Source organism: Drosophila teissieri, chromosome 2R, assembly GCF_016746235.2.
Source record: "Drosophila teissieri strain GT53w chromosome 2R, Prin_Dtei_1.1, whole genome shotgun sequence".
Taxonomy (NCBI): domain Eukaryota; kingdom Metazoa; phylum Arthropoda; class Insecta; order Diptera; family Drosophilidae; genus Drosophila; species Drosophila teissieri.
Window position 1 is genome coordinate 12,639,920 of NC_053030.1, and position 1,092,478 is coordinate 13,732,397.

Below are 1,092,478 nucleotides of genomic sequence, written 5' to 3' on the forward strand. Positions count from 1 at the left end.
TATCATCTTCCATTCCCGCTTTTTGAAAAACACGCCAATTGGTCATGACTCCGACCTCCGTGGGGCCACAGAGATGTGTGTACGTCAATATATACTCGTATGTATGCAGTGTATCTGTGGATTGCAGTGCGTGTGTGTTTGTGTGCCTATTATTCGATTAACTCGAATCCCCCTGCAGCGGCAATATAACCTCTATACGAGTCACGGAGCTACGCCCTGCACCACGCACCAGGGCATCCTATCCCGACCAAAACGACCAGAAACCAGACCCAGCAGCAACTGGGTTCGGGCTAAAACCCGAAGTTCCGCACGGAAGGCAAAAGTTCAGCGAATGTGGCCAAAGAGGAGCGCAATCGGCGGCAGACAGGTGCAGGCTCCCACACAAACTCACAGATACCAAATACACACACACACTCGCACACACATTCAGGGGCATCCACTACAAACAACGAGCTCTGATTGAAACACCTTCCGTTTACCTCATCTCGTCAGCCGTCATCAACGCCACAGGAGATGCGATGACAGAAGGATTGGGAGCTGCAAACTGAATACAGACTACGGGAAACAGAAAGCAGAGCACGGGGATCTGCAACCGGAAGCTATGGTACTGTGTTTTGTACTTTCATGATTGTAATATATCATCTCTGTTTGTCTTAAGAGTAGTAACTAACTATTAAGTTAACTGAAAACCTTCAGTATACTTGTGCTTATCCGAAGATGCTACTTTAAAGGCAATAGTAAACATTTCTGATATTTTTTCGTTATTTATGCTTCTGAATAACATAACTTAACTATAAAATCTATGTTTAAAAACTGTATTTTTGTAGTAGTGCTATCGCTGATGTTTATTAGGATGAATAAAAAGTCCTAAGTGGAGCTAGACAAAGTTGTATTATTTGAAAACTACATAATGTATGAGCGATTCAACACTTACAAATGTTCCATAGTTGAATTAACATGTTTAATATGCCTTTTTTGTATGCGAGTAATACAGTATATAAACTGTCAAAGAAGATATCCTCTGATTAAACAATTTGCATTAATACCTCATTAATAATTACTTTAATTATTGTTTTCTATAAGCCATGATGAGCTGATTCCATGTGAAACTACGAGTAAACAGAGGGATTTGCTGAGTTCATAGCGGTCACCTCATGTATTGACGCACCAAAAACAAAAGGCGAAACTCCCCTTTTCGGATGGTTCATGGCTGAAAAGTCGGAACTCTGGAAAATTTGGAGAGCCGAAAATGCCACGTTCCAACCCCGTTGACCCCCGTCCCACGCAGCCAAGTCGCCGCCTTTGGCATCCAATGAAGCCGCAAAACTGCGGTTCGGCCTCCTCGCTCGGCTTTGTACCCTGTTTTCCCAACGCCAACCCTCTGCACCCCTCTAACCCCTCGCTACCCCTACGTAGCTACGTAGCGTGTCTGCCCTTTCGTAATGCCTGGTAACCCCTCTTAACCCCCCGCGCTGGAAGCCCCTAGTTCCCAACCCTCGGCGCTGCGCTTCGATGTGTTCAAAATGGCAAATTGCCACGCTAGGCGAGGGGGGATCGCAACGCTTGGGATCGGCGAGAGGGGAGGGGAGGGAATGGTTGGTTAGCTTCACGGACTGAACTGAACAACTGATGCAGCGAAATCAAATTCGTTTTGCGTGTTTCGCATAACGTCTGAGCTCCCCCTTCCCCCCCTTCTACCCCCCGATACACACCTTGGTGGAAGGAAATCGAAGCACCCTCCCCTCCTTGGGGCCACCGCCCCAAGTCTCCACAGCCACGTAACTCCTGGCCTCGTGTAAGTTCCAAAACGTGCCGAGGATTCGCTTGGTTAACGCTCATTTTGTTGTTCCCCAGCCTTATATGCACACCTATCGCTGTCCCTTTCGCTCGGGGGCCCTGCATCTCGCCTGCTTGGCTCTTCATTAATTTTAATGGGTATACACGACGCATAATACCTTCTTCGGATCGGGGATCAAAGTTGAGTTGAGACTGGCGTTCCTCCTCTTATTTTCGGCACTTATCGCCGCCACCGATCTCGCTCGAAAGTCGCCTCGAAAATTGCCAGCGTTTTGCCAGATTAGATTCGGACAATCCGGCTTTTATGGACACCCCAAAACTAATACGTTCTTAATTGGGAGTGATTTACGGCTAACGAGATTGGCACAATGCCAACAATTGGTGCTATAAAGCAGTGGAAACTTAAAAATTATAACACTTCTGGTGCATTTCAAAAGCATGGCTACATATTATGATGGATATTACACGAGATAATCCAAGAATCGGAAATATCTGAAAGTTTCGAATACTGAAACGAACTGAACAACAGATAATCTATTTTTAAGGTTTATATCTGAATAGTGTAACTAGTACCACAGCTAACAAATCTAAGTATACCAAATAATCTAAATATATATATAAATAATAATATCACTGATATAGGAAAGTATCAACACTCCATTGTTCTTTAAATCGACATTACGCATCGGCATACGGCATTTAGAATAGGTTTAGATCAACAAAAGCTTTAGAATTTAGTTTGCGTTTGGAATCTGAATGAAATATTCAAAATATGCCAATTAGCAACAAGTTATGGATCGATTATATGGCCCTACCCACCCGGCACTAATTGCATATGCATACGAGTATAATGAGTGCAATCCATTAGCATTAATAATTGTGCGCGACAAATTGAAAGCAGAGCTGCAAAAGTGCTGCAAAAATGCTACACACAGATACTATCAGTTACGTAAGCTAAGTAAGTGGAGTATAAAACACGTGATTAATTAGCATGTTTGTATTCGCGACAGCAAGGCAAATATTTGCGAAATTTGATAGCAAACTCAAGTTAAGCCACGTTTTCATTCCAAAGGTGCCAGCATTCAAAACAATACCAACAATACGCATTTAGAAACAATGGAATAGTTTTGGGCATTAGCCGTCTGCCGCGAAATTCGTCAACGACTTTGGGGTATTAACGTTTTGAGGTACTTATCGGGAAGATTGTGTGTCACTGGCGATAGACATTTGATTAATTGGTTTTTAATGCCAATGCACTTGAGAAAAATATGTTATAGCTATGAATTTTCTTTATGAAATGTGTTACTGTGCTGCATAGATCTTGAGATCTATAAATTTCTTGTATAGTGCAATCATCAAAAGCAAATACATTCAGTTTTAAAAACATTTTAAGCAGTTCTTGTAAACTTCCAGTTCGCTCTTTTAAGGAAAAGTAATATTATATTAAAGATTCTTCGGTTAATATCCAAGTTATAAGCATATAAGCAATGCTAGCCTGATCGTAAAAAAACCTAAAAACTACTGAAAATATTAGGAAAATGTTTCGAATTTGAGATTGCCAATATTTCGAAACTAGTGTTATTTATTTTGTAAGCTTTTACTTTAAATACTTCAAAAACATATGCAGCAAGAAGCCTTTTCTAAACAGGGGAAAGTATCTCTCGCCACATTTACAATTACGTTGGCCGTTAATTGAGTTGGCTAGCCAGGTGAGCCGGCAATAAAATGTTAGTTATTATTATAGTGTGTCAGCGAATCAGTTACATCAGCAGCGAGTGGGCAAATCAAACAGATAATAAATCATAGCGGCTAAGTGTTTTCAATTACCCAATTTACCAATCGCGAATCGCAAAGCCGGCACGTTCCCTCCAAAACAGTCACAAAGCAGCCACTACGAGTAATACTTAAATGCCACTTATCAGCGTGCCTTGTGCCGCGCACTAGTGCCTTTCCCGGGGGGTGGTGGGGGGTTGTGGGTGGTGGGTGGTCGAGGGGGCGGCACATGCCAAGGGCAGCGGTATGGGGCGATGCGAAAAGCTTTCAGGCAGTGGTAATGGCAACAGCAACAGCAACAAATACACTCTAAAGCTGATAAGTCTGTTTTCGCTAACGACGGCGAAAAGTCAAAAGTCCCGCTCCACCCCCTTTTCCCTCCGCTTTTCCCGGGGGTGCGCAGTAAAGTGCGACATTTTGCTGCTGATTAAGTGCCGTTCGTTTTTAATAAAAGTCCGACAAGCAAATAAAACAACACGTTGCCCGCAGAAGCGATGACAGCGTGTCAGCAAACCGCAAGAAACGTGAGTGCAGCAACATAACTCCAAAGGCTGCAAACTCCATTTTGTAAGGGGATAATGCTGTGGGTTTATAGATATTAAATATTTATTGTTGAGCTATAATGTTTGTAAATGAAAATCTTCGTAGATGCTCAAGTTAATTACAATATGTAACCTTCATAATCCCCAAATTCAACTTCAACTGCGGCATCCAATTTTCATCATGGTTTCCTAATGGACCAAAAGTAAGTTTCCTTAGTGGTTAGAGATAGCTTATAAACTTTTTACAAGCTTATCCTTATCACGCTGCCATCGCTGATCCCAATTCGCTGCTGCCGTTGGCTGGTGCACCTCACACACACACACACACACACTCACGGAATACACGCAGAGAAAAGAAGAAGCTCATAAGCTGGCGCTTACTGAGGCTTCCGCCTTCGGCTCGCCTTCGTCCTTGTGCACGTCCTCGTGAATCCTTGGCTTCGGCGGCAGTCGCCCTTGCAGAAGGTTACGCCGCTGGGCTGGAGCGAATGGGTGGAGCGGGGGTGGGTGGTTGTGTGGCACGTGTCCCGTTGTGTGGCAGCAACTGCGGCAGGACTCTGCGGCTTTGTGGGGGAGTCAGTGAGCACACTCGCGAAAAACTTATCTGTTCGATTGTTTCACATATATATAATTGGCAAAAGTGCGAATTGCAATCATATAAAATGCTTGGTTAACTTTATTTCATTTTTTAAGTATTTTTAAAAGTCAATCTTAATCTTAAAACAAAATCAAATCAACTTGCTATCTTCTAAATAAGCTAAGAACAAATGAAAGTACTTTTCAGTACAGATGCACATCTACTGCCCGTGTTTTTGGAAACCCTGTTTGATACTTCAAGTGTTTCAGTTCATTACTTGAAACCTTCGAACTGCTTAGTCCCGATTGTTCGCAGTGCAGCGCACAGTAGCGGCGACGAAGGGCTTTGGTTTAGCGTGCTGCCATATGTTTCCGGCAAGTGGTCGCCCACCGCCGCCCACTCCTTTATGGGCCATGAAAAGCGTTGAAATCCGCAATGCCAACAAGTAAACTGCGGGCCAAGCGGGGTTGGCAAGGCATCGGTGATTTGTGGACCCCAAGGCCGAGGATGGGGGAACTCACGAGGATGAGGGGCAGGACAGCACGATGCCACGATGCCACAATGGAACGATGGCTCTGTAATTCGAGCCGACTTCCTTGCAACGGGGGCGACACCTTCCTTCGACGTCAACGGCAAGCGCCCTGATTTATCCACAGCCCATAAAAAATATAAAGCCACACTCGCATTTGTTATACACTGTGTTCCATTTTTCATGTTTTTATTGTTTTCGAAAATCAGCTAATTTAACTTAGTGTGTGAGGGGTGTGTGTGTGTGTTTTTGTGTGTTTGTGTTTGGTTTTTGGATTACATTTCGAGGGTTTTGTCTAACAGTATTACATACAGATGTGCATACAATCAGATTTCTAAACATATATATGCGTTATATTTAAGTATTCATAGGTTTAATTAGTTAAGGTGTTCGAACAGTACAATATCCGCTTAAATAAGTCGAGCCTTTCGATCAAGGTGCTCGCTCGCATTTACAACTAGATATATATATAGTGTACATATATAATTCAATAATAGGAATAAATAAATATACAACAATCAGGAGTCGAGCCAAAGTGGTTATTGGAATAGCTGGAGGTCGGCTCGTGTCGATCCGAGGCCTTCAATTTGTTTTATTGCCTGGAAATTATGTTAATTTCTCGCCGATCATGAGGGATGCCGCCAACGGCGAACAGGGGTTGCAAACTATAGATACGGATAAACAATGGGGTGGATCTGCCACCAATGTACTTATTCTAGAAATCCAGCTATTCCTCCAAGAAACTCATATGATTCCGGGTTTCTGAGCTCCCCTTATAAACTTTATAATTCTTTCTTTGCTTAAAATATGTACAGACCATATACAAGATAACAAAAAACAAAAAATATCAGCTAAGAGCAAGTGGAGAATTAATGTACGAAAATCTAAAGCCTTTTTCGAGTGTACGAATATCGTAAATATAAGAAGAAGTTGTTTATCAATATTTGCATAATGCGTGTGTGTTTTGTGTCTGTGTGTATATATTACTAAATATTTCATTTGGTCGAAGCTCTAAAAAAATTAAAATTCATTTCCAAGTGCTGGGTGCTGTGTGCTTTTGCTTTTGCTTTTGCCTGGCTTCGATTTTGAAATTTATGTACAAAATTCGTGCTGCAATTAAACGTAACTCGCTTAAACAACTAATGCGACAGAGTATCTACAAGATATATATATCTATATATATATGTGTATATATTTATTTGGGGGTATATGTATAGAAATATACGCACTGTGGCAGTGCGAGTTTGTTGTTTTCATTATTCCGCTTTGTTTGCTTTTGTTTATTGTATATGCCCAAGTATTGTTTTGTATCTTTATGCCTGACACGCTCGCTCAAAGCGGCGCAAAATCGTTAAAATTTTATCGCCCCGATGAGGAACGTGAGTGTGTGCGAGTATATCGGGTCGGGTATCGGGCATCGGGCTGTATCTTTCGCTATACGCGAGTGTGTTCCTTTCGAAAAATCTAGCAGCTAGCCCAACACCAACACCAACACCACTACCATTACTATCACCACACCAACAGTACCACCACCGAATTTTCACACTTCGTGGCAGTTTTTCCGAAGGGTGTGGGCCAAGCACTTTCGGCACTGAGTGTTCTGTGTGTGTAATCAAATATTCCTGATGCGATTTCCGTTTTCGTATCAGTTTGTGGTTTTTCCTCTCCTCTTGCTTTTACTCGAAAACCGTTTTACTATCGCGCATTTAAAAATAATTCCGCTATTTATTAGTAGGTTTTATTTCATCGTTATTTCGTTCGTTCGGACTTTCCCCAAAAAGCAAAAGGCCAAACGAAGATCTATCTATTAAAGGCATGTGTTTGTGTTTGTGTTTTTGTTTTTGTGTTCGTGTGACCTTATCGCGGTTTAACACATATTTGCTGTTGATATTTTATAATTAATTTTGTTGTTGCTGTTTTGTCTGCCTTCGAAAATGCCAGCGAACGCCAGCGCTTTTGATTATTATTCTCCAATTCTCCGCCTCGCTTCTCTCTTTCTCTCGGCTGGGTTATTTATTAATGAATTTTGTTGCTGGCATTTTTGAAATTTGCTTGGATTATTTATTTAGTCGCGTACTAATTCGATTGCAAATGTTTGCATATATACTCGTACGTATGCAAATGATGCGGTTTTCGCATCCAACAGATACATTCCGCTGTGTAGATATTGCTTCGAGTTGTTCGGTTTAGTTCTAAGGCTTACGATCCATTCTACTGGTTGGTTGATTAAATTGCACTTCTTCTTCGGGAGCGAGGTTGGAACATTTTGTGCTACAGGAGTAGTTTGTTTATACGGTTGTTTTTCATCACCTCAGTTGTTGTCGGTATTTCGCAGATTCTCCAGCGGCGCCACAAGATACATTTGCGTTCCGCACAGCCAAAGAAACGCTGCAAAAGATACGAGAAGAGGAAGAGAACGAATGAAAATGTTATTCGCCTTTCTATGGGTGAAAATACAAAATGATGTAATGACCCTACTCGGCCGATGTTCATTAAAAGGCCAACCAAAACAGAAAAAACAACTAAAACCAAAACAAAATCAAAAAGCGAAAATTAAAACAAGAATGTTTGTCAAAGTCCAACGATACGACTACAAGATACTCAGTGTTTGTTGTCTAGGGTTTTCTCCATTGGAACAATTAGTTACAGGTAATTCACACATATTTCAAGTAAAACCTAAAGCATTTGTCATTTGAGTTTTGTGAAACTTAAAGACGGAATAGAAAATAAAATGCAGATGCTCAAACGGACGGACAGCGTTACGGACAGACATTCATTTCTGTCACACTGAAAACGTTTACACGAGCTCAAAATACCTTTAGTGCTCTACGACAAACGGGTATACAAAAAAACACAGAGAAGTCAAAACTCAGTGTAGTAACGTCTAAAATAAAAGCAAAGCGTCGTATGAATGACCGACCAAGACCGCTGTCGAGTGACGAACGACAAACAGAGCGAGATGGAGATGGGTGGCTGGTGGGGAAGAGAGAGAGATAGAGAAGGAGAGAGAGAGAAAGAGAGAGAGAGGGGGCGAGAGAGTAGTACGTGGAAGAAGATACATTATTTGTGTATAATGACTACTTGAGAAAAGCCAAAGCAGAAAAGGAACAACACAAACAACAAAAACAACATCGGCCAGAAAATCGAGGCAAAGAAAACGCAAAACACGAAATGTAATTTGTATAATTTGAGACTCAATTCCATCGAGTGTGGGAAATGCGCCAAAAAGAAAACCCATACAGCCAACTCATAAGGGAAGTGAAAAGCACAGCAGAACTAGCCATGTTCACGGGTTCAAGACAACTGGCTCTAAACGAAGAGTTTGTTTTGTTAATGTAGCGTGGAGTTGAAGAGGTCACAATGTATCGCTAAGCAGAAAAGCAATCAAAGGAGTAAACTTGGGCATTAGATCGACTGAACTAGGAGGTAAACAAATCACCTCAACTACTGACTGACCACCAAACATCTCACATTCCAGAAAACCCATTAAGAATCTAAGAATATAATATGTACATATAATGCAAAGAATAAAAAGCAATACTATGAAGTTTTGAAGAACTAAACTTAAGTTATTCACCAACCGATTCAACTAATTCAACTTATTTTTGGAATGTTGATGACTCTATATTCCGTGACACCAAAAATCCTTATTCTATAGAAATGCAGTGCAACACTCACCTTGTGACTAAGCGGAACTCGCCACCGGAGCATTGGCAATCTGTACGGGTGGCTTGGCCATGGATTCCGGAACGGCGGACACACTGGACACCGCGGATGGGATGGTCAGCAGGGTGCTGGCCGCCGAAACAGTGATGGGCGTCTCCTTGGGCTCTGGCCGCGACGCCACCGTGGTTGTGGTCGTTTTGGCCAACTCCGGGGACTTGGCCGCATTGGAACTGAGAACGGGCGGTGCCTCCTCGGCGAGAGCGGCGGCCTTGGCCTCGGCGCGAATATTCAAATTGGCCGCCACTTGATCGATGGTCGTGGGCTTCTTGGTCATGGCCCGCGGCGACGTGGCTGCACTGCATCCAGAGCTGCTGCTTGAGCTGCTGCTGCTGCTGCTGGTGTTGGGACTCAGTGATCCCGGATTGCTGGTGGACACCTTCAGCTTCTCATCGGCGCGAACCGTCAAGGGTTTGCTGATGCTGGCTGCTGTGCTGGCCGCTGCCGGCTGATTGCGGAAGGCCAAAGCCGATGGATTGGGTATGCTCCTGACCGAGGCATTCTGTGGCCTCACCACAGCATTGGCATTCTTGGGTTTGGCGCTACCACTTGGACTACCACTGCTGCTTCCACTGCCCGCTGCCTTGATGGAGATCTTCTCCCGGGCCGTGGCCGATTCCGAGAGCATATGCAGATTCTGGAGATCGTCGCCGTTGGTGGTGCCGTTCGAGTTGCCACCGCCGGCAGTGGTCGATGGGCCACCATTGCTGTTCGCCGATATATTCTGCTTGATTTTGTTTAAGGCTGCCTCCAAGCTGTTGCTTGTGCTGTTGTTGTTGTTATTATTATTGTTATTATTGTTGTTGTTATTATTATTATTGTTGTGGCCAGCGGGCGGTGAGCTGGGCGCCAATTTGGCGTTGTTGTTGCTCCTGCCCGGGTTAGCTGATAAATCAAGTATATCGGCATCCTTGGCTAATGCCGTTCCTGTTCCTGCTCCAGCTCCAGCTCCTGCTCCTGCTCCTCCCGCTGCACTGGTGGCCGATGTGGTGGCCGTGGCTGTTAGAGCCGCTTGCACTGCTGGCCGAAACTCGCGCAAACTCGTTTTGGACTTGTCCAGTGCGGCGGTGCCATTGGTTTTGCCTGGGCAGCCAGCTGCTGGCGGGGATTTCTTTGAATTGGCTTCCACCTTTGGGCTCGACTTTGATGGAAACGAGTGGAGCGGCTGTGGAGCGGCTGTGTTGCGCAGATTTATTAATGCAGGCGGTGATGTGCGATAAGCATTCGAGTTCGAGTTGGAGTTTGCGTTCGAGGAGCTGCCCTTGTTGTTCCGCTGGCCACTGAGCGCAACTGACAGCGGCGGCGACTTGACAATCGCCGGAATCGTGGTCATCGGCATGGGCAGCGGCAACGGCATTGGCATTGTCGGCATCTGGCAGCTCCGCTTGGCCGCGCCATGTCCGCCAGCCTGTTTGGGCAGAGCCGCTGGTGGTCCCATCAGGCGGGCACTGGACGATGCCGGCGGGCTTAGCGGTGGCATCGTTAGACCCTTGCCTCCTGCACTCTGCTTGTTCACCGGCAATCGCACTATTTCCAGCGCAGGCACATGGCTATTGGGCTCCGAGAAGGAATACACCGACGGTGTGGCTCTGGGCCGCGGCGTAATCGTCACTTGGCCCGTGCTGTTGGCCGGGCACAGCAGTGGCAGCGTTGGCTTGGCGCCCAGCTCGGGCAGGCCATAGGATCGCATCTGGGGATTGGGCAGAAAGGCGGCCGCCTGACTCTTGGCCTGGTTGCTCGTCTGCATGTGCAGCTTGGCCGCATAACTGCTGGCCATCGCCTGGGCCTGGCTCAATCTCGCCTGCTTGGCCGGATGCGATTCGTCCAGGGACAGGGATCGCTTGGGCATCTTGTTGGCCGCACTGGCAATCGAACTGGGTGTGGACTGGTAGCGTTGCATGTGGTACATGTTCCGGTGGCTTGGAGCCTGTGGCACCGCAAAGTGTCCGCTGTTCGGCTTGCGATTGTTGTTGCTGCTCAGCGGCGGTTTGGCGGGATTCGTTTTAGCCAGGCTCTGCTGTAGTACAGTCTGATGCGGTTGCTGTGGCACTTGCTGTTGCTGTTGCTTGGTCTTTCCGGGCACAGTTGAGCCCAGTGGAGCAGTTGGCGTTGTGCTGGGTGTATAGGCTTTGAATAAACTGGGCGGCAGAGGTGGCGATGTGGGCAAGGTTAGCTCCTTCATTTTTGGCAGCACCACAAACTGCTGCTGCTGTTGCTGCTGCTGCTGCTGTTGTTGTTGCTGCTGCTGTTGCTGCAGTTCTGGTTCGGCGGTGGGCGTGGGCGGTGGCGTGGGTGCTCCACCCACCACCAGGCTGTTGATACTCCGCGCCTCCTCGCCCAGTGTGCGATTTAGAGCCTCTGAAGTGCTGGTGCTGTCCAGTTTGAGCTTCTGCAGATCCAACTCTCCGCTGGCCAGCGAATGGGAGCGCTTGAAATCCAACTTATGATTGGGTTTGGCCGTAATCTTCACCTTCATTTTGCCATCGGTCTGCGAGCTGATCTCGGCGTGCAACTTCTTTCGCTTGCCATTCGCGTCCTTTGGCTCCTTGGAGTGCTTCTTCTTGCGCTTGCGATGGGAACTGGACGTGCTGGTCGATGTGCTGGCATCGGCGGTGCCCAGACTGCCGCTGGAACCATTGGTCGAACTGGAGCACGAGGACATGGGCGAGGCATTGGGACTGTATTTGCTATCGGGATTGGCTGCGCTGTGCGGCAAAGGCTGCTCGATGGGCTTGAGGCCAATGTTCTTGGCATAGGTCTCCAGATCGAGCTGTTGAGCTGATGAGGATGATGAGGAGCAGGAGGTATCCTCCAGTCGCGGACCCGCCGACAATGGCATACTCAGCTTGCTCTTCATGCTGTTCAGTTCGATCTTCAATTTGGGCAAATGGCCCACTCCCACTCCCTTGCGATTTGCCGTCTTCAGCTCGAAGTTCTCGGCATCCACGTAGGATTTGCCGAGTTGCGAGGGTGGAATGCTAACCACTATGTTGGTGTTGGCCTCCAGAGGCTGTTGTTCCCGTTCCCTCGGCAGCAGGAACTGCTCCTGTTCCGGTTCACTTTTAACTTTGGACACGGCGTAGTCACTGTACCGCATGTCGTTGCTTCGCAGACTTTTGAAGTTGCTCACCGGACTTTCTGGTTCCGCTTCCCGTTTGCTCGTCGTCAATCGTTTGTTTTTCGACGAGGGAGAAACTTTTGGCGGAGTCTTGCACCGCACCTTGGAACGCGGAGAGCCGGAGTCCATTTCCGATTCCAGGTCCTCGGCAAAGGTCACCGATTTGGCCGACTTGGAGCGACGCACCGAACGCTCCGGTTCAATGTCCTGGTTAATCCTGGATAGGTTGTTCTCATCGTTTTTTGCTTGCTCGCTGTCGTAAAGCAGAATCCGGTAGCAGAAGGCCATGGGCGATTCCTAAATACGGATGCGGATGCGGCGAGGGGAGAGATAGAAGGGAAAAAGGGCAGGTTGACAAGGGTGGAAAATTGAAAGTGGACATTGAACGCTAAACTGCCGGCACAATTGGATTGGGTTGCCCCCTTCCGCAAATCTATTGGATTATTGGGATGAACCGCAAAAAGGGACAATACACCACCGCCCCAAAACAGACGAAAAAAGGGCGTATTTAACACTTAAAACTGACCGATAATGATAAGATGGATATGTTTTCATAGTCTAACTTGGCAGTGGGATAACCGCAGATCGAGTCACAATTTTCAACCCTGTTTTCTCCCCTTACTGTTACGTAGTTTATGTGTTTTACTGAATCAAACAATTATCTATCTGAAAGATACATTTTAATGCACTAACTGACTAATGAAATTTAGCTTAACCCTCTTTCTAAAAGTGAATTTAAGGTTTTTAACTGTTTAACCCATTATCAATTGAAAAGTGCACTAAAGTTTCTCAAGATAGTTCTATTAGTACCCTAGCAGCATTTTTCTGATTGTGAGGGCATAATATTGAGTAAAACATCACTTACCCGGCTCCAGTTGTAGCAGTAGGCCACGTCCATCAGCGTGAAATTGGAGGGCAGTACCTCATCCTTGTAGGTCACCTCCACCTCCACCAAACTGTTGTCCGCCTCAATGTTGTACTTGGAGCAGAGGAACCTTTTCAGTAGCTCCACAGGTAATCCGGCGGCGCATTGCAGGTAAATAGTGGGAGGCACCTCGCCAGGACCACACTGGTGCAGCATGGCGGGATGGTATTCCAGGGACAAGCTGTTGAATATAGATACAAAATGAGGCAAGAAGTGGATTAGTTTCACCATTGTAACCATTGCATCCCTTTGGCTGAAACATACCTTATGAGTTCCGTGGTGGTGAAGAACTCCTGCTCATCAGTCGTCGGTTCATCCACCAAATCCTCGTGCTGCTCCTTGAAATCAGCCAGCTCCTTGCACTCCCTTTGATAGAGTCCCGGCACCAGCTTATAGATCAGTGATCGCAGCGTATCGTCCGATTTCAGATTCAATTCATTGATTTCCTTGCCTCCGCTGGCTTTGCAATCCGGACAGTAAACCGCTCGCAGCAGGTGCTTTAGTATGCAACTCCGGCAATCTGTTCAGAAATGATTGTATTTTGGGTTAGGAACTAGCCAAACTTATGCCTCCATGCCACCATTCTTAAGTAATACAAAAGATCTGCTCAGATACTTAACTTAAATGTACACAAATGTAAAATAATAGTAAAAAGTAAGTCGGTAAACGCTGTATGACAAAATCAGTTACTTATCCATTAAATTAAGATGAAAGTACATGCAGTTAAAGCAAGCTTTGTTTCTATATGTATATTACAGGTAGTCTATTGAAACTAAGACAACTTACAGGTGTGATAGCAGTAATCCACTGTGGTTGGTTCGATCATGTAGCCGCGACAAAGTCGGCACGTTATCAGATCATGGAACTGCCGGACATCCCGGGATGCTGGAGATGCCGGAGATGCCGGGGTTGTGGACTCCATAGCGACGTGTGGTTCCACTGGTTTCACTGCGTTGTGCGTGTTTTGCAGGTGCATCTTCCTGCCAATTGTCTGCCTCAATCCTTACTCTTAGCAGCCTCTCTCAATGGGGTCCTGGAAGGGGGACAAGGATCGGGGTTAGGACTCGACATATCCATGTTTGGCATGTGCTCAACAAGTGACACAAGTGTGACAACTGACGATGGCTAATCAACTATGTTGGGGTCTCTCTATAATTATGACGAGGGCACGAAGGGAACGGGGTAACAATGGCCAAGCGAAAAGTAGCAAAAAGACACCACAACTGTGAGAACCAACAGCCAGCACACAGTCCCATCAGCAGCAACATCACCATCACCATCATCGTCATCGTCATCATAATCATCATTGTTGTCGACATTTGTGGTTGTCGCTCGTCAACAAAAAAGCCACAGAGCCAGAGATATATCAACCGTGTATCTGTATCTTGTCCCAAAAGATACGGCAACGTCAGCACACTCGCACAATACAGAAAACTTTAGACTAGTAAGGCAGCCATCCATATCCATGAATCGGAACAATGTGCTTGCAGCTCACAAAAATATGAATAAAAAAAAAATGGAATAGTATAAAAAGCAAAACAGAACAGAACACAAAAGTAGCAACTTTGTGGGCGGGCGAAAAGTAAAGAGGGGGGGGTGGGGTCTTTGGTCTTTCGTACGCCCTTCGTGCCACAGAGGGCACCTACCGAGAGAAGCCGAGGAGAGCCGAGAGAAGCGCACAGAAAGCGATGTGCACTCGACGGTGTACTTGAAGCTAGTTTTAGCTTGGCGCCCCACCACCCCCCCCCCTCCGCCCCCTTCTCTGCCCCATCGCCTCGCACCCCTCAAAACTTGCCCATAAAACTACGAAAATTACGCTTTTGTGCCCTGCGCCACCAGTGGAAACTGAATTTTCATCATTATGGCGATGCCCTGACGATGATTGCGAGTTGATGGCAGGCAGCCGAGAGTTCAGGGCAAAGTTCAGGGCATAGTGGATCAGCAGGTTGTTCGGTTGCCTCCTAGGAAACAGGCAACTGGGAAAACTTCAAGATACTCTTGGGTCTATTGTGGAACACCTTGGGTTAGATACACATAGTATGTAACATGGAATAAGTAAGTCCAACTTTTGATAAGTTCCATAAAACTGTAAAACTCTATAACATATTTCGTTTAAATGTATATATTTCCATATATTTTTGACAAAAGGTGATTTACCAATGATGGTACTACCAACATAAAGAATAATAAACAATCCTTAAATGGATCGAACAAGACCTTCTTTACAAAACGTAAAACTTTCTCAAGTCATAAGACAATTGTAGAATACATTTTATTATGATACAACTGTTAGTCTCTAGAAAGTACAGCAAGACAATCTAATTATCATCAGTATGATAACTAATTGTGCGCACAGCAATTTGTTTTAGCTGAAAGCTTATTCTTAATTTGCATTAGAGATCCACGCATTTGCATAATTAAAAGCAAAATTGCGTGTAAACGATAATTTGTTCATCTTTATTCGCCTCAGTTCACTTAGTACGGCATGTAAGTTGAAGATTGTTAAATTGTGACTGAATTCGGCACTGCATAATTCATTATTCAACTAAGTATTCTTCGAATTGAAGCACTTCCTAATCCACAGCCACCCCAGCAAAGCCACCCATCGCATAGCGCAACCAAAAGTCGCATCGTTTCGCCCATTTTTTGTCTCCGTCGTTGCCTTTTGATTATTTTCGTTTGCCGCTCACGCGAAAATGGCACGCAAAGAGGAGGGTGCAATGGTGGGGCGCGGGGGAGGCAGAAGAACGGAGGCTGTGCTAGCAAAACAAAAATGCAAACAAAACAAAAACAAAAGGCCGAACGGCTTGAACTAAAGTTGGGCAGAAAAGTGGGTGGTTGGCGTTCGTGTGCCTACGCCCACTCAGCTGGAAAATGACAGTCCAATGTTTGATGACGCTGTTAAATTGATGACGTCGCTGGCGAGCGCTTTTCTTGATTTTTTGATTTTCCTTTGCACGCTTTCTGTTTATACGCCGCAATTTCGTAAAAGGCGCGCACTCACACCAACACACACACCTACACCCACACACACACATGGTCGCAGCTTGAAAGTGTCGGCAATGCAATAACAACAATAACAGTTAGACCGGCACGGGCGCCCGCAGGGTGGCTACACACATACATTCTGCCCATTTCTCTCCCACTCTCTATCTCAACATCGCTCAAACACACACACACACACACACGCAACAAGCTGGCTGTCCGAAAAATGAACTCACAAAAAAAGTCGAAAACATGGACGAAAATCTACGTAAAATCGCAACAACACTGGGGATACGATTTTTCCGCGGCCGCGTCCAGAGTTCAACTGAAATCCAATTCGAGAAATCCCGACTGCCACTTGCGCGCTCAATTCGCCGTTAAGCGAGAGCGCACGACACACACAAAATTGTATCTATTCGCCGCGGCGAGAGAGACGACAAACAAACTTTCTACTTTTGCGCGGGCGCATTTTCGCCGACAGACGACGTTTTCGCCGCACGACGAAAATTCCAATACGCGGCGAGAATAACACGCACGCACACCAGAGCATTTGTGTTTACAAAATTTTCACCCATACATGTGAGAGGGAAAATTTCATGTTCCCTTTTCTTTTTGGTTTTTATTTCCCGCATACGTACTCAAAGCAATTGCGTTGTTACTTGAAGAGTTTTCCTCTGTAGCATTTTCTGTTTGGATTTTCCATTAAACTAAATCCATTCGCCGACACCGACACACACGCGCTTTCGATTACTCCACTGCCTTCACGTCTTCTTCTTCTGTCACTTCAGCTGCTGTTATCGATTTCTCGTACACGCACAGATTTTCGCTGCCTCTTTGTCGCACACTCTCGCGCTCTCTCCCTCTCGCACTCGTTTGAGCTCGCGCCACGACAAAAATATATTCTCCGTTCCGTTTCACAAAGTGCACGGCACGAAAAGTTTCCACAGACTGATTCTGATTAGACCTGCTGGCGCTGTCGCTGCCCAAAATCGCTCTGCTTTTACGTTTACGCGAAAGAGCAAGAGAGAAGCGAAACGAGAGATTCACGAGAGAGCCGCACGAGTGAAACACGAGAGAACAAGAACAACAACCACTGGCCTACCGCATCGCTGCGCGAGCGAGATGACAAGTGAGGGGCGCTCGGCAACAGCAGGCTATCTGCGTCGCACTCGCACAAATTGAGCTTACGCTGTGACTGTGTGGGTGGCGTCGTTTCTAATTGAATCCAACTGTCAAATGAGAGAGATTAACGCACATATTCGTATGTATGTGCGTGCAGTGTGCCCGTGTATTGGCCTTGGCGTTTATAATTAACACAAAAATGCCCGTTTTCGCAGATTTTTTCTCCTTTTTTTTTTGTTGGTCTGCCGTTCGCATTTCATTTTGTTGAAATCCGCGACGAACCTGTTTTTGGCCATATGCAAAGTGCGTTTCTCTCGCATCATTTGCCGCCTCTTGATTTCCGATGCAAAAAAGGGGGAAAACGGTAAAACAAAATACAAAAATTTGCATCTCAAAGGATTTAGGCATTGTCCTTTCACAGAAAGTGTTTTTATGCACGACTCTAGCTTAGAGCAAAAAGGGGATAGAAAAAAGTATCGCGAGTTTTAATGACAATTCCGCAAATACACCCCATTTTTCACGCATCCTACAAGCTTAACGCCTTCTATATCTTGTAATTTTATTACGGTCTATACATACATATAGACATACATATGTACATATGTATAAACTGGTGTGTTTTACTACGCCTAAATGCAATCGCAATGGAATCAGTACTGGTAGCAGGGATCAGATATTTTGCAGGTTGTTTCAGCAATTATTACGATCCTTTGAAAATAGGAGCTAGGCCACATTTGCCACAGAAAGAGCTGGTCTTATCAATTTAAAAATCCGATGGGCACTGGACCATTAGATACTCGATACTCAAGTAGAGAAAGTGAGGCGTGAAGCAGATATGCAAGTAAAAAAGTAAACCAGCTCCATATTGGGTCAATTTTTGTGCCATTTATCTCATCTTTCAAAACAATTTCATACATTTGAAGTTAACTTGTTAGTACGTTAATGAGAAAATGTGGAAAACACATTGGAAATCTAAAAGGAAAAAGGTACACTAGATTCGGTGAAAAGTATGTTATAGGTAGAGCCAAGCGCAAATGGATTTAGAAATAGACCTACTTGATGTAGTTTTTGGTCATGTTGGTCCTGTAAATTTCTATCTTTATGTCAAAAACATTTTGGCCACGCCCATGCTAACGCCCACAAGCCGCAAATTGCAGTCTCTTCCATAATTTTATTATTTCTTTTACTTTTTTATCTATTGATATGCTTTGTAATGATTCATAATAGGTATCTGCTAGTTGAGGAATTCAATTTAGCGTTATCTGGTGTGCTTTTAATAGCATTATTAACGGGATGTCCATGAATTCATTGCATGCAAATGCAAATGAATTTACCATTGATTGTACTGATCCATGAAATTAACCAAAACTTACACGCATCAAATGTTTATTGCAGAGAAAAGGCTTATAAGAGATAACTGATTAGAATTACAAAGGCTTTAAAATTCGTACTTCATATTCGCTACTTCCTAAAACAACGCTTTTATAAATACATATGTTATAAGAAACAGTTATTTACTAGAGGTATAACATAGCAATATTTATTTAATGATCTTATCCACCTTGTCAAAAAGAGTGCATAAATATATTTCATTTGTTAAATTGCAGCGTTAAAACACCCATCGTTTTGTAGTTTGGAGACAACGTTCTACGAATAAAATGTTTGTGATAAATAGTAGTCATAATTACATAATTATCATTTGAACTTAAACTCATTTGAACTACGCTTAAATACGTCTCAGTGTAGATATTACCGATTTTAAACCGTTCCGGTCTGTAAATTTCGAATGTTTATACGAATCCAATACTTGGACTGTAATTTATTTCCATTTAAGTAATTTGCCGATAAGATCATTGCTTTTTTGGGAACCCCTGTGCGATTCTGTTGATTTCTCTCTGTGTACACGTACATCGGGATTTTGGGTTTTAGGAGAGTGTAAAATATAGTCGAGTTATAGCTCGGTTAATGTCATACGCGATCCAGTTCATTTGAACCATATATTTCCCTTCAGGAAAAGGTAGAATTTTGGTGATTTGATGATTCAGGTACTCTGTTGATAGCTTTTCCATCACTATGTCATGCTGAAAAGGAAAACACAACTAAATCAGAAGCGAAATTCACAGGTTTTTTCGCTTTACGTACATCGTAAGGGCAGGTATGGTTCATATTGGAAGAGTCTTTGAAAACACCGTAAATGAACTTAGTAACGGGATTGGAGTTCTGATTTTTAAGAAATTTGCAGCCATCTACAGTTACGTTGTAGAGAAACGGCTTATAGCCACTCAAGCGATTGTAAAGGCCCGAATTCACCTGTGTACATAGAACGTAGAATGTTAATGAGTTAAGAAGTATGTGTTGTACAGCATACCTTGACTGAGGTCACCGGGGTTTTTAAGAGATTAACTTTAATGGAAATGTATTTGTACGTCCGGTTCACGGATTTTATGTGACAGTACTCGATATTGCAAAAGCTTCTATCCAATGACTCACACTCAAAGTTCGTAAATTCAACTAGAGAATGAACCTGCAATGTAGAAGCTGCAGTCATCATTTTGGAACAGTTTTATTGATGTTTTACCCCTCCAATCAGATACATAATCACTGGGAACGCAGCGGAAAAATTCATTTTTATACGCACTTTAAAGCGGGGAGGTATATCGACAACTGAGCGACACTTTAAAACTTAGCTTTAAAGTTTAAACTAATTGCTATCAAGCTATAAACATCAAAAAAAATTACACAATTATTCGGCAATTGCCTAAAAGAGCAATTAACCATTGGAAACTGATTACCGATTAAATGGTGTAGATTTATATGTTCAGCTATAAGAATATGTAATTACTTTACTTTTACCTTTAGTTACTTGATATATGTACGTATGAGGTACAATTCGCTATGTATGTATGGATTTATACAACGACTTACATCCGAATGAAGGAAAAAGCATCGTCGCAAATTTATAAACATACATGAACATAAAGTAACAGTAGAGTTTCTATAATCTAAACTACTAGCCACCGTTATTGGCTTTAAATCGAAACAAAATAGGTTGTGCGAAAAATGATTTAATTGTGCAAGGAAATCAAAGCCTGTTGATAAGAAAAAACGTGTATACAGTAAAAAATCATACTAATACTACCGAGTCGGACAATTTTAAAGTGGTCAACAGCAATGAGTTCTGCGTATGAAATAAATTAGGCGTTTCCGACCTTTTTTTAAGTCCATTTGACACTGCTTGACCCCTCCACACTGCAGACTGTATCATAATTTTGGTAAACCCAGTTAAGCACCCCACTGCAATGTGTGTGTGTGGCAAGTGATTATGTATGCTGTCCCAAAAATGTGAGCTGCACTTGCACCTAGCCATGTGGAAGGACGGGCACACAATGTTGCTGCGGGTGAATCCCTTAGAATCCTCTGGCAAAATGAATAATTAATGTTGCAACTGCTCTGTGGTTTTGTACGTGCGGTTAGCACAAGTACAAACGCAGCAAATACACTGAAGTTTGGTGGGTGGGCATCGGGTGGCCAGGGCCTAATTACATTTACGCTTGCATGGGCCCTAAAAAGGGGGGTTTTTGGGTGCTACATACGTTGACCTTGCGGGAGCTTAGAAAGTAATTTACAATCGGAAATAAACACCGAATGGGTTTTCATCGAGTCCTGATACTCTGGTAATTGAGTAAAGTGTGTCGGACAGCGGCCAGTTCATAAATATGCCGGTGAGATAGGCTATTTGTTTGGCGAATGAGTAACGACGTGAATGAAATGCACAACGAATAGGCAGACATAATGAATATTATACACATATTCATTTTGTGCTTTTAAGTTACATTCCATTTCGGATGACGAAGTTAATTTTTGGTATTTAAATGCTAAATTTTAAAACAATAACTTAAACTTCCAGAAAAAACGCAACCGACACCCCTGATAATGAAGTTCTTAGGATAGTGATCTATTGATCTATTGAACTAGTCTATTTCCAAGGTCGAAAAGCTTGTGATTTTTCAGAGCTAACCCGACCAAAGAGAGTGCCATCCCGGAAAATGCGACCTATTGCATTTCCACGGCGTGCAGAATCACCACACATAACCCATGTTGCGAACGAAATAATTTTGACAGGTGTACTTATTACGCAGCTCTATGGCAATTACTTTCTGCCCGCCCACTTGGCCACCCACCCTGCCGCAATTAGTCGGCAAATGTATGCTCAAAGTGACATTTATGAAAAAAAAATAAAAAGGGAGCATAATTTATGCGACCGCTCATGTGTGCGAGCGGGAGAGAGAACGAGAGCAAGCGAAACTGAAGCCGAAAAAAGGGGATTCCGTTAAGGGTATGAAAGATGAAAGATCTGAATTGCTAGCAAATCTGTGAAGCGAACTCAAATATATATTTTTCGTATTAACCCTCGAAAAAACGCGCAAAGCTCTTCCTCTCTTCTCCACCGCTTCTTTTCTTCTCTCCTCTCCTCCCCTCACCACTCCTCTCGCCGTGCATTCGTAATGAGCACTTGCGGCACGGTACACGATAATGCGGGGTATAGTATAGTGCTTGTGCCTATTCCGATTTCGAATCCGAGTCTCGACGCTCGAGTGCAAGATACCGAAAGGCAGCCACAACAGCCGTCGCTCACACAGATACTCACTCGCACTCTCGCACACACACACAAGCACACAGACACAACAGACACACACGCAAACGTCACACTGTTCGGTGTGTTTGCTGTTTTTGTTGCTTTGCCCTGGCTCTTGCCGCCCGTTCATCGTTCCATTTACGACTACGACGCCAGCATGCCATCCACACAGCACAGCACAGCCGCAGCATAGCACAAGCACAGCACAAGCACAAAGTGCCCCGTGTCCAATTTGGTGGTGGGATAGTTCAGAAACGCTTATGTGCGTTGTTGCTCCAGGTACAAGCTGAAAATTAATTAAATAAATAATATCAATCAATCATAACAATCTTTTATGGATCTATACTTAGTTATTATTGTTTTCAGTGATTACTTTTTACTTTATTTTTAATAAGAAAAATATATAACAATAATATTTTTTAATTCATTACAACTAATTTATTAGAAGTAACAAGCAATTTTTTTATACAGCGAAATTTAACCTTTTTTTGGTCTATGAATTTAATACATAACTTAGTTGCTAAAGAACGAATAAGAAAATATAATTTTTTTTCTTAAAATAAACAAAATTGTTACCTTAGGTGTTATGGAAAATAAATTGTCAACTTACCTCTGCCATTTCCAACCGGGTACTTTGTTTTCCTCATTTCGCCTTGCGTGACTCGACGCTGGGTTCGAGCGGGTGACGGGGGGATGGGATGGGTGTTGTATGCTAGAGGGGCGGGGGGCATGGCTTTGGTATTGGCATATTTTCTGCCGACGTCGGCAGAGGCGTCGCGTCGTGCGCAAACATGGCGTTGCTTTTGCTGTTGCTTCTTCTGTTTTTTGCATTTGCCTGGCCAAAAGTGCGCTTCCACACACACACGAACACACAATCACTCACACAGAGGCGCACACGAACAATATTTACTTTCGGATTGCAGGCCGGCCAACCCCCTCGCCCAGTCCCCCCGCATCCCCTGCATCCACACGGCGAGCGAGCAACTGTCGGGAAATATTTACATTTTGATTGGGAAACTGCTGAGGCTCATTTTACGGCTACACTTGTGTGTGCGTGGGTGTAGTTTAGCATTCAGCTCTTGTCGTTGTCGTTGTTTTTTTCTTGTTCTCCTTTTCCGTTTCGATTCGTTTCGTTCACGTGTGTCTGTGGCCCGCTTGTGTGTGTGTGTGTGCGAGCGCTATCCGCTTTTGTCCAATTATAATTTGTTTCGATTTATCACACGATGTTTTATTGAGACACGCCAGCAACAACAAAGAGAGCAACGAGATGCCCGGCGAATGATTAATTAATCGGCGAGAGCCAAAAAATGCGATAATCTTATGACAATCGGCCATCTATTTATTATATCGAATTGAGCTATTCCAAATATTTTCCAAGTGGATAAGCCGCTTTGGGGCAAATGGAGCTTACGTAACCATTCAAACTTGTGGTGGCATTTCTCATCTTTCTATGCTCTTTTAATGGCCTTTGCAATCACTTTTTTAAATGTATCTACATACAGCTGCAGTCAAAATAATAGTAGTGCCCACAGAGGTTTTCAAACAATCCAAAAAAACACCTTTGAAAACGTGTTCAGAAATTTTTTTTAAATTTTCAATGAAAGTTAACTCATAGTAGGTGATAATAATGAAAATTGACTTTGAAAAATGCATAAGACTTTTCAGAAAGAAATGAAAATGTTAAAATGGACCTAAATTTGATCGGTCAAAATAATAGTAGTGCATTTTTTCAAACAGCATCACAGCCAAATAAAACATTTTAAGTTTAAATGATAAAAACTATGTAATAGCCCTATATTTAATGTTTATTTTAGTATTTTGTTGAATAGCCTTTGTTGGCTATAACAGACGCACAGCGCTTATGCCTGGAATCAACTAAATTCTGGCATCTTTGCACAGGAACAGAGTCCCATGACCTTTGTACAGCTTTCCAGAGTTTAAAGCTATTACTCGGTTTTATTTCTGAGATTGCTCTCTTAACGTCACACCACAAATTCTCACTTGGATTGAGATCGGGTGACTCTGCGGGCCACTGTATGACTTCGACTTGATGGGCTGCGAACCACTCTTTGGCGAGTTTACTTGTATGTATTGGATCAATGTCCTGTTGAAAAGTCCAAACAAGTGGCATGTCCTCGAAGGCATATAGGAGCATCATCTCGTTTAAAATTTTTACATATAAATAACGATCCATGATGTATTTTACCCAATACACTGGCCCAACTCCATAATACGAAAAACTCGCCCAAATCATAATCGCTGAACCACCGTGCTTAACCGTTTTTAATGTATATTTCGGGAAAAAGTCAGATAAGGGTGGTCGTCTAACAAACTCCCGAGAGCCATGGCCTCCAAACAAAACTATCTTGGACTCATCCGACCACAAAATATTCCTCCACTTCTCCAAAGGCCAATTCAAGTGCTTTCTTGCAAACTTCAAACGGAATGTTGCATAACTTGCTGCATGTTTTTTTGTTAGTAACGGCACTTTTCGTGGACTTCTTGAAATGAGGTTTTCATCTCCGAGACATCTTATTGTTTCCAAACTAAAATTAATTTTACAAGATTTTTTTTAGGGCTGCAGTGGACCCGAAAGGATTGCTTCTTGCCTGTCTTGTTAAGCGATCTACTGACCTTTTGGTCAATAACTTGAACCGACCACGAGTTTCATTTGTTGGTTCATATTTGATTGCATTTCTAATCATTGTAGAAGAGCATCCGATAATATTTTGCACCCTGACATAAGTCTTTCCAGAAAAAATCAGTTTTTTAATGAGTTACCGCCTCTCGGCATTACAGTGTTTGCCACGCCCCATATATTCTGTACCTAATTTCAAAGAAGAGTCTAAAAATGATAGAAACTGTTAAAAAACACGCAAGAGTATTGTAAAATACCACAAACCTGGCTAAAAAGCGAATCAATTTAATTTTTCTTGTCAATTTAGCTGGCACTACTATTATTTTGACTGGGTCAAACAAGTGCATCCTTGCAATTAAAGCCGAAAAAGAATGTAAAACGAAGAGAGAACCGAAAATAACTTTACGTTCTTAGAGAGCAAAGAATTAACGTCACTTGTGTGAAAAAATTATTTGAATATGTGAAGGCATAGAGGAAATAATGAGAAATAACGTGTTGCTTCACCGGCACTACTATTATTTTGACCGCAACTGTATGTTCATGTTTCACTTTCTAATAAGTGCTTTGAATGGCATTATGCGACTTTAGGTTATTTACCCTTTTCAGTTTTAGACTAAAATATTAGCATGTATTAAAAACGCATTGCTATTTTGTGTTAGGATCTTTTAGCTTCACAGCTTACTTTCAAACCTCCAAAGGATATTAGAAAAAACTTGAACCTGTCAACGAGTTTTGTTACAAGAAATAACAAAGCAAACCCCTTTAAATGGATCCTTGTTTAATGTTATTGTGGCATAAACTAAATATTTTAATGAAGATGTTTCTATTTTTACCATAACTACATATACATAAGTATTATTCTTTTTAATGAATTGAATATAAAAACTTTGTAAACATTGCTTTCCCCATCTTGTTTACAAATTCGATAACATATAGTTAAAGGTTTTTTGACCTTTCAAAGTATCTTATGGTGTATAAGCCTATATTTTTATTTATATTTGACGAATGCCAGATGGCTAACTACTTAAACGGAAAGCTTTAACAGTTGACCAACCAACCATCAGAAATAAACGTTTATTTCATTTTCTCCGTCGTCCGACATCTGCCAATCTTAATTTGAAAAACACTCTTGTTAATCGTGAGGCTTAAACCTTTTTTCGAAGCATCCTAAAATTGAATAGAAGCACCCCGAAATCCCGCAAATTTTTAAAAGAACAAATACCCTACTTAAAGTGCTTATTTGTTATAATTTAACTAAGAAAATGTCCTTCAAGGCAATGGCTCTTGTTCCAACCATTATCAGACTGAACTTGTAGATCCGTGTAATAACAAAGCAATTTTTCATAATCATTGTGTAATGTAACTCGGTTCGCCTTTGACAACCTGCGGGATTTGTCACACCCCTTAACCAGGCCCAAGAACCAGTCGCGACTTTTGAAATTATGTCACTAATTAGTTTATGCCAGCGATGTGCGGAAGAATTTTAAAGAGGGTTTGGCGGGTGGAAATTGAAATATGCCGCCAAGGACGAGGCAGGACGAGAAGGAGCGACACGCCGGCTTCTCCACCCACCATTTTACTGGACCCTTTGCTTTCCCCGGGGATATTGCGAAATTTGCAATTTAAGGGCTTAAATTGTTGTTTGTTGCTGCAGCTTAATCTCTGACGCTGTTAACTTTAAAATTCCAATTAAAGTGGATTTAAATTGCTCGAGGACCAGGCCTTCTGTCGGGCTTTTTGCCAATACCCGTCGTCGCAAATTTGCATAATTATGGCCCAAAACTTTCAATATAAAATGCCCAGTGACTCGGTTTTCTGCCTTGATCAGCATTCAGCTTCGGTCCAAAGTGGCTTTTCGCCAGCTAATGATAAGTTTGCAAAGTGGGTGCGGCTCACGGACTTGTTTTCATATAATGGCGCACATAAAACCATTCCTTACGAATAAAGTGGAGTTTTCTGATAGTTTAAAACAACTGAACACCATTAAGTCGCAACGGTTGAACATGGTATGTTTATTTTGACTTTTACGTTCAGTTTTCTTGAATATTTAAACCCGTTTCTCGTATACTATACTCGATTAAAAGGAAGCCTTTCCGAGTTTATAAAGTATATATATATATTATTGATCAAGACCACTAGCCTAATCGATCTTGCCATGTCCGTTTGTCCGTCCGTATAAACGCTGTGATCTCAGTAAGCTAATAAATTGCCTTCATTTCTATCGATAGGCCAAGAACATTTTGCTAACGCTCAGAATCCGGTAAACGCGGTCACGCCCACAATTTTTTAAAATGGTCTCATTTTTTGTAATTTGCCTTGAATGAATTTCCCGCCCTTCGTCAAAAATGTTTTAAATGTTTTGGGAGAAGAAATACTTATTTAATTTTCCTTTTTGTCAGTTGTAAATTAGTATTTAGTTTTAGACGGATGCGAACATACAAATTTTGCTTAAAAACCTTGGAAACCTTTAGTTCTACATATTAATGGAATGGTAATGAGAAATATAGCATCGTTTTACTGTAATACCAAAAGTTAAAAAACGTTTTTTTTTTTATATTTAGAGTGCACAGTACCTCCACTCAATTGCTTATCATTTATTAATGAACGTTCTGAATTTTTGGCAGATTAAGATAAATGTAGATAAATATTGATAAGCGAAGCACAATCTCATTTACAATGTGACACATTTGAGTTTAAAAATTTGACGTGATTTTAGTATACGAGTAGATAATGGCAAAATAAATAAATTCCAATTAAAAAATTTAAATTTCTTTTTAAAAAGTGAGAACTTGACAATCGTTGCTAATGGGCATTGTAATCTGTTAAATCAAACTTGCGCGGTTTGAGCGTAACTTAATCGCAACTTTTAGCATTCAAAGTTTACCGACGGACGGACAGACAGTCGGACAGTCAAACGGACAGATAGACGGACAGATAGACAAATAGATAGACGTACTGATAGACGGGCACAGAGCCGGATAGTTAGTAGATCGGACAGATAGACGGACATGACTAGATCGATTCGGCTAGTGAGCCTTATCCAAAATATATTTATTTTAAAGCGTCGGAAACTCTATCTCCTTTCTAATTGTTATTTAAAAAAAACTATACATTTTAATCTACGAGCAACAACTATATAAGTTTAACCTAGTTGCGATAGTATAATCCAAGTAAATTATATCTCAAAACGCCATATAAGCGTATTTCGCACTGAAATTGGAAAAAAGTGTATTGGTGCATTTCTATATGAATTATTATGCAAACATACAAAATTATACATTCATTCATCATTGACTCAAAAGGGTTCATTTTGAAAAGTTTGCGCTCGGTCTTGAATGGTTTGAAGAATTGGCATTTGTATTTGAAATGCTCTAACAACCCTCTTTCCCAAAACTCCCTGAAATTCAATGTGTAACCCCAAGGCAAATATTCAAAGCATGTAATTGAAATAATCCTCTTATTTTCCAAGTCTTTCGGATCTGGTTTAGAACGGAAATCTGTAGTTGTCAGAGAGTTTGATTAACCAACTCGGGTTTATTTTCATTGTCTGAATGAAGTTGTCTTTTATCTATCAGAGGTATTTATAAAATCAAGCGTAAAAAGATTTTTTAGGTGAATTTTGCAAACAATAAAACAAAAACGGTATGTTTTCAAAAATAAACTGAAATCGCGAAACTATTTTACTTTCAATGTGTTGATGTGTTGATTATTGAACTTGAATACTTTTCAGTAAGCAAAAATTGGCAGAAATAACAAACAGAAACAGTTAATGGATGGTAAACAAAAACCATGAATATGGACAAATCGAAAATACAAACAAGCAAATGACAAACGATGTTAGTGTTTAACCGGATATCTTTTAAATGCTACCCCCCTAAGTCTTTCGAAATCCGACTGAAGTAGCATCGCTTCGATTTGTTTATTCCGATACACTATACACTCGCTTTGATGTTGCAGCCCGCATGAACATGTGAATCCATCGCAGGAAGTATTACCTGTAATTCAATAAGCTTTTGGCCGGGATGTTCTGCATCGGGCTCTTATTCCTTGTCGAGATTTCGATTTAAGTTCCCGAGAAGGTTAACATGCCGCTGTCAAATCCGGCAAATTGATTTTGCATCTTTAAGTGCGTTCAAATCCGCTTTCAACTGTGAAATGGGCTGATTCTACTTCGGCTGCCAGCCAGCCTGCCATCTTCGAACTTTTGAGACCGGGACCCGTTCTCATTGATCCGCTGCCGGATTTCCCTTACGTGTTGCGTCGTATCCCCGAATCCCAACTCCCTACTTGCCCCCTCGAGCCGTTTCCTTTTGGGGCAAAGACATCGCATAAAATCGGCGTGAACATAAAAAAGTTGCACGACTTGGAGTGAACTTTGGCTCTGCTTGTTCAAGTTTTTAGGCAACTTTTTCTGTTCAACTTTTGCGACTTATAAATGGTGAGGCATGGAATGGGAGCTTATGGTCGGAGCAGGGTAAATACAGTGGAACTTCTTCATGTCTGTAAAAGTAATCAAGTTGATTTGTTCCAATCATATTTTGAAGTATAATTCCATACTGAGGAGGAGCTAATTTTTAAGATAGTCATACAGGAGCTGCAAAGCATTGTTTCTTACAAATTTATAGTATATATTATAAATAAGCTGTTTTCTATAGGAGCAATCGCCAATATCAGAAACATTCAGTCGCAAAATTAAGCAAAAATAACATGCTTTTAAAAACTCTCTAATAAATTCATTAATTTGGATAGAGGTTTATCAGGACTTCCATGAAACCGCAAAGACTTAAAAAAATACAAATACAGTTTTGTTATTGAAAACTTTATTGTTTTAAATTATTTTAGCAAAGATAATACTCAAAATAATACGTATGTATGTATATATTTCCCTTTATTTTTGGTTATTGACTCCAATTTTTTCAAAACAGGTTTCAAATATATCGTTCTCATAAAATCAAATTAAATAGTATTGTAAGACAATGTCCTTAAATTACCGTTAAAACCGTAACAAATGTTTATATTTACAGCAAACGAGTCTACACAAATATTTTTCATCAAATGATGAAACATATATGGAAAGTATATAATATAACACACATATTCCAATAGAAATTCATCCATTTTATCTGATGGATATTCATTACATCAATTTGGACTCTAAAATCTACCTGTGGGAGTGCAAACTGTATGCTTTGACTTCTGTAATGAAAAATGTAAAGGTAAGAGGACAGCTGGAATGAATGGAACTCGGTGGCAGTTAATCAAATAATTAAATATGAACCTAAATATTTTTGATTAATTGAGAGCCGGGACGGCCGACAACAACAAAACAAGCGGCGGCGGCTACCTTTTGTTTTCACGCTGCGCTCAGCATGGGAACGTCGCTGCCGCTGGCGGCGTCGCAGTCGGCGTCGCTGCTGGCGTTACCCAACCTTTTGGCCTCCCAGTTTTCTCGAATGTTTGTGTCTTATGTATCGGCAGCTCCGCTTTGTGCTCGTTTCCGCTTTGCTGCCCGCATTCGTTGCTGCTCTCCCTCTCCGCTCTTGCGCTCTCTCCCTCTTCCACTCTTCGCAGGCGCCAGCGACATACATACATTTATTTCGGAGTTCTGCTTTGCTTGCTTTTGCTCGCCTTTTGCCTTATGCTTGGTTTTGCTCCCTCTCTCTTCGCCTCTCTCTCGTTCGCATATGGCTTCGCTCTGCCGGCGTTATTTTGCCCTTCTCCATTCCACTCATCTTCGTGCCCTCGCTGGCAACCAGTTTGCTATTGTACGTAAGTATGTACATATGTATGTTCGTGGTGTGTGTATGTACTGGATGTGGCTTGTTCCGTTTGGCCGTTTGTATTTCTATCTGGCATCTCTGGCAAGCTCGCTTTATAATTTTCAACATTATTTCGCATTATGCTGTCCCAATTCCTTCTTCCCTTCTGCTTATTACACCCATGCATTACCATGCCTTACCATGCCATCCCATCCCATCTCATCCTATCCCATCCCCCGTTTTCCGACCGGGAAAACTCGGTGTGCGTGGAAAGTGGTGGCAAAGCGGAGGCGAGAAAACTCATTATTATGCTCGCTGCGACGAAAGCAGCAGAAATTCTGACTCGACTGTTGGCCTGTGTGCGCGTAGATAAAAGCAGAGCGAGGCAATAACAAATTTCAGAGTTGTCGAGGGGCACGAATAATTGTTATCTATAAAATAAACAATTTTTAAATAAATTATGAATTCTTATTATAATTACTAAAATATAATTTTAAAATCAATTTAAGTTATTTAAATAATTTTCAATAAAAAATGTATATGTTCCCATTCAGTTGGAAACCTACTTTTCTACATTAACCTCTAGCGAGCTGACAACCCTGTTCGCACTATTTGCTGCTTGCTAGCACACACAGTTGCACCTTTTCACACACATACTCTCTGAAACACACACACACGCGCACTCTACCGTTGGCACATAAACATCTGCTGTTGCGTTGCTATTGCTTTTGTGGCGATTGCGATGCGATGATGAACATGGTGATTATGACGATGCTGTTGCTGTTGCTCCTGCTGTTGATGCTCGTGACGTCAGAGCAGTGCGTATTGGGAAAACTCAACTGGCACATACAGATGCATGTATATTTGGATGTATGTATGTACTTTGTTGCTTTTGCTTTCGGCATGCGCCCTGAATGCACGACAACAACAACGAATACGAATCTCAAATGCTTGTGGGGATTGGGATTTCTGCTATGTGCGCTTCGTTTAAGAAAGAGGAGGGAAGGAGGACCTAAAGCAGAGAGAGGGAGTGAGCGTGAGTGAGAGAGAGGGAAACGAACGAGTGGCGACGTCGGCGGCACACAAATTAAACTTAAATGCCCCCCATTCACTTGGGATGCTGCTACCGGAGTTACTGTTGTTGCCCCAATCCTATTGTTGTTGTAGTCTCTCTTGCATTCGCTACGTTTAAGTTGTTGTTGTTGCCGCTGCGGACACGACTTTGGCTTGGCTCCATCGTCTTTTCACTGAGCGGCTCAAGACTACAGTGTTGCCTCGATAGGTCCACACCAATGGATCTTAGGAGCTAAATCGATTTCAAAGCGAAAGAATGCCACACAACAGGTTTTTATTTGCTATTTTGGACTCTAAGCTTCAATCCGCCTTTTTACAATAGAACTCCTTTTATTACGTAATTATGAATGGTGATTACGGTGGACAGGGATGTCATCACTTTTCTGGAGAAGAATTGAATATTAATTTGGCCATGTAGTAACAAAAACATTTAAAGGATATCAAACTGCGCATATCTACATGTAAAGATATATCTCTACATAATTTCATAATTTCCGAAATTACAGACATATGATCCATGTTTATATATGTATGTATGTAGAAATCGTACGAGGGATGTGAATAATTAGTTATGAAAACTTACTCTTCTTTGGAAAATACATACCTTACCTGTTTTAGAGGCAGATTTTTTATTATTGGTTAAATCCTTTTTTATTCCTAGCATGGTTATGATTTTAGCTAAGAGGTCGACTTCTTTGAAAAGGGTTAAAGCCATTAAATATTTCGTATAAAACCCCTAGCATATCCCCCAGTGGCTTGAGAACAGAGGCTTGTATTTCTGATTTGCATAACCTTTCTCTTGCGGGCTTCGAGCAGTTTGCCACTTGTGAGCTGGACTGTAGTTTCTCTTTCCCTAGCTGCCACGACTTCGACTCCAAGTCGGAATCCGAGTGCAAGTCCGTCGCTTTATCGCATTTATTGCTTCATGGGGTCTCAATTAAGCTGTTAAAACCAGTTGGGGCAATCTATTGCCGGGCATTAAAGCCAATCAATAATTTACGTCCCTGCCTGCTGGAGTGGCGGAGACCAGTGTCCAGCGGACAGGATGAGCTCAATCAGCCGCCGATGACGGCCGACTTAAGATGGCGTCCGTATGGGAGGCCAATCTACTCTGGGTATCCCCAGTGCTCGCTCGGATATGCTTATACCCATAGTGGCCCGATGTCCGGCACACGCTGGAAGATTTCAACCAGGGATTAGCGTCAGTTCGAGTGGTTCTAATTGCCCAGAGAGACGGGCAGTCGCCGGCGAATGGAATTGATACTCCATGCTCCTGATGCGGATGGAAACGGAGAAATTGGGCAAAAACGCGGGTTATTCAATACACGTAATAAAAATCAACGGGGAGTCCGAGTGCTTCACCCTCCCAGTGCTAAAGGATCGCCTAATTGGATTTAACGACCACTGTTGGAGGAAAAAGTACATTTTAATTATATAATATCGATCCTAGATTGGATATTGCATGCTTTTAGCTAGCACAAATTGTGATTGCAAGTAAATTCCTAATTATACCTAAAAGGAACAGTAATCTGTCCACAACTAAAACATTATTATATATCGGGAAAAACCAGAGTTTTTATTATAGAGATATGGTCTCTAGACCAAACATGGACAACAAGTTTAATGTCTGAATCAGTTGGTTTAGGACCTGAAATCTTAACTCATCTCAATTAGGTGTCGTATTTGATAATTCACAAATATTTATTATATCTTTATAATGACATATTTAGTAATAGTCATTCCTTTTTCGGGTTTTGCACGTGCATTTTATCTTCCAAAAGTATTACTCATCCAATAACAATATTTCACTTTTTCTGATTCATAGGCTTGGCAACTTATCGCTTGTGATTACTCATACAAAAAAATCAAAGCTCCTGGAAAGGAACTTTTTTGGTTTTTTTCTAGATAATGTTTAATATATGTATATACCCAACAAAAATGTGAACAGTGTATTAAATTATTTACTGAAAGGTAAATGGTTGACGGAGTTTGATTGAAACCTTTATTTCGTAGAACAAACATAGGTATATCAAAATTAACGCTAGAGGTTAAAGCCGCTAATGAATATTTAGTAATATAAAACTTAATAAATACTATAATGAATCAAAAGCCTTTGGGGGTTTTGGTAACTCTGGAAAAAACCTATACCTAAGTAAAATTATGTATATAACAAATAAGTATTATTTATGTATTCATGATAACAAATTTAAGCAGAATTTCACAAAAACATTTTACTCGAATCTTTAAACCGACGGAATAGTTTTAAAATTATTTTATTTTAGCGGTGATAACAGTGTGATTAGTAGAGCGATTACTATATATTGTGATTGTTTCATCACTTGGGTCCAGCATATAGTGCAATAAGTGGTAAAACCAAGTGGATTTATATACATATGTACATATAAATGTATATTCGTACATACATATATACAAGTTGGGAAAAACAACTATCTCCAATATGTGTAGATCTGTACATTATAACTGACTTTACTAAAAAATGAATCTACTAAATTGCTGTGTAACACCATACTTAAAACCTAGCAACACCAATAAAATATACAAATAAGATAAAATAAAGTGAATAATTTATTGTGTTTTTTTATTTATCTCTACTGTAAAAAATTCTATAACAAATTACTATACTATTATGTTACAGTTATCGTTGGTTGATTCAAGCCCATTCTTTTCTGCATATTTAGTCCGATCGTTTCATCGAAAGGGTTTCAAATATATTATATTCATGTATGTACATATGTACATATGTATATAATAATACAATCATGTTATTCTATAATTCTCAAGCATTAAACAATTCTCAGCCGGTAAAGATTTTATAGTTATGAATACTTGCGTGCTCCTTAAAAAATGTGGAAAAATATCAAGTTAAAAACAAAATATTCATTTGTTGGATAACCAACATAAATCTGCTTTCAATTGTTGGCATAATTTTTGGATGCCTTGGTGATTAAATTAATAAAAAATTGTTTCTTTTGCAAATATATTTACAAAGATAAATCTAGTTTTTTTGCATGCCGTATATTCTACTGAGTAATTATACGGAGTAATTCTACAAATGTAGCTATATGTTTCTATAAAACTTTTACATTTTATATTTCCAAGTGGCTCTAGAGTTTCTAAGAATATAAATTAAACTTAATTCTTGTTTGGGATGAACCTGGTAGAAAAATTTTTTAATATCTTTAAGAGTAGTTGAAGCAGTAGTGGTGTTTGAGATTAAAAAAAAATGGAAATTGGCTTTGTTTGTAACAAAATTACTTTAAAATAGGTTTAAACTCGCCCAATATCTCCGATTTGGTGCCGCGATATGTGTATATTTATATTTATAAATATGGATCCTCTATAACGAATGGATTAGCTTGTTTATGTGGCTTAGACCATAACCAATCATAACCATTAACGATAAGTAGTGGCCTTTTAAAAACAATTCAAGATCTACGTAAGTTTTCCTGCAATAAAACTAAAAGCAAAGCACAATAGACTTTTTATCTGCGAGCCTCAAAGATTTGAGAATAATATTCGGTGCGAACACTACTATTTAGAGGATAGGATCATTACAAATAAAAATATGCATAATGAAAACTTTACTCCCACGGCAATGATAATAAAGGTGTTATTTTGCATGGAAAGTACCGTCATGGTACGGTTCCTTCGTTCGCAAATTATCCGTTAGATCTGCATTGTTACGTTACGTAGAGCAGTCTAACGGTTAATTCGCCAAGACGGAAACGAAGTTGCTGCTTTTATTGTTGTTGGCTGCCACTGATTGGAGAGCTTTTTCGCGCTCTCATTGTGGTTGTTGCTATTGCTGCCGCTTCAGTGGGGGCAAAAAGGAAAAGGCCAAGGGAAAAGAAGCAAAAAGCATTTCCAATTTGGAGGCAATAAAGAGCGTGAGAGCGAGAGGGGTGCAGATATAGACGTACGCCTACGTGCAAATATGCGATTTCTGCTGACGGAAATTGCAAGTTGCGATTACATAGCCACTCATTCTACCTTGATTGCACATGGTCTTATGTATTCCAAAGTGTTTGCAGATGGATAAGAGCCCGTAAGAGTCATAAAACCTCTGCCATTTATGTGCAGCCCTTTGTTCTCTGTCCCCCTCCCTCTTTCATTTTCCGTTTGTACATAAAGCAACGAACAAAGAAACGGCTGGCAAAGCAAAAGAAAAAGAGCCAAATGACAACGTCGCTGTCGGCGTCGACGCAGGCAGCGACAGCGACCGACGATGTGGCGACCGAAAAACAGAGTCAGCCAAGAGCGTTTGCTTCAGTGCAACACCAACATTCAACGAGAGCGGTTCGCCGACGCTTTGCGGAAAGATTTCATAGCGAACGAGAGAGGCCGAGCGAGAGCGACGACGCCCCGCAACGAGAACAACACAAGAGCCGAGTGCGCGTGCGACAGAGATAGCTAACGAGTTGTCCAGTGAGAGGCCGGCTAGAGCGAGACGGCCGATCAGTGTGCGAGCGACGAAAAAGAAAACAAAGATACTCGCCCAGAGCAGTTGGCTACCTGTCTTTGGCCTGGTATATAAGTGTGTGTATGCGAGAGAGAGTAAATAGCGGGCAACGCAGCAGTACATAAACGAAAAGCAGCGTGGTCGTTAGTCGAACAAAAACTCTCAAAGTGAACGGACGTGCGCGGTCGGTTGTTTCGATACTCTTGCTTTATCGCTATCCAAACAGAGTGAAGCGACCACTATAAATAACGAAACAAGAAACATGTGTTTATATTACAACCAGAGCTCAAAGCTCCAGTTACAAAATAATATTTATAATAAATAAGCAATCTGAAGCCAATTTCCTTTGTGTGACAAATGCCGTAGCAGCAATAACAACAAGCACAACTACAACTACGTCTGCTGGCTTATGTACGACGCGCGCGTTTAAGTGTGTGTGTGTGTGTGGGCAGAAAACATAGAGCAAAGCATAATACACAATAAAGGTGCCCGCGAAAGCAGAGCAGCCGAAAGTGCCAGCGCGTGTTGGTGTGGTTTGCCTGTGCAGGCGAAGTAGAAAGAAAATAAAATAAAATAAAAGTGAAGTGGAGTGGAGCATAGTGAAGAAAGAGAAGCAGAAACGCTGACTCAAAACTCAACTGTGGATTATTTACTTGGATTATTCCTTTTGCCATTGGATTATATATGTTTACAAGGCGACCACCGCGATGCCAATTAACTGGCTGGATTATTAGTGGATTAAAGATTGGATACAAAGGTACATGATTGGCGTTAACCAACACTTCTCTCGACCGGCAGCTGTTGCGCTCTACCCCCCACCCAACACAGCCCCTCTCTCTGTTCGCCCTTCTCCTTTATGACCCCCACTCTCTTTCTCTGTTTTTGTGAGAATTTCGATTGGACACACAGCAATTGAAAAAGGGGAGCATGAGAATTCGAGTGTGTGTGACTGATATTTTTTTTACAGCTATTTCGTTTAGCAACGTTTTTGTTTTATGCTTATGTACTTCTTACTTTGAATGAAAGTAATATGAGCGTGTTTGTGTGTGTGTGTGTGTGTTTGTGAAAGAGGAGATAAAGCCGCAGTCTCGGTTCTGCATTCTCCGAATTTTCGCTGGCTTGTTGTTTTTGCTTTTGTTCACTGTCACAGTCTCGCGTTTCCCTTCTTTCAACTTCCCTTCGCATCCCTACCCACACACACACACACTAGCATACGCGAGCATATAAAAACACGCACACCGCACACAAATGAGAAATTCCGCTGCTTTTTTTTTATTATCCTTTTCATGTTGGTACTCACTCACATTTTTTGCGCGCGCGAGAATCCCTGAGACTTTAAACACAGCATTGGAATGGGTTCGAAAAAAGAAAAATAAGAAGGGAAAGGGCCAACAGAAGGGTTCCCTCTTTTGGCATAGCACTTAAAAGTGATGTAAAAAGGATTTAAAGAGGCCTGCTGGCAATTTCTTTGCGCCCTCTCGCATATACAGTCATTCATATTCCATTGCCATATTCTGTGCACAAATATACTTTTCCATATTTTGTGTGCCCCCGGAGTTGAAAAAGTTGTTCCGAAAAGTTGGCCGTACGTACCTTGACTTTTTACTGGCGCGTTGATGCAAAAACAACTTGAAGTTGTTTGAAATATACATGTTGTTCGACGCCCCCACATCACCACAGCCCCCGCCCCCTCCTCCACTTTCGATGTACTTGGCATCTGGTTAAAACTCCACTCGGCACCACTCACTCTCCCCTCCCCCTCTCCACTCTTCCATCCGTAATAAAACAAAGCACCACCCCTGTGCAACTCAGCTCCCCCCCTTTGCTCACCCGAGTGCTGTGCATTTCAATATATTCGACGTAGGCATTCCCATGGCAACTACAACATCCATTATCGAGGGCCCCACATCCATCGACTGATTGCAAATAATAGCTGCCAGATTGCGACTCCTTTCTGTCTACTGCTCAAGTCCCACAAGCTTTAATTCGGGACATCATGTCTGGGCACAAATGCATTTTGATTTCTTTGGGCTTCCTCTAATAAATGAAACTTTCTATGCATACTTCATTAAAAGATACAAATCTGCCAAAGCATTCACAATACTCTACAAGACAAATGATTAATAAGTTGTTTATTTTAGAGATCGAAAGTTCTTTAGTTTAATCATTCATATTGAGTCACTTTAGCGTATTAAATGACAAAAATAAAATATTTTCAAAACAGATCTCTTTCCTATAACGATCATTGTAGAAACTTTATCGCCATACCAACTATGTACATTTGTATATTAAAGCTGATTCACGAAGAATGATGAAAAAAGAGTAGATTGCAGAGAGGAAAAATACAATACGATCCCACCGAGTTCATTAACTCTGCAAGTTTTCCCAGAAAATGTACGAGTGTATTTCCCTTGCTCCATTATTCTTTCGTAAACAGCGAGGGGCGAGTGGAGCTTTAAGCTTCTCCCCCCCCACCAACAAAGCTACAAATATACATATGTATCTAGGTAGCTGCAGCTTATTGCTTTCTGCGGCTCAGCCGCTGATTTATTTATAATCTTCAGCACGCTCTCTTCTCAAGTCGATTTTCATTTTCCATTTGCCATTTTCCATTTACCATTTTCCATTTTCCATGCGCTCCTTTATTCGCATTTAATTTCAACTTCTGGCATTATCTATTTTGCAGATTGACGCTTGTGCGAAAAACAAAAGCGAATTTTTAGCGGCGAGAGTGTAGTATTATTACTATGATGACGCCAGAGTCGAAAGCAATACAGCCGGCAGCAGCAACAACAAAGCAAACAGCGGAGGCAACACCAGAAGCAACAGCAACAACAACCATGGCTCACACACAACAACAAAAGTCGCAGTTGTCAACGTTGGCGAAAACAACAACAACTACAGCAACAACGACGACATCAGCATCGACAACGACAACGAATAAGGCGGCCAAAAGCGTTGTCAGCAATGCAAATAGCAGTGGCAACAATTCAAGCAAAAAGCTGGCTTTGTATCAGTCCCAGAAAACAACAACAACAACATCAACGACGACTACAACAACACCGCCAGTAGTAGCAGCAACAGCACCAGCAGCAGCAGCAGAGGCAACAACTAATGCTGATAAAATGCAAAAGCAACAGCAACTGAAGCAGCAACTTTTTGCCGCCTGCAGCATTAAAGTAAAAAGTGAAAACACATTAGCAACTACTGCAAATGCAGCAGCAGCAGCAGCAACAGCAACAACAGCAGCAACACAACTTGCCACAGGCAAAGCGGCAAAAACAATATTAGAAAACGGCATCAAGAAGGAGTCCACGCCTCCGGCTGTCGAATCCGTTGAGGCCTCCTCCTCATCGTCATCCTCCTCCTCCTCATCATCATCCTCCTCATCGTCGTGGTCGACGACAAGGAGAGCCACTTCAGAGGACGCCAGCAGCAATGGTGGCGCCTCCGCCGAGGAGGAGAAGACGGAGGAGGACCAAACGGGGGCGGTGGCAACTGCGTCTTCAACGGCGACAACGACTTCCGATTTGGCCACAACTTCAAGGCCACGCCCCGTCCTTCTAACGGCCGTCAATCCGCACATCATCTGTCACCTGTGCCAGGGATATCTGATCAATGCCACCACCATCGTCGAGTGTCTGCACTCCTGTAAGTATCCTTCCGCCGATGAAGTTCATCAAATTGTATTCTAGCTGCCACATGGACTTGCACAAGTCAATAACCTTTGAGTGGCCACGAGATACAGAGATCCTGTACAGATATACAATTTTTGCACTTCATTCTGAGCTCCTAATGGTTCTAATTCAAACTACCCTGTTAATGGAATGAATGAATGCGTTCGTTATCCTTAGCCTCGAGTTCATTTCACTTGAGCAGTTCTCAAACGGAAACTTTAAGAACTTTTACAAGATGAACTTTTTGCTCAATGTATACTATTACCAAATTAATCTATCTGTTAGTAAGTTTGATGAAATTTATAAATGATTAAATACGTTTGGACTCACTTTAAATGGTCGCGGACTAATACGAAAATAATTGCTTTTCGTTGAAAGAACATTTTACAAAGTTCCCCAACAAGTTTACATAAATTAAAACGCAACTTTTTTCATCAAGATATTAAAAACGATAGCAACAAGAATATGTAAAGCGATTTGGTTTCGGTACATTTGTCGCTCAGAGTAATTAGAATTTTGGGGTATTTAGATTTTATCCCATAAAACCGACGCCTAATGTCCAGGGATTGGGAAAAGTTGCAGCTAGTAATCGCTGTGCCTTAATTATAATGCCAACTGCCAACTGCCGACTGCCGACTAAGAGCACCATCCCCGCCAAATTCCATTTCCAATACCCATACTCAAATGTCTAGATGTTCTGCAAAATTGCCTAGACGCGATGAGTTATGTTCGCTTCGGGGGGCGGAGGATTACGCCAGGGCGCGGAGCAGGAGCTGCATGGTGTGGCAGCAGCAAGCGAAGGAGGTGGAGAATGAGAAGGAGGAACAGGAGGAGGAGAAGCACGAGGGTTGGGGCAGGAACACAGACGACACGCAGATGTTGCCGGGCGATAAGTTTGTGGGCACATTAATGGTCCCGGCCTCGAAAGTACTTAGCTCGATTGATTGGAGAAACTGTTGAGGCGGTGGGCGAGAGATGATCCCTATCCTATGCTCTGCTATCCAAGAGCTGCGCTGGTAAAAACCCCGGATGCGTTATCAACGACACAGATATTAACACAACATTAGCATTCAGGCGGGGGACTAAACGCCATAAAACTAGCGAATGCGGCCATACATCAACAGCCATTCAGCCATTCAGACATTCAGCCATTCGGTTCTCCGTTCGTTCAGATATTAAAAGTTTTCCCCTTTTTGCAGCGTAAGGTTAATTTCCCATTCAGCCGCTTCATTCTTGTTTTTCTTTTTTCTTTTTGCCGAACTCTGTCCGTCCGTAAATCTGGCAACCAATGTGTTGATAATGGACACTGGATACATTTGGTCAGGCTCATTTAAATCTGTTGGGCCGGCAGGGACGAGCGAACAGATATATGTATGTACATGCTTACGTATGTAGAGCACCCGGGAGTCCCATCTAACTGTCAAACGAACCGAACCAAAACAAACCGGGGCGTAGTGGGGATGCCGGACGCTGGACAGTGGACGGTGGACGGTGGACAGTGCACACTGGACATAGTGGACTGTTTACTGCTGACCGGACCTGGACCTGGTCGTGGCACTGGCACTGGGACCCAGGCAAAAGCAAAAGCAAACCAAGCAACGCCGAAACCAAAAGCAAAGCAAAGGCGACGCAGCGCAAGCAGAGCAAACCAAACCGAAAACCGGACTGTAGTAGCAACAGCTGCCTTCGCAGGGGGCACTGAGAGAAATTGGAAGGAAATGGGAAAAGCAAGCAAAAATTGTAGATTTTGGTAGGACATATGAAACGTTTTCTAACATGATTATTGAACTATTTGAGAAAGGCAAAGATTTAATATATATAAATAATAAAATATTGTTTATAAACCAGTTAGTAGACTCAGAAATTTAAACTCAGCATTTGTTACTCATTATCCTAAACAGTAACTGCTAGAGTATAGAGAGTATAATGTAGTTAGTTGAATATTTAGTTTATGAACTCATTAAGATTTGTTAATGAGCCAAAGTTTTAGTTGGAAGTGTGTTTGCACTTAGTTAGCCTGTGGTATTTCTCTCAGTGCCCCGATGCTGCTGCAACTCTTGCAGAATGCTGGCTGCTGTTGCTCTCCCCATTCGAGGCCATTTGGCGGGCAGTAAAACCATTTTTTTTCTTTTGCTGGCTTGCACACGCCACCGCCCCAAAAGCGCCCAACAGCCGCCCCACTAAACCGCCTGCCCCCTCCTTCTTCTTTTATTTTTTTTTGTATTTTTTTTTGCCAGCTCAGTGCGAATTTTTCCTTGTATTTCGCTCGGTGTGTGCGTGTTTTTTCATTATTATTATTTCGGCATTGGACCAAAACTGACGGACAAGCGTAACAGGCGGCGGGCCAGCTTGGACTGACTGGCTGGCGGTGCTGCGACCCCGGTGGACTGTCCTTCTGTCCTTCGCCGCCTGCTTTATGCAGGACCAGACCCCACCCACTGGGCATCGCCATGGTCTGCTGCTGGGTGACAGTTGTAGCGGGCAGGATATCCAGGGGAAAACTGGGGAAAAGTGGCCAGCAATGTGGCGGGGGACGTGAAGGGGGGCGTGGCGGGGGAGCAACTACGCAGACACGGGGGGAGAGACACTGCCCTGCCATTGACATTAAAGCCAAAACAACTTTTTTGCTGCACGCGGCACTCACTTTGCCTTGAAGGTTGTGTTTCCATGTTTAATGCTCTGCCCCTTGTTTCGTCCTTCGTGCTTCGTCCTTCGTCCTTAGTCTTTCGGCTGTTTGTGTTTTTTTTTTCCCTTCTTTTGGTTTTGATTGCGTTTCCGTTCCATTTTGTGGGGTGGTGGTTGGCTGGGTGGGTGGATAACAGGAATGGTTTTACATCAATCGAATCATCGAAATCTGTTGAGTTTACTTATTTCGCATGCCGTGTGCATCGTTATTTGCCTATTTCGCGTACCAAAGCCCTCTAATTTATACCCGTCTTTTGCGCACTCTTTTCAGTCTGCCACAGTTGCCTCATTAATCACCTGCGAAAGGAGCGCTTCTGCCCGCGCTGCGAGATGGTCATCAACAACGCCAAGCCGAACATCAAGTGAGTATATGCAAGAGGGCTCTTAAGTATCTGTATCTGTAGTAGCTATATGTAGCTACAGCTATGTATCTGTAGCTATGTATCTGAATTTGAATGGATGCTCCTCGCAATCGTCTGTCTTTGACAACAGGCGATTAGATGAGAGATACATAATGCAGGGTCGTGGGCTGCAGGGGGGCAAAGGTGCTTGAGATTGCGATTCGTCGCTGTCTGGCTGAAAGTAAGTGGTAGCTGCTCCAGCCAACCATTCTGACAGGCCCAGATGGATCTTTAATGGGCACAGCAGCGATGGCTGATAAAAGAGGGATAAGTAAATTATTCAAGTTCTTAGCGCGATGGGTCTGCTCAACTGCTCAACTGCTCAATATTTTATGCGTTGCGAAGATGACGATGTCAAAGGACGCAGAAATGGGTTTATGCTACTCTCATTAATCAGTTTGCCTGTTTTATTAGAACTTGTTACATAACCAGTTGACAAAAATGGTAATAAATTCAAGCCGGAAGTACTCACTTAGTTGCGCATTATATGCAGCTAAACTTCGCGAGGTAATTTCACTTCTTTGGCAAATAAAAGAGGAATTAAGCTGGTCCCAAAGTCCACTTAATCCCACTTTTGTGCGGTGTCAAAGGGCCAATTGTGAATGACGTCTTTATTGAGGAGGTTAGGTGTCTCGTCTCTGCGAAAAGCATTGTGTGTGAGATGATGTCTGCTGTGCTGACTAATATAATCAGAAAATCAGTACAAGATTAGTTCCTTTCATTTTCCCGCTTTTCCGCCGCGTCACGGGCTGTGAAGACTCGTTTTAGCTTATAGCAATTTCGCTTTAGTTCGCTGCGAGATTGATTTTCCCCAGGGGGAAAACGGAACTTTTGGACCGGAGTAGTTTCTTCTTAAATGTTTCTTCGTGGACCGCACAACTTTTGGCATTTTCGGCGGGTGAGCGAGCGGTGGCGTACGGTATCAGTGGTTTTCCCCTCCACCAAAATTGCGAGTAAGGGGAAAAACTTGATCAAAAACCTTTGGCCTATGTGCTGGTTGGTGGCTGATTGGGCCAAGAAAATGCCGGCCTGTGCGCTCCTTATTCCACCTTTTTGCCAGTAAACTTTTCGCCTGTGGTTAACTTTATTTGACGCAGCCAGTCCAAAAGCATTTTCGGGAATCTCCAACTGTCTCGTCTGGCACGTTTCAATTCATTCCATTCCATTTCGCTGGGCGTAATGAAAAACACGTTTCATGTTCCGAGCCGCCGAGAGCTGAACCAGCGAATATATCTATTTAAGCCTTGGGGCCCCCGGACAACTTTAATGGGAGTCTGTATAGAAAACCACCCGCTGGCACCCCCCTCGCCCCCCTTTGCCCACACTTCTGGTGTACCCCATCCACAGTTCAAGTGGCACGTTGTAATCGCTGGCACACACAAAGAGATAATGAATACAAATTCAAAGAGCGGCGATATCGTGGGCAGAGGGCTGAGTAAATGAAGAGCAGGTGAATGAATGAATGAACGAACCTTTTTCGGCTGCTGCCACTGCCACTGCTGCCATTGCTGCCATTGCTGCCACTGCTGCCACTTCTTCCACTGCTGGCCAAATGGTGTGAAGTGGTGCCCTATGGATTGGAGCCGGTTACACGGAGACAAAATAATGAGCCATGTACAAAATATAGCCCCGAAACCGAACTTGCATAATAGCCCAAGTAAAGTTGAGGAACAACTTTCCCAAAGCGAAAGATTTGGAATGATTTCTTTCTACCTTTCGTGTCCTGATTAAATCAATATTTTGTATTTTTTCTTCAAAAAAAAGTCGCATTCAATTTGTAATTTATTTCCTCTGCCAAAGTGCCTTTTATGGATCGAAGCTCTTTAAATAGAAGTTAGATAAACAATCGCATGCCGAGAATTATAGGAATCAACAAACTTCGATTTGGGGATTGCGTTTACCTGTTGGCCTTTTGGGGAGATCTTTCCAGTAGGCCACCACTTCTTTCTTGCCGTGTAGATATAGTTGTGAAGATATAGCGGGGATTTCGGTGGGTTCTATAAACAAGTGCCCTTTGTACGCCGCTGGCCATGTTTTCCATGAATTTTTAGTAGGATTGTAGTGGAAGTCTCGAGTCTCCAATTAAATTTATTGCAAAAGTTTATTGTTTAACCCGCCGAATGCGAAGGGGAGTCGAGGGAACAGGAAAGGAGATGTGGAAGGTGGAGGAGGAGGAGAAGGGGAAGGAGATGAGGGCACAGCAGCGGGATCACAAAAGAAAACTGGGCTCAGTTTGTCTTTACAAAGGTAAACACAAACTAAAAGCGCTGCAAAAAAAGAAACCGAAGTAAAAGAAAAACAAAATGAAATGGAAAGAAACGAAATGAAGTCCACTAAACTGAACAGAACTGAAAGTTTCAACAGCTCTTTTGTATGTGTGCCAGGGGCCGGCCGGCCATGTTCTTATTGCTATACTTTACGGCCCCCAAATCTACTGATATATACTACACCATACCCTGCAAAAGCCGGGGAGAGAAGAACAACACGAAACTGCAGCGACACGCAGTTCCAAGAAAACCGAAAACAAATCCAAGTGCGGCCGAGATAATTAACGGGCGTGTCTTGCCTGGCGATGGCTCGAATTTGCCGTCGGCCAAAAGCAACGACGACTGGCAGCAGCTGACAACAACAAAAGGCAACAAAAACAGAAAAAAAAACAGAAAAAACCAGGAACTACCATGATAATAGCAGCTATAACAACAACAACCACTGGGCTGATTGACAGACGCGCGCGAGGGAGAAAGAGCGAATGCCAAACAGTCTGGCTCCTGTTGAAATCCTTTTTCTTACACAGTACTCCTTTTTTTTTTTTTCGTTCCTGCCATCCTTGCATTTGGTAGCCAAAAGTGGCAGCCACGAAACGAAGGTCTACTTAGAATAATCGGATTGTTATAAACAGTGTTTTTAAACAATAAACGGAAACGTGTTCAAGGTGGTTGCCCAATAATTGCTATAAGATAATAGTTTTGAAGTTCTTCATAACTTTATTATCTTTAGTTGCTCATAGAAACGTTCTTTATTAGAAATAGATTCATTCAATACCTTGAGTTAATACAAACATTACTGTAACGTGTGTTGTGATTAACTGACTTTCGTGATATTACCTATCACCTATATCACTAGCACTGCCAGATAACTAATTAACTAGATAATTACGTTTTCGAAACTAGAAGTTACTTGAATTAGGATCCCCTCCTTATCGCTCATCTCCCATTTGATAGTTAAATTAATATGGTTGTGAGAGCATACGCCTGAATAGATCGATTAGAGATAACCCCTTGCCACTCGGCAATGATCGATAAATTTATGGCCCTGGGTTATGTAAATGTGAGCCGGAGCCGTCGTGCCATTTCCAGATCCAGATCCCGAGTCTCCGATGCTCCCCCCTCCGCTAGTGCCCATAGCCTTTCATCTTGCTCGGTTCTATTCAAGACCTTTTTCGGTCTGCGTCTTGCGTTATTTTGGTTGAAATGATTGAAGTGAGCGCCTGGCTGCCCGGGGCCGTAGATGTTTTTAAAGACGTCTTAGGGCCAGAGTTGCTCGGTTCCTGTCTTAGTTGTTTGCTGTCCTAGTGTGTGTGTGTGAGTATCTGGGGGGGAAACCACCACCACAGCACCACCACTATCACTACATCGACCATCTACCATCTACCGTCGTCACCAGCGCATGCCAAGGAATACATAGTCCCGTCCCTTCACTTCACTTCACTTCCCTTATTTTTTTTGTTCGCTTTTTGTGTTTGTTGCGTGCCATTGAAGCAATAGAAAATTGCATCTGCCGCCTAATTTGTACAGACTGCTCTGTCCCTGTCCCTGTTCCTGTTCCTGTCTCTTTTCCTCGTGCGCTTTGTGTGCCTCATTTCCGCGCCAAGGAAGTTGCAAGTCCTGTCCCCGTCCCTGTCCCGACTCTTTGGCTTCTGTGTGTCCTCATCCACGGTGACTTTTCCCATTTCCCGCTCGCCTTTGTCTGCGTTCCATTTCACTGGGCATGCACGCAGCTACCCCAACTCCAACCCCAATCCTTAGTTATATATACACCAAAACCTAATCCGTCGCTCGTCTTCTTCCCTTGCAGATCGGACACCACGCTCCAGGCGATAGTGTACAAGCTCGTGCCGGGCCTTTACGAGCGGGAGCTGATGCGCAAAAGGGCCTTCTACAAGGATCGTCCCGAGGAGGCAGCATTGGCCACGCCCGAGCAGCGGGGCGACGATACGGAGCATCTGATCTTCAGTCCCTCGGATGATATGTCCCTTTCGCTGGAGTACGCCGAATTGGGGTATGTATCTTATGGTTATAAAACACACTTTAAATGTCGAAATGTTCGAAAACGAACCCTGCAAAAGCGCTAGTCACCATTCCTTTGCACCATATTAATCTGAGACTCTTTTCTTTCCACCCTTTGCTCTCTTCCCTAGGGAACTGAAAACCGATTCCGAGTCTGAGTTGGTGGACACATTGCGTCCGCGGTACCTTCAATGTCCGGCCATGTGCCGCGTGAGCCACTTGAAGAAGTTCGTCTACGACAAATTTGAGATTGATGCCCAGCGTTTTAGTATCGACATTATGTACAAAGTCAAGACAATCGTGCTGCTCGACTACTACACGCTTATGGACATTGCCTACATCTACACGTGGAAGCGGGATGCACCCATGCGGTTTTACTACCGCGTTTATGAGTCGCCCCAGCCGCTGGTGAAGCCGGCTCCTCGTCGGGTGCTGCCACTGACACTGGAAAAGCAGGAGAAGGAGACGCCAGAGCAACAGCTGGCAGTGGAAGCCTCTTCTACGACGATGGAACCTATGCCCCTGCCAGTGGACCAAGCAGTTAAAGCTTCCATTAAAGTGGAGGAGCAGGAGAGCAACAAGGAAGTTGTAAAAGAAGTAGTCAAAGATGTGGCAACCGCACCCACGACGGAGACCCTGAAGCTGGTGATCAATCGAAATATGCTGGACAAGCGTGAGAAAAGTCACTCTCCGAAATCGTCCTCGAAGAGTTCTCCCTCCACTCCCGTCTCGTCTCCCTCGGAGCCCAATATCAAGCTGAAGATCGATCTCTCCAAGCAGAACAGCGTCACCATTATCAATATGTCCGATCCTGAGCGCAGAGAGATTGTGAAGCCCCTCAAGCCCGAGAAGGAGTCCAGGTCGAAGAAGAAGGACAAGGACGGAAGTCCCAAGTCCTCCAGCAGCTCCAGTTCCTCTTCCAGTGGAGAGCGCAAGCGCAAGAGTCCCAGCCCGCTGACGGTTCCTCCATTGACCATTCGCACAGAACGCATCATGAGTCCAAGTGGCGTGAGCACCCTGAGTCCAAGAGTGACCAGCGGAGCATTCTCGGAGGATCCCAAGTCGGAGTTCCTCAAGTCGTTTGCCCTGAAACCCATCAAGGTGAAAGTGGAATCACCGGAGAGGACGTTGAACAACAGAGCCATTACCCCGCCTTCGCCTTCAGTGCAACAGTCCCCTTCACCAAAATCCAAGGGTAACTTGGACGACAGCATTCTCATGAAGCCGCCCAGCTGCATGCCTCCCAAATCCATTGCATCCTCGAAGAGAAAGAGCAAGGAACCAGTTAAGGCGGTGTCCAAGAAGCCCAAACTATCGCCGCCCCTTCCAACGGTGGACTTCAAGATACGCCTGCCCGCCACCAATGGCAGCTCTCCAGGCTCAGCGTCTCCCAAGATAGAAAAACCGCTGATGCCACCGCCGGCGAAGCCCCCAATGTTGGCTCCCCGGAAACTCCAGCCCTCCACCCAGCTTGCTCCGCCTCCGTCGCCAATGCATCAACATGCCGGCGTGCAGATGTCAGCTCCTGGTAACCGAACACCCATCGCCAAACGCTATCAGCCCATTTTACCCAAAGCTTCGCGTCCAAATCCCTTTGCCAATATTCCCAACGATGTCAATCGATTGCTCAAAGACGCCGGTACCGAAATCAAGTCGATTGGTGGAGGATCGGTGGAGAACAGCAGTAACTCTGCCCAAAAGCCGCATCTGTATGGCCCCAAGGGAGAAACTAAGATGGGACCACCGGCTTTGCCCGTAACCACCCCAACTCAGGGTAACAAAAACCTTGGAAAGCAGGGCGGCAACATGCCAATGTCAGCGCCCAACAAGGGTAACAGTTCCAACAACTATCTGAATCTGGCGCTGTTCAATTCCAGCAAGTGCAAGGGCAAGGAGGCGCCTCCTGGCTGCCGCACGCCCATGTACACGCCAAATTCGCCCATCTACTCGCCCAGTTCGCCGCAGTATGTGCCCAGCTACAATATTCCCACAATGCCCACCTACAAGTACACACCGAAGCCAGCGGCCAATTCTGGGAGTGGAAACGGAGGCACTGGGAGCTACCTGCAGAATATGTTGAGTGGCGGAAATGGTGGATCGCTTGGCGGATTGTTCCCATCACCGCCCACCAAGTCGGATCAGAATACCAATCCAGCTCATGGCGGCGGATCTCCAGCTCCGCAATCTGGAAGCAATGGCATGGCGAATAACAATATCTATATGCCCAATGAAGATGCACCCGAAAAGCAGCAGGTGAAGGTCAAGTCACTGCTGAACTCGTGCAACATCAATATCCCCTCCTCGCTTTCGATCACCATCTCTCGGGACAACGGAGATTCATCGTCGCCCAGCAATGGCCAGCATCCGAAACACAAAAGTCCGGTCAACAATTACATTGAGATCGTCAAGCTGCCCGATCAGCCACAGGATCAGGTCCAGGCTGCCAAGGAGGCTCAGAAACGGCAGTCACCACCTGCTGCCGGTCCCGGACCTCTGGCCGCAAAGTTGCCACCACCGCCACCATCCAAAGCCATTCCATCGCCGCAGCATTTGGTGTCGCGTATGACGCCGCCACAGTTACCCAAAGTGGCCACTCCTCCGCCCCCAAGTGCTCCTCGTGTGATTACACCGCCAAAAACATCACCTCCTGCCAATGCCGCCAAGGTAACGCCTTTGAAGCCAGTGCTCACGCCTACGCAGGCGGATAAGAAGACGCCCAGCCCGGAGAAGCGAACCGCCGCCCAGATGGGCAGTCATTCACCAACTGCCAGTGAAAACAAATCGCCCAAGGGTGGAGCTGCAGGCGTGGCCAATTCGGTGGGTGGCGCCCAGAATGGAGATCCGGCGGCCAAGAAGTTCCGACCCATACTGCCCCGCCAGAATGGCATGCCTGAGTTGGCACCGAAGCTGCCCACTCTGGCGCCTTTCGTTGGTTTCAATCCACTGCAAAATGCCGCCGCTGGCAAGAAGGTGCCGCCCAGCAAGAAGTCCCCGAACGCCGGAGCCACTGCCCATCAGGCCGGCCAGCAAAAGCTAGCCAATGGTGGACAACAGCAGCAGGCGCAACAGAAAACCAGTCCACCGCAGAAGAATCAACAGCAGGCCAAGAAGGCGGGCAAGAATCCTACGCCACCGCCTCCATCCTTGCCGGCAGTCGGTAAAATGATGCCCCATCCCGTCATGCACAGCCAGAATGCTCCGCTCAGCATCGCCTCCAGCGCCAGTGCTGCGGCAGTCGCCTCGGGACAATTGGACCTGAGCAACTTCCTCAAGGAGAACCTGCGGCGGGTGCATGCAGCACAAGCGGCGCAGGCAGCGCAGGCTGCCCAGGCGGCGGCCGCTGCCAACCAGTCGAATATGATGTACAACCTGGCCCAAATGGGTCACATGACACCAGCGATGTACAACTACCAGCAGGCATATTTCATGGAGCAGTTGTCGCGGATGCAGCGCGCCGGAAACGAGGTATTCAACGATTACCTGCAAAAGTTAAAGACCGCCACTGCTGCAGGTGGAGGTGGTCCGGCAGAAGGGGAGCTAAAACCCATGCTGCCCACCGTCACGTTGCCCAGTCCAGGAGCCACTCCGCCGGCAGCCAGCCCCAAAACATCACCACTGCCCGCCGGAAAGCTTACGGCAGCGGCCACGGCACCCCAAAGCAAGGCAAACAACGGCAGTGGAGCAAATGCACGGCAGCAGACGGCGGCCACCGGCAACAACGGAGCAACAGTCTCCGCCGCCTCCCTGCCACCGGCCACCAAAAGCAAGTGAAGGAAGGAGTCGTCCAAGTTCCAGTCCCTCGTAGCTTGTAGCTTGTAGCTCTAATTAATTTTTAAAGACCTTGTTTTAGTTATTCATTTACGTTACCCGTTTGTTCGTTGGCGCTTTGGCAGAGTCCACGACCAGAACCAATTCCTCGCCCTAATTACGGTGGCACGGAATCCAACCCCTGCTGCACCTGGGGGTGGATTCTCCTCACCAAAAAAACAAAATGTTACACAATCCAGCCGAGTATTAAGCCTATGCTCTGTAAATATATAAAGATATATATATATTACTAGATTTAAGAGTGATTACGAAGAGAAGTTGTATTAAAAATAAACGGAGGATAAGACAGCGATTCAGAATCGATATGTATGCAGATATACGAATACGAATTATATTTATTCATAGCCGTAAGCGAAGCTAATCCTAAGTGTAAATAGCAGCCGTAAGATAGCGTTTGTATAATCTTTTCTATGTAAAATCAAGCGGAAAAATAGAAATCTAATTTATGCCAAAAACGTTGACGTCTTTTAACTGCCACTTCCTAATTCCCAATGACTTTAGCTCACGCACACTTACACACGCACACGGAGCTGGAGATGGACAATGGACTGGTCCAGTCCCAATGCTAATCAACTGGCCAAGGTCAGAGGTCGACCTTCCCCGCAGACCGACCGCTGCGTTTCGAGCGTTTCTAATCTGCCAATTCCCACTGAATGTCTGGGCAACGGAGGAAAAATGTCGAAATGTCTTTAAAATGAAAAATGTCCGAGCATTTTGAACATTCGACCATCGGACGGACGCACAAAGGGAGCAGGGAGTAAAGATTATATTGGGTTTCTCGACGGCACGGATGCGGACACCGTGAAAACGGTAGAGGGCAGAGGGACGGGTGAGGAGGACGTGCTGGCTGGATTTCCTTGTCGCCGTTTCGAAAAATTCAATAAAAACGATTGGAAATTCTGTGGCCTTTGTTGTTGCTTCTCGATTCGCCCTTCGCCTTTTTACCTTTATCTTATTCCTTTCCCGCTCTTTGCCGATTTTTGCAAAAGTTTCTGATTTCAGAAAAAGGCAATTTTCACGAATGTGTCCCAAAAGAAAACCAATCCGACGTCTCGAACCTAATTCGTGTAATGAATGAGATATGATAAGAGGCTTCGGGCTGAAAGGGATGAACTAAAGATATTTTTCGCAGGGGTTGAGATTAGGTGAAAATTGCTCGCCACCATCAGAGATTTATGTTGCACATGCGGTATGTGGTAACTTTGGAAGGCGGACTCCACTTGGCTACGAAAACAATTAACATATGATTCCGAAAGGGAAAGTTATCTGGGGGATCATCATCTGGGCTCCATAATTTATACGATTGTGCGGTTTGAGCCAAAAACTCCAATTACAATAATTAAAGCCCCTTGGCGCAACGTTTACCTTTTCTTGCATCGCAAAAAAGGTGCAAACCGCACGCATGTGCCCCCAATTTTCACCAGCTCCAGTCTCGCTTTTCCGCCTCTGAACGCCTCTGAATATGGGCGGGGCCCATGTGAATACGAGCACCAGCATAATACGCCGGCTTTTAGCGCATTAAATGAGCATTTATAAATCATTTGGGCCCACCAAAGATGCGAAAGTGGGCAGCTCAGTGGCAATTAGACGGGCAGCATTTCCCCCAGGTGGAAAGGAAAGTCCCCCCACGTGGGATTCTACCCATATGCTGTTCAAAACAATAACAATGAATATTACATTTCAAGTGCTCCGTGCAAGTTACAACTTCCTCAACGAGCGGGTGAACAAATAAAACGGACATAACACAATATTTACCAATTTTACGAGATGGTTCCCCGATGTATGATTATTATGCAGCAGTAGGACAATATCTAGCTTAGCACATCATTTTCTTATAAATAATTCAGTACTCGCTTGGAATAAAAACCTTAGCATAAAGACCTTGGATGTCCCACAAAACAATTTTCTCTTCAGTTGAAACTAATAAAATTAGGATGCTGGGCATATAATAGGATATACGGTTTCTTCGGAATATAACAATGCAATTGTTGGTTTAGGTTTTAAGTGTTTATATGGGTGGAATCATTAGGAAATGATTTGGAAAATAAAGTAGCCTCTTATTAATAAAGTTGGTTAAAATGCCATTTACACTTTTATATTGTTTTTATTCTTGGATAAGCCTAAAATGTACTTAGGAAAGTGAAATGTTCTTAAGTGTTCTAAATTGAATCTTCGAGAACCTTTCTCAGAGAAACTTAAGAATCTTTCTCGTGACATCTTTAAGTTCTTATCAAACTTCTGTTAAATGACCATCGAATTATGAGCTCCGTTTGACGATCATCTGCATTTTTCATTCACTGACAACCCCTAAAAACTTAAATCCAAATATATCTCGTGACGTGTCTGGTGTTTGCATTCAAATTCTCGAGTCTCAAAAGCCATTCACATTCTGTCGATTTCCAACCAATTGGCGCTGGAAAAAATGCCATTCATTTGCGATAAATAAAAGCTTTAGAATTAAACGAAGCCAATAAATCTAGCGGACACATGGAAGGCCTCACACCACCGGATTCCACTCCCTTCAACTTTTCAACTTGTTGAAGTTAGCTTGAATCTTGTGCTGGTGTATTTGAATGAATTAATCCAGTTCAGTCGGCTGCATCTAAAGTGTCTCACCGGCAATTTGTCGCTGACATCGAAAAAGTGGCGCAATCCATTGACAGGCTGGCCTTACTTTGTGGTTTCTGAATGCTTTTCCTGGCCCAGGGGCATAATTAAATTTACACTTGGGTAGATTAATAGCATAGGGTACTTTAAGTGGTGGCAGAATATCGATTATGTGCTTAAAGGATATTTCTAACTACTGGGCTGAGGTTATGGGGCAAACTAAATTGCTTAAAATTTTTACCTTTAATACATGCATGTGCAGGTGTCTCCAGATTTGATGTTGTATGTGTAGGTAAAAGTAAGAGTAATACTGTTTATAACTGATTATAGAGAACTGATAAGAAAAGCAGGTAGAACCAACTAAAACTGCATGTTCTGCTTATGAAAACTGAGTATCTTATGAACTTGATTGTGCGCCTTTTAATAGGAATTATTTTAAGATACAAATGGTCGAAGTAAAGATGCTACTCTACCAGCCTCTACCAGCCTTTTGTAAAACTTACAAAGCCGTATAAAATCGTTTGTATACCTTTCTTCAAATCGAATTCACCAAACTTTTGCGTAAAATTGGCAAAAAATACCAGAAACTTGAGCTAAATTCAAATAAAGAGGGTTCATAAAAATGAGTTTGTATATCTGCTCTATTATAGAACTTGACTTAGGAACTCAAACAACTTAGGTCCGTAAAACTGGAAAATATGACCAGAAACTTGGGCTAAATTCAAATAAGTCTCGAAATGAGTTTGTATAACTATAGCTGGTCCACTTAGAACTTGACTTAGGAACTTGGGAACTCAATCAACTTGTGTCCGTAAAATTGGAAAATATTACCAGAAACTTGAGCTAAATTCAAATAAGTCTCGAAATATGTAGAGGGTTCATAGTAATGAGTTTGCATAACTATAGCTGCTCCACTATAGAACTTGACTTGGGAACTCAATCAACTTGTTAAGTGGCACATCGATCATCCATCAGTCACTTGTAGCATTCGCCATGGACGACGGACAGCCGTGTGATTGCTAATTAAATTTCATCTGGCGGGCACTTGAACTTGTCGTTGTTGGTGGGCTAATTTATTGTTATTATGTAACAAATGGTAAGCACGTAAATGGCTGTTTAAGAGCAGCCAAAACAAATTGCCCGAAGGACGTGCCCAGTTTTTCGACCTGCCGGGCTAAACTTCAGCCAAGTCGAAACTTTTGCTCCCAATCAAAGGCAGTTATGGCCAAGTTTTCCCCCTCGGCCTATTTCCATGTGTGCCGCTAAGGGGAAGGGGGGGCAAACTGTTTCGTACAGGTTGTTCCGCGTAATTCAATCTGAATTCATTAATCACTAACAGTTGGCATTGCGGCATTGGCGGAGCATATGCATCTGATCAAAGCAACTGCGGCGAATGGTTAGGAGAATGGGAAAATTATCGGAACGAGTCAATTGTTAGTTTAGATTGGTATTAATTTACGCGACAGTTGGCCGCTTCCGGTCGAGAACTAAGGCGTCGAGAGCACAAAGATATCAATTACCACAACTACAATGTTCCGAACTTCCCTCGTTTTGCATTTCCATTGCCTAAATTCGCAAATTTGTTTAGCAAGTGTCAATGGCGGTAACACTTTTCCCACTTTTCCCGCTTTTCCCGATCTAATTGAATTCATCAGGCATAATTCGGTCGTGTAATCAAATAAAATGCCAGAATTAAGATCCAATTAGTGTGCCATTATGAATATGGATGGCATTCGCACTGCGCATCTCGAGTCTCAAGTTGTCCCGCTTCCCGTTGCCTTATTTTTTGCGTGCCGGGGCAAAAAAAGCGAGTCCCAAAAACTCTCGAAAAAAGTATCAATTTACCAACGGTGGAGGGCAGAAGGAGCGTTGCGTCAAGGAGACGCCGCAGCTCTTCGACGGACTGAAGACCAAGACCAAGACGAGGCGATGCGATGCGAAATCAGCGAGAATCCTGAACCGGAAACAGGAATAATAACTGCGAGAGTGCACTGTGGGAATAGGAAGGCTGCCGAAAACGAAGTTCTTGATTGAGGGATTCATTTTTATGAAACCTTAATCAAAACGGTTGTGCTTCCAGCTCGCACTTTGCATCGTAATAATCTCAATCTGAATAAGTTGTTTACTTCTATTCCTGATTCTCTTTCGGAAGACTTTATGTAGAAGCTTTGCCAACTGTTCCTAATTGTGCTTCACCGGAGGAGAAGATGTCATATCTCCCCCACATTTGCTACATTTTTAATGGTGATTGATAGCTGCACTGTAATAAATGAGCTTAGTGTTTCAAAAAATGTTATATAATGTAAAACCACATAGTCTATATATGCTATAAATCCGAAAGCAAAGGTATTATAAATGGTTAAATATGATGTTTAAAAGGTACATAAGTACTTCATTTTTGATGCTTTTGAGTGCCAAATTCTCGCAGTGTTGCACTTCGGGGAACGGCGAGAGCAATAGGTATTAGTCTTAGTAGAGGGGGTCTACCATCGAGTGGATCTGAGGACTGCGGAGAATTGATTGATTCGAGTGGCAGGGCTACTCAATTGTCTCAAACTGGCGGGGATTTGGCTTTCGCTTTCGCTTTCGTTTGGCAAAATGCTCGGCAAATGCTTAAAAGTCACTTCGCCAAGACAAATGAGTGGGGTTTTTGTCATGGGACTGGGTTGTTGGCTGCTGAGTTGCTGGCTGCTGGCTGCTGAACTGCTGATGAGGCCTAATGGCGCCAGCTTCGGTGGCTGTTGTAATTAGTTGATTACACAACTGAACTGAAGCGAAGCTCCAGCTCCAGCTCCTCTCACCGATGGCTTTTTCTGTTTGCATTGCAAATGAAGTTGCCACCGTTGCGTGGTCCGTAGTCCGTAGTACGTAGTATGTAGTCCGGGTGGCGCTTTCTGTGGGTCGAGGGGTTCTGGGTGGCAGATGGATGGGTGGCTTGTGGTGCGCCTTGTGTTGTGGCATGGTGCGTTGTGGTGCGGTGTGGATCCGTGTGGAGTGGTGCAGAAGCTGATGCTGAGACAGCTGCATGACATTGCTATTTGCAGGCTGCTCAGCCGACTGAACGAGTGAGTTTTTTTCTTTTTTTTTGTTCCCGTTCCCTGGCCATAATGATGTCGAGTGTCGGTTGGGTCGAGAGTCCACACAAGCGCAAGGAATACGCCAAACGACCACACAAAGTACTTGGGCTTTTTCTTGTGGTTATGTTTTACCTTACCATCTATGTATATAACCCGAACTTTATCCGAAGCTAAGGTAGGCTGCACTTCAAAGATTTGGGTTCTGAAGTTGTTCCGTTTTGCAAGTTTTGAAATTCAAATTATAAGAGAAGAAATGCGAAACTTGGTCATTGTCAAACATTTGCTCAGGACGTGCTTTTCATGACTTAATTTATTCCGGCCACAGTCTTACCAATAATAAAAGCTTATGCCTTAAAAGGAACTTAAATCAATGGTCAAAAAAATCTAAAAAATGGTATAGAGTCTAAAAACAATTTGTGAAATTCGAATTGAACCCTGGACAACGCCGTAAATAAACAATCCTTAATCCTTAGAAATGCTTTGAGGCACGCAAATTTCATTTTTTGCCATTTGTACATATATTGTCCTTAATAAGAGAAGGTTTAACAGAACACGTTTTGCTACTTATTGTTCCATTTTTTTAACCTCTTTTTCATATAAAAAAAGCAAAAGCAGGAATGGTCACCCTATGTCAATCCTTTTTTTCTTTAAAAAGTTTTTTCTTGTCTTACATTTTTTTGAGTAACGAAAAGAAGTGAAAAAGGTCCTCATTTTGTAGCCAACTTTGGAGGTAGGACTGTATTTACGCAGGAGCGACTCATCAACTTGAGCCTGAGTTTTTTTTTTTCTCGGGCCCTGTTTATTGAATTATCAGCATGCCGCAGCGTTTTGAAGGGCTGTTTTTGCGGGTTGAAGGGGAGGAGTGAGGGGGTTCTTCATTGACGACTATGTGAACCACTCAGGCGGTGCCTGGCTATGTACTCCGTATGTACAAAAAAGCCAGAAACCGCAGTGACGAAGGCAGTAACGAAAGCAACGCGCAGCCAGTGAGCCGTGCGGTTTACATAGGCGATAAGTACGCTCATGTACACACACACACAGGCGCACACACATACACGCACATTCGCCCGCCCACTTGACGTCCAAGAACAACAACTGGCAGGGGGAAGGGAAATCGCTGAGCAGTTGCACGAAGGGTGCTTTTGGCCACTGGAGCGACTGAAAGTGTAGCAGGCGAGTGGCAGGCAAAGAAGCGGCAGCAGCGGTACTGCCAAAGGCAGCAAATGAACCTAATTTGATAGCGCACACAGCCAGCTGTACCTATACATGTACATATGTATGCATGTGTGTATATACAAACACATGCACACACTTGGAGGCAGCAACAAAGGCCACGAATATATCACGTTGCTCTGGCAACGCGCTCATTAAATACTCTTTCGGCCGCCGATTTCGTTACGTTACGTGCGGACATTGGATGGGAATTTAAATTGGTAATGCGACCGTTGCCGAACTCTGGCTCCTCTTGTTGTTGTTGTTGCAGTTGTAGTTGTTGTAGTTGTTGTAGTTGTTATTGTCGTTGTTGCTGGTATTTTCCAACGTTAACGTCCTCGACACTATCGCCGCACACTTGAGTACATAGCATGCGGAGCGTACATGCAGCCACATATGCACATACATAGCTACCTACCAAATGCTGTACATGGCACTTTGTACATACAAAGTCGCATGTGCCTGTGTATGCACAGCAAACTGCAAGATACAAGATACTCGGCCAGCGGCGCAGTGGCAAGGGGTTCGAGGTTAACAGGGTGCCGGGGGGAGAATCGATATACGAAATAGTATCACTTTCAAATAGGGTTTTTATTGGAATTCGCGGTTTTGCGAATAAATAATATTGTGACGTTATCTAACAGCTAATGTAAACAAGTTTTTTCCTGATTGAAATACTTTTTAATATCTATGTCAAATGAATTATATACACCTAAATTAATAAAAAAGGAGGAATTATTTTATAAAGAGAATTTAATTACTTTGTTTTTGGATAGGGAAATGTATTCAAAATGGGTAGAGCATGGTGAATCATATTTCAAGGGATTAGGAACCCAACCCCCTGAAGTGACCCCTCTGGTCGGCGCCCCTGTGCCGCACTCACTGTCCCTGCCCATGCTTCATGCTGAAATATGTATTTTCGAGGCGCACAAGCTGCGCACATAGTGCCCCCGACCCCCGCTCCCTCGTTCCCCCTTCCCCACAGCCTCTGTGCGTTCCACTCTGCAGCACCAACACCCCCTGCCCCTTGCCATGGCACAGGCACAGGGTATTTGCGTCTGCCTCTCCGCCTCTGCTTTTGCTCTGCTTCTGCTGCTGGCTGTGGCACTGCTGTTGCTCTGCTGGCGTCGTGGCTGCCTCGACCGCTATTTTTATGTACCAGCACAAATACATGCACATAAATTGTTGCCGTGGCAAAGGCAGCAGCAGCAATAGCAGCAGCAGCAAAAGCAGCAGCAGCACAGCACAGGCAACAACAACTTTCTGTTCCTGCCACATCCAGGTTGGAAAAAAAGCAAAGCAGGGTTGCATGCAACATGGAATGGACATGGACATGGATGGTTTTTCTTTCCGTCTTCTCACTCGTTCTCTCCCTGTCTCTCTCTCTTTCTCTCTGTCCCTCTTTTCACGCATATTCCGCTTTGCTCTGGCCTTTCTATTGAGCAAAGACACTTTTCCATCTTCCCTCTTCTCCTCTCTCCGTTGTTTTCCTCCCTCTTTCGCCAGCACTTCCGCTGCAACGCTGCTGCAGATCGGTTTGTTGTTGTTGCCGATTCACACATTCCTAATTGAATTATCACGCAGCAGATGAGAAACATGTACCATGTACCATATCACCCTAACCCTCCCTCATCCCCACACGCACCCGCTGCCCCGCAGATCTACTAAAACCTATTTTTAGACTCCGAAAACTAATTAGAAGAAGCGCAGTCGAAGTCTTCGCTTGGCGTCTACACTCGAATTAGATAACTATTTCATACTTGGATCTTCAATGACCAAGATACATCTTTCATTTTGAGTAGATCACATCACGAAGAAGACAATTTCTGAAAGGATTCGAGATTAATTTTCATAATTGCCTGTGATGCACTGTACAAAATTGCATACACATACTTCCTTGACAATTGTAATTTGAGCCACAATGAGCTGATACACTCGCCAGTTAAAATGAAACAATATTACAAGGGAACATTTTTATTGCTCGCACAACATGCTTTGAATGGGTCGAGCAATTTGTCTGAGTGTACAGTTTTAAGCGCTGCCTGCGCTGGCGTCGCTGCTCGGATCGACGTAGGCGTCGAGTGCCGGGGTTTTAAATTCGAGAAAGGTTTTCGGTTTGGGTTTCGGTGTCGATTTATATACCGAAACGCCCATCGCCGTGCGTTCAACAAAAGCCTCTCATTTCCATTTTATGTACATTTTTCAGTTTTTCGTTTTGCCCCGCTGTCCGCTAACGAAACAGGATGAAGACCCGCACTGCTGGTCCAAAAAGTAATACCTTCCCGGCAGCGACGTCGGCAGAGCAACCCTCCCTTTCACATCGAACACACACACACACACACACACACGCACCCCACACAACACGCAGCACACACAGATATAACGACATCGAATCGCACTTGGGCTTTTCAACTAATTGTATCGCCTTTGTTGTACATAGGAGTTTTCACCTATGTACGTATGTACATAGGTTGGCAGTGCCCGTTTCCAAAACGGCTTCATTCGTTGCCAGCTAACCGCTGTGCCCTGCGAAAAGATACAGATACTGAGATACGGATACACATATACGGATGTGGATACACGCATAGAAGACGAGGCGCAGATACTGTGACAGCCCAGAGGCGAAATTTTGTCATTCCACTCGTCTGTAGAAACTGATAGTCCTCTCGTCCCGTTGCCGTTTGTTATTTGTTATTGTTGCTTGGGCCCCGGAATGTCGAGCATTTTCACAGTTATTCCGAGGGTTGGCGGTAAAAAAGCAAAGGAAGCCTGAGCCTGGGCTTCGCCATCAATGGGATGTGGTCTCCGGTCTCCGATAGCATCGGAGTTGCCTTTTAATATCTCTTCTCCGTTCAGTTCAAATAAATGCGAGATTTCGCATGGCACTGCTGCCGCTGTATGCCCGGATTACGAGTATGTGAGTGCGCTTCCTTTGCAATAGCGAAATTAAATTACAAGAATTTATATTGGCCGAGGGTTATTCGCCAGGGCCAGCACCAGAACCAGGGCCAGGGGGTGGGTCTTCCCATGTCCCACTACCCATGCTCCTTGTATGGCTTTAAAGTTATGACTCCGTCGTTGCGTTGCAGAGTCTGAAATTGACAGTCGCCTGCTTGCAAAGCCGGTGCTTACACTTTGGGGTGTCTGACATTCAAATTAAAAAAAGGGGTTTCGTGAAAGGGGTAATGTATGTACATGGTCAGGTAAAATTATTAAATTGGATTGCTTTGTTTAATCTGCAGAGTTATTTAAGATTTGATCTTTGGGGTTATTGCATTTCTCGTTGCTGTCGTTTATGTTATCTATGGAGATGTTTTGTAAAAGGTGGGATCTGCTGGCACTGATAGCAGAAATGCACTAGAACTTTAAGCTATATAAATATGCATGTTACAATGCAATTAGTCAATGTACTAAAGATTTGCCTTTAAACCTGAAACAAAAATGGATCTTAGGGCGTTTTGGTTATGCTCCAATGGGTTACAGCCCTTAAACACTTGTTTAAACTTTCAAAATATTGGCTATCAAAATAATATTTTTTTAATGGGTTATATAATTTGACATTCTTTGACGTGAAACTCCTTCTTAGATTACGTAGTAATCAAACTGAATTCGCTTTTTAAAATAGTAAATAAATATGGTCCTAACTTATCGCGATATGAACTATAGGAACAAATCCTAATATTTAAGTTGTACAGCTCCATCGCAGCTCCATCATGGTTTGTTTCTTCACTACATGAGATCCCGTCCAGTGTGATTATGATCTATATAAACTATATAGGGTCAACAAAGCAGACTTCCGAGTGCTAAAGCTAAAGTTCTCTACAAATATTCTGCCTATACCGTTTTGTCTTTCGTTGGATTCAGTTTAGACGGAAGTGTGTAAGAAGCGACGGCATTTTGGTGAGTGGCCAACCAAAACCAGTTTGGAGCGTCAAGATTCTTCTTCGAGAATCTTTCATATAAATATCAGTAAAAAAGTATTTTAATATTATATCTAATACACCTTGGACAATAGCGAAATTATACTGTCCTTCAGGCCTCTGAAGGAAAATTAACTGGTAAATGAAAAGCGATAGGAAACGCCCTGTCTTGGCCACTTGCCACTTTCAGTTGGCCACGTCCACAGGCTGAGAATCTTGCCACAGAAGACCAATGGAGTTCGCAGTCGGGAGCGGCTTTATTTCCAGTTAGCCAATGAGAACAGAGCGCTGCCGACGACGGAAACAAACGACCAATGGCAAACAAGCAGCGAGGGCGAGCGCGAGCGAGAGCAAGCGAGTGCGCCTGGGAGGAAAAGAGAATAAGATATTCGACCCTGGGGGTGTATCTCTACATTAAGTCTACACACCATGTAGAGAGTCATTCGAAAGCTCTGGAAAAGCTTGCAAAAACAAAGCATAACTTAAGGTGTAACTAATTTCTGGTTGTATGAGAGCAGTGGTCTTTAATGCCGAGATCCTTTCAGTCGTACTTATAGAAATCAGAAGAGCCTGAATATAACATCTCACTAGATAAATCGAGCTAAAGATAAGCTAAGATTCACGTTAGCCAGCACAACCAACGACATGTCGAAGATCTTGAGACTTTAAAGTTGTCTGCAAACCAGTTTACCGACTCACTCAAAACAGAGCTTAGATACTTGAAACTCGAGCTATTGCTGGAATAAAACATTGATTAGAAACATAATTGGTTTCTACCCCTTACACTGTTGTTAGCTAAGCTCTGCCGTTGGTAGCTCAACCCTTAACTTCCCTTTCTCATTTCTCAATTTCCATGACGATTCCGAGGAGCTTTTGCGAAGGAAGATATTCCAGCAAAATGCGACTCATATTAACAACCACTACGATTGGTCAAATGTCTGAAGATCTTTAAACTGACGTTGAAGCCTAATCATACAATGATCGATCTCAACGATATCTACAATCAGGACAGTCGGTAAGCAGATTCTTCATTGCTGTCATGTGATATATAATGGTCCTGGAATTGGACCAGGACGTATTGTTCGTAACCAGGACGTTCTCTTTTGAATATTGGATTTTGCCGAAATCGGTCGACTGGAAGTCGAAAGACGTAGTGACCTCGGTCCATCATCAACTCACTTGTGGCAGCTGCTGAAGAGTCCTGGTAAGGTCAGACTTTGGCAGCTATGGAAATCAGGGTTGTGGCGTAGGTCAGACGGAAAGAATCTTTGCTTACAAAAAGGACAATAGTGACAAAGCCACAGAGCACTAGCTCAAGAATCGTGAAAATTCTGTAAAAATCGTGGCGCCGCTAGGAAACTGACCAAAACAGGGCCTATCATCGAACCCGTATATGTGGTCATCGATCAAACTCACAAACCCACATTGGGAATTTGCAAATTCGGGAAGACTGGACATGCTGCCCTTGCTGTGGCCATTGTGGCAATGACCCGTAATGCACTCTTGGATGCAAATGCCACTGCGAGATTAGATCCTAAAGACAACAATATTATCCGAAAGACAAAGACAATATTAATTGCTCAAATATGCTTAAGCAAATTACCTGTGCTTACAAAGTAAAAGCGAGAAGCTGTCTTCCCACTTCCCATTAAAATCCCGACAAATTGGTTTAACGGAGGACATTTTTAATGAAACAAGATGAGCTATAAATTAGTAGACAGACGAAGGGGGGGGACTTTGTAGTAGCCGTAGCAGCTTAGCCCTTGACCAGGACCTCGTAGTGGTCGATGCGGACCTCCTCGCCGCCGAATGGAATGTAGAGGCAGTGGTGCGACTGGTGGATCTTGCCGGGAGTGAGGCTGCCGTGGTGGTGGGCACGGCCGATGAACAGGGGCTCTCCGTCGGCAGTGCGGCCGCAGAGAACGGCATTGCCGGGCACATTGCCGTGGCTGTCGTGCACCCATCCGTATCCGTATCCGGCCAGCAGTTCGTAGTCGTGCTTGACCACCTCACCGCCTCCGTAGGGCACATAGGCACAGCCCTTGCTGGGGATCACCTGTAGGGGGGGATAAGTGGAGAAATTTAGTTAAATGCCATACAAGGACTTCAAGCTGGATAGCTATATTTTTTAAAGCACTAGCTATAAAATTAATAGTGCTCACCTTGGCTGGCAGCAAATCGCCTTCGTGGTAGGCGCGACCCACAAAGATCTGGTCGCCATCGGAGTCGTGTCCGCCAACCACTGTTCCGGGAACAATGCCGCGTCCGCAAGAGGCAATCCAAGTCTCCGGCTGGACCAGCACTTCATAGGCCTCCAGACGGTGCTGAAAAGACATGTGAATTCGTTAGGTCACAGATTAAAGTTATGTATTCGGTGCGATTCGTCACTACGTGGACTTCACACGTTATAACTGAGGGGATGAAGGGAATCCATCAACATATGAACAAAGTGAGGGTTAGACCTACCTCCTGTCCGCCGTAGGGGATGTACAGGCACTGGTGCGAGGGATGGATCTTGCCGGGGGTGAGGCTGCCCTGGAAGTAACCACGACCCACGTACAGGGGCTCACCCTCGCCGGTCTGGCCCACTTGGATGGCGAAGGGCGGTACAGATCCGCCGCTGGACGGGATCCAGGAGAAGTGATCACCAACCAAGACCTCGAAGTCGTGCTTGCTGATCTCCTGGCCGCCCCATGGCACATAGGCCTGCTGCTTGCCGGGCACTACCTTCGCCGGCAGCATCTCTCCATTGTGGTAGGCGCGGCCCACATAGATGGGATCCTGGTCGGAATCGTGGCCGGCAATGATGGCTCCTGGGGGCAGGGCTCCGTAAACGTTGGTGCTAATCCAGGTGTAGTCTGCAAGCGAATGGGTTTATATATAGAGTAAGGTCAGAGGCGATAAGTTAACGTTGCTACGAGGGCCAACTGTACCCCATTAATCAGGCACAGTAGACACACACGGTGTTTTTTTGTTTTATCTATCCGTGTGTGAAATCGCCGGATCTATGGAAAGCTACCAAAGCTCCAGGGGATTGCGACTGTCAGGTGCGCGGAGTATCGATGACACTTGGGCACTTGGCCACTTGCCACTACTAATTGCGACACTATGCTTTCGTTTTCGCCGGAATTATCTTAGTCACTAACTTTGCACTTCAGTTCTCACCTCCCATGTTGTGTGTGTGTGAGTTTTGTGTGTTGTTGATTTAGGTCTGGAACGTGGTGCTATATACTCGCTGGCTCCGCTATGTTGGGGCTGACTTCGACGACTGTTCTGTACTCGCACATCGGTTGCGCCTTAAAAGCTGTTGTTCCCTCTTATCAGTCGGCCAAGTTAGCCGGCAGTGATAAGATATCTTAGTCACACTGGCTTGAACTGTTCGATAGTGGTGTGTGTGTTCCACAATTGTATCTCCATGTCACGGAGGGTGTTCGTCATTGCGACCAACTGTCAGGTGTGTCAGAATATTTAACAATGATTTCGAATACCGATTTAAATTTTGTGTTAAACAGGAAGGGCAGCGACAATTACTCAATCGATCTTTTGCATTAGTATGTGTTTTTGTTTTTGTTGCGGGTTTTATCTATAAGCAGCTACCTACGAATCTTATCGCCGGTAGTCAAAAATAAACTTGATCAATAAGTTCGTAAAAGAGTATAGGTACACGTATGTTTGTTTGCTGTCCATGGATCAACTATACGTTCAGGAATGCTTTTCTAGAACAAAAATAATACCTAGCATGTAAGCAGTTACCTCACCTCTTGTGGATTATTTAGATTTCAAAGCCAACAGTTGAGAAACCTTTAGGAAAACCTCATGTAAATGTGTTGTAAAGCTAAAGATGAGTCAATTGTGATATAAATGTATTGATATCGTTACCGCCTAGCTGAGTCACATTTATTTATACTCTTTAACACAGTTATATATATTCTTTACATGAGTCTTTTTTAAATCAGTTTGGTTATTTTTATAAAAGGGTTATTGCCCGTCTGTTCTAAGAAATGCCGTATTAAAAGAGATAATATCAACACATATGTATATAACTTTAAAGGTCAAAAGATATAAACATTTTAAATATTTCCCAATTCGTAGGTAAGGAAAAACAAAAAATGTATGATCCTTTTTCTATTAAAACTGATATTTTTGGGTATGCCTAATCGCCTCTTCAACGGGGGGATTTTTGCAGCATGGGCGCTACTGGCAGCGTCATAATATTTATGGGTTCATTAAATTGGGGTTCCACCTGTTGAGAGGGCCCAACAATATCATTAAAAACAATGTCCACATGCTTCGCTTTTTTTACTCCAAAAAGTACCGCCTGTTCTGGGGCAATGATTCATTCCCGATCGATAAAGGGAATGCTTTTCTGGAAATGGAGCTTTCGAGACTGGAAGTGATATCAATGGTCCCAGTATGATATGCACTTGGTATACCCGTTACTTGTAAAGTAAAAGGCTATACTAGATTCGTTGAAAAGTATATAACAGGCAGAAGGAAGCGTTACCGACCATAAAAATTATATATACTCTTGATTAGTATCAATAGCGGAGTCGATCTGGCCATGTCCGTTTGTCCGTCCGTCCGGGTGTCCGTCCGCATGAACGTTGAGATAAGCATGCAGATTCCAGATAGACACATTTTCAAATATTTTTTCATTTAATTCTTGCTTATCTCTATTTCAATCAATATGCCAGAAAAAATGGGAAAATTTCTCGTTCGCAGTTCCACTAACAGAGTAACGGGTATCTGATAGTCGGGAAACTGGACTATATTATTCTCGCTTGTTGTTATATACTTTTGCGAACTGATAGATAAAAGCTCGCCGATAAGGGGCGGTGACAAATCGGTTTGGTTCGGTTTTTAAACGCCAGGCTACTGCGAACCAATGGTTTAGTGAAAAGACAAACATCACTCTGTTCAGACGCTTTTTGGAGTCAGAAAATCGCAAGAAAACATAAGGTACAACTTTTGGAAGGAATAACTCTTATCATCAAATAACACACAATGGGTAAGTAGAATGAGTAATGGCAGATTATTGTAAAGAAAGTAGTTTCGCAAGGCCATGGTGTTAGGGCGCAAATTGTAATTTGACCTGAAAGACTCGAAACAATTTCGACCTAATCAAAGAAATCAAAAAATATATTGTTGATAGGAGTTAAACTTCAATATATTATTGTTAGATTTCTTTGATTTGATGAATGGTGTGCTATTCATTGCATATTAGATATAGTAATAACAAACTGGTGTGTAGCATATAAATCCCCATTTACGGGCGAAAAAATCCACCAATTCGGTAATTCGCTGATTTGGCATTGTGATTTTTTCTCTGTCCACATTAGCCGGAAAAAAAAGCAAAGAGCATTGAGTGACTTCTTATGGTTCTTTCTTGATTTTTTTACACTGTGTTACATGCCTTACATGCGATTCCATTCGGTTTCGCTCCGGAGCGGCTTGTACTTTCGTTTGCTTTCTTTCCAGGCGCCGTGCAGCCAGGAGGAGTTGTGACCGTTGGTAGGACGAGTGCAGTGAGCCCAGGGTGACAACCCTACGCCTCTGTGAAACCCCCAATCCCACTTGATCCCCGCCCCCAGACCACCAAAGACCACCCAAAACCACAAACCGTACAGCAAGCGAAATACGTACACAGAGAAAAAGCTAAGAGAGTTGAGTGTAGAATGAATCATTCAATTTTATCTGGTAATCATTTTGTATTAAACACCCTATCAATTTGAAGTTGATAATGCAGTTTTATCTTTTACGTTTTTACCTTTTGAAGAAGTATAAAGTAAAATAATCTTAAATTGTTCAATTACATTACAGTTGTGTTGATATAGGTTGACTATCTATTATAAGAATATTAAAATAACAAGTTATGAAAAGTATTCAAATAACATAGTGGTTAGTGATTAAATAGAATAGTTTTATTTTGATCAGAATCTTAAGAAAGTTCAAAGAAAGTATTACGGTGATGCTCTCCAGATTTCGCTCTGTGTACGGATAGGTTATCTTATCGCGAGGTATCGAACTTATCGCCATTCTGCCTCTCTCCTTGCAGACAACACCTGGGTGCACTCGTCTCCACACAGCCCCCTGCCCCCTTACGCGGTAATTGGTGGCCACGACTCGGACCGCACGCCCATCTATGTGGGTCGATCCTTTCACGAGGGCGAGAATCTGCCGGCCAAGGTGATTCCGAGCAAGGGCTGCGCTTATGTGGCCTACGGTGGTGCGGAGCACAGGAAGACGCACTACGAGGTGCTAGTGGGTCAGGGATTCGCCTGGGTGCCCAGTGCCAGTGGCGGTGTGCCACCGAACGCCGTGCGAAGTGGAACGACGCGTACGGGTGAGCCACTCTACGTGGGACGCGGACATCATGCCGGAAGCTTGACGGTGGGCAAGGTACATCCCTCGCACGGCTGCCTGTACATTCCGTTTGGCGACCAGGAGGTGCGCATCAACACCTACGAGGTGCTCATCAAGCAGCAGCACGACGTCTGGGTGCCGGCCTCGCCCAGTTACACTCCTCCGGGTGCCGTGATCGCCGGACACGACTCCGACCGCACGCCGATCTACGCCGGAAGGGCGCTGCACGAGGGCGAGATGCTGCCCGCCAAGGTGGTGCCGAGCAAGGGAACCGCCTACGTCTGCTTCGGCGGCTACGAGTTCCAGAAGCCCGGCTACGAGGTGCTCACCGGCTACGGATATGTGTGGACCAATTGCGGCCACCACATTCCACCCAACGCCGTCACCACGGGTCGTGCCCGCAATGGAGAGCTGCTGTACTTTGGACGCGGACACTACCAGGGCAGCTTGACTCCGGGTCTGATCTCGGCCAGCCAGCGATGCCTCTACATCCCCTACGGCGGACGGGAGATTCGCGTCAACTCCTACGAGGTCCTCTGCAGACAATAAGTTAAAGGAACGGAACCCTACAGATACCACGTGCATTTAGCCCCGATCAAAATGTAATCGCACCCAATAAACTGACTGTTAACACCCAAGGCATTTGTGTTCCTGCTATTTTAACTTCAAATTTACTATAGTTATATGGATTATCAGATCAAAACCTACTTCCAAATGGATTGATGGTTGTATTAGACTGGTTCTACAAAATTTATGAGCTAAGATAGTGGCCAGCTATGAAGGTCATTTCCTTATATCTTTATCAAACTTATTGCATTTCCAGAATTGGCTTTTAGAAAAAAAAAAGAAGGTTAACTGCTTTTAAAAAGTGTGAATATGATAGATTACTAAAAAATATTATAGAAACTTGTATTCAATGATAGAAAAGAAATTTAAATGGGATTTTAAATAATAGCCAATTGATGATCTGGATCACTTCTTTTTTGCAGCCTACAAGTGGGTTCAATCCTCCGCCTACTCCTCCCTGCCCGAGGAGGCAGTGGTGGGCGGCAACGACGAAGACGGCGCCATGATTTACGTGGGCAGGGCGGAGCACGAGGGCGACATGCTGGTCTGCAAGGTGGTGCCCAGCAAGCAGCTGGGATTCATTTCGCAGCGAGGAGAGGCTCTGCCCAAGGACATCTTCGAGGTGCTGTGCGGCCAGAATCTGGTGTGGATCAAGTGCTACGACCATGTGATTCCGGAGAACGCTGTGCTCTGCGGACGCACTTCGCTGGATCAGCCGGTGTACATTGGTCGTGGCCACTACGAGGGTCACCTGATTATCGGCAAAATCTCCTCCGTCCATCGCGCTCTTTTCATCGCATTTCGCGGTGCCGAACGGCGCCTGGACTCCTACGAGATTCTGGTGGAGCAGCGTAGAGTGGTGCCAGGCTGGCAGCTGCCACCACCTCCTCCCCTAGAGGAGCCGGAAAAGTGTCCGCTCACACCGCCGCCACCGCCATCTCCACCGGCAATGGCGCCGCCACTGTCTGCCAAACCATATCCCTATCCGCACTTGGCTGCCATGCCATTTCCTGACAGGCCTCCGGCTTACACACCCACTCCAGATCCACTGCCGCCCGTTGGCGGTGTGGCGGTGCTGCCGAGTCCAACCCCACCGCCGCCAGCGGGAGGAGTGCTGGTCATGCCACGACCACCACCGCCGGCAGGTGGAGTGCTGGTCATGCCACCTCCTCCTCCCTCGTTCACTCCTGCTGAGGTCACTGCGGCGCCACCACCTTCGTTTGTTCCTGCCGAGGTCACTGCAGTGTCCGTTCCCGTGGGAGCATCGTTTACACCCGCCTCCACCTATAATCCCTACGAGGCCGGATGCTCGTCCTACACTCCGGCCGAATGTGCTGCTCCTGCGGCATATGACGCCTACGGCTACGGCAACAACTATGACATTTGGGTGTCCGCCGAACCGGGCTATTATTACTCCCCCGATGCCGTGATCGGAGGTCATGACAGCAACATGGAGCAATTGCTGGTGTGCAGGGCCTACTACCGCGGTGTCCATGTGCCGGGCAAGGCCATTCCCAGCCAGGGATGTGGCTACATAGCCCACGGGGGTCGCGAAATCATTGAGCCCTCATATCAAATGCTGGTGGGCAGGGGCAAGTACCACTGGGTGCCATCCTACGGCGGCAACGTTCCACCCGGAGCAGTAGTGGCCGGCACAACACCTGGCGGAGCACCACTCTACATTGGACGGGGTCACTACCGCGGCAGCTTGACCCCCGGCGTCATCGAGACCTACAACCGATGCCTCCAGATCCCATTCGGTGGCCAGGAGATCCGTCTGAGCAGCTACGAAGTTCTGGTCAGGAGCGATATTTACCACGGACAGCAGGCCATACGCCTGGTTTACTGAAGTCGCGTTCAACCTGAGAAGTCCGAGAGCAGCTAGGCCATGAAAGTCCTATAAAGATTATTTATTTCTGATTATATCCTATACATATCTTTGAGTAATGTTGCACAGTATTTATTTCTATAAAATCATTCATAACTTTGTGTAATGTTTCAAAATATTTATTTCTATAAATTCATACATAACTTTGTGTAATGTGACAAAATATTTATTTCTATAAATCCATGCATGTCTTTGTGCAATGTGGAAAAGTGTGCACTTAACTTTCAGATGCATTTTTATCAACCACATTACTATATTTATACACCCACTGAATATTAAGTGCAACTATATTTGCATATGTGCAAACACTTTAATATGAAACTACCTCTGGAAATACCTTATAAAGATTACCCTATGTGTAAACTGCTTTAGTAAATAAATCTATTGTTTATTTACGGGCTGAGATACTTGTGCACTAATTATATTGACTCACTTTTAAAGTTTGTTTTGAAATAAATGTTTTATTTATTATATGACTTGCGTTTTCCATTATTTGTTTTGGTTTGGATTTGTTATTATGTGCGTTCTACCATGTGTACAGTATTATTCTTGGGTAAGTAATTATGTCATAAAAAAAATCTTTAACTTTTTTCCAAGACGTATATGCAAAATCATAAAGTCCAAACATCTTCCGCCTTAACCCAGAAATTACAATTAGCAGATGATAGCTCAACGATTTGCGGGCACGAGAGTTTAAGGTCAACATAAAATTGTATCACGTAGAATATAAAACTAAGCTTAATGTGCGGAATTAAAAACGCGGTCTTCCCAGCGCAGAACTCCGTATGCTAGAAACCTCCTTGAACCCACATGGGGTTTACGATTAGGCCAAACTGGCATTTCCCACAACTACCCGTTATTGGTCAACACCAGATTTCCTTAAGCGGTTCAGGTTTTTCGACGTCAACTCGGCGCAAGATGAAAGAGAAGAAAGAGAAAGGCGAAACAGGTAAGAGTAAATATGAGCGAATGCGTCATAATCGTACTCTAGAAATGCACTGCAAGAAATGGAAATATTTGCTGACTTTAAAATAATAATTAATAATAATAATTTTTTTGTTGTTGATCCTTTTAAAAAATATAAATTAAATAATACGCATATCTATTATGTATGTCAATATATCATACTTAGATAATTGTACCTATACCGTAATAAAGTATACTAGATCGTTGAAAGTATGTAACACAAAAGATTCGACATATAAGTATATATACTTGATCAGGATCAAAGTTGAGTCGATCTAGCCATGTCCGTCTATCTGTACGTATGAACGTCAGGAACTTTAAAAGCTAGAAAGTTGAGATTCCGCATGCAGACTTCAGAGACATAGACACAGCGCAAGTTTGTTGACCGAAGTTGCCACGCCCACTTTTGAAAAATGTTTTAATATTAACTCATTTTTTTAAATTTTACTTGTAGTTGAAACTGTTGAAATACATTTAGGTTAATCCTTAAATTTTTAAAATCAAATAAATTAATTAAAAACGTAATAAAGCTTATCATTATCATAATAAATGTAATTTTAACAGTAACATATATTTCCAGACGAAAACGCATTGTTGATACGAACAATGAAAGCCAGAAGTCAGATTCAAGATTGAGCAAATAAGCAATTTTCCACTGAGTACATAAACAAGTACTTTCGCCAAGAGTTAATATACACCTTTGTCCAATTTCTTTCCCACGTCTATAAATATGCACGAACTTTTGGAGTACTAATCTGGTTTGCCATAGATAACAAGGGTAATATGGACGCATTGGACTAGGTCCGTAACCAAGAGAACATTTGAATGGAACCGATTTCAATCGCCTGCCAAACTATTTCGCCATCTGATGCCAAGTGGTCGAAAACACCAGACCGGGACGCAATTATCTATTGGAATAGCCTTGTCTAAATTGGCCACAATTCGGCTTATCAGACTTGCTAAAAAACACAGCGCCAGATGTGTTGGTGTTTTGATATTTTATTTTAGTGCGGCTATGGGCCATAGGAGTGCTTACAACTGTCGATAAGATTGCAAACGAGATGCCTTTGGAAATTTTTTGTTTTGCAAATCGTATTGCTTGGAGATACCCTTTGATACCCCTCGAGGCGAGGCAGTTTCCGCTTGGACAAGACCTAAGTGAAATGGTGAAATACGAACCATAAACCAGCAGATTGACGGCGAAAGAATTGGACCATGTGCCATACTGAATCACGATATTATCAGTATTTTTCAGACTAAGTAGTGTTTTATATTTGGATTGGGGAAGTCGCTGGGCAGCGTGAGAATGCCGCTACCACGCTTAAGCATCCAGGTATTTCACTGCACACCTGAGCGCCGGTATGAATCACGGTTTTCGCACGCGATACAGATACAGATACAGATTTCTTCTCGGTTAGTCCCCCGATCTTGCGAATTCAGCTTAAAACCGTTCGAGAGGGGAAAACCATGCGCGCAAGTGGAATACGCTTAGTCTTTTTTGTTTTGGCCCAAACCCGACTGCACTGTCCATAGATTTATGGACACACTGAGGAGTAAACAAATACCGGTTACGAAACTGATAACAGCCCAGCGTAACGCCGTATTGATGGTACCTGCTTAAACTATCTAATCTGCATTGGCTCTATCGGCCATAATGGCGCTGTTTGTGGTTACAGGACAGCGGCCAGGAACCAGTATTGTTCGCTAGATGGAATGGCAAGAAGGGAATGGCAAGTGGCTGCCAGGCGGGGGATTGGAAATCCCGATTAGTTATACGATCGGCTTTATAGCCACCCGAGACCGAAGACCGAACAGCGAACACCGAACACCAAAGACCCGATATCCGAGAACCGAGGAACCAGAGATTCTGGAACCGAGCTGTCGTCGCAAGCATTCGATCTTTGGTTAGTCCAGTTCAGATCGCGCACTCGTCGGCTTCAGACGTCTTCTTGAGCACTTTGCAGTGCCAATAGGGCTCTCTATTACTCGTAGAGGAAATACATATAAAGTCTTTGGGCGATCGCGAGTTTCATCAGTTGGTCAAGTGTCCACGGAAGATCGGCACGTGCTAAGTAAGTGCCATGTAGCAAGTGAATTGATTCAGCTTCGCAATCCATTTGCGACATTAGTGCGTTTCCAAACACAAGTGAATAAGTTTGAATCGAATCTGAGTAGCCAGCCGAGTGCAGCTGAGGAGTGGGCTTTGCCCAGTTCCTTGGATCTTGAGTGCAAGCCGTTGGCAATTGACAATCGCAATCAACACACAAATATCTCGCTTTCCAATTGCGCTTAATTTATTAATTTATGGACGCTTTTTCATTCGCGCAATCGAGCTAATTTCCTTAAATTGACTTGGGAAAATTGTTTTTCGCTGATTAATCAGCCCTTTGCTCCGCGTCTAATAATGTCTACGATATTTTATGTAATACGTAAAGATACATTAATTATCACACACTTAAGCGTGATAATTGCTCCCATTTTTATCAACATTACTTATGTTAATGGTATTATAATTACGTATTTCCAAGATGTTGCGATACATTGATTTCCATTTAATTCAGTGCAAGAAAAGTGCATGTACAAAGAAATCAGTGAAATTAATGAAAGAAGAAAATAGTTTGAAAGGCATAATTTAAGGATAAAGCCAGCTTCTTAAAAATCCGAGCCAGCATTCGTTTTCCATTAAGTTTTAATGGACAAATGGTTGAAATATTTTTAAAAACTCAATCATTCTATTGTAAATGTACCCAGTAACTTTCCTGGGATAACGTGTTTACCTTAAGAGCACTGAACTCTTATTTGCGAATTTGAATCCAAGATAGTAATCAGTCTATAGCTCAGTTTGCAGATAAAAAGCCTCGGCAACTGGGCGTGTTTGAGGTTCGCGTGGTTAAGTTCTTTAATTGATGGAGTCTAAATTATAGCCCCCAATTTAAAGCTTAGATATCAGGGCAGCGCAAAGTGTTCTCAACTGATTGTTAACTTTGTTCTTAGGCTTGATTGCTATAGCGATTATAGAGATACTTTACTGCAGTATCGCCTTATAGACACAATGGCGAAGAAGGAGGACTCACAGTTGCCACAGGCTGGTGACTTTCAGCTTAAGGACGGATCAGTCCCTGATGAGGCACGGAAGTACGGTTACTTTGATCTGGTGAGTGCTGCCTCCTTGTCGGGATCGATACATGTTCTATATCCTTTTTGTTCTCGGCTCCATAGTTCAGATACTCAACCATGTGCGAGCGTTGGCTGTTGATATTCAGCATGCTGGTGGCCACCGCGGCGTCCGCATTCATTCCCTACTTCATGATCATCTACGGGGAGTTCACATCCCTGCTGGTGGACCGAACAGTGGGCGTGGGCACATCCTCTCCTGCCTTTGCTCTGCCCATGTTTGGTGGCGGCAAGCAATTGTAAGTCCTAACTAATAACATAGGTCACCAGGATTACCTTCTAACACCATATGTCCTGCAGAACAAATGCCAGCAAAGAGGAGAACAACCAGGCGATCATTGATGATGCGACGGCCTTTGGAATTGGCAGTCTGGTGGGATCTGTAGCCATGTTCCTGCTCATCACCCTGGCCATCGACTTGGCCAACCGGGTAGCCCTCAACCAGATCGACCGCATCCGAAAGCTCTTCCTGGAGGCCATGCTGCGTCAGGACATCGCCTGGTACGACACCAGTTCGGGCTCCAACTTCGCCAGCAAAATGACAGAGTGAGTTTCAGTTTCGTCTCAACATATAACTAATAACCATATAATCATGATCTTATTACATTGTAATGAATATTCATTAGCTGAACTAGTACATTACGCAATCAAAGTAGCAATCCGACTTACTACCATCAATATGGCTTAAAATGATTGAACCAATTTATTAGTATCGCAATTCCCAGCCAATTTTAGGAAGCCACCTGAGAGTTTTTAAGTTAATTAAATACATCATGCCGATGAATTGGCCAATATATATATTCAATTCATTCAAATTGCTTTCAATTGTAAAATTAAAAACTAAAAACTATTTTTGTTACTCATAGATGTAAACATTTTCTCACCTTTTAAAGCTATTTTGGTAATTGTGATTACATAAACTTCACTATTTTTTTCAATTTGCAGAGACCTGGACAAACTGAAGGAGGGCATTGGCGAGAAAGTGGTGATCGTGGTTTTCCTGATCATGACCTTTGTGATTGGAATAGTGTCCGCCTTTGTCTACGGCTGGAAGCTCACCCTAGTCATACTCAGTTGTGTGCCGTTCATCATCGCAGCCACCAGTGTGGTGGCGCGCCTCCAGGGATCGCTGGCCGAGAAGGAGCTGAAGTCCTACTCCGATGCGGCCAACGTGGTCGAGGAGGTGTTCAGTGGAATTCGCACGGTGTTCGCCTTCAGTGGTCAGGAGAAGGAGAAGGAACGCTTTGGAAAGCTGCTCATTCCCGCAGAGAATACGGGTCGCAAGAAGGGTCTCTACTCGGGCATGGGAAATGCCCTCTCCTGGCTGATCATCTACCTGTGCATGGCCCTTGCCATCTGGTATGGTGTCACGCTCATTCTGGACGAGCGTGATCTTCCCGATCGCGTTTACACTCCTGCCGTGCTGGTCATTGTCCTGTTCGCCGTGATCATGGGTGCCCAGAATCTCGGTTTCGCCTCGCCGCACGTGGAAGCCATTGCGGTGGCCACGGCAGCTGGCCAGACCCTGTTCAACATCATCGATCGTCCGTCGCAGGTGGATCCCATGGACGAGAAGGGAAACAGGCCGGAAAACACCGCTGGACACATTCGTTTCGAGGGCATCCGCTTCCGTTACCCCGCCCGACCAGATGTGGAGATCCTCAAGGGTCTGACCGTCGATGTGCTTCCGGGTCAGACGGTGGCCTTCGTGGGCGCATCTGGGTGTGGCAAGAGCACCCTCATCCAGCTGATGCAGCGGTTCTACGACCCCGAGGCGGGCAGCGTCAAACTGGATGGACGGGATCTTCGCACACTGAATGTGGGCTGGTTGCGATCGCAGATCGGTGTGGTGGGCCAGGAACCGGTTCTCTTCGCCACCACCATTGGCGAGAATATCCGATACGGAAGACCATCGGCCACTCAGGCGGATATAGAGAAGGCGGCGCGAGCGGCCAACTGTCACGACTTCATCACGCGTCTACCCAAAGGCTACGACACCCAGGTGGGCGAGAAGGGCGCCCAGATCTCTGGTGGCCAGAAGCAGCGGATTGCCATTGCCCGCGCTCTGGTTCGACAGCCCCAAGTGCTCCTTCTCGACGAGGCCACCTCTGCCCTGGATCCCACCTCTGAGAAGCGGGTGCAAAGCGCCCTGGAACTGGCCAGTCAGGGACCAACCACTCTGGTCGTGGCCCACCGCCTGTCCACCATCACCAATGCCGACAAGATCGTCTTCCTCAAGGACGGTGTGGTGGCGGAGCAGGGCACGCACGAGGAGCTCATGGAGCGGAAGGGGCTCTACTGCGAGCTGGTGAGCATCACCCAGCGCAAGGAGGCCACTGAGGCGGACGAGGGAGCAGTGGCCGGGCGGCCTCTGCAGAAGTCGCAGAACCTGTCTGACGAGGAAACCGACGACGACGACGAGGATGAGGAGGAGGACGAGGAGCCGGAGCTGCAGACATCGGGCAGCTCCAGGGACAGCGGATTCAGAGCCAGCACGCGACGCAAGCGTAAGTACCAGAAATTGGAGTAAATATTGGTTTTACTAACCAATGTTATAAGTTCTAAGATGATCGTTATATATAGTGTAATTGAATTTTTAAGGAACTAATTCTTAATTAACTAAAAAATCCAATTCAAATGATTTACAGGTCGCTCGCAGCGCCGCAAGAAGAAGAAGGACAAGGAAGTGGTGTCCAAGGTGTCCTTCATGCAGCTGATGAAGCTGAATTCTCCGGAGTGGCGTTTCATAGTGGTCGGAGCCATTGCATCCGTGATGCACGGCGCCACATTCCCGCTTTGGGGTCTTTTCTTCGGCGACTTCTTTGGAATCCTCTCCGACGGCGACGATGACGTTGTGCGCGCCGAGGTCCTGAAGATCTCGATGATCTTCGTTGGCATTGGCCTGATGGCGGGATTGGGCAACATGCTGCAGACCTACATGTTCACAGCGGCCGGCGTGAAGATGACAACGCGATTGCGGAAACGGGCATTTGGAACGATTATTGGTCAGGAGATTGCCTACTTCGATGACGAGCGGAATTCAGTGGGAGCACTGTGCTCCCGCCTGGCCAGCGATTGTGCCAACGTTCAGGGGGTAAGTTGCAAGTCTAAAAGTTAGTTGTCACAGAACCACTAACGTTTTTCTAAATTCCAGGCAACCGGAGCTCGCGTGGGCACCATGCTCCAGGCCGTGGCCACTCTTGTGGTCGGAATGGTCGTCGGTTTCGTTTTCTCCTGGCAACAGACGCTGCTCACACTGGTCACCCTGCCACTGGTCTGTTTGTCCGTCTACTTGGAGGGCCGCTTTATCATGAAGAGCGCCCAAAAGGCTAAGGCATCGATCGAGGAGGCTTCCCAAGTGGCCGTCGAAGCTATTACCAATATCCGAACGGTCAATGGTCTTTGCCTGGAGCGTCAGGTGTTGGATCAGTACGTTCAGCAGATCGATCGTGTGGATGTCGCCTGCAGGCGCAAAGTTCGCTTCCGTGGTCTGGTTTTCGCTCTGGGACAGGCGGCTCCCTTCCTGGCTTACGGCATCTCCATGTACTATGGTGGTGTGCTGGTGGCAGAGGAGCGAATGAACTACGAGGACATCATCAAGGTGGCCGAGGCTCTGATCTTTGGCTCCTGGATGTTGGGACAGGCGCTGGCCTACGCGCCGAATGTAAACGATGCCATTCTGTCCGCTGGACGCCTGATGGATCTCTTCAAGCGCACCTCCACGCAGCCCGATCCGCCACAGAGTCCCTACAACACAGTTGAGGTGAGTCATCTTCCCAGACCAACTCTTGATACATTACCCCAATCGAAACTGAACATTATGTTGGAAACTCAAAATACATTCTTTTCAGAAATCCGAGGGAGACATTGTCTATGAAAACGTGGGCTTCGAGTATCCGACCAGGAAGGGCACTCCCATTCTGCAGGGCCTAAATCTTACCATCAAGAAGTCGACGACGGTGGCTCTTGTGGGTCCATCTGGCTCCGGCAAGTCCACCTGCGTGCAGCTGCTGCTCCGCTACTACGATCCCGTATCGGGATCCGTGAATCTGAGCGGAGTGCCGAGCACGGACTTCCCGTTGGACACACTGCGCTCCAAGCTGGGCCTGGTATCCCAGGAACCTGTGCTCTTCGATCGCACCATAGCAGAGAACATAGCGTATGGCAACAATTTCCGGGACGATGTGTCCATGCAGGAGATCATTGAGGCGGCCAAGAAGTCCAATATCCACAACTTTATTAGCGCTTTGCCCCAAGGCTACGACACCCGGTTGGGCAAGACGTCGCAACTGTCTGGAGGTCAGAAGCAGCGCATCGCCATCGCTCGAGCGTTGGTCAGAAACCCGAAGATACTCATCCTGGACGAGGCCACCTCTGCGCTGGACTTGGAGAGCGAGAAGGTGGTGCAACAGGCGCTGGATGAGGCCAGATCCGGCCGCACATGTCTGACGATCGCGCATCGTCTGACCACCGTGCGCAATGCGGATCTCATCTGTGTGCTTAAACGCGGCGTGGTAGTGGAACACGGCACCCACGAGGAGTTGATGGCGCTGAACAAAATCTACGCCAATCTCTACCTCATGCAACAGGTGGCGGGCTAACACAGCGAGCTGGAGTGATAATTATTTAGGCTTTAATTTAGTATGTACACTAGGCTAATTGAACATGTTGAAGTATTACAAAACAAATAGAAAGATTAGGCCAACTACTGTCGACTACAGTCGACTGTCTACCAGGGGTCCGGGATTGGCCAGGGCGTTACGTCTCTCCTGGATGGCGAAGGTGAGTTTACGGAATGGACCCAGCGGCAAACCAAGTGACTTGAGGTCCGACTCTGTGAGCAGCATCAGCGTCTCCAAATCGATCTCTTGCTTCTGAAATCTGAAATGGTAAAGGAAGATGCAGATGAGTTGAATACACAATGCATTTCTGGCAATTTTAATATTGGTACTCACACTGGCAGGTATTCTTCCAGGGCCCAGACGGCCAGGAATCGCTGCAAGGCACTACCTCCGGCCTCCCGGTCATCGTCGTCATCATCGCTATAGACATCGTGACCGCCGCCCTCCGAGTCCGTATCATCCGAAAGGTTCAGGTACAAGCGACCCTTTCCTCCGCCATTTCGTGACTTTGGAGGATTGCTGCCCGCATTCCGCATCGTGGATGTGGAACTGGTGTCTGTGTGTAGTTGGAGCTGACTCAAAGCCGCGGTTACGGATCGACGGAAGGCAATGCTGCCCAACATGGTGGGTCTGTCAAAGAGTCCAACAGGCCGCTGCAGTGTCACTTCCTCGCCTAGTTCCTGGGTTAACTGACCATCGCCCAGAATATCCGGCTGCGAGAAGGAACGCGCCAAAGCCGAGCTGTAGCCACTGCGGCTATCGCTGTGGTCCAACTCATCGGCCTCCATGCACTCGAAAACATCGCTGATCTTGCCGCGCTTGCCGACACTGTCCTCGTTGGAACTGAATGTGCCCACGTACAGCACTTCGGAGTCCCGCTGCAGACCCGTCAGCGATGTAATGGTCCGCTTTCCATCCGGCTCCACCTCACGCACCTTGAAGCCACCGTCTGTGTCGCTGGGAATCTTGGAGTGTGGACATGTGCTGCTGTGCTGCTTTTGCAGCTGAGATGGTCTCTTTTGCACCGTTCCCGCTCGACTGGCTATCGTGGAGCCTCCGCTGCTGCTGCTGCTGCTACCGCTTCCAACCAGATCGCTGAACTTTGTGGGCGGCGGTGTATCCCTTGTTGTCTTGTTCAGATTGCCCTGGCTGGACCAGATCTTCTGCTTGAGAGTGGACAGCATGTTGCCGGTTTTGCTAGAGCCACTGGGCGGGCTTAGGTCTGAGTACTCCGGATCCTGACGCTGCTGTTGCTGATTCTGCCGTTTCATGTACTCCCGCACACGTTTCTCGCAGTTCTTTTCGGCCAATTCTTTCAGGGCCTTGCATTTTTTTCTGTAAATTAAAGCAGTTTATAAGTATATAAAGAGAAATTAACAGGAATGGTTTGCGAATCATAAAACTTACTTTTCAGTGGACTCAAAGTTGGTGAAGGCCACATCCAAGTAGCGCAGGATCTCGTCCCTGCCATTAATAGCCGCCAGATCCTTGGCGCTGTGCTTATCGATATCCAAGGCATAGATGTTTACGCCAAATTTCACCAGAAAGTCGACGCAATGCAAATGACCCTTGGCGGAGGCCAAGTGCAAGGCTGTGTTTCCGAACTGATCGCATTTGTCGGGGTCGCCACTGAAAAGATTATTGTCAGTTAATAAGAAGCATCAATTAATCGATTACGCACCCCCTGCCGCACAGCAGACGCAGTGCATCCAGCCGGCCCTCGAAGGCTGCCCACATGACCGGCGTCATGGAATCACTGTCCTTGGCATTCGTATCCTTCCGGGTGGCTGCTGCCAGCACATCCAACAGCCCATCTTTGGCGGCTCTAAGCACAAAAGATTGATCCAGAAAGTTAATGAGTCTTGTGCATTCCGTTGGCGATAAGATAGAGCCAAATTAATTGCATGTACTCACTTGTGGAACCGATCCGATGACATACTCGTCTGTGTTATCTTTCAATCAGGTTGGCGCTGGAAATTCTCGAATCGATCTGAAAGGAATCCAAGGCCAGATGAATAGGCTTTTCATTATACATTCTATTCCTTCACATCAGACATCTAAGATTCTCAAAAGTAGGTCACAACTACAACACCAGACACATTCACACACAATTCTTGTTTGCTTCAATTCAAAATGATGACTTTAGAAAAGTTGTCCTCCGAGCTGCAAAAGATGACACTCTCTGACTTTTCAAGCGAAGGATCAACTTGCCATAAATCTGCAATAGAGACAACTTTGGGTTCCTACAGCAAATTCAAAGATTCAGGAATTGTAAAGCAAACAATGAAGCAAAAGGTCCAGCTCCGAAAAGCAAGGATTCAACACCCCTTTAAAGTAAGTCGTGCTGAAGGACTGGATTGGGCTCACAGAATTCTGGACATCGAGGAAGAGGCGGAATCTAACTGGGCAAAGATCTTGACTAGAAAGAAGGCATCTGGTAATACTTACGACCTTAAAGCCATGATGAGCGAGTGCGAAAATATTTGTGGTGCCGGAAATGCCACAGATTTGTCAATCCGAAAAGCGGATATGCCACAGGAACAGTTTAATCCGATCCCAAAGGATCCTAAAACGGCCTCCCCGACCTGTGAATGTGATAAACTAGAGGATATTTTCCCTTATGGAGATGCTCAGACACAGAGCCAGGACGAAGTTAATGTCGACGAGCTGGCCTGCTACTTCGAAAATATGGCCAACATACCCAAGAGTCTATCGCTCAGTGCTGAAATGATGTACACCTAATATTGGTAATGGGAAGTGTAAATTGTTAGATTTGAAGGAATAAAAAACTTGCATATTTTGTACTATATTTTAGAGTCATGAAATTGATTTTTAGGGTAGATGTCCAAAGTAAGGTTTATGTATTTCAATGTTGGGTGATGTTGAGGATCCGTAAGAAGGAATATTGCTTGTATTAAATTTAGACATATATTTCACATACTTCTTTTTACTTTCAGCTTTTTAATGTGTTTATCGTGTGGTTGGCCAATTAAACTGAGCCCGAAGATGATCCAAATTCCCCGCTGAGCAGACTGCCCTTTTTCCCAGCACTTGTACCAACGTTCACACGTTTCGAATTAATAATCCAAAAAAGAAAAGTGTAGAATCACAGGCCCACCACACATACGCACGCACACAGGGAAAACATTACCCATTTACTGCACACGACGGAGTTTGAGTTTGGCTTACATACCAACGGCCAACTACCAAGTTCACTCAACCTTGCTGGCTGGTTTTCGAATTGCCCAAAACAACCGAAAATCGAGGCAGTCAACCATTTACTTATTTACCATGGGTACACACACTCACTTGTTACCAGTTAGTTGTCCCGGTTCAAGACCACTTTTCAAATGCAGGATTTCAAATTGGATTTTCCCACTCGGGCAGCCTGACACTTTTCTTTTTCGTTTTCTTCTGCGATCGGTAGAATATGCACGTTCCGAAAGCCGTTACCCGGAAGCACTTTCTACCGCTCCGACTGCATGTTGTTGAATGAAATTGTTAACTTGGCTCAAACTTCGGCGCTCACATTACGCACAGTGGTCGAGAATGGCGCATATCCACAGCTGAATATAAATGAATGTTAGCAATATTGAAATTTCTTTATAAAAAATAGTGATAAGCTAAGATCAGCATTAATCGATTCTAAATGCTTTTAGAATAATTAGTTATGATTTTTTAAAATTTTAACTACTGTGCCAAATCAACTTTTTTGGCCCATTGTGACTCTCTCTCTAACGATAGGGTGTTGCCAGACCGAAATCGTTACGACTATCGTATACAAGCAACGTAGAGCAGTGCAGCCCTGGTTGACTAGTGCCGCCCTGGTCCGATTGCCAGAAAAAAACAAGACAAGTGAAAAAGCGAGATAAATCAAATTAAAAATATCGTACAAAATTGTAGTTAAACAAGCGCTGGAACACGGCGAACTGAAAATGTGAATGAAAACCATCAGCTAAGAGAGACGAGCGCGATTTGGTGGCACCAAATGCTGCAGTTGCAACCTGCACATGTATGTGTATACGCGTGAGTGTGCGTTTGCGTAGGAGGCACCAAAATAACAACAGCAATCGCAGTGACAACAAAGAATCGGAATCGGAATCGTACTTGTTTGTACTCGTAGAAAACGTACTTGGAATCGGAATTGGAATAGCCACTACCATATGCCAGAGGAGGGAATCGCAGTGCCAATGCATAGTTAATAAATTCCCAAGGAGCTATACGACCAGCAGACCTCAATTGCAATTGCACGCCCTCGACAAATCACAGTGTCTCAGCCAAAACGAAACTGGAAGCCATCAAGCGCTCCTGTTAAGCAAACAAGCGACTGCAGGCGGAGCACGGGGGAGGAGAAGGACCTGGTGGTGCACCAAGCACGCCCGCACTATGGGCAATTGCCTGAAATGCTTCCAGTCTGCCGCCGAACAATCGATGCCAACGAACGCCTCGTCCCCCAATTCACACAATTCCAATTCCAACGCCTGCCAGACGGCCACCAGCATTGCAAATTGCTACGAATCGGTGGGCATTAATCCCAATGCCAACGAGCGCTGCGCCTTAGGTGGGTATTCTAAAGTTAATAACCGCATTGTGATCCAAAGTCTAAGAACTTTCCTTTATTCCGCCCCACGCTCTCTAGAAACCGATGAACTGCTCTCTAGCCGAACTCCACTCAAGCCAGCAAAAGCAAACAATTGTGATACTAAGCGTAATAGTTTTAAGTCTTTAGGTTTGCTTAATGGCAGTGCGCCCACCATGAGCGATATCATAACAACTGGTGAGTCAGCGTTCATCCGAGTGCCTTGGCGGAATACTCATTCGATGTTTTATACTCAAATAGCTGTCAAGGAATCAATGGAGGTATCGCACCAGACGCTGAGCAAACTATTCGACGCGTACAAAGATCCGGACGACGAGGACATGATACTCACAGACGGCATCGAGCGATTGTGCAATGACCTTAACTATCAGCCCGATGAGTTCGCAATTCTCGTCCTGGCCTGGTGCCTGGACGCCTCGCAGATGTGCCGCTTCACCAAGGCGGAGTTCATTGAGGGTCTGCACAAGATGAGGGCGGACACAATAGCCAGCATCCGGGTGCGGCTGGAGCAGACAATCGAGATGCTCAAGGCGGACGCCGAAATGTTCAAGCAGTTGTACCGCTTCACATTCCGGTACGCTGTTCTCACTGCTGACAACATGCAGTATCTAAATAGCATCTCTAATTTCAGCTTTGGTCTGGAGCCCGATCAGCGCGTCCTCTCACTCGAGATGGCTATCGACCTGTGGAAACTCGTGTTCACTGTACAAACACCTGATCTCTTCTCCAACTGGATACACTTCCTCGAAAAGCACCCGAATATTCGCCGCATACCGAAGGATACATGGAACATGTACCTCAATTTTACGGAACAATGTGATATACAAAATTACGATGATACCGAAGCGTGGCCCAGTCTCTTCGACGACTTTGTCGATTACGAGAAAAACCGGGCGCTGGTTTCCTCGGGCATCCACGACGATGACAACAACAACGACGATCCCCTGCAGAGCCACGTGAAAGCCGAGGATCCGGGTCTCGTGTCATAGTAGCCAGTCTCCAGTCTCTTCAGGGCCAAGCAACGTTCAACTCGCCAATAGAAATTAAAGAATGTACATTTTCATCTTCACTGACGACTCGCTCTCTCTTGCTGCTGCTTAAGATCCCCTGTGAAAGAACAACCTTAAAACACCCGTGGCCACTGAAAACGAACGATGCGGTGCTGGCGCTGCTTGAGGACGGACTCTCCAACTGCCATCAATAGCCAGCTCTTATTATGGCTGGCCAACATTCTGGCCGGAGCAACAACGGACGCATTTGTTTATGTAATTAAAGACTTATCGACAAGAATTTTGGAAAAGCTCAATCATCGGAAACCACTTGTGTATATAACTAATTGACTTGAAGGCGGAGCAGAAGGCAGACCGTATAATATTTAGCAATTAATTGATGTATTATTTTAAACAAGATTGCAACATTTTATGGCACTTAACTATTTAAATGCATACAATTACATACTTAACTGTAAGTAGTGGATGTGAATTAAATAAAACCAATTAAAAGAGTAATTAAATAGGCGAATTGCATTTGTTTATTATAGCAAGGCGCATTAGATACACAAGATAGATAATAGTTGGTCAATAATGGGGATGTATTCAAATCAACCGCCAATTGCCTAGCCTATCGATAACCGAATCGGCAGATTAGACCGATAGAAATACTAGCATGCAACCGTGACACTGGTACATTAAATTGCTATTTTGGTTGGCCTGATAAAATTATAAAAATCATCGCGAACGCAGCCAGCTGGCTATGATTAAGTGTTGAGTGCATCGCACCCCCGCACACCCCACTTGACCGAGTCCACGCCAGGTGGAAATGATAGCCGTCTGCAGTGCATTCTCGATCCAGTGATTCACGGCGTTGACATTGAAAAACAAACGCAATGCCAGCACAGTGGGCGTGAGCAGGCGGAAGGGGTGTAATTGCCAGGAAGGGCAAGGATTCAGCGCAAGGACACGGTCGATAGGAGCAGCTGGCCAGTGTCCAACGTCCACGATGCCCTGCGAAAGTTGCGGCGTGGAATTCACGGTGTTCCGTCGCAAGCGCGCTTGCTTCGACTGCAAGTGAGTAATGAATGCCTTGTGCATATGACTGTCTCAGATATCGGGGAATCACCGACATTTTCTAATCCCCCACTAGACGCTACTACTGTGCCAACTGCATTGCATCCAGGCGATGCAAACGATGCTCCGTATTCGCCCAGCGTCCTCTGTCAAGGACAGATCTATTGAAGCTCAAGCCCAAGGACCTGATTTTCTATCTGCAGTCCAAACACATCTCTACTGAAGGCTGTCTAGGTGAGTAATACATCCGGAAGTTCCCCCCTGAATAAAGAAACATCTAGCATAAACCACTTAACACAATTTTTTCCGCAGAAAAAGAGGAGCTTGTGGGACTGGTTCTTACCCACGTGGCCCAGGTTGACAGGAGCCGAGGCTCGAACGCCTCCTCCAACAGTCCGGGTCGCGGACAGGCCAACCCCATCGACAGCCTTAAACAGTCGTGCCAAAACTTCTTCTCCAACCTAAGCGATAACATAAGTGACTCGCTAGCCTCGTTTGATTCCAAAGTTACCACAAAGCCGCCGGAGAGCAGGCAGCCGGAGGTGCCCACCCACATTTTCGAACAGCCGCGAGTATCTACGCGTGAGATTCCCACTTATGCCAGTGCCGTTAACGGCGGACCACAACGCGTGCATGTCCAACAGCAGGCCACAACCAGCAATGGGGGCAGTCAAAGCAGCAGTAGTCCCTCAACTTCCACGCAGGCATCAAATAATCGCGATGCCAGCAGAAGCAGCCAGGCCCAGGTGGCCAATCAGGAAGAGAAACATGAGGAGCAGGAAGACGCGGAAAGCAAGTCCGACTGCGAGTGCTCAGACGAAGAGATTATGGCCACGTTCAGTGAGCGTGTTTCGTTGTCGCTCAAAACTGATACCAGTGGCCGGAGAGCTAATGCTGCCACAGAGCCCAGTCCTGTTGGTCTGGCGACCGGAGAAAACGGACCTACAGGGAACACAGCACCTAGTCCGGGCTGCTCCAAGCCGGGCTCAAGTAGCTCCAAGGCGGATGCCTCATCGCAGTCTAGTTTTGAGGAGCTGGGCGCCATTGGCGGCATCTCCGACGAAAGCAAGGCCACCACGGACACCAACAGCAGTCACCTCGATCAATGGCAGGTGCTGGAGGTAAACCGCATCGAGGCTGTGGAAGAGACGCCGACCACGAGTGCCGCTGAGGAGATTTTAGAGGTGACATTGCGCAGCAGACCAGCGGTCGACGGCGACGATAGTCAGATGGGCGAAAGCACTCAGACACTGAACATTGAACAGCGTCCGGCCAACCCAAGTCCGGCGTTCATTCCCGCCGCACCGCAGCGCACAAAGAAGGTCACTCGAAGACGATCCGATGGTTACTTGAATCGCCGCTACCATTCCAGCGACGACGAGTCACCTGTGACGCCAGGTGGACCTGGCCTAAGCCTGGGGCTATCTACGCTCAGTGAACACCCAGAGCACGGCCTGCATCCGCACTCCCATCGCCAGAGCTGCCAGCGCTGCGGTAAAAACAAGACAAACATTCGTCGACATGTTGAGAGAATGCGACGCCATCTGGAGAACTCGCAAATGTCCGAAGAGGACATCAAACGGGAGCTTCAGGAGTTCCTCACGTACCTGGAGCAGCGCACCAAGTCGGTGGACGTCTCCGATGCGGACAGCCACGCGGTATCACCTCTCAGCGTGGATGCCATCAGTGTGGCTGCTGGTGGAAGGTCACCGGACATGCCCATCACGCCGACAATTGAGTTCTCGCCAACGCAGGACGAGGATATCCGCTGGGATGATGACGAGGGCATTCATGTATACGCCGCTCCCTCGGACTTTGAACCGACAGCCGGCATTGACTCACGATTCGTCAATTTGGAAGACTTTGAGGATTTGTAAGTGCTCTGTTCTGTTAAAAATCTATGCATGATTAATGCCTATATATTAATTTATAGAAAAGACTTGGAGAGTTTGACAGTGAAGCAGTTGAAGGAGGTGCTGATGCTGCACCGCGTCGACTACAAAGGCTGTTGCGAGAAGCAGGAACTTCTCGATCGCGTCAGCAGGCTGTGGAAGACCATGCGCGAATGTCCAGGTGAGCTTTGGACTTTGCACTGTAATTTCGCCCTTATAATCATTCAACCATTTACGCAGCTGTTGAAAAACTCGCCACTGATGAGCTCTGCAAGATCTGCATGGACGCGCCGATTGAGTGCGTTTTTCTAGAGTGCGGACACATGGCCACCTGCACGAGCTGTGGAAAAGTGTTGAACGAGTGCCCAATTTGCCGACAATATATTGTACGAGTTGTAAGATTTTTTAGAGCGTAATGATACGGCTAATGGTAATTGGCCACCACAAGCCGCATCCAGCCCAGGTGTACAAGTGTACAGCAGATCCTGATGATGTGACGACAACGTATATGTTTCCTTAAGTGACGAGAGTGCAACAATAATATTAATTTGATTATTTGGTTCTACTATGTAGTATGTTGCCAGTATATATGCCTATATATAGTGTACACCCTGATATCGCTTTCAAAGTGTATTTATCTATTTCAAATGTGAAATACTTTTGCTATTTATTTTGTTTGTTCTTGTTGTTTGTATAAAAACGAGAGGTTATCTAGATCAACTAACATTCCTATAAACCGCAAAAAGATTAAATCTGTTATTAACAGTTGTGAAAAACTCGTCTAGATGCGCATTTAAACAATAAATATTTTCCAATATGAAGCGCTCTGTGGGTCTAGCCATTCGAAGTGGGGATTTTCCCCCAAACAAAGTTAAAGGTACGTCTGGATCATAAAGTCTTATCAAAGCCGATTAAGATTGGTCATTAGTTTTGTGACGGATCTGTCTGTAACTGGGGATTTTCCAATACCTTGAATTTATCGTTTTTAAAAATTCTTGAAGTAGGGTTATTGCCCAAGATCATGAATATATTAAAGAACTTAGAACTCTCCCAAAGATAACCCCAATGCCAAACTAGAGCAGTTCAATTACAACAGTCTTTAATCACGTTAAATAGTAATCTAGGTGTGGTGACGAGAGCTGGGAAACAGCACAATGACTAGAAGGGGAAGAGAGACGAGAGGCGAACCGATTGGCCAGTTCAGATTCGATGGATGCGCAGGTCCAGCGGTGACTCCACGTCCATCTTAACGAAGAAGTCCTCGCTGTGGAGGTAGCTATGCTGTCTTTCGCTTAGCCAATAGCTGGGCGAGAATTCCGCATCCTGTTTGGGTTTCAGCGAGTAATCGCTGGGCTCATTGTTGGAGTCATCGTAGTAGCGGGCGGAGGAGGATGAGCTGGTGGACTCCACACTGCCGGCAGCGGGAAGACACGTGAACGCTGACTCGCTGCTGGCCTCCAGCAGACAGGGTACGCTGGGCAGGGTAAGCGGCTGGCTGGCGATCAGGTGGATGCTGTGCTTGAAGGTCTTCACGTGCTTTCGCAGCGAGGAGGGATCCGTGTACCGCTTCTGGCAGCCGGCCACCTTGCACATGTACGGCTTCTCCATCGAGTGGGTGCGCGTGTGCTTGAACCGATCCGAGGAGTTCGAGTACGCCTTCTGGCAGCCCTCGAAGCTGCACTTGTAGGGCTTCTCGCCCGAGTGCGACCTGATGTGGATCTTGAGGTTCTCCGCCCGCGAGAAGGACTTCTCGCACAGGTGGCAGCGGTGCGGCTTCTCCTTGGTGTGGGTGCGGGTGTGGACGAGCATCTTGTAGCGGGCATTGAATCCCCGCTCGCTGCGCTGGCATCCCCTCCAGCGGCAGTAGTAGAGTCCGTCTGTGAGGCTGGCGATCGCGTGTCGCTGGGTCACGTGCTGCGCCAGGGCATCCAATGTGTCGAAAACTCTGCAAGGATCAAAGGGATTTCGTTGGTTAGTACACGGATATATAGTGGTTTGATTTCGTATCCAAAATTAATGCAATTGCTGACCATTAATACATTTCATCTCTATCAATTTGACCCAAAATCATATTATCAATACTGCTTGGTTTATCAAAACGTCGAGTCCAACAGTGCGACAAATTCCAGTCTGGTGGGGTTTTTTCTGTCGAATTCGTAATCAGTTTTAATGGTAAAACACAGAAAACTGTGTTTTATATTTTTCTAGAATTTCTCAATGCCTTTTTCCAGCGACTCAAAATTCGAAAGAACTGCGTTGCTGATTGTTCCGGTCTATTTCAACTCTAATTTGAACAACAAATCTGCACGTTACAACTTGACCCTTACTTCAAGTCACTTTTGACTGCCCCTTTAGGAATTTTGTTTCATTTTTCCAGAGTGACTAAGTGGCTCTGTAATGGAGTTGCCTCTTACCTATCGCAATCTGTCCAGTTGCAGACGAAGTCGCTGGCGGTGCCGCACTCGCTGCTGCTGCTGCAGGATTTGCTGTCGTCGGGGAACTCCACTGGACTGCGGCAGAGGTCGTCCTGCTGGCCGCGAGCCTTCATGATCACGGACTGGGTGCGCTGGCGGTATCCGTATCCGGCGATGGGACGCGGCGGTGTGATGGGCGGCGTGGGAAACCTGATGTGCTGCATCTGCTGTTGGTGGTGGTGCTGCTGCTGGTGCTGGTGCTGCTGGTGATGGTGATCCGCCAACCAGCTGCCGGAATCCGAGTAGGCAGCTATGTACGGCGGAGTGTTGTACGGCGTGAAGTAGCCGACGGGCGGCTCGTAGATTCCTCTGGCTGGGCCGCTGTTGAAGATTGACTTTTGTACTATATCCATGTTTGTTGTCTGTGGTGGTGGGTGGGTGCTGATCGGGAAATTGGTTGCTTTCGCTAACGCGCCTGCCGATCGAATGAGCCGCTCGCCTGCAGAGGTTCGGGTAATATGCGAAACTCGGCCGGCGATAAGAGGTCGCCCAGACGGACAGGGTACGCTTATCAGCTCCGAAGGCTGCAGACGGGTCCGGCGGGGGCGTGGCGGCAGAGGGGAGGGCGGCAGACGGAACCAAAACACTGGAGCGCCGAAGAGCAGGTGCGTAGCGGAGCGGTGGGGCAAATGGATCTGGGGCAAAAGCACACACTACGTGAGTGAAACTCCGTGCTGGATGGACTGCGACGTGGTTGGATGGCTGGGGGACGACCAGGGGACGGTCTGGGCCCGCTTATCAACGCACAAGTGGAGAGCCAGCCAGTCAGCCAGTCAGCCAGCGAGCCAGTGAGCCAGTGAAGCAGCCAGCCCCACATATGTACACATGCACATGTGTGCGCCCGATGATCGCTCTTTGGGGGGCAAGCCTTATCGCCCGGTGCCGTCTGCCTGCCTGACTTGCACTTCGTACCGCGTAGCGAATTCCCAGCGGCTACCCCCCACCCTGCGAAGTACTCCCACTACCACTCCCCATCCGAATGCCACCCCTTCACTTGAACAGGTGCGTCAATTCTTGGAGTTGCACTAGTGCACTCAGCGAAAAGCCAATGGACTTATTCGCCTGGAAACCCATCTATGTACCTCTAGTGCCTCAGGATGGCTTGTTCTAGAATCAGCAAGATCGTCTTGCATCACTTCCACAAATAGATGTATTATTTAAAACAAAGCCTAGAAACAAAACTTATAAACTAAATAGTTGTATATATAGTTTTAAGACAAAGAATGGAAAGTTTAAACAAGCAATAAGAGGAATTAGAGGATAAGCTTTTTGAAAACTAGTCCATAAACTTAAAAATGTATCTCATTTTTGTATTATTTTATAACAAAGTTAAAACTAAGCATAAGCTATAAACTATTAACTTTGTGCTTCATAAATATAAACTATTGAAAAACACACTAGAGCGTTCACCATTACACTGCAAATAAAAGTTATATACTCTAGCTTAAGCTTTGCGAAACCCTTCATTCTCGTTTATAATTTTATCACATTTTATCTGAAATAGTAAACCCCCCACACTCGCATGCTAGGTAAGCGTACGATCCCGAACCCAGAAATTCATTCTTGGGTTTGGCCGCCGGTTTCACCTCAGTGTGTGGGCGCTGCGTCTGGGACGGCGATAAGGTGGTTATCTCACGCCAAGTCAACAGACGCCGCCACATGCCGCCATGGTTCCATATCTTATGGCCCGAAACTTGGTGCGCCATGACGCGAATGGTTTGGCACGGGAACGGGAATGGCGGGACGCGGAGTTGCGCTCTGCTGGGTGGTGGCTATGGCTATGGCTATCAGCTATCAGCCAGCTAAAGCTATCGGCGTTATCAGGCGGCGGAGGCACTGTCTGGGCCCGTGAATCACTGGGGGAGCAACCTTCGCTCCAAGCCCCAGCGCTGCGGAGCCCACACCCGGCCGCGCACCACCCACTGCGACCAATCGAGCTGTCGGCCAATCGACCAATCCCCACGACGTAATCCGTCCCTGTGCACGGGCCAACGAGTGGGGTCCGTGGCTTACGTAAAGAGACAGCCTGACATCAGGGACTTTGATAAGCCCTTGCCCTCTATCAGCAGTGCGACAGGTGGAGGCGAACGTGGTTGTGGTCGTGGAACTTCGCAGTTCCCATCCCCATCCCCAGTCCCATTCCAGTCCAGTCCCCCCACCAGATGGCGAATCATGATTTATAAATAGATAGGGGACATAATCGGAGCACAACTGCTCGTCGACCAGTCGAGACGCGGTACAGTCGCGCATGGCGAGGTCAGTTCAGCGGAATCTTCCAAAAGCACGGCCTTGAGCACGGCCGTATCGCCTCCCCAAATCGGAGACAGGCAGGCGATGAAGGACCCCAGGCGCAACCTAATTTTTATGTTCTGCCGACAGCGCTTGCCGGCAATTAAATCCGCGCAGAAAATGAGTACAAAAAAATCCAGATTTTCTGGTCGACAGTGTGAACTTTGTATGGCGCGAGCGGCTGTCGATAAGCCAGCTCCCATTGTCACCCGTACTGCCGCACCAATCCCCCCGAGATTGGATCCCAAATCGTATTTCCCCCCTTGGACATTCCCAAAGTCCAGAGGCTTCTCCGCTCCTCGGCTTCTCCGCTTCTCAGCTTATCAGTGTCAGCATGCTGAAAGGAATCGAGAATACCAACGAACATTTGCGAATTTCCGTTGGGGAGCTGGGAGCTAAGCGTGTGCGCTTATTAATTTTCCGTGGTCCGAATCTCGGCGTAAATAAAAACAAATCCGCACCCAACTAGGCGGATAGACACTCGATCCGGCGATCTGGTTCGATCCGGAATGGCAGGGTGCAGTCCGGCGGGCGCAATGATGTTCAATATTTCTATCAAATTAACAACACTCGACCGATAACCGGCGGGGTCTGGATGGCTGGCAAAGGTGGCCTGGTGGTCCGATAAGCCCTCGCAGCAGATTCGCATTCGATCCGAACCGTACCGTTCCGTGGCGATCCGAGCCGCTCCAGCTTGACCGGTGGGCGTGCGCCTGAACCTACGGGTTTATCAGCCAAGATGCACATTTGCAGCAGCAGCACCAGCAGCCGCCGCAGAGAAGGGTCCACTGGAAGTCCAGCCGGCTTATCGCCGCAGTGGGAACCCACTGGGGGCGCTGATATGACTATGGTAGTCCCGCAGAAGGCTAATTACTTTGTTGCCGCCACCGACAGACTTCCAAAGTCCATGTACCGCCAGCCAGCCAGCCAGCCAGTCAGCCAGTCATCCAAACCAGGGACATGCAACCGAGGCATGGAACCGACATACAACTACTCACATCCCGGGCCAATCCCAAATCGTTTATTACAGATGGCCGCTCGAATTCGGCCGACTGGGATCTATTATTTATAGGGCGCTTATCGCCAGACAGCTCTGATATGGCCAAAAAGGAAAAGTTATTAGGCAACGCCAACTGGGGGAACCAAAGGCATAAAAATCGGGGGGGGGAAAAAATAAAAAAAATAAAAAACATTCCAGACATTCGTGGGAGCCCACAGACCCCGGAGCGCAGACCTTCCGGCTGGAGCTCTATTTTTATACCCGTTCAATGGGTGCTGCTATTTGGGAGCGATATGCTATTGTCGCTGTTACCACCACTGATACGCCTGACAATATCTCGTCTAGACTGGGCATTATTATGAGAGGCGAAATTTGTTGTTCCGTACATTGGTGTTCTTCGTTTTTGTTGCTGTTCCCCCAGTGGGAAGTTTAGCGGAAAAGTTTCAATGGCACCTCCAGGCGGTGTGATCCAACCAACAACCATTGCACAACGCTGCTGGGGGCTGTTCCATTGTACATATGTATATGACTGGCATTCTTGGCGGGGGTAATTCGGTAAGACGTCTTATCAACCGATTCTTATTTACGATTGGCGGGCAGGAAGTGTAGCCAACTTTCAGTCTGAGAATGCCGATAGATAAAGGGCATTATGAAGGTACGAAGTTGGTCCTTCAACTATCTCTACCTTGGCATCACACTTTTCAAGTTGCACACTTTCTGGGACATGGGCATTCTGAAATACGAAATACTGAAATGACTTGGATATTATAGATATCGCAATCATTATAATTGGGAACTCATGCAGGAAGTGACTTCAACTTTTTGTTCCTAAGTAAATAGCAACGATGTGAATTCCCATAGCTTCATTTCAGAAGTAGTCGTCAGAAATATTATTATATTAAAAACTTAACGAACTTTAACAAAGGAAACTATTTATAATCACGCCGACTAAAAATATAATTTCTTTAAATATTGTTGACGAACATTTTTATTCGCCCTTTTTAAAAGCTTATGTTTTGTCGCAGAATTGGGAATTTTTGAATTGATACATCACATTGAGAAGAGTAATCCAGTTTATGTCGAAATATTTGCCCAACAATCCAAATGCGATGACTTTAGCCTTTTCTTGATAAGAATAGCCAAAAATGAGTGTTTTTCAATAATAATTAAGCAATTTAAGACAACATTTAGTGATGGAATCAGGGATCAAACTAAAATGGAACCCACGGACGATTTTCCATTCAACGAGTTAACTTTTCTCTAAACTCAAAACCCATATTCGAAAGGGAAACCGGAACGGGTGTCTCGTGAACGAACCGGCGCAATACGAGAACACGTACATATTCGAATTTGATACGATGGCGGGGAAATCACCTATCAAGCGATCAGTGCAGCCAAACTGACCTTCAAATCATTGGGTGGTGGTGAAGCAGCATGAAGAGCATGCGGGTGGCACGCGATCACTCCCACAGCGGGTGACCTCTTCTTACATTGAGCACTACTATCGCGACACAATTGATAAAGCGTTCGTACGTCTGTAAACTTACTTAGGGCAATAAATTTATTGTACAAAATTCGTTTCACCGATACACGTTTAAAGTTCGCGCTCACTCGGCCGCCGCATGACGTCTGAGCGGAGATCGGGAATCGGAGATCACAGATCCCAGATAGTAAGCTGATGGAGTGCGTGAGTACGTGGAGCTGCGTCCGTGGGGTAGCCGCCGGTCCCCGAAATAGACGTTGACCCCCACGCGGCGCCGTGTCATCGGTATCGCAGGCGAGCCCTGTGTGCACGTGAACCAGAAATAAGTCAGCGATTGAGGTTTAAATTTATGCCACACTAGATTGTCGTACCCACTCAAGCGAAGTGCTCCAGATGGTCTTGCATGTAGGTGACTAGCGACTTCTCGAACAGAGGGCCCACCAAGCGATCCAGTTTGAGATTGAGGCTCACATAGAACTGCCGGCAGTAGCGTTTACTCAACTTGCCGGCCAGAACGGATGAGTCGGTCTGACCATGTCCGCCCAGGATGGTGGAGGATATGGACTCGCTGCTGGCGGAGTTACGAGAGGGCATGCCCACCGCTAGCTCCTCGAAAACCTCCGATTCCTTGGGGTTTATTATGAGCATGGTGCTGCCCTGCATTTTCAGGGCGCGCACGGTGAATTGCGAGGGACCCGCTTCCAAGTGGACGCAATGTGAGGTAAAACCACCGAATTCCTTCGCAGGCAGCACATCAGCGGTCGCACTCTCCATTAAATGCGAATTTTATATATAAACTAGCAATATTTACGAAGAAAGCAATGAAATTGCAAATTTGACCAGCGCAGTGTTGCCAGACAATGAAACGACCATTGCTTTTCAAAATAATCGAAAATATTATCGATAGGCAGCTATAATGAGACAAGGCGCGAAATTTGAATTTGCTCTCCCCCAATAGTCAATGAAAATCAGTTTGATTTCGCCGTTCGCAGTGTTGGTTGCATTTATTAAGGCTCTATTTAATGTGGGCGAGTTTTTAATGTTTACTTTTGTTGAGTTAAATACATATATACGATATTTTGTTCACAATTACATTCAGATTTTGTTTTGCTCTCTTCGGCGCGCGTCGATTGGTTTTTCCTTTTCTATGTTTATGTTGTCGCTTTGATTTGACCTACTTATTTAAATACACAAAAGGGAAATCGTCGAGAGTACCAAAAAAAAAAAAAAGGCAATTGAAATCAACGTTATTCGATTTAAAGATCAGTTCCAGTTGTTATGTTTAAAAAAAAGTAGATGACATTCACTAATTAGTCGTTATGCTTGAAATGTAAATGGTAATTTACTAATTTCGCTTGCAGTTATGATGTATGGATTAAATATCGATTATATTTGACGTCTATTGCGCTTTATTTATTGATAATTGATTGTTAAAGTTCTTTGAATTTGTTGGATATCAAATAATTTTGATTAATTTTTTTTTGTTTTTCTTTTTTACTATAATTTGACTAAGATTTGCAACCGCGATTTCTAACTTCCATCCTGATGGTATTTTCGTTCTTATTTTTGCGTGTTTTGTTAGTTTTGTTGTTTTTCATCATGTAATCATTATCGATTTGTGAATAAATATTGGAAGTGATAAACATATAGCGTTGTTATTATGCGGGACTGGTGCTTCCTAATCCTCATCGTCCTCAGATTCGGCCTCCTGAAGCCAAGTCAGCCAGGCGTTTACTTGGAACAAAGCTGATCCTTTGCCTGGATATTTGTCGGAAATCTCCTCCTTCCACAGGACGAATGCCTCCTCCTCGATTATTTCAGATTCGTAAAGATACTTGAACCAACGGCACAGCATGCCTAACGAAAAAAAAGCAGCAAAAAATGAGTAACTTTAAACAGATTGATTTGAAAATATGAGCACTTACCCTTGGGGAAATTTTCATTGTAGCAGAACGTCTGCAGAGCGTAGAGAGCCATCAACTGAAGCTCGTTCTGTCCCAGGAAAGTTTGTAGCATCTGGCTGTAGTTCTCCAGCAGCTGTTGCTCCTTCTGGGTCACAGATTTCTCTGGGTGCTCCTTAGGGTCGAGGTTGGCCGCCAGCGTCGTCTCCTTGGTCACGTACTTGACCACCACGGTCATTAGGGCTTGGATGAAGCCTGGGTCCTTATAGTACTTGTTGTCAACGTTGGCCTTGATCCACTTGTAGAAGTTATTGGGGTTCGGGTCGCTTTGCAGCTGCTTCAACATCTCGGCCTGCACCTTAAGCAGCGGATAAAGGAAAGACAGCTGGCGATCCTCGAGTATCTCGGCCAGTCGTTCCTTGTTGCGGTCCGCCTCCGGCAGGCTGTTGATAAGATCCACTTTGCTCGCCCGAAATTTCTCCTCCAACGCATCCTTGCCAATGACCTTGACCAGTTGCTGCAGCACGAGCAGGAACAGCGGATAGTGCTGGCCGTTGTCCGTGAAGTTGGCAATATCGGTTAGCTTCAGCAATGCCGGCTCGCAAATTGTCTTTGCCAGCACACTGGCTACAAGACTAGCGATACGGGGATTGAGTGCCTCACGCTCGTTCATCTTGTTGACCAGCTGCTTGAAAACCTCAACCACGATGTTTGGCTTGATATTGGACTGCTTGCGCAATGTTTGCAGAAGTCGCACAGCACGTTCCAGGAAGACATCGTTCACACGGTCCAAGACATCCATCAGAAGATTGATGCACACATCCTTCAGCGCCTTCTCTGGCAGCTTCAGCTCGAGGAATCCATCTACAAGCTCAGCGAATCGATTTGGAGTGGCCACAGGTGAAGCGGCATCTTCCTTTACCTCCGAATCTTCAACTGGAGCAGCATCGGCCTCCTCTGTCTTTGCCTCTTCAATATTCTTGATCTCGGCATCAGTGCTTGCCTCCTCCTCCTCCTCGTCGTAGTAGAACTTATCCTTGAAGTACTGGCTGGCCTTCTTGGACAGTTCCTCCTTGTTGGGACCCTTATCTTTCTTTTGCTGCTTAGCCGAGCCAGTTGCGCCGGCCGGTGTGCTTGGCCTCTCCACGGAGCCATTCTTGCCCTGATCTTTGCCGTCGTGCGAGCCCTTTCTGCCTGCCTGACCGTCTGTATCTAACTTCTCCGCTCCGGATGCAAAGTTCGGCGATGAAGAGGTGGCCTTCAAGCCCCTCTCCTGTTGCACTCCCAGAAGAGTTCGATTATCAGCGTATTCAGCGGAAGGTGTTGACGAGGGACGCGTTGGATTAATCAGATGCGAAGTGGGCGTGCCCAGCATAGGGTAGTGGGAGTTCGAGAGCTGGCCCTGATCCTTGCCCTGCGAGTTGCCTTGGTTGTTATTGCTGCTATTGGGCGGTGTTGACATGGGCAACGTGGCCGGCAACTTCTGGTTCTGGGAGGCCGCTCGGAAGAGCAAGGAGTTGGCTGCCGGGCGCATTTGCAAGTTCTCCACCGCATCTTGGTTCGTGGTGATCAAGTTGCGTTTGAACCTCGGTGCCAATTCCTTACTACCCAGCAGCTGATTGCCCCCATACTGTCCGTCATTGCGATCTCTGTCGCGATCGTTATTCCTACGAGAATCATCCCGGTCTCGGTTGTTGGAGGATCCTCCGCCACTGCCTCCTCCATTCTGGTTGTGCTTGTTGTAGCGATTGCCATAGTTAGCTCCGCCGCTACCGCCTTGGTCGCGATCCCTGTTGCGATCGCCTCGATTGTTGTACTGGCGATTGTCGCGGTCTCGGTCACGATTGCTGGTAGCGAACCTGAAATACAACAAATAAATCATATCAAATTCTGTATTGTATGGCCAAAGTACATAATATAATTTGATTGCTATTCATTTTGTAATTAAATGTTTGTATGTTGGAAAGGCTTCGCAGAAAATCTATACCCGCCTAGACAAAACAAACCCTACTCCCATGTTCTAAATACTTACGGTGAGACAATCGGAGAAGCTCCAGTAACACTCAGTCCGCTAAACATGTCATTGTAGCCGCCTGGCTGGATATTCAGATGGAAACGATTCATCCAGCTGTCCGAGTCGCGATCATTGTTGCGCATATCCCGGTTGCGATTGGGGAACGGTGTGCGTATGATTGAGTCATCGTCCGAGCGTATTTGCTTTATGGGGACGGGGCCTTCGGTGGTGCCCAGCTTGCGCGGCACCCAATTGTTCTGGCGCAGCTCAATGACGTCCTTTAGCATGAAACGTATCCGCGGTGGATATTCAGATGATTTAGACCGACGTTCAAGCGTCTCGAAGTACTGGTTCATCAGCTCTTTGCCCTGTTCATAATCCAGATTCTTGCCGCAAGTCTTGAGCAGTTGAGCCAGGCATTCCATGTCCTCGCACATTTCCTGCGCACCGGCCGTACGCTTCTTCTTCTTGTCCAATAGCTCCATGATGCACTGATGCAGCACGTTCTTCGACAGCATGTCCAGTTTGTTGAGCTCTCCGATGAACTTGACGTTGCCGAGCATGCGCTGTTTGACCAGATGGCGGCGCTCCTCCTCGTCGACCTCATTTTCGGGCGGGGGTCGGTTGTCGTTCTCGTCGCGCTTTAGTCGGTTGTTGAACTTGTCGCGGCAGACCGCGATCAGCAGGCGTAAGAAGGTGCACGAATTGTTCGGTTCCTTGTCGAATGACGGGGCTTCCTCGGAAAGTCGCTTGCAGAGCTGCGCGTACATAGACGAGTACTTCGGCTCGTCCAATGCCTTGTCGAATATCAGATATATCACGCCGTTCAAAATGACAATCGAGTTAAGATCCAGCTTCAGAAGTTCATCGCTCAGTTCCTGGAACTTCTCGGGCGTTAGCTTGTTCAAAATACCCCTCACACGCCGGAAAACGGCGTCGTTCTGTTCGCTTTGGGTAAGTCCATGCTGTGGACGCAACGATGGTGGTATCCAACGTCCGGTGATCGGTGGCGGAGTGCTTGCCTTGCCCGCCTGTGATCGTTCCTGGTGCTGTTGAGAATGAGGAGTGGCTCCTCCTCCTGCCGACGCTGATCCGGAGTTCAGAGAAATGTTCGAAGAATTGGAAGTAGAGCCAGAGATCTGAGCAGACGCATTGCCGTTGCGAAGAGTGGGCGTGCGACTGGATGGGGTTCCACCGTAACGATCTGCCTCAGACCTGCCGTAGCTGCGAGGTCCTCCGCTCGCTCCTGCCCCTGATCCGCCTCCTCCGTTCCGCTCTAGGCTGTTGGTGTTGTTGTAGCGCTGGTGCGATGGTGAATCCTCGTAGCTGTCGCGGTAGTTGCTGCTGTATCCGCTACTCACGCCTCCATCGTTGCCACCGCGAGAAGCCCCATACGACGACTTGCTGTTGGTTGAGCTCGCTGCAGATCCGTTGTAACCGGATGAGGAGTTGGAGTTGCTGCTGTTGCCGTTCCCGTTGCCGCTGCCGTAACGTGGCTGTGGGCCGTTGCTCCCATTGCCGTTCTCGTAGTTGCGGGCGGAGCGATAATTGCTGCCACCGCTTCCAGAGCCGACTGCCCCAGATCCTCCTCCTCCCACGGAGTTTGAGTTTAGTGATCGATTGTAGCTGCCATCGGAGTTTGAGTGATAGTTGTTGCGACTACCACGATGCGCTCCGCTTTGCTGATCCTGCTGCTGGTATCTACCAGAGGAGGAACTGCCGTTGTAGCTGTCGGAGTTGCCGCCTAAGCCTTGACCCAAAATGTCACTATTCTTTGGATAGTAACGCGACGACGACGAGTCACCCTGGTAAGATCGTCGAGGTCTTGGGCTCACCTCACTGTCGTGTTGGCGAATTTTGGCGGAATTCTTGCTATATCCAGTGGAAAAGTGTCCGGTCGGTCCACCAGATGATCGGCTGCCGTTCCTGCCGCCCTCGCTGTTGCCGCTTATGGCCGGAGATCCTCCGTTGCCGCCGGCGCTCTTGTATCCTGAGCCGTTAGAGCCGCCCTTGCGGTAATTGCCGCCCTGAGAATTCGATCCCGACGATGGCGAGGAGCCCTTGTCGATCTTCACCAGATTCTTGAGGTTGTTGAACGTATCGGTCGCTGTGGTGATCGGCAGAAGATTGGGACTGGTGTTGAGCAGGGTTTTGCCGACCGAGGGTGTCGGTGGGGTTTGGCCACCGCAGCTGACGCCGATAACGCCGCCGCCTCCGCCACCACCGCGATTGGTTGGCTGCTCGTAATTGCGCTCGATCTCGCTGGGATTGGCCGTTATTACCAGTCGTAAATCGCTGCCGCCGCCGATGCTCGTCGTATCACCGGTGCTGGTGCCTCCCTCAATGATGATCGCTTTACCGCCCCGGAACTGATCTATGATGACGCCTGCCTGGTGCCCGTTGGTGACTCCGGACCAACGCTGCGGACTGTCGTCGTAAGAGTGCAAAAGGGGAGCGGCGTCGTACGTTGATAGAGGAATGGTGGATGCTTTTCTGAATCGACTCGGGGGCGAAATGGGTGCGTGCTTGGGTGGCACGGAGTGGTCTACACTTGGCGTCTTGGTTGCTTTCCCCGTTTTCTGGGGATCTGGATCCTAGCTAAGGGCCTTAGATCCTTGTCTGCTCTGTGCTTCTGATGATCCTGATGGGGACACTCGACGAAACGCACACAAATCAAACACACACACGCGTACGCACACAGAGACAAGTGGTAATGGGTGGCTGGTTATCCTGTTTAAGGTTGGTCTGCTACTGTTCCTTCCGATTTCGGTTGCTCCTGGTCGGTTCCTTTAGGCTAGAAGTAACAAGTCCTGCGTGGTAACACCTGGGATTGGTCTCTCCGTTTCGTTACGTCACACTGGGTATGGCCTTGCGTTTAGGGAATCCTGGAGAGAAATCGGATGGGGAAACAGGCCAGAACCGTGGCAAGTTAGTAAAAAAAAGTGATAAGAATAGGAAAGACTAAAATATACAGGGTACACGAAAAATGAATCTACGATCAGACGAATCAACTATATTACGTACAATTGTGACAAAAATACAAAAGAAAACTGATGCTAGTGGTGTGCGTGTGGGATTATTTAAATGGACGTAGCTTGCAAATCTCGTACGATTGTTTTTGTTTACACTCGATTTCACTGCGAGCAAGCACAATAACAATAACATCACATGCCAGCCAAACTGGAAAATATGCATTTAATGGAAATAACCTCGGGTGAGCACCTTCAAGTTTATTCCACTTCCACTCTCTCCCGCCAATTGAAACGGCACTGCCGCATTCTCCTCAATTACATGTGTGTAAGTGTTGGTGGCATTGCCATTTGAGCATTAAGTGCTGGGAAGATTCTAATTAATCATAGGTTTATACAATGCCAACCAGCTTTATGCCGTTGCTAAGTTTTATTTTTGCCAAGTTACTTTCGCTTAATTGACGCATTTGTTATAGCCTGCCGTTCTTTGTCCCCGCTTTCTTTGTTTGGCGTTCGTTCTCTCTCTCTCCCCCCGCAAACTCAAACAACACCAACACGAATGCACTGAAAAGAACTAGAAGCTGCGTCCGTGTGTCAGTGTCCTTTCTTTGTGTTGGGGTTTATGGCCTCAGCTTTGGGGATCTCGTCTCTTTCTCCCTCTCCCCGTCTCCCGCTTTCCAGCCAACTGGCCATCCCGCTCGCACACGATGCTGGTCTTCTGCGCCACGGAATTAAAGTCTCTTGACCCCGGGAAATAAACAGTGGCGCAGCAAGCAGGGGGTTGCAATTGCTGATTAGCTGAGTCACTTCTCCATTCCGCTCAATTTGTTTGGTTTAATTGATTGGCCATAGAACGACGACGTTCCAAACAACCCTGCGATTTGTCTTTGTGCGATGTATGTATGTATGTACGAACTTTGGGCCTGCAATAATGTAGTCTTTCGTTTCGGGGAAAGGCTAAGCCAAACTAAACACCCCCAATGCGAAAACCCACCCTCTGCTGCATTGAGGCGTCGACCCCGACCCGAGAAATGAGACCCCCTTTTTTCCGCCCAGACCCAGTTGTGGATGATTTTGACCTCAATTCGAGCGTTCGGTTCGGCTCTTGTGTACAAGTGTTTGTCGCTGTCTGCATATTTAACTGGCCAAGTGGCACACCCACATTGCAAATTGTATTTATTTTACCACTTTTTCGGGGGCTTCAAGAGCAAATATCTTGAGAAAAACCCATGAGAAGGCACTCTTCTTTTCTCCCCCTTGATAGTGACAAAAGCACACACACATGCACGCAGTACAGCAGAGTTTGTGTGCGGGAGATCAGAGAGCAGCTGGAAGGCACACGCCAAAAGTGATGCTGTGGAAATGGAATGGAAGACAAAACTCCAACGCCAAGAGAGGGCTGTCTTCCAGGGGGAGGGAGGGGGCACTGCAGATAACTCAAGCAGCGGCAGCGGCAGCGGGCAACGTCAACACAGCATTTGAGATTTTCCGACGTGCCGCCGCCATTTTGTGGCGTAAATATGTGTACCTACACACACAGTCATATGTACAAAACTTTCTTTGTGTTTTTTTCTCCCGAGGTGATTCATGCGAATTAACGTTTTGATTGACAAATTTTGACCCTCCATGCTCTTGAAAATTATTACCGCCGTCTGAGTGGCGATGGCATCTAGGTTGGTTTCGCACTTTTATTGATTTCATTGCTTGACTTTTCGCCGTGAAGAAACGAGGACGTTCACACAGGCACACACACTTATACACACACAATCGGTTTTCTCTTGCACATCGTGGAAAATTTATAGGCTAAAATGCGGAAAATCCACTTGCAAGTCAGCAGACTTTCCGTTTTCCCTCTAAGGACAGCGAAACAGCCCTTGTAAAGTATACTTTTTAAATTTTTTTTACTAACCTTTTCTTGAGTAATTTCGTATAGCAAATCACGCAAAGGTTCCACGAAATAGAGCTGGAACAAGAATCGATGTTTGTGTGGTACTATCGGTGTAGCCAGAAGTTGGTCATATCGATTTTCCGATTGCATCAATCGATTACATTCATTGCGAATGGTGACAATTCTTGTTGGTATGTAACTTGGCTAGAGAAGGTATTGAATAGCAAGTTCACAATCACTGGTGGGGAACTTGGGAAAATATCGATGACTCGAGAAGCTATCGAACCAGGTCGACTACACATCAGTGCTGTATAAGGATTTTTCAATTGAGTGTTGACAAATGATCGAAGTCCGCCAAATTCAAAACGAATAAAGTTTTATTTAAATACAATTTTTTTGTTAGTGTTTGATTTTAATTGACTTTAAATCGTACAGTAAGTAAGTAATCACATAATAATTCTATGTGAAAAATTTGAAGGACACAAATATTTAAAAAAATCTTCTTATATTCTTTAAGATTTAGTGTCCATAGTCTTTATAATTATTTGTAGCGTATCATAGAGTAAATCATAATTATATTTAAAAAGCCAATACAAATAAAGAAAAAAAACAATTATATAATACTTTTTAACTTGCAGGGGCATTATTAAGAACACATTTATGGTAAAAATGCTACTTCGTTGGTATTACTACTATTTAACAGTTTATCTAATATATTTTGGATTTAAGTAAAATTTGTTTGGTCACGAAAATATTTGACAGGGTTATAGCGCAACTTTACCATATACTATAGAATAATGAGCAACGGTGTATTATAAAATATTGGCGTCGTTCTTATAGATTTCAATGAATTCATTTTATAGTTCCGTAGTGCATTAGACAATATAAAATTCGAGCCCAATGAAACGTTTTTACCTCTTATGTGCAATGCCCGCACATATCCAGAACTGGATCTTGTGAGTAAACATTTGTTAATTATAACTAATTACTAAGCCCACAAACAAGGACATCATTTTGCTTTCTTTAAATTTCAGCGTTTACAGAGGGTATAATTTTATTTAATTGAAATGACCGATCGTTAACAACCAGTGACAGATATAGTTTAAATATTGCGGCACACATCAACATTGTAGTCCGTGCCCTAGGCAGCCGCACTATCGCCCCGTTTGATGTATGTATTTCCCTGGCATTATCAACGCAGCCATCTACAACCCTTTTCCCCCAACTCCTTGCTTGTTTTTCACACACACACGCACACACAGCCGCACTCGCAGGATAACCATGAAGAACTGGGAAACCGAACAGAAGAACAATTTAATTAGTGATGACATGTTGCCATTTAATTTTCTTGTAAAAAGCGTAATTAAAAATGTTCGGCTCGCAGCTGGAGCTGCTGTAAGCGTCAAGGTGGAAGGATAAGGACACGATGGCAAAGGTAAAGGATTCGAAGGTAAACAAGCCAGCAACGATCATACATCGGTAGGTCGGCTATAAATCATATTGCGACTGACTCCGGCGCATATTAGGGCCTCCTAAACGATGAGATAATCTATGGTCGCAGCGACAACAAAATGCGGCCACCGGCAATAAATTTGGAAAATACAAAACATTCTGACAATTTTCCGTGGCACATGTGTGTGTGTGTTAGTGTGTGTGTGTGTAGTAAGTTTGTGAAGACTATCCTGGCTGGCTGCACACATCGAGGACAAAGGCCACAGGACACAGTAGTCACGTCAACACTTTCAACTCTTTGGGCTGCCTTTTGTTTCGCCCTTCGTCGTATCCTTTCGGCAATAAAAATTCCGTTTGCTATTTATCTTGATTGTCCCCAAGTCGCCATCGCCATCGCCATAGCCATCGCTATCGCCATAGCTATATATGTAGACCCATAGTCGGGTTTATGTGCAGGACCTAGTCCAAAGTCCCGCGTCCAAAGTCCCGCGTCCAAAGTCCCGTGTCCAAAGTCCGGACACTTGAATGTTGGTCGCCGTCGCGATGCCTGGACATTTTTTGCTTAATGAAATGTACATAAAACTAAATGAAATTAAGTTTGTGGCGTGCTCGTGCCAAGTCCGTTGGCCCACTCCACTTTGTATTCTAAGCCCTGGCTGCGTGTTTATTACCGCGTCGGGCATAAAATGCAAAGAGCCTTTTCCGCGCTCAAAATGGCCGACAGCGAACCCTTTTCCGGCAAATCGCAATCCCTATCGTCCGTTTCGCACAGAAAATTAAAGCAGCCGATGCAGGGGAAGGGGGAAGGAAGGGGGCGTCGCAAAAGCTCATAAAGTCGAAATTAAATAATTTGTCTTCTTAATTTTCAAATAAATTCTTCATCATACGAGAAAAGGGGGAAAAAACCCGGCCGGGGGGAAAACACAATTGCCAGGCACTAAACAGTTAGCAGTGAGCAGTGAGCAGTGAGCACCCCTCGGCAAAGGAAAAGCCGACAGGATGGCAAGTGAACTCGGCCAGCCAACCAGAAGCGTGGCGAAATCGCAACCAGCACCCAGCATCCTCCCCTCGCATCCGCAGGATAAACACTTGAGGAGCTGAGTTTTATTAAATTCGACCTACGCCACCCCATGAATATCCTTGCTCGCCTCGCCCTCGTCCTCGCGACAGTTTTCGTATTGTATTTTTTAATATGTTTGCTCATCCGACCGACCGAGCGAGCGACCAAGCGACCGTCTGTCTGTCTCTCAGTCACCCGGCACAAATAATCGTGTACACCATTAATCCTTATTTCACGGCATTGTATCGTCCTTCGCCCCGCCATCCCCGCTATCCCCGCGCACGCCCAGCATCCTTGAGCATCCCCTCGCACAAGGACAAGTGGCATGTAAGCGATTATCGCAAGGATATCGCAGCATATCGCTGGATGTCGCAGGGGCTGAGATGCGGGGAAAAACAATAAATGTAAAAATAAATAAAAGGGTGTCAATGACTTTTGATAATAGGAATGATTGTCCAAAATGCTCAGATAATATAATATTCGTTGCGAGTGCACTGCCAGGAAAACCAGTTGGCAGATTGGGTATGCTTTGGGGAAGAATTTTATGGACAGGCATTTATAAACGGAATTTATAGGGAAGTTAAACAGCCAGTTTTTGTAATTAACTGAAAAGTATGTGAGTAAGATTTTAAAACAGATAATTCCTAAGTCGACTGAATGCGCTGTATGAAATATATTTATGCATAATTTAAGATTAGAAATCGAGCAGAAGTAAGATGCGTAGCTTACATGGTATTCCTCTGTTAAAATTAGTTTAAAGATAGTTAAATGACTTTCGTTTTGCAAACGTTTTAAGCCGATTAAATCGATTTACGGGTATATTGTTTCTTATCGATTCTCTTTCGATTATTTCGATAACTATGGTAGACTTAACGATAGCTAAAAATATGTAATTGGAAGTAGAACCATTACAACTTTTCTGGCAGTGCTGATGAAATCTCGTTCCAAAAAACCAATAAAGTCCGAAGACAGCTTTCGGCAATCACAAAACGATTTGGCGTACACGCACAGAGCCGTACCCCCCTACACTCCGTACACCCCTTACCCCCCTACACCCCGCACCCCCGTAACTCCCCCAGAACTCCCAATATTCGCAGAGCTGGCTGCTGACTCTATATATCTCTCTTGTCCTTTTCAATAGTTTCAGCACGCTTTACGCTTGGCCTAATTGCCGGATCCGGATGAAGCTGCCTGTCCTTACCCACACCCCTCCTCCAGGACCACCACCCCCCTCCACCCCAGGGCCACGCACGCTCTGTTTTCCGACTGGAATGTTGGACTTTTCGACATATACAAATTTCGGCAATGCGACTGAGGGACGGGGGCTGTGAGCGAAATGAAAAATGACAACGCAGGGTCGTCTGTCCTTCGTCCTGCGTCCTGCGTCGTTCGTCCTTCGTTCGCCGTCCAAACGTCGAGTGGAGTGAAGACCGCACGCACTTTTGGCAGCAGGAGCGGAATCAGGACTCGTGATCCTTTCACTGCATATCCTTTTGATGCCGAGGGTGCGAAACGTTTGAATGCGAAATTAAATGATAAAAGCGAGCAGTGACACACGCACAACACACTACACACACACAACGTGCACAACAACCCAGTGGCTGAAGGTCGAGCACCTGTTTTATTAAAAAGCAAATAAGAGAATTTCGAGTGGCGGGGGAAGGAAGGAAAAGGACCACCGCAGACAGCAGAGGGCACTGCGTCTGAGGCATTGTTAATAGTCGGCTGATGTGGATGATGGTGATGAGCTTGGGGTGGGGATGCGGATGAGGATGTGCCTGGTGGGAAGGCGGTGGTGGCTGCATGTCCTAGATGAGCTGGATGCCTCACTCCTGCCACCCTCGCTGCTGTGCCGTTCTTGCGGACTGTCAAGTGGTTGGCGTAGCATAATAATTGTGCATATTTGGCTTTTTAATAAAATCTAATCGTCATGGCATCAGGAGCTCATGGACACCCGGCCTCGCAAGGGGTGGCGCACAGTTCAGGGGGCGGCAATGAAATTTTAATTAAATTTACCCAAACAAATCCATCCGATGAAATCCGATGAAATGGGGCGCACTGAGGCGGATCAGCCTCAGTTCAATATTGATTGAGCACCACAAACGTCTGGCGCTTTATGAAATATGGCTGCAATGACCAATTACCTCTGTTTATGGCCAAATAATCTTTGCTTTTAGCGCTTAAGTGAGGCCATCACTGGGGGGATTCAGCAGATGGACAAGTTGGCCAGCGATTTGTCTTAATGGTGCCACAAGGATGTGCAAACTTACAAAGCTCATAAATAGTTATTTATGTATTTAAATAAAGAAAATCCCCATTTAATAACAACAATGGCGCAATTTGATTTCTTCACATTACATAATGCTACTTAAGCAATTTGGACTGCGGTACCAAATGAAATGCCAAACATGAAACTTTGCGAAATGAAATTCAGTTTTTCTTATCGAGGTGGCCCAACAACCAAACAACGAAACAACCCAGCAAACAACAACCACACCGGATACTGAGGCAAACGTGATGATGCATTTAAGATTCTTCCGATTGGTCATTATCGTCTGGCATTTAATGTTGGCCTCGTCTTCGACGGACGGCGTTTTTGATTGATCTACTCATTGACGTCGCTGCCCCAACCTGGTCCGCCCTGCTCCACTCCATCCTGCCACAGCTCCTCGGAGTCCTCCGCGGCCTCCTGCTCTCCTGCCCTGCTGCTCTCCTGGATTTCTGGAGAAGGAAGGGCCCTGAAGACACAGATGGCGGCAGTCGATAAGCGAAGTGGCGAGCGAGCAAAAAGTGCAATGGCGTTGACAAAATGGATGATGGGGCCCAAGGTTGCGCAAGTGCATCTCGTTTTTCTGCAAAGGATCGCGGTTCAAAGGGGCAGCTACCGGCTACCGAACGACTTGATAGAGTTGTACGGCGAATAGATCGCGAGATCTTCTGATTTTATGATTATGGGCGAGGAAATTACTTGTTCAGGGATATTGAAAATCAAGGGTTTATTGCTTAAAGTAAATGTATCTTTTAGCAATGATATTGTACAAGAATTATAAGGTATATGAACCAGTTTTTGTACCCCTACTATTTCAGCATGAAATAAGAAATGTTATATATGTTATATATATGTATATGATATATTATCTTGCAACTCATTTCCGCACTAAACAATTGTTCTCATTAGGTTTAGGAATCTGTCACATCGAAATGGAATGCTAGTGCTTTTCAAGCACTCCCGAATGACCAATTTTCTAATGATTATAAGCATTCTGATTCTCCATCTCTTCCATATTACGTTCCTCTCTCTTTCTTTCAACGCTTCCGTCTCTTTCTCCGAATAGACGAAACTGATCATCAAAAATGCGCGACGTCCAAAGCGTTTTGCAACTTGCCGCAGAAGCATAAGCAGAAGCAGGGGCAACAACAGCGGCATCAGCATCTTGCAGTTGCATACCCCGGCGTACACAGGAGGTACTCCCCCCTTCCCCTCCTTTCCTTTCTTCCCCCACCACACACTTAAAATAATTTGTATATATTTTATAGTAATACATAGATAATAATTAAATATATATTTATTTTATTTGTATTTTATTAGGTTGTTTCGTCTTAAATTGCTTAACTTGATATTTTCCTACTGCCACTATAGTTGATATTTTGGCATAGCATTTTCTTCAGTGCACCCCTTTCCCCTGAGATGTGTCGGGGGGATGTGCCGGGGGGTAAACGATTCCCAGGCCTGGAATCGGGAATCGAAGCGATCGTGCGTCATATGAATGCCTCGTGGTTCCTGCAGCTCCTCGTCCGATGTCAAGAAACAAATTTGGTGGCTACTCGTTCTCGATCTCGTCCGTTCGATCGTTCGATTTGGGAGCAGGATCTGGAGGAGCCTCGATGCGGGGCAGTGGCAGAGGCAGAGGCAGAGACACAACTGCTAACAACTGCATTCGATGCAAGTCGCTGAGCGGCGGAGAGAGAGACAAAAACAACTTAAAAGCATTTTGCAGTTGAGCCGACGCAAGACTTCATCATCTTTGTGGACGCTGGAAAATGGGGAAGGGTGGGGTTAAGAGGATGCGAGGTGGGTTAAACGAGTCCGGGGGGCAACAATTTAATGCTGACGATCGCTGTTGGTTTGCTTGGCTTGCTTGGTTTGCTCCCCGGCTCGTTTGGCCATTTTGCCAGTTTGCCGACGCGAGGAGATAAGAAATTTCGCGATTTGCTTGGCAATTGGGAAAAACTAGAAAAGCAACAATTTGATTAACAACGCTGCAAGAAAAACCTGGCTACCAGCACAGGTGAGCAGCTACTTCATAATTCTATTTAATACATAAGTTCACTAAAGACGCAAAATCTTATCAATCTTACTCTTTTTCTAGTATCTTTGGTCGCATTATTATGATAAGCTGGAACATTATATCATCTTAAGTTTAAGTTTATAAATATATTTTTAAGGAGCAGAAGAATATGAAGAAATGGTTACCATTGTTATCTAGCCTAGCTTGCAGATATAAATAGCTGCTTGAATAGCTACAATTGGAGTTAAGTGTCTGATTGTTTTTCCCAGTGCAGTTGATGCGGCTGATTCGTCCACATGTTCTGGTTCTTCTCGGGAACCCACGGGATAGGAAGCGCGCCTTATCAGTGCACTGGAGTCCGGGCTGTCGCCGCCGGATCGTGTCCGATACGGGGTCTTGGGATTCTCGTCCTGACGCTCCTCCTCCTCCTTCTCCTGCTCCTCCTTCTGCGCCTCGTCCTTGGCTCCCCAAAGATTGGCCATCGGATGGCTTTGTCTTTGTGCCGCCGAAGAAACTTGGAACTTGCAGCTTGGACGCTGCACGGGCTTTGCCGCTGGCGGCGGAGAGCGGCAAAAACGCACCGAATATCAGGGCCAAAGCGGAGACTGCAAAACAGAAGCGCGCCCGGAATGTGAAAAGTTGGTTCCCATGACTCCATCTCCCTGGGACAAGGCGCTGTTCAAAGACACCGAAATTCATCGTCTCCATCTTCGCTCCATGTAGCTCTGTAGCTTTTGTAGCTTTTGCAGCTCTGGCTGCCCCCTTTGCCCCCCTTTGCACCCCTTGCCCCGCTTGCCACTCGTGGGTTTGTCTCTTCCGTCGTCTGTCTCGTTTTGTATTGTATTTGTAGCTCCGGTTTTGGCATCCCCAAGCCCCCAAACTGCCTCCTTTTCCCTTCCCCTCCCCGTGGCAAGCCAACCCCACCCACCGCTGCTCACCTCGCGAGTTGTTCGCTGTTTATCAGCGATTTGGAAGCATTCAACACGCTGTTTGAACTAACATAAAAACATATTGAAACATTTGGCATTGCTGGCGATAAGGAGTGGCGGAAAAGGGGGAGTGGCCCAGGGGCTTACACGTGGAAAAAGGTCCTAAATGTTGATATCAGCATATCAGTGCGTATGAATAGCTAAAATGTTTATTTACCAGCAGTTTTGATATGGTAGCTAATGCTCATTATAAAGATTAGTTTTGCTAAAATATTTGGAGTAAAAGCTTGCAGTACGAAGAAAGCAGATTGAGCAGTGCCACATAATGTTTAAGTGGCATAAGTTCCCTAAACATAAAGAATATAAAAATGAATTCTTCTTTAGTAGATTTTGTATAGTTTTAAGAGTTATAGTTTTTAGAAGAATTGGACTTAACAAAGCATTGTATGTTTAAGCTAGAAAAGCATGATTCACCTTCGATTCCCGTGCCAAATCAGTACATATGTTATTTATATAGACACATTTTCGCGCCGTGCAGGAGCACTCCGTCTTAAGTAGGCACTTCTCACCTCAGGAGTGCCACGAGGATGGGGCAGGAGTCGTCGGTTTGCGGATTTCGGGGCTGGAGTGGGTGGGAGGGCCTAGTAGCTAGCATACTTCTGTGCGCATTCGCGTCTACCTCAAAGCAAATACTTCGAAAACATTTTCATTACTCCAATTTGTCGTCGTCATCTCAGCTGCTTGGCTGCTCCACAGCTCCACAGCTCGACTGCTTGTCTGCCTCGTTGGCTTCGTTGGCTGATTTGATTGTCCCGTCCGCCGTTCATAACTTTCACGGCGGGATGTGGATGAGCGGAAAATCGCAGGCGGCACGCGGCCAGCGGGGGGAGGGGAAGCGGATGAGGCTGAGGATGGGTAAGTTCAGTCAGACCAGTGTTTATCCGGGGTAATGAGCCCCAAATTACCCGTAGTTTCCATGGCATCAGTTCATCATAGCGACGTCCGCCTGCCGCCGGCACCTTTCACCACTTTTTGTGCATTCAATTTGCACGGATGTGCAATCGAAAGTTTGTCAAGCTCTTCGCCTGGCGGGGCATTTGACCTTGCGGCACATGCAAAAAATATAGTGTCACACGGAATGCCACAAATAGGGTTTATTGCTGAAAAATTGATGTTGTTAGCCCCCACACACCCCGCACACCCCACACACACAAGAAGGTCAGGCTAAAAAGCCCGAACAATGCGGCTGGAAAAATGAGAGGGGAAGTGGTTTTCCACCTGCCGCCTGCCATTTATTGAGTGTCATTTTCCCTTGGAATTCGTAAAGTTTATTCAAAGCACCTATTATGACCAGTGGCGTCATCAATAAATCTAATGAAACCAATATAACACTTCTTTTAAAGTGAAATAAAATAGTATTTGTTACGATTTAATTGTGTAAACAAGATATTTTGATAGGCTTAAGCAGTCTGCTCTGTTATTAGGTATTATTAATCATATCATTTGATAAAAGCTACCTTTTAATTCCAAAAAATCATTATAAGCATTTTTAATATAAGAAATAAAAGCCTTAAATAGTTTACTTGTCAAAGAAGCGAATAAAGTGTATTCTCCAGGTCTTAACACGATATATGTACTACAAAGTTTCTTGTTTTGAATTAATTGCGTATTATTACTTACTGGATAATAAAGGCATGTTTTCAAATAGCTGCCATTAATAAGATTCCTTTTACAAAGGCGCCGTTACAGGGGTCACTCGCTAAGTAATAACCCACTGAAGTGCACAACTAAATTGCGGGATAAGAGGATATCCGCCGTACGTGTTGGCCAGCTATCGTGTTCATTATCTTAACATGCCCAGCAAGGACTACTTGCATATTCGACGGCAAATGCCAAACGCGACCAGGCATCAATTTCAACAGCTGCTCCGGGGAATCCCATTCCCGTTCCCATTCCCAAACCCATTCCCATTCCCGTTCCCTTCATCCGTGCACATCCTCCACGTCGGCAGTTCGCCACTTCGACAAACGAGGCGAGTGCTGAAAAATGCAAATCAAGTTTCAAATATTTGAACAATAATATCTGTGGAATGCCACCCAAATTACTCACACAGCTCGAGGGGGAGAAACAGGACGAGAACGAGAACGAGGACGAGGACATCGGGCATCATACATATTTAAAATGTCGCGTGCTGTTAACTTTTGAAATGCCAAAAATTAACGGAATGAAATGGGGACTCAAATGGGGACTCAAACTCATATATACATTCTAATTAATAGCCGCGGGACCAGAATAACCGAGAGCGAGAGAGAGAAAGAGTGAGAGTGAGGGAGAGAAAAGGATGTGTGCGGCACACTCAAAAGGCATTAGAAGCGGTCTAGAATCAGCAGATGCTGAAACGCCGATCGGTGGTCCGCGCATTCGGAGCTGTCAAATGAATGCATTATGCATATGGAATGAGCAGGATGTCCCTCCATTTGGACAGCTTATCGCAGCCGAAACGGCTACCGCTGTCCGTCGTTGTCCGTCGCTGTCCGTCGCTGTCCGTCGCTGTCCGTCGCTGTCCGTCGCTGTCCGTCGCTGTCCGTATGCTTGAGTGCCCCATGCTTCTGCACCTTTCCCGGCCAGCCTTCCACCTTCCAGTCCGCCACCGGCTTACCTGATTTACCTGGCCACCGGGGGCGCCGGCCCGAGTTATCGACGACACATTGACAGGACATAATCGGCACACTTGTAGCGGCTTATCTTAATTGCTACTGACCTGCGCAACGTCCAGAGTGCCCATCTCCCAGTTCCCGGTTCCAGGTTCCCAGCTACCAACTAACAGCTAGCAGCCAACAGCTCCCAGCTCCCAAGGTGCTCCACTTCCATCCACGCGGAGTTTTCTCAGGTCCCGCGAGTTATTTTAAATGCGTTTTTCAAGTGCTTGTCTGCTTAAGAGCGCCCACGGTGCTACACTGACGGAAAATGAGGCACATTAGGCATGCAATTAGATTTATACTTGCTGTAAAAATGGGTAAAAAGGTTAAGCAACAGAAAATAGTGGGAGTTAGACCATTTATAATCATGGATCATGGAACCTAATAACTGTTTCACTCTCAACTCATCAATGCAACACTAAGTACTTAAGTATTTAGAGTCCGATGATCGCTTTCCGCCAACTTTTCGTGGGCTTTCGACTGCCCACTGTTCTCTGTGGAGCACCGCGTGTGTCATAATGGTTTGCATATTTGTTTGTTTGTTAACTGCTGCCGCTGCCACTGCCACTGCCACTGCTGCTTTCTGGTTTTTCACTTGATTTTCTTTTCCACACAGCTGGCATTTTCGCATTGCTCAGCTGGGCGTTTGTGGTCATTGCTAATTAAAGATTATGCGCTGCGCGTGTCCCCGATGCATTCCCTGGATCAAATGGGATTCCCCGGATGGCTGATGGCTGTTGGCTGTTGGCTAAAGTTGATGATGGCCAGGCTTACCTGGTTGGGTGGTAATACGCGATGCAGAACTTCGCTGGCTAGTTGAATGCTTCGCTACTTGTATATCTGGATACTTGGTTAGCTGGATACTGGGATAGCTGGATAGCTGGATACTGGATACCCGTATAAATCGAGTGGCTCTGTAAATGGCTGTGGATTGGCGATTGGCTCGGACTTTGCTTTTGTTTTATTCCGCAGAAGTGTAAATTGCGGCTCAATGTGCGAAATTATCATTACCATATCGGGTTGTCAAGAATTTTAACGGCCATTTCGGTGAGTGTGTGCGAGCTGGCGAGTGTGTGTGCGCGTGTGTGTGAGTGTGTGACAAACGCAAGCTCATGTAAGTGCTCTCATCGAGTGGATTTACGTGGAATTGCAAGTGCCCCCAACTGCCCCCTTCTGTCCCCCCTCCATGCTGATGGATGAAGCTGCCACTCGCCCGCTCGCCGCCTCTCCCTCTCCGCCTCTCCCGCTCTCGCACAGGTGGACACCCAATATGGCTATTGAGTTATTCACTTTGACATGCCGGCAGCGACGACAGTGGCATTCCACTCCATTGTGAGTCCACTGGGCTGAGCCGAAAACTGCAGCTGGAATGCGTATTAGCAATAACAGGGCGCATATTTCGTGCACTTTTCGTTACTCTCTTTTTGCTTTCAGTGCGCTGGACCCCCATTGCCCCCCATTGTCGCCCCCTCCATTTTTTATTTTATTTCTATGTGTGGTTTTTCGGGTGTGTGCCTTATAGGTGGATGAAGAATTATGACAACATGGCATAGTTGGTGAAAGTATTTAGGAGCGACCTGGCGGTTGCATGCCCCACCGACATTACACCCCCACTCCACTCCCCCTTCGGTTTTAATTACGCCCCTTTACGGCAGTACACGCACATATTTTTGGCAGGGTGCGTGTGTGTGTGTGTTGCTGTTTGTTGGTAAGTGGAGGAGGGGGGTTGGAGGGGAGGCAAGCTTAAGGTCAGCTGCGAGTCCTGCGGCAAAAGTCCAACCCTTGGCAAAAGATGTCTGCCGCAGCCACTGTGCTGCTCACTCGCACACAAACGAGCGCACACAGGCACAAACGGACACACGCACAGCGTACACTGTGGAAATAAACCGGTTTCCTGAGAGCAAGGGGTTCAACCTCTTTGCATTATTGGGCGGAGACTTGAGCTTGCTCTAGCTCTTATCTCTCTCTCTCGCCGCCGCCCCTCTCCACCTCTCTCGCACGCTCTCTCTCATGCCTGAAATGAATTGTTTGTGCCTTGTGCGAATTATACATCACGCCAGGTCTGAAGTACACTACAGTTGTCTCGCTCCGACGCAGGCGGCGGAGTGGCGCGCGAGGCGAAGGTGCGAGCGGGAGGGCCGACTTCCTTGACTTTTGCCAAAATGTTGCAATTGTTCATGGGAGTAGTTAGGTGAAGCACGAAAGTGTGGGCGTGGGGGCGTGAGGGCACGGGACATGTGGGGCCTGGATCGCCGCCAACCACCCACCTCGCTCTCTATCGATTCAGCGAAGTGAACTGCATTTGCGGCACTTGCACTTGAATGCATTTTAAAGCGCCCGTAGCAGAGAGCATAGCATATTTTCCCACCAAATTTCAACAATTTCAACAATGCCCCGTCCATTTGCCGTTATGAACTGCATATGTATGGGCCTGCGTGTATGTGTGTGTGTGTATGGGTGTGTGCATATCGCCAGCAATACATATGCACGAATTGCAACGACATGCCTCTGTGTGTGCATTATTAACCAAATATTTTATATTCATCTCTCTGCTGCGCACTCTGCTTCTTGCTTTTTTACCGCATTTTCATGCCGTTTGCCTGTCCTTCACTGTGTGTGTGTGTGTGTATATGAGAGAGGATGTGTGTGTGTGCGAGTGTGGTTGTGAGAATGTGTGTGGGCGGTGCACAGTGGATTCCCTTTTAATTAACTCAATTTCATGGCATTTTCTCCTCTACGCTTCTTTTTTTCCAGCACATATTTCATATCCTTTCCGACGATGTGACGTGATGTGGTAATAAGTTGCATTCTTTTTGTGTATTTGCAATAATTGCCCGGCAAATGTAAATAAAACCACGCATTATCAATAAAAATGAACCCCGCCTGGGGCTTTATCAATTGAGTGTTGAAATGCATATTTCGCATTTCGCATAAGTATAATTGAATTTTCACAAATATCCACGAAAATTAACTATAAAGTTCATTTTCAAGAAGTTGCAGTGTTTACGCTACAAAGAGCACGTATAAAAAAAAATTGAATAAGTAGTACCATCTATTAAAATATTTACTTTTACGAACCCATTACAACCATTTTAATCCAAAGAAAAGCTTGATGTTTGCATGAAATAATAAACAACAGCTTTGAGAAATCAAATTGTAATAAGTTTATATAAAATTGTTTTCATTTCTCTAACCACACTTACCACACTAACAATATTAACTTTTACAAGATATTTCATTTAAATATTTTAATGAGAACGACTTTGCAAGTACTGCTATTTCAATACACATTGTGTTAACTCTTCGTTACGATAAAACTTTATTACGTAGTATTTGCGGGTAAGTAACTCTACACCCACTTAACTAACTGGACTTTCTTCAAGCAAATTAAATTAGATGGCGCGGAATATTCCTAATACAGTTTGTGTTCATCCACCGCCCGCCTCCCCAATCCAATTTCCGTAGGCGGGAGACAGAAGACAGGAGACAGGAGGTCTAACCCGGATCCGGAACCGGAGCATCCTTTGCCAGGTCAAACTAATAAACTTTGCTTGCTTTTTTCCCCGGCTATTCTTGGGCCCGCAGAAACCTCATCTCGTCTGGCTGGGGTCCTTTGTCTTGGGAGTCCTGGGGCCCCGCCTTTAGATATAATTGCTGTTTAAAGGACCGGTGGAGCGAATGGGGGAAACAGTGGAAGTGCAAATGCAGCCGACAACTTCAAGTCGAGCATTTTTGTGAATTATTTTCCCATTATGAGCAGATTAAGTTTATTGTGCGGCCATTGGCAGAGTCCTGAACGAGTCCTGAAAGAGTCCTGAACGAGTCCTGGCAACGCGGGCGGTTTTCCGTTTTCCATCTGCGCTGCGTGGCAGTGGGCGGTGTGCAAAATCAACCCGACATCTTGGCAGCTGCTTTGGAAAATTCACTTCAACACACACACACACTTACAGACATCCTGCTTTGTTTTGAGGTCCTTGGCAGCTGAAGCTGGAGCTTGTGCTGAGATGAAGAGGACAAAAAAAGGGGGGGGAGGGGAAAGAAGAGAGAACGGTCGGTAAGCGGAGGAAAAGTATTTTAACGCGGTCTGAATTTCAAAAGTTTGCCAAGGTAGAACCGCTCGAGGCCAAAACGAGTGGAGGAGGAGTAGGGGGCTATCACTTGACATTCCCGGCGATTCCCTTTGAAGCATTTCGTTTGTATGCAAAATGTTGTTTCATAATTTTCATTCTGTTTGCTTAAACGTGTAAATTAGAAAATACCTCCGAGTGAGGAGGGCAACAAGGCATCAAGGGAGGAGCAAGCAGATATCTCGTACACACATTAATTAGAATATCAATGGAGCATTTGGCTCCATGTCTTTGTCTCCGATACACAGGAAATGTCACCTTGTTCCCGGCCACTTTTGGGACGCAGGACTCTTTCGGTTGGGCACAGACACAGACAAATAAATCACAGTGCAAACGCCACACAAACTGACATGACCGGACCAACCTACCAGCCAGTCAAATGGAAAGGAGGAAAATGGAAAGGAAACCAACCAGATGCACATGCAACCGCAGGCAGCCCGAAATGAACCCGAAAACCATGGGGAAATACGGGAAATCGGGGGGGTGGGGGACATCGGGGAATCCGGATTGCGGGCAGGAAAATGATGTATGGATTTTTTAACGCCGCTGATTGTCTGCGCAATCGCCGGAGCCACATGGAGCCACGTTCTATGTGAACGCATCACATCGAACAGTAGCCCCGCTTTCCGCTTTCCGCTTTTCGGGAGGATGACTCGGCTCCGAAGGATTCCAAATGCGTTGCCTGGCTTCCAGTGCCGTAATCAGCGCCGCATGTGGGGATCATCGGACCCCCAACATGTGCTCAAAATGTGTTGCATCCACAACAGCGTTAATTATAAATTGATTTCTGCTCCCATGCAAACCCACCATTATCTGCATGGCAGCGAAACAATTCGATTTGGCAACATATTTACTTCCAACCATTGCAGTTGATCCAATACAAGTGGTTTATGGGCAACATTGATAGGCGGAGTATCTGTAGTGTTTGGAAGCATCTAAGGTGTTGACCACTTCAGCAAAGCTACAAGTAAGTCAATTGTATAACCTGAACTACTCTGCTTATCGCAACTTAAGTTCATCAACAGAAATATGTTATAAAACCTTTGCTAGAAATGCCACTAAAACATTCCCTGCTATTAATTGTTATTCATACTATCTGATATATACGAACATGCTGCTTTTTCGCAGGATTAAGCAACTTTGTCCTAAGAAGACACCAACCAAACTATTTCCTCAGCTTCTTCAGCTACCTTTCTTTTTCTGACAACCCCCACACCATCCAGCAATTAGCAGCCAATACGATTTGGCCAAATTTACGAGCTGCACCCGCGATGCCGCAGTACGTGCCACCAGGGGTCTTCCATCCATCCATCCATCCGTCGACTCATCCATCCATTTCCACAGCGATTCCTCCAGCGGAGGCGGTGCGATGTCTGCTCCCCAAAGACGCTGGGAAAATGTTTTTATTTATATTTTGCGGCCAGTCACGCACATTCGCTGGTCATAAAGTGTCGCCGAGTGGAGTGGAGTCAAAGTTCCCCTATCGAACCGAACTGTTGCTCCTTCAAATGGGGCCTCCAAAAATATCCACGTGCCACACTTGGCTCTTTTATTATTGTTTTCCCATCTTATTTATTATCCAACTTTGGTTGCGCTCGCCTTTCGTTAACATAACTTAAGCGAATACCAAATTGGAAATTTGTTGGCCTCCCATTCGAGGCTCTTGTTTATCTGGGGTAAAATTAATTTCCATTTAATGTGGCAAACGCTCTTGTTGACACTTGGTCCAATAACCCACGCGGAAATTGGGGTATTCATTCCTTTGGAGGTGTCACTTCTGTGGGATTGATGGAGCTGACTGAACCAAGACCATTACTTCAGATTGCATTGTCGGAAGTCTTGTAATATGTCTAGTAAGTACAGATATTCTGGGATGTATCTATGGAATACTTTTGTAACTTTCAACGAACTTGACAGCATTAGCACCTTACTTTACTTAATCATTTGAATACTTGAACTTAAAGCAATCTTAAGGGCAAGAACTTCGATCTGAAAACTTCTGTACTTCAAGGTACAAGACTACAAAGTACAACTTGTCCCTCTGATGGAAAACATTGAGCTGAACTCATTAACACACAATGCGGCCATAAACAACAACAAATGCTACCGACCAGAGCCAAAAGCTGGCCAAAGGAAGGAAGTAGAGCCGCCAAACGGAACCATCTGTCCTAAATGGTGAAACTTGAGTGACAACGCCAGCAGGATCGGCATTGTTTTGGCCAAAAAGGAAGCGCAGAAGGGCAAAAAAGAGCAAAAAGAGGTGAATTGAATGAGTTGCGGAGGGAAGTTATTAAAAAGCGATAAACCCAGAGCAAAACGCATTTGGCGAATTGTTGAACACCTTGTGGATGGCCTAACTTCCCCTTTCCCTTTCCCTCTCCCTTGAAAAGGGAAGGCAGGTCGCAGTTACCGCGAATTATGGAATTCTTATGCTAAAATAATGGACCCACAAGCGACTGGAGCTGAAGCCACCAGGCTAGTGGTTCATCGATCAGTAATAAATTTGTTGCGTACACCGGGGGTACAGACCAAACAGAAAAAAGAGGAAAATAAGAGGAAAAAAACAGAATATGGAGCGGGAGCATGTCGCGCGTTTGTTTCATTTCTTTAATTCATGAGCAGGATCATATGAGGAGGGGGGTTTCTGGACCAACTGTTCCTGCTCCGGCGATCGAAGGTGAGGTGCGCTGGCCAACTGTGCGTCAAGTCGTTGAAAGTCAATAGTATGAGCTGCCCCTCCCCTTCCCACTCTGCTCTGCCCACTTGCATTGTATAATAGCGCAAAAAGTACAAAAAGCCCGTTCATCCGGTTGCAAAGAGTGAAATGGGGGGAGGGGGGGGAAGTCACTGTTCCCGGCTAAAGTCACGGTTGCAACGGCAGCAGTCACAGGAGCCTGGCGTCTTATTTATGACTTGTGCCACCACTTGGCTACTATCTCAGATTTGTGTTTTCATTAATTATGCAAGATTCCTTTGGGGATTTCATTTCATTCGTTTCATTTGGTTTTTGTTTTGGTTTTGTTTTGATTCGGGTCGTGCTGGGTCGTTTTGGATGATAAATAGCCCGAGATTAATAAGGCGCCTGGCTAAATGGCGTGGAAAGCATTCAAAGTCGACGATTATGAAATTTGGCTGCTTATCTGATTGTGTTTTTGTTTTTTTCATTCGGGCTGAATCGGAATGATATCATTAGCAGAGGGGCACATAAACTAATTAAAGTCTTACCTTTATCGAACCCCTTGAAAGTCCCCTAGAAATGCACACTCAGTTTATTGATTGTATTCAAATTGTGTTTTTCTTTTATTTTATTTATCTTTTTTTATTGGATTTTTGCTTTGCTTTTTTCTCAATTTGATTTTCGTTATCCTAGTTTGTTGAAGTTTGCAAAAATCGAAGTTTAAACAAAATAAATTCTAACTTTGTTGTTGCGTTAAGTGTATGTCAAAGTTCGCGTTAACTATACAAGAAATGTCGATTATTAAACGTTACCAACGCTGATTACGAATACCATTATATATTTATGTGTATATTTATATATATATTTATGTATATATATAGTGTATATAGTCATTATTGTATGTGTCTAAATTGCTGATATGGGATGCTAAACTTACAAAAACAAATTACGCTGAAAAAATGGTCTCGAATGCGCGAAAAATTGTTTGTTTACAAGGTGTTTTAAGCTTACGAATTATATTTTAACGTTAAACATTATGATAAAGTTAAATTAAATTTCAAAATCCTTTGCGTTTGTTATTGTTTTGCTCACACAGAAACACAGACACTGCAGTTTTGCTTAAGAAGCGCTCTCCAAATCCCGACCCAAAGTCGCACATGGTATTCGATCCGGGGTGTCCTTAGACCTTCCAGGACTCGGTTTATACACTCGCCGAAGGATCACCGAAGGAAACTCCATCGCCAGCTGATGCTTAGAACCAGTAAAGGTCCTTCGACGATTCCTGCACTTGCGCCACCTGCGCTTCCAGGCCTGAAATACAAATACAATGGGGTTATCAGAAAACTTGATGTATTGCTTTGAGGTTACTATCCTATTCTTTACTATCCTATACTTTGAGTAAACAAAACCTTTTTTAAAAAGGAATTGCTTGGCGCATTCTAGTATGTAAAGTATTACATACAGTAAGTATTCATGCAGTAGGAAACAGAAAGGATGACAAGTTCCTCTATGTCATCATAAGCACAAGATACTTAGTTGCTTTGGAACTTTCTAATGATTTGACAACTAAGATGTATGTTATACTTATCACCTTTTAGTTTACCTCTTAAAATAAATGCCCTATCAACAGCTGTGGAAACTATTACTATATTATAAGACCCTGCGCATAGGCTCACCTGCCATTGTGGGATAGCTGGAGTACTCCAGGGCGTGGGCCGTCTGCTGGTCGTGGTGCAGCCTGTAAGACACGAGAAGCCGGCAAGAGGTCAGGACGTGCTCCGTGGAAGGCAGCTCGATGAGGAGGGGGTATCGACTCACCTGGAACCGTGGCTGGCGTACTGCTGGGGCAGCCGGAGGAGACTGCCGTACTGGGCCATGTTGTGGTGGTAGGCGTGGGCGTGGGCCGCGTGGGCGTGGGCTGCGTGGGCATAGGAACCATAGTGGGCCGCATGCGGCACCCACGGATCGGTGGCGTAGCCGGTGTCCGTCGCGGTGCCATACAAGTCGCTAACCTGCAAGCAGATGGTAGATATCCGATCGGATTACAACTTATTTAGCATGGATGGGGCAGGAGCACCAGGATCGGAGGCTCCTTGAACTCGTAATTGCCTCACGTTCCGCCAGCAATCGGCAACTGGCCTTTAGCAATTGGCTATTGGCCACTTGGAACTGCTGGCCATGGGTATTGGCTGTGGGCCGTGGGTGCTCACCTGGTGGTGTGTGGGCGCGGGAATGGGGTGCACGTAATTGCTGTTCCAGAACGACGGTGGGAAATTGCGATTCGACATCGGGCTGCTGCTCTCTGCAATCGCAAAATGGGGGAATCGTTGAGGGCATACATACATATGTATAATGATAATGGGTCACAAGTTATTGTTAAACGTGCTAAATTGATCGAGACAATAATGCGAACAAAAGGGAATGAAATGCAATGGCTATCTATACAAGATGGCTATCAGCTTTTAAGCCATCTCGTATAGATAGCCATTGAACTAATAACCCAAAAAGTAAGTAAAATAAAGTAATAAAGTAACATATCAATATGACATCCCTGTCCAATTTCGTTCACATTTACTTTGATACTAAATCAAACTAAATGAAACTGAATCAAATACTAAAACTATATGGTGTGGCACACAACCTGTGCTGTTTAAGTGTTGCAAGTATCTTGAGATACAACTAAGCCCTGATTTTTTTTAAAGATTCTTTGTAACTAGTAAAAGGAAGCATCTTTTGTAAAGAACTTAGATAGCTGTGGAAGTAACCTAGTAATTGGGTTACTTTTTCATTGAATCATCTTTCATAGAGATAAGTAGTTAGCTGTGGAAATAATCTAGTTAATGGGTTACTTTTTCATTGAATTTTCGCCACCAAATATAATCATATAGGGCAATCGCCAGCCAGAAGGAGGTGCCATGCCTCTGCCACTTGGGGCAATTTCCATTCACTTGCAGCAATGATTAACTGGCAGATGAACGAGTCTTGGGGGATTCTGTGCTTCGGTTACGGGATTGGTTGGGGCCGCTCCTCGGAGTTCTCGGAGTTCTCAGAGTCAGCGGAGTGGCAGTCTGAATCTCCGCCTCGGTGGCGGCGCCATGGCCTGTTGCAAATAACTGAGCGGAATGTTTTCGGTTGTCGTGCGTGCTCGTTGTCGCGCTGTTGTTCAGGATCATCACTTGTATTAAATGGTTGTAAATCTACGCGTTTATGAAATCGCGCGACGCCGCCAACAAGATGCAGAAGGAGCAGGAGCAGGAGCAGGAGCTGGTGCAAGAGCGGGAGCCGAGCAAGACATCTCCATTATGTGTAATGGAGCTCCCTCCGGAGACCGGGGCGCCCAAAAATAGCAACTGCAATTGAGCGGCAGGAGATACCAAAAACTTGCATAGGCTTGCATTTGCGTTGACAACATTCCAAACTCGATTCGAGAGAAAAATATCCAACAACTGGAGAGGAGTTTTGAGGATGCGGCTGAGGATGAGGACGAGGACGTGGAGCTGGAGGATGTGGCTGTGGATGTGGATGTGCTTGTGGGGATGTGTAATGTTTGTGCTTGGCTGCCGTCGCGATTCGACAACTTTGGCCGGCACGTTGGCGAGTGTGCCATGCATGCTGATGACGACGAGGATGAGGATGAGGATGCGGCTGATGATGCTGGTGATGGTGGTGGTGATGGTGATGCCGATGGTGCGGCTGGGATACCGAATACTGGATACGGGATGCCATGCCGCGTGCCTTTTTTTCCGAACCAGAAGCCAGAAGGCAGAAGTCGTCATCATCCCATTGCCATTCACTCACTCGCTCAGCTGAGGCCGTGGAATTCCCATTAATGTGCAAACAAGCAGACTGCCAAAGATATTTCCTCTCCATCTACAGCCACAGCTCCTTCAGTTAGCATTTCACTTTCAGGCAGCGGCTTCAAAAGCGAAAGCCGCACTCTACCTGTCCCCACCTTTCACCTTTCGGCCTAATGAAGAGAGCGTGGCGATTTATGACCCGATAAGGTTCAATCGCCGGCGTTGACGCATAGTGCATAGTTCTACACAGAGAAAACTATTTTCTCAGCTAGAATACTTGCATCAAAAAGAATATTTAAAACCAGTAAATAGTTGAAATTTATGAAGTTTTCAAACTAAAATCAAATCAGCAGTTGTTAAGATACTTTCATGTTGCTTATGGAGTGTAAACGACAGTTAGTTTCAATAAGAAAGATAGAGTATTATCATCATAGCAAAAATCATCTGCAATAGCAAAAATCATCTGTATCTTTAGTTATTTCTTTATTATCAAATGTATGATTTTTTTTGGAAACTCTAGACTGTTTTACTCTGTTTCCATTAGAGCATAATATTTTTCCGTGCACTTTCCGTTCCTGCACTTGTATCCGTATCTGCAAACGTATCTTCAAATGTATCTGTATCTCTATCTGTTTCGGTTTCGGTTTCTGTTTCTGCTTTGTATTTCGGAAAGACGGTTCTCCTGCCTGCAGCGGGTGCCAAGGAATTTTAAATCGAATTCTTTGGGCATCTAATTAAATGCTCCTCGCGGCAGCGAAGCAAAATGAAAATAATACGAAAGGCTGCCCTGATGAATCGGGTATTTTCTGATCGAGAAACGCTAACGCAACGGATCGGGAATAGGGGGGAATCGTGGGGAATTGGGGGGAAAACTGAGAAAAGTGCAAGCGTGCCGCTCGTACCGCTGCTATCTATCTCGTCATCTTCTGCGATGCCCTCCTTCGGTTCTTTTTGGTTCGTTTCGATTCGATTCGGTTCGTTTTGTTTGGTTTCACTGTGCGGAGCAGTTAATTGAAATGCATTTTAAAATCGTAATGAGGAATCTATGCGGCATTCGGCATTGCCACCGTCCGACAACAGCAACAACAACTGGCACCCAAAGCAACAACATCAGCATCGACCGCATCGCATTCCGGCGACATTTCATAGCACATTCCAACTAGCGATATATACATACGTACATATATGTACACATATATATATGTATATACATCTGGGCATATAGACACGGCGCATTGCATTACGAAAAAAATGTATATAAATGTTGAATAGTTTTAAGCGCACAAATGCAAATGCTCAACTGTGTGCGCGCTGCTCTCAAATAGACAAATGACCAAAATGAACTTTAAATACCATTAAGCAGACAAAACAAAAAAGAAAACAAAAACGGGGAAAGAAACAAGAGGCGTAAAAGTAAACAAATTTAAACAAATCCCATTCGCATTTTACTTATTGCACACACTGTATTTTAAGGGGCAGTTCTATAATGGGCAATGTGTGCCACTGTGCGGCAGTTGGCGAAAAATGCCAACAACACCCTAATGATAAGAAGCGAAACACCCTGCTGCATTTGGACACAACTTGAATATTTGGTTATTAAACAAATTTATTTAATATAAATTTGGTAGTTTATAACATACTTAATAAGCTATAATAATCGTTTCTTTCCTGTGACAGTATTATGTATCATTTTTAACATTTAAAGACTTAATAAGGAAGCATTTATACACCTGAACCTAAATAAAAATGGATCAATCGAGTCATATTATCAGTTCATATGTATCTGCATTAATAAGAACCCAAGCTAGTTATTTTCGAGTGCCGCTTTGAATGTGCTTATTTGTTGGTAAGTTAATTGCCGCCAGGAAACTTTACTTTGATTTGATTTGAATTTCGGCGAACCAATCACCGTAAATTCGTAGTTAAGCAGCCTGTGGAAATTTCCAATTATCGCATAACGAATGGGGAATTGAATGGCAACTGAATTTTCGCACAAAGTGGTGGCATTTCCTCAAAGCAGACGGGAATTGCGGCAGCCGGAGGGGGAAATTGGAGGCAATGGCAGCCACAGAAACTCAATAAAATCCCAGGTTTTAACTGCAATTGGCGGTGTGGCAAAGGAATACACCGCAAAGTGCTCCAATCGAGGGGGCGGAATCCGGCAAAACACCCAATGGGCGGGGCACGTACGAAACATTAGCATTAAGAGGCATCTACGGCCAACACCTGCTCGGCATTCAAATGCGAGGATAATCAATTGATTGAGCAATGGACACCAGTTAGCTAAGAAGCGAAGATGATCGTAATGAAAATCTTCTTCACTTGACAAGGCTGCACTCGTTATGGCTGGGCAAAACTGCAACAGGGCAATTAAAATTAAAAACGAAATCGAGTGAAGCGCAGAAAATAAACACACATGTTGGGGTATTTTTATTTATATATATGTATACATATATATAGTGTGCAGCAGATAGACGGACAGGCAAAACAGACAGGCATGAACAAACGAAACGTTTATCTTCATTAAAGGAGGTAATTAATTTTGAAATCGAAAGAACAAGCGAGTGGCAAGTGGCAACTTGATTTATTTGTTTTATTGTGCGCCCGTTTTTGGTGTGCGCTTGTGAGTGTACGCATTCGCATTCACATTCACACTCACACTCACAGTCACATTCACAGACATTTCACAAACTTGTGGAGGGGATAAAACAAAGTGCCATCCTAAAGTGTTTTTATCCTATAAACGAATGGCTGACAATGAGTGGCGGAAAAGCGTAAATATTTTGAATGGTTTTCGCACGAAAAGATGGATTTAAGGCGAACATTTCAATGCAATCTATGATTTACAGAACATTTTATTCGATTTAAATAGCAGTATTTTAAACTTTTAAAAGATTTAAAGCATAATAGTTTATCGATTCGTTTTGAAAACTCCTTCATCATGGGAGAAAGGATAAATACTTTCCTAACCATAGCCTCACACTCCCGAAGTTTACACACATTAACCGACATATTCTGCATCGATACAAGGTCGTCAGTTGAGTTTGGAGCAGCACAAGAAGTGCTTCAGACACAAAACCACTTCACACATGGAAAATTGTGTAGTTTTTTCTGTTAGATTTAGCTAGCTCATTCTTTCCCACACACTAATGCATTCCGAAAGGTATAATTTGCCTGTTGTACATTTTCCGAGAACATTTTAATAACTTTGCTGGAACTGCTGGCTCATTTTTCACCTAATTATGCCCCCATTTGGGGGACAAGTGGGGCAGTGCCGCAAATCGAGGCAAACACGCAAACTGACAGCCGGGACAAGTACATGACACGAGCGGTTCTTTGATCACAACTCACTGGAGCCACAAATGAGTCGCAAAAACCGGGAGGGGAGCCTGGCAAACAAGCTGATTATCCTCCTGCACTAGCACAAATACGATTTTTATTTTAAATGCTTCGAAGCCTATATAGATTACGGCAATTTGAAATGACGAATTAACAAATAAATGGTTGTGTGATTAAACTCGCACAGACTTATGCATAGGGAGAGTATGTTACAGTGGCGCCCGCACAGGGACTTTAAGTACATATGTATGCAGTAGACAAACTCTTAAATGGCGCCCAAGCAGGATTCCAATTGATATGTTATCACATTTTGTAGCAGTGCACCTACCTTTAGAGTCCTTGTTGTTGTAGTTGAGGGCGCGGGAGAAGTGCTCGTCCACCTGGCTGGCCGTGTCGCCCGAGTAGTTGGTGAACACAACGCAGGAGGCCGACAGATACTGAGCCTGTCCCTGGCCACTGCCGGCCAATCCTCCTCCTCCGCCGCCGCCTCCGCCCCCACTGCCCATCGGCGCCTCCAGAGCTGGCAGATTCTTGGGTATTGCCCCCGTGCCGCCTCCGTCGCCGCCCCCCGAGCCCGTTCCGCCCGCCGAGGATGGACCGCCCGTCGCTCCGCCGCCGCCACCGTGCAGCGGATGACTGTGCGAGTGGGCGTGGCGCGGGGAGTCCGGACCGGAGGAGCAGGATGATTCATTATGATGCTGATGCTGTTGGGAGCCCACCAGGCGTGCTGGGAAATCAGGCAGAGCGAGAGAAAAGACGAGCGGAAAAACTATTAAATAATCGCAATGTAATGGCGAATTTGCAGCGGGGAAAATATGATATAATTTATTGAATGCTAACTGGTCTGGAATGCGAGTGCTTCGCCAGAAATTTCAAGAATTTTCAAATTAATTAGCTACGAGAGTGTGCGATGACTATCAAGCTTTGCCCCTCACTACGGCTTTTTCACTCGTCTGAATTTTCATTGTGCTGCCAAAAAATAAATGTTATGCAAACTCTGACATTGACAATATCAATGAGCACGCACATGAAAAGTCATAAAACGCAATGTTTTGTAGCGTTTCGAACGAACACGTGCAAATAAAGTATTTAGCTAATGAATTATTAATTATTTCTATAGGGTCTATACTTTCATTTTGCTAGTAAAACTTTAGCTTTTAAGTTCACCTTTGGTGACGAATACTTTATAATGACTAATTGAGACACTAATGTAATAATTAGGAGAACGGATAAATGGGATCGATCTCTAAAGTTAAACGAATCATCACAGCGTTTTAAAAGTTACTATTTTCTGTAGAAGCTTTGTAGTTACTAACTAATGAAGGACTGCCGTGTTTTTAGTAAAACTACAGTTAAAACTGAACAACTTGAAATTGATATTTTCCAATAATAATTTGGTAAATATACCTCATAGTTCTCCGGTATAGAGTTTTAAACATTTGTATAGTTTTTTTTGGGGATCCAGATCGTAGATCATAGGTTGTTTTAGGAATCCTAACTCACCTTCAGCTTCGCTGCGCGGCACGATGAGGTCCTCTTCTTTGGTTTGGTGCGTGTGCGTGTGTGTGTGCGAGTGCGGGTGCGTGTGCGTGTGTGCGTGGGCGAGGGAGTGTGCGTGCGTCCTGTGCGAACTGTGCAGCGAGTGTCCCGCCGCTCCGCTCAGCACCGGACTCATCCCCAGCCCCACGCTCCCGACACTACTGCTCCCGGGCACCACATTGCTGCCCAGCAGTCCGCCCGCCGGTCCGCCGCCCAGTCCACCCAGGCCGCCCAGCCCGCCGCCTCCGATTCCGCCGGAGGAGCTGGCCTGATTCGCGGCGACCGCCACCGCCGCCGCTGCACTGTTGTGGGCCGCCGCCGCCACCGCCGCAGCGGCATTCGCGCTCACCGACGGCGGCAGGATGGGGCTGCAGGGGGAGTGGGAGCTGCCCGAGGCACTCGATGAGGCGGCCAAGTTGACGCCCGACGACGAATACAGGTCCTGGTTGAACTGAAAGTGTAGGAAATTATTAATTTACTTGTTATAATATCATTAGTTTATAAGTCAAGGGAGAGGGACTATGTTCCTGATGATCAAATACATTTCAAGATCTAATCAGCAGAGAATCTGGCTCATTAAATACTAGATTTTATAAAGTTCAAATATTAAACATTTCTATATCACTTTCTAGAAGACTAAACAGATTCTTTGTTATTTATAAGTAAAAGTATTCGAATTATGGAATAAATAGAAAAAGAAGTGCTACAAATATTGGCGGTAATTGACATTCACAACAAAGTATCTATTTGTTTAGTTGAGTAATTTAGTCATGGTCCAATATGATTAAAAAGTTGTTCAGTTATCAATTCTAGGTACAAGTTAATAATAAAATTTTTATTATTAAGCTACGGAACTTGAGTTTGTTTTTTTCTATTATTCAGATTGGCACGGTAACTACAGTTAGCTTTTTATTTTACATGATTTTACTACGTACTGGTAAACTACATACTTTGGCCTCTACAATGTAAAATATTAGTGATTCTAATTGGAGATAGGTTTTTCATTTTGAATTTCATTTTCATTCTAAAATCAACAGTTTTTTCCTTTTAAAAGTTTTTAAACTGAGTTGTAGCTTGAACTGCTTTAACCAGGCTCCCCTTGGAACTATATTTCTGGATTTATAAGTGGATAGATATTCCCGGCAGATTCCGAAAGGCGAGTAATGAGTTATGAGACGCGTTGCAGCAAATTGAAAATGACACAATAAGAAAATTTATGTTGATGGAAAACGCGAGTGAGGCCATTAAATTTACGAGCGTTTGGCGCATATTATCACGGACTCGGGCCAAGGTTGCACCGCTCCAAATGGGTAAATGGGTTGCAGGGAAAAGGGGGAGGTTCGAGGTTGAGGAGGAGGAGCAGGAGGAGGTGAACTGAAACTGAAATAGGAGAGCGGCCAGAAGGCGATAATCACGCCGCAATCTTCTGCTTAGCGGACTGTCAAACATAATGCGGCGCTGGCGACGATTTACGAGCAACACCTTCGACCGTCCCCCCTTCGAGCTCCCCTCCTAATGAGCCCATTAGTGGCTCCCTAGCCGATAACCCCATGGCAATCGGTGCCCTGCCTCTGCCCCTGCCCCTGCTACGCCTGCTATGCCACATTTGCAGCCGAAAATCGTTCCAAATTTAAGCATTTACTTCCAGTCGAGCGAGGCGAAGAGCGCGACCCCTGCTCCATTTCGTAGGCGCATGCCAATTATGATCGTGTCTAAGGGTTAATAATGGGTTAACCGGGCACGAACCATTTCAAGATGAGTGCAACGCGGCCATGGACAGCGGCCCTGATTTACGAGCTGAGTATCGGGAAGATACAACAGCTGCCCCGTTAGGAGGAGGCATGCCACTTAATTAGACGAAAGCGCTGAGTCAGCCGAAAGATACTTGCTAATAGATACAGATACAAATTGATTGAGATACAGCTGCGGCAAAAGCTGCAGCATCACAGGCACTTGCCGCAAATATGTGGCAGATCGAGTATCTCCATCTGTCACCTGGCTTAAGCACATAATCAATGCGCTCCGCCTTATCGGCCAACACTATCAGCGACGACAGTCCAAATTGGAGGCGGTGTCCACCGCGGATCCTCTGCGGATCCCGAATCGCGAATCCCAAAGTGCAGTAGCGTAGGCGAAACAATGCCCAGATACAGATACAACGCACACGCATCGGCAGATGTATCTGCGCGGCAATCGGCACACAGAAAGAAATATCTTACATGTTCACCTATGAAACTTTTAATGAAAGATAAATTCAATTGAAGTGTCAACCGCTGTTAAAACAAGATACACCATGGTGACTGCTTTGCATAATAATTCAATTAAATAAATAAAAAAATGATTAAGTACGAAGTTTTGTAGAGATAATCAGCAAAGATGCGGCAAACGAAGGGAAATTCGCGTAGTAAGATAGATAGTTGCATATAAAGTTCAGAAGTGCGGTAATAATCATATTTAATTCCATTTAATCTATCCGAGCAACGTTGCATACAAGTATTAACCCCAATTCGCTGTCATTTTCCCGGTGTACTTGTATCTGTATCTGCTGCAGTGTTATTAGCTGCAGGCGATATTTCGGTTATGCCGAGCAGTCAGACCTGCGATCACACGGCATAAATCACCCGGAATCGCCAGACGAACCAGCGACAAAATTTCGGAGCCCAGAAAGTTGAACTTTTTCTTTTCTTTAGTTTTTATTTTTTTATTATTTTTTTTTGTTTGAAGTCAGCTCCCTGGTTTATCTGCGATCGGTTGACAAAAGGCCCCAAGGATCGAATCGCTATGGTTATGTTATGGCGTTCGTTGGGAAGGGGAGTAGGAAGCGGGGATTGCGAGATCGGCAAGAACTAATGGCGATACACACAATAAATTAACCGAGCGGACCCAGGTTTTTGTTTGTTTGTTTGTTTTACTTTGGGTTTTTGGGGCTGGCTGGCTAAAGTGTCGATTGTGCGTTTGTGGGACGAAATAAACCGGTCATCCAGCTGAGGAGCCCAAGCTGCTGACTCAATCTGCGATTGGCTTTCCGTGGAGGAGCAGAAAGGAGGAGCAGAGTGGAGCAGAGTGGAGCAGGAGAAGCCCCAATATCCAGGCGGGTTTATCGCGGTCCCTCTTTATGGGCATGCAAAAGCATAGAATCAGAATCGTGTCGTATCGGTTACTTACATAAAAGGCCAATTTCGATTTGGTGCCGCGGCCTTGTATAATTGGAACTTGCGACACAAAGAATTTCTTTGTGCCCCAGCGGCATAAGCAGCAACGGCAACTGCCTCATGGATTTTGGCCGCACTGCCAGCCGCAGCTTTTGACCATGGTCGATCTGAGTGCTGAGTTCTGAGTTCTGGCCCTCGAAACTGGACAGTGGGACTGGGACCCGCGATCGTGAGAACTTTTCTGTACTTGTCACAGAAATCACAGCGAAATCTTCGAAATCAATGTTAGCAAAAAGCGGGAGAGGCGAAACAAAGCCAACATTGAGTTGCGGAATTCCTTGAAATGTTGCCCTTTAGTTTGGCAACTTCGTTTTTGTTTTTTTTTGGTTTTTTACTAGTCGGTTCTTTATTGTTTCGGGTTTCCCAAATCGATTTGCGTTCTGCGTGAATTCTTATGATTTGTTAGAAGCGTCTAATTATTCAGGCTGCGAACCCGAACCCAAACAAATTGACGCAGCCAGCACAGTAGCTTTCGTTGGCCTTGGCCAAAACGACGGAACAGCAGAGGGCCATCAATCAGCGGTGGCCAAGTGACTCATGCCCGGTGCTTTCCCTCCTCAAAGTGCTCCTCCAACTTGTTTTACAGCACCACGCTCCTTTGGCCAAATGGAGACGGACGAACAAGAGGACGAACAAAACGTTTTCTGATTTTCCTTATGGCCACTCTGTGTTTATGCAAAGCAGAGCCACTTTATGCAGGCCAACAGAAAGTTGCACTACACAAATGGGATTCCAGTTTGCAATTGTGCTTTTACAAAGAGTTTTCTTTACTCCAAACTGTATTTTTTGCATTATTTATTACAAAGTGAGCAATAACGCATAAAGTTCAAGTTATAAGTACTTAAAAAACTGTGTTTTCTTTATCTCTTAGTTTAATATATTAGGTAATTTCCTTTCAAAAGATAACTAACAATTTCCCTAAACAGCTTTAACTAATTAAAATTCTGAGCAAGTTATTTGATTGCTGCTGTTTAACATTCTCTTCTTATCATTTCGAGAAATGGTTTTACTAAGAAAACTGGCATGGCAACATTTCCACTACCAATTTGGAGTTACAACCAAAATGTAAGTTCGGAAATTTTTAACACCTATCTACGTGCAGTAACCACAAAAACCACATCGCCTAAAACTCAAAAACCCCCTCTCCAAAAATGTCCAAGCTTCAAATTTGGACACCAACACTTTTGTTGGTCGGTTTCAGCTCATTTCTCTGATATTTTATGAAATTAGTGTGTAATTAGTATTTAATAGATCTAATAAGTTTAATCATCTCAAATTGTTGTGATTTCTGCGAGTCGACCCTTACATACTGTGTTGTTTTATTTAATTAGAATTATATTTAATTATAATTTCAACTTCAAAACATTCAATTTATTACTATTTCAAAAAGAACGTATGATTGCAACTATAGACTTAACGAGATTTTAATTTAAGGAAGTAATGTATAATAAAATAAATAATAATTTTCAAGATAATAAGCTCTTAATAAACCAATAGTTGTTTTTAAGTGAAAAAAAGATTGATTTTGAATTATCGCTCATATGGACCAAATAATGAAATCTTTTTAACGACGAACTATTTTCGAATAACTTTGAATGAGGCCTGAATCATTAAAACTATCTGGCTAATATCCTATATTTTTTGAATTACATAACACTTTCGTATCTGGAGCTTACACATTACCAGAATAAAATTTATAGTTTATAAGCAACCTACATTTAAATGGGTTATATAGTTGGCAATCTGAAGCTAAACAACTATTCTTGCTATTCTTGTAAAAATCTAAATTTTAAACTTGTCAATGACTGCTTGGATTTCAAACCGTCAAATCCAATCTATACAAGATGTTTTCTAAGTATTCTTGCTCTGAAAGCAATGACTGAGCCGAATGCATTTGAGTTGGCTTGATTACGGGGGCAAGTATTAAAAGTTCAAAGTTCAAAAGGGTGGCCATTGACCGATTGGTCGCTTCGAATGGATGGCGGTACTCACCCTCTCATACTGGTAGAACGATCGACTTGGTCCAGCGCGCCCGTACAGATATGGATAGTAGGCACCGTACATAACTTCGGGGCAGGACACTGCCATTGTCGCAGTGGCAAGCGCACTTGCAACTGCAACTGCCACTCACTCACACACTGGCACTGGCACTGGCACTCACACTGGCTCACTGCTATTGCGGTTTGGCGATGGATGGTAGTTAAATTGGTATTGTCACTTGAGCGCGGAATTGTGATACCAATACGCGTGGTTCCAATTGGATTTGTAATCGTATCGGGGACTTGAAATTGAATGCTCTCTTTTTGAAGAGAGAAAGATAGAGAGGTGGAAATAAAGAGAGCGCGGAGCGAGAAGGGGGCTAAACTTGGAGTAATTATAAACCGGCTTTCAAGTCAAGGCGTGTTTTTTTCGTTTTTTTTGTTGTATTTTATGTATTTTTTCCGCAGCAGTTAAAGTATTTATTTCTTTTGTTGGCTGGCGAAATTCCTGGAATGAAAACTCCGCTCGGCTAATTATATTTACATATTGTAAAACACCATCGCGTTTGTATCAGCAGCTATAATTGCTATTCGTCTGTTTTTTTGTTGTTTATGTTTCTGTTGTTTTTCGCAAACTTCTTTCTATGCATTTGCCATTCCCATTTCCATTCCTATTCCCATTCCCGTTCGTGGGTAATTTCCTTTTCTTTGCGACTCCGTTTCCTCCCCGCGTCGCTCTTCGACTTTCTTCACTTGCTTCTTTCTTCTTTGTTTGCTTGTGCAGGCAATTGCAATTATCATTTCCACATTGTTGATTGCTGTTAGTCGTTGTTTTCTATTTTTTCAGTTTTTTTCCCTTCGGCGTTGGAACGTCAATTTCGTTTCTCATCCGCGTTTCCGACGAAGAATTGCCAACTGGAAGGAAAATGGAGAAAAGTGCAGGAGAAGGCATTAACAATTTGCTAATTGTGGCAAGAAATTCAAAGCTGAAGAGCCAATTTCTGGCATTTATGTTAAAACCGACTTTAATGATATCACTATTCGAACCAAAAATGTGTGTTGAAAAGTAATTGCATGTAAACCAACCATCATCAAGTTTGAAAATGGTTATTAAAACTAACAAAGGAAAGTTTTCACAGCTAATAATTATCAAAATTAAAACCAATAATTTGGTATGTATAAATAGCGAGGGATAATAAAAAACGTTTAACAGTAATCCGTCGGAAAACTAGAAATTACTTTAAACTCGATTTAAATCAGGTTTTACAATGGCTCAAATTTTGTGTTTAGTTTAGTTTACTTTTGTTGGTATCATGACTTAAAATCGGATTACTATTTGAATAAGCAACTGTAAATGTTTGGAAGGGAAAAAGAAAAATATACAAATGAAAAATATTTACAACATATTTATCGAAACAAACTCATTTATCAGCCAACAAAATTAGGCCCCTTCATTTTAAATTGTTGACGAAATGCAGAACGTTGAATAAATTTTTGGATTGAATGCAAATATATAAAAATAACATTCTTTTAGGTTCCGACGGCAATATAAATTATACTTAAATTAGAATCCGTCGGGACATAGAAATCAAAGAGTTTAATTTTTTCAACAACAGCTAGCTGCCACCTAAGATAATCTTTATATATTATTACGTTAATTTTTTATTATTTTTATACTTCTAAGCTTTTCCCGTTGTGCTTGAAATCAGTGCACAAATTTACACAACGCAAGACAAAAGTATAAGGAACAATATAGCTAATTAAGTGGCAATAATAATATACAACATAATATGATCAATTATTCCAATTTAAAATCAATTTTACATAAATTTTATACGTTAAGCATAAAACGCATAATAAAAATTAAAACGAATAAAAGCAATAAACAAGTTCAATTATTATAATTATAATGGTTCCAGTAGGAAAATGACTACGATCCAATTGGACTTTTCTTTCGTACAACGAATACTTACCACTTGAAAGTTTTTTGTGTAATCCAATAAGATGTGCAGCGTTATCAACACAATTCTCGTTACAGTGCACTTTCTGGAAGCATACAACAATTTCACAACTCTTGACAAGGCAAAACTTGACTAAATTTTTCGTTTGATCGTTTTGTTGTTGTTGTTAATTTGAATAGTAATTAAAGTGATACGCGCTGGGGAATTCGCACGTGAATTCTTGAGATTTTGGCGCAGGGGTTTCGGCGATTATTTTTAACCGAAAGCGAGCAGCAAACATTTGGTCGGCGCACTCAATGAAAATATTTTCGCTAAATCCACAAAATGCCGAATTCCATAAATTCTTGGCGGCCCGATTGTGCGAGAGCGAGAGAGAGAGGGAGAATGAGGGAGATAGCGGGCGAGCGGAAACGAGATGGAGAACGGCACTATTTTGGCAATTGCAACATCCGCGGAAATCTCTATTTCTATAATTATTATTCTGCTTTGCGATGTGGCACTTGGAAAACAAATGAACTGCACTTGCCGCGATCACTCACTGGTATTTTGGTTTTGTTTCGTTTTAATCTTTCGATATTCGCGTTCACGCTGAAATCGAAAATCCGAAAATCGAAAATCCCGCGCGGCGGTGAGAGAAAAACACGGAGAGCTCCGTCTGCCGCTCAATCGGAAGAGAAAAAACAAACTGGCAAAAGGAGCGGTAAATCCAATGCACTCGCGGGCAGCGCGACGGCAGCGCAGTCGACGCGGCATTGAAAACAAAATGGCAATTTCTTGCATCGGGCCATCTCGCTCGCACGGCAGTCATATGACCGCAGTGGGAGCGAGACAACTGGTGTGCGGCAGTTGCCAAGCACCGCCCACTTGATTGCTGCCGCATTCAGCGTTGTGTTGTTGTTTCCAGGTTTCCAACTAACGATGCCACATCGGTGTGAAAATAAAATGGAGTGCGTCTCAATTGTGTCCTCAAGTAGACGAAACTCCTGCTGTTTCTCTCTGATTTTAAAGTTCGACAAACAGATTGAAAGGAATTCGCATTCATCCGGGGCCTTCTACTTCGTCCTTTCGTTCCTCGCCCTGCCTTTCCGCAATGAAAAGTATGCGCCAACTGTGTCAACAGTGTTTGCAGTGCCCCCGCAATCCTTGTTTTCCACTAGCCGTCCCAACCCCCCAGCACTCCTCAACCGAGAAGTTTCCGTATTGATAATAATCTGATTGCAAATGAATACAATTTATTGTGCTGTTCATTCGCCTTCATTTCGCCGCGGATTGTTTGTTGACAAGGTGTGGATGCGAAATACTGAAAGACGGGTCTACTACATCTTTAATTGTTAGATTTTCGATAGGAACGTGTAAAAAAAGGTGCAAAATCTGTGGTCAACATCACAATAGAATCGTGTTACATTGGAAACAGTTCAAATACGACGCTTAGAGAATCTGAACTAAGCCTTCCATTTTCAAATTTCGGAAAAATCAAAACAAATTTTTTTTGGGACAATCTAAATATTTTGTTTACTAGGTTTTTCGCTTTGTCCTTACTAAATATGGGATCTTTTTAATTTCCAAAAAGTGTTTTACGTTAGCAGGATCTCTTAAAATGTTATGGATAAACTTCTAAGGAAATAATGCCCATTTGGAAGTGTTCTTGAGGAAGAACTTGCCAGAAAAAAGACATGGCCGACGGAACTTAATGAGGTGATTATTTAAGGGATTCTCAAAGTAGTTAATCTAGCCAGCCTTTTAGATGGTCACCAATAAAAATATAAAGGTTAGTGAGCAACTTACATAAATTTATGGAAATAGTTTCATTTCAAGGTCTTAATGCTAAATAATAAGTTGTTTTTAGTACGCCGCTAAAATATAATAGAATCCTTAATCTTGATCCTGATTTCAGGAAACTCATGAGGTGGAAGCCAAACATTACAATTTCATCCATAAAATTATTATTAGGATTATTCTAGGAATTTTTTATTAACCATGCCTAATAAAACGAAGTAACCCAGACTCGACGTATAGTTTTTAATCAAACATATTTGTTTAAAAAATTTATAAATAATTATATATAAATATCCTTGAACTTGGACATATTAATACAAGACTCAAATATTAAGGCTTTTTACAGACCCTAAAACTATGCAACAAAAAAGTATAAATAAAAATTAATATTCCGACTTAACGTTATTCTTTTACATTTTGGCCCATTTCCAAATCACCAACCAAGAGATTAAAAGCCATTATTAAAGTACAAAACATACGCGCAAATATTTATTTTTACGAGTTTCCAAATAAATTTGACTCTAGGCAGTCTTCCCGTACAATTTTCTCGTTGTTTAACAACTTCGCAGCATGTTAGTCTTGAGAAAAAATGATAAAACACACACAAATGGGTTTGGCGTAAAAATAAAAAGAACTGAATGCTTGGAAAGTCACAGGGAAAGTAAAACAATTGTTTCATCGAATTGGATTCAAATCTAAAGAGTAAGTTGCTGGAGTTGGGCGTGTTTAAGGCGTTAATCGTTTGGGGTCGCGTGGGAACATGGAAGTTTTGCGGATGTTGTCCAATCCCAGATACAACATCACCACGCGTTCCATTCCAATACCACCGCCAGCATGTGGAGGACATCCATAGCGGAAGGACTCGATGTACGCCGCAATCTTGGAGGTATCTAGAAAACAAATATATGTCGTTAATTAAGTATTACAATAGCAGACATTTTCTTAGAGTATAAAAGTTGGCACCTTCTTATCTGAAATGTGCCACAGTCCTATATTAGCACTTGAGACATACATATATATTATTTACTTATTGCAGTCTAATCATTGTTAACCGAGAGATCTTGTGACTAAGCTGACCTTAGAAGTTACTCAAGTAAAAACTTTCAGTTACTTATTATATGTAGGGGATACTCACCAATGCCATGGTGCTTGGCTCGCTCCATTAAGTACTCTGGATCGTGGATACGCTGCGCGCCGGACAGGATCTCCTCGCCGCGCATGAACATATCGTAGGAGTTGGAGTAGACAGGATTGTTCGGATCGGGCATCGTGTAGAAGGGCCGTATCGCTAACGGGAACTTGTCAAGGATGTAGAAGTCAGTGTCGTACTTGGCCTTGACCAGGCGACCCAACAGCTTCTCGTTGGGCGTAGACAGATCCTCCTCGTCGCCCGTCTCCACACCAGCCTCGCGCAACATGGCCACGCCATCGGCGAACTGGAGGATAAGTGGTGGCTCCAGGAACTTGAAGGCTTCCACCTTGAACTGCTGGCCTACAGATTCGATCTCCTTAGCGTACTTATCACGCAGTCCCTTAAAAATGGCCGTAAACGTATTGCCAATCGTGTGCAGCACCTCATGGTAGTGGTACTTAAAGGCCATTTCCAGATCCAGGCCTACGAACTCGGTCAAATGCCGATGGGTGTTAGAATCCTCTGCACGGAATACGGCACCTACGGTATAGACCTTGTCGAAATCGGCGGCGATGGCCATCTGCTTGTACAGCTGTGGCGACTGCGCCAGATAGGCTGAATCCTTGAAGTAGCTCACGGTGAACACGTTGGCGCCACCCTCACTGGCCGCCGAAATGATCTTTGGCGTGTGAATCTCGGTGAAGCCCTGTTCGGTGAGAATATCGCGGAACAGACGACATACTCCCGCTTCCAGTCGGAAAATGGCTTGATTTGCCGGAGTCCTCAGGTCAAGCACTCGATTGTCCAAGCGCGTGTCTTGGTTCACGCGAATATTGAGAGCATCCGCATCATCGGCGTTCTCGGGCCGCGAGGCATCCTCGATTTGCAATGGCAACTGAGCCTTGGCCTGGGAAATGACAAATATCTGCTCGACGGACAATTCCAGCGACTGCTCTGTGCAGGATTCAATCTTGCTGGACACCGCCACAGGCTTGGCCTGGATATCGATAATGCTCTCCTTTGGGATACTGAAAAATAAAAGAAGATTTAAGCTTGAGTTGTATTTAAACAATAATGTAAATGTAAAGTATAAGTTCATCATGTCATACACCTTTGATTGATTTCACCATATTATCTTATCAATGTATGATGAAAATATCTATATGACCTGCGCAATTCCAAGTCGATATCGATGTGGTTTTTTGGGATAGGGCTCTCAAGTAAAAATTGATCGTAACTGGGAAAGATGATAACTTACTTGCCCGCAAATTTGACCATCTGCTTGGAGATGACATCACCGACAGCCAGGATGCACTGCACCGTGCTGCTCTGCTGACGCAGGATGAGGAAGCACTGCTTTCCCTTGGCTCGCGACGTGTGGACGCGTCCTCGCACCCAGACGAGTCCTTTGCCCACCTGACCGGTTAGTTCCGAAACCGGGACAAAGTTGCGTTCACTGCGCTTGTCCTTGGATTGGATCATCTCCGAGAGGCCATATTTTCCGGCGGCGTGATCCTCGGCAGAATCTCCACCAGCATTATTAGCCGCCACGGCGGAGGCACTCTCCGCTTTTTGTTCGGCTTTCTGTACAAATAGAGATTAGAGCTGTTATCAGAGGTTCAAAAATAATAACACACCACGTCCCCCAAATCGAAGATTCTCACCTTAGCGGCCTTGGCCAGCTTTTTAGCTCCCTTTTTGGAGACCTGCTCCCCATTGGCCACGTTCTCTTTGTCCTCGACCATCTTGGAATGCACAAAAACGGCTGTAAGGAAGAAGGGTTGTATATTTTACAAGAGGGTCACAAAACTAGAGCGTAAACCGCACAGTTTCGATAAGCGAGCAACAGGCGAAAAAGGAGGAGTACGGTGTGCGTTGCGTCATGGTTTTATAAATAACACTTGGCGGATGAAGTGCCCCATTTGCGAATTTGTGACATTGGCTTCCGGGCTGCAGTTCAGTGACCCAATCTCCTCCTCCAATAGCCATATGTCCACAAATATTTCCGGGGACTGAGGAGACACTCTTTGTCTAGCGGCTCGCACATAACCTAAACTTTGCGGTCTTTTATCCGATCATTTACCGATGGCATTCACTTGATGTCTCTTCCCGTATTGGTTGTTTCAATTGTGCATTCGAGTGCACTCGACTTACCAGCTAGATATTGCCCTTTTAATACACAAACGAATTGATTTCACGAGCGTCGTGTACTATTGCACATGCCAGCAGCGCGGTGCAGTCTAGAGAATTTCTATGGCGCCTATCGATAGATATCGATGGTTGCATGCGTGCTTAGGGTGGCGCATTTATTAAGTACCATTCTGAATTTGTGACGTCACTTGTTTCAACATCCTAAGAGTTATGTTTCGCGTAACTAATCAATACAGAAATTGCTAACATATATGGAGATGATTTATATGTTGCTTAAAATCGCCAAGGAATAAAAGCATGTATTAATCATATATGTTCAACAAATAGTTATAAAAAACTCTTTCTTTGTAAAAAAAAAGTGTGGAACTTTCCAGATTCAAATTTAAACGCAATAAGGTTTAAGCCGAGGTTCATATACTTATAAATTGATCACCTTCTAAAAGAAAAAGTTCCACCCCCATCGATTGTCACAGCTGCGTTTCGATAACAGTCAGCAGGCGCATCTCTGTTAATCTTAGAAAAAAACAAATACTCAGAAAAACAAAATTCATTTGTTTGTTTTGATCAAATTGCAACGTAATCCAGAGGTAATTTGTCATACAAAGAGCATAATTTGAATAATAGCAAAGAAATAGGTCGCCGAAAAGAAAATTGTAATAGTGTGATTTCCCGGTAATTTCGAGAAGCTGGCAATTTCCAAAAGTGAGTCACCACTTTTTCTACACCGAGCTGCTGTGTATGTATTATTTACGTTGGTGGTGCTCCGACTGAACTAATTTAATAGCTGCGACTAGGTTAAAGCGCTTGAGCTCGCGGTTCGACGTGTAGGTAAGGTTCATAAATGGCCCTAGCCATTTCCGGAGTGCCCACACCCGAAAGCTTGAGAGGCACACGTCATGGGGGCCACAACAATTAAAACGGTATCGAAGTTTCTCAGGCAGTACTCTAGTGCAAATTAAATAATAAAATAATTAAAGTTGCAAAGAGTGTGCACATTTCTCAGGCGCTAATTAAATTAGCTAATGATTGCTTACCATCTGTCTTTGCAGGTAAAACAACATCGAAACAATGCAAGGTGAGTGGAATAAGGACAAGCCGTGCTAACACATTCTTTTTTTCGGATTTAAGTTTACTCCACAGCGGTTTCGGAATTAGAAATCCCTAGAGCGAAGTCCCTCGAGAATGTCCTGGCAAAGTGTTCCCCAGTATCCCCAATACCAAGGTTCAATCTTCTTAACTTCTAAGCCAGTGTTAAAGCTTACCCGTTTTCTGATCGCATGCTTTTGTTCGTCCCGGGCTCTTCGACCCGTTGAATGCTCAGTAATTTCCCGGAGCTGATTCATTTCCATTACTTCTCTCTCTTTACATATCGTACTTGTCCCTTCTTATCATGGTTGTATGTACATATTTGCTCGAGATTGTTTCTTGGTTTGCCGCATTTCTTCGTCATGGCGAAGCGTTTCATTTAGATTTTGCAGTTCTTGGTAGAAAGATTACTGTAGCGGAAAGTTGGAAGCTCGTTTTAAAACAACAAACTAAAACGAAATGTCTTATTCCACAGATCCCAACCAGCAGTACAACTATGGCGGTGGTTATCCCCCTCAGGGGGGATATGGTGGATATCCGCCTCAGGGTGGTTATCCACCTCAAGGACCTCCGCAAGGTTACCCACCCTATGCCCAAGGAGGTGCCCAACCCTATCCACAACCCTACGGACAGGGGCCTCCACCAGGAGGTTATGCTCCCCAGCCGGGATTCATTCAACCACCACCATCTGCTGGCGGCTACGGCGTCTACGATGATCCGGAGAGCCAGCCCAAGAACTTCTCATTTGACGACCAAAGCATCCGGCGCGGATTCATACGCAAGGTGTACCTGATTCTGATGGTGAGCTTAGGATACTACTTGACATCCTATCCTCATGCCCCCTAAACCATTATTTCATTTTCTTTAGGGACAACTTCTCGTCACTTTTGGAGCTGTGGCCCTGTTTGTATTTCACGAGGGCACTAAAAGCTTTGCTAGGCGTCACATGTGGCTCTTTTGGGTTGCTCTCGGCGTGATGTTAATAACCATGCTGTCTATGGCTTGCTGCGAAAGTGTTCGCCGCCAAACCCCGACGAACTTTATATTCTTGGGTCTGTTTACAGCAGCTCAGTCGTTCTTAATGGGAGTTTCCGCAACCAAATATGCTCCGGAAGAGGTGAGTACTTTGATTTATGTACGATATGTAGTAAAATAAATCGGAATCTTTTTCCAGGTTCTCATGGCGGTGGGCTTAACAGCAGCGATTTGCCTGGCCCTAACACTCTTCGCCTGGCAAACCAAGTACGACTTTACTATGATGGGCGGTATTTTGATCGCCTGCATGGTGATTTTCCTTATTTTCGGCATCGTGACCATCTTCGTAAAGGGAAAGACCATAACACTAATCTACGCCTCAATCGGAGCGCTGCTCTTCTCCGTTTACCTCATTTACGACACACAGTTAATGATGGGCGGCGAGCACAAATACTCGATCAGTCCCGAGGAGTATATCTTTGCGGCATTAAACCTCTACCTGGATATCATCAATATCTTCATGTACATTCTGACTATAATCGGCGCGTCGCGCGACTAAGAGCAGCTCTATTTCCAAATATTGTTTACTGTTTAGCAGGGTTATTCTGTAACCTAAAAACGAATATTGTTGTCGCGTAATCTCATCGGTGTGCTCCCCCAGTGGAGGTAAATTGCTCAAATACTTACGATCTATCTACTTCGCATTGTGTTTGCCAATTTCCCGTTTCCTTCTAGTTCTAAATGGCAGTTAAAGTTATTTGAACTACTTACTTTTTGTTATGTATGTCTTACTCTTGCTTAAATTGAGCAAACCAAGTGGATGTTTCCAAATTTCCAAAAAAAAACGAAGAAAATTATATATATGTATGTATACCAAATGATATGCCATTCAGATACACAAAACAACAATAAATATTTACGTAAAAACATATTTATGTGAGAATATACGAATAAGCAAGATGGCTTGCAGTTGTTAAAACATAAAACTTAACCGTGTGTAATAACCAAGGAATCCCGATTTTTCAACTATGAATCAAGTACCGAACATTGTAATCCCTGCAGCGACACTGAGTTTAAAGTCAACAATAAAGCGCATCTATTTATTAAAGCCACAGACCCCTGCATTGTGGGGCTTCCCTCAGTGGTTCATCCAGTTCAAGCAGCCAGTCACCACCAGATGCAACTTCAGTCTGCAACGGCATAGTGACGCCGTTGGTTGGATTACTTCTAGACTCCAGAACATTATCGTGTGCCTTTTTGCTTTATCATTGCCTAAGTTTACGTTGTTATCTGCACCACCACAGAAAGAAGTCCAGGTGTTTAAATTTCGGGTTGGCCCCATAGCATGCGTTTGACCCGGCCACCTGTTCAGTAGTTCGTGTGAATTCCAGCAGGGCGTAGCTATAAAATGTATCACTACCAGCAAGGCAAGTACCATCCGGATGGGGCAAACGAAATTGGTGGCGGAAAAGTTTTCTAGATTAGATAATCGATTTGGCTATTGTAAAAAAGCTTATTGACTGCATCGTTTTCTCTCTGCAAGAGGCTACAAAATATATATCTCTCGGCGCATTTTCATCTGATAAGACAGCTGAATAGGTTTCAGTGTGAGCCGAAATATTCTGATTCACGCAATCAAAGGGAGAGTGAACAACTGTGTTTAAATTGTATGGTGGCAATATCAGTTACTCACCGACATCAACATACAAATCTTATCTAGAGCAGAAGTGTGGAGCGTTGATAAGAGTCGGTAACCGGCTAATCTCAACTCATACTGACATATGAGAACACCTAGAAAGGGCGATTCGGTTCCATTAAGCTGAAACACTCGCACGTTGCAGGCAGTCAGCCAAAGAGAGCACCATTACTTTAGTGACTTAAGTTTAGTCATAGCAATTTAGCCATGAGCAGCGACAACCATTATCAGTACGGTTAGTCATTTCATTAACTTTCCTGCTTCCTTGAATTGTCTTCCAACCACACAGGCGACGAATCTGGCGCATATACAGATGCGGAAGCGGACAAGAGCTTCGCCTTCGATGACCAGACCATCCGGAAGGGCTTTATCCGGAAGGTCTACTTGATATTGATGGTAAGTGCTGATACCTATACTAAAAAAGGAGATGTGAAACATCTGCATAAATTAAAATGTCCAAACCATAAACTTATTTGATTCACTACTTGCCTACTTTGCGTCGCTTTTTACTTATTGACTTTCTGCATCTAATCTGTGATATCGTTCTATTTTTAGTGCCAGTTGCTGATCACTTTCGGTTTTGTTAGTGTATTTACTTTCTCGAAAGCTTCGCAGGAATGGGTGCAAAAAAATCCGGCACTGTTTTGGATAGCATTGGTGAGTTTTTACAACTTTAATGTTATAAATTGATTAACATAAACTCCCAATTTTTAAAATCAGGCAGTTCTTATCGTGACCATGATATGCATGGCCTGCTGCGAAAGTGTACGCCGCAAGACGCCTCTCAACTTCATCTTCCTTTTCCTGTTCACCTGTGCAGAGTCGTTCCTTTTGGGAATGGTCGCCGGACAGTATGAGGCGGATGAGGTCCTGATGGCAGTGGGAATTACGGCTGCGGTGGCCCTGGGACTCACCCTGTTTGCCCTGCAGACCAAGTACGATTTTACGATGTGCGGAGGTGTGTTGGTGGCCTGCCTGGTGGTCTTCATCATCTTTGGCATCATCGCTATTTTCATTCCGGGCAAGGTGATCGGACTGGTTTATGCCTCCTTGGGAGCATTGCTCTTCTCCGTTTACTTGGTGTACGATACCCAGTTGATGCTGGGCGGTAATCATAAGTACTCCATCAGTCCCGAGGAATACATCTTCGCCGCTCTTAACCTCTACCTGGACATTATTAACATCTTCATGTACATACTGACCATTATCGGATTGTCTCGCAATTAGTCTGGTCATTATGATCCATAGCTTCTATTCCAGTTTTAGAAATGTAACTTAATTTTATGTGTCCAGTGCCACCTTAGCCGCGAAGAAATACAAGCCGACTAACTAATCCAACGTTGTCGAGTGCTCGCTTTGATTTGGGATTTTGGCTGGGATTGGGGCGCTCAACTAGTTCGAACCTTGTCCACACCGCGGTGTCCAATTAATTAATGCGCACGAGAGGCCGTAATGTAATTATGTCCAATCAGCCCCTGCAGCGCCACCAGTTCCTGGACTGGATTGAATGTGGACAAGGTGATCGGCGCGATCGTCAGTTGCGCGAGCGTCTGGCTAACGGGCGGACATGGATTTCGACGAGGTGCTGCGGGAGGTGGGCTCCTTTGGGCTCTACCAGAAGGTCATCATCTGCTCCGTTCTATTGCCCGCCGCGCTGCCCTGTGCCTTCCACGCCTATAGGTTGGTCATCCTCTTTTGGTTTTCTATAAGTGGTTTTAATAAATAATATTAACAACAAGCAATTACATCAAGCAATTTTCGCCTCTTAAAGGTACTTCATCAGTAAATTTTCGTAGTTACCTAACATGATTATTTTCTAGCCAGTTGTTCATAGCGGCAACACCTCAGCACTTTTGTCGGGTTCCTGAGCTGGAGCCCTGGACACAGGACTACGTGCAGCTAGTTAAGAACCTGAGCATTCCGCGTAATCGCAATGGAGCTTATGCCGAGTGTTCCATGTACGCGAGAAATTACACCGATATAGTGCGCTATCTCGAGTATCGCCCGCCTCCGGATTTGATTCGACAACAGGCAGAGGATTTGCTCAAGTTGCAGCCGGATACGGCGCAGGTGGTGCCATGTCAACATGGCTGGCACTACGATAAATCCATATACTCTAGTACGGTGGTTCAAGAGGTAAAGAAATTGTACATTATATATTTTATATTACCCCGGAGCGCTGGTCATATTAGAATTATTGAATCTTATGTCTTCTAGTGGAATCTGGTGTGCGACCGCAGCTTCCTTGTTACTTTGGCGCTTGTGATCTTCGGTGTTGGCGGTCTGCTGGGTAACTATGTATTTGGATATTTAGTGGATCTGTGGGGCAGGCGGCCTTCCTTCTACGCCTATCTGCTGCTTGAGATCACTGCCTGTGCGGCCAGTGCCTTTGCCTGGAACTATTACACTTGGTTGGGACTGCGCTTTGTGGTGGGACTGACGGTGCCAGCTATTCTGGCGAGTCCCTATGTGCTGGCCATTGAGCTGGTTGGACCGGAGAGGAGAGTTTTTTGCACCATCGTCTCGAATATCGCCTACTCCTTGGGCTTGGTGGTATTAGCAGGAGTTATCTACATCGTCCGGGACTGGCGGGAACTCAGTTTGGCAGTGTCCATGCCCTTGCTGATGCTTTTCTCTTGCTTCTTCGTGCTCCCGGAATCACCACGCTGGTTAATGGCCGTGGGAAAAACCAGGAGGGCCATTAAAATCCTCAAAGTAATAGCGAGAGTGAATGGCGTGCGCGTAAACAGGGATTTTGTCGAAAGGTTGCAGCGAAAACTAGTAAGCACAAAGGCTGCGGAAACGAACTCTTCAATGACCACCCACTATGGCATCCTGGACTTGTTCCGGGGACCCAATATGCGTCGGAAGACGCTGATCATCACCCTTATTTGGTTTGCCAACACAAGTGTCTATGTGGGACTGAGCTACTATGCTCCTGCGCTCGGAGGCGATGAGATCTGGAACTTCTTTCTGGCTGGGGCGGTGGAACTGCCAACATATTTGCTACTCTGGCCGGGATTGAGCTATTTCGGAAGGCGCTGGATCCTTTTCATCTCGATGCTGGTAGGCGGAGTGGCCTGCGTGGCCACATTCCTGTATCCAGACATCACACTGCTGCTCTACTGCGTGGGCAAGATGGGCATAAGCTCGTCCTTCGTCGTCTTGCCGCTCCTGGCATCCGAGCTGTATCCCACGGTGGTGCGGGGACTGGGCATGAGCTTTAGCTCGGTGATAGCCATGGTTGGACCTATAGTGATTCCCATGATCAATCATATGGTGAGTGCGGCTCAGGGGATTACTGTTTACAATAATATTCACCCGTTTCCCGTTGCAGGGTCAGCAAATGCTCGTTCTTCCGCTAATTGTGATGGGAGCTCTGCTGATCTTGGGAGGATTTGCTAGCCTTCTGCTCCCGGAAACCCGAAACCGAAATCTCCCCCAGACTTTGGAAGAGGGTGAGGCAGTGCCACTGAGCTTCCTCCTCTGCTGCTGCGTGGAAAGTGAGCGAAAGCCAAACAATATCCGCGTGAGTCCGCAGAAAAGGATTGTTCCTGAAGGTGGAACACCGGTTTTCCATCGTGTGGACACTCCGGTTTCTGGTAGAGTCCCTTGCAAGGTCGTTTGCAGCATTTGTAAAAAGGAAATGCGCACACTTTAGTCAGTTCAAAGTTGTTTAAATAGAGTAGGTTAAAATAAAGTTTGAAATTGAAAATAATTTGTTTTGATTTTGTGGCGGCATTGTTTCTCTTACATCTGGCAACTCTGTAGCATTTGTACATACTTACATACATATATGGCACTTACAGTGGTGTGAGCTATTAAAATCTTTAGATAATCTTTAAAGCTTGGTTTTTCACTTGCAAACTGTAAAAAGTTTTTAGCATCAATATAATTTATTTATTACAAAAATATTTTAAATAGGTATTCCCGAAACGTTTTATTTTGACATCAAAAATATTTTTAAAAGCTTTTTACATATATATTATTTTAAAGGAATTATTATGAATGCATGTATGTGTATAAAACAAGTTGGCAGGCCAACCGGCAAATTTAAATGGACAAAAAATCAAAGCAATGGGACACCTAATAAACATCAATTAAATTGGCATTTTCCACATTCAAACATGATTTTTTTTTTTACTCTTTATGACCTCGTAGCTGATAAAAATACTAGCATTTGCATTAACCTTAATACGTTATAGGTCGTCGAAATGTGATAAGAAACCGCAATCGTCTGTTTATGCGCATACATGTAGTATACTAAGTAGAAGCTTCAAGAAACATTCCGGTTGAACTGGCCTAATCGCAATTTTAAGCCAATTTAAACATGACTCATTGCGAAGATTTTGGAACCATATATATTTGTTTGTACGTGTACCGCATGCTACGACTTTCCACCTTTAAATTTGGCCAGATTATTCGGATGTTGCAAACGGGTTAAAGTTCCTTAGGAAGGAGGCTTCTTGACCATATGGATTTTAGACTCACTATTCCCAATGTCAACAAGTTTTCGACTGCCGCGTGCTTTGCGCCGCACCTCCCCTTTCCAACCACCTCGAAAACCTCACACAAGAGCGTTGCTATGCATACACACACAGGCCCACTCACACACATGTCGATTATGCAAGCAAGGAAAAAAATAGGCATTAAACTAAAAGAAATGCTGGAAATATGAATGGTCGTATGGTTTTTACAGCTCATTTAATGTAATGCATGTTTGATGGTCTAAAACAAGAGTTTCTAAATAATAAGAAGTGTTTTCAACAATTTTGGTACAATGTTCTCGAATCGAAATCGTGGTCTCGGCTTGTTTACGTTTTCACTTGAGGATTTCTTGAGGGCGGGGTTACATCGAAAAGTCGGAATTTGGGGAAAATCGGTAAGAGCTAGTGCTAAAAATATATTTCTCTGTCCTCGCGACCTGGCAATGAATTCTTCTGGAGTGTCTGCGTTGTTCCCCTAATCACCTCGTCTCAATTCTTCCGAAAACCGTATCATATATATATAGTATATAGTGTATTACGAGAGCGCATATTTCTATAGATACATCTGTGTGTTTTGTTCTTGGGGGAGGGCGGCAAAAATCAGAATGTGTGTGTTGTTTGGACTGTGGTTTTTTGGTTAAGGAAACGTGCTTTAATCGCTTTGGAAAATACATTTGTCGGTTCCAAACTATTACTATTAGATTAAGATTGAAGGGTTCCCTTAGTATGTTAAGTATAGTTATTATGCTTATGTGTTCTGTTCAGCGCTCACTCGGATGCCTTTATTTTTGTATTTTAGTATAGTGTGTAGCATTACCCCCAAAAAAGTGGCTAAAGGGAGCACGAAGGATGGCCCATCCAGGGCAGAAGCGCTGTCCGCAGTCCGGAGTGGATCCGTTTCCGATTTGGAACCGGAATGGGTAAGTGGTAGGTGTAATTCCGGCATCTGGGGCGTGGGTCCCGTCCTGTATGCCTGCCCCTTCGTCTTGCTCCCTGGCCCCGTATGTTTTGTATGTATGTTTTTGTGTTCGGTGTGTGTGGTGTGATTTGCCCAGGTGGGCGGGGTTGGACCTGCCTAAGCGGAGGCCGCCACCTCACCGGACTTCTCCTCCTTTGTGCCGGCGATGGCCACCTCCTCAAAGTTCTCGACCAGATCGGGCACATCATCGTCACCGGCATCGGCGGCGGAAGAGCCGGCTGCGCCACCGGCGCCGGTCTTGTTGGCAATCTCCGTGGCCAGCTTCTTCAGCTGGTTGATGTCCTGGGGTCCCAGTTGCGTCAGGATGCCGGGCACCATCTCGGTGATCGTCTTGTTCTCACCATGGCCCGTGATGGCGAACGTGTTCGTCGGCAGCGAGGCCTGGGCCTTCGGATTGTTGAAGTGGATGACGGTGCCATCGTTCTTGATGATGTTCACCTCCTCGATGCCGGGGATTGTGTTCACCGACAGCTTCTTAAGCGACGACTGCAGCTTCTTGTCGTCGGTGGCGGGCGTGGAGTGGACAATCTTCTTCTTGCGGCGGGGGGTGCCCTTGCCGCCAATGCGCACCTGCGCTTGCAACTTCTTCAGCTTCTCCGGGTTCATCTGTTCAATAGAGTAAACACAATGGTCGCATCAGTAACAAGCCAATCAAATGCCGCACATTCCAATACTCACTTTGATTTTACTATAATTTAGCACAGAGCCTTGCCAGAAAACACGTGCGCCCAGTCGTAGTCAAATGTCAAAAAGAAATCGCCATGATAAAAATGGCAAAAGAGGTATGTATATGTGAGTAGTACTGGTAGGCAGTACTAAACGTGAGTGTTGACTATCGATAGCTCACGAGGTGGCAACCAACTCGCGCCATAGGAATTTAAATGAGTTTTTAATAAGTTATTAAGTTATGTTTTTGTATTATAGCTATTTTTTTGAAAAAGTAGAATATTTTCTACATTTTTAATAGGTTTTTAATTTTGTGTGTATTATATATTTTTATATTTTTAAGGTTATTCAACAATTTAATTTTATTTGAATAAATCGGTGAACCGTTGTTTTGACTGTCCTCTTTTAATTCTGTCATTTGAAACCATACATTTTAGTAGTTAAAAATATGTTACAAAATCTGTTATTTAAAATAAAAATACTTAAAAAGGCCATAAGTTTACTAAATATTTTAAATGTTAATAAACAGAATTATTAGTCAACGGAATGTTTGCAATAAGTTTCAAAATAATTTATACCATTAATCGTATCGTATTAATTTATTAATTATTCAATTACAATAGTATCGATTGCTGTGTTGAGTGTGCTAGCTATCGCCCGCTTCGTATCGATTGCTCACTAAACACAGCCAACGCAGTCAGTGCTGCAAAATGTTTGAAGCATTATTATCATGATAAATTATATTATTCTCAGATTAACGCTGATAAGATATAGCTAATTCCAATCGGGCTTCAATAACGGCCTTCCGATAGAGTAGTTCAGTGATATTTAAGTGAATTATACGTGTGCTGCCAAAAAGCGGATAAATCTGATACTAAGGCAGTGCATTCTGGTGCAATAACTGCAACAAGTGGAATTTTCAACTTTAAATATACTTATAAAGGGGAATAACCGCTAAATCCCTGTCAAACGTAAGTATTTCACGATGACTTATCGTCTACGAATAGTGATTTCTAATTGTATTATGTTCCTCCGCAGTGGAAGTCTTTAATTTGGACGATATAGACGATTTCGCCATGGATTTCTGGGGCATATTCATGTTTTTCCTGCTCACCTTCCTCATCATGAGTTGCTGCGGATATTGTTGCACCACCAGACGCCAGGGTGCCGTTCTATCCAGTGAGTAATTGTATATATATAGAAAGCAAACCTATATTCCATTAATCAAATAAACCCACTGATGAGTCATTCACACGCAAAAGACAAAAAACACGCGGAGTTCAGCTCAAAAGATGAATTTCAGCTGTGGGCCTGTGTGCGTAAGATTATACGAAATACAAATCGTGATAATAATAATACCATTCAGTCGATATACATATATATAAAGAGAGATTTGAATAAGGAAGAGAGAGCTTTTGCAGTTTTTTGGCATTTGCCTCTCCATCGATTCGTAAGCAATAAAAAGTATGCTGTACCATAAACGTAGCTTAGCTTATCAGCAAGGGCTGAAGTAATTATTTATTATTTAATTACGTTTATTTATTTAACCGTATCTTATCTACAACAAGTGGATAGTCTGTCTCTTTCTGGCCAGGATTTTCCCAATTTTTAACCATTTTCCACTATTGAATTCGGTTTACTTTGCGTGCAGATAGCTATAAATTTAGCTTTCTAATATCACATTTTTATTGACTCATCTTCAGTAGCGCTTCGATAAGGAACTGATACATGTTTATTGATAAGCACGACTGACAATTATATCCATACCATAGCTAAGTACCTCATGCAGTATTCCGCGAACTTTTAGACCGAACGGCACGTTAAAAAAAGTATCTTTTGACAATGGTGTACATCTACTTCGATATATGGTTTCCCATTACAATGGTGTTACTAATAGTGATTTTACTACTGGTGCTTCTGCGAGTTCGTCGAGCCCGCCAACTTCGCATGGGCAACGCAACTGTGGTCACCGCCGGTGAGGGCAATCCTTTAAATAGAACCTCTGGGATGATCGATGGTTCTATCTTCGATTCTGGGAATCGCTCCAGACAGTTGAGCTATCGAAATCTAATCGTACCTATACAGTGGCGAGCAAAAGTGAGTGCATGTTCATAACTCTCGACTTTCATCATCTATAAAAACAAAACTAAAGCAGGTAATCCAATAATTTTTTTTATTTTTGTTTACCTATCCTATTTTTAACAAATAGAACAAAAAAAAACCGTAACAATATGTATTCAGCGAAGACTTAGAAAATAAAAACCAAAAAAAGTCGCAAAAACTCACTTTTGCACGTTATAAGAAAATAAAGAAAAAATTAATTTTTAATATATTGTCCATAGAGCCTAATTATGAATTACTTGATTTACTCGAGATGGCATACTCTCTACCAAGTTTTCAATGACTTCCTTGGAAATTCGGTTCCATTCATCTTGTACACGCTCCCAAAGATTGGTCATGTTTGTTGGAGCTGAGTCGTACTGCCCGAGCCTTCGTTTCACGATTGACCAAAGATTTTCAATCGGATTGAGGTCAGGACTTTGTGCTGGCCACTCCATCAACTTGAAATTTTGTTCACCAATCCATTCCTTGACAATTTTCGCTGTGTGCTTCGGATCGCCTTCTTGTTGAAAAAAAATATCTTCTTCCGAATACGCACATTTCTCCATAAAAATGGGAAGATGGGTTTGCAAAATATGCGGATAGTCCTCCTTTCGCATAATGCCATCTATTAAATGCAGGGGGCAGACTTGCCACCATGTGAAGCATCCTCAGACCATTATATTTCCGCCGCCATGTTTAACCGTTTGCTTCACATGGTGTCTTTGAATCCGTTCTCCGGATCTACGCCAGCAGTATTGTTTACCATCTGACTGGAAACGGTTGAACTTGGACTCATCAGACCAGACAACACGTTTCCAATCATCTGTGGTCCAATCTTTGTGCTCTCTCGCAAATTTTAGACGCGCCTTAACATTTTTTTCGGATAATGCAGGTTTGTTTTTTTTAACAGCCGCTGCATATCCAATGTTGCGCAGCGCTCTTCTGGCAGTCCACTCGCTAACGTTTTTGTTTATGGCCAAAGATGCTTCTTTAGGTGTTAGCAGCCTATTTTTCCTCATCTGGGATATTCCTTATTCCTTAGTCGGGCATCTGAGTCCGATAATAATTTTTTGCGACCTTTCTGTTGCGATCTGGATTTCACATTTCGGCGTTTTCGAGCTGCAATCACTGCTTATACCGAGCGAAAATTGTCAAGGAATGGATTGGTGAACAAAATTTCAAGTTGATGGAGTGGCCAGCACAAAGTCCTGACCTCAATCCGATTGAAAATCTTTGGTCAATCGTGAAACGAAGGCTCGGGCAGTACGACTCAGCTCCAACAAACATGACCAATCTTTGGGAGCGTGTACAAGATGAATGGAACCGAATTTCCAAGGAAGTCATTGAAAACTTGGTAGAGAGTATGCCATCTCGAGTAAATCAAGTAATTCATAATATGGCTCTATGGACAATATATTAAAAATTAATTTTTTCTTTATTTTCTTATAACGTGCAAAAGTGAGTTTTTGCGACTTTTTTTGGTTTTTATTTTCTAAGTCTTCGCTGAATACATATTGTTACGGTTTTTTTTGTCCTATTTGTTAAAAATAGGATAGGTAAACAAAAATAAAAAAAATTATTGGATTACCTGCTTTAGTTTTGTTTTTATAGATGATGAAAGTCGAGAGTTATGAACATGCACTCACTTTTGCTCGCCACTGTAAGTGCTTCAAATCCAAGACGCCATTTGCATCATGCGTTGATTATCACTCTAGTTTACAAACCATCAATGCTGTTTATCAATTCGAATCGGACTCGTGTAGCCTTTTAAACATTTTCGACAATCTTATTATCTTATATTTGCAAACGTTTGACGTCAAGTCTTGTTTTTTCTTCTTACCTGCGGCAGAATCGAATCATATTAAATTATATTTAGTGTTGTTCCAATTAGGCGATATGGTGTTGATTAGATGGCCGTAAATAGTTGGGACCATGCTCCCGAAAAAACGCTTTTTTTTAACACGCCCAAATTTGGTGTTTTTTATGGACTTACAAATTTCTATAGAACGTATTTTTGATAACATTTGGACGACAATAGGAATTAAAAATAAACGGGTTTAAAATTAAATAAGTGGAAACCCTTCAAATCTCAATATTCGGCACGTAATTAATGAATATTATAAATATACAAAAACTTTCATATTTTGGTAATAAATAAAACATCTTACACGTTCACAGGAGTACTTGATCTTAATTGACAATACGTAAGCCTCTGTTTTACTGATCTCAACTACCTCAAGAACACCTGCACTTATGGCAAGCTCAGGATAATAAAATAATAACATAAATAAGACACTTATCAGCAGTTTGTCGACCGTAGGATTATTGTCTTTGTACTTGAGACAGACTTTCGGTTTCTTCGTTTGTGCAGAAAAATCTTGGGTCCAACTGTTTGACCGGTGAATTTCCTCAACGGCTGTATTGTTTACCATCTCAGATAATAAGCGTTCGATAAGGGTAATTCAATTATTTGATAACCACTGACGTCAGAAGAGATCAGAGATTTGTGGGAATTGTTCAATTGTAATCGCATCGTGTTGATGATCCCCCAGAAGTAATAAATTTCAGAACCGAAACCTAATTTCTCTTTTGATTGATGTTGACTATTGACGCAGGTTGCAAGCTGTAAATATAATTTCCACTTGAAATTTCGTATGGTTTCCCCCCGATTCTATGCTAACTTTTGCCACCGATATCAGGACTATATGGCCTTCCTAAGCCGATTAAACGGCCAGAGCGTCAATACCGACACTGCGATGGGTGCTAATCTTATCTTTGCCTTTCAAACCACCATTTTAAACTGACTTCGGGTCTGTGGGGATATGCACACCTGGAAACTTACAAAAACCGGCGAGGAATCGAGTCCAGTTCGCAATTATCGTTGAACGTCTGTGCAATGAACACTGCGAACGCATCGCAATTTCGCATTACCGTGGAGTAGTTTCAATACCCATCGAACAATCCTCAAGACTGCCTGCCGATCGAATCTATTAGTTAGTAAACTCTTGTTGTTGAAATAGTTCAAGTAAGATGCCGCATGTTCCGGGCGACAGGGATCTGAAGATCTCCACCATCATTCTGTGCTCCATGTTCGCGGTGATCCTCGTCGGATTCCTGGCGCTGATAATAGGATCGTTGATCCGCAAAAGGAAACAGCGGCTGGCGGACAAGGGCGTGATCGAAGCAAGTTAGTATAGACCGAGGCAGAAGTCCTTTGTTGATGTCCTGTGTCTTTCCGAATGCTCAGATGTCGAAGCTCCGTGTGTAAATTTCCTGCGTGTTGTTTTGTCCAAAATGATGCAGAACAGTCCAATTCATTTTTTTTAACCTATTTTTATTATTCTTTAACATTGCTGTAACACCACAAGATTTCCAAACCAACTGCTTAATAAATTAGATAAAGTTTAAGAAAATGATGCGGATGTAACGTTTTCAATATTATTAGGTATGCTTAAAAAAATATTATTGGTATCTTTTTCAGAGCGTAGCTCTTAAAAAACTAAGTGAATGTTTTCCATTATTTTATTTCCGAAAGATTACTATTTAAGATAAATATGTTGACTCAAACGGTGAATAATCACTATGTTGCTCATTTAGAAACAGCCAGTTGGAAGTTTGGGGGTTTTGTACTATCTGGATTCAAGTATGGCCGATAGCGACAAGTGCGCAGATTTTGAAGCTTGGTTTTATCCAAACTTTCTTTAAAATTTATGAGTTATACATAGCACGATTTTGTTTTTGTATTTATTTTTGAGAATGGTAAAGCAAAAGATTACTATTTTCTATATAACATGTGTATATAATGTGTATGTATACCTACAGTGTAAACCAACATAGAATTTTTCAAAATTTTAGTTTGTTAATTTCTTTCGTTTGGATAACAAGTGATTTTTAAGTACAAAAAAATGTTGTTGAGTGTTGAAGAGCTGGAAATCTGGGCTCTACTCACATGGGTTACTTTGATAGTAATTCTCTTTATTTTATTTCTATCACACTGCATTTTCGATTGCTGTTGTCAAAGCTCTGAGCAGAGTATGTACATATGTATGTACGAGCCCCAACCACTATTAATTCGAACAGCATGTGATTTTTGCAGTGTGCAATGTTCAACACACGATAGTTTCGATACTATTACAGATAGCGTATGTCAATGTATTTTTTCTTAAAGAGAATTTTGTTCTCTTTACGATGATAAAAAAATATTTCTTGTATTTACAACAACAACAAAAATATGAGTACTTTATTCAAAACGTAGACTTAAGAGATAAGAAAAAATTGACCACTATTAATTCGAACGCTGCTTAATATAACAAATTAATATAAATTAAAATTGTGTAACGTCACCTTTGGCCTGTATTACACATTTAATACGTTTTGGCATTGATTTCAACAAATTTTGGCAATGTTCTCGAGAAATCGAGTCCCACATCTCTTGCAATTTTATTTTAAGGTCAGAAATGTTCCTTTGTGGCTCATTGCGAAGCTTTCTTTTCATTAGCCACCAAATATTTTCAATGGGGCTTAGATCAGGACTATTTGCTGGCCAATCTAAAACCTCCATTTGTTTATATTGAAGCCAATTTTTTGTTGTTTTGGCTGTGTGCGATGATGCTCCGTCCTGCTGAAAGGTGAATTCACCACAGTCTGCCAGTTTTGGTATTGATGGCAGCAAACTATCTTCCAAAATATTAATATATTTTGCAGCGTTAACCGTTCCTTCAATAAAATGTAGTTTTCCTAACCCTTGGGCAGACATACATCCCCATACCATAAGGCTTGCAGGAAACTTTACTGTCCTTTTAAGGCAGTCTTTATGATATGCTTCTCCCTTTGTACGGATTACTCGTTTTCTTGTATCGCCGACACTTACATCAAATTTAGCTTCATCGCTAAATATGATGGTGTCCCATTATTGTCTTTGAGTCCAAGACATCCTTTCACGAGCCCATTGCAAACGCTTTTTTTTTGACGAAGCGTAAGCAAGGGTTTTTCCTTGGCCTATGAGTCAGATAAGTTATTGGTTATGATATAAAAAGTATAATAAAACATACTTTATAGAATCCATATCCAATATTTTTTAACTGCTGTCGCGTCCATTCTCGTTTCACAGTTTTTCCAATTTTCTGCGACCACTCTGAAGCCAAATTTCTTAAAGATTGGCGACGATCAGACTTGACAATTTTGGCCAGTTCCCTTTTGTCACGGGGTGTTATTGCTGATGTTCGGCCTCTTTTTGCGATATTACTTTCAATGTTCCCAGTTTTCTTGAACAATTGAATAACCCCATGGACCGACGACTTAGACAAGTTAAGTTGTTTGCTTATATCTGTGATTGTCTTCCCAGATTTATAATAATCCCTAATCAATATTCTGATTTCGGTGCAAATAGGTTTACCACGTGCCATCGTTGCTAAACTTTGACTGATCTGCAGTAATTTAAATTTTTTTGCATTCTGCATTGTGTTATTATTTGCAGATTTTAACTAGATAGTGATTCCGTTAGATTGGTTGCTTTTGTTTTGTTCTTCTTTTGAGATAACGGTAAGCTTGCGCAGCGTTCGAATTAATAGTGGTCAATTTTTTCTTATCTCTTAAGTCTACGTTTTGAATAAAGTACTCATATTATTGTTGTTGTTGTAAATACAAGAAATATTTTTTTATCATCGTAAAGAGAACAAAATTCTCTTTAAGAAAAAATACATTGACATACGCTATCTGTAATAGTATCGAAACTATCGTGTGTTGAACATTGCACACTGAAAAAATCACATGCTGTTCGAATTAATAGTGGTTGGGGCTCGTATTTAATTTAATATTTTTGTTCTATCTTTAAGAAATGAAACGCCAAGAAGTCAAAAAATGTCCATTTATACAATGCATTGGTGCATAAGAATGACATCCAATGAAGTAATTCATTTTTAAGTCCATTTAGAGAATTCTGACTTCTTGGAACTAAATCAAGAGCAAATTTATTTTGTTTATTGAACTAGATACTGGTTTTAGGTTAGAATGTTAATGGTGTCCCATATGAAAGACTCTATAGGTAGACTGATGAATAGAATATACATAGGGCGTTTTATTCATAGCCTAGTTCTTTTTGTTTTGCTAGTCTGTAATAATTTGGTTATTCCTAAAAGTACGCTGCAAAAATGCGCACATTGTTTGTTTAAAAACTTGAATACTGTATGATTAAATTATTACTCTGCTATCTTTAGGCAGCTTAAACAACTATATATACATTGTTATTTTGTCAGATTAAACACAGAGTTTTGCAGTACTTGCTAACTTTTCTTTGAGTGTTCTGTTTTTTTGGAATAGCTTTTTTTAACACAGTTAAACAGTCAATATACCGACAACATGCCCTTCTATATTTATTCTCTTTTTCTTATCATAAGAAAATGGCGTAATGAGTCATAGTAAGCGGATACTCGGGAATTCCATATTATTTACAACGAAAAGCTTTGATTTTTATCAAAGAGTCAGTGTAAAGAGATCTAAGCGTAAGCACAAGTTTTAAATCAGTTCGATCAGTTCATTCACTCAGTTCGTTGCGGTCAAACGTGTTTACTAGATAGAGATACATTTGGTGCATTACAAAATGCCACATAACTTCGATGAAAATGAATCGCTTACCAAAGATATCCCAGTTAGAACTATAAGGGCTATCATAATTGGATTTATGATTTTTTGGATTTTATTCGCGTGCTTCTGGAAATTCTGCTGCAAATGCACTAAGGAAGGTAAGAGAAATTTTTAACTTATCTTCACGATAAGCACTTCTCTTGTTTTTGCACCTATAAACACAGACAAATAATTGCAGTTTCTGATAGCTTTCGCAGTCTGTAAGTCGCGTTCGCTGTGCCATCATGAATTTTCTTTTTGTGAATGTGTTCCAGTCAAATTCATATGAAGAAGACTTAAGTCTGGTCATAGTGTTTGCTGTTTTCACGTTGATCTCGTGTGTTGGAGCCATATGTATATGCCTTTGATTGAGAAGTAAAAAAAAAATTGAAAACTGTGATGGTTCGTAATCCATTATTTAGATATTGTATTGCTTTAAAAAGAGACACCGACTTAATAAACCCGAAAATATGTCTATATAATTAGAAAATTACTCATTTTAACAAGTTTCGTGTAATTAACTATAAGCGTAAAACCCACATTGAGTCACTTTGAATCAACTCTTGGGCAATCGCCACATGTAAATAGAGGTAAATGTCTAATACTGGAGAACGTGTTTGTATAATTAAATCAAGTAAACGATGACGTCTTTCCCAGTTTCTGCGGTGGATTCCCAAGCTGCATCTTAAGAAATATTTCTATCCATTTGTTAAGAACTTTTCGCACCGCCACAATCCAATTTATTTTTTTGAAACTTATTTTTATTATTATTTAACATTATTCAACATTTTAGGTATGCTCAAAAAAATATTATTGGCATCTTTTTCAGAGCGTACATCTGATTTTGTCCATGATTTTATTTAAGCATGGCCGATAACATCAAATGCCCAAATTTTAAAGATCTTTTTTTCGAACTTTATAATTTATGAGTTATACATGGCACGATTTGGTTTTTATATTTTTTTGTGTTGAGAGTAAATGCAAAAGATTATTCTTATCAAATTTTTGGACGAATTTTTCTGTTATAACATTTTCTATATAACTTGCGTATATAGTGTGTATGAGTAATTATTTAAAGTGACTTTGAACTTGTTCAACATTTTAGTTGGTTTATTCCTTTCGCTCGGATAACAAGTGATTTCTAAGTCGAAAAAATGGCAAATAAATATAAAATCTATAAATATAGACCATATAAATATAAAAACTTGATTTTAATAGTTCTCTTGATTTTATTTGTATTATTGTGCATTTACTTTTGCATTCGTCGACGATCTAGGCGGGGTATGTACTTAATTTGCGTAAAGGAATTTTATTGTATCTTTGAGAAGAGAAACGCCAAGAGTCAAAAATGTGCAACTTGTACAATGGTGCAAAAGATCGAAATCCAAGGAAGTAATTCATTTTTTTTTATCCTTTTAAACGATCATTTTTATAAATGGTGAGCCAATGGCAGTTTTAAATGATTAAAATATCTTCATTGTAATATTGTAGTTTCTAGTAGAAGTCATGGCTTTTATGTATTTGTTTCTTTATTTATTTACGCCAATGGATGGATTGAGCTTTATCTGGCTACTTACAGATATATAAAACACTTATACCCTACACAAAAAATTATTTATCAGTTATTTTATTGAGAATTGGAGTGTAATTCTGACTTATTGAGACTAAATCATATATATCAAAATCAGACACAAATTTGATTTGCTGATTGAACAAAGTACTGGTTTTAGGTTGTAAATCTAGTGTTCATTTCCGAACTTTTATGGTGTCCCATATCAAAGACTATAGATAGACGGAAAGACAAACGCGCAGTCTGACTAGAATATATGATAGGGTTTATAGGGTGTTTTTCTTTCGGTTTTGCTAGTTGGGAATATTTCGGTTAAGCCTAAAAGTACGCTGCAAAAATGAGCACATTGTTATTTTTTCAGATTAAAAAAAGAGTTTAGCAGTAATTGCTAACTGTGGAAAGCCAACAGGCTCTTAAGGTTTTCTGTGTTTTTTGATATGGAAAAATTAGCCCCAAAGAAGTGAGCATAATATTGGAAAAAGTTCTTAAAGTCCCAAATATAGAGCGAGTCTTTCTCAATTCTAGGAACCGTTTTTCATAATTTAGGATTGTCGGTAGACTTTACACTACGACACAGTTTTTAGCAGTAATTTTAGAATACCTTAAATAAGGAAATAATTAGCATTAATGGCACATTGAAAATTGTATGTTTTTAGTCTTAGGGCTGTATTTTATCTAGGGAAATTTTCTAAAATGCGGAACATGTTTTTTATGAGTGCAGGGAATTTTATTTCATTTACAACCAAAAGCTTTGATTTTTTCTCAAAAAGTCTAAGGAGATTTGAACTTAGGCACATGTTTTAAATCAGTTCGTTCAGTTAATTTCCTGAGTTCGTTGCAGTCAAACGTGTTTACTAGATAGAGGATACATTTGGTTACAAAGTTACAAAATGCCATATAACTTCGAGGAAAATACTAAATCGCCTAATCCAGAAATAATGTTCAAGGTTTTTTTTGGTTTTATTTTTATACCCGTTACTCGTAGAGTAAAAGGGTATACTAGATTCGTTGAAAAGTATGTAACAGGCAGAAGGAAGCGTTTCCGACCATATAAAGTATATATATTCTTGATCAGGATCAGTAGCCGAGTCGATCTGGCCATGTCCGTCTGTCCGTCCGTCTGTCCGTCTGTCCGTATGAACGTCGAGATCTCAGGAACTACGAAAGCTAGAATTGAGATTAAACATACGGACTCCAGGGACATAGACGCAGCGCAAGTTTGTCGATTCATGTTGCCACGCCCACTCTAACGCCCACAAACCGCCCAAAACTGTCACGTCCACACTTTTGAAAATTGTTTTGATATTTTTTCATTTTTGTATTAGTGTTGTAAATTTCTAACGATTTGCCAAAAAACTTTTTGCCACGCCCACTCTAACGCCCCCAAACCGCCCAAAGCTGCCACGCCCACACTTTTGAAAAATGTTTCGATATTTTTTCATTTTTGTATTAGTCTTGTAAATTTCTAACGATTTGCCAAAAAACTTTTTGCCACGCCCACTGTAACGCCCACAAACCGCCCAAAGCTGCCACGCCCACACTTTTGAAAAATGTTTTGATATTTTTTCATTTTTGTATTAGTCTTGTAATATTCTATCGATTTGCCAAAAAACTTTTTGCCACGCCCACTCTAACGCCCTCAAACCGACAAAAACTGTCAGTGTTGAAGATTCTCCTTCGCGCTTCCACTAGCTGAGTAACGGGTATCAGATAGTCGGGGAACTCGACTATAGCGTTCTCTCTTGTTTTTTATTCGCTTACTGTTGGAGATTGTGTTGCAAAGGTACTAAGGAAGGTAAGAGAAATTTTTAACTTATCTTTACGATAAGCCAACATTATTTATTTCTGCACCTATAAACACACAGAAATCATTGCAGTTTCATATAGCTTTCGTAGTCTGTAGGTCGCGTTCGCTGTGCCATCATGAATTTTCTTTTTCTGAATGTGTTCAAGTCAAATTCATATGAAGAAGACTTCAGTCTGATCATAGTGTTTCCCAATTGAGAACTGAGATGGTTAGTAATCCATTATTAAGACATTGTTCTTATAACTGGTACTTCCTTTTCCTTATTGTCACAATTCAGTGTCAGTAAATTTCCGCTTTATAGGGACACTCACTTAATAAATCGCGAATGTTATTCTATATAGGAAGACATTATCATTTTAACACTTTGTTCACTCTTGGGCAATCGCCACATGTAAATACAGGTAATTCTATAATACTAGGGAACTATTTTTTTAATTTAATCAAGTACTCGATCACGTCATTCCAAGATCCTGCAGTAGATTTCCAATCTGGATCCTGTAAAATTAGAATTATTTTATCATGGGTATTACCCACTGTAAGTGCTTCTGCTTCCTATCTGCACTGCCGATCATATTTATGGCGGAAATATTCAAGTCATTGTCCATTGTCTAAAAGAATTATTAGATTGTGTGCGAATTGCTTCAAGTCATCAACTGGATGTGGAGTCTTTTTTATAGGCAGTCATACTCATTCTGAAGAAATCTTTAAAGAAACAGTGTTTCACTTTCCCTATAAAAACGATTTTGAAACATTCCATATCCAATATCTTAAACTTCAAGAAGACATGTTGTGAAATAGTCTGGCACTCTTGGTAGTCAGAGATTTGGGACTTGGCTTGGAGTGGGTAATGACTATGTGTTATTATTATATTTGTGCAATATATACTGGTGTTCTGATAACAGCGGCAGTGATTCCCTTCTTTTTCGGATCCCATTTCCAAATGTGCTACTAATGGCACGTTTACGGCTAAACGCAAATCAATAATTGGGTATTAGTGGCTAATGGTCACACAAAGGGATTGAGTGTTGACGTACGTAGATCCCGAAATGCTGGGTAATTCAGCAAATGATTATGAAATCCATTTAGTTAGGTCGCAGGTCCTCACGATGAATGCCACCATATTGGATGTGTTTGAGGACATTTCCCAGCGACTCCGCATAAACTGGACATTTCTGGCATTCGAGGCGGGTATCCTCACGGTTTTGGTTGTCCTTGCTGTGATATATGCCTATACTCTTGCTCGAGACCTGGAAGACTTTCAATATCTGAACAATTAGTTAATATATTTTCGAAATGAACAACGAGACGCAGTACAGTTACATGCTGGACTCCGCTGGACGGTCTATTGTATTCATATCCGTTTTGCGAGTAACCTTCAAAATACTCATCTTGGTGTTGATCGGCCTGGTTGCACTATATTGGAAGAGTCGCCGGGCTCTCGGCGATTTAAGTAAGTTATGATAATGTTTGAAAGTGTTGTTATCACTGATACGTGCTATCTTTATGAGTGCGATTGCCCTTTTCTTTGGCCATTACGGGCACATTTTCGATTGCCAATCCGGTGGCTTTAGTTGCACGCTTTTGTTTAGTCTTCGTGCGCCGCTTATTCAGTCAGTATCAAAATCATGGATGATTCGGGCATCTACTGGATACTTTTCTTCACCTTCTCCGTATTTTTCATGACATCCGCGGCGGTATTCCTCACCCGTGGTCGAACACGAAGAGCGGCGCTCACCAAGGGTGCAGGTGTGTTTTTCGGGGATCTCCCTTCGGTGGCGATAACGCGTTGGCCAATCGCTTCCCAATATGTCACATTTACAAAAACCATAATATCATGAGTCAGTTGACATCGAGAACTCCACGCTGTAGCACCAGTTTAGTTTGTATCAAATAATATTCGCGATGAAGCAGTTTGTTATTCCCATCATAGCCTTCTCAGTCTTCATAGTGATTTCCTCGTTGATGTGCCTCTGCTTCTTTTGCATAGTCAAGAAGTTCAGATCCATGGGTAAATAGCTGCGATCTGCGATCGGGTTGAGTTATTTTATTTATGATTTATGTAACTTTGAAGCTGTTTCCTCCTGCCAATAGCAGTGATAAACACAGAAACAGAATGAGAGTACACCACCCGCTTATCGTTTGGGCCATATAATCGGACATTGATTAGACATGGGCCCAGTGAGTGAGTGGGTTTGTCAGACATAAGCTTTGCAGTCTGTTCTGTGTTCGCCCGGAAAGCGATTGTGTTTTTGTTCGAGGAAAATCCCTTGACTTATCGAGAATGTGGGAGTTCTGGGTCGGATTATCAATAGCTTTTACTATATTTTTCGTTACGTCCATCGTGGTTTGCATTAAACGGAAGCAAAAAGCAGCGCGAAATGTTGGCTACACAATTAGCGATAGCGCTGGTAATTACATTGACTGAACAATGAAAATATTGACGGAAACAGCGAATAAAATTGGCAGTGCCAAGATTTTTTTGTTCATGTATTATTTGTCTTTTTAGCTGCTTGTATTATATGTTTTATAAAGGATTCAAAGTGTATACAATCGACATAGACTAGTTATTAACTGTTGCTATAAATAAATCAAGTGGATAAGATTAAAGTGAATGGAGAGCACAAAAACAGCGCATAAGTTTCCCCAATAATAAATTAAATATTCAAAATAAAGTGTACATTAAAAGTGTTGTTGACTTTTAAGACGACTTACATTAACTTTGATTAATAATATATTGAATTTTTTTTCGAGTGCTGAAAGGGGAACTTTTTTTCACACTGATGAGTTTAATCAAAAGTGGGAGCTTATCGAATCTGCGATTCGCTGGCGGCGATGACTCAGAATTCAGAATTATTGGCCCAGCTATTTTCCGTTTCTAATTTCTTTTTTCCGCTCTCGCTCCTTGCAGCGCCCGTGGTGGTGACCTCCGCCACGCACACGGCTCCCGGCGGATATCCGGTCACACAGCTGCCTCCGCCGGGCTATCCGGCGGGCAATGCCTACGTAACTTCTGCCTCGTACCCCGCGCAGACCACCAGGTAAGTACGGACGTAGAGTGGGCCCGGAAACTATTCTAATGTCCCCGTTTTCCCCGCAGCAACGTGACTGTGCAGATGCCCATGCCCATGCCGCACCAGAACCAGCAGCAAATGCCCATGCCGATGCCCGGGTAAGTGGAAACTAGAGCTCCGGCGAAACGCAAATATTAATTGATATGCTTTTGTCCATTGCAGTATGCAAACGCATGGCGTGGCGTATCCTCCGTATCCTGGCGCCGGCGCTGCCAGCATGAATCCTCCGCCGTATGACATGGCCATGGCTAATCCGGGACCCAGTGTTATGCCCGCCGGATATGAGAAGCAGGCTCCCTACAACCCCCACTTTGGCCAGTGAAATCCCACGGTGAACTGAAAGTGAAACTAGTTTTGAGGATCCCCTTACCTACAGTCTCGTTATAGCTTTTTTACTCAGCTGAACACATTACTTTCCATATTTCCTTGCTTTATGTAATTCCCAAGTATGAAAATGCATACTCCTGGGGAAAAAACCAAAGTGAAAGCGATCGCACAACGAGCCATTTTTGTATTCCTTGTGATGTATGTAAAGTGTACATATAACTTAAGAGCAACCTTTTATTTATACATCTACGATAAGCAAATCCAAATAGAAAACCAAACTGAACTACATGAAGTGTTAATTGTAATAAACCAGTGAAGTGCACATCAAATACAACTGCAGCATATTTGTTTCGATGTGCACTTTCACAAATCGCAAAACAAGAAATGCAAACACGTTTTCAATTATTGCTGCACTCCGTTGTTTTTGCCAATGAAGGAGCAGTGGTATAATGGGTTTCTAAAGATTACTTGTGGATTTACAATGCTTTTGCTGCCATGGAGAGATTTTTCAGTTTTTGATTGAGTATGGGGAATTATGTTTGGCCAAATCGATTGTTAGCCAGGCAGTTTTAAAACTGATTTTAGCTAGTCATGCAAAGTTCCAATTTGTTACAGTTTGATATGTTAAATCGTACGTTTGCTTGTCTTTATATCGTGCAATGTAATAAGATTGCCGCTCTTTGGATTCCTGCTTGAATATGACTACTGCAGGAAATATAGGTAGTAATAGCTTTATATGCTGAAGCATTGTCATGCTGCATTCAGGCAGTTAAAATGGATTTTCCGCTGTATAAATAGAAAGGTTTTCTTCAACAAATTTGTTGTATTTTGACTCCACCAATCGGCACCAGATGTTGTACCTTTTGTCAGTCCTTACATTAGTGCTTATCAGTGAGGAGGCGTTATCTACGGACTACTGCAACAAGGATCTGTGTCTGCCGGAGATAACGCACATCGCTTGCCGCAATTACGGGGTAAGTTGGGGTTCCCATTAGGGTGCAAAGTAACTGTCTGAGTCTCGCAGGACTTTGATGAGAGCTGTGGCAGTAGAGCGCTCATCATGAAGTTTCCCATGCACCTGCGTGCCCACCTGTTGGCCGTCCTGAACGATTTCCGGAATACAGTGGCCAAGGGCCAGTATCCGCACTTGCGTCCGGCTGCCCGGATGGCAACACTCCGGTGGCACGAGGAGCTGGCCGGATTGGCCAAGTTTGCATTGAGACGTTGTGACTATATCGACGAGTACTGCAGCAATACGGATGCGTTCAGATATGTGTCGTATATATATGGCAGTACCAAGTGGTTGCACATGGAGAAGGACCCCGTATCCGTTCTGGACTTTGTGCTGCAGTTCTGGATGGACGATGTTAGGGGCTGCACGATGGCACACATCAATGCCGAGAAACCGGCCAAAGATGGGTGAGAGTTAGTTAGTCCACAGTCCCAAGTGGAAGCTGATATAGCTGATCCTTGATTGCAGGCAGTGTCGCGGCTACTTCACCCAGCTGGCCCAAGATTTGACCGCCCACGTCGGCTGTGCGATGATGCTGCGAAGAAGCCACACAAGGGGACTCTATCAGTACGGAGTGCTTTGTCACTTCTCACGCGGAAAGATCGCCAATGAGCTGGTTTACCGGGCCAGTGCTCATCCGGGAAGTCGCTGCTATGCGGGAACCCACTCCATCTATGAGGGGCTCTGCTCCCCCGAGGAGCATGTTAATCCAAATGCCCTGCAATTGGGCGAGCTCAATTGATTCGGCCACGCTGCATTTAATAAATTTAGCTCTTAGGATAGCTGTACACTTTAGTTGAATTGCTTTTGCCACGCTGACTGGTCGAGATGCAGATGTGGTATCTGTGCCTGTTTCTGATAACGCTAACTGGGACCTTGTCCTCCGAAGTTGATCCCCATTGTAGACCCAATCTCTGCATGAATTCGGAAGTCCATGTGGGCTGCTTTCAACCCAAGGTAGAAGCTTCCATTACTCGAGATTGTAGCGAAATAACAACATTTTCTGCAGGCTATAGCCGAGCAATGCGGAAAAAACAATCTGTTCCTGAACGTCAATGGAGCCTTGAAGGAGGGCATCCTCAGCAGGATCAACCTGTTGCGCAACTACGTGGCCAGTGGTGTGGGCAACTATACGGTAGCCGCTCGCATGCCGACGATGGGCTGGGATTTCGAACTGCAGAGGCTGGCCGATCGCCAGGTTCGCCAATGCGATGAGACGGGAAAGTTCTGCGCCAATACGGAGAAGTATCACTATGTGGCCACCACCGAAATCCGCAGCAAAATGAAACGCAACAAAAGCCTGAAACAATTGGTTCTAGATAAACTGCTGCCGGAGTTGTTCCTGGATGTCCTGGGATGCGTGAGAGAGAGTAAGAAAATAGTGCCTCTAAGAGAAGGGTAAGTGACGTAAAGCGCCACCTATATTTCACGAATAGTATTAAGACTTATTTTATAGAAGTCTGCCTTTTAGAAAACATGTTAAAATCTTTGACAAAAGATTGAATAATTTTAATTACTTTTTTCAAATACATGTTAGTGGGCTTAGTCTAAATTTTTTTTTTTAAATAGCTCTATTTACAACTGAGACCATATTGATTTACTACACAAAGAAAGATTTAAGGTAGAGATAATAAGTTCTGGTGGTCTTATTTCAGAACCTGTGTGGGCCACTATTTGCCCCTGATTCAGGATCATGGTTCTCATATGGGATGCGGCCTTCGTGTGAAGGGCAGGACTGAGAAGGAGTCGAATATCATCCTGCTCTGCCACTTTTCGCGGGCCAGCGTGAACAACATGGTGCCGTACGAGGAGGGCCACGTTCCTGGCGAGAAGTGCGTCACTGGACCCAGCCAGATGTACCAGTTCCTCTGCAGCGAGGAAGAGACCGTGGATGCCAACAGCATGCTGGTGACAGCGAAGATGCCGCCCAGCGAAAAAATGGTAGAAGACATGTAAATGTACACTTATAAAAAGGTACTTTGGTACTTAATATTCACATACATACTATTATCAAAATAAAAATCTATAAAACCAATGAAGGATAAATGGGAGAAATAATTCCATAATATTTTATTATTTTAACGGATTTAGGGAAGAGAAAATATGTGAAATACTACAAAAAGTTGATTAGAATATTTTTCTGTGTACAAAAGTGTGGCTAATAGTGGGCGCAACTAATTGTATAACTGATTGGGGGTCAGTAAGTGGTCGTAATTGATAGCTCCGCTTGGCCGATAATCGATTTGGCGCCTGCGAACTCTATAAGAGGCAGCCTCGGGTGGCCGGAGCTGGCTAAACTGGCTGTCCCGTCGAGATGTTGGACACCACCAAGTGGCCGCCGCTGTTGCTGCTGCTGCTGCTGCTGCTCCTGGGCCAGCAGCTCCAGGCCTTCGACTACTGCGATCCGACCCTGTGTCCCGGGCCCGAGAGGCACATAGCCTGCAACAATTTCGGGGTAAGATGCATCGAATGGCCAGCGAGGCACCTCTCTAAAGGATTGATTCCCTTAGGCGCTGGCCGACATCTGCGGGCCGGATGCCCACATTGTGCGGATCACGACGGCTCGTCGCACCATGATCCTCAATGAGCTGAACGAGTACCGCGATCGGATTGCGAGGGGCGATCTGATGGGCTTCAGTCCGGCCACCCGCATGGCCACGTTGCAGTGGGATCAGGAGCTGGCCAGTTTTGCGGAGCTCAATGTGAAACGATGTGCGCTGGTCAACGACCATTGTCGGAACAGCGAGCAGTTCCGCAACGTGGCCCAGGTGGTGGCCGAGGGCGGTTGGCAGGGAGATCCCATGCCGCCGAGCTCTCCCAATGGCAGCCCCAATCCGAATCCGGACGCACCAATTCCGGTGGAGTACCACACGGAAGATGAGGTGATCAAGGCCACGCTGGAGCAGATGTTCGCCGAGTACAAGGAGTGCAGCATGCGGGATATTATCGCTTTCAGTCCGCCCAACAACAGGTAGGTGGAGGCTCCCGGATTTGGTATTGCTCACCTGACCAGAATCCTTCGCTTGCGCGTCAGCAAGTGCATTGCCTACTTCACACAGCTCGTGCGGGACAGCACCACCCACGTGGGCTGCGGCATTCTCCGGCAGACCAGGAACACCACCAACGAGGCCGGCCAGACGCTGTCCAGTGTCCACCAGTACATGACCTGCAACTTTGTCCGCACCAACGATGTGAATGCCCCGGTCTACCAGAGCGGCGATCGTCCGGCCACCGAATGCCGCAGCGGACGGAATCCGGTCTTCATCAACCTGTGCTCCGTCAACGAGATCTACGACTCCTCCAACCTGGCTGGCCTCTTCTGAACTGGCGAGCTCTGCCATTCCCAAGCCAATTACTAAAGTTAATAAAAATGAAAGGACTTACACGCTGCTTGAGTTATATGAGGTGTTCGGTTTTTATTCGCAATAGGAATATGGTAGCAATACAGATTGCTTTAATCTTGGTTCTGTTGAAAAATCGCAAGAGAACAAAAAACTAGTTATATAAATTTTGAGTTAACAAATTGAGTGTGTGGAATGCAAGTAATACTTCTATATACTTCGGGTCTATATCTATATACTTTCGGATCTTTGGATAATATGACTACATAATTCGGATTTTCTCGTGGTAATGTGGGTGAATCGAGAACTGTGCATTTGTTCCGCAAATTGGTGTTTAAGTAGCTCCACTTATTGTCGCATTAGAACTTCCCTTTCCACCTTGCGTCTTTTTGTTTGTATTATTCGTTTTACAACCGAGATTGAAAGTTCAGCCAGTAGAGTCGCACCTTAATTCCATCACCATTATTATAATGAACCCGATTCTCCCCACGCCACTCACCTGCGACGTGGCATTCAAATTGAAATGTGTTTTCCCCGCTCCGTTCTGTCATCTGCCCGCCGCCGAGTTGCCTCCAGGATGCTGCATACTGCATTCTGCATTTCGCATCCTGCAGAATCCCTGTTTTCGCACCTCGCCGACTGCCAGTCAAAGTCAGCGGACGCAAAAAGTTCGTTGACAACTTTAGCAAACAAATTTTTTATCGCGCACAAGCCACACCTTCTCTTCTTTTTTGCATTTGATTTCAGTTATTTTTTTAAATTCGGTTTTCATTGTCGGGGAAGTGAAAAAATGGCGAACGCCGCGTGAAATACGCAGCGACCGCAAATAGTGCTCACTGAAAAAATACAAGAAATAAAATGGGAGTATTCCCAACTAAATACGGAAAACTATTTTTTGTTTTCCCTAATGATTTATTCAATTGTAAAATGTGCTCGATTGTGTCCAGAGTTAATGGTAAATCGTATCGTGAGAGTCTTTGCATGTGCAGTACTCGTATTTAAGCTATTTAATAAAATATTTCTGTTTGGTCCTTGCTCGTTGATCCGTTCATCTGTTCAGCCGTACACTCGCTTGAGAACCGTAAAAAAGGTATAGGTTGTGTTCAGCAGATTTTGGAAAAGCTCCAAAGTAATGGGCCGTATGTTGCCCAGTAGTATCTGCAATTTATAGAGCGCCGAACCATAAAAACGTTTTCAACGAACTCAAAACCATGGTTATTGCGCAGGAAGGATTAATGTAAGCAGGACTTACCGAAGCTGGCCGCTGGGCCCTCATCATCATGAACAGGATGTTTTTGCGCAGTGGAACATCGAAGGTGAACCACTCCGTTTCGTAGGCTGCGGTGGCCACGGCCAGATTCTGTTCCCTCAGCTCATTTGCATACCAATAGAGGGCCAGTATTTGGGCCAGAATCATGTTAATGTACATGCAAACAATTATCAACTGGCTGGTGCCGCTGACCTATGACAAAAGGCACATGCATTAGGTTCCCTTTGTGCCCATCTATCTACTCACGATAATCAGCATAAAGAGCAGCGCACAGAGCAGCGCCGAAAAGGCCATCAGCTCGAAGAGGAACATCATGGTGGTCAGCTCGTTGATGTGATCCATGTACTCGATGATGCTCTGCTGGTATCGGATGCAGGCTATAATCTCCTCCCTCAGCTCACGCGGGTCGCGGTCTCCGTGCGGATGCTTCAGCGCCACCTGTCGGAGGCGATGCTGCAGTGCCTTGCACCTTACAATGCCGAACATAATCAGGCCCACAATCAGGCTGGTGTACGGAATGTACATGCAGCAGCCCATCGGGGTGATGAGCATCTGAAAGACGTACCACATCTCGTAGTACGGACTCTCGTACTCATTCAGACCAGGAATCCTACTGCCAAAGGGCAGCACTTGAAGAAAAAAAAGTAAGTAGCATAATTGGGAATTTAGATTATGTTGAACTCACCTCTTTCGCTCGAGGACAATGGGTACAGACCAAATCCCATGGACGTGAGCATGCCAAAGAACAGATTGCCCCTAGCCATCAACTTGCCCACCTTGTTCACGAATCGAATATATACGAATCGTTCAGATTCAGCAGATCGTAATACGCCTCGGTTAGCTTCTGGATCAAAGCCAGATATCTATCGTGATCGGCCAGCAGGAGATAGGCTCGCAGCACCGTATTGATCCACAGGACGAGCATGTATGAGTTCCGAATTATCCCGGTTAGTCCTTCGTTGGTACTCATCATGTAGACGATTTGGGTGAAGATGTGGAATGAGGCCAGGCCGATGCACACGTAACGCTTCACGTTCTTGTCATACAGCAGGGCCCAGAATCGCAGTATCTTGATGTTCATGTGGATTAGCTGAATGTCTTCAAACATGGCTTACTATATAACTTGAGTGGGCTTCTAATCGAATTTTGAGCCATCCTGGTAGTGCCTCAACCTTTTATAGCATTCTTATGGGAAAAACGCAACGGGTATTTCACTTTTAAGGAGTCTGTTGCGTTCTAAATTAGCATAGCTATCATAACAAAATATATAAATATCATATTTTCATTTCAAACCCTACTCTCTTTTTTTATTATTTTCTAAATCCATATCAAGACATAGTAATTTATTTACCTAGAATCGGATATATGATTTTTTAGGGTATTAAAAAACCTTTTCCTCCTGAAATCGCAATTTTTGAAGGACACGACTTGCATGGACTCCCAGTGCTGGTCTCATTTGTTCGCAATTTCTGCCTAAATTGCCAATGATTTTGCAAAATTTTCGCCATTGAATTGTAGCATTTATTTGCTGCATTTCAATGGCCACATATTGATTTCTTTTTTGAATTATGAGTAAAGGACGTGGAGTGGAGCACTGGACGCCATTTATCCAGATTATGGCACTTCAATTTATTTTTCATTAGGCAAATTTCGAAGCCAACTAATGCGTTCTGCTGATAACTCGACTGCACTTTGGCAGTACACTTAACACAGAAAGGCTAATTAGCATATCAGCTCAATAATGTTTACATATAGATAAGGTTTACTGATTTGAGATAGTAAAAAACCCTATAAGTGATAGACCACCGATAAGCAGAAGTAGCTTTATAAAAAAAGCTTTTTTAAGCTTTGTAGAATGTGCTGCTCATTCTACGTGAAATCAGTTGTGTTTCAGCTCTCGAGATCTGCGGGTCAATTAAGCCTCCACATATGACATCATGGATCAGTGGATGATAGCACTCGCTTTGTCTGTAGTACTGCTCGCTTTGCTCTACAAGTGGTCGGTGGCCAAATATGATGTGTTCCGCGAAAGGGGCGTGGCACATGAAAAGCCATGGCCTCTGATTGGCAACATTCCCATCAAAGGCATGATCGGTGGTATTCCCGTCCTCAAGCAAATGATTGAATTGCATGCGAAACACTCGGGATCCCCGGTATATGGCATCTATGCCCTTCGTGATGCCGTGTTCTTCGTCCGCGACCCGCAGCTCATCAAGCTCATCGGCATCAAGGAGTTCGACCACTTCGTGAACCACAATAGCATGCACCACAACATGCAGGAGTCGATACTCTCGAAGAGTCTGATTGCCTTGCGGGATGGTCGCTGGAGGGAGATGCGCAATATCCTGACACCCGCATTTACGGGGAGCAAAATGCGTATAATGTACGACCTCATCCAGTCGTGCAGCGAGGAGGGAGTCGTTCACATAGAGGAGCAGTTGGAGCTGTCGCAGGATGCGAGCATCGACCTGGAAATGAAGGATTACTTCACGCGATTCGCCAACGATGTGATTGCCACCGTGGCCTTCGGCATCAGCGTCAACTCGTTCAGGCGCAAAGATAACGAGTTCTTCCGCATCGGACAGGCCATGTCCAGGATTAGCGCCTGGTCGGTGGTGAAGGCCATGCTCTACGCCCTCTTCCCGCGACTGATGAAGGTAACTATTGTCCACATTATATTCATTTGTTTATTGGCCTAAGTTCACTTCTGCTTCCCACAGGCTCTCCACGTCCAGGTGCTGGACACCAAGAACATTGATTACTTCAGCAGCCTGGTCACCGCGGCGATGCGCTACCGGCATGAGCACAAAGTGGTCAGACCGGACATGATCCACCTGCTGATGGAGGCCAAGCAGCAGAGGCTGGCCGATCTGAAGGACAAGTCGAAGGATGCGCAATACTATGCCCAGTTCACCGCCGATGACCTGTTGGCCCAGTGCCTGCTGTTCTTCTTTGCCGGCTTTGAGATTATCTCGGCCTCCTTGTGCTTCCTCACCCATGAGCTCTGTCTGAATCCCACGGTGCAGGACAGGTTGTATGAGGAGGTCCTTGCGGTGCACCAGGAGCTGAATGGCCAACCGCTGACCTATGACAAACTGACCAAGATGCAGTACCTGGACATGGTGGTGCTGGAAGCACTGCGCAAGTGGCCACCATCCATTTCCACCGATCGCGAGTGCCGCGAGGACATTGATTTGTGCGATGAAAGTGGTCAGAAGTTGTTCTCCGCGCGAAAGGGCGATGTCGTGCAAATACCCATCTTTTCGCTCCATCACGATCCCGAGAACTACGAGGATCCGGAGCTCTTCAATCCGGAGCGTTTCGCAGAGGGTCAGGCGGCAGAGTCCCGTGTGTATCTGCCCTTTGGAGTGGGTCCTCGCAACTGCATCGGCAATCGCATGGCCCTCATGGAGATCAAGTCCATAGTATACCAGTTGCTCCTAAACTTCAAGCTATTGCCAGCGGACAGGACGCCCCGCGATTTGCTGAACGAGTTGAGGGGTCATGGCCTGAAGCCGAAGCATGGCTTCTGGCTGAAGTTTGAGGCACGTCAATAAGGACTTATGCATCGGAGACAACTAATCGACTGCGGGTTTTCAATTAAAACTCGTATGCAAGCGTTCATTAATCAACTGGCTGGATTTTTTAATTAATTTAAGGAGAGTGTCTTGAGTGAATCGGAAATTGTAAAGAAATCTGCTGCAGAAGTGCTGGTGACAGGCACTGGATGGGAAAACTCGCTCGCTGGTTGTCCGGTCCACTGACGGCGGAAAAACCAAAGACCAAAACTCCGGGAAAATCGGGAAAGCGGGAAATCGGGAGCAGCTGAGGGGCCAAAAGTTTTTGACATTCTCGTTATTTATGTGCTTCGAGGGTATTTAGGCAAAAGTTTTTCGGCCCGCCTAAGCAGTTAATACGATATTGATTTATTCGCAAGTCAACAGCTGTGAGATAATAAATATTATGCAGCTCAAATACATATTTGAAATCTTGCGACTTGTTGTCCAGCAGCAAACTTTCTGTTTTGATTCCCAGATTTGATTTATAAAGCGGCCAGCGATTAAGCTTTGATCCACCCAGACTTTTGGCCAACTTTTATGAGCTTAAAGTTGCTGGCTGGCACATCGCCTAGGGAGAAGTGGCTCCGCGACTTTCCCTCTCGAGGAAAACAACAGAAGTTTGACGGGCGCGGAAAAGTCAAAGTTTTTCCTTTGCGCTTTGCATTTTTGCCGCGCAGGATAATTATTTTCCTTGCCACTGACGTTCGACAATTTGTCCAGCATACAGAGAATAAATTAAATGAGACAACAGCATTTTTATAAGCTTGATGGCACAACCATATGAATTATTACATATTGTTACCGAATGTATTTCGCAGGGAAAACAAACACAAAGGGTGTCAGTTAAATGCAAATACACGTTAATTATCTGGCCATAACTGCTAAAGGGAAAATTTAATTTCACATGTGTTCGAGCTTAATAATTTACTAAAGCAACAATGTTCATGTTTCATTTTATGTTATGTACGCCATCTAATTCTACAAAAAGCACCGAAACACACTAGTGTATCTGCAAAACACAATGTACTACCATCCACATAAATAAATTGCCTGGCTTGTAAGGCTGGTTTCCAAATTTGCCGGGGTCCACCACTTTTTTGAGCCCATAAGACGACAAGACTTCGTGCTCTTGGATGTCCAGTAAGTTGTGTGGAATCTTGCAATTTGCTGGCTTACATGGAAAAGGAAACTTGGTAGGCAGAAGGGGCGGCTGACCGTAAGCCGCTCCATTTGCATAATTATTCATTGCGCAGCATTATGAGCATAAATAAAACGATGCTCCACTGCACACACACACCACTCACACACACACACACACACACTCACACACGAAGGAACATGTGGGGATAATGCCTTGTGGGACATTATAAGCCCTTGTAAGCGCCCCAGAGTATGCAACGCTTTTTCCTTCATATTTATTGTTGGGCATTTTTTAGGGCCCCGACTATTTATGGCCCACATTAGCCACTGATGCACTTGCAACCCGGCTGCAGTTGCCGCTTACTGCAACGGAATACCAATTGAAATAATAGTGCAAGGGTGGATCCAATCAGCCGCACAAAGATTAACAACGCACAAAGTCGAGTGCTTGCAGCATAAAATGTGGTTTAGCTACTGAAGGCAAGTTGCCAGAAATTTAATTCAAAGTTCAACAAAGCCGCAACTATTCTCATAAAACTGACATGCCGCAATCTCTGGGCTCTGGATTCGCGCCGGAGTCTCAGATTGTGTGCCGGTGACAGCCTTAACACCGAAATACTCAATTAAATAAAGTTCAGCCCGAAATTGCATTACATTTATGGACGTGAGTGCGTGGCGTCCTGGCGGCAATGTCAGCCGCGTGTTGCACAAACTTTTGCCACAAAAATGTGCGTATGTGAAATCGCAATCAGTGGCGTGCCAGCCAAATCCATTTCCAGAGCGATAATAATAAAGTTTGCAGCGAAATGCGAAATCTCTTTTAAGTTTGGCTTTAATGTTAGATATTATAAAATATAAATGCTTTTAAGAGGTAACTAGATTCTTATCCGAAACATCCAATAAATATTGCATATGCATATTTTATGTTAAACGCCATGTTATGAGACGATAACCGAAATGATGCTGATTAATACTTTGCCATGCATTTTCGGTCATCATTTTGGGTGACGTCGAATTCCATAGGAAATTTAATTAACATTGAAGCGGCCTAATTGAAATAATTGCATTTAAGGCTTTAAGCCACTTTGAACTCCATGCGGTGGATGCAGCATGTGGGCGGTCACTATTGACAACCTGCAGACAAAGCAATTAATTTAATTCACAAAATTCGGCCTTTGCCTATTCAATGTATTCTATATCTACGTGTATGTGTAAATGCATGTGTATATTTGATATATATTTACAGTAACAGTTTCGCAGATAATATGCAGCCAATTGTTGGCAGTTTGCGGTTTTGCACAGATGCCCGGCTCTCGATGGATTATTTCGCCATGCTGTGTGGCCTTTGCCACTACTTAGCAAAATTGCCCACCGAGAGTCCTGTTCGTGGCATGCCGCATTAAAATTGCACGCAAATAATTTATGTCCTTTTGGGTGGCTCTGAGTGGGAGTAGGAGTGTGGAAGAGGATGATGATTCCCGAGCCCAGTTGATTTAAATTGATGCATGACTTTATTAGGGGATTATAATCGGAGCGATACAAATTGATGGGTTATCACTGGCGACCATTCGTTTTGCAGCTAACGTTCCATGTGGCTCGTAGGAGTTCCACTTGAACCTGAATACAATCGGGTTCGGGATTAGTTTCAGCTCTCTGGGCCATTTTGTCGTTTTATTATTTCCCTTATTTTCCGAAAGACCGGCCATAAATACGCATACTTAAGCGAACACACATCCTGACACACCGACACACGGACATCCCGACATCCTGTGCTTCCGTATTCCGTCCTTTTATGACAGCCCAAAGTGCCTACTTATAAAATCAAAATCATAAAAAATAATGTTAATTTCAATATTGTCTCATTAAATGTGTATAAAACTCCAGCCGGTGAGCATGTGTGTGATGAAAGAATTTTCCTCTGATGGCCGGATGCAGGGTGCGGGGCATTTGTTCATTTAACCTGCCTCAACGTGATGGGCCACTGCACAGTGGGGCAGCATGTGGTTAAAAGGGCACCAAAATTACTTTCAATTAGATTTTTAATTTTTAATTATCTCTTTTTTGTTCTGAATTATATTTTTGATTTTTAATTATTTGAAGTCTCTTATATATGCATTTTTTGGTTATTATATGGTACTATTTGATACATTTAAGCACAATTTGTAAGATATTATATGTACTGTTATCTTCTATCTATAGCACTATATTTGTAGGTGATTACAGTAGATTAATTTTATTGTTCAATTCTTATTAGCCTCGTCCCACAGTGGCTGGATTTCCTTTCGCGGAGTGTGGGTGCGTGAAATTTAAATAAAACGTGCGATTGTCGAGCAGCTGTTGCCGTTTTTCTCCGTGCGGACGTCCTTTGTTGGCCCAGTGCAGGGGCGCAAGGACGAAGAGCGTAGGTCGAAGGACGCAGGATGAGGGACGACAGATCGACGAGACTGACAGTTGAGGGAAACGCACATCCACGCACGCAGGGTGCTACGCACACATGTAAGCATGTGTGTATAAGCGGCATCAGGATGGTGGCACACACACACACACACGGACGCACAGTGGTCGGGAAATGTGACAGGATGTCATTTTGCAACGCATCCGAAACATAAACACACGCTTTTCTTTTGTGCTCGCCCACTCATACATACATATGTGAAAATTATGCTGCTAAGAGGCGGCAAATTCTTGCATTAGTGCCGCTTTTCCGCCATACACTCCCCCCATTCGGGGGTAAGTTTTCGGAAAACAAGCGAAACTAGAAAATTTGCATAAGCGCCGCTCGTTGGCTGGTGCCATTATTATGGGTTTCACTGTGTGTTTGCGCTTAGTTATTTAAAACACACGTAATATTCATAATATGAGGCAAGTGCGTGTCGCATTCGGAAAACTGCAAATGGTGTTTAGTGCCTGGGAAACTTGTTGATTTCGTTCTCACGTTTTCATTGGCAGGTACTCTTTAAACATGTTAACTTTCTATTGAAATTTTAATTAATAATTCATTAACGCAAAGCCAATAATGCTTTAATAAAACCAATGCGAAATTATTTAAATGGAAAGGCATTATTTATAACCATTTAAGTACTTCCACAGAATTGGTTACAATTTCACAATCTAGTTAGCGCTTATTTAACTTATTTAATACATTATGGGTTTCCTTTAAGCCCTTAAGCCGAGCTAACCCAAATTCGCAAATGAAATTCGTAAATTTATAATTAATTTCCACTTTTATTGGATTCAGTCTCCCCGGGGGTTTGGCAACCGAAAAAAAATAACGCTAAATAATAAACAACGAAAGAGTGGATGCTATTACTTATTTTGGCTTTCTGGCTTTTTGGCTTTTTAACTTTTGACCACATATTCAAATATGCGCACAATTAATTTAAATTGTTTTGGTTTGCTGCTCTGTTTGATTGTGTTTGGCAGGTGCAATAATGCAAAATCAGCAAGTTAATTGAATTGGCAAGTGCAAAGGCAGCGCGTTTGCAAATTAGGCTCAAAACTGCATTTACTTTAAATGATAATTATATCATAACATTTTCAATACGCCCAATTATGAATGTATTTATTTACTAACTACTAAACCTTTTTTCTATTATCTTATCTTCTATTTGCATTGGCACAAAAATGTTTGCAAATGCAATACGCCTAATTTAATAAAGCACTTCTAATGACAACATTTATATTATATTTTATGTTTAATTACGAAGCGTGTTTGTGTCAATAAACCATATTGTTATTTCTGATGTCTGCTAGCTGCGATCAATCAACGATGAGGGCGATAAAAGGACACATCCTTCGCACTACGAGTATTCCCTTCATTTGCTGTCCTGGCGTATTTGGAATTTCAATTAACCTAATTTAATTGAAACTATGTCTGCAGTCAATTGTGTCTAATTGTACACAGCAGTCGTAGACACGTGCTTTCGAGGTAACTTAAACAGTTTATTACAAATAAGTATTACAGATTCAGTGATGACAAAGTGACAACTACGGTTGTCAGTTGCTAAAAGGTGAGGTGTAGAAATGCAGTTCATGCTTTCACCTTAAATTTTACCAAGTCGTGTTTGGGGGCAAATCCACTTATCTGGAGACCAGTAACCTCTGACGATAAAGTTCTGCAATTTGTCCGTCCCCCGAGGCTTGCCTGTACTGCCTGCCTGTCTGTCTGCCTGGCACCACTGTGTGGATGTTTAGTTGGCATAATTAAAACAGAAATCAAGCCCGACGACGTCTCTGCAAATACACCCACTGAGCTGAAATTGCACAAATAATGATGGAGTTGGCAAACTTTCGCCTTACCTGGGATTACCACACCCCCACCCCGATCCCCACTGTTTATGGCCCCATATGCACGAGCCTGGAAAAGTCAACAGGGGAGAGCTGTTATTTAAAGGCCTGGGGCTTATTTGCCCCACGTTGCCGGGGCTTGTGTCATTTGGCCTATTGATTTTTGCAGGTGGATAGCCTTAAATTTGCCAACTCAAGTTTGGGGCCAGGGCTTTGCAAAGAGTCTAGGAATCACTCGGGGCAACGTGGCACACGTCAAAGTTTGTCTTTTTGAGGGCAAACAAATTGAATAAGCGCGTTCAAGTTATGCCCAAGTTGGGCCAAGTTGGCCAATTTTATTATGACAGTAAGTGATTTTTCCCTGCCCTTGTTGTGTTTGTCGACTTCTTTTATGCGGCAGCCACGTAATTAACTGGCCCAGGCGTTGCACACTCTTCAGCTGCGTCCGGCCACCGAAAAAGAAAAAAAAAGGGCACAAGGATAAAGAAATAGGTCCTTGCCCCCTTTTTGGCCTGGCTCACCACCATATTTCATTAGCCTTATCGCGCTTGTAGTGGTCCGGCCAGAAGGACTAATTTATGGGGCATTTATGGCCACATTGCAGACCTATTAACAATGTGCAGTCAAATTTAATTTTAGCTACAACCAGCAGTCCCCAAAAAAAAAATGGAAAAACATTCGAATTTATGTGACAGCGTTTGAAATTTATTTGCTGCAACGATTACGTACAACTGGCGATGGCTATGGCAATGGCTATAGCTATGGATATGGCCATGGAGATTGGTGTCTGCAGCTCTCTCTATAAAGCTCCATTGACCCATTTTGGCCCAGTATCTGGGCAGGCCGAGAGCCAAGCTAACACAGATACTCACCACCACCACACCGACAGACAGGCAGACACCGGGAGGGGACTAACCCTTTAGCATGCAAAGTTTTTTGCCAGCCAACCAACAATGCGAATGGGTGAATGGGCGAATGGGCCAATGTTCCCAGGACGAGAACTAGGACCAATGCACAGGCGATTAGTGCGCCATTTGGCTGTCTTTAAGCCAGTGTGTTTATGCGACGACGAAAGTGCAGTCTTATCTGATGGAGAAGGCACTGAAAAGGAGCTGTAGTTCTAGATGAACGTCTTGCGAAATGCAGATACAGGACAACAGTGCGTATGAGTGATGCTGTAGGAGGATCATCCGTTTTAGCTGAGAAAATCCAACATTTTTATTTTATTTATATATGAGGAATACAGGTAAATATAGGACACATGAAAATATGTACAATCTGCAAAATAATCAAAGCCAATGGATTCGAAAGGCATTTAATTCGTTTATATGTTTGTAAATCCCCAATCATATATAGCATTTAATCCAAAGTTTATGATAAAACATTGTGCCTTAAATAAATTGAATGGTTTTCTAATGACTTTTGGTTCCTCTTAGCAATTTTCCATCGCATAAACGTCATTTTATGAGCTTCTCTACGGCACATATACACTCTTGGCCCAAAGAGAGACTGGCATGTGGCTGCTGTTATTTACTGTTATTTGTATAGCTGGGTTCCTGTTTATTTTTGGGCTTATTTGTTGCCATTGTTGGGCGTCATTGTTATGTCCGGGAGTACTGAACGCCGGCCACTGGCTGGCTGGTCGGTTGACCAGTTTGTGCCGTCGCAAAATGAAATATTCAAGTGCGCATTAGGCCCGCATGTCCCAGTTGAAAATGGAGAATTGCCGTTGCAGTTGCACTCTCTGTTGCAGATGCAGCTGCAGTTGCACGAGTCACTGGGGCAGTGGCAGTGGCAGTTGCAGCAGAAATACCCAGTTGCGAAGCATCGGGGGTCTTGGTAATTGCGAAATTACCACAAGTCTGCATGCGGCTGCGTTGCAATTGAAATGGCAATGATTTTTGCCCACTCGCCGCTCACTGGCCATATGTTGATTTCAATTGATTCTTGCTTTGTGGGCTGTCTGCTTTGCTGGTTTCAATTTTGGTTGCACCACCAACCCGTTCTGGGGCACAAAGGCATATTATAAATGCCACACTCATTTCAGGCGTCCTCCGGCTTCGATTGGCTTAAACAGCAGCCATTAAGAGTTTAAGCCATTGTTGTTTGCTCCCGCTTTCACTGGATCCCAGTTTGGGCCACACGGCTTTATCTTGCTGCCTCTGGCCGTGCAACATTTTCAAGTTTTCCCATTTCTTCTGGCAGTTGCAAGTTGAATGCCTTTCAAAGGAAAACGAATGCCCAGACATTCCAACAAACAAGGAATTAAGTCATTCCTGATTTCCATCGATCTGCGAGGGATGGTATACTTAATTTATAAATTTACTAACTGAAATTAAGAAAAATAATATAATAAGTATCTGTTTAGAATTTCATTAACATTTCGTGTGGCTGCTTTCTAATTTATAATTACACTTTATCAGTGAAATTGCACACAATTCACGAAAAGTCTTTAACACTATGAGCAAACTACTACAGTAACTACGTTTTCTATTCCCCCTTTTTTAAACCCCCTTTCACGAGGGTGAAGAGCACAGAACCAACTGTAGTATTTTAAATAATAAATAAATGGAGCTTTGTTCTCTTTCCTGTTCCATGTTGGACAGCTCTCGAAAGTTTTAGCACACAGTGCCAAAAACGAAAGCCAGGCGCAATTACTCGAAAGTAAAGTTCACTTTTTGCACTTTCGTGGGATTGTGTGGTCAGAAAATGTTCGCTTATAATCCGCACAGTTGAGTATACGAAGAACATAAAACATGACAAACTACGAATGCCTTTGGTCAATCAGAAAACAATATGCGGCGACATAACTACCTTGCCTACCGCTTTTCTAACGACGTAGAAGGGGTAAGAGTAAGAGAGGTACAAATTAAACATTCATTAGTACAAATAAACACAATTAAGTTGAAGAAGCTTACAAAGGCTTTTGGCCTGTTAAATGTTTTCCCAGGCAAATTGAAATAGTTGCTGAAAATGTACCAAGTGGCAACATGTAATGGATGTGGGCGGAATGGCTGCAAAAACTCAACTAGATGGGGTATCGCAATGTAAATTTTGGCTGCAAGTTTCTGCAAGGAGGAGGAGGCAACTAACTGACTGCGTGGCACGGAATGCAAAGGGAATATTTCAGTTGTGGCATTTGCTGATGTTTATTAATTGTCTTCAGAATTTAAGCAGGCAAATTACTTGCACCAAAACTCGCTCACTGCTCAGTGAACAGTAGTGAACAGTAGACTCCATGCCACAATCTCCAGGCAGCCAAAAAATATTGGTTTTCTTTGGCTGGGGTCGTAACCCCGCTCCTCGTTCCTCGTTCCGTTTGCGTTTCTGCTCCAGCAGCCACATTATGTGAGGTCGTTGGGTGCTGGTCTGCTTATCGAATCGAATATTTTGTTTAATTGAAGTATTCGACATTCGCCACAGTTGACTGCACAAATCTAACGACGTTGCCTCGACCTCAACAATGGCGAACTGCAGTGTGGATAGTGGGCTAGTGGGATAGTTTGACGGGATACTCTCCTTCTGTAATTGGAAATCACTGGCGGTATGGCATTAAATGTATAAATATTGATGGAATTTCCGTCTTCCATCTCCGGCGCTTATGTAATGAAGCCAGTGCATTCCTACTCGCTTGCCACTTCCCGCTAAGTAGTTTACTCTGCTCTTGGCCATAATTGAAATGCCATTCCCGTAAAGTGTGAAGTGCTTACCAGCAACTTCCTTTCGGCATTTGGCGAGGGTATATTGCGACTGCGACTTGTTGGGAAGACTTTCCTTCACGCTACACACTTTTCCACACAATCAATCATATATTTGACATATTTGGATATTAATGAATTTTTTATATATATGTAGGTACTTGGGATTCAAAACGGTTAAAGACCTGGGACAAGAGACCATTAGAAAGGGAGGATTTATTTATAAATTTGTATATTGTAAATATAGAATAAATATACCTATAGGTATATACATTATGAAGAAACCCAAGAAGCTTCCTTTAATTTACTAAATGTGTTGTTACGGGATACATAATCTTTACTGCTTGTAATTTTGCTAGAAACAATATTTACTTAAAATTTATTATATAGTAATTATTTAAAGTAAAAGCTTATGAAGCAATGCTGCTGCAGATAATTAGCACTATGTTATATTGCTTATTTAATTCCTATAGAGAAAGCTTAAGGAAACTTAGTTAAAAGGTATGCAATAGTCGACCCAAAGGACTGTGCATTTTAGTTGCGCTGGTATATATTCCTAGTAAGAACCCGACTGCATTATAAATTGCATTCATTGTCGCTGCATTTTGTGCGTCTGCTTTCTGGCTCCTCTGTTGGTTTGTCTGCCACCCACCCGCACTTGCTCCCGATTTCTCCCATTTTCCGCCACAATTTCCCCCGCTTTCTTTCTGCTTTTTGTATCGCATTGCAGCTGCATCGAGTAGAAAAACCAATTTGCAGCTATCAAAACGAAGCTGTGAATGCAGCGGGCAAAGTGGCACCGATTGATCGATTTGTTGTGCGCTGATGTTTGCGGAGCATTTGAAGTCGCCGGCTGATGGCCATATAATTGCGTGCCGTAAATAGGAAGCGATAATAGTAGGTGGTGACTGCTCTCCAGATTACTGCTCCAGATCGACTGGCCCGGATTACGGCCACTTCCGTATCGTCGGGCCGCCTGTCCCATTGCGGTCTCTTTGCTGCGAACTTATGACCGCATAAAGCTCAAAGACAAATGCCCAGATGGAAGTCGATAGCACTTGATTAACGTGTGTGATGCCTTAAGTGGATGGGTATTGGGTGGCAGGGTGGTTGAATGGTAGGATTACAGGCCACCCCCTCTTGAAAGCTATGTAAATGAGCGCCCACGCGCAGGGAAAGGTGCTAATGAAGGCGCCGAAGAAACCGCCAACGCCATCGCACAATCACGAAAGCAAATAAGCAAACAAGCCGCCAGGTGAGTCAGCCTTTTCAGGTGTTTCAGGTGGTTCGGGTGTTCGGATGTTCGGATGTTGGGATGTTCAGGTGTTCAGCTGTTCAGCAGTTCCGCGGGGTGAGAGCTTTGTTTGCCATTTAGCTTATCGCTGCTTAGCTTAATTAAAGCGCTTGACGTTTCGCCAATTGCCAATTGCCAGTCGACTTTGATTTTTCGACCACATTACGGTACGTTCACATACGAGAGAAAAGGACATGGAAATGGAATAGAAATAAACTACTTTCCTCAACATTCAAAACACCATTCTGTAAGATCATTAATATTCTTATATATTTTTAAATAGATTTTTGTTTAAGAGTATATATGTACATATACATACAGTCATATGATGCATGATGCCACCTACTATCTCTCACTGATGAACATCAGCTTCGCTAGGTGTTGCGGGCTTAATTAGTTTCGCTAGGATGGAAACTCATGGCTCGGCATGGCATTTATTTGTTTCACATTCATAGCATACTTTGCCGCGCGGCTGTCTATTTTGAAATGGAATTTTCATTCAGATGGCCGGGCATTGTTGATCTGAATGATGGAGCAGGCAGGCAGACGTCCGCCTGGCCTCCTTTCGGGCTTGGCTTTGTAATGCGGCCAGACAAATACGATGTGGCATAGAGAGGATCATTAATAAAAATAATGCCACAAGAAGAATGGGGCTCATACAAAGCGGCAGAGAGGCAGAGAGGCGGAGAGGCAACAAAAACAGCTTTGCCACTGGCTGTGTGGCATAACGTCTCTAATTGAATTTCTTATGGTCCATTAACTGTCAGGGCCGAAATCCCCCGGCCAAAACGACCAGAACCTGGGCCAAGAGAGCCAAGCCAAGGTGAGGCCACTGATGGGCGGAGAACTGAATGAGTAAGCAAAGAAAAGCGTAAACGTGACAGTTTTTAACAATATTTAAGATGTCAGCATGATATATCGTTTAATTTATGTATTGCGGGTGGGCGCGTGGGTGTTTTAAGTGGGTGTATACTTATACTTTCCCCGCTGATGGCTCCTCGTCAATGGAAGAGCAAGTGGAAAATGTAATAAAAACATTTTGCAAGCATTTCTTCGGCTCCCAGGACAGACAGGGCTTAAACATGAAAATCTAATTAGAATGGTGGCAGAGGGGCTTACCAAACCAAAGGATGGGAATGGGAAACAGTTACAGGAACAGAAACAGGAACAGGTCCTTGCGTTCCATAATAATAAATAACATTAATCAGCAGATAAAACAAATAGGGAGGACACACGGACCCCGTTTAGCTTCCGATTTGCATAGTTCCTGCAATATTTCCCATTTTCCAGCCGGCGGAAACTGCAACGAAGGACTTGGCGAAACGAGGACTGCAGAAACAGGAAAAATCGTAGCCAGGTGGACGAGGCCGGTGAGGCGGCGAGGACTTTGGCCAGCACTTCCTTTTCCTGTTTATGCTGACTGAATTATTTATGCAAATATTCAACGGCTTGCGACCTTAAAGGCACTTTAATGCCATACCCCCTCATACCGCTGCCTCACAGTTGCCTTTATCCAATATTTGTGAATGAGCATTGAGTTTTAGCAAGTTGTACGCTCCAATCGCTTCGAATGGCCTGGGAAATGTTGAAGGCATTTTCATTTAAACTGCAGCTGGCCTAATCCTCGCCAGGGCAACCGTGTTTCGTGGTTTGCAGCGCATTTCCATTTTCGTAACCATTTCCAATTCCTATTTCTATTCCCATTCCCATTTTCATTTCCATTTCCATTGATTTTATTTCGTTCCTACTTTTTCCCCACTCGTCGCTGGTCGGCGATAATGAAGTATTATGGCCATTTATGGAGAGGCAATCTGGCTGGCTCCTGGCGCTTTCCATTTACCTGTTTGCCAGCCATTTTCCCCGCAGCCCACACGGCGTATGCGTAATGCAATCGACTCCGCTGTGTCAGACGCCGCATATTTGCAGACATCTTAGCCTGCGTACTGCATAATTAGCTCTTCGCTGCAGGCTCCTTCGCTTCCTCCTCGGACATGGCTCATTGCAAATCCCATCCACCAGTTGCGCCTCCGGCCAGCTTCTATTCCAGGCACGTACTCCCACTGCCCGACTCCTCCGTTTGTTACACAATGTCAAAGTCACATTCCCGACAGTCAGTGATGTTTGCTAAATACATTTAAGGATACTTACTACTAACTACTGCGGAGAGCACTCATAGTAGCTAGTAATCAGCTATTATATATTAATAATATCAAACAAAGTAAGTTTCTATCAAGAAATATTATTATCTTATACTAAACAATATTATATTATATTAAACATTCATCAAAGATTCGCCATAAAATAATACAGTTTTTATATTGTAATAAACTATGGAATTACTTAAAACTAATACAAAATATATTTGTTTTCTTTCAGGACTTTTAGATGCAGTACGACTAATATAATAATATTTTGTAACCATTTAGTTTCATTCTGTATTGGGGTATGGTACTTAATGTGAGCAAAAAATGGGTATACACTTATAAGCCTTTATATATAACGATAATATGAGATAATAAGTTGTATTTTGCTGTCCACCCTTTCCTAGCCAGATGATCATGCCGTGGCGGTGGACAGCTGACCCGCGGGAATGGGAATCCTGCCCTGGGGCTCGGTTAATAATAATTGCTGGGCTGGCACTGAATATGAACCTTCATCAGACGGCGGATTACTTGGGCGTCCTCCGATTGCCGAAAACTGTCACGTCGTCGCCAGTCTAGCGAAATAAATATATAAAGGTGTCACTGGCCCGGTCACTGGCCCGGCCAATAAAGTAGAGTTTTAAAATACAGCTCCCGGCGAGATGAGTTGTTTACCAGCAGCTCGATTTCTAATGAGGATTTGGGGGCGACTACTTGTCCCTCAGACGTTAATAAATGGTTTTTCTGGGGTTATTTTTCCCAAGCGCCAGATGAAAGAGCATAGGGCAAAAGGTTAAATGTGTTGATTGTGCAGAATTGTGTGGGCCAAGTTGGGCTGGAACAAATGCAATTTGGCAGTGGCAATCAGCCATGACTTCAGCGAAAAGCATACGCACTTAATTAATTTCAATTAGCTACTCACACAGCACACAGCAACTCCATCCACAAGTTTCCATCTCATTTTGGCCAACTTCTTACTAGGTATTCTACTATTTTTCGCTGGAGGGAGGAATTAGAGCTTGTTTGTGGGCGAAGCGACTCGGCTCTTTCATATACAAATTCTGCGAAGTGAATGTAATTAGGGATGTAAATAGTTAATAAAGAATTTGAGCACAATGTTTGCTGCCGTTGGTTGGAAACAGAATTGCGGTCTAGTCTCAACATCACGTTTCTTGGAACTCCATAAACTAAGAATACTTTTATTTGGCAAAATGGTTGAGTTACTACAAAGGAGCAACTATGTTCAATATCGGGGTATCGGAAAAAGGTTTCAATCACCCTGGGCCCTGCTTGATTTAGTGAGTGTGTGCTGCTCTTGACTCATAAATTATGAGCAGATATGTTACTTGTTTAATATTTAAACGATTTTTGTTTTCGGTCGAGCAGCAGTATGCATATTTCGGAGAAAGCACTTTTCGTGGAGGCTTGGAAGTGTACATATTTGAATGCCGACATGAATGTGTCTGCTGCTGCCTCGGCTCGATTCTCCCAGGACTTCCAGGACTCGCAGGACTCAGAGGACTGCCAGGACTCTCTGTCCTGGCTTATTTTTATGTGCAAACAAATAACTCTGTGGCTACACACTCAGCCCCCCCACCATCCGGAACCCGAGCCCCACCCTTTCCACTGACTTTCTTCTCCGTTACAAGTGCAATAAACTTGCCACTGACTTTGATTGACAGCCTTGGGGTTTGAACCCTCCAACGGCTCCAAAGACTCCAAAGGCGGCAACAGAAATTGGCATTTTCATTCAATTTAAATGCATTAAATAAATACCAGTATCAGCAGCGCAAGGAATGTGTACTCGAATGCGAATCAAATTTCAATGAACACTGTGAAGCTGGAACTCCATATAGAATACATAAAAGCTGGAGTTATTTTTCGAATTCAATTTAATATTAATAGAAATTTCTTTTTTTGTATTCGAAAAGTGGTTTTGACTTATCATCAACTGAGGAACAAGGGATATAAAGGTTAATAAAGGTCTCTTCATGCAGTTTTGGTTTAATTCACATCACACGCGGAATCATAATCAGTTTGCAACCAGAAATTCTTGCACCAAACCCGAAGTTAATATGCAAATTATAATTAGAACCCCACAAGCGCCCAGAGCCCCACAAATATATCAAAACTCAGGAATAACTGAAACGGAGCTGAAATTGCATGTTTACGTTATGCAAATTGTGCTGTTTAATGCCAAAGCAGCTCCAACTTGCGAGAATAATGTTGCAACAAATGTTGTGTAATTTCCCCTGTTTGCACGTAAATATGGGGAAATATACTGGGACATTGATCAGCTGCAGTGGATGTTTGATTTCATGGCGAAAATATGAAAATGCTGCTCTGAATCCAGTTCAGAGTTCTAATAAAAAGGCATTTTAATTACTCATGTGGTTTATGGAGCGGCAAATTGAATTTCCCATAGTTCATCCCGGGCTCTGCTGTTATCCGATTTAAATAAAGATTAATGGCCAGCTCCTCTGGCTGCGACTGATATTATTTATTGTCGAGTCGGAGAATTTGTGTGAAGTGTGCAGGATTTTGATTAGATGGCTAGCATGGCCAGTTGCCATCTTTTGTCAACTGAGCTGTGGACCAAAATGGGTGAATTCTGGTAGAGATTGTAGTAAATTAATTTATAGTATTACTTTTGTTCAGACAAGTAGGTTGATTAGGTTGTAATCTCTTTATTATGTCATTTCTGCAGATTTAATTAAGATATTAAAATACAAAGAGTTTGCAATCATGCATGCCTTAATCAACTTATGCAGTGTCCTCAAATTTTATGGAAAATTCAGGACATTTGAGTATAAGCTGCTCCATCGAGTTGACACTCTATTAAATTAGCCCAATATTACGGCGAATGTGAGGGGCTGGCGATTGCAGCAATAAATTTGCCAAGTCCGCAGGCCGAGTTCAACTCGAAAACAATTGCAATCGCATCAAGAGTTACTCAAAGTTCGGAAGTTGGTCAAGCGTTTTGCAAATAATTCCCCGCTCCACGCGAATGGCGGCAACTCGGGCCCACGAAGGCCATTCATCTGCGGGCAGGTCGACGGGCTTATTACCTATTCAAGTTATTCAACTTATTCAACTTATTCAAGTTTGGCCCGGACTTTATTCAGGCCCGATGCGCAGAAAAGTTTGCATTAACCGGTCTAGGGCTTGATAAGTGTTCTAATTGTTCAAATGAGAATGTTACAAATTTTTACCATCGCGTTTCCGCCCCTTGGCCGAGTGCTTGAAATGGATTCTTTTCGAGATTTTAGTTGGCCGCAGCTGCAATTAAGAAACGAAAGGTTGAAGGCTATGCCGCAAATAATAACTTAAATAAAATGCAAATGCAAGGATATCTCTTATTATTGCACTTTAGATTCCATCCTGATCGGCAAATGATTTGTATTTAAGAGCATGATTTATATTCAAGGACAATAATTGGGTGATAGACTGAGAGGAAAGGAAAAGTTCATAATTAAATAATATGTGCGGACTTTAAAAGTCAGGGCAATCTATGCGCAGGCGGATTGTAACTTGCGCGGCATTTATTTAATTTATGCAAACAATTAATTATGTAGCTGCACGTTTGCAATTTCATTAAATGCGCGTTTATTAATGCCGAAAACAACAACTGCGATCCGGCAACGTGAGCAACTGGAGAGCGCATAATTAATGCCATAAAATGGGAATAATTTCCAAATCTAGGGGGGGCATCTTGTGGCATCGGGTGGGGGCGCGATTTGGGGCATGGGCGTGGCATGGGCGTGGCAGGGTCGGGTCAGGTGAGTGGGTAATAAATTCCCCAAGGCATATGTAGCTTGTTTTTGTATCCTTGCAGCTGTTTCTGCGTGTGTGTGTGCGAAAGGATTTAAGCTTTAAGCCGCGCTTTATTAATTTCCATATTGCATATTTCAAGGCGTCGCACTTGCCGTCCATAAATCATGCACATTAATAGCTGTTTTTACACCCTTTCACAGGGTATATTGAATTCTACAGTTTTTTAGCCATATAATATCGGTTTAAACTTAAAGAAAATCTGATGACTACAGTAGGTAAGTTTATTGAGTATAATATAAAAGGAATAACAGTTTCGTTGTTTTTGATCATAATGTGCTTGTGAAAGGGTATAAAATCTACGGCTTTCCAAAACTAGTTTCGTTCCATGTTTTACTTCATTTTAATTTATTTAATCGAGTTCAACCATTTGCATTTGTTGCAATCATAAAACACTTTACTGGAATCCAGGAGCAGCTGCAGCAAAATAAATAAATGCTCGCACATATTTGTTTTCCGGCAAGGTCATTAGGAAATGGGGAGAGGAAAAGGGCATTTCCCTGGAAAGCAATAAGATAAACAAAACGGAAATGTGATTGCAAATCATGGCAATAAAAATATTGTTATTAAACTTTAAAGGTTGACAATCCGAAAGTAATTTGGGAAAATTCATAAGTAATTTGCCCTTTTTACGACCTGAAAATGCTTGAGTGTTCTTTGCAAATTGTTTTCGTTAGGTAAGTTTGAGATGCTTTGCAAAATGATATACATAATGATGTATATAAATGATGTATATAACATAAGTAAATATTAATTCGAGTTATCTGGAAATGTAAGAAATATTGTAAAGATACATACAAATAATCAAATAATAACTTTTTATACAAGTTTTCAACTTTTACCTTGACTTATTCAATTAAGCATTAAATCACCGGTGTTGCACACTAAAATTGAATAATTAAAGATAAGAGAGGGTGCGGGTAACCGAGTGTTCAATCAGTGGCGGAAATCAATAGGGGTTATCCACATTCCCCTGCAGACTCATTTGCATGCAGATGAACGATGAACTACTTGCATTTGTACCGGCATTTCGGCATTGAGGTTATAAAAAAAGGCTTTGGCTTGCAATTAAATGCCAACGAGGAAATTCCACACGAGTTCTGAGCATTTCGAGCATTTCATCCAGTTTGCCGGCTGTCAAGTTGACCCGCGGGAACGAGAGGCTGTAGGTCGCAATTTAAATCAAGTTGACCGCAAGATTTCGCAGTGAATTATACCAAAGTTACTGGGGGCACGCCACGCCCCTTCCGCCTTCGGCGGCTTTCGGGCATTCAGCATTAAATTAGTACACCCTGAAGTACACCTTGGACTGTAATAGAGATTTAGAGCAGACAATAAAGCGACTGGCAATGCTCGGCCCATGACATCCAAAGAGATTGCTCCCCAGATACTTTTACAAGGCTAAGCGGATGCTCCTAGCTCCTCCCTTCTTCGCCGGGAAACTCTGGCAGTTGTTCTGGGTGGGGATTTTCCCGGAGATAGCTGGGATAGCTATTCCAGACCCACACTCGCCAGTCCATCAAAGCGACCCATTAAAGTTTGGGCAACATGTGATGGGGCTAATTACGAGAACGCCTAATGAAAAATCCAACACTGAGGGCAAAAAAAAGGAAAAAAAAAACGAAGTGGAAAGAAAATAATAAACTTTCCCTTTTGCATGCGTGCGGCAAGTTTTTAATTAAATAAAGTCGCAGCCATTTTCTGTTGCAGTCTGGCCCGGAAGTTTTGGCCAGCAATGCGTTTGTGCTACCAAAAACTTGCTGCACTTCGTCGTAAAGTCGGCCAAACTTTAAGTTCCCCAGCCTCGACCAGCAGCATTTGCGCCTGAGAAAATGAATCGCAATGTCGTTGCTGGAACTGGATTAACTTTAGTTTACTTCATGGAAATGCAAACATTCCCCGGGGGGTGGGAAACTAATAACAAAACATAAACAATTTGCGGTTGCCTGAATCTCCAATTTTTTGGCATTCAAGGCCCCCGTTTTGGGCTTGAAAAGATAGGTAAACAAAATCACGTTGGGTAAATATTATTTCATTCGCCCCGTTGCCGCCCATGCCCTCCCCCTCCCTGGTGGGATTTTCTGGACTTGTTTTCGTTTTTATTAGAAAACAAATTTAAATTTTAATATTTTCTCTGTCTCCTCCGCTGACTGTTGTCACTTTCTGTCTGGCGCAAAAATAATAATGACACAAACGGCAAAACCTGTGGAATTTTTCACTCTGGCATGGGCACATGCTGAAAGCTGAAATATTGAAAGCGACTTTTTGACAAACAGGGAAAGGAGAGGAGAGGAAAAAGTTGACAATAATATCAGCCAAAAATGTGCATTTCAGCTTGACGAAAATACTTTTATTATTGTACATCTCGAATTGGCCAAATTATTGTAAATTCAGCAATCGCATTTCGTGTGCATAAGCCAGAAATCATAGAAGAGCATTTTTGTGTCATGTCAATATGCTGGCCAAGCACGTTCGGAAAACACCACCCGCATCCCATCCCCAGTTGGTGGCCCAAAAAGCCGCCCGAATCCCTTAACCCCTTCAATTGACAATGCGTAGAACGTACAATATTTTGTCGTATTGTCGATTTTGGCCCGACATCGTGCTCACAAGTATTCCAGTTTCCAAGTCTCCAAGTTTCCGAGTTTCCTACTTTCCGAGTATTCGACTATTCGAGTATTCGAGCATTGGAGCATTCGAGTGCGCATTATGTGGTGGTGTGGCAGCGCAGCAAGGACATCTTACTGTCCAGCCATGAGTTATATTTGGGTATGCCAGCCCGAAGGTCCTGTCAAGCAGCTGTCAGAACGGCTTGTGCGGGTCCTGCCCTGCGACTCCACCGCTCCTGCAGCAGTTTCACTCCGGGACCTGCTGCTGCATTCAATTGTCACTTGGATTTGCAGGCACACGTGTGCTCAACTCGTTCATTCTTCAGTTTTGCTCAGTTTTGTCAGGCAGAAGCGAATATGTTCAGGAATAGCACGAAAGAATGCTGCAAAAACGATTGCTAATGCTGAGGATGATGACTGATTGCCAGACTTAAATGCAAATGTGGGCAACGTGCAGCGTGGGGTTAAAGACCAAGCTGGATTTGCGAAAGTCTTCTAAAGTCATTATTTAGCTCGCTTTGACTTTAAAAATGGAGTGGCATTTATTGCGCTTTAAGCAGGCAATCATTTAGCAAAGAGAAATAGACTCCTTACCTACTTGAAGTTTTAAAGTGATTTGCAGATGCATCAATCAGATAATTCGATACTTCAACGAAAGGAACGCCAATATTATGAAGGATGTGCCATCAGATCCTTCGTTTGTGACTTTTAATGAGATTGAGCTGTATCTAGTTCATCTTCTCTTTTTGGTTCAACTCGTATTTTACTGGTGAGTCGTAACTTGAAGCCACTGTAAAATATTGAGAGTCATAGATGGATGTTTTAAAATGATTCGACAACATTTTACGAACTAAAGTCCGTAATTGCTATGGCATAATCTGCGCACACGGAGAACTTTACCGGATAATCCAAACAAAAGCCCCTCAAAGGCAAGATGTCCTGGCAACTCATGTCAACCCTTGGCCTTGGGTTCGTAGGTTCACCCAGCATTTGGATACGTTATGGTTCGCCGGTCGAAAGCCCAATACACTAAGCGCATTACACATACGCACCGTTGGCGGGTTCACCCCTTGAGAAAAGGTTTGATGCCGCCGCTGGAAAGCATATTCATTTCGGTTTTAGCTCCCCAATGTCAGGACATTCACTTAAATGGGTTTCAGTCGCAAAGCACACTCATACAGAACTAATGCCATGTAAAATGCTTTGAAGCTGTAAATTTCTTTGCAACTGCAACAGCAGCAGAAAACCAGGGCAAGCGGGGAAAAGCAAGGAGGAGAAGTGAGCGGAAAAGCATCTTCTAAGCTGGGGAAAATCCTTGGCGCTTTACTTTCATTTTGATTGCCGTTCAAAATGCCGTTCGCCAAATGAAGTGCCAAACTGTGGAGCTCAACTGAAAATGTTGCCACAATTAAGACAGACAGAAAGTCCCGACTCAACTGAAAACATCTGGCTTGGGTCTTGTAAGCTTGCCTTTGCCTTTGAGCTCCATTTGAAGTCACGCAGCCACCGCCTCCATCCTCCATCCTCTATCCTGCATCCTTCATCCCCATCGCGATCCCCATCCTTTGGCGTCCTTTGGCCTGAGTAATTTAAAACTCGATGGCAGTTGACTGTTAATTTTAGTTCTCTGTGAAGTTTCGCTTAAATATTTTATTCGCTCGGTCGACCAGCGATGGCTCGGCGGTGATGGCTCCTTCATAAATCAGCGCCTGTCTGCCGGCTTGTAGTTCGTGGTGCGCAACAAATTGTCGGTCTGTGCGGCCGCTTGATAAATATGCCCGACCCACTGTGCTGATATGCCTGGTGCTCCGTCCTGCCGTGGATACACGGATCCACGGACTCACGGATCCGTGGGTCATGTGGTGCCTTTATTACGGCAAACTTCCTTCCCGACATCGGGCATCAATTTGGTGCAGGCTCTACTTTTGTCGCTCGAAGTCCGCGAGGAATTCAGGCCATTGCCAATCCGCAACCGTATTCATTCTGATGCTCCACATGCAGAGTAAAACATAAATCTTGGATTGCAAATAACTTTCCCATTTAAATTAAAACGTGGCCAATACTTTCGGCCACCTTCGCATGAGTTTAAAATTAATAAAAGATAATAACAATAAGAGCACACATTAAGCAATTAAGGCGCTTATACATATATATACAAATTTAATCATTGCGGTTCTTAAATCGCTTTCCTTGAATGGCTTAAGCAAATGCTGAAACTTATTTTTCATCTGGCGCACCTCAGAGAGCAGTGCCACTTGGAGTTCTTGGCGAGAGCTTATATCCCAGATTGGGGCGGAAGTCCTGCTCGGCAGTCCTCCGGCAAATACTAATGCAGGCGGAAGTGAACGAGACAGGCGGACAGACAGTTGGCAACATAAATTCGGTCAGGTTCAGCCAGAAATACTATAGTTGCTGGAAAGGAGGCACAGAGTGGAGGAAAGTGGCTGGCAGACAGAGCTTTGAATTAGTGCGAAAATCGTGGAGAAAGTTGAAATGCTCGCCTCGAGGACCATTGTGGCATTTAAAATGATGCCGCGCAGCTGGAAGATGGAGGAAAAATGCAATTTAAATCATTTTGAGGAGCTGCACTTGCGCCCTCCATTCGAGTGCTAATTGCCGGAAATAAAAATGAAAATCGCATCCTGTACTTCGGCGAGCGGAAATGACCGCAACCGCCATTGCCGTCGTTCTTGCAGTGAATGAATTTTCAATGCGTCGCAAAATTTATTCTCATTTTTATCCAGCATATTCCGCTGCTTTTCTTCCATTTATTGTGCAGTTTTCTGCTACGTTTACTGCCACCCCCACCCCCACCCACTTGCATCCACACCACTGGCATAATAAAAACAATAATAATATAAATCCGTGCTATGCTGCGAAAGGGTGGTTGACTCGTATTTATGTCAGCAGTCTGGAAGCAATCATTGCCGCCGCCTAATTTATTTCGCTTGTGCTGAGTTTCCAAGCCCCATTAAGGCTCCTATTTGCCATTTTGCCGGGGAAAAACTGAAACTGCCACAGCAACTGGGATTAATTTAGTTATGCATAGCGAAATTCCAACAACATTATTTGCACACGCATAAATGAATACCGAATAATGGACGTGCATGGTGGAGTCATTCCTCGAATACCCTGGAACAATGATATTGCAGGGAATAGAAAGAAATAGAAAGCTCGACTTTAAGCACGAAGAGCAGATGAAATAAACCTGTAAACCATAAAAAATGAACGAAAATGCTACCATAATTAAATTATACACCATTCGATTCCCACCAGTGTCCATCATACCCCTTGCTACCCTGAGCGTCACCGCAGTGCTCGTATTGCGTATACGACGCGGTGGCAAGCCTTTGGCAATCGACTTCCCTGTTGTGATTGCGTGGGCCAAAGGAGTGAGGACTCGCGTCTGGCATTCGCTCTTTGTTTACTCAATGCCTAATTGCATGAATATTTTTGGCTCATGCACAATTTGTTTATTATTATGGCAGCGGAGTCGGCGTGTTGTTGTGTTGTTGTTATTCCTGTTGATTTTTCGGCAATACACTATTCAAAGGCCAAATGGTAAATTTGAAAGCGCAATTAAGTGAAATATTTACACATCATTTGGCCCCCTGTTTGCCGTCAATTAAATATGGCTGCCATGGCGACCATTCGAGACGAATTCAATGTGATATTTGGCTGTCATCTAAGCTCTTTCAGCGTCTGCTGCAATAACACTGCGGTCAACTCGCTGCGCTAAATCAAAAGGAAAGAAAACCCAATAGGACGAAGACAAAAAGGAAGTTCTCCTTAGGTGCACAGTCCTGTTGACTGGCCTTCAGCTCAAGTCGAGGCGAGTGAACATCTGAGCTGCTGCTGCTGCTGCCGCTGCCAGTTACCAGTTTGCAGTTTACTACTGCTTTCGACAGCTGTGCTTCGTCCTGGCTCCTGGCTGCCAGGATCCACCGCCATCGCCAGCTCCTTGCCATGCTCCCAGTGGAGTGAGACATAAAATGCATTTTCCGCATTAAAAAATTCAACCAGAGGACCCGGCCGACTAACACATGGCCCCCAGTCGACTGAGGGCAACAAATTGCTTCTGATTTCTTATTTGGCTCGCCTCTCGTATGTTTCCATTTATACCCATATACTCTTGTGTGGAATTTCATTAAAATGATTACCATTTAAGTGTTAAGCGCATGTGGAAAAGTCTGGTGCTAAAATTAAAATTACTCGAGAGCGAAAAAGAAACATCAAATTAACAGTGCGTGAGATGATTTCCGACGCAGTAACAACAGATGAGCGAATTCCATGCATTTATTCCTCACGTATTTAAGCTAATTTGCGTGGGCGTGCGAATGGTTTGTAACCTCATTAGAGAGCCATATAAAATTCACTCATTTTTAATGACTGCTTTTTGTGTTGCAAAATTACAGCCCAAATGAAATGATTATGCACGAAACGATGTCGGAATGTGTGTCACCCATCAAGTCCACGAGCCGCGTCATTGTCATTTAATTGTTTTTATCTTTCATATAATTTTCCACTCCGCATCTGATCAGCATTTTCTCTTAATCCCGCCTTGCCCGAGTTTAAAATTTAATAGCATACTTTTTGGGGCACATTTAAAGGCGTTTGACTGGGAAGACTGAGCGATTTCATAGCCTTGTACGATGTGCAGCTGTCTCCATGGCAGAAACGTGCCAGCTATTCTTATATGTGTGTACATACCCGGCCATATACGTAAATCGTTCCAGGACACCCTCATGTCTGAGTCAAGGAAAAGCCATGCATAAAATATACATGTATGTGCGATGGAACAAAAGGAAGTACATACGTCCAATTGTCCAAATGTGCGTGGGAACATTGCAAGTACAAGTGAGTACTCGCATATATGGTTTATTTTTGCTTACCTAATTCATTACCCACATTTTGGCGGAAGAAATTGAATTCATGGCTAAACTGTACAGGTTCCCATTATTCTCCCATTAAAGAATAATATTCTGTAAGCATTTTCAAAGGAGCAAATGAAGTGAGTCTTGTTTGATATCTCATTTAAATGTCCTTTTGCTGGTGGACAACTATTTAAAGCTGTGCCATTAACAGTGGAGCATATATTTCTTACAAAATAAAAGTATAAAATATATAAAGTTTGCGTTACTTTCCGAACAATTTTTCAAAGACCCAAAATACTAAAGAGGTTCCTTCGACTTCGCCGTCTTGCCATCTTCAGCAGTTTTGGCAACAAACAGAGCTTTAAGCCCGAAAGCGATGAAAGTACAGGAAAAACTTTCTATACGTTCAATGTCGGAGCCTAATTGGCCATCTTTGGCTTGCTGTTTGCGAGTTGGCTACACTTTTTCGACTCATTATGCCGGTTAAGTTAACAACAGTGACTCAATTGTTCTGCGCCCCAGCTGACAGCCCCCGAAATGCCCCCCAAAATGGCCCAAAAACACCCCAAAAAGCAAACCCAACTCGGAAGCCAACTAATTAGGCTTCGATTAACTTTGGAACGAGCACACTGAAGCACTGGGAATACGACAAGCCGCAGCAAGCGGAATAAAGCAGCCAAATCATTGCGATCTACCAAAGCGACTGGATTTGGTTATGGCCCCGAGATATTGGCCACGATGAGTGCGGCCTAAACAATTCGAACCGTTTTGTAAATAATCGAAATATGGGAAGCGATTCAAGTGCTTTGGCCCAAACTTTTGCACACCATGCACACGTTGTGGTATTATTTCCGTTGAAACTGTTCCACTATAACTACTATATATACATATATACATATATAGCCGCCAGGGCCCAAAAGTTCAAGATTGTGAAAATTTCAACAATGGAATAAAACTTTTTATGTTAAATGGGAATTAGAGCCGAGCCGGAAGGGATGCACAGAAAAGTGAGATAGAGCAGAAGCCATCAATGTGCGGGAGTTTTGATCAAATATTAAATCGACAATTATGGGCATCCATAAAAATTTAGATTTAGCAACGGCGAAAGTGCCTATTCAAACGGAAGTTACTTAGTCATTGAACTTGGGCAGGTATTCAGAGTTAACTAAAAATAACAACTGATAATACAATATTAAATAAATATGGTTAATTCTTAGTTTTTTCCCTTGGCTTACCAACTGAATTGCTTCAGTTTGTTTAAAAAGTGATGGGCAATTTTTTTGGTTGGCTTTGCATAATGGCGAGTGGGCGCTGGAGTTGTGCACTCTTTTTGCCCACGACACTGATGCCAATTTCAATCAATTCAATTAATGCCTCAATTCATGGTTTTATCCCTCGCCCCGACCCGGTAACACCATACGAAATGGGCCAAAATGGGCAAAAACAAGGCAAAAGAAGGCAAAAGAGAATCGTCGAACGGAAATCCCGAACAAACCGCAATGGCCGGCAGCAGACAATGCAAATTGTTTGAGTGCCGCCCTTCGAATGTGTAGCTGTATCTGTATCTGTAGCCTGTATCTGCATCTGTAGCTGTATCTGTATCTCTGTATATGCAGGGGTTCCGCATCTGTATCTGTAACTGCGGTTTCCGTTTTGGCTTTCTTTTTACGTTTTTATTGCATGTGAAGTATTTGAAGTATTTGCGAACTACGCTCGAGTGTATTCATTCCCCTTTAGTTGCAAAAAACGAGATGCGAGACTTTAATGTACTCGCAGTTCATTTCGTATTCATGCACTTTACAATTTCTTGTTTCCGATGCAGCCCAACAAATGCATGGCCAGACCACAATGCTTTGGCCAGGGGACACAGCCTCCGTTGGAACACAAGGAGCGCAAGGACTCGGAACTCAGCAGGAGCGGAGTCAGCAGGATGTGCTCCTTCGGTTTCGTTTGGGCAATCATCTGCTCCTGAGTGCTTGAGTGGTCTTTAAGTTATCTGCCGCCCGATGATGGATAGAAAATGGCTGCAGCTCCACTTCCTCCTCCAGCTGGGGAATATGATTTATGCCAGCGCCCAGAAACCGCCGAAAGCACTTTGTTCGCTTAGGGAATTTGTTAACCTATGTAAATGCCAAAGAATATATGCAGATTTGTGAAATGCTACACCTTTACGGCTATTTTTAGAGAAAGGCATCATTAATCACCAATCACCAATTGATTAAATCACCTATAAAGCTTACATCATTTTGTTTAATTACCGACTCAAGGTAAATAATAAATTTAAATTTATAAAATAATGATATTAATTTAATTTGGCGTGGTAGCAATATGTATATATACGAATGTGAATAATAACCAGTGCTCTGTTAACCAAGCCAAATTGATAACCATTGGCTTTTGAGGTTTATCGTTCGGAGCCTAACAAATATCATTCTGAAACACCCGAAGCGATAGTGAATTTTAAGGATTCACAACAAGTATTGTTTTTAAATTCACATTTCCGATGCCTGCAATCACAGAGCTCTTTCATGGCCTATTTGGCGGGGCGGTGACTTTAAGCACATTTCCATAGAACAACATGGTAACAATGCAGGACCAACGCAAATATCGAAAGGGAAACACGTGCAGGCGGCTCCCGAATGGCGACAATCATTACAAGGACGATGAGCATAAACAACACAGCGGCAGCATCCTGACAGACGGAAACGCAAACACAGGACTCGCACACTCACACTTGCACTCTCACTCACACACACGCCCACACTCTCACTCACATGCACATTATTTACATGCCGCAGCACGTGCGGCTGTATTTGTGGCACCATTTGTAAAGCAGATACATATACATATGTATATATGTGCGGCACACAAAAAACTCCCACATTATGTCAAATGTTTTGTTTGTCCTTTATGGAAGTGGATATGTCAGCGCCCGTGGTTTTCGTCCTGGCAGCAGTACGTGCCTGTTGAATTGGCATCCCACTCCCGCTCCCGAATAACTCGGATTTAGTTCGCATTTTTACTGGCCAATCGAGCACAAATTAAACCCGGATCAGGAACCTGGCCAAAAGCACTCGTTCAGCAATCGCTGGCTAAGCACTCCGGCGACCGTTTTCAACCTGAAGTTTTGTCCAGCTTAACTTGCAGCCAAAGTTTTTCGTTTTCTCGTAAGAGAGAAGTAAGCACAATTGGGTCAATACACAGCCAAATCGCTTGTGCCTGAGCCAGTGGGATTTGTTGGCAACAGGAAGGGGAAACAGCCAACAGAAATGGCTGCGAGAAAAACTAAGGAAACAGCAAAGGATACCGAGTGACACTACAAGAGCCAAACACAAAATAATTCCCAAGTCCTTGACTTCTTCAAGTTCAATTTCGTTGGGGCTGCAACATTGCGATAATTGATGTCTCGACATGGTTAATTATCTCTGAAGATGTTGATACGTACATAAGATGCTCATTAGCTGCTTGTGCTAGTGCTTTGTGAATTTTATAACTTCACCTGTGACGTCCGATTTCCTGACCGAGCCAACCAAGACGGTTCAATTATACTAATGATATTATTTCGCCATTACGCATACGCAGTGTGTGCGTCCAATGGTTGGCAGCTCGTAAAATGCAGAGCAGGCATTAAGATATTACTTGTGAGTCGAGGCCGAGTGCAATTATTTGCAGGATATCTAGTTCGGTGCGGGGTGCTCTTCCCATTCAGAATATTCACTTTAGCCAAGGGAATCTGAGGGATATATGCTGCTGTATGTGCTGTACACTCGTAATTTATCTAAGCAACAAATTCCCGAGCGAAAATTTAAAGCCACAAAGTGTCAGACTTGACTGGCTGTGGCTGCGGCTGCTGCCGGCAATAAATCTTAAAGTTCATTAAAAAGTTTATTTATATTTCACCTGCTGTGTGCGAGCGACGGAAGTCTGGCAAGTGTCAAAGAAATAAAAGCTCGAATTGCCGACAAATCTTTGTTAAGCTTGACCTTGACTGATGGCCCTTCATAAGAAGTCCTTTGTGAAAAACCTCGAACGCCCTAAAATAAATAACTTTTGTCTCGTTCAGAAGCAGTAATCGAGTTCTTAAGTTGGTACTTCAAATAAATTGTCCAATAAAACACAGTTTTTGAATGGTATATTTGCCATTTTAATTGATGTATTAAAATTACAAAGTTGCAATTCAAATTGATATTTTAATTACTGCCAAAGCAGTCACTTTGTATGTAGAATAAAAATCGTTGCGCATTTCTATCAATGAATGCCATTCTCCACTTCGTTAATTAACACCAAAATAAATAGGGGCGGAGAATCATCATCGTTGCATTTTTTATACGAGTATGCAGCCCAAAATATATGTGTGCATTCACTAGCTTCATTCAACTAAAAAGTGTTTCGCCATTGAAGAGTCAACCAGAACGCCATCAAAAGGAAGCGCTCCAATAAGTTTGAATAGCACAAACACCACAGATGCATCCTACAGATACATCTACGTGCACAAATGTATCTGCATGTGGTGCTGGAGATTGCGCGGCTTCGGCCTTGCTTTTGTAATTGTTAACAATAAAGGAGGTGGTCTCGTGGGGTGGTGTTTTATTCGGCTTTAATTAAGATCCGGCTGCGGGAGTCCATGTATGACATGCATTGGACTGCACGCCAACTGATTGCGAAATAACCAAGCTTATCATATCACAATTCAAACGGGAGTCCCCAACGAAAGGAATAACTTTATATGTGAATCTGCGAGACGATAATCTGGCTTATACGGCAAGCAAATCAAAAATACTTTTACGTACCCAGTATTGATTATCTTCGCCAATGCAGTAAAGTATATAACGATGTAGACTGCAATGATACCCAATAAAAGTGTGATGAAAGTATGATGATGTCGTTCTAGACTGATGTTACGTTGAGAAAGCAAATCTGTAGTTAGTTTTATATAAAATCTAAGTTGGTCACCACTTGAAGTATGTTGATTTCGTAGTTGACGGCATACTTACTCCCGCTAAATGCGAAACAATTGGTTTTGCAGGCAAAGCTGCTGCAAATTAGTTGGAGTTCAATGGCTAATGAATTCCGGCGATGCCGTGGAAGTTTCTGTATCGCCGGGAGCACTCAATCGCAACGGACGTCGTAGGAGGAGCACTCCCCGAAGTCGGACTTCAGGGTGAAGTACATGCCCACACCGATGCCGGCGACCAGGATGAGGACGCCCAGCCAGTAGACGAGGCGCCAGAAGGGCCAGGACGTGGCTGGCTTCTTGTGGGGGCGTTCGGGTCTCACCTCCTCGTCGGGTTCAACTCTTTGTGGTTGGCGGGGCAGCTTGTTTCCCATTTCCCTGGGCCCTTAACTTTCCGTACGAATTTTGCCCCCTTGGGCGATAATTGATTGGATTTTCCCTGGCAACTCGACAGCAGCCGAATGATAACATTTTATTGAAATTACTTGAGCATGTCGTAGGCTGAGATTCATCTCCGATGGCAAAAACTTCTGGCTAATTATTTAAGTTAATTGGCCTTTGTCCGCAAAAGGTCTGCCCAAGCAATGATGATGATGGTGTGATGGGGATTGGCCTGAAATATTTGCTCGGAGGCCACAAAATGTCTCGCAAATTTGTTCAAATTACTTGGAACACAAAACAAGAGTCGTCCGCCACTCTCCGAGATCCTTGCAGGCCGAGCCCAAGTCCTTGCATAAATTTGAGAGTAGGAGTGGGAGGTGGAGGTGCTGGGTGGAATACAAAAGGACTTTGTTTGCGGTCGAGAGATGAAAAGTCATTTCTCTCCATTATTTGCCAACTAATTGGTTGTAGGACTTTCTGCATTTATGTTGCTCAAATGTTTGCCCAAAGAACTCTGGAATTTGGTGAGGTGTCAAGTGGTTCTGCCAACGCCCTGACCTTCTGCTGTCTCCATTAAATGGTCAAATGATCAAATGGCCAAATTGACCAAATGAAGGATGCAACTTAATAATGGCATTCCGTATATGCGCTTATACTCGTAGTACGAGTACATACAAAGGCAGTTAAGCATGCCGTACATCTTATGCTTGCCATGATTTAAGTGCGTTTCGACCGGCTTTTCCAGTTTTCCCCCGTGGCTGTATCCTTTGGAGTGCTGACGCTGGCGATGGCGATGGCGCTGGCGATGCCATTACTGCTTCAATTTCAGTTTCTGTTTGATGTTAATGAAAGTTTCCGTCGGGCAAATAAAGCCAAAAGCATGGAAATCAGTAAAACAAATTGCAATCTGCTTTTTATCGCACGTCGCTGCATGACTGCTGGCAGTCGGCAAAGAAAATTCCTTGCTCCGTCATCGATTGCCTGGCTTTTCCCTCGACTTTTCCCTTTTCCCGTCCGCCCGGCTATTGACTTGCTCATTATGGCCCTGATGATGACTGCTCTTGCCTTTGCTCTTGCCACTGCCACTGCCACTGCCACAGCTACCGTTCGTGTATCTGTATCTGTGTGCTTTGGTTCCGTTCCGTTTCGTATCGCATCGTTTTCCATTTTGCAGCAAAAAGCATAGATCTCTTTATATCGTGGGTTGGCAATCAGCGCGGCATAAATTGTTAATATATCTTAACGGATATTCAATTTCCGTCAACCAAGAAATGCATTGCATTAAATTGGTAACAAAGCTAAGCCGCTTCAACCGAACGATGGCAAAATTGTTAAGCTTCAGCGGGGTATTATTAAAAATTCAAAGTCGTTAGAGAATGGCAAAAACTTTGTGCAGTCCGGGCCAAGACATAATAATAATATAGAGCCCGAGTGGAAGGACTGCAAAATAAAGAATGGCCAGGACAATGGGGAGACAACAGGCCAAACTATGAACTGGGAAACTGGGAAACTGGTAAACTGTGAGGCTGGCAAACTGCGAAACTGGGAAAACTGCGAAGCTGAGATGCTGAGATGCCGAGATGCCGAGAAGCTCAACTATGCCCAAGTTGGCTGTCCGACTGTTTATTTTCACTAGCCTTCCTCTTTCTCTGGGCTTCGGCCTTATTACGCTCGGCGGCCCATCATCTGCATGGCCTTGGGGTGGGCGGTGGTGGGTGGCGATAAGTGGGCGGTGCAGATGGCAGGACGAGCAGGCAAGTTGTCAACTAAGTTTGCAACAATAATCGCCAACTTCACAGGAGCCGGAGTGACAGAGCTGAGGCAGCATCACCAGCAGCAGCAGCAGCAGAGGCAGCTTTCAGATAAAAACCAGAAAACAATAAGACTCTAGGCCGACTTTTATTCAGTCTTTCAAAGTTCTCCACCTCTGCCAGAGATCTGGCACTGCAGCGTTTACCCTCGAAAAAGCAAAGGTCCTCAAAAGGAGCAAACAGCAGCAAATAGGCTGTACTGGCAAGGATCTCTTCAGACTTTCGAGACGTGGCACAAAGGAAAGATTGCTTTTCCTTTTTGTTTGCCTGCCTGCCGAGTGGAGATTAAGCCGGATTCAAAGGGTGTGGAAATATACTACCGGCTTGAAGTGTGCCTGTGGCATAGTTTTTCTTTGAATCGTGTTTTGAAACAAATCATACATATCCATTTTAATCTAATATAAGTGTTGCTCTTAATTGAGAAACATTATAAACGGCTCAGCATGGGTTTATGTGGTGAAACAGAGTTGCAACTCACCTTTAGGCCAAAATCCGTTTGTCAATTATTATCAGTCACTAAATAGTTGCATTTTAATTTGAAACACTGCTAATGACATTTATACACATTTACGATAACCACTGAAGAATAAAAAGCAAAATAATAATGCGCTTATACATATAATTGAAGAATTTAAGTGAAATTGCAGATGAGACAAAAAGTGTTCACATTAAATCAGTTAAATCAGATGTTAATACCCACAGCATAGGTTCGTTTGGGAGTCGCTTTCAAGCATAATCCCATTTAATTAAATAAATCTGTTAGCCAACTTTTTGCTCCACCGAACTATTGAATTAGCCAACTCGCCGGGGGGCGTTGGAAAGCGTCTATCCAAATTCTGGCATTGTCATGCTGGTCCTCAAAAAAGAGCAAACGAGCCAGCAAACTGGCAAACTGGCAGACTGGCGGGATAGTGTGCGTGGCATATGTAAATTAGCATATATTTCCCCTTTCCCCATATACTCGCATATACTTGTATGCGTATGTATGCCATTATCTGGCTGCGCCGCAAGAAGACGTGGAAAACTACGCGCTGAGAGCTGATTAAAAGCGAAAGTAAACAAGCGTTTGCTCTTTGCCCCCGCGTGTGGCCCTGCAACATATGGGTCCCGACCCCACCAACCTGCCCCACCCCCCCAGAAACTGCACCCTCTTTGCCAGGGGGGGGTTCCCAGTGTCATTTCGGCTCCGCATTAGGGTCGTAAAAATTTATTGTAACTTTTTACAGGGCGCCCCGTCTGAGGCCACGGGCTTAAGGCATTATGCCGTTTAATTAAACCGTTGAGTTGTGTGTGTCTGCCATATACTAAAATGGAATGGAATATAAGTTTGCATACATATGCCACATATATGTGTATACAGAGATGTGTGTAATCGCTTAAATTGTTGTTCTCTCAGTGTTTGAGCTGGCTTCGTATTAATTATGATAATTATGTGTAAGCGCTGGCTGGCATTTTAATTGCGCATACGCCATGCTGCACATTCCATAAAAAATGCATCCAAAAGGAAAGCAAAAGGAGGAGCAACCATACAATTTCATAATAAAAATCTTGTAAATCTTGTAAATAACAAAATTAAAAATGGCAAAATCCCGTAGAGCAGCACGCATCAATTCGCAGCTGAGTTCACTTGGCTTGTTTTTCGAGGATGCATTGTCCTCGCCGAAGTCCTTTGTTAATTGCCGGAAATGCAAATGGTTGGCAAGTTGGCAGAGAGTGGAGAGAATGGAGCTCTGTCGAGCATAAACGATTTCCACTTTAAATGCGTGCGAACCGCTGCTCCATTTACCATTTATTTACATTGGAGGTGAGCCAGCTTCCTTTTCGGGCCCCACTTTGGACGCAATTTTCATTTTCATTTCTTTGGCCATCGTTTGTTCCTTTTTTCTCCTCGGGTGGGACAACAATTCGCTTTGGCTTCACACCAAATTTGATTTCATTCGCAAGACGCTCTCAGGTTAAATGGTGCAGAAAGTCCTGTTGACTTCTCGACTGGCTGACCGACCGACCCCAAGTAGGATCTTGGTGGGAAATGAATTTAAAAGCCACTTTTCTGCGCGCTAAAAAGTGTATTTCCCATATTATCAACAGCTTATACAAATATGGTACGGAAGCCTGTTGAGTAGTTTTGAAAGTATTGAAAAAGGGGTTCTGTTTAGAATTCCAGTGCCTTTTATTTATTCGCATCTCCAGAATCGAAGTGAAAAATCAATTGAATCGGATCATCGTATAAATTTCATCTCTTTTTTGTGAGTAAGCAATCGAATGGCCAAATCCCGTTTGTTGTATCTCAATAAATAAATGTCACGAGCTCTACATTCCAATGCCCTCCATTCGCTGTCAATTTGTATGCTTTCTAGCGCATTTGCATAACAAAATTGCCATGCATTTCTCATTCCTTTCCGATTTTGTGCATTTTTTGCCCGATTTTTATTTTTCGGATTTTTTTGTTGGAGTCGGCACTTTGAACTTTCGAACGCAGACCAAGTAGCCGAAAGAGTCAGTTATCCATTTGCAGCTCAGCAAGTTTTGACTGCAGAATGTCAACAAAATAAATGCATAAATAAGGGGATCATCGTGGCAGGGGGAAGGCAGCCACGCCCCACCGCCCCCGCCCCAGAGGAGGTCTCAATATAACGAGATGATGAAAAATGTTTGAGTTTTGCATTATTAAAGTTCCTCGCTGGCAGTTGGCAACTTTTCACGTGCTGATAAATGGCCCCCGGCTCTCGTAGTTGCTGCAAACGAAACGAAACGAAACGAAATAGAACGATAACTATTCCATCTGCACTCCGGGTGCGAACATCTTTCAATTGAAATATATCTCCATTCTCCCCCGGCTACCCACACACACATAGACGTATATAAGTATGTGTGGATGCGTATGTGTTCGTGTGAATGGGAGTGGAATAACTAGTGCATACTTTCTGGCGCTGCCATTTAAAGTCTTCTTCAGCCCGACTTAGTTTGGTCTGGCACTTATAATTAATTAAACATGAATGTCTTGAACATCCCCCCGCAAGTCTATTAAATGATTGCCTTATCCGTTCGGGTTTTTCTTTTCACATCAATCCATTTATTGTAAAATACGCCGGTCTAAGCTTGGCCCAGCTTTCTGGTTTTTTGTTCTTCTTTAGTTAGCTTAACTTACTGGACATAAAATTAATGTATACATAATATAGTTCATAACTTACTGGCTAAATGCATTTTTAGCTCTCATGGTTTTTGCCCTTTGCTCACTTCATTCATTTCATTTTGTTTATGTATTTTTGGTATATGCAAAACTGCAGAAAATAGTTTTCAGTGTCTTGTGTTCGTAAAAACTTGCATATGATCTGTTTCTATTTCTGACTTGATCTCTTTGGCATGCGACTCCATGGGTTGGGTTAGGGAATTCGTTTGGTTTTGGACTGAAGCAGATATTTAGTAAGCAGGAAAACGGATGCGTATACCCTATTATATATAGTACAACAATTACAAGTACATTTACCAACGCTAAACTAATAAATGTATACAGTATACTTCATATGACTGATATGGTGACTTAGGGGCTAGAAAGTTCTCCTCTCCGCGATCCTTTTTGTATATTTATTATTTGTCTGAGATGAGCCTAATCGCGATTAGGCCTCTTACATGTTACAACTAGTTAAGTTTTGTTTCTGGTTTAGTTTTAGTTTTTGGGGGCAGGACGATTATATCTAGACACTAACTCTGCACTCGCTTAAATGATATGCTCTCTCTCTCTCTCTCTAACTATATCTCTGTCTCTTTTGCTCCCGCTTCAGTTTTTTGTTTGCTAACGCGGAACTTAAGCCTCTATGAGATCTTCTTGAAAGACCAAAGAATTGAATATTTATACGGGTGAAACGAGGCTGGCAGATGGCAGATGGCAGCTGCCAACTAAATTACGCATACGCCTAGTGTACTCTAAGGCCAGAGTAAGCTCCATTTGAAAGATTAATGCTACGACTTATGCGCTGAGTATTTACAATGGATGGAGAGGGGAGGGGGGCATTCGACACTCGGTTTTCCGTTTATTTTATACACTTATCTACCGATCTTCGAGATCTTCCAGCTCCCACAGACAAACAGTGGACTCCCAACTATAGTAGGCATGGCTCTGGTGGTTCACTGTAGCGGTTTCCATCCCCTCGCTTCAACGGCGGGATCAGCTCACTTACGCCTGCCCGGCGGCCACGAACTGCACCACAATGTTGTTGGTTTTCGGCGTTGCCGTCGTTACCGTCGCCGGCGCTGCTGTTGCTGTAGCTGTTGCTATTGTTGTTGTTGCTGTACCGCTCGACGGCGCAGCATCAGCAGGCGAACCGGAAACGGAAACGGGCACAAAGGCGTCACTGCCACTGGCAATCGCCTGGCACTCGGCGGCGGGCAGGCGCTTGACCAGCATCCGGCTTGACTTGACCGCTATCCATTCGTTGCGAGCGGCATCGAACCAAGTCAGGCCCAGATTGTATCGCCCATTGAGATTGGCGTGCTGGCAATGAGAGAACCACCAGCCACCCTCATAGTTAGCAGCACAGTGCGTCTGCGAGATGTCCCGATCGTCGTCGATGGCCGAGAACTGCATGCCCTGCTGGTAGTTCAGTGCATCCGAGGCGTTGCCGGCGTACTCGCCAATGTGCAGCCTATAGCCGTCGGATCGCGAGGATATGTAGAATCGCTTGTACTCGGCCACCCAAACGTTGTCGTAGATGTCCTGCATCTGCACCTGCAGCCGACTGCAGTTGTCCAGGGTCAGGTGATGCAGCTGCTCGTTGCCAATCCAGAACTCCCCGCCAGGCGCACCGAATCCCTGGGCATAGTCCGCCCAGGAGCGGTTGAAGTCGGCACTGCCATCGAAGCGCCTTTGCACCGTCGTCCATCCATCGGCGGTGCAGTGCGTCATCAGCGGATGCCGTTGGCCGGCGGGCGCAATCAGATGCAGTCCGTCCGTTTGGGTGTGCACCTCGCTGCAGTCGTGCGGCAGCTTGTTGATGATGGCCTCGTACTGCGTCTCCACGTTCTCCAGCTCGCTGACCAGGGTTTCGGCCAGGACAGAGTCCATGGGGAATTCATCCTGCGGCGTCTGTGGCTGGAGGTTCTGGTGATGCGGTTGCTTGTGGGGCTTGTTCAGGTGGGTGAGCTGTGTGGGAGAGCGCAAATAATTGGAAATTTCGGTTAGCCAGGGGCCAGTCTTAAAGAACTTAAAGTAGGCTTCAACAGTTTTAAGATTCAACAAAGAGTAAAGGTAAATCTACGCTAGATACAAGTTGAATACAAGATTTTACTGATAAATGGCTCGCAAGTTTAGTCATTACTAACCTTGTTCTTCAACTCATCGTTGACCAGCGACTGCAATCGATCCACATTGGTTCTCAGCTGATCCACGTTCGCCGACAACTTGCGCATCCCTTCGCGCTCCTCCTGCAGGACACTCACGCTCACAGCCATGGCCTGCAAGGATCGCGCCGCATTGGTGCCCTCCTCCCTGATCAGGCTCTGCTCGGATGTGATCTGGGCATTGGCGAACTCCAGCTTGGAGATCTCGTGCCGCAGCTCCGGTATGCTCTTGTCCATCTTGGTCTGCAGGCCCTCCACATCCTCCAGCAGCTCCAGCATCGAGGTGTGCAGCTTGTCCAGCGAGGCGATCTGGCTGCTCAGGTTGAAGTTGGCATTGGCGATCCTGTGCTGCTCCACCTCGATGCTGCGAACCCGCTCGTCGATGTGGTGGAACCGCAAGCCGTTCACCTGGCGGCGCAGGTTCCGCTGGGCCAGTTGCAGCTGGTGGATCTGCTCGCTCTGGAAACGGCAGTGGCGGCGCTTGTGATCAGCGGTGGGTTCCAGTTCAGTGTGCTGAAAGAAAAAGAAATTAACATTAGAATGTTATTACATAACGAAATATTCTACTTATGCATACAAACTTATGTATGTCTATATCTAGAAATGTTAGCTAACCGCCTCAATCTATACGTTGATTCAAATGAAAAACTGCAAGTCAAGGCTTTAAGAGTGAGCTTTCTTTTGGGGAAAGCTGACCCCAGCACCATCCACTTTTCATTACATTCGCCAGCATGAGGAAAAACCCATGATAAGGATGATTCGTGGGGAAAGCTGGTAAGCTGACTGAGATTCTGTTGTTGCTGCGCTGGCTGGGATTATGTGCCGGGAATTGAATGCTAAATCCATTTATTATAAATGCATTTCATAACCAGGCTGGCAGAGCGTGCCACAATAATGTCAGCTGCAGCTACGCAGCCAGCTCAAGCTGCAGCTTTTGCCCAAAAGCGTGTAAATCCCCGGAGCTGCTGGTGCCGCGTGGCGTGGGTGGATTTGCATCCTCATCCACATCCGCATGCCCAACCCCATCCGCATCCACATCCACCCAGCCATCGTGCATCTCCTACTTCTCGGGTGGTAAAAGCTGCATAAATTTCCACAAACATACAATATGCATAGAAATAATTTTGCTGAGTGACAGCAGCGAGCAGCTGTAAACCAAGGTAATGCCATTTGGGTCACATTCAGCCGGCGCCGTGAATGAGTGTGTTCCAACGCCGCAGGATCTGCAGGATCTATTCTACATATCCAAGCCCTGCCGCCCCAGGGTATCCTTTCATTTATGTTCGTGGCCATCTGTCATAGAAATGTCCCGGGTAATTGACTAATAAAGGATGCTGCCGGGCACAAAAAGCGGCAGAAAGTGTCCTGGTAATGAATTCAATGAGTGAAAGCGCAACGAAACCATGATGTATAGCATTTTCAGAAAAAGAGGCCAAGAGCCAACAAATAAACGCAATTATGCCCTTTTCTTGAAACCCCTTTGAATGGTAAAATTTACTTTTCTTCTCCGTTCTAATCCCAATTAGTCAACCTTGAATGTGGCACATTTTCCAGTTAAAGAAATGGGGTAAGAGTGGAAAATCGTAAGTCGATTTCAAAGATTCGGTTATTTTTAGAAACCCCCAAATCGATTCGCCATTTGACTTACTCCCAAAGAGTCAAATTCGATGGCGAATTATATTTTCCAAAGTTGTTGACCATTTTCCGCAGCGAATTCAATTATTCTTTGCCAAAAAAAAAAAGAGCCAACAAAAGTCCACCGAAAATATGGAAAACATTCATGAATATTTATGCCAAAGTTGTGTTTGTGCCTCATCGGCATCGAACACTTTGGGCCGCTGTGAAAATGTTTTCATTGGTGCCGCAGCCACTGCTTTTTCCGCTTTTCCCACTTTTCCCGCTTTTCCTTCGCTCCCTTGTTTGCTTTGCCTTCACGCACGTTTCGCTGGTGCAGTGGGTGGTTGGGCGGTGGGCGGTTGAGTGGGTGGCGGTGGTTCAGCCTTGGCGTTGTTTTATGCGAAAGGTCACGAACGCGGCTAATACGACACGTTCGCGTTTTATATGAACTCTGGCCGAGACGGGGAAATGGCCATCAAAACGGAGAAATCCTCAATATATATTCGGGCAAACGTGTTCGCTATAGTGGCGTATATATACTCGTACATATAGATTTCTAAGGCGGAAAGGTGCCGGCACTGGCATATAAATTTCGCCCATCAACGGTATAATTAAATGTGATTTATGTGGCTCAAATTTCCCGCCACGGAGACAAGTGAATTCTTGTTTTTTTGCCATGGCCAATGGACGATGGTCGCGTTAATTGAAATCGAAATTGAAGCATAAATATTTCAAGTGTTTTGCGTGCAAAGTCATAAACAAAGGGATCAGAATGGGAGCATTAGAGCATTAACATCAGCAGCTTCAGGAGCAGGGAACTAATTAATTTTTGGGCTGGCCGGGCTGGCAGCTTCATGGATTAAAAGTGAACATTTTACATGTTGTACTTAAGTGAAAGCTAACAAGGATTTGCTATTAGCGCGACAGCAATTCCAGCAGGGATGAGGATGGGGATGGAGATGGAAAATGGAAAATGGGAACGGGGTTTGGGGATGCAGCGTGCCTTGTGCCGCATGGGGCATAGGAAAAAGAGGAAAAATCTGCTCCTGTTCAGTTGCTGGCATTCTGCACAGCGCATTGTCGTAAAAATTTAATAGGACTTTTGTGCGATGCCTGAAAAAGTTGAGCTCACTGGCAGATAGGCGAAGTGGGCTGGCTGCGTCTGTGCGTCGTTGGGCGCCACAAAATGCCATTAAGTTAATGCGCATTTGGGGGCCAAAAACGCTCGTTGCGGGGACCTCAAAGTCAACGTCAACCTGATCCTCTGGCCGAAATGTGGCAGGCGTGTGCATAATTTGAAACTAAAATGTAGCCCACAAATATGCTGGAAAAGCGTATTTAATTTCCAAGAAAAGCATGGGAAATCTAAGAAAAGGACAATTGTTGCAATAACGACAACTTGACTCCTGAGTCCTGAGAAGTGTATTTTGCCGATACAAGGAGTGGAAACCAGCACGACAACAATCAAACAAATTGCCAGTGGAGAGATGGTGGTTCGTAACATGAAACAAAGGCAAAACAAATATCAACATAAATAAGGTAAAAATGGCAGGCACTGCGGGGAGTTTTGGGAGTTGGGGGTACGAAAACAGACATACGGACATACAGACATACGGACATACGGACATACAGACATACGGACATACAGACATACAAAAGATATCCGAAACCGGATTCTCCGTGTCAGTTTGCCTTGGGGCTGCTGCCATAGCTCCTGCTCCTGCTCCTCCTCCTGCTCCTCCTCGATTCCTTCGTTTCCTGGCTGTCGTTGTGTGCCTGGCATTTGTTTGCCTTGCTAATTTAACAGCCAGTTCCTCATATGTACAATACACTATGCCCTGAACCTGGAACCTGGAACCCCCGACCAAGATATCGTAGCATCAATAACCAATGATAAACATTTGTGTTTTTCCCTCTTTCGGCTCGAATATCTGGCCCAACTGTTGCAAGTGACAGCATTCATCAAAGCGATTTGTTACACAGAATGGCCCAGCACATATGTATGGTATATATGTACGAGAAAGTATGTATATGAGTATTCGGGTTTATATCACGGGGGCATCAATCTGCCGACTGTTTGCAATTAGAGTTGGCAAATTATATTTGGCTTTTCCCCTGTCACCGGCAGATGTTTTGGGTTCAAGTGTTATCACATCTGAGCAGGGAAATAAATACGTAAAGCAATGCTCAGTTATGCCCATTAAATCAAGCTTATTTTGCCTAATTTATCGAGGTGCATTAAATTAGTGTTTGTTTGGCTGAATTATAATGGCCATATGACAATATACAAATCTGCCATTTATACGCCTCAACTTTAAAGCTTAAGCTGCCAAGAGACAAGCCATAAAATGCCATTTAATTCTTAGATAAGGTATAGTATCGCCATGGTAACTTTTACCTACTTGTGTAGCATTTTCATTTGTTATTTTTACTTTTAACATTTCCGCCAGCAATTTTTGCGAGTCCGCTGTCTCTGGTTTTCGTTTAATCCCCCAAGGTTTCCTACGGTTTTTGCATAACTTTACTGCTTTCGCTTTGTACATTTTTCTGGGCTAATCAAATAAAGGAAAGTTGATTAAATTCAACCATCCACTCACAAAAACACACACACAAAGGGAATTATTGTCTATTTTTTGGTATTACTTTTTCGTGGCTGCCACCTGTGCAGTTTTATTGTTGGTATTTGTGTTTACTTTGTTGCTTATTGTTGGTTATCCTTGAGATGGTTCCCTTTTCCCATCTGCCCTTTATATTTTTCGTTCCCCGGCCTTTGTTATCAGCTTTTTGCTCTTTGTTCTAATTTAACCTAATTTCTGCTTTGCTGCGCTTCTATAATAACAATTTTCAAAAATTGCTTTTGGTTTTTGTGCTGAGAAAGTCCAGGAACTGGTTTTCTTGGTCAAAAAGCGACCCGCTGGCTTTTTTTGTTTTTTTTTTATTTTGTGGGAAAGAAACCAGCGAGACAGAGTGAAAAAAGTAATGAAAAGGATCAAATTGTGCCGAAGTGGCGCGATGATGGGGGAGAGGGGTAGGGGAGGGGGGACCGAGGCAGGTGGCAGGGGAACTGATTATCGGAGCACTCGAGAGCATCTGCCGCAGCTCCATCTACCATCTACCACTCGCACTCGACAGCTCCAACTCCCGCTGCTGGCTGCCAAAAGTTGGCAAGTCGGGAGACAAAGGTTGGTCCTCCTGCGCGGTCTGTCCGTCAAGTCAAGTCAAGTCGAGTCAACCTAAGCCAGTTCCCAAAGCAGCTGGCCAGTGAATGGCCATCCTCGCTGTGCCGAAAACAGGGCGATTAAAAGGTGATTTCCTGCTTTTTGTTTTGCAATTTTCAGCAATTTCGCTTTATATTTCGGCAACGGCCTGCCCATTAATGCTGCAGCATATACACAACATACACCCCGGCATCCCTGCGATGCGAGGATATATGGATAACAGTATGTGATGCGAGGTTCGAGGTCCGAGGTCCGGCGAAAGCCGCTTAAGCTGCTTGGCTGAGCACTTAATCCCCTGCTCGTACTTAAGGAGTCTCAAGGGTATGCTGGACCTGCGTGAAGTGGAGGTTGACCATGGTCAATTGATCTCGGGGGAATCGGCTTGAATTACTGCTGCTCTATGGACATCTGAATTAATTGAAATTATCCCTAAGCTGCTGTAGTTTACATTTATAAGTTACATTTATTTATAATTTAAAGTAACGGCTTCAGTTTTAAAGGCAAAACCCAGAGTCGCAACGATGTATTTTTCCCTTTGAATTCCCTTATATATCCTCAAGTTTCTATTTCGCCCTTTGAGACTCGCAAGTAATTGCGTCAGCTCGAGGAAATTTCCCAGCTTTGTGGCCGAACGAAGCACATATACAATTTCCAGCCAAGCAGGCGAATTCGCTGGCAAGAAGTGTACACAATCTGCTTCTAAGCAAGCAAATTTCGCTTAAGCCAAACTTCAAAGTGGAGCGAGTCGACTGAATAACGCTGCAGGAGAGGCAGGAGCGGCAGCCAGCGAGCAACAACCAGTAACCAGATCAAAACAGGTGGCTGCCAAACCAGTTTCAAGGGGGGCAAAAAGGGATGAGGGGCACCAGGGCCCCACTGACATATTTCGTTGCTGGTCGAGCGCATCGACGACGGTTACCGCATTCTCATATTGGAGCGGTCTGACGCATAATCCTTTTAATGAAGCAACCTGGAGCTGGAGCTTGTTACCTGGCTGCCTTTCCTTCGCCATGGCTCCCCCCCTTCCCCCTGCCAGCTGCCTTTGTTTGCGCTCCATTGTTGAGGTTACTGCTGCTGCTGCTGCTGTTGCTGCTGATGCTGCTGCAAGCCCTTTATTGACATTAATTATAATTAAGAAGGCGGAAGGGTGGCGAGTCCTTCCAACCCTGCACTTGGGTTGTGGCAGTGGGAGTGGGAGCATACGAGTTGGAGTCTGGAGTCGGAGTCCCCAAGTCCGAGTCCTTCATATGCAGATCCGATTTCAAGAACTCGCCATCATCATTCACTGTAAGCCTGACATGAGAGCCCCGGCAAGTATGCTGGGATTTTGACGAAAGGATGCCACTGATCATGGCTCCATCATTTGCAGCAATCTCTTTACGAGTCGCCCGGAGGCCCGAGAAGCCCAGGACATTAAGGCATTGAACGTGAGGCCTAAGTGGCTGCCGGGGACGGTCGAGTTGGGCATTAAATATTAAATACGACAACGTCCTGCGGTGCGTATGAGTAATTTGGCCATCATGTGTGTACTTGTGTGTGCTTGTGTGTGTGGCGGGCCGTTAAAATGGCGGGCCAAAAGGCGAATTGCGATTTTTGACCGCCTCGTTAGCACATCGTGCCGCCCAACCGCCCCGCCTACCGCCCACCTCCTATCTGCCACAAGCTTTACCGTTGTTCACCTGGCGGAGGGTTCGGCGTATAAAGTAAGGCATAAAACGGCCAGATAATGGCCCGCCACGTTGGTGGCCGCTTTATGGGACGCACTTAAAGGAGAAACAAAACAAACCAGCGGCTTTCTTTCGGGGCCCATAAAAAGGTACACTGGGAGATACAGTAAGATTATTTGCTCCTCTGTTACAACCAATTTTAGTAACAATAAACGCGCAATCAACGATGAATTTAAATGTTTCTTTTGAATATTTTTTACCTCTTTTTAACCTCCTTTCTAAGTTTCTTAAGCATTTTTTGCCAGTGCTTGACTGTTTCACCTTGGCCCTCGCGTGCTTATCTGATGATTAGCATAAAGCAGGTACTCACCTCCTGGTTGGCTTCCTGGCTGCCACTCTCCTGCTCCACACTGGCGGAGTTTCTGTCATTGCGAGTCCTCTGCTGCAGCTTGACGAGGGCGTGCTGGAAGTCCTGCTCCTGCTGGACCATCTCCTCGCGCAGCTCCTGGACGAAGACCTCCGTCTGCTGCTGGCGCTCGCGCTGGGCGGCCAGATCCAGCTTGAGCTGCTGGTAGTCACTGCGGATGGTGGCCAGGTCCTCGAAGGTGGAGCTGCGCTGCTGGACATCCCGGGCCACGTTGCCGGCGGTCCTCTGCAGATCCACCAGCTGCTTGCGGATCTCGGAGATCGTCTGCTGCAGCCACTCGACGGTCAGGCGCTCCTTGTTGCCACTCTGCGAGGCGCGCAGCGCGGCCAGCTCCTCTCTGGAAGGGAGAAATTTAATAAGTCTATAATTAGCAGGGAACAGGTAACAGGTAAGAGCAAACAGGTAAGGGGTAATGCTTAATTGCTATACTCTGGTCGGGAAATCTAATTTAAATTGACATTTTCAGGCTGTCGGCTAACTTAATTGCCAATGCGGCTGGCGTGCGGTCCACTAATGGGATTTCGAGCTGCACTCAATCATGCTGTAGCCGCACCCCGATGCCGCTAAATTTCCATTGACCATTTAAATTAAGCTCTGCGAGATTATTTCACCAGCCCCGAACATTGTCCGTTCACAAATGGCGATGGCAAACTTTGCCGGAAAACATGCAAAATAAAAAATCAAGTGCGACCAGACCGCAAACAACAAGTGCTGGTGCTGTCTGAAAACGTTGTTTAAATGCTCAGAATGAAAATGAAATGAAAATGAAAATGTTGTAGCACTTGTGGCAGTTGCCAGCAACCAGCAACCAGTTAGCAAATAAGAGCACAACGAGACCAAGACCGAACGAAACGCATTTTTGTGGCATTTCAGACAATTAAAGTAGTCAGTTGGAAGGAAGCGGAAACGGAAGCACAGCCGCAAGAAGCTGAACAAATTCGGAGCGTAGGTAAAAAGTTTTGTTTTTCGAAAGGCAGCAGCAGAGCAGCTGCCGCTGTTCTTTTATTTTTCACTGTCAAAAGAGCAGAGCTACATGAAATTTTCATAAGGAAAAAACCCAACCGGCAACAAGACAAAAATAAAGTGGTCCAAAGAAAAGTTGTGTTCTACTTCTCCTCCTGACTACCACTCCCCGATATATGTATATATATACTCGTACATCACATTCGGTTAAGTTTTTATTCATGCCAGCCTGCGTATACGTAATATTTCAAATTGTTGCATTGTGCGTGGGCGTTTATTGTTAATTTCATGGCTTGCAAAAGTGTTTCTGGCTCCAACCGCCGAACATTCTATGAAAAGTTATGGATTTGTTTGGCTCCCCGTCTTCCGTACAATTACCTAAATATTTAATTAAAACGGGGCGGTGGTCGTTGAAAAGTTGAAGCATCAAACAGCACCGTAACTGACCCATCAACACCGGAAGCACAGAGTAAACATGTATAGCCAAACATTTGGCCTGGCAAATAGCATAAAAATGTGCTATGTGGCATGGGGCTGAAAAAGTTGCATTACCAGCCTTGGAAAAAAGTAACGATTTCTAGCCCTGCCCATTGGCAACTTTTGTAGTAATGCCAAACCAACCGAATTTCCCTTTTCGCCTGGCAATTTTTCGCTTGGCTGACGTACAGCACAAAAAACCTGACTGTCATTCAACGGAAAATTGAAAATGCTGTCAATGACAAGCGAACAAATTGAAAACGCAACATGAACACTGCAAATGCCGAACTTCATCGGACCTGATTTGATGACGTCTGATGGTGTTCGCATCTGGATTTTCAGATTTTTTCCACTTTAATTACCAAATTGGACGCAGCGGTGTAACTTTCGGAAGCGAATCTTGTTATCAAATCAACAGAGTGGACCTGCCCAGCACGCCATTCTGCTCAATCTGATAATGATGTTGTCCGACAGAGCGGAGGCTAAAGCTGATCCAGGTGGGTGGCAAGTGGGTGGCAAGTGGGCGGCAAGTGGGCGGCAGGGGGCGTGGTTGTCGGACGAAGGGTCTGTGGTCCGTTTGGTCGGTGTGCGGGCGGAGATAGTGGATCACATAAACCACAACTGACATGACGTTTGACTGGCGTTTACCTTGGGAGTTGCGAGTTGGGAGCTCCATCTCTTTCGCCACGGACAAGTCCCTTCTGCTAAGCACACTGCTCATATGTATATGGAGTGTATGAACACGAGCGTGTGCTGAATTATTTACGGTGTCACTGACAAAGTTTACGATGTCCACGACAGCAACAACAACGGACTAACCTTGGCTATTTGTTCAGTAAATTAAGAGTGTGCCATTTTTACGTATTTTTTACGCTGCCACAGAAGATGGTATTCGGGGTGGCAGTGGGGGGTGGTGGTGAAACTGATATATGTGTGCGTTCAGCTCGATGAGACAATCATTATTAGTCAGCCCATGACAATGACAACAAAACAAATCACGAATGCTACGCAAACTTGGGCTGGGCCACTGGCTCGTGTCTCTGCTCTGATTAGATGTCTTATCCTGCCGCCGCCTGCGTTGCCCCATCACATATTTGTCTGAATTAGTGGAGCACAATCATGTGCAGCATAGGAATTCTGCTCCTCATTGCACTGGCCTCGCATGAAAAAGTGAAGGAGTCGCAAAATGGGGCAAAAACTGAACTTTGCGCTGTCACAACAGTCGCAAATAATTGCAAGTCTTGTCAAGGGAAGATGGGAAAAAGCAATGATGACATGAGGGAACGCTGGAGTGAAGTGCGACGACTATCAGATACCCAAGTAGGGATACTGAAGTAATGCAAATGGAAATATTCCAGAAGCTGTTTACACAACAGCTCTGGATAGTGCAAATTCCCAACTAAAAATCAAAACATTTTACAAAGGGGAGATGAAGTGTTTGAAAAGAGGTAAAGGGGAAGTTTACTAACTGCTAGTGCCTGGGAATATAATTACTTTGAAGGGTTGGAAACGGTAACGTTTCTAACGATTCTAAATTACCCCTTTAATTAACTTTAATAACTATCTTAGAGCGGAAGGTAATAAATAAAGAGAGTAACAACCTTGTAACTAGAATTTGAATGGACTAAGTACGCCACTTGGACTCTCGAATGGGAAAGCTAAATAATCCCCCCTGTTAGAAACTGTTGCCCGCTTTGGAGGGCCATCAATTTGTGGGCCAAAGTTGGGCGACAAGTTCTACGTGACTGCGGGAAAGTTAGCGCCTAGTTGCGAGGCCCACAAATTGCCAGCGAGACGGTGACCAATGGAGCGGCTCTGTGTCTGTGTCTGTGCGTCGCCAATTACAAATTCAAATTCGATTTAGAGCAGGTGGCCTAAGCCGGGCCAACTCGACTAAGCTTACCTGAGTTGGTTCAGTTCGCTGCGCATGTCGGCGTCCTCGCTGTTCGCAGTGGTGGTGAGCCGCAGGGATTTGCGCAGATTGTGCTCCAGCATCTCGTAATCCTCGCGGCGCCGCAGCATCAGGGCGTTGAGCTGCTTGGTCAGCAGGCGCACCTGGTCGGCCATTTTTTTGCTCTCCATCGTCCTGCCATCGTCCAGCCGCTCAATGGAGCTGATGTCCTCGCTGTCCTCGTCATCGTCGACGAAGCGGAGCAGCTCCACGCTGGATTCCGGCGCATCCGTTTCCTGTTTGGAGTGCAGCACGGGCTTCTCCGAGGTCACCACCTTGGCGTCGCGCAACATGTTGTTCACATCGCTGAGGACTACCCCACCACTGGCCGCTCCGCTCACGGATGCCACGGCAATCTGGAGCACCACCACGGCCAAGAGTATTGGCCGCAAAGCGTTTGAGCCTGCCATTGTTGCAGGGCAATTTAAATGGTCACGCGAAACTGTATTTCTGGTGGGGATCGGGGGGTCCGGGAATGTTTGGCAATCTTTCATTCACACCGCACAAAAAGGGACTCCGAGTTAGATGGGCAATTTATGCAAATAACTGGCACGCATGCCGACACACAAACGATTCTCCTCGACTTTCCGGCGCCGTGACAGTCAAACACCTTATAAAAAGGCAAACAATGCCACAATTATTCCTGGCGTCGCCTCGGGCTTAATCCTTGTTGCTTGTGGCTTAGCTGTGCTTTTGATTCACTTTTGGTCCACGGCAAGTTCGCTCGCAGCACTGGCTGAAGTATATCACTGAGCTCACTACAGGTCCTTCCAAGGGAAGGATGCTTTCAACGCGGCGTTCTTCGAAGGACTGAAGCGGCGCGTCTTCGGCACTTCCTTTTATTCGCTACCACGCCGAATGCTCGTCTTTGCTCGGCAGCCGTCGGCAAACGCGAGAGAGCAGCCGAGTGCGAAGTTTAGGCAAAGGAGTGCGGGGGAGTTGCCGTGGAAGAGTGCCAAAGAGAGCAGTCACCTGCCCGAAGCATGCAACAAGCAAGTAAGAGAGCCACAAAGAGCACTCGCCAAGTTAAGAGAAACGAAAGATGAATGCACTAGGACTAGATGTTGATGTTAGACGCCTGAGGATGTCCTTTGAAACGATTGCTATTACCAAGGATCATGTCTTTAAGGCTGCAGTTGCCATTCGGAGTTGCAGATAGGGAACGAGAGCAACCCAAAATGGCGGTCTAGCTACCAGGTCCTTCTTTTTTGCGCTCATCCTGCTGCTGACACATGGCGCGGTTGCGGTGAGACTACAGCGAAAACAAACTGCAACGAAAACGGCAGATGTTTCGGCCCCACAGGCAGACACACAGACAGACGGACGGACGGACGGACAGACGGACGGACAGACGGACGGACGGACGGAGAAGTGCGAAAACATGCTGATGTGCTAGATACTACATACATATATACTGCAAGGCGAACGAAGGAAAACCAGACGCAGCTATGTGTCCCGAGTGCGGGTAGTTGCAAGGAGCAATGAGAGCCTTCTGTAGGCGCACAAAAGAAACTGCAGCAGGGAAACTACCTATTGTCTTAGGATTTCTCGTAGGCACCTGGAGGAACCAGATTTCCCGGTTTCGTACAATAAGGATGTGCGATGCACATGCCCCGATAGGAAATCAGATACTAATAGCTCAACTATTGCCTACATTCGAGGCTGAAATCCATTTGGAGCTGCTGTTTTTCGGGACATTTGTTTTTAGTGCACAGTTGGTGGCAGCAAATCGCTTTGTACCACCTATCTCTATATAAATCTGCCACGGCCATCCACTCGATTCGCTGATAAAAGCCGGAAAAGGTTTTAAAGTGCAAAGTTGGAATGCAACTGCAAAAGTCACAGGCAAAAAACGAGCAGCCAGGCAATCGAATGAGTCGTATGCCCACTAACTGCCTTGTTGCAACATGGCTCCAAAAGGGGTTGCATCGCAAAAGGGGAAAAAGTGGGGAAAATGTGTGCAAAAAATATGCCAAAAACGCCGCCTTACGCACCGAAAAAAGCGCTGTAAGCTATGCATTTTCCTATTTTTGTTCCACCCATAAATATACTAGGGGTGAGGCGGGAGGGCGGGGTCAGCTGAATGGAATGTGCGCTTGGCTGCGCAAAGGGGGGGAAATTGGTGGCAGAAGGAGGGGGCGGGAGTAACGACTGGAAGGGCGTGCAACAGTCTGCCATTGTTGGCACTTGCCGAAGCGGTGTTGCAATTTGCCATATTTTCATACCCTTGCAAAGGGTTTTATAATCGCAAATGAGCACTTGGTGTTCTAGAACCATTATATGAGTATTGTAAACAAAGTTAACATACTATAACATTCAGTTTAAGGTTCTATTACTAGCAGACTGCTAGTGTAAATGGCCCATCATTGAAATTATTTCCACGGATTGACCTACTTCATTCATTCAAGAATCATAACTCATCATTCTAAGTATGAAGCTGGTATAAAGTGTGTCATAGCAGCTTATATTAGTTCTTAAACGTTTAAAATAGCAATTAATTATCAACCTAAAATGCAGTCACTGTTATTAATAAGGGGCAATACAGGTATCCAAGTGTATTTCCATCTTCGGGTCTCTGAATAGCGCACTTCCTATTATTTCGATGTCGTTCTCGGTTTTACTTTTTAATGTACTGCTGGCGGTGAACGTTGGTCAGAAGGCAGAGGACAAGCCGGAACTGGCGGCCAGCCCCTTTGTGGTGGCCATCATCAATGGATGTGGCTGCATAATCAAGCGGTGGCCACATGCACATCCATGCCACACAACCATGCCACATGCATGGGACATACTACAACTTGCCCTTGCCGTCCGGCCGAACTGTTTGCATATTTTGAGTGGACGCAGTTTAGTTTTTAATTTGATGCCTTTGTTTGTTGTCATTCTGTTCTAGCTTGTTGCACACGGCGAGTGCAGTGGGATGGGGCATTGCACCTGGGAGTGCTGGCTGCCACTGCCGCCATTTGCATGGCATTCCCCCAACTGACCCCGTTACCCTCCTGCCCAAGTCACCACCACCGACACCACCACCACCGCCACCCCACAGAGCATTTGTTTCATTGTCGCCCGTTATATTGTTGGCTTTTATGCAGGGAAATGTGGCTGGAAATGGCAGCGAATGGCTCACGTTATGGTCAGCATATTAAGGTAATGGCCTGGAAAGTCTGTCGGTGCTCTCCAGTTCACTCCCTGAATTGGTATTAAATGTGAGCGTGGCACGACTCGAATGGAGTTCAAATTTCATTTGCACTCATACTCGTACTCATACTCATACTCATACTCGTACTCGTATTCGATGGGGATTTCAACGGGTGCTTCCCAATGAAGGCTCCTTTGAGGTCTCGGGCAGGTGCTAAAAGCAGGTACTCTGTGCGATTTGATGGGCCACTGGCATTGTTCTTTCCAATCGCACTTACAGTAAAAACAAATCACTTTGTGTAATGACCAACTCGGATGTAACACCTCGCTGCTGAAATAAATATAAGGGTAGCACTATAGCTTACGAATTTGTCATAGAATAGTATTAATTACTATAACTCCTTGCACACTAAACTTGTATATACTTTAAATTTTTAACGGTTCAGCAAAGTAAGTGGCATAGGAATTCGAGAAATGCAGCTCTACTATTTAAACTCCTTGTGAGCATATTTATTTTAATGAGCATCTGAAATTGGATTCGACAATCAATGCCGGAATGCGGGAGCAGGTGTCTCTTATCTGTCCATTGACCAGTTCGCGGCCTTTCTTGGCCAGGCAGATGATGAGGGCTCATCGGGTTGGCTTAAGGCATTGTTGACTCTGCCCAGTGTGCATATGCATTCGAGATGAGTGCCTGAGCCGAGGACAGGCTCTGCTTATGAGGCATGCAACCGAGGAGCACGCAACCACGCACGCGATACATTGCCAGCAGAGCACAGGCGACAGTTCTGCGCCTTCGAAAGTATCTGGCCGAAAACAGGCAACGATCAATGCAACAAGAACGCTGCGCAGGCGCAGTTCCAGGCTGAGCACTAATCATCTGAATGACAACGGCTGCAACAGCTGAGGCAAGTTGTTGGTTGGCCGGTCAAGTTGGCAGTCAGGAAGCACTGAAGCACTGAGAGAAGACTTCCAAACCGGCTGCGGCCGCTAACGGCAGGTGCAAAAAATTTACCACTCGAACGAAAATTTCCTACCTGATTTAATCTGCTGCTGCTGTCGCTGTTGTTCCTTTTTCCCTTTTTACTGTTGCAGCGGCTGGTTGTGTGCTGCTGTGCCAAGGCTTCGCTACGTGTTGTTTCATCAACTTTGGGACTTGTAGCCATTGGCGGCGTGGTGTGGCATGTTGCCTGCATGCTCCGCTGATCACGCACACGCACTCACACTCCGGCCACAGCGCACAGATACACACATGAACAGAGCGGCAGGCACACCTACACACACTCACAGACACTTGTGCTATCACTCAAGGCTGTTGCTGCACGGCTGCCTCCGTTTTAGCCATCCACTTCGGTGGCTTTTTCTTGGCAACACCAACGCACCAGCTCACAAACTCACCAGCACTGTTTGTGGTCTCCTCGTCACTGCATTCGCACGCTCTTCGCGGAGAGAGTGAATAGAAAGGAGGGAGAAAGCGGCGGCGAGGATGCAGGGAAAGGCGCACATTGACAGCCCATAAAAACAATCCCTAGAAGCCATCAACCGAATGAGGGCTAATGCTGCCATTGACCAACATAGGGCAATCAAAAAACAGTTGAACTGAGCTGTTGGTGAATGGACTTTGGAATACCCTGAATTGGTCTCATAGAGTCTTTTTGCAATATTTATTTGAGATATCCTATTAGGTTTGGTAAAGTGGAATTTTTTTTTCAAATATTTGTACTATCATGAAGAATAATTCAAATATAAATAAAAGTGAGTCAACCCTTCTAAACCATGAGTACTTCTTACCAGAACAACAAATGCCAGCAAGACGAAGCGGAGAAGCATCGAACCGGCAGCGACAGCGACAGCTGCAGACTCAGATGCAGATACAGATACATCTACATCTGCATCTACCAGATACATCAACATCCCGCAAGCGGAGCTGAACGCAGCACAAGGACACATCGGAGTAGAAGGGAGGGGAGAGGAGAGGAGGGGCGACTTCCTAGAGCCCTTTGTGACTTCACAGCTGTCGTTGCGGGCACCGCTCCCCCGCTTCAATCAACAGATTTCGGTTTTCGGATTTCGGCTTTCAGCCACTTGGCCGAACCATATTAATGGGCAGGCCAAAGGACCTAAGGACCTCGTTGCAACAGTTGCCGCTCCGCGCGTCCCTATGCGTTCCTATGCACCACATCCGATCGCCCAGCCTGCAGGAGGGCAAATAATGACGAAGGACAGGCGAACGCGTTTTTGGTATGCATCGAAGGTGGCAGGACATGCAGCTGGCAGGCTCCTCGGGGCACCCATTGTCCTGCTCATCCTCAGTGCGAGGATGCGCATTTGCCATGCACCCTAATAACGGATCCTGGAGCATGTCAGATTTGCAAGTGATGAACTGTGTTAACTGAAAATCGACAGACGGCCCATTGAGAGCAGGCGGCCTGCCTTTTGTTGCCAATTTTAGGCAAGTATTCAAGGAAATTCAGAGAATTTTCAAGACACCTAATTGCCGGATGGAGGGAGTCACATTTCTGGAGTAATGTGCAATTTTAAAACTCAGCTTCACCCCAAATTTAAGATAATAACGAATGTACATGGAAATTCCATGAAATTGTAGGGAAAATGATGTTTGGGAAGTTATTAAAAATTCTAAAACATGTAAATTTGACATTCTTCATAAATAGCATTTATGTTTAACAGTAAAACAAATCTGATGGGATTGTTGGTCATAATTGGAAAGCTGTTGATATGGTTTTTGTACAATAATTTACAGGTCAGACAACAAGTAAATGAACTATAACGATTGCTTGCACTTTTTGTATCCGATGTCACAAAAACTTGGACAGAGAATAATTTATAAATAACTTTAAAAAGCAGTAAGCTGTGAACGCACTTCAGGAAGTCTGTTTCGTGGGCCACAGTTCAACCTTGTGGAGATTCCCACACACTTTAAAGTTTTCATCGCCATTTATTACCCTGAAATGGAGGTAAATTGGGGACAATGACAGTCAGTCGAGGAGAAAATTTCAGGGAAAAGGACCCACGACGAGGTTTACGGCATTTAAGCTGTTAGCAGTTTTACAGCTCCGAGCATTTAAATCACGGCCCTCAGAAACCAACTGAATGCCAAAAAAAAAAAAAGAAAACAACAGAACAAAAACAGCGAGAAACATTGCGAAAGAGTTAATAACAAGCTGTAAACAATGCCTCAACGCCTCGACCGCCGACTCCTCAATCCCAGCAATTTTCGACGAAATATTGTGAACACAAAAAATTGAGAAGGACAGGCGAGCAAAAAAATCCTCAGCTGTTCAGCTGCTCTCGATGCTGTGTCCACTGCACAGATGTCGCTCAGACTGCGAACTTAATTGCCCCAGTGCAGGATATGAAACCCCAGGCTCAACCCAGGCCAAAACCAAGCCAAAACCAAGCCAAAACCAAGCCAAAACCAAGCCAAAACCAAACCAATCCCAAACCAAACCGAACCAAACCGAAACCCATTCCAAGCCCAAAACACTGCACAATAAAAAGCGGAATTCAGAGGGCAACGTGTGGGCAAAAAATAGCACAGGACTAGCCCAAAACTGCAGGCCAGAAGGAGCGGCAAAACTGGCCAAAATGTCAGGGTCCAGCCCAGCACTGAATGCGAAACATTTCAGTTAAACTCTGCCTTTAAAAAAAAGCCCCGTCTATGTGGGAATGTTGAGTTGGGGCTTTTGCATTTTTAAAGTTTCTGCCTGGACCGGAATCGAAATCAGAATCAGAATCGGGCCAATTGATATGGAGCTGCAGCCGTAATTCCCCTGAAATGTTGCAGTTAATAATTGTGGCTTTTAAGGGGCAGTGATTTCAGTTACATTGTTGGTTTAAAAAGCAAAGTGTTTTAAGCTTCAGTTTTATATTTGCGATTTTTCAGCACGCCTCGCACAAAAGCCCTGCATTTAACCTTATTGCCCGGGCTTATGTTTTGAAACATATCGATTTTTTATTGTAATAAATATAGCCCAATACCCCAAGCGGTTTTCCATCTTCCAGAAGCTTCTTTAACCCGCCTTTAAAGTTCGAGCAATCGTTTGCTCTGCGGTCTATTTGCGGCACTTTTATGGGGTGAAAGCCCCTTCATTGAACCAATTTTCCCCGCAGAAGAAAACACAAGCTGTGCAGGAGTTGCTTTCGGCTTAAAGCCCTTCATGTTGTGGGGGTCTTATCGGCATTTGCGGCCTGCTTCAATGGCTCCTTTGCACTGGCACTCGAACCTGCATTCGGGCTTTGTTTCGGCCACGTAAATCTTTTCAATTTGAATCAACCTAAGCGTTTGTCATTTTGACTAATGGCTTATCAAACAAACGCAAACAAACGGGCCACCAACCGACGGGCCACAAAGACCAAAGAAAAAATGTTTGACAAAATTTATTGTATCGTAAATTACGCATAAGAAAGAAAAAGTTACAGCACTAGAGGAAAAGGAGAGAGCGCCAAGTGAAAGCTGGTAGAAGGCTAAACTTTGCTAGCTTACGGCTCGTAAATTCTTTCCAGAATTTATGCAAACTTTCGTTCCTCATGACGATTGCCCCGCAGGGGAGCCACTGTATCAGTTCCTTAGCTCCTCAGCTTTCCAGCTCCGAAATCCGGAGGTGATTCGCTGCAGGAATGCCCCTAATGACCCCCAGCCAGTGGGGTCATGCACACGTATTTAGTGAACCTTTTTCGGGGCGTCATTATAAATTAACAATGGCACGGCGACCAGGCGCAAATATTTCAGCGTGCAACGACACCAAAAAACAAAAAAGGAAATACCACGACACAAAAATACAACAATACACAAATACAAAAATACAAAAACATACAGAGCGCAAAATGATGGAGCGTTTAGCGCTTCTCGAACAATAAAAGTCGCCGGCTGAGCAAAAGGAAAAGGAGCTGGATCCGAGTGAAAGAAGCTGGTCCAAAGGATGGCAAGGAGCAGGAGCCTGGCCGAAGGATGACAAAAGTTTCCGTTGTTGTTTGCCAACCCACCTTGTTGCTGCATTGTGTCAACTGGTCGCTCCACTTAGTCCTTCTCCGACTGGATTCCTGGCACCCACCCCCTGCCATCCCCCGAATCCTCCCACACACAGAGACACCTCCTCGCCCCCTCCGGTGGGCATATGAAACATTTTCTTTGGGACAAGGAAATATGAATTGCGTGCCAAAGAACAAAAAGCAGCTAAGGACGAAAGAAAAGTTTCGCTCAGCTTTGTTTCGCTCTGTTCTGTTCTGTTCAGTTCTGTTCTTTTTGTGCCTTCTTTTCCAGCTTGTTTTCGGGTGACTCGTGCACTGAGAGAAAGAAGCAGAGCAGTAATGTTTCCACTAGGACATGAGGAGGTATTTGAATCGATCGTAGATAAATATCAATTTCAAATCAACCCTTGAGTATGTGAAAGGAATCTTTAATAGAAAAACAATATACATATACATGAAGAAATACATTTATTAAATATCCTCAGCAGAACATTTAGGTATCCACAAGAAGTTCCCTATCTCAGTTATAGTTGGAAAGACAATCAGTACTTTACAGCAATTCACATACCGATTTCTCCCAGTGCAGTCTCGCTCTTACTGTTTTTCTGCCTTCGTGTGCTATTTTGGAGCTCTGCTGCTGGCTCTGCTTTTTGTTTGTGATTTATTTATTTTGTTGTTTGCCGCTTTGTTGTCACTTTACGCTTTTATTGTGCCACCCAACCCCAAACTCCAAACTCCGCCCGGCGTCCTTGCGGCCCACATGGAGTATACGCCTCGTTGTGTTCCGCTAAGCAAGAAATCATAAAGTTAAACTTTTCTTATTACCCCCAATCAAGGACCTCCGGTGCGGGGGCGTATCATTACAGCCATCCGAGAGCCACTAAGCCGCTGGGATAATGAGTTGTCGCTGGCTGCTCGGCTGTGCCATGAGCTTAACCAGGTAACAAGATAACCCCGAACCGAGCCATCATCCATTGGAAGTCAAATCATAAGCCGGAAATCGTTATACATATCACCTGCTGCCAACTACCACAGGAAGCGAAGGAAACAAATGCCAGGATCAGAGCGAAATGTGAAATGTGTGTATTTGTTTGGGGCATGCCCCCCTGCTCCTTGCCCCCTGCTCCCTGCCACCATATCCGTTCGATTTCGCTAAAAAGCAATGCGGCCGAGGATATAACGACTCTCGGCTCCAGGACTCTGAATTCAGGATTCCGCACTCCCGACAGTCAGCTGCCAGGTTGGTAGCCTGGTAGCTGGGTTGGTTCAGTCAGACCGAGTGAGCATCTTGTTTCCGTTTGCAAATAAAACATATGCTTACCCCTCCCTTTTTTTCCATCCTGGCATTCCCCTTTGCGCTTTCTGCTCCTTTGGTTTGCATTCACTTCGTTTCTGCATATTTCCTGTATTTATTTCAATGGCTTAAGGGCCCGGCAAGGATTCCGCACCTCCATCCAACCATCCATCCGTCCATCCAGCCATCCATCCGTCCATTCAGCCATCCATCCAGCCATCCATCCAGGCATCCTTCCATTCATCCAGAGCTCACTGTCAAGTGGCTTGATTTTTATTTATTTTTAATTATGAAAAATTGTAAGGAAAATATTGCGTGGTGGAAACAAAGGCAGAACGGAATTGACACAGAAATCACTTTTTGTTGACACTGAACTTTTGATTTATGCGTGAGGTGGCTCCTCTGGGGGCGGGGTAGGTGCCCGCCGGGGGTGCGGGGAGACCGCACATGCCACGCCAACTTCATCAGTTGAAATCAGTGTGTGCAAGCTGGCAATATTGCAGATTGTTACCGGACTGAATGCCATTCAGAGATGCGAACAGCGCTTCTGCTCTTAAATAAACAACTTACGTACAACGGGAATAACCAAAGGTACACGATAGGAAAAGGTAACTATACTAGAGATATTAAAGGGTATTGGGAGTTCGGCTTAGAGATAAGTTGTATCATTCCAAAGAAAGGCTTGATTTAAATGTAGTATGTGTATACTTTGGGAAACTAAAGATGTAGTACTTAAGTAGTAGTAGTACTTAAGATGTCCGTACTTTAAGTATCACCGTTCACCTTTAGTATTGTTTATTATATTGAACTTTTTTTCGCACTAGAAGAAGTATTGGGAATCGTATCCTACACCTGGTGTTGCCCCCTGGCATCACTGATGGCAACCCACCACACCGACCGCCCATCCACACGCACTGCTGAGCAGGCAAAGGATGCCAGGAGCGGAAAGCTGGAGGGGAAGGGATGGGAAGGGAGGGGAAGGATGGAAAGTGATGGTAAGGATGGATGGCGGAGGCGGCGAGCCGGCTACCAGGACATGCAGGACCGCATTGTCCTGTCAGCGTCATTGCGAATGAAATATGAACAGGAGCCCTGTGAAAAGTGCGGACACTGAACGCCGGCCAGTTCGTGTTGTTCATTTCCAGGATTGCGGCACACACCTTGCAATGCACCCCCTTATCACCGCCCCCCCCTTCTGACGTCCTTGAGTGCGTGGCGACGGCAGGCGGCAAATTGCATGCGGTGCCAGGCATATGGAATCATTTAAAATGTTTCATCCGAAATGAATCGACTGCGCCGGCGGCCACTCTGCTGTTTCCGCCCCCTCATTTGTTTTGGCAACCGCAATTTAAACGTTGACAGCCCGGACAGGGGGGCGTGGCGATGAAAAGTGGGCGGTGGTGAGTGGGTGGTAGCTGGGTGAGTGGTAAAAAAGGATTGCAGGCGAACGACTGAATTATGGCTGAAGTGGACAGTTTGGACAGCGTGGACAGTGTAAATCGCTATTTAGCCAGCGGCTTCGTCGGGATTGGCTCAATTAGTCGGCCATCCTGGCGCGCTTAATGTCTCTCGTTGTAGATGTAGCCAATTTAGAGAGGGGTTTTCATTTTTCGCTTATTATATTTATACTCTTTTCATACTCTTCATACAGTTTTCGTTGTTTTCTTTCCGCTTTTTATTGCCGTCCGCACGCAAAAAGTTCCACTTCGTTAAGCAAAAAAACGGCCAAGCGGGAATTTTATTGGGGTGCCAAAAGGACTTGACTTGTCATGTTTTTCCAGGGGGACTCCCCCCCATCGGGAGGTTACGCACACAGCAAACACGCAGACAGTGTAAACTCTGCTGGTCTAGCTTTCAGTACAGTCAATTTCTTGTTTGGCTTTCCTCCGTCTTAGTGATTTTCCCCCAGATCCCTGCTTCGCATCCTGAAAATCCTGGCACCCGGTTTGTTGCTGAGTTACTGGGAAAACTGCTCGTGATGTCCATAAAATTGTTACGAAATAAAATCAATATAATGTGCAAGTTATTCTCATCAAATTTAAAGAGCTTGTTATTCAATTTTCGAGTTGACGATGTCCGGATAATGGAATTAATTTAAAATAGAAAAGGAAAATGGAAATGGCAATGTATTCGTGAGGTTTTCTGGGGAAAACGTGTAACTGAATTTCGGGTGCATTAACGTTCTTCATCTTAAAGTAATACAATATTAATATTTCACCAGATTGCTCTTTATTCATGACAAAGAGATTAATATTATTTGGTTCTATAAAATTCATTGAATAAAAATAAGTAACTAAATGTTTTATATTTCATCGGGCTACTGTTAATTAGCGATTAAAAGTGTAACATGTGCACTCAAACCCAAAGCTCACATTGCAAGTTAATGAGCACATCAAATATTTTATCTGCACTTTTCTGCAATACCCATCCAGTATCTGCATTAATATTTATCTTAACTGCCCATAAAAAAGTGTCCCTGACAGACAGCACATTTTAAAACGATTTTTATGCGATAATCACCCCGTTTAATGGACAACCATCTGCCGTGCAAATACTTTCGTCTGCTTTCCAATTTGTATTTTTTGCGGCTAGAGTTTCATGTGGCAGATCCTATCGCCGACTCCAACGGGTGCTTAATTAAAATGGAGAAAAAAGCGGACCCAGGATCCCGACCAACAGGAGCAACCCCTAGCCAGGCGAGGAGCAGCTGCTCCCCGGAGCATTGCTTTTGACTTGCTTGAATCCGTACAAAAGTCCCCCTTTTTGTTTTTTTGGCTTGGACGGGGCAAGCAGATGCGCCTGGTGGCTTCATTAAAATTAACAAAACTTAATTGCAGCTTTCGTGGCACGAAACATGCTGCAAATGCGTGTTCCAATCTGTTTGATGGTCTGCTGCTCTGCTGGTCTGCTGGTCAGCAGAAAGGGGAGCCCTGCACCTGCTGGTGAGGATCGTAGGGGCTGGCTGCCAAACAGTTTGATATATTGCCCCTTGGGGTTGATCCTGATCCCCAGATCCTGACAGATTGCAGCTGCAATCGGGAAAACGCATAAAAAGCCAACCATATATTTGCAGTTTCAGCGACTGCTGCTTAACTAATATAATGCAGTATTATTTACATATCGAGTATTATGGTGTTATTACCAAGGTGTCCTGGAAACTAGAAAGGTGTCCTAGAAACTATTTTTGGCAATGAGATTGGCTTAGCTTGCTGTCCTTGCAACTTCTGTGGAAAAATAGAAATAGCCCGTACTTTGGTGCCTTGTTAACTTGGCCAAAGTCGTTTACCTGTCGATGCCCGTAATTTTAGCTGCAATTTTGAACTTTTGGCATGTCGACATTTGCATGCCACCCCCGATCCCCAAACAATTACCCAAAGTGTAGCCAAAGTTCATGGGGCACCGGCGGAAATTCAATTCCTTCGGCCAACTGACATTTGTCGCCGTTTGGCGGGGGCAGTGGCCAAATGTCGGGCAACTTTTGCTTAACTGCCATCAATTTCGGTGGTCAGCCCGGCAATTAATTGGGGTGCCAATGTAGGTCCCACTTGGGCTTCCCTCGCCCCCCATCCCCACCCGCCTGCGATCCGAAATCATATTCATAAATTGCGGGGTCACAGTTGTGGCCAACTATTAAACATGGCAGCAGGCGGCTCCAGCAGGAGCAGGAGGAGGAGGACGAGCAGGAGTAGGAGCAAGAGCACACTGCCACCTTGTGTGTGGTCAGTGGTCGAGTGTCGATGGTCGGTGGTCTGTGGTATCGATATCCTGCCACCGACAGCAGGAGCAGCAGGACAATGGCAGTTGGTGTGCCATTTGTTTGAAGTGTGCCTCCGATAAGCGACTGTTGTCCAGTTGGCCAGTTGGTCAGCGGCGGTGGGGCGATTCGATACGATGCGATCATAATACGTTCCCATCCCAATGCGATCCGGTTTCAAAACAAAGGTTTATGGTTACCCTTAAAGCTCAACCATGTGGATGATGATTAAATGCTGGCCGTGCAGCGAAGCTACAGCTACTCCACCCCATAAGCAGCAGGAGCGCTCGCATAATTCCCGCATTAATGATGTCGATTTCAATAAAAACAGCCAACATTTTATGCCCCAGCGAGCGCATTTTAATGCGAAACTCAAACATACACGAGATAAAATAAATATATAACTCATACGCCCCGTGTGCACTGGCCGGGAACCTTCGAAGTCGCAGCCAGGAGGCAGCAGGAGGAGCAGAAGCAGAAGCAGTCGGCTGGAGTCCTCCGCCGTCCCAGGGGCAGTAAAAGCAGCAGCTGTCGGCCGATATATCCACTGCGCTCCGCGGCGGAGCAATGCGTGACCAATGCGAAAGGGGTCGCAACTACTGGCCAACTTCCATGCAAAACTGCTGCAGACACTGCACCAAATGCAGTCAGAGAAATAGTGCAGTCAGTTGGTAACGTCATTAGTATTAATACGCTCAGTTGGGATAGAAATGGGTTAGGGAAAGATGATAATAACTCTTAATACACGAATTTTATTACTTTTAATCATAGAAACGATTGAAATGATAAGTTAAGCACATATGGGTTATATTTCATTTGCAGTACTTCCCGGTAATTTCTAGCAGTGCATGCAAACGAAGAGCAGTGCAAAGCGAACTGGCAAAAGTCCGTTGAGTCCATTATATAAATGCTATTTTAATAATAGCTTGGCTGGCGGTAAATGGTGTCGCACTCGCCGTCTCTGTCGCACCGTGTTGCCGTCTCTGTCGCAAGTATTTAAGTATTTGCATTCTGCATAATGTGCACTGACCCAGTGTAATTTAGATAAGCGGATAAGCGCGGTCCAGAGTAAACTAATTAAGGATTACACGTCGGCCATATGCGTTTATGCTTTTTGCACCACTTTTTTTCCTTTTTCCCTTTCCTATAGGATATATCCCTTCCTTTCCGCCGGCCGTCAATCAATCAATCAATGTAGATCACATCAATTAGTGCCATTAATTCGACATTAATCATGGAGAGGCTGCAAAACATTAGCCTTGTTCGCCGCTAGTTTCATCTGCTGGCTGGTTAAATTTCACTGGCGCAAGTTGAAGATACCGCTTTCCGCAAAAGCCGAGAATAAATATTTAATTATTTGCTACTGGCTCATTTTTAAAGTGCATCTTGTTTATTCTCTCCCCCTCTCCTTCCCCCTCCCCCTTGGCCGACTGCACAGAGAATATCCTGGCTTAATTAGGTCATTAATGTGCTGCTTTTAAATCCTCAAAACATCAGGTTGTTAGAAGGGTAAATGAAAAAGGATTAAGAAATAAGTACCAGCTTAAGTTGAGCCATCACAAATATGGAACGGAAATGCCTTTAATTCATTGGTGCTCATACTCATACCCCCCATCGATTTCATGTTGGCGCTGCACACGTGACCAGTTGGTACCCTTTTCCTCTGAGTGTAAATCAAACATTTTCCCCTCCCCGCTTCCCCAGCCCGCCAAACGGAATATCCTGGTCCTTTCGTCTGGTCTTTTGCATAAGCAAATACGCGCGATTCACAAACACGTGACGCTTTTTTCCGCCTGCCCATGCAGCCCACCACGCCCACTGTCCCCAGCGGAGGGGTTTCCCCGCCTCGCCGAGTGAATGACTGGTGACTGGGTGAGTGAGTGGCAGAGTGACAGAGGGGCAGAGTGAGCGCCTGCGAGAGTGAGTGAATGATGGCTGGTGACCAGTTCATGGTTCAATGACAAGCAACTTTCAGTTTGCGTGTGCTCCTCCGCCGCGTCGCTTCCCTTCTGCCTCGTTTCACTCGCTCTGTTTTGCTTTGTTTTGTTTTGTTTTGTGTGTGTGCTAACTGACTGACTGAATCCCCCAGATCTGCACACGCCCCCCGTCCCCTGCCCTGCCCCCTCCACCAACAACCGCCGCCCACTTGGCCAGCGGCTATTTGTCTGCGGTTTTGGCACTGCCCCACCCGAATCGCTGGACTCACCCACCTGACTGGCCATTTTTATTCCGCGCTGTCCTGCTTTCTGGCGGCACAATCGTTTAATTATGTACAACATTTTGGGGCGCTGGCAGGGGGCAGGGGAGCTTATGTACTATGCTCACTCGGTGGGGATTGCCCGCAGGACAATTACTGAATTTGCGACACGATTCGCGTCGGACAAATGTTAAATGTCATATCATACTTGTTGGCTGGAATTTTTGATTTTTCGATTCAACAAACTCATGCTGCGCTTTCCGAGAATGCTACTCGTATACATTACCGCTAATGTGCGATGGCATTAAAAATGTATTCCAAGCGATTTAATTGTGCGACTTCTGTGGCTGGAATTCCTTGGGTCTACCATTACATTTGGCATTTAAATCATTTAATTACTTAAAAACGTGCACCTGCTATTGAAATGCAAACAGAACTTTCCACAGCAAGGTTTATATCTGAGAACTAAGTAGATTGATACTTTGGTATACATTTTCATCAATGATGAGATACAACGTGTGATAATGTTAAATAAAAAAGTATTATACAAAAAGTTTGTGCATTGGCCCTTTGCACTTTTCCAGTAATGACGGCGCTATCAGAACCCTCGATTACTTTGAAAGCAGCGAGTGAATCTAATCTGAAGAGCACTTATGGCCTGTATTGACTCACAAGGGCTCGCACTGTTGTCGATTTACCAGTTCCGCCACATTCAGCTACATTTCTAATTACAATCGTGATATAAGTTGAGCACGACAAGTTTGAAACATCAGCATTGGTTCGATTGGCGTTGGGTTGGAAATCCGAGCTGTGTAATTATCGGAAAAGATATTATGCGAATTGGATCATGTTAACATAACACTACCGATTTATGGTATGTGCCCGGGGCTGCTCGTATAACAAAGCATTTGCATAATGAGTTGGCCGTTTTATGGGCCCTATAACCTTTGCCTCTTGCCTCTTGCCTCTTGCCACTTGCCACGTGACGCAAAAGTGTGTTGGGCAATAAAGGTCGGTCGAGTTTTTCCGGGAAATGCGAAGGAGGAAAGAGGTTGAGATGGTGGCAGTGGCGGGTGGGGGCGAGTTACCCTACGCAGACAAAGTTAATTGAAAATGGCTGAGGTACAGCAAACGAATTCCTCCGACAGCTTTGGCATTTTATTTGCAGGCATATTTGATTACGGGCTTCTTTTCATATCAGGTGTCAAAGGCTTTTCCGGAAGCCATCGCCTCTCGCCCGGAACTTTTTAGCATTTCCATCTCAAAGCATCGCCGGAAAAGCCATTGAGACCCGTTTCGTCGGCTGTAGACATTGCATCACTTTCCCCTCAAATGCATCTTCGAGTGGGGATATCTGGGGGAGTGGCAGGTGGCTGGGTGGCAGGGTGGCAGGGTGAGGAGCAGGAGGCAAGGATAAAAGGCATACTGGCAGGTCGCAGCGCTCTGCGGCGGACACGTGAAACCATCATCAATCTAGGAGCACTGGCAACGACAGTTTTAACGACTTCTTGCGGATTACTTCAAACAAAATAACCACTTTGTAGTAGGAATTTTATGTTGGCCCGGTTGGTGTTGATGGCTTTGGCTTCTGCAGCGAAGGAGCGCAGATATTCCGCTGCATTTGGCCAAAGTTTTGCTGCGTGCCGCAAACTTTACCCATCCCCCACCGGCATCCGAGAGTCCCAAATCCCAACTATCCGCAGGGCAAATTGCAGGACCAGGACCAGGACTCCCGCAAAAGCAACAGCCGCAGGGGACGGGCATATACTCGTACATAAATATTTATTGATACTGCAGCCAGGCGGCATAATTTGCCTAAAACCAAGTGCAGTAATTTTACCCCCCACCACCCAGTGCAGTGCAGTCTTTTGGCTTTTAAAGGGGAAAGTTACTGGCAAACTATTAAATAAGTGCTTGTGTGTTGTTAAAACAATCTTGGGCTGCCTAATTCAATTTCCCACAGGAGAATCTTGTAAAAATGTCTGCTGAAGCAAAATCAATTCAATTAGAACTTTCCTTTATGCTTGCTTATGTTTTAAGCGAAGAGTTTCCAGGGGAAATATACAAATAATTTAATAAAATGGAAATATCTCAGAAGTACATACATATACACACATATCACACCACGATGTCCAAAATATGCAATACGGAATAAACAATCATTCGATGAAAATATTCACTTTCTCAATTAAGTAATTGTAGAAAATATTCCACACTTTACTCTGTAGCGCTTGTGGCAAGACGAATCGGGCGGCAGGCCAGAAAGGCGGTGGCTCCATCTACATGTCGTTCCCGCGTCGAAACAAGGGGCAGACGAAGAAAGTCGGGGGAGAGTTTTAGCATAGGAAGAGGCAACATAGGCAGCTGTCAAATTTCGGCAAATACCGTAGGTTTGGCTGGAGAGAGCGGAGATAGCTTCCCAGCTAGATCAACTCGACGCCAGCTTTCTTTTCCAATTTGGCTGTCCACAAGGTTAGTTCAAAGTTAAACGGAACCAGGAGCAGGCATATACGGGAAAACTGGCGAAAGAATCTTATAAAGGAATACATCTACAGGCAGCGCTGAATCCAGTTTCAGGGTAAGCAAGGCCGTGGAAAAAGCGTGGAGTTTGCGATTGTGCAAGGTGCATTTTTTTTTTATCTAGGTTTGGCGCTAAATATATAGCGCAAGTGCGAGCCAAACGGACGGCTTAAAATCGAGCCAGGTGGCAGACATTTTCCTCGGAGAACGACGGATCGCTCAGCCCAGGGAGAAACGAAACGGCGGCTCGAAACTCCCGTAGCGAGGAGCTGCATTTAGCTGATTACTAATTAATAACCTTTGAATTAGGCCTCTGAATGGCAGAAAAGGGTTGCAAGCAGGCATAGATACGTCCCAATTAGGAATCGCGGCAGCACACAATTTCTTTTCCATTTCGGCGGACTCTTATTTTTGGTTAATTACTCTTAGAGAGCCATCGATGACGTAGAAATCCCCACGTTCCATTTTGTCGCCATGTTCCCCTTGTGCACTTAAAGAAGGGAACGAGATGAGGAGGAACGGAAAGGAGAGGGGAGAATAACCAAGTCCAGCAGTTGCAATCGCGGTTTCTTGTTCGGCGGGCGAGCAAAAGTTTTGTCGCGCGTTCTGGCCGTAATTTGGTGAATCCGACCAGAGGAAAATCCGCTGATCGACGGCGCGGGAAAAACCCCCTTAGTGAGCGAGAAGGCCGGAAAATAGTGGAGAGATTTTTTTTGTATAGTGGAATAAGTTATTATGTAAGTGAAAAGTGGCAGTGCGAAGGAGAGAGGGAAAGATAAGGAAAAGAGTCCATCATTTTTTTTAGTGTCCCTTATGTGCTCCGTCTTCTTCTTCCTTTTTTTTTGTTTCTTTTGTTCAGTTTTAGCAAGCCTATGATTAAGCAATAAGGCACAGTGGGTCCAAGACCAATACAGAGAGTGAAAAAATATTTGAGTTTCCCACAGGTGCGGCAGACTCCAACGGAAGCGCTTTCGTCGGTGGAACTCCGGATTGTTGGTGAGTGATTAAATCACGTAATTGCAATGGCAATGATCAATGAGGTATACATAATTTGGTGAAAAAGAAAGAAAGTAATTACGTCTGAATTTTCGATTCCTTGTCCCACTGTCCGCCGCGAGCGAAATTAGGTCGAAGTTTTAGAGCCTCTGAAGAAAAGGAAGAGGAGGAATGCGAATTCAAGGCCAAGGCCAAGAGTGGAATGTCGGAATTAGAATCTGATTTTTTTTCTGTTTGTCCGTCTCTCTTTGACTCTCGCACATATGTATGTTGTTTTTGCCACCAGAGCAGCAATCGCTCTCTTTATTTGATTTGTTTAATTTTAATATTCTTAAGTTCCATTTGGGTGCCTATGGCACACTCGAAATTAGTGGAGATCTAAATATCGAAATTTTCTCTATTATTCGACTCGCATACAATTCTGATAGTTATTTAAGGTCCCACATTTTTTCTCGCATGCGATTTTTATTCATTTTTGTTTACGTTTTGTTACTGGCGCATGCACTTGTTGCTAGCCTCCATGCTGAATTACCCATTTGTTAGCTGTAAGAAAATTCTCTTAGTGTGTTAAGAATAAAATTTATAATGTGCTAGAAAGCTTTTCGTTTGCCTATGGCTAGGATAACTCCCGTGTGAATATGTGTTAGTGATCTTAAAAGGGGCCGTCCGAGTATATTGTGCAATGCAGATTTTTGGAGAAAGGCGGCCAAGGCAGGGCGGGCATTAGCGACCTCGAGGCCATCAGAGGATCGCAAGGAAGATGGGGAAAAGTAGTTGTCGTCCGATTTTCTGTTTTATGTTGCACTCTTTCAGCCCTCAACCAATTCTTGTCGCTGCACGCGAAGTTATTTGAATATTTAGAGGAAGATCAGGCTGAGGTATAGGGACAAGACCACCACCCCAAATAGCCGACAAGGAGCAGCTGGACCATTGCGCGTGCGTCCCAAATACCTCCCATCACCACCCAAGCCGAGTAGCAATCCGTTACAGTAATAATTATCTTTCTAAATAATCTGGCGCCCAACAATGGAGCTTGAAAGTCGTTTTCACTAGTCGAAAAACATTGGTATCAACACCAAAACACCAACACATGCAGAAAATTCGTCTATTCATCATTTTCTTAAATTTTTGGGAGGACAGTAGGATCACGGTGGGCTGAAACTGGTGTTGACCTTTCAGCCAACGGTTGCCGCGGCACTCACCTCAAATCTATTTCTCGTCTCAGTTTAAGCGCGTTATTAGGTGCATAGGATCTATAGCCTGTTAACTTGTCCGCAAGCTCAGAGCTAGCCACGCCTGATAAAGTGGGTAAAATAGAGACAAATCTTTCTCTTTAATTTCTTTCCGGGATTTGCAGCAAAGATTAATTAGACGCGTTGGACTGACAGGCGATAGAGTTATAAGTAACTCAACTCCTGGCCACGGATAATTAGTCTGAGCTATGGACTCCAATTTGTTTACGGTCGAACGGCGTCGCGTTTGTGAGGTGAATAGGAGTCACAGTTGGTTTTTCTTTTAAAAGAAAGCTACTGGCCACGCTTCACAACGAAAACGATGTACCGATTCGCCAAAGTAGGGTGTATTTCTGCTAATTGAATCTGAGTTTGGCTGGCAATATATTTGTTGTCGTTATCGCAGTTTAGCAAAACATAGCCAATTAACTCTGCATAAGCAGCAAATTTCTAATCTCTTTTCAGCTATCTTTTACCCAATCTTCCGAAAGTTGCTAACATTATTTTTGCGGGGAGCAAACCTATGCCAAAAGGCAAATTTTATTTATGATATATCAAATCTCGTTTTATCGCTCAAAAATCTTTTAAATACTTTATATCTGTTTAATCTTTTAATATTATTAGGGATAAAATATCCAAATTAAAAGCAATCTTTATCTTAGTCTTTATTATAATATTTCTTAAGCCCAAACTAAAGTATTTTTTACTGGAAGCAATGGCCGATTCCGAGGGAGCAGCCGCAACAAGGTGTCCCCTATGTCAAGTTAGTTTAGAAGGTGGAAAAATTTACCGAACCAAATGTGGACACGTGTTCCATCAGTCTTGCATAGCAGCACATTCAAAAAATAAAACTACCTGTCCCACGTGCAACACGGTGTGTTTTGAAAAAGCGGCCACACCATCTCAGAACACCAGAGGTCAGAAAACACAAGTGTTAGTAGCAAGCGAGCAGACTCCGAGTGGCTCTTCAAACTCAGCAGGGTTGGGAAAGGCTCAAACAGAGTTGATCCAAAGCGCGGTGGTCAACGCTGTCCAGTCCATGCAAAACGATTTGCTCGTGCAGTTATCGGAAAAAATGTCCGAATTAATTCAGGCAAATCTATCTGCCCAATTTCAGGCCACTGCGGGCGAGAGTCAAGAAAGGGATTTGAGAAATAATTCTTTTGGGGATATAGTATTGGACCAGTTGGGTGGCCAAGCAGGCTCGAGACGCGAAACGCCAAGGAGCAACCATTCGGACCTCAGCCAAAGGCCAGATAAGGTTGGCCATATCGTAAACAGTTGGAAGCTTCGGTTTAGTGGGAATCCGGAAGGAATTAGTGTCGACAATTTTATTTATCGGGTAGAGGCGCTGACTGGCCAAACTTTGGATGGTAATTTCTCAGTACTAAGCAGCAACGCTAGCCTTTTGTTCGAAGGGAAAGCGCGAGATTTCTACTGGAGATGCCACAAACAAACCCAGAATCTCAGATGGGAATCTTTGTGTATGGCGTTGCGGAAGCAATTCAGAGATGCACGCACTGATCTGGATATCCGTGAAGCTATTCGTGATCGGAAGCAGCGGGATAAGGAAGGCTTCGATTCTTTTTGCAGTGCTATAGAGGATATGGGTGATAGCTTGGATATGCCGTTAACCGAGATGGAAATGGTTGAGATATTAAAAAGAAATTTAAGGCCAGAAATTCGACATGAACTTCTTAATCTCCCCATCCGCACAGTGGAAAAACTGAGGGAAGTATGCCGGCGTAGGGAAAGCTTTTTAGAAGACGTACGGAAATCCCAAGGGTATCAGAAGGCTGTTCCATACCGAAAACAAGTTTGTGAGCTGTTGGAAGAGCAATTGTCCGATAATGCGTCCGAGTTTTCCGAGGCGGAGGGCGAAGCAGAAATTGGAGCTATGGCTTTGCTCTGCTGGAATTGCCACAAGGAGGGTCATCGCTACCACGACTGTGAAGCGAAGCGCAAAATATTTTGTTATGGTTGTGGGAAACCAAATACGTACAAACCTTCGTGCCCTAAATGTCAAAAAAACTCGAAAGGGAACACACAACCGAGGCCATCGTTGTGTGTTCAACGCCAACGCTCGTCGAGCCCAAAATCAAACCCATAGATTGTTCCAATGCAGCTGCACAATCCAGTTCAACGATGGTGTGGCCAAGTTTAGTAGATTTAAGTTCAAATTCCCCAAATATGCAGCCGTATCTAGAGCGTCAAAAGTCTCATTCAAGGAATGCTCAGCGCATGAGAAATTACTGGGCAGCCCTCAAATCAATTAATGCAATCAGGTTCAAAGATAAGGATAAACGCCCATATGCCGAGGTGCGAGTTTTAGATCGCATCGTCTTGGGTTTATTGGATACAGGAGCAGCAGTAAGCGTAATAGGTGGTAGTTTAGCACAGCAGATAATTAGTAATCGAGTATCTTTTAAGCGCGGATTATTTTCGATAAGTACTGCAGATGGGAAAAAGCAGGAAGTGTTAGGACGAATAAATACTCCGGTCCGATATAAAACTCAGGAAAGAAATCTTGAGCTTCACCTAGCACCATCTCTTAGCCAAGATTTAATTTTAGGCATTGACTTTTGGTCTAAATTCGATTTACTGCCGCCAGAGATGCAAGTTTCTGAAATAGAATCTACAACACATGATCTTACTGTTTTGCAGCGCGAGAGTTTACAAAAAGTCATAGGCAAGTTTCCATCTTTTGCTGAAGTCGGTTTAGGTAGAACTTCTATTCTCTCGCATTCAATTGATGTGGGGGATGCCAAGCCGGTAAAGCAACGGCATTTTCCGGTCTCACCGGCTGTAGAAAAACTCATGTACGCAGAGGTGGATCGCATGCTAAAGCTCGGGGTCATTGAGGAGTCCGACAGTGCTTGGTCCTCCCCAGTAGTTTTAGTGCAAAAGCCCGGAAAGGTTCGGCTTTGCCTGGACAGTAGAAAGGTCAATGCGGTGACCAAAAAGGATGCTTATCCGCTCCCGCAGATAGATGGAATTTTGGGTCGACTTCCAAAGGCTATGTACATATCCAGCCTAGACCTTAAAGATGCCTATTGGCAAGTACCGCTCGACCCAGATTCTCGCGAAAAGACGGCATTTACAATACCTGGAAAGCCACTTTATCAATACAAAGTTATGCCCTTCGGACTGACCAATGCTTCGCAAACAATGACGCGACTAATGGACAAAGTCATTCCAGCGGAATTGCGAAATGAGGTTTTTGTCTATTTGGACGATTTATTGATCGTGTCGGACAGCTTTGAATCGCATTTGAAGGTATTAGAGGTTGTTGCAGGGCATGTAAAGGCGGCTGGACTCACGTTGAACGTAGAAAAGAGTAAATTCTGCATGCGCTCCGTGAGGTATCTTGGACATATTGTCGGAGAAGGGGTCATAAAAACCGATCCCGACAAAGTATCAGCCATGACCGATTTCCCTCTGCCAAACTCTCTTAAAAGTCTCCGGAGATTCTTGGGCATGGTCGGCTGGTACAGAAAATTTATCCAGAATTTTGCGTCAGTAGCTTCGCCTCTGACCGATTTGTTGAAGCCAAGACAGAAATTCGTTATGACCGCGGAAGGAAGGCAGGCATTCGAGCAGTTAAAAACAATGTTATGTTCAGCTCCGGTTCTGCGCAGTCCGGATTTCGAAAAACCTTTCTTTGTGCAGTGTGACGCAAGTAAGACTGGTGTCGGCGGAGTCTTGGTGCAGAAAACTTCCGATGGCGACGAATATCCGATAGCGTTCGTATCCAAGAAGCTAAATAAAGCTCAACGCAATTACTCTGTGACAGAGCAGGAGTGTTTGGCGGCGATAGTCTGTATTAACAGGTTCAGGGCTTATGTGGAAGGCCACGAGTTTACGGTCATTACAGACCATGCCTCCCTCAAATGGCTGATGTCTCAGCCGGACTTACACTCGCGGTTGGCTCGTTGGGCTCTGAAGTTGCAGCGGTTTAACTTTAAAATCGAGCATCGCAGTGGCAAACTAAATGTCGTGCCAGATGCACTTTCCAGAGTAAATGAGGAGGTCGAGGCATTGGAAGGTAATAGTGGTTCTCTGGTCGATTTGGACTCAGAGGTGTTTAAGTCAGCAGAATATGTGCATTTTGTAGATCGGCTCAAAGCGAATTTGGATAAATTACCCGATATAAAAGTAGTCGATGGCTTGGCGTATAAGAAAACAGAGCATGCTACGGGGGATTCCCTGAACGATCAGTTCATCTGGAAGTTGTGGATTCCGAAGGATTTGGTCCAGGATGTTTTAAAGAATGCCCACGATCATCCTATGGCTTCACACGGGGGAATTCACAAAACGCTAGAGCGAGTTCGGAGGCATTGTTATTGGCCTGGGTTAATAAAAGACGTAAAATCATATGTTCTAGCTTGTGATACCTGCAAGATGACAAAAGCTCCTAACACAGTTCAGAGACCGCCAATAGGGGTTCCTCCAGAGTCGGAAAGATTCTTCCAAAGATTATATATAGATTTCTTGGGCCCGTATCCCCGCTCTAGAAGCGGGAATATTGGAATTTTCATCGTTTTAGACCATTACTCAAAGTTCGTTTTTCTCAAGGCAGTCAAAAAGCTGTCAGCCGAGGTGGTTATAAAATACCTGCAACAGGAACTATTTCACACGTATGGGGTGCCGGAGACGATTATTTCAGACAACGGTTCACAGTTTAAGTCAGACCTATTCCAGAAGTTTATGCGTGAGTACAGAGTCAGTCATATTCGCACAGCAGTGTATTCCCCGCAATCAAATGCGTCTGAAAGGGTAAACAGATCGGTGATAGCGGCCATAAGATCCTATGTTCGGCCTGATCAAAAAAACTGGGACGAAGAGCTAAGTAGTATTTGTTGTGCTCTACGATCGGCGATTCATTCCAGCTTGGGTACTACGCCCTATTACATGGTGTTCGGCCAGCATTTTGTCGGATCTGGGTCCACCTATAAGTTGTTGAAAGCCTTGGGTTTGCTGCAAGACCATTCGGCAGTGTTCTCAAGGGAAGATTCCTTAGAGTTAGTGCGCAGCAAAGCTATCGAGGTGATGAAGAAGCAGAACGAAAAGAACGAACGAAATTACAATCTTCGGTCCAGAGAAGTTTCCTACAAAGTTGGCCAGGAAGTGTTCTACAAGAACCACAAGCAGAGTAATTTCCAGGCAGGATATAATGCCAAGTTAGGCCCCAGCTACCTCAAAGCCAGGGTGCGGAAAAAGCTAGGTAATGCCTATTACGATATAGAGGATCTGCAGGGACATTTGGTTGGACGATACCATGCCAAGGATCTGAGGCAATAATTAATTGCCCCAAGCTTGGTGTGATCAGCCTTGGGAGTGTCACCCCCAAGTCCGATCTTGTGGAGGGGGCAATTTGTAGCGCTTGTGGCAAGACGAATCGGGCGGCAGGCCAGAAAGGCGGTGGCTCCATCTACATGTCGTTCCCGCGTCGAAACAAGGGGCAGACGAAGAAAGTCGGGGGAGAGTTTTAGCATAGGAAGAGGCAACATAGGCAGCTGTCAAATTTCGGCAAATACCGTAGGTTTGGCTGGAGAGAGCGGAGATAGCTTCCCAGCTAGATCAACTCGACGCCAGCTTTCTTTTCCAATTTGGCTGTCCACAAGGTTAGTTCAAAGTTAAACGGAACCAGGAGCAGGCATATACGGGAAAACTGGCGAAAGAATCTTATAAAGGAATACATCTACAGGCAGCGCTGAATCCAGTTTCAGGGTAAGCAAGGCCGTGGAAAAAGCGTGGAGTTTGCGATTGTGCAAGGTGCATTTTTTTTTTATCTAGGTTTGGCGCTAAATATATAGCGCAAGTGCGAGCCAAACGGACGGCTTAAAATCGAGCCAGGTGGCAGACATTTTCCTCGGAGAACGACGGATCGCTCAGCCCAGGGAGAAACGAAACGGCGGCTCGAAACTCCCGTAGCGAGGAGCTGCATTTAGCTGATTACTAATTAATAACCTTTGAATTAGGCCTCTGAATGGCAGAAAAGGGTTGCAAGCAGGCATAGATACGTCCCAATTAGGAATCGCGGCAGCACACAATTTCTTTTCCATTTCGGCGGACTCTTATTTTTGGTTAATTACTCTTAGAGAGCCATCGATGACGTAGAAATCCCCACGTTCCATTTTGTCGCCATGTTCCCCTTGTGCACTTAAAGAAGGGAACGAGATGAGGAGGAACGGAAAGGAGAGGGGAGAATAACCAAGTCCAGCAGTTGCAATCGCGGTTTCTTGTTCGGCGGGCGAGCAAAAGTTTTGTCGCGCGTTCTGGCCGTAATTTGGTGAATCCGACCAGAGGAAAATCCGCTGATCGACGGCGCGGGAAAAACCCCCTTAGTGAGCGAGAAGGCCGGAAAATAGTGGAGAGATTTTTTTTGTATAGTGGAATAAGTTATTATGTAAGTGAAAAGTGGCAGTGCGAAGGAGAGAGGGAAAGATAAGGAAAAGAGTCCATCATTTTTTTTTAGTGTCCCTTATGTGCTCCGTCTTCTTCTCCCTTTTTTTTGTTTCTTTTGTTCAGTTTTAGCAAGCCTATGATTAAGCAATAAGGCACAGTGGGTCAAAGACCAATACAGAGAGTGAAAAAATATTTGAGTTTCCCACAGGTGCGGCAGACTCCAACGGAAGCGCTTTCGTCGGTGGAACTCCGGATTGTTGGTGAGTGATTAAATCACGTAATTGCAATGGCAATGATCAATGAGGTATACATAATTTGGTGAAAAAGAAAGAAAGTAATTACGTCTGAATTTTCGATTCCTTGTCCCACTGTCCGCCGCGAGCGAAATTAGGTCGAAGTTTTAGAGCCTCTGAAGAAAAGGAAGAGGAGGAATGCGAATTCAAGGCCAAGGCCAAGAGTGGAATGTCGGAATTAGAATCTGATTTTTTTTCTGTTTGTCCGTCTCTCTTTAACTCTCGCACATATGTATGTTGTTTTTGCCACCAGAGCAGCAATCGCTCTCTTTATTTGATTTGTTTAATTTTAATATTCTTAAGTTCCATTTGGGTGCCTATGGCACACTCGAAATTAGTGGAGATCTAAATATCGAAATTTTCTCTATTATTCGACTCGCATACAATTCTGATAGTTATTTAAGGTCCCACATTTTTTCTCGCATGCGATTTTTATTCATTTTTGTTTACGTTTTGTTACTGGCGCATGCACTTGTTGCTAGCCTCCATGCTGAATTACCCATTTGTTAGCTGTAAGAAAATTCTCTTAGTGTGTTAAGAATAAAATTTATAATGTGCTAGAAAGCTTTTCGTTTGCCTATGGCTAGGATAACTCCCGTGTGAATATGTGTTAGTGATCTTAAAAGGGGCCGTCCGAGTATATTGTGCAATGCAGATTTTTGGAGAAAGGCGGCCAAGGCAGGGCGGGCATTAGCGACCTCGAGGCCATCAGAGGATCGCAAGGAAGATGGGGAAAAGTAGTTGTCGTCCGATTTTCTGTTTTATGTTGCACTCTTTCAGCCCTCAACCAATTCTTGTCGCTGCACGCGAAGTTATTTGAATATTTAGAGGAAGATCAGGCTGAGGTATAGGGACAAGACCACCACCCCAAATAGCCGACAAGGAGCAGCTGGACCATTGCGCGTGCGTCCCAAATACCTCCCATCACCACCCAAGCCGAGTAGCAATCCGTTACAACTCAATTAGGTAATTATACAAAATATTCCACACTTTTGTATATACAGCCAAAAGTAACATATATGTATACATATGTACCTCTTTATTTATTAAACATGCTCAACTTATTTATAAATAAAATCATTTTACAAGCCATTTTTGAATGTTCACATTATAAATTGAAAATGATTTATTTATTTTTTCGCAACATCTGCTCTCCAGTGAAAGGGATTAAGCCTTAGTCGAAGATGCCCTCCTCGGCAGCCTTGTTGACCAGAGCCTTCAGACCAGCAGTGACCTCGAGGCCCACCTCGGTGATCTGGTTGGAGGGCAGGAAGAAGCCGAAGGTTCCCTTGTCGCGCAGTTCCACGGTGCAGGTGAATGGGATGTTCTTCACGCCGTAGGCCCAATCCTTGGCAGCTCCCGACACCACATCTGTGGGGGTGCATCACAAGTGTTACTTGGTATAATATACGAGAAATATCTTGGGAAACCTACAGTTCAGCAGACCACTGGCTCCATAGGTGAAGGTGGAACCGTAGACATCAGCGGCAGCATCGGAGAATGCAGCGGCAATGCGCTTCATCTGCTCGTAGTTGGGGGGGAACTCGGTGTTGGAGTGTCCGTAGGGCAGGAGCACGTACTGTCCGTAGGCGTGGTAGGCCATGTACGACCGGATGTAGCCATCCTCGAAGGAGCTCACAAAGTTCTGCAGCGAGATGATCTCCACCTCAGTGTTGGGCTCCTCACCACCGAACCAGTGATCGCAGGGCTCATCGATGTTCCAGCCGGCACCTTTGAGTAATTGATTATTAATAATTACCAAAGTTTAAACTTAAATGTAATGGATAGACTGTACCTCCCCAGTGGTAGTCAAAGTTGCGGTTCATGTCGATGCCGTAGCAATCGCCAGTTTCGTTGCGGTATCCGTTGGGACGACGGTTCTTGCGCCACAAACGCTCCACTTCGTGGGTGTAAACGAAGCCATCCGGGTTCACCATGGGCACCACAATCCAATCGTACTCCTCGCTCAGACGCTGCATTTCCGGATCCTCAGAGTTGATCAGCTGATTCAGCAGGAAGGTGACGGTGGCCGACGAGATCCACTCCATGGCATGGATGTTGCCCTCCAGGAAGATGGCCTTGTTGCCCGACCGCTTCGACAACTTAATGCTCTTGATGTCGCGACCCTCGTACGACTGTCCAATCACCTTGCACTCCAGGTAATCGTGGGCAGCACACTCCTGATCGATCCAATCGTAAATGGTGTCCAGCGAGTGGTAGGTCTCCCATTCCATCTGGGAATCGTCGCCAACTGAGGATTCATCTATCAATCTGCAGGATTCAGATGTAAGTATATATAAGTATACTGCAATAGCTTATCGTAATAATACTCACTTCTGCAGATCGTCGACAATCACTTCGTAAACAATTTCGAGGAACTTAAGAGTCTTCTCGAGGGCTCTGTGGAACAAGGGACCTACAATCACATTGTACTTATGGCCGGCAGCACCCAGTTCGTTGAGGAAGTGCACCTACATATAAATTGGGTCAAATCATGAGATATATGTTTTTCGGAAATGGAAAGTGTAATATGAACTTACGGAGATGTGCTCGTGGATCTTCTTGAGCTCCTCCATCTGCAAGTCAGTATCAATGGTCAGCTGGTAGACACGGAAGTGGTCGTACCGCGCAGCCAAGCGACCAGGAGCGGACTTCGCCGCCACCACGGCCACTAGGGCTATCAGGAGGAGGATTGGTAGTTTCATTTCGGAGGTTGGGTGGGCTGAACGTTGCCGCGTTCACTGTGAGGAGACGGATCCCAGCCAGGGCTTTTATTAGCTGCAGGAGTGGCCACTCCACCGGGGCGTTATCTAATGGCGATAGGGGATCGGTCATCTGGCGTGTGTCTCCTCCGATCTAATCGCCCATCCAACCTACCACAAAGTGGCTCTGGACTTTGGCTTCCGACGGCTAAGTGTTAAAAAGGGCTTCCTACACAAGAAAATTAAATTAAATATATTATAAAATATATGTGAGATATATGGACATTGCCTAATTAACTTATGTCGAAATATGACCATTTAAAGCCAAATTTATTTTAATTTTCAGGCTGTGATAGAGTAAAGAAATAGTATAATGTTTAAGTTTGTAATGTATTAGGTTGTCCTAAGTTAAATTAACATAAAATGCTCAATGTTAAGTTAATGTAAAAATATATATTTTACATCCAAACCCATTTTCTAGATAATAAACTGGTATCCAATTTTTCTCGGTGAACTTTCTCGAACAAAGTCACTGCAGTCAAATTTATAAATGAAATCATGCACCGAGTGCGGAGACACTCGCCTTATCAGGCGTGTTCAATTAATTGAATACTCCTACAGGCGTCTGCGCGTGAATGAGCACTTCGAGAAGCGTTGGTAGAATGCACTAGCAAACTGAAGATCGCCATCTTCAAGTGACAGACTGAGTGGGGAAGACCAGCTTCGTCAAACATTCGATTGTGAAACCATTCATTCTGTCAATTGTACCATTTAAATAGTTAAGTTATTGCAGGTAACCGCAGAAATGAATCGTGCCACTGAGCCAAAACTGCAATGTAACTTTCCTTCTCTTTGAGTGAGCCACTTAAAACGTTGTGGTTTTCTATGTTTCTTTTTATTTAATTGAACTATCAAAACTAAAATATTACGCAAGTAAAAAATCTAAGCACAGGTGACAAGGCGTCGAACTATAACTTCTAAAAAAAGAGTAAAACACAAATAATTTTATCAGAATTGGGACAACATGTAAAAGACTCTTTGCTTTATAAACTAATCCCGTAAATATTGATATTTTTCATTTTTGGAAGTAGACAGTAACAAAAACGGAAAGATAAAACGTAATCTTTATATTGTTAGTACTAATATTTTACATATGAAGAGATTAATTAAGAGTTCATTTTAAAGCTTCCAGAAATTTGAATGTAACGGAATTATAAAATTAAAGTTGCCAGATAGTTTGAATTAGTATATCAGTCAAGCTCTGAACTTGCTTACGGTCACTCTGGCAGCATATATCGATTGCAGTTAGGAACAATCGTTGCTAAGCGCCGGTCACACTTTGCGCCGCCATATTTCTTTTCTTCGTTTCCGGTGAGTGTGTGTACTCCGCGTTTTTCCACTTAGATTCAATTTTTACCGAAATATCCCTGAATTTGCGCCTTGAATTATGTAAAATATCATATATTAGAGTCAAAACTACGTGGGTAGCCAAGTTTCGATTTAAAAATCGACCTTGGAAAAATCAATGAAAATTGACCCCCACCGAGACATCTAGCTGCTCATTTGAACCGGCACCAGATGTTTCACCCTTAGCTGAATTGATACGATTTGCACAGCAATTACCTAACCTCGTGTTGTCCACTTGCTTTCCGACAGATAAAGATGCCCGAACTGACCGAAATCAAGAGCGAGGCTGCGCCCTCCACCTCCGCTGAGGCGAAACCCGAGGACGTGCGCGTCGAGGATGACGGCAGCGACAGCGACTCCGATGGCGGCATGCCCGATCTGGAGGAGGCTGTTGCGGCCACCACACAGCTGGGTGGTGGAGCCACCGGTCTGCCCATCGACCTCGTCTCGAAGGCCAAGCAGTCGCGCGGCGAGAAGAAGGCCAGGAAGATCATGCTGAAGCTGGGACTCAAGCAGATCCAGGGCGTCAACCGGGTGACGATCAGGAAGTCGAAGAACATCCTGTTCGTGATCAACAACCCGGATGTGTACAAGAACCCCCACAGCGACACCTACATCGTGTTCGGTGAGGCCAAGATCGAGGATCTGTCGCAACAGGCCCAGGTGGCTGCCGCCGAGAAGTTCAAGGCCCCGGAGGCCGCCGGCGCTGCCGACAGCGTGGGCGCCACCACATCGGTGGCTCCGATTGCCGAGGAAGACGAGGAGGAGGTCGATGACACCGGCGTGGATGACAAGGACATCGAACTGGTCATCACGCAGGCCAACACGACGCGGGCCAAGGCCATCAAGGCCCTGAAGAACAACAACCATGACATCGTCAACGCCATCATGGAGCTGACTATGCTCTAGAGCGGGCTTCAGCGTTTGCTGCACTCCTGATTTTGTTGTTTACCCGCCTTTCGATAGTACTGACCCAAATGTTGTGTATGCCCCTCAAGGGCAGCATGTTACACCAGTCGAACATTTAATTATATTTCAAAAGATTATTGAGTCTTAATAAAAGTGGATTTCTTTCAAATACCATATAGTGTATTTTTCGACTAGTTTCGGTTTTCCTCTAGGGGTTGTCTTTGAATGCCTTGCTAAATGAATTCAATTAAGTATAGATTGAGGTTCCAGGTTAAGTACTTTAAGATTAGGGACTGGCACATAAGGGACTTCTATTCTGTATTAGCTATTACGTTTAGGTTGCAGCCAGCTTGAGGACGCGAGCCTGACTGCGCGAGGCAAGGCGAATATCCGCTGGACCCTGCATCCAGGGTTCGCCATCCGCCTGCATTGGCACTGTCTCCTTGACTTGTAGCTGAAGAAGATTGTTGGTTAACAGATATTCGGTGACATCACTGCATGGCTTACCCTTATTTGCTTGGCTTGGCCAATTCGCACTGGTTTGCTTATATTGCACTGCAGTTGGGCAATGTGAAAAGAGGAAACAATGCCAAAGACTTCCATCATGCCGTCGGAGATGGAGTTTACAATACGCGTTTCTCCATTGGAGTTGCTTAGCTCGCATAGCTTGCAGCCAGCTCCCCAGGAGTCGATATTTAGGAACACCAATGCCTGCAACTCAGGCAGTTGCACTGGCTTGTTGTCCAGATACAAGGTCAGCTTCTCCTCGATGTGTTCGCAGCCAGGTTGCATCACCTGTTGCGTTCCAAAGGTAAAGTACAGCAGCTGTAGAAAAGGATGTATTAGTTAAGCTTAAGTGAGCACACTAGCTTCTAGCCTACCTTATTGAATATTCGGCTGCTGAGCAGATAGAATCGAGATTCCCGCGTCTTGTGAAAGTTGTAAGTGATGTACGCATCCACACCCACACTGAAATAGTTGTACACATGAATCGTCTTCGTAGGATGCCTTTGAATGGGTAGTCGATAGTGCAGTTTCTCTATTTGCAGGTCATAGCGGTCGAGATTAACGGAGCGGGCTCGCCGTATACTCCTGAGGATCTCCACAGGATCGAGAGCAGAGGGCGGCTCTGCTCCCCAGCCCAGAACTCGCGACAAATCGTTGCCGGTGCCCAGCGGCATGATGGCCACCGAGGGCTGGGGCTTGATATTCAGCGCGTAGATGGTATTGAGCACCCAACCGATGGTGCCATCGCCGCCGGCCACCAGTATGCGACACGGGCGAGGACTGGCTTTGGCGGCCCACTGCAGGGCGTCCTGTGGACCCCTTGAGCCCAGTTCCATCACCTGCAGTGGATGCAGGTAACCGCGCAGCAGGGACAACACATTGGCACCCGTACTGCTGCCCGACTTGGTGTTGGCGATCACAATAAGCGGCTCCCAGTTCTCGATGTCTGGCGGCGTAATGCTGGCCAAGTGGAGCCGCATCGAGTCCCGGGTTCGAGCGGCCACAAAGCTGTAGGGCGGGAAGATCATGTCCTTGAACTCGCCAAAGTCGCAGGCTCCCTTGGTGTCAGCGCGGGTGTAGCAATCGTTATGGTAGCACCGCTGACACCAGGCACATCGCCATCCGTACAATCCCGGATCGGTGCTGACATGGTGATCTACCTCCTCGTTGCAGTCGGCACAATGGACTCCCATGGGCAGATTTCCATGGACCCACAAGTGCCGCACGGAGGACTCGTTGCGCAACCACTTGTCCTTGCACCGGTACTCCCTGTCCGCCCTCCGCTGGCAGGGGGGCGTGGCATGGGTGCACAGGCCGCAGCAGTCGCAAAAGAGTCCTGCGGAGGGGGTTAGCAGGATCTCGCACACGTTGCAGAAGCAGGCCTAGGATGAAGGGCATGTGTTCTATAGCATATCTGGCTGGGCAAGTGTATCCACATACCTGCTCCAAGACTTTTATTGATTTCCAGCTGTGACGTGTTTTGAAGGTGCTCACAAAGTCCTCCGACAGCAAACTGCGGCAGAAGACAAACAGGACACTGAGGGCTAGCAGGGATCCGATCAGCGCCTCTACGCTCAGCTCGATAGTGCCTATGTCCATGGTCCACGCAGAGAAGGCCCAATTACGCTAAATATCCGGGTAATTTGGCATATTCACAAATCGTTTGTTTTCGCCCATCGACCAGTGTGACCTCTTTAAAGACGACAAAAATGGCCTACATTAAAAACCGTTTTCCATAAAAAGTACTAAAGCGTACCAAAGTAATTCTGGAAGTTTCCAACACTGTTTGTCAACTCAACCTAACAAATCAGCTGTAAATTTGGCGTGTGGAAAAGTTTGCCTTAGAACAAATCGGACGTATTTAACAAAAATCTAGCCAACATGAAGGTTATCTACAACACCCTGTTCAAGCGCACCTCCACCTACGCCGTGGCCATCATCGCGTCGGCCTTTTTCTTCGAGCGCGCCATCGATGTCTCGTCGGTTGCGCTTTTCGAGGGCATCAACAAAGGCGTAAGTATAATCCTATTATGTAAGCAAAGTTTCCTGGTTAAATCTCAAGTTTTCCTCTCTTCGCAGAAACTCTGGAAGGACATCAAGGGCAAATACGAATAAATCATTATGATTCGTTGTAATTAGCAATAATAATCAACGTTTATTCTAAACGAAACGAAAACTAAGTGTGGTTTCTTTTGGCTATTTTGATTTGGGGGCTTCCAGCGCTTCTTCCGACACTTCCCAGGGCTTCTCATGCCTCTTTTCATCCCAGGGCTGTGCGTTGGGCAGACGTGAGGGTTCCTGGAAGGACACACCATTATCCTGAAGGGTTTGGAGCAGCTTCTGCAGCTTGCTACCCGGTACCGCCTCCACGTTGCACGTCATTTCCGTGATCCCGGACTGCAGGCAGCGGTGTGCGAGCACTCTCCCGAGATTTACAAACGCCGCGGTGTCGTTGGTCTTGTACAACTGCTGTTTAATGGCCCATTCGGAGGTGCTGGCACTCAGGATGGTTCCATTCTCGAAGTGCTTGACATCGGCGCTGACATAGCGACCACTGGAGTTGATCTCCAAGGTGTGCCAGTAGGATCGTCCAGGTTTCTCCAGGTGATAGCCACCCGGCTTGTAAGCAATGCGTAATCTTTCCAAGTTCCGTGGATTCCGGTTGATCACGCATTCAGTGCTGGTTTGCGGGATGCTTAGCTCCTTGATTTTGTGCAGGACACGGGCGGAGGTGAGGGGGCGAGCGCTGCGAGACATTTTTCCACTGGAAACTTTCGAAAAGCTCGCTTTTAATTGATATTTATGTGGAAATTACAAAACCACGATAAAATATTTTGAGCTGCTGTCAGTGTTACCAGACTGCCAGACATAAGTGTTGGTAAACGCTTCATTGGTGCTGTAAAATGTCCGAACATCAGTTGGACATAAATGGCAAAAACAGCTGTTTTGGCTTGGTTTATCTTCAAATTTCTAGTTTCTTCAGATTCTATTGACCTTGGAACTTTCGCCGCTCCCCAGCACAATACCGACCCCCTTCAGACATGCGCCAAGTGAACTTGGCGCCTCCCGCCCGTACGCCCATGAGTTTGCTGCTGAGATGAAGAAGTGGCGGTTGGGTGAAGAAGCAAGCAGTGCGCGTCCAAAATTGCAAAGTGAATTTTATTCGGCCCACAAAAGCCGGTTATGTAAAGGCCGTATAGGCCAAATAACTGCACACATATCGTACTCGTAAAATTAAGAACTTGTGGAAATGTTGATGGTCGTGTGTTCCAATTTAAGGCGTCCCGGGCACGTGGGCGCCGCATCTGCAGCGCGAAATATAAACTGGCTGATTAGCGGAGGATATACACCGCCGATCCGGGCACTGGCGCGGGTAAGCTTAATTACAGCAACTAACCCTGAAATGTGTCACCTAAATACACGCAATAAATATAAACAAAATCAGGCCATCGCTTTCTCCTAATTTTCACCACGTTCCAGAACTGACCACTTGTTCCATTTCCCCCCCTATGTGGGCGGGAAAATTTAAACGGATCTAAGTATTTAGGCATTGCTAAGAATATTTATGTTCTAATTGATTAGGGGACTTAACACATGAAGAATCATTTTTTATTCTCACTTAACTTCTTAACGGGAACTTTTCACAAAATAATCCGTGAATTGAAGAATTATCATTTCAAATAGTTTGACTCTTTAAATATATGTAAGTGAACTTCACTTTAGAATATTTGGTGATGAGTTTCTACGTTCGTTAGCCTATACCTAACAATGGTAAACAAAAGCACCTATTATCTTGAAAAATAATCCAGATTGAGCAACTGATAAGAACACTTTGTTAGAATTCACCACAGCGCACCAAGCGCGTAGAACCCAAACCCACCACGCTTGGCGCACAAATTTAAATGCTTATCATATCAACCCGAACCAACGTGATCATTATTCACGGAAGCGCTTGGCTAAGCACTTTTGCTAACTGATAAAGATAGTTTCACAATCTCTAGTCGACCACTTGACTGTTGCCTCACTACTCTGGGGCCCTTTCCTTCGCTCGTTCTCGCCTTGTCTCTCTTTGTTTGGGGGCAAACGCCCTCGTTTTATGCGTGCTTTTGCTTTTGAGCTTGTTGCATTTGGCGATTTCAGTGGAGACGAAAATCAGTTACGCTCGAAAGTTCCCGCCGTCCGGATGCGAAAGATTCTCAGGTGGCCAATGTAATGTGTACATCTCGCACCGAGTGAAGGTCGCCTTAGATCTCTGACGACGTGAGTTTTCCTGCATTATTATTCGCGCGAAAACGCAGTGCGGTGTCTCGCAGCAGCAGATTTTCAGTGCGCATGCTGCTAACCTGTGGCACAAAGGCGGCTTTTCCGGGGGTTGTTGGGTTGCTGGTTGTCAAACAGTTGACAAAGGAATTATTCAAATAGAAATCAAAATGCGTAACTCAGAGAGGCGTGTGGTCAGACACAAGCACAAAAGGAAACTATTCTTGGGCCCGATAAGATTAAAGACTATCCATGGTCAGCAGTGGGATTTGTTGTGTGCACTTTGTGAACGTCGGTAATTCAATTTCCGCCCTTATCTCGAACCCACAGCAGTACGTCCAAGCTCCGGAGGCGCGGCCAGTGCCCGATGAGCGCTTTCCGGGCAGCCAACAAGATAGGAAGGATATCGCCACCCAGACCGAGCGGTGCAGCCAGTCCAAGGACCAGCGGCCGCCTTCGCCTTCATCGCCTCCATCGCCTCCCCAGAAGCTGAACTCCTCTACCCTTCCGCCCCCAATGTCCGACCGGGATGCTGATCCCCCTCTGGATGTGGCTACCGGCGTGGCGATGCCCTACAACATAGACTGGATATTCCCTAGGCTGAGGAACCCCTCGAAGTTCTGGTACGTGGTCAGCCAGTGCGTCGTCACCGCCGTTGGAATCTTCAGCAAGGTTGTGCTGAGTGAGTATCTAGACGGCAGAGCCGACCTTACCAAACAACTGGCCCAAAGGCACGTTTATTTTTGGCGAAGAGATTCGGCGTTTGCTCGGAGAGCTAATGCCCCTGACCGTGAATGCGAATACGAATGCGTCAGCGAATCTCTCGATTGATAAACGATGTGTGCGGATGCTGCCGATCTCGTTCAACGAGGTCAAACGTGTGCCGTGTTGTTAATTGGCGCCCCCCGCCACAATTATGCAAATGCTGAACTTTCGCCTCTCTTTTTGTGCTTTACAGTGTTTCTGAATAAGCCCCGCGTCTACAACAAGGAGCGCCTGGTCCAGCTGATTTCCAAGCGCCCCAAGGGCATTCCCCTGGTCACCGTGTCCAACCACTACTCCTGCTTCGATGATCCTGGGCTGTGGGGCTGCCTTCCCATGGGACTCGTCTGCAACACCTATAAAATCCGCTGGTCGATGGCCGCCCACGACATCTGCTTCACCAACAAGCTGCACTCGCTCTTCTTTATGTTTGGTATGTAGTTAATTCCGTTCTTCCGCGTTTGAGGAATCCACAACAAACAGAGCCAACTTTCTATTCGCAGGCAAGTGCATACCTGTGGTGCGTGGCATCGGTGTCTACCAGGATGCCATCAACCTGTGCATCGAGAAGGCCGCACTGGGCCATTGGATCCACGTGTTTCCCGAAGGCAAGGTGAATATGGAGAAGGAGGAGCTGCGACTCAAATGGGGCGTGGGCAGGATCATCTACGAGTCGCCGAAGATTCCCATCATTCTGCCCTTGTGGCACGAGGGCATGGACGAGCTGTTGCCCAATGTGGAGCCCTATGTGTTTCAGCGGCACAAGAAGGTCACCCTGAATGTGGGCCAGCCCTTGGACCTAAACGACTTTATTTTGGACCTAAAAAAGCGGCAAGTGCCGGAGCCAACGGCACGGAAGCTCATTACAGACAAAATCCAGGAAGCCTTTCGGGTAAGATTGAATTTACCATTTATATTGATATATTTGAAAATATCGTTTTTTAACCTGACATTTATTTTACAGGATTTGCGGGCGGAGACGGAGAAATTGCATAGAGAACGCAACTAGGAACTACTCATGGAAGAGCATAGCGGCAGACATTTGTAATAATATTTATTTGTATAGTATTAAGCCTAAAATGAACCCTCGAAGCCCTTAAGATCCATTTATTATAATTATATTTCCGTGTATTGCGGTTAGTTCGTCATGATGTAATTGCTGGATAGGAACTTTAAGTGAATCAGTGTGCATTATTAGTATAAATATATACAATTGAAACTAATTCGATCCGAGGGAATAAATTGTATTATACAATAAAGAGTATATCTAGAAACGATTTTTTTTTCTTAAATTAATTTGGTCTTTGAAAATGTTACGATTAATATCGTTTTGAATAGTGGGGCAACATTATCACTCACCCAGCTGTTCAAGAACTTATCCGTTATAAGACCATGTGGATTTCTTAAAAATTTATTACTCGCCATAGATCGTTTTCAGATGGCTGAAAAATGGGAGACCTTTTATTGAATACTCCGAAGAGAAAGCAATTGCTCAAGGATGGTCCACCCGTACCCACCAGGTGCCAGGTGCTCGGACGTGGAGCCTACGGCATTGTTTTTAAAGCTATTTACAGAGGTAGGCTCTAGAACCTAATCATATGTAGATAATTTTCAATATCTGGACTAGATCGCTCCGTTGCTGTAAAGATAATTCGTGCCCAGGCGGCCTCAACTTTGCACAATGAGTCCCATTTGCTGAACCTGGAGCATCGGAACATTGTACGCCTTTTCAAGCTGGAGTCCGCCGCAGATTTTGGCTTGGTCATCATGGAGTGTCCGAGGGGACAAAGTCTGCAGAGGATCGTTGACACTTTGGCTCTACCTCTGATGCACAGGGTTTTGTACGCAACGTTATCGCCGCTATATGCTTTGTAATTAACCATTATCTTCCTAGAATAACCCTGGATGTGGTTGCTGCTCTGAGGTACTGCCATTCCCAAAACGTATTACATCTGGATGTAAAGCCAACCAATATATTGGTTGCCCTGGGAACAAAGTCTTCGGTAGCCGGCAATTCCTCTAAGGTCAAAGTGAAGCGAAGCTACATCTGCAAGCTCTGCGATTTTGGCTCCTCCATTGAGGTGGGCGAGTTTTGTGCCTGGCAGGAGCCAACCGTGGCCAGAGGAACCCTGAGGTACATGTCTCCAGAAGCGCTGCGATCGGATACTCTTACCGAAGCCTCCGATATCTACTCGCTGGGCATTACAATGTGGCAACTGCAAGCCCGCAGATTGCCCTATCACACGCTCGATTGCAATGAAACCATAGCCTACCAGGTGGTTAAGCACGAACTGCGTCCGGACAACTATCATCAATTAAAGATTCTGGCCATTGACTGCGAGTGGAACTTGGCCAATGAAAGCGCCGCCAACGTGATCTGCAGAAGGGCAAATACCTCGGCGCGGCGTAATCTAAGCCTCGATCCATCTTACACCGCCGGCCGTGAACTGAAAAAGAAGCGCCGCCGGAACCGATTAGCACTCCACTTTGATAGTCCGGCGCCGGAGGGCAGTGCGTGCTCGGAAAGCGCTTACTCCAAACTATACAAAAGCTGCTGGGTCAGCGGCCCGGAATCTCGATTGAGTTCTATTCAGCTGAAGCATGAGCTGGAATTCATTCTTTGTCATAGCACCTAGGTGGTAGTCTAAGTGATCGTATGTGTTTGCATTTTATGTTATTGATTCGTAGTACATACCCGTATTTATGTAAGATTTTACCAACCCGCCGCGATAATCGAATTTCGAGGGCCAGGGCACCTGGTTAGGTCAACAATGCACTTTTTTCTGTAACTTCTTTTTGTTTATTTTGTACTCGCTACGCTAAGAAAATACATTTATAATGTTTATACGAGCTTACGTCTAGGTTCCCTCCTCTCGATCATAGTGCGTTCTGTTCTATATAGTGTATATAGTGTAAGTATATGCTTAGGAATCGGGCTGCTGCGATGAAGTAGTCGGTGGCAGCAGCCCTGAGGAGCTAACTACGGTTGAAGAAGAGCTTGTCATTATCATTATCATTAGCTTTTAGAACGACTGCTATGTACAGTTTATTGTTATGGTTGTCGTGTAATTTTCGCTTAGAAACCGTATATATATATGTATCGTATATATATATAGTATGCATCCTATACTGCATCGTAAACACCTTGAAATATTTCACCCTTAAATGCAAATGTTCAACTGCCGTTGTGTCTGAGGAGTACTAATCCGGATTAGCTTATGTGGCTAACTTTAACCAAGTCCTACAAATACACTCGACTTGTGCGGAAGACTACAGTTTTGGTTCATCTACTCATGACCATAGCTAATAGTGGTTTGAATTCAGTTTGAAGTCATTCAAAATGTCCCATTATACATAGTTAAATAGTTAGTATAACCCGCTGATTTGGATGCTGCAACCGCTGCTCTACAAAATATGTGGTATATGTGGTATAGAGCAGGGCGAGCTGTTCGGTTTGGTTGTTGCGATTTCTCTCATAGGGGGAACAGTTGGCAGTGCCGCTTACAAGGTAAAACATCTTCAAAAAATTTACAATATACATAAATACTCGTATTCGTACGTACAAAACTCGCCTGCTCCTCTGGCCATCTTCTTAATGCTTCTGTATCTCGCGGTTCTGTTTTGTTTTGTTTGAATATATCACAATTTAGTCTTTTTAAATCTTTAAATATTTGTTAGCTTGACGATTATTGATTTGAGATTTAGCAGTGCTGGTCTATCCTAACTGGCGTAGGATCTTCGCACGGGAACTGGTGGAGGAATCTTCGATTTTCGCTGCTGCTGCGGCTGCTGTTGCTGCTGCTGGGGCTGCTGACCCGGTGACCTTTGCTGCGGCGACTGCGACTGCGGCGAGGGGGAGGAGGGCGAGGGCGAGCAGGAGGAGGACATCGAGGAGGACGAGGACACCGATGAATGGATGCTCGTTGGAATTCTGGTGGGCTGCGCCTTGGGCAGGCAACTCTTTGGCGGCTCCGTTGACTTGGCTGCCTTCTGAAAATCGAAATCGAAAGTTATTCATCGCATTCATTCATCATAGGATGTTTGAATCCCTTACCTTCTTCGGCGAGACAGCCGCCGGTGGATGAACCGGTGATGTGACCCTCTTCCAGCCATTGCTCCTGCGCCAGGAGCTGGCCGTCGGAGGCGTGGAGGCCTGCCTGAGCAACATCCTCTCCTTCAACTTGGTTACCATTCCAGGCGCCGGTGGCACCACCTCTTTGGCCAACTTGTTCACCATGGCACAGCTGATGCTATCGCTGCGCACCACGGTGGACTCCAGTTCGCGTCGTTGATTGTGTCTCAGAATGCAACTGGGTTCCTGCTCCTCCAGCACCGATTTGGATTTCACCAGGACGTGAGGCGGTCGACGTAGTTCGCTCTTGATGATCTGAGCGATGCACTGCTGCTCATCCAGTGGCTTCATTGGCGTGCTGCTGACAATCATGGGCACATCCTCGATTTCAATGTCGCTAACCCTCCGCCGGCACTCGTCGATAACCGCGTAGTCCGGCTCCTCGTCCTTCTTTGCCTGGCTGGCGGAGAGTTCGTCCGTTTCGCTGGAGGAGCAGCTGGTCAACTGGGCCCTTCCCGCCTCGCTGGGCGTGGGACTGATTCTGCCAGCGGGACCCACCTGGCTCTCTGAGATACTGGAATCCTCGCCATCATCGTCGTCCTCATCCTCGTCATCCGTCTCACCCTCCAGGTAGGAGTAAAGACTACGCGAGGAGTTCGAACGGATGTTGACCAGCTTGTAGAAGTCGTTGGTGAAGTCCGTACAGGCCACCTCCTCGTCCTCGGAGTAAACAATCTGAAACGTGGGGCAGTGATTAGAAGTGAACCAGAAGCCATGAAGATGTATTCCCTACCTTCTGCTGCAGCAGCTGGGTAATGCCATCGGCCACTGAATCCGTTTCCACTGTGGTGGAGTTGATAAAGTCGCTGGATGGCCACAGCCAGTCGTGATCCCTCTTCCTCCGCTGCTGCTGAAGATGAGGGTGATGCGGATCCCGCTCGTCGTCGAACGTCATCACCGCCAGTTCCTCCTGGGACATGCTCCAGTCCTCCATTTCCGTGGAGCAGGGCTCGGCAGGCAGGAGCCACTGTTCCGGTTCCTCGGGCAGATCTTCCAGATGCCCATTCGACGGCTGCGGCTGCCCACTGCTCATGGTGCAGTAGCCCTCATCCCTGCCCTTCACCGGACTGGCGGACAAGGCGGCATTTTGCGCCTCCAGATCGCGAACGCGGCCCTTCAGCATGCTCACTTCCTCCCGGAGATTGTCCTCTGCCACGATGGCGTCCACCACCTTGCGCATCACGTCATCCAAACAGTGCTCATACTGCCGAATGCGGGTGAGCAGGGATCGATTCTCCTGCTGCATCGATTGGAGCAGGCTCTCCTGGCGGGCAAAGCGAGTCTGCAAGGGAATCAATAGCCAAAAGGATCTTGAGTAATGTAGTTAGGAAACGGTGTTTACCCCGATTATGTATGTATCTCAATTTAATGGTATACAATGTGGTTCTGAGTTATAATCTGTTTGGTTTTCACTTAGATTAAATGGAAATGAAACCTACGTATATAAAGGCTTTTTCTTTATCTATGAATAGGTGTTCGTTTTAGATAAGATGTAAATGTAACCATATGGGCTGTAACACCATTATTATAAAGGAAATGTATATGCCGGAAAATTATAAATCCAGCTTTTAATGGTGCAGTTGTAAAGCCTGAGATTGATAGATAGATAGATGCTGTGACTTTTGGATAAATTTCTTATTCATTCTGGCAATTAGAAGTAAACCAGGAGCAATAGAGATGTAGTACTGGCAATGGCAACTTGAATTGAATATTCCACACAGTTGAGAAAACGATCTATCGAGTGGAAACCTGTGCTGAGAAAGGGCCAACTGATTAGATCGAGTATTTATCAAGTGCTGGGGGCAACCTTCGCCCCATGACAGCTGCCCTGATGAGGGTCACTCGCTGGCACACGGCTCCTCATCCATCAACCGGCTCTTTTTCTCTTTTTCTGTAGCTTTTTGCTGTAAGTGCTAAGTGAGCAGTAGTTACAAGACCCCCTCCATGCCCATACCCATACCCATAGCCGATATCCCACTCCCAGTTGGTAACAAATATCCAATCTCGATCAAAGCCAACTTGTTAACTGGCCCGAAGGTCACATGCTTAGACGTTGGACGTGAAAACCTTGGGCTTCATTAGCGGGGCCTTACAAGATTGGGCGAGATTTTGGCTGGCGGGGGCAAATGAGATTGCCAGAAGTTGGCGACGAAAGGGAAAGCACATTTTCCTCTTTTCCACTACCCCGCCGCCGTCTGCGGAAAATGGTAATGAAAAGCTGCCACTAGGGCGCAGTGAGGCGTCGCTAATGCCGACGCTCAATCAATTCGGGCAAAAAATGTAATGTGCCGGGCCAAAAGCATTCTCCAAACAAAGTCTCGTCGAAGACGACTCCGGTTACTCCGTCCGCCTGTCCGTCCGTCCGTCCGTCCGGATAAGAGACAATTTGTATGCGCCGGAATGGCAGCGAGGGGAGATATTGTTCTTAAAAATGAATTTATGCGTTTATTTATGACTTGACTCGGAGGGAACTCCCTCCTGCTTTCTGCCCGTCTTTCCCCCTTCCCCCTCCCTGGAAACTCGCGCTGTGCAAATTGATTTTCCACATGCTGCGCGGCTCCGTGCGGAAAAGCCCCCTCCTCTCAACCCACCTCCCATTTCCATCCGATACATACCTGCAGTGCCTTGTGATCCCGACATGTCTGCATTTGCTTGCGTTCTTTGGATTTCATAATGCGATTCATGCTGCGGATTGCAAAAGGAAAAGCGAAAAAAAGAGGACAAATATAGAAATGCATAAATGAAAAGGAGTTGCAGAAATCATCGCAAACGCGGGGTGCTTTCAGCAGGGAGTTTCGAGTATTGATTACTTATTTGTGAGCGACTGAATGGCGAATGGCAGAAATGATTCTATTTGGCGTACTATGGGTACGCCCATAACACCAAAATAAACAGCGAACTTGCTGGAAGATAGCAGCAAAGAAAATTTAAAAGTCTGCAAACAAACATTTACGTCTTTAAATGAGTAAACAAAATAATAAGTAAACAAGGTTTGAGGAATGGAAAAATAGTAACATAGTCATATATGAAAGACTGAACAACAATAAACTCATTTACTATTTTGTTGTTTAAACACATATCTTTAATAAATGAACTAGTAGGAGCTGAACTCTGAAATAAGTAATCACCAATCGAAATTCCCTGCCGAATTGTGCTCAAAACGAAACGCTTGCATAACAATCTGCATGGAAATTAGCAGCTAATGGCGGTCATAAAGAAAGAAAGGGCCGAAAGCGGAGTTAAATCTCGGCCTAGACCAGAACTTTGCACCATTTCCAAGTCGCGTAGTCGGTAATTGCGTATTCGGGCCGGCAGAGGGCGCTGCTGAGCGGCTGGTGATTGATGGGTTTCGCGGGTAAGCGCTTCCTGCTCCAGCTCCTCCTCCATCTTCAACGTACTCCTGCGATTCTTGGCAATTTGGAAAATTGCACTCGCCGTGCCGTTAACTTGTTCTGTGCGTAATGGCCAAAAGGGGCCGCAGTGGGCGTGGCCAGTCACGAGTTTTGGCATGAGTTATTTACGTTTGTACGCCTTGCCAAAAGCCGAAAGCCAAAAGTAGCGCGAAAACTACTCTGAAAATTGCCGGCTAGACGAATTAAATAAATATTTGGCCATTTGGCCGGTACTTGGCCATACATACGCTAAATGGAGCTTGACTCAAGTTCGACTAACCAAAACTGGCAAAGTTCTGGCTTTTAGCCTAAAACCCATCGCACTGCCCCTCTTTCTTCATTTCCCACACGATGCGAACGCGTGTTCTTATCGCGTTTAACAATTTAACCTATTTGTCACTTACTTCTCAATTTGTTCGCGCAATTCCTTCTCGAACGTAGGCGACCCGCATTGGCTCTGAGAAAGTGCAATTGACCGGGGCACGGGGGAAAAATGGAAAAGAAAGAAATGGAAAAAAACATTAAATAAAATGCGAAGGAAATTAAACACAATGAATTAGTGCACTCGGCGCTGATTAAGAACGACAATTTAATTGTCCATATCACAGTGCCAATCAGCAGCGTTTTACAAGCTAATGGACAGCGACAAAGGATCCGAATCCGAATCGAATCGGTCGAGGGGTTGGGAATGGGAATGGGAATCCGAGGAGGGACACCATGCCACAGATACATTAGAACGAGAGAGAGCGAGCCAGGAACTTGGATGCATGCAACACCATAAATCACCGGAGTCAACAACCCAGACCCCGGCTTCAATTTTCCACTTTCCACACTTTTCTCCCCCGCGCGTCAACTGTAATCGATAAAGAATTACATCACGACTTTCTCATCTGTGTGACGTGACGATAAAACACAGCCAGCCAGACTCAGACTCAGACTCATACTCATACTCAAACTCAGACAGTTTGTTATAAATTGTTTGCCTTAGTGCTAACAAAATGAATGACAATGCCACAACATTTACGGATTCAAGTGTAAATGAATCGTTGAATATCGCACTATTTGAGTGCCAACACCAGTCCCAGATTACAGCACATACTCGTACAAAGTGTATCTACAAGTGCCCGGTGGAGATATAATCGAAGTAGCCGATATAGATAGCAGTCGATTCTGTTTGCTCAGTCGAGAGTTTTTCCAGCAATTCCAACTTTCTCGTGGCTTGCGAGCTGCATTCTTTGCCGCCCCAGCTATTTATCAAATTAATTATGCAGAGACCTGCCTCAGATTCCCAAAATTCCAGGTAGCAGGAACTCTTCGCTCCACTTGGCTACGAATTCCTGGGCTCCCTGGCTGCCAGTCTTTTGTAGCTCCATAAAATTTACAGACAGCGAAATCGATGTCTCGAAGTGGCCGCTTCTTTAAATATTGTAGAATAGCTATCTTCAAAAAGGGAAATTCTTTAGTATTTTAAAATGTTGTTATTATAGAAAACTTAGTTTTTAATACAATTCTGCACAATTTTAAGCAGGACCCTCTGTTCTGTCATAGTGTTAGTCACATTTTATTTTTTTATTTTATATAAATATAAGTTGTCACATGAGAATTTAATATGTATTAGCCGCATCAAACTCTTTTTATAGGCATTCCTCGGCTGACTTTGGCAAGTTCAGAAGTCAGCAACCATATGATTTAATATAGTTCCAAATTTCTTTGTTGTGTAGTGAAATTTGTGGAAAACGCTTTCATCTGCAACAGCAGCCGAAAAAGGGAGCCATACGAAAAGTAGTAGTGGGAGCAGAGGGAGCGATAAAACGCAGCAGCACGCGCCAATCAAGAAGTCGCCCGGCAACCGACCGCCACCCACCACCCACCACCCCCTCATTACACCCCTTGCCCTAAAAGAGGCAGCTGGAATTACAAATATATGCAATAATTTTTATTAATTCGCCTCCATGCATGAGACGCAGAGAGCGATATGAAAATGCCCCCGTGCAGGATGGCAATAGGAAAATTGTAGGCAACAGCAGGCGGCAGCCGTTGGAAAAGCATGGGGGAAGGGCAGGGGGGGAGGTGGCTGGCGGAAAATGGGGATCCCCAGACTGATTGCCGTCCTCAGGCGCCACTTGTGCCGTCGAATGGCGAGGAATGATGAACGTGTTAATAAAATTAGAGAGCCAAAGCGTTTGGGCCCCAAGATTTTCCCACCCAAGGCGCTATTTCGGGCAACTGGTGCGCCTGTCGACAGCTGTTGGCCACTGCACCACCTCCCAGCCACCCAACCACCCAACAGAGCCCACTCCCTCCTATTCACATTTCCCATTCAAGAGGCGACGCGCATAAATATTCATTGTGAATTTCCCCCATAAAAGTGGGGCGCGGGAAAGGCGAGCGGTGCCGACAGCGGAGCTTATTGATGAAGTTATAAAATCAGACATGAATTCTTTATTAATTAATCGAAACCCACAACTTTTGGCTACCAAGGCAGCCAGAAAAGTTCAAAACCCCAGCGCCGCACAGGTTTCAATTAGCATGCGGCTTGCAACACGACGAGGGTGGCCCAAAAAATGATTTAAGGGGTTGAGCGACGACTACCCAAAACAGAAATTAACAAAACAAATCCCGGCAACATGTTGCACCCGTGTCCTGGGCATAAAAAACAGCCCACCAGCCGGTGGATTGGAAACGAGCAAGGACTTCCGAGGGGTGGCACATCATACGGCCATTTGCACCCGCAAACGCACTTCCGTAAGATGTCCGTACAACCCCACGGACTTAAGCTTTCATTTACACAGGAAAAAGTAAACAACATATATCCTAGCTGACTGAAAGTCGGATTAAAGAGAAAGTTATGCCAATCTATGAATAAATACTTTATACTAGAAGTGGAAGTGAAATACAGAAAGGTCTGCTTTAAATGGAAATAACTCTTTAATTAAACTAGACTTAGCATGACTTTTTTCCACTGTGTATGAATAACAAGATAGCAAATCGTTTAATACTCTTCTGCTCGTAGTAACCCCCTTATCTGTAGTGTCCCATCCCATAAAAATCATCCATTGTCCTGACGGGGAGTTTATTAAAAGGGAAACTCCACGCGTGTTCCTAACGATCGCTGTGTGTTTTTTCGAGTTGGGATTAAGCTGAACCCCCGTTTCGAAGAAAAATGAAAAATATGAACACGCTTATTATTAATTAACATGCAGATTGAACGGTGGGTGGCCTGCATCCATTTTGGAATTTAAAAATCCTCCACAACGGATTCTTACCATCTCTGGACCTCGTTGTTATTACAGTTTATTCCATGCCGAATGAGATTACACTGGTGAATCCTTAAGTTGTTTTCCCTCTGCCGGTGCACAAACTTTGGGGAACTCCAGCGACCGACCACAAAACCGAAACAACAACCGAGTTGGAGTCCGAAAAACTGTCTAACTGGGGAGCGAGGGGGAGGAGGTGGGCTGTCCCCAAAGCGGAATAAATTTGGGCAAAAAGCAAACAACGTAGCTCAAATTAGAAGAAAAATATATAATTTCCAGGAAATGAATAAAAGAAAAATGCTCTAAAAAAACACGCGACCGGTGGCGAACATTTGTGCTGTTCCCGAATGCCGGCGAAACAATGATAAAAAGGACCAAAAGGACCACAAGGAGCAGGGAACTGGGAAAACAACCCTCGTTTGGAAATCCTTTGGAAGTTCACAGAGAAAGAGAAAGCTAAAGAGAGAGAGAGAGCGACTGGCGAATTCGCCGCATTTCACCGAGAGAACAGCTGCTGGAAACCTGCTTGCACCCCCTCCCACCTTCGCCACCCACTCCGATCAGCTGCAACTGCCGGCAAAGCAGCAAAGCAGCAAAACAGCAACCCATCAACCACCCCTCGCTGCTCCTGCCACCGAAATGCGATGTTTTTTGATGTATTACTCCGAATTCAAGTCACTCGAATTGGCCGTTTTTAATTTAATGAACCGCGACGGCGGGAGTGCCGGCGAGATGGGCAAACAATAAAATAAACATTTCGCAGATGCGAGCCAGAAGAACAACCCTATATCTATACCCCATATATTATATATATATACATATGTATATACATATATCCTCGAACTGCTGGTGATCCATTCTGATTGTGAATTTCTCCTCCGCCGCGTTCATCAAATGCAAACACTACAACGTCACTTGAGCAAGACGAAAAGAGAAGTCAACAAAATACACTCAGGCAAAATCAGCACTGCATTGGAGCATTTCGTCAAAAACACACTTTTCCCTACAAATAAGCTGTAATTGGGCGAGGCATCGCTTTATACAGTATTATTTCGTGTAATAAGTGATACATAGTATTATATGTGTGGACTGATGTATCATTTCTGAAGTAGCACCTATTAAAAAACATCAAAGTAAACCCCTTTCTGCCAGTGTAAGTGTGTGAGTGGATGGGGCGCCGCAATTCCCTTCCCATGAGAAAAATTCGCGAAAAATTAATTGCATTGCACTTTTTTGTCAAGGGTTCCGAGGAGTCGACCTCCCCATGTGCCTCATAGTGGTGGTAGTTCCGAAATTCTCGCCGGGCTGAGGGGGCGTATGAATCATCCAGTTGGCCCTGAGCTTAACTAAGCCCTAAAAAACCGAATGTGGAAAAGGGTGGCTTCTATGCATTAATGGGCACTAGTTGTAAGTATGTGCAAGCATATTACGCTGCAGAGTGGCTATGACCTACCCTAAATTTATGGCTATATGTATTCAGTTATGTACATAGCTCTAGTTCCGGACCAGGATCCGCGCCCGGGTGGTTGCCATCGCACTGGGAATGGCCATAGGTGGTGCAGCAGCGCCAAAGTCCGCGGTGGTGCCTTTACTTCCGAGTGAGTAAACCATCAAACGCTTGCGACAGAATTATTAGCAATTCAAAGGCACAAGGAGAAGACTCTGGGCTATGCTGCTGATGATAATGATGATGATGATGAAGATGGTGGGTGGGAGCGAAGCAGGGACACTCCACTGATGTGGATAATAAAAAGTGCCCATGCTGCGACTCCTTCGCTGCCTTCGCCTCCAACGGGCTCCTGGCCCCACTGCTCACCACTTCGCTCCACTTCGATGGCCCTTGTAAGCGAGGCAAGTGCCACTCAAGAGACATCGTCCGAGACCAGGACCACGCCCCCTGCTTGACAGTTGACAGCGACAGTTTTTCTTTGGCCTTCATTGCTTTCGCAGTACAGTGGAGCTTCTGCCAGGGTGCTGGGTGCTCGAGTGCTGAACCGAAGTTGAAGCAGTATTATCTTTACAAATGTATATAAATGGCATAGAAACGGTTGAGAACATCAAACTCACTTTAATGAACTTGTTTGTTTGAAGAACAAAGAAATTCTTTAAATATTGATATTCTTTCTGGTGCCTAACTAGGGATAGCTCACTGTACCGTATACACCCTGCCCCTTCCCCCGTTCCCGACAGTTTCTAAAGCTGAATGCAGCTGAGCTTATTAAAGGCGCTGATTTCAGAGGGCAGAGGACGACGGTGGGTGGAGCAAGTGGGGGCGGTAATGTGGAAAACCGAAAGACTGCAGGAGCTGGTCTTCCATGGCATCAAAAATTAAGAATTGAGCACGTGCTGGTGGCGAAAGTTGTGCATTGTGCATTGTGCATCTTGGCACTCTTTGCCATCCGCAGCTGCTCTTGAATCAACTTTTCATTAGCACATGCCAATCCATTCGGATTTGGCTTGTTGATCTGTCGCCTGATTAAAGGCAAACAAATAAACAAGACTTCCGTTTAGTCATCTGCCTTTTCTGCCTTCTCCGTCTGTTTGCCAGCATTTCGTACAACAAACACAAGCACAAATATTTGAGGGCCCAACGGATTAAATGTCGTGTTGCCATGCGCCCCGTTTTGCCTGTTTTACGGACAAGGGCTCAGCTGTTGTAACAAGAAAGAAATGAGAATGGCTAAAAAACGGCAACTGTCAGCAATTTGGGCAGCAGGAAGATGGAAGACTTGAGAGCCGCAGCCTAGCAACGAAAGTTGAGTCTACGAAACCCTTTGAAGGATGCCTTCCTTATCAATTAGGTGGCCATAATCGCAGGATCTCGTCCTGGGAATCAATTACTCCAAAGTAAGCCCACACTCTGCAGTACTTGCCAGTGAAATGAGAAACTGATGGGAGCGAAGATGAAAGTGGGTCTGGAAATGGAATTGCCAGAATGATGATGATGGGGATAGCATGCCGAATCGGAAGATGGATATTCATTGAATCGTGCCATTTATTGCATGCCACATGGCCAACAAGCTGCCTAAGTCTGCCTTCCACCCGCTGCCACCCGCTTCCTCCCCCAGACCACCCACTTTTGACCTCCGGAACCGAAAAAAGAATTCTGCAACATTCACACTTTTGGTGGCCCGACTTGTCAATGGATTGCCAGCTCCCTTCCCACTACGTACACTGCACTTAAACCCGAGTCATTTCATATAAAGGTTATGAAAGTTTTAGTTAGATTATGAAGGGTATAGTTATATCTAAAATATGTATGTATATATAACCACATTAAGTGTAACATTTAAAATTGTTCTAAAACCTTACAAATTATAATGATTTTTGCAATACTTTAACAAATTAATTGAGAATTGGTATTTAGTATACTGACCTACTAAGATGTCATAAATAGGTAGCTTTGGGAAATCCCATTCTCGTTTAGAATAGGGTAACCATTGTTTCTCTCAGTGCACACCCCTCCCATTTCCATTGAGCCACTGATATGCCAATAACAATAAAGTACACACACACATGCCCATACACACACACACACATACAGCCGCATTGTGGGGGAGGGACTTTGAGTAAGTGAAAACGAAGGACAGTGGCAAGAGCTAGAGGGGAGGGAGAGGGGAAAGGGGAGCAGCGAGCATAGTTAATCGTTATTTACAGACAGATAAAGTGCAGAAATATTGCCAAAGGAGCTGGAAGTTGGGACAGCGCAACGGTAGCTCATGTATCCACTCCGCCCACTGCCCCCCACTCCCGGCAAACTCCTAGTGGTCCAAGAAAAAAAGGAGCAGCATCCGTGTGTGTCCATGCACTGACAAAAAAGACGTGTATAGGATTCCTATTTAGGCAACCCAAAGAAGTATGTAGTAGCTAAACCCATTCCTAAATTTGTTTCAAGTAATTATTCAATTATAATTCATCAATGGTATTCAAAATGTTGGAGATGTCGAAGTAATACAAGTCCTTTTGAAGTATTTAAAGTTTAAGAATGCATATCATATATCCAAAAACAATACAAACTTCCTTTTCGATATTCATTTAGAAAAGTAAAACTATACTATTATTCAAAGAATCCAAGGCATATAAATGTTCATATGTATATATGTGAGATATTGAGTTTGGAGTGTTTGGATAGCACTTTCCTGGACTTTCAAGGTAAGTGATCGCGAAACTTGTTTCTGGCTTAAAGCCGCATTTTTTCCGAGTGCAGTAATCGGATTCCCGTGGTCCACGTTTGCAGCCTGGCGAGATGATAAGGCGGAGAGTGGGGAGTGGGTGGTGGGTGATGGGTGGTTGGGGGCAACTGGCACAGCCGCACTCGTAAATTGTGAGCTGTGAGCTGGGCCGCCTGCCAGAAGCATGGAGAAGCGTAGAAAAGCATAGAAAATCAGGCAATGGCCAGAACGGGCCAAAAACACAGCAGAAAGCACTTTTCCACTTTTCCACTTTTCCTCTCGACGCGCTTTGTCTCCGCCGCTTCCTGTGAAAATCTGGAACAGCAGGCGGCGGCTGGCCATTTGGCTGCGGAAATCGTTGGCCAAAAAATGTGTGTGGGCGTGGAGTGGAGTAGAGTGGATGGTGCTAAGGATGCGGAGGATGCGGAGGCCACACGCTGCTCCTTTTCACACCATAAACTCGCAGCAGTTAACTCGTTTTGGGGGCTCTGGCTCGTTGTGCTCCTTCGGCTCGTTCTGCTCCTTTTTCTCTGTTATCAAATTCAATTACCTAAAGCCGGAAATGCGTATGCCAAGCCAAGCTCCTTCCGCCGGAAAGTTCCGGCCATTAAACTTTCTTTCGGGCCGACAAGGGGGAGGCTGCCCCTCCGGCCATTGCGATGACAGTTTAGATTGTGATTTGCCATTGAGAGGCTTTGATCGAGTGGACCCAAGGTAATAAACAGTCGGAATTTCCTATCCGCACTTTTCCTAAGACGTACTTTCCTATTTTATGTGAGTTTATGTGGGCCAATTTGCATGTTAGTTCAGAACTGATCGATAATCTCACATATCTCACTAACAAGTTTATCTTTCAAAGGGTATATACAGTATTTCAAGTTGATATTATGAAAGTGTAATTTATATAAATGAGTATTCTTCCCTGTTCTGTGCCACTAAAGTAGGGCTTGCCGGAGTAGTCCTATCTCCATGCCTCAATGGCTGTTTTACTCCTGCTGTCGTATAATTTGATGTCGGCACATATGCATGTAATTTAAGCTTGTAACTTTTAATTGCCCGTCCAGGCGACCTTGTTGACCACCCCGACCGCATAAACCGCATAAACCGCACAGAGCGCAAACGACTGGACACGATTAATGACCCCCATGTCCATCTAGACCCGGAAGACCCCCCAACTCCCCCAGCTCCCCCCAACCATCACTCCAAATGAAAATCTCTCACACGCTGACCGCACAGGAAATTAAAATGCTTGGGGAATGGGCCGGATTGGGTCGAAAGCCCAACTCCGACGACATCGAATTCAAAGTTCATTTCGAGAGCAATGTCCGGGCCGGGTAATAACATCTCCGAGTCGCAGGATATGGAGTATAGAGTACGGAGTATGGAGATGATACCATGGCATGTACATAGATGGATGGATACATCTCGGCTGGTGGGAGTACTCACTTTCTGGAACTGCTCCTGCAAACGCAGCAGAGCGCCTTCAACTTCCATCAGCCGCTTCTCCAACACATCCTGCAAGAACAACAAAACAGAAAAACCAAAAACTCAGGAAGCAGCACAAGAAGGCTAAATGCTATGGCTAAGTTCCCACGAACGAAAAGTTAAAGCTAGCTGAATACGAGCATTACGACTATGTGCATGGGTGTATCTCCCCAATTTCCCGTATATACATAATATATGTACATATATATAGCCAGTGATGGAGTTTTCGGTTGTGAGTGGGTGTGTGATTTTTGAAGCGATTTCAGTGCTGCCCAAAAGCATTACTTTCCCGTTTTAAAGGATACTTGCAAACTTAAATGCTGTAATTAATCTTAGCCAAATTTGCAAAACCAATTTAAATTTATGTTCACTATGTTCAGTAGCAGTTTGTTTAAATATAGCAATGAAAGTGGTTAGAGCGCTTAGCCTAATAATAATACAACCAAATAATAATAATAAAACACAACTGGACCGCAACTAATTACAAAGAAATAAGTCTATGAAGAGTGCACTAGTGAACCATTCATCACCTACTATTAGTGAGTACTTTTTTTTAACTATCATCTGCGATGACAACACTTTTAGCAGCAAAGCGATAAAAATAATTGTAACAGCCCAAAAAATGGAAAAGCAATTGAAATTAATTTACGATCTTGTCGCAGCAACAGCAATGAAACAGAAAACAGAAAATCGAAAACAGAAAACAGATTCGAGGTGTAAAAAGCAAATCATTGAACTCTTTTAGACTCGGTCTCGGTCTCGAGTTTCCCAGTGAATGCACATTGCATTCGGAGCAGAGTAAAACACAATGGGTTTCTGCTTAATCCGCACGCGATGAGGAGAAGGTCTCGGGCAGGTGAAAAAGTGGCGGCTAGAGGGGACAAAGGGGGGCAAAGTGGGGACAGGTGGGCCAGTTGCAGGTGTGCATGGCCAATAATTCACGGAGAGCAAGGCTGACATGCCACAGAAGAACGGTGGCACCCAAACTCGCCTTTTCGAGTCGAAATCGATGGGGAAAAGCGCCCGAGAGATCAGTGGACTGCTACTTAGTGGACTATTTACTTGTCTCCATTTATTAGGTACCTTTACATACTGCTCACATGACGGAAAGTCATCGCAGGAGGCGGTGGGCGGTGGGCGTGGGCAGGAAATGGAAATGGAAATGGAAATGGCAATTTCAAAGTTTTCCCCTGCCCAAAAATGGCCAGCAAATGTTTCTTGGCTCGAACCGTCAACAGGCAACAACACACAAAAATCACGAAAAAACAAAAGAACTAATGTGACGCCGCCGCTCGTAAAACAGCAGTTTGCTTTTTTCAATTTTTTTCGTTCTGTGTTTCTTTTTTTTTTGCTGCCTTTCTGTTTTGTTAAACACTTAATATTAGTTGTGGAAGTTGTAAAAATAATTTTTATGGCTTGAGGAAAATGGGTTGTGTTGTTGTGTTGTCTTTCTGAAGCATGGATTTTGTTTGCAGCTCGGCCTTTTTGCGCAATAGACAAATTGATTTTTGTTGTTCTGCCGCAACGAGATAGAATTTATAAAGATTACGATCCGAGTATCCGAGCGTGATTATGAATGGCCAAAAGAGTTGGCCAACTAGGCGAGAATGAATGCCATGATTTGTGGCAGGAAATTATCCAGTCTCGGTCTCGGTCTCGATGTGGAGCTGCCAGTCTTACACAGAGCCAAAAGTCGAAGTTTCTTAGTAAGATCTTCCAAAGGTTTCTAGTTCAATTATTCTATTAATATTAATGGATTTCTGTTTTGTTTTTATGGACATGCTAGTCAAAGCTCAGTTGAAACCAGTTCAAAGAATCCAGCGTACTAAACAGTGGGTGTAAAACACATTTGCTTCTGCAGAAACATACTAAACTACTTGGTTTTCGAGAGTCCCAGCTCCTTTGCCCGCTGATTTCTCGAAAGTATGAAATCCGCACTTTGCTACTTTTTCCGTGTAAACAAATATAGCAGCAGTAGGTACACACATATCCATATGCTACGAGTATATGCTATATGCTAATGCAGGCAATGAAATGGAGACGGCGACAACAATGCCAGTCCATAGACTCCTATTCCAGCTGGCGAAACTGTGCGCATGTGCAGCGCGATCGGAGGATCGGGGAGCTGGAGAATCAGTGCCAGAAGCTGCAGCTCCGGAGGATGGGCAGGGGGGCAGCTGGATGGAGGGGCAAGTCTGGGCAAACACAGCAAATAAATAGCTGGCAGTTCGTTGAACCCGCCTCAATCACTCGTCGCCAGTGCGAAACTGCACAGTTGCAGCAGCAAAGGCAGCACCAACTGCGGCAGCGACTTCAAAAAGCACGGCAGCGAGTTATGGGGAGAGAACGTGACTGGGTTCTGATGACAGCCATGGATGCAGTGCATCGGATCCATTGTGTGTGCGCAAATAATCGAGATGCCATTTGGCAAATTTGCCGCGAGTGGGTGTCTGTCGCTGGGCAGCTCGAGGCAGCTGGGCACTTGGCAGTTGGCAGCTGGATGGACTCGGTGCTTGGTAATCGAGACACGCAGCCTCTGGAGCGGATTCGTGGGTTCAATTAGCGGGAGCCGTGACTTCTGCTTCGGCCTCTCGGTCGGGCTCTCCTCCAGTGGACTCTGCTTCCCAGAAGCATTACCGCGTCAACTGCCATTTACATGGAGCAGTTACCGCGTTCCCGCCTGGCCTGGCTCACCCGGCTCATTTGCAGCCGCTTATGGACCAACCAGGCCCATCCAGGCACATCCAGAGGCAGTAACTACCATAAATCAACTGCGGCGGCTGCGCATGCGCCATACTTAGTGCTATTAAAACGTCACGGAAGTCGGAACGTGAGCAGCAGCGAGAATCCGAGATTCGAATGCCATGCAGCCTATGGGAGCATATGGGAGGGAGCTCCGTGCAATCGATCCATGGGAAAGGCTAGCCCAGTCAGGGCTCGAACGCGATCAATTAGGCCGCGAAATGTGGTGGAGAAATTGTGGCGAAATTGGACAGAAATTGTGGACAGAAGTGGCAAGTGAGCGGAGCAGAAGACTCCAGTGCAGGATGGCGTGACCCCGTTGGGTTGCCGGGATTCCGGAGACTCGCATGTCAAGAGGTCATTTGAGAAGGCCCCTGAGAAGTCCTTCATCAATCTGTGGAACGCCGCTGCGATGTGTCTCGAATGGCACGTTAACCAGTTCAAGTGGCTCCAACTTTAAAGAGCCGAGAAGCCGAGTTCAAAGGTGTTTGCCTCGCCAAGAGGCTCGTTTGCATGCCGCACTTTGGGGAAAATTCCCCACACGCCAACAATGGCAGCGATGGAAAGCGAGCTGCTCTTTTTTGCTTTCCCCACCGCCTTCCCAAAATTGGGTTAACCATTCAAACAAAAAGTAGGAAAAATACAAAAAAACACCAGAGCCGAAGGTTAGTTGATGGCGGGGAAGTAATAGCTACGTATATACGGGGACTATGATTTGATTCGAGCTGATTGTCTGTAATTGGATGGGTCTACAACTATCCCAAAAGCACTACGTGTCTTCCCCCAAAACCCGAATACCAAAAGCCGGGAGTTACCAGTTACCAAGGCGGGGGGCTAATGATGGTGCCACAAACTCACCTTATCACAGCCGCCGGATCCGGAGATCGAGCCTCCATGCCGCTCCAGGGGCAGCGTTCCCGCCTCCGATTCCACGGGCGTCCGCGGCTGGTGGACCAACTGAATCCTGCCCTGCGAGATCTGTATGTAATTCGGCGGTGGTGGCATACTATCCAGCACATCCTCCTTGTCGTCCTCATCGCAGTCCTTCTCGTTTTGCCTGCAAGTACAAAGAACAATGTGAGTAATGTGGTTTTTAAATCTTAGCTTCTAAAACTGATTGCCCTACCAAATCGCCACTAATTATGCACTTTATTGGGACTCGAAGTGGCTGCATAGCTGGCATACTTCGCGTAGATTGCCCCATAAAGAAGTGTCAAAATATTTCCTAGTGCTCACGTCGCTTATCGGAAAACTTCGAAACTCCGAGAAACGAAACAAGAGGCCAAGTTATTGCACAATGCAAATATATGCCGCACCAAGTATAGTAAATATAGGCTAAGCGAAACTGTGGAGGCAGCTCATAAATTGATATGGCCGATAGTTGCACTCAGCAATACACTAAACAAATTAAAGCAAGGCTATAAAATGTATAGGGTTAATAAAATATCACACCGTTCTGAGCTGGCAGTTTGAGTAAGTGTGGAGTAGCCCACTGTAGCTTATTGGTGCTCACTGTACAACTCCAATTGATGGGGGCTACCACCTTGGGGCCATTTCTGACACGACCCAAATAGCCTGCGACAGAGATATCAATTGTGCTGGTGACTCGGGGTGTGCAAAGTGCATGGGGATCACCTGCTGCTCTGGGGGCCTTCGGGGGATATATGGATATAAGAGTATGTGTGCCTGCACTTAGATAGATATACAGATAGATAGAGGCAGAGGTATCCTCAGCATCCCAGTGCTAACGACGAAAAGTCGCTCGTTATTTCCAATTGAATTTGCAGCTAAGTGCAAATAATTCGATAAAATTGCCACTCGGAGGCATTCGAGTGGGCAAACACAGGCTACAGCAACAAAAAGCCCAAACACAAAAAAACACCAAAATCACCATGAGGCCAAAATGCTTTAGGCTTGCCAGCTTGTCTACGTTCACATCTAAGCCAACTCCAGCACTGTAGCACCTCAGCCCCTCGGCATCATGGCTTTTAGCTCTTTTAGCCCGGTCCAGCTGCAATCCAGTTTTACACACTCTAACTATCGAGTTGCCGACTGACTGCCAACTGCCGACTGCCGACTGCAGTTGAATAAATGGCCGCAGAAAGAAAAAAGAGCTGCAAACAATCTTACAAGCTAATCGCACAAAATGTTTCGTTTCGTGTTTGACGTTGACACCGGGACAAGTGGGCAGTGGCCATTGGCCAGCATCCACCATCCAGTGTCCAGTACCGATGGATACACATGTGTATCATATACATATGGCCAACTATATATATGCATGCCCAGCATATCGGTGTCCATATCGCGCGTATCGCTTTTCCAGCACTCGCAGCATTCTGCTGCCCACGTGCCGCGCCGTGGCGCAGAGAATTTCCATCCGTCTTTGATTTATTGGCATCGAATAAAGCAATCAAAATCAATTTAACTGTTATCAAGCTGGCCATTGGCAGTCGGTAATTAAGTGAGACGCCAAGTAGCGCATCGCGTGCAAGTGCGTCAGCCATCTGGAATCCATCCGCCATCCGACTGGCAGCCATCATCCTGCCGCCGCTCTTGCGTTAGATGCAAACCTAATTAGCCGGGTCAAAAGGCCAGCTAATGACATTACAGGGCTTTAATTAACGTAGCCCCACCTCCCTTCCCCCCAATCTCCGCTCCTCGATTTTCCCATCATCATCAATTCCATCGCATCAGCCAGCCGATCAATTGACAGTGAAATAGTGCCGCAGGCGCAAGGTGCAGAGTGCAAACGTTGCACTTTAGGCGCACCAATTTAGCACTGACTCATCCGGCTTATGTGTGCCCAACATGCACTGCGAGAAAAACATGGTGCCAAGGTAAGCACTACGAAAAGTAAGGAATGAGAAAGTGAACTGGGAAGAAGAATTTCGGAGTTATGTATAACGCTAAGTAAGCCATGTAAGGTAGCAATCATATATAAAATATATATATATTATATTTAATGTTGAGCATACATTAATTATATTATAATATTATATCTATCGCCTAAAGATCTGTATCTGTTTCTTATAAAATAGATCTTCTTGTAAAGAAATATAATTCATATTATTAATAATAATCAGTTTTTCCATGAGTTTCTCATATGAGTTTCTACAGTTCATTGATACTGTTTAAAATATACCCAAACTCACTTAGATTTCGTTAATTCAATTACCTGTTACTAAGATAGCCAAGGTAAAACTTGGCAAATATAACAAATAAATTGAATATAACTTGCATACTGTTTCCTTTCTCGCAGTGTGCGCATTCAGTGGCCACAAGTTAGGCACAAGTTTTGCTTGAATTTGCATTTCTATCGAAGTGCTCACCGCCGAGTGTGTGGATGATAGCTCCCCGAGGGGCATTGTTCCGGTATGGAAGCTATAGCTATAGCTTTGCCGATTCCCTATCCAGCGGTCATTCGGCTAAGCCCCCAATCCCCATTCCCAAATCCCCCCATTCTCCATCCCCAACCCCCCATTCTCCAATCGCCAATACTCGCCTTGCTCTTTTTCTGCCTTTGTGGCACATTCGTTTACTGATTATGCGTTTTTATGCGACGACCATAAATTTCCGCTGTCGCGGCTCCCGTCCGCTTCCTCTTTTTCTCTGCTCTCCTTCTCCCCTCCCTCCCCTCACCAGACATATATCCAGAATATATCCCCCTATATAGTGGATACCCCACCCCATCCAGACTCAGTCGCCGGCTGTCCAGCGCTTATCACTCGGCCACTGCAGTTGGCATAAAAATAAATATTGCACAAATGCGTATAAAAAGTAAATAAAGTCCGGCAAGTAGCCCTCCGTTTTATACGACCTACAAATAAGCCGCATAAGGCGCTTACTACCGCTTCCGCCCTCCCACACTCCCCGCACTCCGATTTACTGACCGGGATGCCGTCGGAATCTCGTGCCGACTTTTAAGAGCGATTTGCGGGGCATAATTATGCGCTCAGTGTAATTGAGGGCTGCTCGCTGGAGAGTCGATAAGCCAAGCGGCGTAATTGCGGTCTCGGAATCGCGAGATAAGGAGCCATGAGCTTAAGCGGATTCCTCGCTGATGAGTGACCCACTGAGTGGTCACTTCGGCCCGACACTTACTCCATAAAGTAATACATCATGAATTTCTCAATGTTGTCGATATAGAAAAAAGGTTACTTGCAAAGGCAGCAAAGAACTTTAAAGTTGAGAATAAAGACCTTTTTGTGTAGAGCCATTTTAAAACCAATCACCATAATCTAAAAGCGTGTTTGGTAGATGTTTTTGGCCACGTTTAATAGCCGAGTCATGGACCTACTTAGTTGATCATTTTGCTCTGCCTACTGGCGTCCGCTAAACGCTCAATTTGCATTAAACACACCGAATTATTAAACAACTGCAAAGTGCATGTGGGAATATTTGCACACATGCTGTTATGAATTTTCCAGCGTTTATGTGTGTGTATTGACAATGAGGTCGCCGGAGCAAATAATTTACAGTACTCTGCAGTAATTGCCATAATTTTCGACTGCCATTCGAACACACGGCTATGCCCCAACCCCCCATTCCCCCAACCCCGCCACGAACTCTCCGCCGCCCCCATTCCTGTCATGAATATTGAAAATCGAAGTTAAAGTTGAACCGCCCAACTGTCCAGCTGTCCAGCTGTCCGAGTGCCTGAATGTCCAACTGCCATAGAGTTCCCATGCTCCACTACTCCCATACTCCACTACCACTTGTGGGTGCCCACTGACATGGGCGTGGGCCGGAAAAAAGAAACTATAACTGAAACCGAAGTAGAAACAGAAACAGATACAAAAACAAACACTGGCCACACGCAGATGAAGCTGCAGCCTCCTCCAAACGGGGCCTCGCATACAGTGGAGCCTCTAGCGGACGGATTTGCCATCTGCACTGCTCAGATTGAGTTTCACCATCGAAAGGTGCTCATCAGCATAACTTATTAAAATGGCGTATTAGGACTAGAAGCACTTACTCAAATATATATTAAAACTCTTAATAAAAAGGTAATTCAAATGCAAAGAAAGAAAGTAAGTTTCTGTTTAAAGTATTGTAAATGATGTGTTTTACCAGGACAACAAATATGTACTTCTGTATGATTGAATCTCCCATTTGTATATAAAACAACAAATACACATATGTACTTATGATTGAATCCCCCATTTCATAATCAAAGAAAAGAAACTTTTTGAAATAAGTTTTTCAAAAATAGACCCAAGTTGTTCCAAGCTTTCTGTTCTGCAGCATCAAATGTGAAGTGAAAAGCACTCAGTATTTTAAAATCCAGACCATTTTGTTCCATGCGAGCACTGCTCAAATATCATTTTTAAAGTACTCCCCACTTAATACTTTCCGCCGAGAGATTTTGTTATGTTGCAACCATCTATCGAATGGAATAGTGCAATCTTGCAACTTGTAGAGCAGAGCACTACTGTTTGTCGAAACGCCTTAGTTTTCCGTTCTTCGAGTTGCATAATTTATGAGTCTCGAGATCGATTTTAATCGTTGCCGTTGTATCTCACGGCCTTATATGGCCCGTAGTCGCTGGTACAGAACAATGTGCTAGGGGGCGTGTTGGTGCTGTATGCCTTCACCGTTGCACACACACACATACGCATATGCATACAGATGCAGATACAGGCACTTATGCTCGCTTGTGTACATATGTTCCTGTGTTAATTTATTCATGAGCTGGCGAGCGGACTAAGCTTCCGTTATAAATCCGCGCTTAGTGCACTTTCTGCTCCGCTGCACAGTGGGTGCTGCCTCTCGCTCCCACACTGCACCCTCCCCCCTCTCACTCGCACTCGCAGTGGCACTGGCACGTCTGTTTGCTCGCCAAAGGGCCCTCGTCTTCGCCTCACATGTAACCCATTTCGCAGACTTGAAACAAATCCAAATCCAGCTCAAATAGGCGTGGCAGCTGCCTGTCCTCCTTCCCCCAGAAGTTGCTCCAGAATGGGGTCTTCATTCAGGGCTGTCAACTGCGGAGATTTCCCCGTCGGATCTGGCCACATATCTTGCGCCATTTGCACGGCGGAGATCTTTATTTGGGCGGCAGTTGCTAATGGTGGGTTGTCGTAGATAACACAATAAGTAGTTCTGTTAAGTTTCACTGTAACCTGCTGCAATGGTAATTGTGTTGTTCAGGATCTTAGATTTCCCATTGAAATTACATTAATTATATATCTCCGTTTAGCATAATGCATTATTATAAGACATAGAAGCATGGACTTCAGGTTTTATTACTCCCAACCATATAATTTGGTGTTTAAGCAACCATAAAACGTATTTAAAGGAACATTTGTAAAGTGGTTAGATACTATTAATCTTTTTTACTGCTATTAAACTATTAAACTGCTCATGCAGATACAAAATACCAGTGATATGGCTGTTTTTAAGCTGTTCAAGCTAAATGTTCCCCACACTATCTTTTCTGCCTCTTGAATGTGTATTTTGTCAGTTGACAAAGTATGGCCCAAAGTGTTGGGCAAAGTCAAACAAGAGGCCAAAAGTGGGTGCATCTGCATCTGTGCATGTGCATCTGCATCTGCATCTGTATCTGTATCTGCATCTATGCGTGTGCGTTTGCGTGTTTGTGTGTAAAGGGCTTTTGGGTTCAGCTACTCAGCTAAGTAGTTATGGCATTGTTTCCCAGCGCTGCTCCAAAACTGATCCAAAACTGCTCCAGAGCCGCGTGGGCGTGATGAGAAATGCGAGTAGTTGGCCCTTCTCATTTCAACAGCCTCTTCGCCCGATGTCATCGATGCGCCGAGTTGATGACCCAAATCTGGAGGTGCATGTGTGCATATCGCCTCTCCGTCTCCCATTTTGATCCCCAAGTGATACCGGGCCCACACTGGAAATTTGCATAATTTGACGACAAGTCGCGTTGGGGATTTATTACACACGCTTCATTTGAGCCAAGCCGAACATGGGATATGGAATATGGCTAAAAAGCTAAAAAGCGGGCTGGCGATAAGCATCATATAATTGTGGCGAACAGGAAATTACGACGACATAATTGAGTGCCATGTTGCCGAATCGAAATGAGATCGCTGTAAAGTAGAGTGCCAAATCCACGGGTGCTCCCCTTTTTCAGGGGGAAGGGCATAATGCTGCATTCGAAGCTCCAATGAATGGGAAAGAGGCGCCAGGGTAAGGGCCAAAACCGAAAACCGAAAAGCTAAAAGCCGCAGTCATATATGTACACATCTGCTGGTCTGTGTAAATATTTATGCAAATATAAACAAGGGCCGAATGGCTGCCATGTAAATACAATGCTACTGCTGCCAAATGCAATAGATTAAAGCCATCCAGAGACAGGCCTGTGTCACGTTCCATTCCGGGAACCAGGAGCCCAAGCAGCCAAGGAATCGGGCAACCAAGGAGCCTCCAACACGAAACGGAAGTCAAGTGGACACTTGCTGCCTACCTGGCCAAACACCTGGGACCTCCGCTGATTGAAAGGCGCGAGCCGATGGTGGCCACTGCATTTGCATATCGAGAAAGGCACTCGGAGAATAAAGGCGGTTTGCGAATTGGACTTGAAACTATATACCCCACACATCGACTTAAGCACTTGACTTTACAGTGTATTGAAAACAGTTTTCTAACTCATTACCATTGTGCTCAAAAGAGGCATATGTGATTACTCATAATGATGCTGCTAAACAAGGTTTTCTGAACTGACAAGAAACTAATAACAACAACGTTTAATCACTTACTGCATTAAAAAGTAAGTTTTATTTGAACATTTGCATGTGAGACACGATTTATTTCGCTTTCGAGTGGTTTAGCATTTTAGTTTGTAATGAGTTCATTAAGCGAACAAAGCATTCAGTTGTAAGTTAGCATTTGTTATTGCTTTAGTCAAGTTGTTATTTACTCTGCATTGCTGTATGCACCTCTCTGAACTTCAAGTAATTAAGCCACTAGTGAGTGCGAATTTTCCTCAGTGTAGGCGACGGCTCCATGCCTCCAAAAGGAAGCCGTCTAGGTGCAGCCGTCTGTTTGGAAAGTTATTTGCATGCCACGCTTTAAGCGGAGCCGCTCCTCAACTCTCGGGTGCTTTGCATGCAGATTTTTGATTGGCACTTGGCCAAGCGGAAGCGATCAGTATCGCTCTCACTTCAAGGACAATGGCACGTTAATTGCGGGGAGCAGAAGGAGCAGGAGGAGCAGGAGGAGGAGGAGGACGCCAGCCGATATTGCCGAATTGTTTGCCAGCACACCACCACGCACCCTAATGACCCATAAACACTGGCTCAATAGGCCATATCCGCTGTCGCTGGCCAGATAACGCACCTCGAACCGGGGCCACCTGTCGCCCCAGTGCCCCTTATGGCCCAAACGGGCACATCTATAACGAATGCCTGGCCTGGCCTGGCCGGGCGGGCAATAAACACACGTACCCACACATAAACTCTATTTATCAACAAACATTTTCGCTGGCCCCGCTAACAACAATGGCACCTAGTTGGCTGTAAAACCCCAGGTCGTGTCGGCTGGATTTGGGGCGGGGTTGCGTTCGTTTTGGGGTTCATTTGGGGAGCCCCACCCATCCAACCCATCCACCCATCCATCCCATCCAACCCATCAACCCACCATCAACGACGACCAAACCCAAAAAACTGACTTGCGTTTAAAGCGAACGTTAGGGGCGAACTTTTAATTAGAAAGCAAGTACGGTCAGCTGGAAAATGGCTGGGGAGCAGTGGCAAATACGGAAACTATGCACGGGAATATTTCATTATGTGTATACGTGTGCGAAGTACACATGTACATTGTACATATCGGTGCACAGCGAGAAATGACATGACGCAAAAATGTATGTAATTATAATTAGTGTGCAACAACATGGAAGGAAAGGATAACTTATGAATCAAAGCAAGAGAGAGAAAAGAGTTTTGATCATCTAAAGATAGCTTATAAGCTCATAAGAACTTGCATGATTTATTTGTTATTATCTATACGGTATCCTTTTGTATTCAGCATAGAAGAAACTATTTCTAGTGTTTTTATGAATTTTTTTTGATGCATGCGTGTTGGACTGGTAGCACTGACTTTTGCGACTCTGCATGTTTAGGCCCAATAACGGAATTGAACGAACGCACAATAGTTGGCAATCAAGCGCGTTGAGATGGGGTAGGTTAGGGTCATGCCACGCACCAGGGATTGGCTTGATCCCGATCCGAGTGGCCGCCCCCAAATCCCCGGAACCCCGAGTCACCGAGTCCCCGAATCCCCATTCCCAGATGATAAATCGCGGGCTGACATCTCCATTGCATCTGCATGTGTCAGCCGCTCATTAAAAAGGTATTCATCATTACGGCGACCGCCGTTGCAGTTGTCGCACCCAAAGTGAAAATGCCGCCAAGACTGGCGGCGAGAATCGTATCTCTATATCTGTCGCTATACTACGAGTATCTTTTGCGGCGGCGTGTTTGCTGTCAAAATGCATTCCCACAGGGGGAAATGTGGGGCTGCTCAGCCTCAGATGTTTCCATTAATTTCAATGGGGATAACTTCCATAAGGTGCAGCGACTTTAGGGCCCGAATGATCGATGTTAATGCGATCAGTGTATCTTCGGGATTTTCGCAACCATAGCTTCACGAACTGATGGTTTGGCATTTTGGGATTATAAATCGCTTAACTAATTCAAGGCAGCGATAGTAATCCCGAGTAATGATCGTTAGATTGAGTTCATAAATTATGTTAGGTGCAATGTAGCATTTCCTGGTATTGGTAAAAGGTTATTCCATCACTTCGAAGTCGAATTCGCGACTTGATCGTTTAGCGAATTATTGATGTTTGATTTATGGCCAAATATGGAGGCCAAGGTGGCTAATTGATGGCATAAAATACTATAAAACCAGCTTGCGGCGCAAAACGTGTTGTTATGCAAATCTGTGGAGTGAATTTCTATCGTTTGGATGTAGTATAGTTGTTATAAATAAACGTGATGGCGATCGTATTAAGGTAAATAACATTATGCAGTTTGTACATCTTTTTTCTTGAATATACATTGCATAAATAACCACAACCAGATTGAAAGAACTTAAAACCTTTTAGTAGCTATCAGGTTACTTGTGTTTATTGTGAGAGCATCTCGGTTTCGCTGTGAACTTGGCCACATGCGGCATGTATCGAGGTGCAATTGTAGTTCTCGGGCTTTCTTCTCCCCGTTTTATTTTCGTTATTGTGAAATTGTTCAATAATTTTCCTTTTTCTCCTCCCATCCCTGTTGTCATCTGCGGCCTCTTTTCGAGATGAGATGAGTTGGGATGCGTTATGCGATATGTGCGCCACTTTGGCTTATGATGGAATTGACACTTCAGTTTCTGTGACACACGAAGTGCGGGACGCCCATCAAAAACAGACCCCGGGCTCTGATACATAAGCATAATTCCCCAACCCATCCATCCATCCAGCCATCCATCCATTCATCCAATCCCGAGTAGAAATAGAGAGATGCCAGATAGTGGAGGCAGACGCACTTGAAATGCATAAAATGGCATTTTCCTTTGTGTGGTGTGCAATGAATGCCTGTGCTTTTGCCTCTTTGCTGCGTGTTTTTTCTTCGAGTGGAGTGGGAGTGTGGATTTTTACGGCCAAGTGGAGTTGGAGTTTTTAGATGCATTTGCTAGTGCTAATGGCGCATTTATGACCACAGGGTGGCAATCGCAAAGCTCGGGGTTGTGTGTTTGTGTGCTCTATCAGTCGATCAATTTGTCCTCTCGTCACTTGGCATAATAAACTCTAACCCCCAATCACACACATGGTTACATATATATGTACATATGTGGAGTTTTGTAACAGCTGAGTAAACCCCTGCGTAAATTGTTTTATCATCACGAAAAGTTTCAGTTTGGATTTCCGCTAATTGCCAAAGAGCAGCCCTGAAGTTTGCCTTGGTTTCATTTTCATTTCCATTTCCATTTCCATTTTATGCCTTTTCCTTTGTGTGTAATCTAAGCTGGAAAACGGCGGGGGCACTCTATATAGCCTACATAACTGTAAGTTCCCACTGCCACTGCCTCACGCTTTGTTGCACCACATTTCCTTTAACCCACAAAATCCATAAAAACCAGGCACATGCGCAGCGTCGAGATGTAAAAGATACATCTGATATGGCTGGCAAAAGGCGGAAAACAATGGGAACAGGGCGAAATGCGTTTGAAATGGAGAACGACGAAGAATGAATGAAGAAACTGCCGGCGGATATATCGCTGTAGTTCTTATTGTTCCCAGCGTCAGTTACTCTTCTACATACATATGTAACTCTTGTCGCACGAATCTTCCTCCCGTATCAATCATAATTAGGAGGCCAGTATCTGTAAGTTTTGAGGAGCACTAATGTGTTCCCGACTCTCAAGCGCACACACAGGCATACATAAATCCCAATGACTTTTGGTTTTACGCTCGTGAGAATCCATCATCATCGCATCTTGGGCATACACAGAAAAAAGGAATATTTAAATGTGCTCAATTGTGGAGATTGTAAATAACTTTTGAAGGGAGAACGAATCTAAGACATTTATTAGCTGGAAGCTATAAATTAGCAGATAAGTGGGTGGGTTTTTGAAGAAGAACTTTGGGAAGAACTCAGCACAATAATACATTTGAAATACATAATATACAATATATAAATTTATGCATAATAAAAATTGAGAAATTTTAAAAAGCAATCAAGCTTGTTTATATGTTTAATTGCTGTGAGTAAAGAAATATATACCTAAAAGGTCAAAAGGCAAAATAAAAGTTGAAGAGCAAATCTCGAGAATCTCAACAGAACATCATAATCCCACACAGACAATTTTGAAGACTTCGTTTTAAGACCTCCAAAATAAAAAACGGCATTAGTCTGAATTTTAATCAGGACTTTAATGTGGTTTTTATTTTCTCCGAGTGTTCTGCATGCAGCTGCACTTGCCTCCATCCGACTTTTGGAGCCCACATCCCAGCCATCAAATGTTTAGTGCTTAATAAAGTGTGTTATGTCTTTTGTGTAATTATTTTTAGCTTTAGTCGCGCTTGAATGCCGCGTTAGGAGAGGGGAAGGGGGGGAAGTCGCGGGGGAGGGGCCTTACAGGCGTTTCTAAGCGAACATTATCGTGTGTGGGCCACCAAAACACGGAGATCTCAAAGGTTTGGGGCCAAGCTCCGAAAAAAGCCCCCTTCCACTTGGCTCGATGCTTATGTATCTGCAAGATACATTTCTACATATATATGCTATACATGGTGTAGTATGTAAATGCGAGAGTTCCACCTACAAGGTGCTTTAGGCTTTGGGCTTTAGGTTTGGGCTTTTGGGTTTCTATTTGCACAGGTGTTTTTAGCACCTGGGTTCATGGCTGCCTGATGTGTTTGGGGCATTAGTTATCATCGTCTTCCGCCTCCGGGGGGCGTGTCACCCGGTAAGTGCTAAAAGGCATTCGACTGCACTTTTCTGTAATAATTAGCACATCATGACTTGTAAATAAAGGCCACCACTGCTGGACGTCGTTCTCCGTGGGACGACCTCTAGCTGCTCCACATAAATAGAGATACTCTAGAGTAAGATGAATGTACTCTTACTTGATTCAAAACTGCTCATGTTATTACACAAATTGAGACAATCTTGTAATACAGGATTTCCTGAAGTTAACTTAATTTTAGTCATTTGTGGCCTATGAAAATCCAATATAAACTCAATCATTTAGTTACTTATCCTAGGTTTCAACTATTTCTAGCACAACTTTTTTCAATTTATGCACATTGATTAATTACCCCATTCTGAACATAAACTTTGTCGTTTTGCTATGTTTTTCCAATCTCTATGCTAAAACTTTGATAGTTTGGCGCAAACTTTCGTTGCTTTTCCCATCGCGATTGCTTTTCCCACGAAAATCATTTGGCAGATGGCTTTTTGATTGCTCCGGCTGCTAATTTTTGGAGAGGTAATGGCCCGCAAGGCAATCTCGAAATTCGAATCGCATCGAAGCATAATTCAATTTTCGCTTTAGGCCAAACGAAACCGGTCCACAAGATGCTAGCCATCAGCCAGCAATCAGCTAATAATAAAGATTTTAAACTAATTGGCTCATTTAACGCTGCAAAAAAAATCATTATAATAATAATGTCTGATGACTGATGACCGCTGCTCGCCGATGAGTCGCAAAATCATGGCCTTCGCCGAACTGGAGAGGGAGTGTATCGCAAGTCGCCAGAAATTAATTATACAAAAGTAAGTTTTGCCACTGCAACGTGCCCTCTTCTTGGCTGTCTCTCAGTTACTCGCCCATTTTTGTCAGCGATTTTGCAAATTGAAAAGGTTTCCCCACCGACCCCCTCCCCACAATGACCTCCCCAGCGACCAATGACCTTTATCGCGAAAGTCATTAACGAAGGAATTGGGGCATGGCAAGGCAGCAGTCGAAGTCGCAGGACGACCAAGAAGGACGGCATTGATAAAGTGGAAGGAAACACATAAAAGCTGCTGGACATAATCGTCTCCGGGGGCGAAAGGGGGTGGTCTACACACAGAGAAAAGTGTGAGCTCAAGAAAGGTAATGTAATTCTTAGGTATTTAACAAGGTTGTGTGGAATGTGACCACTAAAATATCAATGAAACTACGAATTTGTGGAATGTGACTACTGAAAAATTCAATGAAATACTGATAAACGTTTAGGAAACTAAATGCCAAACTAAATGAATAATATTTGTTATTCTGTTTAGAACTTTTTTCATATTATGATTTCATTTTGCATAGTCGGATCTGTTTAATTTGAGTAATTCAGAGGTTTTTTTGTATATAAAACTATATATTCTTCTGAGAATGATAATAGGGTAATGGGAAATTATACTTTTGTCTAAATAACCTTTCTATTTATTCTGTGAAAATAGATGAAAGGATTTTTTCAAGTGCCTTGGAGTTTTCTTGGTGACTTACTTGCGTGCCAGGCGTTTCCTTATTCCCGCGAACATTTTCGGTTCTCCGTGGGCCGCTCGCCTTTATCCGCTTTTATGTCCGTACTAATGTTGTATTGTAAATTAAATTGTCGATTTCCGGAGGGTTTCGCCGCTCCAGCGCTATCTGTACCGCTCCCGGCCGAAACAGAAAAAAAAGGGCAACGGAGTACGGCGACACTTAAAATTAATTAAAAAAGCAGCAAAAAGGCGCAAACGCAATTGTCGCGCAGCTTCACTTCATGTACTCCAACTTGTTGGTTTGCAGCTTGTTTTTGTTCACTTGGCAAGTTGTTGTTGCTGCTGTTGTTGCTGTGGCGATTGGCAGCTCTTGGACGCCTCATTGCAAGAGGCGGACGGACACACAAGCCAGCTAGCAACAAACAAATGGGGAAAACAGACACCGAAATGAAAATCAATTAGCCAAAGTAGCTGCGGCAGCTGCAACTGTTCGCCGGAGATTTATTTCTATAGACGCGGACGGATTGTAGATTGTGCAATCCGTAATTCGTAACTCGTAACTCGTAAGGCTTAATTCGTAATTCGTAATTCCGTAATTCGACGGAATCAATAATCCTCAGCTGCGATCGCGATCGAGCACTTCCACTTCCATTTGCCAACGCACTTGGAAACACTTTCAGTGCACCCGAAATATTTTCATTCACATTCACTTATTTCATTCATTTACGCTCCACGTTGACAAACTCCTCTGGTTTTGGTCTTCTTTTTTCTCTGCGTGGCGCTGAAACGAGGAGAAAAGGAGAAATTCACACATTATTTTCAAATTTATATCCCCTTCATGTGTATCAGCATCAACAACAAGCATCCAAATAAAATGAAAGAGGGGCATTTCGGGTGGGTCAAATAAGCGATTTATATAATTGACGTGTCGAGTGACAAATTCGAAGCATTTGCTTCCAACAAGTCGCATCGAATGGGATTTTAGGTTCCCACTTTTGAGGAGTTTCGCAGTTTCAGAGCTACAGAGTTACAGCATCAGCAGAAGTGTCGTAATTCTGCCCGGGCAAAATTTGAAATTGGAATTTACTACACTTATTTGATATGCTACGAAACCACAAGTGGTAAATTAAGGGAATATATATCGTTTGTATGTGTAATGCTGACAGGGTCACGTTTTCGTTTAGTGCCAGATCATGTGCACCATATTACTAGCAACGATTTGGCTTCCAATTATTGCTAAGTGACTTTAAAGCCAATTATTGTGATCAAATCAAATGAAAATATTGCAACGCCAATAAGGGGCTTACTCCACATTTAAAATAGATTTATAAAACTACGATAAAGGTAAAGTATAAGTAAAGTATTTTTAATTAGTATTCAACTAGTGTAGAAATTCCAAATCTGTATTTGCAAATTCCTAATGGTGCATACCTGTAGCAATTAGTGCTTATTAATGAACAGAGCTGATTCTCGGGGTGAAAACCTTTAATGATGTTTCGGGCCTAACGATATTGGCAATTAAATGCCGCAAAAACTTACTTAAACCATTTGGCTGGAGAACAACTGTTACTCTTGCTGTGTGAGAAGGCATTTAGTGGCCGGACCCGCAGAACTGAAGAACTGAAGTGAAGATGTGAAGATTTATGGTCTGTGAATTTGATGGAATCAAGGGAGATTTGCAGCAGAATAAGCATCGGAGTCTGCTGGCGCTGGAGAATGGGAATGTCTGGCATTGCGGATGGATGGCCACTGATAAGGCGGCCGTGCGATCTGCGCCGGAACAGAGTGGGTAACATCAATCATGGCCTCAATCTGCGTGTGACCCCCAACCATTTTGGCCAGAACGGATGCAGATGTAATTATGGCCCAGTGCTCCCCGTTCTTTTGGGCCCCCTTTTCAGCGCTAATGGCGTATTCGGTTACAGTTTCGGCCCTGCACTTGGACCACATACGAGTTTCCAGAGTTTCCAGAGTTCCGAGAGCTTCGAGAGATTCGAGGGTGCAGAAGCGGCAACAGATGGAGCTGCAGCTACTACACTCAGCCATGCGTGGCAAAGAACATGGTTTTTTCCTACGTTTTTCACTGTTTTCCACTGTTTTTCAATGTTTTTCCCGCTTTTCCCGCTTTCCACCAACCAACTTGCCAGCGAGAGCGTGAAAAAAGCAAAACGCACCAACTTGAAGCTTCTCACGCACGCGGTGGCATTTGTATCTGTATCTGAGTCTGTGCATCTGCGAGTCGAGTACTAAATACTGTATCTATTGGAGATTGCAACACGTAGTATCCCGGTTTCTCTCGCCGCACAGCGAGAAAATACTACCCGCTTCAACGACGGTAATTCTATATATTGATAAGATTGAGTAAATATCATAAAACTTCTAATTTGGTATACCTAATATAATGATAAAAAGCGCATTTGTATCTCTCACTTAATGGTTGGATAAACTAGAAAAGATATATAATATTTTGGTAAAACAAACAAGACAAAGAAATAAATGCATTTTCCCTTGTATTTATGTAGATATTCAAATGATTTAAACATTTTTCCCAATATGTTTAGTAATATCAATGTGGAAGGTTGTGATGGCATAATTTCCTCCTGTGTCGCCCTTGTTATGCTTCATATTCCGCACTTGGCTGTGCCGCTATTTTGGGTCGTTCCCCCTTTTTTTACGCTTTTCCCTCTTATCCCCCCTATCCATCGTATCCCGGTTTCCCGCTTTCCCGGCTTCCCGCTTTCCTGCTTTCCCATTTGCCCATTTTCCCCTGAATGAACAACGGAAACCTGCCGCATACGCTACGCCTCAGCGAGCGTGCAATTACCACCGCAAAACAGTTCTTCTGGATCCGAATCCAAATACGAATACGAATCGGAATACGAATCGGAATCCATTCTCCACCATCTAAATATCATAGGTTTCTCAAACTCAAAAACAGTGCAATCTCGCCGGCAAGTGGAACTCTTCTGATTTATGGCCCATTGTATCCGACAGATACAAAACGCTTTTACCAACACTCGAGGCCCACAAGTGGCTGCCGCTGCAGTTTGTGCCCCTTCCCCTACCCCTTCTGCTGCTCCCCCTCCCAAGTGCCCTCGTTCACTGATTACTTTGCACTCTTCAGCAAGTGAAATCCAAGACTCAACGCCCACAGATTGAACAACAAAGAGTTGCTCAAATTTCTGGGGGACTTAAGTGCAGGGGGAAAGTGTCACCCACATGCCACAGTCTCGAGATTAGAGAACAATCCCCGCTCAACTGGCTAAGGAATTCGCCAGATCGCCTTTGTTGACCCAAAGCTAGAGTAATGGAAACGATTTCTTAATAGAACTCATTTAGTTTGGCCCGAGGCACACAGTAGTTATGTGAATGCACATAAGTAACCATTGATGTTCTCTGAACATATCATTTGATTGAGCAAACCAATTTAAGCATGTTTCGAAGTATTATCTAGACCCAAATAAAAAGCTTTCTGCACAGATTTGTTGCCAAATTTAGCTGAGATTTTCTTTATGCGCGGCAGAATCTTTTTTTTTTTTATGATTTTTGCTGGCAGATGAAAAACGAGGCAAGAAAACTGCGACGAGCAAATGTGCGAAATAAAAATTTCATAACGTGAAATTAGCGCACATAACTCGAATGCAAATGCAATTTGGGCACGTCGTGGCTGGTGGACAGCAAAGGGGGCATGGTTATGCATTGGGGGGAGGCTGGTGGGTGGCAGGGAGAGGGGTGAGAAGGGGGGCCAGAAGAACCCTCACCAACAACTGAACCAACTGATGCCGCCGATGACGAGTCGCTGATGGGGAATATGGCTGGCTGAGTGCGGCTCGAGTTGCTTGGCTGCCCATAAACGGAGCAGCAGCTGCATGGCAAAACTCCTTTCCTCCCTTCGCCCCCCCTTTACCCCCTTTACCCCCTTTCCCACCGCTTTTCCGCCTTTGAGAAGATCTTGGGCAACGGGATTTATAATTAAACATAAACCCGCCGGATCCGCAGACTCAGCGACTCGCCAAAGGCACGCAGAGCCAGAGGTCCATTCATGCCAATAAGCAGAAGATGGCAAATGGGAAAGGAAATAAAGTGCTCTCGAGCAGGCCTCCTTTTCATTTGGTTCCACTTTTTTCGCATTCCACTGACAGGGACGACAGGGAAGACAGGGAATGTGTCGCCAAGTTGGCTACCTCACAGCCCCGCGAAAATCGTATCGAGAAATGAGAGCGCAGCATAAACAAATCATAAATCTGTGAAAAATATGTTTTATGGCTGTGTACATGACCGCGACCACCCAAAAATATGCCTGATCTCTGGGCGAATATGAAATCGTATTGCCGCGTATCGGTGCGTATCTCTGTGTATCCCACAGATGCGCAGATACATTTCGCTGTGTGTTTTGAAGTTGTCAGCGTTTTCGAAACTAGATTTTTTGTAGACACTTCCCAGTTCTGTGTGTCCAATTAGAGAGAAAAATGGCTGTGTGAATACATGTTCAACCCCACCACCCCACCCACTCACTTGTTTGTTTTTCACAACCATTTTTGATGGTTAATCGAGTGAAATGCAATCAAATTTACATTCACTGCCAAACTGCCAAGTAAACTACTCGCCCCCTCAAATGCTGGCCATAATAAATGCCAATAAAAGTTCACATTTAACCCATAAAACTCCGATCGGGGAATTGCCGCCTCTTGGTTCTCCTTTTTCTGGCTTCAGCTCAATTTCAACTTTTATTGAAGTGCCAGTGGCAGCAGGTGGGGAAGGTGAGGTAGGAGGTGCAAAAACAACTACGGAAATCCTCTCGATGACAGGTGTAAGGGCGGGAAATACAGGTGTGTTTGCGAATGGGAGCGGAACCAGGAAGCACTTGGATGTGCCTGAATGTGCTAAAACCCATTTTTGCCATTTGCCATCCAATTAAAATGCTGTATTTGCCAATCCACTCGGGATTAGATTGGCATTACTGATGGAAATGCGTTCGGAACGACGTTTAATTACTTGGGATGCCTGGCCGAGCCAAATTCATAGTTCTTTGTCAATATTCCAATCTCTAAGACAATCTCGTTTGGATCAAAAGGGTTTCACTCGCCTTAAGACTGATGTTTAATTAATAGAGATGCCAAAATGCCATTCTAGAATCTGACACAAAAACAATCAGTTTATTTATTCCCAACAAGCCTTATAAATAAAACCCTCGTCTTTGTGTTTTGTCAACCTTTGCAATTACCTTACTTGACTCGAATTCATAGTGCTCCCATTCACCAAATCAGTTGGTATCCTCCACTTTTTATGAGGTTATCGAACCCAATGCTATCTCGACCGAAGCTCCATAGATTTATAGCTGTGCAAAGCACTGTGCGAGTGGGTTTACATATATATATTTGTTCACTATCTGCCGAACGGCGAGCCCAATCAATTGATGGAAAATTGTTCCCGACTAAGCCAAAGTCTCAATTGTAAACCGTCGCGGAAATGTAAACACATTTATGCTAGGCAAACATTTTCCGCGCTTCCTGCTTTCTTGTGACGGGTACAACCACGTACCCGCCACCCACTTTTCCCACCCACTGACCCCGATGTTGTAAATCTCTGGGTGGCTTTATCTTGAGCTCTGCGTTTCCACGGACTGCGGCAGTCAGCAGAAACTATGCCAAGGCGAGGGCCTTTCAATGAACGCATTATATGCGTGGATTCTGGCCAGGCTAATCTAGAGATAAGAGCCCTGCGAAATGGAGAAGGCAGCCATGAAATACATAAAATTTGGAAGCGGAAGCCTCATTATTTGCTTGGGTAATTAGCGTGAATTGGAGCCACATAAGCTGGCTCAAAAGCCTGAGTGAATGGTGGACACAAAGTAATTGTATTAAGTAGCAAATTGAATAATGAAATGAAATAACCAATTAAGAGTCCCAGGAAGTGGCCAAAACCGAAAACAGCAATCGCAAGGCAAACAAAAGCCCATATGACACCATCAGCATTGGCATTTTATTTGGCTTTAGCTTCAGCTTCAGCTTTGCTTTTGGTTTTGGTTTTTAGCTCCATCATTGACTAAAAACGTACGAGTATATACATATAGTATGGTATAGTAAGCCAGTTACCGGTTTCAAAGACGCGCAGGCGACAAAAGTTCTGTTGCCAAAAATTAAGAGCCAATCCGGGGGGAGTTTCGGGGAAGGTGTTGCCAAGTAGGATGTGGCCGCTGTTTGTGTTATGAATCTGAATTTCTGAGTTTCTGAATCAGAACCAGTTCGGCAAGTTGCTGGCTAACACATCGCACTACGGCCCAAACAAAGGCTTAGATGCGAGTGAAAAGATACTACTCGCACCACATTGTGTGGAAAAGATGCAGACAGAGTTGTGGCAGCCGAGTGTTGATTTCAATTGTTGACCGTAAAATGGGCTCGAGAAAAGGTGTCAAGCCAACCTTGTGCCCTGCTTGAAATTCATATAAAACTCAAATTTAAATGCGGAGAAACGACATAAAACGAATCACCATAAAACGCGAAACGTGCCCTAAACCAAACTTTGGAGCAGCACCGAGCCACCGAAAGAGCGGAAAAAATTAGTGCGTGCCTGCTGCAAATGCTTTGCTGCTTTGCCCTGAGATTGGGCCCCCTGGAATTGCGAAGAGTCAACAACTACTGTGCTCCACCAGCACCACAACCAACACCAGCTCCATATCGCTATATCTCCATCACCCAGCTCCTGCTCTGGTTCAAGGAATTTATGATATGAGCCCAAATGAGATATGGTTATGGCTGATGTGTTTGCGTTGCGTTTGTCAACCCGAATAGGCAGACAGTTGGGCAGACTGTGGGACCCTGCCAGAAGTTAGGTAGTTAAGATATACAACTGGGATAGCGCCACCACCACCTACGGGTAACCTCCCACCCCATTAACTTGGCCCAAAGCCCACCCCCTCTTACCTCTCCCCTTAGCCACATGCGTATGCAAATGCCAGCTTATGTGGAGCAGCAACCCTGGCTGTGGCTTATTTATTTGCCAGCGACACGAGAAGTCTCTTTCGACCTCACTATCTACTGTCTCCCTACATTTTAGAAGCTCTTTTTTCGATGAATTCCTGTGGTTCTGTTGACAGCCACGTTTCTGTACTAAAGGCTCCTCTTCCACATACTCTAGTTCGGCCTAATCCCAACCTGGCCAACTCATCCGAGCACTTTTCACAATTTATTTGTTTTCATACATATAATATATTTCATATGACTTTGTGGCAGAACAATTGTTTGGCATGCTTTTGTTTTGTATGCTGAATATTTTCATTCATCCTTTAATTCATTGTTGTCAACGTCAATTTCTGAATTTAATCTTTTTCATTTAACTGAGTTGAAACTAGGGCTGCTTGGCCAGTGTCAATGGCATTAAATCTTTTTCTGCCATCATTTCATTATTTATGGAATAATCTACTGTAACTTCACACCTTTCACACTTATTTGCTGTGGATTTTGCGGCTGGCCGACCGGAAGTAATTGCAGCTTAATTTCATTTGAGTTTAAACTGAATTTTCGCCGAAACTCTTGTCCCCAGCCAGTGCTAGCCGCCTTCATTCATTATGCAAATCAAATAATTTCGTACATGTGTAGCCGTGTTCTCTAAAAAACACGCACACCTTTTCGGACGCAGGCGCACCTTTCTGCTTCCGGTTTTTGTGGCGGCAGCACGTGCGTGAAAATTGCGCCAGTTGGTGGGTTGAGTTTTTCCCCTAAAAGGGAGGAGGACCCAAACCCATTATGATTGTTGTGGCAACAGTCGTAATTAAAATGCTAGAAATTACAGTCGCAGCCACGTCTTTGGTGTTGACTTAAGCGTACTGAGTTTTCTTTATGGCCATCGGCGCCTAGGTTGCATAATTCCAAGGTTGGAGAAGAGTTCTCCCCCTCTTTCAATGAGTTTTTCACTTGTGCTGCTTGTTTTGGGCGAATGCTTGTGCAATGAACCATCAGCATTTCGCTTAGTCGGCTGCGCGTATTCATTAATAATTTCCAGTGAACAAATGCGGTCCTAATCTTATCAGAAATGCGTTTTCCGAACGGATGGGGCTGCCACTTCTCCACTTCTCCACTTTCCATTACTCATTGAGCCATTAGGATTGCGAAATGGCTTTGGAATGGAACCCCGAAGTCGGTGGCAATTCGAGCCACAATACCACGATTCCATTCCCATTGGGATTATTAATTGAATCAATGACAAACCGAATTCAATAAACAATAACCAGGGGAGCCCTTATCGATGGGGCGCCATGTGGCGTATGCGCAATAATATTACGCATACGTTCGCTCCCATAAAGTTGTGCAAGGCATCGAAATGGAAGGGAAGGGAAGGGAAGAGAAGGGAAGGGGAATGAAACCGAAATCAGCAACACTATTTCCTTTCCGCAAGAAGTCCAAAGTGTATGGGCGTATAGCCCGCCAATCGTTATCGTTATCGCCACGGTTATCAGACGGAGATAGCATCGATGACACTGATAATTGACGGCAATCATTGAGCAATTGACAAGTTCATTTAAGGGACAGAGCAAACAAACCCAACAAGAATCTTAGAGCGGCGCCTACAGCTGCTCAAATTAACATATTGGTGGTCGATTGACAAGGGGAAGAGGTGATGGTGTGTCGCTGATAACTACAGTGAAGCTTCTTTAAGACAAATCATCTACTTTCATTGTAAAATCGAAGGGATGCTATAGGGATGACTCAAGTCAAGTAACAATTTGTTTTATTATTGACAGCTTTAGAAATATAGTCATTTAAAATGTATTTTGTTATTGAAACAATAAAACTGTATCATTTTTTACTGAAAATTACACATCTCATATCCTCATATTATATTGTGAAGTGATAGTAATTTTTAAAAGCTGAAAGTACCCTTTTCGCTTGAAGTTTTGTAACAACAAGGCTAAAGTTAAACATCAACATTTGTGTGGTTGAAAAGTATTGATGTAGAGTTACCAAATCGCCTACTTCAAAATCTTGCTAATCTAAGAACAGCAATAAATGATTTTGAAGTCTTTAATTTTGGTACCAAAGTAGGAGGTTGGACTGTGCCTGATGAGTGAAAACGATGGGATGGGGGCAGTGCGAGATAATTATATGTAAATGGGGTTTTGTCGCCTGTTGTTATCGGGCATTTCGGAGGGTTCAAAGGGTGGAACTCATTAAGTCTGGCCGCAGTCATTGAACTTGGGCGATAGGAACTCACTCTTCTGCAGCCTCGGCGGCTCCTGCAGCTGCTGCTTCTTGTGCGAGAGGCTCCTCTGCTCCGTTTGGCCGGAAAATCACGATTCGCTATCCTGCTGCCGCTTTTGCACTGCCATTTGAATTTTCCTCCTTTACTTTATTTTCTTTATTTTCTGGACCAAAAGCACCGACACAAACAAAAACGACGGCGGCAGCAGGTGTGTTGTTGTTTCTTTTGGCTTCTGCTTCGGCTTTGTTTGTTTGATGTTTGTTTTGCCCTGTTGTTTTTGTTGTGTTTTTGTCGGCCTTTGCTTTGCACTTTTCTGCACTCTCTTTTCTCGCTTTTCGCAGCTGTCAACGCACCAAACGCGCAAAATTATGAGCAGAACGCGCACACATGCTCGTATTCGTATTCGTACGTATTTTCTACAGGCCGCACACCCACATATGCATTCGCAAACAACAACAAACGGAGCCGGCGAAAAGTATGAATTGAAAGTGCAACGGACGCGGACCGTAGAACGAAGTGAACCGCGCGCGGCGAAGTTTCGTTAACGACTGAATGGCATTCGGAGTGTGGCTGCCTTATACGCCCACTCTTATACTTGTACAGCGACGCTGCCCTAACAGGCGCTGTTATTAACAGCGCTCCAATTCGCCGCAACAGCTGATTGAGAGCGAGAGAGAAGTTGCCGGCAAAACAAAAAACAATGTATAGGTTGAAACTGGAAAACTGCATTTCACATTTGCTTGTAGAAGACTGTTTAAGAGTGCTTTAGTTTTAGCAGAAAGTATAAGACGGCACTTGCGGCTCAAAAGCAACCACATTCAAGGCAAACAAAGTTTAAGCCATAAGCCCTGATTAGCTACAAAAGATTCGCTATTTCTTCTTTCTAAAAAAATAATTATTTTCCATGCCTGCCTTTCTCCCTAATCCCAGAGCATAATCAAATCATTTAGCCAAAAAACTTATTCAAAACTCACAATAGCTACACGCTCAAATGCCCACAGTTCGTGGCAAAACAGGGGGGTGGGGCGCAAAGGGGGTGGGTGGCTGGGCGCAGGACCCTTGCATTGTTGTACACAATCCATCATTATCGCATAGACTTCCGCTCGCAAAGGAAACGCGGGGAGTGCCCGCAGTGCATTTACATTCGCGCCCGTCTTTTCTTTGCACTCGAAGAATTCGAGAACAAGATGTTTTGGTTTTATATCGATTAAATAATTGTCAAGTAATATGAAACTACTCATGGGCTTTGAAATCGGAAACTGATGTCAATGTAGGGTATTATTTTGGATCAAAAAATGTATTTTTAAAACCAATTCCATTTATTTGTGTACATTCGCCGAGGTTTTAAAATCAAACTTTGAAAATCGTATTATATTCCAATTAAGAAAATTCCCACTAATGATTTCCAAAATTCCTGTAAATTGCAGAAATGTAACCCAAGATCTTTAAGTTTTCCTCACTGTCACTGATTGCTGCGGCCTCACAGTCTAGGTCTCCTTGGATCGTCCTTCTTGCAACACCCACCACACACACACACACACACACGCGCTGACGCACACAATTACAGGCGTCGAACACAGATACACCCAGACACGCAAATTGCAGGGTCGTGAGCACGTGTCTGGCAGCCTTCGCTGGGGATTACGGTCGAGGCAAGTCGAGTCGAGTAGAGAAGAGTGGAGTAGAGTGGAGTAGAGTCGTTCAGTGAAAGTGAGCCGCCAGGATCCACAGGACTCAGTCAGTTGGTCGTCGTCTGGTCTGGCCAACACCACCCCCTTCACCCCTCCTCCGTTTCGCCTCCGAAAAATGTTGCATTCGCCAGCAGTTTTCTATAATTCGTGTTGGCCTTCTTTGGGGGTTGGCTTGACGGTTCTCGGTTTTCGGTTTTTTAGCTTATTTTTGTTGTGGCGGCTGCGGTTTATGCAAATTAGCAAAGTTAACATTTGCCAAATTGTCGAAAATTTCATTTGGCCAGCTCATCCTGAAGGACTATTTGTTTGCTTTTGCAGGGCAGACAGATAAACAAAAGCATATCAGTTACATCAAACATGTGGGATGGATAGCATTTCAAAGGAATTTTTAAATTCGTTGTATATATAATTATATACATATGTGTCTAATATGAGAACTTGAAATATATCAATTGAAAAGTATAACCTTTGTTAAGTCAAATAACCTTTAACAATTTAAGATGGTATAATTGTTTTTTCATTTATTCTGTTCTTTCTCCTTCTACGTCACTTTTTAGAGTTCTTAGGTATGTCTCGTATTATAAAGCATATATATTACACTTTTAAACACTCTAAAATTGAAACATTTTCCAGGAGATTACTTTACTCTAAACAGCGAAATCCACAAGTGGAAGCAGCCTAGCATGCGGAAATGGGAAATGCGAAAAGCCAACAGAGAGAGCTGTGAAATCAAAGCATTTTCGGATTCTTTTGATCAGCAATGTGTTAGGATATAGATGTGACGCCCCTCAAAGTCGCTGCCCCGCCCCCAGAACTCCCTCTTTTTCCTTTTCCGACTTTATTAAGGCAGATCTTCGGCTGCCAGTCCGCCAAGTGACAAAATGCACCTGCACACGAGTTTTTCCCCAAAATGAATGGAGGGGAAATGGGAAGGAAAAGCGGAGGAAAAACGGAGTGGAATGAGTTGGGCGCAGCTATCTATCATAATTAGATTTCGTTCTGTGCTGAAATGTCGTAACGGCAACGAAATGCGTGCACATAAATTAAGTGTGGAGTTTTTCCAGACCGCACTTTTCCCATTTCCCATTTTCCTCCCACAGGCACACACACAAACACACACAGCACACACAGCAAATAGAGCGCCTAATAGGATTTTATTTAATTTCCGCCGCCCAAGGATTTGCCTAATGAGTTTTTTAACCTGCCCAGCGGAGATCTGCATCCTGGTTGGGGACTCGCACAGCGCCCAAGTGAGCAGTATCCAGAATATTTGAATGGAAACGAATCCCTCCCAGCACAAACACGACTTCGGTTTGCTAAACAAGTTTCAGAAAAGGATGCAAAGGCCAGGAATCTGTTTATCCTTTGTCTGGTTGTCTAGGATATTGCCACTCGGCTGCTGGCTGCCTGTCCTTCTGCAGATGCTGCCTTTGGGTTTAGCGAACTTGCTTGGCATTTTCTTTGTGTCTGTCCCTCCATTTTCCCAACTCCCCCCTCCCTTTGAAATATATATCCCCCTTGTTTGGAAAAGTCGGAGACAATGGCTTCGGGCAAGTGAATTGCCCTGGGAGCGCCATTTCTCACTGTATCTTCTGTATTTTCGGTGGGAAATTTATGCTGCACTTGGCTAATTTAATGGCATTTTTCCACAACATAAACGGGAAAGGGCTGCAATTAAATGCAGGAGGAGCTGATATGATTTGTGTCGCCATTTGCATAAATTAGCATACAATGCGTGCAGTTGCTGGCACTAAACCATAATTAGATAAACACACTTATGCTGCCGCCGTTTGTCCAGGTAATTAAATGCATACCGAGACAGGTGTTTTCACATCAACTTATGTGTACTTTACTATATGTATGATACAAAGGCATTCTTCCACTTGTAGCGAAGGAAGGGATCAGATACTCGGATATTATAAAAACTAAACGAGTTTTTCTTTAAGCTCAGTAATAATAGTGGGGGATAATTGCTTTTTAATCGATTTTATGCCAACTTCATTTGATTAAAGTAGTTAGTAACGGCAGCTGGTTAACTGCTCTATTTTATTTAAATTAATACACATTTACTCTTTATTTAAAAACCATTCTGTTCAGAAAATTTAATTCAATAACAGACACGCATTGATTTGCCCATCAATGAAATCGTTCAACTACACAAATGTGTCTGAATGAATACATAAATACACGTACAATATCCATTCATCAGAATTTCCTTTGACATTTAATTATAAATTCCTTTCGTTAAGCAAAAAACTAATAAAACTGTGTAATTTTTACTCAATGCTAAAGGGATTAAATTCCAAAATATGAATACAAACGGAACTAGCCTTTTTTTGCCATTCGAAATCATTCGAATGAATGGCTTTTAGATCCCTAACCAATTTATGGCTTTTAGAAGAGTAACGAATTCTCCACCCCTCACCAACAGCAACTACGCAGTAAATTCAATCAGTGCGCGGCACTCGAATAAATGGCGAATCCTTTCGCTTATATTTAAATATTTGACATTTTTTGGGGGCGAAACGAGCACTTGAATCATCATCCCCCTTTTGCCCCAGAAGTTATCATAATGCGGAGAAGATTATGAATTCATTTATAATAATTTAGTTTGAGTTATGCGCGAAACACTGAAACCCACTCAGCTCGCAATCCCATAATGAGCATATTCTATTAGTCGACTGGGTGTGCCACCCCTAAGTTGCCGGGGTTGCAAATTAACAAAGCCCGAGTCCTGGACACATGTTGCATTCAAATGTCTCCGTCTCCGTCGCCGGAGTCTGGGTAATGCCGTGTTGTGACAAACCCCAAATCGCCCAAACTGACGGACGGGCAATCCCTTTGATGCCGCCAACCATTTGCACCCGCAACCACCGAAAGCGACAAGAACAACAACTGCTATTCCGGGGGCAGGAGTGCTCCACTGCATCACCATCACCATCATCCGACTGACAGACGGACAGACAGCCAGGCATGCGAAAGGATATGCCAGGAAGTTACTTGAACGGGCATCAAAAAGCTTGGCCCAACTCCCCCACTGATTTCCATGGCTTTTCCTTTTCTTTTTCGGGCATTGATAGCTGACACGCAGTGGAAACTGAAAATTCAGGAGATGTATTTGCTTAGCATAATGGATTTGAGGCACTCGGTGTTTCGTCACTCCTTGTTGGGCACTCGTATAATTGAAAATCGAATCAAATCGCGTGAAATTTAATCAACTTAAGAACCCTGGAAACGCGAGAGCCGCCGGATCGGGTTCACAACTCCCCAGGCGAGCGAGGAAATGGAAAAATTAGCACAAATCCATGTGATAAACTGGCTACTATTTGCTTTGAATCGAGTTACTCCCCAGTAGAGAGCTCCCCGAACCAGGAGCTCCACCTCCACGGCAGGAGGATTGGCGAGTGGAGTGGAGTGTTGGAGTGGTGGAGGCCACTAAGCGCACAGGAAGCCCGTCGGAACGGATGCCGCAGCTCCGGCCATCTGAACTCTGGACTCTAATGCACGATTAATGCCCATTCCCAGACGCACTGCCTCCACCTCCATGTGCGATGTGCATTTCCTAGTAACTACAGGTGAGCTTAGCGAGCGCGACAAAAGGAAAACACTGAATGGATATGGAATTCATATACATCTCCCAGAATGTTGAAAATGATATTTAAAGGAGAAAGTGGATGGATTATTCCTTCCTTTAGGAGTATATATGCTTTCCAAACTGAGTCCAAGCTGCCGAAGTCCCACTGTACTTGACTTCAGATGGCGGCGATGTCGTGGGCGAATGTCGATGGCATGTCCATTTTCAGAAATTAAGCCCTATAAGCGGCTTTCATGGGACTTTGCCCACGACTCTCGCCCATCTGGCCACTCGGGCCATGTGGAGCTATGTTTGTCTGTTTGGCCACTGGCAGGGGACACGGAATGGAGCTGGAGTCACTTTCGTTGACGACCCTTTATTTGATACCATCAAAGTCATCACACAATACTGTATACTGTATATAGTATGGTGTGGCGTAAGCAGATTTGTCACTTCTTCACTTGTTGGCGCGACGACGGGAGTTGCCAAAGATGCGCAGGTGCTTGCTCCGGTTGAGCTCCCTGGCTTCCCGTTGGCTCAGCTCGTAGAGCTCCTTCTCCAGCTGCTGGATGTGGGCTGCCATGGCCTCGGGCGGGAGGAGACTGAGTTCTGGAGGAAGTTTTGCGGAGTACTTGTGAACTTATCACCTGGGGAAACCACTCACCATACATCCTGCGCAGATCCTCCTCGCTCTCGTCATCGTGTTCGCCGGCTGCCTCCTGCTCCTTGTCCTTTTGCTCGTCCATCTCGGCGATGATGGAGTCCACTTGCTTGTGATCCTGCTGACCTTCGTCGTCGCTCTCGCCATTGGAACTGCCGCTGCCGCGTTCCAGCTTCTCCAACTCGAACTCGATGGGGTCCTCCTCCAACGTGTACTCCGCATCGCTGGGACTGTCGCCCTTAATGGACTTGGCAACTTTATCCATATTTTCGCTATATCATTAAGTTTTCAATAGGCTTCCTTGATGGCGCGTTGAAGTGAGGTTTGCCAGCGTGAAATCGCCTAATTGAGCTTGCCACCTTGCTAATAGAATATATCACAACAGAAGGGACCCAGGAAATTAGCTTTTGTGCACCACCATTTGCTGGAATGACAGGTTTGAAGTTCAGAATATTAAGCCACCCTCGGCGAAAGTTTCCAAACGCCTAATGAGCTGTGCGAAATTAATTGTCACCGCAGGAGGGTTGCCATCTTCAAAACGAATGCGTAGTATGCAAATTTGCAGCCGTTGCCAGGGTTGCCAAGGTCAACGAAGGAAGCCCTGCAAGATCTGGATACCTGGCATTTGAAAGCGTTATCCAAAGCACTCGGCTTCTTGTAAACAATCCGTCAGCAGGCGTTTTGCATCCCCCAGGAAAAGAATCACCTCTCCAGCCCAAGAAACTTTCCTTACAGGGGCGTAAGATCGAAAATATTTAAAGGGGATCTTAACTGTTATAAGGATGTACTTATGGTATGAGGAAGATAGTAGATTCAGTAACTTACCATTTCATATAGATCTTAGTAATATTAATACTAATTTGATAATATTTCATTATTGGAAGGTCCTTGAACCCCTAGAGCCCCCCTTTGCACTCGCTACCTCACTACGTCCTTGTCCTTTGGGCGCACGTGTCCGCTCGCTTTGGTGGCGGCTTAGCAGCCGAAGGACTGGCACATGGACATGGAGTATGTGTCCTGCTGGTGACAAAGGGACGCGTGCCCGTTGCTCCCCCTGGCCAGCCGTGTATCGGGTATTCCGTTTGCTTTTGTAGCTGCTTTATGGCCAAAGTTTTCGGGCAAAGTATCGTTTATGGCCCGGTCCGCGACTCATGCAAATTGAACAAGTTAAACTTTTGAGGGGTCGCGTTCGCCCCCCATCCCAATCCTCTCCAGAAGCGATTCCCCAGGGTGGCTGGCATGCGTCTGCGTCTCCGTCTGTGTCTGTTTAAACAGTGTTTGCACCGCACAATGGGCCCCATTACGCTGCAGTTTATTTGCAAGGATTCGGCCTCCCAGCCCGTGTTATCATCCATCCATGCGGCACGTGCCACTCGCATCGGGAGAAGGAGGGGATGGGTGGTGGGCACGTCTGCTGCTGACTTTGATTTGTTCAAATCGCTGCCTAATGGATGTTAACATGATGCAAAACAAAAACATTCAGAGTTGTGTATATTCGCTGATCACATATATTTATATATTATATACAAAAGAAGATTTATTTGATTTGCATGTCTTAAAGCCAGAATAGAGTTCATGGGGATATACCCAATTATTTATCTGATTGGTTATTACTTTGCCATAGAACAGGCTATGCTATCAACTAGATAAAGTCATAGTATGTGACTAAAGTTTTCATTGATTTTTAATTTAAGTGCACACTTATTTTCCTCAGTGCTTCTTCAAAGACGCAGTAACAGTAACCACTGTGACAAGAAAGCCGCCTGCGGCCAAAACACGCAAACAAAGAAGCGTTGTAGTAATAGTGGCCAAAACAAACAAGCTGGCCAGAAAGAGAAAGAGAAAGATACACAGAAAGAGAAAGAGGAACAGTAACCCAGACTAGACGATTTGTTGGCGGCAGGACATTGTCCCAAATCCGCAATTGACCCCTGCTAAATCGGAAGGGAGATCCTTTGTGCAGCTGCACCGCTTTGGAATTGGAATTGAATTTGGATGTGATGCCAAGTATTGGCAATTTTAATGATCAGCATTTTCGCAGCATTCAGCCATGCAAATGGCCCATTTAATTGGATTAACGCACATTTCCGCTGCGTCGCTGGCCAATTTATCACAGCTTTATGTGTGTTTATGTTTATTTATGCTGCGATTTAATTATGCGCCACAGTTGGAAGTGTGCCATGCGCAGATACAGATACATTTGTGTAGAGATGCAGTTGGAAATGGAGTTGGAGATGGGGATGGAGTTGGAGATGGAGATGCGGATGTCTGCCCCAATGCAACTGCTCTTTCTTTCTTACTCATTGCAATCCCCTGCAGTCGCTGGCTTTCCTTCCTTTCTCGCCTGGCTGATTTACTGGCTGATCCATTGTGAACGGCTGTCGATGGCAATCGATACGATCCATACGATCCATACCTTGTATATATACTTTTTAGCACCGGCCTCCCGACTCCCCGACTTTCCTGCTCCCCAGAAAACTGACAGCCGCCTGGTGCGAATATCTGATTCGGGATGAATGCGGGTAATTTGAAGTCTTGTTTGCGGTTCGCTAATTTCATTGCTTCAACAGAGGAACGTCGATTGCCGCGATTGTTGTGCATCGATAAGCGAAACGAGACGGGTGAAAGTAGCAGCCCATTTTCGACTAAAAACATATTTTCCAGGCTCGAATATATTTGCCACAGCGTTGCTCTAAAACTACTTAACTATTGGCCGAAACCACATTATTACTGGTCATTGAAGGTCCAACGAAAACTTGTTATGTTTTCAATTGCAGATGTAAGATTATGTATGAATGTGCAGGAGAGCAAATTGTTTATCCACTTAAATAATATAATTTACCAACTAACTATGCTTGGATAATGTAGTATACATATTAAAAGTAAGGAAGTAAGGAAATACAATGAAGACATAACCCAGCATGTGTAATTTGCCGCCCTACTGGGTCTTAGATACATTAATAGATACATTTAACCAACAAAATTGAAATTTGAAAAGGTTGTAGCATAATATTGCATCTTTATTCCTCTTAATATTGATTGGAAGCGAACTTACTAGAGCTGAAGTTAAAAATGGTGAATAGAGCTCAGAAAATAAGATATAGTAGCTGTCCCCAAGCCAGAATGTCCTTAGAAATGGCTCCAAGCCGTCTCAGTGTGTCATTTTCAGAGAGAGATTTCAGTTTTAACGCTACCAAACTGCTTTTCTATTCAGAAAGGAGTTTCCGAATGAAAGTAGCAACAATAGAATGTGTGCAGAGTTACGTTGTTATACAGCAATATCCAGCAATCTGATTACTCGCTCCTGAGCCCCAGGAATTGGGTGGCCTCCCAAAAGCGAATGAAAGGCTGTCAAGTTTGATGCAGATGAGAAATAGCATGGACTAGCATGAATGGAGACATGCCTGGAGGGAGCCAACGACATGGAAAGTGGAAGTGGAAATGGGAAAGGCTTCGGCTTTTATTCCAGTCAATGGAGCCAGCCGTGGACATTCCATTCCGGTCGGACATGGCTTAATGTCGTCTGTGCTCGCCGCCGACATATAGTATGAATATTTATAGTAGATACTTATCTCGCACCCTTTCGCAGGACAGCGCGTCGGACTCCTTGAATTAGCGGTCGCATTGCTGGCTTATTAATTGCCCGCATACACGAACGCGACTCCTGGCCAGAGTCCCTAGTCCCTAGTCCCTAGTCCTTCGTCCTTCGTCCTGGCGGGCAGTGCCTTGTCACTCGCGTCCTTGGCGACCTGTCGCCACCAAATGCAAATGCGAAGTATAAAAGGCATAAATATTAAAAGCCTAATTAATTTCAGGTCGCCGGCACCGGGACTTATATTTTATTACAAAACTGAACGTCAATAATTGCACGTAGGTCGGCCGCAGGTGTGAATTAATCCAGTTCAGCTGCCTTTTTTGTCACAGGAAAGAGGAAAGGGGCAGGTTTGTCACTGGAATATGGAAAATGCTGTAAAAATACCTAAATAATTAAAGCAATTTACAAGGATTTCGGAGGGAACAGCTGCTGCACGAAAAGTTATCATTTTTAATAAAAACAATTTACATTACACTTCCAGAGTCCTTTTTGGTATATTTGCGGAGCAATTAACATTTTAGTAGCTTAAAATTCTTATAGAAAATAATTTAATTTTTGTTATATTTTTTGGATATTTTCTTTTATATGTTTAATAAAAAAATGTTACAGCAATCTATACAACTACGACGCACGTATTTACCTATTTACACGTCTCCCTTTCTTTCTCTTAAAGTAACCACATAAAAACATTAACTGATTTCTTCCAGTGTAGTTACGTTTTGGCGACAAGTGAGAGCAGGAGCTGCAATTAGGAGCATTCCAGCAGCTCGACTTGCCCTTTCGATGGCCTTTGATTGATGAGTGGCGCATTGGACTTCGTCTGCGGGAGAAGCCACCTAAAAATGGAGCTGCCAGGATGTGGAGACCTTTGCCAAAGCGACAACAGGTGGGTCTGGGGCAGTAAAAGTGGAGCTACTTGCCAATCATTTTGCACACACACACACACACATTGATGAAGTGGCCAGAGCCGCCGGCTTGTCGTTCAGCGCTGCAGGTGCATTTCTTGGGAGCATGGAGTCTTGGCCATTCACCGTTTGTGGCTATCAACTATCAGCTATCAGCGATATTGATGGATAACGAGTTTGCGGTGCCGGGAAAGTGGGTGAGTGCCAAGTAGCTGCTAGCTGCTGGCTGGTGGCTTCGTAATTCGCTTTTCCCATTAATTGATATGCGACCGTTCCGTCCAGTTGCATTATTCATATATGAATGAGTGAAAATCTCTTAGCCAAGCAATGCCACGTTACGCCAAGTCCAATCCAATTTCGATTTTCCAGCAGCTCGCCTTTGATCTGCTGGCCGGGTGATCCCGAGTGTCGGAAACGCGAAGAGCAGCAGATCCTTTCAGGCGGCATCCGCTTGACAAACTAGGGCCTTTGAAGTACCCAAGTTTCTGATGCAGCTAATTATGGCCGGTAATTGCGGAAGAGCGGAAAAGTGCAAAACGGGAAAACATTTCCACAGGAAAACACATCTCACACACACATCAACCGTGACTTTCGCAAAGTTGTTAAATTTGATGAGACTCACTGGCGCTCCATGACTTCTGACCCACATCGCTGACTTCTCGACTTCTCGCCTTACCTCGTGGCAAAAAGGCGATGGAGATGCGTCACAGAATCACCAGTGGAGAATGGCTGAATCCAATGCGATTGGAGGATTGGAGGCTGAGACGGAGGCGGAGGATTGGCGACCACCAAGACGATGTCTGCGGCAATCTTTCGGCGGCGCCGCCATTTCGTCTGACCCAGTTTTATACTACATGGCAGACAAATTGTCTGCGCGATATGTGCGCGCCGCAGATTGTTTATGATGCTTTTGAACCCTTCTTTAAAGAAGTCGCAGAAAACACATTGTTGAGTCGCAAAAAGCCCGTAGGTCAGCGGAGTGGCGAACTCCAAATTCAATTATGGCCAATTTGGATGGGGTGAGCGGGCCAACTAATGTAATGGAGCCAGAGATAACCTAACCACAGCATCGCAACACCTTGGCCACTGCCAATTAGTTGGCCTTCTGACTTCCACTGGCCTGGCCTGGCCAAATTTCAATTAACGTCAAGAGCAATCAACGAAACTTTCCACCCAGTTTGTATCTGGCCGGCTGGGGAAAAGTTTGAACCCTGAACTTTGCTGCATTCTGGGCTTTTCAATTATTTAAAAACCGAGAGACCAGCTGCCGCCTGCCAGTTGCATAAGCTATGGTTGGGGTGTATCAGTGCACTGAACATTATATCTACATATTCTGGATCTGTAAATTAACTATTACTTATATATAGTAAGCAGTTCATATAATACTTATGAAAGTATCTCACTTTTTTAAAGTAGAAATACAATCAAGAATCCAGATTGCTTGCAGAAAATAAGTAAAATATATTCCTTCACAAAGGTTTAAGTACCAGTTTAAAATTATTGCCTCTATTTTGTTATCACTTGCTTAATGTTTTAGCTACATGTTATTCAAAACCATTTAATAAATAAACATAATTGTATATGAAAAGGGCATATATTTTATTTGCCGTGTAGCAAGTTGAGTGCGGCTTGCAAAACTTGTTAGCTGCATCGCAATTATGACAGAATTCACTTTTATGCTGCGCCACCGAGGTGACCAACTGTCAGACCGGGCTAATCCGACCCGATCCGCTCTTCATTCCCAATCCCGATCGCCAATCCCCCTGTTCCCAGCCCCCAATCCCCGCCAGACAACCGCAAGGCGGCAAAGGAGCGACACAAACCGCACATAAAGCTGTCAGGGAGTGTGTTGTGGTGTGTCAATGGCCAGCGAGATGTGGATGCCAATCCATGCCAGCACCACCCACGTGCTACACAAATCACTCCGGTGGGTGAATGTGGATGGGTGCATTTGGATGCATACTCGGATATTCGGATATTCGTCCATGTTGTGCCATTGACTTTGCAACTTTGCAACGGCTCTGCTGCTCTGTCTGTTTGTGTGTTTGTCTGTTTGTCTCTTTGCCAATAAAACAAACAAAGAAGTTTGTCCCCAAACCGGCAGTGTGCAGTGCGAAAGATACAAAGATACAAGCTGGGTATCCGTATCTGTGTATCTACATTTGCAACGGAAGTGCAACTCAAACAGCGAGACATCGGACAACTTTTTCCACAGATCCTTTCCATCATCGTTTCCATATTTTCCTTTTGTCTAGAAAGTTTTTCCACACAGCTCCACTCCTGTTTTTATCACTGACAAGTGTCAGAGGCAAAGGAGCCGTGGAAATTAAAGTTCCACTGGCGGAAGCCATCGAGAATCGATGATGGGTGTCATTGGCAAACGGTGAGATACATATTATAGAACCCATTCGACAAGTTAAAAAATCAAGATACCACAGCATCTATGAAAGTTATAGATACATTAGTTGCTCATTAACGCTAATTACATATGCGTAGGAGTTTTCAAAAGTCACATCTCTCTGAAAAGCGCACTTCCAGTGGTAATAATATCAACATTCCAGTGCGCAGACTGTAATAACCAACTGATATTTAGTTTTTTCCCTCCTAAAACTACCATGCACGCTCGTTGGCCGTTATTCAACTGGCTGTACGTGATTACGGCCTGATTGCAGGACTAGATTAAAGCAGCAGACCTCGTAATTATGGCCTCAGATCCTTTTTACGCCGCCATCACTACGCCTCTCGCACTCAATGAAGCGCAATAATTGCAGAGCTTAATGCAAAGTCCTGGCCCAAAAAGGGCAGCCACGCCCCCTTCGCCGACTGGTGGGGGAGGGCGGAGAAAGTGGTGGTCGGTTAATGCAAGCCCGAGCACAGTGTATGCAAATGAGTTTCCAATGACTTGCCACGAAAGCCAAGCAAAACCAAGCAAAACAAAGCAAAACAAAACAGCACGCAGCAAAGCGAAGGATATGACGTTGTGTCGCCTGCTGCACTTGAACTTGGCCATTAACTTGGCCCCATGCGTCTGCCCGCCGTCTGCCAATATCCACTATATACATACATACATATATGCACGTTTATATCTGCAGATACTAGTCCGCTGGTGGAGTGAAAGCGTCATGGCCACTTGTATAATACTTGGCTGAAGGCGTTTTATGCGAAACTTGCGCTTTATTGGGTTCTCGGGGTCCTCCGCTCCTTTGACGTTCAACTTAAAGCGATAAGCGAATTGCGAACTGCAATTTAGGTTCAGTGTCTGCCCTCCATTTCCCCTATCGGTGCACTTAAATGCTGTGCGGGAGTGACACTAAAAGCCTCTCCATGGGGACAGCCAGCAGTCATTGAACACTCACGATAGCAAATCACTTAAGCCCGTTTTTGATTAGCTTTATTGCTGGGAGTATATAAAAACATTCAAGACTTTCTGCAAATTATAGCAAAGGGTTCAATCGCTTAACACGGAATCCTTCCCTATTTAACACGCTGGAAAACTCGTTCTTACATAATAAAGATCCTTTAAAAACTACCAAACATTTGAGCATACATGTTTTTAAAAAGTTACCACTAATAAAGGAATCGTTTAGAAGGGAAACGGCTTTAACAAGAAATACCATTGAGTGAATTTGAATGTCATGAACCGATCTTTCGAAAATTTGCAGTCTTACTTTATACATAAGCAACTTTAAAATAAAAAAATGCTGTTTTATAAAACATTACATACAATACAACAATTAAATAAATGATTGTAGTCATTTAATCCTTAAAACGGCGGTTTCATACCTACCCATACCACTTCGTATCCTGGACCCATATTCTGAAACATAGTTCTTTAGTGCTAAATGGTTTATATCCGTTCTATAACTTAAAAAGTGCGAGTTGGATTTGTAATGGTCATTCAAAACTTAATTTTTCGCGCCTTGCTTAAAGATGAGGTGGCAGCACTCAGCTCAGGAGATATGGCATCCTTCCGCACATCAGCTGGGATTTGTTTACATTACGTTCTGCCGAGTGTCGTAATTCGGGAAAAGTCACTTAATTCGAGCAGCATCTTATGATAATACCAAAAATGTCGAGGCACGCCCTGATAGGTACGTTCAAAGGTGTAAGCCAGCGGGCGCAGCCACCAATAACCAGGAATCTCGCTCAGGTGGCGGCACGGGCTTCATTGGTCGCAACCTGGCCAATCATTTGACTCAAAAGGGATACGATGTGACGGTGATCTCCCGAATGCCAGGAGCCAAGCGCATCACCTGGCACGAACTGGAGAAGAATGGTATTCCCGGATCCGTAAACGCCGTGGTAAATGCCACGGGCCAGAACACATTGGATCCAACGAGACGCTGGACTCCAGGTTTCCAGCAGAATGTGTGGAACTCCCGTATCAACTCCTCCAAAACGCTGGCTCAGGCCATCAAGTCGGCTCCCCAGGTCACGTCTTTCGTAAATCTTTGTGGTGTGAGTCACTATCAGCCTTCGGAGTCCAAGGTTTACACCGAGGAGGACCAGGTGCAAGGATTCGACTACATGTCCAGGTTGTGCTTGGCCTGGGAGGAGGCGGCCCACACTGGTACTGAGCAGGATTGTAAAACCGTAAGTCCATACTTTGTAGCATCCACAAGAGGTAGTAAAACCCCTTATTCCTTTTCAGACCATCCTGCGGTGTGGCGCTGTTGTGGGCCATGGCGGTGGAATGATTCAGTCCATGTGGCTGCCCTTCAAGTTTGGCGTAGGTGGTCCACTGGGCAATGGAAAGCAAATAATGCCTTGGATACACCTGCACGATCTGTGCAGCTTGATACAGTACATCGTGGAAAAACCAGTGCCAGGAGTGGTCAATGCGGTGGCCCCTGAAATAACCAGCAATTTGGAGTTCAGCAAAGTAGAAATTCCCAGCTTTTTACTGCAAAAATTGTAATAACTTATTTTTTTGTCAGGCCTTTGCTAGAGCACTCCACCGTCCGTGCATCTTCAGCGTTCCTGAGTTTGTTGTCCATGCAATCTTTGGACCAGAGCGCGCAGCTTTGGTTTTAAGTGGCGCCAAAGTGAAGCCCCAAAAAGCACTCTCATCCGGATTTAAATTTCAATATCCCAGCGTCAAAGAGGCCGTGACGCAGCTGACCCTCAAAGGATGAACTGAATCGACATTGAATGCTGGTTATACGTACGCTTTATTTAAAAGCGGTCTGTATATTAAATAGATGGTAGTACCAAGCGCAAACTAAAACGAATTTCTGCGATAGGGGGATTTTGAATCACACCCTCCGAAAATAGACCCATTTAATTTGTTTACTCATTAGTCATATCCACCAGTATTTTACCATTTCATCATTTTTTGCAAACACATTAAATGTAATCGTTGACTTAATTCGATTTGTAAACCTTGTATAAATGTGAACTACCTGAAGGGGAATCTTTGGGAAAACAAAATGTAATCGTGTACTTTAAGTTTAATAACACCTTGTACCAACAAGTGGATTTCAAAAGAATTATCCCACGTGTGTGAAAGGTAGATAAAGAGATAACTCCGATCCCTTTTGCTGCGTGACTTGCCAATTAATATAATTGTAGCCAAAGTTAAATTAAAAGGCAAAAAAATTAATTGACTTGCACACGCTGTGAATACGCTATAAAAAACACACATAATCATAATCAAATATCAACGACTGAATTTTTTTTTGACCGCACGATGGGTTCTATAAATTGGGGATCCATTTCGGTGGGAGAATCAGTATCGTTTTGAGCCGCCAAACCAAAAATGCTTTCGAGATCGCCGCTATTATTGCTCGTTGTCGGGTTCTGCCTGGTATGATGATTTGGTATCACGCGACTCTAGCCCGGTTGTAACTAATCTATTAACAGAATGCAGTCGCCTCGGCTGACGTGGACTGCACCAAGCGACCACCGTTTGTCAATCCCAAAACCTGTTGTCCCATGCCTGACTTCGTGACCGCCGAGTTGAAGGAAAAGTGCGCAAAGTTCGACATGACTCCACCGCCGCCGACGGATGGGGATGCCAGTGGATCCTTTGAGGGCAAGCGTCGCCATCATCATCCGCATCCGCCACCAGTGAGTACCACTGAAATATATATATAATATATATCTTGAGCATGATAACTTGATCACCATCCTCCGTTTAGTGCTTGTTCTCCTGCATCTTTAACGAAACTGGCATCTATCAGAACCAGAAGCTGGATGAGGACAAGCTGAAGAGCTACTTGCAGGTGGTTTTCAAGGACAGTACCGAACTGCAGACCACGGCCACCCAGGCCTTCAGCACCTGTGTCACCAAAATCGTGGAGTTCGAGGCCAATTTACCTCCTCGTCCTGGTCCATCTCCACCACCCGGCTTTCCTATGTGTCCTCATGATGCTGGGCATCTAATGGGCTGTGTGTTCCGCAATCTAATGAAGAATTGCCCAGACTCAATTCGCAACGATTCCCAGCAGTGCACTGACATGAAAGAGTTCTTCACCAAGTGCAAGCCACCTCGTGGTCCTCCTCCTTCCGGCGAGGATATGTAAGGCCCCCAAGAATCCATTTTTGTGTGAAAGCCCGCAATGAATTTACCTCTACCCAGCTGAACTTTTAATATCCTTCAATTTAAGCCAATAAACATTTAAAGCTCAATATGGTTTCACTTTCCTTCGCCGATTGGAGCAGCCTTTATGCCACTTATCACCAAGATGCACGTCTGGGTGCGCAATGAGTTAGAAAATTAGGTTTTCCGCGAGGAAATTGCTTTTCGCGCGCATGTGCGTGGCTAGGAAACCGCCTCCTGCCCAGAAGGGATTCATTTATCTCTAGTCTGCCAACGTGTAAGGAACATGGCGGAGGAGGTGAAAGTATTCTTCGAAGAGTGTCGTGAGCAAGGGTTTTCCGCAAAGGAAATGCTGACTGTATGTCAACCTCTGATTTGGAGAATTCACTTGGCTAGAATTAGGAAATGGTGCTTCATTTTACTGCCCCTGGTGGTTATTTCCCTGCTTTGGCTATATAGTGACACCTTTTCTTGGTGGCTAAGTGCCTTGGGTCGATTGGTGCTCATTCAGATCCTTCCACTCTGGGACTGGAGACCCTACTATCATGCCAAGTGCTTGCTACCACGGGATCAAAGTGTCCAACAGCAGCCACCATCGTTGGGTAAAGAGGAGACTCTGTGGCAGAATTGTGCTCTTTGTGAAGCTTTAGGTGAGTTCACTTTTGATTTGTTAATTACCTATTTTATAGTCATTTCATTTCCAGAGGGAATAGCCGCGGCCTCCAATGTAAGCTACTCTACCTTGGAGTCTGAGCATCTAGAACGTGGGCAACCGGTGATTATAACAGACACTGGACTGCAAACGGATGTCCTTAGACTGCTGGAGCATATAGAGAAGAAGTCACCTCAGTGGCTAGGCAGTGAGCCTTGTGATGTTTCCAGCAATCTTCTGCTGAGGAAACTATTCAACCTAGAGGCGGCTCTAGATAAGATTCATTCCTGGCATGGGCAGACATCGAATTCTTGGCACCTCCAACTGAGGAACTGCCAGAAGAAGGCTGTGAAGTCCTCTCGACTTTTTCTGGATCGTCCCTATTACTACCCCCTCCACCTGGCACCGTATTATTCCAGCTGGCTGTTGGCAGTCCATCAGCAAAAGCGAAACCAAGCCGATATATACGTTCGTGGCCTGGTGCTCATCCAGCAACTGAGTGGCCACTTTGAAGTGGTTCTCCATCCCAAGAGTCCCTGCAATAAAGGAATATGTCCAAGCTTGCGGATGCGCCTGAATGCAGGAGAAGGATTGATCTTTACCACGGATATCTGGAGCCTAAGTTATGGTCTGGAGAAACCCCACGGCAAGCAGACCTCTCTGGCTAGCATTTTTGAGATTGACTGGCAGTCGTAGAGTGTTTTAGTTGGCCGAAATTGTATTTACACACACAACTAGATACAAGACGAATAGAAGCCTAAAGGTATGGAAATTTACTGGGAGGGATTGGGATCAGGAACAGATACATCTTAGGCCCGCCGGCACTTGGCCTCCACCAGCTTTTGCAGCGTGGCCGTCAGGCTGTTGATGGCGTCGATCTTCATGCGCTCAATCCGCTCCTGCTGCACAAGCGACATTTTTTGGATCTGCACCTGTTCGCGCTGCAAACTTCGCTGCAGCTCCATCTTCTCCCGCTCCACTTCCAGTTTTCTTTCAAAGTAGTCCTTCCACCAGATGTCATCGGGAATGCCGGAAGCTTGGTGCGAGCCCATGGGTCGTGCCAGATCGTAGAGCTTGCCATTAACTTCCAGATGTTGGCTGCTATCGTTGGTGCGTTCCGCCTCCGGCACTTGCTCGCCATCGTACTCCATCTTGGGTTGACGGACTATCTCCGACATGCTGTTACTATCCTCATCGAACTCATCGTTGGACTTGCTGTCCAGATTCATCTGGGCCTGCAGCAGGACCTGATCCACAGGTGTAATATACGGCTGGCCATCCTTCGCCGAGGTCTGAGTTTGAATTTGCAGCTGCATTTGGGGTGTTCCAGGCTTAAGGCTCACCGGAGTAGGTTGAATCTGTAGAGGTTGCTGGGGAACTCCCGGGGTCGGGTTTTGCCCATTAGCAGATGGTGGAGCTTGTGGGGCAACTGAAGGCTGTTGTGGCAACTGCATATCAAAGTCGGCCTTCTTGCCCTGCAAGTACTTGAACATCTCCTCGAAGAACTCCCAGTGAACATAGCCGGATACGTATTTTTTACTCAGATTCTTGTTGTAGGTGATGAGGATGTTATGCCACTTCTTCTGCACCTTAGCTGCGGAGTAGCGAAATCCCAGACGCTGTAGTTGCCGCGTGCAGTGCAGCCAAAGAGCCGTCCGTTTTTGTCTGCAAAAGATTATCTCTTAGAAGGATGTCGTCACAGTGGAATAATAACCTTGCTCACCTGCCCTCCGTAAAGCTACCCTCCATGGGACCGCGTATGTGGATTAATGCTCTGGTTGCCTCTGTGGTCCAAGCCCGCTCGTAAGGACCGCGCCCCATACTATTGGCTCCTCCGGAGGTATCCGCCTCCTCGAGCAAGCAATCATCATCCAGGTCATCCAAGTCATCGTCACTTATTTGATACGCTAAGGTAATGCGAAAATGTGTTGTTTTTAATTTAATGAATTCACCTATTTCAATTAATTCTTGATATACGAAAATATCCTTTCATACACTACGAAATAAAAAGTATGAATCCTTCAGAATAAGAGAAACAATCCTTTGAGTTACTAACGAATTCGAGATAGTTCTAGCCTAATCTAGATGTTTTGGCTTACGTTTAAAAACTTGTTGCTCTTGGGCAGCAGTGGCAACTCTGGCGCTCTCACAGCATCCTTCTGTCGTTGTCGTTCTGACAATTCTCTCTCTCTGTTATCCTGCTCTCATTCTCGCTCTCCCGTTCAAGTTACCACCCAACGCCAGGCCAAAAAGCATCCTAGCTATGTCAAACATGCTAGCTGCTGCTGACATACACCATTTATGATACATACATACACATATATCCTGAATGTATGTATGTATGTCCTTTCACTAAACCTGTGCACACCAACACCAGTGCACATTCCTGGCAATCACTCAATGTCCTATTCTGATTTCATGTTTGCCAATCGGCAGACTTACGTTCATTATCCTCGACATTATTCCCGTTGCTTGGGGTTTGCCCATTGCCTGCGATGAGCTGAACTTGAGCCATGCCGGTTGTCAGATTTTCCTAGTTAATCTGCTTTTTCTGCCAGCCTATGAGTGAGTTTTAGACCTTTCGCCTGTCAATAGTTTTCTCGTACTAACAGGACAATTTTCGGGCTGCAGCTTCCAGGCGCCGTGAACTTCGTGTGCGCCTACTCTCACCGCGCTCTCTCCGCTCCTCTCTCGCTCGCTCTTAGATCTGGAAAAGATGGGAGGCTGCGGCTAGCCGAGGAGTAGTGGTATTAGTTTCCAAGAAATGGGCCTCTAGAATGGGGTGGTTGGGTGGCTGGGCGGTGCAGTGGGCGGTGGAGTGCAGCATCTGCGCACTTTGCACTCTGACTTCGCAGGTCTGTTAGCCGCAGCCACAGCCACAGCCTCACTGGAATGGCTTTATGTGATTGGAAAGTCTAACCTAAATAGTTCTAGTTCGGCTGGACTGGAAGGCTATATTGGAGAACAGTTAGGAATTATCAAGGTCTGTATACAGTAAACATGTGTCAGGTTATGAATGAATTGTCACAGGCGAACCTCTATATTTCAAACCTCTAACCTTAATTAGTAAATATGTTTATTGGTAGAATGATAAGCCAGGAATAGTAAGCACCTCATGCTTTAGAGTAATTTAGCTTAAGTCGTAATTATTTATTTTTTTAAATACCATCATTTATGAAATCTGATCTAAGCTGTCATCTCTTGATTTAGAAATTAGTTAGCCAAAGACAAATGTAAAAGGTATATTATCATTAAATTTTACTGTAATATAATTAAATTAAAATTCCTTGAGTGCGCACTGTATCGCAATTTTCTAACGGACTTTTTAAAACACGAACTATCGTTTTATCGATACACCTTCGGTGCTACCAGCTGATTGTCCCGGCATTTTATTGTGCTAGGTGGCAACTCCGACGCCGCGAATTTGCGCGTGGAACAGAATATATTTGTTATTAAATAATTTTTAATTGTAGTTGTTAAGAGAGAGCCTAGACAATGCCTGCGGTGGAAAAGAGCGTGATGTAAGTACCGGCAATGCGACAATATTGAATGCCTAAATGTAATCCTATGATTTGCCGTGCAGCACCGATTGGAAGCGCCTGTGGCAGATGGTCTCGGGAATCCACTATGAGACTCCCCAAGACACTGTTCGCGAGGAGCTGATGAACGTGGCCTCCGAATTGCAGGCCGGTGTGCTCCAATTCAAGCCCAAGACTGCCTCCAACCTCGAGCTGAGCACTTTGCTCAAAGAGAAAAAACAGGAAAAACTGCTGCCCTTCACCGAGCGACTGCAGGATCTGTTAGATCTGGAATCCGCCCAATGTTGGGAAATCCTGTGCTACTACCTCACGCAGGAGTACCGTGGATCGGCGAGTCTCCTTACCCAACTGATCTCTACCGAAACGAATATGGCCAAACTGCACGAGGACATTCGGCATTACTATTCCCTGGAACGCATGATTGTTCTTAAGATTGTTAAGAACCTTATCGTCTTCTACCAGGTACCGAATCATCCCTATCACCACGAGTACCGCGCCGTGGTGGAGAAGATAACTATCCCCCGCCTTAGAGATTCATACCTAGACCAACTGGAGAGCTTGATTAGCGAACTGCCACCCAGGAAGCTAATGGCGGGAGAGTGCTTCCACTCTGCGGAACGCTTGGTTGCCTGGTCGGAGCGAAACGCCCGTGAGATCAACGAGGTGCTGCACATCCTTCTCTTGCTAGCGGAACACCTGCCAATGGGATTGGAGCAGACAAAGAGAATATTTGCCGCCTGCAAGCAACACTCTTTCGGAAAGATACAAAATTATCTGGATGACAGCCAACTTTATCATCAGGAGATTATTCGAAGCCTTACCTACTCGGAGCTGATGTTGATTTTAAAGTGTCTGGACTTTGAGAAGCCCGAGGAGCACTCCGATCTAATTGAAAAACTTATAGAGGATCTGCAGGTGGACATTGCCAGCATGTACCACAGACCAGAGCACGGCCCTTTGCTCCTAGCCTGGATGCTGCTTCGCTTGCGAGGCACCAACGATGCCGACGACGCCTCCAGTTTGCTCCGCTGTCGGCAGCTGGGCAAGCGAGCCGTAGATCTTAAGTGCTTTGTCCAACTGCACCTAATTGCCAGGCATTCTATGTACGCCGATGACTCTATGCTGTCACGGATTGTGCGAAAAACCATATACAACCAGGTTGGATATATGTGCAACCTCTTTGATGGCGATGGCAGCTGCGCTCGGTATGAGGGCATTTACGAATTGCTCTGCGAACTTGTCTCATGGCCCCACCTAGCTAAAGACTTTTGCAGTCGCGAAGGTCAATATAATTATTCAAAATAGCTGAATGGGAACATTAGTTTCAAACAAACCACTTTTATTTTCTAGATGACGGTCCGCGTTCGCTGTACAAAACTCTTTTAGAGAACTTCCCCTTAGAACTAACACATCTGTCCAAACTGGCACTATCACTGACAAAAGCGGGACAAGGCAACTACGTAAGCCAGTTCTCATATATTTAAAGACATTAGTTTAATTTATTCCTCCAATGTTTCAGATCAAGAGTCAACTAGAGTCTTTGCCCATATTGGCGCTTCTTTACGATGAAAATCAGCACAAGCTCAGAGAAGTGGACACAAACGAATTCGAGCTCCTAGCCAGCGTGCAACCGTTTCCGCGAATTGATTTTACCATACCCGCAGGATCCAGTTGCACAGCCATTCAACACCCGTCCGGCTGCTTCATGCACTTCCGTATCCCGGTAAACTACTTCGACGCGCTGCACCACGAAATTAACTGTCTGCTACTAGAGACGGGTCACCTGCATGGTAACTTTGAATCCAGCGAGCGCATACGCAATGTAGAAGCTGGTTTGAAGTTTTTGGAAAGTGCCGTGAAGCTCAGTCAATCGATATCCGGCATCAGCGCCGAAATGGTGCATCCCACCGAGATGTGCGTTGATCTGTTGCACAAATTCAAAAGCGTGCAGTGCCCACCTGTTGGACTTCTTTCCAGCTGTCTGAATGTTTGCACTGCGCTGCTGCCGCTGGTAGACGAGGAGATCTTTTCGCGTATAAGCAACCTACACATCCTGCCGACAGTTAGCCAGGGATCTCAGTACGACTTCAAGATGTATGCCAATGCCAGTGGAGTGGGCTTTGAGTCACGGTTTCTAGGCTCCGTCATTGATAATGTGGAAAAGAAAAGCGAGCGCTACGAATTCTTGCTTTCTTACCTCGGGTTCCTGCGAACGTACACCAAGCTGAAACGGAATCGCCAAATCCAGATGGAGATTCCCGGCCTAATATTCCTGCTAAGGGATGTTTTCCCGCACTTACACACATGGCACTTTAGCTCTCAACTGGAGAGAAACAAGATCTATTTCGAGATTCTTAGCTTTATATGCGACATCTTGGACTTGTTTAACACCAGTAAAGAATCTGATTGCAAGCAACGCGAGCTTTTGCTAAAGGTGTGCGTCTATTCGCTTCTGAATCTGGATAATGGACTGATTCTTTTGAGGTAAGAGCTACCGTAACTCCAACCAATAAAAAAAATTAAATAATAATTGTATTTCAGATTTGTGGGTGTGGGCAATGCCTATGTCCAATACACCATGGAGCTGGAGACAAATTGGATGCAGCAGCAACCTCACGGTTTAATGATGTTGGTCCGTCTATCCATGCGTATCCTGATGCAGTTGCTGCGCCTTAAAGAAAAGGTATACGGAAACAGTGAAACCCTCTCCCCGCTGGAGGCGTTGATATACACACAGCCCAAACAGCGCGATACTCTGCGGATCATTCCTACAGTATGCAGTTACATGAGCAACATATTCGATAGATGGCTACCGATCCTGTCTTGCCGCCTGCTAAAAAGAATCGCTCTCCAGTTCAATATGTCTCTATTGGCATGTCTAGACATGGAGGCTGATCAAATCCGATTGACGTTTATGCAAAAGTTGCCTGATGAGCTAGAAAGTGATTCCATAAAGCTAGCCATCCTGGAGCTGGTGGACGCATGCATTGCCAAGCAACCGGGTGTTACCGAGGCGTTTTTCAAGGTTAACTATGCCCACGACAAACGTTCCCGCTCCTTCTTCAGTAAGGAGTGTGTTCCCAATATTGGCGAGAGTATTGTCACTTATATGAGAGAGTTTCTGGATGCTCTTCATGTGGAGCCACTGACCATTCAACAGGCCTTGCCCACTAAGATCATGAACATCTTCCACTCCCTGTGGAAACATAATCTGCAAATGCTGGTGGATGATCTAGTACAGGATAAAACGTTTTGGCGCAAACTCTGTTCGCCGCTCTTTTCCGAGCTTCAGCCAAATTTACGAATCTACACGCAGCTTCTAAATATTATATCTATTGAAGTCTATACGGGAAATGGAACCAACGCTGCTTTGCTGGACGTAATGAATAAGTTTTTTGAACAAAAGAACTTTGGACCTTGGCTAAATTACGTTTTTAACATGCCCAAGGTTCCGGCTGTAAATAATTCGAGTTCTTCCGACGAGCTGCCAGATTGGATATGTTGCCTGCAGGCTTTCAAGGATCTGATCGTAATTTTGCTTAAAAAGCAGCCAAAGTTCATGACCATACCCGAGTCGCAGTTCAAGCTAATGGCGCAGAAGTGTCTTAAAGTCCTTGTTGATCGCTCAAACTATTTGGAGGACATGCGACCGTTTATCATGCTGGCTGAACTGTATGTGTTCATCCTACTCCAATTCAAGCACGCGTACACGAACAGCTTAGAGGAGGAACATGAACTAATGGAGCTACTGTTGCAACTGATGAACCGCATCTGCTCGTGCTATGAGGATCAGCACGTAAGAGCCAAGGAGGCATGCCTGGCCATTGTGACCAAGTGCACACATCTTTACACAGACCTGCTTATCAGGGACTCGTCCATAGCCTTGCGTTTTCTCAACTCAGTCGTAGGCATCATCTGCAGCGAACTGCAGCACATGGAGAACTCGGTGAGCCTGGAAAATTCGCAGAGCCTGAATACTTCGGACAGTTCAGACAGCAAGGCATCCACCAACTCGCTTATACTCTGCCTGAATCTGTTGAAGGCTGTCGCCACCATATTCCACAACGACGGACCCGGTAACTGGGATCTGCCATTTGTGTCGGTGCGTTTGTTTCAACGGCTTGTACGCTGCGTGTCTAGAACGCTTCCATTGTTTAGCAAACAAGTTCTAAGTGTGCAGCTGCTGGATGTGCTCATCGTATTTGCCAAGGGCCATTGTTCCGTTGAGTTTCTGCATTGCGATGTGGGAGAGCACTTGTGGCTGAACCTGTTGCCTCCCAGAGAACTTTTGCAGTCCAAACATGAGTTTACTAAGCCGGCGGCTGCGGATGGGGAACGTTGGACCGTAGAGCAGTGGTGGCCTGTATACGCCAGAGGTATTGAGTTTGTAACCATCATTTACGAGAAGCACAAGAAGTGCTTCCTTCAAGAAGCTTTTCAATTTGTGGGCATTCATGCTGTTTTCCTGGAGGATGCACTGTTGTTGAGCAAACAATCTCTGGAACCGGCAGCTATGCACTTAATTAAGGCTGCTGTTACCTTAGTGGCCAGCTTGACGGAGCACCACAAAGAGTGGAAGCAAGACAACGATCTGTCGCTTGCTAACATAATGGTGGGTTCTGCTTTAGTTCATCATCTAAATAATATTATAATCGCTTATCTGAAACCCACAGCGTGCAGTTCAGAGTTTGCTGTGCCACAGCTCATCTTTGTTTCATCAGCAACGAAACTTGAAGTGTCTTCTGGCTGGTCGACGCTCGCAGCTGGAAATCCTGCGCAGCACAGAAGCTTTAACCATTGACGATGAACTCATCTCCGCCTGCAACGAGTGAGTAATCTTTAATTATGCTGTGATACTAGACTAAATGTTTACATTTTATAACAGCCTCACGGACATAATTATTTTCTGCGTGAAAGCTTTGCTTAGATTCAGTCCGGATTTGGTGGAACTGCTGTGCTGCAGTGTATATGAGCCCTCCAAACACTCAGCCTTACTAGACGTAAAGTTTGGTGCACCTAAGTTGAACGAAGACAACTTGACGCTCACATTTGGCATTGTCCTCAACTTGGTTAACATATATGTGAAGGCCTTAAATATGGTATGTATATGTGGCATCATAACTGGGACCATTCTAGTCTAATACTTTTGAAATCACCAGCAAAATCATGGCTTCAGTGAGGTGCCACTTAACACACTGCCCAACGTGGAGCATTCCGGGGACAACGACGATGCAGACGTGTGTGTAGGCAACCAAACCAACCGCACCTTCTCCAAGTCTCTGTCCACTATCTCCATTTCGACCGGCAGCTGTCCAGCCAGTGAGCTGCTCTCCAACATGGACGGCCAGCTTTGTTTGCTTGCTCTGGAGCATCTGCTCATGCTGGTCGCTTCGCAAGCCATCTGTATAATTCGCTCGCCGAACCTGGAAACGCTCTGGAAGCAAATCGTGCGTCGGGACATCAGCAACGAGCTGGTCATCTTCAACGAGTTCGTGCGCCGCAAGGTGATATTAGACTACAAGGAGAACCGCAGTCCGTGGCTGCGACGAAAACACGGGCTCTATAAACTAAAGTGCGTGGACCCAGCGAGGAGTTCAAGCAGTTCTGCCCGCAGCTCAGACATTGTGCGCCGCAGCAACACAACTAACGAACTGCGGGTTAATGTCGTACGCAGACTGCACCTACAGCAACAGCAGCGCACTCCTCCACCGCACAACTTTGACATGACCAGCGACATGAGTCCCATTGCGCCTATTCAAGGTGCAGCCATGTCGACGAGCTTGGATCCCAGAGATGGCCGAAAGCGTTTGTATCCCGCTCAACAGGCGGGCGAGGCCTTCTTGGAGGACGAACTGGCCGCCATCGACCTGCAGTACTTTCCCCCGCCCGCAGAGCATGGTTATTCCGAATTGTCGCAGGTGCAAATGGTGGAGGAGGACTACCTCCAGTTGATGTCGGCCCTCTTTAATGTCATGCCCCACTGCGACTGAGCTTTTTGCCCTTTGATTGTTAAGTGATTCATGGATTTCGAAATAAAGTGTGTAGACATCGAATAATTCAGGCGGCTTTTATTTATTATCATAGCTGATTTTTAATAGAAAAGCAAATTGAATTGTATTCGAAATAATATATAAGTCTTTTAATCCCAGTGTAGAAAATTCATTTGCACAGTTTTGCTAAAGACGTCACTGTTTCTGACGGGCCCCCAGCAACGTCATCACCCTCTCTTTTGGGAGCGAGAGTTGGAATATTCTCCCCCGCCTGGGAACTCTGCCCACAGAAAGAGAGAGAGAGAGATAGTGGTCTGCTATTTATGCTTACTCACAACCCAAGAAGTAATCACCGCTGCTTTTTCTGCCGCCAACGTTTTTGCGGCAGCGTTGAGCTGATTATGAGCTTTCTGCTTTCGGCATTTTAGTACCCAGCGATTGGTAAAAGAGAACGCATGTGCAGACAACGGAGCGGATACGCAACTTGAACGTGAACGTGAACGCATTGCCCGCAAGACAAGACACCAAGTACGAGCATTAAGGTTTACCCCCTGTTAGGCAGCCGATAATCCGGGAATCAGAGAGACGTCGTCGTTATTAGGGCAACCAATTAGCCAAGTCAGTGATTGTGATAATGCTTAAAGGTGTTCCCACGCTAGCCGGTCGAAACCTTCGTCTTCTGACGACCCAGGCACAGGTGCTGGTCCATCAGCGCGCCAAGGCGTCCGCCGCCGAGCCCGTCGAGGAATTCGACCAGGAGACGGATCTCTTGAAGCGCGCCAAGTTCGGACACACGGGCAAGCATCTGCAGCAGAAAATAATCAATGAGGTGAGTGTTTCGCGGAGTGTTTCAAATGGGGGGATGAGCCGACAAACAGCTGACTGAGTACATTTTTTGGGCCTAAATTTCGCCCGACTATTGATTTTTCATGAGTTGCCCACAAATAAGAACGCGTAATCCGCACAGATGCGCAAATACTCGCAGAAAAGCCAAACAGTTTCCCAAAATAGATCTCGAAACTTAAACAAAGACCAAGATATGGACTCTGGCCTGGAAGTGATTTTGGGCACGTAAGAGCGTATGACTTTCTTTCCAGCCTGACAACGCCGGATTTTTAGCCCAAGACGCCGGGCATTAGTTTAATTAGATAAATGAAAGGCGCAGCGTGACTGACGCAATATCCAGATAACACACCCACTGTCCTGTCTCTTCCCCAAAATGTAAAAAAAAAAGATAATTGAGTTTATCTTATCGCATCTGTGATTGCGGCGACTAGACAGACTACCGGGCGAATTAATTGTGAAATTATCATGACAAATTTGGGGGGCTAGGTGCTAATCAGGTGCAAATCAACTGACACACTCATCCTTAATCCCCCAAATGCCCAAATGCCACATGTGACATGTGGAACTCCCACTTCGCAGTAGTCGCTGTCAACAAGTTCATAATAATGTTTATTATAATGTCGAAAAATCAGACGACGGCGAGACGCTGACCGAGACATTGAAACAATGATTGCGAGATTGGAAACGGGAATGGGAATGGGAGCCGAGATGGTTATAAAAGCCTGCTTATTTATTAATCTTTGGCTCGTGAAACAACAGCGCCAGTCGAAAGAATTTATATTCGAATACACTCAGAAAAAGCCGTGCTATGCATGAGTTTCATGTTCCCACCTTTAGATAGATATATGGTCTATTTCCGGCCAAACGATCCTAATCTTATTCAGTTAAACTAAAATCTTATCACCATGAAATGATAATTTATGTAACTTTGATAGGGTTTACTTGTCTGTGTTATTTTTAAACTTAATTGGACTTTGCTTAAGAAGCTGGTTAAAATTAGACACTTTCTTATCGGTAGCATATTACAATCTTATCCCAAGGGGCAAAAACACGACATAAACATCCCATCCCACCTTATATGAAAAATATTAATTTTATCTAAATCCTATATATGTATAACCTACTCTTTAAAGCGCAGTATAATTTATTTAAAATTTGCTTCTGCATTTTTTTTTTTGCTGTGTATATATGTGATTCACAGAATCTTGCAGTGTTAAAGTCACGCGAAACTGTCACCCGAAAATAAATAGTGTAAACGTGAGCATGGCAACACAAAAAACATATTTATGAACAAATAAAGTCGGAGGTGGCAATTCAAGCGGAAATAATTATGGATCGGAGTAAAGCTGGCGGAGATTTGGCAAAAGTCCATCGCTAGTCGAAATGTTTGCGCTGCTTTTGTTGCCATGGGAGAAATGAAAGAGCACACTCGCACACACTCATAAATATTTAGCATACCGTGCGTATTATTAATATTTAGCTGCCACAACATAGAAACACAGAAACCAAGCCCCTTCACTCCGCAATCGCACATGGCCGCTAGAGAAAAGTAGAGAAGTGGAATATAAGAGAGTTGGCTTGTTCTTAAACAAACAAATTGATATTCGCTGGCTTTTCTCATTAACTGTGCGAATTTGTATTTAATTCTGTAAGGTATTTCGTTGGGAAAAGAAATATGCAGAAATTTCTGGATCAAACATATTTATTTCTGGAAAATATCCCATGAGGAGTAATTGAGTCCGATAAAATAAGAAATATATTTTATAGCTGCGATAAGGCTCTCCCATAAGCCTCATTAAGTCAAGCTCTGTTTTATTTAATTATTGTTAGAGTTCGCAGGTTTTCCCTTAAAAGTTTATGGTCTTATAAGTGACAGTAGTGTTTGCGTACTAAACTATATCTAGAAGATCATAGAACAGTAGTTATTACTCATTAAAATAAGTTCTAATATTACGTTTCTTTTATGTAACCATTATATTAAAACCCGAACTGCGTAGAAAATTAGATCGACTTTTTATCAATAAATTGCTGCATTTCATAACACATTGACATAATCGAACGCTCTGGGAAATTGCATAAAAAATTGATTTTTATGGGGCACAAGATGGGTTCCTCAGGTTCCCCGATTACGTTTCCCCCTGATAATTATAATCCGCATTTCCGCGCGAATTGTGCGTCAATGTTCCGTCAGCTTTTGGTATCCGAATTCGAAAGGTGCCAAAGTCCCACGCGAATGTGACAGGCCCCTTGAACGGAACTTGTTTGCCCAATATTATATTCTTTTTATTTCGATGGTGCTGTTGTTGTTGAGCGAGATGTGCGCCACATGACTTTCTTTCGCTGAAATATAAGTGTTTAATAATATGCAAATAAGCAGCGAGTGCGAAAAACACTTAACAATGAAATTTCAGATTTTGAAGGCCATGATTTACCCTTTTCTGAGAACGAGAAGCAAATTGATGGTATTTCATGGATTTGGGCACGTGCAAACAATTTAAGCGGTTTAATTTCACAAGACTCGCCAAATAAGGCTGTAATGAGAGTTATATAAAGTCGGTGGAATATTTTCAATCAATTATACTGAGTCAAGAAAATTGAATTGGAAAGGAAATGAAATGAAGAAGGAACCGCTGATGTCATGCGGTTAGGTAATCCAATCCAATAGTACTTAGGATCGACGGCAGGACAGGAAGTATCCAGTTGCACTAATGAATGATTACAGTTTCTCCATTAACGCAAATAGAGAAATTAGTAGGCTGGGGCAGATATGTATTCCAAATCAATAATGTGCAAGAAGTTGGCATTGCAGAAATATAAGGGAACAAATATAATAGAGCGCAGAACCAAAGGAGTATGATAGCTATTTCCATCCTTGTAAGCTGCAAAAGTGTTGCCGATTTTCGGGGATCTCATAAATGTTTGGATGGGCCAAGCAACTTCTTTCTATAAAAGCTGCTCGTAATTGGCATATGTCCATTATTTGCACTTCGATCCAGTTGCGGTATACATTGGATATACCTTGAAACTATGCTAGTACGTGCCATAAAGTTCGCGTTTGACATAACTGGGAAAACGTGATGCGAACAGAGAATTTCCGACCTAATCCACCAGCTGTAATACAACGAATATTTTGTTCATTTCAGAAAAAACTGCGCGCTCCACCGCTTATGAACTTGGTGTTTGCCAATCGAAAGTTGTCCTTCTACGATACCAGTTCCACGCCAAAGACCAAAGAGGATAATGCCAAGCTGTGAGTACTTAATCAAAATATTACCCTTAACCCCACTCATTTCCACTGTCAATGTTACATACTACTAGTACACCGCAAACAATTCAGAGCACTTGCACAACTGCATCCAATCGTCCGATTGGGATTACAAAATATTTGTCCACTCATTTGCACCTTTCTCGTCTGTGGCTGTGGCTGTGGCTGCTTCTTGCCCACTATTTCCCACGTGGCCATAACCAAGTGGGTCAACAGCTTAGCTGCTGCCAGGCTGCATTTTAAGTACCAATGATCCATTTTTAGATCCGCTGCAGTTTGCGCTGCTATTCTATTGCTATTCTTAGTTCGGAAACTCAAATATTGTTTTGAAAACAACAACCGAAAACGTTGACACACACAATTAACAATCTCTGCCAAAGTCCAAAGAAATGCGAAAATATTTTGATGGCACTTTTTGGGGTAAACATTTGCGAGCTCCCCCTTTTGTTTCAAGTGGAAGCAGGGAGGAGATTATGGGGCTGGGCGCTCCAAGTGGGAGGTATCTGCCCCGATAGCACGCGCTAATTGCCGGCAATCTCGATCGCATAAAAATAAATTAACATACGGTTATTAAACGAAGATAAAAATCGAATTCGCTCGCTCTTTTCGGGTCTGCTGAATGATTTATACTATGTGTATAAATGTATGTATTGGCTCTGATGTATGATGTTGGCGAACTATAAAACCATTGGCCATTCGCCGACTCGTCTCATTTTGGCGGTGACGGGCCGCAAGTTTGCACAGTGAAAGAGCAGGATACCTTATACCTTATACCTTATCGGAATGATGGGCGATCGTAGTTGGAACCTGCTGCAGTACGCCACCGAGAGGGCGCCACTCCCACTGGACGGCTACACCGCCGAGGAGGCGGCCCAGTACAAGGACAGCATTAGGCAGAAGATCGTGGACGACCTGAAGTCCATGACGGGCGAGGAGCTGATAGAGCTGGTCAAGCAGAATGCCACCAAGGAGGCGGAGGAGCAGAAGGCGGAGATTCCGGCCACGGAACCCCTGTCCGCCACCGAAGAGGGCAAGGAACGAGTGCAGGATGATGCGGATCTCATAGATGCCGGCATCATAGCCGAAATGGTCGCCGGACTCTGCACCAAGAGCCAGAAGGAGACGTTCATCAAGGTGATAACGAAGTATATCAGGTAAATGTGAGTCATCCGGAGACGTGCCCACCCTCTTATCGGAATCGGAATGGGAATCAAAGAAGCGGGGTTCCGCCGCGTGACGTGCTCCTCCTTATCGCTTTCGGTGGTTTTGGTGCCCATGTGAATGTCTGCTCCATAGAGCGCCAGACAATGGCCAGTGTAGCATATAGTGCTATAAATCCAGCCATATCTGCTCCGCGGTTGTGTGTTTGCTCGTGCGGTCTTTGTGTGTAGGGAAAAAGGAGTTAATTAATTTATTTTATTGGCAATAACATGATTTAGAAATTAGCACATTCCGGCCCTGCGCTGCTCTCCGTGGCCGCTCTCCGATCTGCGGTCGTCTATCCGTGTGGCTATCTAAGTGCTCCGTTCGCTGGGAGCAGCAAAAATCACACTTTTCGCTAATGTATAAAATGCCAGCGCGCTTACTGTTGTTCCCATTAAACTTGCAACAGCTCAGCGCTCAAGTCAAGGCGATCCGAGTTCGCCATCCAGTATACAAATCAAATATAAATCAGATACAAATCAGCCAAAAGCCCTCGAATATCACGTATCACGTATACGCCGTGATGGTGCAGCCAACTGAAATGGAGGCGCTGAAGCGCCAGAGCGAGGATGGGGAGACCAAGGAGCGGGAGGAGAACTATAGGCGGGGCAAGGAGCAGGAGACCACGGAGACGGCGGCCATCATTGAGGAGATTATCGAGGGCATCTCGCTGCAGAATCGCCGCGGCACCATAGTGCGTACCATTTCCGCGATAATCAGGTAAAAATAGTGCCGGCATGTGCAGTGCAGCCCAAGCAGACAGTCAGGGACAGGGCCAATATGTAGTATAGGTACATCCATCCAAGGGGATCGTAAAAATAGACTGTGCACATTACACACCCCATATCTATACGACACACCCCCTATATAAGTATATAACCCTATAACTATATGCCAAAACGAAAATTGCGTCGATTGACGCTCGTTACACGCTCATTAATGGCCAATATATGGAAATCGAACTAACAATTGCCGTCTGCTCATCCTGTTTATCACTCTTTTAGCAGTCAGAGACGCCACTATTCGATGCGGCCGTGAGTAATCGATTGAACTGTTCTGCTTTTCTTTTTACACCCCCCAGTAGAATTTTGAATTTGAATCCGTTGCCATGCCACACCACACCATAAACCAAACGATCTCTTAATCAAGCCCAACTCGACTAAATTGGAGTAGATTGTAGTCTGCGCGAACTGATTTCCCAAAATTGACAGTTCCTATAAAATGTCCAATTAATCAAATCGGCCAACCATGGAGGAAGATCTATATTTAGATATTCAGAGAAGTCCAACTGGATTTGTGCAGTTTTTTTGGCCGCGCTGCATTAGATGTCTGTGAGCCAATTAGCACTTGGACTTCAGCGCCAGTTGGCTAAAGACAAACCCCCGCTAAAGTTCCACCCCCCCCACTACACCACTACACCCCTTAGTAGTAGCAGTATTATTTGTGATTTTTGCCTTGCCTTTCCACACACGCATGCTAAAATTCAGTCGGGGATCGCCGCTCAATTAGCAGGTGCCCTAAACCCAATTGCTTTTCTGCGGCTACGAAACTATTTCGCTAATTTGCCAGTACCAACTGGTCGTATTCCTATTCACCAATCTCACCCTATACAACTATCCACCTATTCACAGCCATCGCGAGCAGGAGCAGCGAAATGCGGAGGATGTGCTATTCGACATGTTCGCCAGCGAGGAGACGGGCCTCATCTCCATGGGCAAGTTCCTGGCCGGGCTCAAGACCACCGGCATACGCAGGAACGATCCGCGAGTGCGCGAACTGATGGACAACTTGAAGAAGGTGCACAAGCTGAACAACTACGAGACGGGCTCCTCCGCGGAAACGCAGCATCTCAATCGGGAGACCTTCAAGGCGTAAGTCATAGCCAGCCTTAGTTATGCCAATCCTAGATTATAATCCTTTCTTATCCAGTGTGGTGGCCCCCAATATTGTGCTGATTGCCAAGGCCTTCCGGCAGCAGTTCGTGATCCCCGACTTTACGAGCTTCGTCAAGGACATCGAGGACATCTACAATCGCTGCAAGAGCAACACCCTGGGCAAGTTGGCCGACTACATTCCGCAGCTGGCTCGCTACAATCCCGACTCCTGGGGCCTGAGCATCTGCACCATTGATGGGCAGCGCTTCTCCATCGGCGACGTGGACGTGCCCTTCACACTCCAGAGTTGCAGCAAGCCACTGACCTACGCCATTGCCCTGGAGAAGCTGGGCCCCAAGGTGGTGCACTCGTATGTGGGCCAGGAGCCCAGCGGCAGGATCTTCAACGACCTCGTCCTGGATCAGAACAGTAAGTTGGAAACCAACTATGCCATCCTTGATGTGAATAAATTACAATTATATTATTCCACAGAAAAGCCGCACAATCCGATGATCAACGCTGGGGCCATCCTGACCTGCTCGCTGATGAACGCCTTGGTGAAGCCGGACATGACCTCCGCTGAGATCTTCGACTACACCATGTCCTGGTTCAAGCGGCTGTCCGGCGGAGAGTACATCGGCTTCAATAACGCCGTTTTCCTGTCCGAACGGGAAGCTGCCGATAGGAACTACGCGCTGGGCTTCTACATGCGGGAGAACAAGTGCTTCCCCAAGCGCACCAATCTTAAGGAGGTGATGGACTTCTACTTCCAGTGCTGCTCCATGGAGACCAACTGCGAGGCCATGTCCGTGATCGCCGCCAGTTTGGCCAACGGTGGCATCTGTCCCACCACCGAGGAGAAGGTGTTCCGGCCGGAGGTCATCCGGGATGTGCTCTCGATCATGCACTCCTGCGGCACGTACGACTACTCCGGGCAGTTCGCCTTCAAGGTGGGTCTGCCAGCCAAGTCCGGAGTCAGTGGCGGCATGATGCTAGTCATCCCCAACGTAATGGGCATCTTCGCCTGGTCCCCGCCCTTGGATCACTTGGGCAATACAGTGAGAGGACTACAGTTTTGCGAGGAGCTGGTCTCCATGTTCAACTTCCATCGCTACGACAACCTGAAGCATCTGTCCAACAAAAAGGATCCCAGGAAGCACCGCTACGAGACCAAGGGCCTGTCCATCGTGAATCTGCTCTTCTCAGCTGCCAGCGGAGATGTGACGGCCTTGCGCCGCCATCGTCTCTCCGGAATGGACATCACCCTGGCCGACTACGATGGTCGCACTGCCCTCCACTTGGCTGCCTCCGAGGGACACTTGGAGTGCGTCAAGTTCCTGCTGGAGCAGTGCCATGTACCCCACAACCCCAAGGATCGTTGGGGCAATCTGCCCGTGGATGAGGCCGAGAACTTTGGCCACAGCCACGTGGTGGAGTTCCTGCGCTCCTGGGCCGAGAAGGTTGATCTGTCCAACGAGGAGTGCAACCCCGAGGCGGTGACCAGCAAGACACAAGCGGATGAGGTCAGTTCAAGTTCAAGTCCGTGTTCAAGTCCGAGTCCAAGTTCAAGTCCAGGTTCAAGTCCAAGTTCAAGTCCGTGTTTAAGTCCAGGTTCAAGTCCAGGTTCAAGTTCAAGTCGAAGTCCAAGTTCAAGTCCCTGTTTAAGTCCAGGTTCAAGTCCGTGTTCAAGTCCAGGTTCAAGTTTGAAGACGGGAAACCTCTTGGGGCAAAATCAAAGCATTCCAAATGACAACTTAAAGCTGAACTCCAATCTCACCTTCCAGGAAATCTGCAGCACCAGCGACCTGGAGACCAGTCCGACCACCAGTCCCATTCCCACGCCTGTGGAATCCGGATCCAGGGCAGGATCAGGACGATCCAGCCCGGTGCCATCGGATGCGGGCAGTACGGCGAGCGTCGGAAGCAGCATCGATGACAAAACCAAGCCGGGACTATAAGCGCACAGAGATCCGGGATCCCAGCAGAATCTCTCTGACTAAATTATTCGCACAACCTTTTAGTTTATATATGATGTATTAGATTAAAGTTAAGAGTACCCGAGATACCATCAGTTCACGCTGGCCGGTTAGTCCTATATAATTTGTAGTAGTCATCCCATCGTGCAAGTCGTCGTCCTTCGCGGCGGATCCACTGCACGAGCGGCATTTGTACTTGTACTTGGTAGTGCTTAGATAGCCACAAAAATTCCATGTTATCCTACGAAACAATGACAATAATCCTTACGGATATCTTAACTAACCCACGCAATTTGGGTCTGTGACCCGCGTAAATGTATTGCATTCGTACTTGTCAATTGATATTTGTATGCTTTTGAATGTGTATTAATAATCCCGTTTATAAAGATCAATATATGTCTGTTTAGATATACCTGATAGCGATTGAATATATACACGTTTAGCTGAAAATACACAAATATTTGAATATCGTTACTTAATGGGTCTTTTAAGGTGGCAGACTATACTATACACGATGTTCAATGGTTAAATCCTTTTACCCAAACTTTTAAAATTTGTAATAAAAGACGTGTAACTACAAATTTCTAATAAACAATGGCAATTATACTTTTTAAATCACTAACATCAAATTGTACCTTATATGAACTTTACTTTTGGTTGATGGGCTGTTTACAGCTGTCTGAAGTTTGTAGTTTTGTATGGTGATTGAAAGATGGCTTGGCTTATGCTTGGAACTTACGTTATTTTAAATAAACCTGGAACCTCACGGGTTTTGAAATCATCGTAATAATTCAAACATCCATCACTCAATTGATTCTACATTAAATTTACACAGCTCGTTCCACTCTACAAGCATTTGCTATAAACTTTTTACACGAAGACACCAGACACGAAGCTGGATTATGGCAGCATTATGGCATGTCATCGGTTGGCTTTCCCAGTGCCGCAAGGTTCAGTTCGTTCGCAGCATTCGTGGAGTTCGGACGTGGGTGTTATTGACTGAAAGAACGTGTGTGTTCCGTGCCGGTTTGTTTGCGGACTTGGTGTTTCCATCATCCGTCAGCTCCCTTTCATCTTCCAACTCCGCCGGAGGAGGGATGCACTCCGCTCGCGTTCGGGCAGATGAATTAATTGGGGAAAATTGTTAAATTCCAGCTCGTTGAAGCGGCCACAAATCCAATTAAGCGTATACACCATTTGCCGAGAGTTTTGTGCATAATAGAGTAATTAAGTTTTCATTGAAAAGGGTTTTTGACACCACACCACATCGCACACGCCGCACGCCACACGAACTTGGGGTAGGTTCACATTTTCCCGTAAAGACAGTAAATCGAGAGTGGCCAGAACAACAGGAGCATCGTTTTCGTTTCCGTTTCCGCTTTGCCAGCTGCCTAGCTGGCTTCTCATATAAGAGTGCATAAAACACAGATTTCGCCAGACCCAAATCGGATTATTAAGTCCCCGCCACAAAGGACGTCTATTGTGGGAAGACTAGGCATGGCACAGCCTCTCCATTGCAACCCATTCCGCCTCCTAGAACCCGATTTCTGCATTCCCCCCCAGCATTGACAATCGCTCTGCACAAGTCGCTGCATATCCGGGCCTCGGAATATTTGGAGCCCTTCTTTTGTGAGTGGATTTTTGGCCGCTCGCTTTGTTTGTTTGCTTCATTTGGCGCAGATATGGGCAGCGTCAGCAGCTACGGGATTGCATAATGTCCAGCTTCCTCTCCAGAAAGTAGCCCACGGCGATTGGGGATTGGGAAGTAGGTCTGCCTCTGCCCCCTGGAAACAACGAGATCTTGGATCTAATAGAAATTCTTATTATTAATTTGTGGACAAGTATTTAGGAGGTTTCAAAGACTTTAGCAGCGCAAATTAAACCTTTAATGAGGTAATCTTATTTATTAGTTAATAATGTTGTTCCATATGTTACTGAGGAAATATAGATGGTAGAAATTAGCCCTTGTGTAACATAATAATTTGGATTTTCCGTGCTCCATAATAGAACTTTACTTTGTTCCCCAAAAGAGCAAATCAAATGACTGAGGGCGAGAGACTTTAGTGATTCGAATCGAAACCGAACTGAATGCACCCACAATCCGAACTCCGAACTCCGAACATGTCTCTCCCTCATTTACTAATAATACCCTTAAGTTGGGACCTGTATAATCAGCTTAATCCAGGCGGAGGGAGTGTGTCAATCCCCAATCCCCAATGCCCACCGTCCAGTGCCGTGGGAACTGGACACATGTGTGTGTGGATAGGGACAGTGCTATGGACAGGCTATGCAAACGATTCGCAGGAATTTCGGAACGGAGGGGCGGACTGTGGTCGCCGGTTGAATGGTTGGCTGGTTGGCAAAGGAAGTTGGCTTCGGCATCAGCAAATGCCAGGCATTGATGTGTCCATCAAGTGTCTCTGCATCGGGTTCGACGAACCCCCAAGAACTAGAACGTCCGATAATAATTGATTGGTGGGAAAGTGGGAAAGCAGGAAAAGGGCGCCGAACGGAGCCCACACACATTCTGACTTGGAGTATGAGTATCTGAAGTATCCGGAGTATCCGGAGTATCTTCGACTTGACGGGCGAAGTGAATCGGAAATTGGCGCTCTCTGCAGAACGCATTCGGACGTGTGATGAGCCAATTTCACACATGGCAGAGGCGGCTGCAGAACTACGTGAAATCAGAAAGAAAAAAAAAAAACAAAAACAAACAGAGAGCGAGCCAAGTGCAATGCCCTGGACTTCAGTTGACGCTGCACTTTTGCCACCTTGTGGAGTCGCCAAAAATAAATGCCAAAAGCCATTCCAACTTCCCGCCATGAAAAGCGGCTTCCCCGCTTATTATGTTTGCTTTCCCCCCATTCGAAAGGCCCATATATTCCACAGAACTATATATACATGCATACATATATACAGACATGTAGCGGCGCCGCCATTCATCAGCAGATGAGAGCTACACCCCCTATTATTATGCAGAGTTGCGGATGTGGCATCCGAATCTGAATCGAAATCCTGCTGCTGCACTGTTGTTCTCTCTATTAAAGTGCCACATTTAAATGCCGAGCCTCATAAATGTTTTTCTTCTCGCACTGCAGCCGGCGGAGCAGAGGCATCAAAATTGATTGCTTTCACATGGACACGAACTCGGTGAGTCCCCTCCCGCCGATGGAGGAGGCCATGGACAGGGTCAGCGAGAAGTCGCCCCCGGGAACTCCCAATGGCATCGAGATGCCCCCGCCGCCAGATGAAAAGTGAGTTCACATTACCCATACGCCAAAAATAGACCTTAAATGGGTGTATAGTCGGTTGCTTTAAATATTAAACCAGCTCTTCCATAAGACTAAGTGTAATATAGATAGTCAAAGATTGCCTCCCATCAAAACTCTTAAGAAAAATACTTACACTGCATTTATTGCTTATAACATTCTTGGGCAACTAAGTTATGTTTAAAGTTACACTAGTACAAGGAAAGAAATTTCTATAATACGCATTTGAATATCTATCTTTACTTTATTTAATTTTAAATATATTTATAAGAAAGGTTACATTTTCTCGGTTATAATATCACTACCGCTCGTGCAATCAATCCCCCATTCGCAGCTAATCAACACAATTTAGTCAACAGATTCCCCAACACATTTGTTTATCAATATTTAAGTAAATTGTGTCACTTATGCATGGCAAATTCGAGGCAGGCCCAAGAACATGGAGACCAATTTCCCCGGAGGCCAATTTGCAGCTCTTGTCTAGCCGGCAATTGGCCTTGCCCATCTCCTCCAATGCGATGCTCATCTGCCAGTTGGAAGCTCTTGGGATGAGAGATATGGAAAACAGGGGAAGACTTAGACACTCGGCCATTTGTACGCTGGCTTTAATCGATTTTAATGGCACCACGCGGCGTATGTGTAATATTTACATGAAATAGTGCCCGGGCACGTCAGGAATTGCCCCAAAGACTAATTAACAATGACGGAGAACAGCAATGTCGACGCCTACACACCCTTTCACAAGTAGGAGGAGGAGGAGGAGAAGAACGAGGAGGAGGGGCAGGAGGTCGAGGTTATTTTTACGCGCCAATTTCCTAATTCACGTATCTTTGAAAGTCGTAAATTTTATTTTAATGCGACCTCGTTGCAAATCACACAAAAAGCCGGGACACATCCTTCCTGTAACCCGTACAACCCACGAATTCAACAGTTGATCGCGTGCGCCCAACTCACATAGTAACTTGGCCGTAAACATTCCGCCCCGGAATCCTCCATTCTCCATTCTCCCACGTCCTTTGGCCATGTCCTTGTCCAATTTCTGGCACGAAGCTCGCTAAGCTTCGAGTAATTACTGGTATTTTTCCTGCTATTCCCGGGGACTCAACCTTTTCGCCGCCTCGTTTTCATTTCATTTTCATTTGATTTCCAGTAATTTTTGGGCGCGTTGCCCGCACAATACCCACTTGGCTTATGGGCTCCAAGGAGCCGGAATAATCACCCAAAGTCCCAGGGTGTGTTTGTTGTCCTTACGGGTTAATAGGAGTGGGTATGGGACATAAGGTAGATGAATGTGGAGGTGGTTTCTCCCTATCCCGCTCCACCAGCAATTGCTGACCCAGTATTTCGCTGGGAAATTAGTGGAAGCCCCGCTTCCATAAATATTTGATTGATTCAGGCTGCTGCTGGCAGGTGTTTTGATTGATACTCCTATTTACTCATTTATTTATAGTCACGATTGTATCGTTGACAAACAGGTGTCCACTAATTAGTTTCCGAGTGTAGTTAGCGGACTATTTCTGTCATCTTATGTATAATCTTAGTCTACTTTACTTTAATATTAAAACCTTTTCCTTATCACAGTGCCACTTATTTCTGCCACCAGTTTCCAGTCAGCTGACAAAGTAGTCTATCTTTTATCTTAACTTTATTTACCCCTAATCTCAAGAGATCAAGTAGACCATAGATTGCGCAATACAAGGTCGCGTCGGAAAGAAACCCAGATATAAATCTCGCTAATCAAAAAACGTTAGCCAAATAATTAACACACATCTTGAAATTCAAATTTCTGGCCATGGTTGGTTTCCCTGCTGAAATGCTGGGTTGATGTCTCCGCAATGTTGATCCTCCAATGGTTCACTTCTCTGCTGCTGCCCATAAAAGGTTCTGTCACCTGCTTCAGAGCTTAGGATCAGTTGATGTCTCCGCTAAAGTTGCGCCCATAGGATCTAAAAACGCATCTCGATTTTTTAGCTCCAGAAAGCTGCTAGCAGAAAATTGAAATAAATTTTCAGTTGCCTCTAGCTGATCGCCGCGATCTGATCGTCGTTACACTTCATTTGATAGTGAAATTGAGTGAATTTAATAGAGGATTTTCGTGCGTTTGTTTGTGTTAGTGCGACTGTTAACAAAAGGAGCTATATAAACAAAAGCATCGAGAAATTTACCAAAAAAAAAACACACTTTTTCATTTAAAGTGCTTTGTTTATGCCCAACATTTTTGGGTGCCTTTCTTGTGAATTGGCTACTTTCTTTGACTAAAAAGTACTTATTCGCGTTGTTAGGCGAGAATCAAAATTTGCATCTATCAAATCGCAGCTTGATTAAATTCGTTGTGAACCGCGGCCCCTTACATGAACACATGAATAGATAACGAACCGAATCCGTCACAGTTTTGGGATCGCTTTTCGGCCTCCGTGTGATTGACAAATTAACGCATTCAGCTCGATTAGCATCTGTATTCAAACTGGAAAAGTTCTATAAGCGATTAGCGATTTGCGATCCCATAGCCAGACTTCGGTTCTCAATTGTCTCTCGATTGTGGCATTTTACAGAACCGATATACATAGAAGCCCAATTACGCGGAAAACGCATATATAAACGACCTTTAGTTGGGCCATCCCAGATACATTGAACATACATATATAGAAAACTATATAGAGCCGATCCGTGACGCACCGCCCAGCGATTCTGCGATTCTTGGTCTAGTGGGTGGCGGTGACAGCGTAAGCGGAAAAACCCAACAAATTTCGGCCCAAATAGCAACACTTGGCTAAATGCGAGATCGCCACTTGGCCAAAATGCCGCGTGGAGGAACGACAACATCGTAAGTCCCAAAATCGCACTAAGAAAAACAACTAAGAAAGCCAAACTCCCAGGGCCAGACTTTAGACCTAATATAAGCGAATTGCGTGTTGTTCTCGAGTGTATTTATTTAATTTAAACAATTGCCGCTTGTGGAGGAAAAGCACTTCGATCGAACGCAGGGGGTACACATGTTAAGTGATAGTGTCAGGTTGTTGGCTAGCGCGAATTCGATTGTATCTGCAAGATACAATTTCAATTTGTATGTATTTGTGGGGGCTTGCTTCGGATTATTGGATGGTACCCGCACTCCCTCGCGAGATCGCTTCAATTAAACAAGCCGCGACATCAACGTCGTCTCTAAACAAATGCCAGGCATTGTAAAGTAACCCCCCGGCCACATCGAATCGCATCGGATCGGTTGTTATCTTGGGATCAGACCAGTATATATGCCGTAGTATGCCGTACTCGTACTTCGTCATAATCAACCCGCAGGATACGCAGAAGTGTGTTGTTGCAGTGTTTAAGTTTCAGAGTGATTTTCAGCCATGCGTGCGACAGCAAATGCTTTAATTTGCCTCGATCCGCAGACTTTTAATTGTGCATTCCGCGCCAGCTCGTTACTTGTTACATCTGATGGTTTCTTTAATTGAATTTTGCCCTGGCTTCCTGCTACCATTCCGCTGTCACCAGGCTTTGTCCATATTTTCATCTTTCTAGCAGTAACTAGCAGTAGCATTGCTCCACTTTAGGTACTACACAAGTAAATCGCAAGTTGTAGGCATAATTAGCCCCGTTTTATAGCGGCCTTCGTAGAAGTTCTGGTTTCCCTACTATCTGATCTGATTAGTACACCTTTTTGTAGATCCACTCTCGGTTGGACATCCCGCTGTCACGGTCATCATAATCTCCATCACATGACCGAGATAAGTAGGTAGTTCCACGAGAAGAGTTTGCTTATCTGCAGATAAGAAATGTAAAGGGCTTAGACTTGGTTAAACACTTTATATCTGTAAGATATAATATTATTTTAAACTTGATGCTCGCAGAAGGCAAATCAAATTTGCATATCTTAGATAAAATATTTTGATTTAGAAGTTCGGGGTCAAAAATATATATAACATTTAAAGCCCTAAAATGAAGACATCAAGCTATAATGCTTCAGATGTAGGCTTATCGCACTATTTGCATTGAAGAAAATTAATTGTTACTGTATGCCAAGTCATAAATATTCATTAAATCAATCATCGTGGTTTTCTCGGCATATATTTGCACAAATCATGCATTTATTTGCATTTGTTAAATGACTCTAGGAATTGCCAGATTACGCTGCAAAGTTGATGCGCTTTCTCTGTTTACTCGCCGCCCATTTGCAGTGGGTGCCACCGCCGAGTCAATAGCCTTTCATCCACGATGACCCATTAGCCATGAGTGGCTGCACCTAGGCCAAAAACCCGGCTCAAAAAGTCTGGCTCAGAGTGTGGCTGAAGCTGAGGTTCAGGTTCAGATTCGAATGCATGAAACAGGTGGCGGCCAAGAAACGAGTTTTCCATAAAACGAAAAGCTTTTAGCGAAAATTTCTCAGCGCTGCGAGCAAATGAAAAGTGAAAGAGATACAAATGTGCAGCTAAAGATACAGATACATTTACAGACACACCGCACACACTGGTGGTGTGGGCTTGTTTTCCAACAATCTGCGGCAAGTGAAATGTGTGTTAAACCAAAACAGCCACTGCAGCTAAAGCTGCCCCCCAACCTCACCCCCCTGCAATGTGTTGATAGCTAAATGCCTGCCCCAACCGCACTACCAATCCCAAACCCATACCCAACCCCAACCCCTACCCATACCCATTCCCATTCCCAAACCCAGACGCAGCTGCAGCCGCATCGACATCCACATCCACATTCACGTAAACGGCGGCGGCGGCGGAGGAGTGCAACTTGTGGCAGACACTCGTTCATTGACACCGCCATCGGATGCACAGCAAGAAACGTGATCAGTGATCGCCATTAATCTATTTTAAAGTCTGATTTATGTAGAGGCATTTGCCTGTCAACAAACAGAACGAATTTCTTATCTTCAATTAAAACGATCTTGATATAATCAGAACTTTAATAACTGAAACAATCATTGATCTTAATGTGCGAAATAATATTATTTACCTATTTGTTAGTTATTTTAATCATGAACTCATCATATGATCATAGTGATAGTAATCCCTTGATAACGTCCTTTTTTATTGCATCTGATCAGTAAGAAACTTATTAGTTTTGACTAACTTATATACACATATATAGATACATATATACATATAGAGAACTTTTTTTTAACTCGATCCGGAATTAGAAGATCGCATCTCCGGCAAATAAATTTTAATCTTTTGTGTATACAATACCTTTTAGATTGGGTTAATATCCTATATATTTCATATGAATCCCAGTTGCGTCTCCCCATTTTCTCCGAGTGCTCCGATCTTTACACACTCGGTGCCACACCGATCCCGCTCCGCCGTGTCCGATGCGGCAAGTCCGTTGCAGTTGCACTTCGCGGCTAGTGTCGCATGTAAATTGGAGCAGCAGCATCGGCGGCACCCCATGGCATTATCTTCACAATGCAGTGATGCAAGTGTCGTGAAAGCGAGAGCAATGGCTGCTGGTAATTCGATTCGCTTTTGCTTTCATTATCACAACAGGGGGCTCGCACTATTAATTTAAATAATCGCTTTGTTTACATTCGATACGTTGTTGCGCCAATGCATTTCGGAGTTTCAACTGAAACCAAGGAGCTGCACTTGGCGATGATTAGACGCTTGGTTGGCGGCCAGCAATGCGTCTAATTGCGCCGAGTGCACAATGTTTCTACTCCAGTTTGTCTGCAGGCCGTCAGCTTTCGAAAGATCAGCAGATGGCTTCGGTTTGGCTGCCCATTGAGTTTTTCTGGGACTTCTCCCACTGCCCATGATGATGATGATCTCTGTACCATTCGGGTGGGTGAGATCATTGCGCCCAGCATCAGTCATCGAAATCGTATGTCATACGATCGCACGACAAGTGATGAAATTGATATGACAGACACGCCGCAATTGGGTGGAAACAATACACTTTTGACTCCATTACCCTTTCCCCAGCTGTCAAACTCATGCCATAGGATCAACTTTAATCCAAAAAACATCTACACATAAACACCAAAGAAAGCAAAAATTCCAGGACATAAGTATTTAAATCTTTAATCCATCCACGCATAAGGGCAAATTTGATATTTGCTAGGCAAATTAGATAATTGCGATTTCTCTTAAGCCCACTGTAATTCCACTTGATCCATCCATCCGTCTGTTGTCCATCAATTAGGCCGATTAGCAGCACATTCAACCCACAATTAGCGTAATCTCTTGAGAATCTCTGGTAGAATCTCCATAATTCGAAGGCGGCCCCCGGAACCATCATAAATTGTGTTTAATGAGGGGAAACCTACATACCCCACATTGTAGTTGCACTAGCTCTGTTCTTAATCAGAATCTATGCATATAAAATTCTTGTTATCCCAGAAATTTAAGATATATACTGGTTATGGTATCAAGTACGATTATATAGAAATATGAAACCCATTGACGGACCCTTTATAGATGAACTAAACCGCCTGTTCCTTCATCGACCCAACTTTATGAAAAGTCGGATTAAAAAGTAATTGTTCTAGGCTGCATCATGTGCTCTCATGGATTTCCCTGTGCTCCAATCTCGTTACAGGCGCTATGAGGAGGATCCAGACAATGCCTGGAACTGCTGCTCCTGGTGCGAGTACTTGCTGATCGTCATCCTGTCCACGATCCTGCTGGTGGGCGTCCTGGTGCTGACCCTCTTCTGGGTGATGTTCTACCGCGATGGCTTCGCCTGGTCGGAGAGTCCCAAGCAGCAGTTCAATCTGCATCCCATCCTGATGATCGCTGGCTTCATCACGCTATCCGGATTTTGTAAGGACCATGCCAATTCTGTAGATGTAACCATCTTAATCTTATTTGATATACGCCCAATTAGCCATCTTGATCTACCGGCTGTGCCGCTGCGTGAAGCACATCTATGTGAAGCTGATCCACATGTTCTTCCACGCCGTGGCCATTCCGTGCATCGCCCTGGGTTTCATATCCGTCTTCGCTTCCCACGACGCGTTGCAAAAGGTCAACTTCTACAGCCTCCACTCGTGGCTGGGCTTCGTGACAATGGGCATGTTTGTGCTCCAGTTTGTGATCGGCTTCTTCAGGTGGGTCTCTCTCACCGCATCTCGGTGTCCTAATCCGGCATATTAATCAGCCTTTTTCGACAGCTTTCTGGTGATGCTGTGCTGTGAGAACAAGACCTACAGCTGCCGCTCGGCCATGGTGCCCATTCATGCCAGCTTGGGACTGGCCAACTTCTGGCTGGCCATTGCCTCATCCGTCACGGGACTGATCGAGAAGGAGCGCGAAACCGTCAACGAGGTGGGCGTGAGGTAAGAATAGTTTGGCAATACCCATGGGTAGCTCATAAACAAATATAAGCTTAGATAGCTAAACTACAGATGAATATGAAGCATTTCCATTCCCATTACCAACTAAGTATTAAGCGAAACTGGTTAATTGATTCGGAATGTCTTTACAGCAGTGAGAACAAGCTGGTGGAGCACTACATCACCAGCGCCATCGGCGTCACCCTCGTCACCATCGGCATCATCGTGACCTTCGCGGTGCGGCGTTCCAATGCGCCCGCCTCGGCGAAGGTCTACGTCACGGAGCGCATTTAGACGGGCCGTCCGGCTCGTCGGAGTCTCCGCCGCCGGATTTGGTCCACGGCCAGGAGGGGCAGCGAGTCGCAGCAGGTGTACCCGAGGATCCCGGACCTCGGCGACTTGGACTGGACTTGGGGAAACGGACCAGCGGTGTCCATTCGCCAGGCTTAGCGCACAGAGACCACGCTTCTGCAACTCTATCCGAACCCTTTGTAACCTTTTTATATGCCAAATTAAATCCACTTCATACACTTAGACTACTCCATACCATATGGCTCTAATCAAAATCGTTGCCCACTTTCAATCTCTCAGTAGCTGTGTAGGATTAGGAATCTCAGCAGAAGAGCCGACCAAGCAAGCAAATCTAATCAAAATTGACGTGTTCAGCCGAACTAACTGAAACTGATGCAGCCAGGCACTCGCAAGCTAGATTAGCCAGTTTTTTGGTACTATAGTAGAATTTTGATATACTCGTATAAGCCCATGTAACTAGTACTAGTATGATCGTACCACGTAACGCATTGAATGTACGCACTCGAAATCAAAACTGTCGCATTTGATGTTTGTTTGTAATCGTGCAAGTATTTGTATTTTCATAATGCGCTAAGCAACCTAAGCTGTAAACCAATTTTACAAACAAATAAATACTTTTGCCCTGTCTGAGGGTCTCATAATAAACAAACTGCATTTACATTCCTATTTGTGTGGTATTTTCAAGTCAATTGCCATTTAAAACTGGTAACCTATGAAAGCGGAAATCCTATCTGCATCTATCTATCTATCTATCTATCTATCTATCTATCTATCTATCTATCTATCTATCTATCTATCTATCTATCTATCTATGTATCGTCTATTCCTATTTCAATACATACACCTATGAAAGTGAGATCCTATCTGCATCTATCTATCTATCTATCTATCTATCTATCGTCTATTCCTATTTCAATACTTTTAAGATCTTCCAAGCCAATTCATATCATATCTTTATTCTACACAGTCTTGGCCAACGTTATATCCCCACTAAGAGTATCAACATCGTTATTTTGATAGTCCCCAAAGTTTGTCCACGTGTAGTTCCAGAATCTGGGATCGGCTCGAGGATCAGCGGGCTTATTCGAAGGCGGCACTGCGGTGGCATTGAATCGCTCGAGCTCCGCCATCAATGCGTTTACAACTTCCGGATATCTAAAATATACATATTTAGAAAGAATGCAAACACTTTACAATAAACTTCACAGATTGCAGAACTTACTGCTTGGCCAGATTGTACTGCTCGCAGGGATCATCGCGAATGTGGAACAGGCACGGGGCAGAGAAGGCGGTGGCCTCACAGCTGGTTCCTTGGGAGGATTGTCCCGCGCACGACACCGTGGCAGCTGCTCGTATTCTCTGCTGATCCGCCCGACTTGGTAGCATCTTGAGAGCATCCAGTGCTTTGCCCGCCCTACTCCTGGCCACCAGCTGCCAGTCGTACTGACGTGGATCTCTCTCCCCCGCAGGACCATACCAACCATCCCAACTTCCCCGGTAATTGGTACCCCTGACCAGCTTCCAATCCCCAACGCTGATGGCTGCACTGCCCCATATGTCATCGATATTGTGCAGCACATTCAGGCGTGGGGACGCCTTGTCCTGGACCAATGCCCGCCAAATGCTCTGGCCATCGATTTGCTGGCTGAGATTAGCCACGGCTGTTTGGCCACCAGCTGCCTCCAGGAGCGTGGGCAGCCAGTCGACGATGTGCATGGTCTGGTTGGACACCCGTTGGCTCTTCTTGAGCAGAGGTGACCACATGAGACCCGCCGCTCGAACTCCTCCCTCCCACAGCGTATTCTTGACACCCTTCAGGGGATAGTTGGAGGCGAAGTTGAGGTTAAATCCTTGGGCTGGACCCCCATTATCCGAGGAGAAGATAATGATCGAGTTCTCCAGCATGTTTGACTTGCGCAGCTGATCCACAATCTGACCCACAGAGTCGTCCATTTTGGAAACCATAGCTGAAAAGGTTTTTTGAACATTAATAAAGTTTGGTTTTTTTCCAATTTATGTATGTAAGTAGCAAATGCAACTTACCCGCGAATTTTCGTCGTTTGTAGTGGGAAATGTGCGCCATCTTGAGCACATCGTTGTCCGGAACTGGCAGAGGATTGTACGGATTGCTCGAGTGGCAAGCCGCATGGGCAACGTAGAGGAAGAGGGGACCCTTGGTGGCATCATGGCTGGCAATCACCTTGACCGAGTGATCGGTTATCACGTCCGTGGTGTAGTGGCCATGCAGGTCATAGGCCACTTGCGTGCCATTGCGCATGTCCAGACCCCACTGGTTGTTCTCCACGGCGGTGTGATCGTTGTAGTCCTGGTGACCCGACCAGAAGCCCACGTGGCTACTAAAGCCGCGATAGAGTGGAGTGTACTTCAGCTTCCAATGGCCCAAATGCCACTTGCCGGCTATGTGGGAGGTGTAGCTGGAATTGAAAATTGTGTTTATAGAGTCACTATATCACTACATCACACTGACCTACCCCAACTCATTCAGATACTGGGGTAGTATTTTCTCCTCCAAGGGCAAACCTCTTGGTTCAGCGGCATAAAGAACCGTATGTTGCATTCCTACAAAAGTGGCACTAATAATTATAACAAAATTAAAAGGATGACCTCAACACACCCGTGTGTATGGGATATTTGCCCGTCATAAGGGCAGATCTGGATGGAGTACAAATGGGCGCCACATAGTAACGATTCAGAATGATGCCAGAGTAAGCCAAAGCATCTATGTTGGGCGTGGGAATCTCCGCCGAGCCATGGAAGCCCACATCGTTGAAGCCCTAAAATAGCAAAAATATCAAAACAATAAGAAAGTATGGGTATTAAATTCAAAGTAATCAATAAAACTCACCAGGTCATCCGCCAAAATGAATATAATGTTGGGCTGCGCAGGTTTTTCATCCTCACCTGCGATCAAGTTCGGCAGCAGCAGACAGGTCAGCCATAAAAACCACATTGTGCACCTGGAAAACTGGCAGATTGTGATTTATATTCCATAAAATGCAATTATTTAACTAATTGATGTGCTGCAGAGAAGCGCAGTGACAGTCATTTCGAGAACGAGCTGAACCCAATTGATTGATCTTCCAGCGTTTTGAATAGCATTGAATGGCATTGATCGTCATCTATGTGGGAATTCATTTGCCAGTGCAAATGGAACTGAATCAGCAATTGCACTCAATGTGACCTCAATATGAGTGGGTTGCTCTTCACCTGCGCCGAATCAATTGATTCGCAGTTGCGATTCATTAATCGCAGGGATACCCCTAAGAACGTACGGAATGGGAAACGAGTATACTCATTGGGCCATTGTTCAAAGCGATTCCATGTGGCACCTAATTAGCATGTAAATTGAGTTTGTCGCTGTTTGCACCGTTAATGGGTCAACAAGTACCACTCGCGGCAATCGGAAAGCTCAAATTAAAAAACCAAATTAGATTCGGAAACTTTTGCTGGGCAGATCGCACTGCTTATGCTCTTTCGATTTTACCAAAATAAATGTAATACATATGAATTACTTATAATTAATCACTGACAAACAGGCTAACTGTATACCAACTTTAAAGTTTAAGCACCTAAATATGTGGAATATATTACTCTTTGATTAGCTCAGAAACTGTTAAGTGAGTAAAATAGGTTTTAATAAGTGTTTAAGTTTTAGCAGAATTACAATATCTAATGTTATCAAGTTTGCAGCACTTTACACTTTAAATCAATTGGATATTATTCTATTCTATTCTATTTAACAATATTATATTATGCATTGTCAACCGTTCAAATATTGGTTTCTGTTATTTTAAGATCCCAAAATGTTGGACACAATGTGATCTCTCACTTTGCTATGCAGAAAACTCTTTGTTTAACAAACAATTCTATTGTTTGTCATAGGTCACTAACCCGTTATGAGATTCAAAAGAAGTCTGTTTATGCAAAATCACTCAACTGGCGGTTGTAATACTTTTGTGGCGATTAGTAAAGTTCACGCTCTTTAGCACTCGAAGGTTTATTTGCTTTACTCGATTTTGGAATTAATTAAACGAACAAATAAACCGCAGGCAATGCTCATTTAACACGTTAACTTATTAAGGTTTCTTATGTCTGGGTTTAGTCATCGATTTGATTTTTCAATCTTTTTATTTGTCAAATAACTTCAATACACTGTATATATGCGTATATGCACGGCAGTATTTGCAAATAATTTATGTTCACAGTGGAACATAAATAACACTTTGTAGTTATTTATTCGGCACTAAGCGCACACCTACCGCCAACCGTTTTAATTCACGCGCCAAGTCAGACTGAAAAAATTCCCAAACTGCGAGCCCAGCGCCGCGTACTTTTAACAGTGAAAGCAAAACGCTGTTAAAGATCGAAATCTATTCGCACAGGCGAAGAGCGCTCGTTCGCTGAAATGGCAGCGAAGGGGGAAAAAGGAAAACTCTTGCTTTCGTTGACCTGTGACCCAGGGCACCAGAAAGGGAAAATATTGCACAATGAGCCCATTATTTATAGACACGGGATACTAAGGAATATCTAGGCTCTTTAATTCAACAAACTACTTTAAGAAACAGATATATGCATACCTTCAAACCACTGGGCTCCTGTCAAGCCCGCGGCAATACACTTTTAATGCTTAGCTCTAAATTTACATCTAGAAGTACACAGTGGGAAATAAATATATGCTAGACAGGCAATAATTTCTTATTTTCTTATAGAAAGCAACCAAATCACCCAATGCTTTATGTATTTAACAGTCCTCCAGGCGAATAGAGGGCGTTTAGAGTATTTCCAGGTCCACATGACGTATTTCCGGGAATTGTGTCTGTTCAAAGATGAAGAAAAGTTGAAGAAAAATAACTAGATTATCAGCCATTATAACTAACCCGCAGGTTCATCTCAATGCGATCAATTTCGCCGCCCATCAGGTCCACAATGTTTTCGCCTTGATCCAGCAGAAAGCTCTCCAGATCCTCAACCTTTTGAAAGCCTCGAACAGTCTGCGGGGGTAAACAAAAACCGGTCACTGACAGGCCCAGAAATGGGTCAATACCACATACCGTGAGCAGTTTTGCGAGATCCTGTTTATCCAGATACGAACGCGTCAGCTCACGGCCGTCAAAATCAAGTTCAGCCTGAGGAAATGAACTTTAGTATCATTGAAGCCCTTTAGGAGCAAGGTTTTACCTTATACCGAACCCGAGCGTTGCCAATATCGATTCCCTTGACATCGTAAATCGCTCTGATCATCACATCAGCCTCCAAAGCAGAGTTTATCTTTTCTAGACGCTCGGAAGCAATGGATATCCCCACCAGCGCATTAGCATTTGTATAAATGATAAAAGAGGCCACAGCGCCCAGGAGAGCACCTATAACCAGTGATCCAGCGGCGTCAAAAATGGGGGATCCTGTGTAACTACTCAATCCCATACAAGCTCCAGCCACCATAACGCCAGTTACAGCTGCAGCGTCTTCGCACAGCACCACATTCACGCACGGATCCTTGCCAGAAATCACTGTAAAATAAGCAGTATAATCAAATTGCATATTACACATGAAAAACTCACCATAATCTTTAAAGGTCATATTGTTTTCCTTGGCCGATCGTTTAAGCTCATTGATAGCCACCACCAAAGTGGCTCCCTCAGAAACTAACGATCCCATTAAGATGCAGTACACCCAAAACAGATCTGTTATGGGTTCTGGATGTAGAATGCCATCAATACCGTGGTAGATGGACAGGCCACAGCCTACGCAAAATATGCCAACGCCCGAAATCAGCGAGGACACGTATCGCATGTTCATGTATCCATAAGGATGATCTATGTCCGGACTCTGAGAGGACTTGTAGATGCCAAAGGCTAGAATGAGTTGGTTGATTAGGTCGGCCAAAGAATGGATAACCTCGGCAAACATGCTGTGGGAACCGCTGTACAGCCAGCCTCCTGCCTTGAAAAGCAAATTAGCTGCATTGCTAAAGGGGGACAAATGTTATTTATAAACACACCAGTTTGTGTGTTAAACTTTATAACTCACATAGCGATGGCGGTGGCCACCACTTGCCCGGACTTCTCAGACTCCTTTCTGTTGTCGAGCATAACTTTGGTTCGAGATCCCATCTCTCTGCGGTAGTCGCGCAACCGCCGTTTGACAGTGAATAGATCTGCGGAGTCGTAGACTTTAGCATCCATATTAAAGGTAGAACGGACACAGGACACAAATACACTTACTCTGCTGGTATTGCTTGCGCTCCACCTCCCGCTTGAGTCGTTCCCGCAACAGGTTTTCCTTGGATCCCCACACTTCTACAGCCTTAGCTTCCACATCGCGTCGCCAGTAGACAGTCATAGGGGGCTCCTGCTCGTACGGCGATCTCCGCTTAATCTTGGGCAGAGATTCGAGTTGAGCAGCGGTCAGCAAGAAATCGCTGATGGCTCTGTTGGGGGTCACAAAGTTGCGCTCTAGGGAAGCACGATAATCGAAACGGGGTCGCTTTGGAGGAATCACAGGCGCTGGAGGCGTCACTTCTGCCGGTGGGCATGTTCGACCAACTTCTCCTGCCTTTTCAGCTAGCACAACACCAGCAGAAGCGCTTGCCACTGTTTCAAGAGGATTTATAATGGAACCAGAGCCCCCTCCCAATCCCAGAGCACCAGCTACTACTGCAGTGGGGCTGGAACGTAGATTGATGGCCCCTGCGACCAATGCCGGCTCTTTCACCTTGGTTAGCGGTGGCAGATCGGATTTTTCAAACACAATCTCGTTAATCTTGGAGTCCTCGATGGTGGTGCTGATAGACAGGATGCCCTTTGTTGTCTTCACCTCAAAGTTTTTCGTTTCCTTTTCCTTTGGTTTCGCAACTGGACCAGCGGTGCACTCCTCCTGCAAAGTTGTGTCCTTCTTGGAATCACTGTCATTGGCGCTGCAGCGAAACTGAAGGAACATGCATGGTCGCTTCCACGGTTGTAGTTTGAACGACTCGCCATCGTTCCGCCTCCAGGGATTTCTGGCATCTTGGCGCAAGGAGCACTGGCTGAAAGCCTTTCCAAAGTGCTGGTGTCTTCGCTGCAGGATCTGCACGCCGCGCAACATCATCCTGCACTGTAGAGGAATACATATCAAGCTTATCTCTTTCACACATATGGTACTGCTTACACGGCGCGCTGCGTCACTATCTCACTATAGATTCCAATCGGTTTTCTATTGTTGGGGGTGCTCCGTGGTTTCTCCTCTAGCGCAAAACTACGTCATGCGGGCCAAATAGAACGGGTGGATTACGAATTGCGGCCGCAACTATTCCAGATAGGATCAGTCTGTGGAATGCCCCAATCGTTCGTGGAGCCACAATCCGTGGAGCGTCGAGGGTTTGCTTGGAAATGTACTTTAAATATACATTGGCGAATTTTTATACTGAAAATTTAACCATCACCGGCTGGCGCTTTTTGCCTGTGCTTTGGCCGTTGATGTTGTGGTTTTCTTTCCATGCCAACACAGTTTGGTCACACTCGCAGAGGTTATCAAATGTTCTCACCGAGCAGCATACTGATAAGTAGTGTGCGTAAATAAATGCATAGGTTGCAAGTCTATAAATTATAAATTGGCAACTTCGAAACATTTAAAATAAAATTTAAATAAAATCACATACAGCAACGCATCCCTTCCTTATACATTACTAATTTTATTTTGAATATTATTGTTTAAAGATACGGCGTAAAATGTAAGAGCAGTGTGAACAAGCTTTTTAGCCGCCTTGGCCTCTGTAATACTGTTATCGATAGTGGCCTTAAGCTTTTGTCAGCACTGGCCGCAACAGCTGTTTTCTGCCGGTCGTTTTATAATCACCCAATTGCCTATTTCGCTTTGTTTTATCTGTTTTCAACAATAAAATGTCAATGTTAATGAAGGGAGCGTCTAGATGGGCTCGACAGCTAACACGGCCACTTGTTGCATATCGCAATTTTGCGGCTGCGGCGCCCTATGGCGATGGAAGTGAAGTTCTCGTGGAGCGTTTGGATGGACCTCGGCAGGGGATCTCAGTTATTGGCCTAAACAGACCAGCAGCAAAGAACTCATTCAGCCGGGGAATGGTGGAGACCTTCACCGATGTCCTGGAAGATATCAAGAAGGACAATGGATCGAGGGTGGTTGTATTGAGGAGTCTTAGTCCAGGAATCTTTTGTGCCGGAGCGGACTTGAAAGAGCGCAAAGGTTATGTGTTAAATGTCTGAAATCCCTGTGAAAAAGCTAACTTATCTATTATTTATACCAGGCATGAGTCCCGAAGAAGCCACAGAATTTGTAAAAGAGCTCAGGGGCCTGCTCATTGCCATTGAGCAGCTGCCCATGCCCGTGATCGCCGCTGTGGATGGAGCTGCTCTTGGCGGAGGGCTGGAAATGGCTCTGGCCTGTGACATCCGCACTGCTGCTAGCGACACGAAGATGGGTCTGGTGGAGACAAGGCTAGCCATCATACCAGGAGCCGGTGGCACCCAAAGACTGCCCCGCATTCTGTCCCCTGCTCTAGCCAAAGAACTCATCTTCACGGCACGAGTGTTCAACGGAGCAGAGGCGAAAGATCTGGGCTTGATCAACCATGTGGTGACACAGAACGAAACCAAGGACGCCGCCTATCAGCAGGCACTTAAGTTGGCAGAGGAAATCCTGCCCAACGGGCCAGTGGGCGTGCGAATGGCCAAACTTGCCATTGATAAAGGCATGCAGGTGGACCTGGCCACCGGCTACTCCATCGAGGAGATCTGCTACTCGCAGGTGATACCCACTAAGGATCGTCTGGAAGGACTCGCCGCCTTCGCCGAGAAGCGGAAGCCCGTCTACAAGGGGGAGTAAATAGATAGTGAGCCACTCCCCTAACGTTAAGCTGAAAATTGCATTTATTATTTAACCTGTTACTGTTGTAGAAACACCGAAGCGGCAAAGCCCAGTTGAATTGTTTTTATTAAAAGCATTCGATCCTATCGAGCTGCCAAATAACTTTAATTACGCTAATTGCAGCTAAACAATGTTTTAATACCGGCGATGACGCATCTCTATTTAATCATGGGAATAGTAATTACAGCCATTAAATACGGCCGATCGACTTACACTCCTATTTGCATTGCATGATCACGCCCAGCATAGAACTGCAACTTGGGTGCAAAAATCACCTTGATAGTTCTGTAGTCAAACTATGCGGAAATCGGAATTTCTTGAGAATCGCAGAGTTAGAAACTTTCTATTGTCATGCGAGTTGAGTGTGATTGCATGGCAAATCAGCCTACAAGTAGCAGCTTTTATTGCCAGATGACTGTGCGTTCGTTTGTCATTTGTACAACAGGTAATTTGCATACTGCAAATATGTATATTACAGGGCGTGCTCCGCCACACTTATTGTATTTTTGGGGCCCGCTCAAACAAAGGCGTTCTGTCACCTGGGCCAACAAGAAGCAGAAAAGGCGCTAAATAAGTTCACTTTGTGGAGCCGCCGTTTAAGATTCAACCGGTTAGTCAAGGAAGTTGTCACCCGGATGACTGGGAGCACCCCCACTAGCCCAGATTTTGATTGCGAGTCTACATTGCGTCACCATCTCACTCATTCACCTCCATTCATGATCGAAGTTTGCGACTGTGGCCGTAAATTCAAAATGCGTCGCGGGTGTTTGACATCGGGCAAGGTCAGTGTCGTTGTCAGAAGCTGTGTTTATCCGTATCCGAAATATCGGAATCTAAAACCAAAATCTCAGCCGGCAAGCTGCGCAGTGTGCATATTAATTAATCAGTTAATTAATTACTCAGTGCCCGATGCGTCCATTTCGAACCGAGTTGACCCCAAGACACGGCGAGAAGGCAGATCCGGAAGCCAATTGCGGAAGCAAATCAATTATTTATTGTTTTGACTCGTTATTATGAACGATAATGCACACACAATGTGCTTTGGACGCGAATTTCTCGACGGGAGCACGTTAAATTTCCATTTCCATTTGCTCGAGCTCGATCAGTTGGTCAGATATACGAACGCCAGTGCGATGCGATGCGCATTGTAATGAGGCAGGGAAGCGGAATCCGGTGACAAGAGGCCTTAAGTATCTTTTCAAGGGAGGGGGATTTTTCTGATTTAACTTTTTCCAGGTATTTGCGTTTGTGTTTGAGCTGCCGCTTGAAAATCAATTAGATTGATGAGACGCAGTTCCAAGGCTGCACAATGTATACCAGATGAGTGGGAAATCCCCGCCCGGGAGCCGAAAATATCTTAAGCACTTAAGAGGACCCATCCAGGAGGCTTTCACAATCGTTAATTCTCCAATGGGGCGGTACGACTTTATCAGGCTCAACGAAGATAGTCAATACGGGGACAGCAGCGGTAGTGAATGTTTTCCAAATTCCACATCGATAAGGAATCGTATTGTCAATATTGCAGCGGCTATAGACTAAGTACTTGACCTGCTTCAAAAGGGTTTCAGGTCTCGTTCTTGGCAGAACCTTTTAGCTTATCAGACCATCAGCCTTCCAAGGCTGCCACATGTCGTATACGCAACGTGCAGTTGTCTTGCGTCAATAGAAAACCTTGTTAAACAACACAACACGGCTCGTACATCATGCTTTATCAGCTGGTACTCTGCAATTAAAGATACGGTGTTTACAATATCCATAGCCCAGCAGAACTATATCCAATCAACCCTTGAGTTATCGCATTATCGCAATTCCAGAACTCGCTTGTCTAACCGATACTTAATTACGCCATTGGCCCAATACTGCCTCCAGATTTAATGCCCCCGTAAATCAACGGCAACTGGCAATCGATTTGGCTTAACACTGTTTGAACTCGACGCATTCGAAATGCACATCACGTGGAAAATGCATTTTGTCTACAGCATTTGCCATGCCGCTAAAAATTTTCCACTGTCCCACTGAAGCCACAAACTAACTAAGCACAAGCAAACAAAACCGATCGTTTTTTCATATTTTATGGCCAGACAACAAAACCAGCTAACAAGGGGAGCTGGCTACTTGAAACAAGTCAATCACTAAACTCTGTCTAAAAGAGAAGCCTCCAAGGCAGCACTAAGTGATTGTTGGGAGGGGCGGCATGTAAAATGGGGGACAGGGGGTATTGGCTATGGGGCTCAAAGAGCTGCAAGGTGTCGCGTATTCTCGAGCTGCAAGTTCGCAGCATGCATGTCCAGAGACACTGGAAAAGATATGAGTGCCTATCGGGGTTTTATTTCTTTATTGCCGTTGTAAAATAATAAGGTTGCTAATATTTATATAATTACTATTGCAATGCTTACCTAAATTCCAATAATTATCTTTTGTTTGCAATTTCAGTTGTTTCCATTTCAGTTTTGAAAGTTCTCAGTTTCAATGAAATGATCTTTTCAAATTCATTTGTTTTTATGATGTAAAATTCTTAATAAATCCCTGCTTTAACTTTTTCTGTGTAGTTTTACAGTCTTTTAGCTGTAACAGTAGATTGATAGTTATCATTATCATTGAAGGATACAGGGTGATTTGATTGTCTTCAAAGGTAAGAGTAATCAGTGCAGAGCTATTGGCCCCCAAAAGTATGCCCAAACTCTGGCCTGGGGTCTTGGGAATTTTCCTGAAAGAAATGCGATCAGATAAGCAAAGTGTGTTCATAAGCCAAACAAATCCAATTCGACAAAGTGGCATCCACATACATATATCCACAGATAAGAATCTCCCCTAACAACAACATCTCGCTTGCTCTCTGGGCACCCGGTTATCCTCATCATCATCCGCCACTTGCTCGGAATCCTCCGATCTTGCTACTCCTATCTCCTCCGCCTCCTCCTCTGCGGCCACACGGCGTATGAGTAATGGAGCGAGGCAGACTTGTCTGGCCGTCGAATGCCCAATGCTGCGCGATCTGTAGAAAGCACCCATACCCCCAGCACATATGTATATATGTATCCATACGTATATGCTCACCTTTTTGAGAGAGAGGCCGACTTCGCCCCACCTGCGTCACGGTAACGTTTATTGTCCATTGCGCTAATTGCGCGATCCGAAACCAAAACGCCTTCGTCTCCGAGCTTCGTTGGGATGGGATGTGTGGGGATATACTCATATACTCATGCACATGACATACTCATGTGTATCTGTGTATCTGTGTGTCTGGCCGGGTTTATAGCCGCTCTGGCGACGCCGCCGGAGCAACAAATTAAAGCACAAACATTGGCTTAATATCAGTCACTAAGCGATCGTCCGACAGTTAACAACAAATCGTCAGCGGGATCAAAATCACAAAGAGGAGCGCGCGCGCGAATTTCGTAAATCCTTTCAACACCCAGCAGGTGTTAAAACTCAAAAGTAACAAAGTTAAATAGTGTTGATTGCTTCTGCAAATGCTGGCCTTATAAGCGCACCATCGAGCATATCTGTCATTAACGCGACTGTGTGAAAAAGACACTCTTTTTGGAGTCAATGTCGAGAAGAAGCGATTGGATCAGGCAATTAATATAATTTCTCTATAATTTTGCATCAAAGTTCGCAGCGAACTAAATCGGGCCAAAGGTAATTACTGTTTGCTGTGCTTATTATCGCCTATTTTTTAAGTGCCCTAATTATTTATAATTAATTCCCGCACATCAAATAAGTTATCAGGCATATTTATCGGCTGCATGTGACAATAACAATAACAATAACAAAAAAAGAAAAGTGCCTCAAAAAAGTGCTTGGAAATCTTCGATCCCAGCCCCTTTTACTTTCAATTGGCCCATTGTGAGCCGCACGAGAAGTGGGAAAAATCATTGCGCCCCCTTTTTTTGTTGCGGTGATAAGCGTCGAATTGGATGCCATAAAAGATTATTGGCTCAGTTTTATCTTGACAGCTACCTTACGGTTCCACTACTCACGGTACAATAAACCTGGCGTTTAATTCAGATTCTCGAAATAAAAAAAGTACCCCCCTTTAACAGCCCACACACAGTTGTCACTCAATGTCGGCAAGGTGGCGGTGGCACATTATCTCATCATCGTTTATATATAATATAGTTAATGCCCGAAAGTTGAACAATCAGATATGAGATATGTAGCTGCAAGTTCAGCACTTCAAAGCTGTCGAACTGCCCGATCAATTATGCCACTCAGGCTCATCCGTTTTGCATATCGAAAGTGGGTGCGATAAGGTCGCGAAGCGCCATTCCCAGCCAATCCACCAAGATCGTCTGACACTGGGCTCCTTTTCCAGCCCGCAACTCCCCTTGCACTGAGAGAAATTATCATCAAATTAAAGAAACCTATTACTTACGAAGTTTAGAGGACATATTACATTCTAAATACTGACAAGCTTGGCATTACTTATTATGCTTTACGATATGATACATTTATGTCATAGTATCAACATCGTTAACCAATGTTGTGGTTCAGAAAATGTTTGAAAGGAAATTAGTTTTAAAAAACTTTAATAAGCATTAATACTAAAACCTCAACATGATTATTTCCAACTGTTTGTTTGGTTATCTATTGAACGCATTTTAGATAATACAATTAAACTTTAATTTCATTATAAGTTGCTTGACAAACGTTTCTCTCAGTGTTTTTGGGGCTCAATGAATGATATTGACAGACTGTCAGGACGGTCAACGGTTTTGCTTTCTGCCGCTTTTTGCGGCACGTGAAGCGAACACACAAGCAAAACAAAAGCAGCCAAAAACAAAGCAAAACAAAACTGAAAACCGAACACCGAAAACTGGTAAAAAAAAAAGGCAACAAAAAGCCGTCTTGGCATTAATGGAATGCATTGACCCAAAAGAGATCCCACTCGAAATGCCATTCACAAAAAATCGGCAACCAATTAAAGGTACTTAAGGCGGTGCTCGAGAATTGGCAGGGAGAAATTCCTAAAGCTCCAAAATACCCATCCATTTCAATTGTACGCATTTTTTCGCAGTTTATGCAACAGGTGGGAAGGCCATTCGTGGGGAGGGGAGGCGGGGGAGCTCATGGAAGCAGGTCAGGGTATAATGCAGTTAATACTGGAGAATATGGCTTCGATAAGGCAAAAACCGGAGATAAAGGTCGTTTTTTGTAATCCACACCTTGTGGCGGAAGAATACACTGGGTAATCTGCTCGATCAAAACAGTATCTTCCAAAAATCCTCCACCGAATCCAGGTCAACATCCGAAAAGCCACACCTACCCACCACTTTTATCGTTTGACGTAGTATTTTGCAATTAAGATTTTATAAATCACTATATAATTGTTTGAGCAAACATTTAACTCGGAATCATTCGTGTTCCGTTTCGCTCATTAGGAGAATCCCCAAAACCCAAGAAGTCGGTTGCTGTGCCAGGGCACCAAGGCCTATAGCCAATTAGCATATAGCATATTAGTATATAGCCAAAGACCATATACTGCGATGACGCGATCCTTAATTAGATGACGCGTATAAGCCAAATGGCGGAACTAATTAATGTAATTGGCCATAAAGCGAGTATGCCGCAAGTTTCGGATCGCCAGGGAAACTAATCAATGTCCGAATTTCCCGATACCTGTATGATTGAATATCGAAGGGGTTGTATGGCCGCGTGATGTCGTATAACAAATGGGGCCCCCCCAGTAACTGGAACCCAATTAAAAGTCGATCATAAAGATTTTGCGGTTCCATTTAACGATTTGCCCCATATAGAAGGCAAACAGGCAATTGCTTTGGGTAAACAGCGAATAATGTCCGATCAAAAGATATTTGGGGCTTTCAAAGTGAGAAATCAAGAAATCGACGACTTGCTCTCTTTACATAAGAAGTAAAGCACTGGTACAGTGACTATTACTGACCACTAATCTTATCGGGGCACAGATAATATTGATAATAACAACGCCTTCCACCACGATTAGTGGTCATTAAACGTTATTATTTGATTTTCCAGATCGTAATTAGACATCAAGGGTCTATAGATTCCCATGATAGTAATGGGACATTGGACATTCGAAACGAGCTGACTTAAATCAATGAACAAATCCATCATTGATAGGGAGAGCACTCTTGATTTCAGTTCGTAGTCAGCCAGTCCCTCCTGGTCAGCAAATCAGTTAACTGGATTGAGTTCTAGTCTGCGGATCCGGTGGGTTCGGTTCTTTTCGGCCTGGTTCGGACACGATAGTGTTATCAGTTGATAATTGATTTTAAAGGTAGCTTTGAGTGTTTTATTTTATTAGCTGTGAATGTGGCATGCTGCGGGCATTTGTTGTTTATTGATTGTTGTAGCCTGTCTTGCCTTAAGTCGTTATCATATCTGGACATTATTATTTCGACGCTTTCCGACACTTTTCGCCCCGAGAACCACAACCCTCGCCCATTGGCCTGGCTAACCGATCGTTCAGTTGCTTTTGGCCAGAGGACGCGTTCGGTCCTCCTCCAATCCATCCATCCAATAACTTTCTCGACCGGAATATCCTTGCTGAAATGTAAGTAGCCGGAAACGAGATGTTACGTATATTCACCGCGCCTCCGAAATAAATCAAGGGACTACGAGTTTTTCAAGCAGGCAGAAACAACCTGTTGTTTAATTATAAATACAGTACACTAACTTAAGCGATTCGCCAAAAATGCATCACTAATATAAGAGTGCACTGTATAATTTGTACCAGCTCGCAGTTCCACTTCATTAACATTGCCGGAGAAATCGAAATCGTATCTCAGTTGTGATGAAACTTTTAGGGCAAATACTGGCTCAACTTCGGAAATTTTCCACTCCCTAAGTCTTTATGATCGATCGAAGTAAAGTATGCCATGGAAATGAAGATAGTAATCTCAGTAATATCTTATTTAATTACGAATGCATGAAGCCATACAGAAAACTGTTTAATTTCATGTGATTAAGACTAAGTACACAGTTCAAGTTTGAGCTATTTTAGTTATTATTTACATATATGAAATTTGATTAGCTAAGAACTCAAGCATGTGACCCCTCTATTATTGGTTGTTAAAGAACTCATTGCCAACAAATTTGTTGCCTTCAAACCAATAGAATTTTCATATTGGTACAATAAAGGATTCATAAATTTTAAAGAAGAGGGTGCCCGCCATAAATACAAATAAATCGAAGATTACGCTAATCTGGGTTCAAAGAACATGCCCGCAGTGGATCAGCAGCCGCGAAAGAACTTCAACTATTTCCCACAGAAATGAATCAACCCAATAGGAAAAATGTGTGGTGACTACTATATGGACGCTGATTTAGGGTCCGATTATATGTCCGAATTGCAAGCGCTTTTAGGGCACCATAAACCTGAGTTTTATGAACGAAGTGCTATTGTTGTTTATTTGCTCGACCCCACTCCCAGCTCCATTTTCATTCTTAGCCATTTCCGATAACGATGGGCCAGTGCCAGAAATCTCTCTGCTAAGGCAATTCTAATACTCGAAAGTTTCCAAGAGTCGATAAGATACGCCCGGCTTGTGCCTAGCAACTCTCGAGCGGATTAACCCGAGCCTTAAATGGCCTAAATGGCCAACGAAAGCGAATCTCGTGCTTCCTTTCGTTGATAAAGCCTGCTCGTGTGCGGCCGCTCAATCAAGTGTGCTAATTCCATTAAATACCAATCGATCAACGTTTAATTTCGACTCTTGATTCCAGATGGCAGATAACAAGGGATTTACCCCCGATGGACAGGAATCCCTCCCATCGGCGGCACCAGTTGAGAACCCGCCTCCGTACTCCAACTCAATGGCCACGCTGAATGACTTCAACTCAAAGTGAGTACGCCCAGCTTCTTTCCTAAAAACTTTCAGTATTTAGAAAACTATTCATTCTTCAACTTATACATAGTATCATTGGATAGTTATTATCCCTTTTTTGTATAGTTAATTTCCATGAGCAAAATCAGATTTTATGGCTATGGTCAGCATAGTCTTAAAGTTTACTAAGATTACAATTTTATTACAATGTCCTTACGCTTCCTCATCCTTTCCCACAGAGCCAACTTGACGGAGAAAGAGCTTTCCCTCACGGAGGATCCCTACAGTCCCTTCGAGCACCGCGATCCCAATGGAGCCAGTGCCGGCGGCGCCCTGGCGCACTTGCTCAAGAGTTCGCTGGGCACGGGCATTCTGGCCATGCCCATGGCTTTCCACAATGCCGGTCTGGCATTTGGAATGGCCATGACGCTGATCGTTGGATTCCTCTGCACCCACTGCGTACATATATTGGTAAGCGAAGTGGTCAAGATTTTTTAGCACCTGATTCTGGCTGTTGACTCAAGCAATTTACGACAGACAGCAGCCAGACCAGGTGAGCCGCATAATCCATGGCTGACGTAGTTTTCCGGGGCTTAAGTAGTTCAAGGTGCCCAATCAATACAGCCAATGGAACACCTTGTGCCCAGATAAGCACTGCAACGGGCAGTCCAATCGTTGCACGCGTCAAAGAACCTAGTCCAGACCCACTTGCCCTTATCGGCGAAGATACTACCTGCGATTGCTGGAGTTTTACGACTTCCACTCACGACTTACGATCAAGTATTTCCGATCCTCGCAAATCCAAAGACGTAATTTCCCAGTATTAGGAACACTTCGATGTCCAGACATCAGGAATCGCGTGCCCAAACATTGCATAAATCAACTGATTCAAATGTTTCTTGGAAAGTCCAAATCAACGATCATCTATCGGTCATATATCAAAATGCGAGCATACTCCATAAACTAGCCACTCGAGTCAGCAGATTTATGACCCTTGGATTTGGACAGTCATTTAGAATTTTTCGCGGGCGCCTTTTCGAGTGCTTAGCTGCGATCAATAAGATTTACTATTTTTGGTACTAGTTGTAGTACTTGCTTAATATATTTTCTAAAGTTGTTTCGATTTGATTTACAATTAAGAAATGACGAGGCAATACTTTATAATCGCATTCCCTCTGTGGAATAATAGGCGTCATCCTCTCAAGTCTTAGATTATTTCTAAAGTGGAAGAATGGTTCTAGTCTATCAATATTACATTAGAAATCTAAATTAATATTCAAGTATAACGTGAAATTAAATGATGACCTTAGTATTATATTATTTTGAGTATTCATATGTGGAGTAAAAGGATCTTAAATGTTTGTTTTAATTATATTTTTTGTTGTATTTTTTTGTATTTAATTTAATAGACACAAATTTATCATAAACTCACTACATTACTACTCTATACTTGCAGGTCAAAACTTCGCACAACATTTGCAAGGATGCCAAGGTTTCGGCTCTGGGATTCGCTGAGACGGCGGAGAAGGTCTTCGAGTACGGACCCAAGGGGATGCGACCCTACTCCAATTTCGCCAAGTGAGTAGAGCTTACGGATAATTTGGGAGAAGATCCTCAATGGTAATCCGCATTTATAACTTCAGGCAATTTGTGGATATCGGACTGATGGCCACTTACTATGCGGCGGCATGTGTTTACATCGTATTTATTGCGACATCCTTCCACGATGTCATTAACTATGATTTGGGTATCAACTGGGACGTGCGCATTTACATTGCCCTAACCGTGATACCCTGCCTGCTCATCGGTCAGATCCGTGACCTCAAGTGGCTGGTGCCCTTCTCCATGATGGCCAACATCTTCATTGTGGTTACATTCGCGATCGTTCTGTACTACATGTTCGACGAGCCGCTGGTCTACTCCGACAAGCCGCTGATCGCCAAGGCTGCCAATATTCCACTGTTCTTTGCCACCGTGATCTTTGCCATGGAGGGCATCGGTGTCGTGATGCCCGTGGAGAACTCGATGAAGAAGCCCCAGGCGTTCTTGGGATGCCCCGGCGTTCTTAACATTGCCATGATCACTGTGGTCTCGCTCTATGCCATCATTGGATTCTTCGGATATGTGAGATTTGGCGACCAGGTGCGAGGCAGCATCACGCTGAATCTGCCGGAGGGCGACTGGTTGGGCGATACAGCAAAGCTGCTGATGGCCGTCGCCATCCTGTTCACCTTTGGCCTGCAGTTCTATGTGCCCAACGAGATCCTCTGGCGCAAGATCAATCACAAGTTCAGTCCCGAGAAGCACAACATTACACAGATCCTGCTGCGCAGTGGCATTATCCTGCTGAGCGGTGGTGTGGCTGCCGCCATCCCCAACCTGGAACCCTTCATCAGTCTGGTGGGTGCCGTGTTCTTCTCGCTGCTGGGCATCTTTGTGCCCAGTTTCGTGGAGACCGTCTACCTGTGGCCCGACCGCCTGGGCGTGTGCAAGTGGAAGCTGGTCAAGAACATCTTCCTGGGGGTGTTCTCCATTCTTGCCCTGATTGCTGGTGCCGTCGCCAGCATTAATGAGATCATCGAAATGTACAGCGGCGACGATTAGGGTTTCCATAGGAACGGGTTCAACCTTCAAACGGACACGTAGTATTACACTAGATGCAGGTAGCTCCAACAATGGAAGCGAGACGAAAGACGAGTATGAGTTCAAAAAGCAGGCAAAGCCCACATCCACATCAGACCCAACTTATGGCCATGTTGAACATGGTCAAGCGGCTCGGATGCCAAATTGCCGATGCCGTTGACTGCATGAACAAGATGATATTATGTTTAAGTGCCCTGTTACACAAACTAAGCTGCAATTCATAGAATTTATAAATGTTATTACGTTAAGTTGCTCAGCATTCCAAAACATAAAGCGAACAGTACCAAAACAATTAATATGTCGGCTTTTACTTATCGGGATTCCCTCTCTAAATGCAAAATGAAATAACCAGATTGCTGTGTTGATTTATATAAATATAATGGTTATAGTCTTAGAACAGAATACAATTATTTGGAATAGAATACAGCGGCACGCAATAGTAATATAGTCGGATGTGTAGGCGGGTGTTTAAAAGATATTCTGAATTTGAGGGGGAATTGCTTCCGGCGAGAGTTATGAACTATTTATCTATATTGAGTGAAATATGTTTAAGTAATCGCTTGTCTTAACTATTTAACTGCCTAGTGCTGAGTGTAGAGCCGAATCTCAGGAGAATATCTGGTCGCTTTGTCGCCTTACTTCTTCTTCTTTTTGGAGTTGGAGCTGGTAGCCACTACCTCGCTCTTTCGCTTCTGATTGGCCTTCGGTTGGGGCGCAGGTGCTGGTGTGTTGGAGCTGGTACTTCCACTTGCAGCGGATACGCTGCCCTTCGGACCCTTTTTCTTCTTCTCGGCGCGTTCTTTCTCCTCCAGCTCGATGTTTTCACGTTCGATAAGGGTGATCAACGTGTTGCAGCGACGCTGTAGCTCTAGAGCTGTTCGGGATTTGATGAACCAGTCAAAGCGGAATTGCGGAGAAGCTCTGAGAGAGAATCAAAATGTTAAATGGGTTTACTCGTTAATAGGACATGGTTTCCGCCCACCTTATAGCAGCTCTCAGCTCCTCGTAGACATTCTCCTTGTCAAAGCCCAACTTGTGGAGCATGCAAACCAGAAAGCGATCCTCTATTTCAGTGTAATTCTTGCCCTTATTATTACCATATTGCAGGCGCAACTGATGGAAGGGAGCGCGATAGCGCGCCATCTACAACGAAAATATATTCATATATAATAAAAGATAATCAGAAAGACAAAAAAGAAAACTACCTTTTGATCCAACGCCTTCTTAATAGACAACCGCCGTTGAATCTTGCCCTCTCCACGCTCAATCTGTCCCATGATTCGCTCAATATCCTGCAACTCAGTGCACCGCTCCCAGAACACGGCGTTGTACTCGATAACCTCCTCCGGTGTCTTGCCCTCCACGTCCTTTGCAATGTTGTCGATGTCATCCCGACCGTACTTTTCGTTGGCCTTGATGAACTGGTTGAAATCGCGCTTGGTCCAGGCAGTAAAACCCTGTGAGAGTAGATTCTCCTTCTCCTGGATCTCCTCCTCGGAAAGAGGCTCGGCCTCATCGATCTTGCGCTGCTCCTCCCGCTGCACTTTGGTGGCATCCGAGCCCAGTTCCGTGTTCTTGGGCACCTTGTAACCAACAGTCTTGCGGAAGTAGTAGATTTCCTGGTCGAGCAGCTCAAACAGACGGGGTGGGAAGAACTGGAAGTCCTGAACGATAGGCTGCTTGGGTGGGCGGGGAGCCTTTGGAGCCTTGGGTTCCGAGACACGGAGAGCCTCACGGAAATAGGCATCCACGGCATAGTTTGCTTTGCGTTCACGCTTCGGTGGCTCGATCCAGTTGCCCAGCGCATTTAGCTTTTGCTTTTCGCGCCAATCCTCTCCCTCGAATTGATAGACGGATGAAGTTCCTGCCTCGCCGTTGGTGTCCATTGTGAACGTCCGCAGCGAACTCTCGCCCATACTGTCCAGTGCTGCCTTCTGCTCGGCCGTCTTGGCCTCTCCGCGCTCCAGAATAACATCGATGTCCTCGTCGGTGATGTCTGTCTCCTTAGAGCTAAACACTTGGTTAGCTCCAAAACGGATTATATTAAGCATTTCATCCTTGTTCAACTGATTGGAGCGGTTGTCAACTAATCTGCCACCTTGAATGACCATCTTGTCCAGACGGAGCTTGACCTCTGCTCTCTCCACGATCTTCTCCTCCACTGTACTTTCGGTGATAAGCCGGAAAACGCGCACTTGCTTCTTCTGGCCAATACGATGGGCACGATCCATAGCTTGCAAATCCATTTGAGGATTCCAATCCGAGTCGTAAATGATGACCACATCGGCGGTAGCCAAATTGATACCCAAACCACCGGCTCGGGTGGACAACATGAAGAGAAACTTGGCGCTGTTGTCCATGTTAAATTCCTGAATCTGCCTATTACGATCCTCGTGCGGCGTCTGACCATCCAAGCGGCAGTAGTTGTAGTTGCGCCAATGGCAGTAATCCTCCAGGATATCCAACATCCTCGTCATCTGCGAGAAAATCAGCACACGCGATCCCTGCTCTTGGAGCTTGGGCAGCAGCTTGTCCAGAATAGCCATCTTTCCGGAGTTATACACCAAATGCGTGTCCGTGGTGTATGGTGGACCAGGCTCGGCGCCATCGAACAAATATGGGTGGTTGGTGCACTTGCGCAGCTGCATCAGGATGTTCTGCAGCCGCATCTTCTCCACCTTGCCAGCACCGTTCACTACATCAATGTCCTTAAGCAGTACCTTGGTGTACCAGTCGCGTTGCATCTTGGATAGACCGACAAATATTTTCATCTCCTTCTTGGGCTTCAGACGCTTCTCCACTTCGGCCTTCAGACGACGCAGCAAGAAAGGCTTTAGCACGGCATGTAAGCGCGTAATCAGCGCATCATCACCCAGACAGGTGTTTGTGTTGAACCATTCGTCGAAATCCTCTGACGAATTGAAAACATCGGGCAGCAGGAAATTTAGGAGGGCCCACAGCTCGTGAAGATTATTCTGCAGCGGAGTACCCGTGATAAGTAGACGATTAGCGGTCTTAAACTCTCTCAGAATCTCTGAGAGCTTCGACTTCTCGTTTTTGATACGATGCGCCTCGTCGATGACCAAATAACGCCAGTTGAACTTCTTGAATACGGACTTCTCGCGGATACACATCTCATAGGAGGTCACGCAAACATCCCACTCGCCAGGCATGAGCACATCCCGAATGAAGGTGTTACGGGTGTCCTGGTCACCAATAAGGCAGACGGCTCTGAGGGAAGGACACCACTTTTTAAACTCATTCACCCAGTTCTGCAGCGTTGACTTTGGCACGATGACGATGTGTGGTCCAGCTTGATTTCTGCAGGTAAATATGGTATTTAGAGTTTTCTTTAAAGCACTTAATGTTTGTTAATACCCACTTAAAATGCTTGAGGTAACCCAGCAGGGATATGGTCTGCAGGGTCTTTCCCAGACCCATTTCATCGGCCAGGATTCCATTGATACCATTTTCGTAAAGCGAAATCATCCAGTTGAGACCGCGAATCTGGTAGTCACGCATCTCGCCACTTTTGATATAGGCTGGTGAGGCATCGAAGCGAAAGATCTCCTTGGTGGCCGAATCCTCCGCCAAAAGCTCCTCATCCTCCTCCTGCTCCGTTTTGCGATGCCGATGACTGTTTAATACAAAAATATACCAATAAATAAACGAGCCTTTTGTATGGGCTGTAGAACTCACTCGGCCACATCCTTTTCCTTGTCCTTGTCTTTGATTTTCTTGGGCCTGCCCTTTGGCTTCGTGGGACTCTTAGCGCTGTTGGTCATAAAATGGGTGAAGATCTCCGTCTGCTTGAGCAGGAAATCAAAGCGTCTACTACGATCAGCCTCGATTTTGTTGTCGAACTCCGCCTCCTTTTCACCGGACGAACTGGTGGCCGCATCCGAAGTTGTCTCGTTCTGCAAGAGATCAGCATATATGTATGGTAGTCCGGAGGGAATCCCCGTATTTTAACTTACCGAGTTCTCCTCGGTTGCCTCCACGGCAGCTGTTTCTGTTTTGGACATATTTGCAATGCCGGCGTCTGTCTCTTAGTGAAACAAAATTTTTTCACAAATTTCCCCTCGGCAATCAAGCGTGCTGCACACTGGCGTCGTTTAATTTGCACTGAAAATCGAATGTGCAAACTGTTAGTCACACTTTCAGTACAAACTTAAAAGACAATTGAAACAAAACAATGTTTGTTTCGCTTAAACAAATGGTAAATAATTACATGCGATTTTTTTTTAATGAATGGTGGGAAATCTGCGCGTGCTATCGCAAGATTATGCGATGAATGCGCGAAGTTGGCTGCGGCAGCGAAAGTGGCGGCAAATAGCTCGAGAAAATGAACTATCGATAGTCTTCATAGGCTAGGTTATGTCTGGCAATGATAGCTCTGTTTGTTATGAATTGCAGCACTGGCCGTGTGCCGTTATATTTCTATGCAAACAAAAAAAAGATGGAAACAGGTAATAAATTGAGTTTTGTTTAGTTTAAGTTTAGAAAGTGTATTCGAACAGTTAACTTGCATATTGCCCGAATGGCAATTTCTAGGAGAATATTGAAACTAAATGACAAAATGATTCGTACTTTCTATTGATTTTGAATAGCTGCCCCAAGCTAAAAAAATATATTAAATTTCCAAGAATATTTTAGATAAACTTCATATTGAAGTATTTTTACATAAATCGCAGCAAACATCCGAAAAACTACATTTTAAATTTTCAGTGTGGCCAAGTCAGTAAAAATAGACAACCCCAGCCGGCTGATGGAAAACCTGTTTATACCCGAAGTCCCAAACGGTCACACACCCACTTCATCACCTCGCTTCGTTTGAAAAAAAACCATCCAATATGAGTAAATATGACTCAAAGTACCTCGAGGAGAAGCTCAAAAGGGAACTGCAGACGGAGTACGTGAGTGTTACGGACGAATCGGACGGTTGTGGCGGCAAATTCAGCGCCGTAATCGTGTCGCCAGCCTTCAGCGGCAAGACCCTTCTCCAGAAGCATAGATTAGTCAACTCGACGCTGGCCGAAGAACTGAAAGAAATCCATGCATTCTCACAGAAATCCTACACACCCGAAGAGTGGGAGAAAGTGAAAGCCCAATAGTAGTACCAAAAACAACATCACACACATATATATACGGGCGATACAACACTAGCCGCAAAAACCTGTTGTTCGTTTGCTGGTGGTTGCGCTTTCCGATCGCAGAGGTAACGAACAAGCCGAAAAACGCCAGTCGCACAAAGAAAGTGAAAGGGAAAGCACAGGAATCGGCAGGCAGAGATAGGAGTTACCGAATAAACAACGCAAATGATCCACTAAATGCATAAGTTACATAAAGAAACAGCCGTAAAAGTTTAAGTACTCGTCGCAGGTCGTCCGTTCGAAAGGCATTAGCATTACAATTCGAAATAGCTGATAAACCGATAAAGCCATAGCCAAACGGAACACAGAGCACACACAGCGATCAGCAAGAACAATGCACAAGTTTCAGGTCCACTCTCCGGGCAAGGTCATCCTCCATGGCGAGCACGCCGTTGTTTATCACCGACCCGCCCTCGCTGCCGTAGTGGGTTTGGGCACCACGCTGAGATTTCGACAGCTGGAGGCCAGCCAGGTGGCAAGTTTTCAACTGGAGGCCCTTAACTGCACGCTGGAGATCCAGTTGCCGGAGTTCAACGGCTTCCTGGCTGAATTTAGGAGTAAATACCCATCAGACAGCACTGCCAATCTTTTGGAAGCCGTTCGCGCAGAGGTGTCCAAACAACTTGAACGATCCGGAGGCAATGCACCGAAGCAGCACACGCAACGGGCATTTGTCTCCATATACTATTTGCTGGCCGGCGCTGTACTCTCCGCACCCGGCGACACAAAGCTGACGCTGCAAACCGGTTTCCAGGTGCAGGTAGACAGCCAGCTAACCGTGGGTGCGGGCCTGGGCAGTTCCGCCTCTTTCGGAGCCGCTTTGGCCACGACTTTTCTCATTTTGGCCGGACACTTCGATAGAGACAGTTACTTGGAGGAGGCGAACCAGGCGTTGATCTCGACATGGGCTTTCGAATCGGAGCGTGTTAACCATGGCACGCCCTCGGGTCTGGACAACACAGTGTGCACCTACGGCGGAATGTTGCGGTATGTCAAGGGCCAGGGATTCCAGTCGCTAAAGATCCAGAAACCACTGAACATCCTGCTGGTGGACAGTCGTGTGAGTCGCAGCACCGCGGACATTGTGGCCAAAGTGCGTCATCTGGGAGAGGCCTTTCCGCGGCTCATTGAGGCCATTTGGCATGCTTGCGAGGAGCTCGTTACCGCCGCTGTTCCGCTCTACGAGAGCTTTGGCAATGCCCAAGACGATAGCGCGAAGTTCGAGCAACTCGAACGCCTGTTCCAGATCAATAATGATCTGCTAAAGGCGATCGGAGTGTCGCATCCGAAACTGGAACAGATTTTTACCATCGCTTTCAAGCGTGGCTTCTTTTCGAAGCTGACGGGCGCCGGTGCAGGTGGATATGTCATCGTTCTGCTGCCTGAGAACTACGAGTGCAATGAGGTGTACTGGAAGCTCAAGGAGGAGCTCGAATCGGCGGGCTTTGGTGTTCATGTTACGACCGCCGGAGGCGAGGGATTGCGCGTTAGTTCGCTGGATGACTGATGCGGTTTCGTTTTGTATTGCTATTGTATGTATTCGTGGTTTTGTTATAACTTAAAAATAAAGATTTATACATGTATTTTGTACGGCAATCTGGTTGTTTAGCGTTGACTTCTGTCCCTAGATTTGTAGACAATCCCACGGTTCTTCATGTCACGTAAGGTGGACTGCGGCAGAGTACCGGAAACAGATATGGCATAGATACCACGAGTAAAGCGGGCTGAAAGAGAAATTGAAATCTATCAAGAATACCCTTTGGAACGCAAGTTAATAAGGTCATACCCAGTCTTTGCCACTTGGCCACCCAGGAATCGGTGGGCGTGGTCAGGGCAATAATTCCGTCAAAGTTGTTGCTCGTGTGATCATAGACATTATCCTTGTTGTTCTTCATCCGCAGGAACTCCTCGCAGTTTTCGCAGCCATCAGTCTCAAATTGATCAAAACTCTGCAAGCGGTAAATGGTTTCAATGAAAATGTGTCGGGCCTGGGCTAAACATAACATACTTTCACTAGGGAGCAAACGAGGCAGGCGCGAAGTCCTCGCAGATCCTTGGGTATCGCGTCAAAGGCCATATTTACTTATTAATTATAGTTTTAAAACTAAAAATACAAATTCCGTGCGAAACCAAGCCACGACACTGACAGAGTGACCGTATTCTAAACTTTTCTTTCCTCTAAGTTATCGGCTAGTACCGGGAACAACCGACAAAAATTGTCTGAAACATTTTCACGAATCCAACCTTTGTATTAAAACGTGATTTTAAAACATTATAATTTCTTAGCAAGGTAAAATGTGTACTACATGGTATAGGAATTTTAAACAATGTTCAGCGACTTTGGCAGTGGCCTTTTCTTTTTATTCTTGTAATAATCCTCTAGAATTTCAAAATAGATCAATACCAATCCCAAGTGAATTCCCGGATTGGCTCCTGAAAAGTTAAATGCAATTTTGTAATCCTGAATTGGCAGTATGGGCAGAGAGACCTCGTCCAAACTAAAGTCACGCGCACTCAAATGGCCCTTTAGAAACATAAAAAATTGCATATATATAGAGGAGATTTTAGTTTTATAAGCTTACCCTATAGGGGCAACTGTGGTTTAAATTAGTCCATTCCGTCAAATGACTTATGGCGTATTTTTCCAAAAAATTTCGGTTTGTATTATTCTTCAACAATTGGCAAACATTAAATTTAAATTTAACGGCGAAGGGCTTATACAAACTCAAAGAATCCTTGTAGAATACTTCTACTGTCATCTGAAAGTTGTCAACGTTATTGTAATACTTGAATTAATGATACTTCTCACTTTAATATCAGTTATTACGTCCCGTATGTCGCAGTCCATGTGCATAACCGATCGAGTCCAGTTAATTGGCTTCAAAATGCAAGAGACATTGCTGAAATATACTCCGTTTGCTTTGCACTCAGTTTTTCTGATTTTGAAAAAGTATCCATTGGAATAGAACTAAGAACTAAAATAGTTTTAAAATCTGTACATTATACGGGTTTATTGACGCACAATGTTGTTGGAAAGGCATAATATTACGCCCAAGTATACACAAGAGATATCAATCCACTTTGCCATCGCCAAAACAAATAAACATAACTCCAGTCCAACAACTTAAAGCAAACACTAACTACATTTTAATAACTCTGTACACTTTATAAAATGCATCACGGGTGAGCGAACAAGCAGCTTTTAAATAAATAATCGATACAACACGATACACTTATCTACAATCTAGGCAAAAGATCGGAGAACAATTATTATGCAAAAATAAGTTAAATTGTTTTTGTTCTGACGTCACAGATAACATGTTTTAAAATATTTGTCTCGAAGTGTAAGATCGGTCAAAATGTAAGTTATCTGTTGCATTAATTGATTTCATTTTACATTTTAATATATGTTATGTTGTTATATGTTACTTACACAATGTAAATTGTTTGCTTCCAAATGTAATGTTAGGCAATCGGTTAATCGGTCCCCTGATGAGATAACGGCTACGCCCCTGGCGATCAGCTGTTACGCGGTTGTTTTGGGTGTGGAACAGGGAAGCACAGAAGTACGGACAAGAAAGAAAGGTAATAACAGCTATAACCGAACGCCGTTAAACTTTTACCGCTAGGATCGTTGGAATAGAACTCGCCATGTCCTCCTCCTCGACATCCAGTCCCACGGACAACAGCTCGCACGGATCGGTGGCGCTGTCCTCGGCCCTCAATCCGTCTTTGAACCCGGTCTCCGGCACGAATACCAGCAGCCAGAAGCCTTTTTCCCTTTCCGAGCGTTTGAACTTTGAGATCTACCGTTACTCCAGCTACTCGCCAAACTATCTGCCCGAGTAAGTTCTAGTCTGGAAAAGAAAATGGTTGCCTCGCATTTCGTAATTGTTCTAATTTGCATTCCATTCGATTCGTAGAAACGTCCTGGTGGACTGTCCCAACGACCAAACATCTAGGTGGTCCGCCTACACCAACAGCCCGCCACAATTTCTCACCTTGAAGCTGCGCCGTCCCGCCATTGTGAAGAAAATCAAGTTTGGCAAGTTCGAGAAGTCGCATGTGTGCAACATTAAGAAATTCCGTGTTTACGGCGGCTTGGAGGATGAGCACATGGTATTGCTGCTGGAGGGGTAGGTCCATCAGCTGGTTCTCCGAAATGCGTTCTATAATAAACCTCGTATATATCCTAGTGGCCTGAAAAACGACAACGTACCGGAAGTATTCAATCTGCGCTGCCTGACCGAAGACGGCGCGGAAAACCTACCAATACTGTACCTCAAGATCGTGCCCCTGCTCTCCTGGGGTCCGTCCTTCAACTTCAGCATCTGGTACGTGGAACTGCACGGCCAGGACGACCCCATGTATACCAGTGCTCGCATGAAGAACTACAACTCGCTGCGCGAGGTGGAGATCATCAAGCTGTGTCTTAAGCACTTCCGCCAGCAGGGCTATTTGAGTGCCTTTGGGGCGCTCCAGGAGCAGACGAATGTGCAACTGGAGCACCCGCTGATTAGCGAACTGCATAAGTGTCTGGTAAGTAAGAAATGTCCAGCATATTTCAAAACCTATTTTTAAACCTTTGAAAACATCGTATTAAATTCATAAAAATGTTATTTTTAGGTTTTGCAGGGAGACTTTGAGAAGGCTGAACGCTTTATAGTCGAGTGCATAGACGAGGGTCTCATGGATGAGTATTTGCATAAGCAGGACTACAAGCACAGCTGGCATATGAAGCTCACTGAAAGCGACCTGAAGCCTGGTAACTATTTCCGCCTCCAAACAGAAATCATTAGTTTAACTTCCACTTTTTCAGGCAACCGCGGTGGCCACCAGCTGGTGGTGGATGCCAAAAGGAGACTTATTTATCTCTATGGCGGCTGGGATGGCTACCAGGACTTAAGCGACCTCTGGGTATTCAATATCGAAGATGATCAGTGGACGCTACTGTGCGAAAGGTCAGAGCTTTCCAATGGGCCCACACCGCGATCCTGCCACAAAATGGTCTTTGATCCCATCAGCGAAAATGTATTCATGCTTGGTCGTTACCTGGACAACTCGATTCGAACTTCGGATTATATAAAGAGCGACTTTTACCTCTACGATACGAGGGCCGGCAACTGGATGCAAATATGCGATGACACCAGCCAAGTGGGCGGTCCTCAGCTTGTCTATGATCACCAGATGTGCATGGATACCGATAAGCGTACAATTTACGTTTTCGGAGGCAAAATACTCACGCCTCGCAGTGTCAATGCTACTGGCGCGATAGAACCAGAATATTCGGGGCTGTTCTCCTATCACATAGCAACAAACACCTGGGCTCAGATTCTGGTGGACTGCCACCACGCCAGCGCTTCCCTGGCAGATGTGATGTCCATTAAGTCCAGGATCACACACTGCATGGTTTTCCATAACGTACGTTAAATATACTTAATGAGTATGTAAGCCACATATATGTATTTCTGCCCTACATTAGAAACATCGAAAACTGTACATATATGGCGGACAACGAGGCAAGGAGGATCTTGACGAGTTTCTCAGCTACGACGTAGACACCCAGGCCATATGCGTCCTCAACAAGGAGCATCCCCATCACGGAACCACCGCTGGCAATGAAGCCAAATTCGAACCTTCTTCTGGCTATACATTGCGTGCCACCATTGACTGTGAACGTGATGAAATTTATATTTTTTCTGTGAGTAATTCTGACATTATTCAACCATTCATATATAATTGCTTTATTTTTAGAGCCTAAGTAAAGTTAAGGATCGTCGTGATATACAGCATATTGACGCATCAAACTCATTTTGGGTGTACTCCTTGCGCAGTCATAAGTGGTCAAGGATATATTACTGTCGCCACAGTGGCCAGGATGCGAACTCCATTAACAGCATGAATATTTTGGGCGCCAGCAAGGGGGATGGAACCTTGGAGCCGTGTCCCCGCTATGCCCACCAGCTGGTGTATGATGATGCGACTAATACCCACTATTTGTTTGGAGGAAATCCCGGAATCTGTCAGCAGCAGCAGCTTAGACTTGATGATTTTTGGCTTTTATGCTTGGAAAAGTATATAATTAACTAGCTGAGTGTAGCCCTAGTTAATTTACTTATATTTTAGGCCCAAACGAGAGGAGATCCTTAAGCATTGTAGGTTTTTGGTGCGTAAAATGCGCTACGAGGAGATGACGCGCCAGGATCCCTTCAAGGCAATGCAGTACTTACGACATCATATAGCCGATGTCATTGACCATAGCGATGCGGAGCAGTTAAATAATGTATATCTAAAAAAAATATTGTAACTTTCTTTAATCGCAGTTTAATCTTCCAGTTCCATAAGCTTGCGTCTTTGCTTTTTAAAAACCATGATGGTAACCTCGAAAGAGAATGCACCACACCTGCGTTGTGTGCTGATGCAGATGATCTCGAAACGGACTCCGATGTATCGGCAAAGATTAAAGGTTTTATTAGTCAATGATAATTTCTTCTTGGAATACTGAGCTTTTATCTTTACAGAGGAACTGGCTGATGGACCCGCTACCGAGAATATCTCCCTGGAGTCGAACGAGAGCATGATCTCTTCTGGCATCTCGGAGAATGCCTCTAGTCCGAGCTCCTCCTCATGCACCAAAAGAGCGCGGACGGATTGCACTCCTGAGCTGAAGAATAAACGAGCTTTCCTGTTCAACAAACTGGTGCAACTGATGCCACCGAGCATGGTCCAACCTGAACGTAACCTTAGCGACTTTGTGGTCATGTGAATGTCCAAGTGCCAAAACCGAATCAATATGAGTCCCCATCCAAGATTATATTTAGCTAATTAAGTGTGTGAGAGTTTCATTTTAAACTGTTGATCAATGTGATGTTTAATTCGCTTGTTTGCCAATACAAGGTTCTACGGTTAATGCAAGGCATGACATATATGATTTTATTGTGATAGTTCACGTGTACTGAAACCCCGGCTGAAGACAGCTGGATTCATAGTTAGTGCGCTTAGGTGAATAAGAACTGTATGTAAACCGTGTTATATTTAGTGGATTGTATATGTAAACATAAGCCTGAAATAAAAAAAGTTTTTTTAACGTCCAAAAGCAACAGGCGCCTTTCAGTTAATAATATGCGGCAAATATAACTTACAAATTTTTAAACAAAATCTTTACTGTCTAACATACATTTATTCCTTTTTTATCTTAAAAATTTGTTACATTGCAATTGACACGCAAGCCTCGTTCCTCATCAATATATTTAGAAAACGAGTTTACAGCAAATTAGTTTCCCTCAGATGCGTTTCTAGAATTGTGTCTTTAACAACAGTGAACACAAACCTAATATTGTCGGTATCTAAAAAACAAAAATAAGACTTGACTAGTTATTGTGAAATAAGTTCTTTTGTTGCGTGGACACGGAAATCAATTCGACGAAAAGAATAGGATTTTTCAAATATGAAAATCACTCATCAAAAATAATTCGGACACTGTACATACTCGTAGCAATGGTGAAATGAGGATAGATAATCTTGCAAGGATCAGAAATCGTGTCAATAAACATTTGCAGTATGAATGCTCGGGCTGCCTTGGCATCCATCCTTGGACCTGTTTAATAAGAAGTCGAATAAAATCTTGTTTGGGTGGAATTAACTTTTGTTTGGGAACCTCTTACCATTGTATTCAGGAAAATAGTCTGCCAAATGCGTAGATTTTATTTTCTCCTCAAATAAATCCTCCTTGTTAAGAAACAGAATAGCTGACGATTTTTGAAACCACGGACACAAAATAATCTGTGCAAATAAAGCCTTAGATTCCTCCATCCGGTTCTAAAATAACAATTTGGTTATTCATTGCCAAAAATAGAATTTTCAAAAATACATCATTCTTATCTTCAGCCAAGGATAGATCAAACTCGGATAACGCAACCAAAAACATAATTGATGTCACATTGGAAAAGCAATGAATCCACTTTTGTCTCTCCCCTCGTTGACCAGCTACGTCCACCATTCTGTGTAGTAGTATTTAATTATAGTTATTAATCCACTTTCATTACAACAAATAAATACCTTATCAGAAAACCGTCCAATTTGAATGGATACTCAACGATATCGGTTGTTGGCGCTCGAGCATAAAGAATATCCTGATCAGTTGCCTGGTAATCAGTCTTTTCAATTCGATTTAAGTGCTCCAAAAAGCTAATTGAATGAGAAACGAAAAGATTTATTTGAGTAATTTGTGTTTTGAAGATACGATTTCTTAGGCATAGATCTAGTATTACATATACAAAAATAATGAAACCTCTGTTTTGAACAACAAGATATCTGGTGCGTGCTTCATATATTAGGAAGTATATCAACGGCTAACTCACTATGCAGTTGAATCAGTCAGCTGGTATTCCCTACGACGATTATAGCACTCCTGGATGCCATCATCGGTCCAAAGCGTTTTGATGGCACTCAAATAGGGGGCCTCCAGCCTGGTAACCGTGTGGTAGTCGATGCTCTGCACCAGATCGGCAAGTATCTGTGGATCATAAGCCGTTGTTGGAGTCAAATCACTAAGTATTGGGCTAGGAGTTACTCTTACACTATGCTCCTGCTGACCGTAGGGTATCTTCAGAACATCCATTGCACTGATCATCGACTGCATGGCCATGAATATGTTTTGGAAAATTTTCTTGGTGAACTGCTTCCGTTCCTTGTCCGAAAAACCGTCGCCGTGAATAAGGCGCATTTGTTTGATGAATGTGGTCTTGCCAGATTCGCCTGTGCCTGCAATTGTGGAATTTTTGGATATTTGGATATACATACATATGGGCCATGAAATCAGTTAGGAAGTGTCATAATTGTATGCTCCGGTTTTACTTACCCAGTACCAGCAATTTGAGCTCACGCCGTGCTTTTTTCTTATCCGCTCTCAAGACCTTTTCAATTTCTCTATTGATACGCCTTCCCTCACGAGCCTCTTCCGTCAGGCAGCAGTCCATGCAGCCCATTCGCGCAAGCATGTTGCCCCCAGTGGACTCTGTTCCTTGACTATATAGAGGCGGACGAAGCTTTATATATTGGGTGAAGATCGTCAATAGATCAATATAAATACGCGTGGCAGAGTGAAAGGGTATAAATGATTTGTTGAAAGCATGTAACACGTAGAAGGAAGAGTTCCTGTCCGTCCGTTTGTCCGTATGTCGTGATCTCGGGTCGTGATCTAGCAAGCAGATTCCAGTGACACATGTGTTCATTCTTGTGACGACTCCGAAATGTTAAATCGGCTTTATATGAACACATATCTGAGGCGATTTTCAAATACTGTACCAGTAAGATACTGGCCTTGAACAATGATCATATATTATACTGCGTGTGTAAGGCTTGTTATCCAAATAATATTATCTCCCCTGAGAATGTTTATACATAAACACTCATGACTAAATATTTTATCAAATTCAAAAGAACATTTACTGTAATATTGTAAAGTATTTACAAAATATGTTATATCTAAATTAGGTTTTTAATCTGGTCGTTCGAAATGATTCATTTATATACACAATATCATTATATTCAGAGGGCGTTGCTCCGATAAAAAACTATATAATACCCGACTTACGTGTTTTGCACAATTATTCTTTATATTTTTTATTCAAGATCTCAAATTTATTTCACCGATTTAACAATTTTGGCTTGTGGGGCGTTTTCCTCTTTGTGGTTTTTAGGCTCGCTTTTCAAGTGATGAAACGCACTATTGAAACTTAGTCACCATCACTTCTTTCTAATTTTATATTTTAAAAGTAACATTTGATGCACTTGTTTTACAATTTTATATGTGTTTCTTTTTTGGGTTATACTAAACTTTCTAAGCCGTCGAATAATCGGAATATTTGGAACATATATTCTGAGTTGATGGTTTTTCTAAGACTGATTGTGCGGCGCTCAGCGAATTTATATTATTAACCCCATGTTGCCGGAAATTAACCCAAATTACTCTGAGCAGTTTTAAGAAAATTGTAATCTTATTGAATTCTCTTATACTGACTCCACTGATGTACATATACAGTGTACAATTACTTAATTTTTAATAACAATAACAGCTCTCAGAACTTTTTTTAACCCACGAATACCTAAACTAATACCTAAAATTAATAAAAACTAATTGTTTAATACATATACCTCTTCAATAGATAAAGAGGATTAAATAACGCAAAAGAATAAACAGTAAAAGTAATATAAAAGTATAAAATCTACTTTGGAAAAGTAAAGCGGTGTTCTACATCTAAAATTAAAACAAATTACTTTCTTTTAGGTTGCATTGCAAAACGGCATCCTTAACTGCGGCGAACACAAACGTAATATTTTCCGTATCTAAAAATAAAAATGATCTTATTTACGTTTATAAACGCTTATAACGTTTTATTTAGCTATTTAATAGACTGTGCTGTACTTATACAATAGCAAATTAAATTAAATGTTTGACAAACCATTACTGAAGTACACTTATGAGCGAGCAAAATACACAACTTTCCACCAAACTTCCAAATTATTTCACTCACCTGTAGCACAGGTAAAATGGGAATATATCTTTTTAGGTGTATCTAAACTAACGTCTTCAAACAACTGTAGCACGTATTCTTGGGCAGCATTTGCATCTTGTGGTGGACCTAAAATATTATTCCTATATTGAGTGCACTTAAGGATAAAATATATAATTAAACGATTTTCAGGCCAACCTATATAAATTTAAAATAATAAATAACTTACGCTTTAGAAGGCTTACCATCGTAATCAGGAAAATAGTCTGCCAAATGCGAATACATTATTTTCTCCTCCAACACGTCCTTCTTGTTTAGGAAAAGGATGATTGAAGCGTTTTGAAACCACTCGAATGTTATTATAGTATGAAATAAAGCCTTTGATTCCTCCAACCGATTCTGCAATTATCCGATTTTAAAGTTTTTGTAGAAAGATTATCTGAATGGCTTTTATTTGTACTTCGTTTTCGGATCCCATCATGAACTGATCGTATTCCGATAGTGCTGCCAAAAATATAATTGATGATACATTCGAAAAAAAATGAATCCACTTTCTTCTCTCGGTTCGCTGGCCTGCAACATCCACCATACTGTCCATCAACGAAAAATGTGTTATTGCAATCGGATAAATAAAATTCAATACACATATACCTCAGCATAAGGCCATCCAACTCAAAAGGATAGACCTGAATATTAAATGTCGGCTCTCGGGCACACAGAATATCCTGCTCGGTTGGCAAGTAATCAGCCTGTCCAATTCGACTTATGTCGCTCAAGAAACTAAGTTACAAAAATATTTCAAAATAGGTACTCCATAAGACTTGGACCTAACTCACTATTCAGTTGAATCAGTCAGCTGATATTCCCTACGACGATCATAGCACTCCTGGATGCCAGCATCGTCCCAAAGCGTTTTGATGGCATTCAAGTATGGATCCTCGAACGTGGTAACGGTCTCGTAATCGATGCTCATCACCAGATCGGCCAGTTCCTGTGGATCGTAGGATGGAGTTTGTCGTTTGAGATTAAGTGATTTTGATTAGGCCCATGGTTTACTTACACTATGCTCTCCCTGACCATAGGAAATCTTCAGCATATCCATGGCCTTGATCATTGACTGCATGGCCATGAATATGTTCTGAAACACCAGCTTGATGTACCCCCGCTTGTCCTCGTCCGAGTAACCGCTGCCGTGGATGATACGCATCTGTTTGATGAAAGTGGACTTCCCGGACTCGCCCGCCCCTGAGGATATACACACATTGGATCTTGGATACATCCCGATTACCCATTTCCACGTACCCAGCAGCAGTAGCTTATGTTCACGTTTCGACCTCTGCTTCTCCAGTTGCAACTGTTTGTCGATCTCCCGATTGATACGCTTTTTTTCCCTTGACTCGAAAGATACACAACAGTTCACATCCATGCTGACTTTATGTATGAATCCGTGATCTCTATTAAGGCACCTTTTGACTAATATCCGAACTTGAATGTATCTTTTGCTGTATTCCACCGACCAGTTTAACGTATAGCCAAAGATTGTGTTAAAAGATGAGTTTTTCTCGTAACGCTTTACTCCTTCTTTTTTGTATCCCTAAAACCAGATTTTTCCATTCTTCCGCAGCTCAAAAACACATCTGTACGCCGTCGAGTAATGCCGAAAACTGATTTGCAAACAATTTAGAAAACAAAATTACAAAAGCCATTTAAATTCCCGCGCCATATAAATGGGAATTGTTCTCTTGATAAATCGCACCAGAGCACCCAGTGAAATATCGTTCAGAACATCGCTGGGGATTTTTAAAACACCCAGTTCCCAGTAGGCGGGTATCCATTATTTAATCCAATCCACTGTTGAGTTAGTTTTTGAATCGAACTCAGCTATTTTTGAAATCCGATTTCTGGGATTGCATATCGTATCGTAGTTGCAAGAAAAGAACACAGTGGCGGTCTTTTCAATATACTTTTATTTATATTATATTGGTTTTTTCATTAATATTAAGGTGTACATAGATACTTTTAATTATCTAAAAAATTTGTTTAGTTACAATTGCCACGCATACAATCGCCGTCTGCTCCGTCAATATGATTTGTATGACAAATGTATAGACACCCAGGAAAACCCCGTCCGTCCAATATCAATTCAATCAATTCAAATGCTACAGTTATCAATAGTCGGCCCATGGACACGTTGGACTGTCTCTATCTCCAAATCGGGGAAATCGGGGAAATTGGGGATTCTGTGTGGTTGGTTGCCTTAATCCTAGGCTAAGCATGCAGTTCCAGTGGATGTTTCATTAGCTTCTGATTTACACGTATGTACTCGTATGCTTAGGTGTGCGATGGAGAAACTAGAGTCGAATATTACTATTTCTCCCTAAAGTCGCCCGAACTCACAACTAATATTTCTTACTGCTTAGCCCGATGCTGGGTTTATGTGGTGTTTGTTTTCAACCGAAAACACCGGCTAGCCATTCTTATTATCGATAATGTAGTTTTCTCTTTAACGTCAAGGGCGATTTTCATTTGGGATTCTTTTTAATGGATTTTTTTTTCGTTTTTTTTTTGCTTTTCAAGCTTTCTTATGTGGAATGTGGTCATTCTTTCATTTACATACATAGTTAAAGTAAAAACTAGCCACCGAATGCCATGCCTAAATGGTTGGTTTTCAATTGTCTGAAAATCGTGGCCATACTTATCAGTAAAGTATCATGGCCAAAGGATCAAATTGCATCCTTTCGCTTTCATTCCGCTCTAGATTTACACAATTACATAAATTTCCCATTTAAATTGTTGTCCCTTTTGCTTGCAGTTCTGTTTTGAGTTTGTTGCTTAGAAAATTTCTTTGTTTACTTTGTTACTTTTGTGTTTAATCTTAATTCCTTACAATATTCTGAAATTCCTTTAGCAATCGTCGGATTTGTGTATTATGTACTCGGCTTCTCTATATTGGAAATACATATCTAGTAGATTCTTTTGCGTTACTTTGGTTTTATCATGTAATTATTTTAGTTATTAATCGTAACAATTGTAAGTGTAATCAAAATTATAAATTGTATATAAAAATACAAAATACATACATTAATGGTTTATATCAAATTCTCATTTTATTATTATTATAGTTCACTTTGAGTTTAATGTACACTTACATACACATGCTCGATTATGTGGTATTTCTCAGGAGGCTTTCGCATTCCCCCGAGAGTAATTTGCCAAATATTCAAATATTTACATACAACTGTCTGACTATCGGTGCGTATCATAAAAATAAGGAACCAATCTATCAACCCAAACAATCCACCACAATCTGGCAATACACGTGCAATACATGCTGATAATCTGAATATTTTGGGACATTTAACAGGCTCGACTCGGCTCGGCTCCAGTAGTGGTGAGAAGAATCGGGTTTCGAGTGGCCACTGGAGTCGGGAGTCTGGAGTCTGTGCTATATAATTTATGGGATTCATTATAGTGGAAAGGCACAAAATGCTAGGGAAATCATACCGAAATCGACCAATTTAAAGTGTGCGTATGGTGTGCGTGGCTGCAAAATCGGAACATTTGATCATTGAAACCGCCGAAAAACTCCTGTATTTTGGGATGGCATTTTGGAGAAGAACCAAACCGGAAAGAAAGGATCAAAGTAAATGGGAGACTTTGTCTGCTCGCTGATGCTGATGCAATTCATTGGACGGAAAACTATATATATGTCAGTGTGTGAATGTCTATAATGCATACTGCCGTGGATATAAAAAACGATCGGAGCTACCAAATTGGATGCCAGCTGTGAATTTGTATTCGCATCGAGAACCTAAACCGATTCCATATCCATTCCAATCCAATCCCAATCGGGCATGCATGCTCAAAAAACTCATTGGCATCATGGCTCTGTGTTCTCTGCTACATCATTTAAAATACACATTGACTTATTGAAGCTTTTTAAAAGCTAATCCATTGGGTTAATCATAAAAATGGTTTAATTACTTTACTTTTACTTTCACTTTCACTAGATGTGGTTACGAGGATTAAAGCTTTATACAACACACTGTTGAATCGTACTTAAACTAAGATGCGTCTTGGTTTTTGGTTATTCGCGGTCATAGCTGATGGGTCATGGGTCATGGGTCATAGGATCCTCAATTCTCCACTGCCACATGGCAAAGTATCTATTCCTCTGTGGCCCCGAGTGAACTAAACTCCAAGTGATGAGTTGAGGGAATCTCGGTTGAACAAAATAAGTGTAATAAATTATTGAAATTATGAAAAACATTTTGCTTCATATTTATTTTACATACATGTACGTTTCAATTGTTTTCCATTTTATTTTTATTTTTTGTTTCCACATATGCGTAGAGTAGAATTGTTTTTATTTGGATTTTTACATAAATAATTTGTTGATGGGGTTTTCTATTTATGTGCGTCTCATTTAGTTATCCTTGTATATTAAATTAAACTAAAATTATAAAAACAAAAACAAAACACTGGACCCACTTGGCCGACTTCGCTTGGATTGGATAGCCGCAAAGCGAGTCCCTTGTTGCATACATTAAGATCTATAAAATAAGCAAACAACTAACAAAGTTAATGTAAAAAGTACGAAAATCAAGCTATTTTTGATAACAATGTTTCGACTGAAATTTTGATGGCAACAAAAGTATAGTACGTGAGAGCAAAACTTTCTCTTCTGATAGTTGTGTGTTCTCGACCAGTGGTATATCGCATTTGATTGGATTTAACCTGATGTCTGATTAAATATCAATAAGTTGTATGGATTTTGCTGTTGCATGTAGCATGTTGCATGTTGCATGGGTGGTTATCGACATTTTTACAAACACGTATTTAATGAATGCTCCATGTAAATGTTTCTGGCGTTTCTCATACAAATTTATCTCCTATATCGTTTGTATTGGTTTGCATGCTTTTCATTTCTTTTTTTTTATTCTCATGGTATTAATACGAATTGTAATTTACAATGAATGGAGCTTCCGCAATGCAAATTAATCAATTTTTAAATTGTTACATATGCGTTTATGAATTATTATATCTGCTTTCATGTATAGTTAAATATTCCGGTAAACAATAGTATCAATATTTACGGTTTACGGTTTAGCTTAATAAAAAATACGCTATTATCTGTGATTTCGTTTTCATTCATTTTATCAGCTTATCATTTTCGGTTTATTATTTTTACACGCCTATATGCCCTGAAATTCTAATAAGAAACTTCTTGCATATATAATTCTTTGAATATATATATATATTTCGGGGGATTTTTACGCAAAAGTATGTTTTGTTTTTTTGTTTTTCTGTAGTTATTTAGTAAAATGTTGCTTTATTATGTTATGCTTCAGTACGACAAAGTTGTTTCAGTTTGTTGTTCCTTATCAAGCTTTTGATTAAATTTACGTTTCATATTTTGTGTTTCGGATTTTATTACAAAAGTTACTATAGTAATAAATTTATTTAAATATTACAGCGCGACAACAACTAACTCGGACGATATTTTGTATAAAAACCTTTCAAGGAAATCATGTTTCTTGTGTAGGAAGGAAAAACTCCCATCAGTCTTCCCGACTTAAATCCGAAATAACTGGCGATTTGTGCAAATCTAACCAAAAACTCTATCGATTGGATCCCAATCATTTCTGGCTACTGTCTTTTTGACTTTCAAGAGTTTTCCTTTTCGAAACGCTATTAAAATCACACAACGTTTTCTGAAAACTTTGCCGTTGGAAAGAATACAAATATTGCAATAAAAATTATTGTTTTACGAATCGCCATATTCGTAAGGTAAAGCGAGAAACTCTGCGCCGATTATTTGTTGTCACGCTGTATCAGATTTTGTGTTATATTTCTCTCAAATTAAAATGTATACATCTTTTCCATCATTCTGTTGATGCGGGTTTAGCATCTCAGTTTAGTATTCTATTTATGCTACAATTTTCGGTTCCTGATGTAACAAACGTAAGAAACTTTTTCGGGTCTAATTTATGCCTAATTTTCGGCCACATTCGCTCGCTTCTCAATTCTTCTTTTATATTTAGTAAATATGCGAAAAAGGAATTATATGAATGTGTATGTGTGTTTGTATAAAAATCACAAAAATAGTTTTTCGATCCAAATCCAGTTTAGACCAAATTATATTCCTTAAGGTTCGATTGCAGAATTGTGTCCTTCACAGCTGCAAACACAAACCTTATATTTTCCGTATCTAGACAAAGAGAAGAAGACTTAGTTAGTTGGCTTTGTCAACAAAATCAAAATCGTATGATAGTAAACTGCACACATAACATATTCCATTCACGATATTTAACAGATTTAACAGACTATATTGCTTTTTTATTGAGGGACTTTGAAAAACAAATCATATACATTATAATTAAATAATTCATTTGCATTGCCACATTTCCTGAAATCTCCGCACTGCCCGCATTAGCCCAAATTGAATTCCTTAAGTGCATTTTGCATAATTGTATCTTTGACAGCGCAGAACACAAGTTTGATGTTTTCGGTATCTGTTTACCAAGAGATCGTTGTTTTATTAGAAATCAGTTCGTTAGGTTTACAAATTTGACTAGCGATACACTACGCTCTACTCTAGATCAGCGCGGCAGAAGCAAATGCAAATGTAAATGTTTTTCACACAAAAGTTTTTACCATTTGACCAGTCCCTCCTTTAGGCTGAAAACTAAAATCACATCCACACGCATTTTTTGACCAATCACTGAACTGGTAACTGGTGGAACTTACCTGTAGCACACGTGAAATGAGAATAGATAATTTTTTCGGAATCTGGATTTAAATCTACAAACATTCGCAGTATAAACTCTCGGGCCGTTATTGCATCTCGCTGAGGACCTGTTTCGATAAGAAGGCAAATGAGAGGTTACGTCTAGCGTGGTTCTACAACTAGCAAAATAATGAACTAGCAAATAATCTACAGATGATATTGGCGATTGAGGCAATTGCATAGATCTTAAGTACGGGTGAAAGTAAGGTGAAAGTCCACCTGTGGCCGTTGTGAAATGCGAATAGCATTGACGTTCGGGATCTGGATTGCAGGCCAAGTACTTTTTCAGAACGAACTGTTTGGCCGCAGCGTGATCCTGTTTTGGACCTGGTTCATTGCCGCATAAAATCGTACATAATTATGACCACCATTACCAATCGGAACACTTACCATCGTATTCGGGAAAATAGTCTACCAAATGCGAATACATTATTTTCTCCTCCAACAAGTCCTTCTTATTCAGGAATAGAATAACTGACGAATTTTGAAACCAAGGGTATGTAATTATAGTACGAAATAAAGCTTTAGATTCCTCCATTCGATTCTGTAAAAGCGTATATTTAATTATTTAATGGAAAACATATATTTTCAATTTGAAATCATACCTCATTATCAGATTCAAACAAGATTTGATCGTACTCCGATAGCGCTACCAAAAATATAATTGATGTCACATTCTCAAAGCAATGAATCCACTTTCTTCTCTCGGATCGCTGACCTCCGACGTCCACCATTCTGTTTATTAGGGAAAATATATATTATTGTAAAAAATTTAGGCAACAAATTTACTACATTTAAAGCCAAACATACAAGCATTTAATTCTAGAGCGCAGGCCACCAATCTATAAGTAACTAAAGTATAATACATCGTCTTTCACTAGCTTTACAATAACCATTTACATTTCTAGCCTTGTCAGAAATTACCAATTCATATTTTTAATAGATACCTAAACACAATGCCATCCAAATCGAATGGATACTCAAGAATGCCAGTTGTCGGCACTCGAGCACGTAGAATATCCTGCTCGGTTGGCAGGTAATCAGCCTGTTCAATTCGAGCCAGATCGCTCAAGTAGCTAAATTAGATAAATTAGTACACTTTTAAAACAAAGAACGGAACCAAAAACAGTGGCAGAAGTAGTTTTGCAACCCGTCGCAGTCCACCAACTTCGCTGAAGGCCCTAACTAGGTCCCTAAGTTAAATGCTTGGAAAGACATGCGCTAAAGGAATTCTTAAGTATTTAGATACAAAGTATAAATATATTTGAACCATAACCAAAAAACGGGTAATGCACATGCAATGAAGTAAGGTGAGAAAGATGGAATGTACCTAAATCTGATTTCTTCTAAATCAAAGGGATACTCAATTATCCCTGTTGTCGGCACACGAACTCTTAAAATGTCTTGCTCAGTGGGTAAATATGCAGGTTGAGCCACACGATCGAGATCCTTTAGATAACTATACATAAACAAGATCAATGATTTAGTTTGCACAGTCGTTTTAAGTTCTTTCAGTCTCATCAGTTCGTTTCTCGGACTTAATCCGTTTCCTTTGCATGCCAACGGGTAACTTACTATTTGGCTGAATCAGTCAGCTGATATTCCCTACGACGATCATAGCACTCCTGGATGCCAGCATCGTCCCAAAGCGTTTTGATGGCATTCAAGTATGGATCCTCGAACGTGGTAACGGTCTCGTAATCGATGCTCATCACCAGATCGGCCAGTTCCTGTGGATCGTAGGATGGTGTTTGACGTTTGAGATAAAGTGATTTCGATTAGGTCCATGTACTACTTACACTATGCTCTCCCTGACCATAGGAAATCTTCAGCATATCCATGGCCTTGATCATTGACTGCATGGCCATGAATATGTTCTGAAACACCAGCTTGATGTACCCACGCTTGTCCTCGTCCGAGTAACCGCTGCCGTGGATAATACGCATCTGTTTGATGAATGTGGACTTCCCGGACTCGCCAGTGCCTGGGGTTATAGGATTGGAAAATATATAGCCATAAGCGCCGGGCATACAATGCAATTAGCGAGGCGGCTTCAATTGCATTAACCACATTAAGCCAGGCTAAGTGCAATCAAAATGGGCCATGCTCCACTTACCCAGTAGTAGCAGTTTAAGCTCGCGGCGCGCATCTCTCTTGTCTCGGCGCAACTGCTTCTCGATTTCCTGATTGATGCGCTTTTGTTCCTTGGCCTCCTCCGATAAACAGCACTCCATGCTAACTAGATTTATAGACGCTTTCGCGTGCTGCTGCCACTACGCTCGACAGGCCGTTCCGTATATAAAATGTATGCTGTTTGGATGGTGGGATGGTCTCCTGGACTCCCTTCTCTGGACCCTCTGACACCTAGCTAATTGGTTGTGTGGCGGCGGGCGCTGAATACACCCGTTCCAAGTTACAGATTCTGTTTCAGTTTCGATTGGTGCATTTGTACTTCGGCTTTGCTCGCTCTGCAGACCACCTCCAGCGCGCTTGCGATCCAGGCTCTCTTTGGCTATTGCTATTGCTAGTTACGGGTCTACGCTAAGTTCTTGACCAGATTTCGGTGACTCGGAGGCTGAGAGTGATGGCTACTAATGAACAAAGACCACATCGAACGATCCAAGAACATCTGCAAGGAGACAAAGCTTTGATTTAGTAATTGCGTAACCAAACTGTAGGATCTATGCAACTATGGCTCTTACGGACCACCACAGTTGTTGGCCCAACGAGAGTTCGCCGCGTTGTGTCCCGTGCTGGCAATTAACATTTCATATTTGCTAGCCTGCCCCACTAGCTGGCGACGTCGATGACGACGTCGGATATAGATGGCCCATGGCTGCCCATGACTACCCCTGGACTTCCTCTGACCATGGCATTGGCTTTGGTTCTAGGTTCTAGGTTCTACGTTCTGGGCCAGCTCTCTCTCTCTGCGCAGACCTGGGATCACCCGCTACCAGGTGGCTATGGCCATAGATTGAGGAAGCGTTCGCCCAATGCCCCTCAGCCAAGTTCAATGCAAGAAAGCTGATTTTGGAAAATATATGGCTTCGCTGGCCACAAGTTCGCGAGAGTGTTCTCCAATTGGGTGGACCAAGCAGTCTATGGCTATGAACAATTGACAGTCTACTTTAAAATATAATAGGCCACGCAGCGAAAGATACCTTTAAACAAGTTATGACTTAAGATCATTAAGTCGTATTTTGAACTTATGCTGTATTATTGTTCTATTACCTTACAACCAATTCTAATTTGTAGTTTATCTTTTAAAGATATTAGTCCACCCGAATCCGTAGTTCATTCATGGGTTCAGCATGGGGCATGTCTATAGAATATAGCCTATGACCGACCACTGGTGCTATTTCCTCTCTTTTCCAACCCCCACCCCCCAGTTTATATATCGAGTGATGGCTAATCCAATTTCGTTTGGCGAACACATTGACATGGGTCGAGGTAGGGCTTTCAGCATGACCACTACCAAATATCGATGGAATAGCTAACAATAATTTTGACAAAAGTCTGGCCAGGGGAATTTGGCGCGACCAAGTGGGAGAATATGGAGATCTGGATAGTGGCGGCTAGCCGCATAGAATTCGGGAGGATTAGCGGGCTGCACTCGGAACACATTGCTCGCTGAGCAAAGCCACAAAATCTAATTAGCAGTGGCAGTGGCAGTGGGAAAATTCAGGGGCAGGGACACGCAATTGGCGCAATGAAGCGGTTTTTAGCAATAGTTTGCCATATATATCATGCCACCAAATCTGAGGGAGAGTTACCCACCGCGAACTGGTCTTATCTGCCTTACATTTTGTATTAGCTTATGATAAACCACTCAGAGATAACGTTTGATTTGCCTTCTTAATCTTTGGACGACTACTGCTCTTCTGAAAATCACTTTTCTAATGCAAGCTATTCCGAATACCGATTCTAAGTAGGAAATACGTTCATGTTACTCATGCAGTTCCTTATCGCATCCTCACCCTATTTTCGCTGAAGTATTTATGTGCTGATATTTCAGATACAAAAGTACCCTTTCATTATAAATTACAGCATTTGTATACGATCTTGCAGTTGCGAAAGTATGGCTTTTACACGAAATAAATATACTCGAATGGAGTTGGATGATGTGGAGGACAAGCTTGCCAATTTAACTAGTTCTTGTATTTGGATTTTTGGATTATAATATAAACCAACAAGTGGTCGAGTCGGAAATAAAAGCAGGAAATAACGATTCTTGAATTCATTTCAGCATTACTTACTTAACAACATTACGGAGACACGGGACTAAAGGTATTCAGACGAGATTCTCCAAAAAGATGTTCCGGTTATCGTCTCGATTTGTTTTAGCTACCACTATGTTATAGAAAAAATATTGAATGTCGGGTTTTAGTACGCCGATTGAAGTTCTTCCGGATTGATCGTGTTTTATTTATGTTTTGGTTCCCTGCCGATGTTCGGTCTGTTTTAAATATTTTTAGTTTTAGTTTAATCACGCGATTTGCTTTGCGTTGCGGTGCGTTGGTTGGTCTTACGTTTTTTGTTGTTTTAGTTATCTTAAACTAATTTCAAAAGCATTTCGTTTTTAGTTGGTTTGCGGTTTGGAAAACATTTGTGTTTTAAGGAACGTGTGTAGTTGGTTATATATTTTTACTGGTGCTTTGTAATATAAAAGTTACGATAACGTCTGTTCGGCTTCCTTTTAATGTAAATGTGATACTATTTATATATGTAGATATATATCCATATATATTTATAAATATATATTTATATATATATATATGTATATGTAATTTTCCCTTTTTGCTTCTAGTTTACGGTGTGAATGAGGGCTGTTGTTGTTGGTTTTTAACGTTTCTGCTTGTTGTTGTTTTCAAACACCAGTCTGTAAATGCAACGAAGTTTCAACAAATATTCATTGTAGTGTAATTGAAACGGAAAAGTATGTACGGCGACGACGACGACGACGACGAGCGGTCTTCAAATTGATTTCACACGAAACACTTAGTGGCTCCTTTTGTATTTAATTTTCTGCATATTTTATGCTTCTTGTATTTGTTTATTTTTCTGTATGCAGTGGAACTGCAAGTAAAGAAGAGAGACAGAGAGATAAGGAGAAGAACGATGGGGGGGTGGCATGGGTGGTGGTAAGGTAGGAATATGCATTCCGGAAAATCATCATCATACTGGCTAAGGTAAACACACACGACCCCCAGCTCCCATTTTTGTTTTTGCTTTTTTGGTTAGCCCACCCGTTTAAAGCCCAGAAATATGCACAATCCACTAGGTATTTCCGCGACCCCAACTAAGTTTTCGGTTAGGCGCACCGTTTAGTGGCAAGAGAAACCACATTAAGTTAAACAAACTATTGCTTTTTTAAATTTCGCAACTTTTTTTTCCTATTCGTAGTGTTTTTCTCTGGCAAGCAGTGCGACTTGCTGCGCACTGCTTTACGAACGAATACACACAAATATAAGCGAGGGCGTTAACGAAACGAAAAAATTTTGATAGCAATGCGATTCGAAGATTTCGCGATTCGATTCCTCGTTGGTTTAACAATTATGGAGGGGCCTTGCCCAATGGCCAGCACTGTTTGCCGAAAAAACACACTTTACACTGGCATTTCGGGGAACGTTTTCGGTGCTGCTAAAATTTTTTTGTCGAGGGGGGGATTTTTTCGGGCGGCTGCCAGGCGGCTGCGGAAGGCGACCGCTGGCTGGCGGGGAGTCCGTTTGACGGGGATCTTGCTCGAAACTCACAACATATTCGATTTGGCATCGCTCGCTACTCACAACATATTTAATTTTGCATTTTTCGCTAACGTTGACGCACGACCCGACTTTCGATAGCAGGAGGCGTTATTTGTCCGGACCTATCGGGCCTATCGTTCGTCGATATCGATGGCGGAACCTATCGGATGGCCTTTGAACTAGTGGTGGGCAGACATCGATGTTGGCATCGATGCTTTAAAGTCACAGCCTTCGTCGCATTACTTAGGTTAGACTTGTTAACATTTAATTTGATCGCTTTCTTATAAATAATAACGGTCTTTCTACCCTACAGCAAAATGTAAAAACAAAGTACTTTCGATATTTTTCAGTTGCCATCTAAGTCGCAAGCAGGGCGGGAGCTGCCATCCCGATGTCTACACATGTGTATTAATACACATTCTCAGGGTGGCAGCGCCCGACATCCTTACAAGTTAGGATGGTAGTGGCCTACATCCTTACAAATCAGGATGGCAACGCCCGACAGCTTAAAAAACATAAAAACTAGGGTGATTTTTCAGTATATAATAGCGAATACACTCACCATGGCTATGATCTTTCATATTCGTTGAGCTGCGACCCAAACCTATCACTATTTTCGTAAATTCAATATTTATGCACAATACTTTATTCCCAAAATAAACACATGATAATCTGAATGAAAGGTAAATGTTGTCTTAAATACCCTTTAAAACTTAGAAAAAGCCAATTTAGTAAAGATTCTAAAGGGTCAGAAGACATTGCCCGCCAAATCAAAGAGCTTATATTATTTAATCTATGTTTTATTGGCTTTCTGTAAATTATTATCATTTGTTCAATATGTTCATGCGATAAATAAGTGTTTAAATTAATTAAATAAAATTAAAATAATAACTTTACAGTGTGTGCACAATTTAAACAATTATTTCGGGTTTCGTGTGATTTACAATCGAGTTAAATAAAATAAAAACATCGAATCGATCGGTTAGTGACTATTGGATTGTGTTCGCGTTATAAAGCTGTAGCTAGTTCGAGTCTCTCAAACGAAAATTAAAAACCAAAGTACAAATTAAGATACACGTAATCGCTAAACGTTAATGTTGTTACTTGAAAGAATTTCTAAAACTTAGGGGACCACAGGGGAATTACATCTGGCCATTTTGCATCGCCCCAAAAATACATTCAATTGACTATAAAAAACTCGTACTACATATTTGCAAAATTCACAAATTACAAAAGAGTTCAGGCTATCTCCTCCGACTTTTGATTTGTTTAACAATTACTCCGGCTCTCGAGTGATATGTTTTACATTTGTGGTTTGCCATTAACAAATTACAAATTAGATACGTTTTGTTCGCATTAATTATGAGCACAATAATAGGATTAACAAATAATATATGTATGTATACGTAGGTTTATGCTTTAGGTTTTGTTGAAACTTAGAACTAAAAAATAATGTTTGAAACATTTTCAAAATATTCTCTCTCTCGTTCCTCATCTGCGTGTTCATCTTGTTGTTGTGGTTGTTGTTGTGTTGTGTGGTTCTCGTTAACAATAACAATTTATGGTTGGAAGCACTGCCCGTACAATCGGTATAAATGGATTGCCAGTTCCCGAATACATTTCACAAAACAAGAATTTATTAATTGGACAAAAACAAAAGCAGCGCTCACAAAAGAAAATTTGGCCGAAAGTTTGTATTGGATTTTGGACCTCCGTTCGTAAAGATTTTTATGGTTCATCTGAAGCTGCTGATGGTTCGTTGCTAGCCCAGTTAGTTGCTCCCCAGCTCGTCACTTCAGATGGGACGCGTGAAGTTGGCGGGGAAGAGTCCCTTCTCGTTGGTGCCCTCCTTCTGACCCATCAGCCAGCCCTCCTCCTGTAAGTTGGCAATAAAGAACTGAACTCAATATAGACAGGAAGTGCGGAGATCTGCATTTGGCGCGGAGGGGGAAACTAGCGCGTGCAAAGCTCGAGGATATGTGTATCTCCGGATTCCGAAGTTATACCCTTGCAAGTGATAGTTTACTTTATAGTAATCAAAACATCATCTGCAAGGGTAAGGCATTAGTTTTGCTACAACGACTTTACCTGATCCTCGGGATCGTCGTACTCAATAACGCGAATAAGGTCACCGATCTCGAAGCTCAGTTCATCCACATCCTCCTTGGCGTAGCCATAGGTGGCCTTCACCCGGTAAAGAACTCCGGCCGGCAAGTCAGCAGTGTTGGCATCTGTTCAGAGAAAAAATGGTTTCCAATTTAAGATCTATTACTGCAAGTTCTGGACACCGAAACCCTCAAAGATTCGTACGTCACACAGTGTACATCGAAAGTTGCAAAATCGAGTTTAGTAGACAAAGGCACGCAAAGAACAACGGAAACGCAATCCTGGCCAAAAGGGTTAGTGAGTTTAGCGCTTTCTCAGGCTTTTACATTTTTGGTCTGTTAGTTGGTTGTCGGTGGGGTGAGCAGGTTGGGCAAAAACCAACGGATAAACGACTGAAGCAGCGAACGTGCAAGCAATGTTGGGTTTATGGGTGATTATTTTATAGATAGTTGTACGATAACCTACGTGTTGGAGTCCCGAATTAAGACAACATTAGTCCATACTATAGGTACTAAATGAAAAACGAAGATAGGTGCAGGTGCACAGCCCAGGAAATGAGTTTGAGATCCTGCCATTGTGGATGCCACACGCAGCATGCCACACAATCGATTTACAATACAATACCAATACAGTGATCCTCAATTCGGTTTAGACAACAATCACACACAGGAACTAAAGCTTAGATTACAGAAAATTAGACGTGATCCTTCGGAGGATGAGTAGAGATAGTGTGGAAGATACTACAGAGTGAGACATAGGAAGCGAGCTGGACACCCAGTGGACTCGTTTTTGAGGTTTACTCACCAGCGGGCACCTCGTAGATGCGTTCGTCGTCATCCTCGAACGGATTCTTATTAAGATTATTTACGCTGTGCCTATTAACTACTGGTACTGGTCTACCTTTCTGACTAGTGCCTGTGCTGCTCTTAGTACTTTTATCTGTATCTGATATGGTTACTTTATCTGTATTATCTGTATCTGTTGATGTAACTGGGTTGTGCTGGGTGACTGTTACTGTTTCTGTGGCTGTGGCTGTGCCTGTGGCTGTGACTGTTGTGTCATTACCTAGTTTCTTCTGCTTGTGCTCCTCGATGGAATTGCCGTTGTTGGCCGCCGCCTCGGCAGCAGCTTCTGCATTGGATGTGGTGGATGGCAGCTCCTTGGGCTGTTTGCCACCTTCCTTGGTAATCGAGGGTTCATTGTTGTTGCCATTGATTTGGACAGGTGTCGCTGCTGGTGGGGCAGGTGTCGCAGATGCTGCTACTGCTGCTGCTGCAGGTGGAGCTGCCGCTGCTCCCTCGGTTTCCGATGGCTTCACTGCTTCACTGACCACCGCCTTCTCCTCCGTGGGCGATGTCTGCGTGGTTGTGGTTGCCTTGGCACTCGCATTCAGACCACTGAGCTCGGGACGCTCCAGTGACTTGGTGGTTAGCCCATTCTCCGTGGGACTGGTGGGCGTGGCCGCTACTAGTGCTGCTGCTGGGGATTCCGGGCGTGGTTCTGGTGTTGAAGAAACTGAATCAAATCGAGGCTCTTGCAGCGACGAGCTGGTGGATGTCGCTAATTGTTGTGTCGTTTCGCGTGTGTATTTTATTTTGGATTTCGTTTTATTTTATACGTTGTGATGTTGTTGATTGTCGAATGCATTTGTTTTGTTGCATCATTCAATTTGGTTTCGTTTTGTTTTGTGGTTAGCATCATTCCAAACAAAAGATTAAATAAAATAAAAGAGAAAAACAAATCAAATAAAACTCAGGACATGCAAGTTAGAGCAAAGGAGAAACTCAACTCAATCAGAACTTTCAAAAAGCAACAAGAACATGCAACATTCCATTTGTACGAGCAGCCAGTCGATAGCAACCTGGGATATCTCATTTACATGGCTTTCAATCTCAACTTTTATTGTTTGAATGATAGAAAAGAAGGTTACAATAATCAAAAGATCCCTTATACAGTTAGATTAAAGCTAGCCCAGATCGCCAGACCGCCGCCAACAATTTCGTGTTTATTTACAAACAAATCGTCTACAAATGGAATGTTTTCGCAATGCCAAGGATACTTTTGGTTAAATTTCAAATACGAATAGTTAGGAAAATTAGTTGCCAGAAAATAAATCAAAATAATTTCTTATAAATTGCCAAAAACTTGAGCGAATTCATCATCATAGAGCAATAGTCCATTGAGTATATACAGATTTTATGGTGCGTATATAAATATATTATATTATGTTGTATTTAGTTGTATAAATATTCTAAATGTTGTGAATTATATTCAGCTCTTTTTATACAACACAATAATAATAAATATATATTTAAACTTTAATGGAGTTTTATGAGGTTGTTTGTTTATTATTTGTACAGTTTTGAGCAATTTATAATGATTATTTTTTGTTTGTTTAACCGACCGTTAAAAAACGTAGAAAATCAAGAAAAAGCAAAGAAACATAAGATTGATAAATAACAAAAAATACTTAGGCTTCTTGGGTAAGAGATATAAAGAGCTATATATATGGAGATAGGAAATTAAGCCACATAAAAGAACTTACGGCTGTTTGCCAAACTGGAGCCACCGTTTGTAGTGATCTGATTCTGATAGTTGCTGTTGATGTTGGCATTGTTTAACTTATTCACTGGCGACTGCACTGGGCTCGATGTCTTGATGGGATTGCCTGTTCGGAAGTAGAAACTATAGTTACAGTACTTGCTTTGCCATTACGGGCTGAACTGCCTACTTGTTTGCTTGCGTAGCGTATTGGAGCCGCGCTGCGATTCTGTGGCCAATTTGTCGACGATTGCCTCCAGTTCCGAATAAATCTGTGGTAGCAAAGATGAAAGTGGGATTTGCCATTAGTGGCTATTTAGAAAGTAACAGTGAGTTTGGATTTATAACGAGTTTTAAAATCCCTTCAATCCACTGATTAAATCTTATTTTATTAGCTATAGTATCTTATGGCATTGCTTTGGTCTCAGTTTCAAACCCACCTTGGCCGTTTCGTTGTGGAACACTTGCTCTGTGGCGAAGAGCGTCTGCAAGTTGGTGACCAGGAACAGTATCCTGGAGTCGTATAAGGCGGGCAGCTCGTCGTGCAGTTCCGTGTTCAGGATTTCGTAGGTGCGTCTGGCTTCCTCCAGCTGCTCGCGTCCTTTGGTTAGCTAAAAAGCGTACGAAAATTACTTAAAAAAATCTATTACAATTACCCAGCTAAAGTACTCACTTTGACATCATCTTTGCGCTTGTTGGCATTGGCCTGCAGATTCTGGAAAGAGTGTCGTTGGCCATCGTAGTCAATCAGCTTGCGGTTGCGCTTCTCCACTTTTTTCTGCAAAATATTCAAGACATTGGATGACTGAACTCCACATTCTGGGTCTAATCATAGCCCACCTTCATTTCGGGAAACTGTCCGGTGTATGTGTTGAGCGGTATGAGGACTTGGTCCCCCAATTTGTGCGCAAAGTCCGCCCACAGACTTTCCGAGGCACCCGTCTGTGCTTGCAGGGCATCGTAGCCGCTCCACTGTGGCTCGTAGATCTCGCAAACGGAATCCATCAGAGTCTTGGAGGCGGCTTGTGCGGCTGTCGGAATTTGAGATATACAACACAATAAATTTGGCTTGCATTTGCAGGGAGTTTGATGGGGGGGGGAACTTACCGCGAACACATCTTATGTAGTTATTGAACTCCTTTTGTAATCTGTTGGCACTAGCCTGCTGGCGATTGAAGTTGTTCAGGTGATCGTCGAAGATTTCATCTGCGGTGCGATCGACTTTGCCCAAGTTCTGTAGAATCTGTTGGACAAAAACAAACCGGTGATTAGTAAAAGAAAGGCACTACTAACTAAATTGTAATATATTCAACCAGACACCATTACAGCGAATATACATAGTTTCTGCCCGGATTTCAAATAAAATAGTGTTATTATTTCAAAAGTTTATTTGCAGAACAGTTATTACTTCAATAGTTTATTTGCAAAATAGTTAATTTGCCGCTATGGCACTCCACAGTTGGTGTTGCACTTTTTCGTAGCACATCTGAATGAATTTCGAGTTCGTTTTGTTTGTGTGGGCAGGACAAGGTCGGTCAATAGCAGCATTTCGAATTCAAGTATGTTTGGAATGTGGGCAGCGTTAAACTCGGCTTGAAATCACTCACTCATTCATTCTACTCAACGGAACGGCAAATGGGCCAAAAGTTAGAAATAAAATAGAATTATTTGGCAATTGTTGGCGGTTGGCGGCTGTTTGTTGTTCAGTTTCTCGCTCGTTTCTCGTTTGGTGTCGGAAAATAGAAAAACTCGCTAAATCTGTTGGCACATGCGGATCTCCGCAATCTATCTTATCTTATCCAATGTGTGTTAAAAAGGCCGCTGTCAACGGCATTTGGGTTAAGAACGATGCTATACGTATTATACTTATTTCTTGCCTCCGGTCAATTTGTGGCACTTATCCGTGCCACACTTAATGGCTTTTCGACGACCAATTAAAGAGCAGCGCAAAGAGCACAGAGATGGGGAGCGTGGGGCACAGCACAGGAAATGCTTTGGTGTCTTTGGAGGCTGGGTGCCTTGGAATGTGGCTGTGGTGTTCCAACACGTTGACACGCAGCCTTGTAACAATTTCCATCATCGTCTTTACCGAATGACACCCACGCCCCGAGACTCAGAGTGACTTTCTCGCGGCCATCTGTGCGTATACGCAACGTGCTCGCAGATAGCCGGCGATAAGGGGAGAATATACTCTATTTGCCGAGATTCAACAAATGCTGGCCAAATATTTGCAGCCTTAGCAGTCCCTATCTGAACTGGCCAAAAAAGGAAGATAACAAGGTTGGCTAATTGAATTTTGCGCGCCACTCGGCAGATAAATAATTAGATATACCTGCAGTTATTCCTCAGGTGTTCATTGCCGATTTGAATAGATGCACAGCAAGACACTTGCATAAAACTTATAGTTGATTCATATTTGATTGACTTTTCATATATCATTAGTAAATTATGCGAAGATTCCATGTATTTCTCAAGTCACATTAAAGTAATGTTTAACAGTTAGAACTGTTTTTTTGTGTGTAGCTACATAACGTATTTACCGTGTCGTTCGGAAGTTTTGAATTGGACTTCCTCTGACGGCTCATTTGTGGCGTTTTCAAACCATTTTTTGACCACTGACCACTCGCTTAAGCCCCGTTATGAGCGATTGTCCAATGAGCCACGACATGTGGTACGCATACGGAATTAGCCAAGTCAAAACATCGAAGGCAACGAGCAGCCAGAACATGGAATGCCCTTACACGAGCATATCTTATCTGAGAGTCATACCAGCCAGTTACGAGTGTTTTATGGGCTAGTTCCCTGATGTTATGCTAATACGTCAAGTGCTAGCAATCAGTAGAATTAGATTTATAGGTGGTTAATCTTGTTGTGAGGCTTTGCAGCCAGTCGGAGTTCTGTCTTCGGCCAAGAGTGTGTCGCACACATCAAGCAAGTGCAGCTCCAGCGCTTGAACCATTTAAGGCCAAAACGCAGACACACACACACTCAATACCTCTGGCACAATATGGCCTAAACAACAAACTGGTTGCCCCCTCAAGACGTTATAATGACCATTTTCGTAATTGAAACCAAGCGGTTCGGTTGACACGAGTTAAGGTCTTTGTTTACTTTAGTTCCCTAGTTGGTTCGATCTGGATGGCGGTGTGAGTCAGTCACTAAAGTCGCTTTCGGCTAGAGATTGTCTTATTAAAAGTTATTATCAATTGGGCAGACTGTTAACCGAATAGATATTGGGATTCTTTTTTGTTGCCAAGGCTGGAGTTCTTATCAGTTTTGTGGGGTGAACCCAACAAGGACAGTTGTGGCTGGTCACTTCCGTTTTGGGTTGCTCTTTCTGGCTTTATGTTGGCCATGTGTAATGTCTGTCACAGTTTGCGTCACCAAATTTTGTTCATGGTAATTTTCATTTCATGTGTATATATTTAGAGGCACGCACATATAGTCTTTGTTTGTGTGGAACGTCTGCCTCTGTCTCTGTCTCTGCAGATTTTGTCATTTATTTAAGAACTGACGTCGTTCTGGCCCGCCTTCTATATCTCTGTTTTCTCTCTCTCTCTCTCTCTGTCTCTCGATCTCTTGCCAAAAATCATATTTGTGCGCCTAGACTTGTCTATATATATTTTTGTGTATTCCTATTTGGTCGGCAACCACCCATGCAACATGTGCGTTTAACTTTTCTACGCGGGGGATCCCGACCACAGCCCAAAAATGGGTCAAAAGATCTTCAAGTTGAGGCCAATAAACGTGTAACCACGAAAAGGTTATTTGGCTAATCCATGTTAGTCACAGATTAATACCATATGGTTATACTTCCCACACAGGCAATAAAAGCCGTCTTCACGATCATGAAACCGTGAAATGCAATTGTGTAATTTTAAAGACCAAGAGTTGAAGTTTATTGGTAACTCTTAAATTAAACATTTAATTAGGATTACATTAAATACCTATAAATTTCTAGTAATCACAGTAAAACCCGAATTTCTCCATTGAATTTCTGAGCGATATGTAAACATTTTTGTTAAGTGCACCCATTCAAAACCTGCAGTTAAACGTGGGCTAAACTTTAGGCTAACTTTCGGTTAACCAGTTTGGCTGTCTGGCACAAGAAGTAGAAATAAAGACCAGAAAAAGCAAAGGCAAGAGCAACAGCAACGACCTCCACCGCAGTGGAAAATGTCTCATTTTGGTGTGTTTTATGTGCAGATTTGGGCGTAGGATGTGGGTCGTAGGATGGCTGAAATGGATGACAACATCGCACAGCTGTTCGGGATGTGTTTCGAGCAGGGAATCAACTGCAATCTAATGAAACGAAACGGAACGTTCAGCGAAGTGCAAACAAACAAATGTTAAGTGCACATCGGTGGGGGAAATGTGGGGCATGTTCACTCGCATTTGGCCATAAGCAGACGTTGGCCCAGTTTGCAAGGAATGCGCAGTGGCAGACAGTGGCAGTTGCAAGAGAGACCCACAAAAGCGTGCAACAAGTCTGGTAAACCAATGCGACACTTGTTATGCTCTACAGTCATTACTTCACTTACTTATGGATAGGGAATTTATCTATCACGTTTAATTTGAAGATTTCAAAAGATATTCATGTTTAAAGTTGTTAGACACTTAAAAGCTTTTGAATTATAAATACAAGAACTTGATGCATGAAATATGTTACGTTATCCGTTTTTAAAAAGAATATGATTTTTCAGTTACATACATAGACTGCTTACATATTCTAATCGAACCAAGTTCGTTGCCCCACGTTGGGCGCCAGTTCTGTAACATACACTCGCGCCTATAAACTCTGCCAGCTATGCAGATATTTTTTTGGTGCTTACTCAACGATTTCTCAAAGTTAAAAATGCCCATTTCTACCCTAAGTAAATCACAGACAAGAGAAGGTTTAAAACAAGTAAAAGAGTAGATATACAAGCTATATGCATCCAAGTATCTACAAGTATCTAACCATGTATATATGTACATATCTACATTGTCTACTTATACTGAGAACAAATAACAGACGCAGAACAATTGTGAAAAAACTTGTAGAAATTGGCATGAATAATGCGCCCGCCGGCGAAAAGCTAGAAAAGAGAAAGGGGGATAGCCGGCAGGAGGAGAAAAGGCCAGAGAAATGTGGAAATGTGCCATGACTCGGGTGATTCGGGGAAACGAAAGGGGCGAAGTCTGTGGATCAGTGTGTTCGCAGAAGACTTTTTAGTCGGGCCAACTCGGACTCTGTTGCCTTGTGACGGTGGTGAGGTCGCCCAGTTTAATGACATGCATCACTTATAGAAAGATACATTTTTCAAAAATAACATAAAATAATAGATTGTTAGTAGAGTAAACTTGCATTAAAGTTGCATTCCAGTAAAGTAAATTAAAGCATTTGAGTAAAGTTGCAATCGAAATTTACAATAGTAATACTTAAATTATTTGTTTGATTTTAAAAGGAGTAAAGTATCGTTTTCACTACGTTAAAAAAGTTTGTGTTTCAGTGTACACTCGCATTTGATTCCAGCTATATGTATCTGTGTGTGGGACAAGCCAAAGACCTAACCTATTACCACAAAAGTACATTTTTCTTTGCCCACTTTTTTCTGACTACTTTCTGAGTTTTTTCCAACTTGTTGCCCCGTTTGGTTAGCGGTGCTTATTGAGTCGATGATGACAGCAAAAAATTATTGGTGGGCAGTAACCGGTTTTGGCACCTTGTCCAGACTATCCCCCCTACAAAAAAATAGACACAAACACCACCCCCGAGAGTCATGTGACAGAGAACTGACATATGGTTATGGTAATTGCGATTGATATTGACTCCAAATGGTTATTAGGCTCGCGTTAAGATTGAGATGCAAACGCAAATGGACGGACGTTTTTCATATGCTCATATGTTCATATGCTAAGCGAATTCCGTTGCGCAACATCGATGAACGAAATCAATTCCTTACCCATTCCCATTTTGCATAATCTTTGATTCGAGCTCTCATTTCTTTCATGCCTTTTCCATCGCTTTCTTTGGTCAAATCGGCTCAGGCAAGTGGAAAGTGAAACTCGTTTGTACTCGTAGAAAGTTCGAATCGGCGAAAGAAGGGAGGAATCGGCGCAAGAAGACGAGGCAGCCGTAGAAAACTAATATTTATCCCACATGCATGCACGGATCGGAGAATATGAGATGTTTCCAGCCCGTCTTGTCATGTGATTTATCAATTAGCATTAGCCATTGGCCGGCCACTGGCCATTGGCCACAAAACCGAAGAAAAGCGCTGGCCTGCGCACATTTCGCTGGATTCTAGTCAACTTGGGGAGTTGCTTGCTAATTAGTAGAGAAATCTCTCGCCAAACGAGTTTGGGAGCAACTGGGAATAGTTGGCGGCCAAAAAAAAAGCATAGTTTGGAGCTATATAAATCAACGTTATTATCAAGTTTCCAAAACTGTTTCTCTTTTGTATTTCTCTCAGAGCAATACTTCAATCTAGATCTAGAACGCTAAACTGCAGGCGCAGAAAGTAAGACCTACAAAGTTGTTTCAGTGTACCACCAGCATTCATCTGGGTGATAAAAATATCTCAGCCGTAGCCGCATGTTTCCATGATTCAATCCTCAATATTATTATGAGATCTTTTCCTCAGAGACCTATTCGCAAAGTGAATAGATAATGAACGTTTATGTTAATTTACTTAATTGAGCCCGATTATAGAGACCTTTGTTTTGATCCCGGCACTTTCATTTGGCACGGCATTTGAAATGAAAAGCGTTTTCACTGAACCAAGCCAAACATTTGCACTCGTTGTTATTTCGAAATAAATAGAAAACATGACGGGCTAATTGCAAGTGGAATACGGTATACGGAATACGAATGGGCTAAGTAAGTAAACAGTAGCGGTCAACTGCAATGAAAAGCCAAAAAAAAAACGTTTTACAAAGTCAGCGGATTCCCCGCCATCAAAGTGAAAAGTTTTTACGACCGCATAACGAATATTGGTTAGATTCAATCGAATGCAATTAATACGTGAATAAGTGAATAAGTGAATAAGAGGTGGTCTTAACCGGATATTCGAGCGAGAGCCGGGGAAGTTTCGGTTTTTGGGGGGATTGTCAGGGGACAGGTTTTTATTAAATTTTATTTCATTATCGGTTTTATGCGATTATTAAGAAAGAAAAAGCTTCCGCTGAGCACGCATTTGGCGACAGCTCGTCGTTTAAGCTCGCCTCGGCCTCAGCTGTGTGTATCTCTCAGATACTCAGCTACTCAGATACAATTATAGCTAGACAAAAGCCGCACAATAATTGTCGTTTCAGCAGCTTGCGAGATTATTGCATGGCGACAGGTTTTTGCGAATTGTTTTCAAGTGCTTTCGCTTGGCTGTGTGTGCATTACTATCTGCTTATGTAACGTCGAGAATTTTTCAGCGATTTCGGTGATCACGTCTCGAAAGCTATACAGCACGTGTATATCTTGAGAAGTTTAAACTATAAAGTAAATAAATCATAGTCAGAGACTGCTCTATTCAGAAAATATTTAATTAGTCATATGGTTTCTTCATGAACTACAATATATCTCGATTTATCTTAGCAGTGGTGACTAATTCAGGTTAAAACCGCAGCTAAAGATAACATTTGTGCACTTTAATCGCTCGCTAACATCAAATCACATTGTTCAAAACAGCCAGCTTACTAAACATTTGGTACTGACCTCATCTTTTCACCTTCAACTTTGAGGAGATCTCTTTTCGGTTACAAAATTATTGCCGTATTTGTGATATATCCACAAACATGCTAATCGATCGCAAGATATCGAGAAAACCAAAGACACACATTGAACATATCTCGGACAGCCGCAAATGTTCTCGTAACTCACAAATATTTGTGAATGCGGTCAAATCATGAGCGAATAGTTAGCACTCACCAGTATCTACAAGTATCTCAACCGCATGTAGTTGGTATCTTTATCTCGGAATCATTGTATCTTTTTGCCCGCCTCGTTTAGCATTGAAGCGCAAAGTGAACTCATTGAAGTGCCTGCCATTAGAGATCATTGAGGAAAGACTCCACGTGATTTGCATAGACAAGCCCAAATAAAAATGTAGGTAGTTTATGGCACGTGACGAATTACATGGATGGTGTGGGCAATCTTTAGCCAGATCGTTAGCAAATCGTCGGCAAAATCACTGGGGTATGAAAATGGGGTCAAGAGCAGTAGAAATGGAGTAAAATTCCGATAGAAATCACCATTCAGATTCGAGTTTCGTAAAATTTCCAGCATTTGCTCATTCAACTATAAAGTGCCCACGAGTTAAATCTGATATCAATTTTGCTTGTTGCATAACATTGTCACGGCTAACCCGCACTTTTATAGCTCTATTTCAATAAGTGAATAAACCCCGAAGAATAGACGAACCAAACAAAACCGTTTCGCTGATAAGAAAGTATATGGTATATATGTATATATGGATGGAATTTCTGGAGGGTTGGGGGTGGCAAATTCCAATTCGTTACAGAGCCACTGAAACGAGGGCTTATCAGGGCCCATTAGCTTTTTTCTTTTGGTGCCATAATAGTCAAATCTCTACGATAAGGTTATGAGTTTTCAATTATTTTTGCCACAATCAATTGCGAATATCACGCATACGTCATGTTGAGCAGACTTAAATTTGGAAACATCATAAATGCGTAAGAAATTCATTTATACTGATACGAAACAGATTCGTTGAGGAATTGAACTACAATGATTAGTGGGTAGAAATAGAAATACAGCAAAAGTGGATTGAAAAGTTACCGTACGCACCAGTGACGATTGACAATTTTTCCCAGCTCCCTGTCTCTCAATCTCTCAATCTCCCAATCTTCTCTTCTCCTTGTGCACACCCCTTTATCTGTATGTCTTTACACACGTTTCGCAATTGCAAACTGTGCAAAAGTCAGTGAACTGCTTTTAATTACAAATCCACGCAGCTGGCAGGCAGTACATTATTACGAAGCTATTTACAAAACGCTTAAAAACTGAATTTTCCACTTGACCGAAGACCAAAACCGCTTCGGAAAAAATGCACTCTGCTGATTTCCTATGAACAACAGACGGGTAATAAACATTTTTCTAATACATTTTAATTCCACAAGCACTTTTAATGCAGAAACTTTTCTCACATTACTTTCGGAGATCAAACAAAGCCCACCAAATCACCAAATTGCACATACACTTGCCGTGCCCCAATTCAATATCCATTTCATTTCCATTTCCATTTGCACATTCCGAAAACGTTTGTTTGCTTTCTACAGCAATTTCGTGCCAGCCTTTAATGCATTTTTCAAGAATCCAGTTGAAAATTATACAATTAAAATGATAAACACGAATGAAGCCGCAGAATACCTCTTGTTGCTAAATTATGCAACTGACATTGAAAAAGTCAAATGCATATAAACGCCAGTGCCGCCGTGTAAACCTCATTGAAATTAACTACATCGCCGGACAGAGGCAGGGGCATCCCCCTCGACCACCTGCATCTCTTGATCTCTTGCATTCGGAAATTGCATAAAACGCTTCCAGAGCGCTGGAAAATTGCTCATAACCTCGGCCAGAGCGGCGGGAAATCATCTGCGAGTGCATTTTGCCTAACAATTGTCCCTGATTGGGCAATAGCAAAAAGTACAGGCAATAGCTTTGGCTGCAAAAAATTGAATCAAATGCGAAGGCTTCCAAGCAAGCGGCGCGAATGCGCCCCCTGCTGGCACAAAAATGAAATGCTGCAGGTGCTACAGAGAGAGAAACAACGGCGTTTTCATAAAATACATATAGTCAACTCAACAGTTGTGTGGATAAAACCATAGGAACGTAGATCCTCTAAGTCTAAGCAAGCTAAATTCAAATGCATTGATTACTGAACTAGGAAGATTGGCAATTTCTCTCGGTGCATTCCAGCAAGGGGGAATGTTTGGGGTTCGAAGCCCGATGCAAATTTTGAACTATGCTAATTCCGATGCTAATACCCAAGCACAGACACACCGACATCGGATTCATTTGAGCGTAACAAGCGCGAAAAAAACCAAAAAAAAAAATCCCAAAATGAGAACGAAACAATTAAGCTGAAAAGCAACCAATATTTGCGTAACATATTCACATATTCCCCGGTTTTTGGGCGATAAAAAGAAAGTTTTTTACATCAAAAATGTATGCTGTCGACTGCATTTGCATTTCCATTAATATTTAAATTTATAAACTATATCCCACCGATTGCGTAAGCTGAAACGCAGTTAGGGTTCGCAGCAAACCGGTTTTGCAATCCACCCAAAACAACGGTGGAAAATAAAAACAATTATTGTAACAAGTTAACTAACCGACAACACTTTCGCGGTATGAGAAGTGGGTTCCCATGCCTTGGCATTCGCCTTATTTTTCCCATTTTTGTTCTATTTTTTCTACTTTTTTTACTTTTCTATTTTTTACTGCACCTCTAAGTAGAACAACAGCCACAGCAGCAGCAAATCGCGTGCTCTGTATCTGCGTTGGGATCTGCTTTCCGATCTACTACCTTTTGTTCTAGCACCTTCCCCTGCACCCTCCCCCTTTCCCGTGCCCCCTGGCTTTTCTCATTTTCCCTTCCCATTTCCGCAGGCGAATAGTTGAATTAAATCGGATACTCTTTTTCCCCTGACACAGTCGCACCAGATACGATGCTCATGTATAATGTGCATAGGCATGGGATGCCACATACGTCTTTGCCAGCAGCTTGGAGCCCAGATAGCGCAGCTCCCCAAGTGGGGCTCGAATTTGGAGCAGCAGTTGGGGGTCAGGCAGGTAGACAAACACACACTGCTCTCCGAGATTAGCTCGGTGTCCTTCTCCGCACTGGCTGGCATTTAACTATCAAATGAACAATTAGATAAACTTGGTAAATGAGAAAAGCTGTATACATTGTCTCAGCCATTAGTACTGAAAAAAGGGTTATAATTCTGAGAAGAAGCGAATCTCTAATAAGCACATCAATTCACAAAATAAGAACTCTATAGACTTGTGCTCTTGAGTGGGCAAGGTGAGAGCCGTGCCATTCTGAATATGAAGTCCCAGTTCGATACGATACTCGATTATCAAATCGATGGCGAAGAGTGTGTGCTGAGTGAGTGAGCTAATAAAGAATTACGCATACGACCTGTGGCCGTGTGATTTTCGAGTGCACATGTGTGGGTATGCGTTCGCTCGTTCGTTTGGACTCGAGTGCTGAAATCGACAGTAATTGACCTTGCGTCTTTTCACGCGCCACACATTTTCCAAAAGTTTGTTTTCGTTTTTCTTCTGCTTCTGTTTCTGCTTATGGTTGTTCTTTTTTCTCATTTTTTTGGGTTAAACAACAAACTGCAGCTTTAAATAGAACTTTTTGGGGGTTTGGAAGTTCCATGACTAACACTTGAACTTCACACCCAAAGACATACGTTATCAATCTGCTCGAACTTAGCGATCTGCACAATTGAGTGCATTAATGAGCCAAAGTGAGACGCTGTGAAGTAATTCCAATTGTTATGCAATCAAAAAGTGACACAAAGACTCAGTTACTCCGCCCGTTTCCTTTACTTTCATGCACGATTGTTGGCAATTTCAATAATTGAGCACTCTTTTCTATAATAAGCTGCGGAGTATATAACTTATAACAATCACAATCATCTATCTGTCGCATTATTGTATGAGTATCTTTATTCGGTATCTGCCTCCGACTTGTAGATTGCTCCACGCTCGATTTAATAGAGCTATTGAATTGTAGCTATCTGTGGTCAGTACTTTGGAAAACGCCCCCTTGGATAAAAGGGGCGTAAGGCCAGACTGCAGCACTCGATCACTTAGGGAGCCCATATCTACATACGTACATATAATGTGATATATAATACAACCCCTCGAAAGTCTCAAAGTGCAGTGTCAGTCAGATATTTACGCCACCTATATGTAAACATGGCTTTTTCTGTTGTTATATTCGGCTCTTCAAGTCAGCCGCCAAATGTTTCCACGTATTCGAGAGGGGTTGATATATTCGCTTCGAATTTCGATCTCTTTGGGGTTAATACGAACTTGTTTATTCGCGTAAACCGATAACAAATTGATTGTGTATTGATGGGATCAGCATTAAAATGCTTCATTTTTGTACAATTACTGGAAGGGAAACCAAAGAACTGGTGGGAAGTGCCAACTGCAGCAAAAGTTAATAAAATAATATATTACTTGGGTATATTTTATTTCGTTTTAACCTAAGAACTAACTAAATGTATCCCAATATTATAATCTGCAATATTACGAGGGGCCGAGTAAGCCGCTAAATGAATTCTTTATGCTGTATTTCCCAGGACTTTCAGGCCCAATTGTCTAAATTTATCAGCTAGGAATGCAAGTGATTACAATTAACAGCGAATTTCGCATTGATTTTGAACTGCGGACAAGCGAGGTGTATAAATAAGAACCCAAAAACAGTTGACATTTCAGCAGTCGGCTGTTGGCAGTCGGCAGTCGGCATGCAACAAGAAGTTCAATAAGCAACAGGCAAGTTTGGATCGACTACTGCCAATAAAATGTCAATCGGTGCTGATGCACTGCATCGAGTCGAATCTTGGGGGGCAGATGGTCGAGGGACGAGCACATTTTGGCAGCTGTTGTGCGGTGCCGCATAAAAATAGACAAATAGCCAGGGAGCGAGAAAAGTGGGAAAAGCCAGAAAAGCGAGAAAAGCGGCGCGGGCGAAATGTTGTGTGCTTTCCCTTTCCCCATTGCTCCACCCATTCGGCAATAGAAAACTTAGAAGAAAACTAAAAGCCAACGTGTGCGTAGAGTTATAAAACAAAAGCCCAATATACCCAGCATTCAAAGCACACACATTTAGTAGTACATTCAGTAGATTCGGAAAAGAGCGAGGATCTATTTAAAGATTGACTATGGCCAGGAAGAGCGACGGCGACATTTTCACGCGGCTGACTGGGCCGGGGGAAAATTCAACGCACCTCAAATAAAAATGTATCTAGGCATCCGCAAGATGCTCTGTGTGTGTGCGGATGACAAGTTTTCTCTGCCGCCGAGAAGCTCGATGTGAAAAATCACAAGCAGAAATTTCGAAAATTGAGCACACGCCATGCGAAATAATAAAGCTATGTGAATTCCGCCCAGAGAACGAATTTTGTTAAAAATACATTTCACATTTCTAGAGGGAAAATTATGAAATAAACTAGAACGACCAGAGAGCCGGGCGAAAATCAAGCGAACTCGGAAGTTAACTGGGTCTATATGTGCTACATATGTGCGCCTCAAAGATCTTGCTTCTTAAGAGCAAATAAGCCTTAAATTCTAAAACCGTTCCACAGTGACATTAAGTGGGGGAATTTGTGGTACCAAGTTTAATGACCAACACACGCGAGCGTCAGGTCGCATCCCAACAAGAAACAAAAACCAAAAAAAAAAGAGCTCAAATACCAACGAACTTTAGAAATCGGTCCCAAATGCCAACTCACACGGATGGATATACATAGAAATCAATAGCTCTGGCTGAGATTACAGCACTTTTGGCCGAACCACCTAGCCAGCGAAGCACTCTGGAGATCTCGGAATGCGCCCGACCAACCAAACCAAAGTAAAATCTGAAGTGGAGTGGAGTGAAGTGAAGTGAAGTGAAGGCATCTAAACCCGTTTTGGGTCAGCTTTTACACGTTGTTTGGGCCGCTTCATTGACATTTCGCCGCATCGAACGCAGGAAAAACAACAAAATACAACAAAATACAAATACAACAATAAACAACGACAATAATGTTAATAAGACAACAACACAACTTTCACTTGTACGCATCGGCGGAAAGATGAAACACATTCAAAAATCCAACAGACGCATCTCATGAATGGGAAAGATGAAAAGCATCGGAGGAGGAGGAGCTGGGATTGGCCTAAAGCCGCGACAGGTGTCACACACATTCTCCACATCTTCTGGGTGATTTACTCGAGGGAAATCTTTGTGGAAAGCCCATAATCTAAAGTCCATTTCACAAACTAAGTTATTGCAATTTGTTGAGAGTTTATAATAATTAAAAGAGAGACAGCACAGGTGTAAAGCTTTCAACTGCACAAATGATCATAAATAACTTAAGTCATATAAAACACAAAAAATATATGTTTTTTTTGGATTTTCATTTCTATTTCGGCGCTCCAATTCAGCAATGCTCTTATCATTGCAAAATGTACTACGAACAAGCTGTTTAAGGTTTTAAATATATAAGATTTCATATTTTTTCTGACAGTTGAATTTGGCATTATAGAATCAGATTTTTATGTAAAAAGACTGAAGTAATCCCGTGATAACTGGCCTGGAAATCGAGGGAAATGGGCAAGAGCAGGTGACCCAGCTGGAGAACTAGGACAGGGCCACGACATCGACTGGAAGGGATTGGTTAACGAGGGAGCGGGAGCGGGAGCGCGGGAATGGTGCATTGGTGGTGGGTTGCACGACCTTCCCGTGTGGCGTGGGCGTAGGCGTAGGCGTTGCAAAGTGCATCTGGAGTCGAACTCACCTTCTCCTTGGCACGTCCTGCGTGTTTTTGAACTGATTTGGCCAGCATGATGCCTTTATTTTCGGACATTCAGCGGTGTGTTGAGCGGCGGATTGCTATTTTGATTTAACTTGATGGACCAATAATCTTTGTAGAGATGCACTTTTCCCCTCCTGCTAGTATTGGCACAACTGGAAAAAGCACAGATTTCCGTTTGCGGGAAACTTTAAATGCACGATAAACAACCGAGTGTGTTGTGTTTATGTTTCAAACAAAACTAAACAATATCGCTGCGAAATCGGCCCCCACACACTTGTTAACGATATTATGTATATTTACGGCCCCCGATATTTTTTTTCTTTTGGCAATGCGACTTCAGCGGGCGCGTCGAATTCGCTCGGAATATTCAAAACAAATGGCACAAGTAGTCGACGGACGAACGGAGAAGAAAAGGCGACGAATGTGCGTGGAAGACGACGGCGATAAACGAGAGAACGCGACTTCAGCTGCGGCAGAGCAGTGCAGTGTGGCTGTGCGCCCGAAATACCATACCACTGGGTTCCCTAAAACAGCTAGTACGTGGAAAACTTGACTAGCGCTAGCAGTGTTCCAAACCAAGTCGTCTTTGGAAGTTGTTAAAATTTTAAACAAACTATTATAAGCAACTCCAAATGAACAAAGTGGCTTAATTGTGGCTAAATTGCCTTTTCCAATCCTTGCTTTAAAGAATAATTACACAGGAGGCAGATCTATAACAGCTGCTATTTAGCAACGAACGGTATCCGTAGCACTCTGTAATTTATTTATATATCATACTTCATTATCCATCAAAACCAAATCATTTTACACGTAAATACGTACGTTAAAATACAAAACTACAAAGCTTTAAGCATTTTCCTTTTTCAATATATTATTCTGAGCGCAATTGTATTTGGCACCTTTGCTGCGATGACGCGAAATCGAATGAAATCGAAATAAAATGCCAGCTCTGAAGACCACCCACGTCATATCGATATCAATTGCTCGATAGACGCCGCACACAAATCGAGTTGGGATTTCGTTGTAATTGCTGGTCATTTTTCACGGCTGTGCGACTAATTCAATTTAACAAGAGAGCCTAAATAATTAAGTGTTAAAGACCAGACGCAGCGCGCAGTAATTGAATTCATCTAGAAGATCTCGTCAAACAAAATGTAAATTCCTGGCGTGGGGTTGATCATAACGCATACATATGCATATGTGTACGTGTGTGTTTCATTGTAATCTAAAGCACGAGTGAATTTACGTGCGTTAAATTTAAACAAAAATTAAAGAAAAAAGTTCGAGATATTGCAACAAAGGCAGTATTAAATCGATTTCGGGTGCATGTGCTTGTGTGCAGAGTGTTTGCATGTGTTTGTTGCAAATGTAAGAAGAAGTAGCCACTCACGCGCTACTCTCCTCCTTTCTCTCTCTCCACCCCCTTCCCCCTATTAGCTCCACAAGCAGCTGAAAGTTGTAGCCACAATACATTCAAAAGTTTCCAAAAGTCTGCTTGCTGGCAGTAGTAGAAAATCAAGAAGACTTAAAAACAAAAACATCAGTTATTAATATCAGGTATGTATAGAAAAATTAAAGTGCGCGCCCTTGTATGTATGTGCGAGTGTATGTGTGTGTGAGTGAGTGGGTGACCAGAATGCGTTCGTACCTAACCTCAATTTGCCCCAACTGATTACGCTAGGCGGCAACCACAACTTCCACTTCCAGTGCGATTATTCATTTCAAAATAATACATTTGTGGCTTTTCCCCACTTAAATATTCTCATATAGGGATAAAAGTTTGAGTTTTCAAGCTGGATCTTCGATTCAAGTTCTGCGAATTTATATATTTATGGAAATCGCTCTTATCGCCTTTTTGTATATGTACATAAAAAACAAGGTTCCGCCATCTGTTGGCACGTGTGCATGTGTGGCTGAACATATTTAATTATCTTTGGCTCGATAAAATAAATTTAAAAAAAGAGTGTAGAGCCTCAGAAAATAAATAAAAATAAGAAAGGAAGGTATTGAGAACAGCAACAACAATGACGCAGTCACGCACACCACGAAGGCAATAAAAACAGCTATGTGTGTGGCTGTGTGAAAGAGGCAGAGCGCGTTTGCCGCGCTCACCTTTTGTTATTGTTGCGTTCATTCGCTCTAGAACTGCCAACTTGTTAGGATGTTAAAAGCCTATGCTAGCACAACTCTTTGTACACAAACCCATTTTCAGTTCATTGTAATTTCTAGTTTTCTAAAAAAATTTAAATTTTTTTTAAATTTTATTGAAAAAAAGAAAAAGGTTTATAAAAATGCTACAGTTAAAATAACCATTTAAGCAAATATAAATATAATATAGCGCTTTAAAAATCAGTTGGCAGCTCTGTGTACCCTTTTGGAGCTTGCGTATGTGTGATTGTGCACAAGGTGAGGGAGGCAGCAGTTTCAGCCTTCAATTTGCGGGCTTACGTTGATTCTAATTAAATAATTCGTTGAAATCGGGCTCACTGATTCTGTGAGGTCCAATTGTAATGCACACACACAAGCACATTCTCAGTGCTTTTCTCGTTTTCCTCAAATTTTCTTTGTGAAGCGCCTCAAGTTTCGACTGGCTTTTTAAGTCTGGTTTGGTTTTGGCTGTTTGAAAACTTGAAAAACAAGTTACTTCTGAACTCAAACTCCCCAGTTTTGGCAGTCTCTCCACACTTCTCTCGATCTTTCTCCAGAGAAAAAAAAAACACTTGCCGCGTCGCCAGCCAATTGTTTGCAATTCACAATTGTATTTTTGCCAGAGGCCAACGAACAAGTCTTGAACTTGATGTTCGGAACGAAGTTGAAGTGTATTAGACGTTGAACACTTTTACACAAATTTAGGTGTAACTTCCACATGACTTCGTCATTATATTACTAACACTTTAGTTTAAAGTCAAACTGAATGTTTGCTTATCATATTTTTCCATATTGAAAAGTATAAGGTTGTAATAAGTTCTTAAAAGTTGAAGTATTAATTTAGATTTCTACAGTAAAGCCTTGTAATGTATTGTATCTACCTATTCCCAAAGGTAAAATTATAAGCTTAAATTAACAACTTTCCAATTACTCTTCATTTTGATCCAACGCTTCAATGATTCGAAAAACATTTTGCCTCAATGGCGCAATTGTATAATCTTTTACAAAAAAGAATAGCTTTTAATAATAGACAATTTAATACACGATTTATAAGCAGTTTTGATGAGAGTTAATTTTAAAGGTAAAAAGACCGTTTGTTTCATACTAACATTTTTTCTCAATGTGTAGACAGAATTTATTTTACAGTAAACCAATCAAAAATGGGTCTACCTTTTTATATTGTGTACAAATACAATTTATAGGAGAGACAAACAATAAATTAAAAAATGTATTTTTCACAATAAACATCAGGTGACTCAAAAGAGAATACAAAATATCTGATTATTTGCAGAGCACGTACGAATATCAAACTAATTGGTTTTATATAAAGATCTATCCGTGTGACAGGAAACACTTTACCACATTTCAAATATCACTCGATCAGCTTTGTGTTTAGTAAATATTTCCTAGTGCCGCATTCCATGCTGTCGATCTGAAATTAGCACAGGAATAATTAGAACATGCTAGACCACCTGGCTTATTATCAACAGAAAAAAACATCAATAATACCCAATGGAAGGGCAAACAAACCTTCCTGCGGCGCCTGGAAGTCGGAGAGTTTGGTTTGTGCCATTTTTTTTGGTCCGGGGACTTCGGTGCACCTCGGACATGCGCTGCACCCAGTAGTTAGTTGCATATGAACTTTGAACTTTCGAACTGGAAAGTGGAAGGCGGATTTGCATTTCCTATCGCTGCAGGTGCCTCAGAAAGAGAGAGGCTCTCTCGTATCCGCCGCCCCCGCTGCATTTTTTTTCATTGCGCAATGAGCGAGACGAATCGATAACTGCAAGGTTTCCATGTTTTAGCAGCTCCACTTTTGCTCGTATACAGATTTTTTGCCTGTATTATTTTATTTTTTGAAGGAGCTAGCCGCCGAATTCGCTTCGATTCAAGATGCGAACATGTGTTTTTATGGTTCCGCCATTGTCATGGTGAGATGCACTTGCTTTTTTTGTCTTCATATTTTTTACTTCCTCTCTCCGCACGCACGCGTCTGTGTGTGAGTGTGCTGGCGAGCGAGGTGGTGGAGGAGTACATGAGTGTGTAAAGTGTAGCCGTGGCAGAGTTGTAGCTCGCTAGTGGTCCGTTTGGTTTCTGATTTTCGGTTTCGTCGATTTCATTATGTACTGCAATAGTCGGCTAAAACGCTCTGCCGACGTCGCTATCCGCTGTATACTCGTTGCGTTTGTGTGGGTTGGCTGCTCTCACTGTCGCTCTCTTCGGGACAAACAGGGTGTCTCACCAAGATGCTCTGATCATTGCTTCAACCACATGGCTGGGTGACAACGGTACACCCTGTTTCCCAAACAACTTGTTTTCTCCCTCCACAGCGTTGTTGTTGGTCCTCGCACTTACGTAAGCTTCACGTATTTCTTTTCTTATCCAAATTCTAAGCGCCATTTTGCGACGATTTGCATGCGGTACCGCTCACCGCTAATAAAAATAACCGCTGATTGTGATTATTTGCTAATAGGTAATGGTATATAAAATATTTTTCTAGCTGCCAGCTACCGCAGTGTTTTCAATGCGCGCGACGGAGGATTTTAGTTGTTGCGCCGCTGAGTTGCCACCCTGTTTTAGCTGCAGTAGCAGCAGAAAATGAATTCCAAAGCAACACTGCGCGCGCGCGCTCTCCCGCTCTCTGCTTTTGCCGCGAGCGCACAAGGTCCCGCTCTCCGCTTTACACTCTTGCTCGCTCTCTCTGCTGACTGCGACTGACTGGCCATCGCGTTTTGCCTTTTTAATCGAAAATGTTTGCGGCGGCGTTAAGATGTACGAAAACGTTTTCTCGCCAAAAATTTGTGAATAGAATAGCAGTAGCAATCTACCGAGGAGAAAATGTCTTAAATTCGACCCGTGTGATCTAGTTAAGGAAGGGAGCTAAGTGCAAAGTGATCGAAACAAGCGTAAAACTAAAACTTAACTTGAGAACGGAGCCCCATCTAATAAAAGAAAGGAAAACGGTGAAATTTAGATTTCGGTGTGCCAGTGAGTGCGGAAATAGTAGTTGCAAGTGCAAAATACTGCGTAAAACGTGAAAGTTTCCAATAACACTACAAAACCAACGGCAGTTTTGTAGTAAATATACATACGCGCCCAGTACATATATACATACATTTCGAATATACATACACACAGCCGAATATCAACCGACGAAGCTAACTGCTTATTGCTTATTGCTGATGTAAGTGTAATATGGGCGGTGGGCGGTTGGGAAGGCGTGGAAAGTGCAGAGTAGCATTATCCTTCAAGTGCACTTGGAGCGCGGATTCGGATTCAAACAATATTCTCGTTCGTGCCACTGAAAACTTGTGAAAAATGCAACATTTTTAGGTTAGGTCAATTTCAATTGGTTTATATACACACGCACGCACAAACTCACACACACACAACAATGGCATAGCGAATACATATAGAAGGCGCACAGACAAAAAGTCGTCGCCGAGACGTGGTTGTTGTTTGTGTTGCTGCTGCTGTTTCTGCTCTCCTCACACACACTTGAACGAGGGTGGAGAGGAGAGCCACACACATACACACTCTTTGAACCATTGCTTTTGGTTCGCTTATGAACTGACTGTATTTTTTCAACGTAGTGTCGTTTTATTTTCGTTCGTTGATTCGTTCTTTGCTCAGTTCGTGCGCTTATCTCGACTTTTGCTTTGATGCGCCATTCGCATGTACTGGCGAGAGCAGCCAAGTGTAGTGTGAGTGTGCATTTAAATGGCTCCCCAATGAGAGCATCATTTTGTGGCCCTCTTTATGTTCACATCTTCCTTCTGCTCCTCTACTTCTTGCTCCCCATCCCATCCGTCGTTTGTTGTTCTTGCTCCGCCTGTTTTTTTCATTCGGTTTTGAATTTACACAAAACGTTTGCCGTGCTTCTTCATGCTGAAATAGTATATATGTATGTGAATATATTGTACATATTTCTCTACACATCCATATGTTTTATTTGCAAAATTTATTAATAGCGCAGCGCCACGCTGCGGTTGTGTTAGTGTGCCAGAGTGAGAAAGTAACAAAAAAAACTAAATATTAAATCGCGATGATTCCGATTCGTATTGCAGTTGTTCAAAAATGGAGTGCTAGTGTTCAACAATTTTTGCATATTTTCCGCTGGCTGCCTTTTGTGCTGCGTATTCTGCTGCGCTGTGTATACACATAACAAAACAGATAAGATAACATTATACGTGTGCACGTAATAGAGCGGGCTGAACCAAAAAAAAAAAAAAAATGGAGGGAAAATTTGCCCACATGTCTCCCCAAAGCACACACACGCACACAACGCCCCAATTTGGAGCCTCTCTCGTCAAACACTCACACACACACAAGCAAGCGGGCAAATGTGTTTGGTATGCACTAATGGCGGATCCAAAAAATACAATAACAACAAAGGCAGTTGGGAGAGCTGAAAAGAGCGAACTTGTTTTACCTTCTTTTATTAAAGGATAGTTGGTGGTGGCAGAGACAGGAGAGTGAGAGAGGGCTGAAGCTTTTGTGCGGCTGTACTGAGCTCCAATATTTGTTTACAAATGCTAAAAGGGGGCAGCTGTTGGTTTGATAGGGTGTTTCAATTAGTTGGAGCAGGATGATCCTCTAGGCGGTTTCCATTCACCTAATATTTGCTCACTCTCTGGTCTGCGCAGCATTTTCTCTCTCTATTTCTGTCGCTCTCTCTCCTGAATGCCCGCCAAATGCTTGCTTTGTCCGTGTATGTGTGTGTGTTTGGCCCCAAACGGGTGAAATACCTTTTTGAAAAAAAAATCAGCCATGTACTGCGCCTCAACAACAAATGCGGCTCTCTCCGATTCTCTCTGTGGCTGCACCACCACCACCGATTCAGCACCACCACCTTTGCATTGTTGCGTTTGCTGCTGCTGCTACCTCTGACTCTTCTTATTCTTGTAAGTTGTAGATACAGAATATGTACCAGCAGTACTCACACACCAACCCGCCCGCCCCCTTGGCGGTATCGATATATAAATATGTTCTATGTGTGCGTCTGAATTCTATGCAAGCCGATGTCGTGCATGGGGCATTTGGCACCTTCCACATCCACAAACACTGAAATTTATACACATACACGCAATCGAAGGTGTACACAGAAAGCTCGCTTAGGAAGTTTTTACTGTACCGCTAAAAGCAATAACAAAGCGCGCGCCCAATTCCGGTTGCACGTACACACACTAAAGTGAACTACGCGCTCCTCCTTATGCCTTGCACTCTCCTCCAAGATTTAACTTCCACTCCACGATCTCCTTCCCGTCTATATGTAGCATTCTATGGTCATTGTTGTTGCTCACAGCTCCACCGTTTCATTCCATTCCTATTGTCCCCCATCTCACTCTCCTCCCCCGAATCCAGAACCCCCAATACAGAGAAACCGTTTTCCACTCTTTAGTTTTTGTGATACGGCTAAAAGAAGAAATTCCCCGTGGCTTTTTATTTCACATTTTTTTTCCTTGTTGGAATGTGCAATCTTTTCGAAACCTGTGAACATTTAGACCGTATTGATCAATCAGCTGTGCTATATTAGTGAACCTGTTTTTGGAAAAGCAATGAAGTTCGTAGTCTAGTATATGAAAAAGTATACTCGGAAGAATAAATGTGGAAACAAATATGCCTTTCCCATTGTCAATGTAATGCAAAATTACCAAAACCAGTGACAGTGAACCAATTTTAGTATTAATTTACAAGATTGTTTCAGTAATGCAGAAATAGTTATTCATCATAAAAATATGGTCCTAAACGTATTTATTTGGGGGTTTTTTATGCATTTATTGCCGACATTTTTGTATGACCGTTTCCCTTCTCTTACTTGCAGTGATATTCTGAAAGAACTCCAAAAGCTACGTGGCAGAGGCGAATCACCGGCGCAGCAACACCAGCAGCAGATAACCAGCAGTCAGTCCAATTTCTCTACCCTAGAACTCGAGCGCATTTGCCGCTTGCGGGGCGACCAAATGCATAGACAACATATGTCGCATCCACGAGCAGTCCAAGACCAAGAGTTGCGACCCCGACCGTTTGTTGCATATTACATACGCTCATAGAGGGCGGCCACTCACCTAGAGCAGCCAGAGTCCTTGCACTTGGGCAGGGATCCAGGGAGGAACAAAGTGCTCAGAAAGAAGCAGCAGCACAGGATTATACGCTCCGCCGAGAACAGAGCAACAAAAAAGATGATGAAACGCACCAGCGTAAACGAGGTGCAATTTGGCACACGACCCGGTCCTCCGACATCCGGCGGTGTTGGCGTTGGTGTCGTGGGCGTAGCTGGAGGAGGTCCAACATCCGGCGGCGGTGGCACTGCTACTGTGGGCGTCAATACGACGGGAGTTACCATTGGCACCGTTGTGCCCAGTGCTCATAGCGCCACCATCAGCGGGATCGGTTCCATTCACCATCGCATCCTTACTCCACAGCATGGAGGAGCACAGACCATTGCCTATTTGCCGTCCACCACGCCGACGGCTACGAATTTGAAGACCACAAGCTCGATTGTGGATAGCACTACAGCTGGAGGACCAGTTGGAGCAGGTGCCCAGGTGGCCGTAGGAGTAGGCTCTGCAGCCGGCGGAGGAGGCGTGGTGGTCTCCACAGGGAGCACGGGAACGCAAACACTACAGTATACAACATGTACGTAACATATTTCAAAGTCTAACGAAATGCGTTGCACATTCTAATGCCATTTTTTAATCCTATAGCTTATAGTGTGGCTTCGATACAAGCTGGTGGAACTCTGAAAGCCAACACAGCGGATGGCGCCAACACAGTACAGATTCATGTGACAGGAGGAGGAGCTGCAAACACCCCTGCCAGTGCACAGACTGTATCCAGCAGCTCACAAACGGGCACAATCCGTCAACGTACAATCAGCGGCACCCAGACGGTGGCCACTGCAGTGGGCAATCTAGCCACGATGTCTCAGCAACAGCCAGTTCAACAGTCACCTTTGGGCACGGCCCAAACTCCTCCATCGTCCGTGGTTGCCAACAGTATCCCCGTGGGTGGAACCACCCCACCACAAGGACAATCGGGAAATGCCACGCCTCGCTTAAAAGTGGAGGATGCTTTGAGCTACCTGGACCAAGTAAAATACCAGTATGCGGACCAGCCGCAAATCTACAACAACTTCCTCGACATCATGAAGGAATTTAAGTCGCACTGCATCGACACACCCGGAGTGATTGAGCGAGTCTCCACACTTTTTAAGGGGCACACTGAGCTAATCTACGGCTTCAACATGTTCCTGCCTCCGGGTTACAAGATCGAAATTCATTCTGATGCTCTCGGCTGCTCGGTGCCGGTGGTTTCAATGCCCTCACCACCGGGAGCGCCAACGAGCACCGGAACGGTGCACATGCTCACCGGAAATAGTTCGATGTCAGGTGCCGGACATATCGCCATCAAGACGACCAATGCTGCATCCTTGACACCGGCAACAGGGGCTGGAGCAGCGGCTGCAGCAGCAGCTGTGGCTCAGATTCAATCCGCCGGAGCTGTAAATCTAATGACCCACGGCGGAGCCTCGCTTACCCAGACAACTATTCATGCCTTGCAGCAGGCGACGCCTCCTCAATCACAATCTCCAGGCGGTGGTCATGTCCACGTGAGTGTAACAAACTCCCCGGCGACAAATGCCGTAGTGTCCGGTCAACAGCCAGGCATCTCCGTATCGGCGCACAATGTGCCGCAGAATTACTCGAGAGATCGAGAAAGGGCCACAATAACGCCTACGGGTCAAGTGGCTGGAGCAGCGGCAAACGTGAATGCGTCTGCTAGTATAGTTGTCGGTGGACCTCCAACGCCCAATTCCCTAAGTGAGCTTAGTCCTCATGGAGGAGCAGGAGGTGGGCCAGGTTCAGGAGCGGCGCAGCACAATCTGCATCACATCCAGCAGGCGCATCAATCGATTTTGCTTGGGGAGACTGGACAGCAGAATCAGCCGGTGGAGTTTAATCACGCCATAACCTATGTAAACAAGATCAAGGTAATGTTTGCTCAGCATCTTAAAACCTTGAAAGTTACTTATAATCTCTTTATCTCTCTTACGAACAGAATCGTTTCCAAAACCAGCCGGCCAAGTACAAGAAATTCCTCGAAATTCTGCACGCCTATCAAAAGGAGCAGAAGGTGATGAAGGAGGGCAGCCTAAACCAGGGTAAAATGCTCACCGAACAGGAGGTGTACACTCAGGTGGCTAAGCTTTTTGGCCAGGATGAGGATTTGCTTAGAGAGTTCGGCCAGTTTCTTCCTGACGCCACCAACCATCAGTCCGGGCAGTACATGTCCAAGTCGGCGTCTGTGCACAATGATCATGGCAAGCGCCCCACGGCTACTTTGAGCGGTGGTGCCCATATAACCATGTCGTCTGCATCGCCAGCGCCAAGTGGATCCCCTCTGCATTTGGGTGCAACGACTCTTCCGCAGATCGACAACAGTGCCCATGCAGCGGCCATAGGTAACCTCTCGGCGGTGAACACCAGTGTCAGCATTAAGACGTACAATAATAATCAGCAACAGCAGAATCATGTGATCGGTTCAGGCCTAAGTGCGACGAGAAACGATGTCCTGTTTGAGAAGGATTATCACGCGGGTCTGCAGCAGCAAGCGCATCAGCGGGGAGCTGGAGTTGGAGGCCATCATCATTTGGCCGGAACTGCAGCGGGCGCCAATATCGGGCGGCCGGGAGTGGGAGCCAGCGTGATGGTGGCGTACGATAAGGAGCATCGAAATAATCATCATGTGCAGAAGTACGTTGGCCACGCGCCAAACCAGAATCTAACGCACGGTCATAACGCAAAGAAATCTCCTAGTTATGGCATCCCTTCGGTGATTGGTTCCATGCCGCACATTTCGGACAATTCTCTCGATCGCAGTTCGCCGGGAATAAGCTACGCCACGCCACCATTGCCCTCTGGTCACCACGGACAGCATAACTCTGGTTCAGCTTCGAGGAGACCGGGTGATGACAATTTAGTCGGACACTATGCTAGTGGAGCACCGCCTGCTAAGCGACCGAAGCCTTATTGCCGTGATGTGAGCTTTTCCGAAGCATCGAGCAAGTGCACCATTTCCGACGCTGCGTTCTTTGACAAGGTGCGCAAGTCGTTGAGAAGTCCAGAGGTCTACGACAACTTCCTGCGATGCCTGGCCCTTTTCAACCAGGAAATTGTCTCCAAAACGGAACTTCTTGGTCTGGTATCCCCGTTCTTGATGAAGTTCCCCGAGCTGCTAAGATGGTTCACCGACTTTCTGGGACCGCCCTCTGGTCAACCGGCTGGAGGATTGATTGATGGCATGCCTTTAGCCGCCACGCAACGTCAGGGAGGTGGAAGCAGTAATAGTTCCCATGATCGAGGCAGCAGTCACCAGAGTGCCGCCGAGTACGTTCAGGATGTGGATCTGTCTTCGTGTAAGCGGCTGGGTGCATCTTATTGTGCTTTGCCGCAGTCCACAGTACCCAAGAAGTGCAGCGGACGGACGGCTCTTTGCCGGGAAGTGCTCAACGACAAATGGGTATCTTTCCCGACGTGGGCCAGCGAAGATTCCACTTTTGTAACATCGCGGAAAACGCAGTTTGAAGAGACAATTTACAGGTAAGAAGTATTCTCTTAACCTTTATTCTAACAGTCCACCTAAAATAAGTCACAAGTCATATCGATATTACTTCATTGGTACTTTTGTTTCCTTAAGGTTTTCATTTGAGTTTGATATATGCGGTCAAATTAAAAAAAAAACATTGTTTTTTAACCGAAAAAATATAAATTTATCATTTAATATTAAAGGATAGATTTAGATTTAGTTCCATCTTATTTTTCTTAACCGCATCTATATTTTACTCTCAACTTACACATCTATCGTTTGTTTTGGATCTTCTGTTTCTTTGGCTTTCGTTTATTTCAATTAACCAATGCGCACGCTCTAAACAAAAGGAATATTCACAGAACGGAGGACGAGCGATTCGAGCTGGACCTGGTCATCGAGGTTAACAGTGCCACGATTCGAGTGCTGGAGAACGTACAGAAGAAAATGTCACGAATGTCCACCGAGGAATTGAGCAAATTCCATCTGGACGATCATCTGGGCGGCACATCGCAAACGATACACCAGCGGGCCATTCATCGCATCTACGGCGACAAGTCGGGAGAGATAATCCAGGGAATGAAGAAAAATCCGTTTGTGGCTGTGCCTATTGTACTGAAGCGATTGAAAGTCAAGGAGGAGGAGTGGCGAGAAGCGCAAAAGGTAAGTGAACTCTCTCATCGCTTTACATTTATGTAAATTAAATGAACACTTCTTTTTATAGACCTTCAATAAGCAATGGCGGGAACAGAACGAGAAGTACTACCTCAAGTCTCTCGATCACCAAGCCATCAACTTCAAGCCCAACGACATGAAAGCCCTGCGCTCAAAAAGTCTGTTTAATGAAATCGAGACGCTGTACGATGAGCGGCACGACCAAGAGGACGACGCCATGGAACCGTTTGGGCCGCATCTGGTGCTGCCGTACAAGGACAAAACCATTCTGGACGATGCCGCCAACCTGCTGATTCATCATGTGAAGCGGCAGACCGGCATACAGAAGCAGGAGAAGCAGAAGATTAAGCAGATCATTCGACAATTTGTGCCTGACCTTTTCTTTGCACCGCGACAGCCACTAAGCGACGACGAACGCGATGACGGTAAGTTATCTTGGCCAAACTAAACTTAGACTTACTAAAACCATCTAGTTCCCTTTCAATAAACCTCCTACCTATTCATTATTTTTGTTGCGCTAGCACTATACCTGTAATTTAGTAGCTTCTTTAACTAACTAATATTTCAAAGCGATGTTTAAGCTTTGGCTTAAAACTATTCATATTCCGTACTCATACTAACACTATTCATATTATTTTTTTTTATTAAGGAGCATTGCTTTGTGAATTTGAAACGTTAATTAGTCATGTAAAAATCCACTTTTCCTTAGAAATTTGCTTGACTAATTTTCTTTCAATTTAAAAAGTTTCTCTTTAATAACTTTTGCCCGATTGTATTATTTAACATAGTGAACGTTTTTTGTTTCTTTTTCTTCTTTTTGTTTTTTTTGCAATTAATAATAAAACCAACATAAACAAATAAAAACCAAAATTTTGTAACGTAACCAAAATGCAATTAAATAAAATAAAACAAAAACTGGACTGCAATGCACCAACACCCACACACTGACCCCTGAACTGCATCGAATATCCGAACATATGTGTTGTGCACACCGTTTCTCTATATAGCCTTTCCGTTTTTGGTAGATGACAATACGAAAATGGACGTGGACTCGCCACTGGGTCGCACGGAGTCGTCGACTCGAAATGCCAAGAGTACGCCCAGTGAAAGTGCCTCTCCGGCGCGTAGCAATGCAAGCAGTAGCAGCGGAACGCCGGCGGGGATCAAGAAAGAGACTGATGACTCCAAAGCGACGACTGCATCTTCTGCACCAGCGTCCACATCAACACCGTCTTCAGCGACGCCGTCTTCAGTGGACGATGCAACGCCATCAACATCCTCAGCAGCGGCGGCAGCGTCAGCGGCATCGTCATCAAGTGTATCAGGATCCGAAGGCAAGCCGAAAGATGACCTCATTTCGTCGCACAAAGAAGAAGGAGCCAGTAGCACCACCTCTGGAGTTGTCTCGAGTCCCAGGCAAGGCCAAGACTCTGCAGGAGCGGGCGTCGATTTGGAAATCAAACTGGAACATCCTGCGGACTTTTCCAATCCAAAACTTCTGCCACCGCACGCACACGGGCAACACGAAGTACGTTAAGCAACGCTTTAAATAGAATATGTATTAAAATATGTTTTTGTTATTATAAACAGGACGAATCCTACACGCTGTTCTTCGCCAACAACAATTGGTATTTATTCCTGCGGCTACATGCGATACTTTGCGACCGTCTGCATGTTATGTATGAACGAGCGCGATTGCTGGCCATCGAGGAGGAGCGCTGCAGGGTGAATCGAAGGGAGAGCACAGCCACTGCGCTGCGGCTGAAGCCCAAGCCGGAGATTCAAGTTGAAGACTACTACCCCACCTTCCTTGATATGCTCAAGAACGTTCTAGACGGCAACATGGACTCGAATACGTTTGAGGACACGATGCGAGAAATGTTTGGCATTTATGCATACATCTCTTTCACGCTGGATAAGGTGAGTGTTTAAACGATATTCTAATTAGTATTTCGGATCGATGGATCAAAAACGTTATCTATGTAGATAGAAATACTAAAAACAGAATAATAATTCCCCTCATTTGTTCATCTTCAGGTTGTCTCGAATGCAGTTCGCCAGCTGCAATATTGTGTCACAGAACGAGCCGCACTGGATTGTGTGGAGCTGTTTGCAACCGAGCAAAGGCGAGGCTGCACCGGCGGATTCTGTCGGGATGCTCACAAGACATTTGACAGGGAGATGTCGTATCAGCGGAAGGCGGAGAGCATTCTCAACGACGAAAATTGCTTCAAAGTGTACATTGTAAGCTGAACAAAGTAACACCATTAAGGAAATTTACTAACGACAACTACATTTACAGTACAAAATTGATTGCCGTGTAACCATAGAGCTGCTTGATTCGGAGCCCGAGGAAGTCGATAAGCCGGCTGCGTTGAAGGCCCAGAAGTTCAGCAAGTATGTGGAGCGGCTGGCGAATCCTGCGCTCGGCGGTGGTGGCAATAATGCCGGCTCGAATTCGGCGCTCGGCAACGACGTTGTAGAGGCGTCCGATATCAAGACGGAGGAGGACGAAGATACTGCCGAGGTAAGTGTGCTAAGGCAGCGATGAGATGCTCCGGAGCCAGAGCAGCTTTGTGTGGTGTGTGCTTGAAGAGTGGTTAACCATGTTGTTTGTGTATTTCGTTGTTCATTTCGATTATGTTTACGTTTTTGATTCCCTGTTGTACTCATGATTTGTGTTTTCGGTACTTCCACTGTACATACAAACTTTTCACCTGATTTAGACGATGGACAAGACATCCCACATCCTACCGTACTGTATTCTGTATATATAAATATATATCTCAGTTTTCGGTTATCTATCTGTTGTTACCTATCAACTTTTGCTGCTGCACTTTCTATTATTTATCTCCCCTTCGTTTCGCCAGCTGTAACTTTATTTCCATTATTGTATCTTTTCGTTTGGTATCATTTATCAACATGCCGCCAACTTATTAATCGCCCACATTTCGTATGCATACAAAAGAATACGTTGCTTGCATACGAGCAAAGAAAAAAATACAAAAGGACAAGAAAATATTCACTAATTAATGCTTTTTTGCATTCTTTTCTCTCATTTTTTCCAATTTATTTTTTCGTACCAGGTCAATACCAAGGCTTGAAATAACATAGTTTTGATAATTTCATTGAATAAGAAGAAGAAAAAGTCATATTGCAAAATGAAATAGTAATAAATGAATTTGTTTTTTGATTACCAAAACCGGAATAAGAGAAATTGAAACACCAAACCTTTTCACCCACCACCACAACCACCACTACCACGCTCAACACCCACCACCGCCACCCACTCACACACATTAAATGTAATGCATTATTTGCTCAGAGACACCAAACAATAACCCGCAATAACCAGCGAAGAAACAGAACCCAAAGTACACACTTTAATTAAATGTAGTATTCCACCCACAAACATGCATAAAAACCGACATTATGTAAAATAGTAGATGATGATAATAATAATGTAGGCACGCGCTTGTTGCATTCCCTTCTGATTTCGTTATGCCTTGAGTTACCCAAGAGTTATCTATAGCGATTGAGAGTTTGATATATATCGGGTGATCGAAGATCCGGCACCTGGGATGTGATGATGTGATGTTGTAAGGGTGAAGATGAAGAGATGAAGCAAACAAAGATGGTAATGGTGTGGTTGGGGTGTGGTGTGTGTGTGAGTGGTGCTTCTGATGATAATCAAATTATTGCGTTTAATAACTATAGGCCTAAATTACACCTGACACACATGTATATATTAATTAACGTGTTTTAACTGTACATAACGTAATGCTAATGGTAATCGGTCAATGTATGTATTATTATGTGTAAAACGTGTAGTAGCTAATTTTGTAAAGGAAGCAGCCAAATGTCTTTTAAATTCGGTAAACATTTTTATATCTAGGCATAAGAACACACACACTCCACACACTCAATAATTGTAAATTAAATAGCACACACAATCACAACTGTGGACATTACTGGAGAGTGAAATTGAGAAATATATCTGGAGCAGCCCATTAAAAAGACATGTTCAAAGTTATTAAAACAGAGGGATGGGCTTCAGGGGGTTGGGGTTTTCCTTTTTCCGGGTTAGAGCCACAATCGAACTCAGTAATTGCCACACAAACTTAAGCTTAAGCAAGGTAAGTCATCATCGCATTGTGCAACTCTTTGTTTCACGTAGATTAAGCTTAATATTTGTTTTTGTTCTTGATGGTACTGGTAGTTGTGATTGATTTCGTTGCGTTCCGACTTTCATCCTGTATTTTGTGGACTTTGGTTTTGCGTTTGTCCCCTTGTGCGTGTGAGTCTATGTCTTCGGCTTTGAGTTTGTTGGCCTGGTACCTCCATCCTCTTGGGTTCTTTATATCTTTATAATTCCCTTAATATAATTATCTAACTGTTCAGTAATGCTACAATACACAGCCCACACATCTCAGCATTCCCAGCTTTAAGTATACTCGTAAATTTCTGTGAGCATGTTGAATTGCCGCCGTGTTTCAAGTGCTCTTGGCTGCATTGCCGCCGGCAATTGACGCAATTACACACAATAAAGACTAACTTTTCCATTGCTCTCATTTCAGTTGCGCCACAGAGGAGGTGGAATCGGGGGAGGAGCCCGCAAGGCACGCTTTTTGCTGCGCAACAAGCGGAGATCGAAGCTGCACGAGGAGCAAGTGCGTCAGTTGTTTGAAAATAAGCGGAATCGCAGTGAGCTGCATGGTACTGCGGCTGCAGTTGAATCCATCTCCGTCGACAACATCATTTCAAGCAGCAGCACCTCGGGCGGTGGCAGTAACAATAACAATAATAATAACAACAACAGCTGGGGCGGCAAACGTCTGGAGAGGCTGGGCGCCCCACAGGTGGGCTTGGCCGAGCAATACGCCTTCAACGATCGCGACGAGATCAACACAAATTCCAGCAACGGGCGATGTTTTGTGACCAGTAAGAATCTCAAGCTACTTAAGTACGATGCGGTGCGTCGTGCCAAGAAGGTGAGTTTGCTATTTTGTCGTGGCATTTGGGAAAAACAGCTTTATTAATTGGTTTGTTTCTTTGCAGAATCATTGCCGCGTAACTCAGGCGAAATACGCCCACTTCCAAACGTACGTTAACAAGTGGCTTCAGCAGCATGTCAGCGAGCAACTGCAGCAGAATTGCGTCGACTGGCTGCTGGGCAAGACGGCAGATCAAATCAATGCCAGCGGCTGGGGATCCGCCAGCAAAACCAAGACGGTACTGCAGAAGGATACTTCGAAGACCCCGTATCGCATCTACAACAGATACAGAGTGGTGCAGAGTGCAGGAAGCGGTTTGATGAGTGGCACTGCTCCAACTCCAGATGGGTCAGTTCAGGCGGTCAACTCTGCGCCATCAGGCTCCGTTTCAACGGTGAATAATGTGCAGGGTTCGGCGGCAGTATCCTCGACTTCCCACTCGATGTGCAACAGTAGCATTTTGTCCGCGGACTCGACCACCAGTTCCAATGCGTCACCACAGCAGCAGCATTGCAATAGTGCAGCATCTGCGACAACACCGAATGCAGAGGCACTGCAGCAGGTGCGACCCATGGAGAGCTAACCGGCATGAACGGCAGCAACAACAACAGTGGTCGCTGCATGGCCAGATTCGTTCACATGACGACAAAGAGAAGATGTGGGATGAATTGCCTGCATTAAATTAAATAGTTTTTTAAATGTGATACCAGTTCCTCGACGCGGTCATCGAGATTGCAGCTATACCAACCCGCGATCGACTGTTAAATGTCCGGCATGGCATGGGCTCTGGAAATTGATTGATGAACGAAGGAAAGCTCTTTTTCATTTTGTACAAAAAGTCATTTAATCTTAGGCGAAAGTGCTCCTAAATAAGAATTTTATAGTCTTACGTTGCATAAATTTTAGAATTAATTTTACCACGGCAGCGTCCTGTTTTATTGATGCGCTTTTAGAATTAGGATCTAAAGTCTATAAGTCTAGAGCCACATACACCTTAAACACAATCGCAAGACCACAATTAAAGTCACGGATATTTTTAACGATTTTGCACTAGAAACCGATCGAGACAGTTGTGCTAGTAACTAGGAACCAGAACACGTCTGTTTAGTGTTTTAAGATTTTATAAAATCAAGCTCTTTTACTTTACCATAAATGTAACGTATTTTTAATACAAATCAAACAAAACACCCACATACAAACCTTGTACAATTCCTTGTGAATACTATTGATTATATATTTTACGCGTTTAAGGTTATTAGGTTAAGTTGTAAAAATGTATTGCGCAGATTAAAACAAAAGTTTATCAAAAGTGAATGGAATTATTTCATAGAAAATATTTATTTAAAAATATTTGGAATCAATCTGATTAGACCCACTTTTGGCATTTTATAAATATTCGTAAAATTGCATTGAATGCAGAGTTATTTGTAAATAAAATCCCTTCTCGTTATAATGCCAGCAATGCGATTCTCATTGTTGATAACCAACAAATGACGCAATCCCAAAGCGCGGAAAATCTGAAAAATTCTAGGCACCGAATCGTGCTAAGAATACATTTGATAATTAAACAGTACTTTGGGGAGCTTTAAAAATTTAACATTACTCACCGGATTGACTCGAATGGGTGATGGATTCATAAACATGGATAGGTCCACAGTGTAATTGATTTTATCATCTAACTTGCGAACGCTCTGGAATAGGAAACTTAAAATATTTTCGGTAGGAATATTTAAGCCTGATCAGTGTACCTTGATTGATGGATAGCGCGGATAGACGTCTCTGAAAGTCTGAATAGAGGTTTCTGGCAGCCAGAATTGTTTGTTTTCCATATACAGGGATTTGAGCAAGATAACTATCAGTTGCGAGCGCAAGATGATGCCACAAACGCGACCCTCTGATCGACGATCCTGCACGATTGCAATGTTAAATACCAATATTATGGATATTATTACGAAAAATCTTACGCCGAGCACATCATCGACCACGGGAAATCCGTTATGGTCGCACTTCTTAAGCATCTTGTATATGTAATGAGCGGAATCGCGGAGCTTGATGCAGACCACGGGACTACTCAGAATTTCGCGAGCTGTCAGACCCTTGTACTGTGGTAATGGCTCCCAAGTCAGCATTGGCACATGATTTACTTGGATCTGTGTATCATAGATGCCCTCGTTGAAGTAGTCACCCACCCACTTGGCGCTGATAAGTGCAATGATAAGAGGAAAGAAGAACGAAGTCTCCACGCCAGTGGTTTCCATCAAAATAACCGACAAGCTAATGGTCATCCGAAGCACTCCACCCAAGTTAGCTGCAGCTCCAATTAGAGCATATTTACCCGGATGCAGGAACTCCTAAAAATCATTGCTTAGTTTTATGGTAATGGTATTGCTGGCATTGCTTACCGCCTGTGGAAATACATAGTAAGTTAGCATGGCTAAAAGACGACCCCATGCTGCGCCGACCAGAGCAGTTGGGATGAAGACACCCAAGGAGACATTGAGCCCAAAAGTAGCACAGGATAACACATAGTACACAACTGTGAATAGGGCTAGCGTCAGGATCTTATGGGATCCTAAGAAATAAAACAAAAAATAAATTAAATAATTAAGAGTAAATTCTTCAAAATACCCACCTGGAGGATCGTGGAACAAGGATCTGACTGTAGCCTCTGGCGTTTGAAACCACAGGGCAGCCACGGCATTGTATTCGTTGTCCTCGCAGAAGAGCTGTACAGGATTGTTGGTCGGATCGTTGCCCAGTGGACGACAATCGTTGATAAAGTAGATCATCAGGCAAGCCAAAGTTACGCCCATCATTGCTACTACAACAGCTTCGAGAACCTTTCCGATTTTCCAGGGAATGAAGCGCTTCCGAAATTTATTGATTTTGGTATTTAGAGAGTTCCAGGCGGCTCCAAGTAATCCACCAGTTACTCCCAGTAACATGAAGATGGGCAGCTCGAAGTAGTCGAATTTCAGGGGCGTATCAAACTTGCCCAAATTAAAGAGACCCGTGAACGTGAAATCGTTTAGGCCATGGTAAGCAGATAAGACGATATTCAAGGTGAATACGCTGATAATGGAGGCCACCAAGGTGCGCCAAATGAGATTCTGGTTCCAAAAGCTGGCCGCTTCCTCCAAAGAAAAGAGCATGCCTCCAATGGGAGCTCCAAAAGCAGCTGAAACTCCGGCGGCTCCGCCTCCAAGAACGAAATCTCTTTTCTCGTGATCATCCCGAAAGGCCTTAAATATGCGGAAATCCTTCACAAACGTGGTGCTTTTGCCCTGTGAAATTCCAGCGGCGACCACAGCTCCAGCATGTATCATTGGACCCTCCTTTCCTCCGGCCAAACCACCCACCACTGATGTTATTACTCCGATGGCCTTCACAGCCAGCGTTTTAATCCTTACGATTCGCGGTATTTTGACGCCGTTCAGGTAGCTCTTCACCTGTGGAATACCACTGCCGGCGGTTATGGGCTCAATGTAGGTGACCATGGCTGCTCCAAAGGCCACGGGCAAAATGCTGAAGAGGAGCCAGTAGAGGTACGGAATCAGCAGATCTCCATCGCTCGCATCGCTGAGGGGTACATTTTTCTTAACAGCTGAAAGTAAAACATTTAGTATGCACTACCGAACAAAAGAATGTGAAATAGGTTTAAATTGATTTAAACTAAAATTATCAAAACGACATACAATTGTAGAGAAAGGTGTACTTCCGTTCCGACAGCTCTTCGATTATAATATCTATAGTGCAAGCTATGAGTGCTGTGATAATGCCGATCTGTATAAAAATAATCCATCTGATGATGTCCTTCCGCAGGGAGAAGCGTTCTGTCAGCCTTTTTCGCTGCTCATCCTGAAAGAGCGTGTTCTCGCATACTTCGTAGTCCAAGCTCTGTAAGTGCATAAGATTGCAATAATCGTATCGGTCCGAACTCCGCCCCATATGGGTACTACATATGTATGTACGTAGTACGTACCTCGTAATTGGGAGTGGATGCGGCTGCTGTGCGGGATCTCAGGTGGAAGATGGGATCGCTGCTGTTGATATTCCTATTCGAGCTGCCTGCACTTCCATTAGTGGGCTTGAAAACGCGTAAGGTAATAAAATTAATAAAAGTGTCTAAAGATAAGCCCGCTCAAACACCAAAACGGTGATTCATTCTAATTTATTTAACATTAATTACACGGATACTCACAATATTGGGTGGCACTGAGGGGTTGCCCAATAGCGGCGGCTGATCATCATCCAATAAGAGGTTATTCCCCGAAATATGCGGCGCAACTCTACCTGCGGCGGCACTAGTTGAGGGTTCTTCGCTTTGGTAGCGTCCGAAATCCTGCACAGCTTTGGGAGCTTGACCTGCCTCCTTGTGGAGCAGGATTGGATCTTCGTCAGCACTTGTTTCGCCATCTACGGCAATTAATGCCTTTCTATCGTCCATTATTTAAAACAAAAATAACACAAGTATCCGACAACAAATAATAAAAAGAAACAGAACAAAAGCGAACTGAGTGTAACCAATCGCGGGCATCTGAGAAATACCAAAATCTCTATTGCGCGGACTGCGAGTATTTTTGTTTTATTTACAAATGATTTTGAAAACGAACCTTTAAAGATACTTTATTGAAATGGAAATATAACCGTCTTTAGAGTTGTCCTAATCCGGAAACTTATGTAGAGATTCGTTAGGTTTACAAATATATTTAGAACAGCTTAGTCATTTATCAGTGGAATGGTTGTTTTTAAACGTTTTAGCATTTGGTTTGGATTCAGAATCGGGAAAGCATTTCAGCTGGCCCAGCCAGTTCAATGACCCACTTATAGATTGGGCTCAAACTGAAAATTCGGATTCAGATACTTGAACTTGGCCGCCTCCAACAGCATCCGGTTGTGCTCGATGCGGTTGCGGCAGTGCAACTCCTGGCTTATTTGTGTCATTGAGCGCTCCAGGCGCTGCAGCACATCCCGCTGAGGCTGCTCCAAGAAGTGGGCCATGGACAGCGATTGTGAGAGGGTCTGGGAGCGTGAGTACTCCATGGACACGTCCTCCATCGATGAAGCCAGCGATCCACTAGATTTACTCTCGCCCTGCCCTGGTGGAACCTGGCTCAAATCGATGGCAGCCGGCTGATCAGACAGGAATGGGGAACCACTAACTTGCTCGGGCTTGACGGGACGACCCAGAAGGGAGACACTGGCAGGAGTCGAACCAGTGGGCAGTGTTTCCAGCGAGATGTTTGAAACCTAAAAATATAAATGTGAATTTAAAGATTATAATGTGTACTAAGAAATATCCATGTATATTTAGAAACATAAATCTTCAGCCAGCTAGAGACTGTACTTGTCTGTATTTGGGGTACTTACGTTTTGAACGACCACTCCCAGGTTCTTGGAGATACTTGGTAGATTCGCTTGGACGCCGTTATCTGAAGTGGAATCTCCGGACTGGAAAGAAATAGAGATATCAGCTCACCAATACATGTGCAAACGTTCATTGAGCTATTTCGCCTTCCGAACAGATACAGTATATGTATGAATATGTTCGATTCTAACGGTTAATAGCGAGGTGAGAGATGCGGACATCTCGCTCCTGCCCACGCAAACATACCTTGCGGGTGGCTCCCTCCTGCTCTTGCTTGTGGCGCTGGAACACCGTTTTGATCTTCAGCTCGTGGCTTTCGTTTCCCGCCGGAGGAGAAGCTTGCAAGTCCACAAACACTCCGGAATCGCTCTGCGCAGATGTACTTGCGGTTGCAACCGGGACCGGTGTCTTCTTGCGCGGCTTGTTAAAGCGGCGGTTTTTCATGATCCGATCACGGCGTTCCTCCAGGGCCGCCACCTTCATTTCATGAAGTTTGCCCAGCAAGGAACTGTGACGTCTCTGCGTCCGGAGATTATAAACAAACAAAAAAAACACGTTTAAAGCTTCCAATTACCCAAAGCCAATGCGTGGACTTCCTACCTTGATGTGCATGTGAAAATTCCCGGTGGAGCGGACACTGCCACGATAAATCCGATCCGGCGGACAGTAACAGCACTTGACCGTAACATTGTCGCCCACCTGGTTCTCGATGCGATATAATTCTCCGTTCAGGATGTAGGGCACATGCTGACGTCTTTCCGGATCGTTTTTCAGCTCCATCTTTTCGTCCGAACTGTCCAAGCTCACGGACATTTTTCAGTTTCATAAATGGGAATGAACCTGCTAGCTTTCGAGAACGAAGGCAAAAGGAGGAACGTCAAAGCAGAGGAAGAGATACAGATTCTCTCCTTGCAGGGAATGAAAGGGAAAGAAAGAGAGAACTAGGCAAAAGCAACGGTTCTTGGCGAAACGAAGATAGACAAAAAGAATCGAAAAAGGCCCCTGTGTACGTTTAAGGTTGGCATTATTTGTAGTGTTATAAAATAGGTCACGAAGTATTATTTATCATTCTAATGCTCTAAAGAATGGCTTAAAATAATCAAATGTTGTCCGTTGAATTATATGTTAGAATTGATGGAATATGCAGACTGACGGATAAATTTCGTATTAGAAAAGTTCAACCAATATTTGAAGCCAATAAAATTGTAATGTATCCCTAAGTTAAATTGGTAACAGATTTAAATCATTAAATAAGTTATGTTTAAATCCCTTGCTTTTAAATAATTGTACATATATAGTAATTTTGCGCCAAGGCGTCGATAAAGAATACGCATGCAAACAGTCTGGCAGCTTTAGTCTGGCTCTGAAACATGGTGGCAGCCCTACCAAGTGCACGAAAGAAAGTAAGTTGGCAGCTCGGGTTCTAAAATATAAACAACTTCTGTGCCTCACGTGTTGAACTTTTAAGAAAGCAAAATAAAAGTACTTTTATCTGTTCTAATATATCTAACTGATTACCAAGCGATATGTCGGAACCAGAACCAGATGCCCAGCCCAACATACTAATAACCGGTGGGTTTCAAACATTAATGTTTTTATGTTTTACATTAAAACTAATGTAATTTTAGGAACTCCTGGAGCGGGGAAATCGTATTTATGCGAACGTATAGCCTCCGAACTTAAGTTTGAGTGGCTGGACTGCTCGAAAATCGCGAAGGAGAACAATTTTGTAGAGGAATATGACGAGGAGTACGATTGTCCGATTCTGGATGAAGAAAAAGTATAAAAATGGTTCATTACCCAATACATTTAATCTATATATTGTGTTATTTAGCTGATGGATCACTTGGAGCCCCTGATGGCCAAGGGCGGCAACGTCGTCGAATATCATGGCTGTGATTTCTTTCCGGAGCGCTGGTTTCAAGCCGTCTTCGTGGTCACCTGTCCCAATACAACGCTCTACGATCGTCTGAAGGAGCGCAACTACAACGAAAAGAAACTGACATCCAATATTCAGTGCGAAATCTTTGGAACCATTTTGGAAGAGGCCCGCGATTCCTACAAATCAGATATAGTATTCGAACTGAAGGGCGAGACAAAGGCAGATGCCCATACAAGCTTGAAAACTGTCAAAAACTGGTATCGTATGTGGAAAAGAAAATAAACGGGCGATTGGTAGTTTGTTATAATCTTATGTATAAAAGCTTAAACGTTTGTTTGTAAAGTGCCTATTATTTACAACAGTGTGTATGAAATCGAAATCTTAAGTCTACAAACTAAACGCGTGTCATCTTAAAGCGAAGCGGTCCATCCGGCGCATACATGAAAGTGACTGCGTAATCCAGTGGCTTGTGGTTGTACTCCAGTTTGTAGTTTCGCAGTAGCTTGGCCAGCAGTATTTGCATCTCCAGATCAGCGAATCGACGACCCAAACACATCCGAGCTCCATAGCCGTAGGGCAGCGAGGCGAACGGATGAAGTTTGCCCGGTGTTCCACCATGCTGCGGTTTCAACCATCTTTCGGGCCTGAAAGTGGCTGCGTCCGTGACATACTCCTCCATATTACCGGTGACAATAGTCGGAAAGACCGCCTGCACTCCCTTGGGCACCTGGTAGCCACAGATTACACTGTCTTCCATGAGAGTTCGCCCGTTTCCAATCACCGTGCTGTACATGCGGAACACCTCCTTGATGAAGCCCTTCAGGTGGTGCATCTGATCCAGCAGCGGAATGGTGAGTGGTGTGTTTGGATCCGGTAGCAGACGCTTTAATTCCTCGTGAACCTTCTGCTGCTCCACTGGACGAGTGGCTAGCTGGTACAGCATGGAACAAACTGCCATGGATATCTGCAGAATGCATATCAGTTAGAATTTCTATGTTAATTTCTATTTAGCATATCTGACCGTATCTATTCCGACCAGAATCAAATCAAGCGCCATTATGGTGGCTATTTTTTCGTCCTTCTGCGAGAGGATCACCTTCTCCACCAGCGAGGGCTCGCCGGCACGCAGACTGGGATCTTGGGTCTTCAGTCTTTCGGTGGCACTCTGAATGTACTTCATGCAGACACTGCAGTGGCATAGAAATGATTTATTTGTAGATAAAATGTTTGTAAATTGTATTTACCCCACAAAGAAGTTCATGTTCTTCACATAGCGCGTCCACAATGGCGTGGGAAAGTATCTCCAGTAGGGAGCTTTCAGCTCCAAAGTAGCCACGTTGCGCAGGGCATACTTGGCTGCGTCAATGATTTGCTGGGGCTCCGAATCCGGCTTCAGATTCGATTCCAGGCAGCCCAAGCGAGTGTCCAGGGCCACGCGACCAATGCCTAATGATTAAACAATGGGATTTGTGGGTACATAATTATTTAAATAAATATTCACGAGGAATTATTACATTCCAGGGACCACTTGTGAATCTCATTGTCGAAATCTTCGGGCAGCTCTTGGTTTTCATCCAACAGGTTTTCACAGCGCACGAGGAAGTCCTCGGTGATGACTTCCAGGGGCTGTAGATACCGGCGAATCGTGGACAACTGCAGCACCGGCTTCTGGACACGCGAACGGAACTCCCGCCATGGCTCGCCGTGCCTGAATGGAGGCAGAATAAATTACAAACTGAACAAATGTGGCGATTCCACTTACACTCCGACTACGCCGCCCAGCTCCCCAAAGAAATCCTTGCGCACCACACTCTTGTACTTGACCAAACTGGGCATCGAGGGACGGAACGGGGTGGGGCCCTCGCTTCGATAGCACTGGAAATTCATCAAATTGCTGTAGCTTAATATCCGACAACTGGGCGCAATTTATACGGTGCCAGAAATGTGTGTAATGGCTTGGTGCCTTCGTGGTTCGTTGCTCATGCGGAAAGTCCCAAGCCGCTGGGTTGTCTTAATGCTTACCTTTTCAATTTCGTCGGCATCGTAGATGAACAAAAGATCGGGCCGTCCTATTAGACCTCCAAAACGCACAATTCTGCCATAACGATCGTGCAGCAGCGATGATATTTTGGCCACATCGGAGATGGTGTATTGACCAATTATTGGCATCAGTCTATGGAATAGTCAAGGTTAAACTCTACGACAATGAAAGATGCATTAACTCTTTCCAACGGCGCAAAAATATGATTTGTGAGCCAAATTCGTCAGCATGCAGCCAAATTTCACACGTTATTAGGGCGACCTTGAATTTAGCGTTAATTGAACGCTAATTTACTGGATGACGTGCCATCAAACGGATGGTGGTAACTTAGAGTTTGGGATTGGACAGGTGTAAATTGACGGAATTCCACACGCACATTTAACAAGAATCGTTAGGCAAACTCAAGACTCCCATAAATGTTTAGTTAGCATACATAATTTGTACAAATTGGGATAAAAACTAGTCGGGCTTGCGTGTTTTTTGCACAAAATCCAAGCAAATAAACGAACATCATCATCATGGCTAATTCAATAAGTGTTGAACAAGCTGGCCAAGTTAATTGGGTCAAGTGAAACGGAGAGTGTTTGGTTTTATTGCAATTGCAGTTAGCTTGGAGAAAGCGAGTCAGTTCGTGTCTTGAGTCTTTCGTTTTTTCGATGATGGGTTTTGGTTTTATTACCTCCATGTATTGCCCAGAATGGGGATGGGCTTAGGTCCGGGAATCTGATTGTAGGGCAGAGCGTTTTGCCACTCGGAAGTGGAGTGTATTCGCGGTGCACTGGTCTCCTCCGAATCCGCCAGATGCGGACATGTGGCCACGCCCGTGGAGCTTTCGCGGCTCCCCAAGCGCCGGGAACCTGCTCCTCCGATCTTGGGCGCACATTCTCGTAGACTGGAGCCACAGGAGGCTGTGGATCGCCAAGCTTTCAGCGACAGTTTGTTCATTTAAATTCAAATCAGATTTCACTGGTCGTAAGCCTCGATTTCCAATTGTCTTCTGTTGACGTTGACACACTGATCTCCGCGGGGCAACGAAACTGGCTTCTAGCGGGAGCCGCAATCAAGTTCCACACTGGACGGCTGTCTGACACAAACTACTGGCAGCTCAAGCTCCGACGATCCAAACAAGCTACGTTTACGTTTCGAGCTGATTCTCTTGGCTGTTTTAAAAGAGAAATTGCTCTTGACTATTTGCGGTGGTTCGCTTTAAAAACTGTTCAAATGTAAAGAATTGTTTCATATATTCTGTACAGAATGTTTTAAACGTTCCTTAACAACTTATTATCATATCTTATTGCTTCAAAGTTTTTTTCTTGTGGTTATGTTAAGTAGTCATTGTAAAAAAGTGTTTACTTTAACGAGTCGAATTTTTATACCCGTTACTCGTAGAGTAAAAATTTTGCCGCGCCCACTCTAACGCCCACTATCCGCCCAAAGCTGCCACGCCCACACTTTTGAAAAATGTTTTGATATTTTTTTTATTTTTTGTATTAGCCCTGTAAATTTCTATCGATTTGCCAAAAATCTTTTTGGCACTCCCACTCTAACGCCCACAAACCGCCAAAAACTGTCAGTGTTAAAGACACTCCTGCGCACTTCCAATAGCTGAGTAACGGGTATCAGATAGTCGGGGAACTCGACTATAGCGTTCTCTCTGTTCTTTTTGTAGTTAAATTATTGGAGGGGGTTACTCGCCAGACTTTTCAACGGCATTTCCTGCAGGGGACTGTGTCCGCTGAGGCTGCGTTTCAATATCACGCTGTTGCATAATTAGTTGTTAATTCTGAAATCTTTATTTTGAATAGCTTGACGAACGGAACAGATGCGCGTTGGAGTGGCGAATTACTTGGGATCGTAATAATTTGGGGCTGAAACTCCGCTAAACTGAACATTCGGTGGATGTGAACTCGGCTATAGCGAGCTTGCTTATCAGCGGATTCCCAAGCGGCGATTCAGTGTTTTAACGTTTACCCAACTTAAGAGTTGATTCAGGACTCTCTGGTTTTTGTGTTTCTAATGTAAGGTGCACCTTATTTAAAGCGTCTCGCTTTTTTTTCCAAAAGTTTAATTATATTCGTAGGTTGTGAAGATTCCAAACAAATAAATCTGTTTCCCTTTTATTATCCCAAAGGTATTTATTTTGCCTACACACATTTTGTTTTCTACATCGCAACTCACTAATCATAAATTAATAACATAATTCCGAAACTCTGTCACATCATCCAAAAAAGTTTGCACTTATTCGTTATGAAAATGCCGTTGAACAATTGGTAAGAATGGTAAAAAAAAAGAAAAGTTCCACAAATATAAACCATCGTATGTACCTTCATTTGATTCATAATTAGATTCTTGAAATTCTATGATTCATTTCAGTCGCAACCTACCTTATCGCTTAGATATACATATGTACATGAATGTATATTTATGCAAAAAATGGACGGAAACGGCATGTTTATTCTCAATGCCGACTGTATTTTGGAAATAATTAAATACGTAATTACTGATTGCCAGTTAAATGAGCGACATGTTGAAATTGGGACTCTTGCCTACGATGATTTAATAAACTTTGTTCTGGCCCACGAATTCTTCGTCGAATTGCTTGCGGATCATCAAAAAATCCTTTACAAGGATCTTGAGTTGGTTTTAGCATGCAGGACCGTAAAGCTGCTTATAGACCTTAGAGTGAATAAGCAATCGAACAACGGAGGATTTTTCTGGAGATCCTTTCTGGAATCGTTCAGTGAAGAAAGTCCGTTTGATCTTCAACTGTCTTTTCAAGGCTTATACGTACATATTAAAATAACAGGTAAGTAGCAATACTAAACTCTTAAAGACCCCTAAACTTAAATTAATTGCATTTAAATTGTATTTTAAGGCATCTCATCGGGCCGCACACACCAAGAAACGTTAAAATTTGACTTAACGCTTACTGCAGAAGCATTGGCTGACATTTTCCGCTCGAACCAAAATGTAACCAAGTTGAGCTTTGAAAGCACTGAAGTGCATGGAGGTCTTTCTGATATCATACCCCATTGCGCCAATCTTGAAGAACTGAGTATCACGTTGCATGCAGGAGACGTGGTATCCCAATATGAACCACTAGTGAACTTGCCCAATCTGAAAAACATTTTAGTTACTGGCTTACAAAGAAGCGAGTCGGAATCGCTGTTTTTTAGCAGCTTAAGAAAGTGGCACAGGCCATCGAGTCTTCCAGCTTTGACACTAAAAATTGAAGATGACCTAACTGATATTCATCGACCTGTAACGTTTGCCACTTTCAATTCATTACGATGTTTGCGTGTGAAAGAAACCAAAGATTATTGGGAACACAAATATAAATGGAAATGGAATGCAATTTTGAGGGCTGAGTACGATTTATCTGCAATGGAGGACGAAAGCAATTCAATAGAGGATTCTCTTGCCACCATTACATTGGGTGATGGTGTTAAGATCAAGTTTATAAGGTCTGATGGTAAACTTGAGGTAAAGTTACATGATACGTCTGACATTGGTCAAATGGGATCTTTATCAAAACTGCCCAATCTCACTCGCTTGGTAGTACAAAATAAGACGAATTGTTATGAAAAAAATCCCGAATCACTTGAAAAATTTCTGCGATCAATGGCTCCAAACGGGTCATTTGCTTTAAAGTCATGTAAAATAAATTATGGACAATTACATCAATCTGAGATTGAAGAGCTTACGAAAATAAAGTCACTTCGATTCCTCGCATGCCACTTACACAACGTTCCTGATATCAACTTCAGTCAGATGACTAACTTGCAACACATGAAACTCAATTTCCGCCATTATTGTTATGGCATTATTTCTAATGTAATCCATAATCTGCTAAGCAAATGCCAGGTGCAAGCAACCATATTCAGTGAAGATGTTACAATTACCCTATTGAGGACAGAAAAACGTCTAGAGATTAATCTGCATAATTGTGAAAACACCGATTTTGCTATTCCCCTTGCCAAACTAAAGGATATTAATACCCTCGTGATTTCAGGGTTCCAAGAATTGGAATACCTTAATATGATCTTCGATGCTTTCGCAGCCAATTTAAGTACGATCGAAAAATTGGATTTATACGAATTGAAACCTTACAGGTCCGAATTAGAAAGCGTACGTTTCCAAGATATTTCCAAAGTGACCGAAATTCAAACCATTAGGTCACTTCGATGCTGCGTATCAGATGTGACTGGTGTTCAGAAATTGGCAAATCTAAGCAAATTAGAGAACTTGGAAATATTCCATTCTGGAGATGGCAATCTTATCGAGCTTTTCACAAAACTTGCTAAGAAAAATACAATTAAATGTATAAGTACTGGAAAACTCACCCACGAAGAGGTTATAAAGATAACCCAAATGAGGTCGATGAAAACTTTGGTGTGTCGTTATGATGACGAGGATGATCTTAAATTCTTTGCGGAGCTAGCAAACTCAAGTGTCGAAGAAATATTTTTTTTGGAATATAATTACTCAATATGGGATGCACCCTCTATGCACTCGGAAATTAATTACTCAATATATTACTCAGATGCACCATCTACATTAAGGGGAAGGTTCTTGTCCTATCGACGTCCCTTAATTCCATGGCGAAAAAAACTAAATTTTGTTGAAACCGTTGAAGTTACTAAAATAGCAGGACTGAAAAGATTATGTGCTGGTTTTGTTGATTGGAAGGGTGCGCAAATATTAGATAGACTACCTCACCTAGAGGAGCTAACTATTAACTTTACTAACACAACAAATTTCGAAAATCCGCTAAGGGTTTTAGCACTCAAGTCACCATCGACTCTCAAAAAATTGGAGCTATGCAACTGGATTGGCGGCAGCGAATGTGAATGTTTGACTCAATTCGAAACTTTGGAATCTTTAACATGTTCATTGCGTAATGAGACGGGCATAGATCATTTGGCCAATATACAAAAACTTAAAGAATTACTTATCCACCGTGCTAGCGATTCGCTTACTAATCTTTTCCGTGCCTTTGCCCAAAGAAGTGATTCCAAGTTGGAGAAACTTCAAACTCCAGTCACATGTTCTGATGAGATGCGTGAAATATCACAGATTAAATCACTTAGAACGCTGAATATTGATTTGACACAAATGTGTGATAATTTATCAGACCTCAGTCGATTAAATGAACTAAAATCGTTGAGTATAATTGATATATGTCAATTAAATAGCGATAGCTTTTTGCCAATTTTTCGGTATTGTATAAAGCTCGATCGGGTCGATTTGGGATTATATAAAGGGGCGGCTTTAGACTTAGTCAGCCAGGTAAACAATGTTCTGAAATCTATTAGAGATCCCGCAAATCAGAAACCGCTACAGCTAAGTATTTTTAGTGCAACGCTTTACCCGAATATTCATGTAAGTATCCCAAGGGTAATAGAATTTTCAAAATATTTCAAATGATATTATTGCAGGTGGAAGACATTGATGAGTCAATCTTAAACGTCTCTTATTCGTACGAAAAAAACATGAGTGGTTTCGATTTAGAATTTAATTCTGATAACGAGGATTCGGACGATTCAGATTATTTTGACTATGAATAGTTAAAAACTAATTTTTAAATAATAGACACACAAAATCTAAGAAATAAATCCAGATAGAACGTGTAGTCGAGTTCCCCGACTATCAGATACCCGTTACTCAGCTGGTGAAAGTGCGAATGAAAAACGTCAAAATTTTTCTGACGTTACGATTAAAATTAGAAAAAACTATTCAAACGTAATTTTGTAATACACAATGTTGTGATTATAAATATATATAACTTTTTTGCGAAAAAATAGTTGCCTTTATGCCTCAAATAATGAGAGTATTATCAAAAAATGTATATTTCTTAGCCCATATACATTACACAACCGACATTTCTCGTGCTAAGGCTTACTTCGGCTACATCCAAAAGACTGTTCAAATAGCTTAAAACCGTCGATAGCTCTCTGCACACGTACTTCATATTCCTCGAACTGATCCAACATATCGCTATTGTCGGGATTGGCCCTTTCGCCCACATGATTCGGGATGCCATTTAAAAGTCTGGTATTGGGGCACCAAGAAAAGGGACATAAGAGCTGCGAGCTCGTCTTATAATAATAAAATCTCGAGACATCACAAGAAAGCTATATACATATGTACATACATATATGGTGAAGTTAAAGCTGATAATCCGAGGTCATGGAACAGTAACCGTCGCATTGCTACCCTATTGTTACTTAGCCTTTCAACCTCGATTGGCATCCCACAGGACTGTAATACAAACCTGTAAGAAATATAATTGCTTAGAGAGTTGAATACAAATTAATCACACTAAACATCTTTGTTTAAAGAAAATATACTTTTGCGCTGACTTGTGATACCTAAAAATATTAAATGTCATTAAATCAATATTTAAGCACGATACCAGCTTTCAAAGCGAGTCTTGCCCAAAATCAAACATCCCAAATCAAAAATCTCCATGTTGTAGAAATAACTCCTCACTGGCGATAGCTAGTGGCTACATACATATATGTATGTACATGTACATGTATGTCATATTCAGACACAACACAAGGATGATACTGGCGTTATTATACCCGTTACTCGTAGATTAAAAGGGTATATATAGGGTAGATTCGTTGAAAAGTATGTAACAGGCAGAAGGAAGCGTTTCCGACCATATAAAGTATATATGTATATTCTTGATCAGGATCAATATCCGAGTCGATCTGACCATGTCCGTCTGTCCGTCTGCATGAACGTCGAGATCTCAGGAACTACAAAAGCTAGAAAGTAGAGATTAAGCATACAGACTCCAGAGACATCGACGCAGCGCAAGTTTGTCGATTAATGTTGCCACGCCCACTACGACGCCCACAAACCGCCCAAAACTGCCACGCCCACACTTTTGAAAAATGATTTGATATTTTTTCATTTTTGTATTAGTATTGTAAATTTCTATCGATTTGAAAAAAACTTTTGGCCACGCTCACTCTAACGCCCACAAACCGCCAAAAACTGTCAGTGTGGAAATTTCTCCTTTGCACTTCCACCAGTTGAGTAACGGGTATCAGATAGTCGGGGAACTCGACTATAGCGTTCTCTCTTGTTATATATAGCAAAGTGAGAAACTTATTGTTGCTATATAATTGTGTAACACATAAAAATCACTGTGAAGGGCAGTGCACTTACTGAAAAAGGTTTTTTCGCATTGTTGTGTTCAGAGATGCATAATTTCCTGACCCGCGGGTCAGTAAGATTCCCGCCCGTCGCTCATTGTAAACAATAACTTTGAAATGCGTGTGCGACCTGACACGTGCGAACGAAAATTAAATCAGTCGCTGTTCATAATTTTTTTCAAAGGTTCAAAAAAAGTAATTTTTTTTATTGCATATTATGAAAGTATAGTAACTCAAGATTGTTGTCTGTAAATAGGAAGTCAATCGGAGCAAAACTCACAAAGATATAGCTTTGTAAGTAGGCGGGTCTCGAACGACTACCTGAGCTGTAATCCCTGAGCGGGGAAGACAGCAACAAAAACTTTAAACACGTTTTTCTCAAATCGATGTTTTTTGAGTCGGTGCACTCTGTATCTCAAAATCTATTCAACCGATCGTTCTCAAATTTTTTACAGTATTTCCTTACATAATTTATGAGGTAACCCTGTCGAGATTTTTTCGTTTTTGATTTTTTTTTTTTATTATTATTAACAACAATAGTCATGAACTTTGGCCAAAAATCGGTATTTTCACTTTCAAGTTTTGTAAAAAGTTCAAAAATTATAAAAAAAATTGAAAAACTGGACAGGGATACCTAGCCCCTCTAGGGGCTATTCTATAAAAATTGATGGAAAAACTTTGGGTATTTCATATCAGATTATCCAGTGCTGAGGTATGACGTGCACCGCAAAATGTATTTTTTCTGAGACGCCTGCGAAGAATTGCTGCCATTCGGTCAATTTTCAATATTTTTCAACCAATATTTCACAGAATATAGTTTAATTACTACTCTTTAATGTACAATAATCAGAAATAAATTTACTTTCACCGTGCGCCCAAAAAAAAATCTGTAAAAACCTGTTTTTTTCTCCCTTTAAAACCCTACCCCCCCCCTTAAATGCAACTAATGTAGTGGCTAAGGCTTGAGCTAAGTAATAGCAATACGGGCCTTTTATTCCGAACCCTAAACATAGTTTGTCCAAATGATCAAATGGCAGAGGCAATATTTAAGATAAGCCCAAAAGTATACAGCAAGCTTAACATGAAACGCTTGAATTAATCTGGGAATCAAAATAGAATGAACATTAAAAAGTACCGTTCTCCTTTTGGGTGGAGGAAATCAACTAGTTTCACAAATTATTACACGCTGATTATAATAACATTATTCGAAAACCAAATACGAAATCAATGAGCTATAGCTAATGATTTCAATTACAAATAAACATTAGTTTTGAACCCAAAAAATAGCTGCTTTTGCAACATGTAGTCTACTTGCAATAATGGTGGCACTTGTATCCAGGAGATTGCTTCTAATAACCGCTGCTATTTTATGCAGCTTGAGTTTAAGAATCGAATGCCGGTCGAAGTCCCGATTTACCAATATGCAGTGCGAGTCCTACAATGATACGTATGCAGCTTTTAAGAAATGCAAACTCAATTTACTGGGAAGAGGTCGCGTTGGAGCCGACATATATGTAAAGCTGTCTGAACTGCCTATAGACAACGGTTGGGTGAGTTAATATTGCTTCAAACTCGTCTTATTTTCACTTTTCACATTTTCACATTTCTAATGTACTTGAAAATTGTCCCAGATTAATTGGTCCATTTACCGCCGCTACAATGGATTTCGTCCGTTTTTGTACAATGTCAGCGCAGACCTCTGCCAGCTATTAGGAAATTCGAATGTTTTGTCGTTTCAAGGACTCGTTATGAATGCCATTATGACGCGATCGAATTTAAATCACTCGTGTCCATACAACGTAAGTTAAAGATACACCAAGTGCAGTGAAGATGACTTATTTTCTACACCCACATAGCACGACATTATTGTGGATAACTTGGAGTTTTCAGATGATTTCCTCAAGAATTTGCCTCTACCGCAAGGCGACTATAAAATACAACTTCGATTTGCAACCTACAAAGTTTGGAGGGTACAGGTGACCATGTTTATAGAGAGAGCCGAATAAAATATATCCAACCATTAATAAACAAGCGAAACGAGACTTCTTTTCACATATTCTTTATATATTTAGCAATTTTCTTTTGATTACAAAGTTTACGTTCAATACAATAAAAATTTCACAATTTGCGAATGCCTTTCTTGTGCATTTGCGTTTCTTGAAATGTTTTGCTGAGTTTAATGAGATTGTTGTGCAAAGCAATGTTAGATACAGTGTTTTTGGTGAACAACGCATAAAAACAGTAAACTTTCTTGGCAATAAAAACTTTGAACACATCAAAATCTTTTAAAAAAGTTTTATTACTCCCTATGTGGTAAAACAGACAATGCAATACCACCTTTTAATAATTGTATAGTTTAAATCGTAAATGCTTTGCTGGCTTAGTCTAGACCTTGACTTTATAGCTTAAGTAGTTGTGTTGGATTGGCGTAAAATCATTGAATGGCACGTATCAAACTCATGCGTATGAATGGACAAACAAAATAGAAGAACACTTTTGGGGACAAGTCTAGATAGAATGATTTTGATTGTTTGATTGGGTTATAATAGCATAAAAGTACGTTCTTAGGGTCTTTACTAGTATGAAACTTAGCTAAGATGCTGCTTGCATATGAATATAGAATGGCATATGTATGTAGACTTAGACTATCCGCTCTCGGTTGCGGATTAAATTAAGATGATGCAGATTGATAAATATGAAATGTCGTGTGACAGTTTAGAGACAGAACCGATCCTGCACAATAGACGCTGTTCGTCCAATTTCTTACTCTGTTTTCTGTCCCCTTTTTTACACTCTTCTTATTTGATAATTAACTATTCCTAATTTATATTTATAGGTATGAATGTGTGTATCTAGACTTAAAAATGTATATGGCGGCGTCGTTCGTATTTACAGTTCTTTTCGGTCACTAATATATCGCACATTTGATTAACTTAAACTAAACGGACCTCCCTTGAGGGGAACACAATTCAAGTCGGTTCACTGCAATTCACAAATTCGAGTTAAATTAATTAAATAAAACAGAAACTAAAAAACAATTAACATCCACTGTTTGACGACTAATACTTTCAGCCAGCCGGACATTATTAAGGCGGCTTCAGTGTTAACACTCGAACTCGTTGGCCGTGATTGCGCTCAGATCCTTCATGAGGCCCTCCAGATTGGCCATTTCCTGGTTAAGCTCCTCGGTGGATGTGCTGGGGGCAAGTCTTTGAATCTCATCGGTTGAGTGCACTACCGAGCCACCGCCCTGAAGACGATTGGGCGTGGCAGCCGAGAAAGATGGTTTCTTATAGGGCGATTGGTTTTGTGGACGTATTGTGACGGCGGGAGCTGCAGATGATTGCATTGAGATGAGTTATTGTACTTTGATTGGACTGCTAAAAATACTCACTATGCTTGTTAACGGGGGTGGCTCCACCAGTGGGTGGTGGACCCGGCACACTGAAGCTCTTCAGAGGATGACCACGCTTAGAACTTTCAATGGTGGACACACATCCATTGCCTGCAGCCGCATTTCCCGCGTTGCTGTAAAATATTGGCAAAATAGGATACCATTTAATGGAAGAATTTATATTTATTCAAAACTTTTGGATGCTACTAAACAAAAACCAAGACGGGTTTAAACAACAATGGGACATTGGGGACTCCTCTTGGCCACCGACCGACTGCAGTGGCCCAGAAAGCGCAGCTTCCGCGATTGCTGAATCTGCTGCGCCAGCCGGGCCAACCGGATGTACGGCTGGCGATCGGTGACGGACATCACGTTCCACGTGTAGGTGGCCAACTCGGTGATGGTGGCCGCGGTGCGCATGCTGTAGACGCCCTTGTACTGATGGTTAATCAGGATCTCGTCCAAGCGGAATTTGTTCATAAAATTGAGGAACGGCGAGGGCGAAGCCATTAGCAGGAGCTGCTGCTCGACACGCCGTGGCAGCGTTTTGTTGTCAAGCTTGATTACCCTGCTCGACGGTCCGTGCACCAAGTTGACCTGCAAGCTGGGATCGATCCGCCCCCAACGCGTCCTTGAGCACATTCTCGTATCTTGGCCTTCTTCGCAGCGTAGATCAAAAACTAGGGGAATTTTGTAGAATTTCTATCTCCGAAATGTGTTCACATGCCAATGGGAGAGCCGATAACTAAAAAACCCAACTAAAGCACCGCCCACTTTACTTACCAGAAGTTGGCATCGTAGCCTCCGTAAGGATGCTCCGGGGTCTGCGCCATCGAGTTGCTTTGCGGCTGGGTGAGACTCTGCTGCGAGAGACCAGCCTCCATGGTCATGTGGGATCGATTTTGGTGGCTATATTGGGTGCGCGGGTACTGAGGTCGCTCCATTGTTCCGTTCATTGAAGTGGCTGTTGAAGAAAGGTGGCTTTAATTTTGAGTCATCTTACGAAGAGGTGGCTGTGACTCACTCATATATCCTGGCACATAGGACCGCTTGTCCAGGGAATTGGCATGACCTGGCACTGGCGTCTCCACCTCGTATTCGCTGTGCACCACGGATCGTGGCAGGGTGAGGGCACCACTGCTCGAGGCTCCATCGCTGCAGACGGGTGTCACAGTGTGCAAGCCCTTGTCTATGTTTTTCAGCTCCATTTGATCGTGGTGTATCCATAGATCTGGTGGCTTGGGCACGCCCACATTGTTCTTTTGGTAGCTGCAAATGCATAAAGATTAGTTAGTTAAGCTATGTTGATAATATGGTTTTTAGAAACCCACCTCTTCTTTGTGTGTTCTGGCGAAGATTGTGGCTTACGTCGGCAGAGCAATAGGACGCCCAAGAGCACCACAAGTAACACCACAGCAGTGGCTGCTATAATGATGTACAGCAGCTTCTCGTTGTCGATTCCCTTGGCAATGGTGTCAGGCTCCTGCATGGTGACGGCTGCACTTGTGGTGTATGATACTAGAGCCGAGAAGGGAGCATTATTAGTCCCCTTGGTGGTTCTGGCCTGAACCTTAAAGTAGTACGTGGTGTAAGGTTTCAGATTTGGAAGCATGAGCATAGTTTCTTCGCCGGCAAATGCTTCAACTGCCCAGTCGCGATCTCTCTTCGTGGTGTCGGTGGTGTAGTAGATATTGTACCCGGTTATCTGACCAAGAGTATGCTTTGGAGGGATCCACTGGACGATCACCGTGGGCGGATTCAACTCATCCAAGCGTACAGTAACCTCGCGAGGCGGAGTAACCGGAACATTCTGATATGTACTATTCAATACAGACATCGACCAGGAGGACTCTCTGCGCCCTTTGACCACCTTAACTGCAAACTCGTACTGCGTATTGGGTCGCAGGTCATTTATCATGCAGTTGAGATCCGTGGTGTTGTGGTAGCGATAGCGATTGGATCCCGTGATGCCATAGCTAACCGTATAGTGGCGATTATCGGTTACATGCTGATTTTTGTTCAGCATCGTGTCAATCCAGTAGACCACAATCGAGGAGCTGGACATGGTGATAGCTCGCAGACCGACCGGAACCTCTAGAGGAGTCGGTGCGTCCACAGGCTCCTCGTCGCGTGTCTTGATATTGTCATAAATAGGCGGACCATCGCCCTTAACATTTCTAGCTCTTAGCGACACCACATAATCCATATTTGACTCTAGACTCTTGAGTACATGATAGCGCTCAGTCTCCTTTAGCTCGATGGTGTTCTCATCGGGAATTCCACGGCCCCAGCCCAACACATAGTTGCGTATCTTGATTTCCGGGTGCTGTGGTGGACCCCAATGCAGCGCAATATTGTTGGCACCAGGGTGAATGCTTATCCAAATGGGTTTGCCCGGAACTTGGGTCTCGTCTAGATCGTTCTCCAGGGTGTTGGCACGATACCATTCCGTAAAAGGTCCCGATCCGTTCACAGTCATTGCAGCAATCTTCACCTGGTACTCGGCATTGCGGTCCAAGTTGCTCAACTCGAAGTAACGAATATTGGCAGGAGTACTCTTCACCTGGGGTGCGTCCTTGAACTTGCGATAGCGAATCTTGTAGCCCGTTATCTGGCCATTGCGATCTTCCTCTGCAGGCGGCTCCCAGTGGACGGTTATGGACTATTGTGGTAATATAATTAACGCGTGAAATGTATTTGGACTTCATATCTACTTACACTGGAGCTGGTCACTTCCAGAGTAACATTGTTAGGGGGTTCCGACGGCGTGGAGGAAAACGTCTTCACACGGATCTCTGCGGAGGAGTCACCCATTCCGTTTCGATTAAAAGGCACTACTGAAATCACGTAATCCGTGTGGGGACGCAACTCCGTAAGAATGGCTTCCGAAGCAGTGCTATCGTGATATAAATCAGCACCACTGTCGTTCTGTAAGTAAGATGGTCGGCATGTAAGCATTATGTTTATAGTGCTAGAAGTCTTTTGTATCTCACCTCGGAATAGTAGACTCGATACTTGAGTATCTCTCCATTGGTTACCGTGGGCTCTTCCCATTTGACGAAGATCTCTTTGTGACTACGGGCATATCCTTCAAAGCTGCGTGGTGGACCTGCAATGTTCACCTCCGGTTGGGTACTCACTTCTAGTGGAGCAGAAGATGCGCCGCTGCCGAAATTGGTATTGGCTTCCACTCGGAACTGATAGGTTCTGCCGGGCAGCAGCGATTGAATATTGACTTGCTGATCGTCATGAGACTTGGTAACCATTTTTTGCTCCCTAAAATGGTTTGAAACATTCAATTATTGAATTCCATAATAAAGTTATTACATTCAATTGTTATTATATTCTGAAATATATAATCTTAATTTTGTATAATCCTATTCTTTGTATAATCCTATTTTTCAAAAACGTTAAGTAATTATCAAGAAAAGATATGTCATAAAATATTGTGCTTTTATAGGATAGTTACATATTCTTTGAAGGATTTCGTTTTTCTAAGAGAAATGAATTTCTGCAATCTCATTTGCAATTCTCACTCAAACACCTTGTTTGAGGGCGGGCAGGAAATGGCCACAGGATGGAAGCCAGACAGAAAGCTAGATTCAATCGAAAGCAAAATCATTTCCGCTTCGCTGAGGAGATGAAGCCGTTGGGCGATTGGCTAACTATGCAAACAGGGTTAATCTCTGCTAATTGCTGGCTAATGGAGCGGATGATAATTATGCGGGCAATGCGATGATTTCCCGCCACTCACCTCTCGCTGTTGTTCATCTTGTAGTAGACCGTGTAGTAGACCACGTCGCCGGCGTTTTGGAGTGGTTCCACCCAGCTGAGGGTCACAAATCGGGACTTCACTATCTGGGCCACCAGATCGCGCGGCTGGCTGGGCAATCGGGCCTGGAGTCCGCTGTCCAACGGCTTGGCACCTGGATGCGGAGCACTCGGATCCTGTTCGGGGGAATCTGGGGAAGCAGGGGATTGTTTTTGCTGCTGGGATTTCTTGCTCTTGGCCGGCTGCCAGGAGTCCAGTATTTTCTGTGCGTCCTCGCCCTGTTTGTAGGCCTCCAGCAGAGCCTCCTTAGCTGGATCGTCCTCGTCATAGTCATCGTCATCGTCCTCGTAACTCTTGGATTGGTTCTCCAGCGGCAAAGCACTTCCCGCATTTAGGATATTGAATCTGCGGTCGTTGAGCGGCTGCTCAAATTTGGGAAGCTTTCCGGCAGGCATCCTCAGTCGTGTCGTACCAGCGTCGTCGTCGTCTAGGTCATCGTCCTCGTCCGGAAAGGGAAAACTGCCGCCGGACTTGGTTCGCAGCTGCTCACCCGAATTGAAGGGTTTGCGACGCTTGGTCAGATTGTCAAAGGTCTGGAGGGATTTGGTGGAGTGGCCTTGGGATTTTCGTTTTTTGATTTTCACTTTGGGAGTGGGATTTGTTGGTGGTTGGATGGTTGTGATTGGGGTGATTTGGGTGATATTAAATGGAAATGAGGCGAGGATAAAGGAAATAAAAGAACAAACGAAATAAACAATAAGTTAATAAATTATATTCGAAATTAATAAAATTCATTTCATGTGGTTAAATATTAATAATGTGTAATGAAATCTCTCTTGTGAGCTCAATAAATAATGTATTCACTTCACTTAAGCCGATTGACTGCTTACATTGTTTAAACCTATTAAATGTGTGCAGTTAATCTGCTGAATGGTGAGCAAGTTTAAAACCATTCAAACAAAAGAGATTTCCATATTTGAAGATAAAATAATCTGAGTAATTTAATTTATCACTATACAAACAATACACACATAGACGCATAGGAAATTATTTTACAAAAGCAGGATGAATGAAAGGATATTTGTACAACAAGGTGAGACAGGAGGAGTTGGGCTTTTCGGCTTTGAATTTCAATGGGTCAATTTACAGGCCTACAAGAGGCGCCAATCGTTTAAGCGGCACAAATACTGGACACCGAGCTAGTTCTACTTTGGCTACATCTCCAGAAATTCCACTCACCTCCTTGCGGAACGACCCGCAGACGAGCTGCAGCATGGACACTGCCGGCGGCATTGGTGCCCACGCACTGGAACATGCCAGCATCGGAGTTGAGGAGTCCGAGGATCTTCAGGTTGTGACCATCCACCAGCTGCATGTAGTCATTGGGCGTTATGAGATCTCCGTTCTTGAGCCACCTAATAAGGGGCTTTGGTTTTCCCCAGATATCGCACTTCAGTTCCGGTTCGTCCTTCTCGTGGGCAGTGGTATCCTTGGGCGCCTTGATGAACTTAGGTGGCTCCTGCACCTGCACCGTGGCCTGAGCATCGAGAGAATCCACCGTATTGCTGGCGCGGCACTGGTAGTTCCCTGAATCAATGTCCTCGGCACTGGAGATTTGCAGCGAGCCCGTTCCAACGATGGAGAAGCGCGAGTCCAGGTCGTTAAAGTCCAGATCCATGCCATTTCGCAGCCACTTAATCTGCGGCTTTGGCACTCCGTTGGCCACACAGTCCAGGGTGACGGTGTCGCCCTCCCGCACGGTTTTCGGTGAAGGTCCCACCAGGAACGATGGAGCCACTGAGTTCTCGGCACCCGGCTCACTGGGTTTCTTGATGTTCAAGTTCGTTTTGCTGCTTAGCCGCGAGGAGCTGCCGGAAGTCACGTTGCACTGGTAGGACCCCCGATCCGATGGGCCCACTTCGTCGATCTCTAACGCTCCGTTGGGCAGCACTACCATGCGCAACTTGTCCACGGGCAGTGGCAGGTCATCCTTGAGCCACTGCACCGAGTGCTTAACGCCCTCCTGCCAGTTGGCCTCGCCCAGCATGCAGCGGAAGTAGGCCGTCTGACCCGGCAGCAGGTAGGTCTCCAGGAAGTCCTGATTCAGATCTGGCTGCCGGGCAATGGCCACCAGTGCGGGTCGACTGAGTATGCTGCCCACGCCCTCGGCGGACAACAGGCACTGGTAGGCTCCCGTCAGTCCACGGTTCTCCTCGACGGAGCTGATGTAGAGTGATCCATTCTTCAGTTGCGTGCGAAACGTGTCGCCCACGATGACCAGGTCCTGCCCATCAGGTCCTCGCCACCGGATGCTCACTGAGCTGGGCGAGCTGGCCTTGCCTTTGCCTGCGCGTCCCGTGGATGCAGTGCCCCCACACTGGAGCAGCACCGAGTGGCCCTCGGGCACCACGGCATCCTGCGGCTCCAAGGTGAACGAGAGCGCTGCAAAAAAAGAGTGAACAGAGTGGTTGATATTAATGCACTGCCAGAATAAAGTGCTAGTATATAGTAGAGTATATATAATAAAGGCCAATAAATTAATTCTTTTTTAATATGTTTTTGTTGGTTAACCATTTATTATGGGATTATGTATAGATCCGTTTTATTAACAGATAATGGGAGGATGCCGTCATACAGCTTGTATATGATTCTTTACAATGATACCCAATTCCTTATGGAACTAGATTTTTTTCCGAGTGGCGTGGGCACAGGCGTTTGGGGTTTGTGCTACGGCTCAAGTCGGACGCCCCCAGTTTACCGGAGTGTGCCTCCACTCGAGGAACGGCAGCTTCTGCAATCTGTCAACTTGTAAACATGGCTGAATAATTGAGGCTACAAAGGCCAACTCTCTCTCGAAGGCATGCAGCGGCGAAGGCAGGGGCGGAGTCTGAGTCTGAGGGAATTGCAAAGGGGTCGCCGGAGGCACGCAAATATTTGCATTTCCACTTTGGCTGGGCTCGACGGGATAGAGGACCATCTGAATGCCATGGCACCGGAGCATGAGAGGGTGGCAGGACCTGCCAATGAATAACCCAACATGCCTGAAAGAAAAATCGGGTAATGCAAGGGGCTCCTTGCCTGATATCCTCAAAGGCTTAGATGCCGAGGATAAAGGTGATACAGACGGGCTGCAAGAGCTGGGACTTTTAGCCATTAAAAGCTAAGCTTGATAGCCAATTGTTTTTAATTTATATTGATTATATGACATAATACATACACGAGAGATTTTCAATGCCTAAACTTTACTTTAAAAACATATTTGCGAGCTGTGTAAATATTCGACTTTAATCTCTATTCAAGCTAAATAATACAGCAATGCTAAAAGCCTAGATAGAAATTTTTTTGAGTCATCACTGGACGAAATAAATTATATATAAATGGGAACAACCTTAATTAGACATCGAGCTTCGACGAAGAGAAGCGTGAGTTAAATGCCGCTGGAATGATGACTTAATTTACGAGATTTATTCAGCTGTACAAGCGACTTATGCGTCATGAATTACACATTACATTTCATTGCAATTCAGTGTGCGAGGAGTCAGGAATCAGGACTCAGAACTCCGGACTTGGCATTTAGGATACAGACTGCACCTGCTCTGGACTGCTGGGCTGTTTCCCTGCGGATCAGAATCACATTTCCATATTCCCGCTGACCGTCCGTGAACTTAGGTCTTTTGCCAGGAATTCCACAGAAGTATGCCTGCCATTTATTCGCTTTGTTTCCGCCCTCCACCCCTTTTTCCACCTCCTCCAAGTGGCCTGAAGTTCTGAGCGAAAGTTGGAGCCGAGTTATGCGAACACTGTGCAGGGGGTTTGGGCTTCCATATTAACTCGACTCAATTCTATTAGGCTAAACTACTTACAATCCTCCGCAGCTGGCCGCGTGAGTGTTCCGTGTATTTCTCATTTTATTCGAGTATTTCAGACTCAACGTGTGGCTTTTACGGTTATTGCTTTTGGGGTCTTGGTTTGATGGAGCCGAACCTCAACTCTTTTTTATTCCCTTGCACATTTCACTTGATGAAATTGCGTTTTTTAAAGCATTTTCCCCCCTCTTACCTTCGATATGTCTGCTTTTGTTTATGCCCGGCTTTTAGGAGCTGTTAAGACAAACATGCAGGCATAAAGACAAGAAATGGGCGCGTAATTGATCTATATAATTTACCATATATACCCTGCTATATATGTACATATGACACTTTTAACCCCCGTCAACTGTCAAGGTGAACTGAGCTGCATGAAATCTAGAATTCGAGTGAGTTTACTTTCAGACAGCTGCAGTTCAACTGCTACCTGCACTTTTCACCCCTTTTGTTCTCCATTTTTTTCATGCAACTGCAACTCAATTTCGAGGCACAGACCCGCATTTTGGCCACGGGGTTGCATATATGTACATATATTTGTGGAATTTTTAAAGCTTATTAAACAATTATTCGGGGAGAATGTCTGGTCCTAAATCAAATGGAGACATCTCGCTACTATTCGGGTTTTATGGCTTCTTCGCAGCAGCAGGGAGCTGAATCCAATTAAAAACTTTATTGCTCGAATTGATTTTTATTGTACGCCTCTTTGGCAGCAGATAAATAGAGAAAGGGAGATACAATTTCGAAAGTCGGAGGGGAGAAGAGGCTATCGCTGCTCAAAAAAAAAACCAAAAATTGTGTCAATTGGTTTTATTTCCCTCTTTCGTTTTCAGTTTTTTAGTGCGATGGAAAGTCGTTTCCATCCGTTTTTCCATGTCTCGTTATCTATTGGACGCTTTTAATTATGACAGTGGGGGCGGGGTGGTGCCACGCCCATGCACTCACACACATGCATGGAAAAAAAGCATAATTAATAAATTAAACCAATTATATACAAAAGGCTCGATTTGAAGTGGCATTTCATTAAAACTGTAATTGCAAAGAGATATTGATTTGCGTTTCGGGATGCTGAAAGAGCTCAATTAATTACGGAGTTGCGGATTTTATTATTATAATAATTATTCCGCACTTGCAAAAGATAAAACCTAGACTTTTGTGCAAATGCAAGTTTGGTGCGCCCTTCGAAGCTTAGGAAAGGCGCATTATTATTTCAGAATACACTCCCTATATTAAGAATTTTGTTGTAAACCTTACCTTATGCATTTTTGTCAAACTGTTGTTGGCCTTTGTCTGCTGTAACAAAACAAAAAACGGCTACAGGAAACGAACCCTTTTTGCCTTATTTGAAATACACCCCCAACTCAACGCCTCACCTCAAAGTTTTTACGGGCTTTTTGCATCGTGAAAATCCTTTTTTGCGGCGGGCAAATTAAAATAAATACAAACAAAAAAAAGGGGGAAAAGGCAGCAAGTTAAAGCTGAAAAAAGAGTTGATTTGCTTTAATTGAGCAAACATTTTGTACAAATTTTGCTTTTCAATTGAGTTTGCCATTTCCGTAATTACGCGCGACGCGTTCATTGAATCAAATTAAACAATTATGTATCAGTCAGATTTGTGCGTTCGTTTTCCTAGAAATTCCACTTTAAAAATTGGAGCTCCGCGTCCGAAGATGGAAAAATGGCTTAATTGAGTTTAATTGTTGCACCGGACCTACCAAATCAACTCGACAAGTCACGCAGCAGGCATTTACATAAGATTAACGACAATCAACAAAAAAAGGAGAAAGAGAAAAATTTGAAATTTCAAAATGAATTTGATGCACTTTGCTGGATGCTGTTTGAGTCGAAAAGTGATCCGCATCCGTGGCCACAGAAAGCGAGGGAGTGGGAAGAGGGGAGCGGGTATCGGTACATGAATATTTATGATGCTCCAATGAATTTGCATATTTTACGATTTTCGTTTACAGACGATAAAGCCCAAAGAAGGAGCAGAGCAGGCTTAGATGGCGACAGTTTCCCCCCGGCTCCTTTAAAGTATAAAGTATAAACACAACTCGCTTTTGCCGTATGCAAATTGCAGTATGTTGGTCGATAAAAAATTAGCAGTTCGCTGGCGAGGACTTTGTAAACATTGGACTAGTGAAAAATGCCTGACCAGGAAAGACATGACAGTTTTGTGCGAGGTGAGGAAAAATTAGATGCACTGAAAGAAAACTGCACTTTTCAACGATATATATTAAGAAACAATCATTCCTTAATGTTTGTTTAGTGTTTGTATCATTTTAAACAGCTTTTCTTTTTTAAGACACAAATTCCTTTTCTTCAGAGCGGTAAATATACATACATGAAACCGCAGCAACAGGCCGCTGTTCGCCTGGGAAAAACATCTATTTAAATTTCAGTACACTCACATGATTTCCAATCAAACAGCAGAGCCTGCGGAGCAGCCAATCAAATTAGCATATGGCCAAAAAAGGAGAAAACTCCCTAAAAAGGAGCCAGGAGCCAGCAGCCACACGCAAGAGAGGCGCACAATTAGCCAGAAATTTCCATTTGCCAGTCAGGCGATTCCCCGGGCAAACAGAAAACAGAAAGCAGAAAATATTTTAAGAGACAAACAAAATGAGAAAAATTTCGCATATCAGCGGACCACGATCGCAGAGGGGAGCGCAGATGGGAGGCCATTAGAGCCAGCTAATGGTAGCACCTTTTAAGGTTAAATTGGGCAGGCCGAGGCTCCAAACTGGCCGCCTTATCGCTGGCCAAATTTATGCACAGCTCGCAAACTAAGGGTTAAATGTGCCAATAAGCCAAATGCGGGCGGGTGTATCCGAATGACGCGGCTCACCGGGGCACAGCCACACGAGATGGGACACAGGATAAGGCAGCAGCCTCTCCTAACGAGAAGGTACCCTATGTTCAGTACTTGAAGCAAAAAATATATTAACTAAGAATACCTTTGCGATAACACTAAGGAAATAGCATAAGTCAGCAGTTGGTAACGGAAGAACTTTGATGAATTCGTTACTAGCCAAAAAAGGCTCTAACCATGGCCAAAAAACACAATACCCCTTTCTTCACTTGGAAAATCCAGGGTACACTAAGCCGAAAATCGCCAACTAAAATCTGTTAGCTTCGCAGCAGTTGGCCGCATTTGCATTTTGTGCCCCACTATCGAAATGCGCATCGCACGCTCACGCGACTCGAAAAGGCCCACAGGCTGCACTCGCCACAGCAGCAGCGCCTAAAGTCGCAACTGCAACTGCAGCAGCAGCAGTTGCAGCAGCAGCAGCAACATCGACTTCGGGCGAAGAGCTGGGCATCCGTCCGCCATCGATTGGCTTGCCAATGTTGATTTTCCGTTTGGTTGGTTCACCTCCAAACGCCAGTTCCCCCTCCAAAAGCCAAAAAAAAATAAAGGAAATGCGCCTGCAAAATAAGAAGGAAAACGCAAATGTATGCAGAAAAAAAAACAAGAAGAAAAAAAAGGCCGAAAAGGAAAGAGTAAGGGAAGAAGAAAAATAAATAAAATTGCTGCGAACGGAAACTGCATCGCCAACGACTGCATTGACCCCTTTTCCACCCACGTGCGTGTGAATTCGCCATGGAGGCAGTTGCTCCTTCCTTTCACCCAACCCAACTCCTGCTCCTGCCCCTCACCTGGCCCACTTGGTGGGTCGTTTGCTGCAGGAGTTCCCCCGAAGGAAAAACGAAAGAAAATCGCATTGCTCACGTTGGCCAAAGTGCAAAATGCGCAGGGGAAACGAAAGCAAAAAATTAAACCAAATTGGATGAATATTTAATTGGCTAGCGAGGATCGCGGCGGAAGGAGAAGATTAAAGTGTGTACCACTCGGAATAATAATGCATCCTCAGGCTTTTAAAAGTCATCAGATGGAATGTTAGGGAGGTTTCCACATACAATCGATTTAGTTAAAAGGGTCAAGTGGTAGAATAGGGTCTCAGTTGGCCCGAGTATCCAATGAATTTTAATTTATCTCGAAATGTCCACTAAGTGGACTGAATATTAAGCACCCCGATCTCAAACTTGTTATTTGTAATCAATCTGAAACTATTTCTATATAGCAAGAACGTTCACTTAGATATAATTTATAATACCTTAAACTTTTCATTGTATTGACTTGTAAATTAAGTTTTCATTTGCTGGTAGGTGTACGGATAGACACACAATTTTCTCTTTTGATCATAAACCAATTCGCACTTAAGCACAGTTTTCTGCTCGATTGACTGTCACTTTCTTCGTTTTGATTAACACCTTATGCGACACTTTTCACTCGACCCACTAACTAAGCCACAAAATGGCAAGACCAAAGGGGGATAGAGAAAAAAATTAAGTGAAAATCCGCCCAGTGGCTGGAAACCTTTTATGTTGAGTGGCAGTGTGTAAAACAAGAAATAAAATAATGTCAGAGAGACAGACAGATAGATGAAAAACGTGGGCCGTGACTTTGAAGAGCGACAGCAACAGCGATTCAAATGCAAAAGCTGCAGGACAAAGTCAAAGCCGCAATGCCACCAATGCCGCATCCTGAATCCTGAATCCTGTTTCCCAGGCACCCAGGCACCAGCACCAACACCAACACCGTTGTAGGTCCGAAAAGCTGCACAAATATAATTATAAACGTCTGCTCGGCCATTAGGCTCTGCGTTGGAAGGCCCCTCCCCACCTCCGAGCCACCGAATACCGAAACATCCCCCAGTTTCTGCTCCAATTTGGCTTGGGGCGTGGCACTACCAACCGCCTGTATGGCTGTAGCCACCCACCCACCACCGACCACGTTGCCCATTAGATGGGTCTAAATTTAGACTGGTCTGTCTGGGCAGGTTCATGGAAATTGTCGCATCAAGTGAAAACATCAATGGAGATTTTCAATGGAGTGGGGCCAGAGCAGAGCAGCTTTGATTTTGATTCCATTTTTTATCTGCATGGCGCTTGACATTTCATGCCCTTTCAGTTCAATGGCCAGGCAAAAGGCAATCAAATTGATGACTTTACTTTTGCACCCCAACCCGGTTTCTGTGGCTACATTTCAATTATGCTAATTACAAGCAGCCATCAAACACCTAATGGCAATGGGGCGAGCAGGATTTCAGGATTTATGCAAGTCCAACCCCAATTTATCCCCACCATTCTCCTCCGACTCTATGTCTCTGTGCGCTTTGTCATTGAGCTATTGCGGTTTGGCTGCTAATTTATGGGCTTGCAGTGTGAGCCCAACCCATTCCATGGCCCCTGAGAGCCCAACTCCTCCATCTGTAAATAAAACATAGAGCTCTGGGCCTGGAGTAGAGTAGTTTCTTTCCCTCTGAGGTTGTAAACATGCCGCACACACAAAAGATTCCCACCTTCTCTTTTTTTTCTTGTGCCCCTGAAATTCTGCGCAAAACTATAGAAACGAAAGGAACAGACAGCAGATTTGCTCCTTTTGTCCTGGAAATGAAGTACTCAAATTACATCCACAGTATATGTGTGCATGCCATAAAGCTGTCTGCAGCAATCCGATAATCATCTAAGGGCTTGTGCCACTTCATTTCGGAACAACAAATTTTATTATGCAGAAGAGACTTCTTTTGCTTTCAGGCTCGCATTTTTTCCTACACTGCGTGTGAAGCGCCGCCACAAACTAGGATATGTAGATGGCTAGATATGGTGGCATTAAAAATAAACTATTCCTTATTGTTCCCGCTCCTTGGCAGCCAGAACTGCCGCAGGCTGTGAAAGCCTCCTCACAAAAGACTTGCTCTGCACACAAAAACCAAAAACCAGTGACGATGACAGCAACTCTGTTGCAGATGCCCAAGAAATATGCCTTCTCCCGGCTTTCCCAGAGTCTGCAGCTAATTCGCTGCTGGCTATAATAATGCTTAAGCCAAGTAATAAACGCGGACTTTTTTCCAGCGTTTGGCAAGCAAAATCTTGGCTTGACTTTTGTTTACTTTGGAGGGCAAACAAGGAACCGTTCGCTGCATCTCGATTCATTCCTCAAGTTAATTAAAGTTTTATCAAGCCAAGAGGTAGGCACGCAGACTTCTGGAGGCATTTCCTGGAATGCAGTTTCAGTCATCTCACCCATCTTCGCTACCCCTCAAAACTTCATGTTTTATTCAGTTTCTACTGTTGCTTTTGTTGTTCTCGACTGTGTGTAACTAGCCAAAGTCGACTTGTGAAGTACGAGTGCCATTCGCAAAATGGCTTTCAAATGCATTTCGTCTTAAATGCTGCTGGGAGTTATAGCATCGTCATCATCATTATGGCCATCATGGAATTCAGGTTGTGTCACTCGACGTTTACTCGTTACCGTCTTCGATTTCAATCAATGTGCAGCAGCTTATTGAGATCTTTCCATCTCTCTCCCATTTTCCCATCTCATTTTCCTTTCAGCGCGGCCTTTTGTTTTCCCTAACCTGCGAGTTTTTCCACAGCACCGACTACAACAAAAGGAAATTCATTGAATGGAGAGTACAGAGTTAAGCCTTCAGCAGTTTATGACGCGTCAGATTCAATGAGTTCGTGCCTCAATGGATCCCTTCTTCTCTGATGGCGATGATGATGATGGTGATGATAGCGTTGCAGCAGCTGTCGAGTGGAGATTAAATGGAAAATCGTTTGGAAAATGTATGTGTTTAACTAGCAGGATCAAGTTCACTCGACTGGCAGATTAACTTAGCTTTCCACAGCAATAAACCTAAGGTTTCCTGGTCTTCAAAGAGTTATTCCCACATAAGTGGCAAACTTGAAACTATGTATATATATGACTATTTGGAGAAGTTATTCCAGGTCGAAAGCATATGTCGTTTGATTGCGTACCTGTAAGGAGAAGAGCGAAATACAAACCAATTAGTAATTGATACACATACATAAAATTAATTGGAAATAAATGTAATATGTATGGGCAGCATAACCTCGATTCCTATATGTTAACGACTTCCCCAACCACCCAGTTACATGGAATCGATAAACGGTGTTCGATTACATCCCCGATAAGATATGATATAGCATAGCTATAGAGACCACACAGCACACAGCAGACAGCACTCGGGTAGCTACAAAAGCGGTACAAAAGCTGTGTATTGATAACTCTGCTTCGTTATCGATGTGTGTCAAAGAGCGCGGACTGCCATTGGAAATTATAAATCAATTTCCAGGCATTCAGCGCCGATCGGCCGTGATAAGATTGCCGCCAAGGGAAAAGGTCGGATCAGGGGGCTTTAGCATACTGACGAAACGTGGCAGCCGCAAGGAAAGGGCAACTTAAGCGGCTTACCCAGAGGTTTGACCACGTCTCAAGTTGTCCCCACGAATGGCTGCCTATATGTTGCTTCTACATACTCCTCCCTATACGAGTGTATATGTGATGTTTTAATTAAGGCAACCGACGACGACTGCGACTGCGACTACGACGACTGTCCGGTCGGAGCGTCGCCAGTTAGCAGGCACAACTATCGGTCAATAACTTGGCCCAGGCACGCGCCACATACAGTGGAGCCTAAGTAAACTGAACCTTAGATAACCCTAGATAAAAGTAGGATGGGTTTTTCAATCCATTTATAGTTATAATAGGCGCATTTCACTTCAAGCGTAGTTCATTAGCTAAATGCTTTAAATACCTCTTCTAATTAATGAAAGAAGACTTGTAGCTATGTAATGTTATGAGATTTGACTGAAACGAAGTTGCACTGTACACCGTCGGAGGTCCGACGATGTGTGTGGTGTTTATTTAGGGCTGAGGCAAGAGTCAGCGCATAAAAGAGTTGCTTGATTGCTGGGCAAACGGAGCCGAAATTGAATTTTACTCGCCATCTAACTGGGCGAATGTTCAATTATGCGAGGACAAACGAGTTTTTTGCATGACCATCGCAAAAGGCCGCACAGAAATGGGTAATCTTGGGAGCGGCTGGGCTGCTCCGTTTCCTTCGTTTGCTCGGTCAGCTCATCCATTCCATTTTGCTGGCACATTTAATTGCAGCAATCAAATGGTTTTCGGGGCGGTGGCCACCTGGGAAATTTCCTCTGGCGCATACACACTCGTATATCATTTCATTTGCCTTTAATTTGACACATGACGTGGGGGCATTTCGGGGGCGGGGGCCTCGACTTCTTCCTGTTGCTGCCATTTGCAAAATGGCCGCCCTAACTGTTGTTGTCTAACAAAATGGCCGCCTTACGTCTTCCGCTCAACAGCCTGCACACAAAAAAATAAAGCCCATATACTCCCACACACCCAGCCAGCCAGCGAGCCAGAGAACCTAGAGTTCATTGGTTTCTGAGCGGCATTTTTCACTTGCTCTGGCAAATGACTTTGGCCACATGCTGGGACCCGCTTTTCCCCCACTGACTCCCACATTTTCTCCGGCATTTTCCCCGCCCGTGGCAAGTCGCTAAGCTGGGCTAAGTTAAGCGCTTTTCCGCTGCCGGCGTTGCCTTTTCTTTGTCCTTTGGCATCCAGCGATGTTGCGGGGACGTTCCTTGTTGCGCAGCAAAAACTTTTGCATTATGAAATTGTAAATGTTAGCCGACAGACAATAAGAAAGTAACACTCATCAACCAGGTGGTCGTAATATTTGTCAGCTAACAAAAATCTGAGAATTACTACAGCTCCATAAGAACTGAACTAAGTAGCACTTAAACCTCAAACAAATTTGCAGGAATGTAAAAATATAATTCGTTTTAAACCATTAAGTCATCGTTCTGAATAAAGAACTCTAAGCTGACAGCAAGGTCACACTTTTGACTCTAGTGTTACCAACTGTATTAATGAAACATTCTTATCCAAGCTACCAAACTTTTTAGCTTTCTAATGCTTGAAACTAGTACGTGTTCAACAGTGTAACTACGCACTTCGGTTGCCTCGAGCTGTCCGAACGTTTTAGAAAAATCGTTTGCAGTTTGCCAAGGCGAAAAACAAACTTTTCACCCCTTAAAACGAATTTTCATCTAAATATATTTGGTTTGTGGTGTGAGGAATTAAATTCTTATCTTTTGTACAATGTTTTCGCAAAGCATTTGTTTTATCAACTTATGCTATTTCCATTGCTCGACTTAAGTCGATTTCTCTCTAGCTGAAAACAAACAAATAATTGAAGCTTTTATAGAATCTAATTTTTTATTTAATTTAATTCTGATTGTCCACATTGACGTCGAAATACGTATTAAGGCGCGCTCTCCACACATCGTCGGTGGCCATTTTAATGCTAAACATGTAGCTTCCCATTGGAAGGGGAATTTTCGCGAACATTTGATCGGTCAAGACAAAGTCCTTCACAACTATATCATGCTATCAAAAGTACAGAATAATACAGGATGATAGAATAAATACGATTACAACTTACGTTATAGGGACAAGAATGATTGAAATTACTATAGGGCTTCACAGCGGTGTGAAAGTAATGGACAATATTCATAGGATTGGGATGTTTCATATAGTGACATAAATCAATAGTGACGTTGAACAGAAACGGATGGTAACCCGACAACTTCTTATAGACACCAAAGTTCACAGAGATCTTTTGAACAGGAAGCTTCAAGATTTTGATGTACACGTTCTCTGCGATTATGCCGCGACCCAAAACTTTGAGATTACAAACAGGGAACTCTACGAAGGACTGGTCCAATACTTCACACTTGACGTTTGTATGGCGGGTAATGCTTTCTACGCGGAGCTCCAAAGTCAATAATATAGTGCAAAACACTGTGAACGTTGTAAACCTCATGACTGAATATTTGGCATTACTCACCACCTACTTGTTTTGCGTAACAATACATTTGTTATGAACTCATGCTAAATTGTTTTCTAATTTGTTTCTGATTTGAATGTAATTCTTGTCTGTCATTTAAGTTATCGTAGTGTAAAATCTCTTCACGCTCATGGTAAGTGGTTTTTCAACTGGATTATTCGTTTGTTTAAAACATTTTTGGCACTACATTTTAATTATAATCATAAATTATATGCAAGGAATATTATTATATGGGCTTCAACACATTGAATGAGAGTTTATATAATGAAATGAAAATTGAAAAATATTCCCCTTACAAAAGGTCATCTTACTCAATCTATCAAGATCTCTATCAACATTCGTGCATGAAATTGGCTTTATTACGAAATGTCTGGATTTTGCTATTCATCCCGATTTGGATATATTGTTTCAGTTCCAAGGGGAAAATCAGTTTCCCAGTCGCGAGAGGGTGATTCACTGATGGGATTGCCGGGCGACGGATTAAAATGCATTTTCCGAGACTCATAATGATCCGGGCCCTATGCCAATTTCCCTTTTAAAGGGTAGTTCTCCTTAGGGCACGTGTGCCACAGTAGTTTGTGTAAATATCCCTATATTTTCCTTTTTTTTTGCCTGTTTTCCGTTTCTAGTCTGCTCTATGAACTTATGCATCGCTGCGCTTTGACAAACCATAATCCCCTGGCAGTAAAAATATGGATTTCATTTCGTGTTTCATATTTTATGGGCTCACAGCGAAATGAGAACGATGGAAATGAGAAATAGTTCGCCCCAGTGCTAATGGCCAGTTGTTAAACTTTCAAATTGATCCATGGATTTCACAGTCGGATGCGGCACACATTTTCCTGCCCCGCGTTTGAAGTTTTCTCGAATGCGTATGCGTAAAAAAAAGAAAGAAATACTGAGGGCCGCTCCCCACAGAAAATCGGGTATAAATCGTAGTGTCAAAGAGCGGAGAATATAAATTTATGATTTATCGAAAGCATATGCGCTACCTCCTCCTACAGGAAGTACCCGGCGATACTTTGTAGTGGCGAGTTTTCCCAATTATTATTAGCATTTTACAATCGCTTGGGCATGTTTTGAATAGGTCTTTAGCGCACATCGAAGATGCCACGCCCCCAAGAAAGTCGGGGAAAACACCGACAGATGTCCCAGAGAACAGATGTCCATTCCTGGGGGACCTGCCTGGGAATCAACTTCGGTTTGTCCACGTCCCCAGTTCCATTGACAAGGATGTCAAGTTGAAAGTTTGCCTCAAGAACTAAAGATGTGTGTAGGTAGGGTAGATATATATGTATATTTCCGCAATTGAATCAAAATCAAGCGGAAGTTGGCAGCTGTTGTTGTAGGTGTCGGAAGCACTCTCCAAAAATATCCACAAAACTTAGAAAATGATTCAGAAATAGTGTCCGCCCCTCGTGACACTGAATTATGTGCAGGTTAAGTGCCGCCGACAGATTTTGACACATTGCGCAGCGAAATGCATATCCCAGATTGTGTCGAGTCACCGCAGTTGCTCTGATTAGAGCCAAAATGCAATGTGAAAGCGGATTGGACTCGACTCGATTGAGTTGGCTAAGTTGGAAACGAGCACTTCTTTAATTAACATATGCTGCTGCGTCCTGTTTTTGTTGTTCGTCTTTGTTGTCTTTTCCCAACAGCTGCTGCGGTCTGCAACTTTTCCCAGGCGGTTTTTGTTGTTTCGGTTACCGTTTATGCTGTCGGTGGTTGTCTAACAAATTAATTTCATATTACCGCCGCCCGCTTATGTATGCACAGCAGCGGTCAAAGTACTAGCTACGTTTTTGAAATTGTGCCCTTTATTTATGAGTTACAGTATATTTAGAAACCCACTTTGTGATATAACAGTTTCATTGCAATGACTTACTATATGACAGAAATGATTATTCAGTAAATTATTTTATAAAGCACTTATAATAAGAAATGTTACTCAAAACCACACCTCAAATCAGATACATTTAGTCGTATATATGACATTGACCTCTGCTGTGCGTGAACATAAACTCTGGCATTGCAGTTCATTTGCCACTCGGGTTACATGTGTGCGGGATGGCCGATGGGATGGATCCTATCCTATGCCTATCCAACCCATCGTATCCATTCCCAACCTATCCCTCCTTCGGCAGCAGTTCCAATTGAAATTAATGTTTTATGGTTTCTGCAGCGACCGCACACAGCACAATGACTGTGGATGGGAGAATAGGACAGCTGGACAGTTGGACAGCTGGACATTGGAGAAAGGAGGAGTAATTTCAACAGTTTTCCGCCTTCTGGTATTTCAGCTCGCTTTTCCTAATGCCAATTTGCCATGGAGAGTTTCCTGTAAGTGACAAAAGAAAATGCCAATCCTTGGGCATGGCCAGACTTTCTTTCCCCTTTTCCCTTTTGTCCAGGGTTCTTATTTCTTTCGGCTTGTCGCCGCTTCTTTGTTTCGCTTTTGGCCATGGCAAATTGGACATTCTTCTTCAAATTTCCTGTTTATGCTCCATAAAATCCATCGAAGCGTTTAATATTGGCAACTTACGTTGGATGGAAATAAAGGAAGCAGCAGCGGCAGGAACAACGCGCCAAGTACGTGGTCTGGGACTCAAATGGGTTTGTTGAGGCATCTACTATGTACGAGTATGTAAATAGGGTGCTGGCGTCTGGCATTGAATTTATTTTCCACTGTCTGAGTCAGAAAATACAGCTGCTTGGCTATCCAACTTATCTGCCGTGATTTAAGTGAAATGTGAGCGATTTGAAAGCATTTCAATTTATCTTATGCCAAAGTTGACAGCTCTAATTTGAAGCGACATTTCCCTAATTTTCGACCAACAGGTAGACATCAATAACTCAGACCATTCAGACATTCAGATAAATATTTCATCAGCTAGTGCACAACCTTGACAAGAATGACATTTAGTGAATGATACAGCTATCTAACATGTATGTATCTTCAAAAAGAGGTTCGACTGTAGTTTGCGAATAATAATTTGGACTGAAAAGCCTGTCAGGCAAAAGAGAGAGTTGAGTTACCATCATAATCAAAGCTATTTTTTCTTTTTTAGTTTGCATATCAGTGCAAGTGGGCTTGGTTCACTGGGATTATGCAACTCGTCTGGGGCAGCTGGAAAATGCAGTTGCAAATTTTGGGTTGCAGTTGCAGTGGCATTTGCAGTTGCATCCCACGCACGAATTGGTCGACTGGCAGTGGCGCCTGCCCACGTTTAGGCTGTTAATTGAATTTTTCGCCTAACGATATGAGCTTCATAAATAAGCGTGTACAACAATAACAATAATAACAGCCAGCGGCGAAATCCTATCGAAAAACGTACGCCACAAATGAAACGGGTTTCATTTCGATTTGATCAAATTTATGTCAATTTCAGAAAGTGTTAATTGCACTTGACGTCGATTTATGTGTCGCATAATTTTATCGGGGATAATGACAGCCAACCGCAATAACAAGTGCATACTTAGTGGGGCATAATCGCGCTAAAGGCACCATTTTTAAAGTTTAGCTAACCGAAATGCAAATTTAAATTGGCAAATGCAAATGAAGGGGCGCAAAGTGGGGCGGAATATTTCACAAAAACAGGAGATTACATTTTGTTGATTTATATTTGATGCAACCCGAATTCGAAATAAGTATCTGTCAACCGCTTTGTTATTTATCGTTCGATTGAATAACGCTATTTTTCATGATTTTGATTGGATTTTATGTTTTCGTTTAAATGTTCCATTTTATTGGAATTGAGACATGCAAAGAATTCACTCGAAAGCCATAAAAACTTAAAATAAGAATATTGAACGCACAACTTTTCTTTCATTAGAATTTCTCCATTTGAAACTTACGTGAGCGGGTGAGAAAATGTTGTTTGCCCATTTATCATCATAATTTTCTCATTATTAAATTCATTTTCGTTGCTTTGTGCACTCACCTGCAAACGAGAATGGAGAAGAAGAAGGAAGAGAAATCCAATTAATGAATAATGAGTTTTGTAGTTTTTCAAATAAAGCAAGTTTTAAGCAGCCCATAATTCAACCTGAGTGCGTTCACACCTCCGAGCAGACACACACTTTGGCTAACTTAATTTTAAGGGCATAAAAGTTTTACAAATATTTCCTTTCCCCCACTTTGTTTTGGCCCAAGCACCCACACAAAAAACGGGGGAGTTTTTGATAAGACAGAGCCAGATATTTGTGCGCTCCAGTTGGCAACAAATTATGAAAATGAAAAATGCCATCAAAGCAGCGTAAATCATCTGACTTTGACATTATTATTTACGACCGGGGTCGACCCTAAAACAAAAGAAAAGGGGAAAAGGCATAACTCTTGTCTGTTAAGTACAAATCGAGTGGCCATAAAGGTGTATAAAGCATTTGCGATAAGTGCGATTTTTGTTCAGCTGACAGCGTTTAAATCACATTTAACTGTCTAAATATTGTGTGGCTCTCTGCATTTAAATATGCCCAGCGAATTTCCCCACTACGCATAGTGCGCCCATTATGAATCATCAGCATTCAGCGAAAAGATGAGCAGGAAAAGCGGCAGGAACAGGAGCAGGAAAAACCGAAAGCACTTGCCATTTGACTTCTGTCCCGGGTCCCCGCTTCAGAATTTTATGGCATTTTATTTTAGCTCAACTTCAGCCCAATGCGCCCCACCACCCCACCACACCCGGAAAACCCACTCACTCCACTCCCAGACCCTCTGCCACTTCTCCCGATGTCTCGGCGTTTGGCCCCGTCAAAACAACATTTCTGCGTTGGGCAACCGCAGAGAGTCAAACAAACAACAGATCCAGCGACAACGAATGCACTGGGAGAAAATAGCCATTAAGCCATATGGTTTTGTTCAAGCTACATCCATACGGAAGAAATGAGCATACATACTAGAGGCGTCTAATAACCCATCAATTTATGTTTGGGAGCACAGCGATTCATTGCGTTAATGTTATTATTCCATTCATTTTTCTTATTTTTATTGAAGTAAGTTTAAGGTTAGGCAATCAATAAGAGGAAAGTATCATAAGTCTTGGAAGACTGGAATCTATTTTTTAGGAAGGCAACATTTAAGTAATCTTCCGTTCAACCCGTTAAACACTTTTTATTATTATATCTATCCCATCTAGAAAACAGTGGATTTCAAACCAATAAGACTTTTATCAGCGTAATACATTATTTTCAAATAGATGAATTAGTTTTTCCTGCCCAAATCGCCAGAAATATGTTCTTGTGCACGGAATACACTATGGGATATACATATATAATAAAGTGAAGCTGTTGAGAGCCGCGTTAGATGACGATGACGATGCTCACAACTTGTGCCGAGGGTTGGGGATCTGGATGAAGGACAGGGGATGAGCCGGGTGCCAGAGAAGTGCCACAGAACGAGGGTGCGGGAGGATGGATGGATGGTTGGCGGGAATGCCATCTCTGTGTGGCAAGCGTCTGTTGCAAAATCGAAAAAATATTGTGCGTTAAGAGGGATGCTCTCTGGTGGACTGGGCCAACACACTACCAACTACCAACAGCTGAGAACGGGCCGAGGAGGGGAGGTGGTGGTGGTGGGTGATGGGTGAAAATGCCACTGGAATGAGGGAGGAAAAATCGATAAATGCCTCGAACATATGAATTATGTGTCTGTGCGCACCCCCAATCCACAATCCCCATCCCAAGCCGCCAATCCTTCTCCGATTTCCCACTCCGAGATTCAGCTGCGGTTCCTCATCGGGTTAAGTTCAAGTGGCAGCTCATTGCACTCCGGCCAGAGATACATTTTACAATTTCGCATTTAATTCTCCAGAGCCATTCGCCCGGATTGGGCTTTATGGCCTGGCAGCAATTGGCGCCCACACACGCAGTTGCTGTTGCTGTTGCTGTTGTACTCGCTCTTGCAAAACTGGACAACAGTATCTGGTGCCCTGCCCACGATGGCATGGCGCTGCACTGACCGCATTAGATAGGAAAACCCCTACGGGGCTGCCTGGTCGCCACCAATCCACCACCTCACCACTCCACCACGCTCCCATCCTGTCCAATGAATGTTTTTGGCAACTCATATGCAAATATGTTGCGAATGGCCGGGGCAAACTGGAAACTGGACACTGGGACACTGGACATTGGGCACAGGTCGAGTGCTGCTGGGTAAATCAATGAATGTGTTTGGACAAGTGGCAGCCTTTGTATCTCCCTGAATCCCTTACGCCATTCACCGACAACCCTGGGCATTAATCCGTAAGATACGAGTGCTTATACATTTCGCAAAAGCAGTTTAGACTTTATTTCCAATTCATAGCTGGCCATAGAGATGATCACCGTTTGGTGCCACGAAAGGACCAAAGAATCTATCTTGTACAATTCTCTTCTTATAAATAGTTCAAAAGCGCATTTCATCATCCGAGCTACAGTTTCGTGAGATTTCAAAACACTTTCAAGATGATGTAATGCAGCGTAAATTACTCAGTTAATTGATCTTCATTAAGTTCGCCTCTGCTAACAGATAGGTACATTCAGAGTACATTATGACCATCACTGGTCATCATTTTCGTACTCCCATTTTGCAACCGCAAGCGGCATGATTTATGCTGTAAACAAACCCCAAGACTTAATTAATATTGATTGGTCTAAGTCTGGGGGAAATCGTTATCTCGTTTATAAATTAGGCGGCAGAGAACAGTTGAACTTATAACCCAAAGCTGCTGGAGTTGCCTGGCCACGAAAGCAATTTGGCCCGGCCAACTGGTAACTTTCATAAATAGAAAGCGTTTCTGGGATGCATTGCATATCCAATTGGTAAACGCTGATACGATTGTCTGGATTGTCTGTCGGAGAAAAAAATATAAGACATAACCGAAAACCGAAATAAAAACAAGAAACACACTGAACAATAAATTTTTCATGCTCAACACAAACGCACCATGTACGTACACATATTTATTTATGACAGCACGCAGGTCGCAGCCACGACTCCAAGTTCGAATCGGAATTGACCCCCGAAAAGTTATCTATAGATCGCCGACGTCTGCGGTTTTCCCCCCCGCACTTTTCCTCCATATATGTATGTACATACGTACGTACGTATGAGCTGATAAATGGAAATGGGAAATCTAGCGCAACGTCGCGTCGTCCCAGTCGATTTCGATTCCAAGCCGATCCCAGCCGATCCGATCCGATTCCAAGTTCCAAGTTGCAAGTTGGTTGGATGGTGATAAGGCAATCAATAAGGCAAACATACGGCGCGAGGTTTATTGAACCCCCTCTGGAAAATGAGGGAAACCTCCAAGTGCAATTAAGTCGCTTTTCGGTCTGCACTCGATTGCAGTTTTGTTTATTTCTTGCTTAATGGTGATTTATGTTGCGGTTCATTGGCTTTCGGGAGAGGCTCGCCTTTCGAAGGGTTTGCCTTTCGAAGGGCAAATTGCCAGTCGAATATCTCAAATAAGTTTGTTTAGGAATCAGTTACAAACATATTTAGATATGATAATGTGGTAAATATTTGCGGGCGAATCAGAGGCCCCAGAAAAGTCAGAACCCCAACTCAGTTACCTGAAGGTTGGGTGTTAGGGAGGTTTGGAGATGGATGGGCACACACACACACGCACTCACATGCGACTGGGTGTCAAGGAAAATATTTGTAAGACAATATTTACCCACGACTAATGCCACAGATTCGGGGTGAGGTAGAGATTTGGACAAAAATATTTGTGCGTGTCAACAAGCCACGATGATGGTGCGTCTCCTCGCCTTAAATTGATATTCATTCCACGTTCTCGAGGAGCGTGACCGATCCCGATCTCTATATAAATGATTTGATTGACATCAATAATTGCATGTACATACATTTCCATGCATTTGGCAGATGGCAGATGTCGTAGGTAAGTTGGCTACCGAAAAACCAAATGGGCAATACTCGTGGTAGTCGAATCCGTAACAATTTGCATGTCTCTAGTGACAACGACGGTGTTTGCATGAAAAATAAACAGAGCTCTGCTGAGTGACGTTCAACGTTCCGCCTCCCCAAGCATAATTAAACGCATTTGATGTGGTTGTTCTGTTCTGTTCTGCCGAGGGAATACCTACCATCTAGTTGAAAGGGTATAAAGTATTGGCTTACACAGGGAACAAAGTGCACATTTCCATCAATGAATGTTTACTTAATATCATTAAGTTTAGGTTTAGGTTGGGTAAGTATAGTTTATAGATATCATGTTAGAGATAAGCCTCATAAGTAGCTGGCAGTTTCAACTTTGGTTTCCCGACTATACGGGGTATTAAGAAATCGTAGCTGTGAAAGCCCTATGCAACACTTCTTCCATTTCGTCGGCTGGTTTCTGGCTATTCTCTTTCGGATCTCGTCTCATCAATCACGTTTTGGCAGCTCCACATGCTTTCCATCCAGCTCAGCCCGTACGTATGTACGTCCGTACTTCCCTCTCTATTCCTGTCTACGTGACTTCCGTCACTTGGCTTGCCCATTTGTCCCGCGAGCTTCGAAGTTCCCATCCCATTCCTACACTTCCCTTCCTGGTACCGACTATACCACGATTTCCAACCTCTTTGCTCTGCGGTGCTGGGGGCTTCTCCAGTTGCTCCAGCTTCTTCTTGCAGTTATCTACTTGCCTGTTGTCATGTCAAACACTCGGCACAAAAGTTCAAGTGCGGGTCCTCCCAGCCGCCCTTCCACCCATTTCCCCAATTCTGCCGGCAATTTCACGCTTGTCAGGTTGGCGAAAAAGTTTTGCCTCTTTATTTTTTTAGCGGGCCCTGGCGCTTACCTGCAGCCCACAGCCCCAGGAGTGTGAAACATCAGTAAAGTGTCGCAGGCAACACAAAAGCTCATTTGTTCGGCGAAAGTAAAATCGGCTTAGAGGCCAAACTATGCAGCGGTGAGTGGGCCAAGTTCCAAGAACTTTATGGCTCTGCGCGCACAGACAACTTAATTAGATAAATGCTCTTCGCTGTCAGTTTTCTAATTTTCTAGTTGTAAAGTGATCCGAACGCCCACATACTGCGCCCTATAACTATAGTCAACATTATCGTCATTATCTCCATCATCATTGTGGAGAATACTGAAGAGGGTCTTCCTCCTCCCCTCCCCCTCTTCACCCTCACGACAGCTGACATAATTTTATGCTCGACATTCAATTAGGAGTAGGTGTAGGTGCCATCATCCCCACCGAAACTACGGAACTCTGGCAAATGCAAATTGTGAGCAGACAAAAGCAATTTGTGTCATTGCCAGCAGCCATATACATAACACAATTGCGGTCAGAATAATAGCATCAAGACGTGTAACTTTGTGGAAGTGACAGCAATTTAGTGTGTAATTGTGACACTTTGGTGATGGAAATACATTTACACTTTGATATCTGTTTTTAAGGTAAAAGTATAGGTACTTCAAGCATAAAGTCAGTATGTCTTAGTCAAAGCATATATCATGAAGTAATCAATTTTGTGTAAATCTGATAGTTCATTTGGAAATGCCTCTAGCAATGCTCAAGTTATTAGCTACTTATATTACATTTTTTAAGTAGTTTATTAGTAATATTAATTTGGACGCAACTGTTTTATGGGTAGAACGGGACACAACCGCACGAGGGAGACGGAGCGAGAGAACTGGTATTTTACCACCTCATTACAAGATTTGCATATTTGCATCTGCCATTGTCTGCGACACGAGAACAAGAGCCAAGCACAGACAATGGCTTCAACTCAGCTCAAGGATAGTTTCGCACTCAGAAAACTAGACCTAAATTTAGAAAAGCGGAGGGAAAACAGTGTCTCAGAACAAGACTTCCTGCCACAACTTTCGCGAGTCAAGTGTTTGCCACTTCTGAAGCTAAATCTTAAAAGCCACGGATAACAACTATGTATCTGTTGTTGCAGTTGGTGTTTTTGGGTATTAGGCTCCACTCGCTCGTCAAGTGTACGCAAGTCCTCCATAAAGTCGCTTACCTAATGGCCACAGAGCTGAAACCATCGTCGCTTGGCTGCATTTCACAGGATTTAATGGCAGATGTGCCCCGCCATTCGCTTGGCTCCATTGACAGCTCAATCCAATCCATGCCGCAGAATGTGGAAATAGGAATAGAAACTGTGCGGCGGATAATTGCCATTAATCAGCCGAGTCCACACATGGACGTGGCACGTCATAAGCCGCACAGCACACTACATCCAAACCAGCGTTTGCCATCGGTTCAAAGAACAGAAAAGTCCGGTCTTGGGGTTCAACATCTGGATGGGAATGCAGGAGGACGGGCTGCAAGAGGCGGGGATTGGGATTGGGCCTGGGCACGGGCATGGGCATGGGCATGGCCATCTATGATATATGCAGCACTTAGTACCTACTTAAGTTGCGCGAACGCGGACAAGGTTTCAGATAAGATCACACACAGCTGGCAAGAGCAGAGGCAAAAGCGGATTGTGGCTTAAAGCCACCACAGTGGGGCAAAAACTTAAGCTGGCAACTATATTTTGAAGTGCAATTTAAAAGGGCGCTATATATTTAATCCCCCCTAAAAGGCAATCCACGTAGTGACGATTCGCACCGTAAGTGTGTGCGTGAAAATAAAACACTATGACTTCATTTAATTATCTCGGAAATTGCTTACAAACTACCCAAATAAGTAAAACAAATGGCATGAACAAATAACATTCTATTAAATAGCAAAAAGTACCCAAAACTTCCAAGAATATTGAGTGGCGAATAAAGTGTGAATTGGTGAACTCATAAAATAAACAGTTGCTGGAAAGATATCTGGTAAATCACACACCCAGTTTTAGAAATCTTCGGATCTCGAAATCCCACCCACTGTACCACTCTCCACCACCAAAACTGAAACTGCAACCACACGACTTCGACAACGACGTCGACTACCGTGGCTGCAGACTCGTACTCGTAAGTGGTATAAAGTACGTGCATTTTGTAGATAATAATAAAATAATAGCAACGGCTGCTCATTCAGCGGCAGTCGACTTCGAGCTGGTCGTCTTGGCGCTGGAATCGCAACGGAACGGAGCGGAGCTGAGTTGAGCGGATCGGATCGAATTGATTCGAATCCGATTGGATACCATTGGATACCACTGGATCGGAACAAAGCGAGGCTGGTGACTTGGTCTTGTGGCTGTTGTAACAAATTACTTTTGGCTGGGCCTGTCCACTTCCCTGCTGCTGCTCCCCTGCTTAGATCGCCAGAGTGATCTTGCCCAGACAATGTCGTCGCCATTGTAACTGCTCGTTTTTCATGTTCTATTTTTCTGCGGCAATTGCAGCCAATAGATTAGCTCTCGAGATAATTGCACAGAGGAAATCGCATCGGAAATGATCGGACAACATCGAATGGTTGCTTTTAATATAATCAAGCTTATTAGAGATTTATTTGTGTTAGCATTACGTACTTTTCTTTACTTCGAAGCAAATGCAATGGGTAGTAAACGAAGGTCTTAAGCTCTTAAAAAAAACTTTCATGCGAGACCCAATCGGTAAACTTATTTTTCCAAGTGAAAAGCGGCCAGACAAAAGGAGGGGGGGGGCGAGCCGCAGATGGGGCAGGCGCTTTTCCGTCGCCAATCAAGCGATCGATCTACTTTGAGGCAGCCATGGCCACAGTTTATCGCCGACCGGCGACTGCATTTTGTTGACCGATAAGTCCGAAGGGGGTTAAGCACGAGGAGCCGCATGAGTGGGCAGCAGGGGGTTAAGCATGAGGCGAAGACGGAGTTGGAGGTGGAGGGGCCGTGGTCGTCAAGTAAGTTCCAAAGCCAAGACCAACTTCATTTGCTTGCCAACCAAAGCGAGCGACTTTTTCAATTAATGTAGCCCATGGGCACGCGAAACCTGAAACCAGAAAATGCTTAAAAACAAAAAAAAAAACCAAGAAAAGAAAAGTAATGAGAGCCCGAAGAAGCGAAGATGCAAAGGGGCAGTGGAAAAACAATGCAAAAACTTTGTTTACTTTGCCAGCCTGTCTTATCGCTCGCTCCACTGGCCACAAAATAATTACCGAAGCCAGTTCCAAGCTCCCCAAGTGGAGAAAATCATCCGGTAGAATTGAGTTCTTTTGGGCAGGGCGTGGTGGCCAACCCATATCACAAATCTCGGGGGCCTAGAGAGCTAGAGACTCGGGTATGGCCAATGGGGCTGCAAGCGAGTATGGCCAGCACTTTGGCACTTCGGCTAAATGACTGCATTTAAAAAACTGTTGCCGACTTCCGTTTCGGCCGTTTCACTCCTTTGGCATCTGCTCGAGGTGATTAAGTGCGATTCGAGGCGTGGAGGCAGATAATTTCTGATATTTTATAGCCCCGGTGGTGTGTGGAGCGTGGGGAATGCTAAATGGGCAAATGGAGGAGCCCCCAAGTCCGACCGTTCCACGAGAGGTGTGAGATTTGCGAGCCTGGCCAGGCCAGTTTTGTTTTAACAGCACTTTAAGCCACTCAGCCGAACAAGTTAAGAACGGAAAGATCACTTTTTCTGAAGTAGCTTGAATGCTATTTCTTCGCACTGGAATCTCTAGCCGTGTCCTTCGCTGTAATGCAGTGCCCCACCCACGGAACACCCACGCACCTATGCAAATAGACCTTAATCCCTGGAGAAACGCCCCCGCGGAAAGTACAGTGTGCTAAATGCGGAGCGAGATACATTGTGGCCAAGATGGCTTCATGGTCAGAATGATTTCCTGTAACTGCAGCCAGATTTCTTCGCCTTCTTTCGGATTCTTCACCGAATCTCCCTTTCTTACTTTAGTTGGTCAAATCTGGATTTTGTGGTTGCGTGCATTGAACTCTGCGAACATTTCGGGTTGCAAAATCAGTTTCGGCTCGTTGCTGTTGTTGTTGTTGTTCTTGTTTTGGTGTTTGTGGCGGGTTCAAGTGAATTATTCATCTTGTCATGTCGAATCGGCGGAAGGCGGGTAGGTTCGAGTTCGAAGCTGCAAACGAAATTGCATTCTGCCAACGCAGCAGAGTTACACAGAGAAAAATGCAGCTTAGTTTCATCAGCAACTAGTATGCTTTTTTAATAAGAATAAAGGAATATTCCTTCTCATTCATTAAGATTTGCTGATTCTCTGCTGGTTACTTCCCCAATTATTCAATATAAATTCTTTGTTTAACCTTTTTTTTTCCGTGTCGCAATTCTGCTGACTTTGTGATAGCTTTGTTTTTCAGTTTATTTGGTGTCGAATACGGTTCCTCCTGCTGTTTTCCATAAAAATTCCCGCAACATGAGTTTCCCAAAGTAGATGCAACATCTACACGCTGTTCCTGCCTCTTGCTTGTAAGGAAACAAATATAACACAATATTTTTAATTAAATGGCAAGACCAACTTTTGTTTAACCACACTTCATTGGCGAAACTTTATGTGCTGGAACAGAAGTTGTCATTGTTGGCAGATGAAAAGCCAGGCACAATGCAAATCTCTTGAAAAAGAAACCCAAGAAGACAACTCGCATCGACCATCAATAAGTGCCACAGAAGTGAGATATTTCCGAGTCCTTTGAGCGGCACTTAGTCATGAATACATATATGTACATATAGTATGCATCTTAAGAACCCAGCACCTTCGAAAGACGAACAATTTCCGGCGCTTTGTCAACACTTGAGAGTGACGTCCGCGTTTTAAACACCATTGAGGGACTTTGCATCGGCTCGTAATTAGTCCGCATTCAACGGAGAAGAAGTGACCTCATTCGAGACTTCTAAACACTCTCTCCCCGAACGAATGTTCCATTCTTTTTTCCTCTTTGTCACATTGCGACACAGCACCCCGGGCCATAACCACCATATGGAAATGTTTACTTTGACAAGCGCACCCTCGGAGGAAGCGGAAAAAATGTGTCCAGGAACATGAAAAGGGGTGCGAAATTAGAATAACATGTCACTCATATATTGTATCACGTAATGCGGCTAAATATGCTCCTGGCCACGGGAAAAAGTCAGTGAAGCAGCCAGCAGGGTGAGGCGACTCGCCCAGGACACCAAACAATTGCCACAATTCCCAGGCTAAGAGCGAGGAAATATGGCCAGAAAAGTGAAAACAAAGAGCGCCAGCAAATAAACACGAAAATGGGAACAGGTCCTCGCACGTGAGTTTTTGGTACACGGTATTTGTAGGATCCTTCTGTATAATCAACTAGCTTGATTAGCAACTATAAGAAATGTGCATATATACATAATATATATAATGGTCTTATTATGTTATGGTATGCTTGTACTACCCATTTCAAAGTTATTAATCGAAACTTAACTGATGCATTACTATAGGGTACTATATGGTCGAGAAGCCACGTAAGTCCATTGTCACACATTTTATTCAGCTAGTTACACCCATGTAAGTGAAGTTTTTTTAATTACATACCCACCACATAAAGCTTGAAGTTATGTGAGGGAATGCTTTTAATTAAATCTGGCATTAAGTCCTGCGACTTATGACATGCCATGACCTAAAAATTTGTTCAAAGATTTTTCATTCCATTTGCATATGACATGCCCGACCATTTTTTACGACCAGACTTTTTTGGGGCCTTTTTCTTGGAGCTGGCATTGATAAATTTCGCAGCTGATAAGGCGGCTCCCCGTTTTTCCACGACAATTTTCACTTTTAGGGGTGGCTTTTCTTCCTCGATTTGGAGGGCGAAGGGACGAGATTCAGCGCAGGACATTTAATTTGTTTGCATTATTTGCGCCTTTTGCGGGGATTTCCATTATCCCTCCCTCATTTCCGGCGATTGTTTATTTCTCGAGCCGAAAATTGAAATATGATAAGCCTCTAAACCTCCCCTGGCTTAGTTTTCCAACCAAATCAATCAGACCATGTATTGTGCAGCTGCCTACCGATCCTGTCTAATCTTCATCTGGGACCCTAAACTCGACCTGAAACTGTGGCTGATCCTAAAACCTAATTGCATTTTGGCCTGCACTGGTTCTACCTGCGCTTACCTGATCCCTTAAGATCACTTGTTCCCTGGGTTTGAGCTAATGATAATGACTCGAACGGCTACCATTTTGTCGGGTCGTATTTCTTCGATTTCGGACTTCTTTTTCACAGGAAATCGTGTTTGTTTTGGCTTAAATAATCGTAAACAAGTGCGCAGGTTCTCAATTCATGTTGTGCAGTGTTTAATTTATCTCACTTCAAGCGAAGCTCATTAGTAATGTTCGAGTTTTAAAGCACTATCGACGCAGATAGCCGTTTCGCAACCTTCCCATTTCGAGTTCTTATCTGCAGCTGATATGGTGGGACGCAATTACGCTGAATTACCCCAGGTGATTGGCACATGTGGCTCGAATTGGTAAGGGTTTTCGAAAGATCCTCAAATTTACGAGTGCAAAAAGAGCGCGAGGTGCGAAATATGATTGCATATGACATCACCTTTTGGGGACCCAGTGCCTGTTTTCTGGCACGTCGACCAGACACTCAGACGCCAGAACTGTACTTACATTCATACTTGTTAAAATACAGATATCGAACTTTATGGTCCCGAATACACAACATAGATAGGGAATTGTACAAAGAGTAAAGTCAGATAGGGTCATGAAATACGGCGGATGAGTGGAGTGAACTAAAAATTGCTGGAGGGACAAACCCTTGTCACTGTTACTGGTAATATTTATTGGATTTGCAATCTTACCTTTTTACAACTCCTTAAACATTTCCTGTATATAATCTAGTCTACCGAAAAGTTCAATCAAACATACATAAATATTTGTATACCTTGTATATATTTTTAATAATCTATACCTATAGATAATTTGACAATATATGTATTTCTGTGTAAGCAATTAAGCTTGGAAATTGTAGATTGACACACTAAACAACGAAAGATAGAAACTACCTACATTTTGATAAAGCCCTCTTGCCACATTAGTGCAAAAATTTATCATTTCATATCGAAGTACTTACCTTGACTTGCCCAACTGCTTCCAATCAGCTGGAATATGAGACAACTGCTGACCAGCCAGTTCGAAAAAGTCCTGCTGCTTCTGTTTGTTGTGATGGCCATTTTCAGTTTGATTTTTCGCTGAATTGGCTGGAAACCGTCGTATGCGATCGGAGGTGAGTTGTGTGGCTCAGGTTTATTTGAATTTTTCGATTTGTTTACAACATTTTGGCACTTGATTCTCGCCAATCGCCAATTGCGCCTTCTATTCGTATCCTTTGCACCCACACACGCACACTCACTCACGCGTTGGTACGCGACGCAAACACTTACACGCGACTTTTGCCCACTCCACTTTTGTTATGTATTCTTCGGCGATTATTGCTTTCGATTCTTTTGTTTTACGCTATTCGCATCAATCGCTTACGCGTTTTTGTTTTGCCGGCATTCGCCGCGTAGTTTTGTTGTTTCAGGTCTTGTTGTTGCTGTTGCACGCCTGCAAGCGGAGCATTTTTACAACAACAACAGAAAATACTATCAACAAATTGCACACACACACTCGAGTAAGTAGCGTCGTCTCGCTCTAACCTTCGGCAGGCATCAGGACTTGCAGCTGCAGTTCTTTTTAAATCACATTTTCATTGGGTTTCTGTATTAATTAAGTGATTTTTTGTTTTATTTTCGATTTCGGCTGCGCTTACTTTAATTTTCCACCTATTATCGATGGATTTTACTATTGGCAATCGCGTTTTCTCGCCACTGAATTGTATACATGCGCGCATCGACCTCGGCGACCGAAAAAAAGTCCGAAACTGTCGAAAAAATCCCTAGCTGCGCGGGTGATGCGAAAACACATCCGTTATCGATGTGTATCGATGACCGTACTGCTATCGATATGGGACTATGAATTACTTTTCCCAATACAAATATGCACTGTTTATCTTGCATATTATTTATATATTATAATTTTAGAACTCTTGTTCCATAAGTAATAGAGGAATCGTTGGTAACCTCAATCCTAATAGACTTTGGTGACTATTATCGTCTTTAAAATGCAATCGATGGTGGAGTACACACCACCAAAAACGCGTTAGGAACAATTAGAGAGAGGGCGCAAAATTTGAAAATGATTAGTAGCAAACTATAAATTAAAATGTTAATACTGAGTTGAAATATATTATCGATTGCACTCAGTATAATGCTGGCTTACTTTGGCTAAAGTATTAAAAATTTGCACCTTTGTACATCACATTATTCCTTATAGACATTTTTCTATCTTTTATTCAATATATTTTCATTTCTGCATTATATAACATAAATATACAATATTTATATGGAATCTCGATAGGCGATCATTAACATCTAATTTTCAACTTCCTTCAGAACAATACAAATGTTAATGGTTTACCCAACCAAATTAATGTGCCTCAACTTTTTACCCGACTAATAATATAATATCGTTGTTTTTATATAAATCCTTTGGCCCAAAACTTTATGCCCAAACCAGTGAAAAAATTGCCGGTTTGAAATGCATTCTTTGCAGTTCTTTGATTGCCACCCCCAAGCAACCAACGTGCAGACAGGTTGCGGTCAAAAGTTGTGGCTCTAAAAAAATGCATGTGGCAAAGGAACGCTCATTTAAAAACCGCCGACCAGCAACCAGGAACTTTAAAGGCTGAAAAAAATGAACATATCAGTTTTCGCCTCGGAGAAATGTGAACGCAATAAAAACTCCGTCCAAGGCCGACAATTTGTCGGATGGGCGGGGGGCGTGGCGTGGCGTGGAAATGATAAATTTCACATTAAATGCCAGCGCTTAAACGAAAGCGTCGTAAAAATAAACGACGGGCTGAAAAAGAAGGGGGAGGAAGGAGGCTTTTTTTGGGACTGCCAGGCCGCAAAAATAAGTGAAATGAAATTCCCTTCATTAGCGTATCATCTGTACGCCCGCAAAATGTGGGTCAAGTTTCGAGGACTTATCAAATTACCAGGACCGGAGATTTTTCGCTGCTAATTGCAGGTTTTTAAAAGCGGCACACATTTCCCTGCCAGACGCCACTGCAATTTGCAGTTTTAATTAATTCGAGCTACCCAGCCTGCCTCTATCTACATACATATCTATATCTGTATCTGTATCCGTATCTGCATCCGCATCCCTGTATCTGTTCTGGCAGCTTGAAGTTGGTGGCGACGGACTGGGAAACTTCTGGGCACCCACAAAGCGCGGCGACTGATGGTGATTTGGATTCTGGCTCGGATGTGCTCCGCATTCAAAGCTTTTAGGTGCCGACATGAAAAGGCGCTTAAGTGAATTAAGCCGGTGTGTGGTAATATATAAATTAAGGCATGCACTTCGGACATGGAAATTGCTTAAATATATAAAAGGTTGGCGGGCTCAACCTGCTAAAATCATTGTTTTCGGCGCTAGTTAAAGACAGCATTTAGCTGTCTGTAAAATGTAAAATGGTTAACTTGAATAGAATCAATTCTTTAAGTAATACACATACTTTGATTTTGAAGGAGTTATATATACATACATATATGGAGTTCAAAGTATTGCTGGTTTATTAAAACGTAATTAACGAGGGCTTAGCATTATTTATGTGTATTTCCATCACTTTGATTTTCAGACGGCTAAAGCCGTTGGCCATTTCCCCACTTAATTGGCGGCGACAGGCGGCGCAGGCAGCAACAACAATGCCCACTAATGGCAGGCAGGCCGGTGAGAACAACAACAATGCCCACTAATGGCAGGCAGGCCGGTGAGAACAACAACAAAGTCAGTTAAATTAAGTTAGCGTCTGCAGACAACAAATCTCGGCTTGTGTGCCTGTCCATACGCTCATTGCGCATAAATCAAAATCAACTTGTAAATTTAATATGTCGCTGTGTTTTTCTCGTTTCCACTCCTTTTTTTCACATTTTTTGTGGCGCTTGCCAGAGATCCGCCGATGATTTATGCTGATGTATTTTGAGCGCCAACGAATTGCCGAGAAAATACAACAAAAAAGTGGTGGGGATTACAGAAAAATAATCAATTGAATGTGCAAAAACAAGAGAGAACGCCATGCTCGAGTTGCTCGACTATCAGATACCCGTTAGTCGCCGCTAGTGGGAGAGCCACTTAAGAAAGAAGAAAATACTACTGATAAAATAGCATATATTGTAATTGTAATTACCATCCATATGATTCTGATTATGAATATATATACTTTATAGGGTCGGAAAAACTTTTACCTGATACTTTTCCACAAATCTAATATACCCTTTTAGTCTACGAGTAACGGGTATTAAACGAGTTGTGACTGAAAAATATAATTAAAATCGAGTTTTTAAGAACACTTGCATTTAATGGAAATTGTAAAACAGTGTCAAAAGCAACATCACAGACACTTAAAAGATTTGCCAATAATCAATCATTGTTTAAGCACCATAAACTACTTCTTGTGGTTTTCTGTCTTAATTTCTATAAACTTTTTTCACGTAAGAAAAGCTAATTGATATGCAGGGCGGGAATATCCCAAACAACCGAAAATTTAATTGTCACACTCTAAAATTAATTGGAAATATCTTCGTGAACCTGAAACCGAGTCAATGGATACTGATTTATGCTAATTTTAGGCCCTGGTGACAGTTTGACACTTTGTTTTCGGTGTTTTGATGTGGATCTGTGGCACATGAGTTAGGGATCTGTGGAAAAGGCAGTTCAAGTTTTCCCAAGGAACACACATATTTTGTGTGAGGTGAAAAGCATAAGTGGAATCGAAAGCGAAATTAGGTTGTCTTTAAAAACGAGGGGGGCTTTTTAAGTGAGTTTGGGAGACGTCCAGTGGCATAAAGAGATCCAGATCCACATCCACATCCATGCCAAGTGCAAGTATGATGCATGTGGGGCTGTCGCAGTTTTGAGTGCAGGGAGCAAAATAAATGAGTTTGTCAGCCGGCAGCGACATGATTTGATAATTGGTTTTAAAAGAAATTCGAAAGCTGAAGTTGCAGTTGTGGGGGAAACACAGGAAATGGAAATAGTTTGGCCAGAGTTTTTTGACAGTGAAATGATAAGTTAACTCTTAGCAGCCAATTGAAGAAGGCGATCGGACAAAAACGCGAAACTATTTCAATGCATAATCGATCATCACAATTTAGAAATATGATTTAATGGCAAATGTTTTCCCTTGACACAATTTATTGTCCAAGTATCTTTTATAGCTGCGACCTATACTTGCCACTTCGGTTTATGACCACAAAACTTTTGGCCAATGACACTTGAGCGTTGGTTGGGTTCCGCGAAATTGGCTTAAAGAATAAATGGAAATGACTTGACAGGGTCGAAAGGCTGACTCACAGATGGCGGATCAGAAGTTTGGGCCTTTGGGGTGAGGCTATATGGGGGCACTCACCCAGATTGCGAGTCATTCGCAAAGTTCGATACGGTTATGTAAGACCCCCACCACATTCCAACTCCAAATGACGCATTATTGGGAAAAGGGTAATAAAATCAGCATAATTCCTGACACTCTGGCGGATTGGTAACGAAATTCCCGAACGGTTAATGTGTCACTTAATTGCACGGCATCACAAATTTCATCCTAACTCTCAATGGGCATTCATCCGTCTCTAGGGCGCCCATAATAGACTCATTAACTTGCATTTGGCTGCGTAGGCTGCTGAAATGCAATCCGGCTGTCTCTGCGCTCGTTTTGTGCAGTTTTGTATCTTGTGTGCTGCATGTTGCATGCTGCATGTTGCACGCCGCTCACTGCTCACTCCACACTGCTCACTGCTCATTGTTGTCGTTGGGGCGTGCAGTTGCACTTGTCGGTGGCCATAAATTAAAGTTCTCGGTCCCCTCATGGTGGGAAATATTTGTCGCATGCCAAAAATTGTACAAGCGACAGCATTTTCAACATGTTGGCGGCAGAAATTGCATTTCATGGCCTGTCTGGGCTGCAGGATGCCCGTTCCCAAATTAAATCCTTGCAGCTGTTGCCCAAGGAGCTGGATCGGTGGGCGTCTCGCCAGAAAAGCATATACTCGGCATTGGTCAGTCAAGTTCAAGTCCAGGCTAAGGATAAAAAGAAGCGGATGCAGTGGAGCTCAAAACTGCTGGCAGCAGCTGGCAAATAAGAGCCAGGAAAAACTGAAGAAAACTCCTTTTGGAAACTGCTTACAGCTTATATTTAAACTTAATTTTTAAAAGTATTCGTTTTAAACAAAAATCTAAATATTAATAAAAACGTAAACAATTAAAGAAACTACAATTCAGCTTTAATGTTCCGTCTTTAAAAACAGCAAATATTTGGAGAGTTATTTAAGGCGACCCCAAGCATTTAACTATTTACTGCAAAGTTTTTCCCACTTTCCCCAAATAGCTCATCACATGTTTTTGCTATTAGCTCGGCTGTCGCAAAGGAATTAATTAAGAGGATTCTGCTCCTTTTGGGCAATTGCAGGAAGCCAACTTGGGGCCAATAAATCCTTCAGCCTGTCACAAAATTCCTTGGAGTCCTGCTCCTTTTGACAAGCTGGCAGGTAGGAGATAAGCAGGAAGAAACTCACTTCAAGTGGCGCAACAACTCCCTTCGTGACGTAGACAAATTAGTGCAGTTAAAACAAGAGAGAACGCTATAGTCGAGTTCCCCGACTATCTGATACCCGTTACTCAGATGGTGAAAGTGTGCAGGACACAACACTCACAGTTTTGCGGTTTGTGGCGTTAAAGTGGCGTGGCAAAAAGTTTTTTGGCAAATCGATAGAATTTTACAAGACTAATACAAAAATGAAAAAATATTAAAACATTTTTGAAAAGTGTGGGCGTGGCAGCTTTTGGCGTTTTGTGGGCGTTAGGGTGGGCGTGGCAAATATTTTTTTGGCAAACCGATAGAAATTAAGGAGACTAACACAAAAATGAAAAAATATCGAAACATTTTTCAAAAGTGTGGGCGTGGCAGTTTTGGGCGGTTTGTGGGCGTTAGAGTGGGCGTGGCAACATGAATCGACAAACTTGCGCTGCTTCTATGTCTCTGGAGTCTGCATGCTGAATCTCAACTTTGTAGCTTTTGTAGTTCCTGAGATCTCGACGTTCATACGGACGGACAGACGGACAGACGGACAGACGGACGGACAGACGGACGGACAGACGGACATGGCCAGATCGACTCGGCTATTGATCCTGATCAAGAATATATATACTTTATATGGTCGGAAACGCTTCCTTCTGCCTGTTACATACTTTTCAACGAATCTAGTATACCCTTTTACTCTACGAGTAACGGGTATAATTAGCAGGCGACTAATTTGATTACGAGCTGATGAAAAATATCTCGTCATGTCCCTCAGATTTTAATAGGCGGCAGAGCATTTTCAGGAAAACTGCACTGCAGTTTGCACATAATTAAAACACAACTGGATGGGTGTACAAAAGAAAGCCAAGTTTATGTTCGGCAAATCGAGAGAATATGCCTAATTGCCACTGGAATGTGTCTGCTTTACTTTGCCGACATTTTCGCACAAATATTGACAGTCGCAGACAGAGATTTTGATTGCGAAATGCAAGAGTTTCAATGGTGTCTTTCAGCCACAGGCCAAAAATGTTGAGTAAATATTTAGGCAGCAAACAATAATGACTTGCTCTAAATGGAAAACGAAATGGAGGCGAACGTTGTTGATTCAACTTCTGGCTTAATTAAGTGACAGGGTGAAATGTTCCCAGGAATGATCTACTATTTCGAGAGTGCATTAAAGCGAAAGTGCATTAAAGCTGGCCAAAGATAAACACCAGGAAACTCTAATGACCATATATTCCGTTCACACATAGGTAAGCAATACTTGGCTCATCAATCATCCACTGTGTGAAACTTGTAGCGAAAACGTTGAAACGTGACTTCCGATTTTGGGGTGCAGAATACCTAATACCGAGTACCGAAACCCAAAACCCGAAACCCCCAAGTCCCGAAATCGTGTGTTGATGCTAGCTGGCCACTAAGTGAAATATTTATTACAGCCATGTATTTCTATCTATGCCAGTGCAAGGTGCCAACGCTTGTGGCCATTTCCATTGCGGGATTGGCCCCCAAAAGCGTCTCGTGAACCCGGCATAAATCAATTATTTTGGGATCGCCGTTCAACGGGCCGCCGGCCGCATTCATAAGGTAAGCCGCCTCCTATCTGATGCATTCACATGCTCGCCTGCACTCGTAAATTGCATTGAACCCTTTTAAGCGGACCGAAAATTCGATTTGACCTTTTGGCTGAACTTTTTGCCTCTTTTGCAGCTTCGTTTGCCGGGGTAAACACGTTTGCCAGGGCCTAATTGTCCATAATGGTAGCATGAACACTACGTGGTTTATGATTAAGTTGCGCAAGATAGTTTGATATTTTCAATTACTTAAGCGTTGCATATACACCTGCCAAAAAATAAACTGCTCAAAAAAAATTTTATAAAATAGCCGATTAATTTATATAAATGTTTATTCCTTTAGTGGGTTTTATAAACATAATACAAATAATCTATTCCATAGGATTATGTGGCGTCACCTAGCGGAAACAGTGCTGCCCATCATGAGAACGCAAAAGGCGCCTGTTTCAAATGGAAAATCACTCGAATAAAATAATACTTTTTCAGTAATACTAGTTCAACAATCTTTATCTTCTTGAAATAATGCTGCATATCTTAAGAACGGATACATTTGATACAAAAGTTAGGAGTGTAGGAAACAAGATTTTATCACTTTGGATTGTAATGGTTTCGTTTTTCGTTTATCGGCTGTAGTCTTATTTTAGTGAGTGACCTTGCAGGTTGCTTGGTGGCGTCTCTTATCACGTCGCTGGCACTCCACGCTGCAGTAGGCTGCATTGAAGCAGCAGTTGAAAACGGCCTCATCCAGGCAATGGTAGCACCACTGCTTCCTTTTAACTGCATCCAGCTTCCTTTGCGTGGCGGAAAGTTCTCTCCGGCACTTTAGGAGATCCTCATGCGCCTGCAGTATTTCGGCGGTTAGATTATCATATGCCACGGAGTCGGCAATCCCACGATTGGGCACCGGCGATGGGGTGTCAGAAGTAGTGTTATTGAGCCGTCGCTTCTTCGCAGCGCCGGGCGTGGCTGGAGTCGATGGCCTTCCTCGTTTGCCGGACGCACTCGGTTCCGTGGACTCCGAGCAGTGGGACAGAGCCACCTGTATGAGATTCTCGGCCACGGTGGGCTCGGCATGGAAGCCGAATAACGAGGCGGAATAGTGGGACAACATCATGTGGCACTGCAGTTCTCGCAACGCAGCGCTCAGAGCCCTGGAGTTCCGTGGTTTGATATGCGACTGAATGTCCGACTCTATGGGAGTAATATCACGTTCTGAGATAAGGGCCCGGGAATGAGTGCCACCAAAAAAGCGGACGTCGTACTTGATAGGCGGACGTTTGGAGACGCTCATCACCTGGAAAATAAATATACATATGTAGATATATTATATATATTGTATAATATCTACACACCTTTGCAGGCCATGGTGGTGAGCCCGCCTGCTTTGCTAAAACCAGCTCGTGCCGCTGAAGACATGGCTTGGCGAACCAGAGATCCGACAGGCTGGCCTCGTTGGAATACCTGTAGCAGTCGGGGCATCGACGGATTTCTCGGATGTCGTGCGTTACATCTCTCAGCAGCCACTTGGTGGCATTGTACTCCACGCTCTTGGGCCCAAAGAACAGGGCTATGTTGTGCTGCAGATCGAGCAGATCCACCAGAAACTCCGTTAAGTACGTATACTTCTCTGCCTCAATGTTTCGCTCGATGTCGCCCAGACCCAAAATCTTTGACTTGAAGAGGATCCGCTTAACCAGCGCCTTGTCGCGCTCGGTCCAGTGCTTGGCCATGTACTTGGTCACATCCATGGAGATCCAGGAGTAATGCTTGTCCCAGGAGTACTTCAATAGGCAACCCAGCTCCTGCTTGTCGAGCTGCGGTGGGTTGTGGAGAGCGGCCAGGGCCAGCAACCGGCAGTGGGTGCAGCGCTCCAGATCGCTGCTCTCATCGCTATCCAAGCTGCTCTGAAGTTCGTGCTTGATCCTCGCCAGCTTTCGCTGGCGGGCGCCCTTTTGTTCGCTTACAAAGAAGACGTCGTCGTCCCACTCGGTGTTCTCGTGCTTAAGGAAATCCGGAGTGGCTAGTGAAGTCTGATTGATGTTGCTATTATGATCAAGAAAGGGCGTTGGCGTTGGCGTTCGGGGAGTCTCCAAGTTCTGAGTGTTGTTAGGGGGCTGATTGTCCGATTCGTTGACGGGGAACCGGTAAGGTTGACCCTTGTCCGAGGGCACAGAGTAGTTGGGCTTTTCGGGATCCTGGCGCTGGCAATTATCGTGAAAGGAGCGATCGCAGGATATGCATTTCTTAACGACTCCGGGCAAATGGCACTCAAAGCAGTACGGATCGCTTGACGAGCTGGGCAACCTGCTTACTTTTTGGCAAAAGGTGAGGGCCAGACGCTTGGCCCTTCCGCCACCTGCTCTGGCCACCAGAATGCCTCGCTCCGTGGCATTTTTCACCGACAAACTGGCTGCCTCTGAAGAAGGGCTTCAGATGTTAACGCAATGTTTTGGATTGGATATGCTCTAATTCACTTGCCTGCACTCATCAAATTCAGCAGAGAGCGCTCCAGAACCGTCGCCGGCTGCCCAACGCCCTTCTTCAGCTTGTGCATCCAAATTCGGATGGCTGACGGCGGAAAATCGCTTGCCATTTCATTTGCGTTTTAAAGTTTTCTTGGGAATGGAATCAATTTTTGGCCAACTGGTAGTGTTGCCGGACTGCTGGATTGGGTGAAATCGCGTTGACAACTGTGAGCGACAGGAGCTGCCACCTCAGAGAACTTTAAATTAACATTTTTTCTAGCCTTTACTTAAAAGTAAGTTTGTAGTTACTTCTAGCTTTCCATCCTCAATCATATGTAAAACAGAGCAATCGAGCTTATTTCTGTAACACCATGCTAGGACCTATAGTAATGGTATTCCTCGATGGCATTTTCACGCGGATCAGCGACGGTAACACTGTTGAAAACAAAAAATATACACAACTTATACAATCCGACACGAAAGTGAAGCAAAGGAGCCGTGTCTAGAGCAGCGGAGGACGCGGAGGTGACCCCCAAGTCATGGCCATGCTCACGCGATTGACCAGCAGCGGCACCACCACGGTGGCCGGAGCACCCGGATCACCCAAGGGTCTGCAGCGTTTCCAGAACTACATCTCCGCCTTTTTGTGGCCTGGAACGCAGCGGCAACGGAGGAAGTCCACACAGCTCGACCCCATGGACTGCTTCACCAACGACCTGGTGACCAGGAAGACCCAGAAGTGGGAGGAGCTGCGCGACAGCCTGATCAAGAGACCATCGTCCGGAACCCTGGAGGCGGATGCCAATTGCAATGTGGGAATGCAGCCAAAGGCTGGTAGTACTTCCACCAGCTTTAGCCAGAACGTGGGGCTCATGTCCAAGGGCATGATGAGTGATCTTAAGGCTCTGCGCTCCCCACAACTGGGACTGGATATCAGGTCCTTGTCGCAGGCTCAGCTGGACAACCTGCTGATGGCCACGTTGGAGATCAAGAACAAGCTGGACTTTCTCTACCTGATCCGCCAGTGCATTCGCTGCAACCTGTTGCCCTCCAACGAGGTGTTCGTGTCCTGTTTGAAGTATCTGAGTGCGCAGCGCAAGCTTCAGCAGTTGGAGGCACTGGCGGAGACCTGTCGGCAGCTGGAACATCCCTTCTCACAGACCTACGCGGATCTGGCCCCCTTCCGGGCCATCGCCCTGTGGAACAATGGTAACGCCGACGTGGCCCTGATGACTCTTCACCGCGGCTACGGCGTAAGCATGACTTCGGAGGAGGGTAGGCGGATGGCGCGCACCGCTTTCCGTACCATTTCCGAGGAGACTCTGGCCCAGAAGAGTGAGGCGGTTCTAGTTTCGCTACTGGAGGTAGCGCGTGCCATTCACCGCGAGCACAAGGACATCTTTGTGGTGGCCTGCGTGTGGAAGCAATGCTTCGCTAGCGATTGGTTTTGCGATCAAAAGTCTGCGACGGAATTGTTTGAGCACTACAAGGAGTTGCAAGAGCTGGTGGAGAGGAGGTAAGGCGGTTGAATAAATTTAAACTCACGTTTTAAACACAATGTAATCTTCCTTTCAGAGCCAGCTCTTTGTGCTCTTCATTCCTCGCTCGCAACAATGTGGATGCTGTGCATCGACTAATCGAGGCGTTTTTGCAGCACCAGCAGCGTTCGGCTTGCTCCAGCTGCCTCAGCCTGCTCTTCAACTATCAATGTGAGTCTCTGCATCCCCAGCGAACATTGTATAACTCCCATTTCGTTTTAGATATGCGCAAGGATCTGCGAGCCTGCGCTGAGATTGTGAAATCCTGCAGTGAACTAGAGATGCCGCTAAATGAACTGCAGAACGAACAGTTCCTCAGTCTGTTCCTCGACCAGAGCGATCCTGTGGAGTCTTCGGGAATGGCCAGCAAGTACAAGGCACCCAAGTCCTTCCAGTACAAGTTCTAGTCCCCAGTTTCGAACGTTAAGCCGTTGTCATCGTAGTTTTAGCACAAGTGTTTGCACCATTGAGCAATATTGCAAGCATCCCCATTTAGGCCCCCACAAGGAATGTAGCGTCTCTTCAATAAATGTTATTTAATATTCATGCTCAGGTGGCCCCTTCATCCATCATGTTGCCTTCGGGCAGTTGGCCGGGCAAAATGCCTACGCATTCGTAGCACCGCGATATCAGGTGATTGCCGCACCGATGTTGCAAGCACTGTTGGCACCGCGTCCGGGATTTGGTGCCACGCTTGTTTCGAGCGCACGGCTTGCACCTGCGGTGCTTTTCCCCGTACCGACTAGCCAAGTTAATGCCCACAGGCAGGCTCATCTTGTCGGGTGTTAGCACGCCTACGCTGTGAGTTAGTTTTGCCTCGCCGGTCGCCTCACTAAGAAGCCGCTGACTGGATTGGCCGAGGATCTCGCAAATCTGCAGCCGCATGACGAGCGAAGTGCTTGTTGATCTTCGCTGAAGACGTCGCTGTAATCTCTGCTGAGTGAGGAAGAGTCCCAACTGCCTTTGGAAGTCGCGCTGCTCCATAGCGGCATCTCCCTTGGGCGAAAGTCGTAACAGGATCCATGCATTTACGGCAGCCGCATTAAGCACAAAGTGAAGTAGTTGCATAAAAGGATTGATCTGCTTTCTCAAGGATGCAGGCGTGGCATGGGCTGTGCTGAAGCGCTGAGAGAGTTCGTGAAACTGCTGACAGGCCTCTGTGGTTTGCTCATATGCCTGGACAGCGTCCACTTGGGAGCTAAGACCGCAGCAGTACACCGCTTCGCCATCGAGCGGAATGAGCTTTGAGCTGCCACTAAACAAGTGTGATTCTGTGGGCCACTGTCGCGGCCAATGTGGCGAAGTGACCTCCAGTTTACCCAACGAGCTTATTTGCCGCTGCGCCAACTGTTCGCACTGTGTCAAGTTTAGATACCGTGATCCCAACGTCACATTTCTCCCCGTGGTCTTGAAATCGCAGATCAGTTGCTCTACATCCTTGTCCGGACATCTCTGGTTTCTGCTCACCACAGCATTGGTCATGTACAGCGTCCTGGCATCACAGCAGAGGGTCATCCGTGACTTGGCCACCGAGCAGAATGTCTCATCCACGGCCAACCAACTACTGCAACCGTAGTAGGATCTGCAGTTGATTATAAGTCGCTGCCACAGCTTTTGGCCCTCGGACCAGCCACAATTCCCCGCCAGACACTCGGAAATGCTTTCAAAACGAGCGAGTGACATGGATGCTCGGAATATGGCATTGCCTAGCTCGAGAGTCCACAGCTCATCCAATGGTCCATGGTAGCGGGCATTTCGGAACACTCCACAGAGGTAGCTTAGTCCCAAGAATGCCCGCAGCTCGACAACGTCTAGGGGTCTCTGGACACCTGTGGAAGTTCTTCGCTTCCGCATCTGTTCGTTGACATGGCGCAGTAGAGATCGCAGCATTTCATCATCGAAAAGCAGCATCCAGGCTTCCACCGCATTGGAAACGGTTCGTGCTGGTCCCTTGCCACAAGCCTGTTGACCCAAAAGTGGAAGATCATCCCCAGAAGCATCCGGGTTCCGGGATACGCTCCATAGCTGCCCACATGGGGATGTGTAGTTTCCGGTATTATTAGGTGGACGACCACGTCCTCGCTTTGGGGCAGCTGGCCGGGCGGCATCCTCCTTCTTCAGCACCATGTCAGCCAGTTGGTCCTCGTTCATCAGCACATCGCCGTCCTCGAAAATCCAGGGAAAATTGCAGGCTGTGTCCTGTAGCGGATCGGAATCATCTCCGTTGAAGGATGCACTTTGGGCTGTGGAATCGGCCGGGGGCAACTGCTCCTCCACCGCCATCTTTTCACCATCCTCGTCTTCTTCTTCCTGGTCACTACATTTTATATTGGCCAGCAGCTCCTCGTCCAGAACGCATTCCATTGTTTGTTTATAAACTTGCAACAAAACAAACCTTTTAGGTCGCCGATAGGTTTGGACAATAACATCTCCACATATCGAGAATATGTATTGTTATCGAAAAATGTACAAATTTATATTTACTTCAAATGTTGAACATTTATTTGTTTTATTTTGAAAAACGTTTGTACATTGCATATATTTATTAAATAATACTTTTAACTTAAAAAATAAATTGAATATCCGGGCAACAAGATGAGTTTTGTCGTGTGACAAAAATGTATGTTTAAAAGTTTTGAAGCAGAATGCAAACAAATTTGTAAGATTTATTCTTCGCGCCAATGTTTAAATTTCAACTGCGGCTGCCAACTGAACTAGCTCCCCAATGGAGTCCCATCCCTGACTTATCGCACCTGGGCGGTTATCGGATTTTTTTCGCCACTAATTTGTTGTTGTTTGGCACGCAGGAAGAAAAAGGAATATAACATTTGGAAAACCGTGCGAAAATTGTTTTTCCCCACGGGTCCACTTAGTTATCATAGTCCGCGAAAAGAGTCCGTTGTAATGGCCGCGATCCTACGTTTCTGAGGACTGCCCCGTCACCACGGTTTGCCGAAGGGTAGTCCCGGGTTATAACACTGGAAAATCCAGTGTTTTGTGCAATCAAATGATAGTGGCACATATTCGAACATCGCAGGTGAATCCCCGGGAGCGTAAGACGCCCGTTATTTGGGCGCGCAGTGAATTTGTCAAAATATTTTGGCTAAAGTGTCAATTTGACATGTTATATGTCATGGTCTCTCGTGTGCGGTTGCGATATCTGTGCGATAGTTATCGATGGTTGGCCCCAACTTAATTTTATTTTTAAAAATTTTTAAATTATCCCTTTCTTAATGCTTTACTTTAATACGTTACCTTCATGCGTGATATCTGAAAAATGCTGCGATCAAAAAACTATACAATACAACCGATAAAAGAGAACGTTTTCAAAAAATCGAATTTGAAATTCGTTTTTGAGCCCTAGTTGGCCATGACTTTGGTGTCTGCAGGACTTGCCTGCCCTCGAGAAAAGTTAGTTAAATCTCAAAGTCTGTGGTGACAACACCTAAAGTTTTCAGCCCCTAAAGAAGCTAAAAAGTGAAATTTTTTCTGGTTTTCAAAAATTGTAATTGATGTTTTCTGTTTTTTTGTTGTCTTTCAATAATTTGCATTTAGTTTCTGGTCGTGTTTTAATGAATTTTCTGTTTTCTGAAGCTTAAGCCCGAGCTGCAATGATCTCGCCGGAGCAAGAAGAGGTAAATATGGTCCTGGATCGCCATGTACGGCAGAATATCCAGGACATGATGCACGAGGCTCATGTCCAGGCGAGCCTGCTGGAGAGCGAGGGTGAGTTTCCTAAATCCTGGCCGAGTTCCGATCTATTCATGCCGTTCCTGTCTGTACATGTCAGCTGCAGGACGTGACCGTTTCCACTCGGACTCGAGCTTGGACCAGGATTCTCTTCACGCCGAAGATTCCATGGCTGTGATGGACTCCTTGTCCGCCGATGGCATCGTGGAGGAGGATCTGACCACCGAGCAGGGCGCCAGCCAGGTGCAAAACTACCATGACATGATGGTGGACACTGATCACCACATCGACATCAATGGGTCGCTGCGCAAACGTCGCGGAAATCTGCCCAAGCACTCTGTAAAGATTTTGAAGCGCTGGCTGTATGAGCACCGCTATAACGCCTATCCGAGCGATGCGGAGAAGTTCACCCTGTCCCAGGAGGCCAATCTGACGGTGCTTCAAGTGTGTAACTGGTTCATCAATGCCCGTCGCCGTATTCTACCCGAGATGATCAGGCGCGAGGGCAACGATCCCTTGCACTTCACCATATCGCGACGTGGCAAAAAGGTTAGCCCCAACTGTTCGGGCTCTAGTGCATTGGGCCTAAACTTGACTGGGCCGAATCCCGCACATGGAAGCCCCGCTTCCGAAGTGGTGTGTTGTCTTCTGCGCAATGATTTTACTCCTGAAGTAATCAACTTGCTTGTCTCCAGGTCGTTGGCGCCACAGAGGAGGTGGACGGCGCCGGTGAGATACACGAGGGCATCGCCAATGTGCTGACCAACTTTGAGCAGTATGTGCAGGGCCCCAACGGACAAATGGTGAAGATGGAGCCAGAGTACGAGGACAGCGTCATCTACAGGTACCTAACGGTCTTTCTGACCTGGCTTCTTAGTCGTAGTCACTTCTATCTCCTTTCCCACCTACCCCGATACTCCTTTTCCTCTTCCAAGTTGGCAGCAGGCCATTGCAAACAACCCGATGGGCTTTCAAAGTCTTCACTCCTCGCTTCAAGCAACCATGATCGATAAAATTCAAAACTATCAGATGCGCAAGGCTGCCGCCATTGGGGGTTCGTCTGGCTCCGGTGGTGCTGGTGGTTCGAATTCCAACTCCAATTCAGCCACATCCATACTGCCATACAGCCTTTTTGGCCAGCTGCCGCCAGAGTTCGATGACGAAGAAAAACCAAGTCCTCCGAAGCGCGTAAGAAAGCGGCAGGCTACCGCAAAGACGCCCGGAGAGAAAACCAAGCAAGCAAAGCAAAAGACTGGGAATAAGCAAGAAATCATGTACTGCTATCAAGATGCGTTCGGCGGATTCGTGGTGGCTCCTAGGTACAATTTCTGCACCCGCTGACTGATCTATAGCCTTACCCCTTTCTCAACGGCTACTGGTGGTGCTAAGAATTTATTTTTATCCCCAGGTCCGAGGGCGAAGAGAGTGGACAGGGATACGAGTCCTGTGAGCAGAACAGCGAGGAGGAAGTACGCTTCGAGACCTCCGACGATTGGCAGAGCGTGATGAAGTGAGTAATGTACTGGAGATGCACTGAGAAAATATTGTAATTTATTGTTGCAATTCCAGAACTGTATTTGGTACTGAGGAAGTAAGCACTTCGGCTGGCAATAATCCAAGTACCTCTGGCTCTAAGGAATCTGCTCAGAACACCGCCTTCTGGAATCCCAATCAGCAGACTGCCAAGCGTGACGGTAAGTTGTTTGCAGACTTAGAGCTCTTTCCGTTGTAAATTTCCAGCAATTTTACTCTTACAGTGAACCAACAGTTGACCGACTTCAATAACGAGTTGATACAGGCCTCAGAACTGCAGGCTATCGAACCAACCAGTTCCAATCAACAGGACATCGGCGACAATCTGCAGGCAGACGAGGTGTTCCCCAGTGCCGAAGCAGAAACTGGCCAGAATCAATTATCGGCAATATCCCAGGGTAACATATTATATTCTCCTTTCTGATTGAGTAATCTTTAATAATCTCGCTATAGGCACCAGTCCAGATGAGCGTGACAAGTACAAGTGTCTCTATTATCTAGTGGAAACTGCCATGGCTGTGCGCCAAAACGATGACGTCCAGGACGACGATTTTGTTTACATGGGAGACTAGAGCCCTAAACCAAAAAAAAAAAAACACGCAACAGATCCCGACTTTCCGATGTGCCGAGGCGTGTATATATATATATATATATACATATATATTTAAGTAATTTAATTCAAGAGCAGCCTAAAATTTGGCTCTAACCCCTGTTACTGCGTTAATTGAGTAGGTTACTAACATAATGTACAAATCTATAGATCAATTAGCAATGCAATCGCCCAGTCAAATACCCATATCGACACCAAGTCAATTCGCGAACAAATCGGCTTAGTTTTGGACCTGACTCTTTCAAACTAAACACGATTATGTATACAACTGATACTTGAATAAACCAAAAACCCACGCATTTGCAATACACTTTGCCATACAAATGTTGGTGTATTTTATCTAATGGGCTGATTACGAGGCATTGTATTCTTAGGTATCCAATAATTATGTACATACATAAAAATGAGAGCCTTAGTGGTAAATGATAGAACCCATTAATATTGTAAATATATTGGTATACATTTGATTTGATTAAGTTATTTCGTTTCACTTTCATTACTTTGGTGTTTTCAACTGAATAATCTACTAGTTCGCTTCGCAACTACATTAACATTACAGTAATAAATTTGCGTTTAATTATCGGCTAGTTTTTTTAACATGGTCTTCGTAGTTTGCGTATAAAAGCAAGCAGTTTTTGGTTAAATAGTGTGACTCTTGAAATCCAGCTCTATATAATACCAATGGTAAGTGACTACCTGCGAAAAAGCAACAGTAATAGATTTACTTTTAGATGATGATCGCTGAATTAGGCAGCCCTCTTTACGGTGGCAAGGATGAATGCGCTATTTGTGGTTGTCCCTGGTGCTCATACTACTAAATGGACATCGAAAAAGATTTCAAAAAATTATGTACTTAAATGTAAATCAAAGTTTGTTGCATAAATAAATTTATTTATTAGTAGATCGATAACAACATTAAAATGCATAATTTTGATCTAGAAAGTCTCAAAAAATAAAAACAAATGTTTTGTTACAAAAATAACTGATTTCGTTATTAAATATTGAATTCGAATTTAAATTAACCTTTATGTGACGTCATACTTTGCAATGGTATTTTCTAGCGTACTTATTTCTTTTAGATACTGACACGTCTTCGGTATTTTTAACAAAGGGAATGGTTGTGACGGTATTTCAACGCAATCCTTACACGGTCAGTTGCCGATTTTGTTTTTTGTTGTTTTTTTGCAATAAATGTTTGCCCAGCACGAAATCTAACGACGCCAATGGCAAAAGCGGGCCGTGCAATTGTTTAACTACTGTCCAGCGGCAGACCGTGCCCATACCCAAAATATATTGTATGCCATGCAAGTTCGTTCAAGTGCTGACCGAATTTCCGCACCCGTTGTTCGCCGTCTCGCTCGCACCCACTGCTCCTGTAGTCGTGGGCACTTTGTGTAAATTACATTGCAGCACAAATAAGTCGCTTCTCGAGTCAAAAATGTAACGCCAGTCGCCGCACAGAGTCGCAAAAAGCAATAGGACATACACGCCACACAGGCAGCCAGCCATTCGTGGGCGCACCTGCCAGTTGCACGCTTATCTGAACCGCACCAGCAACACCCTAGAATCGCAGCTAGCTACCCCGCACCCCGACCCCGTCCACGACCCCATTCGGACCGAGCTCAGTTGTCCTGGCGACGGAGGAAATAAGGACATGCAAAGAGCATTTCCGTACGCAGTGTGGGTAAGTCTATAAGTACATGGATGACATGTCTGTGTGTACATTTGTCCGCAGTATCTGCGTGCATGTGTGTGTGCGTGTGCTCGGGCAGAGGCTTACGCAGTGGATTTGGGAGGGGCTCAAGACCCCAAACGTAGTGTTGGCCTGGCTTGCCCCTTCAAAAGTTTCAGGAGCCCGTTCAGAGTTTGCCGTTTCCGCACAATTTGATAAGAATGCTTTTTAAACTCATTTTTGCTGCATATATAATCTATTTACGGATTGAAATACATCTCTTATTCATTTCTGCTGTATTAAAGGCTTGGTAGAGCTTTTAATTGGCATATATGTACACATTTCACATGATAATCCGACAACATGATATTAAATAGTTTACCTAAAAGAAAGTTTGCTGGTTCGCAATACTTCAAGAGTTGTATTCAGTTTAAAGTTCACTCAATCACATATCCTAAGATATAAGATACTTTTCCCTAAAACGCACCCCTTCTGCCAATAAACCCAGCTTACGCCACTGATACTTTGTTAGTACGTGTACTGCAATGTTTTTTGGCTATTCGCTATTTGCACTTTTACTTTCGGATCGCCTCTCTCCTTTGTGGCTTGGCCCCATTGCCTCATGAGTTGCTCAATTTTGGCTGCCGTAGTCTTGTCGCATTTGAGATACTGTGTACATATTAATATCACATATTGTAATGGCCCCACGAGAATTTCAGCTGCCGATCGGGTCAGCGGAAGCGCGATAAATAAAAACGATCGGTGGCTTCTTGCTTGGCAAGAAGCGATAAGCACGAATGGTTCATAAATTTGATAACACATGAACACATTAAGATATTGCAGCTTGAAACAATTTATATCTGTAAACATAAAGAAACCATTCCATTTTTATCTAACATAAAGTGCTGCCCAAGGAATCCAGATATGATAAATATGTTTTGAGCACTAGTACCCTCGTTTTATTATTTAATTAGGAATATGTGCTATATTATGCACTCGTTTTAAACCAACATCACTTCAAGAGCACTTATGATTTGGTCCCCTCTGCGATCTGAATTTTCGGGTCATATCGAATGCCAAATGGTTTATATTTAGTGACCCAATGGAGTCTATTTTTAAGCACGTGCCTGGCACTCCCATGATGATGACGCTGACATCGACGTAAGTGGCTCGAGTAGTTTGGCCCGATGCCCCGGCAGGAACACAAGTTTTTAAGCGGCAATTTGCAGCAATTATACATACGAGAGGCTGTTGGCAGAGTGCTTGTGCCCACACCTCGCAATCCACGCCATCAAGCCAGAAATTTGCCATTCGCCATTCGCCCATTTGGTTCACCCTCTTGTGTGCCTGCTCTGGTGTTATTAATAAATCGAACGGGTTGAAGGGGGGGGCGACGGACTGCGATGGAAAGGGTCAAGCGGTACTGCGCAGTTTGCGATGCCACCTCGAAAGCCCCCAGTTGCGCCCAATCCCGGCCAATCCCGCCCAGTTCCTACCATTCCAAGCACGAGTTCAGCTGGGTTCAGTTTCATGTTCAGCTCTCGTTTGCTCTATTTTGTTTTTGGCCTCCACACATGCACATTAGCTGGCGTCTGGTGCTCTCTTTTCTATCATTTTCCCACCCATTTTCCGCCCTCCCATTTCCCCCACCCATATTCCCCCCTCCATTCCACATCAGCTGCGGTTGCCAATCGACGGCGGCAGCGGCAGCAGCAGCAGCAGCAAAAGCGGCTGCGACTTGTTGTGCCGCCGTCAGCGGCAGACGCATCGCTTTCAGTTGTTTGCAATTACCAACAAAGCGCGCTCCTCTTGGCCGGATCATCGAAATTGTGTTAATACGTGGCCCAGAAATCGCGCTGGCATGGCCATAAATAAACCAAAATTAAGTTATTTCTATTTATTGCCGGTGCTAACGTGAAAAAATTCAATTCAAATGCTGCTGACACGACGGTACGAGTGTTAAACGAAATCATTCTCATTGTTAAACGCCCAAATAAAAAAGGCCAGTGGACTTAAACTAGCATTTGTTCAATGCAAAACAAACCACGTTTGGTAACCTTTGATTGGGGTTGCGTTGGCTTAAATGTGATCTCAAGTGTAACTCACATGCATAATTACGTTCGCCACATTATCCAACCACCCACTTGAGCAATTCAAGGTTGCATAAACGCCGAGAACTTGTTACCCCTGCGACGGCTGTCAAATGAAATTGTGCACAATGATGGGAGCCAAGTGAACAAGTTTCTTGTTACCATTTCCATTGCAATGTGGCACGAGGGCAAAAGAAAAGGTAGCTGCGGCAAAACAAGGGTTCTGCGCCCCCTGTTTCGTTTGCCATCGCTTGACCACACACGAGAACATAATCCACAATTGAAAACGATTTATTTTCTCACATACCCTTGCCGTGCTTCAGTTTCACTTCCAGTTTCGATTCTAAGCGGGCGAACAGTGCGTATACTTGATGCGTTGTGAGGCTGATTGGGTTGATACACCCAATGTATGCTTGATATTTTGAGCTGTTGCAGGGGAAGGAAGTTTTTCACGTGGGCGAACTGTGCGTATGCTTCATATTTGCCGATGCTTGTCGCGTGATATTTGCGCATACTTGACATTCTGCGAACTTTTGGCTCTCAAAAATGCTAAATGCTTAAGTTAGGGAATTACGTAGCCGACCTGGTGACACTTTTCTGCCCTGAATTTCCCCCGCTCTCCTAATGCGAATGATCCAGGCGAAAAGACGGAGACGTAACCCCCTTGTCTGTGGTGGAACAGTGGAGGTGGAAAATGGAAAAGGGATGGGAAAATGGGGTGAGTGCCGAGTGGGTGGTGTTTCTGTTTTCTTGCCGCTTGTTAGCCGTTGTCTTTGGCGAGTTGTTTGCATGCCATTCCTTGCTCTGGTTTCGTTCTTTATCATCTCGTGCGTTTCCCGCCCCCGTTTTTAATACAAAATCAATCGGATTGCGCCCAGCAGAGCATTCTAAACTAAAAACTGTTCGTGTGTAATGAGGCGAAGGTTGCGGATTGAGGTTGCTTATTAAACCGCTTGTTGCGTTCAATTACAACTTTTGATTTTATTGATACGAGTATCGACACGAACATTTACAGGGATATGCACTGGCTTAGCTCTAGACATTTAAACGTTAAAATTATTGTTATCCGTTTTGCTTAAAATGTTATTTCTCTTTACTAAGAGCGTGATATTTTCATCAACTCAAAAACGCTTACTTCAAGTGTGCTATTCTTAGTTTACCGAAGAAAGATCTTTGCCATCTTCTTGGGTGGTTGAGTACCACTGATATAGCTTAAGAACTGAATTTGCCTTGGATTCCTCAGTAATCAAACATGAATTCACCAATCTCAACCCGTCTTAAGCATAGTTAAAGCACGATTGTGGTTTCGGTTTTGGTTTGCAGCCGTACAACTAATGCGAACTCCTCGTTAGGCTCACACATAACCACTGGACTCCAGTTTGATGGCACCCTCGTATGTGGGCAGGCCCGATCCATCGATGATTTTGCTCATGTCCAGGCTGATGATGCCGTTCTCGTTGATGTTGTCCAAGTCCTGCTCTTCCTGCTGCTGCTGCTGCTGCTGCTCCTGCTGACCCGTGGCCAGTTCAACCTCCTCCGAGTGGCTGTGGGATGTGGCTGGTGTGTCGGATGTTGATGGTGTGTCCGATGTTGCTGCGTTGTCATTTTCATCATTTTCAGCGGTTATGGGAAAGAGCACGACATCATTTTGAGGTAGCTCATCGATATTGGGTGCCAGAAAATTGCCATTGGCCTCATCCTGCAGATCGTCCCCAGAAATGTGGTTTCCATTGCCGTTGTCGATGTCGATGTCGCTGGGGCAGGGGCAGATAGACGGCACCTCCTCCCGCCGCCCACCTATATTCAGACCGCTCTCCACGGACAGAGCGGTCAGTGGTTCATCATCAACCTCGCCTTCATAGCGGAACTTGCCGCACAGCGGACAGCCACGCCGGTAGTGGTTTCCACTGTGCTGATGGCTCTGCTGCAGATACCGCCGCCCGAAGGTGTTCAATCTGATGTTCTGCGCCGGCTTACGCACCTGCAGCGTCTCCATTTCCAGGCAATTTCCGCTCCGTGCAGCCACCGCCGCCGCAGCGGCATTCCACATGCTCTCCACCTCGGCCCGCTGCAGCGAGCAGCAGGATTGGGCATTTAGGGCCAGTTGCAACTGCTTGTTGACCAGCAGGCCTCCGGATCCGCCTGGTGCGGCAACACTGCCACTGGCCACCACATCCACACTGCCATCCGGTGTGCCGCGAACGAAGCTCGTTCCCGGCTGGTGTCCGCTGATGTCCAATGAGGATCGGTATCCGGGCGGCGGCGAGACGCGTTGCATCAGCAGCTGCTGCTGTTGCTGCAGTTGCAGCTGCAGTTGTTGCTGCTGCTGCTGCTCCAGCTGCTGCTGGTGGAGCTGCTGTTCGTGCAGCACCACTGCGTCGTACGAGGGCGGTGGTTCGTGGTGCAGGGCGGGCACGGCGGACAGGCCATCGGTGGAGTCGCCCAGGAACAGGCCGGATGTCTCGTAGCACTGAAGGATAGAACGAAGAATTAAACACGATTAGCAGGAGGATAAACAAGAAGGTTGCATGGAATGTAGGGTTTGGTGTTCAAAAAACAATGGAAACAAGTGGAACTATCAAGGTCTGCCCTGAGATGCAGCAACTGGTCTATAACCCTCAAGGTCGTGACTAATTGCCGATCTCCGCTTGGCCGCTTTGTAAATAACTTTCTTAATGGAGACGCGGCGGACAAGTAAAATTTACGCGATCAAATAAAAAGTTTAAATTGCACACATCATAAATTTATTTGTCTCTGCCGCGCAATCTGCAATCCCATTCCCACTTCCACACCCATTTCGCGAGCTAGAAACCCGCCTTCTTCTGTCCACAGTTGACATCTGTGCCTGGCCAGGCTAACGTTGATTTACGTGGAGCCTTTTTGCCGCCACTTTCCCCCCTTTCCCGCCCTTTCCCTCCCTTTCCCAGCGGGCCAACAAACAACAATGAACTGAATGATGGCCTATGGGGTTGGTGGGATGTTGGTGTGTGGTTTGTGGGTGGATTGTGGGAGGCGGCTCGTAACCTAATAAAGAGCAGGGCCAAGTGAGTGCGACTTCTGGGCCACTTGCGCTGGCTATATCGAGAGTATGGCCAACCGCAATTGTCGCGCCCCTTTGGTCAACTGAACCCACTTTCCCTCGGATGTGGCACCTGTTAAATGCGGCGCATAAATATCCATTACAGTCCTGCTGCTCCATCCTCGCCCCCAAACTTCTTTTCCAACTTACTTGCAAACTGTCGCCACGAAATGTGGGCTTACACTTGAAAAAGGACAATTGCGGGCGGATTGTGGGTTGTTTTTGCGCCCGAGTGGCTAAAACATCAGACTGGTGGATATTATTATTTCCATTGTGATTTCAGCCACTAATTGGGAAACTAGGTTGAATTGATTGAAGCTCAAATCGAAAACTAAATGGTTTGCGTGGAAAGTTTGTTGTGTAGTTTGCTTAATGCCATATTTGTTTGCACACTTTTCAGCCAGCACTTAAACTTAATAGTCGCTAATTGATTTTTAGCATTCAAACGATTTGAATTTAGGGGTTTTGCATTCATATCGACTATAGGAAATTGACAAGCCAATCACTGATAAATGGCTTTTCATTGGGTATTTAGCGTGCTTTGAATTTGGTTAATATAAGCCTTGAACTTGTTTAAGGGTTTTCTCCCACTTTTCACACACATTTAGAGTGTGTTTTTGTGTGTCTAACTCCCGTATTCAAATGTTTATTTCCTAAAGTTATTTTTTTGTACCACGAACAAGGGGAAAGTAGTACATACTGCCACTGCCTTTAGTAGATTTGATTAATAAAATTCTGGTTTCCTCTGAACAAGCAGAGATGTCCGTTTCCATTGTGGCCTAACTATCCATTTGGAATGCCGTTGACATCTGTTTGTAACTACGGCTGGTGGACAACAAAGCTCTAGCCTAAAACCCCGGGCACCGTGGACCACCGATGCATGGGAATTGAGGATACATTAGCTCCAACTCACCTGCTCCACGCTGTAGATTTCCATGTTGGGATCGCCCTCGAGCCACTGGTGCTGCTGCTGCCTGTAGGCGGCCTCCGTTCGCTTTTTGATGTTCCGATGGCAACAATAGCAGACCACACACAATATGGTCGTCACCAGGGAAAGCATTGCTCTGCAACAAATTAAATCGAACGGGGATGTCAATGTGAATGTGAATGAGACTGCGAATGTGAATGCAATGTTATTCCAGCGAACATTGGTCGTACATTCATATTTGCCTTGGCTGGCGACACGAAATTGATTGCGGCCCTTCGATAAACGGCCAGTGTGATAATAACGTATTAATGCGCATTCGGTATTTATAAATTTTGCCATACAAATTGCCAGTGCTTGTATGTTTATTTATTTGGGTGCGCTTTGCCTGCATATTGACAGCATAAATTGGCCCCAAAATGTTGACTTCAATACATCGTGTTAGCGGAAATTGCTTTCCTTGACTTTCGGTTTTAATTAGATAATGCAGTTGTGGCTATTTATTTGGCTCCCAATTCATCTTCCAGCCAAACAATGTTCGCAAGTATGAAATGTAGGGCATATTGCCAATTATCTCGAGTTAAATAGGCTGCCACACACACAATCTTCAATGTACTTGGAACTTATGTGTGTGTTAGCCCAATATTCCACATTCTGCCTTTTGTCTAATGAGGTAATATTGGGTTTCTACCGCACTTCTAATAGATATATCAAATTTTAATTGTCAGTCGTTAAGTTGCACAGATTAGGCAGATTATGTCAAGTGATTTCGTTTGTTAAACAAACACAATATCCCTTAAACTTGCTTAAGATATGCCCTATGGCATATGGTATCGGTAAATTCGAAAAGGTGTAGCCACAGCCATTCCTTAATTCGTCAATAAATCCGAAATGACCCCACTATCAACTGGATTGCCAGTTATCAAATTTTTCTTTTAGCGCTGTCGGCCAATTTATGTCGGTTTATTGAAACCCACTGGTTTATTTAGTCGGAAATGGTTTCGTTCCGTGTCGTGTCGTGTCGATTTCGTAGCTCCAGGCATTTCCATGACGTCACTTAATCCACTTTAGAATGCAACATTGTGTTCCACTTGTCTGTCCAGTGTCCTCCACTGCCCCTCGTCCCTCCTTCGATTTTCCTCTCTCTGCGTTTCCTTTTTTTTTTGGCTGTTCACTTTTCCCGGTTCACGCAATTTCTCGCATGTCAACAGTTCATTAGGGCCCCTTTTTTTTGGGCCCAGCTTTTCCGAGGAAAAGAGACAACAGCGATTTCCCCCCCTCCAGTTTTTTATTCGAGCTATTTTCAATGAACTGCCCAAGACAATCGATAAAAAAGTAGTTAAAATAAAGTTTTCGGCTTGTGTGGGCCGCGCGTGATGTTTGCAGACACTAAGAAACCCCATAAAACCGTGTTGACAAAACCTCTTTGTTGCTCTGCGGTTACTCCGAAAAAATGGAATAGATGGAAAAAATGGAATAGCTCGTGTTGCACACGAAAGTAGGTTTTATTAACAAGCAAGTTGGATGCTAGGGTTTCGACGAGGGAAAACCGAAAGTAAAAAGTGCCCCGGCACAATTATAATTATGATTTTCAGCGCGGAAAAGCGGATGCCCGACATCTTCTTCTCTGGCTGTTGATGCTTATTAATTCGCAGCTCCGTGCCATAAATCACTATGATCTATGGGAGTATCTTGTAGTATGCTTCTTGAATGTTGCTACAAAAGCGGCACTTGCTGCAAGCATTTCACTCGAATCTACGAGATGCTGCTCCAATTATTAAACTGCAAACTCACTTGTGGTACTAAACTAAAAGCTACAATGATAACCGCATTTCATGTGAATTATATATATGAACTGATTGCGATATCCCCTCTAAATCCCTGCTAAATTGACGGTTGGAAAAGAGCTTGTTTAAAATGTAAATACTTGAGCAATTCGGCTCTTGTTAGTTTGCGAAGCCAATTGTTTTGGGCGAACTTTCTTGGCAACTCTAATTAATTAATTGCCAAATGACTGAGGGGAGTGCTCAGCTATTTGCCAGAACTTCCAGCCACTCTTTCGCATTTCCCAGCGGGCCAAAAGGTGACTTGGCCCATCTCTTGAACTTGCCAGCAGTCAGTCAGTTCCAACTGGCAGGCGGACTTACCCGCCGAGCAGCAGATTCACATTGCCGTTGACAACATTTGCATATGTCTGGGGTCCACTAGGTCCTCCGCCGCCACCCACGCCCGAGATGACGGATCCGGAGCCACCGCGCTGCTGGTGATATTGCCCCAATCCGCCGGTGTAGTAGGTGGTGTGTGTGACAATCGAGGATGAGGATGAGACATGCTCCTGGGACTGCAGCTGCTCCTCCTCGCTGACGAAACTTCCAAACGCTGACGACGATGATGATGAAGACGGCGATGGTGGTTCCGTTGTGGAAGCCACCGATATTGTTGTGGCCCGGATAGTGTGATTCTGATTCTGATTCTGATTATGGTTCTGATTTTGATTCTGACTTTGACCGAAGGCCAGCAGAGTTGCATAACGCTTGAGAGACATTTCACTGCGAGTGGGAATCGAGCCACTGTGATTGCATAACGATTAGCGCGGCGCACTCATTACATGGCCATTAGCACGCACACTTCAGCCCCAAAAGGAGGTGCATCTAGCCTGGCTAGCAGCGAAGGCCTGGGCTCTAGACCGCAGCAAGGACGAACGGCGACTGCCTCCTGGCAACTAGCCCTCGCAAGCGACGAGCCGAAGGCAACGGCGACTTTAGCACGACAGCAACACCGAGTCAAGCAGAAACTTTGGGCTAAAACTAACACAGGCACTACACGAAAACCAAGTTGAATACTTTTTGATACAAGTTTCTTTGGATTTTCATTTGTTTGTTATTTTATTTAAGAATTTAGTAGGGCTTAGTATATATTTTTTAATATTTTCTTGATAGAAGATCTTAGATAGATATCTTACTAGTTTGCACTTTTTTATACACACACTGTTTGCATAACTCTATGTATTTTAACTTTAAGCCAAGATAGCATGTTTTTCCGCATTTTTTCCGAGTGTAGCTGGTAGAACGATCGATGGCCAAGTCTATTTCCGTAACTCTTAGTTTTGGCCGCGAACCGCGAGTTGTGCGTCTGGGCAAATGCGTTGCGCTGCTGCAACTGAGCTCCGGCTTGACTTGCTGACTAGTTTACTGGCTGGCTGCCTGAATGGTCGTCCTGTCCCGAGGACTTTGGCTTGGCTTATCCTTTTGTTGTGAACCCGACGAAGTTGCCCTGACAACCGAATGGGCCACACTTCGGCTTGGACTCACAGCACTTCGGCTCTTTAGCTGCTGATGGCTGAGGTTACTGGTCTCTGTGTTCTGCTGCTCACTGCTGTTGCTGCTGCTGCTGCTGCTGCTCGCCTGTTACAAGTTGCGTTGCCCATTTTTCTGTGGCTTTCCCTCTCTGGCTTTTCGGGTTTGGGGTGGTACGCCAGTTCAGTGGTGGGTGGAAAAAGGATATGTCGACGACAAAGGACAGGCAGTGCTATTTGTATTGGACTTCCCTTTGTATCCCGCTCATTCGGCCCCAAGTTCCCCTTCTGTTTCTACACGTTTCTCGTCAAATTGAGCGCCAAATGCTTTTGTATGCCCGTATGGGTTGTCATTATTGCTGCTGTTGCGATGTTGCCGCTGTTGCTGCTGTTGTTGTGGCAACCGTGCATGCCATTTGAACAACACTTGTCGCCAACTGACATTTTTCACGGCATGCGGCCATAAATAATAATGCGACTCAGAAGCAACAGTCCATGCCGCGCATATTGAGCATGCAACATGCTGCTGGGCGGCACACGCTGCGTATGCGTGATGCGGCGAAAATGCACTCCACTTATGTTGCTCAATAGTGTTAAATGTTTGCATCTGTGTGAACTTTTAAGAAAGGAAATGGTGGATAAACGAGAATGAATTCATTTAGGAATAATTATCATTAAAATGATAAATTAAATTGAAGCTCAATTATAAAGAGCTTACTTCCTGAAACGTAAAATTTCTACTAAATATCTACAAAATAAAGGTAAACCCATGAAATTCACTTAGCATAATAAATCGTTAAAAACCAAATTCAACCAGAACCATTGTTGTTGTGGCCCATTTATTAAACATCTCAGCGAATGCAAATAGCTTCCCAAAATATTCGCCACAATATTGTTAAAAATGTTGAACCAATTTCCGCATAAATGCCAATGAGATGTATAACATTTGCATATCGGCCGCATTTTCAGGCAAACGAATGCAATCAACATCATAATTGCCCGCCATTAGCAACTAATTGAAATGCACGAATTATTTCGGCAAATTTACTTTTAATTTATGACGCACTCGCCTCGTGCAAACATTCAAATGGCCGGGAGTGCCCAATATTTGGGGCGGCAGTGTGGATAGGTCCTGCTTTACTATAACTATAGGTATAGGTATAGGAATAGGTGTAGGTGTAGATATAGGTACACCCATGCCAGGTGCATACAATCGCAGGCACTGTCGCCCGTCGGATTCAAGAACATATGTAAATAGTTGCACGCCATTTTGGCCGCCCGCTCTTTTAGTTCCATGTTCTCTACTGTGCACTGAGAAAAATATTACCACAGCTCAGGAAAGCGTTGGCCAACACAATTAACAAAAGTTTAGTGAATAGTTGGTTTACCATATTTTATTTGCATAAATGAATGTCTATAGCAAATAATGATGATGTTTTAAATAATATTAAATGAATATAATAATCAAATTAGTTAGTACATAGTCATACACAATGAAAACATTCATTTTGGGCCAGTTTAATATGCTGATTTTAATTTCGCATAGAAAATTCCTTTGAATGGCCGCTGCTTTCTCGCAGTGCACCCAGCCCTCTTCCCTGCGCTGCGAGTGTGTTTTTGGCCGTGCCAACTGTTTGTTGACGGCGTCGTCGGCTTTCGAGCGTCTTGAAATCCGCGCTCCGTCGGCGGCTTTTAGCCATAGTTGGGCCGTAGTTGTTGCCAGCGCCGAGTGTCGAGTGTCGTGCGCGCTCAAGAGCACGTATTTCTGTTGTTTTTCCCTTGCCGTTTGGTTTTCACGACGGCCGTGAACGCCGCACAAAAGTTGCCACCATTTTAGTTTTTCATCTGTGGCATAATTTTAGATTTGTGTGAAAGGAAATTTGTCAATTCAGGACAACCAGCTACATAGCCAGCCAGCCAGTCGGCCACCCAGTTGGCAGCAGGAGAGGAGCAGCGCGAGGAGGCGACAGTCGCCCTTTTGTGTGTCACGCCGCCCCTCAACAGTTGGCAGCTGGCAACGTGACTCATTAGAGCTAGCTGCCTAGCTGGCCAGCTGGTGCGGAGCTAGCGGGGATAGTGTTCCAGGGGCACGGAGCACCGGGCACCCGGCAGGGGGACATGAGGTGGCGCCCACCCACTGGTGGGCCTTCTGATGATGGATAGTTTCGGGCGCTTCTGGTCACTTTCGAACGCCGCTCTGCGCACGCGTTACGGGTAAGCCACGGAAGTCTACTGCTACAACTATCAAAATCTGAAAGCATCAAAATGTTGATTTCCAGAGGGAAACTTTAAATGGAAAGCAATTGGAGGGAAATAAATGTAACTGATACATAACTTTATATCTACTCAACCTTTCCTCCTGAGTTTAACAATGTAAAAACATTTCTGTAATACAACTTAACACTTATTAATAATCTTAATCATTGAAAACAATCCATACAGTTTTTCCCACCTTGAAAATTGGTTTGTTGTTGCTCATAACATTTTTGCTAGGTATTTGTCATTTTAGACGTACAATAAATAGACGTACAATAAATAAGTAAAAAGAAGTGGAATTAGAGCTAGCAGACTATCTTTGTTGCTTGTCGAGCGCAGGCAACAAAAACGCAGCAATGTATGCTACACTTTTCCACAAATATTTTTGACATTCACCTGTATGTGCTGTGTGGCAACTAATGAGGCTGTCACATTCAAGCCATCCTTTGCTCCTTTTTGCACTCCTTGCCTTTTTACCGAGCATTGGCAGCATTAATTATGCATGCCTGTTGATTTATTATGCACGACCATCCAGGTAATGATGGGACCAGGTCACCACTAAGAGCACGTCCATTGCATTGGAGCACCAGCTGCCAAGCTGCCAGCTACCCACCTTCCACCCCCATCGCGTTGCCAGTGGCAACTGGTAGAGGGTCTCGATGTCACCCATGTTGCATGACCTGCGAAAGTATTTCATATTTTCACATGAAGCGTAATGAAAATTTTAAGGTCTCACCCATGCCAGCTTCGATTGTTCCAGTCGCACGCAAAGGTTGCAGGTCCTTTGCTGATTTTGCCACTGCATTACAGGTGTGTACCACCCACTGCCCACCACCCAGCACCAACCACCCACCGAAATCACCCATCACGAGGGAAGCGTCACGATACCCGGCACCAGGTACCGTGCTCCATTTGTGGCAAGGTCTCGCCTTCGTCTATGCAAAGTTTAAAGGGAACACCCCTAAAAATATAAGAAATCAAATTTGGTTTTAGGGATCCCCCACTCATTTGTTAAGTAATCTGATTTGAAATCGATGAGGAAGCATAGAACCTTAAATTATAGGTTACTTTGTAAAGTAGATATGGGTGGGGGAATCCAAAAATATGGTGTTAAGGGTTGACACGAAGGTTTCCCTTCCCGAGTTGAACACGTCGTATAAAGGGAATACGTAAAGTAAATACTGTAACACAAGTTCTGTTGCCCTTTTAACATTAAGCATTATTTTCATAAGATATTGGGATAATATTTGCTGAATTAGTATAATATACTATATAAGTTGTTTTTCCAACAAAACATTAAGTGATAGTTATTACCCTTCTCAATTTAAAAGCGGAATACCAGCATTTGGCGCTTAATTCCTACCAAATGTGTTCAATGTCCCAATAAAGTGGGCAATACTTTTGAACTCAACAAAATTACAAGTTTACAATTTTCAATAAACTATGGGATACGAAAGGCGTGGAAGAAAGGGAGCTACGATGTCGTGGTCCCTAATGTTTTTACATGGCACTGTCTTCGATTTTTCATTATGCTGCCAGCCAGGCGCCACTGGAGACCCAATTCCCAATTCCTGCCTGCGACGAAGGTGGATGTGGATATGGATGTGCCATGTGTGCGTTGGTATTAGCGTGAGGACATCGCGGTCGCCGCGGATAAACAATTGCCACTAAATGGCATGTGGCAGAGCCCGACTCCTCGGGTTTCCTTTGATTTTACGCTCGTCAAGCCCAAGTTGCGAGCATTGATTAAAGTTCGATGTGTCCTTTTCCCCATGACCGGGTGGGCGGAACGCTTTTGGGGGTGTGGCGGTTAGGGGTGTCGATGTGGTGGCCCATTGTCTTGCGACACGACCTGCTATTGTGCATTATTGCTTAACTGCCTCAGTTCCTTAAACTTCCTTAAACCAGCTGCCGGCGGGCAGGCGGCCAAAAGCCAGATTATGTCAACTGGTGGGTGGGACACAAAGGCAAAAACTGGGTTAGATGTTGAACAAGGGAGTTGAGTTCCATTTGGGGGTATTCAGGCTAACAAAATTTGAAATTTAATTAATATTTTCTATACAATTCGGAGAGCTTATATATTGTCATCTATTTTCCAGCCTACGCTATCTCTATAAGATGTCCTTGGCTGTATCGCTGCGCCGAGCTCTGTTGGTGCTGCTCAGCGGCGCCATATTCATCCTGACGGTGCTCTACTGGAACCAAGGAGCCACCAAGGCCCAGGCTTACAACGAGGCGCTGGAACGCCCCCACAGCCATCACGATGCCAGTGGCTTTCCCATGTGAGTGCCACATGCCAATCAGCTTGAATAATCATCCTACTGAAGACTCCCACTAATCACTCTTCGTTCTTCGTTCTTGCAGACCCGTCGAGAAGTCCTGGACGTACAAGTGCGAGAATGACCGATGCATGCGGGTGGGCCACCATGGCAAATCCGCCAAGAGGGTCTCGTTCATCAGCTGCTCGATGACGTGCGGTGACATTAACATTTGGCCGCACCCCACCCAAAAATTCCTGCTCAGCTCCCAGACGCACAGCTTCTCCGTGGAGGATGTGCAGCTGCACGTGGAGACGTCGCATCGCGAGGTACGCAAGCAGCTCCAACTGGCTTTTGACTGGTTCCTCAAGGATCTGAGGCAAATCCAGCGGCTGGACTACGTGGGTAGTTCATCAGAGCCGACGGTAAGCGAATCCTCTTCGAAGTCACGCCACCATGCAGATGTGGAGCCAGCTGCTACGCTCTTTGGAGCCACCTTCGGTGTGAAGAAGCCTGGGGATCTAACTAGCATACAGGTCAAGATCAGCGTGGTCAAGTCCGGAGACCTTAACTTTAGCCTGGACAACGATGAGACCTACCAGCTTAGCTCCCTAAGTGAGTATTCTGATAAAACTATAATAGAACAATTATAACTTGATTTCCCTACTCTTGTGCAGCCGAAGGACGCCGCCTGCAGGTGGAGATAACCGCAAACTCTTACTTCGGAGCCCGGCATGGACTGTCTACGCTGCAGCAACTCATATGGTTTGACGACGAAGATCACCTGTTGCACACGTACGCCAATAGCAAGGTGAAGGATGCCCCCAAGTTCCGGTATCGAGGCCTCATGCTGGACACCTCACGCCACTTCTTCTCTGTAGAGTCCATCAAGCGTACGATTGTGGGCATGGGCCTGGCCAAGATGAACCGCTTCCACTGGCACCTCACTGACGCCCAGAGTTTCCCTTACATTTCGCGCTACTATCCAGAGCTGGCCGAGCATGGAGCGTACTCGGAGAGCGAGACGTACACGGAGCAAGATGTTCGCGAGGTGGCCGAGTTCGCCAAGATCTATGGCGTTCAAGTCATACCCGAGATCGATGCGCCTGCCCATGCGGGCAACGGCTGGGATTGGGGACCCAAGCGCGGAATGGGCGAGCTGGCCATGTGCATTAACCAGCAGCCATGGAGCTTCTACTGCGGCGAACCGCCGTGCGGTCAGCTGAATCCCAAGAATAACCATACCTACCTCATTCTGCAGCGCCTCTACGAGGAGTTGTTGCAACACACAGGCCCCACGGACCTCTTCCACCTGGGCGGTGACGAGGTGAACCTGGATTGCTGGGCGCAATACTTCAACGATACAGATCTTCGCGGGTTGTGGTGCGATTTCATGCTCCAGGCTATGGCCAGGTGCGTAGCAAATATCTCCTTTCCGTATAAGAAATCCCAAATAATGTCATATCTCGTCCCGCAGACTAAAACTGGCTAACAATGGAGTAGCGCCCAAGCACGTGGCTGTCTGGTCGAGCGCCCTGACCAACACCAAGTGTCTTCCAAACAGTCAGTTCACCGTTCAGGTATGGGGCGGGAGCACTTGGCAGGAGAACTACGACTTGCTGGACAACGGCTACAACGTAATCTTCTCGCACGTGGACGCCTGGTATCTGGACTGCGGCTTCGGCAGCTGGCGGGCCACTGGGGATGCCGCCTGTGCTCCGTACCGCACTTGGCAGAATGTCTACAAGCACAGGCCGTGGGAGCGCATGCGATTGGACAAGAAGCGGAGGAAGCAGGTAAGCTGCATCTCAGTGAAATATCTTATGCTCCAAGTATGCTAATAACATGTATCTTTGATTAGGTGCTGGGTGGCGAAGTGTGCATGTGGACCGAGCAGGTGGATGAAAATCAGCTGGACAACCGGCTGTGGCCTCGAACAGCCGCTCTGGCGGAGCGCTTGTGGACCGATCCTAGCGATGATCACGATATGGACATAGTGCCGCCAGATGTATTCCGTAGAATCTCACTGTTTCGAAATCGCCTCGTCGAACTGGGCATCCGGGCTGAAGCGCTGTTTCCAAAATACTGTGCCCAGAATCCCGGCGAATGCATTTGATATTACCTCTAAGCAGTAAAAGTAAAAGTAATCTCCTACAAACCCAATCCCGTGATCCCTCCCAAAATGTGCGTTAGTTAGTTGATAGTCTAATTGTTATTTTATACGAATACCTTGGCTTCGTTTTGCAAAGAAGCAGGCGACTGTTTGAAATGGTTTCTGGCATAAACCACGAATCGAATTTCGTTTTCATAGAACAAACATAAAACCACACCCATTACTAGTACAATCCATCTCGGAATATAGCGCACACAGACATTGCAGTTGAAATAGAGAACGATTGGAAATGACCTAGTAGGGAATCAAGTTGAGGTTGACATGCAGGTGACGTTGGACACTAGAGTTCATAGATATAGTTGTAGATTTCATACGCATCAATTCACAGACACAGACATAGGCTTACGATACATTTATATATTAACAAGTAGCTTTAGACGATAAATCACGATTAAGGAATAACAAATATTTTGATATTTTTAAAAGCTTTATTCGCAGAATATGAATTATTTAGTTTAGAGTGACATCCAATGATCTTTTCCTCTTCTTTTAATTTGATGTTCGTTTAGTTTTCTTTTAATTTCCCGTTGCCTTAAGTTAAAAAATACGTTTAATTACATTTTCAGTGATATAACAATGTGACCTTAAGAATCAGAAAAAATGGAAAACTGCTAAAAGAGTAAAACTTAGAAATAAACTTAATATTTAATCGTTATGAAACATTTTTGCACGCATTGGCACATAACTGACACTTGACTAGTAAATTAGTAGCTAATTTAGAATGTACACCTAAATGGGGGAACAATTGTTGGGGTATTCACAGTTTGTTTCGTTTAATATTTCTACATTTGGAATGATTGATAGGATCCTTAAGCAATTTGTTTTCGTACTTAAGATTTTCAAAGAAAATATCAACAAAACGAAATCCTGAATTCTGAACCAACATTAGTTTAACGATTTCTGCTGTAACTCCAAGTAACTCTTGAAAATAAACTAAAAGTCCAGTCTAAGCAGGTTCCTAATTTTATGACAAATGTTTTGGGTGGCCATAGTTGTCAATATTGTGACACAGAAGCTCTGGAACATACTTAATGAGACGATGCCAGACAATTCAAATGGTGTTCCTCTGTTTGGTGGTAAGTCGTGGTCCACTCTTCTCGAGTACATTCCACCTATGCGGCTTACATTTGGCAGATGAGAGTGCGAGTAAGTCATGAGCGGCCGACGGCGAAAAGGCTGATGGAACAAAGGCTGCAGGCAGACACCATTGACGTGCTCCGGAGAATACCTCGCTCCGATGAACCCGGTCCGGATGCCAAAGGCGATCTGAAGCTGTTGCATGCTCCCTGCGAGTTTGACTTGATAAGATACACATCGATTAACTACTTTCCCAGTTACTGCCAGTCCGTCTACACAAATCGTCACGTGAACGAGGACTGGTATCGCCTTTATAGGACCTACGACACCGAGGGCTTTGTTTTCGGACAGTTCTACGAGCGGCTGCAGCGATACGAGTTGGACTGAATAAATGCCCTTCGGACAGAATAAGATCTAGACAAAATCTGTGATATCGATGCTGTGGTAGCGTTGCAGAGATCCCAATCGCGTGTGTGGCGAAGGACGCAGACAGATAACACATTCCTCCGTGCTGAAAATCAATCATAATTAGTCGTAAGAAACCACTAAGAAATGTAAAAGTGGCCCATTGGTTTATAAAAAATATAATACTTTAATCTGATCTCTTATAAGGTAAACTATCATGCAATACTTAGGTGCGAACGGGTATGCTCTACATGTATGGTGTCGTATACGTATATTGTTGTGTGGTGTTCATTCATAGTGTCCAGTAGGTATAGGACTTGTTGATGTCAGTCTACAAGAAACGATAAACGGAAAAAAAGGAAAAACCCCAATCAGAAACATAGGAAAATAAATAAGAACAAATAGGATATCGAAAGCCAGCCAGCCATGCAGAATGAAACAAAAATTGAGAACTCTTGTATGGGAACACTTTAGTTGGTACAGGTGTGTTAGTATATTTGGGGAATGGGTGCAATTTAACTTCTGAGAGAAGAAAGCATATACATGAGCATTGCGTATACGCACCGTAGACTTTCGGTTCGCGATCTCAGCGAGTAGTCTTTTGAGGCGCGATGCCTGAAATGGAAATTAATTGGTTAAATGACAACAACGACGACAACAGCAAACAACAACAATATCAGCCATAGCCACATCAACAAGGTAGTGCAAATAGTGAAAAGCCAATATGTCGACAGCCAGGGTTATATTCATAATCCAACAACAATAATGTGCTAGAATGCCAAATGAGTGCAGTCGCCAATCAATGATTGGTTATCCCACCTGCGATTCTTCATGGAGCTGTTCCGATGGATATTCCTGCTCTCCCGCCACCGCGTGAATCGGTGCCTCAGCGTCTGGCGCACCTCAGAGTTGAGGAAACAGTAGAACAAAGCCACAAAGAAGCCCTTAAAAATGGATTTTCGAAGTTCAAGGGTTATGGCAAGAGTCTCACTTAATCTGTATACCTGCGTGCTAAGAAGGAAGGCTCTGATGGCCTCGAAGAGATTACGACTGATACCCTGTTCCGGCCCAGTTAGCACCAGCAGATAGGTAATGCCAAACAGGGGTATCAGCACGAGCAGCGCCTTCGAGGCCTTATAATACTGCCGCGTTTCCAGGGTATGAGCGGAACGTAACTTTGTGATGAGTACCTGCACGAGATGATATAATGTATACAATGCTAATTAAGATAGCTTACTTAAGTCAGATGCCAGACACCGAGACTCACCCACATGATGCGTATGAGGAATACTAGATTAACCAGCAAAGCCAGTGATGCAGGTACCTTGAATATCCAGTCAATATGAGATTCACGCATCCACGCACAGTCAATTTCCAGCTTAGAAAGAATTAGAAAGATTATAAAGTTAGAAAGTATCTCTTAGCTGGGCAGCTAGTAGCCTACCCCATTGAAGTGCTCGTTGTCGAGATGTGGGGCAAATGCCTTCGCAATGGACCACACCAAAATGCATACGGCTGGACAGCCCCAGCCGATGAGGGCGTAGATAATAAAGCTAATGTTATCGCTGGAGAATGTTTGCACCACCAGCGTGTACAGATAGAGGCCTGTAAAAGGCAAATGATAAAATAATAAAACCCAGGCCATTCGATTGATACCGCCTTTGAACCCACCCTCCACAAACATCCAGAAAAAGTTGGTTAGGTAAAAGTACTGAAACATGATTACCAGCGTTATGCAGCCAGCCTGACTAGACTCTGTGGTTATCTAAGTGTTTGATTATAATGAATGAATAATTAGTGGAGAGGGATGCACATTTTATTCGGTTAATCTTACCACTTGCAGAAACAATGTGAGTATCCACAGGAGTGCTGATGTGATGTAGGTGAGGAACAGATTGGCATGAATGGTGTTGCGCAGACAGCGTAGATCTCTGAGGATTATTCACTTGAAAATGATGCAGTTAATGCGTGGCATTTCAACTCACTTAAAGCTGAGGAATATGATGAGGGCCACCACCAAGGTGGCAAAGCTGAGGAAATACCCGCAGGCATATATGATGGCCGGCAGTTCGACGTTGGGTGAGAAGTCGGGCACCACTGGTATGGAGCCCGAGTTCTGGTGACAGCGGTCATAGTCCGAGTAGTGATCCCAGGTTCCGTTCGGAAAGCAAAAGCGGGTGGCATTGTCTGTGGATACATTGAGTTTATATTATAACTAGCTTGGTTTGGAATACCCACCTGTGGTGTCGTAGTGCACGCCCTTGAATTCCTCAAAACAGGGCAATACCGCCAGGCTGCCGGCGTTTGTTCGCGGCCAGCAGAGCACCGAATCGAACGAGCTGGGACATTGCAAAATCTGTAAGAATAACAATCGATTTATTAGCAAGAAAAACTTAGTACAGTATAATTAGTGTTTTTCCGAAACACCTGACCTAGCCCAAAACGCATTAAATCAAAGTACACAAGATTTATGCCCTCGGTGTGGATCCTGAGCATTTATAGCATTTATAGCTCTGACGCATGATTTCCTTTAATCAATTGGGCTTCCAAATTTTATGCACATACACAGCGTGGGCCATCTATTGGTGTAGTCGCAAACAAAATCACCAAAAGAATCACCAGCGGCGCGGCTGCCGTTTTATTTATATATTTGCAATGGCGTGCTAAACAATCTCATGCATACGGATACACAAGGTATATATTAATGTTAAGTATACGACCCGGCGATTGTTTACCCAGCCCAGCCCGTACCGTACCGCCAAATTAATCGCGACGGCGGTGGCGATGGCGATGGCGATGGCGATGGTGGCGGTGTTAGAAACGGAGCTCCATTGATATTTTTATTGACCTTATCAGGTGACGCCGACAACCGAGAGCCGGAGAACCGGTGAACCGGAGACTCGTCGAAGAATTCCACAAATTGTCAATTCTAGTATGGCCCTCACTGATAAGCCTAAGCTTTTGCGACATCTGATGGAGATCGGACTTAGCCACGCGACCAGAGGGCTGTCAACGAATAAGCCAAACACGACTGGGAACTCCGGCAATATTTGTCTTTGCTCTTCTGATTTTCACTCATTAGCCTTATTCATTTGGGCACTGTCATGGAATGTATACAGTTTATGACAATTTTACGAAGAATAACGCCCTTGAATTCACGATTCGGGGTAAACAAAAATGGCTAAATGCAGCCTCAAGTGGGTTTCCTTGGGTCTAGTTTTGTTTACAGCCGAGAGGAATACATAAATAAATGGAGGCTGCATTTTCCGGAAATAAAATGCCAAAGTAATTTCAGAAATAATTTAATCCGAAAGCGATCGACAGTTCACTCGCCTGATTTTTCGTATTGTACCCAAAGTGAAAGATTTTCAGCGGCGGATGGATTGAAGGCAATTATTTCGGAACAGAAGATGGATCAATTAGCGGCTACGATTAATTGGGAAATTCCGCAATCGACCAAAAAGATCAATTCATTCGCCCAACAAAGGCTAATTAGAAAATATTTATTGGATGGCTCGCTTTTTATTTGAATGGCCATACAAAACGTTAATGATTCAATTGAGAGTGATAGATTGATATAAACACTGACACAATTGAGGTATCTTCTAAATCAATACTATAGCACACATAGCCATTTTAAGTAAAAGCGGACGAGTGCAAACTATAATCATTTATTAAATAACATGTAATGTATTTGATTGGGTTTTGTGGACAAAACCAGCTCAAACTACTTACCCTATCGATGGGCAATCAAGTACATTACGTGGTTTAGTGGGGCATTAAACAACTGAGTTGTTGGATTGCCGAACATGTCAATTACTAATGAGTACTAAATATTTCACGGACGGAACGACCGAGCTGGTGGAGTGTTCCGGAATTAACGCCCTATCGGAGATGGTGATCCAACCCATCCCCAGTTGGCGAGACTCACCCGCTTGGCACCAGATGTTAGGGCCTCCAGGGACGCCTGCTCCTCCTCCCGCTGCTGCTGCTGCTGGCACTGTTGCGTGCGGTTTTGGAGCTGCCCCCCGCTGATGCCCTGCTGGGCGCCAATTAGGGCGCTGGCCCGCTGCAGCATGTCCACGGAGAAGTTGGCGATGACCTTGGCCAGGTCCTCCTGCGAGGCGTCATCCAGGCTATCGACCAGTGCCCTCAAATCGTCGTCTGCCATCTGTGGGTGGCTGGTGGGTCTGTCCTCTGACTCTGCTCTGTGATGGGTTCTCGGCGAGAACGTTGATTGCAATATGGAAGACGGCAGGAACCTGTCAGCGAGGCGTCTCCGCTCCTGAACTCTGGCACTTCACGGGCACTTTCTCCCTCTCCGCCGTGCGGTGCGCAAATAAACGAATCTGCGCAAATAAGCCAAGAAAGACGTATTCGTTATCAGTTCAAATAAAGAGTCTTCGCCACCGAAAAAGCAGCGAAATCTGATTTCAAGCCCACATCCCCCAGCACCAACCAGCAGCCTCCATTTGCTCATATAGCTATAGAGATATGCTATATATTATAAGGGGCATTTATTAGCGAGCTGGTTAAATATTTTCGGTTGCCGTGACTCAACAAATTATCCAGAAGGCCGAAACCCAAGGGTCCATATTGTGCTGGTTGAAGAGAATAAATAAATCCACATATAGGAATACTAGATATAGTACTGGATTTTTGGAAAAACACTCTTTATTTCGGCGATTAATGGTCTTCGCAATGTATGCTAGTGTATACAAATTATAAAAAAATCTGTATAAATAATACATGCGAATATCACGTGCCCATGTGGATCTCTTTTATGGGAGTGGCTTCAGATTAAATCTAGATAGCCGCGGCACAATCTTTATGGACAGCGTAGTGGGTTTGGCATGGGCAACCAAAGGGCAGGAACGCAGTGAAATACTTTTCCACGGCCAAAATCCACGGAATTGAATCGCTTTATGGCACACGCTTCGACAATCGTTCCAGACCGACTGCCATTGTATTGGGCCGCCACACACCCACGATCAATTACTGGGACTGGGTCGTCCAGCCATTAGATCCCCATTAGCAGTCATAACTCTTTGCCGCTCGATAATGTTTGTCGAAAGCTGTTGCAATGGAGATTGCATGCCAGAGATAAGCATTGCGATTCACACGGGTGGGAATGCGATTGGATGGCTTTCGTGGGATACTTAGTTTGGGATTTAATTGAAGTTGATGGGGCTGATAGTTCTGCTGGTAATCAGGGCAATTAAATCAGGGTTTTAGACGCAGGCCAAGTTTGGCATTCAAAACTTTGACAGTTAATACAAGTTTACAAGTTTATCACTTTGTGAAAGAAATAAAAACTCCCGCCACGCATAATCATTACATGCGACAATTAAGCAGCAAAGTAATTAAACTAGTCCGGCGGCAGTAACTTTATCCGTTAATTGTGGCAGGGCGCCCCTGTGACAGATGTGTAAGCCAGGTGCATGTGCGTTTCCACCTGACAACGGGGATAGAGATGCCCTGCCCCACCCCCGCGCCACTGTGATTAAAACAAAGAGTGTCGCGTTATTTATTAATGAACAAATACCATGGCAACGAGCTGTTCCCCGGGTCGCCGACTCATCACATCCCATCCCCTCCCATCCCATCGCATCGCATCGCATCTCATCTGGGCACGACTCACGCACAGAGCTTTAGCCGCTTTAACAGCCGGAGGCTAATGAGTTGGCCAGGAGCTTTGTCAGTGTCAAGTTGGTAGATATGATAACGCTGGCCCTGACCGGAGATCCATGCACACCGGCACACATGCCGGACCATGTCTGTTCTCTGTGCAGTTGAATGGGCCATCTTGGCCATGTCCGACCGCCTAATTACGCCCTATAAATAGCCTCCAACCACTTTGATCTCCGCCGCGGCAGGTCTGGTAGGAAATACCAGCTGCACCTGCACCTACCATTCCAGCGCGTTGGAGGAATCCGCGGAATCCGCCCGAAAATTTGAGAAGGCGTTCCTTGCTTTCTCTGAAAAAACTTGCTCTTTATGACCTTTAAACCTGGAGAAAAATATGGCATTTAACTTGGAAACAACACATATTCTCAACATAAAATTTGATGTTGATAAAATTATTTTTTTGTATGAAATAAGAACACAGCTTATTATGTATATTCATTTAACATGATTTATGTGTTTAGATCTAAGTATGAAAAGAAAGCAAAATGGTAGTTAAAAATATTGAATTCGATATCAATTGATTTGAGATAATGAAAATAAAACTATTTCTCTAGAACATGCCCTCTTTTTATCCTTTAAATGACATATATAAAAACCTTCATCGGACATTTGCGTTCTGTGTAGGGATTCAATTAAAATGAAAGCAGATCCTGGCAACGACCACCGTTTGCCGCCTCCCCGATTGCTCTAAACCGCTCATCCCACGCCGCCTTTTCAGTAGGCAAATATTTGCCTTCAATCCCGAAATGGCCAAACATCTGGCATAGAAGTCGTCATGCCACAATCTTAAGCTCTCCATCCAAGAAAGAAGCAGCGATTTATTTATGGGCTTGGCAAACAAGCGCATTATTTGGACGAGCGCGTGCTTGTGGTTATCGCCATGATGATGAGCATGATGATCGTAATCATTAGCATCCGTGTCATTTGGAGCCAATGGTGGGGCAACTAATCTGGCCCCAAATGCGCCACAATTAGCTGCCCAGCAGACAAATAAACATTTCGAATGTTTGACCAATGTAAATACAAATAGCGCCCAGTTTCAAATGAATCGTGGGCATCCAGTGCTTGCGGCTGGTGCAACAGGGCGTATGCCTAATATTCACTGGCCACTGCACACTGCACACTGCTCTCCAGCATTCCTGTTGCTGTTCCACTGCTGCTCCGCTGCTCCTGCGATGATTTATGGAGTGTCAAAACAAATGAAAATTAATTGGCAATCGGCATGTGGGCAATGGAAAGGCCAACGAAGACGGACATGCAATCCGTAACATGCGCGCTTGGCCATCAAACGGGGCCGACTAATAGCGAAACTATGGCAATGGAACTGCATTCATAGCAGAATACCAGGAACTTCCCTATGTTTTACACATGAAACAGCGCCCAATGCTTATGCCTTACTAATGAGGTGAATAATTGTCATCCATAAATCAGAATTTGCTCCTCGTCTGCAAGATTGCCGTTCGCATATTTCGTATTTTACTCAATAAATGACTGGAAAAACAATCATTATGTTGATGAAACAAAATTAGCATATTACATATGAAATGTAAATTTCTGAAATACCTCTGGCTGAGGTAAACATTACAGTACATTCGCTTCCTTGACAATCTAAGGCACATACTTTTAAAATATTAATGTAGTAACTCAAGAAGCTTCCTGCTGAAGTAATAACGTTGTCAAATACTTATTGGCATTGGGTTTCAAACATAAATGTTAAAGTTCAATGTTCAATGTTGGGTAATCTTGGCATTATGGACATACCAATGGCTATTCATTTCCAGCCGGTTTTATCAATGAATTTCGCCAAAGCGCAAGTTGTACTATCTTCGCATCAATTAAAAGACATTAAGCCAGCGCCATATGCCAATGTCAATGGCAGAGCGTGATAAAAACCACGTAAATTAAATGTGCTGAAAATGACGAGCGGCAATAAAAACTATGGGCAGCAGGAAGGCAGCAGCTTTATGAATGAACGAGCCCGGCCAGCGAAGCGTGTATGGAAGTCAGAAGTCGACGACAACGTCAGCTGGCGGAAGAATCAAATCCAATCGAATCGAAAAAGAAAAGAAACGATACGAAACGAATCGCATTGAATCGAGGCGAATTAAATCGAAGCCAATGGAATGGCAGACGCAGTCAGGCGGCATCATATCGATATTTATGGTTTTGGCCGTCCGAAGGCAAATAAATAGATGGATGGATGCCGAGCATCGTCATTCGCCTCGTCATCCTTATCCTCTTGACCATCAACCCGTGAGACAAGGTAGTCAACGGCCAAGCAAAACACACAGACACCCACACGGACACGGCGAAAGTTTACAAATTAAAAGAAAATTGAAACGAAACCAAACACGCAGAGGCTGGGGGATGGAGCACATGGAGCACATGGAGCACCGGAGCAGCGGAGCACATGGCGTATGAACAACTGGGAGCGATATCAAGCATACGCCGCGTTGCCAGACGACTTCATTTCACATGCTTACTAATTTTATTGGCTTACAACGGCATAACATATTCTGAAGATGCCTGGAACTCGCAGGAGGCATTGGGTTTTCAGGGGGCAACAGTGTGCAACCGTAAATATGTTTTAAGGCCCTGCCAAAACAGAAAGTTGAATAAAGTCGGCATGAAACAAAAATAACTTCCCTTTTCCTTTGCAATTTTCACACAAGTTTTGGAACAGCTCCGTAGCTGCGGGCATTTTATTGCCCTGTTGCATAGCAGGTGAGTTGGAGTTGGAGTGGGAGTTGGAGTTGGAGTTCAAGGAGCAGGAGCCATGGAGATACCCAAAAGCATGCATAGTAATTCCACCCCGTCATGGACACATGCCCAGATACATAAACATGATGTAATTTTAAAATTTCATGAGTTCATGCAAAGTTTGTTTTATCTGCTTTATGGCAGCAGCGCTCCAGGGTCACTGAATGCAGAAGGGGTACATAGATAAGGACCACCAGCATCATGGAGTTCAAACCAGGAGCAGCTGCTAGGGGAGCAATCAATACCCATTAATATATTCAATTAGCTAAACGCGACAGGCACGAGAACAGAACTCTGTGCAAATAGTGACGAATAGTGAGTGGGGAAATGTAAAGGCAAATATGTGATTAACCATCCATTTGCATACTCAATTAGCAGCCTTTTCGGGTCGCCAGATTAGATAGTTTCTTTGCATTTCAGAATCATCTTTTAATTGGTATTTTCAGCATTTATAATTATAAATAATAAAATGGTCCTTATATGTCGAATCAACTTTCAGTTTTTCAATTTAAAATATCAATGATATAAGTGTGATGGTGTGTATTTACGTTGAAACTCAATATGTGCCTAATTAGTTTTTTCCTATATGAGAAAATATAGAACAAAACAATTTTCCCTTGTGGGAAAGACAAGATTGAAAAAGCAATTATGTGTAACTGCTATTGGCCCCATTTTGTCTCTGTGTAAGAGGATTTGAAGGTTGAAGATCGGGGGTGAGCTCACGGAAAGGGCAATCGAACAAAGTCAGTCACTTCCTCGCACACAACACACAAAATGCATTTAGAGTTAGTAGATCGAACAAAGGCCACTCGAAATGGGCGTACTTACACTCGAAAGCCATTTGCTAATTTTAGCCCCAACCCCCAAAAGTTTTCGCCCACCTACACTGCCGCCTGCTTCGCCTTCTTACAATCGAGTATAATTAAATTTTCGTATTTACTTAACAATTCATATTGAAGAGTCGCAAACAATTTGCGCCCTGCTGAGTCCCGAAGCCAGTCCCGATTTCGTATCCCCTGTTTGCCTTTTGGGGACCCGGCAAAAGTGGGCAAAAGGGGGCCTAATGAATCGGGGAGTGCGAGTGGAGCTGGCGCATATAAAGGGTGAATATTACAAGTGTTTATATTTGCTCAACAACAGCAACATCTCGCGTCTGTGAGAGTGTTTTTGTGTGCATGTGTGTGTGTGGGCGTGGCGCACATCTGAAATATGCATTAAAGCAGTATTTTCAAATGCAGTTCGGAAATAGCTGGAGGATGCCCATCCCGTCGGATAGGAATTAATTAAAAAATCCCACTGCAGGATGCAGGAAGCAGAGAGTGGGAAGTGAAGTGGGGCAGTGGGGAGTGGGGGCTTATAGAGGACATGATGTCCCCAAGCACCTCGAGGCCCTCTTTATCCAGATAATCCGAGTCGTAAATATGCAAATGGAGCAAACACATTTGCATATAAGATATAAAGTCGTGGGGAGGCGAAACTGGCAAACAATTCAATACGATGTGTAGAAAACAATATTTGTAGGAGCTTCCAGAAACTATTTCTATGGCAATTAGTCTTTAACACCATTGAGCTCTCACTTCACATTCACACGTTGATTGCACAGTTTTTCACTATTTATCTATATTAATTTTGTATTTGTTTTCTGCCTCAGCGTATCAATATCAGCTATGATGGCTGTTAGAAACAGAATAAAGTTCGATTTATGCCTTCAAAAAAATCAAAAGACTATTTCACTATGCCAGAAAAGACCATAAAGGACTCTCGCCAAATATACTTTAATATAAGTTAATTAAGTTCATAATATTTGATACGTAAACTGTGTTTTTTTTTGGGTTCATAAAGAGGTGTCCCTCCACGTCACGACCCTCCCCCCTTCACCAAGGAAATTTGTTATTCGCTTTTTGTGATGCTGGCAGCGGATAATCCGACGGCCATTGAGTCTAATCAGACGTTTATTCTTCAATTTAAAGTCTATTTGCGGACTTCTCCATTGTTTGCTAATGGGAGCAAGCTGCTAAGTGATCATCGCCACTTGGAATTTGATTTGGTTGCGAATTTGGACCCCGTGCGCCACCCGTGGCGCTCTTTTGGAATGATTTTGTGGCCCCGGGCAGCTTGGTATTTGCCCAATTTGTTATGCACCGGCCGAGGAATGGATCTTTTGGACTGGATCTGGATGTGGATGTGGATATGGATGTTTGGGATCGTTCTGGGGGTCAGGGTCTCCCGATCTCCCGATCTCACGCCCCGAGAGATCCGAGCTAACTGCCGAATTCGCGAATTAGCGCCCCTCCTTCGCACTCACATGGGGTTTTCTTATTGTTTTTTTGCACCTCTTTTCTTGTGCGAAGCTTTAAACGTTTATCGCCTTTTTATCATTATCATTTATTTGTTTGCATTAGCTAACACACACGCACGATCGCGAAATGACACACATTGCGAACTTGGGAACACGTTTAATTTTAGATGACATCAAATACTTCCCGAATACGGCGAGCGAATCAAAAGAAAAACTGGAATAACACCGAAATTAAGACGGAAAACAGAATTAAGCCTGCGGCGCTCGTGGTGTTGTACGCGGTTGCTGCGCTCTGTGCGAGATGTTGAGATAATCGGAGAAGCACCGGACGGGCCAAGATTACGGGCAGTCGAACAGTCGAGCAGTCGAACGACAGACACGGCGACCTGGCACACGCGTCCAAAGGCGGCCAAAGACAGCGCCAAACTGCGGCCAACGGGGCGGATGAAAATGCGAGCTTTGAGGAAAAGCACACCTACACAGCAATCAGGGCAGCCGCACACACACACACGCACAGGATACAACACCAGTTGAACCGAAACTACCGCAACAAGTTGAAAAGCTCGAGCAGAGAGAGCAGGGAGAGCGGCGAGAGAAAGTGGGAGAGGCAGTGAGCTAAAAGCTCGCGGTGAGACCGGCATTTCTTGCGGTATTTGCATTCAATTGACGATTGCAACGATTGTGATTGTGATTGTGATTGCGATTCCGATGGCCTGTCAGCTGCAATTGACACTCAGACTGAATGGCCCGCCAAATGGGTTTTGTCCACTGCCAACAGGAACAAGCCAGCGAATACCCTGGAACTGGGACATTAGATTAAGAACGATTATTCGACTGTCCAATTTAAATAGCGCAAATACAATCACTACAGGAAGTTATTAAATAGTAAAAAGTCGTTTGTTTGTATGTTTATTTGATTATACCATAGAATTGCATTTATTTTTTCCAGGGTATAGCTGCATACAATGACAGATTCAATTGAAATACAGATATCAATTGTGAGGCAGCCCATTTGATCACAATATATTCCGTGTTACATTTTAGTGTTATGGATGCACATTTCGATTTGAATTAGCCTCCTCCCTTGGGCGCCACATTTCGCAGTTGGTCGAGTGACTCGTTTCGCAATTGAAGTCGTATGCAAATTGACGCAAATTGCCAACGCTCACGTTCACACGCTCATCATCCCGATCGTGGGCGATCACCGGCGGCAGGGATCCGCAGAAGAACTGGGCGTAGCTAAGGTGGAACAGCTGCGGGGCCGTGAACTGTCGCTCAAAGGCATACGGACGGTACTCGAACTTCCGGGAGTCGTGGGCCAAGCCAAAGAAGGAATCGTAGGCCAGTTGCAGGCCATTGAGATCTGCCAAGCGTTCTTTCAGCGAGACGAATGGCTGCTCCTCCGCACACTTGAGGGCATCCCGGAAAGCCGCCGACTCCCGGATCTCCAAGCCCACAGGTGACTCATTTCCGGCGGCATCGAAGAGTATACCTTCCTGTTCGAAGGCGTGGCTCATCTCGTGGCCCAGGACTGCTCCCACAAGACTGTACTGGAAGATGACGTGCTGTCGGTGATCGAACAAAGGCCACTGCAGAAATTCCATGGGCACGGTTATGGTATTCCTTTCGTTCTCATAGAAGGGAGAAGTACGGGCCTTCCGCACGTTGTCGTTGACATAGTAGTGTCGCAGATCCACTCGAGAATTCCCTTCAAGCAGTCCAGCTTTCTGGAGACGGGTTCGTAGGGCCAATGCTTCAAGGAGATTGGCCAGGAAGTTTGTCCTGGTGAAGTTAGCACTCCCATAGTGATTGTTATAGAACTCGGGGGCTTCCTCCTCCGGTAAATTTCCTATTATTATCTGAATACCTTCCAACTTGGCTCTCACATAGGCCAACTGGTTTGACGTAAGCTGCAGGCGATTGGCATCTAAGTATTTCCCGAAAGTTGCCTTTAAGTTGAATAAAATCTCCTCTAGCTGCCGGGTATCCTTCGCCCGATTTTGGTATATAAATCGATCATAGATGTAGTTCCAGCCCAGGGGAAGATAGGCACGCATGTGGTGAATGCAGCTCTTTTTACTCCGCTCCCTAGGCTCCGACTCCTCAACTAAAACATAGTGGCGTGCTCGAATGTACGTGTCTTTCGGCTCACTTGCAAAATCCCGTAGAAAGCGAAAACATTCCCGCAAGTACTCCACATCGCTCACCTCGAAAGTCAGACGATCGAACTTTTGTGTGTAGCTCCCACCCAATAATTCAGTGAAAAAGGAATGTGGAATGGGGATTTGCTGCCTTAATTCGCCGTAACTCCATGTATATACAAACGGATTTTCTGCACGATACTTATCCTGAAGCTGATGCATTTTCTCCACCAGTTCAAACACTCCCCTCGTGTACCACACTTCCTCGTAAAGTCGCATGAGCTGCAAGACCCGCAGATCACTATATCTGGCAGCCGGATCCGGCATCTTAATCTGAATAACCCAGCGCATGGAGTCATTGGCGGCGACATCAACTCGCTCATCAATGAACACACCATTCAAGCCGTCTACGAGGAACTTTTTGGGGTGCAAAGTCCAGTGATTAACCAGTTCTTCTGGACGAGGATCCCCGTGCAGCGTTCGCGTATCCTCCGTGCAGGCCTTGTAGTACAGTCGCATTTGTCCTATCAGTCGGGGTGCCAGTGTATCGTGTTCTCCCACATTGCTCTCCATGAACTCCACCATGGCATTGGGAAGCTTATCCTCGACCCATTCAAAGTTGTCCACATATTCAGAGGCACTGGAGAAGCCACCGCAGGCGAAATTCCAGAAATTCGTGCATGGCGATGCTGTTCTGTTCAGATTACTGTGAATATCGTTCGCCGTGGCAACGTTGATGTCCACTACCGCCTGGGTGGGAATCAATAATGCCACCAGGCCACAGCCCAGCAAAAGTAAACTTCCCATTAAGCTCGCTCGATTCATACTGAACAATTAATGAAACAACAGATTATCGCAGCGCTCAGCTGAGCTTGGACACCTTCGATCCGGCGATCGAGCTTTGTGACTGATAGTGACCACTCGGTCAATACTAGATTCCCATTTGAAATGTAGAGCAATTCACCACCTAATTAAGTGTACATAGCTGCCACCTATGCAATTTATATAAACCCGCTTGCTGACTACATTAATCAGAGCTTAACGTTTATTGAATCTTAATTACACCACTGTTGTAGTTCAATCTTCAATCGTTCGCTAAGACAGTTCGCAATATAAAACAGGTAATCGCATTGGGACTACCCCAACTATATGTCACAAGCTTACAGTCTACTTAACAAAACTGGATCTAAGGTGTTCACTTCTTGAACTTTTGCTTCTTTCCCGCATTCGCTCCCGCCGTGGACTTCTTCAGCTGACCGATCTGTTTGGATTTTTGCTTCAGCTTGTTCTGCTTCTTGATGGGCTTTCCCTCCAGAATGGGCACATCGTCGATATCCACTCGCGGCGCCTTGGCCAGTTTGGCGTCTCCCTTGGCCGGCTGTTTTCCTTTCGCCTGTGGCTTCGTCTTCGGTTCCTTAGCTGCTGGTTTTGTAGGGGACTTTGTGCCATTGACTGTTGGCTTTTTGCCCTCTGTTTTAGCTGGCGAACCGTTTACATTTTCCTTGGGTTGCGCTGCTTGGTTCTTTTTATTGAATGGTTTCGCATCTGAATTGGAAGCCGGGGTTTTGCCGTTGGTTTGTTTTTTTTTAGGTGTAGGTTTGGAAGGTGCCTCGCTTCCATTTGTTTTGTCGACCGGTGCCTGGGTTTTCTTCTCTTTCTTTTCCGCTGGCTGTTCTGGCTTTGGCTTTTTAGGCGCCTTGACAGGCTGCTCAAACACCTTGGCCACATACTTGGTCTTGCTCTCTTCTCGCTTCTTCTTCTTCAGCTCCTGTTCGATTTCGGTGTAACTCGGTTTTCCGGCACGCTTGCCCAGCAGTTTTCGGGGGCCCTTCTCCTTTGACGCTTCCTCCTCACCATCCTCAGGCTCAGCAGCCGCCTCTGTAGTGGCCTCCGCCTCGATGGCCTCGTCCAGCTGTTTCTCATCCTCCTCCTGCTGCTCCTTAGTTATAGGTATGGTGTTGGAGAATTTCTTGAGCTTGGCCACGTAGAATCCGTCCATGTTGTGGGTGTGCGGATAGTAGCGCTTGGTAAGGTTTAAGCTAGGATGAAACCGATGCTGCCGGAACTTGGTAAAGCCCTCAACGCCGAAGTCCAGACCAGTGGGCACAAGTTTGACATTTCGCTTCTTTAATGCATAATCAATGACCCACTCGTTCTCCTCGGGCAACACTGAGCAAGTTGAGTAGACGATGTAGCCGCCAGTTGATGACTTTGCATCCGTACAATCAATGGCCGTCAGCAGCAGCTTCCTCTGCAGGTTGTAGCACCTTTGCACATCTACTTCCGACTTGGTGGTCTTCACACTGGGATCCTTAGAGACGACGCCAGTTCCTGTGCAAGGAGCATCAAGCAGGACGCGATCAAAACCAGTCATAATATTCCGGAACTTAGTGCCGTCTTCGCAGCTGACCACCGCATTCACAATTCCCAGGCGATGGAAATTGGCAACAATGGCCTTGATGCGATCCCTGTTAGAATCGTTGGCGAAGAGCACACCAGTGTTCTTCATGATACTTGCGATGTGGGATCCCTTACCACCTGGGGCGGAGCACATGTCCAGGATGCGTTCGTTCTCCTGCGGAGCGAGTGCCATTACAGGCAGCAGCGAGGAGGCGCCCTGAATCATGTAGTGGCCAGCTAGATACTCTGGAGTTGCACCTAGCGGCACCTGTGAGTTAAAGACAACCAATCCCACTTTCGTCCATTTGCCAAGGGGATCCAAGTTGACGCCACGATTAATCAGAGCTCCGGCCAAATCCCTACGACGAGTTTTTAGAGTATTGGTGCGTATGGTCAGGGGACGAGCAATCTAAAGGAGTACATTTAAAGGATTAATCATGTAACCATCATTTTTAAGCAATACACTAACCTCCGAGGCCTCCAGATATTCCATTAGCTCGGTCAGCGGCAACATGTCCATCAGCTTCTCCATCAAAAACTCGTTGTAGCTGTAATACAAACACAGATCCCTGCGCAGCAAATCGATGTACTCCCCGCGAGACCTATCCGCTTGACGATACTTCTTGAAGTCGGAAAGAACCAAGCTGACGTCCTTTATGCGCTGTTGCACTTCCTGCAGGGTTAGGTCCTTCTCGGTTTCTTCGCCTTCGACGGGTAGCTGGAAAACATCCTGCCTGTCCACGGTCTCCAGCAGTTCGTCGTCGGCCATTTGGGCTTCCTTAGCCTCGCGCTTTTTGAGCTTCTTGTTAGCTCGTTCGATGGGCAACTTGTCATCATCATCATCGTCTTCCTCATCCTCCTCTTCATCACTATCTGCCTGAACACCATCCTCATCGCCAGATATATCAAAGTCATCATCGGAGTTGACATCCTCATCGTCGGAAAGATCGGCCAACTTGCCAACCTGAGCGGTGTCATCATCAGATTCCTCTTCTTCCTCATCGTCCTCCTCTTCCTCTCCTGATTCTTCTTCTTCTGCCTCCAGACCACCTTCGTCGTCAGAGTCGTCCTCCAACTCATCTTGGGAACCATTCTCCTCATCCTCATCCTCTTCCTCGGAATCTGTTTCTGGCTGCTTCTGTTGCTTCTTCTGTTTTTTGGGCTTCAGCCAGGCATCGTTGTCATCTGTAAAGCCCTTGGGAGCTGTGGATTTCTGGCTCTGCGGGGCCGGCACCAGTTGGGGCACCTCCTCATCGGAGGATGCAACCTGTTGTTCCTCTTCATTGTCCTCTGGATCGCTGTCGCTGTTGTAGGCCGTCTTCCGCTTAGCTGGTTGTGGTAGCTTTCCCTTAGCCTTCTTTTCCTGCAGTTTGGCCTTTTGGACAACTTTCTTCTGCTCCCGCTTCACAAATCTTTGCTTCTGTCGGTGGGAGAGCTTCTTGTCCTCCTCTTCCATGGGAGCTGTGAAGTAAAACATTTGAAATGAACACCCGAAAGATAGGGTAATCATGACCAGCACTCACCAAACGATTTTTTGCGAAATACAGGCGCTCCTTGTTTGCGCGCCTTGCGCCCAGGTCCCTTTTTCGGTTTATCGCTGTATTCCGCCTTCCGACCCATATTTTTAACTTAATTTATCCGGTTTTTTGGAGCAAACTTTAAGAAAAACGTGAGCAGTTCAATTTTGCTCCACGTGCGCCGCTCAAAAGACAGCGAGTGTTTTCCAGCACTGGTCAGAGGGAATTGCTTGGGCCAGTCCTGTCGACTTTTTAGCTTATAGCTAGCTAGGAATAATGTTTGCTTTCCAAAATATGGTAATAACTAAATTAGTTCTTATTTAAAATATAATTTTGGTGGATTTTACTTGATTCCGACAGAACTAATTTATAAAGGTTACGTAAATATATATATTTTAGAGACAATTTACGCTATTAATTTAGCTTTTCTAGCTACTCGCACCTCAGCTGTTTAGCAGGGAACATATTTCTCATCACTGAAAGACCAAGACGATAAACTAAAAGAGAAATCCTAAAGTAATTTCAATTCAAGAAATTAGAAAAAATCTACTTTATGAATAAATAGTATGCTTATTGGTGAGCTTTATTGGTATTAAATAATTAGACAATTTGGAAATGTAATTTAATTTAAATAACCGTTATGGGGGTTGCCAACTTGATTCGAATCGCGGTCATCGCACTCATTGGCAACCCTGCCCGATTTGATTGTGTTGGTGAATGCCCGTTTCAAACGACTGCGCCTTTTTTCGAAAAATACAATTAATTGCAATTTATGGCTTACCAGGACAAAATAACCGAGTTTAAGCACTGGGCCACTAGTCTGGGATGCCCGCCCTCGGCCCTGCCCACCGATGATGCACTCCGAAGGTAAGTTACAGCCCTATAAGGAAAATAACCTACTATCCATACTTAAAACACGTCTTTTGCTGCAAAGGATTTTTAAGTCCGGCTCCAGTTTACTCTTGGACCAGCTGCAATCCCGCATCCAGCCGGTGGAATGTGTGCGGGAGGTGCGCGAGAACCTGCTGATTGCCCAAGTGGCTCGCTATAAGGACAAAATGGTGCCGCTGGCTTCTAGGAGTTTTCAGCCACCGGAGTTGCAGAGGTACCAGAAAATACAGGAGCTGAAGAAGCACAAGGAGAAGGCGAATCAACAGCTGACGGAGGCCCGGAAAGAGTTCCAAAAGCTATCCGCCGTCATCAAGACCAAGAGTGGGTATAAAATTAGCATGGACATTACCTAGACATCAATGTAATCCGGTGAATCCCCCACAGACATACAAACCATCAGTGCCGAGAACCGGAAGCAACTGCTTGAATCGAAATGCAATATCCTTGACCTGAAGCTGGAGTCACTGAATAAGAACTACGACCAGGAGTTAAAGAACAAGGTCCAGATCTTGGCCACCACGCCCGTTAAGCTGAGTGCCAAAAATGCCAGCGAGGCGCAGGCTACTAGGGCTGTGGAGCAGGCCCTCAAGCAGCTGGAGACGTTCTACGGAATGTGTGACCAGGGCAATGCGGTAAACAATTTGGGAGATGCCAAGCAGCGCTTGTGGGATGAGATGCGAAGCACCTTCGCGGATATTCCCAACGCCCTGCTTCTGAACGTTGTAATGAAGATCAAAGAGGAGCAGCTGCAGCACATCATGAAGCTGAATGAATCCAAAGGCAAATGCACAAATGCAAAGCCACCGCTGAATAACTACGAGGTCAAGTTACTAAAGACTAAAGCCGATATGCTGGGTCTGGCGGCCAAGTATTTCGGGGCGCAAAAGGAGCTGGAGCAGAAGGAGGAACGCTTTTGCCAGGACTACAGCGTCTTTGTGGACAAACTGCAATCAAAAGTATACGGTTTCAATGGCATTAGTTTGGCCGACGAAGAAAATGCGGATGAACTGATCAGCGACTATTTGGTGCAGTACAACATGCGCAATTTCAATCGCGCCCAGAACGAATTCCTTCGCGAGCAGATTGAGCAACTGCGTGTGGAACTAGAGGCAGGTGCCAAGCAGCTGGAGAACCACGATCTAAAGCTTGGCTCTGTGAAACAAGTGTACGGTGCCATCAATATCAGCATCAACCGTATCCAGCAGGACATGGTGCAGCTGTCGCAGATCAAGGAGAAGATCCTCTTTTCGCGAAATATGATGAAGAACCTGCTGGACGATATGCAGGCGGCCACACAGAAACAAAACGCCAAGTCCCAGCTGATGAGCACCAAGCTAAAAGTCAGCAATATGTCCATGTTGGGAGCGGAGAGTTTCTGTCTGGCCAATGATAGCGTGTTCTCCAGCACCAAGGTGGAGTTCGATGGCAATTGCAGCGCAATAAACTCAACGATGCGTCGCAGCTTTGACAACAAAACGCTTATGCCGGGCGGAGCAGCCTCCACCACACTGATGGCTGCATCCGGAGCCACGGTACCCTCGCATTTGCTGGAATTCAATACCTTTCTGGAAATACCTCTGGAAAAATTCAGCTGTACGCCGCGCGCCTGGTGAGAACATTCCTTCGTTGGATGTGCTATTTCCAATTAATCCCGAGATTATGTTTTTCCCGACAGCTCCTTCCTGTTGTCCGCCAATCCACTCATCGTCGAGGCCCAGGAGTTGGCCTCCACCGTTCAACTGGCACCAGGCTATTTGCTAACACCCCTCGGCGCTCTGCAGGAAGTCCGAAAACGCATTTTGTGGGCGTCAGCAATTGCCGCACACACGTCTGACTTGAAATTGAATTTGCAGCCGTTAATTGGTAAGCTCGATTCCGACATTTTGTCTCATATCCGCCTGATAGGAAACGTATCCCCCTGCTTCCCAGTGGATCCACACGATTTGAGACTGAAGGCGGGTCGTCAGCACGAGGAAATTGACCAATTGCTGGACAACCTGATGGCCATTGGGGTGAAGACCCAGCTACAGCTGGAAAAGGCCGAGCGCATCTACCAGTTTCTGCTCGAGAATCCCTTGCGACGCTACGTTCCACCTAGTAAACGATACAACAATGGCAGCTTTGCGGACTACGAATCCGAGTTCAATCTCTACTATCGCATGGCCACCAATGAGAGTTCGATTCGAACGCCAACTAATTAAGCATGTTATTTATATTGTGAATACTTTAAGCCATTTAAATTTGAAATTACATGAATACCTTGTTAGAATAAAAAGACGAACGTTTTTGATTTTTTAAATATTTTTATTCATTTTTTTTTGTTAATTTTAGTTTTCTGTTTTGTCATTTTTTTGTTACAAAGTCGAAATAGATTTTACTCACACCCACACAAAAATTTGGGTAAAAATGTCTTGTTATTCAAAAGAATTTCTCATTGTGCTTATGAGCTAATAATGTACACAACTTTTGTTGCCTTTTATTCGAATATGGATTTCGATTTGCCTCGATTATGGGGTTGAGATATTTTTTGGGGAATAGTGTGTGTAGTGTGTCGAGTTGTTAGATTTGCGTAACGAAAATACTTTATTATTATTAAATAAAAATAAAATATCTTCTCAATTGTCGAAGCAAAATCGGAATGCTTGTGATGTATCTTGCTTAGATTAAAGTATTTAAAACATATACAGTGCCAGATGAGAAAGCAAAACGGACGGGATCAAGGTGAAATGCATCGTTTACGGCTTGAACGGGTTGAAGTCCAATTTCGAGTTGAGTTCGGCTCTAAGGTGCTAATAAATTATAGTCTAGTTATCGTTGGCCCTTCACTTATCATACTTAACTTAAGACATATTATTGGACGTACAAAAATTGGGCTGGACTATACGGAGATGGAAACGGAAGCAGATACAGAAGCTACAAATGAACTGAGAACTGGATGTGGGTAGGTGTGTCCGAAATCGTTTGAGACATCTATTGCGCGGTTACACGATGTTGGTTTGTTTTCGATATATCTACTTTATATAAGTTTATGCATTCGAGGGCTGGTTGATGGATTGGACCTGAAGCGCTTGAAGTCGGCGGCCGTGGGCCATTGGCTTATCTGGCGAAGAGCAGCGCCGCCAGGATGCCCACCAGAGCGAACGAAGTGGCGGACACATCCTCGGCTCCGGCGATGTACGCCTGTCCACAGGCCGGTGGGCACACGGGGATGATAGTCTCGAAGAGATTGACGCGCGCCTCCGCCTCTCCAAAGCGATTGGTGGCCTTGCACACATAATCTCCGTACTGGCGCTTCTCAACGGTGATCACACGGAGCGTCGAGTCGGTGTACTCGTCGGCGGTGGCGAAGTGCGAGATGCTGTAGTGCTGGTTGTTGGCCAGCTGGATGTCGTCCTTGGTCCACACGATGGCCGGTGGCGGATAGGCCTCGATGTGGCACTCCAAGTCCATGTCGTACTGCAGGGCCTGTCCCAGTCGCGGACGCGGCACGGTGATCACCGGGGCGAACTCCACCTCCACGTTGATGTTGCGCCTGTCGCCCTTGCTCACTCCGTTGTCGGCCACGCAGTAGTAGGTGCCGCGATCCTCCTTCTTCACCGACTTGATGCGCAGCGTGTTGCCCACGTAGGTGGCACTATCTGGAATGGAAATAGGTGTGGATACTCATTAGTCAACTGGGTTATTGCAATTACAAATATTTATGATTTTTGGCTTCCTATTACATTAAAACCCGAATGTATCTTAACATTAACGTTCTATAGAATCGTACTATTGAATGTGAAATGAACCTTTTTGGGTCTTTAAAATGCCTAGTGAGCTTATAATTCACTTGAATACCATTATACTTGGCATCAACATAGACAATTGCCCCTTTGAATGTGGTGTAAGCATTGCCATTATAAGTTTAATCTTATCCGCTGTTTAAATGACGCGCGTTCAAGTGCGAACACATCCACATCCACTGGCCATTAATGGAGCAGCTCTAAACGCTCTCGGTGCTGAATCTATTGTGTTTGTGCAGCGGGGACTGAGTCAAAAATCCGATTTTAATGAGCCAACCCGGGGCACATCCGTTGGCACTTGCGGGTGACCTTTTCCAGTTTTCAGTTTTCAGTTTTCAGTTGCCAGTTTTTCAGTGTCCACGGACATGCTCTGTGGAAGGCGCCTTCGCCAAGCGAAACAATGGCCGCGTTAATGACCTCTAACAAGTAAAGCATTTTGTTTGGGCCTCTGCTCGTTTGCACCGCCAACTAATTTTGAAAAACGGAGTACGCCAGCCACTGCACTTAGCCGTGAGTGCTCTAAAGGATGGGGGCATGTCCATGGGTTCGGGTGTGCGCTGAGCAACTGAACCGTGAACGTGAATGGAAATGGGAACTGGGAATGGGAATAGGAATTGCAGTGCGAATGCCGAATGCCAAATGCGAAAGGTGCTCTGGGTTCATAACCGGAAGTTGGCTTAGCTCAACCAGGAACGAGGGGGGTGGCTAGGGGGTGTATGCACACATAGATATAGTGTAGTATGTGCACGATGCAGTGGCAGCGAGTGCAATGAGCCTAGGGATCTGCTCCCTCCTCCACGCACACAGATGCTGCCGCCGATGTGTGCGTGTCTGTGGCTGCTCTTCAAACATTTGCCAAAACAATTCAGGCTCAAACAATTGACACAAACTACATGGAGCAGAAGAGCACGGCGAAAAATACTTGACACTTTTTAAAATGAATTTTTAGACCAATTTATTTAATTTAAAGTAGTCAAATATCATATATTTCAAGTAGATCCGTAAATAGTTTAATTTCATAGCTTAAATTTATGGAATATCTGTACATTTTCTTTTCCAAGCACTTTCTCTCAGTGCGGAAAAAAGAGTTGGCATCCGATGGGATGTGGAGGAGCCGTAGAAACAGCAGGAGCATTGACCAAAGCTCCGGAATGCCCTGAAAATATGTTTTGTGCGAATTGCACATAAATGCGGGCCACACGCCGAAGGGGGAGAATTCGAGTGCGGCTTGTGCCTGCTCAACTGAAACATTTCAAATTAATTGCGCCTGGGAATCGAAGTAACACATTTCATTAAAATTGGATTGACAGCCCATTCCCCCCCTCCCCTTTTACTCTAAGCCCTAGCCCATCGCAATATGTGATGGCAATGGGTTAAGGCGGTGGCTCAGCAAACAACTGCATCGGTTGACGAACGTGAAATGGCATCATGATGCGGGCATCTGAGAAACCAACTCATTTCAATATTAGAAAAGCACACACCAGCTGAAATAAACTCCCAAGTAATGCATATATCTACAATTGTGCGCATAAATCCAAAGCAGACTCTATAAAGCGGGTGATTGGTGAGGAGCAGGAGGGGATTTGTTTAATTAGTCCAATGGAAGATGATTCACTTCGAATTACAGTGTCGTGACAGAAATACACTTGTGTTTGTACAATTGGACGCTAGCACTGAGTACTTCTATGTGGTTTTCAAGAGTGAAGAATATGGAAGAATCAGGGACACCCACTGCTATCTGCTATCAAAACTATGGAAAATAGCTGGGTAAGCATACAAAACCCCTGCTACCAATATTTTGCCCCGAAACAAAGCCCACTCACATCAATAAAGACGCCAGTAGTTAAAGTTAACTACTACTAACCCTGGCCAGCCAGCAGAATCGGTTGCGTTTGTAATTTCCGAGCGTTTACTGTGACTGCCCAGCGAAAACAGGTTCTTTCTGTATAAGTCTAGCCCAGAAGTCATCTCAGTGGCTGTTTCTGTAGGTTTGTTTCTGTTTCTGTATCGGTTTCTGTCCTATTCTCTACCTTGCAGCGAGCTGCGAATTCAGCAGCCTGGCTGCAGTTCTAGATACTCCATGTAGCGGATAGCAGATAGCCCTTGATCGAGTGCAGTTGCGATGGCTGTGCGTTTATGGTTCACAGGCAGGGCCACTGCCCACGCGAAGTACAAATGCGCAGGCGCAACATGGTGTTAAATGCTACCACAACCTCTTATTTCTTTTTATTTCATTTCAGTTTTTGATGGACTACCGCACACTCGGCCCAGCGGACTGTGAAATGATATGCAAGTCAGGTAGGAAAGAGCCCAGGAATTTCGGAGCTTCGAGCATTTTCCCAAACATTTGTCGCCTGTAAACCGTTTTACCATTTTACCGTTTCGCTGTCGGCATGTGGAAACTATGAAAACCCCTTTTATGTGCAGTGGAGGGGAGTGGAGGGGAGGTCGCGCATGCGCGTAAGTGGGGCGTGTCAGAAAGTGGCGATATTTAATTGCTAATTAGCTATGCGACACAAACAAAGAACAAACGAGGGAAGAGAGCGAACACAGCTGCCAGTTTCTTGAGTACGAGGCATTTCTCATTCTCGACTTGTACTCGTAATTAATGCAGAAAGAATGCCTCGAATTGACTCCAGACGCAGACTCGATGCTTGCGACACTTTCGAGGGTTCAAATTCACGAACTGGAGCATCGAGTCATGTCATTGAAACAGTACACCCCAAATGGAAGATGAATAGCTGGGTTATTTGAATTTGAGATAGTCAAGAGTCGAGGCATCGCACACATTATTGTAGCGGCTTCGAGTTACGAATACCAGACTCATATATCACTCGCAAATCAGCTCAAGGCAAGGGTTCAGCTGGAGGGGATTGGATCTAAATACCTTCGTCGATCTACCAGATGTACGTACTACGTATGTATGTGCTATTTGAACCTTGGTCTTTATCCTCTGTTTGCCACGCAATAATGGGCTGTTTCAATAACTCGTAACCAACCATTACGGATTGACAAATTAAGAGTGAATTTCTGTTCAATCAAACTAATGAGAGCCCGCATCCCAGGGACCCACAAAAGATGCATATTCCATGCAGCATATCCATACAGCATCCAGCGGAAACAGCTCGCTCCTCCGTATCATGCCAGCCATCATCCATCACACGGAATGGAATGGTGTGGAGTAATTTCAGTTACTAATGAGAGAATTAAAAACACTTTGCACCGGGCAGGATGGTGATGATGGTGCGTCCATCTCTGACTCGGCAATCTCTGACAACTAATGAAAGGAAAACAGAAACAGAAACCGAAACAGGAAAGATGGCGAGATGGCAAGATGGAAACTCAAAAGGTAATGAAAACCCCGACTTGGCAGGCGGGCGGGTCCACATTTGTTTTAGGCCCTTCCTTCGGGGAAACCTGTCTGGAAGTCTTCTCGTGTCTCCGTCTCCGCCTGCCATCATGCGAAATGAAAACAACGTTGCTAACGCAACACCCCTTGTTTCTGGAACCCCGACCCCGGAACCTCGAACCTCGAACCTGGACCCTGGATCCCTCTGCTCCCTGGCCAAACAACCAACAAGCAGAGAGATAAATTGTCAGTTGAAGGCAACGAAAAAAGAGCCAAAGAAATGGGAAATTGTGCATAGGCGGAGGTGAGAATTCAGTTTGTTCAGTTGGCTTGGGTTGGGAAAAGGTGGGAAGTGCAGGTAGATAGGTCCTAAAAGGATGCAACGCTGCAGTGAAAACGGAAAATGGAAAATGCACGAAACAGGTGTAGGTGTAGGTGCATGACTATCCGTATGTGAACGGGTTCTGATGCGAAGTTCTGAAAGTCCGGGTCTCCTCGCTTCCTGCTTGGATGACTTTCAATGAGCGCTCGCTCGGAAAATTGGTGACAAGTCGGGAGCGTGGAAAGGGTTGCTGGCTCTGCTACCGTTTCTAATGTCTCATAAACTACTTAAAGCGACAAAATAGAAAATAAAAACCCCGCCGCCGAACGCCATTTTGTGAGGTGGCAGAAACAACCACCCAAAAGGGCTGGAAAAAGGGAAATTGAGTGGCATGCAAAAAATATATCCGCACCAATCACAGAGCCAGACGCTGTTTTTCAAACCCTCTATCTTTTTTTTTTTTTCTGCCCCGTGGAGCGGGAAAACGTGTGACGCGGGCAACAACAGCAACTAACCGAAATAACATTTGACGCAAGGCGCTTTCCCTTTCCCAGGATGTCTAGGCCCGCGGCCATATTTGTTCTTTCCCCATTCAATTTCCTGCAATTTGGCCAGCAACTCCGGCGGAAAGTCTAAGGAAAGTGCAGGAAAATTCAGGCGAGTTCAGGAAAAGCCTGTCTCTCGCTTCTAGGGGGCTCTTCAAATGTCAACTGATTCCATGAACCGAACGTTGCCATGTGGAAATTATGAATGTTAATGCCGCCCGTCAACAATGTGTGACTCATCATAATTTAAAACACGGACTGGCAATGGCAACAGCAACAGCAACAGCAAAGGCCAAATGCCGAAGCGGGTGCGCTTTTAATGACGCTCCGCATTACTTGCGCCTGCTGCACACATCCCAAACCGAAATGAAAAACCCAGTGCCAGGAGCCCAGTCCAACCCAAACCCAGTCCCAATCCCAGTTCCAGTGCCAACCACCCAACATATCATGGCTCCCGGGCATGTCACAGATGGGTCATGCCTGCCATCCAGTTTGGGTTGGCAAAAATCCAATTAAAAGAGTGCACACACTGTTTTGATTCTAACACGATTTTCCTATTTTTTTTAGAGCGCTGCTCGTGTATCAATGGATGCTTCACTTAAACGGGGATTGATTGCATTGTGATGTGTGTGCACTGGAAATGCTTGTGCTCCATCAGCAAATACCGAATTGCAAGCTGCAATTGCAATGGCGTGCGTAAAAGTTGATTTAGATGTGATATGTGTGTTATGTGTGCTCTGTGTTTAGATTTCCTCTTGCAACCGTAAAATACACACATACCAAATTTAAGAGCGAAACCGCTGGTAGCAGTGAAGTTACTTGGGCTAAAAAACCACTTCCTCAACTTTCTTTTATGACTATTTTTCCCTGCGCAACGAAATGAAGTGCTTTCTTGGCCCAGAAGTCAAGTGGTTTGAGTTGATTAAACCCACGAAGAGCTTTAACGCAGCCCTTTGCCTCTTCCCCCGCCGCTGATGGCTTCTTTCATTGATTGCCCAGGAACACCTGGCAAATGCAGTAGCTGCACCCAGAGGCTGCACTGCCTCCCACTCTTCCACTCTTGCACTCTTGTGGAAAAATTGCATGGCTCTGCAAATTTGTCGCCTCTTCCTGTTTTGTCACCCAAACTCATCACGGAACATCAACATCAACATGGTAGTGGCATGGTGTGGAATCGCATGGGATGGCATGGGATGGGATGGAATGGAAGGGCTTCACTTGTTCGGGCTGATGTCGCTGTAGCCGTCGTGCTGCACATACATATCGAGCATATAACAAGCTCTTGAGACATGTGAATGCACCCACTTTGGTGGGCCTTCGCCTTGAAACCGCACCGAGTGACATGGATCCACCCTCTGGTGGTCCGGAGTGCGGAGTCCGTAGTCCGTAGTCCGGACAGCAAACCACCCACAATTCGCAGTGTACAGCCCACAGCCCAGAGCCCGACAGACAAAGCCACAGACGCTGGCTGTGTTGTTGACTTTTGAAAAGTGATTTTCCTCCTCGAGTAGTACATTATAGCTGGCCGAGAGTTATGCCGCCTGGTATGCCATTTATTGGATTACACTCCACTCCACTTCGCTGCACTCCCTTCCCCCATCGCCGCCACAAGGCAGCAGTCAATTGCAGACTGTACTTGCTCCGGCTGGGAATCCGTAACATAAATCAGGAATTGTAAATCAGGGAATTGTAAAGAAAACTATTAAAATAGCAATTATGCCAAAAAGAGAGCTGCAAGAAGGCTGACCGGCGTAAATCCCTTGTGAGCCGAGTGCCTAAACAAATATTGGCTAAGTCGCAGGGCAAACAATTCAGATGGCTGGGGGAGGGAGGTGAGTCGGGTTGGGTTGGGTTGAGTTGGAAAAGCCGCGTGTCCTTTTGTGTGAGAATGCGAGTGTGATAAGGATTAAAAAGCCGGTCTGAAGGTGAAACATGCAGCCAAGAGTGCTAAACAAATAAGGGAATTGCCACACCAGAAATGTATGCAAAGTGAAAGGGATTCTCGCCGGGAAAACGGATCTTGGGCGATTATTTATTCATTTAGAAATACTGCTATCTACGCTGTTTTCATAGATAGGAGGATTCTTATATACACAAAGTTTTCGATGTTAGTTCATGTACATACATAGAAGTAGAACAAAGTGGATACCCTAGTAACACGGGGCTTTAGTAATCCCACACTTGTCATGTAGCAGGAACTTGGGCATATGAGAATAATAACATATTGCTGAAATAGTATGCGACAAACATTAAGATATATATTACATTTGTAAGCAAATACTGTTTAGTATGATTGCTAACAGACAGTGATGATGAGTCCATGAAAAGTGGGTAGGAACATTCAGAGAGACAGAGGGAAAATGGGACGATTTGGTCGTGCACTTCGGCTATTAACTAACAAGTTATTACTTCGAGCTGAGTGAGTGCTGCAAAGGGCTGGCTTCTCTGGCGATTCTCCGCATTTTGCGGCTGACTGAAAGCCGCCAGTTGGCCCCATGAAATGGCCATGTTGACCAAGTGGTCGTTGCCCCAGCAACCAACATTCACAAACAGGTTTTGCCTGCGCCACAACGCTTCTTCTACGTCATCGCCGTTTATCGTTCCATGTTTCATGTTTCATGTTCTCGGACCCGTACTCGTACTCGTTCTCATTCTCGTCCTCGTTTTCGCTTTGCCTTTGACTTTGAGTTGGCCATAAACAATGCAGCCCGTGCAGCAAACAGGAAGAGGAAACGGCAGCAGGACAAATAAAAACAGGGCCACCATCAAAGGATTCGCCCCACTCCCCGAATTCGAGTTACCATTTACCATTTACCACTGCCATACTGCCTCTCCTCTAATTGCGAGTGTGCCAAACCTAATTGCTTGCAAATATTTTGAAACTCAAACACACAGCTGCCGCCGGTGGCCGGTGGCCTGTGGCATCTGAGGAATTTCATTATGCACAGCATACGAATATGCATGATTTCCTTCCATCACCCATTATCCATCAATCCATTCGAGGGGCAACTAATCTCGTGCACGGCCTGTTGAGATCTCGAGTTTAGCATCAATTGCGCATCGAAATGTTTAAGCATAAATATTATTAACATTAACATTGGCACCCTAGCGTTTGATGGCGAAATTGGAGTACTTGATCTCATGCTCACTTGAGTCTAATTCGCAATTTGCCAGCAAACGCAATTTGCATGAAAGTTAATCAAGAATTTTCGCCGAGGGAGAGTTCCCTGTGCCCTTCGATGATCCCATTCCCCATAGAGTTGGTTCAGGTTCAAGTCCAGGTTCAGACACCCCGAAGTGATCTGTGCGAGATTCGAGGCAGCAGCACTGCGTAGTGCTCACACATAATTGAACAATTAAAGTTAATTTAGCATGATCCTCGATCCCTCGACGAGCGATAGGCGATAAGCATCTGAAAGATTCTCCGCTTCCGTTCGGAGCAACAACAATAACCCAAAAACGACGACAGCTGCCAGCGTTTGAAAATTCAGCAAAAAATTCAAAAGCGAATTCATTCAATTTCGTATTGCTTTCTTTGTAGATATCAGCTATGTGCTATCTGCTATGAGCCATCTCTTGTTTTATTCGATGGGCCAAGGTGAGGTTTATTATGGCAGCGGATTTTGCATGGAGCAGCACATCCACATGTGCTTATATGGCAGATTGCCCCTGGTGCGGGGTTTTCAGGTGCCAGGTGCAAACACTGCACATGTCTGTGTTTACTCAATGGCCCAATCTACTGCCAACTTGCTTTGGCCATTCAATGTAACATGGCCATGCATATGATACATAGGTAGAAAAAGTGAAAGAGTGAAAAATAACCAATCGATTTGCATGGCAACGCACAAATTGGCATGGACCCGGGGACCTCAACACCCCGAACACAGAAACAGAACTGCTGAACGAGCGGAAACGCTTGATTAGGGGTTCCTCGCCGGGCACCAGCAGCCTGGGCGGGACGAAATGGGTTTCCCAACCGGCTGATGGGCTCATGGGCTCATGGGCTGATGGGATCAGGGGTGGTTGTTTAGAAGGAGGGGCAGGGAAGGGGAAGGAGTAGGGGAAGGGCTCGAACCGCTCGCGGCTTGTTTGTTTGCATCTCTTACATTGTGATCGCCCCGGGAACCACCGACCTTTGTTTGGGTTACCTTTTTAGCTTGTAATTTATATATATTTTGTATACTTCGATTGTATTTTGCCGGCTATCAAAATAAGAATTATGTAGCCGTGAATTCGAAGGTGGACGGGGGGAAGGGGTGTGCTATCCAGGGCTGTGGGCCTGTGAGTTCTTTTCCAGGGGGCGCAGCCCATTTGCCATGCTCTCAGGATCCCTTTGTTTGCGTATGTTTGCTGTTTACTCGTTCCACCTCAGAGTTTCGTTTTTCAGCTTTTGCATTTTTTTATCCCACCCAAAAGCCCCGACCGTGTCTGATGTGTAAGAAACAGCCCTCTGCCGCCGCACCGTTTTTGCACGGGTTGTTTGTCCGGAGTCGCAGAGTTGCAGAGCCGCAGATGAGGAGACCCGGAGACCATCAAACGGTCCGTGGAACGTTTTCAAGTTGCGGAAGCAATTGCGCGTGCTGAAGTTGTCGAATGCCTCAGCAGCTCGACTGGAAATGGGAATGGGAATGGAAATGCGAAACGTGAAATGTGAAAAGCGGCACAAAGGCTGTGCAGTCGGAGCTCCTCGTCACGCCCACCTCTGGGTACACCTCTATATCCTATGGCCATGGAACTGCACCTCCTACCCCTCCATCCCAATCGTGGGATGGCCCTTGGAAAACATTTGACTCGGCTCGTTGGCGCATTTCAAAGCGCTGCTGGACGTGGAACTGTGCGGTGCTCTTCTGTTTGCCTAAGCGCTTTAAATTAGAGCGTGGAAAAGTGTGAAACTCCTGGCAAATACTGGACCTCAAACCCAGAGCCCTTTGATTTATGGCGGAATGAAGTTAAGCCATTCCTGGCCAGCCGTGCCGTGGAGCGTATCCAACTGGTTGCGGTTGGGCTTTATAGCTTGTAGCGCTGGGCACGCCTGGTTTTTATTTCAATTTTTTGGTTTTACACCAAAGAAGGAGCCACCAATGTCGTGGCAATTAAAGATTGCACAAGCCAGCTGATAGATACAAAGCCGCGGGAATTAAGCTGGCTATCGGATATACTCGTATGTAGTGAGGCCAGGTAGGGTGTGTCCGCGAGTCGGTTCTGGGTAATGAGTAACTGACGGATTAGTTACACTAATTGCTTTCCAAATGACGCTGCAATCTTGTTAAGGACAGCCATTATGTCTGCACGAGGGTCAGAGTTCAGGTAAAGATCGCATCGAGATCACTATGGCACAGCCGCACCTGTATGGGATTAACCTAGCGAGCGGAGAAGAAGAGGAGGTTCTATTGTTCCATCTACCTGGGCACCAAATTACTTTAGTGTTTTATTAGCTTTCCTCTTCCTTTCGAGAATTTCTGGGTGGACAAGCAAACGCAAACAATTCGTAGATAGCATTTGCACTTGTCCGAAACGGAGTTTCCCGAGAAGAATGGACCGATTTCTTGGAATGGGAGGCACATAAAGAAGGTGAAGAAAAATATATACATCATTTCTGGTACATAACCGCCATGTGAGTTTTTTCAAACTCGACAAGTGCACGGCTCAGAAATTTCGTTTGTGCACTGTTTTGCGCAAATGACGATAACACATTTTTCTGATAATCAAAAGAACATGGCAATATTTATAAAAATGACAAATATTTGCATGTTCCATACGCGTGCTAATTCCTTCAAAAGTAATATAATATATAGAAACGAAAAAGTTAGAATTCAATACCATATACTCGTGTAGTATTGTATTCTATCTGAACTAACAATCAAGCCCTTCTTGCCATCTTAATGTATTCTTGAGCTAACAAACTGGCTAAAAATGGGTTTTTCCCTTGTTATTTGGTTAGAACCCTTTGCAAAACAATCTTCAAATGGCCAAACAGGTAAACAAAGGGTAGCAATGTGTACGTTTTCCAACGCCAGAAGGTGGAAAACGGCCTAAAAGGCAGCGTAAAATGAAAAATCAATCTGCTGTTGCGAAACTCAGCCCTCGAAACAGGTGGGGTGTGGGGGTGGCAGGGCTAGACCCCGTTTATAAGAACAGCCCGACCAAGTCGAGTAAACAAAACTGAAAACTAAGGTGACGCCTCAGTGAGTCACGGTCACTCACACTGGCGACCAGAGCCCCCAATCCCAGTTAAAGCCCCCATTCCCAGCCGAGTGCCAAAGCGGGACGGACAGAGCGACCTGCCCAGAGAGCGGGCGCCCATGGAGCGAAGAGAGCAAAGAGAGAGTGAGAGAGCGAGAGAGCTGGAGCTGGAGAACGCGCCCCAACAAACGAAAGCTGACTTAGCCAGCGTACCCAGCGTAACCCAAGATAATCACGAATCACCCACAAATAACTGACTGAAACTCACCAGTTGGCAGAATGGCATTGTTCTCGCGCCTCCAGGTGATGGTGGGTGTGGGATAGCCGCTGGCGTAGCACTCCATCTGGACCTCGCTGCCCTCGCTGGCCACCACCGACTGCGTGGAGTTGTCCGAGATGACCGGGGGACGACGCACCGATAGCTTCACCTCGGCGCTCACCTTGTGGACGGTGGATATCACTACCTGGCAGGTGTAGGTGCCCGCGTCCGTCTCCTGGATGTCCTTGATCTGCAGCTTGTAGGTGGACGAGTTGGGATCGTAGCGCAGCGAGAAGCGCGAATCCTTGATGACCAGCGTGGAGCCCGTGGAGAGGAAGACGGGATCGCTGTCCGTCTTCAGGAACAGCACGTTGTACTCTTTGGCATACTGAACGGAGCAATCGAACTCCACAGTGCCGCCAATATCCTTGATCTGCTCCTGCGTGATGTAGGATATGGTCGGGGTTCGCTGGGCCAGCGCTTGCTGCACGAAAATGGCCAGGAGCAGGGTGCTCCACACGCAGTTCGAGATACTCGGGCGCCACATCTTAGAAACTGACTTTTAGCACCACACCCTGCAAGCGCGCGATTTAATATATGTAGTGTTGCCCAAGAGCTGCGCTCCAAAGATCTCAATCTTCTCCAGAGAGGGCGAGAGCGCGGCGAAGACGTCTCCAAAAAAACCGAAGACAACTATCGCCGTTTCTTTCTTGTGCACACCTAACGCGGATGCTGAACTGCAGTCTCCACACTTGTCTTCTCGCTCTGAGCTTGTTTCAGACTTCTTCTCTCGATCAGTCACGAGTTTTGGCCAAGACGGAGGTAACGCGCCGGAGAGTCAACTTCACAGTTCGAAAGTCGCGAAACGAATGAATCTCAGGCTTTGAAAAGTGCGCCCACAAGAGCGCGAGTCGCCTGGAGATGGGCACTTGAAATGTGCCTAATAAAGGCGGCAGTGTTATCGGTGCGGAACTCTGCTACCCACATAGCGGGGACTCAATCCAGCTATTTATCGTTGAACGATTCAGTGGAGACATACACCCGCAAATCAGGTGGCAACAACAGTGATGAAATGGCATCCTCAAATTAATTCGAAATTTCAAATTTAAATACAAAAATATGCATTTTTTGTGATTGTTTAAAATGCCTTTTTATTTAGTTTTCTCTTCTTTGTAAGTTTATTCAGTAGTTATGTATAAGTTCTATAAATGTCGGATTTTCTCTATGTCGTGCTCTATGCCGTTACGATTATATGGTATAACTTTTCTTGTATGAATGCATATTATAAATGGATAATATATATAAATCGTGTTTAGTTTTTCGTTTTAGTGTTCAACATTGGGTTTCTCTTTCATGTGACTCAAATAGTTGTTGGCTTTATCGTATCTCAAAGTGTATAATGTATATAATGTATAGCATTTAGAATTTGATTTTAGGTTCTCAACAAGTTGCTAGTTATTAAGTACATAATATGTCAATGTCTATATCGTATTTGTATTACGCATTACGTGATTTGATTTTCAATTTGTTAAGTTTCTTGGTAATAAATAACCGCTGACGCGGCGCGGGCGCTTACAAAATCTAAAAGCCAATTACGAAATCGCGGAAACCTAAAATTAAAACACCATACCTCTTATTGCCCTTTAGCAGTACGATCGTAAAAGTTTCAACGAGATTCAATGGTTTTGCGACTTCGAAGAGCAGTGCAACTGCAAGTCTTTTTTATCAGCTATATTCATATCTTTTGCTTCAATAAAATAATCATATAGATGCGTATATCTGTTTACATACAATGTTTCCGTGTAGATACCAATCCGCAAAGTATAAATTATAATGATTAAGGTAGTGTAGGCTACGGCTCAGTAAAGTAATCAATAAATAAATTGCTCTAAGTCAACGTATGAGTTAAGGTAAGGTAGAAAGCTAAGCGAGAATTCGTCTTCATCCGTCCAGCTGCCTCTGGAGATTCCCAGTCCTGCGGTTTCCACTTGTAGCCAGGTCCTAGTTCTTTTGCGAATTAAGACTCCATTGTGCAAACTGCTCCTGCCATTGGCTATTCGCATTTGCCTGTGGAAACATAGAACGCTGCATTAAAATAAGTCATCGAAGCCATCTGAAATATTTTTAATCGTACTCAAGATAAGTAAGTCTTTGGCATGCAAGGCAATTGGAAAGTTGCAACCACTACACTAGCTACAGGATATATAGATATATAGTTGAATTATGTTTGGAATATCGAGTGCATGTACAGAGAGAAAAGATAAGTAAGGATAGACAACGGCAAGGAACAACATCTAGATCAACAGTGAGCAGGATTTCTTGGCGAAATCCTTTACCTTTTCATTCCACTCTTGGTTATACGATTGAGATTCGTCGAAATCTGAAATTGATCAAGGTTGCGGTGAGCATATGTATTATCTGTATCAAGGCTCAAATCAAAATCAGACAATTTATTCGAATCCTTTGAGTCAAGCAGCCAACGTGAATCAAATCTAGAGACTAACTAGGATGAGCTGACTGAGATTGCTATAGAGAGACGGTTGAGAGTGGTGCAGCAATGATGATGAGCTATGCAGTAGAACTATAGAAATAACTATAGATAGAGCCCCGACTTTAAGCTACCTGAGGTCTGAGGTGGAGTGGAAGTTCGTGAGTCGAGCGAGCTAAGATGGTCTACATACTGTAGAGGCAGTAGATTTTGCATATTTTACCTGATCGCAGAGTATATAACCTACGACGAACACTTTATAAATTCAGACTATACTTCATGATATAAGCGTGCATGATCAGCTGCAATTCATCGATTGTCTCACCGATCTCGTGCAGCGCCGGGAAGCCGGCCTGGTCATCGTCAATGAACAGCTCCGGGTGGTTGCGGTAGCCCAGGATGCGGTTCACCTGGGACAGCTCCTCGCCCTGCCCGAAGGTGTAATCAAAATGGTCCTCCTCCGGAATGCCAGTACCCAGTACGGGGTATCTGGTGTATGGATCCCCGAATGGAGCTGCAGCTCCCTCGCACTCGAGATCCTCGTCGGTGCGGAAGACCTCCTCGTACTCCCCGCACTCGCAATCGTTGCACTCGCACTGACTCGAGTCCTCGGACTCGCCACCCTCGATGTGTCGGAATTCTTAATCGGATTTTGTGGGCGATTTTGTTTGTTTTGGTTTGGTTTATTGGATGGGCAGGGTCCCCCGATTTAACATACAGAAGAAATGAGCGAAAATTATAAAGGGCAACTAACCAAACTGGGAGGAGCTCAATATTTCAATATTTGCAGCATTTTTTCTTATGCCGTCTATTGGGGTAATAATCTAAAATCAAACGGTTTGAAAAAACGAAGAAAACAAAACGGAAAATTGGTCGCTTTAGAGAAGTGGGAACCAGCAGGAGTTGGAGGAGCGATTCAGATCGGATCGATGCGGCCCGGGACAACTTACCCAGTGGCATGATGAAGCGAGCCTGCGGCAGGGAGCTCGCCGGCTGGGGACCCTGATGAGCCCTTCCCCGTCCTGGGAAATGGCCAGACCCAAAGACAATACGCACACCGAAAAAGAACACGGATAAGCACAGAGTGAAAACATTCCATTTGGAGCTGGGATTGTGTTTGGTTTGGTGGCTCTAGAAGCGGTGCTACTACGAAATCTACGTGCTGGTGCAGTGCAGACCACCATTCACGGGCAACTCTGGGAAAGCAGGAGCAGGAGCAGGAACAGCAGATGCAGATGCAGATGCAGATGCAAGATGCAATTGCAATTGCAGTTGCAGAGTTGGAAGCGTAAGCGGTTGGTAAGATGGGATCGAGTCCATCGATTTACCTGCGTTCAGGTCGCTGACCATGTGGGAAATGGCCGACGTTAGATGATCGGCAGCCTCATTGAGCTCCGCGTCGGGATTCAGATTCGGATTCTGACTCTGACTCTGATTCTGATTCGAAATCGGATTGAGGCTGGGAATGGCACTGACATTGGCAGTGGCAGTGGCAGTGGTGGTGCGCATTGGCGGTGGCGCTGCGAAGGCGAAGCGATCAAGAAACGAGTGTGTTTTTGGGCGTGAGAGCGTGTGTGTTTGGTTGGGTGTTTGGTCAGGTGATATTCGTTTGGGATATTTTTTGGGTTTTTGGGTGTGTGTTTTGCGTTTTGCCAGTGGCGGTGTTACCGCATTGTTGAGCGGAGTATACGATTAATATCTGTCTGAACCCAGGCCTAAACTTTCGCGTTAACCAATTTCACACAGGGGATTTCAGAATTTTGTCATGAACGAACCTAACCGAGAAGTAACCCAAGGGGCAGACCCGCCAATCCCTACTCACTTGCACTTCCGTTGGCGGCGAAGGCGCTGCGCATATCGCTGCTAATCTGGTTGAGCTGCTCCAGCTGACTCTGGCTGAATGGCCCATGGCCATGAGCCTGCTGCTGCTGTTGCTGTTGGAGGAGTTGCTGCTGGCTGGCTCTGACTCCTCCTGCCATCGGATGTTGCTGCATCTGCTGGGCGTGCAGTGCACTCATGGGGGAGGTGCCCAGGATACCAGCTCCGCCGGGCATTGGTGGGGATTTGCCGGAACGAGGACTCGAGTTGGGCGTGGAGCGAGGCGATGCTGTCTGCTGGTTCTTCAGCATTCGCATCAGTCCCTCCAGTTGCTCCATTAGCTGGCGTCGCGAATCCTGCAAGGCACCCAGGTGGCCCTCTAGTTCTCCTTTCCGCTGCCTTAGAGCACGCAGTTCATTGATTAGCGCCGGATTCTCTGGGGCCATCTGCTCCGTCTCCTGTTGACGCCTCAGGCGCGCTATCTCCCGCATTATCTCCTTGTTCTTCGACTCCAGTTGGGCAATTAGCTCGCGTTGGGCTCGCGAGTTATCTGTGCCAATCGGTGTGGCATTGTCGGGCAAGTTGGATGGCTGTCAATTGCATGGCAATGAAGAAAAGGACTTAAATACTTGATGGTATGGGCTCACTCACCGCTCGGTTTTCCTGGGCCAATCTGGCGGCATAGCGGGCAATCAGGCGGTACTCCTCGTCGTTGGCAGATGCGGCGGCCACGCGAGACATGGTGGTGCCAGCAGTGCCGCTGGCGCTGTCCAGACTGCGGCCTGTGGCCCGCGAGTCCAGCGTGCTGGAGCGATCGAAAAGGCCGTGCTGGCCCGGAAGACCCGGATGTGGGCCGTGGTGGCCATGTACGAGGCCCGAGGGGTCCGAGAAGCCGTTGTGCGAGGGCAGCGGCGAGGGCGGCACGATGTGCGACAGGTTGAGCGTCTTCTCCGGCTGGTCGGGGAAGCGGGGGAGCACCTGCACCGTCTTCTCGGGCACACAGCGGAAGCTCTTGCGCAGCGAGTGACCGATCTGTTTGCTGGGCGACTTGTAGCTCGAGTACTCCTTGACCTCGTGATCGTTCTGGTGGTTCAGCGATGTCTTGCCGTGCCAGAAGCACTCCTGACACAACTGGTAGGCGTGACACCGCTGACAGCGATAACGAAACCCGGTGAAGTTTTCCTTGTGGCAAACAGAGCAGACAGTCGGATGCACAATGGTCTCCACGGTGGCCAGCCGGTGCACCAGCGGCAGCCAGACGAGGCAGGACGGCCCCGGCTCGGACATCAGCGTGGCCATAAAGTCGTTCACCGTCACCTTGTTCTCGGCCGGGAAGATCTCCTCCTCGAGCCCCTCCTTGTAGTGGAATGTGGGCGACTCGTACACGGCCGCCGGCAGGGCCAGCACTTCGCGCAGGAACTCGCCCAGCTTCCAGGCCACCAGCTGTCCAGCGCCATCCGAGATCTGCGAGAATATGTCTGTCCAGGGGAAAGGGAGAAATCTTGTTTACTTGGAAACCACATGGTGTGTATTACTCACATCTTAGTTTGTCCACCAGTTTGCCAGAGCACATGGTGGCCAGGGCCACTTTGATGGAGAAAACGCGAATCTTGCCCGAGTTATCACTAGAGAAGATGAAAGTAGTTTGATATTTATAAGGTTTTTATGTATCGTGTTAAGTGCACGCACCTTGTGTACGCAGCCAAGAGCCAGTTGAGCAGCAGACCCGCCTTCGAGTCCACGGGCACCTGCTGAGCGGTGGGCAGGCGCTTGTTGAGGTTGTGGTAGAGGGAGGAGACCAGGGTTTCCAGCCTGGCCACGCTCACCTCGCTCTGCGGCTCCAGGGTGTTCAGCCCGTTCTCGCGGAAGGCCTCGATCACATTCCATATGTCCACCAAATGCAGATTTGTGGACTTCTGTATGTAGCGCAGCTTGGAGGCGGTGCGGTAGGAGGCGAATCGAATGGAGTCGAAGGTCTGCAGGCGCAGGTCCTGCAGTATGGCCACTCGCGGCTCCAGCTCCATTCCTGGCTACTATGCTGTACCGATTCGCCTGGAATTTAATTAAAGCATATGCATTATGATGAGCATAATCGTAAATAGTTATAGTTATGCAGTAGCTTTCAAGTGGGTGGGTAGGAGGATTAGGAGCAGACCACACCACCTCTGCCCCTGCAGAGGGATTCTCTGTCTGCGTGGGGAATCTATTCATTCCCCTTTTTGCATATTCCATTGTGTTTGTCGTCTGCCTCCGACAGACCGGTTGCCAGTGCACTGCGAAATTTACGTAATTCCGACTAAATATCCTGATTTTAGAATGTTTTTCCTCTCAATCATATAAGCTGATATATTTATATATATCCCAACTTGATCAAGATAATCATTTGGTCTTTAGTTTGCATTCAATTTGCATCAACAAATCAAGAGTAGACATTTCCTTAAGATAGTCATTGTACTGCAATTATCTTGTATAAACCATAAACCTATGATTCATTCAATCGATTTGCGACACTCCATCCTGATTCCAGAATTTTCGCCAGTGTGATGCCATTGTCTGGTGGCTGCTGGTGTGGGTGCCTCCTTGCTTCCTGCTCCCTGCTCCTGGCGGCAGTTGCCGGAAGAGGAAGTGAGCAATCGAGGGTGGCAGATGGCGAATCCCTCGCCGCTGATCCCGCCGCAGCTAGTTAGTGAAACAAAGCGAATTTAATAATCCGCCTACGCGCTAAAAGTTTTTGCTATCGCATAAACCGCTTTGCAAGTCCAATTAATCGAGGAGAATGCCACGCAGCTTCCCTTTCCACCGGCGGAGCATACTCATCATATCCTTGAAGCATAACTCCACGCTAGCAGGGTGTCGACAACTTCAGAAGTTGATGTCGCATCACGCTTCTCGTTCCCAAGTTTCCGCAATTGATTTTCCATCTTTCACGAGAGGGAGCGAAAAAATGTCCTTGGAAAAAAGACGAGCAGACGACTCTGAGTCATCGTACGAGAATAATCAGAGAACTTTTCTGTGTGGATCTGGTTTCCATTTCTGGCTCACAATGCCAGCATACATATGTCCCATCCTGTCCTGCCCGACTGCCCGCCTGCCATGTCCTTTCATCACCCAGAGCCGGCCAATTTAAACAAGCATTCTCATTTAAATGCCGCTTCCTTTTTCCTGCTGCCCTCTGTCAACTAAATGATAGTGTTATTACAAGCTGGGGAAAGTGCGGAGAGCCGGCAAGAGGGCGCCCAACTGAAATTCAATTTGAAACTGCAAACTGCGAATGGAACTGGAGCTGAGATGATGAAGTTGATGACGGGAATGGTCTGTACTGTGAGAAAATCTGTCGTAATTTATATTACAAGCACAGCTTCAATAAAAGATGCTCCAGAAAGTGGAGTTTGGAAATCATTTGAATATAGTATAGTAGAATAGCGAATTACATTTGGGTAGCACACTTTCAGACACTATTTTTCAGTGTTTTGAATATCCGCACGGACTTTAAAATCTTAAGACGTAGGTGGTAGACGTATCGTAATCCGGATGTTTGGGGATTGAGGATGATGAGTAACATGGCAGCGGCGTTCCTCTGGTCTCGCTCCCCCTCGACTTGGTCGCACGTAAATAGAGCAACGTCAGCCATTAGGACATGTATAAATATGCGCACACACCCGGCCACCCACACCCACACTCACTCCCACACTACACCCACATTCATACACTTGTCCTCGCACTAGCACACTCACAAATTCTTGGGGCACGAGGCGAATGCTCTGCAAACATTTGCGCTGGAAAGTATGCAACAAGACCTGGCTGAATAATTTCAGCTCGGCCAGGAGAAGTGGTGGGGGTGGATGTCCAGGGGCAGGATTGGCGGAACGGGGGACCAGGGATGTGGATGGGAATTCCGCATTGCCAGCGGCTGCTGCAGTTTGGATGCTGCCACTTGCCCCGAGCATTGACATCCTGCTGCTCCTCTTCGCATGAGCATCTGCCAAGTGGCCACCCACCGATTATACGCACACGGAAAGAAATTATAACCTCTCGAGAAACTACGCCATGATATAATTTAGATCTCAATGGGATCATGGGAGTTGGACATGCCTAGTTGCCTAAAAAGGATCTTTTGGCGCTGAGTACGTGTACCTATTGAAAACCAACCATGGGAAAGAATCGCTCTAAATGTTATTTTCAGTGGACAAAAAGGGGGCTAAGGAGGTTAAGGGGGCGTGCAGCCCTATTCGTGTCATTCAGATATCTCCGCACTAAGAATTCTCTTTTCGCCCGTGTCGACAGCATATTAAATTCCATTGCAAGTGCCATCCTAGTGCCAAACACCAGCTCGTTCTTTGGGGATTTGCCCAATTGCAACCGCAATTGCTGGCAGCTTTTGCTGTGGTCAGCCAGCAGAGCAGCTCAATGCCTTGTTTCACATATTTCAATTGTCTATTGTTTATATTTTTCCTGCCATTTGTTTAGAAGTTCCTCTCTAAATAACCATCCAGCTGGGCCAACTTTTCCAAACGGATCTTCTGCCTGTGGCACTTTTAGCGACAACTTTGCTCCGAACTTTAAGTTGAAATCATTAAACTCGGTCTTTATGCCAGAAGTTTGCACCTCATTACCGGCGAACTGCCTCAAATGGGAAATGGGTCGAACTGAATGATCCGGAAGGGGAAACGGAAATCCAGACAACATTTATTTTAGCTATAAAGTATTTAAAATGTTTGGCAGCAATCTATAAGGAAGCATTTTATAAGGAAGAAGTTTGGATGGAAAGCATTTCTTGGCAGCTAGATTATCTGGTTAGCACAGAAGTTTCCACATTGCTATTTACATGAAAAAGGAGCATTAAAATGGCCACAGCCGTAAAGCAACAAAAGAATAAATGCATTTAATTAGCATATCAGCAAGAGTGGATAAGTTTTCCCCATGCAGCGAGAACTTTAAATCAGCAGGCCAAATAGCCAGCCTTCCGACCATCCATCACCTGGCTGGGTGACCCCAGGTGAACCCAAAAAGAACTCCGGGGACAGCTAAGTCAGCCGGAGCCACGTTGATGCTCAATTTACTAACTGAGCTGAAAGAAAAAATGAAAAAGCAACAGGGAGCACGGACGGACGTGGAGCAGAGCGGAGAAACCGCATGGATGAAATATGAATAGCAACAAGGACGAGAACGAGGACGAGTACGAGTACGAGTACGATAGCGTGTCCAGGACCTGCATCAAAGTTTCCCCCTCTGCCACCTGCCACGTTTCCCCTTTGCTGTGCGCTTTTCCCGCAAAGCAGAAATTAAACAAGTTTCCAGCTGAAAGTCCTCCGTGTCCTGGGATTCCTCGCCGAGTCCCGTGAGCTCCCGTGAGTCCTGGGTGCTGCTGTTTTATGCCATTTGCGTGCCAGGGAAATCAAAGCCAAACAACTGGCTCCAGCGATGATAACTGGGCACATAATTTGCAATTCCAGATGGCGAGGGGTGGGATGGGATGGGGTGGTGAACAGGATTTATTCCGTGTTAATTCCGACTTTTCCGTTTGTGCAGCTACAGCAGGACAGGAGATTGCATGTCTGCCCGAATTGATCAGCACAAATCGCTGGACGAGGCAATAACCTTTTGTCCACGTCCGAGCCTCGAAAAATGTATCGCCAAAGGCAGAAGGCTGTAGGCAGTAGGCAATGGGTATAGGGCTGGCTGCGAACTACCAGGTAAGTTAATTGAAAAAATCGAGCCAACTGTGGATGTGCATATGCTCCATTTGGCATAATTGATGGGCCTGCCTGCAAAGGTAGTCCCATAACTGGGATGTGCTCATTTGTGCACGGTGAGAAATACTGTGCAGCGCACGTGGAAGTTGGCATCACATCTTAAGTGTTGAAACAACTACAACTATGGGTGAAACTATAAACTTTATGCGTTAGAATTCGATGGTTATTGCACACATTTCATGCTTCAAATCCTCGTTTGCTGCAGTAAATCCTATCAGCAGTAAAAGAGGTTGGAATACCAGATGATAATCAATTTGAAGAGATTTCTTTTTTCACCGTGCTGCAACCATCAAAGGCGAACGAAATTAGTCCATGAGTACAACAAAAGCTGGTCACAAGCCAGAAGGAACACCCGCTCCCGATGGAAGGAAGCGGTGTCCCAGTTAGACGAGGCAACTGTCATCAGCCTCGTCAGAATGCGCAGGCGAAGTAATTACGTGTACAGCTCGCAATGGGGGCAAGCAGGAAGGGAATGGTATGGTATATTAGTGGAGTGGAGAGGCAAGAATGTGGGGCGGTGGCAGGATCTGTGCCACTTACAACCCAGAACTTACAACGGGCGAGGGCGGGAGCGGGAGCGAAGTGCACATTCCACGGCAACACAAAGCGCCATTAGTTGTCGCCGCTCAAGGATTTCCAAAGGGATTGAGCCACCAAGGCACCAGGCAGTTGGATAAAGTGTATACCGAAGAGCTTAAGAAACGGAGCCATTCGCATCGTTTGAAGTTGGAGTGGCAGCTGACGCACTCTGCTGAGTTTACTGTGGCCATAATCCCCAGATCCCGAGGCTTTACCTGTCCGCTCTTTGTTCTCCCGGCCAACCACACCAGCCAGCCCAGCCAGCAGGTGGGCAAGAAAGTGCTGACAGCAATGCAGATGATGTGCCCCCCGGCCCGGATCGTGTTTTCCCACAGCCACCTGCCCAAGGTCATGGTGCAGATAAGGCGCTCTTGATTCACCTGGATGGAGGAAGGCTTGCATTGTCTGGCTTTGATTGCATTTAACTTAAAGTGTCAACGCGATGTGAAATATAAATAACCAGCTGAATCTGAGGCGATTATTCTCACAAGTATACAACAACATGATACGATTAGCTACTAATCCCAATATATACCGAAATAAGATATGTATGGTATTGTTTATAGTATCCTTAAGTAATTAATCCCATGTAAAACCAAAGGGAACCTTAACCAAGCTAAATGTTTAATCAATTTGCTCACTGCTTACTGCAACAATCGAGGCAAATGAGTTGCAGAAGCCGCACGACAAGCCGAAGGGTAAATTAGCATTCCACGGTATGAACTGCATTATTCATTATGCGGAATAGTAACCCCTGAGCGTTACGCACTGGTTGAGTGACCCGCACCTGCAGTCGCCACCCAGCGCCCACAGATTAATGAGCAGCTTCCACCCACGCTTACCAAGAAATTCCTAGCGAAATATGCAAATTCCCGGCTGAGCAATTCGCAACTGATTGCAGCAGTGCAAGTGGAGAACTCAAGCTGTCGACATACGAGTATTGACATATAGATTCCGAACTCGGGTGTGACAACCGTTTGAACACCAGACATGATCCATCGATGACAAGCCCCAGTATAATTAGCACAGATGAGCAAACGATTCGCAGTAAATATTTTCCACTTTATCACCCGAGTCACGCCCTATTTTTGGCGTCTGAACGTGCGCTTATTGCGCTTTGCAGCGGAAAATCGAGTGGGAAACAAAACCTAAGGTCGAAGAATCGCAACGAAAACGAGCATTTGGGAACCAAGCTACCAAGCAAACGTTCTAAATGCCCAGCTAATTGGCCAAGCGAGTCGAGAATCGGCAGACAGAATGTCGCTCCAAGTGGGCCAAAGTGTTTTGCACGAGGCCACTAAAAAGTGGGCGAACTTCGTGGGTGGTGTTATTTCCATTTTCGGCGGTGGTATGTTGTAACCCAATGTGGACTACCCACGCACTTGGAATGTCTTGCGAAATAAAGGACAGCCGCACAGAGACACTGAATTAGGCATTCGGTGTGGGCAGTTTTTCTCATTTCACGATCCATTTGCACTGTGTTCCACTATCTCGGAAGCGTTGATAACGATCTGCAAAGCAAACAGACCGTAGCCGATAAGATATATTCAGCTAAACCGAGCAAGTCTCGTCTGTGAGCTAAAGAATTGTGCAACTTGTACTGTTGCCTCTTTGGATATGTCAACGACAAAAGGCAAGTCAATCAACCGAAACTGCAATCGAATTGGGAGTGGAAATCGGAATTGGAAATCGAATCCCAGCCAAAGAGGGAAAGAGGCCAAGGGGGAACCGGCGACAAAGAAAGCCCCACAAATCAATGCGGACCAGGGCCAAAGTGGTCAGCAGTCGCCTCGCATATGAAAATCGTGGGTCAGTCTGCAAGTCCGCAAGTCCGCAAGTCTGCTGCCTTTCTCCGGGCTTTCCTCCCGCATTTTGCATAAATCTATAATGAGATTTGGAATGCAACTGTCACACATAATGGCATTGCCACGACGACCGACCATCTGACCAATCAATGCAGCTTAGGCAAATGTCACTGCGATGATATAAGCACGTTAGAAGTGCTCAAGGCAGGCTATTTCAAATATTTAATACTCAATTTAATCTTTAGTTACTTCGATTATTGTGCCCCTAATGACTGAAAGACCCACCTAAACTTAAATAAACAGTGCCATACAGAAATACACAGGCCATTTCAGCAAATGCTTTTCAAATATATTAAATAGGCGCAGCGCAGCGTAAACAATATTCGGATTATGCTCCTCATTCGCAAAGCGGAAGTTGGGTGCCCAAATGTTTATTGGCCATGATCACTGTTTACAAACAAAACACGCGCCATATGAAACTACGGCCATATATTAGCCCCCACCCCCACCTACACCCCCACCGCTGTCGATCAGTTGGCTCCATAGAATGCCGTACTTATGGCAGTCTAGTTGGCTTTTCGGCGTTTTATGGGAAATTGGGAAGCAGCTGGTGGAGGCGATTATCGAAATTGTACCGAATAGAGACGCTTGCTGGCCGCGCACAGTGAAGTCCAGAATGTGAGTAGTTGATATCGAATGCCCTCCAATTGATGGACCTCCGATATTAGCCAGAGATCATGTGCAGCTGCAGACGGTTCAATCCGTTCTACATCGGACCCTATCCGGAGCGTGCCTGCGGGGATTGTCCGTATGGCGAGTACTCGGGCTTCACCAGATGCGGATGGAGCGGCGGAAACGGTCCCTTTGGCACCACCTTCTGTGATTCCCGCTACGGTGGAGGAGGTGGAGGAAGGCGATGTGGAAGCGGAGGAGGATGTGGCGGATATGGAGGCGGAGGGAGAGGCAGAGGTGGTTGTGGGCCTTCGTGTGGTCCTCGTGGCGGCGGATCGTCCTGGTGTCCCGGCTTTTCCCCGTACTATCAGTCGCCGTGCGAAGCGGACAGCTGCATGATGTGCTCCAGTGGATTTGGCTGCTGTGGCCAATCCTGTCGCACATCCTGCTACTCCTGCTGCTGAGTGGTCGTTTCGTGGACTCTGGACTTCACTGTGTGCGGTTAATTGGTTTCTTGAGTTTTTTTGAGCAAAATTGATTGTAAAGCAGGAACAATTATGGTTAGCCCTTTGGGTTTATTATGGGTTGGGTCTTAAAATAACCAGATGCTTCACGCTCCAATCGCCAGCAAAAATCCCCTGTAATGGAATGCCCACACATGAGTGCCTCTTGGTTGTGGAACAAAGTTGTCGCCTGCGATATACATCCATACATCAAACGAGGGCACTGCGGGTGTGGAAATCCAGGCCAGAATCGGAGGGGAAAGGAGAGGAAAGGAGGTCGGCGCCGCTAAATGCGATTACAGCATAAACGATTAATTTTATTGCAGTTAGCCGGGACGCTTCTTCCATAAACTAATTAAAGCCCAGTGGACAGAGGACCGTGGACAATGGATACAGTCGCCGCTGACTTCAAAGAAAGGGTTAATTGTGCGCTACTGCCCCGCCCCACGGAATTCGCCCACTTTCATTCCGCTCTCTTGGTTTTTCATTCTTCCTTTGTCTTTTCCGCAGCTTTTTCCGCAGACAACTGGACAGTTTTCTTCGTCTTCTTCGTTTTCTAGGCCGAAATTACTCCATGGCTGGATTTGGTGGGCCCCCAAGTTCTTGTTCTGCTCCTCGCCACTTCTATGGCCATTGTTGTGGCGGCTGTCATGTTGTGGGTGGCCGCACTCGGCACTGTTTGTTTGTTTTCCATGCTGCGCTGGCTGTTTGTCGCTTTGCTCTTGTTTCCCTGCGTTATTTTTTCGTGTCACGCCTCATTTAGCTTTTCACAACATTTCCACATTTCCACCCACCCGCTCGACACATCGCACACACCACAGCACAGCACAGCACACCGCATCGCATCGCATCGCAAGTAGTCTCGGAAATATGTGGGGATCTGGAGCAGTGGTGCCTAGTCCTCTGCACTCTCGGCTCGTAGCACACATTGAAATTAACCGAAATAACCAGTGGGGTGTGTGTGGATGCGTGTGTGCAGTTTGTATCTGTGAACTAGATCGAGCCGTTCCGTCTTCAGATTGGAATGCCCCTCGTAATGAGCCGCAATATGTTCGAGTTAATTGCATCTGATCGAAGTTGCCGCGGGGAAATATCAACAGATAGGCAATAGTCACGGTAGGTTAGCCATTCCCAATATAAAACATATCAGCTTATGATAGATATAATAATTAATAATGAGTTAATGAAAGGCACCAATTTGCGCAAGCTTTTGAGAATAACTATAGTGAAACTACAGCTTAACTAGTTATAAGCTTTGAAACCCGAAGGTAATCGCAATTGATAATACAGCTTCAATAGAGTTGTCTAAGAGAGATGCAGAGAGTTTGACTATTGAGTTATCTATTGATCCATATATTATTATTAGCTATGAAAGCTTGCCTTACATTTCCACACCTCCCATCTCCGCTGATTTATGAAATCGTAAACTTAAAAGATCGTCTTAATGCCTATGAGTCGTAAAAACATGCCATTCAAAGCATCTTAAATTTGTCAAATTTCCAGCGCACTTTTCCAGTTGCGCTGCCATATGTATGGCTTCGATTTATTGCCGTGCTGAAAGCAATGCGCTTTATGTGGGATCGTGTTATATAGTGATTATGCCGATGGCAGTTAGTAGTATTACTAGTAGTATTTTAGTATTTAGTAGTATTACTATAGTATTATAGTATTTAGTAGTGTTATAGTATATAGTAGTATTACTAGTGTCATTATGAGTGGGTGCCTGGAAAGTGAAATTCGCTGATATCGCAAGAGCGTTCGATCCATTTCGTTTGCCGACTTGTAGGTGGGTGTTCGGAATGCCGAATGGCTTCGGGTTTGAGCTTCGCTTTGAACTTCGGCTTGGCGCACCTGCCCCGTGTGCTCGCCCTCTCACTCCCACTCCCACTCCCATTCCCCATCCCAAACCCAAACCCACTCCCGCTCGCAGCCCCCTCCCTGGTGGCCTCTCTTTCGCACCTTCGCGCTTGTTGGTGGGCCGGGTGAGCAGCCGCCGTTTTTCAAATGCTAAAATTGGCGATTAGTCAAAATGATGTCACCGAGTTATTTAGATTGTTTTTTTTTTGTTTTGTGATTATTTGTATGTATTTATTTCGCTTGACTTTGGCATTTTGGCGACATGCTGACCATAAATTCCGTATTATTGTTTTCCCCATCGATATCCCCGATTGCCAAAGGTGAGCTGCGAAATGAAATGCTCTGACCCGTGCATCCATCAAATAGCGTATTGTAAATACTGAGTGTGACTTTTCATTCGCACGGCGTTCAATTATTCGCTGAGCTAATCATTTCACCGATTGCCATATGGCGGTATGTGATCTAATCTCAATGATTAATTAAGAAATGCCGTTCAGTTTGATATGGAATTTTTTCAGCTATGTGAACTTGGGTGTCAACCAGAATTTCATTAACAAAGGGCAGAGATACTAGGTCTTCAAACTTATCTCGTGTAAAGATGTATGTATGTAAGCTTAAGAACATAATTGAATTAAACTCATAATTTCATGAACGACGGAGAATGGGGCGTGGCGTAACCAAAAAGACTTTGCAAACTGAATGCAAATAGTTTAACTACGGATTCTCACATCACAAAAACCACAAAATCCGCACTTTTCGCTCAGCCATCCACAAACATATTTAGTTGTAAACTAAATTCCAGGCGCAACCACAAACAGGCTTGGCCCAAAGGGGGGATCTTTTGGAAAGGGGGCGCCAGGGGGCCAGACGCTTTTTATGAATGAACACTTTGCGCTGCGTCGCCAACGCGTCACTCATCCGAGTTTTCCTATCGCGGAAATCTACTACGCATTTCAACGGGGTTAGGGGGTGGTTGGAAGGGCAATCTTAGCAACATTTTATTGGTATTGTTTATGCCCGGGAATTCGGTAATAGAATCCGCACAGTATTTGTTGTTTACCTTTTGTAATTAGCAACCTTTTAATGCGTCACTTTTTGTTGGGCTGCGCGGAGTTGCTGCTTCTTCTTGCTGCTCTTTCTCCTCCTTCTCCTATTTCTCCGCACTTATCGCGTTTTATTTTCACCTGCTGTTTACACACAATAAACGGTAAACGGAGTTGCAAAACTCGCGTTAGCGAACGAGAGAGCGATATTGCGGAGAGATAAAGAGCGAAGATGCTGCGCCCTTTTGGCCTTTGGTAAAAAATATGGTAACAGGAAAACTTCTTTTTTCGGGCTACGCTTATGGGCTCAAAACACATACACACCGATGGCACAAACGCACACACACACACGCGCGCCCACAGGAATTGAAGCCTGGCTTTAAACCGCAATTGATGCTGAACTTTTTTCTGGCTTGCCAACGGTAAATACGCCGCGCAACTCGCGATTAACTCCGTGCGAATATCTTATCAACGGATTTTGTTTACCCAAAAACCACTTTCAACATTGCGCCGCGACACTGCTTCGACACCCACAAGCCAGCAACAACAAAAACGTCGCACAGTGTTACCAGACGGTGGAGGGTCCCAATTTAATTCGTACTAAAATATACCACAATTCCAACGAGCTTCTAATTTGAAATGGCAGTCATTGAATCGCACACAGATTAACAATAAATAGCATTGTTTAACCTAATTTCGCATAGATTTGCAATTGCAATATGATATTAAGGGATATATGTTTAACATATACAAAACTTTAAATGACAGTAAAAACTGCTTCAATCAAGGTGGCAACAGCTACTGGTTAGATTCTGTGCTTAACAGTGCGGTGTGTGTCTTCGCTAACTACTGTAAAAATTCGACAAAAATACGTTGCTTTTAACTAAACGAAACCCAATAAGAAAATAAAAATCGCTATTAAAGCCATTCCAAATTTAAAACCAAACAGAACATGAAAAATAGCTTACATTTTAAAATTTCTTTAAGTTTGGTTATACTTATTTAAATTTATTTTTAAGCCGAGAACTTTGCAGGAAACTACATCTAGATGGCAGCAAACTCCATTTAAAGCATTCAAATTTCACAGCTCTACTTGTGTTTTTAACTGCATATAATAAGTGCTTAAGTTCTATTCCGCTTTTTCATGTGCTGTGGACTCCGATTCCGCCTTGGTTTGGCGTTCCTTTCGAGCTCGCTCCTTGAGCTGCGCTGTTTTTAGGGTCACCATCAGCTGCGTGGAGTTGTAGAGCCAAGTGCCCTGCAAAAAAGAAGAGATAACTACACATTTCCCGCAGTGAACGAAACACTTTTTCTTACAATCAACAGCATACAGTTTAGCAAAATGGGAATTGAGAAAACTGTCGAGATAAACAGGCCGTTGCTATCGAAGTATTGTTGTCTGGAGAAGGAACTCCAGTTCTGGGCTGCGAACTCATTAATGCTCTCGGTGAAGTAAACCGCCAGCACTGAAGAAGATAAAACACAGGCAAAAATCAGAGCCATTTATCGGGAAATCAACGAAGCCGCAAAGTCCACGTACACAGTACTAGAAAGAGGAAAACCTGGAAGTTGGAGTTGTTCCGGCTGAGAAGCGCAGTTGTGGTGGTCAGGATATGCGCCAAAACAAGGCCAATAAGCCACGGATCCTTCCAATCGATCTGCAACATAGAGGCAACATGCCGGATTCTTTTCTTAACTGAACAAGTAAGTGTCTCACGCTCAGCAGAAATGTCCAATAGCCATTGACCTCGTTGACCTCAATTTGCCCAGGGTGCATTGCGCAGATGTTTGTGAATATAGATGTGTTATCTACAAATGGCTTATTTCACGAAATATTCGAAAGCCGAGTCAAAACAAATATAAATAGCCATTCGCAGCGAGCAGCTGTCGTTCACATGGCAACTCCCTTAGGCGGCCTATGCACGTTCAGGCCTATTCAATTTTGTCTGGATCTGGTAGCTCTTTATGCGGCAATAAACAAACTTTTTTAATAGCTATAAACACATTAATATAAGTATAACACTGTCTATAAATTCTTTTAGTATGTATTACTGAACATAAGCTCATAAATCTGAAATAAATTCAATTCAAATATTTCTGCAGCCTCATTCTCACCCCTTGATGGCTTAATTGTCGTGCAGAATCGCCTGCCCGTCATGCAGTCTGAACGTGTCGATAACGCTTTCACTGACTCAGTTGACAACATTAACAAATCCGAAAAATATCACAAAGAATTCGTTGAAAAACAGTCAAAATTGTAGTTTTTAGGGCGAATCCCATCTATCCGGGTTATTTAGTCGAACGGGCAACGTGTGAGCAAGTAAGCGAAGCTAAAGCCGAGCAGGGTAATCTGAAAAAACGGGCGCCTTAGATGTGGCACGGGCCACCGACCCTTCCGTGCACCACATTCGTCTAGGACTCTGATCTGAAGCGCTGGTGGCGGGGGCGCAGCTTCTGGCCGGGATCGGGCAGGGATCGAGGCGTACTCGAGACCCGTCGAAAGGTCACAGACAATTCGTAACGACGACACGTAACGGAGCGCGGCTCAAGGACACGCGGCTCAGACTCCTCGCTCAGAGTCGCAGGCAGCGAAAAAGCCGCTGTGTTCGGGCGCTAGGCAAGCCCACGCCTCCGCCCATCGGCATCTGGAAGATCCACTCGGCTCTGTGGTCCACAAGCCTTCGTGCCGCCCACGTCCACGCCCACGCCAAGCGAGTGCAACGCGAAATGGCCGTTAAGCAGAACAACAGCGAGGCGGGAGACGCCTCGGATAATGCCGGAGGAGCTGGCAACGGCATCCCGCCCAACACCAAACCAATGTCCTCTAACGGACTTAAGAACGCCGAAGAGAACGGAGGACCTAAGGGCATGGACACGGGATCGCCCGCTGGCGAGAGCCTGAACTCCAACCGACCGGGCAAGCGGGACATCAAGGCCCTGCTGGCATACCTCCAAAGCATCGATATGCCGGAGCAAGGTCACAATGTGATGGCCATCTGCGAGAGGGTGATCGTGGACTTGGCCCGTCTGCAAATCCCACGAGGAGCATCCTGTCCACGCCTAAAGGAAGACGTGTGCCAAGTCGGCGCCTTTTTGGCCACGCGCAACGAGAAGTTCCACCAAATGTTCTACCTGCGTGTCGTCTACGAGCTGATCACCAAGTCCCCGTTCGAGCCACCACCCTCGTGTGCCGTGGCCATTGTGTTCCAGCTGTTCGACTCCACGCAGATCCTGGAGGCTGTACACTCGCTGCTGGAACAGAATGTGCAGGACTCGAGCATTCGGAAGACGGTCAACCTGCTGTGCGATTGGATCACGTACTGCACCTTCTGCAGCACTCTTAACCTGTGGGTGCTGGCGCTTCTCAAGGGTCTGCGGGATCAGGGCAAAATGGCGCTGCTTGACGAGATTGCGCTGGACAACATCGAGAAGCTGTTTCACGTGATGATCTTCCCGGCGCTGAGACAAAAGGCCGCTCCAGTTGTGTTTCACATGCTGTCGACGATTAATCAGACGCCCGAGGTTTTTCACAAAGTAAAGTCCGCTCAAATAGAAGCTTTAAGTTTTTTATTGACATTTGGATGTTACTCTTTTAGATCTTGCCAAGGATCCCCCGAGTCCTGCAGTATGTGAAGAATCAGTCGGCCACCATGGACGAGATTGGCCTGGAAACCAAGAAATGTCTGCAGCAGCTGGTCGACCTCACCAGCGCCCTAATGCTACGCTTCTACGATCAAGATGAGCTCTATGTCGCCGCAAAGAAGGCCCTGCAGACCTATGAGCCCTCTCCGAATTGCGTGGCTCTGGCGCGAGCAATGCACGAGAATGCCCAGCCGTGGGGTCGGCGAAATGCGAGGGTCGGACTCGTTAACCTGGGCAATACCTGCTACATGAATAGCGTACTTCAGGCGCTAGCCATGACCAGCGAGTAAGTGCAGGCTAAATTGAGATCATTGATTTTTTTTGAATTTATTAAAACCTCCGTTTTGCTTTGCATTTACCTCTTATCTTATGATAAATACTCGGCTCCGTATTGTAGGCGCCTTTTGTTTACAAGTTCACTGTTTATAAACTGGTTTTAAATGTCAATTTCGCTTAACGAAAATGATCAGCAAGGCCTTTCATGGGCTTTATTTATATTTCTACAACTGCAGAAAAACTAAGTACACCCCTTTTCCTTTTGCAGTTTTAGCAGGCAAATCCTGCTCATCGAGTGCAATTCAGTGCTGCTAATGAAAGTGCAGCAGCAGATAGCCCTGATGCACCACTCGCTGCGCTACGAACTGACGCCTTCGCGAGTGTTGAACGCCACCCGACCGCCTGGTTTTACGCCCGGCCTTCAACAGGACAGCTCCGAGTTCCTAGGATATCTGCTCGACCTACTGCACGAGCACGAGATCAACAGCTCCTCAGCCACTGCTCACACGGTTGGTCCTCCGAAGACCAGCAAGGAAGTGGACGACGTGCCCGCACTGCTGAGTGAGGATATATTGACAAGCGGCGTAATTCCGTATAACAGCAAGGATCACGAGCTCAGCAGTAGCAGCAGTGACAATTGTCATCACAAGCCCACGCCGACACCTCCCGCGACTCCCACCAAAGGCACAAACGGCTTACAGCAGCAGGGCCAGCAGGTGACCCAAGGAAAGCCACCATCTACCATCGACAAGACGTTCGCTGGCAAGCTTTCCACTACGTACCGATGTCTGAGCTGCGGCTGGGAGAGCCGGAACGAGGACAGCTTCCGCGAACTGCAGCTGTCTTTTCCCGATGATAAGGAAGACTGTGGAGCCACGAACTACTCGGTGCAGGATCTGATCGAGTACTACTGCTCGCCTGAGAAGCTGGACGGTGACAATCAATACTTCTGTCCCCAATGCAAGAAGCTTTGCGATGCGGAACGGCACATCGGGGTCACCCAGGCGCCCAGAAACCTAATTCTCACGCTTAAACAGTTCAAGTACGATCAGAAGTACCACTTCCGCACCAAGCTCATGCACAAGGTGTTCCACGATGAGAGCGTTAGTATTGCAGTGAATTTACTTGTAATATGTTTAGCTAACCATTTCGCACCCTAGGTTACAGTAAAAATGTCTGCAACGGATTCGCTGCAGGAGATGTCTACTGTGCACTATGATCTGTATGCCGGTGTCGTGCACGCCGGCTACAGCATGGATTCCGGCCACTACTTTACGTTCGCGGCGGATCAAGCTAAGAATTGGTACAAGTTCAACGATAACGTGGTTACCCACTCGAAGCCGGAGGAGATGCACAATCTCACTTCGCCCAACACGCCCTACATCCTGTTCTACAAGATGTGCGGCCACTCCAATGAGTCTAATACAGCTGCGGCCAGCTGCAGCACGAGCATGGGAGCGGGCTCGAATGACAAGGTAGTCTCGGTGCCGCTGTCGCCGCCTCTAACGTTGGAGGAATTGCCGCGGCGACTGCGCGACTTCGTAAGAAAGGACAACCATGTCTACAACGAAGAGTTAAAGATGCAGCGCTTTAAGCGTGGCAGCAGCGGCCACGGAAATGGGTTTGTCAGCCGGCACACCTTTGATGGTGATGGTGACGAGGACGATAAGGCGCCGCCGCCGCCCGGAGGATGTGGAGGCAATGGACTGGGCATGAACATCAACCGCTTCGTCTTTTGAGAACGCGGCAGCGAGGCTAGCGAGCACTCCGGAGGCCACTAGAACATATACTTGTCTACTTTATGAAACACGCGCATACTAATCGAAATGTTACATATATATATAGCCAGTTCATAACCAATCGAGATATATACGGCTACGTATATCGAAGTGTATGAGAATCGCTGGCCGCTGCGCTTACCGATCGCTTGTTCGCTACCTCTTTCCGTTGTTGTCCATGTTTTCTAAATTGTTTCCTTGTTTCCTACTTGATCCTTCGGTCCTTTAACCCAAAAATCATTATACTCATCCACTCATACAAACGCAAACTATCAATGTATTTCCATTTACAAAATTGTTATAATTTTTTTGTTTTTGTTAACACAAACCTAGTTGTAGAACGTGCATATATGCGAACACATACATACATAATTATAAAGATTAAAAACATCTGAATTAGCCAGAAATAAGAGCGATATACTCGAAACCGAAGACCACTAACTTCCAAAACACTAAATCAGAAATGTATGCACCCTAGTTTTTAACTCGCAGCTCGTAGTAAAAACATATCTCGAGTTGCAATCGCACTAGCAAGAAGCTACAAAATAAGATCGTCGCGGCATTGACTTGTATAAACAGTTGGCGATAGCGAGATCGAAATCGGGCTATAATCCTCGGATCGTATTATTAGTTTCACTGTTAATTTTTGCAAATTTCAAAAAATTTGCTAATGTGCGACACGAATTTGTAATTGATATATAAATGTATCTCTTTGGATCTGGTGAGCAGAGGTTGCGATGATTTTTGAATGTTATTGCAATTAAATTGGAATAATTTCAAGAAAATTTGTATATGGTGTATGTCTATTGATAACCAAAATCTATACTATGCTATGCTATAAGTGTATCAATAAAGAACAGAACAAGCCCAAAAAAAGTTTAACTACTAGAATGTGATGAACGGGTGTCAGCAGGTAAAGTTATACCATTATGTGAAAGTTATTATATCTAAAAGTTCGATAAAGTAAATTTGGATATATTTTTTCAAATATTAAAGAAAATTTAGAATTAACCCCTAGATGGCATCGTTAAGCTAACCGCCAAATTTCAAATTGAAGGGTACTAACAATCTGATATCGGGACTAAGCCTATCGATAATTTAGTACGCGCGGCAGTGTAACCAAATTTCTCAAGGCAATTCAAGAGTTGTTTTCAGCAGGGAGGAGAGCACATTCACAATCTGGTAACACTGCTAGAAAGCGCCAAAATTTTACGTTTATTAGGATTAAGACTAATTTTACTACAATAAAATAGAGATATACAAATTCGGCCCTTAGGAAAGGCAACCCGAACTCTGCGGCAAAGTATCATCCTTGAGAATTCCGCATCATGTCCTTCTTCGGAGCCAACACGTCGCTGGGAGCAACAAGCACGCCGACCAAAAGTGAGTTTCCGTAAACAAGACCTCATGCCCTTTTCTCCAGGTATTGGTGGGGTCCATTTCCACTTGGCGGAGGCTTCAGCAGCTTCTTGGCGTCCTCCAGGCTGTGGATGCGGATGTCCTTAGGGTCGATGCTGGATGTGGGACGGGTTAATTGGCTGCAGCGTTCTTGAAGCGTGTGGGAAGCCAAAGATGCTCACCCCTTCTTGTGGACCACATAGGCGACGTATCCCACGAAACCGAGCACGAGAATCAGCAATATGAAAACCAGAGCCATTTTCCACGACCAGCAGGCGACCAGTGCTTGAATCAAACTAAGGGCGGATTACAATTTGAAAACCCGAACTCGCAGATAAGAGTCCAAGGCAGAAAGCATAGTTTTCAAAACACTGACCCATTTTTGTTCTTCTTATCTCTTTGCTCAGCAACCGGTGGCCTCTTTGGATCGCCGTTTGGCGGCACCCCAGCAGCCAGCCAGCCAGCACCCGCTTTCGGAACACAGGCTACATCGACTCCGGCTTTTGGCGCCCAACCGGCGGCATCTGCCTTTGGAGCAGGTTCCGCCTTCGGGGCAACCGCTGCAGCCCCGGCTTTTGGTGCCGCCACAGCAACATCTGCCTTCGGCGGCTCCGCCTTTGGCAGTGCTCCGGCCTTTGGAGCGGCGACGACCACAACAGCGGCCACGGGTCTTGGAGGAGGCGGGTTTGGCGGATTTGGAGCAGCTCCGGCTACGAGTCAGCCCAGTCTGTTCGGCGCTCCAGCGACTAGTGCAGCACCACCTGCATTCAGCGGATTCGGCCAACAGGCAGCTGCGAGTACAGCGCCCGCAAGTGGATTTTCAGGCTTTGGAACAACCACCACCTCGGCACCTGCTTTTGGCGGTTTCGGCACCAACCAGTCCACTGGCTTTGGGGGCGGAGCCTTCGGATCCAGTGAGTTAAATAAGCCCATTTGTTTTTCTGTGGTATTCCTAACCTGGTTTACGATTCACAGCCTTTGGAAAACCAGCGAACACAACAGTTACGCCGGGATTCGGTGGATTCGGCGGCACCAGCTTCATGCTTGGACAGCCGCAACAGCAGCCAGCGCCCATTTCGGCCGACGAGGCGTTTGCCCAATCCATTCTAAACGTGTCCATTTTTGGCGATGATCGGGACAAAATAGTGGCTAAATGGAACTACTTGCAGGCTACGTGGGGCACTGGGAAGATGTTTTATTCCCAGAGTGCGGCGCCGGTAGACATTACGCCGGAAAACGTGATGTGCCGGTTCAAGGCCATAGGTTACAGTCGGATGCCGGGCAAGGATAACAAGTTGGGACTGGTGGCTCTTAACTTCTGCAGAGAACTCTCAGCCGTTAAGTAAGTTTTAGTGTTTTTCCACACCATGGTATTAATTCATTTTCTTTTAGGCCACACCAGCAACAAGTGGTTCAAACGCTTCACAGCTTATTTGGCAGCAAGCCCAACATGCTGGTTCACATCGATTCCATTAAGGAGCTAGAGAACAAGAAGTGTCAAATGGTTATCTACGTGGAGGAGAAACTACAGCATGCTCCCAACGAAAGCAAGCGCATATTGGCCACGGAACTCTCCAACTACCTAAATCAGGCATCGCTGAAACCTCAGCTAAATAATCTTGGCGTTGTGGAGGCTTTGGCTCTGGTATTACCCGACGAGGACCAATTAAAGGAGTACCTTGAAAATCCACCCCGAGGCGTGGATCCGCGCATGTGGCGTCAGGCGAATTCCGACAATCCAGATCCTAGTAAATTTATTCCAGTGCCAATGGTGGGCTTTAACGACTTGAAGTGGCGCGTTAAGTGCCAGGAGCAAGAAACAGACACGCATGCATTGTACATTAAAAAGGTGGAGAGTGAGCTGACAGAACTCAGGCAGCGCCACGCCACGGCTACAGCGAAGATTCTTGAACATAAACGGAAACTTGCCGAGCTTGGCCATCGCATACTAAGGGTAGGCCACATAGTTAAATTCCCAGCTTTATGATTTTTTATTTTGAAATTCACATTTTTCTACTCTAGATAATAGTGAAGCAAGAGTGCACCCGCAAGGTAGGCACATCCTTGACGCCCGAGGAGGAGGCCATGCGAACCAAGCTGCAGAACATGCAGGCTGTCGTGTCCGCACCCACCCAATTCAAGGGCCGACTCAGTGAGCTGCTCTCCCAGATGCGCATGCAGCGCAATCAGTTCGCCGCCAACGGAGGGGCCGAGTATGCCCTCGACAAGGAAGCGGAGGACGAGATGAAGACCTTCCTGACCATGCAGCAACGCGCTATGGAAGTGCTGAGCGACACCGTCAATAAGGACCTGAAGGCACTGGATGTTATAATTAAGGGACTGCCCGAGCTGCGACAATCGTGATAGAAAAAGGAATGAGATGATATGTTGAATAAATCCCACATATGTTTAACACAACCCGGTGATTTTCGATGATCGAGTCAACGAACAAGTTGTGGCCGTTACACTTTTGCTATTATGCCGTCGTTTAGCATTTCCTGCAGCTTTGAACTTGCACTTTTACGGGCAATGAGTCGAAACAATCGAAACGGGTTCACACATTCGTCCCCAAAGCTGCGGAAATAATTGTGTGGGTCAATGCACTTGCACCGCACAGCTCACAGCTCTCGGACCGCCCGACTTTTCCCTGGCCACTGCCTCAAATTGGACAATTTCGACGGCTAGGCAGGAGGCAATCGCTCGCTTGGACTCATTATGAGTGGCAAACGGTTCGTCTCTGGCGGTTCCAGTTTGTTCAACTCCAGCATCGGTATCACCATCGCTGTTACATTAACATTATTATGCGCTCTGGCATGTGCATACATGTGCAGTCTAGTTTGGCTCGTTACATATTTATTTCTTGTGTGGGAAACTAGTTTTCTCCCAGCCAACCAGGGTCCGTGCAGGTTTTTTGTTGGCCATTGATGGCGGAGACTTCCGAGCTTCCGTTTCGAGCACGTAGCGCCAGTATAAATGAATTGGCCAGCTCCAAGGAGGCCTCACATCGTTTCAGATCTAAGAAAGTGAAGGTGGTTGAATTGGAGCACTGCCTATGAAGAGCTAAAAGTGATCCGTTCGGAGCTATTGGAATTAAATTGGACATGAACAGTTTACTGGTTGTGAGTTGGGGCTCACCGCTCTGTGAGAAAATCGGACTAAGTTTTCCCATCCTTGCAGTTGTTGTTGTGCGCCTTTTGCTGCAGCGTGATCGCCAAGCCCCCGACAGCTCGGCGGGCACAGCTGCACGACGATGTCCAGCTCATCCATCCACACATCATCACCATAGAGCGTTTGGAGAGCCTACTCCGGCGTGCTGGCGAAATCTTTGGCCCGGCCCTAGAGGAAGATGCCATGGCGGAGGCCAGTAGTCAGGTGCAGGAGCAAGTGCAGCCCCAGCAGCGATTGCTACCGCCAACGGAGCAGCCGTATAACTTCTATTTACCGCTCTACGACTTCGCGGAGCCCAAGCTGGATGCCAAAAGCCGAATGCTGGAGAAGATTACTCCTCCGCCGCAGAAGACGGAACACAACTACTACGCGGAAAAGCCAAAAAAGAAGCCAAAGAAGTTTAACGCAGCCAACAAGCACATCAACCTCAATCTCAAGTGGCTAAACACCTACGAGAGGGCCATGGGAGGACCAACTGCGCCCAAAGCCATGTATCTGGAGCAGGACGAGCGCAACCGCATAAACTTCGACGACTCTTTCTTTGCGGTGGACATGCAGGTAAAGATTCCGGATAACCAACCTCACAAGGAGTCCGCTGTGCCAACAGAGCTCTTGCAGCATGGGGAAGAGCAGGCCGAGGAAGATCTGATGGCGGCTCCTGCGCAGTTAGCCTTTAACTACAAGTCTCCAGTCCAGGATCAACGTCGAGCATAGATTGGTTTTTTTTATAGGTTTTAGTCAGTTATATAAAAATGCTACAATAAATGCACTCAGAGCGAGTAAAGTCCAGGATAAAATTTTGACTAGTTGGCTGACTACTTTTTGCGCAGCTCCTTGCAGAAGGTCTCGGCAGCAGCAGCCTCGCGAGACACGGGCACGGTTTTCTGAGCCTCCTCCTCCTCGAGTTTTTTGACACCCTCACGCACAACCCGTTCAATGTCGTCTAGCAATCCGGAAGCTCCAAAACGGAACCTCTCGGGACGCAACCAGCGGATGCCGAGAGTTTCGTTAACCAGCGTCATCCAGGCGATTGCATCTCGCACAGTCTTTACTCCCCCGGCTGGCTTAAGGCCCACAATCTGGCACGTGCGTCGTTTGAATTCTTGAATGGCAAATATCATGACCAGGCCAACGGGCAGGGTGGCGTTGACCGTCTCCTTGCCAGTGGAGGTTTTTATGAAATCCGCTCCGGCCATCATGCAAACCATTGCTGCTTTGTAGACCTGCAGAAATAAATCGATTTTAAAGGTATTTCTGGTGATTTGGCGACGTTGATCTTACATTCTCCATGGTTCCCAGCTCTCCGATGGCCAGAATAGTTTTAAGATGAGCCCTTTGTCCACAGGCGCTGCGCATTAGGACCACCTCGTTGTACATGGCCTCCCAGTCGCCAACAAGGGCCAACTGGCGATTGATCACAATATCGATCTCTGTGGCACCAGCCAGGATGGCGTGGCTGATCTCCTGCAGGCGGGTCTGCAGGCCATACTGGCCCGTGGGAAAGCCCGTGGCCACCGCTGCAATGGCCACTTTGTCCAGTTTGTCGTACTGCTGTAGAGTTGTATAGGCATCCTTTACCCTGGCCGGGTAAACGCATACGGCGGCAGTGTGCATCTCTGGGATGAGAGCGCGGTCAAAGAACTTGTCGAAGAACTGCGGCTCGAACGGATAGCAGGCGCGTAGGCACAGTCTCCGCACATTGGCCGCCGTATCATCGCCAGCCAAGGTGGTCAGATCCGTCAGCATCAGAGCCCTCAACGCCCAGGCGATTTCGTTGGCTCCGCTGACATGGCACCGCTGGGACACCGTCATGGCGATCTCCTCGACCTGGCGCAGCGAGATGTTCACCTTAAGCAGGGAGGGGTCTGCGAAGTATATACATATGTAACATATTCGTTTACGATATCGTTGTATGTACGATATCGTGGAATGAAGTGATTTCTTACCGAAGGGCAGGGTTTTGTTTACCTCCAGTTCCTTCACATCCATGCTGCCCATTGCTGTTGAATTGTTTATTTAGCCGACTAATTGCACTTGAAGATAAAATCTTTCGATCGCCTCTCCTGACCTCTAATCTTCTCCTCAACCTCAACCGAAAAACATGGGAGAAATCTTATCAATTTGCTTGTTGGACAGCTGATGATGGCGTTGCCAGACCGCGTGTATTAACTGATAATTTCTGAGCTTAAAAAGATCGATGTGGAAAATAAGTTATTTTGTAATCATAACGTACGATGTAAAACTCAACAACTGAGTGTTTTGAGTGTTTGATAAAGGCAATCGCTTGGGTAACTTTGTCTACTTTTATTGCTTTAATACTTGTTAATATTGCATTTTTGATATGAAAGGTGTAAGTACAAGATATTCTGGATTTTAAAAAATTTCGCAACACCGAGGTAGAAAACATATAATTTAATAGCGCTAATTGAACTACTGCTTTGTGACATGGGGCTTCATCGATGTTTGGCCCACTGCTCCCAGTACTCCCGCTTCTGCATTTCGTAGAGCCGAGATAGTGTGCGATCGAAGGCGAACAGCTCTTCCTCGCCGGTGAAGAAACTGGATTTGGATTCGTTCTGTGAACAAAAACGGGTTGTTTTTAATGACACTCAAATGAGTTAGTTAAATATGCGTCACTTACTATTTTCAGGTCGTCCATTAAGGTCCGTTCGGAATCGGATAGACTTTTGGAACCTCCAGAAAAGCTAAACAAATTTTCCAGTGCAACATCGGACGATATCACCACTCGCACTCGGTTATTGTAAAGGGTATCGATGAGCGTAATAAATCGTCGCATCTGAGCCTTCACATCGAGGGTCAGTTGGGGCACATCTCGGATGAGGACGGTGTGAAAGAACTGCGATATTTGTAAAAAATCACTGCCAGCCAAAGGCTAATGTAGGATATGTCGTGAGTAAAGGCCTGATATTATATTGATCCTTTGCTTACGCGATCGCAGAGTTCCGCGAAGGTGCTGTCCAGTACCTGGCCGCACGTGCGATTGAAGGTCAGATCTCGTCCGAAATGAGTCAGGGTCCGCGGTCGGATAATATCGTTTTCTTCGGCGCACAGGATCTTGAACATGCGATTCATACTGCCATCCGCATCCGTTTGGCCTTTGACGAAGTAGTTGGTGTCTCCAGACTGGGCTATCCGTCGGTAGTCAATGGAATCTAATTGGGACACCTTACAGCGACGCTGAAGTAACGCAATGAAGGGCAGAAAGTTCGTGCGCTGCAGTCCGTTTTTGTACAGATCCTCTGGATGCCGATTGCTGGTGGCCACAACCACAATGCCATGGCGGAAAAGGTGAGTAAACAATCGCTTTAACACCATGGCGTCGGCTATGTCCGTCACCTGGAACTCATCGAAGCAAATCAACCAGGACTCGCTGGCGATCAAGTCGGCAACCGGTCTTGTGGGATCAAAGGGTGCTGGCTTCTCAGAGTTGAAGGCCCGGTCAACGGGTCCCTGTTGCTGCTTGGCTTCATGGATGCGGGTGTGCACGCTGTTCATGAACGAAGTGAAATGGACGCGCTGCTTTCGATCGATCTGAAAGTCACACTCATGTGAAAGAGGCTTGAGGAATACTCATTTAGCACTTACCTGGGTGCAGCAATCGAAGAACAGGTCCATCAGCGTGGTCTTGCCCACTCCCACGCTGCCGTACAGGTACAGGCCCTGTGGAGCGTGACTGCCAGCGTTAGGATCATCCTGATCGTCGTCTTCGGGGGAGGATTTCCTACCGAAGAGAGAGCTGAAGAATCCTCCGCCTCCACCGCCGCCCGACCTGTAGCTGGGTTTATACCCCTGAATCTTGTGGTACAGTGCATCCAGCTCCTTCATCGTCTGCAGCTGCCTGTTGTCGGTCATCAGTTGGCCAGAACTAACACGCTTTTCGTATTCCTTCAGCGGACTGAGACCACTCATGTGGCAGGCGGGCGCCCACAGGAACAGCGGCTTCTGCCGCGCGCAGCGGACCACCAGCCCGAGGTGGTATGTGAACATGGCAGAGTGGAACAATTAGCGCTGTACTAGGAGATAATTCCGCGTCACCTAAACATTACATAAAACTAGAGACCTCACTTCCGCGAATTTTGACCGCGAATTTCGGTTGTTGGCCGTGAAATTTTCCCAAACCAGGGCTGGCGACCACAACAGCTGATCTGACAGCTGTTCGCACGGATGCCAGATGGATCCAAGAGCTGCCAGATTATTTGAAAAAACGCATTTTAAAATTTGAAATTGCAAATATTTTATTTGCTGATAAAAAAATTTACAAAGTAAAATTAATATATTATTATTAATATATTAAATTAAAATATTAAAAGTTTTTAATACAAGATTTTCAAACCTATCAAATAGTACACACATCTAGAATAAATCTAGAATTCAGCAGAGCAAAAACACTGTTGAAAATTTTAAAAAATATTTGAAAATAGTTTTCTAATTAGAATAAAATATAAGCAAGAACATGAGAACATATGAGCTCCTACCGTTTTAACAATAAACCCTGAACGACAATCACAAGACTTAAGCTACGTAAACCTCTAATCAGGAATGCGAGGTAACAAAAGGATTAACAACCCGTAAATCTTGTTATGGTGTTTTTTTAAATCTGATGAGTAATAGAAACTGGCACTGATCGAATTATTGTGGCACTTCCTGCACTATTGTTTAGTTTTTGTGATTTGTATCGCAGATACCAGCCAGGTGCTCTACTCTGGCAGATTTTTGCCTATATAACATACATATATATTTGTTGTTTAGTGGTAAGTTGGGATTTTTACTTGCTTCGATTTAGCATTGAACTAGAAAGATTAGATAGGTAAGTTTTTGAATGCCTCTTACATATTTACTCCACTGTTAAGTATTCCCTAATTCCCTATAAATGCAGTTGAGTGGATTAAGTATGTGGTATTAGCGGGAATATCAGTTTAATAGGTGGTTTTAGTCTACTGGTAGGCTATCAAAACAAGGCATCGGATTAATGCATTTAGATTGGCGTTCCTCAAGACTTAGGAGCAGGGTATAAAATAGTCATGGCCAGGGGCGAATCTATTGGTGCACTATCTGCAGCAGGCACAGATAAGATGGTACAGGTGTTAGCCACTTGCAGTGGATCCACTCAAGGTGTCTATCGAGACTGGGATCCCGGAGTTCTGGCTCCTTATAAATAGAACTGCACTCACCTGCGTTCAGCACAGTCCACTGCATTTTCTTCGAGAAAACCACACCATGGCCATGATACCCACCACCTACAACGAAAAGGATAACGTGTGGAGCGGAGCCAAGCGCAACTCCATGTACAACTATGACACCTCCGTGGGCAAGATCATCTTCAACAACATGAAGAACTGGCCCAAGAACGTGTGCCAGGTGAGTGTGTCCGGAAATGATGCCCTATATAATATGGATATATCAACATAAATTGCTCTTCCAGATTTGTGACGTTGATGGCGTTACTGTCACCTTCGAGCAGGGTCTCACCTGGGCCATCCGGATTGCGCAGTATCTTAAGAAGAGGGGTCTTAACCACAAGGATGTCATTGGAATCGCAGCCAAAAACTCAACCTATGTGATGCCCCTTGGAGTGGCCTGTTTGATGAATGGCACTCCATTCCATTCGGTTAATCCGGTGCTAGATGATGGTAAGTACTACACAGTCTTAGGAAAACTGTATAATGAATTTTCTTATAGCTACCTTGTTGCATGTGTTTTCTATCACGAAGCCCACGCTGATATTTTGTGATGGACACGAGTACGACAAAGTTCACAAGGCTACGGTAGGATGGCATCCGGAAATCTTTACCCTCACGGATCATGTTGAAGGAGTCCAGGCCATCGAGACCTTGCTGGATCCCACCACCACAGAAAAGTTCTATCAGTAAGTATAAGAAGTATGAGAAGAAGTATGTCATCAATTTTACAACCTGTGTTTCCTTGTAGACCGGAAGTGTTGAAGGAAGGAGGTGATCAAACCGTAGCCATTCTCTGCTCCTCTGGAACCACTGGATTGCCCAAGGCAGTCTGCATTTCCAACAGCATTCTGATCCAGGACAGCATGTGAGTCTAACCCCATAATGCACCGATTATACCACTTAAGGTCTAAATATCTTATCAGGTTGGTCACCAGTCAGTCGGTTATCTATGTAGGAAGCTGCCTGGACTGGATCACGGGTTTGTGGGCTTTTGTGTTCAGCACCGTATTCGGTTGCACCCGCATTATCAGCAACAAAGCCTTCACTCCGGAGTACTTTGTGGGCCTGGTGAAGAAGTACAAGATCAACTATGCCGTGCTGCCGCCGCGTCACCTATCCGCTCTGATCACCTGTCCGGATGCGAAGTCGGATGCTCTGGCCTCCATCACGCACCTCAACTACGGCGGAGGTTCGATATCGTTGGCCACTTTGCAGCGATCGCAGGAACTCTGCAAGACAGCCATGTTCAACTCGGGATACGGGATGACAGAAGTGGGCGCCATCACGATCAATATCGGAATCAGCAACGTCTCCTCGGCGGGCAGACCTGTGCCGGGCATTAAGATTCGCATCGTGGACGAGGATAGCAAGAGCTTGGGCTACAACCAGGTGGGAGAGATCTATGTGCACACGGGTCAGGCTTGGAACGGCTACTACGGCAATCCAGTGGAGACGCGCCGCATGCAGGACTTCGAGGGTTGGTTCCACACCGGCGATCTGGGCTACTTCGACGAGCAGAACTTCCTGTACATAGTCGATCGCAAGAAGGAGATCCTCAAGTACAATGGCCTGCACTACTGGCCCACGGAGATCGAGAGCGTTATCGCGGAGCTGTCCCAGGTGCAGGATGTGTGCGTAGTGGGTGTCTACGACGAGCGGGAGGGTGATGCGGCCGGGGCACTGGTGGTCAAAAGCAGGGGAGCCACCATTTCGGCCAAGGAGATCGCGGATCACGTGGCCAAGCGATTGCCCGCCACGCAGAAGCAGCTCAGAGCAGGAGTCCAGTTCACCGACAAACTGCCCGCCAATGTCAATGGCAAGACCATGCGAAAGACGGCACGCGACGTGTTTGTCGCCCTGCGCGTATCTGGAAAGTGAGATACAAGTAATACAAGTGATCCACGCGATCGAGTATAGTTTTAATCACAAGTGCTGGGAGATACTTGGGACACTTAAGAACAGAAACGACTCAAGCACCCTGGCTGAGAAGGGCTCTCGACAAAGAGGTGACCTTTGGAACCCAATAAATTGTATAGTACCTGCGAAGGGTTATAATCCACATTTTATTTTTGTTCGTTCGAAAACCGTGAAGAGTGGTTACTATAGATATCAGAAAGATTGCTTTGTGATAAGCGTAGTCACGAGACTTGCTTTTGTTGCACAAGTATAATCAAATACTGTTTAGTATCGATTAGATAGAATTCACATATGATTCATACACGTGCCATTAGCATACGTTCGTTTAATGAATGGATGGTGTTCTTATCTTATCTCGTGGTATTCCCCAGGGTGCCAATCCTTTTATAACAATCCAGTTAGCTTGGAATACACTAAAGCTTGTTAAGATAATGTGTATTTACCCATTAATTCTTTTATAAAGATTGATAAGGTTGAACAAAAATGCTGAGCAAGCGTTAATGTACTGTTTGCTTGTATCAATGATAATTTAGTTTGACAGCAAAGCAATTACTCGTGACACAGCTTATATGTTTCTCATTTATTTGAATAATGTTTTTTTTGCTTACAGCATGGCTGTATTATTAAAAAATATGTAAACGATGTACATTTACACACCATCTTAACACCGACATAAAGTTTGATATTCCCCCCTTGGACTCGTGCGATGGCGTATTGACCAAATTGATAAGGGGAGATAAGGCACCTGGGGCAGTTGATGCAGGTCATCTATTACTGGCAGTTTTTGAAGTTCTAGTCCCCTATAAATACAGTCTTTCCCACCTCCGACGGGCAGAAGTACTTCTGAGTTCGGTCGGAGAGGAACACCACAGCAATGCAAGGATTGCCAACGACTTACGATGCGAGGGATCGCATCTGGAGTGGAGCCAAGCGAGCTAACATCTACACCGATGAGACATCCATTGGTAGTGTGATTTGCAAGGGGATGAGGAACTGGCCCAGAAACGTTTGTCAGGTGAGTCCAGTCGGTGGCAATGGAAAAAGTAACTGCTTTAAAAACACTGACAATCTGCTCAACAGATAAACGATGTGGATGGTGTGGAATTGACCTTTGGACAGGGAATTACTTGGGCCATTCGGATTGCCCAGATCCTCAAGAAGAAAGGACTAAAGCATCCAGATGTAATTGGGATTGCGGCCAGAAACTCCACATACGTAACTCCCGTGGCATTGGCTTGCCTTTTGAATGGAACCGCCTTCCACGCGGTTAATCCCGTGTCGGACGAAGGTTAGTGTTCAAAGGGCATTTGATTTACGTAACCATAATAATCTTCCTGACTTCAGCCACCTTGACACATATTTTCTCGATAACCAATCCAACTGTGATATTCTGCGATGGACAGGACTACGAGAACCTCCGTGCTGCGACTAAAGGATGGCAGCCAGAGATTTTCACGATTACGGACTCCGTTGAAGGAGTGCCCCATATCGATACCCTTCTCGAGCCAACACCCACAGAAATGTTTTACCAGTGAGTGCTCAATGTGATATATACACAAATGGGAAACTAATAATTGCTATCCTAGGCCAGAACCACTGAGGGAAGGAGGTGAACAGACCGTGGCCATCCTCTGCTCTTCAGGAACCACTGGCTTACCCAAGGCTGTCTGCATTTCCAACAGAGCTCTCTTCTTGGACACCCAGTGAGAATTTTTGATACATTATTTTATAGAGTTTCTTCATTGCTTATTTCTCTGACAGTATGATGAACAGCGAATTGGTCTCATTTGCCGCCAGTGGTCTGGATTGGTACAGTGGACTAAGCTTATTCCTCTTGAGCACTGTGGTGGGCTGCACCCGGATTATAACTAACAAACCATTTTCACCCGAATACTTTGTAAAGCTTGTTGAGAAGTACAAGATCAACACAGTTATATTGCCTCCTCGCCATATGTCTACTCTGATCGCATTTCCCGGGGCGACGAAAGAAGCTTTGGCCTCCCTTCGCAGCGTATCCTATGGAGGCGGATTCACGTCCATGACCACATTGAAGAAAATGCAGGAGCTCTGTCCAAATGCAATGTTGTCTTCAGGATACGGATTGACTGAGGTAGGAGGAGTATCCTATAATATCGGACTCGGAAACGTCAACACTGCAGGCAAGCCCCTTCCGGGCATAAAGATTCGGATCGTGGACGATGATGGCAAGAGCCTGGGTTACAACGAGCAGGGAGAGATCTATGTGCACACAGGCCGTCCCTGGAAAGGATACTATGGCAACCCCGTGGAGACTCAACGAACGCAGGACCATAAGGGATGGGTTCATACCGGCGATATAGGCTACTTTGATGACCAGAACCAGCTCTATGTGGTGGACCGCAGGAAGGAGGTGCTCAAATACCAGGGAAACCACTACTGGCCCTCTGAGATCGAGGGCGTCATCTCAGAGTTGCCCAACGTGGAGGAAGTGTGCGTCATTAGCATCTACGATGAGCAGCAGGGCGATGCTGCTGGTGCACTGGTGGTTAAGCGTGGTGGTTCCTCAATTACCGCCAAGGAGATTGCAGATCATGTGGCCAGAAGGCTTCCCTCCATTCAGAAGCAGCTCCATGCTGGCGTCCAGTTTACGGATAAGCTACCAGCCAATCCAAATGGAAAGACACTTCGTCGAGTGGCGCGAGAGGAATTCGTTGCGAGAAAGGGTTCTAGGAAATAAGATTTCAATAACACTCCTGGTAAAATTCAAATATTTTGTTTCATACCGTGTCGTGTGAATTCCAAGTCTTTATATAAGTGAACTTTAGCTGTACAAAATTGTTATAAAATAAAAACAAGTGACAATACTATAATACTATAATGGAATATAATAATCTTGATCATCAAAAAATGGCAATGTCATACCTCGTTGAGTTTGTAATTAAATTCCCAATCGAACTGTGTTTAAATATTGGGATGCTGTTTTTTTTAAATTATTTTGCAAAAATCCAAAAATCATTATCAAAAAAATATAAAAAACAAGAGAAAACGCCATAGTCGAGTTCCCCGACTATCTGATACCCGTTACTCATCTAGTGAAAGTGCGAATGAGTCTTCAGCACTGATTGTTTTTGGCGGTGCGGGGTGCGGGGTGCGGAGTGCGGGGTGCGGGGTGTGTTTACAAAAAAAAAAAATTATTTTATTTTCAAATTTTTTCCAAATTTTGATGATGAGTTTTGGATTTTGGAAAAATTGATTTTCTGTGTTTTTGCGATTTAAATATCAGTATTTTGATCAGAACATTCAAAATATTGGTCCAAATATGGAATGTCATGTCTCGTTGAATTCGTAATTACATTTCCAATCAGTGTTTCCAAAAAAAAAATTTTGTATTGTAAATAATGTAAATATTTGATACCGGCAGCCCGGTAAGCTTAATTCGTTAGTCATTAATTCCGAAAAATATTGTTTTAAGTTCAAAGAAATCGAAGTACTCTGGTTTAGGGGGACCTAAAATTTTGATTTGGGGCATTTTGAAAGCCTCTGTTAAGTTTTATGCTAAAACATATTCTATCCTCTTAAATATAGTTGATGACAAAATATTACCACTCCCTGTATTAATTGGTCGAGACGCACTGAAGGTAATGAACGTTCAATTAGTTCATAAAAAAATTAATAATGATACTTATAAATCTAAAGACTCTTCCCTTTTCACCGCTAAAATGAACAATACAAATAATTTAAGTACAGCTATTCATAATCCCATAAATTTAAGTCATAATCACAACTCTGGTTTAGATAATGAAAATTCTGTAGAAATTTTGGGTACTGACAGTGATGCGCAGAGATTTTTGGCTGACATTGAGCCATCATTAGAGGATTCATTTGAATCATTGAAAAAAACTTTTTGCCACGCCCTCTCTAACACCCACAAACCGCCCAAAGCTGCCACGCACACACTTATGAAAAATGTTTTGATATTTTTTCATTTTTGTATTAGTCTTGTAAATTTCTATCGATTTGCCAAAAAACTTTTTGCCACGCCCACTCTAACGCCCACAAAACCGCCAAGACTCTCCTTCGCACTTCGAATAGCTGAGTAACGGGTATCAGATAGTCGGGGAACTCGACTATAGCGTTCTCTCTTGTTTTGAGCTGGAAACACTAGCGGTAATAAATGCGTTGCGTCGGTTTAGAGTATACCTTGAGCATAGACCGTTTAAGATAATTACGGATTGCAATTCGTTATTGCAAACTCTTAGTAGAAAAGCTATTAATCCTAGGATTGCCAGATGGTCCCTTGAGTTAGAGAATTACGATTATTCGATTATGCATAGACCGGGTGTAAATATGGCCCATGTGGACGCTTTAAGCAGACAGATAGAAGTTGTCAAGTTGTTAAAAGATAGTGAGTTTGGCGATAATGAAGACTTCTTAGAAAACCTTGAGGAAACCCGTAGAGACAGCCGTAGAGACCAACTTCTAGAGAACCGTAGAGACCAACTTGTTGAGACCGTAGAGACATCCGTAGAGACCAACCTTAGAGACAACAGTAGAGATAGCATAATTCAAAGCCTTTTAGAAATCCGTAGAGACAACCTTGTTGACAGGGTGCATCTTGATGACCTTTGTGAAGATCCCTTAGAGAGACTTCGTGTTATTTTGGAAGAAAACCTTCGTGAAGAAGAAGAGCAAGAGAATGGTGGAATAAATTGTGAGAAAGCGGCCAGTTACTACATGAACGGTAGTAAAATGGCCTGGGGAGATGATAAATTGGAGTTTCGTGAGGACGCTTTTCTAAAATCAATACCGTTAGTTGGAGTTGTAGGAGCAACACCTGATGACGTAGACCTAATTCTACAAACGGAGCAAATGAGAGATAAAAATATAGTTCATTTGAGAGAGAAACTAGAGAATGGAAACGTGCGTAACTTTGAGTTAAGGGATGGACTAGTATGTTTGTATCAGTGTGATTTTTGAGGTGGCGTGTTGAAAATACAAAAGTCACACTTATGCAAATCTGTGTGTATGTGATAGTGATGGGAGATCTTGGAGAGAACGCGCTCTATTATTGCTCTCTTTGTTCTCTCTCGTTGTTGCCTCTCACATGCTTATTATAAAGTTATCGTTCTATTCGCTTGGAGACTACTAATGAGTGCGGTTCGGTGGCTTAATAAATGAAGTATCAAACAAGAATAAAATAAATGTGTTTTCACTAATTGGCTGAAGGGCTGGATTATAATAAACATAAACGTGAATTAAAATCATAACTTCAATATATTGTTACAAAAATATGTAAACGATTTACATTTACACACCATCTTAACACCGACATAAAGTTTGATATTCCCCCATTGGACTCGTGCGATGGCGTATTGACCAAATTGATAAGGGGAGATAAGGCACCTGTGGCAGTTGAATCAGGTCATCTATTACTGGCAGTTTTTGAAGTTCTAGTCCCCTATAAATACAGTCTTACCCACCTCCGACGGACAGAAGTACTTCTGAGTTCGATCGGAGAGGAACACCACAGCAATGCAAGGATTGCCAACGACTTACGATGCGAGCTAACATCTACACCGATGAGACATCCATTGGTAGTGTGATGTGTGGGCGTGGCAGTTTTGGGCGGTTTGTGGGCGTTTAAATATTGGGATGCTGTTTTTTTCAATTTTTTTGCAAAAATCCAAAAATTATCATCAAAAAAATAGAAAAAAATATAATTTTCGATTGGGAATTTATGACATTCCATATCGAAGCTAAGCTTTATGGCCATTGGGATTTTTCTAAGGAACGGAGCGTCTAGCACATCCCAGTTATTCTGGGTTATCGTTTGTTGTTTAAATGGTTGGGTTTAATTATCCTTCATGTCCAGTGTCCGTAGTCACTAAATCTTCCGTCTTGCATTATAATCCTGAAATCCATCCTGGAAAGTAGAAAGGAAAAGTATTGTATCAGTTCTCTCCCCGCACCCCGCATCCCGCTCCTCGCAATTTTAACGCATAAATAATTTACCATTTGCACGTAGAATAATGAGTTATTCTAAATTCATTGAAATACATAACAAATATTTCGACCCCAAAAACAATAACACGTGATGTGAATTTTATGTGTTGGCTTAGGTTTAATTTTTAAGTAAGTGTAGTTAGCGAATAGCCCTGAGTTGTGTTAAGGTCAAGTGATACTAAATCTAAATACTAATTTCTGGCCGGAAGCACCAAGCTATGACGAGGAGCACCGCGAGCGTGTCAAGTGATCTTCGCGCGGATCCGGATCCGGTGCTGGAATTACTCGGTAAAGCCGGTTCCGTTGGCTGCGTATCCATATCTGCTTCTGGTATCTCCTGCTCCCTCGTCACCTGTTCCACCTGCGGACGAGCATGACCCGGTCGTATTTCCACCTTGGGAAGGGGAAAGCAGTAGACCCTTTCGACCTCCACCGCCTGGGGCACAATGCTGTCGGAGGAGAGCGAAGTTTCCGAGACGGTGAGGGGCACACATATGGTCGGCTCCTCGGAGGCATTTCGATCCTCGTATGGGATGCCCACCCGGGTAATATTCAGCGGCACGGTCTCTGGAACACTCAGTTCGCTGTGCATCTGGGCGGAGTTCAGGGAGTCCTCGTAGTACTTGTACTCGTCCGCCGGATCAGAGACGCTCTCATCGCGCCGGTCAATGCTCCCCTGAAGGTTCCCATCTATCCTCTCGGTGCTCGCCGTAAGGGAGGTGCTGTCGATGAAATCAGTGGGCCAATTGAGTAGACCCGCAGTGGACCGAGTGGCCTGTGTGGGAGCCGGTGGATGCACCACCGAGGATTGCATAAACCCTGGAACCATGGAGCTTGTTGCCATTGGAGCTGGCATTGTGGTGTCGTAGGGATAGGGAGGGTACGGCAGCGGCAACCAGTTGTCGTCGGCGGAATTCTTGGAATTCCTTCGATTGTCCGTCGTTGTCGCCTCCACGGACTCGTTGAACTGCTTGGAAATGCCCTTCAATATGGGTTCCGAATCGTTGACCCTGGCCAACTCAAACTGTTGTGGCGCCTGCTGAGTGCTGATGCGTCGGCGCCCATATTTCTCTGCCGAACTTTCTCGGCTGGCTGGACGGGAATAGACAGGATTCTGGTAGCCACCAGGCGCAATAGGAGCGGCTTGCTCTTCGCTGGAACTCGAGGGCTTGGCGTCAATAGCTGTGGTATAGAAGTATTTTAGACATGAGCGAGGAATTTCGAAACAGTCACTTCATTAACACTACATGAATATATTATTCAAAAAATGTTTAGCTTTGAATATCATTGTAATTAATATACCACTATCTTAGCAATACGTTTTAATAATTTAGTAAATTGAAAATTGTATTTATTTTTTGAATAAACGACTAAGCAGACTTTAAAGGCATGCCATTTTTTAAGTAAGGTGAATTTGAGTCACGTGCTCTATTTCCAAAAAGTATATGTATAGGCTTTGTAGTTTTATTAACTTCTAGCACGAGCGTTCGCATGCTTTAAATGATGATAAGATTAATGGGAAATTTAGATTTGAAGCTGAAATCTTACCATCTGCCGGCAATCCCATGAGCATGGCTTCCAGGCGTCCGTAGACCCGCTCCCTGGGCTGCGTGTCCGACTCGATGTCCGTGTCCACCTTCTCGGGCCTCTCCGGATGCTCTGGCTTCCAGTTGCCGTACACCACCGCCTCCTGACTGGGCGTGGCCGGCAGGGGGGAGCTCTCCTCGCGCCACAGTGGAATGTGCGTGTGCACAGTGGAACTGATGGGACCCTCAGCCGGCACATTTGGCCAGTTTCCCAAGCCCTGGGCAGGTGCTCCGCCTACTGAAGCGGGATTTTGCATATCCGCAATGCGTATACGCCCCCTGGGACGAGGAGGACCCTGCAGCTGCTGTGGGGCAATTTGCTGGCAGCCACTGAGGGCTATGAGCAACCACAGTAGACACCCTTTCCAATGACTAACCATATTCAAATTGAAAACGTCTTTCTGTTTTGATGATTTACTTCTTCTTTTTTGCAGATGCTGTGCCACTTTTCAAGTTTACAGTTGGTTTTTATAGGTTTATTGATTCATTCTCGTTTTCAGCAGCCACAATAACAATCTATTGTTTGATTTTTTTGTATTTGCTGCTTTTTCTATGACGGAGCTGCGATGTCAATGAAATATTCACATCTATAGCTCTTCACATCTTCACTTTTCTGTCGATCAGCCAACCACTTCACTTCCCCATTTCTTTTCACTGCCCACAAACAAATATTGCTATTGGTACTACCGCTACCAGTTTTCGGTTTAACGCTCTTGCGAATTCGATCTTCAGCTTTCTTATAGATATCGTAGGGGAAGTATCTCTTTTGCTGGCGATTTGCGATCTGCACGCGACGGCTTCTGAACGGCAACTGAGTTGGCCAAATCAATTTCAGCGCCTCGCAAGCCCACAAGAAAGATTCTTTCTAATCACGGGCCATAGAAATTTTCCTTTGTTCGGCTTCGTTATTATATGGTTTTTTTCGTCTTAATTATGCGCAAGAGCGTTGAAACTTAATGGCGAATAAACATTCTTCGGGGCCCCGCTTTTGGGGTCTGCTTCTACGGCGGTGGTGAAAATGCAGCGGATTTGATTTATCTTCGGCGAGAAATAACCGCATAGTATAGTATAGTCTGAGTGTTTACGTTTTATGCAAATAGGTGGCCAAATCGTTTGCCGTTTTGTGGCCCAAAAGGTTATTCGCTTATTTGTTCTTTCAACCTGATGACAGTGGATTTTGGTTTTTGTTAGTCTCTATATTTGCGTAGCTAAGGGCTACTCTTTTCGAAATGCCAAACGGTAAAACGAACCTACGTTAAATAATTGGCAGAACAAAGTGGTTTCTCGGCGGGAATCGAGGCTACGCCAGTAACCCATTCGCGGACCACTTCAACTGGCTTCCTCAGCCTTCCCCCAGGCACTCCCTGCCCCCGAAAACAAGTCGAATGGCACTGGAAAATCTGTCGTAATTATGCAACTGGCAACCAGTCGAGAGACTCCTCTCGCAGAAGAAAATTTCCATGGCGGCGGTGTAGAAATATGGAAAATTGGAAAACCCAACCTGCATGGAATGGGATCAACAAACTAACGTAATTCGATCTGCGAAGTAAACAATAAAGCAACGAGAGATGCGAGATGCGAGATGCACGGGTAAATGGGGAAATACTTTGAGAAAATAATGAGGACCCATAAACGCTTTGTCACGTTTGTCTGCACATCGTGGATATGGTCAGCTGTAAAACGGGAAAAATAATGCTAGAAAATATGGTAAATCCATCATCGAGTCGGTTCGGCATAATGGAAACGTTAGTTTTCTTTTATTGTTTCAAAGCAGCGAAACTTTCACACTCGTTAATAAAATATTATTAATTTGATTGAGCGCCCCTGTCTGTTGGTTTTATGGTACTTAATGGGAAATTAAAAAGTTTATCAAACGATTATCATTCAGAGTGGTTATGCGATTTGGAAGAGCTTGCAGAGTGAAATCACAGTCTTGTTGTTGTTGATATAGAATGCGAAGGAGTCACGTTTCCAGGATCATCGGTTCGGTGCACCGCGGTGGGGGAATGGAATGGGCGGATCTATTGGTTCTATTGCTTCTATGGGATCTATTGGTTCTCCAGCAGACCGATGTACTGGCCATTCTGGTTGGCCACTCGTCGCTCCTCCAGTTTCCTCGCAAAGTCCGGATCCGACTTAGCCCGCTGCTCCAGACGCTCCTGCTGCAGCTTAATGCCGGCATAGATCTGGTCCAATCCCTTCTGTATCTCCTCGGGAATGGCCGGCGGAGTGGGAATGTGATCGCCAGTGGCCCTGAATCCATTCTCGTCGGCCGTGTACTGCACATTCACGAGAGTTCCCTCCGGAGACTGGTAGGAGTACTGGCCATGCTGCACCAACACTCCATTTGGATTGGTGTCGAAGTCCTTGAGGAAACCGGTTTCCTCATGAATGATGCTATTGCCCGTCTCGTATTCCGTCTTGTAGCTGCCATCGTCACTCTGCTCCTTATTGTACTTGATTATGGGTATCCAGGTGCTGGTCTCTCTGAGGTCTTCATGGCGATGATGGTCTGGTTTGTCGTCGCGTGGTATGTTGTTCACATTTTGGTGCTGGTGCTGATGGTGGTGTTGTCCTTGGCAGGAAATGGCCAACAGCGCAAGAAGTATCTGAAAGGATAAGTTCAGCTGAAGCTTACAACCACACGTATATAACTTAATTACAACAAAATGCATTCCCTTATTATTATAAGCACAATTTGCCAAACTTATTTTCAAACAAAATAATCACAAAGTTAAAATCTTTCATAAAATACTTCGCGAAGTATATCCTTTGATGTGATGTAAACTATTTAATTTCATATTTAAGAATACCGAACTTTCGCAATGCTTGCCAATAATTCTTCTGGAATCACTTGACCGAATTTGAAAATCCAACGGGCTTGAATTATTGGTTACACTTACGAGCACTTTCATTTCGCAAGGAGTCTCTGCCGCTTATCCACTGTATTCCACTGATTTGGCCCGCTTTGTCGCCCGTTTGGCTGGCACTGATCGCACTGGCTAGTGAAAGCAGCTCCGTTAGACACTGTGCCAAGCGCGGCCCTATTTGGGCCTTATATAGGCGATTCGCTCTGCTCCGACCCGATCCGATCCTCCTGTTGCACTCGTGTCCATACCCACACAGATGAGCCATGAGCCTCCATGGGAGAGCGTGCATTTGCTATTTCTGATAGAGCTGGAGTTTCTAATGGAGACGGAGTTGCAGATGGAGATGCAGTTGCAGGTGAAGATGGCGATGGGAGTGGAAGTGGAATTTGCCATAGAAGCTCTTACTTTTTTTTAGCTGTCTGATCCGACCGATCGGTAATTGTTGTTTGTAGGCTCGTCGACGCTTAAATGCTAAAATCGTAAAAAAAAACTATTCACTGTCGCTCTCGTTTGAGGCTGTTTCAGAGGCTGAGGCAGTTCGATTTCAGCAGGGATTCCAGAACTATGAAAATCATTAAGATAATGCAATCATTCTATAAGTTTTTTTCTACAATAAATGTTGATGTTTAGTAATTTGTATAATCTTTTTGTAAAATTTGATTAGTTTGCTATTTTGTTGTATTGCCAAATTTGGTTTTAAAGTTCGTTTTCTAAGTCTTTTCCCATAAAATAAAAAAAAAACTTTGCGCGCTGAGTCAATTTCTTTATTATTTATCGTAAAACAAAATCAGCTCTGAAAATATTTATTTTGACCATTTCTGACCTTGTTCTCAGGACCTAGTCCTAGGATCTTCTGATGAAACACCAAGTTCGTTTCCTAAGTCTTTTGTTTTAACACATGAAAATACCAATGAAATGCTATTTTATACATTTCTCAGTAAAAATAGCTAATATAATAAAATGTCAATTAAAGTTTACTCATATATTACATACTTATAACCCTGTTTGCTCTTTTTAAGCCCCTTTATTACCGGCACCCACCTTAACCCGGCTTATTGTCGCTGTTCGTATTTGGCCCGCTCGTAGGCCCGGCTCAAATGTCTGCGAAATGTCCGTCCCCCGTAAGCGCGTCCGGTCGTTCATCTTCGCAATGCCGTTATTTAGAAACAAGCGAGAACGAGTTTTTTTTGCTTTGCTTTCGTTGTTGACTTGGCCAAAAGCGACAGTGGGCTCTCTCACTCTCTCGCGCGACTGAAGTGCATTTGAAGTGCATCCAAGATGCTGCTCCCTCGCGGCTTCGGTTTCGGATTCATTTTCAGATTCGCACTCGGACTCAGATTGGGATTCGCATTCTTGTAATTGCGGCAGTTTGGCGTATCCAATACCAACACCAGCGAAGCGCGAATTGTTGTAACAGCCAAAGTGCCTGGCAGATGAGGCAAGACGATAATTGAGTTCAAAGCGGGCCCGTGTCTTGGCAAATGTTAATTAGTTGCCAAACAATTGGGTTAATCTCCAGCGCGTTTTCGGCCCAAGAGAACAAATAAACAAACATCAGTTGTTTTAAAGAAAAAAAAAAAGAAAAATGCAATCATAGAGGAGGTTCAACCTGCAAGGGACAATATGCAGCGAGTGCAACAACCGACGAAGTGCCGGCAATAAAGCCCGAAATGCTGCCAAACTCCAACGCCTATTGCGACAAACGACTTCTCCTCCCTCTGGGCCAACGTGTTTTGGCCAACTCTTCGTCTTCCGCACCCACGACTGCAAGTCAAACGCCCGCCAAGCCCCCGGTTCGCAATGTTGTGATGCCGTGTGTGGTGATGTTGCCGCTGGTTGCTGGTGATTCATTGCGGGTTGTGCAACGCTTGGAGTTGCAGTTCCACGCACGGGCGAAAATGAAAATAAATAACGAAAGCTGGGCAAGGTTAGCTTTCGAGTGCACCACCACAGACGCGCCGAGCGAGCTAACCATCCCACTACCAACCATACCAACTGTGGCCCACTCACACAGTGACCTGTTGCTGCCGGCACGGGGAAATTGCAGCATCTGCAAATGTCAAACGATTTCACCCTTACATTCTTAGCATTTGTCGAGCTGCTGCCGATGCGACTGATGCGACTGATGCTGCTGCAGATGCTGCTGCTGCTGTTCTTATGAAGAACGTGAACAACATTTGACATTTGGGTTCCGTTCCATTCCGTTCGGATTTGGCTTTATCGCAGCAAGCCAACTTGGCTAACAGAACCACGTTGCTGGCCATAAATATTCAGGCTGCTGCCGTGTCGGTTGTGAAATGAAATGCCTTGTCGATGCGGCCAATCTTGAGCTTGACTCGTAAATAATGCTCTAGTGGCGATTTTGAGGCAATCGTCAGCGGAACTTAGCTTGACATAAAGATCACGTACCGCTGGGGTGACAAGTGGCCCGGCCATAAAGCACTTGATTAATTCTTAAGCGGTACAAATTGGCTTAACGACTCATTCTATCTCGATTTAAGCCGCAGTTGAAACACATTTTATTCACTTTAGTTAATTATGTAGTCTTTGGTTTCCTTTTGATGGGATCAAACAGGAATCCAGTGAGACTGGTATTAAATAAGTGCGCTTCGGTTGTCAGGAAATTCATTTCGATTTTAAAATCGGTCTCTGGCAAGAAGGCTGGTAAATTTTCGGCAATATTGATATTTGGGTACACGTAAAGACCCTGGAAAAACGTATTAGAAAGGCTTTCAATATTAAATGTCAGAATTACCTTGGGATGCGGACACTTCAGCTGAGATCCCTGCTTTCCGAAGGCTTTGACGACAATTGTCATGAATCTGTGACCATGAATTCCTTTGGCAAACTGGCATATGTCCACGTTCACATCAATTACCTTCTGCAAGTTGCGGGAAGGCTTGCGAGGCATAAACAGCTTAAAAGTGGCATTAAATTTGGTAACATCCTTGATGTATTGCAGCTCAGTGGTGATCAGGTACTTCTGAGGCTCTATAATGATGCACTTGTGTTCGGAAATGTAATCCGGATTAGCGACGCAATTGAAAGTTTTCCACATCAGTTTCAGGCGGTCCTTTGTAAATGTCTAAAAATAGTTAATCAGAAGGGTTAGTCTGTATATAATAACCATATAAAAAACCTTGGCTGATTCGCTTTGGCTAGCCAAGAATATGAGCAGAATCAGTAATTGAAACTGAGCCATGATGTAATTGCAGCTCTGATCAATTAATACTGTCGGTTTTAAAAACCAAAAACGCACAATGAGTGAAAATAGTCGCAGATAATTGTTTTCCATAATATACCCCAATAATTGATTATTTTCGTGATTGCATTTTAAGTGGGTTTTTGTACGGCAATCAAGCTCGCAGTTTTAAATTTTAGCGATAATGTCTTCGTTTACGGACGCTAAATACGGTCAGTTCGTTAAAGTGGTCTATACACCATAGAAATATAAATAGTTAGTTTATACCTATTTTTCAGGTATTAATAAAACATGAAAACGGAACCATTTGTTATTTATATATTTGTTATTCAATAATTTCTCCTCTCAGGCTTACGTTCAAGTACAACTGACGGCGAGCGTAAAAATCAACTTGAATAAACAACTGGGAGGAAGGCACAAACATGGGTAAGGCCTCTTCGATGCTTATATTATGGTAGTAAATGGTACCCTGTAATGTTAGCATTAGAACATTGAATAAAATATAAATCAGTGATATAACCTCTTTGACTGGACACTTTCGTGGTTGGTTGCTCGACTTGACGACCGCATTAAACATGTTCGATACCATGGTACCTTGAACCATGTCGGAAATAACACGACAGCCATCGAAGGTAATGTCGAAGAATTTCCGGTACAAAGTGGATGACTTGAATCTCGTTGAGATCTTGATGTAAACCTTAATTTGGTCCAGTTCCGTCAGCAACTTCAGCTCCACATTCAACAGGGAGCGCCGAGTGCCTCCCATTTGGCATGTCATCTGATCAGCATACTGAGGTCCCATCTGACAGTCAAAGCAATCCCATCGCAAACGCCTCTAAAAATGTTGTGATTTATTTACTTGTTTAACTACTCAATTTATTGCCAGTGCTTGGCTTCCTTGGCTTACCTTGGCTTCGGTATAATGGAACACGTGGATGAGTATCAAAATCATCCGTAAGCAGTTTAGCCACAGGTAGAACATTACTGTCGACAGTTGGTGGCAAACTAAATTGGCCTGTTTACTGATAGATTTTAAATCGAAATTGGCGCAATTACCAGCTCGAAACATAATTGCTTATCTGGATAATTTAAATTTCCAATTGAGCGAAACAATTCATTTGAAGGAATTCCTTTGCTATGGTAACAGTTAACTAAATGCAAAACTATATACTATAGTCTTATTTTATGCCCACATATTTATCACTAGCGATTATTTCAAAAAACCTACTGCCACAAAGTATGCAGAAAATAAATTCAAAAGCTGTGTAATAAAGCTGTAAAATGGAAAAATGTAAAAAATATGAGCGAAGAAAAAAAAGGTATATGTGTATATTTTGAAAAAGTATATTCATTTGTTTCTTCTTTTTGATTTATATATATTTATTTGCTTTAAGGGTACCATAAAATTTACAAGTATTTCTTCCTTCGGTGCCTTTCCTTTGCCACCTCATAAAGATGCCCATGCAAGGTGACATTCATGGCAATGGCAACCTTGGGTATAAAGAAGTCCAAGTTCACAAAAAACTCTGATTCGCTTAGCATTGGCGGCAGATCGGTGACCGAAATGTTTTTCGATTCAAACGTACCCTGTAAGGATGGGCTTAAAATTATGACTTTTTTTAAACAAATTAATTACCTTTGGAAACGGGCATCTCCAAACCTTGGCGTTGCTGTTCTTCGCCAAAGTGTTGACCAAAAGATCGATGAGAATCTTCCGCTTGCGTTCCCGCAGAACCTTGCACACGTCGAAGGTGATGTCAAATATCTGGGTTATGACCTTTTTGGAATTGGGTATGGATACTCGAAGGAAACCACTGAAGGCAGTCAACGGTTGCACCATTTTCACAGATGCCTCCATGGTCCGGTTTCTAGGAGTTATGATCCTGCAGTACAGGTCGGCGAAATAGTGGGGATTGCCCACGCAATCCATTTCCTTCATTTCTATATAGAAGCCCATGTTCTGTTGCAAGGAAATGCTATTATTAAGATATTTTCAGATTTTATGGATTAAAAACCCACTGGCATCAGCTTGGCCGTATCTGTAAGTTGTATACGCAGCAGACTGCATACTATAATGCCGAACCACCAGATTATTGGCAACATTCCAGTGTCTCAATGGTCGATCAACTGATCCCACGGTCGGCCCATATTGCCCGCAGAGTAAGTGGCATAATCCACATCTAATGACAGTTTAATCATACCCATTATTGAGTAATTAAACGACTTGCGCGAGTAGGGTATTCTGGTACGGCCCATTGAGTTGGGCACACACACTTGATACCCAATTCCTAGCCGTATCCATATCGGCATCAATGTCATTCGGATCTGGCGGCATTTACCATCGCTGCGCCATCAGTGTAAACAAATCCGGCAGTTGGCTCATGACCACCAGCTCCAGCATCACCATCCCAACCCATCCGATCTCCACTTGGGAATCATCAGTGTTAACCGCAAGCGTGAAGGGCAATTTGGTAATGTAATGTTATAGGCCACGCGAGGCTGAGAAGTGAGTTCAGTTCAGTTGAGTTTAGTTGTCGTTTTCATTATCGTTTTCAATATTTATTTCGGTGTGTGTTTGCTTAAGACTAACTACGGAATGTAGGCATTTCAATTTCGTATGGCATTCAGGCAGTGCATAATACTTTCAAGCCAAATATTACAGGGGCTCTATGGACATATGTTAAACTATTGAGGGGCCACGGGCAGATGGTCGCCCTCCGGCTGGAATCCATTCTCATCGGCCACGTAGCGCAGGGTGATCAGGTTGCCATCGGGATCGCTGTAGCTGTAGGATCCGGTCTGAACCAGCACGAGCTCCTCGTGCTCGTCGATCACCTGGCCGTCGGAGGTCTCCGTCTTGGGAACGATGATCTTCTTCAGGTAGCCAATGTTCTCCACGCGTATTCCGTTCGAGGTCTCGTAGCTATATGGATTGGAAGAGATCGGAGTTACATCCTGATCTGATTACCCATAGGTATATTAGCTCACCTGCTGTTGAAGCTGCCGTCGGCGTTGTTCACATTATCCTGCTTGACAATGGTGGCAGCTGTGGTCGTGGACGTGGGACTGGCCCGCTGATCCTGGGGCCTGGCCAGGACATAGCTGAGCAGCAGGGCGGAGCAGACGAGGAAGACGAACTTGTACATATCGAGTGGGAGTGGGTGTATATCCTGTCACGGAGTGATAAGTGCTAAGTGTGGGCGGTATCCAGCGAGCGACTGTTGACTGTGCAATCGAGAGCCGGGCTTTTTATACTCTGTTCCGTGGCTTCGGCTGCTTACGATTGCCATTACGATGGGCGCACTAGATAAGCTTCGAAGTACTCGCAGAAATTACGAGCGGGCGCTGTGGCTTCTTTTCTTTGCTTTTTTGCTTATTTGGGATTTTGGTTTCGGTTTTATGGCCCCGCGATGAGTAAACATCAGATCGCACCGCCAACAGAGATGAAGATGGAGCGGCGATGTCAACAGGTGACAGTTTACTGCCCTCCACCCCGCGCCACATATCGCCAGATCTGGACAGGCTACGTGATTTGTCTGAGCAGTATATAATTCTTCTGGGAGTCGGCTCACCTGGGTTAGTTCCGCTGAGTTCCACAGATAGTTCCTGGGGATTCCGTTAAGGATTTGAGTTGAAGCAGCGGTGGCACACCTGAAAGTTCTTCCACAATTTGTCAAATTTTTCCAAGTCATATCGAATTCGTGATTTTGCAATCCGATCACGTTTCAATTAGGGAAATATTTGCCGCCGAAAAGCTAACGGTGAACGCAGGTGGAGACAAACAGGCCATAAAAAATGTGGAGTATTGTTGGCCATAAATCGAATTGATAACACTGCGAACTTACATATACCCATATGATGGCTATATGCTGCGAATATTAACCACAATTGTGTCATAGAGCCTAGAAATCTGCGGGAACAAAATGGTCAATGAACTGCGTTTGAATAAACCCAAAAAACAAAAGAGCCAAGCGACCAACATTTCAATTCTTCTTTGATACATATCTGATTAGCTTCGCGGTAAGAGAAATGTTCTCCAACCTTTTCCCGGAATCTCTAACGTTCTTCATTTGTTTGGCTTTGGAATTATCATAATGTTGTAAATTAAAACAAGTTAAACAATTCCGAATCACACTTTCAGTTTCTGGAAGGGCTTGCATAATACATAATACCCATTGATTTTGCCTGGTCGAATTCTCAATCTGAATCTCACTTAAACCGATTTCGGTTACGGCCTTGAGATTTTTGCCTCTCTGCTTGGGCTTCACTTGCTTATTTAACAATTTAGCTTTCAATTAGTAATTGTTTAGCGAGATGGCCGGCAAGCCAAAAACTGCTAAGTAAGGCAAATTTAACACACATTTTGGCACACATGACGCAGTGGCTCTTCGAAGTGGGGATCTCTGCCGAGCTCCATCCCTGACTAACTCGTTCATTGTCGTCGAAACGCATTTGAACTCTTTTGTTTCCGGTTACCCAATATTTCGAGTGGTTGTCTTTAGTTATCTTTTAATATTTCTCTCAGTTCTTTTGGTTCCAATCACATTCTGGCTTAGTTCTAGCGGGGTGCCTAGTGCTTCTTCTCGGGAGCCGTGTACGGATGCAGGCGGATGTACTCCAGAGCCTTCAGGACGGACTCCGGCGTGGGTGGTGGTGTGGGCAGGTGGTCACCCACCGCCTGGTATCCGTTCTCGTCAGCCGTGTAAGACACGACATAGGTCTTGCCATCGTCGGCCACGAATGAGTACTTTCCATTGACCGACTCGCCGTTGTGATCCGCATTCACGGTCTTCAAAACTCCATCCTGAGTGGCCTTTGAGCCGTCTTTGAGCTCATAACTGGGTTAATAAGTGGTGGATTAGTCGCAATAGAGCTTTAATCGCACAATCAACTCACTGATAATGGTATTTGCCATTGTACTCCACATTGGATTCCTGCGAAATCGGGTCGTCGTTGTCCGTCGCCGAAGCAGCGACCACAAACAGGGCAATCAGCATTAGGTACTTCATGTCGGGATCTCTATTCCGCTCTATCGATATCAGTGCAATGCAATCCAATCCAATCCAAACTGGTGTCTCGTTTCGACTGGTGATTCCAGCGGTAAACAAAGACTCTTATATAGGCAACGGATTTGGCGAACTCTTGAAGCCATGCTAGAATTGCTGTACTAAAATATTTAACATGAAATTAAAATGTGACCAATAAATAATATAGAACTTGTTTTGCCCCGTTCCACTCGTCGCCGGCCTTTCGAAAATGGGTGTGAAATTTGGTGCAGACGTTTCCGTTTGGTTCAGACGAAGCTCCGATTCCGGCCTGCCCCCACATTGTTTTTCAAATAAAACTAAATATAAAAATAAATAATAGTAATGCGGTGCCATGGTGCCATCTTCTATAGGCACTCGTCATCGGCATCACTCCTATTCTGGTTCTCGGCGATTCCTAACCAACTTGACCACATTTCAGCCAGCCCGCGTCTGGCCACTTTGCATAAGATGAATCTATCACATCCACGTCTCGCCTTGAGGTGCAAAACAGTATGGGAGACTAAAACAAGATGTTATATTTGGGCAGAGTCTATGAATAGCCTTACGACCCAAAGTCCTATGTAAGCTATACTCTCAATGTGTGTGCATCGCATCTGGCCAACCAGTTCTGTGAATGCATTAATTCCTTTCAGCGTTTGTCATCGCTGCTATTTGAGGAATTGTGTATCCAGATTTATGACCACGACAGAAGCTCCAATCCGCGAGGTATTCAGTGTTAGTGGGAGTGTCATTTTTTAGATGTCAAAGATAGACTACGACTACTAAGGATTATTAGAGGCCGTTGGGTTTCCCGATTCGGGCATATCCACATAAGGAAAACACCTGATTTGTTTACTTTTCGAAAGAATCTTTAATTCTTTATTTGCAGCTAAGGCTAAAGAATATCATCATAGTTCTTTACAAGAGTTTGTATAATTCACGACGCAACGAGGTGACTCCTCGCTGAGGCCTCATCGACATCTTGGCTAAGACTACGTGTAAATGCTTCTAATTTACAGACTATTTACACAAAGTTCGCTGTTGATAATATTCCTGTATATTATTTACGTAATTTCTTGTTTGCGTGTATTTTTTTTTTTACATTTTCTTTGTTGATTTCATTGATAAATCGACGATATCACATGAGTCCGAAAATGGCAGAGTTCCGGCGACTAAAAGATCTGAAGAAATTCGCATAGAGTAGAGTTCGTGGAAGAAAGCAAGAAATCAGACTGGGCTATCAGTTTCATCGGGTCATCGTGTTGTTGTGTGGTTCTCGTGTGGTGTTGTCCATCACATCCGTTTGAGTGTGTGTTCTTCAGTCAGTGGATTTGGCCGACCTTTGACCTCCTAAGTGGAAAGAGAAGTGGGTGGAGGAGGAGGTGGCAGCCCTTGGCTTGTGTCTAATGTGTGATTGTCTAGGAATCGGGATTGGGGCATTGAAGGATTGGCAGCAATCAACATGCAGCATCAGCGCAGCATATACACAACGTAATCGAGGTTGGTCAGAATCGTGGGTCAACATCTAGGGGGTAATCCCCTCCTAACGACGTTTTGCTGGGGGTGCTGGGGGCAGGCTGAGCAGGTAGTCCAGAGCCTTCTGGATCGCTGGTGGGATTGGTGGCGGAGTGGGCAGATGATCGCCCTGCGGCTGGAAGCCGTTCTCGTCATCTGCGGAGTAGTTCAGGGTGATCAGGTTGCCCTCGGGCGAGGTGTAGGACACCGATCCCCTGGCGATGATCACGTCACTGGCGTCCGGCGAGGTGGCCTTCTTCAGGGTGCCTGTCTCCTCAGCTTTGATTCCATTGGCCGTCTCGTAGCTGCAAGTTCCGATTGCAAAGAAAATATATAAAATATATTTTAAATCAAAGGGTCTAAACGAAGTCTCCTTGAGATCTTGCGATAAATATATATTATAAACTTAAAGTCACCTTGCTTTTATGCACCATTCGACTGGCGCCAAGCAAATCGAATTAAAATTCAATCAGTTGTTTAACTTTTAGCATTTCTGCGCGGACTTCTATTTAAATATGGCTCACTAATCCATATTTCGTTAGCTTTATTAGCATATTTCTTCTGATTTTAATGGAAACCAATAGCTGGTTTTGCTAACGGATTAAGGGAAAGTGGCGTTGGGGGACTACTATAAGATTTAGTTTAATCACAATCACAGGTAGATAAACTGAAATTTGTGAGCCACTTTTAGGTGTTTATCGTAAACTAAAGTAGAGATATTTATTCCCCAAAGTATGCTTTAAAGTGTTGGCTTCTTGCAACGGACAGATCTCAATTGCTATATTACTAAGATTGTTCAAGCCCGGCTTTCAACTACGATGAGTTTCAGAGGCTTGAGATAATTAAAGGTTGAAGTTCAATTAACGTGTAAATGGCTCATTAGCACGTATTATAATGAAGGCTTGTTATATATCTCAACAGTGAGTGTGTATATCTCACTTAAGACTCTAGTAAATCGATTAATTATGCTAGTTTTACTATTCGGATTACTCACGCGTAGTTGTAGGATCCATCTGGCTCTATGTTGGACTCCTGGCTGATGATGGCGATGGGCTCCTCCGCTTTTTGGGGGGCAGCCTGGCAGCAGCTCATCAGGGCGGTGGCCAGCAGACAGAGAGCAAACTGTCGAAGGCAAAACGAAATGGAAATGAAAATGGAGATGGAGAGTTCCGCAATGTTAACCGAGCTAATAAACATCTTGAATCGTGCCCGATGCTATGAGTGCCATTATGCAACGTCCCCGAGTGCCGAGATTTATTGCCTCAGCTATCTTCGCTAGTTTATTTGCTGTTCTCACATACCGGGCTTTTTAGACACCGTTTTGAGGTCGGCAAATAGATGCCAATTAAATATTTTCCACATTTCCACACTCACACACCTAATGTCGACTGACTCAATTAACTTTTGCACCAAAGTGCTTGGAAATGGTGGATATGGCGGGGCGTGTTCCACTGTCTCATCGGAGTTAACTTCGGCTGACTTCTTCTTATTTTTTGGCCACTTTTGAGCTCACCCCAGATCAAGACTTGGGCAATTGTCGCTGAGGCGAGCTGAATGGGTTTCGTTTTCCGTCTGGGACTCCAATTTCGTGTCTGAACTTTTCAGTCCGATGGACAGCTGCCAGGTGTTGGTCCGTGGGTCTGACTCTGACCTTTGCGTGGCGAGCAACAGGCTGTCTCGGAATCTGAATCCGCTAATTGCCTTTGGCTTTTAAGCCATTCAAATGGCAAGACGTGTCTGCACCCGGTGGCAAGTGGCAGGGTGCTATATGTTGTTGCACCCGCCTTTACAGCCGGCGAACCTCGTAATTGCGGAAGAATTGGCCAAAAAACCATTTCAAAAGGGCCTTGCTTTTTTCCTGAACCTTAATAAATGCCTCAAAAGCTCAACTGTGGCGATTGATTTACGATGACTTTTACTGCCGGAGCAGGTCTGGTCATATGTCTTATGGGAATTGGTGGAAGATGGGGATTGCCATGGAATTTAATATCTGACATTTTTGTAGAACTCGACTTACTTGCGTAAACTTGAGTGAAACTTACAACACTTTTTATGTGTAAATCTCAGGTGCAGGCTAACAATTGCTTGATTCGTTAAAAGTTCGCCAAAATAAGTTTTATAGGCTCAAAAGTATTAACTAGTCATTCGGAGTATCTTCCAAACTAAACAATGTCTTGAAATGTATTAAGTTAATGTCTTGTTGAGAATCACTGCCTTATTCATTTGCTTCACAAGGGGTTGCATTATTCAGCACAATCTATCCCTAATGTCGGTTTCTCGATCCTATCCTTATTGGCACTTTTTCTATATGTATGTTCCCAAACACACTGTTCTGATCACTCGACTCCTTTGGCACCCACTTACGTTCTTCATCTTGTTAGAAGCTTGGTGGTGGTGTAATCCAAAAGGCAAAGGCAAAAGTATCCTTTCGTCTGGGTCCTCAGCACACTGCAGTTGTTAATTGAACGAACGTTTCTATTTAATGATGCCCAATGCCGGCAGGTGAGTCTATTTATACGAAAATTGCACTGGCGAGGCTGCAAACAATTCAGTTTCAGTTGGCAAAGCGTCGCACACACACACACATACTATTTAGCCAAGATGCAAAGCTGCGACACGAGTACGGCCAAAACCAACAACGAACAACTAACAACCAACAAGCAACTTGGCTAGTAGGGGGATGGGTATGGGTGCACTGGAGGTGGGTGGGTTTGGGTTTGTTGGGTGACGAGGTGGCTGGCTGGCCAAGAGAGGAGAAAAACTAAACTGAAGATTCAACGCCTAAGTCGCCGTCGCAGTCGCAGTCGACGTCGCCGTTTGCAAAGAGCAGCAGAAGCGACGACTGAGGCGGAGGCCCAGTTGTTCTGGGCTGGAAATAAAGAACCACCTCGGTACTAAGTACACGTAATTTATGCAATTGCTTCAGGTTTTTGCAGATCGTCTACACCATTTAAATCTATTGCTTGGTAATTGCATCAGCCGGCGGAAATAGCTACACAGGGATGCAAATCGCTGCAGATATCGATTATAATATCTAAAGAGTAAAAGATAGTAATAGATATTATATAATAAATATATTTGTTAAACCAGTTTGCTACATTTATTTAAAAATGTTTGTATATTTACATAGCGATAAACTTGATAAGAGTAATTAGATCTGTTTTTCATCACACGGTAACTTATTAAAATAAAGTGAATACATTATAATTACAATACAAAATTTAATTGCTAGCTTTCGATTCCAAAGCTATACTATTTATAGATTATTCTGCTTGAGGATTGCTTAGATCTGTTTAGATTGATAATAAGATGTGGATGATGTAACCGTTTTTCAAACGATTTCTAAGGTTTTTAAATATTACTGGAAATTTAATGCACACCAGATATTTGTAAGTTTTAAATATTTTGTTAGTGGAATTTCCTTCAGTGTAGGCAGCCAGCAAGCGACGAAAGAAGAACGGTCGATGGATACGCCCCAGATAAATGATAATTATAATAGCAAAGATGAGATGATACCGATCTCGGCCGCCGGCGTTGCCACCTGACTCGAAATGGGGCAGGCCCATTGATTTTTGGGGGTGAACCGTTGCATTTAAATGCGCTGCCTTAATCGGCCATCGCAATCAAAGTCAGGCAGCCATCGAGCGGCATTACCCGGTACAAACCGAGTATCCAGTACACAAGACCAAACCCAAACCTTTACCCATACCGAATACTGGTATACCCATACCCAAACCGAAACCCAAACTCATGGGCAGACCTCAAACTGAAGCCGTGCACGGGGTCAAAATGCCAGAAATTGCTAAACGCCAAGTTGTTGCCGTCGCTGCCAAAGTGTAGGCGCGTCTAATGAATAGCTTTGGGCCAGCAGATGGGGCCAGACTCTACGACTTTGTCTGCAACACCGGCCCAAAACCCCCCACCCCCTGGCCCCATCTCCATCTGCATCTCCATCCGCTAACTGCAACTGCGACACAGACGGCGACAGAATTTCGTGACAAGATTGTCCCAAAGATTGTGGCCGTATTGTATTGTTTTTGTCTTTGTCTTTGGCAACCGAGAAAAGATCGAAAAAAAGAAGAAAACTCATATAGTTCGAGTACAAACTATTGCCGAACTTACCATTTTTTTTTATTTTTTTGGCTCTCTAAGCAAGTTAAAGGCGAAGTCGTCGAGGTGGAAGTCAAAGTCTGTGGCCATTGCCTTATTATGATTAACCCTTTTTCTTAGCTGTTTGCAATAGTTGTGAAGACATTTGTGTGCATTCATTTTAATATTTTAATGTGCCACCTTAAAATGTGCTAAATATATTTCCACTTAACTGGCTGTCTGATGAGATTTATGTTCTCAGCCAAGCATTTCCCATCTGGCTTATTATTATTATTATTCGGCGGCGGAACCTTGAATTGTTACGCATGGCTTCTGCGATCGGAGAACCCGATGCCACCAAATGTCAGTTGGCTCTATGGATATACATAGTATGTATGGTCTATGGCTTTATGGTCATATTCTGGTTGCCCAACCTGTTCTCGCCCGCTGTCCACTTTGAAGGTCGCAGCGCGTTCTTTACGGCAGACAGCGTAATTTGTTTTAAAGACGTTTTGAGTAAAGTCTGCAATCTGATACCCAGCAAGGGGTCGGGCATGATGGCTACGCTGTAGCGCCGATGCGAGGTGCCAGCTTTTGTCTATGTAGCTATGTAATGCTATATTTAATTTTAATTGTTTGTGTAGTTTACTTGTTCAAAACTTGTAACTAGAAATTTCCATTTAAATTTAAATTAATTAAATATGTAATAATATTAACAATAATACCACTTAACAATAATTTCAGTGCCTCTTTATTGATTTTTAAAATATTCTTTATTTGTATATTTACATATTTCATTCAAATCACTTTTAGCTGCTTTTGGAGGTCAAAATTTTAAGTTTGGCTCGTAATCTTTAGCCAAAGTTCAAGATATTCTTGTGACACATAAACTGACTTAAAGCTTTTAAAATCTTTTTAAGTCCGAAATCCTTTTCGGCTCAAGATCAAATGTTAATAACCAAGAGGCATCTGCCCACCAACCAATTCGTTCGGTTGGCATCGCTGTAAATCGGTTGTCCGCATTGACTTAGCGGTTGCGTAAGAAGCTAGAGCCGCCTTTTGGCCAACTATTGGCCACGTCTGCGGTCCAGCCTGGCATACTTTGCACTGGCTAATGCTAATGTCAATGCAGGCATAAATAAATAATTGCCCACCGCAGCAGAAGCCACCGATGGACGCGGCGGGGAACCAGTTGCTGCGGTTAAATGTCAGTGGTTCTGGTCATGTCGCGATCCCAGCTACTGCACTTTGGTGGTACACGAAGTCTGGGAGCGGGGATTGGTTTTAGTGGCCCATTCATGGTCAAGGATGGTCGTCATAGCTGCTCTGCTTCGGGGCTCTTAACTGGTTCGCGTGGTCAGGAACTGGAGCACACTGGGTGGTGTTGGTATGAATGAGTCACCACCACATGGCCTTTAGCTAATCCGTCTGGGCATTCGAGATAAGCTCTGGGCTCAGTCTATTAATGTGATTTATGCAAATTGACAGCCATCTCAAATGGCAGAGGGATCGATCTGCAGCACGTGGGCGTCGTCGTTTACAGCTCATGGCTAATTAATGCAAATCGCGGCCAAGACATTTAATATGCGGGAGTGGGTATTTAGGAACTCCTCCTCTCTCAGCAAATAGCATATTTAAATTTGTCACGCCAATGTTCTGGCATTAAGCTAAACACCCCTCTTAACCATAAGTCTCAAGAAATTACTACAAATCTTGTTTTATTTCCATAAAGCAGTTAGTTCTAAAATACATTATTGATTGTATTCACAAAGACATCTTAACCGAATCTATAGTTAACAAAGTCGAACATAATCTGCAAGAGCAGATCTACAAAAGAGCACAGCATGGTAAGTACTATGACATCCGTGTACTTCAAAAACGTATTTCGCATTAATTGAATGTTTTCGGATGTTGTAACGCCAAAGAAAATGGCGCATAGAGTGAAATTGATAAGCAGCTTACTGATGAACTCGCAAACTCTCTTGGCTCGAGACATACGCGGATACTTGACGGACTCCCTCCAACTGCCGGTCACTGGTTGCCACAGCGACCAGTTGATCCACAGCATCTCGAAGCTCATCAGAAATCGATTCAGCCAATTGTCGAACAATCGTACATCTCCCTGCCTATAGATCAGCGATGAAGACAGCAACAGTGCTCTTTTCTCCACCCATTGCCGGGCTAGAAACACCTGCGTTTCACCTGTCTGGATGTCGGTGACCTCGATGCGGCGGAGGAACCATTTCGGAAAGCGCCCGGCGTTGTTGTGGGTAACCATAACCGTGGTTGGGATGCGGATATCTCGAGTTCGTACCCAAATGTACAGCGTGGTATTGCACTTAAGAAATATATGCTCAGGATCCTGCATGATTGCAATATGCCGAATAGGTTGAGATTCGCCATGGAAGGACAAGTGCAAGGAAGCTGTGGTTCCCGAATTTATGCGACCTCCGGTCCTTAAGGAGATTAAAACATCATGCAACTCTCCCGTTGACTCGTCGTCCAGTTCGAATTTCGGAAATAGGATGGTCTTACTTGGAAGTCTGTTTCGGTATACATACAGCCATAGAATCCATAGCAGTATAATTGAAAAGAGAGCGACATAGACAAGTATAATTAAAACATTTAGCTTTGCTGCATTGAAAACACCAATGGGCACCTCCACACCGGGAATATAGTGCAAGTAATTAGTATAAGTTCCGAGGACATTGCAGGTGCATCGAATACCCTTCTCCACGCTGAGGTCCATCGTGGGGTAGCACCCATAGTAAGACCACTTCTGATTATCCAAACTCGCGGAGTACCGCCATGTGTCACAGCTGCGAATCTGAAAAACGAAAGCAAATCTCGCCGGTCCGTTCTCTATGGGAGTATCGTCGGTCTTATTTATCGAGGAATGGGCATAAACTCTCAGTGCAATATATGCTCGTTTAGGTTTATGGCAGTTATTTCGCAGAAGAAGCGTTGTATTCGTCGTTGATGCCGGGATGGTGCACTTGGAGTCGGAGATTTCGCGGAAGGAGGGCTTGTGCTTGGTCCTCAGCACCACCTGAAGTTTGTGAGTGGATGTGGTGAAGTGCACAGCCAGCAATGTGTGCTCCATCAGAACCATGCGGTACATCCGGATATCCTTAAGGTTTTCTAGAGTGCCTTCTCTAAGGCAGTTTTCTATCTCGGCCGTGGACACGAGGATCGCTCTTGGGGATATCCCGCGGCGCATAAAACTGTTGCTGTTCTCGGCTGTCAATGCGGGGTCATAGGTTATAAAAGTCTTTGTGTGAATTTGACTCTGATTCAGTGGTATCTGCACCGTGAAATTGTCTTCTCTTTGAAAAATCCGCACTGAAAGCACCAGAGTACTGGGCCTCTTGTAAATCGGGTACCACCAGTTCAGTTTCAGTTTGATAGAAACCAACTTGAGGCATACTCTGCCCTTATCCGTTCCAAGAACTTCCCTCAAAACTGCTCGCCCGAAAAAAACCATATGAATCCTATCACTGGTAAGTAGTCGAACGATTCTCTTGGGAAAAGTGTGGAAACATTGAACATCCAGTGAAACGTTGGACGTTGCCTTCCTCAGGTCACCAATATCGGTTCGTTTGATACCGCGATGATAGTTTAAATGACGATACAGGCGCTCCATTTCCCAAGTGGAGTTCAGCCAGATAATCCACGGAAAATTTGATTTGGCGTTTCCCACTTTCTGGGTCTCATCCACCAATTTTTCAACAAGCGACTGATCCAATTTTCCAGTTGAAAATGCCCGATAGTATTGATTGTAAACTGACCACGGTGGACGAGAAGATCTTTGGCAGAATCTCTTTATTATTTCATAGACCTCTCTGCACGCTAGTCTTAAGTTATCAAATGGCTTTTCCATAATAAACGTTTCTTCCTCGTTCTTGTCTATTTCGTCAAAGTTGTCATTAATCATCTTGACCATCATCGTAAGTAGAGATTCCTTTTGCTGACCTACGAAGTATAAGCGATGTGCCAAAGTTAAGGTGAGGTTAGCCAACCTTGCGAGGGAACTCCGCGACTGGAAAGGAATGTTTGTTAGATTCCCAGTAAGAAATATTCCAGATTCCGGTTTAGTCATGTGCGATGCTGCAGATTGAATGGTTTGCAAATACCGATCCACAAGTCCTTTCTGGAGCAGGTCATGAATATTGTGGGGAACACTTCTCAGGGGCGTGATCTTACCTCTATCCAAGTGGTGCGGCATGCCCATGCTACATCGCATACGAGCACCTTTATGGAACTGGTAACAGGCAAGTAAACCTCGCAGTTACAGTCCGCACAACTTCCGAGCAGAACTGACCCGGCATAGTACCAATACTCCTTGGGACCATTCAAGGACACGAAGTTTTGGCAGCACGGATAGAACGGCGTGATTGCCTCGTATCCTTGGCTTGGATAAACCGAACACAACCCGCCTCTGGGACCCGTATTTCTAACCAGGGTTTTTACCTTCCGGCCATAGATGCCATACTTTGAAAATACAATGAGCTTTATGCGGATTTCTTTAGCTGCAGAGCGTATGTACAATGCTAAGTCTCGACTGGTGACCAACAGCTGACCATCAATATACCATTTGTATCTGACAACTTGACCTCCGCAATTGGCGCAGCTTGATCTTAGATGAATCTTTGCGCTAGGAGTAAAGAAATCGTTTCTACAGTTCCTTACACATTCTATCGTTACTTGTAGTATTTTATGATCTATCACGGTAATACCTTGAGTCATTCGTGATGATACATTGGGATTGCCATCTCTGGAAACTTGCAGACGAAAGGTATATTTGCAGCCACTTTTAAAGGAGTTGGCCGGAATAGAAAACACCGCAACTATTGAGAAAACATAATAATGCACATATCTATCGTTTAAATTAGAATCTCACCCGACGATATGTTCCGATGGCAAAATGGATTGCGAATGTCATCAGCGGAATAGCAGTTCCAATTGTAATGAGAGAACTGGATATCCCCTCTTCTCTTAGAGAAATCGTAGCTCAGGGAGCCGTTCATCCAGATCGTTTCACTTTGTCGGGCCAGTCTATTTGGACCACCAAGAATTACGGCCTCGACATTACCCATAATCGATTTTAGGTAACATCGCGCTGCGATGTGCAAGCCATTCACCTTTTCTTCGACTTGTAAAAGATACAAATTTCGCCAGGGTTCATAGGAAGTGGGAAACCTCATGGTGAATGCCGGAATATTAATGAAAGGACCATCTGTGGCATATGATGCAAACTGTGCTGTGGAATGGATGGATAGAAAAGGTGGTTTGGTACACTGAGCTGCTCACTTAACCCAACGAAATCTCTGAGACTCCAGTGATATGTTGCCTTCATTGTCAGGTTACAGGATTCCAGAAATAGGGCATTGATAAAAAGGCTCCGGGTTATCAGAACTTTTCGTGGTGATTGGGGATCTGAACACCTGAGCACTGTCAATTGCGGAGAACAACGCTGGGGAAGAGTTACTTCAATGGGAACAGATATTTTGACCTCATATATCCTCCTTAATTTTATTCGAGCAAGAAGCGTAAGAACCGAATCACTGACCGACCAAAAAGTTGCGCTTAAATTGGCAAAGAATCCCTGTTCATATTCGGCTTTAGTTTTCGACTTGATTCCATAGGAGGAAAGCTCTTCACTGATTGATGATGTGCTTTTGAAGCTGGGACCCATTTCTTTAGCTACATCTCCCAACTCAAAAAGGGCCAATAGATAGCTGGGAGTACCCAGCCATATAGTTACTTTGTACTTAACAGGAAGACTCTCCATGGCTATGACGATATTAGTGCGCTTTCCGTAGGGCACATATTCACTGCAATACACTTTGATATTCGCTTCTTTTAGTTCATTCGTTTTCGCAATCTGTACCGTCAAATATAGTAGTAGAAGCACATGTATTTTTTTAATTTTCGACATAAAGTCATTTTTAACAAAATTGATAGAAATCTCAGTGATAATGGAATCTCAATTTTAATATCTTAAAGTTAGTTTACTTTTCTACTGTTTGTCGTATAACCGCGAAGAATCGGTATGTGATGGTCATCAGCTACAAACCAATAGCCAAGTGGTTATTAATTCACTCTTACAATGTCATACTCACTATTTTAAAGGAATCGCAGGATATGATAATTATTCCCCTGGCTGAGATCTCCAAAGGCCGTTGAGCCTGTGCCATTAGAATAAGTATTTCCTTTCTGTATCGCAGCGATCCTTCATACCACTTGCTTTCATAGGCAGCCTTGGCTATATTTGTACTCTAAAAGGTATATTTTAGAAGATGTCATATGATTTCACTACATTATACCCACCAAATCTATTAGCATTTGTCCTTGTGAGCTGACCATGTAAAACTGGGCTGCTACACTAACAAAGAGGGCCATATAGGAAACGCCCTCCCAGTTGAAACCCTGTACGACGGTATAGTAGGCTATGCAGCAGAGTAAGCTGGCTGTGGTGAACAAATTAGAAGCCAATAAAAGTCCAAATACATAGTTTACGTCCTTGTGAAGGCTGCAAAATGTATCTTATAATGTTATTGAATAATGTTAACCAACTAAGTAGAGTTACCTGAGAATTAGTTGATGTCTTTTCATGATACCGGCCAGGAAGTAACAATCTTGCTGCTCCGTTTCTGGACTTGGACAGAGCGAGGCCAAAACATTGGCCAGATAGCCCAGGTGCATCGATATTTGACGTGAGATGCACATCATCCAGAGATCCGTGCCCAGGCTCACGTTCACTATGAACTGACTATATGTGAAGTCTATGACGTAGGCCACCACATAGCCCAAAGGTTTTTCGGCGTCGAAAGTGAGGCGCGTGGGAAAAATGCGATTATAGGAAAACTCAGCTTTTCCGAAACCTATTAGGTACATAATGCACGACTGAAGGAGGGGTCCCAGTGCCATTACGACCATTACAAAGTAGTATACGTACAACACGTATCGCGTGGAACGTGATAGGTAATACCTGTTCACCTCGTACTTCCTTTGACTTTGCTCTTTATGAGGATACAACTCCTTCAAGTGATGGCTCAGTTGCAGTAAGCGTTTGCGATTTATCATGAAAGTGACAAACTTTACCAGGGCACTGAACATGTAGAAGAAGTGCAGCCCCTGTCGCATAATCTTGGAGGGACTGCCGGCCAAGGATTCCCACTGAATGATCCGTATCGTCACCATGGAAGCCTCGTAAAAGCTGCTGGCCGTGCACAGGACGAAATAGCCTCGGAGAAGCAGATTGCTGCACCTGGATCTGGGTGTATCGAATAGGTCGTACCCTAGGGTCTTGAACATCACGTTGGCCATGTAGATGAAGTCCTCAAAGGAACGTACTTTCTCCATTTTCAGCTTTTTTACCTGTGCTCACACTTCGGCTCTTAAAATTAACTGGGCTAAGCTTTCGGAAAGTAATACATTTATAAGGACTTCCTTGGTCAATTTCAATAAAGTGTCCATTTAATAATTAATGTTGTAATTGTTTCGTCACTCAGGTGCTAGGGTATTTGTTCTCTTCACCAATTATACATGCCTTCTGTTGTTTCGAGTGCGAGAAGGTGATTAATAATTTAAGGTGCGGTTGCATTTTTCCTACCGCTTGTCAGCGATTGCCTCAACCGAATTAATATGCCCTACAGCCGGTATAATATATTTAAATTACTAAAGTCTAATTCAAACGGAACCCCTTAAATAGTATTGGTCTTACAAGAGAAGTCTGCTGTTTGATAATTTATCAAGTCGCAAGCCACAGTGAAGAAGTTTGGATACTGCCCAAATGAATATTTAAATACAAATGTTAAATAAATTCGAGCCACTTAATTGGTTGACAAATTCTCAGCGGCTCGTTTATGCAAATGAGCCAATAAAGATCTTTTGTCCGATCCATAGGCAGATCTTATTTAACGCATTCCGCAGAGCTGCGACTTCAGAATCGGAACCATAAAATATACGAATGGCCAGTATTTGGACATTTATAGATCCAGATGTGTCCGAAGGCGGGACTGTTTTGAATAGATATCGCATTTGTTTGGGGCATACTCGGATTGCCCATTGATCTCAATTTGTTTTGTCTCAGCTAGCTTGGCCATAAAAATGCTAATTTCAGCGGTTAAATAAATAGTATTCTCGTTTTAAAGGCGCACATAATAGGCACCAATTAATAAAACGAAAACCCGACCCGACTGGCACGTGACTTTTGCTGACTAGTGTAGACACAATTACGCTGCTATTGTTGCACTCGTTGACTGCTGTCAAATCGCACGCGAAATGTGAAGGCCGGCAATGCAATCGAGATGGCTTCCCCCGATCCTCCCTCCTCAGCCATCCTCCTCTCCAATATTCATATCTTCTCCACAGCCAACTCTATGCCAACTTCATTCATATTCATTCATGTGCCCGGGTCTCCGTCGCCCATTCATGCCTTATTCACCTCACTCTCTGATGGAAACAATAAATTATATTCGACACAATTAAGTTGCGGCAAACAGAAATACAAATGTAGTTTCAGAATTGGTAAGCATACTATCGTTCACATATATGAGTACATTTTTAAATGGCAACTACAGCAGTTACGTAGACCTAAGTGTATGGAAATTAAATTAATTTATTCCCTGACTACTCGAATTTCACTAGTTAATGCAAAATATGCTTACAACCGATATTAGCATTTATATCTTCATATGGTTGAACACGAATAAACACTTAGCGCCCCCCAACTGTGATTTTTGATAGTTTGTCGGCTACTTTCAGGCCAGCGCAAAGGTGCTCTTAATTATACCCCTTAATTGTGGAGTAAAAAATTATACTAGATCAGTTGAAAAGTAGTCAGTAGAAGAAATCGTTTCGAACCCTATACAGTAAATAAGTTCTCAATCGGAATCACTACCTTCGTGTCCATCTTTGTGTCTCTCCGTTCGTGTGTCTGTCCGTATGTCTGTCCGTATAAATATCATCCGTGGTGTCCGTAGTCCAGAATGCGTTATAAACAGCATTCGTTTTACTGCTTTAATATCAATAATAATATCAATCTAGCTAGAATCTAGCTGAATATCAATCCATTATCTGAGTAACAGGTATCTAATAGTCGGGCCACTCGACTAAAGCGTTCGCTCTTGTTTTAATTATATAATCAAAAGATACGCGAATTATAATAAAATCCAATCTAAATTCTAAACGGAAACTGTCAAGCTCCCTGGCCCGAAAGTCTTTTGGGCCGAATACAATAAATTTTATGGACCGAAATTTGATGCTTATGCAAAATGGTCTGGTTGCGAATCCCAGTTGGTTATAAAATGATCCGAATGCCACGGAAGCTGTTACAGTTCTGTCGGACAGATCATCGTTGAAAGTTGCCAAAAACCGAAATGTCGTTGAAGCTGGTAAAACCATTTAGTGATATATCCAGCAAGTGTTGTGATCTTATTTTGCGAGTGCTTTCAGTTCTCCTGCCTCTTTGTGCTCACCCTGGCTGCCATCGCCTGTGAGGGACAGTCCCAATACAATCCCTACCTGCGGAACCCCTACTACAGGGATCTGTACTACAGGAACCGCGATCTCTACAATCTTCGCCGTTTCTACGATGGCTTCTACAAGAAGTACAATCCCTACATCGCCGCTGCCCAGGCTAAAATTGTGGAGCAAAACAATGATGCAAACTACGGAGCGGGCTCCTATTCCTACGAGTATGAGACGGAGAATGGCATCCACGGCGAGGAGCGAGGAGTGCCGGTGAGCACTGGCAACCAGCAGCAGGAGGAGCAAGTGGAGGGGGCCTATTCCTTCATCACCCCTGAGGGTCTGCGAGTGGGAGTCAAGTACCTGGCTGATGCCAACGGTTTCCGTCCCGTGATCACCTGTACGTATCCCGACGGTACTCTATATAATGACTCTGATTTATGAAACATTTCTTATAGATGATGGTGTGAACTCCGCTTTTTATGCCGGTCAGCCAGCGCCAGCCAATGTGGTCTATACGAAACACAAAGCTTAAACTATTTCTAACTAGTTGAGTGAAAATGTATGTTCAGCCTTCTTAATTAAATCTACAAATACTAAACTTATTAACGGACGAGTATGTTTTTTCTTAGGAACTATAAAAGCTTATGATTACCATAACGCTCATGAATCCACAAAAGCTATCCACCATTTTGGGAAGTGATATGAGTTTGTTTAGTTTACTATTTTTCTTGTTCTAAAGAAATGTTAAAATATCTTCCAGGTAGTTCTATTAGCTGAGTAGGTGGTATCTGATAGTAGAGGAAATCAATTGTAGCGTTTCGTCTTGTTTTCGTTTTCCATAGATTTTTGTTCATTAACTTTTATTAACTTACGTCTTAAAAGCTCTTTTTAAAAACCGCCAGCGTAAAAGTGTGCTATACAAAAAATTCAATCTATAAAACAATACTTTAAAACTATTATTAAAATCATACGTTATAACTTATAAGTATATTTATTTCCCACAATATTGATATAATTAACGTTTCCTCCTTTAAAAAGAACTTGAAACTTAGTAAATGAAAGCAAGCGGATAAGATCATAAAATTATAATCCTTACTGTACTTCAGCTAGCGGGAGCAAGGTCAGACTTAAAGAAATTGGGTCAATTCCTCCTTATCGGAAATGTTTCTATATATATATGAATTTGTAACAAAAGAAAGATTGCGCCTACCGAGAACAAGTACTTAGATTAAGACTTGTTTTTTTTCGCTCGCCTTAGCGGGTTCAAGAAACCCATTAATTTTTAAACGCTGCCCGTATATTGTGTATTGAAAATGTTCAATATGTGTACATATATTTGGCAAAATGTCAGACACTTTCATTACCAACTGCGTTTCGGCCTTTGAAACCAAAAATGCCATTCAACTCAAGGGCCTTTGGTGGTCTTCGAATTCCTCAACTAAAAATTCTTGGTAATTTATAACAAATATTTAGTAGGTTTTATTTCGATATACGATAATAACAAATTAATTATCTTATGCATAGCAACACCGTCAAATTCGACAGTTCGACAGATAAATAAATACGAAATAACATGGGATCGGACTTATGTGCGAATATTCTCCGGTTGCCACTCGATGCTGACATCTTCACCTTCCTTTTGCTTTTTTTGTGGATTTTTTCGGTATTGCGATGGCTTGTTATAGGGTTTGCCCGTGGATCACTCGGCAAATGCATGGGGAATGGAGTTGGGTGTTGGATTTTGGGTGTTGGGTTTTGAATGGACTAGGACTGTTTCTGGGGGCTTGGGTAGCGGGAACATGTGGCTGTGAATGAGGGTAGCTCTGGGTCTCGGCACTTAGAGGTCTTAGTGGGACTTGGCTTCCTCGCGGAGACGCTCCAAGGCAGCTTGCTCCTCGCGCTCCTCCTCCTCGGCGAGCTCCACCTCGTGCTCCAGCATGTGGATCTGCTCGGTCAGCTCCTTGGGCATCTCCTCCAGATGGATCGCCTTGATCTGCGCCTTGAGATCCTTGGTCATGTGATTGATGCGGAAACCGCGATGATCGAACTGAGCGCCTCCGTTGATCTTGTGCTGCTCCTCCACGTACTTGAGGGCACGGGCAATAGCCTCGGGGATCGGGTGAATGTGGTCGCCCTGGGGCATGAAGCCACCATCGTTGGAGGCGTAGTTGACGCGGTAAAGCTTGCCATCGTCACCGGTGTACTCATAGAAGCCCTTGGCATGGGTTCCTCCGGTGTGGTGAAGCTTGGCCTGCTCCTCTCCATAGATTCCATTCTCGGTCAGGTATCTGTGTGGGAAAATAAATTTAAATGGTTTAAATGGTTAATGGTTAAAATCAAGGACTCTTCTTTTTCATTGGTGCTACCAAAATAAAGACATGAGAGTTATAAGAATCATTCAGAAACTTACGAGTGGTCGTATTTGTCCTGCTTGCGGACCTCTTCCTTGTGCAGGATCTTGTGGCGACCCTCGTCATCGTAGTTGAAGAGAATATTGCGGGGCGTGGTGGTGGTCGTGGTGGTGGAGGTCGTCGTCCTCTTGGTGGTCGTGGTTGGTTTCTTGGTGGTCGTGGTCTGCGAGTGTTGTTGTGGGTGTTGTGATCATTGGCGTTGGCTTGGGTGTTCTGATCGGGCGTGTGTGCATGCGAGTGTGTGGCATGGTGTTTGGTGGCAAAGGATATTGTTGGGGGTCATGCGGGAAACGGGGATACCGAATGTGGGGTGTCATGTAGCGCGGAATGGTCGATTTTGTTGCGGAGCCGAAAAACATTCGCATGTTATGAAAGCAGGGGATTCGGGATTTGTGTGTTGGGGGTAGGTTTCGCTGTGTTGGCCGGATGTTGGAATTCGATGTTTGGGATTCTTGTGGGATCTGGTGGGATCTTAGTACTGTGTGCTCGGTTGGTGATGGGGTTCATGATCGGGGAAGCCGTACTCCAAGGGGATTTCTGGTACGTTAAACTCGGCGTTACTTACTGTGTACAGGTCGTGGCTGAAATGGGCAAAAGCACATGATATAAAACACAATACTCCACCGAAATCAGATGCGTCACTCACTTGTAAGGCCTGTCGTCATGGACATAGGGAATGTTCAAACCAGCATAGGGTCCATAGCCACCATCATAGGGGTTGGGAATGTGATGGTAGATTCCAAGCTCACGCTGATCGCTCACGTGTCTATAAGGGATTGGCATGTGATGATAGCGACCTTTGGGGAAGAAACAAAATCGGAAGTTAGTGGGCAGTCTCGATGATTTAGCTAGGGTTTCTCTGGTGTTCGGGTGAGTGACGTGCGATTACGTTTCGAAACTATTCAAGTTATTAATATCTAACATTAGATATTTACACAGTTAATTAGTTTCTAATTAGGTTTTTGTACAAAAGAGGCAGCTGGGTCTGAATTGGTTGCAATTTGCAGTTAATTTACAGTCGGTAAGCCACAGTGGGTATTCTTTGGAAACTGCTTTTTGTGTGAAATGATTGCTGTTTGTGTGATTGTGAGGCAGATGTATCTTTTTCTCCTTCTTTCAATAGTTTACCTAGACTTTCTTGCGAACCACTCCGGCCTAGAGTATGAGTATAAGAAGTGAATGATTAATATCGGAGTGCTTAAAGTAAAAACGGTTCTTTGGTTAGTGATAGAAGCTCGGCTCAAGGCCTGAATAATCTGAATTTTTTTTACAATATCGCTAATTTCAGACGTCAGCCTTGAGCTTGAACTTATTCGAGAGACAGCGGATTATTCGTGTAGGTGAGTGTGTGTTATCGAAGTCGCCGGCTATATATACGCAGATATACATATGGGGTATAGTATGTATGTTAGTATCTGGGCAAGTCGTTCTTGCTTCTCGATCGATTCACATTTGCTGGGTGTTAGTGGGCGGTTGCAGCGGCATGCAGTCATTGGGCGTGGCAGTAGGCACGATATTTGCTATTTGCTTGGCTCACGAAAATACCTTCGTTCTGCGTATTCCCATGGTACCTTCCATCGTCGCTGGGGCGATACTTGCCATCGCTAGAGGATTGCTGTGGAACCGTATACTTGCCATTATCATCCGGAACGGGACTGCTCTGGCAGACAACGAAGAGGGCCTGCGGAGGAGGAGGATGTGGTTTAATATACCGCTTTGCATAATGCGCTCAAATGTGACAGGAAGTGGCGGTTGAATGTACTCAAACAGTTGAGTTTCGCGATTTATCTGCGGATGGCAGTCATGGTTCAAGGCTTCACACAAGGTGCAGCAGCAAATTAATTGTGCTAAAACTGGCTGACAAACAGTGAAGTGATTTGATTTATATACGCCTTTCCTTAGGCACGTGAGTTAAACTTGGGGGCACAACACTTCGTCACCGAATCAGGACTGTATATCCTTTGGCGCTACTCACCGCAACCAGGCAGAAGCTCAGCATAGAGTTGGTGAACATGTTTGCTTTGAGTATCCTTGGGTATCCTTTTGAGGTGAGATAACTGAGTTGGTAGTCCTGCTCGAAAGGCGACTGCAACAGGAATGTTTGGTTTCCCTTCCAGTACACCGGATTTATATAGAAATGTGCCAGGTTCGCAGTCGCAGCGCTGCTCTCAACGCATCGTCGCGCCTAAAATTCTCAGAGCGGAGATGGAGATTCGTCGGTTCACTTCGGTTCATCAGCTACATTTCTTGAAGAGTTGTACACCGAGCTGCTCCCTTTGGATTTTTAGACAGAAGATGAGCCGAATTCTTCTGGTTCCACCTTTTGTCTGGTTCTCTCCGCCGCTTCCAGCTTAATCGCTCTCCGGAGCACCAACTTTATGGCGTATCAATGTCACAAGTAAACGTAATTTCATTTATTACCAATTAGGCAATTTGTATTTTTTGACAAATGACACTTAATCGAGTTCTCCCTCCAATATGGTTCTTTCTAGAGCGTAGGATATGGGACTTTTACTGACTCACCAGAGTTATTTACTCTAGTTGTGAAGAAGAAATTCCCATGTTTCACAGAATTGTCATCAAAATTCGTCTGAACAATAAGAGCGAATTATTTTGGAAGCAATTTCATTTTGATGATAATCGAAGGTTAGTTCAGGTCGAAGCGGACGTCACCGCGATTAAAGCAATAAACACCATATAGGTAAACTTATTTCGCGTTCTGTTTTTCTGTGTCATCGACGTGGGAAGAACTTTTTGAAGGAATGAAGGGAAAACCAAATCAAAATACACAAACTATTTAGGACAAAATGGTATATTTCAATGTGCCAGTACTATGAAAACTTATGAGAGAATTATTTATATTCCCAAATAAAAACAAGAGAGAACGCTATAGTCGAGTTCCCCGACTATCTGATACCCGTTACTCAGCTAGTGGAAGTGCAAAGGAGAGTTTTTGGCGGTTTGTGGGCGTTAGAGTGGGCGTGGCAAAAAGTTTTTTGGGAAATCGATAAAAATTTACAAGACTAATACAAAAATGAAAAAATATCAAAACATTTTTCAAAAGTTTGGGCGTGGCAGTTTTTGGCGGTTTGTGGGCGTTAGAGTGGGCGTGGCAAAAAGTTTTTTGGCAAATCGATAAAAATTTACAAGACTAATACAAAAATGAAAAAATATCAAAACATTTTTCAAAAGTGTGGGCGTGGCAGTTTTGGGCGGTTTGTGGGCGTTAGAGTGGGCGTGGCAACATGAATCGACAAACTTGCGCTGCGTCTATGTCCCTGGAGTCTGTATGCTTAATCTCAACTTTCTAGCTTTTGTAGTTCCTGAGATCTCGACGTTCATACACCAGACAAGCAGGTCATAAAAATAAAGCGATTAAATTCCTAGAACCAACTGGTCGTATACAAAATCTTTCGCGTTTCCAGAGTCTCTTGACGATTCATTGCAAGGAAGCAACATTCAAAATAAGCCAATATATAACACCAGCAATCCCTGAACGACGTCTGTTAACTTCCCAGCTGGAGTCCGAAGTTAACTAGTCGTGGCAACCGATGACAACATCACATCGCTGGAATCGCTGGCATCGCAGACGCGGATACCTCGGATACCCAACTACCTGGAGGCACTCGGAAGCGCCATAAAAGTGCCGTAATGAAATCATAAATTACGCACCGGCGGAAATACAGCAAAAACTGTGCAAACAATATAAATAAAATAAGAAACAATTCAGACAATGCGCACGCCACTCGCACTGCGAAATGCATTAATATCGGAACTGAAGCTCAAGCTGAAGATCGCATGGAGATCAGATGGAGATGGAGATGCGGATGAGGATGGGCTTTAGGTCTGGGGCTGGGTTTCGGGGCTCGCAGCATATGTATAACCGGAATCGGATGGAACCGGCAGAAGAAAAATGTTGACAAAAACGAATTTAATTGTTTGTAGCAAACGTTGACACCGAGGCGCTGACAGTGACAGCTTGGGGATCGGCTCGGAATGTGTCCTTAACAGTTTAGCGTCTGGAGATGCTGTCGAGATTATGGTTGCTACATAGCGGTGAGAGGTGTGAAGGGGCTGATCCGAGTTTTAAAATATTAAAAAAGATAACTTTCCTTTATTAAGGCCGGTTATTTATTGTGTATTTCTTCGATATGTGCAGCTACTGCTACCATTGGAACTATTTACATCTGTAGTGGGTTGTTGGGCTGTCGACATCTGCTGCTACCATTGGAGATATATTTATGTTGTAAGGTTGATAGCCAGACATTTCGGTAAATATATTATAATCTAGTGCCCCTGTAAAAATAGGTCTAGTTAAGATATGTACTTCCTACAGCATAGTCAGATTTACTGCGCCTTACAGAAATGTTTACGGTGGAAACTCGGCTCGAGCTGCGATTGTTTTCAGTGTATGGCGCCGTGGAGAGTGATTACCAGCGCACATTGCCGGGCATATGCCGATTAATAATAGCAAGCCACATAAACTGTGATTAAAACGCCGCGTCTTGTGAGCGCCGAGTATCGAAGCACCGGACACCGGGCATTGGATGCTGGGTACTGGATACTGGATACTGGATGCTGGATACCGAGTACCGACCGCCGAGCAAAAGTATCGATAATGCGTCACAGTCACTGCACTCCAAAGGTCGTACGCTGAACCCGAAGATCCGGAGACCCAAGACGGGATCCAGTGCAGATCGGCGGGGAGGTGATCACTGATCACTGTCATCCAAGCAGATTGTTGTGTGAATCACGGCGCGTGCTGTTATTGTTATATGTACATATGTGCCGGGGCGTTTCGATTTCGGCCTTTTGCCGATATCTATATGGGGGCGTTCATTAAAGTCACAAATACTTAATAAGTATTTAAATAAAATGACTTTTTAATCAATTACAAGTTCGGTTTGTGATGTTCGGACGCTTGTCACTTGATTTGCATGCCGTTCGCATCAGATATCACATCTTCACGCCGCAGCAGTGCTGCTGGTGTTATTTTATTGGTCCGCCTCAGAATATACATGCATAGTATAATTGGCATTGACCTTGGGTCCCAGACTGGCCAAATGTCGCACTTTCTTCAATGCGTCACATGCGTCCATCTCATCTTATCCCATCCCATCGTATCCGATCGGTCAGAAGTAAATCTGTCAGGTATTTACGATCCATATCCAATGTCAGAACGAGTTTGTTTGGGTTTATTTGGTATCAGTGACTTTATTGACAAGGTTTCACCTTTGAAAACTGTCGCACATAAATCATTAATCTGCTTAAAACTATATTTGTGACCTCGAGAGTTCCGGGCACTGGCAGTTCCTATTCGTACATACATACATATACCCGAGTACACACCCCAAAAAGTGTCGCCGACTAGACGGGAAGAAGGATTTTGCCAAAGGCCAGTGCCAGTAAGATAAGCACGAACGGCAACCGGAAGCTTGATGGCGAATGACTTCCGGAATTGCACAGATGTCCACGGCAGTTGCAGTTCATCTTTCCGTTCTCCCTCTTGCACCCCTCCGGTATGTCCTTCACTCGATACTTCTGCACCCAATGCTTTCCAATATAGACGAAGTACAGGTCAACCTGCTGGGCACAGCCTCTCCTCACCCTGATCCACTCATTTCCATTTATCATCGTGGTCAGCATATTGGTCGAGCACATGGTTGAGTTCGGACATTCCCGCACTCTTCCCGGCGAATTATCAGCAGAGCCGCACGACGTCTCCAGATCGGTGCACTCAAAGCATCGAAGTACCTCGCCAGTCGCCAGACCCGCGGCCAGCCAGACCATGCAGATCCGTAGAGGGAGCTCAGATCCGCTGCCCATGGTATTCCGACGCACACTACCCAGCCAGCTTCTGAAGTTGGAGGTCTGCGAATGCTGAGAAGAGTTTCGTATGTTCGAGTTTTAGTGATAAAGCCGGCGAATGCACAACCGACCACATCCCCAACTGATATGCCAGCGAAATTCGAGTTTATCTCAATACAACAATGTGGTCTCTTACTTTTGGAGAGCGTTTTCTTTCAGTGCTGTGAATTAGATCATTATGCTAGTAAAGCATGCTTTACTCGCCAGCGCCGACCAGTCACTGACGCAATCTCTGTGTCGCTGTAGCCCTGATTCGTTGCTCGTTCTAGCAATCACATAAATTAATCACATAGATTATTCAGTAATAATTCAATTTAAGATTCAGTTATCACTGGTTCACAATGCTTACATATAAGGAGCGTACTCAAGCATTGATAAACGACCACCGAAATGGGAATATTTCTTTAGTTTAGTCTTATATCTTTACATACATAGGAAGTGAGTTATATTGTTTGTTGGTTTCTCATACAAATATGGATGAGCAAGCTAATACTATTTGTCGGATATCCCATTTCCTCCAGTTGCATTTACCTTTATTAGTTGGTATTTTAAACAAACATGATTCTTTTGTCCAAAGTTTTTCTACTCCTAGTTATATCTTAAATATATTTAAAAGTACTTTTTAGCTACCTTCAAATTTCCGCAAGGAGCTTAAGATGCTTTCGAGCAGAGTGCAGTAAGAAGCGGCGTTGTTTTTTCAGCATTCCTGTTTGGGATCTCGAGACCTCTCCGCCCGACTCCGCGTATGATTTACGGGGATCTTCACCTGCTAAATCTGCTGACCGTCCTTAGCATTTGGCGCACAACAATTGAAATCTTTATAGGCTGTGCATTCCTAACAATGCCCATAAATTAGTCTCATTTTCGCGTGGGCTTTCGCACACATTTCGCTGTCAATGCTTCGAGAATCATTTTTCTTCGCTCAGATTGCGTTTTATTTTAATCTCTTTTGCTTTGTTTACTCGGCAATTTCGATGTAGAGATTGCTCACCCGGTTTGGCTGACGGGGGAATTGTTTAATTATCATTTGCTCTCCTTTTGGTTTAATTAGTACACTTTGTGGCAGCGCGATGTCAGCTGCTGTGAGCGAATAAATCAGAATGGCACGTCTATAAATATTGGTAGCAGATGAAGCCAGTTTAGCCACCGAATGCCCAAATAGATGGATCGCTTTTGGTAGCACTCGGCGCATTCACATTTTAATCGGCGCCATTAAATACCAGCGATTTATGCCATTGATTGCCGGCATTTGTTTCGCCGAATCCAACGGATTCATTTACAAAACGCAATTTTGCTGCAATTTAGTTGCCCAAGTGACTCGCCAACTGGAGCAAAGACCCAGAAACAATGAAACAAATTACCAATCACAATGAGTCGTAATTAGATACGGGTTGGCTGAATAAAATCCAAAATTCCAAAACCTGGTACACGACACCTGGGACACTCGGGATTTAGGGCTTCAAATAACCAAACAACCAAATAACCAGAGTGTAAGCGAGTTCAAAGCTCTCGAATTATTGATCAATCCTGCACGGGCATCTCAGCTAAATCTCTTGGAGGTGCTAAATAAAATAAATTTGAAAGCAATTTCAATGCGGCTCTTGTAAGGAGATCATAAAATAAACTTGTATAAAAAGGAAAAGTCGCGTGCAAATAAATTTCCAGGTTGACAAGTGCGAAAAAGAGAAATGTGATGTTATTTCACCAGCGCCCCGATGATCAAGATGAGATCAGCACAATGGAATCTTGATATTTTGCCCAGCGGACTGCGAATTCCACAGAACTCCCTACTATATCCATTATTGCCATTATTGGCAGATAAATCCAGTTGCTTGGACCGCGGAATTGTCGTTAAATATTTTACTGCAGGCGCCGTCTGCTGGCAACAAAGTATGTGGCTAAAATTAATTTATATATGGCCGCATATAGTTGCCAATTGGACTTGTAAGTGGTGATAATTTGCGCACTCGCATAAATTTGCCGCTCGAAGGACGATTTGTACAAAGAGAAATAATGGTTGGCAGGGGAGTATGTGTTCAAACAAGATTAATTAATTACCCGCAAAACACCAAATTACGCACCATATTGCCAGGGGCAGTCTCACCTTATTTATTTCAGATGAATAACTTAAAATACTCGAAACAAACCAGACTCCCCACAAGTTACAATGCGAATTAGAGGGGCGAATAGCGGGGAGAATTGCTAACCTGTTGGCTTATCAACAAGTTGCAATTTTAATAGAATTCTTAATTCCCCGTCGATGATCCATCGATTGTCTGGAATTAATTAATTGAGTGCCCGGGGTTTCTTAACCCCGTGAATCATGGAGCTTCACTCACTTTAGTCACTTCCTTACCATGATCGAATAATCCAAATATGCACAAGGTTCCGCAGGTTCAAGAGTTCAATTCGATAAACCTTGTTTTGGAGGCGTGGCTGCCTTTGATTTCTCACATCGTTTCCATATTCTACAAAACTCGGATCTACAGCGATGTTGTGATAACCGAAATCATCGGCTCCGACAACTGATTAATGAATATCGAATTGGATGAATTGATTGATGGACAGCCATTGTTGTTATTAATGCTCATTAAAACAAAACGGGCGTTTCATTGTTTATGATGCGGCTTAAATTTGATTTAAGCGACACTAATTACCTTTGATCCTATTGGATTTGCTGAAATGTAAACAAATTGAAACTCGTCTGGCCAATCGATCTTCGATGAATGGAGCGGTTGAATGTCTTTTTCGGGTATCATCTCTTCTGGGTTTCGGGAAGCTGATTCACGAATCGTTTAATCCAGAGGTGAATGACTGCCGTGCAACGATTTCGTGCGGGTTTCTAAACAAGAAGCTACCAGAAATTATAGGAATTCGTTGTTTTGCATAGGACTACTCAAACATTTATATTAAGTAAAACTTTTTTGAAATTTCAGTTTTTACAATAGAGTGGGTTTTACAAACATGTTTGCAATCAATCGGAGTATATCTTAATACACAACTAATTATGGTATTTAAATATATATATAGTCATTAAATATTGCCATTTGTCTCCTGCAGATGTCGCCCCCAATTTTGAACCGGCTCGCGCCGACTTGCATCGCAGAAAGGTTAAAGGCGATCCGATCAGGCGCTACAGCCAATGCAAACAAGTTGCCCACTAAGTTGTTTCCAAATGGCTTGTTAGTATGCACAGAATTCTAGACGGATGAGCTGATATCGATTCACCAGCCACCGAATCAGCTCGCGACGCGCCCATACTAAAGCCATCTAAACGATGTCGTCTTGGGCGTAAAGACCGCGATTTATTATCTGAGCAACAATCGTGGCTGGGGACAAAAACTAAAATGGCCAGCGGGTGCATTGGGGTCGAATCAGACGTAATCAAGTAGTCGATATGGACACACGCTTGCTGGCTGCACTGTTGCTGATCGCGGCCTGCAGGGCCGACTCGGCCGAGGATCCAGATCTGGATCAGGATCAGCCGAGGGTCACGTTTAAGCCAGGTCGCTATGTTCCCCAACTGCACGGTGCCACGGGTTGGTATATTCCGGATAACAGTGGCAAGTACCGGCACGATCCCAGGCCCTACGACGGCGGCTACGGAGATCGTGGTGTTCCCTATGATTCCGACTTGAGCGGCATTTTCCGTAATGCCCAGCATCAGCTGGAGGCAAAGGTCCAGGAGGCCGGCGAAGGCCTATCCCTTGGGCCACGAGATCATCTGCGATTCATGATCGACTTTAACTTCAATGGCACCGGCTGGCAGATAATCCAGTTTCAGTGGGTGCGAGATGGCGATGAGGCCCATCCAGATACCAAGGAGTACAGCTACTTGACCGAGAACAAGTTGTGGGACTCGGATCCGGCCTATGAGTACCAGGAACCAGACGATAGCTGTCATGTGAACTGTCAGCCGGAGGCGGAGGAATACCAGGGGCAACCGGAGCCGGAGCCTGTCCAGGAGCCAGTAGTGCCGCCAACTGAGGAGCAGCCGCAGTCAAGAAACAACATCAATTCAGAGCAGGACGTAAGTAGTCAGAAATTAGGTAAAATAGTATAAATATTAAGTAATGTACTACACTCCTTTAGCCTGGCAAGATTCATGACACCATCAACGAGGTCCTGGAGTACATACAACAACGAATCCTGCCTACATTGCCAATCGAAAGGAAATAAAGTGGTTTCACATACATACCGAACATTTAATAAATAATGGAAAAAAAATAAACAGTGTGATTATTAATCTCCAGGTACTGAAATACTTCTGAATATTCTAAAGTCTTGCTCACACCACAATCATATGTCAGATTAAACACCATTATTAAGCCCCATAATGACCCATTATGAATTAGAACTGGTATCATTAATCCAATTATTTGAATGGCAAAATGTAAATAGAAAAAAAAATTGAACCTCTTGATTGAAAAACCTTTAAATTCCTATGGCACAACATTTTATTCACTTTCAACTTTGTACACTTGCAATATCCAAAATTATTTCTTCGTCTTGGCATTTGCTTCCAAAAAGGCCAGCAGCTTTTCCACATAGGGCGGTGGTGGAGGTGCCGTGGGCAGGTGGGCGCCACTGGGCACAAAGCCATTGTCATCCGCCACATAGTCCACGCGGTACAGGATGCCATCGGGTCCGGTGTACTCGTAGAATCCCTTGGAGCGCAGTCCCTCCTCCTCGGCCAGCTTTTCGATGCGTCCACTCTCCTCGCCCAAGATGCCGTTCTCCGTTTCCCAACTATGACGAACGGTTTTAGAAGGTGTCACATTGAAAGTTACACAATACCCACAGATAGTGATAGCCATCGACCTCCACATCGTCTTCCTGGCGGATGATGGCCCATCCGCCGCCACCTTCGCCGGTGCCACGTCCCTTGGGAAGATTGGCGGTGGGATCGATAATCGCTGGCGGCGGTGCAGTGGTGGGTCTTGGTTGAGGCCTGGCTGTGGTTCTCGCCACTACTACGGCCGCACCACCACCACCTGCCCCGGATCCACCACCACCACCACCACCTCCGCCTCCACCACCCCTGTTCTTGTCCCCCACGTAGCGCCCTGCGTCGCCAGAGTAATCCCCACCAGGACGATTGTCATGCTGGTACTTGTTGTCCATGTGCACGTAGCGTCCATCGTTGCCTCCAGAGTATCGCCCATCGCCGCCACCGCGATAGCGTCCATCGTTACCGCCGCGGTAGCTGCCATCTCCGGCACTCGCCCTTGTGGGCGGAGGACGATACCGCCCATCGTTTTGGGCCAGAACAGCAGCCACCAGGGCTATCACTAGAACGATCTGCATAGGAATGCATTTTAAAATACAAAGTATCTACAGGTATCTATCTATACGCAGTGCAACTCACCGTTACGCGCAGCCACATCGTCGAAGACAAGCAATGAAAAGATCTAGCCGTCGGCCCCCAGCTTTATATTCTTCGGATGCACCCCCATACGCCCACATCTCTAGCCGCCCAGCATCCACTCCGAGTGGATTGCTGTGTCTAATTGCAACTGCTCCGACCGGTGACTTGACCAATTAAGCGTCTTGGTTTACGAGGCGATTAATCCATAATTTGTTGGAAGGCTGCTATCCGATCTGATGGCTCAGCGGGTGAAGCGATTCAATGGAGATGTATTGCTGTGTTGTGTCAAGCGATACGATGCCTGGAACAGCCAGTTGTTGAAACTTCTTGGAGGTACTACCACAGCATTCGGACATTGTCCAGTCTTCAGAAGATTATGCATGTGCAACCTACGCTTCATTTACGCAAAATGCCTAAAACTAGGCAACATAATATTGCGTGCCCTGTAATGATCATTAGAGCAGAGTAAATGGATAAAGATACTTTCCCTCTAGAATCTAAACTATGCGTGGGATAGAGTACTCCACTAACTGAGAAATAGATTATTAGAAAATTATCTTACTTATGCATTAAATGTTATTTACTGATATTAGAGGTGATAATATTATACGTCTAAATTAAAAATCTCTGTAAAAGCGACGTAGTCGAACGCATTTCTTTAGTTCACTTATTTTGGGCTGGTGAAACCTCAGACTTTGCAAATCTTATCTAGTAAAATCAGGCTGTTTTACTATCCCCCCATAACGACTAAGTATAAATAAGGTTTTCCCGAACACAAGCGACCAACCCATAAAATCAGAATATTCAGTGCATATTTTATGCACAATGGTAAGGTCATTCACTTGGACCCTGGTGTGTTAAGAAACTTATCTAAATAATGGTAATTTCCAATATTTTTACAACCGAATAAACATCGATCCGTAGACGAATGTAAATGGGACACCAATACGTCATTAGTTCAAATCGCCATACGGCATCGTTTGATTGCAAATCTGCCACTTGATTAAGTTTATTAAAGCCAGTATGAAATTCCACAGCTAAATCATTCGCTAATCATTAAAAATCCACTCTGCGTTTGCTGTTGTATGGCCAGTTTTATTGTTCATTTGCACACGTTTTGAAATTGAGTAGAACCAGGTAATTCGATTGTAGAAGTGGAAGTGTAGGTGGAGATGGAGGTGGAGGTGGACAGCTAACCGCGTCGGTTGTTGAACCCGCTGGGCTGCTCTTCCGGGGGCGGAGGAGCGGTGGCCAAGTAGGCCAATGCCTTCTGGATCGCCGGCGGGATGGGTGGTGGCGTGGGCAGGTGGTCGCCCTGCGGCTGGAAGCCATTCTCGTCCGCCAGATAGGTTATCCGAATCGGAATGCCCTCGGGTGAGGTGTACGAGAAGGAGCCCTGCGCGACCTTTGGAGCGGGAAAAGGGCAAATGCAAGTTAGAGGTAATTCATTTGGCAAAGTTCATTTGGCAGCCAGCAAATGCCAGGCACGATTGTGAAATTCGCCAGAAGTTCCAACTGGAGTACCCACCTGGCCGGCATTGTCGGTGCCTGGGTTCTTGAGGTAGCCCTCCTCCTCGGCGTTGATTCCATTGCCCGTCTCATACAGATACTTGTAGGAGCCGTCGAAGTTGACCTCCTGCTCCTGTCTGATGATGGGAATGGGCTCTCCCAGGGGCTGACCTCTCACTTGGGGCCTGGCCTGGGCCAAGCTGAGCAGCAGGGCGGCTATGAGGAGCAGCTGAAAACATGCGGATGTGATATCAGCATGGAGTATCCACGAGTAGATCCCTTCCACCTTACTGTGTATTGCATGGCGAAACGAACTGTATCCTGTGATCCTGGGTAGTGGTAATGGGTCCTGGTCGTCTGCTCCGAGTCCGTCTCGATCGGTTACTGTGGCCAACAGAGGCAACTCTTTGCATATTTATACCAAACCGCTTGAACTTTTGCACACAGACACTATTGCAGCTGGAGATTTACGAGTGAACGCCTAGCATTTCGGAAGCCTCTTAGGTGATAGGTGGCTCTTGGCGGAGGCCACTACCATCAATACCATCTCCCATGAACGTTTCATGAATCGAATCCTCCCACAAGTACACGACCCATCCGATTTGCTGCAATTTGTCGAATGAGTTGTATACATGACAGTGTGTCGATGCCACAGTGGGGACTCTACTTGTGTGACAATTAAATTAATCATTTTTATGATGCTAAACTTTAAATTACGAAATGTTAGTGCAATTTTAAAACACACAAAAATATAGTTAAACATAAAGTCTCAAAACAGTGTGTTGTTATGTTGGAAGTTATCATCAGCAAAGTGACATCCTGATCCAAAAAGTAGCTCACTTGATACCAGAAACTATTCCCAGTAGCCATCCTCCACTGTGCGCCTGTGTTCTGAGGGGCGTTGGAGGCATTATGATCATCTCGGATCGTGTTGAACATGACCAGCTTGGCATTCATAACTCTTCCTCGACTGCACGAGAGGAACAGGGACAGTCGCATGCATTCCTACATCAATTTGTCAGCCCAGTCATTAGACATTTGACTCAACGGCTTGATCATGATGATCATCATTGTGGGGGATTATGACTGCCACCTGACCATGATCATGTCTGGCCAACTGACTTACTCACCCAACTCATCCAACTGGATGTGGCAAGTGCCGCTTGACCTTTGCGGCAACGGGCAGCTGTTTCTCGAACAGGTCCGTCCACAAGGCGGTAATGACTGGACTGGGGCGTTCCGTTGCCAGTTGAGCAAATGTCAGTTACCACAGAAGTGGAAGTAGAACCCCAACTGCCACAAATGTCCCACTGCCCAATGCTACGTGCGATGGTTCACATCGATTGCGGTATTGTATGAATGCAAGAGAAGGCGCTTGTTTGTTTTGTGTTTTTTTTATTTGGCTATTCAGGTGATGAGGATCGTGTCAAGTGGCAGCATCGTGGATCGGATGGGCGGCTCTATCCGGACTTCTTGTTGAACAGCAGGGACAGGATCTGCTGCTTGATGGGCTTCGTGGTGGTTGTGTCCGTGGTGTAGGTGGAGGTGGGGGAAGGGCTGCTGGGGCTGGTGGTGTAGGTGTACGTCGTGGTCGATGGCGAAGAGGGCGTGCTGGGAGTGGTGGTCGGTGTAGTGGCGGTGGATGCCATTGCGATGGCCAGGACAGCGGAGAAGCAGACGAGGACAGCGAAGAACTTCATGTTGATTGGATTTGGTGGGTGTTTGGTATTGCTGACTAAGGCTTGTCGACGGAAGAGCTGCTGAACTCTGAGTGTGTCTTCTGGTGGTCCAGGCCTCACTATTTATATCCACACTTTGACTGTAGTCGGTATGCACTGCATGCTTTGTTTGCACAAATGGTTCCTTTACCGTTTGCCTCATTGCTTGCTCTTCCCCCACCAATGTTTACCGAGCAGCTCATTGTGAAATGCATCCAATGTTTGATCCCCATCCATTTCCCCAAAAAAGCATTCGTTCTGGGAGTGTCAATGACTTTGTATTCTTATTAGCTAACTATCCTAGAATATATGCCGTTCGTAGCTACTGGGCCACTCCATCGAGAAGGCAAAGTCCGGAAGTGTGGCCAGGAACTCCAGACTCTGTGCGTCTCGCTTGTCATGTGGACTGACGTAGTGCCCAGACACGCCCATTTCGAAGACGGGCTCATCGAAGTTGCCGTCGTCCTTCTGCAAATCAGATGATTAGTATGTTTATCAAAACGACCCATTCACCCATACGCACAGAAAGTTCCACGAAGAATTCGAAGGGAGTTCTATCAATGCCGTATGTTAACATGACCACCAAAGGAGGCGTGTAGGTGGCTGGATTATCCAACATTGCGGGGGCAAACGTCCATCGAAGCAGCTTTACACCGGCCAGTGGCTTGAAGAACAGACCCATATTCGGCGGACCAGTCAGCCGGAACTCATAGCGCACCTGATAGCCACCGGACAGCACAGTCTTGTTGAGGAACTCCAGAACCGTAGCATACGGCAGTTCCACCGGCTCTTCTCGAGCCAGCCAAAGTGCATGCTTGCGGGCACCGCAGAATCGGTAGCAGGGAATCCCGCACATCAACTCGGAGTCGCAATCCTCGCCCAGGCGAACCAGGTTGGTCAGATTCATGTGATCCCGCAGGGGCGCCTCGATGTTTCGATCCCCCAGGTGGAAGTAGTAGCCGGAGTCCTCGAGGCTGATAGAACCATTGTACTCAAAGAATTTGCGATGTACTTGCTGCTCCGACAATAAATCGATCTTAGTCATCTGTATAATGATCTTTATTATTAGTGTCCTACTCACCATGAAGTCGGCACGCATGACATGCGTTTTGGGGCGGTAGGGGAATCCAACATCCGAGAGGGTAATCATGCTGAAAATGAACATGACCAGTGCCAAGCCGCCCAGCATGCAGTTGGGTCGACGGAAGACATTGATCAGGGGAGCCTAGGAGGTGGAGCTGATTGAGTAAACTAGTAAATAAATGAGGGAAACTCTCTTACAGCAAAGGATAACGCCAGAATGGTGCCAAATGCACAAAGTGCGCTGATTAGTAAATCCGGATTGGTGGAGACTCCAAAGCGACCGGCCATCGGAATGAGAATAAGTATGAACATGTGGAACAGGTAGGCGTGGTAAATGAAGGGTACTATCTGGAAAACAATCAGCACCAGTGACCACAGATAGCCTGCAATAATGGCATAAATCATTGGCAGTTCCCACGAATATAAAGATAACTTACCGCGACAGTGGAGACGGGTCAGTAGATTAATGATTAGGGCAGCGACGTAAAAAATGAGTGAGATCAGGAATAGATAAGCACTGCGGTATTTAAGAGCCGTCGTGCCCAAACACAAGATGGCCAAGAGGACGCAGTTGGCGTGCCCCACAATATGCATGTAGTAGGTATGGGGGATCTTATTCTGCAGAAGATAGCTTAATTTAACAAACTAACTCATTATCATGTGATATTGCATTACTTACACACTTCTTGTACGTCAAATAGAGGGTCATTGGCAGGACGAGGCCAATGACCGATGGGCAAATGTACAGGCCAATGACGAGCCAACTGTTGCTGTAGTAGCTTAGCGTTCTATTTCCCCAATCATAGAAGACGGCCATCAGCAGGGGGAAGGCCACGGCGAGCAGCACGCCTGCCAGGGCTAGAAGGAATAGGAGTCCAAAGACGCCGGCATAGGTGCCCATACTCTGGCCAGTTACCCGCGACATCTTCCACAAGGAGAGGCAGACCAGGAAAATGGCACCGAAGGAGAAGGAGAGATTCAGGGCCAAACTAGTCGACTCCTGGTAATGGACAAAGAACAGCCCAATAAAGTCGAAGAACACTGCATGTCCCGCAGCGTGTGCCTGTTGAATAATTACTATGAAAAATGGGCGAAAACCACTGAAAAGGGGAAACCCACCTCTGTGTCGTACATTTCCTCAGCATTTGAGATGCTCCTCACCAGGGCCAGTAAGTTGTCGCCGGAATTCTGCAGGGAGTCGAGACTTACCACCGCGTAGCGATCGAATTTCGTGTGATAAACGAATCCATTGTACACGCCGGCCATGTCCAAGCCTAGAAGGGAAGAGCTCTTAAGTAAAGTGGTCAACAAGGATATCCTCGCGGTTGATTCCCACCTGGCACAACTCCAAAGTCACGGAAGATTCGGAAATCGGTATCCGATGGTATCAGGCCAGCCTCGAACATCTCCTCGGCCGTCGTGGTGGCGAACGGGTGCGGGGCGCTGTTTCTGTAATGCTAAGATAAGGCGGGAGATTAGATTAATTGATCAGCAGCCAGACGGGTGATATGGCCCATATCGAAAATGCGATCAACGATCATTGCCAAACATATGAATCACCAACGGCGTTGCCGACTTTCGGGGGGTTTTTGAGTTCTCAACTAGGGAACTTACCTCCATCAGCCAAGGATGATTGGGACCGCCCTGGAACAGCAGATCACGTCCACCAGCACCAGCGGAATCCAGGTTCAGCAGGGCCCTGAATGGAAAGCGGATTAGAGATTCTGTTGAACTCCGCCTGGGATTCAAACTCACTTGCAGTTGGCAGCCCATCTGTGCTGAGTGATGAAGCCATGTGAGCCCTGCATGGGCTGCTCCTCGGCACCATTGAAAAGGAATATGATCGGATGCAGGAAGGGATCACCTGAAATAGCGACCATGCGCAATACCTCTAGCATCACCACAACCATGGCAGCGTCATCTCCGGCACCTGTGGGTAATAGCTATTGAAGGCATATCCGACGTGCAGTCCACCATGAGACTCACCTGGTGACCCCGGCTTGGTGTCGTAGTGACTGTTGACCAGAAGGTAGGAGGTGCTGTTGGAACTCAGGGTACTCAGTCTAACGATTACATTCTGCACACCTTGATAGTGATTCGTCAGGCTTTTGATCAAGTAGGACCCGGATGCCCGTTGCACCTCCACCTCCATTTTATAGACATCGTCACGCAATACCTGGCGCACTTTCTCGATTTCGTCGAGCAGCAAATTCACGACGGTGACTTCATTATCCACATCACCCACCACACGGGGTCCCATTTGAGTAATATTCAGCAGTATTTCCTGAGCTCTCTCGGCCACGAATTTGCCCGGCTTGTCCGCCTCCTCGGAGATCTTGACTCCGGTGGGCAAGGCCTGGAAGAGTGGGTAGATGACGGCGAAGAAGAGCCCCACCCAGAACAGCAGGTAGGTGGGGGCAAAGTACCAGGAATACTGCTTGCAACGGATCTTGTCCTCGTCGACCTCGATTATCAGGTTCTCAGACCCCGAAAGAGTCTGCTGTCGATAGGAATATTATAAATGATCTCTTTAGTTTATCTTAAGAGGTAATTCAGTCTGAAATTACACACCTTGCCATTACTAGTAGCTCCCATTTTCCACGTTCGAGAGATTCGAGAACCGTCCAAGCAAGAGCACCTTCCTCGACTCCCGACGCACGACTAACTCGCCGGACATCTCCATCCGCAATTTAAAGTTGTGGCTCGGGTTTATGGTGCGATATGGTTGATATCTTCAGCATAGTATAAAGATATTCGATATTTATGGCGTAATGGCGCGTGTTATTCACGCTTTCGTATCAGCATGCGTACATAGCTAGCACAACTTTCGTCTATGCCGTCGATAAATTCGAAACCCAATGGTCTCCTGAGGCCCTCGTGGGGCTAACGACGTGATAACCCAAAGCAAACCAAACCAAACCAAAATCATAACCGCTGACTTTGCCCCATATTGTAATCGCACTTGTGGACTATTGCGGATTTATTCCTTTATTGTCTCGCATCTGGTTGGCAGTGCCAAAAGCTAGGGCTGCAATTTCCGCCTCTTTCAATCAGCCAAGCGAATACCGCACCTCCGTTGCCCCAAAAAATGGAAAATTTAGGTCTACTGAGAAGAACATCCTAATATTTTGGTACAATATCAAGTCCACAAAGGAAGAGAAATGTGATTACTCATGTCAATATCATAAATGTGACTCGAATTTCGCTTTCCAATCAAACTAGGTAGTTGGTAACAGGTTTATTTTTTATCGTAAGCACTTTTATATATCCATAACTTTTTATAACAGCTCATAACATTGCTTGGTAAACTCTATATGTACTCAGAAATGAACCAAATACTTTCCCTAATTAATACTATGTAAGCTGGATCTCAGAATATATATCTTTCGTAGGAACTTGGCCACTCCATGGGATGAGCAAAGTCCGGCAGATCCTCAATGAATTTCTGGGTCGTCGCATCGCGCTTACTTAGATGACTCATATAGTGCCCAGAGATACCCAGCTCCAGCACCGGCCCGTCAAAGTTGCCGTCGTCCTTCTGCAATACAAAAGTAAAAATTACAATATATTTGTGTGTTAAATAATACTAATTATATTGCTACTAACCGTCATTTCCAAATAGAATTCCACAGGCGAGTTGTCGCTGCCATAGCCGAAGAATATGTGATATGGCGGCTTGTAGACCGATGGATTGTCCAGCATTCCTCTGAGGAACGACCAGCTCAGCATCCTCACTCCATCCAGCGGCTGTATGAAGAAACTCATCCTTGGTGGCCCTGATGACACGACGAAGTTGTATCGAACCCTCGGATCAGACGCAGTTCCCAGCACAGTCTTGTTCAGGAACTGCAAAACCGGAGTACCGGGCAAATCGACGGGCTCATCTCTGGGTAACCAACGGGCGTCCTTCACGGCGGAGCACCAACGGTGGTTAAAGCACGGCAAGCCGCAATACATCTCAGTTTCGCAATAGTCATCAACGCGCGTGAGTCCAGTGAGATTGATCTTATCCAGCAAGGGATTCTCCAATCGCCTGTCCTGCAAGTCGAAGTAGTAACCACTGTCCTCCAAGCTAACGGAACCGTCGTACTCGTAAAACTTGCGATGTACCTCCTAAAAACGCACGAAAGCCAGCTATTATAAGAATTTCCTCCTACATTTGACTCACCAAAAAGTGGAGACGCATCACGTTTGTGGTGGGGCGGTATGGAAAGCCCACATCCGAAACAGAAATCATGCAGAAAATGAACATAACTAGTGTCAATCCCCCAATCATGGTCTTTGGTCGCCGGAATAGATTCAGCAGAGGAGCCTAAAACGATGTCTTTGTCAGCACATAATTGCATCTCAAACGAATGGTTGATCCCTACCAGAAACACCATTGCCAGAATGGAGCCCAGGGCGCACTCCAAGGAGATCAACAAGTCGGGATTAGCGTTTGTGCCCTTGCGACTCGTCATCGGAATGGTGAGAACCAGAAGAGCATGGAACAAATAGGTGAAGTACAGATAGGAAAATATCTGGCAAACACAGAGCACCGGAGCCCAAAGATAGCCTAAATAAGACGAAATGAGATGTCATTAACAGCACTTTTATCTCATTCCGACCTTACCTTTATCATGAAGTCGGGTAGCAAGGTTGATGATCAAAGCTCCCAAGTAGAAGAATACACACATCATGAAGAGATATGCAGTGCGAATGCCAACAAGGGTTAGTAGAATGCAAGCCACAGCCATGAGGACACAGTAGGCATGTCCAACGATCTGCAGGTGGTAGGTGTGCGGAATCTTCTCCTAAGAAGAAGAAAGAGAACGTACTCATCTGTAACCTAGTGGAGGAAGTACTGGCCACTTACGCTGGGTCTCAGGGACAAGTAGAGGGTCGAAGGCAAGACGAGGCCAATAATGGAGGGGCAGATGAAGAGGCCAATGATCAACCAGCTGTTGCTGAAGTAGGTCATCGTGCGATCGCCAGCGTCGTAGAACACAGACATCAGCAAGGGAAATCCGAGGGCCAGCAGGAATCCCAGAATGGCGAGGAGGAACTGCACCCCGAAGGCGCGGGCGTAGGTGCCCACTCTCCGATCCGTAACCCTAGCCATGCGCCACAAGGATAGGCAAATAACCAGAATGGCGCCCAACGAGAACGAGATATTCAGGGCTGTGCCCGTAGACTCCGTATAGTAAACGAAGAACAGACCCAGATAGTCGAAGAAAACGGAGTGGCCCTTGGAGTGAGCCTGTGGACATAGAATGAGATGAATTAGGTGTCGAGACCCTCAAATACTTTCCATTTCCCACCTCTGTGTCGTACATTTCCTCGGCATTGGATATACTGCGGACCAAGGAGTACACATTATCGCCAGTGTTTTGCAGGGCACCGCGGGAAATAACCTTGATGCGATCGAACTTGGTGTGATATACGAAGCCATTGTAGCAACCAGCCATGTCTAGACCTGGATCGAGATACAGATATACAGATAAACAGGTGAAGAAACAGGCAGAATGCGCCAAATTGTATAGGATCGCACCTGGCACCGGTCCAAAGTCTCGGAAGATGCGGAAATCTGTGTCGGAGGGTATCAGATTGGCCTGGAAGATTTCCTCGGCCATCGTCGTGGCAAAGGGATGCTTGGCACTCTTTTTGTATTGCTAAATGGAAAAAGAAAGCGATTTTTATTGGATATTTGATCGTAAATAACGATAAGATAGGCGCGACCGTAAATGCGCTTTCATAGCTTTATGGCTCGGTCATTAAGATAAAACTGAAGTGGAATGCGCGATTTAGACTTGCCTTCATTAGCCAGGGATGGTTGGGACCCCCCTGAAAGAGAATTTCACGACCGCCAGCTCCGGCCGAATCCAGGTTGACTAACGCCCTGATTTGGAATTGCCACATTATCAGTTGCCATGGAGGGTCTAATAATAATCCACTCACTTGCAGTTCGCCGACCATCGATGGTTGGATATAAACGAATGGGAACCATGGAAGGGCTGCTCCTCAGCGCCGTTGAACAGGAACACTATTGGGTGCAGAAAAGGCTCCTCGGACGTGGCCATCAGGCGCAGTGTCTCCAGCATGGTAACAATCATGACCTCAGCATCCCCAGTTCCTTCAGAGAACATAACATTAAATCCATATCACTTCAAAGATGACTTGAATAACTTACCCACACTGCTGGGCTTCGAGTCGTAGTGACTGTTGACCAATAGGTAGGAGGTGCTGTTGGAACTCTTCGAACTCAGTTTCACCACCACGTTTTGAATGCCCTGGTACATGTTCACCATTTGCCAGTGGAGAAAAGATCCACTGGAGCGCTGTACGTCCACCTCCATTTCATAGAGGTCAGTCCTCATCTCATCCCGCACCTTGGATATCTCGCCCAGCAAAAACTCAACCATTTCCACCTCCGTCACGTAATCCCCAGCTATCTTGGGCCCCATGAGATCCAGCTGGATGAGTATGCTCTCCGCACGCTGGGCCACAAAGGTGCCCGGTAGGTTGGCCTCCTCCTCTATCTTGACTCCAGTGGGCAGGTAGTTGAACAGTGGATAGCACACTGCGAAGAATAGTCCGACCCAGAAGAGCAAGTATACAGGTGAGTAGTACCATTCCAGTTGCTTGGAGAATCTTTCTGCTTTCTGCTTCGATTCGAGCAGGGTAACATTGCTGCAGCCCTCTTCGGGATCTATGCCTTCAGTAACCAACTGCAGGGTATTTTTCTTGTCCTCCGTATACGATTGTTCAGAGTGCTCCGAAAGCTTATCCTCTTCGAAACCGCCATTGTGCTTCTCCATGTCGCCGGTGCACTGCGTTTATCAGCATCAAATCACAACGAAGAACCGCGCGCGACTGAGCAAAACTCTGGCGTGCTTATCAAATTTAAACCTTTTTAAGGCTGCTTCGGATTGATATCCAACTTGCAGCCCACAAGTCCCACTATATTTATGGTACACTGTTTATAGTCTTCCTGGAGTCAAAGTCTTCAGCAATCTTCATAAAGTGATTTAGTTTTATGCCGCGGCATCTGAAAAGTGCTCCCTAGAGATGTGCATCAGGAATATAGGTCCGTAATAATATCAATACCAAATTACTTTGTTTTGCATTACAGCAAAATTTTTCCAACTAGATTAAGGATAGTTTTCATGGTTCAATGGCAGAATCTCAACATATTTTTACAAGCTATGAGTTACACGATAACGTTTGCATAAATGCCCTTCAAGCATTTTCCAATCATACCAATTATATAGCATGTAAAGGGTCATGAATTTAAAAGTTATTGCTATATAAAGATAGTAAAATAACACCATAAGTTTTGCATCAATTTTAGAAGCCCTAAATCAGAAACGATAAAAACTAATATCAAGATTAGATATACAATCAGCATGAGTTTTGGCTGTCCCACGAATGAAAAGCACGTATTTTTGGAAAGGTTATGGACAAGGGGATTCACTTTACTCATAAAAAGTTTCAAAAATGTCTAGAGACTTAAGAGCTCTTCAGGAAAAACGTTAGAAGACTCTTAATTACATTTTAATGGACAACTGTAAATAAAGAACTATTTTTCAATTTAATTCAAAGTTTCTAAAATATATATCCTTTAAAAATCGACGGCCATTCCATTGCGTGAACATAGTTAGGAAGTTTGGCCAAAAATTCTAGAGCCTGTGCATCTCTTTTAAATTCGTTGCTGACAAAATGTCCAACAACTCCGAGTTCGATGATGGGACCACTAAGATGACCATCGGACTTCTGCAAGAATAAAGGTTTTACAAATATTCACTATGGAAATGGTAAACGCACCGTCACTTCAATAAAGAACTTCAGAGGACTATCGTCTTTCCCATATGAAAAGTATACGAAGTAAGGTGGTTGGTATGAACCCTCCAATAGCTTTCGCTCGAAGGACCAATCCGTGACCCTAGCAACACCCACTGGCTGGATGAACACGTTCATCTGGGGCGGTCCAGTGAGCTTAAACTCAAACCTAGTGATGTTGCCCTCCGGCAGTACCGATTTCTCCAATAGCTGCAAGGTTATATTCCCGGTTATATTCACAGCTCGAGGCAGCCAACCAGCCCTCCTTCGTCCGCCACAAGAGTTGAAGCACGGAGCCCCACACATCACGTACTTATCGCAATCAGGCTCCATTGAGGTTAGTCCAGTCAGGTTGACATGGGAGTCCAGTAGCGGAGTTAGACCGCGTCTATCCTGGTACACGAAGTAATATCCAGAATCATTGTGCGTCACCGCGCCTTCGTAGTCGTAGAATATGCGTTTGGTTTGCTTAAAAGGAAGAGGTTTTCCTTATATCCTTATGAGGCTTTTAGAAAAAAGTTTACCATGAAGTTGACTCGCATGACATTGGTCTCAGCCCGATAGGGGAATCCCACCTCCGAAAAAACAGTAATCATGCAGAAAATAAAGGACACCACTCCCAATACAAGGAGACTGAGATTTGGCCAGCGGAACACATTGATGAATTGCGCCTAGAGTTGAGTTCCATTGTTAAAAGTAATCTTTGTCTCACTTGGCGCAACAACACTTACAACAAATCCCATTGCAAAGTACGTGCAAATGCCACACAAGAGCGCTATAATCAGATCCGGATTGGAGGCTATTCCGTTTCTCCCAGTGATCGGAAAAAATACCACGAGCAACATGTAAAACAAATAGGAAAAGTAACAAAATGGAATCACCTGAAGAGATAACACAGTAATGGACCAGTAGTAGCCTAAAATGTTTTTAGGAAGTTAAAACCAGTTTCTTGAGTAATGATTACCATATCACTTACCGCGGTCATGCAATGTACTTATCAGATTTATCAACACAGCACCTCCATAAAAGATCAATGATATGAGGCACAAGTATTGGGAACGGGTACCCATAGCCGTCAAAATAAGAATTAGCAAGGCCAAAACCACGAACTCCGCGTGCAAACTCATTTGGATGAGATATGGGTGGCTCAGTTTATCCTAAAATTGATCAAATGAGCTGGGTAACGTATATCAGTTGCTCCAACAATTCTCTTACATTGCGCAGCAGGGTGAAGTACAGGGTCAGTGGGAGTACAAGGCCGATGATTGCAGGACACACGTAGAGGCCAAATACCAACCAGTTGCTGGTGAAGTAGGTCAGAGATCGATCTCCAGCATCGAATAGAACGGCCACCAGAAGAGGGAGGCAAATGCACAACAGAAGGCCCACAAAGTGCAGTCCCAGGATAATAAGAAACCGAATCGAAATCTGGACAAGCGACACCTTCTCCGACTGGCGGGACATTCTCCAGAGGGAGCAGCCAACCAAAACCAGACTGAGCACTCCAATCACACAGTTCAGAACGATGCCAGTGGTCTCCGTGTAGTACACCAAGAACAGTCCGAGGAAGTCAAAGAAGACGGCATGGCTATCATCAGTGTTCTGAAAATTGATTTGATAATTTTGATGAAATAAGTATGAACTAATTGTTACCTCTGTCTCGCTTAACTCACTGGCATTCGCGAAAGCCCTCGCAAGTGCAAGAATGTTGTTCCCAGTGTTCTGTATGGAGCGTTCTGAAATTACTTTATAGGTGTCGAAGGCAGTGTGGTAAACATATCCGTTGTCAGCCTGCGCGATGTCCAAGCCTGTTCATTTTAATATTAATACTAATATGTCATTTAAAGTTTAGTTTATTGCAGCGGACGCATACCAGGCACGTGTCCGAAGTCCCGAAATATTCGGAAATCCGTGTCAGATGGTATAATTCCAGCCTGCCAGGTTTCCTCGGCCAGTGTAGTTGCAAAAGGATGTTTCGCATGCTGCCTGTAGTACTACAGATTCCATAGATGCTTGGCATTAGAGATTATATGAAGTTTATTTGCTACTGTGACGTTACCTTCATCAGCCAAGGAGTATTGGGTCCACTCTGGAATAAGAGATCTCGACCACCGCTGCCGCCTGACTCAAGGTTTATAAGGGCTCTATAAGAAACGCACATAACTAATTTGTTTGAAATATTAGACGATCTTCGAATTACCGGCAATTTGGGGCCCATTTGTGTTGCGTTATAAAGCCGTGGGCTCCCTGAAGGGCGTTTTCTTCGGCGCCGTTGAACAGAAAGATAATTCCGTGTTGAAATGGCGTTGCGGATGTGGCCATTTGCCGTAAGACCTCCAACATCACCACCACCATGGTGCCATCATCGCCAGACCCTAGTTATTCTGCACTTAGTGTCTCCTTATGGAACTAGCATTGCTCATACTCACCTGGACTGCCTGGCTTTGAGTCGAAATGGCTGTTGATCAGCAGGTAGGACTCACTTTGCGACTCCTTCGTACTCAACTTAACGATGACGTTCTGGATGCCTTGGTACATGTTCCACATACCGGCAATCAAAAATCCACCGGAGGCCTCCTGGACGTCAACCTCCAGCTCATAGAGATCGCTGCGCAACTGCACTTCAATCCTCTCCACTTCGCCCAGGAGAAACTTAACCGTTTCCACCTCATTCGCTCGACTGCCCACAACTTTGGGTCCAATCCACTCATATTCATGCAGCTGTAGTCCCGCCCTTTCCGCCACGAACTCTCCTCGCTTGGAGGGCTCCTCTGCGATGGACACCCTTTTTGGCAGTCTGTTGTACAGTGGGATCACGATGGCAAAGAAGAGGGCCAGCCAGAGGACCAGAAAGGAAGGGACATAGTACCAAGACAATCTGCGCCTGCCTTTGGAAGCTTCCTCCAGCTCCTAAGACACGCCACATAACTTACAAGTATCCTGTTCTTAAGTTTACTCATACTCACTCTATCAATCCTTTCTCTCATGATAATATCTTGCGAAAGGCGAACTGCTTTGATTGCAATATCATGAGAAACTAAACGTTTGGTCCGCAAAGGCAAGGCATTAAGGTCTCCCATGAGAACAATAAAGTTAAAATTGTACAAAATTACCTTATCACCCAAACTTTTTCCTCATGTACGTTTTTATGTTATTTTATCAGCACACGCTGTAAGTAATGGATAAGGGTTTATTATGAATTGGTCATGACGTGAAAGCTTAAGTTTTTTCTGATATAAAATAAAAATTTGTTATTCCCAAATTTCCAACCCCATGAATTTAAATACATTTTTTTTACATTTCTAAAGCTTTTATGCAATCACTTCTCAAAACGATCAATATAACATAACATTCTCTTAACCGAAATATTTAACACTTTGTATCTAATGGATCCCTTTGGGAGCTGATGGATGGAGTATATTGTACAATTGTAGATGGAAACCTATTGCTATGCAATACCTAAAAAATATATCGCTTAAATATAGATGGCCATTCCATGACGTGGACAAAGTCGGGGAAGGCGGCCACAAAATCTTTAGCCTCTGCATCCCTTTCGTACTCGAAGCTGACCCAGTGTCCCACAGCTGCGAGTTCCAAAGTGGGAGTATCAAAACTACCATCAGGTTTCTCCATATCGATGAAGAACTTCAAAGAGGTATTATCAGTGCCATAGGAATGGAAGATCTGGTACGGCGGCTGGAACTCCTCCGGTTCGTCCAGCATTTTCCTCACAAATGACCAGTCGTCGACTTTGGCGGTTCCCACCGGCTGGATGAACAAATTCATGTGGGCCGGTCCGGCCAACTCGAATTGGTAACGAGCGATTGTTCCCGACTCCAGCACCGTGTATCCCAGAAAGTCCAGGGTCAGTTCGCCGGGTAAGATCACCTCCGATTCGCGAGGCAGCCATCCATCCCACTGGCGCCACTTGCACCAGCTGTAGTAGAAGCACGGAATTCCGCACATCACGTAGTCATCACAGCTGTTGGCCACCGGCTCCAGTCCGGTCAGGTTGAGTGCCGAGTCCTCAAGTGGGGCGAATGCCCGTCTATCCTGGTAGTTGAAGTAGTAACCGGAATCACTGCGACTCACGGAACCGTCGTGCTCGTAGAAGATGCGACGAGTGTGCTGTAAGAAGTAGTCCATTAGATAGTGACCAATCACTATGGAATGGTAACTTACCAAGCAGTTGGCTCGCATCACATTCGTCTTGGCTCGGTAGGGGAATCCCACTTCCGAGACAGCTATCATGCAAAAGATAAAGGTCGTGACTCCCAATCCGAGAAGTATGAGCTTTGGCCAGCGGAACATATTAATCAGTTGAGCCTGTTCAATTGAAGTTATAAAACGTGGTTAAACAATTAAAAAATCAAACTAACCGCATATCCTAGAGCAAAGAAGACGCAAACACCGCACAGTAGGCCAACGATAAGGTCTGGATTGGTACTATAGCCATTCCTTCCCAGCACCGGAATGAAGATCACGAGGAACATGTAGAACAAGTAGCAGAAGTACGAAAACGGCAGCACTTGCAGAAACACCACAATCGGCGCCCAATAGTAGCCTGGAATATAAATCAGTGTCACAAGACCACTTAGACTAATCGCCTTTATAGCTATAGTTCTTACCACGGTCGTGCAGCGTGCTTACTAGGTTAATCAGAAGCGCCCCTCCATAGAAGATCATCGAAATGAGGCACAGGTACTGGGATCGGAGGCCCATGGCGGTCAAAATGATGGCCAACAGGGCCTGTACAACCAGGTGAGCGTGCAAACTGAGCTGCAGCTGGTAAGCGTGGCTTAGTTTTTCCTGTAAGTTTGTCAAAATTAGTATGATCAATGATTACCAAACGAGAAAGTCTTACATTGGGCAGCAGGGTGAAGTAGAGGGTCAATGGCAGAACTAGACCGATGATTGCGGGACACACGTAGAGGCCGAAAAGCAACCACTTGCTAGTGAAGTAGGTCAGAGTTCGATCTCCAGCATCGAAGAGAACCGCCATCAGAAGAGGGAGGCAAATGCACAACAGAAAGCCCACCAAGTGCAGTCCCAATATGCTGAGGAACCAAATCGAAATTTGTGGAAGAGACACCTTATCCGACTGGCGGGACATTCTCCAGAGGGAGCAGCCAACCAAAACCAGACTGAGCACTCCAATCACACAGTTCAGAACAATGCCAGTGGTCTCCGTGTAGTACACGAAGAAGAGTCCGAGGAAGTCAAAGAATACTGCGTGGCTGTCATCATCACTCTACAAAATCCTTATGTGAGTTTGAAATTCGTGTGTTCATATGGGGATAGACTCACCTCAGTGTTATACAACTCACTGGCGTTGCTGTAAGCACGGACGAGAGCAAGGACATTGTTTCCGGAGTTCTGGATGGATCGACCAGGTACGTTCTCGAAGGTGTCGAAGGCTGTGTGGTAAACATATCCGTTCTCAACCTGGGCAATGTCCAGACCTTTGGAATGCCAAATGGTTATCAGTTCCCACACAGAATGCGTGACTCATTTACTCACCAGCTATGTTACCATAATCCCGGAAAATGCGAAAGTCTGAGTCAGAGGGCAAAACCCCACTCTGAAAGATCTCCTCCGCCATTGTGGTCGCGAACGGGTGCTCTGCGTGCTGCCTATAGTACTATAAAGTATACGGTTTAGTATATATCAGCCGTAAAATAAATGACCATAAATTCGGCCATAAAGTGTATCGGGAATGTCTGCCATAAGCTACTTTTTTATAAGAATCAATAATACTCACCTTCATTAGCCAAGGATTATTCGGACCGCTCTGGAACAACAAGTCACGTCCTCCGCTTCCGCCAACTTCGAGGTTGATAAAGGCCCTAAAGTGAATTATCGTTGCAGAAAAGATAAAACATTCCGCAATTTCGCCTTACTTGCACTTTTCCGCCCACTTGTGTTGCGTAATAAAGCCGTGGGAAGCCTGAAGGGGATTTTCCTCAGCTCCGTTGAATAGGAAGACAATAGGATGCTCGAATGGGGTCGACGATATCGCCATTTGGCGCAGGACCTCCAGCATGACCACAACCATTGTGCCATCATCCCCGGAACCTAAAGACCTCGATCAGAACCTGGCCTTTAAATTGAGAACACAAGAGAACTCACCTGGACTTCCCGGCTTGGAGTCGAAATGGCTGTTGAGCAACAGGTAGGACTCACTCTGGGAGCTCTTCGAACTCAGTTTGACGATCACATTGTGAATACCCTGGTACATGTTAACCATGTCGTTGAAAACGTATCCTCCCGTTGGCGACTGGACGTCCACTTCGAGATCGTAGAGGTCACTACGCATCTGTGCACGGATCTTTTCGGTTTCGTTTACGAGAAACTCAACCGTGGTCACCTCGTTCGCATAGCTGCCAGTTACCTTGGGTCCAATGCGGTCGTAAGTGTGCAGATATTGCTGTGCCCGCTCTGCGACGAATTCTCCTGGCCTGCTTGACTCCTGGGATATGGTCACCCTGTCCGGAAGTCTGTTGTAGAGCGGGATCACGATGGCGTAGAAGAGCGCCAGCCAGAGGAGCAGGAAGGAGGGGGCATAGTACCAGGACAATCGCGGCCTGCGGACTTCTACTTTGCGCAGCGAAAGGAACTCGCCGAGTTCGGTGTCGATGGGATTCTCCTGATAAGTACGCTGTAAATCCCATCACCCACATTCGGCTAAATCAAAACTCACTTTATCAGTCTTTTCCTCCATGGTAAGATTGCCGGTTAGTGGGAGCCAAGTCAAACCCTTTCAATGCCCGATCAACGCATAACTGAACGTCTGCACCCCGAGCATATCGACTCGAAGCCTTCCGTCGCACTAGAGACCATAAAGATAAAGCCGTGTGCCGCTTGATACCCACTTGATGCCCCGGTACCCCGGCACCCTGATACCCTGATACCCGGGGGAACTGTTTTGTCTTGAGGCGCACCAGGGCGGCTGGGACTGGCACTGAAGTGAGCCATGGCCATGGCCGTGGTATCTAAATTGGACGGGTTTACGACTTAATATAAATATACATAAGTGGCGATTCCGGCGCACGCGAGGGGCAGCTGCAAATTAAAGCTTATTCATTCACCGATGTCTGGCAGATTAAGGTGACGCTAGATGGGGTTTCAGAGATTAATATTTATTTTTCTATCAGCCGCCGGCTTATCGAGTGCACTATCAATACACTTGAAATTCCCGAAAATATAATGGATGCAAAACGGATTGGGCTTCCGGAAGTTGATCCTAGAAGATATATCGCATAAACAGAGATGGCCATTCCATGGTGTAAACAAAGTCCGGTAGATCAGCTATGAACCCAAGGGTAGTCTCATCCCTCTCGAAGTCCTGGCTTACGTAATGTCCAGCAACGCCCAGCTCGAAAATCGGTCCATCCAATCGTCCATCGGATTTCTGAAAGGTAAATAGTCTGTAATACTCTTCATAATCTTCTGCACTGAAACTTACGGCGAAGTCGATGTGGAATTTGAATGGTGAGCTGTCCACGCCGTAGGAGAAGTATATCTGATAGGGTGGTGAGTACTTCTCTGGCTTGTCCAGCATTGTCCGTATGAAGGACCAATCCTCCACAGCCACTCCATCCAGCGGTCGTATAAACAGACCCATGTGCGGTGGACCAGCCAGCTCAAACTCGAATCTCGCAGAATTTCCCGATTGCGAGAGTGTTTTATTCAGAAGTTTCAGTTCCAGGTTTCCGGGCACAGCCACCGGCTCTTCGCGAGGCAGCCAGGCAGCACTGGAGATCCCCCTACACCAGCTGCTCCAAAAGCAAGGTATGCCACACATTACGTACTTATCGCAGTAAGCATCCACTGGTGCTAGTCCGGTCAGGTTAACGGCGTAGTCCTTGAGTGGACGAAGAGCATGTCTGTCCTGGTAGTCGAAGTAGTAACCCGAATCGTTGACGCTAAGGCTACCATCGTATTCGTAAAACATTCGACGGGTTTGCTTTGAACGAGTTAAGTATGTTAATCCATTTAAAACGAGCTATATACTTACCAGAAAATTTACGCGCATCACACTGGTCTTGGGTCGATAGGGGAAACCGACTTCCGAAACCGAAATCATGCTGAATATGAAGGTCACCACGCCAAGGCCAATCAGTAAAAAGGTGGACCAACGGAACATGTTTATCAGGGGAACCTACTCAGCATGATAAACCATCTGATACAAGTAAATTCCAGCTTTATATTACCACAAAGCCCAGGGCGAAGAAAGTTCCCACGGCACAGATCAGCGCAATAAGCAGGTCGGGATTAGCGGAGTCGCGATTTCGCCCCATCGCCGGAAAGAAAATCACGAGAAATATGTAGAAAAGGTAGCAAAAGTAGACGTACTGAAGCAGCTGGATGATCTGCACGGTTAATGTCCAGTAGTATCCTGTGGGAAGTATAGTAAGTTTAGATAAATGTTGCAACATCAAAATAACATACTCTACTTACCACGATCATGCAGTGTTGTCAATAGGTTAATGAGTAGGGAGCCGACATAAAGGAGCAGAGAAATCATACACATATAAGGAATCCGCAGGCCTATGGCAGTCAAAGCAACTGCCAGAAGAGACAGGACTACGCAATGGGCATGTAAACCGACGTATATCTGGTACGGATGGCTTAATTTACCCTGAAGTAAATGTAAGGTGAGGTACTATATGTTACTCATTCTAAGACATACGCAACTTCACTCACATTTGAGCAGAACGAGTGGTAGAGTGAGGAGGGTAGCACCAGACCAATGATCGCCGGACATATGTAAAGGCCAATCACCAACCAGTTGTTACTATAGTAAGTCATAGTTCGATCGCAGACGTCGTATAACACGGACATTAATAGGGGTAAGCCAATGCACAGAAGACAGCCCGCGAGGTGCAGTCCCAAATGACTGGCAAACAGAATCGAAATCCTTGCTGGTGAAACCTCTGAGACACAGGACATCCTCCACAGCGAACAGCCAACGAGAAGAACACTCATCACGGCAAGGCAATAGTTTAAGATTATGCCAGTGCTTTCCGTGTAGGTCACAAAGAAGAGTCCCAGGAAGTCGAAAAAGACAGCATGTCCTGCGCTGTGCTCCTATAATTTGTACAAATTATTTATTGATACATTTCCTGAAATATACTCACCTCAGTGTTAGCTAGTTCACTGGCATTGGACAGAGCTCGGGCGAGGGACAGAATATTTTCTCCTGTGTTCTGAACCGAACGACCTGGAACAACGTCGAAGCTATCGAAAGCCGTATGGTAGACGTATCCGTTGCTAAACTGCGCTATATCAAGTCCTTTAAAAGCAATCAATTAATATGAGAGTATCAAATAGATGTCAAATCTCTTACCGGGAATGTTTCCGTAGTCCCGAAATATGCGGAAATCTGTGTCAGAGGGCAGTATTCCGAACTGAAAGATCTCTTCCGCCAATGTGGAGGCAAACGGATGCTTCGAGTGCTCCTTATAATACTAAAACAAAACACATGTCAATTAAAGCTATAGCTTGATATCTCATACGTACCTTCACTAGCCAGGGGTTATTTGGACCACTCTGGAATAGGATATCGCGGCCACCATTGCCACCAACTTCCAAATTGATAACTGCCCTTTGGGTAATAGTTTAGACAACACTTTGAGTTAAGATCTTAAACTTACTTGCAGTTCGGTGCCCAATTATGCTGGGTGATAAAGCCGTGGGACGCCTGCAGAGGATTCTCCTCGGCGCCATTGAACAAAAATACTATTGGATGCATAAATGTGCTCCCGGAAATGGACATTTGTCGAAGAACCTCCAGCATGACTACAACCATTGTGCCATCATCTCCAGCACCTGCAAATAGGTACTAGTAGACTAAATAAGCTCCAAGCTTATTTAGGCCAACCCACCTGGACTTCCTGGCTTTGTGTCGAAGTGACTGTTGAGTAGCAGATAGGATGAGCTATTGGAGTTCGCGGTACTCAGCTTCACAACCACATTCTGAATGCCCTGGTAGATGCTGGTCATGGTGCCCACGACATAGGAACCCGTTGGCTGCTGGACGTCCACCTCCAAGTCGAAGAGGTCTCCGCGCATTTCGCGCCGAATCTTTTCCACCTCGTTTAAGAGAAATGCGACCGTCGTCACCTCATTCGCTATGCTACCAACCACTCTGGGCCCGATGCGATCCAGTTCGTAGAGTATCTTCTGCGCTCTCTCGGCCACGAATTGGCCGGGCTTAAGTGGCTCGTCGGCCATGGTTACTCGATCGGGAAGCCGGTAGAAGAGCGGAATCACGATGGCGTAGAACAGCACCACCCAGAGGAGCAGAAAGGAGGGGGCATAGTACCAGGGAAGCCTTCTTTTCAGCTCCTTCTCCTTCGACAAGACATGGTACAGAGCGGTGTCCGAAAAGCTTTCCTTAATAGGTTTATGATAAATGCCCATAGAAAAGGTTTATTTATATGTACTTGCTTTATCGCCGTCAGGCTGAAGTCCCATTTTTCCAGCACAATTTCCCGGAAAGAGAACTGTGTCGATGCCCAGCAGTCTCGCTACTAAATGTTTGTGGGCGATTACTGCGGATCGACACTCGATCGGCACTCTTCAGTTTTTAAAGATAGCCCACAGAGCGCCGTGATAGGAAACCAAGAACAAATAGCAAGGAACGGAAATCTATGATTTAGATGTTTAGATTAGTTATAATTAAAAGTTTCCTCGGTGGTCAGATTGGATCAACGCCACCGAGTATAATCACACAATCTACACACGCGACTGAGCCCAAGCTTTTGATTACCAAGTTTGAATAGTAACAGGGAAAATTCCATTAGTAAAATCATTCCGTTTAATTTAAGACTTAAATCTAGACTTTTAGAGCTAACAGAGGCGTTGTTTGGTGCAAACAAAAGGTAGCTAGATGTGCTAAGATGTGCTAAGTCCACCAACTTAAAATATGTAACGTTCATACAACGTCGGCCATTCCATAACGTGAGCAAAGTCGGGGAAATCGGATATAAACTTCAGGCCAGCAGCATCTCGATTGTAATCGTAGCTAACAAAACTAGCAGCAAATCCCAGCTGGAAGGTTGGAGTGCTGAAGTCACCAGAGGATTTCTATAAAGAAGAGCGTTATTGCAACAAATATATGGATATAGGAAGTGGTTAAACTTACTGCAAAATCAATATGAAACGTTAAGGGAGAATTATCCTTGCCATAGGCGAAGAATATTTGATATGGCGGTGAGTACGTGTCGGGTTCATCCAGCATGTTCCGAATGAACGACCAATCCTCCACCTCAACCCCATCCAGAGGTTGAATATATAGGCTCATGTGCGGTGGCCCCGACATCTCGAACTCAAACCTGGCCACCTTTCCGGAGTCCAAAACGGCCTTGCTTAGCAGCTTCAGTGACGTCGCTCCTGGAACGGCCACCTCCTGCTCCCGAGGCAACCAGTGGCTCTTGGTGCGGGTCTTACACCAACGGTGATTGAAGCAGGGCACTCCACACATCAGGTACTTGTCGCAGTCGGAGGCGGTGCTAGCCAACCCAGTTAGGTTGAGAGAGGTGTCCTCCAGTGGGTAGTAGAGACGACGGTCCTGGAAGTCGAAGTAGTAGCCAGAATCACTGAGACTCACGGAGCCATCGTACTCATAGAAAATGCGCCGAACGTGCTAAAGAATTATGAGTGGTATTTAGAAGGAACCTTGTTGGCAATGAAGCATACGTACCAGGAAGTGAATCCTCATCACGCTGGTCTTGGCCCGATATGGAAAGCCCACTTCGGAGACCGCTATCATGCTGAATATAAACGTGACTACTCCCAATCCGAGCAGTGCCAATTTGGGCCAGCGAAATATATTTATCACAGGAGCCTAAGTGACCATGAATTAGATGTATTTGTAGCTGATGATTAGCCTCATTTCTTACCACAAATCCCAGTGCAAAGAAAGTTCCAATCGCGCAGATCGCAGCGATCAGGAGATCAGGATTGGTGCCGTGTCCAAAGCGTCCCAGCATGGGAAAGAACACCATAAGGAAAGTGTAGAAGAGGTAGCCAAAGTACAGGAAGGGCATTAGTTGCAGGACTTGCACCAACAGCACCCAATAGTATCCTGCAAGTAGATGCTAGTTACCAATCTAAATGGGAGATTTCTTTTGCCGCTAGTTACCTCGATCATGTAGAGTACTTAGAAGATTGATCAGCAGAGCTCCTCCGTAAAACAGCAAGGACATCATGCACAGATAGGGAGTCCTCAGACTTATCGACGTGAGTATAATGGCAATTAATGACAGGAGCACACAGTGCGCATGCAGGCTCATATGTATGTGATTGGGGTGACTGATGTCGTCCTGTAACGGCAGTCACAAAAAGGTAATAGATATGCATATGGAGTATTGCAAGTGCCGGCAACTCACATTTGGTTTTAGGGTGTAGTAAAGAGTCAAGGGCAGAACCTGCCCAATAATTGCTGGAACGATGAACAGCCCAATCACCAGCCAGTTGTTACTATAGTATGTCATGGATCGGTCTCCGGCATCGAACATAACCGCCATCAGCAGAGGCAGTCCAAGACTGAGGAGCATTCCCAGCACATGAAGGCCCAGGATTATGGCGAACCACAGGGACACTCGGCCAATGGAGGCATCCGATTCACGAGCCATCCTCAGGAGGGAGCAGCCCACCAGAACCAAGCTCAGAGAGGCAATGCAACAGTTGAGGACTATGCCAGTGGTTTCAGTGTAGTACACAAAAAATAAGCCCAAATAGTCAAAGAAAACGGCATGTCCTTCGCTGTGATCCTATCAAATGCGAGTAATTAGTATCAATCATTACAGATTGGCGTGGTATTTCCCCAAAACCATAAATGACGCACCTCCGGGTTCCGCATTTCGGAGGCATTGGCAAAAGCCCGCACCAGAGATAAGGCATTTTCTCCAGAACTCTGTAGGGAATTAATGGGCACCGCCTGAACATTATCGAAGACTGTGTGGTATACATAGCCATTGCTGATTTGCGCCATGTCAAGACCTATAAGCGAAACGTGTTTAGCACCGAAACCGGTAAGGCATTCGCGTGACCAACTCACCTGGCAGTTGTCCGTAGTCGCGAAAGATACGGAAATCCGTATCGGATGGTAAAATGCCAGACTGAAATATTTCCTCGGCCATTGTGGTGGCAAACGGATGTTTCGCATTCTGGTAATAGTACTGTGGGGAGTAAATAAAACAAATATGCGTTTGTCCATAAATGCCGCTTTCTTCAAAGGCAATTTCATCCCGCCTTCATCGATTGCCGCCATTAACCATTAGAAATTCGATAAACTAATATGATTTTGAATGTATATACACTGATAACCGTGAGCATGGCAAAAGGCTATCAAAGCGATTTGTCATGGTTGCATGCATTACCTTAATGAGCCAGGGATTATTCGGTCCGCTCTGGAACAACAGGTCACGACCTCCGCTGCCCGCCACTTCCAGGTTTATGAGAGCCCTGCAGAATTATCCTTTAAGTTATATCCGCTAAATTCCAGGGTATACAACCACTCACTTGCAGTTTCCCGCCCACTTATGATCGGTAATAAAGCCGTGTGACGCCTCCAAAGGATTCTCCTCAGCTCCGTTGAACAGAAACACAATGGGATGTTCGAATGGGGTGTCCGAAATGGCCACCTGGCGCAGGACTTCCAGCATGACCACAACCATGGTGCCATCATCGCCGGAACCTATGAGCAGGTACAATTACTACTATTATTTGATCCTTTTTGAATAAAACAGGATGTGAGACTTACCAGGACTGCTGGGTTTGGAATCAAAGTGACTGTTGACCAGCAGAAAGGACGAACTATTGGAGCTACGGCTACTAATCTTAACAATCACATTCGTGACGCCCTGATACATGTTCACCATCTGCCAGTGCATGTAGGCGCCGGAAGCGTGTTGGACATCCAGCTCCAGCTCGTAGAGATCACTGCGCATTGCTGCCCGGATGTTCTCCACCTCCTCCTCGAGAAAGGCCACCGTGGTCACCTCATTCGCCACACTGCCCACCACCTTGGGTCCGATCCTGTCGTACTTGTACAGCAGTCTCTGCGCCCTCTCCGCCACAAATTGGCCAGGCTTACTCGATTCATGCGCTATTAGGACGCTGTCCGGCAGGCGATGGTACAAAGGATACACCACTGCGTAGAATAGAGCCACCCAGAGGAGCAGAAAGGATGGTGTGTAGTACCAGGGCAATCTGTGCCTCCTCTGCTTTTGCTGCGATAAAACATTGACCAGAGCCACGTCCGATTTACTATCCACAGAACCCTGAAAGGCGATTATTGATTAATTAGCGCGTATTGATTTCGTAAATCAAAATTTACATTCTTCTCCCTGGACTTCATGGTGACGATTTGCAGTTTCTGGCCGGTCGCGGAAGTCGAACAGTTCCTTTGGCCAGTCGGGACTGAACTGAAAGTGCCATTGACTTGGGGCACCGAAAGTTGAAGGCGGACGGATATTATCAGCAGTGATTCGCACTTTGAATCCCATAAAGATAAATCGGTTTATGCATGCAATACTCGTATAGCGTTCGATGCTAACGAGAATGTGAGTAACACCGCGGATACTTTTCAGTTGCTTCCCAGTTGGTTTTGCCAGTTTGGTATCTAAATGGCTAGATTTATGGTCTACTATCTTTATATCGCTTTAAACTAGTTGAAAAATTTGTTTTTCGCACGCTTGTTCACCCATTCACTGGCAGTCCCTCGAGCGGAAATCTTATCTTTATGTCCATATGAGGTTGCTGCACATATTCTCTTCCTGGGCTACTTCAGTACCACATCTTATTGAGACCACAAAATGGCTAATAAGCTCCATATTAGGGTAGTTCAATGACAGAGTAATCAGTTATGGGTTCAGATGTTTATTTTCAATATTTAAGGACATGGTGCAAACTTAAAATTCTTACAGGCTTCTTACAACAAAAAGTTACAAATTCTCATTTCACAGTCTAGTTAAACGTCCATTACAAAAATTACATATTATAAAAAAAACAATTCTGTTATAGCTATCCTATCAATTTGTACTTGATCAGTGTGAGTCCGTCCGCGATCATTGTCGCATCGACTCCATCAGCTTCTCCAGCAGTTCGGCGAGATCTTTCGCATAGGGAACGTCTGTGTATTTATTCTTTTTCTGCGAGTAAACCACCGACAGCTCCACTCGGAGGCCAATCAGCAGTTTGAAGAGCTTGGTGCCGCGCAGCATGCCCTTGTATTTGGCACCGAAGCCGAAGAGTTTCCACAGCATGAGGACAGCTAGGCGGTGCTCTTCGAAGGAATTCAACTCTTGTTTATCGGATCCGGGCTCTTTTTGGACTTTCTGTTCCAAAATATCACGTAGCAGGTTGATGAAGTCAGCCAGCTCCACGAGCTGAGGGCGATTGGCGTTGAAGAAGCACATGTTGCGAAGAATACGAAGGCACAGGATCCGCTTCTGGTTCAATGGCGCAGTACGCCGAACGGTGTTTATAAGGGATTGAAGATGGCAAGCTTTGCCTCCAACGTCGTACCGGGAAAACACCTCCCAGTATCCGAGCCATGCCACCAATACAGGTGGTCGCACTTTGGTGGCATGCGTGGAGGATTGACTGGCAGGAAGGATTGTGTCGAACATATCCAGCAAATTCATTTTGGACAAACTCAGTCGTCCCTCGGCGCAGGAACAGCAGTTTCCCATGACTCTCAAAGCGGGCACCATATTCAGACTCGGCTCTTTGTTTGGGTTCTCCTTCTTGGTGGTTTCGAAGTCGGCGACGCGAGCCATTAGATGTAGCAGGGATTGGGCATGTCCTGATTGAAGCAGCGAAATCTGTTTACACATTTCGAAGGAGTGCTCTGTAAGGAACATAATCAGCTGGACGGTAATCTTCTTTAAGTGCTGCGAGTGCGACAACCAGGGCCAAATGCGAATGATGATTCTGACCATTTTCGTAGCCATACTGGACTGGGTGATCACAGAATTCGGCGAACTATGCCAGTGGGATAACATGTTAATCAGTACCAAGAGATTGCTTAGGATACTTTGCGCCTTGTGGGCACCCACTCGCTTCACATAGACGGCGGCGTTTCCGATTTTTTCGTCATTGAGAAAATTGTCCAGAATGTAAACCACGCGGTCCAGCAGCTTCAGTTGTCCGGATGCTTTCAAGGCCCAGGGTGAGACCTTGAGCAGTCCACCGATGGCTTCACAAACCTGCACCTGACCTACTACAGGCGTTTCCAAAAAGTTAAAGCTCTTGGATAGATAATACCGGTCAAAGAGCTGGTCCAAGCGTTGGTAAATTACGACAGCCGCATTGGTGGTCTGGGGCGCATGGTTTGGACTCTGCTTATTACCTTCCGAATAGTCCGAGTCATTCTGCATGCAAGGCGATTTGTTATTCATTTCAAAATCTTCTTCATCAGTAGGTAGATCATTGTATGGCATTTCGAACTGCTCCAACTCTCTTAGCATGCTTTTCTTATCCGCAGGAGTTTGCGCTTTGATGAACACAAGTGCCAAAGTCGAGAGAGTGAAGCGTTGAAATGCCGAATTTACAAGTGCTACGTGCAGTCCAAACAGGAAGAAGTCCATGAATAAGGATGGCTGATTCTTTATCTGGTCGATAAGAAATGAGTTTGAATTCGAGTCCGTACAGAATATCAGAAACATCTTAAACAGTGGAATCACCATATACTCGGGACATTCCAAATTTAGCACATCGTTGATCAGCGTTAGATAATTCTGCAAAAACACGGAGTCCCGACAGATGGTCCTCTGCAGGAATTCAAAGTTATCACTGTAGCACATCGAGTACAACTCACAAATATGTGAGGCACACAGTTCCACCAGGGGTACCGAACTGGGTGCTTCCGACTGGAGTGTTTTCATCACATCACTGAGACCAGTCATGAAGCCGTGCCCGCACAGCGTGGCACACCACTCCGGGTTGAGGGCCACCATCTTGGTGCATATGGCAACATAGCAGCTAATTACTTCGCACGAATGCCGCTCCCCAACTGGCTCCTCGAACATCCACGGAGTTTTGTGAATTGCTGTAAGCGAGTTGTAGGCGGTATTTAGGAAGTCATGGTTTCGCAACAATTCCAAGCTACTTTCAGCACCAATGATCGGCATCAGCATGACAAATACGCGTCCGGCCAACTCTCTGACCAGCATCAGTTCGTGGACATCCATCAACGTGGTTAAACAGCAAGCTGGCAGTCCGCCGGGAAGAAAGTCCAGGCGAGGCAGAATATTTACGACCTCCGAGCCACAGCTGGTAATCCAATTGGCCATCGACACCCAGGACAATGCACGCACTTCACTGTCGCCGTGCCCGCACAGTGTTAGGAAATAACGCAAGACCTTATGTGAAGCTCCGACTTCATTTGTGATACTGGTCTTGCTGGTGGCCTTGGGTTGCTGATAAAGTAGATGCATCTGGAGCTGACAGATGATGTACAGGCAGTCCCGCTGCCACTCTGCCCCGGTTTGCGTTGAGGTCCGCAAATTGCTGGACAACTGGATATAATGCTGAGAGTAGTTCTGCGGTCAAAAATTAAAGGTAAGATATCATTATTTGATGGCGATGATGAAGAACTTCAGGTACTCACCGTCAACTGAAGATCACTAAGTTTCAGATCCCGCTCGCTTAGCAACCGCAGGATGCGAAGCATGCAGCGAACGTGCTGCAGCTGGCGCAGCTCAAAGTGCGTCTTGGCCAAGGCACTCAGCTGCATAAAGAACTTGCCATGCCAGTTCATCGGGGTATCATTGAGCTCGTTGACGAGCAGCTGCACCAGGCACTGGCTGATCAGGTACAGCTTATCGAGCGAAATGAGGCGATCGTGCAGGAGTAAGTGGAAGCTGTGATGATGATCCGTTTCCAGAGCGTAGCTCAGTCCTGACATAACTTGCGGCTGGCAGAGGCGAATGCATGTTACGCACAGGTCCAGCAGGGACTTGTAAAGCTCGCCATCCGCTTCGTTGCCCGGCGCCAAGCGGATGTACTTATGGATTACCTTCCACAAGTTCTCGGCCACCGTCTTACTTATTGAGTTTCGCAGAACCACGAGAAATAGCTGAATGAGAGTCACGATATGTTGCAGATCCTTGTGATTGCTGCAGTTCTCGGCTACTACAAGCTGGTAACCCAGCTGCTCGTCCAAGTTGGAAGCTCTTACTAATGCCAAGTCGGGCATTTTTATCTTAAGCGACTCCCTGATGTCCACAGCTTGCACGGCCGATAAAGTAATTCTGGATGGACCCTGGCAAACGCGATAGGCCGTGTACAGTCGCCAGTGCTGTGCAGCTCTCTCCTTGTCTCCTCCGAAATGGGTGTCCTCAAGTTTTTGCTGCAAGGCCAATCCTTCCGTAGCAGCAGTGGGAATGAATTTGGCTTCCACTTCAAAGGTGACTGGCAAAATCATCGAGCCCAGATCCACCTCCAGCATCAGTTTGTCCTCAGTGGAGGTGATAGAATTGTGGTATAGCATTTGGAACAGGCAAAGACTGACATCCTGGCGCAACTGTGCCTCGTGGGGCAGCGTGAATAAAGCCCTCAGCAGGCACACGTATACTTCAAAGGTGTTCGCGACCTCTTTTCGGAACCCGGCGTTATGGAACAGGAGCTTCATCAGGATACTCACGGTGGGCACCAGAATGTCTGTAGGATTACTTTCGCTATCTTTCTTCAGAGCGTTATGCAGCGTCTCCAAAATCAGTCCATATCCATCATCCTTTGTGGAAAAGTCCTCACAAGCTCTCCAGTTTTGGAGCAAGACATTCAATTGAGTCATGGTGGACTTTCGTATATTCGGCCTTATGTCCTTGGCCTGGAGCAATCGGATCAGGGCATCCAAGCTGCGCTGTCCTTGAAACTCTTCATCAGAGCATTCGATGAAAATGCTTTTATAACTGACTGGGGGCTGAATCAGGCAGAGATCGTTGGGGAGATCCTCAATCGGAACGTCGTTGACGGTGGGCTTATATTTGTTCGTGTAGTCCTGACATTGCAGCACGTAAGCGATTCTAGTGGTGGCCTCGGTCCTAATCTGGGGATACGGGTTGAACATAAAGTAAATGTACCCGCGCAGCATCAATGGTGGATCCAAACGGCTGGTGTCTGGCTCGAACAAATGCCATAATACGTTGTGCAATTGCTTGTGGGTAGCCGACCTGCCGATCAGCAGGGGCAGCACGGGGAGAACAAGCTGGAAAGCGGTGATGAAGTCCTTTGTAGCTAGCATAGAGTTTACCTTGATAATCATTATGGAAAAGTCGATGCACCACTGCCGCATTTGTTCCGGTGCATCTGCCTCCCAACTCTGAAGTATCACCCTGCGTAACAGCTGGGCGGTTACTGGCACGCCGAAGATGTGCTGACGGGCCAGATCCGCATTGTTGCACCCCGTCATATAGACTGTCTTGTTCATAAGGGCATGAAAGTGGGCAATGCCGGATCGCAGCATTATGCGGTATACCAAAGTACGGAGCTTGAGATCAGGCAAATCAATGAGGGTGTAAAGCAACACCTCCGCATCCTTCCTTAACTTTGTATTGTCCGCGTAGAAGGGAATGCACTCCACAACCGCGTTGAAGAGCTGCTTTACCAAGGTCTCACTGCCCAGTTGGGCGATCACAAGGCACACCTGCCTGTGCTTCTGGATTAGCAGCGACCCAGTCACTTTCGTATTCGGGTGGAATTGGTTTAGGGCCACGCTGTAGGCCCGCTTCAGCTTAATCAACTGCTGCTCGTCCGCTGATGGTTCAGAGGACAACGAGGAGATTAGGCTGCTAAGCGACTTCATGCGCTCGGGCATGCAAGAGAGGTAAGCGCTGTCCAAAACAATGGGTTGGATGAGGGATTTGGCGTGACGTCGGTCCAGGTGCGGGTCATAAGTAATATTTAAGGCCATCGTGTCGTGCAGCAGGCCGTTAAAGATCAGCGATTGCAGGCGGGGAATCCTGAGCGAGTTCAGCACCTGGGTCATGTTGCTGCCTTCTACATTGTTACAATACGCCAGCAGCTTCTTAACGATGTCCGCGATGCGCGTAGTGCCCACGGAGGAAACTTTTGAGCTGAGAACATCATAGGTCCGGACCACTTCCACAGTCAGCTCCATAATGTGCCAGTTTTCGCTTGTGCAGCTAAGCAGTTTCGGACTAATCAGAGTGGTGCAATTGTCTAGCAGGATTTCCAAAGCGCTCCCAACCTTCAGTTGCTTAGGGCGTGTAGGAGGATCAAAGCTGGCCGCGTAGCTTAGCGTATTTCGGCGCAGCAAGATGCGTTGCTGCAGCTGCCTCAACCAGGCAACTAGTGTTCGGTTAACCTGTAGCAAGTTGCCGTCCTTCCTCATTTGCAACTGAACCAGGTGCAAGAATATGAACGGCGACTGCAGAAAGTACTCAACTGGGTAGTCGCCCATCCGGATGATCAGATGGGTGAGCTGCACTTGCAGCTCAAGAGCATTGGTGACGCCATTTCGCGGCAAATCGATCATGCTCTTCATGCTGGCCACGTCGTCCGGGCCCGGACGGGACCAGGCGGGCTCGTAATCCTCCGGCTTGAGATTGGCGTACATCTGGTTCGAACTGGTGGCTGCGGAATCAGTGTCCTGACTGGTGATGTCAATGGAACTTAGGCTAGAGACGCTCGGCGTCACCAGGTCTATTTTATACTTCTCGAGGAGCAGCAGGCTCAGATCGTCCAGCAACTCGCAAATCCGCTTGGACTCCAGGTTGCGTAGAACGCGGCGCACCTTCTCCAACTCGGTTTTAAGGCGGTCGTAGGGAATCTTGCGAATCACCGCCTCGGCGTACTCGGACCGGAGCAGTTCCATAATCATGGCCAGCACACGATCGGGGACCAGTGGTGGTGTGTACCCGAACCAGCGGATGAGCTGTTTCAGCAGCAGCACCGGCTTGAACTGAATGGGTTCGCCCAGTTGCAGGCACCGGATGAACCTCGTCTCAATCTGGTCGAGCGCGCGCAGACGAATCTCCTCCGAATCGCTAGTCAGCTTGGTCAGCTGCGCCTCCGCCAGCTGGAGGGCCAGGCTCTGTTTGATACTCATTTCCTTAGACTAATACTACCCGACTTTTAGTTCCTTTTCACTTCTCTTTCCGGCAGCAAATGTTTTAGGATGTCATTTTTGAAAGCGTCAAACTCGAAATTTGGCTGGCGTTGCCACTTCTTCAGTGTGGGTTTCCTGCAAGAGGCTCAGAAAATACTAAACCTCTTTAAACGGTATATCTCCACTTGGCGGCGCATCTGCATCAACGAGCAATATCCCGCATCAATATCTTATTCCGCCGTAGGAATAACTTGTGTTTGAAACTGAAGGACTATAGTTCTAGCACACAGCAGGCCAACAACTTTTATAGAAACTTAAATATGAAGAAGTAGAACTTTTATTCCACAATTTGTGGTATATTTATATTATTCACATACTGATTTTTGGGTTAATAAAAATGATTTATGCCACTTTTTTGGACTGATATTTTTATTTAATCTCTTATTTAATAAAAACAAACAAGGCGCATTAACTATCCCACATTTGTTATCGATAATTTGGCCGCAGCCGATTTGGTGTTTTTCCAGCATTGCGAGCACGGTCACGCTAGACCTGTAGGTTTAAAAAAGTCGCCCATCTGATCGGACTTGAGTTTGTGCTTAGCGGGTAAATAATAGTGTTTGTTTGGCACTGCGTTGGAGAACTGGACTCATCTGTGTGTGTATATCTGCTTATCTCGGGCTTCATATCGCTTTGTTTATGTGCCGCTCCATAGTGTAGCTGTGCTATTGTGAATACACCCCAACCGGTTATTTAATTATTTGCAATTGAACTTGGGCAATGTGCGATTTCTGGCCATATTTATCCTTAAAGAACTTAAGAACATTAAAAAGGCTCTCTCGTGACGTCATCGGTTGAATTGTGTTGTTTCTGTTTTTTTTTGTTTGTTTCCTTTCAAAGCAAACAAACTTTACTCACACATGCAAATGCTCATTGTACGCACATATTGCCAAATGACACTTGATGAATTTGTAGTGCAAACAGAGCATATGCTGGAAATGAAAATGGAAATAGCGAAATGATGTCACTGGCGCACGCCCGGGGAATTCCCTCGCCCCGCCACTTCCCCCACCTGCAAACCAATTCGCCGGTCGCCACCTTCGCTTTTCCACCTTTTGCGTGCACATTCACACATATGTACAAGTATGTATGTATATCACACCATCCAGTTGGAAATCAATGGCCCGCCGACTCTTTTCTAATTAGAAATGGCATGCAACTGGGATTGGCATTCCAATTGGACATCGCTCTGAGAAGCGAGTAATTTGCAATTGAAATTTTGGCTACTGAGCCAAAAGCGAGCTGAGCAACAAGTACGCTATTATTTATGGCTAATCTTATCGGATTGCCCACTTAAAGGCCCGATTAGTTGTCCATTATCGTCCCGCATCTCCGCCCATTGAACTTTGACCGACTGAAGCGAAAGAGATTTATACTGCAGCAGGAAATCTTTCCATTTGATTTGTTGCAAACAAGCAGTTGCAAACTTTTAATGGCTTAAAAAGGCAATATATCCCTCTATAAGTGAAGCATTTCTAATAGATTTCAAGAAATAATCTTAAATATCAAGAGAGAATTCAACTAAATTAAGCACATTAAGGTGTTTGAGGCATTTGTGTATTTAACATGAACAAAAACTTAGTTATTATTATTGAAATTCTACAAACTGCTGCTCGTTTTAAAATTTCTGGCCAAAAAACCAATTTAAATCCAATTCAAAGCACTCATTAAACAGAGCGCTTTGAACTTCATATGGCATGCTTTAAGCAATTTTACCCATTTATTCGTTTGTTATTCAAATCCAAATTCACGGGCAGACAAATTGTCACCCTCCCCTTGAATATTCACCCCACCCGCGATTTGAAAGTGCGAACTTGATCACAATGCACTCTCTGCATTCGAGTGTCTGGCAGTTCAATTAGCAAACTCTTAATAGAATGATCAAATCCAGCAACATATTATTATTATTAATATGTAGATAAGTTCAACCAATCGTTCACGAAGCTTTTCTCGGATTGTGCAAAGCTGTGTATATAGTTAAATAATTGCTCTTTTTATGGTTAACGACTGGCATAAACAAACAGCTGCGACCTGTGACTCACTCTGCTTATCAGTTGGTTTGCTGGCATTGGTACTGGTGTGGATATATGTACATGTAGTTAACGACCTGGCTGCTCAGCGAGCTCGTGGGGATCGGCTTTTGGGCTATTCACTCTCCGTGGTCTGCTGGGGTCTTTATCTGCTCGTGGTTAAGCAGCGAATTAGCTGTCTGAGGCACTCTCCTGATAAGATAAGGAAGTAAATCCCGATTCTGGCCGAGCATATGGCCCTTGAACATTATACTGACCCGATTTCAGCTCCCTATATTAACCATATATCTATTTATTCGTTGCCTTAAAAGTTTTCATTGTTCGTGGCCGTAAACAGCGAAATGTTTACGACTCGAACAGCAAAGTCGTTTGTTTAAACAACCTTTTCCAGAACAGCGAAGTATGGCATTTTCCTCGCCATGGACGTTTTCACGTTTTCCCCAATACATATAAAGTCGTTATTTGCCGACATTTAGCGCACTTTCAGCTGCCTTTGTTTGTTCTGATCGAATGGAAATGATTGCGGTTTCCTTCTCATATGCATGCACTTTGGAGCAAAGCTCCCCAATTCGAATTTTCCATATTTCTGCGCTCCCTCCATCCATGAGTCAGACCCAGGTGTGGAAGTGGACTCGGCCTATCTGGAAATGGGACTCCCAGTTAATTGCCGGGCTATTAAACTATGTATGTGTCGGCACAGACGCCAATAAATCGATTCCCCTCGACAGTGATAAAAGCCAAAATCAATTATTAGTGTAGATAAATAGTCCTAAATAATATTCTACATCATGCTTTTCATCAATAATTAATCAATAATTTTGATTTTCAAGTCACATAGATATATAAATTTTCCGTTTCGATTCATGGAACTTTCGCACAGGTTGCGTAAAACTCAGTATATCCATAAAGGTAATTGCAGCTTAAATGACTGAATTGCCAATCATAAATCCAGAACGTGGTATTTTGACCACTTTTATATTTCAACCGATTTATAAGTGCTCTTTCCTTTTGCTAGATAATGCTTGATAAAAGTGCACAAAAGATCGCTGATAAACCGGTTTAAATTTACTTAGTGCCTCCCTGAGTTAATTTAAGTGTACTTAACATGAATTTTGAATGCATGCATTTCATTTTAGTTCTCGTTTCAACATTCCAGAGCAGTAACACATGGGCCAGAGCAAAGTGCACAGCCACCAGCACCAACACCCACTCTTCCAATTCTGATTCCAAGTAGTTGAGCTTCTTCAGGCGTACATTCCTTAGCTACCGCGAAATGGCCCAAGGCGCATCAGTAGCCCAGGCCATTGGTGGTTACATATTCGGCATTCTGCAGGCCTGCATTCGATTCGTTTTCCGGCTGATCTATGGCCAAAAGGGCGAGAGTGTTCCCCCGATCACGGATGCCATTCTGCTGGAGTCGGCCACATCGTTGGCCAGGAAAATCCGCAGCCAGGAGGTGAGTGCATGCAGTAGTTGGTTCTATAAAACACCTAACACACTCTCATTGTGAGCAGCTAAGCAGCGTTCAGGTCCTGGAGTCTTTCATTCGACGCATCAAGGAGGTGAACCCCATTCTAAATTGTGTCGTGGATGAGCGCTACGACCAAGCTCTCAAGGAAGCAATCGAAGCTGATGCCCTGGTCAAGTCTGGCCAATACAGCACAGAGCAGCTGGCAAAGCAGAAGCCCTTCCTGGGCGTGCCCATCACCACTAAGGACTGCATATCCGTCAAGGGTGCGTAGCTCTCGTGAGCTTCTTGTAACTAGTACCATTGCTTTGCTCAACCATTTATTTGGATTTAGGCATGCTTCACACGGCAGGACTCTTCGAACGTCGGGATGTGCATGCTGCGCAGGATGCGGACGCCATGGCCCTGATGCGCAAAGCAGGAGCCATTCCCATCGCCCTCACAAATGTTTCCGAGGTGTGCATGTGGTGGGAGAGCAACAATACGGTGCACGGCAGGACAAGGAATGCCTACGACACGAACCGCATTGTGGGCGGCTCCAGCGGTGGAGAGGGTTGCATACAGTCGGCGGCTGCCTCCGCCTTTGGCTTGGGCTCCGACATTGGCGGCTCCATTCGCATGCCAGCCTTTTTCAATGGCATCTTTGGCCACAAGCCCAGCAAGCTGGTCGTCTCCAATGTGGGCCAGTTCCCAGCGCCCTTCAGTGCAGAGCAGAACTCCTTCCTCGGCCTGGGGCCCATGTCTCGATTTGCCGAGGACTTGCGTCCCATGCTAAAGATTATGGCGGGCGAGAAGGCTGCCCTGCTTAATCTGGACGAGACTGTGGACCTAGCCAAAATGAAGTTCTTCTACCAGGAGTCCGATGGCGGCGGTCGCTTGATTTCCGCCGTTGATCCTGACTTGAGAGAGGTAAAGTAAACTAGTTTATCCACTATTCAACTCCTCTCATTTATACTCCTTCTTGTTATAGGCCATGAACCGCGTGGCGCAGCACCTGAGGGAAAAGTTCGGCAATCAAAAGGTAGAGCGCATCCAGCTGCCCCACTTCCGCCAGTCGGCGGCCATCTGGTTCGCCAACATGCGCGACGACAGTGGCCATGGATTCGCGTACCAGCTGGGCAACCTGAATCATGACATTAACACGTACCTGGAGCTCTTCAAGTGGTTCTTCGGCGCTTCCAAGCACACATTCATTGGCCTGTCAACAGCCATCATGGATAGTGCGCAGTGCAAGCATGGATCTCCCAAGTACGATCACCTGGTGCGCAAGCGAAATGAGCTGAGGGCAGAGCTGCAAAGCCTGCTGGGCGATAACGGAGTGCTCATCTACCCCACGCATCCCACGGTGGCTCCATATCACAATGAGCCCATCACGCGACCCATTAACTTTGCCTACACTGGCATTGTCAATGTGCTGGGCTTCCCGGCCACCGCTGTGCCGCTGGGCAAACTGGGCAGCGAGGGTCTGCCGCTGGGCGTCCAGATCATCGCCAACTTCAATCAGGATCGACTGTGTTTGGCCGTTGCCGAGGAATTGGAGCGTGCCTTTGGCGGATGGGCCAGGCCCGAAGTTCGTCTCTAAGACCAGTCTCAACTAATTGCATACCTGCAGGTATGCAGCTTAGCTAGCTTTTAGATAGTAGTGGTCAGGTGAACCTCCTGGACTCCCCACCCAATACTAACGCCCCACCCACCCGAGCATTCGCCTGGCGATGAAAGGTATTCCTTGTGTACTCCAGTGCCTCATTGTAATATCAATTTTCGATGTGGATTTATCTATTTTGTATGTGTTTTTAAACGTAATCTAATCAAAGATCCGTGCGGATCCGTTCCCGTTTTGCATTTATAATAAATAATTGCAACCAAAGCTGATTTCTTTGTTTTGCAATCGCTAATTTCACGGGCGACAGGCGCCCCTTGACAAAACAAATCGGGAGATCAGAATGCTGAATTCGAAGCCAACGCGTTTTGTGAGTAAACAAATCTTTATTTGAAAGACCAACCTTAAAGATATGCCGACGCACTGCCTCCATTGCTTTTGGTTTGCTTAGCGCCTGGCACTTATCATCAAATAAACATTCTCATTCTCATTCGGCAAGGAAAACTAAACCAACTAATACTAGCAATATCATGGATATCGTATTCACATATGTAATTCCGATGGCCCTCTCTTCCTGCGGCAAAGAGTTACATTCGTAATTTGGTCACTTAAAAACTAGTCCGCTGTGGGCGGAAGTCCGGGCAATCCCCGCCAGCCTCTAGCCCTTGCCGCCCAGCGACAGGATGAGTTTCAGCAGCTCCGTGCGCTTAGCCTTCACGGTGTCGATGTGCAGCGTGGGCAGTCCGTCAATCACCTCGTACCTGTTCAGGTAATCGGCGATGTGGTCGGTCATGCAGATGACGTGGATTCCGCAATCGTAGCCGTTGGCCTGCTGAAGGCAGCGCATCGGCCGGAATTTGGCCAATCGGGCGCCCAGCAGCTCCTTGATCTTGTTCATCAGTTCCAAGGAGTTGCCCGTGTTGTTGTTCCCGTACGAATCGAAGTGATAGAAGGTCTTCTCCGGCCGCGAGAAGACCAACAGTGACCAGTGGGTGCCACCAGCATCGGTGCTCTCGTTATCGTTCAGCGCAAAGAAGATGAAGGGCTTGCCAGTGGTATTGCTCTGGTCGAGGAGCTGCTTCAGCTCCTGGTCACCCATGTACTTCATGCACTGAGTAATCTCCGGCGCGATGAAGTGCAGATCCGAATTCGTCTTGTACTTCATGTGCGCCAGGTACTCGTAGTAGAAGCTCAGGATCTGGTCGTTCAGCCAGTGGGGTCCGTGGAGCAGCTGGACGTCGGACATCCGCAGGCAGGAGTCGTGGAAGGTCAGCGAGATGGGGTCCGCCTTGGAGTTGCTGCCCATTTTGCTGTGGTAGTTGTGGTTGCTGAACCTGGGGCGCCGAGGATTCGTATTTTGGTTCTGGTTCTGGCGTGTATGTTGCCTGGAATGAAAATGAGTGGCAAGAAATTGCTTTAAATCATGTATTTGCGACTAGATTCGTGTAGTTCCAGCTGGTGACTGTCACCTCAGTATTTTCCTATCGTGGGGCATCATTTTCACTAACAATCTTCGCGAAAATTCGGCTGAAAGAACTTTTTCCGGAGAATAATACAACTCCAGCGTTTCAAAGTCAACGCACGATTGACGTTTTCGGTTTCCTTTTGCTTTCCCTTTCGTTTGCCGGCCGGCAAGTACTGTTGTTATTGTTGTGGTTTCACAGCAATCAGAAATTGGTTATGCACAGCGCTTCTCAAGTGCACTTCAATCGCATTTTAAACCAAAACAAACGTATCGAACGTAAATACATACTTTTCGAAACAAGCTGTTTTCTTATTGTCGTTGACAGCGAAAGGGCGTAGCAAAACAAAAAGGAAGATACTCCGGGGGTGGGGGTGGTGCTTAGTTCCACGCATATATTTTTTCACTCACCAAGCAAAATGGCTTCGCCTCGATTTCGTGACCTCACTTTTAGTCCGTGCTTTGGACACTCCTCGCGTATTACCATTTATTTGGCTGTTTGGGGGCAAATAACTTGAATTTACCAACTGATATTTTCACTGATTTATAAAGTTACACAACACTCTGAACTGTTTTTTCGCTTTTTCCGCTCGAATTATAGTCGCCGAATTCTCTGCTTCTCGTTTCGGGTTCGAGTTGCCACACCGCTCGCTAAATGTCTGGCAGCGCTGACTGGAAAATACCGTGTTGCCTAATGAGGCAAATTTACAGAACAGTAATTTAAATATGTACAAAATATATATTTTTTAATTCGTTGTAGCACATAATTTTTGTAACACCAAGCTTAAGAACCATCTCGAAATGCTGCAATCAACAAATGTTACAGATAACGATAGTTGAATTTATTAAATTCACATTTTTAACATTTCTTGCAGTTTGGCTTAAAATTTTCGGGGCAAACTTCTTTCTCAATTACGTTCAAATTCTCAGCGGGAGTTGGGCATTTAGTTTCTGAAGAAGTCTCGCTGGATTCTGGAAACTGAGCACATCCCTCGGCAGGATTCCAAGTTCCTCCTCGCAACTGCTCGTCCAGCCACTTAAGTTGTTTGTTTATCTAGAAAATGGCATTCCTTTAAGCTTATTTTCAGATATGCACATATGTAAGAAAATCTATTGCCTTTTCTACCATTTCCTGGTCCCTTTCGCTTACAAATAACTTGGCTGCAAATTGGTATATATTCGATGGCCGTGCCTTAATCGCCTCGGCTGTAATGACCCGAATTATGGCTCGAATCTCTGGATGGCGTTGCAAATATGTCCAGTCGTCCTTCCGCATGTTTCTGGAAATATTTCCAATAGTGGCATAGAATTTGGATACGTTTTCGTGTAAGTTCCTAGCATGGTTAGTGTTATTTTCCGTGTTATCCGTTTCCTCGGCGCTTGATGTTTTGGTGACATCCATTTTCACTTTGCCAGAAAAACGTTTATTTTAAAATTTAAAATATTTTGAAGTATTTGGCTCAACGATGCTTAGGGAGTTAAAACTCAATGAGTTCTCAATACACAAAACATTATGCAAAACCTAATAGATTACTCGTATTATTAGAGAGATAAATATATATAAAACAAGGGAGAACTCTAGAATCGATTCATAATTATTCATATGAAATAATTAATATTTATAAAATAAATACAAATCTGTATATGTAAATATGTGTCGTATGTCTAATGATTACACAGCATATTATTATTAATCCTCTTAGATTAATTTCTGATTATTTTTGCTGCGCCTTTAAGTTAAGTTTATGTTTCATGGACTTGTAATGCCTTTGCATACTTCCTACAATTGAAATTCCACACGTTTTGCAGAATTTGAGTTTGAGTCGTTTTTTCAATGTGCCGCTTGTTTTCGACTGGGTTTGTTTGATTTGTTTGTCAACGTTCTTAACCATATGTGTACTTCCGTTTTCAAATGTCTTATCTCTGTTTGTTGACGAACTTGCTTTAAGATCCAGCTTTTCCTCGGTGGCTCGTAAAGTAGTGGAAAAACGCTGGTTGCCATTAGTTACTCTCGTTTTGTCGTCGGACTTCCCGAACTTAAGAAGGTTATCCCTGTGACTTTGGGATTTGCAGTGCCTTAGGTAGTTTCCCTTCGATTTAATGGTCAGATCGCAGACTTCACACTTGATGGTGTGAGTCAGAAGATGCACTGCTTTTCGGTGGGTTTGCATGGTGCCCTGGCTGTAGAAATTCGCTCCGCAGATTTCGCAGGTGAAATTCCTCTTGTTCAAATGTGCCTTGTTCATGTGCTCGTTAAGGAAGAATTTTCTCGTAAACTTCCTATTGCAGATTTCGCAGACTGGCGTGGCTTGTTTCCTGCAGCCGCCCTTCGGAGGTCCTCTTAACGGACGCATTTTATCCCGATACTTTTGCAAGGCCTTATTGCATTCCCTGGTGGTATGAGCTGGACAGCATAGACGGGAGGTTGGTAGTTTGCATATAAGGCAGGGTTTTCTGCGCTCATGGATACGCAGTACATGGGCATCGAGGGCGGACTTCAGTTGGAATCTCCATGTGCAGTGAGTGCACTTGAATGGACGATAGAGTAGCGTGCTGACTGTTCTAACCCGCTTCTGGTGCTTAAGTAGGAACTTCCGGGTGAGAAACGACCTGTTGCAGAAGGAGCAGTGGAAAGGGAAGTTCGTATCCAGCTTCGCCCGTCTATGCTTCACCATATGCAGCTGGTGGCTAAAGGAGAATCCGTAGTTCTGATCGCAGGTTGGACATTTGCTAAGGGTAGAAATCTTTCGTTTTTCGATTGAAAGCTTCGATTCCTCCTTGAAGTACGACTGCAGGTCCTTGGCAACTGGCACCAAAATATCCTCTACTTTGCCAGGTGATAACTCCAGTTCCTTTTGCTCCTGTGACTTCTGATTCTCCAGTAATCGTTTGTATCTCCTATTTTCGTGGAGTTCCTGCGAGCTGGTTGACTTCCTGATTATGTGCGAGGTCAATGAGTGCTGCAGGTAAAATCGCCTATAGCATATCTGGCAGTGAAAGTTGTCTGAGTAGCGATGAGTGCTTTGGTGATCCTCCACGTCCTGCAGCTTTTTCCACGGTAGATTCTCACATTTATTGCAATCGCAGCGTAGTCCTGGTCGGAATGAAGCTGCAATTTTGGGACGTAGGGCTCCTTGTGCTTCTGGGCCTGCCAGTTGGCTAACTGCTCGTCTGTAGCCGGTGCTCACTGTATCCAGAATCGCAGCTAGCTTTTCCAATTGTACGTTTCGGTTTTCGTCTTCAAAGGCATTGAAAATGGCTCGAAAATCCTTTTGTAAATCAGCCTTGAAATACTCATTGGTCCAGAAATTATCTCGTAACTGTGCTGTACGGAGTAAAACCAGCACATCAGAGCTGCGAAATCGCATAATTTTCTGTACGTCTTCGCATAACTGGTTGGAGAAATCAGGTCCAAATATGGTTTCTCCTTCGCCATTGAATGCCACGTATTTCTCCCTGAATCCTCGACAGCACTTGCACTTGCAGCTGCAGGAAGCAGGGCATCCATCTGGCTGCTTGTCAATGCTAAGAACGGGCAAATCGGCGGTAAAGTTTTCGTAGGTAACTAGCAGTTTGCCAGGCCAAGACATTAGTTCACTTTTTTGTTTACAAAATTTGAATCGACAAGTGGTTGTGTGACCAGTCAGTGATAGCACAGAAAAGCCAAATAAAACTGCCAACTATTGAATGGAATTTGTGTCATCTCTGGCTCGCTAAAGTTGCCGGACTGCTGCACTAAACAGCTGTTCGAATTTCGGCGGCATTTCATTTCATTGGTAATTGTAATTTTTTAACGAAAACATGGTAAAAACTAAGGGAAACAAAAAGAAATTCGGCATGCATCCACGTAACGTGTTACGCACGCAGCCCGACTATACCAAACTGGCTATCAAATACAAAGATTTCCGAGCGCAGTGCCAATTGGTAAGTTCAAACTGATTGTACTGCTTAGACAATACTTTTAATAAACTTTTGCTTATTTAGGAGCTCAATGGCAAAGTTTCTGTGAACTTTCGCAATGAAAAGACGCTTCGCGAGTTGACCAAAATGCTGTTAAAGGAATACTACGATTTAGATGTGGATTTTGCACCCGGCAGTTTGGTGCCCACTTTGGCACTCCGTTTGAATTACATTTTGTGGCTGGAGGATCTAATGGAACCTCTAAATTTGCAGGACATTCGGGGTATAGACATAGGTAAGCTAGGTTTGAGTATGCTACAATGATTTACTTAGGAAATCCTTTACAGGTTGCGGTTCCTCCTGCATTTATTCACTTCTGGGAGCCAAGAAAAATGGTTGGCACATGTTGGCTCTGGAATCAAAACCCCAAAACATAGAATACGCCATCGAGAATGTAAAGAAAAATCACCTGGAAAGCCTTGTAGAAGTCTATGCACAACCAGACAAGACGAACATCTTTAAGAGCTATTTTGAGCAGGATCAGCAAAAGTTACAGTATCAGTTTTGCCTGTGCAATCCACCTTTCTTCGACTCAAACTTACCAAATCCCTTTGGCGGCAATACCAGGAATCCCGAGAGACGACCAGCACCCAACAATGCCCGAACTGGAAGCCAGGAGGAACTCACCTGCGTGGGCTGCGAGGTACAGTTTGTGCAACGCATCATAGACGAGAGTCTGGAAAACAAGGAGCGCGTGCGGTGAGTCCTTCTTCATTAGCGGCTGAGATTGAATTAACGTTGGTTTCCTTTGCGGCGCAGAATCTTCACCACGATGCTGGGCGTCAAGGCCAACGTTCCAAGAATACTGGATTACCTGAAGAAGCTGCAGGTGGCGAATGTCACCACCACGGAATTCCATCAGGGACACACGACTCGGTGGGCGGTGGCCTGGAGCTTCCACTCGGAGCCACTAAGGCAGGCTACATCATAAAATTAAGTTACCATAAGCTTTTGCAGAGTATCTTGCAGTTGGTAGGGGCTGTGTGGTTGTACATAAGATTTGTTATAAGATTTCTTCAAAGATTTTAATATAATAGGCATATTATTTAATATATAAGTACGTTTTTAAAGATTTCTTGAAACTCAAGAACTCTGACCTTCACACTGGGCTCATTCCAAAAGTGACTCCATTGCAAGGTACCTAGAAAGCTTTTGCCTTAAATGGAAATTTGCATGTCAACGGTCACTTTGCCACCCAGCTCCACGAACGGAAATTATCGTTTCGCTTTTATCATTGACCACAGCTGACCACACACTTCGACGGAAAAAGGCAAACGGAGTCAGAATGGCAACCGAAATGGAGGCAAACACGCTCACTAAGCACAAGTCAGCATACCGACAATTCCACACCTTTGAGTCGGGGAATTCGGGCGCTTCGCCTGACCACCATGTGGGATAGCAAATAGCGAATTTTAATTGCTGCACGGGCACGCTCCTAGTTAGCTAATTATTCGACATGAAAATACCTTTCAATGCAGATAAGGGTTATTTAAACTGGAATCAAAGTGTGGTGACAGATAGTACCTAAGTTAAAAGTGTACAATACACTCATGTACAAAATAACATAATAATTTACTTAATATAATTACAACACCTATTTCTGAAAAGCATGTTCCACATTATATTTGTTAACTTAGGTATAGTCGGTATTTAAACGGAATTCTTTAAAGGGTATCCACATTTTCAACCCCCTGCTAGTTTTCCTTTGCCATTTGGGGCTTTTTCACTTTTCACGACTTGACTGTTGCTGCCCTTCGTTGGCCGCCTTGCTTTTGTTGTCTTTTATGGCATTTCCACACGTTAAGGTGTAAAGAACAACGTAATTAAAATGCAAGTCGTCGGTTTTTAAGCTCGCATGGATGGGTGCCCGGCTGCGTCATGCGTTTAGGTGCGGTCTAGTTTGTTTTCCATTGTTTCCCCGTTCATGTTGTGGGTTTTGCAGTCGCCCACGCTCCGGAATTAGAAACAGGATTCAGTTGCGGGCGACCCCTCCACTGATTTCAGCTGGGGCGCCCCTTCAATTTACCGGCTATTATCTTAATTTTAGGCACCCAAGGCCCCGAGGTAAGCCACAGAAATCGACACGTGTTTTTGGGCTCGTCCTGATGTGGTAATTGTTAATTAAAAACACCCTCAGGTCACGTCTACGTGAGTGTGTTTTAGGTGCCCTATTGAAGTCGTAAAAAAGCTAGGCATTCCAACCACTGGGTTCGACTCTTTTATTGGCCGTCGTTAAGTGGCTTAGAAAACAAGTTTATGTTGAACCATAACTCCACATTTAATGCTTGTCTATGGAATTGGGTTTGTAATACATTTTTAATGCTACCTTTGAAGGATTTCTGCGGGGGGAAGATAAGTAATTGCTTTGTTTACTGCCATATCATTATTAATTTAAAATACATTTTCTTTCTGTGAAAACAGTATAAGGGCACAAGGGTTGAACTCTTCGAAATTAACCCATTAGGGATGGGGCTGGTTAGCCCGCAAAGTGACCACGGGACCTGAAATCTTTGTCAACTTTTGCAAAATTCGTCCATCAATCAATTGTCCAAAAATCATCCATCAGCCATCCGGCAATCGGAGCGTTGGCTAACCGAAAACACAGGAAGTGCGGTGCCAAAAAGCAGGCAATGACCAGCGCAAAAAAGTGGAGCTTAAATCGAAGCAAACAGGTCTTTAAGAGGCGCCTCCATGGGGCAACTCCGGCTGGGAGTTGGGCGCAAATGGGGGGCCTTTCGTGATGGCACGTAACGAGCTGCCAGACGGCGGCGTCTGTTGCAATTGGCAACTGCATGCCCCCACTGCATACACGGCTATTGTCGTGCCGCATATGCATGCAGATACATTCGCTTAATGCAATGAAAAGCAACCAAAAAGGAACGAATCGAAGGGGTGCCCGTGCCCACAGACAATGCAAATGCTGATATGCGTGTGAGATGAGTGCAGTGGCGTGCACAAGAGGGGTTAGTATCTGCTTAAAGGGTAATTGAAAATCTTTTGAGTGTGAAACCTCTGGAATGCATCCAACTGTATTAGAATAATTTAATAGCTTATTAATACATAGGATTAAATTGTTATGAATATCTAATATATAGCATTAATAAAGTTTACTAAATATATAGAGTATATAAATATATATGACATCATAGTAAATAAACCAATAATTAATAAAATGGTTACTATTAACGTCATATATCTATACTTAGAGATGAACATCGAAAACATTTACACATAATTAACTCCCAAACTGTACCAAGAAGCCGCCTTTTAATACATGCTAATGAATTAATAAGGACACAATTAAATTGATATTTTTCCGAAAAGGCCCAACCCCTACCGAAACTCCCTCCTACGCCACTGTGTGTGTGTGTGCGTGTGTGTGTCTGCGGTCGGAGTCAGACTGTGTCGGTGCTTCAGTTTCTGTGGCGTGTGTGTCATTCATGTAACCTTTCAATAAACATGGCTGTGTGGGTGGGTGTATGGGCGGTGGGTGGTGGAGTTGTGGGTGGGTGTTTTCGACTGGTTAGGTAGGCGTGGCAGGCGGTGCATGCATGCAGCAGGGAGTCGTGTAATTGAACTGCTCCTACAAGTCCGGTTGAGTGTGCGGAGCGAGCTCTTGAATGTGATTTTAAAGTCAACATCGAGCACTCCTGACATCCGAACTGTAATTTTTTGGTTTGCCGCTTGTCTGCCAGACAAACCGATTCGATGCGATCCGCCAGCCCCTCTTGGCCAACTATTGTCTGCTCATATTCCCGGTTAATATTAGCTTGGCATTTGGCCAAGAGCTGAGTTATCGGATATGAATGCTGCTAGCCATGCAATGGGTGTAGCTCCTTTAAAGCTGTGGTCGAATATCCATGCAAACAGTATTTTAAATAATGAAATGCAAAGTTTGAGATAATTTGAGCTTTTTGCTTGCCATTATTTCAATAATAAGAACTCCTGTCCTCAACCTGATCATTAATAACACACAATTAATTGAATCCCACGTACGATGGATATTTCATTTCACCGCCTTTCCAACGTTGCGTATGATTAATTGTCGTCGTCAAGGGAACAACGGGGAATATGTGCGGATACATCATTTCTAGCCTAATTCAATTACCGTTAGCGACTTTCTATGTTGCCACAAATCAACGAGGAAGATGGAAAAAGTGGTGACAAAAGAAACGCTTTTCTCGCCGACATGACATCAGATAGTCAGATGTGGGAAAATCGCGGGAGAAAGGACACGGTCAAGGTGAAAAGTCGAATAAATAATGAGACAGGAATGCGAATAAATTGCCTTGTAGGAAAACTGTCAGCTCGGCAAATAAAAACCAACAAAAGAGCGGAAATGGAGGAGTTAAGCCGCGCAAACGGAATACGGATAAATTACTCGGCGAGTTTCCGCTCTGCTCAAGTACTTATTAAAATCGGATTCTGTTTGCGAGAACCTTAAGCCCAATATCGCAAGAGCACATACGAACGAAACTTCACTTTAAATTTATTTGTTCGCTGTCAGTTTTTCAAGTAGACCTGAAAATTGTTGCGCACCGCTAAACTCCAGACTTGCAAAATGACGGCAAAAAGCATGCGAAGAACTTTCCATTTGCCAGAAGTCCCGAGAGGAAAGCCCAAAACATACCAAAGAAAACACGAGAAAAGCTAAATTCCAGTTCGTCGACTATTAGATACCCGTTACCTAGCTAGTGGGAGCTGCAACACCAACAATCTGCATGTCTAATCTTAGTCTAATCTGGTGATCATGATCAAAATATACATATATGCTTCATAGGGTCCTCCTACCTGTTACATACTTCTCAACGAATCTAGTATACCCCATTACCCTGCGAGTAACGGGTATAATAAATAAAATAAAATAGAAGCAAAGTTAGGAGGCGGCAAATGAGTTGGGAGGAGGCGCAGCAGAGAGCAAAGGGCACGTCTGAGTTTGCAGCCACGCGGCGTATACGTATTTTTCCTATTTTCACTCACAAAGCGAGAAAGGAGATGAAGAAAAATCGAAAAGCCAAACATTTTTATCTGAAAAACAAAGCTATTTATATCTTTTGGGCAACATAATGACCTAGGCATTTCTGCTGGCAAATGATGCGCAAAGTTCTGGGCCCAAGACTCTCGAGCCTAGAGACTCGCGTTGTCAGTCATTTTATCAGGACTTGAAAGGGTTTATGTGTCTCCCTCGTTTCTGGCCTCATGAAGTGGCAGTCAAGTGCCAAGGGACTTTGGAATTCTCGCCCTTGGATTTTCCCACCAACTTTGGGGCTCTTCTTCCGTTTGTCCTGGCATTTTTGGGGTGTGCGAATTCACGCTTTCAAGGCTGTTTTTCCATCAGTGTTTTGGAGCCGCGACAAGTTCTGTCCCATGTCCTGACCCATCCTGTTTTTGTTCGCCAGAGTGCAGCGGCTGAAAAGGGATGCGAGTCCTTCGCACTTAATTGCTAGCCTTTTTGGCATCCAACGTGCTCGAGAGTTTGCAGAACTTTAAAGGGAATTGTGGCAAACTTAAATCTGTGGTTTTGCAACTGCGATTTTGTGTTTCATTTGCTTCTGGCACGATTTTCAATCAATATTCATTTATCTCTGCTCTTTTGGCAGCTCTTATTAAATTTGAATCGCAATTCAGAAAGCCCTGCTGGAATTTATGTCCATTGAAACTCAATTAAATTGTCCAGTTTCCTTTTTTTTGGCTTGACTGAAGCTTTTATCACGGCTGCACCTCTTAATGGACATGTTAATTAAATAGCCTCGCTTTAATTAATAATTTTATTGTGTTTAAAACAGAGCTCTCTGTTATTGGTACATATTTACCCATGCCTTTCAGCCTGTTTCTGCCCCATTTCGGCCTGTTTACTCTGCCCACTTTTGCCGCGTTTGCAATGTGAGTCTAATTTGCATATGCTCAGACATCTGTAATATAATAACATATGTACATACATATGTGGCATTCGTTTTGTGGGCAGGCGAGGGAAGTTTTGATTAAAATTGCCCCAAGGCTTCCGTATCGCCCACTTTACGAGTATTCGTGGCTTGCACTTCAACTAGACTGTGCGCACTTTATCTTTACTATTATGGTGCTATCTCTGAGATAAAAGGTGGCCTACACTTGCACAAAACATTACTGCTTTTCCAATTATCCATTTTAATGTTCAAATTTATTCTTAAATTCCTTTCCTGTTAAATTAGCGTAATTTTCGCATAAGAAGTGAATGTGAATTTTAATATATACATAAAAACTTCCCAAATGAGCTCGGCAAATGAAGTGAAATCGCTGGAATGTGCAGAGAAATTTTCGGATACAATTACTGAGCAAAACACGGAACTAAACCATTTCATTTGTCTCACGCACACCACTGCAGAGTTTCCACTCACACTTAAGGACGCAAGGAGCCAACTCCCAAATTTAAATGCCAGGGCAAAAAGGAAGCCAGATGACAGCTGAGCTGTAGGAGATGTAAAAGCTAGTTGATTTCATGAATTGCTATATATACTCAAGGGAGCGGCCGGTACTCATTGATATTTTTATGGGCCAGGTTTTCAGCTTGGAAGTATTCCTTTTTATTTGCATTCATTTCGGCTGGGCTTTCATTCAGCTGTTTGCGCCCGGTTACACGCAACGTGTGTGTGTGTGAGAGAGTCCTTTGGCCTGCGCTGGTGTGAGTGTGGCCATTCCTTTCTCGATGATGATGCCATTGCCTTTGCCTTTGCCGCTCTTCGGATTCTGGCTGTGCTGCCACCACAAAGCTTTCTGCGGCGCCTCTAAGCCACATTGTTCGCCTGGCTGTGTGCGTGCGTATCTGTGTGTGTGAGTCGGGGATTCGGCAGTCGGTTTGTTTATTTGCGAAAAAGTTTGCAGCCAGCGCTAGCCAGGCTAACAACAACAGAGGCAGCTGCTGCTGCTGCTGTTGCCGCCCGGCTAGAACCACTCTCTTCTTGGGACTCTTTTTTGGTGCCTTGTTAGACAGTGGTATACTTGTACTACTATTTGTATAGAATATATGTATTGATACAAACACATTTTTTTACTTTATTCAATTATGCATTATATTGTAATTTTATTCATTCATAAAACACTAATGCAAATGATTTATTTAATGTCATTAATTTACATATTCATAGTCATTTCCATTTCATTTTAATAACATAAACTACCCATTTCATTTGCCTATTTTTTATGCCACCAATATAAGTGAGCCATTTGTTTTTGCCCACTGTGAGTCCTGCGAGAGCGTGCGAGAGAGAATTCTCTCGCCTCCTATCTCTCCGCGAGGTCCTGGCTCTCTGTTTCCCTGGGCTTTGTGTGCCGTTGGCTGCCGGCTGGCGCGTCGCTGCTTGTTGAGCTCGAAACTCCGGCTCCTGCAGGATATGGGGATATCGGGCATTCGGGCATTCGGGGTCTGTGGCATCCGCAGTGAGGACGCGTCGCCGGCGCCGTTCAGTGTCAAAGTCAGTTGTGCCTGAGCTTGTGCCAGAGACAGTCAGTTTCGCTGCGAGTCTGCCATCCAGCTGGTTTCCGCTTCCGGCTCTGGTTCCGTGCGAGGTCTTTGGCTAGTGAATTGTGGTTGTGCACCTTTTTCTAACGACTTTTGTAAACACCCAAGTTTTTTGAACAACAACAACCAATTTAACAAAGGCACAACGTACATATTTTTGTAAACATTTAATGCGATAAAGGTTTCGGATCGTGAAAGTCAAAGTGCAAATTGGCCCAGAAACAACAAGTATCGTTTATAAACTAGTTTCCAGCTCGCAAGTGTGTGTGTGTGTGCTACTGTGTGTGTGCTGCTGTGTGTGTGTGTGCAATTGATTAAACAAAATAAGGGTAACCTAGGCCAACTGGAAGCGTAGAGACTCCATTGCCACATCCTCGATCCAGTAAGATGGGCTGCAACACCAGCCAGGAGCTGAAGACGAAGGATGGCGCCGCCATCGATGCGGTCAGCAATGGCGAACCGGAGCCCAGTGCTCCTCCCTTGGAGGGCGAGTCCTCCAAGTCATCCGCCAGCAATCATACCAATCACGCCAAATCCAGTTCAATTATCTCCAATGGCGAGGCAAAGGCCGCCAACGGGGGCGGTCCAGCTGGCGGGGGGAGTGGCAGGTCGGAAGCAACAAATGGCATTGACCGACCCTGCGACAAGGCGGCAATCACGGAGCTCAATGACGACGAGGACGAAGGTAAGAGCCGCTCAATCTCCGATAGCCAATACATTCACATTAACGACTGTTCAACATTCGGTGTGCGTGTGTGTGTGTGGTTGCACTTAAAAAAAGAGAAAAGCGTAGCAGAAAAATGTGATGCTTTTATACAACTCAATTATTTTTCTTTATTCTCCACTCCTTATTTTCAAATTACAATTTTCATTGGACATTTTTATTTATATTTTATAACAATTTAAGGAAGCGATGAATAGACACTACTATTTATTCAGTCTACAAATTTAGGGGTATTTTTTTCAGTGTGCTGTGTGTGTGTGGATGAATGGAAATCCTGTGTCCAGGGGTTCCAGTATTATTTACTGTATCAACACGCTGGGCGTACGTCGTTATCGGAGTTGCCTTTTAGCTCGCACTTTTCCATTTTCGCCCAGTTTTCCGGCCTCCCCGCGGCCCTCTGCTTAATGGTGTCGCAAATATGAATTGTTTAAGTGTATACATATATATAAATATGTATAAAAAGAGATGTTTGCTAGGTGTATATACACTGCACTCCATTACACGCCACTACATCCGCAAGCGTTTTTATGCGCCCGATGGCAAATTTGTGTAACTTAACTTTGTTAAGTAGCCGCCTCGTTGTCCCACAGTCCCACAGTCGCCTTGGGCATTCTTTTCTCCCATTGCGCATTAACGTGGGATATTCTCCTGTTTATGGTATCTAATAAGCGTAGTCAGGAGTCACTTTTATGGCCAGCGATATGGGCCACGCCATAATATAAATTCCATAGCTTGCTTTTGGGGCACAAGTTGAGTTTACGATACGTGATAACGATAATAAGGTTTACTTTGCTTCAGGGAAAAAAACTTTAACGAAATTTATAAAAAGGTGTTTATTTTGCTACAATATTTGCTTACAATATATAAACTTATAGTTTATAGTTTACTTGTAAACTTAATTCCTTATAATTGATCTTCCTATTTGACAAAATAAAATTAAGGTTGGAATGATAACTAACATTTTTGGACCACGGAAATAACTTTAAGGGGCTGCCATAATTCACCAGCAATTTAATATACTTTCCTTTTGAAAATACATGCATTTCAAATTATTTTCAATTTACCAAGTTATTCATTTAAATTTTTAACACAATAACTTTTTACTCAGCGCAAATTTGGATGCAAAGTTTGGGGGCTAATTCCATTTAGAAACCTCAAAAACGGAGAAACTTTGTGCGGCTTATTTGCTCTTTTTTGAAATAATAAAAATGTGAAAAACCAACGAGGCGCACAGCGTTTCCAGAGACTGACTCATAAATTACCACAGCCAGCTTTCCCTTGTGGCAGGTGCAGCAGCAGCAGTAGTGGTAGTAACTGTTTGTTTAGCCGTCGTTTTCCCCACGTTTTCCCGCTCGACACCCCCCATCGCCCAATTTTCATTTCCCAGTTTCCCGGAGGGAGTGCTGATAAATTGTGTAGCGACACTTTATCAATGGCTGGTTGCAGCGGAAAAGTTAGCCAGAAAATTTCGTTCCCTGTAAATGCCACAAATTATAATTATTACTTAGCAATTTTCCCGCTGCCAACAGCTTTTAATTTGCTGGTTTATGTGTGCTGTTCACTTGGTTTTCCGCGTAACATTTGCTTTGAAATTAGCTGAGCTAATTGGGGCTTCTTGGAACCTCGGAAATATTCTGTATAATCCTTGAAAGTTGTGGGGGTAGCAGTGGAAATTAAATGAGTTCTTCGCTTCGCCGAAATACTATTCAATATTCAATTTCATTGGGTCTGTAGTGGTTCATAAATATTCGCCAGCTGCCTTATCTTTTTACTTACCATAAAGTTGCTCACTATAAAGTTTAGGCCGCTCCTCAAACTTTTTGATTTTCCTCTGCAGCAGCGTAAAAGAAAAGCGTCATAAAACACACAAATAAACTAACGAAAAGAAGCGAAAACCCAAATCAACCATAAAACTGCCGCCCGGTTACGCCATTTATTCCGCCACCCAAAAACATTTTGTAAAACAAACACGTAGGCTGTATTTCAAATTTATTCCGCTTGCGAGTAAAACGAAATTAAAAACATAAATCCGCAAATGCTTGAGCAGAAACGGGGTACTTTTTTCGCGGTCTGTCAAGTAATTAAGAAATGGCGATGACGAGGTCCATTTCGTTTTATTTCACTTCTCTTCGAGCTTGGACACGCCCAAAGCGGAATTACCTGCGAATTGCGAATGGGCCAGGAAGGACATAAATTGGCAATAAAGATGTTAACTCATGCAAAGTATAAGCCTAAGCAAACAGACACGAGAGGGAAGGCGACGGCACACACTAAGTCCTTGCTAAGCTCCTTTTCAGCTGCCTTGCTTAATGTGAAACGCAAATAAGTGCCACCCAGAGTTGCTTGATCCTGCCGAAGACAAGCAATTAAACTCTACACACACACTAACTGGCTGTAAGGACTTATCCCTACTATAGGATGCTCTCTATGGGAACATTCGGGTTTAAGGTTTAAAGTGGTTATGTTGCTATTAGGCTAAATTATCATGATTTATACTTCAATTTTGTTAAGTGAAGAAATTTGCCAATTGTTGTTATATTAATTATGCACCTAAGTTAGTAAAAAATTGTATATTTATTATTTGATTTCAGTGTTGTAGCATTTATAATGCCTCTTCATAAGCAAAATATGTATGCATCTTTAATCATATTCCATATATCCTGCATAAGAGTATGCAAATCCAATCTCTGACGCACAAAAGCATACATTAGCGGCAGATTAAAAAAAATGCGGTGTCCTTAAAAGACATAAGGCAGGGACACTTACGTTTATTGCGCCAATTTGCATAATTTTAATTAAATTTTCGACAATTCCTGAAGCGTGCCACTTGTGGCTTGGCCTCCGCTTATTCCAGTTGGTTTATTAGGCCGCAATGTCCTGCTAATGTTTAACTAATTGGGAGCTCATATATCGCTCTACTCGCCACCGAGCAGTCAATTTGATTTATTGAGCAAATAGTTTTCTGGGGAACACGTACACGTATTTTGTTTACACTTGCCGCAAGATGGGTGCGGCAATATCCCGATTCGTGGCCAAGAGGCGGCCACGTTGATGATGTGCGTGGCTGTTGGCGGTCTAATTAGCGCAATTCCTGTTCCTGGGTGTGTCCTTTTGATAAGCTGATGGGTGGAGGGGGGAGGGCTGGGCGTTGGCGGGGCCAAGGGGTAAGGAAGAACTTACTAATGCAAACAGAGGAAATTTGAATAATACAAATTACTAAACGAATTATAATAATAATCGGATATCTTGAATAAATATTTATATTGATTCAAATAAACTGTGTAATCTTTAAAAGCGCTTACCATACTTCTGTCAATTTATGCTGCTATGTGTTCCATTAAATAAATATAGATACAAACAAAGCGATGTCATAAATATTTATTTTAACCACTTACTTTTATTGTTCAATCATTTTAAAGGCATAAAAAGGGCACCTTTTCTGCCGCCAATTGACGTTGACAGCCCGAAAATCAATAACTATAAAATATTTTCACGCCAAGATACCGAAAGTCGTTAAATTCAGCAGCCAAAAGCATTAAAATTCAAATTAGGCAGAACGTTCACAGTCCATTTGGTTTTCCTGGGCGCTTGGCAATTCAGCCGTACAAATAACACGTATCCGACGCGTTGGCCCAACGCATTAATTTCAATTTGGCGTCGGGGAGAGCGGATTGTTCGACACGGGTGTCTTGTTCCGACCTAAAAATACACTTTTGGCAATGGCCTTGCCCACAAATATGAATAATATGAGAGAGCTTAGGAAGGATGGGGAGGATGGGAAGGGAGCGGCATATTTACACGAAAGAAATGCATAAAATTGGGCACTGGGGCGGCATTAAAGAGCCGGACAAATGCCAGAAATGCGTGCCCGAATGATATTTAATATCTGTGTCCGACTCCAGGATGGCCACAAACCGAAGACAGTCGGCGCCAAGCCAGCGAGAATTATGCATACCACAATGGGGCAGGGCCAAAAGGGGGATAGGACCATTAGGGCCCATTTCTATGGATGGTGATGTGTGTGGGGTCTAATGTCTGCGTGTTTGCCCTGTTAAAATCCCTTTTAAACGGGCGCGCAAAGCATTTCGTAAGCTCTGCAATTTGCGTCGCCTCGCCAGCGGAAATGATAAATTGACATTTGTTGAGGCTTTCCGCCCACCGCTCACTGACTGGCATATCCGGTATTCACCATCCACCATCCGCCATCCGCCATTTCCATTACCATTGCCATTCCCATCCAGCTTTTAGGTTCAGGTTGGGTCGTTATTATTGTCATTGTTCTGTTTTTATTGAAGCATTTCCGCACTGACTGTTGATGCTCCCTCTGGAATTCCACACTCAGCCACATTCTTGGGCACATTACGTTCCGCGAAAGGATTTCGCTTATTTCTAAATTCCTTTGGGAATCATTGTTTATGAGTTTCTATTGGCAATGTCTTCAAAGATTTGGTATATACAATCCACCTAGTAAAACGGTTCTAAACTTTCCTAATATATACTTACTCAAGATCATCAAGAACAAGCTTATATTATTTTGTTATATTTTGTGAGCACTTAAAGGCATATACTTTTTACATCTATCCTCTATTTTCTCATTTGAATTTACTGTTTAGAACCACTTGCGATTTCCAGTTTAAGAAAGACTAGACATTCCAAGAATTTGCTTGCTCCGACTTTGTGGACTAGCTTATGAATTTCTCATGCAGCAATTGATATGTCCACATTATTTATGATGCTTATCGGTGGAGCTTGACACATCTGCCTTCTTTTGTGCTGGCTTTTGTTACTTGACGCAAATGTATGCGCATATAATTTGTATTTGTGCTGATACACATTTCACGGATATCAGTGCTTTTGAATAATACAAATACCAAAGAACAGTCAGCCTGTTAGCTGTGAATAATTGAAAACGATTATTTGATATCGTTTTGCCAATGAAACTGTGCTATATGGCCTGGAATAAAATGTTTAAAGCCCAATTTATGGTGCTCTCAATTTGCTTCAGTGCCCCCATGACTCATCAATTTCGGTAACAGATATTGTCCTGATAATGTCTTATTTATTCGAGGGAATTTCCATTTCCTAATTAGGGCAAGGCACCCGAAAATAGGCTGGTATTTCTTATTCATACAACTTTTCAAGACAACCCCTAAAAGTATCAAAAATTGGAACACGCACAGCCCAATTGTGGAGCCCAACAAATTGGAAAATATTTCTGTGACTGCTCCACTTCTCGATTAGTTGTGTGTGTGTGTGTCCCAATCAAAAGCCCACTACATACGAGTAGAGGCTAATTGCACAAAGCCAATGCCAGACATTCCCTACCAGCCGCATTCCAACCGAAAACCGAACTGAAGCGGTAAAATGGCCCCGAGCAGCCAAACAGGCGACTAATGAAGTGCCATCCATTGTTATCCTCAAACACGATAATGGATATTACGTACATACATACATATATATCCGGCTGTATAATGGCAAATTTAATTAAAAATTGTCTACTTGCTAGTTAACAAGCTGGCTCCGCTGGCTGGTTGGCTGGCTGGTCTGGGTTCAATGCTGGGTGGGCGGGCAACGTTACGTATACGTCATATTTGAACGATATTGGCAGCTGAGCTGTTGCTTCCGCTTACCAAACAACAACAACAACAGCGATAACAACAGGGGCGCGGAAAATAAGTCAAAGCACTGGGCCACTTTCACGTTCTTTCCCCGCCAAGTTTCCCTGACAAACAAAGCGGAAATTGATTGTATTACCAGGAACCAGCTACCAGCAACGGCAATGGCAAGATACTCGTGCTATTGGGGACACCAAAGTAGCAAAGCATAAAGTAGCAATGGAGCATACAACCCCATGCTACATGATTTCGACGCCAGCGACAATAAACGTGGCGCCGATATACCCCATCAGCTTAGGGTCCTCGTAGGCCCTTAGTGGCATGGTATCCATAGGTTGGGCATACTTTTGCACGCCTGAATATTCACAAATTGATGAAAAATTCGATTGGCAACAAGGCTTGTAATCCCTTGGGATGAGTTTGATGAGCTGATAAGAGTCGCTCAATCCCTGATTGCAGTTTGGCTTATTGGCTAAGCGCATGTTTGTTTAAAATCAGATTATTATTTTTAATATTATTTGAAGAGTTCAATATAAGCGTTTAAGCTGATTAACCATACTAAATTTGTTCTTGAAGGTGAGAACCCTAGCAAAAATTGTCTTAATTATACACGTCATTCGTAGAGTAAAAGGGTATACTACTAGATTCGTTGAAGAGTATGAAACAGACAAAAGGAAGCGACCATATAAAGTATATACATATATTCTTGATTAGGATCAATAGCCGAGTCGATCTGGCCATGTCCGTATGTCTGTCGAGATCTCAGGAACTATAAAAGCTAGCACCCCGCACCCCTAAATTCTTTTTCTTTTAAGGTAATATTCAATGAGTATTAAACAGTCTATCTACATACATAATTCTGTAGCCGAATCCTATGCCTTCTAGAATCCTTTGGCTTTGCATAGCGTACTCTATGCAATTAAGTTGATTATGTTTTTGTAGCTCAGCAAATTCGACAATAATTGTGGGCCCCAAAAGTTTTCTTGCGCTCTTTTTTTGGGGCTGATTAAAAGTTTGGGGTAACAAGTTGGGGCAGGCAGCCGTCTGTGCGATGTCTAACTTGGAGTAGACTTTACTTAGTGCTGTCAGTGCACAAGTGTGTGTGTGTGTCGAGCCTGTGTGTGTGTGAGTGTGTGCATGATTGGGCGTACTTGTGTTGGTGCCTTGTCATTGCCAGCCGGGCTCATAATGCTTTTATGCTTTTGGCCGCCGGCTTGCACAGGGAAATGGGAAATGGGAAATGAAAACTGCTGGAGCCGAGCTAATTCCGTAATGAATTTCCCAAGTCTGGCCGCAAGCAAAACTTGCGCCTATGTGCACGAGTATATAATTTATAAACACATAATCGATATTGTTTCGAAATTTATTGGCTGCCACATCGGGGTAATCGCTTTTGGTTTGCCGACAAACTTTTTCGGAGCTTGAATGGCAACTAAATGGAAAAGTTTGAGTGACCGAGAGAGCGACACCCCAATTCAGGCCTAATCCAATTTGGTAACAACTGAAAAGGGAATTGCTATATTAACTGATTTCAACTCTACATGACAGTTGATTGTGATATATTAACTGATTTCAACACTACATGGCAGTTGATTGCGATATAATTACGATACATATTTGCAAGCATTCAAAAATGTCAGTAAAAGTGCGCATACCCACTTCGCAACTTCGCAGGTATTCAAACTTTTATTGCGTACTCAGGAACGCACTTATCCCAAGTTGAACTTTCGCAACTCCACTCGGCAATTCTTTACTCCCATAACTCCACAGCGAAACGCTATTTCCCATAGATACGCCCCCACAAAGGCATTCGTAGACACAAAGTGTCTTGACTTCAAGAGCTCTTATTTCATTTCGGTAGTTTTCTTTCTTCTTTTGTGCCAGACAAAGTCGCAATAAAGCGAAACTTTTCGATATAACCAACGACTTGCAGTTTATGGCTATTTATATGATTAAAAAGTTGAGTGTGCAGGAAATTAGCTGAAAATTTATGTTATTGCCGGGCGTTGATAGGTGGCTTGGAGATGGAGAAGGAGTTTGGGCAAAAGGCAGCTGTGGAAAATTGTGACAAAGGGCAATTCTAATGCGAATGGACGTCAAGCTGGCGAGGAGTGCGTGTTCCGTTGAAATTGACTTGTATAAACAAATATCACGTATACGCAACGTTTTCATTTGATACATATATGATTGCGTGTGCCATGTCAATGTGAATGTGAATGTGCAACTGTTCTCGACTTTCACTTTGCTTCAATACACATTTAATTCACCCACTTCATTAGCTTATTCGCTGTCTCTCTTTCTGATTGCATAACTTTTCATTAATAGACATAAACAAAATATTTTTCCCTATTATTGATGGCAATTTTAATGGTTTTTCTTCTGTATTTATTCTTAAACACACACACACAAATCTTGATAAATGATTCAAAAAAACTTGTTATAACCAAAAACCGATGAAGAACCGGAGGTGGAGATACTGATACCACATCACCATCATCATCATGGCAGCAAAAAATTCCATCGAAATCCCTTGAAAAATTTGGATCTCGATTTTAAATTCGATGTCAATTCGTTTTAGCCAACAGCAAATCCCTCGACTGGTGTGTGATTATCCAAAGATATCTATCTGCCTTTGTTGTCAATTCAGTGACAGCAAACGGAAACTCTAGCCAATAATTCTTTTAGCTAGATATTATTCTAAGTGTGTCGCTGTTGTTGTTGTTATTCATGTTTATGCAGTTGTTGGTGTTCCTAGTTAATACTAATAAAAACGTTAAACTCTTCATCAAAGTAGCCATGAAGTGGACAGACTTTTCTTAAATGCACGCACTTAAACCTTTTTCTTAGAATTCGAACTCTACTAACATTGTATTTAGTCCGTAAAAATTGGCATGTTTTCTCTCTAACGACTTTCTAACATATCCTTTTTAAAATTTCTCATAAATACTTTAAGCTGGCAACACTTGCTCTAACCGAAAAGCTTTTCCAAAGCTTGAGTTCCTTTCCATAACTTACCATAACTAACAAAGCTTGAAAAAGTTTGTGTGTCTATCTATAAAGTCCCTTTATTAGTGAGTTAATCGTTACTTGTGATTTCTTTGAGTGTGTTTCCCTATTCTGTTGACCTCGACTGATTTCCATTTCATTTGTTGTACTTTCAGGTAACTATTGGCATTTAATAATTTACCAAAAACAGCAATACATTCACAACACAAACAGGTATTTAACATGTTAAAATTCAATTTTTTTCTGGCCTTGCGAAAATAGGGGGAAATTGCTGGGAAAGCTCCTGAAAGCTGGCAAAGCTTTGCGAACTTCACTCAATGCTCCCGATTAATTTTCCACTCAGACCTACTTTCGGCTCGTTTCCCGGACCGTTTCCGTCGAGACCAGTTAACAGTTAACAGTTAACAGTGGCCCAAAGGCAACATCGGCACCCGAACAGCCGAAGTCGGCCAGCCGAACGGTTAACAGGGCCACAAGAATCACGTTTTTAACCAAACCCACTGGCCAAACGAGGCCAGTTTCACAAATCAAGCGGAGCGTTCGGTTCGATAGGTTGCCCCAAAGAGAGAAAGTCCAAGCGGAAGTCCTTTGAGCCCAGCAAAAGGGAAAGTGCGCGCGAATTTAAATATTAATAGAATAAAGCAAACTATCGGTTTGCCCGTGTTCTGTGCTAAATCCTTCTGCAGCGGAGCCAAGGTAACTTGAAAGCCACTTTCACATACATTTTTGAATTCAAAATCAAATCAAGTATTTGAAATGCAACATTTTGTGGGTTTTTAGCTTTACGACTTGCAGGTGTTCTCTGAGCGTGGGCGTAAAAATCTGAAGCATTCCGATAGTAAAATAAATATTCCTCGGCATCCAGTTGGGTAACACATCTCAGCTGCTGATTCCTGGTGACGCACACCAGTCCTCCGTGCCCATGAATAAATAAAACTTTTGTGTGTTGCGCCCCCTGACCCTCCGAGGACTCTTCGCCGTGCTGAGTCCTTAGGCTCCTTCGCTGGTCCCCTATTTTTAACATAAAAATAACATAAAATCTGCCCGGGCTTGCGATTTTTCCCTCCTCGGCTGTGTGTAGTTTGTTTTGAAGTGTCATCATCGGAGGTCGCACGAGTTGAGGCTAAGAGTGAGGCGGAGGAGGAGGCTGAGGCCGAGTAACGACTTAGTTGGATATTGATTTGGTATTTTTATCTTTATCACAGCCATTTGCATCTAATCAGCTTAAAATTGACGCCCAAACTTGGCATATTTGATTTTATTTTATTATTATGTACATCAGCATACCATGGTAATTATAGTTCTTCTCGATGTCCTGAGTGAAATATTCATTCAGATTTCCTGTTGTGCACATTCTGTGACCCAATTCAATTTGTCAATTCTTTTTTGTGCGGTCTTAATGATTGAGTGTTGATGCTCTAGGGTGGTTATTCTTTTTGGGCTTTTCAGTCCATTCACTTTTTTTTCCAGCTGAGCCGCGCTCTTTTAGCCAAGCGGCCAATTTAATTAAGTGGCATTAAAAAAGGCGCCAGAAGGGATCAGGATAAGTGAAGTAGAGCGGCGAGGATTAAAGTAGCAGCGGGCACAGGAAGTCCACAGATCCTTTAAAATATCTTTCGAAGGGTGGTCAAAAATTGTTGATCCAAAGTGTAAAACATAATTAGTGTCAAAGAATTATAGATACCTTTGAAATGCAGACTACTGGTACTTGAAAATTTTTATACTTTCAAAAAAAATAATTATATTAAAAATAAGCTAATTATATTTGTGCCACACGTTTTCATTCCTATTTGAATAGCTTTCCAATTTTCCAATTATTTCAAACTTCTATTAAATAATAGAAAGAAAAGAAAATATGTACACTTTCTCAATATAAATATAGATTTCAATAGGTTGCTGGATGGTAATGAACAACGACTTTCTAAAGTTATTTTTATTTTATTTATTATTAAAGACGAAGTAGTACACTTTCTAAATATAAATGACAGATATTAAAGAAATTTTTTGAATTTTCTTTTGCGACAAAATTGAAATTCCGAATGGCAATTTCCTGTTAGCGGCAACTAAGACAAAGTTATCCCAAATTCTTGCGCCCCACCAACATTTTCGGGATCATCTGCTGCAGTGCATCAGCTGGCCAAACTTTGAGGGAATTTCATTAATGCCTCACTTTGCTCTCACACCCCAGCGGGAATTTGCTACAATGTGCGACAAAGCAAAAATTAAATATTCCACCTAAGCGCCGTGGCAGCCAGGACACAAAACTGTTCGACTGTTCGGTGTGTTAAAGTTCGTCACACCCGCAGCTGAATGGTATATGGTGTATGGTGTATGGTACATGGTGTATAGTGTGTGGCGTTGGGTATATGGTGTATGGTGTGTGGTATATGGGCTCTATATCCCGACGGAGTGCAAACAAACATGCCACATGCAATATGAGCCGCCGTGCAAGGCAAAGGAAAACAAAGCGGAACTGGGGACTCTGCAGATGACACATGACCTACAACGTTTTGTTATTTCGGCTCGGCACTTTTCACTTTTTATTGTTCGGTCGGTGAAATATTTTTATGACTTGCTTTACGTGAGCTTGGGGTCCCTGTCAAGGATATGGGGCTAATGTCGTGCCGCCTTCTTGGCCAATCAATCATTGGCAAGACCCGCTAAGCGCATAATATGAAACGAATAAACAAAACGAGAGGAGTTATGCAAATGCAGACACGGCAGCGTTTGTGCAACCGAAATGAAATTAAGCAAATGTGATGGATGACAGCGCAGGAAACGGAAATAACGTGTAAAAAATGTGTTCCCTCAGCAGGAACAGGAATTGTAATATATGGTTATTAAAAGTTATTCGCATGAGGTTGACATTTTTGCTAAATAATTGAGTAACTTTCTACCCTTACGGAAAAGTTTTTTACTTTTAAGCCAGATAATCATTTAATGTTTCAAACACTATACCATATCTTCTTACCCCTGACTTCTTTCGAGTTAATTGACAGGAATACTTTTTTATTACGAAAATTAATGACTTTCCTCGAGCTTCAGTGGAAGCGCCATAACTTATCTTCAATGTCTGAATTGGCTGAAGTGCGTACTCAAAGAATTTCGTATCTCACCACATGACTGCTCAATATTTTCACAATGACAATACCAAAAATAAATTTCTCCGAAATCCCTTGTCAGAGTTTCGTTGGCCTGGAGCCCTCTACACAACTTTAATTTGTAATAATCCGCAGGCCTTGAGGCTGAACACAAAGCCAGGCTGGATCAGAAGCATTTTAAACCATCTCGCATACAGGACATCCCCTCATGGACACACACACACACACAAGAACACACACAATCTTACATACTAGTATTTGCACTGTACACAGAGTTATCAATTTCACAAAAGAAATCATTCAGTCGCATAACAACAAAACAGAGAGAGGAAAATGGGCGACATGAGTGTCCTGGCAGCATTTCATATTGTATGCTGTATTCTGTATGCTGTATGCTATTCCGACCGCCCTTCTGTTTATTCAGATGTCAAGTGACGTATCACCGCCCCCTTTTGCATACGGATACAGATACAGGTACAAATACAGATAGAGATACTGCCATAAGTATAGCGCTCCACCCATTTACTCCTAACAAATTGGATACGTGTTTGCTCGTCTGTTGACACTGACTTTGACTTTTGCGCTGCGCATTCAGTTTGCCATAATTCAATTTCATACGTATTCCGACAACGGCACAGGACATTTTGTGGCGCACCTTTGTCGTTTTACCTTTGGTTTACTCTGTGGCCACACACTCCTATTTTCGAATCAATGCCCAGCAAACACACACACGCCATTTACACCTCAGACACGTCAAATTATAATGCAAAACTAGTGCCAACACTTGGGACACCTTGTCCATTCCCACATTATTCTGCCTTTCACTCTGCCACATAATTAATGCCATTGACAAACAGTTGAGGTCCTGGCCAACTCGGCCGCTTAGCCCTCCAGTGTTTGTTCGTCAATCAGCGCGTTAAATTGTCGCACTGCCAGCTGAGCTGCGTTGCTCATACGCCGTGTGTTCAGCCAAAGTTTTCGGGCCATTCCGCTACAAGAAGTCGGGCTGCTCGTGTTGACTTTGCATCTTTGATGGTTAGTTGGGCATTCCCAACTAGGAGCCCCAGGCCCTAACATCGCATAAATTTGGCTTTCACCTCGGCTTAAGCACAAGGACAAGTTTCTGGGTAGTTTGCCCGGTTAGCTGATGAAGTGTTTAATAAGAGTTTAGGTTTAGGCGACAGATCTGCCATATGGCTAATAGTCAAAGTTTTCAGTTATCAAATCGAAAGTTTGTAAGGCAGGGCTTTCTAAGAATAGCAGGATTTGGTTCAAATGAAAGGTAATCTGGAAACTTTGCTGCCATGTTTTGATAACCATGTTGATACCATTCTACCTTCTGGTTTGAATATTTTAGTTGATTTTTGTGTGCTATATATACGACGGCTTTGTAGGCTAGCATTTATTTCCATTTGCCGACAGCTCTACAGCACATATGTATCTATTTTAATCCGCACCGTGCAATGGCCCGAAGATCCGTCACTCTGGCTGCCAGTCCGAATTGTGCCACTATTAATAAACCCACGAAGGTCTCCAGCTGGCCAGGACTCCTGGCCAGCAATTTAGTAGAGCACTTTTCACGGCACGCACTGCCAGCTGCAAAGTTGGCCACCGGCAGAGTTGGCCATTTGTCTAACGCTGCGACACCGTATTCAATTAAATATTGAAAGACGTGGCTAATAAATTACCCAAACGCAAACGCCAAGCCGAACACAATGGTCGAAGTCCAGATCCAGAACCAATCCGGAGAAGGAGAGGTAGAAGGTGAATTATTCAGGGCATGCTCATAAATATAGCCCACATTAGGGCCAAATCGTTATAGATCTACAAATTGCCTAAATATTTAATGGCAGTGGCAGTGGGTCCGATTGCGGCACGGCCACTTTTAATGGATGGCAGTCATCGGGATTGAGTAGCTGAAAAGATTTATACGCCCCGTTGACAAGGCACACGCACGTGTTTCGCTACGATTGGAAAGGGGTTTGCCCTGGTGGCCATAAAGGAAGTAACTTCTCTTTTTGTTTGGCCACATCATAATTCATTTGTTTCGTATCCCCAACAATGAGGCCCGAAAATGTAATTTCCTAAATCAGAGCCGCCGTCCCATTGTCTGGCGAATTCAAATCGTGTTCCCTGCCGCCGTGTTCCCTGATTCGCAGTCAATAAAATCAAATTTATTTCAGTTAAGGATTTTCGGTCATTAAATGGAATTTCGCTCTTTCGAGCCTCACCGTGCTCCATTAATTCACTCCGGCCAGGAAATTGAAAGCATTGAAGGCATCTCAACGCTTGAGCTGTATCTGTTTGGGCATCGGTGATTTTGGGCGGGTTTTAAAATGTTCAACTTGACAGACAGCGCAACCTTTATCTAATCGCTTATGTCGACATACGGTAAGTCGGTCCCATCAATAATTCCAAGGCTATTTCGGACGGCTTTAAGCCCGTTTCTTGAGCAGTTAATAAATCTTTTCCTTGGCCAGATAATACCACCGAACGCCCTTCATAGCCACATGCACTACCAAGTTTTTCCGAAGACATCCTGTCGATACTTTTGACTTCTTGCCTCGGCAACGTTGACTGGCGACAAACAACTATACTATACAGCTATATACATTCGATGGGCTAAAGTTCAAAGTATGCAAAGTCAGTGGAAAGCAGCCAAGTCGCCACAGTAACCAACTGGCAGCCAGCTTGTTATGGGCAACCAAGAAGCCATATCCATCCTGCTTTCCCGGGCAAACTGAGATCCGATGACTCCACAGAAGCTGTCCTCGGGACACACTGCTTTGGCTGGTATTTAATACAGTTAGTTGGAGCCCCCGGGGGCAGTCCGTCAAGAGCTCCTCCTGTTCGATCCACGTCCGTCAGACATCCAGTCGAGCATGTATTTCCTTCCTCTTCTGCGCTGCAGCGCAGAATTTCCATTCCACTGCACTCTGATTGAAAGTCTTACGTGCTGTGTGGGTCCTTCCATTGGTTTTTGGGTTGGGTAGGGGCAGTAGTACTAGTATCGGCACTGGTATTGGTGGGTGCCGCCTGAAGGACCTCCACGCCCAAGTGCCACTCGACTGTGTCGCATTTTTTGCAATTTTAATGTGCAATGACGTAGATGCGAGCGCTGATAAGGTCGAAGCGCCCCATTTTCGATAAGGCGGCAACTCAAATAAAATTTACAGACACAAGAGGCGAGCGAGTGTGAGGCGCTGAGTCGACCAAGCAAATACCCTGCAGTTAATGACCTAACTTAATTATATGTATAAAACCATGGCTAACAAAATATATCATATAATAAAACACCTAACACTCAGCATATTAGTCAGAAATAGTTTCTAAAAGTAGTGCAGAAATGTATCTTTGCAAACCGCAAAATCGAAGCAAATGTATTGAGATAGCACCACAAAGAGGTAGCACATTTGGCCATTAGTGGCACAATAAGCAGCGATTGGGGCACTCCAGGTTGCGTTAGTGCAGCAATGCAGTGCAGTGGTGGCAAATGCCCTCCAATCGTCGAGTGCATTAAGTGTGTCATTCTGCGCTGCGAAGGCCGTGCCTTTGTCCCCCGGAGAAACCCTTTGTTGCACGTGCGGCGCTGACAATGCAACTGTCCACAAACCCTTCAGCTGGGACAATGCGAGACAAAACGCTTTTCGCCTCCACCGCTTTTGGCCTTTGTTAATCGGTTTTCCCGAGAGCTTCTGGCCCGCTAGCCCGTCATCGAGTACGAGTTCGAGTGTCTAATTAAAACGAGCGCTCTACTTGGACGCTATCAAATGTATCTCGCCTGCTTTTAAGCAGACTTCAAGGCTGGTGGGGACTTGGGCTAGGAATTGGGCATGGGATTGGGCTTCCTTTGGGTTTGGGTTCGAGAAATTGCTTTCGCTTTAATTGGATTGGGGTCGCGGCTCGTGTTTATCCAGGACGAAGGAGCAAGGGCCGTGGCGCCGTGGGGCCAAGGTCCTGCAAATACGAGAATTTACCACCTTCGCTCCGATTTCTTCTCGCATTTATTTGCTTTACGGCATGTTTGTGCTCATAACTGTAAATCCGTTTTTATTATCCGCTTTTAAATTCCCAGATAGCTGCCGGGCAAAATGCTGCCGAGTCCTTTTTGCGCATACTTTTCGATGTTGTTACTTCCTCTGCCCTCCGCAAATTGTTGGCGGCTACAAATTTTGAGGCGCACTATTTCCCTTTTTTGCATACTCGTATAAGCTTGAAAATTCAGCTGCCAGGAGGGCGATGGAAATCGCTCCATCAAACCCACTCCACATCATTGCTATTCGGGGCATTTCCTTTGTTGTTCTACTTTGCCATGTTTGACTTTTGCAACACAAACTATTGGGTTGCAACCAAAATAGCCAGCATTCCTTGTAGATATGAAATATGTATGTGCTGGTGGAGGAGAAGCGTACGGAATAGCTAACCAGGATCTTTGATTCACTACCATGATTGAAGCGAGGGTTGCTTTTAATTGGATGAAATTTTAATAGGATTCCCCCTGCTTAAAGATGGTCACTTTGTGATTTACTCAATAGCATTAAAAAGATATGTTACTGTGGTAAATGTTCCTATAATTTCAACACATATCTCATACAATCCTCCGATAAATGCATCACTAATGAGATGTATATGATATTGCCTAGCCCGTTCTGCAATTCTAGGAAGTCTTTAATTTCACGCTCAATAGAGCGGAATCCAATCGCTCATTAAAATTAATCCCCCAGCCCAATCATCTTTGGACCAAGTCGGATTTGTGTCCTTTGCCTGCGAATCATCTACTGGATTTAAGCTGTTCGTATTTACAATTAAACCACTGCCGAGGGCTGTGTATTCTCATTACCAACAGGAATCGCCTGTGGGACATTAAAAATAAAAATGCTGTTGGGTAAACAGACGACTTTGCCAGGTAGCTGGCAAAAACTGGCGAGGAATCTGGGAACGAAAACGAGAGATGCCTGGCTCGACTGCTCGGAGCTTTAATTGATTTTAATATTTAATTGCGACCACATTGAAATGTAAATATGCTAAGAGACTTTCGGCATAAAATCAATTTGGCAAACTGCATAATGGAGGGGAAGAGCGCACTGCACTTGGGTAAATTTCAAATAAGCTGGTTAGACTCTCGACATGAGAAAATCGACGTCTTCATGCATCGCATGAGCATCTAACCAATTCAGCTATGCACAACAGTCTTAAAAAGGATAATTGATGGCATCGCAGCCATTAAAATGGTTCTGGTGACAGGACAGACGTGTGTCCCACTTGATTTTCCTCGCATTTCATTCTCTCGCCCTGCTAAACAACTCGACTGTCACTTTGCAAACATTTCTGAGTGACAAACAATTTGATAAGCTTCTTTTCCGCTGAGCTGCTCTGCCTCTGTTGACTTCTACCCCACAAGCAAATACATGGGAATTCGAATACGAATTCCAGTTGCCTCGAAATTGCCACTCAACAGCTGAAAAATTCAAGGCATGCCATTTTAGGGCTCATATTTGCTGGACTCTCGAAAATCCCATTCATGTTTGCTAATCCACTACAGAAAGTCACTGGGAATTTTGTGCTGAAATCTGCTGGTTGTCGTTTGTAACAAGTTTTGTGTAAAATTAGTTTCCTTAGATTACAACATTTTTCTGTCATTACACTGTGCGGATTTCCAATGAAACTGCATTCTAGAAATACACCTAAGATTACAAAAAACTGCAAATGACTTTAAGTGCATCCTTACTTTTTCATTTGTATCTTGTACCCCAACAGTTGTAGGAAGCATCCATATTAAAACCCCTTCTTACATATTATTCTATGTAACTGGCATTTCATTTTATGACTGCAACGTTTCTTTAGAGCTTTTCTCTCAGTGCAGTTGTCTTGTTGCCCGGTTATGGCTTTCTCTAGATCATCGTTATGGCTCGCCACTTTATGTCCGCCCAGCGAGTTGTTGTGCAAGCAGTTACTTGGCGTTGTCTATTGATGAACTTGTTGTTCTTTCATTTCCTCGACACCAACTCCAACTCCAACTGGCTCAGAAACACCACAAATTGGCACTCGAGACCAGGCGTCTCGGTTTCATGTTCACTCACTGTTTACATTTGCATGTTTGCATTGGACTCTCCACACAGGAACATACATTCATATACTTAGAGGGGTTTGTGTACTTACATCCAAGGGATTGGGGGACCTTCACTTTTATTATGACTCTTTTGGGGCAGCCACCAGTTAATTTGATTCTTCAGTCCAACCAGTCCGTCTAATTGAGTGGTAAAGCATTCTTTAGCTTTGGCGGGGCAAATGGCAAATGGACAAGATATGTTCGGGCCACTTGGATAATGTCTCCTTGGGGTCGGGTTCTCAAAAAGAGAGACACACATGACAAGCTACTTAATTTGACTCAACTTGTTTTATGTCATTTATTTTGCGACACTGACAGTGGAATTAGTTCAATGTATGTAGATGGGTAGACAGCTGGATGGCATTGAGAATTATGAGTACATCCGAGTTCATATACGAAAAAATTGCTACGACCCTCGACATGAGCCAATAAATTCAGTGGGCTCAATTTTGTTAATTAAAATTGTGCAAGGATACATACAGGATACCTATAAAGTTCTATATGTACTCTAATGCATACGTTTTTGCAGATAATTATAAAATAGGTTAGTTTTATGGAATTTTCATGCAGATTGCTTTTATAATGGTTCAGTTCACCCTGCCACAAACATATACCGACATTTTTTAGCAGACAGAGGAAAACGCAAATTTGACATCAGTGCTTAACGTTTCGCAATTTATTTTGCTTATTCACTGACAGTTTTGTTAATTTTAACTGACATTTAAATGCGCACATATACAGCATAAACTTTTGCATAAGCATAACAATAACCATTTCGCTTAAGAACCAACAAAAGAACAAAAGGTGACAGCCATAAACAAACAGGCAAAAGTTTAAGTATAAATTACCACAATAAATGTAACAAAAACCGAAAAACAACAGCAATAATGTGAAGCACGTTGCACAGCCACAACGGCCATAACAAACAAACAATGGCAGTCAATACTTCACGCATCTGAGGCAAACAAAAAAAAAACAAAACAAAAAGAAAAGCGAGGAAAAGCCATCAGCGAAATAATAATGAAAATGAAAACGTGGCCAAAGCAGGCGGGAAAAGTAAAAGATTTCCTCGTAAGCATGACGTTTTGTTAAGTTTTTTACGGCGCACAATACACAAGGTGAAAATTAATTTTTCGCATGTCAGCTGGTAATTAAATTGAGCAAAACCGGAAAGCACATTTGCAGCCCGGGAAAATCGAAGCTAAACTAAAAATCAATTTTTTGCCAACCTTATAAGCGCTAGGCATGAAATAATATCAACAATTCCAAATGGGATGGTATTATTGTATGTTTGTAGTTCGTTTTAAAGGCTGTTAATTCGATATCCTTAAACTACATTTCACTGGATTAGTTTCCCATTTCAAAGAGGATTGCTTACGTACCTTAAAGCAGAAACCAAACAAGCCTCCCACTTGCAGTGTATGTATGGAAAATCTGAAATTGTATCTAATCGGGGTAGGATTATGTGAAATCCTGTCCGCATCCGCTTTGAACAAATGCCCAAGCACTCTTTAATCCCAGTTCCATACTCTGTGCCTTACTCCTTTCAATTCATGATTAAAACTCAACTGAGTGACCCCGCATCAAAGGCCGGGAAATGATTGGACCTCTGGCCAGGAGAACCTGGCAGCAAATTGCCATTTGGCATGCTAGCCAAGGCAGTTACCGTTAGCTCAACATGAACTTTGGCCTTAAAAGTAGCCAAAGGACCACAGGACGATCCCTGTGCAGCTGCACTTGGTCCTGGCATGGTCCTGGCTGCTTGTTGCTCTGTGGCGCTGTGGCTCCTCTTCACTGCCGTTCGCGTCATCGAGGTAATAAGTTTCAATTTCAATTGTACGGCACAAAAGGAGGGCAATTCGAGGAGTGGATGACTGCAGATAGAAAGGGGATCCATTTCGTTTGGCCCATGCAAGTGGATTCTTTATTAATAAATGTAACTTTTGAAGGTCCCTGAAGTTCTGCCTTTGGCCACATAGTTTTGCCCAAAAACTCTTTCTGTATCTGAAATAAAAAAGGGGCAAATGGAACTGGTGGCGGAACGGAATTTTTTTGCCATAGTTTTCCGGCAACTTTTTGTGCTGCGTTGGCGCGCTTCGTCTGTTTTAATTTTGTTGGCAAAAGTTGCTGGCGAATTTTGAGTAGCATTTTAATAATAAATATTGCACACGATGGCAACTTTTCGCAGAGTCAAGTAAAGAGGGAAGCACGCGTGGAGTACTCACAGTGTTTTCGCAAATACACCGGAAATATGGTAATGGATGGTTGAGCGAAAAAGAAACATAAAATGTAAACACTGCTCAACACATCCGGCAAACTTGCAGCCCACAACTTCGGACTTAGTGTTCCTCCTAGGAAGTAGTTACTCCTTAAATGAAAAGCTGTGACTCTAAAATGTTGCGCCATTAAATATAAAATATTTTCCCCACCTTGTTGACGGGAGCAAACTCATCAAGTGCTGACAAACTTAAAGGAAAAGTTTAGACAATCGTAAATTGAATTTGAAACTTTTCCTCAACTATGGCGGCTAATTGTATTTCCAATTAGTGGTTTTCCACATCGATGCAGATTTTGCGACTGTGAAAATATTTTATCTAACTTAACAGTGCGGCCAGCGAGCTGAGAAATAAAATATAAATTCGGGCACGTAAACAAATTGTCTCAGAAGTGGAACGTGACTGGGTTAAGCCTTATTTTCGAAGGCCCAATTGGGACTACAGCTCAATTGTGTCATCAGCTGCTTCGTCTTCATAATTTTCTGGACAGCGCCTTCTTGCATATCAAACAGCCTATTTCCGGGCCCACGGAGCGTATGCGTAACTTTTACGAATTTCCACTTTAAATTGGCGCCGATGGCCAAGCGAAACTATACAAATTAATTGCATGGAATTTCACTTATTTATTCATGCATATGTATAAAAATCAATTACAGGCAGGCAATCAAGTTTAAATTTGATAGATGACAGTTAAACTTCAAATATGAAGTTATAATAGAAATAAATGGTTAGCTTTTTCATTCAAATTGGTTTTATAGCATCGCATCCACATGAGTGATGATGTCGCAGTCCTTCGCTCTGCGGTCCCTTTGCATACATGTGTATAGTATAGTAGGAATTGTGGTTTGCCTGAGTTTAATTATGCAAAGCCTGTTTATTATGGGCCATCTGATTGTGAGCACTCACAGCAGCCAGTGTTGGTAAGTCACATTTAACTCAGATAAGAGCCAGTAATTTATGGCACATTTTGACCGTTATGTTCTGTACATAATTTCCTAGAGTTAAGTCCAGCAATTATGTGGGCCCAGTTAAGCAAATTGCCACACATAAACTCCCATTTGCTTGTGTTTTCCGCAAAGAGTTTAACTCTCGAAAGGTATATGATTGGGAAAGGAAGACTACAAAGTATCAATCGATAAACCACAACTGTTTCGGATTGACATAGTGTGGGTTCTCTCCCATTGCGCTGTATTACAATTTATCAGAAATGTTGCCATTTCCCATTTGTGGTTGCCAGCACGTGCGACAAACATTTCCATTTCGTGAGCCCCGCAGCAAGAACAAATTCTTCTGATAAATGTTGGCGTTTTACAAAACCGAAATCAGACAAGGTCACGGATTGTAAAGAGTCGGACGATATTTGCCACGCACACTGAAAATGCTATTAAAATAGTAGAAATTAGAGCGCAAACAAACGAACATGGCAATCATTCACAAACAGTCACGGAAATAAATAATACAAATCAACAACATTATTTATGACTGCACAAAACGTGGAGTGTCTGCTGGATATCAGCTGAATTACAGAAAGCAAAACCAGATGCCGTAAATAAATAATTTTACTTGTGCGCTATTAATTTGCCACCCAAATATGACATACATACATGCATAAAAGCAGCCACAAATAGATCATATCAAGCCATCCATTCAGGCTGCAAAGTGTGTTGGAGTGGTAAGTTGGTAAGTGGAGCGATGGACCTAAGTGACTAGATAAGTGAATGTCAGTGGGAAAAAGTTTGCCAAGCTGTATATGAACATTTAATGGAGATTGTCTAGCTTAAATAGCTGTCAAGGGTGGCACGAAACATCTGGCAGTAGGTTAACGAGTCATGGGTGGTCAAGGAAACCCCAAAAAACAGAATTTGAAAATGGCTCACAAAGGAGTTTGGGTTAAGAGCCCCAGGTTAATATTAGATACTGATGAGTTTCTGTCAAGTTCTGAGCTTTTCTGTTATCAAATTCCTGATTTAAACAGCTATGATGAACATAGATCTGGAGAACGCTGGTTGATGGGAAATCTAAAACTTTGATCCCACGTTGGGCGCCACATTTGCTGACTAGAATTTAGTTGGGCTTTTAAGTGAAACAAATCTTTCCTATTTCCAATAACTTAGACTAGAGTAGCTAAGGGTAAGTACAAGTAGAAATAATCTTCACTAAATCCAGATTCTCTCGAGAGCTGCTCACATTTCGTTTCATTGTCCACTCAAATTACAGTTTACTCTGCCAGTCCGGGAGCTAACCGGAAATCCTTTAAATTAAATTGTCCTTCCTAAATGGAGAGAAATCTAAGAAGCAGATCGCTGTTTGCTGTTATGGCTTCGCTGTTTGCTGTCTTTCTTATTTATTTAAGTTCTGGCTCGACTGAGCCCGCTGTTTATGTTGCTAAGGCCAAGAAGCAGCTGGGCCAAGTTTTTGCTGCTGCTCTTCTGGCTCTCGACTCGTGCATAACTCATTCGTTTTAATATTCCCCGGGCATTGTTCACCCTCCGGTTAGAATTTTATTATTTTCCCTTTTTTTGCGAAAGAAACTGGGCCACCTGAGTATACGTTTTAATGCCAAGCGAAATTCAAATAAAATTGCAGCAACCGCTTGACAACCAGCAATTTAATTAAAATAATAAATTGTACGTAATTTGCTGCAGGCCACGTCATGCAGAAATTATTTCGATGAAAAATTCAAGTAAATTATAGAATGGGTACCGTGATGATTTAGATTAAACAAAGCTGGCTTAAAACTATTCAAGTACTTGCTTTCGATCTGAAAACAACTCCATTCCACAAAGCTGAATGCTGGAATGGCATTAATTAGAAGTGAAAACGTTTTTCAGATTCCCAACAGAACAAACGACAATTGTCAGAAGAAAAGCGCAGAAGAAAGAAAAATAAGCAGGAATAAGAGCCTTGAGCTAATGAATTTTAATTGCGAAAATAACTCACTCGGTCATTGTGGCGCAGTCGGAACTGGAACTCGATTCCTGCGAAGGAGCTCAGAATGGAGCTCAGAATGGAGCAGAGAAGGAAAAACCGTCGAGTTCGACAAATTTAATCATATTTTTCCTGCCGGAAGAGGAAATGATTCCGGGTTATGACCTGGCAAATGGCGAATTATGAATGAATTAAGTGGGAAGATGGCCTTACACGTGCGCATTACGTCCTCAGTGCTCAGTGCTCAGTGCTCAGTTCCTGGCACCACATTGGGAGTACGTTGTGGGTAATTGGGTGCGTGTTGAGTTTAGTGTCAGGCACTTTATTCACCTTATTCATACCTACATACCTACATACCTGGAAGGTACAGGTGTGAATGCTCACTGTGGTTATTCAATTTTTGTTGCCACTGGGACCTTTCTGGCATGTTTCAACTGGCATTAATTTTTTTTGCTGCGCCTGTCAGGTTTAATGAGCCGCATGCAAAATTTATTTAATAACCTTGCCTGGCATAATTCACTGCATTTTATAGTCGCACTAAAGCTGCGGCCATTAGGCGCCGGTTTCAGTTGGGCTGCATAAATTTCCATTTTCTCGCTCTTAGTTACTAATAATAATTTATTGATGCAACATTGTGCTCATTTTAAACTTCGGCGGAACTAACTAATAAAAATAAAACACACAAACTCCAATTAAATATGAAATCCAGACAAAAACAAAGCTTTGTTTGACTCTAGCATTTTTAATTAATCGGACACATATTTCTTTGTTTAAATTGGTTATGTTATTTAATGTTTATGGCCCAGTACGCAAATGGAGCAGATGGCAGTTTAATAAATCCAATTCAGCGTTAAAGTAGCATAGTCAGGCGTGGAAAATAAATAAAAAGATTTTACGGTTTGTTGGGAATTATTAAAAAAACGTTCGTGTGTATATATATACATGTATATACGATATTTTTACGAGCAAAAAGGCCCCAGGCAGAGCTAAAATATTTTTTCATTCAATGCGAATTCGATAAAATGGAAAACATGGCAAAGCGAAATAATCCTTAAAGCGCAACTAGAACTCAATGCCGCATTTGGGCCGCATCTAGGGTTCGGGATATTCGATGATTTAATAGCACGGCCAGCAGAATGGGCAGCTATTAAAAGCACAGCACTCGCCACTTGACAGCTCAACCTTGCCACACCCTACCGTTAGCACTTATCGCCCTCCTTCCACCACCACCTACCGCCCACCTATCACCACCCACTTGCCACCGCCCCCCACAAAGCGGAGGAGCAACCTTGTGCCAAGCACAAACAACTAGTTTTTAGAAACCGCTCCTCCTTCGGCATTGCTCTGCCTTATTGATAGTGTTTGCCCGAAATACCGAACCGAAAGCCTTACGTGTCAATTTATTATAACTTATTCAAGGCCGGCAGAGTTTTCTTTTTCCTCCTTCGGTACTTCGGTACTTCGGTATCTGCGTGAAAAATGCCATAAAAAATGAATGCTGACCCAGGCAACCAACACGTGGAGCAGCATGAGTGGGCCGCAAAATGGGGCAACTGAAACATGCCCACTATAGATCTGTTTATTGCACATATCCCTCTTCCTTACCATTTCCATTTTCCAGCAAAGCTGGCGCTTTTAGTTTATTAGCACAGCGGAATTTGCCCGTTGCCATCGTCCTTTTTCCCTCGTTTGCTTCCTTTGAGCCAACTCCTCTGGCTGAGGGCCAAAAACGAAAAGAAACGAAAAATTGCAAGAATTCGCTCAGCTCGAATCAAAATCGATTGAGTGGCATGGAGGGGGGCGACTATTTGGCCAGGGGGAAACGACCAGGAGGCGGCCCTCTTTGAAGTTAATTGTTTGAAAGCTGCAACCGAAGTTTAAGAACTGTCGATGATGTGCCAAAGCAAAAGTTTCTCCGTCATTGCAGCTGGCAACACATGATAGCCAGGTCATAAAACTCATTTCCTTCGAAAAAGAGAGACATAAGTTGGGCGTACAGGGTTTCAAACGGAATCTATCAATGGCTTAAAAGTTTATCATTGACACTTTTCTCGAGCAGCTGAAGGCTTCAAGTGATACTTTTAGCTATGGTAAAGTGAATTTAAAGTATTGAGTGATTTGTTGTAAAGAATTAAACTGGTTTGTCCATTGAACTGCCATTAATTTCTCTTGTCCGTGTCTCCACTTTTAATTGCAGCCAAAGCCGCCACAAAAATCCAAGCCGTCTTTCGAGGCCACAAAGTGAGAGAAACCATGAAAAAATCGGAAACCAAAACTGCGACCAACAACGGCACTGCCGCCGGAGCAGCTCCATCGGCAGCAGCCGCCGAGGCAGCCGCATCCGCGGAGCCAACCAAAGCCGAGCTAGAGGCTGAATTCGATCCCAACGACAAGGGTAAGTGGATGTTCCAGGCTGCGGGACAAAAAGCCGCTCAAAGGTGTCCAGAGGCGGTGGCTCGGGTCGGGATTTAATCAAAGGCCTGAAACTGTAGCCGAGGTACCCACACTGGCATAAAAATGGCTAAGCTACCAGAAAATATCCCGAAAAGCATATATTAATATATGTTTTTAAGCTAAATATATACTATATCTTTATTGTAGCGGAGATTAAATTTATCTATAAACTATTGAAAATATGTCAACAAATATTAGAAGTAAGATAAATTAAAAAGCACAATATTCCTCCAAATGTCCCGAAGGTGTTGCACTTGCAAGATGAGACGAAGAAACTTTCCTGAGAATCGCTTTTGGAGCCACCGAGCCGCTCCGGCAGCTGATCCCTTCGAGCATTGCGGATTCCCTCGCACACATTGTCCTCGAATCAGCGGGTTTACACAACTTCGACTTCAAGTTGGGTATACAAGCTGAAATTACAGTTTGGTCCCCCGCCCGCCAGCCGGAATACAAAGTTTCCGTGTTACGCAATAGACGAGTATTTTCAGCAAAAATATTTGTCACTTGGCAGTGCGACAAAAGTGGGAGTTTGTGCCTCCCCAGCCAGCGAACCTTGTTTTTTTGGAAGTCTACGCATGGGACTGGAGCTGGTGTTGGCAGCCATTGGTTATTTAATCGCGCCACCCACATAAATAATAAAAATCTTGAAGACGGCTTAACCCTATTAGGACGTACCAGGCGTTGACAGTTTTCAGCTATAATTTGCCTAGGGCACAATGAGGCGAGGGCACACAGTCGGGGAACAGTCGAGAAGGAAGATGGGCTGGCTCATTAAAAAGTCAGAGGCTGTCATCGGGGCGTATACGCAACCGCATTAGGAACTCTCGGCTCCTCAGCCAGACAACAATTCAGTTTCCATTGCAAGTGCTCACGTGTGAGCCGCCTCCACAGGCTTAATTATAGTGCCTGGTGGGTCTCGAAAGGCGTATCCTTCCCATCCTAGGCATACTCGCACCATTCATACGTGCATTTGTGCGACGGCTAATTAGACTCGCCTGAGAACTCAAAGGATGCGTTGAGGACATGGAGAGCAGAGCCTGCTCCTTTGTGACCGAGCACATACTCAATTAGAGGCGCTGAATGGAAGGGGCGTGAATGGCTTGCTGGGGCTTAGTTAATTTAAAAACTTTGACCGCACAATTCATAATCAGCGCTGTCTCATAAATCTCAAATGATTTCTTAAGCCATGGTTGTAATCGTAAGGGGCACAAGATGTCTAGACTTTCAGGAATAGTAAAAACCACTGGATGTGTCTGTTGAAGATACATTAGTTATAAAGCGAGATATTTCGGTTCAATAAACTGAATTGGTTGCTGCCAACGGCTTTAAGCAAATATCCATTAAATTTAAAAGAGAGCCCATTTCTAGATCCACTTCATGCTCTTATCCCACATTTAGCCAGCATAGCAGACACGCCCTCTTATCCGAAGTAAACCAGTTTGGAGTTCCAGTTCATCATTATTCACAGTTATCGCTCGCAGGCGGCCAACAACGACAAGCTAATGGTGTTGGCCTAGTTGTAAACTCGCCGTCGGCGTACTGCGAAATTGTAAAACAATAAGAACAACGACCACAAAGGACTTTTGTTTAGTGGTGAGGCTTGGAAAAAATTGAGGCACACACATATGCATGACCAGGCGAATGCAATTTCTGAGCCCAAAACTGCGATTTAGCCCATTTGGTATGCAAATGCGATGGCCAACACACATGCACGTACGCACACAAAAGGACACTCTGCATGTGCACGAATATCGAAAGCCATTTAAGGATATTTTCTTGTACGTGTGTGCACTTCGCATTTGCGGTTTTGCCTGCGTTTTTGACTTACAACCCATGCCTTTGTGCGGCAAGTGCATAGACAACCAGGAGCCATTTGTAGATGTAGCTACAACTCACCTACCTACACTGGTATTTGGCCCAAAGCCTGGCTGACCAATTTGTTTGTGTCTGCGTCCTGGTTTGGCCCCAATTCTGTGTTTGCATAATCGCAATCCCCCCCTAATAATTGCTCATGGCCACACACAAACAGCGTTCCGAGCCCCAAAAACACTGGGCTAAAATGCGTGGCAAAAGACCATGGTAATTGAACTGTATCCGGATGGTTGTCTGTGTTAATTGCTGGCGGATTCCATTCGATTATGATGAATTGTGGACGAACATTAGACTCGGCTTGTCCATTTTGTGGGATATTCGATACATGTATGCTGTTGTTTGACGAAACCTAATTGACGGGGAAAAAGCCAACTGCGGTTTACTGAAAACCAAACACATAGAGCGTGGGTGTTTTACTGACTTTTAATTCAATGCTTTGCATATTTATCCTGGCGGAGTGTAACTCCGGCATAATCTTGTGTGTAATCTCGAGTGATGTGATGTGTCATCTTTAAGGACCAGTTCGTGATGTGGCTGCTAGTTCTCCCAACCGCATCACCCAGCAACGTCAACTACATCAGCAACTGCGATAAAACAGCGGCGCTGCGCGTTCTGCTAATTGGATTTTCGGTTTTAAGCAAGCTTGTAATTCCATTTACACCGCCGGGAGACCCACAAAAAACCAACAATGTCAGGCCAAGCCATTTAAGTATAATGTTGAGTGCTTCGCCTGTTGTCGGGCTAACAGAAAGGCGGATCCGCAAAAAAACATGCAACAAATTACAAACAAAAAAGAACCAGGGAGAAAAAACAAGCGGAGAAACGACAACATTGACATGAAACACGCAATAAGCAGCAGGCCAGCTACAAAACAGCGTTTCAGCCGCTGAATTGGCGATTTTATGCTTACCCCCACGCACATAATATATATCTAAATATATACCATACAATGTATATAGATATACATACAGGTGTCCCGCAAAGCTGGCCAAAATAGACAAGAAAGTGTAGGAAGCCGCTGGTGGTCTGCATGTATGGACTTCACCAGGTGACAGGTGGAGGTCAGGTATTTATTTAGCCACTGCTAAACGCTTAGCTTGTTCTCCGTTGGCTGGGGCTCTTAAATATTTCAACAATTCTAGCACCTACATGTGGGAAAGCTTCTTTTTGGCCTTTGTCCAACGACCTTTATCCAACATGTTTATTGAGGCTCCCGTAAAATACACTTGCTTAATATTTAATTGTTAGTCGAGCCATGCGAAATTCGCACTGGGCTCCATGTTAAACAATTAATGAGGGCACGAATTTAGGTGTAGACAAATTAATAAATGAATATTTCACGAGCTCAAACTTGCGCCACGCAAATTTCAATCCCTTAAACGGATCCTGGCAAGCCCCTAATCCAGTTAATTATGGGCAGGATTGACTGGGAATCTGGCAAAGTTTTAATGAGTTTAACAGCAAGGTATGTCCATATTGTTTAATAATCCGTAATCGGCTTATGTGCAAAGGATTAATATTAATTAAAGTTTTGTTTGAATTTCCTGGCACAGACGATGTTTTGCACAATTTGCTCGAAATGTAGCAATGAAAGCAGATGGAGGGAAACCAATAAGTAGGAGTATTTCTCAACGGCTGACTGTTTGTCCTTCCACAAGATTTATTTGCTCCAATAACAGCCCCATGGAAATGAAGAGACAGAGACAGAAGACAGAGGACAGAAGTCGAGCAGGGCGGTGAACAAACCACAAGACTTTGTTCTGTCGGAAATTGAAAAATGGGCTTAGTCCTGATGGCTGGCTGTGTGTCCTTTTGGCCAGCAAGAAGCAAAAGTAGATGGCCCAAAATGGAATGACAAATCTTGGCAACCGCAAAAGCCCCCAACTCCACAGGCGTAGGAAAAACGTTTGGCTTAAAAATTCCATTTAGCGGCTTATTATCATGCTTCATTTCTCACAATTTGTCGCTATTTGAAAGTGCCCCCAAAAGTTGGCAACGGCCTGGAATCTGCGGGCCAGGTGAACTGTGCGTTTGGCATGTGGCATGCGGCATGACGCACGGCCATTTGCATGATTTTAATCAAAATGGACTCGCTGCTCGCAGACAGATGTGGCATGACGATGTCCTGTCCGGGTTGGGTAATTAAAATGTATATTTATGACAGCGACTTAACGTCGTAATTATGACTGAGTTCCGACAATGACAAACGCAGCAATCAGCACACTTTCGGATGGGGAGTATGGTGCATCAAGTTTTATGTTGAATCTTTCTTGCTTCCTGCCTGGAACTGCTTTCAAAAACCGAATTTAAAAGAGAGAACAACGTAGTGTTGAAATATATGAGGCTTTTTGTACATTACCAATCGCTTAAATACTTTGTAGAAAGGGAATTCAAAGTGCTCGATGCTTAGTGCTCACTGATATAGAACTCATTTCCGGAATCAAGCTTAAAGAAAAGTATAAGTATTCACTATCTGTGCCTTTGACCTGTCTTTGGATTTTTGGCCTACAAGTTATAACTATAAAAGGAACTAACTAACTAAACTAACGATGCCAGGACAATACACCAACTACAAGTACACCCGATTGATAATGGCGCTGCTGCGCTCCTATTTGAGCGTACTCTACCTATGGGGTATCTTGCACTTGGCTGCCATCATGCCGTTTCCCCAGGAGACCTGGGAGACCACATTCTGGTCCAGGACACGCACCTTTAAAGTGGCCTACAGGACGGTTTTTAATAAAAGTTTGCTGACGGAGGTGTACATTTTCATCCTGGTCCTGGTGGTGCTGTTGAATCTGTTCGACTGCTGCCACTGCAGACTCGTTGGAGTCCGGATTTGGGACGGTGGAGTGCGTATGCCGCCGTTGGACCTTCGCCTGCTGGTCTTACCGATACCCTATATAATAGTGCTCGTCTATTGCTGGGCCATCACCACCATCACCACGTGCCGCGGCATAATCTATGTGGCTCAGAGTGCTGAGATTGGCAAAAGTGGTAAAACAGTCTGCCTTTTGGTCATCGGTCTGCTCGTGAAGCTCCTGACTATGGCCAACTTCTACTCGGTTTGCATCCGCATCTGGACGTACTTGAAGGTCTTGGAGATTGGCGCGAATGAGTGGCTGATTAACTACTACAACTTCGGCGACCACCTCAATTTGTTCTTTCGCGTTTAAAAAGTTGTGAATGCATTTTATATTAGTATTTTGTTAGTTTAGCGAAGAAATTAATATCACTTTGAAATGAGTTTGCAAGATGCGATTTAATTAGCATGCCTTTTCTCAATCTTATTGAGATGGATTGCCTTGCAGAGTGTTTCCGATTCGGTGCTTTCCCAAACGAAACCACCTTGTTGGTCTGCCCTGCTCATTATGTGCGTGTCTGGGTCTGTTTTTGTTTATTATTTCTGACACAATTACTAAGCACACGTCACGGATTTGCACTTTCGCTAATGGAACTCTCACACACCGGCATAGTGCACTGTCATCTACCGTAGATTCGCTTTGTTATTATTTTCCCTCTTCTGTTTTAATATAAATTTGCATTGTTGCGAGAATGTGGGTCAAGAGCGTTGAGACCCCCGCATGCCACGCAAATAAAAGTGGGGAAAAGTGATGCACGTGTGTGGTGCAGAATTTCCACGCTGTCCCCACTCAATATTCGCAATAAAAGGAAAGCGAAAGGAAAGCGTGAAAAGTGCAGTTGGTGTGGCTTATGATTGATTTCATATCCTTTGGGCATTAACGCTCGACTGATGCTGGAAATGGGGTTAAAAGAATAAAAGTTGCAATACCTGGAACTGGCAGGAAATGTTAAAGAGACCAGAACCAGCATGCAAATTAAGCAAACTCCTGGGAAAGCAAAAAAAAATGTTTAAAAAACCGAGCAGCGTGTTAGTCAGTCAATCAGGACGACGTGACCGATTGCCCCGAGGCTCCGCACATGCAAACCCGAATCCCTTGGCTAACATCAGGCAAGGTGTGCGGCCCCGCCCACTTGCCATAGCCCAACGCCCCCAGGAATTACTACCAAGGCCCACACAGACGCAGTGACATTTCGCCAGAGAGAAAAGCAAACTCAATTTGTATGCCTCGACGGCGGGCAGGCAGGACATCGGAACATCAGGACATCAAGCTGAGCGCAGGACCAAGGCGAAAGCGAACCAAACCGAACCAGTGAAAGGCACAAAAAGCAACATGCATGCGGCCCTCTGACAACTTTTCAGACACTGTAGCTTAGATTTTGGACTTATGCGGTCCTGTGACAGGACACGCAGTGTACGTGATCGGCTTTTAACATGTGTTGCATGCCCGGCGACATGTGCAAATCTCTCACAAAAAAGTTTCCACTAAGAGAAACATCCACAGAGTATGCTATAGTAATTGACAGTGCAAGACGAACTACTTTATAGTTTTTTTTTTTGGGAACAGGGGCCTGTGGTACTTTGTATTGGCAGTAGTTTGTGTACTCAGCTAATGAAGTTACGCATACCAGAGTGGGAAACCAGGAGTAAATATATATTACGCAACGAAACTGAAAATAAACTATGAGATACCCTTTACTCAGCTAGAGTGGGCTTGGTCTGCATGTTTAATCCTAACTTTCTAGCTTTTGTAGTTCCCAAGAGTAAAGAATTTATACAGACAGATCGACTCGGCGAGTGATCCTAATCAGAAATAAATATATTTTTTCCTTGTGTATATTTAGGCAGGTGGAAAAAAGAGAGTATAGCTGGAAAAAAAGGGAATAGAGTTACAGGTAAAATCGAGTTGCGGAACACCAGAGCGGGTTGATGTTGATTACTGACCAAACAGCAGTAGCAGCCCAGATCGGCTTAGCCCGGATGACTAGTTGGCACTCACAGGACCTGCAGGTCCTGCGGCTCTGAAAATGTCAGAGCGCGGCTGATGGCGCTGTACAGCTATTTGCACGTCTCGCAGATATTTTTAAATATTTTATAAATAAACATAAACGCAGCAATGGCATATGGCACGTGCCTTTAGGCCGGGTCACGTTGTGCAGCCGCCGTGTGTGCGTAATTTGATAAAATTTCACATGCCACAAGTCCAGGACCAGCACTGCTCCGGTCCCAGTCCGTGGACCGTAGACCAAGCTTATGCTTATCTTGGCCTAACTCCAATTACGCGCTTAGCGAATTAACGCAGAACCACTTCCCCGCCTAGTTATGCTCTAGAAATATTTGCATGGCCAAGTGGGCCAACTTGGCCCGCAGGAAAATGCCAGATTTTGTTGCGGAAATTGGCCAAGTTAAATGTATGCACTCTTGTAGCGGCTAAATCTTAACAGAAATGGCGAATTTTTAAATGAGAATTTTCTCGGCATTTGCATAAATGCACAAGAGCGATGGGAAAAGATGACAAAAAGTGGAAAACGACAGATGCAATGATGTAATCTTGCGACTGACAACGTAGAAAAAGCGCGTTCTTGCAAAACTCGCTGAAAGCTATGCATAATTTAATGGTTTTTCCTGTGGCTCCAAGCCCACGTATTTCCTGAACATTTTTACACAATTACTGGCTAATTAGAATGAGCTTTTCTGCCGGAAAACGGAGCCAAAGTAGCACGTAGCGAGAGACACGCGTGACTTAACCACAACCACATACATCCTGGGCAGATGGCAGCTAAATTGTGTGGTCAGTCCACCCAGTCGTCCATCTCTTCAGCAGTTGGTGTGGATTAAATATGCAGAAAATATGCGTCCCCCTTCACCCAACGTTGCGTATACGTAATGAGATTAGCCCGGGAAACGAGGTCGAAGAAAGGGAGTACTAAACACTGTGAAGAGCGCTATGGGAATAATTCGCATCGTGATTTCGATTAGTTCCCTTTTTTACAAGCAGCCTGGGATCCATGGGCAAATTATGGCCAGTGTTGGGCCATAAAATACGAAGCGGTGGTCAGATAGAGAATTAAATAGTGATGGAGGAAACTATAACAATAAATTAGAGTGAAAACAATGCAAACTCAGTTACAGCCAGCATGTCGAAGGACCGAAGCTAATTGAAATAAGTTTACAACAAATTCAGGCGTATGTTTGAGTATCATCTAAAGTTTCAATGGCCCGAGAAACACCAGACAAGTTTTAAAACTTTGTTATATATTTTTCTTTCTTTGCTTTTTTCTGTTTTTTCGGGGAGTTGGCCAAGTGGGCACTTAAGCGGAACTAGAACACTAATTTACACAAACTACCCGTTCTCGTCTGCCCTCTCCACAGATCTGTGCCATGCTGCATTGAAGATTCAGTCCACTTTCCGTGGTCATTTGGCACGCAAGCTGGTGAACAAGGATGCGCCCGAGGACGAGGACATCCAGGAGATAACCAAGAAGGTGGCCGAGGAGTTGGACATAGATTTAACCGATCCCGAGCTCAACAAGGCTGCAACCAAAATCCAGGCCTCGTTCCGGGGCCACAAGACCCGCAAGGATGCCAATCCCGAGTAAGGAGCTCACCACTTGAATTTTCATTGCCCTCCTCCACCGAGGGCTAGTCACAGATGAAGCTTACTTAATGCTTACGCAAGTGAATACAAAAAATATTGGTAAATTGTAAATGTGTAAAAGGCCAGTCGAGATGAGGGCACACAATTGTAAACTTTTTAGTGAATATGTTTTAGCCTGAATGGCGTACCCATATGATTCTCATAATTATTAAATAAATTAAGTCGAGGGCAAAGTTACGTTTAGTTTGCAAAGCTTTAATAAATTAATAGTGAAACCAACACACACATTTTGCGAATGATGATGATTCGGAGAAAGGCGACATTTACAGATACATTTTTGCGGCTTGTCTTGTTCTATTACTAACCTTTAGAGTCGTAAATTGGTATTAGTTATTAGTTAATATTTAATTCAATTACATTTCGTTTTTGGACTTTCCTACTAAACCCAAGACCGTAACTAAATGAAAAAAAAACCAAAACAAAATGAACTAACGTTAAATTGTCAAAGAAAAACCTAATGTTACAAAATAATAAATAAAAGGCACGATGTTCCATAAACTTTATTGTAGGGAAATGAGAAACCAAACAAAAGACAAATGCAAGGAAACTGCTGAACAAATTTTTGGGAAATCATTTCCATTTTGTCTGGCCAATGCCAAAAGTAAAAAATTAATTGTACCTACAAGCGTATGAATATGAATTAGAAACCAAAGAAACTCAATGTTGTTTCAAATTAAGACAAATTAGGGGTATCCATGCAACATGATGCAGCTTCGAGTCGTCAACTCAACAATTTTTCAGCCCACGGGCTCTATATAAACTGAAAAGTCAATGAACATAAACATGAAGATAACTAATCTGGTGGCACAATTTTCGTTTTTCTACCAAGTGTATTACAATATTTGTCTACTTAACAATTGATCCTCACGAGGGAAACTGAAATACACACATATATATATACCTATACAAAAGCAAAGACAGGTACTAGACCGAGTTGAATTGGAAAATATTTTTTTTCGGCCAGAGCTGAGAAAATTGTTACCATGTGGCAAGCGAAGCCAATAAAGAAATATTTAAAATTCAAATCAATTAACTACAAAGAATTAATAACAAGCTAATGAACATAATTGAAATTATATTAGAGATCAAAGTCAAATTCAAATAAATTGCATAAAATTATTACATTTAAAAAGCAAATGGGTAAAACCAATTACCATATATGTGGATAAATGAAAAGAAGAAACCAGAATATGAAAGCAAACCATATACAAGCCGAACAAACAAAGAATGTCCCAACTAAATTTTAATTGAGTAATAAAAATAAATACAATAAAGATGCAACTCTCTTGTTTCTCATGCCACTTTAGGCGGCGGGTAATCAACATATGGCCATTTTAAGAGGATTTTGTTTCATTTAGTATCAGTGCTATTGGAGGGCTTCTAAAAACTGGACAACAAATAGGATTAGTTAGTTGGATTTATTATGCCAGGCTTTATAGCTGGCATAGTTTTATACAAAACTAAATTTTAATCAGAATTTATTTTATACTCGAGCTCTCGAAAGCGAACACTTGGTCTTATGGCATCATCACATAATCACACTCCTTTGCCGGCCAGTTTGGCATTAGTCCTTAGCCATTCTCAACTACTCGCTGCACATGGCCAACGTTTAACGATTTTTCTTTGCCACCTCAAGAGCTGGAGAGCTGCTCCCCTGAAAACAGAGGCTTCCTGCGGCGGTGGCGCTGCCACTGGAACTGTCAGTCGTCAAGGACATTTGAGCATTTTAAAGAACGGTGGTCCAAATATACTTAAATGACTGCTGAATATGCCAAACATTTTGGTGGTTTGCACATACAAGTAAGTAAGTAGTCGCACAGAGTTCTTGTTCATTTGGCTGATGGGTCGTAGACCGCACTTTTCAGGTAGTCAGTTTGCTGCCCAGAAATTTTGAGGTTCTTGGACCCACTGTGCCGGCGACTGACATGAGCTTCAGTGACAGTTTTAGCACGAGAAATTTTCATGACAATGACGTTGATGTGGCTGACTCTGACAATACTTGACCTAGATGGGCCTGTGTAAATTTCTAGTGTAGGTAAGTCCCGGGCACTTGAGACGTCAGAGGACCAGTGAAGGGACTTTCCAGCGCATTATCCTTTGCGCCAGTGTTTACAGTTTGCAGGCACAGTCAAAGCGAACAACTATTTGAGTTTTCCCGCCTCCCTCCCCCCCGAGGGATATGTGAAACATGGCGAAGCGGAAAATTCGCACTGAAATCGCCCCCCAAAATCCGCGCAGAATGCATCATCACCATTTGGCGCAAGTGTAGGTGTGACTTTCAAATTGAACTTGCCGCCAAAAGGACACAGAGAAAGCGCGAGAAATTTGCATTCCCCTGCATGGTGTGCGTCAATGGGAAATTCCCAGTCCTCTGGTGCACCATGCGGCTGGTCTAAAGTGCTTCGGAGCATTCGGTTAACTGCTGTTCCATTTTATCATTTGCTTTTTGTTTTTTTTTTTTGCGGCAATGCTTCACGGTTCGTAAATATTTCACCCGTTGAATTTATGCGTGCTGAGGAGAGAGAAGCCATGCGGCTAGATGGTGCAACATGGCGAATGCGCAATTTATGAGGCTTTCAAAACAAAGCGTTGTGCCCGTGAACACAGAAGCTGAAATGGAGCAATCGCTGGTACATTGAGTGCCCTGAAAAGGAAACAAATGTCAATTTAGTACTACTTTTCAACGCGCCTTTGACGAGCGCTAAATTTCTAGCTGGAATCACTTTATTTGCGCTGGCTAAGAGAAAAAAGTCGCAGCAGTTTCACCATTTTCCCCCTTGCCCATAAAATGCACCCACAATTCCTTTCATTCGGTGGTGCTGCTGCACGTTTATCGCACATGTGCAGTGGCACACACATCAACTTTCCATTTCTAAAATCCTTTCTCCCGCGCTGACAGTCGCCAGCAGGCAGTGCCACTAAATCCGCGCCGAATAAGCAGCCGCATCCAATCGACATCACCGGATGCCACCTCCTCCTCCACCCGACATTCCCCATCCTCATCTGCATCTGCATCTGTTTCAACTGCTAAATCTCGCACCTTATGTGCTGATTTCAACGGCAAAGTGCTCCGTGGAGACGGCAGATCCTGGCCAACGAAGAGGGTTTCTAAAATTGGCAATAACTACGGATGTCTCTGCGACTTCCGGTGCAATATCTGCAAATCACTTCCCTAACAATTGGAGTTTATTAGTTATATATGGTATTAATGGTTAAAATGGCTATAAACTTGCAGCTGTGTTCATTGCAATAGCAGTGCATGAGAAACTAAGATATATAAAGGTATTTTTCCATGACTTTTTTCGTATATGTACCAAACGACTTTACACTGATATGGAAAACGATTGGGCTTATGCATTCAAAGTAATCATTAAACTGGATGGATGAAAATTATGCTTAACACAAAGTAGGGCTTGAAATGTATAAGAACGTCGGCAATCAGTGAAATGCAAATATACAACGTAGTACAAAAAATCAATACCAGAAAAGTTTGCTGTGAAGCAACAGAAAATCAGAAAAACTGGCTTTCTTCCCTTCAGGCTTGCAATTTGTTGGCCAAATGCCATAGTTTCTTGTTATTCCACAAAACTGCCGCCTGTAAACAAGTTGTTTTCCATCGTTTTCCCATTGACCAATGTGCTTAACATTGATTGCTTTGGTTCATTCCCTTACGCACAGATTTCCCATAGAAACGGATCCTCTGGGGCACTTCAGGTTTTGTGTCGACTCTTCAGGTTTTACGGGGAAGTATCCAGATATAACTTGCCGCAACTTGATACAAAATTTCTTTTCTGGCAGCCAGTGCGTTCCGGCTAAACAGTTTTGGTTAAGTATATTGTACTGTGTTCAATAATAGATCTGTATTTCATACGTCGGCAATTAGATGACTCCTCCGTCGGTGGCTGCGGTTCACATCTTCGGCTTTTGGGGCTAAAAACAAAACCACCCTTGCACGACCTTGGTGAACTGCAGGTCAGATCGAGGAAACCCAGAATTAGAATAAGAACTAAATACCTTCGACTCATTCCGAATACAAAATAGAAATAAAGATTACGTTTGGAATTATGGAGATACATAAACTAGACAAATTTGTATTGGACACGGTAGTTCCACAGCACAGAAAAAAACAATTGTAAAAAAAACAAGAGAGAACGCTATAGTCGAGTTCCCGACTATCTGATACCGTTACTCAGCTAGTGGAAGTGCGAAGGCGAGTCTTCAACACTGACAGTTTTTTCGGTTTGAGGGAGTTAGAGTGGGCGTGGCAAAAGTTTTTTGGCAAATCGATAGAATATTACAAGACTAATACAAAAATGAAAAATATCAAAACAGTTTTCAAAAGTGTGGGCGTGGCAGCTTTGGGCGGTTTGTGGGCGTTACAGTGGGCGTGGCAAAAAGTTTTTTGGCAAATCGTTAGAAATTTACAAGACTAAAACAAAACTGAAAAAATATCAAAACATTTTTCAAAAGTGTGGGCGTGGCAGTTTTATGCGGTTTGTGGGCGTTAGAGTGGGCGTGGCAACATGAATCAACAAACTTGCGCTGCGTCTATGTCTCTGGAGTCCGTATGTTTAATCTCAACTTTCTAGCTTTTGTAGTTCCTGAAATCTCGACGTTCATACGGACAGACGGACAGACGGACGGACAGACGGACAGACGGACAGACGGACAGACGGACGGACAGACGGACATGGCCAGATCAACTCGGCTACTGATCCTGATCAAGAATATATATACTTTATATGGTCGGAATCGCTTCCTTCTGCCTGTTACATACTTTTCAACGAATCTAGTATACCCTTTTACTCTACGAGTAACGGGTATAATAAACAAATCTGTTATCGCTAGCAACCTTCTCATTTTTTATGGAGGAGTTTGTTTTATTATTAGTAGAAACCTCTTGTAATTTCATTATTCCATTTTAAGGTACCAAATGAGTCCTGTCATATATTTAATAATCAGGTCGCCATATATATCTTTAATGGGAAATGACAAACGTCTTTTATATTTTATTTCACATTTATATTTTGCATATTCGCCGTAATTACTTTATCTTAACCCAGAACGAATCGGAACTTTAATGTAATTTACCGCTCCATAATCGTAATTGCACACTACAAACAGAATTTAAAACAAGAAAACGCAATGGTCGTGTTACTCGACTATCAGATACCCGTTACACAGCAAGGGTGAGTGCCACACTGACAATGCTAAAATTCATTTAAAATGTCGATAGAAATTGGCAAGACACATAATGAAACATAAAAAACTAAAGAAACGCACTACGGACCCGGAATATTAGTTACTAATAAAAATAAAACTAAACCAGAGAGAACGTTATTTGTAGGTTCTGCAGTGCCTAAATTAACCTCCAGATAAACTAACCTCCAGATAAACTAACCGACAGGATTCTCTACGAGTAATGGGTATAACGAGGCAAATAAAATCGATTGCCATTTAAGAACTTTCCATTCACACGTACTGGCGTTTACGGATATTTTGACAGGCAATCTTGATAATATTTTGTTGCACAGCTCGCTTTTATATATATTTGTTTGTATATATATTTTTCATTTTTGTGGTGGCTGAATGCATATGTAAAACGAAAATTTGTGTTCTTTAAATGGATATGAACCGGACAGCAATAAAAAAATCACAATCATTAGTTGCTTGTGTTTCATTCATTTCGAAGTGTGCTGAATACATACAGGCTGTCAATGATAAATGAAAGTATTAAGACAGGAACACAAACCGTTTCCGTCTTCAATATTTCAGACACTTTTTGAACCTTGTCTGAGTTTTGATTAAGGCTCAAATCGTTGTCCATTTTGTATACACAAAGGCAGCGAACAAATGGAGAAATGGTTGTATGCAAAACCCCAAAAGGTTTTTCAACACCATCGACCAGAATTAATGCATTGTTTTGCCAGCAAAAACCCAACTCAGTCCAAACAAATATCATTTAATTTTTCATACTGCTTGCCTCCATTTTATTTGTCTGCAAATCCTTTTATGATTTTATCTTTATATTTAGAGCGTTTTGTCTGGAATAACCTCAAAATTAGGTGTCATTATTTTTAATAGCCTCGCCGCACCTTTTTTATAGTTATTAATGCTGAATGCCGTAATGGGCTCTTTGGGTTCATTAATTTAGCTGGGATTAAGTTCCATTGTCCGACTATGAACCGAAGTAATATTTTATACACCTTTTGGCCATTGGGTTCCATTGCTGGCCCGATGGCCATTTTCCGTGCCCACCAACGGCATTGAAAATCATAATCAATACCACAATCATCGAAAAAAGCTCCATTCAGAGTGAGCTATTTTCCAGTTTGGCTCCCACTCCTCAAAACTTATTGATTAGCCAAGGCTTGGCCTTTCTCGGCTCCAAGGCGAATGTCCCACAACTGGCAGGTTCCTTCGCTCCACTGGGAGCAGTAGCTTGGGTTCTTTGATGCGGTGAATTTTTTGTAAATTACTTAAAGCCTAATGGTTTCAAGCCATAAAGTTTATATCCTAACTAACCAAAGTAGGTTGAACTATTATTTTTAAATTCTCCTTGAATGGAAAATCTATAATTCATCTGCTCAACTTTAAACTTTACAAAACAAAGTTGCCTCCCACTTTCCCTACATCCACCGTAGTGCCGACACAGTTACCAATTTAAACAATAAGTCGTGTGTCAACTGGGCGTATACACGATATTCTTCTAAAACAAACTGCATATATCTACCTGCATGCACTCAACGAGTTCATACGAATTTCACTGCAAAATTCATTCAGTATTAGAGGGAATTTCATAAGCTAGGGATAATGTTTTTTCTGTATATTTTCATGTTACCATGGCAATACCATCAAACCTTTAAGCTTAGCATATCTAAGCCTTTAAAGCCGGTTTCAGTCCTCTCAAAGATGCCTTATCTTCTGTTGCTGAATTCGTATATAAACACCTTCACAGCGAGAAAACAACTTAAATAACGCTTAATGGGCCGCAGTCAGGCTCCTCGAAAGTCAATTCAATTTGCATAATTTCCATATTAATAGCACTGGATGGCTCCACAAAAGAGATACAAAACTCAACTGATGGCAGCGTCACTCCTTCCGTTTTTCCACCCAATGACCGACCTGCTGGCACTCAGGGTGTATCCTGAACATCCTTCTCTCCACCGGACGCCATCGTGTAGCCACGGCTTCATGCAGACGAAAGGACACAGCCGCTGTTTATGACAGCTGTGATTGAGGCCATCATTGACAACGTTAGCTGGTCGCTGGAAATGGCCAGTTGGCGGTACAATCGCAATCGCAATCGCATTGGTTGTCCTCTCGCTAATGGAAAAGTGCCTGCAATTGTGGCATGCGAGACATTAGTTGTCACACAGGGAAATATATCTAGAAGACAAATTTGACTTAAATTTCATAAAGGCAACAATAGTGTTCCAGTTTAGGTTAGGTGGATATTACAATAATAGCTACAGCTTCATTGCTTAAGTCGCTGTTTGCAAAGTAGCAATGAATTTCAAAATTGCAGTGTACAGATACTTCTGAGCGAAAAATCTCCTTGTCTGGCCAACGAAGAAGATGGCCTTTGAGCCCCGTCTAATAAGCTGACAAATTGGCATACAAATCACAAGTCCACACAGATAGCTCAGCACCTACATTGTGCTCGCTGGGAGGGTAATAAAGCAATCTGTGGAATATCAGGTCGACAAACTACTTGGCACCTCGTTTCTCCTCAGCCAAGATGCAGCCAGAGGTGCTGACACAGAGTTTCACCTATGACAAACATGTCTTATCAACATTTATGGCACTTTTATGAGGCGCTGGCGCACTCACGTGCCCGTTAAACTTTGGCGTGAGTTCAGGGAAAGCCATTGGAGCGCAAAATGGAGCAATAATCCTGGAGAAGTTTACCGATGAAAATACGAGGCAGAAGGCAAAGCACCTGAATAATAAATAGGAGCGGTGCGGGTAACTCGGTAAAATCACACGCTTTTCCTTTCACGTGTTTAACTTGTTCGTCCTTTAAGTTACTACCTCTTCATATATATGTGATTATAAAGATGCCCCAAGAACGATTTAACCTTTAACCCCCACATTATATACAGTATTAGAAGCATCATTATGATGACGCTCCTATGTTCTGACGGGTACAAAAAAACTGGCTGCGCAACAAAAAACGTTGATCCATTTTCAGAAACAGGGTGCGTTTTCCGCATTAGATTAAACAAATAAGTGCGTTGAATAGTTTGAAATTTTAATGACTTTTCTATCATTACAGCAAGGCCACCATTCACATGCCCCCTAAACCTTTTAAATATTAACCATAAAATTGCCCTGTTTAACTGCCAATTTAAATTGCCTTCCATCGTGTTTCATGGCCGGGAAACATTGCACAACCTTTAAATAATTGACGAAGTAAATAATTTGATTGGGAATCGGCATGGCACAGAAAGACTTTGCATGCAGGTTTAAGCTAAGAGTAGACATTCCCCTCATGGCCAGCCCTAATGAACTGGATATTGCTATATATACGAGTCCTTTTCATTTCCTCCGTGGACTGACCATGCCCACGTCCTAGGGGCATTTATGGCTTTCATCTGGTAATCAATGTAATAATTGCCAAGTGCTTTGATTACTGTGCTGTTGCATTTCCGTCCGTCGGAATTGTTGCTTTAATTATGTGGAGCCGTCCACTAATGAGTTGCCCAGCTCGCGGAGATGGAGATGGGTCCTAATTGGTTCGTTGGTTCCTTGTTTCGTTGGTTGCTAGGTAGGAACTCTCGGACGCAGGCAATCGACGAGGTTAAATGGACCAAAGCGATGGCAAAAGGTTAACGGATAGCAAACGATAGTCATTAAGCCAGATCCATTTGGCTGCGGATGGCTGAGTGCAGAAAAAATATCAGATCGAGCTAATGTTGTATCGAGCAATCATCGCCAAGCTCTCCATTTGAGAGTTCCCTTGTTAATTGAGCTGAAAGTTGAGTTAATTAAGATACGTAGTTCTTATATATAGGGAAGCTAATGGACTTTATAAGGATCAAGTGAGAAAAAAAGAAATAACCAGAAAGAGGACTCTTAGTATAAGTTCTTACACCTGACTGAGTCCCACACTCTTTTTCGCGCTTCAAAGAACGCACGTCCTATTATCCCAGGCACATTTATCTCACACGGGATTCGTATGTAAATCTAAGAGAAGACCGATTGCATAACTTGTCACAAATTCGTCGGCAATCTGAACAAATGCCGCCTGCTTATGCTAATGTCTTTCTCATGTCCTGGGGCGAGACTCAGACAGATAACCGCAGTCAGAAACGCCAGTTGTTACCTTAAGCGTTGCGAATCTGACGCAATGCAAGACAAAAGGTCAAATGTCAAACAGGAAATATGCTAAATATGCAAAGGGCCTTCAGAAGGGGCGAGCAAAGGGGTAGAGCCACCAACAAAACCACCAGCCCCAAAATGGCATATGCTCCTCTATATGTTTCCCATCGATAAGATCAGGTCGATACACCTGGCGTATATGAAGGGGTGGAAGAGCTGTGGAACGAAGTCTCAGGAGACAACCCAAGGTGCAAACAAGGAAACTAATTGAATTTATGCTAATTAACGCACCGTGACTGGGGCATGCAGCGTTAATTATGGCATCGCCGACATACGGGGCGTATGCGTAATGCAAATGAAATTCTAATCAATTGCCTGGTAAAAATTTGCATAATAACCATGAAGTCGCCTTGGCTAGAGCAAGTGGAGCAGGCCAACACGCATTATCAATCACTAATCGATGAAATCGATAAGGTTAAAAGTAAACACGCAAAAAGGGGGCCACCGAGCCCCACTTCCCCACTGCACCACGGTTTTCTGTCTAATTAGGCAATGTGTTGTCTCTCCTCCGTGTTTAGTTACCAATTCATCGGGCTTCCAGCTGATTGATTTCATCTCATATATTGCGCTTTTGACTGCAGTTTCGCATCCGCCGCCTCTCCATGTATTGCCCCGAACCCCTTCTATTTGCCCTCTGGGTTGGTGCCCTTCAATCATTTTTATTTCATGATTTATTCATCTAGACTCTCGAAATGCTTTTCGCTCAGTTGGATCTGCGGCAGCCGCAACATTTTAATGGCATTTTTAGCCACCAATGTGCGCAAATGGTTATATCCTTATCTGCCGTCTTGGGACCCGGAACAGTTGCCAATTTTTATTTTTATTTTTCTGTGCTGTAACATCGCGTTTTCCGGGACATATAAAAAGTTGCCCATCTTTAATTGTAATTGCAATTTTATGTTTCAACTTTTTTAGGTTTTGTCTAAGAGCCTTTCGCAATTGGCCTAAAGTGATTAAACGATACATAGTATGTACTACATAAAATGAAGGGAGTATTACTTTAAAGAAAGTGTTATTTGACTAATGCATAGAAAAGACGTATTGTTAAAATAAAAGTACGTCCGTTTCACAGAGAGATAAGGTTTGTTTTTTCCTTTTTTTCCTGCCCATTTGAACCTCTTCCTTCTAGCTTCCACCCATCAAGGTGTCCCTGAATTTTCTTTTAGTTTTCATTCCTCAAAGAACTACCGAGGAATGATTAAAGACAATGGAACGTTGGTTATGAAATACTGTAAAAGTCGTAGCTGCTCAACTGTTAAGTCGCAACTCACTCAAAATTGAGCCAACCTTGCTCCAACAGGCAACTGGTAAAGGTAACCCAAAGACCTATATTAGGCGGAGGAAAGCTTTCAAAGCTTACGGCAAGCAAGGATGTTTAAGCTTCGAGTAAATATCCCTCGTTAAAAAAAGGAAATACCTTCGAATATTGTTTTAGAGATAAACAGTTCGTTGTTTTATTTCACTTAAACAAACAAATGTAACTTTGATTTTTGTGCATCGTTATACAGTAAGTTAGCTTAATCTGCATTAAATACATACATACACACTGGTATATACACGGATATATATAACTTAAAGCTTGCAATAATAAGGCTAACTGATTCTAATTCGTTTCTGCTTAGTCTAAAAATTGGCTATCTAAAGCGCTCAAGATTAAATCAGTGCAGATCGGAATCGTCCACGCGAACTGGCTTGCGCGACAGATATAAAACAATGATGGTGGTCAAAGCGCTGACCAGGAATATAACGTCAAACCAACGATGGTAGAAGTTAAAGTGCAGATTTCCCAGAACCTCTGTGATGATCACACGATACTCGGCTGGCATGTTCATGCGCATCAGCAGCACCGAGGAACAGAAGTACATCCCCATAATCTGGCCCAAAATAAGTACTATAATGTTGCTCGACTTGCTCGATGAAATGCGGTAGAAGAACTACAAAAAGATAAACATAACATATAGCATAAGTTAAACCCAATAAATTACACAACTTACTTTTGTGAGCGTCAGCAACAAGCCTCTGATCGAGGTGACCACAATGCAGCCGACGAGCAGAAATGATATATACTGATTCCAAAACGCAAAGTCTATGTCAAAACCGCACCAGTGTATGGCAATTTCTAGACCACGGGTGACTGGGTCCTTTCGACCGACTCTATCGAAGATGATGTTGATGCAACACTGTAAAATAACGTACATTGAATCCAAACTATAAAGTTATTAATTATAAACCTACCATAAATATCTTATAGACACAATAAACACTAAAAAAATGTCCCAGGACATTGAAGTACTTTCCCTTCAAGGTTTGAGACCATCTTTGGCGTTCTTCCATGTTCTTCAATGAACTGAGTTCCAAGAACACAGAGCGTAATAGCTCCTCCAAGCCATATACTTCCTGTTTCAGTTGATTTATGTCTGTTAATTAAAGGGAAGGAATTAGACATAACAGATTAGAGACAACATCGAAAACAACCTTCGCCGTTGTTCGTGTTGCGTTGGACCGCCGATGTAAGCATATCCCAAATTCTGGGCTTGGCAGGATGCAGTTTGTTGTGATTATAGACGGCCAGGGCAATCCTACGCTTCTTGGCCGTCAGCATGTCTACCGTCAAAGCCAATCGTCTTTCGAAACAGATGATGTCATTCCGAGACACTGGCCTGCCAAACAAAAGAAAAAAAGGAAAAGTTGACCAGAGATAAGAATAAATTTATGGCAACCCATTACTTGATGAAATAGGCCATACTGGTGTACGGATAATTGACGGCACCAAAGCCGGAAAGTATGGCCATAACAGTGACCCCAATCACACTTATCCGGGAAACGCCCTGTTCGATCGTAAAGATTCCATGGGAGGCGCTCAGCAAAGGAAAGGGCTCGCCAATCCGCCAAAGTCCGTAGAGAAAGACGAACCAACAGAATGTGGTCAGAATTCGGACCCATCTATCGGAAACTAAAAAGAAAATATAAAGTTATGTGGGGTAAAATTTACCATTCACTGATATTGACTTACAGAAGGAAATGCTGTGTAACACGGAGTAGCAAATGTAAATGGGTATCACAGCCGTCGTCATGAAGAGTAGTAACGTGAGACCCAGTCGCCAATGGAAGTACCTTGAACTGGACTCCAGAACGTCCATGATTTCGAATATGATCAACTCGAACATTGTTATGGATAAGGCGAATGTGGATGAAAAAATCAACTGAACGGATATGTGTCGTATTTCATAGTGCTTAAAGAGTTCTTTGTTGAAAAACAACCAGCCGCCGGCGAAGAATATCATCTGAAATTTATTTGAAAAAGTTATTGTACTTCACATATCCAAATTGAGACTTCTACTTGCCTGCGACACGAACACGATAACACAGTCGCCCAGAAAGGCCATTTTAACGCCTCGTCTGCCTTCAGATCGGATATGTCAATTACTTTCCAGATCGCCTTGTCACTGGCATTGCTTAGCTAAGCTAACTAACTTTAAAAACAATTGCTCTGGGAACTTAAAATGCCAACAAGCAAATATAAACAAAAAAGCCGAAAGACAAGCAATCGATAATTCGATAGCACGCGAGGAAGGGGAGTTTTCATACTGAAAAATATACCGTTTGGTATTTAATAGAATGGCAGTGCTGTCACTTTATCTTTCTTTTTGCTTCATCTGGCTTTGTTTAGTTCATGCACAATAAGAATTACGAATGAAACATTAAAAGACTTTTACCATAATTACTTAGCAAATGACATAGTTTGCGATCTGAAAGTAATACAAATCTTAAGAATTGTAATATTATTTTGGTTACACTGGTTACTTATATAATCCACTTTTTAGCTTTTTGTTCGAGTTTGGCTCTTTTCTCCGTTAGCTCTGACAGCACTGCTGGCAAAACTGGCTGATTGGACAATGTTTATTAAATGATTACTTGCTGGATGCGGATCCAGATGTTCGACAAAATCTCAGGGAAGCGGAAAGGACAGCGATGGCTTGCTATTACCGCCAGCACGAGGACACCACGGTGACGGTGCCAAAGTTCACAAACGAGAGCTCCAGCGGCGGAGTGACCTACTACGACATCAAGGTGCGAGTGGGCAAGGTGGAGTGGCTGGTGGAGCGCCGCTATCGCGACTTTGCAAATCTTCACGAGAAGCTGGTTGGCGAGATTTCCATCAGTAAGAAGTTGCTGCCGCCGAAAAAGGTACGCCCACCAAAGATTTATTACACCATACAATGTGTACAATGTAAATAATTACGTATTTTCAGCTGGTCGGGAATAAGCAGCCCTCTTTTTTGGAGCAGCGTCGTGAACAGTTGGAAACGTATCTCCAGGAGCTTCTCATCTACTTCCGGACAGAGCTGCCGCGGGCTCTGGCCGAGTTTCTAGACTTTAACAAGTACGACATTATTTATCTCTTACAAGATCTTGCCAAGCTGTTCAACGAAAGCGGAGATGCCCTGCTCAGCTCCAAGAAGGAATACAACCTTTCAGCCCTAGAGGTAAGGTATTAATATATCTAAGTTTTTCTTAGCTTTTCTTGTTAAGTTTAAGTTCACACAGAAAAATGTCAAAATTATTAGTATTCGATTTTATCCAAACCATCCATTTACATCTTAGAAATAACTTTAAAATCGTAGTCAAAGCTAGAGACATTAGTTACTCCGTGGGTACACTCCACAAACATCACACCAATTTCTCTCCAGAGCTGGAAAAGACCATAAATTCCGAGATTAATTTTAGGAATATCAGTAACCTTATAAAGTTTGTCCGACAACATAGTAAGTGGTACCGAGATAATGACTGCATTAATCGCCACTATTTTAACTACATATTGCTGGATCCTCGAGTTACAAATAATCTAAGGGAACGGGCTAGTCATCTTCACCTAATGGACGTTTGGTATACCTTTCTAAGAGCGATATTCTATGTAGGCAAAGGCAAGGCCACCCGCCCCTATGTTCATTTGAAGAATGCCCAGAAACTGGTAGATGAAACCAACAGCCTTACCTTAGTAAAGGACCCCAAACTGGCCTTAATAGTGTCCATATGGAAGGCGAATCGTGGAGTCTTACTAACCCGCGCTTTTCAGGGAATCTCGTCAAAAGATGCGCAAACTCGTGAGGCATCCATCATTGATGCTCTCGGTATGAATCATTTGACTAACCGGCGATTGGGTGTTTACTGTGGTCGAGCTCGAAGTTTATCGAATAAGGAGAGAAAGTATCTGGGGATAGCTCTACTTTACAAATTGATGATGAAGTTTCTGGCAACAGAAGAGAAAGAAATTTTTCCTCTAAAGAACACCAAAGCTGCTATGGCAGCCTAAATCAATATAAAATATACTTGTACATAGAAAATGTATTCTCACATTGGCTTTTATTTGTTTCCTATCCGAACAGGTCTACGCTATTAGTGAGCGGCTAAGTCTTCCCTGCCCACCGAGCCTGGATCGCGGTGGAAAGTACGACTTCTCGCACGTCCTGGACTTTTGCACACAGCTTGTGGCATTGGTGGTCACCCCGGTCAAGGACAATGCTAGCTACGCCCAGGATTACAATACGGTGGATGTGCCAATCGATCGCAGCAATATTATTCCGAACAGACTAAGTTTTAATCTAAATGCCTTTCGCAATCTCAAGACGCTCAAATTTTCGGCTTTGTCCACCGAAAACATTGTGGACATCGAGCTTCTAAAGCCGACTCTCCAGACAATCTGTGTTCATAACACGACCATACAGAACATAAACCAAGTTCTGCTTTGCGACAATCTACACAAGCACTGTGATGTGCCAAGCCTGCTGCCAGAGACTATCCTTGCTTCCCCCTCCGGTTCCGGTTCCGCCACTTCAAATGGTAGTGCCTTGGTTAGTGCGGATGCGTGGAAAGAGATAACAGAACTAGATCTGACAGGCAATCTGCTAACCCAAATCGATGGCAGTGTAAGAACAGCTCCAAAACTCAAGAGCCTCATCCTTGACCAGAATCGAATACGGACCGTCCAAAATCTGGCCGAACTTCCCCAACTCCAGTTGCTTTCGCTATCTGGGAATCTTATAGCAGAGTGTGTGGACTGGCATTTGACGATGGGAAACCTAGTCACTCTGAAGCTAGCTCAAAACAAAATCAAGACTCTGAGTGGTCTGCGAAAACTGCTTTCACTGGTTAACCTGGATCTTAGTTCGAATCAGATCGAGGAGCTTGATGAAGTTAATCATGTCGCCAATCTTCCGCTTCTAGAGACTCTTCGCCTTACTGGAAATCCGCTGGCGGGCAGTGTGGGTGAGTTTTGAAAAAAAATATAAAATATATGTTTTGTATACTACATTGTACAAATATGCAGACTATCGCTCTCGCGTCTTGGCTCGATTTCACGAACGTGCTGCTGAAATATCTTTGGACAACGAGCCTGGTAATCAGCAGGAGTTAGATACTGCTTTGGTTTTGTCCGCCCTTCTGCAATCAAAGCAGCGTCAGCAACAAAAGTGATCCTTCTCACAGAAAGGGTATCGATTCCATATATAGAAAAATCTCCGCAAGAAATTATGGTTACAAAAGTATTCCTTTTTGGTTTTTTTTTTCAACTAAACTCTGTCTACAAATATTTTTTTCTTATGGTTTCGGACTTTAAACAGTTTAAAGATTTATTTTGAGGATACTTTCCACATTAACCGTAATTTTAATTTATTTAAAGTGTTTTGTAAATTTCAATATGTTTTATAAATTTCAATATGTCCTGTAAATTTCAATATGTATTCAGCAAATTTTTAATTGTATACGTTTTATCATTTCTGTCCACCTCGATGTGCAATAATTCAATGCTCACCTACAACAAAATATGTTAAGTAAATAAAATAAATGATATTTATATCCCGACAAAAATAGGTTCCTAAATAATTCTTAAATTGGATAACATAGTTAGAAGCTTCTGATTATTGATATGGCCAATCATCCCTGATTATGTACAATTATTTCAATTACTGCCTAACTTATAAGTCTGCTGCAGGGATTTCAATAAACCAATGCACAGCTAACCACCATGTACAACGTTCTGGTATTGCTCCTGTTGTTATCTACTCGTGCCCAAATGGGCACTTCCACTCGAGGAAGTTACAACATCGCTCTCCTAAGATCCGTGCTGACAGTAATCCGCGGCAGGGAGCACTGGAAAAATACTCCCATCTTCATGGGCAGCCATACTAATTCGGATGACCTGAATGCCTTGATGATTTGGCTTCAGAATACGATGGAAGTAACTTGTCACACGGTGGATACATCTACTGCAGCCCATTACGAACAACCTCTGGGTTACTTTAACATAAATGCGGATAATTCGGTTAGTTTGTTGTTTTGCCAAAGCTCCCACGAACTTATTTGGTTTAATATGGATAAGAGACTTCGCCGACTACGTACTATTCGCCTAATTGTGATTTTATCTAACAAACGAAGTGAATCCTACAAAGCTATAATGGGCATCTTTAAAAGGCTGTGGCATTTTCAGTTCCTCAAAGTTATTGTTCTGCACAGAGATCGGGTTTATTCATATACTCCTTATCCAGTCATTCGATTTTTTGAGCTTGATCCTAGTTTCTATCCGCTCTTCCCACAAAGTACAACAAATTTCCAAGGCTATGTGGTGTCTACCCCTGTGGAAAACGATATCCCGCGAGTGTTTTTCGTGCATGATCAGAAAACAGGACGCAAGCAAATCAGAGGATTTGGGTATCGCACATTTGTGGAGTATCTGCATCGCCACAATGCCTCATTACATGTCAGTAATTCCCAACAGGAGCATGCCATCAACAGCAGCGTGAATATGGGACGGATAATGAATCAGATTGTGGACGGCCAGCTGGAGTTCTCCCTGCATCCGTATGTAGATGTTCCGGAAAATGAAGGAGATCACAGCTATCCCCTGCTGATAGCCAGCAATTGTCTTATTGTTCCGGTCAGGAACGAGATATCCCGCTACATGTATCTACTATTGCCTCTTAACCATTCGAGCTGGATAATGCTGCTCGGTTCCGTAGGTTACATCAGCGGCGTGCTCTACTACATTCAACCTGGTGTGGTGCACCAAACCTGGGGTCACCGGATGGGGCTTAACTTCCTAGATAGCATCAGCCGAATACTTTATATATGCTCTCCCTCCAGAACTTACAATCCATCCCTGAGGTATTTTATAGTTTCGGTACACCTTAGTATTCTGGGATTTGTGGTTACCAACCTCTACACCATTATGTTGGGCAGCTTCTTCACCACCTTGGTGGTGGGCGAGCAGATGGACAGCATGGAGCAGCTCATCCAACAGCAGCAAAAGGTGCTAGTAAAATATTACGAAGTCAGTACACTCTTACGGCATGTGGAACCAGATTTGGTGGACGAAGTAGCGCAACTTTTAGTGGGTGTGAATGCCAGTGAGCAGGTGTCGGCACTTCTTGGGTTCAATCGAAGCTATGCCTACCCCTTCACCCTGGAGAGATGGGAGTTCTTTGCACTACAACAGCAGTACGCCTTTAAGCCCATCTTCAGATTCTCATCCGCATGCCTGGGCTCGCCGATTATCGGCTATCCCATGAGAAGGGACTGCCACCTGCAGCCGACATTGAACATATTCATTATGAGGATCCAGGACGCAGGACTGCTGCAGCACTGGAAAGTGTGCGATTTCAACGAAGCAATGCGCGCTGGTTATGTTCGACTTTTGGAAAACTTCCTGGGGTTTCATTCCTTGGATGTCGATTCCTTGCGCCTGGGATGGGCAGTACTTTTATGTGGATGGCTGCTATCCACAGTGATTTTCTTTGGCGAGCGCTGGCGGTTTTGTCACTAATTCACATCATTAATGTTATAATAACCTTATTAAATTCATAGTTACCTGACCTGTCAATAAAATATTTTGTGCTCTCCAATTAAAGCATAATTTGAATTAATGTCAATTAAAGGAAATTGATTGACAGCATAAAGTCGGCTTATTAAAATATACCCACTTCATTTAATTAACCACGCATTGTTACATAATTAAATTTCTACCCATAACAAATAAAAGACGCAATTAAGGACAAGTAGATATATTTTAAAATTACATTGTATGTTTGTCATTTACAATTGATAAGGTTCCAATATTCAAATGGATTGAAAGATATTACAGATATTTTAGATGTAAAGATAAAAATCCCATTGTAGAGTTTTGATTACGTCGGTCTAAATGGATCCGTTGAAAATACATAGGACCAGCATAATATTCCCTCGTGCAACTGCGATTTCGTTCAAGATGTTTCATTAATGTTAACAGGGCCTAATATGCAATTCTTAAATAGGTGCTATACAATTTATTTGCCTTCGTATTGTATGGTGATAAAGAATCTGGGATATGGCCAATGTGCGCTGAAAATGAATAAACCCTAACTAATAGTTCTGCCAGTGAAGGGTATAGTCGCGTGATTTGAGCTTTCCGGGAGGCTTGTATCATTGCGGATGGTGATGGTGCTGGGCGTGGTAGTGCTGTTGCTCGGCGGCGGCCACTGCATCGAACATGGGCGTGTGCACCTCGCCCAGGAACTGGGGCGTGGGTGGAGCATTTGGCTCAGAGAGCTCTCCAATCAGAGGCATGTCGATATCCGTGGCTAAAGAGCTCTGGCCGTAGTTGCTTAATCCGTAGGGCTGTTGCTGTTGGTGCTGTTGCACCACCGAAACTTGAGCATAATCTGGGGTGGGCTGTACCTGCTGCCGGGGATCCAGCATAACTGGGGCCGCTTCCATTTCTCCAAACTGTATTGGACCGGTCTGCTGCACCGGCATGCTCTGATGAACAGGCATATTCTGCACGGGCTCATGCTCAACCGGCGCCGATAAGTACTCCTGTTGAAGTTCCCTTTGTGGTTCATCCGCCTGTTCCTGCATCTGTTGCTGGTGTGCCACATGCTGATGGTGTTGCTGCAAATGATGATCCTCCTGCGGCGGCAACATGTCCGAGCTCTGGTCCGCGACATCGTCAGCAGTCTCGCTGATGTCCGCTCCTTCGCCCGAGGTTTCTCCATCGCGACGAACCAGACCCAACATGTCCAGCATATTACGCTTGACGGCATTCTCGCTTGCCGCCTCCAAACTCGGGTAGCATGTGCTAAGTCCGCAATTAGCCAAGTGCTGAGCCATCTTGTTGCCGTTGCCGGTGGCAAAGCCGCAGATGCAGTGCATCTCCTGTGGCATATTCACCTCCATGGCGTCCACAAAGTTGCCATTACAATCCACGCCATGACGGAATTGAGCTCGCTCGCAACATGTCTGATAATTGCACTTAACGCAGTGTAGCCAACCACTGAAAATGGGAAAAGATTTGATATAAAAAAGTGATTAAATAAGTGCGTAGAGCACCAAAGCCTTATATTACAAAATGATTGCCTCACACATTCTAATGAGTTTCCCGTTTCCCCCATGAGATCAATCAGCCACTATTAAATCAATTAGCTGCTGGCTTATAAGCCCCAACCTGGTGTCCTAGCCCGTCACAATTGAATCAACCATCATGTGCAACGTGTTAACTGTTCTGGTGTTTATTTTATTACTGGCGCTGACAGGCGGCTCTTACAATGTGACATTGTTGAAATCCATTCTAAGTCTCATCTCTACCCGGGAGCCGTGGATAAATACACCAATTTTTGTTGGACACCACCATACGCAAAGAGACGATTTGAACGACTTGATTATTTGGCTCCATCAAACAATGGAAGTTACGAGCTTGACAGTGAATTCACATCTTCAACCGGAATATCTAAGACCCCTTGGTCAATTTAAAGTCACTAGATACAATGGCATTGCTTTGTTCTTTTGTCATGATAGACAGAATATTTTATGGTTGACTCTGGATAAAAATCTACGACAACTCCGTCGCATTCGCTTGATAATCATTCTGCGTTCTCAAAGAAGTGGTTCGAAGAGGGCTATTAAATCCATATTCAAATCTTTGTGGCAATATCAATTCCTCAATGTTCTAGTCCTGCATAGGGATCAGCTTTATTCCTACACTCCGTATCCGACGTTGCGTTTTTTTAAGCTTGATATTCATTCGGAACCGCTATTTCCACCTGAAACAAGGAATTTCCAAGGATATGTGGTATCCACTCCGGCGGAAAACGATATTCCAAGAGTGTTTCATGTGCGTGATCCATCTACGAAGCGCAGAAAGGTGCTGGGATACGCATATCGCACATTTGTGGAATATTTAAATCACCATAATGCCTCGCTTCGTTTAACAAACCCTGAAGAGAATCTAGACCCAACAACTAGTGTAAATATGGGCCGCATTTCGCAGTTGATAATAGACGGTCAATTGGAAATCTCTCTGCACCCGTACGTCAGCACGCCACTGACGGCAGCCAAGAGTTACCCCTTGGTTATATATCAAAACTGCTTGATTGTGCCTATGAGAAATGAGATTCCTAGGCATATGTACCTATTGCGACCATTCCAATTGTACAGCTGGTACATTCTGTTATTCGCAGTTTTTTACATCACTGGAATTCTCTATTGGATAAGTCCGAAACTTGATAAAAGTCAATGGGCGCAGCGCTTGGGATTGCATTTTCTAGATGCCATAAGCAAGATACTTTTTATCAGCTCGCCGACAACAATTTACAGACCAACATTGCGCCACATTATCATTTTCCTACAACTTTCCATCCTGGGATTCATCTCTACAAGCTGGTACAACATTGAGTTGGACAGCTTCTTTACAACCTTAGTAGTGGGCGAGCAAGTCAATAGCATGGATCAGCTTGTGCAGCAGCAGCAAAAGGTGCTCGTCAAGAAGTATGAATATAACACATTTCTGCGCCATGTTGAGCCTCGATTAGTGGATAAAGTATCTCGGCTTTTGGTGGCCGTAAATGCCAGCGAACAAGTGTCCGCTCTGCTGAGCTTTAATCGTAGCTTCGCGTATCCTTTTACAGAAGAACGTTGGAAATTTTTTGGCATGCAACAGCAATATGCCTTTAAGCCGATTTTTCGCTTTTCAACCGCTTGCTTGGGATCCCCACATATTGGTTATCCAATGCGCGCTGACTGCCACTTGGAGCCATCTCTTAACTACTTCATATTGATGATTCAGGAAACTGGACTGCTAAATCACTGGCTAGTTTCCGACTTCAACGATGCCATGCTTGCCGGATACGTTAGGTTTCTAGATAATGTCCTGGGCTATCAAGATATCGATGTGGATACTTTGAGACTGGGCTGGTGTGTACTGGGAATTGGTTGGATTCTGTCTATTTTGGTTTTCTCTTGTGAATACTGGCGTCTTTATCCATGGCGTGTTACTGCTTAATTAAATAAATGTTTTCTGAACTTACGTGTAATGTGTCTCCTCGCTCGCGAAATCGGTGTTGCACTCGGCACAGGTTTTACCCTCCAGGAAAGCAAAGAATACTGGCCGCTTGTAGGTGGAGAACGGCGGCTGCTCGCGGTGATGGGTGCGAATCTTAGGCGGTGGTATCAACATCGAGTTGTTGAGTAAGAGACGCACCGGCCTATTGGTTTTAATCATGCTGACATGGTGCTGCACTGCGTGCTGTTTCAGATCCCCCTTCTCGAGGAAGGAAAGCGAGCATTTCTGGCAGCGCAATGAGGGATCCCGCTTGTTCATGTGCTCATTCAAATGCAAGAAGTAATGTTCGATGCGCAGCTGGTTAACAACGCCACGCTTTGAGAAGTAGAAAATCTAAAAAGAGGCATTTTTTTTATAAAACTGCAGAAAATGGCTTCTTGATGAAAGATACTTACATCCAAGCAATAGGGGCACTGTAGAAAGTTCTGATGCTTGTGGTCGTCATAGAAATGCCTGACCAAATCGCGGTGCGAGGATGATCGATAACCGCAGGAATGACACCAATATGGTAGTTCCAGGGTGCTGTGGGCCTTCTGCAAGTGAGCTGTCAATAGATGCAGGGAATTGTGACGCTGCTGGCATATAAGGCAGTAGTACGAGGGTGATCCCTCAGTCTTCGTCTCAGTTGGATGCATTATCTGGTTGTGTTTGGCCAAAACCGACTCGGTTGGATGCTTCTCCAAGCAGAAAAGGCACTGGAACTGGTGCTGTTTGCCCTCCGGCGAAATATGCGATACTAAGTGCGTCTGTAGTTTCTCGTTGGAGTCAAAGGAGTCGCCGTTCAGGCAGATTGGACACTCCACGGTCTTGGCCAGTTCGTTGTGAGCAGTTCGGGGTGTGCTATATGGAAAGATCTCGTTGTACTCGTCCGTACCGTCGCTTATTCCGTAGTATAGCTCCTCCAAGCCCCTTAGATCATCCTCTTCCTTCTTAATAACCATTGGAATCTTTTCATCTTTATCTTTCGGTTTTTTAATCAGGCCTTTAGCTCCCAGAGATTTAGACAGCATTTTTGATGCGGAGGTCGTTGCTCTGTCTCCTTTTGGCTGGTTGGTGCTGCCCGGTGGGCGACCTGGGCCCTTTTTAATTGGCATCTGCGGTGATGGAGTGCTTAATGCACTTGGTGGGCGGCCGCGTTTTACTCCAGATGATGATAAATCACGATCTTTTTCCTTCTTTAGAATCTTGTTAGAAACAACATAGTCGGCATCGTTGATAGCTGAAATCGAAGAAAAAATGTATTTACAATACTTATTAAGTTAAAAAAGAGTTCATTGCAATAACACACTCGATATAACATAAACGTTACATATTTGTCCATTTTATATGGAAACTGGAAATATTTACAATACTTATTAAGTTAAAAATGAGTTCATTGCAATAACACACTCGATATAACGTAAACATTACATATTTGTCCATTTTATATGGAAACTGGTTGAATGTTCCAGACAATTTAATTAGTACTTGCTTTTTTTGCGTTTTATCACTCCAAAAGTAAAAGTAAATCAAATAAAAACAGTTCTTAAATTTCTTGCAAGTTTATTTGGGCTTTCTCTAATGGGTTGGTTTTAAAATAATTTGACACGAGAAATGTCAGCAAGTATTGCTTAAATTGTATGTAAGTGAATATATCAATGATACATTTTGCCTATAAAGATTATATAAATTCACAATTCACATAACACAATAAGTGGACCTGAGTTCAGCTGTTGGCTTTGATTAACCGAAAATAATTAAACAAAACGGAAACATTTCACTTTGGAGTGAGAAACGCAGGCACTTAACAGATTATCATAACGTATTATTCTATTCACGGCCTAAATAAAAACTGGCTAGAAAAGTACGAGAGTACTAACGTTTCTTGAGGCGCTTGGGAGCAGCATTGGCCGGAGTCTCCTTGTAGTTGGCCGGCAGAACACTCCAGTCTTTGAACGGATTGGTCGCCACCTGAACGAAAGAACTATTAAGTGCTGCTCGCTAATACTTTTTGGGTTCTGCTTACCTGATACAGCCGCTGGGTGATTGTCTCATTGGTGGTTACCCTTGTCTGCTCGGCAATGTGTATTATGATATTGTTGAATGCCTGCAGTGCATATGTGCCAAAGGATTCTCGCCATACCAGCTCGTCAAGGAATTGTTGAATCATCTGGCGCGATAGCAACGACAGCGTGTTCTGGAACATGCGCGGCACAATCCGTCGCAGGTATTCCATTACCGCAGAGTTGTTGTGCTTGGCTGTGTTGTCAGTGGCAGCGGCCTGGACTATATTTTTGAATCCCATGCTGAAGAGGGTGATCTTGTCGACAGTCAAGTCTATACAAATGGTGCTGTCCTTGTGCACCCAGCGTGACAGTGGCTCCAGAATGGCCTGGAACCGCTTTTTATAGTTACGATCGCCATCGGTGATTGGCTCTACTGCTCGCAGGCGGATGGATTTCTCCGCGTAGTCATAGACGCCCAAAACTTCAACCTTTACTTGTCGCTGGGAGCCATCTTGAGATGTGGTTCCCAGGGAAATAACGCCGACCTGAAAGAAGAGTTGAAAATGTGACTAAACTCTTTTTGTATTATCTTCTAATTTACCTCCACAAACTTGCCGGGGCCGCCCAGCTTCTTGCATTTTTGATGCACTGCCAGGGTGCAAATGGCTCTTAGCCAGGTGTAGATTCCTTTGATGTAAACACTGTCCACCTTAACCCACTGCACCACATTTTGAATACTGGTCTGGCATGCCCAGTGGTAAATTAACTTCAACAAGAATGTGGGCGGGTGCTGAGCTCCTTCGAAAATGGAGTTGTTGAATACGGACACGAAGCGATAGGGGCAACATTCGCTGATCCACACATAACCACCAGTGTAGGGGAACTTGGTCACATCCGAATAAATTCCTAAATATAAATACATTAATAAACGAATTTAATCGATCATATTTCTCTTACCCAATTTCAGCTCATTGTTGCGATGGTTTATGCAGTGCTGCTGAGCGCGTAGAAGTCCCTCCTGGAGCAGCCACTCGCAGAATTTGTTGGGCGTAAGCATAAGAACCAGTTTAACCTTCGAGTCTAGCTTGCTGCGGGTGGCAGCCATGTCTTTGATCTTGAGGAAAGGCTTTGCTAGCACCACCAGAGATGGATATGTCTTGCCCTGCATCTTGTTATCCTTGCCCTCCTTGCCGTCTTTGCTGTCCTTGCTTTCGTCGGTGCTGCCCACCACTAGACCGCCCACGGAATTAACCTCGGCGGGGCGGTAGTTCTTCGGCGGCGACTCGATGTCCGGTTTGGATTCCTTGAATATTTTTCCACTGCTCTTAGGTACCGGTGAAGAAGATCCACCAGCAGCGGCCGCCGCCTTTTTACTGGATTTAGGAGTGTATGAGGATGATGCATTGGCCACGGCCACTGCCTTTTTGCCTGCAGACAGGGCCAGTCGCTTGGCCAGCGGCATATCGTCGTCGCCCTCATCGGAGGACTCCAGGTAGGCGATGTTGGATGGCTGTCGTGGTGGGCGGCCACGACCGCGCCCAGTGCCACCGCTCGGGGCGGAGGGTGTCGAGGGGGTGTCAATCGGCTTGGGTGGCTTTTTGGGCAGCGTCGCCTCCTTGAGCTCCTGCAGCACCTTGCCCTTGAAGGAGTAGGCCTGAAACACCTGCCCGCTGAAGAGCTCCTTGCCCTCGTTGGCGCTAACCGCGCTCTTGAGTGCACCCTTCACCGCATTGTGCTCATTGGTAATCTTCTCGTAGTACGCCAACTGTGCCGGCGACAGTTCCTCCACCCAGAACTCCATGTCCAGGGAGATTTCACTTCTCGTTACGCGCGTCATCTTGCAGCTAACTAGTTAACCGACCACTGGGCCAGCGAAGGCGTTGTTTTAAAATAATTAAGCGCTAAATAATTTTTTCTTCGCTCGAATTAGCTTTCTTTGCGTGGATGTACCTGCTTGAGTTCAAACACATCGATGGAAATATCGATAATATCGGCTTGGGTATTGTCGTGACAATCGCATGGTGGTGCACTAAGCAATAGTTTGGTATAACATAAACAAAGACAAAATTATTTTTGTAATTAAGAAAAAAATCGTGTAAACGCATATTCTGCTAGTAAGAACGAGACGCAAATGGTTTGGGAATTGCGTATTATCATAACAACAAATGATTAACCAACAAATAAACGTAAATTAATATTAATAATTTTTATCACCTCAATATGAGTTTATGGCAATAAATAAATTTCAGACGGTCGTGTCAGTGTGTCACGGAATTATCGATGACCACAAAGAATTTTTAAGGCCTATCGACGCTTTTACAGGAACTGCAGCCCTGGCGGGTGGCGCGCAATTCAAACTGAGACGGCCAAATATGACTCAAATGTACACTGTACACCATCAACAAATAAAATAAAAAGGTGTAGTTTAGTTAATTTTTTTAATAATATACTTAATATAGCCTATTGTATTTACCAGGTGCAATTTTAAGGCAAAAAAGGTTAAAGTGCTAGGTTCGCATTGCGTTGTTCAGTCACCGTGTAGTTTCACTTTGAATTTATGACCACTTGTATATTATCATCAGCTACCAAAATCCCCGTTTAAGTGGTGACCAATGGAATTTTTTATATCACAATTGTATGTCGCTTTTTTTATTTTCAGCGCACGTTTATGCATTATTTATGTCGTTAATTACCCGATCATAAAGAATTTCTTTAATATTCAGTCCCCACAGGAAGTCGATGTGATTCCACTTCTCCTCCGGCAGGCGATATGCGCTTTTCAGGGCACTCGGATTCATGGTATACCTTAGGCGATCCACGTCAATCAGACTGGCGAAGTAGTCGTTGTCGCTGTAATAGAGATAGGTGGGCACCTCGATGCCCTCCACATCGTACTCCGGCGGAGTCTTGCTGCTGTACTCCTTCTTGTTGCGCGTCGAGCCGTAGTCGAATTGCCGGAAGTATCCTGAATTGTACTCCTGCAGGTAGTGGAAGATCTGGTTTACCGAACATCCCGCCGGGGTGGTGGCCATAATATCTGGGAGCAGGGTTTCGTTGATATACGGCGAGTTCCAGCCGCCCAGAAGGAATAGTGTGTTGGTGCACATGAATTGGGAAATGGCCTCATCGCTGCATACCAGAGCTCCGAACAAGTTCATTAGCTGCGTATTTGGCAAAAACTCGGCGCTGCCGAACAGCTCGACGAAGGCATTGGGCTGACCAAGCAGAGGTCCACCGACGGTGGCCAATGGACTCTCCATGTGCTCCATCCAGGCCACAGGAGCAAGCAAATGAGCGGAACGAATGCGACTCTTGAAGCGCGGAATCATCGAGTTGAGAACAAAGTAGGAGGTGGTTCCTTGAGAGTGACCCACATACGTCAGTTGGTCCACATTTGTCCAGTAAAGGACGTAGTCCATCATAGCGGGCAGATCGTAGATTCCAATGTCGTGCCACTCAAAGTTCCAGAACGGCTGCAGCAGCGGCGACTTGCTGGCGTGCTTTTTGGAGTAGGTATTACCTCTGGCATTACCCATCCACACATCGTAGCCCGCTTCAGACAGCAGGTAAGCCAGTCCGCTGTGAGGTCCTGCGAGAACCCAATCCGAGGACGAGCACAACAGGCCGTGCATAAGGAACGCCACGGGGCGTGGCCCGTCGTTACCAGTGTTCTTCGAGTACGGGATACGGTGCATGGTGAGGATGTAACCATCCGAGGTTTGCACCTGGTGTTCTTCGATTTCGTAACCATGTCCCTTAGCAATGGTCACCTGGAGATTAGACGAATATGATGGTTAGTACGGACTTTCGGGTGCCAAAGGACGAGGCATCCTTAAACTTACAGTTGTCACCGAACTGGCTCGCCCCGCATCGGCAGGCAGGGCATTTGCCAGGCCCAAACTAAATAAAACCGCAACTAGCTGTACCACCAACATTTTGTATTCAACAGGTGCAGGTGCTTTGATCGCTGACTTGGCCGCCCGTGCCTTTTATATGCCCCCCAGGAACTTGATAAGGACTCCTAGATTTGGCTGCCTAATTTATGGCTGTTTATTTTTGCTCGCAAAATGAATTGATTCGCCAAGACTGATAGATGGTGTGGGAATTTCGCTCCCAGTTGATTTAACGAATGGCTAGCGGTCATCAGCGATAAGGTTTCCTATCATTCCTTAATCTTGATAACTGCTGATTATTGATAATTGCTGAGTTTAGCAGCAATTAGTATTTCCTGTTCGGGTATAAGGTAAACTGGAGATTACAAGACCTTAAATCAATCTCTAAACTGACATGCTAAATCTGCAAGGAAAGAGTTTAAGTACCAACATTTAAATAATAAATATGACAAAATGATTAATTGATTTAATGTTATACAGAGTTCTAAGATAACAAAATAAAATTGAATACAAATAAAAGGATATGAATTTTAATTTAAATGCGCGCCAATTGTCTTATATTTAAATCAGTCGATAAGTCAAAAAATCGATAGGCCTTAAACAAATTAGAGTGGCCAGCTGAAATATTCTTGAAACGGTTTAATTTTTCGCGAGGCGTTTTTGTATTTTGGGAAGGAACGACGCCGGCACACCAGGAAAATAACAAATGAAAATATAAATAAATAAATAAATACCCAAAGGATACATTATGAGGGATCGAGACCGCCGGGACCGAGATCGTGACAGGGAGAGGGATAGAGATCGGGATCGAGACCGAGAAAGGGATAGAGAGCGGGACCGCGACAGGCGACACAGGTCCAAGTCGCCCAGCAGGAGCAGCCGGCAGATCTCAAAACCGAAGAAGAAAAAGTCCAAGAAGTCGAAAAAGTACTCGAGAAGGAGTCGCAGCAGCAGCCGCAGCTCCTCGCGAAGCTCCTCCAGCAGCAGGAGCAGTTCCCGCAGCAGGCACAGCAAGAGCAGGAGTAGGGACCACCACAAATCGCGCTCTACTTCGCAAAGGAAAACCAGGGGTCCAAGTTCTGAAAGCAACTCCCGATCCGCAACCACACCCGCAGCTGCCCCCGTGAAGGCCATCGATCTGTTGGACACCAAGGTGCAAAAGGCGCTCGAGACCATAGACGAGGACACGTTCAAACCGGCGTCCTTTTTTAGCTCCAGGGATACAAAGGAGTCCTCCGAGAAGGTGATCATAGATCTGAACAACGAAACGGTCACAGTCGCCAACAAGCCAGCCATTGCAGTCCGAAACGAAGATGTAATATTCCATCCGAACGTGAGTGGGCTACCTGGTGCTCGATTTGCCATGCTAATAGTATTTGATTTGCAATTTCCACAGTTCCTGGGCGACCCCGATCATAAGGCCGAGAAGTGGCTGCGCAAGCTCTACAATTACCGCCAGAAGTACATGCAGGAGTAGTTGAGTTTAGACTCTGTATTTATGAAACAATAAACCTATGCCTAGAATATATCGCTGCCCGTCTTTCTAGCACGTTGCAGGGCTTCCTCTGGAGTCAGTTGCTCATTGACCGAGGGCTCCTTGGCACTGCCGTCGGCCTGCAGTTTGCCCGCCTTGAAATCTTCGATAATCTTCTGCGAGTAGACGGCATTAAAGAGATCCAAGCTAGTGAACTCCGACTGGACGACGTCCGGCGCCTTGTAGGACACGTATGGCTTTAGTTTACAACTGGTCAAATCGGGCACAATGATGTCCGGAATTTTCTCGGGAATCTCCACATACTGCCCGTCAACAAGTATGCCCGTGTCGCGTACGCCGCGCTTGTGAATAGCTACCGGCGGATTGGCCAGCGTTTTCTGGGCTTCTTTCACCACGCGCGTCCCGCGCTTGTTGTATGCGTTGAATTTACGGAAGTTCCGCTTGCCCTCCAGCACGGATGAAGTACTGATGGTCCTTTGTTGGCACCGAAGTGCAATGGGCACTACTTTAATACAATTATTCATTTCTATTTGGCTTTTCGACGACCAAAATGGTTAAATAACAAATGTGGATGAGGGAACAGCTGTTTGGAAGGCTAGAGATGACACTGACGTCGATAGGCAATTAACCCCAGTTGGAAATGTACTGGAAATCATTTTGCAATAAAATTATTTATGTCTAAAAAAAATTGGTAATTAATTTAAAATAAAATTTTATTTTATTTTAGGACGCAATCATATTTATTTTATCCTGATAGCAACTAAAAAGATATTTTCCCAAAAACTGGTCATTTTTTTCCATGTGTACAATAAACCATCTCTTAATTAATCGATAAGTTTTGCCGCCCACCAGTGCTTAAAAACACTGTTAGATGAGATGAAACTCCCCAAATCGGCTTGTGAATCCAATAAAAAGTTGATTGAGATTCGTCGGTTGTTAAACAATGTCGTTAGCGGCCGAAGAGGTGGATTTGGCGGACACTGCCGCCAAGTACGACTCCATCGAATTAAAGAGCATGCAGGACCTGGAATCCTGCGAGCAGCAACAACTGCTGCAGTACGTCGAAAAGCTGCACGGGATTATCCGCAAATACGACACCAAACTGGCGGCATATAAACAAAAACTCATACACTACGTGAGTCCCGAATGTAGGATTGAACAAATAAACAAAAATTATCCTTATTTTGTGATTTATCCCAAAAGCTAAGCCGGGAAGAAAAGATTTCGTGTGACAAAGCCAGCCAAGCCACCGAGTCGGAATTACAAGGATGCCAGGACTCCAAGGAAAACGATGAGGATACTGGGAAAAAAGACCCGCCCAACGATTGTGAGTTAAGATTTTGTTTTTTATTCCACTGAGTTTTTCTATTATGGCTACAAATAGTAGTGAGTTCCTACTTTGATTTACTGGCCACCGCGGCCACCAGCGCAGCTCCACGTCCGGATCCGTCCTCCGAGAGCATAATGTCCCACTCCTTGTCCGCTTTCACCAGCTTTTGCAGGGTCTGCCTCATGTAGGCATCGAACTTTGGATGGTATCTGTAGACGGATCCATCCATGCCGACTATCACGCGGCGGTTGGAGGTCCTGTTCACCAGCCCACTTACTCCGATGGCTACTAATGTGGCCGCTCGCTTAGCCACGCACTCGCAGATGTATCTCAGGGTCTGGCAGTCCTCCACGGACGCCTTCTCCAGGCCAAACAGATTTCTCACGATCTTCCTGGTGCTGGCAAACTCTGGGAAGGAGTCGTCCTCGATCTCCGATATGTAGCGCGTCTCGAAAACCTCTTCGTTTCTCTGCAGCACGCCGGCGAATTCTGGACGCCGACTGCTCTGTTTGAAGATCAGCTTGCGCTCGAGGGCACGAAGCAGGACAAGGCGCACCAGATTGCCCAAGTACATGCCGGCCGTCATCTTTTCGAACAGCTGCTCCGCACGGTTGATAGACTTTTCGTCCACTTCGCGATCGTATTCGGTGCGCACAAAGTCCAACTGACCACCCTCACCAAAAGCGCCCCACTCAGCATTTACAATCACACTGCGCTTTGATTTTTTGAAGTCTGCGCGCAAGAGGTCCACATTCTCAACGTCCTCCACGTAGCAGGCATTGCAGCCAGTGCCCACAATGACGCCCACCCGGCAATCTGCGTTCCGATGCGCGCAGGACATCAAGGTGCCTGTAGTATCGTTGAGTATAGCCACCACGGCAATGTCGGCATCTCCGCGCCGCTGAATGGCCTCGTGCAGCATGCGGCCCACATCCTCGCCCTCAACACCAGCACAATCGAAGCCCTTGGTCCAGCGTACCAGGAGGCCTTCCTTGAGGCCTAGCTGCACGCAAGGGAAGGAGAAAGTGAAGCCCAGTGGCAGATATGCGGTCTTCATGTCGTGTTTCTCCACAAATTTGGCCAGGCAGCCCGCAATGTGATCGAATAGCTGCACACCGGACCCCACCATCAAGTCCTTTGGCACGGCATAGATCTGAGAATCCACTGTGGCGTCATGGTGACCTTTCAGCGAGACGAGCAGCACCCGGAAGTTGGTACCCCCGAGATCCAGGGCCAGATACTTGCCCATCTCGTCGCCCGTGGGCAGATCCTGCACGTACGTGGGAAAGCACTTGACATTGGCCTGTGGATGTGTGGATCGCTTAAGTCCGCGGGCCACTTCCAGGCAAAAACGACTGTAGACTTCCTGCACCTGGTAATCACTCAGCACAAAGGGTTGCATAAGTTCTCGCACCTCCGCGTCCAGCATTTTGCTTGGCTAATCTGTCTGTCTTAGTTGTAAACGCCTCGAACGATGAGTAACGACTAACCAGGCGCCTGGCGAGCCCACGGCGATTTGGAGCTGCCCTGGGTGCCTGATAAGAGCCAGGCGTCGAGATGCAGTGCGCCATACTTGGAAACAACTGCTGCTGCTGCAATATGGACGCTGCGTAGCAAATTAAAAACGAAAACACACCTAAGTAGCTGATTTGCGGATTCCGAATCTAAAACTACAACTGCGCGACATGCTAATCGCTTGTTGTCTCGGTTGCCGCTTGTCAATTGGTGGCAATAGCTTCAGATTCGGCACCCTACAAATTAATTGTAGATCGACTTTAGCCGACTATTGGAATGGAGGGAATATGCCACAGTTAACTTTGCGAATTAATCCCCGAAGGACACTGATCGCAAGGCCTAAAGAACCTATGACTGATTACTAATTTAAAGTTATATTTCTTATTGAGAAAAAGGTTTTAATACCTACAAATACAGTGTCTGTAAGTTGTATAACTTTGCGTAAAGAGAGAGCAATATTTCCGGAAAAAAGTGGCCAAGGCCGTATTTCACTTTTCTACTTTCCTAAGCCATAAAGTGTCACAGGGCGATATTAGCTGCAGCACGCCTTCTTAGTTATCGATGAGATAAGGCCATTTGAAGGACCGCATCTTACAAGCTCAACCCACCCACTTCCCTATCTATTGAGGAGTATTAGCGGGGTCCTAGGTCGAGTACGTCAAGCATTCCATGCCATTCCTATGACCGAGATAAGCACTGAAGTGTCGCATGGGCTAACGCCACTGCCCCTGACAAAATCCGAACAGCCCTTGACACTACTGCTAATAGAATTAAAATGATTGCGCAAAACGCAGTGGTTTAGAAAACGTATACTTCTTATACTAACACTTTAATCGCTACTTTTTAGTTGTACTATATACAAATAACTATAAACATTAATTTGTGACTATAAAGATAATTACAGCACATTTCCGACTATTTTTAAAGGTTAAATAAGGAAATGAAACCGTGTGTTGCTTAGAACCGCTGATAACAAGCCTAATTTTCGTGTCAACGCATGTTTTTATTTCAATATAGCTTTAAATATTTATAAGTTTCCAAAACCTTATCAACAGCCATCAATGTTTGGAACCCATATTTATATTTGCAGTATCGGCGACGGACGCCTTCAGTTTTGTGGACGAAATGAGACAGGCGGCCAAGCACGCCGAAAACCTGAACAACTTCGTTTACGAGCACACCTCCGGCATGTACTATGATCCGAAGACGGGATACTACTACAACGCGGTAAATAAGCTATAAACAGCGGACGCAATCTTTATGACGTCCCGTTCTATTCCGCGATGCAGTGACTGCACCGCGATGACTTTCAGGGGTTATCGTGCTGGCAAACCTACATCAATGGCTCGGATTGTTGTTAATCAACACCTGCTTTTCTCTTCCTTGCAGGAGTACGGGTTGTACTACGATGGCAACACCGGCTGCTACTACAGCTACGATCACGCCAAAGACTCGTACGAGTTCCACTCGCAGGCCCAGGTGCAGGTGAGTGGGTGTAGTCGCGGATTCCACTGCCACACGACCACATTAACCACTGTTCTTCTCCTCCTCGCTGCGCAGCCATTGAGCGACTGCGCCTTTAGTAGTCTTTTAGCTGGGTTTCACAAACTCAGCATAGACCGAATGCGTAGCAATGCATTAGGTAAGCGTCAAGGTCCAGAATGTGCCATAAAAACGCGGATTTCTTTTCTTCACTTGGTTGCAGGCGAACGAGGCGGCCAAGCCAGAATCGGACGACGACGATCTGGAGGTGCAGTTCGATGAGCTGGGAGGCGTCATTACGGACCACGAAACGCTGAAGAAGATTAAAGCCGAGAAGCAAAAGGCCAAAGATCAAGCTGAAAAATCCAAACGCAAGGCCAAGAAAAAGAAGAGTAAGAAGCACAGCAAGAAGAAATCCAAGAAGGAGCACCGTCACAAGTCCAAGAAGCGTCATAGGCACTCGGATGATGAGCGCATCAATGACGCCGAGGAGGGCGAGCTGTCCCAAAGCAGCGACTCCAGTTCCGACTCCAGCAACGAAGAGAGCAGCAGCAACAGCAACACGGAGGACAGCAGTGTTCCAGTTTTCAAGGCTGCCGGTCGCTTTCAAGGTGTTTAAGATTTCCGCGTTTTTATCGCGCTCTTCGTGGTTTGCTTAACTAACGCTTTTTCTTTTGCGTAGACATTGCCAAGAAGTATCCACCCTCCCTGCGCATCATTGTCCAGGAGACTAATGTAGAGTCGCTGAAAGTGGGAAGCCTGCATCTTATCACATACAAAGGTGGATCGCTGGGACGGGAGGGCGCCCACGATGTCATCATTCCGGACGTGAACGTGAGCAAGTGCCATTTAAAGTTTAAATACGAGAACAAGTTGGGAATCTACAAGTGTCTGGATCTCGGCTCCCGCAATGGCACCATTCTCAATGGTTCCCCAATGTCCAGCGAGGCCATGGATCTCGTTCACGGCAGTGTTATCACTCTGGGCCAGACGAGACTCCTGTGTCATGTCCACGAGGGTAACAGTACCTGCGGTCTGTGCGAACCGGGTCTTTTGATAGAGAATCCTGCGCCAGTTGTAGCCGCAGTTGGCTCATCCACCGCATCTGTATTATCGCACAAGGAGCAGCTGAAAAAACTGCAGCGCAAATATGGCCTGGAAAATGAAAGTAAATACAAGACTATCTCCACTTTCTGTTCACTCGACTTAACTTTGACAATCCTTAATTAACCTTTAGAATTCGTTGATACTGGCGGCAATGGCCAGTCAAACTACAATGATCGGGCTGCGACAAGGCGAGTCCAGGTGGGCAGCAGCACGGATAAAGAAAAGACTGAGGTGGCTTGTGTGAACACGTGAGTACCAGCTTACACATTTGAACTTTCGTTGCTTGACGTGCTTGATGTGCTTTCCTTTTTAGTGAAATCGGTAGCTCCAATAAGGGTTTTAAAATGCTGAGTAAATTGGGCTGGCAAAAGGGCGAAACTCTGGGGAAAACGAATGCCAGTGCTGGACTTTTGGCGCCGGTAAGTGTTTCAGTCTTTTGTAGCCAGTCACCATTGTTCATACCAACCCGTTCGCAGATCAATGTGGTGGCCAATGAGGGCACTAGCGGTCTGGGAAACAGTGACCCAGTGGTGTCCAGCTCTAGACACGTTGACAAACGGAAGCTGGCCAACTTGAAGATCACTCAGGCCCGATATCAGCGCGCCAACGATATGTTTGGGCAGTCGGATAGTGATTAGAAAGGCATTTTCAATAATGTTGGAAACACATTTAATTAACAATTACTCAAACATATTTATAAGTGTATGTATATATATATGTATGTATATACACATCGATTCTATATATGTATATATTAATTCAAAAATCTTGCTATAAGGTTAAGCTATCAGTCAATTAATTAATTTAGCTTCGCTTATAAACAAACTGAATAGGGGAAGGTAATGTTAAATAAATACGACTTCGCACATGTTCGTCTAAACTAATTGCGAGCCTAATGGGCGTACAAACCGATCGTTTAAATGAATTACCGTGTAGCCTAATGTTAATGTTAAATACAAAAGCCTCTTAAGATATGTGGTTTCTCTTGCGATACATGCTGGATAAGATTTGCTGCAATACGTAATGTTGTATGGTTGATAATACTTTGCCTGTATGTTAAGTGTATCGGATAATATGTAGTGTAAGCTTGGTTGGCTTGGGCAATTGCCTCAGGCCCATCCACCGATTACAACACGAACACGCACAACGAGAATCTTTGGATGTTGGAGCTACGGAAGAACACACTACACTAGGCCCTAGGCCGATGTGACCGAGAGATGCATCCGGGATCCTAGCAGCTACCCTGCGACTTGACACCGATGAAGTAGCGGGACTCGCAGGAGTGCTTGTGCATCTCACACCACGAGTTGTATGTCTGGTTGTTGTAGCCGCATATTTTATGCACCTAAACATCAAAACGAATCTCAATAAATCACATATTTTATCCCCAAAAAAGCTGTACTCACCGGTCGCTGCTGCTTTCGCGGACACTTGTAGCGACAGGACACGCATCTCGGCTGGCGCGTCTGCAGATCCACCAGGCAGCTATCCTTTGGCCCACACTTGATGTCCGCACAGCTCACGCGGCCTGCTGCAATATAAAGTTTATGATGCGAGCGCATTAATGACGGCTGCCTGCGGTTAAGTTTCAGCTTTATGTCTGGCCATTTCGGTTGAATGGCTCCTGCACGCTGAAATGCATGTCCTGGCCGCCATGGGAACCTGGGCAGGTGCTGCTGTGATAACGGCAGAAGTGCCTGGCCATTTTGGAGCAAACTTTCAACGTTTTAAGGGCCAGAAACGTGGCTCATTAGGTCATGAAGATACAATTTGTAACAGTCTGGGCGAGATTTCAAGTTGGGTTTTACTTTAGAGCGTATGATAAACGCATATGCATAACTAAATCTGGTTTCTACCCTAACTGAGATTTTCTAAGCTGACGCATAATTCACACCACGCATTCTGAATAATAAGATAAAAAACTGCACAAAAATAATACTTTGGCTTAGTTCTGAATATGTTACACAGAAAATTATTATGTACGAGTGTTCATAGTAAATTCATTGATGTATTAATATTTAATTTATAATATGCCTTTTGTATTTGATGAACTTATTAAAGTGATAAAAAGATCACTCTGATCGTATCGTATTTTTTTCTGTGCACCACGTCCCTTTGCCACTCCACTTCCATACGCATACCCATCCACATGCACAACCCCATACTTATACCCATACCCATACCCATGCTCCATTCCATTTGAGTAATGCTCAAGACGGGTAGCATCTTCGGACCGGGCCAACATCCGACATCCTACTGCCGCGACTGCCGGGGAGTCGGCCAAATGGGCAGTTAGCCATTTAGCCAGTCAGCCAGTGGAGCTATAAAGCAGCCAAGCGGCGCGCAGCCGCAAACGCCGGGCAATATATATGTGTTTATCGTCAACATGATCTGCGACTTGGCAACTTTGTTGCACAGAGCCCCCGGGCATTGTCGATCGCACATGCAATGGAGGCGGAGCAGCAAAAGGCAAAGGGAGTCGGCTGGGTTGTCGCTGTTTCTGTCTCTGTCTCTGTCTGGGTGTCTGGAACTGCATCTGCATCTGCATGTGGAGTTGCATCTGGAGTTGCGTCCGCGGGTGACGGTGCGTGAAAGTCCGCCGTCTAGCAATTCGTAACAGTTAAAGTTTATTAATTTCAACTGCCAATTTAGCTTTAGGCAGATACGTCCTTTGCGCGAGGTCCACTGCTCCACTCTGTGCTGTGCTGTGCTTTGCAGTGCTGTGCTGCCCCGCGCACTTGTTGATTGTGATGGATGTGGCAGTGGCCTCCAGAGCGGGAGCTGCGCCGCTGGTTATGGCTGATAATGCCGTCACAAGGCGAGCCAACTATAATTTGTTATGTCGACGTGGTTTAATCAACGCCGGCGGCCGTTGGCGGAACTTATTGCAACATTGTATGGTTTATAATGGGATGGGATCATATTGGATGGGCTCAAATGGAATGGAATGGGATGGGCTCTGCTGGTCTGCCGGTCTGCCGGTCTGGTCCGGTCTGCGTTGGGATGCGTCGTGGGTCATGTGTCTGGTCTGGCCGTGGTATATGCGTGTTCCCATTCAGACCTGGCCAGGCCGGGCGTACTGGCCATTTTGGCATTGCGTGTTGTTTAAGGTGATTTTAATACGATCGTAAACTACAGCCGGCCCAGAGAGAGGAAGACGACCCAGACGCTCCACCAGACAAAAGTGACGTCGCGACGACGTGGACAGCTGGACTGCTGGACAGCTGGACTGGCGGACACCCCAGACCGGACTTTATGCCACTCGGGACAGGGACAGGGACCCCGCCGCCATCCGCACTCCTCGAGAGTTGCAATCACAGAACCTGCGTCGCCGCAGAACGTTGCGAAAATGGCGTTTTAATGGTTTGTACGTGTAGTCATATTTCTTGGGGCCAACGGCAACTTTTCGTGGCTTGTGCCACGGGGTCTCTCTTTCTCTCTCTCTGTCTTTCTCTGAGTCCCCTGCCCAGATGCCCCTTCATCATAGCCAGAATACTTTCAAGCCTGAGCCCGGATCGCGACTGAAAATATTTATGTGAAAGCAGACAAACAAACAAATGCCCGAGAACCATAAACTTACTAACCATGAAGATAAAAAGCTCAGGAACCAACTCACGCGCACGCTAGCATTATCTTATCGTCGGACGATCCGCGGAACATAACGAGTACCAGACGCACATTAAGCAGCAGGAAGGAACCCAGGGAAGCGGAAGGAGCAGGCTCATCACCAGAGGGACTTGGGCCGTATGGGAGTTCAGATGGGTATGGAAATGGGAATGGAGATGGAGATGGGGATGGCGATGGGGATCCCAGATCAACAAACTGCAGGGACTCACGCACACTTGTCTTTGGCCTTTGAGATACGACTGAGCTAAAAGCAAGAGTGAATGGTGGCTAATGATCTTTATTTGGCCACGGAAACCGGCTACCGTTCAAAGCAATTGAAAAAGATAGACGGCCGATCGATCGCTCCATGAATGAATGCTACTGTGAGTAACTCATATATAGTATGTATATAGAAGATACCTAAGGCGGCTGGTATAAGAAATTCGAATACTTTCAAGATTTATAAGATTTTGTACAGGAGAGTTCATTCCTTTTCTATTCTCTGAGCTGTGAACACACGCAAAATTCACATCAAAATTATTTTAAGTTTATTTTTAGGTGTTCGGAAGTCTGTTATCAAAAATTTCTCATGATGCATAAATCCATAAAAGAATATTTAAGGCATGATATTCTCCAGTGAAATATGATGATTACGAAGACTTTACTTATGCATGTATGTAAAAGATTGTATGTTATCAAAAGAAGTCTGCATATAAAATTGCGCTTGGCGTCTTCACCTTCGACAACTTGGTCGAGATTAACCCGGTGGAAATAGGAGACCTATCAGTTCTTTAGAGGGGTTATGGCTTATACTCGCTATTGTCCGCGAAAGATGCAGTTTTCGTTAATTCAAAAAGTTATCAAGTGAGATTTTTAAGAGTATTGCTCACATTAGGGTCCAATAGAAGTGACACATTTCTTTATCAAACTAAAATTCCATTCAAATTATTTTAACCGAAATTTGCCGCGTGGATGTGAATGATTGAAAGGTAAGGTACCGTAGTAGAAGGAAATGCAGTGCAGCGACCCCAACACCTTATTATGAAAATTGAGGCTACTAAATTGACGACTAAGGCAGCATTATTGATAAATAATAACGCCGAGCAAAATGACCGGAGGGAGCGAATTTTTGTCAACGGCAGCTGTTGCTTTTGCTGGTGCTGGATAGACGGCTTTTGTTTTCGCATTAACTACAAGCTGTAATTTGCGGCAAAACACTGCAATTAACAGGCAATTGCAGCACGGCAGCCCTCTTTTGTCTTCGGCCCCCATGGCACACTAAACTAGTTCAGTCCGTCCGTCAGTCCGTCCGTCTCCGTGTCTGCCTCTGCCTCTGCCTCCGCCTCTGCCTCCGTGGCTCCTATCCGGTGCGGTCCGAGGTTCTCGAGTTCGTCTCCGGATTTGGTGCGACTGCGGAACGCCCACCACGCCTTCCAGCACCACTGATTGCCACACAGGGAGAAAAACCTTGGTCGATGTGATGGTACTTTTAACCAAATGCATTAATGGGATAGGAGTATTAGCACCTGATGGGAATATGTTATGCTGATTACTTTTTCGTGATTTAAATATTTCACTAGTGATTCAAGAATATTTTTCGCTCCGATGATCTTGGCAAACATCTAGTTTATAATAAGCGAAACGCTTGATGTTCTTTCAAATAGGAATCTATGATTGTTATAGAGAAAATTAGTTTGTTCAAGGATTTTGGTATAATTTATATGTAGATTTTGACTCTGAATTTTACCAGAAAAATGTCAAATGTTTTATTATAATGCGTATATGCGTAATACACAAATTATTATCGAAAAATCAAAATGAATACTTGCAGATGTTTAATTAGAAATATAAAATAACGCGTAATGATTGAATCTATGATTGCTATAAATAAAATTAGTTTGTTTGAGGATTTTGGAATAGAATAGAATCGTTTCAATGAAATTTATAGATTCTTTTCCACTAACCCTAGGTTTTTTCTAGATTTGGATTTTCTTAAGTTGTACCGAATTGTACAAGAATAATTTTTAATAATGTTCTATTATAAATTATATTGAAATATTACATCAAAATGAATACTTGCAGATGTTTACATAGAAATATAAAATAAAATCAACTATTATTTTGCTAGATAAAACAGGATACAAATTATGAACTTTACTGAAACTAACATGACAAATGATTTTACCAGGATCTTGTTTTGTTGATTTTTAGATTCTATTAGATGCATTTTACTCATAGGCATGACAAATCCATGTACATATTTTCGTTTCAAACTTTGTGTTATAATTTCTATTTGTTAATGACAACTTGGATATTTCCCTATCAGAACGATAAACCCTCACTATAAATATCAAATGATTCAGCTTACATCGGTTAAATTTATATTCATGAACGCGAAATGGACATAATTTTGATTTATGGATTAATGGTGATGCGAATATGCAGGAAGAAAGAAGTGATCGAGTGCATTTTCCCGCTGTGCATTTTCTGACGTGGGCCGACTTGAGGCATTATAATTAATTGGAAATCGGAGTCGATCAATCGGATGGCAACCGCAAAATTAATAAGCATGAATGATGCCGACGACGCGAGTGTTCGCAGTAATTGTGGATGCGCCTGCGCCTCGTAGTCAAAGTGGAGCACACCAGACGAGATCCAACCAAGTCAACCCAACCCAACCCAGGCCAGAGCTGACGAGCTAATCAAATTGCTGGCAATCATGGAGCCGTATAAGCAAATGTAGCAATTTCAGTCAAACACCGAGAGAGCCGGCAACTTGATATGGCCAAGCTGCAGACGGCAACAACCACTTGTGGCTGCGACGCGATTTGATTCGATTCGAGTCGAGTCGATTCGCCTTTACTGAACTCGACTTGGGCTGGCTGTGGAAACCTCAGTCGAGTCAATCAAATGCAAAATTGCGGTTCTTTGTTGATTGTTGTTAAAGTCGCACAGCCACTACCCAGCAGCAGTGGCAGCAGCAGCAGTAACATCAGCAACATTGCATTTACCAACTGCAACTAGGCTTCCCATACCAATTAGTTTGATTGATTTTCGCTGACTGCAGCCAAAATACATACCTCGACAGGGTCCCGGATATGCCACGGCAATGGAACGTCCAATTTTGCAAATCATTCGATTTATATCACAGGCACTCCTGTACGTCTTGCCATCCACGCCGCACACAGCCTGTCGCTCGTCGTAGCCACTGGAGTCCTCCACGTCCAGGTTGTCCCAGGGGCACTCGATCCGGCAGGCGATGCAGTGGGGCATCAGATACTGGTCCTCCACGCAGGTCAATCCGTTCAAGCACTGGACTCCGCTGCAGCTGTCTGGGGATAGGATTATGGAGGGAGAGATGGATATTGTATTATACTGCTAATATGAATATGTAATTTCGGAATTTGTGTTTGTAAAACCCTTAGATTTATAAATTTGTATATAATGTATATTACTATGTAATGCTTTGTAAAATATACCCTTTTTGTTTAACTAATTCACTGAGATGCTCTATTAACTATTGGTAAGTATTGCCGCCCAAAATAACATGGCAATTAATCATCCCTGTGCGTTGCACCTGCAACTATGTTCTTGGCATTAGCGAATACCGTTCGCACATGGGCGCTGATTGGGCCTATAAATAAGTAGTTGGCCAATGTCTATGATTAGCCCGTACCCGCACATCCCATATCCCACATCCCACTGGCGGCCAGTCGGATGTATCTCTCGGATATGCATATGCGCTTATATGGCCGGCAATAAACTGTCGAAATTTATCAGGGGGACATGCGGCGAAACGCCTTGGCGCCAGCTGTGACACTCGCGAAATATTGCAATCATTTCTCTGCCGGCAATTGAATGCGAATGAGTGGTCGCCGCAGATCGCCATCGGAATTGGCGATTGGAAATTCCATTGGATATATTGGCACGCGCCAGCCTTAGATTGCTGAAATTGCTGTTGCTCTTGCCGCTGCTGTTGTTGCTGTTGCTGCTGCTGCTGCAACTCGTGTTGCAAGTTGCTGGCTGCTGCAGAATGTCGTGTGCTTGCGGCTAATCCAACGAGTTCTTTGGGTTCCTGGCTCATCGTTCTTGTGCGCCGTTTTTATTGATCATTTGAGCATGTTTGCGAGTGCTTCCTGTATCATTAAATTATTACACAACATTTCTGGCTTCAGTGTCTGGCCGATTGGCCGCTTGGCCGGTTGGCCGGTTGGCTGGTTGGCCAGTTGATTTCACCACTGGCGACAAGTTGTTGGCCGTAATTGAAATGTGCAATAATTTGTCATCTAATCTAATTGTGGCGCTGCTGCGTTTTGGCACGCGAGCAACCCGGTCCACCTACACTCGCAAAAGTATTGGCCGCCAAACATTGCAATTCACTTAATAAATAATACTAAATATATAGTTTCTAATTCTACGGTGCTAGTATAGTATGGATTTTCTCTAAGTGCACTGGATGTAGCATATGTGTTCTATGGTAAATGGTTTTGGCGGACTCACTCTTGCAGTGGCCCCGATAGGCGACCTCCAGTTGGGCGTTGTTGGTGCGGCAGGCGCGCTTGCGCAGCTGGCACTCGGTGTTGTAGGTGCGTCCGTCGGTGCCGCAAACCGGATTCGAGTGCTGCTGTTGGGTGTCGATGGTAGTGGTTGGTTAGGATGGTAGATGCTAGATAGTAGATGGCATAGAAGCATCCGAGCTGGCCGACTGCGCCCCGAGGAGTAGGCAACGGTCAGTCAGTGGCGGCAGATACATATGTACTTACCAGCGGCAGGGGCGCGTAGAATCCGCCCAAATGAGCCAAGTCATGGGTATTAGCGAGGTCCGATGACGCAGCCGTTTCACTTCCGCGTTGCAACTGAGAGATTCGACGCTGATTCGATGTCCCAGACCCAGACACAGTGGTATTCGCTGACAGCGCTTCTGTATCCATTCGATCCTGTTGCTGCTGTTGCTGTTGCTGCTGCTTATGCTGCTGCTGCTGCCTTTTCCTTAGCCCATTGTCTGGATTTGGAGCATGCTCGATGCGTCTGGCATGCTGGTGTCTGACTCGAGTCGTCGACTCGAGCCGTCTATTAATGTCGTTGGCGGGTTCATTAGCATTTGCCAAGTTGCCAAGTCTAGACTGAGCCAAGATTGAGTCTGCGGCAGGCGACTGCGCAGGCGTCTTGTCTGCCGGGAACGAGTCATTCGCTCCTGTCGTCATTGATCTTGTTAAGTGTTTGCCATGGCTGTTTCTGTGTCTGCGCCTCTCATAGCCCGTCATCTCCACCCGGCCGCGTCTGCCACTTGTGGGCTGATCTGGCAAATTGCTGCTGCCTCTGTTGCTGTTGCTGTTGCTGCTGCTGCTGCTGCTGTCTATGATCAAAAGTCGGCGGTGCTTCGACTCGCGAGGCTGCAGCTTTCTTTGGTTATCAGCACGTTGGCGTTGGCCGCCGTCTAAACCTAAATTGAAGTTGGTATTTTCGCTACTTAGACTACGGGACTCGCGGGGTGGCTTCTGCTGCATCTCCTGCTCCTCTTCCTGCTCCTGCTCCTGCTGCTGCTGCTGCTCCTGCTCCTGCTGGTGTGTCCTGCGTCGCAGGGCAGCTCCGCATTCGGGTGCACAAACGCACTTGGGCCGACCCTTGCGCTTTACGCACTTCTTGTTCGGGCCGCACTTGAAGCCCTTGCAGCTCTCTGCAGAATATGGTAGATTCCAAAATAAGTTCGGATTATTAACCCGCCCGCTATGGACAACTTACCCATGCAGGGCGAGCACTCCACGCCGCCACCAATGGCCGTGGCAAAGAAGTACTCCACGCTGCTCAGCTCGCGATCCGTGTAGGAGAAGCTCTGGCTGGCGCCGCAGCACTCCGACCTCGAGATGTCCGTGGAGAAGACCTGTCCACACTTCCCGCTGCCCAGGTGCGTCTGCCAACAGGTGCCAGCTGATCAATCAAATAAGAATATATGAGTTTTGAAATATATAGTGAACTTTAACCAAAGATATGCCAACACTTTTGATTTGGGAGAAGAACTTTCTGACACTTATATGAGAAACCATACTTAGTAAATAATTACGAAAACATGTGAAAAGTGAATTTAAAAGTCATGAACATGAGCCTCACCCATGTACTTGAACCAGCACTCAAAATCGTAAAATAAAACACCATTCAAATGAAATTGGAGTTGGCATTTTGATAACTTTACGTTCATATGAAAAACATAAAAAGCTCACGCTAAAGTGGTGTAAAATGAAAATGCCATTTCCTTCGGCCAACCGGAAGAAAACAGTGGTAGCTCCCCTTTCGCAGTGGTCAAATTACGTGCAGGTATTTGAGTGAGAAAAACAAAATTACTCGTATTTGTTTACTTTGAAGATTCAGCAGGAATGCGATGAGCCGGCTGCTAATCGAAATCGCGCGAGCAGTTTGCAAATATTACTGTGCGCTGAGCAAATTTGCGCGGATTTTCCCACTTTTTTTCCCCATTTATTTGGTTTTTGTATTATTTTGATCTGCCGCCTGTGTGATCGGAATGGATTTGGCAGAGCCAAGCAGATTTTGGGATCTGCTGGATAAACAAACAAGCAGGCAGTTGGGCGAGAAATTGCGTCACATTTGAATAGAATGTGACACATTTATCGTCGCAAATGAACTGGAAATGCGTTTAGAAACATAGACAAACCGAATGCAGGCGCCGCCCCACGAGTGAGTCTCACGGACTCAGATGTATCTGAAAGATAGCAGCCGAGAGTGGCTGGCATGCAGCTAACTAACTACTTACCCGCCGCCAGGCGAAAATTCAGTAGCAGCAATCCAATTAACAGAGCCATCAAAGGCTGTCCACCCAACTGATGGCCACAAGTTGCTGCTGCTGCTGCTGTGTTGCAAGTTGATGCTGCTGCGTTGCCAGTTGATGCTGCTGCTGCTGCTCTCGTGCGGCGCATGCTTTTGGTGGGACTAGAAGTGGCCGAGGGTACGTGGTGCTGCCGCTGTTGTTGTTGCTCACGTGCCATTGACACCTCGTCAGAGGCAGCGGACAACGCATTGACGTCACGGCCATGGCCAGCATAGCGATCTTCATCCTGGCGTAAGCAATTGGCCAACTCTTGCAGAGCGCTCCATGCGCTTACTATAAATAAACCTAGAATTGTTCTACATTCGCGGCTAGTTGCTCTTGCCAATTGTGTTGCTGTTGCTGTTGCTGCTGACGTCTTTGACATTGTTGCCGCTAATTGGTTGGTGTTTTGGCTTAGTTCTCCTCTACGCGCTTCCGCTGCTGGCGTTGTGGTCGTCGCAGGAAGTGCGCGGATGGCCATCGACATCGCTCTGCGCTTGAATTTGTAATTCGATTTTAGAAATGTCAAATTGTTTTGGCTGCTCGTCGGCTGGTGCTGGTGATGGCGATGATGCGGCATGACAGCGGCAACTTGCTGCGGATAGACGAAAGGCAAAGGGTTGGCAAACGCACTCGAGTAAATGGTAAACGGGTAACAAGTAACAAGTAACAGGTAACAGTTAAGAGGCCACAAAGGTATGATGTAGCAAAGGCTGGATTCAATTAGACGAAGCACACTGCCACTCCAGCTGGAATGGCGAACGAGCAGCGGGTATGGGATTGAATATGGCTATGGCTATGGGGATGCGGATGGAGATGGGTATGGGAATGGGTATGGGGATGGAGCATCAAGTGGAGTGGCACGCCAAGGTACATGATGCAACCGGCGGCAACTGTGGCTGCCACAGTCAAGCACCAAGAATGTTTTCCACAAAAACGACGGCCAAGAGGCAACAATTAAGTCTCAAACGCTGAGTTGACATTGAGCAGGCGGTTTTCAAAATGCGACTACTAAAAATAAAGAACCTGTTGCTGCTGCTGCTGCCGCTGCCGCCGATGTGTTGTAGGTTTGGCGCATTATGCACCGTCTGTCTGGCTTTGTGCACTCAGAGAAGTTATTACCAAGTAGTTCTTTCAAAAAAATGTATTCAAGTTGTAGATCTGGCGAAAACCAAGCTTATGGAGAGCAGAAACAGTATACGATATCCTGAAAACCTCTCTGACCTGTTTTATAGGAACAGAGGAGTCCTGAAAACGAAATTAACTTTAGAGAATACACTTCCCTCCCATGAATGCCAATATTTTTGTTTGAGTGCATCTTTACCCCTTTGCAAGCCCCTTTTTTTTGCCTGTCTGCCTGTCTGTTTGTTTGTTGGTTTGTTTGTTTGTTTGGCTGCTTGTTTGTGACTTGCAGTTTGGCGCGCTAGTTTGGCATTTGTTTTATTTTGGCTGCCATCGCAGTCGCCGTCGTCGTCATGACTTTAAGGACGTGCTCAAGACAACATGTGCAATATGCAGACGGAACAGAACAGACTGAACGTGACTGGAGTGTGACTTGGCTGGAGCATTGGAGTATCCTAATTTGGCCAACTCGGCGAACGTCCTTGAGGCGGCTGCGCTACCCTATTCAATTAGCCCACTTCAGCTGAGTTGCCCACTGGCGGTGGCAGTCCATTACCGAAAGTTCGCTTCAGCTGCTGTTGCACATGTTGCAGCACAGTAGCTGCAGCAGCAGCAGCAGCAACAGCCGCTGCCCGCCGGCAATTAATGACCTACTGCGTCTGGGGTTCACGACCATGGTTGCCTGGCTGCCAGGTTGCCAGGTTGCCCAGTTCGCTGGCCGAAAAATTATGGCGTTAACGTGCGTTGCGACATTTTATATGGCGGTCGGTTGGTTGGTTGGTCTGTTGGTCGGTTGGTCTGCTGGTCGTACGACTGCAATTTCGTCGACGTCTCCGCATCCGGCGGTTGTCCATTGTCCGGCTGTCCAGTTGGCGCGCCAGACGATGTCTGCACTCACACAGACCCAGCGAAAAAAATAATAAAAACAAAAAAGCAAAATAAATGTAAGAAAAAAGGAAAATAACACACGCACTTGCCGTGGAGCTGGCGATTGGGGATTGCGGATTGGGCACTGCAGTTGCATTGCAGTTGGAGCTGCAGCTCGGTCTTCGGTCTTTGGTCTTCGGTTCGAGCTGCATTCCTGCAGCCAGGCTATTTTTAGACCCCGGGCAGTCAATGGGTTTTTATAACCTTTGCAGACGGTAACGCAAATAACTTGGTTACGACAAATGTAACGGGCTAATACTAGCCCACTCGTACAAGCTTTTCTACCTCCTCTGCACCGAACGAAAATAGCCAAAAACTTGAGCAATTCGGAAATGGGAATATGATTCGGCTATATGCTAACTAATTTTGCATTATCTAAAATCCAAATTAGCTCGAAGCTTAATTAATGAAAGCTTTTCAAACCCCAAAGATAAAGTATCTTAAAGATGTGTTTTATTTATTTACCCTTGATTCAGGATAATGTTTTTTTGCCAGTGCGGTGAAAGTGTTAACTCCACCTGGCCATACCTAGATAATGAGCCGCGGATTTCGGCGCCGATCGCGAATGATCCGCTAAGGACATAACATTCCACTGGCTGAACAGCCTTTACTGTACCCAAGACCAAACTTTTCGTATCCAAATGCCTTGGATTCCTTGAGGCTCGCTGAAATGTCTTTGGGGCACAGCCACGAACAACAAAAGGGGCAGCCAGAGTACAGGAGCAGCAGCAGGAGCAGCAGCGCGAAAAAATGCAAGGAGCGCCGCAGCAACAACAAGGCACTAAATGCATTCTCCTCGGCAACTGCATTGCCAAACTCAGGGTCCACACACACACACACTCACTCAAACTCTCGAAGAGGTAGACCAATACACTCGCAGTGCCAAACAGACAGTCTGGAGCATTATGTATGTATGTATATACACCATATCCATGCCATATAGCTATGGCGAATGCCTTCCTCTTCGGGAGATGCAGTTTGACCGTTGGAGACGGAGACCTGTTTTTATGTTTTTGGGCATTTATTCTGGATTTTGCGCAAAATGTGTTTTTGTTTTCTTGTTGCATGCATTTTCGTTTGTATTGAATTGCATCTTCTGCTGCGCTGATCCTGCGCTCCGCTGTTGCCGCCGTTGCTGCTGCACTTCAGCAACAAGTGCATAATTTCAACCTCAAGCCCCATGGCTGGCCAAAAAACTTGCATCAAACGTGGTGCTAAATTTCACTGCGGTTCTCTCAGGTATTCCACCATACATCCCATCCCATTCCATCCCATCCCACTTCAGTTACTTTTGCGTATTAGATTGAGCCGCTCCCAGGGCATCGTGGCTTCCAGAAAGTCGCATTGCGTATCATATTATAGGGCGGGCAAAGCCAAAAGCACGTGCTGCCATGCCATTGTCCGGCCCAGGAAACCGATCCTCCAGACGGCGGGCCAGAGTATTTTAGAAAAACAGATACAGTTGCCAAACAAACAGAACGCGGAAACTGGCGATCCCGTCCTGAGAATTTCGTAGATTGATATCGGGAGTACACGGGAAGAAAGGGGATAGTCTTACTGTTTGTAGATGCCTTTCAAAATAATTTCGGTTTGCTCTTGTAAGTTGGGTAATCTTATACCAAACTTTCACTTTTGCAGAAGACCTTGGATAGAATCGATGTGGTGCAGATCTGCGTACTGCTGAGTTAGGACCAACATCCCTTTAATCTCTTCAACTGGGAAGCAACGCCCTGATTTCTTTCCGTGTGGCTTAGTTCTCGCGCCCCGTTCGCCTGGACTCGCCAATCCAATCCAGTCACCGATTGACTTTAAGCTCCATTCAGAGCGATTGCGCAATAGCGATCGCGATCGCGAATTCCAGACCCGGCTCCAAAGCTATTTTTAGCGCGGTCCGTTCTGCGGAACCCTGTGGGTCGCCCAACTGCATAACTGTCTGTGCTGTGCGGCGGTGTGTGTGTGTGTGCTTTGAAAAAAGGGTCAACGTATTCGGTTTCATAAGTATAAGTAACAAACGGCCCAAATCGAAATCGATGATGATGGAGGAGCGGAACAGGACGGGGTGGAGGTCTTCTAAGGAAACAGTTTGTCATTCGGCAACAACAGGAAATTCCTTTCGGCAAACTCATCAGCCAAAGTAAACTGTGCGTCTCCGTTTTGGCGCGAGATTAATGACACTTGGACAGCGGCCCCGCCCCCAACAGCACCTCCGCCCACTTGGGAATTTGCATATGACAGCAGCAGCAGCCGCAGCAGCAGCAGCCTCGTTGTTTGTTATGCAAGCAGTAAATTTTCAATAAATATACATAAGCCAACAAACAAATCAAATCAAACCGACAGTGGCTGTATCATCAGCAGCAGAAGCAGCGACAGCAGCAGCAGCATCGCCAGAGCAGACAGCTGGACTGCCTGCACAGAAAGAAAATAGGTACTGAAAACGGAGCTACTGCTTATTCGGACTCTCTTTGGCATTGGTGAAAAGGTAACTCGGAAAACCGATCTGTCTAGGTAAATATTTAAAATTCAAATTAAATCATTCAGTGAAAAGAACCAACAAACAAACCAACTAATATTCAGACAGCCCTCTGAATAGTATTCCAATGCACAGACATATCGAGTGTGTTATTTCTTGCGGTGTGGCATTGTTTTTGTTGCCCTGGGCGGAGGCTCGTCCGATAAACACAGACGTATAGACACTCACTGACCACCGAGATCCGTGGGTTGTGACTGCTAAATGTTTGTTTTGCCAGCGCTCGAATGCCACGCGTTGCACATACGCAGTGTGGGCCGCAAGAAGAAAAGAGAGAAATAGAGAGAGAGAGAGATATAGGAACGCCTCTTGACACTCGAATCTGTTTGTAGTTGATTCGCTTAGAAGAATCGCTCGACGGCCCATTAGCATTCGCCAGAAATGTCAAAAAGTAAACAGGAAATCTGCAGGATGGCCGGTAAAAAGCGCGCGCGCGCTCTTCAAGTAATTTGCTTATGCTACGAGTTGTTGCCTTTGCGCCCCTCGTCTTCCGATTCAGAATCAGAATCAGTATCAGAATCAGATTCATATTCCGAATCTGTTTCTGAATGTGATTCTGATTCTGTTTCTGATTCTGATTCTAAGGATGAGAATGAAGCTGCGAGCTGCGAGACTCAGCAAACCGCAAATAAAAACAAATATCGGCTCACATGAAATATGAGCTGTTATTGAGTCTTTCGATCGCCTTTTGTTGACAACTATGCAAGAATTTTGTTATTGTCTGAGATGGGCAAATGGTACGTGGAAAAATTTTGTCTGCTGCGTCTGGGTTAAATGAAAATGAAACAAAATATCCAGATGATAGCTGTTCGTCTGGAGCGGGGATTTCCTTTCTGAAAGCTGCACCAAACTTTGCCAATTTGAGTCCTATGATTATGAACTCACCTTTTTAACTATCCCTCGTTTCCCTGTTTTCGAAATCAATTTCGCACTTAGACGTGTTTGTTTGCCAATTAATTAGCAGCCAACATGCAGAGAGTATATATGACACTTTTGGGTATTACTCGTACAAGAAATCAAGCTTGAAAACCGAAAAAAATAAAAACATTTTCAGCACAAAACGAAAAATGAAAAGTGACCAACCGACCGGTGATCGCACTGTTGTCCACACTTATCGCTGAGCTTTCGAATTTCAAGACTTTCGGTCTGCACTTATTTACATTTCCACGATTTTCGTTCCTGTTCTGTTCTGGAACTACGAAACTGCGAAACTGGACACAGCACTAGTAGTTTTCACTTGCTACTTTTTCACTTTTCCACTTTTACTGAGCACCAGAGACGTGCGCTCCATCTGATGGTCGAATGCCGACTGAATTTTGAAAACCAAAGTTCTCATTTAGGTAAGAAAAGAGCCAACAGTCTTACACCCATACTCATGCAAAGCGCCGCACGGTGGGGCAAACAGAAATACTTCGTGGCATTACTGGGTTAGTTTTAAGCTTAAGGACTAATTGGGATACTTTATGAATAAAAAAATAAGGAATATAAAAAATTATAAGGAATATAAAAATATTTCATGTAAAAACAAATGTATTTATCTACAGATTTTATAAAAAAACAATTAAAATATCGATAGTATTTGCAAATAAATAAATAAATAATAGTTATATAACCTATATTGACAAATATATAACAAAGTATCTGCATCATAATCCAAAATTTAGTCCCACTGTGCAAAGCGCTGCCGGCTGCTGTGCGATAGTGTGCGTGAGAGAAAGAGAGAGACATGTAAATTAATAGGAAAATCGCCAGACCTTAGTCATGGTGATTTTAAATTTTAAAATATGTATGTTGGATTAAAAAAATTTGACCGTAATTATTATACTTTTTAAATTATAAGTTCTATAAATATTTTTATATTTCAGTACAAGCCGGGAAAAATAAAGATTTAAGTGCTACGGCCTATATCATTTAGAAAATACATTTTCTTAGAAAAAGCTGTATATATTTAAATCAGTAATATAAATATTTAAATATAACTAATATAAAATATATATATTTTTAATAATATTTGTTCTCTTATTGCATAAAATATTTTTGTTGTTATTTAATTGCTTTAAAAATAAATATATAAGAATAGAAAGGAATCTACAAGCCATAGTTCCAATGTTATTGTTTGTAATAATAATTTGTAACACTTAACAATTTCCCCAAATTATTATTTATTTTATAATTATATTTTGTAAAGGATTTTGGGGATTTTATAAAAGTTCTTCAGTGCTGCATGAGGGGTTTGAATCGTTGCGACATGCTGCGCAACTTTTGTGCTTGCGACCGCAACATGTTGCAGTTGGAATTGTTTAAACCGAAGTTCTGAGGATTTTCTAAAAAATAATTCTGTTTAAATAGCAGCACACTGTTATCAATCTGTATCTTAAATTACAGGAAAAGGAAATATCTTTATCATTAAAATCGTACTTGTAATCATGGAAACTTATCAAAACACACTTTACTACAAGTTGAAGTATGGTAATTAGCCTTGATTTCCAACGTGTTAATTTCTTCTTTGAAATATAATTTATTAGGCTTTTATACAAACATTTTTTAGTTTCTGAGATGTTTTGCAATACCACCGAACTAACATCCAACTGCATCTGCAACAGCAGGAGCAAAGGCTTAGAGCTCATTAAATGCAGCGAAATCATGCCGAGGCAGTATAGAAAACATATCTTTGGCTGCGGCCTTAACTGTCTATTGTTTAGCCAGAGCAAAGCGGCAGTCATGAGGCAGCTGAGGAAAACGATTTCTTTATGGTGCAAACAGCGTCATAATTTAGATCTAATTGTCAGATACTTGCAGCCAGCCAGTACCCGCCACAAAACTGCATGTCGCTGGGCCCAGCGCAGCAGCCCCGTGAAAACGTGGAAATGTGGCACTGAAGCACTGCAAATGAAGACATTTGACGAGGCAGCCGCCGAGGAGCACCGGCCATTTGGGCAGCCAGACCAGGCGGAGGAGCAGTAGCACCAGTCGGATTTTTGCGTCAATTACGGCGCGGAGCGTTTTATTGGGCAATGGCGTGCTGGGCGCGTATTAAACCCGCTCGCTGATAGTGGCCACTATTATCCACCGCCACCTCCCCATTCCACCTTCGCCAATCGCCTTTCCTTTCCCCATCACATCACTGCACTCCACTGCACTGCACTGCGGTTCCCTTCCATCTCTTCCCTTCCCTTCCTGCCCAACTGCCCACCTTAACCCACTAATGATGGCCGGAACGGATACAGATGCATGCGGCGGCCACATCGCCGGCTATTTATTGAAAGTGCATCTAATGAGACATTGGCATTGCTTGCCACAATTTGAGGCGAGCGAATCGGGCTTGATGTATGCCATTCACCCACCCATTCAATGGCGGGGAAAAAAGAATACTAAAGAATGCCCTTCATTTAAACATGGATAAATGTGGATAAAACATTATCAATGCACTGCAATTAAATTTACGTTATCAGACACTTGATTACATTTTGTCTTGTTTATTTACTTATTTGAAAAGTGTTTCCATTCCTTTTGTTTTTAAGTTATTAAGTTATTATTTATAATGATTGTTTATCCTGACTATAATGGCGAGCGGACATAGTATTTTATAAATTTCCGCTTTAAAAGTTTTTGACATCTACATTTACCATCTTGAACATAGCTGTTTCAGTGATATATTTGAGTGATATATTTGCACACAATTGCCATGAAATTCGATTTTATGAATGAAATTTTGCAAATACATATTTATACGCTTGTTTCAGCTTCCGCCTGTCGGAATAAATCAGATGTCTAGAGCACATCAAAGCGCGATGTGTGACATTTGAACTGCCGGCGGAAATGAACGAATGGTTTGCGAAATAATTTGCCTATAAATACATTGATTTCCCCCCTCGAACGGAGGAAGTCCGTGCGACAACGCTGCGTATGAGTAATATTGCAAGGTTGGGCTATCGCTGACATTTCTCACGATAATTAGTACTGGCCAGTGGGCGGTGGGTGGTGGGCTAACAGGTGATGAAAGGCGCTCGGCGCAGTTGGGCGTGGGCAGCTTAAGTGACGGCAATTTGCGGTGCCTCAAGGATATTCGATGACAAAAAGAAATTGCTTTGTATTAAGCCGTCTGCCAGTGTCTAGACTGATTTCCACAGCACACATGCCTGTGCTCGTAAGCGAGGAGTTGTGGTGGGACAAGGGAAGCGGATCTGTGTGTAATAGTCCGCTTAGGCTTGCCATGCTGTCGGCACTTTACATCAAAGTAAAGCCATTGCAATTGGCTAGACAGCGCCTTATAATCCTCTGCCGGTAGTCGGCTGTGTGTTCGCTTCGCTCGGAACTCCATTCGTACGCACTTGCTCGGGAATTTGCTGCGGTTTGGTAATGGATAGTGCTGACCAACTGAAGCTCGCCCAATTGGCCCATGCATGATTAATTGAGTTTGGCAGCAAAATCTTCGTCCAAGTAGCTTGGTCCGAGCCAAGGCTTGTGATTCTTCGCCGGGCATCATTTCCGGTCGCATTCACCCACATATTTTGTTCATCATTTGCTTTCCCTTTAAGTACGTGCTGCCTTCTGAATAGTTTAGTGCATTCTTTTATGGCTTATTGTTTATTGCTGATTCACATAATTTCCTTATAAAACAGTCATGTGATAAGTTTGCATGCGCGGGATAAGACAAATCATTATTAGTCACATCAATTATTTAGTATATTAATAAAATAGTAAAACCGGTACATTTTCTTTAAAATTAATAAATGTTGGCCTAACCGGGCTCATGTATATTAACTAATGTTATGCTAAATAACATTTAGACATATAAACCATTTATTTGAGCTTTCTTTTTATACCATATCTTCAAATTCATATTTTTAAATTCCGATAACAATTTAAAGCCGTCTTGGTAAAATGTCGTAAAAAATGTATTCTTCGTATTTTACATATACATACATACATTTTACATCATACATTTGCTGGCGCCCTCTAGCTCTCTGGCCACATCGTAAATCTGGCAACGCTACGTAACGCATTTTAAACATGAGCGCAAAAATTATGTGAGATATATATAAATTTCGTTTTTTTTGGGAAGAGGTATTGAAATTTCGAGGTGGGTAATTATACAAATAAATACAGCAAAGAATGCTAAAAACTGTGTGGAACCACACCTTTTCCTACTGTGCAGATATATATGGGATATATTTCAATAAAAATAAAGATTCGCTGTACATATTTTTCAGTGGTGTAGAATTAACGATGTTGTTTCAAAAAAAGTTAAATGAGGTTATTACCCTATAATTACATTGTACTCAACTCTAAGGAGTATTGCAATAAAGACGTATATAAATACAGCCAAATACAGTGTGCATGCTTTCCCCGGACTGTAAGCCTAATTATGTAAAAACCATAAAGGAGTGGACCTTTGTTGGGAGTTTGAGATGTGTGCGGTGGCTTTGCATTCATAAATCCGAAAGAAAAAACCCAGCAGCAGCTGCAGCCGCAGCTAATCACGTTCCAAAGACGCGTATCTTAGCCGCTCATGATTTGAATTTTAATTAGATTCGAGTTTCGAAATCGGTGTTCTGGCCAGGCGACGACAGCCACTCGTTGTTTTTATGTGATGTGTAAGGAGCATTTAACAGATAGTCTGATTGTTTTATGACGACAACGTGCCGGGCGCAGCGAACGACTGCCAATGGCGACACTAAAGATGACAATTACAATTGCCGATCTTGCGGATCGGAATGGCTCATTTGGAGTGGAGTGACATTGTGGGATTCGAAATACGAGATTGCTTTTCGGCTAACCCTGAGCTAGAAACAAAAACAACAGAAACCCATCAAAACGGTTCAATTACATGCCATAGGGCTACTCCCAGCTGGTGAAGTGCATCCAAACATCTCACATTACACATTACACTTGGCATACATTTCGGTTGGGGGCACTCGAGAAGAAATGGAGATAGAGCTCGAGATACAAGTACACATTGCCAACCGGAAGGAAAGCAGAATGATATTGCTTTATGACTCTATCGAAAGCGAAAGTGTTTCACTGGTTTCACTGCCTTCATTGCTGTCTTTTTTTTCGCATGAAGGCCTGAATTATGTGGGCGTCGTCTGCCACTCAATCGGCCTCCGATATTTAGGCCAACAGATCAATTACGGACTGGTATTTTTATGACACCTATTCAACCTGTCGCCGGCGCTCGAGATTTTCAAAGGGTTGCCTGGTCATTAGTTTTACGACTGTCTCTTTGGTGTGCCATAATTTGCTCGCTTCTCTCGAAGGATCGCTTTCCATAGCCACTAATGTGCCATAAGTTCATTCCCTGCACTGCCTGGAAATATTACTTTCCTGAGCTCAAACAAACCCCTCTACCAATGTAAATGGGTATGTGCATTGGTGACGTCATCGGAAGGTGAACACCTGCATTGATTCACGGACGTGTTTAGTTTTTTTACACTTCCTCTTGACATTTATGCCTGCCCAGAAAGTCCAAATAAGGCGCCGCAAGCTCACGTCCGATTCGGTAAATATCCATCATTACACTGAGAAAAAATTCGAGGTTCATGTCATGTTTAATGTTTGGAATTAAAAAGGTATACCTAAAGAAAAATACCCATAATAGCTGGATTCAATGCAGTATTTCTAAAATTTGTTCTTTATTTTATTTCGGTATATTAGCACTTTTTCTGAGTGTAGTTGTCACCGGCACCGCTGTTGTTGCCGACTTGTGTGACATGCCTGACTCTGTGACTCCGCTGCAACCTATAATCACAACTTGCTGATAAACGGCCGCCGCGCACAATAGTCACAAACTTCCGCCAAGTGTAACGACAGATTGCCACTGCTAGTTGCATGCGGATCCATTTCAAGGGCAGCTCCCCCATTTGATGCACATCATAGCCCCGGAACAGTTCAATTTGCACCCTGTTTGTGTGGTGTTGCTGCCGCTACTGGCTGCATCTGGTGACTGGGATGTGCGCCAGAAATAGCTGCCCCCGATAGCGGAGGATGGGGGGTCATGAACTTCAATTATGTGCCTGGCAGTGGGGCGTGGCACCTCCCCCGTGTTGCTGCTGCTGCTTGTGTTGCTGCTTTTGCTGCTGGCGTGCAGTAACACATAATTGCTGTCAAATCGCCTGGCGGGCGCTTAATTGCGCATTTCAATGGCTGCCTGGTCGAGAAAACACTTGCTATGCGGCGTTGGAAAACCGAATTAGCCGCCCTTTTGAACTTCTTGTGTTTACTCAAGCCGCGGCAAACATTCGATTTTCGAACTTTTAAAGAGAATTTTATTTATGCATCGAATTGGGAGCATTCGACGACTTGTGAATTGAGTTTTATGGCGCGTAATCGACTGTTGTAGTTCCGCTTATCGGTCGAAACGACTTGCCGACTTGCCAGACCTCAGACCCCACTTTTGTTTTATTAGTTTTTATTGTTTTACATTGACTTGATAAACGGTTCGGGCTCTGCCTGCGATGGAAATGAAAATCAATTACTGGGCCCACAAACAGGCAGCGATCTAAGCGCGGCTTTCCAGCTTATCAGCTCGAGACTGCCGATAGCTGGGGGAAAAGTCAACTGGAGTACTCCCCTCCCCCTGCCGATCTAATTGAACCCCTGAACCACTGAACCCCCTGAACCACCGAACCACTGAACCTACGAACCACCGAACACCGCGTGCTGGGCTCGATTTCATGTCAGCGGATCGTAAAGTTAATAAATTGTGGTCACCACCACCCAACCTACCCCAATGATTGGACGCGGAGTGGATAAGGCAGCACGAGTGGCATATACTCTATACTTACTACGAGTATACATACTTGTATTTGCCTGGAGCCCGCTGATAAGCGATTTGATCGCCGTGCAAACATGCCACGGCAGCCAAGTTCAATGACAGCAGTGCGCCGCTCAATTCGGGTGGCCATCGTCGCCTGGGAACTGGGAATCGTGATCCGCATCCTTTATGTCCGCCATATGCTCTCCGTTTCCACTGCCACTCATCCGCATCCCCAAAAGGGATCACTCGGAGAAAAAAAGTAAAAATCGATATGTTGATTTTTAAAAATCATCTTGAATGTAAGATGATATATTAGTAACTCCTTAGTCAAGTAATACAGCAGCCACTTGTAATGTTCCAATTGATAGCTACACATTACTTTTCTTATAAGTATGAAATATATGAAATAAACTAGAGATAAGTGTCATAAGATCGAACTAGGAAGTGCATTTTCCAATAAATTGTTTAGAGGCTTCTTTCTCTCAGTGACACAGATCTGGATGAGCCTTTAGACATTGTAAATATTAATTATAACCAAATCTACGAGATGATGAGGAACAAATAAGCTGGCCTGTTTCCATATGAAGTCGGGGTTCTGTTCCTTCAATGAGTATTAATAAGAAAATACGGCTCCCAGTTGGAACTCCATGGTGACAGGCGTTCGGTTTTTTTTTTACCCACTTATTTGTACCCTCGCACTTGGGCGTGCACTTATGTGTGTGTGTGCGTTTGTTTGTGCGTGTGTGTGTGAGTGCAGCAGGGGGAGTGTAAATGCAAGTAGCGAGGCGAACAAGGAGAGCCACCACCACAAATGGTCGCGAGCGAGTTGCAGATGCACTGAAGAAAACCGGTACTAATTATTCCATAGTAAATCAAATCAAAATCAAGTGTAGATACAAAATGTAACTTACTAATAAAATAATTCCGAACAACTATAGATAGTTCTTATGCCAATGTTTTAGATACAATGTATTAAATGCACTGCATATGTTATTTCAAGTTTTTGATGCTATCTATATAAATAAAGAAATTATGATGAACTTTAACTTTTGATTACAGAACCGGAATATTGCTGACTACCAGAAATCTCAGCCCATCCGTGCGTGCACACACACACACACACACACCGGGCAGCATGTCAGAATCTCTCTTTCGACAATCGTGTGAGGTGGACCCATCGGGCAGTGGAATCGACGGTCGTCCAAGTCTGTGCTGCAGCAGTTGAATTCATTTCATTTCGGTTCGGGTCGTCGAAGAGTGAAAACGTCCAGCACTGATCTGTTGCCCCGTTGAGTCCATAAACGTTGCGGAAATAAAACACCATATATGCTATAGACTACAAGCTATATGCTATAAGCTATATGCTATAAGCTATATGCTATAAGCTATATGCTATAAGCTATATGCTATAGGCTACATGCTGTATGCTACACATCAGTGCAGAGATACGGCGGTCGAGTAGTGCGATTAGCAACGACTTGTCGCTGGCAAAAGTGAGAAGAGCCGAAACAAGTTTGCCTCGATTTTTATACACCTAGATCTCGCTAGAGAGCATGGCGAAAGCCGGCTGGGCATAAAAATTAAATTAATATAATTTCGAGAGAACGCCGCCGCACGCAACAGCGATCTCGAGTGTGTGAGTGCTTCAATTAAATTCAATAAATCATAAATAAGTGAGTGCCAACGGATCCTGTTTTAGTGGTGTGGCTCTGTGGCGCAATTGTGTGATTTATTGCCCTCAGAGGGGCCGCGGTCCATTCGAGTGAAATTACCAAATTAAGAAATTACGAAATTGCGAAATTTCGACTGCGAAAACTTAATTTTCATGACTTCCAATGAATGCTGAATCGACAATGTTCCGTCTCATATTCCCCGCCCTCTGCCTCTTGGCTGTGACCTCTCACATCGAAGCTTTCAATTTTATGCCGCGACCCAGTCGGGTGATAAGCTCCCCGAAGCATCTGAAGTTCCACAAAAACCAGACGCGCAGCTCCTACTTTGGATACACGCTCGTCATCCGCCCGACCAGGTGAGTTACCCATTTTCCAGCTGGAGATCGCCGTCAATATTTGCATACATGTAGCGTCTGGATGGCAATCCACACTTCTTCCGATAACCGACATATAGTACAAACCCGACATTTCTTATGTTTGACGCAAAACAAGCGAGTGCTTTCAGTTCGAAGCCAACACACCTCTGTCAATATTTTGAAACTTCTGGCACACGGAAATGGAAACTGAAGCTTGCGAAAAGGGGATCGACAGAAGTCGAGGCTTGACGAAATTAGTATCGCCTTTGGCTGGTTTATTGGCACTTAACACTCCGTTGCTCTATTTGCCAAGAAATTAAAATGTCATTTACGCCCAGTCGTCAATGGGTGCGCAGCATAGGTGGTTTGAGTTTTGGGGCAGAACTCTTGTGGCATGTCGAAAAGCCCAGCTTGAAAACCTCTCAAAAACAATACCACTTCAGAGCGAATTTTCTAAAAATAACAAATACCAAAAAACTGGCTACTTCAACTCCAATTGCCACAGATAGCCGAGAGATCGCAACTCCGTCTCGAACAATTGACAAACCCGAACACTTTTCAGTGAGCCGGGGCGACCTATGTACATATCATATGATATGTATGTAGACCCGATGGCGGCTACTTTTGCTGGAGTGCGGACCCCAAACATGACATCACACACCTCAGTCGGCGCCACAAATCACAGTTAATTGAATGAGAAGAAAGTGCTCAGATCGAAGCTCAGATACGCTTTCCGAGATACGTACTCTTCCAGGTGGATTCTCTCTTAACTGACACAAAAAGATGCTAGTTCATGCTTTGTAATTTATGTCAGAGTTGAAGCAATGTATTTGCCAAAATTCAGGCCACAGCTTAGATACAAGCACTACTTGGCCAGCAGAAACTTATCTCGTTTTAATTGAGGCGATCAGTAAACCTGGTTAGAATGCAGTACTCGTACGCGACCATAACGAGCTAGCTTTTGACCATATTTCATTTCCATAAACCTGGATGGGTAATTTGGAACTTCCTCTACAGTTGCCGCTCCCCTTCCTTTTTTTTTTATTACCAGCACTTTGGAGCCCAAAATACCCATGGCTCTTGGCCATTACGAAGTGCGCCTAATTATGTACGGAAATTGCGCGTAAAATCACGACAAGCCGTAATTTATATCACATCAATTGAAGTTGGCTGAAACAAACAAAAAGTGTAGATCTTGTTTACGGTCTCCCACTGAATTGATGGCTGTAATGGCTGTGTTCCAAAAGTCCATGTGGGAGGAGGAGTGCATCCACTCACTGTTTCCCAACACCACTTGCATTCTGGCGAAATGAGTCACAAATGTTTCCAATCCGATTTGAAGGCGATGGCGTCTGCAGACCTGCCCCCATCCGCATCCCCATACCCATCTCCATCCCCGCCCTCCGAAGAGTTCGCCTGTTCAGCTGACACCACACACAAATATTTTTAGCCGTCTTACGCTGGGTCATTAAACCGAATTCCTTATAACAAAAACAAAAACCAAAAACTGAAGACTGAAGACTCCACAGCGGAAAACGGTGCAGCGTGGTGGCTTTGTTCTTAGCATTTGATGACCGCACGCTGCAGCGCTTCTTTGTTTTTGTTTGGCTGATGCAGATGGAGATGGGGATGGAGATGGATATGGCGCTGGAGATTTGTGTGGTCCACAACATGGCTTATTGTCAGCGCACAAAAGCCGATAAACGCTCCTTGTTCGGCATTTAAACAAAGCGCCATCGCCCCACACTGCACTTCGCGTCGATATTTTAGTTATGTATAGCATTTAAATTCTTTAAAATAAATTTAGTGAGCATACAACTATATTTATCAGACATTCATGAAGGTAGAACAAATTGCTATATATTTTAAACTATTTCTATTGGTAGTCTAGAGTGTTCTTTTGAATAAGTCATGAAGCTATAACTTGGAGGATCGTTAAAACATATCTTCTTCCTAAAACAAATCAAGATTAAAGTAATAATGCAATATTTTACATTCACTCAACTTTCGTAAGTTTTCGTGGTTAACCTCTGCTTCCACCGAGTTGAACACCGCTGTAGTTATGCACAAAGGCCATGGGCAGAAGTTGGGGCTTGGGGCAGATGCGTGTGCAGACATGGTTTACTTGGCCATGACTCATGTTTTGGGGAAATACGTAAGCGACAACTCGTACTTTGTATTACAGCTGAGATACGCCGAACTTTCTGGCCAAAACAAATGTTGGCTGACTGTTTTTTAGGACTCACACCACTCTGTTTTACTGGCGGCATAAACAATTTCTGGATCAGGTAGCCAAAGTGGCATGTGCTTGTTACTCGCCTATGTAAATATGTTGACACTTTTCTTTTTTTTTAACTGTCGTGTTTTCACGCACTTAATTGCATGCTCAAACTATTTGAAGCGCGCCATTATGCGGATAAAGTTACGCCAGAAATCAGGACGGGAAGCAAATGCATGCATGCTGACTCATCCGACTGACTAAGCCGCAGATTCGAGCCGGGGAAAACTTGTATACGAGTAGATAAGTAAAGCAACAAGTCAATCGAGGTGAGACTGGGGTCAGAAAATTATAAAATGAAAACGTAGTGGTGGAGACTTGATTCACATCAGATGCTTACTTGTGTCACGCTCCTTTGGATTTCGCCAATAACAGTGGTGTTATCAGCCCTTGACTTTTGCTGACTGTTTTAACAAAGAAAATCAATATTTTTTTTGGACTGTCTAATCTAAATGGGAAGTCTATATCCTATGAATGGAGTTGGAAATGAGTCAGTGAATATAGCTGATTAAAAGCAAGTGTTTCCACATAAAATTTGCAAGCTCAGTAAGTTGCATCGTTTGAATTATCCACGGTCACGGTGTAGATAAACGAGTAGTAGGTTTAATTTTTATTAACTTTCAGAGAATTAATTATAAATGTTAATAATTCTTTTAATATTAAAATAGACTGTTATAGACTGGAGGTTTTAGATAGTGAGGTATCAGTATGCTAGGAAGATACAATCTTTTCGGTTTACACTTATCTTACTTTTTTTTGGCCCCCACTCCCGCACAAGTTTTCTGTGAGTCAGCTGCTTAAGAAAACAAACAGTTTGCTATAATGCAGAGCAGCATTTCATCCATGGAAAGCGCAAATATGGTAGGGCAATCGAGTTGAAGATGTTATTCACGCCACTCCCACGAGAGCGGAGCTCCAACGGTACCGCGAGTAAGCCTGGTCAAGACAGCGGCGCTCTCTCGCAGCTTTGAGATACCAAGAGTCGAGTGACACGAGCGTAGCCGTAACCCGTTTGCTCTCCCGCTATCACAGCCAACGTCGGTGCGGCGGTGAGGTCTCTGGGGAAACTGAACTCGGTGGTTAGTAGCCAACAGAGCTTCGATCGGAACGGCAGCAATTTATACCCGGCGGCGGATTTCTGCAACGCGGGCCTTTAAGCGAAAGTGATAATACAACGGAGTGCAGATAGTTGGGGCGACAAACGCGTGGCGTAGCATTAATCTGTTGAATAATCGTGGTCTGCAAAACTGCCGAAATGGTGGGGCAAGGTCGCGATTTCTGTGTGGTGCTGGTGTTGGGGCTGTGGTGCCTGGCCAGCCAGTGCAATGCATTTAACCTATCACCACTGCCCAACCGGCAGATACTGGATCCCCAGTTTGCCACCAGTCTGCCCAAGGTGCGTGCGTCATACTTCGGATTCACCATGAGCCTGCGACCCAATGGGTAAGACTCCAATATATAGCAGCTCCCGCATCTTCATCTTACCCACTCCCTGCCGTGGAGTAAACAGGTTGTGCGGCGATGATTCACTTCACTTGGCGGGTGCCAATCGAATGGCTGTAGCTGTAAAATTGAATGAACAACTTTTTTCGAAAAACAAATATAAAAGTGTTGAAGAAAGAAATGCCACACACTTAATGCCTTGCGCAAACGATGAAGTCATACTCTTAATATCAATTAACTACCATGCCGGGGAGGTGTAGTCAAGCATAGAAGTACACAAGGCAGCGAAGTATGTGGCTTTATTTAGATATCAAGTTCTTTTGTATTTCGTCCGCGGGAAATGTTATGCAAATTTCTGCAACGCTGCACGTCCGAACCTTTGTTGACTCAATAAGTCAGCTATTCAGGGCGGAGTTCGTATGGCTATACTCGTACATACAGTCTATAGCGCTTAGATTCGTCAATGCCAATTTGTTATCAGCCAACGTTGCCAGCTTCGTATTTACCGATTTTCGATAAGATTGCCGAAGTCACAGTGAACTGCCGCTAAGAACGCCCCAAAACGCTGATAAGCCGACAGACCAAATATGTTGTATGGGAACTATGTTGCTGAGATTACGACATCAGTTCGATTCGCTTGCTCACATCTTATCGAATTTCCTTCGTCAATTTGCTATAGTATTTGCAGGTTCTGGGAAAAAGTCGACTAATAATCGACAACCTCAATTGAATTCAATGGCTGACTAATGCGAAGCAAAGAAAGAAAAAGCGTTTCCGTTACATATTTAATATGTAATATAAGTTATATCTAGGCTCAGAGTTATATAGCTGACACCTCATTCACAAAAATTATAGCTTAATAGCTTATATTAGAAGATATCTAAAGTAAAATATAACAATTACAATAATAAACCAAGAAGCGAGATAAAATCTATTGCTAGTTGTTAAGAACGTAACTAAAATAAATAAATAAAAACAATTTTCTTAATCATTACAGCATCATTGTGGGAGCGCCTAGAGCCCAATCCACCTTGGAATCGCAGCGCAACATCAACGAAACGGGAGCGATCTACAGGTGCTCCCTGACCAGCAGTGTCTGCAGTCCATATGTCCTAGACTCCCGTGGCAATGTGGATGGCGCCTACAATGAGTACACACTGGACTCGGAGCGCAAGGACTTCCAGTGGCTGGGCGGCTCGATGGACGGCGGCCCCAAGGACACGGACAAGCTCCTCGTGTGTGCCCCACGGTTCTACGCACCCAGCCCGCGGGACAACCATCTGCATGGCGTGTGCTACTGGGTGCAGAATACGGTGGCCAGCACTCCGCAAAATGTTACCCGCATCTCGCCACTCCGCCTGAAGTCTGATCAGGTGAGGGAAGAGGATAAGGACAACAAGGCTAGCTTCTTCTACATCATGGGCGAACTGGGACTGAGCGCCCATGTGGCGGACGACAATACCAAGTTCCTTATTGGAGCCCCCGGCATTAATACGTGGCGGGGATCGGTGATTCTGTACCGGCAAGTGGACCCAGTGGACAATCCCACCGCCAGCAGACGTGACACGGGCAAGGCGCTGCGACGAACGCTCCGCGATGTGGACACCAACGAGTATACGCCGGAACACTATGCACCTGAGATCCCGAACCCGGCGCATTGGGGCCAGGAAGAAGACTCCTACTTCGGCTATGCCGTGAGCTCTGGCTACTTCGACAGCTCCGATCCGACCAAGCTCCTCTATGTGGCCACCGCTCCACAGGCCAACAAACAGTCCGGCGAGGCGTACATCTTCGATGTCCGGGGCAAGGGCATACAGAAGTACCACGTGTTCCGCGGAGAGCAGTTTGGCGAATACTTCGGCTACTCCGTTCTGGCGGAAGATCTCAATGGAGACGGCAAAACGGACGTCATCGTATCAGCGCCACAGCACGCTCTGGAGGATTCCCACGACAACGGAGCCATCTACGTGTTCATCAACAAAGGCTTTGTGAGTAATGCATTGCCTAATACTCCTATGAAATAGGGGGCTCCGAGAAACAAATTTATGACTAATGTTTTCTTATCATTGCAGTTCAACTTTGAACGACAGATTTTGCGTTCGCCACTGGAGACTAAGGCGCGTTTCGGCACTACTCTATCCCGCCTTGGAGATATTAATCACGATGGGTATAATGGTGAGTTTTCAAAGGAACGCATTAGATTAATTAAATATCATCAAATATTATTTTCGCATTCTACAGATGTGGCAGTTGGAGCTCCCTTTGCTGGAAATGGTTCGGTGTTCGTCTACTTGGGCAGCGAAAACGGATTGCGGGATGAGCCGAGTCAGCGACTGAATGCTCCTTCCCAGAAGGCCTCCAAGTACGGATCGCACATGTTCGGCCACGGGCTGTCCCGTGGATCCGACATAGATGGCAACGGATTCAACGACTTCGCGATCGGTGCTCCAAACGAGGAGGCGGTGTATCTGTATCGCGCCTATCCAGTCGTTAAGGTGCACGCCACTGTAAAATCCGAGTCCCGGGAGATCAAACCGGAGCAGGAGAAGGTGAAAATCACCGCCTGCTACAAGCTGAGTACTACTTCCACCGCCAAGGAGGTACAGGAACAGGAACTGGCCATCCGCATCGTCATGGACAAACAGCTGAAGCGGGTTAAGTTCACCCAGACGCAGACCAATGAGATGAGCTTCAAGGCGAAAGCGAATCTCGGCGAGCAGTGCCGCGTCTACGAGACCCAGGTGCGCTACAGCGAGAAGGACATTTTCACCCCCATCGATCTGGAGATGCACTACGAACTGACCAAGAAGGTTCCCGACTCCGAGGGTGAGTGTGATCTATTTCATCTGTTTGATCTACTAGGTCTGTAACACATTTCATATTCACAGAGTTCTGCGAAACGTGTGCGGTCGTCGATCCGCAGGAACCAAAGGTTTCCACACAGAAGATCATCTTCAGCACGGGCTGTGCCACCGATGTTTGCACTGCTGATCTGCAGTTGAGGAGCAAGAATGTGAGGTATGTCAAAATCAGTTTGTTTGCATTGCACTAATTTACCCTAGAACTATGACTTATAAAGTGTTAATTTTCATTTCCGCAGCCCCAATTACATTTTGGGCAGTGCCGACACACTGCGCCTGAACTACGAGATCACCAACATCGGCGAGACCGCGTACCTGCCCCAATTCAACGTGACCAGCACTTCCCGCCTGGCCTTCGCCCAGGTGCCTGGAAACTGCAAGGTGGCCGATGCGGTCATGGTGTGCGACTTGAACCGCGGACGACCCCTGGCCAAGGGTGACTCCGACTCCGTGGCCATCAGCTTCGACGTGAGCCAACTCAGCGGACAGTCGCTGATCATCCACGCAGAAGTATTCAGCACGGGGTACGAGAAGAATCCCACGGACAACAAGCAGACCAATGTGATTGGTCTGAAGGAGTTCACCGAAATCGATGCCAGCGGGTGAGAACCAATAAGGCATTGATAACTAATTAAGATCTGACTGAAACCCACTTGTTATTTTCAGTGGCCAAACGAACAACCAAATCGACTTGGAGCACTACAGTAACTCCGCGGAAATTGTCAACAACTACGAGATCAAGAGCAATGGGCCCAGTGTAATCGAGCAGTTGACGGTGTCCTTCTACATACCCATTGCCTATAAGGTGGCTGGCTCCACTGCCATCATACCGATCATCAATGTGACCAGCCTGAAGATGCAGGCCTCCTACGACTCCCAGCTGCTGGGCATCGATCTGTACGACCAGAACAATACCCTGCTCTTTGTGGACCCCGTTGAGGTGGTCACCACGCTGAGTGGCGGCTTGGAGCGGACCGTGATCACCCAGAACAGGCAGAGCTACGACATCCACACCAGCGGGCATGTGCACCAGACCATGGAGATTCTCGATACGGATAGGGTGGCAACAGCTTCCATGTCCCGAAAGCGACGCGACCTCAAGGCCCTGACCGCCAATCGGGAGCAGTATGCTCGCATCTCGAATGTCAAGGCGCACGATCTGCTGAGCGAAGACTTTAAGGGTAAGCTGCCCGTAAATCGCACCATTGTGTTCAACTGCCGGGACCCCGAGATGACCATCTGTGTGCGAGCCGAGATGCGAGTGCACTTTAGGCCAGAAAAATCCATTAACCTGAACGTGAGCTACAGTGTGGATCTGAATGAAGTAAACGCCATATTAATGGATCCCTGGGAGTACTTTGTCATCCTCACCGACCTGCGTCTGCAGAAGAAGGGCGATCCCACCTCCACTTCATTTTCGATCAATCAAAGAATCGAACCGAACATTATATCCAAGCATCTGGAGGCGGGACTACCCATCTGGATCATCATTGTGTCCGTGATCGGTGGCCTGCTGCTGCTCTCTGCAATAAGCTATTTGCTATACAAGGTTCGTTTTGGGGTAATAATACTTGCAAGCCCTTATATCTGACTTAAATATATCTCTCTCCTAGTTTGGCTTCTTCAATCGGGCCAAGAAGGACGAGCTGGACCGACTGGTGCAGCAGAATCCCGTCGAGCCTGAGGCAGAGAACCTCAACAGCGGCGGAAACAACTAGACTTTGCACTGCGATTTTCTAGGCGCACACATCACATTCAAAATGGATGGAACCAGTTACCAAATCCTATTTTCACAACGCTAAGACTATCCACTAAATGTGTTCTCATGCATTTAAGAAAGGAACGAAAACAGCAGGAGAGAATTAAGAACTACAGGACATTCAATGTTTCTCTTGGTTTGAACTACAGTGGCAGCAGAAAAGTGCCTTTTAGTTTGTAGGTTACCTCTTATTTATACGAGAGTTCCATGTGTGCTGCACCAGCCATATTGCCATTTGTTGTATATATTTATTAAACATTTTTATGCCCGTTACTAGCAAAGTGTGCAATATGTTACAAGAATTGTATGCCACAGGAAATGGAAGCGCTTCCGACCCCTTGAAGTATATATGATCTTGATTAGGATTACCTTCCAAGTTCCGTCTGTTGGTCCGCTCGAACGGCGAATTCGCGCCCACAGTTTTAAATATCTAGAATATTTAAATGAAATCATAGATATGACGAAAATAGATTAGTTAGCACTTAACCTGGCGCCATTTATATGTAAATGCACATTCTTAGATGAGTAACGGGTATCTGATAGTCGGGGCACTCGATTTAAACGGTCCCTTTTGTTAATAAATGATAATTGTAATAAATTTGTAAAGGTAGCTTTACAGGGCGACGTGAAAGACTTTATTAATGTATAAATTGTAAAAACGAAGCTAGGATATTTAAGGACTTAACAGCTGGTATAACAAGTATTCCTGTATTATATTAGAGTATTAAAACGATGAAGAATAAATAAATATAAAAAAAAACACTTGGAGATTATTTCATTTCTCATTTAAAGTCTATTTTAGATTTGATATAATTTTATACTTGTTTGGTTTTTTTTAATGACTACATTGTTTGTCGTTATTCCTAATATATTGCTTAAGCAATATTTGAATATTTGCATAAGTAATATTTTGTTTTCGAGAAACATTGTAGTATGACCCAAAACTTAGTCATCATCAGCATAAAAAGTTTAAGTCATTTGACTTCGTTTTGGTTTCATTTAAGTTCGAAAGCTCGAAGAGCTCGGTCGCAGGACTTTAAACATTTTGTTTCGTTAAATAAATTAATTTAAGTTGTTTTATATGTGCGTTATTGAAAAACTTTGCTTATTTTATTCGAAATGTATTGTCTTCATCTTGTCGTGTTGCTGGCCCTTCAATCCCAAATCAATGCCTTTAATATTTCGCCGTGTCCGAATTTAAAAATGAAATATGAGGGACATATAAAACAGGAGCGCAGTTCCTATTTTGGATTTTCCTTAGTCATCCGAGGAAAGAGGTGAGCTAAAAATATATGAATATACCACAATATACCTCATGAAACTTAGATCAAAATTATTGATTACATTAATAGAAGTTTCACTCGAATTCTGTGACACCTTTTGTATGAAGTTGATCAATTAAATTAATTTCGGTATTCTGTTCTAATAAATAAAATTCGGTTACCAGTTCATTTGATGATTAATTAAAAACCGTACATTATTCATATTTTGGTGTATCATTGGACTGCAAGTGATTAGAGATTTCTAAATAATTATGTATAATTAGTGGTCTGGCAAAACAACAAAATTTCAAAAAACAAATATCTCCGTTTTCATAAAATCACAGTATTTTGGTGGCAGCTCCTCGTGCCTATTCCCGTTTAGAAGCTCAGCAAGGCATCATAGAGCCTGGAGTAATCTACAGATGCAAACTCGACGACCTTCGACACGAGAACGCAAAATGTTTGTCCTATGACATAGATACCGAGGGTAATTACGTTGAGGATCCAAATGATGGCATGCTCAGGACGAAAGGCAAGGACTACCAGTGGTTGGGCGGAGCGATGGACGGCGGCACCAGGGACTCGGATAAGCTACTCGTGTGTGCCCCGCACTTTTACACTGTGGTTCGAAACGAAAGCGCTATGAATGGGATGTGCTACATGCTGAGCCGCACAGCTGAGCAAATTCGTTCCACAGACGTGCAGGAAAAATGGCCATTTAGAAGAGAAGATAAGCAGGATGAGCTCAACTACAGAATGGGTGAACTGGGACTGAGTGCGCATGTGTCGGATGATAACTCGAAGCTTTTGATGGGAGCACCGGGAGTCGATAATTGGAAGGGATCGGTGCATTTAAAGCAGCAAGTGCACCGCATACACATGAACCATGGAAGACAAAGGCGTGGAATAAATATGAACACCGAATGTCCCGAGTGCAACCCAGAGCCAAGCAATTGGGACCAGCAGAACGACTCCTACTTCGGCTATGCCGTGAGTTCCGGCTTCTTTGATAGCCAGATACCCAACCTCCTGTATGTGGCCACCGCTCCTCAAGCCAATCAACATTTTGGCGAGGCCTATATCATTAATATCACTACAAACAGCATCATTAAGCACAAGACATTCCACGGGAATAATGTTGCCGATTACTTCGGCTACTCCGTTCTGGCGGAGGATCTCAATGCAGACGGACTAACAGATGTTATTATATCCGCACCCCTATATGCTATGCGTAATTCCTACGATGATGGAGCTATTTATGTGTTTATGAACCAGGGCGATGTGAGTAATTATGACGTACAAATGACGTCAATTTAGATGAGACACAATCTTAGCTACCAGTTGACTAATGTCTCCTTATTATTGCAGTTCAATTTTAAAAAGACGCTTATTGTGTCGCCAGCGGGTTGTGGTGGCCGTTTTGGAACTACTCTATCGCGAATAGGCGATATCAATAACGACGGTTACAATGGTGGGCATATAAGAAATATAGATATGATCTGAAAGAATTTAAGGCTAATATACATTTTCTTATACAGATGTGGCAGTTGGAGCTCCCTTTGCTGGAAATGGATCCGTGTTCATCTACTTGGGCAGCGGGAATGGGTTGCGGGATCAGCCGAGTCAGCAACTGAATGCTCCTTCCCAGGAGGCCTCCAAGTACGGATCGCACATGTTCGGCCACGGGCTGTCCCGTGGATCCGACATAGATGGCAACGGATTCAACGACTTCGCGATCGGTGCTCCAAACGAGGAGGCGGTGTATCTGTATCGCGCCTATCCAGTCGTTAAGGTGCACGCCACTGTAAAATCCGAGTCTCGGGAGATCAAACCGGAGCAGGAGAAGGTGAACATCACCGTCTGCTATAGACTGGATACCAATTCCACGTCAAAGGCGCTACTGGAGCAAGAGCTGAACATTCGGCTGGACATCGACACGAAATCAAAGATTAAGCGGGCTATGTTTGCCGAAGAAAAAGGCAGCCAGGTGCGCTTTAAAGCAATGGCATGTCAACAAGAAAAGTGCATGCAACTGCAAGTTGAAATGGAAAAAAAAGCTAAATTTGATCCAATCGCTGTGGAGATGCAGTATGAGCTGTCAAAGAAGATTCCCGTTGTTGGAGGTACGTTCTGAGATTTCAGCTTTGAACAAAACTGTGAGACAGTGAGTTTCTTCAATAGATTTCTGCGAGGACTGCGCGGTGGTGGATCCTGCGGAACCGAAGTGTCTTACGGAGAACATTAATTTCAACTCGGGCTGTGCCACCAATGTGTGTGTCGCTGATTTGAAGTTAAGCAGCATCAACGCGAGGTGCGAAGAAATCTGGGTATCAACGTCTTGGAATGTATTAATACAAATTTTGAACTCTACAGTCGCTCCACGTTCGTCTTGGGCACCACCGATGTCCTGCGCCTGACCTACAACATCACCAATAATGGCGAGTTCGCCTACAAGCCTCAATTCACCGTGACGAGTTCTGCCAACCTGAGTTTTGCCCAGGTGCCTGGACACTGCAAGGTCATTGACGCCGTCATGGTCTGCGACCTTAACCATGGACAGCGTATGGGCAAAGGTGACAACGACTCCCTAACCATCAGCTTCGATGTGAGACAACTCAGCGGTCAGTTGCTGGAAATCCAAGCAGAAGTATTCAGTGCTCGCAACGAGTCTAGTCCCGCGAACAACAAGCTAACCAACGTGATAAGTCTGAGGGAAGAAGCCGACCTCTATGTCAGCGGGTATGATTATGCTTACTATTAAAACTTTCTCTTACTAAACTCCTACGTCACTTCACAGGGTGCAGAAGAACGATCCCATTGTTCTTAAGGGGTCTCCATACACAGCGGAGGTTGTCCACTACTACGAGGTCAAGAGCCACGGTCCCAGTACTCTACGAAACTTGACGGTGTCCCTCTATATTCCCGTGGCCTACAAGCAGTCTGGTTCCACAAAAGTTATACATTTCTCTATGTCCACCCCAAAGATACAGTCCAAGTACTATCACGTACTGCCTATGAACCTCTACTATCAAAATGACGCAATGACCACGGACATCGCCAAATTCCATGAGCAAACTACTCTGTTCCCTTCCACGGCCCCACAAAATGAGAGTGCCGAGTATCTCAGTGGAAACGCGGATCAAAACTCGAGCATATCGCTGTTGGACGAGAATCTGCCGGTTGCTAACACCCTTGTGCTCGACTGCCAGGATAGCAACGTAACGATATGCCACCAGGTGGAAATGCGACTCGAAAGCGGGCTACAACTCAAGCCGGAAGAGCTATCGAACCTGACTGTTAGCTTTACCGTGGACCTCACGGACGCAGAGGACATCTGGGAGTACTTCGTCATTAAGACCGACTTAAAAGTGTGCAAGATAGGCGATCCCACTTTAAGTTCTTTTACCATACAAAAGAAGATCCAATCGAACGTTATATGCAAACATCCTGAAGTGGCCATGTGGAAAATCTTGCTGTCCGTGATCGTTGGCATTTTGGTGCTTTCGGCCACAACATATGTGCTTTACAAGGTTCGTATCAATTCGTCTCAGATTTAATTGATTTATTGATTTAATTGATTTACTTTATAGCGCGGCTTCTTTAAGCGAGCCATCAAATACGAACTAACACAGTTAATTCGAGATAGTTTTGAGGACGGGATTATAAGAGCAGAGGCAGAGGAGGATACTGAGTGTGCGCAGAGTTGGAGTAATATGCTAGAAAATTATGAATGAATGAATTATGTGGTAATCTTCTCAATTATTCTTCTCAGTTCATGAGATGAGTTTCTAATTTTAAATTGTTAATAATTTATTTCAATAAAAATAACGTACAATTCTTAACATAAATAAGTACAATCATAAATATTTTATTAAAATGCATTGTTATTCTTAACCCTTGAAAATATTTAAAAATCTAATCTAAATTACTAGCACACACTGGCCAAACATGAACAATTTTAGCGATCTTTTAACATACCTATAACATTTAGTCTATGTATGTACAGTAATATCTATGCCGCCGAAAAAGGCAGTTGCACACAAAACACACGAATTTCCCCCAGATAAGCAAGTAAAATGTACTATCTAAGAAGACGTTATACTCGTACACATATGATAACACACATTGCCAAACAGTACAGATCGTAGTGAGCTTCGTAGACTACAAAATGGAACTTCGACAGGGACAGTATAAGTACATTAGCTGCGATAGGTTTCTAATTGAGCTGAGGTAAGTGCTCATGATAGGCTTGGATAAAGTAGTGTGGTTGCTTTAAGATATGTCTCTGTGAAAGTTGCTTGCAACGTTGCAATATGTATGGCTGACTACACCTAGGAGTTTGTAAAAGTACCGAGTATGTGAATATGTGCACCGCATAACTCCGGCGTTTCAATATGCATATTTTTGGTGGTTCCTATTGTATTGACATTAAACGAAAACAGATATTCTATACGTCTGCCCTAATAGTGTACAACAACAATGAGGCTTTCTAAATAAATACTTGTATAAAAATACAGAGAATTTGTGAACTATGTATTGTCAAAATCATTAACACGTACTTAACTGGCGACCCCTCGAATAAATATGCATAATCTCTGATATCTGTTTCCCAGACCCCAACGCTAGTTTATCAACTTACTTATCACCCCACTCCTATGACTAGTTTCCCCATTGAGCACACTGTGTGACACACACGTTTCATTGGCCTAGACCTTCCACTTTGCTAACACATTGTCTCGTTGAACGGCGGATCCTTTTCCGATTCGGTGCTGCTCTTGATGTTCGACGATAGTTTGGCGATCTCGTCCTGCACCAGGTGGGTGCTGATCTGGGGTATGGATAGCGCCGGATTGCTGCTCTTGGCCGACGAGCCGACGGACTCATCCGTGCTGGAGCTGCTCTCCTTCAGCACATTCATGCCCAGCTTGCTCGCAAAGGGCTGCGGCTTGAGCGTGGAAATCAGTTTGGCCTGACCAGCCTGGGCCGCCTCCGGTGTCTGAGGCACTGCCTCTGCCACTGCGGACGGCTGAGACGGCTTGCCCTGGTCCACGCTAAACTGTTTCTTTAGCAGCATCGGACGCACTGGCGGTGCCGGCGCTGCCTGCATCGTCACTGGCCCCGAGGAGCTGAGATCCAGCGAACTAGAGCTCTCCTCTCGCAAACGCCTGCCATCGGCAGCGCCTACCGAGGCGGTACGGATGGGCTGGTAACGCGCCGTGGCAGTGCCGCCCACAGCGCCAACGCTAATGCTAATTCCCGTCGCCGAGTGCGAGTCGCCGGCGTCCAACGAGGGCTCCGCCGTCAGCGAGGGTGTGTCCACATTGTAGGAGCCCGTCAGCGAAGTGTTTGTCTCGTTGGAGCTCTGCTTGATAAAGCGGTACGGATGCGCCGAGTAGTCCGTTTCCGTGCTGGAGTTTTTCTGCAGGCTCTCACTGGACTTCTTGAACAGCCGGCCCTCGTAGGGCGGATTAAGGAAGTCACTGGTGGCCCGTGTGGGCACTAACGGTGAGGGATACGTTTGCTGCTCCATCGAGGAGTTGCGCTGCCAGGGGCGCTCGTTCTTCAATTGGAAGCCGCTCGAGATACCGGCCATGGCACCGCAGCTACCGGCCCCGCTGGTATCGCTACTATCGCCTCCGCCGGCACCGCCACCTCCACCACCGCCCATCAGGTCGCCATCTACCGAGGGCTTCGAAGGTGACAGCTCCACGGCAGTCTCTCGGCGCAGCGGGTAGCGATGGCTGTAGTCTATGGATGCGCCAATCTGCGGAGGATTACGTTCGTGAGTATTTGATAGATATAGATATAGTTATAGATAGACCACATTACCTCGAATCCCTGGGCGCTGGCATCGATTGAGCCGCGGGACTCGATCAGTCCCTCTAGAATCATGTAGTCGTTCTCTTCGCACTCCTTCAGATGCTTCTTCTCCAGCAAAGCCGCCGCTTCAGCCCGCGACATTTCTGTTTTGGGCCGGTCCAAAGAAGCTGTCATTTAAATGGGGTAAAACAAGCGTGAGTTGGGTGTCAAATTCAATAAAAAATCAGGTGTGATGGCATTCATTTCGCTTTGGTGGCGGCGGAAGCAAGGCAATGATACGGGTATTGCGCATTCACCCGGTTAGTTACACACTTTGCTCACGGTTCTTGAAACGCCTCGATGGTAAGCAAACACGGGTGACTAGGGCTCAGTGGGATTCGTAACCATGTGCTCCTCGCGGCCTTGGGCCTGGCTTACCTTTGTTACTCGGCAGGGATACCGTGGGCGATGCAATCATGTGGCAGACGCTCTCCAGCTCGTCCGTGATCGAGGTGTACTCGCTGTGCAGTTTCAGCAAGATATTTCTGGAGGGTTTCGCATGCAATACTGATTTACCTAGAGTTCGGAGTTCGTGGTTAGGTTCAAAGAAAAGATGTGTGCGAGAGAACGAACAAAATAAAAACTTCATTCGGTTATGGTCAATGGTTATTGGGGTACAGTGCTAATTTGTTGGCCAAATCGGTTTGCTGGATTGGTTGTTTTGGATTGGTTTTCGTATATTTTTTGGGATTAGGTGGAATGGAGTGACGGGATTAGTAGCCTGAATTTTGAGCGCAGATCAGAGGCTGGCACGGCTTCCATCCTTCGATGGTTGCTTACCCGGATGTGCGGAACCCTGGCCACGGGCATATCCTTGTCGCTGTCCGGTTCCGATTGCGTGAGGCTCATCTGGCGGCGGGACAACGAGGCCAGCTGGTTGAGGCTGATGTGCGACCGGTTTATGTCCGCCCCGGTTAAGGAGTACGTTTCCGAGTTGCGGCGACACAGGGACACCGTGCGCTGTCGCAGTGCTCGATGTCTGGCAGCTGTTTGCGATAAAAAGTTACTTTTATACTCATTTCATACTTCTTATACTTTCTTGGGTACAGAGAACAGCGAACAGAACACAGTGCAGTGAAAGCTGTGCGATGAGAAAATTACCCTCAAAGTTGATGTCTGGCGTCGCATCATCAGAGTTGTCGCCTCCGATGAGCGTCTGGTCGTCATCGTTGTTGCCCATGGGCGTCAGGGTGTCCTTGCTCTCCGTGCTGGCACCCGTATCCTGGCGCACCGTCACGTACGGAGTCCGCTTAACCGTCTCACAGGTCGATGGACGCTGCGACACCGGAATGTAGATGTCCGAGTCTGCCTCCGACTGCATCGACGCCTTGCGGACCACCTGCTCGTTGAGCGCCTCGCGGGACTTGACCACTTCGTCCGGTTCCTCCGGCAGAGGCACCACCTCAAAGTGCGTGCCCTCGTCGAAGATGTAGGCATCAGGACGGACCTCGGTCAGCGAACGGTTAAAGCGGCGCCGGGTGGTGACCTGGATACATTTAACACAAGTGTGTGCACAGAAAGAAAAAATAGGATGTCATCGGTTCAATAATTTATTTCACATAAAACATTTTCTAACACATAATTTCAAAGTATAAATAACGAATAAATAAACACAAACTAAATTGAATCATATTAATAATTGCTAGCGGTCACAAAAATTCTTCTGAATTAAAAGATTCTGGGTTAAAAGAGAGTCCACGAAATGTATAATAAATGTGATGTCAAAGAGCCTAGGGGCAAAAGCATATTCGTAGGTATTCGAAGCAATCTATTTATTGGATCGAAGAATATCAAGTTCAGAATGACATTTTCTGTCCCAGTGTGCTTGGTATTGCTGCGATATGTAATTCAAACGCACCTGAAGCGAATTCAAATTCAGACCGGCACCCAGGCCAAGTGGAACGATGGCTCCTCCACCACCACCACCACTACCACCTCCGCTACCACCATTTCCTCCGCCGCCGACGCCGCCGCCCTCCGTGTCCGAAATCGAGATGGTGCGCACGCGCTGCATCTCTCCGGGAATGTTAATCGTCGAGCCGCGCAAATCATCCGCACCAGCCGTGTGTGTCGACATGAAGCGATGTATGACGGCCAAATGCGAGAGTATCTGCTCCGAGGATTCCTCCATCTTTCGCAATCGGAACTCGATGTTCTGCAAAAGACACATGAAAAGTGGTAAGAAATCGAATTTAATTTCCACAGCATATATATATGCTTTTTAGTAGTAGAAAAGCTGCAACGGCTGCAGTAAATGGTCATTCGGACGTGTCCAATTTTCAATTCAAATGTAAAATCGTGCTGTCAGAACCCATGTTACTTCGGATAGCACGAATCACACGGGAAATTTGCATAAAAATGCAAACACAGCATCGGGATAAATGTCGAGGCAGGTGGGATGATGATGGTACTGATGTCTACGCACCTGAACGGTGGCCGTTTGTATGTTTTCCTTCTGATTGATGTCCTCGATTTTCTGAGACATGGTCTCCACCCGCTCCGTGGTGTTCTTCACCCGCTCGTCCGTCGACTGATTGAGGATGATTTCCTGTTCGTGGAAGAAGCCCTCGACGCACTCCTCCTCGAAGTCGTACAGCCGCTCCAGGTCGTCCTTCTCCAGGAACAGTTTGAGACCATTGTCCCGCTGCACCTCCAATCCTGCGGATTGCCGATCAAGTGGACACATGTTACATGGCGAGTCAGGGGGCATAAAAGTACGGGCGAAAACCAAGAATGAACAATAACAACAGCGCCCCGGGGCAATGGGAATGCACAATGGAATGGAAATGGAAATGGAAAGTGTGGCAAATCGTTTCGCCATAACCCAATTAGGAGGTGTTGTTATTGTTGTCGCCAAGTGGCAAGGTTGATTTCAATACAAAAGAGCAGGTGGCGTATACGTAATGCAGTTAGTTACAGAAGCACACACAGTCGACACAGTTGGGGCAGGCACGCAGGGAGAAAAGTTAGATATTTGTACATTATTGCTGCTCGGCTCACAAGGCCACAGACACGATTGACTCACAGGGAACAAAGCTAAACTTGCTCATCCCGGGCTCACCTTTCGCCTTCCGCACACAGTACTTGAGCAGCGAGTAGAAGTGGCACAGCGCGATGAAGGGCGGCGGCAGGACGGGCTTCTGCTGGTACTCCATCACCACGGTGAACCGCTGGAACATCCACACCTAAGGGGCACAAATCATACCAAATTGTGAGTATATTTTACGAGAAACCTCAAACCGCATGGATTCGATCACAACACTCACCTGATGCGAAACCGAGTTGACCTCGTTGAAGATATTGTTGAACACGGCGATGAGCAGATTTATCAGCAGAATATTGGCAATCAGGAGGTACATGGACATGGTTATCGGCGTTACCCAATGGCCTGTAATCCAATTAGTTGGTGTGTTGGTGTTAAAAGTGCGGCATCAATACTCGCATGTATTCAGTGGCCGCCATCTGGATTCGGGGGCCACATACTCACCAGTGACGCAGCCCGGCTGGCTGGGATCCTCGCCGCAGGGAGGGTCGATATCGCCGGCGAACACCTCTCCGTACAGCATGAAGTAGGGCTGGAAGATGACCTGCAGAACGATAAATTAAAATGACCATTAAAGCGCCATCTGATGGAACCGGGGGGCATCGCCATCGAGACATGGAATGGCCGGGCGTAATTCAATTTGCGCCCGTCGCCCAACATAAATGCAAGTTATACACATTGAAACACAGTTTGGTTATTTTTAGCCATCACCTGACGATACTTGTGTGGGTGGTTGGGGTTTTTGGGGGTGGGCAGGTGTCTGTGTGTTGGGGATGCAAGTTATTTGATTGCTAATTTTCCGGGACTTTTCATTCGAAATTGGAAACAGCATGCTAAATATTTACACATCGATGTCTCCCCATCTCATTTGCATATAACAGCTGGATTAATGGCAAATGCTCTTTGATTAAAACTCCAATATTTGTCTTATAACTATCATCACTTATTCATTGCTGACCTAGGGCTAATATTTGCATTACACGGCTGCAGGCAGCTTAAATTATTTAGCATGCACAACTGAAAACTGGCATTAAATCAAGGTTGAAGATGTCGAGCAGAAAAAGACGAAAGTTAAAGAAAAATCAGATGGGTGAGGGCTTGTTATAAATATTCATAAGCGAAAACAGAGTACACACATTTACCTTAAAGAGGCACGGAGCCGGTCTAAATACTAGTTTGTACAACATGCAGAATTGAAAATACGGATTGAAATTAATGCATTGGAGCGGAAAGAAGGAGTGGAGTCTGGCCAAACCCTTGCAAATTCAACACGGATTAGGTTTGACAGTCTTAAGTGGCAGATTCCAAGCGGACTTAACAGTTTCCTTTGCAAGAGTCGAAAAGGGAAAGTTGAGGATGCGAGATTTCGGAGCAGAAGTAGGCTTTAGGGATCAAGAGACAGAGGAGAGAGCAAAAGATACACAGGTACGAGTATACGAGTATAAACATTTTGGGGACACAGTCGAACTTCCAACGGAGTTAAAAGTAGATAAAAACGGGGTCCACATAAAACTCAGGTTGAAATAGAATACTGGGCACACACTGATCTCCATCAAGACACAACATTAACTATAGACCACACCAATATGCAGCAGATATATCTGAGTATTATTATTATTTTTATTTTTTTTTTTTTTTTTTTTTTTTTGGCAGACGCATCTAGGGCATTCTACAGTCGGCTCTCTATATAGCAAACCAAGTTCATCAATCACAAATGGCGTTACATTTGTCAAGTTGCCGCTCGTCAAATTCGAATGCTCATTGTGGGTGGGCGGAGTTGCAGATGTGGCCGGCGGAGCTGTGGAGCTGGAACCGGTGGTGGAGCTGGCTGCAGTGGTGGTCACCGGTGGAGCACCCATTGTATGATAGCCACGATGATAGCTGGAACGGGTATTGTGCCCCAGGGCACCTAGAAATCCGGGCGCCGTTATGGAGCCGGCAATAACCTGGCATTTTGGCAATTTTCAAGAACATTTAACGGGCGATTTATGCGATTAATGCGATTAATATGACAAAGATGGTTAGTGAAGGCGATAAAGTGATAGATTTGAGTTCGAAATGTGGGGGACAAATGACAGAATGACAGAATGGCAGAAAGAAAGAAAGAAGAGTATAATACGAGACAGTCAATTTGAGCGGCATTTGTTTGGTGATTTTGATTAAATTCTAGTTAGTCAACTACTTAATGTAAAGTGGATTGAATGGAGCACCAATCGACAAAACTACTCGTACGTAAAAATGATTCGCTTGCACCACTACTGAGGAACGCAGGCCAAAAACTTGCTTTGCTTGCTATTAAGTAAATGTATGTACTCCGCATCGTTGGGTATGTATATTTAAAGTTAAAGCTGCAATTGAAATCGTCGAAAGGACACACTCGCTTTCACTGTGTGTGTGAGTGTGTCGGTGTGTGTTAATGAGGCTGACATACGCACATACACTCAGATCGGGGGATTAGTTTATTTACAGAAAGTCGACAGGACATGTGTAAAGTATATATCCGTATATATATAGCTTACCTCCTTGATGAGACTCCAGGTGGCTTGTTTGTCGGGAAAGAGAATCGCCTGTCTGCTGACACCAAAGCTCATCAACACGACCGCCAACAGGACCACGAAGTAAATCATGTTCTTCACCATCTTGCCCATCATCGTGACCAGGGGTCCTGAAACATTTTATAATATGAAAGCTGCTTCTCCGCTTTGTTTATTGAATTCAAGGAATATAAATATTCAATCTAAGGTCAATTGTAATGGTGTTTGGAAGAGATTTATGTACCTCATATGTACGCCTTATTTATTGGCTTAATTTAGCTCAGTTAATTTGGTTTTCGGAACTAAAGACTCACCCAGATATTTATTCACGCCGAGAATGTTCAGTATTCGCAGGTACCAGTATATGCTGTCCACACAGTAGATGACTCGTCCAATATCCATCGTATTCGGGCGGAATCGAAACGCCAAACCGATGACAAAGAGTATAATGGCTGCTCCGTCGCACGGATTCCACATATTCCACGCCCACACCGAGAACTTATGCCTGCTCGCCGAGTTCGAATTAATGGCGCCCAACGTGGAATCGTTAATTCAAGCGTAAGAGGCACATATTGAAGACATAAAGTAATGGAAATTCGCACAACTGTGAAATACGCCCAGCTTCATTTGCACTCATCGCCAGATGCAATTAAACACAAATGATTGAGGTGTGCGGGTATAGGGGTCTACTTACGTAATGGCCACCGGTTCCGAGGATATTATCTCGCGCGCCTTTTCGAAGCCCAGCGTTGTGATATATGCTATGGAGTACCATTCCTGCCACCGCGGCATATCCTCCATCTTCACCAGCACAGTGAAGGAGAACATGATGAGAAAGAACATATAGGCAATCTGCAATGGAAAAATGAGGGCTTAGTAACTGAGAAATTGGTAATCAAAACTGGCTGAATGCTCAATATGGTATACCTATCTTCAGCAATAAATAGCTACTCGATGGAATCGAATATGAAAACTTATTTATATACATATACTATTATTCGCCCAGTGCACTTGCATCGGAAATGAATCCAACTACCCCCAGCCAGCTCGATAGTAATTTCCGCCACTTACCGAATCCGCCCAGAACTTGGTGATGGGTGCCGTGTAGAACTCGTAGAACTTCTTCTTCAGGCGCAGCGGCTGGTGCTGTTTCACCTCATTGTACTCGGAAAGATTGAAGAACTCTCGAAATTGGGCGGGATCCGAGTCGGTGAGTGAGACCTGTGGAGAAATGACGACGGTATTAGTGGGCCAGCAGGGGCGAGAGCGAAGGCCGAGTGGCGCTTGATAGTTTTCGGACTTAATTAAATCATCAATGTGCAGTGAACATTCAAAGGGAGCCACGTGGGGATATATTACATTGGGGAATTGCGTATACGCCCCGTTGAAGCGGCGTGTCAAATGTGATTTAGTTGGCTGTCTAATTAATTTGCTGGTGTTTTAGGCTCGATTTGCTATTGCTATTTATACGCGTGTTTAGTTTCCAGACACAACATGCAGAACAAATTAATGAAGTTAAGCATTATGCAAATCAAAATGTTTTAGCCGCGGGGTGTTCGAAATGTGCTGACAAAAAGTAGCATAGAGCAACTGTACTACTGAGGAAAATCGAAGAGGATTTAATAAAAGGTGTACTGTTGAATTCACACATTTTCTACGCATACATTTTCGCAAATGAAGCTACGAAATGCGCATTCCAAAAGGGAATAAAGGAAATATGAGGCAAAACTACTAAAGCCAGTTACAGAAATGCCATTGAAATGATAAAATATCTTGTGGAAGTGGGAGTAAATTATATCCGGGTTCAACTAACTTTGGAGGGCTGTTCTTCCGCTCCAGCAGTGAGATTAACCTGTAAAATTGATACGATACAAGTACTAGGACATTAGAATGGCGTGTGCGGTTTTCAATTGCAAAATATCCATCCCTATGCAGATGGGTGTCTGGGTACGAGTATAACTGATGTGCTGACTGGGTGATACCATTATGTCATATGTAGAGTTTTCTGGTGTCTTTGCCTAGGAATCGAGCTACAGTAACCAAAGGGGAAATAAAAACAAACAAGGGGGGGAACGGCATTTCTTTTTCTGTTCTGTGCTGTCACTTCAAGTTTACAAAATGTTATGGTCGAGCAAAATGGCAGTCTTATCGCATTCTGAGTCGAACATTTCGATGAAAAAATACGAGTAGGTGGTGTATGAAGGGCTGTTTGGTGTGGGTTGTTTCATTGGTTGGTTGATTGGTTGGTTGGTTGTTTGTTTGTTTGGTTGTTTTGTGGAGCTACTCACTTTGCCATTTTCGTGTACTTTTGTATCGCGCACTGAGTAAGAATCCGCCAATAGAGCCTGCAACGGTTCACGCACATTTTTCGCATTTATCAGATATGAAATCACTCTTTAGTTTTACTTTCTAATGGGTTTTGAGCGGTGATCTTTGGACATAGTACTTTAGTTCAGATGAAGAAGTGTGTGTGTAGAGGTGTGTGTTTTAGGTACAGGTTTCCATAATGATTTGTGGTGCAGGAAAGTTGTTTAAGTTGAAAGTATTGCAAATACTTCATCACACATACGTAGGCATTCCACAGATATGTACATGGGGGCGAACAAACTACTATTAAATACATTTCCTCTTGCACTCAATGGACTTTAATTTGATTTCGTGATTAACAGATTAACCCCTTCCAATACAAAAGTGGGTGGCGATGGAGCCTGAACTGGTGCAGTGCCCCAGTAACTGAAAAACAATATTTGCACAAGTGCCTTGCCTCCTCTCGTCAAGTCATTCAGTGAGTAGTTTGACATAGACCTGATGGCATTTGATGTGGTTTTGTTGGCAACGAATGCTGGGGGATGATGCTTAGAGTGGGGTTTGTGCCGAGATTATTACTTAATTTAACTTTAAGCCAGCTCCCGGCAGTTGCCAATGAATTTCATTACGCTGCTAATGGATATTCGCACTTAATTCGAACTAAAGAGGACTTTAAAATTTTATGGGAAGCATTAGAGGCAAAAGCTACTCGAATGTAACGAGGGCGGGCAATATTCGGTAACTTACATCTGTTGAATTCGAGACACTCTTAAAGGAGGGCGAGCTGTTTTCAGCTGGCATTAGCTTGCACTTTGGGAAATACACATTCAAATGATGGTTAGTGGTGAAAAAAAATTACATTAAGAACTGGGCGAAATGTAATGAATTTTAAATGAGTTCCCAATTTTTAGTGGCCACCTTTCAGGGCTGTGAGTTGTACTAAACTATCGAAGGAGATGAAACGAGCACGTGTTTGTGCTCCCGATTGATTGGGCTGTTCTATAAATAATATAGTAAACCAACATAATCAATAAAACACAAAGTTTTCAGTGACCCAATATTCAAAAGCCCCCTTAGAAGAAAATTCGTTAATTTCAAAAATAACTGGAGCAGAAAAAGTGTAGCAACTCTTGCACCAAAACCAAATATTGATTTTTCTTGTTTTGGTCTTCTCAGGAGTGCCACAGAAATATTTATTGCATTAAAATCCCTTTCAATGTTATGTTCAGAGTACGTTATAGTAAAAATAATCTTGCAAAAATTCTGAAGTGATGTACACTTTTAAAACGTTGTATTGTGCAAGGGAATTTTATAGTTTATGTGGTCTTCCTGCACGTCGCTTGTTAGATTTAAATTCATAAATACATGTATACCAAATTACGATACAGATCAAAGAACAAGTATGTAAGAGTCGAATAGTGTAGACAGATATTTCGGTTTCGAAAGCAAACAAAGTAAATAAAGTATAGTTGTGTGATCTGGCAACCAGAACAGATACAAAGATACAGAGATACAGATATAGAGAGATAGAGAGATAGAGTCAGAAACAGAGCAGAGACAGCAAAGAGAACATATACATGTGTGTATGCATATAGATATAGACGACTTGAACACCAAAGAAACGGAAGTCAAGTATTTGGCATAGATCTGATTGATTGTTACTACCTTGTCGCGATTATTAGCACCCGCGCCCATCCTATATCTCAAGGAAATGGATCTTTTGGCTTTTAAAAGGGCGCTCTATAAACAGACAGATTTGAATTTAGGATTGATGAACAGCAGAGCGATAATTTGGTCAGTGGTTAATGGTAAACGTTAGACGTAAGGTTAGTAGAACAAATTGAATACTGAAATTGAAACTAAACGCTGAAACTGACGCTGAAAACGAATAAGGCACACACTTAGGACTGGCACATATAGACAACGAAACCAAATTAAATTGAATGTTAGTAAGAAATGAACAAAATAACTTTAAATTACTGCAAACACAAAGCCAAATACCTCGGCATCCGGCTGCGAACGATCCGAGTCGTCATTGTCCAGATTCTGGTTCTCCAGATGCTCCTCCTCGGTCTGCGGCATCTGCTGCAGCTCCTCCTTCGACTTGAAGTCCAGCTGCCTGATGTACAATGGCATCGCCAAGCCCAAGATGACCTGGACACACACAACATACATACATTCGTAAGGCAACCACAACATCAGTGGACCGCTGTAAGTCATACCTTGAAGTTGGTATTCTTGCGGGTTCGCAGTCCACCCATCCACAGATCCGCCAGGATCACCTGACTGCAGGGATGAGCGAGGAGGGCACGATGGTTGGCCGCCACAGCCAGCGAAAGGCAGCTCTGATTTGACCAGGAGTGCAGCTCGCAGGTCAGCAGTCTTTGCGCCTTCTCCGCATCCTGTCGGTAACTGAAGTCCAGCAGCTTGTTGCCTAACACAGAAAATAATAATTCTCCATTTCAATCAAGTCATTTTAATGACTTGTCTTGCAATGTCTTACCTTTGCTCTCGAACTCCTTGGCGTAGGAGCGCAACTCCTCGTAGATTTCCGTGTCCAAGTCATCCTCGGCCGCCTCGTGGGCCATGGCCTTGTAGAGCTTGCAGGAAACGAGTGACTTGGCCAATGCCTCCTCGCCATGTGTCCACATGAGCAGCGCCATCTGCTGTCGCTTGGTCAGCACGGCCCAGATCTGAAAAGTGCAATCTGGATGTGCAACAGGACGGATGAGTGATGGGCCAGCCGAAAAGCGCTTACCAGCAACTCGTTGAATGGAAACTCGAAGAGGGCCATTTCCGAGGTGAAGGGCAGCAGGCCGGTGACCAGGCTGAGCGAATTGGCTCCGGCATATCGCTGATATTGGTAGGTGGACGACTTGCGGCAGGCATTTGCATAGCTGTTCATAACCTTGGCGTAGATGGGCCGGAATTTGCGGCGCGTGTAATAGGATCTGTGGGGAGGCAGAGGGCGGAAATCGAGTTGGGATTGGGTTGCTGCTCTCGTCCGGCGGCGGTAATCTAATACTTCTTGACGATTTGCCACAGTAATTTTGCATTGTGTCTACTTTTCCGAAAAGAATACCCACGCCCTGATGGACATCCGCTGCTGCAGGGATGCTTGAATAACAATGAAAAAACGGCTCCATTTCGATGCTGTTTTTTCAGCTGTTGGCCATTTGTTTGCGAACAGCTTAAGAGCTTTCCATCGCGAAATGCAAATGTAATTTGGTTTGGTCAGGACACTCAAGAACGAATTTATTTGGCTGGCACAATACGAAGGCTGAGAAGCACCTGGCGGCGTTTTACGAGCGCACAATTAAATTCAGCACATCAACACAAATGCCGATAAAATATTTATGACAAAATAAAAGGCAAATCAATTGACTTGCCCCCGAGAACCGAGGGCAACCAGCAGCAGACCTGCCCAATTCGAATTTTATGTTAATCAAATCCCAAAACTTTAACACATTTAATTACGCCCAAGCTGGCAAATTTGTGAGCCTGCTCTCGACATTGACGACACATTTAAATGTCCGAAGTCTAGACATTGAAAACGGGGCGCAACAGTCACCCGAAACAGGCCAAAAGCAAACCAGAGGTAAGCCAGTCGACCGAGAAAAGGCCAAGGACCGAATCTGAAAACCCTAATTTAATATAAACACATCAGTTGTGACGCCGGCTCATTGCCCAGATAGCCATTGCCATTGAGATGGGCATTTGGCAGATAACTTTCGGCCATCGCAGGTCCTTTGATTAAAGCACAAAGGCCAGAAATCACGGAAGCCTCGAAGGCTGGAAGGCTGGTATGGTCGGGAATAACAAACAGAATGGAGAACTACAAAGACAAGTAGTGTCAAATTTGTTTGTTTATGATTCAAATAAAAGAAGGGACTCCGCACGCATGGCAAATAAGGGCGCAGGCCATTTCAAAATGGCTTTATTGAAAATAACATGCGTTTGGGTTGCTAGCAATGACAGGGACACGAGCAATTTAAACTGATTGCATATCAATGGGAATTGACTTGAAATCAGAAACATTGCCTTTTGATAGACTTGCTCGATGTAGTGGTATTAAATGTCAGATTTTCACAAATTCTTAGCTATAATAACAAGCATGTTCTCTGTCGTTTTGTTAAACATTTTAATTAAATTCCTCATCCTTAACCAGCCAGAAGCTGGCAGACTTTAATGTTTGGCTAGTCCAATCAGCACAAGTCGAGTTGTTAGGGCCACAATTGCTGCAAGATTTTTAATTAAATTGAGTGATTCCGGGGGGCGGTCAGTTGCTTAACTAACGTGTTTTTTATTGAGACCACAAACCGCTCTCTGGCCCAAACAGCCGCAACTTATGAGCGATATTAAACAGCATTGTGGTCGTCGGAGCAGCGGCGTTAACTGAATTTAAGCAGCCCTACCGCGTTTTCGCCTTGCTCGCAAAATATTAATGCTGCATAATTAAGGGCTGCTTTGCCTTGCCCCGCCATTCTGTGCCCTTTGACCTGGCGCCCTGCTCCTTTCTGATCCTTTCAGCTCCTTTCTGCAGCATCACCAGCGCACCAGCAACGGCATCAACATGACAAAGCGGAGCGAAAGTCGCCTGCCAGGCAACGAGGCTCTTGGTAACTTGATGTGCAAACTTATTACACTTTCATGAACAAATTTCTCAAACATTCAGCTTAATCCGCAACACGTTCAGGATTGACTTTACCCCTTTTACCGCCTTTACCTCTTTGGTCAGGCAAATTGCGGTAAATGCTTTCCTTTTTTCGGCCAAATGGAAACACAACAGCTTTGTGGCTAACTGGCGAGGTGTTTTTCGTGGTCTATTAATTGCAAATATTTTCGCAACTTAATTAAATGATTCAAAGTTGAATGGGCATGGGAAAATCAGTTTCACCTACGCTTGTATTTTAGTTTAAAATATCTTTGTTTATATTGCACTTTAAAAATACAATAAAGTGATTAATTTCCATATATTTTAAATTATTACCGCAACTTAGCAGTCGCAGCTAAGCCTAAAGGAAAGTAATTAAAAATATTTTGAGCTGCTCCCTCAGCTATTTGTTTTTGTGGATTTATGAAGCGCAAATAAAGCGGCTTATCAAGTTCTCCTTCAACACAAATCGTGGAAAAAGAAACAGCTGAAAAAGCTATAGCTATAGCTCTGCACTCACCGATATGCGCCGCCCATTAGTTTATTGATCACCAGGCCGATGTCGTGGAGCGTGTAAATGTAGCCCTTGGGTATGTGCGGTCGGACATCGCGCAGGATGTAGCTGTGGGCGGAGTGGAAGAGAAGAGGGGGAGAAGGACACGAGGACAATGTTGAAATTTACATAGGCCGAAAGGAAAATATTGTTGGGGCAACAGCAGGCAAAGGGGGAATGTGGTCAGGTCAGCATGATGGGTCGTCGTCTCTCAATGGGTCGTCCACTCTCAATCTCAATCTCAACTCACCCCAGCGTGTTGGCCGGACCGTGTTTGGTATTGTAGAGCTCCTCGAGGCGCGGTATTGTCAAAAATTTCTTCATCGAAACGCCATTCTCCAGGAGTAATTTTACAAAATCGATTCTATCGTGCTCCAGCGCCTGCATCATGGCCTCGTCCAGGGCGCCTGCAAAGACATTGTAAGTTTCGAACTCCCCCCGAATGCCAATGGCAGCAAGTCATCATCATCACCCACCATTTGGCCATTCCTGGCCGTAGACGAATATCTCGCTGCGCGCTATGTCCACCCGGTTCCACGTCAGGGCGAGACTCAGTTGCTCCGGCGGACTCAGATGCTGGGACTTGAAGAGGGCCGTCAGGATGGTTTGATCCAGTTCCTGCGCCTCGCCCTCGGGCTTTTCCTGTATGCGAAAGACGGTAATCTAGCAAAGAAATTGAAAAAATATATATGTACATATATATACACGTAAAAAACGCAAAGTATCTATTAATGTTGCTGCCGTCGAACATAATTTGTTTGCTTAGGCCTGGCCCCCGGGGCAAGGACATACTAGATCCTGCCACTGCCGCCGTCGAGCTCATTCAAAAACCAATTAAATCCGTAATAACATCTGCGGCGGAATTGACGAAATGCCGGCTTCTTGGGCCCACAAAAATACTGGCACTCTCGCAGGAAACTGACTGCTCCTGCTTCTGCTCGCGGTGATTTAAAATTCATTACACGTTCAATTGAATTTGGTTGCCTAATTATTTCAACGGGTCTACGGGCATTAATTAAAAATTTAAATCGCTGCGCGCAAAAGTCTCAAGTGATTGAAAAGTTCGCCTCACACCCCCAGTTTACTAGAAGCTTCAATCATCTCTGCGCAACTTAATTGAGCAAAGCCCCTGTTGGGTTATGCGATTTTAATTGATGGGCTCAAACCTATAAATAATACCATGGAAAAATCACCCGGGGCGACTTTCTTCACCTGCTGCTGGTGTCACTACACTGCGACTGGGATATGTATAAATATTTAATGAATTATTATTGCACTTCACGGGAAAGTTAGACAGCTTAATAGTATGCCATGCACATGCGTATGTTCCACCTGTAGCATAAACTTTTCAAGTGTCTATTAAAGTCATTAAATCACCCTATTACAACGCATTTAATTCCTCTTCACCGGAACTTTAATGCAATTAAAATGTAGCAAAAAATGGGGACAAAGAAAGGCCATTAGCTTATTGTTAATTACCTCATCATTAATGGCATCGTTCTCCCACACAACTTTTTTATTAATTACGAGATTTCAACTCTGAGGGGACTGCTTATGACTTTATAAACATACTCCTTAAGTAAGAGATGCTGTCCATCGCCCACCCTGCTCACCAGATTCTTGTTCCGCGTGCACTGCAGCAGCTCCTGGTAGAGCTTCTCGGACTGGTCCAGGCCCACCTCGAAGGTCTTCTGTATGGTCCCGATGAGATAGTCCCGCATGGACTCCAGCACCGGCTGCTCCTCGCCATCCGAGGCATATCTGCGTATAAATGTTGTCAGATACAGCAGATACAGCATGGTCGCAGCACGAGAGTGTGCCCAATTATTCAGACTAATTAAACAACAAAATTAAATGTGGCAGACAAAAAGGTTCGCCTGGAGGATTGGATGCCACCCCGGTCCCCGTTTTCTGTGTGTGTGTGTTGGGTAAATTTGAATAATTTGCCAAATGTCGCGTGCCAACAGGCGTGCGTTGGGTGAAAGGACACGGCGACATGTTCTTAATTAAGTTTACGCAAACTGCGGTTTCTCATCAAGTTGCCCCGGCAACTCCGGCTTTAACTCGAGTCCTTCGAGACACTCCAGTGCCGCATATATGTACTAGTATCAGCTAACTTAAAGCTGAGCAGCTCGAATATCTGCGTTCACATCTACTCACTTGTGGACGAAGGCCAGCAGGTCGGCGGCACGCCCGGATCCGTCACATACGACCACCGGAACCGGCGGCGAGTCCGTCACGTACTCGAGCACCGCACGTATGGTGTTGGTGCCGCCCTCGATCACCAGGCAGACGACGGGCGTACTGGAATGTGTGACTACGGGAAAATGGCACAAGAGGTTAAGATTTGAGTCGGTCTATCCGTTGGGGGACATGCAACGGGGATTAGTCTGATTCACAGGGTGCAGCCGCTACTGGGGATTCAACAGGTCGATTGAGACTCGTCACCTGGTGTCAGTACACTCAACGCAAATGTGTGTGTAACAAAATCGAAAGATTGTATGTCGAATTGCGAATACGAATAAAATTATATCTGTTTACTTGAAGAGAGGAAAATGTTCTGTGTACTACAAATTATCCTTCGACTAAATGAAAAATTATAGTAAAGCTATAGTAGAGTTCAAAATAATTGAATTAAATTACGATTTTCTTGAAGTAAGTGTGTTCGAAAGATGATTGAAATCTTTAAGCGAGCAAAATAAGCAAAAGAAACGAATATCTGTATACCGTTTGTTTTTAGCCAGTGATTCTTTGCTAGAAGTATAAGTAAATTTTAAAAATGTCTTAGCAAACTGGTTTCATCAGGGTTTATGCCAATATAATAGACGAGCATATTGATTCGAAAACTAGCCATAAATACTTGAGTACTTTAAAAATGGAAACTTCTTTTCTTGTATTTAATAAATCAAATCTATTCTGTTCTATTCAAGCAAGCCAGCTTTTGGCCCATCGAACCGAAAACATTGACTCAACCAATGTATAGTTATTAAAATCGCTCTATTCAAAATACGTAAAAAAGCAAATCTTTTGTATTTTCCCGAGTGCAATAGTAACTACCAACAACAGCTCGCCACATCAGATTGAAAGCCCGGCCATTCGGAGCTTAGCCCGCGGCATTGGCCATGAAAAGAAATGGCTTTCAATGGCCAGCGATGACAAGGAGCTTCAATCTGCGGCCTGATTGGCCTTTTGTGCTGTCGAGCTGTCATATCGTGGCTTTTGTCCTCGACTTACATGGGTGCAGCTTCAGGTTGGATATGAACTTCTCCAGTTTGCGCCGCAGGATCAGTTCGGCGCCGTACTTCGCCTGGGTGCCATTGTCCACCAGCAGAAAGTACGCATGCCGGTTGTTCAGCACGGCCAGCTTGGATCTGAAAAGGAGCGAACAGGTGATTGCAGTGATTGCTGTGATTGCAACAGGTTACTCGACTTAATTGCTGTGGGAATCGCCACAGCTAATACCCATGCATTTTTAAGCGCATTTAACTTGTTGCCCTGATTGGGCTCATAAAATATGCACTCACCTGGGCGAACTAATGCTGTGGCAGGGCACTTCGCGGTTGTGGCCCAGCAGCTCGTGATTGCGCTCCACGATGCCCCAGGGGGCGATGCCGATGCTGACCACTCGTCCTGTCCGCTGCTGACCCTCCAGGAGCAGGGCATCGCCCACTTGCTTGGTGACGCCTGTGTGCCGAAGCCGAGAAGCAGAGGAAGGACAACAATGGCCACGTTGAGCAAGTGCGTAAACAAGTTTGTCTCCTCCTCGGAGGATTGCGATAGTCTCACCCGCCCACGCGACCTTCAGAGTTTCAGAGTTTCAGTATTTTATATCTAAGTTGAGGGGCGTGTCTAAAATTTAATAACAGCTCGAGCACAAAACTCGGACGACAAAAAAAGGACGCAAAGCATTCGAATGAAAAATGTAATAAAGTATATAGCATCTCGATGCGACTATAGCATGCGCTTCTATCCAACTTACTTTTGTATTGTTGTACCAGAAAAGAAAATATTCGTCCACTTTTTTGCATGCCAAATGATGCAAATAAAATAAATAAAAACTCTTTAAATAAAACCTAGGCAGTGGTTGAACTTTGAAAAAGTGTCAGTTTTTCTGCAACGCCGTGAACGTCGTCATGTTTTGCACTGACTTAATTACATTTTTATCGAACAATTTCATTACGAATATACACTTTTTATAGGGCACTCGTTCAGGAATCGAATCAAGGCCAAATCCATAAAAAGGGAACCAGCAGCCACTACATATTAGGGCAATTTTCTGGCTACCCCAATGTACTTATGTCCACCCTTGCCGACTTGATAATCCAATTTATTTGGGCTACCAGATGCACCCACACTCACACCCACCCACTTCTCCCAATCTCACAGTGATCCTAATATACCCAGAGCATGGGGCCACTGGGTAGCACAATATGTCGACTGGCAAGCAGTTGAAGTGTGTACAATCACTGGCTGCGTGATTTCCGTTTGGGATTTTATTTATTTAATTTTCGACTGGGGTCGCTCATCCGCACTCGGCTCGCCTCATTTTCCTCTTTAAGTTTTTCCGGCCCCCATTTCGTTGGTTGGCTGACTGGTTGTTTGTTTGTTTGTTTTCCTTGCTCATTTTTCTTTGTGCCTATTTAAGTTGGCCCGCCCGTAATCGTTGGCCATAAAACCGGGTAGTGTCCTTTCATAAAACTTAAATGAAACGGAATGCTGCTCACCGGTGTTTGTGCCGCCGGTGAATATCCAGGCTCCAGTGGTCTTGGCCGCCTTCAGCAGTCCTTTGCGTATCTCCTGCGAATCGAATAGAAATCAGTTTCCAGTTTCGTTTTCAGCCGGCCACGGCCATTCAATTAGCGTGTGACACACGACCCTTCTTCCACTTCTTGGTATGGGTTCCCTTTTTGGGACCAAAAGTTTTCCCCAACAACCCGCCACCCGCCAGTTTCCTCACCTTTTTCAGCTTGGCCTGCAAATCAAAGTTGGCCTTGCCGCCCTGCACGGTGATCAAAAGTTTTGGCAATTCCAGATTCCATTCCTTGGTGAATAGCTGCACCAGGAGTTCCGGCCGCGTGTCGAACGACAGGCGAACGTACTGGAAAAAGCGCCAAAAGTTATTAAAGAGCCCACTAAAAGTGATTGCCCCGGATGGGACGCTCCTCCTACCTGCGCCTTTGTGGGATGGGCGCCGCCCTGGAACTCGATGGTTCCATAGGCATCTGTGGGCTGCGGGCGGGTGTGCTTCGTGGGCAGCCAGAGGTCTCCGGGCGACCCACTCTCGATGCCAGGTATCGTCTGATGCGTGATCTGGGCCTGGCCGCAGCAGCATCTGCAAATAGCAAAGTTACCCAAATGAATATCGCTTTATTAATAAATAACACCCAACTTCAAGGGTTGCATGCTACATACACGTAAATGGGTTTTTTTGTAACTAATGTTACTCCACTCTACTTCGCAAAAGTTGCCATTTACCAAAAATGTAATAACACTAAAATATTCGCCACGAGTTCCCATGACTTTGAGTAAGGAACTTTGACACTTGGCTTTATACACCTTTCGCTAATGATTCTTGAAAAATATATTTTCAGAAAAACAAAAAATCGTATTAAAGTTGCTAGTTATTTGATGATTTTCCATTCTTATTCGATTATAAAACCAATCAATTTCACCAGCTTTAATACCATTGACTAAACACAGAAAGTATAGATAACGTGAGTACTTTCGCTTCGAAATGATACGCATCGCAGATATCATGGTTCATTTCATATATGGTTCATTTTAATATATGCGGCATACACTGTTTTTCTGGCTCCACCTTGAGTTGCAAGAAATCCATCTGCAGGTGACTCCTGGCCCAGATATTCCTGACCGTCGAGTGTGTTGACTGACTGTCAGGATATGTGGGTGTAAACGATATTCGGCAAACAACAGCCAGAGTGCCACGCCCCCAGAGCATGGTACACGCATCAGCCTTAACCTGTCACTTTGTTTGCGATGCCCACGTGGGGCATAAGGCGTTATTTACGCCCCCGTGTGCGTGAGTGTTGACTTCGTAGCCCCCAAAAATATATGTGGCAGCCCCAACCAGAGCAGCAATAACCTGTCTGACCCGATCCCACCTACCGACCCACCGAACCACCGACCGACTATCTGTCTGTTTGAGGTCTGCTGCTTGCCAGCTGATGTTCTTGTCAGGTGCTTAAAGTTGTTTGCTAAATAATGCATTTCAATTAGATCCCCGCGCACAGCCCGCCGCAGTTTGAATCGGTTTGAATAGAATTAAATAACCAAATTAATCGACGCGTGTCTGTGGCTCCACTCCACGTGCCGTGGGTGATATGCGGTAGACATGCCAGACAAGGATAACTTTTTTCACCGGGAGATACAGTGTATTCAATAGGCCATTTCTAATTTAAATCTTTGCGGTTTCCACTGTCTATATATATTCCTTATGTTATCGAATGCAAAAGGAACGTTTTATTTAATTTGTTTATTTGGCTTGCACACATGATTAAGTTTGAACTTACTGGCAGAGAAATAAACAAGTTTCAGTTAATCAGTTAATCAGTATATAGCGAATTTTTGAATATAGTTCAACTGCTTATACAAATGTATGTATGTATTATCCATCCAGATTTATAATGAGCTTTTAATTACTTGTAAACCAAAATATAAAGTCGTACCTTTCCTGCTTAAATTTCAGCGCGAATTCCTATTTATAAATGCAATTTCGCCTTGCCAAAGTTCAAAGCCTGATAAACAACAATCTTGGCGAATTAATTTTAATTAGCCAAGTTTGAGTTACAAACTATGGCTGAAATTCAACTGGCCCAGTGTAACTACTAGTGCAGATGCTTTCCGTGGAGATGACTGCCAGCTACCGGTTTCTACCGGTGAAAACGCGGGGCGTTGGGGGGAAATTGTAGACCGGCGGGCAAATATTTGGCAAGCCAGGTGCTGATAACAGGGCTCCCATCATGTAAAGTCAAGGGGGCCATAAAGCCATCGCTTGTCCCGCCAGTGCAGTGCTGTCCGTGCGGAAAACTTTCACCAGAACGTGAATCCGTATCTATCTGTATCTGTATCTATATCTATATCTACATCTGTATCTGTATCTGAATCGGTTGGGCCGCGACCGGACCGGGTTTATGGCACATTTATCTCAATTGCTGGTTCCTGGGACAGCGGCTGTCATAATAAACAATAAATGCTAACGCCCAAAACGAAACTAAATACTAAATACACAGCGATCTAGGAACTGGGCCAGTAGCGATTCACTGCATCTCGGCGAGCATTTTGATATGCGAAACTGGGTCAACAGCTTTCGTCTTGGACTTGGACCCCCGACTCCCTTCACGTTTTCGACCCCCCTTATGTTCCAACGCTCTGCTGCCATCCAGAGGATGAATTTGAATGCAAATAAATTAAATTAGGTGCCACTTACTTTGTATCGTCCTTTGGGCATGGTATGAATTTGATGCACTCGCGCTTCTGGAAATTTGTCTCGATCCAACTACGCGGCTGGTGCTAGATTGAACAGAAGCGAAATCGGTTAAAATATTATTTTTACAACTTGAACATCGTCGCGTTTAATGCTCATAGTTACACTTTATACACTGATAATACGGCTAGAGGAGCAAATGGAAAATAACTTGAAGGGAACAAAAGATTCGATAAGTATACGAGTACAGAGCAGCGAAAGAGTCACAGAGAATGACTGATATCGAGGACTTTTAGTGCAAAATATATGCAATATACATTTAAAGATTCAAATTTGTCCAACAAAAGTTTAAATTCTGGTTGAAATTAGAGAGGGTTTTAATAATTACAGCATGAATAATTCAAATAAATAAAAACCCAGAGAAGTACAAATTAGATAGCTATTATTATTTCAGGATAAACGACGTCGACACAATACAATCACTATTCAAACATTACTAATTCGAAAACAAATTTATAAATAAATTGGTTAATTGACAACGAAAACAAATGTAACAAATAAAGATACGCATTTACAGAATAAAATATTTACAATGTGGATGGGGCGGTTGTCGTAGGTTTCTGCATTGTTAACTCATATATTTACATTTGCAACTGTTGAATTAACCCACTTTTACTATTCAACTAAGCAACCACACAAATGCCGCTAAATAAACGTAACTTTTACGTATGCGTTCAATATTTTTAAAAACAATTTAAATTCACAACTGAGCTGTTAGTTTTACACATATTTTGTTGTCTTATTCACCTAATACTGATTTCTAAGCTGGAGTAAGTGGTATTTTATGCCGATAAAGCTTTATTTTGCTAACAATGGCGTGCCAGGTCTAAATATTTTTCTGCTTTTACATCAAAAACTATTTGCAACCACAAAGCCCTATAAATATGATTGGCAGTGTTCATGCACTTTGATCGGCTTATGTGAGCCAAATCCAGTCACGTTTTCATGCCGACTTGAATCCTCCGGCATTCGCACAATTGATTCCAATTCGAAATCAAAACTTTGGCCAACTGCAACTTTGGTGTTATCGCAGCAAACAAAGCCAAAGTGGCAAACTTTCGAGCAACACCAAGAGTCAAACCAGCGCTGAGCCCACAGAGGGAGCAAACAGCTCCTGGGACTCCCAGTGGTTAGCGGGCAGATGGTTTGGTTACCTCCACTTAGCAGAGGTTACCACTTAATGCGGCGAATGGCCTACCTCCTTTAGGGGTTCACTGCCGGCGTGCGCCTTGAGCAAATCACGCACGTTGAGTATGAGGACCTTCGATAGCGTCGAGGAGACGGAGGAGCGTTTCCGCATCCGCTGGCGCCGACGAATGCCCCGCGGCGTGGAAACTGGAGTCCTGGATGTGGGGGTGCCGGTGCCACAAGTGGGCAAATGGGCTGCCGTTTCGGCCGCAATGAAGGCGGATGTGGAGGCTCGAACCGAACCGACGACGACAGCCGGCGTGTTGCTGTATCTGCGAACTGTGGAAAAGTCCTTGGATATTCGACGCACATATTTGTGGAGGGCGAGCGGGGAGTCCGTAACCACCATGCTATTGCCGGTTTCCACGCTATTTTCCGCTAATGTGCTCTAATTAATTGAATTCGCTGCGTTTCGCGAGCGGCGGCAGCTGCAACACTATTTGCATCCCCAACCGAACCGGGCGACAGGTGAATCTCGACTGACACGCACCTGCAGTCCGCAATTTGGTGCAGCCGAGCTCAGTATGAAAGGCCAATCTGCGAAAAGGCATCTCCGTTTCGGAGTGGCTGTGCCAGTGGAAGTGGAAGTGGGTGGCAGATCGCTCTTGAATAAGATAAGCCCATCTAGAGGTAATTCGCCTAGTTTCATTTAAAGGTCTAAAAGCTTTTTCATTGCATTTGGCAGCGCACCCAAAAGTATGGAGCGAATACGAGTTTATTAACTAGAAACGCAGAGTTGATTCCTATTACAGCCCAGTATCTCACTGCCAAATGGCCTTTTGTGGACTGCCAAATTGTCAGTTGGCCAAGACCTGATTGGTGTCACTGGCACTCTCGTCCTGACTGAAATTTTAGTGCTTCATTTGATCGATTTTCTAAATAAATGATGGTCCAAATCAAATGCCATTTAATTAGCGAAATTGCCAGTGCAATCCATCGACCATCGAGTGTCTATTCTGTAAGCTCAATCTAGTAAGTGGATTTCCTGAAATACTTCTACGAGTAATATACTTAATTAATTACCTTTGACAGCTAAATGAAACGAAGCAGCTAATTAAAGCGCAGGACCTGGCTTATTTAAAATTCATTTTCTTAGTTTATGGGTTAGGTGCACATTAGTAGGCTATTAGGAATGCAACAAATAGGCTTATACATTTTCAAAACATAATCAACAACAGCAATTGTGGGCGAACGTACAACGTAAACGATTAAATGATATTGAAATTAAAGTGGAATGTAGATTGCTTACCCTGGGCACGGTTATATTTATCAGACCCCAACAGATTTTTTTCAGTCCCCATGGTATCTTTAAGGGTTTCGTATGGTTTGGTTTCAGTATTGTTTCGGTTTCAATTTGGTTTTGTGAGTGCACGTGGGTGTTGACATTTACATTTTACAATAGTCATGTTGTTTTAGCGTTTACATGTCACAAGCACATTGCAGATTTGTTTATTGTCGTCGTTTGAAGGTCGTTTAAGGTGGTAACCGTTGTTGTTTTCGATGATTCAATATTCGCATTTAAATTTTGTTTTTATTTGTGCAATTTCAACCACAATTTTGAACACGCACGCACACACACAGAGACACGAAATGGTGCATTGAATATTTCAACAACAATTCGTGGTTTTCGATTTATTCATTGTTGTATTTAAAATTGATTTGTTTTTTTTGTGTTTTGTTTTGGGTGTTGTTTCATGTGTGGTGTGGTGGGTGGGAGAATAGAGTGTGAAAACACAAAAAAAAGATTAATTAACAGATCGCAGCACAATAATTAAAATGTATAACAAGGATTGTTCATTGTGTCGCAGAACGAAATCAAATCCAAATCAAGGTGGGAAACACATTTGGAAAAGGGTCACGTTTTCGTTGGTGTTTTTGAGTTACGAAAAGATTGGCGTGTCAGTGTGTGGGGTTTGTGTTGTGCAAAGCAAAGTTGAAAGTAGAAGAAAAATATTATGTTTCAAAATTAGTTATGACTTAAACGAATCGCTCTTCTCCGTTGCAATGGGCATTTCATTTTCGTGGGGGGCACACTACGTTGACTCACTACCAGACCGCTTTGATTAAAACTATGCACTTAGTGTTAGAATTGCAATTTAGTGTTAATAACTAGCATATGTCTATATTAAGTATTAATGTGGAGGGTCACTCAGAACTACTCATCCTGAAAGTATGCACTCTACTGACTGACTGTAAGTAACTATTCAAAAGCACCTGACTATTCTTGCAGGCATTTAACATGTCAAAACCGCAGCTTAAGGTGAAACACAGACTCTGTCTGGGAACTTTGCCTACTGCTACGGCAAAAGTGCGGCAGTTGCAAGTGCTGGTTGCACTGAACAGGCAGTTGAAACACCAGCCACCATGAAATACACTCGCAAGTGGCAACTGCAGGCGGTGGCCACAGGTGGCACTATAAGCTCAGACACCCACACTCACCGCACTCGCTGCCACACGGAATTCATGATATTTGCCACAAAAACGAACTGGAGGAGCCCGGTCTAAGCCCCAAAATGGCCACAAAGCACGTTCGCATTTTCATCATAAACTTGTTGAATAGTTAATCACAAAAAATCAGTGCTAATGAATTAGTTTATGCATTTAATATTGGTCAGCACAGGAAAAGAGTGAAAATCGTCACGAGTCATAAATCGTGATTATACACTAATGAAAAGCAGGCCAATTAATTAAGAAACAAATTGCTGATTCATTTGAAAGAAATTGAGTAAAAAGATCATCAGGATATTTTATTGGTAATTAAAATTAAACTTCGATGGCAATCGAGCATTATTTATTCAAATAGTTGAGAAGTTGAATTATCCTCAGTAATAAATAGTTTAAAATGTGTGCTGCTGACTGCTGTTTGACACTTTGGCACAAACGGAATAAAAATGGAAGGGAAAACTTTAACAACTCATAACTACGAGTTCCCACGGATGCGTCCGAGCATTTTCTCTGGGCGAGAGGAAAACCAATTAAACTTTTAGCCCCAATAGAACCGAGGGACGTAAAGCCGCAAAAAGTGGGGCGAAGCATTAAGAATGTTATGCTTATCTACAGCCGAACGAAGCCTTTGGGCATAAAACGCATAACCATATAGTACATACATACATATAGTAGATATGTACATATATGTATGCTCGTATTTTATATGTGAATGAATGCATGTAGGAATCTCTTCGGGACCGTTCCATGCAGCGTCTATTAAAATAAAAGCTTTTCCTCCGGCGCAAGCGAAGAGCCACAAAACTTTTGTGTGGGCATAAAACACAGTTCGGTTGATGTGGAGCGAAATGTGGCATATTTCAAATTAATTAAACGGTCAGGGTGGAACAAAACGAGTGAGCCATGGATAATAGCCATGCACGACCGAAAGAATGGAATATAAAAAATAAATATCAATCCTGCAGCGGCAAGTTAATTAATTAACTTTTGTTTAACACTTCAGTGTGGTGCAGTAACGATTTTCTATAAGTGCGTGGGCGGAGGGGTATAGATTTTACCACCGTGGGTTAATGTGGTTCACTGGACGGAAATTGCTAAACTAATTTGCCAATATGCTGTTCGATATGCTCCCAGAGGAAATCGGAGAAACAATGCAGTTGTGCAGTTGTGGAACTCAAAAGCCTGAACATGCGGTTATCCAATTAAGTTCGCCATCCGGAATCGAGCATAAAAATTGATGCACTCGCAGTTAGGGGATTAAACCACAGCTCGATAATGTTCAGCCGCAGGATGCAATTTGCCGGGCCACCTGTCTTATCGAAACCGATAAAAGTTGTGCAACATAAACAGCACTTAATACCCACATCAAGCGCCGTCATCCCATCCGCTCGTGCATAATGCAAGCTGGCGAATAACAAAAAGGGGGGTAATGGGTGTTGGGTGGTGGATAGTGGGTAGTGGGTGGTAGTCCTTCAGTGTTTCACCTGCTCTTGACTTGCGGGTTTCCAAAGTGGAAAATTGATGGTGAAGCTGCCGCTGAGACTCCACGAGCTTATGCTTATGCTGATGCTGATGCTGCTGCTGGTGGCGCTGTTGCAGCGGCTGTTGCCATGGTTGATGAAGTGCCACATTCGTTCTCGACAAAAAGGGCCACAAGACGTCGCCGTGGTGATGGAGCCAAGGAGCGAAGTGAAGGAAGGAAGGAGTGCCATTGGGGGCATTCAGCGAATTTGCCAAGGTCCGCTTTTGCATGGCTGGGTCTCAAAAGAAGTGCGAAATTGACTTTTTTGGATTTCCACTCAAAAGTTTGCGCACTGGCTCAGCACCAGATATGCCCACCATCCATTCAAGGGTTCAAAAATTAAGCAAGCTACCATTTGTTGCTTATATATTAAATAATTGCTAGTGCCCCGACATGAATACGCTTTTAGTTCTGACATTGTGTGTTTTTTGTCCGCACAAAACCATTGTGGATTATTGTTGCCACTGTATTGTGCAGCATTTGTGTGTGGCATAAAAAAGTGCGAAAGGAGTGACAATGCTGCGATGAATATAACTTAATAAATACCCTGCTAGCCAAATGTGCGCTATCAGAACAACGCATTTTATGTTTTTTTGTTTCGATTGAATACACATACACTCGTAGTAATAACGATTACTCGCATTTTTTCCAGCCAAAGACAGCGCTATATTGTCATCACTGAAACGAGTGTATTCCGATTGAGAACTCGCTCTCCGCTTGACAGTCAACAGCCAACAGCTGCTGATTAACACAAAACGACAACAAAACGGCGGAGACATCACAACAGCAACAGAAACAGCAAACACACAGATATGTCAATCGAATCACCAGACCGGTTAGACCCCAAAAACCCAACAAAATGCAGCTCTCCGCCGCACCAAAGGCAATTAACTACAATTACCCATGGAGGGCTGGTGTACTCACAAACATCCATTTGGTCAGGAAGTACATGGTCAGCTCCAGATGCACTTGCTCTGCAGTTCGGGGGGTATCCACATGCCCCGAAACTTACTCACGCGACTATCTAATCTCTCGGCGAACTACGCTTAGTGTGCGTACACGGTGCGAAAAGTTTTCAAATCGGTAGTTTAGCACTCAAAAATTCTGTTAAGCACACTTACAGAATTTATTTTAAAAGCTGAACTTGAATATATTTACGAATTTAGAATTAAATTACAGTCTTATTTCCCAACTCTACGCTGTATTTCATGCCAAAGAATTAAAACAAATAAAATATGAAATAAATAAATAAATTTCAAATATATAATCAGTAAATATATCAAATTCAGCTTTTTAAAACTCAATATATAGCTTTTGAAACATTTCAAGACGAACTTTTGTGTAATGCTTGTTCAAAACATACGCTGGATAAGATCAACAGTTCTTTGCGAGTTTGTACGCGCGCTTTTCTCGCGGTGTAGGCGATTTTGGAGCGAGCGATTCCCGCTTGGCTCGCCTGGAGCTGCGTCGAGCACTGAGCCATCGCCGCGGAGAGCTCCGCCACTCGGCCAAGGCGAGTGGTGTCAATTAGCGGCGCAAATATAGCGGCAATATTATCGACAATAGCAGAACGGAATCGAGAGCGATAAGCCCCGGTGGAGAGCAACGCGTCGAATTCTCAGCGATCTCGGTGGCGGTTTGAGTTGCAGTATATAGAAACACCGGGAAACTTTATGGAAAACTTTTGCAGTTAAAAACGGGAAAAAGCGCAAGTCATAATTATGTTGATTCTCCAAGTTTTTTTTTCGCTTTTTTTCTCATTGGAGTGACTGCCACAAGTTAAACAATTAAAGTTTCGCCCGCGAGTAAGTCAAACAGCTGGCCCCCAACTGCGGCCCCACCGATAAGCAGCTGTCAGTCAAGTGGTAGTTAGTTGATAACAAGCCCATGAATCCACGAGAACAGAAGCTCAAACAGATACTCCCTGAAACTAGAGTCAGTCATCCAAAGTTGTTGCATACTTTCAGGCGGTCACTGGTTACCGGTTTTCTACACTTATCAGGCCTGTTCTGATCTTCACTTTAGGCTTTCCAATTAGTATCATGTTATTTCTCTAGAGTTTTCCATAATTACCACCAAAACTTCGTATACCATTAATTGAGAAACGTAACAAGTAAAAGATTATAAACTAAAGCAATACACAGTTAAAGGTTATTTTGTATTGTAGCTTTCAAATATTGCCAAGCCAGCTAGGAACCTGTTAAATATTTTTAATTATTTGAAGAGTTTTAATAAATATACGCCTCACTTTGAATTAGGCAATTGTCTAAAACAAACTTAACACAAACAACTTATGGAGAACATAACTACGTAAAAACTAAAGCTATACTTGAAATACGTACTTTACTAGTTCACTACAAAATATTAAATAAAATGTACTTATAATCAGCATTCCGATAACTTTACTTATAGTTACTTAATAGCTGAAGACTATATTACCTCTAATAGACAATCGAAAGCAATGTAGTGAATCCTAATAGAGTTCACTTTTGCAAAATGTTGGCAAAAGTGAAAACAGGAACAGACCTAATTGAGTAAGCCAATGTCTAGGTGAAGAAGCAAGCTATTTAAAATACATTTCCAATAATGCTTAAAATGGCCAAAAAGTTGGGCCAACTAATGACTACAAAAAAGTTCAATAAGAAAACTACGAACAAGAACTCGAAATAGTTTGGCTACAAACTACGCTAGACAGTTTCCAACAAGGCCATTTGAAAGGGGGGAAAACTGAAGAGATAATTATATAGAGCGAGATAGTTCAGTTTTCCACAACAAAGCAGTTTGGCAGTCAGTCAAATAGCAATTTTAGAGCAAAGAGCAGAGGAACGTATCGGAACGTATTGGATGGGTGAAATATCAAATATATATAGATCAAATTAAAAGCACCTGAAGAGATAGGCGTTTAGGAGGGGAGAAGATATATATTCTCGATCTGGGCCAGTTCGACGATTTTGCTTACCGGTTTCGCTTTGGGTTTCTGCTTCGCCAAACGCTTCTGTTTCAACATCGTCCACAGTGGACGCACGCACACGCACACATAAACAACTGAAAACGGGTGTGGGAAAAGTGGGTGGTGGACTATGGACGACGGTGGGTGGTGGGTGTTGGGTGGTTGACGGTGGACGGCGGACGGCGGACTATGGACGACGGTGGGTGTTGGTATCCGCTTCAATTGATTTCCGCCTGCGAGTGAGGCTTCTTGGCCTGCAGGGTTAAGAAAAACAATTATGAAATATCAATTATTTATGGTTTCGCTAGTCTCGCTTTGTCTTTGGCGTGCAGGCATGCAGTAGGATATTTGTGCTGTGCGTCGGTTCTACGGGGGATTTGTCACGTGTCATGCTGAATGTATCCAGTATCCGGTGTGTGAAGCACCCACCAGCACTCGAGAAAAAATTGCAATCAAAATAAGCCCGCTTTTGTGCGCCGGCAGTGGGTAAACAGAAACGGCACAAACAAATGAAAAACGAAAGCCAGGACATACAGGACATACAAAATTCAAAAACAAAATAAATACAACGGAATTTTCCCCATTCACCTTGCACCCAATTATGAATCTCTTGAAGGAATGCCAATGAAAGGGTTTTCTGTTAATGCATGCTAATTGTGTTTGCTTAAGGAAACAGGACGAGCAAACGAAAACAAACGAAGATCCGAGTTCTGAGTTCTGAGTTCTCAGTTCTCAGTTCTGAGTACCGAGTTCCTCGGGTAGTTTCACTCACCTTGACGGGCTTCTTTACGGGCACAGGTCGCGAGTACTGGTGGTAGACCTGGACATGGTTCGATGTGAATTTACCCAACATGTGTGGCTCGAGGTGACGAAGCGGGGCGGAATAGTTGATGTCGGTCTGCAAAGAGTTGAATTCATTATTACTAAATCAAGTTTCAAGTCCATATGCAATGCTTAAAAGGATAGAGCTTTTCTGCTACGCACGTAAAGTGTTGGCAACTTTTAATTGTAAGTGGTGCTTTTTTAATTACACCTTGAACATGTAATTACTCTACCACACAGTGGTTATAATACTCAGAAGCCAAAAGTGTTACTTTCGTGAATCATACAACAAAAGTCTATGCCAGCCAGGCAAATATGAATCGGAATAGAAAATGGGGCATTTTTAGGATAACTTGGCACAGTATTTGTTGTCCTTTCAGCTGGAAGGGTTTCCTTTTTTATTTGAATGAGAAAATCCCCCATGACCTTTCCGTGCGTGGGTGGCGACACATGGCTCACCAGACTCCGACTGCGAATCCGTCTGCGTATCCGTATTCCTTATTCCGTCTCCAGTGACAGGACGTCGAGCTTTGAGCCCTGCTTCATTACAGTAATGCGATCTGGCCAGAACGCCAAAGCAGCCAAAGTTCTGGACAGGACGTGAGTGGGCCGGCCAGAAAGTGAAATAAAATAAGCGCTGGAAACAGCAAAAGTTATGCCAAGTATTCCCGGCTAAGCATGAATCAAGTGCCATAACACGAGCACCCCGGCAGACCGAGAAAAGCGGGAAAAGCGAGAAAAGCGAGAAAGGCGGCGAAAGCCGAGGCTAAAGTAAAGCCCAAGAAAAAGTCCTAGGCCGCGTGCTCTTAATTTGCGGAATTCAAGACATTCGCTTTCATTCGAGATTATGCCGGAGCATTATAATCCGCTCCAGCGTCGGATGGGCGGAATTCAGAGCCTCGTATGCGGTGAGCACTTCACGGGGGAAAAAAAATAAGCTAGTAGACGACAAAATCAATATCTAAATACGATTTCCACCCACATGTGATTAACTTCTGTGCAGTCAGTTAGGCACACAGTTGAGATAACGCGCCATTAAATTTATGCACGAACAAAAGACATTTTAGCCAAGTACCAAGGACACGTCGCTCCTGCAGTCATTCCCCCAAATGATTGCTCAAACTTATAATTGGACTTTAATAAGCAATTGCCTGGCAGGCAATGTGTGCGTGTTTGCTGCGAATTATTCGGGATGCTTTAACTTGTTGTTCGCTGAAAGGCAGCAAACTCTATGGCAATGTGATTAACCGGCAGGACTTGAGTCCATATCAATCGCGTACTAAGAACCGCAACTACTTGCAACCAACTTGAGCGAACTGGCAAGTTTCCAGCGGTTTTCATTCGTAATGTGGTGTGATGGGGCTCACCACTTGAGGACTCTACTTGAGTGCCACAATCAGTCTGCCAAGTCCGACGAGTGGGTGCTGGGTGTGAAATTTATACGCCAGCCCGCATTTGCGTCACTGTTTAAAGATTTTCCCCCACTGACGCGCAAATGATTGCGACGGCAAGGAGACAAGGATGAAAAGACCTGCCTCCGGGTGAACCAGAACCAGAACAGGAACCGGAGCCATGTGCCAAGCCATGTGCCTCGCCATGTGCACAGTGCCCCCATCCCTGAGCTGATGTGATGTGGAACAGTCTGTTGTTCTCGTCGGTTGTTTTATAATCTGAGCCTCTTAACTTGCTTTCCCATTTTTTTTTTTTTGAAAAGAAAACACATATGGATTTCCGCCAAAATGACTTTTAGGCGAGCCAAATGAAAGGCAGTGTAATTAAAAAGGTTTTTTATCTGGAATCGCTTTTGATGCTACCTAGCCAAATTGATGGCTCTAATCCTATTAGGATTATTACGGTTTTTCATTCGTTGGTTATTTAAAAAAAACTCTATTTAAACTCTTAATTACACTGACGTATACTAACAATATTACGAAAAAATTATTGGTTTGGTTTAGTTCGTTTTGGCATATGGTCGTAAAAGTGTAACCCTAAGCCGACCGTAAGTGTTAATTTTATGGCTATCAGTCATGGCCAACTGGGGTTTGGGCCACCTCTGCGGACACTGTCGACAAGTGGCAGGAGTGCCTGAATGAATGGCTCTCTAATTGAGATAAGAGTGACGCAGGCTGCTGCCTCCGGCGATGAGAAATGAACCCAGGATGTGCCAGCTCAAACAGAAAGAAATAACACTTTCGCTGCTCGCCAAGTATGGCACTTACTCGAGCGATGTCCGGTTCGAGCCAAACAAATTAGCGGGGCCAAGAGCAGCTAGCAGCTGGCCAGCAGTTTGAGTGTGAGTGTATATGGCGAGCCCTGATTATTGGAGAAAGGATAATGGCAAGGGTAAGCTGACCCACAAACACGATTAAGGAGACCAAGGACAGTGCACCGTGTTGGGTTAAATCTTTGTGTGTTTGCCTCTGTTGTCTCTGCAATCATTCAAGCGCAGACAAATGCCCTGGTGTTTGTTTATGTCAACATTGTGTCCTCTGCCACTTTGACCCACCACCACCAGCACACGCTCTCCTCTCACATGCCTTTTATGTTGCACGATTTTTCCCCATTTCCCAGGGATTTTCTTCTTTTTTTTCTCGTTGCCAGGACATCACCAACATAATGGATCTCATCAGCCGCAAACTAAAATCCAAGAGCAAACAGCTAACTAACGAGTAGTTCCGACTGCCACAACCCGGCGGATTGAATAGTCGTTTAAACTGTCATCATTCGCCGTGTGCCATCAATGATTTGTTGCGAGGACCCAGCCGAAACATATTCCAATTGCTGGCCATTGAAAATAGCCAGAGATTTATTTCTCTTTGACCACATTAGCCAGAGCTTCTTACGGCCCATTCATCTTAATTAAATCTCTATCTGCTGTTGGACGAAAGGACTTTGATGACTTTTGCATTCGCAACAGCTGTTTAAATGCTTATATTTAAACTAGTTTCCACAGCGAAAGCCAAAAATACACATAACGCTAAATCTCAATAAACCATTTATCATTTCAATTGTGCAACTGGCTAATGTATTTTATTGCGTAAAAATTAAATGGGAACACATTTTTTGGCTATTATGCTGTGGTTGCATATAATTATGTATAAATTAAGTGACACACTTTTTTATAAAGTTATTATAAAGCAGCAAGGACCATTTGTAGTCCGTATTATATAGCGATTGAAAGATATTAAGAATTTATTGTCATTATCCAAAAATTGACAAATAAATACAAATTTCCACTGCTTCAAGATCCCTTGGCATATTTTAATAGCCGCTCCTCGATCTGCCGACTAAACATTCGCACCAAACTCTCGGCCACGCTGACTTGGCTATAAGCCAGTGCGCAAATGGGCTTGCTGTTCCTCATCTTGTCGGCAATGACCAGCGTCCAGTCGATCTCGTGAGGATGTGTCTGACCCTTGACAAAGCGGGCGAACATCTCCGGCAGCCAAATGGCTCCATCCCGACAATAGGTGCACTGTTTGCAAGTGTGCTTCTCGAAGAACTGAATTGATCGCAGCATTACTGCCAGCGGATCACAGTCCTTGGTCATCACAATAACCGCTCCACAGCCGAAACCACTGCCTGCATCCTGCAAACTATCGAAATCCATGAGAACCTTTCCAGCTGTGGGTGGATCCAACAGTGGTGTGGACAAGCCACCTGGGAATACTGCCGCCAGGTTGTCCCAGCCACCTTTTACGCCACCCGCATGTCTTTCTATCAGATCCTTCAGGGGAATAGACATTTCATCCTCCACAGTGCAGGGGTTATTCACCTGACCGCTGAGGCAATAGAGTTTGGTTCCCGTGTTGTAGCTGCGACCTAATCCTGCCCACCACTGGGCACCCCTTCGCAGAATGGTGGGCACCACGGCAATGGACTCAGCATTGATCACCAAACACGGATGCTCGAAGTAGCCCTTTTCAGTAAGAAAAGGCGGACGCTTTCGTGGTCTTCCCAGTTTACCCATCAAGCAGTTGATCATGGCGGTCTCCTCGCCACATAGATACCGATCTCCGCGCTGCACCATCACATCGAACTTGATGCCCGTGCCACAGACACTGTCCCCCAACAAGCCATGATGATAGGCCTCCGCCAAGGCGAAGTGCAGGTTGCAGGCCTCGTTGTAGAAGCGATTCCTGATGTACACAATGGCTCTACCGCATCCCATGGCCACGCCCACCAGGAGTATGCCCTCAATCAGTTTGTGCGGCTCATGCCGTAGGATATCCCGGTCCTTGCAGGTGCCCGGCTCTCCTTCTGCACAGTTCACAATGACCATTTTGGGCACCTTCTCGGACTTGGTCTGGCGAAGGAACTCCCACTTCAGTCCGGCGTAGAAGCCGGCTCCTCCCCGTCCGCGCAGTCCACTCTTGCCTATCTGCTCCATGATCCATTCGGGACCCTGCTCCAGCAGATCTGCGGTGCGATGCCAATCGCCACGTTGACAGGCTCCCTGCAACCGCCAGTCGTGGCGTCCATACAGATTCTGGAACACGCGATCACAATCACTCAGTGGGCCAAATTTGGTCTTACAATTGGGCTCATATCCCTTGGGCGCAGCGGTAATGGGAGGCCTATCGGGACCCAGCTTTTTGCTACCACCCGCTTTCTCGGCAGTTTGGACCAGACGCACTTGCTGTTCCCAAACAGACGGCAAATAGTTTCTAAGCATCCGGCGCAACATCTTGGCTTCTTAAAAAATATACTTTCTGTGTATTACTGCTTTATGAAAACCACAATCTGGACTGGCAGTGTTGTCAAGGAATGTAAAATAGTTGAAGTTTTCAAATCTTTCAACTCCTTTATCTTAGATACCCAATCGATTTATTATCAATATGTCTTAGTCAGCTGTCAATTTTGCCAAATTTAAATATGTATGGGAGTCTATGTGAAAAATGTAGGCTGCGGGTGGTTTGAGCCATGTTCATTTTATTCAAATTTGGGCTCAAATTAGAAATTGAAGGCCAGATCTAAACAGCATTTGGGCCGAAATCCTTTTTAAACGAGTTTCCTGCCCCAAAAATCATAGGCAAAGACGGGCAGCAAAGTAAACATGTAGTAGTATGTATATCGGGCCAAAGTTGGCCGACGACAAATTGGAAGACTGAAAGTAGCGCAACAAATGCTGCCATAACGACAATGGGAGCACCAACAGCAGCAATAAATTTAGGAGTATACCGGCAGCACAAACCCACATCTATAGTCACATTCGCCTCCACGTCCACATCCACGCCCATACCCACACCCACACGCCAGATGTGAGGCAGTTTTTCCCAGGGCGAGGACATGTGCGAATGCGTATACGTAATTTTCTATGAATCGAGAAGCAGCAGCAGCAGCAACAGCAGCAGCAGAAGCTGTGGCGCAGACAGGTCCTTTCAATTTATGCAACCATCCGACAGCGATTCGCCTTTAATGACAGGCAACAAAAGGCATCCCGAAACCAGATGAACTGGAGATAAGATTCTGGTACCTGAGCACCCTGAGCACCCAGAGAGGGATTCAATTAGCGGGCTTTGTGTGCCGGAATGAAATGGTACTCGCACCCAAATGAGTTGCCTGCGACATTAGCGACAAAGTGGAGTTTGGCTGGCGGCGAACTCATTAGCATACACTAATCGGCGCCATGTGGCATCCTGTGGGGCATCCCAAGATGCAATCCAGCTGCATTAAGAGCTTTCGAGCACGGTGTACAACAATCCACAAATCACGCACTTAATTGGGGGACTGTTGACTCAGGACTGCGTAGGAATGCCAAACGGGTTGGCTGAGCCAAGAGACAAATTTGGTCAACAGTTTGTGTCTTATTCAGGGGACATTACACTTGCCAAAAATATATTTCGACTTCTAAGGAGATATAGTCGTTGTTTTTATTTGGTCTCCTTTTCAGTGGCAGTAAAGATTTTTGTAAGTGTTTGCCCTCTCGACACTGATGCCAAAAGGTAAACTGCAATCGCCCACGAATAGTCGAGTTGTCCCTTTCCTCGTGGGAGATGTTTGTGTTTGTTTTATGAGCAGCGTTTGCTCAGCTCTGGTTGATTTCGTTATTATTATAGCTTGGTAATGTTTTATGGCCATTTCGTGGCTGTTTTCACACCAGTCAGCCAAACACCACAAAGCCACCGACCAAAAACAATCAGGACAGCCGTCGTTCAGCACTTCTCTGCGCCACGAAAAGTAAACATGCGGCGTACACCGGAGATTAGCTCTAATGGAGTAGCCATTCCAGTTTTAGTTTCATGCCACAAATAACTGAACAGATCCTATCGCGGAATTCACTCCCTTGTTTGCATTAACAAATGCATTGTGTACACCATTTGGGGACTTTTGTATAACGCGTTGAACACATTAATGATACGATATTTCATAAATGCGTAAGTAAACTTAATAGTTCTCTCAGTAGTCTAGTTTTTCATACATTTCTTTAAATTTATACAGCAACTAAATAGGCCTTTAATAAACTTCACAAACCAGTCCATTTTAATGGTCGTTATTCAGACCTTGAACTATTCCAGGTTCCACATAGAGTATTTAATGGTTGCAACAGACCACATTCCTTGCGAAAATTTATAGTCGCACATGACTCCGTGCTTTTTTGTCCTTGCCCATTATTCAACCATTTAACGACTTGTACAATGAACATGTACAAAACCTTGGACAATTAAATCGGAAATAATAAACCTATACAATATATCAAAGATCAAACTAATTGACTAATGGTGCTCCATTTTTTGTATACTAATTACCATTGGATGGAGATGCAGAATCTCCTCCTTTGATGGCACTAGCGAACTCCTAACTAAGTGAATTTAGCACATATTTGACACTCGCCACATGTGCCAACGAGTCGATATTGGCACACTAAACTAAACAGCAATCAATAGACGCCCCAAGGACACTGCCGCTGCCATCGACTTTAAATAAGCTAATTTACATGCACACATGGAGCTCCTGGTGGCAATTTGTAAGCGTCGTCGACAATGCCAGCAAATTTACAGCCCACGGTGGCAGTTGCAAGTGGCGCAGCTGCACATTAATGTCCTGGTTGCCCCTCCCCCCGAGTTGCAGACCCACAGGATCCCTTCGTCCTCAGACAATTGTGGTTTGTCTTCAGCCAGCTTTTCAGATGCCTGCTCCTCTGCGGCTGCTTGTTTTTGCTATCAAACGTCAACTCATTATCGAGGACGAGATTGCGTAGTTCATCCAACTGTTGAATTGGTATTTGCTATTTCGGTTTAAGATAGATTGATGAATTAATTATATGAGATTCGAACTGGGACTCAGATTTTGGGGCTTCAGGATACGAAATTTGCAATTCAAATATGTATACTATGAATGTTATTCCAGCTTAAATGAGGAGTGTTTCTTACGATAATCAAGAGTTCGAATTACATAAACACATTAAAATATATAGCTATCAATAAATCGCTCTTCTAACATTTAGCTTGAAAACTTGAGTGTGTTTAATTTCGAAGAATTTCATGTTCTAAAATTAAACAAACAATTTGTTAAACAAGGCCCACAAAAGTTAAATTCAAACTTTTCCACTCGCTTCACAATTTGTTAAAGGCGTTGCACATTTTTTGTAGCATACTTTTTTGAGCTGCACGCTGAACTTTAGGAGGCAGAATGTGGAAGCAATCTCAGTTATGGGCAACAACAGGTACCTGGTAGCCAAGTGAAAAGAAGCAGGTGAAAGCCGTAAAATTCACATTTAAAGGCTCACACACACACATTGGGTAAAGGGGGGTCGAAATGTCCAGGAGCCGGAACACCATAAACAAAACTGAAAGTATTTATAACATGCAAACACGCGGTGGACCATGGTCATTTGCATGCTGACCCCACACAAACATTTATGTATGTATGGCGTAGAGCGAAATAAGGGGTGAAGGGTCAGCGCCTGCAAGTTAATCACGTGCCATGAAAAGTCACGCATACGGCGCAACTGGCGACCCCAGCTGAAAGCTATGAACATGGGCAGACAATTTCAAAAGTCGTGGAATCAGGGCAACTGAAAACATGCAAGTAAATGTGTAATAATGCACAGAAAAACGCCAAAAAAAAAAAACAAAAACGGGGAATTGAGGTTGCACAACTTTTCGAGGTCAGGAAACAAAACTTCAAGAACAACAAAAGGCAAAAACCAACCAACTTTGAAAATGCAATCCGAAAAAGAAACACAAAGAGTATGTCCTGTTTTGGGCTTATCGCGAATTTAAAGCCGTTAGCTGGCAAATTCTAGAAGTCAGTCATGGGGTTCCAGAGCGCTCCACCAGTTCATTTCATTCCACCAAGTTATTGCTATAGCCTCGGCTATAAAAATGTCCAATTCCGACAATGCGTGTCAACTTCCGAGTTCTACTTGCGACCAGTTTACGACCGGTTCCTTTGATGGCAAGACCATGAAGAAGAAAACTATGCACTACTTATAACACTCAATTACCGGCTGTGACTCCGAAAGTGGGCTTTAATAAGAGCTATTTGAATATTGAAGGTGAAGGAAAACAATTTGCAGAATAATAACTTTATTATTATGCACTAAAGGCAGTTCAATTGCAGTCATTTATTGCTGAAAATTAAAACTACCTGCAAGTTTGGTATTATGTATTGGACAAATAACGATCTTAGTATTGAAGGCAGTAGAAAAGAAAATAAACTTGCATTGTTATGCTAGTATTATTATGGCCAAATGAGATATTGATTGCTAGCCATTTTTTGCAACTCTACTTGAAAGTCCTCTTAAGCTACTTGCAAGTATGCTATTATGCACTAGACAAACTCAATGCAAATGTAGAATGTCCATTTTTTTCCAGTTTTCCGAAGGTCAGACCGGTTTGCTTGCCATTATGTTTTAGCTTTGTTTGAGTATCGCCAGTCAGTTTTCGAATCGTCCTTTTCACTGGGTCACGTGCATAAATAAATTTAAAAAGCTGTCCCATTCGTTGCAATGGAACGTCAACACTTTTCGCCGTCCAGCCCAGAGACGTGTGGTGGAAATAAGTTTTCCACTTTCTTATGCACGTAACTCTGGGCGAAAGTTTTGGGTTTCCAATGCATGCCATCCGTGTGACATGACCAGTGTCTAATGGGTAAGCACTCCTCCTTTGGATAACTTTGAACTCGTGGCCAAAGATGGTTAGCCATGCTCCGGATTTCAGCCCATTAAGATGGCTTATGTCCGCATCGAAGAAGGTGTGTTTGTCGACTTAATTCGAAAAGCATGTTCCAGCTTTAAACCGATTTTCATATTTGCAGAGTCGGCCAAACGGAACCGGAACAATGGCACCCCAAGCGACCAACTGATCCCAAAACCCAAATCGCCAATATGCCGCCAGTGAATTTGAATGTGTATGTGAATAAACGGTGGGTGGTGGGTGGCCTATGGCTGGGCAGCAATTCACGGGATTTGCATTTAACAGGGTCCACAAATGCCGACTGCCAGGAGGAGCCCCATGTTTGCTAATACATATTCGCTGCCCGCCCCGGCACTCAAAACGCTTTCTGAACACAATGAATTGTGAATGGTGTGCGGGCGAATGGAGACGAAGGTGCAGGAAACAGTAAAGGGAGCGGAATATAAAACCTATTACAAAATATGTTTGTGTTTCATTAAAAATTTAAGACCATCCGCAAACGAAAAAGGAATAAAGCAAGAAAATCGCCCTGTTTATGACATGCGACAAATTCATTTCGCCCTTAGCATTTGTATTAAAAATTCTTCACCGATAAAGTTATAAAAGCGAACATGTTATGCCGCCTTGTGACAAAGTGCGATAAAGCGACTATTTTAAATTATGCAGCAGCATTAAAAATAATATCAAAAAATCTGTCTGATCCAAAATCAATATATAATACATGCATCGCGCTAATCGTGTTGTTAGCTTTATACGAACACGCATCTTAAATTGATAAAGAGTGCAGAGTCCTTAGGCGAAAATCGTGTTCTTGATTTATGCTTCTGATTTTCCATATGCCAAGCCTGGGGCAGAATAAATATAAAGATATGCACACATTTTTGGCAATATTTTGGCGAATTTTGAAAACTTGGTTAACCAATAAATGACACATATGACATGGCAAATACATGACGATTGTGATGACTATCTGCGCAGCAGTACATGCAAATAATTCTGGTTATTCTAACCGATGGGGCCACCAAATTTATTAATCTTCAGAATGACAGACCGTGCGATGTTGACCGTGCGTCATTAACATTAGATTCATTCGATTGGTCATCAATATTTGGATTAGGCTTGCATATTTCACGATTTTGGTTGTTTGGCAAAAAGCAATCTATATTCTATGTTCGAATGGTCAGCTGTGGCTCCAACTTATTTGATAGCCCACAAACACGCCCCATCTGTTGAATATTTCAAGATACGAGAATTAAAGGCACGTGCGCGCAAGTGATATGCTTTATTTTATCATCCGCCATAAACTTTTACTATTGCATAATACTTTCAGCATTACTCTCTGCAATGGAGTGCATTTTGTTTGGCCATTCTGGCGAAAATATTGTTGTTTTGCTTTTCCAGATCGTATATCAGTCTGGACATTTTTATACGATTCTCTTGGTGGGCGAAGAAAACTTTCGCTCCTGATTTTATTGCTCAATTGAATTAAGCAAACTGATAAACAGATTATTCGGTTTTTTATCGCTTACGTGAAGTGTTATCTACGGTGGTGACGGCCTCAGATTACGAATAATATTAAAATACATTTTAATTGCCAACGCGAGTCAAAAACCTTTTGTATAAAAACCGTTTAAAGTGGCTGCAGCCCGCTGTCAATACAGCAGATTAATTGCAAATAAACTGATTTACTCTTAAGCCATAATAAATTAAGTGTTTCAATTAAAGCTTCTTGTATGGAGAACTTTTTATTTTATTAAGCGAATTTATTGGTAAACAGCGAGAGGCTTATTTGTGTACTCTTAGCGTATTATATTATTTTTATTCACCTGCCTGTGCCATAAATCATTTAAGAGCGGTAGTTAAATAAGAGAAGATCCTCCCGCTCTATGACGCAATTCACTTAAAGAGAAGTGTGTGCGCTCAGTTTTCAGTGTATTTATCTTAATCAGAAAACTCATCTGTGGAACCTTGAATTTTCTGTTTGCCCTGTCGCTCCAGACGTCCCATCTAAGTCTATGTCTATGTACATCTGCACAAACGTGTGGAAACGTATCTTGTATCTGTAGCTTTGTATCTTTGTATGCCTCGCCTTCTGTGTCTGGCTATGAGTTTTGTTTGCTTGTCTTTTATTGCGACTTGTTGACGTTCTTATTGCCGCTCTGGCCGTTGTTGTCGGATTCTCAAGTTTACCAACTTGCATAGCAATGAAGCGGTATGAATATGCGAGTCTGGATTGGTCGAGATCCACTTTCCAGCCACGAGAGGATTTTGCCACTTGTTGTCTTTGCCACTTTGTGCGGCGCATGCATTTTGCGCCTGGCTCACGAGGACATTGTTGCCAGTCGCCTGTCATAATTTTCAATTTTATACCTCCCGAGCTTTATGCTCACCTATCCGGGAGTACGGACTACTCCGGAGTTTATGCCGTACACACGCATACACCAACACACACACACACACACACACAAATATTTATACGTACGCGCACTCGTAAGCCGCAAATGTTTGCTCGACGTGTCTTTCTGACGTTCACCACACCCGGGGACTAATGCATTAAGTCGATTTCGCGCTCCAATGGATTTTGTTGCCAATGCCACAAGTTTTGGCATCCTTCCTACTGCATACACACATACGTACATAGCCGCATGTGTATCGCCTTGGATCAGCCACTTTTACACGCTCAATCGAATGGCTCCTCCACTTTCGACTGACTGACTGGCTGACTGACTGACATTTTTGCCACATTTAGTCTCGAGAGTCAATGGCACGTTAATAAAATGTCGCCAAACGAGCGGGGATTTTCGCATTTTCCGATAGTTACCCATATATACACATAGATGCGTAGGTAGCTGACTCAGCCCGTAATCAGGATTCAATTAAGCATTTTAAAGAAATTTAATCAAACTTCGCTGACCTTTTCCGCCCCCTGGAAAAGCCAATTAACAGTGGCAACAATGTCTGCGAGGATAAAAGGGGGAAACTCGGGAAGGAGTTTTCATAGCCCGGGCTTAATTAATATATCAATCTTTTTGTTGTATCCACTCTACGGAATGTCAAGCCCTTCATGGGGCAATTAAGGGGCTATTGAAATGTTGACACTGGCCGCAACAGGACACTTTTCGGGGTTAAAGTTTGGACGGCAAAAGTTCGAGCGTGCCTTTGTATTTGTTAAAGAACTTGCCATCATCAGTCGTGTTAACAAGTCGCACGCACATTATTTCTAATTTATGTGCATAATTCAAAATGCGTGGCCTTGAAGGGCAAAAAAAATATAAGAAACGAAACGAAAGGAAACTGTTGTCTAGAAAGTTGGGCTGTTCCACTAAATCACATTCATACGTCTTGCGAATGAGTAATGTGGGGCCCGTCACTCAGTCGTCAGTCGCCGTCTTCCCCCCCAAAAAGCCTCCCAAAAACACCCCGAAACCCCACGAATAGTACTTTACCACTAGCCCGATTCTTATTAATGTTAATTACTGCCGTTGCTCTACGCAAAGCTCTTTATCCCTTTAAGCCACAACACATTTGCGAGCTTGCCAACAAACTTCAGGCCTAATTTTTGTTAATTTTTTTTTGCCTTTCGCCTTTTGCTCTGCCACTGACACACTCACAGCCAGAGGCGTCGCTCAAGGGGATGGAGATTTTGGGCAACAATTTATGCCGAAAGTTTTCGCAAATTGCTCATTTCAAGCACCGTTTGGTATGCAACACCTTCGCGATATTAGAAAATTCCTGTAGGTGAGAGATTTATGCCAGCCATCGTCCTGCCAATTACACACACTCGTACATCTCAACAATATTTGCATTCCACTTGGAAATCTTAAAGATAGAAATTGTGCGCCTATTAAGGAATTTAAAGCGTTGGACATTCAAGCTTAAGATACATACGTAATTGCATGCAACGCAGTATAACAATTAAATAATGGCTTCTTATCGTTAATCTTTATATTATTAGATGTAAATCAACATTATTTAACCCATCATTAAAATCGCTAATTTATTTAATGTCCAGCTTCCTATCAGTTTAATTTCACATATTAACATTTTCTGCAAATGAATTCGATGTGAACACTATCTCCGTTTGCACAAACGCTGACTAAAGTCCTGCAAAGTAATTTGCATTTATCTGGGCGGTCTTACCTGGGAAAACACTTAGAAGAGCCGGAAAACGCGGCCAGATGGAAAACGCTGGAGCAGAAATACTTGTCTCTGCGTATAGTTGATGCTGAATGAGGGAAAATGCAGATGTTGCTGTTGTTGGCGCTGTTGTTTTTGCTTTTGGGGCTTTTATCGTAGACACTATTAAGACCTGGATGCCTGAATATTGGATCAAGCATGCTTAAATTTGTTGTTCAAGTTCATGCGTTTTGTATTGCTCATTTCAATATTGTTGTTTATAATTGTTGTAATTGCTTTAATGGTTATTATGTCGGTCTCCGTAAAATTTTGTTGGCTGTATATTGCGTAAACAATCTAAGGGTGTACGCGATGAACTTCAGGTGTTTAGCAATAAGGAATTTTCACATAATATAATATCCGAGTGCTTGTTTAGTTTCATTTGATTGCAATTTATTTTAACTACTGCCAGATATTTGCCTCTAATTTGGGGGCACAAAGCCAAATGGAAACTGAAGGGCCCTCAAAAAGCCAAGGTACTCTTTCCCAGAATGGAAAAATGGACTTTTGCCATTGGCATTGCCATTGCGTTCAGGCAATGACCCGGAAGTTTTGGCATTTCATTTATCTCATTTCTGTGCTCTTTGGGCCGCCTCTCTTGGTTTATTTTACAATAATAAACATTTAGCATTTTCATTTCGGCTCTTGTGCATTTGTTTGGTTTACGATTTTAAAGATTTACGAGATTTCTTTCCACCCAAGCACTGAAGTAAATACGATCCGCTTGGCCTCGTGCTCATACAATTGATACAATTCAAACAAGAAAAAACAAACTCATTTTTGGCAAAAACAAATTAATATCTCAGCTTTTTAATAATTCAAAAATTGCATATTTTAAACGACGCAAATTAGACAGCTCTACGGAAAACCTAAGGCAACTGGAATTTATTTTTGATGACTACGGGACCTTTTGACTTCGGAATAGTGTACGTTTTGCAAGCATGGAAGCAAGCATTCGCAGCATTCCAGGGAATCGTTGAGATAATAAAAATATTCTATTCCGTTTTTTCTGCTGTCTTTCCCCCACCCCCGCCTCACTTGACTGGTTATAGCATTGTGTTGTCTAAATAATAGAATCGAATGGGGTTAGTGGGAGAGAAATGCCGTGCAAGGTCCAGTGGCGGTACGATATTGAAGGAAGGGAACTTTTTCAAAATACATCATGCACGAAAAAATCTATGGTGTCATCGAAGTTGGTTCCTACCAAACTTTAGATTTTCTTTGTCACAGAAACGGCTGATACTAAATCAAGTATACGATCTAATATCGAAAGAACAAAAGGAATAATCTTTATCCCAATACTTAAATTGGAAATTACAATTTAGTATTAAATATATTTTAGTACTTCTTTGATAATACATGTTGGTATATTTGCTATGGAAAATAACTAGCTTTTCTTAATAAGTCACACTACCTTCCAAAATGCACTACTTTGATCCGCCCCTGGTAGACCCCAACAACAACGCAAGTTCATGAGGGGGCCCTGATCGAAGGGGAGGGAGGCGGGGGCTGGGAAAATCGAGGGGAGGCTGGCAATGTCGATCAGTGAGCGAGAGGGCACTACATAAAAATAAAGACAAAGAGCGAGAGCGGAGCAAAGAGAACCGATTTATATGTACATTGTTCAATGCAAAACTAAACAAATCACCAAAATAAATGCTACGAAAATAAACCATAAAGCCCACTGAACATCAGAGCGCATATTAAACATTATTGTTTTTCTGCTCTTGCAGAGTCCGTGGGAGTAAATATACATTTTTACGGCGATGACTATGTAAGCGTTTTGTTATCACACATGGTGTAATCACATGGCCGCCTTATTTAGTTTAATTATTCAAAAATAATTGCAGTTCTTGCCAGCTCTGCGTAATTTGCAACTGCGCGTTTTTTGGATTTTACCGGGTAACGGGACACGGCACACACGAAACACAAAAAAACACTGGCACACACACGATAACGGTTAAGCAGCAAGACGTCGGCACAATTGTTAATTATTTTAAAAATTATTTAAATGCGCCCAGCGAACCGCACACGTTGGAGAATCAACAACAAATTGGACGCTCAGCCGCAAAAACGCTCTCACACACTACACACACACACAAGAGCACGCAGGCCAATCAGCTGTTCGTGTTGATCGGCCGCCAGGGTTGCCACCGTCTTGAAATTCGGAATTCAATCATTTGAATCTATAAATTACTTTGCGTCGCGCAACGGTTTTCCAGACGCTTTGTTGCTTCACTCTTTTAGCTGTTTACCTAAGTGAAACGACTGCTGTCGGTGACCTTGTGGGCGCACTCCCACTTTTTCACTTTTAATTGCCGAGCGTTGCGAGTAGAACTTTAAAACACGCACTGCTTACTTAGTTTTATTGCACTCCGCGGCCGCTGTTTGCTAACGGTACAAAAAGACGGCGAAACGACCTAACGGTACAGCAGTCCGAACACGACTGAGCGCAGGAATTCGGAGAAGTTCCTTATATACCGTTACGATGCGAGGGCCAAAGACACGCAGGACGCAGGCGCAAAGCGGAAACCGTGTCAACTGGCGGCCTCAGGGTCAGGATGTCAGGGAGAGAGCCGCGGAGCCGGAGAGCGAGCACATGCAACAGCATTAGCCAAAAACTCCCACTCCTCTTACCAACTATCCGCATCCTAAATCCCTCGGACAACTGGGTTGGCGCCAGGTGGCGCTAAATAAGATTGGGCAACCGCATCGAGATCGACGGAGTGTTTAGCAATAGTTGTTGGGAAAATAGTTAGAAAAAACGCACTTTAAATGGAAGTGATCCTATTTGCTATGCCTATCATTTTTCAATAGTTTGTAATGTACAATGTAATTCGAACACCCTGAATACCGTTAAACAATTTCGACAGCTGTTTTATTGTTTTAGTATTGTTTTCCTTCTAATAAGAAATTTCATAAACTATATTCCTATAAATATTTAAATCAGTATAATACAATTAATAATCAAATGTACTACTTTTTTCTTAAAAATAACATTAAAATGACTTTATTAATAATTTACAACACAATTATGTTAAGCTTTAACTTAGTTCCCTGCGGAGGTACCGCTCTCGCTTCCATTCGCGCACTTTTTCCCTCTGCATATCGTTTCGCGTTCTTCTCGGCTGATATATGGGATCCCTTCTCCTAACAGCGTTTAAATCAAAAGCTCCAAAGTGGGAGACCCGTGCCGGCTGCTGTTCGATTCCCAGTCCAGTACGTTGCTTGCGAAGGACAGTCTTGACAGGATACAGTCGACCACTTTGACTGGGTCCCAATCCGTGTTCCTGGTCCCAGCCCTGTTTCACCATCAATTGGAGTCCCCGATTCTTGGCAGATATATTAAACTTGTGTAGCTTATGAGCGGGCAGAGCCTTTAGATTGAACTGATGAACTGTGGATGTTTGATGAACTGGCCAGGGGGTTTCATTGTACTCTCTCTTGCAGATTTCACAGTAAAAGGGGTTGTTGCTATCAATTGACTCATCCTCATCGCTAGGTTCTTCTAGTATGGTTAGTGTTTCCAACAGATGAGCTACCTCAGAGTGACCTTTCCGTTGGGCCAGTTTCAGAGCTGTATTTCCGGATTTGTCTGAGGTCTCTACTTGGACCCCTCTCTGCAGTAGCCAACTCACTACTTCAGTGGCTCCTTCACAGGCAGCCATCATTAAGGCTGTCCAGCCAAAGGAATCGCGAGAATTCAGATCCTCCTCCGAGACCTGCATTTGGGACAGCTCCTCTACTTTGTTGCTGGTGGCCAAGCGGAAGAACTTGCTTTTGTCAAAAGGGACAAGGATCCTTTCTGGCTCTCTTTTTATTTCTCCAGTTTTATGTGCAGATGGTAGCTTAACTTGGCAGGTTGTAGGTGCATCCAGCACCTCCTTGTAGAAATCACGAGCCTCCGCTCCGTTTAACCCATCGATTTGGTGTTTTACTGCTTTTGAGGATTCGGGGATGAAATCCGGGTCTCCAGCACGGACGAATCGTTTTAGTTGCAGTGGCAAAGTTGTTAAAGCCAGCCAATTTGGATGCAATTCATTTTGAGAATTCATTTTTGCCAATAATTATGTTAACTTGTTTTGTAAATAAACATTTTGCAGATGTGACCCAGGGCTGCGTAGTGCTCACGCATATCGTACGGAGATTAATCGATAGTCCAAGTAATCGAGTATTGAGATGGTGATTGTTAGGAACTTAAAGGTACAAAGACCACTGTGGGAATTATTTAATAAAATTAACAATACTAATTAAAATAAAGTACCTATATAATAATATAATAAACATATTTTTTAACACTTTCGTTTGATAAAATGAATAGATGTACCGATAAAACGATAGTACCGATACCATCGTGAGTGGTCAGCGCATCTCTACAGTTCTCGGCCTCTGCTTTTTGTCTGTTTTCTACCAAGCGCGAAAATGTGAATTTCGCAATTCATTTAAAGTGTCCAAAACTGAGATCAGGCAGGAACAAACTTGCCCTCAACATCAATAATTAAATATTTTCGGCAACAGAACGAACTGAGGATACTCTTGTATAACGCGTGCCCTGAATAACTGCGCAGTAAAAATCAATAACTAAGTAGCACGCATCGATACATAAATGTAAAACGCCCCAGATAAAAAGGAAGATGTCCGACGAGGAGGAGGATTCCGTGTCCGAGGGCTTCTCGGCCAGCGAGGATGAGTGGAAGCCGAGCAAGGACGCCAAGGGAGGCGAGTCCTCCGACGACGATGACAGTGATTTCGATGAGCTGCAAGCAGAGGGAGGAGCAGCGGGCTCCAGTGGACGATCGTCCGCTGTAGCGGGAAAAAGAGGGTGAGAATGGGATAAGGGCACCATTGGTCTGATAGATTTTTAGAATGTCATTCCACCTCTTCCCCAGTAGCGATCACAAGCCGCCAAGTGGCATTAAGGGCTCTTCGGTGAAGAAACGCAAGCCCACTGGTCAATCACTTCGCTCCAAGCTGTACAACAAGTACCGACCGCCTCCAAAGACCTTTCAAACTTCTCCATCTCAACAGCAGGAGAACACTCCCCGGGCTTCGGGTTCAAAAAACGCCAAAACGCCCAATGAAAGCGGTGCACGGAATCAGCACGATCCTGCTGATTCCAGCAGCGAATCCAGTGTGGAAGACTACCTAGTAAATCCAGCCGATCTTGATCTGCACTCAACCTTCTTTGCCGGCGGCCAAAAGGAGAAGTCACCGGCGCCCCAATTTGATTGCAATGCGGGCATCACGAATCTTTCAGACTCCGGGTCAGAGGATAACAACGAGAGCAGCTTCGAGGATAAAGCAGGCAATGCCTTCGACTTTCGCGGTCTCCTGGAGAACGCAAACAGTTTGGAGCGCACTAGGGATGCTTTGAGCAAACGAAATGTCACGGCCACTCCGCCAAGGAGCCAGGCTGCCACCATGGATGTCAATGCGCTGCTTGCATTGGGCGAGAACCAAAACTACCAGAGTGTAGAGGTAGAGGAACGTGAGGGAAATCAACGTAAGAAGGCGGGAAGAGGAGCAACAGCAGCGCCGCCGACCCTGGATGAACCGTCGCGCCTCAGCAAGACGAAGTCGACGCGGATAAAGCGACACACCAAGACGCGACCCGTCTCCACTGTGGTCGCCAACGCTGGTGATACTGATGACTCCGATTTTGAGGAAGTGGCAGGTAGGCGAAAATGCAAGTAGTTTGACAGCCAGACTCCCGGAAGAGATGGCGTTGGCAGAAGGCAGTCGAGCATGCTTATCCAAGTTGGTTGTGGCGCTGGCATTTCTGGTATCTGATGAACAAAAATAAGCTTCCAAATTGCTCTGTATGAGACTGTGTAGTTTTGTTTGTACTAAGTTTATTTGTCGATGTGAAAAGGTAGAAATTACTAACTTACCTGTGCAGCTGCGGTCCAAATAAGAGCATGATTTTATATAGTGATTGGGTGTATACAACTTCTTTAAAGAGTTTACATTATATTATTTTATATAATAATTTGTATTGCCTTTCCCGTTTAGATTTATCATATTCTAATGTACTATCACAATTGACACTAACAATCTCGCCATTTTTATCAAACAATTATACAAATTCTAGAAGTTAAAGGAAAATGCTTTTATTTTTACCGCAACTGTATGCTAGAATGTACATTTGGAACAGCCGCGTCAAAATAATGGCCATGAATCTACAATATACCTATTTACTGTAACATATTGTTAGTCGATTAGACTGAGAAACTAGCGTATGAGATGCTGCAGACGCTTATCTAGAAACTTGGCTTACTAACCTATTTATACCCATTAACCAGGCCATGAGTCCGTAGTATTTGGCAAATGTTTCAATGCAAAATTTGTATGTTTAGCCCGAATTTGGGAGATGCCAAGCCAAAATCAAGATTCCTGCGGCATTTGCTACACAGTTGTTCGCGAAAAGAATAATTAAAGTCTATACAAAGATCAAATGGAAAGTCTATCACAAAAGCTTGTTAAAATCTTTTTTAATGTCAATCAAATCAAATCAAATCAAATGAACATTTTTGCACTAGCTTAAGCTCAATCTGCGTGTTAAACGGATGAAAAATAAAAAGCATAAACTCAATGTCTACCGAATTCTGAACGTGGTTTAAATGTTTGCACACACACACCGAATACTAATATGTTAAACAACGATATTTTACTCAGAAAATGCATTTACTTTTATTAATTATGTGAGTTTTTTCTATTTGGTTTGCAACACAAAAAACACGTTTAAGTCCAAGAGAATCTAGTTAACCAAATCAAAATGAGATACAAAAGGATTTTAATCGCAGCCCAGTAATAGAAATAATAATTTGTAAGTGCTAGTCAAATGTCCTAGTCAACTATTTGTGTAATTACTTTATGGCAATGGCAAGTGTTTCAAAGAAATCAACAAGTAGCTAACGAATTAGAACTGATGTTTAACGAATTTACTTTAGCGAAATTGTATTCACTTAATATAAACATCTGCATGCAGAGTTTTAAATCTAATTTATTAATGATATACTCCAATAATGGATGCAATAAATCAAATGAAACTCGTAATTTTAGCGCAATTTAGTGAATGTTGATTGTAATTAACTCGATAATTGAAATTTAAAATGCACTTTAAATGATATAAATAAATAAATGCAAATGTTGAAAGGAATCCATGCTCTCTGTCTGGGTATTTTCTGACTGCCTTCCCTGCTCAGCCCTCCTACATAATCATTGGCGCTGCACTTGCTAGTACTAACATTTTTACTGCCGATCATTTTCGAGTATCATACTTATATTTCACCTATGTTTTGTTATTTATATTTGCATAAGTCCCTCCAGTTATAGAAAACTGTCCATCACAGTTCATCATTCAGTTCAGAGTCACATCATCACCCCGATTTGAATTCCCTTTGCAGATGCAGATCTATCCAGTGACCAGGACGAGGACGGGACGCCAAACATCTCAGGGGATCTGGAGATTCGCGTGGGACTGGAAGGGCTCCGACCCACCAAAGAGCAAAAGACCCAACACGAACTGGAGATGGCCCTGAAGCGTCGCCTCAACAAGGACATCAAGGACCGTCAGCTTTTGCTGCACAAAGTCAGCCTGATGTGCCAAATAGCTCGCAGTCTAAAGTACAATCGGCTGCTGGGCGAGTCAGATGCCCTGATGCAGGCTGCCCTTAAACTCCTGCCAAGCCGAAACGCCTATCCTACGGAACGAGGCACCGAACTTAAATATCTGCAGTCGTTTGTCACCTGGTTCAAAACGGCAATCAAGCTGCTGAGTCCCAATTTATATTCCGAGCAGCCGACTGCTACCAAGAAGGCCATATTGGAGTCTTTACTGGAGCAGATCAAGCGCAAGGAAGCCCGCTGCAAGCAGGATATGATCTTCATATTCGTTGCCATTGCTCGGGGAATGGGCATGCACTGTCGGCTAATCGTGAATCTCCAGCCAATGCCACTGCGTCCGGCGGCCAGTGATCTGATTCCCATTAAACTTAGACCAGATGAAAAGAATAAAAGCCAGGAGGTGAAATCAGAAGAGGAAAGTGAGGATGAGAAGCCTAAAAAAGATAAAAGGGCTAAGAAGCCAGCAGATTTGAAGCAGGAAAAAGTAAGCAGCAAGACAACTATTTCTAAAGAGGCTGAAAAGAAAATCAATGAGACTAAACCAGTCACTAAACCAACAATAAAGGGTTCAGAAAACACGAAATCCCGTACAGTTCAAAAGGACAAAAAAGAGCTAAGTCTATCCTCAAAGTTAGTTGAAAAATCAAAACAGCAAAGAACCCATACTTCCAGCAAATCTGACACTTCTTTTGAGGATAAACCAAGTACTTCATCCAGCTCAAAATGTTTTCAGGAAGAACATTCAGAATTGGGGTTCGCCAAAAAGTTGATAAAACCGACTCTTTCCTCAAAATTAGTTGTAAAATCAAAACATCAAACTTCATTTAGTTCCAATAAATCTGATACTTCTTTCGAGGAGAAACCAAGTACCTCATTTAGCTCCAAATCTTTAAAAGAAGAGACAGCTAAATTAAGTTCATCCACAATCAATGACAAAAAGGCGTCAAACCCGAGTGTGTCCTCCCAGTTAGTTGGCAAATCCAAACAGCAAATACTACCTTCAAGTTGCAACAAATCGGATACCTCTTTCGAGGAAAAGCCAAGTACATCAAAGGAAACTACAGAAACCAAAACTAAAGCACAGTCGTCACTCCTAAAAAGGGTCACCACTCAAAACATTTCTGAAGCAGGCGAGAGCAAGAAATCGAAAATGGCTCCTGTGGAAGCTTTCTCCCCAGTGGCAGGTCGTACACGAAGAGCCGCGGTGAAACCCAAAACAGAGGAGAAACCGCATGTGGTTGGATCACCAGTGATACCTAAGCTGATGCTGTCCAAAGTGAAACAGCTCAATGCCAAGCATAGTGATACGGAAAACGCTAATCCTGCGGAGAAACATTTGCAGGAGCAGCACCGCACACGGGAAACCCGATCGAGGAGCAAGTCTCCGAAAGTCCTTATATCACCTAGTTTCCTTCGAAAGAAGGAAGCCGACGAAGCCGATTCCACTTCAGCACCACCGAAGCATCAAAAGGGCCCAGAAACTAAGGCGCGAATTTCGCCAAACTTTCTGTCCGAAGCTTTACCAGTTCGCCAGCTACGAAGCCGTGGTCAAAAAGCCAGTACCCTAGCCATTCCGCAATTGGATGGCGGTGACGATGTGCCGCTACCGAAAAAGCGCCTAAGACTGGAGAAGTTGAAAAATTCGCAAGATTCCGATGATGTGTTTGAACCTGCCAGGCCGGTGAAAAAGGCTCCTGTACTGCCCAAGTCAGTACAAAATCTTCGAAAGGATCGGCGAGTGATGTCCACAGATGATGAGGGCGGTTCCAAGCTCAAGCGGCGAGCGGATGCCTCTGACATGTGGGTGGAAGTGTGGTCAGAGGTGGAGGAGCAGTGGATCTGTATAGACCTGTTCAAAGGCAAGTTACATTGCGTGGACACAATAAGGGTGTGTATTTATTCTGATAGATTCATTGTCTTTCATACAGTAATCGTTTTCTGTCTATTTAGAAAAATGCGACACCCGGACTAGCTTACGTCTTCGCCTTTCAGGACGATCAGAGTATGAAGGATGTCACCGCCAGGTACTGCGCCAATTGGAGCACCACTGTGCGCAAGGCGCGTGTGGAAAAGGCGTGGCTAGATGAAACTATTACCCCATATCTCGGACGCCGCACGAAGCGCGATATAACAGAGGATGATCAGCTGCGCCGCATTCACTCCGACAAACCCTTGCCAAAGTCCATTTCTGACTTCAAGGACCATCCGCTGTACGTGCTACAGCGGCACTTGCTTAAATTCCAGGGTCTGTATCCGCCAGATGCGCCCACACTGGGCTTCATCCGTGGTGAAGCGGTTTACTCCAGAGATTGTGTGCACCTCTTGCACTCTCGTGATATCTGGCTTAAAAGTGCACGCGTGGTGAAGCTTGGTGAACAGCCTTACAAGGTGGTTAAGGCACGTCCAAAGTGGGATAAGGTATGTTGTGCGCTATTTTTAAATACATCTGTGTTTTACTTTACTGTGTTGTACCTTTCAGCTCACGCGCACTGTTATCAAGGACCAGCCACTGGAAATCTTCGGCTATTGGCAGACTCAGGACTACGAGCCTCCCACTGCAGAGAATGGAATTGTGCCGCGAAATGCCTACGGCAATGTGGAGCTCTTTAAGGCCTGCATGCTGCCAAAGAAGACAGTGCACTTGAGATGTAAGAATAATTTCGTTTTACCGATTCATTATAATAATCTCGACATTCAATAACAGTGCCTGGCTTGATCCGCATCTGCAAGAAGCTGAATATTGATTGCGCCAATGCAGTGATAGGCTTCGATTTCCATCAAGGCGCTTGTCATCCCATGTACGATGGCTTTATTGTTTGCGAGGAATTCCGTGAAGTGGTTACTGCCGCTTGGGAAGAGGATCAACAGGAGCAAGCGCGCAAGGAACAGGAGAAGTACGAAACACGCGTGTATGGAAACTGGAAGAAATTGATAAAGGGTGTCCTCATTCGCGAGCGACTCAAGAAAAAATATAACTTTTGAAGGCTCTGATTTATGTTAATACAATGTTTCGTTTAAAGGTATTTTCATATTTTTGTATTTGAAACTTAATTTGATTCCAATAAAGTGTACACGTGCAGTTGTTTTGAATTCGTTTATTAGTCAATTGTTTAAAAGTTGTTTTTTCGTAAATTTACATAGCATATTCGTTAACTTTACTTCGAATTTTTGGATTCAATTTTAATTTACAAAATTATTTTGTTTTCAGAGTACGTTGAGAGATTTGTAAGATACAGAACGTTTGAGATAATAAGATTATGGTTATTTGGGTTACAGATCCGTGAATTTATTTGCATAAATTAGTATTTAGGCGAGATTTTAAATCTAAAATATAATTTTTACAACAGCATGGAATGCATAAGCAGACTAGAGAAATAAAGCAATTTTTAGCCAAACAGCTTGCATTTGATCGTTTGGCATAGGTGCAGATACAATATATAAATAAATAAAAATAAAACCTTAATACAAAATAAAAAAGTACAAAATCCGTATACGTACAAAAAAGAAGACTTTGGTTATACATTCTGCCATCCACCTTTAGCAAGGCAAATCTGAGCAATCGACTTTGAGTTCTTGGTTACATCAAGTGCTGCACTTTCATTAAATGTTGAAATTTAAAGGATGAAGTGTGTGCATCGAGGGCAAAGGGTTACCTTGGAGCCAACGTTTCTGGTAATGCCATTATGATAAAATTGTTTAATGGTTCAAATGAAGAAGAAATTCTGCATCAGATATTAGTGAAATTTTAGTAAAGAAATGGTACTCAAAAGATTTGCGTACTTAAGCAGTTGCCAAACTGTGAGAACACTAAGGTTTCATGGAAGCGGGTAGGATTACAAGCCCGTTAAGCCGGCATTGATGAAGTCAGGTTCGCACCCGTGGAACCAGTGGAAACAGGGCCGCTGGGCGATCTCTGGCGCTGAGGGCTGCTTTGTGCCTTGAGGTAGTCCACGAACATTCGTCTGGCCTGATTGAGAACTCGAGTGACGTCGTGTTTCCTCACCATTTTATCAAAGTGCATGGCAATCTCGTTGTAGTCCATGCCCGCCTTCATGATCGTGTTTCGGTGCTGCAGTAGAAGTGTGAGACAGAGAAACATGAGGAATGCATTACCTCCACCGAATTCTGTAGGTGGAGGCAACGCAGCCGCAGTGGTGTTCAGTCCACTGACTCCATTAAGATGGTTTGAACGCTGGGGGGATCGCGTATAGGCGCTCTCGTCATCTGCATTCGTAGCGATCTCCACCAAAGGCGATACCTCCACTAGACTAGGCTCAGTGGAAATAGGCAGAATGACCTCGGGCAAACTGTTGCTGTTGCGCATTCCCAATGGACTGTGGCCATCTAAAAGTTGGCTTTCGTCGATGAATGGATTAAAGGTATGCGACTCGTTTTGCTGAACGCTGTTACTCTTAGCCGCCAGTCGTTGTCGCCGTCGCATATGTAGCTCACTGACATCCGGACAGGTAATGATCTCATTCTCCTTGAGATCCTCCACTAAGTCCAAGGCGTCCTTGTCAAGCTTCTCGTACTCGATGTCATCTCGTTTCTCGCTCTCCGTAAAAGGCAGCCCAAAAACTTGTCGATCTAGATTCTCGGCCTCTAGGCGCAGCTCACGCGTTATGGCCGTCGTCATGGGATAGTACTCCTGGTCGGGGTCCTGATCTTGATCCGGTGTGATTGAATCGTCTGGGTCGCATGGGTGATTGCTCTCCAAATCTAGCTGTAGATTGTAGCTGCTCAGTTCCTGTGCCTGCTGAATAGCAGTCGCCGCCGTAGATGCACTCCAACTTGTTTCCGGAAGTGAGGAAGAATCAGATTCGTCCAGGGAACTGCCCATCCCACCCTTAGTTAGCTGTACCAAGGGCTTAGTGACCGTAGTTGGACCTGCTGCCTGTTGCGGCTGAGTGGCAAATCGATCGGATATACGATTCTTATTAATAGTTGCAAAATTTAGGAATTCATTGAAGTTTTTTACAAGCTTTGGCGGCATCTTCCGATCTCCATCATCTTCTCCTTCACCATCAAAAGAGATACCGATACGACTGCTTGCCGCCAGCTTTTCCTTGAGATCCTTAAAATGACCACCGCTAGTGGTGCTTACTCGCTTCATACTTTCACTCACTTGACTAGCATTGGTAGCAAGTTGTTTGGCGATGATATTGCTCACGGTCAAAATGTTTTTGTGCTGCAGCTTAGCCTTCCTGTCACTGGGGAACTCGTCCAGATTCGAGGAAGACGAACTACACAGAAAAGCTCGTGCTGGTGAAACAGGAGGTGTGGTTTCACTTTCTGGTGCCCTCTGAGCATCATCCTTAAACGGATTTGTCTCCAAAAAGCTTGGCGACTCCTTCCTATCAAATACATCATCATCTTCGGTTTCCTCGCCGGCGGAGAAGTCCTGCTCCGACTGGACATTCGTATTATCCAAGGCGCCCTCGATCAGCGCCAGCATTTTTGACTCGTCCAGACTTTGATGGACCTTGGCTGAAGTGCGTCTGTGCCGGCGAGCTGCGGCTGTCGCAAGACGTGACATATTGTCGTCCAGGCTGTGATTCAGCCGTTTTGTATTGTCCAATGCATGACTGGTTCCCACGGAAGAACTCAGTGAGCTCAAGGAGGCTGAAGAGCTCTGACGGCGCAAAGCGCATACCTTTGTGTAGGGACTCTCGCGCGGTTTGGTCAGCAGATAGGAAGGACTGGTCGGTGTAGCGCTGTAAGAGCTGGAAAAGGTGCTGGCGCTATTGGGCACTGAGGCATCAGAAATGGGTACAAATTCCTGTGAGAAAACATGGCGATTAGAAATGAATCAAATTCTATTGGGTTTGCACTAACCTTTTCAAAGAGGGGCAGCTCCTTCTCCCCATCACATCGATAGCGAAGTGAACTCCACTGCACCTCCAGCATGCGAAGGGCATCCTCAAAGGGAAACTCTCGCTTTAGCTCCAGGAGCAGCCAACGGTAACAGAAAAGTAGGTCGTCCGCCTGCTGCGATTTGAGGTACTCCCAGAACTCCGGATCGTAAAAACTTAGCGCCTCCGTTAGGTGAGCAAATTTCTGAGTCATTGCAATTCCATCCAGCATGAAGTTTCCACGCATTCTTGCCATTATGGCGCAAAAGCAGATGTAGGCCTGTGCCTCGTCGTTCATGGTAACCAGTAGCGGGGAAGCAATGTCCGACATGCCTTGACAATACGAGACCGACGGATGGTTCAGTGCATATGTGGTGAGGATATTGAAAAGCGCAGCGATGTTCTGATTGTCGTCGCTGCCTGCATAAAATGGATGCAGGCGGTCTGTGCGCAGAACATCCTTCTTCACCATGCTGGTTACGTAAGCCAGTTCGCCAGCCACACTGCCTCGCTTCACGGCGGCTTTCCATGTGTCTCTCAGACGACAGTACTGCTCGGACTTGCGGCGCATGAACTCCATGCGCTGGTGTCCATCAAGGGCCAGTCCGTTAGCGCCACCGGGATAAACATTAAGCAGATGTTTCCACACAACGCGCCGCAAACTCGGGTCAATGCCTCCTAGGAAGATGACCCTATGCAACTCGTCCTTACGTTGAATCTGACCCAGGGCGTCCAGAAAGAGTCGGAACTCGCTGTCGCACATGGGCGGACGTGGCGGTAGGTTGGCCATATGCTCCTCGGACAAGTTAAACGCTTTCTGCACTATGGAGAAGGTTTTCTCCATCTGATTCAGAATGGAGCTGCCCAGTTTGGTCTGCATGTGTTGCACATATTTCTGGGAGACTCCTAAGGACTGCAGTGGTGACATTAACTCGCGGGCGGGTACAATAGGTGCAGGTGTTGCGGGAGTTGGCGCTCCCGAGGTGGTTCTACCCGGAGAGGCCTCAGTCTCACACTCCCTGACCACCGTAAACGGCTTTACATCGATCTGCAGGGTGAGGCAAGGTTCTGAGGCCGTCTGAATGGAAATGTTGTGAATCCGCAGAAAGGCGGCATCCAGGTCCCAGTCGGAGCGCACGGCCAAGTAGATCTCGTTGCCTGCTGGATCAAAGGCCTTGTACTTAATGGAGAAGTCCGACTTCACGTCGAAGGCTTTGGCCAGCAGGGAGTACAGAACCTCCAGCGTGGTGATCTGCGGGTCCACTGAAAACTTCCGCCATTCCGGTCGTGCAGTGGGTTCGCATTTCTGTGGGCGATTTGAAAAAGTTAGATTGAGAAACACAAACTAAGCAGCCCCTTTGTTGTCTCGCCTTCTGGCCACCTTTCACTTGCCTTCACTTTCACCCGAACCGCCTCCCGGGGACAAATGCCAGCCATGTTTTCCGAGTCTGATCTGGGCGACGACTAACTCAGTTCCATTATACCTCTGGGCGATGTCAGTATCGTAAGTATTGCCCAAAAATAAAACAATACAAAAGAAGGAAACTGAAATCAATCGACTTGATTTCAATCATCGGTTTCAGTGTGACCGCCCTGCGGCATTATAAATTTACCAGGGCTACATTAATATACCAATTTATGAAGTACACAAAACAAAAATTCTTACAATTATTAATTTAAATGTGGAAGTGAAGTCAGCTTTCCGTACACCATATTAGAGAAATATGTGAACACAGTACTTTGAAAGGTAGCTTTTTAAAATACTTACATCTTCATTGGAAGTGTTAGTTTTAAATTAATTACATTCATATACTTTTAATTCACGTAATGCCTTTGCCAGGGATTTCCTTTTAAATATTTTGTATATACCAATAATGTTCTAGTGGTTTCTTTCCAAAAATTATTTGTATATTTCCTTATATCCTTAAATCTCTTTAAATGTTGAATTTCAAAACCAAATACTTATTGGGCAAAAAATCACGATGTATAAGTTTACCGCCAGTCACCGTTTTGCAACTGATAAATTCAGTATTTTCGGTATTTATCTTCCGCAGCCGTGGCAATTTTTAGCGTTTTTTCTGGAATTCCCGATAATCTTGTTCCGTTTTGCGCCAACGGGCACACTGCTTCTTGTATGTGTATATAAATACAAGAAGATTAGTGCAAAATTGTTGTTGTTAGTTATAGTTTTTTGGCCGCCGTGTGCTAGCAAATGCATTTTATGCCCTGGCCCGCGCACTTTGGCACTACATGTTAACGGATTTCAGGCCGGCGTGGAACGAATTGGGCTGGAAAGCGGTGCGTAACGGCGGTCGTCAGGAGACTTGGGTGTGTATACATGTGTATGTGTGTTACGGGCGTGTTTGTGACGTAGGCAAGCAGCAGCGAGAGAGCGAGCGAGATTCCGTAGAATCCGAAAACCATCCGATATCGTTGCTCCCAAGCCGGCTTTGATGGTTCGGCAGGGGGGTGGTGGCTGTTCAGGGGCCGGAGGAGGAGCTGGCGGATCCAGTGGAGCCAGCGATAAGCCCGCAATTGAGATAACTCTGCCCCAATTTGCGAGACACTATAGTGTGTTTATCTGTCCAATTGTACTTCCTATGTGTAAGCATGTGTGTGTGTGTCTGTGTGTGTGTGCGACTGTGTGCTACAAGCTCTTCACTGATAAATTCTGCCTCTCCACTTATTTTCTCGCTTTTTAGCAACGAGCTGATGACAATGTAAGTGAAATTATTATGCAAAATAATGTTCTTAGCTTCCGCCGTCGTTCGAGCTCTATATGGCCACCAAATTGCCTGTGCCTCTGACTGTGCCTCCGTATGCATATGTAGCTACATATGTATATTCGTACATTCATGTATCACTTACGCGCCTTCACACGACGGCGTTCTTATATCATAAATTGATATGTTAACTGCAAACTGTATTACAATGGCTTTATTATCTGGAAATTCACTGACCCTGCCCTGAATCTCGCCCAGCTATTCTTATCGATATGCTTATGTGAAAGACCGCGTCAACTCTACTTGAACTGTTTTTCAGATTGGCTAAGGTTTAATGGATGACACATCAGCACCATGGGAAAGTTACTATCAAAAATTTTCGGCAACAAGGAAATGCGAATTCTCATGCTCGGACTGGACGCGGCTGGAAAAACAAGTAAGCATATCAAAAGGATTCTCGAATTCGATTTTGGACCTGATTAGTGCCCATTAGTTTCAGACATAGTACATATAGATAATTATTCCCCAAGCGGAAACCAAACCTTTTATATCAGTACATAATAGAATTATATAGAATTATATAGAATAATGTAATGTAAAGTTTTTCCATGGCGAGTCATGTATTATTATTGTTTATTCTTATTGTACTTCAACAAAATGTAAAATTAAATCTTAACTATACTTTAATTTCGAAAACACCTCTTGTCAGTTTACTACGCAGACAATTGAGACAGTACTGACAGTAATCGAGTTCGAGCTAGTCGCTATTTTGTTTATTCATCGTTTGCTTTTCTAAACTAATCTGATTATTGTCCATCCACAGCGATTCTGTACAAACTGAAACTCGGCCAATCTGTTACAACGATACCCACTGTGGGCTTTAACGTGGAAACCGTCACTTATAAGAATGTCAAGTTTAATGTGTGGGACGTCGGTGGGCAGGATAAGATTCGACCGCTATGGCGACACTATTACACGGGTACACAGGGTCTGATCTTCGTCGTGGACTGTGCGGATCGGGATCGGATAGACGAGGCGCGCACGGAGCTGCATAGGATAATTAACGATAGGGAGATGCGCGACGCCATCATACTGATATTTGCTAACAAGCAGGATCTGCCTGATGGTTAGTATAGTGCGTAGCCAATTGTTTCAATCCGCTTACAATTATGTTTTCTTGCAGCAATGAAACCCCATGAAATCCAGGAAAAACTAGGTTTAACTAGAATAAGAGATCGCAATTGGTATGTACAACCATCATGTGCCACATCCGGCGATGGCCTGTCCGAGGGCCTCATTTGGCTAACGTCGAACCATAAGTTATGAGAATCGTAATCGAGCATTTTCTTATATGTATGTATATGGCATGTATTATTCGAAGCGAAGCAAAAGCGAAAAATATTCTATTTTATTTATACAAAGGAAAACCAACCGCAAGCGCATAGTAAAAGCCCAATTCGTAAAAACGAACGTACATAAATTACAAATGTTAAAAATGGTATATAGAAGTCAGATATATATAGTAATTATATATACTCTCAATTAACCAACCAATATTCTCACTAGTAAAAATACACATACCTACAAAATAAAAAAAGCATCAACGTAAGCAGCCGGTAAATATCCGTAAAGTAAATTATGCGTGAAGCACAGAGACATAAAGCAAAACATCAACGGAGATTAGCCTTAAGTAAGTTTTTCTTGTAAATTATATTGATGAGACACGTAAGCAATAAGTTGAAAGCTTGTTTATTGCAACTGTTACTATATTTGACTTGAGCAAGGGTGTAACGAGTCTTAAATAAATTGTAAATAAATATTCAAATTAAAGCCCATATACAACAACAAACGAAATAAAAGAAAACACCGAACAAACAATTGAACAAACCTATAGATTGCTATTTAGATTAAAACTGAGTCTTCAAAATATAATGAAATAGTAACTGTGCCTTCCTCAATGTGTGTCTATGATCCCTCATTATTTTCCCCATTCCAACAGCTAATTTTCTCAATGTGATATTCTTCGGGACGAAGAAGAAAGGTCCCTGGATTTGCGAGCATGCCATTCTGACTTCAGTGTCAAACGCATTTGGTTTGTATTGTGCGCTCAATTTGAAAAGTAAACATGCCACATTCAGTGCCGTAATTTGGAGGGTAATTGAGCCTGGCTATACCTGAGTCTGAGTATGATTTGTGCAACAGGGCGTTCCGAAATTTACCATTGTTTCGCAATCATCCCCGAGCTGGCGAAGATATTTTTTAATATTGTGCAAAAAACTCTTCCTTACATTTTTAAATATAAAACAGGTTAAAAAGTATTTTACTTTATAACCATTTTTGTATATATATTATAAATATATATTATTTTAGCATGATTTTCGCTTAATACTTTATAATTAAAGTATTGTTAAATGGAAACAAGATAGAACGGTGCAGTAAAGTTCTTCGACTATGGATACCCTTTTTTCAGATAAGGAGCGTGTGATGGAGATGCCGAGTTCGCAAACGAGCGCCACCTAGCGGCAGTGTCTTAGTACACAAGTACGGCTTAAAATCTGAAATTATGAATACCTTCTTATGTAATGGAGTGGTTCGAGCTGTTTTGGTGTTTCGTCTCCCCCGGATGCGGGGTATCTCCACGTTGCGTGGACTCATTAATATTTGATACGCGAAAATAGCAGGTATTAAAATAAATGGCAACAAATAATTCTTTTATTATTTCGCTCATGATTAATTTAAGACGGTTAAAATATTGGGAAGTTAGAAGCGCTCACGATGATGATGGTGATGTCTGTGCTCGCCACCAAATTCGCCGTTAAATCCTCCCTGTCCGTATCCTCCCTGCCCGTATCCTCCCTGTCCGTATCCTCCCTGTCCGTATCCTCCCTGACCAGGGCCGCCAAATCCTTGCTGACCGCCAGGTCCGCCATATCCTCCCTGTCCAGGGCCGCCAAATCCTCCCTGACCAGGACCGCCAAATCCTCTTTGACCAGGTCCGCCAAATCCTCCCTGACCGCCAAATTGAGGTCTGGCCAAAACAGCGGCCACCAAGGCAAGAAGGACAATCTAAGGATAGAAATATGTAAGATCCTGGTACTTTTTTTCTTTTACACAGCTAGCTTACCAGTAATTTCATGTTGCTTTAGATTATTGAACTGAATTCCGTTCTGAAAAGGGCCTCTTTTTATACCCGATCTGTAAGCGTGCTCCTAACTAAGATTCGACTTTCAGATACCTAGCAGGTGTACTACGTTAATGGATTTACATTTGTAAAATATATCATCTGATACATCTTTCTAGGATTATATGTGTATAGTCAGGGACTATAGCTTTTTTAACACTTTTCCTAATTTTTAAAATGAAATAAAATAAACAACAAAATTTCCAAAATCGAAGGCTATAAATTTATACCCTCTTTTATAAATGCTTACCCTGTAAAAAATTCGAAATATTGATAACATGACCAAGAGGTCAATGTTTAGATGAAAACAAAACCAACGAATTGTTAATCACAGACAGCCGAACCACCAATTAGGCAGAGGGTTTTTTTTTCGAAATATTGTCTATTTGATTTCTATTTTGGGCACGTGTGCGAACTTTTTATTTAAAAAATGAAAAATATTGATTGAATAGTCAGATTAACGGTTGAAACAACACTTTCAATAGAATCCTATACTTTTCATCTTATGTATAATTCGGGTTTATGTCTCTTTGGCCGCTTATCTAACACGATTCGATACCATTTGAAACCCAGGTAAAATTCTAACAAAAAAATCAATTTATTCAATCTTATTCAAAATGTACTGGCCTCTTTCTTATTATTGGTGTTCAAAATGAACAAAAGCAATGTTTTTCAACTTTAAAAGATCAGGGCGCAGTTCCATTACCATATTTCGGATTTGTGTACAAGTTCATCTCAGCGTTCTAGGTTTCCATCGATGTAGTAATTTGGTGTTAAAGTTTGTAGACTAGGAGTGCGCTATAAAAATAATATACATTCGAAAAATCATAAAAAAATCGTCTTTGTTTCGTTAATACGTAAAACAAAATGTTAATCTCAGACGGAGGAAATATACTCAATATTCTCACATATATACACAAGATATAAATATTTTGATTTAGGAAGAAGTAAAGAGTATAATTTAAGAATGGCAACCACTCAAATAAGTCAAAGTATTGAATCCTTAGAATTTATTTTCGGAATAACTTGAAGTACTTCATAAGGTTCACAAGGTAATCGACCTAAAATGGCTGTGGCATTCCTAAAATCACAATCTTAGAAACTACACAAGGTTGGATTAACTCATTAATGTCGCTTAAGGCACTGAGATTAGCTCGGCGAATTGAAGATAGATAATTATTACGGAAGTTCAAAGATCGATGTACTGGAACACAATAGTGCGAACCAATCAAAAAATAAAATAAACAATGGAATGTGGTAGCGGACAACAGATAATAATTTAATTCATATTTGTTTGTGAATAAATAACGTTAATAACTACAAATGAAGGCAATTGTTCAGTTCAAAAGATTTATTAATTTGTGTATTTTTTTTAACTTCTTTCATATGTAAGATTGCCGTTTAGTAACGTCCACTATGTCCGCTATGTCCGTGGTGCCTGTGATGCTCGTGATGCTCATGATGCTCGTGGTTACAGTTTTCATGACCAAAGCCGCCGGAGAATTCTCCCTGGCCAAAATGTGGGCCCGTTCCGAGCTCTCCTGCGCCATATCCCTGGCCCAACTGGGCAGCAGGTCGTCCATAACCTCCCTGACCGCCGCCATATCCCAACTACGGCAGCATCGCCGTATCCTCCCAGACGTCCTTGGTCCTCGAATCCACCTGCGTATTCATTTTGGGGATCGGATGCACCATATCCCTGCTGTGCGCTGCCGTAAGCACCCTGACCGCCGCCGTATGCCACATGTCCACTCAGTGGAGCGGGTTGACCATATCCACCCTGCTTGCCAACGAATCCTGTGGTCTGGGCACCGTACCCACTTTGGCTGCTCTGTGGCACCGATCCTGAACCCCACAGTTTTGTGGCTGCTCCGTCGTATCCTGGTCTGGCCAAGGCCATGCCCATCAGGGCAAACAGGACAACCTAAGGGATATATAAATTGAGAATTATATAAACTTTACTGACCATTAGCTTAATCACCATTAATTTCATTTTGATATTTATTTTCGAACTGTAGTCACTGCCAAAAAGTGCCTTCTTTTATACCCCAGCCTCTCGACAATACGTTTCGACATTAAGTTACCTGTTATGGGTTTTCTTTGATTTAAATTTAAATCTGGCTTTCGAATATTTCAACTGTCTGAAATATTATAAGCAATAACTTTTTAAGACCAAACCTTCCTCCTATTTCAGAAATTATATTAAAGGTACAATGAATAATACATCTACTTTGGCACACATTCCCATTCAAGAACGATCACCCTGTGGAAAATCCCAAATTTCGATGGCCCATAAGGTCAATGATTAGTAGGCAAAAAACAAAATATTAGACACGGGCAGAGTGTACTGCGATTAAGCAAGTGTAATGGCCTTAAAAATAAGTGGTATAAACAAACTATAACGAGGGCAAATTTGTAAACAACTATCAATTTCTTGAGGCCCGCAAATTTAACTTTTGTTTCTGGTCTCGATTTAAAGCTTTAAATTTTACATTTTCGATTCGGTTTTACTTTAGACGTACATATTTCATAGCTTTGAACAGTTTATAGATAAGCTAGACATCTGTAAACACAATAGTGCGAACCAATCAAAACATAAAATAAACAATGCCTTGTGGTAGCGGACAACAGATAATAATTTAATTCATATCTGATTGTGAACTTTAATAAATAAAAATGAAGGCAATTGTACAGTTCAAAAGATTTATTTATTTGTGTAATTCTTTGTAAGATTGCGGTTTAACGTCCACTATGTCCGTCATGTCCGTGGTGCTTGTGTTACTCGCGATGCTCGTGTTTTTTATGACGAAAGCAGGAAACTTGTTGACCATAATAAGCCGTCGTGTCATCGAATCCTGTGGTCTGGGAACCGTACCCACTTAGGCCGCTCTGTGGCACCGATCCTGAACCCCACTGTTTTGTGGCTGCTCCGTCGTATTCTGGTCGGGCCAAGGCAATGCCGATCAGGACAAACAGGACAACCTAAAGGATATATAAATTGAGAATTATGTCAACTTTACTGACCATTAGCTTACTCACCATTAATTTCATTTTGATATTTATTTTCGAACTGTAGTCAATGTCAAAAAGTTGCTTCTTTTATACCCCAGCCAGTCGAAAATACGTTTCTGGTCTCGATTTAAAGCTTTAAAATTTACATTATCGATTCTTAGAATTTCTTAGCTTAAAACAGTTCATAGATCAGCTAGACATTAATTTTTCGACAATCTGTAATCTTAAAACGATTTTATATATGTACATATAAATGTTTGGGTTTATAGAACAAAATTAAAACACATTTTGGCCGATAAGCAACACATGGTCACCTTACTTTTTACACTCTTTGTTTTATTTTACTAAATTAACGAAGAATGTTGGATAAACAAGTGCGCTTTAAGGATACAATAGTAAGCTGCATAGCTGGGATTACAGTTCCTAGTAATCCCACTTTACCGGAACGTAAATCAAAGATACAAAGTGTCTGAATGTTGAATAAAGGAGGCAGTCCATGAATTTTGATTGATTAAATAAAGTGCACTGCACTTGATAGGGTTGCCACCCCACCGCCGCCCACTCCAGTGGGTGGCACTCGCAGAGATTTGTCCGTGTGGTTGTGTGTGTGTGTGTGTGTGTGTGTGTGTGTGTGGGTGTACGAGTATTCGTGTATGTATCCTGGCGATGCGAAATGTCGCCGTTCAAATGTCAAGAACCAACCCCGTCGTCTCTGTTCATCCTGCTCGCACGATGTCGTCGCTCTCGCTCGCACCACCGGACATCCTGGTTGCCCGGCTGTTACAGGAAAACGCCGCTCTCTCTCTCTCCGGCTCTCTATCCCGCTCTCGCTCGCTCCTCCCTCGGCGTGGTGGGCGTGGCCAAGCTGGCAAAGCGCTTTGACTTTTGCATTTGTTCACTTTTGTGCCGAGCATAAACTTCTGCCAGCCGCAGCTGCTCTCTGGCAGAGAGAGCGAGAGTGCAGAAAGGAGCGGCGAAAGGAGCGAGGGGGGCGAGGGACGAGGGACGAGGGGCTGTGGCTTGCCAGGATCCTGACTGTTGTATTCCGACATCTCATTTGTTACAAAGTTAATGTCGGCGCATTAAGCATGGCAAAAGCCCCACAACAAAATCGGGGAGCACAACGGAGCCCCCTATCCCCTCCCATGCCACCCATTTTGGTCCTGCGAGCAGCATTTATCGATTATTGGATTAGTGGACCCGGGACCACTTTTAGCTCTCTCTTTTCACACACAAAGCCTTGCTTTGCCTGAATCCATGAAGTTATAATGTATAAAGAGTAAATAAGAGTGTGTATGCATAAATAATATGGCGCACACCATCAGATACAAACATACAACATCGTTATATTAAGTCTAGCTTTTAAAATATTTTATGATTATACTTTTCGAAATTTTCGAACCTTTAGCAGCAGGTTTCCATTTCTAAGCCTATAAATTACATATATATTTTCAATGCAGTTTACAAGCTTAAAAGACCCCTATACTATTCACAGAAGCAATGGCTGGAAAAATGTAATTCTATTTTCTGTTTCGTATTTATTAAAACTTTATTTTTCACATTGGCTAGTGTATTCATCATTTTCACTCTAAAATGTAGAATAAAAACGGTGACCAAATATTAGTGAAACTTCCAAACTCAAGAAGCGTATTACCATTTGTTTAAACTTAATAAAATAGAGGCCTCTTTTTCACTTAATTTTCCATGCCAATCTGGAGATAAATATAAAGGTTGCATATAAAACGGGAAATGTATAATTAAAATACTTGTGATATTAAAGTTAAGTCAAATCTCCCATTTAATTGGAAGGGTATTAACATGAAATTTAAAAATAATATCAAAAGCATTTAGCTGTTAAAACTCCTTCAGTTATATGTACGCTTACATATACATACTTGATGTAGATCCAAGTACACCCACAGGACAGCAGCAAAAACATTTTCCTCTTCAATTCAATTACAGTTTACTGGGTGGCGGCAATTTCTGGGCGGAAGTTGGGGCTTCTGGTGGGTGGCGGTTAGAATGCGAGGCCAAGAGTGACGTCGTTGGCAGAGGGTCAAGAAGGGGGGGGTGGGGGCGGTATCGAGGGCCAGGACGAGGCAAGCTCGAAAGCGCCGACATCACAAAGGGTATTATAAAACAAAAACAAAATGTCAAAACCCAAGACGATTATACGAGCGCCAGCCGCGCAGCTGCGTCATCCGTTTCATGGCTGTATTGGTGGGGCGCCACGCCACGCCATTGCTCTGCTCCACTTCCTCTCTGCCGCCCACTTCCGTTTCCGCTCCCCGGCGCTCAGCTTTTTCGAGTCATGATGGCGACCGGGCGTTCTCTGCTCTTTCGAGTGCCTGTGTGTGGTTGTGTGTGTGCGCAGAGAGCGCAGAGCCGGGTGTTTATTGGAGATTGCGATTGTGGCTTGGCTTACCCACACTCGCAGCACACACACACCAACAGCGAGGACGAGCTCCTGCCGCAGCATCAAGAAGGAACGAATCAAAGCAAGCCAACAAGCAAATGCGCCACCAGAGTTGCCACTAAAAGTCTCCGTCGGTGGGTGGGTGGTGTGCGGTTATCCTTCGCTCGCTGCTCCTTGCTCGCTGCTCGATGCTCGATGCTCTCTGCTCTTGCTGCTCGTGTGTGTGTGTGCAGTGTGTGTGTGCTGGGTGCCGTGCTTTTTGTCCTCACACACACACAAACACACACACACGCATACGCTGGCAAGGACTTCTCTGCCCACTCAGCGACCGCGGATTATATCCTGCGATATGGTTTTTTTTACCCTAGTCCGGGGTTGGCCCGTTGGCTGGTTGGCCGACTGCTGGAGTGGACACATCGGTGTTTAGCTCCTGTCACGCTTTTATGATAAATCTGAAATCCGGAATCTGAAATCGTACATCGAGACGTTAACATCATCATCGCGGCACACTCGCAGCGCCGTCGGATCGCATTGGTTCGGTTTCATCAGCGGGAATTCCAGGACTCTCCACTTGCCGTCGCCTCTCTACGGTTGCAATTTAATATGGAGCCCAATGCGATGCCCCCAAAAAGTGTGATTTAATAGTGGTGTTTCAGAAATACTTAAAAATAGTGCTGATTGTTAACGAACCTTTCAACGAGGTGTGATCTATAACTGCAGTTAAGCCCAACAAAATGAATAAAGAAGAAAATTCCTCCGAAACACGACCATCTTCCCAAGGTAAATTGATGTGGTAATAAAAACATAAGCATGGTGTTTAAATATATTTTATTAGGTTGTGTAATGTCTGAAACACAAAGGTCTTATTTCCTTATTAAAATATGAAAAATAATTTGAATAAACAACTAATTAAACGATGTGCTAAAGCCGGTTAAAAATCCCTTCAACAACAATTTTTAAAAAGGACATATCACGTTTGTGGCTAAATTGTGTGTGAAATATAATTACGGTTCTTACACCCACGATTAATTAGGACGCCTTAGATAGAAAAAATTAAAAAAGGCATCCTTTTAAGGAAAAAAAGAAAAGGTTACAAAGGCCATAATAGCAATTATAAAAAACGAATGACATCATAAGAGAAATGATATTTGAGTTTTGTCGTACTAATTACCCGGCGGCAAACAGTTGTTAATCTTTTATTGTTTACTATTTAAAGGTTTTTAAATAACGTGAGCCATAGAGTAAAATTAAAAAAAATGCCTATAACTTAAATTAATTTACTTTGGCTGTCGCTCAAAGGTATTTTTCATATTATTCATATAATAAAGAAAATAATAATCCAATCATAATCAGTGCCGATTTATTAATGTTACGAGTATATCGACAACTAATCAATTTCTTAAGATTCAGTTATTGCAGAATAAACTTTTGCAATTTATTATTCCCTTATTGAGAGAATTTATACATTTGAATAGAAAATCTATTTCAGAGAAGTAAAAAGAAGTACAATTTTTGGGTTTTATTTATTCATTGGGTGCAAAGAGCGGATCAAGTGTAAAATGTCTTGATTAAAACATGAAAAGAAACAAGCGCATTCTGATCGCACACTGGCAATTTTAATTACCAATTTGCGGCAACGAGTTGTCTGCGGAAACACTCAAATCAAATCGATGCCCAACTTTCTGATGGCATGCACGACTGGCCAGGCAAATTCAATTTGCGATAATCACCAAATTGAATTAGACTCCGAGTCAGGCCGCCAAAAATGTCTGAAATTCATAACACAGCCATCCGGCTGACACAGCCCTTAACACTTTTGTGTGTCTGCGAAAGTGAGTTTCAACGAGCCCATAAAATTAACAAAGACGATGCCCCGGAAAATGCAAGCATATGACGCTAATCCTCCGGCTTTTGGACCGCACTCCTGCCAGTTGGTCCCGGCTGAAAGGCCTCCTGACTTTGTCCTTCTATTCCACACCAATCCCAAGCAGGACCAGAACCCAAACCCAAACCCAAAACCAGAACCACGAACCCAAATGGTCGAGCGCACAGCCAAGTGGCGAGTGTAACAAATGTGTCCTTGGAACGCCGAGGGTTAAGTGCATCAAAAAATCAGTAAGGAAACTACAATCAAATTAGGGTGTGATGGCAAAACAATCGTCCCCCGAGGCAAATTTTGCGCACAGATTGCTCGGCACGCTCTGGTCGAGAGCCGTTTGGCTTAATGGCACCCTAATTGAATGTGTAAATATATTTGCGGATTACAGGGCGTCAATGTCGCCACGCAGGGATAAGATCGGCAGGTCCTTGGCTTCCGCAATCCGCTACAACTGACAAATTGCGATTTAATTTATATGAACTACATAAGTGATTTTTTATTGCACCACCCATTACCACCGGGAAACTGGTGAAAAGTCTGGTCGGAAATCTCAAAAACCTATGATACAACGAGATCAATCTTTTAATTCATAGTATATCTGCCACATTTTCTCTTGTCCAACGGAAATGTCGATTAGAGGGAATTATACTTATGATAAGTACAGATACAATTTATACGTATACAACGAATAAGCTAAAGGTTACTCTTAGGGGTAAAAATATTAGAATACAGTGCGGAATTCATAGAGAATTATACATTACGTTTTCACATTCTGATAGTATAAGCAGTTAGTCTTACAAGTTTAAACTCGATTTGTTCTATTTCCCTCTTTTAAAACTCCTTTCATTGAATTAAACATTTATCTTCGATATTTATTAGAGTCTGAACTCCACCATAATATTTAAGCCTTCAAACCTTGTACACGTTGTTGATCTCGGGAACTAAATAAGAGCTATATAATCTATATAACCGTATGTCGCATGATCTTAACAAGGTCGTAGTTACATTTACATTTCGATACATTTTACTAATCTCTTTTATAACTTCAGAACTCCACAGTCCGCAGCGGCATTGCTACACTCCGCCGCCGGTGCCGATGCACGGACAGGCGCCTCCAGCGTCGTCGTCGGGCGTGGCACCGCCCACACCGCAACCTCCCTCCCATCCCGCCGCCCCGAATGTGCCCGCTGGTCGGCTGCTGAGCTGGAACCACAGTGCCGCTGCAGCGGCTGCGGCGGCGGCGGCGGCCCAAGCGGCAGCCAACTCCATGAACCACTCGTCGGGGGCGGAGGGTTCGGCGATGACCCGGATTAAGGGTCAGAACCTGGGCCTCATCTGTGTGGTGTGCGGCGACACCAGCTCGGGAAAGCACTACGGAATCCTGGCCTGCAACGGCTGCTCCGGATTCTTCAAGCGCAGCGTGCGGCGGAAACTCATTTATCGGTGAGTGCACACAGAAAGAAAATTAATATTTCTTAAAAAAATAATTTAGAGGGTGAAGTAATAACGTCCTATAGGCTGATAAGTATTACTATACTTTAAGTATGAAGTTAGTATCCTTTTATAGGATAGTTTAAGTTATGAGAAACTAAACAGTGTAAGCCTCACATTTAAACCGTTCGTCACAGCAACGATGCCCGTTTTGTTTCAGTGTAGCCCTAACTACGCTACCAAATCCAGTCATTACCATTTCATTTCCATTAAATGCTGCAACATTTGCCCAAAAGTGGGTGGTGCCCGGAATGGGAGTGGGCCACTGTGCCCGGAGGCCCGTCTGGCGGATTACGGAGCTCTGGCAAATTCATTACAATTATTCAAATCTTTGGGATTTGAGCGTCAACTTTTGAATGCGCATATTTGCCCTCGCGTTGACTTTGTGCCCGGAATGGCATCATGTGCGAATGCCACTTTGCTTTCGCTCCCCTCGCCGGATTGCAGCTTAAAATGTAATTGAATTTAAAGTGAATTCGTTTAAAACTTTTTCTTTTGACGTGGGAATTTTCCAAAATGAAACAAAAAAAGAAAAGAAAAGCGGAAAAGCAAATACACGAATCAAAGTATTCGATTATCATAAAATCTGGTAGAAATATCCCATAATCCAAAGCGACGGAATCAATGCCAGCGAAAACATAAAGTTATGATACAGTAATGCATGTTTTGCTCTGCGGCTTTGCGGCGGGCGCGGTAAATCACAAATGTCGAAATCTCTATATCCGTGTCCTGGTCCCCTGAGATTGATATGGAGGGCTTAAGCGCAAAACACTTGGCCAAATGTGACCCAGCACCCGCCTCCTCCCCGCATCCATCCGCCCAGCCGACATCTTCGTCCATCGACTAAGCCGAATCGCAACAAAGTCAAAAAATGGGGGCGGTTCTGTGCGGCTCTGCGGGATGAAATGGAGCAGCATCCTCATTCTCCCTCCCAAACGGCAATGACTGAGCGAGGCATACACTCCAGAGAGGGAAAAGGGATAACAGGTCCAGTGTATATTCTCACCGACGTGACTTGTTTCCCGATGGACGACCGAGTCTATCTGGCCCTTGGTGTCCTTTTTATATCCTTGTCTCCGGTGGCCCCATTAAGCCGTTTTCAATTATAATCAATTGCTTGCAATCAGAACTTTCGAATGTGGCCAAAGGAATGTTCCAAGGACAGGCCAGAAATATATTCGACTTTTTATGGCTGTAGAAATAGGCTGTGGAAATTATGGATTTTCTTTATTTATTGTTCAACGGATAGGAAAAAATGCCCCTAATACGTGTTTTACTTAAAGTATATCGTTTCTTAACATTCCCTTTAATTTAAAAATAAATTTTTATTATATGTCCAAATAATCGGATTAACAAGTTCAAGTTAAGTTAGCCAGTTTTATTTAATTTTAAAGTACACATAATTTGTAGAGCATTTGAAACCAGAAATGTGTCCTTTACTTCCCAGTTTTAGTATACACAAATGCGTTCATAGTCTATTCCTGGATGTCCGATGGTTGGGGCAATGGCAATATTATGTGATTATTTTTATAGACACACAAAACTTGGGATGCCAAAGGAATGAGCTGCCCATTCGCACATATCCAATCTACTTGATTTGTTTACGAAAATACAACATTTGCATACACAAAATACCTCAATTATATACATATACATACGTAGACGTACCTAGACAAGGGCTGTGTCTCAAGGATACATTTGGCTAAGTGATTTCCTGTCGAGGCGCCACGAAGGACATAAAATGGAATAAATAAGGATGGCTGGAGATTTCTAGGAGCGTTGGCCATCTTTGAATTTTGGCGCAGGCTTAGTGTGCAAAAGGGCAGCCGAATGGCGAATGCTGGGCTAAAAATGGTTGCACGGATTTCGATGGATTTCGAGTGGGAGGGAGTGCCACTCGGCTCTGATTTGATTAAAGTTCCACGAGGGCAGAACAAAGGACGAGAGGTCGCTGAAACGGAAGAGAGGAACAGGTCCTGTATCTAGCAGATACAGAAGTGCTTTTGTGGCTGGATTTCCGCTCGGTTGGCCTGAGTGTGGATTTGTGGCTTTGTGTGCGCCAGCGAAATCGCCAAATGTTGCAATTTCTGACACTGGGAATCTCGTTAGCTGCGCAGGATAACCATAACCTGATTATGTCCTGGCACTATTTTAATCGATTCTGCTTACCATTTCAGCTGCCAGGCGGGCACCGGACGCTGTGTGGTGGACAAGGCCCATCGGAATCAATGCCAGGCCTGCAGGCTCAAGAAGTGCCTTCAAATGGGAATGAACAAGGACGGTGGGTATTATACCGTATACGAGTATTATTATTATACCAACTGAATTATCATATCACATCGCGTTACAGCTCGGCTCGGCTCGCTCTAATGAACTGAAGCACGTTTAATTGGTCTTTAACAGGACCTCAAAAGCCCCGCGAGCACGTGACCCCGATCAGTGCGCCCTTTAACCCGTTAGCCCTCTCCCACGTGGAAAACCCATCGCAGGAGCATCCTCATTTTGGGGTGGCTCACTTGGGTGGCGGGTGCTCCTTATTTACATATTGCTCACCCAATTGATTTGCTACCTGCTGCTCCTGTTGTCTTTGACAGATTTTATGCAGCTTTGCCGCTGCTGCTGCTGCTGCCACTCCACTGAACCCCAATTGTTCACTTTGACTGAAAGTTTTCGTCATTGTTTCGATGTCTGCACACACTCTGAGCCAACAGTGGCTCGACTCCTTGAATGGCAAATAGACAAACAGCAGCCGTCAGTCAGATTCAGGCTTGTAAAATCAATATAAACCAATTCTACTCACCTGGTTGTACTTAACAAGTCAGGGGCATCTATAAAGAAGGTATTGAAAAGCTGAGTTGTGCTTTTTATTTTATTCTGTTAGCATTATTTAGCTACTACTTAACTGACTCCACTTTTATTTATAGTTCATTAAGGTGCAAGTTTAAATAGACCGGAATCTTTACACCTTTCGCTTTGCATTCCAATCCCGTGAGCTAGTCATCAAATAAGTAAACCATATACTCCTGCTCCCAGGGGACGGTTCACACACTTTCCCGACTCTATTGCGGATCTCTTAATTCAGCCGTAAATTATGCGAGCCGTATGGAAAATAGCCACAGTTTGCGGATGCGCCATTAGCGGCGAAGTAGCTTTTGTGGCCCGGCCTCATTGTGCGGTGAAATTGCATAAACAAATGGCGAAACAATTTGTGGGCGTGAGCGGCACGTGACCACAAAACCAATTTGCCATCAATGGATGGATGGCCTTGTTGCCCAGCTCCTCCCACTCAGCCGGAGATTCCATTCCGTTCCGTATGCTGATGAGCAAAGGCCGGGCACACGCGGCTGCTTTTCGTCCTGCCATCCTGCGATACCTGTGCTAAAACGAGTGCCAGGAGCGATTTTGTCAGTGTGACATTTCCTCATTACGGACACGTCCCACTCCCAGTACCACCACCAATCCCCCGCTAAACAACTAGACTCCGAGCGCTCATGTTAGTTGCATTTGTTTTCCAATTACAGCCGTGCAAAATGAGCGACAGCCCCGCAACACGGCCACTATACGGCCGGAGACTCTGCGGGAGATGGAACACGGACGGGCGCTGCGAGAGGCCGCCGTGGCCGTCGGGGTTTTCGGGTAAGTGTATCTCTCCGCTGCACTCGAAAAAAATAGTCAAAGAACCAAAACTGGAAGATGAATTTATGCCAAGGCTTGATTCTCATATCTTTAATACATAATAAACAATATAATACATGTTTAAGTTTGTTTTTCAACTAAAGAATAGAGGTGTATATATTATGTTCTACAGTATAGTTAATTCTTTGAATATAATCTGGCTTTTTTCCGAGTGCAGCTGTTGTGCTCAGCCTGTCATTTGCATAAGTCTAACTAACCGCCCGAAATCTGCGGGCAACTCCAATTTGCAGACCACCCGTGCTACTGTCTCCGCCCTGCTACGGCTCCGGACTCCTGCCCCCGCCCTGTGAGTAGTAGTAGTTGCTGCCCCCCAGCTGATAGTTTGGAACGTATGTTACTTATGGCCCACCTTGATTTCTGTTTCTGTTTGATTCCTGAGCAGCACTGGGCAGCCTGCCGACGGGACGACTGCTGCACCACAACCACCTCACCTCCTCCATGCAACTGGCTGCGAACCACATGGGCGCCGGCAGCTTTCCCATGTTCAATGCCTCCGGCGTGCACCACTCGCCCAAGGAGAAGGCCTACGGCATGGAGATGGTCAGCAGTGGCAATGTCTCCCACTCCACCAACTCGAGCAGCAACCACTCCATCGACCCGAGCTCACCGGCGCCGGAGAACGGCAAGGAGAAGAACAACGCCGGCGGCAGCGTCTCCTCCATCAGCTCCTCCAGTCCCACAATGGAAAATGACAATGATGGTGGGTACTGGTGCAATGTGTAGAAAACAGATAGTAATAGTAAGAATAATATGAAGATTAAAGTTAACTGGGAAAGATGAAAAATCAGTTTACTTCACGATTCAACTGATTGCTTCTGGATGACTGTCTTATTGGACACTCTAATAGAAAATTATTCAATATATGTAGTGATTTGTTTAAATTTTAATATATTAATTAATTATTAATTATGAATTTTAATATATTGCTTACAGTAGTTATAATTTTTTAACAATATATTTATCACACTTTTGACAGACGACTCCATAGATGTAACCAATGACAACGAGGAGCCGCATGCGGTCAGCAGATCGGACTCCAGCTTCATCATGCCGCAGTTCATGTCGCCCAATCTGTACACCCATCAACATGAAACGGTTTATGAGACGAGTGCCCGGCTGCTCTTCATGGCCGTCAAGTGGGCCAAGAACCTGCCCAGCTTTGCGAGGCTCTCCTTTCGGGATCAGGTGGGTTGACTATAGATTTACGTAAATACCGATTAATAGCAGGAGGAGCCAGTTAATAGGACATCAAATTTACTCAAAACATAACGAAATATCCCCTGTGTGCAGGTAATTTTGCTGGAGGAGTCCTGGTCGGAGCTCTTCCTGCTGAACGCCATCCAATGGTGCATTCCCCTGGATCCCACCGGCTGCGCGCTCTTCTCGGTGGCGGAGCACTGCAATAATCTGGAGAACAACGCCAATGGCGACACTTGCACAACCAAGGAGGAGGTAAGTCTGCACCAGAATACATCTAACATCGAGTAACCATCAATTTCTGTTAGCTGGCGGCGGATGTGCGAACGCTGCACGAGATCTTCTGCAAATACAAGGCGGTGCTGGTTGATCCTGCTGAGTTCGCCTGCCTCAAGGCGATAGTTCTGTTCCGGCCGGAAACGCGCGGACTTAAAGATCCAGCGCAGATTGAGAATCTTCAGGATCAGGCGCACGTAAGTATGCTATGGTTTTCAAACTGATGAAAGCTTCATTGAGATTATGCTAAACCAACAGGTGATGTTGTCGCAGCACACAAAGACGCAGTTCACCGCCCAGATAGCCAGATTCGGACGACTCCTTCTCATGCTGCCGCTGCTGCGCATCATCAGCTCCCACAAGATTGAGTCCATCTATTTTCAGCGCACGATTGGGAACACGCCCATGGAGAAGGTGCTCTGCGACATGTATAAGAACTAGTTAACTCGAGCTTTAAGTTACAACCAATTTAAATAAATATGTTTTTGTGTCTTGAATGTTAAACGACGTGACTTTTGATTCTTACACTTCTCCACCAGGAAAACAAGTATTACCTTCTTCGCTTTCCTGATTGTTTAATATTACAGTTTTATAGAAAAGATATACAAAAATTTGTAATCTCGCGATTGCCAAAACAGATGATAATTGGTCTTCTCTAAATGTAAGTAATGTAAGTGATGTGTAAAGTTTATCTGTGCACAAAACAAGACAACATAAGTTGCGCATGGAATTATTTAATGAATTGGAATTGAAAATTAGAAGATTCATATCCTCACGGGCTTTGAGGCTTAGCGCCCAAAGTTTGAATTTCAGTGTTCAATAAGGTACAAGGTGCTGTGTTGCAAAATGTCAACTTCATAACAACTAAGCAGGTTTTCGCTACCGGCCAATAGAAGTCGCTAGTTATGTGATTATAACTGCTGCGCCTTTCAGATACTTAACGGTAGGTGTCGCACCAACCTAAAGTTCATTTTATTTGGATCTGGCAGTTCGTCAGGAGTTCCTATATTTGCCGCTAGGCTGTGTCAAATAAAATAAAAGTGTAGACCTTAGGAAGAATGTAAGATGTAAAAGGGTGTGGTATTACTGGTCACACTAGCCGCTTTCAAATATTGGCGCCAATAATAAGCTAGTATGGTTTTTTTAGCTTTCAAATCACCACAGAGAATGCATAAGAGGCTCTCATTTAATTTCTCTAACCAATTTGGTTAAATTTGTACTTAATTACGTTGGTATATTTGATGCCACACATATTCGTGTTAAATTAAATAGGAAAAGTTGAATGAATGCACCAAATCAAAATCCTTTTTTAATAATAAATTTAAAGTTCCCAGATGGTAAGAAGGGAAGATTTTCAGGACTTAGAAATGGAGGTCGGAAGATACGGGATCCAAGAGGCATACCCATTCTTCTCTATAATAAAAGAGGTCATGGCTGATGTTCAGATGCAGAGAAAAATTCATCAGAATAAACATGTAAAAAACTATTTTTATTACAAATTCTGATCATTGTTAGTAACTTCTGATCATCGAGTAATTGGAGGTGCAAAAATGAGGGACTTGCTTTCTTATCTGCGCACTATGCCGCCAAAGGATTCAAAGTAGCTCCCAGCAAAACCTTCAACCCTGATTGGAGCCCTTGGGGCCAGCTGGTCACACTGGGCAACGGGAGTAATCTGCGGGAGCACAGGCTCCAATTTTGATGCCAAAGGAATGTGCTCGGCGAAAAGCAAAAAGGCAAACAAAAATCGCAGATTCGTCGGGAAAACTGCAGCCAATGTCTGGGCCATAAAATGTGCAATTAAACCGCAATAGATGGTAAAGTTCAAGTGAAATAAAGGAAGGAATTACATGGAAAAAAAGGCAATCAAAGCTAACAAAAATCTTTTGGCTTAAATGGCATGTGTGTGTGTGTGTGTGTGAGTGCGTAGTGAAATTGGTGGTGATGTGGGTGTGCGCGCACAACAAAATATAAATAAAACTCCAATGTCACCGAGTCGAGTTGATAAAAAGCAGCGCTAAAGGCCTTTTAATTGCCGCTGCAGTCGATAAATCATCAAACGGGAATATGAAAGCATCTCAGGAATCCAGTGCGTAAAATTAGAATGCAACAACAACAGCAGCACCACCAGCAGCAACAACAACAACAACACGCGGGCGGAGGCAGGAAAGATACAAAATAGCCAAGGAGCCAATATACATACACATACATCTACATGAACATCCACGTCGTAAAGTGCGTCTCTCTCTCGTTCTCTCTCTCTCTTTTGGAGCTCCATCTCCCCACCCCCCATTCCCTCCACACAGCCACCTACTTCCTGCACATATGCTGCGAGCAACAACAACACAACGTGCTCCTCTTGGGGATGCTGTGTGCGAGTGAGAAAGAGAGCAGGCGAGAGAGCGCGGCGGAGTAACTTCGAATCAAAGAGCGCAACTACACGGGGAAAAACAATTGCAGCAGCCACTTCAGATGATTTTACTTTCCAAGAGAGTTACTTGGGGAATTATTTGGTAACAAATAGGAACTTTTTAAAATTTCGTTACATTTTATTTACAAATAACTAAACGAAGATATAAAAATGATTAGGGACAATAATGTACTTTAATGTTGTAAAATTTTAATTTAAACTTTGTTTTTTTTTTATATTGGAATTAATATTATATTTACCTTAAACCAAATAAAAAAGGTAGAAAATAATCTTAAATGCAATTCCTCCGTACGTTTGTGCGAGTTGACTGATAACATAATTTCCACCCCAATTTTGTGTTATCATTTTCCCATTTAGGGCGGCCTTTTCTCTGAGTGCAGGGCTCAGTCGTCGCAGCCTTTTCGCCATGGCCACGAACACACGTCTCATTTGAACGCGAAACGCCGAGGCAAACGGACGCAGTCGCCCGTCGCAGTGTCTCTTGAATTCGACTGTTGAGTTTCGTACATTCGAGCGCGCGTACTCAAAACAAAGTGCGCGATCGTGTGAACGGCGATATATTGCGTACAGTGTATGCGGGATAAAGATACCTAACCTAGTGCTTTGAAGTAATTGTTGAAGTAATACCAGCAGGATATCCACTAAGTTGGCAGTGAAAAGCGTGGTGAAGTGTTCGCTCATAATGAGTGTGTGAGCGGAGACAAGCGAACTGAAAGCGATAAGGTTACAGATGTCCTAAGCACACAGGAACAGTAACAGGCTCAGGCAGAGGCCCACCACACACACAAGGACTCCGGGGTCCTGGTGACATGTAACTGGATCCGGATCTGGATACATGTTGGCTCCTAAGACAACAGCCCGCTCCTTTGCCTTTCGTCTGGCCGCACTGCAGAAACGGGAGCAACAAAAGCGAGACACCGGGTAAGTAGCGATGCTTAACTATAATAAGAAACCTGTCCCCTCCTCGGACAGGATAAAAACAAGCCGCACACACACTAGCACACAAACACACACTAGCACACACACAGTAGCACAGGCGGACAAAGGGGCGCACTGCAGTGGTCGTCCGTCGCTTCCTGCGCCGCTAAGTATGCCACTGCAATGCTATTTTAAGGTGCAAAGTGCATTGAGTAGGAGGCGAAGTGCCCACCAGCTAGCCCTAACCCACACACACACACAAACATAAACACACACAGGGGCAGTGGACTACGGCGACAACACACAAAACGTATTCAAGTGTAACTAAAGACGACCAATTCACAAACAAACAAGCGCGCCAGGAGCAGTTGGCGGACGTGGGGGAAACGGAACCGACTGGAGCGGAGCGGAGCGGACGACCCTCGAACCGTGTGACCGCGGGGCAGGAGGGGGCGGGGAAGGGGCGACAGGGGCCGTTCGCTAATGTTTATTATGAAAAGCGTGCCCTTTTGAACGCCATCGTGTATTTTTATTTTTATTTGTATTTTATGATTGCGCTTAGCCATGTGTATTTGCTGCGAGTGGAACTGTGTGCGCTGGTGCACTGGAAGAAAATATATAGATTTAGTGTTAATAGAGACTTTAGCACAGGGAGATCACATTTCAAAGCCAAGCAATATCATTTCTTCGAAGGTTTAGGTTACAAGAAGTCTCGTTTTCTGAAACCCGAACTCTACACTGCGAAGTTATTGAAGTTCTCATTAGGTTTGTTTAACGATCAATTAAAATGGGATAGATTATACATCGTGTTTCGTCACGTGATAAGAAACGTTTTATTACAATGAGTAGTGATTCATTCAGTTCTACTTTAAAATCCCTTTAAATGAGTATTGAAACCTTTGCGATGGGAATGCGATTATGAAAGCCCTCCGAAGGCCTGAGAGTAATCACCCTCAGGCACTTTGGAACCATTCTCGATCGATTTGAGTGCTACATTTTCTCTCAGTATGTTTATTTATGTTTTTCTTGTCAGCGAGTGGGATGAGGGGGGTGAAGGGGCGACTGTCGAGAGGCCCTCATGTGAGTGCAGCACTCAATTCATTGATAAAAGATGCAGCTACAATTATAATCATAATAACAAGAACTCCGGCCGGCGGGATGCCGCGATCAACATGCCGCAATTACAGTTATAATTTGGGCCCGTAAGCGTCGTTCAAATGTAAATTCGAATGTGGATTGCAATTACCAACCCTCCGCGGCGACAAACGTTGGCTGCACCGCCGAGTGGGGGTAACAAACAACAATCGCCAATTGGCATATAATGATCCCCTTTGGACTTTGAAACGTCCTAACGTCCTAACTGAATGACTGACTGCCTGGCTGACTGACTGACTGACGTACCAACTGGCTGACTGACAGTACGATACCATGTATGCATATGAGGTGGGCAGGGTAGAAAGTGGCACGGCACTCAGACAACCAGCAGCGACATTCGGAGCAATTCTCAGGCCTTGACAAATGCACGTAATGATTGGACTCACACTTTGGTTTCAGCTTTTTTAACAATTTACGCGCGGCTCTTACTCTTACCCCTTCACCAGCGGAGTTCACCAGCGAGTTCTCACACTCGGCCTAGTCATAATTTTAGGGGTTGTGCAACCCGGCACAGTGCACAGTAATCGAAACTCAAACCCGAAAACCCAAACTCGTAGATACAGATACAGCTGTTCCCCTTGATGGGCAAACAAGGGCTTGGAGGTAGCCTGCGACTCCCTGCGACTTTCGATTTTCGGGACATGGGAACGGACTACGGACTACGGACTGGAACGTTGCATGAACATCTTTGACTCCTGCGGTGATTAATTGTCATTCCAGGGCCTACAGCATATGTAGAGGCCATTCGGGCTCCTCGATGCGTGTATGTAGGATCCAGGGTTCAGGGACTTAACACTGGATTAGATGTCGATCGAAGTGAAAGAATAGGCTCTTTTCAGTTTCTTTCGGCAACTGGCTTTGTTCCGAAGGTAGGTAGCTGATGGCGGTAGGGGCTTAGCGTCGTAAATCGCTGGATTGAACCATTCCGATCGATGGCGGTGAGAATCGGGAGGGCATTAACATGACTAGGTAGCAGAACTTTCTATATGCCAGACTCTTATCACTGCATCGTTCGACATGCGTAGGCAACTGGTCTGTTTCTGTTTCGAATTCCATTTCCAATTCCATTTCCATTTCTATTTCCATTTTCCTCTGGCTATCATCAGCTGGCATCATGTGGCAGCAGTTTTGGCAACATAAATTAGGCCACGGCCATCATTTGTTACAAGCGGACACATTAGAACTTTGCTAATACGATACAGATGATAAGGGCCTCTCATCAGCGGTTCAGCTTGTGCTACTTATGCTACTGCGCTGATGGGATCATAAATAATTTGTTTATTGCATGCTGAGGGGGTCGCAAGTATGCTGGCTACGATTGTATCTTCTGTATGTTGTGTTGTGTTGTGTTGTGTATCTTGTAGTAACATGAGCCTGTGTAGCTGCGTAGTCCATAACTCATGCTTGAAACTTTTGTTTCTACTTCTAATTCCTCGACAATTACGCTTAATTAATTTAAAGATGTTTGTTGTCGTTGTCGTCGCTCGCATCCCCCGTCGAGTTGTTCGATCAATTTTGAGCAGTTATGACGGCGGCTCGGCCATGGGGGAGGATTTTTTAAATAGATTAATTAAAATCATCTTTAATTGTTTGATTACAAGGCAAGCGTGGCCCAAAAAGAAAAAAAACGAAAAAAATGCGAAGCGAACGCAGATAGCTCACAATAGCTGCTTTCATACGCTCTCAAGTTGCGGAGTGTGTGGGCAAAATGCGCAACATGTGAAATACAGATGCCTCAGAGTTACCAGCACGGTCCCTTGGGCATTAAAGATTTCATTTGTGCTACAGATGTTCCGGCGATTGTACAACATAACTACAAGGAGGAGTCTCACGCAATTGAGGCAGCGGCAGAGGCAGCGGCATCTGCCACAACCACACCAACACACGCAGCCACATCCACATCCACATCCATGGATACATGGTTCCATGGTTCCATGGTTCCACTTCAGGGCAGTCACCAAGCGACTGGCGCAGCGTTTCGAGTGGCATTTGATTTTAGTGCTCGAGAGTGTGTGTGCGAGTGCTTGAGAAGTATAAAAATTATTGCTGCCAAGCAACTGAGTCAGTCAGTCATCAATTATTTTATAGAATGCTCACTTGTTTTGTGTGTTCTGGCATTGTTCCCCAACCAATCCAATCTCCATCTCCACCTCCATCTCGCCGAAATGCCAGCCGAATCTGTGTTCTTGGAGTTCACTTGGAAGTTCTCATTCGGCACAGGAAGGGCTTCTCCGCCCTCCACACTTCGCTCACTCACTCACTGCGACTCCTCCGGCAATAGTTGTGAAATTAAATTGAATACGACGCCGATTATCCCACGCAGTCTTCCATTCGCATTTCCCATTCATTCAGGCAGGCTGCCTAGGAAGCAAGTGCTGGCGACACAATCTCATCCTCATCCCCATCCTCCTCCTCATACTTATACTCATACTCAAACTCCTCCGCGGAATCCGAGAGCTTGGGAAATCATCAAAGTTCAGCGGGACTTCGGTGGCGTCTCCTGCTCACAATATAAGATGATTACATGCACACGCAACTCGCCGTATCTGGCCATAAATCTCAAAGAGTGCACAGCGAAAAAGGGGTCTTAATATAAACCAAATTTAAAAGAGATATTCGAAGTAGTTCTACTAAGCAGGGCTTTAATTTTAATAGACCCAGAAGTTTCATTTATCTATTTGAAGATAAGAAATGGCTCCAATTTGGCAGAGCTGCCTTGTATTTAAACGTCAAAAGTGCCTTATTATGTTTACCTCCTTTTCGAGGACTTTTCGCTCAGTGCATGTGCGTGTGTGTCCCACAGTTTGTCATCCAGTCATTCATTCAGAGGATGAGGAAGTGGAAGTGGAGGGGGTTTCGCCGGATGCTTGCGTGCCAAAATCAATGCAGGTTTTTTATTTGCCAGCGACAAGTTTGCATTCAATAAATGAAACCCATTCGATTATAAAGTGCTGTCGCAGACAATGAAATGTCGCTGATAAGCGCCTCTTACAATCCATTTGGCCTACTTCAGTTCATTAAAAATCTATTAAAAAGTAATGTACAGTACAATACCCCTCCCCTATCCCGATGCATGAAGCTTTCGGTTCGATAAGGCAGGCTTGGATGGATCCAATCGATCGAATCGGGGCTATTTAATGTGCGAGACTTTGATTAATCTCGCCATCAGTTCGGCTGTTCCCTTGTCATGTGGCATACGAGTATATTGTATGTACACATATATGTTTGCAATTCAGCATTATTCTTGAGGGAGCCCGCAGTAATAAATAAGCCATGATTGGAGCAGCTGAGAGCTGCAAATCAGTTCGATTTTCGCTGATGGCGATATCGATTCGCTTTAGCCGAAATGTAATTTGGCTAAGCAGGCCGGCAAACAATGTGGCCCAATCTCGGCCTCGTCAAACAAAGGTCTAGACCAATCGAAAACAAAACGAGCTTCAATATCCCATCTATAATTGAATGCACACACAAAACAAAGCGGATACAGTTGAAAGACTATTATAATCTGGTCAGTTACGTACATGAGCACCAAACCACCAGACCACCAGCCCTCCCACACACTCCACAAATATAGCAGATAGCAGATAGCACATATAGCATATATGGCATTTACCATTACTATTACCCCAGCCCATCCGCACACGAAGGAGAATATATATTGACAGACACTCAAGTGTCCACAAGCACCCTGTAAATCCAATTGAATTACGCATAAAGGCGCTTAAGCCGAAGAAAACGAGTCTCTCGATGATGACGACCCATCAAATGTATTATTTCCCTTTAACTTCTGATTACCCGATATTTTATTACGTTTCGTGGTCACGCCGGCTACTGGGTAACTCTGATTTGGTCGAGCTATGGAGCGGTGAGCTGTGGCGCATGGATCTCCCAATAATAATCACTTATCGCATATCAGCGTTTCCGCAAAATTTACATATCGACTTTTACTTGATGCGCCTTTTAATAGCCCACGTCGACGGCAATAAAATGCCGACTCTCAGCGGGCGGGCGGGGGCCTTTGAGTTTAAACTTATGCATGATTAATACATAATTACAAAGACAAACGCATAAACTCCAGCCCCAACTCCAACTCCAACTCCGACTCCAACTCCGTCTCCAACTCCGACTCCAACTCAAAGTGAGGCCCAAAGACGGGGGCCGGACTTATCGCGGTGTTCGTGCAGGCATGCCTCCTCCATACACCCATTTGCCACTCCAGCTCCAACGGCCACCACACCACCACTTAATAACTCTGCAAGACAAAAGGCGCTTTTCCCACAGCCACATCTACGTATAACCAAAGTCCGTGGAGGAGACCACGTCCTGAACCGAGCCGAGCCGAGCCAAACTGAGCTGAACTGCCTAGGTGCCCCCCGGAGAAGTGCAGTGTGGCGGAGCATACTTATACCTGTTATTAATATTTCGATTAGGTACCAACGATTCGTAGAACCTGACGCATGACTTGCATGGCTAATGGGAAATTTTGTAACTTGTGACCGACCACGCTGCCCTACACTTTGTGGGTCGTCGGACGGGGCGTATTGGTCCCCTGATTGATGGAGACAACTCATCGATTGTGCGGCGAGGACAGGAAGTGTCCCTAAGTGCAGTCGATACATCCTCATTTTCCCATTGATCCTGACAGTAGATTGGAATCTGGAATCTGGGCCTACACCTTCGGCAGGAAATGATATCTACACTCAAGTATACAGTATACAGGTTGAGATAGTTTCATTTGAGAAAGACGCATCTTTTCTGACCTTTTGAAAGGGGTTGTTGCGTGATCATTTCATTTCTTTTTCTCTGCGCAGCCACCACACCCTTAAAACATCGTTGATTCTGGGAAATGTGATTGTAAGCAGACACCTTTTCTTTCCTTTCCTTTGCTTATAAAGGGGATTTACGTCATAAAAGAGCAGGTGTCCATCAGAGGGTTCCATTTAATGATTGGATAGCATTGTAATAAGATATGCAGCGAAACAAACTTATCCTTCGATTCAGATACAACGAAAAATAACAGCTTGCTTAGTTCAGATTCAATAATAATTAAATGCCATTATTATTCCAAACTGACCAGTTTTCTTTGGCAGTAGAGTGTGTACAAGTCGTCTTACTGGGTAAAAGCCAAGTGCAAGACCATAAGTTTGTTAATGCTGAGCGTGTGCGTCAAAGATATGAACAGTTTAGTCAAACCGTGGACACTTTTGTCGCTTGACAGACCGCTTTGTAAATAATCGCCTTATGGCCAAGTGCGCAAATTGCCTCGTCGAAGGAGCAGAAGCAGAAGTAAAGGTAGCTAACTGGCGTTTCTTATCTGACTTTCCAGATCGTATTCACCACGTGAACAAAGCGAGTGTGCGGCTAATGCTAATGCCAGCTCCTTCAGCTAGCTTGCCACATCGCCAGCAGCAGCAGCAGCAACAACAATTGCAGGTGCCACCGCAAGTGCCACTGCAAGTGCATCAGTTGCACAGGAAGCGCCGGACAAAGGGACAACACCTCCACCACGCAACGACAGGTCACCTGACAGCGAAGCATGGCGGTGATTAATAGAGCCGGAAATGTGATTACCCTCCTCCTGCTGGTTAAGCTCCAGCTAATCCTGCTGTTCTCGCTGTCAGTTTCCGGTGAGTTGCCGCAGCTGGACTACGGCAGCTTGTCCGCCTCCCTGGAGGAGGATGCGATTGACCCACTCACGGCGATGGCTCCCTTCGCCAACTCCCTGGTCACCGAGGACTCGGCGCCGCACAAGAACAACGCGGAGCTGCTCGTCAACAGCAGTGAGGATGAGAGTGCGAGACCGCCGCCAGGATCCTCGTCCGCGGGACTGGGTGCATCGGGAGCGGCCGGTGGATCGGGCATACTGCTCGAGGAGTTCAACAGCGGCAAACTGAGTGCCGGCGAGGCCAGCAATACGCTGCCCATATTCCTCATCGAGCCGGAGAGCGTGTTCGTGGTCAAGAACCGGCCGGCGGTGCTCAAGTGCAAGGCCTCCCACTCGCTGCAGGTGATCTTCAAGTGCAGCGGCAGTTCGCAACCACCGCCGTCCACGCACGAGACCCACGTGGATCCGCACACCGGGGTCAACATGGAGGAGGTCACCGCCACCATCCATCGCGACCTGGTCGACGAGTTCTTCGGCGACGGACCCTTCAAGTGCGAGTGCCACGCGTGGTCGTAGCGTGGCGTGGTCAAGAGTCAGGCGGCCACCGTGCACATTGCTTGTGAGTACACTGTTCAAAAAAGTTTTAATTTACAAATGAAAAGTTAAGTGGTTGCTTTTGCCCAATGTACCAAGTTTTAACTCAATTTTACCTTAACAACAAAGCAAATGTATTTTTTATTTATTTATTATTGAACACTTTCTAAGCTTTTTTATTACAAGTGTATCCATACCATTGAGCTTCCTGTGGCTAAAAAAAACGCAAAATTAAATATTTACTCGACAGTAGTTATTTACCCTTAGGAACTTTTGTTTCAGTTCTTTGGCGTGCGGTTCAAATTGTAATTTTGTAGTTAACTTTGCACCTTTGTCCAGGGGTGGCTTCCTGTCAACAACTGACCCTCGCTTAGCTTACCCCCAACCGTATCTGTATCTGAATCTACATCTGTATCTGCAACTGCATCGGTAACCCGCATCTGTCCGTTTCACCCCACAGATATTCGCAAGTCCTTCAACCAGTCGCCCACCTCGCTGCGCCTGGAGCTGGGCAGTCGGGCGGAACTGCGCTGCGACCCACCCGGCGGCTTCCCCGAACCGAAGCTCACCTGGCACAAGAACAACGCGCTCATCACGGCGGACAGCGAGCCGGGGATCACCGTTTCGGCCGGCACACTCCTCTTCCGCCAGGTGGCCCTGCAGCACATGGCCAACTACAGCTGCAGTGCGGAGAACCTCGCCGGCAGACGCGTCTCCGATTCCGCCGTGCTCATCGTTTATGGTCAGTACCGAAGGGCAAATTAAGCATTTATAGGTGCCGTGTTGTACTCTGTGAAAAACCACTTTACTGGTGGCTCTCGGTCTATAGCACTTTCCATGAATTACCACTTTAAGAAGTGGTATTTTTTAGGAAATTCAATTCAATTCACTGAGAATGGAATCATTTTTCACTAGAATACTGTTCAATTATAAGACCGAAAGTAGCATAGCGCCTTAAATTGAGATCGATAAAGCTCTTAATTGGTTTATTTCCCCAATCCAATGCCACAGTCAACGGAGGCTGGAGCACCTGGAGTCCATGGCGCGAGTGCAAGTGTGCGGGCAAGCCCAGCCAGGGCAGGAAGCGTTCGCGCACCTGCAACAATCCGATGCCGTTGAATGGGGGCGCCCAGTGTCCGGGCCCCCAGATCCAGAAGTCCGCCGACTGCGCCGCATGTCCAGGTACGTTCCTGCGGTCATCCGCAAAATTGCGGCCGCATCGAATTGCGGCCAACGCGCCCATTATACGGGCTCTATGTGCTCGGTTTTTGGGGTTCCTGCGGGCAACTGGGAAACTGGGGAAACTGGGAATGCTTAAAGGCAGCTGTTAAGCAGAAGCCAAAATTGTCAATTTAAATGGTATTTTGCGGCCGGGATTCCAGCTTGGGCGCCACCTGCACATCCCCACATCAGGCCGCCCCGCTGCTTCCTTCTGTCGATACATCTCCCGGAGCGTCGAGAACAACGCGTATTTTTCACACCAGGGTGGACAGGAGGATTCGGGTTCGTGGAATTGAGGATTTGTGGAGTGGTGGAGTGGAGCAAGGACTGGCCAAAATACAAAGCACTGCACAACGCAAAAGTTCACGGGGCGTTTCGCAAAAAAAAAAATATAAAACGGAAAATGAATAAAAGACAAGATAAGCTTGAGGGTCAATGCGAACTAGGCATACTCTAAGGACCTCAGTGATTATCATAATCCGAAGGGGAGAGGATTTGCATGAATGACGAGACTGGCATTGGGATTAACTCTGAAAGTACAACAGCTGAGCGAAATATTTTAATATTCAATTCATTTAGGACTAATCCGCAGGGTTCTTGCAAATTTGTACAATTTGTAGATTTAGGTTTGCCAACCAAAGAGGAGATTTTATTAACAAGTAAAGTGAGGTCTTTCCTAGCTAGAATATTTCCATAGTTACTAGTTACTTCTACAAATACTTAACTTTAGTCTAATTTTAATTTATCGATACACCTTGATTTCAACAATTATGGATTACTGTTGCTTACAATAATGAGCACATCAAAAAGGCACATTCGAGGATTAATAACTTAATACCCAATGAAACTAAATATAGACCAACCCCAGAACATAGTCACCATGCCCGCAGCGAACAATGGTATAATACACTTTTGAGTGAGTGCCGAGTATTTCATTTTAAACACGCATTCGGTTCCTCGGACCGACGACAGATATCTCCACATGCGAGATGCGAGATGCGTATATAGATGGATAGATTGGGCCGCCGCCTTTGGCAGTGGGGAACGCCTGCCGCCGGCGTGCCACCGACTAAATGGTGACAAAGGAATGAATCCGAGGGAAAGGGAGTCCAGAGACTTGGGACTCAGCACCGAGCACCGAACACTGAGGACTGAGGACCGTGGACTGGAGATGAGGATGAAATCTGGAGTGCAGTGGAATGGGGCGAACGGTGGTAGCTGGGGCGCTCTTTTTGACAGACGCACGGGCGGCATGTGTTTGAGACTCTTCACTTTTATTCATGTAAATTTATTGTATTGCATTGTATTGTATTGTAGTGCTCGCACAGATACTCACTCACTCACTCACCCACTCACCCACACGGAGATTTCGTAGGATACTTGGCCAGGCGCACAGCGGGCACAGCAATGAGCAATTGTTGACAGACAAGCGGGGCAAATGGGCGATGGGCGATGGGAAATGGGATGTGGGAGATGGGAAATGGGTGGGTGGAGGATACTATGGTATTCCATATACTCCATACTCCAGAATGGGGCATTTCGGTCGTCAGCAGGGGGACGCCATTGTGGGCTCGGGTATTTCTTTTCTATGAAAAGTGTGTCATAAAATTAATTTTAAATTTCGCTTGGCTTTCGTTTTTTTCCGCTCTTGCCGGACGACTTTTCATCCCCATGGAACCGTGTCAACCTTATGCTCCTGCTGCCACTGCCGCTGCCACGCCCACTTACGCCCCGTGATTACGCTGTCGCTCCGACGTCCCGTCGTCCTGACGTCCTGACGTCCCGTCGCCATCATCGCCATCGTCGCCATCGCCGCCTGCCAACAACAGAGGACACTCAAATCGTGAGCCCTGATGGATTTGACATTTCGTCGAGTAAGCGCAGTAAGTTGAACCGAAGGCCCGACAATATGCATTTCCCTCAAAGGCTTCCCCCTTGGGGTGGGGGTGGTGGTGGGGGCGTTCCAAAGGATTCAATACGACATTGTGTTCGAGCAGTTAAACTTGAATGTTTAACGAGCCGGCGACAGTTAAATTTTTTAGTTGGGGTCGCCTCGCCCATCCACTGGGACCTTAACAATCCAATAAACAATCGTGTTAACCCGAACCGGAGGCATCAGCATCAGCATCCAACCAACCGTGGCGTCATTCGTTTCGGGACTTCCCCCAAAATGAAAAAACCTCCGCCCTTTAACTGACTTTAACTGAAGTGACTTACTTTGCGACGGGGTAGTAGGTGACGTCACTGCGGCAGATAGCAACTTAAAAATCACTTACCACGACTCACGCTCTCTGATTCATGCAACAGTCTGGGTCTAGTTCTGCTTCTGGGTCTGGGACTGGATCTGGGTCTGGGTCTCGGTTTTGGCCGGGGTCGAAAAGGATACGTCCTGGAATGGGTATTGACAGGCGGTTGGGGAGCAGGATGCGCACGGCGTGGCAGCGGGGAAAACTAAATGCCTGGCAATGTGATGATGGCTGGCGACAAGTCCGGAATTCTGTGCGCCCTTTCTGGGGGTGGTTTTATGTTTCCAAAACAGGAAGTGCCAAATGCCGATGTATTTATACCAGGATGTGCACACACTGAACGAAAAACCAATCCAGGATGTAGCAATAGGAAGTAAAAAGAATGTTCACTAAATATCTGATTAAATAAAACATTAAAATGCGGGTTTAAAGTAACAATTTCAGTTGGAATTTAAATCTTCAAAAATATATCAAAAGAAGTAACTTAATGAAAGCATTTCCCATTTGATAGTTTCAAGCTAATGACATAAAATAAATCAAATAAATGTCGATGGTTACCAATTTTTACTAATTAAAAAAATAACTTTGAATAGATTGAAGCTACTTCCTTTTTCTCAGTGCATAGCTGTCGAACATATATTTCAGCTGCCATTGGCATGCATCACACCATGGACATTTTAGGCTTTTTGTTTAGCTTTCGGACTTTCCGCTTTCTCCCCCTCATTTAGTGGAAATTGAAATAGCAAAGAAAATGCGAAAATAGAAAAGCATTAAAATGACAATCACTTTTACTCACCAACCCACGCAGAAAGCGAGCCAAACCAAACCCCAAAAATCAACAGAGGCGTCGTCAGCGGAGTTTTGGGGGTAAAGAAAAAAGAACTGGGAGATGGGAACTGGGCATCAGGAGTGGAGGAAGACCCACTAATTTTATGGTGGGAACAAACTTTCGATTTCTCCCCATGGACCATCTATTAGAGTGTAATTGTGCAGCCGGAGAAGGAGCGAGGGAGAAGCGATGGAGAAGTGGGGTTGGAATGCCACGTCCATGGCTGTGGCCCCGATGGCCGTGATATATGACCCGGGGAGTGCCGCTGTCGGGAATGTGTGCTAAATCATGTTAATATGACTTTTGATTTCTAAACTGCCTGTGCTTTTGCCTCTGCTCTACCATTTACAGTGGCCCGCTGGTCGGCGTGGAGTGACTGGAGCATCTGCTCCGCGGAGTGCATTCAAGTGCGTCGCCGGAAGTGCCTGACTCAGGGCCAGACTCAGATTTCCTCCGAGGCGGAGGAAGCCGGTGATCTCCTCCTGGGCGCTCCCGGGGTGGGCATGGCCGCCCTCATCGCCGCAGCAGGAGCGGGAGCAGGAGCTGGAGTAGGAGCAGGAGCAGGAGTAGGAAGCCCCAGCGAGGCGACTGGCTCCAGTTCCGACATTATCCCGGGATATGGCAAATCATTGTGCGCCGGAAAAGACATACAAACGGCCGAATGCCGCGGCGAACAGTGCCAGATTGGCAAGGATGGTGAGTCTGTGCTTATGACCAGGATGAATGGGGCAGGAGCAACAAAGTAGACAGTTAGACAACAATAACAGCAGAGCCGGAGTGCAGCATCCGCCAAACCAGAATCAGACTCAGACTCAGAATCAGAAAGCCTGAATCCCTCGCACAAAAGATGAGCACTCAACACTGATTGTCACAATGGGAAATTAACCAAGTGCATTTGTTTGTGCACGACCACGGGCTTATTTATATATAGCAGTATAGCATTATAGGAGTATAGAGGGTATAGAAAGCATAGAAAGCATGGCCAGGACATTTCACTTTTCACCCCAAAGGACCCCCCAGCTCTAAGCTCAGCAGAGCTCTCAACTTGCGACTTCCAATACCGAACCCCAAATGAAACCCGGACCCAATCGAAGAAGGGTCGCAAATCAATCGCAGCAGCAGCACTTGGAATTGAGATTTAAGTGGGGGTCCCACACAAGTCTTCTGAGGGTTTATGTGCTTTGCCAGATAATTAGGCGTGCGGCAAGGACAGCAGCATCAGCATCCACACACCCATTTGCCACCCCAATCTGGGGCTTTTCCCGTGTCATTGTTGCTGTTTGCGATTCGATTTTCATCGGCGGGCGGTGGGTGGCTGGCGGGGGGAAAACTGTGCGATTGACCCAACTCAAACATAGTTTTGTGCGGTCCATGGGGATCAATTAGATGGCTGTCACAGTGTGTAATTGAAAGGATCAGGCTACACAAGAAGTACCAGGAGTTGCTGGGGTTTCCTTCTTTTTTTTCGTTTTTTTTTTTGGCAGGTTTGTCCTTTATTTGATTGCCTGCTGAAAAGTTTACGAAGAGCTGTGACACTCGGCAGCTTATTTTCGATTTTATTACGATTCGCTAAAGCTCGAGCAATCCGGAGCAAATCCCTGGGGCCACCGATACCTGCGGCTTCATCATGGCCCATTGTCAGCAGCTCGTACTCAACCATCTGATATTAAAAGCGTATTTGTCAGGCCAAGGAGACGAATCCCCTTTTGATGTCCCTTGCAGGAGGCAAAATAAAAAAGAAACACAATATATACATATGTATGTGGAGGTGGATGTGGATGTAAAAAAGCCAGCATGCAAAATGCACAAAAGCGAGCAGGGAAACCGAAAGCTGCAAGATCCTTGGAGTATCCCAGTTGGGGATGCTGCCAGGGTCTTCAACTTCTACATCCACTTCTGCTTCTGCTTCCATCGCTGTTTCCGATGCTGCCGCTGATTTACAGCGAATATAATTGCTCATTTCATACATTGTATAATGCGTCCGTCCGCCCAGCCACCCACTTCTAGCCCTGCTGCTAGCCGGGCAGCACCGACTGTACTGTACTGACTGTATATACGGCATAATAATCATAATATATACAGAGTAATTCCTTGCGCTGCAGCGATTCCTTTTTGGCCAACAACCAGTCAGCAGTCAGCAGTCACCGCCAGCGCCGGCAACAATGACGACAACAATCACAGCAACGGAAACAGGCAGCGCAACAATGGGCGTCCAATGGATGGGTGGTAGTGGGTGTGGACATGGACATGGAGCTGGAGATGGGCACCATAGATGGGGGTTTGGGTTGCGGAATCTGGGATGTCGGGCAACTGACTGCTGGCGACGGGGGGCCGCCGGCGAATTATAATGCGAAATAGACGTAGCTGGACTGGGGATGAGCATACAAACATAAAACATTAAATACAGACATACACTGCTCCGCTCCGCCAGATACGGATACGCATGGCTGCTCGGGATTGATGACAATGGGTGAGAGGATGCCTGTTTGGTTATGGAAAAGTTCAGTTCAGTTCGGTTCGGTTCAGTTCGGTTTGGTTTCGGTTTCGGGTTGACTCAACGTCCATGAATGTGTGGATTTCGCTTGGCAGGCATCCTGAAAAGCATGAGGGTGGCGGATTTACGCAGAAATCTCTTGGTTTCCTTCTTTTTTTTTTTTTAATGCCCAAGAACACAAAGATTGGCAATTGGATGTGGGGACGGGGTGGTGGCATCTTGGTTCGCAGGCTGGCTTTATTGCCAGTTCAGTTCTCTAGAAGGTGAACTGATATGTAGACTCCACTTTCGAGATTGCGTTCGGAAATACTCTGTACTTTCTGTTCATTGGAAAAAAAGATCAATAGATATTTGCTGTAATTTATAGAGTTTTTAGCAGTAACTTCATTACTTCCAATTTTTACAAGTTTTCTATAAAAGCATACTTACTATACTATAAACTATAAAAGAGTTAACAAAGTGGGTGCCAATAAACTCTTTCCAACGTAAAATTACGCGGTACAAACAGCCGATTCAGCAGTTTTATATGAGTGCGCATCGCTTCACCATTGCAGATTTCGATTGGACGCTCTATCTGGGATTGGCCTTCATAACGGCGGTGTGCTTCGCCTTTGGGACCGCACTGATCTGCTGCGCTCGCCGTGGCATCCGCACCAATCCCCATTACAACATGGCCCGTTCAGGTGAGTTCAAAGGACTTTAGTATCCTGCGTCCTGCGTCCAGCGTCCGTGTTACGTTGCGTTGGCCGCCAGCAATTGACCGTGTTTATTTCGACTCCGTTTGCAGTAATGGACGCGGATTATATGCCCGGCGTTGTGGAGAAGAAGGAGATGCGCATGCACATCGAGGCCAGCAACATGGGATACGATTACGTCAATCCCGGACATCGTTATTTGCCCGGCGAGCACATCATGGGCATGGGCATGGGCATGGGCATCGGCTGTGGAGGCGTCACCGAGCACCACTACGACGTGCCCAATCTGTCCGCCAAGTAAGTGTACAAATAAGCCATCAATGTTATTAGTTTGCCCTTTTATATGTCCCTTTGTCCCTTGGTATTGAGTCCTTACTCTTTACTCTTGAGTCTTGATTTGGTTACAATATGGTATAAATACTATAGCCATAAACTTTACGGCTTGCAAATAAGCCATGGAGCATTTCAATATCGAGGGATTATCTTTGATGCCTTTGGACCTCTCGAGTCCTTAGTATGTTTATTTCAAAGATACAAAACATATGCATTCCCAGTTTTTTGACTTAATTCCTTAATATTTCTTCCTTTACGTTCACAGTTTAGGTACAAATATGAACCTTTAATTTAATAAAAAACACTGCGGCCTTATAGTGAAGATATTAAATTTAATGCATTATCTGACGAGCGCTCATATGTTGTACAACTTTATGTTGTGGCTCTAAACATTTTATATTTTAGGTCTGTCTGGATTCACAAATTCTAAGACTTGTTCATGACAGGGGCTCACATTTTAAAATGACTCATAAGACATTAAAATTCGCCAAAGAACGAGAATAGTTATGCGCCTTTTATTATTCTTGGCACGACAATGTGCTGCTCGCAGTGAATTACTTCCTCCCAAGAACTTCCCTTCCAGTGTTTTTACAATGTGTAGACATAAACTTTTCAATATTCCCGTACATTCCAACACCCTCGACTTTAAGTACTTCTTTTCCCAATTATAGACGATTCTAATCATTGTGGATTGTCTTTCCTTTCAGCTACACCAATCCCATAGATCATCTGAGCGTGGACTATCTGTCCGAGACCGGGGAATCCTCCACAGCTGATACCTGTAAGAAACCGAGTTACGCATGATTCGAATCGAATTTAATATACCCATCATCCAACAGCCAACTCAACCTTCGACATGAACGGCAAGCTGTCCATACTCAACGCCTCGAAGAGCAGCACATACGAGCTGCTGGGAAGCGCAGGAGGACAGCTCCGCCTCTATGGCGGCGAGCTGCTGCTCTTTGTCCCGGAGCACGCCATCGGGAAGCACCTCAAGAAGCACGTGTCCTTGCTGCTGCTGAGCGACGAGTGCAGTCGCGTGTCCTGCGCCACCGAGAGCTCCATTCTGTGCAGCAGCGTGGTGCACAGTGCACCGCGCAACTACAGCTTCGTGAAGCCGGTGATCCTGAAGATTCCCCACTGCCTGGTGGCGCCGGAGCAGTGGCATGTGCACATCTACCACGCGGACAGCGAACACGACGAGCTGAGTGTCAACTGGCGGCGGGCAGTATCCGTTGGCGAGGAAACCATCAACACACCCATGTTCGTGCAGCTGGAGGCGACGCATGTGTTCATTATGACGGAGCAACTGGGTCACTTCACCGTGGTGGCGGAGCCAAGGATTCAACAGCCCTCGATCAAGATGAAGCTGCTGGCCTTCAGCCAACATACGCCACCCAGCAACGCGAACTGCAGTTTGCGGATTTACGTGGTCAAGGACTTCCCCAATAGCCGCGATATCTGCGCCAATGTGGAGGCCAAGCTGGGTGGCAGTTTTCTTGGCGAGAGCCAGGTCTTTGCGTTCACGCTGAATAGCCGGAACCTGAACATCCGGGTGAGAAGCGCGGATGTGGAGGCAGCAGCTCCCTACGAACACGCCATACCCTACCAGCACATCCTCAGCAACAACTCCATTCTGCACTGCGAGTTCAGCCTGCGGAGGCAGGATCAGAACACTCTGTGCGTGGACTTTGGCCAGGGCAGCGAGGACGACTACTACACCTTCAACATTCCAGCGCACTCAATGAGCGGATCGGCAGAGGAACTGGCCTCCACCACGAACACCACCATCTCAATAGACCGCCAGGGCAACTATGTGAACGAGAGCTGTGTGATGGACTTTGTGCAGCTGCCCCATGCCACAAAGCGTTTGATCTGCGGCGCCTTGGATCCTCCCCGGGCCGACGAGCGGGACTGGCGCTTACTGGCCAAGAAGCTGAATACCGATCGGTATATTGCCTACTTCGCCACCAAAGCCTCGCCCACCGAACAGATCCTGAATCTGTGGGAGTGCCGAGCGAATAGCGGTCCTGGTAGTAGTTCCAACTCAGTTTCACATACGATAATGGCGCTCCTGCTGACGCTCAAGGAGATGGGTCGTCAGGATGTGCTGGACATCATAGTTGAAACCATAGGTCCTTTGTGGATTTAAGGCACGTTCCCTTTCATACGCTTTATTGGAAGGAAATTTAACGGAAGTATATATATGATTTTAGTATTTCTGAAACTAATAGAAACAGCTTTAAGAGTCAACATCGAGAAATTCCATTCCGCAAAAACGGAAACGAAAAATGTGTGTTGAAATCCTATCAAACTTAGCAAAGTTGAATGTATCCGTTTTGAAAGTTTTCCCAGTTTCCCCTAACTTCACCTATCTTAACCCCGTTTCCAGTGACAAATCACTATTTGTTTCCAAAGATAACTTATCCAACAAACAAGTAACACCTAAGAACTGAACCACCTGCAAAGTTTGTTAAAGTGAGATGGGGAAATCAGCGTGAGGCTCATGGTCCCTTGTTGTTAAAAACAAAAAATGTTCATGAGTTGCCTTTTATTTACAAAATGTATGAACGACGCGAACGAAAAACGAAATACAAAACGAAACGAAGTGTGGAAAACTGGAATCGAAATGAAAAGAATATTGAATCAAAGTGTAGCTGTAGTCATAGTCACTAAGTTACTGTAGTGTTGTGTTCTAAGGTAACTTGCTCAACGAACTTTGTTCCCTATGGGTGCCATGCATTTTATACACTAAACAGGAAGAATGTAGCGTTTAATTATACTTGTGGCTTAGCAAACTTATAGTTTTAAACACATAACTCTAGCATTACGAGGGACAAACTGTTTGTGTACGATACGACAGCTGTATGATACGAGTTCACATGGGGCAGTAGGCCAAAATACATAGAGTAAGTGATGGCCAACTATGAACCGACAACCGACAAACATTTAAATTCAAATGCGGGAGTTGTAAACTGTTTGCCAAATCGTTGAATTTCTCAGCCGACTCTAGGTACGAATAGTCACTAAAGAAGAGGAGCATTTAGTAATCAAAACTAAGCCATAGCACACATATACCCTAAAGTATGTAGCCTCTCGAATTATATATAATGCGTACCCATATATGTATGTATATTTAGTGTAACATCTAGTAATAGTTATAAAACGAAACAACAAAACGAGTAGTTTGTTAGACATACTCAAGTGATAACCTTTGTATTTGTCTTTAGTTGTAAGTCTGATCCTGTCGTTTAATCGTTAATCAAGTAAGCATTTACAGAACAATGACGTATACTTAGTGGCTCAAACAAAAAGTTAAATAAAATAAAAACTGCAACAATAATTTACCAGCTAGTTCCACACTTTGCAGCACTGGTTGGGGATTGATTTCTGCAGGTGACTTCTGTTTGGCCAATGACTTGGCATCGGGTATAAACTCGGCAATACTGGTACGACTTTTAATTGGAGTCAGGACCTTGCAATCAATGCGAGGTACTTTCTGAGGCTTCGTCAAAAGATCATATGCTGCATGTTGAAGAAATAAATAAATATTTTTCCTGAATATAATAAACATACTCATTAAATTGCCTCGGGGTTAAGACCATCACTTATCTGCTAATTGCAGCTCTTATCTAGCTCCTATATAAATCAGCAAAACTTCGAAACCATGTTCAGTTTCAAAATGCAGGTGGTCGTGAAATTGCTGGTGAGTAAGCTGGTCAGTGAAAAAGTATCCTTAGCTAAAATCCATATCCAAATGCTGTTGTATTTAGCAAATCGTACTACACAAGGCTACAAAAATATGGCAGATCCAAAATGTGTGATTGGTGCGGTGATGTATGGGATTACGGTAAATAGGAAAGCTACCATTGAGCTAATGAAGTTGAAATGAAGATGTTCCCGATGTCTAATTAAAAAGTAAAATACTTTTGACTTGAGAATTTTGTTTTCTTTATTAAAATCAATGGAAATTAGTCTTTTGGAGACGAACAGACTCACATTGTGGGTTAATATCCATCCAATTGGCATGCTGACCAACAATAATTAGATCATCCTCTAGCTTGACTATGCTAATGCCCAGATTAAACTCTTCGATAACCCTGCTGTTCCTCGTCGGCCTTTAGAATAGATGCGATCCCTCTAAAAAAGTAATTTCCCCGCTGGAAAAATTTGATAGCCGCCCCTTTGCCATCTCCTTATCAAACTCAATCCGTGTTGGGCAGCTCAATGTGGTCATCTTCGTCGCTAGGAATATCAGTTTCTTCCGAGAGCTGAGTGGAACTAGGCGGTTGTAAATGGATTTACACGGATGACTTATGTTTGGCTTATAAAAAAGATTATAAGCAACGCATGTTGAATAAATAAATAAATATTTTCCTTGGAAAGAATAAACATACTCAATAAATTGTGTAGACAGGGAATTAAAATGAATTGCCTCGGGGCTAAGACCATCTCTTATATGCTAAGTATAGCTCTAATTTAGCTCTAATATACATAAATCAAACCAATATAAATTAGCAAAATTTAGAAAACATATTTAGTTCCAAGATGCATATTGTCGTGAAATTGCTGGAGACTAAGCTAGTCAGCGAAAAAGTATCTTAAGCTAAAATCCATATCCCTTAGATTGTCCTTTTGGCATTATTTGCTGCAGTTTCTAGCAGATCGTATTTCCAAGACTATTGCTACGACCATTATGGCTACGGTCTCGTGGGCTACCAGTGCTGGGGAAGTCCTCGAGGGGGTTACGGTAAATAGGAAAGCTACTATTGAACTAATGAAGCGCACAATTACATCTGAAAGAACCAATGTAGAACTCAGTAGAATCGACCAAATCAAATACATAAGACTCCGACTAGGTCACCCACCTCTGTGCCAATCCGTGACCCCCGTAATCACGGATCACATCCTGGAAACATGCCCAGCTATCACAGAAGAAGCCCAAAAATAATCGTAAAACCACCAACCTTCTTAAAGTTCCAACAATCCATCTCTAATAAACAAGAAAACCAGAGCGAACGCTATAGCCAATAGCTATATAGTCAGATACCCGTTACTCAGCTAGTGGAACAAGAAATTTTGACATTGATAGAAAAAGAGGGGAAAAAAAAGAATAAAATAAACAAAATTTTAAAAAATTTAAGTATGTTTATTACTAACAATTGCCTACAATAGCCTTTTATTCGTGTTCATAAGACCCAACTTCATTTATTTTAATAAAAAAGAAAATTCTCAAGTCAAAAGTATTTCACTTTTTTTTAGACATCGGGAATATCTACATTTTAACTTTATTAGCGCAATGGTAGCTTTCCTATTTACCCCCATGGATGATGGGACCAGCCACCACAGTTTTGGCAAGAATTTTGCCTTAAGTAGATCGATTTGCTAGATACAACAGCAAATAATGCCAAAAGGACAATCTAGAGGTAATGGATTTTAGCGTAAGATACTTTTTCACTGACCAGCTTACTCACCAGCAATTTCACGACGATCTGCATTTTGGAACTGAATATGGTTTCGAAATTTTGCTGATTTATATAGGAGCTAGATAAGAGCTGCACTTAGCAGATAACAGATGGTTTTACCCCGAGGCAATTTAATGAGTATGTTTATTATATTCAGGAAAAATATTTATTTATTTCTTCAACATGCAGCTTATGATCTTTTGACGAAGCCTCAGAAAGTACCTCGCATTGATTGCAAGGTCCTGACTCCAATAAAAAGTCGTCCCAGTATTGCCGAGTTTATACCCGACGCCAAGTCAATGACCCAACAGAATTAACCTGCACAAACTAATCCATAACCGCCTTGTTGTCGGAAGAAACTTTAATTAGACATCGGGAATATGTACATTTAAACTTCATTGGCACCCCCATCGACAACCTCCCATGCTCGGCGTCCAGTCATAATGGTTATTGCCTTGGAAGTACGATCTGCTAGATACAACAGCAAATAATGCCAAAAGGACAATCTAGGGGATATGGATTTTAGCTTAGGATACTTTTTCACTGACCAGCTTACTCACCAGCAATTTCACGACGATCTGCATTATGGAACTGAATATACTGTTGCAGTCTTGCTGCTTTATATTACACTGCACTTGCTAGATAAGAGAGGTTCAAGACCAACCGGAGGCAATTAATTTTTTTTCCCTTGTCTACAAAATTTAATAATTATGTTTATTATTTGCTGGGAAAACATATATTTTTTAAAAATGGTACAACATGAAATGGCCTGAAGACTAATAAATATGAATGCACCTGAGTGTGGAAATGTCATAATATTTAGTACACAGAGAGCTTAGCCTAATCCGGTTGTCGAATCAAGTAATGGCTAGCTAGTTAAAGATATATATGGATATAGCCACAGGGTCATTGCTCAACGGAGTCCCGCGTCCTGGTTGCGTTCCGTGTTTCCGGTTTAATTGCTCTTGGCGTTAGCCACGCTCTCCAGCTTCTCGATGATCTTGTTCATGTCCATGGTCTTGGACAAAAGCCTCTCAAATTATATATAATGCGTACCCATACATGTATATTCAGTGTAATACGAGTAGTTTGTTAGACATACTCAAGTGATAACCTTTGTATTTGTCTTTAGTTGTCAGTCTGATCATGTCGTTTAATCGTTAATCAAGTAAGCATTTACAGAACAATGACGTATACTTAGTGGCTCAAACAAAAAGTTAAATAAAATAATAACTGCAACAATAATTTTCCATCTGATTTCTTACTTATATGCATAAAACCGGAACTATTCTGCCTTCTGTTAGGCCGGAGGCTCTGCCTCCTCGTTTTCGTCATTGTCCATTATCATTGTGATGTTTATGAGGTGTCGCATGGTGGGACGTCCATGTGGACAGTTCTGGAAAACTAGATGTGCCATTCTTAATTTCAAAACCAAATTTTACATTTACTTACCCATGGCTGTTCTATTTCCCCCATCTGTGTGATTAGTCTTCTCATCGTTGTGTTCCTGTTAAGAGCTGTGCCAATCATTACCGATTTTCGGCAGGCACGTGAGGCAAACATAGCTCGCACCCTAGACGGGCGACAGATGGTGCCTTCGGGCGCATCTTGCAGCATAAAGATGAGTTCATCAATGTCTTCCTTGCCAAATTCCCATCGCTTGCTGTGCGGCTTGCCCAACAGACGCACCTTTTTCGTGACAGGAGCTGAAATTGCAATAGTTTATAGGTAAGGAAACAGAGCGACTGATTGAATCCCACCTTCGTGGTCAACTTCAAACTTGAAACCATTCTTCTCGAACACATCAATGTGGTTCAATAGCACCATCTCGTTAACCGCAGTTAGTTCCAGACTTTGCGGCACTGTCAAGCGCTGGTACTCCAATTGAGTTGTGCGCTGCAGCGTCTCAAAATTGTACTTTTCATCAGTGGCATGCTGATCTACAATGAATAGATCATCCTCTAGCTTGACTATGATAAAGCCCAAATTAAACTGTCCTATTATTTCCATGCGGGCGAAATCCTCCTTATCGATCTCTCGCTGTAGTTCTGCTTCTGCACTGTGGTTCTGGTTCGGATTAATTTCTGTCTTGAAGCGCAGACGCTGAAGTTTGGCTCGAGCTCTCCGATCACGCTGATGCTGCTCGTGAGCCTTTAGAGAAGATGCGATCTCCTCTAGAGAAGTAGTTATTTCCCCGCTGGAAAAATTCAATGGCAGCCCCTCCTCCACCTCTTCATCAAACTCAATCCGTGTGGGCAGCTCAATGTGGTCATCTTCGTCGCTACCAATATCAGTTTCTTCTGACAGCTGAGTGGAACTAGGCGGTTGTGGGTGGATTTCTGCAGGTGACTTCTGTTTGGCCAATGACTTGGCATCGGGTATAAACTCGGCAATACTGGGACGACTTTTAATTGGAGTCAGGACCTTGCAATCAATGCGAGGTACTTTTTGAGGTTTCGTCAAAAGATCATAAGCTGTAACCAATTCTTTAGTAACGATGATGTGTTGGTAAAGCATGCTCACCCTCGGACTCCTTAGCCAGCTCTTTCAGGTTCAGGAAACTATTATCAAGGGAAGCCTGCGTCTTGTCGTCTTTTGACATTTCAACATCACTCGCTGCGTCAGATTCTGTCTCGCATTTGGAACTCTCCTCTTTGGGTGACTCTTGGCTGAGAAAAGTATGAATCTTTTGCATTTTTAACGTTCGAGTACTCAGTTCTTCGGTTTCACTGCATCGACGCTTGACAGGAACTGATGGTGCCGTCCCTTTTGTGTCGCCAGTGCGTCGCCACTGGGTGAGCACATCCATGAATCTCTGCGTAGAGGTAGTGGGTACATCTTCTTCGGATGCTTCTTCGTTTTGGTTATTGTTACTAGATTCTTCTGGGAATTTAGATTTATCGGGATTTGTCTTGGGTTCCAGCATGCTCAAAATGGTGGTGTTCTGCATTTGAAATGTAGCTGGAGTTTGGCCAAAGGTGTCCAGCAGGGATTTTTTCAGTGCCAGCAGAAGAATTCGCTCGTTGTTAATCAGCAATTGTCGTTTGTCGGGCGTGAGATTCACATCCACATCAGAACGGGCAGTGACGATATTGAGATAAATAAAGGGCTGCTGTTGGACGTTATAGCGATGGTAAACCTCGTTCATCACCTTGGCTATCTGGTATATAATATATTTAATTTTATTTATATAAACTTTTTAAAATGGATTGTCTTACATTCTTGGGATCACAGGGCCTTGAGTTGACAAAAAAGAACTGACGATCTCTGCTAGAACGGCCAGCGCCATGCCGGCAACTGGAAATGAATCCTTCAAGTTGGAAGTCCGCTTGATTAAGACGCTCTACATCCTCAGCGCAGATTTGCGGACAAGTGGTATCGGCGACATCTGCACAAGATTCAAGATCGGCCCGCAATTCCGCCTCGCTCAGCTGGCCCTGCCCAAAAGGCGACTTTAAAGGCACAAGCTCTGCGGCCTGACGTGCTCCAAATATCGCCGATATATTCGCCATGACCTCCTGGTCGCCATGCGTTTGTAGCACCACAGTTTTGGCACCTTTGGGAGTGTGATTGCTGCAAAGGATGCGGACACCTTTGGTCACTAAACAATAGGCCTGCAGAATCTGGCACATCTTGGTAAACTCCTTTTTGATGTTGCGCGTGAAGTCACGCCGACGAACTGGCAGAGTGGTAAAAAGATTTGCCAGGACGACGGTGGTGCCAACTCCACGGGCACAAGGAGAACGCTTCTTGATCCTGCCCTCGTGGTCCAGTTCCACCTTAACGCCTGGAAGTCGCAGGTGGATTTAAGAGACTAAAGGTACAGAGCACTGGAAGTCCATAACTCACCAACATCTGTAGACTTGTGCCGGGTTTGAATGACCATATCCGACAAGGCACACAGTGAACTCAGAGCTTCTCCACGGAATCCAAAGGTTTCCACGCCCAGCAGGTCCACGAATTCCCGGATCTTTGAGGTATGGTACTTGGCAGCTGTGGACAGTGGGTTAGCTATTGTTCCGCACCATTGTAGATACGCCGGTACTCACTCATCCCCTCTAGATTCGTTTCCTCCACGCCACTGCCATTATCGCTGACCTCCACACCCTGCAGCCCCTGATCCTTTAGCTTGATCTCCACCAGCGTGGCGCCCGCATCTATGGAGTTCTCCACCAGCTCCTTGACAGCCACGGCCAAACTGAGAACCACCTGAAATGAATTGAGTTCAAGTCTAAGGAATTTAAGCGAAATTATGATAGCTTTGTATCTCACTTGTCCCGAGCATATTTTGTGCACTGTATCCTTGGCAATCGCCTTTATCTGACCCGATGACGCCGTGGTTGGTGGTGGCACATCCGGCTCTTCCTCCGAGCCAGCACTGTGATCGGTTTCCAACATTATTTATTTAAACGAGTAAAACGAGTGCGTTAATTCACAAAATTGTGGCGCTCTTTCGGCTGCAGTGTGACCAGATAATACGATCCCGTAATCGATACGGAATGCAACAAGTTTTTACATCGTCTGTTGACACACATGTCGAAGAGCGCTAGAGGGCGCTGTTGCATATACTAAAGTAATATGTTTCGTAAAGGTTTCGCAAATTCAAATCCAAATTTAGTGTTTACAATGGGCTTTTGTTTATGTTCATAAGACGCACCCCCATTTATTTTAATGAATACAAGAATAATCACAAGTCATTTTAATTAGACATCGGGAACATCTTCATTTCAACTTCATTAGCTCAATGGTAGCTTTCCTATTTACCGTAGCCCCATGGATCACGTCCCCAGCAGTGGAAGCCGTTAGCCGGGTCTACATAGTATTCATAATCGCAATCGTAAGTAGGGTCTGCTAGATACAGCCGCAAATATGGCCAAAAGGACAATCTAGGGGATATGGATTTTAGCTGAAGATACTTTTTCACTGACTAGCTTACTCACCAGCAATTTCACGACGATCTGCATTTTGGAACTGACTATGGTTTCGAAACTTTGCTGATTTATATTGGTTTGACTAAAACTACTTAGCAGATAAGAGATAGGTTTTACACCGAGGTCATATTATTAATATTTTCAGCAATAATTATATATTATATATTAATATTTAAATATTTATATCACCCGCGGAAATCAATCCACAACATAGCGACGAAGATGACCTCATTGAGCTGCCCACACGCATTAAGTTTGATAAGGAGGTGGAGGAATGGCTGCCATCAAATTCTTCCAGCGGGGAAATACCAATGATCTAATCATTGTAGGTGAGCATGCGAATTGCATGGTCTGCAAAGTCTGGGTGTTGTTACCTCAATGATTTCTAACATTTGCATACAATTGGCTTCTGTTCGTGTTCATAAGACTCACCCCCATTGATTTTAATAAGTACAAGAAAAATCACAAGTCAAAAGTATTTAACTTTTTATTTAGACATCGGGAATATCTACATTTTAACTTCATTTGCACCCCCCCCAATGACAACCTCCCATGCCCGTCTGTTGTTGATTCCAGCTGCCTTGAAGGTACGGCGGCTAGATACAACAGCAAATAATGCCAAAAGGACAATCTAGGGGATATGGATTTTAGCTGAGGATACTTTTTCACTGACCAGCTTACTCACCACCAATTTCACGACGATCTGCATTTTGGAACTGACTATGGTTTCGAAACTTTGCTGATTTATATTGGTTTGACTAGAGCTACTTAGAGCTACTTAGCAGATAAGAGATTGTCTTTACCCCGAGGTCATATTATTAATATTTTCAGCAATAATTATATATTATATATTAATATTTAAATATAATATTTAAGAAGGTGGAGGAAAGGCTGCCATCAAATTTTTCCAGCGGGGAAATACCAATGATCTAATCATTGTAGGTCAGCATGCCAATTGCATGGTCTGCAAAGTCTGGGTGTTGTTACCTCAATGATTTCTAACATTTGCATACAATTGGCTCACAAGTCAAAAGTATTATACTTTTTAATTAGTCATCGGGAACATGTTTATTTTAACTTCATTAGCGCAATGGTAGCTTTAATATTCATCGAGTGGCCATTGCGGATTTTCCAAGGCTGCATAAGAAACAGCAGCAAATAAAGCCAAAAGGACAATCTAGGGGATATGGATTTTAGCTTAGGATACTTTTTCACTGACCAGCTTACTCACCAGCAATTTCACGACGATCCGCATTTTGGAACTGAATATGGTTTCGAAAATTTGCTGATTTATATTGGTTTGATTTATATTAGAGCTAGATTACAGCTGTAAAAGAGCTATACTAACCCCGAGGCAATTAATTTTATTCCCCTGTCTACACAATTTATTGAGTGTGTTTATTATTTCCGAGAAAATATTTATGTATTCATTTAACATGCGTTTAATCTATTTCATAGGCCAAACAGAAGTCACCCGCGGAAATCAAACGAAGATGACCACATTGAGCGGCCCACACGGATTGAGTTTGATGAAGAGGTGGAGGAGGGGCTGCTATCATCTTCTTCTATCGCATCTTTTATAAAGGCCGACGAGCAACAGCAGGGTTATCGAAGAGTTTAATTTGGGCTTTATCATAGTCAAGCTAGGGGATGACCTAATCATTAGCTGCACTTAACAGATAAGAGATGGTATTAACCCCGAGGCAATTAATTTTATTTCTCCTGCACAATTTAATATGTTTATTATTTCCAGGAAAAATATTTATTTATTCAACATGGTACAACATGAAATGGTCTTAAGACTAATAAATATGAATGTATAAACGTTTGGTCCAAAAATTACACTTATAAACATTGCTTGGGTAAATGTGATGAATCTAATCCTGGTTGTCAAGGTGCTTGTTGAGTGTGGAAATGTCAGAATGTTTAGTACACAGAGAGCTTAGCCTAATCCGGGTGTTGAATCAAGTAATGGCTAGCTAGTTAGACAAGTACTTAAAGATATATCTGGATATAGCCACAGGGTCATTGCTCGACGGAGTCCCGCGTCCTGGTTGCGTTCCGTGTTTCCGGTTTAATTGCTCTTGGCGTTAGCCACGCTCTCCAGCTTCTCGATGATCTTGTTCATGTCCATGTCCTTGGCCACCTTGAGGTACATGGTCTTGCGCACTTCATGAAAGGATGCCCAGCTGGGCAGCTCCTTGGCAAGCAGCTTCAGATGCGCCTCGATTTCCTGTGGCGTGAGGTTGGCTCGGAAGCTGTTCTGGATCTTCTTGATGATTACTTCCAGGGTGAGCACTCCTTTACGCTCGGTAACGAAGACATTGCGCAGGTGTCTGGCCAATTCGGGCAAACGTGAGTACTTGGTGGCCTCCTGATCCTGCGATGGACGTCGAGTCATCGCCTCCAAGGCTTTTGCTGCCTGTTTGGCTCGAATTTTCTCGATCAGGGATTTCGGCAGACCCTTCAGTAGATTGGAACTGGCATCTGGGGCTGTGCACTCCTTCACCGTGGGCTTGCCGGTTTCCGTTTGATTGGTTGGTTCAGTGGCAGTTGGTTTACCCGCAGATCCAGATATTCCAGGCACCTCCTGACTTGTCTGAATCGCCGTACTTGTCTTGGCGACCACTCCTGCCTGCTGTTCCTCCGGCTTTCTATTGCATTCGGCTGCTTGCTTTTTGTCCGCCTCCAACTTGGCCTCATAGCGGTCCATTGCTCTCTCCATGGGCGTGGCGCAATTGAAGAGATTTCTAGCGGTAGACAGAATGTCCTTGGCTGAGGAGTATTTTTCGACGTTGGGCGGCTGGGGCAAAGTTGCCAGCTCCACCTCCGGACAGCTCTCCAAATCAAACTGCGGATGCCAGCGCGTCAGCGCCTTTTCGATGATGATCGGCGGATCCTGGGAGCGAAGGAACTGGTCGTGCGCCCGCATTACCCGGTCGAGCAGAAGGCTCTGAAAACGCTGCATGCGCGCCGTCATTACGTGTGGATTCATGGACGTCGACTGGGCCGACGCGAGCACATCGTCTTCGTTGATCTTGCTGAACTGTCGTGGCTTCTCCGATTCTTGCTGCTCGGGCAGTGGCTCCACATTGGGAGCGATGATCAGCTGGAAGTAGTCCGCCTTGGAGACAGAACCGAAATTGCGCGTCTTCATCTGGCAGAAGATAAAGGCCTCTGGATAGATGTGCTTGATCTGGGCCAAATGGCTCTCAGTGAAGTTCTTCCGGAGCATGCGCTGCACTGCCGGCTTCAGCTTCTTGAATGTGATGGTCTCCTTGCGGTTGTGAAACATGGCCACCACGGAATCAAGACCCTTGAACACGTCCAACAGGTGTCGGTACTTATACGGCAACGGAAGTTGGCCGGCGCGGCTGGTCTCCACCAAACTGGCGTAGCGCTTATAGGCCGGCACCTCCACCAACTTGACGGGTGATCCATTTTTGGCCGGACTGAAGAGCAGGCGCTTGGAGACGTCCGTGTGCCGCGGCGACATAAGCTCATGTTTGTCCGGGGTGGGTGGCGGTAGTTTTGTGGGAGTCTTGAAGGTCTTCAGAGGGCTGATTGTGGGAAAAAGCGAATGTTGTAAGTAATCTATATCGTACTATTTCTACTTAACATTTTAAAATTCGGTTTCTAAATATGTATAATACTCCTTAATATAAAATCCTATTAGAAAATAGCAAAAATGTATTAGTGACTACTTTTAAAAGTGAAGATTTCATGCCTAATTCATCAATGAGATTCCTTGCAGTTATTTATTTGCTCAAATACAAGTTATTGCTTCATGATATGAGTACGCCATGCCAAAAGACATTTTCCATTCGAAAATGTGTCCTATTTGCTGCTTGGAACCTTCCTTCAAGACGGCCGTTACAAAAAAAGGTTGCTACCTGAGCGTCAGACCCAAAATACAGATATACACATTCCCATGCAGCAAGGCAGTTAAGATCCTTTTTTTCCGAGAGCCGGAGCAAAAGCAACCCCCGAATGCGGGCGGAAAATAAGCATTTTCAAAGGGAAGGTCGGGCCGGGCTAGATGGTAACGTCTGCGAAGGGTAAACATGCAGCGCATAGCGATACACACACTGCGTCGCATGGGGAGGGTCAGTCAGCCAGTTGGGTACTTGTGCATGTTGTACAGACGTCACGAATCAGCAGCAATTGCTCGCCCAAAAATAGCCATGCATATAGCCGAACCAAAGCCAAGCCATCGGTGACTACTACCACTCTTGGGCGAAAAATATGCAACTTCAGCGCAACGTCGAGCGCTTGAACAACCCGGAGACCCGGAGAGCGACCTCGATTGCAGCAGAACTGCATGGCAGCAAGTGCTGGCCTTTCGCTAAATGATGTTACCCGGTTTTTTCATAGGCCACACTCCACAGTCCGCGGTTTGTTTATGCCGATTCTAGGCCACCAGCCAGCTAAATCAAAATTGTTGCGGCAGGCACATATCTTCAGCTTCTTACATGGCTGGTTTTTAGTGGACAACCATGTTTACTCCGTTTGAACAGTATGCATTAAAGGATAAGAAACTCGTTTACATAGTGTCATAGCGTAAGGGAATTGTTTTCCATTTCAGAAGTTAGGGTACTGACTTGATATATCATTCAACCAAGCTTTAATACCCCTAAGATGCATCTTTCTATTGATAAAGCGAGAACCACCAACTGATGATGCTACATAATTCTATATTCCCCCTACATTAAGGACATAAGGCAGAATTCAGTTAGGACCCCAAGTAACCGCTTAATAAGCATTCAGCTCACCTTGTAAGCACCTCCAGCTCGATAGTGTCGAATTCCTTGAGCTGCACGCTCATCTTGGACTTCGAAGGGGAGGGGCCAGCCTCGCGGAGTTTCCTGTTGCGCTCCTCCTGCTCCTTGCGCTTCTGCTCGAGGGCCGCCTTCCGGGCCAGCACTGCCTTCAGTTCCTGCAGCTTGGCACTCCGCGATACCTTCGTCTTCACCTCGTCAAAGGTGAGCTGGCGGCGGAGGTCCGCCTTGATCGGCGATGCATCCTTGAGGATCTGCTTGGTCGGCGTGCGTAGGCCACGCTGCACATTGTCCGCATTCTGCTGGTTTGTGATGGTAAAGTTAACCTTGGGCGTGTGCTCGCTAATGGCGGACGACTGCTGCAGCTCCTCCTCGTCCAGCTTACTGGACTGGGCCTGTTTCCTGGGCGACAGAGTGCCCTTTTTGATAAATTGCACCAGCTTGGGCTGCTTGATGTGTGGTTCCATCTTGGCGGCAGCCAGTGTCTTCTTTTTGCTCTCTTGGGCGGCGGTGACAATCAGTCGGGCAGTGCGTCCGGATCGCGTCCGCATGCCGCTGGCCGCCGCCTTCAGGGTGTCCAGATCCGCATCATTGTCGCCCGCCGGCAACTGGGAGGGGGCGGTGGCGGGGGGGACGGTCTCAGCGGGTTCCGCCAGACGCTGCAAAACAAAGTCATTTTTAAGATGCCATTTTTGAGATGCGTGTACTGGCAGAACGCACTTGCAGATACTTTTGTATCTGGAGTCACGTTTCTGGGACGGATGTCTTACCCTGTTCTTGATACTGATAGCATCATCCAAGGCGGCGCGTTTGCGGTTTGTGAAAAATGCAGCTACCGATGGCTGGGCCATAGTAAGTATGTATAATATTTATTTCTAATTGCAATTGCTGTTGGCTAAGGGGTTGTAATGCTACCACTTGGCTGAATTCTCAGATGGGCACGTCCGGTTAATTATCACTAGTCTGTATAAATTTCTTAGTTTTTTCTTATTTATCACCACGTCGTGCCAGCGCACTGCTCAAATTACAACTGGCCACGATTTTCCACTAGATGCAGTTTCCCTCCAAAACCTAAAATTGCGCCAAAACGCCAATAGTGTTGCAAGTGACCGTATTCGAGTGCATGATTCAACACTAGCCGCTCAGCTGTTCAACGCCGTCGATTTGCAGCACTGTTTGAGGGCAGAGTTGATTTTTCCGTAGCAGTTTTTTCCACTTGCGGATTTTCCGTTGTGCGCGTGTTTTTTGCTCGTTTCAGCTGCATTTGCGGCTGCTGCGCAACGCCGGCGAATCGAGATGCTATTGGCCTAGTCCGTACTCACTTGCGAAGCCAGGTAAGTCGCTGGTATCTGCATTTTCGGGAGCCTTTGGCAAAGCAAACGCTGAGCAAAATTTCCAAGCGGGTCGAGTACTAGTTGGTGCAAGTGAGGCCGCACTAGGTTGCTGAGCGTGCGAGGGAGATAGGCGAAACCTAAAGTGATGCGCTTACGTTACGTAGTTGCTAGTGCTCTCAATGGTTCGCGTCCTTGCTAAAGCAAGTGCTGCTAGTCTTGGCTACTTTTCAGCTATTTCTAGCTTATTATAAAAGTTGTAGCAATTATAAAAATAACTGACTCTAAATCTTTAGTATAATAAATATAACATTCATATATATAACATTTTTCCATTAAATTTAATATTTTTCTTAACAGCTTGAAATGTTTTCTGATAGTAGTTAGATTTCGTCTTGAAAAAAGTTAAAACTTATTTAGAAAGAAAATATTTTATGTACAGGCATACCTCATCATGGTTGGCTGTTTCCTACAAGCCACATTAAGAGAGTAAAATAGTCATGTTTAAATAATTGCGTTATGCACCTGTTTTTATTTTATTTCAATTGTTCTGTGTTTTAGTTAAGTTAGTGCCAATAAGACGCTATTGGCAACCACTAATTTCATATTTGCGCACAGTCTTTTCCAGAGCCCGATGGTGTTTTGTGACGTTAGCGCTGCGGTCACACTGGAATCGAGTTTTTGGGATTTGGCGTTTAGCGAAGATTTTTTGTGCTAATTTTGTGCAGAAAACGACACAGCAGCCGTTATAATTGGGAACAAGTGGGAGCCCGAGGCAAGTATACCTAATTACCTGATGTTTCTAGATGTTTCAGCTGCTCAGTAGCTGCTGTTTGTGCTGCAACAGTGCTAATAACAGACCAGAAAAGGGAACATCCAAAAACAGGGCAGAGAAAACAACAAAAGCAAGAAAAACAGCGAGAGAAGCGTGAACCGAACCTCGAACATTGCCTTATTGAGATTTGTGCACGTTGTCAGTTCTCTACTTCTCCGCCGCATTACTTCGTTTTTTTTATCAACCCTCCCCTAACCACTCGTCTTCTCTTCCGATTCGCCACACAACAGCTGTTACACCTGGCGGAAATAAAGGGTAACATAGTAAAATAGAAGCGACCAGCAGCAGCGAAATGAACAAGGCTGACGTCAACCGTCGTGTTTTGGCCATTCAGGCGAAGAAGAAGCGCCATAAGAACAGGAAGCGGGGCAAGCAGAATGGCACTAACCCACAGGAGCAGTCGAATTCCGGCCAGAGCCAGAATCCCAACCCCAGTTCCAACCCCAATCCCGATCCCAATCCGGAACCGAATCAGAGCAGCGACAACTTGCAAGCACCGGATAATGCTAATAATAGCCATTTGAATGTGCCCGTTTCGGCCGCATTTAGCAAGGTCACTGCAACTGCTACGGCTTCCACATCCAGCGGAGGATCAGCAGGCACTCCCGATCAATATCAGCCATCCAAAGCGCAGGCCAAGTCGAAGTCCGGTACAAAGAAGGAGCAGCTGCAGCAGCCGCCACGGAGCAGCTCCAACGAGTCCTATGAATCCGAGGAGTACAGCGACAACGATGAGCAGGAGCTTAAGGAGGACTACTGCAAGGGTGGCTACCACCCCGTGAACATCGGTGACCTGTTTCAGGGTAAGGCACCTGTTAGCACCCCCCATATATTGGCATTTTCCGACCCAAAAAACCACCAGCCCCTCCGCAGAGGCAGCAACAACAACAGGTTGCCACAGGCAAGCACAGCACAGATAAATCGAACGCACAGCGGGTGGTTTTTCAGACCTCTATCCCCTTTTGGGCAAGGGTTGTTTTTTCGGTGAGAAAGGGGGGCACCTCGTGTTGTGGCGACGACAACAATAGCAACAGTAACCCATTTGGGTGGCGGATGTCTCCTCCAAACGTTGTCGCCAACATAAGCCCGTAACTCCACCCACCCATTGCTTGCATGTCGTCTCCACCCATTTTACAACGCCAGCTGTCAGATTGCCACTTTCCCAATCCATTCGCAGGCTGTGCAGCTTTTGGCGAAAGAAATCTGAGCAATCGCTTGGCAGCGATAAGGGAATGAGGGCCTGATAACGGCCAACCAGGCTCTACTAAGTTAGCAGATGGTGCTATGACAACGGTCATCTTTGCAATCCAAGCGGATTTATAACATAAAAAGATTATTAATAGAATCTTAATAGGTTTATAGCATTGCAAGGAAGTAAAAAGTATGTTTGATAGGAGTTAGATATGATAGAATATGATTTTAAGCTTTCTAAGATGAGACAAACTGAACTTGTGAAACTGCATGGTAATGGGAATCAACGAAACATAAGCTGCAATCGCTTACTTAGAACGAACTGTTAAGGAACACATATAAGTCAGCCTACGGTTACTTGGCCAAGTGTCATAAGAACTCCGTCACCAGCTCCGTCATTCCATCCCTTTCAGGCCGTTGGGTTGTAACATTGAAGTAACCCCGCGAAAACGCACTCAACTGCATTCGCTGACGGATTTTAATTGAATTTAAGCGGAGAGCAGCTCTCGCGTTCGGCTAGTCGCTGGGTCAGTCGTGATGTGACAGTGATGCGATTAAAATGGATTTATTGCCATCCGAAGCGAACATTTGTGATTTCATTTTCCTAAGTGGTTCTGTGTTGCTCTCCCCAAACCGTTGAACTTTGCCCCTTGTCGAGAAGAGCACCAGATTAATGCAATTTTTGTTCTGCAGGTCGCTACCACGTCATCCGAAAATTGGGCTGGGGCCACTTCTCTACTGTTTGGCTGTGCTGGGATCTGCAGGAGAAGAGCTATGTGGCAATTAAAATTGTCAAGTCGGCACCCCACTTTGCGGAGACGGCAAAGGACGAGATAAAGATACTCAGGACGGTGCGCGAGACTGATCCGTCGAATCCACGCCGACACAAGACCGTCCAGATGCTGGACGACTTTAAGATCACCGGCGTTAATGGCACCCATATTTGCATGGTGTTCGAGGTGCTTGGTGACAATCTACTAAAACTCATCCGCAAGTCCAACTACCGCGGGATCCCACTGGCCAACGTCAAAACGATTACTCGCCAGGTGCTGGAGGGTCTTGACTATCTTCACACGTGCTGCCAGATCATCCACACGGACATAAAGCCCGAGAATGTCCTCCTGTGCGTGGACGAGCCTCATGTGCGCTCACTGGCCACTGAAGCCACCCAGTTGTATTGCATGAACTCAAAGATGTACCCCTCATTGGTGAGCCAGGCGCCCAAGGAGTACCGCGAGCCACCTATCACTGGCAAAATGAGCAAGAACCGAAAGAAGAAGCTTAAGAAGAAGGCCAAGAAGCGCATGGAGCTATTCAAGAAGCAGAGAGACTACTTGGAGCAGGCTGGTGGTCAAGGGACCATCAATCCTAATGAGGTGCAGAACGGCGATGCTGTAATCTCCGATGTTGATGAGTACTTTGATGCGAACTCTACGGAGGACGTGCACGTGGCCGCTGGGCAGCCACCACGTAAGCAGAGGGAGGAGCGCAAGGCGCCCCTGGAGCAAAGTGAACAGGCACAGGAGCAGGAACCGCTGACTGAGGGCGCTGATAAAGCCAAAAAGAAGAAGAAAAGGAAGAACAAAAGTAAGTAAAGAACAAGATCTACTCATTTTTGAAGCGCAAACGACTTTAAAAGCGGGAGTGGCTATGAACTGTAAGGTTACCATCACAGGGCTTTTTATTAATTCATAGTATTCATTCCCAGTTAGTTCTTGCTGCATTCTTTCTATTATTTTTCCATTTACCTTTAAAGATTGCTAAAATGAGTTTTCTAATGCAAATTAAATCGTTTCTTTCTTAGACAAATCTAACCAATCACAAGCGCAACAGCCGCCACAACTGGAAAACTCTACGAGCAGCGGCGAGAGCAGCAGTGCTCTCAAGAGTCACCAGACAAATGGCAGTAGTAGCGTTACCAATAGTAACTCCAACACCAATTCAAGCGGCACTTTGAAAGGACAATCAAACGGCAAAAAAATGCCATTGCGACCCAAGCAGGAGAAGCAATTGGAAAAGCAGCAGCAGTCATCCAATCAGCAGCTGAACAACAACAACTCTAACTCTAAGCCTAACTCGAACAGCGATTCGAAAATCTCAAGCGGCTCCGTGGAGAACTCATCCTCGGTCACGAATGGACCCATGCTGCCAACACCTCCACCGCCACCGCAAGCAAAGCACAAGGCTAGACGGGATCCGGCGTTGGAGGAGTGCAGTGTATACGTAAAGATCGCCGATCTGGGCAACGCTTGTTGGGTGGATCGCCACTTCACCGAGGACATTCAAACGCGCCAATATCGGTCGCTAGAGGTGATTCTCGGTGCGGGCTACGGCACGTCGGCGGATATCTGGAGCACTGCATGCATGGTGTTCGAACTGGCCACCGGTGACTATCTGTTTGAGCCACACTCCGGCGATACTTACTCCCGCGACGAGGACCATCTGGCCCACATCATCGAGCTGCTGGGTCCCATACCGCGCCCGATTGTGTTCCGCGGCACTTATGCGCAGCAGTCGTTTAACCGCAGCGGCGAGCTACGAAATATCTCTGGCCTGAAGCCCTGGGGCCTAATGGACGTTCTTCTGGAGAAGTACGAGTGGTCGGAAAGTGAGGCGGCGTCATTCGCTTCGTTCCTTAAGCCCATGCTCGAGTTCGATCCGACCAAGCGAGCCACCGCCGCGGAGTGTCTGCAGCACCCGTGGCTTAGATAAGATACGATGCAACCTGGTTGTTGGCTGCGTGCCACCCAGCCAGCAACAGCAGATGGAGGGGGAGCAGGAGCAGGTGCCGGAGCAGGAAAAGGAACAAGAGCAAGAGCAGCAGCAGCACTAAAAGGTGGATCACCGGCAGTAACAGCAGATGGAGAACTTGGCGGGGGCTATATAGAATCTTCGGCATCGGTGGCTACTTTGGCTTCCATCTCATCAATAGCTTCCACATCGGCGGCAGCAATGGCGGCGCTGAAGGCCCGTCCTTATCTGGTTGCACCCTTTGTAACCACAGCCTCAGCACCACCCACTCCACAGCCCCACGCATCCAATTCGACTAGCACGGCCCGCACAGCGCCAGCCACACCTACACGTCGTCGCATCGCTCCCGAACAGGATTTGGACTTGGTTGAAGACTTTGATGTGGCGCATGCTCAAATAGAGGAGCCTCAGACACACACCAAGAACAAGTCACAGCGCTTTTTCTGGCGCAAGGCACTCCGGCGTGTGTTCCAACGCCGCAAGTGACGGCGTCGCCGGCAGGACTTGCCCCGCTGGCATCGTCCCGCCCGACGCTGTCGTCGTCGCAACCTGGCCGAGCGGGTGAGGCGCATCTGCGCCTGCTGTGCCTACGGCCAGATCCTGCTGCGTGCAGCCCGCGTGGCCCTGCTCAGCTGCATCCGCTGGCGAACCCGTGGCAACATACGCAACAACAACTTTTACTTCAGCAACCACTAAAGCATCAGCAGCCAGCCAGCCAACCAACCAACCAACCTACCAGCAGTCGCTAATCTCCGTGCTCCAGCTAACTCGAGTAACGTTTAATGTTAATGAATTACCATTCGATTTAGTTTTACACACGCCAGCGCTTAATTTATTTCCTGTGTTTTACATCGACAATTAGACTATTTTTGTTGCTACATATGAAATTATAATATTGTATTACCGCCTACACGAACACGTCCCCACGAATCCTGTACATAGGGTCGACAGTGCTCGATCCCATTATTCATTTTAATTCAAGCGACGCATAAGAGAGCGATAGTAAAGCACGAGCATATATAGGCATATATCTGTTACTGTACATTTACCTAAGAGGCGAATCGGCAAATACACATATATAGCGTACATAGTTAAATGAAGTGGAGTCGTTGCATTGATGGGTGTCTCACTCGCGCCATCGTCGGTTCGATGGACTTGTGAGGCAGCGCATCTGGATTTTTATAAGCATATGAATATGTACATGGATGCAGAAACTTGAGCTGAACATAACAATAATGAGAACGTAGTTAATTAGTTTATCCTCGGCTTAGTGATCGACATGAACAATTTGAAATGGCATTAGTAACTATTAAAAACGTAACCTGAAATAGGAAAGCGAATGCACTACCAACAACCACAAGTGAAACAAATCCTTACCCTTAATCGGAACTAATAAGCGTATAAATACAATTAAAGTAGCCGCCACAAACAAATCGTATTGTTCAACATTAAATAGTAGCGCAAGCGCAAAATAATTGCAGCTTTATCAAATAGATAAATGTTCAAGACACAGACACACCAAATTTGGCACTTTATCAGTACTAGAGCCACACAAAATTTATGGGATTCTTCTTGACCACTCTTCACACAAGCATAAACACCTAGAGGCCACTTTAGCTAGGGCTAGGAGTTAGAGCGATTTTTTCAGGATAGAAACGCAAGGCAAAAGTGAGGGATTATCAGAAACGCGATAAGTGGTGGGCCGGGCAGGGGATGTGTGCTTAACTGACTAATGACTATTACGAGTACGTACACACATATATATGGATAAGTGGCCTTATTAATTCGGTTCTCCGCACCACACAACGCACCACAATTACCACAACTACCACACGCACCCAACAAGCTAACTTAAAACCACAAAACGACTCGAAACCCAGTACCACAGCCAATCTGAGAAAGCTATTGCAAACACAATTTACGCTGCGCGAACTAAGAAGTTAAAGAATTAGGTATTGAATATTATGGTAACTCGAGCAGACATTATTGTAACTAGACAGCCTAGCCAGCTAGCATGCATATATCAATCTAAAATTAAACTAAATGTGTCCAGGATCAAGGAGAATTAAAGAATGAATGAGGCGGTTCTAAGTAGTAGCCCAAAAATCGATCTTCGACGTTGTCATCATCAAGTTAATCATAACATTAATAAAAATTCAATAATCTTCGGCTGGCCGATGTTTCGATATAAAAATACTTACGCATATACTCTTTGAAAATCGCCCAGACTTCCGAACGAAGCTATGTACTAAACTTGGAATCACTGGTGGAAAATCCTGGGGGACAGAAGCCCAGCACGGATGACCACTTTTAAATGATAAATGAATTAATGAATAACCAGAATCAGGAACCCAGCTGCCGAATTGCAATTCCAGTATGTTCTCACGCTTTCAAAGAGTATAATTATGAATTATACGATACGATACATAATTTATTGATGTAGTTATAAACAAAATAAACAACAAATTACACAAATTGGAAAACAATCGACACTCTTTCTTTTTTATGGTTATTGTCGGTCGTGCGTGCACAGCCAGCAAGCAGAGTATCTATCTATCACTTGGCCATTAATTTCCGCCAGGACGAGCAAAGGATTGGGACAGAGAGCACGACTATCCTGGCGATTTATGGCCACATAAAATACACAAAAGCTTTGAAGTCCTCAATGCATGGTTTAAGAGCAAGGCTGACCTTCGATGGGCTCGCATTAATTCCATGTTATATCCCCAGTCCCCAGGTACGAGTATTCATCACGTTTGTTTGTCAATGGCTCGAAATTGAATTTTATCCACACGTGCCCCCGACTGAATCGCCTGAATGTCCGATGGCCACTTGGTAAATGCTATGCACATATTTGGGTCTTTGGGACTCGGTTGCCTCGTGTGGCTATTTCACCTGCCTTATTTCATCTTGAGCGGCTGAGAAACCAGCGCCCATGGCTCCTTGAAGTCTCAATGGCATCCGGCGAAAGTTAAATCCGCGCTGTTTGCATTGCCTTCGCAAACTCTGGAGCTCCCGGGACGGGAATTGATCTAAGACAAATTCGAAGAGCTCAGCGCGCACATAGTCTCTGGTATTTGGTTTATTGTTTGCTGGCCAAAGTTTTGGCTAAGTGAAAAGTGCTTTGCGTTTAAGCTGGGGATCAAAGTTGAAAGCGCAGGGAGTTGCGATGCAACTTGGCCCGCTGTGCGAATAAAAATGGGGGATTTTAGGAGTATGCAGGCCAAAGCATATAATAAGCTACATAACTGCACAACATCATCAATTTATGATGCCACTTAACTTAATATAACGCTTCCATTTGGTAAAACCTAATCAGCAATATAATGGCATTCATCTTGGCTATTTATCTTCGGTAATTAGCAATAGTCATTATTATAAGTTATTTGAGTAAAACCCTTGGACAACTAAAAAGCATGTAGAGCTATAGATAATCACCTCGTATTGTTTATCCCTGGATTCCAACCATCCGTGAGTGGAGTCCAATAACGCTCGAGCAACTCCCAAATGAATTAAATACTCAACTGGCGAATTTTTGTCAAAGCTCTCACAGTTGAGTTGAACTCCTTGGGATGGGCATTCAATTTCATTTGCTCGAGAGCTCAGGGAGAGCTCAAGGAAACCCAAGCCCGCTTTCAATGTACGTATGCTAACGAGACCCGCTGTCCATGTTCCAGGAGCAGGTCCTTTTCCACACCCAAACATTTAAGTTCGCATCCGCACCCGCACCCGAATCTGGATTTGCTTATAAATGTCCAACAAATGACAAACTTGACAAAAGAGGGACGGCAAAAGTTTTACCCATGCAAAAGGAAACTCGCCGAAGGAAAACTCTTCAGACAACTTGGTCAGAAGTTTTGCGGAGCATTAGAATAAACCCAAACAATTGTGTGTCCTAGTCGTCCATCAGCCGGCCTTGATGATCGATATTTGTCACACACAAGCACAAAGGGCACAAAGAGGGGCAGAATGGAACTTTTAAGAGGTCCTTTTTGTAGATGCGGCGAAGCGCAAACGATTATTCAATTTGCACTCGACGAATCTGAGCTCAATGGGAAGCGTTTAGCGTCGCCGACCTCTGATTCCCTCCTGCCCATGATATCCCATCCCCCATTCCCCATTCTCCTCCAGAATCGTTGTGCACTTCCAAATGTCCTTGTTGAAAATGCCAGCGAGTGGCACGCTGATGACATTAAGTAGCTGTCGGGTTGGTCAGGATTAGATGGCAAAAGTGCCTGATGTTAGTTTAAAGTAGATAAACAAAAGCGGATTCACCCCGCACCGGCTTAACCCCTCCACACCCCTCCACACCTTCCCTCAGCTTCCCGCTGCTGTCTGTCAAGCTGCCCATTGTTGTAGTTGCGGTGTCTACGGTGGCTGCGTGGGCACACAGGGCCTACACAGCGCAGAATAATCACTGACAAGTTTTACAATTTGTATGCAACCGAAATCTACCCTTTAAACACATTGTAAAAGCTTTTGGATTTACGGAATGTAAATGGATAATTACTATTATTATCATTATACTACTCTTTATACTCTTTATAAGGGGGTGGAGGTTTTTTACATCAGAATATAAGTTTAGGTCATAGATAATCAAGGGTTCTGAACAATGCATTTCATATTACTCTGATACCACCTGTTAGTTGATTAAAGTACTTATACATTTTTTCTCCCAGTGTTCTCCTTAAGGCACTGGTTTCATGTGGGTTAGTTTGTCAACCGTGTAGCCTTCTGTTGCGAGAGATTAACCTTTTGGTTTTCCTTAAATTCTCCTTTCATCTTAAACTGATTATAAACTGGATAATGCAATTTTTAAAATTCTCCGTAGTTTCTGTATCTATTTAAGATGTTTAGAAGCATTTATTTAAATTTTAATTGAACTTGAAGCTTTTTAAAAATGTCTTTGTTGTTTTGGGTCCCACAGCCACTAACACTGAAATATTCCTGAGTTTCCGTGTTTTAAGTAGGCAACCACTTGTGGGCGCGCAAATAATTTCTATTTGATTTCGGACTCAGTCCGAAACTTTTCATGCCAAGAGAATGCACACTTTCTCTTTGATGCGGACTCTCTTAAGTGGGGAAAACACTTTTAATTTGGCCTTTAAAATGTTGTGTGGTACTTTGGCTTTCTTTCTTTAAACGTGAAGTAACTGGCCCCCTCTTCAGCAGAAGGAAACAGCTTTGCGCTACTTGCCACTTGTACTTTCATACTTTGGGGGGTGCGGGAAAAGTCCTGAGTTTTTGGGGAAGAACTCCCAGCATAGAGCAAAGTTTTCATGCTTAACACCATCTCTGTAAATATTAAATTGGAGAAAGTGGACTTAATTAAAATCTATGTGCAAGGCGGTAAACAGCGTACCCACAAACACTGGGAGACCTCAAAGGGTCCTGAGCCAACAGAAAATACCACAGAAATTCCAGGCTGAAATGGCCAAATGAGATATAAAATGAGATACCCGTGCTATGTGGAGGAGGAGCGATGATATATGAAATATTTCCCATACAACGACCAACGAACAACAAAATGGTCGGAATCGTATTTATTTCACATGCCCGTCAATCCCTTGAGGAAATGGTCATCTGTTGGCATCATAAATTTATGAAATGCATTTACAAAGCGTGTAGTAATTGTGCGGCATTGGATATGGGGATCTGGGGAGCGGAGATAATAAAATCGAATGTCAATTGAATTTGTCGAAATCAAAAGGGAAATAAACGATGGCCACTTGATTAAATTTATATTTCTGCTGTCCGTTCAAATACACACACCCGCCACACACACATGACCCTGAGCTTGGAGTGCTGCAAAGGAAACCCATCACAATCAGATGCCACTTCGATTCCGCACAGTCCAGTGTTCTACTGACCCATCACTAGCCATGCGAAGCTCAATATTTACTTTCCCCCACAGGGAGGCGGAAAAGCCAAAGACGCCCTAAACAAACGACTGTCAACAGTTTAAAGTTTTCGTTGGGGCGAACCATCGTCGTTATCCCCACTAAATTGACTTTAATTTGCAGGGCAAAAGCAGAAATAATTCTGCTCAAATAAGCGCTTGGATAAGTTATGCTAATCGCTGCGTTTATTTATCTCAGTCAAAAGTTGATTTAGAGCACAAATATACATATATTTAAAGAAAGATCTCTTTAGCATTAGAAAAGCCGTAACCAATATTATAATAATAATAATAATAATTAGTACTGTGACAATATTTTAAATAATATATTTTCAAAGGAATGCTTTCAAATGTTGTAGCTTTACAAAATTCCATATAGTGCTTCTTCATTTATTTATTTACCATTTTGATGATGCGGTGATATGAAACTTGATGGGTTCTTTCTTAATTTAGATAAAAGAACTCCTCCTGGGAAAGTTGGACGAGTTGGCTTCGTTTTGACATAATTAACTTTTATTTGCTGGTTTTGCTACATTCCTGTGTGTTTGGTAATCGCCAGCGGTGTGTGGGGCCAACGGCAAAATTGCCTTTTAATTGCATAATGTTTTTCTTTTTTCAAATACAATATTTGCACTTGAAATTGCCGAGCAGCCACCAGCACACATGTCCGTGTGTTAGTTAACTCCACCACCACCACCCCCTCTCCCACACACATACACACACTCACATTTGCACCATGGCCATTGGCCACTATCCACTGTCCAATGTCACGACCCCCGCTTCCAAATGCCGGAGTGTGACCTTGAAACTGTTATATCTGGACACACACACACACACTGGCGCACTCGTGACGACTTGGATCTGTGCGTCTAGGGGTGGCTCAAAGTAGTCAACCCACTTTTTGGGGGAGTGGGTTTGTGGGTGGTTGGTTGAGTGGGTGTTGTGTGTGCGGTGTGACAGTTAAACTGTCTGCCCGCTTCAGTTCCACTGTTTGCATTTGACATTTTCAATTTGCATGACAGCTGCCCAGTATCCTCGCATCCTCACAGCCTCACATCCAGGCATCCTGGCATCACGGCATCCTGGCACTCTGGCAGCTGCCCAGCCTCAACCGTTCAATTTGTCACGTAAAAGTCCCAGCGGCATGAGCGGTTTTTGGCACGGCGGCTTTGGCTCCACGGATTTGGCTAACACTTCACGTACGCCGGCTATATTTACCCAAGATCTGTTATACGCAGGCAACAAGCTGCCAGCCTAATTACCCTATTCACTCCCCTTCCCGCCCCACTTTTATGCCCATGATTTTCGGCTGATAGAGTGAAATGTCTTTACAAACATCTGAAGAAACCGTGCGGCACGCCAAAAACGCCAAATTTCCCGTCCTGTGAGGCGGGAGTGTAACCAACTTTCTGCCAGCTAATTGATGAGTTTGAGACCTTCAACAAATTCCTTTCGATTTCATTTACTTTCGTGGTGCTGTGGGTCCGAAAATTAATTTAATCACGTCCACGAGCTGATGTGCCCTCCAAGTGGGTATGACAAATATTCCAATGTATTACTTATCTCCTAAATATATTACTTACCTTGTGCATACGCTTAAGAATCCCTTATTAATTTAGGAAATGACAACATTTTTCTAACATATTCTCTATATGCTATGCCAAATTACGAATATAAGACAATATGTCATACTAATCATAAGAATTAGAGTATTTCAAGATGCGGTACTGAAATGTATAATATGTTAATCTCTCGAAAGGTCAAAATTCGTACACTTTTATCTCTTTAAAGGCCAACAAGTTTTGGAGCAGCCTGCAGGTCGAGCAGTTTAAGCTTTTAATGGAAGAAGCTTGTTCACTTTAGTTTTGGTTTGGTTTTTGGTAAAATGATGCTTCTGGTTTAATGGTATTTATAAGCCGGCCACTGCATTCCCATCATCATTTGCTTTCAGTTTCCCTCGTTTTATGGCCGAAAGTATGCCGCATTTGTCGGCTATTTTTGCTCTTTTTTTTGTTTTTTTTTGCGCAACCGGAAATTGCCGGAACTTGGCGCTGGCACCTGACAATTATACGTATAGCGGTGAGCGAGTGTGTGCCTGTGTGGGTGGGCAATTATTTACCGCCGCCATTATGACACACATGCCCCTGACTTTTATAAGGACTGTAAGGCTAATGGCTATGGCAGGTATAAATCAATTTTAAGCCGCTCCAAATACGAATGCACTCCAATTGAATGAAAAGGGCTGCTATCCCCGAAGCGGATAAATTCCAATTGAAAAACATGACCCCATTTCGATTCAAAAACTAAATATGGCTCCACACGTGAAGTCACACAATGGTATATATACATACGAGTATAACAAAAAAAGGTAATATTTTAGGAATGGTATTGCATAAGAGTGGTTTGACGTTTCCACAAGCCGATTGATATCAGTTCACTTGGAAAGCAAGTCAACATTCCTTTGCGGACATGAACTTATGGATTGTACGTACTTATTTCTGACCATGCACTCAGTGGGGCTTAAAACTCGAAGGGGCTGCCAGCTCAGCACGAATGTGTCAAAGTTTGACAAATTTGCGAGAATTTCTCCTTTGATTCTTGGGCTTTTGTTTGCCATTCGCCATTCATGTTATGTTTTCCCTTCAGTTTTTCCCCCTTTCCCTTTTCCCCTTTCCGTTTCCCGTGTGCGCATACATTTTTTATTGACATTTATTTGAGTGTGTGTGGGTGGGTCGTAGCTGCAGTTGGCCGTATGTCAATGCACCATTAAGAATTCCCTTTTGGCCCCGATGGCAATCGATTTCCATTGTGACTCCTTTCCGAGGCCTTTGTTGTGTGTGTTGATTTACATATTTTGCGGGCTTAAGTGGATTTATGGAATTCTTGGCTCTTGCTTTCCTGCCCTGAATTTCCATTGAAAAGCCCTTATGAACCATTGCTGCTACGATTGCAATTCGTTTACTTTATCCATATTCCGCTCTGCCCACTTGTTGCAGTCCGTTCCTGGTATTCGGTATTTTGTATTTACTGTGGAAATGGCAAGCAATTTCCGTTCGCTGTAGCTTGTCTGTGGCCAAAACTAATTGAGATGGCGAAAAACACTGGCGGAAATGTCACTCTAGTTTTCGGGCCCCTAAAAGAAGGCAAAAGAATGGTGGAAGGAACGCAAACACGCCGCCGACGAAGAAGCCATCAAAAATGTAAATATATAATGGCCAAAGAGCAGGACTTGAGCAAGTTCGTGTGGTTCCCTCCTAGAATAGACAACGATATAGACGAGACAAGGAGTCGGTTAGCCGGGGATGGGGCCGGGGCCTAAGGAAAAAGGTTCTCGGGTTGTTGAAGTGGAGCGCCAAATGAATTAAATATAACCCAGCCAAGTCACTCTAAAGTGTATGCGCTACAAGCTCTTCGCTTGATTGCCATTCCTTCAGCCCCGATTCCCAATGTCCCGATGTCCCGATGTCCCGATGTCCCGGTGTCCTGGCGTCCTCCCACTCGTCGTCCTGTCCCCGTGTCCTTGTCGAATGAAACTTCGATTTACATTTCAACTGCAGCCACTGGCTGCCTGACGTTAGAGCCTGACGTAACCGGCTTGCGTACAGAAGTTCGACCTGATAAAGTGGATCCTCGATATGTGGAAAAACTAATTTGGAAATGTACTAAGCAGGTTTGTGGTTTGCTAAAACGTGATATTAGATTTCTATTTTATTAAAATATTTATTGATTTTTAATTACATTTTATTTATTTATTATTGACTTAAACGTAGCATGAAGTATGTATTTGCTTTACATACTGAAATATATTGCAAAGATCGAATCGAATCACTTTCCTTCGATATTCAATTAACTTTGTCTTAGACCGTTGAACTGACAATTAGCTATGTTAGTTGAAAATGTATCTGTATTTAGATATGTCCTTGCTAGCCCAGTTTTTCTGTATTGAGCACAAGGAAGGTAAATGGGAAAACCGAGTTTTTTGGGGGCGTGCTTTATATTTCACACCTACGTAACATGGCAAATTCCAGTTTGACTTGCATTTATTTCTTTGTTGTTTTACACCTTTTACGTCTCGATCGAACTTCAAGATTGAAAAAATGCTTGTTGTGTTTGACACAATTGTGACTATGAAATATGACTTCAAGTGACACTTTAATACCTTTTATGTGCTGCTTTTTGGGAAACTGAAAACAGAAATGTGGTTTACCCTCAATTTCAGTTTCGATTTGGATTCGGAAAGTTGGTATTTAGCAGAACTGTGTTTATTAATTTATGATTTATGCTTGTGCCGGAGCTATTGATTTTGGCTGCATATGGAAATGACTGCCATTGAATACAGATGGCGGGCTATAGATTGTGGCCCGATTACATCACAAATGCCACTTAATACCTGGTGGGGCGGTAGGGCCATTTGTTAATTGTCAAAATGTTTAGACATGAGCGACAAGTGTGCAGCTAAACATTACCTACTTCGATATGCATAGTGCTTTTATGGGGGGCGGGCAAACAGGACCTATCTGCCTGGTTTTATCCCCATATCCTGCCCACAAGCTATTCCCTATTCAATTCCATTGCCCAGTATGTCCTGCATATTAAAAGAGTCGCGTAAATAAATAAGCATATTCAATTTTGTATGGAACGTGAATGGTATCGAAATGTTTAACAAAATACGTAATACGTGACCGTGCAGAAATAGCCAGTGGCACAAACAGCAAAAGCCACATTGGCACTGGACTCACTCACAAGTTTGTGTTGCGGTTTGACACTCGCCTACACAGCGAGAAAACTTAACTACAAATATTTACTTTTTTCATAGTGCAAGTTCTTCGAGAATTCTTTGATTTTTATCACAAATGAAAGTAATTTTAGCTTAGCTGGATATGTTTAGTTATCTATATACATTTATATACTGTTTGATTGACTTTTTTTCGTGTACATCTGAGAACTGTTTATACTTGGGCACAGAGTGCTTGGCTCGCAAGGAGCTGCAATGCAGCACCGACAATTGGCAGGACATTATGATTTACTAGGCCGTCGTGCAGGGATGCCCTGGCTGAATTATTTACTTAATTGGCCCCGAAAGATGTGCGAGCGCATATCAAATGTCAGAGTTGAAGTAAACATCGTCCTCAGCCGCGTTACACAACTGTCACAACCGCAGAGATGCGGTTGCCTCTTTGGCTGTTTGACTGTCTGACTGGTTGACTGGCTGGCTGGTTGGCACACAGATTTGGGGGAACTGCAGCGGGATGGCATTGAAATGCGACACAAGTTGATGGGAAACTTCATTTGAATTTGAATTCAGTTTCGCATTTGTAAGCTGTGCATTGTTGATTGCAATGTATAAGTATCCAATGAGCCAGCGGGATGTTGTGATTTGATTTGATTTGATTTGAGGTTGGGATTATGCGGCGACCATTGTTTTTGACGGCAATTTGCATGATTTTAATTAGAATGCGTATTTTTCGGTGGCTTCTCATTCGCGTGTCCCAGTGAACAATTTTGATGAGGACAATGGTGCATTTTTGTGGCTACGTTTACCCATTTTTTGTGTATCTTCTTTATTATACCCACCTTTTAATTAACTATCCCTGGTTCGAAATCTCACCCATTGTTCTCAGCTTATTGTTGGTTGTGTAATTTAAAAACTTTTCCATTTTAATCCTACAGCATTTGAATTCAATTTAAAGGTGAGCTCCTTGAGGATTAACCTTGAATTCGCACTTGCCGCACATGCTACCATTTCTAATTCTATTTTCAGTTCATTAAGCGGGATTTTCAGCACGTTATTTACGCTGCACAGTTCCGAGTAACTTGGGAAAAGCAGTTGGCACAATTCCCGACTATAAGTGCTTGACGACGTGCTGACATCACCATTTCCCATTTCCCCATTTCCGCGGCTCCCATCTACCTTCCCCTTTTCCCCTTTTCCCCCCTTTCAGAGATTCATCTCATTTAACTTTGCCAAGTGGCATTTGCCGGGGAAAACGGCTCTGTGTTGCTCCATGTGTTGCAATTAGTTTGTCTTCTTGCAGTTCGGTGGCAAGTTTTAAAGTCTTAAGTTTATTAAGTCCTTGCCCGGCACCTCCCACACACTCGTGAGGTATTCGATTGCAACCGAAGTGCACTCCCACATCTTGTAAGGACTTTCTAATAAACCAACCAGTCGAAGTGGGATAAGTTGCTGAGCAATTGATACCCTCAACTTGGAATCAGGGAAATGCTACGACTTTGGATTTACTTAAGCCTTTAAGTTAGTAAGTTTAGTAAGTTATTAAGTGCAGATAAACCACAATGCCACTGAGGTTTGCCTGTAGATTTCATTTACAGTTTATACAAATTTGCTTAAAATTAATATGCTTATTAGATAGTAGATGGACTGAAATCTAATTAGTAACATTGTTGTCGGAATCGAAGCCGCTTCTCTGGGGACTGTTAATATGCCTTAACCAAACCCAAAATGTCGAAACAAAACACAATATGTAAATTAGTGCGTCGAAAAGCAACAGCATTATAATTGCCTTTGTGCTGGCCTGGCAACTTAATGAAATTTTAACAAAGGTAAATGTATCTGAAAGCTTATCTTTCGCTTAATCGAAAACTCTGGAGCCCCGGGCAAACTACACGGAGACACGCAGGGCGGTGGGCGGTGGGCGGCAGCAGGTGGGTGGCAGCAGGTGGGAGTGGCAGGCGGACATGGCCCAAACACATTTGTCAAATAACAAACAGTAAGCCAACAAACACACTCACACACACACACACTGCTCCCGTGGCATTCGTTTCGTGTTCAATTGTTTGTGCTGACAGCTAAATGGAGGAGGCTCAGCCCAATTGATGCCCTGTGTCATGTGCACGGGGAAAAACTCGTCATTTACTCCTTTTGCCTTTATAGGGTTAATCACTTTTTAACAATAGCTTCAATAGATTACGTGGATATACACAAATGAATGAAGGTATTATTTGGTCAGCGGGATAAGTTAATGTTAACATTCCCAGTTGAAAGTGAATTACTTACATTAGTACCATGTGAAACTATAAGCTGATTATTCAGCGACTGTTGAAATGTTTTTCGCAGCGTACACCTTCGTGCTTTTTTGAAATTTCTGGCTTCTGCTCACCGCACCACATTAGCATGGAAATTGTTAAATTGAAATTGTCATCCACATTTCCGATGCTTGAGTTGGCTTTTTGCGCTTGGCCTTCTGATCGCACAAATCACGGATCGATGATGGCTGGCACGTCATCGGACTTGATTTACCTTCGTCACTTAACCTGCTGCTGATTTGGCTTAAATCCGGGTTATACCACCACCATAAATGACCATAATTAGTGTGTGGGCTAGCTGGGTGGGCAACTAAAATCGATACGATTGGAGCCAAATGGTAGACCAAAAATAAACACTAATTACAGGGACTTTGATTGAAGGCTAACTGCCACGATAGATAGATGGGCAGATAGATGGACGGACAGGAAAACCACAGGGATTATGAATGCTTCAAACAAAATAAGCATTTAATTGAGATGGTTAATAATTCTAATTATTGCACCGGTGGCGTGGGCAACGCTAATTGGATTCCTAATTAAGCATACCGCCGGAAAATCGCGCGTTGTCAGGGAAACTTAAGTTTCCAGGCCTGCAACTCGACCAATTACCGTTAACGTGGCGCTAATGGAGATACCTTCTCAGGGGTCCAATACGTGCCACTTGAGAGGTGCATCGCAGTGGCATAACAATGACGGCGCCGCCACTGACCGTCGACCCGTAATTAAAACTCAATTATGTGGCTACGAAGTTGACAAAGTGGCCACATCAAAGTAGATAAATTTCATTTACCGCCTGAAAGTGCAATCATTACACTTCGTAAAACTTGCGCACAGCCCTTCCGTTACGTTCCGTTCCGTTCCGTTCACACTTGATGGGTCAAAGTGCAGATTGCAAGGTCTGCGATGGCAATCTACCAAAGTTTCCAATCACAAGTTGTCGCAATAATTGAGGACACCGAGCGGTTACGGCACCAGGGCCAAGGTGTTACACGTATGCGCGTGTGAGGGAATCCTGCGGCAAATGCCATTCGCATTCTGAATGAGGCATCCTCAGAACGTGTCCTGCCAGCAACAAGTTCGCCATTTCTGCGTAACGCATCGATAAAAATCTAATAGCGGGTATCACCTGCTAACCGAACACTTAAGTACCAGACGAAATCTTATTAAGTTACTTACGGGTACGTTAGTTATCCTCAGTCCTTAGCTCACATTTCAGATACCTGAAATAAAATGAAAACTGACTCAGCAATAAACTGTATTTAAAATAATCATTTTCCATATTTAAAATTTGGCTAGGGGCACAAAATCAGTGAGTTACCATCCCAATGCCAAAAACTATTTAGCTGCATGAAAATAAGATTAGCTTTAGTTTTTTCGAATATGCGAAAGCATTCCAGATGATGAGCCTTCTGTGCTATCACCCATAACTCCTCCATTTCCAGTGAGAGTATCGAAGGACCACAATTTACTGATGGAATTTGTATCCAAGTTATTTATTTTGTTGCTGTTGCTGGCCGCTGGTGGACGACTTCATTTACTTGACGAATGTGTAACCGTGCAGGACGAAGGCTCCACGCTTCTGGCTTCATTAATATTTATACGTTGGACTTTCTAGCAGGAGCTTAGCCAAAGCCGCAATAATTCCCCCGACCACGCAATCAAAAGCAAAAGCAACCCTCTTTGGAAATTCCGTTGGCTGGAGGCAGCCAAGTGGTCCGCTTAACATTTTCAATTTCAATCTAATCTAAATTACATGATACGCGCACAATTTGAACGCTAATGAGCAAGGAATTTGCGGTAAGATGGAGGCGGCGCAACGCTGCGTATGCGCAACATATTGCGTGTGAATTTTAATTAAAAACTTTTCTCACTTTCCAACCGAGATAATCTCTGTCCCACCTTCGCCTTCTCCTTCTCTAAATCTCCCACTGCGAATCGGATGTCCTTTCGTGTTGGCTGCTTCGATTGCATCGATTTTCTGCTTACTCTGAACGGTATTTGAAAGGAGCTTAAGCTTGTTTCTGTTATTTGCGCTACCTTCGCGCGAAACCCGATTCCTTGGGCAGCAAACAGGAGCAGGTTGGCCAACAAATTCTGGAAGCTATTCAGCGGCTAGCGGTTGGGGTAAGCAACTTTTCGTAATCACTGTAATGCGATCAAGGATGAAGAAGGCTCCTGCTGACCGCTTACATGGGTAATCGGGTAGTCCTATTCATAGCCATGTTTATTGGAGCAAAACAGCATTAATAAAATTTAATGTAACTATAATTTTCAGTATAACAATTCAAACTTAGTTGGTTGTTATTATGTTCCTAATGGTATTTTTACTTTCCCAATATTTTTATCCATTTGCACTCCCTTTAGCTCAGTAAGAAGTATCTGATAGTCGAGGAACTCGACTGCGGTATTTTACTCCGCTTAGAACATTCAGCATTCGTTGCATTCCCTTCGCCCTCTGACCTGCTAAGTTGGTTTTAATTTACACTTAATTACGTGCATTGCCGTGGCAAAAGTGCAACAGATTGCTTCGTGGGTGTTCCATTAATTGTCCTCCGTTGTGGCAGCTACCATCCTGCCGCATCTCCCCTCTCCCCTCTGATAACACATTACCAAGCTGCTGGTCGTGCTATTTGATGGGTCCACATGTGTCTGTGGTAGAAAGGTACTGAAATTAACCTTTGACCTGAATGGGTAATGTAACGAGTCACTTGGCTGCTCAAACAAATTGCCCCACGTCAAAAAGTTGCCTTAATCGATTATGAGTCGGTCGAATAATACATTAGTAATGCAATTAATTAGTACATAAAGAATTCCGACTTCACACCGCCATCGGCACCAGATGATTAACTTCCATGGCAATTGTTTTGCTTGGGCCCAACCACTTGCTTGATTCCCTTCCCTTGGCTGCTCTTTTCTGGCCAAGAGAACGTTGCCTGCTCTTTGGAATCCGCATTGGCTTGCTCTTGATTTGCCCACGCAGCCGCACCACGTTATTCCGAAAATAAGGCAGCCGACTTGTGGACGTTGCGTATACGCAGTGTGGTCGCCGCCGTTCGTTTAGAACCACTGTTCAGTCGCTAGCTGGACGTGGTGTTGGCCGGAAGAGCAGCACGGCAAACCAGTAAAGACTTAGCCAAAACAGCTGAACAGGAGCTGAGCTGAACTGAACTCCAGGCCGTAACAAGTGTGGCAGTAGTGAGTGTTCGTGCCGCTGAAACAACAAGTATCCAGCACAGTACTTTCTCTTTCGGTTAGTCCGTCGGTCGGTTGGTCGGTTGGTCGCCTGGTCGGTTTGGCCGAGTGTGTGCGTGTTGGCCAACTAAGTCCGGGTGCGTGCGTGTATGCGTTTGTGAGTGTGTGTGCGCGCTCGCTGTGTTTTTGAATGCAAATCAAAGCGCAGCTCACCTGAAAAGTATGCTTTAAAATTTTACTATCGCCGCTCCGCCTGTGTACTTGTAACTCTGGAAAGTTTCTGTTTCTGTTTCTGTGTTTATTTGACTGCCGCGGCGCATTTACATAAGTGAACTTTGGCATGCGCGCGGCCAACTCGCCAGCTAGCCTGGTAGCCTGCTGATGTAGCTGTAACGACGTCGACGTTGGCACTGAATAATTAATGCAATCAAGCAATTTGAACCCGTTTCGCCGTGGAGTGTGCCTGGGCCAGTGCCACAACGGTTTCAACGTGACCATAATGAGAGCTCCCCGAGCCACAAGTCACTAAGTGTGCCCCGAGAAGGCCGAGAAGCCCGAAAACACAAAGAGATAACCTGACCAAAATTCGCTAAAAGAATACAACACACGAAGCCTGAGGAACAAGAAGGGAAAAAACTATATTTTTCGACAGAACTATAGCTATACTATACCATATTAACAAAAGAGAGAGTCTACTATATCTATATGTACTTACTTAGTGCTAACTGACCACGCATATTCCAATCATAAATTATCGTGATAAAAATTCTTAGGCGCTGAAAGCCCATTTCAATTTTCACCCAAAAACGATAGAAGAAGAAAAGCCCCCGAAAGAGCAGAGAAGAGCAGAAAGAGAGAGAGAGAGGGATATACACTGTCTGCAGACCAACAAATTACTAATAATAATTTTCAGATTTAAACGACAACACAAACGAGACTAACAAACATCTGCTGGCCACGCAAGAAACATATACATAAACAAATAAATGCGGGTATATAGCAAAATGTAGACAGCTTGGCAAATATATTTCGATTAAAATATAAACCAAATTGAACTGGACAGAGCTTTGACACGAAAACCAAATCGTTTGCCAAGTGAATTTCATGAAATTCGCCTGATTATTATTGCGGCAACAATAGAGATAAGATTCGCAATCAGGGGAAAAGCGTTTAAGTGAATGGGGAAAAGCAGCCAACAGGTTGTCGACGGCAGATAAGGCCAACATTTTCTCGAAATTGGTAAGTGGAAATCAGAAAAGTGCGGAAAACATGAAAAATAATGAATCTGGCACTTCATTTCTACCAATTGAAAGAAGAGTCTGATTTAGAAGTTTATTAAATGGTCTGCCAAGTTTTGTCAGTGATTTTATTTTGCTTAGAGCTTTCCCATCAACTAATAAAGGAGATTAGGCTTTGAAAACTTGATTGAAACTGAATTTGTGATTCTGTGGACGCCTAAGTTTTGTTAAACTAAATGACTTTCTAAAGAAACTGCATCAAGTTTAGAATTGCTGAATACATAACTACATAATTTCTAAAGCAAAGAAAAGTTTGACAGAAGCGAATTATCATATCAGAGTAAAATGAAATGGTCATTTGCTTACTTTTAAAGCAATTTCCTAATAGTATACATTTTTTGTTGGCAGACTGCATTTAAAATTCTCTTTGGTTGTACTCACACTTCCGATATGTTGATCCATTAATTAAGTGCAGCTACTTGCAGCTGATAAATGCGATTAAAGCTGAGCTATGCTGTTAAGAAATTCAAGTGTCACAGGTGACTTTTTCCACTCCTGCCATTTCTTCGCATTTTGTGAAGGTCCTGCGCACGGCTGCCCAAATCCTCCATCCATTATCCACGTAATCCCACTCGTCACGAGATCCCATCCGTCAAATCCCATTCCCGCCCAGCAGCAACATGTAAATGCTCCTGTAGTTCCGGAACATATGTGTGCGAAATGAAAGGATCCCAAGGAGTAAACTGTAAGCTGTAAACTGGGAAAATACTGACCATGTCGCAAAGTGCCATAAACAATTTTACAACATTTTTGCTGTCATAAGATTAAATGTGCATAAGTTGGAGGAGGGGCAAGGACAAGCAGAGCGCAGTCCTCTGCAGGAGAATGAAAATGAATGAAAAAAAAAGAATGGAAAGTGGTATAAAAAAGGGAAGAAAGCAGTGGGAAAGCTGGGCAATAGAGCACTGCGATGGGCGAAAGCGAAACAAAAGCAATAACTATAAAACAAACACGACAATTCGCTTCAACTTTGGGGCTACAAAAAAATGGCTGAACACACACAGACAGAGGCAAACCGACTTTATGTGAAGAAAGAAAACAACACCGAGGAACAACGGAGACTCACAGATACGAGTACACTGGGGGAAAACGCAATGATTTAAATTACGCAATAACAGTATGGATTTAAGAGTGCTCCGCTCTGTTACACTGCAAGATAGAATTAACAAATAATCAATTCAAGAAATTCTGATTTGGTTTTGCACTTATATAAGTTGCAATTGTAGAGAACAGATTCATCTTTTTCCCTTGTAGTTTGTCTTGCCCCACCAAACCCAATTCAGATTTCCCGACTTTAAGGCCCTCCATTGCGATGCCAACACTTTTGTGCGCTGTGTACACACACACATGTTCATATGCATTCATTCTGAGCTCCTTTTTTATGGCCCCGGGCGGTGGGTGTTCGTTGGCATGGTTTTGTCGAGGGTCGACTGGGCTATAAAGGTATGCAGCAGGCAGCAGACGACAGCATCCAATTACAAAGTGAATATTTCGAGACTTGTTGGTTTGACTCCCGCTTATACGCTCGGGCAGCATATATCGGTTTCCTTCCATGTTGACCTTAACATTTATTTCATCTGCTTTCTTCTCTCTTTTGTGTGGCCGCCTTAAAGTGACTTTCAAGTTTTTAGTACCACCGTCGCAGTCGCAGTCTCAGTCGCTGACCTGATTCTGATTTCTTCTTTAGTTGCGCGAAAACGAGACCACCGAAAACACCGGGGCCATTCCCAAATGAAAACATTTCACGTGGGGAAAGCCCCCGCGGAGAGTGGGGCCATGCGGGGCTCCTTGGGGGAATAATGAGGCACGCGACCGTGCCCACTTGAGCACGTTCTACATGAACTGCCTGGCAGTTGGTGGCGCTGGTGATGATGGCATGCTAATAACGGCCAACGACCACCTTGCTGAATGGCCAAAAACGAGGAATGAAAACAAGAGCGCTAAAAAACTGGGAAAACAACCAACATGATTCGCAGCGCTTTGGCATTTATGCATGGCCTGTCATTTTAGCATTATTCGCGCCAAAACCCCCCGATGGCTATCGATGCGGTCCTGCTGTTATGTTATTTGACTTCGGGACTCACCGAATTCCCCAAATTCCCCAAAATTCCGTGGGCCAACAAGTGTCCGCTCCAATGTTTGGGCAGCTGTGTGAAATTTAATTAGATTTACCACGGCTTTGTCCATCAAACACTGCCCGCGCACCCGTGGCGTATACGCAATGTCGCCATGCTGAGTGGTGTGGCACACACACACACACACACACACACACACAGGAAGCAATCACCTGCTGACCAACAAAGAGCACATTGTGCCCGCCTTTTGTGCCATGATTTTTGGACACTTTGTATGCCAGCCGACATGTGTCAGGTGGGTTTAGTTCCAGCTTGGCTTATGCTTCCTTTCAAAAAAAAAGCAAAAGCAAAAAATTGAGGGAAATGGCGGGCAGGAGAATGGAGAACGGAGAATGGAAAAAGGAAGCTCTGAAATGGCAGCACGTCCTTTGAGCCGTGTGACGTGTGGCAATCAGAAGGCAGCTCAATAAAGGACGAATCGAATTTGTAGGCAGAGGCTTCGACTATCGAAAGCACCACTTTGGAGCGATATGCTTGGCGGAGCCTTCAGTTTTATTGTCTACTCAATTTTCGCCTGTTTCCCATCCACTTTTGATTAACTGCCAGGATGGCTAAGGGAAAATTATGAGTTTCGCTCATGCCGGGAAAATAAACAAAAATATTTTCACAGTAGAGTATCTATGGACTCGGGAAAACGCCCCGTTGAAGCGGCATACATATGTGATTACCCACAGAACAAATACACCCAAAATATTATTATTATGGAAATTATGGAGGAACAAAGGCATTTGGCCAAGTGGCGGACAGAAATGGCAGGCCGAAGAGGGCCGTTAAGGAAATTGCATAGTTAATAAAAGAGTAGTCGTTGTGGCTTTGCGGTTGGCGTTTAGCTTTAAACGCGTCATTAACTGCTTAAATAGCAACATGTGCGCCATGGTGCGAGGCGGTGGTGTATTCATTATCACCTGTCCGTCCGGGACGCACACACACACACATACAAAGCGAATGTGATACCCGGCAGGGATGTGCAGGAGCTCCACTTCCACTGCCACTGCCACTCCCCGCAGGATGCTGACATCGCACAACGTTGCTCTAAGTGCTTCATCTTGTCTGAATAACATTTGGGGCAGGACCCAAGTAGCAACAGAAGCATTTACCTCATTTCCATTCCCCCAGCCCTCAGCCCTCTCAGCTCTCAGTTTTAGCTCCCAGCTCCATTTCCCATTTCCCCCCAAGAAATGAGCTGGCGCATTTATGGCAGCCATTTTTGGGACGAACAACTGGCATTTAGTGCCCCGCCAGAATTCCTGCCTTCATACGTATTTAATGAACTTTGTATTCTCGTTTCAAGCTCACCTAAATAGCTCCTGTTCGCTGGGCCGGTTACCTGGCCCATCTGCCATCCCCGGAGCTTATTTATGATTGCCTCTGCAAGGGGAAAATGCATATTTACGAGGCTGCCTATTTCGGGCGGGCTGCCTTTGCCTTTGCATTTCAGAGCGTTTTCTGCCACTTTATTGATCCAAGTCCCTGAGTTATGGATGTACCCCGGACTCTGTGAACCTGCCAACAATAAACTTAATAAGTCATTCTGCTTGCTATAGGTGTACATCACTTGTTCTCCTGCCCTTTGTCTGTCTAATGTTTTATATACTTCGTTTCAAAGGTAACTGCATTTAAAAAATACAAAATGTTGCACAGATTAGTTGCCAAGGTGATGTTAAAGAGTTAAGCTGTTAAATAATATTAAATACCACGTTAGTCTGTGACTATTCATTACCAAATGGAACCAGAACAAATGATATTGCTATGTGAATGCATGTTTAAGCATACAGCTACTTCCAAAATCCATTAAGCTGTCTATTCCCAATTAGAATAAATCCCCATTTTACTTCCTACAATTGGCTTGTACACACAAAATACATACAAAGGAGGTTTATTGGAATTTATTATGCAACAATTATTCACAGCACACACGCTTGAGTAGCGCAAAAAGAAGCAGGGTTTATTGACTGATAAAAGTTTGTCCATCAACTGTCGGCAAACTCATATCGCCGCTAGAGATTTACTTTGAAATTGGAAATACTGAAACCCAGCTGATACGTGATGAATTTGCAAAACATTTGCGTTCGCGAGTTGCCACTCATAATTAGAATATATTTTTTAATGATTTCTCAGCTGTCATTTGGCGCGTCAAGGTCGTATCGATTTGGCAGTGCCCCGAAGTCGTCGAGTGTTTTACCTCGAGTTGGTATCCGTTTCCTAGGAACGGTGCGAAAACATTTTCCGCCACTCTGCAGGTTGACAACTTTTCACGTTTTCAATTGAATTGCCTCCATTGCGCGGCTCTTATCGGCTAGAATTCAAGTTTTCCTGGCCGTGTGATTTTTCCAAAAATTTTAACTTTGCCTTTTTGTGGCGGAGGTATATATATGCATGTATATGGTATGTATATTTGGTTCATTGCTGTTACTGAGCCGTTACTCTTGTTACGGTCGTTAGCCCCGGGGGCGGGCCTCTGGGCTGGGGGCGTGGCACTTGAGCTTAGCCTACTCAAGAACGATTTGCAAGAAACATTACAAAATGTCAGCCGCACAGCTCCGAAATGAATGCCAGGCGAAATGGCAAAAGCAAAAGCAAACGTTAAACTTTTTGCACCAGTTAAGCTCAAATTTCTTAGCCCAGTTCTCTGGGCCAAAAAGTCGACTTTTCTGCCATTAGCCGTCGTCGGCTGTGATTGATTGACTAATGCCGCAATTTGCCTGTCTCTCCCACCGATGTTTACATTCAGAATCTATTCGGCTGTTTATGCGGCGGCCAAACATTTATTTTTTAATGCGCCAACCATGGAAATGGATTAATTTTATTTGGAATTGCGTTTGATTTATTTGATTTATTGCTGGCGAAGAGAACATAAAAGGAATTTTTGTAAACCGATTCTGAAGGCAGAGGTCAATTCAAATCGATTTGATAAACAATAACATATTTTATGTTTAATGAACACCTTTTGTTTGTCTGCCTGGGGTTTTTCTGCGCAGTTTTCCGAAGCGGAAACTGCGTCAATCAAAGCAGCTTACCCCGTTTTCCTTCACTACCCGCGTAAGTGAAGCGTTTGCAACGCCTAATGAGCCGTGACTATAGCCTCTTCTTGTTGCCCCTTAAAACCTTAAAAGTAAGCACACAAACAATAAAATGCAAGTGCAAAATTACTCAAAATGTCAAAATGTCGAGTCATTTAAAGGGCAGCAGCACAGCCAACCCCTTTTCTGCAGCCCCACTCTGCTGCGAGAAAACTAACAAAGTGCTCTAATCGAGCCAAGGGGCAATTGCTGGTGCTGCTGCTGTTGCAGCTGCACTTGCCACTTTCCACCTTCCACCTCCGCATCCGCATCCGTGCCCCTAAAAACCCGCCATCTACATGCTTTCATCGTGCACTGGAAAATAAACTATCTAATGCGAATTATATGTTCCTGAAACTAGCTGCTAGGATACTAAAATCATTTGTAGTTGCTGACGCTGCCACACACAAAATAATTTCATTTTTATGGAGGGGGGTTTTCCGCTTTAATTGCTTAATTCTTTTGCTTTATTGCATGTATATGGCCCCATATAAAACAGATGTAAATCATTCGTGACTTGTGTGCATATTGTATAGTGAATGTTGGTAGCAAATGACAAACGAGGCACAAAAGCTTTAATCAGCATCAGAAAAATGATTAAGTATATTCAATTGACCTGCTTACTATCAACATTAATAATATGATTGGTTTTCTTTCTGTGTAGAACTTAGAAGGCAGATGCTGGCAGGGACGTAGGGCGTGGGGCAGTGGGCGTGGCCCGTGTTGACGCATGTTGACTATGCCTTTGAATGGCTGCCGTGGTTGTCGGTGGGTAATTTGCAATGCAGAAAAACCAACAGGGCGCTAAAAAGAAGAAGAGTGTTTTTGGGGGGGCGACGTGGAGAGCTGTGGCGGTGGGGGGCTCACTGGGGGCAACATAAATATTCAGCGAGAAACGTCATATTTACATTTAGTCTAGGCTGATAATCCGGCACCGTGGGAAGCCCCTCTGGGATGCTGCTGGCTGGATTCCCCTGGCCACAATCGGTTATCTGCCCCCGACTGACACTTGTCCGTCACTCATTCGGCTGCTTATCGCAGCAGCTCGAATAAAAAGTCCCCAATCTGCGACTCGTTTGTCTGGCACTGGGCTATAAAAGCAGCGCCATCTCGGCGCTCAAAGCATCAATCAATTCGCCTCGCCGAGCTAAGATGCAACTTAATCTTGGAGCGATTTTTCTGGCACTGCTGGGTGTGATGGCCACGACTACTTCGGTCCTCTCGAAACCTCATCGTCACCAGGGACCCATTTTCGATACGAGGCCGTCGCCCTTCAATCCTAACCAACCACGACCGGGTCGCATTTATTGAATTGTCCGTGGGAAATTCACACTGCTGATGTCGTTAACACATTGACGAATTAATACAATTAAACTGAAACTGAACATCAAAGCTTGTCGTTGGGTAATTAAATTAATTCCACGCTGAATGGGGAGGGGGCAAAGGGCACAGGTGACTGGAGGCCAATCAGGAATCTCTCTCCCTTTCACCGAACCCCGGAATTATGAGTGTCTCGCTGATTGTTCGCCGCTTGAGGCTTCTTCAATGGTATTCAATCCATAGATTTTAGTGGCAACTGTGATTGAGCCAACATTGGAATGCAGAGCACTCGAATGCAATTTAATTTGCATTTCGCATCTGCTTGGCTAGCGGGGCGTATGAGTAATCACGGTTGCCATCGATTGCCATTCTCTGCAGTATACTCGTATACACTGCTGCATGTACGAGTGTATATTTAGATGCGAATAAAAATTGAGTACGCGCAAACATTTCAATGAGCTTCACACACAAAAACGACAATTTCTTCTTCCTCACACTCTCCGCCTTTTCTGTCTATTTTCAGCTGCGATCCAAGAAAAGCGCTAAGAAAAACACTTGCAAAAATTAGCAGCAGCAGTTGATGGACGAATGGGCGGTTGGCGGCTTGCGGAGCGGGAGGCCGTTGCGTTTATAAATAGTGTTTGAACACTTTCTGCGCGTGACAGCTGTGACAGCGGCCATGACGTCATTGGCTGGATGAGCCACGTCACGGATGCGGTATAAACTGGTCCGGCAATAGCTGGCTAAGGCCACTGAAAGCATATCGCGCATACGCCCCGTTGACCCACGGCAAACAAAAGCGCTCGTCTGCTTCCCAATTGAAGCGCTCGACAAACAGCAGCGCCATGGCAGCGATATGATATTATTATCGAAGGCGGCAACATGCGTACAGCCAGCAGCAGCAGAAGCAGCACCATTAGAAGCAGCAACAGCAACAGGAGCAACATTTGCAACAGCAGCAACCGCGCAACTAGCAGCAACAGCAGTAGAGCAGCCATGAGAATCGCGAGAAAGCACAGCAAAAAGAAAGAGCGGCGGAACACAAACAAGAATTGTCAAAATATTTAAATGCTTACAGCTGCTCGAGTCTCAGTCTAAATTCGTCGTCGATCGGTCGTAGTTCCTGTTGTTGTTATTATTATTTATGTTGTGTGTGTTGTCGTTGCGCCAGCGACACATGAATAAAGATTGCAAAAAATAATGGAAGTGCTACTGAAACGACTCGAAACGAGCCGCAAAGTCTAGCCTCGTACCAAATCGAAACTTAACCAAAAACCCAAAAAACAAATCAAACCAAAAGCGAAAGCGAAAGCGAAAGCCAACCCAACGCACCACATTCATGTGCCACATATGTAAACCCAGTGAATCGAACAAACAACAGTGCGAGTGCGTGTGTTGTGTAAACAAACAAATATTTGTGTTACATTCAAATTTAAGGGGAGTATAGAAATGTCAACCCAACGAACCGATACGAATACAACTTAGCTGCAGATTCTCTGAACGGTGAGTTGGACTCCCTGACAATGGTGTAAATTTAATACCAATTCATGAAGAGCTCTTTGTTCCGGCGAATTCTTGCTGTAAATGAGAATTTGTTTTGGTTTCAGTAATTTTGAATTATGGCCATTTGTTGCACAGATAGTTGGTGTTAAGGGTATTGCATTGCTATCTTATATTTTGTGTGTGTGTGATTATAAGCCTTTTAAGATTGAATATTGAAATTGATATTTGTGTTTATGTTTTTTCATCAGTAGTTCTTTATAGATTGACCATAAGTGGATAATCCTGTAAATTATTGGCATCTAAATCAAAATAGTAGGAGCTTTTATGTACATATAGCACCTGCGGCTTGAACAGAACCAATTTAATTACCCTAATGTGGACTCCATCCCCGAAACTTGTTCACGTCCCGAAAATGACGGACTGCTCTTCTGTCAGCCTGTGCATGTCAGACTGAATTTCAATTGGAACCCATACCCATCAATGAGCCAACCCTCAGCGCCTGGTTTTGCTGCTCGGGTAACTCTGCATGGGCCAACGTTGCGAATACGCAATTTGCGTGGAAGCTGCTCCGCATTTCGGCAGCCTCTGCCAACGCTTTTCTCATAAATTGAGTTTACTCTTTTCGACAGCTTTGTTTGCCTTGCTTTCACAGCGCAGCCCCCTCCTATTCATCTAATTTCCTTTTGCATAAGTATCACATGTCTATGCTACCTGTATCATTGTGTCTTTGTGTATTTTTTGCGCCTGCCTTTGATGGTTATGCCCATTTGGATGTGCAGGGGAATTATGGCGAATTATGGCCCACACAAATCAGCACAAAACTTTATTGTTCGTCATGTTTTCTCAGCTGGAGTGCAAAATTCCTGGGAGAACTGGTAGAAATGAGATTGATTGAGCCATCACATGAATGACCTTCTTTTTGATTGGCAGTGCAGTTAAAGGCAGCTTCCTAATTGGCCTAATGGCGAATACAAAATGTGTGTCTGGTAACCAATTTATTGTACTTTGCTTTAGAAATACATGGCAAGTTGCATAGTTATCATCTTAAAGCAAACTGAACAAGTTTAGTTTCTGTAGTTATCTTCTTAAAGCAAACTGAATAAGTTTTGGGATTTGCTTAAGCCATATAAATGTGTATGCATATGCACTTTGTTTTATACATTTTGCAAATCAAATTAGCATGCGAAATTTTTCTTCAGCTTCCACATTATTCGGTGGATTTTCCTTGACCTTTGATTCAAATTTCTTGTTTTCTGCTTCTGTGGAATGTCGTTAAGAATTTTTGTTATGTGCATTCTTAAAACGAGGCAAATAACTACGCTTTCCGAGTTTTTGTGTTTTTCATTTGGATGAATTTTGATGTACTAGAAATAAGAAAGAAATCAGAAATATAAATCCTCAAACAGATTGTTACATTACATTGTTGCATTAAAATGATGACAAAGTTATTATATTTAAAGAATAATAAATTAGAGCAGACTCTTGTGGAAATGGTTTGTTCTTAAGAATTTTAGATATTTCTACTGTACTAAATATAATTACTGTAGGGATTCCCTCTACCTGTTACATACTTCTCTTCAAGTCTAGCATACCCTCAAATCTACTAAGAAGTATAAATATGTGAGTTTCCGAGCTCACAAGCTTTCCTCACTTGAGTGTCTTATTTTTATAGCAATCCCAGTAACCTTTTCAGAGCACATATTCTTAGCGAGCCAAATATTTATTTATATGCATTTAGATTTAATTAGAAAAATGAAATAAAAGCAAAGAGCACAGAGCGCAGAGCGTTCTTCAAGCCCCACAACTTGAGGTGGAATTCAAAAGCAGGGTCAAAGGCAGCCAAGCAAACTGCCTTGATCTTAGCATGTTCTCGTATTTTCATAGCAAGTTGCAAGGAATTCGGTTAATTTGTATTCTCATAGCAGACGGCGAATACCTCGGCGTGCAGACCGACAATAATACATTTGTTTATGTGTTTATACGCCTTTTAAATACGCTTTATAAATACATGCGAGTACTTCTGGGCTCACTGCCATGTAATTATGTATGTCGCTGGCCGAGAGCAAGTGCATCGTCGCATGGGCGCCTTCACATGGCTCCTCCTCCTTTTCCTCCTCCTCGATGCTTTCCTTTTTATTTTCTTGGCCATTTCTGTTGCTGTTTCTGTTTTCGTGCACCGCCTTGACAATGCACTTGAGTCAAGTTTGCTTCCTCTATGTGAGCTGGCCGGCTTTTCCTGGGCATTCGCAGCATATTAGCATCTCTTGCCAATGTGCAGCTAGCCAAAACGAGGCGTTCGTCTGCTTGATTATTTATAACAATTTCTTTGCTGCTTGGCTTCCTCGTTCTGATAAGCGAGCTGCCATCGCTCTGCAGGCTTCATTGTTTTCTGTAGTTAATTAATTTCCATTGAAGTAGTTGCCATTTGCCCTTTCTGCGGCGGCTGCTGCTTGTGCATTTTTGCAAAATGGAAAATTACTTTCGTTTGGCATTTCCTGCTCGAGGCTGGAAAGGCTTTTAAAATGCCAGTCGTCGCCGGAGGAGGTAACGAGGAAATTCCCGGATCCCTTGGCTTTTATAACTTTCAGCTGCTGATGGGACAACTTTCTCTTTGCCCGCCCACTTACACTTACTCCCCCCCCCCCCCCTCTCACTCGGTTTGATTGATCAATGTTGACAGATTTAACGAGCTGGTAAAGTGCAGCAAAACAATTCAATTATGTGTGTGTGTGTGTGACTCTGTGTGGGGCTGGGGCTGAAAGCTGGGGATGAAAGGGAAATATTTGCGTACCCCGCCGGATAGTGTCATCAGCAGTGACTGCTCCTCCTTGCTGTGCCATCCTCCTCCTGCTCCTCCTCCTGCTCCCCATCATTCTCCACCTCTCTGGCAACCTTCGTTGCCCCACCGACACGGCATTAAATATGGGGAATTATTCATGCGACCGCCCCTATCTGGCAGCTAATAAATAATTCACATTGAATTAAATTGCGTGATTTCTTTTCGGCTCGGCTCGCCTTGCCACAAGCTGTGTAGCCCCCCATTTATGAAATGCAATTTCTGTCTTGGCTCTGGCTTTTCCTCATACTTGTTCGTATGCCCCTCCCTTCTTGCCTCCCCCCTGCCATTCATCGCATCGCATTCTTGTTGTAAGTTTTCTTTTCGGGTTTTCCTCATTTTCACATACGCACACGCAAGGCCGCCGTGCGCGATATATGAATTTAATCTCCCCCGATTTCCCGATTTCCCGGGCCGTTGTGCGCGTAATGCGATTTTAATGCCGGCCAAGGGCCGCCCTCTCTTGTTTCGTGGGCGAATATTATTGGGTCAGTATCCATTATACTTGTATATCAATTATGCAAATCGTTCATTTTAAAACACGAGCTTTAGTCGGACGAGATGCCTAAGACGGGGAATTAAAATTCAAATGGAATTCCTCTTGCAAAAGCTACTTAAGCCCATAGCGTTGCAAAATGTGTTTTATCTGTTTACTTAATTCACAAAAAAAAAAGTATACGTGAAACTTAATTATTTGATTAAATTCCATGTTTATAATGGGATACTTTAACATACTACTTCTGCAATAATAAAGATTCTTTTTACAAAAATATACATATTTCGATTTGTTTGGTTATATAGAACCATGTGAAGATTACCTAACTTTACCTTTTGAACAATGTGGCTAATATCTTGGCCAGAAATCCGTGACATGTTCTGCAGTTGAAAGGCCCATAAACTTTGCCTGGAAGGAGAAGACAATGGCACGCTATAATCACTCATCCAGTTAATTCTGATCCGATAATTAAAGCGGCGTGTAACCATCGGTTATCATGAATATTTAATGCAAATTTAATTGATATGGGCCCATCGATTGGCCAATAAAATGGCATAATAATAAGCCTTGCATGTGGCGAGCCAGTAATTCGCCCACCACCCCCACTCCCATCCACACCCCCATCCACACACACACCCACACACACCCAGAAGTGGCTTAGACACGCACAAACTTAGTGGGTGGTCGGTGTTTTGGCCAACTAACTTTCAGCTCGGGCTGTCATTGCCAATTCCTGTTAATTTGTGTTTGAGCAGCCAGCCTGTGAACAGTGAGCGATTGTTTAACTTAGAGTTTAACTTAGGAAGAGTTATTATACGGAAAATTATTACAGCTTTTAGCTCCTAATTTAAGATATGAAGAAAATACCTAGAATACTACTTATTTATTCTTATTATTGAACTAAAGAATGAGAACAAATGCATATTTAGCCATAAATATATCCCATATTAGTCCTATCCCATATTAGTCAAACACATAGGTGCGAAAAATGTGTTGTTGGCAGTTTCCTTGTAGCTATTGTACAATTGGCACCCTGACAATTTGCCACCTGGCCTCGAGTTGTTTGGGCCCTTGGCCTTGGCCATGCAAACCTGGCCAGCGACTTGCCCCCGCTCAAACTTTGTTTACCAACTTGGAGCAGAAGAAGAAGGAGGGCCCAAAGTTTGACCCAAATCCTCGTCCTCGAGTGGTAACTTCTGCTCTTCCAGGGAAACGGAACAATTTAATGAGCAAAACGACTCGCATGAATGAGCGACAGGCAGAAAGAAAGGAATATTTTTAATGAGGCACAAGCCGAGCTCTGTTTGGTCTTGCGGCCAAACTTTGCGCTGTGTTTTGTGTTCTAAAGTGTAGTATTCTGTAATTACGACTAATTAATCATGGACTTGTTTTGTTTTCTTTCTTCTCGTTTTAGCATCGTCTTTAAGTATCGACAACATGCAGCGATCCAAATGACAGCACGTCCCCGAGAAATTAGCTAAATTTGAACTCACTTTGTGATATACCCGACTAGCAGAAAGTACGTTAAGTCCTAGTTGTAAACGAACCTAGATACTCTCTATATTGTTTTTTCGGTAACTTAAAGCACTTTAGTTAGACAACCAACCCACAAAAGACAGACAGCTGACAGCACTGCTAACTGAGAACCCTAAAAAGACAGGAACTCGAATAAGACCCAACTAGACCGAACCCACCGAATCCACCGAATCCCGACTAGAGTTACCCCCAAAGAATCCCCCAGAAAGCAAGAGACAATCAAGCCAACAGCTGAGATCCACTTAGCGCTGTGCCACCATGCCACATGGGGACCGTGAGGAATGTACGTAATATATCCCGCCGATGAGCTCATCTTGATGACCTATGGTTTCTTTGCGCCACGTGTGAAACCGCGACCCTCACTCGACTGCCTGCCCGAGCCGCTCGTGCCCATCGAGTATCCAGCCAGAGCCACCACCACCACCAGCACCACCAGTAACCTCGCCGGCCACAGCACCAGCAAAGTCCCAACTAACGCCGCCGTCCACTTCGAGGCCATCACTCCGCCCATTGCCATCCAGCCAGCGACCGCTCCGGCAGCACTAGCCCCTTTCTACCCAGGATCTCCGCCAGCCTCACCGCCGTTCACCTACCCGGGATCACCGGTTGCCCCGAACTTCTTCAACTTCGAGGAGGCAGCAGCGCCGCCGGCTTTTCAGTGCCAATCCCAGAGCCTGCCGCCCACGCCCACACGCCGCACATCGCGCGCCTCGCTGACCCACTCCAATAACTCGAATCTTTCGCACCAGGGCTCCACGAAGAGGAGCAGCCTACGGAGGAACCCCCAGCGGCCGCCTGCTGCGTCCATGTATAATGATTATAATGATGCCAGCCAGATGCAGGGGAGCAGTGCCACTGGACAAGGACGAGCACCATTCCAGCGCAGCAGCGCAGCCATCGATCAGGACTCGGCAGCAGGAGGAGCACTAGAGCAGTATGGGGACCTCCGCTCACGCAGCCCCAGCATTTTCCTGGAGCCACCCACGCCGGATCCCACGCACGCCCACTTCGGACCGGGATGGGGTCGACCCATGTCGCCCATGGATCTGCCGCCGGAAAGATCGTCGGCCAGCGCAACCGGCAGCAAATCGCCCACCGGAAAGTCGCGTCTGCGGCCCAAGCTCCACCTGCCGCTGGGGCGACTGGGCCGCTCCAGCTCCTCGGACACGAGGGAGAGCAACAGACTGCGCGAGGATGTGCATGTGCACGTCGAGAATCCCGTCTTCAGCAGCGAGAATCTGCGCCAGAACAACTTCGATGCATTCTTCGAGGCCCGCGAGCCGGTCATCAAGCTTCAGCCCAAAACCCCGCACACGGCGCCAGCGGATGGCAGTGGGAGGGGCTACTCGCCGCCCCTGGAGAACTATGCCGGTGTCTACGATTCACCAAGGACGCGGAGTCCGGCGGGCAAGGGCGGCGGCAGCGGTGGCGGCCTATTTGCGCGTTCGCCGCGCGAGGATCGTGAAAGGATGGCCGGCGCCAGGTCTCGGAGTGCGGATCAGTGCGACGGAGCGGTGGGCGGACAGGCCAGTGGAGCGGCGGCCAGGGGTTCCAACTCGGCGGGCAGCGGCGGCGGAGGGGGCGGTGCCAGTTCGGGCGGAACGCCTTCCAAAGGTGACAGGTGCCTTCCAAGCCTTCTCTTGCACCTGCTAATCGAATCGTTCACAGTTGTTTGCCGCGCGTCTCGTAGAAACAACCTCGAGTTGATCGCCATAACATGCAGCATACGGGGAGTGCTCCGGAATTCACTTCCTAGCCATCTGATGGGATTCAATTTGAGTTGGGAACCCATTCGCCATATCATCTCTCAACTTTCCAAGCAAATGGAATCCCATCAAGATTTGTGAATGTGACAATTCTGGCACTCCTTTTTAGTTTAAAGCAACTATTCATTCGCTGCAAGTTTGAGTCGCAGTTTGGAGTTCTGTTATACAAGTTTGAGAATGCCTTGAAGCACTTCATTTCTACACAGTATCCTTGGAGTATCAGTAAAATATATATTCATATTTTTGGCTATTTAAACCTTTTTTCAAGTGTCCGATTACAATTAGAGTGCGCCTTATTAGAAACCTACGATTTGGTTTAAGTGGTGGTTATTTTGGCAGCTTGTGTAACTATCAGCTTGTACTCAGATTACCAGTAAACGAAAAACACAAAGTGGTGCTGTTTGTTCTGCAGCCCATTTCTGCCCTTGAACCTTTCAATTAGCCGCATTACGAACTCGTTCAATTCCTGCACAATGAGACCAGCATCCTCACAATGGACTCTCAGATTTCTAGCTCGCAGTTTTTCCAAGGATACTCAGCCTTTGGCTCTGCCAATGCCCGCGCACACCCATCCTTGTGCCGTCCTCGCTTAGTTAAGCTTGGTTAACTTTTGGTACTAAACACACACAAACACAGAAAGGCGAAAGGCGAACTTAAAGTGCTTAGGATGCTTGACTTTTCGCCCGCCCATTTCCCATTTCCCAATTCCCATCTGCATATCCATCGTGCCGCGTTATCGCTTGAGTGGGGTCCACAGCTGCTCCTCGCATGCATAATTGGATTACCTGTGCCCGTGGATGCAGCTGCGAGTGCAACTGGAGCTACAACTGAGTTGCGTGCCTGGAGCGCATTCTCCGAGTGCAAGCACGCACATAATTCCTTTGCAAAACTACTAGGAGCTGGAGAAGGAGCAGGAGCAAAAGGAGCAGGAGCAGGAGGAAATGGAGCAGGAGCAAAGGGGGCAGCACATCCAGCTGAGACTGGTGTTCCGAAATGAATGTCAGCTTAGCAGCGCGTGAAGTGTAATCAACAACAGCGATAACGACATCCTTGCAGCTGGCACGTGAGCTCGCACTGCCCGAGATCCTGCCAAACCACTGGCACCATAAGCACCACCATCACCACCAGCAAGCAGTACAACCACCCACTGGAATTCATTTCAAAGTTCACAGCGCGGCAAATTTGATGACCAGCGGCAAAGTAAATCAAGAGCTACGTGATCGCTGGAAATCTCGGACACGCCTTGTTTATTCCGGCAATGTTACTTCAAATTGGACGCGGGGCAAAAGGATGCGACAGCCGACCATTTCATGCAGCCGGGTCCTTTAATAATTTCCAAAGCACACTTTCGTGGGCGATCCGCTGCAGCTCCTACATATTTCATGGGGCCAACCAGTCGGACAGTAATTGAGCCTCGTGTGAGCGTGTCCAAACAAACACGCCAGACACTTTGGACACACTCGGTTTGGGCTTGGACTTTAGGAGGGTCGAGGGTTGAGCTCTGAGTCCGGGTGAAACAATCACCAGACATACCAAACAAACGGACCCCCGAGTCTTTTTAGCTGCGAATGTGTTCTAACGAAATCTCGACTCTCGCCGCGGCAATGAAATTACGCTTCATTTATTGATTGAATTTTAAATGAGGGGACTTCCATCCCATCTGCCCCGACTTTGACTTTGGCTTTGGCGCCCAACATCAGACAGAAGGAGCCAAAGAGCAGCCAGTCAGAGGCACCTACACACAGTGGCGTCTAAATGTATAGCATTTCATTTCATTTCATTTTATTGGAATGAAATCGGTGTAGAACAATTGTATTTTAAGTAAAAAGTTTATTTTCTATTCACCTGCCTGTTTCATTGTCTTTGAAACAATGCAATCAACTAAGCTTTCAGAAAAATTATTTTATTTAAAATTTTACTTGTTAAAGCTTTTCAACATATGGGTAAACATTTAAACGTTGCTGCTCAAGAAGCATAGCTCTTGATTGTTAAATAAAAGTTTAAAGTTTAGTACTAGTAATATATTAGTGCTCAGTACTAAAGGGTGAACCATAATTTTGACCGCTGTTGTGGAGGTCCCTTTGTTGACTTTGGTAATGGGGCTCGGGTTTAAGGAGCTGTCTTGGACTGAAATACTCGAATTTCCGACTTGGCGCAAGGCGAAAATAGGAGCGATAGAAAAAGTGAAAGAAAGTGGATGGGGGGCAAATGGGGGGAGCTGCCTCCACTCATTATTTATGCATAAATACAAAAGGCAGCGATCTGTTTGATTGGCCAAGGGGTGTGGGGTGTGGAGAACTGACTTGTGTATTTACTATGGCGTGGCCAAAATAATTCCTGACATTGCCTGACGGATACTTTACTCCAACCGCCCGAAATCAAATCACATTTCGTTTGGAAATTCTCATTTGTTTGCTTTCAATTCGGTTCGTTTTGTTTGGAATTTACGCTGCGTTCTGTTCTGTTTGTTTTCTTGATTTAATTGTTTGGTTTTACGAGTTGATTAATTTTTGGTTTAGCCATTTCGAGTAAAAAATGGCCTACACATTTGTTGTATGTCCAGAGAGTGATAATGGTATTGTCGTTGGCAGGTTCTTCGGTAAAATCTTCAAGTGGTCGAAGAAGTCGTAGGAGGAGGATCTTCGGGTGGAGGGGACCACGCGGTGGTTCCCTTAGCCCCCCGGGCGGCAGCATGGCGTCCTACAACGGCGTGCTCAAGGATTACAGTCACAGCAGTTTGAACGAGGCTTTCAAATCCCAGAACAATGTCAACTTTAAGTTAATTAAAACAGGTGAGTTAAGCCAGAAGCCAATATATTTCCCACTCCTATCGCAACCGCTATCCCAACTGCCATCCGCCACATGGGAGTACACGTGTCGTGTGGCAGACTTTCAGACTTTCACACCTGACACGCTCGCCAGGTGGCACAAAAAGCTGAAGTTGACAAACAGCGGGCTCGGGTTGCGCCCTGAAATGGAAACGGGAAAACAAAAAGCAATTTATGTGGCGGCGTTTTATTTGATAAGTTTCCGTACTCGCTTTTATGGCTTATTGATTTCGATTGCCGATTGTCTTTGTCGGCTCGTCAGATTGAGACATAAATCAGTTAAGGCAGCGCCTCCTCCAGCCAGCAAAGCCTCGTAAATTCGCTATTCCAGCAGTCCAACTATGAGTATGTTTACCCAACGAACAACATCCTCTGACACAGCTGCAACTTTTCGACATAACTTTGACTTTGAATTACGGCGCTGCCGGAGAAAGTTGTCCCAGCGGATGGCACCTTTGGCACTGGCACTGGCGAACAGCAGAGTTTGCAGTAGTTTTGTGTAGCCTGTAAAGTTTTTAATAACATTTTCGCTGCGAGCTGCATGTGAAATCAGGAATCAGAGAAGTTGAAGCACAAAAATTATTGATTAAATTAAAGTTGTCTTGGACAGCAGCAGAAACTTGTGCTTTTCAGTTTCAACACGTTTGACAACCTGTTGCCGTGACGCTATAATCGCGTATCTGGCAGGCCGTAAAACGATTGGCCCATAAACTGGCAGCTTAAGTGGCTAAAAGCCAAACATCCATATTCATATATGCCTGAGTAAGCGTAAATGTGATGGATTATTCTTTTAAAGAGACTTCCTTTTTGTGCTTTACAGCACATAAACTGGCTGCTTTTGTTCCGAGAAAAACCGAGTGAGGGAAATATGAAAGGTTCACACTCTGAAAGAAGTTCTAAAATAAATTATTTAAACGCAAATAAAACAATTTTATTGTCTACGGTATTTTTTGCTCACTTTCGAGCGCAGCCTTGGGATGTTGAGATGTGGAGAAAGGCACAAAGACTCAGCCGGAAGTGCCCACCTCTCCGCTGTTGGCATATCCGTTTCCGGTGCTTTCATTGTGTCTAATGCACTTTGTGGCGCGTCATAAGGCGTGACTGCCTCTTAGTTTTATGTGACCTTAAAGCGCACTCACTCAACCTAATTCAATTACAGTATCCGATTTCTCCGAAACACTATCCCGTCTGTACGAGGAACACGCAACTGCCCTCCAAGTTGCGGTCTCCAATTATCGCAAGAAGAATGCCGAATTACGCAAAGAAAGGTAAGTGGCCCCAAACGATTTGCCAGCCAAATTCAGTTGCCAAAACCCCAACCGAGTGGCGTGCAGACCCGCCTGCCACTTGGCCATCTTTCAGGCATGGGAAACATTCCTGCAGGAGGTCGAAACCGATTCACAGGCCTGCAACGACGTGGCCAGCGTCCTTTCCCGCCAGGTGAGAGTCCTTTAAATTGGGGGTTTTTGTTGGGCCGCAAAAGTTGCCGAAAGCGAAATGGGTTAATGGCAATATCGTGTCGCGTTAAATATTCAGTTGCCTTCACCGAAAATAGAACTATACTGAACTATATACGCCGCTTGTCGTGCACTTGCCCTGAAAGACTTTTAATTAACTTAATGCAGGAATTCATTGATTTATTTTCTCTTTGGAAACAATATCCAGATTTGTACTAATAGTAATGTATGATAATTTTATTTGTACCAGTTACCACACGGATCGGATGGCCAAGCCACATGTGTGTTTGTGGCCTTGAGGCAGAACGAAAAAAAAAAAAAAAATTCCCATTTTGCATTATAAAAGGCAGACTCTAATTATGGTTAATTAGTGGGGGCGTGGCGCTGCGGGGCCCTGGGAAATGACATGTGTTTTTCGAGTGCCGAATAATGTTGTTGTGCCGCGGCGTTTGCTTTGTTTCATTTGGCTCACACATTTAATTTTCATTTTTCACGATGATTTGCCCTTTTTTTTGGTTGCTACAGAGCGTAGAACTGGCAGGGGACTAAAGTATATGCCATATATGCCATACATAATTTATTTACCCACTCCCACTTCTTCAGGTGTCGCGACCAATGCTGGATAAATCCTTTCATCGCAAAGTTCAAAGCCGTAAAATATTTACACACAGGGAGTCTTTTGAGACTATTATCGCAAAGACTGAAGAGAAGCTGTCAAAGGTGAGTTTAATTAGCAAAATGCGTTGATTAACACACAAAGGTCCTCAAGGTCTTGAAGTCCCACAAGTAATCTTACCGAACAGCGCTTTAAGATGCCTTAAAATTCAGTTCGAGCGGAAAATAACGCATACGCAGTGTGGGCCGCTCCAATTGCCCGTCAAATGCTCTGTCCATTGTGCGTGTGCCAATTTACCCTTTTCTGTGATTACCCATAAATTGACCACCCAACCCTTGGGACCCTTTACCCACTCCCCTTGTTGGTTGTCATTCCCATTGCCATTCCCTCCTGTCCACAGTGCCGTGTGGACTACAAGCAGTGCCACCTGGCCCACCGACAGAATCCCAGCCAGCACTCGCTCACCGAATACATCGACGCCCATAATGCGTACGTGCAGCAGCTGCATGCCACAAATGGAATGCTGGAGGCCTACCACACGGACACCCTGCCCCAGCAGATGCAGGAGCTGGAGGAGATCCACAACGACCTGGTCGCCATTGTGTCCGACTCGCTGATGCAGGGCGCAGAAGTAATTGCCGGCAAGGTGAGTGCCCCGCCGCCCAGTGATTTATCACTGCAGCAGGTGGTTGTCGCACCCCACAAACATCGTATGGTATAGTATAGTATAGTGTATAGTGTGGTTGTATAGTGTGGCAGTGGCCAGTGGCACCTCGAATTCGAGTTAATTTCTGCAGCACCTTTTGTTTCCTGGACAGTAATTTGTACACGATTATTATAATTGCGCGGGGTAGCAATTTGCCCTGGTAATTTGCCTAATGCGTGGGCAGGACTTGCGTGATGATTGCGACACTTTTTAGCGAAATCGTGTATACTGGATATGGGGTAAAATATATACATTGGTAGCTCGGGGTAAGAATGTAGATATCTTTACAATTTAAGCAGAGATTGTTTCAAGAACTGTACAATTTGTAGCTGTAAGCAATTATTAGTTACTTGTAAAGGCAGCTGCATTTGAAGGAAACCCACAACATCTGTGCCAGAATGGGAAATGTGTCCAAATCATAACTACTTGCATATCTCCACAGGGCAATGACCAAGCCAAGCGGTACAACAGCCTGACCAACCAGTGCGCTGCCGTCTCACCTCAACAGGATCTGGTGAACTTCGTCCGACTTCTGGCCCAGCCATCGCAGGCCCAGAAGATTCCCAGACGGCTCTTTGCATCGCCGCAGGCGGAGGGCGGCGAGGAGGCGGGCGACCACAACGTGAGTAGTAGTGCACCTAGCACCTGTCGTCCGGCGGACTAAAGTGATTGTTGTTGCTCTTGTTGTTGTTTTTGTGGAACGCCGCATGTCCGCCGCAGGAGATGACGCCCTGCCTGCGGAACGAGTTGGTCTTCGACCGGCACTCCACACTGTCACAACGCTCCGCGTTGGAGTCGCTGAAGCGAGAGGCCATCGAATTGGAATTGCAAATACGTCAGCTGCAGGTGAGATGAATAATCCACAATAATACACCAAATAATAAAAGCTCACAGTGCGATATCGCAGCCATGGCGATACTTCCAAAAAATTGGTTTGTTACGTTTCCACAGATTTTATTTGAATAGGTGCGCAACTTAATACAAGTTTTTCTCTAAACATTTGTAAATTCACAAAATATCATGCAAATAAATAGCAAAAATCTGCTTATATCTGTTCGGTACTCTTTTTGTTGTGCATTTCGCTGTATGAGATGCAATCATCTCGTTTCTCGTGTAATTTGCAAATCAAAGATACAACTACCAGTGCAAAGTAGCCCTCCAGAGCTGCAACATTTTATATTGGCCATAATTTTGCAGACTATTATCATTTTGGCACTTACCTAATGATGGAAATGTTATGAAAGCTTGCGTAAAATTAAAGTTCCGTAAGGTATTATTAACATTCGATATGAGAGTGGTGAACAGCGTGATGTAAATCCAAAGAAAGAGGCACACCTGGTGACCCTTCAAGAAAAATAATATTATTAGCCATTATATTTAAATGCAATTCAGACTCTCACCCATTTGCTTCCAATGAACAGCAGCAGCGAGTTGAGCAGAGTAACCAGTCCGAGTCCCATGCAAAAGTGCTGATTTGTATGATAAAGTAACTTCCTTTTGATTATTCCCTCCCTATCGATTTTGGTGATCCAAAAGGGATCAGGTAACATACGACTTGGCCCTGATTGATTGGCCAAATAATATATAGCCAGTATCTGTATCACGCTCACCAAAGCCTCAAATCCTGCTATTATCCTGCATCCTTTTTCCAAATCGTAGATGTAAAAGAAGCTCTTCAATCTGGGTATGGCTTTGCATCTGCGCTCAATAGTCTTCCAACGTGAGTTTTCTTTCCGACTTTCTTGACAAATCTCATTAGATGACATTTCCGGTCAATTTTTGCAATGCTTTTTGAAGGTTTGGTATTTGGTCTGTTGCCTATGAAAGCTTTTAACTAGTCTACTACTATCTACTACTACTGGTAGATCTATATATCTTTCCACAAAAAACAGTAGTGTTACGATCTTTAAAACTACCATATGTTGATGATGATTTCCATTTCAATGATTACTTTTCCTCCCGCAGGACTCCATTGAGGCTCTGAATCGAACGCAGACCCGTGGAATCGAGGGTCAGCTGTACAACAAGGTCAACGAGCTGCAGGAGGATTTGTCCATGAAGAAGTTCGACCTGCGGGCCAAGCAGATCCACTTGGCGGCCATAAGGGCTCAGGTGAGTTTCCATTTCGTCGTGGTAAAAAGCTCCCAAGTTTAGCGGGAAAATGCACCCCGGAAAAGCGGGTACACTTTGAAAAGCTGCTAAAAGCGGCGAAAATAACCAGCTAGAACTTAAGTTAAGACGCCGTGGTAAAGCTCCTCCTGAGCTTTCCGCAGACCTGTTGCTGGCAGCTTTTCGGGGGAACTTTTCATGGCCGAGATCTAATGAGTTCCATTAGGCGGGGTCGGGACCCCCACACGCCCCCCGTTTGCACGCTTGACAGTACAGATGAACTGGCGCGCGTATGTAGGTCAAACAGCTGATTGCCGACTGCGCATGTGACCCCAGCGTTTCGCCATCCCTCTCGCTCAGCGGACCATGGAAAGCCGCCAGCGGGAGCCAACTGTGGGTTAGGTGCGTCCTTCGCCTTTCGCTTAGTCCTGCGGTAGATTAGCTTGTGCGTGGTCAGTGCGGCAGTATGGCTTGATTTTGGTCCTGCATTTTCCATCAAACAGTTTCCTGTTTTTTTGCGGTTCTCCTAAAGAGGCTTACTTGGCCAAAAGTACCCCGTGTGCTGTGCGAATTTCTGTGTTTTCTGGTGTGACAAACTGGAACTGCGTGCGAGTTTGGGAAAACCCAGCAGGCTTTTGACTGTAACCTCAACCTCTGGGCCTGCAAGTGAATCAGCTGTTGCCGAACGGGGCTCGGGAAAGTCAGTTGAGAGCGCAAGAGAGAGACAGAGAGAGTGAGAGGAAAATTGCATGCGTAGCGTTGCCAGACAGTCGAGCATTTTCCCGATGTCGCTGTTTATAAAAGCAGCGTGCAACGGTCGCTCCGAGTCAGTCACGTGCTTGCACTTCGACGTATACGTAACGCGGCTCGCCAGCTCCGCTCTTGGGTGATCCGTTCGACAAATTAGCCGTAGCCGTAGTACCGTAGTGCCGTAGTGCCGTAGCGCCGTAGCCGTACTTCCGCAGCCGCAGCCGTATCCGTAGCCGTATCCGTAAACGCGCCGTCGTCGTCGTCGTTCTTCGTCGCGACTGAGGTGCGATTGGCTGCCAATCGCGCAACTGGAGGGGCTAGCTAAGCAAACCAAAGCAAACGAAACGAAACGAAACGAAACACAAACCTTAGATCCAAATAAAATCGAAATATATATATTATATATCTATCCCGAAAACAGACACCATTCATATATATATATATCCACCTAATATATATGCATAATTTTAGAGCGCAGTTCAGGGCAGGCTTTTCTAGGCGAGTTGTTCTCTATTTTGATAGCCACACACACAAGATCGAATCGAATTGAATTGAATTGAATTGAGTTCAGCGCGTAAGTAACCAAACGATGATCAAAATAGTAATGCAACCAAACTAGTCAACCAGACAGTCCATGTAAAATAAACTTAGCTTTATTAACCAATCACGCATACGCACCGTGCGCCCAAACGAATTCGAATCAAAAAACAAATAGAAAAGCATATAAATAAACAATATTCAATCGAATCAATGTAGCACTGCCAGAATTACTTCAAATCTTTTGCCTGCCTTCTACAATAAACTTCTAGCCAAGTAGTCGAAATTCGTGGCCAAGTGCTTAACTCCACCAATCAGAAGCTTAGTGTGCAAACTAATGCCAGTAAAAAACACAACAACAGTAACAACTCAATCAATCTAGCTAGCTCGTATGTACTGTAAATAACCAATACTCTTTGCTAATCTAGATGTAGTTTAATCTATTCCTACTCAGTAATTGCAACATCAACTATGACTATGTAAAAATCTATCTAGAGCTAGAGGCTCGGCTCGCTTTGCATTTTGTAATTTCGTGACCTTTGTGCCTGCACCGCACCACCCGAATGTGGGTGCAGTCGCAATAGCACCCGTACACGTACTTGTAACCACCAAATACTACTACCAACCACCAACCACCACCCACAAAACACACTTCGCATCCGTATCCGCATACGCATCTGAATTCGCATCCGCATCCGAATCCGAATTTGAATCTGAATCCGAAAGCTATATCTGAATCCGACTCCGATGTCGCGAGGAGTGGAAACCCGTTTGTGAACGGCCATCACTTGAGAAAATTAATAGAGAGACTAGCGACTCCGGCGACACCTCGAAATTGTTGTTGTTTGCTAAACTAAACTAAACAAGAAAAACACTGCGTACACTTTGCGTAAATAAATACTCGTACCAAAATACCAAAATACCAGTAGCCGAGAGCCACACGCACACGTACACCCCCCTTTCACATAATATACACATAAATATATATATACTCGTATATATAACTGCCACATCATGCGCGTTATCGTTCTCAAAAAGAATCGGCCCAACAAACGCGGCACGCCCACGGCAGCAGCGGCCACCTCCTCGCGAGAACCGCCCAAAAAATCGCCGTACGCAAAAGTAAGAATTTGAATTTAAACTCGATACGATATACGATACTCTCAATATTTGGTTTCAATTTTCGCCGATGAAATTCTCGTTATCGCGATAACGAGCCTTTCACAGCCTTTTGTTTCCTGTCCAATTTGCCAGTGCAATCAATTTTTGAGTGTCCTACACCCCGATATGTTATACTCGTACTCGTATTTTCACTGTGCACATTTGCCATGCTGGATGGATTTTCCCCTCATGGATTTCCACATGCAAATGTGCAAGTTTTCGCGCCGCTCGTGTATGTTTCATGATTTGGAATGCAAATGCAAATGCAATTACTTAGCCACAATAAACGCATGTTTAAGTAGCAATCTGTGCATATGTAGTCTCAAAAATTGGTTGTAGTGGCCAGGCATGCTATAACTTAACCACCAATGAAATATTCGTTTTAACTACCATATGCTTTACCACCTAACTGGGCTAAGAACGCTTCTCAGTCATCATAATATAGTCTTGTTTTAGCTACGATAATGACAAACTACTTCAGTGTATTGTGTATTTCTTTGTGCATTTTTATGAGTACATGCTTTTGTCAATTTGGGCATGCGACAACCCAAGTAAAAATTAAATAGTTATAAGTAGGAGCTTGCAAATGTTAAAGTATAATTCATTTATCCCGCGTTAATTAAACTTCCTCGTTGCGCGTGAAAAGGACTTCCGATTCCTGCACATTACGACGAAGTTTTTGCTGCAATTTCAAAACCAACGAGACAACCACTGCGCAGAAATAGATTTCAAGAACTGAAATTTAAAAAAAAAAAGGGTTTAAAAAGTATGCGTATTCACATTACCCACTGCTTTACTCACAAATCGAAATAGTAGAAATAAACAGGGTCGGCAGGTTGCCATTTTGCACGATATCAATACAAGTGCTGATTAGCAAGGTGATGAACGTAATGCAAATCCAAAGGACGAGACAGGATAAGTGGCTCTGGGAACAGTAGAGTATTATTTATAGAGTATTATATGAAGGAAAAGAGGACCTACCCATTCAGCACCTATGATAAGCAGCAAGGATCTGAAGATAGTCAACGAGCCTAGTGCCCTTTGGAAGTAGAGGTTGCTCTCAAACATCGGCATCATGGTGTTGGGTCCCAGCATATCTCCGTCCGGTTCCCTGGTGACCAACAGCGACTCCGGGGACTCCGTGGTTGTGGTCTTGATCTCCATCTCCGTGATGTAGATGCAGTACATTTGCAGCACATTTATCAAGGCCTCGAATACGGCTATCAATTTGCAGCCCGTTTTCAAGCTGAAGAAATAGAAGCAGCTATTCAGCGCGTTTATTTCATTGATATTTTCATGGAGTCGGTTCCAGCCATTTGGGGAATTCAGAAAATTTCGAATATACGCCATTCTCGAACGATTTCACTAGATTACTGGAATAAATGCCGCTAAACAATTCGCTGCCAGCCTACTAATGAACTTTTCATCGATAGCCTCTGATTGAGTTTTGGGTTTACTTCCGATTCGGTCACTCGGAGTTGAGTGCACAAGAAAATCCAATTTGATTTATACGCTGCTGCAGGGAGAGCGCCCAAAATGGACGGAAAATCTAAAACAATTCAATTTTCCAAGTGTGGCGCCAGCCAGAAAGGGAACAACAAAAAATACCAAGAAAGTAAAAAAAGACAACAAAAAATCGTTTCCTTCCTGTGCCGCCAAACCCTCCGGTACTTGTTCAACTTGTTCCGATTCGATGGCACAATCAGTTGCCCATAAGCGAAATTCCCTTACTGATTTCCTTTTAAAAGCATTTTTCGAATTGTCTTGACTGCCAAGCAGCCACTTGAGTCAGCCCACCCGACCTTCCTTCATTTCAGTTGTTTCATTTCGGCCCTGTTTCCAAAATGCCCGCGGCCAAGTAGTGTTTCCCATTTATTTATTATTGTTCGGCGTGCTGCCAATGCTGCTGCTGCTGCTGCAATGACAATTTGCTGGGAATCTCACTTATCGGTGGCCATCCGAGCCAATATGCTTGAGTTATTTCATTTGGCTGGAGAGTTGAAACTCATTCAATTAATTAATCGCATTGCGAGTGGAAGTATTTTCACCGATTTAAAATGCACAAACGGGCCACCTGCCAAAGCGGATTAATTTCGCAGAGCTCGAGAAGAGGCTTTCGCTCCCTAGGATTTATGGTTGAGCGTGTTGTGAAGGTCAAAAGCCGTGCTCCTTTATAAAGGGTTAATTTTAAATTTATGGCCCTGCCCACACTAACTTATTCGAGGCGAATCCTTGTCCAGGGACCTGCGACAAATCCGTAGGCCAATCGTGATGGGAGCACACAAATTTGCACGTTAACCGCAGCCAAAGCAACAATGGCTCCCCCTCAATTTGTGCGAGTGTGTGCGTGGGAGTGTCTCCTTCTGCGTGCATGTGTGTGCTGGTGTGTGATGAGTGCGTGTGCGTGTGTGATGAGTGCGGTGCGTGTGTGATGTGTGCGTGTGTGGGTGCAGGCTCTGGTGTGTGGGTGACACGGCGATATGTCTCTGGGTCCTGACACGTTATCTGAGCGACGCCCGTGTTGGTTCCTACTTTATTTTATTGCTTTAATAAATATGAAATGCGCTTACTTTTTTCCGGACATTCGGCATAGTTTTGCTTTTTTTTGGCGCCACTCACCATTCACTCGCCCCTCGAGGGCCACCAATTAAGTTGCCCAAATTGGGTTCTTCTTTATGACAATCCTCTTAATCTTAATCACGCGACTTGATGGCCACAAGGAATTGATGCCCGCGCCTTGAATAGGAATATTTATACGCATGCAGCTCTATAGGTCTATAGGTCTGTGGGGCTATGAGGCTATGGATCTTTGTGTTGGGAAGCATAATTTGCTCGGGCATAAATTTTAATTAATCATAAAACCGCTGGCATAAAAATGCCAACAGGTCCTGGCAGCGTTCTTTCTTTCTTTTGCGCAGCTCTCGCGTCTCAATCCCCTGCAGCCTGCCGCCTAGCACATTTCATCCAGGAATTCATATTCATGTTTAATAATAAATCACAAGATGCCGCCGCTGTTCGCCAGGAGCCGGGGTTGCCCGGGGGCAACTGCGGTTGCATCCTTGGAATCCGCACAGATTCAGAACGGAAAAACACTGGCAAGGCGTCAGCTTCGAAGACGAAGTCAAATGCCAAAGGAAGCCCCAGCAAAATGGCGGCGGCATAAAAGGATTTGCGGCTAAAGGCGAATTTAATTAAAGACATCAGCACCGCCTCGCCTCACACACAATGGCGCTGAATCAGGAGCAAATCCCTCAGCCTCAGCCGTTTTAATTGCCCACTACCTGTTCCTGTTCAGCAGTCAAGCAGCCAACAGCCAAGCGGCCAACAGTCAAAAGCCAAAAAGGACGAAGCGAACAATGAACAATGGGTATTCATTTGCGAATTTCGGTATCAATTAACCGACCGCCCATTCATCATCAGAATCGTATCTAACGGATGTATGCTTCAACTAATTCAGTGAATGAACACGGGGGAAAATGTTTTGCAGTTCTGCATTTTACACCGAAGGTTTTCGCTGTTGCCTGATAAATAATTAAGTGGCGGGGTCACAGCCGCCAATGCAAATTAAAAAGCGTGGTGCAGTCAAGTGGGTCGACTAGGAGGTACCTTGTATAAATTCATAAGTAGAAACAGATATAAAATGATCCCAATTTAGAAATAAAACTAGTATGGGATTGTTGAAATCCTTAAATACATTGTACATATACATCTATTCAAAAAATAGTGCAAATTGTTAGGAGTTTTTCTTTCAAACAGCCAAGTACTTTGCATAATGCCCCAAATGCTGGGTCTGAAAAAGTCGTAGATATACATGGCCACTTTCACTGGGGGCCAAGTGGGAGTGCCTTTGGGGTCGTTCGGCTGAAGCTGATGGACACTTGGACAGACAGATTTTTGGCCGCTTGGCGCTCCGGAGATTTCACATTTCGTTGACGCACGAATGGCACGAAAAACAGTTTCAGTATTCAGCTTTCAGTTTCCGTTTCAGTTTCAGTTCCAGCTTCAGCTTCAGTTTCGATTCCTGGCACTCGTCACGGGTATCTGGTATCTGGTATCTAGAATGTGGCAGATATCTGCATGTGGGTGTGTTTGCATTCATTAAAATTTCATTTGAAAATCAGCAGAAATGCTGCTCTAGCCTCTTCTAGTCATTTGTTTTGCCAGCCACGAGAACTTGCCATTGTATTCCCCTCGGATCGCTGCTCCTTGGAAGGGAAATATTCGCCTGTCAGCAGGAGCCGAGTTGATGGAAATCTGTGAAATTGGTAGAAAAAGTGCAAGGACAGGCAAATCGTAAGTTGATATGCTTGTGTCTTGAATATTTTATTGCTGGAGAGATAAATCGGGTCCACAACTGAATACATGTGCCGAGTTTACTACTAAGCACAAACTAAGTTCCACTCGCATTACTTGTAAATTAAATATTAGTCAGCACTTGGAGCATCATTTTTGTCCTTAGAACATTGGAAATCTTAATGTGATTAGAGTGTGAATTATCAAAAGCAAGCTTATCGTAAACTTCACAGTTCTTAAGTTCATTTGGTATACTTTATTTTCCGGGAAGTACTTTAAAGCGGATTTTATTGCAAGTGAACTAGATAACCGTTTGGGTTGCCATTATTAATTTTAGTAGGAAATGGTTTGTTTTCGCTCGCCGTCGTTGCAAATCGAATAACATTTTTATTCTTCCCTTGGCGATTTCTGTGGAATTTACGATTGCGTCAAAAAGTATGCCATGCTGGCCAAGCCAATAAAGTTCGCTCTTTATGGAGGGAAAGGCAAGGATTCGGTTGAATGTGGAAAAGCAGAAAGGACCTAATGGTTTTAAAATTCGCTCACCCACTAATGCGAACCCTTCAGATTCTTCAGCTTTGGCTGGTCCTGCGACGCTGACGGCTGTTTATCTGACATTCATAGTTTATGCTCCGTGTTCTGTTCACCTTACTCAACAAGATAAACGCAGTCGAATTTCCCTGGGTGAAGTGGCATAAAGGAAGATGGGCAAAAATATGGCTGGGATATAGGGAAAACCACGAGGGCAGAGGTGCAGGTGGAGGTGGAGGTGGATGAGCCAGAGGAGCAATGATAAAACTAGTAAAGCATACAACATTGTTTGACTTTGTGGATTTGGTGAGCCATGGAGCAATTCCACTCAGTTTCTTTCGTGCTGCCACCCACTTTCTACCACTTTCCACCCACCCACTTTCCACAGGGCGCCTCAAAGCATTTTTGGCAGTTAACCCGTAAAGATGATAAATGCGAATGTCTTTGCCGTTTGAGTTTGAGTTGTTGCAGTGCCTACTCAAGGAATTTATGGCCACCCGAGAAGCGACCATTGCAAACAAAGCGACAAGGAAAACAATCAGAGAAAATGGAAAAGCGCGAGGCCAGCTCGCCTTGAGTTTTCCTCTCCTTTCGTTGAGATTGACAGCTGGGCAGCTGGGCAACTGGCCGAGAGCCATCTACATCGCCACTGCATCCTCCACCTGCTCCTACCCGTGGCACTGCTGATCCTGGCCTTTGCCAAACAGAAAGTCACATTAATCAACACTTAAACGTTTAATTGCCGTACATTAATCTTGAGGTTAAGCCGCCTCCATTTTGGCCCCCAACTGTCAATTTTGGCCAGCTTGTGTGGGTGTGTGTGGGTGTGTTCTTGTGGCCTTTTCCCGACTGCCGCCGTTCCGGCATTAATTGTGTCATTTGGCAATTAACTTTCCGGCCCCCTGGAAAACGTTGGGGTGACAAATTCGGGGCTCGCCGCTTGTAAATATTGATGAGCCGCGGCTGTGGCGGCCACGAGGTGGCTATGCGGCGATGTGGCAAGCAGGCGAAGGCGAATCTGGTCCAGAGCGAGCGGGCCAAAACCGTTGATGGACCGTTGCCAAAATTATGTTCGAGCTTATGCCGCTGGCTTGCAGCTGTCGCAGTTTTGATTGAAATATGAGCCTGGAACTGCCAGCGATGTGACCTCAACCGCGCTGGAATGGCGGGGCTGCGAGTGGGAAGTGGGACTGGGACTGGGAAGTGGAAAGTGGGAAGTGGGGGGCAGGTCAGTGGGTAGTCCTGGCTTTTGCGAGGAGTTAATTAATTTCCACGTTGACATTTCACTCTGCTGTATATTTAATGAGCGGGCTTCGGTTTCGCCTGCGGTTTCACTCACTCGCCGCTTTACTCCTCTATTTATCTGAATCAGCGCATATTTTCCGTGCTGGCAAATAAATAAACATGATGGATAAAGCTGATACTAAGATCATGATTTGTGTCCCAGTGTGGGTATTTATTTTGTTTAGAACTTAATGCGTATGAATTTATTTGTATTTTATTTCGCTTTTTGACATTGATTTAAAGTGTTTTTCAAAGTTGTTAATCACAAATGAAGGCAAGCTACAAATTATTATGCACACATTATTCCCAATTTAGTAATTAAAATGCATTTTAAATTTTCACTATAGACACACTTAGCAAATAGTATCTAACACCCAATTTGTTATCTGAAATACTTTTTAAGTTAGTTTGCTAATTCCAGCACCTCTCTAAGTATGTGAGTAATTTATGCTTGCAGTTTGCAAGCCCCTTGGCATCAACATATACTTTGTGATCTGGCAAAAAGGGCTACAGAAATAGTTGCGGCAAAAGTTGGACCCAAGAGCCAATTGGATGTCTAAATAAATTCCATAATTTCATTTGGCCGCTGCATATTCAATAAGCGAAACTTTGGCCGTCAGGAAATAGAAAATAGAATAATAACGTTTACCAGCCGCATAATCTATATCCATCTCTCTTTCCGCTCCGGATTACAACGCCGTCCGTCTCTTTCTGCGGTGCAAGTGCAAGTGCAAGTACATGAGTGTATTTGCCTCTGCGAGCTGCATTTCGCCTTCAAAAGGAAAAGTTTTGCACTATTTGCTTGGCACTTGTCTTTTATTTTGCCTTACACTCACACTTCCCCTCCCGCCCGTCACTGGCTGCCATTTCCCAGCACTTCTTCGCTTTTTATTTTCCGCTTTTTCAATTTTTATTTATGCAAATAAGTTTCGCCTGCCATTGTTGGCCGCCGCTGCTTGTTATCGCATAAGGATGTTGTTACAAGTTTACTACTCACTCCGCCTCCATCTGGGCCGCCTTTGTCGTTGTCTGTATACTCGTAGTAGTATGTGCTCATCTTGGTCTATTTTTGTGTACTTTTTCTGTATTTTCTTTTTGGCCAGGCCAGCATGTAGATGTTGGCCACGGCTGGCCGCCCACGACAAGTGTTACGAGTGTCAGTAAAATAGTTGAATAATGGCAAATGGCAATGGCTGAGGCAACTGCAAAGGCAAAGGCAGAAGTGATACTGTCTGCTCCTCGTTGTCCAAAGTTTAATTATCACTGTGTTCTCCCTCTGTGTGTGCCATGTGAGCTTTAGTTTGCTGTTTGAATTTTAAACTTTTCCCTCCCAATATATTTTTTTCCGACTGGCATTGCTGTGGTCTGAACTGCGAACTTTGTGCATTTGAACTTTTTTCTCCCCCTGCCGTCTGGCATTTTTTTTGTGTTGTTGGTTTTATTGCTTTGATAGCCAGCAGCAGTAGTTGTTGCCGGGGTGGCAGTTCATTTCTGTGGTCAATGGCCATTGCATACTTTGAGGCAAATTCGAAGAAATCACGCATACGCCATGTGCCCGGCAATTAACTCGAGCGCCTGAGCATTTTGTAATGCCCCTGTGTGTCAGCCAAGCAAGCCAGCAAGCAGTCATGCCAAAAAATTTCCATATTCATGGAAACACACACACACTCACGCATTTTATCGCAGTTGCAATTTTTTGCCTGCCCACAGCCTCATGCATTTTTATTACTGCTGTCGTTAGTGCTTTGCATATATTATTAGGAGGCGGCTGTGCAGCTGCAAAATGTGTCCTGCACCCGTGATGGCGCCTCTGATTGTGCCGCCCACACATTCCCCACTTTCCATTCCCATTTCCCTTTTTTTTTCGTCGAGAGCAGCGTGTGCCGCACTCATTTGCAGCGTTTGAAATATGCCAAGGAGCTGCCACAAATTTGTGTGCCCAGAAATCAATGAATAGCTGCACATGGAAAAAAGGTTCGAAGTTTGGGGAAGGAAGCTAGTTCTCAAGGATTCTTTAAGCTAGTGGGATTTTACATAGACATGTATCACTAAAATTGAATATTTGATATGACAATCTTTTGTAAAAGTAACAAGTTAATAATAGTTATATTATCTCTCTCCAAGTTTACCCTCTCCATTTCAATAAGAATCTCAGTTTCTACCGCACTCTTCTGGAAGTGCAGTAAATGCATTTTGTCCTAACGAAGTACTTTCATCACTGCTATTACTCCCATCTCACTTCCCTTCGGTTCAGTTGGAACTTCGAAGTGCCCCATGGAGCAGGCACTTCATTACACAACCCCCAGCATTTCTCAGGACTGAGCCACTCCGTCTCCTTCAGGTGCATGGTGAATGGTGAATGGCGGACGGTAAACGATGCCACGTGATGTGCATAGACAAGCGGATTTGCATTGATCGCGGCTGCAAATGAAAAACGCGGGGGCCAATTGAGTGACACCATCAATTTGCGATAAATCAATGGGGCACGGCGTGGCACGGCCAAAATGGCTGAGCTGCAAGTATGCATGCCATTTAATCTCTGCTTTCGCTGACGTCGTGACAACTTGATTGCGAATCTCTCTCCGCTCGTTCGCTGCAATTCGATTCGCTTGGGTTCGCAGTAGCAGTAGCAGTAGCAGTAGCAGTAATCTGCCACACTCCGTTGCAAACCGCTGCATTTGGCTTGCCAGAAACTTCGCGGCACGTTTGGGGGCTGCAATTAAAGCCTCGTTTGGGGGAAACTCTACGGTGGCCAAGTGCACGGCACTAGTCTCATTTGAAATCGCATTTCCCAGCTCCTATCGCGTTGCTGAAAATATGCTGGAAATACAATAAATGAGGCGGAGGCACGAGTAAGTGCAACTGGTACAAGGCCGAATGTGTTTCCACAAAGCGCAGAACGTGGCGCTTTCTTTTATACATTTGGTTGCAGGTACATACATCTACATCCACTATATATGGAATGGTTTGGCATAGTACCATACTACCACTTTCAATGGCCGTTCGGAAATGTGCGAGTGCCACTAGCACACTCGCATATCTGTGTGTGTGAGTGTGTGTGTTTGTGTGAGCTGCTTTTTGTGTGGGCGTGTCGCAGTTAAGCCGCAGAAATCGCCCCGAGGTCTACCATCTTATGTGGCTTTAATAGAAAACGAGCGGAAAATCGCTTATTATGCCGAAAGGAAATAGTTGCGCTTCCCATTCGCATTCCCATCCTTAGCTTTCCTTTACTTTTCCCTGAAAAGTGCCAGCGACAGCGGCCGTAATTTGACTTTATATATTTCTTGGTCTTAGCCATGAACCTATTTTATGCCAGATTTAGCTTTTCAGCGAATGTAGGCCAAAGCAAGTGGGCTTTTCCCCACAGCGAAACTGCTTAATTGCACGGGGAATCAGAGATCTCCGAGTGGCTGAAACTTATAGTTTTCAGTGGCTTTAATTGGGTGCAAATCGTCATCGATTTGTGTGGATCAGCAGAGGAAAAGTTTACGTGTCTGGCATAGTTATCGTTTCATTTCCCTTTCATTTCGCTGCTCATTTGCCTGTGAACGCAAACAGCACACTGCAAAAAAAAAAGTCCATGGCGCTGGCCGATGTTATACACAATTTTATTGCGTAGTTTCGTCGGTGGAGGTAAACAATTGATTTCGTGCCATACAATGGAACCTCGATAAAATGATTAAAAATCAATTTGATTATCATAAATATCCATTTCTCTGGATATGCGCACAATGGCCAGCGGGGGGTGGCAATCGGGAGGTGGAAAATGCAGCTGGCTGGTGTTAGCGAAAATATTTTCAAAGAAAACATTGTTCGTGCTTTCCCCCCGCTCCCCCGCTCAGCTCTGCTCGATTTATAAACGATTCGTGCGGCAAATGCATTGGCTTGGAATTTTAATTGGATGATTTTTGGCCGGGGCCACGTGTTGGCAGAAGGAAACCTATGTGCCAGAAACATATGTAGTCGCAAATGAGAGAGACGGGCTAGTGAGCTAGTGAGTTTAAGCAGCTTTGCTTGCCGACAAATATTTCAATGTTGTTCCAGACGCTGTGCTGCTGCCAAAGATAATCCCCTGGCTCAACACATATTTTATGGGGCGTGGTCGTGGGCGTGGGCGTTTTGGGTCCAGGCACGAACAACTTCCATTTCCACATTGGCAGGCCATAAACGAGCTTTGGACGTGGAGAGTGTCCTGCCACACACACACACACACTCTTGCGAATGTGTGTATAATGATGTGGTCCTGCCAAGCGTGAAATGTATGACAAAAGGAGCAAAACAAAGCTGGCGAGTGTTAAGCTAAAAATACATGCACATATCGCACACGCAGCCGAACAATGGCCAAAGCCAGCTAAATCAACACCCAAGAACAGGACCCAGAACCCAGTAACCAGGACCCAGTAACCAGGACCCAGTAACCGGGACCCGAGGAGCAGCTGCTCAAATCCAATAACAAATTATATGCACTAGACAATTGGTCCTTTATTGCGACAGCGGCAAAGGCAAAGGCAAAAGCAAAGGCAGCGACTGCGACAGCGTCTGCGAGGACGAGGACAAGGACGACGACGGCGACTTTTATGCGAAAAGTGCAAAATGATTTACGATTATGTTGATAAAATGGCTTAAATAGTATTTTCATTTCTTGATGCTCGAGTGCACTTTGTGGCATCATCTCCGCTACACACACACACACCCGTACACAGACGCACAAGCCGTATCCTTACACCCACACACTTTCAATTGTCTGCTGCGGCAAAAGTGCCGTATGATTTGTTTGCGCTTAAGCAGCGACGACAGCGAGGCAGCTTTCCTGCTGCATACTTTTCAGCGCCCAGATTACACACATGTGTGGGTGAGCGCGCTCCACTCGAGTGTGCCAGTGTGTATGTGTGTGTTTATGCCTGTGTATGTGTGTGTGCTTTGTACAGCTTGAAATATTCATGGACTTGACGCTCCTTGGCCTGTCCGTTTGCTATTTATTCTGCTTTTTACTTGGCCAAGCTTCACTTTAAGTTCGCCTGCCAAATGTCTTGACTTTAAAAAGTTTTCCCTTTTGCATATGAAATCCTTTCTGGGATGCGAGCCCGGATCACTAGCCATATGCAGCCAGCATTGGGTTCGTTTATGCCAGCTCGGGCTGAATAATGAATGCCCAGGACGGAGGAAAACTCGATTTTTCGTGTTGGCTTTTATCCGCAACTTTTCACTGCACTGCTCGAATTGCAAGATAATAAACGTAATAGGTTTCGCTAAAAAGTAGTCAAAAGTTGAAGGATTACATGTGCTAAGCCTCTCAGACTACTTGTGATTTTAAAATATATGTTTTTCCTTTATTTATTATATTCTAGTTGACCAAAGATTGTTTTTTTCAGTAGCTTAAGATAAGACTGTTTTTGCTGTGTACTCCATTCATATCCTCGTGCGTGTGCAGCTGCATGAGTTCTTATTGATTAAGCCACTCTGAAGGAGGAGAGCCAAAATGCTCGGGAATCCGGATGCAGAAGCGATGAATAAAAAATTAATGCAGTCGCTTGGCATAATTGAATGAAACCGCAAACATGTCGCCGAGGAGCTCATTTCATTTGGCAGCTGTGCGTGGAATTAACTGATACATTTGACACAATTCTTGAGCTATTCTAAATGCGGTCTTAGGTCTCTCTGGCTAAAGTCAAACCCCCGTATATAAGTAAATCCAATTACTTTACACACAACCAAAGCCTAACGCGCAATTGAGTTTATGTGGCTGGCTAAAAGGCAAATTGCCCGTGAAATTATGGCAAACACTCCAAGTTTCAAGGTCGAGGAGGCGCCTCCTGCAGAACACATAAATCACATGTGCCCCAGGCCTGGCAATCAAATTGTTGCTTATTTACTATTATTTATTATTATGATTACATCTGTGTGGTGCCAAAGTGGGGCTAATATTGAAAAGCAGCGACGATAAATTGTATCTAAACATTTAGACCCATTCGCATGTGAGTTGCTGTTGAGCTCATGAGGTGCAATCGGACTTGAAATCGGTCTATAGCCCCAGCAACTCACCTGTCAACTGGCTGACTGAATGAGTGAATGACTAAATAACGAGATGACTGACTGACCGAATGACTGACTGACTGACTGACCGATGGACTGGCTCTAATTGGATTTTCGATTTTCCACTTGTTTCACGCACGCAAGCCGCCCTGTTGACGTTGTTTTTGCTCTGGCCGTCGCTGATGGCGATTAACTTAATTAATGTCACACACTAATGACAACTCAATGCGATTATGCTGACATCTGCATTATAGTGGGCCGCTGTAGCGCCCAAGTGGCGGACTAAATTAAATTGAGAAATTAACAATGAGGCGGCGAGCGACGCGAATAAATTCGAATTTCAATCGGCAATCGAGCTCGAGTGGCGAATGCGATTAACAAATGAATAGCTAATGAGTGTTTCGCCCACACTCCGCCCCTCACACCGCCCCATAATAGCAGCGATGTTGTCGAAAGGATTGACTTTTAAAGCCCCTAATTAGTCCGTTATGAATTGCTGCGCCAATAGCAATAGTCGAGCAGCCACAGAGAACGCCCATCGAATGCTTAAACAAACTAATTGAGATTGGGCTTGGGCTTGGGCTCGGCAAGTGCACTGCTGTTGGCCAAATGACTCGCCTCTAATGTTGGCAGGGCTCCTGATCAGGTCCTTTGTCAGTCACACTTGATCCATTTTCCGCTTTCCACTTGCCACCATCAGCAGCAGCACGAGCAGCACGAACAGCACGAACAGGACGAACAGGAGCTGCGGCTGCAGCAGAAAAAACAAACATGCTGTCGACTCTTCAGTAGTCCAATTGAGAATGCAAATCTGTGCCCCAGTTGCACTCAGAGAAAAGGTTTTCCCCTGCTTAAAAATATCAACAGCAGTTTATGGAATGTGTAGTCATACCCTTTAAATTGCACCAAGGAAATCATGTCAAACTAATTAAAATTTTTAATATAACGACTGCGTTTCGTTACAAAGGCAAAGTCTCCGGGATGTTCGTACGTCAGAGCACTAGTTTTTTGTTGGCAGTGACTGGGACATGCCTCCTGCTGCTGTTGCTCAATCATCGGCCAGGCGGGTGGAGGCTTCGTCATCCTCATCGCCATCGCCATCGCCAGCTACACTAACAGCCTATAATCGCAACTTAACATGCTAACAGCGGAGGCCCAGAAGTAGAAAGCACCAAGGACTAAGGAGTAGGGAGCGGGGGCAGGGGCTGAAGCATCAGTGCAAACATCCTTCACATGCCGGATATCGCACAATCTCGAAAAAAACAAAAAAAAAGAAAATGGTGAAACCAGCTTGACAGGCTGCCATCCAGCTGCTAGTACTGCCAACCTCAACCTCATCGCTTCCGAGTGCCGAGTGCCGAGTGCCTCATGTTGCACTAAATGACTCACCCACAGCCACGCCCACGCCTGCCGCCCACTGCCACACATTTGGGCGGTAGGGAAAGGATGTGTCGAGTGCGTTGCACTGAATTTTACAGCTTTTGTTTCGCCGCTCGACGAGCTGCTCTTTCTTTCTCCACCGACTGAGCTTGTGTTTTATATGCGTTTATCTCCCAGGCTGCCGCCTTTTCGCATTGTTTCCCCTTTCCTTGTTGCACTGCATCTGGTGCCGAGCCTCCTTCTCCTTATCCTCAGCCTCAGCCTCCTCCTTCTCCTACTCCTCCTGCGTTTGCTTACTGCTCATCCCGCTTTGCTTATTGGCAGAGAGGTCCTTGGTCCTTGTGCCTTATGCCTTGTGCCTTGTTCCTTGTGCCTGAGCAACGTTTACAAACATCCAGTTGAGTGGCTCTGAGTGTCATTGTTCTTGAACATTTGAACATGTGTTGTCAGTGCGAGACCTGCACAGCTGAATGCACCCATGGAAGATATCCATCCATCGTCCTGTGCACTGCAAAAAATAATGTGCCATTCACCGCACGGCATCCATAACTCGCAACGATACAACTTGCGCATATTCTCCGCAATCTGCTTTCATTGGCATAACTTTCACCATCTCCACAAAAGTTTAAGCGGCGGCAACTTTTTAACCTTCCACAGGTTCCGAGCATTGCCTGTTTTTATTTATGTTCCCAATGCATCATAATTAAGATAAAGTGCACTTAAGCTCTCAGTTTTTGCATTTGACAGCTTGCCAAAATCGTAATTAAAATCTTACGTGATTGAACTTATATTTTGTCAATTTAATGCATCGATTTTGTGTGATAGGTAAATTCTATTTAATTGATTTTATATTGCTGGTGACTTAATTGATAGGCTTTCTTGTGCCTAAAAATTATTTTTTCTTTGATTGTTTGGAAGCCAAGCGCATTTTATTCGTGTGTAACCATTTTCTCCTCATCCACTGCCTCTGCAATCATCTCGCCAAGCTCGAGCGCCTCAGTGCCTCTGGCCAAAAAGCGATTTGATTATGACAACGGTTTTGGCCATGTTTTAATTCGATGTTTCGCGGCTGCACTTCCGGCGGAAGCCACTCCGGCCGCCAAGCGGAAAACTTTGGCCCGTTGTCACCTTGCCGCCTGGCTGCTCACTTTGCCAATATCTGGCCAAATCCAATATAGTTGCTCCAGCTGCGGCCAAAGTGGGGTTGGGTGGGGTTGGGTGTGGCTGAAGTGGCAGCCGAGAAAGAAGTGCAACTACAACCATTAGCATTTGACAGAAGAATGGAATAGAAGTCAACAGAAGTGCGGGCCAAGTGAGCCTCTTGGAGAGTGAAAAAAAGGCGAAATGGGAAAAAATATTTGCGCCACCAGAAATTGACAACTGTTTGCTTAGTAGAGAGTGTTTGCACCCCCTGGCCAAAGGAGCCAAAGGAGCCAGGAACCGAAAACCGAAGCCCCTCCCCCTCCCCGCCGAACAAACCCCTTCGAGCAGCCGATGCAGCTGGCGCTGAAAGCGGAAATTTGACACTCTCGTTCCCACTTTCACTTTCGCCTTTCGCCCGCAGGGCCATAAACAGGGGAATTGATGGCAATAGTGCTGGACGGACGGACGGCGGGGGGAGAAAGTTCAGGGGAAAGTGCGAGTGTTGCGAGTGTGGCAGTGAGGAAGATGAAAACATTCCATTTGCTAGAATGTTGCGCGTTATATCAGCTTACGTTTTAATGGCAGTGCCGCTGGCCGCTCTTCTTGCCAGTCAATGATATAGTTTCGTTGGCCATTCGCCGGAGCAGAATGTGCCATTAGATGGCAGCTGAAACAAAGGGAGCAGGCGGACGAGGAGCAGGAGGAGGAGCAGGAGGAGCAGGAGAAAGTGCCATCCATGGTCAAACTATTTGATTACCAATTGCTTCTACTGGAGCAGAAGGAGAGCAGAGGAGTGGCAGGGATATCTGATGATGGCTTTTAATTGCCGCATCCATTGCAAAGCGCTAATGCTGCAAGTTGCTCCGTGGAATAAAAGGAAAATGGCCAAAGGAATGGAGAAGCGTGGAAAGCGCTAACAGAAAAAGGTTTCAATGGAACAATGTGTGTGTCAAGGGATACTTGAACTTAAAGTAGCGAGCAGAGGACTTGACATACTAAAGGCTTTATCTCAATCTCTTTAAATAACTTTCATGATAGATGACCCCTTAATCAAATGAACACTACACTTATTAACATAGATTTTACGTACCACACTTATTTAAATAAGAAATAGCTGTTTTAGTAAGGCAAACTAAACTATCCAAGGGCACCAACTAGGACTGCAGTACGCCTGACCTCCTCGAAATGTAATCAATCAACTTTAGTTGCAGGACTCTATTTCCAAATTGCTTTCTGAGCCACGAAATCGATTAAGAACTCGACCGCGAAAGTTTTGCGGGCACTATCTCTGAAAATCTGACTAGTCCAATAAGTCTATTTTCTTGTCCATAAATTTGTAATTCGTATTTCCCACTACAAGCGACTGGAACTTTTCGGGGAAAACAAACTTGCCATTGGCAGGCGCTTTTCCGGCAACGAATCGATAAAACGGAATGACTAGCAGAAAGTGTAAATAGAACTATTTGACCCTGGACAACATCATAAATATGTCACGCTGAAACCAAAAACAATTTGTCAGCAGGGGACGGGACTGAGTTAACATATAATAATATTATGTCCTGTCCGGAACCCAAGGCGCAACCCGCTCCGCAACTTTAATCAATAAATTGTACTATTATTAAACCTACGCCCTCAATCGCCTGCAGTCTTGTGTGCTGCATCTTGTGTGTTCTATGTGTGTGTGCGTGTGTGCTGAATGGCGACCCACAAATATTTGTGCGCTGCTTGTGGCACACTCGTAACGATGCCCCAAAATATGAGTCCGACAAGGACGTATTTGCCGGGCCCACAGGCGCAGATACCCGTGGAAGCCGTAGTCGTGCACATGCGGGTGCTCCGCCCACGTCCACGTCCACATCCACGTCCGCATCTTGGTCCGGAATGTGTGTTCCGGGCCCTCTCTCCTTTTGGCTTCGTTACGCTAACAAGCTGCAGCTGCAGCCCCGAAACACTTGGCGAACAAGTCCTGAAATTTAGAAACTTCTTTCAATTTAGCAGCGCACTCAAGGAGTTTCTATAATGAGCTGCAATGGTGGAAACGAGAATTTTCTATCGTTGGCCCAAACTCACATTATTTTCGGAACATAATGTGCTTTTAACCAACGCTTTTAAGCAACGCTTTTAATGGCTAGTCGCTTTTATTTTCGGTTAACTATATAATGGGTTCTTTCAAGCAGCCAGTTGTACTTAATGTTCTTTCAGTAATTATTTCTGCATTAAATAGGTTTGCAAGAGAACTTTTCATTTTTAGCTTTAATCAATCTTAAGGTTGTAAAGTTTAAATGGACTGTCAGGATGGATTTTGTTTAGTGTATGGACCCTGTGATCCTTTTCCGCACATTCTACTCCCCCGTCTGAGGGCAAGAGCCGAGCACAATGTATGAAGGATGCCAGCCAGTCCTTGCGAGCAATTTGTGGGGCCTGGGTGGTAATGCCGGAGCCTGTGTGTCCTGGCCTCTTGCTTAATTTTACATCAAATTTATAACTGACTTATTGGCACTTGGCACTGGGATTATGCCTTCCAGGCGAGCACTTCCCACCCGGAACACCCGAACAACCGAACTGAGGAGCTGCTCGTTCGCTCGCAGGCCATTACGTATACGCAGTGTGTGAGTGCGGCTGACAGGGAATAGGGAAAGTTTTTGCTCCTCCGGCGGGAACTCAAGTTGGGCAAACTGCAGAGATCAGGTAGATGGAAATTCAAATAGTGTGGCTAGGGAGTCGAGACCCCTTTGGCTTTGCTGGGGCTCTGCCCAGAAATACTTCATTTATGCAATTTGCAATATTGGCAACTCAGCAACACGAGTGGGCGCATCCCATCGCATCCCATCGCATCGCACCGCATCCATCGTCCTTTTTCCTTTTCCACGGAGCGAATCCTTGATACTCGCTACACCGCTGGCAGCTGTCGTCAGTTTCGTTCTCGCTTTTTTATCAAAAGCAATTTTGCACTTTCTTTGGCTTGGCCTTTTAATAAATTCCACCAAGCTTTGCATTTTCAGCACTTTTCCGGGCAGCATTTCTCCGCCCCGGCTATTCTGCAGCCACCTCGGCTGCTGTTTCGCTTCTTTTTTTGTGTTTTTTTTTTCTACTACTACTTTTTGCGCTTTGTGCTGATTTTAACACTTTTCGAAATTTCCGAGTAGGCCACGAAATTGGCAGAGGCCACGCTCAGGCGGAGGCTCAGCCAGATACCAGATACCAGAAACCGGCAACCAAAAACCAGAAACCAGAGCCGAGAGACCAGGCAACGAACCGAATCCGGGTTGAGTTTTGGCAGGAGCCTCACCTTCGTTTTTTGCTGGAATTTTAATGAAAATTTAAATAATTGAAAACCGTGTTGCAAGTGCGACAGGCGGAGTCCGCTCGCTGATAGTGTTGCATATTAATGAGAGCAGCTTCCGCTCCATTCGCCAAAACGCTTTAAGGGCTCTCGGTTAAAGCGATTTGGCAGGTGACCAAAAGGCGACAAGAGGTGTTCTTCCTTCAGCCAAACTCCTGCTCCTTGGCTGCAGCTTGCACAGCATTTGACAATGACAAATGATTACTTTTATGGCCGCGACCCCCCCGGGTGAGCGGGCACGGCACTAAAGTTTCTTCCAGGGCGAACTGAATCCCCAGGCGGCTGTTCAGGGGCACCGAAGAAAACGGACAGCAGGTTCTTTAAGAATCAAGTTAAATACTTTTCTGGTTATTTTTAGTGAGTTTTGATTCAGTTTGGTGTATTTTATGAGGCAATCACAAATGCAAGTTGTGTGACACACGTTGCTGTTAGAGGATAAGCTCAAAAAGTTACTCTCGAACGGAGATTAAAAACTTTTAAAATCTAAAGGCTTAAAGGAACAAAAAGCATTACTCATTTATGTTCTCTTTTTCTCGTTCAAAAATGTATAAATTATTTTCATATCTATATGGGCTTTTAAATCATTCAAATAACCAAAATGGCAAGTGCAGTTGACTGTCGGATTAGAGATACTCTGCATTAATTGAAGTGTGAAATCGTGATGTTGCATAAACATCAGATTTTTTTCCGTGCAATCGAAACAGGTAACGCGGCGGGCGGAATCAGGAGGCTTCCTCCGTCATCCTTGCCAAGTAAAGTGCGACATCCCGTGAATAAGTGTGTGTGTGCCCGAGTGTTGGTGTTGGTGTTGGTGGGGCTTTGGCTTACGTCCTGACAGGAAGTGGTCTCGGCTACTTACCACGCAGCAGTCGGGTCCAACACTTGCCTCTATAGTATTTATACAGACAGGAACCCTCCTTCGTCCGTCGTCCTGTGACTTTTACCTATCCGGCAGTACTTCTTGCATCCGGCCGTGTCCTGTTTACCAAACGAATTAAATTGTTCGCCTCGAGTGTATTCGGAGTTTTGACGCACAGACATGCGGCGGCAACTGTGATTGTTGTTTGTTGTTTGTTGTTTCGGCGCCACAGCCCAGGGCCTCCGAATTTGTTAATCTGTGCCACTCAATCAGCGGAGCCGGTTGCCAGCCACTTTTGCTCCCTGCCAACACACTAATTATGCACGTGTCAGGCAGGATTCAGTGGGGGATAAGCCGGGAGTAAGTGGAGCACACATCTCACCTAGAAGTGGGCGGGACGTAGGGCTGCGAGTGGCTAGGAATGGCGAACTAGGGTAAGCACACATGCGAAAGAGGAGGGAACTTGATTTATTGGCAAACAGCATGATATTTCATCCCTAACTAATGGCTGGCACAAGTAAAACTCAAGCGATTAACAATTTCATCAAAATTATTCTTCGACTTTTCTCCTTCTCTCAATAAATACATATAGTTTTTGCAAGAGGCGAAGATTTCATTATATATTTACTTAGTTATCAGCTTTTAATATTTCATACCCTAAGGCCAAGTACAAAACCTCTTTCCATTAGAAGCACTTTGTTTACCTGTGCTTTCAATAAATTTGTCGCATAAAGTGAAGAGCCCATTAGGTGGCACTTAATCTAAGAATGCGACTGTACATCTGAATTCCAGGAACATAAACAGCACTTTTCACGTATCTAACTGCGCCAGAAACTATGCTTATTAGGTTTCACTGTCGATTGCCGTTCAGGTGGTTCAGGTGCGCCTCCCTCCTGGGCCTATATGATTAACGACCGCACTCGCACACACACACACACACACACACACACACAGTCACACACACGCTCAAAGTGAGACAAATGTGACGAGCATTTGACATCAATTATCGCACCAGGCCTTAGGCAAAACCAATGCCGTAGCTATGGGTGGATCCCCAGAACCATTTGGCCACCTCCTCCTCCTCCTGCTCCTCCTGCTCCTCCTCCTGCTCCCTTCGCATCCGGAGTGTGGTACGTGAGCCGGGGCCATCGATTTCCATCCATGAAGTTGGCTTAGCCTGTCATTGAGTAACGCGGTTCGTGTGCAGGCAGTCAGCCAGGTAGGCTGGTAGGCAGTCAGCTAGGCAGGAAGCTCGGAACACGAGCCAAGGCCAAGTTAATTGATTTTTTATTAGCAGCCAGCTCGGGGTAACAAAACACTGGGTATACACACACAAACACAATACAGTCCTCCAGGTGGAGGCCAACACAGTTGAACTTCTCTAAGCCAAACTTTCATAAATCGAAGCCCATGTCATGCAAGCTCAAAGGACGGCGTATAATGAAATTTCACTGGGAATCAAATCCACAAAGCACCTGTTCACAGAAAGCTAAGCACGTTAAATTTGTATTGTAAAGTACTTATTGGAAAATGTTGCATAAGCAATGAGTAAGTGTAGTAAAAGTCCTAGTAACCAAATCTGCAGTATTTCCAAATTAAAATATCAAAGTGGAATTTTTTGTTGCATTTTATAGTAGTTCATAAAATGTCATTTACTTAAATCTGTAGAGCTTCCTTGGCAAATACTTCTGAGACTGTTTGCAGGGCATTTAAAACATGTTCATAGGCGATTGTGTTGGCAGATATTGGTTTCAGTTATGGAATTTCTACGGCGCTCGGTGTGGGAATACGACAGGGTTTTTCGTTGTGATGAAAAACCGCAGCGAGATAAAAAATTGACAATTTTCAATTTGAGTTGCGGAAATATTTTGATTTCCTTTCTGGTGGCGCACAAAAAACGTGGGAAATTCGCATGGGCACATATGCTGGTCAGGAGCGTAGCTGCGCAGAGGGGAGGGGGCCCGGGGGGGTGAGGTGCTGTGTGCACTGGCTTGTCCCGCTTGTCGCAAATATTTTCCGCTCCATTTCCCGCAAAGAATGGAGGAGCAGGCGGCGGAGGAGTGCTCTCGTCCTGTGGAGCGAAGCCACAGCGGGCGGCACTTTGTCAGCGCAATAAAAGTTGGCGTGTGAATTGTGCTGCTGCCCAGAAGACAGAAGACAGAAAGCGGAGAGCTTCAAGCTGCCGGCGGCTTAATCAGCTGGGAAAGGAGTCAGCGGGGTGAGGTGGAGCATGGAAGGGGGGGAATGGACTGTGCGGGGCCTTGGGAAAAGCATGCACTTTAAATTATGCATATAATTCACCCGCTCGCCCCACCAAGTAATTAAGTAGATAGCAGCCAATGTGGGGCCCTCACTGCGTATACGTGATACGTACATTATATACCCGCACACATTTGCATACACACACATACTACATGTGTGCATACGAGTATGCATATGCATACGTATGTACATGTGTGTGGCAGTGGCAGCGGCGTGGGTGTGATTCAGCCTCAAATGAGTATTTACGAGTGTGGGTCTGCGGGGAGCACGTGGGGAATACGTGAGGAATACGGAGGGAATACGTGGGGAGTACGTGTGGTCCTGGCGAAGGCTTGCCGGCGTTTTAATTAGAAATTCATGCGCCTAGTTGAGCAGCCTCAGTAAACTTCTGTAAGCCCCGCTTGACTGACTCACTTGACTTGACTTGCGCCCACTCGAGAGGCGCCTTGGAAACGGAAAAGAGTGCTCCCGCATTTCTTCTTCTCCGACTTTTCCGAGGCTGCTCTTGTTTTCCTTTTTGCATATTGATTGATAGGCAGCACGAGAGAAAGGCACGAAAATAAACTCAGAAATTAGAAGGGGGCCGTTGATAAATCGCTTTTGGGCTGACACGTACTGGCCATTTATCAGCAGGCCAATAAAAACAGATTCGATAGATTGGCAAGGTCAGAGTGGTGATTCATTTTGCACATTCCGCATGCAAATTGAATTAAAGCAATCTTAATTACATCGAAGTGAATTAAGCTGTGCTCAGGAAACCGAAAACTTTTCTCCACCGCAAAGCAGTCAGCCTCTGACAGGACGAACAGGACAGGACGCACAGGACGAACAGGGCGAGCAGAACGAACAGGATGTGTGCGGAACTTCTGGGGGCTTCGGGAGTAAGCCGAGTATGTCATTTCATTGAATCAAAAACCACTCAGCTATTGAAAATCAATTTGTGCTGCAACAGCTGCGGAAGTCAGCCAGATTCGCAGTCACAGAAAATAAGCGACATTGAGGTGCCCCGCCCACATGCCATTTTCCGCCCTAACACTTGCAATAATAATAAAAGTACATGAAAAGCGAAACTCAGCATTCGCATTCGGCAGCAACCAGCAGTTTGAGGTGTGTGATCAGCAGTCGTCGCACACAACGCCTTTTAAACCATTTCAAAATCGAGTTAAGGGGACAAGGACGACCGGACCCAAGCCCAAGCCCAAGCCCAAGCCCACTGGCATTCACCTGTTTGTATGCAAAATGATGTGGCAGTGCCACTGAAAATTGATGGCAGTCACGTAGGTGAGGAGCCAGCGCTAAAGGAAAAGCCCCAGCACAGGTGGGCAAGCTCAATGGGAATTTCCCTCGTTTTCCGTTTTGTTTTCAGCAATAAAAGTGAAAAGTAAAAAGTAAACAGTAAAAAGGAAAAAGGAAAGTAAAAAGTAAGAGTAAAATGCGAAGCAAGTGGGACAGAGATGCAAATTACATTCGGAGGTGGAAAAGATGTGAGGATGTGAGGATGCAAGTGTCATTACAGGAAGAATCAGAGGACATTTCACGCAGCTTAACCGACGCCCTTGGGGATTTGTGCTCACCCACCTCGGCTTAATGAAAGTCCTTTGCTCCTCCTTATATTTGGGCAAGAGCAGCTTAGGGAGCTGGTCATAAAACAAAATGGGGCGTGGCCCACGCCTGAGCCAACCAGCCAACTGAAAATGTGAACAAAATGGAGCCTGGCTGGCAAATGGCTTAGCACTTCGAAGTGTGGCCTCTAAAATTTCGAAAAGCCAACGAGGCTCAGCCTGAGCCGATTAAACTTATCGGCCGTTCCAGCTCGAGTTGCACAGCGTGTGGCCAAAAGCAAACAGCACTCTGCAATTTTAATTGCGGCCAATAAATTTCACATCCTATCCATCAGGAGGCGGGGCACGAATGCGCCTTTCCGCATTTATTAAGTGCTGGGAAACTCCGGCACGAATGGCACAAATGGCACGAGCTGCGGTTAACCAGGCCAGAGAAATCCAACCGAAGCCGGACAGGTTTGACTTGCATCTGTCATCCGTTGGCATTCAATCTCTGCTCTCTCAATCGCAGTGGCATTTGTTATGGTTTCGGTGCGGCTGTTGTTGATTGTCAAACACAAACTGTGGCGCCTCAGAATCCATGTCCTTTTCACATCCTGCAGCTGGAATGCTAATGGGTATATAGTTAACTCTTCAGATTCTTGGGTTGGTAACTAGATCCAGAAAGTTTTATTTACCTGAATAAGATATAAATTCCTTTCGCTTAGTAATGTGATTAATGAATTATTGATGGCTTACTATATTCTTAGTATTAAAGCTATGTAATATCAAGTAATCGTATATCTACTCAAGTAAATATTTGTAGAAAAGCATTAGATTGTGTTAGATAGCCTTAAAGTATGCAACGAATTTCCCTGCTGCCCCAAAAGTGCCGGGTATCCTTTCGTCGCCCAAAGGACTTTGGCTGCTGTAAGTGTCAGTTGCAGTTGCAGATGACACAAGCAATTTGCTGTCGCAGTTAATGAAAATTGAAAAGTGTTCGTTCGCATTACGCATACGCCAAGGGGTCCGTCCGTGTGCCTGTGTGTGTATGTGTGCGTATGTGAGGCATCCTGTGAATTGGATCGATGATGCATTGCGAGAGTGATGTGGTTGCATAATCGCTGTTCCACATTGCGCGCTGCACTGATCACACAGATACACAGATACACATGGACACACCCACTCACACACACACACGTACACACAATGACGCAGCAGGAGCAGCAACAAGCAAACCCATTAGAAGTTGCAACAGTTTTACAGCCCCCCTCTCACCCGCCAACCCCGCAGGCGTCCTGTTTTTGTGTAGAGTCATTTTTGCGCTCAGAAGCACTCACTAAAACAAATAAACACTTTGCGCATTGTTTCGTTTTGACAAATGCGTGTAATTTACGGAAATGTTGTGTTTGTCCATTCCACTCTGCTCTTACCCCTCCCCCTTTGTCACTATATATATCCACATGTCTGACTGCATGCAGGTATATGGCGCCGCACTCCTTGTTGGCTAAATTGTCTTAGCCATGTTTGCAAAGCTCTTGGACTCCTTAGCCAGACTCTACTCTACGGCAATTAGTCGGAGCTGGGGAAATGCCATGAAATGGCAGGCAGATGCACCACCACCCACTGCCACCCACATCCCACCGTGTCCTGCACACACTTACACTTACTCTAGATTACAAAGGCAGCGGCGGGCTAGAAAAATATAGGTTAAAACTGAATGTACGCTGGTTTTTCCTCTTTTTTTATCCCCCTCCGCATAAAAGCAGCAGCAGCAGCAGGGCAGCTCATCAAAGTGGCAATAAAATATGCTTTCATATTGCCAGTGCTCGAATGGGCCATCGTGGACCAATTGAAATGCTTATTACAGGGTGGATGGGGGGCGTATCCAGCGAATACAGCGTATCTGGCGTATCTGGCATATCTGGCATATCGGCGGGCTGTGGTTAAGCAGATCAGGCATGGCAATCACAAAGGATGCGGCGGCTCCTTTTTTCCTTTTGTTGGCCAGCGCGCTTTGTTGCGGCCTTAATGAGGAAATTTCCATTGGCCGGCTTGCGCTCGAGCTGGCAATTTACGATACCTTTGTGGTTTCAATCTAGCAATGGGCAACATAATTAAAAATTGTGACAGCCATAAATTTCGTTTTGGGTTTCCTCCTCCGAGACGCCAGATAGCAGATAATTAAAGTGGCCGGGCAAGGAATACAACAAAAAATCAGCGAACAGAAAAGTTGTTCATTTCACTCAGACTGTAAGCTGGCAACTTGTGCTTTTCACTGGGGAAAGTAGCTTAAAAAGCCAAGCGAAATCAATTAGGTCGCAATTTATGTCAAAATGCGAGTGTGGGTGGTGTGGGTTTTTGGCTTGGCAGCACTTTAAGCCTTTTTAGTCTTCCGGCAAAGGCAACATTTGATTTCAGTCTGCCAGTAGTGCAGCGGTAGCAACAGCTGCTGCTGATTGCGCTGCACATGGCAAGGGAAGAGGGGGCAAGGGAATGCCCACATCAGCGACGGCCACGCCCCCATCTACGCCCCTGTCCATTTAGCAGCTGGCTGCGGGCTTTGACGTCCCCTTTCTGGATAGGACTTGGCCTGTTGTAAAGTGTCAAAACGTGTACTTGTCGCTGGCAGGATGTGCTGATGCTGATGCCGCTGCTGCTGTTGCAGCTCCTTTAATTTGAATTTTATGCACTGCATGCATAAATTTATGGCCGGTGGACCCCGCCCCCAAATGGCGACGACAATGACAAAGGCAACATGACAGGCACATGTCCATTATGGCCAGACTTGGCCCGGCTTCGCCCTTTCTTGGCGTCGCCACTCAGGCGTTGCATCCTGGCCATCCGGCGCCCGACATTCAAATGTGCTGGTTGTCGGTCGACCGGCTGCCAGAGACACCGAAAGTCAAAGGCCACCGAAAGGCGGCGCACTGCTGCCCAAGAATGGCCGCTTATCTTGGCCATGATGTTAACGATATTTTCAATTCAATTCCATTTCCGGCATGTGGCCGAGCAAATGCGTAAAAATTAATTACTCATCAAATATGAGCGCTTTGTGCTGCTGCTGCTGGAAAAAATTAATTTTTAATTGCAATCGCTGCGAGTGAATTAATTTGTAGCGGCGAATGCCTCGCAATCACTAAATGGCATTCCAGTGAGTTTTATCCTTTGTTGTCAGACGCGCCAATACATTGAATTTGATATCGCGCTGCGCCATATGGCAGCCTTAATATCCTGCCTGTCAGCCAGTCGCCCAAACACCCACTGCCGCCCACCTTTCGTATGAGTGACCTCGCCCCCACTTCTGTCGAGCTGTCAAAGTGCTAAAAATAACATGACGAAAAAGAGAGGGGGAAAGCGTGGTGGGTGGTGTTGGTGTGGGAAAAAAGCAAGCTGGAAAACCTGCCGAATTCAGAAAGCGAAAATCGCTCCAAGCGAAGCGAACTGCATCGAACGCGTTCTGCTGCATTATAAATACCGCAATTGCATTGAGTGCAATGATTTTTAACTTGTTTTGACGTTCTGACATCATAAAATCACGCATCACTTCTGTCTCTCGGAAATTCCGTGCGAAAGGCGAAAATGAATTCGAGATTCCAGATTCGTGATTCCAGATTGCCGAGCACCAAGGTTTTAATGGGATTGAACTCTGACGTCAGTTGAATTTTTTGAGGCAGAAGCAAAAATAGTCTAAATTAAAGCTGGCCTATTGAAATTAAATATTTCATTATTACCCGTTGGCTAGCAGCTTAAATTATTAACCATGGTCATTGGCCACTTATTGGAAATAACTTTAAATAATTAATTTTGCAATGACCACTGGAAATGTAATAAATTTTAATAAATACCTATTGTGATTCGGCATTGGTTTTATGAATGGCTTTCCCAACTAACGCTCCACCTTTTTTAATGGCGAAGGAATAGTTTTCTGATTTTTCCATTCAGAACCACCTGCTATTAATATGCCCCACTCACTTTGTGGGGCAAAAACGCAAATTAAATGCGTTGCAAGCTCATCTAATTATGCAACGCTCATGACAGATGGCAACCAAACTGAACTGCCAACCACGCACGATAACAACAGGATGGCAAGGACCACTAGGCTTACTAAACTGTGACCTCATGTCACACGTGGTTTTAATTATTGTTACAGGATGTGCGGCTGCATGTGTGCAAGGCTGTGAATGTGTGTGTGGGTGTGTGCGTGTAAGTGTGAGGATTGGAGCCTGTGTGCGTTTGTCCTGGGTGTAATTACATTTTGTGGCATTCGGCAAAGTGTTGATTATTAATTAAAATGGCTTTATTCGACGCCTGGCAGCAGACACAAAGTATCAGTTAAATATTTGGGCATTCCTTTGCCTAAATACTGTGCCCGTAATCATGGCTCCATTACGACACAACGATGGTCTACCAAAGTACACTGCAAGATTTGGGGGCTTTCAAGTATGCATAAGGGATTGGAAACATTTACTGGTTAAGGGGCTACAATTTTAGTTATATTAGATGATTGTCATAAGTAGGAAAATGATATTTTTGTATACCTAAGGTGTTTGCTGTTCAGTTATAGTATCTGTTTTCTCAGTGCATGTAATACATATGTGTGCATGTGGACAAAACTGAAATCAGAACGTTGGCAAATAGCTGCAGACAAAGTTGCAAACGGAATGCAACGAGTTGCGAGTGTTAATGGCCTGTAATTAAACGGCAACGTGAGACGTTTAAGTGGAAATTGCATTTTGGCTAATGCACTTTCTCCCCCTTTCTCTTTCTCCTTTCATATTCTGCAGAAGGATCTGTTCGTGAGCAAAGTTGAGCCGACGTCGCCGCGAAACGAACGCAAATTCTCCGCTGCCACAGCGCCATCGATGAAAACAAAGTGGCTGAAAGCATTTAAGAGCCTAAAGCCTGCTGGTTCTGGTTCAGCACAACAAGCAGATAGGTGAGTACGCCGCTTTTCCCACTCCACTATACTCCTCCTCCACCACCCACCCTTTTCCAACCACCCACCTGCACCATTTTCCCGCTGTTACACAACTATCGGGCATAGAGCAAGGCCCATTAAGTCGAATACAAACCGCGCCAGAGAGTATCTAGTATCTGCGGCCAAGGAGCCCCCCTCCAGATACAAAATGAAATAGTGCGGCGAATTGCAGAGAGAATCGCAGTAGAGGGCGGATAGATCGGGAGCGGGGCCGCCCGCACATTAATATGACTAAAAGCTTGCGGAAAACGCGGAAAAATTATTCAGGCATCCAAGGGTAGAGCAGCCACCACCGCCGCCTTTGCCGCCCATCCACCCATCCACCCAACTAACCAACCAAACAACCTCCATTTCCATTCGCAATAAAATACATATAGTACGAGTATTCGGAAGGAATTCCTAATATTTGCACAATCCGGATTATGCAATGCAATGCAATGCAGCAATTGCACTCGCAATTTACAAGATAATTCCATTCAGGTGCATAAGCCGGGCACTTCACCCTAGTTTAAGCTAAGCTAAGTTATATCTGCCATAATAACGATCTCTCCACTTCTTCTCTATATAAATTTACGTATATACCATCTCCATTCGAACACTAAATGCATTCAATACAATGCTTTGCCCAACCAACCAAAAAAATAAATAAAAACAAAATGTTACGATATACTCGATATATACTCGCGAACTATCAGCCAACCACCCCGACAAAATCAAATGTACCACGCCGTATCAACCGTATTGACTTTGAGGTAACCGAAATTCACCAAAGAACCACCACGAAAAATCCAATCACCCAGCATCTAGCATCTAGCTTTTAGTTATAGTCCCATAGTACCCATATACCCCTGTACAGACATATATGCTAAATGCCCAACTACGTATATAACCGATCCAAAATCCCAAAGGTTGCTGTAATGTTGCACGCAAATGTAGAATTAGCTGAGAAAATAAACCCTGCTTGGATGCCGGCTAATTGGTTTCGAATAACGCATCAACTGCTGCACACGACACAGTATAATTTGCCTATGTTTTGCCGTAAATCAATTTAAATTTCAATTTAACACATATACTCGCATATATTCCGAACACACAACTTAATTTGTCTTCGGGCGCCGTAAATGCCACCTGCGCCCACTGAAAGTGTCATCAATCACGTGATGGGGCGGCAATCAAGAGGCTGCATGCTGCAGGGGCACAATTGAAATCCATAGCTAGCTGCTAGTTAAACGGGTGCAAAGACAATGCTCGATCTGGATTTGGTCCAAGTCGGGCAACAAAAGTTTTTGTCCCATTCGATAACTACGGATAAATGTGTCGCTGTGCCCGTCCGTCCGGCTTTTCTGTCCGGCTTTTCTGTCTGGCTTTTCTGTTCCATATGTTCCGGCCAAGTTTCCGGCTGCGCCCAGTAAATTCCACTCGGCGAGCATTCGAGCATTCGAGCATTGAAAAATATGCGAAAAATTGCAAAACTATAAATTCTGCAGCTATTCCACCTACATGGGCACGCAGACCATTGGCTCTGCAACCCACTAGCTGCGAACTGCGAACTGGGAACTGCAAACTGCCAACTGAAACTGCGAACGTTGCAGCATCCAGTGGCAACAATACTTGGTTCTGTGCCGTGCAGCTTGGCCTGCCAATATGATGATAAATCGGAAAATCTTCTCGGCTTAGTGAACGGGCAAAGGGGTGCTTAAGTGGGCTCTATCTCTTCAAACTTCATTGCGAAATGCTCGCCACTCACTGGCCATTCACTGGGTATAAATACCCAGCATAAACACATATACATTTTATATATACATTTGCAAACGTGACAAGAAAATCGCAGTTAAAAGTTTGGCCATGTTATATTGCAAAAGTTTCGCCTGAAATTACTGAAAGCCCGAAACTAAGCCACAACCGAACCGCCCCATTTTTCCCGCCCCCCTGGAAAAAGCCAGCCAGTTACTCATTACGCCATGGTCCTGCTTTTTATGACTTGCCTTCGGTACTTGTTTTTTCCGCATTTGAGCGCATTTATTTGGCCGGCAAATGAAAGTTTTAAGTTGCATACAACCAACTAATGAATATGTTATGGAAATTATTATAATTAAACCATTACTCATGCTGCCCCTTATGACAAACGTATTTCCCCTTTTGTTTTAGCATTTTGCCATAGCTGCACCCGAAATCAAAATAACACACCAACATATCCCAATGAACAGTATAATCAATTAAAATTAGTCCCAATTAAACTCCAACCATAGATACCCTTAAGTCTACCAATTAATCGTAATTACCCCAGTATAAACCTGTATATTACTTACTGTATTGTACATACCTGTAAATTGTACATGACCGAGATAATCTCACCTCGGGTATTATTTGTTGGCTAAGTCTGTCAGTTAGTTAGATCAATATTTAGCCTAAGACTTTACGAATACATTCAGTGTCATCGTGTCAGTGTTCATTTGTAGCTGCCAATCGCACAAAGTTGCACTTTCCATCGCTACTAGTAAACCAGCCAAGCAGCCAACCAGCCACCTTCCAAATCTGACGTTTTTGTATACTTTACGCATTTGCAACAAACAACAAACAACTTTATAAATATTGTGGCAATGTGCTCAGCACAATTTATTTGCCAGCCCGTCTGTGTGTTCATCTGTGTGCATAAGCCACTTACAAACAATCAACGTCGAGTCCTAGGCCTCTGCGCCTGAATTCTGCCCACTTCCCAGCAATTGCCCCATTGTGAGTCCTTCTGCTCCTGCCTCTGCTCCTTCTGCTCCTGCTGGCTCTCCACCCCGCCATTCGGGGCTTCGGTTTTTTCCCTTGTAAATAAAACAAAAGTGCCAGAGGGCCAGAGGAGCAGAGCGGCAGGAAGTCCTTGCAAATTGGCTGTATCTGTATCTCTCACGCGCTGTATAAATATGAAACGAATTTGCCGAAATGAATTCGAATACGATGTGTTGTGTATGCACAGTATAAATAACACAATAATTTGCATAAGCACCATGGATTGAGAGATCGGGTCAGAAGCACATGATCACGAGATTGTAAAATACTCGGGGCAGTGATTAATCGAGCAATTTCCTGTGAATCCAATTAGGTTGAGTACCGCACAAAGCCTGTGACTGTGTGCGTTCACTTTAAATACAATACTTTTTAATGTGTTTCTTGTCCAAACATCCCAAACACACACACGCACCATCGCTCTGATTAATGTGCATTGTCCGTTGTCCGTTGTCCGTTGTCCGCTGTCCGTTGTCCATTGTCCACAATCCATTGTTCATTCGCCATTGTTTGCTGTTGTCACTGTGTACATAGCGTATAGCGTATATACAAAAACATAAAGTAGCATAAGAGCAGCCTTCAAATGCAATGTATGTTCATGCGATTTATGAACATATGTTTAGCCATTTGGCCATTTGGGCGCTTTTGGCCAACTGCGCATCGGGTTGGCTGGCGTTCCCCGCGGGGAAAGTGCAACATTTGGCGACTCCATTAACGGGTGAGACTCCAACTAACGCCCTTCGGTTGCATCTCCCTCACAGGCGCAATGGAGCCTCCAGCACAGCCTCCGAGCCGCTGCGTCCCAATCTGGATGGCAGCCACCACCTGCAGGAGTACACCTACAAGAAGATAACGGCCTGCGACGTCTGCTCGCAGATTCTGAGAGGTGGGTATCGCCCGCACCTTGTGAGCAAACATTCCTAACCCTATCCTATCTCTATTCTCGGTTGCAGGGCACACACGCCAGGGATTACGCTGCCGCATCTGCAAGCTGAACGCCCATGGAGATTGCGCCCCCAATCTGCCGCGCTGCCAGCCAAAGCAGAAGCTGCTGCGGCGACAGAAGAGCACCTCGGAGCTGGAGAATCGCGTTGATATCGAGGAAGAAAGTGAGTATCTGGCACGCACCAGCATCACAGCCATGGCCCCAGAAAACACAAAACAGAAATACATAATCAGAAGTGCAGCAGTACTAGTGCAGTGCAGCAGTACAGAGCACAGAAATACACAGAAGCTAGAGAAGACAAAAAACAGGCTAAGCCCACATACCTCACATACTAACAAACCGCTTGAGGCCGGCTAACGACTTGCATGGGAAATGCGATGTGCTGGCAAGCGAAATTCCCCAACAATTTGTTCGACTTGCCCTGCCCGAACCGTGTATGCATCGTGGCATTAGCATGTCCTGCTCCAGGATTCCACCTTGAATATGGGAGACCAAGCGAATGCGACTCGTTCTCTACTCTGCTCCACTCCACTCCACTCCACTCCACTTACCTTTATCCTTATCCTTTTGGGCCAGACCGCATCAGCAGCATTTTGTTTGTCGCTGGGCAAAAACACACTTATTGATTCGAGCTGGCCAAAAGAGAATGCCGAGTGGGAGTGGCTGGTGTATCAGTTGATTTCACAACGGATTTATGGCACTCGTGGGGCAGACAGATTGTGGCACTTGTGATTTGTGTCGCAATTCTCCAGACCTCAGCGTGCAAGAACTTTAGCAATTTCCCTTGCTCCTTCGGTTACCCACACTCGGCAAACCCACCAGCACACCAAAACACACCCTCTCTCACATGCACGGCAACACACACCCAAAACGCATTGTAAAATGTCCTTTAGGTTTCATAGACGTCGACTGACGACGACGCTTATGAAGATGATGATGATGGTGGTGATGATGAGTTCCTGCCCATTGAACTGTAAACAATTGTGAGGAGGAAACTAGAATCTGTTGCATACCTTGCGGGTGCCACGCTGCCATTCACGTAGTTTATCTATCAAGCACACAAATTCCAAATTTGCCGACTCTAGACGTTAATGTGATTAAATCAATATGAAATCCTCTTCCCTTCCCCCAAAACAAAAAACCACACCAAAACGAAACCATGCGAAACACAAATAGCCTCGCCACAGGAGTCGCTTGTTGCAGCTGCAGCAGATCAGGCGGATGATCCCAGTCCCAGTCCAAATCTGAATATGAATATGAATACGAATACGAATCTGAATCCGAGCGCAAATCAGTTGAATGTGCCAAATGCGAAGTTCCGTCAAAAGACGCCCTTCATGCATCGCATTGCGCAGCTAGGTATCCAAATGAACAGTATTATTCGAATTAGTATGTGCCATATACGTACATCCAGCATCAATATCAATATATTAATACTCGTATAGTATGCGCCAGATACTCGATTGAAATGCGCTTGACCTTATGATTTTGTTTCGTACTTTGTGTTTGACTGTTGCGCTTTGACCCACCTAATTAGCGAGATATTCAGCGAATGACAACCAGCTCAAAGTAAATCGAACACACACACTCAGCACACACACTCGGCACACACAGCTAACACCACACCACACACACATACTGATATGCTGAGACCACAAGGGACACATCGCGGACCCTGTTAAACCAAATATAAATAAAAGAGCTGGGGGACCACTCAACGAAATCAGTTCAAGTAGTGGAGCATGTTATAGCCGCAATACGCAATACGCAGTAATCAGTTATCAGTAATCAGTAATCAGTATTCAGTAAATATCAAACAGTTCACTAGAAATTGCCTCACTCCTCATACCGCATACGTGTTGTTGGCTACTTGAGTTTGGCTCGGTTTTGGGTGCCACATCCTAGACATCCTAGACATCTGGCTCATCGAGGACATGCCCACCAAGCGGGGCGTAGAGTAAAGTAACATCCAGCCTAGCTGATCCTTGTTATATGTATACTCTCGTACATACCCGCCTATCTCTCTCACACACTCTAAGTATGAATTCAAAGGAAAAGTACCCGATCCCCACATCAAGCTCATCCCCAATATCGAACTGCCCCTGAATCCACTTGCAATTTGTACTAATGCACTTCAACAATGCATCAACAACATCAACATCATCCCAATCCGACAATTTGAAAACGATATTGGCATCGATATCAAATCGAACCAATCAAAAACAAACTGGCCCCTCATCAACCGTACCAACTTGTCAATGTCAACTCTCCTACTTCGGCACCAAAATCAAAATCAAAATGCAAATGCAACCATGCAAATCAATAAAGAAATAACCGAAATCGATCAAATTTACCGCGTGCTGAAACAAGCCGGCGAACTCAAATCCGGCCATCTTGCAGCAGGCGCCGACAAATCCGTCCAGGGCAAGCCAATGGATGGCGGCGTCGCGGGAGGATCGGCGCTTCCGGTTCCGGTTCTCTCGGAGCGGGAGCTGGGCAGGGCCCCGCCGCCGGATATACCCATTGTCAGTGTCTCGGAGCTGGCCCTGCAGGAGCAGCAGCACCAGCAGCAGCAGCAACAGCAGCAGCAGCAGCAACAGCTACAGCTACAACAGCAGCAGCATCAGCAGCAGCAGCGCAGTCTGGCATCGGTGGCGCAGGCGGCGGCGGTGCGGGCGGGACGAGGTGTGCGTCCGCCGCCGGTGGCCATGCCCATTCTGGGCGTCCAGCTGCAGCAACAGGAGCTGCAGCAGCAGCGCGGCGGACTGCCGGTGCCCAGCCAAGATATATCTAGTAGCTCAGGTCCGACAAGTGGCCAAGTGGCCGACCAAGTAGTTTGTGCTATTCTCTACCTACAATCTCTATCTCTCTATCTCTGCATTCTTTCGCTCATTTAACATTTTCGCAATTATTTTGAGAATCCTTGGTTGTAGTTTCGGTTTTGGTTTCAGTTTTGGTTTCGGTTTCCGTTTCGGTTACCCACCTCTCCTGTTTATTGTATGCCTCGAGTCCCCGGATCCCGTCTCAGTGCCTCAGCTTAACCATCATCAAACTGCATACCCAAGTACAAGAATGCCATCGTATTGTCCAAAAACCAAAAGTCATACTACAAGTATATAGTTTCGGGCTACCGTTCTCTCATTTTCTGCACCCGAATCCGTAGAGCAGATAGTAGTAGTTCATATCTATCCACATTAGTCACACACAATTGCATTCCCTTTGCGAGCATATTTAGATTTGGCAAAACAATTTCAATTTCACTCACATTGCGCTAACCAAATAATTGCTCATACGCCCCATTGCTTCGCTATGAAGTTGCTGGATTTTTTGCCCAGCTTTGAAACACAAACACACACGCCACACACACAGATACCTATTAGCTAATAACTCACATATATACAAATATACTATATATATATATGCATTTTGTACATAATTTATTCTAGAGTTGAAATATGAATTTGAATTTGAATTTGAATCGCTATTGACTGAAGCAGTTGCCGAAATATAGTGTTCTGTAGCTTAGCCAACATCAATTATAGCTTACGCAAACACATGTAGCATCTACGTATCATACGAGTATTTAGTTGAACGTAATTAATTTGTGTATGCCAAACACTTTGTTTTCCTTTAAACATCCTGATTTCCCTAGCCTCCTCTATGCAAATATATATACAAATACATGCTGAATCGAGCTCAGCCGGCACACAACAATCAACAACCAGCAGTGTGTGAATGGTGGGGCAAGTGTGTTTGTCTACGCGAATGAGCTTCAATTAAAATACATGGTCTACTTGTTTCATTTCGTCTCGTCTCCGTCTCCATTCGTCTGTTGGCCCCAAGAGCAATCACATGGCAACATGACATTGCCTTTTTGTCGCCTACTTAGGGCCACAATTCAGACCGCTCCCCTTTGGCCGCAAAGTGCCCTAAATCTTGGCAAGTGCGCACATAATTAGCGCCACAGCTCTTGGCGCTACACACTGGCAACTAGGAACCTGCATCCTGCAACCTGCAACCTGCAACCGGCAGTCTGCAACGTGGCAAGGGCAATTGGCAGCAAGGCAAGTACAGCTGCAACATTCCCTGCGGTCTGTAGTTGCATTATTCCAATTAGGAGTGTGTGAATGCAGCACCGAACTGATTGATTGCAGAATGTGTGTTGCGGTTGTTGTTGCTGTTGCACGCGTCCTTGTGGCATTCATGTGGCATCTTGCCCTGACCCCGATTAGTTGTAAGTAAAGTTCCATTCGAAGACCAAATGCCAGATACCAGATTCCAGATTCCAGATTGCGAACACAGAACTCACATATTTGATAAACATACTGATTTACTACGCTTACTTAAAATGAAAACACATATATATCTATATATTCTTTCGTGTTCATATCTTTTTTGCCAATTTTTCGTTCGCTTGCCAAACTCAAATTTACCAACCAATAACCCAACCAACCAACCAACCAACCACATCAAACAAACACACCAAGAACCGCGATACGGCCAGTTCTTTGCCCCGGTATCGAACATGTCCAGCTCGGCGTACATCAGCAATGGCATTGGCATCAACTACTACACGGGGAACAGCCAGCAGGTGGCGTACATGCAACAGGTGCCTGCCACATCCTCCTCCATCTCGGCAGGAGCCTCGTCGGCACACCAGCAACAGCAGCAGCAACAGCAACAGCAGCAGCAGCAGCCGCAACAGCCGCAACAATGCGGCAGCAGCACCAGTGGCAGCAGCATCAACTACTCGACCACCGATCCGGGACTCCGGCGGCGTCTGTTCGCCGGAATCCGGCCATTGTCCGTGTTCGGACGCCTGAGGCAGCGATCCTCGCAGCACCGCTCGATCTCATTGCCAGAAAGTAATTACCACGTTGCATCCGAGGAGCACATCCGAGGCAGTGGGGACAGCAACAGCAACAGCAACAGTGACACTACCAAGAACCACGGCATGCCGATGCAGAAATCTTTCCATCTCCCAGCCAGCACTAGCAGCACCACCACAACAACAACTAAAACTACAGCTACAACCACACCATCAACATCAACATCAAGATCATATTTCGGGGTTGCCTATAAAAGCACTGTAGACCCCATCATAGCCATGAGTTCTCGTTGGAACAGTACTGCATTTGATTCCCACTCGACATCGATGTTTAGATTGTGTTACCGTGTGTTCTGTGTATCTTTTCAATTCCATTCAATTCAATTCAATTTATTTCCCGTGTAGTGAGCCACAGCAGTTGTGTCTGTATGTATGTCGTTCGTATGTGTGTGTGTGTGTGTACAAATGCGTGTTTGTTTGGGCCACTGCCAAAGGATATGGACAGAAGATGGCAAGATGCGTTTTAGTTATTCCAAGTGGCAAGCTCAGTGCCGCCCATTAAAACAATGGTCGGATTAAATGCCAATTAGTCTTAACCCAGTTTACACTTCTGGCAAATGGCTCATTTCCGTTGCAACAGCACCGAAAGCAATTGCAACGCCATCATTTGTATACATGGCCGAGTTCCTTTCGCGCTGAAAGCAGCTCCATCAGCCTTCAGCTTGGCTGGAGTCGAATGGAAACTTACTCCATGGCATAGGATGGGTGATGGGTTTGGGATGGGTGATGGCATTTTCATCCTCTTACACTTGAAGAAAGGCAGTAGTCTGCGGGAAACGTACATGGGTTTCGGAATGTTTTGTTCTTTAACAGAGCTTTAAAAGTTTCCAACATAAATTTAAAGTTCCCAACTTTGTTCAGTAAGTTCCAAGCTGATTTGATCTTAAAAAGCACGTACTCAAATTTACCTCTCACTTATATTTCACTTTTGGCTCCAAGCTTAGAGCTTTGTCATTGCAGTTACAATGCGCCGCTTGAAGAACAAAACATTTAAGCATTAGAGCTGCTTGTTACTCTATTTTATTTTCACTGTATCCCCGCTTCCGGGACTTTGCACTCTGCCACTGTTTATGCCGCAGCTTCAGTTCAGGACTACTGTTGCCGTGTAAATTACAAGCCATTGTCAACTTTTGTGCAAAAATTCAGCCGCACATCTTGGAAGTGGGGTTTTGGGTGGGGGCAGCTAGATGCTGGGAGCTGGAAGCTGCTGCATACAAATGTTGCAGACGGGCCACAAACTTTTTCGCCGAGGCGCGAGTTCATTTGTGCTTAATGTTTGCTGCATTTTTAATGCCACTCGCACAGAGAAAGCGACGCAAGTTTAAAGTCGCGATGCCAACTTTTTGTCTTAGGCCAGAGCTGACTTCTTGTGAAGGGGCGGATGGGGCAAGAAGGGGCAAAAGGGGAAGATGGGGCACTTGGGGCAGATGGGGCGGATGGCTGGGGACCGAGTTTGGGCCCAAGCCGAACATAATTATGCTAAAAATTGTTATGACACACAATCTTTTTGCGCTTCTTATTTTTCTTTCCGTTTTGGGTCTGCCTTTCGTTTGGCCCTCCCCGGATCCCCACTTCTCCACTTTCCCCATCCTGGATGCCCTGCTCCGCCCCAGCTCCATCCTTGCATGCCTGCCATCTCGTAGTTGCCGGTCGTCCCGGTCGTTCCTTGTGGCAGAAGTTCTAGCGGGGCACTCTGCACTTATTTTGCGAGGATTACGTTTCTGCTCTATTACTTGGGCCAGGGATGCTGGTTATGGTCTTCCTGCGCTCCTCTGCTCCTCTGCTCCTCCGCTCCGCCGGTCTTCTTTGGGGCGTCCTCCGGCTTGTTTTGCTTTGCTTTATGCATGAACGCTGTCTTAATGTTTAATATTTTCTTTCGGGCTTCTTGTCTTCATTTAACTTAATTAGTTTTAATTCACATTTCTCGGCGACTCAGTCAGCGAGCGTTTGCCTTCGCCAGCGAGGCAGTTAATCGATCGCAAAGCTACTAACCCCACCATCCAGTAACGAATAACCAGAACTCCAACTACAAGCGTTATATATGCTATATACTTGCTACAGCATCAGCGAAACCCAAGTCCGAAACAACGCGACCCTTTGGCGAGCCACTGATGCTCCTCAAGAGCCCGGAATCCAATCCGGATGAGTCCAAGGGCAATCGACGCGTTCGCTGAGGACACTAATGGATGTGAATAATGATGAGAAGGAGGATGAGGGTGGCGGAACACTTAACGATTTAATTTAATACAGTTCTAGAGCGATTTATGGTTTAAGTTCTTGATTTTATTATACCCTAGACACCTAGCCCAATTGATGTTCTAATTGCAGCACAGTAATTATTATTAAATACTCCACACATAGTTTAATTTACCCCATACCTATCTATCTAACTATCTATTTATCGTGTATCTTAGTTAATTTCGGTCCTGCGAATGTGCGTGAGCCAGAGAGCAATGTTAAATGTATATTACGATTAAAGTATTAAGTCTTTTCTGATTACACCACAATTATGTTACTATCTATTCTAAATGTTGTACGAATGTTGTAAATACCGCACCGAGCCCACACGTCAACCACAAACGAATGACTATAATAACACGAATAAAAAGCAAAACGATATCTGGCTTTCCTTCACTCCGAGGATAAACACAATCACCCTCATTTGGCACAGGGCGATGGAAACGAGTTTTCTATGATTTTCTACATATCTATAAACAACTATGATTTGTATAGTCAAAATCCAAATTGGCCAACACGAAACACACGCACTCCACACAACCAGCAGTATTCTTGCGTTGGCTTTTGATTTTTGCGGCAACTGAAACGGGATGACTACTTTTAGAATGAATACACTGAAACATACGCAAAACACTCGCTGTCTCTTCCTGAACGTGTCGAATGTTGCTCTGTTGCAAACTTACCATCTAATTACGAAATTGCATTGATTCTATCGATGTCCTTGCCACAGGCCACTAAGTGTTCAACGTCTTTTCAGTTCAGTTTCTAAGTTCTTTTGGGTTTTTGTTTAGATCTTTAGATCTGTAGACGCCTAGTTTCCAATATGGAGTTACCAAATGCTTAACGAACGAAATTAAAATCAACAAATTTTTATTCCACATCTTATTGCCATTTTTTTTGCCAACTGTGTATCGTCCGACACACGACAACCAATATGACCATGTACCAAAAAACAAAAAAAAATCCAAATCAAAAATCCAAATAAACAACTACAACAACAACAGCACCGCACTCACCGCGCCGCCAAAAGTTGAACTTACGCATGAAATCCCTGAGCCTGGACTCACCAGAATCGTCGGAGCTGCACGGCCAGTTCAGGCGTAGGGCCCAACTGCCGGGCACTGGCGCCTCCACATCAGCCGGCTCCGGGTACTACCATGGTGGCTCCGGAGGCCACCTGGAGCACAGCACTCCGCCGTCGAACAACAGCCGTCTGCACTGTAAGTAGCAACCCAGTAAGCGATTCCGGTCTCGGTTCCGCCGATCCCCGGTTCCTGGTTCCCGGTTCCCGGTTCCCGGTTCCTGGCCCCCAAACCGAACCCGAACCCGAACCCGATAACGAACCTGATTCCGGACACCGACGTACGCTGCACCACCTACCAATCCAACTTGTCCAGCACCACCACCACTTACCCATCCACAGCAGGCACCTCTGACGAGTCTCAGTTTTTCCAAGTCTAAACTAGTATGTATGTATGACACCCACAACTCTACTGCCCATCTTAACTGATTAACTATACTTACAACTATAAATACAACTATACTTACTAAAATTACTCTACTTACAACTATACTTACTAAACTTACTATGTAAATACGTTGCCGAAGTACAAGTCGAGTAAAGTAAACCTTTGTTGAGTAGTTCGATTTCGTTCACCTTTTATCTAGTAGTTAAATGCAGCTTTTAGATACATGCCAATTGTAGACTAACTAACTTCATCTGCCAAAACACATCTTCAATCTCCCAAGTCCCACACTCCCATCGATCTGCCCACTTAAGCGTATATGTGTATAATTTATGTGTACAATATCTATATCTTCTTTTTCCATGGATATTCTTCTGATTTTTCGTTCATCCACTTGCATTCGATTAACCAAACCAAACCAAACCGTAACCATTGAGCCTGTCCTGGAGCAGGGACTAACGCATCCAAAACCATTACAGCACCATCGAGCCCCTCGCATCCGGGCCGCAAGCTACTGTACGCCACCCGTGGAATGCGTGGTGGCAGCGTCGATCTGCCGGACGAGATGGAGAAGTCGCAGTCCTCTGCCAGCACCTCGCCGTGCCTCTCACCCGTAAGACATCCCCAGGTAGACCCCACTCCACTCATACTCCTCATACTTCCATCCACCTCATTGTTCTCGAGTTCATTTCGCCTGATCCACTCGCTTGATTGATTGCACTGTAGTGTGGTAGCCATGGTATTAACCCAATCCCAAAACACGCTTCACCTATTTCAAGAAAACCCATCGTCTGTTGCCCACGAATCTGTACGTCATCATCTACAACTTCAAGGCGCGACATGCCGATGAACTGGACCTGAAGGCTGGCTACAAGGTGAGCTAATCATATCCTCCCTATCTACTCCCTACACCCACTACATAAATGAATAGAAGTATGAGTGTATGAATAATAAACAAGGCGCTTTGTTTAATCCGCTAAGCGATGTACTTAGTTTGCACAATGGCTGCCAGGGAAAATGGTTAACTAAATCAGAAACATACTCGCATATTCGTACTAGTACCAGTATGTTTGGCCAGCGCTCTTTATTCGATATGAAAACGAATAACGAACGGCGAACAATGGCAGCGAAAAACTTGTTTATTTGTCATACAATCGAGCAGCATGTGGAGGAAGCTCGTTTTCCACTGCGTAAACATGGCGAAACAAACAGTGAATAAGAAGAAATAATAATAGTTACCGACTTTTTGTGTACATTCCCTGATTGCGAGTGCCTGCCTGCCCGCCGCCGGCAAAGTGTTCAATATTTACAGATTAGCTTTTGTTTGGACGGCGTCCTTGTTCGCGAGCTGGTTTTGCATTCCAGCAGGATGGAGTCAAACTTTTGCCTCATTCCCAGGCCCCGCTGCGAATTCACTACGCGGATCGATAAGAGATTTTTCCAGCCGCACTTATACTCAATAGTCGAACGCAAAATTATGATAGTTCGAGAATATCTTTGTCTTTATGGCTACCCCGAAACTTCACACTTTCACAATCTTTTTTAGTACTTTATCTATTAATGATGTTCTAGCTTGTGAAAGCAGACTTCCTATCTCCGAACAACAAAAGCTTATGGATTCCTGAGACTGCCATACGGCTTATTTGTTTGTTAACCAAGCAATTTCCATTAACATAAGCATACTATTAGAAGCAGCTTAGTCATCTGCGAATACGAAATACTAATGAATATGCCTTATCGAGCAGCAGCTAACATAATTACCTAATTTATTAGCTTCTAGTAGAAACTGCTAATCTTGTGAAACCTCTTACCTCTGTAAACTAGGTGACTGTCATTGACAATTCAGATCCGGACTGGTGGAAGGGAAAAGTTCTGGGACGCGTTGGTTACTTCCCATCCAAGTACTGTGTGCGTCTCAATGCCAACGAGAAGCCGCTGCAGGTGACCCACAATCTGCAGGTGTCGGACAGTGAACGTGGCGAGAATCTCACCCTGCTAAGGGACCAGATTGTCATACAGGTAAGACCCATAGCCCCAATCCTCTCTGCCTTCCCTAACTATGTGCTGAACATGTCATCCGTTTACCAAACAAGACCGGCGACGAGGTGAACGGCATGGTGATGATCCGCGCCGCCGAGCACGGGCAGGGCTACTGCCCCATCAAGTATCTGCAGGAGGTGTGACAGCCAGAAGAGGACGAGCCGCCCTCCGACGAGCGGGACAGACCGCACAAGTCGTCCATGCAGACGTCATCGTCGCGAACCGCGGACAAGACCAAGCGTAGGATTAGAATCGTAGTGTCCGAAAACCACAACGTAGCTGCTAGTAGTGTTGCACCCGCACCTGCACCCACATCCGCCTTCAACAACACCACCCATCACCAAATTCCGAGGGAATCCGACATCGAGACGAAGCGGCTGAACATCGACTACGGCGATGAGGGCAGCGCCGATTGGGACAAGGACCGCGAGGTGCTCATCCTGTCGGGAAGACGGAACAAGAACGATAAAAACTGGGAGAACTGGGAGCGCATCCGGGAGCAGAAGCTGGAGAAGATGAAGGGCATTTGCTTCGAAAGCTATCGCCAGTCCAAGCGCGACAAGTTACTGCAAGCTAAGCCGCGACCCAAACAACTGGACTCCACCTGGTACACGGATAACATCTACTCGAACCGCTCCGATGACATGGACGAGGACTACGTGCCGGATTGCTTGAAGTACGGACCTTTTCGCACACTGCGGGACATTCACGAGCTGGACGAGAAGAGCGGCGGTACGGAAGAGCGTCGTGTCGAGGGTGAGGGATCCCCCGGCTATGGACTGCATCGTTCCAAAAGCTGCAAAGAGTTCCAGTATCCCAAGTCACAGAGCTGGTGCTTCGAGGGCAATGTTTTTGAAGCTGGCGGCGGAGTGGCCAGCGGCAGTGGCAGTTCCAGCGGTGCTCCCCCGCCCACCACCTCCATCCTGAAGAACCGCGCTGGTGTTCCCAAGTCATACTCCTTCAGTGCCACCACCAAGACCATGCCGTTTGATATCATCGACTATGAGCTGCCCCCCGTCTCGAATACGCGACGCGAGAAGAAGGAGGCCCTGCGGCGGAACATGAATGCCCTGTGCAGCAGCAGCCTGGATCGATGCTGCGCCCGGGATCAGTGCACCAGCGCCCGCTGCCTGTTGGAGGACATCTATCCGGGATCGAGGATGCGGCCAAGGGCGCCCGGAGCGGGCAGCAATCGGAATTTGAGTGCGGCGGACTGGCTCTTCGAGGAGCGGGCTGGCAGGCAGCGAACGCCCGCCGCTCCAACGGTAATTTGTTGTTGTTCTGCGGCTGAGGAGTGCTGTTGCCACCGCCAGCGGCAGCAGCAGCCGCCGCTTCCCGCTCGCCCGAGGTCACGACCCCTCTGTCCCGGTCATCATCCGGCCGCCGAGGAGGAGGAGCACATGCACTGCCGCTACGACACCGACCTGGAGCACTTCATACGCGCCGAGCGCGAGCGCCTCATGCTGCAGGATAAGTTCCTGGACGACGACGAGCGGTATCTGGCCGCTGCTCCGGCTCCGCGAAGTCCTGGCAGACGGTATCCGGCGGGAAACTATCACCGACCGCCGCGCAGCAAGTCGCTGCTGGAGATGCAGCCGCCAACCACGCTGTATGACGAGGATACCTGCTCGGACACCACGGAGATCGACTTGGAGGACTTCAACATTGACCTGGAGAAGTACTGGGAGCAGCTGGACAAGCCGCCCAGTCCCATCAACATGGACATGCGGCGCAACATGCACAGCAGTCTCAAGGTGAAGAACGTGAATGTCCGGTGCTACAACAATGGCCAGCCCATCGATCTGCATGACCGCGAGCACGAGCGGCTGATGATCAAGAAGTCGCTGCTCGAAGGGATGCCCTCGCCACCGCAGCTGGACTCCAGCGAGTCCTCGACCAATGCGGGCGGCTATCCTTTTTTTGACACTGCTCCCGCCATTGCGCCTGTCCCCGCCTTCCACCACCACCCGACCTACGGACCGCCGCCGGGCTATGGCCACAAGGTGTACCCCACGGTGGACACGCTGCCCTCGTACCAGTACAACAACTTCTATCCCGAGCACAGCCATCCGACCGTGGGCAGTGTGCTGACCCAGCAGCCCACGGCTGGCATCCATCATCCCTCCGCCGGCGGTCACTCGGCGCTCAGCCTGATCAACAACATATTCTCCATCTACAAGCCCAACAAGTACTCGCCGGAGAACTGCCAGATGAACTACGAGAGCAAGCCGGAGCCGTGCAAGAAGATGAATGTGCCCAGTACCCACAGGCCGCTGGGAGCAGCCACGCATCCGTATCCTGCCCACGACTACATGCACTCCTCGATGAAGAGACCGCTGCTGGTGAGCGCCGATCAGCCGCACTTCAAGATCATTCCGGAGAAGACTGGCCTGAAGATCTCGCCCCTGTTGAGCTACGAGGATTACGGCGGAGGTGGCGAGAAGGCCCACCACAGACTGAGTAGCACGGCAAGGCCTCTGATGCTTCCGCACTGATGGTGCTGGACCTTTCCGTGGTATGGCAATGGCAATGGCAATGGCAACTACTGTTAGTTGGGCTCCACACCCACCCAACTATCCGCAAAAAGAAAGACTCGCGAGCAGCGAACAGCAACCCAAACGCACAAAAACATCAACTGGGTCCAGCCGAGGAAGAAGAACGTACGTTAACAGAAATCCATCGGAGGAGCATCGGGACCAGGAGGTGGCTAGCTAACCAGTATCCTCTACCCGACACCCCTCACCTTCCACTCCACCAACTCGCCGTCTTCGTCGTCGTCGTCGTCGTCCATCCGCACAATTTGCTTTTGGTTTAGCAGGTCAGGTCAGGTCGGGTGCTCCATCGGAGCATCCTTGACACTCCAGCAACGGAAAACCAGTCGAACAACAACAGCAACTACAGCCATACCATTGGAAATCAAGAGCACTACAGACAAAGACAACATCAACAGATCTACCAACAGCCACTCGTCAGATGGAGGTCAAAGTGCAAGTACTAGTAACGATTTGATCAGCGGATCGATTAGGATAAGCCCACACGGTCCTCAACACCCAGACACTAGACACAGACATACACACCAAAACACATATGTATACAATCAACGTGCTTTTAATTCGCTTAGAATCGCTATAGAAATCGCGTTGCAGTTCGATTAACCACTAAACAACAGATTCACTAATTTTCGAGCAACTTTTAAGCAATCAAGAGCGTATTCAATAGAACAAAGAACAAAGAGTAGATCTAAGGCGGAAGAGTTAGGTATTAAGTCGTTCATATTGCGCGTTTCATATTTCAGTATGCGCATATTGTATACCCTTACTCTCTGTAGAAAAAGCTAAACGGATTTTATTAGTACTAAAGATTTGGGATAATACATACAAGTACCATGCATACCTAGACTCGTGAGTGTCAGCGAGACTTATTTTGGCCTCAATATATTGCGATAATTTTGAGATGCAAACGAAAAACGAAGGCGAACCGTTTTTATTGTCATCAAATTTTTTCTATTTTTTATACCAAATAACTTTGAATCAACTAAACGGGAGGAGGAGTTATTGCTATTGAAATTGCTATGCTCGATAAGGCTAGAAGGCTAGAAGCTTTTCCCATAAGTTGCGGCTACTAGGAGCGATTATACGAAGGCATGCCTATGCTATTTATATATTATATATGATTAGGTGCGGTACGGATAGGTGGTGTTCGTTGAGAGAACTCGATGGAAGCGCTTTTTATAAACTAACTAGATTTGTATCGAAATGTGAAACATTGAATATGAATATGAATATGATAAACATGAATTGTACTTTTATGATGTATGCGTATCCACTGGCCTTATTTATTGAGAAGTAACCAAACAATGAGCTGAACCCCAACACAAACAAACACAGAAACACAAACAAACACACTTAAACAAGAGTACACGAGATCCCAGAAAAACAACTTGAGAATTACAATTGAATTTTCACTAAGATTCAAGCTTAGGGCTTTGCGTCACTTTTGTTAATTGTTTTTTGGCGTCCAATTTTACATGATAACTACTGTAGGACTCTAGAGAAACAAATCGAAACTATCAAGAGTAGATTAACTATCGAGTATTTTGTAGTGAGTAAGCTAACTAAAACATAAACCAAACCAAATGGAGATAACTTTTTAGCGCAAGACTCCTTGTGCGTGAAGATTTTGAATTTGAATTTATTTTTAACGACTTTTGAATACAAAACGAAACAATGAAGATGAAGATGACATTTTATCAGAGATCGTTTTTTACCTATTTAACATTTCCTCGAACCACAAACAACAACTATTTGCTAAGTGTACCCTATGGCCTATGAGTTAGTTATAAGAAAGTGTTTTCCAAGCCCCGCTTAGACCACAACACTGAAAAAAAATGAATAGAGAAGTCAGGAGACAGGAGAACAGGGGGATTTCTGCACAAAACCCAATCTAAGAAATATCCAAACAATGCACCCAAATTAAGTGTACGATATGCGTATGTATCGAGTATTTACGATCACGTCTAGGAACTAAGGAAGAATTGTATTGTATTGTAAAATGAATGGAATCGACGAACACGAAAAAACGCCCAAATCTTATGAGTATGTAAGCAAAGCCGAAAACTTGAATTCACACAGGATAACCGCTCCTGGCGGTCGTCTAAACTGCTGAAATTGGCACTTAAGTATTTAGGTATACACACCGCATATTGTATGTACAACTTAGTAGAATTTTCGACTAAACTAAACTGAACTTGCAAACGTAGCGCGACACTTGTGCAAGTCAAAGGTCCCCGAGTGCCCATCGATGGCCCATCGATGGGTTCGCTTTTCGAGGGGCCAACTTCACAAGACAGCTTCTGGTTGGTTTTTAGCGTAAGTTTTGTTTCACATATGTATGTATGTACGATTAGGTGACCAGCATGTCGATGCACCTGGCGCAACTGGCGCACCTGCAGGTAGCTAGCGAATAACATGCATGCATGTAAACAACAGTAACTAGAAAATGGAACAATATAATATCAGTGCAACGTAATATATCAGTTAAAATAACAGAGGCAAACAGAACTCCACTCATTTAGCACTACCTGCAATTTGAATGTGAAAAACAACACAACCCCCTCTCATCCCAGCCCCGCTTCTCCGACGCGTCCCCATTAATTTACCTGAATTGCAAATAAAAAGATGTTCAATTCGATGTGAAAAAACAACTAGTTGTTCTCTGTTCTCGGTTTTGGTGTGGGTTGGTTTATTTATTCACGCCGCCCCAAAAGTATGCAGCAACCTTTACTCTACATCCCGAAATGCACTGAGGAAAAAAGGTATGAACACCAGCTTGAGATCTTTAATAAAAAACATATCTTCTTGATAGGAATTATAAATATCAATTTGAATTCCAGTTTTATGTTCTACATTTACTATTTTCATATTCATAAATCATGTTCCTTGTATTCCCATATTTCACCAAGTACATGCTTCACAGCTGCTACTTACACACATTGCGTTTTATTCAGTTTTAAATTTATATCACATTAAATTTTAAATTAACAGAATTACAAAAGTTAGTCGATTCGTCAGTTAATGCTGCTGCAGCTGCAGTTCTCCATTTACAATCATCATAATTATTACATTTTCAATTATCGGAAGCTAATTGGTTCTGCCGTCTGGCGAAGGCGTCAGCGGCGTTGACAGGACGGCTGGGGATGGTATCTCGTTAATCGTTAGCATACACATACATAGTCAAACATTTAACATAAAGTCACACTTAAAGCTATCACTAAATTGGTTAAAAGCTAATTGCATCAGAGTCAGTCAGAGAGATGTTGGGACCTTATGATCTACGTTTTCCAGGTGCGACACCTTCTTGTCAGGCTTACGGGCTAGTTCGTTGGCTGTTCCTGTTGCTGCTGATGTTGCTGCGCGGATTCGCTGGCAGTGGCTCCTGCCAGAGCAGTTGATGCTGCACCTGTTGCTGCAGCTGTTGCTGCTGCGGCCGCCGCTGCTGCGGCAGCTGCTGTTGTGCTGGCCGCCGTCGCATCCAGGTTGAGTGTGGTGCTACTGGCTGCCTTTTGGTTGGGGAAGAGCACCGAGTAGGCCGGCGGCGGATCCAGCTCCTCATAGTTGGGCGGCGAGGTGGCTCCCAGGTGGTCCCCGCCACCGTTTCCTCCTCCATTGGCAGCGGCCAGCGCCGCCTCCCGCTCGTTGTTGACCGCATGCTGCGATGCGGAGGCTGCAAGGGAACGGATGGATTCAATGTGAGAGCTCAAGCGACAACACAGAACTGGGGATTGGGTGTTTGTTTAGTTGGATTTGGATTGTGAAAGTGTTAGTCACAGTCAGAGCACAGCACGTGAGTCGTAGGTTCGGTTTATGATGTGCGGGGAAGAGAACAATGGGGAAACTCGCATAAATACATCGCCAAATGACAGTGGCTTACTTTGACTAGACTATGGTGCAATTTAACGTACCCCAGAGGCCGCAGATGAGCAGTGCCCCGCCGCACAGGAGCATGCCGAGCATCAGGTAGCCCCATGGGCCGTACTTCGATAGGTCCGAGTGCAGGCCGGAGCGCGTCGAGTTCCGGCGGGTGAAGCCGCTGCCGGCTCCCGTGCCCACTCCCATTTCAGCCGTATCGTTTTCCGGCCTCTGCTGATCGCCCTCCGTGACCAGGCTGGGCCCAATGGAGTTCGGTGACCCATCGCCTCCGGGCTTCTTCATATCTTTGGTGTGCACTTTGCGCAGCGTGATCGTCGAGGTGACCGTCGAGTTGTCCAAACCCACGGCTCCGTCGCTTCCGTTGCGCGGCAGATCCTCCGGTGCCGTTGGTGCATCGTTGGCGAACAGGTTGCGGAACACCTCCAGGGCAAACTGCTCGAAGAGATCCGACTCCAGGCCGGCGGCGAGTTTGCCGGCTCCCGGGCGACGCTGCTTCGAGCACAGCTCGTAGTCCTCATCGCTGTCGTACTCGTTGCTGTACGGACAATGGCGGATCCCGTCGCAGGCCAGCTCCTTGGAGATGCACAGGATGGGCTCATCACTGAAATTACAAATGGCTGTCATTAAATTTGTTATGATAAATAGACTAGTTTTATTGCTCTTCAAGCCACTATTAAAAATGCTGCTTCTGTGTTAAATATTTAAATATGATTAAATAAAAAGTAAATGACAATTTACATTGAAATTTGTTTGTTATTTTTCTTAACAAAGCTTGACTCGCAAAACTTTAGTTCAACTGCATACTTTCGGGCTGTGCATTGTTAAATGTTTTACTTTTAAGTGCCATTAAATACTTCATAAAGTCGTAGCTTACAAGCATTAAGATTACTTTAAATGTAAACGCTTATCGTATATTTAATCTAAGTAAATTCAATAGCAGCTTAGTCAGTGGAACTGTAACATTTAGTGGCCCAAAACGAACTCAAGTCTAGTTAGGAATAGACGCGTGTAATCCGACTCACCCGATCTTCAAGCACTGGTGCTTGCTGCCATCCTTGCACTGCTCGCCCTTGCCCAGCACAGTGACCATCAGCTTGGAGCGCAGGGCGTGCTGACCGTGCTCCCAGACGATCTTGACGCGGCCGTGGAAGAGCCGCACCGGGTCCTCCATCTCGGAGGCGGTGTCCTCCAGCTGGCAGGGGTCCACTCGCCACTGGGCCGTGTGCGGATCCAGCGAGCTAAACTGTTGGGGTGAAGGCAAATAGAACCTTTTAATTATGGGGGGCTGGCTAAAAGCGTGGCCTAAGTGCGTACTGAATATTTGCCGCGAAACGTGCGAGCAAACAGTTTACACGATCGAAATGCTAATCGCTTAAATTCTACTCCCCCCTGCGGCCACGCCCACGACTCGGTGACGTGACTTGAATGGCCAAGTTCAACAGAACGATCAAAAATCAACGATCAAAACTGCGAATGCAAACACACATAATGCAAAATTAAATATTTACGCTGGAAAAATACGAAAAACAAAAAGCTGTGAAAGCCACGCCAGAAACGATAACTACGCTTCGCCTGAGAATCGTGGGGCTTATAAAAATAAATCCATTAATATCGGCGCCATTTCACGTGCAGAGCGTAGATATGCCATCTACATGTGCATATATACAAATATATATGTAAATATATATCTACAGATATTATAGCAAATGGATACGGGTTCAGGCTGCTTTGTACTCTCAGGTTCAATAACTGCGACGACTTTTGTTGGTCGGTAGTGCCCATTGTAGGTACACTCGTAGTAAACAACAATTAACCAGGGAGTGTCCGCAGCGACAACGGTTAAACCAGTTTTCCCTGCGATAAACACTAGATTACTAGATTTTCCAGTCAGCTCATTAGGAAGACGATTCTGCTGTAATTATGCGCCTCAGCCATTTGCACATCTCACCTATTCTGCGATGACGGAACAAAGAAACGCTCTATTCTGGACATGCAAATGTGGACATGCGTCCACTCCCTCGGGTCCCCAACCCATATCCATTGGTTTTCAGTAGCATAGTTGCCTTTATGGCGACGCCAACTGTCAGTCACTCAGTCAGGCATTCCGTCATTCAGTCAGCCAAGTCGACGGATTTATGGCGACGCGACGCATCAGTAACCGAAAGTGTTGCTCTGGGACTGTGGTTTCAATTGCTTTTGCTGCTGCCGCTGTTGCTTTCCTGGCCAAAAGCTGCAAACGTGTTTCAAATACCTAAAACACCAAACAACCAAAAACAGAGCTACGAAAAAAGGCCCAGCAGAATGGTAGAAATGGGCGCGCTTATGCAAATACCGAAACTTTTCTGGTTTTTGCCTGGGAGTTTTGGCGCCGCAGAAAGTGAAACATTCCCAACCAGCTGGAGTTCAATGTCAGTGAACATTGCCTTAATGGAAAGTTTCTTATTTAATCGAGCACAGAACACCTTGACAATGTCAACCGATCAGCTGACGAATTACGCTTGGCTTCGCATGAGACCTGCCGGTAATTGGAGACAATTTCAGATGTCAAACTGTCTCATCGGAAAGCCACAAAAAAGTAACAATGTCAATCGAGAACTTAAACGTATACGCTCGATAAGTCCGCTTATGAGAACCACTTGTAATGCAGCCTGCCAAACTTAATCTATTTGACAATGGGAATGGGAATTGGAATTGGCGGCAATTTTGAACAAATCGTGATATATTCTATGCTTTGTGGAATAAATTTGAGCAAATATAGAAGTGACATAAAGTAATTACCGATGAAGTCACAATGGTTCTGATTTCATTTCTTACATTCTAGGTGTAGGAGAATCCCGAGCTGCGGAAAAAACTAGCTACTTGCTCTTGAACCCAGCTATTTGAACTTCTTGATCCGATTCTCACACTTGAGCGCTGCGCATGCGCACTCAAGTGGTATATTTTTAACGCAAATGAATGCGATCAAGAAAATGGCAAATAATTCGTGCGGAAGGTGCAGAAAATGGCAAGCTCACACTAATCAGCGAAAAAGAGTACACTTAAGAAAAAAAACTGAAGATGGAATTACAATCAATATCTACATTACAATGCCTAAACTATCTAGAATATATGCTAGACCGCCTAGTGTTTTTTCAAGTGGCAACCTTGCCACCACAAATGGGCACTAAGGTGAGTTCACTTACTATGTTCAGAGGGCAGGTGCGTCCCAAAACCCGCGAAGGCGCCGATGAGGCGATGACCCTCGTCGAGTTGGCCAGCTCTGGGGACTCCGACATTCCGCCGGACTTGGCCGTGCGTCGGAGTTTGGACGAGTTGTTGCCTCCGGCTGCGGCAGCCATGATGTTCGTGGGCGTGCTCCTGGTGGTGGCCGCATCCAGCGGCTGGCCGTGCGGCAGTTTTGGCAGGATGAGGCGCACAATGAAGCCATAGTTGGGCGGGGCGCTCAGGATGCGGGAACAGGAGGCGTGCTCCGCGCCATAGAGTCCCGGCTTCAGTTCGATGATGAGACTAGATTCTTTGCCATCGCTCTCGATGAAGTGCTCGTGCTGAGCGCTGCATAGTGGCTTGAAAGTGGGATGGGACAGCAAGTCGCCTGCAAAGGGAGAGATTCGAATGGGATCAGTACGTGGAGTAGATGCCTTGGGCGTAAATTGACACGGGTCTGTTAATTTCTACATCAAATGGGCCTTTCTGATGGATGGTCGGCGTTTGCGGTCGTTTGTATGCGGAATCCATCATCCCAACTAAGCGCATTGCATGCAGACGAGGTTCGCGAGTTGTCAATCAATAAATAACTCACAGCTTGGCAAATAAAAATAGCTAATTAAAACAAAAAGAAACCCACAACGGCTGCTGTGACAACTCTAAAAATAAAAATTTAGTGTGAATTGGCAGGGAAATGGATGGGTCGCCAATTTCGGGTGACGAAACCAAGCCAAACCAAACACAGTTTGGAAATTCAATTAATAATTGAATGACTACGCTTACCTAAAAACACAGAGCGAGCGAGCCTCGTCGTCTGTTCAATTATTTTGCACTCGATCGCGAACTTTGCGGCGCAAAGGTTATAGATTCATACGAGCACTATTAAGTACTTCAATTAATAAAATACAAATACTTGGACCAAGCGCATGGCTGTGGAACCAACCACTGGCGTGTAGGAAAACTACTTTTGCATTGTGCTGGGAGGTAGTCATATTCACACACATCCATATTCTGGGTCACTGACTGCACCACATACGCGTGTGCACGAGTATATAGCATTATTATTATTATATTATTACCCGAGCGAGCTGTTGCTGCAACCGACTTATTGTTTGTTGTTTTGCAGCCGCCCTCGCTCTTTTTTCCACTGGGCAATTGCCACACAGCTCTTGCGAACTATTAAACATTTTATTAAACAATTTGCATTTGCTCCATGCACCCAAGTCCGAGTATGATTACTCGTGTGAGTCTGTGCGAGTGCAATTTACCGGCTAATTTCCATTTCGAACTTGACATTAATAGCCATACCAAGCGGCTCGAGCTGTCCACACGTGCTCGACTTTCAATCATCATTTCGGCACAAATGCAAATGCACCCATTTGAACTGGGCTAATGACAGGCTTTCGTCAGTTTTATGGGCCAATTATGATTGATTTGGGTAATCGATTCAGAAATTGTTCTAGGGAAAGTCAAACAAGTAGTACTTATTCAGCTTTCCCACACAATATGTTCAATTAGGCGCAATTGTAATAGAATGAAAAGCCATTAGCACTGTAATACAATGAATTCCATACAGTTAAGTAATGATTAAGGCCCACTTGATGGCCAGCCGAGTGATCTAAAGCGCCAGCGTAACTGCTAATTGGGTTAAAAGTGCACATATGTACACTCCCAGCCAAATAAACACATGAATCCACAAGTTATGTTCGGCTTTATTTGAGGTTAATGCGGGGAGTTCATAGAGAAATGGGTTTACGATCCGGGCAACCAGCCAAGCGGGCAAAGAAAGAAAGGGCCGACAGTTCCACCCAATTTTTTCACTAAATAAGCCGTTAATAATTTGTCTACGTTTTCAGAGCAGAACCGAGTGTTACTCACTTTTTGGGAAAGCAGATCGCTTTCCCGGACCGGGGAAAGTCGAGTTCAGGCAAGTTAAGGGGGCTAACCAAAATTGTCCGTTAAGCTTGTACCTATTGCCCAAATGGCTCCAACATTTTCGTTTTGGGCAAGGTCAGGTTAAGCGACTCGATTACACAGATAAACATCAAGACAAACAGCTAACAAACCAGCCAGCAAACTCACAGACAAACATGGAAAACACTTAGCAGCCAACTGTGGAGCACTGAGGAAAATTGTTAGCTTACAAAATTCTCTCGAACAAGAAAACTAAATGTGCTTGGTAGTGAAATCATAAACTTTCGTAATGCTGCTTTACAAGAATGAGACTCCTGACTTATGATATAGTTTACCATATATTTTAGTTAGTATTTAGAACTACTGCTTCAGTAGCCACTGTACTGCCGATTTTTCAGTGTACTTCTATATATCTGCCAATATCTCGCGATGTGTATCTTTGGCTCTTAGTGTGCGTGTGTATCTGTGTGTAGGTCAAGCAGCGGCAGCCACTTGAATTTGAAAAGGGCACATTAAAATGCGTTGTCAATGCCGATCCACAAGTTATGGTGCTATATACAGTCCCCTATGTCGAGTGGGCCAGTTTCGAGTTGTTGTTGCCGCCGTTGTTTGGACTCAGATTCAGATTCAGATTTAGACAAAAACGGAACTTGGCCAAGAGCAAACTGCAACTGCTCGTGCAGAGATTGTCAAGCGGTTAGAGGGTTTCATGTTATTTTTTTCTGCTTTTTTCGAGTTTTTGAGTTCTGCTTCTCGAGTGGCGACTGGGCATAATAAATTCTGTGGCTGCCACGCGATGCGGACGCGTGTTGCATGCTGGATGGATGGATGGATGCTGGATCCTGTGTTCTGGGCTCTGCTCACTCGTCATAATTACGCCCGGCTGCCTGCGGAAGGGGGCGGGGAAGTGGGGAAAAGTGGGCGGGGGCGGAACAGTAAAAGCGCACGATGGAGAGACACTCGAAAAAAAGTTGTTGTTAAAAATTACACAACACTCGGGCACACAAACGGCAGGCAGGCATACATACATACACACATGCGGAGTGAGCGCCACTCGACGCACAAACAGAAACAAACAAAAACAGTCTGCAAGTGCAGTTTGTTACACTCTTCTCCACGGGGGGCTGCCATGAACCCACAAGCCCTTCATCGAACTTGTTAAGTTTCACAATCGAATTACTGAATCGATAAGTTATCTGCAAGGCAAGCGGAATGATTTATATATTCTTTACTCCCTGTAGGGTTTCCCAAGTCAGGCATGCATCGGAAGGTCCTTGTCTTCGAAAGAATGCCAGTTAGTTGGTACAACAACATTTTGATATTTACTTATCAATTTATTGTGACTACATTTCATGTAGCTTCCTTATAGCAAAGTGTCTTAATTTGTCTCTAGTCAATTGTCAGCATAAAATCTGCTATCAAATCTACTATTAAACATTACTACCCTTTCCCTTCTCCTTATAAGTAATAATAGTAGTTTGTGGACGGCCCATTTCCACGTTTTATAGAGCATTAGATTTTCTGCCATTGTCGCTCATCATTCCGTTTCCTTTATTTTTTTTGTGAAACAGCTGAAATTGGGTCAACTATCAAAGTCAGAATGGCAAGGGTTAAGTGCTTGTCCCTCCTCTATCTCTGTCTCTTTCGCTGTCGCTGTCTCTGTCGCTATCTCTTTTCGTGTCTGTGGCTCTCTATCTGGCCTTGCAGCTTTCCCGCTCTCCAGCTTTCTTCTCCCGCTTTTCACGCCACCCCCACCCCCACCTCCCATCCCCACCAAAGTGCGGCCGACTTTGGACAGCGCGCTACATTTCCCGTTGGCCAATTTTCCTAATAGGTCAAGCGAATGTGTCATCATGTTGCTGTTGTTGCTTTTGCTTCTGCTGTTGCTGCTGCTTCTGTTGGCCACTGTCGTTGTTGTCGTTGTAATTTGTCTGTTTGCACAGCTAAAGAACGACAAAATAAATAAATTGTACAATAAACAAGAACTCAGGCAACTCGAATGGCCAAGGAACTGGTCATTTGTTGCTGCAGCTGCTGCATGTTGCTGCTGCTTCTACTTCTGCTGCTGCTTCTGCTGCTGCTGCCATTGCGTGCAACACACTGCCAGACCTAACGGCAACTGTTGCTGCTTAACTGGCCAAGCAGTCAGCGGAATGGCGGCGGGTCGAGGCGGAAGCCAGTTGAACATGACTTCTAATGGCCACATACATAAATCAAAGCCCCATTTTCAGTGCTTGGCAGAAAAAACAGTATTGAAAATGTTGAGAGAATAAATGCACAAACGCCCGAATTTGCCATTGCTACGCTAGCCGAGTGCCAGCTATTTTCCTATCGCTCTTTTTTTTTGTTTTTATGAACAATTTGCATTTTAATTAAGCGAAGGCAGATGCTTTATCGCTGTCGCTCTGGCAAAAAGTTTGAATTGGAATTGTAAAATGTAGAATGGGTGGGTGGGCGTGCCACCTAATTGAACCCAGATGACTTTTCGAGTCGCGCAGCAGGCAGCTTCTATCCACAGCAGCCATATAAGCCAAGACTTTGGGGGAACTTCTCCAATCCAATCCGCAGATGGCTGCTGGCAACATATGTTAATTCTACTTGATATTCTCAACGGCAACGGCAAAACAGAACTGGAAACCAGTTTGCAAACATGTACATGGCTAAATATACATATGAATGTTTATGACTGGATAAATAACGCTCTTCGACTCGGCGGCTTGTTGTGCTAGCCAAAAAAAAACGTTGGAATAGAGTAAACACTATTCCAGATCAAGATTCGGTGTTAGATTTCGATTTAGATTCGGGGGAGAAACTCGTGTCTGCGCACTGCACAAAATTGTTGGTGCTCATGCTCATAATGCTCATAAATTGACAACTAATAAAATTTATAAACATTCCGAAACAGAAAACTGTATTGCTTGAACTTGATCTTCTGGTTTTCTTATACTCAGTCAGCATTTAAGCTAAATATTACAGGGAAGAAAAAATCTGATCGTTTGGAATACTGTTCCTAAGTTTCGGTTTCAAACTCTCCATTCTGAATATTTTTTTATTATCATAAAGAAAGGATGTATCTTTGATCTTAGTTCCCATTTCAGTTGATCTAGTTTCGCACTGATGCAAACTTTCCATCTGAAGAGGTCAATGGAACACTGGCCCTGGCTGGGATCTCTGTGAGAATCAGCAACCATTAACATTTAAGTTAACCCCTTGTTGCAACGCCGGCGATCCAGACTCGTAGTTTGCCAATCTGCCTCTTTGTTCGAGCCTTAACTGTATTTCAATGACAATGAGGTCGTCTGGCGGTTGGGTTGCGTTTTCTTATTTTCTTATTTTCCGTTCTCCAATCTCCGCTTTGTGTTTTTTCAGTTTTCTGTTTCTGTTTCAAGTTTCACTAAAAATAAAGAGTATTTTCTTTTATTTGCATTACATTGTTTTTCAACTTTTAATTTCATGCCGCAAAACTTCCGCGTGATATATTTACGCCCTCTAGCCGCGTTTTTTTCTTTTAAAGCAACCCGTGCCAAAAATGATTCACGGAACTTCACGCTTATCAGTATCAGTAGGCTTTGGTGACTAGCAATCGAATTTGGCCTTTCGGCTTAAATTAAAGCCAAATCATTTTCGATGTGCCATGTGCACGGCGGGATCGGTCAAATGCGGTTAAGATCGAGTGAGTGGGGGAATTGCCAACCGGTTTCCCAAACAGAAAAAGCACAAATAATCGGTGATAAAATTAAAAGCACACACAACAAATGACAGTGGTTCACAACGCTCTTATTCTAAAGCCGCGGATATGGGATGGGTGACTAAAAAAGTGGCCATAATGGCAGAGATTAGAAAGGCAGTGGTTAACTACAGTCAATACTCGAGAACGCAAACTACGGATGGTGGCTGTGAGCTGTTTGGCTTGGGTGACTCTCAAAACTCTAGAGCAACGTAAACTCTTAGCATTTAGTGTTGTTAGCCAAATTTCAGGTTTTGGCCAGCTTTGAATGTTGTTATTTTTCAAGTTCGATTCTTGTAACTACAGTGGATATAGGGAATATGAGATTTCTAGCTGAAAAAGTTTTATAATTTGGGGATTATAACAAGAATAATTAAAGAATCTGTCACATAAAAGGCAAATGGTGTTATATGAATAGAATTAAAGTAATAATCTTCCAATTTCATGTCATGATGATTAATTTCTAGTAAATTCGAAAATTGTCATGTACTTCTTAGGTATAGAATACCTATTACCCATTTACTTTCTCGAAATTACCGTTAGTTTGAGGAAAGTCCCCACTTAAGATGTTCGACTGTATAGCGAGAAGTGAAACCCAAGTCTTGAAGTCTTGTGAGCGTGGGGGAGTACCTCTTCTGGTCAGATCTTGTGACCCGATACTTTGCACCGATTCCTCGAATCCGGTAATTATTAAAGCGACGAGCACTTGCGTTGCCTCGGTTTCCCCCATCCTCCCATTATGGAGCCCATCCTACCATCCCATCTTCAATCCTCCCACCCTTTCACCATTTCCACTTCTTTTCTTCACACCGTTTGCACACAATGCAGCGCAGTGGCGCCTGATTAAGTCCCCCCACCACTCCAAATTTCCCATGCACATTTTTATCCATTCTTTTTTCGCAACTAACCGAATACCGCTGCACTTTGGACCATGGCGGCACTGGCGGCCAACAGAGTGATCAACGCCCACGCGCAGTAAATGTGCAGAATCCGCGGGCTGTTGCGTCGCTGTTGCTGCTGCAGTTGCTGCTGCGCATGCGCCTCATGTTGCTGTTGTTGCTTCTGTTGTTGTTGTTGGGCGCAGCGGACGCAGGCGGCGGTCGCCATGTTGCTCTGTTTTTTTGTTTTTGTTGTTTATAGCTGTTATTCAGTATATTTTTGTCGTATTTGCGTTTTAAAACGGCTTCTCCTAGCCGCCGATCGTCGTTTGGCTTTGCGTTTTGCCTTTACTATCCAATTTCACTCGGCGTCGGGCACTTAAACAGTTGCTTTTTGCGATATTGTCGATTGAAATTGCGCAATCTAAAACTAGTTCGCCTAGGATCAAGATCCGTTAATCGCGGTATCTCACTCGCGCGCCCTTTTCTTTCGGGGGGTTTCTTTGAAAAACAAGGAGCCAAGTTTTCTGCGCCGCCCTCGGCTTCAGCGACTGGGGGCCGAAGACTTGGAACGCTGCTCTTTTTTCTCGCTTTGCGCCGCTGCTCGAACTCGCGAACCTGCTGCGACGACCGATCGAATTGAACTGAGCGCAGCTTTGGGCTCCAACGGCGACGTCGACGCCGCTGCCGCCGCAGAAAGCGCGGCGATCTCTTTCAGTCTCAGAGAGCCACAAGCGCGGAAGCCCAAACTTACGCTCTTTGCAGAGAGCTCGGCTCGAAATAGTGACAAACCCACTTAAAAAAACGATGTATTTATAGTCAAATAATATAATACTAAAATTATAAAATCCAATATCTGAAATTAGTAATATTTTAATAAAATTGTGGAAAACAATAAGTCTTAGATGACTAATACGCAATAGGGAAATACAATTTTAAAAAATTCAAATTTATAATAAGTTTATGAACGCGTGTATAAAAATCCTTTAACTTTCATATCCTTTGCTGTATTGGAAGGATTTAAAAAGTTGTTTCATATTTTTTATGTTACCTGTATTTTGTTCAAACGCTATAACCTTTTTAATCGTAGATCATTCTAGTGGCAATATATCTTCTAGACTGCATACAGTCCTTGACCCACCCACGATTTCTGGCTGTGCACAGCTCGTAAACAACTGTAACTCTGCAATTTAACTAACAAAGCGAACAGAAAGACACGAGCCAAGGAAGAAGCCAAAAGAGAAATCGTGAAGGAGGAGAAGGAGGAGGAGGAAGCGCGGGTGGTAAAGGAGGGGAAGAGGTTCTCCTTCATCTGCCACCTACAACAACAACAATAACAACAACAACAACAACAACAACAACTGCAACAACAACATCAGGCATGAGCAATCAGTGCAACAGTGCCGCCGCTCTGCTCTGACACATGGGAGCTTATGGCGTCAAACGGATTTTTGCATTTGCATGTTTTTGCCTTAGTCTGTGTTGTTGTGGCCGTGTGCTATATTTTTTGCGGGCCCCTTGTTGTTTCCCTGCGTTTTTTCTCTTTTTTTCGGGAGCGGGGGTCTGTAACCCAATTTTGAAACGAGTCAAGTCGATATGCGAACAGAACAAAGTGTGCAAAAAAAAGCAGCAGAAAAAAATCGCAAAAATCAGTAAGACGCATTGGATGTGGGAGATGTGAGAGACAGAATGCGAAAATTACAGCAAAAGACGTTCTCGTTCGAGTGGGGCAGCACAAAAATCGAAAGCAGTTCAAACAACATGTGTCAAAAGGGATGAGCACGGAATACATCTCCAGCCAACGAGATGAATGCACGCCGCACGGTCCCCGTGGGTGTGTGTGCATCTGTGTTTGGGCCAAATTGGAGTTTACCTTAAGCCCGCCCAGATGACAGGACGCCTCGCCTCCCAAGGCCAACCGACTCGGAAATTGGGTTGAAGCCCCGTTGATCCCCGTGTATCTTTAAAGGCAGCGCGGCGAGATACAAGTTTTGTGTCATGGGGATTTTCGGGAAAAAGCTTCGATCTCTTGGCCTTGTCGGGGAAAGAGATATAAATTTGGTTATTATTAGCCATAAATGACTCAATATTAGTAGCTCTGGAACACAAGCTATCTGTGTATCTAACCCAAATCTGAATAAATGAAAATTATCAACTTTGATCGGATTATACATAAAACGATTGCCTTGTGAATAACACAACGTTTTGATGTAATAACACTTTGATAGATCTAAAGGTTAAAGACTAGACACAGCACTTAAATGGTTAAGAGGATTCCAATCCCTAACTATACTTAAAAGCTCAATCAAATCTTATGCTCGTCAAATATTTGGGATAGTTCTTCGTTATTTCACCATAATAACGTACTTTTTATTATGCAATGTACTTTTACAAGAATTCTTATCACTAACCTATGGGTAAAGTATCGCTTTTGCAGGCAGTAATCTCTCGAAGATTTTACAACTTTCGCGACGTTTGCAAACACTTGAGTATTGTTTGTCTCACTGCGAACATATTTTGAAAAAAGGCTGGCCCATTGCATAAGTGAAATAAACATACAAAACGGACTGCCCGACCCGTCGTACCGCCCCATGTGAGAAACAACGCACTCTTGGCAACAGCAGCGCCAACTTGGCCGGTACATATGCAGCACTACATGCGCATATGGCCAACGTGAAAAACCTGGCTTCGTTTTACTAGACTGTGTACTGCAGTTTTTGTGTGTGCTGTTATCGCTGCATTTGGCCGTTTGCCAGTCTTCGCGAGCTGCGAGCAGCTAGTTGCTGCTTTTGGTCGCTTGTTGCTAGTTGCCAGTTGCAAGTTGCTGCCGGGGCAGCTGTTGTTGTTGCTGGCGTGCGTAGTTGCGGAGCTAAAAATAAACTGCATGTAATTATAGTCGCGGCGACTTGTTGCACCTACCAAGTGGTTACGGCCATGCCCAAAACAACAAACCCGTCAAAACAACCAGCCATGTCAGCCAAGCCGAGAGAGAGAGCGGCCTGAGGCCTAAGCCTAAGAGAAGCCCCCATTTTGGCCAGCTCTCTTCGGCAGCTTCTAGTCACGTCTACCGCCGTGGACCAGATCCGATATGGGTGCACATACATACATATAAAAGCGTAGAGCTGGGTCAAATCACGTATGCGTGTGATTTGTGGGCGCTGCGAAATCTTGTCCTGCTATCGAGACACGTTTAACTTCTTGCTGGCCAGCATCGCGGAGTCTGCGGTGGCCACCGGCTGACCTTGGCCCCAATAAGGGGCTCGGTCCCGTCGCTAATGCCCCCAAATTACTGCCTGATCTGAACAAATTGTAAGCATTTGGAACTAGCTTCGATTTGCGTAGAATAATGGTCTAGAATTTTATAATGGAGCTTAACTTATCAAGAATATTCTTTATCATATGATGAATTCTTTAATACTATTTCATTAGGCTTAAGCCAAAACAACAATGTTTTTGTTACTATACATCGACCTTACGTCGACTTTACATAAGCATTACATGCACACTGGCGCAGTCAGTACATACGGCTGCTCTTGGTACTACCATGAGTAACTTACATTTACTGTCGTTACTACATTACATCACTTGGGTATTCGACTAATTTAATAATAAAAACATAATTTTTACAAATGTGAGTAAAATGGTAATTTCAATAAAATCGATGTTAATGAAAGATATCTTATTGATTCCGAAAAGTTTACAGGAAAACGATCAGTGTAGAAGCATGTAGAATTTACGTATGCATATGAGACGGTCAAAATAGATAGTGTGTAATAAATCAACATTTGTATACCCGTTACTCGTAGACTAAAAGGGTATACTAGATTCGTTGAAAAGTTGTAACAGGTGAAAGCAGCGTTCCCGATCATATAAAGTATATAGGGATCAATAGCCTATCTGCATTCGTCAATGAAGTGACATTCAGGAACTATAAAAGCTACCATATTCACATTAAGCATGCAGATTTAAGAGACATCGCAAATTTATTGACCCACGTTGCCAAGCCCACAAACCGCCCAACATTGCCACACTTTTTTGAACAATGTTTTGATATTATTTTATTCTTCCTATTGAAGTATTACATTATATGACATCTACATACATATATCCACGAAAAATATATAAAACTTCTAAAAATATTCCCAATGCAAAAATAAACGATTTTTATGTTTTCTTTTTTATTTTAATATTTTTACGTAAATTAACTTAAATTACGATAATTGTAACATCAGCATAGAATATTTACAAAATGGAAATACTACGAGAGGATTTGAATGCAATGCCGTGATCAATGAAACGATTTCTTTTTCAGTGGAAAATGTGCAACCTGAGGACAGTTTGGGAAAAGAGAAGAAAAACTAAGGAAGAAGTAGAGTCCAGAGGGTCTTTCAGGGGCACACGATGATCATGTCTAGTTGAGTAGCTAAATGGCATTTTGTTTGGACTGCGGCGACTCGACTCGATCGCGATGTCTATCTGCGGCGCAGATGCATCATGGACTCCAGCGAGCTGTGGTCCAAAGTGGCGGCGTGCTCCAGATCCTCGCTGCTGGCGTTCTCCTCGGCCACGTTAACAAACGTGCTAGACAGCTCCCCGTTCAGGCGGTTTATGCTGCCCGTTCCAATGTCGTACATGAAGATCTCCTGTTCCGCGGATGCATCTGTGGATCTGGAAGGAACAAAATGAGTATCAGTATGATATCGAGAATTATTGCCAATCTACTTACTTTGCCACCAGCAGCACGACGGACTGCAGATCCAGATCCGTGCGCGCCTCCTTCTCCAGCCAGCGCTTGAAGTTCTCCTTAGTGGGCTTCTTCACCAGCGTCTTGATGAGCTCACCGCCCAGGAACTTGACCTCTTTGCCATCGGCGCTCCTCGCCTCACCGGCAGCCTGTCCAGGATTCTGAGCCTCCACGGGAGCCAGGACCACCACGCTGACAATTCGCTTGCCTAGCAGCTCCTCGCTGTCCGGAATCGGGAACTGTGCGCCGTTGATCTTCAGAGGGAGGTAGCGGTTGTACTGTTGGCGCTCGGCCAAGTCCACCGGGGTCACCACGGTGGCATCGGTGCGCACATACTTGTCGCTCACACTCTGACCCTGAGCGGCATCATAGCGCACCACCTTCACATCGAGATCCTGCTTCTGGGGCAGAGAGTTGGTCTGCTTCACGCGGTCCAGTTGCTTCTCGCTGAGGGCTACCTTATCGCCATTGGGCTTGACCACGGTCAAGACCTTGTTGGTCTCGGCAATCTGGGCGCCACCACCGGCTCCATAGAAGTGCTGCAGATGTTCGGCGGGCAGGTTCTCCAGCGCAATATCCCCCTGCTTGTCGTAGTCCAAGATTGAGATATCGGCATTGTTCAGGATGCCAGAGGAGAAGAGTTGCTGGCGGAGATCATCAGGCACTTCGTCGGGCAATTGCAGCAGGGTCTGCGAGGCCTTGCCATTTGGAGCAGAGGCAGGAGTGGAAGTTGGAGCGGGAACAGAAGCAGGAACCGGTGCTGCAGCAATTTGGGGAGCCTGTTGTTGCACCTGCTGGGGCGCCTTCTTATCCTTCTGGTTGCGCTGCTCCAGCTCCTTGAACACGTCCGAGTGGTAGGTGGATACACTGAAGGGCGAGTTATCCGTGGATGGAGCACTGATCAGCGAGGAGGCGGGCTGCCTAGGCTGCTGGGCGAAGTTGGTGCTGGCCTGAGCCTGCAGAGCCGCAGACTGGGCATTAATGTGGACCACAGGCTCATTAGCGGTCTGGGAGTACTGGCCATAGGTCACATAGTTGGAGGATGGGGGCACTGGGGTCACCACCATCACTTTCTGGCCATGAGTGGACTCTGCGTAGACGGGTGGCTGTGAGGGAGCTGCGCTGGGAAAGCTGCCGAATTGCTGCGTTTGCTGGACTCCAGATGCTCCAGCCGTTATATAGTGCCCAGAGATGTGCTGCGGAGCCGTGGGTCCCAGGTTGGGAGCGGGTACATCGTGGATCACCTCATTCCTCGTGCTACTATAAGCAAACTGCTGCTGTTGCTGTTGTTGCTGCCCCTGCTGCTGATGGTATTGCTGCTGTGGCTGCTGCGCGGCAGCAATGGGATTCTGTACGGTCTCCGTGATGTGCTGCTCGAACTTGGGAATGGACTTGAGCAACTCCGTCTCCTTTGATGGCTTGATGTCGAAGTAGTTGAGAGCGCTCTGGGTATGATGCTGCTGCGTCTGCTGCTTCTGCTGGGTGTAGTAGTCTGGGGGGGGAGTGGGTGAACGCACCACAAACTGTGGCTGCTGCACAAATTGAGGCTGACGAACGAACTGATAAGATTGCTGTTGATGCGGCAGTTTCTGTTGCTGCTGCGGCTGATAGTGTTGCTGCTGCTGTTGCTGCTGCTGTTGGTAGTTCGCATTATCCAGTTTGACAGGCAGGGGCAGAGGCTTCGCTTGCACCACTGGTGCTGGAGTGGGACGGAACTTGACGGGCTGGTAGGGAGCAGGGGTCACGCTCTTGGGTGGAATGGTGGGAAAGAATGGCACCTGGACCTGCTTATGCGGAGGTTTCTGGTACTGCTGTTGCTGCGGGGCCTGCTGCTGATGTTGCTGCGGTGCCTGTTGATGTTGATGCTGCTGCGTTGCAGGCTGATGCTGTTGCTGCTGTTGTTGCTGCTGATGCTGCTGCTGATACTGATGCTGCTGTTGATGTTGCTGCTGCTGCTGGTGATGTTGCTGCTGATATTGCTGCTGTGGGTACTGCTGATTGTGGTTGATGTAGAACTGCGACTGCTGCACCAGCTTGTTGAAAATGGTCTGGGAGGAAGTGGAGGGCAATTGCTGCTGGGTGATGCTGGCTCGATGTGGCTGCTGCACCTGTTGCTGGGGTGCTGGCTTCGGATAGTTGGGGGGAGGACCCACCAGAGCCGCCGGCGGCCTGAAGTAGTTGTTGCTGTGCTGCGTGGGCAGTTGCTGTTGCTGCTGCTGGTAGTTGATGCCCGACTGTTGGTAGTTGCTGCCAAAGAGCAAGTTGGAAATGGGACCTGGCCGAGATCCAAAGTTGTTCTCTCGTCCGTAGTCCGCTCGGGTATTGCTCACGTAGCTGCCCTCCGATTTGGAGGACACCGAAGGCGGCAGTGCCACCACCTGGCGCTGAATGCTCTCGGCATCGTGCTCCTCCAGAATGTGACCGGTCTGGTGCTTGTTCTCCGCTCCGAACGACACATGAATACCCGAGTTACTGTGGTATTTCTCCGAGTCCGGGTGGATAATCGTGCGCAGGGTGGTGGACTTTACCGGAGGCAGGGGCGTAACCGGATACTGGATGACCTCTTCCTCCTCCTCCTCCTCTTCCTCCTCGTTGTCGTCGTTGTTCAGCGAGGCAATCGGCGACTCCAGATGCAGCTTGTTGTTGTGATCCTTCTTGTAGTTCACATAGAACACGTGCACCTTCTCCTTCTTCTTCTTCTTCTTGGTCAGAGTCGGCTGGGCGGGCTCCTCGGCTAGTGTTTCATTGGCATCCTTGATGATGATCTCGATGATGGGCTCTGGAGCCTCCAAGTACTGCGGATATTGGGCATAGGCGGGTCCAAAGCTTCCGGGATATTGAGCTGAAATTAGGAAAAGTAATGGCTCAGTTTTGGAGTTAATCATTTATTGAAGTGCTGCAGTTTTCACTTTCATTAAACATTTTCATTATTTTGAATTAAGTGCAACGAAATCATCGGATAATTATTATTGGTGTTTTGCCAAATCGAGTGCCAGTTAAGCACTGAAAATGAAAACCAGATCTGCCCAGTTAACTTACCAACTGCACCCTGGCCATTGTAGTAACCAGCTTGGGGATAATAGCTCGCCGCGTTGTCCACATAGCCAGCCCTTCGGGATGCCACTTCCGGATACAGATAGCCGGCATTTCCGAAGTCGTAGAGAGTTCTCTTGCCACGATTCTCGCCCGGCTTCAGGGCTTTAGACTGCCGGGTGGTGGAGGTGTTTGTGGCCTTGGAAGATGGCGATGGAGCTGCGGATGGCGATGGCGATGGCTGCTTGGTGGGCTTCTCTGACTCAGCCTTGGGATTATTGGTTTTTGGCTTCGCCGATGTGGTTGTGCTGGTGGTGGAGGATGATGAGGCAACTCCAAAGGCCAAGAGCGCCAGCGCCAACTGCAAAGTGAATAGAAAGTGTTGGATTAGTACGGCTGCCAAAATATTTTAATTAAAACTTCGTGGAACTCGAATTTGGTTGGATTAGGCCATAGCCGAAGATACTAATCAGCCTTGGAAGCGGAATATATTCGGGTGAAATTGTTGGCAGCCAAAACATCTGAAAGGCAACCATAAATCTACCAGATAAGTCTAACTGCCATGTAAACACACGGCTCCTGGAAGCAAATATTTTAATTGTTATATGGTGGACAAGGTCGAGACCCCGACAAAGGCCCAAAACCGAAAAGAAACTTTTACCGGCCGAAATATTAGATGGCAAAACAAATTGGTGAGCGCCAAAAAAGGCGAATTAAAAGCGCAATAAACTCGAACATCTCCAGTTAACGAAGCCACAACAAATTAGCTCCAGCAGAAATGTGGACGTGTTTTTGTCTATTTTTTCACTTTTTTGCATTGGGTCAATGTCAAGTTGGGGCTGCGAGTTGGAGATGGATATGGAATGGAGAGGCTGAGATTGAGTTGTTGACCACAAAATTGACACAACGCCAACTTGATAACTTGATGGGTTAAAGGCAAGGCAAGGCAATCCTCAAGCATTTCAATTCGTCCCGGTTTCGCCTTTTAATTTGGCATATCGCGATGCGGTTAATCGGCGAACTGGGGGCCATTGAGTCATCCTCCGTCTTCGACTGGCGGAGAAGGCGGAAGAGGCAGCCGGGCCTTTCGGGCTTAGCCGTGAAAGTTGCCTTGGAGCGCGGCGACGAATTTCAATTGACCGCGGCAGCCGCTTTCTGGCCACGCCCACGCAAAAATGCCAAACGACACAAAAGAAAAGCTCGATTCTGTCTCGAATTTTTCACCAAACTTTCCAAACTGCACTTGGACTGCAAATGTCAGTCGAGTCAAACCGGTGTGTTTGTGAGTTGTGTGTTATGTGTGTGCGGTGTGTGTGTGGGCGCTTGACATTTGATTTGTATCTAAATAATAAAGTACGAGTGCGAGTATAACACATTTTGATGGCTGAGCAGAAAGTGAAGTGAAAATAATACACACTCGACGGACAATGAGCGTTACCCACTGCCACAAAGATCGGGGGCTTGCCCCAGTTGAGGCTCTGTCGATCGGTGGCGCATACACAATCACACGGTAGTCGCGCCTGATTATGGCATCTCTGGGCCTCATTGTTTTTGTTGCCGGGAGGCGTCTGCAGTGTCATGTCAAAACGGAAGCTGTGAGACCGTGTTTTGACAACCCCACCGACAGGCAGTTCCTTTGTCTTCACACTTTTAACGCAGACATTTTGACAGCTTAATGATTGCAGCTCTTTTTAATTGCAATTACTGACTGAATGACTGGATGACTGGAGCAGTGATGTCACTGCTCGGAGAGGGGTTATGCCACAACCCGTGCGATGCCGCATATGCTAATCAGTGAAGCCCCCACACAAACAGACCGATTATCCAACAGCCACTTCCCAAAAGAAACTGTCACATTGCCATACACGACCATCTAACTGACCTATGGCCAAGTCCATTTGGCCGCCGCGTAGTCCAGCTGCTGCAGCTCACACACTCCGCTGACCACATACAATAGGCGAATGTCAAAGATTTGCCAAAACAAAGCCAAACAAAATATGAAGCACATAAAGACACAAAACGACACAAAAAGAGAGAAATAATCAAATCAACATCACCATCGACAGACAGAGACTGCGAACAGCCAAAAGCAGTTCATGAAAAGAAAGATGCTAACAATGGGAGAAAGTTACACACCATGGCACACCAAGGCACTCAGTCAAAAGCCATCAAAATTCATCTCAAGCCAGAGTCCCAAAATACTCAACAGCTGAACTCGCACATTAACATAACGAAAATGTTTACAAGCCAATAAATCTGATGTCAGCCAGAGTTTTCCTTCGTTTGGCCAAAAACGCCAGAATTACGCAATCGGGCCGAGACAAAAACTTATTAATGAAAAAGCAGAAGAAACCCCAAAAATCTTTGGCAAGCATTTAGTGGGCTAGTGTAAATCAACGGCTGTAACTTGTCTAACTGCTGCTGTTGTGCAATGGTCCAAATGGGATGAATATTGTGGTTGCGATTGAGGATGGGGTTGGAGGTGGGGGTGGGTGTAGGGGATAACCAGTTGACCGCAGGACTAACAACTTGTGGCATGTGGCTAAGTGCGCCAAGTGGCAGCTACAACTGATGGTCGGCACGTTTCTGCGGTTGGTTTTTTGCATGCTTTGGTGTTTACGTTGGTGTACCAGACGATTGGCCAAGTGAAATCTGCCCGACAACTTGTCCAAATTTGCAACTGACAAATAGCCAGGGAAGTTCTCATGTAAACAGTGTTTATATTCGGCTGCTTTGTTGTCTGAACGGATAAATCATAAGACATAAGGCAAAAAACAACCGCCTGCACTTGATGATGCACTGTTATGATATGTGCCCGTTGATCTGCCATTGTTAGGCTGTCTGTCATGTGAATAGATTGCAGATTGCAGATTGCAGACACACACACCGCGCAGACAATCAGCCTGTGACACGGCACAATTATTCTGGCCCACAACTTGAAAGTCATCTTCGTGAGAACCACCGCATAAGCAGTTAGCCCAGAATTGCAACTTGTCTTCAGACCAATTACTCGAGTGGGTAGGATCGTCAGTCATCGCAAAGTGATGCAAAAGTTGCCAAAGCCTAATGTCTGAGAACATTATATGCCAGACATCACTTAATGTAACTGACATCATTTCCCATTGCCAAAAAACAAAAAATGTGTAGTATTAATCATCGCGAAAAGAAACCGAGGCGGATGTAAATAATGCGTCACTTTCGCGTCTGTTTTCGCGCGAAATTGCCAACAATCAGGCAAATCCTTATAATTAAATCTCAGACCCAGGTTGCATAAGCCAGCAGCTGTCCAAGTGGAATAACTGTAGCGCGACCAACAGGAATGAAGAAAGGAAGTGAGTGCTCAAATTGAGGTGTAGAAAATGTGAGACTTGCGAAAACAAACGAAAGACTGCAGCGACAAACTTGGCATGCGAGCCGAGCTCTGCTCACAGATCCCAGATCACAGACCCCCTGTTTCGCAGAGCCGAACTAAATGGCATAAAACCCGTGTACGAAAATAAAACATTTATCGTTTTTCTGCCGTCATTGTGTCTTAGAAGTGCCACACGATCAACGAAAACGGAAGTAAGCGACACGCCAGGCGGGAAAATGTGGACCAGGCCATAAACCATTTCGCTGGGGGGCCACCCTTCAGATAACGCCAAAACGATGACGGCGCGGAGAAACAAAAGGTGAAAAATATGATGAATTATTAAATGAAATGAAAAATGAAAGTGCTTTTATGCTTCTTCTGCTGCGGATACTTCTCCGCCCGGTAAGGGGCACACGGAGAAAAATTCAGACGTAATCTGTTTAAATTTTGTAATTTATGCTAAATCACTACCATACAAGTAATTACGTGTTTTGGAAAGTCGATGTATTAGTTGCCTTAATAGAAAATCAATTAGAGTTTACCTTCCAAATCACAGGCGGTTATTTAAATTAAAAACCCCAGTGATTGAAGGCAGGTAACTCAAATTATTGTATCCCATTTGTTTACTTTCATGTTTACTTTCCTATGGCTTGTTAACCATTGCAGTGTTTGTCCGCTTGTCAACAGATTTGTAAATTGAGTGAGCGTAGGAAGGCGTATGTAAATGAATAGCGTATCAGTATTAAGGAAGATAAAACTATCTCCAAGGTATTCAGAGAATTCTGTGTTATTATTAAGATAAGTTTAGCTTTTTAATGACCTGCTGATACGACAAAGATAGGTGATGTTGTGGTGTGAAAAAGCACCACGAATAATTACCAATTTGGGGGGCTATTTTTGCCGTGTATATCCCAGCGTGACATGGATTGGCCCCGAGAAAGCTGGCCAGCAGAAGAAGATCCACCTGTGCCGGCAAGTGGCAAGTGGCAACATTTCGTGTGCGTGCCCCGTGGAAGCCGAGCTCCACCAGCGGGTGTGGGAAGCGCTCTTGGCAGGTCGGACCTGTGCGTGAGCCCCGCCAGCGGAGCTGAGCTGATCTGCATAATGGGCACTACTGTCGAACGACGGCTGAGATGGCTGCACGTCTTTGGAATCCGGTGCACGCCAAAGCAAATGTAAAAGTTGTTCCACCACTCTCCAAGGGATCTCGACCACAAGTGGGGGAGCTCTCGACTTGATGGCAGGCTTTTCCTCCAGAGTCCAGAGATCTCGATTGCAAGTTGACCAATGCAACTCACCTCATATTTCTGTCATTTGTGCAATTTTTGCAATGTGTCAATTGCAAATTACCGGGTAATGAGTAAATTGAAAGGCAATCGAACACATATTGCGTATTGTCACTGACAACAGCGTTATGCAAACGGCGACAAATCAAGCAAATTAGCTGGTAAGACACGAGTGACCAGGCACACTTGGTTGGTGTGTCCAACACCTAGAGTGTGCCCACCAGTGGTCGCAAACAATTGGCCACTGCAAATATAGCCACCGAAGGGGGACGAAAACAAAAGACTTAGGCAACGAACTCGGGGCTCGTCTTGCGGCCGAGTGGAAATGAAAGGTAAATCCTAATTTAGCAGCCAATCAAATGATACAATCCCAATTAACTAACCAATTCCAAAACCCATTTCTGTTGAGGGCGGTCAGTGGCAGACGCTTGGCTGCTTTTTATGCATTGCCTTTAATTACTTAACTGCGGTGACGAGCTAAGCGATGAGCAAGGTCGTTGCATAAAATAAATAAAAATCAAATAAACAATCAGTAAACCTCGAAGAAAAAGCTCGCATAAATTAAACAAACCTGGTCGGTCGCCTGGTCGTCAGGTCGCTGATAGCCAGCCGGAACCGCGATGAACTCTGGCCGCATTCACGACCGCATTACGTAATGCTCTCTTTTGCCCCCTCATCGTCGGAGAAAATAGAAATAACTAATAGGCCCCCAAAAATGTTAACACCGCAAATTAGTAGGCAGCCTAATCGTCAGCCGAGCAATATCAGTTCACCATTAATATTCATGGGTAATGCGTGCAGTATGCAGTTCAGGATGCTGGTCGCTTGAGCAACACATTTAATTAAATAAATATAAGCCCGCGCGATGACCACCGAACTACGGATACTTGTACTTGTACCGAGTGTAATTGCGCGCCAAACAGAAAATTGTCTGCGGTCGAAAACCGCATTCCGAAATATGAATTCGTGTGTCGCCGCAACCCCATCCCCAATGCCCATCACCAAGGCACATCGGTACATCAGTACATTCACATCTGGCCGGTCCGAGAGCCGAAAAACTGGCCACTGGCAACTCGTCTTCAATTGCAAAAGTTTCCTTTTATTTGGTGAGCATCTTTCGACGCCAGCAAGGAAATAATTGAATGAGAAGTGAAAGGTGCATTCCTGGCGTCCAAAAAAAATATCACAGGGCTGCACTTGTTGAAACTTTCGGCAGCCATTCCATAAACATTATAATAATTGAATCAACAAGAAAATCCAAGTCAAAATCGAAATCCAAATCCCAATTCGAAGTCGGAGACGAACAAATCCAATCAACTTTCTACACTACAAGCAACAAATGGGCAGTTTGCATGCGTGCAGCATATTAAAATATGCTCAGCCTCGGCCTATTTGGGGAACTACTAGTTTTGGCCCAGAGGAAACACAACAGGTGCTGAAGTCAATGGGTGTCGTGAATAGCCGCTGGCCAAAAAGCCCCAAGCTGAAAGCCAGAAAGCCCATTCTTCTTGTCTTAACCAAACATGCGCAATGACAATAAGCATTTTCTTTTTCATTCGACTGAAATTAGCCGTGAAACGCTCGTAGTTTTCATTACAAGCCAAATAATTACTTTCGGGCCAGTTCCACTTTGGCATTTATTTGGAATTGCATTCACAATGTGTGGAGCAGAAAAGAAGTTCAATAAACGAAGCCACTTACACGTCTTTTGTAAAGGTTACACACATCATGATCCAAATAGCAATAGCAGCCACTAATGATCATCACGGGGATTTTCGGCTGCAAAAGTTTAGAGTCATCTCTGGCTGCTTTTGCAAAACTCCACATCTGATGGCCATTTGGCGCCTCGATTTTGAAAGGCAGACGAACACAAAGATACTGACTGGCAGACGGCAATCGAAAGGAGGACAGTTTGGATATGCTCTGAGATCTCGTGTTGATTTTACTGATGATGCAGATGAAGACGTTAAATGAGCGCAGAAGACCATTCGGTTCTTCAGCAGGTGGCTGATTGCATATGATTCCATATTGCAAAAGCAGTTGATTGTGTAAATAATGAGAAGCACTAAAAGAAATCACTTTGTAATTTAATCATTCAGGTATTGCTGACAAAACCCGTATTTCTACGGAAAGTTGCGATCCCAAAGAGTGGTATATATGTTTTTGCAAAATATTGAGAAAAACGTTTTACATTTCTCTCAAATCAATCATCATTTGATTTATGAATATTTTACATAATTCTTGCATAAGTTTTAATTTCCAATGTCAAAAACTGAATTGGATATTAAAGAATATAAGACCTTTTGACTTAAGCAAGCCATCAAAAATCTAGGGACTTAATAAAACCAGCAATACTAATTTCCATATCTCTGTATGGCACGCTCATTTGTCATCTGTCATGTGTATGCAAGGAAAATGACTACATCAATAGTCAACAAATTCCAAGAAACAAACTGTGGGTAGAAAATCCCCGTAATCATATCGGAGGCCAAGAAATTGGTAAAAAGGAAAAAAAAAGAAGGTAATTCAGGGAAAATTGCAAATCAGGCAATGGCAGTGCTAACAAGACTCGTGGAAACAATGAGACAATTTGCTGGGCAAATCCACACATGTGCAAATCGGATGGATGAAGAGATCCATGAGATAGGCCGACATTTCTTCGCGTAACAAGTGCCAAGTTGAAGTCTTGGAGTCGCGGCAGCCGGAAGGCAATTTACACTTGGCTTACTTCGCTTACTTTTGTTTGGGCCCTGTAATGGAATGACACGATTTGTCAATGTCACCGGTTTCAATGGGGAAGATGGAAGATGGGGTCGCAGATCGCAGGTCAAGCTAGCGTTGACACCTCTGCAGATTAATGAGCCCTAGATGGTTACATAAGTAGCCACTTAGCATTGAAAATAGGTGCCCAAATGCCACACACTTACCAAAAATGGCAGAGTTCTCATCGCGACAGGATGCAACTTAATCCCGGGTCCGTGGCAATAAGCAGCTGCTGAAAATCAAAGCTATATTTAATAAGCACTCGCGTTTAGTTGGCTTCAAAAATAAATGTAGTCGAGCTTGCACTGCACCCACTTTTCTGGCGATTATCCTTCGACGCGGATCAGGACACTCACTCGCAATTGGGGGACACGCGCGGAGCAATTGTGGGAATCGCAACCAGGCCGAGTCGCTGCCGTATTGTAACTGAAACTTGAAGTCGAATGTGGCCAACAGCTTGGCCAACACGAAGACGTTGCCAGCGAAAGAGAGAAACGCAGTCGAGAGAGAGTTGCAATCTCTGCCTCGTCGGTTGGCTGAAGATGGACCCTCCGCTCACCTCGTGGTGGGTTTTGTGGTTCAACTTGAAGATTCCGATACCACACTCAAGTATTCTCAATCAAAAGCCAACGAAAGTGAATCTGGATGCCAGCAGCAAAAACAAAAACAGCCCGTCCGATTTTACTTTCAATGGCAAGCGCTTCAGACGAGGAAATGAAAGAGAGTAGCCCGCAATGAAGCCGAAGTTGAAATTGTGCCGCCAGCTGTCTGCTCAATGTGTGTTAAAATCGCCGGCAAAATGTCGGACAAGCAAAACCCAAAAGTGGGCACATTAAGAGAGCCACGCCAAAAATACAAAGCCCGGCCAACAGCAACAACCCATATAAATGGCCCAAAACAATAACACAATCGAAAGCCTAATGAACAGCTTGTGCAGATTTCGGTGGCTCTGGGATCTGGTTTTATGGCTCCTTGGATTACCAGCGATTTGACAAGCCATACAAAAGAGTGGGCAGTGAAAGGAAGTATCATAATAAGCCGTTCTTATGCGAATAACATATTTTGCGAGAGTAGGGCAAATTAAATGGGTTACGTTGTTTTACGGCCCCTTTCTCAAGTGATGTTGTTTTCAGTGATTTATTTAGCACGAAGCAACAGTTAAACAAAAGTATTAGCTGAAGATTGAATATATGCAATCATTCAAACTGAAAATATCGTTAAAAAGTTAGAGCTCTTTTTAGTAGTTCACAAAAACGTGTACATTAAATTAGTAAATGTTATTTAACGAACTTGTATTTATAAATTCTAGTTAAAGAGCAATGTTTTTTAAGGAAATGAGCTTCTTAGCTATTTTGTAAATTCGTAGTTTTATAAGCTGTCATTAATGTAGAAGTTAAAAATTTACTAAAACATATTTAAAAAAAAATAACAAACAATTGCCTCATTTAGGGCCGTGTTATTAGCAATAAATATTTTGGAACCATTACGACTTAATCAATTTCTAAGAAAATATACTGCATTAAATAACACTCAATAGGCGATCAAACAAAGCCATCATCGGTTTCCTTTGAAGTGTGTTATTAACAAAATATTTTCGTTGAAAGATATTGAACAATGTGCGACTGGCACTGCAACTGGTTGGCAATGTAAACATTTGCCGGCCATAAACATCGAAATTCGCCACACACTTGCACGCACAAAAGCCATTACAGCAAATCAAGCATACGCAGCGTGGATCGGGCCAAGTGACAACAAAGCATTTTCGCCTGCCATTCGAGTGGCTTCACTTGGCGTCCACGTTGTCGTTGTTGTTGCCGCTGCAGTTGCAGCGGAGATGAGTTGTGCTCCACAGCTGGTCATGGCCAGACAATTTGCAGTAACCAAAAATCAATGACCGACCGGTTTTGCATAGGCTTTCGGTGCTGGTTGTCGATGGTAACGTAACAACTTTCGCTGAAACGTCATTCACGGCAGAGAGCAAAATGGCAAAAGGCAGGCCGAGGAGATAAAGCCGCGATATCATCAGCCAGCCAAATGATGATGATGAAGCAGAAGAAATTCAGTTTCAGTGTCGCCTTTGCCACAAATCGCCATTTGCCATCTCCTCGAAAATCCCTCGTACCTTGTTGGTTGGCCAAAAAATTCATGACGTTCGGACCAGTTTGTGGCGCCTCGGAAGTGCTGCGCCTCATTTGAATAATTGAAATCCACTTGCACTGCAATTAAGAGCATAAAACGAAATGTTTGCGTTTCTACACTTTCCATGCGGGACCCAGTGCGAGTCACAAAATCGAATGCAATGAGCACTGAGCCTCACTCGGCTCAAATTGCCGGAAAATTTCGTTTTAGCAATCGAATTGTCTGTCTTCCAGAGCTCTTAAAACATGCATCGAAATGGGAATGCACTTGGTGTTCGAGTTCATTTTCGAGCTGCAGCGGAAGTTGTTAAAGGCCTTTCCAGTGACTCAAATGTAGCAATCTCACGCACAAGGCCAAAACTTTTCCCACTTTTGGGTTTCTGCCCGCAGGAGGGGACATTCTCAGTTAAATGAATCTTTTGTGTCCCGCATAAATGTCAGCCAAACACTTTAAAGTGCAGCAGTTAATTGCCATACTTGGGTCGCCCTGAACACGGAAATTGCATGATAACCTGGTATACGCTTTTAACACGATTTTTAAATACCATTTAAATGGATTGAGGTGGAAACATTGTGGCACTTCGTAAAAGGCAAACAAAAAGTGCTCGTCCTGCGAGGATTGCCAACAGTTTCGTGATGACTCCTGGTTGGCTAGTCATTATTCTTGGCTGCGTTGGACAGTTGAGTGCCCAGATACTTAATAATACTCAGACCAGAGATCTAGAATTGTTGGAAGGTAGACTACTTCGAGTACTCTCGAGACTAAATCTAGAGGAAGAGTTCAATACTTTGTTGGTCTACGGAAAGGAATGCGTGTTCCATTCGCTTTTGAGGAAACTCGAGATACCCACAGTCACTATACCATCAGGAAGTACCGATTATGATTGGAATTTTAGTACAGCAACCCTAGTACTAAGCTGTGGATCTGAGGCGGAAAATGAAGAGAATTCGTACACCCTACTGAAGTTGCAGAGAACCAGACGTCTGATTTATCTAGAGGGAAATAGTGAGCCCGAAGCTGTTTGCATGAAGTACTCCCTGAAGGAGCAGCATAACATAGCCATGGTCAAGTCGGACTTCGATCAATCGGATACCTTCTATTCCTGTCGCTTCTTCCAGACACCCAACTATGTAGAAGGCCACTTCTTCAAGGACCAACCTATCTACATTGAGAACTTTAAGAACATGCGTGGTGCTGCTATAAGAACTGCGCCAGATAGTTTGGTGCCTCGAACCATGGTTTATCGAGATGCAAAGTCCGGTGAGACTAAGATGTTGGGTTACCTGGGACACATGATGAACACCTATGCCCAGAGGCTGAATGCCAAACTGCAGTTCATAGATATAACGGCGTTCGGGGTCAAGAAGGCCAGCGTCATGGATATAATGAACTGGGCCAAGGAGGATGTTGTGGACATTGGCACATCACTGGCGAGTTCCTTGCAGTTCAAGAATTTGGATACCGTCTGGTATCCTTACCTGCTGACCGGCTACTGTCTAATGGTGCCAGTTCCTGCCAAGATGCCCTACAATCTGGTGTACTCGATGATAGTGGATCCCCAGGTTCTGAGCATCATCTTCGTCATGTTGTGTCTCTTCTCCGTTCTGATCATCTACACGCAACATTTGTCCTGGCGGAACCTCACCCTGGCCAACGTCCTGCTGAACGACAAGAGTCTACGGGGCCTTTTGGGTCAATCGTTTCCATTTCCGCCGAATCCAAACAGGCATCTCAAGCTGATCATCTTTGTCCTGTGCTTTGCCAGCGTTATGATCACCACCATGTATGAGGCCTACCTGCAGTCGTATTTCACGCAGCCTCCATCCCAGCCATACATTCGATCCTTTCGAGACATTGGAAACTCCTCACTTAAAATGGCAATCAGCAGGATGGAAGTGAATGTCCTCACCTCCCTGAACAACTCACATTTTCGGGAAATAGCCGAAGATCATCTGCTGATCGTCGACGACATTTCCGAATACCTAACCCTGCGCGACTCCTTCAACACAAGTTTCATATTCCCGGTATCCGTGGACCGTTGGCATGGCTACGAGGAGCAGCAGAAGCTATTCGCTGAACCCGCCTTTTACCTGGCCAGCGATCTCTGCTTCAATCAGTTCATGTTGTTCAGTCCCCCGCTGCGACGCTACTTGCCCCATCGACACCTATTCGAAGACCACATGATGCAGCAGCATGAGTTTGGCTTGGTGGATTTCTGGAAGAGTCACAGCGTCATCGAAATGGTCAGGCTTGGCCTGGCATCCATGGAGGACCTTAGTAAGCAGAGAAAAGTTGAGGGGAGCCTCTTGCTGGACGATATCTCGTGGATACTTAAGCTTTATCTGGGAGCCATGTTGATTAGTAGTGGTTGCTTTATACTGGAGATATTGCGTTGCGGAGAGAGATGCAAACGGCTATGGCAGTGTAGATTGTAATAAAAAACATTAAATACACAAATTGGTCATGTTTAATTAATTGAAATACAGAGATAATAAATACTACAAATCATTGCCTGCGTTTTGTGAAGCATATAGGCTACATATATAACAAGACAGAACGTTCCGTAATGTCATAGATCCCGCCATAGATCCCGCCATGTCCCCAATCTAGTATACTACCTGGCCGACTCAACCTTACATTTGCATATAGAGTTACGGCTTACCGATGATGTGCTTTTGACGGTATTTTACGACAGGAAAATGCAAGACAAATTGGAATACCACTTGTCACGCCTGCAGATTTTTGCACGATATGGTTTAAAACTGTTGGCCCTGTTCAACTAACATTTTAATGACTCCTTTTTACCAGGCTAACATCACTGGAAATCGTGGGGATAAGTTTCAAACATGTAAGGCCCTAATATGTGAATTTCACATGAAAACCATTTATATAAACGATAAATGAAACAAAAAGGAGCACAATGAAAGTATTAAAACAGTTTGTTCAAAGGCAATGTCATGGTTGGTCATAATACTCTGCCTTTTGGGATATTTTGCAGCCCACATGGCGGATATTTCCGTCCAAGAGCAGAGCCTCATGGATTACGAGCTACTTCGCCTTCTTCGAAAACTGCGCCAAGAGGAGTTTTACGATACATTGCTAGTCTATGGAGAGGATTGTGAATTTCATCCGCTAATCAGAAATTTAGATGTTGCCGTAGTGCTGCTGTCGGATACCATGAATTTTGATTGGATTTTTAGCAGCCTCACCCTGATACTCAGTTGTGGACTTGGCATAGAAAAAGGAGGATCTAATAGTACTACTTTAAAGCTGCAACGGAACAGGCGACTAGTTTTATTAAAAGAAGATGTTCAACTAAGTAATATGTGTGATGTATACACCCAAAAGGATCAATATAACATAGCCTTCGTGAAAGAAAACTTTGGCGAGTCAAATGTCATATACTCTTGTCGCTATTTTCAAGATCCCAACATAGAAGAAGTACATTTATCAGAGACGAGGCCTATCTTTATAGAACACTTTCAAGATATGAAGGGAAAAGCAATCAGAATTGTGCCAGATCTCTTGCCACCTCGATCCATGCTGTACCAGGATGCAAATGACGGCGAAACAAAGATGATTGGCTATGTGGCAAGCTTAGTCACTAACTTTGCACAGAAAGTGAATGCCACCTTGCAGTTACACCTTCTGGAACCTTCAACGATCATCACGGAGATATCGAGAATGGCTAAGGACGACGAGCTTGATGTGGGCGTTTTTTTAGAGGCCTCATTATTTTCAACAAATCTTGACACGGCGAGCTATCCTTACCTTTTGACTTCATACTGTCTTATGGTTCAGGTTCCAGAAAAGGTGCCGTACAATTTGGTGTATGCCATAATTGTGGATCCTCTCGTCCTGGGAATAATCTTTGTGTTGTTCTGCCTGCTCTCTGTCCTGCTAATTTATAGCCAGAAAACGTCATGGCAGGACCTGAGCCTGAGCAACATATTACTCAATGATAAGAGCCTGCGAGGACTCCTGGGCCAATCCTTTCCATTTCCATTGAATGCTAGCAAAAAGCTGAGGCTGATTTTCACCATTTTATGCTTTGCAAGCATTATGCTTACTACGATGTACGAAGCCTACTTGCAATCCTTCTTCACGGACCCACCATCTGAACCGTACATTCGATCCTTCAAGGACATTGCTAAGCTTCGTCATAAGATTGTCATCACCGCGACTGAGGCAAACGTGCTTACTAGCAATAACAACTCAAAATTTCGTGAAATTCCTAAAAAGCAACTACGTATCTATGAGAATGCGCGGGAATTGCTCGCACTTCGTGATACCTTCAACCTTAGCTATAACTACTTGGTCACTGAAGACCGTTGGAGCTCCTATGCGGAGCAGCAGAAGCTCTTTAAGGAGCCAATGTTCTACTACTCGAGTGATCTCTGCTTCTCGCGCATGATCTTCTTTTCCATTCCCCTGCGGAGACACCTACCCTATCGACACCTCTTCAATGAGCACATGATGCGACAGCATGAGTTCGGCTTGGTGAAATACTGGAAGGGCCACAGCTTCTTCGACATGGTGAGACTTGGTCTAACGACCCTCGAGGACCTTAGTCAGCCCAAGCCGTTCAGCCCAAGCCTTCTGATGGAGGACATCTCTTGGATAATGAAACTTTATCTCGTCGCCATTTTGCTATGTGTTTTCTGCTTTATGTCGGAAATAGGATGGGAAAAGTGGAAGCGTTGGCGAGAATTGAGAAATGAATCAAACCATATCCGTAACCTTTCCTTTTAAAAGGTATTCAGAACGTTAACATAGATCAGTTACAAATTATGCACCTCATACCAATATGAAGTTTTTATTTGCAGATTACACGCAACCCGTGTACAACTGCCTAGAGTACTAGTACTAGTACTAGAGAACACGGGAATTGCGTGACAGATTGAAAGGATGTTAGCCTGGCTGAAATACAAAATTGACAAAACCCTCGAGCATTCCAGCAGTTACAATTAGACCATGGCTTGGTTGATTATCCTACTTCTTTGCACTGGGAGTGCTTGGGCACAGCTTTCGGCTTTAGTCGGTAACAGTAACCGAGATCTTGAGGATGCCATATTGAGCCTTCTTCAGAGATTGCAATCGGAAAGTTTCTACGACACTCTCTTAGTTTATGGAGAGAATTGCACGTTTCCTGCTCTATCCAAAAGATTACCAGTATCGTCTGTTCTGGTTTCTTCGGGAAGTACTAACTTTGATTGGAATTACAGCAGCCTAACACTGATACTAAGTTGTGGGTTTGAAGTAGAGAGGGAGCACAACTATCGCACACTTATAAAGCTTCAAACAAACAGGCGTTTAGTTTTTCTACATGATGAAACCCAGCCAGGGTCCGTATGTGACTACTACTCAAAAAAGGAGCAATATAACATAGCCATGGTGAGAGAAAACTTCCCGCAGTCGGGTATAATATACTCCTGCCGTTTATTCCATGACCAAAACTATGAAGAAGTAAGTATCCACGATGGCAAAGCAATATTCATAGACCAATTTCGAGACATGCATGGAGCTCCGATCAGAACGATTACCGATAACTTGTCACCACGATCCATGGTAACTGAGGATCCAAAAACTGGCGAGAAGAAGTGGATTGGCTTCGTGGCCAATTTGCTGAACAACTTCATTGAAAAGGTCAACGCAACCTTGGCCATGCAGTCCGAATTGGCCGAGGTGGAGGGAAAAATATTCTTTGTGAATATTTCAAAGTGGACTGCAAACGATCTGCTGGATATCGGGATGAGCGTGGACACCACTTGGGAAATGACAAACTTCGATACGTTCACGTATCCCTATCTGATGTGCTCGTATTGCTTCATGGTGCCGCTTCCGGACAGGATTCCCTACAACGAGGTGTACGGGGTGATCATAGACCCCGGTGTGCTAGCTTTGATCTTTCTTATATTCTGCATCTTCTCGGTGCTGCTGATCTACATCCAGGGGAGGTCCTTGAGTCTGACCAGTGTCCTGATGAACGATATGTGTTTGAGGGGCTTCCTGTGTCTGCCCTTTCCCTTTCCCCGTCAATGCAGCAGGAAACTGAAGTTGGTGTGCTTGCTTCTGTGCTTTGCTAGTCTAATGGAGCTTACTTAAAGACCTTCTTGTGCAGCCCACCACCGCAGCCGATGATGCGTACATTTGGCGATTTGGAAGGGTCCAGGTACAAGATTGCCATGAACTGGGCCGAGATGGATATGCTGAGACTCGAGAACAATCGAATCCTTCCGCACGTGAGCAACGAGCGGGTTGAGATCTTCGAGGACTACCATGAATTCGTTAGGTTGCGGGAGTCCTTCAATAGCAACTACGTTTTTCCCGTGACCAGTGTGCGCTGGGGCACCTACGACGAGCAGCAAAAGCTCCTATTTAATCCCGTATTCTACTACTCCGATGAAATCTGCCTTAGCCGCGACAACATACTAAGCTTTCCCATTAGACGTCACTTGCCGTATCGCAATCTCTTCGAGGAACACATCCTGCGGCAGAAGGAGTTCGGCTTGCTAAGCCACTGGATCGATCACAGCTTCCTGGATATGTTGAGGCTAGAACTTGCACCACCTACGGACTTGAGAGAGCCTCCAGAGGAACTGGCCATCGGTGTGGATGATCTCTACTGGATTCTAGGCTTGTACGCCTTGGCACTGGGCATCTGTTGCTGTTGCTTCGCACTGGAGATTCTGGGAGCTTCGAATCACTGGAGTCGCTTTAAATTATATATTTCAAAGATATTTACAAATTAAATCCTTATATCGCATACTTTTAATAAACCTATGATGTCCATGATTTGATCTAAAGATTATTGATTTACCCATACAGTTCTCCCGTGGAGTAAAAGATAGTCTATTAGCCATTATACTAGCCATTTTTATACTTATTGTGGAAAATATGTAATACCGGTGGAAGTTGGGGTTCAAAACCATTAACAAAAGAGAAACATTTAGTTTCTGAAGTTTATGACTCTTTGAATACAACCAGTAATTTCCCAATCAAGAGTTGTAAGCTGCCCCCAGTAGCATGTTAACACAATATGAGAAACATGGAAAGTGCATGCCAGTTCAACTTTTAATCTATATTTACAGTACAAAATGTCAGGAAAGCACAGGAATAGCCACAGTTCAGCGAAAACCATGGCGTGGCTTATTATCCTTCTTCTCTGCGCTGGAAATTCAAGTGCACGGTATCTGGACTATATTCATAATAGTAGCCCCCACTTGGAAGATAGAGTATTCAGTCTACTCGTGAGATTACAATTGGAGGAGTTCTATGACACACTGCTTATCTACGGAGACGATTGTGTTTTTCATTCAACATCCCGACGATTGAATGCTTCCACAGTGCTCGTGTCCTCGGGCAGCTCCAACTTTGATTGGAACTTCAGCAGCCTAACCTTGATACTAAGCTGTGGTCCTGAAGAGGAAAATGAGACAAACTACGAGACTCTCGTAAAATTGCAAATAAACAGGAGATTGGTATATCTACGAGGAGGTTCTAAACCGCATTCGGTGTGCGAAAGATATTCACAGAAGGAACAATACAATATAGCTGCGATAGCAGAAGACTTCGAAAGTTCAGGAACTGTCTATACCTGTCGCCACTTTAAGGATCCTATCATCGAGGAAGTGAGTTTACTGGATAGTAAACCAGTTTTTATAGAACAGTTCCGGAATATGCACGGAAAACCTATCCGAACAGCGGCAGATCTCTTATCCCCGCGTTCCATGATTTATGTGGATGCAAAGACCGGTGAAATGAAGACAACAGGCTATGTGGCCAATTTGGTTAACACTTTCGCTGAGAGAGTAAATGCTACCTTGGAATTAGAAGTTTTGGCCAAAAAATTGATCGTAAAGGAAATTTTAGGAATGGTGGAAAACGAACAGCTGGACATTGGGATCACCCTAGAATCCTCTTTTCGAATGACATTCATAGACATTTCCAGTTATCCGTACATTCTGACATCGTATTGCCTGATGGTTCAGGTTCCAGCAAAGTTGCCGTACAATTTGGTGTATGCCATGATAATAGATCCGCTCGTCCTGGGAATAATCTTTGTGTTGTTCTGCCTGCTCTCTGTCCTGCTGATATATAGCCAGAAAATGTCATGGCAGGATCTAAGTCTAGCCAACATATTACTCAATGATAAGAGCCTGCGAGGACTCCTGGGCCAATCCTTTCCGTTTCCATTGAATGCTAGCAAAAAGCTGAGGCTGATTTTCACCATTTTATGCTTCGCAAGCATTATGCTTAACACGATGTACGATGCCTACTTGCAATCCTTCTTCACGAACCCGCCATCTGAACCAGAAATCGGCTCATTCGAGGATATTGGTAGCTATAACCGAAGAATTGCAATGCCTGCACTGGAGGTTAATGGTTTAATCAAGACCAATAATTCACACTTCAAGGAGATTCGCGTAGATGATCTAGAAATTTTCGATAATATGCCGGAGTGCTATAAACTGCGCGACGCCTTCAACCTGAGCTACAACTATGTGGTAACCGGAGATCGCTGGAGATCCTACGCGGAACTGCAGACGCTTTTCAAGGAGCCCGTCTTCTACTATGCGAGGGACTTGTGCTTCTCCAGACTGATCTTCTTGTCGGTTCCCCTGCGCAGACACCTGCCATATCGTCATCTCTTCGACGAGCACATGATGCAGCAGCATGAATTCGGCTTTGTGAACTATTGGATGAGCCACAGCTTCTTCGACATGGTGAGACTGGGTCTGACGCCTCTCAAGGATCTGAGTAGGCCATTAGCTTACACTCCAAGCCTGTTAATGGATGACGTCTCGTGGATACTGAAAATCTACTTGGCAGCTGTTGTACTCTGCGTTCTCTGCTTCCTATTGGAAATTGGAGTGGACATGTGGAAACGCAGAATGAAATTCAGAAATCTACGAATTCTAAACACCTATTAAACAAAAAAACAAACATGACTCGAAAGAATTTCTTCAATAACACGCTCTATTTTTTGCAGATTACGGATTAAAGATCTTTAAGATATAACTTCATACCCTCATACATATTTTCTCTGTATTTTTATATAAAGCTGATAAATTGGAAATAAATCAAAACGGTTCTTTACCTTAGTCAAACAAAATTTCCATTACAAAATACAGGGACCAGAAAATTTTATTACTGAACTATCCATAGCTCTACGTGAATTTTGAAAAAAAAAAGGCAAACAGATTTGGCAGCAGATATTTAAAGTACTAAGAATATATAAGAGTAGAATATAAAAGGTAACTTAATAGTTAGGAAATAAAACGGGTCAATGCTTAAATTTTTACAACATAATGTAAAATGTCATCCAGTTAGCAACCTCGTAAAATGTTTTTCGAAAATTGATCAAACTGGGGACTGGAGTTTGAACGTTAATCGAATCTAAGACATTTACCGACTAGCTATTTGTTCACACGCGAAATATAGGTGTTTCCAGCCATGAGTAAAATGAACTTTAGAGTGTGATCTGAACATTTAGGCATGTCAACACAATACGTGAAACATGAAACAGAAGAATGCCCTACCAACAATGTGGGGGATGCACAAGAATTCCATCAGTCACATTAGCACCATAGCTTGGCTAATAATCATTCTTCTCTGCCTTGGAAATTCAAGGACTCAACTTTGGGATGTAACCAATACCAGTTATTATTTTCTCAATAGATGTGTTTAGCACCAATAAAATTGTTTCTTTGACAAACATATATCGTTAAGTAGAAAGATAAAACAAACTACCTCAAGCTTTCAATATGTCTACAAAGTTATCTTTACAAAATCGAGTCTTTATTTAATTGGAATTAGTAAATACTTAATTAGGATGTGGCGTTTCCTTTTTTACTATGCCTATATGTGTTCAGTCGGTAATGTTTTCATCGTTCTTATAAAGAAAATCGAATAGCCTTGTATTATTATACTAAGGAATATAAAATGCCAGAGGCGTTGACAAGTACTATTTATACCCGTTACTCGTAGAGTAAAAGGGTATACTAGATTCGTTGAAAAGTATGTAACAGGCAGAAGGAAGCGTTTCCGACCATATAAAGTATATATATTCTTGATCAGGATCAGTAGCCGAGTCGATCTGGCCATGTCCGTCTGTCCGTCCGTCTGTCTGTCCGTCTGTCCGTCTGTCCGTCTGTCCGTATGAACGTCGAGATCTCAGGAACTACAAAAGGTAGAAAGTTGAGATTAAGAATACAGACTCCAGGGACATAGACGCAGCGCAAGTTTGTCGATTCATGTTGCCACGCCCACTCTAACGCCCACAAACCGCCAAAAACTGCCACGCCCACACTTTTGAAAAAGGTTTTGATATTTTTTCATTTTTGTATTAGTCTTGTAAATTTCTATCGATTTGCCAAAAAACTTTTTGCCACGCCCACTCTAACGCCCACAGACCGTCAAAAACTGCCACGCCCACACTTTTGAAAAAGGTTTTAATATTTTTTCATTTTTGTATTAGTCTTGTACATTTCTATCGATTTGCCAAACAACTTTTTGCCACGCCCACTCTAACGCCCACAAACCGCCCAAAACTGCCACGCCCACACTTTTGAAAAATGTTTTGATATTTTTTCATTTTTGTATTAGTCTTGTAAATTTCTAACGATTTGCCAAACAACTTTTTGCCACGCCCACTCTTGCGCCCACAAACCGCCAAAAACTGTCAGTGCTGAAGACTCTCCTTCGCACTTCCACTAGCTGAGTAACGGGTATCAGATAGTCGGGGAACTCGACTATAGCATTCTCTCTTGTTTTTTGTTGACTCCACGAAATGAATGTAATTTTAATGCAACTACAAATTAACTGGGCCATTAGGTACACCTTTAACATTCCGCCAAGTTAACACAATATGGAAAACATACAAATGGCATGCCCGATCGACTTTCACTGGACATTTAAGTACAAAATGGTATGTTGATTGGGAAATGGCAATAGTAACTCTTGCACCATGGTTCGGTTTATTCTAATTTTGCTTTGCCTTGGATATTCACAGGCTCAGATTTTGGATGCTACTACTAGTCATCCAAATTTAGAGGAACGACTACTGAGCCTTCTTCTGAGATTGCAACAGGAGCAATTCATCGACACTCTATTAATTTATGGAGAAGATTGCGCTTTTAGTTCCTTGTCCAGGAGACTGCAGGTCCCCACAGTGTTGGTTTCTTCGGGCAGCACCGCCTTTGAATGGAACTACAGTAGCCTAACTCTTATTCTATGCTGTGAGTTTCAGGCCGAGAGGGAGGAGAACTACCGAACTCTGATGAAGCTGCAAATGAACAGGCGATTGATCCTTTTGAAAGGAAATATAACACCGAACTCCGTATGCGAATTCTATTCCCAGAAGGATCAACATAATATAGCCATGGTGAACAGCAACTTCCATCAGTTTGGGATTGTATACGCCTGTCGGCTATTTCAAGAACGAAACTATGAAAAAGTGTATCTATACGAGGGTAATCCCATATATGTGAACCAGTTTCGAAACATGCAAGGTGCATCGATCAGATCAATCACATACAACCTGATTCCTGGATCTATGCCTTATCGGGATCCCAAAACTGGCAAATTGAAGTATATTGGATATGTGGCCAATTTATTGAATAATTTTGTTGAGAAAGTTAATGCCACCTTGGAAATGCAGGAGAAATTGAAAGAAGACGGAAAGAAAATATCTTTCTACAATATTACGAAATGGGCCTCGGAAAATCTGGTGGACATTGGCATGAGCTACGCCGCCTACTTCGCAATGAACAACTTCGACACGGTCTCCTATCCGTACGTGATGAGTTCAAACTGCTTCATGGTACCTCTCCCGGACAGGATGCCCTATAGTGAGATATACATGGGGATTGTGGATCCACCGGTCCTGATAATGTTCCTTGCCACATTTTGTATTTTCTCAGTGATGCTGATCTACATCAAGGACAGGTCCTGGCGTAGTCTGAGTCTTGTTAATGTCCTGTTGAACGATATCTGTTTGAGGGCATTTTTGGCTCAGCCTTTTCCTTTTCCTCGCCAATCCAACAGAAAACTGAAACTGATTTTCATGCTGGTCTGCTTTTCCAGCGTAATCTCCACCACAATGTATTTGGCTTACCTGCAGTCCTTCATGTGGGGCCCTCCATTTGATCCAAAGCTATCTTCCTTCGCCGGTCTGGAGAATTCCAGGTTCAAGCTGGCCATTCGAGGGTACGACATAGAGTTGCTGCGAGCGTTGAACGTGAGCATGGAGCATGTGGTGGTCTTCGATGACCCCAGCCAACTGGAGGAATTGCGAGACTCCTTCGATGACAGCTATATGTACCCGATGACCGCCTTGAGCTGGGTTGCCGTCAAGGAGCAGCAGAAACTCTTCACATTCCCACTGTTTTATTATTCAGAAGAAGTTTGCCTAAATCCTATCGGTTTCGTTAGTTTCCCCATAAGACGACACCTGCCGTATCGCGATATCTTTGAGAAACACATTCGGCAACAAAATGAGTTCGGTTTATCGAAGTACTGGATCGATGAGAGCTTTTCGGATATGGTGAGACTAAAACTTAGAACCATGGAAGATATCATTCCACCCCAAGTGAATGATTACATCGAAGTAGAAGATCTCTCCTGGGTGTTCGGCATGTACTTCACTGGACTGGGCATCAGTTGCTGTTGCTTTGGACTGGAGCTACTGGGATTTCCCAGTTGGATGCAGCGGTTAAGACTAACCAACTGGTTTGGGGTGAGAAATTAAATCGTTTATCGTAAGAGATTTTTGTTAATTTGGAAATCGCAATGTTTGCAACATAATTAAATAAAAAGATTCGCTAGCATGGCTAAACTCACTCTGCTCAACCTTCGCCAAAAGCCATAAAGCAAACAAAGAAATGTTGAATTGGGATTAGCCACCTCCGCACAATAAATGATAGCGGATATGGAGGAGCTGCGGTCATTGTTGTCGTTGTTATTCAAATGTATCCGAATAATCACATCGGAGGTTGCGAACATTGAGACAATGCTCAATTTTGGATTTTCGATTTTGGATGTTGATCTATACGCGATATTGATTTTGATGTGGTTTTAAGAGACAATCGCACCTATCTGTGTATTCATATCTATATCTGCGATGCGATTGTGAAAACCCCCGCGGATGGAAATGTGCATTCCACCAGGTATGATGAGTCGTCGACCCAATGAACTGGTCAAATATTTGATGACATCTCACATAATTGGCTCTTACATAAATACGACCATAAACAGACCACAATGCGGGTGTCTCAGCAGGAACCGGGGATTATGCAAAACCCCAACTGGCATATGGCTACCGCCATAAAACCGCCTTAGTTTGTGCCCATTTGGATGGATATTTGTGCATATTCCATCCGAATCATAATTGAGCTCGTCACTTTGGCGCCACTTTTGACGCGTGCTGATTGGACCTAGGGCACTGGAATTGAAATTGGATTCGGATTTGGCGCTGGCGATGGGGATGGCGCATTGGGTAACTGGTTAACCCCCAAAAACGTATGATAATGTGGCATCATTACGCTTCCCAGGCTGATCAATTTGTCATGGGAAGTCGCGGACTTGCTCCAGCTCTGATCCGACCTAATCCTATCAAATCCGATCGTATCCGATCCGATCAGATCCGACCTGTGCTCATCCTATGGCACTGACGCAACCTCAACGCAATCATCGGAATTACCCAACCTTTTGACATTTGCAAGGCTTTCGAAGCGAAGCGAAACGAAAGTAGCAAACAGACCATAATCCGTAAAATCTGTGGCAGACATTTTTCAATTGCAATCCCAGTCCCAGTCCCAATCCCAATTCTGTTATTATCCGCCGTTGACTGCCCATTTCCATTGATGGATGGTGATCGTTAGTCGACCATTTCTTGGCTGCCTGTGTGATCTTCAGGGTCATTTAGATTTAATAGATTTCTGCGGCCCGAGTCATTATGGCTGCCACCTTAACCGCAGTCGACTCACATGTGGAACAATGTCTGTTAGTGGTTTAATAGTTTTTAACCCTTTTTTTGTTGTTGTACGCGCTTTAATGAGACCTCGTTGGGGGCTTCAGCCGCACTCATTATTGAATAGAGTAATTTTAAAAAATTATTTATCGAGCACTTCTGCTATTTACACAGAAACATATTTGCGGACTCTTGAAGGGGCGCTTCGTATTTCAATCCGGTTGCGGCTCATAACACTTAAGAGCCAACTAATTCGACCTCAGGCCATTAAGCATTTCACAAATGTGCTGAAAATGCATAATTTTCGGTGGCGCTAATAAAAGAGTATTTCAAATTTAAGAGGTGTTAATTTTTTCGACCAAAGAAACTAATCTGTTTCAATGCCGGACTCGCTGCATTTTTACAAACTCGTATTTTAAGGTCGCACACGAAATGAAATTCGAAAATCTCGTCGGGCTCAGCGTGGTAAGTATGTATATGCATATATCTGGCTCTTTTTGCTCCATCTTTCTTTAGTTTTCAGTGACTAAAACAAAGGCCCCATCCCACTGAGCAACAGAGTAACTTATTTCCTTCCTAGTTTTTGTCGCTCAAAGCCATTAGGGAGTTTTAGCGAAGATTGGCAAAACAGTTGCCACCTTTCAGCGGCTCAACGGTTGCTTCCCACAACTCCAAGCCGAATCTCCAATTACCATGGCTGTGGAGCACTTTGAACTTTAATTTGGCTGCTGGGTCGCCGATCTGTGGCGCCCGGTGGCGCCTCCCGCAGCGTCACCAATGCGTATACGTAACGTATTAATTATGCGGCCCAAGAGCTCACTTAAAACCAGAAAAAACAGCAAAACAGCAACTGGCACTTGGGAGTCGTACGTTAATTAGCCAAATTAATCACAGACCCCCAACGAAATGGGGCCAATCTTGTTGGCATCAATTCGGAGCATTACAAAATGAAAGTTGCGACGAGAACCAATCTCAATTAGAATTCAAATGAGATTTAAACAAGCCACCAGAGACCCATTCCACTTGGCAACATGTGGTTGCATGCTACGGCTCCGACTCCGGCCAAGAGGCGTAGCAACAAGTTTTTAATGGGATACCCATTTGTTGCCCCTTAACAACAAATGAACATGCCATTTGTGCATTAAGTGCCGGCCAAGGTGTCAAGTGCGACAGTCAGTCGGTCAGTCCCTTTCGTTTTCAACGGTACTCGAGGGCAGGAAGTTTTGTGATTTAAATTTCCGCTTTTTTTCGCAGCTGATGTGACAACTATGTGGCTTGGCATGCTTGTTGGTTATAAATTATAATTATTAGTTATAGACTCACACATAAAATTGGGTACAACTTGAATGGCAGACACTCCTCCCGATAAGTTAGTATATCATTAAAAATGGCAATTACGTGCATAGTTACTGTCTATTACGAAGAACTTGTCGGCTTAGATACTTTTATTTAGGATAAAAGCTCCAAGTGCTACATAAGAATTTATATAAATATGTATTTCAATTTCAAAATCTCAAAACATTTGCAATACATTTATTCTGCGTATATTTAAAACCAGAAATAACGACGGAAATGTGCCAAATTGAAGTAGACTGTTATATAACACCTTTTGGTAAGGAGGTTTAAATCTTTGCTAAATGTAAGTTACATCTACTAAAAGTAAAAACACGTAAAATCTTGTTTAACAATAAAATCTCATAACGAAATCTCATTTGAACTAAAAACATTTAAATTTTATAGAAATACGTTTAAATATGATGCTTAAAAACCTTGTTAAAAATACATTTATAAAGAATAAAATAAGTTTTCGACCCACTGTGAGCAAAATGTGCAATCACATTGTTGTACATTTATATACAGCACCTGGGCGCCTACTATAGGTATACACAAATAATAATAGTTAATAGCATATAATTTTCTATTTATAAACGAGAACCAGGAGTTATTAAGGACAGTTGACCCACTGTAGCAGTGCTGCTAAGCGGCGACTTAACAGCTGTTGCTGAATAGTACCCCAAAATGCACTAACGCTTGAAGCAACAGCGTATAGAAAACATGCCCGAGTAAGTTTTCGTTGTTTTTTATTGTTGTTGTGTTTCATTTGTTGTTGCGGCAGTCGCGCTTAGAATTAATATTGCCATTTAGTCTAGTTTAAGCCACTCCACACAGCGGCGGTGCGCGGCGCTCAACGGAAAGCGGGCAGAAACTGGAATTGCGGGCGAACCGAGAAGCCACGAATCATACTTACAAAGTGTCTGGATTTTTCGCCAGCGAATCGGAGTTAAATGATCATCGAGTAGTGAATTAATTCGGACAGCGGACGCACACGATCCGATCCGCAAAGCCACTTTCGAGTGGAGTGACAGCTAGTGCTACCTCAGAATCCCAGATACCACCAGTCCCAGTCAGAAGATATTTTAAGTCAACATGCTGCCTCGGTTCCGTTCCTTCTACGGCAAACTGATCATCTTCATCCTAGTCGCCCTCTGCTTCATCCTCTACAGCAAGGTGCAGCAGAATGGCTCAGCAGAGGAGCCACCTGTGGCGCCACCCATCCGAGTGGCCGCTCTGCGAGGTCACGGACGCGAGCGGTACGAGGCGTATAGCGACAGTGAGAACGAGATAGCCCGACCTGTCACCCAGTCGCCCTACGAACAAATCATCCAACTGGATCTGCAGAAACAGAAGGCGGGACTCGGCGAACAGGGCGTGGCAGTGCATCTTTCTGGTGCCGCCAAAGAGCGGGGCGACGAAATCTACAAGAAGATCGCCCTCAACGAGGAGCTAAGCGAGCAGTTGTCCTACAACCGGAGTGTCGGTGACCACCGGAATCCGCTGTGCGCCAAGCAGCGCTTCGATGCTGGGTCCCTGCCCACCGCCAGTGTGGTCATCATCTTCTTCAACGAACCCTACTCCGTGCTGCTGCGGACCGTGCACAGCACGCTGAGCACCTGCAACGAGAAGGCCCTCAAGGAGATCATCCTGGTGGATGATGGCAGCGACAACGTGGAACTGGGCGCCAAGCTGGACTACTATGTGCGCACGCGAATTCCCGCGGGGAAGGTCACCATTCTGCGCCTCAAGAACCGGTGAGTTGAAGCTACAAGGTGGCTGACCTATAGAAGTCGAACTGCCGTTACTCTACTTATGAACAAATGTATCTGGAATATCTGTATGCGCCACAAACTACAGAAAAAGCTGTTCGGTTTTTCCCAATGGGGAATGAAAAGAATACGTGTGCTATTACCGCAAGATAGTAAGAATTGAAAATGAATTTCAGGGAAATTCCGTTTCTATAGGTGTTAAATATTGACTTGATTAGTGACGAAGTTAGTAGTTATACTTGCCCATTCACTTTCAATACGACCTTTGGCATATACTAGGTGTTAAAAGCATGCTTTCGTGTTTTTTGAGATACGATTCGAAGCATTTATCTCACTAGTTTAGCTATGAATAGAAACCTGCATATTAAAAACAGAAATCAAGTATATACAAGTTTCTCAATTATTGTTCATAGGTGCAACAGTGCACAACAGGTGAAAATTTGACACCTAGATGATTTCCATTATGGCCTATAGGCTAGGAAACGTTCAGTTCAGTAATTTGGCTAATCGAAACGCTGACGACTTGAACTCATTTGAATAACTTGTTTGCCCTGTCAGACGCGCATGGAGCATCTTCTTTTTGGCCAGAACCGACAAACGCTCAAAAAACCAAAAACTAAAAGCCGAAAAAAATGAAGAGAAGAGAAAACCAGTTCGTCAAGTTACGATTATGTGTGTTGGGCTTGACTTTTTGTAACTCCCAGACGCGGTTTCTGCGTCCATTACACTCGCCAACCGGTGAGCTTTGCAGACTTTCGGATGACTTCATGCGGTGGATGCCATGTAGGTTGGTGTTAATCGTGCTTGGCAGACGATCGAAGGTTTTCGAATGACCCAATAAATTTGTTTTGTTTTGCCCTTCACATAGCTAAAGAAAGTTTTCGCCCGTCTCTTTGCAGATTGGGTTTGATTCGTGCCCGATTGGCCGGAGCGCGGATCGCCACAGGGGATGTGCTCATCTTCCTGGACGCCCATTGCGAGGGTAACATTGGCTGGTGCGAGCCACTCCTGCAGCGCATCAAGGAGTCACGCACTAGCGTGCTGGTGCCCATTATCGATGTCATCGACGCCAACGACTTCCAGTACAGCACCAATGGCTACAAGTCCTTCCAGGTCGGCGGTTTCCAGTGGAACGGCCACTTTGACTGGATCAATCTGCCGGAGCGGGAGAAGCAGCGCCAGCGACGCGAGTGCAAGCACGAGCGGGAGATCTGTCCAGCATACAGTCCCACTATGGCTGGTGGGCTGTTCGCCATAGATCGACGCTACTTCTGGGAAGTGGGCAGCTACGACGAACAGATGGACGGTTGGGGTGGTGAGAACCTGGAGATGTCCTTCCGCATCTGGCAGTGCGGCGGCACCATTGAGACTATTCCCTGCTCCCGCGTGGGGCACATCTTCCGCGACTTCCATCCTTACAAGTAAGCCAAAGGAACTAGTATTATACATATAATTTATGGTCAAGTTGACCTTCCGTTGGGAATATAGTAATAAGTATTGTCATCTCTTTTGCTGTATTATAATGAGCTCATTTAAATTCTTTCAAGATTCCCCAACGATCGCGATACGCACGGTATTAATACTGCCCGCATGGCCCTGGTGTGGATGGATGAGTACATAAACATATTCTTCCTCAACCGGCCGGACCTGAAGTTCCACGCGGACATTGGCGATGTCACCCACCGAGTAATGCTGCGCAAGAAGCTCCGCTGCAAGAGCTTCGAGTGGTACCTGAAGAACATCTATCCGGAAAAGTTTGTGCCCACCAAGGACGTGCAGGGCTGGGGCAAGGTGCACGCCCTGAATTCCAACATATGCCTGGATGATTTGCTGCAGAACAACGAAAAGCCCTACAACGCCGGCTTGTATCCATGCGGCAAGGTGTTGCAGAAGTCGCAGCTGTTCTCCTTCACCAACACAAATGTTCTGCGCAACGAGCTGAGCTGTGCAACCGTGCAGCACAGCGAGTCCCCACCGTACCGGGTGGTGATGGTGCCCTGCATGGAGAACGATGAGTTTAACGAGCAGTGGCGATACGAGCACCAGCACATCATTCACAGCAACACGGGCATGTGTCTGGATCACCAGGGACTCAAGAGCATGGACGACGCCCAGGTGGCGCCTTGCAATCCCCACAGCGAATCCCAACGATGGACCATTGAACACTGAGGAGATGAGGTGTAGCGGGGGAATGGGATGGGGACCAAAGCAACTGAGAGATACTGACTAACGCCGACTGAACGGAACTCGAATTCAAATTAGAACAACCCTTTTGTAAATACATAAATCGAATCCTAGAAGTATATATTTTCTATACACAAATCGTGTATAATAAGAAGAGACGGGGTAGCTAGTGCAAATCAAATCCAATGGAATCAAATCAAAAGAGGAAACAAGCAAATCAAACGCAAACGAGTCATTTGGAAAGCTAATAACAATTAACTGTGTGTTGTGTACTTTGTGTGTATAAATATATAAATAGAGCAAGCTGTAAGAATAGAGTGTCGAACCATCCTATGTAAATGATATAGTCGCCATGTGATCGTGTAAGGATGTAAGGCAGGGTGTGGAACGATTGCATTCCATGGCCAGGGATTCAACAAGGAGCTCTCCTGCGTGAGAGCATCCAGCAATAACCAACTATGTAAACTGTAAACTAAAAGTGTTGTAAGCATTTATCTACTAACATAACCATTTTGCCATTTGTTTTCATGAATAAAAACGTCCGACTGGAGGATGTACATCTTCAAACGAAGCATTAGTAGCCTCACTTGGGTCGAAGGTGCTGGGCCAACGAAATGTAACCAGTTAGTAGCAGTCAAGGCCGAGCTCGGCGTTATTATCGCAGTTGCTGCTTGTTGACCCAGCAGCTACAGGTCCGAATTTAGCCCCCAGCTGTGAAATTAAAGCCAACTCCATTGAAAAATGTCCATTGCATGTTTGTATATTAATATTTATAGATATAAGTACATATTTCATATTCTCTTTTATTTTGTTTTGCTTTGTTGAAGTTGTTCAAATTTGCTGATTACGCGTGTGTTTTTTGTTTTTTGCTGTTTGTTGTTTGTTTCTCTGGCGTGTTTGCATTAAAATACTTAAATTGGAGTAAATCAATTGTAAATTACTAGAATTATCTTTACGGTTTCCGCTGCTGACACCTATATAGTCTGCACTCTAGTCTGTTCTGAATTGTGAATCTGCTCTGCATTCGCAACTACAAGTGAGGAGTGAACTAAACTGGCCTATCCGTACTTACAAACAGAACCGAACGAACAGAACCAAATTCATCAACAATGGCTTGGCTTCGCGCGCGTCTGTTTGTGTACTGCGAGTATGATAAAGCAGATCTTGCATATGGTTTAGTTTATTCATTAACTCGTGACTGAACTCTTGGATAGTTTATTTAACGGCAGATGGAGTCGAGCTATAATTGTGGTGGTGTAATAACATTTATTCGTTGACCGTGCTAAAAGCTCTAAGAGTGCGCAAACTTACGAGTAAACTCTTCCGAAGGCTGCCTTCCGATCCTATATCCCATAGCCCATATAATATGTGTGTGCCTAACATTCCGTTACGCTAGAGAGGCTAGATGCTATATGCTAGATGCTCTAGGCTAGATGCTATATGCAATGGCAAACTATTGCATTTGCGGGGCTGATTGCATGAGAGCTGCACTAGATTGCACAAAAATATGATTAATTCTTTAATAACGTCAAGGTACGATTCAATTTGTCGGCGTTCCAATCGCGATCTCTACGGCTACTTAATTTCATTTTAATTTCATTGCATTGCACACTGCCTACAACTATGGATTCTCGATCTATTTTACAAATAAACTGACTGGGCTGCTATGCGAAACTTTCGTTTTCAATCGGGGACTCGATTATGTTACTCAATCAACCTCTAATTGAACCACTAGTTATTTGCGCTAGTTAAATGCGTTAATTTGATGGTGATTTTGCCGTTCATAATGCCACACTCACTATGTACATTCATGTGATTAAATTAGTTCTGAATTGTAATAATGCTCAAACGATTTGAATTTGGATTGCGGCGTCTACAAAATGCACACACATACTCAAACAAATGCCCCTGGTTGGGATTTATTATTCGGGATTCCCCCAGGGAGCACTCAATATTTAAATTAGTTCTGCCTCATTTAGGTTTATCATTGGTAAATATGCAATTTATATTTATATTCATGAATATCCATGCAGTTGTAAGTATATATCATAGTTGTATCTTGACCTTGGATTTTAAATTTTGGACGTATTTTCAAGTATATTTTGGTAGTTGCTTTTCGCTTTTACGCAAGTAGAAAAACAGTTCGAAAATATATACCTAATATATATATAAGTGGTGTATATTTATGCTTGTATACACTGGATGAATGGTTGTAGATCTTCCAGTTGGGCTTGACCTTTGACACGTCCCCAACCGTTTTCTGTTGGATTTCAGTTTCAGTTTCGTTTTTGGGTTTTTTCTAAGTGTAAATCGCTCTTATTGTGTTTTAAATTGCAATTTATCTCAGACTCAGTTTTGGAGTGCTTTGGATGTTGGTTGGTTGGATGGATGGATGGATACGTTTACGGTTTTACGTACAAACGTTCTTTAGCCGGTGCCAGATATAATCATTGACTTTCGCATCTCATTTCGGCACATTCTCGATCATCTTTGTGTACGATTATTAAAGTATCTTAACATAAAATCGAATATTTAATGCAATTATTGCTTTTTTTCTTTCATTTTTGGACTTTACACCAACTTTTGGCTCGGTGCTAAGTAAATGGTACTTAAAACGCCTCACAAACATAGTCACACAACCTTCAACATTGATAAATACAACTTAAAGATCCTAACACTTATATTGCACTTTCCGGACGGGGTGGTAAAATTAAAGAAATCATAAGTAATGAGCTACGTATACGGTAAAATAAATTTTATTTATATATATGCATATATAAAGGGAAATTATAAATACATCACATCAAAATAATACAATTTACACATTAACTGCGACGGTGCGAAGCGAATCGGGGAGCAAGTTCCAAGACACGACAATCTTGGGAGGCTTCAATTGCTTAGACGCAGCTCTATAGAATATGTTGCTTTCATTATTACTAACATCGTATTGTATTGGTAATTGTATATAAATGCGCTAAAAAGAAAATGAGCTCAGGAAAGGAAACATGGAGACGAAATTATTGCAAGGTCTTAATTATAAATATATACAAATGATTTATATATTGAATATAGTCAATAACAAGTAAACATATAAGCTCATCGTTAACCAAGTCACATTGATATCAAAAACAATTTAACTAAACTAAAGGCAAAGAACCATTACAAAATATATCAAGTAAAGCGCTTCATTCAAAAATCGAAAAGCAATAAACGACAATTAACTACACGAACACAAAACAATGGAATCAAAAGTGATTGTTTCACACATACATTTATCGAAGGGTCGCTAAATTTTACGATCTCGCTCAAGTGTTCGAAATATTGCAACTACGCAATTGCCTACCCGGCTTAGTTTAGATTAGTATCGATTCGTTTCATTTAGTTTAGTTTAGCTAGATTAATAATTAGTTCTGCTGTAGACACCGCCTTAAACTACTTAGAGAAGCGTGTGGATAAGTGTACGGCATTTCATTTGCGGCATGGGGTGAGAATAGGTAAGTAAGCTAGAATATGATTGGCATGAGGAGTATGCTCCGCATTGTTCGTTGCTTGTCGAGTCGCATTTCCCTCGTCCACCTCGTTCTCGACATTGTCATCCTGGGTGGCGGCTTTAGAAGGCCGTCGAGCGTCGATTGGCATAGCATTTCTTGCCATGACTGTTCGCATCTGCAGCGCCGCTGGTTGCACGCAATCTGTGGCAGGTCGCCGGCTGGCTGCTGGCAGCGCTGGTGGCTACCGTCGATTGCCTGCAATTAGTCCAGCGCTGCAGCTGATGCGAACACTTTGGGTACAATCATTTACGCGCCGAAAGGTTTAGCGAATCGCCGCGGCTCTTGGAGCGTGTCATCGAACCAGTCATCGAGGTACTCATCTCTGTGGCGAATTATATATATATATCGGTTAATTAACGCTATGCATATCCAATGCCATCCCACTCACCTTTGCTGATGCTGTTGCTCTTCTCGGCGGCCTTGTAGGCTCGCATCGCCTTGCCACGCTTGTCCAGCATCAGTTTATCGGAGCGCACAAACATGCCGTGCTTGGGCTTGCACTGGAAATACTGAACGCCCTTCACGCTGCCGTCGTTTTTGCCCGTCGGTGTGTCCAATTCCACGCCAATCCAAGCACCGGGTTGGAATTCCGTGGTCCCCACAAAGCGGATGACGCCGCTGGTGTTATAGGGTCGGATTAACACTGACTCGCCCACCACAATCCACTCCGGCAGAACCACTTCCACATCCTTACTTTCCTCTGAAAAATATTAGTTAAATCATTAAAGTAAAGCGACGGAGACAATAAATAGCAATAGATATTCACCATCAACTTCTGTGCTGCTGGCCATAATGCTAGAGTCCATGTATGCGGCAAGACCCTCCATTTTGGCCACCGATGCCCGGTGATTGATGCGTGGTGCCTGGCTTGTGCTGTTGTTGTTGTTATTTATGCTGTTGCCATTGGTCGGGGGCTGGGTGTTGGACTTCTTGCGCCGCACCACCTTTCCAGCGGGCAACTCTTCCCGGACGATGCCATCGCCTTCGAGCAAATCCTCGGAACTGTGGCTTAACTCGTCGGAGGATCTGTTGCCGTTCTGATTGTCTGTGGCAAACTCCGTTCGTGATTCAGGTTGCGGTATAGCTTCTTCCAGCTCCGTTTGGCCTGCAGGTTGATTCGGCTCCTTTACCAAGTCCTCGTTGTTGTTGTTATTCTTTGGCAGTTGCGCGCATTCATCATCGTCGCTTTGTGCGTTTTCCCTGGACTCCAGCAGCTCCAACGGATGCGTGAATGCCTCCTGCAGCTTCTTAGCCTGCGGCTCTGGTTGCTCTTGTATTTTAGCTTTGGGCATGTCCTTGAGGAAGGGGTTAACTCGTGCCTGCCGGTTCGGTGGCGAGTTCGAGTTGACTCGATCGAAATCTAAGGAATACAATTATTAAAATGTTATGGTAAAACTAGATTCGGTAATATCCCACCTGGAGTCTCATCAATGCTCATGGAACGCATTGAAGCAATATCCTCGTTGCTCAGGTTGTTGCAGGAGACAGCCTGAGAACCATAGCCACTGCTGGTGGATGAACTCATGCTCAGCGTCGCCAAGCCTGTGAGATGCTTCATGTTAGTGTTGGCACTGGACGTGTAACTCAAGTAGCTCTGGTTCGAATGGCTGCTGACGTCCATGAATGAGTCCATGGTCTTGGAAGCCGTGAGGCGGGATCGCGTGGCCATGCTTTTGTTTTGTTGCCGCTCCTGCTCGTACTCGGCAGCGTATTCCGAGTCGCTGTAGCTGTCCTCAGGCTCTTCGTCGAGAGATCTGTGTCCGCCCAGTGGCTCCTCGTGCAACGTGGTCATGCGCATACCCAGCAGCTTACTAGTAGCTGGCGAAGCTGTGGAGATATCAGAATGCTATGGTCAATAGATTCATTCCATATACAACTCTAGGCTAAGAGCTAGACAAACCACATACGTTTCGTTGGCGCAATTCTCAAAGTGTTCAAGTTCAAATTGAGATTCAAAAATGTTGGACGCGCTGCATTCCACATTTTGGGGGGCAGGGAAGACAATGATTATGAGTTATGTTAAGTTACAATGCAATTTACAGGCTTCAATGAGTGATCAAACTGGCGAGGGATGCGACTAACTCGCAGCCCCAGCAACACACTATAGTAACATCAAAGGAAAATCAAACAAAGGTCTAGATTCTAGGGATAATAATCTCTACAAATACGCGGCTCGTGCTAAGATCTCGTGCTGTGTGCTTTGCTGCTGTGTGATTTGTGCACCGGATTGCGTGGGTGGCTGGAATGGAGTGGATTGAATGTCCTGGAGATGAATGTACAACTGAACTTCGTCGTGATGACTTTTTTAGATGAGAGTCTTGGGTATGATGTAAAGACAGAGTTACCAGCAAACAGAACTAACACAAAACTACATATAAACACTTCTAAGTTGGGCACAAACCAATCCCTTTCATCTGGGGTCATGGGTTCATGAAAGATACATGTCTGCAGATGAGTGGGTGTATAGATGAGGGGTTGTGAGACAGACAAAATGAAACTCAACTAACAATCAATGCATAGCAATCAAGAATGCACCTTCGGATTTGATTTGGGCATAAGTTTGGCCTTTACCTGACAGCAGAGATATTGAGCCTGTTGGCCGTGGAATTTCATATAGATAACGTTATGTTGAAAACACAGAAAAGAGTTGGACAGTGTGAGAAACCATATAGTAAGTACGATAAGCTATGTGGGCTTGGTTCGGTATGGTTATGTTTTCATGGATGCATGTCAATTTATATGATAAGCAATGGAATGTGGAACAGTCGTGTGCATTAAGACGAAGAATCGCTCGAGTCCTCAGATCGAGTTAATGCGGTTACTCTTGCTAATTGCTTGGTTGCTGCAGGTGTTGCATCGAAGCAAAGCAAACAATTGGGTTTTAAAAGTTTAACTAAGCAATGCGACAGTTCACAGAGTTGGAATCTTTTGCCATTGGGGGAGTTGCTCTTGAGCACGAAGAAAGCATAAGTAAACAAACAGTTCGACAAGGATTTATCTTGTTGCCATTAGGATTATGTCAATTTATCTGCACTAAGTACAACTACAAGTAACAAATTGCGTAATGCACAAAGTAATCTACAAATTTTTTGGATTCTGTAAGAGAACCAAAACTTGAAACAAAGATAAATCCCTTGCTCATGAGCTTGGCTTCAACTAGGTTGTGTATAATTTCACCTGCGCATAAGCATATGCAAAATTACTTAGTAAAATATATAGTGTGTTTAAAAACTCGGTTATATGGATTATAGTTTTAGAATTTTTGCTCAAATATTAATGGTGAGTATATAGAAGAAAAATGTTGGGCTTGCGAACTCGCGTAGACCAACGAAATACCCACCGATGCCAAAGGCTTTTCCGGGAGAATCATCGCTGCTTCCTTTGCCTCCAAAGCTGTGGCGACTTCGGATGACTCCGCCTGCTCCTGCTGGACTGTGGCCTGCTGTTTGAAATTTGAGAATTAAATACAATCGATAATAATCATACAAAAGAAAGCTCACCTGGAGTAAACTTGTTGCCCAAAGCGCTGTTATTGAGATCGGCAAAGGACTCGGATCGTCCCACATTCAGCAGCGACTCCATCGATGCATCGAAGCGCATAATCTGCGTAAGTTTATTTATGAGTTGCTTGCATCATAAATGTGATATGCGTACGTTTTTTAAGGAACAAATGTTATTCAACAGGATGAAATAAAAATGATTGGATTAAACAAAAAAAACAAAAAAATAAATAAACACAAACATAACAGTTCCAAACGTTACAGAAATGGCTAACTGAAGGGCGCACACAAAACGATTTATAAGATAGTTAGAAGTTAGTAGTAGAATAGCCAAGAGGGAACTTAAGAAAACTCCAACTACTAAAGCTCTTTGTACAGTGCTCGGCACAGGACACAAGGAAACACAGTACGGAATACAGAAAACAGAAAAGAGGATACTAGTTACTTACACTCCCGGTATTGGTGGTGTCTTTGACCGCCTATGTGCGCAGTGAGAAGCGTTTTGGGGCAACACACACACGTACACAGCATAAACATAAAGACAGGATAATACCAATACACACACACACACACATAGGGGGAAATTCAAAATTGCAGGAAGTGCGCGCCGAATTTTGGATTTGGTTAATTTTGTCGTTTTTATCGGTGGTTAAACACAAAATTTGTTGGGGGTTAGTTTGGTGAAAGCGCATAGAAAAAGTGTGAAAAGAGAAAGAATTTGCGTTTAGTCAGACGTTTTTGGTTAATTTTGCTCGAGTGTGTTAGGTGATTAAGTGGAAGCACATAATTCAGCGGCGGCGGCGGCAGCGACGAATAGTAGAAGCGGCGCAGCAGCAGCAGCAGCTCGATGGAATGAGCAGTATGGGTTTTCCAAGTAGCCCACATCCTTACCTGTGAGAAGTTCGGCACGCTGACGGTCTTGCGCATGCTGAGCGGCTGACCATGTGCCGTTTCCAGCTCCTTGACCGCCACATTCTGCCGCAGTCGATCCAGTGTCAGTATGCTCTCCACCGCCGAAACACCGCGCGTGTATTTCTCTACGGGATAAGAAAGTCAAGAAGATTCTAACCTCAATTATAGAAGCACTCTTACCTATGTAGGTTTCGCCATCACTTGCGGAGCAATCATCCCCGCTGGCAGCCAACTGCGCAAGGGACTCGCGGTCCTCCAACTCCTCGGAAGCCTTTGGAATGTTAGAGACCACCTCATAGGTGACGCCGCTCTGCCAGATGGCGTTCTCTCCCCGCACAAGTCGAAATTTCTTTAGGCGGTCGGTTAGCGTCTGTCCCTTCTTGATGTTAATGCTCAGTCGCTTGCGGAGCACGAGATCCATGGGCGCTGGGTGCGAGAGGCGAACCGTGGTGCGCAGAATAAGATAGACCCGCTCGTTGGCCTCAGTGACACGGTTCAGAGCCTGACTGTCGTGCATCGAAGAGTCCCAGCTGGCCACACAGCACACATCCTTATCCAGGTGCTGCAGGATTTGCAGCGTGTAGAACTTGTGTCCGTGCTCCTTGGACAGAATGGAATTGATGCCGGCGACGGAGAGCTCATCGTTGGTGTTCTGCGCCGACAGATCGTCGCCGTTAAGGTTGAGGAAGAGGACGGGCACATGGGGCTCCATTCCGGACGGTGGCTCCCATGAGGCAGGTGCTCCAGGAATGCCCGAGCCAGGAGCTGGCACCAACACCGCATTGCGCTCCTCTGTCAACGAGACCCACTGATGAACCAAGCTTAGCTCTCTCTCCCGCTCCTGCTCGTTCTTCTCCTCCTTCTTTATTAGCATTTGGATTTGCTGGTCAAGGTATTGACGTCTTCGTCCCAGTGCTTCGCTCCACTTCTCGCGCAGCACGGTGAGATCTTCCTCCTGATAAGAATCCAGTGGTCGCTGCAGGCGAGATCGCACTGTCACACTGCCAATGGCAACGTTCACAATCGACTGGCAGATAATGGGCAAGGTGCCAGAGTTCTGCACCGGCTTCACCCGTACATTCACACGCCGCTGCTGACCCTGACGCAACTGGTAAATGCCACCGGTCAAGACCTCGTTGCGATTGGTCACCTCCACTGTCGAATATTCGCCGTTGTCATTAAGCTCGTGGATCTCCACCCAAAGCTCGATCTTCCGCGACAGCTCCGCCCAGCGATCGACCAGGGAACGGGCCTTGGCTTGCTGCTGCTCCACTTCCCAGCCTTTTGTCTTTGAGAAGCCGGCACTGCGATGGCCCCACACCTCGATGGACAGAGCTCCTTCTATGCAGTGCTCCAAAAACTCTTCGTTTATGGTAACCGTGAAGTCCTGAGTGTGTTCGAACTTAAACACCATGTTCTGGTCGTGCGCCGTTGATTCAGCATTGATAACCGGAACAACCATCTCTTGGTGACCCCAAAAAGTGTACTGGCAAAAGACAAAGTTGGAGAGCGATAATGGCAGTCCACTGGCGCACTTGATCGTCACACGGCAGGTAATCTGATTGGATGAGGGATCCACAGGGTCATCGTACTCGTCCCGTGAATCGCCAGACGATTCTGAGACGGACTCGCACATGCGGTCTTGTGGCATCTGGCCGGCAATCCGCTCGATCTCCACCTGAAGACGACCCGCTACCTCGCCTTGCTGGCTGATGATAGGCGTGTGGTAGTCCAGCTTGACGTCATGAAACAGAACCTCCAGGAATATATTGGCCACGCCAATGAGATTGTGGTTCTCTTGCGACTCGTAAAACGGATCCTGTGGCTTGGCATTATCCTCGTCCTGCGGAAATCCGAGGTTAGTTAACATTGACTGTGAGATCCAAAACAATACTAGCTACATCATAGTTTAAACGTGTGTGGTGTTCATGTTTTGGGGTGGTGGGGGTGTGGTGTCTTAATTACCTTGTCATCGAACTCGTCGTCTGAGAATGGCTCTATAAGGGGCTGTAGTCAGGGGTTAATTGAATGCGTGTGTGAATCGATACAATTATAAATGGTTAGTACACAGCACAATGGCAACAAGTAGATGAAAAATAATCAAATCGATGCCAACATACCAGTCCGTTTAGAACGCGCTCCTTGTGCTCCTGGTACATCTCGCGCATGTCTATCAGCTTGTTTTCCAGCTTTTCCATTGTCCAGATCTGGCTACCGGAGTTTGTGCGCTTCACCAGAATAGCGGGTTCGCTGACAAATGCCCCACGCCTTCTGTTGGGACTCAGATTGGCTGGCGGAATCTGCAGAGTGACTGAAAACTTGGTCTTCTTTTCCATCTCCTCTGCCAAAAAGTTGGCCTCCTGGACCAGAGAGTTCGCACGCATAATATCCGTTTTTAGCTGACCCAAACTGCGACGAAACATCTCATCTCGTTCCTAAAAGTTTGAAAATGTATATCACGTAAAATCAAGTGCTTAGCGATCTCAGCTTACCTGCGCCCACTTTTCCACCCGCATCTGCGAAGTGGGAGTATTTGGGGTAATCTTGCCCATCCGCAATGGATCGTAGGGAGCGTAGGGAGCATATGGTGTACTGGGCGACAGAATATTGCGCAGCTGCTGGAACTGACGCTCGTACTCCTGGCGTTGTTTTTCAAGCGCCACCTGCTTATCTTCCTCGTGCTGACGTTCCAGCCGAGCAATGGCCGTCTGGATAGGGTCGTTGCTCAGTTCGTTCTGCATAATCTCATCGCGTGCGAAATTGTAATCAATCAGTTGCGCCGGCGTCTGGGGCTCCGAGGCGCACATACTAGTGTTATTACTCTTCGGTGAGTTGACACGGAAAAAGTGGTGGTTGCCCCACAGGATACGGTCGCCGTTCTGGAGTGGTGTCTTTTCCACAGCAGCAGATCCGTTGACAAAGCAGCGCGCTCCCTGCACTGGCTCCATGTACAGTCCACTATCCTCGATAGTGATCACACAGTGTTCGGGCTGGATTCCGAGACCGGAAAGTTGTATATCCGGCTGCTGGCCACTGATACTGCGTCCGCCAATCAGTGTGCGATCCTAAGAGTGGAATGTTTCAAATTATTAATCTATCTGAGTGTATGAGTTTTCCGTTGAGTCTTACCTTCAGATAGTAGACCAGCAACTCGTTGAGGGACGGATCGGCATTTAAATTGACCAAGTAGTACTTGTTCTTCTCCACCTTGATGCCACTGGCCTGTACACTAATGCCCATTTTCTCTAGAGCCTGCTGCCGTTCGTTCTGAATGCGTTCTGTCTTAACCAGCTTCTCCTCCCAAGTCTGCGAAATCTGCTTCATCAGGTTCTCGCTCTCCGCCAGCTTATCCTGCACATCGCCCACCGGTGAACCAGTGGCATGTTTCAGCATACTTCTGAGGGTCTCCACCTCGTGTCGCAGCTCACGAATGATGCGGGCATTGGGATCTTCGTTGACAACAGCATGGTTAACAATGCGCTTGGCTCGATCTGCATAACGTAGCGTGGAAAGCGTCTCCTCGTAGTTATCTGCCGACGGCGAGATTGTCGCTACCATTACAGTCCTGGAGTTGCCACCCAAGTTGTCCTTTAGCAGCCAGGTAAGAACGGAATCGCGGTAGGGAACGAATTTGTCGTTACCGCTCTTCTTGCCATTGGATTGATCGGCCAGCTTGGAGATGACCAGGCCAAGTGTGGTCAGAGATCTGGAATAATCACAAGATTAGATTAGAACATTCAACAGATTGGTTCTTATCAGGAATACAGATCACCGCAATATTACTCACTTGTTGATGTTGGAGCCTTCCTTGAGACGATCGCCAACAGCTCCCGTTTTCACAGCCCGCTCGGAGCCTGCCAAATCCACCAGGGACATGCGGGACACCTTTTCGCCGCTCACGCCCGTCGCCTGATCCGTGAGTATCTGCGTGAGGACCACCGAGAAGACGGCGTGGGAGCGCGACGACTCGGCGTTCATATTGGTGGCGGCCACCGTTCGGGACTTGTTGCCCTCGGTCATCAGGTTGTCGATATCCTGATAGGATGTCACAGCCAGCTGCGACAGTCCGTCCACATACGGGCCCATTACATTATGCTCGCGTACCTTAAGCGACTGTTTGTTCGGCTTGGGATCGAGCAGATCGTGGACCTTCTCGTTGTAAATCTCCATGTAGGACACCTCCACCTTGTACATAAGCTCTGGTGTGGATTTGTTTGCTATGGCCGAGAAGAGCTGGTCGCACAGACGTGGAATGATGCCCTTGCTCTCCTGGGAGCCCATCATCGTGTAGGACTTGCCAGAACCTACAAAATTGCAATAAAAGATTAATGAAGTACGCACCGATGGTGAGTCACACATGATGGATCTTACCTGTCTGGCCGTAAGCGAATATGCACGCATTATAGCCCTGGAATGCATTATCCAGAATTCCACGTCCCACGCAATCGAACACAGTCTCCTGGGACGCAAAGTTCACGTCCTCGGGGTTCGATGAGTAAAAGCAGTGATCGAATGCAAATGTCTTTGGTTGTTTTCTGCATTAAACGAAGGTTGAAAGGCATTTAGCAATCAGTTTGGCATTACAAAGGCTTTGCAATATGGCTATAAGCCACTGTATAATTTAATTGGTTGTGTAACATAAAGCCGACTAAATAATGCAGTGAAACGCACTTCAATATGTGGAGTTTTAAAGCCCCTTACCTTTCGATTTTTTCCAGTGTTGGCGGATTCTGCAGAATAGTCTGCTGTTTTTCCATTTCCACAATACATTTCGTATCCAGTTCGATTTCTGTAAGCAAACGAAATCTGTTTTAGACCTCTGTTCCGGAATATATTTATATGTTATGTGTGAAATTGAGATAATTTCGCCTTTATTCCGCGCTTGGGGTGATAACGAGTTCAAAGTGGCAAAAACAATTTAATTTTATACACTTGCTATACCCTGCACATATAACACAGTAGCCAGTGTGTTGGGTTTTTCGTACATAAGTGCGAAAATGGATTCGTAGAGAGCGAGGGGCGATAAATGTGCATGTTGGGTATAAAATGCCAATGCCAGTATAATCTCAGTGGAGGGAAGCTTTCAAATAAATTGTAAACAAACGTAAGAAGGCAGAAACCTAAGTTGCCCAACCTGGCCGTGTAATAAATAATTTAGCAGCAATCAAACAATGAACGATTAGATAGTTCTCAATACCGATTTTGGCTGCCCTTGCTTATATCAATCAGCGTTTTGTAATCAGCGATATATAAAGTTCCTTCTTCCGACCAGTTTATATACAGTATTAATAGATAGCATATAACTTCTTTGGCTACATTCATAAATTTACTTATATATCATGTTTTTATCAACGGTGTGCATTCCTTAAATGCAGCATTAAGTACGCGCAAACGAGGTGACCTTATCGGGTTGATTATTCCATTCATCCTGGCTGGTTTGTGAAAAAGAGTGCCAGCTAATAAATCGTGGAAATATTTCAGTTCCGATGCCTCCTCGTGTCCTTCGCATACTTCATTCACTGCGAACAAAACGGAACGGATCCAAATGGCAGAGAACGGCGAAATGGCAAAGGCATACTATATATCCATATCTATATCTACATATATCTATATAGCACACAAAACATGACGAGCTGGGGAAAACAGCGACGTCAAAGCCAAACCCAGACGGGCAGACACATTTGGGCCCACACACACACACACAAGTCAGGATGGAATGGTTGGGGTATAGCTATAGGTACGAGTATATATACATATATATATCCTGGTGTGCTGCCTGGCCTTTGGAACTTCCGTTCCGGTTTATGTTACACAGCCGAGAACGTGACATGACATGGAAATGAAAGCCGCAAAGGACTTAGGAGAACAGACCTGACCCTACCGGCTGGCCACGGGCTACATGTAGCCCATGTCTTGGGCAGAGTCTCGAGTCTCGAATGTGACGAAGGCGTGCCATAAATTATTTGATGGTCTCATTTGTAGTTCTGGTCAGTTGATTTGATGGCGAGTTCGTATAACCTCAAACGGTTTTCACTTCGCTATTGTCCAGCGCTGAAATTAACATACATACACTTCGCATACACTGGCAGCCACATAGTGAAAACAGGTTAAGCTTTTTGGTAAGAAAATAAAGAGCTGTGACTTCATTTCGAGCTTGTTTCGCCTGACTTTTCAGCTGCCTTTGGCGTGTCTTTGCGTTTGAAATTGCCTTTTCTGTTTTCATTTTACGCTCTGCTGGCCAGCTCAACTCCGAGAGGTCACCAGTTACCAGTTACGGACATGGCCCAAATACGCTATTGACTAATGCCAGTCACTCCAAGTGTGTAACACGGTGGGTATCACAAAAGGAACAACTTTATCAGCGGTGATAACAGTTTTGCGCTGCTTATCGCAGACTTTCTGGTGACTACGACTACTCCTCTCCTCAGTCAGCAAAACGGCAACGGATCAAGTTGCTCCACAAACAAGCCAAAAACATGACTACGTACACAACTTCGATACACGGTCAAACTTCTAAAAATACACGCAGTTACTAAGTCCATGCGTACGCCTAACTTGGCCGGAAAGAATTACAGAAGTGACACATCATGATGGATAACCAGAAGTGGTGGTTTGTTTGCCAATAAACAAGTGTATACAAGTGCTACGGCCACAATTAATTATTTTCACATGTAGCTAGCACTAGCGGTGTACAAAATTTGACGAACTTACAAATTCCTTATAGGGTTATGTATATTTAAATCTAAACTAGAAATCTATGATCGCTTAAAGAGTTGTTTGTGTTTAATATGTAAGCACTTGAACTGAATGCACATACACATCGACCACCTCTAAGGCTAGAGTGCATTTGCAATTATCCTAATACCATCCATTAGCTTCGCTCTTAAATCAAGTTTGTCATAACTTTGTATAAAAACTACAAAATAGCAACAAATAAGTGCAATAATCGTTTATAGAATCACGTAAATATAAACAAATAGGCAGTCATCGGAGGACATTGTCATCCAATTTATTATGCGGAATCGAAGCGGATTGTGACCCATATAATTTGAATACTTTCTAAGCCTCAATGCAGTTTGATTATGTACATATATATGAAACTTTATGCCAACTTATATTGTACGTAGGGTGCACAGATATTCAATAAATGTAACTTATTCAGTGCCTTATGTAAATATAAACAAATGTGCAATCACAGTTTGCCATTCAGTCAATACAGCGGGGATCCAAGTGGACCTTGCCCCACGCACAGCCACACAAACAACTACAAACACACATGCGTCCACATCCATACATCCATAGGTATGTTTGGCATATGGCATATGTGTCGTAGAACCCCTTTTCCGCTGCCATCCTGCGTTTCCGCCACCGCCGCCACGAGTGTGAGTCATGGACGAGCCAAGTGAATGATCAGTGTTGACATTGGAAACGCTGACGGCGCTGTTGCCTGTTTTTTTATTTTGTTATTTTGCACTTGCAACACTTCGTGGCTGGCAGTGGGAAACGCGAAATTAGCTGGAAACGAAAATCGTTTGTCAGACGACCAGACCAGGGACACCATCTCACACCATCACATACCATCACAATCCATCCCGTAGGTAGTCGCTGCATTTGGTGTACCTCTTAAGCCCTGCGAAAAATCCGCTGGCGCAGCAGTGGAAAAACGAAAACCGAATCCGAAACCGTATTTCAAAGGAAGCGAGGAAGCCCATGTAAATTTCGTTAGCCTAAAAAAACAGTCGCTTGCCTGGTTGTTTGCATTATTGATTGCAGGCAACTGCAGTGCTTTGCCATTGGCCATTGTTGGGAAACAATGTGGAAAAGTGGGGGGGAAAATGGAAAGTGCGGGCCACTCAAGGCAACTCCTCATGAACTACATTATCAACTCCTAGAAAATAAATTGAGTGTCTGGCCTCTGATGTTATAAATCTCTAGAAACTGCTATACTTTATTATACTTCAAAAAATAAATAATAACTAATAATGCAAAGAATGTGATAAAGCGAATATTTAGACGATAAATCATAAATACATTTAGGTAATGGCACATTTTTGCGCAATTAAGAATACACAAATAATGTTTATCTATAGCTCATTGTTATTATGTAAATTCTGCCCTTTAGAACATGATACATGATATATTCTGAAACGTTTATATTTTAAAACCCCTAGGTATGCGAATAATTCTCCCAGTGCAGGGGATTATGTGGGACATGTATGTAAATCGGCACTTACCTCGGCGATTGAAGGGTCGCACCCTTACGGCGACTTTGATCTTATCACTCGCCATCGCGGATGCGGATGTGGATGTGGATGCGGATGCAGCGGTGTTGTTTTCAAATCTCTATTTAAGTGGAGCAGAGTGGAGATGCGGGTGGGCGGGGCTCCCTACGCGGGGGCTGCAGCGGGGGGCGTGGCTAGCACCTTCTCCTCGGGCTGCGTTGCGTTTGACTTTTTATGACCGTTAGTTGTTAGTTGTTAGCTGTAGTTGTCGTAGTTGCCGTCCTCGCGGGAGTTGTGTGCACGCAATCTGGAAGGCAGGTGGAAGTCGTAAGCTGACTCACAAATATGTGGCTTTTGTGGAGCGCCAAAAAATAAATTATATATATTGTGTGAGTTCAATTAGCGCCACGCACACAGGCGCACGTCTAACAGTAAGCGGGTGGGGCGGAGGGTGGGTTTCCATTTCATTCTCGCCGTTTGTCATTCACTTTGTTTTGCTTTTGCTTTTTTGCTTTGTTGTTACTACACACATACACACACACACACACACGCACGGATACGTTTTATTGTCATGTGCTGGAATTCCGTTATTTACGCGAGACACACTCAAATATTTACTGGAAATTAGCTAATTAAGAATGTGATTCGAGTGTCCTGTCCGTTTTTTCAGGGCTGTGCAAATACATGTGAATATATACATACAAACTTGATATTCTTTTCGCACTTTCTCACACAACTACAACCACACACACACACATAGATCAGCAGGTATGCACTCTGCACAGGTAGCTCTCTTTAACCCACAAAAGCCCCGCGAAATGCAAAGACTCCTCGAGCTCCACGAAAAGTTGGCGAAAAGTAACGCCAGGCTCCACCGCCCGCGCAAAAAAGTCTCAAGCGCAGTGTGCGACTTCTTTGAAGAATCGATTTTTATGGCTCTTTTTCCTTCGGGGGGAGCAACACAAATGGGGGCCTTTTTTGGCTGCGCACTCGCGTGGTTTTTATTTGTGTTATGCTTAGCGTTTGAACGCACCTTTAGCTCCTTCGTTTTCGCACTTGGTTTCACTTCAATTTTGCTTTTCTGTATTGCGTTTTCATTTTTCGCGTTTTCGTTTTCCTCAGCAATTTTTACTTGTGGTGCGAATCATCGATTGCTTTTGCGACTATCGATGAGTGTGACCGTGCGCAGGGTACCCAAAAAATAACTTGATTTTCATTACTAAAAATACCAAAAAATATACATTTAACGCTAGGTTGGGTGGGTGTACTCGCTAATTCCTAGAGATTCTATTTTCAGGGTGCCCATACTATCCACTAAGGAAATGCTTTGAAATAAAAAATCGTTATTTTAAAATTTTACTTTGGATATATTAAAATAATGTTTACCTTCATATTTGTAGAAAATATCTTTGTTAAAATTCTAGATTAAAGATTACATTTACAATTACTTTAAAAGTACTGTCAAAATAGAATATTAAAAATTATATAATATTAATATTAAAATATAAGGAATATTCATATATTACTAATTTATTTAATTCACTTTTAATTGTAATAAAACTAGTATTAGTTGAGCATGGTTAATAAAAACTAAACTAAAGATTATTGTCAAGATCTTACAATTATTTTAATTATCGCAGAGCAAATTCTTTGAATTTTCATATTCCCCAGAAAATTTCATTAAAGTTTTTCTAACCAACCTATCTTATTTACGTATTTGAAATAAACAAAACCAATAAAAAAATTACTATAACTAGGTCCTATGACATATTATATATTCTGTTAGTTACATTTCTTGTTAAAATCAAACCTTAAAAACTGAATTATTATTTAGAATGCTTGGTGTTCAACTCATTAATTTTTTAATGGGGGAATAGATCGGTTTTTTCCGTTGTACATATATCCTGTAATTTATTTTGACCCTGTTGAAAAATAACCATTCCCTGTTGAACCATTTCATTTGCCATTGCATTTAAGTGGCACTTCCTGATTTGCAATTCCGATTCAGTACAGTAGAACTTACCTGGGTTCAAAAACCGAAACTGGGTTTTGCAATATGTATATGAACAGCTTTGTTTGTTCCTCTTTAAATAAATTGGTTATATTCACAAGGAAGAAAACAAATAGAAAAAGGAAGAGCACATTGTGGAAGAGCACCAAGATGCCATTTGCTAGTTTCGCATATGCAAGGATCCACTGCCTGGTGAAGGTGAAGGGAGTGTCCCCACTGGGGCTCCCAGCTCGGAAGAACGCCTCCCCATCATCGCGAAGTCAATGAACGCGATCGATCGGTGTGAGAAGCGAGAAACGAGAACTCGAGACCGGCAATTGGAGCCCGGCCCAGTGACGTATTCGTATGAATCAAAAGAGTCGATCGCAAATGCAGGCCGTTGCGGCTCCCCAAAAAAATAAACAAAGCGAAAAGCAGTTTCGCTTTCATCGTGCGGTTTGTTTTCATTCGTATCTTATTTTGTTGTTGCTGTTGATGTTTTTTTTAACTTAATACCCGCTTGATACCTGTTCACGTGCGTTTTGGGCGCTCACGGAGTTTATAAAGGTTCGGAATCGCCGCCAAGGGTCACAGTATCTACGAAAGACGCGAAGCTGCGAGTGTCGCGCTAAAAAAAGAAACAGCTTCAAAAATAGTTTGGATTTCGAGCATTACAAAATAAATAAACAAGCCGAAACGCTGGCAAACGCATATTGTTTGGAGTACAAACGAATGCCAAGGACAAGTCGCCAAGTTCTATATTGATTGGATTATTGTTGAAAAGTAGGTCACTTCGATTGGTTGCAGATCCCGAATAGGAATCGATTCGATCCTTGACCCTCCTAATCGCGACCATAAGCAGGCAGTGTCAAAATATAAATCACCATTTTCCCTACGGCCATGCCATTAAAAACCATAAAAACCAGCATGCAAGCCCGCAAAGCCAGTTCGCGAATATTAGTTACAAAACCCATCGTTAGTCCAAAAAAAATAAAAAAAAGAAGACACAAAACCAAGCCAAACTGGGTGATCGGGATCCGCAAAGTTAAGGTGAAGGTTCATTTGCATAGGCAAAAATCGGAAAATAAAGCACTCGTGGATGCGAAGCCAAGCGCAGATTTACGATTTACCCTTGAAATGGTTTCATCGGAACGCCATTAGCTGCCATAAAATGCAAACTGGCTATCTTGGGACTTACAACTGCGAATCTCGAGTCTTGAATCTCGGCGACGTCTTCGAGAGCAAAGAAAACATTGGGCATATATTATAATTATATTATACCCACGCCTGCGCCAAATTGGCAAATCGCCCGCGGGTCTTATTCTCGCAATTCTACCTCAATCAGCCAATGCAAACATCGTTTAATTTTTATTTGGAATGAGTACTTTGGGCAAACAATAATAAGTTTGCATGCGCGTGGTCAAAATTAATGTATGCAGTGAATTAATTCTGGAGTCCCCAGCCGAATGATCGTAAAAAGTGTACCATAGGCCATAGTCGTTGACCTCTGTCAGTTTTGCAGACCAACAGTGGTAATAACACTGAACTTGGAACTTCAATGGTGGGCACTTGAGTTTCCATGAATCGACGCAAGTGACAAGTGACAAGTTCGACTGATTTGCGCCTCTGGCATCCGTAAACCTTCGGGTGACTGTGCACTGTAGATACTGTATCTCACGAATTTCTCGTGAATCGAACTAATCCGATACATTGGAGCTGACATTGAGACGCACTTACCGTTTGGATGCGGCTAATTGATATTTGAACTGATGCTGAGCCCCGCCTGCCACTTGGCCACCATCCATTCCATCGCTTCCATGTTCTGCGACAAGGTGGCCGATCCTCAGATCTTTAACCTATTAATGCAGAGAATATTAACTATAAACTATCTTAAATGTTAGTTAGGTAACTTAATCCCACTAAAGCTGTGGACCTGGCATAAATCACTAATTCTTTAGACATCTATTTGCATAAGATACATTCCATGCCACCTCTGCGATCAGTGAAAGTTGGTTTCTTAAAGGTGCTGATTTCAAGATAGATAAGATATTGGGAAATAAATTGATTGAGATCTCAAAGGGTTAACTGGCGTCATTAGCGAGTCCACAGGTCTCGTAAATCTTTTCCGGCAGGAAGTAGACGTAACTCAAGTTTTTCGTAACTCGAGAGTACTCGTATTGAAGGGTCAACAATTAAACTTGCTCTTACCTCTTACTTTTCCCAGCTGCCGCTTCGTTAGCGGTCCCTTGGCATGGAAACCCACCGGAGATCGGTCTTGATCATCAGCATCTGGACTTTAGTGGCGACTGCAGCCGCAGCTGTGAATGAGACCACTTTGCGACGGCATCGCTTTGAGTACGGATTTCTCAATGGCAGCCTCGAATTGTCCACGGAAGTTATGTCTGCGGATATCCGCGGAAAGGAGGCGTCTGCCATCCAGTCCCCGCATGAGCAGCATCTCACCAGGAGCTCCGTCATCTTCGGGCTGACCAAAGTGGCCAACGAGAGCAATGTGAGTCCCAGCTGCCACGCCCACCTGAAGCAAGTGCAGCGCGGAATCCTCACTAGGCAGCCATGGGCCATGAAGGGTGAGTGACCGCAGCACTTAGTACATATAGTTCTATATACATAGTTTTCCACGTATCTGCAGTTTTGGATGCGTCGGGAAGCAAGCCATCCGGCTTCGTGTTTGGCCAGAACTACTGGCTGGGCAGTCGGGATGGATGTGAAGGTGTCCGGCGGCCGGTGGGCATCACGTTGTCGCGGAACTACGAGCGCAAGATGCACTACAGCATCCTGACGCAAGGAGCGCCCTTTGGCATGGACTACCGGGTGATATACATGCGCCACCGCTCGCCGTGGCAGGTGGAGATCAAGGTGATGTCCGAGCAGGTGCTGCACATTGGCCTGTGCCTGCCCAGCTCCTGTGGCTCCGAGGAGGTGAAGCAGCTGGCCAGGGATTATGTGGCCGGCGATTCGTTCGCCGAGGATGAAATGTTCGACATGAAGCCGGAGGTGCTCTACATGAAGGATCTGCGGCTGAGCGAACGCTTCTACCAGAGGCTTAGCTTCCGTCTGGTGGTGGCCGCCATCCTGGTAACCGGTGCCCTCATGCTCTGCGCCCAGCAAGTGCGCGTGGCCAAGAATGCCGATGAGCCAGACCCGGGCCTGGCTCCGGTGGAATCGGAGCTGTGGCAGGCACTGGACACGCTCTTGAAGTGGCAGCCTTTTCAGAACTTCGTGTCCTGCTTCGATGTGGCCAATAACTGGAGGAAGATGTCCGCCATGAGGGAGAACCAGCCGGGCGAGATACCCATCATGAATGGCCTGCGATCCGTGTGCGCCATCTGGATCCTGATCTTCCACGTGGTGTGGTACATGTACTTCACGGTGCACAACAAAACGGTGCTGCTGTCCTATGCGGAGCAGGTCGTCTTCCAGTACGTCTCCACAGCTCCCCTTCTCGTGGATGTCTTCTTTACCATCAGGTAATTCAAATCATTCAATTTTTAAGAATTTACTTACAAATATTGTTCAGTGGCTTCTTGCAAACGTACAACTTCCTGAGAAACGAGAAGCAGCTGGAGGCAGTGCGTCGCAATAGCCTGTGGGGCAATGTGAAGCTCTTTGGCAAGCTGCTCTTCCATCGCTACCTGAGACTGGGTCCGCTTTACCTGGTGGTGATGGGCAGCGTGGACCTGGCCTTCGCCTACATCGGCGATGTGTCCGTTTTCCACATCAACGAGAGAAACGACGAGCTGTGCCAACAGCACTGGTGGCGGAACCTGCTCTTCATCCAGAACCTCTTCGATCACCGGGAGATGTGCGCCAACTGGAGTTGGAGCCTCGCCTGCGACATGCAGTTCTTCCTGCTGGCAAACATCGTGCTCTTCATCTACGCCAAGTGAGTGTGGACTTAAATCGCAAGGGAAATGTAAATATTTTCATTATCTTTTTATACAGGCGCCCAAAGCTGGCCAAGGCAATCACCCTTACGGGACTAATGGCCACCATAACCTGGTCCTATGGCATCGGCATCGCCAAGAACTTCGAGTTCTCCTTCGACTCCACCTACGCGACTGGAACCCAGATATACACGAGTCCCTTTGTGAGGGTTTTGCCCTACATCGTGGGAGCCATAGCCGCCTGGTACTACCAGGAGCAGCGATTCCAAGTGAGCGAGCTGAGTGAACGCCGGATACGCCGGTGGTGGCACTTCAGTCTCAAGGTGTTCGTGGGCTGCATCTACTCCACGGTGAAGCGGGATCTGGGCTACCTTATCACTATATCGCTGTTTGTTCTGGGCCGCGCTCTGTTTTCCCTCACCGTTTGCTGGATGATCGTGGGCAGTGCATCGGGAACTGGCGTGTGGTGGTCCCGTCTGCTGGAGGCCAAGGTCTTTCAGCATCTGAACCGCCTGTCCTACGGCATATACCTATTGAATCCGCTGGTGATTGCTCTCGTTTACAGTCTGACCAGTACGAGTTCTGCAGTTGATCCTTTCCTGCTGGTGAGTTTCATTATTATTTGCTCATACTTTGTGATAATCTTGTATTGCTTTTATAGAGTGTTATCTGCTGCGGCTTTACGATGACCGTTTATCTGGCCTCCATCGTCTTTTCGCTGGCTTTTGAGCTGCCCTACAGCAATCTGTCCAATTTGCTGCTCAAGGGAAAACCAAAAACCTCATAAACTGTGATTACCTTTCATCGTTAGCATTGCATCTAAGTCATTTATTCATAGAAAGTTATGGCTATCATTTATTGGAATTTCGAATTTAAAAAGATTAACATAATACGACATAATAAAAATACGATATTTAATAAGTTTTGGCGCCAAAGTTTTAAATTTATTTGTGGATGGCATTGGATCCCAAGTCGCGCTATGATGATTAGGTTTGCGTCTTCGCTAACTATGCAAACGAACATTCTCGTTGTTTTTTTTTTTAACTAGTTAAAGGTAGTTTAGCTTGTTTTAAGTAATAAAAGGATATAGCTTACAAGCTGCATAACTTTTCTACTTCAGAAGAATACAAAATTTGAGAAATATATTCAAACAGACGACCCGCCCAAGTACGCAAAAGTGTGACCACCTTAAGTGAACATGATGGAGATGTCGAGCTTTTCCACTAGCTTTAGCAGAGCTTATGGTATTTTATGTGAAAAAACCTACGGACCCACTGACCGCGTCTAAAAAAAAGAAGTTCTTGCCCAAAATATATTGATTATTGCCACTGCCCGTCTGCGTGCTGCCAAACGAAGCGGTTAAACAGTTTGCCCAGACCCGCATCCAGTTCGAAATGCCCAAGGAAGACGCGGAGCCATCGGCGAGTGGCCTTACCGTGGCCGCCAAGCAGAACGATGCGCCAGCCGCCGAAAATGCGAATCACAAGGAAAGCGACGCCTGCGCCTCTGCCTCCGCCTCTGCCAGCGGCAGTAGCGCCTCGACCACGCCCCCGCCCGCCCAGGATGACGCCGAGGAGGCCGAGCTGCTGGAGCGGATGCGCGGCGATGCAGTCGGCAACACGATGTTCAGCAGTCGGTTCATCCTAAAGACGGTTATGAAGCTGGTGGAGCTGCAGCCGGAATCATCGCTGGACCAGCAGCTGGAGGATGATCTGTGCAAAGTGTGGGACATGTCGGTGTCGCCCGAAGTGGTCACATTGCTGCTGGAGAACGAGGCCATCGATCCGATCATGTACTCACTGGTGGCGGGCTGTGAAGATGTGCGGCTCTACGAGATTCTCATCGGCCTGCTGGGCAACATGTGCGCCCAGGTGGAGTGCGCCGAGCTATTGACCTGTAACCACGGCACGATGGAAACCCTGTTCAAGCTGACCAACTGCATGGACACCGCCATGTTGATACAGCTGATGCGACTCTTTCAGTACATCATGGCCCATGTGCTTAGCGGCAAGGAGCAGTTCGCTGTGGACTGGTACATCTGCTTCGCCGCCTTTGAAAACTCCGCGCAGAATCTGGGCAGGATCTTGCAACAGTCCGTTAGCGATGAACTGCTAGTAGCTGCATTGAAGGCCACCAATGCTGTGCTGGCCAGTTGCGCCTTGGTGGAGGAGGAAAACGCAAAGTCCACCTTGAATCTGAAGCCCTTTGCAAAGGTCTTTCTAGTGCCAGAACTCTGCGATGGGGTCAATAGCGCGTTTCTGCGACTCATGCGCGACGACCAGGCAAAGTTGGCCGACGAGGAAGCTGGCGAGGAGAACGAAGATGCAGATGTGCCAGCCGCACAGGACAGTGATGAGGATGCCGATGTTGGCTACGACTCGTGCGGACCGAAAATAACCTGTGATGTGGAGATCATACAAACCTACCTCAATATATGCACCATTCTGGTGCAACTACCAGAGGCGCAGGCCTCCATGGATGTGTATGCACCCAGTATAGTCAGTTGTCTGGCGCGAATACTGCAGTTTTTGCAGCAGCCTCTACAACTTATTCCATTAGGCGAACGCCAGGAAGAGTATCTGGAGGATCTGGCGCACATTTGGAGTGTGAGTTTGGGAATCATGATCAATATTCGACGAGCTAATGAAATATTTATTGTTGCAGCGCCTGAAGTACTTCTATCACAAGGAGGCCTTCTCAAATCTTTTGGAATTATGGTATAGACTTAAACAGCACATTGACAACTACACAGGAAGTGATCCAGAGGCCAATGATTTCGAAGAGGACGAAGAGGAGGAGGATGACGCTCCAAAGGAGCAGTATGTGGAGAACGCCTTCAAGTTGCTGCGCCTGTTAGCTTGCATGGTGATAAAAGCGGAAAACTCGGATCTCCAAGAGATTGGCGATGAGAAGGTGCAGCTGTTTGTGTCTGCACTTAAAGCCGGAAAAGAAGATGCTATTTTCTCAAGGGCGCTCGAATGCCTGAACGATAAAGTGGCTAAGGAGTCGGGCCAAGCCTAAGCAACATGCCTCCCCATAAAGGATAAAGCAAAAATGACTGAGATTGTTGCTTGCAGCACAATATATTCTTAACTTAGTTAGTCTCTGTCTTTAGCTAAGGTAAATCGGTACCAATGGCCTGCAACTTATTGCGCATCATATCGCTCCATGACTGTTTTCCCAGGCGCACGCCCTTGGTGCCTGTGCTGCTTACTTCCAGTCGATTTGTATTTGGATTGCTTAGCACGAATTTGTTCTTGCTCTCGTTCAGAGCATGGGCAACATGCTCCAGTTCGGTTTCCAATTTCACTTCAGGAGCTGTTACCTCGATGTGAAGATCCTGCTCTATGGCTTGGGATATGTGTATAATAGCCTCTTCTAACAAGTTTTCGGCGTCGATTTTGTTGCTCCCCACTAGCTCAGATAGTTGGACATTTAGGCTGCCTCCTTTGGTGGTTATTTGAAGATTGCCATGTACTCCAGCTGAAATTGGGTGTTATTAGCAAAATGGTTTACTTTTTTATTATTTTGCATACTCATATTGAGTTCCGCCGACTGATGGACGTGCACTTGGCTGCTTTTGTGGACATTCTTGAGCTCCAGGCGGCCAGTTTGTGTCTGAAACTTTGAGTTTTCCACATAGCAACAGTCAGTTACAATGCTGCCTGCTTTGGTGGAACAATTTAAGCTGTCTCCTTGCAACTTATCCATCGAAATATTCTGAAAGCAAGATATGCAGGTTAATGGTGAGATCAGATTGACAGTAAACCTTTCCTCACCCCATTGTGTGACTCTATTTGGGTAATCTTGCCCAGCAGTGTGCCCATGCAATTGATGTTGCCATTTTCACTGTACAAGTTTATATGGGTGGCCTTGACATTTTTGGTAAGGATGCCTTCCTTTGCTTTGACTTGCAGAAGCTCACTCTGTACTCCTTCCACCCGCACACTACTTTTTGCGTCCACAGAGACATCGGAACGCACAGGAATATGCAGATGGCATTCAAACTGTGAGGCCTGGTCCGTCAGTTTTCTAACCACCACATTGACCACCTTGTCCTCATCGGCCACCTTCACATCAAGTGAGACATTCGAGTTCTTGACTTGACCGCCCACCAGTTGGGCGATGAACACATCCCCGCTGGTGTACTGATGCACATCCGCGGGCTGGATGCGGAGGAAAACATCGGACTTTACATTGATCCTGGCAAAGGGATTTACATAATGCAGGATCTCCTGATGGACCATCCGCTTGCTCGCGGCCATGACTGGTTTAATGTGGACACGGGACTTCTTTGCGTATTGGCGCAGGTGGTTGCTCAAATGTGGCAACCAGGCGCGTTGCAGCAGCATTATAAAGCCAATGAGAAAAAGGAATTTATTGGTTTTGTTTACTTTTAAATGCAAAATCAGCTGTGGCTGCGTATTTTGCAGTACTGTTATTCATAACACTTCTCAGCACCAACTGGTTATCGATTGGCTACGGTCAGTAGCCAACACTGCCATCCGTCATTTTCCAGTTGGAGTTTTTCAGTGTTCTGCGACGGTTGCAGTTTTCTTGATACGCAGTTGAAAATTGTTTAGTCCAGCCAATTACCATCCGAAAAAACAGCAAAATGTCCGGAAAAGATAGGCTACCGATTTTCCCGTCCCGTGGTGCGCAGATGTTGATGAAGGCCCGTCTGGCTGGCGCCCAGAAAGGTCACGGTCTGCTGAAGAAGAAGGCGGATGCCCTCCAGATGCGATTCCGTCTGATTCTGGGCAAAATCATCGAGACCAAGACCCTGATGGGTGATGTTATGAAAGAGGCAGCCTTCTCGCTGGCGGAGGCCAAATTCACGTCTGGCGATATCAACCAGGTGGTGCTGCAGAACGTCACCAAGGCCCAGATCAAGATCCGCACCAAGAAGGACAACGTGGCTGGTGTTACACTGCCCGTTTTCGAGTCCTACCAGGACGGATCCGACACCTACGAACTGGCCGGTCTTGCCCGTGGTGGTCAGCAGCTGGCCAAGCTAAAGAAGAACTACCAGAGCGCCGTTAAACTGCTCGTGGAGCTGGCCTCGCTGCAGACCTCATTCGTCACCCTGGACGAAGTGATCAAGATCACCAACCGCCGTGTGAACGCCATTGAGCATGTGATCATCCCCCGAATCGATAGGACTCTGGCCTACATCATCTCGGAGCTGGACGAGCTGGAGCGTGAGGAGTTCTACCGATTGAAGAAGATTCAGGACAAGAAGCGCGAGGCTCGCATCAAGGCCGATGCCAAGAAGGCGGAGCTGCTGCAACAGGGCATCGATGTGCGCCAACAGGCCAATATCCTGGATGAGGGCGATGACGATGTGCTGTTCTAAGTATTACCTTGGATATGTTAATTCCAGCAATATTATTGTTAAACTATTTTCTGTTCAGTAACCGTTTCCATATTGTAATTCGCAAAGGGCAAGCCACAAACTTAATTGTACCTATGTAGCAAAAGTGTGTAGACTATTCCAATAAGCAGAAAAGTATGTATTCCATTTTTGTAGTGTAGTGTAAGCTGCGCAAATCATGCATTAAAGTCTTGTTGTAACATACGTTGTGCATTCTGTGTCATTAATAAGCGGAAAAAGGGAGTTTTCATTGCAAAAAGGGTCATCTGACTTATTTTATACAATAGCAAAAGCAACAAAAACAATCACACAGTCACATGACAGCAAACATATGTCTGATTGGAAGCAGTGTTGAACAGTGCACGCAGCTGTTGTCGCTTGCACTCAATCAGCTGTTTGCGTGGCTCTTTCTGTGTTTGCACGCCTTTTAGCCGAACTAAATTTACTTTATTTAAAACAATGTCAGAGTTCCAGGCCGTTGTTTTTGCCGCTGGACGTGGCACTCGTCTACCCGAGGTCCTGGGCGATGCCCCCAAATGCCTGCTGCCCGTGGGCCCATATCCTCTGATTTGGTATCCCCTAAATCTGCTGCAACAACACAACTTTTCAGGTAATTCGGAGAGTCCGATTAAAAACCCGGTTTTAATTGCAAATTTTTGCAGAGGTCATTGTTGTGGTGCTGGAACAGGAAAAACTGGAGATCCAATCGGCGCTGGAAAACACTCCCTTAAAGCTGAGACTGGACTACGCCACTATTCCGAGTGACGGTGATTTCGGAACCGCCGACAGTCTGCGCTACATATACGATAAGATCAAGTCGGACTTTCTAGTGGTCAGCTGCGACCTGGTCAGCAATGTCAGTCTATATCCGCTGATCAACAAGTTCCGGGAACATGATGCCGCCCTTGCAATGCTCCTGTTCCCCAGCGGATTCGAGTCGGACGTCGTTATGCCCGGTCCCAAGAGCAAGCACAAACCGGAACGGGATTTGATTGGCATCCATGCGGCCACTCAGAGATTGGCTTTCGTGTCTGCCGCCAGTGACTGCGAGGAAACACTCAACATCCAGCGGCATCTGCTCAAGAACCGCGGTAGGTTGGAAGTATACAGCCGACTGGTGGATGCTCATGTGTACGTGCTCAAGAAATGGGTTATAGATTACCTACGAAGGGTTAGTTTTAATGTGACTATATAATAAATAGTTACCTAATAATCAATCTTTGCAGAAGGAGAATATATCCACTTTTAAGGGCGAGTTTCTGCCGCACTTGATCAAGAAGCAGCACTCAAAACGACCTCCTAAACCGGTGCTGGACACCACATCCGAAGTGGGCGTGGTCACCAAGAATGAGGATCATGTTTTGCATGTGAGTAGACCATTACTACTTGGTACTATCAGGCTAACACAAGTGATTTATATCCTGTAAAGAGATTCATATAAAATCCTATTATGTGTTCAACTTTCAGTATGTGGACCACACCATTTTGGATCAGAAGATCACGCAGACTTCACTGTTTAACCAATCTCTATCTCAAGCCCCATATCATGGCGATGTTGTGCGTTGCTATGGCATTCAGGCGCCCAAAGATGCCATCGGTGTGCGGGTGAACAACACATTGAGTTTCTTGGCCATCAATCGCAAGTTAGCCAGCATCTGGAACAACTTGTGTGGCGAAAAGCACCCACTGATATCTCCCGGAGCCGTGGTAAAATCCACCCAAACGAAGGAGATCATAGCGGCCGACAATGCCAAGTTGTCCGAAAAGACCTCACTGAACTTTAGCGTTTTCGGACCCAACTGCATCATCAATCCCAAAAACATTGTGGCCAACTCGCTCATAATGTCCAACGCGGTTGTGGAGGAGGGCTGCAACATCGACAACTGCATAATTGGCCACCGAGCGCAGGTGAAGAGCGGATCCGTGCTGAAGAACTGCATCATTGGACCGAATTACGTGGTGGAGGAGGGCACCCACAGCCAGGCAGTGCATCTGTCCAACGCGGATCAGTTCATGGAGATAGATATACAGTGAGCGACTAACTTAATGTGGCTTCCTTTATTAACGAATTGAGTTAGAAGGCGGATTCTTCTAGCAGGACATTAAATATTACAAATAGGTACACAAAACTCGCGCAAGGATTTTCGGGCCTGACAGAGAGCTGGGGCGAGAGCTTAAAGCTACTTAGACGGGGAATATACACGAGAGGTGGATCCGAGGGAACGACAAGACTGTTTTCTGCTCACTCATCTGCTTAATCCTCCTCACTTCCTCCGCTCGTAGAGGTACTCATCCTCGTAATACCTCGGCGTTGTGGCAATGAACACCTGCGGCCGACGCTGCTGCAGCGATATGTTGATCTCCTCGGGCGTGCGGAAGACCTGCTGTTGCTGCTGCTGTAAGTGCTGCAGCTGGGGAGCGGCAGTGAAGAATCGGTACGGCGCGGGCGTCACGGTCGGCGCCAACGTCTGTGGCCTTTGCTGGTGCAGCTGCAATTGGGGCTGGTGCAGCTGATGCAACTGCAACTGGGGCTGGACTGTGGTCGCTGGCTGTGGCTTCCGGTAGGCCAGGGTAGTCGGCTGAGGTTGCGGCTGATGGCGGATCTGCGTCACCACTTGTGGTTGCGGCTGTGCCTGCTGTTGATGGTGCTGGTGCTGCTGTGGCTGCTGGTACTGTACCCTCACTTGGGGCTGCTGCTGCGGCTGCTGGTAGGCCACCACTTGGCGATGTTGCTGCTGGGGCTGTTGGAGTTGTTGCTGGTGATGCTGCTGCTGCTGGATGCGTGGCCTTGGGGCGGCGGGCAACTGCTCCTCCTCGTCATCGTAACGCTCGTGCTCGTAGTAGTTCTCCGGGAAGTAGCGCTCCGAGTAGCGAAGCGTCACATTCGGCTTGCTCTGGTGCTCCTGAAGATTGATGGGCTTGTACAAGTAGTCGTTCACAATATGGTACTTGGACGACTGCTTGCAGATGTTGTCGTGGGAGGGCGGCATGCAGATTAAATGGATCTGGTGGAAGGTGAAACCCTCGGGACAGATCCACGAGTGCTTCTGGCTCTCTTGGCAGTAGTGGAACACTTCGCAGCTCAGCGACTCGTCGGCATAGTATCTGCAGTTAAACATTAACTTAAGTAAAGAGTCATAAAGTATTCTTTAGCTTGTACCCACCCAGAGTTCCGGTCCGTGCAGCTGAAGGAGGACTTGCTCAGCAGGGTGGAGAGACGATCGGGCTCCTCCACTTCTTCCTCCTCCTCCTCGCTCTCTTCGCTGAGCGGCTTCTTCAGCTGGCCCTGGATCTTGAGGAAGTTGCTTTGCTGTTTGGCATTTCGGTTGGCGTACACCGGACGCGGTGCCTCCTCCTGGTCCTCCTCGCTGTACTCGTACAGCTGGCGCTGCTGCTGCGGCTGCTGGCGATATGCCAGATGCGTCTGGGCCTGTGTCTCGAAGTCGTCCAGCTCCTCCTCGCCTCCGCTGGAGTTGATGTCCAGCGATCGTGCCTCAAATCCCTTGGGCTTGGCGGTGGTGGCCGTGGCCGACGGTGATCCGGTGGCTGCACCCTCCACGCAGCTGGCCCACAGGCCGGTGGACACAGCCAGGACTAGAAGAACGGCAGATGGGGTGCTGCAATGGTAGCAAATGGCCATCATTTGATGAGTCAGGCTGCTTTATGATATGGGAAACTCTGTGGCAACCAGACAATAAACAAAAAAAAAAAAAAACGCGGGAAAATATTTCTGCGAACCTTTTCGCGAAGATGCCGCCAAATTGCAGCCAAAGAAGGCAGCATCATCGGAGATCGTCATTGGCATCGGCATCGGCAGCCCAGCGACCAGTTATGCAAGAGACCAGAGACCAGAGACCATACCAGACCAGCCAGGCCAGAAAACTTGTTATAGGCAACACGGCAAGTCCCCCAAGATTGAAACGGGCCACGGAGTTCGCTGCATGGAGATGCAACTGCGGCTGGGAAGGCAAGGAAAGCTGGGCGCTGGGAATCACTGATCAAGGCATACGCTTGTTACCCCAGCTTACCAATATCCCAAAGCCCAAATAAGAAGTCACTTGGAAAAGTGTCCTGATATGGAGAATTGAAGAGTGTTTTTCAAAAGATCAAACTTTTAGTCTAAGAACGTAACTTGACCATGAAATTCCAAAACTAGTAGACCAAGTCAGCAGCTGCATAAAATCAACAACTTAATATATTATTTCCAACAGATATCCATAAATTGCTAGACTCTATTTTGCATTATGTCAATCTAAGATATTTAATCCGACGCAATCACTAGATTGCAACCTGCATCGAATAGCTGATATACCCCGCGACCAGTCGGTATGAGGAGGATGCTCAGCTTGCGGCGGGTTCAATTTGAACGCCATTTACCCGAGGCCCACTCGCTGACTCGACTTGGCTGAATGTCAACTGCTGTTCATACGCATGATATGTACCCCAGTCGCGGGGCGAATGGGATTGGAATTCCTGGCCTGGAAACGAACGGTGCGATGGTCCGGTGGTGCCGGCCAGTCCAATTAACCAATGTTACGTGCCTGCATCTAATTGGGGCCATAACGTCAAAGCCCGAGTAAGAGTTGCAAATAGTTGGGCAAGGTGAAATATGCGAGAGCAGTGTAATAAAAGCAAAAGCAAAAGTCGCTACGGACTTTTACTTTTCACGCCAAATTGAGTGTCCGTCCGGCTGCTGGTGACTTTGAAACCGAGTACGCGGTGGACTCCATTGATTTGGGCCAGGCCAATAAATCTGGAGAGCGTCTTATGCAAGTATCGAATTTTCCAGCTGGCAATTTGTCAGCCAGTCGCTTGGCAGCTGCGAGTTGCTAGTTGCAAGTTGGAAGTTGGAAGTTGCACCTTTGAACTTTAGGAGCTGGCTGAGAGTGCCACTGTTGCCTGTTGCATTGTCACTGTCAGCGAACCTTTTGCGCAACCTGCCTGGGAATCCGGGGGAATCTGCCCCCAGGAATTGGGGCCTTCAGCGCCACCTCCATTCCAAGCCCAATCCTAATCCCAATTCCGCCTGCATCACATGCAAATAGCTGTGCGCATTCCAGCGCAGCCTGGAGTGCTCCACTTGCGGCACACAAGCACCACTTTCGCAGTCGCAATAGCCCGAGTGTCTGCCATAAATGGGGAATTGGTTGCATGTGTCGGGATCTGTCTCTGCTTTTGGTCCAGATGCAGACGTTATCGCACTGCAGTTACATCATGCATATATAGCTATAGCATAGAGCATAGAGCACAGAGCATGGAGCACACAGAGCACATAGCATATGGGATATGGCAGTGGGGCAGCAGCCATGGAGGCGATGCGTTGATGTTGATGTTGATGGTTTTCGTCGACCCCAATCCCCTGGCCCGATTTGGAGCCACTTCTGGAAACCACAAGACAGGCAGAGCCGTCGGTTTCGTTATACATTTGAGTTGGTGAGCTGTGAGTTGGTTGTACTCTGTGTGCCACTGGGGTTTCTTGCGTATGGAACTCGGACTATATTTGCTTTTGATTTCCTTAAATGTTGGGTGTGCGTCATGTTAGGCGGACATTTTTGGGGTGACATAAGCGCCGGTCTTAGATTACGACACTTGGCAAGCACCTGCATTTCGATAAGTGTGCTGGTTTTTTCGGGAAAACGAGAGTGTAAATTTCTTGTATAACTCATATAGCGAACGCAGTTTTCCTGGGAGTAGTTGGCAGAGAATTAAAAGCTAAGCCCACTTAGTGCCACAATCGCTTGGGCTGCCCGCTGTTTTTCCTTCATTTCAGTTTCAATTTCCATTTCTCGACTCTTTAGCGTGTAATCGGTTCAAGTTTGTTGCCTAAGTCTTTTGTTTTCACTTGCTGCAGTTGGTTTATTCGAGTGCTTAATTAAACACTGGCTCGTTAACACAACTCTCGATGCCATTAAACTGTGTGAAACATGAAAGCCCAAAAAAATAAACTACATCGCACTGCTTTAATTTTTTTTTCATTTTTTTTGTTCACTTTTATCCATTATTTGGTTTTTTTGTTTTTTGTTTTTTCCTTGATACAAATTAAGAGCTGTTAATGTGCGTGCAGCTAGGGCGGTTGGTTTACGTTTACGTTTACGTTTGGTTGATTTCGGGCATCTGGATAATGTGACTTTGTAATGGCCTGGCAATGGATTTTATGTTCCACCGTTTGTCTCTTTTGTGCCTCTTTATGCTGCGGTAATTTTCACAAATCTGTGACCTTCACTCGGGATGTCTTAAGTGGGTGTGTTTGCTCGCTTGGCCCGATGACGGGCGAAATCGAACGAGCCAAGGCAAAAGTGAAAGAAATCAATTCGATGGCAATTTATTAATTGCGCACAACCCCCTCGCCCACCCAATAGACACACACCCCATCAAAAGTGACCAGAAAATCGAAAGCAATTACACCCGGGGGGCGACGAGGCGGTGGGCGTGGCTGGCAGCACGCTTGGGCAATTGGGCATATCTGTGCGTCGCTGTAATTCCAAACGTGGAAATATTGCGTATACGCCACATGCGTCGCAGTGCGTGCATTTGATACAATTGCCGCTCATATTCGCAGTCACTTATATAATGGGCAGAGCATGAGTAATCCACACGACTTGGCTTTTAGAAAGGACCAGCTTTGTGATGCAGTGCCAGTGATGCAATCTGTCACGGAGATTGGATCTCCCCATGTCCAGCAGGCGTGACCGTTCCGAGTCCTAATCGATTAATCCAGTCTCGGACATTCGATTGCCACAAAGCAAACATAAATTGTAGCCATGCGATCAAGAGATTGGGCAATATGCAAAGGAGCAAAGCAACTTGTAGGATTTACATTTTATATTGAAAATCACAGCTCTTGGCCAAGATAATTAAATCAAAATTGGCTAGCAAAATCTCTGGGGTTTCTGTGGTTTCTAGAAACAGAACTTATTGGATAACAATTTTAACCGATAGCAATATTAAAAGAATATAGTAACAAAGTATAGTTTTTCAAGATAATTTGAGAATTTGGTTTTCAAAATAGCTATACTTCATTTTAATCAGTTTTCATACATTTAGAAGCCTCTATAATTTGTTACTTCATTTAAATCTTGCTAATTACAAGCACTCCAGTAAGAGGTGCTAACTTTTGCCGTGTAACAAGTCATATAAATAAGTACAAGTATCCCCTTGGGTTTAAGGCAGCTGCCTCAATGAATTGTCGGCGAACAAAAGCGAAAACTCCCACGCCAAAAACACACACAGACAGAAATCCAACGGAAAGATATAGAAGGAAAAGTCAGACCAACTACGGGCCTGGGCTTGGGTTTCCATCTCAGTCTGTGTTACGTACGAGTATGTCGCTGCTGGGTTTTGAAATCGCCCAAAAGAATATTTCGTGGTTGCCAAGCGGCCCAGAAAAATTGGGCCGAGAGAACCCCGGAGACCGAGACAATACCGAAAATGTTAATTATCGTTTGCAGCGACTGCAGCGAATGCAGCACGAATTTGTGGCCGCGAGGCAGGCCAAGTCCAGGTTCAGATCCAGGTTCGGACTGACTATGATTCATAGGCGCAGTGGGTGGCTATAGAACTTACTGCATGTTGGGGCGATGGCTTCGGCGGTATCCCAATAATCCAAATAGTTTTTGGCTCTGGATAACACACTGCACTCACTGGGGGGGAGAATCACTTTATGTTCGCGTGTTTGTCTCTTGGTTTTTATATATTTATCACTGCGTTGCACTGCTCGGCAGCTCGGCTCGTCTTCTATCTAATGCTGCTGCTAACGGTTCACTCGCCTGGCTCGAACAACAAAATGAATGACTTTCTTTGGCTTGTTTATGTTTTATACCAAAAAGTACCCCCACAGCCGAAGCCGCCCATTGAGAGGATTGGCCGAGAGAACAGCCACTTCTCTGGGTCTCTCCATGTCTCGTGTTTTCGCTCTTTGAGCCAAACTCTTCGTTTCTTTACTCAAAAGACTCTGCAAGTTGAGTGGAGTTTTCCACATTGAAGCCAAGTTCGTTCTCTAAGTCTTTTGATTTTTATAATAAGACACATTATTTGTCAGCGTTGTAAATATAAAGTTCGTACATTAGTTATACAATTAATACAAACATTAGAAATATGGAAGATGAAGATATTTAATTTCATTTAATATTAATATGAAACATCGAAGACCTAATCGTAGGAAAATCTTTACTGTGTCCGCCGACAGGCTTTTGGTTTTAGGCTTGCCCATTAGTCATAAGCCAATTGATATTACTCATGCACTCAGATGTATATCATGAGATTGTAACTGTAGCTTGCAGTTTCGAAAATGCCGCTGCACATTTGCATCCATCAGATACATCTAAGTGGCCGTCGAACGGACAGATAGAAGTTGCTCAGATATAGTGTAATTAACATTTTCGCTGTTGATTTTCTCAGCCTTCGTTGCGCATTTTGCATGTTTGCTATTTTCAATACAATAACAACAAAACAGTTGCAGCAGCATCACCATCAGCAGCAAATAAAAAAGTAATAAAAAATCATTCGCGCCGGTTTTTCTCAACGAGGCTGCGACTTCGACTGCGATGCTCCCACAACGAACTTCAGACCACAGAAACGAAACCTGCGCGGCAACTCATCCCATCTCATCTCAGCGTCTCAGTTCATCTAGTCTCGTCTCATCTCATCCCATCCGCCGAATGAAATGCTAAAAGCTATCTGCTCACCGACACACTCGGCCAACACATATGTCTGCATTTGTTTGGCTAATATGAATTAATTTACAATACTGCAAACGCCTACAAGTGAGGGGAGGGAAGGGGCATGCCGATGGTGTTCGTGGTTGTACTAACGCCTCCGACTGTTGAACTTTTGCGTTTCTGTGCTGCACTTGTAACTGCATCTGTATCTGCCTCTCCATCTGCATCTGCATCTGCATCTGCATCTGAATCTGAGTCTGCTGCATCTGTATCTCTTTTCGGCGGACAGCGATCAAGCATTTCAATTGCTCGGCGTTCAATGTCTGGACACTGACCGCTTGCATATAGCCGCAGATATCTGGCGTGTCTGTATATGTATATATATATTTATATATATATATAAACGATTTGGCAATGCATGCAAAGAAGCGTAACGCAAAGAAAGTGCAGCAGCAGTAGCAGCAGTAGCTGCAGCAGCAGCTTGTTGTTATGATTGCCGCCGCTCGAGAAAGAAAACTTCAAATGTTTGAAGCTTGCGATTTTCAGCCAGGTGATATAACAAGTTCACATAATTTGGTGGCTTTTCTTTTCTTTTCGTTTCATTTTTATTTTCCCGCCCCACACCTCACACTACATGCTCCATTCCACATTACATATTTCGACTGGTAATGCATCAGGAGCGGCAAACAAATCAAGCAAACCTGCAAACAGCTTCACGATTCGGGAGATAATTGCAGTGGTGGCAGCTAATCAAAATTATTCCCAGGCGGGTGCCGCAATTATAAGGCATAATTAATAAATGTTTTGCCGGCTTAGTCAGCGCGAAAGGGTAAACAAGTTGTGCACCGAGAAATATCACTTGCAAAGCTAGTTGATTTACTTAAAATGCTGATTGATTGGTTTTCAATACGATTATATAGATATTACTATTCGATTTCGATAAAAAGTGCTATTTAAAATTGGATTTTCATTACCCAACAGGGTGGTTTAATGGATAGAAAAATACCTGTACATGGATACTCAATATTTTTCGGGTCAAAGTTATGTGTTTGCTGTACGGAAAGGTCTTGCCAAAACGAACACCCAAAATGCACCTGTAACTGCAATGTCGCTGACTCCCAACAACGATTGTCCCCTAATAACACGGGTAAAAAATTCATTACACGAACTAACTGGCTATGTGGCTAACTGGCCAACTGCTGGCCATTATGCAAAGTCCAAGTCCATTCCAAGCCCGAACCCAAGCCCCAACCCAAGTCCGATCCATTCCATGGCAAAGCCATTCCAAAGCGGCACGTTTCGAGGAAGTTGATTGTCACAAGCCTCTCATAATCATAACTGTGTTGGCTGCCCCATCAGCAACTACCACAACAATGGTTGTCTGCCAGCAACAACGACAACCACGACGGTCAGGTTCATTGGGGGAAATTATAGACATTGCGGCCACTATAAAACTGGTAAAAGAAATATTGTACAACTGAAATCGCACTTGGGCAAGGCCTGGCGAAAAGATTTTGGAAATTAGCCACTGGCTATTACCACTTACTATACTGTACTAATGCGCTTTTGTCAGTTTGTCTGACTTTGTGGCTCCAGTTGGGCACCACCAACATTCGCGTTGTAATGAACTTCAAATGGGAAAACGCAGACTAAATACACATTTAAGAGCTCTTTAAAACATTTCTCTTATTTTGACTTTCCTTCGTGCGCTTTTATTGCAGTCATACATTTCTCATTTCGAAGACGTTAGCCAAATGGTTTTCAGTGCAGCCAGTTTAGTGCTGCAACTGAGAATTGCCCAGCGGACTTTGCCACCTAAAATGAAACTAAACCGAAAAATATAAAAAAGGAAAGAAAGATAATAAAATGGTGGTGAAATATTTTGCATGTGTCCACGGCCCAGTCTTCCAGTCTTTTGTTTATTAACTAATTAGCCCCAATGCTTAATGCTCCACATATTTTCCAGCCGAGATGCGAGTGCGTAAGTTTGAGTTATTGTGTTATGTCACTCGGTTTTCCCCGCCTGCCAATCTCAATCTCTCAGTGCGGGATTTCTCAAGAATTGCGATGTATCTTGGTGGAAAAAAAGCGAAAGTAACTCTGGGCTCAGAAACGCGGATCCATTAGCGTTCTAATAGACACGTCACTCCAGAAGTTCAAGGTCTCGCTCAAAGAGTGGCGAATCGAAATTAATTACATCCAAGTTGTCTGGGCGTTGTTTGAGCACTCTTTTCATGACTTTGGGTGCCCGGAATGGGCAGTTGTAGATTAGCAGTTCGTTTGTGAATTAAGCACACGAATATAATTAGTAATTTGACTGAGTTTGGTTTGGAAAACAGAACAACTTTATTAATGGCATTTAATACTGAGCCTCTAATGGCGAAATAATTTATATTAATACTTAACAGATTGTAATTTAATTTATCTTAAACTAGACATTTAAATGACGATTTCCATTGCGTTTCCCCGTTGTATTTTTCTTTAAAAGCTCCCCAAAGAGCAACTAACTTTCGACTGTCCTATAAACTTGAAGAGTGATTCCTCTCGGGACTTTTGGGAGTTAATTGGCTCGCATTAGCCATGTGCTTAAAGTTATTTAATAGATGATTAAAGACCCAGCAACAGCAACTGACATCACCCGCCAGCATCAACGGGCAATCACACACCCACAATTAGCGGGCAGTCGACTCCAAAAACCGTTGCGATTAATTCACAGCACATTCACGGCGTCATTAAAATTATAACCATCGTTTACGCCAAGTCCACAATGGCCAAGTATTAGACCATAAAGGCAAACTCCAAAAGCCGGAACTCGTCAACCAGATGATTTGTAAGTTTTTCAACTAGATTGTTTTCCGTGGCACTCAAAATCAGATCGTATCTGATCGGTGGAAGTTACGTCTTGATGCCAAGCAAGTCGCTGCATTTTCCGTTTTCGGTGCGGAAGTGACTGTGAACTTGACATTGGGGGGGCGTGCCCCGGAGCCAAAGAAATGCAAATTTCTGTCCGTTCTCACAGCTCACCAGATACCAGTGAGATAGTCGAGCGGAAGGAAGTGAAATCGGAACTAAGTTTTAGACAGCCTGCAAACAAAACTTAAATGAAACTACTAGCTCAAATGTATTAATATTTATTATCTGATCATTATCTGAAGGATAATTGAAAATATATTTAAGATTTCAAAATAAAATCCTATATTACCACACGAAAAATAAAGAAAGAGCTGCAATATTCACATTAATGAGAAACTGCGCGCAGGTAAATCAATCAAAACGAAACAACCTTACCACCAGACTCGAAGTTCGAAATGAACATATTTGGCTTTCGAGTGTCCAAGCTGGTGCGTAATTCAATCGAAATCAATTGCAATGCCTCCGCTAACAAATTACCAATCCACGCCAGCCTCAGCCATCGAGTGGTAACAAAGGAACCACCATTGTAAATGGGGATTGATAAAAAACCCAACAGCCAAGCGCCAAATCCGCTTTTGTCCAATTGTTGCGCACTTGAAGCATGAAGCGTGCCCATGGAGCAGCCACCTGATGGCCGGTGGAGGTGGACGCCAGCTCCGATGGATGAGCTCCTCCGCCACGGACCGACCAATTGGGCATGGCTGGCTGCACTGGCGGTCCCACGGAGCGCCACAAAAGAAATGCTGACGCGCTCTTGGACTTGGGAGGCTGCCAGTGGGCATGGTCTACCCAGGTATTTGGATGGGGGATGGTGGAGCATGGTGGGTGATGGGTGCCTAACACTCTACTCCGATTTGGAACTGATTCGGGGCTAGCGGGCTCATTAATTTCGGTTCAAGGCATCGAGTAGCGTTTTTTTTGTTAACTTTACGTAAACTCGCTCGTTCCGTTGGCGATTTGTAACAATAAAATACTTGAAGTGCAGACGCGAGATAAAATTAAAACGAGCACACAAAATTAAATTCGCAATTTTGTTACCATTTCCATTGTGTTATTGTGTTGGGTGCAGCTGGGAGTCTTACGGTTATGTCCGAGTGTGTCCGAGGGCAAGATCTACCCTCCGCCACTCGGACACTCCCAGGCCAACTATTAATTATCACAATTCAGCAAAGTCTGTTTGTTTTCGGCTCCGAGCGCCCTATAATTACCCGAGCGTTCGCTTTAATTGCCTCCGATTTATTAAATGGGTCAGTCGCAGTTGCCAGTTGGGTTTTTTTTTTTTGGTTTTTTCTTCATTTTTTTTGGGTATCTTTGCTGCTGTGAACTTGAAAATCGAAATTGTTGTGCGCTGACCAGTCGAGTACAATGCAAGGGTATACAGAGATCATGACTATGTTTTTCGCTGCGAGGGTTCGGCACTTCAGTTTTGGTGGGTGAGCTCCGATTTTGCACGCCAAGTGGGTGGGTTCGGGACAACAAACCTATTTCACCACTCTGGTTATCTGCGTTCCATCGTGTTAGTAGGTAATTCACTCGATTGCTTCTACTCTATTTCAAGGTCCCGCAATCGTAGTGACTGTATTGCAGCTCTGGGAGAAAGAAATTCCGTTTTATGGGGTTCCTATTCCTCGGTTCTAAAAGGCATTACGCCTAATCTGACTCTAAATTCTTAGAAATATCTTACTTTGATATCAGTACCAGGGCTTCGAAATTAAACAAAGGATTTGAAACCGTTTTATGTATATATGTAGTAATTTGTAAGACCACGAAGCAGTCCTTTAGATAAAATTAAACAAATATTAGAATATTATTTAAAGTATTAAAATGTATTGCAGTAGGGCACTGCCAGATCGGCCTTAACATATTACGAGTATTACTATTATTATTATTATTTTGACCGATAAGCATTAATCGGTAATTTATTCAGGCAGCCTGATTAGGCAGTGTGACTAGGTTCCATTGGGAAACTGGAGTACTCCGCGGAGGAGTACTGGAGTACGACCTGCAGAATGTGCTTTCAGTTGGCTTTCCGCATTCATCAAAATTGGCACAGAATTGGGACAAGATGACGGCAACCCTTTTCTTCACCATGATGTTCCTCTTCCTAGCCACAAGTATTATCATCAAGGTGAGTTGAATGGCGAGATTACTTCGGTAGCTGGAATACGAATTTCGATTACAGGTTGCTTGTACGGCAGCAAGAAGGCGATCCCGCAGAGGTAAGTGTGCTTCGATGGCGTTACGAAAAGCGGTAATACGATGATAAGATATGGATAATGGCAAATCGAGATGGGGCTCCGAAATCGGCGGGTTTCGATAGCTAGTCAGTTGTCATAAAGCACTTGTGTCGCGAGGAGTGCCAAAGTCATGGGTGCAGGGCTCAGTTCGTTTTCCGTGGTGCTGCTGGTCATCATTCTCATAATAGTCGTGAGTAGCTAACACTCGAACCAGAAGTAAGCACTACAGGATTTCCGTTTCCCGTTTCCCGTTTCCGTTACCCAAAGTTCCTTACGAATGCCTACAACAAGGCCAAGAGGGCTGGCCAGGCGGGCAGAGATTACAGGGTCAGAACGGAGAGGAGCGCCGACACACGAAATGGTGAGCGGGAGCTACAGCTCCATAGAGCATGCAAATAGGCTTAGAGAAACAGTTGATAACTAACTCGTAACTGGTCGCACATGCCAGGTTTACTGCCTCTGGCTATAATTAGCTCTGATTTGCTTATCTGATAACCCAGCCGAATTACCCAAGCTGTCAGGTTGATGCAACGCCCACTTTATCTCTGTTTATCGAAATAGCTTTATCACAGTTTTCCCGGGTCTTAATTTCGTGTTCCCGTGGTCCTCGGTTCATTTGTTGCCACACATTTCCCAGACTCGGTTCGCAATGGATCTCGTCGAGGTGTATTACTTCATATCCTTCATTCTGATATTCCTTATTCTGATCAGGGTGAGTGTGGCTGGTTATCCTCCGCGAGAACAGTGCCTAATTCCACATTTATCTAGGCCTACATCTGTCCCAATCACAAGTGGAAGTGCGTCTGCTGCCTGCAATATAGGCAGGAATCTGGTGAGTTTATCCAAGTAACTCCGCTTCTATTAGTCAAATCGTCGAAATTACTATGTGAGCAGCTATTCTTGTTTGA

At 44.5% G+C, this 1,092,478-nt stretch overlaps 169 protein-coding genes and 2 long non-coding RNA genes across 286 annotated transcripts in view; 76 read left to right on the top strand and 95 right to left on the bottom strand.

The window, feature by feature from the left end:
* Window positions 1-7,256: 7,256 nt before the first annotated feature.
* Window positions 7,257-16,901, bottom strand: LOC122613474 (protein suppressor 2 of zeste). The gene is made up of 6 exons (XM_043787671.1): window positions 16,608-16,901; window positions 13,771-14,017; window positions 13,249-13,504; window positions 12,925-13,165; window positions 8,897-12,356; window positions 7,257-7,606 (listed from the first exon to the last, which is right to left on the bottom strand). The coding sequence occupies exons 2-5, from the start codon at window positions 13,958-13,960 to the stop codon at window positions 8,904-8,906; spliced, it is 4,140 nt and encodes a 1,379-aa protein (XP_043643606.1). The 5' UTR covers window positions 13,961-14,017; window positions 16,608-16,901; the 3' UTR covers window positions 7,257-7,606; window positions 8,897-8,903.
* A 2,070-nt stretch (window positions 16,902-18,971) lies between these two features.
* LOC122614708 lies at window positions 18,972-19,715 on the bottom strand. Its single transcript, XM_043789339.1, has 4 exons — window positions 19,670-19,715; window positions 19,460-19,615; window positions 19,234-19,401; window positions 18,972-19,172 (listed from the first exon to the last, which is right to left on the bottom strand). The coding sequence occupies exons 1-4, from the start codon at window positions 19,685-19,687 to the stop codon at window positions 19,017-19,019; spliced, it is 498 nt and encodes a 165-aa protein (XP_043645274.1). The 5' UTR covers window positions 19,688-19,715; the 3' UTR covers window positions 18,972-19,016.
* A 4,285-nt stretch (window positions 19,716-24,000) lies between these two features.
* Window positions 24,001-24,605, bottom strand: LOC122614229. The gene is made up of 2 exons (XR_006325732.1): window positions 24,362-24,605; window positions 24,001-24,273 (listed from the first exon to the last, which is right to left on the bottom strand). It is a non-coding gene; the product is annotated as an uncharacterized LOC122614229 (long non-coding RNA).
* Window positions 24,606-35,511: 10,906 nt separating this feature from the next.
* On the top strand, window positions 35,512-50,976 carry LOC122614183 (polycomb group protein Psc). The gene is made up of 5 exons (XM_043788705.1): window positions 35,512-36,435; window positions 38,365-39,329; window positions 42,312-42,402; window positions 46,516-46,719; window positions 46,859-50,976. Exons 2-5 carry the CDS (start codon window positions 38,426-38,428, stop codon window positions 50,496-50,498), a joined length of 4,839 nt encoding a protein of 1,612 aa, XP_043644640.1. The 5' UTR covers window positions 35,512-36,435; window positions 38,365-38,425; the 3' UTR covers window positions 50,499-50,976.
* Window positions 50,977-63,035: 12,059 nt separating this feature from the next.
* LOC122613904 lies at window positions 63,036-64,661 on the bottom strand. The gene is made up of 4 exons (XM_043788319.1): window positions 64,537-64,661; window positions 63,838-64,229; window positions 63,534-63,695; window positions 63,036-63,427 (listed from the first exon to the last, which is right to left on the bottom strand). Exons 1-4 carry the CDS (start codon window positions 64,541-64,543, stop codon window positions 63,128-63,130), a joined length of 861 nt encoding a protein of 286 aa, XP_043644254.1. The 5' UTR covers window positions 64,544-64,661; the 3' UTR covers window positions 63,036-63,127.
* Window positions 64,662-66,246: 1,585 nt separating this feature from the next.
* LOC122612560 lies at window positions 66,247-68,372 on the top strand. Of its 2 annotated transcripts, XM_043786264.1 has the most exons (3): window positions 66,259-66,379; window positions 66,850-66,882; window positions 67,427-68,372. In XM_043786264.1, exons 1-3 carry the CDS (start codon window positions 66,376-66,378, stop codon window positions 68,281-68,283), a joined length of 894 nt encoding a protein of 297 aa, XP_043642199.1. In that variant the 5' UTR covers window positions 66,259-66,375; the 3' UTR covers window positions 68,284-68,372. The 2 variants fall into 2 exon arrangements, with proteins under 2 accessions (XP_043642200.1, XP_043642199.1); XM_043786265.1 differs by lacking the exon at window positions 66,850-66,882 and having other exon boundaries at window positions 66,247-66,379.
* LOC122612559 (protein transport protein Sec24-like At4g32640) lies at window positions 66,260-70,613 on the top strand. The gene is made up of 2 exons (XM_043786263.1): window positions 66,260-66,379; window positions 68,724-70,613. The coding sequence occupies exons 1-2, from the start codon at window positions 66,376-66,378 to the stop codon at window positions 70,148-70,150; spliced, it is 1,431 nt and encodes a 476-aa protein (XP_043642198.1). The 5' UTR covers window positions 66,260-66,375; the 3' UTR covers window positions 70,151-70,613.
* A 2,462-nt stretch (window positions 70,614-73,075) lies between these two features.
* On the top strand, window positions 73,076-79,027 carry LOC122613040 (multidrug resistance protein homolog 49). Of its 2 annotated transcripts, none has more exons than XM_043787002.1 (8): window positions 73,076-73,227; window positions 74,150-74,309; window positions 74,375-74,568; window positions 74,630-74,875; window positions 75,275-76,836; window positions 76,978-77,423; window positions 77,484-78,092; window positions 78,181-79,027. In XM_043787002.1, exons 2-8 carry the CDS (start codon window positions 74,208-74,210, stop codon window positions 78,928-78,930), a joined length of 3,909 nt encoding a protein of 1,302 aa, XP_043642937.1. In that variant the 5' UTR covers window positions 73,076-73,227; window positions 74,150-74,207; the 3' UTR covers window positions 78,931-79,027. The 2 variants fall into 2 exon arrangements, with proteins under 2 accessions (XP_043642937.1, XP_043642938.1); XM_043787003.1 differs by having other exon boundaries at window positions 74,190-74,309.
* Window positions 78,917-82,427, bottom strand: LOC122613041 (Usher syndrome type-1G protein homolog). Of its 2 annotated transcripts, none has more exons than XM_043787005.1 (6): window positions 82,268-82,427; window positions 80,866-80,941; window positions 80,633-80,776; window positions 80,359-80,580; window positions 79,285-80,286; window positions 78,917-79,210 (listed from the first exon to the last, which is right to left on the bottom strand). In XM_043787005.1, exons 2-6 carry the CDS (start codon window positions 80,886-80,888, stop codon window positions 79,045-79,047), a joined length of 1,557 nt encoding a protein of 518 aa, XP_043642940.1. In that variant the 5' UTR covers window positions 80,889-80,941; window positions 82,268-82,427; the 3' UTR covers window positions 78,917-79,044. The 2 variants fall into 2 exon arrangements, with proteins under 2 accessions (XP_043642940.1, XP_043642939.1); XM_043787004.1 differs by having other exon boundaries at window positions 82,261-82,427.
* On the top strand, window positions 80,970-81,760 carry LOC122613042. Its single transcript, XM_043787007.1, has one exon. The coding sequence runs from the start codon at window positions 81,085-81,087 to the stop codon at window positions 81,691-81,693; it is 609 nt and encodes a 202-aa protein (XP_043642942.1). The 5' UTR covers window positions 80,970-81,084; the 3' UTR covers window positions 81,694-81,760.
* Window positions 82,428-82,754: 327 nt separating the features above from the next.
* On the top strand, window positions 82,755-85,064 carry LOC122613914 (DCN1-like protein 3). 3 transcript variants are annotated; one of them, XM_043788331.1, is made up of 5 exons: window positions 82,755-82,977; window positions 83,028-83,512; window positions 83,591-83,728; window positions 83,792-84,125; window positions 84,183-84,857. In XM_043788331.1, exons 1-5 carry the CDS (start codon window positions 82,940-82,942, stop codon window positions 84,538-84,540), a joined length of 1,353 nt encoding a protein of 450 aa, XP_043644266.1. In that variant the 5' UTR covers window positions 82,755-82,939; the 3' UTR covers window positions 84,541-84,857. The 3 variants fall into 3 exon arrangements, with proteins under 3 accessions (XP_043644266.1, XP_043644267.1, XP_043644265.1); XM_043788332.1 differs by having other exon boundaries at window positions 82,755-82,963; XM_043788330.1 differs by having other exon boundaries at window positions 82,755-83,512; window positions 84,183-85,064.
* A 75-nt stretch (window positions 85,065-85,139) lies between these two features.
* On the top strand, window positions 85,140-88,285 carry LOC122613913. Its single transcript, XM_043788329.1, has 5 exons — window positions 85,140-85,617; window positions 85,694-85,851; window positions 85,930-87,490; window positions 87,551-87,690; window positions 87,750-88,285. The coding sequence occupies exons 1-5, from the start codon at window positions 85,550-85,552 to the stop codon at window positions 87,923-87,925; spliced, it is 2,103 nt and encodes a 700-aa protein (XP_043644264.1). The 5' UTR covers window positions 85,140-85,549; the 3' UTR covers window positions 87,926-88,285.
* A 327-nt stretch (window positions 88,286-88,612) lies between these two features.
* On the bottom strand, window positions 88,613-90,412 carry LOC122613792 (zinc finger protein GLIS2 homolog). The gene is made up of 2 exons (XM_043788175.1): window positions 89,924-90,412; window positions 88,613-89,454 (listed from the first exon to the last, which is right to left on the bottom strand). Exons 1-2 carry the CDS (start codon window positions 90,334-90,336, stop codon window positions 88,710-88,712), a joined length of 1,158 nt encoding a protein of 385 aa, XP_043644110.1. The 5' UTR covers window positions 90,337-90,412; the 3' UTR covers window positions 88,613-88,709.
* A 4,403-nt stretch (window positions 90,413-94,815) lies between these two features.
* On the bottom strand, window positions 94,816-95,629 carry LOC122612390. Its single transcript, XM_043785961.1, has 2 exons — window positions 95,127-95,629; window positions 94,816-95,056 (listed from the first exon to the last, which is right to left on the bottom strand). Exon 1 carries the CDS (start codon window positions 95,527-95,529, stop codon window positions 95,131-95,133), a length of 399 nt encoding a protein of 132 aa, XP_043641896.1. The 5' UTR covers window positions 95,530-95,629; the 3' UTR covers window positions 94,816-95,056; window positions 95,127-95,130.
* Window positions 95,630-96,141: 512 nt separating this feature from the next.
* LOC122612389 (eukaryotic translation initiation factor 4 gamma 2) lies at window positions 96,142-101,261 on the bottom strand (the record flags this gene model as incomplete). The annotated part of the gene is made up of 3 exons (XM_043785960.1): window positions 96,142-96,612; window positions 96,681-98,515; window positions 98,689-101,261. Coding segments are annotated over 3 exons (4,587 nt in total), but the record flags the coding sequence as incomplete, so codon positions are not given.
* A 20,610-nt stretch (window positions 101,262-121,871) lies between these two features.
* Window positions 121,872-136,744, bottom strand: LOC122613261 (protein vestigial). Its single transcript, XM_043787357.1, has 8 exons — window positions 136,600-136,744; window positions 134,640-135,541; window positions 129,400-129,886; window positions 128,225-128,623; window positions 122,971-123,062; window positions 122,579-122,772; window positions 122,437-122,498; window positions 121,872-122,071 (listed from the first exon to the last, which is right to left on the bottom strand). The coding sequence occupies exons 2-8, from the start codon at window positions 134,733-134,735 to the stop codon at window positions 122,013-122,015; spliced, it is 1,389 nt and encodes a 462-aa protein (XP_043643292.1). The 5' UTR covers window positions 134,736-135,541; window positions 136,600-136,744; the 3' UTR covers window positions 121,872-122,012.
* A 2,080-nt stretch (window positions 136,745-138,824) lies between these two features.
* Window positions 138,825-141,763, bottom strand: LOC122613210 (aspartate--tRNA ligase, cytoplasmic). Its single transcript, XM_043787271.1, has 5 exons — window positions 141,650-141,763; window positions 141,160-141,260; window positions 140,754-141,079; window positions 139,499-140,523; window positions 138,825-139,253 (listed from the first exon to the last, which is right to left on the bottom strand). The coding sequence occupies exons 2-5, from the start codon at window positions 141,238-141,240 to the stop codon at window positions 139,090-139,092; spliced, it is 1,596 nt and encodes a 531-aa protein (XP_043643206.1). The 5' UTR covers window positions 141,241-141,260; window positions 141,650-141,763; the 3' UTR covers window positions 138,825-139,089.
* Window positions 141,764-142,114: 351 nt separating this feature from the next.
* On the top strand, window positions 142,115-144,638 carry LOC122613044 (protein lifeguard 1). Of its 3 annotated transcripts, none has more exons than XM_043787009.1 (5): window positions 142,115-142,233; window positions 142,775-142,868; window positions 143,208-143,533; window positions 143,601-143,849; window positions 143,907-144,638. In XM_043787009.1, exons 2-5 carry the CDS (start codon window positions 142,829-142,831, stop codon window positions 144,264-144,266), a joined length of 975 nt encoding a protein of 324 aa, XP_043642944.1. In that variant the 5' UTR covers window positions 142,115-142,233; window positions 142,775-142,828; the 3' UTR covers window positions 144,267-144,638. The 3 variants fall into 3 exon arrangements, with proteins under 3 accessions (XP_043642944.1, XP_043642945.1, XP_043642946.1); XM_043787010.1 differs by lacking the exon at window positions 142,775-142,868 and adding an exon at window positions 142,696-142,721 and having other exon boundaries at window positions 142,120-142,233; XM_043787011.1 differs by lacking the exons at window positions 142,115-142,233; window positions 142,775-142,868 and adding exons at window positions 142,330-142,348; window positions 142,696-142,721.
* Window positions 144,639-145,013: 375 nt separating this feature from the next.
* On the top strand, window positions 145,014-146,752 carry LOC122613045 (protein lifeguard 1). 2 transcript variants are annotated; one of them, XM_043787012.1, is made up of 4 exons: window positions 145,014-145,134; window positions 145,693-145,799; window positions 145,959-146,060; window positions 146,124-146,752. In XM_043787012.1, exons 1-4 carry the CDS (start codon window positions 145,116-145,118, stop codon window positions 146,628-146,630), a joined length of 735 nt encoding a protein of 244 aa, XP_043642947.1. In that variant the 5' UTR covers window positions 145,014-145,115; the 3' UTR covers window positions 146,631-146,752. The 2 variants fall into 2 exon arrangements, with proteins under 2 accessions (XP_043642947.1, XP_043642948.1); XM_043787013.1 differs by lacking the exon at window positions 145,014-145,134 and adding an exon at window positions 145,259-145,638 and having other exon boundaries at window positions 145,717-145,799.
* A 130-nt stretch (window positions 146,753-146,882) lies between these two features.
* On the top strand, window positions 146,883-149,118 carry LOC122613043 (beta-alanine transporter). The gene is made up of 4 exons (XM_043787008.1): window positions 146,883-147,083; window positions 147,224-147,539; window positions 147,621-148,682; window positions 148,741-149,118. The coding sequence occupies exons 1-4, from the start codon at window positions 146,971-146,973 to the stop codon at window positions 149,062-149,064; spliced, it is 1,815 nt and encodes a 604-aa protein (XP_043642943.1). The 5' UTR covers window positions 146,883-146,970; the 3' UTR covers window positions 149,065-149,118.
* Window positions 149,119-150,787: 1,669 nt separating this feature from the next.
* Window positions 150,788-151,685, bottom strand: LOC122612848 (transcription factor BTF3 homolog 4). The gene is made up of 2 exons (XM_043786707.1): window positions 151,548-151,685; window positions 150,788-151,475 (listed from the first exon to the last, which is right to left on the bottom strand). The coding sequence occupies exon 2, from the start codon at window positions 151,473-151,475 to the stop codon at window positions 150,966-150,968; it is 510 nt and encodes a 169-aa protein (XP_043642642.1). The 5' UTR covers window positions 151,548-151,685; the 3' UTR covers window positions 150,788-150,965.
* Window positions 151,686-152,236: 551 nt separating this feature from the next.
* Window positions 152,237-167,419, top strand: LOC122613779 (probable pathogenesis-related protein ARB_02861). Of its 6 annotated transcripts, XM_043788158.1 has the most exons (5): window positions 152,237-152,506; window positions 152,574-152,714; window positions 166,545-166,674; window positions 166,734-166,805; window positions 166,870-167,419. In XM_043788158.1, exons 2-5 carry the CDS (start codon window positions 152,612-152,614, stop codon window positions 167,027-167,029), a joined length of 465 nt encoding a protein of 154 aa, XP_043644093.1. In that variant the 5' UTR covers window positions 152,237-152,506; window positions 152,574-152,611; the 3' UTR covers window positions 167,030-167,419. The 6 variants fall into 6 exon arrangements, with proteins under 6 accessions (XP_043644093.1, XP_043644089.1, XP_043644094.1 ...); XM_043788154.1 differs by lacking the exons at window positions 152,237-152,506; window positions 152,574-152,714 and adding an exon at window positions 153,363-153,510; XM_043788159.1 differs by lacking the exons at window positions 152,237-152,506; window positions 152,574-152,714 and adding an exon at window positions 160,303-160,378.
* A 431-nt stretch (window positions 167,420-167,850) lies between these two features.
* Window positions 167,851-168,841, top strand: LOC122613778 (antigen 5 like allergen Cul n 1). The gene is made up of 3 exons (XM_043788153.1): window positions 167,851-168,008; window positions 168,059-168,453; window positions 168,515-168,841. Exons 1-3 carry the CDS (start codon window positions 167,886-167,888, stop codon window positions 168,786-168,788), a joined length of 792 nt encoding a protein of 263 aa, XP_043644088.1. The 5' UTR covers window positions 167,851-167,885; the 3' UTR covers window positions 168,789-168,841.
* An 11-nt stretch (window positions 168,842-168,852) lies between these two features.
* Window positions 168,853-170,081, top strand: LOC122613777 (antigen 5 like allergen Cul n 1). Its single transcript, XM_043788152.1, has 3 exons — window positions 168,853-169,003; window positions 169,056-169,444; window positions 169,702-170,081. Exons 1-3 carry the CDS (start codon window positions 168,875-168,877, stop codon window positions 170,000-170,002), a joined length of 819 nt encoding a protein of 272 aa, XP_043644087.1. The 5' UTR covers window positions 168,853-168,874; the 3' UTR covers window positions 170,003-170,081.
* Window positions 170,082-170,349: 268 nt separating this feature from the next.
* On the top strand, window positions 170,350-171,429 carry LOC122614042 (antigen 5 like allergen Cul n 1). Of its 2 annotated transcripts, none has more exons than XM_043788502.1 (3): window positions 170,350-170,501; window positions 170,557-171,017; window positions 171,060-171,429. In XM_043788502.1, the coding sequence occupies exons 1-3, from the start codon at window positions 170,361-170,363 to the stop codon at window positions 171,367-171,369; spliced, it is 912 nt and encodes a 303-aa protein (XP_043644437.1). In that variant the 5' UTR covers window positions 170,350-170,360; the 3' UTR covers window positions 171,370-171,429. The 2 variants fall into 2 exon arrangements, with proteins under 2 accessions (XP_043644437.1, XP_043644438.1); XM_043788503.1 differs by having other exon boundaries at window positions 171,081-171,429.
* Window positions 171,430-172,443: 1,014 nt separating this feature from the next.
* On the bottom strand, window positions 172,444-173,765 carry LOC122613006 (odorant receptor 49b). Its single transcript, XM_043786960.1, is given in 5 exon segments — window positions 172,444-172,545; window positions 172,640-172,849; window positions 172,904-173,286; window positions 173,343-173,444; window positions 173,447-173,765. Coding segments are annotated over 5 exon segments (1,116 nt in total).
* Window positions 173,766-174,554: 789 nt separating this feature from the next.
* LOC122612647 (probable cytochrome P450 9h1) lies at window positions 174,555-176,289 on the top strand. Its single transcript, XM_043786395.1, has 2 exons — window positions 174,555-175,314; window positions 175,378-176,289. The coding sequence occupies exons 1-2, from the start codon at window positions 174,595-174,597 to the stop codon at window positions 176,212-176,214; spliced, it is 1,557 nt and encodes a 518-aa protein (XP_043642330.1). The 5' UTR covers window positions 174,555-174,594; the 3' UTR covers window positions 176,215-176,289.
* Window positions 176,290-204,236: 27,947 nt separating this feature from the next.
* Window positions 204,237-205,491, bottom strand: LOC122614281. Of its 3 annotated transcripts, none has more exons than XM_043788822.1 (3): window positions 205,086-205,491; window positions 204,882-204,930; window positions 204,237-204,825 (listed from the first exon to the last, which is right to left on the bottom strand). In XM_043788822.1, the coding sequence occupies exon 1, from the start codon at window positions 205,417-205,419 to the stop codon at window positions 205,201-205,203; it is 219 nt and encodes a 72-aa protein (XP_043644757.1). In that variant the 5' UTR covers window positions 205,420-205,491; the 3' UTR covers window positions 204,237-204,825; window positions 204,882-204,930; window positions 205,086-205,200. The 3 variants fall into 3 exon arrangements, with proteins under 3 accessions (XP_043644757.1, XP_043644756.1, XP_043644755.1); XM_043788821.1 differs by having other exon boundaries at window positions 204,882-205,031; XM_043788820.1 differs by having other exon boundaries at window positions 204,241-204,825; window positions 204,882-205,008.
* A 4,941-nt stretch (window positions 205,492-210,432) lies between these two features.
* Window positions 210,433-223,388, bottom strand: LOC122613933 (protein scabrous). Its single transcript, XM_043788355.1, has 4 exons — window positions 222,847-223,388; window positions 219,447-219,840; window positions 212,557-213,087; window positions 210,433-212,377 (listed from the first exon to the last, which is right to left on the bottom strand). The coding sequence occupies exons 1-4, from the start codon at window positions 223,386-223,388 to the stop codon at window positions 211,412-211,414; spliced, it is 2,433 nt and encodes an 810-aa protein (XP_043644290.1). The 3' UTR covers window positions 210,433-211,411.
* A 27,416-nt stretch (window positions 223,389-250,804) lies between these two features.
* Window positions 250,805-252,463, bottom strand: LOC122613440 (zinc carboxypeptidase). Its single transcript, XM_043787622.1, has 5 exons — window positions 252,253-252,463; window positions 252,047-252,183; window positions 251,508-251,983; window positions 251,147-251,443; window positions 250,805-251,083 (listed from the first exon to the last, which is right to left on the bottom strand). The coding sequence occupies exons 1-5, from the start codon at window positions 252,415-252,417 to the stop codon at window positions 250,887-250,889; spliced, it is 1,272 nt and encodes a 423-aa protein (XP_043643557.1). The 5' UTR covers window positions 252,418-252,463; the 3' UTR covers window positions 250,805-250,886.
* Window positions 252,464-253,768: 1,305 nt separating this feature from the next.
* Window positions 253,769-254,901, top strand: LOC122612508 (nascent polypeptide-associated complex subunit alpha). 2 transcript variants are annotated; one of them, XM_043786184.1, is made up of 2 exons: window positions 253,769-253,785; window positions 254,071-254,901. In XM_043786184.1, exon 2 carries the CDS (start codon window positions 254,077-254,079, stop codon window positions 254,728-254,730), a length of 654 nt encoding a protein of 217 aa, XP_043642119.1. In that variant the 5' UTR covers window positions 253,769-253,785; window positions 254,071-254,076; the 3' UTR covers window positions 254,731-254,901. The 2 variants fall into 2 exon arrangements, with proteins under 2 accessions (XP_043642119.1, XP_043642118.1); XM_043786183.1 differs by lacking the exon at window positions 253,769-253,785 and adding an exon at window positions 253,845-253,863.
* LOC122612506 (diacylglycerol kinase epsilon) lies at window positions 254,889-256,960 on the bottom strand. Its single transcript, XM_043786179.1, has 4 exons — window positions 256,678-256,960; window positions 255,612-256,619; window positions 255,238-255,555; window positions 254,889-255,184 (listed from the first exon to the last, which is right to left on the bottom strand). Exons 1-4 carry the CDS (start codon window positions 256,834-256,836, stop codon window positions 255,065-255,067), a joined length of 1,605 nt encoding a protein of 534 aa, XP_043642114.1. The 5' UTR covers window positions 256,837-256,960; the 3' UTR covers window positions 254,889-255,064.
* Window positions 256,961-257,019: 59 nt separating this feature from the next.
* On the top strand, window positions 257,020-257,413 carry LOC122612510 (cytochrome b-c1 complex subunit 9). The gene is made up of 2 exons (XM_043786187.1): window positions 257,020-257,250; window positions 257,317-257,413. The coding sequence occupies exons 1-2, from the start codon at window positions 257,119-257,121 to the stop codon at window positions 257,350-257,352; spliced, it is 168 nt and encodes a 55-aa protein (XP_043642122.1). The 5' UTR covers window positions 257,020-257,118; the 3' UTR covers window positions 257,353-257,413.
* Window positions 257,373-258,136, bottom strand: LOC122612509 (39S ribosomal protein L18, mitochondrial). The gene has a single exon (XM_043786185.1). It carries the CDS (start codon window positions 257,992-257,994, stop codon window positions 257,434-257,436), a length of 561 nt encoding a protein of 186 aa, XP_043642120.1. The 5' UTR covers window positions 257,995-258,136; the 3' UTR covers window positions 257,373-257,433.
* A 35-nt stretch (window positions 258,137-258,171) lies between these two features.
* LOC122612507 (tafazzin) lies at window positions 258,172-261,520 on the top strand. Of its 3 annotated transcripts, none has more exons than XM_043786180.1 (5): window positions 258,172-258,610; window positions 259,828-260,179; window positions 260,456-260,692; window positions 260,763-261,151; window positions 261,224-261,520. In XM_043786180.1, the coding sequence occupies exons 1-5, from the start codon at window positions 258,488-258,490 to the stop codon at window positions 261,266-261,268; spliced, it is 1,146 nt and encodes a 381-aa protein (XP_043642115.1). In that variant the 5' UTR covers window positions 258,172-258,487; the 3' UTR covers window positions 261,269-261,520. The 3 variants fall into 3 exon arrangements, with proteins under 3 accessions (XP_043642115.1, XP_043642117.1, XP_043642116.1); XM_043786182.1 differs by lacking the exon at window positions 258,172-258,610 and adding an exon at window positions 259,359-259,497; XM_043786181.1 differs by lacking the exon at window positions 258,172-258,610 and adding an exon at window positions 259,611-259,752.
* A 113-nt stretch (window positions 261,521-261,633) lies between these two features.
* LOC122613939 (proto-oncogene serine/threonine-protein kinase mos) lies at window positions 261,634-263,114 on the top strand. The gene is made up of 3 exons (XM_043788367.1): window positions 261,634-261,835; window positions 261,887-262,100; window positions 262,154-263,114. The coding sequence occupies exons 1-3, from the start codon at window positions 261,709-261,711 to the stop codon at window positions 262,893-262,895; spliced, it is 1,083 nt and encodes a 360-aa protein (XP_043644302.1). The 5' UTR covers window positions 261,634-261,708; the 3' UTR covers window positions 262,896-263,114.
* Window positions 263,115-263,263: 149 nt separating this feature from the next.
* LOC122613937 lies at window positions 263,264-303,085 on the bottom strand. Of its 4 annotated transcripts, XM_043788363.1 has the most exons (9): window positions 302,563-303,085; window positions 293,375-294,133; window positions 280,298-280,496; window positions 276,659-276,727; window positions 268,188-268,240; window positions 267,007-267,076; window positions 265,125-265,673; window positions 264,314-265,066; window positions 263,264-264,249 (listed from the first exon to the last, which is right to left on the bottom strand). In XM_043788363.1, exons 2-9 carry the CDS (start codon window positions 293,407-293,409, stop codon window positions 263,980-263,982), a joined length of 1,998 nt encoding a protein of 665 aa, XP_043644298.1. In that variant the 5' UTR covers window positions 293,410-294,133; window positions 302,563-303,085; the 3' UTR covers window positions 263,264-263,979. The 4 variants fall into 4 exon arrangements, with proteins under 4 accessions (XP_043644298.1, XP_043644299.1, XP_043644300.1 ...); XM_043788364.1 differs by lacking the exon at window positions 276,659-276,727; XM_043788365.1 differs by lacking the exons at window positions 267,007-267,076; window positions 268,188-268,240.
* Window positions 303,086-308,227: 5,142 nt separating this feature from the next.
* On the bottom strand, window positions 308,228-308,991 carry LOC122614553. Its single transcript, XM_043789116.1, has 2 exons — window positions 308,480-308,991; window positions 308,228-308,424 (listed from the first exon to the last, which is right to left on the bottom strand). The coding sequence occupies exons 1-2, from the start codon at window positions 308,739-308,741 to the stop codon at window positions 308,273-308,275; spliced, it is 414 nt and encodes a 137-aa protein (XP_043645051.1). The 5' UTR covers window positions 308,742-308,991; the 3' UTR covers window positions 308,228-308,272.
* A 7,932-nt stretch (window positions 308,992-316,923) lies between these two features.
* LOC122612935 (epimerase family protein SDR39U1) lies at window positions 316,924-318,307 on the top strand. The gene is made up of 4 exons (XM_043786846.1): window positions 316,924-317,067; window positions 317,127-317,569; window positions 317,628-317,858; window positions 317,914-318,307. The coding sequence occupies exons 1-4, from the start codon at window positions 317,031-317,033 to the stop codon at window positions 318,109-318,111; spliced, it is 909 nt and encodes a 302-aa protein (XP_043642781.1). The 5' UTR covers window positions 316,924-317,030; the 3' UTR covers window positions 318,112-318,307.
* Window positions 318,308-318,506: 199 nt separating this feature from the next.
* Window positions 318,507-319,599, top strand: LOC122612936 (general odorant-binding protein 67). The gene is made up of 3 exons (XM_043786848.1): window positions 318,507-318,782; window positions 318,839-319,045; window positions 319,117-319,599. The coding sequence occupies exons 1-3, from the start codon at window positions 318,735-318,737 to the stop codon at window positions 319,498-319,500; spliced, it is 639 nt and encodes a 212-aa protein (XP_043642783.1). The 5' UTR covers window positions 318,507-318,734; the 3' UTR covers window positions 319,501-319,599.
* A 204-nt stretch (window positions 319,600-319,803) lies between these two features.
* On the top strand, window positions 319,804-320,918 carry LOC122613730. The gene is made up of 2 exons (XM_043788063.1): window positions 319,804-320,167; window positions 320,222-320,918. The coding sequence occupies exons 1-2, from the start codon at window positions 319,804-319,806 to the stop codon at window positions 320,863-320,865; spliced, it is 1,008 nt and encodes a 335-aa protein (XP_043643998.1). The 3' UTR covers window positions 320,866-320,918.
* LOC122613728 lies at window positions 320,870-323,166 on the bottom strand. Its single transcript, XM_043788062.1, has 3 exons — window positions 322,612-323,166; window positions 321,893-322,076; window positions 320,870-321,834 (listed from the first exon to the last, which is right to left on the bottom strand). Exons 1-3 carry the CDS (start codon window positions 322,682-322,684, stop codon window positions 320,979-320,981), a joined length of 1,113 nt encoding a protein of 370 aa, XP_043643997.1. The 5' UTR covers window positions 322,685-323,166; the 3' UTR covers window positions 320,870-320,978.
* A 391-nt stretch (window positions 323,167-323,557) lies between these two features.
* On the top strand, window positions 323,558-329,764 carry LOC122613944 (nucleoporin Nup188). The gene is made up of 8 exons (XM_043788376.1): window positions 323,558-323,690; window positions 323,753-324,990; window positions 325,059-325,168; window positions 325,228-326,192; window positions 326,250-328,320; window positions 328,382-328,536; window positions 328,594-328,807; window positions 328,868-329,764. Exons 1-8 carry the CDS (start codon window positions 323,665-323,667, stop codon window positions 329,696-329,698), a joined length of 5,610 nt encoding a protein of 1,869 aa, XP_043644311.1. The 5' UTR covers window positions 323,558-323,664; the 3' UTR covers window positions 329,699-329,764.
* A 393-nt stretch (window positions 329,765-330,157) lies between these two features.
* Window positions 330,158-339,484, top strand: LOC122613424 (glutaminase liver isoform, mitochondrial). 17 transcript variants are annotated; one of them, XM_043787600.1, is made up of 7 exons: window positions 330,163-330,527; window positions 333,688-333,794; window positions 336,017-336,046; window positions 336,644-336,883; window positions 336,942-337,315; window positions 337,379-338,409; window positions 338,671-339,484. In XM_043787600.1, exons 1-7 carry the CDS (start codon window positions 330,333-330,335, stop codon window positions 338,842-338,844), a joined length of 2,151 nt encoding a protein of 716 aa, XP_043643535.1. In that variant the 5' UTR covers window positions 330,163-330,332; the 3' UTR covers window positions 338,845-339,484. The 17 variants fall into 17 exon arrangements, with proteins under 17 accessions (XP_043643523.1, XP_043643524.1, XP_043643525.1 ...); XM_043787602.1 differs by lacking the exon at window positions 330,163-330,527 and adding an exon at window positions 333,291-333,418; XM_043787588.1 differs by having other exon boundaries at window positions 330,158-330,527; window positions 337,379-339,484.
* Window positions 339,485-339,832: 348 nt separating this feature from the next.
* LOC122612220 (plasma membrane ascorbate-dependent reductase CYBRD1) lies at window positions 339,833-349,955 on the top strand. Of its 4 annotated transcripts, none has more exons than XM_043785674.1 (6): window positions 339,833-340,160; window positions 341,964-342,119; window positions 348,681-348,904; window positions 348,969-349,191; window positions 349,255-349,419; window positions 349,569-349,955. In XM_043785674.1, exons 2-6 carry the CDS (start codon window positions 342,001-342,003, stop codon window positions 349,708-349,710), a joined length of 873 nt encoding a protein of 290 aa, XP_043641609.1. In that variant the 5' UTR covers window positions 339,833-340,160; window positions 341,964-342,000; the 3' UTR covers window positions 349,711-349,955. The 4 variants fall into 4 exon arrangements, with proteins under 4 accessions (XP_043641609.1, XP_043641611.1, XP_043641612.1 ...); XM_043785676.1 differs by lacking the exons at window positions 339,833-340,160; window positions 341,964-342,119 and adding exons at window positions 344,151-344,243; window positions 344,687-344,958; XM_043785677.1 differs by lacking the exons at window positions 339,833-340,160; window positions 341,964-342,119 and adding an exon at window positions 344,441-344,958.
* A 732-nt stretch (window positions 349,956-350,687) lies between these two features.
* On the bottom strand, window positions 350,688-354,379 carry LOC122612339 (arylsulfatase I). The gene is made up of 7 exons (XM_043785886.1): window positions 354,327-354,379; window positions 352,595-352,714; window positions 352,364-352,523; window positions 352,221-352,308; window positions 351,772-352,163; window positions 350,951-351,695; window positions 350,688-350,883 (listed from the first exon to the last, which is right to left on the bottom strand). The coding sequence occupies exons 2-7, from the start codon at window positions 352,697-352,699 to the stop codon at window positions 350,688-350,690; spliced, it is 1,686 nt and encodes a 561-aa protein (XP_043641821.1). The 5' UTR covers window positions 352,700-352,714; window positions 354,327-354,379.
* On the bottom strand, window positions 354,264-357,196 carry LOC122612338 (zinc transporter 9). Of its 2 annotated transcripts, none has more exons than XM_043785885.1 (8): window positions 356,896-357,196; window positions 355,971-356,841; window positions 355,777-355,903; window positions 355,308-355,714; window positions 354,928-355,256; window positions 354,801-354,875; window positions 354,627-354,740; window positions 354,264-354,565 (listed from the first exon to the last, which is right to left on the bottom strand). In XM_043785885.1, exons 2-8 carry the CDS (start codon window positions 356,833-356,835, stop codon window positions 354,521-354,523), a joined length of 1,962 nt encoding a protein of 653 aa, XP_043641820.1. In that variant the 5' UTR covers window positions 356,836-356,841; window positions 356,896-357,196; the 3' UTR covers window positions 354,264-354,520. The 2 variants fall into 2 exon arrangements, with proteins under 2 accessions (XP_043641820.1, XP_043641819.1); XM_043785884.1 differs by having other exon boundaries at window positions 355,777-355,918.
* Window positions 357,197-357,543: 347 nt separating this feature from the next.
* Window positions 357,544-358,737, top strand: LOC122613803 (methylglutaconyl-CoA hydratase, mitochondrial). The gene is made up of 2 exons (XM_043788189.1): window positions 357,544-357,948; window positions 358,010-358,737. Exons 1-2 carry the CDS (start codon window positions 357,627-357,629, stop codon window positions 358,585-358,587), a joined length of 900 nt encoding a protein of 299 aa, XP_043644124.1. The 5' UTR covers window positions 357,544-357,626; the 3' UTR covers window positions 358,588-358,737.
* Window positions 358,738-361,966: 3,229 nt separating this feature from the next.
* Window positions 361,967-369,376, top strand: LOC122613071 (proton-coupled amino acid transporter-like protein CG1139). 5 transcript variants are annotated; one of them, XM_043787052.1, is made up of 5 exons: window positions 361,967-362,271; window positions 366,337-366,455; window positions 366,677-366,908; window positions 367,894-368,015; window positions 368,081-369,376. In XM_043787052.1, exons 2-5 carry the CDS (start codon window positions 366,337-366,339, stop codon window positions 369,039-369,041), a joined length of 1,434 nt encoding a protein of 477 aa, XP_043642987.1. In that variant the 5' UTR covers window positions 361,967-362,271; the 3' UTR covers window positions 369,042-369,376. The 5 variants fall into 5 exon arrangements, with proteins under 5 accessions (XP_043642987.1, XP_043642988.1, XP_043642986.1 ...); XM_043787053.1 differs by lacking the exon at window positions 361,967-362,271 and adding an exon at window positions 364,788-364,888; XM_043787051.1 differs by lacking the exon at window positions 361,967-362,271 and adding an exon at window positions 365,046-365,164.
* Window positions 369,377-369,441: 65 nt separating this feature from the next.
* On the bottom strand, window positions 369,442-373,395 carry LOC122612468 (chromatin-remodeling complex ATPase chain Iswi). Of its 2 annotated transcripts, XM_043786118.1 has the most exons (7): window positions 373,312-373,395; window positions 373,058-373,205; window positions 372,780-372,997; window positions 372,463-372,717; window positions 370,286-372,401; window positions 370,063-370,223; window positions 369,442-370,001 (listed from the first exon to the last, which is right to left on the bottom strand). In XM_043786118.1, exons 2-7 carry the CDS (start codon window positions 373,103-373,105, stop codon window positions 369,716-369,718), a joined length of 3,084 nt encoding a protein of 1,027 aa, XP_043642053.1. In that variant the 5' UTR covers window positions 373,106-373,205; window positions 373,312-373,395; the 3' UTR covers window positions 369,442-369,715. The 2 variants fall into 2 exon arrangements, with proteins under 2 accessions (XP_043642053.1, XP_043642055.1); XM_043786120.1 differs by lacking the exon at window positions 373,312-373,395 and having other exon boundaries at window positions 373,058-373,295.
* Window positions 373,396-373,794: 399 nt separating this feature from the next.
* Window positions 373,795-374,245, top strand: LOC122612656 (bolA-like protein 2). The gene has a single exon (XM_043786406.1). It carries the CDS (start codon window positions 373,934-373,936, stop codon window positions 374,192-374,194), a length of 261 nt encoding a protein of 86 aa, XP_043642341.1. The 5' UTR covers window positions 373,795-373,933; the 3' UTR covers window positions 374,195-374,245.
* A 146-nt stretch (window positions 374,246-374,391) lies between these two features.
* On the top strand, window positions 374,392-375,829 carry LOC122612654 (mevalonate kinase). The gene has a single exon (XM_043786404.1). It carries the CDS (start codon window positions 374,568-374,570, stop codon window positions 375,738-375,740), a length of 1,173 nt encoding a protein of 390 aa, XP_043642339.1. The 5' UTR covers window positions 374,392-374,567; the 3' UTR covers window positions 375,741-375,829.
* Window positions 375,746-376,384, bottom strand: LOC122612655 (transcription elongation factor SPT4). Its single transcript, XM_043786405.1, has 3 exons — window positions 376,242-376,384; window positions 376,020-376,182; window positions 375,746-375,957 (listed from the first exon to the last, which is right to left on the bottom strand). The coding sequence occupies exons 1-3, from the start codon at window positions 376,308-376,310 to the stop codon at window positions 375,839-375,841; spliced, it is 351 nt and encodes a 116-aa protein (XP_043642340.1). The 5' UTR covers window positions 376,311-376,384; the 3' UTR covers window positions 375,746-375,838.
* A 169-nt stretch (window positions 376,385-376,553) lies between these two features.
* Window positions 376,554-377,293, bottom strand: LOC122614447. Its single transcript, XM_043789009.1, has 4 exons — window positions 377,256-377,293; window positions 377,043-377,201; window positions 376,816-376,992; window positions 376,554-376,757 (listed from the first exon to the last, which is right to left on the bottom strand). Exons 2-4 carry the CDS (start codon window positions 377,085-377,087, stop codon window positions 376,554-376,556), a joined length of 426 nt encoding a protein of 141 aa, XP_043644944.1. The 5' UTR covers window positions 377,088-377,201; window positions 377,256-377,293.
* A 424-nt stretch (window positions 377,294-377,717) lies between these two features.
* Window positions 377,718-381,333, top strand: LOC122612758 (muskelin). 2 transcript variants are annotated; one of them, XM_043786573.1, is made up of 11 exons: window positions 377,718-377,818; window positions 377,863-378,078; window positions 378,157-378,369; window positions 378,430-378,772; window positions 378,860-378,998; window positions 379,053-379,654; window positions 379,716-379,934; window positions 379,988-380,307; window positions 380,360-380,516; window positions 380,570-380,699; window positions 380,755-381,333. In XM_043786573.1, exons 2-11 carry the CDS (start codon window positions 377,885-377,887, stop codon window positions 380,997-380,999), a joined length of 2,562 nt encoding a protein of 853 aa, XP_043642508.1. In that variant the 5' UTR covers window positions 377,718-377,818; window positions 377,863-377,884; the 3' UTR covers window positions 381,000-381,333. The 2 variants fall into 2 exon arrangements, with proteins under 2 accessions (XP_043642508.1, XP_043642509.1); XM_043786574.1 differs by having other exon boundaries at window positions 377,787-377,799.
* A 129-nt stretch (window positions 381,334-381,462) lies between these two features.
* Window positions 381,463-383,625, bottom strand: LOC122612792 (G protein alpha q subunit). Its single transcript, XM_043786624.1, has 8 exons — window positions 383,094-383,625; window positions 382,812-382,996; window positions 382,594-382,748; window positions 382,292-382,420; window positions 382,104-382,233; window positions 381,898-382,051; window positions 381,723-381,830; window positions 381,463-381,579 (listed from the first exon to the last, which is right to left on the bottom strand). The coding sequence occupies exons 1-8, from the start codon at window positions 383,464-383,466 to the stop codon at window positions 381,497-381,499; spliced, it is 1,317 nt and encodes a 438-aa protein (XP_043642559.1). The 5' UTR covers window positions 383,467-383,625; the 3' UTR covers window positions 381,463-381,496.
* An 818-nt stretch (window positions 383,626-384,443) lies between these two features.
* Window positions 384,444-386,041, bottom strand: LOC122612902 (G protein alpha q subunit). The gene is made up of 7 exons (XM_043786774.1): window positions 385,808-386,041; window positions 385,584-385,738; window positions 385,399-385,527; window positions 385,208-385,337; window positions 384,993-385,146; window positions 384,769-384,876; window positions 384,444-384,580 (listed from the first exon to the last, which is right to left on the bottom strand). The coding sequence occupies exons 1-7, from the start codon at window positions 386,024-386,026 to the stop codon at window positions 384,498-384,500; spliced, it is 978 nt and encodes a 325-aa protein (XP_043642709.1). The 5' UTR covers window positions 386,027-386,041; the 3' UTR covers window positions 384,444-384,497.
* Window positions 386,042-390,161: 4,120 nt separating this feature from the next.
* LOC122615283 (G protein alpha q subunit) lies at window positions 390,162-397,422 on the bottom strand. Of its 7 annotated transcripts, XM_043790287.1 has the most exons (11): window positions 397,324-397,421; window positions 395,794-396,613; window positions 393,654-394,166; window positions 393,337-393,521; window positions 393,113-393,267; window positions 392,868-392,996; window positions 392,143-392,272; window positions 391,928-392,081; window positions 391,498-391,605; window positions 391,405-391,435; window positions 391,065-391,262 (listed from the first exon to the last, which is right to left on the bottom strand). In XM_043790287.1, coding segments are annotated over exons 3-11 (1,011 nt in total). In that variant the 5' UTR covers window positions 393,772-394,166; window positions 395,794-396,613; window positions 397,324-397,421; the 3' UTR covers window positions 391,065-391,261. The 7 variants fall into 7 exon arrangements, with proteins under 7 accessions (XP_043646217.1, XP_043646219.1, XP_043646220.1 ...); XM_043790282.1 differs by lacking the exons at window positions 391,065-391,262; window positions 391,405-391,435 and adding an exon at window positions 390,162-390,958; XM_043790284.1 differs by lacking the exons at window positions 391,065-391,262; window positions 391,405-391,435 and adding an exon at window positions 390,162-390,958 and having other exon boundaries at window positions 397,291-397,409.
* Window positions 397,423-398,896: 1,474 nt separating this feature from the next.
* On the bottom strand, window positions 398,897-417,146 carry LOC122613693 (myc box-dependent-interacting protein 1). Of its 5 annotated transcripts, none has more exons than XM_043787999.1 (10): window positions 416,449-417,146; window positions 403,036-403,171; window positions 402,769-402,959; window positions 402,602-402,706; window positions 402,369-402,539; window positions 402,119-402,200; window positions 401,933-402,055; window positions 400,192-400,887; window positions 399,370-399,512; window positions 398,897-399,157 (listed from the first exon to the last, which is right to left on the bottom strand). In XM_043787999.1, exons 1-10 carry the CDS (start codon window positions 416,515-416,517, stop codon window positions 399,077-399,079), a joined length of 1,797 nt encoding a protein of 598 aa, XP_043643934.1. In that variant the 5' UTR covers window positions 416,518-417,146; the 3' UTR covers window positions 398,897-399,076. The 5 variants fall into 5 exon arrangements, with proteins under 5 accessions (XP_043643934.1, XP_043643933.1, XP_043643936.1 ...); XM_043787998.1 differs by having other exon boundaries at window positions 400,192-400,947; window positions 416,449-417,140; XM_043788001.1 differs by having other exon boundaries at window positions 400,453-400,887; window positions 416,449-417,131.
* A 304-nt stretch (window positions 417,147-417,450) lies between these two features.
* Window positions 417,451-435,160, top strand: LOC122614338 (paired amphipathic helix protein Sin3a). 9 transcript variants are annotated; one of them, XM_043788900.1, is made up of 13 exons: window positions 417,451-417,620; window positions 417,904-418,023; window positions 424,439-425,253; window positions 425,322-426,607; window positions 426,676-428,216; window positions 428,553-428,865; window positions 428,927-429,302; window positions 429,885-430,405; window positions 430,468-430,797; window positions 430,915-431,121; window positions 431,180-431,404; window positions 433,455-433,868; window positions 433,936-435,160. In XM_043788900.1, exons 3-13 carry the CDS (start codon window positions 424,797-424,799, stop codon window positions 434,452-434,454), a joined length of 6,189 nt encoding a protein of 2,062 aa, XP_043644835.1. In that variant the 5' UTR covers window positions 417,451-417,620; window positions 417,904-418,023; window positions 424,439-424,796; the 3' UTR covers window positions 434,455-435,160. The 9 variants fall into 9 exon arrangements, with proteins under 9 accessions (XP_043644835.1, XP_043644834.1, XP_043644840.1 ...); XM_043788899.1 differs by having other exon boundaries at window positions 417,451-418,023; XM_043788905.1 differs by having other exon boundaries at window positions 417,451-418,023; window positions 429,903-430,405.
* Window positions 435,161-435,236: 76 nt separating this feature from the next.
* On the bottom strand, window positions 435,237-438,389 carry LOC122614339 (H(+)/Cl(-) exchange transporter 7). The gene is made up of 9 exons (XM_043788909.1): window positions 438,073-438,389; window positions 437,854-437,958; window positions 437,567-437,768; window positions 436,504-437,475; window positions 436,274-436,443; window positions 435,836-436,222; window positions 435,620-435,778; window positions 435,479-435,562; window positions 435,237-435,415 (listed from the first exon to the last, which is right to left on the bottom strand). The coding sequence occupies exons 1-9, from the start codon at window positions 438,316-438,318 to the stop codon at window positions 435,293-435,295; spliced, it is 2,448 nt and encodes an 815-aa protein (XP_043644844.1). The 5' UTR covers window positions 438,319-438,389; the 3' UTR covers window positions 435,237-435,292.
* Window positions 438,390-438,502: 113 nt separating this feature from the next.
* Window positions 438,503-440,312, bottom strand: LOC122614340 (protein stand still). Its single transcript, XM_043788910.1, has 4 exons — window positions 439,840-440,312; window positions 439,486-439,758; window positions 439,242-439,322; window positions 438,503-439,121 (listed from the first exon to the last, which is right to left on the bottom strand). The coding sequence occupies exons 1-4, from the start codon at window positions 440,050-440,052 to the stop codon at window positions 438,696-438,698; spliced, it is 993 nt and encodes a 330-aa protein (XP_043644845.1). The 5' UTR covers window positions 440,053-440,312; the 3' UTR covers window positions 438,503-438,695.
* A 313-nt stretch (window positions 440,313-440,625) lies between these two features.
* LOC122614342 (adenylate kinase isoenzyme 6 homolog) lies at window positions 440,626-441,428 on the top strand. The gene is made up of 3 exons (XM_043788911.1): window positions 440,626-440,811; window positions 440,868-441,019; window positions 441,074-441,428. Exons 1-3 carry the CDS (start codon window positions 440,766-440,768, stop codon window positions 441,401-441,403), a joined length of 528 nt encoding a protein of 175 aa, XP_043644846.1. The 5' UTR covers window positions 440,626-440,765; the 3' UTR covers window positions 441,404-441,428.
* Window positions 441,429-441,473: 45 nt separating this feature from the next.
* Window positions 441,474-444,239, bottom strand: LOC122612098 (probable cytochrome P450 301a1, mitochondrial). Its single transcript, XM_043785481.1, has 7 exons — window positions 443,842-444,239; window positions 443,144-443,294; window positions 442,884-442,996; window positions 442,636-442,829; window positions 442,366-442,567; window positions 442,143-442,308; window positions 441,474-442,085 (listed from the first exon to the last, which is right to left on the bottom strand). Exons 1-7 carry the CDS (start codon window positions 444,105-444,107, stop codon window positions 441,516-441,518), a joined length of 1,662 nt encoding a protein of 553 aa, XP_043641416.1. The 5' UTR covers window positions 444,108-444,239; the 3' UTR covers window positions 441,474-441,515.
* Window positions 444,240-451,650: 7,411 nt separating this feature from the next.
* On the top strand, window positions 451,651-452,337 carry LOC122614449. Its single transcript, XM_043789011.1, has 3 exons — window positions 451,651-451,881; window positions 451,963-452,130; window positions 452,188-452,337. Exons 1-3 carry the CDS (start codon window positions 451,651-451,653, stop codon window positions 452,335-452,337), a joined length of 549 nt encoding a protein of 182 aa, XP_043644946.1.
* Window positions 452,338-453,314: 977 nt separating this feature from the next.
* LOC122612097 (neogenin) lies at window positions 453,315-487,790 on the bottom strand. Of its 2 annotated transcripts, none has more exons than XM_043785480.1 (10): window positions 487,027-487,790; window positions 458,737-459,939; window positions 457,480-458,113; window positions 456,719-457,001; window positions 456,444-456,653; window positions 455,057-456,387; window positions 454,750-454,994; window positions 454,509-454,689; window positions 453,726-453,859; window positions 453,315-453,664 (listed from the first exon to the last, which is right to left on the bottom strand). In XM_043785480.1, exons 1-10 carry the CDS (start codon window positions 487,124-487,126, stop codon window positions 453,435-453,437), a joined length of 4,551 nt encoding a protein of 1,516 aa, XP_043641415.1. In that variant the 5' UTR covers window positions 487,127-487,790; the 3' UTR covers window positions 453,315-453,434. The 2 variants fall into 2 exon arrangements, with proteins under 2 accessions (XP_043641415.1, XP_043641414.1); XM_043785479.1 differs by having other exon boundaries at window positions 457,480-458,140.
* Window positions 453,889-454,477, bottom strand: LOC122612099. The gene has a single exon (XM_043785483.1). The coding sequence runs from the start codon at window positions 454,365-454,367 to the stop codon at window positions 453,954-453,956; it is 414 nt and encodes a 137-aa protein (XP_043641418.1). The 5' UTR covers window positions 454,368-454,477; the 3' UTR covers window positions 453,889-453,953.
* On the bottom strand, window positions 470,494-471,091 carry LOC122612421. The gene is made up of 2 exons (XM_043786028.1): window positions 470,698-471,091; window positions 470,494-470,657 (listed from the first exon to the last, which is right to left on the bottom strand). The coding sequence occupies exons 1-2, from the start codon at window positions 471,089-471,091 to the stop codon at window positions 470,494-470,496; spliced, it is 558 nt and encodes a 185-aa protein (XP_043641963.1).
* A 6,840-nt stretch (window positions 487,791-494,630) lies between the features above and the next one.
* Window positions 494,631-496,810, bottom strand: LOC122614023 (zinc finger MYND domain-containing protein 11). Its single transcript, XM_043788477.1, has 3 exons — window positions 496,620-496,810; window positions 495,494-496,557; window positions 494,631-495,435 (listed from the first exon to the last, which is right to left on the bottom strand). Exons 1-3 carry the CDS (start codon window positions 496,732-496,734, stop codon window positions 494,782-494,784), a joined length of 1,833 nt encoding a protein of 610 aa, XP_043644412.1. The 5' UTR covers window positions 496,735-496,810; the 3' UTR covers window positions 494,631-494,781.
* Window positions 496,811-497,026: 216 nt separating this feature from the next.
* LOC122614025 lies at window positions 497,027-498,696 on the top strand. The gene is made up of 3 exons (XM_043788479.1): window positions 497,027-498,122; window positions 498,182-498,315; window positions 498,367-498,696. Exons 1-3 carry the CDS (start codon window positions 497,146-497,148, stop codon window positions 498,549-498,551), a joined length of 1,296 nt encoding a protein of 431 aa, XP_043644414.1. The 5' UTR covers window positions 497,027-497,145; the 3' UTR covers window positions 498,552-498,696.
* LOC122614024 lies at window positions 498,561-500,566 on the bottom strand. The gene has a single exon (XM_043788478.1). The coding sequence runs from the start codon at window positions 500,506-500,508 to the stop codon at window positions 498,694-498,696; it is 1,815 nt and encodes a 604-aa protein (XP_043644413.1). The 5' UTR covers window positions 500,509-500,566; the 3' UTR covers window positions 498,561-498,693.
* Window positions 500,567-500,753: 187 nt separating this feature from the next.
* LOC122613048 (homeobox protein Mohawk) lies at window positions 500,754-504,301 on the top strand. 5 transcript variants are annotated; one of them, XM_043787017.1, is made up of 9 exons: window positions 500,754-501,181; window positions 501,739-501,870; window positions 501,935-502,470; window positions 502,530-502,678; window positions 502,770-503,153; window positions 503,243-503,344; window positions 503,404-503,528; window positions 503,592-503,765; window positions 503,821-504,301. In XM_043787017.1, exons 2-9 carry the CDS (start codon window positions 501,756-501,758, stop codon window positions 503,937-503,939), a joined length of 1,704 nt encoding a protein of 567 aa, XP_043642952.1. In that variant the 5' UTR covers window positions 500,754-501,181; window positions 501,739-501,755; the 3' UTR covers window positions 503,940-504,301. The 5 variants fall into 5 exon arrangements, with proteins under 5 accessions (XP_043642952.1, XP_043642951.1, XP_043642953.1 ...); XM_043787016.1 differs by lacking the exon at window positions 500,754-501,181 and adding an exon at window positions 501,550-501,649; XM_043787018.1 differs by lacking the exon at window positions 500,754-501,181 and adding an exon at window positions 501,550-501,649 and having other exon boundaries at window positions 501,941-502,470.
* Window positions 504,302-505,137: 836 nt separating this feature from the next.
* Window positions 505,138-522,675, top strand: LOC122615259 (probable beta-hexosaminidase fdl). Its single transcript, XM_043790231.1, has 6 exons — window positions 505,138-505,661; window positions 519,394-519,576; window positions 519,659-520,167; window positions 520,230-520,965; window positions 521,030-521,348; window positions 521,414-522,675. The coding sequence occupies exons 2-6, from the start codon at window positions 519,413-519,415 to the stop codon at window positions 521,666-521,668; spliced, it is 1,983 nt and encodes a 660-aa protein (XP_043646166.1). The 5' UTR covers window positions 505,138-505,661; window positions 519,394-519,412; the 3' UTR covers window positions 521,669-522,675.
* Window positions 508,427-514,758, bottom strand: LOC122615260. Its single transcript, XM_043790232.1, has 3 exons — window positions 513,891-514,758; window positions 511,732-511,882; window positions 508,427-510,209 (listed from the first exon to the last, which is right to left on the bottom strand). The coding sequence occupies exons 1-3, from the start codon at window positions 514,286-514,288 to the stop codon at window positions 509,094-509,096; spliced, it is 1,665 nt and encodes a 554-aa protein (XP_043646167.1). The 5' UTR covers window positions 514,289-514,758; the 3' UTR covers window positions 508,427-509,093.
* Window positions 522,676-522,756: 81 nt separating the features above from the next.
* Window positions 522,757-523,191, top strand: LOC122615262. The gene is made up of 2 exons (XM_043790237.1): window positions 522,757-522,801; window positions 522,860-523,191. The coding sequence occupies exons 1-2, from the start codon at window positions 522,757-522,759 to the stop codon at window positions 523,187-523,189; spliced, it is 375 nt and encodes a 124-aa protein (XP_043646172.1). The 3' UTR covers window positions 523,190-523,191.
* Window positions 523,192-523,399: 208 nt separating this feature from the next.
* Window positions 523,400-534,364, bottom strand: LOC122615261 (diuretic hormone receptor). Of its 3 annotated transcripts, XM_043790233.1 has the most exons (12): window positions 533,961-534,364; window positions 527,139-527,556; window positions 525,446-525,563; window positions 525,193-525,394; window positions 525,042-525,138; window positions 524,879-524,972; window positions 524,652-524,812; window positions 524,475-524,585; window positions 524,212-524,397; window positions 524,027-524,151; window positions 523,772-523,822; window positions 523,400-523,538 (listed from the first exon to the last, which is right to left on the bottom strand). In XM_043790233.1, the coding sequence occupies exons 2-12, from the start codon at window positions 527,376-527,378 to the stop codon at window positions 523,496-523,498; spliced, it is 1,428 nt and encodes a 475-aa protein (XP_043646168.1). In that variant the 5' UTR covers window positions 527,379-527,556; window positions 533,961-534,364; the 3' UTR covers window positions 523,400-523,495. The 3 variants fall into 3 exon arrangements, with proteins under 3 accessions (XP_043646168.1, XP_043646171.1, XP_043646169.1); XM_043790234.1 differs by lacking the exon at window positions 523,772-523,822 and having other exon boundaries at window positions 523,403-523,538; XM_043790236.1 differs by lacking the exons at window positions 524,879-524,972; window positions 525,042-525,138; window positions 525,446-525,563; window positions 527,139-527,556; window positions 533,961-534,364 and having other exon boundaries at window positions 525,193-525,388.
* A 534-nt stretch (window positions 534,365-534,898) lies between these two features.
* LOC122613756 (membrane metallo-endopeptidase-like 1) lies at window positions 534,899-536,911 on the bottom strand. Its single transcript, XM_043788122.1, has one exon. It carries the CDS (start codon window positions 536,900-536,902, stop codon window positions 535,001-535,003), a length of 1,902 nt encoding a protein of 633 aa, XP_043644057.1. The 5' UTR covers window positions 536,903-536,911; the 3' UTR covers window positions 534,899-535,000.
* Window positions 536,912-537,118: 207 nt separating this feature from the next.
* LOC122612687 (25S rRNA (cytosine-C(5))-methyltransferase nop2) lies at window positions 537,119-540,211 on the bottom strand. Its single transcript, XM_043786458.1, has 3 exons — window positions 540,019-540,211; window positions 538,965-539,956; window positions 537,119-538,904 (listed from the first exon to the last, which is right to left on the bottom strand). Exons 1-3 carry the CDS (start codon window positions 540,113-540,115, stop codon window positions 537,291-537,293), a joined length of 2,703 nt encoding a protein of 900 aa, XP_043642393.1. The 5' UTR covers window positions 540,116-540,211; the 3' UTR covers window positions 537,119-537,290.
* A 520-nt stretch (window positions 540,212-540,731) lies between these two features.
* Window positions 540,732-543,127, top strand: LOC122613745 (augmin complex subunit dgt5). The gene is made up of 5 exons (XM_043788081.1): window positions 540,732-540,879; window positions 540,947-541,224; window positions 541,288-542,512; window positions 542,579-542,766; window positions 542,833-543,127. Exons 1-5 carry the CDS (start codon window positions 540,785-540,787, stop codon window positions 543,102-543,104), a joined length of 2,058 nt encoding a protein of 685 aa, XP_043644016.1. The 5' UTR covers window positions 540,732-540,784; the 3' UTR covers window positions 543,105-543,127.
* A 100-nt stretch (window positions 543,128-543,227) lies between these two features.
* Window positions 543,228-556,225, bottom strand: LOC122612905 (lachesin). The gene is made up of 2 exons (XM_043786778.1): window positions 555,353-556,225; window positions 543,228-544,541 (listed from the first exon to the last, which is right to left on the bottom strand). The coding sequence occupies exons 1-2, from the start codon at window positions 555,888-555,890 to the stop codon at window positions 544,000-544,002; spliced, it is 1,080 nt and encodes a 359-aa protein (XP_043642713.1). The 5' UTR covers window positions 555,891-556,225; the 3' UTR covers window positions 543,228-543,999.
* Window positions 556,226-556,497: 272 nt separating this feature from the next.
* On the bottom strand, window positions 556,498-572,409 carry LOC122613607 (dystrobrevin beta). Of its 3 annotated transcripts, XM_043787847.1 has the most exons (8): window positions 571,879-572,409; window positions 561,339-561,701; window positions 561,189-561,274; window positions 560,301-561,127; window positions 559,654-560,239; window positions 559,160-559,351; window positions 558,782-558,853; window positions 557,780-558,471 (listed from the first exon to the last, which is right to left on the bottom strand). In XM_043787847.1, the coding sequence occupies exons 2-8, from the start codon at window positions 561,671-561,673 to the stop codon at window positions 558,089-558,091; spliced, it is 2,481 nt and encodes an 826-aa protein (XP_043643782.1). In that variant the 5' UTR covers window positions 561,674-561,701; window positions 571,879-572,409; the 3' UTR covers window positions 557,780-558,088. The 3 variants fall into 3 exon arrangements, with proteins under 3 accessions (XP_043643780.1, XP_043643781.1, XP_043643782.1); XM_043787845.1 differs by lacking the exons at window positions 557,780-558,471; window positions 558,782-558,853; window positions 559,160-559,351 and adding exons at window positions 556,498-557,410; window positions 557,680-557,723; XM_043787846.1 differs by lacking the exons at window positions 557,780-558,471; window positions 558,782-558,853; window positions 559,160-559,351 and adding an exon at window positions 556,498-557,410.
* On the top strand, window positions 568,329-569,010 carry LOC122613608 (loricrin). 3 transcript variants are annotated; one of them, XM_043787849.1, is made up of 2 exons: window positions 568,329-568,464; window positions 568,515-569,010. In XM_043787849.1, the coding sequence occupies exon 2, from the start codon at window positions 568,524-568,526 to the stop codon at window positions 568,920-568,922; it is 399 nt and encodes a 132-aa protein (XP_043643784.1). In that variant the 5' UTR covers window positions 568,329-568,464; window positions 568,515-568,523; the 3' UTR covers window positions 568,923-569,010. The 3 variants fall into 3 exon arrangements, with proteins under 3 accessions (XP_043643784.1, XP_043643783.1, XP_043643785.1); XM_043787848.1 differs by having other exon boundaries at window positions 568,330-568,464; window positions 568,532-569,010; XM_043787850.1 differs by having other exon boundaries at window positions 568,356-568,464; window positions 568,519-569,010.
* A 429-nt stretch (window positions 572,410-572,838) lies between the features above and the next one.
* Window positions 572,839-573,892, bottom strand: LOC122613773 (transmembrane protein 18). Its single transcript, XM_043788147.1, has 4 exons — window positions 573,579-573,892; window positions 573,402-573,519; window positions 573,179-573,327; window positions 572,839-573,119 (listed from the first exon to the last, which is right to left on the bottom strand). Exons 1-4 carry the CDS (start codon window positions 573,636-573,638, stop codon window positions 572,991-572,993), a joined length of 456 nt encoding a protein of 151 aa, XP_043644082.1. The 5' UTR covers window positions 573,639-573,892; the 3' UTR covers window positions 572,839-572,990.
* Window positions 573,893-574,028: 136 nt separating this feature from the next.
* Window positions 574,029-578,400, top strand: LOC122613772 (ubiquitin carboxyl-terminal hydrolase 35). The gene is made up of 4 exons (XM_043788146.1): window positions 574,029-575,395; window positions 575,458-575,789; window positions 576,048-576,882; window positions 576,940-578,400. Exons 1-4 carry the CDS (start codon window positions 574,589-574,591, stop codon window positions 577,516-577,518), a joined length of 2,553 nt encoding a protein of 850 aa, XP_043644081.1. The 5' UTR covers window positions 574,029-574,588; the 3' UTR covers window positions 577,519-578,400.
* A 319-nt stretch (window positions 578,401-578,719) lies between these two features.
* On the top strand, window positions 578,720-581,373 carry LOC122613388 (probable nucleoporin Nup54). The gene is made up of 5 exons (XM_043787540.1): window positions 578,720-578,940; window positions 579,363-579,869; window positions 579,931-580,297; window positions 580,348-580,909; window positions 580,978-581,373. Exons 1-5 carry the CDS (start codon window positions 578,886-578,888, stop codon window positions 581,317-581,319), a joined length of 1,833 nt encoding a protein of 610 aa, XP_043643475.1. The 5' UTR covers window positions 578,720-578,885; the 3' UTR covers window positions 581,320-581,373.
* On the bottom strand, window positions 578,963-579,235 carry LOC122613389. The gene is made up of 2 exons (XM_043787541.1): window positions 579,138-579,235; window positions 578,963-579,071 (listed from the first exon to the last, which is right to left on the bottom strand). The coding sequence occupies exons 1-2, from the start codon at window positions 579,212-579,214 to the stop codon at window positions 578,963-578,965; spliced, it is 186 nt and encodes a 61-aa protein (XP_043643476.1). The 5' UTR covers window positions 579,215-579,235.
* Window positions 581,374-581,670: 297 nt separating the features above from the next.
* LOC122614450 lies at window positions 581,671-582,877 on the top strand. The gene is made up of 3 exons (XM_043789012.1): window positions 581,671-581,725; window positions 582,037-582,074; window positions 582,133-582,877. The coding sequence occupies exons 1-3, from the start codon at window positions 581,671-581,673 to the stop codon at window positions 582,835-582,837; spliced, it is 798 nt and encodes a 265-aa protein (XP_043644947.1). The 3' UTR covers window positions 582,838-582,877.
* On the bottom strand, window positions 582,839-584,363 carry LOC122612475 (deoxyribose-phosphate aldolase). The gene is made up of 3 exons (XM_043786129.1): window positions 584,070-584,363; window positions 583,405-583,988; window positions 582,839-583,346 (listed from the first exon to the last, which is right to left on the bottom strand). The coding sequence occupies exons 1-3, from the start codon at window positions 584,119-584,121 to the stop codon at window positions 582,939-582,941; spliced, it is 1,044 nt and encodes a 347-aa protein (XP_043642064.1). The 5' UTR covers window positions 584,122-584,363; the 3' UTR covers window positions 582,839-582,938.
* A 49-nt stretch (window positions 584,364-584,412) lies between these two features.
* On the bottom strand, window positions 584,413-586,298 carry LOC122612474 (putative ATPase N2B). The gene is made up of 4 exons (XM_043786128.1): window positions 585,730-586,298; window positions 585,073-585,675; window positions 584,765-585,016; window positions 584,413-584,699 (listed from the first exon to the last, which is right to left on the bottom strand). Exons 1-4 carry the CDS (start codon window positions 586,129-586,131, stop codon window positions 584,577-584,579), a joined length of 1,380 nt encoding a protein of 459 aa, XP_043642063.1. The 5' UTR covers window positions 586,132-586,298; the 3' UTR covers window positions 584,413-584,576.
* A 1,026-nt stretch (window positions 586,299-587,324) lies between these two features.
* LOC122612251 (luciferin 4-monooxygenase) lies at window positions 587,325-589,385 on the top strand. Its single transcript, XM_043785735.1, has 5 exons — window positions 587,325-587,502; window positions 587,567-587,774; window positions 587,824-588,010; window positions 588,073-588,189; window positions 588,248-589,385. The coding sequence occupies exons 1-5, from the start codon at window positions 587,362-587,364 to the stop codon at window positions 589,200-589,202; spliced, it is 1,608 nt and encodes a 535-aa protein (XP_043641670.1). The 5' UTR covers window positions 587,325-587,361; the 3' UTR covers window positions 589,203-589,385.
* A 414-nt stretch (window positions 589,386-589,799) lies between these two features.
* On the top strand, window positions 589,800-592,074 carry LOC122612252 (4-coumarate--CoA ligase 1-like). Its single transcript, XM_043785736.1, has 5 exons — window positions 589,800-590,256; window positions 590,322-590,529; window positions 590,586-590,772; window positions 590,828-590,944; window positions 591,003-592,074. Exons 1-5 carry the CDS (start codon window positions 590,116-590,118, stop codon window positions 591,955-591,957), a joined length of 1,608 nt encoding a protein of 535 aa, XP_043641671.1. The 5' UTR covers window positions 589,800-590,115; the 3' UTR covers window positions 591,958-592,074.
* Window positions 592,075-595,317: 3,243 nt separating this feature from the next.
* LOC122614152 lies at window positions 595,318-597,189 on the bottom strand. 2 transcript variants are annotated; one of them, XM_043788645.1, is made up of 2 exons: window positions 596,772-597,189; window positions 595,318-596,405 (listed from the first exon to the last, which is right to left on the bottom strand). In XM_043788645.1, the coding sequence occupies exons 1-2, from the start codon at window positions 597,187-597,189 to the stop codon at window positions 595,408-595,410; spliced, it is 1,416 nt and encodes a 471-aa protein (XP_043644580.1). In that variant the 3' UTR covers window positions 595,318-595,407. The 2 variants fall into 2 exon arrangements, 1 of the variants encoding a protein (XP_043644580.1); XR_006325729.1 differs by lacking the exon at window positions 596,772-597,189 and adding an exon at window positions 596,526-596,623 and having other exon boundaries at window positions 596,264-596,405.
* Window positions 597,190-598,857: 1,668 nt separating this feature from the next.
* LOC122614354 (endocuticle structural glycoprotein SgAbd-2) lies at window positions 598,858-599,821 on the bottom strand. The gene is made up of 2 exons (XM_043788922.1): window positions 599,713-599,821; window positions 598,858-599,418 (listed from the first exon to the last, which is right to left on the bottom strand). Exons 1-2 carry the CDS (start codon window positions 599,722-599,724, stop codon window positions 598,858-598,860), a joined length of 573 nt encoding a protein of 190 aa, XP_043644857.1. The 5' UTR covers window positions 599,725-599,821.
* A 2,394-nt stretch (window positions 599,822-602,215) lies between these two features.
* Window positions 602,216-602,881, bottom strand: LOC122614779. The gene is made up of 3 exons (XM_043789432.1): window positions 602,819-602,881; window positions 602,435-602,752; window positions 602,216-602,386 (listed from the first exon to the last, which is right to left on the bottom strand). Exons 1-3 carry the CDS (start codon window positions 602,879-602,881, stop codon window positions 602,216-602,218), a joined length of 552 nt encoding a protein of 183 aa, XP_043645367.1.
* A 325-nt stretch (window positions 602,882-603,206) lies between these two features.
* Window positions 603,207-603,833, bottom strand: LOC122614812. The gene is made up of 3 exons (XM_043789469.1): window positions 603,789-603,833; window positions 603,402-603,716; window positions 603,207-603,350 (listed from the first exon to the last, which is right to left on the bottom strand). The coding sequence occupies exons 1-3, from the start codon at window positions 603,831-603,833 to the stop codon at window positions 603,207-603,209; spliced, it is 504 nt and encodes a 167-aa protein (XP_043645404.1).
* Window positions 603,834-604,288: 455 nt separating this feature from the next.
* On the bottom strand, window positions 604,289-604,987 carry LOC122614731. The gene is made up of 3 exons (XM_043789376.1): window positions 604,901-604,987; window positions 604,518-604,841; window positions 604,289-604,468 (listed from the first exon to the last, which is right to left on the bottom strand). The coding sequence occupies exons 1-3, from the start codon at window positions 604,982-604,984 to the stop codon at window positions 604,289-604,291; spliced, it is 588 nt and encodes a 195-aa protein (XP_043645311.1). The 5' UTR covers window positions 604,985-604,987.
* Window positions 604,988-605,460: 473 nt separating this feature from the next.
* On the bottom strand, window positions 605,461-606,309 carry LOC122614563 (endocuticle structural glycoprotein SgAbd-4). Its single transcript, XM_043789129.1, has 2 exons — window positions 605,870-606,309; window positions 605,461-605,804 (listed from the first exon to the last, which is right to left on the bottom strand). Exons 1-2 carry the CDS (start codon window positions 606,025-606,027, stop codon window positions 605,567-605,569), a joined length of 396 nt encoding a protein of 131 aa, XP_043645064.1. The 5' UTR covers window positions 606,028-606,309; the 3' UTR covers window positions 605,461-605,566.
* Window positions 606,310-607,373: 1,064 nt separating this feature from the next.
* On the bottom strand, window positions 607,374-608,194 carry LOC122614224 (endocuticle structural glycoprotein SgAbd-3). Its single transcript, XM_043788754.1, has 2 exons — window positions 607,778-608,194; window positions 607,374-607,719 (listed from the first exon to the last, which is right to left on the bottom strand). Exons 1-2 carry the CDS (start codon window positions 607,888-607,890, stop codon window positions 607,452-607,454), a joined length of 381 nt encoding a protein of 126 aa, XP_043644689.1. The 5' UTR covers window positions 607,891-608,194; the 3' UTR covers window positions 607,374-607,451.
* Window positions 608,195-608,795: 601 nt separating this feature from the next.
* Window positions 608,796-611,899, bottom strand: LOC122613415 (endocuticle structural glycoprotein ABD-4). The gene is made up of 3 exons (XM_043787572.1): window positions 611,788-611,899; window positions 610,418-610,545; window positions 608,796-609,728 (listed from the first exon to the last, which is right to left on the bottom strand). Exons 1-3 carry the CDS (start codon window positions 611,794-611,796, stop codon window positions 609,452-609,454), a joined length of 414 nt encoding a protein of 137 aa, XP_043643507.1. The 5' UTR covers window positions 611,797-611,899; the 3' UTR covers window positions 608,796-609,451.
* Window positions 611,900-615,289: 3,390 nt separating this feature from the next.
* LOC122613434 lies at window positions 615,290-619,459 on the bottom strand. The gene is given in 5 exon segments (XM_043787614.1): window positions 615,290-617,715; window positions 617,718-618,359; window positions 618,413-618,772; window positions 618,823-618,999; window positions 619,082-619,459. Coding segments are annotated over 4 exon segments (3,474 nt in total). The 5' UTR covers window positions 618,869-618,999; window positions 619,082-619,459.
* Window positions 619,460-619,523: 64 nt separating this feature from the next.
* LOC122614554 (odorant receptor 49a) lies at window positions 619,524-620,877 on the bottom strand. The gene is made up of 4 exons (XM_043789117.1): window positions 620,102-620,877; window positions 619,843-620,044; window positions 619,635-619,790; window positions 619,524-619,580 (listed from the first exon to the last, which is right to left on the bottom strand). Exons 1-4 carry the CDS (start codon window positions 620,875-620,877, stop codon window positions 619,524-619,526), a joined length of 1,191 nt encoding a protein of 396 aa, XP_043645052.1.
* A 2,018-nt stretch (window positions 620,878-622,895) lies between these two features.
* LOC122614451 (cuticle protein AM1239) lies at window positions 622,896-623,521 on the top strand. Its single transcript, XM_043789013.1, has 3 exons — window positions 622,896-622,910; window positions 622,972-623,386; window positions 623,445-623,521. Exons 1-3 carry the CDS (start codon window positions 622,896-622,898, stop codon window positions 623,519-623,521), a joined length of 507 nt encoding a protein of 168 aa, XP_043644948.1.
* Window positions 623,522-624,589: 1,068 nt separating this feature from the next.
* On the bottom strand, window positions 624,590-627,481 carry LOC122614208 (larval cuticle protein LCP-30). Of its 3 annotated transcripts, XM_043788734.1 has the most exons (7): window positions 627,376-627,481; window positions 626,946-627,081; window positions 626,529-626,555; window positions 626,047-626,197; window positions 625,966-625,981; window positions 625,400-625,563; window positions 624,590-625,277 (listed from the first exon to the last, which is right to left on the bottom strand). In XM_043788734.1, exons 1-7 carry the CDS (start codon window positions 627,412-627,414, stop codon window positions 624,836-624,838), a joined length of 975 nt encoding a protein of 324 aa, XP_043644669.1. In that variant the 5' UTR covers window positions 627,415-627,481; the 3' UTR covers window positions 624,590-624,835. The 3 variants fall into 3 exon arrangements, with proteins under 3 accessions (XP_043644669.1, XP_043644670.1, XP_043644668.1); XM_043788735.1 differs by lacking the exon at window positions 626,529-626,555; XM_043788733.1 differs by lacking the exons at window positions 624,590-625,277; window positions 625,400-625,563 and having other exon boundaries at window positions 625,784-625,981; window positions 627,036-627,081; window positions 627,376-627,414.
* Window positions 627,482-630,664: 3,183 nt separating this feature from the next.
* On the bottom strand, window positions 630,665-631,390 carry LOC122613720. Its single transcript, XM_043788036.1, has one exon. It carries the CDS (start codon window positions 631,224-631,226, stop codon window positions 630,768-630,770), a length of 459 nt encoding a protein of 152 aa, XP_043643971.1. The 5' UTR covers window positions 631,227-631,390; the 3' UTR covers window positions 630,665-630,767.
* A 3,075-nt stretch (window positions 631,391-634,465) lies between these two features.
* On the top strand, window positions 634,466-635,459 carry LOC122613718. Its single transcript, XM_043788035.1, has 2 exons — window positions 634,466-635,298; window positions 635,361-635,459. The coding sequence occupies exons 1-2, from the start codon at window positions 634,666-634,668 to the stop codon at window positions 635,445-635,447; spliced, it is 720 nt and encodes a 239-aa protein (XP_043643970.1). The 5' UTR covers window positions 634,466-634,665; the 3' UTR covers window positions 635,448-635,459.
* A 248-nt stretch (window positions 635,460-635,707) lies between these two features.
* On the bottom strand, window positions 635,708-636,668 carry LOC122614088 (larval cuticle protein LCP-30). The gene is made up of 3 exons (XM_043788561.1): window positions 636,637-636,668; window positions 636,070-636,569; window positions 635,708-636,017 (listed from the first exon to the last, which is right to left on the bottom strand). Exons 1-3 carry the CDS (start codon window positions 636,652-636,654, stop codon window positions 635,765-635,767), a joined length of 771 nt encoding a protein of 256 aa, XP_043644496.1. The 5' UTR covers window positions 636,655-636,668; the 3' UTR covers window positions 635,708-635,764.
* A 1,160-nt stretch (window positions 636,669-637,828) lies between these two features.
* Window positions 637,829-638,448, bottom strand: LOC122615184 (endocuticle structural glycoprotein ABD-4). Its single transcript, XM_043790127.1, has 3 exons — window positions 638,437-638,448; window positions 638,165-638,374; window positions 637,829-638,041 (listed from the first exon to the last, which is right to left on the bottom strand). Exons 1-3 carry the CDS (start codon window positions 638,446-638,448, stop codon window positions 637,829-637,831), a joined length of 435 nt encoding a protein of 144 aa, XP_043646062.1.
* Window positions 638,449-639,605: 1,157 nt separating this feature from the next.
* On the bottom strand, window positions 639,606-639,845 carry LOC122615185 (C-type lectin domain-containing protein 141). Its single transcript, XM_043790128.1, has one exon. It carries the CDS (start codon window positions 639,843-639,845, stop codon window positions 639,606-639,608), a length of 240 nt encoding a protein of 79 aa, XP_043646063.1.
* Window positions 639,846-640,140: 295 nt separating this feature from the next.
* Window positions 640,141-643,599, bottom strand: LOC122615183 (endoplasmic reticulum metallopeptidase 1). 2 transcript variants are annotated; one of them, XM_043790126.1, is made up of 12 exons: window positions 643,518-643,599; window positions 642,933-643,443; window positions 642,702-642,876; window positions 642,561-642,645; window positions 642,283-642,403; window positions 642,066-642,220; window positions 641,626-642,009; window positions 641,384-641,564; window positions 641,145-641,329; window positions 640,945-641,088; window positions 640,387-640,878; window positions 640,141-640,331 (listed from the first exon to the last, which is right to left on the bottom strand). In XM_043790126.1, the coding sequence occupies exons 1-12, from the start codon at window positions 643,539-643,541 to the stop codon at window positions 640,164-640,166; spliced, it is 2,625 nt and encodes an 874-aa protein (XP_043646061.1). In that variant the 5' UTR covers window positions 643,542-643,599; the 3' UTR covers window positions 640,141-640,163. The 2 variants fall into 2 exon arrangements, with proteins under 2 accessions (XP_043646061.1, XP_043646060.1); XM_043790125.1 differs by having other exon boundaries at window positions 642,933-643,446; window positions 643,518-643,595.
* A 598-nt stretch (window positions 643,600-644,197) lies between these two features.
* Window positions 644,198-647,787, bottom strand: LOC122615182 (endoplasmic reticulum metallopeptidase 1). The gene is made up of 11 exons (XM_043790124.1): window positions 647,116-647,787; window positions 646,884-647,058; window positions 646,740-646,824; window positions 646,477-646,597; window positions 646,247-646,401; window positions 645,802-646,185; window positions 645,559-645,739; window positions 645,317-645,501; window positions 645,115-645,258; window positions 644,553-645,059; window positions 644,198-644,484 (listed from the first exon to the last, which is right to left on the bottom strand). Exons 1-11 carry the CDS (start codon window positions 647,741-647,743, stop codon window positions 644,317-644,319), a joined length of 2,733 nt encoding a protein of 910 aa, XP_043646059.1. The 5' UTR covers window positions 647,744-647,787; the 3' UTR covers window positions 644,198-644,316.
* A 743-nt stretch (window positions 647,788-648,530) lies between these two features.
* On the bottom strand, window positions 648,531-651,766 carry LOC122614260 (endoplasmic reticulum metallopeptidase 1-like). The gene is made up of 12 exons (XM_043788796.1): window positions 651,731-651,766; window positions 651,194-651,674; window positions 650,965-651,139; window positions 650,824-650,908; window positions 650,638-650,758; window positions 650,418-650,572; window positions 649,980-650,366; window positions 649,741-649,921; window positions 649,496-649,680; window positions 649,289-649,435; window positions 648,750-649,232; window positions 648,531-648,698 (listed from the first exon to the last, which is right to left on the bottom strand). The coding sequence occupies exons 1-12, from the start codon at window positions 651,749-651,751 to the stop codon at window positions 648,531-648,533; spliced, it is 2,589 nt and encodes an 862-aa protein (XP_043644731.1). The 5' UTR covers window positions 651,752-651,766.
* Window positions 651,767-652,116: 350 nt separating this feature from the next.
* On the bottom strand, window positions 652,117-655,551 carry LOC122613211 (endoplasmic reticulum metallopeptidase 1-like). Its single transcript, XM_043787272.1, has 11 exons — window positions 655,465-655,551; window positions 654,894-655,410; window positions 654,665-654,839; window positions 654,526-654,610; window positions 654,285-654,405; window positions 654,072-654,226; window positions 653,629-654,015; window positions 653,393-653,573; window positions 653,144-653,328; window positions 652,947-653,090; window positions 652,117-652,892 (listed from the first exon to the last, which is right to left on the bottom strand). Exons 1-11 carry the CDS (start codon window positions 655,483-655,485, stop codon window positions 652,224-652,226), a joined length of 2,640 nt encoding a protein of 879 aa, XP_043643207.1. The 5' UTR covers window positions 655,486-655,551; the 3' UTR covers window positions 652,117-652,223.
* A 124-nt stretch (window positions 655,552-655,675) lies between these two features.
* On the bottom strand, window positions 655,676-659,281 carry LOC122613213 (endoplasmic reticulum metallopeptidase 1-like). Of its 2 annotated transcripts, XM_043787275.1 has the most exons (12): window positions 659,217-659,281; window positions 658,652-659,162; window positions 658,421-658,595; window positions 658,287-658,371; window positions 658,114-658,234; window positions 657,905-658,059; window positions 657,471-657,854; window positions 657,225-657,405; window positions 656,978-657,162; window positions 656,782-656,925; window positions 656,230-656,730; window positions 655,676-656,175 (listed from the first exon to the last, which is right to left on the bottom strand). In XM_043787275.1, exons 1-12 carry the CDS (start codon window positions 659,241-659,243, stop codon window positions 656,008-656,010), a joined length of 2,637 nt encoding a protein of 878 aa, XP_043643210.1. In that variant the 5' UTR covers window positions 659,244-659,281; the 3' UTR covers window positions 655,676-656,007. The 2 variants fall into 2 exon arrangements, with proteins under 2 accessions (XP_043643210.1, XP_043643211.1); XM_043787276.1 differs by lacking the exon at window positions 659,217-659,281 and having other exon boundaries at window positions 658,287-658,366; window positions 658,652-658,792.
* A 305-nt stretch (window positions 659,282-659,586) lies between these two features.
* LOC122613212 (endoplasmic reticulum metallopeptidase 1-like) lies at window positions 659,587-663,250 on the bottom strand. Its single transcript, XM_043787274.1, has 12 exons — window positions 663,112-663,250; window positions 662,536-663,055; window positions 662,295-662,469; window positions 662,153-662,237; window positions 661,831-661,951; window positions 661,618-661,772; window positions 661,160-661,543; window positions 660,913-661,093; window positions 660,671-660,855; window positions 660,472-660,615; window positions 659,914-660,414; window positions 659,587-659,855 (listed from the first exon to the last, which is right to left on the bottom strand). The coding sequence occupies exons 1-12, from the start codon at window positions 663,130-663,132 to the stop codon at window positions 659,688-659,690; spliced, it is 2,640 nt and encodes an 879-aa protein (XP_043643209.1). The 5' UTR covers window positions 663,133-663,250; the 3' UTR covers window positions 659,587-659,687.
* A 411-nt stretch (window positions 663,251-663,661) lies between these two features.
* Window positions 663,662-669,943, bottom strand: LOC122613943. Its single transcript, XM_043788374.1, has 2 exons — window positions 666,388-669,943; window positions 663,662-666,319 (listed from the first exon to the last, which is right to left on the bottom strand). The coding sequence occupies exons 1-2, from the start codon at window positions 669,847-669,849 to the stop codon at window positions 663,842-663,844; spliced, it is 5,940 nt and encodes a 1,979-aa protein (XP_043644309.1). The 5' UTR covers window positions 669,850-669,943; the 3' UTR covers window positions 663,662-663,841.
* A 444-nt stretch (window positions 669,944-670,387) lies between these two features.
* LOC122612469 (fatty-acid amide hydrolase 2-A) lies at window positions 670,388-675,274 on the top strand. 2 transcript variants are annotated; one of them, XM_043786121.1, is made up of 5 exons: window positions 670,388-670,455; window positions 673,096-673,395; window positions 673,454-673,673; window positions 673,742-674,316; window positions 674,378-675,274. In XM_043786121.1, the coding sequence occupies exons 2-5, from the start codon at window positions 673,213-673,215 to the stop codon at window positions 674,987-674,989; spliced, it is 1,590 nt and encodes a 529-aa protein (XP_043642056.1). In that variant the 5' UTR covers window positions 670,388-670,455; window positions 673,096-673,212; the 3' UTR covers window positions 674,990-675,274. The 2 variants fall into 2 exon arrangements, with proteins under 2 accessions (XP_043642056.1, XP_043642057.1); XM_043786122.1 differs by lacking the exon at window positions 670,388-670,455 and adding an exon at window positions 672,831-672,848.
* Window positions 675,275-675,428: 154 nt separating this feature from the next.
* LOC122613364 (sentrin-specific protease 8) lies at window positions 675,429-677,126 on the bottom strand. Of its 2 annotated transcripts, none has more exons than XM_043787507.1 (2): window positions 676,477-676,520; window positions 675,429-676,392 (listed from the first exon to the last, which is right to left on the bottom strand). In XM_043787507.1, exons 1-2 carry the CDS (start codon window positions 676,503-676,505, stop codon window positions 675,666-675,668), a joined length of 756 nt encoding a protein of 251 aa, XP_043643442.1. In that variant the 5' UTR covers window positions 676,506-676,520; the 3' UTR covers window positions 675,429-675,665. The 2 variants fall into 2 exon arrangements, with proteins under 2 accessions (XP_043643442.1, XP_043643441.1); XM_043787506.1 differs by lacking the exon at window positions 676,477-676,520 and adding an exon at window positions 676,881-677,126 and having other exon boundaries at window positions 675,433-676,392.
* A 163-nt stretch (window positions 677,127-677,289) lies between these two features.
* LOC122613365 lies at window positions 677,290-677,962 on the bottom strand. The gene is made up of 2 exons (XM_043787508.1): window positions 677,587-677,962; window positions 677,290-677,523 (listed from the first exon to the last, which is right to left on the bottom strand). The coding sequence occupies exons 1-2, from the start codon at window positions 677,869-677,871 to the stop codon at window positions 677,329-677,331; spliced, it is 480 nt and encodes a 159-aa protein (XP_043643443.1). The 5' UTR covers window positions 677,872-677,962; the 3' UTR covers window positions 677,290-677,328.
* A 169-nt stretch (window positions 677,963-678,131) lies between these two features.
* On the bottom strand, window positions 678,132-680,059 carry LOC122613068 (zinc finger protein 626). Its single transcript, XM_043787047.1, has one exon. It carries the CDS (start codon window positions 680,057-680,059, stop codon window positions 678,185-678,187), a length of 1,875 nt encoding a protein of 624 aa, XP_043642982.1. The 3' UTR covers window positions 678,132-678,184.
* An 82-nt stretch (window positions 680,060-680,141) lies between these two features.
* Window positions 680,142-681,954, top strand: LOC122613069 (U6 small nuclear RNA (adenine-(43)-N(6))-methyltransferase). Its single transcript, XM_043787048.1, has 4 exons — window positions 680,142-680,393; window positions 680,454-680,664; window positions 680,717-681,128; window positions 681,189-681,954. The coding sequence occupies exons 1-4, from the start codon at window positions 680,271-680,273 to the stop codon at window positions 681,358-681,360; spliced, it is 918 nt and encodes a 305-aa protein (XP_043642983.1). The 5' UTR covers window positions 680,142-680,270; the 3' UTR covers window positions 681,361-681,954.
* Window positions 681,955-687,873: 5,919 nt separating this feature from the next.
* LOC122613321 (cilia- and flagella-associated protein 91) lies at window positions 687,874-723,800 on the top strand. Of its 2 annotated transcripts, none has more exons than XM_043787446.1 (3): window positions 687,874-688,609; window positions 713,881-714,078; window positions 722,245-723,800. In XM_043787446.1, exons 1-3 carry the CDS (start codon window positions 688,312-688,314, stop codon window positions 722,469-722,471), a joined length of 723 nt encoding a protein of 240 aa, XP_043643381.1. In that variant the 5' UTR covers window positions 687,874-688,311; the 3' UTR covers window positions 722,472-723,800. The 2 variants fall into 2 exon arrangements, with proteins under 2 accessions (XP_043643381.1, XP_043643382.1); XM_043787447.1 differs by lacking the exon at window positions 687,874-688,609 and adding an exon at window positions 697,808-697,965.
* LOC122613322 lies at window positions 718,446-719,237 on the top strand. Its single transcript, XM_043787448.1, has one exon. It carries the CDS (start codon window positions 718,559-718,561, stop codon window positions 719,183-719,185), a length of 627 nt encoding a protein of 208 aa, XP_043643383.1. The 5' UTR covers window positions 718,446-718,558; the 3' UTR covers window positions 719,186-719,237.
* Window positions 723,801-725,688: 1,888 nt separating the features above from the next.
* LOC122613800 lies at window positions 725,689-726,556 on the bottom strand. Of its 2 annotated transcripts, XM_043788188.1 has the most exons (3): window positions 726,545-726,556; window positions 726,402-726,487; window positions 725,689-726,342 (listed from the first exon to the last, which is right to left on the bottom strand). In XM_043788188.1, the coding sequence occupies exons 1-3, from the start codon at window positions 726,553-726,555 to the stop codon at window positions 726,191-726,193; spliced, it is 249 nt and encodes an 82-aa protein (XP_043644123.1). In that variant the 5' UTR covers window position 726,556; the 3' UTR covers window positions 725,689-726,190. The 2 variants fall into 2 exon arrangements, with proteins under 2 accessions (XP_043644123.1, XP_043644122.1); XM_043788187.1 differs by having other exon boundaries at window positions 726,402-726,556.
* A 2,004-nt stretch (window positions 726,557-728,560) lies between these two features.
* LOC122614452 lies at window positions 728,561-728,825 on the bottom strand. Its single transcript, XM_043789015.1, has 2 exons — window positions 728,710-728,825; window positions 728,561-728,645 (listed from the first exon to the last, which is right to left on the bottom strand). The coding sequence occupies exons 1-2, from the start codon at window positions 728,823-728,825 to the stop codon at window positions 728,561-728,563; spliced, it is 201 nt and encodes a 66-aa protein (XP_043644950.1).
* A 1,100-nt stretch (window positions 728,826-729,925) lies between these two features.
* On the top strand, window positions 729,926-730,827 carry LOC122613801. 3 transcript variants are annotated; one of them, XR_006325708.1, is made up of 3 exons: window positions 729,926-730,204; window positions 730,267-730,731; window positions 730,809-730,827. It is a non-coding gene; the product is annotated as an uncharacterized LOC122613801 (long non-coding RNA). The 3 variants fall into 3 exon arrangements; XR_006325710.1 differs by lacking the exon at window positions 730,809-730,827 and having other exon boundaries at window positions 730,267-730,506; window positions 730,558-730,617; XR_006325709.1 differs by lacking the exon at window positions 730,809-730,827 and having other exon boundaries at window positions 729,927-730,204; window positions 730,267-730,498; window positions 730,558-730,617.
* Window positions 730,828-733,381: 2,554 nt separating this feature from the next.
* On the bottom strand, window positions 733,382-735,475 carry LOC122613798 (Golgi pH regulator). The gene is made up of 7 exons (XM_043788185.1): window positions 735,259-735,475; window positions 734,928-735,198; window positions 734,642-734,867; window positions 734,390-734,574; window positions 734,150-734,331; window positions 733,909-734,094; window positions 733,382-733,848 (listed from the first exon to the last, which is right to left on the bottom strand). The coding sequence occupies exons 1-7, from the start codon at window positions 735,298-735,300 to the stop codon at window positions 733,573-733,575; spliced, it is 1,368 nt and encodes a 455-aa protein (XP_043644120.1). The 5' UTR covers window positions 735,301-735,475; the 3' UTR covers window positions 733,382-733,572.
* Window positions 735,476-735,758: 283 nt separating this feature from the next.
* On the top strand, window positions 735,759-738,709 carry LOC122613797 (nischarin). Of its 2 annotated transcripts, XM_043788183.1 has the most exons (4): window positions 735,759-736,102; window positions 736,168-736,401; window positions 737,302-738,181; window positions 738,243-738,709. In XM_043788183.1, exons 1-4 carry the CDS (start codon window positions 735,887-735,889, stop codon window positions 738,386-738,388), a joined length of 1,476 nt encoding a protein of 491 aa, XP_043644118.1. In that variant the 5' UTR covers window positions 735,759-735,886; the 3' UTR covers window positions 738,389-738,709. The 2 variants fall into 2 exon arrangements, with proteins under 2 accessions (XP_043644118.1, XP_043644119.1); XM_043788184.1 differs by lacking the exons at window positions 735,759-736,102; window positions 736,168-736,401 and adding an exon at window positions 736,941-737,046.
* Window positions 736,445-737,249, top strand: LOC122613799 (ankyrin repeat and LEM domain-containing protein 1). The gene has a single exon (XM_043788186.1). The coding sequence runs from the start codon at window positions 736,467-736,469 to the stop codon at window positions 737,226-737,228; it is 762 nt and encodes a 253-aa protein (XP_043644121.1). The 5' UTR covers window positions 736,445-736,466; the 3' UTR covers window positions 737,229-737,249.
* Window positions 738,710-738,938: 229 nt separating the features above from the next.
* Window positions 738,939-740,732, top strand: LOC122614453. The gene has a single exon (XM_043789016.1). It carries the CDS (start codon window positions 738,939-738,941, stop codon window positions 740,730-740,732), a length of 1,794 nt encoding a protein of 597 aa, XP_043644951.1.
* A 222-nt stretch (window positions 740,733-740,954) lies between these two features.
* LOC122613151 lies at window positions 740,955-748,234 on the bottom strand. Its single transcript, XM_043787185.1, has 7 exons — window positions 747,224-748,234; window positions 746,868-747,172; window positions 746,287-746,811; window positions 746,141-746,231; window positions 744,677-745,500; window positions 744,247-744,614; window positions 740,955-742,217 (listed from the first exon to the last, which is right to left on the bottom strand). The coding sequence occupies exons 1-7, from the start codon at window positions 748,101-748,103 to the stop codon at window positions 741,368-741,370; spliced, it is 3,843 nt and encodes a 1,280-aa protein (XP_043643120.1). The 5' UTR covers window positions 748,104-748,234; the 3' UTR covers window positions 740,955-741,367.
* Window positions 742,227-744,221, top strand: LOC122613152. Its single transcript, XM_043787186.1, has one exon. It carries the CDS (start codon window positions 742,425-742,427, stop codon window positions 744,219-744,221), a length of 1,797 nt encoding a protein of 598 aa, XP_043643121.1. The 5' UTR covers window positions 742,227-742,424.
* Window positions 748,235-748,884: 650 nt separating the features above from the next.
* LOC122613153 (lipase 3) lies at window positions 748,885-750,268 on the bottom strand. Its single transcript, XM_043787188.1, has 2 exons — window positions 750,109-750,268; window positions 748,885-750,036 (listed from the first exon to the last, which is right to left on the bottom strand). Exons 1-2 carry the CDS (start codon window positions 750,199-750,201, stop codon window positions 748,933-748,935), a joined length of 1,197 nt encoding a protein of 398 aa, XP_043643123.1. The 5' UTR covers window positions 750,202-750,268; the 3' UTR covers window positions 748,885-748,932.
* A 545-nt stretch (window positions 750,269-750,813) lies between these two features.
* LOC122613696 (probable splicing factor, arginine/serine-rich 7) lies at window positions 750,814-751,689 on the top strand. Its single transcript, XM_043788005.1, has 2 exons — window positions 750,814-751,492; window positions 751,556-751,689. Exons 1-2 carry the CDS (start codon window positions 750,908-750,910, stop codon window positions 751,634-751,636), a joined length of 666 nt encoding a protein of 221 aa, XP_043643940.1. The 5' UTR covers window positions 750,814-750,907; the 3' UTR covers window positions 751,637-751,689.
* On the bottom strand, window positions 751,634-752,259 carry LOC122613697 (39S ribosomal protein L41, mitochondrial). The gene has a single exon (XM_043788006.1). It carries the CDS (start codon window positions 752,176-752,178, stop codon window positions 751,678-751,680), a length of 501 nt encoding a protein of 166 aa, XP_043643941.1. The 5' UTR covers window positions 752,179-752,259; the 3' UTR covers window positions 751,634-751,677.
* Window positions 752,260-752,516: 257 nt separating this feature from the next.
* LOC122612317 (angiogenic factor with G patch and FHA domains 1) lies at window positions 752,517-758,252 on the top strand. 4 transcript variants are annotated; one of them, XM_043785839.1, is made up of 9 exons: window positions 752,517-752,789; window positions 752,858-752,981; window positions 755,590-755,726; window positions 755,889-755,984; window positions 756,060-756,141; window positions 756,664-757,149; window positions 757,219-757,336; window positions 757,402-757,507; window positions 757,565-758,252. In XM_043785839.1, exons 1-9 carry the CDS (start codon window positions 752,598-752,600, stop codon window positions 757,724-757,726), a joined length of 1,503 nt encoding a protein of 500 aa, XP_043641774.1. In that variant the 5' UTR covers window positions 752,517-752,597; the 3' UTR covers window positions 757,727-758,252. The 4 variants fall into 4 exon arrangements, with proteins under 4 accessions (XP_043641774.1, XP_043641773.1, XP_043641776.1 ...); XM_043785838.1 differs by lacking the exon at window positions 756,060-756,141 and adding an exon at window positions 756,205-756,592; XM_043785841.1 differs by lacking the exons at window positions 756,664-757,149; window positions 757,219-757,336; window positions 757,402-757,507; window positions 757,565-758,252 and adding an exon at window positions 756,205-756,399.
* On the bottom strand, window positions 752,987-754,482 carry LOC122612318 (hexokinase type 2). The gene has a single exon (XM_043785843.1). It carries the CDS (start codon window positions 754,411-754,413, stop codon window positions 753,049-753,051), a length of 1,365 nt encoding a protein of 454 aa, XP_043641778.1. The 5' UTR covers window positions 754,414-754,482; the 3' UTR covers window positions 752,987-753,048.
* Window positions 758,253-758,262: 10 nt separating the features above from the next.
* LOC122612315 (AF4/FMR2 family member lilli) lies at window positions 758,263-773,391 on the bottom strand. Of its 4 annotated transcripts, none has more exons than XM_043785835.1 (9): window positions 773,251-773,391; window positions 772,976-773,111; window positions 767,461-768,109; window positions 766,437-766,622; window positions 765,458-766,371; window positions 765,195-765,318; window positions 763,775-764,026; window positions 758,495-758,619; window positions 758,263-758,433 (listed from the first exon to the last, which is right to left on the bottom strand). In XM_043785835.1, the coding sequence occupies exons 3-9, from the start codon at window positions 768,092-768,094 to the stop codon at window positions 758,320-758,322; spliced, it is 2,349 nt and encodes a 782-aa protein (XP_043641770.1). In that variant the 5' UTR covers window positions 768,095-768,109; window positions 772,976-773,111; window positions 773,251-773,391; the 3' UTR covers window positions 758,263-758,319. The 4 variants fall into 4 exon arrangements, with proteins under 4 accessions (XP_043641770.1, XP_043641772.1, XP_043641769.1 ...); XM_043785837.1 differs by having other exon boundaries at window positions 765,195-765,315; window positions 773,178-773,384; XM_043785834.1 differs by having other exon boundaries at window positions 773,178-773,384.
* A 7,828-nt stretch (window positions 773,392-781,219) lies between these two features.
* Window positions 781,220-790,949, top strand: LOC122613334 (integrin alpha-PS3). Of its 2 annotated transcripts, none has more exons than XM_043787462.1 (8): window positions 781,220-781,878; window positions 786,597-787,587; window positions 787,672-787,774; window positions 787,841-788,425; window positions 788,488-788,617; window positions 788,700-789,062; window positions 789,127-790,009; window positions 790,074-790,949. In XM_043787462.1, exons 1-8 carry the CDS (start codon window positions 781,685-781,687, stop codon window positions 790,176-790,178), a joined length of 3,354 nt encoding a protein of 1,117 aa, XP_043643397.1. In that variant the 5' UTR covers window positions 781,220-781,684; the 3' UTR covers window positions 790,179-790,949. The 2 variants fall into 2 exon arrangements, with proteins under 2 accessions (XP_043643397.1, XP_043643398.1); XM_043787463.1 differs by lacking the exon at window positions 781,220-781,878 and adding an exon at window positions 784,890-785,599.
* A 1,048-nt stretch (window positions 790,950-791,997) lies between these two features.
* On the top strand, window positions 791,998-795,038 carry LOC122614454 (integrin alpha-PS4). The gene is made up of 6 exons (XM_043789017.1): window positions 791,998-792,762; window positions 792,850-792,952; window positions 793,020-793,604; window positions 793,663-793,792; window positions 793,855-794,220; window positions 794,279-795,038. The coding sequence occupies exons 1-6, from the start codon at window positions 791,998-792,000 to the stop codon at window positions 795,036-795,038; spliced, it is 2,709 nt and encodes a 902-aa protein (XP_043644952.1).
* A 305-nt stretch (window positions 795,039-795,343) lies between these two features.
* LOC122614777 (transient receptor potential cation channel trpm) lies at window positions 795,344-819,666 on the bottom strand. Its single transcript, XM_043789429.1, is given in 32 exon segments — window positions 795,344-797,245; window positions 797,311-797,468; window positions 797,719-797,856; window positions 798,121-798,141; window positions 798,144-798,326; window positions 798,442-798,826; window positions 799,199-799,495; window positions 799,766-799,998; window positions 800,402-800,525; window positions 800,607-800,728; window positions 800,828-800,927; window positions 802,903-803,048; window positions 803,232-803,422; window positions 803,612-803,769; window positions 803,989-804,138; window positions 805,206-805,262; window positions 807,226-807,378; window positions 807,447-807,658; window positions 807,728-807,917; window positions 807,983-808,175; window positions 810,399-810,500; window positions 810,682-810,838; window positions 810,908-811,094; window positions 812,045-812,192; window positions 812,592-812,748; window positions 813,666-813,802; window positions 813,956-814,115; window positions 815,156-815,228; window positions 815,389-815,529; window positions 815,601-815,763; window positions 817,879-817,961; window positions 819,134-819,666. Coding segments are annotated over 32 exon segments (6,099 nt in total). The 5' UTR covers window positions 819,473-819,666; the 3' UTR covers window positions 795,344-796,204.
* A 10,353-nt stretch (window positions 819,667-830,019) lies between these two features.
* On the bottom strand, window positions 830,020-831,640 carry LOC122614778 (NADH dehydrogenase [ubiquinone] flavoprotein 1, mitochondrial). The gene has a single exon (XM_043789431.1). It carries the CDS (start codon window positions 831,547-831,549, stop codon window positions 830,104-830,106), a length of 1,446 nt encoding a protein of 481 aa, XP_043645366.1. The 5' UTR covers window positions 831,550-831,640; the 3' UTR covers window positions 830,020-830,103.
* Window positions 831,641-843,194: 11,554 nt separating this feature from the next.
* LOC122614055 (G patch domain and ankyrin repeat-containing protein 1 homolog) lies at window positions 843,195-844,293 on the bottom strand. The gene has a single exon (XM_043788518.1). The coding sequence runs from the start codon at window positions 844,231-844,233 to the stop codon at window positions 843,223-843,225; it is 1,011 nt and encodes a 336-aa protein (XP_043644453.1). The 5' UTR covers window positions 844,234-844,293; the 3' UTR covers window positions 843,195-843,222.
* A 261-nt stretch (window positions 844,294-844,554) lies between these two features.
* On the top strand, window positions 844,555-850,894 carry LOC122614815 (DNA repair protein complementing XP-C cells homolog). Its single transcript, XM_043789473.1, has 6 exons — window positions 844,555-845,000; window positions 845,068-845,852; window positions 847,585-849,692; window positions 849,755-850,222; window positions 850,284-850,452; window positions 850,509-850,894. Exons 1-6 carry the CDS (start codon window positions 844,813-844,815, stop codon window positions 850,784-850,786), a joined length of 3,996 nt encoding a protein of 1,331 aa, XP_043645408.1. The 5' UTR covers window positions 844,555-844,812; the 3' UTR covers window positions 850,787-850,894.
* A 78-nt stretch (window positions 850,895-850,972) lies between these two features.
* Window positions 850,973-855,177, bottom strand: LOC122614816. Of its 2 annotated transcripts, XR_006325767.1 has the most exons (4): window positions 855,049-855,177; window positions 853,640-854,962; window positions 851,585-853,583; window positions 850,973-851,526 (listed from the first exon to the last, which is right to left on the bottom strand). XR_006325767.1 is itself a non-coding variant. In XM_043789474.1 (3 exons), exons 1-3 carry the CDS (start codon window positions 855,091-855,093, stop codon window positions 851,649-851,651), a joined length of 3,303 nt encoding a protein of 1,100 aa, XP_043645409.1. In that variant the 5' UTR covers window positions 855,094-855,177; the 3' UTR covers window positions 850,975-851,648. The 2 variants fall into 2 exon arrangements, 1 of the variants encoding a protein (XP_043645409.1); XM_043789474.1 differs by having other exon boundaries at window positions 850,975-853,583.
* LOC122614817 (ADP-ribosylation factor 6) lies at window positions 855,141-858,262 on the top strand. 7 transcript variants are annotated; one of them, XR_006325769.1, is made up of 6 exons: window positions 855,762-855,984; window positions 856,699-856,815; window positions 857,203-857,505; window positions 857,563-857,732; window positions 857,802-857,877; window positions 857,946-858,262. XR_006325769.1 is itself a non-coding variant. In XM_043789476.1 (5 exons), the coding sequence occupies exons 3-5, from the start codon at window positions 856,734-856,736 to the stop codon at window positions 857,703-857,705; spliced, it is 528 nt and encodes a 175-aa protein (XP_043645411.1). In that variant the 5' UTR covers window positions 855,761-855,984; window positions 856,359-856,376; window positions 856,699-856,733; the 3' UTR covers window positions 857,706-858,262. The 7 variants fall into 7 exon arrangements, 5 of the variants coding, with proteins under 5 accessions (XP_043645414.1, XP_043645411.1, XP_043645413.1 ...); XM_043789476.1 differs by adding an exon at window positions 856,359-856,376 and having other exon boundaries at window positions 855,761-855,984; window positions 857,563-858,262; XR_006325768.1 differs by having other exon boundaries at window positions 857,563-857,877.
* Window positions 858,263-858,781: 519 nt separating this feature from the next.
* LOC122614643 (glycine-rich cell wall structural protein) lies at window positions 858,782-859,520 on the bottom strand. Its single transcript, XM_043789263.1, has 2 exons — window positions 859,504-859,520; window positions 858,782-859,445 (listed from the first exon to the last, which is right to left on the bottom strand). Exons 1-2 carry the CDS (start codon window positions 859,513-859,515, stop codon window positions 859,140-859,142), a joined length of 318 nt encoding a protein of 105 aa, XP_043645198.1. The 5' UTR covers window positions 859,516-859,520; the 3' UTR covers window positions 858,782-859,139.
* Window positions 859,521-860,961: 1,441 nt separating this feature from the next.
* Window positions 860,962-862,611, bottom strand: LOC122614455 (protein spalt-accessory). Its single transcript, XM_043789018.1, is given in 4 exon segments — window positions 860,962-861,172; window positions 861,174-861,484; window positions 862,381-862,542; window positions 862,600-862,611. Coding segments are annotated over 4 exon segments (696 nt in total).
* Window positions 862,612-865,722: 3,111 nt separating this feature from the next.
* Window positions 865,723-873,968, top strand: LOC122614366 (photoreceptor-specific nuclear receptor). The gene is made up of 10 exons (XM_043788935.1): window positions 865,723-865,768; window positions 867,917-868,310; window positions 870,536-870,639; window positions 871,880-871,994; window positions 872,285-872,340; window positions 872,437-872,754; window positions 873,031-873,239; window positions 873,345-873,506; window positions 873,560-873,724; window positions 873,786-873,968. The coding sequence occupies exons 1-10, from the start codon at window positions 865,723-865,725 to the stop codon at window positions 873,966-873,968; spliced, it is 1,752 nt and encodes a 583-aa protein (XP_043644870.1).
* A 9,599-nt stretch (window positions 873,969-883,567) lies between these two features.
* Window positions 883,568-895,565, top strand: LOC122613074 (netrin receptor unc-5). The gene is given in 9 exon segments (XM_043787058.1): window positions 883,568-884,255; window positions 884,691-884,972; window positions 885,242-885,412; window positions 887,281-887,334; window positions 888,878-889,222; window positions 891,575-891,703; window positions 891,808-892,012; window positions 892,756-892,829; window positions 892,888-895,565. Coding segments are annotated over 9 exon segments (3,261 nt in total). The 3' UTR covers window positions 894,201-895,565.
* A 2,851-nt stretch (window positions 895,566-898,416) lies between these two features.
* Window positions 898,417-908,134, bottom strand: LOC122615019 (DNA replication factor Cdt1). 2 transcript variants are annotated; one of them, XM_043789850.1, is made up of 4 exons: window positions 907,993-908,134; window positions 907,217-907,881; window positions 904,573-906,004; window positions 898,417-898,522 (listed from the first exon to the last, which is right to left on the bottom strand). In XM_043789850.1, the coding sequence occupies exons 1-4, from the start codon at window positions 908,071-908,073 to the stop codon at window positions 898,469-898,471; spliced, it is 2,232 nt and encodes a 743-aa protein (XP_043645785.1). In that variant the 5' UTR covers window positions 908,074-908,134; the 3' UTR covers window positions 898,417-898,468. The 2 variants fall into 2 exon arrangements, with proteins under 2 accessions (XP_043645785.1, XP_043645784.1); XM_043789849.1 differs by lacking the exon at window positions 898,417-898,522 and having other exon boundaries at window positions 904,184-906,004.
* Window positions 898,646-901,979, bottom strand: LOC122615017 (mismatch repair endonuclease PMS2). Its single transcript, XM_043789846.1, has 8 exons — window positions 901,786-901,979; window positions 901,563-901,722; window positions 901,363-901,506; window positions 900,732-901,300; window positions 900,037-900,673; window positions 899,274-899,987; window positions 898,966-899,219; window positions 898,646-898,909 (listed from the first exon to the last, which is right to left on the bottom strand). Exons 1-8 carry the CDS (start codon window positions 901,909-901,911, stop codon window positions 898,814-898,816), a joined length of 2,700 nt encoding a protein of 899 aa, XP_043645781.1. The 5' UTR covers window positions 901,912-901,979; the 3' UTR covers window positions 898,646-898,813.
* Window positions 908,135-908,417: 283 nt separating the features above from the next.
* LOC122615018 (SRSF protein kinase 1) lies at window positions 908,418-915,813 on the top strand. Its single transcript, XM_043789847.1, has 5 exons — window positions 908,418-908,556; window positions 909,172-909,328; window positions 909,619-910,191; window positions 911,273-912,166; window positions 912,384-915,813. The coding sequence occupies exons 3-5, from the start codon at window positions 909,681-909,683 to the stop codon at window positions 913,289-913,291; spliced, it is 2,313 nt and encodes a 770-aa protein (XP_043645782.1). The 5' UTR covers window positions 908,418-908,556; window positions 909,172-909,328; window positions 909,619-909,680; the 3' UTR covers window positions 913,292-915,813.
* A 21,262-nt stretch (window positions 915,814-937,075) lies between these two features.
* Window positions 937,076-937,349, top strand: LOC122614638 (metchnikowin). Its single transcript, XM_043789258.1, has one exon. It carries the CDS (start codon window positions 937,110-937,112, stop codon window positions 937,266-937,268), a length of 159 nt encoding a protein of 52 aa, XP_043645193.1. The 5' UTR covers window positions 937,076-937,109; the 3' UTR covers window positions 937,269-937,349.
* Window positions 937,350-944,440: 7,091 nt separating this feature from the next.
* LOC122614634 lies at window positions 944,441-1,002,736 on the top strand. The gene is given in 18 exon segments (XM_043789254.1): window positions 944,441-945,269; window positions 948,006-948,206; window positions 949,402-949,510; window positions 949,577-949,682; window positions 950,303-950,419; window positions 950,716-950,961; window positions 951,464-951,643; window positions 951,742-951,867; window positions 952,987-953,133; window positions 983,035-983,186; window positions 986,765-986,889; window positions 986,957-987,112; window positions 989,350-989,751; window positions 995,080-995,295; window positions 996,021-996,154; window positions 996,321-996,416; window positions 997,366-997,560; window positions 997,635-1,002,736. Coding segments are annotated over 18 exon segments (5,835 nt in total). The 5' UTR covers window positions 944,441-944,584; the 3' UTR covers window positions 1,000,077-1,002,736.
* Window positions 951,974-952,884, bottom strand: LOC122614636. 2 transcript variants are annotated; one of them, XM_043789257.1, is made up of 4 exons: window positions 952,632-952,884; window positions 952,422-952,490; window positions 952,242-952,365; window positions 951,974-952,185 (listed from the first exon to the last, which is right to left on the bottom strand). In XM_043789257.1, the coding sequence occupies exons 1-4, from the start codon at window positions 952,785-952,787 to the stop codon at window positions 952,067-952,069; spliced, it is 468 nt and encodes a 155-aa protein (XP_043645192.1). In that variant the 5' UTR covers window positions 952,788-952,884; the 3' UTR covers window positions 951,974-952,066. The 2 variants fall into 2 exon arrangements, with proteins under 2 accessions (XP_043645192.1, XP_043645191.1); XM_043789256.1 differs by having other exon boundaries at window positions 952,422-952,880.
* LOC122614635 lies at window positions 956,071-956,979 on the bottom strand. Its single transcript, XM_043789255.1, has 3 exons — window positions 956,560-956,979; window positions 956,380-956,503; window positions 956,071-956,313 (listed from the first exon to the last, which is right to left on the bottom strand). Exons 1-3 carry the CDS (start codon window positions 956,926-956,928, stop codon window positions 956,198-956,200), a joined length of 609 nt encoding a protein of 202 aa, XP_043645190.1. The 5' UTR covers window positions 956,929-956,979; the 3' UTR covers window positions 956,071-956,197.
* A 324-nt stretch (window positions 1,002,737-1,003,060) lies between the features above and the next one.
* LOC122613755 lies at window positions 1,003,061-1,014,366 on the bottom strand. 2 transcript variants are annotated; one of them, XM_043788120.1, is made up of 5 exons: window positions 1,013,763-1,014,366; window positions 1,007,192-1,007,601; window positions 1,005,032-1,005,252; window positions 1,004,042-1,004,610; window positions 1,003,061-1,003,803 (listed from the first exon to the last, which is right to left on the bottom strand). In XM_043788120.1, exons 1-5 carry the CDS (start codon window positions 1,013,959-1,013,961, stop codon window positions 1,003,454-1,003,456), a joined length of 1,749 nt encoding a protein of 582 aa, XP_043644055.1. In that variant the 5' UTR covers window positions 1,013,962-1,014,366; the 3' UTR covers window positions 1,003,061-1,003,453. The 2 variants fall into 2 exon arrangements, with proteins under 2 accessions (XP_043644055.1, XP_043644056.1); XM_043788121.1 differs by having other exon boundaries at window positions 1,003,675-1,003,803; window positions 1,004,011-1,004,610.
* Window positions 1,014,367-1,018,007: 3,641 nt separating this feature from the next.
* Window positions 1,018,008-1,023,089, bottom strand: LOC122614456 (mediator of RNA polymerase II transcription subunit 15a). Its single transcript, XM_043789019.1, has 4 exons — window positions 1,022,952-1,023,089; window positions 1,021,516-1,021,870; window positions 1,018,459-1,021,318; window positions 1,018,008-1,018,400 (listed from the first exon to the last, which is right to left on the bottom strand). The coding sequence occupies exons 1-4, from the start codon at window positions 1,023,087-1,023,089 to the stop codon at window positions 1,018,205-1,018,207; spliced, it is 3,549 nt and encodes a 1,182-aa protein (XP_043644954.1). The 3' UTR covers window positions 1,018,008-1,018,204.
* Window positions 1,023,090-1,031,684: 8,595 nt separating this feature from the next.
* On the top strand, window positions 1,031,685-1,033,484 carry LOC122614457. The gene has a single exon (XM_043789020.1). The coding sequence runs from the start codon at window positions 1,031,685-1,031,687 to the stop codon at window positions 1,033,482-1,033,484; it is 1,800 nt and encodes a 599-aa protein (XP_043644955.1).
* A 517-nt stretch (window positions 1,033,485-1,034,001) lies between these two features.
* Window positions 1,034,002-1,035,913, top strand: LOC122614458. Its single transcript, XM_043789021.1, has 2 exons — window positions 1,034,002-1,035,784; window positions 1,035,876-1,035,913. Exons 1-2 carry the CDS (start codon window positions 1,034,002-1,034,004, stop codon window positions 1,035,911-1,035,913), a joined length of 1,821 nt encoding a protein of 606 aa, XP_043644956.1.
* A 650-nt stretch (window positions 1,035,914-1,036,563) lies between these two features.
* On the top strand, window positions 1,036,564-1,039,982 carry LOC122614459. Its single transcript, XM_043789023.1, has 3 exons — window positions 1,036,564-1,037,105; window positions 1,037,171-1,037,689; window positions 1,038,266-1,039,982. Exons 1-3 carry the CDS (start codon window positions 1,036,564-1,036,566, stop codon window positions 1,039,980-1,039,982), a joined length of 2,778 nt encoding a protein of 925 aa, XP_043644958.1.
* Window positions 1,039,983-1,042,018: 2,036 nt separating this feature from the next.
* Window positions 1,042,019-1,043,800, top strand: LOC122614805. The gene has a single exon (XM_043789461.1). The coding sequence runs from the start codon at window positions 1,042,019-1,042,021 to the stop codon at window positions 1,043,798-1,043,800; it is 1,782 nt and encodes a 593-aa protein (XP_043645396.1).
* A 3,234-nt stretch (window positions 1,043,801-1,047,034) lies between these two features.
* On the top strand, window positions 1,047,035-1,050,880 carry LOC122614924 (polypeptide N-acetylgalactosaminyltransferase 1). Its single transcript, XM_043789680.1, has 4 exons — window positions 1,047,035-1,047,084; window positions 1,047,167-1,048,110; window positions 1,049,025-1,049,546; window positions 1,049,673-1,050,880. Exons 2-4 carry the CDS (start codon window positions 1,047,449-1,047,451, stop codon window positions 1,050,292-1,050,294), a joined length of 1,806 nt encoding a protein of 601 aa, XP_043645615.1. The 5' UTR covers window positions 1,047,035-1,047,084; window positions 1,047,167-1,047,448; the 3' UTR covers window positions 1,050,295-1,050,880.
* Window positions 1,050,881-1,051,057: 177 nt separating this feature from the next.
* Window positions 1,051,058-1,067,656, bottom strand: LOC122614923 (kinesin-like protein KIF13B). Of its 7 annotated transcripts, none has more exons than XM_043789674.1 (18): window positions 1,067,528-1,067,656; window positions 1,066,507-1,066,801; window positions 1,062,974-1,063,061; window positions 1,062,644-1,062,807; window positions 1,062,060-1,062,576; window positions 1,061,402-1,061,978; window positions 1,060,765-1,061,337; window positions 1,060,393-1,060,707; window positions 1,060,238-1,060,279; window positions 1,058,453-1,060,115; window positions 1,058,252-1,058,397; window positions 1,057,810-1,057,839; window positions 1,057,361-1,057,463; window positions 1,057,201-1,057,299; window positions 1,055,277-1,055,687; window positions 1,054,627-1,055,220; window positions 1,054,249-1,054,560; window positions 1,051,058-1,054,182 (listed from the first exon to the last, which is right to left on the bottom strand). In XM_043789674.1, the coding sequence occupies exons 2-18, from the start codon at window positions 1,066,559-1,066,561 to the stop codon at window positions 1,054,103-1,054,105; spliced, it is 5,769 nt and encodes a 1,922-aa protein (XP_043645609.1). In that variant the 5' UTR covers window positions 1,066,562-1,066,801; window positions 1,067,528-1,067,656; the 3' UTR covers window positions 1,051,058-1,054,102. The 7 variants fall into 7 exon arrangements, with proteins under 7 accessions (XP_043645609.1, XP_043645608.1, XP_043645614.1 ...); XM_043789673.1 differs by having other exon boundaries at window positions 1,057,201-1,057,302; XM_043789679.1 differs by lacking the exon at window positions 1,060,238-1,060,279.
* A 3,079-nt stretch (window positions 1,067,657-1,070,735) lies between these two features.
* LOC122614651 (nose resistant to fluoxetine protein 6) lies at window positions 1,070,736-1,073,176 on the top strand. Its single transcript, XM_043789267.1, has 5 exons — window positions 1,070,736-1,071,072; window positions 1,071,135-1,071,972; window positions 1,072,023-1,072,388; window positions 1,072,448-1,072,994; window positions 1,073,051-1,073,176. The coding sequence occupies exons 1-5, from the start codon at window positions 1,070,736-1,070,738 to the stop codon at window positions 1,073,174-1,073,176; spliced, it is 2,214 nt and encodes a 737-aa protein (XP_043645202.1).
* A 466-nt stretch (window positions 1,073,177-1,073,642) lies between these two features.
* LOC122615309 lies at window positions 1,073,643-1,075,490 on the top strand. The gene is made up of 2 exons (XM_043790345.1): window positions 1,073,643-1,074,995; window positions 1,075,054-1,075,490. Exons 1-2 carry the CDS (start codon window positions 1,073,784-1,073,786, stop codon window positions 1,075,408-1,075,410), a joined length of 1,569 nt encoding a protein of 522 aa, XP_043646280.1. The 5' UTR covers window positions 1,073,643-1,073,783; the 3' UTR covers window positions 1,075,411-1,075,490.
* On the bottom strand, window positions 1,075,449-1,076,876 carry LOC122615310 (protein FAM185A). Its single transcript, XM_043790346.1, has 3 exons — window positions 1,076,169-1,076,876; window positions 1,075,926-1,076,109; window positions 1,075,449-1,075,872 (listed from the first exon to the last, which is right to left on the bottom strand). Exons 1-3 carry the CDS (start codon window positions 1,076,739-1,076,741, stop codon window positions 1,075,505-1,075,507), a joined length of 1,125 nt encoding a protein of 374 aa, XP_043646281.1. The 5' UTR covers window positions 1,076,742-1,076,876; the 3' UTR covers window positions 1,075,449-1,075,504.
* A 24-nt stretch (window positions 1,076,877-1,076,900) lies between these two features.
* Window positions 1,076,901-1,077,967, top strand: LOC122615311 (V-type proton ATPase subunit D 1). The gene has a single exon (XM_043790347.1). It carries the CDS (start codon window positions 1,077,005-1,077,007, stop codon window positions 1,077,743-1,077,745), a length of 741 nt encoding a protein of 246 aa, XP_043646282.1. The 5' UTR covers window positions 1,076,901-1,077,004; the 3' UTR covers window positions 1,077,746-1,077,967.
* Window positions 1,077,968-1,078,142: 175 nt separating this feature from the next.
* LOC122613092 (translation initiation factor eIF-2B subunit gamma) lies at window positions 1,078,143-1,079,887 on the top strand. The gene is made up of 4 exons (XM_043787090.1): window positions 1,078,143-1,078,373; window positions 1,078,426-1,078,934; window positions 1,078,990-1,079,130; window positions 1,079,231-1,079,887. Exons 1-4 carry the CDS (start codon window positions 1,078,223-1,078,225, stop codon window positions 1,079,795-1,079,797), a joined length of 1,368 nt encoding a protein of 455 aa, XP_043643025.1. The 5' UTR covers window positions 1,078,143-1,078,222; the 3' UTR covers window positions 1,079,798-1,079,887.
* A 106-nt stretch (window positions 1,079,888-1,079,993) lies between these two features.
* On the bottom strand, window positions 1,079,994-1,085,479 carry LOC122613093 (putative cyclin-dependent serine/threonine-protein kinase DDB_G0272797/DDB_G0274007). Its single transcript, XM_043787092.1, has 3 exons — window positions 1,085,327-1,085,479; window positions 1,080,928-1,081,380; window positions 1,079,994-1,080,868 (listed from the first exon to the last, which is right to left on the bottom strand). The coding sequence occupies exons 1-3, from the start codon at window positions 1,085,329-1,085,331 to the stop codon at window positions 1,080,028-1,080,030; spliced, it is 1,299 nt and encodes a 432-aa protein (XP_043643027.1). The 5' UTR covers window positions 1,085,332-1,085,479; the 3' UTR covers window positions 1,079,994-1,080,027.
* A 5,904-nt stretch (window positions 1,085,480-1,091,383) lies between these two features.
* Window positions 1,091,384-1,092,478, top strand: part of LOC122612321 — a 7,303-nt gene continuing 6,208 nt past the window's right edge. Inside the window, exons 1-4 of one of the 4 annotated variants that reach the window (XM_043785846.1) lie at window positions 1,091,650-1,091,760; window positions 1,091,838-1,091,931; window positions 1,092,143-1,092,282; window positions 1,092,339-1,092,402. In XM_043785846.1, coding sequence (XP_043641781.1) covers window positions 1,091,701-1,091,760; window positions 1,091,838-1,091,931; window positions 1,092,143-1,092,282; window positions 1,092,339-1,092,402 — 358 coding nt within the window. In that variant the 5' untranslated portion in view covers window positions 1,091,650-1,091,700. Of the gene's footprint in view, window positions 1,091,462-1,091,515; window positions 1,091,553-1,091,649; window positions 1,091,761-1,091,837; window positions 1,091,932-1,092,142; window positions 1,092,283-1,092,338; window positions 1,092,403-1,092,440 lie in introns of those variants that run through there. The other 3 variants (XM_043785857.1, XM_043785854.1, XM_043785853.1) reach the window with 3 other exon arrangements.

Coding starts and splice junctions, on each gene's coding strand:
- LOC122614023 (XM_043788477.1), bottom strand. CDS start 496,734: ATGGCAAGCGATTTTCCGCCGTCAGCCATCCGAATTTGGATGCACAAG. Junction 496,558..496,619: donor GCTGAATTTGATGAGTGCAG/GCAAGTGAATTA, acceptor GCCCTTCTTCAG/AGGCAGCCAGTTTGTCGGTG. Junction 495,436..495,493: donor CACCACCATGGCCTGCAAAG/GTGTGTAGATAT, acceptor TTTATTTTCCAG/GTGATGAGCGTCTCCAAACG.
- LOC122613608 (XM_043787848.1), top strand. CDS start 568,334: ATGCCGTACTTATGGCAGTCTAGTTGGCTTTTCGGCGTTTTATGGGAA. Junction 568,465..568,531: donor CGCACAGTGAAGTCCAGAAT/GTGAGTAGTTGA, acceptor GATCATGTGCAG/CTGCAGACGGTTCAATCCGT.
- LOC122612097 (XM_043785479.1), bottom strand. CDS start 487,126: ATGGCCATCACAACAAACAGAAGCAGCAGGACTTTTTCGAACTGGCTG. Junction 458,141..458,736: donor GCGGGTCGTTCCGCAAGGAG/GTGAGTGGAATT, acceptor CCACTCCCAAAG/TGAAAATCAAAAAACGAAAA. Junction 454,690..454,749: donor CTATGTGCCAGGATATATGA/GTGAGTCACAGC, acceptor TTTCTTCAACAG/CCACTTCAATGAACGGAACA.
- LOC122614183 (XM_043788705.1), top strand. CDS start 38,426: ATGATGACGCCAGAGTCGAAAGCAATACAGCCGGCAGCAGCAACAACA. Junction 39,330..42,311: donor CGTCGAGTGTCTGCACTCCT/GTAAGTATCCTT, acceptor CACTCTTTTCAG/TCTGCCACAGTTGCCTCATT. Junction 46,720..46,858: donor CTGGAGTACGCCGAATTGGG/GTATGTATCTTA, acceptor TCTCTTCCCTAG/GGAACTGAAAACCGATTCCG.
- LOC122612506 (XM_043786179.1), bottom strand. CDS start 256,836: ATGGACATAGGCACTATCGAGCTGAGCGTAGAGGCGCTGATCGGATCC. Junction 256,620..256,677: donor CAATAAAAGTCTTGGAGCAG/GTATGTGGATAC, acceptor CCTTCATCCTAG/GCCTGCTTCTGCAACGTGTG. Junction 255,556..255,611: donor GCAGCCGAATATTCAATAAG/GTAGGCTAGAAG, acceptor CCTTTTCTACAG/CTGCTGTACTTTACCTTTGG.
- LOC122613092 (XM_043787090.1), top strand. CDS start 1,078,223: ATGTCAGAGTTCCAGGCCGTTGTTTTTGCCGCTGGACGTGGCACTCGT. Junction 1,078,374..1,078,425: donor GCAACAACACAACTTTTCAG/GTAATTCGGAGA, acceptor AAATTTTTGCAG/AGGTCATTGTTGTGGTGCTG. Junction 1,079,131..1,079,230: donor ATGAGGATCATGTTTTGCAT/GTGAGTAGACCA, acceptor TTCAACTTTCAG/TATGTGGACCACACCATTTT.
- LOC122613068 (XM_043787047.1), bottom strand. CDS start 680,059: ATGTCTTGGCCTGGCAAACTGCTAGTTACCTACGAAAACTTTACCGCC.
- LOC122613424 (XM_043787586.1), top strand. CDS start 334,593: ATGATGGGCGATCGTAGTTGGAACCTGCTGCAGTACGCCACCGAGAGG. Junction 334,964..336,016: donor GTGATAACGAAGTATATCAG/GTAAATGTGAGT, acceptor TCACTCTTTTAG/CAGTCAGAGACGCCACTATT. Junction 337,316..337,378: donor CCTCGTCCTGGATCAGAACA/GTAAGTTGGAAA, acceptor ATTATTCCACAG/AAAAGCCGCACAATCCGATG.
- LOC122612758 (XM_043786573.1), top strand. CDS start 377,885: ATGTCCTCCTCCTCGACATCCAGTCCCACGGACAACAGCTCGCACGGA. Junction 380,308..380,359: donor TGGCTTTTATGCTTGGAAAA/GTATATAATTAA, acceptor CTTATATTTTAG/GCCCAAACGAGAGGAGATCC. Junction 380,517..380,569: donor ATGCGGAGCAGTTAAATAAT/GTATATCTAAAA, acceptor TTAATCTTCCAG/TTCCATAAGCTTGCGTCTTT.
- LOC122614924 (XM_043789680.1), top strand. CDS start 1,047,449: ATGCTGCCTCGGTTCCGTTCCTTCTACGGCAAACTGATCATCTTCATC. Junction 1,048,111..1,049,024: donor ATTCTGCGCCTCAAGAACCG/GTGAGTTGAAGC, acceptor GTCTCTTTGCAG/ATTGGGTTTGATTCGTGCCC. Junction 1,049,547..1,049,672: donor CGCGACTTCCATCCTTACAA/GTAAGCCAAAGG, acceptor AATTCTTTCAAG/ATTCCCCAACGATCGCGATA.
- LOC122614731 (XM_043789376.1), bottom strand. CDS start 604,984: ATGTTGCCAATAATCTGGTGGTTCGGCATTATAGTATGCAGTCTGCTG. Junction 604,842..604,900: donor ATACGGCCAAGCTGATGCCA/GTGGGTTTTTAA, acceptor TCCTTGCAACAG/AACATGGGCTTCTATATAGA. Junction 604,469..604,517: donor GGAGATGCCCGTTTCCAAAG/GTAATTAATTTG, acceptor CCATCCTTACAG/GGTACGTTTGAATCGAAAAA.
- LOC122615183 (XM_043790125.1), bottom strand. CDS start 643,541: ATGGGAGCTACTAGTAATGGCAAG. Junction 642,404..642,560: donor ATCATCCTTGGCTGATGGAG/GTAAGTTCCCTA, acceptor GCCTTATCTTAG/CATTACAGAAACAGCGCCCC. Junction 642,010..642,065: donor AGGAAATGTACGACACAGAG/GTGGGTTTCCCC, acceptor ATTATTCAACAG/GCACACGCTGCGGGACATGC.
- LOC122613939 (XM_043788367.1), top strand. CDS start 261,709: ATGGGAGACCTTTTATTGAATACTCCGAAGAGAAAGCAATTGCTCAAG. Junction 261,836..261,886: donor TTTTAAAGCTATTTACAGAG/GTAGGCTCTAGA, acceptor TATCTGGACTAG/ATCGCTCCGTTGCTGTAAAG. Junction 262,101..262,153: donor CCTCTGATGCACAGGGTTTT/GTACGCAACGTT, acceptor TTATCTTCCTAG/AATAACCCTGGATGTGGTTG.
- LOC122614638 (XM_043789258.1), top strand. CDS start 937,110: ATGCAACTTAATCTTGGAGCGATTTTTCTGGCACTGCTGGGTGTGATG.
- LOC122613607 (XM_043787847.1), bottom strand. CDS start 561,673: ATGGAGCTGGAGCCGCGAGTGGCCATACTGCAGGACCTGCGCCTGCAG. Junction 559,352..559,653: donor CGCCGCCAACGGAAGTGCAA/GTGAGTAGGGAT, acceptor TCGCCTTCGCAG/CGCCACCGCCAATGCGCACC. Junction 558,854..559,159: donor GGTCAGCGACCTGAACGCAG/GTAAATCGATGG, acceptor GCCATTTCCCAG/GACGGGGAAGGGCTCATCAG.
- LOC122612315 (XM_043785835.1), bottom strand. CDS start 768,094: ATGCCGCATCATCGCCATCACCAGCACCAGCCGACGAGCAGCCAAAAC. Junction 765,319..765,457: donor TCTACGCGCCCCTGCCGCTG/GTAAGTACATAT, acceptor GACACCCAACAG/CAGCACTCGAATCCGGTTTG. Junction 758,620..763,774: donor ATATCCGGGACCCTGTCGAG/GTATGTATTTTG, acceptor TTTATATTGCAG/CAGGCCGCGTGAGCTGTGCG.
- LOC122614817 (XM_043789479.1), top strand. CDS start 856,734: ATGGGAAAGTTACTATCAAAAATTTTCGGCAACAAGGAAATGCGAATT. Junction 856,816..857,202: donor GGACGCGGCTGGAAAAACAA/GTAAGCATATCA, acceptor GTCCATCCACAG/CGATTCTGTACAAACTGAAA. Junction 857,506..857,562: donor CAAGCAGGATCTGCCTGATG/GTTAGTATAGTG, acceptor GTTTTCTTGCAG/CAATGAAACCCCATGAAATC.
- LOC122613365 (XM_043787508.1), bottom strand. CDS start 677,871: ATGGATGTCACCAAAACATCAAGCGCCGAGGAAACGGATAACACGGAA. Junction 677,524..677,586: donor ACCAGGAAATGGTAGAAAAG/GCAATAGATTTT, acceptor GCCATTTTCTAG/ATAAACAAACAACTTAAGTG.
- LOC122612507 (XM_043786180.1), top strand. CDS start 258,488: ATGTTGATGGTCGTGTGTTCCAATTTAAGGCGTCCCGGGCACGTGGGC. Junction 260,180..260,455: donor CTTCAGCAAGGTTGTGCTGA/GTGAGTATCTAG, acceptor TGTGCTTTACAG/TGTTTCTGAATAAGCCCCGC. Junction 261,152..261,223: donor AAATCCAGGAAGCCTTTCGG/GTAAGATTGAAT, acceptor TTTATTTTACAG/GATTTGCGGGCGGAGACGGA.
- LOC122613044 (XM_043787009.1), top strand. CDS start 142,829: ATGTCCTGGCAAAGTGTTCCCCAGTATCCCCAATACCAAG. Junction 142,869..143,207: donor CCAGTATCCCCAATACCAAG/GTTCAATCTTCT, acceptor CTTATTCCACAG/ATCCCAACCAGCAGTACAAC. Junction 143,850..143,906: donor CCAAATATGCTCCGGAAGAG/GTGAGTACTTTG, acceptor ATCTTTTTCCAG/GTTCTCATGGCGGTGGGCTT.
- LOC122613797 (XM_043788183.1), top strand. CDS start 735,887: ATGGCTTGCTATTACCGCCAGCACGAGGACACCACGGTGACGGTGCCA. Junction 736,103..736,167: donor AGTTGCTGCCGCCGAAAAAG/GTACGCCCACCA, acceptor ACGTATTTTCAG/CTGGTCGGGAATAAGCAGCC. Junction 736,402..737,301: donor ACAACCTTTCAGCCCTAGAG/GTAAGGTATTAA, acceptor CTATCCGAACAG/GTCTACGCTATTAGTGAGCG.
- LOC122613069 (XM_043787048.1), top strand. CDS start 680,271: ATGGTAAAAACTAAGGGAAACAAAAAGAAATTCGGCATGCATCCACGT. Junction 680,394..680,453: donor TCCGAGCGCAGTGCCAATTG/GTAAGTTCAAAC, acceptor TTGCTTATTTAG/GAGCTCAATGGCAAAGTTTC. Junction 681,129..681,188: donor GAAAACAAGGAGCGCGTGCG/GTGAGTCCTTCT, acceptor TTTGCGGCGCAG/AATCTTCACCACGATGCTGG.
- LOC122614456 (XM_043789019.1), bottom strand. CDS start 1,023,089: ATGACACTGCAGACGCCTCCCGGCAACAAAAACAATGAGGCCCAGAGA. Junction 1,021,319..1,021,515: donor CAATGGCCAGGGTGCAGTTG/GTAAGTTAACTG, acceptor TCCTAATTTCAG/CTCAATATCCCGGAAGCTTT. Junction 1,018,401..1,018,458: donor GTCGTGCTGCTGGTGGCAAA/GTAAGTAGATTG, acceptor TGTTCCTTCCAG/ATCCACAGATGCATCCGCGG.
- LOC122613388 (XM_043787540.1), top strand. CDS start 578,886: ATGTCCTTCTTCGGAGCCAACACGTCGCTGGGAGCAACAAGCACGCCG. Junction 578,941..579,362: donor AACAAGCACGCCGACCAAAA/GTGAGTTTCCGT, acceptor CTCTTTGCTCAG/CAACCGGTGGCCTCTTTGGA. Junction 580,910..580,977: donor TTGGCCATCGCATACTAAGG/GTAGGCCACATA, acceptor TTTCTACTCTAG/ATAATAGTGAAGCAAGAGTG.
- LOC122613777 (XM_043788152.1), top strand. CDS start 168,875: ATGCAGATGTGGTATCTGTGCCTGTTTCTGATAACGCTAACTGGGACC. Junction 169,004..169,055: donor TGGGCTGCTTTCAACCCAAG/GTAGAAGCTTCC, acceptor CATTTTCTGCAG/GCTATAGCCGAGCAATGCGG. Junction 169,445..169,701: donor ATAGTGCCTCTAAGAGAAGG/GTAAGTGACGTA, acceptor GTCTTATTTCAG/AACCTGTGTGGGCCACTATT.
- LOC122613151 (XM_043787185.1), bottom strand. CDS start 748,103: ATGACGCGCGTAACGAGAAGTGAAATCTCCCTGGACATGGAGTTCTGG. Junction 746,812..746,867: donor GCCCCGGCAAGTTTGTGGAG/GTAAATTAGAAG, acceptor CTCTTCTTTCAG/GTCGGCGTTATTTCCCTGGG. Junction 744,615..744,676: donor AGTGCCCCTATTGCTTGGAT/GTAAGTATCTTT, acceptor GCCTCTTTTTAG/ATTTTCTACTTCTCAAAGCG.
- LOC122614458 (XM_043789021.1), top strand. CDS start 1,034,002: ATGTCATGGTTGGTCATAATACTCTGCCTTTTGGGATATTTTGCAGCC. Junction 1,035,785..1,035,875: donor AAATGAATCAAACCATATCC/GTAACCTTTCCT, acceptor TTTTATTTGCAG/ATTACACGCAACCCGTGTAC.
- LOC122614088 (XM_043788561.1), bottom strand. Junction 636,018..636,069: donor GTCGATGGCTATCACTATCT/GTGGGTATTGTG, acceptor CGTTCGTCATAG/TTGGGAAACGGAGAACGGCA.
- LOC122612469 (XM_043786121.1), top strand. CDS start 673,213: ATGGCCCAAGGCGCATCAGTAGCCCAGGCCATTGGTGGTTACATATTC. Junction 673,396..673,453: donor GGAAAATCCGCAGCCAGGAG/GTGAGTGCATGC, acceptor CATTGTGAGCAG/CTAAGCAGCGTTCAGGTCCT. Junction 673,674..673,741: donor GGACTGCATATCCGTCAAGG/GTGCGTAGCTCT, acceptor ATTTGGATTTAG/GCATGCTTCACACGGCAGGA.
- LOC122612655 (XM_043786405.1), bottom strand. CDS start 376,310: ATGGCCTTTGACGCGATACCCAAGGATCTGCGAGGACTTCGCGCCTGC. Junction 376,183..376,241: donor TCGTTTGCTCCCTAGTGAAA/GTATGTTATGTT, acceptor TACCGCTTGCAG/AGTTTTGATCAATTTGAGAC. Junction 375,958..376,019: donor GGCCAAGTGGCAAAGACTGG/GTATGACCTTAT, acceptor TTTCTCTTTCAG/CCCGCTTTACTCGTGGTATC.
- LOC122612421 (XM_043786028.1), bottom strand. CDS start 471,091: ATGAGGTTTACAACGTTCACAGTGTTTTGCACTATATTATTGACTTTG. Junction 470,658..470,697: donor CTATAACGTAAGTTGTAATC/GTATTTATTCTA, acceptor TGTACTTTTGAT/AGCATGATATAGTTGTGAAG.
- LOC122613720 (XM_043788036.1), bottom strand. CDS start 631,226: ATGGGCAGCGGATCTGAGCTCCCTCTACGGATCTGCATGGTCTGGCTG.
- LOC122613904 (XM_043788319.1), bottom strand. Junction 63,696..63,837: donor TCCCCTACGGCGGACAGGAG/GTAGGTCTAACC, acceptor ATGTCTTTTCAG/CACCGTCTGGAGGCCTATGA. Junction 63,428..63,533: donor GCGATTTGCTGCCAGCCAAG/GTGAGCACTATT, acceptor CCCCCCCTACAG/GTGATCCCCAGCAAGGGCTG.
- LOC122613718 (XM_043788035.1), top strand. CDS start 634,666: ATGGACACACGCTTGCTGGCTGCACTGTTGCTGATCGCGGCCTGCAGG. Junction 635,299..635,360: donor ACATCAATTCAGAGCAGGAC/GTAAGTAGTCAG, acceptor ACACTCCTTTAG/CCTGGCAAGATTCATGACAC.
- LOC122614152 (XM_043788645.1), bottom strand. CDS start 597,189: ATGGTTAGTCATTGGAAAGGGTGTCTACTGTGGTTGCTCATAGCCCTC. Junction 596,406..596,771: donor CATGGGATTGCCGGCAGATG/GTAAGATTTCAG, acceptor TCTATACCACAG/CTATTGACGCCAAGCCCTCG.
- LOC122613071 (XM_043787050.1), top strand. Junction 366,456..366,676: donor CTGAATGACTTCAACTCAAA/GTGAGTACGCCC, acceptor CCTTTCCCACAG/AGCCAACTTGACGGAGAAAG. Junction 368,016..368,080: donor CCCTACTCCAATTTCGCCAA/GTGAGTAGAGCT, acceptor TTATAACTTCAG/GCAATTTGTGGATATCGGAC.
- LOC122613800 (XM_043788187.1), bottom strand. CDS start 726,555: ATGAGTCGAAGGTATTTAGTTCTTATTCTAATTCTGGGTTTCCTCGAT. Junction 726,343..726,401: donor GGAGTCATCTAATTGCCGAC/GTATGAAATACA, acceptor AAAACTGTTTAG/CCGGAACGCACTGGCTGCCA.
- LOC122614024 (XM_043788478.1), bottom strand. CDS start 500,508: ATGGAATGCGTTCTGGACGAGGAGCTGCTGGCCAATATAAAATGTAGT.
- LOC122613213 (XM_043787275.1), bottom strand. CDS start 659,243: ATGGGACTTCAGCCTGACGGCGATAAA. Junction 656,926..656,977: donor TCTTCGCCCTGGGCTTTGTG/GTAATATAAAGC, acceptor CATGCTGAGTAG/GTTCCCCTGATAAACATGTT. Junction 656,176..656,229: donor AATTCCACATCGACTTCGCC/GTAAGTTTCAGT, acceptor TTTACCTTTCAG/AAATCCGATGGACGATTGGA.
- LOC122614452 (XM_043789015.1), bottom strand. CDS start 728,825: ATGATTGTGGTATTGATTATGATTTTCAATGCCGTTGGTGGGCACGGA. Junction 728,646..728,709: donor AAATATTACTTCGGTTCATA/GTCGGACAATGG, acceptor TACGGCATTCAG/CATTAATAACTATAAAAAAG.
- LOC122615262 (XM_043790237.1), top strand. CDS start 522,757: ATGAGACGATGCCAGACAATTCAAATGGTGTTCCTCTGTTTGGTG. Junction 522,802..522,859: donor TGGTGTTCCTCTGTTTGGTG/GTAAGTCGTGGT, acceptor TACATTTGGCAG/ATGAGAGTGCGAGTAAGTCA.
- LOC122614459 (XM_043789023.1), top strand. CDS start 1,036,564: ATGCATGGAGCTCCGATCAGAACGATTACCGATAACTTGTCACCACGA. Junction 1,037,106..1,037,170: donor CAATGCAGCAGGAAACTGAA/GTTGGTGTGCTT, acceptor CTTCTTGTGCAG/CCCACCACCGCAGCCGATGA. Junction 1,037,690..1,038,265: donor CTCTACTGGATTCTAGGCTT/GTACGCCTTGGC, acceptor TCATAATAGTAG/CCCCCACTTGGAAGATAGAG.
- LOC122613913 (XM_043788329.1), top strand. CDS start 85,550: ATGCCCTGCGAAAGTTGCGGCGTGGAATTCACGGTGTTCCGTCGCAAG. Junction 85,618..85,693: donor CGCGCTTGCTTCGACTGCAA/GTGAGTAATGAA, acceptor ATCCCCCACTAG/ACGCTACTACTGTGCCAACT. Junction 87,491..87,550: donor TTGGAAGACTTTGAGGATTT/GTAAGTGCTCTG, acceptor ATTAATTTATAG/AAAAGACTTGGAGAGTTTGA.
- LOC122612510 (XM_043786187.1), top strand. CDS start 257,119: ATGAAGGTTATCTACAACACCCTGTTCAAGCGCACCTCCACCTACGCC. Junction 257,251..257,316: donor TCGAGGGCATCAACAAAGGC/GTAAGTATAATC, acceptor CTCTCTTCGCAG/AAACTCTGGAAGGACATCAA.
- LOC122614454 (XM_043789017.1), top strand. CDS start 791,998: ATGCTCAGGACGAAAGGCAAGGACTACCAGTGGTTGGGCGGAGCGATG. Junction 792,763..792,849: donor TGTTTATGAACCAGGGCGAT/GTGAGTAATTAT, acceptor TTATTATTGCAG/TTCAATTTTAAAAAGACGCT. Junction 793,605..793,662: donor GAAGATTCCCGTTGTTGGAG/GTACGTTCTGAG, acceptor TTTCTTCAATAG/ATTTCTGCGAGGACTGCGCG.
- LOC122613045 (XM_043787012.1), top strand. Junction 145,800..145,958: donor AGGTCTACTTGATATTGATG/GTAAGTGCTGAT, acceptor TTCTATTTTTAG/TGCCAGTTGCTGATCACTTT. Junction 146,061..146,123: donor CACTGTTTTGGATAGCATTG/GTGAGTTTTTAC, acceptor TTTTAAAATCAG/GCAGTTCTTATCGTGACCAT.
- LOC122615310 (XM_043790346.1), bottom strand. CDS start 1,076,741: ATGCTGCTGCAACGCGCCTGGTTGCCACATTTGAGCAACCACCTGCGC. Junction 1,076,110..1,076,168: donor AAATAGAGTCACACAATGGG/GTGAGGAAAGGT, acceptor TCTTGCTTTCAG/AATATTTCGATGGATAAGTT. Junction 1,075,873..1,075,925: donor GTCGGCGGAACTCAATATGA/GTATGCAAAATA, acceptor ACCCAATTTCAG/CTGGAGTACATGGCAATCTT.
- LOC122613153 (XM_043787188.1), bottom strand. CDS start 750,201: ATGTTGGTGGTACAGCTAGTTGCGGTTTTATTTAGTTTGGGCCTGGCA. Junction 750,037..750,108: donor GAGCCAGTTCGGTGACAACT/GTAAGTTTAAGG, acceptor TCTAATCTCCAG/GTGACCATTGCTAAGGGACA.
- LOC122614636 (XM_043789256.1), bottom strand. CDS start 952,787: ATGTCATCTAATGAGATTTGTCAAGAAAGTCGGAAAGAAAACTCACGT. Junction 952,366..952,421: donor TGTTCATTGGAAGCAAATGG/GTGAGAGTCTGA, acceptor TTTTTCTTGAAG/GGTCACCAGGTGTGCCTCTT. Junction 952,186..952,241: donor CATAACATTTCCATCATTAG/GTAAGTGCCAAA, acceptor AAAATGTTGCAG/CTCTGGAGGGCTACTTTGCA.
- LOC122614708 (XM_043789339.1), bottom strand. Junction 19,402..19,459: donor CCCCGGTGACCTCAGTCAAG/GTATGCTGTACA, acceptor CTATGTACACAG/GTGAATTCGGGCCTTTACAA. Junction 19,173..19,233: donor ACCATACCTGCCCTTACGAT/GTACGTAAAGCG, acceptor TTTCCTTTTCAG/CATGACATAGTGATGGAAAA.
- LOC122614457 (XM_043789020.1), top strand. CDS start 1,031,685: ATGACTCCTGGTTGGCTAGTCATTATTCTTGGCTGCGTTGGACAGTTG.
- LOC122613043 (XM_043787008.1), top strand. CDS start 146,971: ATGGATTTCGACGAGGTGCTGCGGGAGGTGGGCTCCTTTGGGCTCTAC. Junction 147,084..147,223: donor TGTGCCTTCCACGCCTATAG/GTTGGTCATCCT, acceptor ATTATTTTCTAG/CCAGTTGTTCATAGCGGCAA. Junction 148,683..148,740: donor TTCCCATGATCAATCATATG/GTGAGTGCGGCT, acceptor TTCCCGTTGCAG/GGTCAGCAAATGCTCGTTCT.
- LOC122612251 (XM_043785735.1), top strand. CDS start 587,362: ATGGCCATGATACCCACCACCTACAACGAAAAGGATAACGTGTGGAGC. Junction 587,775..587,823: donor TAATCCGGTGCTAGATGATG/GTAAGTACTACA, acceptor ATTTTCTTATAG/CTACCTTGTTGCATGTGTTT. Junction 588,190..588,247: donor ATTCTGATCCAGGACAGCAT/GTGAGTCTAACC, acceptor ATATCTTATCAG/GTTGGTCACCAGTCAGTCGG.
- LOC122615018 (XM_043789847.1), top strand. CDS start 909,681: ATGAACAAGGCTGACGTCAACCGTCGTGTTTTGGCCATTCAGGCGAAG. Junction 910,192..911,272: donor CATCGGTGACCTGTTTCAGG/GTAAGGCACCTG, acceptor TTTGTTCTGCAG/GTCGCTACCACGTCATCCGA. Junction 912,167..912,383: donor GAAGAAAAGGAAGAACAAAA/GTAAGTAAAGAA, acceptor TTTCTTTCTTAG/ACAAATCTAACCAATCACAA.
- LOC122614042 (XM_043788502.1), top strand. CDS start 170,361: ATGTTGGACACCACCAAGTGGCCGCCGCTGTTGCTGCTGCTGCTGCTG. Junction 170,502..170,556: donor TAGCCTGCAACAATTTCGGG/GTAAGATGCATC, acceptor TGATTCCCTTAG/GCGCTGGCCGACATCTGCGG. Junction 171,018..171,059: donor TTCAGTCCGCCCAACAACAG/GTAGGTGGAGGC, acceptor TCACCTGACCAG/AATCCTTCGCTTGCGCGTCA.
- LOC122614651 (XM_043789267.1), top strand. CDS start 1,070,736: ATGGAAACCCACCGGAGATCGGTCTTGATCATCAGCATCTGGACTTTA. Junction 1,071,973..1,072,022: donor GATGTCTTCTTTACCATCAG/GTAATTCAAATC, acceptor AATATTGTTCAG/TGGCTTCTTGCAAACGTACA. Junction 1,072,995..1,073,050: donor CAGTTGATCCTTTCCTGCTG/GTGAGTTTCATT, acceptor TTGCTTTTATAG/AGTGTTATCTGCTGCGGCTT.
- LOC122614450 (XM_043789012.1), top strand. CDS start 581,671: ATGAGTGGCAAACGGTTCGTCTCTGGCGGTTCCAGTTTGTTCAACTCC. Junction 581,726..582,036: donor TTTGTTCAACTCCAGCATCG/GTATCACCATCG, acceptor ATCCGTTCGGAG/CTATTGGAATTAAATTGGAC. Junction 582,075..582,132: donor ACATGAACAGTTTACTGGTT/GTGAGTTGGGGC, acceptor CCATCCTTGCAG/TTGTTGTTGTGCGCCTTTTG.
- LOC122613943 (XM_043788374.1), bottom strand. CDS start 669,849: ATGAGTATCAAACAGAGCCTGGCCCTCCAGCTGGCGGAGGCGCAGCTG. Junction 666,320..666,387: donor TTAGTGATCTTCAGTTGACG/GTGAGTACCTGA, acceptor TTTTGACCGCAG/AACTACTCTCAGCATTATAT.
- LOC122612647 (XM_043786395.1), top strand. CDS start 174,595: ATGGATCAGTGGATGATAGCACTCGCTTTGTCTGTAGTACTGCTCGCT. Junction 175,315..175,377: donor TCTTCCCGCGACTGATGAAG/GTAACTATTGTC, acceptor TGCTTCCCACAG/GCTCTCCACGTCCAGGTGCT.
- LOC122612475 (XM_043786129.1), bottom strand. CDS start 584,121: ATGGGCAGCATGGATGTGAAGGAACTGGAGGTAAACAAAACCCTGCCC. Junction 583,989..584,069: donor AAACAAAACCCTGCCCTTCG/GTAAGAAATCAC, acceptor TATACTTCGCAG/ACCCCTCCCTGCTTAAGGTG. Junction 583,347..583,404: donor AGCTGGGAACCATGGAGAAT/GTAAGATCAACG, acceptor TTATTTCTGCAG/GTCTACAAAGCAGCAATGGT.
- LOC122614281 (XM_043788822.1), bottom strand. CDS start 205,419: ATGGGAAACAAGCTGCCCCGCCAACCACAAAGAGTTGAACCCGACGAG.
- LOC122612474 (XM_043786128.1), bottom strand. CDS start 586,131: ATGTTCACATACCACCTCGGGCTGGTGGTCCGCTGCGCGCGGCAGAAG. Junction 585,017..585,072: donor TCGCGGAACTCTGCGATCGC/GTAAGCAAAGGA, acceptor ATCCTACATTAG/CCTTTGGCTGGCAGTGATTT. Junction 584,700..584,764: donor TAATGGACGACCTGAAAATA/GTAAGTGACGCA, acceptor TTTTGTTCACAG/AACGAATCCAAATCCAGTTT.
- LOC122613803 (XM_043788189.1), top strand. CDS start 357,627: ATGTCAATGTTAATGAAGGGAGCGTCTAGATGGGCTCGACAGCTAACA. Junction 357,949..358,009: donor GGACTTGAAAGAGCGCAAAG/GTTATGTGTTAA, acceptor TATTTATACCAG/GCATGAGTCCCGAAGAAGCC.
- LOC122612098 (XM_043785481.1), bottom strand. CDS start 444,107: ATGAACAAACTGTCGCTGAAAGCTTGGCGATCCACAGCCTCCTGTGGC. Junction 442,568..442,635: donor TCACAAGTGGTCCCTGGAAT/GTAATAATTCCT, acceptor TTTAATCATTAG/GCATTGGTCGCGTGGCCCTG. Junction 442,086..442,142: donor TTCTGGTCGGAATAGATACG/GTCAGATATGCT, acceptor TGCATTCTGCAG/ATATCCATGGCAGTTTGTTC.
- LOC122612252 (XM_043785736.1), top strand. CDS start 590,116: ATGCAAGGATTGCCAACGACTTACGATGCGAGGGATCGCATCTGGAGT. Junction 590,530..590,585: donor TAATCCCGTGTCGGACGAAG/GTTAGTGTTCAA, acceptor TCCTGACTTCAG/CCACCTTGACACATATTTTC. Junction 590,945..591,002: donor GCTCTCTTCTTGGACACCCA/GTGAGAATTTTT, acceptor TTTCTCTGACAG/TATGATGAACAGCGAATTGG.
- LOC122615311 (XM_043790347.1), top strand. CDS start 1,077,005: ATGTCCGGAAAAGATAGGCTACCGATTTTCCCGTCCCGTGGTGCGCAG.
- LOC122612338 (XM_043785884.1), bottom strand. CDS start 356,835: ATGATGTTGCGCGGCGTGCAGATCCTGCAGCGAAGACACCAGCACTTT. Junction 355,919..355,970: donor GCGCAAGCAATACCAGCAGA/GTAAGTGTATTT, acceptor TGGATGCTAAAG/TCTACGACTCCGCAGATCTA. Junction 355,715..355,776: donor GTGGCCACCGCCATCGCTAT/GTGAGTTATAAA, acceptor GTCCCCCTTTAG/CAATGCAGCTAATTTGCTTT.
- LOC122615309 (XM_043790345.1), top strand. CDS start 1,073,784: ATGCCCAAGGAAGACGCGGAGCCATCGGCGAGTGGCCTTACCGTGGCC. Junction 1,074,996..1,075,053: donor ATCTGGCGCACATTTGGAGT/GTGAGTTTGGGA, acceptor TTATTGTTGCAG/CGCCTGAAGTACTTCTATCA.
- LOC122613773 (XM_043788147.1), bottom strand. CDS start 573,638: ATGCACCCTGGGCAAATTGAGGTCAACGAGGTCAATGGCTATTGGACA. Junction 573,520..573,578: donor ATTGGACATTTCTGCTGAGC/GTGAGACACTTA, acceptor TCTATGTTGCAG/ATCGATTGGAAGGATCCGTG. Junction 573,328..573,401: donor TTTCCTCTTTCTAGTACTGT/GTACGTGGACTT, acceptor TATCTTCTTCAG/TGCTGGCGGTTTACTTCACC.
- LOC122614447 (XM_043789009.1), bottom strand. CDS start 377,087: ATGCACATGGACTGCGACATACGGGACGTAATAACTGATATTAAA. Junction 376,993..377,042: donor ACGTAATAACTGATATTAAA/GTGAGAAGTATC, acceptor GACAACTTTCAG/ATGACAGTAGAAGTATTCTA. Junction 376,758..376,815: donor ACCACAGTTGCCCCTATAGG/GTAAGCTTATAA, acceptor ATGTTTCTAAAG/GGCCATTTGAGTGCGCGTGA.
- LOC122615182 (XM_043790124.1), bottom strand. CDS start 647,743: ATGGAGAAGCACAATGGCGGTTTCGAAGAGGATAAGCTTTCGGAGCAC. Junction 645,740..645,801: donor ACTTGTCCCTGAGACCCAGC/GTAAGTGGCCAG, acceptor TCTTCTTCTTAG/GAGAAGATTCCGCACACCTA. Junction 644,485..644,552: donor AATTCTATTTGGAAATGACG/GTTAGTAGCAAT, acceptor TTTGTATTGCAG/AAGGACGACGGCAACTTTGA.
- LOC122614339 (XM_043788909.1), bottom strand. CDS start 438,318: ATGGACGATAGAAAGGCATTAATTGCCGTAGATGGCGAAACAAGTGCT. Junction 437,476..437,566: donor GTACACCTTTCTCTACAATT/GTATGTCGTTTT, acceptor TTTTACTTTCAG/CTGTTAAGAAAAATGTACCC. Junction 435,563..435,619: donor CGCGCTATCCATCAATCAAG/GTACACTGATCA, acceptor TTCCTATTCCAG/AGCGTTCGCAAGTTAGATGA.
- LOC122615283 (XM_043790285.1), bottom strand. CDS start 393,771: ATGGAGTGCTGTTTATCGGAGGAGGCCAAGGAACAAAAGCGCATCAAT. Junction 393,522..393,653: donor GCTTAAACTGCTACTACTGG/GTAAGTGGAGCA, acceptor CTATAACCCCAG/GCACTGGCGAGTCCGGGAAG. Junction 391,606..391,927: donor CTATTTTCCCGAATACGATG/GTAAGTGTTCCG, acceptor TTATCGAAACAG/GTCCTCAGCGAGATGCAATA.
- LOC122612390 (XM_043785961.1), bottom strand. CDS start 95,529: ATGGAGAGTGCGACCGCTGATGTGCTGCCTGCGAAGGAATTCGGTGGT.
- LOC122612468 (XM_043786118.1), bottom strand. CDS start 373,105: ATGTCCAAAACAGAAACAGCTGCCGTGGAGGCAACCGAGGAGAACTCG. Junction 372,998..373,057: donor AGGCAACCGAGGAGAACTCG/GTAAGTTAAAAT, acceptor GATCTCTTGCAG/AACGAGACAACTTCGGATGC. Junction 372,718..372,779: donor AAGGAAAAGGATGTGGCCGA/GTGAGTTCTACA, acceptor TGTATTAAACAG/TCATCGGCATCGCAAAACGG.
- LOC122612687 (XM_043786458.1), bottom strand. CDS start 540,115: ATGGGTCGGAAGGCGGAATACAGCGATAAACCGAAAAAGGGACCTGGG. Junction 539,957..540,018: donor ATTTCGCAAAAAATCGTTTG/GTGAGTGCTGGT, acceptor TTTACTTCACAG/CTCCCATGGAAGAGGAGGAC. Junction 538,905..538,964: donor AATATCTGGAGGCCTCGGAG/GTTAGTGTATTG, acceptor GTACTCCTTTAG/ATTGCTCGTCCCCTGACCAT.
- LOC122612654 (XM_043786404.1), top strand. CDS start 374,568: ATGCACAAGTTTCAGGTCCACTCTCCGGGCAAGGTCATCCTCCATGGC.
- LOC122613756 (XM_043788122.1), bottom strand. CDS start 536,902: ATGGGAAGTTTACTTTTGCTGGGCTGTGGCCTGGTGGCATTATTGATT.
- LOC122612560 (XM_043786264.1), top strand. Junction 66,883..67,426: donor AGGAGGAGTTGTGACCGTTG/GTAGGACGAGTG, acceptor CTCTCCTTGCAG/ACAACACCTGGGTGCACTCG.
- LOC122614260 (XM_043788796.1), bottom strand. CDS start 651,751: ATGAGAGAAAGGATTGATAGA. Junction 650,573..650,637: donor GGACTTCGGACACGTGCCTG/GTATGCGTCCGC, acceptor TAAAATGAACAG/GCTTGGACATCGCGCAGGCT. Junction 649,681..649,740: donor AAGTACATTGCATGACCGCG/GTAAGTGATATG, acceptor AAAACATTTTAG/GCTACTACTGGTCCATTACT.
- LOC122614816 (XM_043789474.1), bottom strand. CDS start 855,093: ATGGCTGGCATTTGTCCCCGGGAGGCGGTTCGGGTGAAAGTGAAG. Junction 854,963..855,048: donor CGGTTCGGGTGAAAGTGAAG/GCAAGTGAAAGG, acceptor AATCGCCCACAG/AAATGCGAACCCACTGCACG. Junction 853,584..853,639: donor AGCTGCCCCTCTTTGAAAAG/GTTAGTGCAAAC, acceptor GTTTTCTCACAG/GAATTTGTACCCATTTCTGA.
- LOC122613334 (XM_043787462.1), top strand. CDS start 781,685: ATGAATGCTGAATCGACAATGTTCCGTCTCATATTCCCCGCCCTCTGC. Junction 781,879..786,596: donor CTCGTCATCCGCCCGACCAG/GTGAGTTACCCA, acceptor TAATCATTACAG/CATCATTGTGGGAGCGCCTA. Junction 787,775..787,840: donor TAATCACGATGGGTATAATG/GTGAGTTTTCAA, acceptor CGCATTCTACAG/ATGTGGCAGTTGGAGCTCCC.
- LOC122613914 (XM_043788330.1), top strand. CDS start 82,966: ATGTGTATACGCGTGAGTGTGCGTTTGCGTAGGAGGCACCAAAATAAC. Junction 83,513..83,590: donor CAACGAGCGCTGCGCCTTAG/GTGGGTATTCTA, acceptor CACGCTCTCTAG/AAACCGATGAACTGCTCTCT. Junction 83,729..83,791: donor GAGCGATATCATAACAACTG/GTGAGTCAGCGT, acceptor ATACTCAAATAG/CTGTCAAGGAATCAATGGAG.
- LOC122613474 (XM_043787671.1), bottom strand. CDS start 13,960: ATGCACCTGCAAAACACGCACAACGCAGTGAAACCAGTGGAACCACAC. Junction 13,166..13,248: donor ACCACCACGGAACTCATAAG/GTATGTTTCAGC, acceptor TATATTCAACAG/CTTGTCCCTGGAATACCATC. Junction 12,357..12,924: donor ACTGCTACAACTGGAGCCGG/GTAAGTGATGTT, acceptor ATCCGTATTTAG/GAATCGCCCATGGCCTTCTG.
- LOC122613415 (XM_043787572.1), bottom strand. Junction 609,729..610,417: donor GATGGATCCTACAACTACGC/GTGAGTAATCCG, acceptor CGGAACTTGCAG/CTACGAGACGGCCAATGGAA.
- LOC122614778 (XM_043789431.1), bottom strand. CDS start 831,549: ATGTTGCGCCGGATGCTTAGAAACTATTTGCCGTCTGTTTGGGAACAG.
- LOC122613364 (XM_043787507.1), bottom strand. CDS start 676,505: ATGATGCCCCACGATAGGAAAATACTGAG. Junction 676,393..676,476: donor CACGATAGGAAAATACTGAG/GTGACAGTCACC, acceptor TTTTCATTCCAG/GCAACATACACGCCAGAACC.
- LOC122615261 (XM_043790233.1), bottom strand. CDS start 527,378: ATGGCAGACGACGATTTGAGGGCACTGGTCGATAGCCTGGATGACGCC. Junction 525,395..525,445: donor CGTGCACTACGACACCACAG/GTGGGTATTCCA, acceptor ATGTATCCACAG/ACAATGCCACCCGCTTTTGC. Junction 524,973..525,041: donor TCACATTGTTTCTGCAAGTG/GTAAGATTAACC, acceptor TCAAACACTTAG/ATAACCACAGAGTCTAGTCA.
- LOC122612317 (XM_043785838.1), top strand. CDS start 752,598: ATGTCGTTAGCGGCCGAAGAGGTGGATTTGGCGGACACTGCCGCCAAG. Junction 755,727..755,888: donor CGGGATACTACTACAACGCG/GTAAATAAGCTA, acceptor TCTTCCTTGCAG/GAGTACGGGTTGTACTACGA. Junction 757,150..757,218: donor ATATGGCCTGGAAAATGAAA/GTAAATACAAGA, acceptor ATTAACCTTTAG/AATTCGTTGATACTGGCGGC.
- LOC122612936 (XM_043786848.1), top strand. CDS start 318,735: ATGCTTTCGAGATCGCCGCTATTATTGCTCGTTGTCGGGTTCTGCCTG. Junction 318,783..318,838: donor TCGTTGTCGGGTTCTGCCTG/GTATGATGATTT, acceptor ATCTATTAACAG/AATGCAGTCGCCTCGGCTGA. Junction 319,046..319,116: donor ATCATCCGCATCCGCCACCA/GTGAGTACCACT, acceptor TCCTCCGTTTAG/TGCTTGTTCTCCTGCATCTT.
- LOC122615260 (XM_043790232.1), bottom strand. CDS start 514,288: ATGTCTCTCAAGCGTTATGCAACTCTGCTGGCCTTCGGTCAAAGTCAG. Junction 511,883..513,890: donor GTGAATCTGCTGCTCGGCGG/GTAAGTCCGCCT, acceptor AATTTGTTGCAG/AGCAATGCTTTCCCTGGTGA. Junction 510,210..511,731: donor AAATCTACAGCGTGGAGCAG/GTGAGTTGGAGC, acceptor TCTATCCTTCAG/TGCTACGAGACATCCGGCCT.
- LOC122612656 (XM_043786406.1), top strand. CDS start 373,934: ATGAGTAAATATGACTCAAAGTACCTCGAGGAGAAGCTCAAAAGGGAA.
- LOC122613042 (XM_043787007.1), top strand. CDS start 81,085: ATGATGACTTTAGAAAAGTTGTCCTCCGAGCTGCAAAAGATGACACTC.
- LOC122612902 (XM_043786774.1), bottom strand. CDS start 386,026: ATGTATCCAAGATCCAATGTGTGTATATCCTCAGGGGCGGGCGAGTCC. Junction 385,528..385,583: donor CTGACTGATTCAACTGAATA/GTGAGTTAGGTC, acceptor TTTGTAACTTAG/TTTCTTGAGCGACATAAGTC. Junction 385,338..385,398: donor TTGGATGGCCTTATGCTGAG/GTATATGTGTAT, acceptor GTTGATGGACAG/TATGGTGGATGTTGCAGGCC.
- LOC122614340 (XM_043788910.1), bottom strand. CDS start 440,052: ATGTCCGTGAGCTTGGACAGTTCGGACGAAAAGATGGAGCTGAAAAAC. Junction 439,759..439,839: donor ATTTTCACATGCACATCAAG/GTAGGAAGTCCA, acceptor CTCCGGACGCAG/AGACGTCACAGTTCCTTGCT. Junction 439,122..439,241: donor TGGGAGTGGTCGTTCAAAAC/GTAAGTACCCCA, acceptor TTATATTTTTAG/GTTTCAAACATCTCGCTGGA.
- LOC122612935 (XM_043786846.1), top strand. CDS start 317,031: ATGATAATACCAAAAATGTCGAGGCACGCCCTGATAG. Junction 317,068..317,126: donor GTCGAGGCACGCCCTGATAG/GTACGTTCAAAG, acceptor AATCTCGCTCAG/GTGGCGGCACGGGCTTCATT. Junction 317,859..317,913: donor GCAATTTGGAGTTCAGCAAA/GTAGAAATTCCC, acceptor TTTTTTTGTCAG/GCCTTTGCTAGAGCACTCCA.
- LOC122615185 (XM_043790128.1), bottom strand. CDS start 639,845: ATGAAGTTCTTCGCTGTCCTCGTCTGCTTCTCCGCTGTCCTGGCCATC.
- LOC122613730 (XM_043788063.1), top strand. CDS start 319,804: ATGGCGGAGGAGGTGAAAGTATTCTTCGAAGAGTGTCGTGAGCAAGGG. Junction 320,168..320,221: donor TGCTCTTTGTGAAGCTTTAG/GTGAGTTCACTT, acceptor TTTCATTTCCAG/AGGGAATAGCCGCGGCCTCC.
- LOC122613212 (XM_043787274.1), bottom strand. CDS start 663,132: ATGAAGTCCAGGGAGAAGAAT. Junction 663,056..663,111: donor TGAAGTCCAGGGAGAAGAAT/GTAAATTTTGAT, acceptor ATCGCCTTTCAG/GGTTCTGTGGATAGTAAATC. Junction 660,415..660,471: donor TGATGAGGATTCACTTCCTG/GTACGTATGCTT, acceptor ATAATTCTTTAG/CACGTTCGGCGCATTTTCTA.
- LOC122614923 (XM_043789673.1), bottom strand. CDS start 1,066,561: ATGGCGAGTGATAAGATCAAAGTCGCCGTAAGGGTGCGACCCTTCAAT. Junction 1,060,708..1,060,764: donor GGGTGGAAAAGTGGGCGCAG/GTAAGCTGAGAT, acceptor TCAAACTTTTAG/GAACGAGATGAGATGTTTCG. Junction 1,054,561..1,054,626: donor CAGCAGCACAGAAGTTGATG/GTGAATATCTAT, acceptor AATATTTTTCAG/AGGAAAGTAAGGATGTGGAA.
- LOC122613772 (XM_043788146.1), top strand. CDS start 574,589: ATGGCCGTTAAGCAGAACAACAGCGAGGCGGGAGACGCCTCGGATAAT. Junction 575,396..575,457: donor CGCCCGAGGTTTTTCACAAA/GTAAAGTCCGCT, acceptor TTACTCTTTTAG/ATCTTGCCAAGGATCCCCCG. Junction 575,790..576,047: donor GCGCTAGCCATGACCAGCGA/GTAAGTGCAGGC, acceptor TTCCTTTTGCAG/TTTTAGCAGGCAAATCCTGC.
- LOC122613799 (XM_043788186.1), top strand. CDS start 736,467: ATGTCAAAATTATTAGTATTCGATTTTATCCAAACCATCCATTTACAT.
- LOC122614563 (XM_043789129.1), bottom strand. CDS start 606,027: ATGTACAAGTTCGTCTTCCTCGTCTGCTCCGCCCTGCTGCTCAGCTAT. Junction 605,805..605,869: donor GACGGCAGCTTCAACAGCAG/GTGAGCTAATAT, acceptor CAATCCATATAG/CTACGAGACCTCGAACGGAA.
- LOC122612905 (XM_043786778.1), bottom strand. CDS start 555,890: ATGTGGCGCCCGAGTATCTCGAACTGCGTGTGGAGCACCCTGCTCCTG. Junction 544,542..555,352: donor CAATGCCATTCTGCCAACTG/GTGAGTTTCAGT, acceptor TTTCCATTCCAG/ATAGTGCCACCTACGTGGGC.
- LOC122614208 (XM_043788734.1), bottom strand. CDS start 627,414: ATGTTCACCAACTCTATGCTGAGCTTCTGCCTGGTTGCG. Junction 627,082..627,375: donor TGAGCTTCTGCCTGGTTGCG/GTGAGTAGCGCC, acceptor CCTCCTCCGCAG/GCCCTCTTCGTTGTCTGCCA. Junction 625,278..625,399: donor CAGGACAAATACGACCACTC/GTAAGTTTCTGA, acceptor TTTCCCACACAG/ATACCTGACCGAGAATGGAA.
- LOC122613261 (XM_043787357.1), bottom strand. CDS start 134,735: ATGGCAGTGTCCTGCCCCGAAGTTATGTACGGTGCCTACTATCCATAT. Junction 129,887..134,639: donor CGTTCTACCAGTATGAGAGG/GTGAGTACCGCC, acceptor CTACACTTTCAG/TTCAACCAGGACCTGTATTC. Junction 122,072..122,436: donor CAGCTATCCCACAATGGCAG/GTGAGCCTATGC, acceptor TTTGTATTTCAG/GCCTGGAAGCGCAGGTGGCG.
- LOC122614453 (XM_043789016.1), top strand. CDS start 738,939: ATGTACAACGTTCTGGTATTGCTCCTGTTGTTATCTACTCGTGCCCAA.
- LOC122613778 (XM_043788153.1), top strand. CDS start 167,886: ATGTTGTACCTTTTGTCAGTCCTTACATTAGTGCTTATCAGTGAGGAG. Junction 168,009..168,058: donor TCGCTTGCCGCAATTACGGG/GTAAGTTGGGGT, acceptor TGAGTCTCGCAG/GACTTTGATGAGAGCTGTGG. Junction 168,454..168,514: donor GAGAAACCGGCCAAAGATGG/GTGAGAGTTAGT, acceptor CCTTGATTGCAG/GCAGTGTCGCGGCTACTTCA.
- LOC122612318 (XM_043785843.1), bottom strand. CDS start 754,413: ATGCTGGACGCGGAGGTGCGAGAACTTATGCAACCCTTTGTGCTGAGT.
- LOC122614025 (XM_043788479.1), top strand. CDS start 497,146: ATGGCCATGCTCACGCGATTGACCAGCAGCGGCACCACCACGGTGGCC. Junction 498,123..498,181: donor CAAGAGCTGGTGGAGAGGAG/GTAAGGCGGTTG, acceptor TCTTCCTTTCAG/AGCCAGCTCTTTGTGCTCTT. Junction 498,316..498,366: donor CCTGCTCTTCAACTATCAAT/GTGAGTCTCTGC, acceptor ATTTCGTTTTAG/ATATGCGCAAGGATCTGCGA.
- LOC122613937 (XM_043788363.1), bottom strand. CDS start 293,409: ATGTTCGCGGGAATAAGGAAACGCCTGGCACGCAA. Junction 267,077..268,187: donor TTGCGCGAACAAATTGAGAA/GTAAGTGACAAA, acceptor TGCAATCCGCAG/CATGAATCGCATTATGAAAT. Junction 265,067..265,124: donor CCCAGCTGCTGCAGCAGAAG/GTAGGGAATACA, acceptor CCCACGTTTCAG/ATTGTTTACTCCGAGGACGA.
- LOC122613933 (XM_043788355.1), bottom strand. CDS start 223,388: ATGAAAGATTGCCAAACATTCCCGGACCCCCCGATCCCCACCAGAAAT. Junction 219,841..222,846: donor AGCGAACTGAACCAACTCAG/GTAAGCTTAGTC, acceptor TCTCCCTTCCAG/AGAGGAGCTGGCCGCGCTGC. Junction 213,088..219,446: donor GCCAGGAAGCCAACCAGGAG/GTGAGTACCTGC, acceptor TTTTTCTTTCAG/CACACTGAACTGGAACCCAC.
- LOC122614815 (XM_043789473.1), top strand. CDS start 844,813: ATGTCCGACGAGGAGGAGGATTCCGTGTCCGAGGGCTTCTCGGCCAGC. Junction 845,001..845,067: donor GCTGTAGCGGGAAAAAGAGG/GTGAGAATGGGA, acceptor CCTCTTCCCCAG/TAGCGATCACAAGCCGCCAA. Junction 850,223..850,283: donor CACGTCCAAAGTGGGATAAG/GTATGTTGTGCG, acceptor TGTACCTTTCAG/CTCACGCGCACTGTTATCAA.
- LOC122613041 (XM_043787005.1), bottom strand. CDS start 80,888: ATGTCATCGGATCGGTTCCACAA. Junction 80,777..80,865: donor TCATCGGATCGGTTCCACAA/GTGAGTACATGC, acceptor TTTTGTGCTTAG/AGCCGCCAAAGATGGGCTGT. Junction 79,211..79,284: donor CTGGAAGAATACCTGCCAGT/GTGAGTACCAAT, acceptor TTACCATTTCAG/ATTTCAGAAGCAAGAGATCG.
- LOC122612509 (XM_043786185.1), bottom strand. CDS start 257,994: ATGTCTCGCAGCGCTCGCCCCCTCACCTCCGCCCGTGTCCTGCACAAA.
- LOC122613040 (XM_043787002.1), top strand. CDS start 74,208: ATGGCGAAGAAGGAGGACTCACAGTTGCCACAGGCTGGTGACTTTCAG. Junction 74,569..74,629: donor TTTGGTGGCGGCAAGCAATT/GTAAGTCCTAAC, acceptor TATGTCCTGCAG/AACAAATGCCAGCAAAGAGG. Junction 77,424..77,483: donor ATTGTGCCAACGTTCAGGGG/GTAAGTTGCAAG, acceptor TCTAAATTCCAG/GCAACCGGAGCTCGCGTGGG.
- LOC122615019 (XM_043789850.1), bottom strand. CDS start 908,073: ATGGCCCAGCCATCGGTAGCTGCATTTTTCACAAACCGCAAACGCGCC. Junction 906,005..907,216: donor GAGCTGGAGGTGCTTACAAG/GTGAGCTGAATG, acceptor TCCCACAATCAG/CCCTCTGAAGACCTTCAAGA. Junction 898,523..904,572: donor AGGTGGCCAAGGACATGGAC/ATGAACAAGATC, acceptor AAGACCATGGAC/ATGAACAAGATCATCGAGAA.
- LOC122614451 (XM_043789013.1), top strand. Junction 623,387..623,444: donor TTTCCGTCCCGTGATCACCT/GTACGTATCCCG, acceptor CATTTCTTATAG/ATGATGGTGTGAACTCCGCT.
- LOC122612848 (XM_043786707.1), bottom strand. CDS start 151,475: ATGAACCCGGAGAAGCTGAAGAAGTTGCAAGCGCAGGTGCGCATTGGC.
- LOC122613944 (XM_043788376.1), top strand. CDS start 323,665: ATGCCTGCGGTGGAAAAGAGCGTGAT. Junction 325,169..325,227: donor AAGCGGGACAAGGCAACTAC/GTAAGCCAGTTC, acceptor CCAATGTTTCAG/ATCAAGAGTCAACTAGAGTC. Junction 328,537..328,593: donor CTCATCTCCGCCTGCAACGA/GTGAGTAATCTT, acceptor ATTTTATAACAG/CCTCACGGACATAATTATTT.
- LOC122614449 (XM_043789011.1), top strand. CDS start 451,651: ATGGTGGCACTTGTATCCAGGAGATTGCTTCTAATAACCGCTGCTATT. Junction 451,882..451,962: donor TGCCTATAGACAACGGTTGG/GTGAGTTAATAT, acceptor AAATTGTCCCAG/ATTAATTGGTCCATTTACCG. Junction 452,131..452,187: donor ATCACTCGTGTCCATACAAC/GTAAGTTAAAGA, acceptor ACACCCACATAG/CACGACATTATTGTGGATAA.
- LOC122612339 (XM_043785886.1), bottom strand. CDS start 352,699: ATGTGGTTTTTATGGCTGACCTGTCTGCTGCTGCCGAACTTGATCGCA. Junction 352,309..352,363: donor CAAATATCCCATACACACGG/GTGTGTTGAGGT, acceptor CCACTTTTGTAG/GAATGCAACATACGGTTCTT. Junction 350,884..350,950: donor CAGTACAATCTGGCCAAGCA/GTAAGTTCTGCA, acceptor TGTATATTTTAG/ATATCCGGAAGTTGTAAACG.
- LOC122613048 (XM_043787017.1), top strand. CDS start 501,756: ATGATCTCGCCGGAGCAAGAAGAGGTAAATATGGTCCTGGATCGCCAT. Junction 502,679..502,769: donor GAGGACAGCGTCATCTACAG/GTACCTAACGGT, acceptor TCCTCTTCCAAG/TTGGCAGCAGGCCATTGCAA. Junction 503,345..503,403: donor GATTGGCAGAGCGTGATGAA/GTGAGTAATGTA, acceptor TTGCAATTCCAG/AACTGTATTTGGTACTGAGG.
- LOC122612099 (XM_043785483.1), bottom strand. CDS start 454,367: ATGTGCTCAAGGACGCGTTGGGGGCGGATCGATCCCAGCTTGCAGGTC.
- LOC122612220 (XM_043785674.1), top strand. CDS start 342,001: ATGGACACGAACTCGGTGAGTCCCCTCCCGCCGATGGAGGAGGCCATG. Junction 342,120..348,680: donor CCCCCGCCGCCAGATGAAAA/GTGAGTTCACAT, acceptor ATCTCGTTACAG/GCGCTATGAGGAGGATCCAG. Junction 348,905..348,968: donor CATCACGCTATCCGGATTTT/GTAAGGACCATG, acceptor ACGCCCAATTAG/CCATCTTGATCTACCGGCTG.
- LOC122613322 (XM_043787448.1), top strand. CDS start 718,559: ATGCCAGGACAATACACCAACTACAAGTACACCCGATTGATAATGGCG.
- LOC122614812 (XM_043789469.1), bottom strand. CDS start 603,833: ATGATTTTGATACTCATCCACGTGTTCCATTATACCGAAGCCAAG. Junction 603,717..603,788: donor TCCATTATACCGAAGCCAAG/GTAAGCCAAGGA, acceptor CAACATTTTTAG/AGGCGTTTGCGATGGGATTG. Junction 603,351..603,401: donor GAAAGTGTCCAGTCAAAGAG/GTTATATCACTG, acceptor CTAACATTACAG/GGTACCATTTACTACCATAA.
- LOC122613210 (XM_043787271.1), bottom strand. CDS start 141,240: ATGGTCGAGGACAAAGAGAACGTGGCCAATGGGGAGCAGGTCTCCAAA. Junction 141,080..141,159: donor AGCTGGCCAAGGCCGCTAAG/GTGAGAATCTTC, acceptor CTATTTGTACAG/AAAGCCGAACAAAAAGCGGA. Junction 140,524..140,753: donor ATGGTCAAATTTGCGGGCAA/GTAAGTTATCAT, acceptor TTTATTTTTCAG/TATCCCAAAGGAGAGCATTA.
- LOC122614805 (XM_043789461.1), top strand. CDS start 1,042,019: ATGGTTCGGTTTATTCTAATTTTGCTTTGCCTTGGATATTCACAGGCT.
- LOC122613728 (XM_043788062.1), bottom strand. CDS start 322,684: ATGGCTCAAGTTCAGCTCATCGCAGGCAATGGGCAAACCCCAAGCAAC. Junction 322,077..322,611: donor TAATGTCGAGGATAATGAAC/GTAAGTCTGCCG, acceptor GCATTACCTTAG/CGTATCAAATAAGTGACGAT. Junction 321,835..321,892: donor GGTAGCTTTACGGAGGGCAG/GTGAGCAAGGTT, acceptor AATCTTTTGCAG/ACAAAAACGGACGGCTCTTT.
- LOC122613745 (XM_043788081.1), top strand. CDS start 540,785: ATGGCTTACCAGGACAAAATAACCGAGTTTAAGCACTGGGCCACTAGT. Junction 540,880..540,946: donor ACCGATGATGCACTCCGAAG/GTAAGTTACAGC, acceptor TTTGCTGCAAAG/GATTTTTAAGTCCGGCTCCA. Junction 542,767..542,832: donor GAATTTGCAGCCGTTAATTG/GTAAGCTCGATT, acceptor CCTGCTTCCCAG/TGGATCCACACGATTTGAGA.
- LOC122614635 (XM_043789255.1), bottom strand. CDS start 956,928: ATGGCGTATATTCGAAATTTTCTGAATTCCCCAAATGGCTGGAACCGA. Junction 956,504..956,559: donor TTATCATAGGTGCTGAATGG/GTAGGTCCTCTT, acceptor TACTGTTCCCAG/AGCCACTTATCCTGTCTCGT. Junction 956,314..956,379: donor TATTTCTACTATTTCGATTT/GTGAGTAAAGCA, acceptor TTTAAATTTCAG/TTCTTGAAATCTATTTCTGC.
- LOC122614553 (XM_043789116.1), bottom strand. CDS start 308,741: ATGGATAAAGTTGCCAAGTCCATTAAGGGCGACAGTCCCAGCGATGCG. Junction 308,425..308,479: donor GGATCTGCGCAGGATGTATG/GTGAGTGGTTTC, acceptor AACTTCCTCCAG/AACTCAGTCTCCTCCCGCCC.
- LOC122612792 (XM_043786624.1), bottom strand. CDS start 383,466: ATGAACACATGTGTCACTGGAATCTGCTTGCTAGATCACGACCCGAGA. Junction 381,831..381,897: donor CTATTTTCCTGAATACAATG/GTAAGAGGTTCC, acceptor CTTATTAAACAG/GTCCAAGGATGGATGCCAAG. Junction 381,580..381,722: donor TCATTTCACCATTGCTACGA/GTATGTACAGTG, acceptor TTTGTTTTTTAG/ATACCGACAATATTAGGTTT.
- LOC122613152 (XM_043787186.1), top strand. CDS start 742,425: ATGTGCAACGTGTTAACTGTTCTGGTGTTTATTTTATTACTGGCGCTG.
- LOC122613696 (XM_043788005.1), top strand. CDS start 750,908: ATGAGGGATCGAGACCGCCGGGACCGAGATCGTGACAGGGAGAGGGAT. Junction 751,493..751,555: donor ATGTAATATTCCATCCGAAC/GTGAGTGGGCTA, acceptor CAATTTCCACAG/TTCCTGGGCGACCCCGATCA.
- LOC122613792 (XM_043788175.1), bottom strand. CDS start 90,336: ATGGATATAGTACAAAAGTCAATCTTCAACAGCGGCCCAGCCAGAGGA. Junction 89,455..89,923: donor AACTGGACAGATTGCGATAG/GTAAGAGGCAAC, acceptor TGATCCTTGCAG/AGTTTTCGACACATTGGATG.
- LOC122615259 (XM_043790231.1), top strand. CDS start 519,413: ATGTCCTTGGCTGTATCGCTGCGCCGAGCTCTGTTGGTGCTGCTCAGC. Junction 519,577..519,658: donor GATGCCAGTGGCTTTCCCAT/GTGAGTGCCACA, acceptor TCGTTCTTGCAG/ACCCGTCGAGAAGTCCTGGA. Junction 520,168..520,229: donor CTACCAGCTTAGCTCCCTAA/GTGAGTATTCTG, acceptor ACTCTTGTGCAG/CCGAAGGACGCCGCCTGCAG.
- LOC122613798 (XM_043788185.1), bottom strand. CDS start 735,300: ATGGCCTTTCTGGGCGACTGTGTTATCGTGTTCGTGTCGCAG. Junction 735,199..735,258: donor TTATCGTGTTCGTGTCGCAG/GCAAGTAGAAGT, acceptor AATAAATTTCAG/ATGATATTCTTCGCCGGCGG. Junction 734,868..734,927: donor GTTACACAGCATTTCCTTCT/GTAAGTCAATAT, acceptor TTTTCTTTTTAG/TTTCCGATAGATGGGTCCGA.
- LOC122614338 (XM_043788899.1), top strand. CDS start 424,797: ATGATGAAACGCACCAGCGTAAACGAGGTGCAATTTGGCACACGACCC. Junction 428,866..428,926: donor AGTGGCGAGAAGCGCAAAAG/GTAAGTGAACTC, acceptor TTCTTTTTATAG/ACCTTCAATAAGCAATGGCG. Junction 429,303..429,884: donor CGACGACGAACGCGATGACG/GTAAGTTATCTT, acceptor TTCTCTATATAG/CCTTTCCGTTTTTGGTAGAT.
- LOC122613321 (XM_043787446.1), top strand. CDS start 688,312: ATGGGCTGCAACACCAGCCAGGAGCTGAAGACGAAGGATGGCGCCGCC. Junction 688,610..713,880: donor CAATGACGACGAGGACGAAG/GTAAGAGCCGCT, acceptor TTTTAATTGCAG/CCAAAGCCGCCACAAAAATC. Junction 714,079..722,244: donor ATTCGATCCCAACGACAAGG/GTAAGTGGATGT, acceptor CCCTCTCCACAG/ATCTGTGCCATGCTGCATTG.
- LOC122614554 (XM_043789117.1), bottom strand. CDS start 620,877: ATGGAGAAAGTACGTTCCTTTGAGGACTTCATCTACATGGCCAACGTG. Junction 619,791..619,842: donor GACAAATGCTAATAGATTTG/GTGGGTATAATG, acceptor TATACCTTTTAG/AGTACAAATATAGCCAAGGC. Junction 619,581..619,634: donor CCTGCGATTCCTTTAAAATA/GTGAGTATGACA, acceptor ATTGGTTTGTAG/CTGATGACCATCACATACCG.
- LOC122613755 (XM_043788120.1), bottom strand. CDS start 1,013,961: ATGGCGACCGCCGCCTGCGTCCGCTGCGCCCAACAACAACAACAGAAG. Junction 1,007,602..1,013,762: donor CCAAAGTGCAGCGGTATTCG/GTTAGTTGCGAA, acceptor CTCCCTTTGCAG/GCGACTTGCTGTCCCATCCC. Junction 1,005,253..1,007,191: donor GCACCTGCCCTCTGAACATA/GTAAGTGAACTC, acceptor TCACCCCAACAG/TTTAGCTCGCTGGATCCGCA.
- LOC122615017 (XM_043789846.1), bottom strand. CDS start 901,911: ATGTTGGAAACCGATCACAGTGCTGGCTCGGAGGAAGAGCCGGATGTG. Junction 901,723..901,785: donor ACAAAATATGCTCGGGACAA/GTGAGATACAAA, acceptor AATTCATTTCAG/GTGGTTCTCAGTTTGGCCGT. Junction 898,910..898,965: donor GGGAAATAGAACAGCCATGG/GTAAGTAAATGT, acceptor CTAGTTTTCCAG/AACTGTCCACATGGACGTCC.
- LOC122613211 (XM_043787272.1), bottom strand. CDS start 655,485: ATGGAGGAAAAGACTGATAAA. Junction 653,329..653,392: donor AAGCACGCTGCACGACCGTG/GTAAGAACTATA, acceptor TTTATATTCCAG/GCTACTATTGGGCGCCGATT. Junction 653,091..653,143: donor TCTTTGCTCTAGGATATGCG/GTTAGTTTGATT, acceptor TCAATTGAACAG/GCTCAACTGATTAATATGTT.
- LOC122613440 (XM_043787622.1), bottom strand. CDS start 252,417: ATGAAACTACCAATCCTCCTCCTGATAGCCCTAGTGGCCGTGGTGGCG. Junction 251,984..252,046: donor ATTGTCGACGATCTGCAGAA/GTGAGTATTATT, acceptor TGAATCCTGCAG/ATTGATAGATGAATCCTCAG. Junction 251,084..251,146: donor AGCCAGTGGTCTGCTGAACT/GTAGGTTTCCCA, acceptor GCACCCCCACAG/ATGTGGTGTCGGGAGCTGCC.
- LOC122615184 (XM_043790127.1), bottom strand. Junction 638,042..638,164: donor GCACCGACAATGCCGGCCAG/GTGGGTACTCCA, acceptor CCCGCTCCAAAG/GTCGCGCAGGGCTCCTTCTC.
- LOC122614779 (XM_043789432.1), bottom strand. CDS start 602,881: ATGGCTCAGTTTCAATTACTGATTCTGCTCATATTCTTGGCTAGCCAA. Junction 602,753..602,818: donor GCCAAAGCGAATCAGCCAAG/GTTTTTTATATG, acceptor ACATTTACAAAG/GACCGCCTGAAACTGATGTG. Junction 602,387..602,434: donor TGAAGTGTCCGCATCCCAAG/GTAATTCTGACA, acceptor ACGTTTTTCCAG/GGTCTTTACGTGTACCCAAA.
- LOC122613693 (XM_043787998.1), bottom strand. CDS start 416,517: ATGTCCGAAAATAAAGGCATCATGCTGGCCAAATCAGTTCAAAAACAC. Junction 402,960..403,035: donor CTACATAAGATGTGTTCGCG/GTAAGTTCCCCC, acceptor AAATTCCGACAG/CCGCACAAGCCGCCTCCAAG. Junction 402,201..402,368: donor TCCACAACGAAACGGCCAAG/GTGGGTTTGAAA, acceptor TTGCTACCACAG/ATTTATTCGGAACTGGAGGC.
- LOC122614342 (XM_043788911.1), top strand. CDS start 440,766: ATGTCGGAACCAGAACCAGATGCCCAGCCCAACATACTAATAACCG. Junction 440,812..440,867: donor GCCCAACATACTAATAACCG/GTGGGTTTCAAA, acceptor ATGTAATTTTAG/GAACTCCTGGAGCGGGGAAA. Junction 441,020..441,073: donor CGATTCTGGATGAAGAAAAA/GTATAAAAATGG, acceptor TGTGTTATTTAG/CTGATGGATCACTTGGAGCC.
- LOC122613697 (XM_043788006.1), bottom strand. CDS start 752,178: ATGAATAATTGTATTAAAGTAGTGCCCATTGCACTTCGGTGCCAACAA.
- LOC122613389 (XM_043787541.1), bottom strand. CDS start 579,214: ATGGCTCTGGTTTTCATATTGCTGATTCTCGTGCTCGGTTTCGTGGGA. Junction 579,072..579,137: donor TATGTGGTCCACAAGAAGGG/GTGAGCATCTTT, acceptor TCCCACATCCAG/CATCGACCCTAAGGACATCC.
- LOC122613779 (XM_043788154.1), top strand. CDS start 153,378: ATGGTGTACATCTACTTCGATATATGGTTTCCCATTACAATGGTGTTA. Junction 166,675..166,733: donor TACCCCGCGCAGACCACCAG/GTAAGTACGGAC, acceptor TTTTCCCCGCAG/CAACGTGACTGTGCAGATGC. Junction 166,806..166,869: donor ATGCCCATGCCGATGCCCGG/GTAAGTGGAAAC, acceptor TGTCCATTGCAG/TATGCAAACGCATGGCGTGG.
- LOC122613093 (XM_043787092.1), bottom strand. Junction 1,080,869..1,080,927: donor TGCACGGACCGGAACTCTGG/GTGGGTACAAGC, acceptor GTTTAACTGCAG/ATACTATGCCGACGAGTCGC.
- LOC122614055 (XM_043788518.1), bottom strand. CDS start 844,233: ATGAATTCTCAAAATGAATTGCATCCAAATTGGCTGGCTTTAACAACT.
- LOC122612508 (XM_043786184.1), top strand. CDS start 254,077: ATGCCCGAACTGACCGAAATCAAGAGCGAGGCTGCGCCCTCCACCTCC.
- LOC122614366 (XM_043788935.1), top strand. CDS start 865,723: ATGAATAAAGAAGAAAATTCCTCCGAAACACGACCATCTTCCCAAG. Junction 871,995..872,284: donor GTGGCCGTCGGGGTTTTCGG/GTAAGTGTATCT, acceptor TCCAATTTGCAG/ACCACCCGTGCTACTGTCTC. Junction 872,341..872,436: donor CGGACTCCTGCCCCCGCCCT/GTGAGTAGTAGT, acceptor ATTCCTGAGCAG/CACTGGGCAGCCTGCCGACG.
- LOC122614224 (XM_043788754.1), bottom strand. CDS start 607,890: ATGAAGTACCTAATGCTGATTGCCCTGTTTGTGGTCGCTGCTTCGGCG. Junction 607,720..607,777: donor AATGGCAAATACCATTATCA/GTGAGTTGATTG, acceptor TTATTAACCCAG/TTATGAGCTCAAAGACGGCT.